Here is a 1,153,433-nt window from a genome sequence, read left to right as displayed (position 1 = left end):
TACACGCCCTTTCCACTAATTACTCTCTTTAGCTGTCCTTTTCAACCAGCTAGAGAGTGACATTAGTTGGAAGGTCTAATATCAACGGACGTCGCCCTACACCTCTTCACTTCGGGGCAATTCCAATTGTATCCTTTTTTTCATCAGTATCCTTTAAGTTGGTTTACTGTGGTATTACTTGACACTGTAACATATATAAAGGTGGATGCAGCGGGCAGCAGTGTTGCCTGGTCGAGCGCTATGAACGAAGAGAGCTCTGAAGACAGGGACTGTGAATCTAGAGTTTTGGAGTGTGACACAGTGATGATGTCACAGAGGGGCTCTGCTTCAATGTGATAGGAAGCAGAAAATGATCTCAACCAAATTTGATATCTTTTTAATGTAAAATGTAAAAATGTATATAAAAAGTAATATACAAAATATTTTTGGTATAAAAATGTATATGCAAATTAATATAAAACATAATATTTCTGATATAAAAATGTATATAAAAAGCAATATAAAAAATCCTATTTTTTATATAGAAATGTACATAAAAATATTTTCTTTTATATAAAATGAATATACATTTTTATATAAAGTTGGCCAAAACACATTTGATATCACATTTTGTTTATATCAATGTTGATATAAAAATGTATAACAATGTTATATGAACTGGCTTTGAGTGTAATAATGAAAAGCAGTTTGCTTTATAAGTAAAGTGTGCTTACCAGAGCCTGTACAAAAGTTTAAATAATTGTCTTTGACAATGCGTGTTTCTTTTAAATAATGAAAAACAGTTCACATTATAAGTAAGCTGTGCTTCCCAGAGCCCGTACAAAAGTGAAACTATTGAAGTCCTGGAATCCCAGGAATGTGGTGACACACAGAGCAGCATTCTATTCACATCAGCAGAACACATAGACAGGTCTTTAGATTTAGCTCGCTGAATACAGGATGGTGTAAATGCACCCCCAGTAAAAAATACACATGGCTATTTGTTAATCAACTAAACCCAACTGACGGAAGCATGGCACGGGAAACAGCTGCAGCCTGAGGTTAATTTTAGTGGTAGTAGTAAAAAGCTTTATTTCTGTCGTAAAACCATAAAAGCAGCACATAACAACACATAGTAATACATAACAATTCATTTAACATTATTAAAACACAATAAAACCATCATAATACTATGACAATATTTCCAACCTATTACAAGAATAACAGGAAAGGCCATAAGGAGAGCACTGCTCATGACCTCACGATTGTCGCCCATGTAAGGAAGGCATGGTATCAACAGTTAGACAGACACAAGTGACCACAGTTCAAGTGTGTTTATTGAACTTCAAAAAGGGTTTGAAAAATGCCTATCTAATCCTAAATCTACAGATGGGAGCAAACTACGACCATTAAATAATAATAACGCAGTCCTAGTGGTGTCTTGTCACAATAAAAGGGTGTATACTAATAAACATATTGCCAATCATTACTACTAAATACAAATAGTGTGGGAAACAATGTTACGAAAAAGAAAGAAGTGTTCACAAAATTATATGTCAGGATATTCAGCTGTTGGCCTCCCTTCCCCACATTTTCAGCACGGGACAAGGCGGTACACTCAAGCTTAGCACAGTCTCTGGCTTCTCTAGCACGAGGATATAGTTCAATCATTAGCATGAGGGCCTTCCTTGCCCAATTCTCTTTGCCTTTCAAAGTATCTTCATTCAGAGGGCCTGATGTGACAAACAAATGATAAGGTCTTTTTCTCTTTCAGATTTTCAAAAGTTCACTATTTACCTCGAATCCCCCTCAGCCGGGCTCAGATCCTTACAGCACAATGTTCGTAGTTTATTTATGCATCCAATTTCTCATAGGACATTCTTTCTCAGGTAACTCACGGTTCACCCTGAATCCCCCTCAGCTGGGCTCAGACCCTTTTAACACAACGTTCAATTAGTCTCCCTCTGCCGGGCTCAGACTAATTCAATTTCCAATATAACTTTACACAAACTTGCTTTAACATAAAGCTTTTAGCTGATCTCCCTCCACCTGGCTCAGAACAACTTCATTTACTTTGTCATCAACTTTCTTTTTGTTATTACTATGGAAGACCTTCGAATGTGCACAGGGTTTTGCTTGACCCATTGCAGGACCACTTTGATTTCACAATTCTTTGTCACTCTTCACATTTGCCACTTTTCAGCTGGATATCTAACAGAGACTTTCGAATGAGCATTCATGTGGTCCTGGACCAGCCTGTCTAAGGTATTGTATCTTGGCTTCAAAGTTTAATCACTCCACCGCTGTTTAATTGTGTTTACGTTGCTTGTCACATACGCTTCATACACTGTTCTCTTCAGCTTTTACTATACAATGTTGCCACTTGCCACCTTGGCTTCAACATAGACTGGTCTGGTATCAGTCTTCCGAACTCACCGGCTGTACTGACTTCACTGACGCGGCTTTGTTGTAGGAGCCAAGGACAGTACCACAGCGGCAAACCAATTCTCCCCACTTTGACTATCGACACGGCAGAGCCCCGGGTACCTCTGACACACAATGTAGGATTCTTCAGCCTTGATTCCTAGTCTTACGTTTCCTATTCTCAAAGGTTCATGAAAGTAACTGTCTTTCGTTAAAAAGGTCAAAGGCACTTCCCTCCTTGCAATCCTCTTCGGTTTTGCCATCTTTCACCTTACACTGCCATCTTGGAACTGCTGCTTCCTTGTGTGCTTTGCCTTGCTCAGAGTGTGCTCTTATGCTTATGCTTTTATCTGTGTGGGGAAGTGTGATGGAAGTCAGGTGTGTGTTAAGGTCAGTAATTGCCTGACCCTGTCTGACCATTGTATTGGGACATGTCAGGTATACGGCTTGGGTGTTTGTCTGTTTTCTCTTGTAGTGAGCAGTATGTGAGGAAATGTTTGTCTTGTGAAAGGGGGGGTGGGTTCCTAAGTATCCTACCTGGTAAAATGGGGTAAAGGTGTTACAGGGAAGTGGATAGCACATCTCACCAGCTAGTGTCCCACTTCGACTCCACAAAAACCCCTCACCCATGTGATCCTCCCGCACTGGTCCACCCCCAGGAACCAGATCCAAAAGCAATAGCCGTGTTCTGGCCACGTGGATGACAGATCCCTGGGGACTAGCACTTTCAGGTTTCTCACACCCCATACATTTACTAGCCACTCTTGCACTTTGTAGCCATGCTCTGTGGATATACCGTGCCATGGCAAATACAATGCAAATACTTTGAGGATTACTTAGCTAAAGCATCACATCTCTTGTACTACAAATCCCAGCTGTAATTAAAATCAGCCTCCGGTATCTACTTCTCAGGATCAGGGTGTTTTGCCAGGTCAGCATGAAATGCATTGCATATTCAGTGGCAATCTTGCACATTGGGCACAAGGCAGACTCTTGAGGTTTCATAGAAGAGAGACGCTGGCAACCGTCAGCATCCGTAGTTTAAAACTAAAGTACTGCGATCTTTCATAAGCCAAACTAATTAAGTCGATATATGCTATAGCGGCTTTTGATAATCTGCAACCAATATAATCAAGACCGACAGACAGTTAACACAGACAATTAAATATTTTCTTATCCGGCTGTTAATATCCACGTTTACAGTCTTTCTTCCTACTGCCAAACTGGTGGTTGGTTTGTCTCATAGGTTACACAGATTCAGATCAAATAAACATTTTTTCACTCGAGCGAACCATTTCGAGCTGCTGCCTCCCTACAAGCTCAAAAAATGTAACAAGGCCGCAATGTAAGGTTGTAAGCCTTCCTTGCACCACAATCTCTATCAATATCTAATTGGGTCATACTTCACCTTAATCATCACAGGCAAAATCCCTAACTCAAGATATATTAAGGAGGATGTAGTACTTGGGAGTAACAATAGCAGCTTTAAAAAAAATATTCTCTCACAAATTTGCAGCTTGTTTGCATCCATATAATCCCATACCTCTTCTCCATAGAAAGCTGCTGAGTTGATTGCTTCTGGAATAAGTACAGGGTGGGAGAAACCCCTCCACTACCATGCCGCACAAAAAAGGAGTAAATGACCCCATTGTACTTTTCCACACAAATACTTGATTTTACCACTTGTGGCGCCCAGCTCCCAAATTCCCAAAACCTGATTCCCAGGTAATCAAAATGATTTACCTGTTCAAGTGTTTCTTTGTCAATTCTGAAGGATACATACACACATTTAGATAATCAGGGACGAAAGACAACAATTTTTGATTTCTCAGCTTTCATCTCAAGTATAAGGTCTTTACATTTGAGCATCAATGTTGAGAGGGCCTTTTTAGCCATGTTGGGGTTGTTGAAAGAATTGCAGCGTCATCGGCATAAAAAAGGCCTGGGTATTTCACTAAGCCCATCTTTGGACACTCCTGACTCTCCTATAGCAAAGCATCAATCATTTCTTGAGCATATATGTTAAAAAGCATACATTGAACGCTTTAGTCCATTCCCCCCATAAACCAAATCAAACCTTAGCTTGGATTTGGGAATACAGTGCACAGATCATTTAAATTAATTCCGTTGGGGCCTTACAGGCTTTAAGGCTATGCCAGAGTGTTGCTCGCAATGCCGAGCCAAATGCTGTCTTCAGATCCAGGAAAGCAACATAAAGTTTCATCTTGAATATGAGACATATTTTTGAATTATGAGAAACAGGCAAAGCACTGATCTATGGTGCCTCTGCTTTGCCTGAATCCTGCCTGGTGAGTACTTATTACATGATTAACATTGGACCAAGATTGTAGGTGTCCAAGTATGGTCTTTGCAAAGATTTTTCCTGCCCCATTCAATAATGAGATGGGGCGATAGTTAGAGGGAAGGTCTCTTTGTCCCTTTTTATATAGAGAGATGATCTCCGCCTGATGTCATGTAAGAGGAATTAAGCCCGTAGACAGAATAGTATTAAATATTTGACTAAGAACACAGTTTCCTCATCTTTAAAACTATCAGTGGGTATCAAATTGGGGCCTGCTGCATTGCCATTCATCATAGATCTCAAAGCTGTCCCAACTTCAGACATACTCACACTTAGGTGTGGTTCTACCACAACCTTTATCATCAATGGATTATCCCCAATTAGGTTATCTCCTGAACGGTGTTTGTAGAGATCAGAAAAATTAGACTCCTATTCATCAGCTAAGATGGAACATTGCAATGAATGGACGCCAATAATCTCACTACCTGTAACCATCCTCCAGAAAGGGCTAATATCCCCCTGTTCCAAGGCATTGTGCATGGTCAACTATTTATCACAAAGAAACTCCCTCTTTTTTGCAATAATTAATTCCTTATAACCCGCTCTCAGAACACCCAATTCGGCTTTAATTTTAGATGTTTCCTGGGTCCAGCGCCACTCTCTAATTTTGCAGAGTATGTACGAAATAGGATTCTGCCCTTTGTTGATAAGAAACCCCATTTCTGCAAAGTAAGCACAAAATACATGAGTTCAGGAAATCTGTATATGTTTATTAGAAAAGTGCACAGGAAAAGGTATGTGTTTTCACCCCTTAAAAGGAGAGTCTGACTCCATCAGAGGTACTGCCAACCCCACTGTCAGAGTGATGGCCTGACGATCCCTGTGGTGCCAATAATTATCTTGGAAGAGCTGATTTTAACTCAATGGGGTTCCTTGCTTTTTGACCGAATTTGATTGTAGTTCTGGGAGACCCTCTGCAAAGTCTTTTAATTAGAAATAGGGCCTGGTGTTTATCTGAGTTGCTTTCAACAACCTTAGAAAGGTGAGATTGGGTGTATTTTAGGAAATGTGTGTAAAAATGTACAGTTTGCTTAGAATGCTCTTTGGTTTTGCATGTCAGCTAGGATAATGCATAGGTGGGGAACAGGCACAGACAAATTGGGATTGTAAGTCTATGGTAGCCTTGGAGAGAGAGAGAGAGAGAGAGAGAGAGAGAGAGAGTGTGTGTGTGTGTGTGTGTGTGTGTGTTGTTTTTGAGTTTTTGACTACAGTGCTTGGGAGCAAGTTGAAAATGTGTAGAGGGTTTTTTACATGTTCAGTGTTTATAGCGCGGCTACACAATCAATCAGCCACTTCAATGTTAAAGCTTGGAAAATATGAGGTTGAGACAGCAAAGTCAGCAACCCAGTATTCAGAATCTGGAATTTCACTGCGTCTCTGACGGTGAAAACATTTTCATATTCTGCAAAGAATGCATTTCTAGTTAATATTCCATGTTTTATTTATTTATTTTTATGGGCTCAGTGCAGCCCTTATAGCCGTCCCAAACATAGCTCGTTGTGTAAAAGATACTTTATTCTGAATCTATATTGTTTCTTGTATTTTTAGTGACATCATGTATCGCAACAGCTGGATGCACAGCGGGCAGACACTCTGGAAGTGGATTGTGGCAACCGACAACTGTCAGCCGTTGGATTTATGTTGATCCATTCATCTAACATAATACGCATTATATGGTTTAGGTGCTGTGATGAATGAGGCATTAACATTTCCAGAAAGATTGGCTTTTAAAAATTAAAGTCCAGAAAGAACATGCCATGTGGTGGCTGCTGCAACCCTGCATTTTGTAGCCGACAGGATCATTGTGCAACATATGATATCCCAAACTATTGTGAATGAAACCTGAATAAAAATTGTTGTTTTAAATGTTAATAAAAATGTGCTGTTTATAACACCAAGTTGCATCTTTATGTTCAGCGGTTATGGGGCGAACATGCATGAGGTTTTTGGAAATATATTAAGAAAAAGGGCAGTTTACAGGTATGGAAGGATGTTAAGAGCATGTAGCATCATCTATGAAAATAAAAAGCTAGAATCTGGAACAACAGAGTTCTACTCTGTGCCTTCACTTACAATGTGTGATTAAAACATAGAAACGGTTTCTTTAGCCTGTATTGGATTACTGGTCCCCACACATCCTAGCCTTACACCTCTGAATAAAATAACTTTTTTTAAATCGACAAGCGATGGGGGTTACTATGTTTAATAATTAGGAATACGTATTAAAGAGCCAGATCATTTTATGATTTTGAAAAAAATGTATATAAAAAGACATATATTTAATACAGAAAGGAAAAAAGATTATGCACAACCAGGTTAATGCAGAGAGAAAAGGTTCTAATGCAAAGAAAAAATAAACAAGCAGTTTCAAACAACCAACTCTCAGACACTCAGCTAGGACGGGTGCATCGCCTCTGTGACCTAGATGATTTAAAGGTAGAGACGGCAGGGGCATTGTGAAATAGTTTGGGGGTTGACACCTACATGAAAATGCTTCACACTTAAAAACTGTTGTGTCCTCCATCACACCAGTGGCGCTGGCTGTGGGCTCAATATCACTACCTATAGGTTTCCATGATTGAGCTTTGGTGGCGGCGCTGTCCCAAATATATAACCCCTTGTGACAAAAAAGCAGCGAAATGCGCCTGCATCCATAAGCCGAGACATTTCAAAGACACTGATTACCGAGCTCCATTGAAAAATAAAAAATAACAATCTCCATCTCCATCTTTGAACTGCCCCATCCATTCACCCGTGTTAAAGTGCTACCATAGGTCATTCTGAAACTGTGTCTGCTGGCCCCTAAACCAGATGGGGCATTTTGCATTAGATGAATCAATCGCCATAAATCCAACGACTGCCGGTTGTCGGTTGCCACATTCCAAATTCAAAGAATATGCCGGCTGTGCCATCTATCTGATGGGGCAAATGATGTCCCTAAAAATACAAGAAAAAAATCTAGATTCAGAATAAAGCCTCTTTTACACAACGAGCATCAGCGCACTACAAAATTCACCAACAATATTACAACTGTAGCAACACACAGCATGTTGCAATGTCATCGTCAACATATTAAATCTAATGTAACAACCAAGTCCAGGGCCCATAAGAAATTGAAATTTCAATCCGTTTATATAAAAGAATCACGCCCATCGCACTTAACCAGATGTGTGATCTTTGGCACATACTCAAATCCACCTCATCTTGAGGCATTTCAGTATTGTATAAACATTGCAAAAATTAGAACCGTATTTTAAATTGTTTGCCTACTATTAACAAAGCGCTGCATTAAAAGATGTAAAGATGCAGGCTAACACTCTGTGCTTCCCTTGAAGACAGAGAATAGACACATTTTGTTTTACTGTGTGCCATTCTGCGTGCAGAATAAAATAAATTGTAGCTCCTACTTGAAAGTACAAAATGAATCCAGCACAATCTAAAACATGCACTGGTACAGTCATGAAAACCTAAAAGAAGGCAGGTTTTACACATCCCCAAACATCTCAAGCCCTGTACCGACCCTGTCACCTGCTACCCTTTAAAAAAATCCAAAATTCCGGGCATTCTTTTATTGAAAGCAACATGTGTGATCTTTGGCAAATACTGACTTCACATTGCATGCATTTGAATACAATGTGATTATTTCACACACTAAAAATATGTTATAAACTTTAACAGCGCTGTGAAACTAAAACACTGCATTGTGTGCGTACGAATATGCTGCATCACAAAGAGACAAGAGCACCAAAAGTGCAGTTGTGTTTTATTTCGTGCAAAGACTTTGGCTTTTTTAAACTGAATGTTTGGCATAGCTATAGGGGCAGCAGTGAGCCCATAAAAAGAAAGAAATAAAAAAGTAATATTAACTAGAAATACACTCTTTGTAGAATATGAAAATGTTTGCACCATCAGAGACTCGTTGAAATTCCAGATTCTGAATACTGGGTCGCTGACTTTGCTGTCTCAACCTCGTACTTTCCAAGCTTTAATATTGAAGTGTCTGATTGTGCAGCTGTGCTATAACATTAAACACTTACAAAACCCTACACACATTTTCAACTTGTTCCCAAATGCTATAGTCAATATCTCAAAAACAGCACACACACACACACACACACAGATACAATCCAAGTCTACCATAGACTTACAATCCCATTTTGTGTGTGCCTGTCCACCACCTATGCGCTATCCTAGCTGTCATGCAAAACCACAGAGCATTCTAAGCAAACTCTACATTTTGTAAACGCATACATTTTTTAAAATACCCCTACGCTCACCTTTTCAATGTTGTTGAAACCACCTTGGATAAACCAGGCTCAGTTTCAATTAAAATACTTTGCATGTGGTCCCCCAAAACTATGATCAAATTCAGCCAAAAAGCAAGGTACTCTGCAAAGTTACAATCAGCTCTTCCAAGTTAATTAGTAGCACCGCAGGGGATCATCAGGCCATCACTCTGACAGTGGGGTTGGCAGTACCTCTGATGGAGTCAGATTTAAGTCCAGGTCTTATGTTTCTTATTCTCGAAGGCTTGTGAAAGTAATGGTTTTTCACTGAAAAGGTCAAGGGCACTTCCCTCCTTGCAACCGTCTCTGGTCTTGCCATCTTTCTCCTCGTTTTAAACTGCCATCTTGGAACTGCTGTTCCTCGTATGCTTTGCCTTGCTCAGAGAGTGCTTTCGTGCTCCGCCTTTTATCTGTGTGGGGAAATGTGAAGGAAGTCAGGTGTGTGTAATGAGCAGTAATTGCCCAACTCTGCCTGACCATTGTGTTAGGACATTTCAGGTCTACGACTCGGGTGTTAGTCCGTTTTCTCTCACAGTGAACTGTCCGTGAGAAAGTGTTTGTGTCGGGGATTGAGTTCCTAAGTATCTTACTTGGTAGGATGGGGAAAAGGTGTTACAGGAAAGTGGATACCACATCTCACAATCCGTTGTCCCACGCCCACTCCCTGAAGACCCCCCATCCAGGTGATCCTCCCGCACTGGTCCACCCGCAGGAACACATTTGTGACAAGACTGCTCCTACTCCAGTAAGGGAGGCATCAGTTTGTATTACAAACTCCTTTGAGAAATCTACTACCTTTAGGATCAGGTTCTGGCATAGGGTTTGTTTTAGTTTGTTGTAACATATATCATCCTTGTCAGTCCAATGACTTTTTTGGGGTTTGGTGTTCTTTAATTGGTCTGTTAGCCTAGCTGTTCTGTCTGAGAAGTTTGCGATAAACCTACGGTATTAACCGATTAACCTAAGGAATGCTCTGAGATCTCTTTTAGTTTTAGGTGTAGGGGTATGTAGGACAGCCTTCACTTTCTCGCATTGAGATTGGGCACCACCATTCCCTACAAAGAAGCTGAGGTATTTCACGGCTGGTTGTGCCATTCTGCATTTGGATGGATTGGCAGTTAGGCCAGTATCTCTGAGGGCTGTCATAATAGTGAAGAGATGGAAAAGATGGTCTTCCCAGGTTTTACTATAAATGACGATATCGTCAATATAAGCTCCACAGAAATCAGAGTAGGGCTGTCATATTTTGTCCATACGTCATTGGAAAGTGGCTGGAGCCCTGTGTAAGCCAAAAGGGAGGACTTTGAAATAGATCAGTCCCCGGGACGTTGAGAAAGCTGTCTTTTCCTTATCAGGTCCGTACACCAGGATCTGCCAGTGGGCTTTTATTAAGTCTAGAGTTGATAGAAAAGAGGCGTTTATGAAGTTTTTCAATCAGGTCATCGATGCTAGGCATGGGATAGGCATCGCAATCAGAAATGGCATTGACTTGGCGGAAGACTATGCAAAACTTCCAGGAATGGTCAGGTTTGGTGACCAATAGGATAGAGGAGGACCATGGGCTTGAAGAGGGTTCGATAATATTCGCTCTTAACATTTTATTCACTTCCTCAACTACTAGCTGTATACAGGCTTCCGGAGTCTAAAAGGTTTCAGGTGAACCACTTTTCCTTTGGGTGTTGTAATGTAGTGATATGTGCCTTTCACTCTTCCTAGTTTCTCCAAGAATACATCGGGAAATTATATATCTAAATCCTTTAAATCTTCCTGTAGTTGATTAGCTAGCTATTGAGGAATTAATTCAAAGTTATCTATTTCTTCTGGTACCAAACAGGATAGTATCGTGGTATTGGTGGTAGACAGGTTTTCCTTCCACTCTTTTAAGAGATTTACGTGATATAGATGGATCTTTTGTTTCCTGTCAGGTTCTGTTACCCTATAGGTACAGGTTCCTGTTAGTTCCAGTATTTCATGTGGCCCATGCCACTTAGAGACAGGTTTGTTTTCCGAGGTAGGCAAGAGGAGCAATACTTTTTGTCCTATGGAAAATGATCTTAAGTTTACCTTCTTTTCATAGGTGTATTTATGTTATATTTGGGCCTTTTCCGTATGAGTATAGACTAGATCTCAAACAAGTCTCATATGCTCTCGCAAACTGGTGGCAGTTTGCGAAAGGGGAATGTGCGCCTCTTCTCTTTCTTCCCAGGTCTCCCCAAGCATTGTCCAGGACATCTCTAGGCTCCCTACCATAAAGTAGTTCAAAAGGAGAGACTCCAGTGGATGCCTCAGGGGTTTTCCTTACTGCACAACCCAATTGTTCTGATGCACCCCTAACCGAGATCCCACCAGTATTTATGAGATATTGGCCACAAAATTCCATTTTCCCCCAGTTCTTTGCCTTATGGAAAATAAGTGGAAAAAAACAGGGGAACTGAAGATCATCTCTAAAACTCAACAGAAACGTTGCCTCTCCACAACACTACAACTCCCATAATCCCATTCCCCTATTGAATTCGACAAAGTCTGGGACGAGGAAGAGGCAGATGGGAGTCATGAGGATTACCCATAGGTATCAATGGGCAATAGATTACTAATTGCCCAAATACTAGCCCTGATACCAGAGAGGAAATTGCAGTGTGGAGGAGGAAACTGTCCCTCCAGGAGGCAAGACCAGGGGCAGCTGGGGTTGCCTGGTGGTACTAATAGTTAAACTCCTCTACTAGGCCAGGCAGGCAAACCCAGGTCACTGAGGGGCAGATGGAGAGACCCTGACCTCCTACAGACATCCCCTTTCGGCTCCTGCAGCTCCCAAAGACACAAAGTGCTATTTCGGGGAGCAATGATGTGGGAGCAAAATCAACCCAATGCATTCTGGGACTAGAAGTCCCAACACATTTTTGTTAACATGGTGATTTTTGGAAGGAGGGTCTAAGCCCGGCCGAGGGAGAAACTTGAGGAACTTTAAGAAGGTTCTGAACCCGACAGAGGGAGACCCAGGGGTGGAGCAAGGCAGACCGCACGATGAGAGAGCTAACTCAGCACGGCAGTTCAAGAGGAGGAGAAATACGATGCAAACCGAGAGGGTGACAAGGAGAGAAGCGACCTTGCCCTTTCCAAGCCAGGCCTGTGAAACCTCCACAGAAGGAATCGTAAGACCGCGAACAATAGCCCAAGTATGTTGCAGCATATGTCAACGGTACACGGAGCGTGGTACTGTCCTTGACTCCCGATATGAAGAAAGCCAAGCGTTTCATCATAGCCGGTGAGTCGAGGGGAGAACCGATAAAGAAACCAAACTATGTTGAATGAAAATCACAAAGTGTCACGTTAAGGAAAGCTCAAAGAACTATAAATTGTTAGGTAAAACCAGCTGCACAGGGGTCCGGCACCACGTGAGTGCTGACTCAAGAGACTCTGTTTAATCCTGTGTTTGAAAGAAACTACTGATACCAGAAGGCCGTAGGAGAGCCGCCAAGAACGGTCAAAGTGGTCATACAGGGCTCTAGCAAAATCCATATACAGTCGAAAGTCTTTGAACGACAAACCATTGAGAAACGCAAGGGAAGTGAATCCCACAGCAAGAGAAATTGTGAAGTGGCAAGAATGAACCCAAAAAAGGGATGCCAATAAAGAGGGGCGAATTCTAAAGTCTCAAGAAACAGTGTGTTGACAAAAGTGAACCCGGCAGAGGGATGTCCACGGAGAACTGTTTGAAAAGACATTTAGAATTGCAAATGCCAAAGAAAAAATATCTTTGCAAAAGCCAGATTGACCCCAATGGGAGAGAGGCTAATATTTGAGAAGGGTCTGAGCCCTGCAGAGGGGGACCCAGGAGGTGAAGAGCCAATCAACCCAGTTACACGTGAATGCAACCGATAAAGCGTTGTGAATATATGTCATGATCCTACTCGCCTGCCACCCAGCACTGCTACATGCGTCTCTGCCTTTATTTCCTTGTTTTACCGCTGCAGTTTTGGACTAATCTAATTGCATGTTCCATTCCGGCTTTTGGGTTAAAGCAGCAGATGCATTCTGGGACATGTATGCTGTCCAAAAGGCAGAGGACTGGAGGAGGCATACTAAATACATTTATTTGCAGCAAGCTACTAAGAGCGGCAGAGGGCCTGATTGCATTCACCCGTTCCAAGCTACTGCAGGCTAGGCTGCAGAGAGCTGGAGAGCCCTTGATTAGAAACCACTGCTGCTACTGCTGCAGGCTACGGAAGCCAGGGCTGGGCTTAATTGAACACAGCTGCCAGAGTCTGCAATCAGCTCCACCATGCTGGCCTGCTGGCTGTGAGGGCCTTTATAAACTCACTTTGAACAGAAGCAGTTGTCAGTCAACTGCTTCCACTGGGAGTTTGTGCTGGTGCTCCTGTTACCAGTTTTTGACCTTTCCTGGAAATCCTCTTTTGGCCTTTGATTCCTGTTGCTGTTGATGGTTGCAGCTCCCTTTCCAGTCTGCTGCAGCCTTCTGCCCTGCTCCTCTGGGCTCCCACCTGACTGCTCTGCCACACTCTGTTGCCTTCCGCCCTGCTCCTCTGGGCTCCCACCTAGCAGCTCTGCCGCACTCCGCTGCCTTCCGCCCTGCTCCTCTGGGCTCCCACCTGATGGCTCTGCCGCACTCTACCGCCTTCCGACCTGCTCCTCTGGGCTCTCACCTGCCGGCTCTGCCCCACTCCGCTGCCTTCCACCCTGCTCCTCTGGGCTCCCACCTGGCGGCTCAGCCACACTCTGCTGTCTTCCGCCCTGCTCCTCTGGGCTCCAGCCTGAGGGCTGTGCCGCAATCTGCTGCCTTTTGCCCTTCTCCTCTGGGCTTCCCTACCTGGCAGCCTTGCCACACTCTGTTGCCTTCCGCCCTGCTCCTCTGGGCTCCCACCTGGTGGCTCTGCCGCACTCCGCTGCCTACCACCCTGCTCCTTTGGACTCCCACCTGGCGGCTCTGCTGCACTCGGCTGCCTTCCACCCTGATCCTCTGGGCTCCCACCTGACGGCTCTGCCGCCTTCTGCCCTGCTCCTTTGGGCTCCCACCTGGCGGCTCTGCCGCACTCGGCTGCCTTCCGCCCTGCTCCTCTGGGCTCCCACCTGATGGCTCTGCCGCACTCTGCCACCTTCCGCCCTGCCTCTCTGGGCTCCCACCTAGAGGCTCTGCCACACTCCGTTGCCTTCCACCCTGCTCCTCGGATCTCCCACCTGGCGGCTCTGCCACACTCCGCTGCCTTCCGCCCTGCTCCTATGGGCTCCCACCAGTACCTTCTGCCCTGCTCCTCTGGGCTCCCACCTGACGGCTCTGCCACACTCTGCTGCCTTGCGCCCTGCTCCTCTGGGCTCCAGCCTGAGGGCTTTGCCACAATTCGCTGCCTTCTGCCCTTCTCCTCTGGGCTTCCCTACCTGGCAGCCTTGCCACACTACTCTGCATTCTGCCCTGTCCCTCTGGGCTCCCTGCCTTGCAACCTGCCTGTTCTTACTTCTGATATCCTATCCTGTCCTGTACCTGGTTATTTCCTTCAACGCTGCTTTCTACTTGTATATATCTTGGTCCACTGTGGTGTCTCCACTTGAATCCGTTTTACAGTATGACCCTGGGTTGGTCTCGGTTCAGATCAGATAAGGGAAGACTTCTGTTGCCTTCACCTAGACTGTTGAAGTCGTACCTGCCTCAGTATATGGTCTTTCACTTTTACCCTTGCACTGAGTACAACAGTTTCCTCGGCACGCCTAAGTCATGAAGTTGCTGTATGACTGTTGTTAAGAGTAATCTGCTGGTACATATCCCAAGGGCTTTCCTTAATCCCTGGAGACCCCTTATCATATTCCAGTAAACCCTTATTTCTGATCTATCCAAGTTGCCCAGTGTACTTGCTTGTCTTTGCCTTTTTTCTGTCTCTTTGTTTACAGCCTGCTCCTGCAGTTCCTGTGAATACCTGTTTCAACTACCAGCTTGGTATGTACCTTTAATCTGTTATATGCTAACATTGTCTTCGGAATCTCCCTTAATGTACTTGCATACAGTGAGAGAAAGCCTCTGCCCTGTACTCTCCGTCTAGACTTGTGACAGATTGACTGACAAAAAAGAACATTTTGATTCTTGGGCCAATGTTTGTTCGATCCAGGGGGGCGTAGCTTAAGAGCCATGTAGAAGGACTGTCTTCGCCAGAGCTCCTGAGGATCCTCACATTATCCGACTGTAACCTTGTGAGAAATGATGCAAAAAGTCCATAAATGGGAGACCGTGTGTGGGATGCCTCCGGGCGTGCTCTGATACATGGGGATGCTGCTTTGCTGTGAGACTACAGAGTGAGAAGCAAGCTAAAGTCTCGAGATTTGTCGGTGACTGCCAAGAAGATGGCCGCCACCCGACAAACAAAGGAAGAGCAGCGGACATGAATAGGTCGAGTGCCTGGCTGTGACCTCGTCAAGTGCCGCAACGGAAACGTCAGGCTCCGGGTGCGGCATCGGCCGTGTAAGCCAAGAACATTGCTTTTGATCTGCTGCCCCGATCCAAGTTCGGCATTTGCAGAGCCTGAAGCCGTGAGCTGCCGCATGCATGTTCAGACGGCCCCTGAAGCTGCCTAAGCAAGACGCGGCGGGCGCATCAATCAGACCCCGCAACGGACAGTGAAACATTGTGGCACTGGCTGAGGAAGCCGGCACGGATGGGATTGTTACGGGATACTTTGCGCACTACAGTTGGGAAACAAAGTGTGCTGCGGCAGAATAGACATTCACTATTGCAAAATACCACACAGCCACTGTTGTGGGAAGAGGAGAAGCGTCTCCTGGAGTAATTTCCGTAAGAAAACGGAGCTTGGCAAGACACATAACTGGGTCGTACAGTGCTGCGATCTCCGTGCCTGTAAACGAAGATGGCGCTGTCCGGACAGAATAATGGGGCCATATGTGGCAAGTAAGCTACAGCGGAATTCTCGCAGCACAGACCGGTAGGCAAGAAGGAGCAGTGCTCAATCGTGGACCAACGAAGCATACAGCACGTCTGCTGCTGAGGCGCCGCAGGCAGCATTGTCGGAGATACACTGGCTGGTGATACATTGTATCAGGCAGTGAAAGTCCTGCATGCTCGTTCCGGCCCTGGAACTCAGAGCGCCAGCTGACGAGGAGAACGCTCAGTGAGATGCTGCATGAGCGGACAAGGGGCACATATTAAAGACACCAGACTTGGTAATTGAACTATTGCAAGGTTCCGGGGAAGTAATTTAAACACGGCAACATAGCCGTGATATAGGGGGCAAAACAGGATCCATTGCTACAATATACCCCCTGGGGCCCAAGGTGCATTCTAATACCGTTGAGGGAAACAGCAGCATGGACCAAAACGAATAGACACGGGCATAAGACTCACCGATAGTGGGCCACGGCACAAAGGGAGCAGTGACAGTGAAACAGCACCCCTGACAGGGGCAACAAGGCAATAAGCTGTGGATGTGGAGGCTTGAAAAATAGCGGATGAAAAAGAGTTGAAGCTGAGGCCATAGCAGCGAACGGGCTGCACTGAGGAGATCGGAAGAGAAGCCTGGCCAGTGTCACTCGAGCTGGACTGCCCCGGGATGCCTGCTAAGGCGCATGGTGGACAGCGACGGGTGCTTGGAGAGCCCGCTGCGCGGTTACACAGGGCAATATATCCCCGGGCACGGGGGACTGGACAGTGCGGCATACACAGCAGCCGCGAATGGAAACTATTTAACACGGCGACAGTCGGAATTACACCATTGGGCCTGTAAACAGTGCTAGATGCCAATGGGGCATAAGAGGTCTCCACACTTTGCCGAGGGTGGACGCCTGAGGGGATTTTCTGCCATAAGTACCCTGAGGTGTCGGGAAGGAGCAAAGGGCCTAGAAGAGCGTGGGGACGGCACACTGAGCGTGAATACCGGAGAGCACGAAGTACAGAGCTGTGCTGGGTGGTGGACAGCGTGGGAGCGGCCTAAGCAGACATTGACAGTGGTGCGCAGAGTATAAGGAGCACGAGAGGCAGGCAGTCCAGCAGCAGCAGCAGACATTGACAGTGGTGCGCAGAGTATAAGGAGCACGAGAGGCAGGCAGTCCAGCAGCAGCAATCTTCAAGAAACAGTAAGGACAAACGGAAACGTGAGAGGACACAATCCACCCGTGGATATATCTCAGCGCATGTGTATCCATACGGGTACTTCGAGGATATTGGTCTAAGCCTGGAGTGGATCGTAAGCGATGCGACGGGATAGCGAAGTAGAATCGCTGTGCCGCGAACGAATAGCCTTGGATACTTGACCGGGATCGGAAGATGATGGGGAGAGTAATCAAGGGCAAAAGCAAGCAACGCACGATGGAAGCGTTTGCTAAGACATAGCAGTCTCCAGCGGCGCCGGCACATATTGGCGCAAATGCACCCACGGAAAGTCCCCCGGGGACTGAAAACCAACAGATACTTACGGCTATAACGGAGCTAAGAGACTCATGGGGGATAGCAATGGCAGACCTGCGAACCTCCTTAGAGGCCAAAATAGATGCAGTGGGAATAGATGTCAACCTGCTGCGGCAAGACGTCAGGGCGCTGGCGGACAGGACGAGCAGTCTGGTTAGTGCGGTCAAAACTAACACGGACACCAGCACCAGTAACGCAAAGGAGGTCCACATAATAAAGCAGCAAGTGGCCAACCTGGCGAATCGTGCGGAGGAAGCTGAAGGAAGGGCGAGACAGAATAACATCCGTGTGGTGGGCCTGCCGGAAGGAGAAGAAGGCCAGGACCCTACTGATTATGTCAAGAACATGATCCTGCAGGAAATAGGGGCCGGCAAACTCTCGCAAGGATTCACAGTGGAGCGAGCACACAGAGCCCTCATGAGAAAACCGAAGCCTGGAGCCCTTCCACGCACAATAATTGCCAAGAAACTGAATTACAAAGATCGTGAGAAGATTTTGGAGTACTTTCGAAAAGGAGGAACGATTGAAAGAGCCTCGGCTACTATAACAGCTTATCCTGATTATACCATGCTGGTCCAGAGGCAGCGGTATAGCTATGTGGCTGTAAAGAGGAGGCTGCGCACGGCCGGCATCAAATGTATGCTTCTGTACCCTGCCAGACTGAAAGTACTGCACAAGAGTAGAATGTTCTTTTTTGACACCCCGGAGGAAGCAGCGACATGGCTGGACTTGCAGGGCTGTCCGGCACGAGCTGCGGAACGGGCCCAAGAAGAGCACGATAAGTGCCATGGGGTATCACATAGCAGGGTATCCCAGTAGAGACTTGGTAAAGACACTGATAGACGGGAATGGATGGGTAGTGTTGAAACTAGAATATGGCATCCTGGATTTTGCTGGAGCTTGACGTACTGGAGTATAGAGTAATGTACACATGAGTAAAATGTATAGCAATGCGTGGCTGAATTGAAGCAAATAGGAGCGGCAGGACATAGGCACCTTACCCCCCCCCCTGAGTAGTAGTAGCAGTAGTAGTAGTAGGATAGCCATTAGGGCGACCTCACCCTGCAGAGCTTCGAGTACAGTCCATTGCCAGAAAGAGCTAGATGCGGGGGTGCCTGATATCCAGGGATGGAGCTGGGCAACAGTTGGGGGGGGGGGTAATGTTGGGGAGTGGAATGGAGGCGGGAGGGAGGCAGAAAGGGGGGTTTGGGGTGTTTGTAGTTATGGGGAGTTTAAGCTGGGAAACAAGCCTATATAGACTGAGATGGAGGATATATCTGGACTGCAGTGGGAGGGGGCAGGGGAGAATTCTGATAGGCCATGGGAGACCTTAAAATAATCACGTGGAATGTCAGGGGACTTAACAGCTATTTAAAGAGGAACAAGGTCATGTTGTACCTGCGTAGACAAAAGATAGACATCGCACTGTTACAGGAAACTCACCTGACACGGGAAAAGATGGAGACGGTTGCTAAGAAATGGAAAGGGGTGGTGGCGGGTTTGTCATACTCTGCTTATGCAAGGGGAGTGCTAATCTGGGTGGCGCTGCATGTCTCGTTTCAACTGTTGCAGGAAGTAGAAGAGACGGATAGAAGGATGGTCATAATAAGGGGACTGGTAGAGAATAGGGAGATAAGCATTGTGAAAACATATGCCCCGAATCAAAACACAGCGACATATTTCAGAACGCTGTGTACCAACCTAAGCGTATGTATGGGGAGTGCGGTGATCTAGGGAGGGAACTTTAATTGTGTGTTAAATCCGAGAGTGGACAGATCAGACGGGAAGATAGATAGACCTACCCCAGCTGCCAAAGTGTTGCAGACATTGCTGGATGACTTTGGCCTGGGAGACGTGTGGAGAACAAGACAACCCCAAGAAAGGCAATACTCGCATTATTCAGCCCAGCAGCAGCTACATACGAGGCTGGACTATGTCTTTGCCACGTCAGAGGTAATTGCAGAGATCACGCAAGCAGAATACAAAGCGAGGGTCCTTTCGGACCACTCACCTCTGGTCCTCGGATGGCAATATTGCCCCCCAAGAGCAAGGATTCCGACATGGCGCCTCCGTGCGGAGGCACTTAAGGATCCCTTTTTCAGGGAAGATATGAGGGAGGAGATAATAAATTATTTTGAATTGAATACTGGTAGCGTAGATTCGGCGGGTACATTATGGGAAGCCTTCAAAGTTGTGATGAGAGGGGTAGCCATTGCAAAATCTAAAGGCCTTCAGGGGGGGATCTTGGCTGACCTACAAGAAACGGAAAGGGAACTGGAAACGGCAGTGAAGAAAGGAGGTAATACTAAGGAAGACATGGAACTGATACTCAAACTGCAGCACGAATGTGAGGGGCTCTGGGAAAGACTGAGTAACCTCATCTATAAAAGATATATAGAAAGACAGCATGTGGAAGGGGACAAAACAGGGAGACTCCTGGGGTGGTTATACAAGAGCGAAACCCCTAGACCCATGCTTCGAGTGATAACAAGGGAAGACGGTAGCACGGTTGACACTCAAGTGGGAGTTAATCAGGAATTTGCAGATTATTACAGGGTACTATATGGGGATGAGGGCGGGAAGGGACCACGTGACGGTAATAGAAACATTGGAGGATATAGGACTGCCCAAGCGCTGAAGAAAGAGAGGAGCTGGATGCACCGATTACTTTGGAGGAGTTAGAAGAGGTGGTGAGGCAGCTGCCCACTAGCAAGGCTCCGGGGGCTGATGGACTCCCAAGTGAATTTTATAAAGCATATAAAGAAGAGGCGCTCCCCCCAATGTTAGAAATGTTAAATCAAGCCTTTGAGGTGGGAAGATTACCAGAGTCACTTAGAGAAGTGATCATAATACCGCTTCCCAAACCCAACAAGCCTGGGCATAGCTGTGGCTCCTACAGACCTCTGTCGATGTTGAACCAAGACAGCAAGATATTGACGGTTGTCTTGGCGAACAGACTGCAGAGATTGATTGGCAAACTAATACACCCCGACCAGACGGGCTATGTCCCGAATAGGAATATAACTCATAATCATAGACGACTCCAGCGGGTTGTTGAATTGGGGAACGGGATTGAGGGCGAAATGGCAATTGTGCCTTTGGACGCGGTAAAGGCTTTTGATTCGGTCAAGTGGCAGAGGCTGCTGGTGGCCTTGGCAGGCTATGGATTGGGGCCTGGATACATAAGGTGGGCGAAGATGCTATATAGTGAACCGCTGTCCAGGGTCAAAACAGGATCAGTGATATCCGAAAGATGGCAACTTAGTAGAGGCACCAGACAGGGATGCCCATGGTCCCCAATGCTCTATATATTAGCCCTGGAGCCCCTCGCAATATACCTCAGACAACAATACGATACTATAGGTATCGAGGTGGGAGGAGAACGTCACTTGATCTCCTTATATGTGGATGACTTGCTGCTGTACTTGAGGCACCCGGAGGAAAATCTCCAGTACATCCTGGAAGTGATAGAGAGATATGCAGGGCTGTCTGGTATAGCGGTGAATCCTCAAAAATCTAGTATCTTCCAGTTAGGCAGTTATAGGGGAATCCCTGTGGGACGGTTACCGGTGTTGCAAATAACATGGGCGGTTAGTACCTTCCGGTATCTTGGGATAGACGTGTACCACATAGTGGAAGAGGAGCATAGGCACAATACCGAGGTAGCCATTGAGAAAATCGAGAAGTGCATGAAATTCTGGGTAAAGTTGCCCCTAGCAATGATGGGACGAGGGGCAATGTGTCATGGGGCATGCCCCCAAAACCCTGAAACCCGTGAGCCCAGCCCAGATTCTGGCTTCCTTTGGCACTTCCCAGGCCCCAGCTAGGCTCACCTGGGCTCAGTCCTGGCGCCAGGCTCATGGCAAGTGTTAAATACATGGTCCATTTATTTGGCTCTGAGACGCTGAGCCATTCAGTACAGGGTGTGGCTTGGGACTACTTTACCAGAGAGACAGGATACGATGAAGGGGACTATTTTCCTGGAACTACTTGCAAGGCTATTTAAACCGTACCTTGCAAACTGAACACGCTTCGCGTTAATCTGCACTCCTGCAGCGTAACGCTCACTGTGTCAGTTCTTGCTTCCTTTCTGCCAGACCCGTCCGAGTCTTCTTACCATTGGCACCTGTGAAAATAAAAGAACACGAGTTATTCAAGCATTGACGGCCTTACCTGCAGAACATCCGGACCTCGCCTTTATGCTTATCCAAGGGCCGCCGCATCTGTAGAAGATCAGAACAGAAGGCACCCTCTCGGGTAGCGACGCACCTGACTCGGCCTCCTCCAGGAACTCCAGTGAGCAGTTCTCCATCATTCTGCATCGTGCCGCATCTAGACACAGTCAGTCGGACCTTCCATCTTCTTCCTGGAAAAGCGCTGCACCTGCCGAACCGAAAAGGCAAAGCAGGTTAGTCGCACACAACAAGAAGGCTAAATAAAGCGAACTATTAGCGCATCTCGCACAGCGCTCTACTTACCGGCAAGACTCCTGCACATCATTGTCAGGAGAGTCATCCATCATCCGAACCCCGCTTTTGTGCCGCACCTGAAAGACAAAAAAACGAACATTAGATATCTTGCATGCAAGGAATTAAGGCAGTTATTTCAAGGAGTTATTGGAATAGAGACTTACCTGCTTACTCCTGTCCATCCACTTCAGCAACCTCCATCGGATCAGTGAAGTAACTCGATCCTGGAATTACAGAGTAACCGCGCCCCTGCCAGAGAGTGTGCAGGACGGAGAGCTCACCCATATAATAGACAAGGTGAGCCAGGGAAAGAGAAGGATAACACGGAAGGAGTTGAAAACCAAAACCAGCTCCACACAGTTGGCTAATATCTTGTTTCAACTTGCAGACTAACATCTCCTGAGGCAAGACAGAAGGGAAGACGCAAGCAGGCGCTCATTAAAGGATAGTTCCGGGACTTTTTTTTTATTGTCCCTACGGTTCGGCCATGTGTTTTTAAGCATAAATCGGTAGATCGTAGAAAACTTTCCTATGGACCTTACCCGACTTTTCGTCCATTAACGCACTCGAAATCAGCCGCCATTTTCTGATAATCCTATCATTTCCCTCCATCGCCCTGGCTCACCTGCTTTTGCGGCACTAAATCAAATCCCCCGCCCCTGAAACAGACTTTATCAAAACATTCATATTCCCCGCCTCTCTCCGTGACGTTACTGTGCTGCGTAGGCAAACGCGCCCAGGCGTCTTCTACGCGACTACACACAGAACCCGGAAACCAACACAGATCAGCTCACAACACAGCGCGCCACAATTGGGAATATGAAACTGTACTTTTAAATCAAACCGCAAGATTGTAAATTTGGTAAAGTACATTTATTTGACATCAAATGTTTAGAGAATATTCAGCGATTTGCATTTTTATTTGCTCACGTTCCAAAAAGTTTGTTTTGAGGCACGCGATGTTCCTTTGCTGTACACAGGGTCTTAGATCATCTCACAATACAGCGCCACAATTCGGAATATGAAACTGTGGTTTAAAAGCAAACGGCAAGATTGTCCATTTGGCAAAGTACATTTATTGGACATCAAATGTTTAGAGAATATTCTGCGATTCGCATTTTTCTTTGCTCTCGATCCAAAATAGTTCGTCTTGAGGCAAGCGATGTTCGTGTGCAGTACACAGGGTGTTGGTTTACGATAAAATAAGCTCTTCGGTCGCACTGATAATCGCATGGCTGTTCCAACAACGAGGCACAAGGCCACCACAACGGTCTGTATGTTGCATCTAGCCGTTAGTACCGCGTAAGGGCATACTTGTACTTGGCGATCGTCCCATAAAATGGTCAGGGTGCTAACGTTGTTCACGCGGAGAAGCAACTGGCGGTTATAAAAGCCGTCCGGCGGTGTCTGGTACTCGTGACACATACAATAATGAAGGATGTACCTGTTTTAAAAACATAAAAAATGAAATTAGTCTCACCATCAGATCTTTATTAAAATTATTCATTTTATATATTAGGTCGGGAAATTATTTAACAGCTAGGACAGTGCAACTGGGTATTATACGTCAAGGGGGGGCTGTAGGATACTGAGACAGTCCCCCAGTGCAGGGGTTGACAGGGAGGCAGTGCAGGTGGAGAGTGGAAGGGCCCAGGACGGAGGTCGCAGACAGTGGACCAGTTGTAGCAGGGGAGAGGGAGAGAGAAAGCAGAAGCAAAGAGGAAGGTTTTGAGGTGCTTCCGTAAAAGGAGATGGTTCTCCTCAAGATAGTGCGCGGTACAAAACAATATGCCACATAGAACGAACAAGTACAACTGAACCCGTCTTTAAAGCTACTGTATAGTAATTAAATTGCGGTATAAACTCATCTAAAGAGTTACTTACATTATATTTGCATTTTCCATTGTGTCTGTCCGTAGGGCAGCCCCGAAATACCACTCCTTCTATGCCGACGTTATTTCTTCTAAAGAACGAACATTAAATGGCTTTCGTTTCTGAAATTATATTCATTATCATTTCTTACGTTATTGCCCCACACCCCCAAAAAGAAGTCTTTCGGGATGGTCCCGGCCTGTCAAGGTCAAATAACAATAGAACCTTATACTGAGTCGTGGGCCATTCCGGCACCCGAGAAAATAATCAAAGCAGCTGACCTTCACTTTGAACGAGCACACATTCCTAGTTAGCTACATTCAGTGCAAGGCCATCTCACAGGACTCACAGAGCAATCACTTTTATTTACACAATACATAGCTACACATATTCAATGGGCCTGCGACATGAGGAGACTCGAGAGAACAGACAATCAAATTACAATCATTTAAACCGTGATGTGTATTTCTCAATGAGCTCTTCTTTAGGTGGACATGGAACAGAGGCAATGTTGGGTGGCAATGCAGTTGTCCCCTGCACAGGTTCGTTCACAACTCCATGTATGTGCCTATCTAGGACATCAACAATAAGTCTCTCAATAAAGTCATATTGCATATCCTCAAACACTGGTTTGATAACCCATTGTTTACTTCTTTTTGTGAAGGCCTTATTGTAGCGAAGCATCCCTAAAGTTCCGGTCGTCCTACTTTGTTGACGGCCAACATTATGGTTATGTGCGAAGACCGCTAGAAGAGTCCGATTTATCATGCCCTCCATGCCAAAATGCAATCGTTTTGGCCTGTACTTTAGGCACATATTGTGGAACACCTCCAAATCTCCTGTGTGGCAGAATTCCGTGAGTCCCCTCAAATCTCTTGTTATAGTTTTATCAAATACAATCTTTTCAATGGCTTTGTGAGTGGGTGATGAAGGAATCAACCACTTCTTCTTCCGTGCCTCCTCTGTGGACAAATGGCCATGTTCACAATTGTGGAAATGTTGGTTCGTGTTCCAGCGGTGAACGTTGCTACAGTGTAACATTACTGACCACCATTTTTCCAGTAGAATTTCCAACGACCCTCCACATGTTTTTGAGCTCCACCAAAGATGGTTGCTGATTGACTTGGACCACTGTGAAATACCTTGCATATCTTTTTTTTTACCTGCAGCCGACATTTTTTTATTGATTGTTTTTGCAAGATGCCAAACGTCAAATTGGTGATTTATATTTTTGTACTCTTCTCTCATTGTCTTGGCAATTGAAACGTGTCTGTCCGTGGCTATCAGGTCGATCACCATTACCCGCGATTGTAGTTCTTGCAATGATGCTACAAAGCCAACTTTCTCCATGGCCACTGAGGATGTACTTTGTGACACCTGCACGACCACCGAACTCACAATTTTCTTACTTTCCATGTCCTGAAAGTGGTAGGTGCAGTACTTGGCTGAAAATCCTGGGCTGTCGCACTGTCCATCACCGGCTAGCCTGAACCGTTTGCCCGCGAATGTACTATCAATAGACATTTTTTCCATTCTCCAAGCTTTGCTAATGGCTGGAAATAGATAATCGGTTTGGTATTTGTAGAACTGAGTTTTCGCAATGAAATGGATTCCTACAAACTGAAAGAAAGGCTCTAACTTTTTAAAACTTGAACCACTAAAAAGTGCAGCCGCTGCACAAAGTAGATTGCCTGCTGGCAGTTGCCCCAGCATGGGTTGTGCAGGCCATGAGAAAGGATGATATTTTGTACAGGTGGCATGTATTTTAAGGTTAGTGCCTCGAATTGCACGAGTCACATTAATCAATGGCTCCCCACATACTTCCCCACCAACCGAATGCCCACATTTCATCCGAATAATAATATCAATCAAACAACTATCGAATACAATGAATTTGGACTCTTTCCTTATACTGTCACTCTGCATCCCAGCTGGTTCGGCCTGTAACGTTGAGGACATGTCACTCACATGAAAGGTAGAATCTCTGATATCGTCTTCCGCTATGTTCAGTGATATTGATGGTGTTTCATTGTCGTCCACTTCATTCTCTTCCATTGCAACATCTGTTCCTTCTCCGGCGATGGGTGAATAAAACAATTTCTTCAACTTTCTCGCGGTCTTAGTTTTTGCGGGTGTGGATTCTGTGAATTGATCTCCGACTGCATCCGAACTACCAGGAGGACATTCACTATCAATGGCTGGTGGTGGTATAGCTCCGTTGTCAATCACTTCATATTCTTCCCATTGGCACGATGCATCTCCAGTCTCAAGTCCCTGCCAAAAGGTTTGACAAGCAACATCTCTCGTTCGCTTCACTGTCTGTGTAGATCTAGTTCGTACACCCACTCGCAACTAGAGGACAGATTGGAAAAGGGATGTTCAGTTTAAACACACGTTACAGTATTGAACTATTAACAGTGAAAAACAACATAATATAGTGACCAGGACACTAACCTTCTTTTGCTTTCTTTTCTTTGAAACTTTCTTGCCTCGAACTTCAACATCAGGACGCTGTTGCTCCGACTCGTGTGTGCATGTCTCCACTTCCTCTTGCGCTGCAACGACTATATTTTCATGATAAGCACATCCATCACGCACTGACGCTCCATCGACTCCCTGAAACATAGAACTTCCATTAGTATGTATAATAATATTGAAAACACAAAATGTACTTGGGGACCAATACCCACGTACATCTCAATAGCAAAACACGAATGAACGCTTTCTGTAGAACATTGAAACGACAATTATTCACGCATTGTTGATCTAGTTAGATGGAACTGTCAAGATCCATACCTCGGGCTCCTCATAGACTTCCATTGATGATATTATTGAAGATGATGCTTCAGTAACTCCCTGAAACACAGTAATTGCATTAGTATGGTTTTCTATTTTGTTAAAAAGAACATAAACTTTGTGCAGGCGTCAACGGCTCATCTAAATAGACCTGCACAAATGATCAGTTGTCTAAAATAAATAATGGATATGTAAATATGATTCGATTTGCTCGATCGTTGGAAGTGTCACCACCCAGAGATCTGCATCAACTACTAGGGGTGATGTTCTTGTAGAAGAAGCTCCGTCATCTCCCTGAAACATAGTACTTGCGTTAATAAAGAAGGAAGTATAGCGGATGTAATCACGTCATATGATTTCGCTTGATCGAACTGTCAGTATCCATACCTCGAAATGCATAAGAACATCAAGGGACGATGTAACTGCGGTGCACACTTCTGCAAGCTGTTGCGCCGACCCGTAACTGCATGCTCCCCCTTCTTCTTGGACTAATGCTCCATCGACTCCCTGAAACATAGGACTTTCATTAGTAATGAACACAATATTGAAAAAAGAAGACACATAGGAGGGCGACGACAGAAGGACATATCAATGGCTAAAAACGAAAGAAACATTGTGTGTAACAATCACGCTACAAGAATGCAAGATCTGATGATCTCCATCGATGGAACTGTCCGGAAACGTACCTCGAGCATCTGAGTGACATCAACGGTTTTCGTCAATACGTTGGACTCCTCAGCATCTCCCTGAAAGACAGTACTTGCATTATTTTGGATAACAATAATTATAACTGAAAACAAAGACTAGAGGACGAGTACAAGGGTGTACCGTTAGGTAAAATAATCACACGATAAATTAAAACTATTGATTTACATGCCCAAAACAAGTCAGTGGCAGAATAGCTAAGTAAGATTACCCAGTGGCTGATGACTGCAATAACGACACGGATGGAGAATCTTCCGCCTTCATATTGAGTGGATACATAAATGGGGAAATTATTGTTAGCTAATGCTACACACTACCGCAAGGCCAAGAGCTAAATACGTAAACTTGACTCACCAGTGGAGGGATGTGGACGAATAGAGTGGGAATAGCGGTTGAGAGCAATTTTCGCCTCGCTCGCGGTGTGTTCTTCTTTATTAGCAATGATGTGGAGTACATGTCTGAGCTAAAGTGCCTGCTGCAGATGCGGTATCGATCACCCCTCTTGTCCGCAAAGACTTCTAGGACTCTACTTTCAAGCTCAGACGGTGGATATCCGCAATATCGGACCCATTCTCTTATCTGATCTATTGTCTTAGGGAAAACATGCATTATAGTACCTTCAGATTTATTATGGGTCTTCGAAGGGCAACCGCCAATGGAACAGGCAGGCATTGTGGAAAACTCTGAAAAGTAAAGATCAACAATTCTCTATGAATACCAATGTGTTAAAAAATTAAATGACACATAAAAGGTTCAATGCAAGGTTCGTTTTGGTTCTTGGAACTATACACGTTATTCACATGCGGATAAGTATTTGAATAACTTAAAAAAAATAGAAAGATAATTTGACTAAACTCAGAACATGTGACTAGTTCCTTGCATGTACTGTCTTGAACGAAAAGAAATTGGACGCAAAATGATTATGGTACATGACCTTACCTTGACGAACAAACAGTTAGATGCAGGGATCAGAGTAGTTTCTTGTCGTAGAACAGGGAGCAGTTCACAGGTTTGCAAACTGACGAGTTTCCTCGAAGTGGTCACGGAAGTTCACAGAGACGAAGAGCAGATAACCAGCACCTTCACGGGTTGACTAGCAAAGCGCAAAGAAGTTCTCATTAGAAATATGAAGTGGGTTATAAAGAATTCGAAACAGGGGTGTGTTTGTGAATGAATGACGTGTATATGTCGTGGCATTATGTGGATTGCAGGGTGCCGTCCAGCGTGAGGGGGGATGCTTGGCAGGAGACACGGGGTCTGGAGGTAGACATGGGAACAACAACCCATGCTCTATAGACCACTTTGAAGTGTACATGGTCTTTGGCACCTCTTGGCCTTTATCGCTCCCTGACAGCTCCACTTGCCAGCACAAGTACCCCGGTGCTAACTGCCTTTGATAGGGCGGGGGGGGGGTGGATTGGGGCGGTGGTCGTGCAGACAAGACACAGGAAAACTCGTGAATGGAGACACACTTATGTGGATTGCAGGGGGCCGTCCAGCGTGAGGGGGGATGCTTGGCAGGAGACACGGGGTCTGGAGGTAGACATGGGAACAACAACCCATGCTCTATAGACCACTTTGAAGTGTACATGGTCTTTGGCACCTCTTGGCCTTTATCGCTCCCTGACAGCTCCACTTGCCAGCACAAGTACCCCAGTGCGAACTGCCTTTGATAGGGCGGGGGGGGGTGGATTGGGGCGGTGGTCGTGCAGACAAGACTCGTTTGCCGCAGGGCCTCACCAAGGAGAGGCCATCTAACTGCATGTAAGAGGCAGGCTGCAGGATCTAGTACATGGAAGGCAGGGGTGTGAGTTTATAAATACCTCACCCTCCCAGGAGAATATATGGGTGCAGTTCACCCTGGAGACCCTGGATGCCTAGGCAGTTAGTCAGCAGCAGGCTGGCCTGTGGTGACAAGGCGGCACGGGCCACAGGGGGTCATCTCTGTACCCGGTGCCCAAAAGGATGATTTATTATGATCAACCATATGGATTATTTACCTATAACCATGTTTTGTATCAATAAAATCCAACGGCCTTCCTTTTATTGCCAACGCTTGAACAAAGTGGTGTGGTAAGTATTTTTGGGGGAGGAGGCAAGGCCGGGAGGCTTGATGCCAACCCGCAAAATAACATATGTATGTCTGCTGCATATGGGTTCAACGGTTATGTGGATTGAAGGTGGGCGGCCAGCGTGAGGGAGGATGCTGGCCGGAGACATGTGGTGTGACAAGACAAGGCACAGGAAGACTATTCAATGGAGACACACTAGATTCATTTAAAAAATCAAAACAACCATTGTTAAAATATATGTTGGGTTTTATTTTAGATCTTAATTTCAATTGAACATAAATAATAAACATTACACATTGTAAAGTTCCGGTTGCAGCACATCCAGGGAAAATCCGCGGTATTGTCCACTGTCGCTGGGGAAATGTTGTCTAATGGCAAGTACCGCACAGGCAGGTATTACTCTCCGAACGCGGTGTCCGAGCCTCCCGTGAAGCCACCAAGTGAAGCAACGATAGGCCACCAGCCTGTACCACCTGTGAAAATGAAAGATGCAAACTGTATTAAAATGACAAAACTTTCTTATCACTGTCGATTCAGGTAAAAAATGTCATTCTGCTTTGAAAAAAATTCTATCTAGAAAATGCACAATATGGAACCAATTTACATGCATTCGAATGATATGTAGATGTAATTTTATATGTGGGAGATGACCATGAAATAGTAGTGGCATCACTGACATCACAACCAGAGTATACTTACTCGTTACTCGGATTACACGGACGAACAGTGCCGCGAAGTTCGTGCATAAGCACCATCATCATCCTCAACACGGTCCGTGAGAGGCAGGCTTCCCTGAACTCTGCCAGCTCGGTGATGCATTGCGGACTTGGCTCGCCTTCCGAAATGTAGGCCAAGCACCCAGAATTTTCACGGCAGCAGCAGTTCTCCTCCTCAGTTGGCATTAGCTCGCACCGATTGCACGTGCACCAGGTGGAGACGCCGTCCATGCGACATGGTCCAGGCTCTTCATCCGTTGACTGGTCCTCCCAACTGCCGTCCGAATCCCCATCGTTTTCGCGTGCTTGCCTTTCCAGTAGTTCTTCCTCGGTGTACTCGGGCTCGTACATATACGGCATTATTGTAGCCATTGTGTGGTAAAGAAAGTAAAATAATTTACAGAGATGGTACAGGTGTTCACAAGGCCTAGAAGCGGCGAAGGTAGCTGACCAGAGCACAGAAACGAGTCACAGAATACTCAAAGTAACACAGAGAGAGTAATGGAATCGAAAATCTGCTGCTGTGTGTTGTGAAACGGTGTGTTTATACCTTTTGAGGAAAGAGGCGTCCTGCCATTTCCATGGCGACACTTCATTAGCTGAGGCGCAGCGATTGTTGACACGAAACGTGCTTTGGCGTTGGGAAATGGGCGGTACGCGTCTGCTGATGTCAGGCTCAGGGGCGGGGGATTTGATTTAGTGCCGCAAAAGCAGGTGAGCCAGGGCGATGGGGGGAAATGATAGGATTATCAGAAAATGGCGGCTGATTTCGAGTGCGTTAATGGACGAAAAGTCGGGTAAGGTCCATAGGAAAGTTTTCTACGATCTACCGATTTATGCTTAAAAACACATGGCCGAACCGTAGGGACAATAAAAAAAAAGTCCCGGAACTATCCTTTAAGCAGAACAACACCAGTGCAGACATCATCCTTCGCACACGAGCACGCCCCCGTGGAGACCAGGTGAGCGTGACAGAAGGCGAAGCCTTACAAAAATTCTCTACCTGGGCGTCATGGAAACCTCGGAAACGGATCAGCTAGCTCAGCTTTTGGGGGAACTCAGGGCCGAGGTACATTTGGCTAGACAGGAAACCAATGCCTTACAAAGGGAACTGATTGTAGCAAAGGACCACACCAATGATCTCGCCAGACAGTTGCTCCAGTCACAGGCAGGGCAAACGCTGCTACCTGGAGTGGGGTCAACGGTACCCACTGCATCAAGGAACCCAGTTCAGGTGGTCCTCCCAGGAGCTGTACCTTTGGCACCCCAGAAGGATTCGCTGGAGATACAAAAAGGTATGCGGTTTTTATTAATCAGTGCCGTCTAGACTTCCTATGTAGGCCAGGAGCCTTTCCAAACGACCAGTCCAAAGTGGCCTTTGTACTTTCATATCTTAGTGGCAGTGCTGCTGACTGGTCGGTACCGCTGGTCAGTCAGGATGATCCCATCTTGAGAGACTTCCAAAGATTCCAATTGGATATGGAGAAGCTGTTTGCCCGGCGCTGCCAAGGTCAGGCATTGGACAATGAGCTTTTGTCTTTGCGTCAAGGCAACCAGGATCTGCTAACTTACATTGCCACCTTCAACAGACTGGTTGTGGAAACTGATTGGCCGGACGACAAACGAACAACGCTGTTTTACCGCGGCCTGAGAGGGGAGTTAAAGGATGTTTTAGCTCACGTGGTTAACCCGCCCAGAGACTGTGCTGAGTACATAGACTTGGTGGTCCAGCTTGATCACAGACTACAGAACCGTAAGGCTGATCGTGCTAGAATCGATTCAAGGGTATTTGTACGCCCCACGGAAAATGCCTCCAAGACCACCGATGTATCAGAACCCATGCAAATCGGAGGAGTGTGTGGGCCATTATCCAAGGCTGAAAGAGATAGGAGAAGACAACAACAACTGTGTTTGTATTGCGGGTCAGCCAGCCATTTCCTTCGAGAGTGCACAGTAAAGCCACCTGAAAAGGCAGTGGGAGTCGGTGGTAAGGTTGAAACAGAGTAAGAGCCAGAAAACTTCTCCGCCCGGCAGGCGTAGAGGTCCGCTTGCAGAGCGAAAAGAAGGACTCCCAGACCTTGCACCTAGTTTTGCCTATGGTCCTTATAAACCACCAAGAGCCATCTCGAATGCATGCAGACAGAGCATACATTGACAGTGGAGCCATTGGAAATTATATGGATCAAGAGTTGGCTTCGAGGATGAACCTTTCCCTTTGCGAAAAGGCAACAACAGACTTAGACACCACAGTCAATGGAACTGAAATCGCTTCGGTTCCAATAACGCATTCTACGACAGATATGACTCTTTTGTGCCAAGCCGGTCATCGGGAAACCATAGTGTTTGATATAATCAAAGCTCCACAATTTCAAATATTTCGGGGAATGCCATGGTTAGTATCACATAATCCTTGCATAGAGTGGCGTGCCAAGAGGTTGACCTTCTCAACTGTGCTCAAACTTGTTATCCAACTAAAGGACCTTTGGTCACTGGAGCGTTGACGATCATGAAACCAACCAATTCCATCCCTCTGGTATATCAAGACTACCAGGACGTGTTCCGAAAGGATCAAGCCAACACACTGCCCCCTCATAGGTCGTATGACTGCTAGATCGACCTTGTACCAGGAGCACAGATTCTGTGCGGTCGAATCTATGCTCTCACAGAGCCGGAAAACATGCATTTGAGAAAATATTTAGACCAGTACCTGGCTAACGGTTTCATTCGCCCATCCAAGTCCCCGGTGGCATCACCCTTGTTCTTCGTGCCTAAAAAGGAAGGTGACCTTAGGACTTGCATCGACTACTGCGCATTGAATCAGGTCACTGTTAAAAACCGTTACCCTCTGCCTTTGATTGCTGACGTATTGGATCAAGTTAAAGATGCCCGAATTTACACCAAGTTAGACCTTCGCGGAGCATACCACCTGGTTCGGATCAGGAAAGGGGACGAATGGAAGACCACTTTCCGCACCAAATACGGGCTATTTGAATACCAGGTGATGCCTTTTGGCTTTTGCAACGCCCCAGCGGCATTCCAGTATTTCATGAACGATGTTTTGCGAGAAATGATTGATGTGTGTGTCATAGTATACATCGACGACATTCTGGTATACTCTCGTTCAGAGCAAGAACACGTGAAACATGTCCGGGCCGTTTTGGACAAACTTTGACAACACAAACTGTTTGCAAAGCTGGAAAAATGTTTTTTCCATGTCACTGAGGTCGAGTTCCTTGGATTTGTATTAACCCCTCATGGTGTGTGCATGGATTCACGGAAGGCTAAAGCCATTCTCAACTGGCCATCTCCAACTTCGATTAAAGAAGTTCAGAGCATGCTCGGATTTGCAAACCTCTATCGTCATTTCATTCCAGGATTTTCGCAACTAGTGCACCCCATCACCACTCTGCTGCGCAAAAACAAGTGATTTCAATGGTCTGAAGAGGCTGAGAAAGCCTTCCAGGAGCTAAAACAAAGATTCATCTCAGCCCCGATCCTGAAACACCATCGTCCAGATCTTCCATACGTGGTTGAAACAGATGCTTCCATCTAGCAATGGGAGCGGTCCTTTCCCAAAGGGACCCTGAAACTGGTCAACTACGCCAAGTAGCCTTTTGTTCACGGAAGTTTACGGCTCCTGAGTGGAATTATGGTATTACGGATAAGGAACTGTTAGCCATCAAGGCGGCCTTCAAAGCCTGGCGGCATTACCTCTTAGGAGCTAGGCATACCATCACAGTAATTACAGACCATCGCAATCTGCAGCACCTGAAAGTGGCAAAAGCTCAATCATTGCGTCAACTCCGATGGGCATTATTTTTTGCAGAGTTTGACTTTGTAATTACTTACCGACCTGGCTGTCGAAATGGCAAGGCAGATGCACTGTCCCGTATAGGAGTAGACAAGGAATACGCCAATCCCGACCCTGTGCCCATCATTCCTGGTGAAAAGATTCTTGGAATTACTACGTCTCTAACGCTAGAAGACATTCAAGAAGAAATCCCTCATCTCATGGATTCCAACGTCCTAAAAAATTGGCCGTCCAAATGTCCTCACCATTCAGTCACTAACCAATTACCCTATTTTCGAGGACGTCTCTACATACCCAGCAAAGAACTGTTGTCTCACATTACCATGACTCACTGGTAGAAGGTCATCCCGGAATTGCAAAAACTGAGGCCAAGGTCAAGCAGCATTTTTGGTGGCCGACATGGCATAAAGACATCAAGCAGTTTGTACTATCCTGTGGAGTTTGCGCTCAAAACAAAGTCTAGAAAAAGAAATCACCGGGCCTGCTTCAGCCATTAGACATCCCACCTACACCTTGGCACACCCTATCTCTTGATTTTATAATGGACCTTCCTCCTTGTGACGGGTTCAACACAATTCTAGTAGTGGTGGATTTATTTTCGAAAATGGCCCATTTCATCCCACTAAAAGGATTGGCCTCAGCTTGAATTCTGGCTAAAGAATTTCTGGAGCAGATTGTTCGAATTCACGGATTTCCTTCCATCCTAATCTCAGACCGTGGCAGCCAGTTTATCTCACGCTTCTGGAAGAAATGTTGCGAGTTAGCTCAAATCGACATAAGGGTTTCCACCAGGCACCATCCCCAAACTGATGGTCAGACAGAGAGAACAAATCAGACCTTAGAGCAATATCTCAGGTGCATGTTACATCAAACTGAAGGCAGCTGGAAGGATGTTTTATGGATCACTGAGTATGCCTATAACAACTCCCTGCACTCCAGTACAGGTCAAAGTCCCTTCTATACAATTTGTTTTGTTTTATTCGTATTTATATAGCGCACAACAGCCTGAGGACATCGTGGCACTTGTTAAAGTACAAAGCTTACTGGTCATGGTCATTAGCAATATATATACTTGTATTTGTATTTGTATTTATTTATTTATATTGCGCACCTATCCGCTAGAGGGGTAGCAAGGCGCAGAAGCAGCAAGAGGATTGCGTAGCTTGGTTGCTATATACAGGCTGCAATATAGTTACATAGTCATTAGCAGTATATATACAGGTTACAATATAGTTATATTACATTTGTGTTATATTACAATATACATGTCAGAAGTGGAGGAGGCAGTCCTCCACTTGCTAGTTGAGGAGAGTGGCCTTGAGGTTGTTGCGGAAGACAGAGATGGAAGTTTCAGCTCTAAGGGTGGCAGGGAGTGAGTTCCAGAGTTTTGGTGCAATATAGGAGAAGCCTAGACCTCCCGCTGTGGCTCTCTTTATGCGTGGTATGTGTAGCTGGTTGGTGTACTGAGCTCTGGTGGGGCGAGTGGATGTGGTCCTTGATATTGCTTCAGATAGGTATGCTGGAGCGGTTTTGTTGATGCACCTGAGGATTTTCAGAGTAATACGGTCTTTGACCTGGAGCCACTGTGCTTCACGTCTGGGGTGGGATATATGGTCTCTTCTAGGGATGCTCATGGCGGCTCTGAGGGCATTGTTTTGTGTGGTTTGCAGTCTGTGAATGTTTTTGGCGGAGGTGCCAGCTAGAAGGGTGTTGCAATAATCGAGTTTGGCTCCTATAGTTGCTCTAGCTATAGCCAAGCGGTTGGGGGTGGATAAGTAGGGTTTAATGCCATTGATGAATTTGGTGCTGAACGCTGATGCAGAGGCTATGGCGCTGACTTGTTTGTTCATCGATAGATTTGCATCAATGTGAACACCTAGAGTCTTGACAGAGGATGATACGGAGATGGTTGAGTAGTCTATGTTGAAGTTGTTGTATTGGGGGCTTAGTTTCGATAGTGTGTTTGTCTGGCCCAGGATGAGAATTTCAGTCTTCTCCCCGTTAAGACAGAGGCCATTGATTGCCATCCAAGCTTGGATAGTGGCATAGATGTTGTGAAGGGCCGTGGCGTCTTGGTGATAGAGTCCAGATAGGGGTAAAAGTACTTGAGTTTCGTCTGCATAGTTTGTAATTGCAACACCCATGGAGTCAAGTAGGTCGAAGAGGGGTTTTGTTAAGAGGTTATAGAGGGTGGGGGCTGTACAAGATCCTTGGGGGACACCACAGTTTATAGTGGTAGGATCTGCGTTAGCTGTGTCGGAGTAGACCTTCATGGCTCTTCCTTCAAGGAAGGAAGTGATCCAGGATGCTGCTTGATTAGAGAAATGGGCTGCATGGGTGAGGTGGGTGGTGAGTGTTTGGTGATCTACCAGGTCAAAAGCAGCTGATAGATCGAGGAGGAGGAGCAAGGCAGGTTTGCCTTTGTCCATGATCTGTGAGATTTGATTTTTTAGGTCTAATAAGGCGGATTCTGTTCCATGCCTGACACGGAAGCCAGATTGTCTTTTGCCTAGTATGGAGTTAGCTTCTATGTATGATTGGATCTGGATGTGAGCTGCTTTGTCCAGGATTTTTAGGAGGAACGGGACGGTCATTATCGGTCTGTAGTTGTTGGGTTGCGTTGGGTCAAGTGTGGCCTTTTTTAGAAGTGACCACACCCAGGCTTCCTTCAGATTGTTTGGGACAGTTCCTGTTTGGAAAGTTGCGTTAATGAAGGCAGTAATCAGGGGTGCTAGGTCATTGGCGCATTCCTTGATTTTGGGAGGGCAAATGTCTGCTTTGCAGAGGGATGGTTTGAGGTTTTTGATGAGATTAAGGACCTCAGGTTCAGTTTCTGAAGGAGAATTGAGCGTAATTGAGATTACTACACTTGTCTTGTGTAGGGCGGTTGGTTTTTTGGTTTGGGAGGGCTTTGCAGTGGTTTTGGATTTTGTTCTGGAGGAGTTTTATTTTGTTGAGCATGGCAGACTGAATGCTGGCACACCAGGCTTTGTCTTCAGTTATCTCGTCAGCGGTAGCCGGAGGAGTGAATAATTCATTAAAGATTGCGAATAGTTCTTTAGCTTGGGAGTTGGCCTTTGAGATCCTAACATTGAAGGAGTTGGATTTTGCTGCTAAAATGGCTTTTTCATATTGGAGGGCTATTTGTTTGAAGAGGCTCTTATTTAGATCACTCGGATCCGTTTGCCAGTTTTTAAGCGACTGGCGCTTTTGAGCTCAGAGGCTTTGGAGTTCTTCCGAGAACCAAGAGTTGCAATAAAATGATTTTTTTTCCTTCTTGCTTTCAAGTGGGGCTATAGAGTTTATGGCATTGGTGAGAGTATCATTGAAGATAGCTGATAGTATCTTTGGGTCCTGAGAGAAAGGTGGTGGTTGGCAGGGGCTTTTAAGGTGGGAACGCAAGTTGTCTGCGTTGAGTTTTTTAGAACTTCTTATTGTGGCAGGTGGTGCGTGGGTGAGAGTCTTAGGTTTAGGGTTGGTGGGGATGAGGAATTCGATGCATGTGTGGTCCGTCCAAGGATGGGCGTTGTTTGAGGTAATGTTGGATGCACAGTTGTGATCCATGACCCAGTCAAGGGTGCGGCCTTTGGAGTGAGTAGGGGTGAGGACTCTTTGGGAGAAACCTAAGTCTGCGAGTTCTTTAGCTAGGGTTGCGGCGGATTTATCCTTAGGATCATTGTATCCTAAATTTAAGTCTCCTAATAGAAGGATTTTGGAGGACTTTTTAATGTTGTTGCTGAGTCGATGGGAGAGGTGCTCTTGGAAGTCAGCTGGGAGTCCGGGAGGTCTGTATAGGATGTGGATGTTGATTAGATTATTGGGGGAGAGCGTAAGCTTGGCTGATAGGATATCAGCATTACCACCCCATGTACTATGGTCTGCTAATCTGATGGATAGTGAGTCTTTGTGGATAAGTGCGACTCCCCCTCCAATCTTATCACATCTATCTTGCCTAAGGATGGTGTAGCCTGTGGGTAGGGCTAGTGCGATGACTGGGCAGGAGGCATCATTGAGCCAGGATTCGGTGATGCAAAGTAAGTCCAGATTAAGTGTGGATAGTAGATCATTTATCTCGAGGGCATGTGCAGGTAGGGAGCGTACTTTCAGTAGTGCACATTTAAGAGGTGGGTGTTGCGTGCCTTTGATTTTTTTGTTTGTACTAGTATGGGGTGAAGTGAGCTTGTTGTGGTGTGTGGTAGTGTGGAGCTTAATGTGAAGTAGTGTAGAGGCATGTTGGGGTGGTGGGGGGAGAGGGGCAGTGCCTATGCTCATCTTAGCATGGGGTAGTGGTGCAGTGCGGGTGCCTAATCTGGTGTTTCTAGTTGTGATAGGTGTGGGTGAGCAGAGTAAATACCTAGGATGTGATCAATTTCTGAGATTGCGGAGTCTGGTGGCTAGGCTAGGTGGCCGAGACTGTGTGATGTTGTAGTCTGGTGCTGCGGCATGTGAATTTAGTGCCGGGCACTGGGTGAGGTGTGCTGGGAATATGTGGGGAGGCGTAGAGGCCATTATAGTGAGGGCTATAAGGATGGCTGTTAGGCTGGCTGAGCGAAGTGTGGCAGGGAGAGTGAAACTATGTTATGATTGGGAGGTGCATTCTTGGGCATCATGATCGTGGAGAGTGGCTGTGTGTGTGTGTGTGCAGCTGGTGTGTGCTGCTGGTATGTGACAGAAATGACAGGGGGATAGTGCGACTAGTGCTAAGTAGTTCAGAGGCAGGGCATAATAGGTAGCAGTTCAACAAAATACAATGCCTAAATTCGATTTTCTAAGTGGGGCAGGCAGAGGCTAAATGGTGGCAGGGCATAATAGGTAGCAGTTCAACAAAATACAATGCCTAAATTCGATTTTCTAAGTGGGGCAGGCAGAGGCTAAATGGTGGCAGGGCATAATAGGTAGCAGTTCAACAAAATACAATGCCTAAATTCGATTTTCTAAGTGGGGCAGGCAGAGGCTAAATGGTGGCAGGGCATAATAGGTAGCAGTTGGCTGCACAAGAGGATACAGTACAAGCGGATAAGCAATACTGGTAAATGCGCTAAATAGTATAGTGAGATATTATATAACAACAATAGACCAGGTGATAGCAAGCAATTGTCCAAAGTCAGTGAAAAGCAAAGGCACCCATGAGGTGTACTGCATGAAGGGATTAGGTGGAAAGGTTAGGTTCTGGGGAGGTGTGGGCAAGCTGCAGGGTCAGGGCAGGCTTACCAGAAAATGGGCAGAGTCCTTAGCCCAGGCTCAGGTGCCTCCGGACAGGCTCTAGACAGGAAAAGTTCCTTGTGATGAGGATCCTTTGGATGAGGGGGCTGGCGTTTGCCTGCCGGCGCCTGATTGGCCTTCTGTAGTTGCAGTTGGCCAATGGGGGCTCTCCTGGATGTCATGTGGTCGCCTTCTTGGCAAGGAGGAGGTTGGCGGCCATGTTGAAGCAGGAACACCTCATTTGTTCCAATGGAGGCACAGAAGAAACGCTCAAAATGCACTTTGTAGGTCGTTTTTTCAATAAAAATATAATTTACACTGCTCATGTGTAATTATGGGGCTAGGAGGAGCACTCTTCGGTGGGTGGGATTTTCGAGCCCAGGGGGCTAAAAATAGGTAGCGAGCCTACCTTAGGGTGGATGCACTCTGGTGGAGGGCTAGCCCACTGCTCCTGCAGTGTTGAGGGCTCCTGCACCTCGGTGGTCCTCTGAAATAATGCTGGTACAATCTGCGGGTTACATCCGCGAACTTCCATTCTTGATCCACCGCAACTTCTGGAAATGCCAGCTGTGAAAAGTTTGCACTCTACCATCTCCCAAGCCTTCAAACAAGCGACAGATCATCTAAAACAAGCTAAGGAAAGGTACAAGAAATCAGCCGATGTGCATAGAAGTGAAGCTCCAAAATATCAGGTTGGAGACGAAGTCTGGTTGGCATCTAAGCACATACCAGTGAAGGGACCTCATACCTTCAACCCCAGATATTTAGGACCATATACCATTAAAGTCATTATCAATCCAGTGGCTATGAAGTTGGACTTACCTCCGCACATGAAGATTCATCCTGTGTTCCACGTCTCACTATTGAAACCAGTGCAACCTGGAACTCGAGTTATGAAACCACCGAAACCAGTCACTGTAAACGGGGAACCCGAGTTCGAGGTGAAAGAAATTCTTGACTCAAAAATCACTAAGTTAAAACTATTTTACTTGATAGACTGGAAAGGATAGGGACCACATGAAAGATCATGGGAACCTAGCGAGAATGTGCATGCTCCACGGTTATTAAAAAGGTTCCACCGCAATCACCCAAACAAACCAGGACCAATGGGTGAGTCTGCCATTAGGGAGGCCTTGGGGGGCAAGGGGGGGAGTGCTGTCATGGTGCATGCCCCCAAAACCCTGAAACCCGCGAGCCCAGCCCAGATTCTGGATTCCTTTGGGACTTTCCAGGCCCCAGCTAGGCTCACCTGAGCTCAGTCCTGGCGCTGCTGGCGCCAGGCTCATGGCAAGTGTTAAATACATGGTCCATTTATTTGGCTCTGAGATGCTGAGCCATTCAGTACAGGGTGTGGCTTGGGACTTCTTTACCAGAGAGACAGGATACGATGAAGGGGACTGTTTTCCTGGAACTACTTGCAAGGCTATTTAAACCACACCTTGCAAACTGAACACGCTTCGCGTTAATCTGCACTCCTGCAGCGTACCGCTCACCGTGTCAGTTCTTGCTTCCTTTCTGCCACGCCCATCCAGAGTCTTCTATCCATCGGCACCTGTGAAAATAAAAGAACAAGAGTTATTCACGCATTGAAGGCCTTACCTGCAGAACATCCGGACCTCGCCTTTACGCTTATCCAAGGGCCGCCACATCTGTAGAAGATCAGAACAGAAGGCACCCTCTCGGGTAGTGACGCACCTGACTCGGCCTCCTCCAGGAACTCCAGCGAGCAGTTCTCCATCATTCTGCATCGTGCCGCATCGCGACACTGTCAGTCGGACCTTCCATCTTCTTCCTGGAAAAGCGCCGCACCTGCCGAACAGAAAAGACAAAGCAGCTTACTCGCACACGACAAGAAGGCTAAAATAAAGCGAACTATTAGTGCATCTCGCACAGTGCTCTAATTACCGGCAAGAATCCTGTACATCATTGTCAGGAGAGTCATCCATCATCCTAACACCGCTTTTGTGCCGCACCTGAAAGACAAAAAAACAAACATTAGATATCTTGCATGCAAGGACTTAAGGCAGTTATTTCAAGGAGTTATTGGAACAGAGACTTACCTGCTTACTCCGGTCCATCCACTTCAGCAACCTCCATCGGATCAGTGAAGTAACTTGATCCTGGAACTACAGAGTAACCGCGCCCCTGCCAGAGAGTGTGCAGGACGGAGAGCTCACCCATATAATAGACAAGGTGAGCCAGGGAAAGAGAAGGATAACACGGAAGGAGTTGAAAACCAAAACCAGCTCCACACAGTTGGCTAATATCTTGTTTCAACTTGCAGACGAACATCTCCTGAGGCAAGACAGAAGGGAAGACGCAAGCAGGCCCTCATTAAGCAGAACACCAGTGCAGACATCATCCTTCGCAATCGAGCACGCCCCCGTGGAGACCAGGTGAGCGTAACACAATGCTTAAGATGGTGGTACTACCTAGGCTCCTGCACTATTTTGGGAATATTCCATACCTGATACCCAAGAAGTTCTTTATTAAACTGAACAGCATGTGTAGAGATTTCCTGTGGCATGGTACCCAAAATAGGGTGGCACTATGGAAGCTGCAGAACTCTTATGATAAAGGGGGGATAAAATTGCCAATTATGAGGTCTATTATGTAGCGAGCCAATTGCAGTATATCGCCAAATGGCTCTCAGATGAAGTGACCCCCGAATCCAGGTTGTTTGGACATGATTGTTCCCCATTTTACTTAAAAGAGATGATCTGGCTGCCCAAGACAGAAATGGAAAAGCGCCCTAAAATGATGATGCTTGGGTGGAAGATGTGGCGCCGGGCATGCCAGATGATGGAGAACCCATTCCCATGCTCCCCGCAGGTACTACTAGTGGCACTAGCAGGGGGAGAAGAGCAGCTAAGGATGACAATCAGGAACCACTGGGAACCGGTTGGGCTAGTAACAATGGGGGATATATGCGAGAGGGGACCGTCACAGATTTTGCAGCGCTGGGGGAGGAAACGGGGTTGCATACGGGCCAGTATATTACGTATCACAGAATGGTGCAGAGAATTAGGAGAACATGGCCCGAAACAGTGTTGGAAGAAGAACCAGATGATACCATAGATACAATTTATGATATAACGGAGGGGGGGTACGAGATTTCTAGATTATATGAGATGATGATGTCTAAGGTGGGGAAGGAATTAACACAACTGATATTAGACTGGGAAGCGGAAGTGGGAGCCCAGATGGAGGACGGAATGTGGGAACGTGCCCAGGGGTACCATAAAAAGGTGTCGAGAGATGCGAGATTGAAACAGATACAATTGTATATTACGCACAGGTCATACATGACACCCCAGAGGATATCTAGGTTTGAGAATGCGGGACAACAAGCATGTCCTAAATGCGATGAGGAAAAGGCTGGCATGGTACACATGTTTTGGTCATGCCCGGTCATTGAGCGTTTCTGGGGTGAGGTAGCACAGAAACTAGAGGAGAGGGGGGGTCAAGATTATGGTGGGTACAGTATGGGCCTGTTTGTTGGGTGGATTCCCCAGATCGCAGAAACTCAAGCATGTGAGTAAATTGAAAGATCTAGCATATGTGCTCACGAAAAGGAGAATTGCCATGGGGTGGAAGACATGCCACAGACCGCTGGTGGAGGTGGGGTGGAAAGATCTACAGAAATGGGCGGATGCAGAAACCATGGTATGGCAAGAAGCGAGCAATGTAGGAGGAGAGGAGGAGATGGAGACCCTGATGGCCTGGAAACTATTGATAGCGGAGTTGTTTGGGCCAATACAAGGCCCGGCAGAACCTATGGAAGGGGAGACCCTACCACAAGATGCAGGAACGGAATGAGGACAGTAATAGGTTCTGTACGGGGGGAGGGATAAGGGGAGCAGCAAACGAAATTAAGCAATGTATAACTGAGCTATTGATATGCACACTGCAAGTTTGGTTTGTATTGTTTGTTTGTTGAATAAACCAATAAAAATTGTTTTAAAAAAAAATGTTTGTTCGAGCCAAGATGCCTCTGAAGAAAAACAAAAACCCTTGGTGTACCCCTACATCCTCCAAGCAAACTGCCAGCATCCAGTTACTTGAGACTTTTACCCTTAATGAAGCTACCGTCATCAGAGAGAATGGGTATCTCCGTGCCAAATTTTTTTCACATGTTTCAGCCAAACTCAGTACTCCGGGATGGTACTCTGTGTTTTCTGCTAATTCCGACTTCATGACCGCAGAACAGTTACTGGAAGAAAATAGGTATTTGACTCAGTCCTTGGCATGCCCCTCCAAGACAAGGGCTGGTTGGGAGGCTTCAACGCATACCTCTGTGAAAAGTCTTCCTGCTGTGTACTGTTCCAGTGAACCTGTAAAGTATTGCCGTGTCACTATTCAGTGTGTTAGGGCTGACATCATGAAGCAAGATTCCAAGACGCTTTATGTTGGTGCTATACATTATCCTGACAAACAAGCCTGTAGTCGCAACAATGCCACTCATGCCTCTAGACTTGGTTCTGTTCCACAGATCTACTCTGAAACCTCAGAGTCTTATGCTAAGATAACATCAGATCCTGGGCCTTCAACCAATAAACATTATATTAAAGAAAGACCAGCTAAGTCCCCCGAGGACGTCTTTGATTTGGAAAATATCCAGAAACAGCTATTTGCTCTAAAGAGGCAATCTATGGATTTAAATGACAACTATGCCATACTGTATGAGCTAAACGTAAGAGAGGGATACATTTCATCTTCATATAACCCATGTAACTCTGAACCAAACATTTGCTCTCTAATTATTGATGACATTTGAGTTCCTAATGAGTTGCATAAGTTAAAAGAAAGAACGTTGGAGCAAATAGAAAGATTGAAGTAGGAATTTGCTTACCAGTTGCAGGTTCACTTGGAGTGCTCTTCTCATTCTGTTCAAGATGCCAGCCAGGTTTTCCCAAACTACGATCTATTTGGTGAAGACCTGTCCTCCTGTACCTCACTGGGTGACTCCTTTGAAAGGCCTCTTCTATCTCCTGCTGAGTCTACCTCTGCTATCTTTTCTGACACCTCTGCAGACTTGGTACACAACCTTTTCCAGGAGCCTAACCCTAGTCTAACTCCAATGCTGTCCTCTGCCCAAACTCCTTCCTTGGTTCCAACACCAGTATCCAGCACTGCCTTACACAGAGACAGCAATGCAATTAACCTTTCTAGTGTTTACAACCCCACAATTACTGCAATATCGAAACAATTGCCAGTCCAACAACCCTCTTTTTCAAAGACTGTGTTTCAACGCTTGCTCATGCCTGTGACCTGAATCAAGACTGTGCATCCATTCTTATCCCGGTGTCCACTTCATCACCCGAAGTAATCCAAATGCCCATAACTGAAATGAAACCACAAGAAATGAATGAGAATTACCTTGAATACAAAAGCATATCCTTCAGTGAAAAGGAAGATTCACTAATGGATTTAGTGTTTCAAGACCTTATGATCAGTACCATTGTTAGTGTTATGCTGCTTGAACATTTAAACCAGTGGAACGATATACCTACACTCCCTGTCAGTGAAAGGATTTTGATCAAGCCTCCGCTAGCCTTGCACTCAGCAGTATCTCCTTCCCAAGTACTTGAACACTCCAAGCCTGTAACCAATTACATGAGTGTGGTATCCACGGCTCAATGCCAAAGTCTACCTATTGGAATAGTAATGCCATCAGAATACCAGCTCTCTGTGACAAAGAATAAACTTACCCTTTCTGAAAGTCACCAAGCAAGTTCAGTTATGCCACAGCCATCTGAAGGTAAAACATTTTCTTTGCATTCTGAGTCACATTCACAACCGCTGCAACGAAAGAACAACCTGAAACCAGCAATTCCTGTGTCTGTGCCAGCCTCTATCTTGTATCCTCTAAAGAGCGTCAGTCTACAATTCTGTTTTCCTGCACACCCACCTTACGTACTGACGTACCTTGCGAGTCGTTTGGTAGTGTGGTGAAGAACAATCATCCCTTTGCATTTTCTGATCGAAGTACTACACTGAAGGAATATAAAAACTTTACCTGGGAATTGATTTCGACTTTAGTGCTTCACCCCTTACTCCTTCTACTGCTTGAAAGACACAATGGACTATGCCTTCTTTTGGGGCACCAGGAGGGGCCCTGTGAGGGGGGCATACTGTCACGATCCTACTCGCTTCCCACCCAGCACTGCTACATGCGTCTCGGCCTTTATTTCCTTGTTTTACCGCTGCAGTTTTGGACTAATCTAATTACATGTTCCATTCCGGCTTTTGGGTTAAACCAGCAAATGCATTCTGGGACATGTATGCTGTCCAAAAGGCAGAGGGCTGGAGGAGGCATACTAAATACATTTGTTTGCAGCAAGCTACTAAGAGCTGCAGAGGGCCTGATTGCATTCACCTGTTCCAAGCTACTGCAGGCTAGGCTGCAGAGAGCTGGAGAGCCCTTGATTAGAAACCACTGCTGTTAATGCTGCAGGCTACTGAAGCCAGAGCTGGGCTTAGTTGAACACAGCTGCCAGAGTCTGCAATCAGCTCCACCCTGCTGGCCTGTTGGCTGTGAGGGCCTTTATAAGCTTCCTTTGAACAGAAGCAGTTGTCAGTCAACTGCTTCCACTGGGAGTTCGTGCTGGTGCTCCTGTTACCGGTTTTTGACCTTTCCAGGAAATCCTCTTTTGGCCTTTGATTCCTGTTGCTGTTGATGCTTGCAGCACCCTTTCCAGTCTACTGCAGCCTTCTGCCCTGCTCCTCTGGGCTCCCACCTGACTGCTCTGCCACACTCTGTTGCCTTCGGCCCTGCTCCTCTGGGCTTCCACCTGACGGCTCTGCCGCACTCTGCCGCCTTCCGCCCTGCTCCTCTGGGCTCCCACCTGGCGGCTCTGCCCCACTCCGCTGCCTTCCGCCCGCTTCTCTGGGCTCCCACCTGGCGGCTCTGCCACACTCCGCTGCCTTCCGCCCTGCTCCTCTGGGCTCCCACCTTTACCTTCTGCCCTGCTCCTCTGGGCTTCCAACCGACGGCTCTGCCGCACTCTGCTGCCTACCGCCCTGCTCCTCTGCGCTCCAGCCTGAGGGCTTTGCCGCAATCCGCTGCCTTCTGTCCTTCTGCTCTGGGCTTCCCTACCTGGCAGCCTTGCCACACTCCTCTGCCTTCTGCCTTGTCCCTCTGGGCTCCTTGCCTTGCATTCTGCCTGTTCTTACTTCTGATATACTATCCTGTCCTGTACCTGGTTATTTCTTTCAACGCTGCTTTCTACTTGTATACATCTTGGTCCACTGTGGTGTCTCCACTTGAATCAGTTTTACAGTGTGACCCTGGGTTGGTCTCCGTTCAGATCAGGTAAGGGAAGACTTCTGTTGCCTTCACCTAGTCTGTTGAAGTCGTACCTGCCTTAGTATATGGTCTTTCAGTTTTACCCTTGCACTGAGTATAACAGTTTCCTCGGCACGCCTAAGTCATGACGTTGCTGTATGACTGTTGTTAAGAGTAATCTGCTAGTACCTATCCCAAGGGCTTTCCTTAATCCCTGGAGACCCCTTATCATATTCCAGTACATCCTTATTTCTGATCTATCCAAGTTACCCAGTGTACTTGCTTGTCTTTGCCTTTTCACTGTCTCTTTGTTTACAGCATGCTCCTGCAGTTCCTGTGAATACCCGTTTCAACTACCAGCTTGGTATGTACCTTTAATCTGTTATATGCTAACATTGTCTTCGGAATCTCCCTTAATCTACTTGCATACAGTGAGAGATAGCCTCTGCCCTGTACTCTCCGCCTAGACTTGTGACAATATAAGCCAGAGTGAACCCGACTGAGGGAGGTTGATATTCAAAAGAGGTCTGCGCCCGGAAGAGGGGAACCCAGGGATGAAGAATCCTCACCTCAAGTGCAATCTGAAAAAACTTTTTTTGTTGTTATTTGAACCTATCAGATCTTCGGAAGCAGGAAAGACAACCTCTGAAGATCCTGATATTGATAAGAACTGTTTGAGAGGTCTGCGCCCGGAAGAGGGGGACCCAGAGGTGAAACCATCACCCAGCGCACCTTTGGAACAGAACTTCTTTTGTTTGTAATTTTTTAAACCCATCTGGTCCTTGCGGGACAAGAGACTTTTTGTAGAAAAGAGACTTAACCACCAAAGGTCCTGATACATGAACTGGAACTGTTGTCTCATGCTGCGAAAGCTCGAGAGTGTGCTGTGCTAAAGACTCCCGCCTTGTCCTGTGCTCAAAACGTGGGGAAGGGAGACCCCTGACTAACACATCCTGACTTATCATTTGTGAACACTTCTTTCTTTCTTGTGAACCCCATCCTACACTCTTTTGTATTTAGCATAAGGATTGGCAATAGGTTTTTCTTAGTATAGGCCCTATTATTTAGCACAAGGCCACTAGGACTGCCTTAATATTATTTGATGGTTGTTGCTTGTTTCTCATCTTACATTTAGGTTTAGATTAGGTGTTTTTCCACCATTCCTATACAGTTTCATAAACACCCATGAACTGTGATCACTTGTGTCTGTCTATTCTCGATACCATGACTTCCTTACATCTACCAACTTTCTTAGGATCATTTGAGTTTTTTCTTGAATCTTTGTACCATTCTGTCTGTTTGGAGATGGTAAACTGAAGTTCATAAGATCTCTTCCAAGCCCGAAGAGGCCGTAGAAGGCTGAAAAATCCAGTAGTCTTACTTCCTTTTTTAAAACGAAATCTGCACAAAAGACAAAGCGAGACATGGACTATGAAAAGTTCTTTGTAAAAATACATGTTTTATTTTTGATTCATACACATAAATAAAAAAATTTTAAAAAAAGAAGTTCGTAAGGTGGTAATATGGAGTTCACCTATGAGGTTGATCATGAAATTGAATCCTTGATCCGTCAGGATTTCCTTAGGAAAGCCAACCCAGGAAAAATATGGTAGGAGGTGCTTTGGAATCTGGTGGGTGGTGGTGTTCCGCATAAGGAATGCCTTGGGATATCTGGTTGCGTATTCGGCAATCACGAGGACATATCTGTTACCCAGTCTAAATGTTTCTAATGGTCCAATGAGGTCCATCCCATTTCTTGATAAAGGAATTTCTATTATTGGTAAAGGATTCAGAGGGGCAGGCAATGGGATGTAAGTACTGGGCTACTGACATATTTCACATGTCTGAATAAAGGTTTTAATATCTGCATGGATACCTGGCCAGTAAAACTTCCCACTCATGTTTACCTTGGTCTTAGATTGTCCTAAGTGTCCCCCTGTCAGATGGGAATGCGCAATCTCTAGTGCGATCTTCCGGTGGGTTTTGGGGATTGCAGAGTTTTACTTAGGCCTTCTGTGGATGTTGCTTTTCTATATAGCAATCCTTGCTTTAAGAAGAAAAAAGGACTTCCCTTCTCTACTCCCTCTCCTTCAGGATTTGCTTGTAAGAAAGCCTCAGCAAGGGCTGGGTCATTTCGCTGCTCGAAAGCCAGGGCTCATCTTCACTTTTTTCTTTTCAGTGTTAGATGGTTCATCAGCTTCCCTGAAGTCTAAGGTACCTCTCTCTGTTTCTTCTGGTTTACTCTCCTTAAAATGAGGAAATAAAGCCTTTTCAAGAATTCCTTGTCCAACTTTGTCCCCACTATGTACTTCAAATGGGATTTCACCATGGTTTTGTAAGAGAACCTTTGTCTCCCCAGAAGTCGGGATTGATGACGCCTGCTAGAACATCTCCACTGAACTCCCAGGCCAGACTAGATTTTGGGGCCAATCTTATATAACACCCAGGAAGGGGTATCAAGCCTAAGTCTGTGGGAATCATTCCTCTTTTCCCATGAGGAATAGTAGCCTCTCTGCTGATACAGATATGAAAGCCTATTGATTTATTTGTGGTAACAGAAGGGTCTGAGGCTGTATGACTAAACTTCTTGGAATGCAGGGTTCACCAACCAATTTGTTTAAATTAAGTCATATCCCATCCCTGACACCACATGTAAGGAAGGCATGGTGTCAAGAGTAAGATAGACACAAGTGACCACAGTTCAAGGGTGTTTATTGAACTTCAACAAGGGTGTGATAAATGCCTATCTAAACCTAAATCTAAGATGAGAGCAAGCTACGACCATCAAAAACTAATAATGCAGTCCTAGTGGAGTCTCGTCAAAATAAAAGGGCCTATACTAAAAAAAACGATTGCCAATCCTTACCTTTAAATACAAATAGTGTGGGATAGTGTTTATGAAAAAGAAAGAAGTGTTCACAAAAATGATATGTCAGGATGTTTAGGCCATTGGCCTCCCTTCCCCATGTTTTCAGCACCGGACAAGGTGGTTCACTAGAGCATAGCACATTCTCTGGCTTCTTCGGCACGAGGATACTCAGGGCCTTCTGTGCCCAAGTCTCTTTATTTATCAAAGTCTCTTGATTCAGAGGGCCTGATGTACCAAAACAAACACAAAGTTTCTTTCCTCTTACAAGTAGTGATTCACTCTTCACTCTTCACCCTGGATCGCCCGCAGCCAGGCTCAGAACCCTTTTGTACAACAATTGTTACTTTGGATCCCCCTCTTCCAGGCTCAGATCCCCTTCTCCAATGTTCAGAGAATATTCTTTCTCAGGTGATTCACAGTGGTTCACCCCGGACCCCCCTCAGCCGGGCTCAGATCCTTTGTCCTACACAATTAGTTTCCCTCAGCCGGACACGGACCAATTTTCACCCTGGTTACCCCTCAGCCGGGCTCAGATCCTTCCTCTTACACAATTAGTCTCTGGGCTCAGAGCAATTTCAGTTTGCATTAACAAGCGAAGACATTCAAATGTGAGCAGGTTTTAGCTTGACCCGCTGCAGGACTACTTGGACTTCACAGTTCCTTTTTACATTTGCCACCTTTTAGTTGGATACCTAACAGAGACCTTTGAATGATCACCCACGTGGCGCCAGACCACTCTATATAGGGTATCTAGCTTGGCTTCAAAAATTCAGTCACTCCTTTAATACTCAATTATATTCACGTTGCTCGTCACATACGCTTCACACACTGTTCTCTTCAGATTTCGTCATACAATTTTGCCACTCACAACCTTGGTCCTAACACAGACCGGTCCTGCTATCAGTCTCCCCGACTCACTGGCTGTGCTGACTTTACTGGCGCTGCTTTGTTGTAGGAGCCAAGGACGTTTCCACAGCGGCAACCGCTCCTCCCCACCTCAGATATCGAGGTGGGAGAGCCCCGGGTACCTCTGACACACAATGCAGGTTTCTTCAGCTTTAATTCCAGCTCATATGTTTCTTATTCTCGAAGACTCGTGAAAGTAATGCTTTTTCTCTGAAAAGGTCAAGGGCACTTCTTTCCTTGCAACCCTCTCTAGTCTTTCTGTTTCTAATCATATTAAACTGCCATCTTGGAACTGCTGCTTCCTCGTGTGCATTGTCTTGCTCAGAATGTGCTTTTGTGCTTCGCCTTTTTTCCAAATGGGGAAGTGTGATAGAAGTCAGGTGTGTGTAATGATCAGTAATTACCTGACTCTGCCTGACCATTGTGTTGGGACATGTCTGGTATACGGTTAAGGTGTTAGTCTGTTTTCTCTCACAGTGAGATGTCCGTGAGAAATTGTTTGTGTCGGGAAAGGGGGAGGGGGTTGAGTTCCTAAGTATCCGACCTGGTAGGATGGGGAATAGGTATTACAGGGAAGGGAATACCATGTCTCACCATCCAGTGTCCAACTCCCACTCCCCGAAGACCCAATCCATGCGGTCCTCCCACACTGGTCCACCCTAAAGAACTGGATCCAAAAGCAATGGCCGTGTCCTGGCCACCTGGATGACAGATCCCGGGGGACTAGCCTGTAATTGTAATTGTTTATTTGTACAGTGCTTACACACAAATGGAGTGCTTCAAAGCACTGAGGCGGGAAGGGAGCAAGGGAATACAGTAATCAGTTTTGTCTCTGGAGGATAGCTCGGGCAACGTGCTTGCCTTGGAAGCAAGAGGACACCGAGCAACACAGGTTCGATCCCCGGGTCCGCGCTTGGAAATCTCTGGGTATTAAGCACATTAATAATAACCTATCATATCATATCCTTGAAGTTTCCAAATGATCAGACATTAAAACTAGCATACTAGGCCTGACAGCATTTTTGCTACTGCAAGTGCATGAAGTGTTACAGTCGCTAACATGCTAGGTAGGGGAAACAAAAAAGGGGTGGCACAGGACAAACAAACTTACTAGTCATAGTACCGTCAGGTCAAGCATGCGTACAGACGTGATGTGAGGAAGAGGGGGGATAAGTGCGCCCAGTACAGCAGGGCCCTGGGTTAAGTGCAGAGGGGTTGCTCACTCATGGAGTGTAAGCTGAAAGTGCAGGAATGATGAATATAGTGCAATGGCCTGGAGGAAAGTGCAAGAGACTGGCAGGGGGAGCCTGGGATCTGTAAGGCTGTGGAGGTACACCAGGCAACCAGTCAGCAGAACTTAGCTGAGTTAGGGAGGAGAAGGAGGAAGGAGACTGAAGATAAAGAGAATGTAGGTTAGCAGGGGAGCGGCAGAGAGGAGGAGGAAGGGAAGAGGAAGGTCTTGAGGAGTTTCCGGAACTTAAGGTGCTCAGGCTCAAGATGGAGGGATGCAGGGAGGCTGTTCCAGAGGGAGGCACCTGCACAAGATAAAGATCTAACCCCAAATATCTGTTTGGAGAAAAGGCTCACCCACAGGGAGTTGGAGGAGGATGCACGGAGGGCTCTAGAGGGGCAGTATTTGGGAAGAGAGTGTTGTAGATAGTGTGGGCCCCGGCCCGGCCCAGAAAGCCTTGTGGATTTTGCAGATTGTCTTGAACTTGATCCTAGCAGCCATGGGGAGCCAGTGGAGGGATTTCAGTGCTTGAGTGATGTGGTCCTTGGGCTTGAGGCCAAGAATAAGTCTTGTGGTTCTGTTCTGGATGAGTTGTAGAGGATGGAGAGTAGATGTAGAACGACTGAGGAAGAGGCTGTTTCAATAATCCAGCCTAGAGAGAACCAGAGCTCTCGAGATGGTGAGCCTCTGGGGGAAAGTGAGAAAAGGTAGAGTGCCTCTGAGGAGGTGCAGCAGGTATTGGGACTTTTTGGATATGTCCGATGTGTGAGAAGAGAAGGAGAGAATGGAGTCGAAGATGACCCCTATATTTGTAGCCTCGTTAGTAGGTGTGGGCGCCGGGCCAAGAGAGGCCGGCCAGAGTGAAAGCGGGAACAGGGGGTCGCAATGAGAACGATCGCTATCTTACTGGCATTCAGACAGAGGTCGTTAGCAGCACACCAAGACTGAATTGTGGACAGTCAGGGATGAGCGAGGAGGAGTAGGAGGATGAGGGTAGCCTGAAAGAGAACTGGGTGTCATCCGCATAACACTGAAAGTTAGAGGTAAAGGAAGGGATCTGTGGGCCAGCGGGGCCCACAGGATCTTCAGGTTTCTTACATGTCGCAGAACAGCCTGTATTCTGGTGAGCTAAATCTAAAGACCTGCCTGTGTTTTCTTCTGATGTGGATAGAAAGCTGCTCTGTGAGACACCACATTCCTGGTATTCCACAGGATTTGTCATAAGTCAAACTCCACAGCAGCGCTGTTTGCTGCGTCACAGAGCAGCAGAGGGACACATGTAGGCTGCGTATGAGATGCTGTAGACTCAATCAAAACAATAATTTGACTTTGGGCTCTGGAAAGATCAGTTTAATTATAACGTGAACTGTTTTTCATTATTTAAAAGAAACTCGCCTTGTCAAAGGCAATAGTTTGAACTTTTGTATAGGCTCTGGTAAGCACACTTTACTTATAAAGCGAATTGCTTCTCATTATTTACATTCTGTATCAAAGCCAGTTCATTTCATATTGATATACATTTTTATATCAAAATTGATATCAAACATTTTTATAGCAAAATATTTTTGGGGCAACTTTATATAACAAAAATATATTCATTGTATATCAAAAAATATACATTTTTATTTACATTGATATATAAAAAATATGATTTTTATATTGATTGTATATACATTTTTATATTAGAATTATTATTATTTTTATATTCATTTTCATATACATGTTTTTATCAAAAATATAAATTTGTATATGAATTTGTATATACATTTTTATATTACAAAGATATCAAAATTGTATGATTTCATTTTCTGCTTCCTGTCACTCTCCAAAACCTTAGATTCATAGTCCCTGTCTTCAGAGTTCAGTTCGCTCTCAGCACCCGACCAAGCAACACTGTCGCCCGCTGCTCCATCTTTATACAGATTTTATATAAAAAGATATCAAAAACAATTTTAACATCCCACTTCATATAAAAATATACTGTTTGTATAAAATTGATATAAAACGTTTTTGATATCTTGTTTATATAAAATGTATATTAAGTGTATATGAAATCGTATCAAAAGGGGGCGGGACTAAGACCGGAAACAGCGGGTGTAGCCCCCTATTAAAATTTTGATGGCGACAAATGTGGGATCTCTCTATTACTCACATAAACAGAAACATCACAATTATCCACCAGAATCACCATTGGGCCATTTCTACTGAGACAGAATATGATTTTGCGTTTTTTCTATGCTGTGGTGTCCAGCAGTAAGGTGTGCCTGGGTGGTTTCCATACCAGAATGGGCGACTCACCAGTGTTCGAGGGAATCCAACATGGTGCATCAAGGCCAAACATTTCAGATGCCAAATGATCACCTTTCCATCTGTATTATGTACAGCTCTGTATAGCACACAAGTGGTGCCCCTGGCGCGTTTCACAGTTGGGCAATATACAAGACTGAATAAATGCAGCGGAAGGGGATTATTTGGGGTCTAAACAGTTTCAGTAAGAACAACTAAGTGGGATTCCCTCTTTATCACGGGTGAATCACACAATCTGTACAGAGTGACCACAGAGCCTGTTGTGATGTGCATGTTGCACAATATTTAGTAATCAGATATGACTTACTAGTATTGTTACACCTTTGTTTAATGAGTTGCTTATGAGTAAATAATGTTCCCACTTTAGTTGCATATTAATTATACATTGATTAATGCCTTGTTCCTGCAGCTTATTAATAAAGTGATACCAAGATATGATATATTTTTTACTGTCCGGTGATACCCCCATTTTCTGTTTTCTGCTTCCAAATCCCTCCCCAGCTCACTTTATTGATCATCTTACTTGCATCGCTCCTCTGCTAGGCACCCAGCAATGGGGCTGCTTGGTTTTAATTTGCCTTTTGTACAGTTCTTCTGGGAGAAGTACTCTAGCACTCCTCTGTCTAGAGAGAGACTTACAACTCCCTTAAAGGACATACAAAACTAACATTTCCGCGAAGCACAGGGCGTAGACTCTCAGCCAAGCATCCCCTTTAGGGAAGCCACTGGAAATCCTACTAGGCCCTTGCTCAGCATTCTCATCACCCACTTAAGTGCCCTGAAGCAGCTGAACATGCAGTAGGTGCTATATCAAAATCATAAGTAAAATAAAATAGAAATAACAAGGAAAAAAATACAAAATAACAGTAATACATTATAAAACCATAAATAAAATAAAATAGAAATACTAATAATAATACAAAAACACTATAACAGCAATAATATAATAATTAATACATCATAACACTTATCAAAGTATAAATACAATCAATAATAGTATTACTAATAACAATATATCACAATGAGTATTACACTATCTATATCATTTATCATGGGCATAATAATAATAATAATAATAATTATTATTATTATTATAACAATAATAATTATATGCCAAGACACATGTATTCTTTAATCTTGGTTTAGTTCATACCAGGCAGCTATAATTGTCTGGATCGGATCTTGGTGGTCCGTTTTCAGTTCGGTAACTTTCTACTTTCCACATGACCCGGACCTTTGTGTAAAAGGAATAAGCCAGTCCTTGTTTCTCTGCCTTTGATTTGCTTTGTTTGAACTTCTGGTACAATGAGTGCCTGTTCAGCCTCTGCAATTATCTACAGGGAAAGAAACAGGTGTGTGCCGGACATATTTATTTTAATTGTATTTTATTGTTTAAAGCGCAGACCTAGCTCGAGAGCAGCGGAGCGCTGTACAGAGTGTGGGTAGAGGGCCTTTGGGCTGGCACCTTTTAACAGAAGCGCAGCGCTGTGAGTTGGGGTCTCCATCGGTATGTGCATCCACTGGAATTAGTCCTTGGTCAGGTATTGTTGAAAGAGCCAGGTTTTGAGAGATTTTGTGAAATTGGAGAATTGTGGGGACGTTCCGAGCAGACACTGGGACATATTGTGTTCACCTCTCGTTCCCAGGACTAGTAATGTGTACCGCTTTCTTCACTCCTATTTATGTTCCATTCCACTCCCAACCAACTGGAGGGGTCATGCCATGTCATGTGTGAGTAGGTCATCGGTTCCTGCTGGATTCTGGTAGCTGTGGTCCTGTATTTTTAAGGGCAAGGCAAAACTAAGAGTCCAGGCGTGTAAAGAACTGATCCTTGCATGGGACTGCTTGGGATCGTGTCTGTACACCTCTGGCTTCTCGCAGGATGCAAGCTCACTTGGAGTCTTTTTGAGTCCTGAGACAGGATGTTGTCAGACTGCAAGGGCCTCATCTCAGATCTACTGTATTTTGCTAGCCATGCCATGTAACCAATTTAAAGAAAAATAAATCACAATTTCAAGAAACAATTTTTCACATAATATTTGAAAACGAGTATTTGGGGGACAGGCACGGGCGCAGCTTACTTGGAGGGATCTGATTGTGAGATTTCCCAAGTAATGTAGTGTACCCTTCTTAAAAGGATAGCACAAGGAATCGGAAACCGGCACGTATTTATATACTTTTAAATTGAATAAGTATATCTATTGTGATTGATATCCCTTCCTGGCCTCCATTATATTACTCTTAATTTGCAGGATGTAACTCGGTCATGATTATTCATGCTTGAACCAGTTTAAGGGAAATTCAAACCCTTGGAATTTCCAGGGATTATGGGTTCCTTTAACTTTCAAACTTTTTCAGTGATTTATGGCCCCAAACGTGCAAGGCTTCAAAACAGACATCGTCCCTGCAGAGGAGGGCAGGCTGCTGTCCCTGCAGGACCTTGCTTTTAGTTTAGGCTATAAACTGAAACTATTGCATTAGAGTACAGATAGGAAGGAATGGCATATGTAGAGGGACATACAGCTTGTAGGTGTTGTTTGGCTATTTGCCCATCCATTGACTGGCCATGCTAATCCCTATGTTCATTCTCACCCAGTTCTTGCCCCTCCCCGGCCAAAACACCTCCTCATGGACACTCCTTAAGCTCGCTTTAATCATGCCTTACCATCAAACGTTGCACTCGAAAGTGGCTGCCAGTGTTTTCTCAATGCAGCGGTAAACCTGCTACTAGCAAGGGTAATAAAAATGTCTTAACCAGGTCTGCCTTCAGCCACTGCATTTCTAAGCACTATGTGTGTCCCTCACTGAAGTCCTATTAAAAACAGGCATTGGCAAAGCCAACAGTTTTGGCTTCTGTAAGAGTATTAGGCATTTGCCAGGCACTCGCACCATTCTGCAGCTTCTACCATAAATGGGCAGTTAATACCACTATGGCTGTGACTGGCAAGTGCCTTTCCCTTGCCTACATGAAATCCCAAACTGTTGGCATTGCCAATGCTTGTTATTCTGTTTCAATCTTGAGTACCTACTCAAGATAGAAATAGAAAAATACCTTTTCTATGTGTAGGAGAGCAGGGCCTCTCACACTGGACAAAGAATACAATCTTTTTCCATTTCAACCGCAAGCATTCCGAGTTTTAGAATTTCTAGCAAGAGGGGGTTGCTGACGCTAGACATAAAAGGAATACTTTCTCCAGCGATGACCCATGCTAGAAATAGAAAAGGTACTTCTTTCAATTTCTACCTCTTACTTTTTTGTATGTTCGATTTGGCACCATCGCACAGGGCAAAGAAGTAAGGACAGAGAAGTCAGTAGTGGTCAGATGGGAAGTTTGGGGCTGTTTGCTGTCTTTACAAGTGAATGTTTGTGGGTACTGGATTTTAAAAGGGGGTGAACTGTGCAAAATCACAGGTCACTTACATACATGTCAACCTTCCAGATTTCACCTAAAATATCCCAAACCACAATGCAGTTCAATGGTGGAATTTCATTCTCCCGCTTCTAGTGATGAATTCTCCCTCCCAGGGGATCCAAAATGTGGCATGTATGCATTTGTCGGTGGTCCTAACACATCACCACATCCTTTCTGGCTCCTACACAGAATTTGTAATGGGACACTCCAAGCCCCTCCCACACAGTACATATTGTAGTACCATTTAATTCACACATCTGTGAGGAGAGAGAACCATTGCTAGTGACTTTCCAAGAGTGATCTAAAAGACAATGCTGCCTGTTTTCTGCACTATGTAAAGGGTCATTATTATTATATACGGAGCAACATTGTTTATTTTTTTATATAGCGCTAAAAGCCTGCAGGCATCACAGATCTGTCCAGGACAAACTTTAAAAAAAACACATATGAGAAATTGAACACCAGGAAACATAAAACAGGAACCAAACATAAAACACATGGCCAACATAGTTCAGTTGCAATTAATAGCCATCAAAACCAAAGGCACAAGGATGAGGTCAAGGACCTAATCCACTATAAGGTTTAAGTTCGAAGAGCCCTTGGGCAAGTGATTGCAGTGGCTAGGAAAGAGGGGTAGGTTACTAGTCCCACATCCTACCAGAACACAGTTCTGACTTCCCATTGAACGGCAATCGACAATCTCAAGCCTTCGTAGGATCTTCACATCAGAGCTTCTAACCAATCCTGGCCCAGTTCTTTGACAGAGCCAGACCCGAACTGTATTCCTTAAAGACTCTCTCGGTTCTTTACCCCGTGGCTTCTCAATGTTGGTAATAATAAAGTTCCTGTGGTCCATAGCAACATCTCTTATGGTCTCATCACTGATCACCGGCATAGATGGCTTCCGTAGCCTCCTAGCGATGGATGAAGACGTTCGAACATTCACAGATTTACAGAATCCCGCCTGTCTCTGTTTAGATTTCCCCATACCCATCAGTGGTCAATTATTAGGTCCTGACATGTGATCAACTACAACGGACGAGGGGCCAGAAAGCATTGCCTTAGATTGAAAACTGGTATCAAAGTTCAGACAGGCCCCCGGTGTCAGTGCGCGTTGTAGGGGCTGCACCAAGATCTCAGGTTGATGATCAGTTTGACAACAGTTATCTGTTGAATCTGGGCGCTGTTGTGTCAATGACGGGAGCAAAGGATCAGTTTGGCAGGAATTGTCCATCTTAATCAAGTGATAATTCTCCACATTGTTATCTAATGAGCCCAGCCATGCACACAATTCTGGAAAGCTATTACACAGGTTCAAGTCCTTAGTTATATTGGCCTTTATTAACCGCCATTGATCAGAGGTGATATGCATCTGTGGACTGGCATCAGGATCAGACAAAGACCGTGCTATAGGTGGAGGCTGTATCTCCATACTGCTCTTACTCTCCTTTGCAACCAGATAGGACGTTGCTGCAGGAGAGAGCCCCGGTATATCCTTTTTAGGAGTTTGGACGTTATCAAAATTAGCAACACCCACAGTTATGTTATGTTATGTTATTTTGCATTTATATAGCGCCTTATATACCATTGGTATGGTCTGAAGGTGCTGGTAGGTTGAACACCCTTGGGAACCGCAGTTCAGGTCAGTAGAGAGAGAAGAGAGAGTCCAAGGTGCGTGTGTGCCCCAGGTATGTGTGCAGCTGGTGCGGAATTCCTGTGGTAGCACCTTCCTAGCGGTAGGTGTGGTGGTTGAGGGATCAGGAGTATGTGTTCGATCTGGCCGGAATTATCCAGACAGAGTGTGGCAGCGTTAGGCCTGTGGAGAACGCCTGGCTGGGGGTGTGGGACCAGCAATGTTTACTTAGAGTGATGGGGAGTGAGCGGCTGAATGTTGATATGAGAACAGTTATACCGAATGGTGTCATAGTATCTCTGTGTTCTAGTTGAGTGGTGGTGTAAGGAGAGAGTAAGCGTGGGGTGTGATATGAGGTATGCTCTTTCAAAGGTTCCATGCATTCCAAGGTATAGTATGTACGTCACGCAATTCTGAGCGGTCAGGTCCGTACTATGCATTTTTGGACATTTCAGGCGTTTATGATTGCACTACACACTCACGCGCTCTGGATCACCATGCGTGCTCTAGTCTATCTTCATTCTCTAGTGTGCTCCACGTGTGTTCCCAAGTACTCCATACGCATGCACTCCTGTCCTTCTCGCGCAAGTACTCCAGTTTACCCCGCGCATGTATTAGTGTCTGTCAACTCACACATCTGCTCTGTATACTCGTCCGCTCTGTATACATACCCGCTCTGTACGCTTATCCGCTCAGTACACTCATTTGATCTACACGCTCATCCGGTCTACACACTCATCTGCTTTATGTACTATTCTTCCGCACTGCGTACTCATCCTTTCATCACACTCATCTGCTCTGCGTACCCATCTGCTCCATACACTCGTTCGTTCCATGTGTACATCGGCATCATACACTCCTCTGCCACTCATCTGCTCTGTACTCATCCGCTTCACACACTCATCCGCTCCATGTACAATCATTTGCTCCATATACAATCATTCGCTCCTTATATATTCATTCGGTCCACTTACACTCATCTGCTTCATTTATACTCATCTGCTCCACGTACACTCGTCCGTTCTGCGTATCCTCGTCTGTTCTACACACTCGTCCGCTCTGTATACTCGTCCGCTCCACACACTCGTCCGCTCCACACATACATCTAATCTACACATTTGTCCCATCTACCACTCATCCGGTCCACCCTGACCATACTACTCGTCTGCTCTACGTATCTATCCGTTCAACACACTCGTCAGTTCTATGTATTTATCCGCTCCATACATTCATCTATTCCACATACTCATCCGCCCACACACTCGTCCGCTTTACATGCTCATCCGCACCGCTCACTCGTCCGCTTCACATGTTCAGTCACATACTCGTCCCCTCTACGTACTCGTCCGTTCTACGTACTCGTCTGCTCTACATACTCAGCCGCTCCTCCACATTCAGCCTTTCTCCACACTCAGCCGCTCTCCACACTCAGCCGCTCCCCACCCTCAGCCGCTCTCTACCCTCATCCGCTCTCTACCCTCATCCGCTCTCCACACTCAACCGCTCTCCACACTCAACCGCTCTCCACACTCAGCCACTCATCATACTCAGCTGCTCTCCACACTCAGCGGCTCGCCACACTCAGCGGCTCTCCACACTCGGCCGTTCTCCACACTCAGCCGCTTTCCACACTCAGCCGCTCTCTACACTCAGCCGCTCTCCATACTCAGCTGCTCTCTACGCTCAGCCGCTCTCTACGCTCAGCCGCTCTCTACGCTCAGCCACTCTCCACACTCAGCCGCCCTGCACGTTCCTCCGCTCTGCACTCTCCTCGGTTCAGCAGGCTCCTCTGTTCTCCACTCTCTTCCGTTCTCCACGCTCCTCCTTTCCCCACGCTCCTCTGATCTCCACACTCGACCGCTCTCCGCATTCAACCGCTCTCTATACTCATCCGCTCTCCCCACTCATTCGCTCTCCATACTCGTCCGTTCTCCATACTCGTACGCCCTGATACTCGTCGGCCCTCCACATTCATCGGTCTTCCACACACAACCGCCAACCGCATTAATCATCTACACTCGTCCACACTCATCCGCTCTCCACACTCATCTGCTCTCTACACTCAACCGCTCTACACACTCATCCGCTCTCCACACTCATCCGCTCTCCACACTCATCCGCTCTCCACACTCTTCCGCTCTCCACACTCTTCCATTTTCCTGAATCATCCGCTCTTCGCACTCCTCCGCTCTCCACACTCATTCGCTCTCTATGCTCATCCATTCTTCTCACTCATACGACCTCCACACTCATCAGCTCTGCACACTCATCGGTCCTCCACACTCATCCGCCAACCGCATTACTCCTCTACGCTCTCCACACTCATCCGCTCTCCACACTCATCAGCTCTCCACATTCATCCGTTCTACACACTCAACCGCTTTCCACACTCATCCGCTCTACACACTCATCCGCTCTGCACACTTATCCGCTCTACACACTCATCCGCTCTACACACTCATCCGTTTTCCAGACTCATCTGCTCTTTGCACTCATCTACTCTCTGCGTTCATCCGCTCTCAGCGTTCATCCTCTCTACATGCTCGTTCATTCTTACACATTCGTCTGGTCAGACGTCCGTCCAGTCTATACGTTCGTCCGTTTAGATTAGTCGACTGTACTACGCGCTCCTGTGATTTGTTCGTTTCACTGTTTTCGCGTACTTGTCAACCCTAAACGTACTCATCAACTCTACACGCTCGTCCACTCTACACACACAACCACTCTGCATACTCATTGGCTCTAGTATATTCATCTATTTCCTCTGATCTCCATATTCATTTGATCTTTCTAGTCGTCTGTTCTTCCACTCTTGCTCCCTTCCACTTATTGTGTTCATCTGTTCTATACGCTTCGTCCGTTCCAGCTATTTCATCTATGTTCTTCATTACATTCCCTACACACGTTTCATTGGTTCAGATCTCCTAGTTTCCCAATTATTTATTCCTATTATCCACTTCACTGTTATGATCTGCATTACTCGTTTAGTACTGTTTGTCTTTATAGTTTACATTCGAGTTTATTTAGCTTTAAATTTCTTGCTTCAGGTTGATTGCTGGGTTGGTGTTATTGTGATGAAGCTAGTTTGGAACCGGTTAGTTTTAGGGGAAGAGCCAGATTTTCAGTAGTTTGCGGAAGGCCGTTAAGTCTTCAGTTAGGCGGATGTGGGGTGGGAGCGAGTTCCACAGGGTTGGGGCTAGGGCTGAGAATGATGATCCGCCTAACCTGACTGAGTTTGTCCTAGGAATTACTAGGAGGCCTGCTGAGCTTGATCTTAGGGTGCGAGTGGGGTGGTAAGGTATTAGCTTGTCTTGAAGATATTGAGGTCCAGTTTTATGCAGTGCTCGATGGGAGAGGCATAAGGTTTTGAAAGCCACCCTACGGGCTACTGGAAGCCAGTGCAGTGTCTTAAGGGCTGGGGATACGTGGTCTCTTGGACCGAGCGCAAGTAGCATTTTGGCTGCCGCGTTTTGTGCTCTTTGGAGTTTATTTAGTTGGTAGGCATGAATTCCGAGGTAGAGGGGGTTTCCATAGTCGAGTCTTGATATGACGATTGATTGGACCGCAGAGACTCTGTTGGGAAATGAGAGGTATGGAAGGATGCGCCTAAGGTTTTTGAGGTGGTAGTGGCAGGATTTTGAGACATTGTTGACTTGACGCGAGAGTGTTAGGTCGGAGTCCAGGGTGCATCCAAGATTTTTCACTGTGTTGGAGGGTGTCGGTCGGTGAGTTGCCCATGGCGGGTGGCCAGGGTAGTGGGTGCGGAAGAAGATCGGAGTTGCCGCAGACCATAATTTCTGTTTTGGAGGGGTTTAAGTGTCACGCCGCCAGTCTTGGGGCTTCCTTACCAGTTACGGCGCTCCCCGTCCTGGAGGCTGTACCCACGCTTCCGTCTTCGGGTTGTTCGGCGCATGCGCGGGCGGCCGCTCTCCGCGCATGCGCTGTGCGCAGAGTGCTCGATTCAGGGAATCCTGCAGCCCAAGCCTCATTGTGGGCTGACCAATGCCTGGGAAACAGCACGGCTTGCGTTGCAAGCCTCCCAGGTGTTGGTGGTCACATATAAGGAGCCCCGGCCCTTATCCAAACCGCGTCTCAACGCGGTTTGCTTCGGACCGTGTCTACGCTGGTTACTAGTCCACTTGCCTGGTTCCTGAGTCCTTCTCCTTGCCCTGTTCCAGTCTGTTTTCCTTCTGGTTCCCTTCTTGCTGCCTTCCTGTTCCCTTCTCCTTCCTGGGGTTTGGTTCCTGGATCTCCCTGGCTCCCTCTCTGGTTTTGGGGTGGTTCCCCTGCTGGCCTTTTTCCATTTGGTCCTGGGTTCAACTGCTCCTTCTGGTTCTCCTTGCCTGCCTGCCTTTTCACTTGCTGCCTGTTGCTGATACTTGGAAGAACTTTTCAACCTCAGCCTACTGGTCTTCGTCATACTTCATCTGGAGCCTATTACCTTCTGTGAACCCAAAACTACCCAGAACTATCGACAAGGAGGCTCCCCCTGTCAGTGCTTGCACTGTCCCGACGCCACGCTAATCAGGGGTGAGCGAACCTGTGGCGTTGGGAGCTGGTTCACCTCCAATCCGGTTCCATTCGGGCTGGAGCTGGGCTGGTTTCCCGCGCCATCACTTACGTCTCCACGGAACATCAGACAGTCTGGCATCATCTTCGAAACCCCAAACCGGACGAACAGGTACGCAGCGCCCTCGTGACGCTATCTTTAACAGATTGAGACGTCTTCGGGTTCCTCGGACACTGAGATGGAAGAGGATCAAGGTCTTCGTAACGAAGTTCAAGGGCTTCGCGCTGAGATGGCTGCACTCCGTCAGGAGAATCTAACACTACGCCAGATGGTGACACAGAACGTTGGTGCTATTCCTCAGCCAGAAAGTTCCTTGGCCCACACCGCACCAATCAAGTTTGATGGCGATCCCAGACATGTGGGTGAATTCTGCAACCATTGTCGCATACATTTTCTCTATCGTTCATCTCACTTTAACAATGATAAGGCCAAGATCGGCTACATTTTGGGAAACTTGTCTGGAAAGGCCTTAGCTTGGACAACACCTTTGGTTGTTACCAATAGCCCTATTCTGAGTGATTTCATGGCCTTTGAGAAGGCATTCCTGGAAGTGTTTCAATCTCCTAATTTGGCATCAGCAGCGCAGAACCAATTGATGGATCTACAACAAGCCAATACTGACATCATCACATACATCAGCCGTTTCCGTCAATTGGCGACTGACTCCCTATGGCCAGAGATAACACAAAAGACCTTGTTTCGTCGGGGATTAAGAGAAGAATACAAAGATGAGTTGTTACACATCCCTGAACCTGAAGATCTTCAGAAACTTATCGAACAAGTTTTGAGGATAGACCAGAGATTGGCCGAGAGAAGAGGAGAGAGACGTCGTCTTGAGAAGTCTTACCCTAGATCGCTGACTCAACCTACTGGGATGTCAGCTCCTTCGGATTCATCCCCGGAGCCAATGCAACTGGGATCTGTAAGGGGTCCCTTATCCGAAGAAGAGAAGAAGCGCAGAAGAAGTCAGCGACTGTGTTTGTATTGTGGTGGTGCCGGTCACTACTTGGGTACCTGCCCTCTGCGTCCTATCAAGAAAGGGGGAAACTAGGAGACCTGTCGTTAAAGGGGGAGACGACGACAGGTCCTGTTTTGCTTCCAGACCTTTCCTGTCCCAGTTTTGAACTGCCTCCTATGCAGCCGGCCGTCTTGATGATTTTGAAGATCACTTTAAAATGGCTTAACAAGACGATTGATATCCATGGTCTATTAGATTGTGGGGCTTCTGGGAATTACATTGATGAGGATTTCGCCATCAACATTGGCATGCCATTACTTACCAGAAGAACTGCCATACCGGTGGAGGTCATTGATGGTACTCCTTTGGCTTCTGGTCCCATACGGTTGCATACTGTCGACATGCTTTTACGGATCGAAGGACATGAAGAAAGAATAGCTCTCGACGTTATCAAGTCACCTTCATATCCAGTGGTGTTGGGACTGCCTTGGCTTTTGTGACACAATCCCACGATTAATTGGGAGTCCCGCACTCTGGTGTTTGCTTCTACTCTTTGCCTTCGAGAATGTTGCTGTCGCAGTACGTCCTTGAAATTTCCAACCCCAATACCTCTTGTTCCCGGAAGGAACTCATCTGGTCTATGTTCTTTGTCCCAGGTTCCTAACGTGTATAACGACCTGAGTACCGTATTTTCTGAGCCCGGAGACGTACCTCTTCCACCTCACAGGACTTTTGATTGTTCTGTTGACCTGATTCCGGGTGTAGTGATTCCTCATGGGAAGATATACGCTCTGACTCAGTCCGAAAGACAGGTACTCCGGGACTACCTTGATGATTGTTTGAGGAAGGGTTACATCGTACCTTCCAGATCCTCCGCAGGATTTCCGCTGTTTTTTGTCAAGAAAAAGGAAGGGACCTTGCAACCCTGTATCGATTATCGCCAATTGAACGACATAACTCAAAAGGACAGGTACCCATTACCTTTGATTCGGAACATCATGGAATCCTTACGCTCGGCCAATGTCTTCACCAAATTGGATCTCTGTGGGGCCTACCACCTGGTCAGAATTAAAGAGGGCGATGAGTGGAAGACGGCTTTGAAGACACCCTTTGGGCATTACGAATACAGGGTAATGCCCTTCGGGTTGTGTAATGCCCCAGCCGTCTTCCAACGGTTTATGGACAATGTCTTCAGCGATTTGATTGGCATCTCGGTCTGGGTATACCTGGACGACATCTTGATCTTCTCAGACAATCTGAAGGAACATGTCTCGCATGTCCGAGAAGTACTTCAACGACTATCACAGAATCAATTGTACGCCAAGGCCGAAAAATGTTCTTTTCATCGGAGCAGTATGGAGTTCCTGGGATATGTGATTAGCAATGCAGAATACACATGGATTCAGACAAGGTACAGGCTATCCGGAACTGTAAACAACCGCACGACTTGAAGTCTCTCCAGCGGTTCTTGGGGTTCGCCAATTTTTATCGGCGTTTTATCCCACACTTTTCGCGTGTCACAGCTCCATTGACACGTTTGACCAGTGTCAAGATACCTTTTCTTTGGAATCATGAGGCGTCAGAAGCTTTTGATCGTTTAAAGATGGCGTTCTGTACAGCTCCCATTTTGCGCCATCCTAACGACGAGATGCCCTATGTCATCGAGGCTGATGCTTCCAACTTCGCTGTTGGCGCTGTACTTTTACAGAAACACCTGGTGATGAACATCCTGTGGCCTATTTCTCACGAAAACTCACTTCTAGTGAGCAGAATTACGCAGTCATAGAAAAAGAACTATTGGCCATCAAGACGGCATTTGAGGAGTGGAGGCACCATTTGCTTGGTGGTCGTTTTTCCGTAGAAGTCCGTACGGATCATCGCAACTTGCAGTTCCTGCGGTCTTTGCAGTGTTGCACCACTCGTCAAGCCAGATGGGCCTTCTTCTTTTCCCACTATGACTTCAACATCACCTACATTCCTAGCTCTCAGAACCAGAAGGCTGATGCCTTATCTCGCTCGTTGGAAAAGGAAGAAGAAGGAACGGGTTTGAACACTCCGATGATATCTTCCAAACATTTTCTACTGACCTTAACTCAGCATCTGCAGAGAATAATGCTAGAGACCTTGATGGACCCGGAACGAGTTAACCTACTGAAAAGACCACAAGTCACTGAACGCGAAGGTTTTCTCTTCTTTCTGAACCGTTTATACATACCTACCAGTACTCTTCGGTTGGACATCCTACATGGGTTTCACGATTCACAGATAGCTGGTCATCGTGGTGTCAAGGCCACTCAAGAGTTGATTTCCAGACAGTTCTGGTGGCCCGGATGGGCCAAAGAAGTTAAAAAGTATGTGGAGAGTTGTCCAATCTGCGCCCAGACCAAGACACCCAGGAGGAAGCCTTTGGGATTACTTAAGCCTACTGAAACACCACCCTACCCCTGGCATACTATTGCCACAGACTTTATTGTCGAGCTACCACCTTCTGAGGGTCACACGTGTTATGGTGGTTGTGGATTGTTTCACGAAGTATGCACACTTTATTCCTTTTTCTAAGATCCCGACTTCCTCCCAGATGGCTCTGGCATTTCTACACAACATCTACCGGTTACATGGTCTACCAGAGAAGATCATCTCAGATCGCGGTTCACAATTTCTTTCCTCTTTCTGGCATCAGTTGTGCAATCATCTTGGTATCCGCAGAGCTTTGAGTTCCGGCTATCACCCACACACCAATGGTCAGACTGAGAGGACTAATCAAACCTTGGAGCAGTACTTACGTTGCTATGCCAATGCCACTCAGTCTAACTGGATGAGGTACCTGGATCTGGCGGAAGTGTCCTATAATAATGCTACCCATGCCGCCACCGGTATCAGTCCTTTTTTCTGTTCAACCGGCCTACATCCCAAGCTTGTTCCCTTCTCTCCTGTATTATCCAGCGCTGTTCCGTCGGCAGATCAATTGGTCTTCAACATCCAGAAACAACACGACTTGGCCAGGAGTACTCTCGCGGAGGCACGAGAGCGCATGAAGGAGCAGGCTGACAGGGGCCGGACCGCAGAACCTGATTTCCAGGTGGGCGATTTGGTTTGGTTATCTTCTAAGAACCTGCCAGTACGCAATTTACCCACTAAGTTGGCACCCCGGTTTTATGGGCCTTTCAAGATTTCCAAACGCTTGTCTTCGGTGGCTTTTAGGCTAGTGTTACCCCACTCTTGGCGGGTACATCCCGTATTTCACGTTTCCCTTTTGAAACCCTATGTGGAGGATGTCTTTAGGCGCACTGGTCCACGTCCCTCTTCCATTCAGGTACGGGGGGTTCCTGAGTTTGAAGTGCAGGAAATTTGCGATTCACGGATTCATCGGGGTGTGCTCCAATTCCTGATTGATTGGAAGGGTTATCCTGCATGTGATCGCACGTGGGAACCGCCTTAATGTGCATGCACCCCGGCTTGTCTGTACCCGCGCTTCCGTCTTCGGGTTGCTTTGCGCATGCGCGGGCGGCCGCTCTCCGCGCCTGCGCCGTGCGCAGAGTGCTCAATTCAGGGAATCCTGCGGCCCAAGCCTCGTTGTGGGCTGACCAATGCCTGGGACACAGCACGGCTTGCGTTGCAAGCCTCCCAGGTGTTGGTGGTCACATATAAGGGCCCCGGCCCTTATCCAAACCGCGTCTCAACGCGGTTTGGTTCGGACCATGTCTACGCTGGTTACTAGTCCACTTGCCTGGTTCCTGAGTCCTTCTCCTTGCCCTGTTCCAGTCTGTTTTCCTTCTGGTTTCCTTCTTGCTGCCTTCCTGTTCCCTTCTCCTTCCTGGGGTTTGGTTCCTGGATCTCCCTGGCTCCCTCTCTGGTTTTGGGGTGGTTCCCCTGCTGGCCTTTTTCCATTTGGTCCTGGGTTCAACTGCTCCTTCTGGTTCTCCTTGCCTGCCTGCCTCTGTCACTTGCTGCCTGTTGCTGATACTTGGAAGAACTTTTCAACCTCAGCCTACTGGTCTTCGTCATACTTTATCTGGAGCCTATTACCTTCTGTGAACCCAGAACTACCCAGAACTATCGACAAGGAGGCTCCCCCTGTCAGTGCTTGCACTGTCCCGACGCCACGCTAATCAGGGGTGAGCGAACCCGTGGCATTGGGAACTGGTTCACCTCCAATCCGGTTCCATTCGGGCTGGAGCTGGGCTGGTTTCCCGCGCCATCACTTACGTCTCCACGGAACATCAGACAGTCTGGCATCATCTTCGAGACCCCAAACCAGACGAACAGGTACGCAGCGCCCTCGTGACGCTATCTTTAACATTAATAGGAGGTGGCTTTGGGTCATCCAGAGTTCTATGTTAAGGAGGCAGGATGCCAGGTCAGGTCGGGAGTTGGGTTTTGAGTTCAGGAATTTTAGAATTAGTTGAGTGTCGTCGGCGTAGTTGTAACACAGGATGTTGTGTGAACGAATTATTGGTGGGAGGGTGATCAGGTAGAGATTGAACAGGAGGGAGGATAGACATGCTCCCTGAGGGACTCCCGTGTCGACTGGTCGGGCTTGTGAGGTAAAGCTGGAGAGTGTCGTTGTTTGGTGCCTGTCTTTGAGGAATGAAGCTATCCATTTAAGGGTGGTTCCACGAATTCCTAGGGAGTGGAGGCGGTCTAGGAGAATTGAGTGATTGATCGAGTCAAAGGCGGCCGATAGGTCGAGGAAGATTAGTGCGGCGCATCCCGCGGAGTCTGCTGTCATTTTAAGGTCGTCCCAGATCGAGGTTAGGGTGGTTTCAGTTCCGTGACGTGATCTGAAACCTGATTGGGCGGGGTCTAGAAGGTTGTTGGTTTCGACAAAGGCATTTAGTTGAGAGTAGGCAGTTCGGTCAATGAGTTTGACAAGGAACCTGGTGTTTGAGATTGGGCGGTAGTTTTTGGGCTCGAGTGGGTCGAGCAAAAGTTTTTTAATTAGAGGTTTGACGTGCACTATTTTGAATGCGTCGGGAAAGATACCGGAGGAGAGGGAGGAGTTTATGATAGATCTTGCGTGTTCTCCTGCGCAGGTGGAAGCAAAGATTTCTTTAAGGGTTGTGGCTGGGCAAGGGTCCAGTGGTGATCCAGATGGTTTGCGGGCAGATAGAAGTTTGAGAAATTGTTCTGGTAATATTGGACTAAAGGATTCAAACGTTGGTTGCATAGAGGTCGCGGCTGAAGGGCTGGCCGGTAAGGGCAGAGGGTTGCCCGGTGGCTGTAGTAGAGCCAGTTTGGTATTTAGAGTTTTTGTTCTTTCAATAGCCGTGTTGTACAAATGGAGGGAGAGTGAGTCACAGAGTGATTGTGAGGGGGTCGGGACGGTTGTATTACAGGCCGGTTTGGTTAATTCTGAGATGATTTTGTGGAGTTCTTTGCTTGGGTTTTTGCAGTTTAGGATTCGGGAGTTGTAGTGGGCTTTTTTTGCTTTCCGGATTTCGGCCTTGTATTGATATAGGTGTCGCGCCAAGGTGGTCCTGCTGTTGTGGGTTTTCTCTTTCTGCCATTTGCGTTCTAGGTATTTGTAAATTCGTTTAGTGGTCTTCAACTCAGGAGTGAACCATCTGGGGAAAGGGCCACGGCGGGTTGATGGTTTGCACGGGGGGGTCGAGTCGCAGAAGAGATGCGTTGAGCCATGAGTCAAAGGCCTCAGGGGTTAGTTGGTTGTTGGGACGGCAGGTGGGTGGTGGAGATTGGAGGAGAGCCTCGGCTAGGTCCGGGGTGATCATTAGTTTTTTCCAGCATTTGCGTAAATTCGGAGGTTCGGATGCGAGTACGGGAAGGGGGTCGGGTGAGTGGATGGCGAACGAGAGGATGAAGTGATCGGACCAGATGATTGGGGTGGGGGGCTTTAAATGAATCAGGGTGTTGGAGCTAAAGATGGCATCAAGAGTGTGTCCTTTGTAGTGGGTCGGGCCGTTTATGTGGGGTTGTAGATTAATTGCATCTAAACCGTCAACCAGGGAGTGTGTCATAGGGTTGGTTGGGATGTCGAGCCATATGTTGAAGTCACCAAGGAGGGTGAGGTTGGGATGGTTTAGTTGGAGGGTGGCGATGGAATCGCAAAGGTTGTTCGCAAATTGTCTATCGTAGCCTGGTGGCCTGTAGATTATTAGGAATCTGTGTAAGAGTGATGGGGAGAGGGAAAGTTTAACGAGGAGAGATTCGCAGGATGGGATGGAGGGTTGGTTGTCTATGATTGAGGCGCGGAAGAGAGATTTGAAGAAGAATGCTACCCCACCTCCTCTGGACGGACGGTTCAGTGGGATGAGGGAGTAGTCAGGGGGAAAGGCTTCACTAGCGATTGGGCCAAAGTCATCAGAGAACCAGGTTTCAGTGATGAAAACTAGGTCTGGTTTGACAGAGGCGAGGAGGTCATAGATGCAATGTCTGTTTTTTGCTACGGAACGGGCGTTAAATAGGATACAGTTCACATCCGCAGGCAAGGTAGGTCTCGGAGCTGGAGTGGGATGGGGCGGTGGTGGAGAGAGTGGAGGGGGGTAAGGTGGGTGATATTAGACAGGAATAGTGGGCGGGCGGAAAAGTTGGCAGGTTTCGGGCGGGGCTGGGTGGCTGGGTGTTATAGGATGATCGGGTTTGGGTTGGGGGATTTGAGGGAGAGGTGTGGGTGGTTGGGAGTTTCAGTTGCTGTTGATGAGAAATCGAGGGAGAGGGGTTTCAGGAAGGGGGAGGCCACGGGGGAAGGCGGAGATTGCGGGAGAGAGGTGGTGGGTCGAGACAGGGGAGGCGAGGAATGCTGAGAGATTGAGGGGGACCAGGAGCGTTTCCTCTTTAGTTTCTTTGCTGTGACTGGTGTTTGGGAGAGGGTAGGGGGGTCAGAGGGGGAGAGGGAGGCAGCTTCGGTTCGTGCTAGGGCTAGGCGCGCAGTTTTTAGGGAGGGGAAAGAGTGCGGTCGGGGGGAGGGTGGTAGGGGTATGAGGGCAACGCGGTGGGTGGGTGATTTCGGGGTGGGGTGTGCCGGGTCTGATAGTGATTGATAGTGAGGGGAGCAGGTATGGGCAATGCTGGCGGGTCGGGGGTGGGGTTCAGGGTTCAGGGGAAGAGTGGTCTTAGGGTGAGTGACAGTTATTGAGTCCCACAGGCTGTCGGGTAGCGTGTTACTTCCCCCATACAGATCAATATTCTCATCAATTTTTGGGAACAAATCGGCCCTTGCCGTGCTCAACCTCTGCCTCCTGTGAATACTTAATGCCAATACATCGGATAAGCGATGTCCCTTTGGAGTCAGAGGAATAGTCACAGGGTGACAGATGTAGCTTCCCGAAATCGAGCCCCCTCATGGACTGGGGAACTGGCCGTAAAAGTGGTAGCTAGGGGTATAACTTACAGGCCTTGTTTAGGGAAAACTGGAAGAAGTTTTATTGTAGACAAACAACAGGCTTTTTCTGTGTACAATTTATTACATTTTTCCCATTTTTCCTTCCCCCGGGGATAGTATTTTAAGGGAAGAAGCACACCCACTCAACAATAGTGTTGTTTAGCAATATACAACTCGCCAAGAGCCTACAGTGTTTGCACTAACAAGGTCCACAGGGAGCAGTTATTTCTGAGTTCAGGTGGCAGCTTTCCAACTGTTTTCCGAGATGGAAAGGTCCTCCACACCAGACCGCCCCGGCATTCAAACCAAATCGAATCGCCCTCCCAGGACGCGCCTGAGAACGGGATAGGTTCAAAAAAAGATACGCCGTGGCCACAACCGGCGTGATGCAGGAAGCCCAGCCAGGTACATACTCACCCTCGGCTCACACTCTCACGTCCAGAATAGAGCAAGGTACCCAAAGGTCTGTAGGGAGAGAAGAAAAGAACGTCAAGCCGCACAGACGTTGATCCGATAGTGTGCAGTGACACTGTAGTCTATTAAACTGTGCATGAGGCAGTCTCTGTTTTATGCACCTTTCAGAAAATCAATTCTAATTTCCCCAAATTTCACAGTTTATGGAAATAAGACAGAGCGATGTAAAGTGTTTTGCTCACGATTAAATACTTTGGTCAAGCGGGTAAGATGAAATTTGAGCCCATGTTTCTTGGTTCCACATTTTTCAACACACTAGTCAATATTTCATGCCATCCATTCCCATCTTCAGTTGTGCATCAATGTACAATGCTGTAGAGTTGTCTTTCAAAAGATCTCCTGTGTTCATTAAAACTACATTAAAAGCATTAAACCACAAGGTAAATAGAGCTAACAATATATAGGAATTCCTAATAGAAACATATTAGGCAAAGCCGGTATCATTCCATCTGAATGGCTAAAAGAACATAACAGAATGTGTGTCTTCAAATTCTTGCAAGGCAATTCAGTAAAGTATGTGATTTAAAAATCAAATGTGGAAACAACTGTGTTTATGTAATTGAAATCCGTAATCTCTACTAACATACTATGCATTAGTAAGCAAGAAGTTGACATACTTCTAAACATGCCTTAATGATTGATTATTGTGCCGCACTGCCCGCTAGAACTTCCACTGGTGTGTATGAGCCAGAGCTCCACACTAATGTGGCCACCGCCGAGTCCCCCACATTGATGGGAGATTCTCTCCCCTTGCTCACACCATCCAGCTATGTTATTGGCTAAAGACTGTCTCATTGATGGAGGCAGAATCGAGCTGAATGGCAAAACCAGATGTGTCTGCTTCCGAAGGACGATTCCAAAGGCATAGGACCTCTGTCTGGGCTCAGCACACTCACCAGGCCCAGAGCGAGCAGTGCAGCCTTGCTCCAACCATCGTGGCCACACTACCTGCGACATCTTTCACTGGTGTGTATGAGCCAGAGCTCCACACCAATATGGCCGCCGCTGTGTTCCCCACATTCCTGGGAGATTCTCTCCCCTTGCCTCACACCATCCAGCCATGCTATTGGCTAAAGGCTGCTTCATTGATGGATGCAGACGCGAGCCAGATGGCTTCTGGATGTGTCCACTTCTGAAGGCTAATTCCATAGGCCTAGTACCCCTGTCTGGGCCTGTTCGGGAATGCCCTTATCCCTCAAATGCCAACTGATTCCGAAGCAACCGTTTAATTAGCTCTCCCTTGAACTTGTGAATATAGGCAATCACAGTGTCTCCTCTGCTTCACCCAAGTGCGATCCAAGGAGCTTGACTTGCGCTCAATTGGAAAACTGGAGGTGCCCCCAATTCACCACAGCATTGACAAAGGTAAGAAGAGTATTGCCTCAGCAAGCCACTCTTCTAGCCTTGCACCCGCCAGTGTCATCTATGCCTGCCCGCCTGCTCCACCCGCGACTCTATTCCTGCCGCTATTAGCCCAAAATACCCCTTTTGGGAGCATGCTGCTTTGCAATGCCACCTTGTTCCACACCGTCCCATTAAGATGGCCACCTCCTTTGCATGACCTGCTGGCACATTTCTACCTATTTGACCTAACCACCCATACTCCTCCTACTACACTTATCCCTTACAGCCAGAGTGAGCCCACCTAGGGCTGCCACTGTCCACTCCTGACTACAATACTGTACCTACCTAGCACAGCTGATGTAGCTCCCAGACCCGCTGAGTGCGGGTTTGCCGGCATGCGCCTATCAACCTATTTATTACTACTCCCGATATTTGCTCCTCGGTGATCCCACATGCCCATCGTGCTATAATATGGACACAGTGAGCGGGGCATGCCTCCAAACATATCCCATTACACTCTACCTTGACTATCATGACTACCTAACTGTAACCATATTTTATTATCAATGGGTCTACAGTGGTGAAGTGAAGTCCTGACCTGTTAGGACTACTAATATGCACAAACAATCTCACAATCACTAAACCCTCTTACTGCGCCACACAAAATTCTGTTTGAGAACTGCACGCGTGCAGACTGGATACATCCTGTGTGAAGATGGAACAGTTGGAATCAGCATAAGGCTTTGGTTGTTGGAAACCGGTGGATAAATTTGCTTAACAAGATTGGAACACAACATAGGTAGTGACTGGATTGCATTACGATCGACCTAGAATAAGAATAAGTTTGGACAACAAATGTATGCATTTTCCATGAAGAAGCTCCTTAGCCTCCATTGAAGTAGAGCCAGGGGCTATGCGAAACATGTGTCGGCTTTCTTTTGATGAAACTCCATGGATAAACATCAAATGGATTTTCAATAAATTGTCTCATGATTTTGTAAAATACGTCTGTTTGACAATTAATTGTTGTTTGATTCACTAAAAAGAATTTGTAGGAGAGTTGTCAATGTTATGACTTTATTGTTTAAATATACGATTGACTCAAACAGAATTGTGTGTGGCGAAGTAAGAGGTGTCAGTGATTGTGATTGTGAGATTTTTGTAACCCTACCATAACTGTGAAACTTGTAACTATCTAAGACTTGTAACTCTCCAGGATATCCCAGCTGACTTAATTGTCATGATCTTATACCTATCTTTAACCACCGTGCAACTGTTGAAACTTGTAACTTTCTGGTAACTGTAACTAGCGCCTAGATACCTCAGGGCTTTGTGCTCTGAAATAAATGCAAAAATAAATAAAATAAAGAATATATAAGACTGTAGTGTGACACACAGCGACCTGAGCCTGTCAAGAGGGGACTGAGGCCCCCCTTAACCTGTGGCAGGAGGCCCACTACAGGGTTATCTAGAGTCAGTCCTGCCCCAGAGGTGCGGTTTGGGAGCTGGGAGGGCCCCAGTCTCTGTCCCTTCTGCCTGTGCCTACATGAATATGTTGAGTACCACTAACTTTTGATCCATACCTGTTGCGCACAATGCTCGCCAGTGTTCTTTTTCTCTTTCCACAGGACTACACTTACCAGCATGCCTAGTGGTGGAATCCTGAGCCAGCAGTTTACCAGAAATAAAGGCGTCAGTGGGTGAAGCGGTTGAGGCAAGCTGTGTGCATATCAGCAGGAATGTGGACACCCAAGCTAAATGGAGTACAAACTCCAGAAATTGTTTTTGTTTCAGCAGGCTGTAATTTCTAAACGCAGTGTTGAATGTGTAAGGGAGGCATGGTATCACAAGTATGACACTCAGTGGAGTAACTTTGCTGAAAATGTTGGGGGGGACATGACATCTGAAGAAAAGTTGCACCAGCCAAATGAATGGGGACAAATGGTGTGCTATGAAAGTTGGGGGGGACAAACACCCCTGTCCCTCCCTAAAATTACGCCCATGATGACACTGACACAAAAGGTACAATTTGTAAAATCTTTATTGAAGTCTCAGTGGGGTTGGAAAAGCTCCTACTTTGACCTATAGCTAAGCTGGGAGTAGTCTCGACCATCAAATAATAAATAAAACAGTCCTAAATGAGTCTGTCAAATCAAAATGGCCTATCTCTTGTACAAAAGTGTGAAATGGAGGATATGTATGCAAAGGAAATTTAGTGTTCAAATATAAAGATAAAGGTGTCTGAGTCAGCTCTCCTCCCCGTGTTGGACAGCACGGGGTAAGGGTGTCACTGTAGGTGAGATGACACACTCTGGCTCAGGCTCTTAACACAAAGGCAGTTCAAGACATGGATCGTGGCCCAACTCGCCTTCCAATTTTCAAAACATAGTTCACCCAAAAAGTTCACGTCGGTCCCCCTTTGTCGTGCTCAGACCTCTCAAATGTGCGTGGCTTTTTCAACTTTCCAGCGTTCAACTTACACTCTTTTGTTATTTGCCCCAGTGCTTTCTGGTCTAGGTAGTTCACTGTATAATGTGCCAAGGTTCACCGTTCACAGTTTACTTTCCCCTTTCTTCTGGGTCAATTTCAATCACTTCACTTTTTATAGTTTTTATAGTACATTCATTTTATCGCTACAAACCTTTCACTGAGACTTTCGAGTGGGCTACTTTCTTTCATTGGACCACTCAATTACTCAGCATCGCTGACTTTACAGCTATCGTTATTTCAAGTTTCATTTGAAGGTCTGTATTTCTTCACAGCTCATCCATACGTGGGCAGCCTTCAATTGTGCGATATAATATTGCCACTTCAATCTTTCTTTAGCACAGACTGGTCTCTCACATCACTTGCCAACTCACCGGGTGTGTGTGTTTCTTTCTTGTCTTTACTGTCTTCCAGTTTACGAGTCAAGATTAGTACCACAGGCTTGGCCTCACCTCCCCAACTCTGCCGTTCACCCAGGAGGGTCACTGGCATCCTTGAAAGACAATGCAGCCTTCTTGTTTGGGACTTTGCTTTCTTCATTCTCCTTTTGGAGGCAAAGACCTCCTGCAGGGAACTCCTGGGGTTCTCCACCCGTGGCTCTCGTCCCTTGGTCCGTTGCTCTGCTCCAGTAGGTTCGCCTTTGTCCTGGAAGTTCTGCTCTTACTCGTGTTCAACCTTGCTCAGAATGTGTCTCCATGTTCTGCCTTTTATCTGTGTGCGGAGAGCTAATTGGTATTAGATGTATATGCTTAGAGTCAAGTTCCTGACTTTGCCTGATCCAATTAGCGGGATACATCCAATGTGATGTGTAAGTGTTAGCATTTTTACTCTCAGTTGCCTTCTTCCTCTGCCCAGTGTTTGTGTGGAAAGGGGTGTGGGGGGAGTTGGGACTCTGGAGAATCCTATCAAACAGGGGGGATCATAGGTACGGGAAAGGGAGGAATAATGTGTCTCGCCACTGGCTGTCTCACCCCCACTCCCCGAAGACTCTGCACCGAGGTGATACTCCCACACTGGTCCACCCCCAGGAACTGGATCCAAAAGCGATGGCCGTGTCCTGGTCACCTGGATGACACGTCCCCGAGGACTAGCGGGTGAGACACCCTTGAGTTTCTCACAAGAGGCAGACACATCATCCATAGCTACTGCCCCTCCCCCAACCCAATACTGCACAGGTGAGAAGCATTATTCACTAAGACAACAGTACCACCCATATCCCAGGCAGGGATAGCCGGAGATGAACACACTGTGAGCTGAAGATGACACAAGTAAAACCAAGCTAACGATGCGACATTACGTGTGTATGCATTAGACACAAAGCAAAAATGCAGTCACCATGAAGAATCTGCACACTAGGTCAAATATACATTTATACACAAAGACTACTAACATGGCATCTATAAAACCATGGAGAATACTAACATTAGCAATGTATAAGCTGAATGCAACATGAACGATGCGCAAATATAGCTCATTAGCATAGAAACGCAGTAGTGATGGGCAGCCATCTTTTCCAAAATGGAAGCCACAGCACGCCTCTAAGTAAACTAAAGGCCTCAAGACTTCATGAAAACGCAAAGATGCTTAAATTACAGAAATACAAATATGAGCAGAGATCAGACAATAGCTAGCAACCCAAGCCAAGCTTATTGAGAAATTAGAGAGGGGACCGAGTACACACAAGATAAAAATTCCCAGGGCAAGAAGAATACTCCCGTCCAATTAAAGTTTGGAAGAGCACAATTGACCATTGTGAGCCAGGTGCAAGCAAACCATGAACCTAAGAAGACCCTCCAATGAATAACTCAAGAGTGTCCCCAGTGGTAAAAGGAACCATAACACACCCACTAATATTAGCTAAAATCCCAATAAATGCAGGGTGAAATAATTCCAAATGCGGTCTCATCACACGTGTCCCATAATTGAAGAACACTGTCTATTCATTGGCAACAAACACAGATAGCATACCTGTCTCACTACTCACGCATAATTCCAGACATGAGCCGCTGCACAAGGCCAACTACAAAGCAATCACCCTGGCTCATGGCCTAGGAATAAGGCACGATATCTTATTTAATTAAAGAAAAAACAGTCCATGGACCTCTGACCCCCTACTCCCGTCTGGCTCATGTGTTGTTGACCTGTCAGTTGTCCAAGGTTGGTCAGTGCAGGAGCAACCAATCAGAAACCTCAATGTTAGGCAGCCCAGTATGTATTAGACTAACCAATAATATATTGTAGAAGTGATGTCTTTTTATTGTTATCAATTTAGAGGTGGTCTCAGGAGGAGCCATCAGATTGTTGTTACCCAATTAGTAGTGTAACCCTTACAGAATGTATATGTAGTCAATCCCCTCACCCCATAGGTTATGGTAACTGTGAATGTATAATGACGTTGTTGATGACACATCTGTAGTATAAAAATTGTTGTCTTTGATATGAGCACTGAGAGTATCGGGATTTGTATGCTTGTATGCTATCACTGCTTTATTTGGATATTAATAAAGCTGGGGTTTGCCTTTCACTTTGTCTATTTCCGTCATTGAGTCCAGTTTCTCTGGCTTCTGATCGACTGCATAATTTTGTGTTTTTCCCAGGTCGTCTTTGAAGGGATGATGGTTCGGCAGATGTGTATTTGTATTTTATTAAATTTATAAAGCGCCTTTCACCTATGCTCAATTTGTATCATTTGAATTGTACTTTTTTTTGGATACTCTTTTATTGTTCAGTGCCTTTGGCGAAAGGCGCTTTATAATTTTAATAAAATACAAATACACAATGAGGACTCTAATGAACCATCACTCCCAGACAAAGAAAGAGAGCGGAGAAAAGAGCAGAAAGAGAAAGAGGAGTTTAGAAAGACGCTGCAAGGCAGTATATGAGATTCTTAAAAAGCATACCCGTCCAGACAAACGAGAGGAATGGACCACATGGAGATCTGTTTAGGAGCAGAAGGGATGGCACCAGCAGAATGATGGGGAGTAGAAAATGGACCCAACAAAATGAGGGAGGACCGTATTGGAGGAAGTGATGAGTGAAACATGTAGGACGAAACCCCTTGGAAGACTAGGCTTTGAAAACAGAGAAGATGATGAAGGGGATGAGAGTGATGATACTATGTTTAAAGATGAAGAGCGGAAAGAAAGTGGAGAGGAGGAGGCCAGGCAAGTCTCTTCTACAAGAATGGTGACAGGGAAAGAGATAGCGTGGTTAGACTTGGAAGAACCATTAAGGAGGCCAGAGATTGTTGAATATCCAAGGCGCCCGAACGGACGATCAACTAACTTACAAGGGAAAATGATGTACGTAAACAGACTAAGCAATTTATCAAGACGGAAGAGAATTAGTATGACAGACGCTGTGTCAAAGACAAAGGGTGCAGCAGTGATCAGACAGGGCACTGGGTTTACAGAGTTCCCCTTATTAAAGAAAGGGGGAGGATTGCCGCAAAATATTCAGTGGCCACAAATGAACACAAATAATTAGGTTTGTAAACTGCCAACACTGACATCAGTGGTGGCTAAATGAATTTATGAATTAGAAAGAAGGACAGCTGAGATGACTTTAGCAGTAGGTGACATAAAAAGCTTGCTTGCTGCAATATTAGGGGAGTGGGCAGATGACATTTGGATGCAGGTGGTCTGTCCTGGAGTGATGGCACAAAATACTGACCATGACGGAGCACCCTTTAATAACTGTCGAGCAAAGGTTTCGAGAGCACTTAGGGTTCAGTACCCAGATTTGTCTGACATGAGCGATATTATGACTCATAAAATGAGTGCGGGCGAAGATCTGACAATGTATACAGGAAATTCAAGAGAAGTGGAGGTTAGAAACGAAAGAACCGTGGGACAAAAATATACCAATCATTTATCACATTTTATGCCAGGGGCTTCCTGAGGAAGTGCAAAGACAATTGAAGAAGATTGTGGGCATGGACGCGAAGCCATGGCAGAGATTCAGTTGACAAGTGTTTACCATTGGTGGTTAAAGCAACAGAAGACAGAAAGAAAATTGAGGACAGAGAGATTGAGGAGGCAAAATGAGTTCAGAAAAAGCTGTTGAAATTATCAGTGGGGGCAGTGTTGACAAATGGAGGGGTCGGCTTTAACGTACAACAGACAGAGCCAGCAGCTAATGGGAATTTTGCAGGAAGAGGAGAGTATAATTATTTCCCACAAGGGATTGGGTTCGCACCTAGGGGTAGAGGGTTTGGGTTTCAGGTCCCCCCAAGGAGGATGGTTGAATGGGACGGAGGGTAGCCTAGATTCGGGAGACACACACAGCAGTGTTGGGCATGTGGGAAGATGGGGCACATTTCACCCCAATGCAGAAGTAGTGGTGGAATGCAACATAATTGGCAAGGAGCTGATCCAAGACGGGGACAATTTACCCCCACCCCCCTCACCCCCACCGTATAGCACAGAACCACCTGAATTGTATGCCCAGGATCACATGCAGTATCAGGCACACGCACCACAAATACAACAGACGCAACATGGGATGCCACCCCAAACACAACAAACACTGATGCAAGCAAAGCAGACTCCAATACATACAGATGCAGCAAGCACTGATGCAGACACAGGCACCAACACAACAGAATGCAGTAACACCATGGAGTGCAAATACATTGCTGCAAACACCCACACCTAGAATAGGGTGTGTGTGTTAGGACTCAGCGCCAATACTGGGACTAGCTGGCAGGAGCGCTGAACCATGAAAACCGGAAGTCGCTGAAGAATTCTTCCCACAATTGTAACACTCTGCTGTGTAAGAGTAACAGACAGAAAGGTCCAATAGTTGGAAGAGGAGACACACACCCACAATGCGCCACTGGAGAAACAAACAAGAAAGACTAATCACTACCATTGATTACTAAAAGTAACCACACCACAATATAGAGGACATACACCAACCTGAGTTGTGGTAATCAGCAGGTGTGGTACAGGTAGGTGGGTATGGATGATAGTGGTCCCAAGGAGTTCAATGACACATCACCTAAATCAACCAAGTACAAGAAGACCCCTATGAGTGACAAGTGGAACCAAGTCTAGATACCAAACACAGGAAATCACAGGAGTGGTCTTACCAGAAGGTGATAATGTCCAACTCTGAAGTCCAATACACGCAGTTCAAAGTCCTGACCCGATGGCACGAGGACGCCTGACAGTTCCTTGAAGCACAAATCCCAGAATCCAGAGAACCTACCACGAAGGCACGAGGATGCCTTTGTTGTAAACAGTACACACAGCAAGCGTCTCTCTCTTTCGTTTTCCAGTGAGGAGTTGCGATGATATAATCTGCCGTTAGATGAGGAGGAGTAAGTAAGTTGGGTTTACTAATCAATCTGTGTTTTCAGATGGATTGGCAACGTGTGGAAATGACACTCCTGATGGCAGATCTTGGAACGAGCAAGCAGCAGCAGGTATGTGACGTTAGGCAACGACAGTCCTTGTAGCAGAAATGGGTCCGGCGACGTGCGGGCAACAACAAGTATCATAACATGAGGAAAAAGGCAATCCTGATGGCAGAAATGGATCGGAAAACGTGCGGCCAGCAGTAGGTATTGTAACGCTAGTTAGAGGCAGTCCGTGTAGCAAAAAGGAACGGTGTAAAACCCGGAACAGGCCGGAACGGGCCGGAACGGAACCCTAATATATAAAATGGCAGCAAAACTCACCTGAAAATGATGCAAACACACATGAAGAACATTTTGGAAATGGCAAAGGATGAACAATGTGCTGTCATTAACCCATTACTGCCCAAAATCTAAATTTTCAGACGAAAAAGTACCCGGAACGGCCCGAAACGGTACCCTAATATATAAAACGGCAGCAAAACTCACATGAAAATGATGCAAACACACATGAAGAAGATTTTGAAATGGCAAAGGATGAACAATGTGCTGTCATTAACCCATTACTGCCCAAAATCTAAATTTTCAGACGAAAAAGTACCCGGAACGGCCCGGAACGGTACCCTAATATATAAAACGGCAGCAAAACTCACATGAAAATGATGCAAACACACATGAAGAACATGTTGAAAAGGCAAAGGATGAACAATGTGCTGTCATTAACCCATTACTGCCCAAAATCTACATTTTAACACGAAAAAGTACCCGGAACGGGCCGGAACGCTACCCAAATATATAAAACGGCAGCAAAACTCACCTGAAATGATGCAAACACACATGAAGAACATGTTGAAATGAGAAAGGTGCACCAATATGCTGTCATTAACCCATTACTGCCCAAAATCTACATTTTATCACGAAAAAGTACACGCAACGGCCTGGACCGCTACCCTAACATATAAAATGGCAGCAAAAATCACCTGAAAATTATGCAAACACACATGAAGTACATTTTGAAATGAGAAAGGTGCTCCAATATGCTGTCATTAACCCATTACTGCCCAAAATCTACATTTTATCACGAAAAAGTACCCGGAACGGGCCGGAACGCTACCCTAACATATAAAAAGGCAGCCAAAATCACCTCAAAATGATGCAAACACACATGAAGAACATTTTGAATTGAGAAAGGTGCACCAATATGCTGTAATTAACCCATTACAGCCCAAAATCTACATTTTCACATAAAAAAGTACCCAGAACGGGCCGGAATGGTACCCTAACATATAAAATGGCAGCAAAAATCACCTGAAAATGATGCAAACACACATGAAGAACATTTTGAAATGAGAAAGGTGCACCAATATGCTGTCATTAACCCATTACTGCCCAAAATCTACATTTTATCACGAAAAAGTACCCGCAACGGGCCGGAACGCTACCCTAACATATAAAATGGCAGCAAAAATCACCTGAAAATTATGCAAACACACATGAAGTACATTTTGAAATGGGAAAGGTGCTCCAATATGCTGTCATTAACCCATTACTGCCCAAAATCTACATTTTATCACGAAAAAGTACCCGGAACGGGCCGGAACGGTACCCTAAAATATAAAAAGGCAGCCAAAATCACCTGAAAATTATGCAAACACACGTGAAGAACATTTTGGAAATGGGGAAGGTTGAACAATGTGCTTTCATTAACCCATCACTGCCCAAAATTCAGTAAAAAGGCAGCTAATAAGTAAACTCAAAGAGGGACTTTGTGATGACATCTATATTGTACTAGAAAATCATCATCTACCTAAATATACTCTAGTCACATAAAGGTAGAATTGTAACACTTTTGATTTGATTGACATGAAGGGAAATTATATATTTCAAAATATTACTGGAGGGTGACTACACCTTACTGAACACTAGAGTGAGCAGTAACTGTTTAGTTGTGTTCATAGTCAGGTTTTCCTTTATCACTTCCATATCCTTTTTTCTCTCTGCAAGCCTTGAGCATAAGAGTGCAACAATGGATTGCTTCATGCTGACCAGATCATTTCTTATAGAAAAGCTCTGCTGCAGCAACTTTGACAAATGTAGGACCACCCTGCCTTTTCACTACTTGGTTGGAAAGAGGTCTTCAAGTGGACAGGGCCCAGCCTCGTATGTGACACAGCAAGGATCATAAAAGGTCTTCAAGGTGGCTCAGCAGCTTATAAACACATTTCATGCAAACAAGGAAGCTTGAATCCCTAAGAAGGGGCCCTTAAAAATCAGACACATCATCTCTTCCTAGGAGAAACCTAGATGTGCATCATGAAGAAAGCTGTTTCATTGTTTTCTCTGTGTAATGTGTTATGTCTTGCTTTCTCCCCTGTTCCTGTGTTGTGAGCCTGGGTGCTGTGGAATGCTTGTAGAATGCCTGCCTCTGGAATGTTGAGAGAGTGTTTGAGAGCTCCTTGCAGTTTGGAGGCTGGGGCTTGAATGATGGCATTGAGGCTTCAGCGGCCAATCAGAGAGGATGTTGTGACGTGGCTAATGGCTGAGGATGTCGAATGATGTGCCATTGAAGGGGATGGACAGCATCACACACTGTACAACGGTTTGCCGCTGCACGCCTCTAAGGGTTTGAACTGAGTCTCAGAGGAGGAGATGTGTCCTGATGGTAATGCTGCTGAAAAGAAAAAGCGGCAGGTAACATCTAGTGCGGCGCCCAGCATGGAATGCTATCCGAGCCGGAGCTGGGAGTTGTTTCAGGAGAGCCGTGTGTGTGCTGTCAGCATAGTGAACAGCTGGGTGCTGTGTTTGGAGACCCATGTGGGCACAGTCAGCTCAGTGAACAGCTGGTACCTGAAACAGTCAAGTTGGCAGTGATGGAGGTTGGGCCCAACGTGTGTTGGGGTCGGGGTCACAGGTACCAGCTTGACAGCTGCTCCGGGTATGGTGTGGATGGAACTATGCTGTATCCTGACTGCGTCTCTCGGAAGCAGGAATTGACTGTTCGCTGGGAAGAGCTCTGGGGTTTTTGCCTTGGTTGTGGGGCTGACCTGGGTGATTCAAGAAGTCAATATATGGCAGTTTTCCACAAGCTAGATCAGGGCTTTGTCATTTTTCAGGGAGCTGTCCATGCTGAACCGTGAATATTGATCAACAGTGTTATATGAAGTGAAGCCTGTTTGGGTGTAAGTTGTCCATTGGTACGTTGTGGATTGTGGTGGATCTGGGACGTGTCTGGTGTATTTTGGTAAAGACATGTCCTCTGTTAGTTGAAGGAAGTTGAAATTTGGTTTGTTCTTGCATGTTGATTTAACTTTTGCCTCCACAGGTCTGTCAGAATATGGACGTGAGAATAGGGCATGGACTTACTGGGGGTTACTTGTGTATGTGGTGTGTGTTGTGCTCACTGGGTGGCCTGGCAAACCACCTTGTGGGGTTGGACAGTTTTGTTTGTGTTTTGTGTGGCAGGGTAGTGCCAGCCACCTGGGCTGCTAGCTGCCAGCACATGGCACACCACAGCACTTTGGGGAGGTATTACGTGCCCGTGCCATTTGCGTTCATGGTTGTGGCTGGAGAAATGTTGTTGAGTGTAGTTTACCTCATTAGTTTGTTTCTGTGGAGGTGGACCCCGCACTCACATGTTTTTTTGCCATTTGGTCAAGTGTGCTTTGCCATTGTGTGTTGGGGGGACCCCAGTACCCTTTGTGGGGGTGTCGCTCCCACACCTTGAATGTGGTGGTCTCAACCTATGTGTTGTTCTTGTGGTTGGGGTGCTCCTTGTTGGGGCACTGGTGGTGCATTTTCATGCGCCATCTATTTGCGGTGGTGTAGTGTTGCTTGTCTGTCGAGCAGCCTCAGTGTTGGTTTGGTTAGGTGATAAAGTGGTTTTGTTTGGTTGAGATGGGTAGTCAGCAGTCGTTCCGTGGGGTTTGAGGCCGGTCCCTTGTGTGAATTCCTGCTGTTTGGTCAACGGTGTGGATGGTGACGTGTTTTCAGTGATGTTTTTCTAGCATTTCATTGGTAGGACGGTTGAGGGGATTTTATGTATTTAAAGTTTATTTATTTATTTAAATATGGTGGCGAAGGCCCGCAGGGATTGATTGGGGCTCCAGGTCTGGGGTACGAAGGGGTCTGTGGGCGCACAGGAAGGGTTGGCAGAGCAGAGGATGGGAAGTGTAGAAAAAATCTGAGTGAATGGGGGATAGTGGAGAGAAGGTACTGAGGGGTGGGAGGGAAAGGAGGCTAGTGAGATCACAGATTTGTAAGCCTTTTGCAGTGAGAGACGAAAGAATGAAGAGAGGTCGGGGGAAGAAGGGTAAAAACTGATGGTCCTGGATAGTTTGTGACGGTAAAAATGGAGAGAAGAGATGAGGTTGGTGTCGCTGTGTGATGTGACAAGAGTGCAGGATGTAACAGAGTATGGGGAGTGATTCCTTGTAGGCGACAAAAAGAACCTGGGAAAGGATTTTACAGCAGCGATGGATGTCCATATAGTATGATGAATCAGTAGGGATTCCCCCCAGAATCTTGACCTGGGACCCTTCTCATGTGACCAGTGGAAGGCAGATGCTTCCTGATCCCAACCCTGGGGGTGGTGTTCTGCGGGAGGATCACATGGGGTGGGAACAGGCCAGGAGGAAGGAGAAACTCCCTTGTTTAATTTTCTCTGAACCCCCAATCTTGGAATGGCTTATTGTAAGGTAGAAGAAGTTAGGAAAACTAACTTGGTTGGCAGGGACTTCAAGTCCCATAATTCTTCAGTACTGGGACGAGGAAAAGGGATGCAGAGGAATATTGCTGTGGGAGCAATCAGCTAATTAGTGTAAACGACCTACACCTGAGGGAGACTGAGAGGCATAAAAAGCCCCCTCAGGTGCAGGAAGAGGGAGAACATGAACAGCAGGAGCAGCAGGAGAGGAGAAAGCAGTGCAGGCTGCAGAGGAAAGTGAAGCTGGCACGAGAGAAGACGCCGGGACCATTGTGCAGCCAAGAGCGGTGTCAAGTCCTGTGAGGGTCTTTGCCTCAAGCTATTCCTGTTGCAGAGGTTGCGCAGTGGGAAGCGTAAGAACGGGACGCTTGCCCATTGAAGGCTTGTTGTGCAGAGGTTGCGCAGCAGGAAGAGGAAGTAGCAAGGGAAGTGTACCCTCGTTAAAGGCTTTAGGTGGCTGGGTTGCACCTGAGCCTCTGCCGAGTGGAGGAAGCTCCAATTTCGAGTGGCGTGAGCGGAGGTGGACCAGACGAGGCTGTTTGCCTGACCGCGAGGAGCCACAATGACAGAAGACCTGCGAACACCAAGCGGAGCTAGATTGGGTGACTTACCTTGTGAGTTCACAGCTTGCAAGTGACTCCGGATCGCTCTGACACTATCCACGGCAGGCAGTTTCACTCGCGTGTGAGTGAGAGAAGCAGTGATTACAATTCTGAATACTGAACCGTACAAAACCAACAAATGTTTTACTTATTAAACCAAAGTGACTGTGCAAGCAAGCATGTGAGTTGGTGGAAGGGCCAAAATCCCTGTGGTGAAGCTTTAGTCCAAACAAAAGCATACAAACAATACCAAGCAAAAGAGTATTTAAAAACCCGGCAATACCAATATAACAACCATTGCTCAAGATTTCGGGAGGATAGCTCAGGGGCAACGTGCTCGCCTTACAAGCAAGACGACATGGAGCACCACAGGTTTGTCACAATTGTCACATTGTCAATTGTCACAATTGTCACAAGCTTTGACACTCTCCTCCCGATGACTGTAAGATCCTCTCCGTGCCCAGATCAACCGTTCTGGAGGGGGTGTAGCCTTGATCTTCCCAGAGTGGATTCCTGCCTCTGTCATTCCTATGCAGGCCTACTCCTCTTTCAAATGCCTTGTCTGAGGCTTTCTCTCTCTCCTTGCCACTCACTTACCATGGCTACTATCTATCAGCCACCTGGTCAAATCACCTCCTTCCTCTCTGAGTGGGCGGACCTCACTTCCTCCCTCCTGGCCTCAACTACTCAACTCCTCGTTCTTGGAGACTTCAACATCCATCTGGATGCTTCCGCGACCTCTGTGACTCTCTCTCTCTTTCTATTCTCCCCTCTGGCCCAACTCACTCTGCTGGGCCCACTCTGGATGCTCTGATCTCTTCAGACCTCCCCCTCTCTATCCCTCTGACCACTCCTCTCTCCTGGAGTGATCACTCTCTCATTTCCTCCCATCTCTCCCTCTCTACCCATCAGGCCAAGCCAACTCCAACACTGCCATGTACCTTCTCGGTCATCCGACCCATGAAGCGTGTCAGTTGAGGCTTCCACTTCCACTTTCTCTCCCCCTCCTCCTCCTCTGGCTGACTCACATCCTGACACAGCCCTTTCCATGCTCTACTCTTCTATCTCTGATACTCTTGATGTTCTTGCCCCTGTCATGAACATCCGCTTGAAGCCCAAAACCAAGTGCAACTCTTGGTATGACTCTGACCTAGTTACCCTTAAACGCAAGTGTAGGGTGGCTGAGAGGAAATGGCGGGCTTCTTGAGCAACCTCTGACAAACTGGCCTGCGCCTGCTACAAAGGCAATACCAGCTCCTTGTCCGCACTAAGAAGGGAGCCCACATCCAAGCCTGCATCTTTGTGGCATCTAACAACTTGGCCGTACACTTTAAAATCTGCAAGGAGCTGGCCAACCCTGCTGCAGTCTTTACCTCTCCTGTCGCCTCCGAGGCCATCTGCATGGCCTTTGCCTTTCATTTCATCTCAAAACCCAGGACATCCTGTCCACCCTCTCGTCCTCTCCTCCTCCTCCCGCTTCTCTCTCTGCTACCTTTGGGCCCCCTGCAGCCGCCTCTCCTCCTTCTTTCTCATTTTTTCCTCTGTTCTCCCTTGAAGAGATTTCCAGAAAGTCCAATCTATGAAAGTATCGTCAAAACAGGTTATTTCCTGTTCATCCAAAACCATCAAGGACCACATCGACACCCTTGCTCCTGCTCTGGCCGACTTCTGCAACCACTCCTTTGCCTCTGTAGCCTTCCCCTCCCCTCTGAAGCACTCTCTTGTGCACCCTCTTCTCAAGAAACCCATAGCCGACCCCTATTACCCGGCTAACTATCACCCGATCTCTATCACTCCTTTCCTGGGCAAACTCCTGGAAAAGCTGGCCATCTCCCAGCTTAATCTTCACTCCGATTCTGTTGGTTGTCTCCCTGACCATCAGTCTGGCTTCAGAGCAGCCAGAAGCATGGAAAGTGCTCTCCTGAACATCCGTGAAGACCTGCTCTCCACCCTTCATTCTAATATCCCATCTGTCCTCATCCTACTCGATCTTTCTTCTGCCTTTCACATGGTCAACCATGTCATCCTGCTCAATCGCCTCCATGATAAGCTTGGTATCACTGATCAGGCCCTGGCCTGGCTGACACCCTTTCTCTCCAACCGACCCTCCTAGGTCCAACTTGGGTCCTTCCTTTCCTCTATCTCACTTTCTACCTGTGGCGTTCCCCAGGGGTCTAACCTCTCTCCTTGGCTTTTCAACCAATACCTGGCACCGCTAGCCCACTGCATTTCTGCTCTCTGCTGAAACTTTCAGTGCTATGTGGATGACAACCAACTTGTTTTCAGGCTCCCCTCTGCCACCTCTTCTCCCTCTCTCATCTCTGACTGTGTGTCTGCAATCCAGGTGTGGTGCGCCGCCAACAACCTCTTCCTTAATGCCAGTAAGACAGAGATCCTCCTCATCGGCACACCTGCACCTTCCTTTCCTGTCACTCTCTGGCCGGCCTCCCTTGGCCCTCTCCCTGCTCCCACTTGCGAGGCTAAGAACCTCTGGGTCATCTTCGACTCCACGCTTTCCTTTTCTCCACACATCTCTGACGTCTCAAAAAAAGTCTAACTACCAACTGCACCTCCTCAGAGGTATTCCTCTTTGCCTCTCCTTCCCCCATTAGCTCGCTGTTTCCAGAGCTCTGGTTCTCTCTAGGCTGGACTATTGCAACAGCCTCTTTGTCAATCTGCCTGCAACCACTCTCTGCCCTCTGCAGCTCATCCAGAACAGGACTGTGAGACTTGTCCTTGGCCTCAAGCCCTGCGATCGTATCTCTCCAGCCCTGAAATCCCTTCATTGGCTCCCAGCGTCTGCAAGGATTAAATTCAAGACCCTTTGCATTGTCCACAAGGCTTTCTGGTGCCTGGTTCCGCAATACCTTGAACTCTCCCTCTGTAAATACCTTCCTACTTGAGCTCTTCACTCCTTCACCTCCAACTCCCTCAGGATCAGTCGCTTCTCCAAGAAACAAGTTGGGGGTAGATCCCTTTCCTCTGCTGGGGCATACATCTGGAACAGCCTCCCTGCCTCTCTGAAACTTGAGGAGAACCATCTCCGGTTCCGGAAGCACCTCAAGACCTTCCTCTTTGCTTCTGCCTTCGCTCTTCCTCTCCCCTGCTAAACTGTCTGCTTTGGCACCGGGCACCTGGTTACCCTCTGATATCGGGCCCAGATCCCTGCCCTCCCAGCCACACACCCGCACTGCCTCCTGACAACCCTTGCACTTGGGTCTGTATCTGCTACCCTACAGTCCCCTTCGAGCACTTATAATACACCCGTTGTTTACACCTTATTTTCGCACTTACCACCTACTGGGCACACTACCTGTTGTTCTATCACGTGTTCAGCACTTTCCACTCTTCCCCTGCCCCTCGCACTTCCCCCTTCCCTCTCCCCTGCACTCGCACGTTCTTAATGTCACTGGGCCTAGTAAGATCATTGTTCTGTCCTCCCTTGTTTCCCCTCCCTTGCCTCGTTGCGCTCTGAAACAATTGTGTATTGGCGCAATACAAATAAAATATCATATCATGTAAATATCAGCCTCAGAAGGAAGGTGAGTAACAGCAATATTCGATTGAATAGAAATGATTTCATCCATAAAACATGTGGACAAGGAATTACAGAGGGCCTGAGAGGAGGGAAGAGGAACCGGTAAGCTAGTAGAGAACTTACGAACCACTTTGAACAACTCCCTGGGGTGATTCACAGAAGTTTCAATAATAGATGCAACGTAGACACGTTTGGCACATGAAATGGCTAGGTGATACTGGGAGGTGACCAGAGACAAGGCAAACTTTTTCCTGGGGGTATAAGAGTGCCTCCACTTTTGCTCCATCTGCCTGCATTGTAGGCGAAGGGCACGCAGCTTGTCCATGAACCACTGCTGAGAGGGGCGTGAAGATAGCCTAGATGTCTTGAGCTGAGCAAGGCTGCCTGCAACTGCGGTCAGAGTACTAGTTAAAGAATTCATGTCCACAGGGGACAGCCCTGAAAGTCGGGCAAGTATCAAAGAGGTCATATCAGATTTAGATACTGAGCGCCATCCACGCCGCTGGACTAATTTGGCTGGTGGAGCAGATGGCGGGCCCTTAATGCCCCAGGGGAAGGGAACAAAGAAATGATCAGACCACAGGATTTGAAAGGCCACAAAAAGAGTGATCTCAGCATCTGCTGAGAAAATCAGGTCCAAGGTGTTACCTAAGGAATGGGTCTGTTCATGAACCTGCTGGGGGAGGGAGAGTTCTTTCATAGAGGACAGAACGCTTTGAATCTTAAAGTTCTCCACCTCATTGACCTTAAGATTAAAGTCACCCACAATTGTAATTGTTTATTTATAACATGCTTAATACCCAGAGATTTCTAAACGCGGACCCGGGCATCGAACCTGTGTTGCTCCGCGTCGTCTTGCTACCAAGGCGAGCACGTTGCCCCCACGTTGTATCCTCCCGACACAATGGCATATCATCCTGACAAAGACAGTGTTTGTTTACTTGAAGGAGATGAATTTAAATCCTGTTCTTACTCCAGGAGAAGTTGGAACCTATCACTTCTTTTCGTACATTGTTGATACAACTGAACTTTTTATTATCAAGTTTTGAATCCGAAAGAACTGTGTTGGAACTTTGTGGCAAAACAGAATTTCCTGATTTCTTTTGAACTGTGGAGCAAATCCTTGCTCAAACCTGGGGAAGGGGAATTAACCCAGGTTATGAGAAGAGGCAGTGGCCACATTGTGATGTGGTTTTATGTTATATATAATTGTTGGATTAAACTGCCATACATTTCCTTATTGATTTATTGAGTATACAAGTGTGAGGGACAGATATCCTTTTGTAAGAGTATTTTCTTTAGTTTATTCTAGGCAGGAAAATCCTTGTCAGGGTAGGGATAGAGTGGCGTTTATCCTACCTTTTTATTTAATAAAATGCTAAAGTTGAAAACTCTTTACAAAGTTGTCGGCCTCACATTTCTTACCCCTCACAATAGGTTCTGAGATGCTGGATGGTTGGGGAAATCCAAGGTTCAATGCACAGGCAAGAGGGATAATGGTACTCAACGAGAGCACTAGTGCTAGGTTAAAATCTGGGAAGGCCTTCTCACTGGAGTTGGTAACAGATGGAAAGATTCAGATGAGGAGTTATTTAGTCCAGTGAGTTTCAGAAAAATTGGGCCGACTGATTGTGGAGGGTGACCAGAAAATGGTCAGAGTATGAGGAGTCAAGGTGAAGACAGTGGCTGTAGTCATGTTTACGGCAGGTTGAATTGACAGGTGTTCAGTGTCAGAGATTTGATTAAGAGGTCTAAGTCATTGGAAAAGAGAGATTGAAGACTCAAAGAGGTCAATAGATGAGAATTATGCAAGAGGAGGTGGGGCAAGGAGCTGAATACAAACATACTCAAAAGAAAATGAGATTAAGTAATTGGGGAGAGAGGTGGATGGCGTGTCTTTACTGATCATAAGACCTCCCATCCTGCCATCCTGCTACCCATTCTGCCATCCTTTTAGGATAATCAGTAAGAGTAGGGAAAGTTAGAGGAATCAGTGTGAAGGGCTTCTAGTGAGGCTGATGAAGATATGGGGCCTCATTACGACCCTGGCGCTAAGTGTTTAACGGCGCCGTAAAACGCTGCGGCGCCGTTAAACACTTACAGGCCGATTCATGGAATAAATGTGCGCCGAAAATCCCGGCGCAGAGGGGCCAATACGTGCGCTGCGCCGAAAATCAGCGCAAAGCGCAGGGAAACCAGCGCACGTCGATTCATGGAAGTCCGTGCGCAAGAAAAGCAGAGGACGTGCGCCGAAAAAGCGCGCGGCGCAGGCCGGCGCACAGGTCAACCAACGTCGTGCGCCACGGCCACTGCGCCATCACTCCGAGCGCAGCGCACAGCTCTAAAGTAGGCGGAACACAGGGCGGGACACTCGGAATGGGGAATAAAATGGGGCACAACACTCGGAATGGGGAAGAATGTGGGCGGCACGGGGAAAGTTCAGGAGGCAAGTGCGCGGAACGCCCACACGCTCGCATACAACACGTATTCATGGAATAGAATAGGGCAAAAAAGCGCACGCTCAAAGCAGCGCACAGGCACAAACAGGCACAAACACGACCGCCACAAGAAAGCAGGCGGTAGCGTGTCTGCGCCTGCAAGAAATGTGCGCTAAAAGGCGCGCCAACAAATAGCACCTATATACAGACATAACCAATGTACAATACTGTTGCCCTCCTGGACAAATGACGTACAAAGGGGTACCCACAAACACAGACACGCGCAGAGAGAAAAAATAAACGTGTGCGTGCATACCGGGGTGCGCGGTAAGTCCCACACGCGATATGGCAGGGAACGTGGAATCGAGGGGTGCGCGGGAAGTTGCACACGCGAAATGGCCGGGTACGTGGATTTCAGGGGCGCGCGGGAAGTCCCACACGCGATATGGCAGGGAACGTGGAATCGAGGGGTGCGCGGGAAGTTGCACACGCGAAATGGCCGGGTACGTGGATTTCAGGGGCGCGCGGGAAGTCCCACACGCGATATGGCAGGGAACGTGGAATCGAGGGGTGCGCGGGAAGTTGCACACGCGAAATGGCCGGGTACGTGGATTTCAGGGGCGCGCGGGAAGTCCCACACGCGATATGGCAGGGAACGTGGAATCGAGGGGTGCGCGGGAAGTTGCACACGCGAAATGGCCGGGTACGTGGATTTCAGGGGCGCGCGGGAAGTCCCACACGCGATATGGCAGGGAACGTGGAATCGAGGGGTGCGCGGGAAGTTGCACACGCGATATGGCAGGGAACGTGGAATCGAGGGGTGCGCGGGAAGTTGCACACGCGAAATGGCCGGGTACGTGGATTTCAGGGGCGCGCGGGAAGTCCCACACGCGATATGGCAGGGAACGTGGAATCGAGGGGTGCGCGGGAAGTTGCACACGCGAAATGGCCGGGTACGTGGATTTCAGGGGCGCACGGGAAGTCCCACACGCGATATGGCAGGGAACGTGGAATCGAGGGGTGCGCGGGAAGTTGCACACGCGATATGGCAGGGAACGTGGAATCGAGGGGTGCGCGGGAAGTTGCACACGCGAAATGGCCGGGTACGTGGATTTCAGGGGCGCGCGGGAAGTCCCACACGCGATATGGCAGGGAACGTGGAATCGAGGGGCGCGCGGGAAGTCCCACACGCGATATGGCAGGGAACGTGGAATCGAGGGGTGCGCGGGAAGTTGCACACGCGATATGGCAGGGAACGTGGAATCGAGGGGTGCGCGGGAAGTTGCACACGCGAAATGGCCGGGTACGTGGATTTCAGGGGCGCGCGGGAAGTCCCACACGCGATATGGCAGGGAACGTGGAATCGAGGGGTGCGCGGGAAGTTGCACACGCGAAATGGCCGGGTACGTGGATTTCAGGGGCGCGCGGGAAGTCCCACACGCGATATGGCAGGGAACGTGGAATCGAGGGGTGCGCGGGAAGTTGCACACGCGAAATGGCCGGGTACGTGGAGTTCAGGGGCGCGCGGGAAGTCCCACACGCGATATGGCAGGGAACGTGGATTCGAGGGGTGCGCGGGAAGTTGCACACGCGAAATGGCCGGGTACGTGGAGTTCAGGGGCGCGCGGGAAGTCCCACACGCGATATGGCAGGGAACGTGGAATCGAGGGGTGCGCGGGAAGTTGCACACGCGAAATGGCCGGGTACGTGGATTTCAGGGGCGCGCGGGAAGTCCCACACGCGATATGGCAGGGAACGTGGAATCGAGGGGTGCGCGGGAAGTTGCACACGCGATATGGCAGGGAACGTGGATTCGAGGGGTGCGCGGGAAGTTGCACACGCGAAATGGCCGGGTACGTGGATTTCAGGGGCGCGCGGGAAGTTGCACACGCGATATGGCCGGGTACGTTGATTTCAGGGGCGCGCGGGAAGTCCCACACGCGATATGGCAGGGAACGTGGAATCGAGGGGTGCGCGGGAAGTTGCACACGCGATTTGGCTGTGTGCTCCCAGGCATTACCTGTACACCCTCCACGGCCCCTGCAGGCAGCACACACCACAGGGAACTACCCTGCACACCTGCTCATGTCTCCCACCACCCCCACCCCCAGCACTGTGGGCAACCTGCCAGCAGGCCCCCACCCATGGGCAACCCATGTCTCCCACCACCCCCACCCCCAGCACTGTGGGCAACCTGCCAGCAGGCCCCCACCCATGGGCAACCCATGTCTCCCACCACCCCCACCCCCAGCACAGTGGGCAACCTGCCAGCAGGCCCCCACCCATGGGCAACCCATGTCTCCCACCACCCCCACCCCCAGCACAGTGGGCAACCTGCCAGCAGGCCCCCACCCATGGGCAACCCATGTCTCCCACCACCCCCACCCCCAGCACAGTGGCCAACCTGCCAGCAGGCCCCCACCCATGGGCAACCCATGTCTCCCACCACCCCCACCCCCAGCACAGTGGGCAACCTGCCAGCAGGCCCCCACCCATGGGCAACCCATGTCTCCCACCACCCCCACCCCCAGCACAGTGGCCAACCTGCCAGCAGGCCCCCACCCATGGGCAACCCATGTCTCCCACCACCCCCACCCCCAGCACAGTGGCCAACCTGCCAGCAGGCCCCCACCCATGGGCAACCCATGTCTCCCACCACCCCCACCCCCAGCACTGTGGGCAACCTGCCAGCAGGACCCCACCCATGGGCAAGCCATGTCTCCCACCACCCCAACCCCCCATCCACCTGGGGCACCCTCCACCAGGCCCCCACCCATGTCCCCCTGGCCCCTGGTCCTGACGATACACAATAATGGCAGTAATGACCAGCATACCCAGCACAAACACCCAGGCAAGGATTGCATGCACCCACATAGTGAATGCAATCACATGACACAACCCCAAAGGCAACTAAGCAAAAGAACACATGTCCGCCACACACACATACACAATGGGTGCAAGTCAATGTCAAAACCCATATCATGGCATGTAAGAAATCAAAGAAAAAATGACACAAGTGTAAGATAAAATAAAAATGTATTAAAAAATAAAAATAAAGTTAACTCTGACAACTATCTGGGAAAGCAAATAAAAGGTCCATGTCCGGGAACAAAAATGAGAAACCAAAAAACAAAGGATAGAAAAAAGAATCGATTTTGTCCAAAGTAAACACAAGTAGAATGAAATGAAACATAAACCATTACGTCATGGTGTGACCAATATGAAAGTAAAAATAAATTATCTCACAAAAAAATATAACTATATTTACAGGATTGTTCAAGGGTCCATGAGCCCAACAGCACTAATTAAACCTAATACTAACTATCTAAAAAAATATGTACAAAGAAGTGGCCATTGTCCAAGCGGTCCAAAAAAAAATTTAAAATAAAGGAAACCTAGCACTAACTAACTAAAAAACTATATACAGAGGCAGCGGGCTAGTCCTGCGGCTCACTTGGTGATGTTGGCCAGGGCATCCTCGAACTCCATGTCTATGTCCTGGAGGCGGGACTCAGTCCTGGCCCCGAGGTCTCGCAGGGACAACCCCATGTGCTCTCCAAATTCCCTGCGAGCCTCCTCGAGGCACGCAGCCCGCCTCAATGCCTGATGCATGGAGATCTCCGCCCTGGCCATGGCGAGCCGCTCCTCTTCCGCCCGCTGCCGCTCCGCATCTATCCGCTGGCCAAACTCCTCCCACACGGAACACACCGCCATGCCAGGGTTGCCCTGCCCTCCGGCCGATGCCTGCCCCTCCGATCTTGATGGCCCTGAGCCATGATGCCTCCCACGTCGAGCCCGCTGCTGCCTGCGACGCCACTGCCTCTGCCAGCACGACGGCATCCAGGCTGATGGTAACCACCGACGCCGTCGTGCACGTGCCCTGCCCGATGATGCCGGCACATCTTCCATCTGCTGGGGTCCACTTGCTGTGTCGTCCACCCCTGCTGGACCTCCGACTCCCAACTGCGGCAGGGATGGGATCCCCACCGAGCTGGCTGCATTGGTTGGGGCAGGTCCACAGGGGGCCATGGTGGCATCTGGGCCGGAAGACGGCAAGGAGAACGACTGGTGGATAGCCTGCACAGAGGAGGAGAGGGCCGTCAGATTGGCCAACACATGCAGGAACCCCCCGAACATGGCCGATCCCAATTGGGCCACGTCGGCACGGTGCACTTCGTGATGACGTGCGTGCTCCTCCCGGGAAGCACGCACGGCATCACGAATCACAGCCGTGCGCATCGCGACCCCAATCAGGACCTGCTCCACGCGGCCAGGGGTTCCCACGGCCGCAGGTGGAGGGGAGTCAGTTGACATGGACATCCCCTCTACCTGCGGACGGGCCTGGGACGGGGCATCCCTGCTGGTGCATGGTGGTGCACTCACAGGGTCAGGGACAGCGACATGCACAGGCCCCTCCACGGTGACCTGTGCTGCCTCCTGCCCCAGGCCCTGGACTGCACCACTTGCACCAGCAGGGATGCTCCCACCAGGCCCCATGTGTGCACCAGTGTCGGCCTCCTCCTCCTCTGTGCAAACCACCAACCTGGATGGCTCCTCACCGTCTCCCGCCGTAGCAGGCCCCTGTGGGGGCTCACCCACCCCTTCCGCTGCAGCCGTGGGGGCATCCCCGCCGCCTTGCTCCACAGCGCCGTCTCCGCCCTCTTCTTCACTAGCCGCTGTGTAGAGGGAGACAAAGAACACAAGCATCAGGCTACTGTACAATGGTCCCCTAGACAGGAAGCAATAGCAGATGAGCACCCCTGTCAAAGTACACTTCCATCATGTCCCTCCACAACACATGGGTCAGTGCAGGCGAAACACACACAGTAACAGGCATGGTGCATGCCATGCACATTTCCATGCATGTCCAAATGACTATTGAAACATTCAATGAAATCTAACTCACATGCATCATGGCTCATGCATATCACATGCACACACTACACCTCAGTCACATCCATCTGGCCACAATCACACCAAACACAGGCAAAACAAGGGTAAGGTGGGTGCGTCACTGAATCTGTGCATTGTCACACACATGAGTCATGCATCCATGGCATGCACAAGTCACAGACATGCAGGTCAGGCACACAGACATGGCTACCATATATGTACCTGGCATCAGCACCCATCCTCACCCCCATCCATGTCCAGGTACAGAGACTGCCATGCTCTCATGTCCCAAATCTGCATAGTGCTCCCCATGCCGCATTTCTACACATGCAACAACCATGTGGGTCACACATCACTGGTCGCACAGGCAGTACCATGATGTCCCAGCACACATACATGCATATATGGCACATGGCACACATACAGGCAAGTATCATAGAACCAGCTCACCGCAACATGCCCTGTCTCACACAGTGATGCTTGGACACTTACCGCTCAACTCCAGACGGGTCTCCCTCTCAAGGATCTGGGCGTGGAGCGCTGGGCGTACGCGTTCCAGGACCCTCTTCTGGATGGTACTCATGTGGCCCCGGCCCCCCTCCACGAGGCGCCGGGCCTTCACAAGGGTCCTGGACCTCAAGTCCTCCCAGCGCTTCTTGATCTTCAAGACGTTGCGGGTTGCCACCCCCTCCGCGTTGATGGCAACCACACAGTCGGCCCAGATCCTCTCCCGTCCTTCCTTGCTGGCGCGGGACGATCCAAAGAGGGCATCATACTGCCCCAGGACATGCTCCACCAGGACACCAACTTCGGTGGCAGTGAAGCTGGTGCCCCTCTGCCCCTCTGGCCTGGGGTTGCCACTGGTGCCAGATGTAGAAGTGCCCGACATGGCAACCCCAGAGGCAGGTGTGGGTGGGCAACTGGGTCCTGGGGCTGGGCTGTGGAGCGATGTAATCCCAGTTGGGAGTCTTCAGTTCCAGCAGGGGTGGACACAGCAACTGGACCCCTGCAGATGGCTGATGTGCAGGCACCAAATGGCAGGGCACGGTGGCAGCAGGCAGGCAGGCAGGCAGGCAGCAGCAGATAGCACGTGGGAGGCTGCTCAGGGCACTTGGGGGGCAGTAACTCGGCCTTCGGGGCAGGAGCGTGGTGTTCCGTGTGTTTTCGGGTGGCCAGCTTGATACGGAGTGATTTGGCACGTGAAATTCCTGCACGTCAGCGTGAAATCCGAGGAAAGGCCCTTAGCGCGTAAGTGCGTCAGCACGCATACGCGATTCTATTGGACCAGAGTCCCTCATCGCGTGAGCGCGTCTGATGTGATCCGCACGGGCGTTCCCCACTCAGCACGTGAAGACGGAGCACACGTGGAAATCCTGCACGTCTGAGTGTAATCGCGTGTAATTGGCCAAAAGTGCGCGTACACGCCATTGGCCTATGTACGTGTATTTCATCGCGTGTAATTGGCCAAAAGTGCGCGTACACGCCATTGGCCTATGTACGTGTATTTCAGGGCCGCGCGGCCCCTTACACAGGCAAGTACGTCAGCGCACCTGTATGCCTGCAGCGTGGGAATATATACACGCGATTGGAGTGGGAACTCGATTCCAGGGGTGCGAGGCTCACACGCTGCCTACTACACGCGCAAGGCATTAATTTGCGCACTTTTCAATAAACAAGCCAGATGCCAGGATGAACATACCGTTCCTAGCAGCAGTGGCAGTGGGCTACCAAAGGAGGATGAGGAGGAGAGTCAGGGCCAGAATATTCACACCCAGAACCAGCCTATTCGGGATGCCTGATGACCAGGTGTATGGGAGGTACAGGTTTCCAGCACACATCATACTGGACCTGGTCAGTGAGTGGGAGGATGACCTCACATCACCCACCCTGTGCTCCCAAGCACTCAGCCCCCTGCAGAAGGTCCTGAATGTACTGCACTTCTTGGCCACTGGATCCTTTCAGCGGACAAGTGCCATAGTGGGTGGTGTGTCACAGGCCACGCAGTCACGCTGCCTACACCAGGTCTTGAACATCATCACTGCACGGCCCTCAGTCCGCAGGCACATATATCTCCCCAGGACTCATGCAGAAAGGCGGACGTGCACCCAGGAATTCTATGGTGTGGCTCAAATCCCCAAAGTGCTTGGTGCTATTGACTGCACACATGTGGCTCTACGTCCTCCCAGGGCAACAGAGCACATCTATAGAAACCGCAAGCACTGGCATTCCATCAACGTCCAAGTTGTATGCAATGGCAAGGGAATCATCACATCAGTATATGCCAACTATCCAGGGTCCACCCACGACAGCTTCATCTACAGAATGTCTACCCTATGCCGGGACCTAGAGGCTGGCCAGCATGGAGATACATGGCTGCTTGGTGAGCATGAATGCCACTCCACATGCATGCATGTCAGATACTGGGTCATGACACAACACCACTAATGATACCCATCACCACCTCCGCAGGGGACAGTGCCTACCCTATCAGCCCCCACATGATGACCCCAATCCGGAACCCCACCACGCCACCCCAGGTAAGGTACAACACAGCCCACATTGCTACACGGGGCATAGTGGAGCGCACATTCGGAGTGCTGAAGTCACGCTTTCGCTCCCTTGACCGTTCTGGCGGGCAGCTGTTATATGCTCCCCGAATAGTGTGCAGGATCATAGTGGCAGCATGTGTCCTGCACAACGTTGCAACACGCCGGGGCCTGCCCGTGGACATGGTGGTGCCCCCACATCCACAACCACATGCACGCCCGCTGCGCATGGGAGGGGAAAGGGCACGGGGGGAGGCAGCCCGTACGCAACTGGTGGCCAACTTCTTCACCTAGGAATCACAGTGCTGGCTAGTGCACACTGCTCTGGCACATGCCATCTGACAATCAATGATGACTCTACCTGACAATGTCTGCAAATTACTTGACAATGAACTGTCAGATACACATCAGCCTGAGATTGTTAACATGGAAGTGTCAATATGTGTGCACCCCTAGCTACACATACACCAGCTATGCATCACAATGCAAAGACACAACTCCATCAATCTAAAATGCATTGCCACAGGCGATTCACTACATGACAACATTGCCATGTCACCCACTCCCTTCACAGTCCCGCCACTGAGGACACCATGTCATGGTATGTGACAGCAAACAAACTGGCCATCACAACATGACACCAGTGTCACAAATAGCAGTGCCCAAAATGGAACATAGCCGCACTTGAGCAGCTAACCGCCCTGGGCCCACTACTACACACCTGTGTAAGAGTAATTTCTATCAAATTACACACCAACCCACCCTGAAGCCCACCCAAACAAGACACATTGCTTGTAATCAATGGTAGTCTCATTACCTGAATCTGCTGGTATGTCCTCACCGTCCAGGTGTACAGTGATGGCGCCATGCAAAAGTGTCAGTGCACATCTACCGACATGTAGTGTGACTCCAGAGAGTATGCCCTTGTGAAGATCTGTGTTAAATACCTGCAAAACATGAGCAACATATGTAAGTAGAGGCACATATCATACCATCATGCATAGTTAGGTGCAACAACAATGAACACTATGAATGTCTACACAGTATTGACTATGGACTGGCCAACAGCTCATGGGAGTCCAATGTCACCGTGTAATTTGCTGTCACTTGGGCACACCCTTTGCAAGCCCATGGAACGGGAAGCAGGAGGGGTGTGGATGTCTGCTACCCAAGCATCGAAACCAAACTCAGGACAAGCCTGCATGTGCCCAGCCACAATACAGTGTATGCCCAGGTACCCACACAAGGCAACACTCTTGCAAAATAAAAATGAAAAAGAGAAAAAATGGCCATGAAAGGGCCGGCGGGGGGGGGGGGGCCACCTATGAGGTCCGAGGACAGGATGCACGCCACAATCCACCTGTGTGGATCATGGGAAAGGAAAACACCCCATAGGCTCGTGGCCCACACGGCTACTCTGTTGTGGGAGATGAGTCGCTATGGCTCTGCCCAGACCCTGCAGCTGACTCTGGAGGTGGGGGAGCTGCCTCAGATGATGGTGTGACAATGGGAGGCAGCCCACGCAAAGCACGAGTTTGCTCCTCCATGGCTGCAAGCAGGCGGGTCTGGTAGTTCTGGTTCTGGGTAATAATCATGCGGAGGTCCCCATGCAGTAACTCCCGGGATGACCTGACCTCCGCACGAGTTGCCTGCATCTCGGCCGAGAGCGTCCGTGTCAGACGCTCCAGCTGCTCCTCTGTCCTTCTATGGGATGAAGCCTCAAGCTCTAACAGGGTCGACCTGAGGTGACGGAGTTCTTCCCTCAGGGCTTCCCTGTGGCGCTGGGACTCCATGGAAAGTGATTCCCCCAGAGTCGCCAGTGCCGCCCGCCTGTCCATGTTGGACGCCAACATATCCTCCCTGTGTGCCTGGCAGATGGACTCTGTAGCCTGCTCCAGTCGCTCCATCAGCCTTTCTGGGGGGACAATGGAAGTGGCCACCCTATCCATGGCCTGTGCAATCATCTCGGATGATGCTGCCTGTTGGGTGGCCATACCGTAGATGGATTGCTCCCATACGGTATTGCCAGGTGGCATACGGCCACCACGTTGACGGGCACCACACCTGCCTGGGGCAAGGCGGACTGCGCCTTGCTGTGCCGGCAAGGCCTCAGGCTGCAGGACTGCATTCCCTCTCTGATCTGCAGCCCCAGGAACAGGATCAGAGATTGGGTGGTGTGGCCCTGCATCCGTAACCACCGGAGGCTGATCTGCCGACACTGACATCCCCATTGAGGCCAATGGCCTGGCTGCAGGTGGGTCGGACAGAGGAGATTCTCTCCCAAGAACACTCACCTGCGACTGCACATAGGTGTCATCCTCCGAGTCTACACCTGAATACTGCTCGGGGGAGGAACCCCCAGAGACACCCCTCGACAGCACGGCCTGCAGCACTTGTGGGTTTTCACCCACAAACACACCACGTCCCTCACTTGTGGTAGGTCGGCCCGGGTTGCCCTCCTGGGACGGCTCCACCACCACATCCCCAGCATCAACAAGTGCTTCGTCCCCTGCAAAGACATGAAAGAGAAAAATGGAAACAGGCATTAGCACCATGGCATGCAACAAGGGCTGATGAACAACATAGGCAGTAGTCCTACGACACATGTCCTACATGACTGGGAGTCCTCCTATGCATTCACCATCACTGGGTCTGTAGGGGAGGCTCAGGGCATACTATGTACTGATTGGACAGCAACGCCTGCTCACCTTGATGCCTAGCACTGCCATCACACATTGGGCGGTGATTGCCATGTCAAAGGCACATGCCATCACACACATGGCATGTGACATAGCCACCAAGTGAGGAGGGAGAGGAGGGCTACTTTTTTGGATTTCAACCACTCTGGTCCTGACATTGCATCGTCACATCAATTAGTATACATGTTGTACATGGATCTGCTAGTCCAAATTGGCAACGATGCACAGTGCCTTGTCTAGATCAACATAATGCAGTAAACATTGTGATTCCACCTCCCCAACACCTGTAACGGAATAATTTTGCATTCGTGAAGCACCGGTCAAGTAATGTTTGTAGGTGCAGCGGAGCACTGAGGGGTGGTGGGGCAGAAGGGGATGCCAGTCAACAATACTACTGGTGCTGGTGTCATTCATGTCACGCAAGTGCAGGGGTGGGTGGCACAATGAAGTGCAAGGGGGAGTGGCGGCTGGAAGTGCTGTACAAGGTAAGTAGGACTTGACGTCAAGGGCAGATGGTGTTAGGCGCAGACAAGTGCTGGGGGGGTGGCCTATAGGGGTACAGAGACAATCATGCTGTGCTGTGGGCTCGGAGGGGACAGGGGAGGTACACACTGCCTCTGGCTCGGCAAGGTCCTTTCAGATTTCTATGTGTCCTGCAGAGTTGTCACATGCCGCAGATATGTGCCCTTGGATTGGGGATCTCATCTTGGTGAGAAGGGTGAGGCGCTATTGCCTTTGGAGCATGTGGCAGGCCAGTTTGCCAGAGGATGGCCGTGATGCAGGACATTCCCTCTCTGCCACCCGGCACCTGTGGTTTGGGTTCCCAAGATCCGAGTCATGCCAGGACTCTGCATTGGCATGGGGCTTCAGACAGGTGGTCATGACCGTGGCTAAGACATCCAGTGTACCTGACATGGAGTGGAGCATGGAGTGGGCCCTGTCAGGATGGGAGTGAGCCTAAGGGGGAGCTGGATGGGGGGGACATTTTGGCAGCATGAGCCTCGACTGACACACACTTCATGGGTCGGAATACAAAGAAGGTGTGTGACAGTGGTGAGGGTGGCTTTGCCTGTGGGGTGTTGAGGGTGAGCTGGGAGGAGAGGAGAATGTGATCACTCCAGGAGAGAGGAGTGCAGAGATGGACGGAGAGGGGAAAGTCAGATGAGATCAGAGCATCAAGAGTGTGCCCTGCAGAATGAGTAGGGACAGACGGGAGTCTAGAGGGTGAGAGGGAGTTGCTGAGGTCACAGAAAGGTCACGTGGGGGCGTCAACAGGCATGCAGGTGGATGCGTACCGCACCAAGGATGAGGAATTCTGTGTCTGGGGACATGAGTGAGGAGGAGAGGTGAGGACACTCAGAAAGGAAGTAGTACATTTGACCAGTTTTCCCAGACACAGTACGCACTGTTTGGAATGTCAAGGTGTGGTGGACAGTAACCTCACACAAGCCATTCCAGAGTGGAGTAGGTCTAAGTAGGTGTGACAGTGGCAGGAATACCCTCAGGGAAGCCAAGGGCACACACCCCCTGCACAGTGGTGGCGGGCCAAGGAGAGGGTCAAGGATGCAGACAGAGCTGGCCGTCTGACATGTTTCCATGAGACCAAGGATGTCAAGGTGCATAACCTCATGTAAGTGACAGTTATCGGAGGAATGCCTGATGCAGCCGCAGTGAAAGGAGTGTAATTGTGGAGGAGGTTGACAGCCTTGTAGGACTTACGGGGAGTGCTAGAGATCAGAGGTGCCGCATGTGTAGGAGTTGGAGTGGGAGGCGGAGAAGGTTCATGGGAGGGTGCAGGGAGGCAGTGCAGGATTGATGAGGAGAGAGGAGGGGGGACAGCAGGAGAGGTAAGGAAGTTGATGAGATGTGGGTAGCATTTCTCAAGGAGATTGAGGTTGGCCTAAGGGCCTTGGACTGAGACGCTCCCATTACCATGCACATCATTAGTGGTATCTGAGGATTGGAAGGAGGCCAGGAGTACACCCCAACGGGTCCCACCTATGATGGTGGAAGAGGAGCAAGGAGAGAGGACAGGGACCATGTGAAGGGTCTATGGGACAGGCAAAGGCATGTATGAGCAGATGTCAGTGAGAGTTAGCTTAGAGTAGGCTCAGATGCACTGGTCAGCAATAGGGTGGGTCGCATTGGAGGGCAGGCTGCCCTCATTTGACTTTTGGCAAGCAGGTGTCGTGCGTAGGGCACGATGGTCTGAACTGTAGAAGTCATGGAAGATGAACCATGAAGAGCAGCATGGAGTGTGAGGGAATGGGGCTCGAAACCAGACGGTACCAAAGGACCCAGGAAGGAGGTGGATCTCAAGGCTACATCCACATTATGACTGCATGTTGGTAGGCATATATATACAGAGGACGCATTAGCATGTGGTATCATTGCATGTCAGGCATGTGAAGATGATACTTGAATGGCTGGGGGAAAGGAGAGGAATGGTATGTAAGACATCAGATGAATAGACAGGGGAGTATGAGCAACAATGTAGTGACAAAATTACTAATCAAGGGCAACTTCCATGGTGTTGGCCCATATGTGCACTGTTGCCAGTAGGGATAGTGCTGTGGCCAGATGGTGTTGCACTGAACATACTGGATGAGGCACATGGGTGCCACTATCAACTCTGCCACACACCCCCTTGACAGGCACCCAACATGAATGCTTCACACACACAACATGCACAGGGATGATACACACATGCATGTGCACTCACCGGATGATGCCTCGTAATCAGGGAGGTCTCCCACACCTTGGAGTTGTCCCTCGGTGACGTAGGATCCAGCTACAGACTCGTGTGGTGTGAGTTCTATATCCTGTGCTGGGGACCCACCTCCAGTCACCAAGGTTGCGGCATGACTTGAGGCCAGCTTATCCTTTGCCCTGCGCTTAAGGTCATTCCAGCGCTTCTGGCAATCACTAGCTGTGCGCCTCACTACTCCAAGGGCACTTATTCTGTCAGCAATGGTCTGCCAGTGTGCCTGGCGTCTGGCATGTGTGGTCTTGGACCCTGCAACGATGACCATTTCCCTATCATGATCTGACACATACTGAACAAGTGCATTAAGTTCGGCGTCTGTGAAGCTTGGCTTCCTTGATGGGCCGGACTGTGCAGCCGTGTCTGGGGCATCAGCCTGTGCCGGACGTGCACTCTTCCTCTTGCGCTTGGAAGGGGGTGGGGATCCAGAGTGTCCTACGCCGCTGTGGACACTAGGGGCAGGAGCCGTGGTGGACTCTGTACTGGGTGTGTGTGATTGCCCACTCAGCATGGGAGTAGGTGCAGGCATTGGGGGTAGTGGGATGGGGTCAGGCCTGATCTGAGGTGCATGAACTAGGACCGACACAGTCTTGGCAGGGTGTATGAGAGGTGGGGTGGATTGAGCCACACCCTGGCTACGGGGGCCAGCAGATGACCTATCTGGCATAGATGCGCGTGCCCTGATGACACCAATGTGCACCGGTGCACGTACAGTGGACCTGCTGACCTGGATGTCAGCGATGGAATCACCCTCGGACAGGTCTGGTGCCACAATGGCCTGGTCCGACATGGGCTGATCAGGGTTGGTATCAGCCACATGACTCTCAACGGGGGGGGGGGGGGGGGGGGGGGCATGGGTGTCCCTGACTGTTCCTCCAGACTGGGGGGAACAGGGGCGCCCTGCAAGTCACAACCACGTCCCCTGTTGGATCCTCCACGGCCACCACGTGTGGCTCGGCCACCTTTGCCACCCTTACGGCTTGCACGCCTCCCAACCATGGCACTGATGGTATTGTGCGTATGGGAGTGGGTGTGCACAATTGTCCTGGGCAATTGGGTGTCAAAGGGGTTGGGTACCAGATGGTATTCGTACCCTAGTGCAGTGGCAAGGCTATATGACACCCCTGGGGAAAGATGACGGGTCACGCAACGCACAGGCACCCCAGAAAAGTAAAGGAAAGTGCACAATACCCCTCCTAGACCACGTGTGCTGATGGAAAACCCTGCACTACGCTGTGGCATCCAGTAACACAATGAACGTATGCGTGTCACACGCGGCCTAGATTGACCTCTGAAGGGGTAGGCTACACACGGGGCAAGCACAGATGTTAGATACGTGCGTGACTCACCGTCTGCCAGGTAAAAGAGCGTGAAAAAATAGCACTTTTGGTTGGCAACACCCCCGCCAAAAGAAGAGGTGTACGCTGTCTGAGGAGACAGGTCAACTGTAGAAGGGGACACTGTTTGAGGGAACAGGCCCAGGAAAACCAGTACAAGAGGAAAAAGAGAAAAGAGCTGTCAGAGGTAACAGGGAGTACGAACTGGAAACGCCGTGAAGTAAATCGCGTGTGAAACGACAAGAAGTACCGAATTCACCCACTCGCTCTCCACGAAAAGCACGTACAAGGAAATGGTGTTCAACACTACCTTTTATACAGGCCCACACGTACATCGTCACTTACGGCGTGTACGTGCTTGGCCCATTTTCACCAATCACACGCTTTGGCACTCCTGCGTGTAGGTATCTTTTCACCAATCACACGCTTTGTCACTCCTGCATGTGGATCCTTTTTCACCAATCACGCGCTTCGACACTCCAGCGTGTAGCTCAGTTTTCACCAATCACACGCTTTGTCAATCCTGCATGTGGATCCTTTTTCACCAATCACGCGCTTCGACACTCCTGCGTGTCCCTCACTTTTCACCAATCACACGCTTTGACACTGCACGTGCAGGTAACTATTGACGCACATATGCTGGTGACGGGTTTTCGCGCGATGAGTGGGGGGTTTTCAGGTGCACATTCACTCCCTATCAGGCTGTCCACGCGTTCTAACACGAAAGACCACGCTCCTGGCCAGGAGGCAAAATTTAAGTCCCCAAGAACCCTGAGCACGCTCCCACCTGCCATCGGCTGCTGCCTGACTGCCTGCTGGCCACGTGCCCCACAGTGCTGGTGGGTGGGGGTGGTGGGGGCCTGGTGGAGGGTGCCCCTGGTGGATGGGGGTTGGGGGTGGTGGGAGACATGGATGGGGGCCTGATGGCAGGTGCCCCTGCACTGCTGGGGGGTGGGGGTGGTGGGAGACATGGGTGGGGGCCTGGTGGAGGGTGCCCCTGGTGGATGGGGGTGCAGGGGGACATGATCAGGTGTGCAGGGTAGTCCACTGTTTTGTGGGCTGCCTGCAGGGGCCGGGGAGGGTGTACAGGGTACACCTGTGGGGGCCCACCCAGCCTATTCGCATGTGATGATTCCCACGCACCCCTGTGATACACGTACCCTGGCCAATCGCGTGTTGGACTTCCCGCTACCCCTGTAATACACGCACCCTGCCTGTTCGCGTGTGATGATTCCCGCGGACCCCTGTGATGTACGTTCCCTGGCCTATCGCGTGTTCTACTTCACGCGTCCCCCTGTAATACACGTTCCCTGGCCCATCGCGTGTTGAACTTCCCGCTACCCCTGTAATACACGCACCCTGCCTGTTCGCGTGTGATGATTCCCGCGTACCCCTGTGATTCACGTTCCCTGGCCTATCGCGTGTTCTACTTCACGCGTCCTCCTGTAATACACGTTCCCTGGCCCATCGCGTGTTGAACTTCCCGCTACCCCTGTAATACACGCACCCTGGCTGTTCGCGTGTGATAATTCCCGCGTACCCCTGTGATGCACGTTCCCTGGCCTATCGCGTGTTCTACTTCACGCGTCCCCCTGTAATACACGTTCCCTGGCCCATCGCGTGTTGAACTTCCCGCTACCCCTGTAATACACGCACCCTGGCTGTTCGCGTGTGATGATTCCCGCGTACCCCTGTGATGCACGTTCCCTGGCCTATCGCGTGTTCTACTTCACGCGTCCCCCTGTAATACACGTTCCCTGGCCCATCGCGTGTTGAACTTCCCGCTACCCCTGTAATACACGCACCCTGCCTGTTCGCGTGTGATGATTCCCGCGTACCCCTGTGATTCACGTTCCCTGCCTAGTCGCGTGTAGTACTTCCCGCGTACTCCTGATTTGGAGATTGCCCGCTTTGCTTTCCTTGTTTGCCTGCCCTGTGAAGTGGTCCGGGGTTAGCGCAGCCCTTAGCGATGATTTAGCGCTTTTGATGGCTTTTCCGTGCGCGAGGGCGTTCTTGGGGGCGTTACTGGCGCTGCTGCAGGCTCGCTGCGATTCTCTGCGCCACGGCTGTTTTGGGAGCTTGAAATCCATGAATACGCTGTGCGCGGAAATCTGTTTTAGCGCACGTGCCTGGCGCAGACTATCGCAGGCGCACGCTGTGCGCCAGCCGCGTGCGCTACTTGTGCGCTGGATTCTATGAATTAGCCTCTTAGCGCCTAATTACGAGGTCCCTTTGCGGGACCCGACCTTAACGGCTGGTTTTTCCAGCCGTTAAAGTAGGCACCCGCAAAGGGACCTTGGTGCTAATTACGGTACCGCAATTTGCGGTACTGTAATTAGCGCCTTCCCCATTCCCATTGAGCCCTATGGGTCAAAAATGGGAATGGGGAAGGGCCATGGCAGCATGGGGAATTACCGCCCCACCAACCTCGGAATGGGGTGGTAATTCCCCATTCCGCCATGGCGGACACCGGCATGGACCATGGTGCTAATAGCACCATGGTCCTCCGCCTAGGTCGTAATGAGGCCCATGGTGTTTACCCCATTGATACACACAGGTTACTGGTTATCAGCACATAGAGACCCATTTCATGATATAGTGTGGAATTTAGGGCCCAATTCTGCTAGAGGTGTAACACATCCATGGCCCTTAGGGCCATATTCTGCCTGGGTTGTAATTCATGAGTGAATTCCTGATTCGGAATGTACATTTGCTTTTTACACCAGTTTTCTATCTTTATAATGGGACCTATTCTGCTAGAGGTGGAACAACCCCATGGGGATATTACACCTCTAGCAGAATAGGCCCATTATAAAGATAGGAAACAGGTGTAAAAAACAGGTGTACATTCCGAATGGGGAATTCACCCATGAATTACACCTCTAGCATAATTACACCTCCATCAGAATAGGCCACTAAGTCCAGACATGCTTCCTTTATCACTATGTCCCGACATCATCCCTTATCACTGTGTCCCTTCTTGAGTAACAAACCCACTGCCTGCGTATTTGTAATGATCTTAGGGTGTGAGGGAAACAGTGTTCATTTTTAATTTAATTCATATTTTTACTTTATCCTCCAGAATGTGCAGCATAGTTTATATGAACAAACAAACGCCGCTTTCACCACAAGAAGTATTCAACATTTTAAGGCATCACCTAAAAGGCAATATTTCCACACTTCCGGCAACTAATCCAGAAAATGGTCAGGTGTTCCTATACAGTTATGAAGGACAAAAGCATAGAAAAGATGATTGGAGATGTGATCAGTATAAATGGATTCAGAAAGGAAGGCATGCTCTGCCGAGGGCCAGTCCTCTGGTGTGGAAGACCTACTTCCAAAGATTAATTGGTAGAGAGGAAGTTACATTTTACAGATATGGCTATGAAGTTCTTGATGGAAGTGTTGAAAAAGTGATTGTCCATTATCTAGGTGAAGACAAAACACCTGAGCCATGCATGCCTCATGGAAATATGAGAAAATACCCCTTAAGAGCTCATGTTCGCACATTGCCATCTGTGCTGATAGAAATTGCTGAAAATAAAGATTTAGGTCCAACTTCAATTTACCAGAAAATAATTGCAGAATGCGATGCTTCCCCTACCCACATGAGAGTTACAGTGCCGAAAAATACAGAGCAAATAAAAAATAAACTTAAGTATGGGAAACAGAAATGTAGTATCAGTCATGATGATTTATATAACATCTTTGAGCTTCACTATGCACTGGAAGGGTTTGTATGCCATTACTCTCTGGTTCCTGAATTTATTGTAACTTTGGCTCTTCCAGACATTATCAATATTTTTGAGGAAGTGATGAAGTTGAATTCAAGAACCCTAATTTCATATGACACAACATTTCAATTAGGTGATTATTACCTCTCTCCACTAATATTTCAATGTTCATTGTTTGAGGAAAATCCTGCAATCCCTGCCTTTGTACTGATTCATGATAAACGCACAACGATTGTCCATGAAACATTTTTTTCTTTTGTAGCAAAGCGTATGCCTCAAATTAACCAGAGTTCCATTACTATAGTAACAGACAGAGAAGCTGCTATTGTGAAATCTGTAGAGAATATTATTCCAAGATGCAAGCATGTGGTTTGTTGGAACCACATACTGAAAGACGTGGAATTCTGGGTTTCAGGTCATGAAGGAGGAAAAGCAGACAGAAAAGTGTACACCAATAATATTCTACAGCTCTTAGACTGCAAAACTGAAGAAGACTTTCTAACATTGTTGGAAAAACTAAGGGCCACATGGAGTGCTTCTTTTGTGAAATATTTTGAGGAAAAACTGAGCAAAGACATCTTGACAAAGGCAGGCAGATGGTTCTTGGAAACAGTTGGCATTTATAGGAAAACCAGTGGAGTTACGACTAATGTGTCAGAAAGCATGAATGCAGTGATGAAAAGACTGACTAAGCACAAAGAGGTTCACATGGATGAAATGGTATTGGCAATCTACTTTTTGCAAACATTTTATCTAAAGGAAGTGTTGAGAGGACAGTGTGGTATGGGGAATTATCACCTGTCAAACAGGCATGCTGGCAAAAAACTTAATTCTGGTGATATTGAATTCCCATTTGATTACATACCTGTGGAAAAGATAGTGGACTTTATAAAGAAGGGTCACTATGATGAAGAACCTGTAACAATATCAAAAGGTGATGAGCGCAAATCAAATGCAATGGAAGGCCTAGCAGACTTGATAGTTAAGCAAAACCGAGTATTTCTTCAGGCACAGTCAGGATGTTTCATAGTTACCGGATTACGAGACAAAAAGTATGTGGTAAAGTTATTCCCAGTTGAAACATGCTCTTGCAACAGTTCACGAACATGCTACCACATTCTGGCTGCACAGAAGTCAATTGGTAAGAGTTCAAGTAAGAAAAGAATAGTGTATTCTCTGAAAAAGCTCAGGATGAATGTCAGAAAAGGCAAATCTGGAAGGAAAAGAATTAGACAGAAAGATGAGCTGCAGACTGTAGCCGCAATGGATTCTATTCTGATGAGTGAAACTAAATTTGATGACACTCAGGAAGACATTAAAGCAAAAAATAAACATACTAAACAATTGAACCCATATGAGAATGTTCCCAAGAAAGAACATTTTACCTCTTTTCTGGTAGACGAGTATGATCTGGGTGTACCGCAGCGGTCAAGCTCACCTAAACAAACAAATAAAACGGTGCCCCTTCCATGGGACTTAATACCAGATTATCCACGCATGCAGAGTGTCCTAGTTCAAAATATTTACATCAATGTTGAAGACATGAAATCTCTCTTAGGTGATAACTGGCTGGTTGACACAGTCATTGAAGGCTTCTTGCTTACTAGAGCTTCTCTAAAACATGTCACTGAATGTGAGGTACTTGTGAGTGTTTTCAGTCCATTCATAATTCATTCCATTGACTTACGTGGATACTCTTCAAGTGTTCACGAGTTTGGCATCAAATCAGATATTATGGCAAAGGACATCTGGATCATCCCCACAAATGTGCAAAATACTCACTGGGTACTTATGCTGGTGTTCATGAAGTGGAAGATTATTCTATATTTAGACTCCAATAAAACCCTCTACACAAAGTACATAAACATACTACAAACATTCATGGACATGCAGGTGGCATCCACAATTGACTGGTCTAAGTGGACAATCCATGCTCCTCATGATGTACCAGCTCAGCATGATTCATCCAGTTGTGGACTATTTCTCTGCTTATTTGCACATACATTGTGTAGTGGGTCACTTGTACCATTCCCTGCAGACATGACTGCTGTGCGGCAGTGGATAGCTATGGAATTAATTAGTGGAAAATCCTTTCTCCCAAAATCACAGTTGAAGAAACAAAATATTGCAGAGCAAAAAAAGAGATTAAGCAGAATATTAAGAAAGATTTTAATACACCTATACATCCTCCAAAAGAGGCAACATCCACTGTTGAATTCTTATCTACAGCATTAGATGACTATTACACAGCAACTTGGTTCCTCTGTTTCATGGGTAAACTCTGTAAAAAACCAACAAAATCAAAAATGATACTCTGCCAGGGACTATGCCAGGACTGGTATCATTTGTCTTGCCTTGACCTAGCTCATTTCCCTAGTGGTCTGTACAAATGTCTGAAGTGCATTTAGGGAAGCACTATGTATTTGAAAAAACAGAATAAATCTCTTCAAATACACACAGATGTCTACCAAAAGACCAATAAAATATGACACTCACACTGCATCAAAGTTTATGGACAACCTTTGAAAGACATTTTATGTTAAGTTTTATGTGACTTGTTAGCACAACATTTGCCAGATGCAGCTGGTTCAGGCAACACAATCTGCTTGTCTTGTGTGCTAGATTAACAGGAATAGAAGGCAGGTTTTACTGACATCCTACAAGTGAGATGATCTCCCAAGGCTCTCAGGTGGCTTGGTCAAGAGTTTGAAGAAAGGGATGGCATATATTGTGAAAGTGAGCTCATCCATACATGTCTTATTGGTAGCTTGAAACCATGTTATAGTATCTCATTTACAATGTTATTTCATGTATTTACATTTGGTTAAATGTTATAAAATCTATGCTAACATACAAGTACTAATGTCTCTCGCCTTTGCTGATTTATTACACTGAGGGTGGTAAGTGACACTGGTGAATTGTACTTAGTGCCATTGCTGAATTTGGGTATTCATTGCAGTCATACCCAATGCCCCATCTTACAAACTTGTCACACAAAGTTGCACTCTTCTGCCTGTGCCTTCCACTTTTGCAGTGGAATGTATATAAACATAAGCATATCCACAGCACTAGCCAAGTTATACTGAGCGAGTCACTTGTCCCAACAGGTAGCGAAGAGCGGAGAGTCTTCTCCTTTGCATGTGCTCCCCTCACCCACTTGATTCCACTTGCGCAGCCCTACCAGACACTGCTGGTGAGTGCCCCTGCTCTTGTGTTTCCTCTTACTGTCCCCCATCCCTCCACTTTCATTTCATCTTAGTGTTTTTTTGCTTGTTTGGTCCTTTCCCAGTCCCTCCCTGACCTTCACCCCTGCACACCCTGGTCCGCCTGCAACTCCTGGATTGGGCCATGAGCGAATCACATGTCCCTCATCCTGAAGAACTCCAGGGCAGCCTTGCCTGAACAGCCATCGCCTAATGCATCTGTGATAAGACTGTGCTCTTCTACCATACAGCATACCCTCATACCTTTAACTGACAAGTTCTACTCCATATATCCAGGTACTGGCAGACAAATCACTATAGACCATGTTTGTGAGTAATGGGTTAATGACAGCATATTGGTGCACCTTTCTCATTTCAAAATGTTCTCCATGTGTGTTTGCATCATTTTCAGGTGAGTTTCGCTGCCATTTTATATATTAGGGTAGCGTTCCGGCCCGTTCCGGGTACTTTTTCGTGATAAAATGTAGATTTTGGGCAGTAATGGGTTAATGACAGCATATTGGTGCACCTTTCTCATTTCAAAATGTTCTTCATGCGTGTTTGCATCATTTTCAGGTGAGTTTCGCTGCCGTTTTATATTTTAGGGTAGCGTTCCGGCCCGTTCCGGGTACTTTTTTGTGATAAAATGTAGATTTTTGGCAGTAATGGGTTAATGACAGCATATTCGTCCACCTTTCTCATTTCAAAATGTTCTTCATGTGTGCTTGCATCCTTTTCAGGTGAGTTTCGCTGCTGTTTTATATATTAGGGTAGCGTTCCGACCCGTTCCGTGTACTTTTTCGTGATAAAATGTAGGTTTTGGGCAGTAATGGGTTAATGACAGCATATTGGTGCACCTTTCTCATTTCAAAATGTTCTCCATGTGTGTTTGCATCATTTCAGGTGAGTTTCGCTGCCATTTTATATTTTAGGGTAGCGTTCCGGCCCGTTCCGGGTACTTTTTCGTGATAAAATGTAGATTTTGGGCAGTAATGGGTTAATGACAGCATATTGGTGCACCTTTCTCATTTCAAAATGTTCTTCATGTGTGCTTGCATCCTTTTGAGGTGAGTTTCGCTGCCGTTTTATATATTAGGGTAGCGTTCCGGCCCGTTCCGGGTACTTCTTCGTGATAAAATGTAGATTTTGGGCAGTAATGGGTTAATGACAGCATATTGGTGCACCTTTCTCATTTCAAAATGTTCTTCATGTGTGTTTGCATCATTTTCAGGTGAGTTTCGCTGCCATTTTATATTTTAGGGTAGCGTTCTGGCCCGTTCCGGGTACTTTTTTTCGTGATAAAATGTAGATTTTGGGCAGTAATGGGTTAATGACAGCATATTGGTGCACCTTTCTCATTTCCAAATGTTCTTCATGTGAGCTTGCATCATTTTCAGGTGAGTTTCGCTGCCGTTTTATATATTAGGGTAGCGTTCCGGCCCGTTCCGTGTACTTTTTCGTGATAAAATGTAGATTTTGGGCAGTAATGGGTTAATGACAGCATATTGGTGCACCTTTCTCATTTCAAAATGTTCTTCATGTGTGTTTGCATCATTTTCAGGTGAGTTTCGCTGCCACTTTATATTTAGGGTTAGCGTTCTGGCCCGTTCCGGGTACTTTTTCGTGATGAAATGTAGATTTTGGGCAGTAATGGGTTAATGACAGCATATTGGTGCACCTTTCTCATTTCAAAATGTTCTTCATGTGTGTTTGCATCATTTTCAGGTGAGTTTCGCTGACATTTTATATTTTAGGATAGCGTTCCGGCCCGTTCCGTGTACTTTTTTTCGTGATAAAATATAGATTTTGGGTAGTAATGGGTTAATGACAGCATATTGGTGCACCTTTCTCATTTCCAAATGTTCTTCATGTGTGCTTGCATCATTTTCAGGTGAGTTTCGCTGCCGTTTTATATATTAGGGTAGCGTTCCGGCCCGTTCCGTGTACTTTTTCGTGATAAAATGTAGATTTTGAGCAGTAATGGGTTAATGTCAGCATATTGGTGCACCTTTCTCATTTCAAAATGTTCTTCATGTGTGTTTGCATCATTTTCAGGTGAGTTTCGCTGCCGTTTTATATATTAGGGTAGCGTTCCGGCCCGTTCCGGGTACTTTTTCGTGATAAAATGTAGATTTTGGGCAGTAATGGGTTAATGACAGCATATTGGTGCACCTTTCTCATTTCAAAATGTTCTTCATGTGTGTTTGCATCATTTTCAGGTGAGTTTCGCTGCCATTTTATATTTTAGGATAGCGTTCCGGCCCGTTCCGTGTACTTTTTTTCGTGATAAAATGTAGATTTTGGGCAGTAATGGGTTAATGACAGCATATTGGTGCACCTTTCTCATTTCCAAATGTTCTTCATGTGTGCTTGCATCATTTCCAGGTGAGTTTCGCTGCCGTTTTATATATTAGGGTAGCGTTCCGGCCCGTTCCGTGTACTTTTTCGTGATAAAATGTAGATTTTGGGCAGTAATGGGTTAATGTCAGCATATTGGTGCACCTTTCTCATTTCAAAATGTTCTTCATGTGTGTTTGCATCATTTTCAGGTGAGTTTCGCTGCCGTTTTATATATTAGGGTAGCGTTCCGGCCCGTTCCGGGTACTTTTTCGTGATAAAATGTAGATTTTGGGCAGTAATGGGTTAATGACAGCATATTGGTGCACCTTTCTCATTTCAAAATGTTCTTCATGTGTGCTTGCATCATTTTCAGGTGAGTTTCGCTGCCGTTTTATATATTAGGGTAGCGTTCCGGCCCGTTCCGGGTACTTTTTCGTGATAAAATGTAGATTTTGGGCAGTAATGGGTTAATGACAGCATATTGGTGCACCTTTCTCATTTCAAAATGTTCTTCATGTGTGTTTGCATCATTTTCAGGTGATTTTTGCTGCCATTTTATAGGTTAGGGTACCGTTCCGGCCCGTTCCGGCGCGTTCCGGGTTTTACACACCCCCTAGCAAAAATCGGTCGGGCAACGTGTGGGCAGTTCACAGGAACAGATACGTAACTAACACGGAGCAGACCAAAGAAACAGAACAGAAGGGCTAATGCGAGGCAATCCGGGAACGTAGCAGAAGTCTAAATACAAGAATTCGAAAACAGAATAAACAGAACGCATAGTCCGTAGCACTTCAATCAGAAGCACCGGGCTGCTCTCTGGGGGAAGGCTTTATGCATCTCTCGTCATGCGTACGGGTATCACTTGATGTTCTTCCGACTTTGCGAAGCCTTGGGAACTTCCCTCGTCGCCATGGCAATAGGTAACGGGCTAGGAACGGAGCTCTCCGATACAGCGCATTGGATTATGACAACCTGGTTCTTATGGGGGATGTAGTAAATCCTTATTGTAATTTTACAGTGGGTGGCATGTTTCTGTTAGAGCCTTTTTTAACAAGACCACGTGTTTTAACCAGACCCTGTGTGCAAGCGTGATTCCTGACAGTGTGACAGTAGTGGGGCGAAAGTCTTTTACTGGCACAGGACTAGCCATATATCCACAATAGGACAGCCCACAGGAAGACTTGATGAGTTCCATCCTATCAGTTACACCAGACCCACAAGAGGAATTTCAGGGAGTGGAGGGGCTAACCATTCCAATGTTGGGAGAGGTGCTAACTTCAGAGACAGCGGGGGAGGGGCAAACCTATTTGTGTGGGGGGCATCTAACTTCTTTACGCATTCTAATCAGACTATTCGAGTGCAGCTTCAATGTTACAAGCAGTTAACTCACCTTCAAGTCTGAAAGCACCCACTTAAGGACTGCTGTGTGAGTGAGAGGTATCCTGTCCCCTCTTTACCCTTCCAATCACTCACACGGAATGGAACTACTAAACCCACATCATGATTTCAATTGCCTAAAAACATTATGCATATGAATGCAGGTGCTAATAATGAACTGCTTTACATTAGTAATTGCCAGGCTTTTGTTAACAGCCAAGCCCAGGCGCGTTTAACATCTGTGTCCTGTTTTGTATGGCCACAGTTCTGTAGGTCAGCCAGGTCCAGTCAACATAGCCCAGAATTTCGGGGTTGAGGGGAGTTCAATGATTTTGCGCCATTGCATGTATGCTATTTACAATTTCGATTTCTCCTTCTTGTGAGTCATTTCTGCCATTTTATATGTAAATAACACAGAGGACGACTGTGTCGCCTCTTATCAGGAGGACCCGCTGTCGTAGGCCTGCCAGATGTGTGCTGAGTGCAGTGCAAATAGCACAGAACTCCGCGGACTGGCCGCTCCTGTGAGAACGTGCACACGATGAAGCCACAGGAAGCGGAAAGGGACTTCATCTCTTATCGCGTGAAAGGCAAAGTGTACACAATCATGAAGCACACCGCCATTGAGTAAACGGCTTCCAGGATCAAAACAGAGGGGCAGACAGCACAAGGGAGCAGGCAATGTTTTACTTTCTTGCTTTATGGGTGTTTAATGATGATATGTTTATAATATTTCGCATCAAGTTTTTTTAATAATCCTACATGGCCTGATCCTAGTTTTTGGCGCCATGTTTTACGTTTCCTGTAAAGTGCTGCTTTCAAACGAGGGAGGAAGTCTGTTTGGAAAGGTCAATGGGGAAGTGTTGAGAGACAAATTCTGCTGCAGGGACAACTCCTTGCCTGCCAGCCTTTAACAAGCTCAACAAACATTGCCCTTATGTTTCAAAATGCCACAGGAACATTTGTCTGACATAGGGTGGCCAATTTTACAAAATGGTTTTGCAGTGCATTTTAGACTCGGACGCGCACTAGAAGCAGACTGCTGTGAATGCGGGACCAGACAGTGTAATTTGCGCCCTATTTTTTTTTTTACCACATATCCACTTTTATGGTAACATTAGATGCTGAAGCAAAAATGATGCACACCACCCAATTTACATACAGGTGGACAATATCAGACGTGCCATCACAGACAACATAAGGACGCAGCTCGAGACTGCAGGTGGAGCCGCTGGGCTTCCCCGTGCTTTGAAAGATCACACGAAAACCTGATGAATAAAACAACATAACATAACATGAACTCCAATCCAGGATGGCTTTGGAGGTCTGAGGCGGCAGCAGAGACACAAAGGCCCTCATGACGAGTCGGGCGGTAAGTGGAAAACGTGACGATAATGGAATAACTTTACCCACTCTGCTGAAGTAGAGATTGCCAAATAATGGTGAACTAGCACCGGAAGGATTAGTGCTGGTGGAATTAGCAACGGAAACCGGTAGAATTAGTCCGGTGGTCATTCCGCCATCCTCAAAAATACTAATACTGCCTCCTAAATAAGTAGCAATAATGCCAGAATACTTCCAAAAATAGGTGGTATATTTGGCAAAAATGCAGTGCAGTTCACTCCACCTAAAAGGTAGAGGTAAATGCAGACCGGTGAGTCAAATTAAGCCACAGGTGCACCCAATGGACTCTGAAACGGTGTGTAAGGGCCACACCTTCCACAAACACACTTCCCAGCACCATGCAGGCACTAGCAGTAGCAAACCTTGAGGTCCAGCAAGTCTGTCTATACAATGAGTTGCAGAGGCACGCACAGCAGCACCACAGAGCAGAAGCGGCTGAAAGGCGGTGGAAGCATGATGCAAGGGAAGCACCCATTCCCTGGGCCAGGCCATCATCCTGGGCACTAACCTATGAGCAGCTAATTACAGTATACTTACTGCATCAACAGGGAGCCCAGAGCAGAGCTACTAATACGTTTACAGGATGGCATACAAAGCAGGATAAGCAGCTATACCACCAATGCTGACGTTTGCATCAGTGCTGCATTTTCTCGCCACAGGCACCTTCCAGCACACTGTGGGCATGCTGCATAGGCATGTCGCAGCTCACTCTTTCCACACGCTCCTGCTGCATGCACCCCGGCACAGGTAGGTAACTGCTACAAAGGCCAACTTCTATGCAGCTGCTCACTTCCCTAACGTCATCGCAGCTCTGGTCTGCACGCATGTTCCATTGGTGGCCAACCAGGTATCGGAAGAGATTTACAGGAGCAGGAAACAACATCCCCTGAATGTACAGGGGGCCCAGTGGTGCAGCCCTGACACAGAGAGAGCCATCTAAAGGCTCTGTGGCTCAACCCTGCTCCGCTTCTCCTATGTGTGGGTGCGTCAGAGAGCTTCCCCTGCGTATACTTCTCTCTCAGCCTCCATGATTTGCTCATCCATTTTAAAGGTTGCTTTGTGTTCCAAGCAATGTAACGATTTTCTTCCGATGTCGTAGTCTGTTCAGCATTACATGAAGCCAATCGAAAGGAAACCATGTTATTGGTATTTAAAGGTAATCCCGTATATGCAGACAGTTTTGCTTGTGTAGGGAGATCCTTGTGGGAATGGGAGTCCTTGTCCCCCAAAAGGGAATCACTCCCAGTAAAGTCCCACTTGCCCAGACCCCTAGCGAGGGTCTAATATGATATGATATGGCATTTATAACGCGCCTATACACAAGTGTTTCAAGGCGTGATGCGGCAAGGGAGGGTGAACAGAGGGAAGACAGAGACAGCGATCCTACTAGGCCAAGTGTCATTCAGATCGCGCAAGTACAGGTGGAAGGGGGAAGAGGAAAAGTGCAGAGTGGGAGGCGGGATGGGGACAGTGCAGTACAGGGGCGTTGCTAGGGGGGGGGCAAGGGGGCTATAGCCCCTGATCTTTTGGTTGTAGCCCCGGATAGAATCTCAGGAACTACAGCCAAAAGACTAGCTAGCCCCCAGTCCCAACAGTACCGACATCAGCTTAGCCCCGGGTCTTTTCCAGACCTAGCAACTCCCCTGGTGCAGTACATGGGGTAATAGAATAAATAAAACAATAAGAGAAGTAGTGCCAGCTACTGGGAAGTGCAAGGGTAAGTGCAGACATTAGGTGTCAAGTGCTGGTGGGGGACTGTAGGGATACAGAAAACAGTCCCCAAGTGCAGGGGTTGCCAGGGAGGCAGTGCAGGTGTGTAACTGGCGGGGTAGGGGACCTGGGCCCGAGATCAGAGGGTGGCCAGGTAACCAGTACAGTTTCAGCCAGGAATTCAGCAGGGGAGAGGAGGAGAGAAAGCAGAAGCAAAGATGAAGGTTTTGAGGTGCTTCCGGAACCGGAGATGGTTCTCCTTAAGTTTCAAGGAGGCAGGAAGGCTGTTCCAGAGAGAGGCCCCAGCCAAATAAAGAGATCTACCACCAACTCGTTGCTTGCATCAGATTTTTCTTCTTTTCTTCTAATATGATTACTTTGTTGGTGAAATCTCTATGATGTCTAAATTAAGTGAAACTTATGTGACTCATGTTGTCAACAGCGAAAAATGTTGTGAAACTTGTATTCCTCATCTAATTGAGAATTTTATTTAATTTGTGTTTTCTACTAGATTTAAAGTTTGATTTGCATAATACAGCCCCTGAAGAAGAGAACCTATTCTCGAAACACTCTGGGCAACTTATTGTGGAACATTAAATCCCGAACCAACTCAATATCAAGTTTTAAGTTGTGTTTTTGTCACAAAAATGAAAATGCTATCATTACTTTACCTAAAGATCAGACTATATGATGTCTAATTCTACTTTAGAAATTGAATGTTTAAATAATGTATTCAACTAATAGAATGAAAATGTAATCACTCAAAACTCAAATATTTGGCTATATAGCCCTAGACAGACGGCAGGGGACGGGAGTTCCCCAATAGGGAACTTATTTTGTTTATACTTTATCCACAACCTATATGCCAGGGTTGTTATCTTTCTCCCCCGCACCTTGACATCACATAACAATTACACAAACATAATCCCCAAACCATTCTAATCAGCCAAGATACACTTCTGGTGTGCTTGGTGTTAACTCACATTTGATGCCTGAAAACACTGCCATTAAAGTTTTGCCTTTTACTGTGTTTAGCGGTCTAGTGGTTCTCTCCAACATGGTGCCTCCTTCTGGAATACCTGCAGTACAGTGACACCGCCCGATACATTACAACCCTGTTAGCCATGCTTTAGGTAAGACGGTAGTTTTCCCTTTCTAGAATTTGTGCTTTCTTTTCTTTCTTTGCCCTGATTTCATGCCGGCACTCTCTGCTCCGCTTTCCTATCTTGTGCCCTCCTCTATTGCAGCCCTGCATCTTTTCCTGCAAAGCCTTTCTTTTTTGATTCTATCTTTCAAACCTCAAAGCTTGATTGCTGGCATTCTCTACACTACGACATTCTGCTCCAAGTGGATACTTTTGGATTTCAACATCACGCGGATACCGTACTTTGCCACCAGATCCTGGGTGTTTTTCTGCCAAATTGGCTTTTTCCCCATTTAGGGTTATACCTGGGAAGCCACTAAGGCTGGCTTGGTTATTCCGGCGGACAGAGACACTTCCTCCTGGGGCAGACCTTACCTCTTCGAGGGTTGATGCTCTGCACGGAAGAAGACTCCTGCCATCCTGCACACGAAGAGTGCTTCAGACACCGAACTTGAATCATCAGGTCAGGAAAAAGAAGTTTGTGAGACATTGCCCATTTACCCCGTAATACATGAAAAGTCAAATAATGCAGGGATAGACAACCATAGTGATCCCAAATACGCCATAAAAATAATAAGAGACTGTTAATCAATATGTCATGGCCAAATAGCACATTTGATCATATTTCAGTAACCAACACCTATGCTCATTGCCTTTGCAGGTGACTCTGGATATCCACAGTTTTCGTGGTTAATGACCACTGTCCAGAACCCATGCACACCACATCAGGAGGCCTACAATGAGGCACATGCAAGGAATCAAGTTCTGCATAGAGCCAACCTTTGGCCTACTGAAGGGACGTTTCTTGTCTCTCCATTAGACAGGTGGCACCCTGCAGTATAAGCCAGACAAAGTGTGCAAAATAGTTCTGTTGCGTGTCATGCTGCGCAACATTAGGCAACGTATCTCCCCTAGAGGATGACACGAATGCTGGGGACCCCTTGCCGACACACAGTGACCGTGAACAAAGCAGGGACAGACGTCTTGTGCACCAAGAACGGATTTTCAATTTCTTTTTAACACATTTGATTACATATACCTCACACATATGTATATAGTCACATATTAAATGAGTCACACCCACGCACAAAAAACTGCCCTCGGATCAGTGTAAATGTGATGTATTTTGCACACAAAGAAAGACCCATGCCCACCCACCTCCCTCAATTCCCACACCCATGGCCTCCCACCTCTCTTAATCCCCAACACCCATGCCCTCTCACCTCTCTTAATCCCCAACAACCATGCCCTCCCACCTCCCATGTGCCCAGTTTGACTGCCTCATCTATTACAGTCTAAATTCCATGCCGTCTTGGTCTTGGCAGCTTGCTCCTCCTGTGTACATGCCACATTCCTTAGAGAGCGCAGGCCGGGGCTGCCTGCCAGTGAGCCATCTGTGCGAATGATAGAGGTGGAAGCCTGAGACTCCTGGCCTCAGATGTGTCATAGAGTAAGAAGCAGGGAACTCTGCATGGTTTATTAAAATGCAGAGATTCCTACCATCAGCTCTCTGACCCTCTGGCCTATTAATGTATTGCCTACAGTTGTACACCGAAAGGTAGGGGCGCTGCCGGTCCATAGCCCTTGCAGTTCTTCAGGATGAGCCCTGCACTGAATCCCTGATCGCCCCCAGGTGTTGGAGTTGCAGCTCAGCAATGTTCTCTATATACTACTGGTGTTCTATCGTGTTGAGCCTCCTCCAAATGGCTTTCAGGGAATACAGTAAGAGTCTGATTTATGTGATTGAACAAATCTCTCAGCGGGGCAGCACATATTTCTGGGTTGGATTTAATTAATGCTGACGGTATGCAGTCGGGGCAAGGGACCCTCGATGGTTTCGCCCTACCATTTGCCCATAGTGTCTTCAATCTGCCAATGAAGGGGCCCTTGTGTCTGGTAGAACATGCTTGGCCAGCTTAGTCTCTCCTCATCGGGGGGCCTGGCATATCTGGTAGTGATGTACCCTACCCACTCCTGAGCAGTGAGGTTAGACTCTAAGGAATTATGCACTCCGTTGGTGACCCCCCCATGATTTTCCAGAAGTTAACTGTATCCTTCTGGATAAGGGTCTTGATCACTGTTTGATTTTGCTCAATCAACCTTTCGCGCCCAATACGTCTTAGTGTGTTTTTATACTGGGCTATGATTCTTTTCTTATTTGCCCTAAAGGTGGAGTTATCAGGCCCTTTTTTTAATGAAGTTCTAATCGCCTCCCTCTTTGCTTGTTTTACCATGTTTACTTTTAAATCAAATGGATGTTATGGTGTTTACCTCCACTAATTTGTCCCCTAATGGTGAGGGACTTTTGGCAGTTCAATACCGTAAAGGCATAGTTATTTGCCTTTAGCTTCTGTCTTCCCACCTCCATTTTTGTTAATTCTTTCTTCCATATATCGCTAAATATGCGATAAGCTCTAGCATTCCACTTTACCATCCTCCCCCCTCTTGCTGGCGAGAGGAAAGCAGTTTCATGTTGGATGTGATTGGATTTAAGTGGAAGATGCATTGTCAGGGTTATCGGTAGGTGATGACTGCCATGACTCTCCGCCTTTCTTAGTGGGTCACAAAAGTGGGACAGATCTTCAAAGACGAAGAAGTGATCAGTCCAGGTCTTTTTCCCTCCCGAGCCCACGTGTAGAAATCATTCACTTCCTCTTGCCTTGGGAGACATACCCGAAGATCCCATTGCTCTAAATGATGATTCCAAGCCACCCCCTGTCGTACAGAGAGTGTAGAGCGGCCCACGGTATTCACCGATCCCCCCCGTAGAATGTGATGTTATACATGCAGAATTCAGGTCTCCTCCCACAGCAATAAGTTCAACCTCCCCCCCTCCTGGACCAGTTTGTAAACAGGAGATCTAGCTCATGCTGTAGGTCTGTCATCTTAGTGGCTGCATGATTAAAGTAAAGATTGACAATCAGCAGATTAGCTGTTAAAGTGGGGAGGAAAATATTCACAGCCACGAGGTCCTTAGAGTTCACCTCTATTGCATGATGCATACATTCGCAGTTTAGGTCTATTGCGATTGCTAGGCCTCACAACGACCTTCCTTGTTGTTCCCTAGTGTTATAAGTATAGAACCCTTCCAACTCAAAAGGAGTAGTCGCCATAGTCTCCTGGAGCAGTAAGACCCTAGCCTTCTTTAGTTCCAATTCAATCCAGAATCTTCAGCTTTAGGTAGCCGCAAATGTTCCACGTAGTAAGGGCCTCATTACACGGTAGGTGGTAAGGGATTACCGGCACCGGTAAGGGCACCGGTGCCGGTAATCCCTTACCGCCCTACTACGAGGTCCCTCAGCGGGTCCCGTCCTTAACGTGTGGTCAGACCACATGTTAAGGACGGTACCTGCTGAGGCACTTCAGAGCTAATAACGGTACCGCTAATAGCTGTACCGTTATTAGCTCCTTCCCCATCCCACCTACCCGGACCCAGAAGGCGGTAGGGGGTAGCCATGGTGCTAAAAGCGCCATGGTTACCTCCTACCGTGTAATGAGGCCCTAAGTGTTAAGGGCCCTTGCTCAAAGACTTGGTTGCTTTGCCTTTATTTTTTTTAACATTTCCAGTGCTGACTCCAGCCAAGCCCATTCATCAAGGTTCATTTTTCCAGATGATTCAAGTTTATTGTTTAGAGTGTTTTCTGATGTACATTGGGGTTGTGGGGGGGCTAGGAAAGCCTCTATTTCCTCTGGTGTGCTTAGTTGTCCTAGCTGATAGCCGATGGATTTTAGTTTGTCCCGACTGTTCCAGACTATTTGTGCTATGAGGTTGGACGCGTAGTAGAAAACCGATCTTTCAGTCCCCTTTTTAGGGAAACCCACCCTTAGTATATCCTCTGATCTCAAGGCCCTCAGTTGCAGGATTTCTTGGAAGCTTTTTATTATTTGTCCTCTGTTCAAGTGCACTGTCCCACAAATTTGGGCATTAGATTTCCAACCCATTATGGTGCCCTGAAAAGAATCTGGGTCGACCTTCTGTGGTTCAACGACCACCTGTTCCTCCACTATAGCCTCCTGACTAGGTTCCTCTCTGGGCAGCCCAACAGTGAGCAGAGGTTCAGGTTCCTGTTCCTCTGGGCGGATGCTACTGTTTGATGTTTCCTGTGGCACAAGGACCACTTCCGAGATTTCGGCGGTTCCCAAAAAAACAGTGATTTTAGGTTGCTTTTGATTGTTAGCAGCCCTCTTTTTGGAGCCCATTCCTCTTGTTTTTTGTTTTTGAGTAATATCTGATGTATCCCCTGTCAGGGCATCAATGAATTGTCTAGAGTTACTCCTTTTGTTAGTGTTCTGTGCTGGCATGTTTTTGGTCTTTTTTTTTTCTTCAAGGTTTCCCTTTTCTTTTTTATCTACTTACCCTTACCCAGCCCTCACCGTCTGATTCTTCTTCTGGAGAATCATTAATGACATTGATCTCAGGTGTTGAGGATGTGTCCTATGGTCAAACTTCCTGTTCTCTAAGGCAAATGTCTACCAATGGCGAGGGGCTAACTGGTGGCTCCAAAGGTGGGGTTGGCTGATGACCACCATGTTGCTTCTCTGGGTTCCTCTCCACCTGAGTCTCCTCTATATGATGGTTTTCGGTAGACGTTTGCGTCGTAGTTTCCACTCCTCCTCTGGTGTTAGACCAAGCCAAAGCTTCCTCATCTTGCACACTCCCTTTATTAGTTGTTACAGTGATCTCTCTATCTTCCAGGAGGGTAATAGGCATTGTGCCTCATTACGACTTTGGCGGTAGCCATGCCGCTATTGGCGGCATGGCTGCCACCAAAACCGGGTCCGGGTTCCCAGAATGGGGAATTACCGGGCCATTCCGAGTTTGGAGGGCCCGGTAATTCCTCCTTCTGGGAACGCGGGCCCAGACCTTCCCCATTCCCATCTGAGCCCCCATAGGGCTCAATGGGAATGGGAGAGGGAGCTAACAATGGGCCGATTACGACCGGCCCGTTGTTAGCTCCCTGGTCCCCTTGCGGGACCCGGTAAGGACGCCTAGTAAAATCAGGCGTCCTTACCGGGTCCCGCGAGGGGACCTCGTAATTTTGTGTAATGGGTTTAACGGGTCCGCCTCCATTAGCGCAGCCCGTTAACCCATTACGCAAAAGTCGTAATGAGGCCCACTGTCTTTAGTAAGCTTTGGTCATTGAACTCTTGAGCCACCGTTGTTACCAAATTTGTGTTTTTAGTTGAATTTTGCAAGCTCATTGTAGCGCTGGTATTTGTATGGGGAAAAGTGCCGGTATTCATGGATACAGTCACTTTACCGGACCAGTCGATTGAAGGTTTGCCGGGCGGGCACCTGAGTTACCTCCAGCTAAAAGCAGTAAGGTAGGCGCTGCACCAGCAAAAAAAAGCTGTCATTTCTGGCACTGATATTGCCGGTGCCGGTAATGAGAGCAAATCCCCTCATGAAGTCCTCCATGAATGGGGATCAACACCGTCTCTCTGGCACTCGGAATCAGGCAGCAGTGCAGCCAGATGGAGTGCCGGAAATGGTAAGAGCCTTTGGCAGTATCCTGGCTGGTTTACCACCAGAATACCGCAAGGTTAGAATGAGGCCCAAGATTTCTTTATAATTGACATTCCTTCTCTAAGAGGACCTGTTTTTCTCACTGCAATATCCTATTTAAGGTACCAAAGAGAAAGCTAAAACATCAGAAATTGCCTCCACTTTCTTATAGAGAAACCATTTACTTTTACAAGACCACTAAAGCATGCTCAAGTTAAACCTTCTCCAGTTTAACCGAGTTTGCAATTCAGATGCTTAACAAATGAAGACAACCTTGTTATTTAAATACTGCAACAAAAAACACATTTAAGTTACAGAGTTTGTCGATTTACTTGCACATTATTTAATTCATGTTTTTTACTACACCACCAAAACATGATTTGTTAGTATCACTATGCGCCAATAGCGCTATATTTATTTATTTATTAGATTGCATTTATAGTAGCGCACAAATGTCATGGGAATCTGGGCGCTGATTCTTATAGAAAAGTAGGTGAAACAGTTACAGACAAGATTACAGTATAAGTCAGCTGCCATAGAAGGGGGAGAGAGCATTTAGGTAAATAGGTGGGTTTTGAGTTTTTTCGGGAAGAGGTGGAAGGAGGGCCCCTCCTGGAGTGGGAGACTGTTCCAAAGTGTGGCAGTGTGGACAGGGAAGCTGGGGTCTGTTTGGCATGTGTCTCTTGACCTGCTGGGCGAGGTATGGTGGTGCGTTGTTGGACAGACAGCAGTGGGTTATGGCCAGGCTTTTGAATTAGATCTGTCCACATATGGGGAGTCAGTGGGCGGATCTTCGTGCCTCTGAGATGTGGTTGTGCTTTGTCAGGTTGAGGGCGGCACAGAGAGAATTGTTTTGAAGGACTTGCGCTTTGTAGAGGCTTTTCTTAGAGATGCCACAGAGAAGTGCATTGCAGTAGTCCTGCTTGCAAAGGACGAGGACAAGTCAATAGTGAGACGATTTTCCATAGAGAGGAAAGGCTTGGAGGCAGTGATGAGCCTGGTCGCGTAGGCTAAGGTTGAGGCAATGTGGTTGACATGGTCTGTCATGGTGAGCGATGCATCCAGATAGACTCCTATCATTTTTACCAAGGGGGCAACCGAAATGAAGCGGCCATCGATGTTGAAGTGGCTGAATGCAGCGTCGAGTTTGGTGAGACAGGTAGGAGAACCAATGTGAAGTAGATCCATTTTGTCATCGTTTAGGAAGAGGTTATGTGAGGCCATCCAGATTTGGATGATTTTGTATATATTGTTCCCTTTGGCGGTGTCCTGTGTGTGGTTGCTCGAGAGAGTGGGAGGAGGATTTGGGTATCGGCATAGTTAGTGTACTTGATATTCAAGGCGTCGAGGTGGTTGAAGAGGGTCTTAGTGTAAATGTTGTAGAGCGTAGGTGAAACACAGGAGTCTTGTGGGACCCGACATGAGATTGTAGTGGGGGAAGCGGCACAGCAGGGTACAATCTGTTTGCTAAGAAGGTAGAGATCCATTTTGCTGCTTTTGGGGAGAAGTGAGCAGCAGAAGTGAGGTGGTGGCAGGGGGTTTGGTGGTTGACAATGTCAAATGCAGCTAGGAGATCGACAAGAAAGAAGGAGAGGTTCCCAGCATCCATGGCTTTGTCGAGTTGATTTTTAAGGTTGATTGTTAGGGGCTCAGGATGTGATGTGACTCAAGGAAGACCTGGATTTGAAGGTATGCCGCTATGTCAATAATTTTCACAAGAAATGGGACAGTGGTGATGGGCCTGCAGTTGGTCGGGGATGCTGTGTATAAAGTAGGTTTCTTAAGAAGAGAGGAGACCCATGACTCTTTAAGGGTGGCAGGTACCAAGCACAAGGCAAAGGAGTTGTTGACAATCGCAGCGATGACGGGCAGAAGCGGTTCAGCACATTCCTTTACAGGGGGGGGCTGGACAAAGGTCGCCTTTACATTTGGAAGGTCTAAGGCATTAAGTATAGACCTTGGGGGGGGTTATTATCACTTGGGATAATGACCCTTTCCCAATTTATGGCCCTTGGTTTTTGCCTTGCACATTAGCTGGGTAATGGGTCATTATTCTGTGATAATGACCCCTCTCTCTGTATATAAGGCTATATAATGTGTTCATTTAAACACAGTTTTCCAGAAGCTTCACTAGGGAATCATGTTCATTGACCATTGATGGTACAACCCTATTGTTCTTCAAAATGAAACATTGGGCCTCATTATAAAGTTGACAGTCCAGAAACAACGGTACCGGTCAGATTGCCGGTACCATTGTTTCCAGACCGGCAAACTACAAGTTCTGCGAGCGGGTTCCTTTTGACACCACTGACTTTGCCACCCACTTCTGTCAGGAAGAGTAATGCCTCAGCTCAGGCTTAAAGCCAACCCCAACGATGGAGTTGGACAAGACCCACACACTTTTGCCTCTTTAAACCCTTTCACTGCATCAGCTTTATATATTTTTCCTGTATATTTGACAAAATCATTCACTGTGTTTGTTCCACCCTTTGGAAGCCACAAAGACTGAGTTTGTTTGTAAGGCACATATTGTGATCTGAACCGCTTCTAGGAGCTGTATGATATGATATGATATGATATGGTATTTGTAACGCGCCTATACACAAGTGTTTCAAGGCGCGACGAGGCAGGGAGGGAGGGAAACAAGGGGAAAACAGACAAACGATCCTACTAGGCCAGGTGTCATTCAGATCGCGCAAGTGCAGAGGTAAGGGGAAAAGGAGGAAGTGCAGGGGGGAGGAGGTGGGGGGGGGAAGTGCAGTACAAGGTAAGTAGCGTAAAAAAAAAACAAAAAAAAAATAAATAAAATAAAATAATAATAAATAATAAATAGAAAGGGCCAGCTGGTGGCAAGTGCGAGGTAAGTGCAGAGCAAGTGCTGGGAAAGGGGCTGTAGGGATACAGTGACAGTCCCACAGTGCAGGGGGAGCCGGGGAGGCAGTGCAGGTGGAGAGTGGCTGGGCCCTGGACCGAGGTTGCTGAGAGTGGCCCAGATGCAGGTTTGAGCTGAGTTCAGTGGGGAGTTAAGCAGGATTAGCAGGGGAGAGGGAGAGAGAAGGCAGAAGCGAAGAGGAAGGTTTTGAGGTGCTTCCGGAACCAGAGATGGTTCTCCTCAAGTTTCAGGGAGGCAGGAAGGCTGTTCCAGAGGGAGGCCCCTGCTGCGGAGAGAGATCTACTGTAGAGAAAGTAGCAAGAGCATAAAGTTATTGGTAAGGTGACTGAACAAGGGCACTGAAGTATCAAATTCTCCACAAATATGGTGGCTTAATCACTAGGCGTAATTAAAACCCAGGCCTGAAAATATGTTGTCTGGATGAGAGGGAGTGGTTTTTTCAGCTACCCAGAATAATGAGAGCTTTTCAGCCTTGGAAGGTCTGAGCGCTAAGGGCATGACTCACAACAGGTTGCTGTCCCTCTGGGCTAGTGTCAGTGTGAAATAAATACCCCAAATATGAGAATAAATGCAATTAAAATAAGCATGACTTATTCCTGGAAGAAATAGCCACTTACAATTCATATGCCCGATTCACAGAATAATTCACCATTCCATACTTCACATACCTTTTCTGTAAATCACGCAGTTGCGTAACTTACTGCTAGACCAGAAAAGGTGTGTTAGGGAGCCACAAATGTGTAACAATACCGGTATTCACAAAACCTCAAAGTTGTCTTAGAAACTTGTATAATCATACTTAAGTGACACCTGGACATTCGCGGTACACGTGTGGATGAGAGGTGTGAAAGAGGATTAGGGGTGACCTCCTACTATAATGCATATTTGTATTTGTATTTTATTGAATTTATATAGCCCTTTAATCCAAAGTGCTTTACATGAGAACAAGGAAAAATACAACAAGCATAAGATGGCAATGGAATCACAACTCAAAAACAGTATAAGGAACAATTTGCAATAATGCTGAGGTGAGGAGGGAGTAGGGAGGGGCGGATGTGTGCGAGGGAATGGTAGGTATTAGTGGAGATAAGAGCAGAAGTAAGAGGGAAGGCAAGAAGGTGTGAGGCAGAAGAGAGGAAAGAGTAAGGCTAGATGGGAGCTGGGGTGTGGAAGAAGGAGGTAGAGAGGATGGAGAGGGTAAGGAAGAGCAGGAGTAAGAGGTGAGGAATGAGAGGGACGGAGAAGAAGAAGAGGAAGGGAAGGGTGTTAGGGAGGGGAGTGAAAAAGATAAGATTTTAGAGAAGAGCGAAAGGAAGGGTAGGAGGGAGAAGAGCAGATGTGGAGGGGGAGCCGGTTCCAGTGGAAGGGAGCGAGGAGTTGGAAAGAACGTAAGCAGGAGGGGGTACAGGGTGGTGGAGGAGGAGAGAGTAGGAAAAGATTAGCAGAGCGGAGAGAACGAGAGGGGTATAGAAAGTAAGAAGGGAGGAGAGGTAGGGGGGGCAAGACCATAGAGGGATATGAAAACAAGACAGAGGAACTTGAATTTGAGCTGGCAGTGAAAAGAGAGCCAACCTAGAGAGGTGAGCGAAGAGGAGATGGAATCAAGAGGTGAGAGAAGGCAGAGGGAGCGGATGGTAGAGTGGTAGACAGATTTGAGTGGGTAGAGATGAGAGGAGGGGACTCCAAAGAGAAGGGAGAAACAGTAGAAGAGTCTGGAGAACATGATGGAGGTGATTAAGAGTTTAGTAGCATGAAAGTGTTATGGCTAAACAACAGTTTTGTCCCAAGTATACACAGGGAAGAACCATAAGCCCACTTACCTGGGCTTGAGGAACTGGAGAGACTGGCGCCAGGAATCTGCCTGATGGTTCTGGGAGCTCCGTAATGTCTCTAGACGTAATAAGAATCCCCCTGAGTATCCCCCGATGGACCGGCCCAGGTCTTGACCGCCGGGAAGCTCCCAGGGAAACCCTTGTGGGGAATAAAACCCTTGAAAGAGCTGCTAGTGTCCGTTGTCTTCCTGAGTTGACCAGGCGTGGAAGACTGATCTGTCTAGATTTCTGGCAGGTTTATGGAATCGGATCCTGGGCTGGACAGTCAATATGTGAAATAGAGAATATACAAAAAATTAATCCTCGTGGCCTTCCTGAAGAGGAAGGAATCCTAAACTAGGATTTAGGCTCTTACCATACGTGAACATAAAGAATGCGGCTTGGTATGTGATGTCCTTTAGGATGAGCGTAATGTAGAAAAATACTGAGAAAACAAAAAAAGACAGAGTGCACCAGTGTAGAGTAGTTGGGGTCCTAATCAATGGTGGGAGTATAATACCGGGAGACAAACCTACACTTCTGCTTCTAAACCTTTATGAGCCAGCCTTCGAGGATAAGGTTGTTTGCCTGAAGTGGACCTAGCTGTGAGAAAAGCGTCTCTGTGAATGCGGGTTTCTATTTAATACGAAACCGCTGTATAAGTATGAAGCAGCCAGATATGTTTATCTAAAGGTTCCCTGAAAAAAAGCGCAAACTGGACCTTCCGTGGGCGGGGCTTACGCGCACACTGGCGCTGTCTGTCTGTGAAAGAGACCTGTCCTGTAACTGTAAGAAACCCAGCCGATTCCTAGGTTTACACAAAAGAGAAGACAAGAGGTTTAGAGGGATAGTACAGGTAAGGCACAAGTAAAGCAGAGGAGAAAACGAAGTCCTAACGAATGAACTTACGTAGCATCTGCTGGCTCCTACGAGAGTAGGAATGCGTCTTCCCTCTAGCTTTGCCTGGTAATAAGCGAGTGAACAGGAAGTGACCCGAGAGGCTTGCAGTGCATCCTGGGGGTGAACAACTAGACTGCAAATTGAGTTATTGCTAGGTGCCGAAGCGGCGGCCATGTTGGAATCCGGTCGGGATGTGAAAGCCTTATTGATGACCATCACAGTATGCCCCCTTTTAGGTTTGTTCCCTCCCGGTTTGACCGGGTGCTTCAGATGGAAATCTTTCACCAGTCGAGGAGCATGAATTGCAGTTTCAGGTTCCCAGGTGCGATCATCAGGGGAATGCCCTTTCCAATCAACCACATACTGTAAACGACCCCGGTGATACCGGGAGTCACAGATCCCCTTGACTTCGTATTCTGGTCCTGAGGCATACATCTCTGGTGGAGGACGAACTGAGACCACCGGGTGAAATGTACTTTGATTATCAGGCTTTAGTTGAGATACGTGGAACACAGGATGGATACGTGACCAGGAGTTAGGGAGACGAAGTCTGAAGGCAGCTGTTCCAACTGCCGAGATTACCTGGAAAGGACCAAAGAACTGAGGGGAGAGTTTGGATGGCACTAAATGTTGTGGAAGGAACCGAGAGGACAGCCATACCGAGTCCCCTGCTTTGATCACCAGGGGTGGAGTTCTATGGCGGTCAGCAAAATGCTTTCTTTTTGCTTGTGAGCATTGCAGTGCGGTTAATGCAGAGCAATGACCCTGACATATCTGGTCCATTAAAAAGTCCACATCAGGAAATTTGGTTTCTGATTTTTTCATTTTAGGGAAGGATGTAGGATTGAACCCATAAGTACAATGGAAAGGGGTTGTGTGAATGGCCTAGTGGTAAGAGTAATTGTATGCGAATTGGGCTATGGGTAGCAATTCCTTCCAGTCATCCTGGGCTGCTGATACGTAACTCTGGAGGTAGCCTTCCAATGTTTGATTAAGCCTTTCTGTCTGGCCATTTGGTTGGGGGTGATAACCCGAACTAAGAGCCCGAGATATCCCAAGGAATGTGCAGACAAGTTTCCAATATCGCGAAGTATATTGTGACCCCTGTCAGAGATAATCGTTTCGGGTAAACCATGTAGGGTGAAAATGTTATTGATAAAGATGCAAGCCATTTGTGCAGCCGATGGTATTCCTACCAGAGGGATGAAGTGAGCCATCTTGGTTAGAGTGTCTATAGTGACCATTATGGTGGAACAACCCCCTGACTGTGGTAGATACACCATAAAGTCTGTTGATACTATCTGCCATGGACGAGAAGGTAATGGCATCTTGACCAGTTCCCCAAGGGGTGATTGTCGAGGTACTTTGGTATGTAGACAGATTGGACATGATCTGAAGTATTCCTTAATGTACTTCCGTACCGTAGGCCACCAAAAGAAACGTAAGACCAATTTGAGAGTAGAAAGGAACCCACGGTGTCCAGCTGTCTTTGAGGTGTGGCACATGTCCAGAACTTCTTTTTGGAGAGACCGGGTGGCGATGAATGCTCTACTTCCATGAAAGTAGCAATCATCTTCCTTGATTAATGCCATCTTATCTGAATGTGAAAGTTGATTCTTTATGATGTGTTTGGATTGTGATTTAAGCCGTGTCAAGAAATCCGGTGCTGTGTATAGTTCCATAGCCATCTTAGGAAAAATTGGTTCTGACTTGAAGAGTTCATTAGGAGGTGTTCCTTGCAAGAAAGAGCATATGCTTTCGAATTATCCCATCCAGGAATAAACGATAATTTTATCCTGTATGGTGAAAAGAAATGTGCCCAACGAGCTTGGTGGCTGTTACAGGTCTGTGCATATTGTAAGATTCTGAGATTGTGGTGATCTGTCCGGACTTCTACTGGATGTTTAGCTCCTAGGAGTAAATGACGCCATTCTTCAAAGGCTCGCTTAATGGCTAGAAGCTCCTTTTCTAAGACAGTGTAGTTGAGCTCAGCTGGTGCCAGTGTTTTGGATAGATAGACTACTGGGCGTTCTTGGTCTGAGTTGTCCAATTGGAGTAGAACTGCCCCTAGAGCATATTGTGAGGCATCGATTTCAACAATGAATCTGCGGGTTTGGTCTGGAGTTAACAGAATGGGAGCTGAGGTAAATAACTCTTTGAGTCTGTTGAATGCTTGATCTGTGATTGGAGACCATGTAAACTTAATTCCCTTCTTAAGTAGATTTGTCAAAGGCTGTGTAAGTCTAGAGAATTCGGGAATAAACCTCCGATAGAAGTTGGCAAATCCAACAACACGTTGGATATCTTTGCCTGAGGTGGGAGTGGGCCAATTCTGGACTGTGGACACCTTTTCAGGATCCATTGCTATTCCTTTGGCCGAGAGAACATACCCTAAATAGGTAACCTGAGTTTGATGGAAGGAACATTTTTCTAGCTTGCAATACAAATGATTCTGTTGAAGCCATTGTAATACCTCTTCCACATGTTTTAGTTGTTCTTTGATCATGAAAGAAAAGATTAGGATGTCGTCTAAATAAACAACCATATTGTGAAGCAGCAGATCGGCAAAGATGTGGTCCATAAACCTTTGCAAGATAGCCGGGGCGTTAGATAATCCAAAAGGCATCATTCTATATTGGAAATGACCAAATGGTGTTCTAAATGCCATTTTCCACTCGTCACCAGGCTTTATTCAGATCAGATGGTAAGCTCCTTTCAGGTCCAGCTTGGTATATATGTTAGCCCCTTTGACTGCTTCCAGAATGTCAGGTATTAATGGCATTGGCTATTTGTCCGGGACTGTGATCTTCTTCAGGCCACGGAAGTCAATGCAGGGGCGAAGTTCAGCTGTGTTTTTCTTAGAGACAAAGAATAGAGAAGCAGCTGTGGGTGCGGTAGATTCAGTGATGAGGCTGTGCTTCAAGTTGGTTCTCAGGTATTCATGGTGGACCTCCTTTTCATTGTCCGACAAAATATACATTCGCCCAAACGGCAAAGGTTGATCTGGAACTAACTCAATTGCGCAATCATCCCTCCGGTCGGGGGGCAATTGGGTGTATTCAGAAATTCAAAACACTTCTTGGTATTTATGATAGGTGTCGGGGAGACCGGTAATCTGATTAAGAGAAGTTATCCCCCGATCATCCATTGGAGCTGGCTTCGACTCTACCATCACTTTCTGTTGATCTTTAACACAATGTGTAATGCCGTATTCAGATCCCAGAAAGAAGGATCCCGCTGTCTAATTTATGTAAGGATTGTGTTTCTTTAGCCAAGGTAAACCTAGGATAACCGGATGATGGGCTGCCCAAATTATATCCAAGGTTAGAATCTCCTGATGAGAAGAGATGTCCATTAGTATTGGATTTGTTTGATCTTTGATGGGTCTGGAAACCAAAGGACTCCCGTCCACGCTTTCCACTGGAATGGATTCCAATTTAGTGGATCGAGGGATACCATGTGAGGAAGCCCAGTGGTCATCAATGAAATTACCGGCAGCTCCGCTATCCACTAGTGCTGGTACATTCTGCAGTAATTGGTTCCCAATGGAGAAGAAAACTATGAGTACTAACATGTGGGCGTTAGTCTGACTAGCGCAGAAAGATGAATATGAGGTTTGTGAGGAACCCTGTTCAGGCATTGGTTCCCATACCGTGGTTCCCCTTAGGGACGGGCGGCTGGCATTTCCCGAACGCCGAGGTAGTGTAATCGGGCAATCCTGAACGGTGTGAATATTGGTGCCACAGTACATACACAAACCCAAGTTTCTCCTACGGTTCCGTTTCTCAGGGGTTAAGGGACCTCGGGCTGAAGGTGCGAATGATGTTCTTGGTGTCCTTCCTCTTCTTCTTTCTATTGACCTCTCTTTCATTCGGTAATCTATATGCATCACCAGTGCAATGAATTCAGTCAGTGTTGAGGGACATGGTACCTTGAATTTGAGGTCTTCACACAGACCCCTTCTGAATAAGGTGACTTGAGTATCGTCAGACGAAGTGGTCTCGCTTGCCATCTGTTTGAATTTTGTAATGTAGGTTAGTATGTCTAGACTTCCTTGTCTGAGGTCTAGTAGATGTTCTTGAGAAGCCACTCGGATCTCCTGCCGGCCAAACATGGTGCCGATACTATTGCAAAAGGCTGTATGAGAATCTAAAATAGGGTTATTGTTGGTGATTAATGGTGTGGCCCAAGCCAGTGCTGGTCCAGTCATTTGTGACACCATATATCCCACACGATCTCTATCGGTATGGAACTATGCTGCTTTAAACGTAAATTGCACTGCACAGGTATCCCAAAAATTCCTTCACTTTATGTGGGTTGCCATCGAACTGACCGCCTGGTAAAGGGCCAGGAGGTACATCAGAGCAGTCTGGAATACGAGGGGCTGTTTCAGCTGTTGTACCTCGGTAGTTAGGGACTGAACTGCAGCAATCAGCTTCTGGATTTGTTGTTACTGCTGCTCCAAGATTTGTGGTTATTTTATGCCTCCGCCCCAGAACACTTGGGACAAGTATTAGAGACAGGCGTTGCTATCTGTTATGGCTAAACAACAATTTTGTCCCAAGTATACACAGGGAAGAACCATAAGACCACTTACCTGGGCTTGAGGAACTGGAGAGACTGGTGCCAGGAATCTTCCTGATGGTTCTGGGAGCTCTGTATCGTCTCTAGACGTAATAAGAATCCCCCTGACAACCCCCTGATGGACCGGCCCCGGGGCTTGACTGCCGGGAAGCTCCCAGGGAAACCCTTGTGGGGAATAAAACCCTTGGAAGAGCTGCTAGTGTGCGTTGTCTTCCTGAGTTGAACAGGCGTGGTAGACTGATCTGTCTAGATTTCTGGCAGGTTTAGGGAATCGGATCCTGGGCTGTACTGTCAATATGTGAAAAAGAGAATATACAAAAGTGAATGCTCGTGGCCTGTCCGAAGAGGAAGGAATCCTAAACTAGGACTTGCGGCTCTTACCATACGTGAACATAAAGAATGCGGCTTGGTATGTGATGTCCTTTAGGATGAGCGGAATGTAGAAAAAAACTGAGAAAACAGAAAAAGACAGAGTGAACCAGTGTAGAGTAGTTGGGGTCCTAATCAATGGTGGGAGTATAATACAGGGAGACAAACCTACCCTTCTGCTTCTAAATATTTATGAGCCAGCCTTCGAGGATAAGGTTGTTTGCCTGAAGTGGACCTAGCTGTGAGAAAAGCGTCTCTGTGAATGCGGGTTTCTATTTAATACGAAACCGCTGTGTAAGTATGAAGCAGCCGGATATGTTTACCTAAAGGTTCCCTGAAAGAAAGCGCGAACCGTGCCTTCCGTGGGCGGGGCTTACGCGCACACTGGCACCGTCTGCCCGTGAAAGGATCCTGCCCTGTAACTGTAAGAAACCCAGCTGATTCCTAGGTTTAAACAAAAGGGAAGACAAGAGGTTTAGAGGGATAGTACAGGTAAGGCACAAGTAAGTCAGAGGAGAAAACGAAGTCCTAACGAACAAACTTACGTAGCGTCTGCTGGCTCCTACGAGAGTAGCAACGCGTCTTCCCTCTAGCGTTGCCTGGTAATAAGCGAGTGAATAGGAAGTGACCCGAGAGGCTTGCAGTGCATCCTGGGGGCGAACCACTAGACTGCGAATTGAGTTATTGCTAGGTGCCGAAGCGGCGGCCATGTTGGAATCCGGCCGGGATGTGAAAGCCATATTGATGACCGTCACAGAAAGGTAAGGAGGGGTCGAATTTTATGAATGTTCTAGAGGTGAAAGCGACAAGACTTGGCAGTAAGAGAATATGTGGTGAGATAGAGAGAGGTGAGAGTCAATATGAAGACCAAGGTTATGGGCATGGGGAGAGAAGGAGAGCTGGGAGGGGGAAAGAGAATGAAAGGGGGAGCGGAGGGAGGAGGAAGAGTGTTGGCAGGGAAGAAAAGGAGTTCAGTTTTTTCAGCATTAAGTGTAAGGAAGTGAGAGGACATCCAGGATTTAATAGCAGAGAGGCAAGAAGAGAGTTTATCGTGAATGTCTGGAGAGAAGGAGGAGAAGGAGAGTAAAAGCTGGGTATCATCAGCGTAGAAATGCTGTGAGATACCAAAAGAGGAGATGATAGGAGCTAAGAAGGAAGTATAGAGTGAGAAAAGAAAGGGACCAAGACGTGTCTAATCCATTACTTGAGAGCGAATGAGCGCCTTTTCATTCATTCTCTCACACCAGCAACACACATTCCGGGGGTTGAAGCAATGAAATCTCAGAGGTATAAAAAAACTTGTAAAAAAAACAAAAAGAAGAACTGATTACCCCTCTCTCTGCCCATATTATGGTGACTGGTTAACAAAAAGCTTTCTTCAACAATTCTCCGCCATAAAGCATAAGTGGAACAATATTGTATATTCAAAACACTTACATTTTATTTTTCACATACATTTTTTTTATTTTAAACAACACAAGTGTAGTTTTAATTGACAATAATTTAAAAAACTGATAATAAAGATGTCACAATTTAAGAAAATGTCACAAATTAAGAAAAGCAATCAAGGGATAAAACAAACCATTAAATGGGGTGGACAAAACAGAGATTTGAAAGAATTGTGAGATTTCACTGTCATAACAATTTCAAAATGGTGTCTATTAGTTAAATCTAACACCGTTTAATACATATTCATCTCTCAAAATCTAATCACCAATTCCTGTTTTGTCAAACAAAAACCAAGACTTATTTTATTCCAGTCTTATAAAATCGTCAACATGTTTCACCAACATCTCTAGTGTCTTTTCCAAGTTGTTCTATTGGCCTTCTTCAGTGCACAAATATTTCTTGTAACATTGCATTTGTCTTCTTTACCCCTATGGTAAAGTGTTGATCGCACTACCAATAACATAAAAACAATAAAAACATAGTGTCACAACTTTGTGTTTCATCGCGTGATTTATTTTGTTATTATGTTCAGAATACACTTAGTGACAAAACCAGTCTGTACTTTTCCATAACAAACACATGGACATGATAACCTTTATATTGATACCAAGGTTTTAAAGGGCCTCCATAGTGCTCCCAGAATTAATCTATTTTGTCATCACTGTTTCATTTTGGTGAGCCACAATTGCCATAGGTCTCAGACCGTTAAAAAAAAAGTTTTTTCATTCGTGTTTACCTTGTACAATTCTGTAATGTTCTTAAGGGAATTGTATTTTGGCATGGTTCTATTAAACACGGATAACACTTCCCTTTAGCCTGGCACTTTCATTCTGTAAACTGTAGGAGAAGGAAGTGAAGAAACACACCAAACAGGGGTCACTCACAAATCGAGCTACATTTTTGGAATGCATTTTCGAAAAAAGGAGGGGGGCTGTTTCCCGGCATGTCTAAAGGGAAGAGAGACCCAAAGGAGATTTATCACTGTTTCTCAATGTGCTTATTAATATTTCCCCTCTCTGATTTTAACTCCTAATTGTTTTTAATGGCTATTCGATTATATGTTTCTTTTTACCCCTACTTCATTCGTTAAGGGATCTCTATTCCGCCAGTTTTGAGAAAACTATGAATCACACTTAATTTTCACAATTTTAGGTGAGAGAAACTTTCGTGTGGTCCTTTGCACAATTTTTCCTTTTCTTCTTGCCCTAAGATTCTCATAGAAGAAGCGTAAAGTATCACTAGCCTACTTTTGTTACATAAAATTATCCGGGCTGCGAAAACTAAACAGCACACAAGCACTTAGGCATAAGAATTCTCTCTAGTAAAAGGCAAACTGTTTTTCAGCCTACTTTAACATAGCTTCTTGATATTTTATCTGGACAAGCACACGGCCCGGTTATTATTCCGAACTACGTTTTACTTACCGAATGATTTCTTCTGTGTAAGAAAAAGGGCAGGTCTGCATCTGCCGATCATTCATCCCGGTAGGGCATCCGCCTCTGACCAATTTTGTTTTCCCAAACAAGCAACACTATTACAAGGGAATCTTTTTATAGTCTATCATCTCCCCTGCTGGTCTGTTTCCTCTCTTTGCACCATGCACCTGGCCACCTCCTGTCCTTCGGGGCCAGGTACCTGCTCTCCCTGCCTCCCTCTGCCCTGCCTCGAAGCCACCCATTCCACTGGGATCTGTATCTGTACCCATATAGTCCCTCACTTTTCTTCTGCACTTATCAGATATATCCTATCTGACAAATCATGCACTTGCCACTTGCTGGCTGCACTACTGTAGTGAAAAGGGGGATCCCGCATCCTCCCCTGGGGCCATCCCTTAGTGCAATAATCACACCTAATCACCTTCCCACACAAGTAAGTATCTATGCGAAGCACAGTGAACTCATTCTGGAAGAAAGCCAATCACACAGAATATAAGATGCTTGCATTTATTACTACAGTGTCTAATGAGAACTAAGCAGCATTTTACAATAAAATGGGAATGAAAGTGCAAGCTGAATAATACCAATTGTCAGTCACAGATGAATATGCAATTATTTATCTTACGCTCCTAGATATTGTAGATGGAGATATGATTGGATCACACCCAGGACCCTCGCCACTCGAAGTGCCCGGCACCCCACGAGAGAGAGAGGAGGGGAGGACTGGCCAAGCCCCCCCACAGGCCTGCACCAGAGTGGGGATGTGATGCTAGGAGTCTCGGCCCAGATAGTGCACGGCAGGTCGTCCAGGCGCTGTTCCTCTTCGTGCGCGCGTTTCACCGCAGAGCTTCTTGCAAAGCTAGATGTTTATGTCTTCAAGAAGGGCCTTCGCAGTTAACCCCTCGCAAGCATGCTGGCTCACTCAGTCCGAGAGACCTGGCTGGTTTAGCATTTTTCCTCCACACATCGAATAAGCTCTAAATATATGCAAGATAGCTCAGTAGGTTAGTGCAAGTGCAGGTTACTGCAAGCGCCTAGAGGCTTTTCATGACATTCCACCCCTTTCGAAGTGAGGCTTGAAAATGCTGACTCAGTGCCATGATTTAGAAGCATGTACAGTGTGCTGTAGGCCGATCAATCATTTTTTTAGCGCAGTCATTCTATTATAGAGGAAAGACATTCTGTGCAGGAGCCCAATGAAAATGACAAGAATAAATATTAGGGAAATCAGCAGCCACAGCAATGGATGCAGCATTATATTAAGCAGCTTAGTGGAGGAGGGAGACCATCCAGTGAATACATCCCACCAGTGGTGAGTAGTAACCGATTGCAGATGGTCAGCAGTTTTAATTAATTGATTCCTGTCTATCATCAACTTGCACTCTGCAGAGATAACTGAAGTAGCTAGCGTTTGGAAATCTTTCCAAGCAGTTTGAGCAAATTGTCTAATAGCTTGAAGCCGGGCAGTAATTACCCCATAGGGTAGAGTCCAGTTAAGCAGATGCATGAGCTCGGCATGCAGAGTAGTGTGAGACCACTTGGTTAATGAATATAAGGTGTGAGTAATAATGTCTAAGATAGTCACAACCTGATCTACGCAAAATACTTGAGGATTCCCTAATAACCTATAATTGTTAATAAGCAAGGAATGATTAATAACTACACAGGCTTTATGCTGATCTCTCTGGAAAATGTCAGTCTCATTAATGTGGTATTGCATCCAGGTGCATTCCCCTGCTATGGGATGCATGCATGGGTCCGGAATCCTTCCAGTTTGGGGACACACCCACCCCTGATCCCAGGGCATGCAGGTGTGACTGTGGATGGTGTCGTTTTGGCTGTCTAACCATTCCCCTCGTATCTGCGGAACTCACCAGGAACCATTTATTTTCATAGGCAAAACTATAAAAGGACACCATATTTCTAAAGCGTAAGTGGTTCTACTTGCATTAAAGCATGGCATGTGTTATTCTTGCAATCAAAAGCAAGCGGTTTAATCCACATGTTTGCTGGTAACTGTAGCTCTGTGTGCCAGTGGGTTGAGGATAGTCGCCCCCACTCGGAGCGAAAAGCCAACTCCTGCTGATTTAACAGACTTTGCCATAAAATGCATTGGGCCTCATTACACGGACGGCGGTAAGGGTTAACGGTCACCCTTAATGGTACTGGTGACCGTTAACCCTTACCGCCTTACTACGAGGTCCCTTTGCGGGTTGGAGACTTTAACGCCTGCTTTTTTCAGGCGTTAAAAACCAACCCGCAAAGGGACCAGGGAGCTAATTATGGTACCGCAATTTGCGGTGCCGTAATTAGCACCTTCCCCATTCCCATTATGCCCTACGGGGCAAAAATGGGAATGGGGAAGGGCAATGGGGGAAGGGGGAATTACCGCCCCACCATCCTTGGAATAAGGCGGTAATTCCCCTTTCCTCCAAGGCAGTGCCGGTATTTTACCGGCATGGACCAAGGTGCTAATAACACCTTGGTCCACCGCCGCCCATGTAATGAGGCCCATTGTGTGTCTTTGGCAGTCTTGTTGACCGGTCCTCTGGCAGAAAAAATGTCTTCATAGCTAAAATTCTGCCATCTCCAGTGGTTGCCAATACTTGTAGCTGTGTTGCGCAGGGTAGGGCTTATCAATGGGCCCCACTGGGCCAGATGTTTCATAGCAGCGCTGGCATCAGAACCCATGGTGGCTAACTTATTGCGCACAGTTTCTATATCAAAACCATTTAAAGCTCCCGTTCCCACCCCCGCTGCTCCCGCAATCAAGGAATCTAACCCCCTAGCTACGTGCAATTTGGCAATGGGCCATAGAAATTGACTCCATTTGTAGCAGCTTGGTAGTACTAAGGAAACATTGCCTCATGATAAATCTATGTTTAAGTGTACTTCTGTAATGATAGAGGCATGCATTACGTGTTTGCAATTTAAATGTTGTCTTACTACTGGAAAATCTAGCATGTTTACAGTTTCTACTTTGTGTGACTTGAAGAATACCATTCTCCAAGTGGGATGCCTGCCATATACAATATTAGTTTTAGATACAAACACCATACTACCATCCAGTAGTGGCTGTTTCAACGCACAATCGTATGAAATGCATTTAGTCAAGTTATAGTCCAAACAAATCTTGGTGAGTACACTCACTGCAGTTCTTGGGGCCGAAGAAACATGAAACATCAAACAAATGATTGGATCCATTCACTGAAACGTTTGGGCCTAAGATTTCATAAGCGCCAGTCATATGAGTCAGTGACAAAAGATGCCCGACTATATGCCAAGCCAGAACTCTTGCAGTTCCATGTGGATACTCATTTATAGCGCTTTTCTCACAGATTACGGTGAGGTTGTAGTTGTCACGCAGGACTGGAGCATCAGGTGTAGTGCATGCGATTCTCAGATTCCATGTAGCGTCTTGCATCAACCCATTCTTTACAGAGAAAGCGTTTGCTTGGCAGGTCAGGAGCACCCACAGCAAGGCAAGTCCCATCCCCTTCATACTGCTCTACTTTCATGGTGTGAGCCTAGTAGCGGGAATATAAACATGCATGTCAGAATTCTGCAAAAGTATAACATAAGTACTTCCAACACCTTGACTTAACACTTCCCCAGCCTCAGGCTTTTTGTTTGGATGGTGAACCCACACCTTTTTCCCGGTGCTACCGAAGCCCCCGCCCCCCTCAGTGTAGTGTCTGGGGCTTGCTTACTTTCAACCACTAGGGGAACAACTGCTTGCTCACAAATCAATTGTGCAATTCGGTCATATTTGGTTAATGGTACTGCAGATGCACCAGCATTATGTAAGAGTACCGAAACAGTCCCTCTATAATCAGGATCAATCACACCTCCCAAAATGTCAATGCCTTTTTTCGCCAGGCTGGATCGTGCAGCAATGCGTCCATAAGTGCCAGCCGGCAATTTGATGCCAATACCCAGCGATATGGATTTGGTTTGCCCCGCTGGTATAACATCATCTTCACAGGTAGATAGATCGAGCCCCATGCTGCCTGCAGTGGCTTGCACAGGCAGCTTTGCTTCTTTGTCGGTTTTCCACACAACAAGAGTCTTTGTGGATTCCACTTCCTCACTTGTCAGTTTCACAAAGGGGGTCTGCCGGTTTCCCAACGGGCGATTGTTCAGTTCAAACAGCGCTTGTGCCAGGTGTTTGGACCACCCCTTGAGAGTGTGAGTCTTAGTCAGCTTCTTTATTTGTTGCTTGAGCAGCCCATTGTTGCGCTCCACCAGAGCAGAGGATTCTGGGTACTGACTGATGTGCAGTGTCCATTTGATGCCTTGCTCTAGCGTCCAGTTTTGTACAGTGTGTCCGGCAAAATGGCTGCCTTGGTCTGATTGGATTTCGCCTGGAATGCCATAGTGCCTGATGAGGTATTCCATTCCTTGCAAGGTAGCCCGTTGATCTGCATGGGTGACTGGATAAGCTAACAGCAGTCCAGAGTATGTGTCTACCATGGTCAACACATAATGCTTTCCATTCTCGGGCGATAAAGGGCCAATGTAGTCAACTTGCCATACACTAGCAGCTCTTTCACCTCTTCTCAAAGGGCCTTGAGGCTTCCATTCCAGAGGGTAGTGCTTCACTTCGCAGCACACAGAACATTGGGAGGCAGCTTGCTTGGCTTGATCCATGGTAATGGGCAATTGTCTCCTTTTAGCCCATTGATAGGTTCCTGTTTTCCCTAGATGCCCTGAGGTTTGGTGTGCCCAGTCCGCCATTCCTTGCAGTACCTCAGCTTCTTCAGGTGTTGTCACTGGACAAATCCTTGCCATTTGATCCACTTCGTTGTTGAACAGGGCAGCCAGTGAGGTGTCAGGGGGCATGTGTGCATCGACATGCCCAATGCAGATTTTGCACCTCTCACCTTTGCACCACATCTCTTCCCAGATGTCTGGCCCTCCCCAGATTGTAGTGTTCTTGATCTGCCAGCCGTCTCTTCTCCATGTCGGTGCCCAATGCGTCAGGCCTTGATATGTGGCCCAACTGTCGGTGTATATGTATGCAGTCTCTGTCTCTTTCACCTGTTCAATCACGAAGGCCACCCCCTGCAGTTCAGCATATTGACTGGATCCTCCCACACCTTCTCTCATCAGCAGTGTTTCTCGGTGGTGCTGGAATGCAACAGCTTGCCAGTTTCTTTCCCCTTTATCATACTTTGCGGTGCCATCCGTGAACCATGCAGACTTTTGTTCTTCCTCTGTCAATGTATCATAGGCGGGTGCGACTTTGAAGGGAGATTCTGGCAGCGGCAAGGGGGTGCTCGGTTCAGGCATCGCATCCAGATCTACTGCCTCCAACATTTGTTCTTGCAGTCTGGAAACCCCTGTGCGGCCAGCTTTTCGCACGTTGCTGTAAATACCTTTTCCATTTGACATGAGTGGCGTCTTGTGCTCTGCCACTTTTTTGCTTGCAGCAGTGTCGCGCACCCAGCCCATGATCGGAATTTCTGTGCAAATTGTCACTGGTTGCTCGCCTGTGATTCTTTCAGTCTCAACTAGAGCCCAGTACACAGCAGCAAGTTGTTTCTCAAGCGGAGTGTATCTTGTCATAGGATATGTGAGCTTTCTTGACCAGAAACCTTGCAGCACTCTTTTCTGTCCTTGCTTTTGCCACAAGCTCCACACAGCAACACCATTGTAGACAAGAATTTCCAGTTCAAAAGGATCCGTTTTTGTCATGGGACCCAGTGTGATGTAATTCTGCAAAGCGTCCTTAGCATGCTGAAAAGCAGACTGTTGCTCTAGGCCTCAGGTAAATCATGTTTCTTTCTGGTGACTTTGTAGATGGGTTTCAGTATCAGGCTTAAATGAGGCATGTGATTTCTCCAAAAACCCATTAGCCCAATGAACCTTTGTGCCTCTTTTTTATCTGCTGGTGGAGCCATCTGCTGAACCATGTCAATTACAGGGTCGGGAATTTTCTTAATTGACCCAGACCAGATTGCACCTAAAAATGTCACCTCTTGAGCGGGCACCTGTACCTTTTTGGGATTTTGCATGTGTGGAATCCATTTTTCAGCAGCTTTTTCTACATGTTCTTTCTCAGCACTGGTCACCATGATATCATCAATGTAATGAGCAACATACACATCATCCAACTGCACCATCTTTAAGTCTCTGCCAATCAATCCATGACACAGAGTGGGACCATGCAAAATACCCCTGGGACAATTTAGTAAAGGTAAATTGTCTGTCTCCCCAAGTGATAGCAAATTGGTCTTGTGATTCAGTGTCAATATCAATGGAGAAAATGCATTGGCCAAGTCAAGGACCACGTGCCATTCACCCACTTCTTTCGTAAGGTTTTCAATCAGAGTAATAATGTCTGGCACTGCCACAGCTAAGGGCGGCACCTTCTTATTCAAAACGCGGTAATCAATTGTCAGACCCACGCCCCATCTGGGCGGCGAACAGGCCAGATCGGCGAGTTGAATGGACTGACTGCCGGCCTCATTATGCCAGCTTTCACCAAGGACTCAATAGTTTCACCAATCTCTTTGTGCCCTCCTGGCAACCTGTACTGTTTCACGCACACTGGCTCAGTAGGAGGAGGTAAATGCAAAGGGGACCATTTTGCGTGCCCAACCACCACGTGGTTAACAACTCTCACATGGATTTTCCAATTGCCAAAAACAAATTCACCTAAATCTGTAGTTACACTTTTGCCCAACAACACATCCATGCCAAGAATATATTCCAGTATATCTGCAATCAAGACATTTGCTGTGAAAGGCAATCCCTCGCCAATTGACATTTTTACATTAAAAGCTTTTGCAACAGTTTCTGCTCCCCCATAACCATTGACCAAAACTCTGGGACCAGATAATTTACTGGATTGCCATTCAAAATGGTTACCTCAGCTCCCGTGTCTAATAGAGCCAAGACGTGTTTTACTTTCTCATCCAAACACAATGTAAGTGGCACAAAAGGGCGTCTGTCTCTGGGACTGGTTCTCTTTATTAACCGTACCTCAAAGACAGAGCCTGCCCTTCAATCAAAAATGGGGTCTGGGACCTCCCACTTGTCCTTTGCCAAATCAGGGTAACCTTTTGCTCGCACTTTGGGCTTCAACACCTCTTCTTCAGAGGGTGCATAGGGTTTAGTTTTTCCTGGCTCTTGTTTTTTCAATTTTTTCCATTTCTCAAGCAGCACAGATGTAGGTTTACCGTCTATCTCTTCCTTTGGAATTCCCGCTTTTAGCAGGTCCACCCACATTTGTCTGCGCATGTCTTCAATCATGTCAGTTTTCGCTTTAGACTTTGCATTCTTGCCAAGCTTTTTCTCTGAGTCATTACTCGCAGCCACTAGGCGCTCTGCTTTGCGCACATCCAACCCTTCTAATTGCCCTAGCAGCAGTGCCACTTCACCAAGGGCTTTACTTTGCGCTGGACCCAGCAATGAAAGCAATGCTCCCTTCATATGACTCGGAGCATTTCTCAACAAGCGCGCGCGCATTCCAGCTGTTAACAACTCCATGTCAGGCCCTGCAAAATTTGCACTGTACAGTGCGCACTGTACACCCATCTCTCTAAGCAGATCTGTCGCTTCCGTTAGTGACCCCCCAAAGGCCCCAATTCTCTTCCATATCCATCGGACTCGCATACAGATTTATTAGGGCAGAAGTACCTTGCTGAAGTACCGCTTGACCCGCTTCGGCACGCTGTTTGTCTGTGACTGCACTGGTTTGGGACCTTGGAACTCCATTTACCAGAACTCCCTGCTTCACTTGGACTTGCCCACTAAAGGGGCTGGACTTGGCTATATATTGAAAATACACGCGCACCAGCGCGCGCGCACCTAGCAAGAAGTACCTTGCTGAAGTACCGCTTGACCCGCTTCGGCAAGCTGTTTTCGGCACGCTGTTTGTCTGTGACTGCACTAGTTTGGGACCTTGGAACTCCATTTACCAGGTCAGCTTTTCGTCTGGATTTTCCTGTGCTGCACCACAGTCTGGCTCTGGACTTGGACTTGGACAACCATTTAACTGTTTGTTTGGTCTATTTGTTTATAGAACTCCCTGCTTCACTTGGACTTGCCCACTAAAGGGGCTGGACTTGGCTATATATTGAAAATGCAGGCGCACCAGCGCGCACGCACCTAGCAAGAAGTACCTTGCTGAAGTACCGCTTGACCCGCTTCGGCACGCTGTTTTCGGCACGCTGTTTGTCTGTGACGGCACTGGTTTGGGACCTTGGAACTCCATTTACCAGGTCAGCTTTTCGTCTGGATTTTCCTGTGCTGCACCACAGTCTGGCTCTGGACTTGGACAACCATTTAACTGTTTGTTTGGTCTATTTGTTTATAAAACTCCCTGCTTCACTTGGACTTGCCCACTAAAGGGGCTGGACTTGGCTATATATTGAAAATGCATGCGCACCAGCGCGCGCGCACCTAGCAAGAAGTACCTTGCTGAAGTACCGCTTGACCCGCTTCGGCACGCTGTTTTCGGCACGCTGTTTGTCTGTGACTGCACTGGTTTGGGACCTTGGAACTCCATTTACCAGGTCAGCTTTTCGTCTGGATTTTCCTGTGCTGCACCACAGTCTGGCTCTGGACTTGGACTTGGACAACCATTTAACTGTTTGTTTGGTCTATTTGTTTATAGAACTCCCTGCTTCACTTGGACTTGCCCACTAAAGGGGCTGGACTTGGCTATATATTGAAAATGCACGCGCACCAGCGCGCGCGCACCTAGCAAGAAGTACCTTGCTGAAGTACCGCTTGACCCGCTTTACCGCGGTGCGGCGGGAGGCGTGGGGAGACACTCTATGTGCAGATTGTTCTCTCAACCTAGAGGGTACGGGTTGCCCTAGCTACGCCTCTACAACAGGTTTTGTAGTTCAATCTAATTCAACTTGTTTGCTGCTTCATTTCTGAATCTGATTGCTGAATCTTGAGTGATTTTTTCTGAAACCTAATCTCATCTCACCTTTATCAAGGGTGAGGTGCGGCCTGGCGTGCTCAAGTACCGTAAAAGTATCTAGGAGTCAACAGGGCTTTATCCTTTTTTTTTGTTGTTTTGTTGTGTCTTTTTTTCTTTTTTTTTTCGGATATCTTCAGTCCCCGTATGAGTTCAAATATTTATACCTTAAAAACAAATATGCCGGAAACAATTAGCCTAATAAATACACCGGCGAGTATGAAAGTTACACCGCAATCCCGACTATCGAAAAAATCAATAGTTTTAACACCGGCTCAACGCATTCCATTTCCAAATAGAGACATTCGAGCATTCTGTGCTAAACGGAAAGCATGCATGTCTGATGTTGGGCTTTGTGAAACTAAAAAACCATCCATTGGCAAGACAACTGTTCAGCCAGAGGGTCCCCCAGCTAAATCCCAATGCCCCAAGAACAAACACATTTCGAAAATGGTAACTTTATCTGCTTTAGCAAGTCAGGTCTTATCTACTCGAACAACCATTCATGAGAAAGATGGGATGGGAACTAGTTCTCACCTTTCCAATTTGAACGAAAAAAAACCTCTATCTTCAGTTCCACCACAAATTATGTCACCGGCCTCCAATATTAATGGTACGACATTAAGTATATCTGATAACACCTTGTTAACTGTGGTTCATACACCGAGTAAGCAAGTTATTAAAAACAAATTACTTTCGCCGGTAAATGAACATAATGAATCAACTATGGATATATCAAATATCTCCATTCATGCTAGCACCAGTAAAATTAGCACAATACATGGAAACTCCTATCAACATGATAGCTTTGAAGAAATTGTGGAAATCCCTCATAAGGCTATATCTGACTCCTTTGCATATCCAACACCTCGTCGTCAAATTCAACTAAGTCATCATGAGAATAGGACGGAGAATCTTGCCCTCATCGAAATTACACTAGCTGCTGTTAATACAACATTGGCTAGCTTGTTCAAGCTTTTTGAAGGCTTGGATTTAAAAATCATGTCCCAGGCTAAACAAATACAGCAGATCTTTGAATGGACTTCCTCTATGTCATTAGATTTGGCATCAACTAAAAATAGTGGTAATCAACACGAAGCACAACAAAAAAAAAATGAACTGCTCTAAACAAGATGAGTTTGCATCAGCCGTCCCATTGTTTGAACATGTAATATGTCCGATAGAACAGCTCCCCTCAGAGGCTATTAATATAAACGATTCTTGGATCAGTCTTGATCGAAGCGTAAAGAGAAAAAAACCTCGTAATAATAGATCAATTTCACGAGTGGAGAATGCCAATCACAAAACTACTCTTCTAGCCCGCACGAAAAGAGTTGCTCCCAAAAGCAAAACGAACATTAAAACACTGATGACAGCTGCATCAGGGGATGTTGTGAGTGAAGTACTAACTCAACCTACATTAATTTCTGACACTACTCCTGCTGCAGAACTGTCACAAGATTCGAATTGCCCGCCCTCTAAATCAACAGAGTCTCGGGCTGGGAACAATCAAGGTGAAATTGGGAATGATGTACCTTATAGTCTCCACAAAAATAATGTGAATTATGCACCTCTTAACGAAATCGTTGACTTAATTGATTTGATCCCGGTTGAGCCCATTAGGAAAGTGGTCCAAGCGAGGTCCTCTGCGCTGAATAGCCAAGCGCAATCTCTATCACAAATAAATTCTCATGACCAACAACCTCTTCGGCATAAAATTGCCGAAGAATCTCATACTCAGGGACAAATTACCTCAATTAGAGCAGCGGTTGATGCTTACCTAAATACCAGATTCTTAGAGGCTACTAAAAGTGAACCTGCAGCAACTATGAGAAAGCATGATGAGTGCTATGACATGGAATCTAGAGCCCTAGTAAAAACTAGATATGAAGCAACACATACAAAAAAAGATAGCTTGCAAGCTGAACAAATGAACTGCACAAAAGCAACAGTGTCTGTTAGCACTAATAATCGTCTGGCTGTCGGGCAAGGTTCACATGTAACCTCAGTTTCGAATGATAAAACTGACATGCTGGCTACACCGAAATCAGTACGTTTTCAAGAAAATCAGTTCAAAAAATCAGGGCCTCGTCAACACAAAAACACCTTTGCAAATTGTCATTCTTTGATCATGAAATGTAGAGATGAGCCCTATGAAAAATACGACTTATGTAGAACCAGTGTTCTTAATATTTTTGGGGATGTGCATGATTTACAAGATGTGTCGTCTAATGATATTGATCAAGTGGAATTTGTATGTGATCAGAATCTGTCGATTGTTCGTTTGTGGATTAAGTCAGGTTTGGTTTTGAACTCGATTTGGAAGGCCAAAATGGATTTGTTCAAGATGGGCTTCTTGTTAGCTCAAGACCCCAAACGTCTAATAGAAGAACGTAAAGGCCAACCTGTGAATGAAGTTGAAGGATGCTTGACCGTCTGTTCTTGCTCTTACTGTGGACCTATTGAGAAACCGCGTCAAGTAGACGTGATACATTGGAGGACATAACCATTAATAGAACCTAACTACAGTCCCCTGACTCTGGTTAGCTGGAATACAAGGGGACATACTCATCTTCAATGGTCCTCAAACCTTTTCTTAAATCAGTTTGATATAGTGGTCCTTCAGGAAACCTGGCTCTTAAAACCGCCTTTATGGGATGATCATGATATTGTCCTTTTGCCAGCCGTGGGGGGAAACAAGGGAAGACCGACATCTGGCCTTATGGTGGCTGTTAAGACAAGTAAAGGTCTGAGTGTAAACAGATGGGCTGATCCTAATAATTTCTCTCAATTGGTTAAGATCTCTGACTCTAACATTACCTTTGCTTTAATTAATGTGTATCGTAACCCTATGGGTATTTCTGATGATCTATTTTACAGTAAGTATCCTAGAAAAGGTTGCACAAGATCAAAATGTGATTGCTACAATTGTGGTAGGGGATTTGAACCTTGATTGTTTTTCTGTAAAGAAGATCTCTGTTGCCCAAGCACGGTGGTTAAAATTCACACTAGACCACAATCTGTTTATGGTAAATGGGGCGTTTCCCAGAGATATCCCACCTCACCATACGTGGGAAAGAGGAACATCTAAATCTATCATTGATTATCTCTTTGTTACAAAAGAACTGTTCCCTAAAATTTTGGATTTCAAGATTGTAGAGCAAAAAGAAAGTGACCACCTGCCATTAACTGTAGTATGGCAGGAGAATTGAAATGAGCCAGAGCAAAAACAACACTGGTATCGACACTCTCTTGATACCAATGTTAAAAAAACCCGCCTTAGATGGTCTAGGAAGGCGCTTGATTACTTTGAGAAGAGCACGAGAGAGTGTTTGGGCAACGGGATGGAGTCATATGTGGAGGTGTTATCCACTATGAAAAACATCCACATTGACAAAAATCTAAGGTATCCGCATAGGCATACCTTTGATCCGGCTGTCCAACAAACCAGAGCTCGTTATAGGCGAGAGCTGAAGGCCTGTCTCAGATTACCATTGAAAGAGCGCAGAGAAATTCAGAGGCGCGTTAAATGCCGCTACCGTAACTGGATGAGGGCGAGGAAAGCGACGCTCTTCCAGTCCGATAGCGAGTCGTTTATGCAAACCATCCAGAACAAAAATTCTGGACAAATTTGGGCTCTCTTGAATAAAACGACAAATTCTTCTCGAAACAATGACCAATTGAGTGGGGTGACTGAAGTTGCCTGGCTGGCACACTTCACAAAGCTCTATGCAGATGCCAAATTTGATGAACACAATTATGTGAAACAGTGCTCAGTTTCATGGCAATTAGAGTGCTCTGAGAATATAGTTGAAGATCTTATCAGAAAATCCTCCTCTTCCAGAGCAGTGGGCCCGGATGGCTTGAGTAATGCCATGTTTAAGCACAATCCATCGAGATGGGCCGCCATTTTGAATAATATCTTTCAAAAAATCCTACTTTCCAGGGAAGTTCCAACTTCTTGGAAAACTTCTTTGATTGTGCCAATTTTTAAAAAGGGAGATAGAGGCTCTCCATCTAGTTATCGTCCTATTACTCTTCTTGACTCCCCGGGAAAAATCTTCTCTCGGCTAGTCCTGAGAGACTTTGTCAAATGGACGTTAGATTCCCATCATCGCGATCCGAACCAGACAGGTTTTGTTGCGGGCTTGGGTACGGCGGTAAATTTACTAACATTGAATGCTTTGAAGACGCAGGCTCAAACCCTTAATCAACCCATTTATTTTGCATTTATTGATCTTAGCTCAGCCTTTGACTCGGTGTCTCGTGTCAAGCTTTTTGAAAAACTTCAAGCTGCAAATTGTCTCGCTACTTTGTGCGACATTATTTATGATCTACACTCCCAGACATCCATTAAGGTGAGGCTATCGGTATTAGGCTTGTTGTCATCTGCCATCAATACCTTCAGAGGCTTAAAGCAAGGTTGTATTCTTGCATCGGCCCTTTTCAACTTTTTTATACATGATGTGTTGTACACCATTAATCATGTCTCTTCTGATTCACCGAAGTTGAACGGCTTTGCTTTAAGGGCTTTATGGTATGCTGACGACTTAGTCTTAATTTCTAAAACACCGATAGGTCTACAACGTCTGTTAACCGCTGTGGGTTCATATTTGGATGATAATGAATTGATTATAAATATGAAGAAAACACAAATTGTGTATTATGCACCCAGAGCGACTAAAAGAACGAGAATGAACTGGATGATTAAGGGTATCAGTGTTGAGGTGGTTGTGAACTATCCATATTTGGGCATTTTGGTTGATGGAACCACACAAATGGATTCCCAGATGAGAGCTCTTGAGAATAAATTGGTGTCAGCAATTTCTCAGTCCAGAATTCTACTATATAAATATGGTAAGTTCTCAATCAGTTGTGTAATTATTTTCTGGAGACAAAAAGTGTTGCCCAAACTATTGTATGGTCTGGAAACGTTGAACATAATTAAATCTGCCTTCCTAACAACATTGGAAACTAAATTTTGGAGAGCCGTGTTAAGTTTACCTCCATGCGTTCCAGGCCTGTGGGTGAGACACGAGCTGGGCCTCACGTCGCTGTTAGCGGAATATGAGTGGCGATTATGTGCCCTGTTTCGCAAATGTTTGGTACACACACATACGGATAATCTAACCATTTTGTCCAAGTATATGTTAACATCGTCTCACAAATTTGCGACTACCTGGACAAAATATATTTTGCGAATCTTGGCCAATGCTGACATAAGCATAGAGCTCCTTGTTATGAATCCAACCAAGGCTAAAGACAAAATCCATAAGAGGGATTGGATTGAGACCCAAAATCTCTGCCTTAGATATAAGGACTTCAATAGCAGTGCCTTTTCTAATAAAAAAGTTGGGAGAACTGGAAAGTTATTTATTCAGGTCTCCAACGCCGCAAGTGCGATCTTGCATCTTACGTCTCCGCTTTAATTTGTTTCCAACAAGAGATGTGTTGCTAAGGAGGCGACAAATTGAGAATGAGCTGAATTTTTGTAGATTCTGCACAAATAAAAATATTAAAGAATCATTAGAACATCTAATAGTAGAATGTCCAGCTTTAATAGATCTCAGAGCCAAGTGTTTTTGGAAACATCTAACCCTTTTTGGCTGGATGGCAGAAGAACACAGATGGACTACCATCCTAGCTACAAGAATCATTAGTATCCGCATTGCCACATATAACTTTTTGAATGCCTTAAAATTGAATACTGACCTAAATGTAAGGTTGTGAATTGTTCAGCGAAAATATGTTGGTTGCGGTGTCTTTAAACTTTGATGCGAAGAATCTATATAGGGTCAAGAGAAGGGGAAATGTGTTAGTCCACCTTCATTTTATCTTATTTTTAACGTATTAATGTTTTATGTTATGTTAATATCTAAAGCTTGGACATGTCGTCCTCTTTTTAATATGTGCTTATGTAGTCTTTCACTTAGTAATTTGTAAAATTTCTTTCTTAACTGTACTGTTCTTTGAAATGAAGATATAATGAATTAAGCTCTGCATTTGATAAAAGTTGAGTTTCTCAGCTAAATTCAATAAAAAAAAAAAAAAAAAAAAATTAGGGCAGTCTGAAGCCAATTAAACAAGGAATGCGAGCCTTGCTGCCCGAGCGCGCCGCGCACTATCTGCCCCAGCATTACATTAGTAGTGAGTGAACCCATTTTTAACAATTCTTCTGGGGTTAAGAAGATCCCATCGGCACCCGTATCCCACAAACGTAGATACCACTTCAGAAGTGCTTCACCTGCCCTCTGTCTAAATAACTTGGCAATGTCTAAAAGCTCTGTCTGTGTATAATCGCGCATAATCCTAGTATTCTGAATGTTTCCACCGCCTGCTTGGCCTTTTGACTTGTTAGTGATTAACGGCCGTGCTGGATAAACACATTTCTTTGGAGCACATTCCAGCTCCTCTTCGTCAGAGCAGTCTAACTCTGCAAGCCTGACTTCAATTGATTCATTCCAGTCAAATGTTTGTTCAGTTTCGCTGTCACTAACTTCACCCGACCATAAATTTGGGTCCCAGTTATCTTTTCTAATTAGTGCATGAATCCTTATCTTTGACAAATTGCCCCGCAGCTATCTGCGCTTGTGCGTGGCTACACGCACAGCTAAAGAGGCACACCTGTCCTCCATCTGATCGGCCCGCTTAACGGATGATTCAAGGGTCTCTCTCATAATGATTTGTTGCTCCTGGAGCAGGGAAATCTCATCGTTCAATTTGCGAATCTGCGCATCTTTAAGCAATTCATTCTCATGCAACTTCCTGAGCGCCTATTTCCTGCTGCTTTTTGCTCCCGTCTGCATTTCACAAGTGGTAAACTCTCCAAGCACTCACTAATTACCGCCGAGGAAACATCATTTTCAAGCATGTCCCATGCCCTCGGTGCCGAGTACTGATGCAAAATGTCTGCCACACCCATCCAGGCATTTGTTGCCGGCCATCCTGGAATGTGACAGAGTGCACTATCCCCCACATTGCATTCATCCTTTGCTTGTTTCTTCCAGAAAGGCATTGTGCTTGCAAATCCTGTTCGTGACGCCAAATGTAGTGAAAAGGGGGATCCCGCACCCTCCCCTGGGGCCAGCCCTTAGTGCAATAATTACTCCTAATCACCTTCCCACACCAGTAAGTATCTATGCGAAGCACAGTGAACTCATTCTGGAAGAAAGCCAATCACACAGAATATATGATGCTTGCATTTATTACTACAGTGTCTAATGAGAACTAAGCAGCATTTTACAATAATATGGGAATGAAAGTGCAAGCTGAATAATACCAATTGTCAGTCACAGATGAATATGCAATTATTTATCTTACGCTCCTAGATATTGTAGATGGAGATATGATTGGATCACATCCAGGACCCTCGCCACTCGAAGTGCCCGGCATCCCTCTAGAGAGGAGGGGAGGACTGGCCAAGCCCCCCCACAGGCCTGCACCAGAGTGGGGATGTGATGCTAAGAGTCTCGGCCCAGATAGTGCATGGCTGGTCGTCCAGGCGCTGTTCCTCTTCGTGCACGCGTTTCACCAACAGCCCAGGATGAGTACCTCCCTAGCTGGCCCAGGTAATGTTCTCTTATTAGTGGCTGTATGTCAATCACTATGATGCACTAGCTCTTCGAGAATCTTCTGGGCCCGTCCTTTATGTGGCAAAAACATGTTTTCGCCTGGAAAGTTACAAGGCTGGAAACAGCCAGTCTTGGCTCCCAGGCTCCATGTACATTGTTTTGGGAAGGCCTGACATTCCTGCGTTATCAGTGCACCTGACTCTTAAAGGCTGCGCAGAGCTTCTTGCAAAGCTAGATGTTTATGTCTTCAAGAAGGGCCTTCGCAGTTAACCCCTCGCAAGCATGCTGGCTCACTCAGTCCGAGAGGCCTGGCTGGTTCAGCATTTTTCCTCCACACTTCGAATAAGCTCTAAATATACGCAAGATAGCTCAGTAGGTTAGTGCAAGTGCAGGTCACTGCAAGCGCCTAGAGGCTTTTCATGACAACTACCACTTTTCATTGCCTGCATTTATTTATTTATCTCACTTATTTATTCTGTTCCCTCCTCTGTTCCGCACTTTCCACTTCTCCCCCTCCCACGCACTTTCCCCCCTTTTTCCCTCTTCCCGGCACTTGCTCGTTCTTAATGTCACTGGGCCTAGTAAGATTGTTGTTTTTGTTCTCCCTTGTTCCCCTCTCTTTGCTTGGTCGTGCTCTGAAACACTTGTGTATGAGCACAATATAAATAAGTCTTATCATATCAATGCTTGGGTAGTACAAATCAGTACCGCTGCCAAGGTGCGAAGCCTGAGTTGTGGCATGCGAGTGCAGGCACAGGATAAGTGTAGAAAATATTACAAAACGTGAAGCCTCCTCTCCCTTTCACATTCTTTGAACAAGTGTCCTATGACTAGCTTAAGAACAACAACCATTTTTGTACCAGACGTTAGGAACCAAAGTATGTCATCTAGAAATAGAGGTGTCATATGTACCCAATTAAATGATTACAATAATATTATCAAACTCAGGAGAAAGAAAGGAGCAGGGCAGAAATTAAAAACTGTGATGCACAGTTTGCACACAGAATTCACAGCAGACACTAACCCCACTGAGCTGTTTATCTGACTGGCTTTGTAAGGATGTTTTAAAAATGGATTTGGTTGTTGCTTAACTTTCCATGACAAAGAGTTTTGTTTTAAGTTACATTATGTTAATTGGTATTTCTATAGCGCTTATCTTCTATGGTATGGTCTTGAGGTGCTGTTGTCTTGTATTGGCTGCTGTACGTTCGGGGTGCCTGGGAGAAAGGCTATGCAGCTGGAATATGTACAGTGTGGATGGATAATATCCGATTTCATGAGAAATGTGTCCTCAGATAGTTGTGCTATGTTTGTTTCTGCAAATTATAAATGCTTGACTAGCAGTAGAAACAGTGCCAATCACCAATAGCTTGCACAAAAAGTTCAATTCATTCTGAGACTTATACATTGAGCCATCTATCTTTTCCAAACATTCACCTTGTTCCATTTCTAGCTCCAAGTGGATGTTTTCCCAGAAAAGATTGGCCTCAGTTGTGAGAGGGTTCTGTAATTAAATAATGTGCAAATACACCCCAGACCTGTATTCTAACATTTAGCATTGTAGAAATTTTTAGTACAGTTATTCGATCAAATAAAAAGCTATGTGACAATTATGAGAACTGGCTCTACCATACACGTGCCAAGAGGCTTTAAGCTGATGCAGAGGCAATGCTATGTACTCTACAAAACAAACCTTCCCCAGCCTTTTGGGGCTGGGAGAAACCAGAGGGTTTTCTTACTGAAAGTTCCCCGAGATCCTTTGTTCAGGTGGCCAGGGAAGGGCCATCACCCTTAGATACCAACCCGGCTGGCGGACTTGTGACGAGGGATCACCTGGGCAGGGGGTCCTTGGGGATTGCGGAGGGAACACCCTTAGGCGAGACGCGGTATCCCCCTTCTACAGGTTACCCACAATCTCACACCCTCTCTATCTTTCCTGGGTATTTTCAAAAACACAACTCCCCACCACCCATTTTCACATAATACCAAGAAGAAGAGGCAATCTAGAGGAGAAAAGGTTTCCAACAAGAAACACACTAAGACACAGAGGACAGACTCTCTTATTCTGACAGCAGGATGTCCGGTTAATGAGGACAGGCAAGGTCAGGCAGACCGAACCCTGACCAAACACATGCAGACAATTAACCTCTCTCAGGTGTACAAAAGGATACTGCAGGGCAAAGGGAGTCAGTTGCTCTTGGGAAGCCAGGAGAGAGGCTGCAAGGCTGAGTCTGGCAGAGGATCCCTACCTAAATCAAGCACTCAGACAGCAGCAGTTGGGCTGGAAGAAGGGAGGCTGTTTTGTGGAATCCAGCAAGGGAATCCTTCTAAGACCCAGCCTAAATTGTTATCTGGACCAACAAAGAGTGGCACGCTGGAACACTGGCCCGGGGTGTCTGAAGGGTTGCAGCAGAGCGAGGGAGCCGTATCTCCATGAAGCCTGAATAAGGAGAGCTGCTCACAATACAATTGACCATGTCCTGCCCAGTGCTCACTCCTCTGGGGCATTGAGGACCAGAGGAAGAAATGCATGCTGGGAACTGTAGTACACTGCCTCCCAAGTGAACAACGGAGTTGGGGAGAAACAACATTCCCAGAGGCATTTTTCCTTCCCGGGTGAAGAAGGAGTTGGGGAGGAAGGAGGGCAGGTGGCGAGACTCTGACCTCAACCCAGAGATCCCTAAGAAGTTGCTCGCCAGCACCACACCAGCCGGGTGAGTCTCGTGACAAGAAAGAGAGGAAACCCGGTGAACAGATGTGTGGCTGGAGCAGGAATCTGAATATTGAATGGAAATAGGAAACAAAGTGACAAGTGACTGTTGCATTATAGCACTGGCAGTTTCGGAATCTCACACTTGAAGGATACACGGAGAAAGCCAAATCCCAGACAGAAGAAGCCTGTGTTGTGTTTCAATGATGCCTGCAACCTGGTAGAGTTGGGGAGACGAGGCCAAGCCTGTATAACTGTCATGTTCCGGTCCAATTGGCAGTTGTTACAGCGTTGGCGGCTACACTGCCATTGAATGTTCCATCACGTTCAGTCTGAACGGCCAGCAACGCTCTAGTGTTCAACCAACATGGCACTTCTGCTGGGATGTACTTAGTGTTCGTACTCCCAGCGGTCGGCACGTTGCAACCGTCCACTTTAGCTTGCTTCTCTTTGCGGTTAATACACTAGTTTTCCCTACTTGTTTCGCTTTATACCAAAGCCCTAGCTCTCTCTCTCTCTCTCTCTCTCTCTCTCTCTCTCTCTCTCCTGGCACTTCTGTGCGTCACATTGTTTTCTCTATCCTTTCATTTTTCTGGTACCGGCTCTGCCGGTCCTCCTCCTCGTTTATACTACGTTCTTTCCACTTTTTCTTCCCTCCGTTTCTTGCGTTATTCTGGCAGCTTTTTCCCCTTTCCCTCCTCTCCTGTGCAGTGCCTTGGTTCATATATTATTTCTTTTTTGAGCACTGTCATTACTCTCTCGTTCTGTTCATTCATTATCCTAGTGGAGGCTACGATTTACCATCTTGTGCTTTTTCCTTTTCTATCAATATTTTCCTCCTTCCTACACCACTCATTGATCTATTCGACGGGAGTACATTCGCCATCCTGACCTGATGCTGGAAGTGTGCCCTTCATAACTCAAGAAGTGCAAGGTTTTTATTTCTGCCTGTTGGCTTTTTCCCCCATATCTGACAGCCTGTTCCCAGGGCTGGAGCCATAGCGTGGTATACAAAGGGCTTCACTGTGGCTTCTACCCGTGGCAGGTACGTACCACAAAAGAAGGAGAAGGATTACATGGCACACTGACACGGGCTTCTAGAAACCTCAGAGACAGATAACACAGGTGAGGAGAGTGGTGCAGGGTGTGGGGTGGAGAAGACTCAAAGTAAGAAGATTCGGGAGTATTCAGAAGACATAGAGGACAATAACAACCTTGACTCTTGAATCAAAGCTGCAGAGAAAAGAAAGGAATGTACACAACTGGCGAGTTAGCGAAAGACATGAAAGGCCAGTTTGTGTCAAGGGAAGATTGAAGCCACAACAGTGTATCTCACAATCGAAGGATTTGTGCGTGCTGATGAGACGCAAAAGAAAACAAACCAGTAGTGAACTTTAATGTTACCAATAAATGTGAAGCCAGTGATACAGAGTAGCGGAGGTGTCCGGCGAAAGGAAATAGCCCACTTGAAAGTTTCCGCAAAATGTTTGATGTCTTGTTATAAAGCGACAAAGTGAACAAACTCTGAAATGTGCAATGGTCAAGATTAATCCTGTCAAAAGGGGAAGTTAAAAGGAGATTGCTTTAAGAGAAAGATTTATTTTAACTTTTCTGATTGTGTTATGGAACTACCAAGACCAAGAGACACTTGGCCAAATACCATAATGGAGAGCTAAAGTGAAAGTTGAAGTGGTCCTTCGGAGGTCTAGGAGAAAAGCCTTGCACACTCGAAAGTCTTCGACCTCAGTAGTTAAAGGTCCAAGCCTGACTGAGGGAGACCAATGCAACTTTGAATCAGGTACTTTTTGTTGAGAGGTCCGAGCTCCACTGAGGGAGACCTACATGAACTTTTGTTGAAATGTGAAAGAACTTTTGGTGAACTGAAAATAAGTGACTTTAACGTGGATGGCCAAGCGGGCCTCGACCCACGTTTTGAACTGCCTTTTTTTTGATAACGTGAGCGACAGTGTGCCATCTTTTCTACGGGGGCCGCCTTACTGACTCAGCCACCTTGATATATGATATGATATGGTATTTATAACGTGCCTATACACAAGTGTTTCAAGGTGCGATGAGGCAAAGGGGGGGAACAAAGGGACGACAGACAACGATCCTACTAGGCCAGGTGTCATTCAGATCACGCAAGTGCATGGCAGGGGGGGAAAGGGGAAAAGTGCAAGGGGGGAAGAGAGGGGAAAGTGCAGTACAAGGAGTAGTAGAATAAATAAGATAATAAAACAGCCATATGGTGGCAAGTGCAAGGTAAGTGCAGACATAAGTGCTGGTAGGGGCACTGTAGGGAGACAGAAACAGTCCCTAAGTGCAGGGTTGCCAGGGAAGGCAGTGCAGGTGTGCAACTGGCAGTGCCTGTGCCCGAATCAGACAGGGTGGGCAGGTAGTTTTGACCAGTGCAGATTCAGCCAGGAATTCAGCATGGGAGAGAGGGAGAGAAAGCGGAAGCAAAGAGGAAGGTTTTGAGATGCTTACAGAACCTGAGATGGTTCTCCTCAAGTTGCAGGGAGGCAGGAAGGCTGTTCCAGAGGGAGGCCCCTGCCGAAGAGAGAGATCTACCACCAACTCGTTGCTTAGAAAAGCGACTGACACTGAGGGAGTTGGAGGCAGATTAGCGAAGAGCTCGAGAAGGAAGATATTTGGGAAGAGAGAGTTGAAGGTAATTCGGCCCCAGGCCCCAGTAGGCCTTGTGGACAATGCAGAGGGTTTTCAACTTAATCCTCGCAGACACTCGAAGCCAGTGCAGAGATTTCAGTCCTGGAGAGATACGATCCCTGGGCTTGAGGCCAAGGACAAGTCTCGCAGTCCTGTTCTGGATAAGTTGCAAAGGGCGGAGAGTAGAGTCAGGCAGATTTAGATAGAGGCTGTTACAATAGTCCAGCCTAGAGAGAACCAGGGCTCTGGAGACTGTGAGCTTCTGGGGGAATGAGAGGAAAGGCAGAATACCTCTGAGAAGGTGCAGCTGGTAGTGTGACTTCTTAGAGACATTGGAGATGTGAGGAGAGAAGGATAGTGTGGAGTCGAAGATAACCCCAAGATTCTTAGCCTTGCAGGTGGGAGCAGGAAGTGGGCCAAGATAGGCCGGCCAGAGGGCTGCAGGGAAGGAGGGAGAGATCCTTTATGTTATAACACTGACTTTCTTTTGCATACACATTCCCCTTTACACAGTTTTTGTATAAGAGATAGGGCAGGCATTAGGTTTTGTTAGTATAGGCCATTTTGATTTGACATAGACTGCCTAGGACTGTGTTTTCTTTATTATTTGATGGTAGAGATTACTCCCATTTTAGTTTTAGGGCAAGTTAGGAAGTCTCCAACCCATTGAAAAGTGTATAATAAACATCCTTGAATTTGCTCTTTTGTGTTGTGTCCTTACTTGTGATACCATGGGTTCGTCACAGCGCTTATTTAATGGGGTGGAGTTGTCAAGTGTGTGCTCGCAAATTAATGCTGTGCAGGAATCCACTTGGGTCTCTCACCTTATCTCTGTCTACACTAAGCCCACTGCAACCGTTAAGGAATGTACCATGGGCAAAGAGAGAGATGAATCTGTGTATTGCTGGGGTTTTGGGCCGGAAGAGCTTGTTTCAGTAATAAATAATATCAGCGGATCTCGTGCTCCAGGCCCAAACGGTCTCTCAAATTATTTATTTAAAAGAGATCCTGGTGTATCGGCCCAAACGTTATCATATTTATCCGAAAGAATCGCAGAAACAAATTAAATTCCAATTTCCTGGTCAACTGCGCACACAATCCCAATATTCAAAAAAGGTGACGGGACCGAACCCCTCAACTACAGGCCCATATCCATACTTTTTCCTTTTAAAAAAAATAAATAATTTTATACATTTTATTCCAACAAACAATACAAACCAAACTTGCAGTGCATATAATAATATCTTAAACATACATTGCTTCATCATGTCCACCGCTTCTCTATCTTTCCCTCCCCCCTTTCGAGCCTACTCCCTATCATGTTCTGTTTCCGCACCTTTTGATTGGGATTCCTCTCCCGTGATTTCTGTTGGGTCTCGCGTTGGCCCAAATAACTCTGTTATTAGTAGTTTCTAGGCCATCAGGGTCTCTGTTTCCTCCTCCCCCCAACATTGCTTGCTTCTTGCCACACCATGGTTTCCGCTTCAGCCCATTTCTGTAAATCTTTCCACCATGCTTCTAGTCGTGGTCTATGGAATGCTTTCCACCCCATAGCAGTTCTCCTCTTTGCGAGTACATACGCTAAATCTTTTAATTTGCACACATGCTTACGTTTACGCGGTCTAGGAAACCCTCCTATCAAGCAGGCCCACACTGTGTCCACCACAATCTTGATGCCTTTTTCCGCTAGCTTGTGTGCCACTTCACCCCAAAAACGCTCAATGACTGGACATGACCAAAACATATGCACCATTCCGGCATTCTCCTCATCACATTTGGGACATGTTTGTAGTCTTGCATCTTTGAATTTATCTATTCTCTGGGGTGTCATATACGCCCTGTGTGTGATATATAATTGCATCTGTTGTAGTCTCGCGTTCCTGGACACTTTTTTTGTGATACCCTTGGGCCCGTTCCCACATCTCATCACTCATTGGGGCTCCCACTTCCTCTTCCCAGTCCCGTCTCAGTTGTGCCACTTCCTTTCCCACTTTGGACATCATCATCTCATATATTCTGGATGTCTCATGTCCCCCTTCTGCTGTGTCATATATTGTATCTATGGTGGCGTCTGGTTCTTCTAGTACAACCTCAGACCATGTCTCCTTGATTCTCCGCACCACTCTATGATATGTGATATACTGGCCTGTGTATAACCCGGTTTCCTCCCCCAACACTTCAAAGTTTATTATAGTCCCCTCTTGCCATATGTCCCCCATTGTTGCTATCCCTACCGGCTCCCAGTGTTTCCTAATCATCATCCCTAGTTGCTTTTCTCCACCCGTAAGTGCCACTAACGGTACCTGCGGGGAACACAGGAACGGGTTCTCCATCAGCTGGCAGGCCCTGCGCCACATCTTCCACCCAAGTACCATCATCTTTGGGCGCTCTTCCATATCTGCCCTGGGCAGCCACATCATTTCTTTTAAGTCGTATGGAGCACAGTCCTGTCGAAACAGCCTGGACTCAGAAGTCGTCTCTTCAGAGAGCCATTTAGCTACATATTGCAGCAGGCTTGCTATGTAATAAATTTCATAATTTGGCAGTTTTATTCCCCCTTTCTCATGTGAGTTTTGTAACTTCCAGAGGGCCACTCTATTTCTCGTTCCATGCCAAAGGAAGTCCCTGCATATGCCGTCTAACTTAGTAATGAACCTCCTTGCTATCAGGTATGGTATGTTCCCAAAGTAATGCAGGAGTCTAGGTAGGACCACCATCTTCAACATTGCCCCACGCCCCATCATTGCCAAAGGTAGCTTCACCCAGAACTTCATGCTGTTTTCAATTTTCTTGATCGCTACCTCTGTATTATTCTGATGTTCCTCATCCACCGTATGGTATATGTCTATCGCAAGATATCTAAATGTGCTAACCTCCCATGGTATCGGTAGCACCGGTAGCTGTTTTAACAGAATCCCTTTATACCTACCCAATGGGAATATGCTAGATTTTTGGGGGTTTACAGCTATACCAGACAGCCTTGCGTATCTATCCATCACCTCCAGAATGTACTCTGGGTGTCGTAAATACAGCAACATGTCATCCGCATACAAGGAGATTAAGTGTGGTTTCCCTCCCATGGCGATGCCTGTCGTGTCGTACTGTTGTCTCAGGTATATCGCCAGGGGTTCCATGGCCAAAATATACAGCATAGGGGACCACTGACATCCTTGTCTAGTGCCCCTGCGCAGTTGCCACCTCTCTGATATCACTGCTCCTGTTTTAACTCTTGCCAACGGCTCACTATATAACATTTTTGGCCTTGACTCCTCTTATCGACATTGCGCAGCCCTGTCTATATATCAGAGTCTAGCTCTTCTGTGGCGTACAAGTCTTGCTTCCCCGTTCTTCTATAGCGCCACAGGGATAGTTGATACTTGAGAGTGTTTTCCTCAGGGGGCTGCAGTAAGCGTTAGTATGCACTCTCTGTGCTGTGCCCTGAGTGGATTGTGTCCCCCCACGTCTTTGTCCGCTGCTTTTTCTGCCGTTAGGCACTCTCTGGCTCTTGGCAGGGCCTCTTGTCGTCTGCGCGTTCTGTGGTCGATGAGCCCGTATCAGTGGTCATGCAGGTCCTGCTGGCATGTTTCTATGGATCAGGCCTCATGGCTCTTCGTATATTGCCTCATATACAGCTTCTCGTCTCGTGCCGTTCGTTTCCCATGCTCCGCCACTGCAATCCTTGCTGTTGGCGTGACACAGCACCGTATCTTTTGTGAGGATCCCTACATTGCTGCAGCTCTGTGGCTGGCCATGCTATTACGCCACCTGTGTAGGGCCCGGCCCGGTGGCCTCTTGGTGCAATCTCACACTTCGCAATGTCCACCTTGCTGCGGACTGCCGCTGTCTTTCGTGTGCCCCGGGGGGATTCCTTTTGGCACTGGGCTGTTCTCCGTGCTCGGCGGGGGGGCCCGCCACTGGCAGTCCTGGCTGTTGGTGCCACAGGGCGCCCTTCCTATGCCAGCACCTATCTGCAGGGCCACACGCGTCTCTATGCTTGTGGGGGTATCATTTCCTGCAATCGCATGCCTGAAGGACCCCTGTTCCTCACTCCGTCTGCCCGGGGCCCCCGAACTGCTCAGTCTCGTATTTCGCCCCCGACTCCTGCCCAGTTTTTCACCCACCTCAGGCGCTGTTTGATCAAGTCCCTTGATCAAAAGCTTATCTTGGCCTTCGTGCATCCATCAGTCCTCTTCTGATAAATTCCGTTATGGGGCTCGTAGCGCCATTCCTAGGACTTCCCGGATCCTTTGTTTCGTTATTGGCCGGACGCCATCTTGGATCTCACTGTGCGTTCTGCGGCAGATTATTGCTTCTCAGTTTTTTGGTTCCGTTATAGAATAATTGTAAGAAAAGTCCTATATGACCAGTTTCCTACTATCTGATACGCCGCTTTTCCTTCTAGCGCACGCCGTCACCCACGTACACCTTTTCCTTCTTCTCCGTTACTTCATGTGCCTTTGTTCGTTACAATGTATCTGCATCTCCTTTGCCAGAACAGCTGTTTCCGGCTGCTACAATGACACGGGCTGCCGTCCTTGCGCCTGTGTGCCTTCCGCGTCGTCTGCCCTTTTATTCATTTCTCACTGCGTTCTTGCTTGCAGAGCCTCATCCGCAGCTCTGTGCTTCATTCAGTCACAGTGCCAGCACCATCTTCGCTTCACAGTCGCATTGGTCTCCCGTCTCCATGTATATAAAACTGCCTCCAGAATTCTTCATTTTCCAGCGATTTTCGCACTTCGTCTGCTCTGCATGTTTATAAGTCTGTGACTTCAATATGAATTGTTGGAGCCTTGTATTTGATCCTATTTCAGCGCGGATCAATGCTGGATCACAGGAGCTCACTGAATCTACGTCCTAGCCCATGGCCCTATAGCCACACCCCCTCAGGCCCGTATCCATACTTGACGCTGATAGTAAGGCCTTTGCGTCAGTGTTTGTATTTGTATTTATTTTATTTGTATAGCGCACTAGGCCCAAGGGCATCCGGGCGCATATCTTGGAACAGGACATTAGTACAACATTGGTGCAGAAAAAATGATTACAGTGTGAAGGTTTCATAGCGTCATACTGTGAAATGTACATAAGTTTACAGTGAGGAAAAGAATCGTGATAGCAAGAAAGGCATTATATATACAGTACCTAGTAAACACGATATACAAGATAAGAACCTAACAATGTTAGGGTGAGCACTATATATATACAGTAGCATTATAAGCAATATAAGATATACAACATTATCTACAGTTAGCATAAAGAATTTAATTACAAGAATTTAGTTACAATCGCAAGGACGGTAGCAAGCTGAAGTCCTGAGTGGAGGTGGTGGAGGAGTTTAGTCTTATACGGTGGATAACCAAAGTTTGTTTTTTGTTTGAATAGGGACAGAGAGGATTCGGATCTAATGGTTAATGGAAGCGAGTTCCATAGTTTGGAGGCAAGGACTGGGGAGCTTGCACCACCTACTTTCTGCAGTTTGTATCTAGGGATGGTCAAGCAGTGTGCTTGGGCTGATCTGAGTAGCTGGGTAGGCGAGTACTGAGAGAAACGGGATGCTAGGTAGATGGGAGCCTGATTGTTCAAACATTTGTGTGCGAGGGCGAGAGATTTCAAAGATATTGTTTTGTGTTACTGGGAGCCAGTGTAGACTTCGCCTTGTTTCGGAGATGTGAAAGGATCTGGCGATGTTTTGGGCAGCTCTGATGGCATTATTTTGGATAACCTGGAGTTTATTTAGGTTACGTTGGTTGGTCCCTAGATATAAGGCATTGCAGTAGTCGAGTTTGGACATAACCAATGTCCTGGCCAGAGTAATGCAGTTCTGTGAGGTTAGAAAGGGGCGGCATGCTGTGATAAGCTTACATGCGTAAGTGGACGCAGAGACAACAGCATTAGTTTGTTGTCTATTAAGTGATAATGTGGAATCAAGATAGATACCTAATGTTTTGGTGTTGGTCGAAACTTTAATGGAATTGCCGTCGATGTTTAAGGTTTAGAATGATGGGTCAAGTCTATTCAGCCGATGTTGGGAGCCCAGGATCAGAAGCTCTGTCTTGTCATCATTGAGACAGAGCTCATGCCGGGCCATCCAAGCTTGAATGACTTGATAGATATCATTCAGTGCTTTTGTTGGTACATCTGGTTGAAGGACAACATCGGTTGGAGAAGTGGCAAATTGGTTTCCGCAGAAACATGGACACCTCCTTAAATGGCTTAATGTTGAACTGTATCCAGCAATTGGCGTGGGGGGAATATATATATCAATATACGCTGCTTACGTAGATCTTTCAGCAGCTTTTGATGCAGTGGATCGCAATCTATTATGGACTAAATTGCGTCAATGGGGCATTTCACTGGGCCTTTTGATGTTGATTATTGCCCTACATACAAATACCAATGTACAAGTTTGCCTAAATCATTCCGGCCAACTTTCGCGTATTGTACCAATTTTCTGTGGGGTAAGGCAAGTATGCATGTTCTCACCTTGCCTATTTAATGTATACCTGGTTGACATTGGTGATTGGTTGAAATCCACTGCATTTGTTACACCAAAGTTACTGTTTTTTAAACCATATCGGTTTTCACATGCAGACAATTTCTTGATTTTTGTTTTACTGCACCCACGTTGGTATTCAGTGACTAATTAATGCCTTTTCATCCTTTTCTGAACTCCATTTGCTGAAACTAAACATTTCCAAAACAAAGATTATCAAATTTACTAAGGGAAAATCGAACAGCAAATTCAATTGGAGGATTGGCAAGGAGTCCTTGACTGAAGTACTTTTGCTCAAATATCTTGGTTTTCTCGTCACATCCTAGCCTAGCTTGAAGATGTTATACACGTGGATCAAAGATAGGGCTACTGTAATGACTAATCAGCTAGTCTGAGTCGACGCTAAATATGAGAAATGTTCCCTATTTTCTGTTCTTAGATACATCTCAGCAAAATCTGTCCCAAAAATATTGTACGGGATTGAATTTTACACTTTGGCAATTGTGGAATACCTAAATGGGATTGAAGCTATAATTTGGAGGAAATGTTACATTTACCAAACTATGTTCCAATCTGTACTATGAGATATGAACTAGGGCTGGTTTCCCTTAAAGCTTGTGCACAATGGCAAATATTGTCACTCTTTCGAAAGATTGTATGCCCAGTAGAAGATTATTTGTTTGTATAACTGAATGAATTTATGAAGGCAAAGTGATGTTTTAGGATCAAGGAAATGACAGACGTTTCCCTAAAACTTCTTGTTAAAATAGGGAGTTCTTTTGTGAAATTGGAGGAAAATCCCTCAAAAGTTGAAAAGCTCCTGTTCCACTACGACTGGTCGAATACAATGGACACCATGTACTAATACTCCTCCTTTTCTCACTTGCAAAATAATTATAAGAATCTAGGTATTCTCGCTTCTTTTATTTACCCAGATAAATTGACAAGATCATTATACCTCTGATTTCGCAGAAAAATACTTTCAACTAAAGAGATTGTAATTAGGTATGGAATTTTATCACCTGCGCAGATGTCCTGTCAATTCTGTAAAGAGGAGAACCAATATGAAACATTAAGACATTTGGTGCTGTGTTGACCAGCAATCAGAGGCAGTAGAGAGAATTTTCTAAAATATTAGTGGGGTTTGTATGCACTTGAAGAAGTCGAATCAATTTGGTCTATGTGCCTATCTGGGCGCACCACTTTCACTGCAATAGCGGTTACTGTTTTTTTTTAAATTCATTGAAGGTAGATTTTATGACTAATTGATTGTTTTTTTAACTAATGAAATTACTCTTGTAACCTGAAATATTGTCGTTTTTGATCTATGTGTGATTAATTAGAAATTTTGAATTTGTTTTTTATAATTCTTCTTAATGTATGGATCAATTTTTATGTATTAACTCATGTTGTTATGTTAAAGGTTGATAATTTCTTTCATCAACCATATAACAATAAGAAAATAATAATAATATCTTTGTAGGTTGCCTTTAATGAAGTGCCTAGCACTCAGAGACCTTCGAAAACATGTTTTCTTACGCACACGACCATGCCGCTACAAAGTATTCTTAATAGTCCAATAGGAAACAAGGATTCAAATCGGAGACCTGCGAAAACATTTTCCGACAACCACACGCCCACTTTGATACAAAGTAATGCTTTACGAAAATTCAAACACTTGCATACTGGGTTTTTTCTTTGCTTGAAACTCACTGGTTGCGTCCACAAGTTTTCCAGCAATGTAGATCACTCGGCATTCGGTTCTCTGCATCACTGGTCACCGTGGAAAGCTGGATGGGTTGCTGGACAGCTAGGCAAGGAATCTGGTCACTGGGCTCTCTTGAATGGGATCGGGATGGATCTGGATAGATGGATCTGCTTTCCTGGATCTTGAACGTGAGTTTCAGTGGATTGTACCTTGTGTTTCTCTATCTTCCCCTTATATCCCTTTATATATTCCCCTTCAAGAAATTCACTTTGGATAAAAAGATATGGAAACTAAAAAAGGATGTAGATAGATAAAAAGAAATAAAAACGTATCCATATCTAATTGAGTCATTTATCAAGATCAAAATAAATTGAATTAAAGTAGAGTGGGAAACATAGCCTTTAGAAAACCATGCTTTGTTACATTTTCCAATACCAGCAATAGTACAACGAGTAGTGATTCTGACAGTACAACTGCTGCCAACACATCAAGATCAGGTATGTCACAAAAACAACCGTTTTTTCAAGGAAGGGGAAAAGGAGGCCTAAACAGACAGCAGGTCCCCCCACGTATGCAAACACGCAATTGGAACGGCCTGTCACAAAACGGGTAGTGCCCATCTTCAACTTATCTACTCACATCTTATCGAAATCTGAAGAAGATGTGTTAAGTCGAGGTCTGGGTTTTGTTCCTACATGTAAGGCCAACAATTTTCAAACGGAAGTAGAATTGCAGAGGTTTTTTAGACTCATTCGACTGAACTTTTTTTTCACAATTCTACTGATTCCAATAAAGAAGGAAACGTAACAGGTTTAAAATCGCCTTCTATTTTCTCTCCCCTCAGATCAATGGTGAATCCTGCTATTTAAGCCTTTGAAAATAAAATAACATGTGAACTACAAGAGCTGTTAAAACACAAAAATCACATGAAAGATAATTTATCAATGGCAGAGAGAAAATCTTTAGAAGATCTACAAGGGAATGATTTGCTTGTAATTAAACCAGCAGACAAAGGAGGCAGCATTGTTGTTTGGGACAAAACAAGCTTATGACACTGAAGTTAAAATACAGCTTGATAATCCGACATTGTACTGTAAATTAGACATTGATCCTACTCTAAGATTACAGGGAGAAATCCGAAGCCTTCTCAATTATGCTTTTGAACAAGAGTGGATAGATATAGATGAAAAGAGCTTTCTAATTAATTCTAACCCCACAACACCAACGATTTAGATACTCCCAAAAGTTCATAAAAACCTTACTAGACCACCAGGGAGACGTATTGTAGCAGCAATAGATTCAATTCTTGAGCCACTATCCATATAGGTAGGTTGTTTTTTACGTCCGTTTGTTCACGCAATGCGATCATACGTGAAAGACACAACCAGTATGATCAAAATAGTACAAGATCTGAAAATCGATCCCAATTACCTTTTGGTTACACTAAATGTTACATCTTTGTACACTAGTATTCCTCAAATGGACTGTATAAAAGGTAGTAGAAGTACATTTGAATCAACGTACTACCACTTTTTCCAAGGTACCTACGGCATTAATTCTGGGATGTTTCAGAATAGCATTGATGAAAAAAAAGTCCTATATCAAGGGTCCTACTTCAAGCAAAAACCCGGTACAACCTTTGCCCCCGACCTTGCCAATTTATATATGGATGATCTGGAAATAAATTCAGTGTACCAGACAGACAATCCATTCAAAGGAAATATAATCTCATGGCATTGTTACATCGACAATGTTTTTGCAGTATGGAGAGGATCAGTAGAAGAACTCTTAAATTTCAAGATATGGATGAACAAAAGAAATGATAATATCACATTTTCCATGAGATATGATATTGAAAAAATTTAATTTTTGGATTTAGAAATTGTCAAAGTAGAAAATGCTTTAGAGACCGTGCTATATAAGAAGCCTACAGATAAGAACACCTTATTGGAATATCATAGTTTCCATCCGGCAAAGTTTGAAAGATAACCTACCAGCAGGTCAATTACTGCGGATTCGTAGAAATTGTACACAAATGACAGATTACAAACTGCACGGAAAAGCCTTTAAAACTTGGTTGAGAGAAAGAGGCTATCCAAAAAGGACAATTCAAGTAGCTTACAAAAGTGCAAAAAATACAAATAGAAATCTGTGTCTCACTCCCCAAAAAAGAAACAACTTGGATATGTGTGAACACGTTCAGTCCGATAAGTCATGGCCTAAGAAAAACAATATTAAAAAACTGACACATTATAAAAACTCCAGACATTAATCCTGAAGTACCACATTTTGCCTTTAAAAGACAAAAAAATTAAAAGATAATCTTGTTCATACTTATCCCAATTTAAAACAAGCTGAACCAAGACAAACAATATTATGGGGACTTCCCCCCATTATAGGCCACTTTAAATGTGGAAATTGTTCTGTGTGTTCTTTAACCAAGAACATAAAAAGTGTACATTTGAAGGGAAAACAATGGCACCTCACTCATTTTACCATCTGCCTGACCCAATGGGCAGTATATGGAATTAAGTGTCCGTGTAATCTTTTAAATATTGGTAAAACCAAACGTCCCATCAGACAAAGGATATGTGAGCATCGATCATGCATTAAAAATAAGGTTGACAAAAAACCTCTTGTGGCACATTATACCCGCTACCATCAAAAACCGAATGAAAAGTTTTGGTTTATTATTCAAGTAATAAAATCTTCACCACGTGGAGGTAATAGGGACCTTACTTTAAAGAAGTGTGAACAGAAATGGATATACAATCTGGACACTGTAAAAAATGGCGTAAACTCCTCGGTCGAGTGGGGTATTTTTATGTAATAACTAGCTGACATGTGCAAAAGATAAGCTATTCCCCTTAATAAAACTAATAACTGATGCTCACTTTGCTAAAAGTAAGATTAAAGATCTTTGTAATATATGATATATGTGATAGACCAAGGGAGAAAACTAATGACCGATTCTTGCTCTGTCAATAGTAAGATAAAAGATCAATGTAATATATGATATATCTGATGGACCAAGGGAGAAACATTGTGAAATAATACATCTATAAAATACAGCTGTCTGTTCATCTCTGTGACATACACCAATGAAAAATTGTTTTCTATATAGAATTATAACGAAGGGAAAGAAGTAAGCATAAAATGCTATGGTTACAACTTGACAAGTAACAAAATAAAATTGGTTAAAATTAGATCATGAATGAAAAGATGAAAAATGTTAAAGAAACACCAAGAAATTTTTTGGTTTATGAATTATACAGCTGCTGAAAAATAAATAATAAATAACACAATGAGAACACATATGGGAAATATATTAAGTGTTTCCGAATATGAGATATTTATGAACAAAAATATGCATAAGGTCCTAAAACAGACACGTTTTTATGAAATAATGGTATAATGTTAGATTTCACCTCTAAATACAACAAAGAAGCGACAAACCTAAAAAAGGGAGAAAAAAATCCCCAAGATGGCCACTGGAATGGCTCAAACATAAAAACAAAGAAAGGCAAACAAACACGGACAATCATCCCGTGACCGCAAGGAAACACATGATGCTGATTGCGCAGCTCTTTAAAATTCTGTGAATCAGTAGGATCAACTTGATGTCACACACAGCACTTGATCCTACCTGTTTGTTCTGCACCGATTTCTTCTTTGTGGATTTCTCAGGTTTCCGGGACGTCCTGGACTTGAACAGGTACGGCTGGTGATCCTCTATATCCAGCATGAACCGTGATTGGAGACAGAGGAAGAGTTCAGAATTCCAGGGAGCAACTGGTGACAATGTCCAGGAATAAGCGCGGAACCAGGAAGGAACTTGTTGCCCGCAGGCTAAACAAGCGGGCGTGGGCACGGAGCAAGGTAAGGAACCAGGAAGGAAGAGCGAGCGATCGGGAAGACGTGTAGCTGCTGCAAGGGCCAGGAATTAGGGGAAAAAGGGGTAGAGGTATCGGAACAGCGATACAAGGAAGGAACGCTAAGCACTCTAGCTGCGAACTCGTACAGGAGCGTTGAGACGCAGAGTGCTGTGGGGGCGTGCCCTTTTTGTAAGAATCCATTGCTCTGGCGTAAACGCTGGAGCGCGGCATGATTGATGCGGCAGCCATGTTGAGAGGAATACTGCTCTGGTGGTATGATGCATCATGGACCAGGCAGTCCAGAAGGGGCGCAAGTGGCAGTTCATGACAGCATGCCCCCTTCTAAATCCCGATCCACCAGGCTTGCCTGGATGAGTCAGATGGAATTTCCACACCAGGCGAGGGGCATTCATGTTGGAGAATGTTCCCATATTCGTTCACTGGGAGGATATCCTTTCCATTCCACTAGGTACTGAAGGCTACCTCTTCTATATCTAGAGTCGCAGATCCTGGAGACTTCAAATTCCGTTTGATCGTTGACTAGCACAGGATTGGGTTGGTGAGTTGGTGACCTAGTGGATGAAAGATAAGGTTTGAGCAGGGAAGTGTGAAAGACAGGATGAATCCTTTTCCAGGAGTCTGGTGACAAGTCGATAAGCTACTTGATTGATGACCTCTTTGATAGGGAATGGCCCATAGAATTTGGGGGCCAATTTATTAGGATGTAGGTGTTGAGGTAGTAGTTCTGATGACAACCAGACCTTGTCACTGATTCCATAGACAGGGGCCGGTCTCTGTCTTGCATCAGCATGTCTTTTGACATCCATCCTGGCCTTTTTTAAATGTTCTTTAGATTCCCTGTGAGTGGTGACCAACCTTTCAAACCAGGAATCGACCGATGGAACCGGGGTGGTATGAGGTAGGATCGTTGGCAGGACTGATGGATGGAAACCTTGACTGCAGAAGAAGGGGCTTGTCTTAATGGCTGAGTGATCAGAATTGTTATAGGCAAATTCTGCCACTGGAATCAAGATCGACCAATCATCCTGGACTTTGGCTGAAAAACAGTGCAAATACTGTTCTAGGGTCTGATTAACTCGCTCTGTAATCCCATTGGTCTGAGGGTGGTAACCTGAAGACAAGGCACGTTGGATGCCCAGCATGTGGCATAGATGTTTCCAGAACTGTGAGATGTATTAAGGACCACGGTCTGAAATGATCTTAGAGGGTAGGCCATGTAATCTGAAGATGTGTTTCAGAAATATCCCTGCCATTTCCTGGGCTGAGGGTAACTTGTGCAATGGGGTAAAATGAGCCACGTGAGTGAACAGGTCGATGGTAACCATTATGGTGGTAAATCCCTTTGAAGGGGCAGCTCAACGATAAAGTCGGTAGCTATTATTTCCCAAGGACGGTCTGGCAACGTAGGTTGATGGAGAAGGGCAGCAGGTTTCCTATTATCTGACTTATTCTGACTGCAGATTGGGCAGGCCTGGACATACGCCTTTACATCATTTTTCATGTTAGGCCACCAGAATTGTCTCTGAATATGATGAAGAGTGGAAGTAATGCCTCGATGCCCGGAATGGAAGGTGTCATGACAAAGGTGTAAGATGTTGGTTCTCAAGTTGTTCGTGGGTACTGCCAATTTATTATCTTTAAAGAGGTAACCATGTAGACAAGAGCACAGACGTCCAATAGCTCACGGAGCACGTAGTTCATAAAGAATTGGAACACTGCAGGGGCGTTACATAACCCGAAAGGCATGACCTGCTATTCGAAGAGGCCATACTTCGTGCGAAATGCCGTCTTCCACTCATCTCCTTTTTTGACTCCCAAAAGATGGTAGGCCCCTCGCAAATCCAACTTTGTGTAATCTGAGCGTGTTTCACCTGATCCAGGAGCTCTGGTATAAGTGGTAAAGGGTATCATTTTTTTACTGTGATCTGATTGATTGCTCTGTAGTCAATACAGGTCCTTAAGTCCCCCTCCTTTTTAGGCACGAAGAAGAGGGGTGACGAAGCAGGGGACTTGGATGGGCGGATAAAACCGTTTACCAAATACTGATCCATGTAAGTTTTAAGATGTTGGTTTTCTTGCTCCGTCAGAGCATAAATCCAGCTGCATGGAATTTGGTCTCCAGACACAAGGTCTATTTGGCAGTCGTAGGTCTATGCGGGGGCAAAACGTTGGCTTGTTCTTTTTGGAAGACATCTTGGTAATCCAGATATTTAGGTGGTAGAGAGCCAGTGAGGCCCAGCATGATACATTTCTTGCATTTCAGGTTAATGACGTCTTTGTTGTAACAGGTGTCAGCACAATCTTGAGGAAAGGTCAGAACTCGTTTTTGCCAGTCGATCCTAGGATTATGGGTCTCCAGCCAAGGAATTCCCAATATCATCAGGAACTGAAGAGCACCGATGAGATCGAAGGTAATGTCCTCTTGATGCCCGTCCTGCAACAGAAGCTTGACTTTTTCGGTGTATTGTGTGACATTTTCTGATCTCTGCTTTTGTTGAAGAGGAAGGCCTATCTGGATCGCCAGATCTTGGTCAATGTAGTTTCCTACTGACCCACTGTCAATGTATGCCTCCAAGGTATGTATCTTTGACTGCTGCTTGTTATTCACCAAAAGTACTGGAAGGACTAGATGTGAGGTCTGTACGCATTCCTTTTTCTCGCTCGACAAGTGGACCCCTTACGCTTGCCAGGCATTGGAGTTTCCCGAGTCCTGTACTTCTTCTTCTTCATTATTTTTGTCCGTTGCCCCAACCATTTTCCTGGGGGGTTTCACTGGGCATTCACGGAGGAAATGACCTGCTTTACCGCAATATAAGCAGAGTTGTTGCTGTCTTCTTTTCTCCCTTTCTGCCTTCGTTAGAGGACTCTGTAAACCACCGATTTGCATTGGTTATGACTGTTCGTGTGGTATGGCCTCGGTCCTGCAGAATCGCACATAAACTGTCCTTCCTTCTGTTCAAGCTCGGTACATTTTCCTATTCTGCAACATATGATCGAGTTGCACTGCTAGGTCTATGTAGTGTGCACACCCCTCAGGTGGGTTCACAACTTGAGCTAACACATCCTTGAGTTCACCATGTAACCCACGATAATAGAGCGTAGTTCTTTTCTCTTATGGGCAGTTGGTTTGGGCTACGAGACGATTGAAGGTTGCATTGTAGGTTAATAGGTCTTGATTCCCCTGTCTGAGTGACAATAACTCATTGTCCAGAGCTTGTCCTTGAGTATGTTGGGCAAACAATTTCTCCATCTTGTATTGGAAATCCCCAAAGTTCCGAAGCAAAGAGTAATCTTGGGTTACTAATGGTATTGACCAGTCCGCCGCGTTGCCTCCTAGGTATGAGAGTACGAATGCAACTTTGGCTTGATCATTAAGAAAGGCTCCTGGTCTGCATAAGAAATGTAGGCGACATTGGTTCATGAATATGGCAAACTTATTTGGATCGCCGTTGAAACGTTTGGGCGGGGCTAGGGGCACTGCCCCTGGAAGAACCACCTGAACCGGTGTTGATTGCTGTGGCGTAGAAGCGTGGGTTGCCCCAGAAAAGGGAACCTGTCCTGCTTGTGCCTGTAGCATCTGTCTTGCCAAGTCATCAGTTCTTTCTCGAGTTACAATAAAATCCCTCCTTAATGCACTGGTCTACTGCCTTGAAGCATGTACTTCAGCCTGTAATTCCCCCAGTAGTTGAGCCAATAGATATGTCTCTGAAGCTTCCATAACACCCAGGCAGAGAGTTGCAGAGGCTTTGCGTTCCGTTACGCTCGCCTGGTCTCTGCGGAGGCATTGGGGCACGGTTGCAGCCCTCCCAGGAATTAGATCACCCACTTCAGGTCTCTCCCCCTGCGGATACCCTGTGGGCGGTGACAATTGGTGGCACTGCTCCTGCGTGGATATGAGAAAACAAGAGTGCGCTGATTGGTGACTGTTGTACCTCTCAAACCCTTCTACCCAAGGTGCGATTTCTGTGGGCACGTACCGGCCCATAAGGCTCCCCTGGTAAGTATGGATGATGAGCTCTCCGTCCTACTACTTCTGGCAGGGGCGCTTGTTGATGGGATCTAGTTCCTTCACTGATCCCTGGTAGGTAATAGTCCAGTCCAGCTGCGACTATGCGTCACCTGGTTGGTGGTAAGTGTCTTTCAATGGCTCTTGCCTTTTCCCCTTTCTGTTTTCTCTCAATGTCTCTTGCCTTTTCCCCTTTCTGTTTCTGTCTTGGTATTATGGCTCTCGATGCTGCTATTAATGCCTGAATAACTTTTTCACTTCTGTTTTCTTCCCAATAGCTGGAAATGTGGCCCAAAGCAGCTGCGGAGGTGCAAAATGCGGCTGGGAGGAAGATGACTAAAACCGCAATGTCCGACAACAGATGAGTGATGGCTTAAGTGAAAGCGCGAGGTTCAGTGGTAGCGTGACCTTAAACGTAATGTCTGTTTAGTGTCTAACCTTGCCTTTCGTTTTTATTTGCAGGTGCTGCAGTCGCGGGTGAAACGCGTCGTGCTGATGTGTCCAGATGAAGATTTCACCGTCCCAGGAAATTTGGAGGTGAGCCGCGGTGCCAAGATGAAGATGTCTACGCTCTGGAAGATTTGGAGGTGAGCCGCGGTGCCAATATGATGATGTCTGTGCTCCGGAAGATTTGGAGTTGAGCCGCGGTGCCAAGATGAAGACGCGCACAGGTGAGAGCAGGATCCCCCAGGTGGTAAGAATGGAGGCAGGAGACAAGATTTCCAAAAGGTAAGTTGAATCCCAGGCAGCGGTGAGCGTTACGCTGCATGGAAGTGCAGAATAACGCGAAGCGTCTGCCTCAGGGATTGGAGCAGCTTTTATAGCTGTGATCGTGGGCACGCCCACTAGGCTTGGCTTGCCTGCCACCCCCTGCCACTCCTAGTGAGTCAGCACGTGCAATGCAATCCAATTGCAGTAGCCCCACCCAAGAAAACACGTGGGGCTGCTTTAAAGATGAAAGTTCCATGTTAAATACACTACATACCCGAAATGAAAGTGCCATGTCCATAATAAAAGTATTTCTTAACCAAATGAGTTGTTTTATTTATTGTTCTTTATGGGCCTGGCGCCAAAGGCGCCAGGACTGTGTCCATCCGGGCCCCTGTGTGTGTGACCCTGTAAGGTCTGCCTCCTTGGCCCGATGACCATCACATAGTCTTCAGAGTACAGAACAGAAAATGTGATGCCGTTCTGAATGTAGGCCCTTTTCTGATGATTTCATTTACAATAAAACACTGCAGAGCCCTTCCTTGGGTGGCAGTGCCCAATGCTCGCCACACATGCACCAGGGAAAGAAAGCGCAGCCGTTTTTGTGGCATTATTTCATTGTGGTTTTTGGTTTGAAGGGGATTTCTGTCATGGGCTTTAAATGTACCCCACAGGCTGGACTGCCCTTTTTGGAATGGGAAAACGTCTGATTTGCATATGGTCTTCTCCCTCTCCTTAGAGGCTTAGCAGGCTGAAGAACAATGGTCTGGAGGGTTGCCCAGACCAATAGCAGAGGTTAGGATTCATTCCAAACCTTCCAGCCATCACCTCTTTTGTTCTGCGTAAATCACCCTGAGTGGGATGGGTATGTCCAGACGTGGGTGCCCAGCCTGCTAGGCTTAGAGACTCAAGCTACTTCTCAGGGATGACGCCCAATGAGGCCGAAACATGTCTGAGGGTGGTTGTGGACCTGTACCGAAGGTATTTGGTCTAGCAACTTGGGCTGCAGTGCTCCTTTTGGGTTGGGACCCAGCCCAATTGGCAAATGGTCTTTCCCCTTCTATAATGCTTTGACAGGCTAAACAACTATGGTCTGGAGGGGTTGCCCGGTGCAATGCCAGAGGTTAGGATTCATTCCAACCTTCCAGACATCACCTCTTTTGTTTTGCACAAGATATTTTTACTGTCTGCCCAATTTTGTAGAAGCTCTAAAACTATCTTTCCAAAGTTTTTAATGCATTATTAAAAATATATATCAACCTATAAATGGCCAGATTTATTTTGCTCCCTTTTATTTGAATGAGTGGCAAATAATGTCTTCCTTCTAATTCTCTGTGTACAGATGTGCTTCTACAAGAATATTAAATACCCTCAAAAGTATATGAGCCCAGATGTCTTTATGAGTAATGGGAACCTCGGATGGCAAAAATTCGGGGCCTGGGTTTTTGCCCAATTTCAGAGTCAATATTGCAGCCTATCTTTCCTTTATTTCAAATTGGCAAAACAGTTCCCTTCAGGCTTTATTGCACTATCGATGGAATAAAGGTTGGCATTTTCATCAGTGGAGATAGTGGAGTAAGAGGCTGTTACATAGGGAACCAAAATGTCTAGACCACTCTTCTGGAGGCTCCAGAGTCTTCACTGATCATTTCTTTGATCATTGGAGCCATGCAAAGTCCAAAGCCATCAATCCCTCCTGTCCCGCTGGCTCAGGTCCAGGATAAACTGCTTTCAATGATTCCACCGTTCTCTTGTGTGTCTAGGGGCGATTCGAGATTTGCAATCTGTGGACCCAAAATATTGAACAGACTTCCTTTGGAAATACGGGCTGAATGAAATCGCTGTGCCGATTCCTGAAAAGAATTAAAGGCCCATTTATTGAAATGAATTCATCTGAGAGTTTGGGGGGTTTCCTGATGCCCATGGACTCTGTTTGCTGCTCGTTCTGCTGATTGATATTGCTGTTTCTTTTTATGACTATTCGATGTGATTAGGTTCGTCCGGCACACGATACAAATAAATCAAAATCAAAATTAAAAGCATTATCATTTCCCAGAATAACTGTGAATGCTGTGATTACTTACCGGTAATCTTAATTTCTCCTAGTCCTACTCTTCCTCGTCATAGTACTTTATGCGGCCCCTGCCGACACAGGACCTTCTTCTATTTCTTTTATTTCCTATAACTCCTCCCCTTAAACCATGGCATCCAGTTTAATATATCCAAGCTGGAGCATTGGACCTTCCCCACAGGGAGGGAGAGGAGGGTCGTCAGTATTGTGACAAGGAAGAGTAGGACTAGGAGTAATAAAGATTACCAGTTAGTAATCAGAGCATTACCTCCACGTTCACTCTTCCTCGTCCCAGTATTTACCTCATGAGGCATACCATAGCAGCAACGGGGAGAGGTCCCAATGAGACACAGTGCCAGATAGTAAAAACTCACACCATTGATAATTCCAAACTCACATCCCAACAGACAAAACCCAAACCCTGAAGGAACCATCCGCAGAGCGGGAGACATTCAACCGATAGTGGTTGACGAAAGTGCTCTGATCCGCCCAGGTGGCCGCCCCGCAAATCTCCTGCACAGAAAAAAACCTAGCATCCGCCCAGGAAGCAACCAAACCCATGGTAGAGCGACCCTGAATTTGGGCAGGCACAGGCAGGCCAGAAACCACATAAGCCATGGAGACAAAAACACAGATCCACCAGCTAATGGAAACCACAGAGGCCTTCCGTCCCGCATCAGCAGGGCAAAAGTAACCAAGAGACTAGCAGACTGCCAGAAAGGCGCAGTCCTAGCCAAACACTCCAAAACCGCATGCCGCACACCAATGGCAAGCCAAGCCACCTCTCCCGGCGACTGTGGATCCTGAAAAAAGCAGGGACAACCAGATCCTGAGTGGTGTGAAACCGAGACACAACCCTAGGCAGGAACCTCGGAGCACACCGCAATACCACAGAGTCTGGGAGAAACCGCAAGAAAGAGGGGCGACACAACAGAGCCCCAATCTTCCCCAGCCCTCGAGCAGACGTGATAGCGATCAGGAAAGCAGTCATTAGAGTAAGGAGCTTGATGACAATATCAGAAAGGGGCGCAAAAGGCGGCCCCTGAAGGAACCACAATACAAGAGGGAGATCCCAAGGGGGAAGGCCCGTAGAAGTACAAGAACGGGAAGAAGAGAGACGCCGAAGCAACTTCCACACCCAAAAACTCCTGGGAGATCCACCGAGACAGTGCAATAGTCACACCGCCCATTAAATCTGTCGGACCCCAAAACCCAGACCCGCCTGCAGGGGACTAGGCCACCTCGGAATCAACAAATGTACCCGGGACTGAAGTTCCAACAGGGAGGGTAACCAGCTCCGGAGGGGCCAGAACGGAGCAACCAACAGCACAGTCGACCTGCTCACCCTGATGCTCTGAACCTCCCGGGGAAGAAGGGGGTGAGGAGGGAACGCATAAAGGAGACCCCAAGGCCATTCCACAGCGAAGGCATCCACCCCTCCGTCCCCCTCGGACGGGGACCGGGAATAGAAGAGAGGCACCTTTGCAGAGGCTGGAGAGGCAAAGACATCCAGCACGGGGAGCCCAAACCTGACACAGATCCCAGCAAATACCCCGTCCGACAGAACCAGTACAGCAGAGGAGGGGAACCAACGGATGAGTAGATCCGCCTGAACATTGTCCACCCCCCTGACATGAGAGGCCACTAGGGACAACAGAAGCGAATCCCCCCACGAACCTATCTGAGCTGCCAGAGAGTGCAAGGAGTGGCCGGACCCTCCTGGCGGCTGAAATATGCCAATACATTTGGCTTTGAGCAGCCTCGATTCCACACTAGTTTGAATGCTAGAGACTGTTTTGCAGCTTTGCAAAGCCATCTCCGACAATTGAAAAGGTTTGACTGTGTCTCTCCGCTATGGGATTTCTACACAACTGCAAATAAATTGTGTGCAACAGAGTCCTTTTGGCAGCCACTACACATGGGCGTCTTTACAAGAACATGATGCTTTTCTAATACATAAATGGAGATAAATTATCCATTATCTGTCTGTTTTGGGGTGGCAGAATGAAGTATTTGATGTCCATACCCATGTTGGATGTAACAAGAATATGTGGCTCGAAATTGACTCAAGATGAAAGTCAATTGAATATTCAAACAAGAGCAAGCCTGGATAGGATTCCAACCTTATACATGTTTGTGTACATAGATTGTTAAACATTGGTTTATGGTGTTTGTGTTCTGAGGAAGACGAATATCAGTTCCTTGTTTGAACTAGATAAGAATACTTGTTGAAACTACACAAAACAAGATATTCTGGGATATGCAACGTATAAATCTATTCAAGATACTTGTAGTCGACACTCTGCACTTTTTGTCAGCATTTATGCACTGTTTTTAGCACTTGGTCCTTCAACATATATGAATTTGAGGCAGGACTGAATTCACGATTAGAGAGATATTTAGCTACAACATGGCAGTTGGCTAGTAATGATGAAGATAATCTTGTACCCATTGTATTAGGGCCACTCACATAAGAAAATTCTCTTAACATATAGTCCATATTCTGTATTCATACAGTATCAAATTGGAATGTTTTAAGAACTTTCATGTGTTTGTATAAATGTTATGCTTAATATTTTTTCTATTTTTATGAAATTGTATCTATTATACTAATAAAATATGAATATATAATTATTACTACTGACCGAGCTTGCCTTCTCTTCCACCCATCAGAGTGGATTATATTTAGATTTAAATTGTTGATTGCCCTGTGTGACCATTTTTCTTTGGTTTCTTGATTCTTAACGTTCCCCAGGTCCACACTGGAGGGGATACCCATCCTTTTGTTACCATATGCCAATGCCGCAACATTGTCTGTCTGGACCAACACTGGCCTGTCTTCCAGAAACACCCTGAAGTACAACAGGTCCCGGTGAATGGCACACAATTCTCTCCAAGTGGACGAACGACAGCACTCCTCCGGAGCCCACAACCCCTGGACCGAGAGGACACCCAACGTGGCCCCTCAACCCCTTCCGCTGGCACCTGGAGAAAGAGAAGTTAAAGGAGGACGAACCAGGGACACCCCTGCCCGGAGATTCGGAACCCACAACCACCACAGTAAGGAAGCCCACAGAGCCTTAGGCACCAGGATCAAGGCCGCACAAGAAGCTGGGAGCCAGTGGGAGAGTAGGTAAGACACCAGAGGACGCAGATGAAGACAGGTCCAAGGAACCAGAAAGACGGAAGACGCCATTTGCCCTTGAAGCATGAGCCGTGACACACCACCTCCTGAGAACCCCGCCCAGAACAGACAGCAGGCGCTGGACCCTTTCTTGGGACAGAAATCCCTCCCCATCCAGGAACAAATCTGAGCCCCGACGAAAACCAGATCCTGAGAGGGCTCCACATGAGACAAATGCCAGTTCACCAGAAACCCCCAGTCCCGCAATGCCCGGCAAACCAGCTGGAGACGAGTCTGGACTGTCTGCCGGAGGGCCGCCTCGACCAACCAGTCGTCCACGTAGGGAAAAATGTGAATTCCCTGCGCCACCAGGGGAGCCACCAGCCTGCTGAACACCCTGGGAGCTGAGCGCAACCCGAACGGGAGCACTCATAACTGAAAATGCAGAGATCCCATTTTAAAGAGGAAGAACTACATCTGGCAGGGAAGGAGAGACACGTAGTAACATGCAACCCGTAGATCCAGGGATACCATCCATACCCCCGTGCACAACATCGGGAGAATGTTCTGCAAAGTTCCCATCTTGAAGCGTTCCGTCTGGATGAAGCAGTACAGAGCCTCGAGGGCCAAGGTGAGGCGATACTCCCAAGAAGGTTTGGGGACCAGAAACACCCGCAAGTAAAAATCCAGATACCTCTGAGGAAAAGGAACGGGAATGATAGCCGGGGAACATCCGTAGGAACCATGCAACCCAGGACAGGGAGGGACAGAAGTTCACACGAGAACCCCTCCAGACAGTGTCCAGAGCCCAAGTATCCGAGCACCACTGGTCCCATATCGGGAAAAAAACAGCCGGAGATGGCCGCCCACTGGCCTGCCCCAACCGCCAGGACTCTTGTGCTGGGCCTTGATGAGATGAGCGCAGAGGACCACGGCCCCCCTGGGACGCCGAAAGGATCGGTAGGAGGAAACAGAAAGATTTCTTGACTGTCGAGGTAGACTTCTGCCTCAATTTGTCACCGCGTTTGTCAGCACGAAACAACTTAACCACTGTTTCCTCAAGCACATCACCAAAAAGTTTGGAAACGTCAAAAGGAAGTTTAAGGCCAGCCGCCCACTGTGACCCCTCCTTTTTCCAACCCTGCAGATGCACATGCCTGTGGGCCGACACACCAGCACCCATGGCCAAGGCCGAGCCACGCACTCCATCAAATGCCAGATCGGACAAGAGTTCAACCTATCGCTGCATGTCAGCCAGCTGTGGGGCACAGTCAGAGCCACCTCTTCAACCTCCTGAACACCACTCAGCACAGTCTCCACAGTGTAGGAGCCGTAGATATTTGCCCTGAGGGCCACATGTGCACCAGCATGAACCTTCTTCAGGCTGGAATTGATCCTATGGTCCACCGGGTCCCAGACAGCCACCCCCTCGGCCGAACCAGAGGAGCGACCCACCAGACTAGCGAGGACATCATTGATAGAAATGTACCAAAAAAGTAGTGGAACTGTGACTCCGGAGGGGGACAGAGTAGGAAGGAAGGGAGCAACGTGCAACACATTATTCCAGGGTTGCATTCATGCTGGTTGACAGCCAATTGAGTTGAAAACAGATCTCAGTTTAGCAGTTACAGACTTCCGGTGGGAAAATGGTGAATGTGCTTTAATTTCACAAAGAACTGGTCCGGAATGGTGAAAATGGTTGCAAAAAGTAGTGGCGCTGTTAACAGTGAAATAATAAAAGTATTGGAACACCGCTCCCGACCGTTCCCTCTCACTTCGACCACTGCACCCCCCTTTCCCTTCAATGTCCTTCCTGGACAATGAACATTTTGCCGACATTTTCTTCATCCTCTTGCGAAGCTCAGGAGAGGAGGAAGGTGAGTAAGAGGGAAACGGGCAAGGAGCCTGAGCTGAGCAGTGCGCTTTCCCATGGCGTAAGCAGCACAAACACAGCAAAACAGGAGCGGCAGAAACACATGTACGCCCTTTAAACTCCAGGACTGGGAGAAAAGCTCCCCAATGAGGGAGAACAATCACCCAATTCCCCCGGCAATGGGCCGTCACTGCCATGATTCAATTCCAGGGCCCCCGAGAAAATCAACAATAAACCCCTCCAACCCCCAGAGGAGGGGCCAACCCGCCCTCGGAAGGCACAAACCCCACCTGTTGTCCACCGGGTCCTGTATTGTGCTGGAGACAACAGCACGTCCCGATGAACGGACAGCCTGGGGCATACACAGGGCACCAAACCCACTGCAGCCCCTTACCTTAGCCCGGGCCTGCAGGCACCGGGCGGTGATGCCTCAAACGCCGGCTATGAGGCCCGTCAAAAAACAGGAGAGGCTCCGACCAAGCACAATGGAGCACAAGCCCAGCAGGGGAACCAGGAGTACGCCGCACCTGAAGGAAGCCGAGGCCCCACAACACAGCCCCACCAGGGGATAAGCAATCGTCGTTCCCCTGGTGCACAGCACCGGGAACAGTCCAATCTGCCCCAGGCAGGAAAAATTAAACTGGATGCCGTGGTTTAAGGGGAGGAATTATAGGAAATAAAATAAATAGAAGAAGGTCCTGTGTTGGAGGCAGGGGGCTTATGAGGTAAGTATTGGGACAAGGATGAATGGACGTGGAGGTAATGGCCACCTGATGCTGCAGCCTCGGCCAGTTTTTCCCAGGCCAGATGCGATAAATCGCACAGTTTCTTTTGCTGAATTTTACAGTGAAGTATCTTATTTCTCTATGCCTTATGGCGTTGACAGCGAACACTTTCACATATGTATTCAGATGTGTCAACAAATTGCTTGCTTAATTCACTCTGTAATTTTAATTATAAAGGCAAACTGTTATGGGAGTTGGGGACTATGTTTGCGTTTCTTGAAATTCATGTCAAGTTTCCCAGGGTGCCCAGAAGCAGGTGAGCATGAAATGCGCATTCTTGATTACTTCACCAGCTCCCGGGGTAGACCTGCAGATGTGAGAACTACAGGCCAGAAATCACAGTCATTCAAATGGCCGGTTATCTATCTATCTATCTATCTATCTATCTATCTATCTATCTATCTATCTATCTATCTATCTATCTATCTATCTATCTATCTATCTATCTATCTATCTATCTATGTATGTAATGTGCATTTGTAAGGCGCTTATACATCAAGTACATTGTGTATCAAAGCACCAGTGCAACAGGGAGGGAACATGGGAATGAAATGCAAATATGACAATGAAAGGTAGAGGCGGTCCTACTAGGCCCTGTGAGCATTCAGAACATGCATGTGCAGAGGGAGGGGAAGAAGGAGGGGGTGAGTGCGTGGAGTACCCCAGATGGGCTGAATGATGGAGATGGGCTCTGGAAAGCTGATGGGTAAATCCATATCACAGGGTGGCATCCAGACTGTGAGCTGCGGGGGAAAAGGAGATGGTGGGTAATGAATTAGTAGCTAAGCCACTGGAATGCAGTGCGAGAGCATTAGGCTGAGTAGTGTGGGCTCGCTTTGCTCCTCTTACCAGATCCCTACCTAAGTAATAAATCACAGACAAATTATGTGTATGGAAAAGTTGTAGGCCGTAGGCATTTTATTTTCTTACAGAAAATATAACACAACAAAAATCAATACACTGCCATATGCTTTTGTGCACATTGTGTCCAGTCCCGAAGTTGCCCAAGGCTCCTCCTGAGTCCTTGGTATCCCTGGGCCTTCGTTCCTGGGCACATGCTGCCTACGACATGTCTTGGACCGTATACCGAAAGAGTACTCGGCGTTCCCACTTCTGTCTGCTCCTCCTTTTTTGGACTGTGTACCGAAAGAGTACTCGGCGTTCCCACTTCTGCCTGCTCCTTCTTTTTTGGACCGTGTACCGAAAGAGTACTCGGCGTACCGGCTCCTGCCTGCACCCCTCTTCTTCCGTTATTATTGTAGGGTGGGTTGGGTGGCAAACGTTTTTCCTTCCCCGTCGTTCCCCGAGGCCCCTGGGGGTAGGATAGGTGGTGTGTCAGCCTGTATTCCCCTTCGGGCCTCCACCCTCCCCAGTTCTACCTCTTTCCGGATCTTACTGGTCGCTATATCTCTGTTCTCGGTTGCCGACTTCAGGTTTCTAGGAATGTCTTGCGCTCCCTGCCCGGTAAACGGGGGTTAAAACCTTCTCTAAAGCCTTGTCTGATCTGATCTGCCGTTTCTTGGTCTGGGTATTTCTGGAGCCACCCTTCCATCCTCTCAATTTTTACTGGCGTGGCCCCCTTCCCGCCCCATTTCTTATTGCCGCGTCTCATCACTTCTGCCGCTTGGAGCTGCGGCCCTTGTGCACTTGGAGCTGCTGTGGTCACCCTTAGAACTTGCACTTCCATCCCAGCTACAGGGTACCCCCTTCTCAAACTTCCGACATTGTCCTGGTTCTGCTTGTGCTGTTCCCATGCTCCTGCTGCCCCCCCCTGCTCTGCCACCCACTCTGTGACCCATAATTTCTGCTCCGAAAATTCTGGTCTCTATTTCTGTCATAGCTGGATTTGTACCTTCTGTTATTGTATCTATAATCCGCTTTGTAATCATTCTGCCCATATTCCCTTCTCTGTTGCCCTCCTGCGCAGTCCATCACCTTTCTGAACTCGTGATCATACTCCAGCCATGCGTCACCCCCAAACGCCGCGTGTACCTTCAGCACCCTCTGCTGACACGCCACTAATGCTACTCAGTCTTCCGGGAATTTTCGTAATATAATTGTAGACATAATGGTGAAGGCCGCCATCCAGTTGTCAAAATTCCTTACTACTGGCCCCTTTTTTTAGTAAGCTTTTCTCGTCCTCCTTAATGTCCTCTAGAGCCACATTCATCCCCCTCTTTTGACAATCTAATAATGTGAAAATATCGATCAATTCCTTCCTCCATATTTTCTCCTTTACTTTGTCATTTATATACCAAGCCATTGCCTTCATTGACCTGCCCTGTGCATCTTTACCCATGGTTGGCCTGCCATCTTTCGTCATGAGTGGCCCCCCTATGTCTTTCGCGGCCACCGTCGGTGCTGCCCCTGGCGGTGGGTCCCCTGACACTGTTGCCGCTGGTGCCCCTGTTGGCACCCCCGGTTGTGGGTTGGGTCCTTGCGGTGCTCCCCGTGTTTGGCCCTAATGGTGCACCTTGTGGTGCCGGGACTATTGGTGCCCCTTGTGGCGCCGGGACAACTGGTGCCCCTTGTGGCGCTGGGACCGGGGTTTCCCTGGGTTCTGCCCTAGCCCCCCTGCCCCTCTCTGTTTCTCCCTGCTCACCACTCCTCTCCATTTCACCCAAGCCCTTAAATGATCCCTTTCTTCGTTATCACTGCTTACTTCAGTTGAAGCACTCCCCTGCCGTTCCTCCCTGGATCCCTTCTCCCGTCCGCTCTTCTTGCCATTGGTTCTGGGCAACTTACCCGAAACCGTGACACAATTTTTAAATATTTTTACGATTTTATTCCCCACATTATTATTCACAGTACCTTTATTTTTATCTTTTTTTTTTCTTCCTCTTGGTCGGTGCCTCCGTCTGTTCCTCCGATCTCTTCGACTCCATTCTCCCCCTCTTCTGTCCTTGCCATATTCTTTCTATGCCTTTCTCGCCCATTCTGAGAATTCTTGAGCCCTTTTTGCTCTTCTTTACGCCATCCTTCTCGTCTGAATTCTGTCAGCCACGCTTCTGTTTCTCCTGGTCTTCTAATCCCGACTTTCTCGTCTCGCTTGTCCACGGCAAAATTGCTCTGTTCGCTCGCAGCTGGTACTTCTGGGTCGCTCCTGCTCCGGCACGGCTGGGCGAACTCGTAGCCACTACGTTTAGATTGAATTAAGAAGAGGTGGAAATGCGTGAGCCCGCAAGAGCAAACGTTTTTCCTTCCCCTTATCCAGGCACTAAGAGCCTACCCGAGAGAGGTGAGCCCTTACCTGGTTTGTGCCGCCTCTCCTTTTCCTGGCTTACTTATACCCCCTCGGCCTTTTGCTCCTTCTTGGGGGCGGCCGGGTTACCCCCTGACCCCTTGCTGTTATATTTCGCACCTTCCCAGGTGCTGCTTCCTACCCTTTCCTGGGCTTTTGTTTCTTGTGGCGCCGTTCGGACGCCCCTCCCTGCGCTTTCGCGCCGTTTTCCTCCACACCCGCGCCTAAACTCCCAGACCCTCTATCGTCCCGCATTTCATGCGGCCCGGGGCCTGGGGCATACATTAGAGGCAAGGTTGTAAAGCAAGGCACGGCAGACTCGTAGGTCAAAGGAGACCTTCCCATCCACGCATCCCTGGGTGGGGGGGGCTGTCCATTACAAGGATTGAATGCAGAGACCGTCTGGCACCTTGGGCACAGGCGTTGAGGCCTTCCTGCCCTACTGCCTAGATGCAGACAACGTATACACAAGGAAACCACTGTTATTTATTTATTATTATTATTATCTGATTAATGAAAGTAAACTTTTACAATGAAAGTTTATTAAATTAAACTCTGTTTCTGTTATTCGACTTTAATTAACAGCATGCTGCCTCAAACCATTAATCCAACGATCTCGTTTACTTTTCACAAGTAGGTACGATCAGTGTGTGATTTTTGGATTGATATCAGTCTGACTTCCGTTTGTAGGTCTTTCCTTTATTCAGGTTGACTACATTCTTGTTCCAGCTGCCCCCCGCGCCTCCCCCACCCCCACCCCCCTAAGCAGGGAACATATTGGAGTGCACGCAGCCTACTGAGGCCCAGCAGGGCTCCTGCATCTAGATCAGTTCAATCTGAAGCAGATCAGGGAGGTGGGGGGGGGTGGGGGGTATCTTTAAAGTCCCCGACATGCCATACGTCTAAAGGGGGGAGAACTTGTCATTCAGTACTTGTATTGCAGGTGCTACAATTGCAGGGGGTGTTTCTGCAGATGCAGCTGGGAGTAGTGGTGTTACCGGGCTAGGCAGATGACAGGCCTACAGGTGATGTGGAAGGGGGGCGCGTGCTCCATTCGTCCATGTGGAAAGAACTATGCAGCGCGTGGAGGGGCTAGCACTAGTGCTGGCTGTGTGGCTGCTGCATGTGGGTGGTGCTTGTGCAAGGGGCAGTGCTGCAAGTGATTGTTCTGCCAGCAGTGGTGCAGCTGTGGTGATGCAGGGGATGGCGGCACCGGTGATGTGGTAGGGATACCGCTGGCCGTGCTTCAAGAACTGCGTGACAAGAGAAGGTGCACTGGTGGTTCTGGTTGCAGGGATGCAGCAGGAGCTGCTCTAGTCACTGGTGGTGATGTTGACCTTCAGAGGTGGTGGTTTTGCAGGTGGGGGTGTAACAGGCAGCTCCGCTGTCACGTGTGCTCAGGCGGTAGTGCCACGGCTGATGGTGTTACAGGTGGCGTTACACAAGGTGATGTGGCAGGCCCTGGTGCACCGGCAGGTGGTGGTGCTGCCGTTGGTAGGTGCAGTGTTCTGCTGCAAGTGGTGCTCTGGGGTTGTTACTACAGGTGCTTCTGCACTGGAGCTGCTGCCAGTGGTGGTGCGACAGGTGCAGCACCCTGGTATAGTTGTCAGTGCTGCAAGTCGTATTTTACAGAGGCAGTGCTCTGCAGCAGTAGCACACATGCAGTTCTCAAGTACAGGCAGCAGTGCTGCAAACATGTGCTATACATTAGTGCACTTGTTAGTGCTGCAGGTGGTATTTTACAGATGCAGTGCTCCGTAGTAGTGACACGGCTGCCGTGCTGCAGTGTAGGCAGAAGAAGTGCAGTGCTTTTCTGCAGGTGTCAATGCTGAAAGTACTGTCCTCTAGAGTAGTTGGTGGTGCGTTGGGTGTTGTTCTTGAAGGAAATAGTTGTGCTTCAATAAATGCTGCTGTATGCAGTACTTTGCAGGTACCGTGCTCTGCTGGATGCAGCAGTGCTGCAGGCACACTGCTCTACTGCAGGTGTCAGTGCTGCAGCAGATGCAGTTTTCCCAGGGGGCGTGCTCGGCTGGATGGTGATGTGGGCGCAGTGCTCTGCTGCCAGTGTTTGTAGTGCAAGTGCGGTGCTCAGCTATATTGTTGCCATTGCTGCAGGTGCAATACACTCCTTGAGTTGGCAGTGGATACGTGCGCAATCCTCGGCTAAGGGTGGCAGTGGAGCAGCGCCCCCCTGCAGGTGCCGTTACTGTAAGTGCAACACCCTGTTGCCAGTGCTGCAGAGGTCACTTATAGTCTAACTGCAAGTCAGCTTTCTTTTTTCGAGGAGTGCTGCAGTTGCTGCACTCTGCACCGCCACTGCTGCGCGCCGGCCCGTGCGGCAGGTGCCTCGCGCACCGGCTGCGGCTACTGTCAGGGCACGCGCTCACCTGTCACAGGTAGTTGAGAAAGTTGCCAGGTTGGGCGGTACCACCTGGACGGGCAGGGGTGCACGCCGCCCGTCAGCGTGTCGCGGCAGGCGCAGATCCCGGGCTCTGCGCGGGCGGTCCCCCCTCCCGGACAGGGAGTGGTAGGGACCCGGAACTTGGGCCCGGCCCGGGGCTGAGTGACTGAGAGCCGAGGGGTGCGAGGCGCCTCACAGTGTCAGGAGCCGGCGGCTCTCCGGGATGGGCGGCGGCCTCGCGGCGGCACGGCGAGCGGCTCCGGAGCCATGAGGCCGGGCGGGCTCTGCGAGATAGACCTGGGGGCCGCGGGGGAGGAGGTGGAGGAGGAGAGCGGCGTGTTCGTGAACCCGGTGGCGCCAGAGGGGGGCGCCCCTGGCCCTCGGAGCCCCCGGGAGGCTGGTGGCCCGCGGAGCCCCCTGGAGGGCCCCTGGCCCCTAGAGCCTCCACTCCGCGCCTCCTCGCTGGTGAGCGGCCTCCTGGGGGAGCTCTATGACAGCTTCAATGGCGGCCTGGGCGGGGGCTGGCCCGGGCTGCGCGGCCTCCAGCAGCAGGACAGCGTGGACAGCTCCGCCGAGACATCGGGCTCCGACCTCTTCCAGGGCCGCTGGGGGCCCGAGTGCCGCTGCCTGCAGGAGCTGCAGGAGAGGCGCAGCCGCCGCCAGCGGGAGGCCTACCTGCGGCGCACAGGTGAGGAGGCGGGGGCGCTCGGGGGAAGACCGAGGGGGCACTGAGCAGGGCTAGTACATGCCTGCGGGGTCAGGCAAGGGTGCACTGGAAGGGGGCAGGCGAGGGAGTGCATGGGACTGGTGCACTGGACACCTGGGGGACTACACACTATGGGTGGCGCGCTACCTGTGCAGGACAATTCTGTGTGTTTGGGGAAAACGGGGGTGGGGGTAGGTGACTGAGGGTGCACTGAGGAGGCAAGGGAGGGCAGTTAAGACCTGTGGGGGGAATAGTGTAAGGGGGCTAGTGGATACCCAAGGGTTGCAGATGAGTGTACTAGACGGGTGGTGGACACTGGGTAGGGTGGCAGGTGAGGGTATACTAGAAGGGTGGTGGACACTGGGTAGGGTGGCAGGTGAGGGTATACTAGAAGGGTGGTGGACACTGGGTAGGGTGGCAGGTGAGGGTATACTAGAAGGGTGGTGGACACTGGGTAGGGTGGCAGGTGCGAGTGTACTAGAAAGGCGGTGGACACTGGGTAGGATGGCAGGTGGACACTGGGTAGGGTGGCATGTGCGAGTGTACTAGAAGGGTGGTGGACACTGGGTAAGGTGGCAGGCGAGTATACTAGAAGGGTGGTGGGCACTAGGTAGGGTGGCAGGTGCGAGTGTGCTAGAAGGGTGGTGGACACTGGGTAGGGTGGCAGGTGGACACTGGGTAGGGTGGCAGGCGAGTATACTAGAAGGGTGTGGGCACTGGGTAAGGCTGCAGGGCGAGAATATACTAGAAGGGTTGTGGGCACTGGGTAGGGTGGCAGGTGAGGGTATACTAGAAGGGTGGTGGACACTGGGTAGGGTGGCAGGTGCGAGTGTACTAGAAGGGCGGTGGACACTGGGTAGGATGGCAGGTGGACACTGGGTAGGGTGGCAGGAGCGAGTGTACTAGAAGGGTGGTGGACACTGGATAGGGTGGCAGGTGCGAGTGTACTAGAAGGGTGGTGGACACTGGGTAAGGTGGCAGGCGAGAGTATACTAGAAGGGTGGTGGGCACTAGGTAGGGTGGCAGGTGAGAGTGTACTAGACGGGTGGTGGACACTGGGTAGGGTGGCTGGTGGACACTGGGTAAGGTGGCAGGCGAGAGTATACTAGAAGGGTGGTGGGCACTAGGTAGGGTGGCAGGTGCGAGTGTACTAGAAGGGCGGTGGACACTGGGTAGGATGGCAGGTGGACACTGGGTTGGGTGGCAGGTGCGAGTGTAGTAGAAGGGTGGTGGACACTGGATAGGGTGGCAGGTGCGAGTGTACTAGAAGGGTGGTGGACACTGGGTAAGGTGGCAGGCGAGAGTATACTAGAAGGGTGGTGGGCACTAGGTAGGGTGGCAGGTGAGAGTGTACTAGACGGGTGGTGGACACTGGGTAGGGTGGCAGCTGAGAGTATACTAGAAGGGTGGTGGGCACTGGATAGGGTGGAAGGTGACACTGGCCGGTGGACACTGCTTAGAGTGGCCAGTGAGAGTGTACTGGAAGGGTGGTGGACATTTGGGGGACGGGTGAGTACACACTATGGGGGTGGGGTGGTTAGATCTAACTGCAGCAGACAATTGTATATAAAGGTGGATTTGAGCTGGGGGTAAACATTTCTGTGGTGGACCGGTAGGGGTGTACTGGGTGACAAAGTTGTATTGGTGGATATCTGATGTGTGGGTTAGAAGTTGGGTGGTGGCTACCTGGGGGTGGGGAGGGCAGGTGAGTACGTACTGAAGGAGAGGGGATGATGTATACTTCAATGGGCAGGTTACTGTATATTGGCAAGGGATATTCCTGAAGTGGGTGTTGGATTCCTTCAGAGGGGTAGTGAGGTGCACTTGTGGATGACCAGTGAGATTATACTGCACTGGTGAGGCAGGGGTAAGCATATGCCACGGGGGAAGGTGACTGTTACGAGTGGACCTTGAGAGTCTATATTGGAGTGGGGTAGAATACTGAAGGCAAGAGGCCCCCGCAGGCCTGCCAGTGAACTACCACCAGAGTCAATAAAAGTACATCCTAGGAGGGAATAAGACCAAGACCAAGTGAGAGTGATGTCAAAGGCTTTATCTAAAATTAGGGCAAACAGAATCTACTCTGCTCACGCCAAGAGCGCTCTGCAGAAACCATGTTGCAAATATTTTTATACAGAAAAATCGTCATCGAGTTGTGGGAAGGCCTAGGGGGCACATGAACAGTTGGGATTGGTCACTAAGAGGAGGCACCTATAGGTGCTCTATGGTCGGCGATGGCTGATTGGTCCATGGGTGGGTGGTGAGTTGACATGTGGTGTGCTGGGTCAGAAGTTTATCCGGGCTCATCTGTCCAACCTACGACAACTGGACACATTTAGTCCTGGTCGTCACATTGTGCCCTTGTGGCCAGACATTCCCATCCGGTCACACATTTAATCATTTCGTTTGGCCGTAGGTTGCACATAGAAAAACAAGGCATGATTCTCCAATATTGGACACCAATTGTGTGCCTCTTGCCAAGGATATCGTTTTCATGTAAAAACACAAACATATTTGGATACCGGGTTGGGGGCATTTCCTCATTGACAGGGGGGGCAGGGGTATATGATTACTGCAAATGGATTTCAGGAAACACATTTCATCTGTGGACGTGTTTTTCCTTCGAGGGCCTCTCTGATCATGTGTCTAAACAACATAACTCTGCGCTGGGACAGGGTGTTCTGGAATGGGCTTAAGGCCCTCCTACTGAGGTCTTCAGTTTCGCATCACTAAGGAAATGGCAGGGGTCTGTTACATTTACATATAACGGGTTACTGTTTCATGTGCACTTAGCTGCTTCTGTACTTGAGCGGGATACCCTATGACATTGCTCAAACTTCATATGCTTTTGGGCAATTTCATAACACAAGAACAAGGGGGTGGTGGGAAAGGGATGGCTGGCGCACAATTAATATGACATGAATAACTAAGTTCGATCAACAATTCACATGACTCTGTCTAATGTTATGTCTAGACGTACATTCTGCATTATTAACAGCGAGGTAGCATTGTGTGAGTTTGCATAGGTCTCTTGCTCGTTTACTCATTACGGGACTGCACGTTAATCGTGCTGGCATTTGGATGTTATAACTCAACAGACACTCTGATTTCAATGGAACAGGCTATCATAAGAACTTCTAATACCTACATATATGTATTTACACTGTTATGCTCATTGAAGGTGCCAACGGGTTACATGTATTCCAAATACAAGGAGAGGGCCTTCGTTGACGCACATAAGTTAGAAAGGGAAGATGCATTTGTCACTTTAGTCTTTCTTGTTGTTGACTCTGCTCTGGGGTAGGTGTCTGCGACCCAAGTCTAAAAGGTGCAGGGCAGGTTTTACAGAGACAGATAGCCCTGGCCTTCGCCTCTTCCCCCTTGAGCTGCCTCTGAGTCAATAGAGGGAGTTTAGACGGCAAGTGATACAGTGCAGATTTTGTTGCTTTTCTGCTGCCAGCCTTCTCATGGGAACCAGGCAGTTATGCGGACGGCAAGGAGGAGGTGGCGGGGGAAGCGCTACACTGACTGTGTGCTTCCAAAGATGGTTGCAGGTCGGGGTGAAATCTGAACACCCTCTCGCCTATTTGCAAGATGGAGTCTGTGCGGTACAAAATGGAGTCTTGCCTAAACCTTATAATGTAATGGATAAGGATGTAGCAGTGATCATAGGTGTATTTGTACGAAAGGGGTGATCGTTCCCTAAGGTGTTCCCACATGAGTGCCCCAAGTCCGGGGCCCGGGACTTGAAGCAGGCATGACTGGGCCCACCCGGAAAGCATGGGAATAAGGGGGTGGGGGGGTTTGAATGTCCCCTCCTCCCACTCAATACCTTAAGTGGACAGGAGGAACTAAACGGGGGGAGTGTATGTCTGAGCGGGCTTCTTAGCCCGCTGGGAGGTTAGATGAGTCTGTAATTGGTAGGAGAAGAGGTAGAGTGACTATACCTGAGGTGAAGACAAGGTGATGCAAAACTTCAGGAGGCAGTATTCTTGGTGGAGGGGCGAGTGGTGAGTTTAGGGGGTACATCGGGGGTAGGGGAAGACCAGTGAGCCTATACTCAGAGACGCGTATATCTAAAGCGGTGGGCAGGTGAGCCTATACTCAGGGAGGGGGCCAGGTGAGTCTATACTCGGCGAGAAGGCAGCATACCTGAAAGGGAGGGGGCAGTATATCCGGAGGGGGTGGGGGGTACGTGAGTCTATACTCAGGAAGGCAGTATACCTGAAAGGGGAGGCAGGAGAGCCTATACTTAGGGGGAAGGAAGCATATTTGAAGAGGGACAAGTGAGTCTATTCTGGGGAATGACTATACCTGGGCAGGTATATCTGTACTCTCGGAGGAGAGTGTAGTCTGTCGAGTGGTTAAACCACTCTACAGGCGGACGGAGGGTTATGTTGAGAGGGATATGCACGTCTATACTCAGGATTGAATGTAATTGATTGGGGCAGGTGAATTCATTCTGGGTAAGGGAGCATACCTGTTGTGGTAGGGGAACACTATAGGTTTGAAGACTGGGAAATACAGTGATGAAAAACTAGAGGAGACCTGTGGTCGAGGGCATAAAAAGTAAGGTGGGGGAAAGGGTAAGCTGGACTGAATTGCAAGTGTATTTTTGAGGGGAGAATGTGACAGAATGTCATCTGGTAAAAGGTGCCATAGCATGAGCCTTTTTGCAGTTTATTTAATACACTGATGCAGGTAATTCAGTTTCTAAAAGGGAGGTCTGCTAATCGGACCCACCAAAGCTTCATGCCAAAAGCATAGCACAATCCTGTTCCTTTACCAGTCTCTTGATAGCTTCAGCACCAGCCCTGCAATAGCAATAGGGCAGGTTCAAATGTTACATCTGCATCCTGGCAGCTGCTGAAACAGATGGAGATGGCTTTTTCATTTTCTGCACCTCCTGATTCAAAACATAATAATTATGAATAATATCTGACTTTAAATATAAAGTCCGTTTATGACATGGTGGCTACAATGATTACACACTTATACAGCCACAGTAATTTGATATCCTAATAGTGTCAGTTTAGGGATCAGTGCTCAGACAAGGATGCACATTAGCTGTCTGGCCTGGATATCTTCACAATAGCCATGTCGGACAAAGTCTAGGAAGCTGCCTTTTGTTCCTTCTGGAACAAACACCTTCGTCCCCGGGTATGGGATCCCTCCCTGGGTGGTCCCCTAAGAATATGTACTTCAAAGGCAGCACTGACATAAAAAACGGCACTCTCACACCGGAGTCTTCGATGGTCGACAGCCATGAGAAGGGGAGATGGTGGATTAGTAAGAACTTTTGGCTAAGCTAAGGGTTCGATCTTAGTCTCTGCTAAGAGCTCTCTACCATCCTGTCCTACCCATTTACTGCAGTCAAGGCACTATGGGTATGATGTCAGATGGAAAAGGACACTTCATACAACAGCCTTAATTGGACCCCCTTACAGCAGACTTGCTTTGGACAAATCTCCAGTGACATTTTACTTTTACAAGGCCGGGGAAAGTATCTCCTTAGTTGATTCATCTTTGAACTCTAACAAGGATGCTTCAGTGGACCTCTGTTTGGAGTACATCCTCCTCCCAAGTCCTTTGCCATAAAGGTTAAGATGGAGGCAAGTTCTACTCCCTAACCGTCCCCAGAGAACAGTAGGGGTGATGCTGCTGTGGACCAAGCCCTCCTGTCTGTGCACTGCAATCGGGATCCTGCTCACTGGAGGTGAAAGACCCCCATAGGGGCCAGCCAACCTCCTGGCCTGGAAGTGCGAAACTGAGGACTTGCATTGTCCCTGATGGCCCTGGATTGGGCCTTCCATCAGCTTAAAGTCCAGAAGCAGCTGGAACCCTGTTTCATCACCTTGAAACAGCCCCACCCCCCTCAAAAATCTGGTTTGCTGTGCTCGATGCACAGGAAAGGCACCTAGAAGCCTGGCTCAACGCTTTTGAGCACCCAAGACAAGAATTGGTGGTATTTTGCAGAGGCCCTGTATTCCATGTCCATTATATTTTTATGTATGTATTTATTGGTTATTTATAAAGCACCTACTCAGCAAATGGTGTTTCAAGGTGACACGAGACAGAAAAGGGGATGGGGCGCATGGGAGAAAATAACAATAGCGGTCCTAGTAGGCCTTGTCATTCAGATTGTGCAAGTACAGTAACGAGAAGTGCCAGTGGAGGGGGGCCAGGTGGGCAAATGCCAGGGAGAGCAGGTACTAGATGCCTTTTCCCTGGATTTAGGACGTGCTTTATACATTTTCAAATACATAAATAATAGTGCATGGAGTGAAGGTCCAAATGCTAAGTGCAAGGACTGGGCTGGATTGTGCTCAGTAGGGACGCAGGCCCCATTAGGCTAGTCCATGGGAATGGGGACATGGAGGGCAGTGCAGGTGGAGGTGGTTCGGGGGAGGCCGAAGTGCTGAGGTAGACTAGAGGAGGGCTGGTGCCCTGTAGTGCTCAGACGGGCCCAGGCAGCTAGTCAAGTGGCAGAGGGGGGCATTAGCAGGAGAGGGGGAGGGAAGAGGAGAAAAGGTGGGTCTTGAGAAGCTTCCGGAACTTAAGGAGATCCGGGGCAAGCCTGAGAGGAGCAGGGAGACTATTCCAAAGGGAGGCTCCTGCAGACGAGAGAGATCTACCCCCTGAACTCTGTTCGTAAAAACGTTTGCTCTGCAGGGAGTTGGAGCAGGAACACCTAAGGGCTATAGCAGGGAGGTATGCTGGAAAAGAGAGTTGGATGTAGCGACTCCAAGCCCCAGAAAGCCTTGTGGGTGATGCAGAGGTTCTTAAACTTGATCCTCGCAGCAACCAGGAGCCAGTGGAGTGATTTTAGGGCTGGTGAGATGCAGTTCCTGGGCTTGAGGTCAAGGATAAGTCTTGAAGTCTTATTCTGGATTAGTTGAAGGGGCAAAGGGATGATAAAGGCAGATTGAGGAAGAGGCTGCTGCCAGTAGTCCAGCCTAGAGAGGACCAGAGCTCTGGCGACATTGAGTTTCTGGGGGAAGGTGAGGAAAGGGAGAATGCCTCTGAGGAGGTGCAGCTGAAAGTGGGCCTTATTGGCAAGGTCCACGATGTGAGGAGAGAGAGAGGAGTAGAAGATGACACCAGGGTTTTTCCCTCACAAGAGGGTGAGGGGAGGGAGGTCAGAGAGTAGGATGAAGGAGGGAGCTGGGGTCCTGATGAGAAGGATCTCAGTCTTACTGGCATATAAGGAACCATTGTGAATTTTAAGCCCTCCTTTGCCTTCTTGAGATCATAATGTTGAACATTGACTTTGTTGCTGATCAACCCAGAGTCCTCTTTATCATCAAGGTATGCATGTGTCTCTTAGAGGAGTAGGTCTTAAGTGTTTTTAGTTAGTTGACTGCATTGATTGTTTTTTGTTGTAGTTTTTTTTTTATTTTCTTGAACCTTGATTGGAGATATTTTGATCCATTGTACTAACACTGTTTGGGTTGCTACTGTTATGTGCTTGTACACCTCCTGCAGATATAGCCTGCACTAAACAGTGTGGGGCTGTATAGGCAGTTAAGCCACTACTCACCCCTGTACTTCTCTAGAGCAGTAGTCCTTTCATCACAGAGAGATAAGGAAGCACATCTCATGTTAAGAATTTGGAATGACCTGCCGGCTCATTTTAGGGAGGCAGCCGCCCTTACTCACTTTAGGAAGAAATTTAAGACCTTAACCTTCAAACACCTTGATAAACACTGACTACCCCTCCCCTGGCTACCCCACTAACCCTCTAAGTGCTTGGCTCCCCCAGTCCTAGCATTCTCCTGTAACCCTCCCTTATGGCTGTATTGTTTCCCTCTCTTGATATATCTGCTCCCCTCTATCGGAAAGCATAGAAAATGAAATTATTGCCCTGCTTCCCTCTTTTGTTCAGCCCTCCATTATTAGCACCATGAGGTGGGGTATGAGTTGGTACTTCAGGTGTTCTTTGAGAGGCATGCACATGTTCAGCTGGTGAGGAAGAGGTGGGGCTGTACCTTCCAGGTGGAAAGGTGTGGATATCCCAGATCAGGAGGGGTTTTAGTATACGTGAGGGTAAGTGGTAGTGACGTATATACTTGGGGTGTTGGTGAGGACATCATTTGGGGGAGACTTGTCATGGTACACTTGGGCGTAAGGCTATAGTTAAGCACTAATGGTACTTTCTAGTTGGGGAGGAAGGTGAGGACATACCTGACTGGACATGATATGCTTGTGAGGATAGACGGTGTCCTTGAGGGAAGGTATCCAGTCTTACCATGGGATGGAATCAAGGACATGCTCAATGGAGGAAGTGAAGATTGGTAAAATATACTTTAAGGGACAGGAGGATTGCTTAAAACATACTAGAGGGGATTGCTGCTGTCCTGGAAGGTGCCAAGTAGGTCCCCAGAGCCACTGCAAAGTCAGGCTTCCTGCATCTGACTTGGCTGCTGCAAATTGTTTCTGCGTTGACCTACAAACTTCACTTCCAATTTGCTGCCAGTACAGCAGTGCATTATGTGGCAGGCACTTCTCGGCGGATAATGGCTGGTGTGAAGTGGTTGTGCAAAGTGAAATCAGTCCACGTGAGTTGTGATCAGTGGTGTATGGCATATTGGATGTTGACTTCGGAATAGAGGTGCTGTTGACATCATTGATGCTGGATCAACGACTTTGATAAGGGAGCCTAGCGCCTTTAGTGCTAGAGTTGACATACACAGAGTGTAAGGAGTCTGCGTTAATGACTGCAAATCAAATGAGTCTGAAGTGATCCAATCTTTGTAAGTACATATATTTCTCATTGTATCTATTTTATTGGCACATGGAGTGATGCAGTGTTTTCTATTAGAGGGTGTGCTTGAACTGTCATTATTCATGGTGGCTTTGCAGGTGAGCATGCCTGAAAACGAGTAGGGGCTTGGGGGTTACAATCTTTGTAGTAAATAGCTCACCTTTTTAATTTTGTATGAATTAGCAATCGCCGCAAAGTCGAGGGTTTACTTAAATTAACTTGTGTCTTTCCTAAAGATAGTTTTGCAGCACAGCATAGTCTGCTTAATAATACTGCTTTACCGATGACCACTGATGAGAACATTATAAGCTATGTCACAGTTGTTATGAATATCTCCTTCACGGATAACTTTTTGTACCGAACTTGCATGACTCTGGAGAAGGTGGCAAATGTTGATGAAACACCAGGCTTTAGGACGTCTTTGACCCTGGAAAAGTAAATGGGTTTAGACAGGATGACAAAGATTATATTTTGACTAATCCAAGAATGGTTTTAAATCTGGGAAACCATAATTTCTTAAAATCTGTTCTGATGTATTTTGGCCGCGACAAGGGGGCCAAATTGACAAATTTTTTTACACACTTGTACCATTGTCAAGTCAAAGGGAAAGATATCTATGAACGTTGTAAAAAGTGGTATACCTCACATGACGAGTGAGAGACATTGTGATTTCTAACTAACAAAAAGTTGGTTCTCATAGACTGGAGGGGGGATTTTAACACAGGAGGAGGAGAATAATAAATGCTATACAGAACTCCCACCCCCAGAACTAAAGGCATGGTTAACCGTTTAAAGGATGTAGGGAAAGTGAGTAAGAAATTAAATGGGAAAACTGAGATGTGTTGCACATGGCCAAAGAAGATGATGATCGCTCAAATTATGAAACAAAACAATATTTCTGGTGCCAATTTGCCTTTATTGGTTAGTATTGTCCCCACAGATAGAGAGAGAGGGCTTGGGTTATTAATCAAGGCGACAAATGATTCTGTTGAAGTGTGTTCTCAACCATTCGTTAAGAGCTTACCAGATATGAGTTGCTCAAATAACCATATGTGTTTTAGAGAGAAACGGTAAAGAAATTATTTTCACCATTGGTTTTTGTTCATTCTAAAGAGTATCCTTTTTAACTGGAAGATTTATTTTTAAATTGTTTTATCAGATACCATCCTTTAGAGTGCTCAATACAATTTGATATTGTCTTAATAGAATTTCCTAATTGCGCTATAGTAGCTAGTGTTAAAATCCATTTGATTATAGCCACTGCTATCATTTGGCTGGATCTGGGATCTGGCAGAAAATGTCTCCCTGGATCTCTGATCTGGCTCACCAATCCTGGGGAATACATGTGCACTCTACATTTATATTCGAATGCTGCGGTACGTTTGGTGCATTTAGTTGCTGGGGAAGGAGCTGGCCTCTCAACCTAACAAGACCACTTGAGGGTCTGAGCAGGAGTGCTCTGAAATCCAATGTCCATGTTGCACTGTACAGGAAATATTGATGTGAATTATTTTGGGGTTTAAAATGTGTGCACATTTTGTTCTTTGCTGACAAAATTAAAAGCAATTCAGCTAATTTGCAGGTGTTCATGATTCATTTTCCGAGGGGCAAATGATTATGGGGTGACAAACCCCTGCCCCCCGCTCTGCACTGAATCTCCTTACCTCTGCGATAGGTGGGATCCCCCAGTATAAAAAGTTAATTTCCAACTCTGATTATAGCTGTTGCTTGGATGGTGGTGGCGGGAACAAATGCCTTGCTATCGACGTGTTATGATATATTTCTACAGTGGGGTGGCATTGACATTGAATACTTAACCGATATTTGCTTCCAAGTAGCCTTGTAATGTCACTCAAGAAAATATCAATTTGAAATTAACCATGTCATATCCCACGGGTAGCAAGGGGGAATCACTCTGTTATTGTTAGTAAGCCTGACCAGAGGTGGTTGGATGAAGCACACGATTGGACATGGTTACCAGAGGTTTTACAGCCTAATCCAGAGGTCTGCAGCCTTTGGCTCTCCAGGTGTTTTGGACTACAATTCCCATTATATCCGGTTATTGACTATATTGGTTAGGGATGATGGGATTTGTTGTCCAAAACATCTAGAGAGCCAAAGGTTGCAGACCCCTGACCTAATCCATTGCAACAGCTGAATAATCATATTATTGAGATCCTCCTGCTCTCGTGAATCTAGAGGCTTTAATATATATATAGTGATGAAATAATTTGATGCTTACTTTCGAAGGATATTATTACACTTCAAGAGGTATGGCTAAGTGTATGACCTTGTGTGGATGAATGGATGATATTAGCTCTTTCTAAAAAATGTTTAATTTTTTATTTAAAAAAAAAAGGCTGCCTAAAGGGAGGACTAATTGTTTGCCTTTTAAGAATAATGTACCCTTCGAATATGTAGAGATCGACAGTAGGAGTAATTTCATATTGGCTGTGCAGATAAATTGGTTGACTTTGCGGATTCCAGGAGAATGTCTTATCCTTACTGTATATAATTCTGCATACAATGGAATACGTCGGGAGTAGTCCACAGTTCCTCTATTCTTGAACTCTTTTTCTAGTGCTTGCCACTCTAACTAAATCATTCTTGTGGGGGACTTGCATTGAAAATGCCCAGACACAATGTCACAAGAAGAGTTTACTGAGATGGCTGCAATGATTGTTTTAACACAACTGTATTAGGCTACATCCATTTCCCCCCTTTTTTTTTCTTTTAAATATTTGGTCGAATTTCTGCATGGTTGGTGATAGATTTTACTTGGGCCAATAGCAAGTTTAGTTCAAAATTGGAATATGGTTTTGCGTTAGCTTTTCTTTTCAGCAAAGCGAAAAACTAAAAAATCACTCATATTTAACTCTGACATTAGATTATGATTTTAAGATTAACGAAAAATATACATTTGGACGCCCTGTTCACAAATGCTCAGTGTGTTTTGAAATTAGAGACCCACTAAATCTGGTACATTTGTTGGTGGCTAAATTTAAGTCTGAAGTGTTTTGGGTTTTCAATTTGGTTTGTTCCAGACACCTTTTCTGATGTAATGATGCAGTGGTCTCAATATGGAAACTCAATGTGGTATCAAAGCTATTTGAATAGATCATCTCTTTGGAAAATGTGATTTCCTAATAAGAAATACAAAAAGTTGCGTAAAGAGTAAGATACTCTTATGTGAATGAGTTTCCGTGGACATGCTAGAAAGAATGTGAGGTCGTTAGGTCGTTAAATGGCCAATATTATAACATTTCTCTTGGTGCACAAATTAAACTGACCTAGCACCCTGCCTGGCAGCAGATGCTGTCTGTTTTGAAATCAAAAAGGAAGTTCTTGTCAATACTGATTCGGGGGACCTTAGTACAGGATACTAAACAGTCTATTTGCATTTTAGAATCGGTTTGGGCCTGACATATTGTTCATGCTTGTAAGCGTTTGAATACCGTATCATTATATTTCTTTATGACTGCTGAGGCTACTTTTTCTCGAGATATTCCAACTTGCAGAGGACTAAAGCAGGGATATGTTTTGGCTCATTTACAGGGTAATTCATGGAATAAATGTGCGCCGAGAAGGGGAGCGCAAGTGTGAAAATCGCAGCACACGCGTGCCAATGCCGCGCACACAGCCGTTGATCGATTCATGGAATGCGCTGCGCTAGTAAAAGCTGGGATGAGCACCAAATCCGTGGGTGGCGCACGCGGGCGCACACGTCACTAAACGGCATGCGCTATGCGCACAGGGAAAGCGCACATAGCGTAGCGCGCACACAAGAAAAGTGGGCGGAACACGGGGCGTGACACGCGGAATGGGGAACAACACGTGAAAATGTGGGCGTTACGGGGGAAGTACAGGAGGTAAATGCTCGCAACGCCCACACGCGCGCTAACAACACGTATTCATGGCATCGAACGGGGAAAGGCATGCGCCAAAAAAAGACGCGCTAATCCGGAAACACGTACACCATCAGGAAGCAGGCGTAAGCGGCCCTGCGCAGCATAAAAGTGCGCGCAAACAACAAACAAACTCAGCCGCTACAATGAATATACCGTTCCTCGCAGCAGTGGTCGTGGGACACCGCAGGAGGAGGGTAGGCAGGCCCCGCATTTTTTTGCACAGGACCAGCCTTTTTGGGATGCCTGATGACCAGGTGTATGGGAGGTACAGGTTTCCAACACACATAATCCTAGAACTGGTGAGGGAGTGGGAGGATGACCTCACATCACCCACCCTGTGCTCGCAAGCACTGAGCCCCTTGGAAAAGGTGCTCAATGTACTGCACTTCTTGGCTACTGGTTCATTTCAGCGGACAAGTGCCATAGTGGGGGGGGTGTCACAGGCCACGCTGCCTACACCAGGTGTTGGCCATCATGACTGCACGCCCCTCAGTCCGCCGGCACATATACATGCCCCAAACACCTGCAGAAAGGCAGGTTGTTGTCCAGCAATTTTACGGGGTGGCACACTTCCCCAAAGTCCTAGGTGCCATTGATTGCACCCATGTGGCTCTACGTCCACCCAGGACCACTGAGCATATCTTATCGGAACCGCAAGCACTGGCATTCCATCAACGTGCAGGTTGTATGTGATGCCAAGGGAATCATCACCTCAGTATATGCCAACTATCCAGGGTCCAGCCATGATAGTTTCATATTCAGAATGTCACCCCTAAATCGGGACCTGGAAGCTGGCCGGCATGGCGACACATGGCTAATTGGTGAGTATAAATGCCTCTGCACATGCATGCATGTCACAAACTGAGAAATGGGAAAGGCCCACTAATGACAACCATTATCACCTCCCCAGGGGACAGTGCCTACCCTCTGAGCACCTACATGATGACGCCAATTCAGAACCCCACCACACCACCCGAGGTAAGATACAACACAGCCCATATTGCAACCCGGAGCATAGTGGAGCGCACATTCGGAGTGCTCAGGTCACGCTTTCGCTCCCTTGATCGCTCTGGTGGGCAGCTGCTAAATGCGCTCCCAGTAGTGTGCAGGATCATAGTGGCAGCATGTGTCATGCACAACGTTGCAACCCGGCGTGGCTTGCCAGTGGACATGATGGTGCCCCCACATCCCCAACCACATGCACGGCCGCTGCGCATGGGAGGTGAAAGGGCATGTGGTGAGGCAGCCCAGACCCAGCTTGTGGCAAATTACTTCACCTAAAATCCCACCCCTGCGGAGTGCACACAGGCCTGGCACATACCAGCTCGCAATCAATGATGACAACAAAAGGGACAGTCAACTGTCACAACCATACCAGCCTTAGATTGTTCACCTGGAAGTGCTACATTGTGTGCATCCCTAGCTAGTCAAAGACAGCCAATGCTGTAGTCACAAAAAGGCACAAATTCATGCAGCATGAAGGACTACCCCCTTGCAAAATACCACATCAAAATAGTGGCATGTCACCCAACACCTCCCCAACACACCATGGCATGGCATGCAATGTGAAAGCAACCAAATTAATGCACAACACATGACACAAGTGTCACAAAGTGTACTGTCCTAAATGGAAACAGGCCACAGACAATTTGCTCTCAATAATGAATACAAAAACACACATGAACAAATACTTACCAGCAAGAGAAAACATCAGTATATGGTCAAACATGGGCAATATATCACAATAAAAAAAAAGTAGTGCAAGTGTCACAAGCTGACTAAGGCAGCACATCGACCCCTTCCAACTGCAGGTTGTTGCTGGAAGGCAAATGTATCAGTGAACTGCATACAACATGAACTGCATCTGCAAAATAGATGGGCTTGTTAAGACATGAAGAAGGTACATGTATATAAGGAAATAGTCATGGATGTAGAACCATACATATAACCACCATGCGGTGGAGATTTCTACAACAATACCCACTAGGGATGTATACACAGTCTTGACTAGAGACTGTCCACACAACTTATGGGAGCCCAATGTCACTGTGTAAGCTACTGTCACTTGGTCACACCCTTTGCAAGCCCATGGAAAGGGGAAGCAGGAGGGGTGTGTGTGCGTGAGGAACCCAAGCATCTAACCCAAAGACAGGACACGCCTGCATGTGCCCAGCTGGAATGCACAGTGGATGCATACGGGAGCCACACAAAGCACCACACTGTTAATAAAAAAAATAAAAAATAAAAATTAAAAAGAAAAATGGCCATGTTTGGACCGGGGGGAGGCCACCCAGGAGGGACAAGGTACAGGGTGCACCCCAACACCCACATGCGTGGATGTTGAGAAAAAACAAAAATACCTCCATGGACTCATGGCTTGCACGGCTACGCTACAGTGGGAGAACTGCCGCCGCTGTCATCACCCTGTGGTGGTACATCAGAAGGTGGCCGTGATATGGGAGGCAGACCATGCAAAGCCCTAGCATGCTCCTCCATGGCAGCAAGCATGCGCGTGTGAAAGATTTGGTTCTGCAGGATGATGGTACAGAGATCCCCATGCAGCACCTCACGGGTAGCATGCATTTCGGCCTGCATGGCCTTGCGTGATGCCCGGATCACCTGGCGTTTTGCCTGGAGCTCAGCTGAGAGTGTACGTGTCAGCTGCTGTTCTGCCCTTGTACTCCGGGACACCTCAAGTTCACCCAGAGTATCTCTGAGGGACCTGTGTTCTAACCTGAGGGCTTCCCTGTGGGCCTGTATCTCTACAGATATGGCTGTGCACAGAGTCTCCAGTCCAGCCTGTCAGTTCTTGTCGGATGCCAACATGTCCTCCCTGTGTGAGTGGCACACAGGGAGTCTGTTGCCTGCTGCTGGAGCTCCATCTGACTTTCAGGGGGGAGAATGGAAGTGGCCACCCTATCCATTACCTGAGCCATCATTTCACACGATGCCCCCTGTTGTGCTGCTATACTGTACATGGAGTTCTCCCACACCGTATTGCCTGGTGATGCACGGGCACCGCGTTGGCGGGCACCACACCTGTTTGGGGCAAGGTGATGTGCACCTTGCTGTGCTGGCACTGCCTGAGGCTGCAGGACTGCATTCCTCCTTTGATCTGGTGGCCCAGGAGCAGGAGCAAATATTGTGAAGTGTGACCCTGCATCCGTAACCGCCACAGGCGGACTTTCCAACACTGAAATCCCCCATAGAGGGGTCTACCCCCGGTGCAGGTGGGTTGGACAGAACAGCATCCCTGCCAGAAACACCTGCAACGGCACATATGTCTCAATGTCTGATTCAGCACCTGATTCATAGAGGTCTCCGGAGGTGTACCCAGAGACACCCTTGGACCGTATGGCCTGTATGAGTAATGGGTTTTCTCTCCCCCCCCCCCCCCCCCCCACGTCCTCCACTGGTGCCCGGTTGTGGCTGTGAGTCCTCCTGGGTCTGCCCCATCTCCTCCTCCTCAACAGCATCAAGTGCCTCATCTGCAAAAACATGAAAGGCTAACAAATGGAAACAGGCATGAGTACCATAGCACACACACATAGGCATGACCGGGCAGAGATCCAGTACATAAATGACACATTTCCCACATGACAATAATTCTGGCATGCATGCACAGTCAATAAGTTGGAAGGGGAGGCAAAAAGCACACACTGATGACTGCAAGATGGAAAACCAACACATGTGCTGCATGCTGGACAGCAGTCGCATCAAACATTAGCCTGTGAGTGGCATGGACAATCCGCATACATCACACATGCCAGCACACAGACGGCACGTACCATAGCCATGGCAGATTTGACAAGGACACCCAGATGGTCACAAATCAGTATTGTGACCCATCTATGTGAGATGGACATCATGAAATAAAACATGTAAAAAACAAAGTGAGAAAACACACATGTGTTACACGCTGCAACAATGCCAGTGTTCACTGATGCAGTGATGGCAGGCACATGGATACATCAATGGTTGGTCATTTCAACATGAGAGGATACAATTGTCATGTTCAACATTCAAACAGGGCCCCAAAATGATAGTGTGCAGGCCATGTGTAGGTGCACATTACTCAATCAGCCTGATTGTACAAATCTTTCCCCTAATAAATCACTAATTGTGGGCTATTGTGTGGAGTAATCCATGACAGAAGTATGTCACATTTGGGACAGTAGGCCACAAACATTTCTTGTAAATATGCTAATCATTTCATCAATCAGGCTGACTGAAGAGGAAACCAATATGAACAATGTTGTTGCAAGAGGACAGCTGAAGGCCAAGTGGATTAATCATGTGCAAAAAGTGAAGTGTGGTCAGAAGGGATACTGTGAAACGGAAACACAAGGCCGGGGAATGGTCTTGAGGGACCACATGGGTCAACCATAGCAGTCATGACTAGACAGCCTCACCTGGCACTCAATCAGAACACATCACCCAAGCCACATACACATGGATTGCACACACATGCATGGTCACTCACCGGACATTGCTTCAAGATCTGGTAGGTTTCCCACGCCTTGGATTTGATCCTCTGTGATGAATGTTCCAGCGACAGACTCATGTTCAGTCAGTTGTTCCTCCTCTGGTGGAGACCCACCGCCAGTCACCAGAGTAGAGGCATGATTTGAAGCCAGCTTGTTCTTTGCTCTGCGTTTCAGGTCGTTCCAGCGCTTAGAGCAATCATCATCTGTGCGCTTCACAAATCCAAGGGAACTAATGTGGTCCGCGATGGTCTGGCAGTGGGCCCTACGTTGAGCATTTGTAGTCTTGCACCCTGCAGTCACCACCATTTCGCGGCCATGTGCCGACACATACCCCACAAGTGCATCTAGTTCTGCATCATTGAAACTAGGCTTCCTTGACGTGCCGGAGTGGGTAGCCGTGTCTGGGGTCCCAGCCTGTACTGCAAGAGCACCCTTCTTCCTCTTGGGAGGTGGTGCGGACCCTGAGTGGCTTACACCGCTCTGGTTGGTAGGGGCTGAAGCGCAGGTGGACTGGGCATTGGAGGTTGCCAAAGGCACGATGACCAAAGGTCTCACTGAAGGCATTGGCTGCTGGGTGATGTTGGCAGGACCAACCTCGGTGTGATGGACTTGGACCGACACTGTCCTGGCTGGGAGACTCGGAGCTGGGGTGGATTGAGCTGAAGCTGACCCTGCAGCCTCCTCATCCTGGCTACTTCGGGCAGCAGATGACATTGCTACCCCAGATCCACGTGGCCTGGTGACAGCAACTTTCACCGCCACACGTGGCTTAGACTTGGTGACACGGAAGTCTGCCTGGGAGCCATCCTGCGCCGGTTCTGTTGACAGTATGGGCCGGTTTAACAAGGGCTGAGCTGGGATGGTGTCAGCTACATCACCCCGAACCATTGGGGGGAGGGGTATAGGTGTCCCTGATTGGTCCTCCACACACTGGCCTCTTGGGCCACCCTGCACATCCTGGCCACGTCCCCTACCGCGCCAACCTCTTTGAGCTTGGCCACCTTTGCCTCCCTTACTGCTTGGTCGCCTCCCAACCATGGCACTGATGTTATTGTGCGTATGGGAGTTGCAGTAAACAATTGTCCTGGGCAATTGAGGTGAAAGGGGTAGGGTAATAGATGGAATTCATACCCTAGTGCTCTTGCATGGCTGTCTGTGACCCCTGGGGCAAACTGGCGGTTCACGCAATGCACAGGCACCCCAAAAACAATATTTAACGTGCACGCAACCCCTGGTAGATCACGTGCGTGGAAAAATGAACCTGCACTACGCTGTGGCACCCAGAAACACAAAAATACGCGTGATACACGCAGCCTACAATGACCTCTGAATGGGTATGCGACACACAGGGGCAACCACAGTTGGAAATTACATGCGCGACTCACCGTCTGCCTGGAAAAAGAATGTGAAAAAGACACGCGTGTCCGCGTTGGCAACACCCCCGCTAAAAGAAGAATTGAACGCTGTCTGAGTAAACGGGGTGTACGAACTGGAACCGTTGTGAAGTTATCGCATGTGAACTGACAAGAAGTACAAGAATCACACGCTCGCTCTCCACAAAAAGCACATACAAGAAAATGGCGTCCTACGTGTACCTTTTAAGCCAGCCCACACGTGCAACATCACTTAAGCGCGTACGCGCTAAGGCCCTTTCCTCCAATTGCACGCAGTGACACCCGGACATGCATTTTTTGCATGTGTACAATCAACATGCACCCGTGTTGAGGGAAACGCCCTTGCGCGTCACGTCACAGACGTGCTTACGCGCTAAGGGCCTTTCCTCGAATTACACACAGACGTGCTATTTTTTCAAGTGCCAATCGCTCCATATCAAGCTGGCCATGCAACAACACACGGAAGACCACGCTCCTGCCCAGAAGGCCATTTTCCTGCCCCCCAGAACCCAGAGCACGCTCCCACCTGCCATCTGCTGCTGCCTGCCTGCTGCCCCCGTGCCCTGCTGTTTGGTGCCTGCACGTCAGCCATCTGCAGGGGTGCAGTTGCTGTGACAACCCCTGCTGGAACAGAAGATTCCCGGCTGGGATACCATCGCTCCACAGCCCAGCCCCAGGACCCAGTTGCCCACCACACCTGCCTCTGGGGTTGCCATGTCGGACACCACACCATCTGGCACCACTGGCAATCCCCAGCCAGAGAGGCAGAGGGCTACCAGCTTCAGTGCCAGTGAAGTTAGTATCCTGGTGGAGTAAGTCCTGGGGCAGTATGATGCCCTCTTTGGAAGTTTGCGCGCCGACAATGAAGGACGGAAGAGGATCTGGATGGACATCGTGACTGCCATCAACGAGGAGGTGGTGGCAGTCCGCGACATTCAACACGTCCGGCAGCGCTGGGAGGACTTCAGGTCCAGGACCCTCAACAAGGCCAGGTGCCTCTTGAAGGCAGCGGATGCAAAGGGGTGCCGGGTCCGCCTAACCAACAACCAAATGAGGGTCCTGGAACGTATACGCCCAGCGCTCCACCTCCAGGTCCTTGAGAGGCAGACCCGTCTGTAGTTTAGCGGTAAGTGTACATGCGTACTGATTGGACCCTGTGCATGTTGAGGTGTGGGAGGAGTGTGCAGGTTGTACATATGTCTGTGTAGGGCCATGTATGCATGTGTATGTACAGGGAAATGAGCCTGCTGCATGTGAGTCCTCTCATGTGTGAGACATCTATGGTGTATGTCTTGGTAAGCATGCTTGGCAAATGCAGGTGTGGGTGTGTATGTAAAATCTGTATATGTACTGTGGCATGGTTGTGGTGTCACATGTCACACATGGTTGCTGCTTCCACCTGCATGTATCTGCACTATGTACATTTGCATGTGTGTGTATTTGACAAGCGTGCAACTGTGATACACCATGGATGCATGTGACACTGACATGTAGGAGGCTGATTGACAGATGTGATGTGGAGATGTACAGATGCATGTATGTCTGGTGGCATGTGTTATGCACTCCCCGTGTTGCATGTGACGTCAGGCTCACCTTCGGCTGCTCATGCTGTTGTTTGTGTATGGATGGTTCTGCCTTGTGCAACATTCCTGTTGATGTGCTCATGTGTGTGAGTTGAAATGACATGTGTGTTGAGGAGAGTGATGCCATGTTTGAAGTTTGACACTGCCACTCATGTACAACTGTCATATGTGTATCGGACCATTGTACAGTGCCATGATGCCTGTGTTCTATCTCTCGCTGTCTGCAGCGTCAACTGATGAAGAGGGCGGAGACGGTGCTGTGGAGCAAAGCGGCAGGGATCGCACCGCCAGCCGGAGACGCAAGGCCTAGCTCCCCTCCCATGTTGTCATCTCGTCGGGGAGTGAGGAGTCTGGTGCAGCGTCCGTGGCCACAGCTGCCGAGGGTAGATCCAAGAGGTGGACTCCTCGGCAGCAGAAGGGTTAGCTGAGACCCCACAGGGTCTGATGGAGGAAGGTGGCACCGAGTCATCCAGGTTGGTGGGGGGTTTGGTTGAGGAGGAGGCCGTGGAAGGGACACACACACGGGGTCTGGAGGGGGGGATTCCACTGGTGCTAGTGGTGCATTCCAGGGGCAGGGACAGGAGGCAGCACAGGCCGCCGCAGAGGTGCCTGTGTGTAATCCTGTTCCCGATCCTGTGCCTGCATCATCCCGCACCAGCAGGGATGCCTACGTCCAGACCCGTTTGTCAGGGAGGGGATGAGCGCACAACAACTGGCCTTGCTCTCCCTGCGGATGTGGCAATCCGGGACCGGGTTGAGCCTGTCCTGGCTGGGATGGCATTGCGTCAACGGGGCATGCAAGGTGACCTGCAGTGTTTTCGTGAAGACACTGCACGTCATCTCGGATGCCTCTGACAGCGTCGACCTACTGGGACGGGTCACCAGGACTGAATCCTCCGTCTGCTGGACCTTCTTCCAACCCCCTCCTCACCTGAACCCCCTATGCGCCAGTCGTACTCCGTGCCATCTTCCGGCCCATGTATCACCTGGGTACCCTCTGGAGCTGCCTCTGACCCAGCGGCCAGGCTGGTGGAGGACGCATCCCTGCCACAGTCAGGAGTCGGAGGTCCAGCAGGGGTGGCCACACCAACAACTGCACCCCAGCAGGACGACGACGTGCAGGCATCAAGAGCCAGGGCACAGGCACAGCAGCAGCAGGCTCAAGGTGGAGCGATGATGGCTCGGGGCCATCAACATCAGAGGGGCAGGCATCAGCAGGAGGACCCTGGATTGGGAGTGTCTTCCGTGTGGCAGCGGTTGGGCCAGCACATAGATGCGGAGCGGCGGCGGGCGGAAGAGGCAATTCGCAGGGAGTTGGAGTTGGACATGGCGTTATCCCTGGGAAACCTGGGGGCCATTGAACAGGCCCGTCTCCAGGACATAGAACAGGAGTTCAATGATGCCCTGGCCCGGGGAAATCGGCAAGTGAGCCATAGGACTTGCCCGCCGCCATTGTATATAGTTAGTTAGTGTTAGGTTTCATTTATGTTTTTCTTTCATTTGGGCCACTTGGACTATGCCCCGCCTTTTTGTAGCTAGTTCTTCATTAGGTGTGTTTTTTTTTTTTTTTTGTAGGTTTCATTTCAATGGTTGTGCTCATGGACCCTGGATTTGTTATTTGTATATAGTTGAACAGTGGATTTATCATCATTTTATTTTATTTTTCGCCATAGAGCAATAGATTTTACTTATTTCTTTCCCTTTTGGATTTGCTTTGTTGGCCGGTGATTTTGGACACATTTTCATTTGGATTTATTTGGATTCTGATTTCATATTTTTTTTTCAATTTGGAACATACTGCATTATATTTCTTATTTCCATTATTGTGTGTTTTAATTTCATTCACTTCATTTTGTGTTGAATACATTTTTGTTTCATACTTCAATGTGTGGTATTCTCTCATTGGTTTCATGCATGTCACAATGTGGGTTTTCACATTTACTGATGGACATGTGTTGATGTACATACATGCCATTTGGGTTGTTTCATGTAATGGGCATTTCAATGTGGGGTGGATGTAATACTTGGTTGGTTCTTTGGGCAGGGGTGGCGTGCGGTGGGATTTGGGTGGCCATGAGTGCCATGATTGTGGATCATGATGACGTGTTGGGGGGACATGAGTCGGGCCTGCTGGCAGGTGCCGCTCACTGCCGGGTGGGTGTGGGTGCAGGAGGAAAATGAGTCGGGGCCTGCTGGCAGGTGCCCCTCACTGCCAGGGGACATGAGTCGGTGCTCACTGTTGCATGGTGACATGTGGGCTGGCTGGGGGGCATTCCTAGGGTGGACGGGCTACCTGCGGGGCATGCCCAAGGTGGATGGGCTGCCTGCGGGGCATGGCCTGGGGTGCAGGGTAGTCCCCTGTGGTTTGGGCTGCCTGCAGGGCCTGTGGAGGGGGAAGAGGGCACACCTGGGAGGACCCACACTGCCAATTCGCGTGTGATTCTCCCTGCGCATCCCTCAGAATACACGTACCCCGCTCGCCCAGTGAAATCACGTGTTATACTCCCCACGCACCCCCAAAATACACGTACCCCGCTCCAACAAGGCCTATCGCATGTGATACTCCCCACGCACCCCAAGATACACGTACCCTGCTCGCCCAAGGCCTATCGCGTGTGATTCTCCCCGCGCACCCCTCAGAATACATGTACCCCGCTCGCCCAGCTAAATCGCGTTTGATACTCCCCGCGGACCCTCAGAATACACGTACCCCGCTCGCACAAGCCCCGCTCGCACAAGCCCTATCACTTGTGATACTCCCCGCGCACCCCTCAGAATACACATACTCTGCTCGCCCAAGGCCTATCACGTGTGAAACTTCCCGCGCACCCCTCAAATGCACTGTCTCGGCCCTGTGAACTGGTGCAGGGTTAGCACGGCCCTTTGCGCTGCATTGACGATTTCAATGCCTTATCCTTGTGCAAGGGGCGTTCTTGGGGGCTTAACTGGCGCTGCGGGATGTTCTCTGCGCCACCGCTCAAAATGGCTTTGATATTCCATGAATACGCGGTGCGCCAGAATGCTGTTTAGCGCACACGGCTGGCACATGCTTCCTCTCTGCCCTGCTCGCGTGCGCTGCCTCTGCGCTGAAATCTATGAATTACCCTGTTAATCTGTATGTGGCAGATTTGTTTAGTATGCTTAACCAGGCCTTCATTTGCACCTACCATTGGCGATTGTTAATTGTATCTTTCTGAATAGCAAATGGTGTGCTGTGTGCATGTGGAGAACCGAAGAGAGGAGTGACTTGCATGTCTGGTTACTAGTTTGCAACTTGACATTTTTAGCCCTTTCTTAAACATAAACACCTGTGTTGAGGGAGTGCAAGATCGCATGTCTGGCGTATGCAATAGATTTTGTGATCTTTGATCAACACGCTCCAGTTGCTCTTTAAATGCAATCTGGGCATATTTTCGGTGTCCTCCTTTAGAAATTAGTATAAAGAAATCGAATATTGTACATTTCTCTTTCTCTTCAGTATGTGAAACAAAATGTTTGGTATTGATTCAAACCATATTATAGAGGAAATAAAGGAAATTACTTCTTCTTTCGGATGTCTGATTACTAATATTTTTTCAGAGGGAGGTGGGAAGCTGTATGTGTTTGAGTAATAAATGAGATTCCACGCGACTACCCAATACATTTCTATTTGAAATGTGTTGCTTTCTCTTATGAACTGCTAGTAAAAGCTTACAAACAAAATGTTACAGGAGGAAGAAAACTTGAATTGGCTAGCAGACATCTTTTGACAAGGACGGTTTATAACTGTCCCAACCCAGCGCTATAAAAACTTAGTACTGTGTAGTTGGAAAACAAGAGGATTCAGGCACCTGTTTGACAAAGGTGAATTGAGCTATAACCATTACATCATCTGCCTTCAAGAAACCTGGATGAGGAAAGCTCCCCTCCTAGATGGATATACCGTGTACTTGAACCCTACAGTGAAGGGCCCGAAAAGAAGACCAATGTCTGGCCTATTTATGAACATAAAATAGTAAGTTAACATGAAGGTATTATCAATTCAGAACTCTACCGCATATATTCAGATTTTAACAGCACAAATTGAGGGTCACCCAAAAGTCCAATCATTATGGTCGTATTCAATCTATACTGGAATAGTGTGTCTGCTGGAGCTGAGCACTTTGCATCCACCATAATGGACCTAGTAGACACCTCCGTTGTAATGTGGACGGATCCTCTAGTAATACTATGCAGCGATGTAAACATCCATTGTTTTGACTGTAACTACACCTTATTGAAAAACATACAAACTTGATGCCTGCAGAACAAAGGGGTCAAGCTTGGAGGGAAGCCCTAAGTGCAAGAAACATTAGCCTACTTAATGGACAAACCCTCAGAGATATTCCACCCAAAGCAGCATGGAAAAGAGGGAGGGGAAACTAAGATCCTAGATTACATTTTAGAATCCGGCAATCTGACACAAGGCAAAGTGACCACAACGTATTAAAATTAACTTGGATTAGTTTAGCCTCAAGAAGAGTCACACTATTTACAACCATGAGATGTGTCCTCAGGAAGAAATAGGTTGATTATACACCCCTCCAGAATTGACCAACCGTCCAAATGATTTAAGGCACGGGTGGAGCTGATAAAGTAGGATAACACGTCAGAGATCCCGGAATATTCAAAAATCTTGATGGATTTATCGAATGTAGAAAATCCGGATTTTCATTTGGCTGCTTACACACCTATGACCAAGAGGTGGTTACCAAAAAACGTTCCTTAAGAACAAGTCTAAGAAATTTAAGACCCAATCGGTCACAAGAAGCTGCAGGTATTGGAATAACTCTAAAACAACAATGCCGGAATTGGGTGCGGGCAAGAAGGCACCTAATGATGTATCGAGATTACGAGCAAATGTTGTGACACATCTCAGCTAAAAACATGCGAGAAATATGGCAACATATTAATTCCCTAAACATGCCTCACTGCATTGCTAGTCAACGCAGTAGCTGCAGAAGTTTGGGTAGAACATTTTGCTGTATTTGCGATCGACGAACAATCTGAAAGAGAAGATGAGGACAGAACCCTGAGCACAGAGCTATGGACTTTTTTGAAACCACCAGAGAAGACATTCTGGACCTAATACATAAGCTAAGTAGCTCCCGAGCTCCGGGACCAGATGGCATGACGGACACAATGTTAATAAAAATCCTGACTTGTGGGTGTCTTTCCTATGTGAACTATTTGACTATATAACTAAGACCAGAAGAGTACCACTATCATGGAAAACATCTGTGGTGGTACCAATCTTCAGAAAGGGCAACAAATCGGACCCAAAACATTACAGACCAAGTGCTCTTCTGGATTTAGCAGGAAAGATCTTTGCTACTTCGGTCTTGAAGGCCCTAACAAATTGGAGTACTGTAACAAACAACTTTGGCATACTACAGACAGGCTTCGTAAAAGGAGTTGGTACATGGTTAAATGTTCTTGATCAACCAACTGAAAGCTAGAACAAGACTGGGAAAACAAAAGATCTACTTTGCCTTCATAGACCTCTCACAGGGTTTTGACACCATAGACCATGCCAAATTATAAACTCAAGTCCTGGGATTGCCCAAAAGACGTGAGGAAGGCCATATGTGACTTGTAATCCGGTATTTCACTTTGAGTAAGACTGGATACGAGGGGGATTGCTCTCTGACCCCATACCAACTGATTCTGGCCTAAAACAAGGATGTCTTCTCGCTCTGGCACTCTTCAGTTTGTTCATATTGGATATGCAGAATACGATGACCATGGTTGGAAGCTCCCCCCCCACAAAATCGATGGACAGATCGACTCCTATACGCGGATGATTTGGTATTAATAGACCAAACTCCCATTGGCCTACAAAGGCAATTGAACGCCCCACAAGATTAGGTCAAGATTAGGTGAAGTCACCCGGCCTGAAAATCGACACGGAAAAGTCTTGAATTTTGGTGATAGACACTACTTATAACATCATATCGTGTAAAGATTCATGGTTCTCGAATACCAAAAAAGTAGTGAAGGTTAGTTCCTTGGTGTACCTGGGGATGTGCCCAAACGCAAGCATGAGAGATGCCCTGAGGGAATCATGCCTGCGCAACAAGGCAAAAAACCTTACCAGCACAAGTGCGAGTGATACTAAAAAAGTATTGTCGATTTTCAATACAACCATTAATTTCCTTCTATCGGATGAAGGTGGTCCCTATCTTGACATACAGTGCAGAGTCCTTCTTTGCACTGTCTGCCCATGTCTGATCTGTTCTAGGGGGCTTGTTTTGGAAACAAGTCCTCGATATGCCTAAAGGCACCCTGATTCAAGTGATGGGGATAGAAATGGGCCAAATCTCGCTCTACGGGATGGTGGTTTGGAAGTCTTTATCTTTATATCGGAAGTTTACCAAACCCCATACAAGGCTTCAAAATGTTAAAAGGAGCGATCAACACAGATTCTGAACTGATATTGAAGGAGTGGAGGGACATTTGTCACGCGATTCTACAGAACCTACAGATGCCAGATGACATTGTGATTACAAATCCACTTGTGGTTAAACGGAAACTATGGATGCAAGATTGGATAGAAGCGCAATCACAAAGACAATCATTTAAGCTATTTGCACAGGTACTCTCTGAAGACCGTAGTTGCAACTCAACGCCTAAGTATCTGCAAATATTTCCAAACAGTCATTATCGAGTGCAGTTTCTGAGATTTCGATTTAACTTCTTTGCAACGCAAGAAATATTGGGAGCAAGAGCAAGAATGTGCAAGACTGATCAAGAATGCAGATTGTGTGGAAGTAAAGATTCTATAGAAACTTTGCAGCACTTGGTACTTCTCTGCACCGCACAGAACTCGAGACGAAAATGATGGGTAAATTCTTCAACAACCAACCCTCACTTTCTGTGAAACACTGGTGGGTCAGGCTGATGCATGGAGAGAGTATCACTGACTTTAGCACTGATAAAACCTATAAAGGAAATGTTTACATTAGTTTAGTTTGTTTATTTATCAAGCGTGGCCGAACCCTTAGGTAGCTGGGCGCATAATCATGTGGACAACATAGTTACATAGCGTTGCGCAATACATACAATCAATGTACCAAATAGGTATGCAGTAAGAGGAACAGATACAATGGAGCATGCGGACCGGGTTACATGTTGGTCTGTTACAAGATATGGTTAAGTCGTACGGTAGAAATTGGTAGAGACGAGGTAGATAAGGTGGCAGCGAGTTAGGTAGAGAGCCAGAATTTCACCATGGCTCTGAATGGCCAGAAGGAAGCTTCCGATCTGATAGCAAGAGGGAGGGTGTTCCAACTTTGAGCTGCGAGAACTGGGAAGCTGGAGTCTCCTGCTGTTTTTAGGTTGAATTTGGGAACCTTTAGTTTGTGTAGATAGGGAGTTCTGGTGGGTCTGGTAGTGCTGTGTCTAGAGAATTTGTCAGGTAGGCAGCGTGGGGCAGTCAATGACAGGCACTTGAGTGTAATGACAAGGGTTCTTAACTTAATTCTGTCATGGATGCGGAGCCATTGAACTTCTTTGCTAGCCGTGGAGATGTGTGCCTTGTGCGGGAGGTTAAGAGCGCATCTTAAGGCGTTATTTTGTAGAATCTGGAGTCTGTTCAGATTTTTAGTTGTGGTGCCCAGGAAGAGCGTATTACAATAGTCTAGTTTAGACAATATCAATGCTTTAGCTAACGTGAGACAGCAGGAGGGGGATAAAAATGGTCTGCAGGCATTTATAAGTTTATTGGTATAGGAGGTAGATGAGATGGTGGCATTTTTTTAAAAAAAAGATACGGTGGAGTTGAGATACACACCTAGTGTTTTGACCTCTTTGGATACTTTTATAATGTTGCCGTCAATGGAGAAGGATTGGTACCTAGAGTCAAGTTTATTGAGGTGAGCCTGGGATCCTACGATAAGCAGTTCCGTCTTATCGTCATTTAGGCAGAGATTATGTGTGGCCATCCAAGCTTGAATTTCTAGGTAGATTTCATTTAGCTTTGCAACATCTTCTTCGTAGCAACCAGTGAGTGTGATGAGGACCTGGGAAAACCTGAAACCTTGGAGCAACCTAACACAACAACACCAGGATGATTACTGGATGTGGAACTGTAATATGATCATTGAATTGAGAAACTGGGTACTAATAATGTTGTGAAACGATATTGGCAAAAGGTTTGTTTTAAACCGAATGCTTTATTAATAAAAAAAATGCTACAACAACGGTCCTATATGGTAGCGATGTCTGTTGATTTGGATTGGTTGCTGAGATTAGGGTTAACATGGAAAACCTGCTTGTGCATCCCTATTTGCTCTAGGGTATAGGCTATGCAATTTGAATTGAGTATCCTTAGTAGTTCTGGCCAAATTTGAAAAAAATAACATTTAGATTTCTCGAAATTATAAGAGAAGCACCCATTGATGTTGCTTTATAGCAAGAAGAAAACGCAGGACTTTGCTACTGGTCAACTCAGCTGAGGAAATACTTTGGTAGAGATTTATATGTTTCTAGTTGTGAATATGGAAGAAAAAACGTTTTTTAAAGCGGTTAGCAAGGAAGCTGTGCCATGGGATTGACTTCATAATTGTGATCATCTGGTCTCTATCACATACTGTGGAGTATTGTCATATACTCGACAATACACACACACTGGCACACACGCACTTGTTTCACCTTAAAGAAAGGTGGGTTCACTCTTATTGACACATTTTGAAATTGTTGGAGCTAGAACAGAAATTTGCTAAAGATCATCGGACTTGCAGTTTGTGTCTTGATTTGTCTAAGACTGTAACACCGACACATTTGTGTATCCACTGCAAAGCTATATTGGAAAGAATTTGATTCCAACTTTTTGTAAATAATACTGCTGCGTTACCAGCTGAAGAAGGTTGTACTCTGCTTCTACAGAGAATACAGATGTGTATTAATTATAGCATTGACGACCTATTGTGATGAATTGGTTCGTTCCGCTTTCATTTTTAAGGAAATCGTGGATTGAGAACATGTTAGTACGTTTTAAATGATGACTTTATTGAATACTATGTGTGTGTGTGTATGTTTTATTATGCGGATCGTTTAGGAAGTCTGTGAAAGGTTTGCACAGTAATAATAAAGAGATGGCTTCTGGTTACTGTGGTGCAGTACATCCACGTGTTTCTCTTCACTTTTAAGACTGCATGTTTCCTTCTGTTCAGGTGGGCTCTGTGCACACGGACTTTCGCAGGAACAAGTACTCGCTCGGCAGTGAGTGCGCTTATGGGCACACAGACAGGCAGTGTGCCACCTTTGCCCGGCGGAGGCAGTTCAGATAACTCGCTTGTGAATAGGAAACCAGTCCACTTTGTGAGGAAAGGAAATGCCTTTCCTCCTGCATGTGCCAACTCTTGATGAAATCCATTAGAGCGTGTTTGTTTGTTTTGGGACACCCGGATGCATGGAGCCGAGCTGCGGATAGTTCACTTTGAGTTTATGGGCCAGATGGCTTTCTGTGATACCTTGTGACACGCCCCCAGGCCAGCCTTCCATAATGTGCAATGGAATCATTGCACAGAGATCATATTTACTTCATGCTGAATGCTTGCACAGCATGGTGAGCTGAAGTCGGGGCTGGATATGCTTTCTTCTGACCAGGAATAGAAGCGGCTCGGGGTGTACATTTTGGGGGTGGGGAGAAGACAATAACCAGGCAGGTTGTACTGTGCATTTTCACTGTCTTGTTAGTACGTCCGATCCCGAGCCTAGGGATCGGAGCCGAATTGTGCAAACATACAACCCGTTACGCTGCGCAAACGTGGGTGTTGTGTTCTGGTTGAAGATCACACGCAGGAATGCAGGTGTAGTTATTAGTATGTATTCTCTTTACACACACACAGTACTGGTTTCTGGCTTTTATAAATGCTCTCTCAACATTATTAGCATAAGTATATGTAAAGTCCAAGCTGGATTCGCCTGTGTGCTGTGCAGGTTGGTGAGCCTGTTTGAACTCCACATCAGCGAGGAGAGCGTTGGGCTGCCGTCTCTTTTGCTGGCTCGCTGCGCTCCTAATTAATCTTAGCAGGAAGCCCCGCTTCTGCTCTCACGAGAGTCTCCCAGGACTTCTGTGAAGTCCTTTACTCTACACACCTCCTTTTATTGGAAGACTTTAGTTACTCCATCACATAGTCGGTGTATCTTCTTGGTCGTCTTCTTTCCCTCTGTGGCAGACTCCTCTCGGCATTCCCTTCTTGTGGTGTTACACTCCTTTCATTGGATCTCTCCTATCTCACCCCACTCCTCTTGGGACTGGCTTCCACTTGTGCTGGGGTCCCTTCATCCTGCTCTGCTTCCTGTTCGGGTTGTTCTCTCGTTGACGACTTCTCCTTGGCTGAACTCTCATCTTCGTTTCTCTGCTCTTGTGTTGCGGGGCTGGGTGCTTCTTCTGTCCCTTTTTCATATAGCGCCACCCTCTCCAGGTTCCATTGCTTACCGTCTTGGGTGCGCACCTAATTTGTCCCTTGCTGCACCACTCACTGGTCTGCTGAACTTGGATCCACTCACAGGGTCTCAGTGTGGCATTTTAATCTTTATCAAATCACCCTCTCGACCTGTACTTTGTTGGGACCTTCTTCTTTCGTCACTAGATCTTTTCATGTTCTCTTTGCTCATGGCCACCATTTCATCCTCTTATATTTGCTAACCATGGCAGAACCAGCATGGACACTGCTCTGCGTCCTCTGAGGAAATGTAACAGCAATATATTAGTGACCACATTGGGGGTAAGGCTATAGGCAGCCACTGCTTCCTTGACTGCTAAGCAGATCGAGACACGCTGTAGTAGCTAACTACAGGGCCCCCTTGATGAACCTGTTGGTGTGTTCAGGCAACCCATTAGCTTGTGGGTGATATAGAGCTGCTTTGATCTGCTGTTCTTCATGAACTTTTTCATTTCCCTAGATACTTGTTGAACTTGGTTGTCGGTGACCAGTTCTGTTGGCAAACCATCTCTTTGAAAAATTCTTGAGAAATTGAATCATGGTAGCTGTGGTTATGTTGGATAAAAAAACTCGACTTCTACCCATTTGAATAAGTAGTCCACTAGCACCATGCCGTACTTGTTTTCATGTTCCATTAGTTCCAGCGGGCCTGTGATGTTCATGCCCAATTTTTACCACACCCCTTCTGGCACTTCTGTTTGGTGCAGTGGCACTTGTCTTATTTTGAAATAGTTTGTCATTATTTACGCATTCATGATATCTCTCTGCCATTGTGCGTATTTCTGCGTCCATTCCTGGCCACCAATTTCATTCCCTCACTCTCCTTGTCATGTTTCCGAGATGACCGGCGTGAGCCCTGCATATGATGGTTCTCATTGCTACGGGTGGGATTACTTGGTCACTTCGCATGAGCATTCCTTTTGCATTAGATGATTTCATCTGCTACTTTCCATAAGTGACACAACCCTTCTGGGATGGATTTCTCAACAGCCCCTACTCTTCTGACCCATTCCGTGATTTTTTTTATTGTGGTGGCATCCTTGGCTGCTCCTTTTTTACAGTGCCCTTCGCTCTTTTCAATGAAATTCTCGACTCCTCCAATCAGTGAGTGATGCAACTACACATTCATCTTGTAGAAAACTGTTCTCTGAGTCCTTGCGCACTGGCAGTCTGGACATAGTCTGCTTGGGCATTTTTACCACCTTGCTATGTGCTGTATTTCGTGTGTGTATTCTTGCAGCTTCGGGGTGTCGATGTTCAGGTCACTCCCGGGCTAGGAAGTTCCACTAGGGGTTTTTGGTCCATAACCAGTAGAAATGTTGTGCCCCAGATGTATGTGCGAAAGTAATCGACGGTCCACGCACATGCCAACATCTCCTCTTCTATGGTGAGTAATTGTTTTCTGCATACAACAGTGCTTTAGATACAATAATGTGTTCACCGCCTTTCTGTTCTGTGTGCATCGCTCCTATTCCATACGCGCTGGCATTGGTGATGATCCTGGTTTTCCATTGAGGATTGAATGGTTGCAGAGAGGGCACATGCATGATGCCCTCTTTTGACTTCTTCAAATGACCTGGATTGTTCTGCATTCCATTGTACTCGGCATCTTTCTTGAGCAATTATCTCATGGGGGCGGTAGACTCTGAAACATTTGGCACAAATTTTGCATAATATCCGACAATCCCAGAAATGATCCCACCTCTTGACTGGTTTGGGGAGGTGCCTTCACAATGGCTTGCATTCAATTTTTCTTTGGGCTGATACCTGCCTTGGATATGGTGTATCCCAGATACTCTAGTTCATCAGTCTGTAGCACACACTTATTATAGCACAGCCGCACTCCTGCTTCTTGTGCCTTTGCCAACACTTTGCGGACAGCTGTATCATTTGTCTCTTCGTCCTCCTCCTAAATTAAAATATCGTCTTGGAAATATGGGACATTTCCAATATTTTTCAACAGGGAGTCCATCATGTGTTGGAACGCGGAGGCCGCTGAAAACAACCCGAAGGGTATTCTGGTGAACTGATATGTTCCAAAAGGGGGTATGAATGCGGTGAGAGGTCTGGACTCCCGATGCAAGTTGATCTGGTGGTAGGCATCTCTCATATCTAGTTTCGAAAAGACCTTTGTCTCCTTCATCAGCAAAATCAAATCATTTATGCTCGTTAAGGGATAACTATCCACCATGACATCAAGGTTTAGACTGCGGAGGTCAATTAGTTTTGTTTCTTTATTTGTACTGCGCACTGAATCCTCGGGTAACTGGGCGCTTAAAGTTTATACAAGTGTTATAGACATTTTAGACAGCAGAAAATAAAAGCAACATGAGAAATAAGTGCAAGTCGACCATGGTTACATGGGGTCCGACAGAAGAGAGAATCAGTTACAATACCAAGCATCTAATGTTACAACAGGCATGATAGAGAATAAACGGGCAAGGTGTACACAGGGTGAGGTAGCTGATCACTCCTGTTTCTTACCGAGGAGCCAACTCTTTACTTTGGCTCTAACGGTCCAGAATGAAGGTTTCGATCTAAGGCTAAGGGGTAGGGCGTTCCACTGTTTGGCAGCTAACACTGGGGAGGTCGCTCCCCATGCTCCTTTCAGAAGAAGTCTAGGAACAGCTAGGCAGTGTGAATACATGGCTCTGGTTGGTTAACGTTTGTTGACTTTATCTGCCAGGTATTTGGGGGCGGAATTTGAGAGGCACTTGTGGGTGATGACGAGCGTGCAAAGGGCAATTCTATCCCGTACCGGAAGCCAATGGGCGTCTTATCTTAAACTTGTGATGTGAGTAGATCTCGGTATGCTTAATGCTACTCTTAAGGCATTATTTTGAAGGACCTGGAGTTTGTTGAGGTTCCTTTCGGATGTGCCTAAGTAGAGGGTGTTACAGTAGTCAATCGTGGATAACACTAGTGCCCTGGCTAAGGTAATGCAACTACCTTACGAAAGGAATGACTTGCAAGAGTTAATTAGTTTGTTAGTGTAGGCCATAGAGGAGGCAGTGGCGTTCACTTGCTTCTTGAGGGAGAGGGTGGAGTCTAGGTATACTGCCAAAGTTTTGATTTCTTTGGCCACTTTGATTGGGTTTTCAGCGATGTTGATGGACGCATAGCAGGGGACGCATAGCAGGGGTCTAATTTGTTGAGGCGGGTTTGGGAGCCGACGATCAAGAGCTCGGTTTTTTCATTGTTGAGGCAGAGGCAGTGGTCTGCCATCCACGCCTGGATTTCCAAGTAAATCTCGTTGATCCTTTTACAATCATCTTCATAGCACCCTGAGAGTGTGATGAGAACCAGGGTGTCGTCGGCATAGTTCGTATATGTGACACCCAGGTTGTCGAAGACGGTCAAAAAGGAGCTTAGTAAAGATGTTGTAGAGCATTGTCGAGATGCACAAGCCTTGCGGTACGCCGCAGTGGATGGGAATTGGGTCCTCTGAGGCAGAAGGAGGGAAGGCCCTAGTGGTGTGATTGGACAGGAATGATTGTATCCAGGTCGAGGCGTTGCTGGAGAAGGCATCTGCTGTGGACAAGTGAACAGTGAGGATGTGATGGTCGACCAGATCAAATGCTGCCGATAAGTCTAACAGCAGGAGCATGGCAAGCTTACCATTGTTCTTACCCTCATCCATTTGGATTTTAAGGTCCTGGAGGGCTGTTTCCGTTCTATGTCTTGGCCTAAAGCCCGATTGTCTAAGGCCCAATAAATTGTAATCCTCCAGTTGTTTCTGGATTTGAAGGTAGGCCACTCTGTCTAGAATCTTTAGGATGTAGGGAACGTTGGTGATGGGCCTATAGTTGGTGGGAATTTTGGGATTTAGCTTAGGTTTCTTTTTTAAGAGGGGCAAGGCCCAGGCCTCCTTAAAGTTGTTGGGTACCGTGCTTGTCTCGAAGGAGGAATTGATTAATGCAGAGATGAATGGGGACAAATCCTTGGCGCCTTCCTGAATGATTGCTGCTAGGCAAAGATCTCCTTGGCATCTGGATGGTTTGAGCATTTTAATGATCTTTTCCACTTCATTGGCCACAACCAGTGAGCAGGAGAAGGGTGGGCAGTCTGGGGTGTTAGTAGGCAGAGGGGAGGTGGGGTTGGCGTTCTTGGCCAACCTGTGTTTTTTTGTGCTCAATTTTAGATTGGAGCATAGCAATTTTGTCTGCAAGTGCTTTCTGTATATTAGCGCACCAAACTGCGTCTTTCACACAGGTTTCCGATGTTGGTGCCGGGGACTCGAGTTCCCTGAGAATACTGAAGAGCTCTTTAGTCTTGGATTTGGCATTGAGAATACGGTTGTCATAAGTTTCCTTTTTTGCGTTGAGGATAGCAGATTTGTAAGATGCGGCGGCTGAGGTGAATAGCGCCTTATTTGTGGGGTTAGTTGATTTTCTCCAAATGGATCCTGCCGCTCTTTTGGCGTTCCGGAGGATTTTTAGTTCAGGCGTAAACCACTTGTTAAGGTGGGCTATTGGTTTGGCTCCGGTTAGTTTAATGCGGGTGAAGCTATTCAAAGCAGCCTCCAGTGTGTTGTTGTATAGGTCAACTAGCTTGTTTGAGTCCAAGTCCTTGAAGTTGGCTGGGTCTAGGATGTTCTGGATCACAGGACGTTTCGGTTGTTTCTTGCGAGGAATTGCGGGGCAATGTGGGGAGTTGGAGTGGTAGGTACATTCCCCTGGATGGTGCAGGAAATTAAATGATGGTCAGACCATGCAGTGGGGGTATTTTGAAGGATGGTTGTAAAGCAGTTGCGGTCTGCCAACCAATCCAGTGTTCGACCTTTATTGTGCGGCGGGGTCGTGACGCGCTGGTTAAAGCCGAACTGGGAAATAGTGTTTTCCAGGGATGAGGCATTGAGGTCGTTCGGATCAGAGAGACCTAAGTTAAAGTCACCAAGGAGGATTATTTGTGATCCTGGTTTAGTGTTAGTCAGTAGATCAGAGATGTCTTCCTCGAAAGAGGAGATGTGACCTAGGGGGCGGTAGATGAGGTGCAAGAGGATAGTTTGGGATCTTGACAGATAGCTCTGTTGATGTGGGGCTGGCAGCGGGGGAGGCTCTGAGGCCTAGAAATGTTTTAGCAATGAATGCTACGCCGCCTCCTTTGCTGTCCTCTCTATCTTTCCTTATTATGGAGTAGCCATCTGGGATGGCTAGTTGTAATGCTGGGCCTGATGCAACCAAGTCTCAGTAATTGCCAGGAAGTGCAGGTCATTGCTCAAAATCAAGTCAGCAATGTCTAATGCATGGGCGACCAGAGATCTGGCATTAATGAGTGCACCTCTAATGATAGGTTGTTTAGCTGGGCTAGGTGTTTCAGGTGCTTTAAGCTTGGTGGGAAGGCGAGGAGTTGGACTGGTGAGGTGTAGACGTAGGTAGACAGGGTTGGTGGACTCTCTTGTGTGGAATCCTACATTGAGGGATCCGAGAGCATAGTCTTAGGTTCCTTGCCTTCACTGGGCAGGGAGTCTACGGTGTGGGTGGTGATGCAAAGAGATGGATCCATTCAGCAGGACTAAGGGTGGAGTTGGGTAGGGAGTCTGTTTTGCAACTGTTGCGATCTGAAGACTCTCCATAGGTATGTGGTGATTGCAACAAAGAATATGGTTGCAATGGAGGAAGAACGTCCGGTGGTAAGAATGCGTTGAGAGGCGGGAGGACAGTTGCCATAGTTAGGGTGATACTGTAAAGGCAGGCCATATAGGCGGGGGCATCTCGGGGTGATAGTTCGACAGTGGAGCAGAGGCTAGCTCAGTTCTAAGTGTAGAGCCGTTCATGCACTATGGAAGTGGAGTTTGAGAGTCTCGCACATATGTCGTAACATGGATCTAGGAACAATGGGAGGGCACGTTCAAGCTAGTTCACTAGGCGTACAGTAGGCTAGTTCACTTAAAATGACGTAGGCTAGTTCACTTATAATGACATAGGCTAGTTTGCTTTGAGATCAGACAGGTGACCGATGTCTGATCTTGGCAAGCATAATGCAATTTTCAACAGTGGGGCACTAAGGTAGGCAAAATGCAGCTTTCAACAGTGGGGCACTAAGGGAGGCATAATGCAACTTTCAACAATGGGACATTAGGCAAACCAGGTGCAGCTTTCAACAGTGGGGGCACTAAAGCAGGCAGAGTTCAATTTTCAGGCATTTGGACTCTTGAGTGTACGTGGTTCGGTGGGGCTGGGCAAGTTCAGCATACCATAATGGGTTAGAATACTATGCCATGGACTTACTAGTAGTTGTTGAATGCACTGTAGCGAGCGAGCATGGCGAGCCTTGAAGGGGTGAGCGGAGTCTCTGGAGTCATGATGCATAGGTGTCCTGTGGCTGATTACGCGACAGAGTTAGTTCTTGATGTGGGTACAAAGGAAGTGGGCTTCTGGCGCCCCGTGGCGAACAGGGGCAAACAGAGCCTTTTCTTGGCCTTTGCCGCAGGCCGGCGCTTCCGCCTGCCGGCGGTTCTGGCTGGACAATGAGGGCCTCAGTAGCCTAGCAATGGGCAAACGCAGCCTCATTGTGGCGCTGCGTCGCGCCCAACATTTTGTTTTCTTTTTTTTCCTTTTTCAGGCAAACTCCAATTTAGGGCACACGTAGCTCTGCCTGGTGCTGCTTGGATAGTGGGCAGCTGTGGGCAGCAGGAATAAATAGATCCGTTATGGCAAGCAGGGGTAAATGGATCCGTGGGTGCCCTTGTGTCTTCAAAGGCAGAAAGTGGCTTGCAGCAGGCCTCGTTGGTCACGGGGAGTGAAGCGAGCTGCTTCAGACGAAGTGGGTGCTTCGGTGGTGTGGTGGGGCGCCTGCCCTCCTCACCTCAACGAGCTCCTGCAGATGCACAAGTCCCTGTGTTCTGTTTCTTTATTAATACTACTAGGCTGGGCCATTTTGACGCTTCCACCCTCTCTTATGGTTCCTTCTTCCAGCATCTTGTTCAGTTTCTCTTGCAGTGCGACTCTCGCCAGCACCAGTCTCACCCTGTGCTTGACTGGTACAACTCCTTGCTTTAACCTTTGTGCACGTAGTTCTTAATTCGGCCGAGCGTGTCTGAAAAATAGTTCCGGAAACTCTTCTTTGGTGATTGTGGTCCCACTTTTGTTTATGTTCAAAACATGTCCCTCCACGCTGGGGTCTAGCCTAGTTTGCAATTTGGCCTGGTCATCCCAGCCTTATACCTGTGGTCCGTTTTCTGCAAAGTACACTTTGGTTTTTGTGACTCTTCCCTTGAATTCCACTGTTGCCCTGATGTATCCTAGGAGATTCACACAAGCGAATCCATAGACCGTGGGACTGATGTTTGTCTTGTACGCCTCCACTCTTTCTTTCCCCACCATGTTTTCATACAGGTTCAATGGTAGTATGGTAAGGTCTGAACCTGTGTCCGCCATTACCCTTGTTTCATGACCTTCGACTTTAATGGTGCAATGAGGGTTTTCCCTCCTGGTTGTGATGCTATTAACCATGAGACTGTAGCACATGCTTCTTCATCAGAGTAGGCCTTTTCTCTGCCTTCTTCACGCTGGATTGCCGCCACAGTTTTCCTCCCTTTCCAGGTGCACACCGATGCAAAATGTCCATCACATCTCTGCATTTCGAACATTCTATGCTGTTGGCTAGATGACTGGTGCTGGCACACCTGTGGCACTTCAGCGATTCACGTCTCCCTGCTGCGTCATCTTTGGCATTGCGAAGCCCCTTTTCTCTTCTGCCTCTGGACTGTACCCACTGACCTTCTGGTGACTGCGAAGTGGCCACCCACTACTTGCCCCTGCAGGACGTCTCCTCTACCGCTCTCCCAATTTGGATATCTCCTTTTCAAGGATAAACCTATCCTGCACTTTTCTGTTATTCGTGTGCACAATGAGCATGTCGCTCGAAAAGTGCACAATGCCACGAACTCCCTTAACATAACCACGTAGTCGTCTACAGGCTCTGTAAGTTCCTGTTTTCTGCCATATAACCTGATTCTGTGTAGTACAACGTTTTCTTTGCATGAAAACCTCTTGGCAATTCTTTGCTTTGCCTCTTTATAGGAATCATCCCCTTCTCCCGTCAGGGCTTCCGTGTTAAGGCCTACAAGCGTTCTGTCCTTCTACACCCAGCGCATTCCGCAACATGGCCTTCTTGCATGCTGCGGTCTAGCCAGTTCCACCCATTGCTTCCAAGTACTTTTGAAACAAAGGCTCCCACTGAAGCCATGGAATGGTTGGCAGGCCCGCCACCAAATGGTGGCCAGGGGGGCCACGGCCACCCTTGGTAAAATTCTGGCCCCCCCTATCAGCCACCCCGCGAAAAAGCAAGCACATTTTCTTTTTTAGCACTGAACTGTGTATGGACAATAACATGCCAAGTTCAGTGCGAGAAAAAAAAGTATTCCCCTGTCCTGCCCGTCGTCAAATCTCTGGGTTCCCTTTAATGTTTTAAGCCACCTACTAAACAAAACCTTATGAACAATTTTAATTTGGGTTCAACTTATATGCCACTGAAAGAAGAGTAACATATTCACTGTCGCGTGGCTGTTCTGGCTAGCACTGGACTATTTGAGATCTGAAAAATAAAGTTAGTGGCGTAGGGAAAAGTCTAAGCACTGACCTGTTCTCCTCACAAAACCTCCCCCACAAAGAAAGTGATCTCTACTGCAATCAGTCAGCAAGAGTCATGCATATACGGCAGCTGATTCAGATGGGGTACCTATAACATGAACCAGCCCCGTAGACAACAGCCTTTCTTCGGACCCATCTCCCTCTCCCTTCTTTCTGCGCGTTACTACCAATGCCCACAGCTCGAGGGAGTGCTACCATCAGTGTTCATAGCTCACATGCCTACTACTATCAGCCCTACAAGCTCAATGGAATTATTACACGCCGCTACTCAAGCCTTGAACCTCATTCTGCTGCTGGTGGAGAGTGAAACCCTGACCCTTTGACACCATTAGTATCAGTAGGCACTGTGCTTTCCCACATTGAGTCCTGCGCCTGCGCCGTTATCAGGCGCCAGCCCCAGCCAACGCAAAAATAAACTGGACACCACGTTTCTTTTGTCGTTCAGCAGCATAGCCTTTCAAATGCAGGATGATGAATTTACAACTGAAAGACCACCAGTCACCTTGAAAATCTGTGACAGTTAAAGCAAGCAACACAGTAAAGCACTTTATGAAATATTTGTTCAGACCCATAATGTCTAATAGCCTGTTTTGCTAAAAAGTTAAGTTTGCATTGATGTCCTTAGTTGAATGTTCTTAAAACCATACATAACACGCTGGAGATTTGACGAATCTCCAAACCTAAGTGAGTTTACTACACAACTTCTTTTATTGTGCGTTTTAAAGTGCTGGAAACAAAGTAGGTAAATAGTTTACCTTTTGCATCTTATAGTTTTTCATTCAGGATGTGGAAAATAAAGGTACCCTGATATTATTTTATCTCAACATGCTGCTATAAGGATTTACATGTCATGATGCTTTATTATGCAATTTGCGTATTTTGCAAGTGAACTCTATAAGACAGTATTATTGTAGGCCTCGACTCCCAAAATTTTATTATTTCTTCCAAGTAAAGCATGGAAGAAGGTGGTTGTGCCTAAATTGGAGAGTGGGTTAAAATCCCTGCTTCGCTGTTTAGCATTAGTGTGTGATCCTGGGCGAATAATGCAATCTCACCCTGACTTCAACTGCACAAATTGGAGTGCTTAACAGTGATTATGTTTCGCCCTTACAATAGGACAGTTTTAATAAGTGTAGGGACACATTGATGTACCCTGGTGCTCCTCTGCTAGTGGCTCCAATACTGTCACAAACCATTGCATGATTTCTGCACTGGCCCTCCCCCAGTCTCCAATCACTTGATTTGACAGGCAGTCTCACCAGCAAGTCCGTGCACCAGAGTTTCTAGTATAGCGGACTAACTTGGTTGAACCAACATTACATTTTCTCCCCTGTTGCTCCCAGCCACTGAAGTTGCTTGTGCCATCCAGAGTACTGCCCCACACTCTGCAATTTCCTGTTACGCTATAATAGTGTTTCATTGTACACCATCTGCCATTTTCACACTTTCTAGGAGCTTCAGAATCTGCAAGAAATAGGGTAGGGGGCTGATGCAGTAGCAGAGGTATCAGGCCAAGATTGCTTTGTTACAACATTGATGTTTGCAGATCTTAAAAGAGATGGCTCTGTACGGTGAACATTTTAGATATTTTATCAGCTGTGCGGAGCACTGGTTATGTGCGTTTCAGGAAGCTATGGTACTTGTTTGTATGACTGACAGAAAATGGAAGCGTTTTGCTTCTCGTTTCTGCCACCAACTCATTAGAGACCCAGAGACCAAAGAAGGGATGGACCAAAGGTTCACCTGCAAGGGAGCCATGGCAAGGACCAGAGGAGAGTCCACCAGAGCAGCCAAGGACCAGAGGGGCAACTGACCAGAGAGGTTCACGTTTACCTTAGTTTTACTTCATTCTATTTTTCATTTTTGCTGTAACTATTGAACTAGAGTACAATTAGGAATGACAGGACTTGTGAGGAGGGACACATAAGGGCATTTTATTTACCAGCTCACTGACTGCCCATGGTCATGCTAATTCCAAAGGCCAATCCCACCCACTAACTGAAGAGTAAGAGTATTCCTAAGAAAGTCTGGACTGCCTGGGTTTTTTATGCACACTGGCAGGTGGTGACTTTACCTGGGTTGTATTCTCAGTGAAACAGAAAATAGTAAAGGAAAGATGTGTTGCTCAAACTTACAAGTAGCATTCTGAAAACTAAATCGGGGATAGCAGAAGAGCTGCCATTTCAAAAACTGAAAATAAGCCTTTTGGTAGACTCATCTTGCCATCAACCTGTCTTCCCTAAGATTCTTTTGTGGAGACCAATGCGTAAAATGTACCATAGGGTGCCTTCCCATCATAAATGCAGTACCATGACAAGATACATCTAGTATTCTAGTCCTACATACGTCAAACCCTGCTGAGTGCACTATATTCGGTAGACATGTTGGCAATTAAAAACTTGTGAGTGAAGATTTAGAGGATTCTCTGGCTATGATTATATTTTATTTGCATCACGCTCATAAACAAGTGTTTCAGAGTGTGACGAGGCAAGGGAGGGGAACAAGGGAAGACAAAACAACGATCTTACTAGCCCAGTGACATTGAGAACGCGCAAGTGCAGTGGGAAGGGAAAGGGGGAAGTGGAAAGTGCTGAGCAATGGGTACAACGATACAAAAGGTAGCAAGTGCAGATTTGAGCACAGACGAGGGTTGTCTGGTAAGTGCAGGTAAGGGGACTGTAGGGTAACAGATACAGACCCAAGTGCAGGTGTTGACAAGGGCAGTGCGGGTGAGTGGCTGGGTGGGCATGGACCTGGGACCGAAAGCGGTGGAAAAACCAGGTGCATTGTACCAAAGCAGACAGATCAGCAGGGGAGAGAGGAAGCGAAGGTAGAAGCAAAGAGGAAGGTCCGAGGTGCTTCCAGAACCAGAGATGGTTCTCCTCAAGTTTGAGTGACTGGGATGCTGTTCCAGAGGAAGGACCCTGCTGGGGAAAGATCTGCCACCAACTCGTTGCTTGGCGAAGCGACAGACCCTGAGGGAGCTGGAGGTGGAGGAGCAATGATCTCGATTCGGAAGGTATTTACAGAGGGCAAGTTGAAGGTATTTTGGACCCAGGCCCCAGAAAGCCCTGTGGAGAATGCAAAGGGTCTTGAATTTAATCCTTGCAGCCACTGCGAACCAAAGAGATTTCATGGATGGCGAGATACGATCCCAGGGATTGAGGCCAAGGACAAGTCTCGCACAAACAGGATTGTGGAACTCAAAATGTTACCCGTACTGCTATTAGTCTATGCGCATCAGATAAATTAATTAGTTAACAGTTAAATAATGACTAGAAGTATATCAATATGCAATTCCCTAAATCTCATAGATACAGTTTTCAACTGGACTATTTACTACATCGGCATAATAGATTTCGTGAAATTCAGTTATGTGTTTGTTTTGGTGTGCCACCCCATGATTTCCTGTGGCCTCATCAGGCCACCCCTAGAAAAAATGTCTGGGGGCGCCACTGATGGTTGGCTTACCTGGAACTTGCAAGAACGGCGGAGGTGGCGTTACTCCTTGCATCCTGGGGTACATGGGGCACACTTGATGGATGCTCGTCACTGATTATGTTGTGGTATGGTTAAAGATCTCAAGCAGGCGTAGTTATTAGTATTTATTCTCTTTACACACACAGTACTGGCTTTATACTCTTTCAACATTATTAGCATAAGTATATGTAAAGTCCCAGCCGTATTCACCTGTGTCAGGGTAGTTGCTAGGTCTGGAAAAGACCCGGGGCCTCGCTGGTATCGGAACTGTTGGGACTGGGGGCTAGCTAGTCTTTTGGCTGTAGCTCCTGAGATGCTGTGTGCTGTGCAGGTTGGTGAGCCTGTTCGAACTTCAATCCTGCGAGGAGAGTGTTGGGCTGCCCTCTCTTTTGTTGGCTCCCAGCGCTCCTAATGAATCTTAGCGGGAAGCCCCGCTTCAACTCTTGCGTAGGGCTCTCACGAGAGTCCTGCGGGAGGCCCTGTAGGAAATTTAAAATAGGCAGTTGATGTATTGCAGCAATATTTCCGCACACAGGACACGCAAGAATATGTCGAGCTTGCTTCGAGGGGCATTCGGGTCTTTAATCTCAGACAAAGGGACAGGATGCTCTCAAACCACAAATAAATTCGTGCTATTTCCGTGTTCGCAGTAATTTGCTTGACAAGCCCCAGTGCATGGATAAAGCATCCTTGCTCTCTGTTTACAGGCTGTTGGACAGAATGTATAGCATGGCCAGAGCTTGTTTATCTGCTGTGCCCCCATTGCTTGTACCGCGCAAACAGTTGCCTCATGTGCACCTACATTATTGGTTTTGGCTTTGCAGAGAATTGTTTCATAATTTGCTACATGACTCCAGTCTTCCGAGTGAGAGAAGAGAGGTGTGGCTGTGGATACCGCACAGAGGCCCAGAAGCGCCAAGTCCTCTTTCCCTCATGATATTCTTAGGCATCTTGGTAGACTTTGAAATAGTGCATTATTTCACGAGTTTCCCATCAGCCGATATATTGGGAAATGTGCTGTAAAATGCGCCTGTTGGCTGTGTATTTAAAAAGATTCCTTAGCCAGTCTATTTTCCAAATCTCCTTCACCACACTGCCTCCATTGGCAAATCTGATTTTGTGTTGCAGTATCAGGCTCATTTTGACACAGTTGAAAGCGTCCATCAATGTTAAAGGCATGTTGCTAATGCATGCTCTATATATTGCCCTAAAAACACGAGACGGGCAAGTGCTAATAGTGCGCTCGCTAAAACCCTCAGGTAGCCTAGTAGTTACTACGTGTCTACGTCGCTATAAAAACACACGTGCCCACTATATATGTAGCATGTCAAAGCTGGAAATTCATATGTAGCGTTGGCCCTTGCTTCGCGCTGGCTAGTCACCCACCCGAAGCCTCAAGGTTTTGTCCACACCCACTATTTCTTTATTTACTTTTTATTTCTGTTAAAGCATTAGGGTTGCTTCAGAGATGTTTATCTGGGGGAGGTAAGTGGGAGCCGTCTGGTGAGCACCAGAACATGAATCTGTGTAAGTTAGATAGGATGGGGAGAGGAAGTAACATGAAAGTGTACATTGTTATCCAGTGTTCGAATGGGCTCATGTTGTAGTAATGGAGAACTATCACGCATTCTTGTATATCTTTGCCCGTATAAAAAGGATTGGATCCTTAGTTTTGAATGGTTTTCTGTATTTCATCTCTTAGGTGTTGGGGCAGACTGTCCAGAGTTGGGCGTCATTTGGGAGTTTGCCTCCCTGCCGTCATTTGTTTAGGTGGTTTTGGCTGAATAATCGTGAAGCAGCGGAGCCGACTTATGAATTTCCCAAGGGGTGGGGGGGGGGGGTCAAATACAGGAAGTGTCATCACTGGCAGTTATATGACTGCAAATGTGCATGTAGTCGCCAACTTGGTGAAACAGCGCGCGGGGGGCGAGTGTTGGCGCGCGCAACACAGAACAGTGGAAACATTGGCTAGCATGCACTTCATATACTAAAGCCAAGAAAGAAGGAGATTTAAGCCTTCGAGTTGCATACCAGTAAGACATCACTGCCCCTACTCCACCGCTCTATAATTTTTCAGCAACACAACTAGGATGAGAGAATGAAATGCTTGCTAAACAGAAGGTACAGCTGCAAGGTGGAGTACCACCACCACCACCACCACCAAAAAAAAAGTTCCCAATTCAAGGGAAACGAGAAGTAAAGACGTTTCCCGATTAAAAACTACCAAGCAAGACGTGTGTGGTGCCATAGTTAAGTAAAACATCAACAATTCAAACTTACAATAGTGCTGCTGTAGATTGGCCAGCCACAAGTGAAATTTGCTAAGAGGTTACCTCTGGGTAACCAGATAGAGTTGGGGATGTGGCTTAATCTTAAACCTTTCAGTGGACACATCAGATGTGCTGCTGAAGTATAATGCAATCCTGGCTGAAGTATAATGCAATCAAAAGTGGTTTCAGACTTGGGGGGGGGGGGGGGGGGGGGGGGTGGGGGTGGTTTGGGGGGTGGGCGGGGAGTGCAGGGGGTAAGAGTTTTAACTGCTTTAACATTGTAGTTTACCAGAAATTCTGGTAATGTAGTGTACAATGTTAAAAGGCTGTTACTCAGGCTCACCCTGCACCCAGGTGATGTTTGGGACTGATGGAAGCACTTGCGTCTAAATGTTGTAGCCATGGTTGTCTCCATGTTTTTAAAACTCCCACTTTCCGCGTTTTCAACATTCATTTGAAACACCCCTTATTCAAGAAATGAAGGAGTCAGTAAAAAAGCCAATGCTGAAAAGCCTATTTCGCACAAGTAGTAAGACCCAAAGGGTAAGGGGGACTGTATAGCAGACCATGCCAATGTAGGATACTCTAGGATTACCTTCAGTCAAAATTCACCCACTGCAATGTTCCTAAATTCAGTTTGCAGAGTAGTGTCCGACTGAACCTCAATCAGCTCTTCCTGGGCATCAAATGGATGATGCACCACGTCCTCTGCCAGAAAAGTCTGCATCACCCAGTCATTAATGCCAGCATTTACTTCAGGGAAGTATTCATCAAAGCTGGACCTTAATGTTGCTAGGTGGCTTGCCCAGCTCCAACTGTTCTTTTGCAAAGGTCTAGCTTCCTCTTGAAGGCAAATAATTTTTTATTCATTCTTTCCTCTGTGTTCCCATGTCCACAGGAATGCCCCCAAAGGTGGGATTGGGAGTTTCTGGGGTGGTGAGCTCTATTGGTCTTAGTTTCCTTTATAAAATACACAAATCACATAGTATGTCAACCAGAAAATGTATCATTGTGTACAGTTTAAAGGGGGCCACCTGACCCAAAGCAGCACACTAGGAGATGTATTTTGGAACAATCAACATTGCAAACACACCTCTAGTTTAGATTGTAAAGAGCGCTTGTGTTGCAATTACGAGCACCCAGTTAATAAAGTCCAGACGTAAAACACTTGATCAGGATTCAGTGAGTAAAATAACCTTATAAAAATAAAATGCAGCTTTGCATAAAATTACAGAGAATTTTGGGATTATGGGGGTAATACAGCTGAAATCCACCATGGAGTCGTATGGACTCCAATTAATGGGGACTAACACTGCCTAACACCACTTGTAATCCGGCAGTAATACCGCCAGACCAAGTGGCAGTAATGGTAGTACAGTTTGGTGGTATCTCGGCAGATTTACAGGCCACACAGACATCACCTCTCTCCATGTTGTCTTTTATTGTAAAGTGGATTACCAGGTTTCAGACCTGTAAAATACCCCTGTCTCCTCAGGTGACTCAGACCCCCACCATTCCATCCTACATAAACTTGATGCCCCCAGGCTGTTCTTCTAGTCTACTTTTATTCTACCCATGTAGATCCAGGAACGTCATACTCCTGTTACTTTCATGGATTATTTTACTTCCTGTTCCTTAAAGCCAGGGGTCTTAAACATGTGGCTCTCCAGATGTTTTGAACTACGACTCCTATGATCCATCACGTTTGACTATGCTGGCTGGGGCTGATGAGCATTGTAGTCCAACACATCTGCAGAGCTAAAGGTTGCAGAACCCGGCGTCCAAGCAGAGGCCTGGAACTCCATACTGCCACAAGCACCTTATCATTTGACTCTGGCTCTGAAATAGAGACTTTATGCCGGCCCTTTAGCCACAAACACTGGTTGTTAATATTATACCTTGGAGCTGCACGTGTTAATAGCACTAGTGCAAGAAATGTTTAGGACGGGCGCTAAAAAGACTTCTGTGGGTCTGATGCGGCCTATAAATTCACAGGGTTTGGTTGACCAGGGAATAGCACATGAGGCATGGAGTTGGAACAGGATGGCAGGTTAGCTGCTGGCAACCTCTCAGGTGGCAACCATAAACCCATGAAGAGGAAGCGGTGATGTGCAGTGCTTCTTTGCCCCCCTGATTCTCCGATTTGTCAGGGCTACATTTACAAAGCCTCTCTGAATGGAGCATGAGTGCATTCATCTCTCAGTTGACTCACGCAATTATTGTTCTGTCTGCGTCTTTCATTTGTTATAAAACAGCACCCAAGGTTGGTGGCTCTCAGGGGGTAGGGAGCCTGGGACGCTCCAAGGACAATGAACTGGCAGCCAGGGGGTTTTAGCAATGCGCTACTTTTGTAAACAAAATTAACCCCCCAAAAATCTTTTTTTTTGTGACTGCACCAGTAAATCATCAAGAATCGATGACTGGGAGAGAGGCTGCAGGAGAGCGATTCCCCCCTAATTTGTATGGTACAGTAGCACAGATAGGAGAAAGAGGTTGGTTGGCTCTCGACTTACTAAGCCTGTGTGGCAGGGGCCGTGGATCGGGCTGCTGCTTGTTAATGAAGCAACAGCCCGACCCTTTGGTTATTTATCCTTTTTTTTTTTCTTCTTCAAACTGTGGATGCGCGCCCCCCTGGGCATGAGGCTGTAGCCCACCAGAGGGGCGCGCCCCACAGTTTGAACACCTCTGCGCCTAAGCCCTCCCCTCCAGGACCATACAACAATGAGTCCTAGAGGGGAGGGCTTAATCGCACATTTTCGCGATGGGGGTGGGGGGGGAAGGGGGATCAGCCCCGACTTGATTTTGTGGGGGCGGGACTCAGGCCCCGGAGCCCCCCCCCCGTACTCGGCGCCCCTGCTGTGAAGGTCCCTGGGAGTTCCTGAAGTAGTTTGCGCCCTAACCATACAATACAGCGAATGTTGATGGGATCCGGAGCCAGTACAAGGCTTTAAGGCCACGTTGGTATGATTGATTCTTTTCAAGTTAAAGATAAAACGACCTGCTCGATTTCGGAATGCATAGATGGACTGTTTTTATTTATTATTATTTTTTTTTCCTCAAGCACTGCATAAAAGCAGTTGCAATGGTCCAGTTTGGATAGTGCTAAGGTGTGTAATAGGTCAAGATTGCAGAATACTTTGAGGGAAGATACATATTTTCTAAGCATTTTGGAATTCAACTGGCAGTATTTGGTTTTCAGGGTTGAACGATTGATTTGCGTCGAATGTTTTGCCTAAATTCCTCACGTCCTGATATATAGATATAGGCAAAATGCTCTGTCTCCTATCCACTCCTTTGTGCTTGTGAGGGAACTGGACGGGTTTTGCGTTTCTGAGGCTGAATATCGGTTAACTATAGTACATAAATAGTTGAAAGGGACAAGCTGAAGGTTTCAGTGATGGAGGCAAAATGGCACATGTAGACCAACAGCCATGGAGATATATCCGAGCCTTGAAGGAGGTGGGGGTGGGGCAGAGTGATGCTGCCCACGACGCTCTTTAAGTCCTCCCAAGCGCCCACTTCTTGCTGTGTGAGGCTGGGCATCGGATCATGATTCCACTACAATGCATGAATGTGCTAGCGCACGAGAATCGCCCGTAGTGTGAATTCCTGTGTGTAAAATATGCACCTTTTATATTTATTAATACCCTCCAGGACCCAGCCTATGCCCCAAAGTATGTTTACTGTTTGTGCTGTGCCAAAGGAAAAATGTCCGATGGGCCCCAGTGCCATGCAGCTGCACTTCAGCAATTGAGTGGTCAATTTTCCCGATTTTAATGGGCTGTGTCTCATGTCTCCCCCACAACCTGTTCCAACTTTTCAAATGGAAGAGCTCTTACATTAGATTAAGCAGGAGACCAGGTATCAAAGAGGATGACAGTACATGGCCATCTATTATAAGGAATACAATGGGGCTGATTCATGGAATTATTTGCGCCGAAAAACGGGGATTTGTGCGCCATTCTGCCCGCAAATCCCTGTTTAACAAATGGGGATTTGCGGGTAGAATAGCGCACAAATCCCCGTTTTTCGGCTCAAATAATTCCATGAATTAGCCCCTATATCTTCTACTGTATATAAAAAAGGATATTACAAGTCACCTCCGAGTTCTGTGACGTTATAAAGGAACTCTGCCTCGTTCCTCTATTTCTTCACAGAACTTCTCGTGACTTGCAATGCCATTATCACGTAAGTTAGAGGGTACTTTATCCCATATATAACCTGCCCTTTTTCCTCAACCGGTTTCTATAATGAATACATTGATTATGTGATTTGTGTGATTTTAAGGCTAATTGTAGTCTCGGAGTGAACTAAGTAGTTATATGCAAGTTACATATTTCAGATTCCCACTGCTATTCTTTGACATATTATTCTATTGACCATATTGGTCTGTAAATGTTACAAAAGTAGCTGAAATACAATTAAAAAAAATAATTGTTTAAGTTCTTGTCGCTCAAATATTTATATGAAATGAAGCTGACAAGGTAATGCATTCACGTGCGTACATCTAAATCTCGGCCCAAATTCTCTCTTCAACGCTTGACCAAACCGTGTGATTCTGGTCAAGTAATTGAATCGCATTGTGTTTTAACTACTATAATTCAGATACCCCAGACACGTTTTCCTCTTTAGCTTTTTTGCAAAAAAATAAGTCTTGGTTTTAAATATTGTGCCATACATTATAATAGTGATCATTCATGTATTTCAGACCACAAAGTATTTATTTCTTGGCTTCCTTATTTTAGTGTTGCTACCCATGATGCCATCTTGCATAAGATGTGTCTTTTTCTGATGCTATCTCAGATGATGCTGATCTATGCAAATTAGGAGATTTGCAGGAAAAAATCCCTGTGTAGGCTCCTAAGAGAAATCCTACAGGTCCGTGCCCTATATAAATAACAGTCCTACAGTTTTGTAATTTTTTTGAGCTGCATGTTAAATGCCGTTTGGTACTAATATCACAGAACAAGTGGATACGTGCGGACAGGGGGTTCAGCAATGTATACGGGACAGAACCGCGGGCATCCGAGTTCTTGAGGTATGTTGCCGCAGCTAAGTGTCTTGAAAAACCACTTTGTAAAGTTGCCCACCCCATTGAGTGAGCATGCACTGTAGCGACTTTGGCCAGGACCAGTCTATGCACTGTGATTCCAGTCCTGCTGCCCAGCCTCTTTGAACACGCATGGAGCAGGAAACGTGCTCGGTGACGGTACAGGCTGCTATAACTGCTAATTGCGATATATGGGCACAGTCTATCGAAGTCCTCGAGATAAGAACAAACCGACTAGGAAGGGAGTTTGAGTCGCGGGTATGCAACGTGTCTGCTGCCTGCTGTGCACCTTTCCTGGTAAGTGTGCGGCACGTCCATACCGGTTTGGGCCGCGCCTATGCTCGTAGGCTGCTGAATCCATGGAAGAGCATTGTTTTTGTAGCATATGTGAGTAGTGGCATGGATGTTTTGTGCAAGCGGTGATCTTTGTATTGCATTTGCTTACTTGATAACTCTGCATGCCACATCCTGCTCCCTGTTTCTACTACTCGACCGTATTCTGCCTTCTATTTCCTGCTTTGTTGCTATTTCCTGCTTCTACCTTCTATTTCCTGCTTCTGCCTTCTATTTCCTGCTTTGTTGCTTCCTGCTAGCTCTGCATAAAAAGCTTGCTTACAGGGGTGCACATTTGAAGTTGCTAGCTAATAGCCACCCATGAAAAGTCACACTCCATCTCAATTATATGTATATATTTCTTACTCGCCAACTCTCAATTTTCACTAGGCAATGGCTAGCGCTAATTTAGCACCCTGATTGCAACATCTTTTTTATGTTCTCGATACAGTGGCTAATATCACCACAAAGCCCCTTGAAATATGCAATTCTATCAAATATGATTAATGCCCCCTGAGCCAAACACCTGATCTAAGTTGTATAGCCTCAGCTCTAACCCCGTCCGCAAAATGTCCAAGACTTTGGCACTTTGGCCTGGAGTTGGTGAGCAGTGGACCTCTTGCTTGGAGCCTACCACGTGCACACTTCTAGTAGAATGTGTTTGACTTAGACATGTTGTTTCCACACCAAGATGAGGAATTGCTTAATGAAATCAGTTTGCATTTTTCCACTGAAATGCCAAATCACACACATTTGCAGGACCGGAGCGAATGTTTAATGTCTCTGGAACATGACTAATGGGAATCTGTGTAAATTGGTGAGCTATGGGTGAAATGGGGAAGTCTTCTCTGCCTCGTCCGATGTTCATGATTTTCTAACCATTGGGTGATTGAATGTCTGCCTCCAGGACAAGGGAGTATCAGTGACTCCATGTGATTTTCAGCAACATGGTTAGAGGAACTCACTGTGGTTAAGCCATCACTTGAGGGTTTTCTTTGTGCTCGCTGAGGGGAAGTCCTCTGGTCAGTTAAAGAGCCGGGTACTGCCTAGGAAAATCTGCCCTCTCGGTGATAGGGGATGGGCACCTCAAATTGCCAAAACATGACCTCAGAAGGGGGCTCTGAGTGGAAGATGAGAGCAATATCTGCTGATGAAATGGGTCGCGAGAGGAGGCCTGGGCAATGTCTGCTCATGTGATTGGCCCTGTTAAAGGCATGGTCCAGTAACATTTTTTATTGTCCCTATGGGTCGGCCATGTTTTTTTAAGCCTAAGTGGCACGATTTTAGAAAACTTTCCTATGGACCTTACCCGAGTTTTCGTCCATTAAACGCACGCGAAAACGGGCACCAGGGAGCCGCTATTTTGTGATAATCCTGTCACTTGCCACATCGCCCTGGCTGACCTGCTTCTGCGGCACTAAATCAAATCCCCCGCCCCTGAGCCTGACATTATCAAAACATTCATATTCCGTGCTTCTCTCCGTGACGTTACTGTGCTGTGTAGGCAAATGCGCCCAGTCGTCTTCTACGCGACTCCACACAGAACCCGGAAACCAACACAGACCATCTCACAACACAGCGCACCACAATTCGGAATATGAAACTGTACTTTAAAATCAAACAGCAACACGGTACATTTGGTAAAGTACATTTATTTGACATTAAATGTTTAGAGAATATTCAGCAATTGCCATATGAACTCCGAAAGCCATTTATTTTCTTTTATCTGTATCCGAAAATCCATCTAAGTTTATATTGAGTCACGCGCTGTTCTTTTATGGTACACAGGTTGTTGCTTTTCGTTAAAGCACGGTGAACCGCAAGGCTGTTCCATCAACTAGGCACTAGTCCACCGTTACGGTTGATATGTTGCTTCTAGCCACCAGTACATGGTAAGGGCATGTGGGCCCTTGGCGATCATCCTATAATATGGTTAACGTGCTCCAGTTGTTCACACAAAGCTGCAGGTGTCTACTGAAGAATCCGTCTGCCGGTGTCTCAAACCGATGACAGTAGCAGAACGGGATCAAATACCTGTTATGAAAACAAGGTGTCTCAAACCGATGACAGTAGCAGAACGGGATCAAATACCTGTTATGAAAACAAAAAAATTATTTTATTTATTATGGCCGATCAGAAACGATTTGCTTGCAAGGATAGTTCAATGGAGTATGTTCGGCTCTAAAATCAATGCGAAAAGTAACGAAATAAATCGAGGCCAACACACAATGAGAAACGACAGTCTACATGCGTGTGGAATGATATGATATATGATATGGCATTTGTAACGCGCCTATACACAAGTGTTTCAAGGCGCGACGAGGCAGGGGGGGAACAAGGGCAGACAGACAACGATCCTACTAGGCCAGGTGTCTTTCAGATCGCGCAAGGGGAAGGGGAGAGGGGGATAAAAGTGCTGTACATGGTTAGTAGAATACAAGATAAGTAATAGGGCCAGCTGGTGGCAAGTGCAAGGTAAATGCCGGGAGAAGGGGCTGAAGGATACAGAGACAGTCCTGTAGGCAGTGCAGGGAAAAGTGGCTGGGCCAAGGACTGAGATCAGTGAGACCTGTGGACCTGCATGCCCATGTGCCCACTACGAACACGTTTTCCTTGCTTTTCCTAGCTCTTCATTCATTAATTTATTCATGCATCCATTCATTAATTCTTCATTCCGGTATAAAAGCATCTAAAGATTTACTCACATTATATTTGAAATTTCCATTGTGTCTCTGCGTAATGCAGTCTGTAAATCCGACCATGCTCTTGACAACGATTTTTCGTATACTGAACCAAAATGAAACTCGGTCTAGTTTCTGAATTTTCTGCCTTATCGTCTCTTACGTTATTGCGCACCCCCTTCAAATGAAGTTCTTTCGGCATGGTCCCCTGTCTCAAGGTAAAAAAACAATAGACCCTTATACTTCCAGTGCAACTTGTGGGCCTCTTCTGGGCGCGAGCTGAAAGTCAAAGCCGCTGTCCTTCCCATTCTTTATTTGCAACATCCCGTAGTAAAGGCATCTGTGAGAACTTGAAGTTTCGAATCCCTCTATGTAGTGCGCCACAATGTGCAAATGCGCACTGGCTTCTCTCCCAAATGCCACGGCCCGCTTGGCGCGTTCTAAGGCCCCCAATTTTGTCCCCTTTTGTCTGCGAACTTTGCAGCCCCAAAGAATCATAACTATGGAGACATTTAATTTTTGGCGGAAGGTCAGGGAAAGTATAAAGTACCACAGGAGTTGAGTTAAAAGTGAGATTTATTGTTTGTTTGTTTTATTATTTGCAATACGCAAGCCTCCCCTCCGTTAACAGTGCGCAACAGTGCGCAGCATTTACATGAGATGAGACATGAGAAAAACATATACATACACATATATGAGGTGAATAGAGAGAATTCAAAGATGACACCCAGCTTGTTCGCCACCCATGATGGTGAAGGTAGGGGTTAGGGTTACAGGCGCACCGTACAATAACATTTATTTACAAAAAGACAATCGTATTGCAATTATTGAAACCGGGATTTGTACTTCACAACCAGCTGTGCTTCTGGTGGACATGGCACAGTTGCAATGTTCGGTGGCAATGGATCACTGCTCTGCACAGAAACGTCCAAAATTCCATATCTGTGCTTCTCTAACACAGCAACAATAAGGCCTTTCACAAAGTCGAACTGCATTTCATCATAGACTGGTTTGATCACCCATTGCTTACTTCTTTTTGAAAACACCTTAGTGTAGCGAGGCATCCTTACTTTACCCCTAGTCCTAGATTGTTCACGTCCGACATTGCTGTTATGGGCCAAGACCACTAGTAGAGTGCGATGTTTCATGCCCCGAAAGCTAAAATGCAAGCGCTTTGGCCTGTACTTTAGGCACATATTGTGGAACACCTCCAAATCTCCTCACACACCAGCATTCCTTCCCCCCCCCCAAAGTGCAAGGCTTTTTCCAAAATTCCTGCATGTAATAGTGGCTTTTGAGGCATGGTGATTTTTGTTCTGTATGCAGGCATTTGACGTAGCCGCTCAGGGCTGGTTTTTCCAAAAGGGCTGCTCCCCTTTCCTATATTTTTCATTGTCAGAACTTCTGGCCCCTTGTGAGTGAGTTTTTATTAGTTTTGCCTGTTGCTTGGGCAACCTCCTCCTCAGATGGAGGCTTGGCGTTTAATATGTATAAATTGTTCTGAACCTCATCCCATTCTATGGCTGGCCTCTCTGACATACTCTGTCTGAATCGAATATCATAGGTTGACCAGCCCTTTCCTTTTTGAGCGTGTTTTACTTATCCATGTAGGCCCATCATTTAGCGCCATCCCTGGGGAATTTTTCCAAGTATATAGTTGCTAAAATGGCCAATGATTTCAACCTGGTGTCCCAGTTCTGCTCTACCTGGGGGTTCCTGGCTATCACCTTTTCCGCTATCTATTTGGGATCCCTAAAAGCATCCCTCCCCTTGCGTTGGGTTTCTAGAAGTGAAAAGATTTTGATAAATTCTTTTATCCATATGGCCTCTTTGATTGTAATGTTAATGTTCCATGCTAGGGATCTTTTGTACCTATTAAGAATTTCTGTGTGAACGGCCCTGATGTGCTTGCAGTGGTGGTTGCCCATGCTTTCAGTGCACCTGCCGGGTCTGATGCTGCCGTAGGCGCAGGTGGTCCTAAGGATGCTGTTGCTGGGGTGGCTGGTATTATGTGAGGCAAAACTGGTGCAGGTGGTACAGGGTTTGTTTACACTGGTGTTGGTATTACTGCGGGTGGCATAGGATTTATAATTATTGTGGGTTCCAAAGTTATGTAATGGCTTGGTGGCCCTTCTGGGCCTGTAGGAGGGGTGGCTGGGGGGGGGAGTTGTTTGTCCCTAAGTTCCAGCATAATTTTTTGCATCTCCCTCATATTCTCGCATAATTTTGACAGAATACTGCTTTTGTTACCTTTGCCAGTGCCCTCTGGGGACTTGATTTTCTTTGGTGGCGGGGGGGCTGCCCTCCAACCCAGGTGGCATGGGCACCCCTTCCTTCGGTAGGCCATATAGGTGTTCTCTGACCCAGTCCCAACCATAGTGTTCAACTGCCTCAATTGCTGCTAGTAGGTGTGGAGATTTAGGTTTCAGTGGCGTGTTTGTGGGTTCCTGCGGTTTTCTTTTGGGAGCCATCTGTCTTTCCTGTTGCAGAATATAAACAAAAAACATTTTAATTTTGTAGTTTAAACAAACCTAAAATTGATGGCTGTCCTCCTGCAATAAACCTTTATGTGCATTTTGTCGTCACCCTTTTTGGGTAACTGCCTGGTGCTGTGACCCGTACTGAAATATAACAGGTTGCCCTGAAGGACTGTTTTGTTAAAAAATGCCTAGCAGTAATGAGGGTTAGTATCTTAAACCGTGCAATAGACTGGCATAAATGTTCGTGTAGTTTTGCAGATTTTACAAACTTACTCTAAACCATTTGTCTGCCCCTGTCATGTGCATGAATATCATCCTCACTGCTCTTTGACACGTGAACCTGAATTAGCATTTGTATTTTGCATGATTTTTTTTGTACTGTTTATTCTAAACTTTCGTTTTGGCTTTTGCCCTTGTACTTTCAAAATGAGTATTGCAAATGCGCCGTAGTGGCTTGTTCGCATTTAGTTTATCTATGCATGTTCTTTCCTTTGCTGTCTGTTTGCTAAATAAATAACAGTGTTTGCGAATGCGGCTTGTTTGCCCAACATTGTGCTTTTAAAACAAAACCCCCGCGTTCGTTCAGTATACAGAGGTAACGTGTTCAGCCACTTATTTCAATATCATGTTTTTTGCAAACCACCGCGCAGTGAGATTCGGAACATTGCTCTGTGTTGGCTTGCTTCCAAAAGGAAGCGTTACATTCTAACCTTAACAGGGCTGACTGTTACCGGGCAACCCCAGCGCTGGGGCTCACTTACTTGTAAGGGGAAAATCGAACGACGCCTGTGTCGGGTTGCCTCATTTGCATTCCGTCCCCCCCCCCTCGATGTTGAAAACGCTCCTGCTCTTCTGTTGTCAGCAGCCTCCGCGTGAGCAGTCTGCATCCAGCCGGCGCCTCTCCTTTGAAACCGGCAATCCTTGTTCCTCTTCTTGGCTCTGGGCTGATTTCAACTCTCTTGCAAGGCTCCGCTTGAACAGGGCTATGTTTGTTTCAGAAAGAAAGACACTGCGATTGCAGCAAACTTTGTTATTAGTGCCCAAAGGTTTGGGGAGCAAAAGGAAAGATGCTGAGTCCACAGCAAACTTCTGCCAAAGAAAAAGAAAAAAGAACGGAATACGTGGAGTGCACAGCAAACCGCCTGACTGCTCGGGTCCCCGTTCAGGGTCCACAAACAGTTTGTATTTTTGTGAGCTGCAGCAGCTCATTATATAAGACGCAGGGGTCACCCTGGGTCTTTGATGCGTAGCTGTGGGGGCTGATGCCCAGCCCACCAGGCCGGCAGTAGCCGACTGTCTGCACCCCCGGAGGGGGGCAGGTCTTTGTAGTTCTCCCTGCCTGACAGACTTGCTTCCGCTGGGTGTTTAGCCCCCATTTACCCTGTGGAAGGGTGAGGTGATTGTTCACACCTCACCCTTCCTGTGCTTTGTGGGCCTGTGAGACTGCGTGTCTGTCTGTCTGTCTGTCTGTCTGTGTGTGTGTGTACCAGGCTTGGGGGGAATGCAACTGCCCCTCCCCTGGGCCTGCCATCATGGTACCAACTGTTACCCTGCCTCGCTTTGGGAGGCCCTGCAGCATTTCCCAGAAGTGTGTTTGCTTGTCGAGCTCAATATATACCAGACTGGATCCTGGGAAAGTGGAGGCAGATTTGTTTGGAATACTCTGCTGCCAAGCATAGCAGAGACAAGAGCAGGTAATGCAAAAGGAGAATAGGGCAGGAAACATTAACAATATGCACGCACTCAAGGGATTGGGTGGAACCAACCATCTGTGTGCTGGGAAGAGTTAGCCATAGATTGCATCGATGCATATTGTATTGGGGAGCTTAACAAAACAAAGGAGGGAAATTATGCAGCCAGTGACCAACGACATAGGGAGGAATACCATAACAGATCATGATTGGCACAGCAAAGCAAATTATGCGCGATTAAAACACAATGTCATCCTATAGAATTGTGAAAGAGCAAACATAGGACAAGTGTGCCACAAAACTGGGTATATTTAAAGAGAAATATTGAGCAGAAACCAAGCTGCTAGAAAACATTAGCCCAGAACATATGAAAGAGAAAAGGCACAACTGCCCATATCTCTTCCACATCCTACGAGCTTCTTAAAGGCATGGTCCAGTAAAAAAATGTTATTGTCCCTACGGGTCGGCCATGTTTTTTTAAGCCTAAGTGGCTCGATTTTAGAAAACTTTCCTATGGACCTTACCCGAGTTTTCGTCCATTAAACGCACATGAAAACAGGCACCAGGAAGCCGTCATTTTGTGATAATCCTATCACTTGCCGCATCGCCCTGGCTGACCTGCTTCTGCGGCACTAAATCAAATCCCCCGCCGCTGAGCCTGTCATCAGCAGACTCCTACCGCCCATTTCCCAACGCCAAAGCACGTCTTGTGTCAACAATCGCTGCACCTCAGCTAATGACGTGTCGCCATGGAAATGGCAGGACGCCTCTTTCCTCAATAAGTATAAACAGACCGTTTCCCAACACACAGCAGATTTTCGATTCCATTCCTCTCTCTGTGTTACATTGAGTATTCTGTGACTCGTTTCTGTGCTCTGGTCAGCTACCTTCGCCGCTTGCAGCCCGTGTGAACACCTGTACCATCTCTGTAAATTATTTTACTTTGTTTACCACACAATGGCTACAATAATGCCCTACATGTACGAGCCCGAGTATACCGAGGAGGAACTACTGGAAAGGGAAGCACGCGAAAACAATGGGGATTTGGACGGCAGTTGGGAGGACGATTCAACAGATGAAGAGCCTGTGCCTAGTCGCATGGACGGCGTCTCCTCCTGATGCACATGCAATCGGTGCGAGCTAATGCCAACCGAGGACGAGAACTGCTGCTGCTGAGAAAATTCGGGATGCCTGGCCTACATTTTGGAAGGCGAGCCACGACCGCAATGCATCACCGAGCTGCCAGACTTCAGGGCAGCCTGCCTCACACGGGCCGTGTTGAGAATAATGATGATGCTTATGCACGAACTTCGCGCAACTGTTCGTCCTCGTAATCCGAGTAACGAGTAAGTATCCTCTGCTTGTCATGCCACTCCTATTTCATGTTCTTCTACTATATCCAAAATTATATATTCATATTATAGTAACGCATGAAAGTCGTTCAATAGTGTGCATTGTCTAGATAGCATTTGTCCGTGCAGAATGCCATTAGTTACAAGAATTGTCATTGACAACAAACGTTTATTAAACTTATCTTGGTCATTTAAAAACAGTTTGTTTCATTCCTTTCCACAGGTGGTACAGGCTGGTGGCCTATCGTTCCTTTGCATGGTGGCTCCACGGGAGGCTTGGACACCGCGTTCGAAGAGTGATACCCGCCTGTGCCGTTCGTGCCATAAGAGAAACGTTCCCGAGTGAAAGCGGTCAGTACAGGGGATTTTCTTTCGCTGTGCTTCAACCTGACCTGTATAATCTTTAAAGTCTTGTATTTTTGTGTCATGAAAATGAGATACAAAATAAAACACCACATATATTTTAACAACGGTTGTTTCGATTTTTTAAATGAATCAAGTGGGTCTCCATTCATGGATGGACGTCAGACATCTGTGCTCCGAATGGGTGAAGGTCTGGTCGCTGTGAAGCAGGGTGGTCACTATCAATCTAAGCTAACATAACATATTCTCGATAATGCTTGCACTAAATAACACTTGTTCAAAGTCTTTCAGTAGATTATGTCTCTATAAAAGTCACACATATCTATACTAACAATTACCATTGGATTATACAGGCCTTAGGTTAAGGGTCTTGACCACTATAATACCCCGGTTGAAGTGTGGGTCTGTGCTCACAAGAATCTCCAGTATGTGGCATTTGTTATTGATAAGCAACGATATACTATCAAAGGCAGTTCTCACCCGTGGATGAGCGCTGGAATGTGGGGCTGTCTGGGGCGCGAACGGCCAAGGTGCCAAACAACATGTACACTTCAAAAGGTATCCCAAGCCAAGGGGCCCATCGGTCACATGGCCTTCTCAGACCCCGTGTCTCCAGCCAGGCCTCCCCTTGAAGCAGGCCGCCCCCCTGCAATCCACATAAGTGTGTCTCCATTCAGCAGTCTTCCTGTGCCTTATCTGCATGCCCCAGGCCCCTCCATCCCACCCACCCTCTATCAAAGGTGGTTTGCGCCAGTGGATGCACGCTGTCAGGGGCGCGAAAGGCCAAGGTGCCAAACTACATGTACACTTCAAAAGGTATTCCATGCCAAGGGGCCATCGGTCACATGGCCTCCTCAGACCCCGTGTCTCCAGCCAGGCCTCCCCTTGAAGCAGGCCGCCCCCCTGCAATCCACATAAGTGTGTCTCCATTCAGCAGTCTTCCTGTGCCTTATCTGCATGCCCCAGGCCCATCCATCCCACCCCCTTTATCAAAGGCGGTTCGCACCCGGGGGTGAGCGCTGGCCTTGGGGGCTGTCACGGCGCAAACGGCCAAGGTGCCAAACAGCATGTACACTTCAAATGGTATCCCACGCCCAGGGGACATCGCTCACATGGCCTCCTCAGACCCCCTGTCTCCAGCCAGGCCTCCCCTACAAGCAGGCCGCCCCCCTAAAACCACGACATACATACGTCATTCATTCACAAACACACCCCTGTTTCTATACTTTATAAACCACTTGATATGTCTCATGAGAACATCTTTGTGCTTTGCAAGTCAACTCCCGAATGTGCTACCTGGCAACCACTGAGATCTACGCTAATCTGCTCGTCGTCGTACTATCCGTGAACTTCTGTGACCGCTTAGAGAAAACCCATCAGTGCGCTACCTGTGGCCACCCACCTATTCTCCTGCAACATACTGCTCTGCTTGCTGAATCCAACTGTTTGTTGGTCAAGGTAAGGCCATGTATCCTAGTCATATTTCACAGATGTTTAAATTTCTATCTATTTGCGAGTAGAGTACACAATAGTGCTATGTTCATTGGTCTCATTGCTATTGACTTGAGTTTCCATTGCTATGCTATCAATAGATCTATTTATTTTCATCTTTGTCTATTGTCATCGAATTGCATCCTTCGGGGGTCCAGTCTATAATGTAAGCATGTTTCCTTCTTGTGCAAGACAGAACATCCAAGGGACGAATCACATGTTCAGATTTTAGTCACATCATTTATACATTTCTGCAATTTATGCAAATACTAAGCCACACATAATGAACTGGTATAGTTCCGGCGACCTAAACAAACCTTGCATTGATCATTGTATGATTCATTTACTTTTGTATCAAATCTTTATTCATGAAGATTGTATAATAATGTTGATATTTACTTTTCAGTTTTATCAACAATGCCTGCCTGTTCGATTAGTGGTTGCCCTTCGAAAACCCATGCGGAATCTGAAGGCACTACAATGCATATATTCCCGAAAAATGCTGATCGAATAAGAGAATGGGTCAGACATTGCGGATATCCACTGGATAAGCTGGAAAGTAGAGTCCAACAAGTCTTACAGGACAAGAGGGCTGATTGATACCGCATTTGCAGCCGGCACTTTTCCTTGGACATGTACACAACATCTTGGGTAACAAAGAAGAATAAACGGCGAACGACACGGAAATTGCTCAAACGCTATTCCCACTCTATTCGTCCACATTCCGCCACTGGTGATTCAAGTGTCCGGATTTGGCTTTAGGCCTTGCGGTAGTGTGTAGGTAGCCGAATGGATTAATTGATATTGTAGGTGTTCTATCCCTTGTAATAATTTCGATATTGATATGAGTGTATAGCTTTTTGAATAATGACATTTATCAATATATTCTTTTTCGATTTCATAACCCACAAACGCAATGTATATATATGGGAACAGGGAACTGTGCTGTATTGAGCATTTTGCAAGTATTCTGTCGCCTTACATGGCTATTTTTAATATTGGCATTTCATTATCAATCATTAATTTACCTTTACAACTTCTTGACTATACCTTGCATCTGAAGCAAGAACATTCTACATCCTTGACGTGGTCGCAGTTATCAACCACTTCTAGCGCGTATCAGGTAATCTTACTAGGCTAATCCGCTACAGACTTGTTTTATGCATGTCAAGTAATAGTTTTATTCTATCGTTTTATTATTTTACCGAATGTTTGGTTAGTGCTTTCCAATTGATATACACCTTAGTTATTGTCCACTGGTGTTTGTTTTCAGTTATAATTAGTGTTATCCATACTAATGCAAGTGCTGTCTTTCAAGGAGATGCTGAAGCGTCCGCCACATCTACAACATTTCTAGATGTTCTTCACCAGCAGGAGGAATGGATACTGACAGCTCCATCGAGCGTCATCATCAGAGCTGGAATTCTTGGTGTTTGATTGTTCTACACAATGTTTCATTCGTGGTTAGCCGTTGATATGTACCTGTGCTGTCGACCCCAGGTGTGCGTTATGTTTTCACTATTGTAATCCTCACTAATACAAGTACTATGTTTCAGGCAGTTGATGGAGCGTCAACCCCTGCACTTGATGCAGAGCCTGACATTCAAGTAATTCCAGGGGAAGTGGAAGCGGGACCATGCGTATACGAATCGGCGCAACAGCTTTCGGAAGTGCGCACTACATTTGCAACATCCATAGATATTCTTCAGCAGCACGAGGTATGGATACTGATAGCTCCATCATGCGCGATCATATAACGTGATTCCATTTGCTATACTTTCTTCCCTATTAACGCAAGTGCTGTGTTTCAGGGAGACAACGGACCTTCCACTACAATCACAACATCCCATTTAGATGATGCAGATGTAAAGGAATCGGAGAAATAAGTCGATGAAATCTGCATATTTATATTTTCCTTGATTGTTTTAGATAATGCATCATTTGTGGTTATCTCTTTATATGTACCTGTGCCGTCGACCCCAAGTGTGTGTTATGTTTCCAATATTGAAAACCATACTAATGCAAGTACTGTGTTCCAGGGAGATGCTGATGCCTCCTCTCCAATACAACCATTCATGGCAGTCCATGCAGAGCCAGAGGTATGGATACTGACAGTTCCATCGAAATCGATCATCACTGGTCGAATACTTGTCGTTTGATTGTTGCACACAATGTTTACAAACAGTTCATAACTTTAAAAAAAATGTTTGTGATGGGGACTATTTTATGTTTTTTTCCAGTCAATTGGACTACACTTTATCTTGTGCTTAAACTGAACATCCCTTTTCCAAACTCTCCTCTAGTTACCCGTGGGTGTCAGAACTATACATACACAGACAGTGAAGCGAATGAGAGATGTTGCTTGCCAGACCATGTACACTATGGAGGAACTATTAATCGAGGCGAGGCGTGTTCAGGCTCGAGATGCTCATGTCCAATGGCCAGAACATGAATTAATTGTGTTTGGAGAATACAGCAAAGTTGCATTGGACCATTGTTACAGTGCGACCGCACCACCACAAGAAGATGATATTGAATGTATTGAAGATAGCTCTGAAGTAGTTGCAGATCAATTTACACAATCTACACCCGCCAAAAAATTGCCACCCAAAAACATGTCGACATTGTTGTGTTCTCCCATCAATGTTGAAGTAGCAGATGTCCAAATGACAGAGAATGAACCACCCGCAGCATCCATAGACGCATCAGAACTTGATAGCAGCGATATTACTTTCCAATGTGTTGAAATCCCTGCAACGTCACAGGCCGAAACAACTTTGACGCAGGATGACAGTCTAATGAAAGAGAGCAAATACATTGTATTCGACAGTTGTTTGATGGAAATTAGAAGTATGCTGAAATGTGGGCATTCAGTTAGAGGGAAAGTATGTGGGAAGCCATTGATTAATGTAACTCATCAAATAAAAGGCAGTAACGTCAAAATAAATGGCGCCTGTCGATTAAATCATAGATTCTAATGGTCTGCACAAACGATGCTGGGGAAAATGCCAGCAGGCAATCTACTGTGTGCACCTGCATCACTTTTTAGTGGCTCCAGTTTTAGAAAGTTAGAGGCTTTCTTTCAGTTTGTGGGACTCCATTTCATTTCTAAAACGCTGTACTACATATACCAACGTGATTATCTGTTTCCGGCCATTAGTGATGCTGGGAAAATTGAACAATTGTCTCTAGCAAGTACATTCGAAGGGAAACGTTTCAGGCTAGCCGGCGATGGATAGTGCAACAGCCCTGGATTTTCTGCCAAGTACTGCACCTACCACTTTCAGGACATGGATAGTAAGAAAATTGTGAGTTTGGTGGTTGTGCAGGTAACACAATGTACATCCTCAGTGGCCATGGAGAAACTAGGATTTATAAAATCAGTGGAATATCTACAATCAAGGGGAATGCACATCGACCTCATAGCCACGGACAGACACGTTTCAATTGCCAAGACAATGAGAGAGCAGTTCCCGCTTATTAATCATCAATTTGACATATGGCATCTTGCTAAATCAATCAGTAAGAAAATCTCGGCTGCAGGAAAAAAAAAGGTTTTGAAAGTATTTTGCAGTGGTCCCAGTCGATCACCAACCATCTTTGGTGGAGCTCAAAAACTTGTGAAGGGTCAGTGGAAATACTACTTGAAAAATGGCGGTCACTGATGCACCACTGTACCAACGTTCACCGCTGGTCAGAAAACCTACATTTCCGCCAATGTGAACATGACCCTTTGTCCCCAGAGGAGGCAAGGAAGAAGAAGTGGTTCATTCCATCTTCACCGACACACAAAGCCATTGAGAAGATTGTTTTCGACAAAACTCTATCAAGAGATTTGAGAGGACTGACAGAATTATGAGAAACCAGCACGGCAATCCAGCAAGGTTTCAAGAAGGGTTTCATCATTCCCTTCAAGGGAACAGGATCCCACAAAATCCCCAAAAGCCTGTAGTCTGCCAGGGACAACCCAAAAGTGGTAAAATCCAAAATAGAGAAAGAGTTACGCCTGGGCAGGATTGCAGGTCCCTGGGACAAAATGCCATTTCCAGACTATCTAGTATCACCCCTAGGCCTGGTTCCCAAAAAAGAACCCGGTAAAATAAGGTTAATACACCACCTGTCCTACCCAAGAGGCCAATCGCTCAATGACGGTATCCTACACACTGAATCTGCAGTATCCTACACACATTTCCAAGAAGCAGTAAGACTTATACAGGACTGTGGTAGGAATGCCCTCATGGCCAAACTAGACATTGAATCTGCCTTTAGGCTATTACCAGTCCACCCAGAATCACAGCAATGACTAGGGTTTACTTTAAAAAACAAATTTTATGTCGACAGATGCCTCCCCATGGGATGCGCAGTATCATGTGGCCTATTTGAGCAGTTTAGCTCATTTTTTCAATGGGCATTTCAGAAACAATGACCAGGGGCCAAAGTAGTCCATTAGCTCGACGACTTCATGATGATGGGACCAGCAGAATCAGGAGAATCCAAGAGGGCACTGGCAGAGTTAGAAGGGATGGCCGCACCATGGGGCATCCCTCTAGCAACAGAGAAGACAACCTAACCATCCACCAACATCATCTTTTTAGGAATAGAGATAAACTCAGCAGAGGGCGTTTGCAGAATCCCAAAAACAAAGATATCTGAACTCTTGAAGAAAATACAAGACTTAAGCACAAAAAACAAGGACACAGTAAAGGAAATCCAATCACTGGCAGGCAGTCTCAACTTTGCAGCCAGATTCATCCCTCAAGGGAAGGTATTTTCCAGGCGCCCAGAGTTTAGGACCAAAGCATGCACCAAACCCCACCTACACATCTGGCTAGGCAAAGAAGTGAAACAAGACCTGAAGGTTTGGGGGAATTTCCTCAAACATCCAACGGGATTGCACTTTGGCGCACGCCATTGAATATATGGGCAAAGAGGGTCCTCTTCACAGATGCAGCCGGGAGCAAGGGGTTTGGAGCCATTCTAGATACAGAATGGATGGCTGGGTTTTGACCCAAGTCATGGCAAACAGCAGTTTGGACAAAAAAAAATCACACTTTTAGAAATATTTCCCATCTGGCTAACCATACGCATCTGGGGCAGGCAGCTAGCTAACAGAGCTCTTGGTTTGGTGTGACAACATGGCCGTAGTAGGCATCATGAACAGCAGAACCAAATGCCATTTAGTGCTAAAAGTCCTACGAGCCATTAAAGCAGTCACACTGCAAGAAAACATTGTTGTCAAAGCGAAACACATCACTGGAGCTGATAATAACATTGCAGACGTTTTATCTCGCTTCCAGTGGACAAGATTCCGGGAGCAAACACCACACGCCCAAGAAAAGATGATGTTAATACCAGCGGACTGCTGGTCAAATTGCATCAACGCCATCGCCAGAGAGCCAAGGCGCGGCATGCACACCAAAGACCAGGCACCTTAAAAACGGGTGCCAACAGCATGTTGCCCACAGAAAACATGAACCCTGCCACGGGGGTTCCTAGCAGAGATGCCAGAGAAAGCATTGGCAAGCACCACCACAGCTCAGTACAGTAAGTGCTTGTAAACAGTCTTTTAGAGCAACAGGGTTAAACCACGTAGAATTAATAACAATTAAAGATATAGAAATCTTTTTAAAGTGGGCACACAAGCAGGGTTTTAAGAAAGATTGGACAAAAAGACACCTAGTAGCAATATTTTATTTCTCAAAATTGCGGGGGGACTCAGATACCACCCAGAGCACTCTGATCTCCTATACAATGAAGGCTGGGGTAAAATGGAGGGACCCCAGGTAGACACCCGCCGCCCTCAAGATTTTGACAAACTAGTAAGGATAACAAGCTTTCTAGACAGCATATGCTGTCATATGAGACTTTGTTATTTAAAACAGCATTTTTTCTTGCATATTTCGGGCATTCTGAGTAGGAGAGCTCATTGCCTCTAGCACCAAAGCAAACAATGGGGTAGGCATCATGGAGACCAGGGTTAGACAGGACAGCGTCTGCATAGATATACAACAGTCAAAAACAGGGGCCAAAAGAACGATTAACATTTTCTGCATGGACGATACAACAAACTGCCAGGTGTGCATCACCAACCTCTATTACGCACAAAGGCCCAAAGTTGGGGGGAGATTCTTAATTCACAGAGACTCCTCAGCGCTAAGCCGCTATCAATTCAAAGGGGTGCTGACAAAAGCAATCGGCAAAGCAGGGTCGGACTCGAAAGAGTTTGGCACCCACTCTTCCAGGATTGGGGCCGGAACCTCAGCATGGCAAGGTGAGCTCAGCGTCCAGCAACTAAAAACCATAGGGGGTTGGAAGTCTGATTATTTCAAGAGATACATCAGACCACAACTAATATAGTTCTTTCTTCTCCCCACCCCCCCTTTTTCTCACCCTCCCAGAAACGCCAGACGTGTGGAAGGCCCCACTCAGATCAGCATGGATAGTTGGACACTCGTTCGTTTTCAGGACAGGACGATGGGCGGAAGAAACCAAGGAGGGCCCAGCATTTAGGAACACCATTGCATCCTGGTGGGGCTACAGAGGCCTCCTTTGGGCAGACATCCATGATACACTAGCTGACCTGGTCGCATACAGAAACCCGCCGGAATTCCCGATAATACACCTGTGGGGCAATGATCTGGTGTCCTCACTAGTACAAACACGATCCAACTGGCACTCTTTGTTCTGCACGGTCTCTCCTGCATGCATGACCCTCGTCCTAAGGTGTCTTTAACACTGTATCTGCCGTCTTTATACCCCTGGCACAATAGTCCAACCCCGGGATAGGCCTGGGCCCTGTGAAACCAGCATGCTGGTGATTTTGCTCAGTATTGGAGCATCAGTTGTTGCCCCTTTTTGTAGGCGAAGAAAGCGATTTAAAGAGCGTTAAAAGAGCTTCCCATTTGACCAAATCCACTCATCTTATGCTTTGTGCCTGGTAGAAGAAACAAATTTGATAGTGGTTAGCCCTGTGGGGCCAGGATTTACGTGTGAACCAATTCGAGCTGGGATTTTATTTCCCTGAGGGATTCGAGGACATAGAGTGAATGCCCTTGAGTAAGAAAGGAAGCAGGAAAAATAAACCAAACCATTTCTACTTCAGGAGAACTTACCATCACTCTCCAGCCAGAGATTTGCAGCAGTGCAGACTATCGTAGACCCTAAGGAGCATAATAACGTGCAAGGGAAAATTACAGATTTTTTTTCCCACAGATACCACCCAAATTATACAGTCAGATTTTAGCCCCCAAGCAAATACCCCACGACATTATGATGATGCCGGACCTGGGGGTCATTGAGCACTTTAGAGAGAGTCAATCCAGTAGAGTAATTGTCCTTTCTGGCTAATAAGCGCTCTGTTTTACCATTTCAGGGGGATGAGCCCAGCCTGTGCGATCATCCAGAGACCAGCATGAGCTTGCTTGCAGCATTGAATAATGTACTACAATCCTTTATTAGACTTTGACACCATCTCTCTCTACGTTGAAGCTAACACCAACACATTGATACTTATTAATGGATGGTTCTCTTAACACCCATCAAGAGAGGAGACCTAAACCCAGGTTTAGCGATCCACCTAGACAGAGTGGGAAGACAGAGGCTAGTACAAATACGATGAACATGGAAGAAGGCGATCTCCTGAGAAAATGGTCCTTGGCTTTGGGGGAGACTTCACCAATTAAGCCGGCTATCAACAAAGGCTCTAGATATACAACTTGGTAGAAATCTAAGAATATAAAAAATGCCCCAAAAGTTTTGAATAGGGGCTTGTGCGAATTTGAGTAATATGCGCCTCCTTTCTCATCAATATGGTATGAAAGAGCAGGAGGAGAATACTGTTAATGGAATAAGGGAACCCAGCTCAAACTCATGTGCGACATCTCACAAAGGTAGTTTAGAGCCTGATGCTATCGATCACCTGACTGGGGATCCGATCATAGCCTCCAGCCATGAGGAAAAAGCCGGGCAAGCAGAATAAAACTTTAAAGCCCTCTAAGACCTCAGCTAAAATGCCTCAGCCCAATCCATGGACAGGTATGGAGCAGATGAGGGGAGGTTTGCGCCAACCGCCTCAGCAGCGCAAGATTCCGTCTGTCTCCCATGCTGTGAAATCTAAGCAAATGGGGACAAAGCGCAAAGCCCAGGTTCACATTTATACAGAGCAAACTGCAGCTCAAGAGACATTGGCATCGATACATCGGAAGCTCGCGGCGCTGGTCGGCAAAATTTGACACTTGGCTAGATCTGGATCACCAGAGGCTTGGTCCGCGCCCTATCCTCTTAGAATCAGTTTACGAGGAAGAGAGGAATTAGCCACTCAATCGGTGAAGGGTATTAGTTTTGTTGGCCTCGATTCCTGCCTTTTAAAGGCCTTCTCATCTGCAGACATAAAATTCGTCCACTTGTTTGATGGAAACCACTCGGGGGAAATGTGCAGTACATTTTCACTCGATGCTGATTGAACTATTAGTCAGAGACTGCCAGGAAGATCTCCTCCTGAGCGGTTTCGAGGCTTATTAACCAAAGGCAGGGGGAAAGGGTGTGGAGACAGAGTTTGGGAGAACTTAACCGTCAAGTGCTTTTTCGAGGCAGGTCGATCAAGACATTGCCTCTTTGAGTTGGGAATGACTCTCCAGCTCTCGCCCATTAGCCACAAGAATGCGCTGAGGCTTCTAATACATCTGACTGTATAATTGGCTCCTGGAACTCCAGAGGCCATAATTCATTCCTGAACGCGGATTTCAACAATATGTTCAGAAGGGCCGAACTCATTTTCCTACAAGAAACTTGGCTAAGAGAATCCCCAACTATTGATTGGTATATTTCTCTCAGCACCAATGCAAAGAAGGGTGATGCAGGGCATCTAAGGGACAGGTTATTATTATAGAGGACGTAGAGTGCCTTATTTCCTGTCAAAGTAAGAGTTGAGGGCCTGCAGATAACAAAGGTATTGGATATCATCAAAGGCACGAAGGTCCAGACACTTCTCATAAACATCTACTATAATCCCCTCACTGGGCAACTCGAGAGCTGTATAAATGACAGTGAGGATGCCCTTGGAATGGGAACAAGATGGGGATGGGGGCTTATTGTTCTGGGGGGAGACTTTAACTGTAAGTGTATGGTTACATCAGGAGAATTTGTACAGTTGGAGGGGGGGGGGTAACACACTGTTTGAGTGTCACTTCCACGAAATGGGCCATTAATGGGAGAGAATGATCACTTTTGCTGTCAAGATGGGGATTTAGCCAATCCAATTTACTAGTAAATGGTACTTTAAAAGACACTGCCACCTCCTCCTCCATAATAGATTACATTCTTATTTAAAACATCGATTTAACAAGGGTGAGAGATTTTGAGATTTTGTAAACTAAGCTGAGTACCCACTTCATTCTACTCTTGGTGATTCAGCCCGCCATTCTCCTCCCCAAGACGGACTCAATGGGTAAGATAAATCTGATACTTCTGGGAGAAAGGGGGCTGACTAATCCAGCAAAGTAAGAATGTGGGGGAAACAAATAGTTGGCTGGCAACATGGTGGACTGAGTTGGGACCTGTAGAAAGGATGGGGGTAACCTCTCCCTCCTCCTTCCATGAACTCTTAAAGATGTTGGAGAGGGGATGGGGAGAGCAGCAGGCCCCTTCGACCATACATTGATGGCAAAAGTCACTCATTTGAAAAGGAGGTAGTTGCGCGAAAACAGGCATTAAGAAAAGACATGAGGTCTGTAAAGAAGTCTCTATCGATACCTGGGAAAGATAAGGATTCAGTAATACAATCACTGAAGCAAAAATACAGGTTATGGAACAGACATCATAAAATACGGAAATGCATTCTTAAGAACCAGGTGATGCTGCTTAAGCTCATTAAGACTTGTGAACCATCTGGTGGTCTTTAAAAAATCAAAATAGGAGCTGAGCCCCATTGCAGAGTTCACGGGTGGCAGAGGCACAGTGGATACATTTCGTTCAGGATAAATCCAATGGCGGTCATAAGCCACCTGACCAAACCGGGGTGGATCTGTCCCAAGTAGCACCCTGGAAAATCCAATTTGAGAAGGAAGATATTGAAACGATAATCGGCACCCTAAACAATTCACGGGCAAGTGGGCCAGACGGAGTAACTAATGAGGTTTTGAAAAATAAAATAAAGCAGCATTATGGGCGGATATTCTAAGCAATTTATTTCAGCAAATTGCTAGATTATTGGAAGTGCACCACCGAGTCCATCCTCATCCCAATTTTCAAAAAGGCAGATGGGGGTTCCCCCAGCAATTATCACTCTTTTTCCTTAATAGACACCACATAAAAGGCGTTTTCGATAATGATATTGAGAGAGCTAAGAACTTGGGCTGAATCTACACACAGTTTTCCTCCCCTGCAGACAGGTTCCAGGAGTAGAGTCGGCACACTCCAGAGTGGCTTGACTCTACAGGCATGCCTCTCTGAGATCGATGGCACTGCTCCCAAAAACCTGTATGTAGCAACCATTGACCTCTCAGCAGCCTTTGATAATGATGACCTATCTCGACTCTGGCTGGCAGAAGCTGGCTAGCTGGGGCATAGAACCAGGTCTGTCTTCTGTCCAGGATCTGTATGTTATATTCTAATAACTCTACCAGAGTAAAACTTAACACCATGGGAGATTTGTCTAGACTTATCCAGGTTACGGGGGAGAGGGGTCCACCAGGGCTGCGTGGTCACACCCACTCTTCTTTATATTTATTTTTGCATTTGTAGAGCGCCTTAGCCCGGGGGCATCAAGGTGATATAAAAGACAGTTACACAAGATTTCTAGTGGCATATGGGTTAGTCTTCAGTTCAATTTTCAGCATCAGTTAGGCAAAGAGCCAGTGTTTAGGGCTTTCTGGAAAGCCAAGTAAGATTGTATTGCTCTCAGAGTAGGTGGAAGCACGTTCCAATGATGTGCTGCAACTGCAGGGAAGCTGGACCCTCCTCATTTGGCTAGTTTGACCAGGGAAGGGACAATTAGGTGGGCGTGGATCGATCGTACTGGTCTAGAAGAAGTGGGGTCTCATAATTCTTTGGTACAGGTATTTTAGGGCAGTGTTCGCAAGACATTTATGAGTGAGGGAGAGAGTTTTGAGAGGATTCTTTCCCGGATGGATAGCCAGTGCGCTTCCTTTCTTGCAGCTGTGATGTGCACATTTCTAGGAATGTTGAGCGCTGCATGTAGGGCATTGTTCTGAATCGCCAGTAGCCTCTTGATGTTTTGTTTCGAGGTTCCAGCGAATAGGGTGTTGCAGTAATCAAGCCTCGCATCAGTGTTTGCTCTGGCGATGTGAGGCAGCTCGGCTGTGTGAGGAAGTGTCTGGCTGTGTTAATGAGCTTGGCTGTGTAAGCCTCAGAGGAGGCAATAGCGTTTACTTGTCTGGTGAGGTTGAGGGAGGCATCCAAATAGAGTTTTCACTGAAGCAGAGACGGCAATGTGGATGCCATCATTGGAAGGCTGAGTATTGAGGATCCAGTTTTTTTTATCATGGTCAGAGAATCTGAAGGATCTCCATTTTGTCGTTCTTGAGGCAAAGATGATTCATAGCCATTCAGGCTTGAATAGTAGCATAAATATTGTTGATAGTGTGGGAATCTGTATCACAGGTACCGGTGAGGGGGGAGGAGGATTTGGGTGTCATCGGCATAGATGGTATATGCTAGTCAAGGGGGTCCGAGGGGTTTGCTGAAAATGTTGTATAGGGAGGGGGGGAGATGCAGGATCCTTGTGGGACACCACATGGGATGGGTGTGGGAGGGGCGTTGGCAATGTCAGAGAAGACTCTCATGGTTTTTCTTTCCTGAAAGGAGGCTATCCAGGTTGTGGCCGCTTGGGAGAAGGGAGTGGCTGACTTGAGGTGGTGGCAGAGGGTATTGTAGTCCACCAGGTCAAATGCGGTGGACAGATCCAGGAGGAGTAACAGGGCTGGCTTACTTTCATCTCTGAAGGCATCCAGCTGTTTTTTTTTTAGGTCCAGCAGTTCCGATTCAGTTGCATGACCTGGTCTAAAACCTGATTGGCACATTCCTAGGATGTGGTTTGATTCCAGGAAGGCTTGAATTTGTTTATAGGTTGCCCTGTCGAGGATATTGAGAATGAAGGGGACTGTGGTGATGGGGCAGTAGTTGTTGAGATCTTAGAGGTCTAGCAAGGGCTTTTTTAGTAGGGGGAGAATCCATGTTTCTTTAAGGTAGGTTGGGACTTTACGTGGAGCGAAGGAAGCATTAATCAATTGGGTGATGAATGGGACGAGGGTTTCCAAGCAGTCTTTGATATTCGGGGGGCATATGTCTCCTTTGCATTTAGAGGGTTTCAATTTATTGAGTATTTTGGCTGTTTGACACTTCCCTAAAGTGGAAAGGGGGTGAGGGTGGGATATAGGCAGGAGGAGCAGAAGGGTGAGGGGGGGAAAGATAGATGAGAGTTTGTTCTTTTTTTTTGGTAGGGTTGTGATTTTTGGCTCGCATAGCTTTTTGGATGCTGTTTCACCAGGTCTCATCTTTGGTGATGGAAGAGGGGGGTGTGGATGGTGGTTCCAATTCTCTGTGCATTCTAAAGATTTCTTGTGAGTTTGAGATTCTCGTGTTGTAGGCGGTCGCCTTGGCAGTGATGATGGCTTGTTTATATTCCTTGGCAATATTATTGAAAGTGGTTTTCAGAGCATCAGATGGGTTCTTTCTCCAGGTGGTTTCTGCCTGTCGTTTCTTTTAGCACAAGGTGTGTAGATTTGAGGTGACCCACAGGTTTGGCTTTTCCCCGGCAGTAAGTGGGTTGCTGTGTTAACGGCATTGGTTAGGGTGTCGGAATAGAGGTGAGATAGGGTGTCTGAATCTGGTGTTTAGAGGTTTTCTGGCTGGAGTGGTGTGAGTCGAGGAGAGATGGACTCTTTAGTTAGTCTGCAGGTGCATCGTGAGAGGGTGGGAGGTAAGGCAGGAGGGTCAGATGGAAGTTGTTTCAATGGCTGGAGGGAGAGGGACACGATGCAGTGGTCGGACAAAGGACAGGCTATTATGGAGGTGATTGTGATTATTTTTTTATTCAGGTCTGCTATCCAGTCCAATGTTCTGCCTTTCACGTGTGTTGGGGTGGAGACCCCATGTATGAAGCCGAGATTGGAGCAGGAGCTAGCTACTGCCATAGCGAAGTGTGGGTGGGGTCGTAAAGACCTAGATTCAGGTCGCCCAGAATGATAATCCTGGAAGTGGCTTTGATGTTGTTCCCTAGCATTAGAGTGATGTTTTTCTCCACAGAGGCTTAAAGGCCAGGGTGCCAGTAGATGAAATGGATGGTCACTATGACCCTCAGTGAGATGGCTAGTTTGACCCTGAGGAGTTCGGAGTTTGCTTCATTAGGGCTCATGGATGGTCTAATGTTTAAGGATTCTCTGTATAGAAGCGCCATACCTCCAGAGTTTTCTCTGTCCTGTCTATGTAGGGCGTAGCCATTGGGTAATGTTATTGAGAGAGCAGGCCCTGAGGCTTTGTGGAGACAGGTTTCCGTTAAGGCTAGTAGGTTTAGGTCTTGGGTGATGATGAGGTTTTGCATGCCCAGAGCGTGGGTGGGAAGAGATCTGGCATCGATGAGGAAGCCCTTAAGGTTGGTGGTTCCGCGTGGAGTGTGTGGTGGAAGGGGTGCATGGTGCGGCAGCAGGCATGGTGTTCTTGGCTTGAGGGCTGTATGAAGAGTTGGGAGATGTGGAGCAGGAGGTGAGCTGGGTGGGCGTCATATTTCCGTCTTTAGAAAGTGTCAATCGGAGGGTTACAGTTGGTGGTTCTAGTGGAGTTGAAGTGAGTGGGTTGTGTGAGCAGGGGAGAGCATCTCTCAGAGGTGCCTATGTGTAGGTGGTGTTTGTTGTGTTCTAATGCCTAGGTGAGTGTTTCTGAAATGGGGGTGTGGGATAGGCATGGTGAGTCTAGATGCAAGTCCCCTATTCCTGAATGGGGCAACAGGGGGCGGTGAGGCGTGGGGCAAGGCAGTGCGTTAAGGAGGGGATGGTGGTATAATTTCACTGTTGATGGTAGTAATGCACTGCGGTGGTGTGGGTTTGCACAGTGTGTCTCTGGCGTAGTGGGTGTTGGGAGGAGGGACTCGTAAGGTCAGGTTGGGGAGGAGGCGTGTGGCTAGAGACGGGTGCACTTGAGGCTAGGTACGGGGACTATCGTGGTGTTGCCAGGTCCAAGGGGTTTTTGCTTCTGGTACCATGCATCTGTGTGGCATGGGCCTGCTGGGAGTGCTTGAATTGGTAGCCATTTTGATTAATTGGGGCAGGGGCATGCTGATAACGTGGTTGGTATGTATCTTACAAATCGAGGTTTGTATTTGGGCCAAACGTGCATTAGACAAGGTGCGAATGGCAAGTATTGTGATGGTCTGGTGGTTCTGCTCTTGAGATTGGCTGCGTGCTAGGGTACTTGTCCAATGCCTCGCGTTGATTGTGTTGGAGATAAGGGGTTGTGGACAGCGTGACATATGCTTGGGGGTGGATTGGAAGGATGTAGTGTAGTGGGAAGGAAGGTAGTTGGAATGGGCAGCGTCGAGATGGGCAGGCAGTCTAGTGTAACAACATGTGAGCCAGCAGCAGCAGTCATTTGTATGCTTGTATACAATGCTCTTACCTTCAGGGTGCTTGGCTGAATTCGATTTTGGCAGCCTCAACGGCGATGAACTGCAGAGAGCTATATGGCAGACCTTTGGGAGGAGCTTAGAAATGGGGAGGAGGGGTGTTGCCCCAAGTTGGTTGGACTTGCATGTGGGATGCATTGCATATGCCGATGATCTAGTTCTGGTGGATTACACTCCGGCAGGGTTGCATCAATGTTTGACGGGATTAATGAACTATCTGTCCGAGAACCATTTTACAGTAAATCCTGCCAAATCATATGTCATGTTGTGTACTAGGAGAAAAAAGCTTACAAGGGGAAATTAATCACACCCTTATTCAGAAAGTTGAATGTATCCGATATTTGGCCTTTTCAGTCTCCCATAAAGGGAAACAAATATTTAAAGAAGCCAGGATAAAAGAGAAAGTAGTGGCATGCACGTCATTAGCTAAGGCAGTGAAACATAGGCTGTGCAAATTTTAATTGCTGCCCGTAATTGAATTTTATAGGGCTAAGGTTACACCAATTGTTCTTTATGGGTGTGAAATCGCGCACAACAGGCGTAGGAAGTTCTATGACACTCTGGAAGGGAGGATTGTGAAGAGAGCATTGGGCCTCCCCCTTTCTGTACCAATGAGTCTTATTTGGCTGGCGCTGGGACTCGTGTCCTGGTGGGCGCAGTTGATGAAGCAGAGCCTCACTCCATTTTTCAAGATGACTAGAGCAGAAAAGCCTCACATCAACTATTATCTTTATACCATCATGGGAAAAGGTGTTAATCCCTTCTTAACCAAGTTTTAAAAAAAGGTGTGCGCTCTTTATGGACCAACTGGGTTTGCAAGAGCCCGTATCGGGCGCAATTTTAAAAACCAATGTTAAAAGTTGGGATAACTCAGAAGACCTGCAAGATCGATGCTATTTAAAAAGATCCTGCTGTATCTACCTACTGAGGGAAACCAGACTATCTTAAAACATTTCCATTGGCTAAACAGAGATTTTTATCTTTGATTTAGACTTAATTGCCCGCCAATTTTAGAAGTCATCATGCCCAAATTGGGGGTTGCAGCGGAGCTGCGTCCCTGCAGATTCTGTGCCGTGGAAGCGGAGACGTGGAGGCACCTGGTTCTCTTCTGCCCCAGGTGCATGGACCATAGGATTGCTTCCTTCGAACCCTTCATCAACCCGTCGAGTGCTGTCATCTCTCTTGACTTGTGGCATTGCCTCATGATGACCGCCCAATTCTATGTCAAGACCGGAGGCTCCCATTATGCTTCTCTTTCTTTTATTCGACAATAAAGAAAAGAGCTCAGCCGCAAGATATTTGTGCACCAAAAGTAAGTGTGCCATGAGTAATGTGCAGAAAAACAGGTGCACCAAATATATTACTGTTATATTGATATGTTTATTATATATAACAGTAATATCTTAACATAAAAGGTAAGAGTCTCTGAAGAAAACTACATTTCCCAGGGAGCTTGGCTCCAGTTCATTTTGAGGCCATCAACATGTGACCTAGTCCACCAATAGTAGTTCAGATCCCCTGCATAAACAGTCCTAAACATGACACTTCCTCTTTCTTTGCTTCTCACAGCAAGAGATAAGTACTTCATGTTTAGCACTGCTTAAGCCATGATTTTATAATTTAAAAGATAACGTTGCAAAATGTCATAATATGTTTACTGCATAGTTAGATTTATGCAAATTTTACTTTCAATATTAATTTAAAAAATAATAATAATAATTTGTAATTTTATGTTGGGCTCCGACGTCAGTCCTCTGACCTCGGAGACCGCTTCACACGATTCCGCTCGTCCAGCAGATTCACCGACGGCTCGCGCCGGCCTTGCCGCAACTTTGTTGCGCTCCTGAGGTACTAGTGATCCGGCGCCGTCTAGTCAGACCATGCTGCACTGCATGCAGCCCGCCAGGGGAGCTCCTGCTCTCTGGGTCCTTTTCTCTACATTCTGGCACTGGAGCATATATACTGTACATAACCTTACAAATGTTTTACTGCAAATGCTATATATATTGTGCCTGTAACCTGTCCTAAGCGCCCTTTTACTCCAGGGTCTGGAGCGCTATATAAATATAATAAACAAACAAAACAAGCCCGTTATAATATAACGGTTTCTTGCAGCTCGAGCACCGGAATCTTTCCTCGGACAAGAGCGACTATTTCTTCTCGCTGATTTTTCACCACGCATATAGCAAACACATTCTCTATTCAGCATTTAAGAACAATTGCAAAGCTGAACTGAAATAACATTACTGGGCAGTGAGAGAAGGCGTTCGGAAGCCCAGAAAAGAAAAAAGAAAAAAAGTGAGTAAGGTGCATTTATTTTATAATGGCAGAACTGTACTCGCCTCAATCAGATCAGGCTTGGTCTGAGGCTGAGGGAGATCACTGTTACATAGATGAAGTGGCAATGGCTAATAGTTTTTAGAAGGTTCTGGGATCCTCTGTGGAGACCAGTGTTAAGAAAGCTGTAACGGATATGCTCATTCCCATACAAAATCGCCTAGATACTATGGAGGAGCATTTCAGAGGGACCTCCCCTCCTAGGAGGAAGCGAACACAGAAAAGGAAGCACCTTACAGAATGGGTATGTATACGGGGTCGCAAGAGTAAAAGCTCTACGACCCCCCCCGAGCCAGCCATCTAATGCCACAGCTGCCGTAACGGATGCCTTCTCAAGGCTGAAACAAACCTTCATGAATAGGAAGGTAACCTCTTCCCATCTACCCTCTTAACCCGAGGAGGAAACCAGGGGAACTAGACCCTCAAGCCCAGAGGGACATGGACAGGGCTCGGAAGAAGAAGATCGTAACAAAAATGTCTACGACGCTGATCTTTCTCACTCCTCTTCAGATGAGGAATTTCATTTTGAGGATTCAAGACCCTCTGCGTCAGGGATTGCGGCAGACCCCATCCCTAATGACACAACCAGGACCAAACCTTCTACTGAAGGTACATTTACCCCGGGAGACTTAATACACCCCAGGTCCACCGACTGGGAACCATCTTCCAAGACGTTGAGTTACATCCACCTTAGGCTGCGCAAGCCGCTTGATAAAGAAGTTCGCGCCAGACTACGTGCTGAATGTCCACGACCAGACATTGCAGATAAAGTAGCTCTCACTCCAGAGCTCGATTCTAAATGATTACCTTTTGGGTAAAAACGTTAAAGACCCCAGGGAGGGTGTTGATCGCGCCTGGAAAGCCTGCCAGGACAAAGTATTGGACATAGCAGATCCTCTAGCAAAAATCTCCGATCTTGCGAATGCAGCCATTTCCTCATTGGACCCCATCGACCCAGTGATACTGTCCGGTTGGGTCCAGAGGGCCATTTGCCTCTTGGGCAACGCCAGTTGCGCCATCTCAACAGAGCGACGGAAAGGCATCCTATACAAGATAGATGCAAAATTAACCGAACTGGCAGACACAGAATCCGGCCCAAGGCCAGCTTTTCGGAGACCCTTTCATGAAGGAGATGACAAAATTTGTCGGGACATTCAGACAAAGCACAGGCTTCAATAAAGAGTATTTGCAACCAAGGTTTTCTCCAGGGCCGGACGAGGAAGAGGTCGCTCTTCCGGCCGTTACTTCTTCGACAAGAGACCTCAACAATCTCGAGGTCAGCATAATTCCTGGCAAGAACGCCCCGACACTTTCTTCCCCTCGAGAGGTTGTGGTAGAGGGCGTCCCTGGAGGAGAGCGGCCAGATAACCAGGCCAGCAACAACCCACAGGTCAGTGTACTGATGCCAGCGCCACTAACACCTATAGGAGGGAGGTTAAGGATGTTTGCAAATGCTTGGGATACCTTATCGGGAGATGCCTGGGTCAGGGACACAGCACGGGGTCTACACCTAGAGTTTTTTACACAGCCCGTTCAGACATGTCACCCCACTCCCATAGTAATGTCTCTATCAGACCAAACTGCCTTAGACTCGGAAATACTCAGTCTCCATCGGAAGCACGCGATTCGTCCCTGCTCAAGTGAGAGAGGCTTCTTCAGTCCCATTTTTCTGGTACGCAGGAAGCAAAAAGTGCGCCCAGTCATAAACCTCAGAGCGCACAACGAGTTCATCCTTTACCGCCATTTCAAAATGGAAGGTATACACATGCTCGGAGATCTTCTCAGACCGAACGACTGGCTTATGCGCCTAGACTTAAAAGACGCTTACCTTGCAGTACCGATTTATCAAACACACATCAGTTACCTCAGATTCTCCTGGAGAAACTGAGATTGGGAATTCACAAGTCTCCCATTCGGACTCTCTTCGGTGCCTTGGGTATTTACCAAACACTAAAGACCTGTAGTAGCTCGATTAAGAGAGCAAGGTGTTTGGGCCATGAAAATAATGTCGTCTATGAGACAATCACAGGAGATAGTTCAGAAACAAACCGAACTGGCAATAAACTTGCTGCACAACCTAGGTTTTCTTATAAACTGGGAGAAGTCAGTTCTACTTCCATCCAGAAATATGGAATTTCTAGGATTCATAGTGGATACACAGAATTAGCAGCTTCGACTCCCATCAGTCAAGATTTTCTCTACCAAAAGAGAAATACGCAGACTCTTACAGAAGAACATGTTCTCCCTTCGAGAACTAGCAAGAGTGATAGGGCTACTTTCATCTTCCATCCAAGCAATATTTCCCGGCCCTCTTCACTATCGAGAGCTGCAAAGATTAAAAGGCCAACACTTAAGGAGAAACCTTTCTTATTCTCAACTCCTGACACTGTCTCCTCAAGCGAGGACAGAGCTCAACTGGTGGCTCTCTCACTTGGAAGCCTGGAACGGCAGAGCCATCTTCGGCTCCGCTCCAGATATTATCGAGTCGGATGCCATAGCCACAGGAGGGACTTGGTCCCCACAGGAGTTGGACCTTTATATTAATTGTCTAGAGCTTCTTGCAGGTTCCTTTGCAGTGCGCTCTTTTGCCAAAGACAAAGCGAGTTGCTGTATTTTGCTAAAGATGGACAACATCTCTGCTGTAAGATACATCAACCATCTGGGCGGCACCAAGTGGAGACCCCTAGCAGAATTAGCCAAAGACTTCTGGCCTTTCTGTCTGGATCACCAGATTTCAGTTACAGTGGAGTACCTTCCGGCCTCTCAAATGCAGTAGCGGACTGGTACTCTCGCCACTCGACAGATTACAGCGATTGGAGAATCAACAGAGAGATTATCTCCGCCTTCAGGAGATCGGGGGTCTGATGTCCATAGACCTCTTTGCTTCCAGACTCCACTCCAACTACCAGCTTTCTACAGCTGGAGGCCGGACCCAGCAGCAGCTGCAACAGACTCATTCCTACAGTCATGGTCCCAGGGAATACTGTATGCCTTTCCTCCTTTCACTATGCCCTGCGAAGGCCTGTCAGGAGCATGCAAATCTGATCCTTATAGCGCCGGTCTGGACATCTCAGACTTGTTATCCAGTTCTTCTGGAACTTTCTACGGATTCTCCAATCCTACTACCCCAGTTTCCAGATCTCCTATTAGATCCATCAGGTCATCGTCATCCTCTCCTCCTCAACAGATCTCTGACCTTAGCAGCCTGGAGGATTTCAGGTCAAGATGGAGAGTCCCCGGCATGTCTCACAAAGCGATCAACCGAAGAGAGCTGGGCTCCTAGTACCCGGAAGAGATACTCCAACTCTTGGAGCATCTGGAGCTCCTGGTGTCGTGAGAAAGGATTACATCCAATTTCAGCACCTATAGAAGAGATTTTGAATTTTCTAGCATCCCTAGCGGAAAAAGGGCTCGCCTACAGGTCTGTGAACGCCTACAGTTAAGCAATTTCCGCAGGTCATGATCTTATCCAAGGAGTACCAGCAGGCGAACTCCACCTCGTCTGCAGGTTGCTGAAGGGTGTAAGGCTTACTGTCCCACCTCCAGCTCGCTATGACAATCTTTGGGACGTTAATAAAGTACTGAACCTTTTTCTGGCATGCCTAATAACAAAGAACTATCGGATACATCCCTATCTGGCAAACTCACTACTCTACTCTGCTTGGTCTCCTGCAGGAGAGTCTCGGGCATCCGAGCTCTAGATCTAGCAGGCAGGACCTTTTCTTCTTTTTTTTTAAAAAACTTTGTTTATTGGCAGGAAGTCAGGACAGGCACAGAGAAACAGCGGAGAGACAAAATTAAAACAGGGCATATATCAGCGGTCATACAGGATCATAAAACAACCAATATCAACTTACAGCCGGGAGCCTTCACTGAAGGCCCTATTCAATAGCACTTGAAAACAAAACAGTGTCATGGGGTGTCGGGGCATGCCTGCAGGGGGGAAGCCACATGTTCTAATTCCTCCTTATTGTTCAGGTAGCTACTGAATTCTGACCATACATCTTTGGGTCGCGAAGTGGGGGGCAAGGACCCAATGAATTCCTCTTCACACCTTTGTGTCCAGGTAAGGGCTTTGAGCCACACTGCGAAGGTTGGGGGGCTGCGGCGCTTCCAGTTTTGCAAAATAATTTTTTTAGCGACCCCTGCCGCAACATTCAAGAATTTGGCCATCTTCGTTACTCCTTCCCCCTCCCAGACACCAAACAGTAGGGGCAATGGGTCAACATACACCGGGGACCCTATTATTTCCGATAGCGCCTCCGCAACCGTCGCCCAAAAGGCGTTAATTACAGGGCACGTCCAGAACATGTGGATATGGTCCGCATCAGAAACTTTACACTTTGGGCATGCACAAGACAGGGCCCCAGCAAATTTCGCCACCCTTGACGGTGTGTAATAAAGCCTGTTTAGGAACTTGAACTGTATACAGCGAAATCTGGCGCTCAGGGAGATCGCGCGTGTATGTGCACACATCCTACTCCACAGATCGTCAGATATTTCCAGCTCTAGGTCTCTGGCCCACTCCTCCCGTGGTCCGGAGGACCTCCCTACCCTATTACCTAGTTGCATTTTGTACAAGTTGGATAACACCCCCTTGGAGCCTGCTGAGTTTGCTATGTACTGGAGTTCAGGTGATTCTGGGGGTTCATCTGGATATGAGGGCCATCTGGCCCGGACTGCTGCTCGGAGCCTGTAATACTGTAGCATCTCTAGGAGGGAGTTAGTGTGCTCTCGGCGCCATGTTTGAGGTGTGACAAACCTACCCTCAGGAAAGAGGTCCACCAGGCTTCGATAGCCAAGCTGTTCCCAATGGCGTGAGAGGTGCAGGTCGTGTGTAGGGGAGAGTCCAGGGAACTGCCATAGGGGGAGCCATTTATAGTATGAGTGGCGTTACTGCTTATTATCTAATATGGCATTCCAAGCCCTTATCGTTTCAGTCACAGGGTCCGCCTGAGCATCTGTTTGCAGCCGGCGGTGCAATAGTAAGGTCATAGTGTTAGTCCCATCCCCAGCCATCCTCTCAAGTTTTACATGCAGTGGCGGGTCACTAGCTGCATACCAATGGGAAGCATGCTGAGCCTGGGCCGCATACCAGTATAGTTGTAAGTCCGGTGCCGCAAATCCCCCTTTATCGTATGTTGCTGTCATGTGTTGCCAATTCATGCGGACCGCCCCCGCATGCCAGAGAAATTGAGCACATTCTGAGTGGAGCCCTTTAAAGTAATGTTTCCCGGGCCAGACAGGGACATTAGTAAAAACATAAAGGAGCTTCGGAACTATTGTCATCTTTATCAAGGCGAGTCTAGCTGCCAAAGAAAGCGGCAAATGTCGCCATTTAGAAAACCTGGAGACGGTGAGCTGAGCTACCTCCTCATAGTTGTTCTTTAGTAGGGTCTTTCTGGATAATGATACCTGGACACCTAGGTACTTGATTCCTTCCGGGGACCAGCGCAGGGGATAGTCGCAGATTGGTTGTTGTGTCGCTTCAGTGAGGGGGAAAATTTCTGATTTTGAGTAGTTAATTTCAAAACCAGAGAATGTGCCTATTTTTGTGATATCACGGATGATCGGGTTCAAATGCGTGGAGGGGTTTCTGATATAGAGAAGGACGTCATCCGCGTAGAGTGAGATTACTTCCGGAGCATCGATCAACCGAATACCCTTATTGGAGTGACGGTCTCTAATATGATCTGCCATGGGCTCGATGGCGAGCGCGAAAAGGAGGGGGGAAAACGGGCAGCCTTGGCGAGTTCCGCGATGCAGTTTGAAAAGGGGGGAAGGAACAGCATTTACGAGGACCCTGGCGACTGGTTCTGTATATAAGAGCTTTATACACGAGAGCATGTTTGGGCCCACACCCATCTTTTCCAGCACCGCCCATAGGTACTGCCATGAAACCATATCAAATGCCTTTTGGGCATCTATAGTTACTGCAACCGCCTCAGTGCTCGGGTCGATCCTAGCCATAACATTGAATAGGCGCCGGATGTTGAATGCCGTGGACCTACCTGGGATACACCCGCTTTGATCCGGATGAACCATGTGTGTCATGAAAGGGAGAAACCTATTTGCAATAATTTTAGCAAAGACTTTCATGTCGGTATTGATGAGAGCTAGTGGCCTATAGGACCCGCACTCATCAGGGGGTTTTCCTGGCTTGGGAAGGAGTTATCAAGGCTTCTCTTAAGGAGAGCGGAAGTATGCGTAAACAAAGCGCTTCGATCCAGACCCCATGTAGTACCGGTGCGAGGATGGCCACATGCTCCTGGTAGAACTCAGAGGTAAGCCCATCAGGGCCCGGAGCCTTGTTTTTGGGGAGATCTGATATCACCTGGACTATCTCTTCCAGCGTGAACGGGCCTTCGAGGCGCTCCCTGGTATCTTGGGAAATAATTGTCATAGGTATGCTTTCCAGTAGGTCATCTAGATCTTGATCCGAGTGCCCCACCCGGGGGCCATATAGATCGGCATAGAAGGTAGCGAAAGTTTCAAGAATGGCATGGTCAGACCACTGTTTTAGCCCCTGTTCATCCGTAATGCAATCAATCCGGGTTCTCCCACCCTCCGCACGTACCAACTTAGCAAGTGTTCTGCCCGGTCTATCCCCCTCACCATACCTACGGGCGGCGACAGGGCGGGCATAATATTGCACCTCTCTCATAGCGTGTAACTCGAACTGTTCTAGTTCAGTTCTAATCCCTGCTAATATTCCAGGAGTCAGGGTAGCTAGATATTCCTGTTCAAGTGCCTTGAGCTTGGCTTCTGAAGTGTTTAGGGCTTGCCTTATCGCTTTCAGGACACCTGCTTCCCTCGATATGCACATCCCCGTGATGTACACCTTGAATGCCTCCCACCTTACCCCCTCAGATGTATCCGATGTGCTATTATTCCCAAAGAATGTGACAATATCCGCTAATATTTCAGCTTTGAATACTATGTCCGACAACGCGGCAGATTTAAAGCGCCATGCGGGGCGAGTTGGGCTCGTGTTACCGATCTGAATCTGCAGCAGTACAGGGGAATGATCAGACAGTGTACGCGCCAGGATCCTAACATCTGTGACCCTACCTACCAACCCACCAGAGATCAAAAACAGGTCAATTCGTGAAGAACTATCATGAACTGTAGAGTAAAATGTGTATTCCCTCTCGACGGGGTGGAGGGTCCTCCATATATCATGCAGGTTAAGGGATTCCATATATGAGCGGAGTCGCTCGGCAGCACGCGTGGTGCTTCTGCGAGTAGTTGTTGTTCTGTCCAAAGCATTATTGATTATCAAATTCATGTCTCCCGCCCATATGATGGGTATGTCTGGATATCTCATTAGGATAGAGGCCACGTTATCAAAAAACTCCGGGGAGTCGGTATTAGGCGCGTACACATTGACCAGTAAGCAGTCCTCATGGGCCAAAGTGCAGTGTAAAATGACGTATCTGCCTTCAGTATCTATGTGGGATGTATGAAGTGTGAAGTTTAAGGATTTATGTACAAGGGTCAGGACACCCCTAGCTTGGGTAGAATATTGCGTATAATACCTGGTGGGTCCCCAGGTGTGAGCTATATTGGACGACAGATGTTTCAAAGTGTGTGTCTCTTGTAATAGGAGAACCTTTATCCCGTGCCTTTGTGCATAGGCCACAATTCTGCGAGACTTCGTGAAGTTTGTCAGCCCCCGAACATTCCAGGACATCATCTTGACCGCCATAATTTCAGTTTACGGAACATCCCACGGAGAGCAGCTATCCCTGATTTCCACCATTTGAGTTCCACCGGTATATAGGTGCCACCCCTCAGCGCCAGTCCCATCCCACCTGCCATTTTGTGTGTAACCAACCCCAACTTCAGCCTCCCCCCCACACCGCCCAGCCCAAAACAGCGGTGTGTGCTAACCCACCCGACCCTCGAACAAGTGCGCACCATCCCCAACTTGGCAGCACAGCAAACCAGGCCCAACCGGGACCAAAACAGAAACAGTTACAGTTAGAACACATTGCAGCCGCAGTGGGGGCTGCCGCTGCCGTCCTACCCACATACGATAACCTCAATTATCATTGCACTATATAAGACAGGGGGCCCGCAGAAGACAGCGTCCTGGGCCCAGCCGCCGCAGCTCCTTCAGGCGGGGGGCGGGGCAGGCAACCACCGAAGGCCACCGCAAGGGCCCACAGGGAGGCCGCGCGTCGGCGTCCGAAGCACTGGCTCCCGGCACCAATTCCACCCCAAATCACAGCCACAGGCAGAGGACAGCGTCTGTAAATGGATCGCGGCAGCAGCTCCAGGTGAAATCGAGGATTAGTGCCGATGTTCAAAGGATTCTGGTGGGTAGAGACGGAGCTTCCGAGCTAAGCAGCCATTTTCTCCGGCTGCTCAACAGCGCCCCCCAGGACCTTTTCTTCTGATGGCATTGTATTCCATATTCATAGAACAAAGTGCAATTCCAGGGTGATTTCCTATCCTGCCTTTAGAGATCAACCGAAGCTCTGCTTGGTTCAATGCTTGAAAGTCTACGAAGAAAAGTCGGCTCCACTCAGAACTTCCCCTAACGGGCAGCTACTGATCGCTCTGCGTAAACCGCACAAAGCAGTATCAGCACCGACCTTAGCACGTTGGGTCCGGTGGACGCTAGCTCAAGCAGGGATAGACACCAAGCATTTCGGAGCCCACTCAGTTAGAGGAGCCATGGCCGCTAAAGCATTTCAGGCAGGAGTTCGCCTAGAAGATATCATGAGGATGGCAGACTGGGCTAGCGAATCAATTTTCAAACAATTCTACCTAAAGCCAGTAGATCAGCCGGCATCTATTGTGGTAAGTAAGCTTTAAACAAGCATAATGGGAGCCTCCGGTCTTGACATAGAATAAAGATTTTCCCTAATAACTTACTAGAAAGTCTTAATTCTATTAAAGACTCGGAGGCAAGCATTATCCCACCCAGCGAGAAAATAACAACATGTTACCTGATGTTAATTAAGATGTAATAAAAAGATTGATGTTCTGAAATTTACATGTACCCTATCGCAATAACTCCAAGATTTTCTCCCACCCTGATGAGGGATCTAGGGTTGTCGTATACAAGAGACTAAAATGTTCCTTTTTCTTGACGGCACCTGCAGACAAGTCCGCCTGATCTCGGCCCGACACAAGTTCTTCTTCTTCAAGTTAGCTACAATTATCTCCTACTATGGACAGCCAAGTTCGCAGCCCAGAAAGAGGAAGTGTCATCATGTTTAGGACTGTTTATGAAGGGGATCTGAACTACTATTGGTGGACTAGGTCACATGTTGATGGCCTCAAAATGAACTGGAGCCAAGCTCCCTGGGAAATGTAGTTTTCTTCAGAGACTCTTAACTTTTATGTTAAGATATTACTGTTATATTACTGTTATATTGCTATGTTTATTATATATATTTGGTGCACCTGTTTTTCTGCACATTACTCATGGCACACTTACTTTTGGTGCACAAATATCTTGCTGCTGAGCTCTTTTCTTTATTGTCGAATAAAAGAAAGAGAAGCATAATGCTCGCCTCTGAGTCTTTAATAGAATTAAGACTTTCTAGTAAGTTATTATGGAAAATCTTTATTGTCATTGACACCGGCACTTGTAAAATTGTTTGCGATCATTTTTGATCCATCTGATGCCTCGAGGAAGTGATGACGGAGGCTCAGATGGATCTTGAAGTGCAATACATCAAAGGTTGGCGATTTATAGGCAAGCTTTGTGTAATGTAACATTTGACAAGTGCTGTTCCGTGGTAGAATCTAATTTAATTTCTGTTCTGCCCTGATGCAGCTATAATTTGGGTCCTGCCTGGCATACTGACCATGTAAATGGATTAGGATTAGCATGTTTTCTTTTTTTTTTTTTCTTTTTTTTTTTGGCGACTGAGAGCAGGAGCGGGCTTTGCCATTAAACTCAATTAATTTGAGGGGGCCTGGCGACTATTGTATCAATGGTAGAATGGTCAGAGTTGTGTATTGTAACTTGCTTCCTTTTAATTTTATTTTTATGTTGTTGGACAATTTGGTTTTGCTGAACTATAATGTAAAAGTACTTTGTGTACTATAAACCTTTTTAAATAAAAGAAAAAGGTTCTTTTGCGTTCGAATGTATCCGAGTTTGCTTTCTATGTCCAAATGCAAATGGCTGGCTCAAAAGTAATTTACTGGCTGTGAGTGGCCCAGTTCTTTGTTTTCAGGTTACTTCTTGATTTAATTTGTTTGTAATGCACAGAGAGCCTGACCGAATGAGATGTATCAAGGCTCCGATTTCATTACTGTCAGCCAATAGATGATTACACAAGCACTGTACAGCAGTTAGTTAAAAAGATAGTTTTTTAGGGTTTTATGAAATAAAAAATAGTAGTTAATGCAATGCAGTGCGTTCAAAGACGGGGACCCAAAACAGAAAAACCTCCTGTCTCCTCAGTGCACAAAACAAGATGAAGGGACAGCGAGCAGGTGTTGATGTACAGAACAAAGGAGTGCATGTAGGCTGATGAGCTTGAATCCACAATGTAAGGATCTGAGCAATGAAGAGATCAGAGATGACTTTGGTAAAGAAATCTCAGCCTGACTGCAGCATTTTGTGTAACCTGAATGTGTGGAAGCTGCTACGAAGGGATGCCAGCCAAGATGGCGTTTGCCTAATTTAGCTTAGAATTAACCAATGTACAAACACAGTTGAGTGATCAGTGACAGACTTGTAGGGAAGAACATATTGTAAAGATGAAACCTATAAAAATAGAATTGTTATCACCCCTACCTAATGTACGTAGCCCAAATTAGCTTGCCAATAGCGGCCAAGATTTCTTAGTTGATGTGCAAAAACAGTTGGCAGTCCAAGCAAAAAAGGCAAAGATGGCAGCCTTGATGAATCATTAAGCATATGTTTGAGTCCAATTAAAATAATCACTCTTTGAAGGGATGAATTGTAATTTAAGTGCCATCCATGCTTAACTGAAGACGTGCAATCTAAAATATTCTAAAGGGAGTCTGTGGAATTTTTGACAAGCAGATCAATCTGAGTATCGTCTACGTAAGAATTATCTCGAAGACCAAAGTTAGAAGTGTGAAATCAGTGGCTTGATATAGATCTTAAAAAGCAATGGGGACAAGGATGACCCCTGAGGTACCTTGTAGCAAACAGGGATCATATTGGACAGTGGGCCTCTGAGTTTGACCTGTTTGGTGTTCCTTCAGAAAATAATTAAACCAACCCCAGCACCTTCTGGGATACACCCACAAAATCGACTGCATGATTATGGTGTATGGAGTCAAATGCTTCTGAAAATGTAAGCATAATAAATAAACTGCTAGTGCCCTCCGTCTTCTTGGTCTATTGTTGCCAATATATCTGCCTGGATTGTAACTAATTTTATGATCTTGTTTAGCTCTTGTTACATTATTGTCATGATTCCTGTGTGAAGTAATTAATTGTGAACTAAGCCTTTAACTTGGTTGACACACAGTCACATGTAAGTGTGCAGAAGTAAGACCCTGACACAGAGGGGTCATGGTGTTTGCTATATTCTTTTATTCAAAAAAGGAAAAGAAAACCCTCTCTCGCCCTAACTCTAAGAGGAGTTTCACTGCCTCAACTGAAATAGCTAGTGTCAGAATGTCCAAAGCAAAATTTCTAATGGCCAGTGTCAAAATCCTAACTCTGTCACTTACACACTAAGCTAACTAAATCAAAGGAGATGTCTTCTTGGCCCAGAGGGATGACTACCTTCACCTGGACAAAAGGCAGTTCTTGTCTTGAGAGATTTTCCCAATGAGGTTTGTGAGAAACCCGGTGTCCCACCCACTAGTTCACAGGGATCTGTCATCCAGGTGGTGAGGACAGGGCCATCGCTTTGGGATCGAGTTCCTGGGGTGGACCAGTCCGGAAGGATCACCTGGATGAGGGGTCTTCTGGGATTGGAAGTGGGACACCGGAGGGTGAAACATGGTATCCCCTCCCCTCTAACACCTTTTTCCTCATCCTGCCAGGTATGATACCTAGGAACTCAACCCCCTCCCCTTTCCTGACACGACCACTTTCTCACGGACAGCCCACCGTGAGCGACAATGGACTAACATTTGAACCGTATACCTGACTAGTCCCAACACCATGGTCGGGCAAGTCTTTGTTCCTTCTGCTTCCACTCTTCGTGTTCTGTCTCATCCAGAAAACATGTCTAGAATGCGGATTTTGTGTGGGCACCACTGTAGCATAGACTACCTACAAAGTGTGATTATATCACCTCTCCCCAGTCTGTTGCAAATTTTTGCCGGGCCCCTTGTATGTTAAATGTGATTCTTTCCATCGTCACAAATGCCCATATTCTTTGTAGCCATTCTTGGTTGGATGGGGGTGTCCGTTTCCATTTTTGTGCTATTGCTTACCACGCAGCCGTGAGGAATCCCATGATGTTTATCTTCTGTGTCTTTGTTAGTGTCCTGTCTCTGGGGTTCCACATGCCACACATCCATACTTCTCCTAGCGTTTCTGCTCCCTTAAACATTTCTTGCATTTGGGACTTTACTTCCATCCAGAATTTCTATAGTTCCGGGCAGTCCCACCAAATGTGCTTCCAAGTGCCCACTGCTTCACATCCCCTCCAGTATCTATCTTGTACCGTATTGTACATTCTGTGGAGCCTTTCCGGGGTGTAGTGCCATTGAATCATCATTTTAATCCATGCTTCTCTTGTTTGGATCGCCCTGGTCCACTTGGGGATTATCTGCCAAATGTATTCCCATTCTTCCCTCGATTTCCTTCCGAAGCGTCGTTTCCCATTTCTTCATATATTGCCATTGTAGTACCTCTGTCTGGGCGTTTATAAATTTGTATAGAGTGGAGAAACTTTTTTTTCCCCCGTCTGTGTCATGATGTATGTTTCGAATGGCGTTAGGTCCCTTGTTATTGCTTGAGTTATTCTCTGGGTGGTGAGCCAGTGGTGTAGTTGATCGTATTGATAGCTGTCCTTTTCTGTGAGACCTAGTAGGTCCTGGCATTCTGCGTATGTTCTGATTTGCTGACCATCGTACATGTCTCCCACTTTGGTGCAGTCTGCTTCCTGCCATCTTTGAAATTATCCTTTTTCCATGCCGGGGCGGAATTCCGGGTTGTCATGTATTGGTATGAAGGGGGCCGGATCTATGGTCAGTGTTCCTTTCTTGGTTGCTCTATCCCATATCTCCAAGGCTGTGCTCATGATCTCACTTATTGTGATGTTTTGATGCCTATGCTCGGGTCTGGTCCATAGTAGGTGGCGCATAGTTGATCTTGCTACAGCTCTGTCCTGTGCCTCCCATATTTTTTCTGATATGTTTGGGATCCATTCCTTCAGGACCCACAACTGAGCCGCCTCGTAGTATTTCCTGAAGTGTGGGAGTGCCATGCCTCCTTCTGATTTGTGTGCCGTTAGAGCTTGGTTTGATGGCCTCAGGGTTTTGTTTTGCCAGATATATTTTGTAATTAGTTTGGTGAGAGACTTAAAGAATGCTGACAGGATCCTTATTCGGAGCGCTTGAAGTAATACAGTAGCCTTGGTAGTATTGTCATTTTTATGACACTGATTCTGCCCCACCAGGATATTGAGAGTGGGTTCCATCTTTCCAAGTCTCTTCTCACTTGCTCTGTGAGTTTCATGTAGTTCCATGCATAGTTTTGTTATCGTGTTGGTTAGCGTGACTCCAAGGTATCTCACCCCTTACTCCTTTTGTAGCTGTAGCTCTTCCGTTGTCCTGTATATTTCTCGTTTGTCTCCGACCACCAGGGCCAATAACGATGACTTTTGTCTGTTTATTTTCAGGCCTGATATTGAGCCGAATTCATCTAAATTTTGAATGATGAGTGTCTTTATTGGTTCTGCCATAGTCATTAGCATGTCGTCCGCATATGCTGCTGTCTTCTGAGTCTGCCCTCCAATTTCAATTCCCTTAATGTTGGGTGCCGCTCTTATCCTTGCCAACAGTGGCTCGAGGAAGATGGCATATAGGAGGGGGGACAGTGGGCATCCCTGTTTGGTGCGCCTCTCTATTCTGAATGTGTCTGAGAGTTCCCCATTTACTGCAATTTTGGCTGCGGTTGTGTTGTAGTTGGCTCGTATCATCTTTATGTACGTATTGCCCATACCCATTTTCCTCAGTATTGCAAATAGCATGGAGCACTCTACTCTGTCAAAAGCTTTTTCTGCGTCTAATGTTAATATTGCTGCCGGGGTGTTGGTTATTCCCACTTTCTCTATCAAATGTATAATTCGTCTGAGATTGTTGTGTGTTTTCCTGTTTGGGATGAAGCCGGATTGCTCTTGATGTCTCAGCTTGGGGAGTAAGGGTGAGAGTCTGTTAGCTAGAATCTTTGTGCAGAGTTTCGCATCAATATTTATTAAAGCTATTGGGCGGTATGAGCTCGGGTTCTCTGGGTCTTTCCCTTTCTTGTGGAATACCAGAATGTTTGTCTCATTCATTGACGTAGCGATGTTGGCATTGTCCTTGAAGGTGTTTAATAGGTTTGTTAGGATGGGAGCTAGAATTCCCGCGTATGTTTTATAGAAGGCTGCAGTGTAACCATCCGGACCTGGGGCTTTGTTTTTTCGGTAGGTCTCTGATTGCTCTTGCTACCCCCTCTATTGTTACTTGTTCATCAAGTGCTGCTTGTTCTTCTGTTGTGAGGGTTGGAAGTGTTATCCCCTCCAGGTATTTTGCCTGCTCCTCCGCATTCGGTTTGTCCGATGTGTACAGTTTCTGGTAGTAATCTCTATAGATTGTGTCTGCCTTAGTCCGTGTTCGTCTTTTAATGCTTTTATCATTTGGTTTTGTTGTTTCCCTTTCAATTGTCTTGCTACCAGTTTATCTGTTTTATTAGATTTCATCACAAACCAGTGTTTTAAGTGAGTGCTTCTAGCTGGCTCTGGACGTGTTGGTAACCTTGCTGTATTTTCAGCGCTCTGTTGTCTACCATTTTTTCTCTGACTTCTTCCAGTTTGCTTTATAATTCGCTTTCCCATTGTCTGGATTGCTTGTCTTTCTGTGCTTTTAGGGCTATTATTTATCCTCGTATCACCACTTTGAAGGCTTACCATATTGTGCTTTTGGAGACCTCCGGGGTGTCGTTTTGTTCGAAGTATTCTGTTATTTTCTCTCTTATTGATTCTCTCGTCACTGGGTCTTGCGCTGTTTCTCTTGGCATTGTCCAGCGCCAGAGACCCGAGCGTTTGCAGATCCTGGGGAGTGATATCCACAGTGGGGCATGGTCTGATAGCGAGATCTGGCCTTTTTCTATATCCTGTATCTCCCCTAACAGGGTCCCGGAGACCCAAAAATAGTCGATTCTTGAGTTTGTGCCATTCACGTGAGAGTAGTGGATAAATCCCAGGGTTGTGCCGCTGATACTCCACCATACGTCCTCCAGGGCCAGCTTTTTCATCATTTCCTTTAACAGTTGCAAGGGCGACCCTTGTTGGGTGTGGTCGGGGTTTGAGCAGTCTTCCCTCAAGTCCCAAGCCAGATAGAAATCTCCTGTCAATATTATTTCTCCTATTGCGAAGTGTTCCAGCGTTTTCAAGTGTGTTCTATAATAAGTCGTCCTGACCTGTGTTTGGGGCGTATATTGTAGCTAGCGTTGGCGGGGGGTTTTCGATCTGGACTTTCGCAAATAGGTATGTACCTTTCTTGACTATCATTGTCTCTCGTATTTGTACTTTAAGTTGTTTAGCGAATGCTAACAAGACCCCTTTTTTCTTCTCTTCATCGTTGGCGTTGAGTATTTGGTTGTACCGCCTAATGTGGACTTGTCCTTTTCTTTTCTTCTGTATGTGTGTCTCTTGCAGCATTATTATATCATATTTCTCTTTGTGTAGGAAGAGTTCAGTTTTTTTCCTTTTTACGGGAGAGTTTAGCCCTCTAATGTTGTATGTTAATATTTTCAGTCCCATTCTTTCTCTTTTGGTTCTGCTTTCTCTTAAACCTTTGAGTGGATCGCTGTTATAGCCGAAGGTGCCGGTGTTTTGAACTTTTCCCCCTTGTAACTTTCTCTGTGCTCTCTCCCCCCCCCTTCTAACCCATCTTCCCTTTCCCCCCAACTTTTTCCCTGAGGATGGCAATGGGCCCTAAGGATGCTCGGGCGTGTGGCCTTCGCTCCATGTCCTCTATAACTCAGGTCAGTGTCTTTCGCAGGGAGTCCTAAACCCTGCTTGTCTGTTGTGGATTCCAAGGATGTCCCTGGACTTTGCCGCAGCCCCGTCGGCAAATTGGCCCTGCTCTCTTTCCCTTGCGAGTTCGGTGTCTCCATTCCGTCTGTTTTAGCTTGTTCTTTTTTTCTTAATATTGTATTATTTATGCTCCAGATTCCGGTTTAGGCGTCTCGAGCGTTTGTTCTGTCTGCCAGCCCCTCGGCGCACAGCGTTCTCGAAGTGAGTCCTTGTCTTGTCTTTCTCCCGCTCTTTCATGTTTAGTATCCTGAGGCCCTCCTCGCATGTGGTGATTTGGTATTGCTTCTGCTCCCATGTAAAGATGAGGCCAAAAGGGAAAGTCCATTTGTAGCGGACCTGTTTCTCCGTCAAATGTTTTGTTATCTGGGCCATCTCTCTACGTTTCCTGAGCGTGGATTGCGCCAGATCCTGGAAGAGCTGTATTTCTTTGCCGTTCATTCTTATATTGTCTATCATTCTGGCTTTCCTTAGGATTTACTCTTTTTGCGTATATTGTGACAGTGCCACCAGTACATCTCTTGGGCGGGCTACCGGTTCTCGCGCTCTTCGGGGGCCGACTATGTATTCTGTCTATCTGGATTTCTTCTCATGGGTCATCCGATCGTATGTCCTGGAACACCTGTTGGACTGCTGTGCGGAGGTCTTTGTCCTTGACCGATTCCGCCATATTTTTGATTCTTATGTTCGACCTTCTGGAGCAGTTTTCTAGGTCTTCACATTGGGTTTCTAGATCTTGGGCCAGTCTTACTAAACGTTCTTGTGATTCCGCGTATTGCAATGTCTCCTTGTCTAAATTTTGGACTGTTCTTTCCAGTTGGTCCATACGCTCCTTCAGGTTCCCTAAATCCTTTTTCAGTTCCTGGATTGCTTGTTTCATCTCCCCTTAAATGAGTTCGAATTTTGTTTGTGTGGAAGATATGAATTGGTCTTGAAGTTCTTTGAACCACGTTTTCATGTCGTCTTTTGTGGCCATTTCTGTGGCTCGTGTCTGCTCCGGGAGGGTCTTCCCCTTATCTTTTTGTGTGTTTACTTTTGGTGACGCTCCCTTGTCTAGTCCCCAGAGGTGGAGCAGGTCTTGATCTTGTTTGGCTTTGGTGATGGAGGGTTGTGTCGCCTGTTGCCCTTGACGGATTCTGGATTTTGACATGTGTGTGTCTTTAATCCTGGTAGTCTTGGTGGTGTGGGTGTTTCTACCGCTTAAGCTCGCTTTTCTATTGGATGCCTGTCCCTACTGGTTCTGCTTTGTTTCTGGATGGGTTTATGCCCCTTGTTGCGCCTAATGTCCCTCTCCCAACGAGTGCCCTATAGCGACTGAGGGCCCCCTATGAGGAGAGGTCTTTACTGTCTGCTCCCTCCCTTTGTTCAGAGTCTCTTCTTATTCTTTGCAGAGGGGAGGGCGGGCCTGCTTCTGAGAACTTGAAACACTTTCCTTGTTTATATTATTCGTCCTCTGACGTGTTGGATGCCTTTAGTTTGATGCTATCAGTGGCCTATATTGGCCCCTTTAGGTTCGTAATGTGGCCTATGACGTTCCCTGGGCCCTCTTTGTGGGGTGGGTCTCTCTTCCCGGGTAGTCCCCAGTCACTGGGATCCCCTCCTGTTGCTACTGGGTCCGGAGGAGGGGGGGGGCGTAAGCTTGCTTAAGGGGTGCGTGCCTACCCGCCGTCCCTGGGGGCTTACCGTATGGGTTTCCGGCTCCTTTACATGATGTCAGCGGTCCAATGTTCTTCCGTTGATAACTCCTCCAGCGTGGAATGTGCACCGTGCTGTGTCCACCTCCTGCCTTCCCCGGCGGTGTTCACTATTTGTTCGCCGTGCGGGGGAGATTCTCTCCCTTCTGGTGTTGCTCTGGGCCGAGGCTGTAGGTTACTACCTCTGCTCGTATCGGCTCGGCTGTGCGTCTCCCAAGTTCCCACCTTGGGGCTCCGGGGACCCTCTGTCCGCTGTGGCACGTCGGCTGCCACGTCTTTGCCTTGGCTGTGTGGCGCTTGCCTGGTTCCCCGATGTTGGTGTCGGGAGATCCGCTTCAGCGCTTCTGGTGGCCCTGGCTGTGTGGCGCTTGCCTGGTTCCTCGAAGTTGGTGTCGAGAGAACCGCTTCATCGCTTCTTGTGTGCGCAGCAGCGGGTCGCTCCAGGGGGGACTCGTTGTTGTTGTCTCCTGTGGTGCCCGCCAACGACTGAGGTCCCGGGCTCTCTCTCTGCAGTGGGTAACCGCATGGGGCGGCCTCGTGATTGCTCTGCCTCTTCTTTACGTTGGCGGGGCTCCTTTTCCTGTCTCGGCGAGTGGCGGCTGGGTTTGATTTCCCCTTACTCGATTCGCCTTTTATGGAGTACCGCTCCGGATGGGCCAAATGCCTGCTTTTCTATGTTTCTTAATTATTGTGGCCCGAACTGGCGGACGGAGCTTTGCTCATGCACGTCTACCTGGCTCAGCCGCCATCTTGGAATCCGCAATTATGGATTATTACACACACCTGACTTCCATCACACTTCCCCACATGGTTAAAAGACGGAGAACAAAGGCCCACTGTGAGCAAAGTAAAGCACACGAGGAGACAGCAGTTCCAAGATGGCAGTTTAATACAAGGAGAAAGTCGGCGAGAGCAGAGAGGGTCGCAAGGAGAGAAGTACCCTTACCTTTGTGAACATTGGAAAGTAAGAAACCAAAGACCAGGAACGAAGGCTGTTCAAACCTGCAGTGTGTTGGAGGTACCCGGGACTCTCCTGCGTCGATAACCCAGGCGGGGAGGTGCATTTGCTGCCGTAGCACTGTCCTTGGCTCCTACAACAAAGCGGCGTCAGAAAAGACAGCACAGCCGGTGAGTTGGAGAGACTTATACAAAACCAGCTTGTGTTTTGAACCAAGGTTGCAAGCAGCAACTTTGTATAAAGAGAACAGTGTATGAGGCGTTTGCAATGAGCGATGCAGATCTAATTGAAAACCAACAGGAGTAATTGAACTATGGGAGGCCAAGCAAAGATACCATAAACAGAGTGGTTGGTGCCATATGGGCACTCATTTCAAAGTCTGCTAGGTATCCAACTGATGCTGAGTGTTAGAAAAGTAATATTGAGACCGAAGTGGTCATGTAGCGGGTCAAGCTAAACCCTGTGCACATTCGAAAGTCTTTGATGGTTTAATGTACATCACAATTGGTCCGAGCACGGCTGAGTGAGGCTAATTGAGCGGGATCTGAGCCCGACTGAGGGGGATCACTGGTGAACACCCTACTTGAATACAGGTGAAATGAAAAGAACGTTAACTTATTATTTTTCTACAGCAGGCCCTCTGAGTCAAGAGACTTGCTAGAAGTAAAGAGGCTTGGACCCAGAAGTTCCTGAACTGTATCCTTGTGCTGCAGAAGCCAGAGTGTGTTCCTTGTTCGAATGACCCATGTTCCCCTGTGCAGAAAACGTCAAAGGGAGGCCAACGGCCCAAGCATCCTGACATATCATTTTGTGAACACTTCTTTCTTTTTCATGAACATTATTTCCACCTTATTTTTTAAATTAGTGGTAAGGATTGGCAGTAGGCTTTTTAGTATAGGCTCGTTTTATTTGACAAGGCCCACTACGACTGCATTATTTAATGGTCGTATCTTGCTCCCATCCGTAGATTTTGACTTATATGGGCATTTTTCATACCCTTGCGAAAGTTCAATAAACACCCTTGAACTGTGGACACTTGTGTCTGTCTTACTATTGCCACCATGGTTTCCTTACAATTCTGCCAGTTAATCATGTGCTCCGCAAGCCTGTTCATAACATGGGGCTGTCAGGAAGCCATCACTATCTGTACATAAGGCACTTCGCGTTCATGCATGTGGCTATACCCCGTATCCTTCCCATGTTTGGTTTGAATCGGGCAAAGATAAACGTTTGCATGCCTGTGAGCTTTGGCAAATCTCCAACGCGCAGCACATCTTTCTGTGAGCGTTGGGGTTGCCATGGAGATGATGGCGCACTGCACACTGGTCTTCACGCATGTGGCTGCGGCTGAGCTGCGTACAACGGATCAGGTGATTTCTCATTACAAGCACCGCCCAAACACCAGAACGGTGCTTCTGAATTTGGTCTAATCAGCAGCTTTCATGTTTTACGCCAACCTTCGGATTTTCGGTTAATGAACATTGTCTGCCTCCCGTACTTGGTACTCGTTTTGTCCCTTGTCTTGTCTACGGAACTCCAGGGTAAGAGATTTCAGACCGTCCCTTGAACCTGCTATTGCCTTACATTTGGTCTCTCTCCGTCAGTAAAGCTACGGTCCAGAACTGTCCTCGGACTTCTTTTGTCTAACTCGTTGTTTTGTATAGCTCACGCATCACTGACACGGACCTCTTTCAGGACATACTTTGGTCACGTTGCTTTTGGAACTTGGTACTAGTGGTGCTTGGACTAGAGACTTACTCATTGAGCACTATCTTGGAACTTAGAGGTCCTTGTGCCGTCGGGTTAGGGGACTGTTATTGAAAAATCAACATCGCTTTAGGCGTCCTTGTGCCAGCATTTCAGGGGAAGCCATTCAAGCCTAATCTAGTCATCAAATGTAAAATAACACCTTGTCTATGCTCTGAACACAGTACCCTTATTGGTGAGACATCCATACAGTCTATTTGTTTATGATAAGTGTTTTTTGTCATCACGTCCCCTTATTTTTTCTGTTAGTTTTGCTCTGATATATTGCCTCCAACATCTGTTTACAGGGTAACGCCCTCTCCTGGTTGGAAACAGGAATTCAGTACCACTCCCGTTATCAAGGGGAATCCCGTTTTACACGCAAGTTAGCATTGACAACTTCTCTATCTGCTTTACTACTTCGTATTCCTTGTTTTGGTGCTGATTGTGTGTATGTTTATTTTACAGCCAGCTGTGTCCCGGGGCATTCAACCAATCTCTCGGTCAATAGACCTCTCAGTCTGTCCTTTTGTACCCCTGAGATGTACATTGGCAGGAAGAATTTGTCATTTACACAAGTTCAACTGCCAGTAGTGGCACACACCCCTATATCGGTAACTGGGTGTATCTGACAAGGGCCTCATCAGGAGTTGGGCGGAGCAGGAAAATGCATTGGTAACGCTATTACTACCACGTTTACTGCTTCCCCCCCCCAATCCAGAGTATGGCCCTACCTCGGCACATTCACCTACAGCTCTGAGCTGGAGGTGAATGTGCTGGCGGTATGCACATTTTTGCCACTTTTACCGCTGGTGGTAATTGCGCCACCCATCCCCCCCTCGCCATCCCAGGATCTGGCGTAAATTGCGCTGGACCGAGTTGCGGTAACACTAATTGCATTGGGCAGTATCCCGGCGCAATCGGCATCGGGATACCACCCAACATATGGCCAGGCATACATTCGTTTTCAAAAATTGATTAGCAAAGTTTGATAATTCAAATGTTATTGATTAGCAAAGAGACCCATTTGATTAGCAATGTTGTACTAATATTGTTAATGTCACCAGAAGTTATTTGTACCGAAGACATGAAATGGGCAACAATTCAGCATTTTTCCATACCGGTGAAATAAGACATTAGCGATAAGTTAGGACTGCAGGTCAGGTAATTTAGTTTATAGTTCACCTATTCAATCTAAGAGAAATGCTCTCAACCCATAGCAACAGATGACAACAAATTTAAATGTGATTTCTGTAACATGGTGCATGTCACTACAAACCTGCCTTATGTTTGGCACACTGCTGCTATCCAGAGGCCAGCCATGTACAGTGAAATTATTTGTTATTTACTGCAAACAAAGTAAATATTAAATAAGTGTTTCAAACATCCCTTGCAAATGGTACTCGCCCTTCATAACATCTACTTGATTATGCAAATGGGCAAAAAGTCTTTGTGAGCCGTGGATGAATGTCTATAAAATGTAAAAGGTTAGCTGCATGAAGGGACACAAATGGATATGATGAAAAGGCTCCGAAAACAGTTTGGCCAGCACTCTCCTGCAGGTGCTAATATATAGTGAAATCATAATTATAAAGCAAAGCAAGCTCTGGAAGCTAACTATAGTGTATGGAAGTGCAGTAGATCTGTAGATGTACCAACTGGATGGAACTATTGATCACTACTTTGTGTAAACATCTAGTTAGCTTTGTGTATTCATTATGTAAGAGAAAAGGAAGTAAGAGACTACGCAGAGTAGATGGCGTAGCAAGCAGAGAACTGGACAAACTAGATTGAATACTGTAGTGTGGTCATGTCGCTTTCAGGGTAGCTGGTATAAAGCAACATGATGATAAAATAGAATGCCAAGGAGTATATGTGATCAGCTCATGGGTTGAGCACCAATTGCACAGATATATGCCAGAAGCAAGTTACAGAACTAGGGTTGCCATCAAAGGCATTTGATTGTGTGATCATGTACATTTTCAGAAGTGTTCCCTCCTCAATATGATGAATCTTCATCCATACAATGAAATATAGTTGACACTTTTAGATTTGGATACCCTGACCTAAACTTGACTGTAAACACATGGAGATGATGCAGTGTGTTACAGTGTCAATACTGTAATTATGCATTATGTAACAACTTACATTTTAGGAATGGAATTGCATGACTGTATTTTAAAAAATATAAAGTGAACACATACTGATTTACTTCTAGTTTGCAACTATTTGAAAAAGAAAAATGCACTTCTTGCATAGCACTTCCACACAGACAGGAGGAGATCATTACTGCTGCTCCTTGTCTCCATTAGCACGTGAAGTGAACAGAGAAAAGAGAGTGAAGAGAGCACTGAGGGCAAGAGAGGAATGCTGGGCTAGCTGTTCTTTGATTGATTGAACATGGTAACTTAAATAGGTGGTTTTGCTACAGAAGTGTCAATTTGCTTAGCAAACCTACAGAATTGCATAGCACATTGCTATGTGACACTGCTTAGTTTATGCCTTTAATGCTGAGGCCCATAATCGGAGTCAGTGATTATGACCAGTTCTTTCACTTGGTGGTGCACTGCAGTGGGAATGGCTTGATGAACGGCCATGAGCTCTGCAACCTGACTACTTCGGGGTCCTATTTTGTAACCAGCAGAGGGTTCTGGGCTATCATTCACCCAAGCATTCCCAATGCCAGCCACTAGTTCTTTTTCCCTGTTTTTATCAACATGGTAGGAGCACCCATAAACGGTGGGTATCCACTGACTTGGTTCTTCTTCATAGACCTTGTATGGAGAAGTTCAGTACGCTTCCATGTTGTTGTTGGTCATTAGTCTTTCGTCCTCGAGACAGTTTTCTTGAGCACAATCATGCAAGTCCGCCAACCCTTGTGCCTAGGCGACCCTTCTTGTTTTGGCCATATCTGACCTCCACATAAAGCCGTGCATGGACAGAAACCAGGAAGTAATTCTGGAATTACTAACGTTCCCTGCCCAGATTCTGTCACTTTGGAGATTGCAAGGGCAGGTGAGGAGTCTCAACATTGATGTGCTCCCCACACCATTGCTAGGAGTGCCTTCTTGCAGTCATTCAATTTTTCCTCCACAGTTGACAAAGTCTTGCTCGCATACGAGATGACTTGGTTGACCTTGTCATGCTTTTGATACAACACCGCTGTTAGGCAAGTATTTGAGAACCCCGTTTCCAAGAAGAACTTGGTGTTCTTTATGGAGTAAGCCAAACAAGGAGCCTGGGAAAGGCTTCTTTTTAGTTGTTAAACTGCCTCGGCTTGTTCCGGACCCCACTCTACTTGACTCTGGCCTTTAATAAATGGAGCAAGGGTCGAGTCACCTCTGTGTAGTCCTCAATGAATCTTTGACTGTAATTAGTGAGTCCAAGGAGGCTTCTTAATTCTCGCAGAGTAGTAGTGTCTTTTAATTTCATTAAGGCTTCCACCTTCTTCGCCTGATGATTAAGACCTTCAGTGGTGGTTTCATACCCTAAGAAATTCACTCTGGTCTTACACCACTGTGCCCTCTGAAAGGACAGTTTTGCTCGGGCTTTCTGCAACTGGGTCGGAACATAGCGGATCTCTGCTATATGTTCCTCCACAGTTGATCTCTTGATCAGAATATTCATCCACATAGGCCAGGTTTCCCTTTTTACCCAAGTCCGGCATGGCCTTATGTAGGAAGATGGTAAACTCATTGCCAGAGTTTATGTATCCAAAGGGGGTTTGTATCCATGTGTACTGCTGCCCCCAAAGGTAATGGCAAGCTTGTACTGGTCTTCCCTACTCGCGGTTACTGTCCAGTAACCATTGGTCAGGTCAGTGGTGGTGTACACCTTTGAATCTGTGCCAGCCCCTGATTGATTTAGGGTGGAGGTCATCTTGACATGTGGACCCGTTTGGTCAACTCCCTCAGGTCTGCACATTGTCATCATTGGCCGTTTGGTTTGAGTATCTCCAGTAACGGGTTGTTGAAGGCACTGTGGATCAGACTAATTATTCTACGGGCTTCTACTTTTTTTTATAATCTCTGTGAGTACATGGACGCGAGAAGTAACCAGTATTGTTTCACAAATACTGGAGCCATCTCAAGGTCTGTGGGTATGATGGTTGAATGAATAGAGGTGCGTCCTGTGAGAAATCTGTAGGTACTCTCACATCTACTCCCCAGGGAACTTCTGTTCAGGTGACCAGGCAAGGGCCATCGCTTTTGAATCCCGACCCTGGGTCTGGACTAGCGATGGAGGATCACCTGGGTGGAAGGTTCTTAGGGATTGGGGTGAGAGGACCTGAGGGTGAGACATGGTATCCTCACCTTTCCTAACACTGACCTATCTAACCCTTCCTGAGCTTTATGGGTTATATATAACCCCAACCCATAATTCCCCATTCACCATTACCTGGTACTGAGAAGAAGAAGAGGGGACCAGGAGTAATAGAGACTACCTATAGGAAACGCCACTATAGTACTGGGACGAATAAGAGGAGCCCTGATGATTATACGGCTGAAGGTCTGGCTTGTCCCTGTAGTTGGCCTAATTGGAATCAGGCAAACCAGGCGAGTGGATCACACCTGAAACCCCTTGATGAGGCTCAGGTGTATTAAAGGTGGAGCACCAGAGAACCAAGAGACACACCATGCTGGGAGAGAGCTGCCTTGGTGGAAAGAGAGCAGTAGGAAGGCCAGCACAACCTGCAAGAAGCCAAAGGAGAACGGAACACTGAGACGCTAAAGGACTGCACAGTGAAGCAAAGTGGAAATGCGTGGCGAGGGAGAAGTGTGTCCAGGGAGCCGGCGAAGGCAAAAGAAGGAAACTATGAAGCTGGTCAGTCCCTTCAATGTGGCCAAACGGTGCTCGTTGCTCTGAATGGAAGTACCAGTCCAGTAGTGTCTGAGGGGCAGGCGGTGAGACCTTGACCTCAAGGATAAGAAATCATCCCAGCAAGGAAGCTAAAGAAAAGAGCGCTGCAACCAGGGTTTTTCAGAGAATGCAAGAAACTCAGTGCGCTAGTGAAAGTTGCTGATTTTAGATTGTATCAGAGTGGTTGTGATCGGCGCATTCTCGAAAGCCTCAGATCAAAACAGAATAAAATGTTAAAAGTGGATGAAATGTTAAAAGTGGACTTTGTAGAAAACATATCTGAGTGGTCATGTCTGAAGGAATTATACGTGTTCAAAAGTCTCTGATCTATCAAGGATACTAAGAACGTAATATGAACTGTTAATGCTGTGAATGAGCAGCCGAGGGGAGCCAATGAAGTGTGAGCAAAAGGCTGAGGGAGCAAAAGTATGCTGAATAAATGGAAGTGAAGGCTGTGTATGAAAGCTAATAAAGTGGAATTTGGAAAAGAGAGCCAAGGAAGTGCCAAGAAAGAGAAACCATTAATCTATTAACTTGTGAGCTTCTGAGTTGGTCGTGAACTGCCAAACCAATCTAAGTCAAGGTGGCAGAAAGCTGGATGGGCACGGGTAACTGGTTGCATGACCTGGAATGGGTAGGGACCTGAAATTGGTGGGCCTTGAGGCCTGACAACAGCGCGTAGCCCAGGAAGTCCCCAACAAATTAGGAGGGGAAATGTGAACACAACCCTGAAATAAGATAAAGCTGAACATTGTGAGGTGGTTTTGTGAACCAGTGCTTGAAGCTTGGGGAAGGGATCCCTGAGCTCCTTTTGAACTGTGTATACTAAAACCAGGTGTGGTTGGAACTTGGGGAAGAGAAACCAAAGTCTTGATGGAACATTTGAAACCCATAATTGTTGAAACTGTATCCTGAACTTGGGGAAGGGAGCTAGAGACTCCTCCCAAACTTTGTGTTGAACACTATTGAGATAGAATAACCCTACACTACATTTCTGTATTAAACGTGAGGGCAAGCATAGGTTTTGACACAGACTTTTGATTTGGATTTACGGTAATATACTTTCCTTAGTTTCTTTAGGTAGGGAATTCCCCACCATAGCTATAGGGCGCTTTAGACATGACACCCATCCTGATACTTAATAACAATTCTACTGTTGTCTGTCATCTCTTGATACCATGGCTGTCTCACAGTCCACAGCCATATGAGTCCATTGAAAAGATATCTTGAAATTCCGGGAAGACCTGTTTCAGCTTATCTTTGCTCATCAGTCTCGCAAGCATCAGCAAGATTGATCTTTTCCTGGACCATCTGCTTGAAACCTGGAAAGACCTCAGGCTTGGCAATTTCAGCCTTATCCTCAATTTGGGTGGCGAGATCTCTTTTGATGGTGTTGACCTGGAAAGTAGGTTCCAGCAATCCAAGGTAGTGGTCCTTGACTCTGAACATTGCCTCCTCCATCCTGATGTCACATGTCACCTCTTCTACCCCATATGGGCAGGAATAGTACACCATGAAATTCCCCCGATGCCTAGTAAACATCTTGAAAAAGTCGTTTGGTATTGGTCCCATGATTTAATTACCTAAATCAATAGAATAATGTTGGGGATCAACCGCCAGTCCAATAAAGGTGTCTGCGCCCAAAGGGATACTTCGAGGGTCGCTATTATTCGCCATTATTCAAATGGTGTCGTGCTCTAGGTAGGTCTACTGACGGTGTCGGATTTAAATAGAAACTTTGTTGTTGGAGATGCGAATTTAAATTTATATAGCTGTCCTGATGTTTGAGGTTCTGTCCTTGCTTAATTTATTAGGGGAATAGTGAATTGTCGCACCTGTCCTTGGATGGTTATCTCTTATTGCACTTGAACCTCAACCACATAAGGCAGCAATTGAGCTGACCGGAATACTTTTTTGGTGTTGTCCAGGTCTACCGGGTTACCCTCAGTCGGGACCAGGCTTTATTATTAATTGGGTCCAAATTGATTGCAAATCAGTCGAGAATGTCACTGCATAAATAAAAGGTGGAAGGGACATCTCACATGACCCAACAATTATGCTCTATGCTTTTGTCGCCAATGGAAATCTTTAGCATACACCTGCTAGGCAGGAGATGTTTGGAGTTTCCAGACCTACTTTCCATTTGTCAATCAATTTAAATGTGGCAATGGTCTGATCTTTTGGGAGTTCCTTCACTGATGAAGCTCCTTGCATTATTCAGTCATACTCTGGGGAGCAGCGGCTCCTCCCCCTCATTTAACTGAATGTGAAAAAATTGTTTGCCCTTTTTCTGAATGTTCAGACTTTGAGCGGGTTCTTCCTTGTCTGGTTTCAAGGGACTCGAGGTTCTTCTGATTTTGGACTGGTGTAAAATGTTAGGGTGTCCCCTTCTAGTGTGGATTGCCACTTATAACTAGGAGGAATGTTGATTTTCAAGAATGTAGAGGGGTTCCCATCACCCGTTTGTTCCCCTAAAGACATGACTGTGATGTCAGGGACTTGGTTGTTCTTCAAATGGTATTCGTCTTTCTCAGAAAGTTGATCAATTAAATGACGGCTACCATTCCTACTTACATAATTGGTACTGATTTAATTTTTTATTTTATAGGCCTGTTAACAAGGTCCACTGGACCCAGACTTACACAGTCGGTCAGAGGTGATAACCTCATCAGAAGATCGTTCCCCAATGAACAAGGTGTGCCCTCGGGAGTCACAAATATCCCTGGTTGTTATAGTCGATGTCGCCAATTTGAATTTCCAGATCCGCAGTCCCTTGGATGGAAATGTCATGCCGGATGAAATTTTGGAGGTTAACAGGAAGTGGTATTAGCAGATTTTGGTGGCCCTCTCCCGGTCCTGAATTGGGTTGTTCAAAGGCCTTTTTGGACAGCAGGATAGCTTGGGATCCAGTATCCACCAGAGCTGATAATTCACACTGACCCTGCAACTTGACCAGCATATAGAATCCGCCTTCTTTCGCCTCCAGGGTGCAAAGAAAGTGTGAGTTATTTGCCAACCCGGTGGCCATTTTCTTAATATTGAACTCTGGCACTGCGTGATCTTGGCCAATTATTCAAGTTCGGAAATCTGTGAAGAAAAATCTACAACTAACAATGGGCGGTTTTGGCAAATTCTTTCTCCTCCAATTCTTTGCTGTCCTCCTTTTCCTGGGGGCAGTTCTCAGAACCTGCTTGGGGGAAGGATACCTCAGTTTCTATTCTCTGGCTCACATTTTGGGTGTTGAATAGTTTGTTTTGGTTCGGGCTCCATACTTACCCTGGTCCCCTCTGGGTCTTTTGGGACCCATTTTACTTTGGGAGGGATCCCACTGTTTTTGAAAGAGGTTTGCTTACCTGAATCCTCCAGGTACTCTTCAAAGGGGATAATCTTGATCTTCACAAAGTGGGTTCTTCTTTGACCTCTCCTGCATACCCTTTGCCCTTTAGGTTCTAACTTTCCAGGGGTAGAAGAGTCACTTTCAGGCTGAGAGGTTTTTAGGGGTTATGTCTGCGTGAGAAAGGAAGCTTCCTCTAGGGCTTGGCATCTCTCCTTCAACCGGGCCCCTTCCTAAGGAAACTGTCGTTTGTCAGACGTTTCCTCCCGTCATTTTCCCCTCTGACCCCCAGCCTCCCCGAGGCGTCAGCCCTGGGTACTGGGGATAACTGGAGAGCAGGGTTAGGTTGAGCCCTCAGCATGCACCCCATGTCGTCGGTCAGTTGCTGGACCTGTCGCTTCAGCTGCAAGACCTTTTCTGGATTGTATGGACGTATCAAGTCCTAACACTGCTACTTCCAAAAAGGTTTACTGTCCCTTATCCTGGAGTAGCTCGGGTACTGGAAATTTCCCCCATAATTTTCCATCCCGAATCTCCCTTCTCCCGGGTTCAACGATCTATTGTCCTGGAACAGGGGGGAGAGAGGATTATTTTGGATGTTGGTCAGGTGGATATCTGGGGGGTAAAGTTCAGATTGGGAGGTGGTATTTCTCTCCTGAGGGAAGTTTGGGGGGATATTTCCCAAGGCAGTACTCGCCAAATTGGTCTGCCCGGCCCGAGGGAGTGTTCACATACCGCAGGATTGGCTTGGTACCCTTATACCCAGGGCTTACGTAGGTGGCAGGGTCTGAGGGATCATTGTGCTGGGCACCTACCATTCGATTGAGACAGGTTGGGGGGGTTACTTTCTGCCTTCCATTTTGCTTGTTGGCAGGAGGGTTACTTTTTGGCCCCCCGCCCCCATCTCCAGATCCAATGGAGGGGTAGTTTTTGCCTCTGCCACCTTCGCAGCAGCAGGGCTGTTGGATGGTTTGGGGGGTTTGGAGGGTGTGATAAGCTAATTGTGGTTCTCTGGACCTCATAGAGCCTGGTGCCGGTACAATCACCAATCCAGGGTCCTGTGCCCTTGAAAATCACGCACCAACTGAATCATGTATTTGGGGAGCACACGGAAATATGTAGTAATGAACTCCCTACTAAGTGTGAGCAAATGCCAGTTTTAACTCCTTGACAAACTCCCAAGGCGTCTGATCCTCCCCATATTGCAAATTATATGCAGCCATATAGGCCTCTTGTGGGTTCCTATGTGTGTAAAAATGTTTCAAAATAGCCAACTTATAGGTGGACCACTTATGATTCTGCTCCTTCAGTACTAAAAAGGAACTAAAGTACTCGGGAGAGAATGTCCATTTCAAAAACTCCATACAATGTACAATGTATGGTATGGGGTCATGAAGCTCTTGATGGCCTCGAGCTGTCTAATTGGGTCTTTGACACAACCCTTTCTTTGTATCCCTGTCTGCTTTTTTTCTCTCCCCGAGCCCATTCACCTTCTGACTCAGAGCTAATATTGGTACTCCATTCCCTATCTTCTAGGCACTCCCTGTCTCTGAGGCTGGGAATACCTCCCAGAACCACTGGGTCTGCACACCTCTTGCCTCTGCTGCCGTGATTTCTCAGGGTCATTTCCCGGTAGTCACCTTTTGGCACAGGATAATACTTTCTCTTTGTCAGACTGACTCAATTGTGTAGTTTCCGCCCTTCCAGAGAGTCTGGGGGAATTCACCCCATCCCCTAAATGTAAGGAGGTTATTAATATGCCCCTCCTGAGCTGAAGCTTTTAATGTTCTTCAGCGAAGCAAGCTAGGTGGTCTCTCTGCAATCTAGTTTTCTTTAACTCCAACTCCCTCATTTTCTCATCAAGGGAGTTTTCATGGTCTGAAATACTCGCCGGATTAATCTTGACGTCCCAGGACACATTGGTCTGTCCAGCCTCCCTTCTGTGTGTTAGAGCTGAGTACTTGTCACTCACAGATAGGACTGGATTTCTGGATCAGTTTGGCTAGTCCTGGATAAGTGTAGGTGCCTCATGTTTCCTTGGGCTTTGTAGGGGACGAGCATGAGGCGAGTCGCAGTCGGCCCATAGCAGGTTGTGGTTAACTGTATCAGAGGGCCCTTTCCCACATCCTGATTGGTCAGGGTGCCTCAGTGCCTGTTTTGTTTTTCAATTTCATTTGTCAAATTCACACCTGCTTCTTTGTCCTTATTACCTAATGGTGTTCAGAGAGCTAGCTTTTTAACTCAGAGACCTGATTGGCCACGGGCACTTTACCCATGGCCATTAATCGATCTTTCAATTCCCTGATTTCATTTCGACTTGACATCTTTTCGTTTTGGGCAGCCTGCATTGTGCGCACATATTCAAAGTGGTTTCCCATCAAAATACCAATCTATTCCTCTTGCGCGTTTCTACACTGTGCTGCCTGTAACAGGTCAGCTCCTGCTTGCCTCACACGCCCCATAAGGTCTACAGTTTCCTGCTTATTTCCAGTCAGTTCCTGAGAACCTGACTCACTCTTTTCTGCATCAATTTTCAACCGGTGCACCTCCCGTGTGACACACTATTCTCCTGGTTCAAGAGGTATTTTTCCTTCACCAGATGAATTTTCTGTTTTTAAAGTATGTACCTTCTAATATATCTGATCAGTCATTTTGGGAATCAACCCTTTTTTATAATTAACCGTTTACATTTTACAACTCCTTTATTTGTAATTGAAAGGCCGTAAGGTCATCTAATAGCCCTCTATTATAACCAGTCTGATCACTGACTTGATGTTGCAGTGTTCTCACATTTTCCACACGCTTGTTGTGTTGAATTTGCAGTGCAGAAAACTGTTTCACACTCTGCACTCACTTTTTATCATTCATTTTCAGTTGCTCCATGAGGCTTTCTTTGTTTTAACTCGAAAATATGTCTCTGCTGTCCTTGATTTTCTAACTGTTTAAGTTCTTTCTGTGCCTCATTTAGATTCTCAGTCTGACTACGCGCACAGGCCTCACTCCTCTGCACTTGCTCTTCCACTTGCAAGTGGAAGTATAGATAAGCTGTGAGCTGAGCCATTTCACGTAGTTCTTCATGAGCATTTCGGGTCATATAAAATGCCTCTAATGCTTTGTACCATATCTCACCGTCACACCGAATATCATGTCCTTCTGATGGAACCTCATGCATCATTTTAGCTTGCCAGCTCCCCTCATCCACCTCTGTCCGCCCACCACGAATAAACAGCTTAGTAAGGAAGAGTCCCCTGGCATCATCTAATTCAATTGTATTCATTTTTGTATAATTTTGTTTGCGCAGGGGCAAAATCACCCTGTTCCAGCTTAATTTCCATTCACCATGCCAAATCAATTCTTACTCAATCTTCATTTTTCACCTATACCCTTCCCTCGAACTCGGGGTCAATTCCTTGCAGCACTTTAACAAAGCAAAGAGGACCTTTCCTCCACCTTAATGCAATTACATCAAAATGAATAGTCTGTCACAATGCACTTGTCACGAGACAAAAATAGGCAGCCAAATCCTGGCCATGAGCCCCCAATTTCTAATGGCTTGGGAGGCCACCCTCAACACAAGGCGTTCCTTCCCTCCCCAATCAAGGTGTAATTGTCTTGCATGGTAGACATATTACCTCTGACCTGGAACACCGTCTTCACGCAGAACGGGTTATGCTCATAGAACTGCTAAGCCTTTCTATTCTAAATGGAGGTTGTTTGATATCTTGCCTGGAAAACGACGTTTGCATTATTCACGTCGTTGAATTCATGTGATTCAGGATGATCACGTGTATTCCTGCATTACGTTTATAAGCAGCGTGGAGATTGAACCAACATGGCGTTTTGGTAGCTGAAACCTTGATCTGTGCCCTCGCATAGCTTCAGTTACATCTTTGGCTTTCTCCTGCGTGTTACTTTCACACACAAACTCCTGGAGCTGCATTCAAGATGTTAAGGCAGCTTTTCCTGTTCACGTGTATTTTTCTACACGCTACCTTCGGCTGTCGTCCATTAGAAGACCAACGGATGGCTTTTTCTTCAAACGCGAGTCCTGGCAGGCTGGTCTGCGTGTACTTCAGTCACGTGTATAAACACACGCGGGTTCCTGATATCTTTGCGTGCTCTTTTCCTGGCTGCGTGTAAGTTTGGCACGTGTAAAACCACATGCGGTTTCCTGAATTCTTCAAGCACGGATGTCCTGACTGCGTGTACTTTTGTCGCGTGTAAAACCCCACACTGTTTCCTGAACTCTTCAAGTGTGGCTGTTCGGGCTGCGTGTACTTTGTTGCGTGTAAAGACACACGCTGGTTCTTGAACTTTTTAAACGTGCAATTCCACATGCAAGTTGTTCGTTTTGGATTTATCCCTGGCACCTGTGATAAGATAAAAGGAGGACTGCATTTCATCATTTCTGTTCTACGTGGGAAAGGAAGTATTTCTGACAAATGTTTATTTGAAGGTGATTATTCACAGTACTTTGGACGCTATCCTGTGGTGCACCAACCCGGTATCCAGCGTGAGCCTCATGCCGTTCGGGATAAGTTTCCCTTACTAACCTTCCCTTCTTTTGTCGTTTCAATTCCTGGATTTCTTCAGAGACTTGTTGGAGGAGCCTCCAGTTCTAAGTCTACAGGTTAGTGTTGAACTAGGTGCTATTGCTGTGCTATTAGTGAGAGGTTTAGTTGGGACATTTTCTCATTATACCTTATTGTATCCTAGGCTGCCTTCCAATGATGTTCCCACGCCCTTTCCAGTGATCCCTCTCTCTGCCTGTTTTATTAGTCAGAGAGTTGTATCATTTGGAAGGTCTATTTTTGACTTCACTATCATCAAGCCGTGTGATTCAAGGATCCAGAAGAGCCCTACCAAATGTATACTTTATCGTTACCTGTATCCTTTTTCATAAGATAATTGGGTGATTTATGACAGTAATACGACAACTGTTTGTCAGTTCTTTGTTCAGCCCCATTTCCAATTATTCATCTCATACCCCTTGGATCCATCCCCCTGAGCTACTAATGAGCCAAGAAACAGGCATATGTACAGGAAATATATTTGTATTTATTTGGATGATAGGTAATAGAAATCCTACTAAACTATACACGCCACCTTATTTGTGGCTTTAATATTAAACTTTTTGTTACACAAATCACACAAGTTGGTTAGAAAAACAAAAATCACAATACTTTCCTTTATCCTGATTTCAATTCAAGAAATAATCTACACTGGTCAATTAATAAAATCAGTTTACATATGTAATGCTGTGCAGTTTAAATTTTCCTGCGTGCTTAAAAGGCTAGAAGTTTGGTTTACAGATTTCTACACATGAATATATGGCAATTATTTCACCCACCCTTTTGCTTTAAAATAACCACAGGGTGATTTACAAGTTCGTTTTTCAGACCCACCCCCCTACTTTGGTCTGTGTTTGGGAAGCTGGACAAAAAAAAGTGGGATGATTTGAGAATTTTGGATTATAGACCCCACCTCCACTTAAAGACCTGTGTTGGGGGAAGTTGGATGGTAAAATGGGGATGATTTATTTTTAGTTTAGGGACAAAGACACCCCTCTTCCTAAAAGAAGTTGGGGTTAACGGGCAAAATAGGATTATGCAATTACAGTCTATAGTTTTCAGCGCCCACTGGGAATGAGCTTAGTTAATTTTTAAAATTTTAACAAAAATCACCCGTGGTGTTCTGCCTAGGAGAATTAATTAGATTAACATTATTAGTTAAATTAAATAGGTTTGGGATCTACACAGTGTCCGCCTACTCCCCCACGCACTATAAAGGGAAAGGATTTAAGGCCAGCAGATTCCCCCACCTTTTGGTTTCAAAGGGCTCAATTCTACTTACATTGAAAACTGTTTAAAGTTCAGGAAAGCCAGCTGCATTTCAGGACCCTCTGGGAGGACAGGGCAGTTGTCTGGTCACCAGAGTTAACCCAACGGAGGGAGGTGGAGAATCGAGAGGGGTCTGCACCCGAAAGAGGGGGACCTAAGGGTGAACCACCTTCACCCTAAATGCCGTAAAAAGCCATAGTGAACCCGACGGAGGGAGCTGAGAACCAAACCCCCATAAGCTGTGTCCCTCCTCACATGCCATCTCCCTCCTAACTGTACTCCAATGCATTTGTTTCTGCTTAGGCGGCTCTTAAGTGCCACCAAATAGCCCAAGCTAAAAAGCAGTGGAGCCAAAGAACATCCTATCTTGTCCACCCACTACCCTCTTCTAAGTACAAACGAATCCAACACAATTCCACTAGTACGATCAGCAATATATCACTTTCACCATAGCTCAAACATTTCACAGTAAGACCAAACTGTTTTTTTAACCTGTAATGTTATGTTGCTAATGTTGTAATGGAAGCTAATGGGATTCAAAGCCTTCTCTGCAACGACCACACACGCAGGGACGTCATTTATAATAAGTGGCTGGTTTCCTGGTAGCTATAGCCTGTAAGATAGCTCAGTGCGTAGAGCGCTTGCTGCTGCAATGTGTGTGAGTTATGCATGTTGCAGGTTCGACTCCTGGCACGGTCAACTCAGCCTTTCTTCCTGCTGAGGTTGATAAATGAGTACCAAAACAGGTTGGGTGATATTGTATGTATATGTGTCCTATATTAATGGCCTTACGCGTAAGTGCTATATAATAACACATCATTATCGTGTGGCCTTGGATGTCTGCTTGCATTCGCAGTAATTTGGTAATATGGGCCTATACACACTGATATTCACGACTGATATGGTGATCCATTCTTCCTGTGATGTCACTTTGGGTTGTGGTCAGATGACACAAATTCCTGAGATGTCAAAGGTCATGTGATGTCACTTCTGCTACCCCAGACATTTTAGTCAAATGACGTCCCTGCACACACGTTTTATATGTCTAGGAGCGGTCGGGTTCTGCACACCTTTCCTACCATTCATAAAACCCATTTACTGTTTGCTCCCAAACCTCGACGTACCTTACTGGAGGCGATTATTTGCACACATTGAACTATCTGAGTTTATCAACACAATAGGCCTGCCGCTAGAACAGTCTATCGCAAGTTTACCGTTTTTGTAAAAAATTCAAAAAAAGCTTGTTGTCCACGCCTGCCTTGTAGAGTCTGGTAAATGACGTGTTTGCACACACACACTGCTCAAATATTAGATTACTTCCCTGTTCTGTTGAACCAGTACTATGGAGGTAGTGCGTCAACTCGTACGAGATGACTGCTTGAAGGTGGAGCCGTTTTCCATTGTGGTAGCAGGAACAAATGCTCTGTTTTTGAGAGAATGCTGAAGCAGGAGGCTCGCTTCTAATGCATTAGATAACTCGCAGTACCTGTAGATACTATTAATCTTGCCAGCGTGATTTAACCTATTCATTGCGGGTTTTGAGGGCCTTTAGATGTGCTAAGCGAGACTGTGTTTCTCTGTATGTGAGGCTTTTATCTGACATATCGCTTGTTGTGACTTTGTGCAGAGCTGCTTTTTTAATGGTAAGTAATATGGCTACGTTTGAAGTAATTCGATTAAGGTTTTTTTTTCTATGTAGTGTGATGACGGCTACCGGTCAATAAACACTGGCGCTTTGGTTTGATATGTATTTACTCCTTTTTTTTCTTTTTTTTTTTTTTAAATCTTGGCCTCTTTGTCTGTATGCACAGATTACATATTTCCCTTCAGCTGTTTTCTTTTTCTTTCTTGGCCGCCTACAATTTTTGGCGTCTTGTTCTGCTTTCCTGTTATTTCTTTAGCGACAGGAATGCAGAGTGATTCACGCAGCATATCTTCATATAGTGAATTTGCATTTTGTTTATTTCTTTAAGTATGAAATTTGTTGAACACTTGTTTATTCTGTTTCCTTTAAATTATCTGTGAATTGTGCCTTGCCAACAATGACAGTTGTAAGGGTGCAGAAGTTCTGACACCTTGGTGGCTTGCTTGTTGACAAACACTTTAATTATATACAAAAGAAAAAATCTTGCCCTATGTCTGAGGGGTTGCCCACCGCAAGAAAAATACTAAGGACTCTGTCAGGATATCCGTAATGTAAAATGTCTACCGGCCTGTGTCTAAACCTATTTCCGACCCTTACACTAAACTAAGGAAAACTGTCTGTCTTTTTAATCCAGGGGGAGGCTTTTTCCCGCTCTCTGGATGTGGACCTTTTAAAGTTCAGTTCACTATGTTAAAACACAACGAGTGACAGTTCCCAAGTATCTAAAAAGAGTCCAACTCAAACGGAGGCGTCAAGTCTGGTCCACTATCCTGGCAGACTTGACTGTGGAATTCAGAACACAAGAAATGTCTTTCTTCTAAAGTGGGCCCTCAACCCCTCGTTTTAATCTCTTGCACTTTTCAACATGAGTCCCAGATCCCTCTGGTCTGTCTTGTGGTCTCCCCAACATATTCTGCCGTCCCTGTGTGGGTCCTAGACCCCTTTTTGACTTTCTTGGATTCTCCCCGACTTGCTTTGGGCCTCAGCCCCTTTTAAGTGTCTTCCTTTTGTGCGGATTTCTGACCACTGTGGCTTGCTTGTGTGGGCCTTGCCCACTTTCATATGGGTCCCAGACTCTGGTGTGTTGTGCTGTCCCACTGAACAGACCTGGTGTACACTCCTGTTAGGTACTGTTCCACATATGAAGTATTACACAGTTCATTTAAACTTTTCTTTCCCTTTGTACTTGTCTCGGGTCTCTGACCCGACTTCACTTCTGTAATTGCCTTGGGTCCCAGACCCCTTTACATCTGCCTTTCAGTTCACTCTCGTGCCAAGTGCTCATTGATGTGGTGCATTGGTTTGTCCTTATGCCCTTTTGGGGTCCTTTACCCACATGTCAACTTGCTTTGGGTTCCCGAGCCACCTCAGGTTTTGCTTGTTCGGTTTCCAGCCCTTCTCATGGATCCAGGCAGAACCTGTACCTTGAGTTCGGGGTCTGGCTGCGTGTCGTCCTGCTTGGGCTCCTCTGATTCTCTGGACCACCTTCTGCTTCCTTTGTTCCTGCTCATGCACATTCTGCAACCCTGCTTCGCCTTCAGCATGTAGGGCTGGGCGGCTCCCTTCAGCTTCAGCATGTCTGGCTCCACGGCTTGGCTCCAGGCGGCGTCCCAAGTGTTTCTAGCGCTTGAGTTCTCTTTTGCTTCTCTGGGTCTGCCAGCTCTTGGCAGCACCTCTGCGGACGGCAGATTTGTTCTACCGTTTCCCCGGTCTTCAGCTACTTCCCGTGGTTCCACGTTTGCAGTGTTCCTACTTCACTCTCAGTTCCTCTAGTGCAGACTTGACAGGGATTTAAACTCCAGTACTTTCCCTTTGCAGCCAGTGCTACAGCATCACTGAGGGTTCCTCTCAGGAGAGCGTGTCTCCTGGTCCCTGGAGTGAGTGAGACTCCTGTGAGGGAGACTCCTGTTGCCCTTAGGTCTCCTCAGACTACTGATGCTCAAGGTTTTCCCCCTTCTCTGGGAATCACACTGGTTCACAGTCCCATCTACTTCAGCACAGCATTCCTTCTCCTTGCTCCTCCAGTGAGGGCTTCTCTCATACTTCCTAAGTCTCTCTTCCCTTTTTAGGGAAACGCTAGACTACTCAATGTTGTTCCTATAGGTAATCATCCTGCTTCTGCACTTCTCCCTCACCACAGTACTGATCTTAAGGCTCCCTTGTGAGTCACTGGTGTTCTTTTTCGTCACAGTACTAGTAAGTGGATCTTCAGTTGTGTAACTCCTATTCTTCCTCGTCCCAGTAATTTCTAGGGTAATGCTAGGATGGCGACAGCTCATGAGTCTACTAGGGGAAGGGGTTGTTCTGAAGTTTGTAGGAAGGAGTTCTAGGGTAAAGTGAAGGGTGGGGATACCACGTTCTCTCCTGACTGTCGTTCCTGCTCCCATAGGGGGGGATGCTCAACCATGTGATCCTCCCGCTGAATACCACCCTCTACAGGAATACAGTCTTCTGCATAAAGCAACAATGGGATATGAGTTTTGCCCGTTTTTGGGTTGTCTTCATGTTATTTGTTCAGGCATTCATTTATTATATTTATTGACCGTGGACCTAGCTTTGAGAAGCAATGGAACACTTTACAACAGTATACAACAGTACATAGGCATTACAGAGCACTTTTAAGAGGTAACGGAAAGGTTATACAACGAGAGGGTATAATACAGAGGAGCACAGAGGAGGGAATACAGGGTAGCAGGGAGGAGAGAGGCGGTTAGCGTCAAGCAAGTCAGGTGGCGTGGTGGGGAGGTGCAACGTGATGGCCTAAGTGTTGAGGAAGAGAGACTCCTTGAAGAAGTGGGACTGTAGTTCTTTTATTAATTGTAGGAGCATTGAACTAGGTGGGGGGCTAAGACCACTGTTTTTGACACCCCCGCCAGTTTGCTTTAAACTGCTGTGATCTATATCATGGCTGCATTCAATAACCATCGCGAGGCTCTGTTTGAAAAAAGAAACAAAGAGAAACAGGATAGCCCTTTGGTGTTTGTGAAACACTTTTAGCAATGTTTCCTATAAAGTAAAGAACATTGTTCATAGGAATTGGAAGAAAATCATGACCATCCTACAACCGTTAGTGGCTTTCAAAAAAAGCACAAACATTCGGAATCTAGTCATGAAAAATGACATTCAGAAAACAGGCAGCTTTGAGACAAGACAAAGTACTCTCTGGGATTTACCCAGGGTGGTAGGACGCCATCCTTGTGGCAATTGTCATGTGCCCCCAAACATGTATAATGACTTCTGTCAATTTGGGCTTAAAATCCGAGTGGACAATGAAAGAACATACTAATTGTCAAACGGATAATGTAATTTACATGATTAGATGTCCCTGTGCATTATTATACTTAGGGAAGACAATAGGAAATGTAAGACATGCATGATTGAACATAAGAGCTGCCTAAAAAAATCACACTGACAAAGCCCCATTAGTCAAACATTTTGACGAGAAGAGCCATTCCTTTATTGGTGCATCTTGAAGAAGATCAGAGGGAAGAATCCGGAAGAAATCAATAGGAAATTAATTAATTTGGAACAGAAACCTATTTTTTTGACCAACAGCCATGTGACAGGGCTGAATGAGAATATTGAGTGGCATAATGTTAAATGAAAATTAATCTAAACAATCACTGGGTTAAATGCTGGTATGGTGCAGAGTCTTGCACTTCCTATGGTCATTCCCTAAAATAACCTAAAATCTGTGATGGTCAGTTAGGGCAACCAATGATGGCAATTAATCATGTATGTCTAGAACACTGTAGAACTCCATAATAGAGTCTGAAGTGACATTTCAGGATGGGGCTCTAAATGGTAGTGTAAAACCGGAGATTGTTGATTTAAAAATACTATATTCACTACATATAAGTCACTCTTTGCAGACTTGTGCTACTATTAATTTTATACTAGTTATATTAATGCGGTTTATAGCTACTATAGTTCATATTATATTCGTAAGTGATTTTAACAAATGATTCAGCTATATAGAAATACTATTACAAGTGACCAGAATCATTTACTATGTCATTTCTTAATGGTTCTTGTTTTATTCAAAGTCTGTAACTTGTCGATATCTGTATCAAACTCAATATTCTAACAATAAAAATCATTAAAATAAAAAATAAAAATACATTCTAATCTGTTTTTCAAAATGGGATGTGTTGAATTATATATAATGAATGTACATTATATTCATGATACAAAGGTTTAGAAGAAAAACAATGTTTGAATGTACTTCCAATTGTATAAAAACGAATTATGGAAATTGAGATACAGGCCGGTACATTTGCTGTTTATCGGCATGAGGAACTGTGTGACCTGGTAGCATAGATCCGTGGAGGTTTGCATAGCGACCTAAATGAAGTGTTTGGATTTAGCGTTCTGGGTTCCTATTTCTGAGTTTTCCGTGTCAAATTGGAGCAGCGTAGTAGCGGTTGGTTATGGTCTATTGAGTGTAGCAATGACGCGACATCACCACGTCAAGTTATACGCGATGATGTCCCTCACTTGTGGACGTTACGATGTGCTCTGCAAGGGCAACATTTAATTGCTGTCCCGATCCTATGTTTAATAGAATGATCCAAGGTGTGGGTCGTTTTAGGTCTGTTTTCATGACCGTACACATAGGAACCTAGACGATGACGGATTGGAGACGTAAGGAAACGTCATCACGTTACGTTGGACGTGATTACGTCACTAATTCGAGACGAACATCCCGCGGGTATTTAAGGGCTACTCATTCGGGGTTTGGCAGGAGCACAGATTCACGGACTGGAGTAATTATATTGGAACGCATTCCCGTAAATAGAGGTAAGCGAAGGATTGGAGCTGGGTTGAGTATAGTTGACATTTATTGTACTCTTACAGCTAGTATTAGTGACTCCTTAGAGAAACAATGATGGGTCTGTTTAGTATTATAGGCCTGACATTTAGTTTTTTTACAGACCTGACATTGGAATCCAATTGACCGACTAAGTGGTTGATGACCCTTTTACAGTACACGTGACTGGAAGATTGGGTGTCCTAGGTCCTGCTTAATTCATGCAGCTTGACCTATATTGAGGTAAGGGTGCCTAGGTATATCTGCTAATATCTAGGTGTTTTCAGATTTGTAAAGAAACTGATGAAGTTTTATATACTTTCCATTAGGTGAGGGAAAGATCTAGCAATCCACACCTAAAGATTGGGGTACAGTGTTGTCCATTTTAAAAATAATTTTAAGAAGAACTTGATAAGTTCCTCTGAAAGTGGGAAAATCCATCCTGTAGTTAGAGGTGAGAACTAAAGCCCTATACCCATTTCCCGTAGGGTGAAGAGAGACATGTGTTTTTTATTAGGTATCTTTGGACATGACAAAAAAACTTTGAAGAAACAATTTAAGGATTGATTGTAGATATAGGGGAACTCTCTATACCGCTTTAAAGGTGACTAACAAGAAATATAACTGTTAATGAACTTGAATACATTCAGTGTTACAAGTTTCTTTCTGCACATGTATATTAAGAAAAGTATATGTTGTTGCACCCTATAGGTGATTAGGGTTGGCTAGGTTGAGTAAAAGAACCAAAAATGCCCATGTAGTAATGTGTTGTTGTTTGTATGTACCCTCATTTATAGGAACCAGGATTATAGAGAATAGAAAAGCCTACAGAAAGCACAAGTCATACTTCTGCCCCTGAAGAATTTCCAGTTATTAACAACACCAAGGACAGAAACTTCTATAAGTTGGGCTATTGTGTACGCAGTAGAAAACAAGAGAAATTAAGTTGCTATTGCGGATTATATCAAGCATATGTGTACTTGATTCTGTGTGGTGGAAAAACTACTTTTTTAACATTGTATACTTTTATGTTGTGTATATGTTTTTTAACATTGTTGATAATTGTGCTATGAATAGGTAAATGAATTAAAAATATGTTTTTTAGTGAATAGTTTGTAATTGCTATTAATTATTTGCACACACAGCCCACATTGGTTTAGTGGCTGTCAGTAAGGTTCTAAATGTTTGAGGGTAACCTGTTTTAGTGATGATGTAAGTTTCCCTTCTTTTGGGTAACAATATATTAATCCTCACTTGGTAGGAGGGACTATCACCATAGTGTGGGGCAAACCCCTGAATGAAATAATGCATTTGTAATGGGCCATACAGGATTTTTAGTTCAGCCGGTGCATCAGCGACTGGTCTATTCCTGTCCATTAAAGTTGAAGCCACTATTTGGTTGAATGCATGGCTGAAATCCAGATAGGCTGCCTAAAGAGTTGCATGGTTTTGATTGCTGTTCTTTTAACCCGGATAATATAGTATGAAAACCTTGTCTATGGTGGATAATCCTTTCCAAGACCCCCATTGCCATCCTCCAGTCTGGCATTTAAGTTCTTCAACAAGACCTTTGTAAAAATGTACTCCTCCATATTGGTGCAACTCATTGGCTTGTAAGACTTATGGTTCAATGTTGGGAACTTCTAATTGATTGGAAAGATCCATCCAAGACTGTAGAATGTTTATTGTTGCATAACACCAAACACTTTTCTACATTTCGGTCCACCAGTATGATTGGGTGTGTTAGAATGCTTCAAGTGAAAGTGCGCTGGTCCCTGGGTCCTTGCTTGATTTTGTTATCATGCCATCCTCTGAATCCTTCAGGAAGAAGCAAGTCATCATTTGGTCATACCTGTTCCCATTTTCTTGCATGGCTCTTGTGTTTGTATATTGCAAATTTCCTCTTGTTATTGCCCATCTGTCATTGTTTCCATTTTCTTCAGGACCGTAATCACCTTTTTCTCAAAGAGGTACTCTAAATAAGTAATGCAGGTTTCTGGTGAAATTTTTGCTTCAATATTTTTCAAGGCCGAGATGAATACCTTTTGCCACAATTGGCCAAAATCCCCAGGGACATTTTTTTTCCTGTTTTCTCAGGATATGATATAAGTCATTTATAACGCGCCTGTGCACAAGTATTTCTATGTGTGACAAGACAAGGGAGGGAAGACTGAGGGAGGACAAAACAAACTATACTACTATATTACTAGGCCTTGTGTTATTCAGATCGTGCAAGTGCGATACACAAAGTGCAGGGAGGGGAGACGGAGGGGAAGTGCAAAGGTGAGGGAAGGGGGTGGGGGGGGGGAGTGTAGCCAGGGCAGCATTGCCCTGAGGACGTGCAGCCAGGGCAGTACGGCTAAGGGTAAGTGCAAGGAGGCAGGGGACTGTAGGGTTACAGATACAGCGCCAAGTGTGTGGTAGGCCCATAGGCAGTGCAGGGGCTACTAGTCGTGGAGGAGCCTGGTACCCATTGAGACTGAGGGTAGCCAGGCAACAGTCAGTGCAGCAGACAGGTAGGCCAGCAGGGGAGAGAGCGAGAGAAAGCAGAAGCCAAAATGAAGGTCTTGAGCTGCTTCCGGAATGCCAGGTGGTCCGGCTCAAGTTTGAGAGGGGCAGGGAGGACATTCCAAAGGGAGGCACCTGCAGAGGAGAGTGATCTACCCTCCCACTCTCTGCCTATAGAAGCGTCTGACCCTCCGAGAGTTGGAGGTGGCTGAGCGAAGGGCTCGAGAAGGAAGGTGTTTAGGAAGAGAGTTGGATGTAGTGTGGGCAGCCCCAGAAAGCCTTGTGGACAATGTAGAGGGTCTTGAACTTGATCCTTGCAGCCACTGGTAGCCAGTGGAGCGGTTTCAGGCTGCAGAGATGCAGTCCCTGGGCTTGAGGCCAAGGACAAGTCTTGCAGTCCTGTTCTGGATTAGTTGCAGAGGGCGGAGAGTAGAGGAAGGCAGATTGAGAAAGACACTGTTGCAGTAGTCCAGCATGGAGAGAACCAGGGCTCTGCAGACAGTGAGCTTCTGGGAGAAAGTGAGAAAAGGAATATGAGGTGCATCTGGTAATGGACTTTCTTGGCATGGTCTGTGATGTAAGGAGAGCGTGGAGTCGAAGATGACACCAAGGTTTTTTGCCTCACAGGAAGGAGAGGGAGGAGGGCCCAAGGAGGGCAGCCAGAGTGAGAGAGGGAAAGCGGGTGTAGGGGTCCCAATGAAAAGGGTCTCATTCTCACGGGCATTAAGGCAGAGCTCTTTGGAGGCGCAGCACTGCTGAATCGCGGATAGTAAGGAATGAGCGAGAGAGGAGCACAGGCTGTGGGGAGCCTGAAGGAGAGCCAAGTGTCATCCGCATAATACTGAAAGTTAGAAGAGCAGGTAGAGAAAAGGTGGGCCAAGGGGTCAAGTAGACATTGAAGAGTCAGGGTGAGAGGTTGGAGCCTTGGGGAACACCACATGTGGAGAGGGAGGTGGTGGAGAAAAGGACCCAAGTTGGACCTGGGAGGAAGGAGGTCAACCAAGCCAGAGCCTGATCCGTGATACCCAGGTTCTCACGGAGATGGTTGATCAGGATGGCATGATTGACTGTGTCAAAAGCAGAGCAGAGATCAAGGAGGATGAGAACAGAAGGAAGGGTAGAATCGAGATTAGTGAGCAGATCTTCACAGGTGTTTAGGAGAGCAGTTTCCATGCCTATGGCTGCTCTTAAGCCAGACACTGGTCATGGAGACATCCAACAGATTCGGTGTGGAGAGTAAGCTGGGAGATGGCCAACTTTTCCTGGAGGTTGCCCAGGAAAGGAATGATGGAGTAGTTTGCCAGACAGGAAGGATCGACAGAAGGCTTTTTCAGGAGGGGGTGCACACGTGAGTGCTTGTGGGGGGGAGGGGAAAGTTCCAGTGGCAAAAGATTGATTGCAGAAATCGACCAGGGCTGGAGCGAGGGTGTGAATGTGGTCCTTATTGGTTCTGGAGGGGTAGCGGAGCATCTGCTTGGATGACACTTTCATAGATCGAACTTGTCTAGAAACCTTGTCGGGGGTGGTCGGAGAGAAAGAGGAGGAGATGGAGGCAGCCAGAGGGGGGGGCCACGAGAGGTAGAGGAACAGGAGAGGGAGGGCAGAATGTCCTGAGTTTTAGTGGTGAAGTGAGAAGCCAGAGCCGAACAGAAGGCCTTGGAAGGAACAGGAGAGGTGGAGACTGCAGAAGGATTGGCCAGCTACTTGCAAATATTAAAGTTTGGCCGTGTTGTTAGAGGCCGCAGCAATGCAGGCTTGGATATGGGCTCTCTTCTTTGACAGGACAGAGTTTGTATTGCCTTTGGAGCAGGCGGCAAACCAGTTTGTCAGATGATGCGCCAGATGCCCTCTACTTCCTCTCAGCCACCCTACATTTGCGTTTCAGGGTGGCGAGGTAGGAGTCATACCAAGAGTTGCACTTGGAGGTAGGCTTCAGATGGATTCTCATGACCGGGGCAAGGACATCCAGAGTGTTGGAGATAGAAAGATGCAGGTTAGAGAGGGCTATGTCAGAGTATGACTCAGCCGCAGGCATAGGAGGTGCAGAGAAAATGGTGGCAAAGGCATCCACTGACATACGCTTCCTGGGCCGAATGACGAGAAGGTAGGTGGCAGTGCTGGGGTCAGCTTCACTTGTGGGGACAGAGCGCTTCAGCGAGAGGAGAGCAGAAAGTGTTCAGTTCACAACAGAGGAGTGGTGAGGGGGCGTGAGAGGGGGGGGGAGTCTGAAGAGATGAGAGCCTCCAAAGTGTGCCCGGCTGAGTGTATCGGACGAGAGGGTATAATGGAAAGAGAGTGTTGCCGAAGCTGTGGAAGAGCCCAGAGGAGGGATTAGAAGTCGGAGGAGGACAAGTTGAGAGATAGAGAAGAGAAGAGGAGAGGTCAGCCCACTGAGAGGAAGAGGGTGACCTGGCCAGGGGGCCTGTAAATGGTGGCCACGGTAAGGGGGAGGCCAGACGAGATGGAGAGCCTGCAGACCAGGTATTCAAAGGAGGAGTAGTAGGCCTGGATAGGAATGACAGAAGCAGGGACCCACTGTGGAAAGATCCGGGCTACTCTGCGTCCGGGGCGGTTGGTTCTGGGTTCGGAGAGGATATTGTAGCCATCAGGGAGGAGCGTGTCAAAACTCGTAATAGAGCTGGCCGTGAACCTCGACTCAGTGAGAGCAAGGACATCCAGGTCAAATTCTTCAAAGAGGTGGCAGATGTCAGAGGTGCATTTGACAGCAGAGCGAGAGTTGAGAGTAGCGACATGGAGCAGGTTGCCACATTTGAAAGACTTCAGTGGAGAGGTATGAACTGCGGAGGTGGTATAGGGGCCAGAGATTGGGCAGATGAGGTAGCAGATGGCACGGTAGCCAGAGAAGATGAGGACGATGCCAGAGAGGTGGCGGATGAAGGAGGTGGTGGAGGAGCCAGAGAGGTGCTGGTAGGAGTAGCAGGCGTAGGAAGTTAGGTTGGTCTCTACCAACCCTACTGAGGCAGTACATTTTTACAACGGATAGTTTTCAATTTTAAGACATTAGAGTAATTTATTACACCGTCATGTTGGAGTATGGCTATCACTACCCTTACTAAACCTAGGAAGTTTTCTGTTTTGCATACCATTCCTCTGATGTAGCTTTAAAATCCCCTATCAAATGAGGCACGCTACCATCTACATTTGTCATATTTTTGACTCTGCCAAATAGGTCACAAAGTCTTTAAGCATACATATTCTGTAATGATCCACATGGATTCTGAGGATTACATCAATGGATTTTTTTTCACCCAATTTTTACTGCAAGCCTTGGATGCTTCGGTCTATCACAGCCTTCAGAAAACTGTCCTGCCTGGAACGCTCAGCTTCCAGCTTTCTTTCATGGAATATTCCCCCACCTCCCCATAGTAACATTCTGCACTGATCACAGTGCAAGTTAAAGCAAGGACACCACAGCCCCCCCCCCCCTTTACTCCTAGCAAAACATAAAACACAATGGCAATTATGTACACTGTTTGTTTGGCAATAATGACTAACAAATGAATATCTCCAAACATTTCACATCCATTCATTCCAATAACGTGATTGAGCCACCCGGTCCTGACCTCCTTGAGCACTTCCCACACACACACTACTACCCTTACTCACAGTGACCACCCTTCTCAAGTACACAAACCTTCCCTCCAGGTGTCATTATCCCTATTTTATACTTCCTTACTACTTGTAAGGGTTTAGAGAATCTGTGCCCCGTGTTACCCATTGTTAGGCGATCCTCTGCACACCAGTCCGCTACACACCAGAACACTGCTCACATTTCCCCAACATCTCCTCCCACGGTTCGAGGCTCAGGTGATTCGGTGAACCCAAAGGACCGGAAACTCCGTACCAGCTATGGTGTACGGGCTCGATTGCAACCCTTTCTGCATTGGCAATTGCCTTGGAGAACGTACAGCAGAAGGGGCGGTGTTACGTCTCCACGTCGATCACGTGATCCAGAGTGGCGTTCCTCACGTAACCTTGGTGGACGTCGCGTGACCCAGAGACGTCACATGACCCAGAGACGCACAGTATAAAGATCTGAGAGACAGAACACTCATTGCTTCTCAGCTGTCTTCAGACTCTGTTTGGCGTTACGCATTGCTCCACTGTTGCCTTTGATCACGGAACTCTACCTCGGACTCCTTCGGATACCCCTTGTACCTTTGCTTGGAACTGTTTACCTGTTGCCGGACTTTGGACTACTTCCTGACTTGTCTTTGGATCATCCTTTGGTACTTCACTGAACTCCTACGCCATTTCCCTTCTGGGGATTCAAGTCACGCCTTCACTCCTACAGGTGGCTGTTCCTACATCCACGCTATCTTGCGGTCCTACTATTTCAGGGACTGCCGCATCATCTGAGTCTCGAACCTCTACTAGGTTTCCTGGGTTTTCCTAACACCCGATAGGTAAGACCTTTTAGATCCTTGGTTTATTGTATATGTATTGTAGTTGCCTGGTACTTAACCTCGTTCCTTTTTGACAGCAGCATTGGTGTTCCAGAGGTTCCGTGGATCTGGGAAGTCATCTCCCACCTGTGGCCTCAAAGGTCGTACAGCGGGTTTCTTTAGTTCCCCTGTTCGTCACTTGGGGGACGGAGGTCTCATCGGTCTACACGACACTCAAGTCAGAACACCCATCTTCTTAATCCTAACCCAATCTCCCAGATCCACATTAATGCTCCTTATCGAGCATTTCTCATTGAACAGTTTTATCATCTTAGCCTAATGAGTTTTCACTTTCATTGCTCACACACAACTCCTTTCCGGTTTCCATCCAAGTTGGAACAAGCTTAGTGTGATGCACTCTGCCCCATATCACTTCAAACAGTATAGCCCCATCGATTTCTGCTTGGCGAACCGTAATACCACTAACCTCAAAGACACCAAATGCTTCCATGGTTGGCTGCAACTCTTGGCCAGCCTCACTCCTACAATATTCACCAGATTTACTCTTTCTACTGCTCGGTTGCACTGTGGGTGATACAACACTGTCTTAATCGGAAGCAGAGAAGAGATTGATGAGGAGTAGGCAAACTGTTTAACGCTCAAAGGAAGTTCTAGGGTGTGAAGAGATGTCTCCTGAGGTTTTTGAAAATAAGTTTAGATGTCCACAGGGATATGCCCACATGATAAAACTTGTGAAACATACTGCTCCTTTGGAGTGCAGAGTGTACCAATTGGCCTGAGAGATGATGTAAACGAGGACATCAAACTGTTGTGGGAGATGGATATCACAGAATCTGTTGAAAGTGTGAAATGGGCGAGTCCATTGGCTGTAGCAAGGAAGGCCAATGGTGAGCTATGCTTGTGTAGATCTGAGGGCAGTGAACGGGTGCATTGTAGCCACAAGGCATCCCTTGCCCAATATCAGTGAGATTGTGGGCACTGTTGGGAAGGGCCAAGTCTTTTTTTGTTTTCTTTCTTTTCTACTATTACCTTGCCTCAGCCTGTCATCAGATCAGACTTCATGACCCGTCCAAATTTATCGAAACATTCATCACTCGGGATGCTTGTTCAACAGGATGCCATTTGGTCTTCTATTGGCTGCTGCTGTTTTTCAAATGTTAATGGAAAGTTTGTTTGGTGGCATCAACATTGTTTTCTGTTTTCAGAACAACATATTGATTGAGGGTAAAGATATGCAGGGTATGAAAAGATGCTGAGAAAAGCACTGAGTTTACTAGAAGGGGTTGACTGTATGCCTTGGTAAGTAAGTTCCAGCATGAATCCATAGAATACATGGGACACGAGTTAAGTGAGAAACGTGTGAAACCTAAGAAGATTGAGCGTGCCATAAGAAACGCTCTTAAGCCATTAAGCATAGAAGAGGTGCTATCATTTCTAGGCATAGTGGAGTTTTACCAAAGGTTTATGAGGAATTGTTCTGGTATGATGGAGAGAATATGTAATTTGACAAAGAAATGGGCCAAGTTTGAATGGACGGATGAATGGGAGAGTGAATTTGTGAAGATAAAGGATTTTTTGTAAACATTTTTTTTCCGTTCTGAGTTTTCATCAATAACATTACCAGATTGTCAACAGTGCAGTTAGTGTATGTGTTGAGATAAACAGTAGACGACAACTTCTTCAGTATAGTAAGCGCATTCCCTCAGTCAAGGGGTCTGGCCATACCTACCTATCTCCCTTGCCCTGCCCCCATTTCTTCCCCACTTCTCTGGTCCAGATTTGTAATCCCAACATGGTTCCCATTCAGGGTGGGTGCAGGTCTGGTGTGATAATCAGCTTGTTTAACATTTGTCCCCTATCCATCCCTCTTTCCTTCTTTTCCTCAGTTCTAGCTTGCTCTTTCAGTATTTCCATCTCTGACACCCGCCATCGGTGTATATCCTCTACCCATGAGTGTACAGATGGGCCCCACAAGCTTTTCCATGAGATCGCTAATCTGCGTTTGGCCAATATATATAGAAATGCCACCATCTTCTTTCTCTGTTTGGCTCGAACCCACCCCTGGTAATATCCCCCACAGGCAGGTTTCTGGAGTATGCATGCTGTGCGTCCAAGCATTCGCCTTCACCACCACTGTTTCCCAGTATGTCTTAATCGTGGGACAGCTCCAAACCATATGCCAAAATCCTGCATGCGACTGTCGTACGTTAATATGCAATCTAGACTGGGTGTTATGTATTCTGTGCATAGAATTGTATTGCATTAGTCTGTATTTCGCATTTCTTGACACCTTCTTAGTCTGTTCCCAGATCTTAGCCCACTGTTCTTTGGGGGATAACTTTCCCTATATCTTTCTCCCATTTGACTTTCACCCCCAGTTCCGGTCTATGTTTCTGTTCTTCTATATTATGATACAATGCCGAAATCAATCCTTTACTGCCTTATACCACTAGCATCTGCTGCAATCTAGTATTTTGTTCCTGCTCCTCCAGGGTCTCAACCCAATGGGCAGCCAGCCTTTTCGCAATGCAAGCATATCCAAGATTTATTCCTTTGGGCATGTCATACCGCTGATGCCAGTCCTCAAATGACAATAGTTTCCCTTCTTGGTAGAGCTCACCCAGTTTAGTGCATTCTTTGTGTTGAAGTTTGTGGCTGTCCAAGGATTTCCATATTTCACGTAAGACAGGGTCAAAACCCAACGGTAAGTCTGGGCTATACAGCCAGGAATTACGCAATTTGCCCAATAGCTGTCTCCATACATCTCTCTGTACCATGTGTATCTCATTCTCCCCCACTCTTCCCATTGGGTGCCACAGCAATTCGATCCCATTGCTATGTCTCTGGAAGTTACCTAGCAGCTGCCTCAGAGTTGCGCTGCCATAAAATAGGTCTCGAAATCTGGAAGCTTAATCCCCCATCTGCATATGGTCTCTGGAGAGTAGCTAATGCCACCCGCCGATGGCTTGATCCCCAAGCAATTCTCCTACTTTGATATCTAACATTCTGAAGAACATCTTTTTTTATTTTGTATGGTATATTAATAAAATAGAGCAACGTGGGTAACACCACCATTTTACATAAGGCATCTTCCCCATCAAAGAGAGTAGTAGAGATTTCCAAAATTCTATTGAGTCTCCTATTCTCGATAGCGCTCTCCCAGTGTTGAACATAAGTGTCTTTTATGTTGTCAAAGATTGTGATCCCCAAATACCTGAAGGATTCATCTTCCCAGCGTATCTCCCATCGTGGTAGTAGTTCTTTGAGTCTCGTGCACAGTGACCCTAAGGGGAATAATAAGGATTTCTCCCTATTTACCTGAAAGCCTGATAATCTTCTAAAATTGGTTAATACTTCAGGTATCACTGGGACATTCACAGCGGATCACTAACATACACCAGTGCATTATCTGCATATAGGGATATGCTGTGTATGATACCTTGAATCCTAATCCCTGTCTCAGGTATATATTTCCTAAAATAACCAGCTAAGGGTTGCAGGGCTATAATAGCAAATCTTATTGGCGAAGAGAGGACCCCTGTCTTGTGCTCCTCTCCAATGTCCACTTCTCGGATATCCAGTCCCCAGTCTTGACCCTTGCCTGGGGATTTGAGTCTAATAGCCCAACCCTCCCTAACATACGAAGACCCAGCACTATCTCTTTCAACACCCTGAAGAGCCAGAGCCATTCCACTGGATCAAAAGCCTTGGTTGCGTCTAGTGCCACCATTGCCAATTCTTCTTTTGAGTGACAGACCTGTTCCATTATGAAGTGCAATCTCCTGATGTTCATAGAAGTATTTCACCCTCCCACAAAACCACACTGATCTGGGTGCACAATAGACTAGGGCACCCCCTGCAATCTCGATACAATGACCTTCCTCAGAATTTTTACATCAACATTTAGCAATGATATTGGCCTATAAGAATCAGTGATTCGGGTCATTCCAGGGTTTTAGCAGAACCGTGATTAAGGCTTCCCTCATGGACTCTGGAAGGGCACCCTGATCGACAGTCTCCTCGTATACCCTTTTCAACACAGGGAGTAGAATATCTGCATACTCTAAATAGTATTCCACCGGGAACCCATTTGTTCAGTGATTTACCCCTCTCCATTGAGCATGGTGCCTGTTCAATCTCTTCAACTTCTATCAGAGCTTCCAGTATCTCCCTCTGAGTCTTTGTCAGTCTTGGTATTTCTGCCACTTCAAACAGATCTAATGCCTCTTCTGCGTATGTGCCTTCACTGGAATATCATTTTTCGTAATACTTCTGAAAGACTGCTGATCTGCTGCTGCGGGACTACCAGAGCCCCTGTCTTGTTGTGAATGTGCCTAGCTAGGTGTGGCTTGACACGCGTTACGTGCAGTGTTACGTGGAGCATAGCCTTGCGAGGTTCTTTCTTCTTCTTGGTAAAGGAGAGCAGCAGGAGGGGAGCAGGCGTTGGCTCTGGACTTTCATTTTCTTGCTGGGTTGCTGTGTCTCACTGGGGCTTTCCCCCGCCCTGAGAGCCAGGTTATCAATGCAGAATAGCGACCCAGAGGTATATATCCTTCTGCGCCTGGAAAAACAGCAATGGGGCTAGTCCTGTTGTCTGGCCTCAGTGAACGACCTGGGGTAGTCGGTTGCTATCACTGTGATCGGTGCAACTATTTAGCTTCCTATTAGTTGCCTGCTTCATTTTGAGCGCGTAGCAATTCCCCGGCCTGCCTGCTTTCCCCCCGCTGACTTGGCTCTGTGGGGCGCCCTGCCGGGATAGAATCCCCTTCTTGGGGTACATACTATGCCTTTGTTTGCTACCGGGCCAGCTGGATAGGAAGAGGGGTACTGTCTTTCCAAGGGCGACTGCGGGTACAATACATTTGAGTCCTTGGCCCTTCCTGTGCTGTCGAATGAGATTCAACTGAAAAATCAACATTGCGGGGCTTAAAGAATAACGAGCATAAACAGTATAAATTGTGCACAGCAAGCACTGATGGATTGACTGGCTCAGAGTGCTGGTACATGTACAGATTGAGGAGTGGGAAGCAGTGGGGGTGTGAACTCGGAGCAGCTGGTCTACCTGGCGATATGCAAAAAATTATTAATATACAGGCGGCTTAGTCGGGTAAGGAAGTGATGTCGGATTCTGTGGGTGTTGGAACCCCAGCCTATAGGGCCCTCAGCAGTAAGAGAAGCATATGCTGCAGAGGAAGGTCCCCGGAGGTCACCTGGAAAATTCAGTATGCGGGTACGAGGGCTCCTCAGTTGGAGGCCCAATTGGCCACTTCTGTCCCTATTACGGCCCCAGTGATGGCCTATAGGGACTGTGAGATGGCGCTTAATGTGGTGGAGTGGTCTTGGCCGGGGGGGGTAGACAAGATCAGCTTGGATCTAATAATCCTAGTGGAAGACTGAGGTCTCGGAGTGTTATGTCGACCCCAAAGGGACTGGCTAGAGGGGACTTGAACTTGCAGAAAACACTTATGTCCCCTATGACTGAGCAAGGGCTGTAAGTGGAGACCCTCGCTGTGTCCATGAACCCAATGGTAGAAAGCTAAATTCAAATAAAGGCACTGGTATATTCGGAATCAACACAAGCTCTGGGGCAAGTGGCACAGACCTCCAATATCACAGGTCTGAAATCTCAGAAAAACCTGACAGATTTCTTTCTAAGGCTGGGCACAAAATCGGTGCCAATAAATAAATATGAGAACAAAGATATCCCGGAGTATCAGAACAAAGCTTCCTAGAAGCTCTGCCTAATGTGGAGAAGGAATTGGATTCTCACTAGCTCCAAACCCAGTACATGAGGGACTACATGAAACTCTAAAAGAAATGGACGACCAAGTGAAATTAACAGTTCCATCCATCTCCGCATTGAATCTCATCCTAAATTCCTTTGCTATCCTGTATGAGAATATAAAAGACATAGGGCCACATTACGGGTCCGGCAGTAGCCCTCCCGGTGCTACCGGCGGGTTGCTGCCGGACCCGTAATATTTTACTGCCCCCTGACTTCCTGGTGCCACTGGCTCATTACGAGTCCAGCGGCCCGGGAAGTCAGGCGCCGGTAAATTGTAAGTCCCCATTCCCATAGAGTCCTATGGGGACATGGAAGCAACGCCACCATTAGCAACAATGCCGATGCTTTGGTAAACAGTCTGCCTACCATGGCTGCAGTGCCCGGCAGGGTCCGACCTGTTGGGCACAGCGGCCACGGCAGGCAGACACTTAGTTTGCCAGTCCGGAAACTAGGGTGACGGTGAGCTTACTGGCAGCCTTGTTTCTGGACCGGCAAACTTGTCATGAAGCCCATGGTGTCCGCAAAGGTTTTACAGGCGAGTGAATTGAAGCTCATAAGTTCTTTGGAGACAATGCTAGGCAAACAGTTGAATAAGAATCTAGCTACACAGTCTAACTTCTCAAACTTATTGGATGCTGGTGTCTAGTCAAATGGTCGACAGTGAAAAGGTTGACACAATTTGGTCGACAGGTCAAATGATCAAATTTTTTTTTTTAGTTATATATTTTTTTAGGTTTTCGTTTAGGGAACAAATGGTTTAAGCAAAAAGGGAGATCGGGGGGGACCCCCCCCCCCCAAAAAAAAACAAACAAAAAGTGAAAAAACAAAAGAAAATTCGATCATTTGACATGTCGACTTTTTGGTGTCGACCATTTTGTCCTGTCGACCATTTAGATTCGATCATTTGTCCTACAACCTTGCATGCTCTGAGTGGTAAAGTGTAAAATCTAATCTATGCTGGAAACTCAGCATGGTGTGATCCTGGATCGACTGATTCAGGATAAGATTGGAATGAGGGAGCAGAGCAAATCGGGCGAAGTTGAACGCCTGGATGAAATGGATCAGGAGAAAGTGCATGGGGTGGATCTAGGTTTGAAAGTAGGTGGGGGCGAGATTGTCGGTGGAACCACCCCACTAAACAGTAAACCTCCTACTAGTGGTAGGATCTTGGGGCCTGCCCTAGCCGAATCTGGGGGAGGAGTACTAGCTTGGCCCAGGCTACAATGCCTCATACTTAGCAGATAGGGCGGGGGGTGATATTTGGGGGAGGAGAAGAAAATAAAGGCTGTGAAGAGAGAGAATTAGTATAAATCCAATATTTGGGGGAGGGGGACATGAGGGTCGAGAAAGTACATGAGGTTTCAAGACTTATCTGATGACCCAAATATTGTGGAGGACCTAGGGCAGGATTTTGAGGCCCAGTCTCTGGAGAACGGGACTAAAAGAGACAGAAGTTGCAGTCAAAGGACTGAGGTAAATAACGAGGAGGAGTCTGCTTGTGTGACATCTATGCATTCAGATACATTAATACAAAGCCTGGTAAGGGGGAACAGAAAGAGCCCTGTCCATACGAGTAAGAAGAAAGGGAAGAAAGGACGGCAGGGAGCAAATGAGAAAGTACAGCAGGATGAGTGCTCACTACCTATGTATCAGAAGGCAAAGTCCTGCACAAATGCAGGCATACAGGTTGATTGGAACCATCTGAATACAATTTCAGATTCGTAACCGCTGAATGGCGGAATGGCAGTGATCTGTCCAATGACAAGAATAGCGCTGATGTTTCTTCGAGGAGGGGGGGGGAAATAAACCAGTCCCAGGAGGGGCATAGAGGGACAGACTGTCGTTTCCGGCTCCAGAGGAGGCACCCGTGCAAGAACAACAAAGCCCTGCTCCAGCCCTCTTTTATGACATTTCTATCAGAACAAAACCAGCTAGTAGCCACTCCGGCTCTAGGAGAGGAGTGAGAGGTAGTGAAGTCGAGTGAAACTTGGGGGCAAGTGGTGAATTCTCTGAATATTTCTTTGCGCGCCCACAACTTTTGGCTGGAACAGACATCGATAGTATAGAGAGTCAATCTTAATAGAAAATTCATTTTTAAACTGTTGAAGGACGTTCCGGAACTGTTCCTTTTTTTCTTTGCATGACATAGACTATATTCATTTCCCCTATGTTAAGAAAACAGATATAGTGGAAATTGGCTTGAAATCACGCCTGGACGTGAATGCCCTGCTGTCGGTGGAAGGGGAAGCTAGGGAAAATGGTTTTAAACAGTCTACTGTAAAACCAATGGAAAGAAGTCCTTGAAATCTGGGAAAGGTCATGCATGGCAGACGTGGTCTTTGATCAATGTTCTGATATGCGGGTTCATTAAACCTTGTGGCCACAATATGCTATCAAGTGCGTTGCTGGGCGGGGTGGGGGGTTGACGTTTGTAACACTAGGAGTAAAGTCTAGTCACTCTGATATGATGGTAAGCCAAGGAGGTAATTGTTTAGTCAGGTTTGGGAGAAATGGCAGAAACCTGAATAGAAAGTTAAAAGAATTGTTGGTTTGTAGCCCCAATGAACAGCTATCGGAGATTTGTTTTCCTGAGCTTTTAACTTCCGTCTTGTGGGATGTAGATAAACCTCTCCCGGAAGAGCCAAGAGTAAAGCCTAGCCATAAGTATCTCTTTGATGAAGCAACTTGGCTCTGGGAAAACGGATCCAAGGAAGAATCTGAGAGACCTGAGAAAAAGAAACCTTGATATGACCTTCATCCAGAAGGAAAGGAAGGCTTTGCTAGTTGTGTATCAAAATTGGAATAAGGCAAATAGAGCCCTGAAATTGTAAAGAGAGAGCAAACTGATGCTGGAAACACTGATCTCTAAAAACGCTTGTAATTTCTGGTCACCAGTGAATGGAAATAGGGCTTTACTAGTGTCCTGCCAAAGCAACTGTGTATTGGAAGACCTGTGGACGAAACACTACAGAACGCTTTTTGGTAGAGGTACCAATGAAGTGCCGAATCCAGGGTTAGAGGCACCTTGGGCGAAATGTGTCTCCTTAGACTTAGTAGCTAAACTAATTAAAAAAGCATCAGGTTCGAGGGTGGCAGGGCCCAATGGGCTCTCTAATGCTAACCTGAAGGCTGAGGTGGATGCTTGGTCCGTGATCCTATTCTCCCTTTTTGAAAATATCCTGGAAAATAAACTGTGTCCAGAGAGCTGGAAGTCTGCTCTGCTGATCCTTATTTTAAAGAAGGCCGATCGAGCGGATCCTAACAACTACTACCCGTTCGTCCTTCTTGATGCTGATGGCAAGATCTTTTGCCGGAGCTGTGTTGCTGGAGTTGGAGTCTTGGCCAGAGAGTGATGGCATATTGGATAGCACTCAAATTTGGTTTTAGAAAAGGCCTTTCCACTACTCAGAATGGCTTGGTAGTAAATATGCTAAGAGATCAGGCATGGCAAACTAACACCCCGCCATTTTACGCCGCAATGATTGATCTGAGCAAGGCTTTTGACATGGTGAATAAAGGTCTCCTTTGGGCTCAGTTGAAGGCATGGGGCATACTAAGGGGGCTTCTGGCGATTCTGATACATCTACATGAGAATACCACAATCCAAATCAGACTTGATAATCAGGGACATCTTACTCAGCCAATATGTACGAAGAGTGGAGTGAGGCAGGGGTGCATGCTAGCTCCCTGCCTTTTCATTCTCTATGTGGCTGTTATGTGTAGGGATCTGAATAAGCAGGGATTTGCTGGCCCCAAAATTGTCAGGCGGAAAATCAGCTGCGTGGCCTATACAGAGGATGTGCTGTTGCTTGACTTTACTCCCAAAGTATTACAACAATTGTTGATGGCCATGAGTAGATATGCAGCCAAAAATGAATTGGCTATTAACCCCGCTAAGACCAGCATTTAAGGTTTGGGACAAGAATAATGAAGGGGGTGGGGATGAGATGGTCATTGGAGTCCCACAACATTGATCCAGTGGAGGAATCCACCTGCTTGGGATTCAGATTAACAGTCCTCCCTAATAAGGAACTGGTAGAGGACAACCTACTAACTAAGATCAATCAGTCAGCCGCCAAGATGAAAATTATAAGGTAGTTTCTGTAGATTCTCGACAGTTCCACTGCTGACACTTTATAAGGGTATGGTAATCCCAACCCTGGCATATGGCATGGACGTGGAATCCCAGGTTTGGGAGGTAGATCGGGATCGTCTAGAGGGCAGGCTTTTTAAAAGGTTCTGGGACTTTCTTCTTCTCTTCCCATAACAACCCTCCGGTATTAGTTAGGTCTCCACTCTCTCAGGGCTAGCATGGAGTGAGACTTATCGCTGTGTAGGATGATAAAAATGCCAAGGGCCGAGTCTCTACTTGGACATTGTAATAGAAGAGAGGAGATAAACCAACCTTTTCTTGAGGTCTGACTCAAAGTGAAGTATATCTTGGCAGACATCCCAAGAAAAGTGGAGGACCTGATCCAAGAGCCGACGCAAACTAAAAGGCTTTTAAATGAAAGATCAGGACTATTGATGGAATGCGATCATCAACATTGCACTGTAGCTTTTCTTGGTTAGATAAACCAAGCAGGGCTGTGCCGAAGTACCTGATAAAATTCCTGGATAGTCAAGGTAGATGGGTTCTCTTAAGGTTTCAGTTAAATGTTCTCCACACGGGATAAATCTTGGCATGTATATCTAGCATAAGACCTATTAAGGAATGGTGTCCTTTCTGCCTGAATGAAACAAGCTCCTTGTTGTTTCTTGTTTTAATTAAATGTCATGGTACGAGAAACATAATGAATTGTACCTTTTTGATTGCTTTGTGAATGGTCGGGGATGGCTGCGGGCAGCACATTTCTGGCACAGATTATCCTCTGGGCAGGAGCAGGAGACATCTCTATCTTTGGAACTTATCAAAGTTTTGAAATTGTTAGATCAGTATAAAGCATTTCCCTGAGGATAGGTTGGAACTGGTGCTAAGTTCAATTTTTTATCCTGTTAGGTTTTCGTCTCTTACTGTATATGATACGTTGATATACTTATTTATGTAACCACTGTGAATGAAATGTGGTATGAAAAGTCAATGTTTTGACTATAACATATTAATAATAATTTAAAAAAAGAATTGCCTAAGCGCCCCTCTGGGATGTTCTTTGCGGATCAACCATGCAAGGTGCCGCACTGCCCTGTCGCCTTCTCCATGTACCTTCCTAGTAGAACGGTCTCTTTCAAACTTAGACAGAGATTCTTGGTGCAGTTTCTGGGCAGTGATTGCTGCAGCCAGGTCCGTGCCTACCTCCTTCCCCTTACTGATGTCAATTTCTAAGTCCACAATCAGTAGTTCTGAACTCTTTAAATTTAATGCATTGTACAGGGTCTTCCTTACCCCTAGTGTCTTGGATATACACACTCCCCTCATTATCTTGAGGGCTTCCCACATCGTGCCCACCCTGCTCAGCCAACCTTCATTATTCTCTAGAAAGGAGGTAATCTCTTCCCTCAGTGTCATTTGCAATGCCCATTCAGCTTCCATGTCGATATATCTGCTCGCCGATGCCCCACCTGTAGTGTAGTTACCAATGGGGCATGGTTGGATAATACTTTCCCCAGATATTATGTGTGGGAAAACCTATGTGCAATCTCTGTCCCTACAAAAAAATAGTGTAAACGGGCGTACGTACTGTGTACTGGTGGAAAAAAAAGGAATACCCTCTATCCTCCCTATGCGACCCCTCCCCCCCTCCAGAGTCCAGCTCTGATACGACTTTGAGGGACCCTGTTGAGCGCGACCGTGGCAGAGCCCCTGTGCCCCTGTGCCTTACTGGTCCTTGTCCAGGTAGCAATTAAAGCCCCTACATCCCCCCACCCCCCAAATGAGTGTCCACTCTACCCTCCCCCCTATAAATGATGCTATCTGTGAGAATTATTTCTTCCCATCTGATTTTGGCGCATAGGAGTAGAGTTTGCAGAACCGAATCCCCTCCAGGCTCCCTCTGACCATGAAGGTGCATCCCTCTGTCCCCCTCAGATGTTTCCAACTGGAACGGTATCTTTGCGTCTACCTGTCACACCCCTCGTATAAGATGTCCACCAGTGTGCCTCCCCAACGTTTACAAAGTGATACGAGGTCAACCTCGACCTGATGCGTTTCCTGTAGTAACGCCACTTGAATCCTGTGTCGGTGCAGAAACTGAAAGACCTTAAAGCATTTAGACCAGTTTCCCAAACCTTGTACATTCCATGTCCCTATTTTAATCGATATTTGGCTTATCCCTCCTCTCAGGCTTGTCCTCGTCTCTGGGAGGTAATCCGTGTCCATTTAGGTGCCCCGCCAGCGCCCTTCACTCCCTTGTTCACATACTGCCTTGAATAGCAACATTTCCATCCATAACCGTGCTGACTGACTCTTACCCCTATCCCACATCCTTGCCCCTTCTCGCTCCTAAATTCCCATTCCTCCTCTCCTCTCTCCATCCACCGACGAAGTGTGCTATCCTTCCTTCACGCTCTGTTCTGGCCTCCCTGATATCGTTAATTGGCTCCTGTGAATCAGGTTTGTTATTATATCTCGCCGCCTCCCCCTTATTCCCCCCATCCCTTCTGCCCCTCCTCTTTCCTGCTCCCTTATGAACTCCCCAACAGTTCCTACATAACTTGAATTTCCCTCTATAAACTGTGGCATGCGTCTGCCACTATTCATCTTCAAATACTGTGATATGACTGTCTATGCCTTCCGCCCCTCTTCCTGTGTGTACAGGGCCAACGGAACTCCAGTCCGGAGTGTGGCCTCCACATCGGCCCAAAAACCGGACATTCTTCTTCTCCATCTCATGTCCAGCCAACCAGACCTCTTTCGCGGAAGTCCCATAGGTATCTTCTGTTGCCATTGTGCACTCGCTGCAGGGTCTCAATTTCTGTCATGCTGTCTGTAGCGTTCCTCCCCTTTGTGCTTCTGAGTTGTCACTTAAACCATATTTGGCTCCTACACAGGACTAAGCTTCCTTGGCTGATAGGATAGGAGCGACAATCGTATAGTACATTTTTAGTTCTGCCCGGAAAAAGATCATTTCTGATGTTTGTTAATCTGCTTAGAATCACATGCTGTGCATAGGTCTGACATCCAGTGGTCACTGCGGAGTATTGCATTTTGTTTTTCGTAGTCGAAAAGGGGACGTCGACAAGGCGTGTCTGTAACACTATCCCTATAGTGACGTGCATTGTACCCACAATCCCTCACGCGTCGAGGTCCCTCAGATTGTTTTTTTCCGCCCAGCTACTGGTCGCCTTTATGCGGAGCTCCTCGAGAGACATTGCCAAATAGTTTCTTCGACCTTTGGTCGTTTGTTATTAATATCAATAACGATAGATCCCTCCCTCGCCGCAGAGCCGTTTCTCCGCCGAGCAAGATCTTCGACGGAAGGACGAGCGGAGGAGATCCTTCGGCGCTGCCGAACACGTGGCCTGGCCTCGCCGGCCACACACAGTAGGGAGAGTGGGGCTTTGTGGTCTTTCTTTCTTTCCTTTAAGAATGCCTTTCTCTTTCCCCTCCCTCTCTTTCGAGGTCGTAGTCACACCTATTACCCTCAGCTATGGAGAGGACGCCATTTAGGTTTTGCCCGCTTTGCAAGGGTAAATATACCTGGAAAGATGAGCATAAACGGTGCAACCGTTACTTACCCCTCGATCACCAGGAGGACGGCTGTGCGGCCTGTAAATTACTAAAGCCCAAAACTCTAAAGGACCGCAGGGTCAAAAGGTGGGCGGCCTATGCCATGTCTAGGCCTGACTTCTCGCCCGCTGCCGCCGCCGCCGCCGAGTGTGACGAGGACAGAGACTACACGGCCCCCGTAACAGAGGCTGTAGACCTCTCAAAGGAGCGCTCTCGCTCCTCGTCGTCCGTCCCCGGCCCCGACAAGCCCAGCTCACACCCAGCTTATGGGGATGAACACCCCGGCGACAAGGACGCACACAGAAAAACAACAAAGCACATACCCCCAGGCACATATTCGTCGAAGACAGCCTTAGCGCCAACTGGGACGCCGGGCCCACTGACGTCTTCCACCGACCGTAAGGGTTGGCAGCCCTCCCCGCCACCGCTTCCGCGACAGGCGACTGGGCACTCTAAAAATAAGGGCGCTAACACCAAAATTTCCGGCGACACGCATCGCAAGAGCGCTCACGTTGCCACCAAGGACTCGACGACCAAGGACTCGACGACCAAGGACTCGACGAGCAAAGGCTCGGCGCTCCATAGCGCGACGGCGACCGATCCCTCGGAAGAGAGAATGATCGCAGAAAGCCTCGCGCGCATAGCATCTAAGGACGGCCAAAGACGTACGGCGAGTGAAACGCCGAAAACCGCGAACAAGGCTAAAGATACGCCGAAGGCGCCGGAAAACAGATCAGGTCAGTTCCCGACGCCGTCGGAAGGCCCTAGCCAGCAAGAAGGCTAGTCAGAAGGCGAAGGGCATCTTTCTTCGACGTTATGGGACAGAGCCAGACAATTACAGGAGGAAGAAACCCCCTTTTCTTTCCCAGACCGTCCTGGCCGACCTCAGTGGACCTTTGAAAGGTTCCAGACCTGTATGGACAAACTAGATAGGTTCATGTCCATCCCAGAAGACAGGGCACCCAAGAGACCAATGGAGGCACCCCTTGAGAGTCCAAGGGCTAAATACCAGATGTTTTATAGCCCCATACAGGAGGACATAAACTCTTACAATCCCACTGAGGAAGACACCTTCTTCCAAGAGGAAGATGAGTTCACCTATGTTGAGGACCAACAAGAAGAGGAAGGTTTTCACGAGGAAACTAACCTATGTGAGGAAGGGTTCCAGGAAGACACAGGCGAGGGCGACCAAAATCCCTGGCAGTCACCGGCTAGGTCGACTGACACAGGCAGTGGCAGTATAGTCATCAGGTCTACTGAAACTACACCAGTCGGGAACCCTTCGCCCGTCGATGATCAACCCACCTTCAATGCACTGCTGAGGAAGGCAGCAGCACATTTCGAAATCGAAACTGGAGACATCACCCCAGACACCGATTTTGTGGAGAGGATTATCAAAGAAAACCCCCCCCACTAGCCAGGTTATACCTATCCTCGCCTCAGTTAAGAGACGCATTACACCTTCTCTTTCCACTCCTGCATTGGTGAAAGGGGTCAATCCGAGAATTGAGAAACTGTTCTCTCCATCAGACCCATTATACATTAAGGGTCACTCAATCCCGGACTCCCTGGTCGTGACCAACACCAGAAAAAGGGCAGGAGTCCCACTATCTACTAGCGAGGCGCCCCCACATAAAGAGGGGAAGAAGCTGTATGCCCTAGCCAAGAGAATCACCACCTCTGCAGCATTCTCTACCAGAATCGCCAACAATAATACCCTATTGGCAAGCTACGCCGATGCTCAATGGGCTATGCTCAGACAGGACATCGAAGAAGTCCCCGAACCCCTAAGGACTCATTTACTGGCTACAGTTAACGAGGGCTCTCTGGTCAATCGAAGCATCATCAAGAATACCCTCGATGCAGCAGAGACGGCTGGCCGCACTTTGGTACAAGGAATTTTACTGAAGCGTCACGTCTGGCTTCGCAATTCCGGATTAATAAAACCATAGAGGAATCCAACCTCTTTGGGAGAGCAGTGGATGACGCGCTGAACAACGCGAAGAAAGAATTTGATACTATAAAGACCTTAGACCAAATTTCTAAGCCCCTTAATAGGCGGGGATTTGGTAATAAGCGCTTTTTTCGTGGACAACGGCAGCAACAAAACCACAACAGTACTCTGCCAGCAACTACCAGAGTAATAGCGGCCAGTACAATCAGAGGGGTCAACGTCGTGGCAAGGGAAGAGGCCGGGGTTCCACCCCCAGAGGCTCCCAAGCCAACAACACCACCAAGTGACGTGAAGATTCGCGTCCCCTCCCATGCAACGCAGGTCGGGGGCTGGTTAACATCCTTTCTTCCAGCATGGGAGGGAATAACATCAGACCGCTGGGTACTTTCCACCGTAGCCCGCGGCTACTGTATAGAGTTCAACAGTTCCCCAACATACAGACCCCCGAGGGGACGCCGCATGACACCAGAACACCTCGCCATCCTTCTCCAAGAAGTGGATCAACTGCTGGAAAAAGGAGCCATAGAGGTCGTGCCTCTATCTCAGGTAATGGAAGGTATTTATTCAGTGTACTTCCTTGTACCCAAAAAGTATCTAACCATGCGCCCTGTATTAGATCTGCGCCCAGCGAACAAGTTTGTCAAACCCCAGAAGTTTCGTATGGTGACCTTACAGGAAGTAATCCCACTGCTATCGCAGGGAGATTACATGACGACACTAGACATGAAAGATGCATACTTTCATATTTTAATGTTGCCAGCGCACAGAAAATACCTCAGGTTCATGATAGAGGACAAACACTACCAGTTCAGAGTGCTACCCTTCGGCATAGCATCTGCACCAAGGGTATTCACAAAAGTACTGGCAGTGGCAGCGGCCCACCTGCGCAGGTTATCCATCCCAGTATACCCTTACCTCGACGACTGGCTCATAACAGGGGATTCTTACGAGACATGCTTCTCAAACACCCAAAAGACTGTAGACCTTTTGTTCCAACTGGGCTTCTCCATCAACGAGAAGAAGTCCAGCTTAGACCCCAGCCAAGTCAAACAATTCCTAGGGACTCTAATTCGAACAAAGGACGGCCTCGTCTTCCCCTCCAACGAGAGGGTCCAAAACATGCTGTTTCAGATCCCCCAATATGTGGCAGGTCGAGAGGTGACGGTGCGCAAAGCGATGCGTTTGGTAGGTATGATGGCGTTGTGTATTTATTTGGTACCTCACACGCGCCTGCGCATGCGCCCAATGCAAGAGTGGCTCAACAGCCAGTGGTGTCAGGCCAGCGGACAATGGGACGATCTAGTGGTGGTCTCGCAGGCCTTGGTTCTCTCGCTACGGTGGTGGACAAAGGAAAACCTGATAATGGGGAAACCCTTTGCCACACCTGCGGTGGAGGCCACTCTAACCACGGACGCATCCCTCACAGGATGGGGGGCTCACCTATCCCATCAGACTGCTCACGGAGTCTGGACTCCGAACGTAGCATCCAAGCATATAAACCTTCTGGAGCTACTAGTGGTGTTCAAAGCACTAAAAGCCTTCCAGGAACACCTTCAAGGGAAGACAGTGATGGTCCTTACAGACAGCACCACAGCCATGTACTACATCAACAAGCAGGGGGGAACCCACTCTCCAGGACTGTCCAAGCTGTCCCAGAATATATGGAAGTGGGCTCTCAAACACAACATGTTCCTACTGTCACAACACGTACCAGGGGAACTCAATCTGCTAGCAGACGAACTCAGCAGAGACTTCCCCCTGCCCGAAGAGTACGAATGGCAATTGCACGAAGACATCGTCTTAGACGTCTTCACGCAATGGGGATTCCCGGAAATAGACCTGTTCGCAACACTGGAGAACTCACAATGCCAAAGTTATGCCTCCAGGTACCCCCAAAACCAGTCCAAGGGGAACGGTCTGTCGATTCAATGGTCAGGGAAATTTGTTTACGCCTTTCCCCCGACTCCCCTCCTCAACAAGGTGGTGCACAAGATGCACCAGGAACAGGTTACCATGATACTAGTGGCCCCAATGTGGGCCCGGCAGCCATGGTTCGCTCACTTGATGGAGATGTCCCTATCTCCCCCAGTGAGACTTCCCTGTCCGTACAACATGCTGTCACAGGACAAGGGCAGACACTGCATCCAAGCCCTCAGACCATGAACTTAGCAGCCTAGCTCCTGAGATCATAGAATTTGGACATCTACAACTCCCGCAGAGATGTATGGACATCCTAAGGGAAGCCAGAAAACCTAATACTCGCCACTGCTATTCTAGCAAGTGGAAAAGATTTGTCATCTGGTGTAGAGGTAAGAGCATCAACCCGGTTGACTGCTCTCCCACGAACATTGTTCTGTACCTAACCCATTTACTGGATTCAGGTCTAGTGTTCAATTCCATTAAAGTCCACCTAGCGGCACTTTCTGCATACACCACTTCCCAACTTAAAGTGTCGTGGTGGAAGATACCAGTTATCAAAGCCTTCATGGAGGGGGTTAAGAGAATACACCCTCCGATAGCTAACCCAGCTCCCGGATGGGACTTAAATGTGGTACTTTCTAGACTCATGGGCCCTCCTTTTGAACCCATGCACAAAGCAACTCTTAAGGACCTCACTCTTAAGACTGCTTTCCTAATAGCTATCACCTCCATTAGGAGAGTAAGTGAACTACAGGCTCTTTCTGTTCTAGACCCCTTCAAAACAGTTCACTCGCTTGCCCGCTAGGCTCACCTCACTGTTGTGGTGTGCCCTGCGCACACACAGGTGTCCGTGAGCCCCCTCCCGCCACAGACCTCACGCAGACAAGTCCGTGTGATTCGGGCTCCCCGATCGCTCTGCGTGGCCAGTAATGCCCCCTTTATTTATACTGCACACGGCAGAGTGCAGTGTCACTCCGCCGCGGGCGTGCAGCCCTTAAAGGGGCAGCATCACACTCCTCCTTTTTCATAACAAACAAAATCAACAAAGGATAACTAACAAATCTAACAACCAACTTCACTGCACACACAAACCCCGGAGCCCCTTTAATAGCAGCCACCCGGGTCCCCTCGATATTCAGGGCTCCCACACACAGGGTTACTCCACCACGTAGTCTGTGAGACGGGCAGGTTTCCCTTGCCCAGTCCTCTGGGGGTACCTCCTGCCCATGTCTCTGCTCGGAGTCCCCTCACTCGCCAGCTCCCGAGCCGGGGTGCTGGGAAGGCACATGGAACCACTGCCCTCATCCGGAACTTCCACCACTTGCCCGCTGGGCACCGGTTCAGTCCTTGGCTCTCCCAGCCGTTTCAAAAAGCTTGCATTGCGTGTCACTGAAGTGGGAGCCATCGGAGGCAGTCACCATTGACCCTTTTACCGCCACCACGTCCAACAGTTCCGACTCGTAGGTCAAAGCTAACTTCCCATAGGGATGTCGGTTCTTCACCAGCACCTCGTGCCCTGGCACTAACCTCTGTGGTCTCAGTCCTCTCTGAATGTTCATTGGCAGTCCTTTCACGGGGGCTCACGTTCCACTTCTTTGTTCTCGATCATGGCGGGCACCCGCTCACCGAGTTCTGGCAGCAGGTCACGTGGGCACCGTTGAAACATTGCCTCTGCCGGGGCCACCCCTGTGGAAGTATGGGGAGTGTTGCGGTACCCACTCAGGAATTTGTACAGTGCCCTTTCCAGGCACTTGCCTTCTCCTTGGGCGATGCGAAAGATTTGCATCCTTCTTTCCACCTCCTCTTTGGCCCGTGGCCACAGTGGGGTTAGTTTACGGTGATGTACGCAGTACTCTTACATCAGTCCAGCGAAACTCTCCCCCTGGAAGGGCGGGCCATTGCCACAGCAGAGCACCGTGGGGAGCCCATGGACATCAAATATCTTTTGAATTGCTACCACCACCTTGTCGAAAGCCACCAACTCGAACTCCACCTGCGGGTATCGGGACCACTCGTTGATCACCACCAGGAAGTGGGTACACCTTGATGTGGACCCAAAGTCTGCATGGACCACTTCCCACGGTTTGGTCCCCCTAGGCATGGTTTCAATCTCTGGCTCCCTCTGGGCAGGGGATGCTGCCTGGCACCATACACAGGACGCCACAAACTCTTCAACCCTTCGTTCAGGGTCAGGGAACCAGACCTTCTGGCGTAGGCATGCTTTTGTCTTCGCTGCGCCTTGTTGTCCTTGATGTTCCAATGCGATCATAGTCCCCTCTTAGCAGCAGGCTGTTCTCCAAGAAGGTCAGCTCCCCTCTCACTCTCAACAGTTGTTCTAGTGTGGACTTGGCTTCCTGCGTTCTGGCTGTCAGGGAGTCGATGACCATCCGACACGAGTCCTGTTGGATGGCTGCCTTGAGTATTCAAAAACAGTGATCCTCCCCCGACGCCTGTTCGAGTTCTTTCACCGGCACAGAGTTGGATGTCGCGGTCTCCACCACGAGTTGTACATGTTCGTCTGCCTCCTCAGCACACGTGGACAGCGCCCCGCCGTCCCTTCTCGCGGGTGTCTTGATAGTCTTGTGCGTTGTTGCTTCCAGCCCTGTAAACTAGCGACAATGCATACTCTTAACAGTGCCAGCATCCACCGTTCAATTCTGGCCGGTGGTTTCGATGATGAACCCGCCAGTATGTGCAATAGTGGTTTATGGTCTGTGACCACTGTCACGGGTCGTCCCAGAACATAGTGTCGAAAATGGCGGCAGCCCCACAAGAACGCTAGTGCCTCCTGCTCGATTTGGGAGTACCTTCGTTCAGTCTCCGATAGCGCCTGGCTGGCATACGCGATGGGGCAGCCCCCAGGCCAAACTGCCTGGTGTCCACCACTATTTCCGATTCCAGAGCCGGATCAAAGAAGGCCATTATGCCTTCTTCAGTGAGGGCTCCTTTAATATCATCAAAGGCCGCCTGCTCAAGTGAGCCCCACTGCCAGGCCATGTCCTTTGACAGGTTTCTGATGAAACGGCCCCAGTATGTGACCATTCCAAGGGAGCTCCTCACCTCTGAGACGTTTTCGGGGGCACAGGCCTCCATGATGTCTTTTGCTTTGCGTGGATCAGGAAAACAGAAAGGTGATGGCTGGAAGGTTTTGAATAAATCATAACCACTGGCAAAGCTCTGGGCAACCCTCCAGACCATCGTTTTTCAGCCTGCCAAGCCATTACAGAAGGGGAAAAACCATATGCAAATCAGGCTTGGTCCTACCCCTAAAGGGGCAGTCCAGCCCGAACTGCTAGGTCACATCCCTTCTGCACGAGACCACAAGCATCCCCAGACATGTTTCAGCCTTGTTGGGCGTCATCAGTGAGGAGTAGCTTGGGTCTCTAGGCCCGGCAGACTCGGGACCCACGTCTGGGCATACCCGTCCCACTCGGGGTGACTTTAGCAAAACAGAAAGGTGATGGCTGGAAGGTTTTGAATAAATCATAACCACTGGCAAAGCTCTGGGCAACCCTCCAGACCATCGTTTTTCAGCCTGCCAAGCCATTACAGAAGGGGAAAAACCATATGCAAATCAGGCTTGGTCCTACCCCTAAAGGGGCAGTCCAGCCCGAACTGCTAGGTCACATCCCTTCTGCACGAGACCACAAGCATCCCCAGACATGTTTCAGCCTTGTTGGGCGTCATCAGTGAGGAGTAGCTTGGGTCTCTAGGCCCGGCAGACTCGGGACCCACGTCTGGGCATACCCGTCCCACTCGGGGTGACTTTAGCAAAACAGAAAGGTGATGGCTGGAAGGTTTTGAATAAATCATAACCACTGGCAAAGCTCTGGGCAACCCTCCAGACCATCGTTTTTCAGCCTGCCAAGCCATTACAGAAGGGGAAAAACCATATGCAAATCAGGCTTGGTCCTACCCCTAAAGGGGCAGTCCAGCCCGAACTGCTAGGTCACATCCCTTCTGCACGAGACCACAAGCATCCCAAGCATCCCCAGACATGTTTCAGCCTTGTTGGGCGTCATCAGTGAGGAGTAGCTTGGGTCTCTAGGCCCGGCAGACTCGGGACCCACGCCTGGGCATACCCGTCCCACTCGGGGTGACTTTAGCAAAACAGAAAGGTGATGGCTGGAAGGTTTTGAATAAATCATAACCACTGGCAAAGCTCTGGGCAACCCTCCAGACCATCGTTTTTCAGCCTGCCAAGCCATTACAGAAGGGGAAAAACCATATGCAAATCAGGCTTGGTCCTACCCCTAAAGGGGCAGTCCAGCCCGAACTGCTAGGTCACATCCCTTCTGCACGAGACCACAAGCATCCCCAGACATGTTTCAGCCTTGTTGGGCGTCATCAGTGAGGAGTAGCTTGGGTCTCTAGGCCCGGCAGACTCGGGACCCACGTCTGGGCATACCCGTCCCACTCGGGGTGACTTTAGCAAAACAGAAAGGTGATGGCTGGAAGGTTTTGAATAAATCATAACCACTGGCAAAGCTCTGCGTGGATCAGGAGACACGCCACTGGCCCTGAACACGAAACCAAAGAATTCTATGGTGGTTCTGAGAAACTCGCACTTCTTCCGATGCAGGGTCAGGCCCAACAACTGAAGGCGTTCGAATGTCTTAGCCAACCTCACCAGATGATCCGACTCCGATTTAGCAAACACGAGGATGTCATCGCTAATGTTTATGACGCCCTATAGATCTGCCAGCGCCCCACGGATGGTGTTCTGAAAAACATCAGCCGCCGATGACACCCCAAAGCTCAGCCTCTTGTATCTGTAGAGACCCCACATGGGTGGTGAAGGTTATGTACCTCGACTCAGAGTGTAGCATCACCTGATGGTACCCTGCACGGAGGTCCAACTTTGAAAAGAAGCGAGCACCCTGTAGTTCAGTAATGATGTCAATTGTGGGCATCGGATGCCGCTCTCTCTTAATGGCCTTGTTGGGCAGGCGCATGTCCACGCAAATATGAACAGAGTCCGGTTGTTTCCGCTTCCGAGCTACTACAATCAGCGACACCCATGGTGTTGGGCCTTCCACCTTCTCTATTATGTCCAAACTGACCAAGTTGTCCAGCTCCTTGTCCACCAGATCTCTTAGGTGGAAAGGGACTCTTCAATGTTTGAGGGCAATGGGTTGAACCAAGTCGTCTATGTGTAGCTTCACAGGTTCACCAGCCATCCGCCCAATCCCTTCAAAGAGAGCAGTGTGTTTCTCCAGGAGTGTCTGAATGTCATCCACGTATATGGAATACGCAAAGGTGACTATGCCCAGTGCCTCTGCCGCCGCACAGCGTAGCAGGGTGTTACTGCTGACAGGTGTCACGTAAAATCAAGCCCTTATTGCAGACCCCCATGCTTTACGTCAGCAATTCACGCACTGTCCAACTTGATGGGGTCTGCGCCTCCAAAGGTGAAGATCCAAGCTTTAGGCTTGGTCAGGGTAGGAGGGCACACCATGGCGTCATAGTGTTCACTACAGCCATAACATTCACCGATGCCCCAGTGTGTACCAGAACGGGCACAGAGGATTCGTTCGCCAGCACCTGACATCGAGGCTGCCTTCTTGTCTTTGCCTTTGATACACCTATGCTGGATACAAAGAATACATTCTCTTCTTCCTCCTCCTCCTTCCTCGTCTTGGGCTGGGTTGTCCTCTGCCTGATCCACTTGAGCCACATTCGATGGGCGCTGCTGCCGGAAGAACCCAGCTCTCACCGGACCTCGAACTACCACTGGGGTAGTGGCTTTGCACATCCTTGCATAGTGGTCGGCACCACCCCACCTGCCACATGTTTTTCCCATTGCTGGGCACTTGCTGGATGTGGGACGTCATAGCCACACTTGGGGCATGAGTTGACAGGAGCCGACCCCTTCTCACGTTGGTTCATCCCCCAGCGCCTGGCTCCTCTTCCACGACCCACTGCAGACTTCTGCTTCGCTGGGGCATACCCCCGCTTTCAATTTGGGACACCCGCAGGTCAGAAACCTCCTGGCACCGCCCGAGCTCCAGGATGCGTGGAAGGGGATGCAGGATTCCCTCAGGACTTGTCTTCTCAGCTTGCCAGACGTGCATCCCTGGATCAGCTGGTTCCCGATCATTGTCTCTGGTTCCACCCATGCACATGGCACTGCCAGCCTTCTCAACCTCCCATAGAAAGTATCAAGAGTCTCATCTTTCTGGCGTGCAGCCCGTATGACGAATCTCTTGTAATCTGCGTTAGCAAGGGGGAGGAAATAGTCGTGGAGAGCATCCTTTGCTGCCGCATATGAGACATTGCGTGGCTGGAGTGACGAGAATACCTCATGCACCGCTGGTCCTGCACAGTACAGCAAGGTGGCCAACTTGCTGTCTTCATTAGTCTCCATTGTGGTGCGGAAATACATTTCCAGTTTGTCCATCCACATCTTCCAGCGTGGCCCCAGGCTCGAAGGTGCCCCCGAGATATCAAACTCAGGCATTGATGGTAACGCACCTGGGGGGTCTTGCACCCGGTAGTTATGGTGCCGCCATTGCAGGGGGCTGTGCTGGAGGTTTAACAGCCGCTACAGGAGGTTGCACAGCCACTGCAGGAGGTTGTACTGGGGGTTGGACGGGTGCCTGAAGGGGCTGCGCTTGAGGCTGACCTTGATCTAGCTGCTGTTGAGGTGCCTCCTTCAATCGCCATCCATGGCATTGAGCGCACAAGCACCTTTTGTCTGAGACCCCAAAGGCCGCAACTCAAAGTCCCTCCTTCTTGTAGGCAGAAAGTTGGTGGCCAGACCTTCACCAGCTGGATTCCAGAATGCACCTTCAGATCTTGCCAGGAGGATGTTGTCACCAAGTCTGTTCCACCCTGTGGGTGGGGGTCCCAAGAATTGAGCCAGGTGGGCCCAGAGTCTGTCCTACCAGCTTAGCAGGTCGCCCCTGGATCCACCATTCACTTGGTGTAAAATTCACAAAATTTTCATCCAAAACCACAGCACGTGGTATCAGCAGCTCTCTTCTGCCAAGCGTTCCAAAAATTGTCCCTGGATGGCCTTTAGATGTTTCAGAAAACACTGCTTCGGCCTACCTGGGCCCGGTCACAAAATGGCTGCCGACCGTGTGGACTGCCTACTGCCCTGCGGCATGATCGAATGGTGCGGATGTTACAAAATAAACAAAAAGATCACCATTGATATCACCGCCCAGCCCGGGATGCAGTCCAGCCTCGTCACCACTGTTGTGGTGCGCCCTGCGCACACACGGGTTTCCGTGAGCCCCCTCCCACCACAGACCTCACGCAGACACAGCCGTGTGGTTCGGGCTCCCTGGTCGCTCTGCGCGGCCGGGAACGCCCCCTTTTATTTATACTGCAGTGAAACGTCACTCTGCCGCGTGCGTGCAGCCCGTAAAGAGGCAGCATCACACTCACGATCATTCCTAATATAGCGCCATATTTCGCCTCCGCTTTGGCAGTCCGGCAAGGGGTTCCCTGCACCGATTTCGACAGGGAATGAGCCTGAATGTTGCTGTGAGCTTCTGCCATCCAGATATTCCACTTTCTCAGCAGTACGTGGCATAGTTAGACAGGATATTTCTACAGGATTACATTGGCCACCACGGGGCAGCAGCGGTTTACTGCTTCATCCGTTCGCTGCTCAACAGCGCCACATGAAGATAAAGGTTTTAATCAGTAATGCTGATTATCTAGCGCAGTTTGACACCAGTCTGCAGTGTATTCTCACTGCTGATGCCAGCGACAAGCGGATAGGAGCGATTGTTATCCCAGAAGTATGGTGGTGTTGAGCGTGTGATTGCTTTTGCTTCCAGGAAATTAAAAGGACGAAGTTAAGATAGTCGTTCATTGAGAAAGAGACGTTGGCCTGTCTGTTCTGGGTAGAGAAATTCAGGTCATGTGTGGGGTTCTACTTTAACGTTGAGAACGGAACTCAAGCCTTTGAAAGGCAGTACTAGAAGAAAAGGGTTTGCATAAATTGTCCAGAAGTATAGCGTCATGGGGCGGGGGGGTCACTTGTTGCAGTTGCATTACTGAAGTTGATGTAATACAAGGCAAAAACCATAAGGTTGCTAACTGTATATCGAGGTTGCCGGAATCGGGAATTGAGAATTCTGAGGACAGCTGGAATAGGCAAGTTTTTCTTATGACAACGGAGTGGGATGGAGAGTGTGAACGTAACAATGTCATTCAGTGGACAGTCAAAGTTCCAGAAGTATGAGTGTAAGGCAACTTTCTTTTATTTTTGGAATACTCTTTTTATTGCTTTTGTTAAAAAGAACGAACAAACAGTGACACCTTTAAAAGAAGCTATCATTCAGTAACAGAATGTCTGCAAGTGTACATACATTGCATAAACAGCGCCATGTTCGCAATCTGCGCTTTTCCTTCTTGGGCCACATGTTCTCTCTGTTGATGGCCCTGTCGTCTTGTCCGCCTCCCTCCTCCACAGTGGTGGCTGCGGCCACGTTGCAATCCAGACCTGCAGCATCCTCTTCCACGACGGCTACTCAGGTCTTGGGAAAGGAGGACAAGCTCCTTGACTCCCTAGGGAGAACATTTTTTGCCAACTTGTCCTCGCAGCTCAGGCAGGCCAACGCTGAGTTGATATTAGCGGGAGCTAACATGCGGATGTGGAAAGGTCTGTCGGAGTTTGAGGAGCACATCCCGGTCGAGAAGCTGACGGACTTCAAAGGAGGCCTTTCCGATGCCAGGGTCTTGGCCCAGGATCTCCTGGAGGCTGAGGCTCATCACATAGACACCTCGGCTCGGGGCCTTATGCTGGGGGTTGATACCTCACGGCAGGCGTGGCTGCATGCCACTAAATTATCTAAGGAAGTGCAAGACTATGTGTTGGATCTTCCATTTGATGGTAAGGAGCTTTTTCATTCTTCTACTGATGTAGAGCTCACCAAGACCAAGGATAGCACTCAGACGGCTAAATCATTGGCTGTTCTGGTCAAAGCTCCTTTCAAATCCCAGAGACCGTTGTCTCAAAGTCGACCCTCCTCTGGTTTTAGGGGCTTCCTCGACCGAAAAACCTGCATAGTTGATACTCCAGCGGGGAATAACCGCCGTAGACAACAGCGCATGCGGTTTTTCTCTTGCTCCTCAGCCTCCTCATTAGGTTCAGGTGGCACCGCCACCGATAAGCCTACCAAATGATGGTTTTCCGCGCTCGCCCTAGACCCCGGCGCGAGGACGCATTGCGTCTCATTGGGAGGCGTGGCAGACCATCACAGAAGACAGATGGTCTTGTCAGTCGCTCGAGCGGGCTTCCGCTTACCCCCTACCCCACCCCTCAACCCTCCTTTTGAGCTGTCGGGCTCACCCTCCCTCAAGGCCGAAGTTCAGAAACTTCTGGACCTCAGAGCTGTGGAACCCGTTCCCCTTGGGGAGCGAGGGGAGGGCTTCTACTCCCGGCTGTTTACGGTGCCCAAACCCAACCAGGCTGGCCTGCGCACCATCCTAGACCTTTCCCGTTTCAATCTTTTCCTACCCCAAGAGAAATTCAAGATGATCACGCCCAGCCAGATACGCTCCTCCTTACAGATGGGCGATTGGCTCAGCGTTGTGGACCTTCAGGATGCGTATATGCATATCCTGATCTGGAATCCACACAGGAAATATCTCAGCTTCTCTTTGGGAGAGGAGCACCTCCAGTTTGGGTGCTTCCTTTTGGCCTCAGCTCAGCGCTGCGTGTCTTCACGAAGATGCTGTCGGTGATTGCGGCCTATCTTCGTCTACAGGGTATCCATGTGTATCCTTATTTGGACGACTGGCTCTTATGCAGCCCTTGTCCGCTGGTAGCAGCGGGCAACCTCCAGTCTCTCCTTCAGCTCCTGTTCCATCTTGGGCTGTCGGTGAACTGGCGGAAATCCTCCATGATGGTCTCACAGGACCTGATTTTCCTGGGTTTTCGTTGGAACACGATCGACTGCAGAGTGTATCTGACCAGGGACAGAATGGCGGATCTGTTAGCCACGTGACAGATGTTTGCGCAGTCTGAGAGCAAGTCGGCCTGGTGGTTCCAGAGGCTTCTGGGCCTCATGGCCTCATGTGTACTGGCTCTTCCTCTTGCTCGTCTCAAGATGCAACGGACCCAGATGGCTCTTCGGAGTTCCTGGCGTCAGGCTGTGGACCCGGATTCCAGGCGGATAATGATTCCATATTCCATGAGAGTGGATCTGGATTGGTGGTCATCTCTCAGCAACCTGTCAGGGGGGCCGCAGGGTTTCAGGACCCAGCCCCCACGGTGACGATCACGACGGGCTCCTCCCTCCTGGGGTGGGGTGCGACGTTAGATCTTCTTCAGGTCTCGGACCTCTGGTTACCTCAGGACAAGCTCCTGCACATAAATCACTTGGAGCTCCTGGCGATCTTCCTAGCGCTCAGACCGCTCATTGTCAACAAGCCGGTCCGCATATGCATGGACAACGTGCTGTCAATGTATTGCATCAACAAGCAAGGGGGAACAAAGTCTCCCCCGCCCCCCCACGTGGGTCTGTCCATCCAGATATGGGAGTGGGCCGTGCTTCATGGTGTCTGGCTGCTTGCAGTGCACATCCCGGGCCAGCTGAATAGCACAGAGGATGCCCTCAGTCGGCAGACAGTGGTCCGCTACGAGTGGGAATTGAAGGCAGAGGTCCTCTCATGGATTTTCTCGCATTGGGGCACACCAGAGGTGGACCTCTTCGCTACGGCAGTGAACAAGAAGCTTCCTCAGTGTGCCTCCAGAGGGGGGCTGGGAGCCTTCTCTCTGGGAGATGCTCTCGAGATTCCATGGCACAACATGAGAGCTTACGCCTTCCCGCCTCTGCCTCTAGTTCACCGTGCGATCTGGAAGTTTAAGAACTCTGTGAACTGTTCCCTTCTACTGATAGCCCCGTGGTGGCCGGCCAGGTTTTGGTTCTCGGGTGTATCCGCTGATCAGGTTACCAGTAACTCCCGATCTTCTTCACCAGGGGGAACAGCAGATGTGGCACCCCTCCCCACAATCGCTCAGCTTGGCGACATGGTGCCTGAGTTCAAGTCTTTAGAGCATCTGAATTTGTCTACGGATAACATGCGCATTATCCAGGCAGCCAGGAAACCATCGACCAGATCTCAGTAGAAGAGTAAATGGCTCAGGTTCTGTCATTGGTGTTTGGAGAAGAAGATGGATCCAAGGGTGGCCACGATTGACACAGTGCTGTCCTTAGTGTCCTTCCTAGCAGAGTCAGGGGTCCATGTTCTGTCATGCAGGACTTACCTTTCAGCGGTTTCCGCTTATCTTTCTACAGACCAGTGCTCGTATTCTGAGTAACCCAGTGGTTAAGAGGCATTTTGCAGGTTTGACACGCCTCTACCCTCCGGTTCCTAGTCCGCACCCGCCGTGGGACCTAAATGTTGTCCTGACGGCGCTGTGCCATAAACCCTTTGAACCAATGGCTACGGTGGACCTCAAGTACTTGTCTTGGGAGGTGTCCTTTTTGGTCGCCGTTACGTCGGCAAGGAGAGTGAGTGAGCTCCAGGCATTGTCGGTGGAGCATCCTTTCTTGGTCTTTCACAAGGACAAGGTAGTCCTTAGGACAAACCCGGCCTTTCTACCGAAGGTGGTGACCGAATTCCATCTGAATCAATCGATCTCCCTACCAGCCTTTTTTCCGAACCCTGCCTCTGAGGCTGAGAGGAGTCTACACTGTCTTGATGTCCGAACAGCTCTTAAGTTCTACCTGGACAGGACTTCTGAGTTTAGGAGTTCTTCTCAACTTTGTGTGGCCTTCGGTAACGCCCAGGGCAGGCACGTGTCTAAGGCAACTATTTCTAGGTGGATCGCCGCCTGCATCAGAGTCCTTCACCGTCCAAGGGCTGAAACCTCCTAAGGGTATTCATGCACACCTGGTGTGGGGTAAGGCAGCTGCGGTTGCTTTTCAGAAATATGTCCCCTGGGAGTCCATTGCTAGGGCAGCTACTTGGGCCTCCCCATCTGCTTTCTGTAAGCATTATTGTCTTGACATGAGCTCAAGAGCTGACGCTCAGATTGGTCAGGCTGTACTGAAAAACCTGTTTCAGTAAGGGGTATTTCCATCCACCCTTAGTTTCTTTAAGGAGTGCTTGGCAATCTCCCATAAGTATGGAGGAAAGGGGACGGGACGTAGGAGTATTACCAGGTTACTCACCGTAGTGACCACCTTACTCCTAGTCCATAGTCCCCTTTCCTCCATATGCCCGCCCGCTGCCCCCTCTAATAAGGTTCCTCTGTTATTGCTAATGGGTCTTTGACCTGGCAATAGAAAAGGACTGATGGGCGATGCGTGGGGCGGAGCCAAGGTGGGCGGGCCCTGCACAAGAAAGAGGGGAAGGACACATTTTTGGAAAAATGTTGATGCTTTTTACAAAGTGCTCCGGTCCCGTCCCAGGGGACGGAGAGATGTCCCACAAGTATGGAGGAAAGGGGACTATGGACTAGGAGTAAGGTGGTCACTACGGTGAGTAACCTGGTAAAACCCTAAAAGCAGGATACATCCACAATAGGTTAAAAACTAATATTAACATGTTACTACATGAACAGAAGGTATAATTAAGAGCTGCCTGCACAAATTAACCAAATGATCTCCCCTCTATAGCCATGACTCTTGACTATCACACTTTTACCTTATGACTCAAACTTCCGCCCCAGACCTCATTCAGATATATTACGAGACAACATTGACTCGGCCTACCTTGGCTCTGCAAATGGTTTACAGACTTGTACTTGCATCCACTTGTTTTAAGTTTCTAATATGAATGACGTTTAAGCACAAGAATTTGTTACTCATGGCACCTTGGAAAAAGCGTCACCCAAACTATGTAGCCCAACTGTCAGCTCAAATACCAGATCCTGAATGCAAGTAAGGAGGCTAATTGAATGTGTAACCTCAAACCATGATTCCTATTCTTTGTACATATGTCACACAAGCACTTTGAAGCGGGCCCCCCTTGCAAGTTAAGCATTCTAGAACTCAAATATGTATTTGCCCTCTAAGGATTTTGAGTAAGCAAAAGTCATGTCTACTTTATAAGCGGAGAGCTTGCAATATCATTTACCTGGCCTGCAAGGGATCATGGGTATGGACTATGCCTGCCATTATTCGTATATAGTATTAGGGCAACGGATATTCAGATTACTAGAATGCTTTTCACACACTCTGAAAACTTGGAAAGGTGGCAAAGTTCCATGGGGCATAGACCATTATAAATTATATGCTAACTCGCTGCTGTACAAAAAACAGTTTCACTGAGCATTTTTATAATCCTACCCAACAATTTAAATGTGGGGTATGTTGCAAACAATCTTGTATACACGTCATAGTAATTGGGCACTTACAGATTCATGGCATTTTCTTAAACTGCACGTTTTACTGCTACAATCCCTCACTTTTTACAGAGCCCTCTCAACTCTTTTTAGTTGTAATTATTTCATTTGCAAAAATGTTACTGTGTCAAAAAAGTTTGACAGCCACGTCAGTGATAAGTGATATTTTTGTAATAAACGGGAGTATTTTTTACAAATGGTTTTACACACTTTCTGTATTGTCGACAAATGAATAGCCACAGCTACACCTATTGTTCATCCTGACCATACAAAGCTTACTTGTGATACACATTTGGTTTCTCTGCACATGATTACGTTTTGGACTGGTTCATGAGCTCTCCTTATAACCACATGAAATATATATTTTTTTTAAGCCTATATGTTGGGAAAAAGTGTTTCAAGGTGAACCTTTTACACTGACTCGTAAAGAATTGCGGTGGTTGGGAAGGAGAAATTCTGTTCCAAAATCTTTGGAGATGGTAGCTCACAACCTATGCATGCTCACAAAGTAGCGTACCTCGTATTTTAGTTGCACACATGGAAAATTAGTTGCGCACAAAAGCTAAGCATTTCTGCACTAAAGGAAACATAATTAGAGGGAACAATGCTTGTGACATTTGTCATTTCTTCTCCTGTAGCCAGGCACTTAATGTATTGCTTGGCTGTCTTCACTGCCAATGCCTTGTTGGCCAGCTCCATCAAGACCCTTGTTGGGGCCTCTGGGTGTCCGACAGGGAGTGGGCCTCGGTAGGCACTTTGCTTTGAGGTGTGTTTGTCGCCTGCTGCTTTCTCCTTCTGGCTCCGGCTGTTGGACTTGTACCAATCAGCTGTTCTTATGAGTTCCCTGTCAGAACCTCCCCGGTTCTGTCCCACCCATGTTTGTGCCCAGCCTTTTGGCCAAGGGTGAGCACCCTTTTTAACTGATCTTTTTCTGCTTAACTGTTTGCCCCATTGCTTTAAGGCAATTTATGTGGGGAAGATTTGCTGTATTTACAATTTTTCTGGCCCCCCTGTCTGTAACGTATTTAATGGCGTGCGCCATATGCCTGATATATTGAAATTCCTCTTGACCTTTACCCTTATTTGTAGTCATGATTTTCTCACCCTTAGTCTTAAACTCTGAGCTTCCACCGCGCACCATCATGTATGAACCTGATGATATTTTGTTTTTAATCTAGCACTTTTAGTCTAAAGCGCTTTACATAGGACATATTTTCATACATTACTATTAGTACCCAATCGAAATTGGTACTCGTCTATCGATATCGGCAGGAGGAAAGGCTAAATTAGCTTTGCTGGGATTTGGCACTGCAATGTGCAGCTCAAGCACCAATCCCAGCAGTGAGCGTTCAACCTACTGAGCAATCTTACCGGCTTTTATCTGTTTTCCTTAATTGGGTGATATTTGTTTAACCAAGAGCAAGCATTTGGGTCATGAATAACGGGCTAAGTGATGTGTTCACTGTTTAGGTGGCATTTATCTTTGTGGAGCACTATGTTAACTCCCCATAACCCCGTCCTGACTCCTGTACCCTGTTGTTGCTGTGTACCCGTGGCAGCTTTTAAACCCTTTGTTAATCAATTTTGCCTTTGATCGCTGCCTATATACCCGCTACTACTGTGGCTAGTGCAACTGTGTCCATGTTATACTTGACGGGCCATCATGCGGGAGAGGATTGCATTCATACTAATGTCGTACACATAAGGTGAGCTGCCCTTTTTTGGCAGGTCAGTGCCCCTCATATGGCCACCCTGTTCCCCATATCCCTTATTTCTGTACTGTGCATCGACATCCAATGCCGGTTGCCATGTGTGGCAATGCCATTGGTATGAGCATGGGTGCCTCTCCTGTGGCAAAGCACTGCGAAATAGGCTACATTATGTGTATTCGAAACGCGTTGCTTGAATTACTCACTACTAATTAATGCATTTCGATTGTAGAGGCATCCCTAGCTTGCGGGCCAGGTATTGGCCATTTTAATCTACGCCTATTCCTCCAATGAAGCGTGCATCATAGACCCGCTGTCCCTGTCCGGGCCGTGCCCGATTGCAGAGAGGCGCATTCTATTGGTTTCCACACTATGTCCTTCTCTACTCGGCCCGTGCCCACCCATTTCATTTCCAATGAAGGCTCTGGCTGCCGACCAACCTTTTTAAAACACCATGGACTGAACTTTCACAAAGTAAGTAAAACCTTGTCTGCGAGGTATCGCGTTCCCACCTAGTTTTACCTATTTCCCCCACCTGTACCGTAATCTTTTGAGCATTCTTCCTCTGGATGCAGGATGTTCTCATCGCATGCAAACAGTGCTCTGTGCGCCGTCTTGTTCACCCGTTTTGAAATTGCGGGTTATCCTAACATCTGTGCCTATGATGTATGCTCAAGGAGCATTATAGCCAGTGCTGCAGGGGGGAAACCCTGTAGCTCAAAAGCGGGGGCCAGTAACCTGTGCCCCAAAGAGGGCAGGATCAGTAGAGGGGCTAGCAGAGCCTCAGCCAGGTTTAGGGAAACTCCCCTACCCCCTCAGACTCCTGGAGCCAGGCAGGATGAGGGGCTAGGTGGGAACACCTCTGTTCAGGTCAGTGAGGAAGTGCTAAGCACCCAAGGGCAGGGGAAGCCGGAAACACCAGGTAGGAACAAAAGGGCACCACAAGGTGCAAAATGCAGTTTGTGCCAGCCAGGGTTGAGGGAGGGGGGTGATGCGGGGGGGGGGGGTGTGTCTGGACATGGCCCCTACACAAGCAGACAAAGCCCTAGCCCCTATATAAGGAGCTGCAGGAGCAGCCAGAAAGCACAATCTGTTTGGGACTCCATACGGAGCACCAAACAATTATCCTGCTTACGCAGTTAACTTTTTCTTTTGGAAACATTGTCCTGTTTCGTTGCAGACCGTGTGAGCTTTGCCTTGCTCCACATGTTTTTTTTTTTTTTGCATTGACTGCCTGTGAGATCTCTTTGCTATGAGCCAGAATCTAAGAAACAGCGGTAGTGCAGAGGTTTCCATTTCACTTACCAGGACTTGCCATCGTAAAGCAGCAGACCGCCGGGTTTCTGCTGTAGGCCAGCGCAAAGAGGCCACATGAAGCAAGGAGAAGCCAGGGCAAGGAGATCTGCCGGTAAGAAAAACCTAAAAACTGAACCAACAGCGAGGACTGCCAGCTAACAGAATGTTTGCGAGCCCATACCAGAGAGGAGCAGGCAGTGGGCGGAACCAGGCTCACAGTAAAGAGCTGGCCGGGGTTGCGGCTGCAACCGAGAAAAATGTGTAACTGTCAGAGAACGTGTAACTTGTAACATGCCGAAAGGCAGATGCACAAGGGAAAAGTTGGAACGCTCCGAAAAGTAGGTTTGTCTGAATCAGGAGGAAGAAAGTTTTCTAACAATTTTGGAGGTTTCAACACGTGCGTAAACACAAAGGTTTTTTTTTTCTTCATAAACGAAGGAGCAGGCTTTACGAGTACCATCTAATCGCAGCACCAGCTATCTTAAACAACTATTTGTAGTTTAAAATCTAGGCTTGTTTTCACTTCACACAGTTGAACAGAGTGGAGGAGGAATTAAAGCAAAGCACAGGGATGGAAACAGCAGGAAGAAAGAAAACAAAGCTCATGCTCTGGCAAGAGGAAGCAGAACGCATCCACAGCTGGCAATGGGTAAGGAAACGCCCAAGTGAAGGCTCAGATGAGGAAGAAACAGACATTACAGTGGTGGGGAAGGCTACACCACCAGCAGCAAAGAAAGTTAGAGAAAACTCTGAACAAACTGGACCAGGCAAGCAGAACACACTTCACAAGGAAAGAAGGGCAACAAGAAAGGTAAAAAGAAAGCATGTATGATTGTTATTAGATGACTTTGCAAACAAGTTTTTGACTCAACAAGAATCCGTAGTAAATGCAAAATTTGATAAAATAACTAAGGGAGAAACAGCAACAACCTATAATTGCAGGGATAGCTGGTGAACAAGTGGGGTGAGGGGAAGGGCTGCTAAAGGCTTGGACCGGCCCCAACCACTCAGAGGGTCAGATTGGCTCAGCGGGGCCCTTCATTGCAATCCCCCTGCCAACATCTTCAGCAATAGAAGGGTACAATAACACAATACATACGAGGGTGAAGCAAATGTAGCAATAGCATCGCAAAAAGAGGACATGATGGTCACATATGCACAGCTAATGGACAGACTGAAAACATTAGAGTGAGATTTTGAACAGATTGATCAATGTTCCAGGCCAGTGGCCTAACGGTCAAAGAAGCAATCTGGAAGAAAGGGTACTTGGAAATATTTTCACTTTCAGAGGCACAAAGAAAGGGTTTGGATGCGTTTAAGGACCCCCAAAAAGTTGGGGGAAAAGTAATAGCAAGAAATGCATAGGTAGAACACAATTGGGACAATTGGGTGAAGGCTTTTATAATTCTAGCAACCGTAATACTGGAGAAAACACCAGAGGATGGGACAAAGCTAATGGCCTACATAGATCAATCAGTGGGGTAAAAGAGGCCTACGGTGGAGACACCTGGCTCGCACACGATGAAAGATTCAGGAGGGCAATGTCCGAAAGCCCGGAGATAGAATGGGATGAGGTCCAAAACTATTTATATTTAATGAATAGAAAGCCACCAGGGAATGGAGAAAAGACCCAGTCACATAATAATACAGCATATGCAAGCAGCAATAAAGTCACTGAGCCGGATAAACATAGAAAGGGCGAGCAGCCCTTTCGAAAGAAGCAGCCTTGGGGGGCCAAGTCCAATACCTGCAGTCAATACAAACCCAAAACGCCAGCAAAACTCCCACTTGTTAGAATTTTGAGAAAGGACATCGCATTTGGGACAAAGAATGCAGATACAAGCATAATTGCACCAAATGCATGGGAAAACACTCCAGCAGCGGGTGCACCAGCCTGCCAAACAGGGGCCCCGAAAAAGAGGAACAGTAGGGCAGGAGACAGAAATGTATCGAAACCAGGGAAATCCCCAATTAATGTAAGGGGTGTTAAAGCAGCACTAGCTGCATACCCAGACAAAAGCATCAGCCAAATAATTGAGAAGAGGTTCAAAGAGGGTTTCTGCATCCCTTTTTATGGGGAAAGGGTCTCCCAATACCCCACAGAACTTAAAATCTGCAAGCGACAATCCAGAGATAATGAGGGGAAAAAATTTAAAAAGAACTAGATTTGGGGAGAATCGGGGTGCCATGGGCACAAATGCCTTTCAAAGAATACATATGCTCCCCGCTAAGGCTAGTGCCTAAGAAAGAACTGGAGAAACTGAGAATGATGCGTCATCTATCGTACCCACAAGGGCAGTCTGTAAATGCTGGAAACCCTGAAACAGAAACTGCAGTGACCTACACCCATTTCCAGAGCCACTCGGAGTAATCGGGAAATGCAGAAAAGGAGCTCTGATGGCAAACTGGTCACTGAGTCCGCGTTTAGACTGTTACCTGTGCACCCAGAATCACAACCATGGTTAGGTTGTAGTTTTGATGGAGAATGTTATGTGGACAGATGCCTACCAATGGGGTGTGCAGTATCTTGCGCTTTGTTCCAGCAATTTAGCTTGTTTTTTCAGTGGGTTTTTCTAAAACAGTTACCAGAAGCGCAGGTGGTACACTACCTGGACGATTTCATGTTGATAGGACATCCAGAGACAGGAGAATGTCAGAGCGCATTAACTATGATGATAGAAATGGCTGTGCAATGGGGCATATAATTGGCAGAAGAAAAGGCAACCAAGCCAGCGACGAGCATAATTTTCTTTGGTATAGCAATGGGTTCATAGTGATAATTTCGACAACAAAAATGTCGAAAGTCAAAATTTCGAAAAAAAAGTCGAAAAAAAAAAATGTCGACTTTTTTTTCAATGCATTTTTTTTTCCGAAATGGGGGTTACCCCCCAACCCCCCTTTTAATTTTTTTTTTAATTTTCCCCTTTTTTTTTTAACTCCCGAAACCCTAAAATAAATATATAATTAAAAAAAACGAAAGTCGACATTTTTTTTTTCGACATTTTTTTTGTCGACATTTTTGTCTGTCGACATTTTTTTTTCGAAATTATGACTGCCCACCATAGAAATGGACTCCAAGGCTGGTGTCTGCAGCATACCTAGTACACAAGTAGAGGAATTACTAGAAAAAATCAAGAAGATGGGTGAAAAGGGAAAAGGCACAGTTAGAGAGATACATTCTTTGGCAGGAAGCCTAAACTTTGCAGCCAGGGTCATACCACAGGGTAAAACATCTGCAAGAAGCTTGGAACTAAAAACAAAGGGCTGCCAAAAGCCACATTTACACATTTGTTTGGGAGAGGCAATCTACTTACATGGGAATATTTCCTTAAACGTTTCAATGGCACAACAGCATGGTGCACGCCATTTAACACAAGCAACAGAAGAGTGTTTTTTACCGACGCAGCGGGGAGCAAAGGTTCTGCGGCCATTCTGGGATCAACATGGGTCACTGGAGAATGGCCACACACATGGCATGCAGCAGGCTGGACCAGAAACATCACACCTCTGGAAATCATACCAATCTGGCTAGCGCTACACATCTGGGGCGGAAATCTGGCAAACACAGAGCTAACCGCGTGGTCAGATAACATGGCGGTGGTGGGAATTATTAACATGAAAACCACCAAGTTCCAGCTAGTGTGAAGAATTTTAAAAGCTATAACCAAGATCACATTGGTAGAAAACATTGTGGCAAGAGCGACACACATTGCGGGAGCAGATAATAACATTGCTGATGCATTATCTCGTTTTCAGTGGACAAAGTTCTGCCAAATGGCCCCAAAAAGAGATGACAAATATCCAAAAGGGCTGCTGGGATAGTCTGGAAAATTGATAAAAGCAGCATCAATGCCAACGCCGAACGTCCGGGGCCGGAATGCACAGCCAGCAACATCAAGCACCTCAAACTGGGTGAATGCGGGCGAGTACTGCCAACGAAAAATATAGACCCTGACACAGGGTTACTGTTAGACCTGGCCAAGATGACACTGGTGGACAACACCACAGCACAATATAGTAAGTGTCTGAAAACGGCACTAAATGTTACAGGTTTAGCCAATGTGGAGTAGATAACGATAAAAGATATTAATGCATTTTTAGTTTGGGCTTACAGACCGGGATTTAAAAAGGAATGGGCAAAAAGGCATCTAACAGCTGTCGCTGATTTTTCTTAGATACAGGGAGACTCAGGCCCAACCCGGAGTTCTTTAATTTCATTTGCCCTCAAAGGCTGGGAGAAAGTACAAGGGCCGCAGAAAGATCAACAACGCCTGCTAGATTTTCAGAAGCTAGTCATGTTGCCAGGCCTGCTGGAAGGGATATGCTTGCACCCTTTTTAAGCACTGCTATTTAAAACCGCTTTTTCCTTAGCATACTTTAAGGCTTTCAAAGTGAGCAAGCTCATAGCATCGAGCAGTAAAGCCAGCAATGGGTTGGGGATGATGGACATAAGGGTAAGAGCAGACAGCATCACCATTGACGTTCAGAAATACAAGACAGGCTGCAAGAGGAAAATAAATATATACTGTATTGATGATTCCAACAACTGCCCAGTATGCACCACTAACGAATAAAATATACAGCGCCCACTTGTGGGAGGCCGGTTTATAAAAATTATGCGCAGAGGATTTTTCTTTATCAAACATAGCGCAATATCCCTAGCAAACCCTGAGCTTTTTCACATGGATGGGACACATCTGTCAGAAAAAGGAATGGAGCACTTTTACTGGGAAATAGTTGACAATCTGGCAGCAAGGGGATGTCTGTAGAAACTTTTGGGGGATCCTGGATGGCTGGCAACCCATTCAGGTGTTGTGGCACGGGCCTGATGGCGTAACCTCAGGACCTCGTGCCCAAAAGTACACATTATGTATGGTTATTATGATTATGATTGTTTGGTGTATTATTACGTAATGATGTGCAATAAAAACCCACTGCCTTTCTATTGCCCACACCCAACCAATGTTTTGTGTGGTACATGGGGGGATGATGGGGGTCAGCCACCAACCTCTTGGGTCCACTGGTTATAGCCAACGCTGCGGAGGGGGAACCACGCAGCTCAAAAGCGGGGGCCAGTAACCTGTTCCCCAAGGAACGCAGGATAAGGCTAGGGGACATGACAGTGGCTGGCAGAGCCTCAGCCAGTTTTAGGGAAACAAAAGCATATCCCCCTCTCCTCCCCTACCCCCTCAGACTCATGGAGCCAGGCAGGATGAGGGGCTAGGTGGGAACAACACCTCTGTGCAGGTAAGTGAGGAAGTGCTAAGCACCCAAGGGCAGCGGAAGCAGGAAACGCCAGGTAGGAACTAAAGGGTACACAAGGTGCAAAATGCCATCAGCGCCAGCCGGCCGGGGCTGGACACAGCCCCCACACAGGCAGACAATGTGTGGGGGCTGCCCCAGCGCCAATATAAGGAGCGCAGGAGCAGCCAGAAAGCACAATCTGTTTGGGACTCCACACGGAGCACCAAACAAGTATCCTCTTTAAGCAGTTTACTTTCTTTCCCAAAGACCCTCCCACCAAGAAAAAGGGAGAAAAGAAGGAAAAGAGATAACAAGGCAACGTACGGGGTCCACATCGTCGTGGGACCAAGAAGGCTGCACAGGCCCGAGTGCGTAACCTCAGGACCTTGTGCCCAAAAGTACACAGTATGTATAGTTATTATGATTGTTTTGTGTACTACGTAATGACGTGCAATAATAACCCACATCTTTTTTATTGCCAACACTCAACCAATGTTTCGTGTGGTACATAGGGAGGATGATGGGGGTCAGCCACCAACCTCTTGGGTCCACTGGTTTTGGTGCATAGCCAACCTTAAGGACCTTAATACAGCACCGCAATTCACGCCCTTTGTATATTGTCTTAGCGAGCCAGACGACTTTCTCTCGATGGTGGTGATTCACAATTGCTTTGTATTTTCTCTCATAAGACCTTTGCTACTCTTGTGTACATTACTGGCCAATGTTTTACCCCCTTCTTTTTGTCCAATCTCTCCTGTGAATTCCCAGTTCCTGACATTGTGCAGGTGTGCCATGTTTAGTAATTTAATACAAAAGTATAACACTGCTCACTGGCCCACCACTAAGACTAGCGCATAGTGGGTCATTTTCTCTGTAATCGAACAAATACCGGGTGTCATGATGCCTACCCCCGGGCATCAGGACCAAGGGCCTCAGCTCTGGGAGCAGGCATCCAGACATTTGTTTAAACCTCAGCAGCCCCGGCTAGGGGCTGTCTGGGTTCAGTCCTGGCGCCCTTAGGCGCCAGGCTCATCATAGAAATCAGTCCTGGCGCCATAGGCGCCAGGCTCATAGACTTTACTTACCTGATGCAGACCATGCTGCAAAAGAGTCCAAGCCTACATGAGGCCTGGATGGGACTATTTTGTTACAGGGACTATTTTTTACTCGGGCGTGGCTCTGGGGAACTTCTTACCTGGAACTACTTTGGAGGCTATTTAAACAACACCCGAACAGCAGCACATGCTGGGCGTTATTCTGCATCCAGCAGCGTGACGCTCACCGTGCCTGCAGCCAGCATCCAGTCTTCAGCCACGCCCGCGTGCCTGCAGCCAGCATCCAGTCTTCTGCCACGCCTGCCTCGAATCCGGAGCTCCTAGAATTAAGGAGAAGAAAAGGACAAGGTTAGAAAACAAACTTATTTCAGATTCCTCACCTAATTCCGGAACCATTTCATCTCCGGACCTGGAAAGTACATCAGTCCTGCACGCGTCGCTTTGCCAGCTCCAGCACGGCGCCATACTCACCAGTTCTCACAGCATCTTTCGATCGGCACTGTCCATCATTTCTTCGCCGTAATCCGGCACCTACGGGACACAAGAAAAAACAAGGTGAGCCAAGGGAATCAACAAATACAACCTCTTACCACCATAGACTTACCTGATTTACCACAGGCGGTATTATTCCATAACTCTCCACATTTTCATATGCCGCATCTGTAAAGAGGGAGAAAAACAACACGTTAACGCATGCAATAGTTACCGGACAGCGTTGGTTAACACAGACTCTTACCTGAACGCCAGCAGCAGCTACGAGACCTTCTTCTCACGAACTCAGTTGCAACTTAAGGAAGGAAGGGGACAAGAGTGAACATCGGGCACATTGAACTCTTTGAACTTGATACTTACCAATCCCGCCAGGGACTTCAGAGTCAATACTTACCGGAACTCTCCCAACGCCTTCAAACCAGTGAAGTAACTGGTATCTACGCGCCCCTGCAAGACACGCAGGATGGAGAGCTCATCTTTTACAAACATAAGGTGAGGTTACTAAGGGGATATTGGAGGTGATTAGTGGGGGAGAGCGAGAACAGTTGGGAGGCCATCACTAAAACCCACAGGTGGTTAATCCCTGTCTCTACTTGCAGGAAAATACTTCTTCGGGTCCAGCAGACAAGACTAGGCGGGCCAGTCCAGACTGTCATCTCTGCACTACACATCACGTTGAAGGAGACCGCAGCTGTCCGGGTCCGATCGACACCCCTGTGGGGTCCAGATGAGCGTAACACCGGGCATATGTCATAGTTTCCAGAGGGAGGTGTTGTCAAAGTTTACACCCACACCTGTCTGTTTACAGACCGGCTGGGGCAAGCCTGAAGTGGAACTCCGATGGTATGCAAGGCAACGTCAGAGAATGACTGGAGGGTCAGTCATTACTGCTTAGAGAGTTGCTAGCTGTAGCCTCACTGCCCTTCAACACTCTAGACCACAGTGACCCCCTCCTTGGTTATGGAAGAGGCAACGGAATGAACAGGGCAGGTCGGGCAGGCTTGATGGGTTAAGTCAACAGAATGGAAGCCAGCCATCTTGTGATGCTTAATGGTAACTGAACGTTCTGTGCAAAGTGGGCCTAATAAAAACTAGGAATAATGTTTTTAAGAGGGTATCGGTAAATCTGCCATAATGTGCCAACTATGCACATTGGAAACAGATACTGATCTGCCAAGTAATGCAATATGAAATGGTAATGGTGTGCAGAGTAGGCATAATGTAAACTGATAGAAATGTGCCTGCTTAGTTCAAATATACATACATTAAAAGCAGAAGTCTTTGTTCATCAATATATGTGCAACCTTCTAGTGCCTGGCATTGACCATTGGACTTACTTGAATGTATCCATTCTGGCATGAATTGGTCTGTACGCCAATGTTTAGAGCGCTGGCTTTACTGGCCAATGACAGCCTCTTTTCTGTAAAGCTTGAGATGGTTTAATGACTTGGTGGACAATTATTTTGCTTGCTCTGTGCTTGAGAACCTACCACCTGCTGAATGTGTTCACAAAGTACTACCATCTGCGAGGTGTGCAATCCTGAGCTGCTTTACCTTTTTTGCTATGGGAAATTATGGTGGTTTTCTTTCTTGGAACGTGGGCTCAGCTAAACTTTCCCTACTTTTAAAAATCTCATGCTGAAAAGTACTGTGCACGCATGTATACTGTGCCGTGCTCTTTCTACTGACAAACCAGAAGCTAATTTTATTTGGGATCCTGGCAGCTAAAGAGTGTTGTATGTTCCCAAAACATCCGGCTGGAAACAAAATTAATTCCAACAACATAGGCTGGATTCAAAAGTGCAAGCTCCCATGTTAAAAAAAATAAACCTTTTAACTGCATCTCTTCATTGCCTGGTGACATAAGATCATCATATAAGAACCTCCCCATCAGTGGTATTCCATAACCATTCATTAACCACACTGGCTATAAGTAACGTGACTGAGTTGGTTAGGTGTCCCACAGGAATATCATACATTGTAATAATGAGCAATTGGAACATCCCGGAATCTTTATTTACCATAATGCCCAACATAGCACACTCGTATACATAATTGATACCATTTTCTACAGCAACTTTGCACCTACTAGGCCTCCTTTGGGGCGACCCATTGTACCCTTCTGTGCCTTATGATAAATCAAACAATACCCATCAAATGCGAAGTCAGTCATCAACCAAGATTCCTGCAGTGCCAAAATATCGAACTGGGCTAAATATTCGGCCCCTCTCTTCTCTTTTTAAAGTGAGAATGGCCTCTTGTATTCCGGGCCAGGAGGCTGAGATAGTTTGTTTTTCTTTTGCTAGGAATAAAGGTTATCCCTGCTTGAAGACACAGAGGCGATCATTATGCTTAAAGTTCCTTTTTTTTCTACTCTTCCAGCAGATTGAAATCTTCCTTTAATATTTTGTTTTACATTTTTTTTTAATTTATTTATATAAACTTCAAAACAGACAATTATTCCAAAACTTCACATCCCATGAACCTCAGTGCTTCCGGTAGTCCTATGTCCATATCCTGCCTCTGGACCCTGTGATCCACTTCCTGCCCAGGTCCTTTCCTCTTCTTTTGATGCCCTCCAACTGACATCCGGTGAAACAAAAAGCAGACGATTCAAACAGAAAATCCAAATACGCCACCCGTGGCCAAACCGGTACCATTCCCGGAAAAGGGAGGTCCTTCTATGGCCAACGCTGACAACTCCGTCTGTGACATTTAGTCTTCCTCGTTCTCAGAAACTCAACTAGTCTTCTGATCATCACCTGCCGGAGAAGGCATGCATTAGGGAGGCTTGCAAGACTCAATGTACTATAAACCAGTAATAAATCTCAGTACTGATAAATATCGCCTTGCATCGATGGGCGGAATAATGCTCGCCTCTGTGCCTTTAATAGAATGAAGACTCCTTGTGCTATAGCAGGGGCAATCTTTATTCTATGCCACGACTGAAGGCGCGCATTATGCTTGTTCAAAGCTAATCACCACTGCTGCCTGCCACACTCGCTATTGGCTTAAAGTAGAAGGTCTTCAACGTGGTGTCGCTAGACCAATCCTCTGCTTTTAATAAGTATGAAGGCTCGCTCCGGCTCCAAAAGCCTTGGTTGCCATGGCACCCCTAACTGAATGCGCCCCGAACCGTGTCACATCTATGCCTGCCAGGCACATGATTTCTCGCACCCATTGGGCTATAGTAGCTGCTGCACGATGAGCAGTTGAAGCATGCCTGCTGGTTGCACCTCGTCTGTCATATTCTTTGATACAAGTGCCAACGCACAATTTCAGCTGTCCTAGAAATTAGGGATATGAGATAACTGATGAGTGGCCCTTAGTCCTTTTCGGAAAAAGTCACCCCGTCCGGACAGAAGGTCTGCCTGTCCACTTCAAGAGCTTTCAAATCTGAAACCCTTCTACAGGATACCAGAAACAGCAGCATAGCTAGATTTCCTGAGAGCTGCTGGTCTGAAAAATCTGTTACGTGGCCAGCTCAAAAAAAGCCGCAAGACTGCGTCGATGTCCCATAGCTGCACATATTTAGGGATGGGGTGGGGGGGGCCCACTGATCTTAACGCCCGCAGCAGTTCGCTGCTGATGGGTGCTCTACAATTGGTGCCCCATCTATTGGATCGTGTCCTGCCGAAAATGGCTGATCTATAAAATAAACCCCCATTGTCCAAAATGCTTTCCCTCCTTTGGCCAAAGATGCCAAGAAATTAAGTATGTGCACTAAAGGGGCTGAAACGGGATGAAGGCTGTGCTGGCTGCACCATACGAACCATCTCCTCCATTCTGTCTTATAACTCCTGAGCGTAGAAGGGGCTCAGGACTGCTTGATAAAATCTGCAGCCGTTCCCGAAATGCCTAGCAGGGTTCATCTGCTCCCGAGACCCTGCACGCTTGCATAGGTAGTTGCCCCGTCATCACAGGAGGATAACGCCTTGCTGAGCCTGATGGGCAGTCCTCCCTGAGAGGAAGTACTCGCTAGAAATCCAAAGAATGTTCCATCAGAACTGGAAACCACACTTGCGACTTACAGTTCGGGGCTTCTATGACTGCTTCTGCTTCCTCTCTCCTAGTTTTTGCCAAAACACTGGCTATCATCATGAAGGGGGAGGGGAAACGTACTGTACTGCACTTGTTCACTCGCTTGCAGAAAAGCATTCGCACCATGAGCTTCCGGGCCCAGCCTCCAGCTGAAGAATTTGGGTAACTGTCTGTTACCTGGACGCAAACAGGTCGGTGAATAGGGGCCCCCAGAGGGTTGCTATCCTGGAAAACACCTCTCTGTTTAGCATCCAGTCACTGGAATTATGCCAGTAACGGGAGTTCAAGTCCGCTACCACATTCTCCACTACATCTTCTGGTCGAGGCAGTAGTGCCGTAAGTCCTTTGTTCTACTAACATCTGCAACCGAGTACCTCCCAGATGGTTGATGTATCGGACAGCAGAGATGTTGTTCATCGTGAGGAGGATGCAACGCTCCGCTTTGTCCTTCGCAAAAGCTTTTATCGCAAATGATCCTACGATTCAGTTCTAGGCAATTGATGTGGAGGTATAGTTCCTCTTGCGACCATCTGCCGCCCATCTCTAGATGGTCGTGCCCCAGCCTGCTATGCTGGCATCTGACTCTATGATGAGTTCCTGGACATCTCCGAAGATAGCCTGTCCATTCCAGGGTTCCATGTTATGAAGCCATCATTCCAGATCTAACTTCCTGATCCAGGGGCAGTGACTGGTTGCAAATGCCGGATCTTCAGCCTCTGAAGAGCTCTGTTATGCAAGGGGCCTGGAAAGATGGCTTCAATTGAGACTAGAAGCCTGACGATCCTTACTAGAGCTCGAAGAGATATCACTGTCTTGGCTAACGCTGCTCTCAATTCTTTCTTTATCGCTCTCATCTTGGGAGCTGGCAGCTCTAGTGTCACTCTTGTTGTATCTACTACGAATCCTGGGAATTCCAAGCTTTGCATGAGGATCAGCTTGGATTACTCCTGACTAAACCTAGGGACGTCAGCAGCTGAGACGCCCACTACATTTGCTCGATGAGGGCTTGCTTGTTGTTCGCTAGCAGAATATTGTCTAGGTAAACAGTCATGTCGATACTCCTTTGCTTCATGGCTGCCGCTTCTGATCTCGTGACTTTTGTGAAAGTGCAGGGCGCCAAGGCAAGACCAAACGGAAGGCATTTCAACTGCCATACTTCGTTAGTTCCACAGGAAGCATAGATACCTGCAGTGTTCTCTGGCAATGAGCATGGTCAGGTATGCGTCCTTCAGATCCAACCTCACCAGCTAGTCCCCCTTCCAGAGGATGTCCCGCAGGAGGTGCACTCCCTCCAACTTGAAGTGCATGTAGACCAGCCATCTGTTGAGCTCTTTCAGGTTGATCACTGGCCTTACTTTCTCTTTCCTGTGAACCAGGAGCATGTTGCTTATGGAGGCTGTCGCTACTTTGTCGCAGCATTCCAAGGCACCCTTGCTTGCTAGCAGACTCAACTAACTCTAGGAGTTTGCTCTCTTCTCGCGTTTGTGTGAACCGCTTTGGCCTGGCCTGCTGCACTGGCACCCCTATAAACTTTAGCTGAAAGCCTGCCACGGTCTGCAGTAACCATGAATTACTTGAAAGCATTCACCAACTTTGAAAGCATAACCATGTCCTGCCCCCCACTGGTGGGTAGGTTATTGCACTTCTCACTTGCTTGCGCTCCTGGGTGCTGATAATAAACACATCTACTGCTGCGCCCATGTGCGGGGAAGAAAACATCTTGTTGACGTGACTCCCAGTAATGGGCTTTTGGGTTCTGAGGTCTCCTGTGAGTAGCAGTGACTCGTCCCTGGAAAAACGCACGGGGAAGATCTTTTTAATGACTGTTTGCGCTTTCTCGTGGTCAGTATATGTGCCCACAAATGTTCCCATCTTTCACAAAGGCCTCTCCAAATAAAAGCCCTTGAGCTGCCTCGCCTGCTTCATAAAATGCCAGATCCCCTAGTTTCGAATCTGTTTTCAATAGTTGGCCTCTCCTTTCTGACGATAGGGCACAATTTGCATTACCAAGAAGGCACACTGCTCTTTGAGCCCATTTGGCTATGGTGTCGGGGTCCACTGGCTCCCCTGTGTCCTTGGCTCTCTCCGCAAGGTCCATAATCTTGGCTATGGGGCCTGCCAAGTCTAAGACCTTCTCTTGGCAACCTTTCCAGGCCCGATCCATGCTTTTCCTAAGATCTCTGGAGGCTTTGAATATGAATGTAATCATTTTCGGATCTAGCTCCGGTGTCTCTGCTACCTTTCCGGCTAACTCCAGTTGTGGGCATTCTGAGCGCATCCATAGCCTCACTCCTTTTTGTTCGGCTTGCATAGCTTTTGGGTCATGTATGTCACCACTCTTGGTGACGGCAGCCAGTCGTTCGATCTTGGGTGGACTTTTGGCTCGGGGGGTCAAAGATGTCTGTCATTCCCTCCTTGGGCTCCTGCTAGGGCTTCATCCCCTATATTTTGCACCCCTGGTGAAGGGAGTAGGAGGCTCGGCACGGTTGCACGCTTCATGAAAGCACCTTTCAGCTTTTCAAATGCGTCGACAGCCTCGGGAGGCTTTTTTTCCCCTCCTTGTCTGGAGTTGGGGGAGTGTAAGAGTTTTCTCTTGCGGGTCTCTCCCCTTACTCATAGCCTCACTGACAGGCAGTCAGAGGACGTGCTGTTGTCATCTCTGGGACCCCTTTTCTTGAGATCATCCCCAATTAGATACTCCAGTCTATCCTGGAGTGGGCACACCCCTTGGGACTCTGTATTGACCAGTGAGTCCCCCAACACTCTTTTAAAGCGGAGTGTTGGGTCAGAATCCTCCTCAGAAAACACCTGGTCTTGGCTCCCTACACTCCCGTCATCTGGCTCTATTGTGCAAGTCTCTTGTATCTATGACTGGGTGCCTGGACAGTGCAGGCTGAAGGGCACAACCCTTGGTACTGGGAGGGGATGGAGCTCACTCTGCAAGCTTATTCTGTACCTGCTTTAACCTGTTGGGCGTGTTTTAAATGTGTCCAGCACACTGCTGACCGCCAATACTCCTGTCCTGGAGCTGTTCACTGCTGACCTGGGCCATGTTGCAGTTGGTCCCGCAGCTGCACATTTCCCCTAACGTGCTCTGCGAGCAGTGTTTATGATGCACGCTAGTTATACGTGCATTTCTTTCCTGCTTGTGGTACGTGACTATTTGTGCTGCTGTGCAGCTGGGAGCCTCCAAAATCTTCTCTCTGACCGTGTAACCAGCCATGATAAACTGTGTGCCGGTGGGAGTCGAGGTTACAGAGGGATATGAGTAAAGCACCCTAAGGGTGATGAATACATGCGTAAGTGCCTGGGCTCACGCACTGGGCATGTCCCCCCTTCCGAGCACACGCAGTCGCCGGAAAAATGTGAAGAACCACTGACGGAACTTCCTGTCAGTATAAAGCCCGCTAGCTCGCCAAGAGACTCTGGCACAAGTGACACACGAATTAAGATTAAGAATCTCAACGCAGCGCAAACATAAGGTTCAACAAATCAACCTTACACAGAATGTGTCAATAATATAATAATACACCAAAGTGCACTCATAAACTTCAATAACACTCTAAAATAATTAGAGCTAATACTGTGCAACTTATCTTTTGGAAGAGCAGAAAATGAAGAGTAAAAGGACCTGGGCGGGAAGTGGATCATAGGGTCCAGAGGCAGAAAATGGACATTGGACTACCAGAAGCCCTGAGGTTCATGGGATGTGATGTTTTTAGATAATTTACTGTTCTGGAGTTTATGAAAAAAGAAAATAAAATGTTACTAAAGGTATATGAAGATTTAAATCTGCTGGAAGAGTAGAAATAAAGGAAGTTGAAGCCTAATGCTTGCCTCCGGTCTTGACATAGATTCTACCTTACTTCTGCCCTCCAGCACTGACTGCAGCCATCTACCTTAATTCTGCCCTCCAGCACTGACTGCAGCCATTCCCAGGTGGGAACGGGCCAAATAAATAAAGGACTATCACGTTTTGGTTCATCGTGGAAACCCTTTGACATTGGAATACAATTTTTTAGGGGAAAACGTTTGGCTCTCTAATGGTAATACCATTCCACTTTCAAATGAAATCTCATTTTAAGAAAACAAGAATTGTATGACATGATAATTTCGATGGAATATATAGACAAAAAATAAATATATGACCAAATTCCAATGTTATTTTCTCCAGGAAGTATGACTGCTGTTTAAATATAGTGGCATATGAGGACATGCAGTTAACATGATCAAAATCCAAACTGATGGCATTTTTATTTTCCACTTTGTATGGCCCTCAAAGTCCATGGCGCAACAGATGGTGGTTTGCCCAGGAAGCCCTTTGTTCTCTGATGGGAAGATTATACACCTTCCCAGGAGAACAGGACATATCTATCCTAGGGGTATGGCGGTATCCTGAAGCTTCAAATGGGTTACTGCTGCATAACTGGGGAAGTCGCACCAGGGAGTCCTTTTGATATGAGGCAGAGGGAGAATTGCGGAGGGAGAATGCAGCCGAGGGGGGTTTTTTCACTGGGTTAGGGGCCCACCACATTAGATTTTCCAGGCACCCACTTGATCCTGAGACTCCCCAATTACTCCCACAACTTCTTTCAGGCAAGGCACTCGGAGCTGATCTCACAACAATTTCTTATTCCTTGTTGGGAGCTGATCTCACAACAAGGAATAACCCTTGCAAGTGTTGGCCCCTTACGTGGGGCTATGAATGGACCAATCCGCTGTGGCATAGTGACTATAGAAGGGGGTGATAGCCCATTATAATGAAATATCTTTGGTCATCTTTGATACCATCTTAAAGAATCATCTTGGAATAGTTTTGGAACAACATATTAGAGTATTTCACTGGACCCTTCCTTAGGTAAAGGTTGTCTAAAGTTCCCATTAATTAGGTGAAGAGGAGGACTGCAAATATTCCCCAGAAGCAATTATGGAAAGTGTCCACACCCTCCTTTGAAGTGACCTGGAGAAAAAGCTTGACTGCAGCTGGACACTGATAGCCAGCACTCTGCCTGCTGAAGTGGCAAGTCCTGCAAGTGTCCCTTGCAAGCCTTCTGACTGGGACGGTCAAAAGGCACTTCTTCCCCCGGGGACTCTCTAAGGGCCCCAGCAGAATGCTAATAAGCAAGAAAAGCTGCCTTTGGGTTTCTGCAATTTTGAACCACCTCGAGCGCTCTGAACTCGAGCCACTGCAAAGACCTAACGGAGCAGCCTTTGATGCTTCATTTGGAGCTGCTTCCAATGCCTTCGAGCTACACCGACCTCAACATTGGACTGCCTATCCCAAGCTACTTTGAGCGCACAAGCTGTTGCAGCTTGTCGAACTACACCACTTTATTGAATTCAGTTGGGCGAGCTTGCTGATGAAGCAGAATCTGTCCTTTTTTTGTATCCCAACCTTGTAGAGCCTTTGAGCTACACCTTTGAGTCCGCATTCCCTTGCATTGCATACTTCTTGTAGCCATTGGCTCTTGTCGAACCACAGTCCTTTGTTTAATCTGCTGAGACATAGCTCGTCAACATGTAGTTAGCCTTATAAATGTATCATCTGTTGCGAGAGCCTGTATTTTCCTAGTTTGTTTTTTTACCTGTGATCTCAACCTGTGTTGCTATTTGTATGTTTAAGCATTATTGGTGTGAGCAGTCTTCTTGTTTTAGTGTCAGTGGTTCACATTTAGGCGTGTAACCTAATGCACACAACCTTCTTTTTTCTTTGTGTGTGTATATATATATAAATAATTTCTAGCTAGTTAATTCGAATTGTACATGCAGTTTCAGAAAATAACATTTCTTAACTTTAGAACCCCTCTATGAAAAGTTCCAACAGTGATATTTGGAGATCTCCACCACTGCATGGAAAATTTCGAAATTGTTCATGGACTGCTTCATATTTTTAAGTAACTGTTTTAATCATGTTTAAACAGGGCTTTCCCATAGAGAAATTAAAATATGTTGGCTGGAACAGCTAAACATTGGCATCTTTGCTTGTTGAGAATGTTGCATACACTTGCATCTTATCAGGATTTGGTGCATTGAAAACCAAACTTTGAAAATCAACTTGGTCAATTCTGAAATATTTCGTTTTTAAGATGCATCTATGTTTCACTCCTGCACGGAATGAATGAATGTGCATCTTGTATACAAACTGTACCCATGCATGTAGGAGATATATATTTTGTACAATGAAAACTTATCAAAGTCAGGACTGAGTATGTTTATATGTACGGAATGTAAAAGTCCTTTACGCCTTGTACATGTGTAAAACATCACATCAAAGTTAGACCTTTAATGCGCATTTTGATGCTTATAGGAAGAGTATAGGACATTACGGTTAATACTAAGAAACCCCATGGTCCTAATGCACGAAAAGAACTTGCAGTACAGTTGTTCGGTGACTGAATGTAATGTTTTGAGTTTTTCAGCATTTGTTTACATCATTGGAACTTGCACTAGCACTTTATTTTTGAGAGTTTGTTATTAAGTATATTGCTCCAGTCCGACTGTTGCTATTGCAATGTAATGTGTCTTCATTATGAATTGCACGTGTATTGGTCCTAATATGCATTGGCACTTTAGTTAGAGATGTATCTCATAGATGACGATTGTTGTCAAAGGATTGGGAATAATTGAATTACTTAAGGATGCACTTGCATTTTTTTCAAGTCATTCCAAACATCCTAAAACTGCAGTTATAACTGTGAATGTGAATTGTGTTTTGATATTGGTTTTAATATGCATTGACACTTTAAATGGAATTAATCTTGAACTTGCCTTTTCACTTTTTCGAGAGCTGTTTACTATGGTCCATGTACTTGAGACTATGGTACAACTCAGCCTAGTAGAAATAACATGAGTGTTCGACCCAGTTGCTTTCTGGAATAGAATTTGTTGCGCCCACTGGGGCTGTACAAGGTATGTGGAATGACAATTTTTGGGTGATTAAGAACACGATAAGCATGATTTTACCATAGTGTATTTCGATGGCATAGTGACCATGCAATGCCAGCACATTAAATATGTGTGTGAGAATACATACAAGTGAGACCTCGAGGCATTGGATGGTAGACTAAAAATCTGACTGGAGCAAAAGACGCCTATTGGGGAGTAACGAGTAATACACAAGAGATTTTTATTGTATATCGTAAGAGACTTATGAGCTGCCGCTCAATTCTAGAGTCCTCGAAGTTGCGGTTTCCGCAGCATAGCCATGCATGATGCAATGCATAGGTTTTTTAGTTATTTGTGAGATATTAATCTTTGAGCCAAAAAATTTAAAACTATTTGATATTTAAACAGCAGAACTGGGAATGTAATCTGAACCTAATTAATTGAGAATGAAATGTTTTATTTGAACATGTAGTGAATTATTGTACTAAAAAAGAGTAAGCCTATACAATTTGACTAGTCCAATATGGCTGCCCGTTTTTAGTATATACAGAGACCAACATAGATTGATCACAAGATCATGAAAGAGTAGGCTTTACTTCCTGTTTGACCCTAGATAAACAGCTCAAAAGCCTTAGGCTGCAAATTTAGTCTGAAGAAGTCCTCAAGTTGGGATGGAACGCGTGGCGCTAACACTACTTCTATGGAGCCAAGCAACAACTTTTAAGTCGATGCTGACTTGTATTACATTTAATGTTTTTTATTGAATACAAGTTACATTTTAGCACTATTTTGGGATTGAGTGCTTTTGCTTCAAGCTGTATGGTGGGAATGTGTTTTTTGACATACAAGTGCACTTCACCGAGATACAGTTTAGTTTGATATATATATATCATGTTCTTATACTTGCACGACATACCCTCATATGCATTATGACCTTCTCCCCACAATAAAAACAGAGTTACGGTTACTACAACAAAATAGTCTACAAACCAGCACATTACATAACCATACAAGAATAATTTAAACATGGGATTTCAGATATAAATACCTCCAAAATAATGTGAGATAACTAAATCCAATACTCAGATAATATAATGTAAGTCTACTAAAATAGAATAGATCATCCTATAAAATACTTAACTTTAAGCTTTAATGTCTAAATGATAAGGCAACATTTAGAAAATTCTGTATTAAAATTGAAATCTAATATTGAATATTTTAGGATAACCCTTAAAAGACAACCACAACTACAAGAACATACGCTATAAAAGTCAAGGCAGTCCGGGTAGTATAATGAAATATACGAAACATAATTATGATAAAATAATTAGGAACTAGATGTAGTATATAACTAAATAAGGCATTCTAGCAAGGCATTTTTTGATTCTGTGTACAGGACAAACGTCATTCCACCATGCCCTGATATTGTTATTATGAAAAGATTTCCAATTAACTTTAGTGGTTTGCGTTGCACTTAAGACAAACATTTCAAAAACCGAACAAATGGATTTGTCCACAGGAGCCTCAAATGCCAAGGTACCTAAAAATGTTTCAGATGACAATGAAGGATACATATTAAATTATACATCTAATAGCTTCCAGACCGACACCAAAAACGAATGTATTTAGAATCATATACCTTATGTTTGAAGGTGCCTTCCATATCGTGAAAGGACCATCACTTCTAATCCATTTTGGATTCAGAATTAAATAACTTTGCTGGGGTAAGGAAGGCTCTATGTAGCAAAAAGACAGATTGGGTTAAGCTTGCTGATGTAGAAATCATTTTAGCTCTGCTCCATATTAAGAGTTCACATGTTCTCATGTGTTCACATGTTAACATGTTCTCATCAGACTTCTTCAATCAGATTTGGATCCAGAAGGCATTTTTATTATCCCTAGTATTACTATAATTAAGAATGAAATAAAACTTTGAAGCTTTAATATTGGCTAAATTTGTATATATCTGTCAATCTATCAGTACCCTTGATAACCACTTCAATATTGAAAGAAGGAAGGTTATCCATTAAAGCATCTTGTCTTCCAATAGGTTAAGACACTGAAGACAAAGGGAGAACATATTTAACTTAAACTTATTTGAGATTAATGGAGGCATGTCAATAAAAAGCTGGTTAACACATTTTACACCTTTTCTTTTTTATTTAAGAATTTTCCCAAAACTAGCCCTTTCATTTACTTTAATATAAAGCGCTTGAGCGTAAGTGCTATATAATAAGACATCATTATCATTTGGCCTTGGAAGTCTGCTTTCATTCACAGTAATGTGGGTAATATGGGCCTATAAACACTGATATTAACTATACATATGGTGATCCATTCTTGTATGAAATGTATATCACATTACAGTGATAACGTAATCATATTTTTTTGGAGTGTACTTAGGAACAATGCTATGTGATGCCACTTCCTGTCAAGGGGTGACAAGTCGTGTTCCATTGCTTCCTGTGATGTCATTTCGAAGTGCGGTCAAATGACATTGCTTCCTGTGATTCATCAGAGGTCAAAGGTTGTGTGATATCACTTCCGCTACCCTTGGCATTTTGGTGAAATGATGTCCCTCAGTCGATACAGGAACAGTTTACTTGAATTAACCCAATAATTGCATTTCTTTTGTTTGCACTACCTTCTAAAATGTAAGGCATTGTTATGCTTTAAAAAGTGATTTTTAGAGCAAACTGCCGACAGTACTTGTGATTTCAAGTAGGGATAAATTAGAAATATGAACGCCTATTCCATGCAAAAACTGTTCCCCATGCAAAAGCTGTTCCAAGTGAAAGAAATGTAATTGTTTGGATGTTGAATCTAATGATGAATACATTAGTTTGAGATTAGAAAGAGAAATATATTTAATTTACAGAAGAAATCTTTCATCAGTGATCCGTTAAAGTTATGATGTAGGAGAAAAACATAACATTTTTGCTGTCTCGGTTGTCCAACATACAACATATATAGAGTAAACGTCCTCATTACTTGAATTACGAGGTCGAACTGTGGCTCAAAGTTTGTGCATAAGTATCATCATCATCATTCGCAACACGGATCTTGTAAGGCAGGCTGTCCTGAAGTCATGCAGCTCAGTAACGCATAGAGGTGGTCTTTTCGCCAATGGTGGCCAAGCAGCCAGAGTTTTCTCTGCAACAGCAGTTCTCCATCATAGTGGCATAAGCGCACAACTATGGCAGGTGCATATGGTGGAAACATCTTCTATGCGACTGGGTTCAGGCTCTGGTGGATGAAAGTCATGATTCCTCATGGTTTCAGGTTCTTTCTCTTTGAAGTATTTCCTCTTGTGACTATTCGTGCTTATACAGGTAGTACTGAATTGTTGCCATGGTTCCTTAATATTGAAGAAGTGCAAAATCAACAGTGAGAAATACTAATGTTTTTGTTTGTATACAGTATTGAAATTAGGTTTAACATTAAAATTCAATGTTAAAGAAAGACCAGAAAAGAACAGCCATGTTAAAAACGCCCATCGTGCAAAGACCAGATGAACAGGCCCAAACACTCATCACAAAGACTCATGTAAAGAACATGCCATGTTAAAGGAGAATTTAAATATGGTTTGGTAAAAACATTTTTACATAATATAAGAAATGTTTAAATAAAAAGCTACTACTGAGTTATTTTAGGCAGTGTAAGTGCTGGTTCTCAGTGCGTCATACTTGAATGATAGCTAAACAGAGTAGAAGCAAGCCAGGGAGCTCGAAATTAAATACACTGACATGAAGGAAATAAACTCCTATATTGTGTGAGGTTTTTTTTATACTTGTTGTGGAAAGAGGCGTCTTGGCATTTCCATGGAGACACGTCAATAGATTGCACACAGAGAACGTTGACATGAGACGTGCATTGGCGTTGTGAAAAGGGGCGTAGGCGTCTATGATGTCAGCTTTTGGGGCAGCTGATCTGAATTACTGCTGCAAGGACACTTGAACTTAGGGCGATGGATCAACAGATAAGATTTGCACAAGATGGCGGTACTTGACCATCATTTTCGCATGTGTAGATGTGAGAATAACTAAGGTAAAATGCATTGGACATTTTTTAAGATCGATCGATGTATGCTCAAAAATGCATGCCTGATCGATTTGACCAATACAATTTCTGAGCGAATGTCCCCCTTAAGACCTTTCACATTCCATGAAATACATTTCAATTCAATTTCTTATGTGAAATAAGTAGGGTAATCTCAATGTTGGCATAAACTGCCATTTGAGCAACATACATTACACAAATTGAATACTTAAAGCAAATTTGATTGAACAATTTCAAGAATATTAGCATAATATAAAACCTATTACCATGTGCAGATTAACAAACTGGGAAACTGAGAAAAAGAGAGCGAGAATATATTAACGTGGATCAACCTGATCAAATTTTACTAAAACCTGTTCCAAGTAAGAATGCAGCAATTAAATCTATAGCCACCAAGAACCAAGCCAACCATTAAAAGCTATTAGGGAGTTGGCAACCAAAGACAGCAGGTCACCAATACCAGTATCCCACGCTTACATATTGAATAGTGAAATAAGACTGAAGACTGGTTCTCCTCCGGAAACGATTGATGATAACATGACTTCTTTTGTATTGGGTCTTTGCACTAGACGTAGAAGGCAGCTAGATGCTTACAACCCAATGGGTTTTCAAACGTGGAAGTATACTCAACGTGTTACTTTGAAAGTGCAAGAATGAACAATACTATAACGAGCATTACATTGTTTCAAGGCAGGACTGAAAAGCAAGATATTCTTTCTTCCTCGTAGCACTATTATTTGATGCATCCTTTGTAATGTATATCTTATGACTACTTCATAACAATTGTTTAGATGCACAGACTGTGTCCATATTCATCTTCAGTTGAGTAAATTCCTGTAATGCACATATAAGTGTTGTAGATCCTTGCTTTCTAGCCATAGGAATCACTCTATGCCCAATTCCTTGGCCTCTCTGGGTGCTTAAAATTGTTGAATAACCAAGTTATTAGCAATTTTTTAAAGCTGTGGAAGGATTCCTCTTTTTTGATGCTGTTTAGGGGCCAGAAATTGGAAGCTGCTATCCCCAGCTCTAGTGTTTTTGTAACAGGGTATTGCCATGAGCAGATTATCATTGGATCTCAGTGATCTGGTGGATTCTTTCTTAACTATGGCGTTGTTCAGGTAGATGGGTGCTTTTTTGTAAAGGCATTTGTAGGTGATGCATAGTGTCTTAAAGATAATTCTGGCTTTGATTGGCAACCAGTGGAATTCCCTCCTAATCTTAGAGATGTGATCAGATTTTTTAATTCCTAATGCAGCCTGTAGTGCATTTTTTTGCATTAGTTGTAATTTATTGAGGTTGATGTTGGAGGTCCGTAGTGATAGCACATTACAATAATCTAAATTTGATCAAATCAAGGCCCTGGCCAAAGTGATACAGTTGGTGGGTGAGAGAAATTGGCGGCTTAAGGCAATTAATTTTGAAGTCTAGGAAGTGGATGAGGAGAGTGCACTTATGTTTGGCCATTGTGAGGTTGGCGTCTAGGTAAACTAGGTAAATGTTCCATCAATGCTGATAGCGTAGTAGTTCGGGTGGACCGTACCTATTTTAGCTTGGGATCCCACAATGAGAATTCTCATCGTAAAGTCGGAGGCTGTTCAAAGCCATTCAATTTTGGATTGTGGCATACATTTTGTTGATGGTCAGTGTGTCCTGGGCGTAGTTTCCTGAAATGGGTATGAGACGCTGGGTGTCATCTGCAAAATTGGTGTAGATGACACCCATGTCGTCTAATGCCGAGAAGAGAAGCTTCGTGTAAGCATTATAGAGGGTTGGCAAGAGGCGCAAACCTTGGGGTACCCCAATGGGGACTGGGATGGGATCATCAGCTTCTTTCCCTATGGAGACTCTAGATGTGCATTCGGCTAGGAAGGATTTCACCCACATGGTGGCATCTTTGGAGAAGTTGAAATCATTAGTTAGAGTAGTGCACAATTTGTCGTGGTCCACAAGGTGGAACGCTGCAGACGGGTCTAACAGCAGAAGTATGCAGAGTTTTCCTGAGTCCCTGATAGTATCCATCTGGATTTTCAGGTCAAGGAGTTCCGTTTCCGTGCTGTGGTTGGGCCTAAAGCCAAATTGTCTAGTTCCAAGGAGCTGGTTTTGTTCCAGGTGGGCTTGTACTTCTGTATAGGCTATTTTGTCTATGATTTTGAGCAAGAACGGGGTTTATTGGTCGGTAGTTCGTGGGCACAGTTGGGTCCAACGTTGTGTTTTTTTTTTTTTTTTTTTTTTTAGAAGAGGGGTGACCCAGGCTACTTTAATGCTGGCCGGGACCATGTTGGTGTAGAAGGAGGCATTGACAAAGTTGGTTATAATAGGGGTGAGGGTGGGTGCACATGATTTAACTACTTGCGCTGGGACGTTGTCCCCTTTACAATTAGAGACTTTTAGCTTGGAGATAGTGTCGAGCACTAGTTCTTGGGTGACTGGGGTGAAGTGAAATAGTAATTTTGGTATTCTCATTAGATTTTGTGGGGGAGTTGTTGTTAAGAGACATTTTTATCAGCTAATATTTGTCTTTTGGTTATTATTTTATTTTGTAATAGAGCAATCTTAGCGGCTAGAGCATCTTGAATGATGGTGCACCATTCTTTGCTGGAGTTAGCAGAGGCTGTGACTGGGGTGGGGTATTCCAACTCTCTCAGGATAGAGACCGATGATGCGTTGCGAATGCGAGTATTGTAGGCATTCGCTTTCTGGGTGATAATTGCTGCTTTGTAGGTTTTATTTGCAGCCTGAAAGGCGTTGGCAGACTCCTTAGTGGGATGTTTTTTATAGGCGTGTTCAAAAGCAAGTTTGGTTCTCCTTAGCGATACTAACTCTTTGTTGAACCAGAAACAGGATCATTTGTCAGCTCATCATGTTTTATTTGTTAATGGCACTACCGCATTGATAGTGGTGGTGAGGCATTTGTGGTGTGAGTCTGCAAGGATGCATGGGTTGTCACTGGTGACCAAATTCATTTCTTGCGCTTTGCTAAGTATAGGGGTAAAATGATCAGCTGTGAGCTTGCAAATGTTTCTGGCTTCGTAAGTGTCCGTTACATTGGTTTTATGAGGGCAAGATTCATTACACATAAGAGTGAACTTTATGCTATGGTGGTCCATCCAGCCGAGGGGTGGGATAGACTCAATAACTAATGTGGTGTTAAGTGAGAGAATCCAATCTAATGTTCTCCCCTTAATATGGGTAGGGGCATTCACCAATTGTGTGAAATTCATGTCCTTAAGTGCAGAGTGCAGGGCTTCTGCTTTGAGGTCTTGGTTGTTGTTGTGTTGTATCCTAGATTCAGATCTCCAAGGATGATGCATTTGGTGTTTGGTTTGATACTTGGCGCTAATAGCAATGGTATATCTACCTTTGGTTGACTGTTCGTGTTTGGTTATCTGTAGATCAGCACAAGGTTGATCATGGTTTTCTCGTTTGTAGCTAATTTTACTAGTAGAAGTTCATAGCCTGCAGTGTATTCCATTAGACAGGATCTTAATTGTAAATTGGTCTTGGCTATAATGGCTACACCGCCTCCTTGAGAATGGGATCTATTGGTCCTGAGGATGGCGAGCGTTGGTGCAGAGGCCCAGATACTTGGTGAAGCCAGGATTCTGTGACTACTAGGCGGTCCAGTTGTTCAGTGATTAGATCATGTATCTCGATGGCGTGGGCTCCTAGAGATCAGGCTTTGATGAGGGCACCTTTAAAATTAGGTAGTGGCTCCTGATCAGATGCAGCTGCAGTCGTGGGGGTCCGTGAGTGTGGGGCACTGGGCAATTGTTTGCTGGTCAGAGCTATGAGTGTCTTGGACTTGTTGTTGTGCAGGTAAACTTTAGACTTGGGCTGTTTAGGTGTTTTAGGGACTGGGGTGTGGCAGTGAGGGCGTGTTATGGTGCGTGATCTCAGGCGATTGAGTCTAGTGTTGCCCGGGATAGGTGCAATACTCATCTGTATCATTTTGGGTCTAAGGGTGAGCCGTTGTGTGAAGGGTGGAGGTAGGCTCTGAGCAGGGAGTGCTGCTTTTAGAATTGGTGATATGGGCATATTCTAGGATGGACGGAAATGGTGGCATAGAGGGTAGGAAAGTCGTGGGGCAGAGAATGGGGTGATGCCGGTAATGGGCCAGTCTAGTAAGACCATTTCTATAGCTAAGGAAATGACTACCCTTACAGGGTACACAGTTTTGAACAATACAGAAAGGGAACATGGCAATGAATAGCCATCCTAGCATGGCTATGTAAGGCCTGGGATAAGGCAGAGGGACGCCTTGTGATAGTAGCCTACTGTGCAATACTAGAAGATAGGCAATGTTCAATAGGTGCACTATACACTAGGATTTGCAATAGGCAGATGCGACCGACAGTATTTGCATTTAGATAGGCAGTGTGCAATAGGTGCATTATATACTAGGACCTGCAATAGGCAGATGCGACAGACTATATTTGCATTTAGATTAAATCCTCTGTGTTGCTAATTCTTCTTTTGATTTCTTCCATCCTGGATTCAAAGGTTGCAAATCCGTCTTCTAATTGTTGCAATTTAGCACTAGTATTTTTTCATAAATTGCTGTAATGCACTTAATTCCATTAAAAGGCTCTGCATGTTGGAATTAGAAGTTGCGTATTTTGGTGGAAGCGAATCACTTTTTGATCTCTTGCTGGTATTTGCTGCATTAAGTGTGGGTCTCATTGTTGGTGCCACTTTCTTTGAGACACCATGTTAAATTATAGTGGCCTTAGCGACAACAGAAAAACACCAAGTCTTTGTCCTGAGAGCACAGCACCCAGAAATGGTAAACTAGACCCATGTAATTATCCTGATCCATCTAGAAAATGCCCCCCATTACGAATTAACAATGATTGTGCATCAATTTAAAATATCACTTGAATCTGCATGGGATCTAAGAATATTACACCAGGCAGGCAAGTATAGGGGCGAAATAAGACACATTGAGCTGGCATGATTATTTGTTCCACTGAGCTTCCAAGAGGATAAATCATTTATCAGCTGGAAAACCAGTTAAAGAACTGTAAAGCTCCTCGTTCAAATGTTTAAGTGATGTTGCAGTCAGTAAATGAAAGGCTATTTGTTATTTCTAAAGCTAAGACTCCACCACACTGATGTGCGTTTGAAGGTATTTCTTCCTGGAAGCGTTAATTCCTCTCAGGCCGCGCCTTGTCATAGGCACGTGCATCACAAAGGGCAGGTCCACCCCACTGCTCTTTAGGCAGAAGTGCATGGTCCCTATAGGTGACTCTTAAACTTGGGGTTCCCAGCTGAAACCAGGGGACATGTTCTATTTGGGAGCTGCAGCCACCCCTGAGCTGGTTGGTCGTAAACCTATGCAAGTTGTCAGCCTTGTGAAACCTGGAGATGTTGTAAAAAGGGACAGGCATGGACCGTCCATTCGGCCAAAGGCCGAATTGTATTTCATCTTAAGTGGGTTGGTCTGATAAAGTTAAGACTGGGCCGAAATGTTAACCCGTTATTATATCAATTTTAAACTGATGAGCACATATGGGAAGGCTTTTTGCCGCTCTGTTCATTCACTTCTTTGCAGCACAGCTGAGGGGGTTCTGTCACGGTGTACATGTACATGTGCATGTATGTTTTGTTACAATTGTCCTGGTGCCACCAGCCTCAGCTCAGCCAAAGCACCGCATTTCAAGTTGCTGCTCTGCTGCAGTGCAGTGCCCATTTGGTAACTGCTGGTGGGTCCAGCCACACAGCACAAGCCCTCGGAGTGTGGCACAAAAGTGCGGAGCGTGTGTGTTCGCATTCCACGTGGAGCCATCAGGACAGACTAGGCAGGTTTGCTGGCAGCCCATAAAACGCGCAGGACGAAGGCACCATACATGCATCAAGAGTAAAGACGTTCACATTTTAGTTTGCTGGTGGTGCGCGGGCGAGGCCTTGCAACTCGGGTGAGTCCCTGCTGTCAACTTGTTCCTCTGCCCTGGGAGGGCTTCCTCACGTCAACTGACAATTCTTGTCAAACCAGTTTCGCGAGGCTGTTTTATTGCAATGAGTCAAGAAGTGAGTGTTGGCAAGCCAACAGTCTAGTCTTCCGACCGGCCGCTTTTATTGACGTTTTTAATCTTGCCACTTTTATATAATAGTGTTTTAACAGATCGTTCCAATACAATTTACATTGAAAAGAATGAAAATGAAGACCTTTATTTATTGGTCATTTGTTGGGCGCTTATACAATTAGCAAAAACTGTTTGAAGCGCCTACAGGGCAACAGGGTGGGGACAGGGGAAGGTAAACAATGAATTACAACAAAGATAAAGACCTGAATTAAAAGTACAAGAAGTAATGAGAATAACAGGGAGGGGGGACGAACCTACTATGCCTTGTGAGATTTCAGAACGTGCAACTGCAGACGGGGGTGGGTGGTGGTGGTGGTGGTGGGCATGGTAAGGGATAGGTGCTGTGGTGCTCATGGGGAAGGGCTTGGGGTTACGAAGAGAAGAATATACCTCCCATGGGAGCCTAAGTAAGTGTAGTAAAATTAGACAGCGGCTGGGATGAGTGATCTGGGGGAGGGGGTCTGGGCACTCAGGATGGATAAGGGCCCTGCTCATCAGTCACGCTACTGTATGATTAGCGGAGGCGAAAGGAGGAGAAGGAAGAGGTAAAGAGAAAGGTCTTGAGGCTTTTTCGGAAACTTAAGGCAGTCCTGCTCAAGTCGCATAGGGAGAGAGGGGCTATTCCACAGAAGGCAGCCTGCCGAGGAAAGTGATCGACCACCAGCTCTCTGTTTAGCAAATGGCTTCACACGCAGGGAGTTGGTGTCAGAGGAATGCAGGGGTCTAGAAGGGGAGTATTTGGTCAGGAAGCGTTGAAGATAGTGGCCGCTGGCCCCAGATACCCTTGTGGATGATAAAGAGGGGTTTGAATTTAATCCATGCTGAGACCGGGAGCCAGTGCAGGCTTTGTAGGGCAGGAGAGATGTGGTCCTAGGCTTGAGGCCAAGGATAAGTTTTGCTGCCCTATTCTGGGTTAGCTGGAGGGGATACATGAAGATTAAGGAAGAGGCTATTGCAGTAGTCTAGGCTGGAGAGGACCAGAGCACGGGTAACATTAAGTCTCTGGGGGCAGGTGAGGAAGGGTAGAGTTCCTTCGAGAAGGAAGAGCTGAAAATGGGACTTCTTGACAATTTCTTGAATATGAATGATGAAGGAAAGGGAGGAGTCCAAGATGAGTCAGAGATTCCTAGTTTCAGAGGAGGGGTGTAAGGGGGAGCCCATGGAGGAAGGCCAGAGTGAAGGGATGAATTAGGGTGCAGGGGACCCAATAGGAGAATCTGTTTTGCTGGCATTGAGGCAGAGGTCATTAGCAGTGAACCAGGCCTGGATGGCAGAGAGGCAGTCCGGGATGAAGGAAGGTGCAAGGGCGTCAGTAGGAAGTTTGAAGAGTTGTGTGTCATCGGCGTAGCACTGGAAGTTGGAGGAGAAGGAGGAAATGAGTCATGCCAGGAGAGAAAGTAATATGTTAAAGAGCCAGGGCGAAGGAATGGACCCCTGTGGGATGCCACAGGTGGTGGAGTAAGTAGGGGAGGAGACAGAGCCCCGAATGATTTTGGAGGAACAGTCAGTTAGGAAGGAGGTAAGCCAGTCCAGTGGCCGCTCCGAGATACCAAGAATATCATGGAGCCTTTTTATGAGGATGGAATGGGTCACTGTGTCAAATGTAGAAGAGAGATCAAGGAGGATGAGGACAGCAGTAGAGTTGGAATCCAGGGATGCAAGCAGTTATTCACAGGTGTTCAGGAGAGCAGTTTCTAGTGGTCGTGTAGCCGTCCCAACAAGTTTGGTAGCAGAGTTGAATTGGGGTATGGGGGGCAGTTTCTCAAGCAGTTTCCCCAGGAAGGGGGTGATGAAAATGGGGGGGGGGTAGTTGGCTGGGTAGGAGGGGTCAGCAGAGTTTTTTTTTTAAGGAGGGGGGGGGTGCACAAGGTCATACTTGAGGGAGGAGGAAAAAGAACCAGTAACAAAGGAGTGGTTGCAGAGATCAACAAGAGGAGGGGCGAGAGAGGAGATGTTGTCCTTGATGGTTCTGGAAGAGTATGGGGCAATCTGTTTCGAAGAGACCTTCATGGAGTTGACCACTCTGGTGACTTCTTCAGGAGTGACAGGAGAGAAGGAGGAGGGGGGTGGGGCAGTGGTAGGAGAGGGAGAGGGTGAAGGTTGGGTTGGAAGAGTTTGTGGCAAGGCTGTTCTGTCTGTCCTGGGTTTTGTAACTAAGTCAGAGGCGAGTGCATTGCATAGGTCCTGGGAAGGAGTAGGGTCAGAAGATATTGTAGATGGGTTGGCAAGTTCCCTGCAGATTTTGAAGAGTTCAGCCGTGTTGCTAGACTCATAAGACACCCGTGCCTGAATGTGGGCTCTTCTCTTGGCATGGATGGAGAGCCTGTAGTGTCCCTGGATCAGGTGGCAGGCCAGTTTGTCAGAGGTTGAGCCTGAAGTGTGCCACTTCCATTGAGCAGTCCTGCACATAGGTTTTTGGTCTGCAATTTCAGAGTCGTACCAGTTGTTACGCTCTGGCGGATCCTCATGACTGGGGCAAGGTTGTCAAGGGTGTTAGTAATGGACAGATAGAAGTTGCTGAGGACAGAATCAGTGGTAGAGTCTGGGTTGGATGGGTCAAGTGGGCATGAAGGTGGAAGAGAAGGCAGCAGCTGACACTCGTTTCATCGGACAGATGTTAGAGCTTTATGTGGAGTTGTCACAGGGCCATAGGGACCCAGATGAGAGGTGAGGCGAGGGGAGTGGTCAGACTTGGATAGCAGGGGGGTGATCAGGGCAGAAGAGGGAGTGAGGTTGGAGTTGATAACGGCGTCTAGCTTGTGTACAACAGAGTGGTAAGGAGAAGAATGGAGAGGGATAGGGAGGGGCAGAGGTCAGTGCAGAGGGTGGTTGATGTGCAAGGGGAATCTAGGTGGAAGTTAACGTCGCCTATTAGTAGCAGGTTGGAGGTGGTAGAGAGTAGGTAGGAACAGAGGTCCGTCCACAAAGAGAAGCAGCGAAGAAGTGCCTGGGGGCCGGTAGATCGTAGCAATGGTCAAGGTGGTGGAAGGAGAGATGACCAATTTGCATACTAGGCTCTCAAAGGACGAATAGGGCTGAGTAGGTACGATAGAAGAAGGAATCCACTCTGGGAAGATTAAGGCAACACCTCTGCCAGCACAGTGGGGTTGTGGCTTTGAGGTGATCTTAAATCTGTCTGGTAGGAGTGAGTCAAAGGAAGGAACTGAGCTCGCATTGAACCAAGTTTCAGTGAGTACAAGTATGCCCAGGTTAGTGTCTTCAAGAAGCAAGCAGATGTCTGCAGAGTGTTTGATGGCTGAGCATGCATTCAGGGTCACCAGGTGGAGACGATTGCTGCCTTTGAAGGTTTTTTTGAGGTGGAGTTTCTAGCTTGGGGCTTCCACCGGAAATGGTGGAGCAGAGGCCGAGGAGGGAGATGGGGAGAGGCAGGGGAAGGAAGAAAATAGATGAGAGAAGGTAGGATTCAGTCAAAGAGAAGGAGGTTGGCCTGAGGGCCTTGAACCAGGACTGTGCTCGTGAGATAGACATTGATGCAGCAGTAAGATGAGAAGAAGCCTGTAAGGAGGACTTCCCACTTGGTCCCACCATTAATGGATGTGGTAGAGTAAGGTGGGAGGGTGACATTGAGGTGAGAGGTCTTAGGTCAGGAGATGGGACAGAGAAGAGGATGTCAGTGAAGATTTCTCTTGAGGATGCACTGACCTAGGTGTCTGCAATTGGGAGGCCAGGGTTAGCAGCAAGGAAGTCTTTTTATTTAGTAGTTTTTTCCGTCCAGATTTTGTGAGAGGGAGGATGGGTGATGGTGTATCAGTTGGAGTAGATTGGGGAGATGGAGAGTGCCATCTTGCAGCTAGGGGAGGTAGCTGGAGGCAGAGAAAGCGAGAGGGTGGTAGGAGTGTGGGTGCTGCAGTGCACTGTTCTGAACCTGATACACAGTTCACCAAGTGGATGTTAAAATACAAAACAATGCAGGATGAAGGCACACCTAAATGCAATCATTTTTGCAATGGCGGATGACGCAAGGAATTGCAGCACAGCAGTACAGAGATGGGGACAGTGGGAATATAGATCAGGGAGTGAAAGCAGAGTGTGTTTTCACCATAGTACAGGGGACATCTGCAATATGAGTGACTGGGGAGGCAGAGGGAGTGAGTCAAGTAGAGATGAAGCAGCCACCAAACCACTGTCAGTACTCATGTGATGGCAAGAGGGGGGATGTCACAGACCAGTGGTGCGCGTTTGGAGTATCCAACATGATGGAGGATCTTTGGTTGGAGTTGTATGAGAATACGAGATGAAGAGGGTAAGGGAACGGTTAGCAGACAAGAGAGAGAACAGAGGGGGGCTGGGGGTTAACCTATCAACACATTGGGTCTCATTACGACCTTGACGGTAGCCATGCCGCTATTGGCGGCATGGCTGCCGCCGAAATCGGGTCTGGGTTCCCAGAATGGGGAATTACCGGGCCATTCCGAGTTGGAGGGCCCGGTAATTCCTCCCTCCAGGGACCCGGGCTCGGACCTTCCCTATTCCCATTTCAGCCCCCATGTGGCTGAATGGGAATGGGAGAGGGAGCAAACAATGGGCCGATTACGAGTGGCCCGTTGTTTGCTCCCTCTTCCCCTTGCGGGACCCGGTAACGACGCCTGGTTTTACCAGGCATCCTTCCCGGGTCCCGCGACGGGACCTCGTAATGTGGCGGAACGGGTTTAACGGGTCCGCCTCCTTTTGCGGAGCCCCTTAACCCGTTCCGCCAGGGTCGTAATGAGGCCCATTCTCTTGAAAGACAGGATGTGCACAATTTGAAGCAGTTTTAAACAGCAGCAAGACAATAAGGATGTGCATAGTTAAAACGGTTGTCATTGTAGGCAGAACCGGTATAGCAGCACAACAGTACGGGGGACTGGGAAGTTGAGGTGGAAGTCCAAGAAGGAAGTGAGTGTAAAAGTTTGTTGATTTGAAACCGGAGGAGATAAGAAGGTGCCTTCTGAAGATAGGTTATAGAAGATAGTCAGGTAATAGAAGATAGTCAGAAGAGTCACAAAGTACAGAGGATGATGCAGGGAGCATAGGGAAAGTCTGACTTGCGTGAAAGCTGAGGGTGCGATCACATAACGCCTGGATAAGTTAACTGGAGTAAGGTGAAGGTGGCAGAAATAGAGCGGCCCCCAAAGCCATGCCATGCCAGGACCGGTCAGGAGCAGACAGGGTCCAGATGTGGGCCTTTGTTGGGGGCTGGCTTCCGCCACCCGGTGCTCCCTGTTGGCTAAAGAGGATTACAGGCAGCCATTGGGGAGGCCAAGCATGTTAATGATGGCAGGCCGAAATGTACACAACCAGGGCGGCCATCTTGCAGAAATCACTGACCATCCAGCCGATGCAGAAAACAAAGATAAATGCCCCATAAAGCACCCAAGGCAAGCAATGATGCGGGTGCGTGCAAAGCAATTTGCTTCAGATAATGGAATGGATTTAATTCAGGCATTTAGCCCGAGTTGTGCACTCTGCACCAATAACTGCAAAAAATGCACTTTGCAGAACTGGCTTATTACTTTATATTTTGTCTTTTTGCATGTAGGCTTGCTGGATGAATACGAGGGCCCAATGGGCTTACCTTGTATCCGTTGTTCATTAGAGAAAGGCTGCCGTGGGTGTGCAGGGGAGCATGGTCTTATCACTGGGACTCCTGTTGTAGGGGGAAATGAGTACTCTGATCTAAGGCTCTGTGCTGGGATGATGATATGCGTAGAAATCAAGTGCTTGGAGACACTCTTGGTGAAGACCTTTAGACATGGAGAAGTTTAGTACAATTGTACAATTAAACCACCACCTTTCACACCGCCTTTTCTGCAGACAGAAACGGCAGCTTAAATCCTGGTCAAAGCCATTTGGGTAAGGAGACTGGGTCACTGCTAAATGTATGCCTACACAGATGCCGAAAAGTGTCAATACACATACTTTAGTCTTTACGTACCACGAAGCGTGCAATGCTTTTTTTTTTTTTAGCCTACAGGTGGCTACCGCTTCCTTGTGGAATTAACGCTAAAACTGCACACCATCATAAATCAGTGGTGCCAACACCATGGAGGTGATTGGGTGCTAGCCCCCTAAAAAATGTTGAACTACGTTGACTCGATCTGCCTGATATACATAGCAGGGCTAACCCCTACTGAAGCACCCTTAAACATTGGAATACATCATATCACATCACACATTGTTATCTCCGATAACATTGACATACACCATTTTTGATTGGGAAGCACATGGGCGCTTTATTGGAGTCATCCTAACGGTATTGCACGAACATCTCGTAAATAAAAAAAACAAATGGTTTATATTATCGGATTTCAGCTGTACCAAAATTACATACAGCCAAAAATGCCAAACATTTAAACCATTCGGTTTTCATTATAGTGAACAAGGGAAGCAGAGGTTGCAGGGGTGTCCTCCTCACCCTTGTTTGCTATAATGGAAGCGGGGGTGGCCCCTGCATCCAAGACAAAGTTTGGGAAAAGAAAAACAAAAAAAGGACCTTGTAGCACCGGTACACATACACAGAAGTGAAGGGAACTGGCGCTGTAGGGATTCGGCGGCACACAGAGAAGTGAGCTGCCGAAAGGTAAGTAAGAGGGGGGGGCGGTTATTGCACGAAAATCTCATATTTCTGTAATGCGATTTGTAAAATGTGCCCAGCTCGTCTATGATGTTTTCGTTTACGAGCATTCAACGTACATCCGACCTAACAGGCGGTCCTAGCCCTGCTCAAGCCACACATATGTCTGGCCTACAAATGCTTTTATTCTATTAATGGAAAAACAGGGCCACTGCTTTGTTGTTGAGTCTCAAATGTCCCTACTGGTGTTGGTGCCGATCCCACCCCATCCTGGCACATGCAGCTAGCGGGTATAGCTTGCGGCAGGACTGCAGTGTACTTCCTTCTCTAGCACCACCCTTGTAACTCCACCTGCGACAGAGGAACAAATTAGAAATATTGCCAGACATCTCCTAGATACCAAAGGGAACTGTTATTCCATGGCACACATTTTCGTGCAAATCCAAATTCTGCAACTGACCTGGGAGGGAGGGTGGCTGCTGGTGTCCGGGCTGCAAAGATTAGTTCCTGCAGCCTGGTCCATTTCATCTGCCTCCCCAGGGCCAGCTGGTTCCAGCATGGCCCTGGGGACATGCCCCTTCGGCCCCCCACAGGTGAGGGGAGGCGAGCCAGCGCAGGGGGCCGAGGGGGCCAGAGGGGCGGCCTGCTATGCCAGCGGCCCGCTATGCCAGCGGCCCCTCTAGCACCCCCCCTGCGTGGGCATCTGCTGAGTCGTGGCCAGACAGAACAGGATGCAGATGTAAACGGTGCCTGGGCTGTGCTGTTAAAGGCCCTGCAGTTACTAACGTGAAGCATTTCACTGTTGGCATCTGCATTCATTTGCATACATTTCTAAGCAATTGAAATCTTGATGTGGGGTTAGCACTTGCATGCCAGGAATGGTTGGCAGGGTATTGTGTCAGGAGACCGCTCATTCTCACAGCAGTCCTTAAGTGGGTGCTTTCAGAGATGAATGGCAGAGTCAACTGCTTGTAACATTAAAGCTTCACCATCTCGTATAAAGAAGTTAGATGCCCCCACACAAGGTTGCCCCTCCCCCATATTCCCTGAAGTTAGCGCCTCTCCCAACCATTGAAGAGTTAGCGCCCCCTAAAATTTTAGCCTAGGCGCACCCCTGGAAGGGGCTGATGTCCACATTTGCTATTGGTAGAGAGGCGAGGAGGGAAGCCTTTCCTGAAACTGGCAGCATTAAAGTTTCACTGTGTTTGTGCAGACTGCAAAAAATGTACTTGCACAGACGCAGTAATAATTTAAAGCTGCTACTTTCAAGACGTCCATTGCCCCTCCTCCTCAGAAAAATCAAATGCTCACATCGGCCCCCTCTCCACAGATGTGTACCAACATATAACCACGCTGTGTATTTTCACATCCGGTGCTAGGAAGCTTATGTGCACTTGCTTTCTCTTCTGCATATGTTAATCGGCTGGAATGGCATTTTGGTACAGTCAGTACTATGTGGCATGGCCTTATAATTTGTCCACTTTCTTTTTAACGTGCATCTATAATAAAGTAGGCATGGCATCTGTTATTACATGGCTACACTGGCATTTTGGTGCCACCAGTCTAGTAATTACTGTGGCATGGTCTTATCAAAGCAACTAAATGTGTATGTTGTCTTTAAGTCCAATAACATTTGCATTCTTTTTTTTTTATAAACAAATTTTATTGGTGATTTAAACACATTCATACAACATATCAACAGTTTCCCCCCTCCCCCCTTGCACCCCCCCATCCCGGGTTGATTTCTTAATCTGTTCATGTTTGTCACGCTATGCATCACCTCCAGTGGTATGTCGCCTGTAATGTTCAAGATAGGGCCTCAGTGCTCCCGCCATCGCCCACCAATAGTTCTCAGATTTCACGTTCTTCCCACTTTCTCCAGATCTAAGTAGCTTTTGCAGGGCACCCCTGTGCCGTGTATATTCTGTGCTCTTTTGTCGCGCAGATGTCCATTTCGTTGACCCATTGGTCGACTGTTGGGCATTCCGTAGCACCCCATTTCTGTGCTATGTCCCGGTTTATCAAGCCCATTGCCGTGGAGAGAAAGATACCCTACTATTTGTTCGAGGCGCTTTCACCCGGAGCACCCAGTAGCATTATTGCGGGTTCTAGTGTTATTGTGCAGCCCAGCGTTCTTGTAAGTACTTGTGAGCATTGTGCCCAGAAGTTTCTGATCTTGGGGCAGTCCCAGAGGAGATGAAAAAAAGTGCCCTCCTCCCCCCGGGATCTCAGGCAATTGGGGTCTGCTGCCCTCCCCCAACCGAAAAGGGCCACGCGGGGATAGTATACCCTGTGAAGTATTTTGAGCTGTACCAATCTTATTCTGGAGTCTATTGCGATTTCGCGAGGGTGCATGAGGACCTGAATCCAGTCTTCAGGGTCAATGTCCCCAATATCCTGCTCCCATCTGGTTTTGAGGCTGGCCAGTTCCGGAGTAGCGAATGCATTGATGGCCTTATACAGTATAGTCGTTACCTTGGTGGGGATATGCTGTGGCAGTAGGTTACGTTCCAGGGGTGTATAATCTGGTGCGTTGGCAAGTTCTTGCCTGTAACCCCGGAGAGCATGTGTTAGTTGTGAGTAGTGATATTGTTCTGCTGCCGGGATTCCAAATTTCTGTTGAAGTGTTTCAAACGGAAGGATGGCGCCATCCGTGAAAACATCTCCCACTGTTGTTATCCCGGCCCTCACCCATCGTGTCCATGTGGTCAGTTTTTTAACCTCCGTCAGCATATGATTGCCCCATAGTGGTTGTGCTGTGGTGATCCTGTTCTCCCAGCCTATGTGTCTGTGGGCCTGCCTCCAGACAGTCGTGATATGGGATGAAGTGGTTTGTGCGGGGGGTCTGGGTAGGCTTTGGTATAGTGTTCGGATTGGTGGGGTATCCTGGGTTATAGGTAATTCCGCTCTGATATGTGGGAGTTCTCGGTCCCCATGGAGGAGGTCATTCACTATATTTAATTGACTGGCCCAGTAGTAGGATCTGAGATGTGGGACTCCTATGCCCCCCTCCCAAACAGAGCGCTGCAGCGTGGCTAGTGCTATTCGGGGCTGCCCCCCCTTCCATATTAGTTTCCTTAAGAGGCCCTCTACCCGGGTGAACTCCGAATTTGGTATGGCTAGCGGGGCGTTCTGCAGGACATAGAGGAAACGTGGAAGCGCCATCATCTTGAATAGGGCCGCTCTCCCCATGAGTGTTAGTGGCAGGAGCCTCCAGTGCTGTACGTCACCATCGAAGCGGTCGATCAGCGGGTGTAAATTATGCACCACATAGTTTGATAGTGTCCCAGTGACTCATATGTCCAGGTAACGAAAACCCTCCCTCTCCACTCGACATGGGGTGACCTGGGGAATTGCCAGATCACCTTTAATCGGAAAGAGGACTGATTTCCCCCAGTTTACCCTGAGGCCACTGAAATTCCCGTAGGTCATCAGCATTCGGGCTATGATGGGGCATGCGTGGTCCGGGTTGCTCAAATACAACAGTAGGTCGTCTGCATAAAGGGAGAGTTTATCCACCCGTGCGTTCGGCCATTGGAATCCACACCATGTAGTTACTTGTCGGAGCCATCAGGCTAGTGGCTCGATTGCCAGGGCGAAGAGAAGGGGGGACAGTGGGCAGCCCTGTCGAGTGCCTCGGCCCAGTATGAAGGTTCTAGAAGTCCAACCGTTTACTCTAACTGCGGCCAAGGGGGCCTCGTATAGAAGTTGAACCCAACTGAGAAAGGTTTTGCCTATGCCCATACGTCTCATTATTGACCAGAGACTTGCCCATACCACCGAATCGAACGCTTTCTCAAAATCAATTGCAAGCAATGCGAGTGGTGTATTAAGGGTTGGGGCCCTTTCCAGGAGCAGGTGTAAACGTCACAGGTTCATTCTGGTCGATCTTTGCGGCATGAAGCCGCATTGATCCTGATGGACCAGTGCCGTTATGACCGTTTGGAGCCTATTTGCCAATACTTTGGCCAGGATTTTAGTTTTGCTATTAATTAGCGATATCAGTCTATACGACTTACATTGGTCGGGAGGTTTCCCTTGTTTGGTAATGACCACGATATTGGCGGTTCGTAGGTCCGGGGCTAGGGTGCCCTGCGGCTTGGCGGCTAGGAACAGATCATGAAGGGGGCCGCCATCTTGTTGGTGCCTAACTTCTTCCAGGTCTCGGCCGGGAAGCCATTTGGGCCTGGTGTTTTCCCCGATTGTAGTTGGGTCATGGCCTCCGCGATCTCGGCTTCGTCTATTTCCCTATCTAGGTGTGCTCTTTGGGGTTCCGACAACTGCGGGAGCATGATCTCTTCCAGAAGGGATGAGTCCGTGGGGGCCGTTGGAGCGGCGTAGAGCGAGGCATAAAAGTTGGCAAATGCCTCCGCTATTTCTGGGTCTGTTTGCGCAGGTCTATCTGGGTTATCTGTAATTGATCTAACATGTCTCTGCCCTTCCTCCCGTCGCTCCAGCCATGCCAATAGTTTACCCGCTTTATCTCCCTGTTCATAAATTCTGGTTTTGGACTCCCTGTGTGCCTGTCTGGCATTATCCAGCGCTGTATTATGCAGTGTAGCTCTGGCCTTTTAACAGGGAGCGGTGTGTTTCTGGGTAGCGTCGGCGATGTAATTGGTTTCCCACTGTTCTACCTCAGCCTCCGCCTCAGTTACTTTCCTATGCTGTTCTCTCCTTTTGTTGCATATCCAGGCCGTCATCTCCCCTCTAAGTACCGCCTTGTGTGCTTCCCAAAGTATCACTGGGTCCTCCACCGAGCCCGTGTTAATTTCGAAGAATTCGTCTGACTTTACAGTAATGTGCTCCACGAATTCCGGGAGGCCCAGGTAGTAGTTATTTAATCTCCATGTTTTGGGCGGCAGGGGACGCTCGGTGTGGAGCGTCACCTCGAGGGGAGAGTGATCTGATATGCCGCGGGGGAGGAGCTCTGCCGCCTTTACCCTATATGCTTCGGGGATTGGGAGGAAAAAATGATCTAACCTGGATAGGGATGCGTGTATTCCCGAGTGGAAGGAGAATCCCCGGTCTGTTGGGTGTAGTTCTCTCCACACGTCGCTCAGACCGAGCGCCGATGCAAAGGTCGAGTGTTACACATAATGCCATTAAAATCCCCTCCCAGGATCCACAGCTCCGTCTGTTGTTGCGCCATCAGGGCCGTCACCTCCCCCAGGAGAGCCTCCCCCAATCCCGGTGGGGAATATATCGCTAGAATAGCCATTGTCTCCCCCCAGAGTGTACCTCGAATCATCACAAAATGGCCACTGGGGTCCTGCACCACAGTGGATAATTCAAAGGGGAGTCGTTTATGCAGTTTGATTGGGTATGTGTGCACTAACATATCCCTATCATTTCTCTGCCTTTTAAAGGCGAATCAGGGGGTGGCTGGGTTGAAGTCGATTGTTTTTAGCATGTGCCAATGTTTAACTATTCTCCTGAGGCCATTACTGATGGGACTCTACCTGTACGTACTGACGCAAGTAATCTCATCTTCTTTAATTTTCTTTTCTGGGAAGAGGCATCTTTCCCTGTTGGAGTGTTGCGCTCGTTTATAGGCATGATGGATGATTCTACTGGGATAGCCACGTGTCTTCATCTACAATCCTAAATTTAAAGGCCAATTTAGTGTAGTGGGTAACAAGTGCTCAAGAGATACGTGACTACTCCTGAAGAAGGGAAAGTATTTCCCGAAACGCATTGAGTGGTCATACGAATAGTCAGCATAACCATATACAGAGAAAGTTATCTGCATTTTACAATATGAAATGAATATTGTAAAAATATGGACTATTACAATGACTTTATAATTGAAAAAAGTAATTAAGTTACAGGAATCGTAGCATGTATGAATAAAATAGTGAACAATTTTGAAAGTTGTTGATCATATATTATCTGAAGAAGTGGAAGAAATGTTTGTTCATCCTTATTCATTGACTAATATTTATCTTTCTATAGACATTAAGTATTTCTTAATTGGTTAATCAAAGTAACATTGAAACCTTTGTATTGATTGACTGTCCTTGGACAGAAATTTGAGTGTGCAGGGGCCGCAAGGGTTCCACAGCCCCTAGACACCCTTCCTTTCTGCTTTTTTTGAACATCACAACCTAGTTTCAGGGTTGTGTCTTTCTCCTCTGCACCTCCTTACTTTACTCGATTGCCCCAAAGATTACACATATACACGTTTAGGTGTGCAGTCGTGTCTATTTTTCTCAGCCTTAACAAAGATGTCTTTGACACCTGCATTTTTGTTTTCCTCTCCTCCCGCCCCCCCTCCTCCACCCCTGCCACATTGTCACTACATTATATAGACCCCTATCTGGTGAGACCCTCCTGGCAACTGGTATCAGTGGTTGATTCTTCCTTACAAAGACCAGTCTTATCCTTCATTACGCGTTTCGGGCTTGCTTGAGCCCTTCTTCAGATGTAGATAACAGATATGTTCAATAGTTCATCTAAAGGTAATAGAAAATATGTTTCTGTTACTTAATCTAATTATTCCTTAATGAAATATTGTTCATTTTGTAATATTCTCAGCTTCGAACAGTCACCAACCTTTAGATGTGTGTCTAATCAGTGACACATAGTCTTGGGAGAGTCCATCTCTTGTATATTGTTTGGTCGCTCACTTTCAATTACATCCTGTGTCCATTCTGCAATGGAAGGACACTTTTAATTAAAGAGAAATTTATGTCTGAACTCCTTCTTATAGTGAATGATTATTTATTATGACATAATGTGGGACCAGTCGCTGAGATAGCGCTGGGTCCCACTATTATGTCATGCCAACCTTTTGGGTGATGTTCAGTTATTTCTATTCTGCTTGTTCAAAAAGAAACTCACCACAAAAGAGTGCCAAGCGCGTTCGTGTGGACTGATGGATGCAGGTTGTTTTTCAGTTGAGAACACTCCGTTTTGATTTCAACCGGTGTTCGTCACACTGTGGAATTATACAGGTATTTTAGTAAATCCTACCTGTATCCACCAGGCTGGTCTCTCATTAACGTCTGTTTCCCCTAGCGTTCGTCAACCCGTGTTGTTAGACGGCTCGTGGGGGAAAGTGAGAAAAGGCGGAATACCTCTGAGGAGGTGCAGCTGATAGTGTGACTGCTTGGAGATGTCAGAAATGTGAGGAGAAGGAGAGGGTGGACTCGAAGATGACACCAACATTCTTAGCCTCACAGGAAGGAGCAGGAAGAGGGCCCAGGGTGGGCGGCCAGAGAGTGAGGAAAGGATGGAGTTGCTGTCCCGATGAGGAGGATCTCAGTCTTACTGGCATTAAGGCAGAGATCATTGGTGGCACACCATTCCTAATTTGTAGCCAGACAGTCTGGTATGAGAGAAGCAGCAGAGGTGGCTGAGGGGAGCCTGAAGGAGTGCTGAGTGTCATCAGCATAACACTGAAAGAGCAGAATGTAGCGATGCGGTGGGCAAGAGGTGCCAGGTAGTGGTTGAAAAGCAAGGGAGAATGGTTAGATCCCTGGGGAGCACCACATGTAGAGAGAGAGGTAGAAGAGAGGAAAGACCTAAGCTGGACCTGGGAGGGTCGGTCAGTGAGAAAGGAGGTAACCCAGGCTGGGCCTGACCAGTGATACATGTCTGAAATCTGAAAGACACTTCACATATGGCTAGCCGACAGAAAATGTTTACGCTTCTCATTGTGAACTCTAATTTCCAGTAAAGTCCTGAAGTTGGCACAGCGTGTCTTCACAAGAATGATGACAGGAGTTATTGGGTTTCTCCGCTTCCAGGGTGTCTACATATATTCATACATGTACACAACAGGCTTTTAAAAGTGCAGGTGGACGAGGATCATCTTGAATTTGTACTCTCTTCGACTCTGGCCTCTGTTGCCCTGGGGAATTCTCTTTGACGGTCTTTATTGGCTTCTGTTGGAACATGGCTAGCACCAGGGTATTTCTAACAAGAGTTAGGGTGACAGATATTCAACACACATGCTCAATCTTTCTCAGGATCCAGCACTAGCAGTGTGGTATTTACAGATTGCTAGGTCTCAATACCTCCTGCATCCTGATGATTCCTATTTCTCATCTAAAGATGAGAAGGACCCCGTTTTGTAGGGAATAATGTTTGCAGGCTACAGATCCTCAACCACAGATAATGAGCCCAGACTTTATCTGTTGGTCCAGTCCAAGCAACATTACAGCTGGAATTCCCTTGGTGTAACCTATCCTTCAAGCTACAATCTTGACATCACTCTTCTCTCCTGTTATAGGGAGCCACCGGGACAACCTCCAGATCTTGGATTTATGGTCAAAGTAGAATCTCGTTTAACACAACAATGTCCTGAGCTGAGAGCCATTTCTTTTTATCCTCAAAGCGCTTTTGCCCAACATCTGGAACAAAATAGTTTGCATTCGACCAGACAGCTCTACATTAATGTTTTATATAAAGAAAACGGTAGTACAAATTCCAAACTCTGGGCATTCTGCCAAGGAATACATCTTCAGGCTGTCCATCTTCCAGAATTGGTGAACAGCAAGGCAGACTCCCTGAGCTCTGGCGGATGGGACGGGGGGGGGAGGGGCAGCTTTGGCGAATGGTGAATGGGAAATCAATCAGGAACTGACTTCAACACTATGTGCCCTTTGGGGGCACTTCTCTGGTGGGCTTATTTATCATGCCCCAAAACAAAACAATCCCTTAATACATGTCAAGAGATGGCCAGGGATCAGACTAATTAAGGTGTGCTCTGGAGAATCCAGAGGAGGGTGCACACGCTTTTGTTTCCATCAGGCACTCCTGAAATTTCAGAGGTCCAGCAGATGCTCCCTGATCTTCATAGCACCGTGGGGGCCTTCAAGATTCTGTTTTTCTGGCCTGATGGGCCTATCCATGCCTCTTTCAGTTTGCCTCCCATGCCAGCCAGATCATCTGTTTGAAATGGTGGATCACTACACCACCCCCGATCAAAGAACTTTGCATCATGGTGCCTGAGGAGATCTTGCTAAGCCATATTGGACTGTCCAGAGGCCATATACGCAGTGAACAGGGAGCAAGCAAGACGTCCGCTCATTCTCAATAAAGGAGCTTGTGTCCTAGGCCCTGCAAAAGGTGCCTAGGGAGTCACATGAATCCTCTGTTTCCTTGGGCGAGGTGCTCTCCTTTATTTCAAACCTTATTTCTTAGGCTCACTGATATAATCTGACAGGACATATGTCTTGGCATTGTTCATCTGAATTGAGATAAAAGTACCTGCTTTTTTTTAAATAACCAGTCTGGTGGTTAAATGCCAGTTTGGTGCTGTGTCCCCCCTTTCCCCTGAGAAGGCTGCCCTATCCTCTGTAGGACCCCATTGTCATCCTAATAAATCCTTCGGCTTCTGCTGGTTTTAGTCTGGTCTCTTTTCTTGTGGTAGTCACTTCTGCAAGACATATCTGAGAGAGGTGCTCCTCCACACTACTGATGCATTATCCCGAAGGTGATCTCGGACTTCCATCAAAGTTAGGAAATACTGCTAACCGTTTTCATCCCAAACACTTTGTTTGAGGCTGAAAGAGTACTCAATTGTAGTCATGAAGACAGCCCTTCAGTGTTATCCCGACATGGCAAAGGAGTAGGTCATCGGAAAGGCTTTTTGCTACATTCTGCAATGCTAACAAAGGCTCCCATGCCTCGAAGTCTACTAATTCGAGATGGGTAATCTTTTGACTTCATGCCCATCTTGTGAGCCCTAAAGTGGCATTTGTCTCCCAAGAGAACGTAAATCTGAATGATGACCATTGCCAAGGCAGAAACCTGGGCCGAACTGCCTCCTGCAGGCACCACTGAGTGGATGAGGCTCCAGACAAGATGCTCAATTCAGAAAGGCAGCCTCAGAAACCTGTTAAACTAAGATGGAAATTGTAATATCCTCGCCTCATCTAATAAATGTACAGGAATCTCTGAAGGTATGGAGGAAAGGGGTTAGAGCGTAGGAGTAAGCAAAGATTACTAACAATAGTGAACACTGCATGCCTAGTCCAGGTATGGAGGAAATGGGACTCTGGACTAGGAGCACAGTAGTACCTTTTTCTGTAGCCTCTGCATTACTGACCTCCGGTGAAATTGACAGAAAAAATGTTGATAAAATATCATGAAATGGGACATGAATGTTCGGACTTAGCCACTTCAGTGGCCTGCCAAATTTGTTCGGGGGGCTGTTAGTCTGGGGGGGGTTTAAAGGGGCTGGAGGGTGGCATTTTTGCCTTTTCCTGTGTAAGGCTTGATGTAACCTTGTCTATAGTCGCACTGTGAAATGTTAATAGAAAAATATATATAGTGCATAATGAATTCAGGGCTCTCCCGCTAGATTTTGCCCTTGTGTTTTTTCTCGGGATTTTTCACTGGTTTTTGCACTTTTATCAATCGTCTTGGTATTTTAATTAAGAAATGTAACTTTTACATAGCACTTTATTTTTCTAAATTGATAGTTCACCAATTCTCCTTATAGCCTTCCTCCACGTTCTCCCGCGACTATTTGTTTTCTGCCATCACCTTCTTCTTCGTGTGCTTTTATTTTCCCGCTAAATGTTTCTAGTCTGTTCCTGTGATGCGCACATTCTTTGGCGTTTTCTCTTTATCGACTTTGAGCTATTGTAAAAGAATTCTTGAAAATTCCTTTTGGTTTTCATTGAAGAGCCCTCTAGTGCCTTGTTGTAGAATTTCTACACGGAAGCTGTTGGATATCAATACTTAATAGAAATGTCATCAAAGTATTTACAAAGTCAAAATATTGTGTTGACTTGAAATGTGACGTACATGTAAGATCTGCCATCTGATAAGTGTGATTTTTCTTTTATTGTACAGATGTGAGCGACCTGAAGGCCATTAGACAAGAACTGAATTACAGGATTAGTGTCCAGTCGGCAAAGCTGATACGACAGCTGCGGCAGAAGGACAGACTCCAACATAAGCAGCAGAAGAACTGTGACATCGTCACCGCATGCTTGCAAGCGGTTTCACAGAAACGCCGTAAGTCCATTGCATGCATTTCAGGTTCCATTTTTAAGAATATTGATATGTTTACACTATCGATATGGGCATCCGACCTTTCTAATAAATCATTTTCACGCTTTAGGAACATTTTCAAGGGCTTTTTGATTGATTCTGAAAAGTAGCCTCGTTAAGGATATATACTTTTTTTGTTTTGTTTTTGCGTTCACATTTTTAGTTTTACTCCTGTATGGATTATTCTGGGTCGATAGCTTTATATGAGGTGAACACATTTGTGTATACGTGTGACCCCTTTCGCTACATCATGTATGGGAAAGTTTTCTAAATCGATGTTTTCTTGTCACGACCTGGGCTCCACCTCTTAATTAAGCATTGGCAAAGTTTGTGTAGGCATTGGATAGGTATTTGCCAGTCGCTGCCATGTTACTACCTAGCTTTAAGATGGTAACAGTTGTAAATAGTTTGATTCCCTGGGCATATGATGGCAGCATCTGACAAAGGTCTATCCAATACCAAACACAAGCCAAAACTTTTGGGTTAGCCAATGCTAGATTTAACAGGACTTCGGAGCAAGGACTTGCACACTACTTATACTCCTACGTCCCCTTTCCTCCATACTTATGGGACATCTCTCCGTCCTGTGGGACGGGACCGTAGCACTTCGAAAAAAGCATCCAAAAATGTTTTCAAATATGTGTCCTTCCTCTCTTTCTTGCGCGGGGCCCGGCACACGGCCGTAACCCCGCCCACCTTAGCTCCGCCCCACGCATCGCCCATCAGTCCTTTTCTCCGCTCGTTCGGGACTGGACGCACTTGCATCCTCAGGAGGTTTTCTTTCCTTTTTTCCTCTCTAGCTCTCGCTAGCCATCGTGTACTAGTCTGTCTGTCGTTCAAACTTGACTTCCCAGACTGTTAACCTTGTCACCGTCGTTTCGCAAGGGTGGATCCCCATCCTCTTTGCTTAGAGTGCTTGGGTCCGGATCACCGTTGGGATTCCTGTTTTTACTGCGACTCCCTTTCGGTCCGGGCATTTCAACGTCGGTTGGAGCGGTGGGAGGAGGTGTTCCGACGAACTCCTCCTTCACATTTTCTGGCGTTCATCGACGAGAAGAAAAGCGCCCGGTAAGTTCTTTACTTTTCAGAGCACCCCTGCCGGGGGATACCTTTCCAGGTTCCTCTGGACCGGGAGGGGCGTTGATCGCTCTGTCACCGGGGTTTGCCCTGAGGTACTAGTTGGGCCTTATAATTATACCAGAGTTTTCTCAGAGGGTCTCCGCATGGGGCCTGTGGATAACAGAGCACGCTCCGAGGCCCCTCCTGTGGGGGCTGTTTGTGGACCCAGTTCTACTGAGTGGTGGGGTACCGGAGCTAGCTCTGAGGCCTCACTATCGGCTTCCCTCAAAAATAAGACTGGGGTGCGCCCCGAGGCCTTGGGTGGGCTTGCTGTCACCGAACGGATGTTCGAGGCCCACGCAGATGAGGCTTTTACCGGACCCGGGTCCAAGGTCCCTCGTCCAGAGGCTAAAGCTACCAACAGTTCTGAGAGGCCTGGCAAGGCCTTGTCGGTGGAAGCTGTTTCTCAACGTTTCCGCTATTGCGGCGACACCAGAACTGTTGAGGGGGCAAGGAAGCAAAGTTCTTCTTTTATCGGCAGTGCCGAGGTCCTTCCTTCGAAGGCTAATTTGGCGGTTGGTATGTCACAAAAACATTCCAGGCCTCACAGTACCGACTCTGCTGAGGTCCCTTACGTTAAGGCTAAAGTTAAGACCCCTGATCCATCGACGGGGACCCCTGCCTCACGTGCCGCAGTTCCCCTCAGATGAGGACAAAATGGCGCCCGTTCCCACCACGAACGTAGCGGCCATTTTGGGTGCTACCCCTACAACTACGCCATCGGCCTCAGGTGTAGGGCTTGGTCCCTTGGCTGAACATAGAGTCCCTTGTGCGCATCCTTATCGGCCAGTTTACGATTGGAACGCTCGGATGCCTCTTCCGCACATCGTTTCGTTGCCTGCAGGGGCAGCCCCTTTGATTTATGTGGATACGTCGGTGGAGGGGCCAGTGTGGCACCCTTCCCCGTTACGTCCCTGGATTTGTCCATCTCATGAGAGGCCTCCTCAGGTTCCGAAACAGTCCCCGGAGGACGCTTTTTTCGGTAAATTTCAGACACTCATGCGTACCGACCCCATGATGGAGTATTTCAAAGGGATTTTTAGGGAGATATGTCCGCCCGCGCCTCCGGCCCCACCCGTTCCTCCGGTGGTTCCGCCCGCGCCTCCGGCCCCACCCGTTCCTCCGGTGGTTCCGCCCGCACCTCCCTTGCCTACGGTGCCTTCCCCGACTCTTCTGCCTTTGCCTCCATTGTCCCCTGTGGACAAGGCAGCGCCTGACACGGCTCAGCAGTATCCTGACCTATCGGATGACGCGCAAGGCGATCAGGACAGCGAGGAACTTCCCTGCTCTATTGGAGCTTTTCATGACCGGGTACTGGACATGATGAAATTCTTAGATGTTCCAGTGCCCGAGGCACGCGCTCCGCAGGTGGGCATGCTTTCTGGGGCATTCACCCTGTCTCCCTTGGAGCGTAAGGGCCTGTTCTTGCAGAAGGACGTTCTGGCCGAGGTCCGCAGAGTTTGGGAAAAGCCACACTCTGGACTTTTTGTCAATAAGAAAATTGACACGAGATACAGGCTGCATTCTTCGGAAGAGGTGGCCCTGTCGTCTTGTCTGCCCCCTCCTCCACAGTAGTGGCTGCGGCCACTTTGCAGTCCAGGCCTGCAGCATCCTCTTCCACGATGGCTACTCAGGTTCTGGGAAAGGAGGACAAGCTCCTCGACTCCCTCGGGAGGAAAATCTTTACCAACTCGGCCTTGCAGCTCAGGCAGGCAAATGCTGAATTGATATTAGCGGGAGCTAACATGCAGATGTGGAAAGGTCTGTCGGAGTTTGAGGAGTTTATCCCGGTCGAGAAGCTGGAAGATTTTAAAGGAGGCCTATCCGACGCCAGGGTCTTGGCCCAGGATCCCCTGGAGGCTGCGGCTCATCACGTAGACACCTCGGCTCGGGGCCTTATGCTGGGGGTTGATACCTCCACGGTAAGCGTGGCTGCATGCAACTAAATTCTCAAAAGAAGTGCAGGACAAGGTGTTGGACCTTCCATTCGATGGGAAGGAGCTCTTTCATTTTAGAACAGATGTAGAGCTCACCAAGACGAAGGATAGCACTCAGACAGCTCAGTCCTTGTCTGTCCTGGTTAAGGCTCCTTTCAAAACCCAGAGACCGTTGTCACAAAGTCGACCTTCCTCTGGCTTAAGGGGCTTCCTCGACCGGATATCTTGCAGAGTGGATACCCCTGCGGGGAACAACCGCCGTAGGCAACAACAGACGCGGTTTTTCTGCCGCTCCTCAGCCTCCTCCTCAGGTTCAGGTGGCACCGCCACCAATAAACCTACTAAATGAGGGTTTTCCGCGCTCGCACGAAACCCCGGTGGGAGGACGCATTGCGTCTCATTGGGAGGCGTGGCAGACCTTCACAGAAGACAGATGGGTCTTGTCAGACGCTCGGGCGGATTTCCGCTTACCTCTAACCACCCCCTCTCAACCCTCCTTTTCAGCTGTCGGGCTCGCTCTCCCTCAAAGCTGAGGTTCAGAAACTTCTGCACCTCATACCTGTGGAACCCGTTCCCCTTGGGGAGCGAGGGGAGGGCTTCTACTCCCGGCTGTTTACGGTGCCCAAACCCAACCAGGCTGGCCTGCGCACCATCCTAGACCTTTCCCAGTTCAATCTTTTCCTACCCCAAGAGAAATTCAACATGATCACGCCCAGCCAGCTACGCTCCTCCTTGCAGATGGGCGATTGGCTCAGCGTGGTGGATGGATGCATATCCTGATTTGGAACCCACTCAGGAGAGATCTCTGATTCTCTTTGGGAGAGGAGCACTTCCAGTTTCGAGTGCTTCCTTTTGGCCTCAGCTCGGCGCCACTTGTCTTCACAAAGATGAGGTCGTTGATTATAGCCCATCTTCGTCTCCAGGGTATTCATGTGTATCCATATTTGGACGACTGGCTCTTACGCAGCCCTTGTCCGCTGGCAGCAGCAGGCAATCTCCAGTCTCTCCTTCAGCTCTTGTTCCATCTTGGGCTGTCGGTGAACTGGCGGAAATCTTCCATGAAGCTCTCTCAGGACCGGATTTTCCTGGGTTTTCGCTGGAACACGATCGACTGCAGAGTGTACCTGACCGGGGACAGAATGACGGATCTGTTAGCCACGTGTCAGATGTTTGCGCAGTCGGAGAGCATGTCGGCCTGGTGGTTCCAGAGGCTTCTGGGCCTCATGGCCTCGTGTGTGCTGGCTCTTCCTCTTGCTCGTCTCAGGATGAGACGGACCCAGATGGCTCTTCGGAGTTCCTGACGTCAGGCGGTGGACCCGGATTCCAAGCTGATAATGATTCCGGATTCCATGAGAGTGGACCTGGAATGGTGGTCATCTCTCAGCAACCTGTCGGTGGGTGCAGGTTTTCAGGACCCTGCTCCTATGGTGACGATCACGACAGACTCCTCCCCCTTGGGGTGGGGTGCGACGTTGGATCTTCCACAAGTATTGGACCTCTGGTCGCCTCAGGACAAGCACATTAATCATTTGGAGCTTCTGGCGATTTTTCTTGCGCTCAAGGCGTTCAGACCGGTCATTGCCAACAAGGTGGTCCGCATACGTACGGACAATGTGGTGTCAATGTATTACATCAACAAGGGGGAACAAAGTCTCCCCCCCCCTCGTGGAACTGTCCATCCAGATTTGGGACTGGGCCGTGCTTCATGGTGTCTGGCTGCTTGCAGTACACATTCCGGGCCAGCTGAATGTCACAGCGGATGCCCTCAGCCGGCGGACAGTGGTCCGCTATGAGTGGGAGTTGAAGGCAGAGGTCCTCTCATGGATCTTCTCGCGTTGGGGCACACCGGAGGTGGATCTCTTCACTACGGCGGTGAACAGGAAGCTTCCTTGGTATGCTTCCAGAGGGGGGCTGGGAGCCTCCTTTCTGGGGGATGCTCTTGAGATTCCATGGCACAACATGAGAGCTTATGCCTTCCCGCCAATGCCTCTAGTCCATCGAGCAATTTGGAAGCTGAAGAACTCGGTGAACTGCTCCCTTCTACTCCTAGCCCCCTGGTGGCCCGGCCAGGTTCTGGTTCTCAGTACTTCAACACCTGTCGGTGTATCCGCCGATCAGGCTTCCAGTGACCCCCGATCTTCTTCATCAGGGGGAGCAGCAGATATGGCACCCCTCCCCACAATCGCTCAGCCAGGTCTTTTGAGCATCTTAACTTGTCTACGGATAACATGCGTATTATCCAGGCAGCCAGGAAACCCTACACCAGATCCCAATTCAGGAGTAAATAGCTCAGGTTCTGTCATTGGTGTTTGGAAAAGCAGTTGGACCCAAGGGTGGCTACGATTGACACTGTGCTGTCCTTCGTGTCCTCCCTAGCAGAGTCGGGTGTTCACGTTCTGTCCTGCAGAACCTACCTTTCAGCGGTCTCTGCTTATTTTTCTACAGACCAATGTTCCTACTCTCTGAGTAACTCTGTCGTCAAGAGGCATTTTGCAGTCTTGACACGCCTCTGCCCTCCGGTTCATAGACTGCACCCGCCGTGGGACCTAAATGTAGTCCTGACGGCGCTGTGCCATAAGCCTTTTGAACCCATGGCCACGGTTGACCTCAAGTACCTATCATGGAAAGTGTCTTTTCTGGTCGCCGTTACCTCAGCAAGGCGAGTGAGTGAGCTCCAGGCCTTGTCAGTGGAGCGTCCCTTCTTGGTTTTTCACAAGGACAATGTGGTCCTACGGACAAACCCTGCCTTTCTACCAAAGGTGGTAACTGAATTCCATCTGAATCAGTCGATCTTCCTGCCTGTCTTTTTTCCGAACCCTACCTCAGAGGCAGAAAGGGTTCTGCATTGCCTCGATGTCAGAAGGGCTCTTAAGTTCTATCTGGACAGAACATCCGAGCTTAGGAGTTCTTTTCAACTATTTGTGACTTTTGGTAACCCTCAGGGTAAGCAGCCGTCTAAGGCGACTATTTCCCGGTGGATCGCCGCCTGCATTACAGAGTCTTTCACGGTCCAAGGGCTGAAACCTCCTAAAGGTATTCATGCACACCTGGTGCGGGGCAAAGCAGCCGTGGTTGCTTTTCAGAAATATGTCCCCTGGGAGTCCATTGCTAGGGCAGCTACTTGGGTCTCTCCATCTGCTTTTAGTAAGCATTATTGTCTTGACATGAGCTCAAGAGCTGATGCTCAGTTTGGTCAGGCTGTGATGAAGAACCTTTTTCAGTAAGGGGCATTTACATCCACCCGTAGTTCCTGTTAGGAGTGCTTGGGAATCTCCCATACATATGGAGGAAAGGGGACGGGACGTAGGAGTATAACCAGGTTACTCACCGTAGTGACCGCCTTACTCCTAGTCCATAGTCCCCTTTCCTCCATACGATCGCCCGCCGTCCCCTCTAATAAGGTTCCTCTGTTATTGCTAATAGGTCTTTGACCTGGCGATAGAAAAGGACTGATGGGCGATGCGCGGGGCGGAGCCAAGGTGGGTGGGGTTACAGCCGCGTGCCGGGCCCTGCGCAAGATAGAGAGGAAGGACACATTTTTGAAAATTTATTTGGATGCTTTTTGCAAAGTGCTCCGGTCCCCGGAGAGATGTCCCATAAGTATGGAGGAAAGGGGACTATGGACTAGGAGTAAGGTGGTCACTACGGTGAGTAACCTGGTTATAAACAGTGGCAGAAGGCACACTTTAACACATTTGTATTACACCAGTAGCTCGTTTGTAGCTGCAATTAAACAATTAATGCTCAGAAGACTGTTTGGAAATAACACTGGTGGTCACTTTGTTTGAACTTTTATTTTTAAATGTATTGGGTATTTATAATGCGTCGATACACCGAGGTGTTTAAAGGCGCAACAAGACGAGGGCGGGACAGGAATGAAGAAAAACAAAAACGGTCCTACTAGGCCTTGTGTCATTCGGATAGTGCAAGTGTAGTAACAAGAAGTGCAGGGGAGAGGAGAGAGGGGTGAAATGCCATACAGGGCAGAGGGTTCATGGGTTATGCAAGTGCCATGGGGGAAGCCAGGTGAACAAGTGCCAGGGGAATGCAGAGAGTGCAGGGGGAAGAAGGTCCACGTGCTAAGTGCGAGGGACGGGGCTGGAAGGGCTCTATAAAGAGCAGGCCCAACCATGCTAGTGCAGGGGGAGGGAGCCCAGAAGGGCAAGTGCAGGTAAGGGGGTGAAGGCTCAGGGGAGACAAGTGCAAGGGTAGACTGGCCAAGGAGGGCATGGTGCCCTGTAAGAATCTGAAGGAACCAGGCAGCCAGCCAAGAGGCAGAGGGGGACATTAGTAGGGCAGGGGGAGAGAAAAGGAGGGTCTTGAGAAGCTTCCAGAACATAAGGAGATCTGGCTCAGGTCTGAGAGGGGCAGGAAGGCCATTCCAGGGGGAGGCACCTGTAGAGGAGAGATCTACCCCCCACTTTCAACCCACACTTTCTGCTTGGAAAAGCATCTGATCTGCAGAGAGTTGGAACTAAAAGACCGAAGGGCTCTAGCAGGGAGGTATTTAGGGAGGGACAGTCAGATGTAGTGGGTTCCGAGGCAGCCGAAAGCCTTATGGAGAATGCAGAGGATCTTGAACTTGATCCTTGCACCAACCGGGAGCCAGTGGAGGGATTCAAGGGCTAGGCAGAATGCAGTCCCTGGGCTTGAGGCCAAGGATAAGTCTCGCAGTCCTGTTCGAATGTATTGTCCTCCCACGTATTTCTCATCTTATGATAATTATCTTTCTGGCTTCGGCTGCTCCTGAATTTTTATTTTTGACAGAGGGTGCTGTGTGCAGTGACATCTAGTCGATGTCCCTTGAGGACCTCTGTTCGAAGAAGCGCACGCAGCGCCTGTTGGCTTCGGTTCCTTTTTTTCCGAGCTAACGCTTTGAGAGAATTACGGTGCGCTTCAGTGAAAATAGTGATTTTCGTTTGAAAATGTCTTCTTCGTCAACTCAATTGACACCCAAGTCGGGCTTTAAGAAGTGCCAAGACCGAGGGGTCGAAGATGTCGATCACTGACCCCCACCATGTATGTCTGTGGTGTTTGGGTTCCGGGCACCGTCCCGCCGACTGTGGCTCCTGTCAGGAGATGACTGAGAAGGCTCTCAGGGAGCGTAAAGATAAGTTGGCGGTGGGGAGGTTAGCTTCAAAGTCACCTTCAAAGAGCTAAAAAAATACTGAGTCGAGGGATTCTTTCCGATGCAAAAAAAAAAACTGTCTTAAGTCGATCGAGCCACTCTTCTTCTTCGAAGAAGGCCAAGAACAGGTGTCATAGGTCACCTTCGACCTCCAGTGATTCCTCAACAGAGGTAATCAGGTGTCCTAAGAATGAAATGCTGCAAATCTTTGAAAATGCGGACTCTACTCCCCTTGAAGGGTAAGCAGAAAAGCCACGCCCCAGCCGCTCCGCATAAGGACGACAAGGAGAAGTCTAAGACTAAATCTTCGAAACTGTGCTTGAAGCCCATTTTGCATCGAAGATTTTTCAGTGGCTCAAACTTTCAAGGGCTTTGACGAGACAGGAACTTTGCCCTTCGAGGGATCTGTCAAAGAAGCACAAGAGGTCAAACTTCGACGCCTTCGCCGAACCCGTTGGCGTCGGAGCTGGCGACGCCGAAACTGACTAAATCGGCACGGATTTCGAAGCCATCGTCTGTAGTGGTACAGGAAAAGGTTTACAAACCTTTACCTAAAAAGTACTATTTTAAGTCTGTCAGCCATATGAGGAGGAACCTCCCTCTGATCACAATACACCACCTTTTGGACTACATTTTGGCACCCCTAATTTGCCAGAGGAACTAATATCTGATGAGTCCAGGCTAAGAGATTTAGACGATAACCTTCAGTCAGTTAGATAACTCGGCAGAGTTAGAGTTTGGCAAACTAGACCCTACTGAGCATGCTGACTCATACAGAAAACTTATGGGAAAGCTTGTCGAATTTTAGGATGGAGTAGGCCCACTCCATCTTTTGAGCAAGATGACATGACGGACATCTTGGACCAGGGTCCTCTGAAAGACCCAATTTTGCCCTTTCACAAGGCAATACAGAAAAGGGTCTCTGCAAATTGGGAGACACAAGAAACTGCGGCAGCAGTAAATAGAAACTTTGCAAGGAAGTACAGACCATCCAGCAGTGACCCGAAGTATCTCACGAAGCATCCCACACCGGAAAGCTTGCTGGTTCAGGCTGCTACATCTACAAAGCATTCATCTTACCCATCCATCCACCCCTCCTGACCAGGATGATAAGAGAGTGGATGCCTGGGCGAGAAAAGTTTTCACTGCGGGTAGTATGGCATTGAAGTTGCCAAATGTGACTTGCACATTATCTAGATTTACATTTACCCTGTGGGACTGTATTGCTATGGCGGCTGACCACATCCCTGGAAGGAGATGAGACTGCTTCCTGGCAATCATCAAGGATGTTAAATAGGCAATGGGTGAATGTATCCAGTCAGGTTTGGATACTGCAGACCGCATCAGCAGATCCATGGTGGCTAGCCCAGTGTTAGGCAGATTTGCGTGGTTGCGGAAGTCTGGGTTTGCACCAGATGTGCAAGCTAGATTACTCAACATGCTCTTTGACAGCTGGAGGCTGTTTGGCAGCAAGGTGGATGAGAGTTTGGAAAAGCTGCAGACCTCAAAGGCGGTGGCTAAATCCCTTAGTGCCGCCATTAGACAGCCTCAGCAACCCTATTCAGGTTCCTCCTCCTGAAGGGGTAAGTCCTTTTGATTCTACTCATTATTTGGAAGAGGACAAGCCGGTCAGAGAAGATTCCCTCGTGGTGGACGTAGGAGAGGTGCTAAGTCATCCCAAGCAGCGGCAGCCTTACATTCAACCGCCTCTAAATCCCTCTGAGGCCTTGACCCACAAGCCCCAGTGGGAGGCAGACTTACTCAGCATCTGAACGAATGGCGAGACATTACTTCCGATGCTTGGGTACTGGAAATTGTGGCCCAAGGTTGCTGCCTTCCTTTTCAAAAAAGGCCTCCGGATCATCCACCAGGGAACAGCTCTCTCAAAATTCCTGATCCACTCCTTGTGCAGGAAATTTTGACCCTGCTAGATAAAGGTGCAATAGAAATGTACCTGTAGCGGAAAGGAACATGTGTTGGTATTCCCCATACGTTCTGATCCCCAAAATGACAGAGGATTGAGACTGACCCATCTTGGACCTAAGAAACTTGAAGTTCCACAGGAAGGACATATTTTAGATGGTTACCCTTTCTCAGAACCTTCAGGCTCTCCAACTCCAAGACTGGTATCATTGGACCTTCAGGATGTATCACTCTCAAGCACAGGTAGTACCTGAGGTTCGTAGTTGGCAGTTCTCATGATCAATTTCAAGTTCTGCCATTCGGGCTGATCTCTGCCCTGAGGGTTTTCACCAAGTTGATGGCTGTGGTGGCAGCGATTACAAAATAGAGTACCTGCAATACTGAATGGTCCTCCAGGTAAGTTAATGTCAAAAACAGAACATGGACCGTTGAGTTGAGAATGGCAAGAGACTTATACTTGTTTACAAAAAACAATTTCAGTTTATTCAAAATACACAACAATCGTATTATAATATTGGGTCACTAGAAGTTTCAAACATATTAACTTCAATCATATAATAAAATACAGCTCCTATTCAATTCACTCCATCGCTCAAATGCACTCAAACGAGTCTCTGGAGAGGGGGGATTCATGTCTACCCCTACCTGGACGATTGGCTGATCAGGGATCGTTCACCCGAGCAGGCCCGGGAACATCTCAGAGTAACCTGCCACTCTCTTCACAAACTGGGCTTCTGCCTCAATTACAAGAAGTCTCACTTGATACCATCCCAAAGACTCCAATTTATTGGAGCAGTCCTGGATACTTCCTCGGGGAAAGCCTTGCCACCCGTGGTGAGAGCTCAACACATTCTGCAGATGGTTATCAAATTCCAGAGTGCCCGGCATCTTCCGGACTTCGACTTTGAGGTTGCTTGGTCTCATGGCATGCTGCATTTTCCTCGTGCCAGAGGCTCGAATGAGATCCATTCAATGGGCTCTCAGGACTCAGTGGTCCCAGTTCTCAGGCAGAATGTCAGACCACCTGCAAGTTCCGAACACATTTGTTCAGGACATTCTATTGTGGGCTTGTAAAGATAACATTCTCAAGGGAGAATATTTTTGGTAGGCATGGCCGGAGATAACGGTAGTGATGGACGCCTCACTCACTGGTTGGGAAGCCCACACCGGTGATCTGACAATCAGCGGTCGTTGGTCTCCATCGGAGTCCAAACTACATATCAACCTTTTGGAGCTGAGGGAAATCAGACTAGCGCTGAAGGCCTTCCTGCCCTCTGTACAGGGAAAGAATATCCTGATATAGACAGACAATACAGTGGACATGTACTACCTCAACAAGAGAGGAGGTGTAGAGTGACTACCACTGTGCAGAGAGGCAATGCAGCTCTGGTTCTGGCAATTCAAGAGTTCGACTACAGTGTTTTTTCTTTGTCCAATGCGGATCGCTTGTCTCACTGTTCGTGGTCTCCCTGGAACGAATGTCTGAGCGGCAGTAGTCAAGCCTGGAGAGGACCAGAGCTTTGGAGATATTGAGTTTCTGTGGGAAGGTGAGGAGAGGGAGAAGGCCGCTGAGGAGGTCTTCTTGGCAAGGGCTGTGATGTGAGGAGAGAAGGAGAGAGGAGTCGAAGATGACACCAAGGTTTTTTGCCTCACAGGAGGGTGGGGGGAGGGGGGGCCCATGGAGGGCAGCCAGTGTGTAGGCGGGAAGGCTTGAGCTGGAGTCCCAATGAGCAGGGTCTCAGTCTTACTGGCATTAAGGCAGAGATCATTAGCAGAGCACCATACCTGAATAGCAGTCAGACATTCCAGAATGAGAGAGGAAGAGGAGGAGGCAGTGGAGATAAGCTTGGAGGAGAGCTGTGTCGTCAGCATAATACTGGAAGTGAAGAGAGAAGGCAGAGATCAAATTCGTTAGAGGGGCAAGGTAGATGTTGAAAAGCCAAGGAGAGAAGATGGAGCCCTGAGGGACACTAAGGTAGAGAGCGAGATGGAGGAGAGAAAAGGGCCCAGTTTAACCTGGGGAGGTCGGTCAGAGAGGAAGGAGGTCAACCATTACAGAGCCAAGGGTATCACAGAGCCGGTTTATGAGGGTGGCTTGATTGAACGTTTCAAAAGCAGAGGAAAGGTCAAGAAGGATGAGAACCGAGGGAGAGTTGGAATAGAGATTAAAGAGCAAATCTTCACAGGAGTGCAGTTTCCGTGCCTCTGGCTGCTCTGAAGCCAGGCTGGTGGTTGTTGAGACAACCAGCAGATTCAGCATGGTGGATAAGCTTGGAGATGGCCCAGGAAGGGGGTAATGGAGATAAGGCGGTAGTTAGCTGGACAGGAGGGATCTGCAGCGCGCTTTTTGAGGAGCGGGTGCACAAGGGAGTGCTTGAAGAGTAGATGGAAGTATCTAGTGGCAAAGGAGTGATTGCAGAAATCAGCCAAGGCTGGAGCAAGTCAATCAATATTGTCCTTGATAGTGTCATGATGCTTACCTCCAAGGAGCCAGACCAGGCCCAGCTACCCCAGAGGCCGACGACATGTCCCCGAGGGAAGTCTCAGCAGCCCCAAGTAGGGGCCCTTTGGACTCAGTCCTGGCGCCTTTGGCGCCAGGCTCATATTGGACAACAGTCCTGGCGCCATAGGCGCCAGGTTCATAAAAGATGACTTTGGGGGTCATTACAACCCAGGCGCTAATTGCGCCAACTTTACCACCATGGTGTAAAGTACGTTTACACCATGGTGGATGGCGGATTTACCGCCCCATTCCAAGGTGAGTGGGGCGGTAAATCCCCATTTCCCATTTTCCCTTCCCCATTCCCATTTTTGCCCCATATGGCATAATGGGAGTGGGGAAGGCGCTAATTACGCCACCGTAAATTACGGTAGCGTAATTAGCATCATGGCAGGTTAGCGCCATGGATTTTAACGGCTGCTAAAAGCCGGCTCCTGAAAAGGAAGACCTTCATTTTAAAAGCACATTGCATCGATCGCTGCAGCGCCGCATTCCACTCACCTTTACTAGGTGCCTCCATGTTCATCAGCGACCATCTGGATCCGCAGCCACATTTCAGCGCCTAGGGAGAAAAAGACAAGAACAAAGGTGAGCTAGGGAAGAGAATAAGAAAACCCTAATTTGCCATCATAAGACTTACCTGTTGGGTCATTCCCACTTCATTTCGGGTCGGTGCCGCATCCTGGCATTTCCGGACCCTGGCCCCTAAGGGGACAAAAAAGAGACATCAGCGTTAGTGAGCGAATGCTAAGACATTACCTGAACGCTCATTAAAGACTTACCTGATATCTACTGGAACTGCACCTCTCACTTCGGGTCGGTGCCATATCTCCAGCATTTCCGAACCCTGGCCCCTATGGGGAAAAAAGACACAAGCATTAGTGCATTAATGCAAGGACACTAAAGGAACCTCTCATCAAACAACTCACCTGAGTTTCCTTCGTCGGTTCCATTGCTCATCTCGGAATCTTTGTTCTGCACCTGAAATAGAGACAACGGACAATTATTATTTCGGCCTCATACTTATAAACAAGAATTCTCACAGTACTTTACCGGGAAGGTCAAGCAAACTTGAACTCTCTGCAATCCATGATCCAGTGAAGTAACTGGATTACAACGCGCCCCTGCATCAGAAGCAGGATGGAGAGCTCGTCCTTTCAGACCCTAAGGTGAGACTTCACGGGGAATCGCAGAAGGGTTTTGTGGAGGGTGAGAAGGGAGTGAGAGGCTTACACATTATCCTGCATATTGTTAATACTCCCTTTTCACACACAGAAGGATATTTCTACGAGCCAGACAAGCCAGATTTGAGGGTCCGGTCCTGTCCATCTTCCGAGTCCTGCGCTTCACCATAGAAGAGGCAACAGCACTCCAAACCAGGCCTGCGCCTCCGTGGGAGTCAGGTGAGCGTAACAGATAGTTCTGGAGGAACAGGGGAGCACCGGTTTGGGTGAGACTTTCATAGAGCAGACTTGTCTAGATACCTCTTCAAGTGACATGGGAGGGAAAGAAGAGAGGCGGGAAGTGCAGAGGGGGGGACACCAAGGGAGGCTTGAGACCAGGTGAGGGAGAAGGGATTGGCCTGCCTGTCAGAAGATGTGCTTGAAGCCTGCCACTTCCACTCAGCAGCTCTGCACTTGCTTTTTTAGAGAGGCCAGGTCAGAGTCATACCAGGTGTTTCACTTGGAGGCAGGCTTCATGCTATCCTCATGCCGGGGACAAGGATGTCCCGAGGGTTGATAATGAAGAGTTAAAGGTTAGTAAGGACTGTCGGAGTGAGAGTCTGTGACATGAGTGGGAGGGGGAAATGATGGTGGCGGCAAAAGCAGCAACTGACACTTCATAGATTGAATGATGGAAGAGGAGACTGGCAGCTCGGGCGCGGGATGAGCCGGGGGTGCAAGAGGTACAGGTGAGAGGACAGCAGAGCATGATCAGACCAGGAGATGGTTGTAGTGAAAGGGTTGGAGATGGGGATGTTTGCTGTGATGAGACCATTCAAGGTGTATCTGGCTGAGTGCATCGGACCGGAGGGAAGAATGTAGAGGGGAAAGAGTCACAGAGGTTGCGGAAGAGTCCAGAGGCCGCATTAGGGGAGTCCAGGTGAATATTGAATTCTCCAAAGAGGAGAAGATTGGAAGTGGAGGCCAGGAGTGAAAAGGTGAGCTCAGACCACTCTGGGTCTGTTGATGGTGGCAAGAGTCAGCGAGAGGATAGGAGACACACCAAGCCTGCAGACGAGGCATTCAAAGGGGGAGTAGGAGTGAGTGGGTATGATAGTAGCAGGGACCCATTCAAGGAAGATAAGGGCTACTCCGCCTGGACTGGTTAGGCCTGGGCTCAGATAGGATCTTGTAGCCCTCTGGGAGGAGTGTCAAAACTCATGACAGAGCTGGCCATGAATCGCGTCTCTGTGAGAGCGAGGACGTGAAGGTTGAGGTCTTAAAGGAGGTGGCAGATGTCAGAGTAGTGTTTGACGGCAGAGCGAGAGTCGATGGTAGCTAGGTGGAGCTGGTTGCATCTTTTGAAGGTCTTCTCAGGAGGGGTACAGGAATGTTGTGCTCCCATAGGTGATGGCAGAGGGCCTAGAGAGGTGGCAGAAGGAGGAGTAGCAGGAGAGGGGAGGAAGTTGATGTGATGAGAGACGGAAGGTGCCTATCAAGGAGGAGGTTGGGCTGAGGGCCCTGGACCATGACGGGGCCATTCAGGTAGACATTAATGATGGCCCTAGAGGAAGGGAAGCCACCATTAATGGGTGAGGAAGAGAAAGGGGAGAGCACTGAGACCATATGGGGAATCCATAGGTCCAGAGAGGGAACGACAAAGGATGTCAGTGCCAGTCTGCCTGGAAGAAGCGTTGACATAGGTGTCGACGATGGGCAGGCCTGGATTGGAGACCAGGAGTACTTTTTCCTGCCAGACTTTGAACGAGAGAGAGGTTAGGTGAAAGAGTAGCAGTTAGAGAACATAGGGGAGATGGAAAGCACCATAGAGGGGAGAGTAGGGGCGGGGGGAGGGGGTGACAGAGGGAGAAACTGCAGTGCATGACACCCAACTTAAACAGAACCGCAGTGCAACAATAGATTTAAGTGTTCAGGTTATGGCTAAGTATGACAATACTCCTAATGCCAGATATGGATGACATGCAACTGCGAGCAACGAGCAGCAGACTACAAGCATTGCAATTGGAGAAATAAGAAAATGTGGGGTGGAAGGTAGACATGGTATCAAGAGCGACTCAAAAGGTATTTGTTTTTAAAACCTTTATTTACTAAGGTTCTTGGGTTGGTGGAATGCCTGACTGGCCCTAACTCTAAAGGGATGCATCCCTTAACTGATTTTTCTAATGGCTGTCGTCGTCTAATAGTCCAAAACAAAGGTCCGTCTGTGTCTAAACGTATGCTTGCACTCACGCTTTACAAAAATCTGATAGGTCTTTTTGAAAAGGAAAAATAGTGTTTTAACAAAAATGGCAAAAACCAGAGTTGGTGTCAAGTGGTTGTCTCACCAGGTGCCATTTGGTCAATGTCACAAAAACTTGCTCACTGTACAGGGCTGTTAGAAATACATTCTCCACAGGGCCCTTACAGTGAATTCAAATACCTTCAATGTCTGAGTTCCTTGGGGGATCCCTTGCCCAAGCTTTTACTTGTACACTTTGCTTTCTTCAATGGGCCACTCGGGGTTCCCTTCCCCAAACTCAGGCCTCTGTCGGCTTTCAAAACACAAAGCAATATGCATCACAGTTCCTTCTTAATCTCTCAGGGCACCCTTCCTCAAGCTTGGGCCCTTCTAGTTCCAAACACAAATGTATCTGTTCAGGATTTGCCTTTTAAATATTTAACGTGACCAAGTGGTGAGAGCACTGCGAATTGCATCGTTCTTTTGCTTTGCTTTTCCTCAGAGCAACCACTCTGCCCCTCTTTGCTTTTGTGTGCTTTTTTCCCTTTGTCGTGTACACTTGCACTGTCCTTGACTCCTTTTGTGTGTTGTGCCTGTTGCAGGCTTATTCTACTTTACCATGCACCTCTGTGCTTGTTTCTGTCTTTCCTGGTCACTCACACCCTTTTTGCATTATTATTTCCTTTCGTGCCTCCTGCACCTTTTTCACTGGCTTCTAGCCCCCTTTTCATTCACATTAATTACTTCACTGTCCAATTTTACTTACTTTATTCTTGCACACACGTGCATCTTCCGAGTTTCATGGTTATACTTCACACTGTTACTTGTATCAATGTCTTTGCACTCTTTGAAATCTTTCCGTTGGCTTCAATTGAACACTCCCACAAATGCGGTCCTCTTTCTTACACGTTTCCAGTGTTACTATGTATCGCACTCTTCACAATCCGGTTCTGCAATGCATTCAGACTCACTGTGCTGACTTTTGTGCTTCAGCTCCACCAGGCACTTAGTTCAAAGCTCAGGGTCCCACTGCCTGCCCCTTGGACACTCCTGGGCTGTCTCAATGGACCAGGGCAATAAGCACTTGCATACACAGGTTCTGCAGGCAACCAGCACGCCTCTCGGTTCCCATACGCAAACCCTTCTTGGCTTCCTAGAGATCCGGCTCGTTCGTCACGCTTCTGCTCTCTCGCACTGCAGTTCTTCAGCGTCTCGGCTTCCCGGTCTCTGGCCCCTGGTCCTGTGCAACTTTGGCATTTCGGTTCTCCTCTCAGCTTGCTCTCCTGCTTGCTCTCGTACTCGCTCGTACCTCTGTGTCAGACCACACCTTTTATAGTGAAAAGACCAGTCGGGTGGAGTCGGGTGTAAATGGTTACTATCAAATGCCTGACTTTGCTTGAATACATTTGTGGGACACTTTGTTGTTTCTATGATAGGTTCCCCTTAATTTTCCCCATATTATTCCTATGGGTAATCTTTACGGATCTTAGTTGCCGCTTCCTTGTCTCAGTATTTGTTGGGAATGGGTAGGTGGAGTTGGGGTGTGATGCGATTTGACTTTGACAAGCTGTGTTATTACCAGGTGATTGGTAAAGAATAGGGGAAGACCCCTTTGCCCTAATTTGGTAAACAAAAGATGAATCTTGCTGTGTTAAATTATTCCCTATGTTACCTATTGGGATATGCGAGCACTGGTCTGTGTAAGCCTTTCCATGATCTGAATGGGGCAAGGACCTAGAAGCACTGGAATTGAGATTTCGGTGTTTGTTTCACCTTCTTTCCCCCTTTCCCTTGGGTTGCTCTGGGATAATTAGTTTGTCTCTTTTGGGGTAGGGATAGTAGGGCCTGCATAGCCCACAAAGGCTTCTGGGATTTGTTCACCTATTATCCCATTGGGATACGATGTCTCTCCTAGGGTATTCGCCTGAGGGCGGCTACAGTCTCCCCTACCCAGGTGATCCTCCCTCACTTATTCACCTCCAGGGTTGGGATCCAAAAGTGATGGCCCTCCCCTGGCCACCTGAACAGAGGGTTATTGGGGTCTACATGGGGGAATACCCCTAGGTTTCTCACAGGGGGACAGCTAAATAGGGAGCAGTAATGGCTGTTACCCTGCCCGCACCTTGCTTACCTTGTCAGTCGCTGCTTGTTGATGGCTGCGAAGCATGCTCAACCAGCAAACACAGGCAAACAGACTGGAGCTGCTACTGCGGGGGCTGAGCTTTTCCTCAGGGCCCTTAGCTGCAGGGGCTGCACCGGCAGAGGGGCTGCCTTGCAGATTGGTGTAATAAGGGCCATACACCAATCAGGGCTGGGGGAGGGTCAGGAGGGGGTAACAAAGAGGCAAAGCAGGAACAGGGAACACCAGCTGCAGCTTTCCAATCACAGACAGCCAAACATTTTCAATTTTAAGTAGTAACCCAACAAGTTAAACCACAGATGGTAAAGGATGAATCCTTGGACACTGTCAACCTCGAGCCACAGGATTTTAAGAGGCGAGGTGAGACACTGTAGCTCACTACAGACACTTTCAAACAGACACGAACACAGGATAATGAATCAGGGCTTGGGAAGGGGTCTGGAGATGGGAACAAGGAGGCAAAGCAGAAATGGGGGAACCGGGAACACCGGCTGCAGCAAACAGTTGTATGTTACAGCCGGTTGGAGCTAGCTACCAGAGATCCCAGGAAGATGGGCTTTCGACGTGGAGGTATTGGTAGTGGGTGGTAATGACCACAGAGATTAGCTTGGGCAGGGTAGGTAAATAACCAAACCCCCACAAACTGTGTGTGTGTGTGTGTGTGTGTGTCCCTCTCTTCACATGCCTTATCCCTCCTTTCTGTACCCCAATTCAGTAATTTCGGCTTATAGTTGAGGCTTTAACACCACCTAATATCCAAAACTAAAAACTGATTTAAATTAGTGAAGCTATATGTAAAATGAATTGAGCTTTCGGGTATGAAATGTAGAATTTAAGCTCAGCAGAGGATCTGCATTCTGGACATTTCACAAATTAAAATCTGTAAGCATGCATTTTATTATATCCCATCATTCTTTAAAACCTATGCATGTTTTCATTTCAATGTGAAAACATTGAGGTCCTGCCATTGAAAGTGTTAGTAACTCCACCTATGTGACACAACCCTCAGAACCGCCTGCTGGCCACCTAGTAAGGTAACTTACCTTTGTATACATCCCTCCCTCCCCCAACGTGTGCTCACTAGGAACCACTTAAAAGCATTCTGGCATGCAGAGCACAGGGTCTTCTGACCCCTTGCATCCCACTTAATTTTTCCCACCTTACTGCCCGCTTTCTTCCAGAAACAACTTTGTAGACCACCAACATCTTAGCTTAATTCCCAATAAACTGTCAATGTTGCTCCCTTCATTTTGTCCCAAAACTAAGTGCACGCTGTTGGCATTGTATGTGTTATTTGTAAATGATTCGCTGTACCCTACTTACAAAAACAGCTGCATGTAAGCATACGTGAGGGGAAAGGGTTTCAAATGCAGGTTATGGGTAGCTCTCAAAAGGTCTTCATTAAAATACTAATAATATAAATGCATTTACTTTCTTCTTTTTACGATTAAGGTAACTACTGACTGAACATCTGTTACCAACTTGTGGGAAAACACTACTAGTCTGTCAAGAACACAGAACCATATTGTCAGCTGTTTTTAAACCATGTGAGGTGGGGGGTGACGCATGAATATGCAGTCTTTGGGCTCCTTCCTCGCTCACCCCATCCCTTTAATCATCCATGCTCATTTCTCTGATGCATTGTCTGCCAGTTGCAGAGGTCTGCATCATATATTACTGCTGAATATCTAACCTGTCCCCCCAAACACAGATTTCCTCTCCTTACAGACAAGGGTTTGGAATTTCAGTCTGTTTTTGTTTTCATTTTGATAAAATCTACCTTTGCCACTTGTGCCTACCTTTGTATTGGGTTTTTACAATGCGCCTATACACAATGAGTTTCAAGACGCAACAAGGGTAGAGGTGCGGGGGGCAGGGATGAAAAAAACAAAATGGTCCAACTAGGTCTTATGACATTCAGATCGTGCAAGTTCAGAAAACAGACGTGCAGGGGAGGGAGTGCCGGAGGGGGTAAGGGAGTGCCAGGTGGACAGAGCCCATGAAGAAGAGAGGACAGGGCAGGAGGGGCTCAAAGGGGGTCTGGCCCAGCCAGGCTAGTGCAGGGAGAGGGAGCCCAGAGGGGCAAGTGCAGGGGTGTGAGGGGTCAGATGAGATCAAGTGCAGGCTGGACTGGTCAGGGAGGGCCAGGTGCCCTGTAAGAATCTTAAGGAACCAGGCAGCTGGTCAAGAGGCAGAGGGGGAACAATTAGCAGGGGATAGGGAGAGGGCCAGAGGAAGAGTAAAGGATTGTTTTGAGAAGCTTCCGGAACTTAAGGAGATCCTGCTCAAGCCTGAGAGGGGCATGGTGGCCATTCCAGAGGGGGGCACCTGCGGAGGAGAGAGATATACACCCCTCCCCATTATCTGCTTGGAGAAGCATCTGACCTGCAGAGAGTTGGAGCTAGAAGACCGAAGGGCTCTAGCATATAGGTACTTGGGGAGTGAGAGTTGGATTTAGCAGGGTCCCAGGCCCCAGAAAGCCTTGTGGATGATGCAGAGGGGTTTTAACTTAATCCTTGCAGCAACCTGGAGCCAGTTGAGATTTTAGGTCTGGAGAGATGCAGTCCCTGTGCTTGAGGCCAAGGATAAGTCTTGCAGTCCTATTCTGGATTAGTTGAAGGGAGGCGTTAGGAAGGTTGAGGAAGAGGCTGTTGCAGTAGTCCAGCCTGGAGAGGACCAGGGCTCTGGAGACTGAGTTTCTGGGGGGAGGCGAGGAAAGGTAGAATGCCTCTGAAGAGGTGCTGCTGAAAGCGGGACTTCTTGGCAAGGTCTGTGATGTGAGGAGAGGATGAGTCGAAGATGACACCAAGGTTTCTTGCCTCACAAGAGAGGAGGCCCATGAAGGGAGGCCAGAGCGTAAGACGGCAGGAAGGAGCTGGGGTCCCGATGAGAAGGATCTCAGTCTTACTGGCATTTATGCAGAGATCGCTAGCAGCGCACCATGTCTGAATAGCAGACATTCAGGAATGAGCGAGGAAGAGGAGTCAGAGGGAAGTTTGAAGGAGAGTAGCGTGTCGTCCGCATAACACTGGAAGTTAGGAGAGAAGGCAGAGATCAAATGGGCTAGGGGGGGCAAGGTAGATGCTGAAAAGCCAAGGCAAGAGAATAGAGTCCTCAGGGACACCACACGGGGAAAGTGAGATGGAGGAGAGAAAAGAGCCCAATTGAACCTGAGAAGGTCGTTGAGAGAGGAAGGTCAGCTACGTCCATGATGCCAAGGGTGTATATATACACACAAATATTAGCACTATTGATCAATGTTATTGTGAAGCTATTGTGTGAAAAATATGTATGTCTGAGGAAAAAGAGATGGCACAAAAACATCCTTCAATAAGGTACCAAGGGTTAGGGTACTCTAAAAGGTTTGAGCATTCCCCCGGCCTTTCCTGGGGTAATCCAAAGTTTATACTCTGGGAATGAGGCTGAATTAAGATGGAGATTGATGGCATGGTTTTCAACAAAATATCCATTCAAATGGGAGTATGCAAAGGATGGGTTTTGGCACCCAAACCTTTGTCTTTAATGGCATCATTTTTAAACTAATGAATTTGTCCTGTGATGCGCCGGTATTAGCTGGGGAAAAAATGTCCAATTTTAATGTTTGCAGATGACTCCGTGCTTTTTTGTGATGCCAATGGACTTTCTGTAAATGCGGGGCGTAAAAAAATGGATCTTCATGAAAAGTAGAATCTAAGGTCCTAACAAACTAAACTCGACACTCAATGGGGTTTGTGTTGAGCAAGTCAATGAGGATGATTATTTGGGTGTCCGGTACACTGAAAATTTCAGTTGGTCCATAGCGGAGCCATTGGCAAGTTTGCTCATGACTACGGCACTGGGGCGGTGAAAGTATCCTTGGAAGCGTATTCTGCTTAGGCTAGACGAGCAGTGCGTTACGGGGCAGAGTTGTGGGGAGAAACCAATTGCAATCAGTTAACTGTCAGTGAAAATACATTTGTGAAAAATGTACTGGGACCTCCTAGAAGCGCTCCCACTATCCCAGTCTTCATAGAAGTTGATGTTCGTAGGATTGGGCCATTATGTAAGTCTAATCCCCTACTGTATTGGATTAGGATCTGGTCCGCCCCAGGACTAACTATGTATAGATTTGCCATGGAAGACATTTTATCACAGTAGGGTGGCTGATCCGTGCCCTGGATGAAATATCTAAAGGAAGCTTTTATTTTGATTGGACATTGTGAGTGCTGGTCGGAACCCCATCTCATTGGCCGAATAAAAAAAAAAACGAGCAAAGAAGCTGCCCGCATGATGAAGTGTGTGGTCTCCTTGTTGAAATTTTAAGTAACGAAAGTGGAAGGAGATGCTGGGAGTTGAAGCAGAGCCTTGGCTATGAAAGTTATTTGGATATTGTATCCCCAAAATGTTCCAGGGAATTGTATCTTAAGCTTTGCCTGGGCATTTTACCTTTGGCTGAATTACTGCACAAGCAGAATTCTGACGTTTCCAACAAATGCCTTTCATGTGTGAATGAAATGCATTTCCTTCTATTTTGTCCTCTTTCCCATACGATTAGGAAAAAGCATCTCAAACCTCTATTCAGGTGCAGAGCTGCCAGAACTACAAAGCAAGCCTTGGTACTGTTTACATTCTAAGGACGATCTGGCAGTGCACTAAGTTGTAAAACATTTTTTGGCGAGGGCATGGAGGGTAAGATTGCTTTGCATTACTCAAATGAAGTATTCGACATTAAAAGTAGGAGTAATATTGTGGGTTATTTAAGTGAAAGGGGGGGGCTAGGGATCAAGTTTGCAACACGAGACTGAAATATTTTTCCCATACCCATGTGTATAACCTTGGGTATAATCGCGGCTGCTTGTCATTGCAACTGAAACTGCGTCACATAAACAAGTGTTGTGGGGGGAATGGGGAAGGTGAGGAGTCCATTGGGGGGTAGGGGAAGCAGGAACACATGAGGGGGGCACTAAGCAAGGGCCTGGAAGGGCAGGGGCGCATTTCTTTTTCTATCTCAATAACCGTGGGTTCAAAATGTAGTCCGTACTACAAATGCCCCCTGGTATAACTTGAGGTATACCCGCAGCTATGGATAAAAGTTATTTTATTTAAAAAGAAAAAGACATATACAGTGAGGTTGGGGATGAACAATCACTGGCTATGGCCAGGGACTCGGGACTTGGTTGTGTTTTAAAGTAGAGCAGACATGGACGAGTGGGCATGTTATCAGTGGGCACGGCCAAAGGCAGTGGCCACTGGCCATTGCCGAATGACCAGTGGGTGGCAAATGTTTGTAAAATATACAGTGGGCATGGCCAAATGCCTGTTAGTGTTTTAAAAGAATACAAAGGCTGTAGCTAGTTGTCTGATAGTGTTCTAAATTTACAGTGATGAGGAAAAAAAACGTGGTATAACAAAACCTTGGAAATGTAAGGAAAAAACTTTCGTTGCAGGGACGTTAAGGTGAGACATGAATGCAACAAAACCCCTGAAATTCAGCTAAAGCCACCTTAACTTCGCACCACCTGTTGCGCAGCCTATGACTTGACTGAAGACTTGACTGATGACATCACCGATGACATCGATGATCATTTAACTAATGGCATCAGACATAAGATCACTCTGGGTATTTCCACATATTTAGACCACCCTTACGTTTCCACATATTTTATATTGGCATTTTAGAATAGTTCATAACAATGATTACATTGTTTAAAACTGTAAACCGCTACACATGCAATTTAGCAGTACTCGTGAAGCTTTCCTTTGTGGTATTTTGGTAAAAGATATCTGAATTATAAATATATAATATTTTACAAATGTTTACTTTCAAATGGATTGTCCTCCCACACATTCCTCATCTTTTGATATTCCTTTCCAGCATCAGCTGCTTTGGAAAAAAACATTAGACAGAGAACGCTGTGCGTCGGTGCAGTCGACTCGATATCCCTTGAGGTCCTCTGTCTTTATGTCAACGTCATCACTGGTACGTATAGCACACGCATCTCCCGTGAGCATATGTTCAGTTTTTCCCCCCATAGCTAACACTTCGAGAATACCGGCGGACTTCGATTCCATTTATAAACTGCAACATACTCAAACAATGTCCTCGTCATCGACCCCATCAACCCAGAAGACGGGGTTAAAAAATTCCAAGATTGAGGCACAAAGATGTCGCTCACTGACCCTCATCAAGTGTGTCTGTGCAGCATGAAACAGCAAACTGACGATCCTGTCAAGCAATGACCAGTAAGGCGTTGAAAGAGCGAAAAGAGAAATTAGAGGTGGGCAGGCCCTCAAATGAATCCCCCTCAATGACTTTGTCAAAAAAGCACTCATCCCACGAGTCGAGAGGCGACTCTCCTCAAAGGAAAAAGTCCAAACGTGCTCTTGGTCCAGTATTGGGTCACACCATTCATCTTCTTCAGAGAAGACGAAGAGACACCATAGGTCACCTTCCACCTCTTCCTCCGATACTTCTCCTGGGAGAACAATATCCTGTCTGACCAAATCGACTCCAGCTGAATGGGAGGCATTCAGGCAGGAAATGTTACCCATTTTTGAGAAGGATGCCCGACCCCCTCGAAACAGAAGAGTCATGCGCCTGCCCCGTCGTTGAAGGCCGACAAGGAGAGGACTAAGCCAAAATCCTGCACGCCTTCGAGCCCGGGACACAGGCCAGAAACCCCACGAGAACCTACGAGATCTCGACTCAACGAGAAATCGTCGAAGACTCTATCGAGTCAGTGACCGAGCCTTTCAAGGGCTTCGATAAAGGTGTAGAAGACATTGACGCCATTAGCGTCCAAAGCATAGACGCCATTAGCGTGGAGACCAACAGCATCAGGGTCAACGCCATCGAGGTTGAGACCATCAATGCCTTTGCCCTCTAAACCTGACATTGTTATTAAGGAGTTGAAAAAACTTTTAAAACTTCATCTTGGAACGATTTCTTCAAGACTTTGGGCCTCATTACACGGTAGGCGGTGAGCCATGGCGCTATTAGCGCCATGGCTCATGCCGGTAAAATACCGGCACCGCCTTGGCGGAAAGTGGATTTACCGCCCCATTCCAAGGTTGGAGGGGCGGTAAATCCCCCTTCCGCCATTGCCCTTCCCCATTCCCATTTCTGCCCCATAGGGCTCTATGGGAATGGGGAAGGCGCTAATTACGGCACCGCAATTTTGCAGTGCTGTAATTAGCTCCGAGGTCCCTTAGCGGGTTGGTTTTTAACGCCTGCAAAAAGCAAACGTTAAAGCTGCAACCCGCTAAGGGACCTCGTAGTAAGGCGGCAGGGATTTACCGGTACCGGTATTTTACCGGTACCGGTAAATCCCTACCGCCTACCGTGTAATGAGGCCCTTTGTCTTCAATTTATGAAGAACATGAACTTTCAGACACAGATTCTCCTCCTTTCGGTTTACAGTATACTACTTTAAACAGACCAGAAGCTCTGATGTTGGAAGAGTGGAGGCTAAAAGATTTATATGAAACCCTTCAGTCAGCCAGTGAGATTGACACTTCACCGGAACATATGCCCCATACAGACATTTTATGTCTAGGGTAATAGTTTCTCGGCTGGGGCAGGCCTGCTCCCCCATTCCAGCAAGATGACCTGACTGAGATCCTTGATAAGGGTCCTCCGAAGGATCTGGTACTCCCTTTTCATATTGCCCTGCAAAAAAGGGTAAACACAAACTGTGTGGCACCTGAGACAAGCCCAGCAGTGAATAAAAACCTCACCAGGAAGTACAGACCATCCAGTAGCAATCCTGCCCATTTGTCTAAACATCCTACACAGTAGTTCAGGCTGCGGCTTCAACTTCTAAACCAGCAGCTTATCCTACAATTCCCCCAGACAGGGATGATGGGCGTTTCCACGCTTGGGCAAGGAAAGTATTTTCAGCTGGGAGCATGGTCGTTAAATCTGCAAATGCCACTTGTGCCTTAGCTAAATTTCCGTTCACCCTGTGGGACTGTATAACCATGGCAGCTAAGCATATTCCCGAAAAGGAAGAAAGAGATGACTTCCTTAATATTAATTGAGACCCACGTTGGACTTGAGATGCTTGAACAAGTTCCTCAGGAAGGACAAGGTCAAGGTGGTGTCATGACCCTCGCCCAAAACCCCCTCTGGCAAACCCATTGGCCAGGTGGAGTCAGGACTCGGGCCTCTAGAGCCTGGCATCCTCTTCAAAAGCCCTCATGGGGCCAGTCCTGGCGCCTGTGGCGCCAGGCTCATACACCATGAACAATGTGCTTGGGGAACTACTTTATTGTATTGTCAGCCAACATGGAGGCATCCACGTAGCTTGGTTCCCTAGGAACCAAGCTATGCGGTCTAGTGTTTTGGGTGTGGCAGGCCTGGAACTACTTTCCCTTGTACTACTTTACCTGGGCTATATAAACCACACCCTGACTGCAGAACATGCTTCGTGTTACTTTGCAGCTTGCAACGTGATGCTCACCGTGTCCAGCTACTCCCTCGAACCTCGGAGAAGCAGAACCTGCAAGGAGACAAAAGGAACATCATCATCATCAGCATTTTACCTGCAGTCTTCATCTTTAAACACTCGCAGCTACTGAGAACAGCTTCTTCGAATCTGCACGACTCCCGGACAGAACCACCTGAAAGAGGAAGATAGAGGCAACATTAAAGAAAGCTGTAGAGACATTTACAAATTACGAACTGCTCAAAAGGCTTACCTGGCTGGTCGCCTCTCGGCTGGCACCACGCCGGACATTCCACTCGCGCTGAAGAACACCGTGACCTACAAGGAAGGAAAACACAGGTTAGCAAAGGCAAGACTTTGCAGCGCTGCGCATAGCGCTTACTTACCGCATCATAGCGCTCTTTATGCGCCATCATTTACCAGCGGGGCACAACCAAGCCAGTTCGCCGTGCTGAAGATCTGCATACCTAAGGGAGAAAAAAGAGACATTTTAAACAAGAAAGGCATGCGGGATAGCACAAAACTAAAGAACAGCAATAAGACCTACCTGAACAATATCAAACGGGCCGGCATCAGTGAAGTAACTGGACTGCACTCGCCCATGAAAGACAACACGACCCTGCAAAGAAGGCAGGACGGAGAGCACGCCTAATTCTACCACAAGGTGAGGAGAGGGCGCCAGAGGGACTGAAAGCATACAGGGGTGGAGGGAGGATACTTACCCCGGTCAGTCAGTCTTGAACAGAGTCCTCCTGTATTTTCAGGCAGAACCTTCCCCGCAGACCACATCGGGGCAAAGCTGAGAAGCATACGAGCGAGTAACCCGGCTGGGTGGCGTCCCTGTGGATAACAGGTGAGCGTAACAGATGGTCACACTTTCTCAGACCCTTCAGGCACTACAACTCCAGGATTGGTTGGTGTCATTGGACCTTCAAGATGCTTACTTTCATGTGCACATCACAAGCGCAGAAAGTACCTCAGGTTTTCCGTTGGCGGTTCTCATTATCAGTTTTGAGTTCTGCCATTCGGGCTCACGTCCACCCCAAGGCTTTTTACCAAGTTGATGGCGGTGGTGGCAGTGAGGCTCAGGAGAGCGGGGATTCATGTCGACCTCTACCTGGATGATTGGCTGATCAGGGCACGTTCTCACGAACAGGCCCTCGAACATCTCAGCATCACCTACTACTCTCTCCAGAGACTGGACTTCTCCCTCAATTACAAGAAGTCCCACATGATACCATCTCAAAGACTCCAGTTCATCGGAGCGGTCTTGGATGCTTCCTTGGGAAAAGCCTTGCCACCCAAGAAGAGGGCTCAGCATATTCTGTAGATTGTCACCAAATTCCAGAGTGCCCAGCATCTTCTGGTCTTCGACTTTCTAAGGGTGCTCGGCCTCATGACATGCTGCATTTTCCTGGTGTCACAGGCTCGCCTGAGAATTAAATCCCTCCAATGGGCTCGCAGGACTCGGTCTCAATTCTCAGGCAAGATGTCAGACCTTTAGGTTCCGAGCAAACTCGCGCAGGATCTCCTGTGGTGGGCCTGCAACGACAACATTCTGAAGGGAGAACCTTTTTGGCAGCCACGGCCGGAGGGAAGAGTGGTGATGGACGCCTCACTCACGAGGTGGGGAGACCCACACCAACGATCTTACAGTCAATGGTTGTTTGTCTCCATCGGTGTCCAAACTACACATCAATCTTTTGGAGCTGAGGGCGATCAGACTAGCGTTGCCTTTCTGCTTTCTGTACGGGGATGTCCGGATGATGAAGGGCAACTCAGTGGCCATGTACTACTTCAAAAAAGGTGGGGGCGTAGGTGCACTACCACTCTACAGAGAGGTGATACAGCTCTGGTTCTGGGCAATTGAAGAGGGAGCCTCCCTATCAGGGGTTCAACTGGCCGGAAAAAGGAGAACATGGTGGTGGACGCTCTGAGCAGGCAGAGCAGTCTCCCACAAGTGGGAACTAGCTCAGGAAGTCCTTTAAGAGATCCTCACCCTTTGGGGGAACCCCTCAAGTGGATATGTTCGTGGCCAGTGCCAATCGGAAGTGCGATCTGTTCTGCTCCAGGGAATTTCGTCAAAAAGGAGCTCTAGGAGACACATTTGTAGTGAAGTGGGAGTTTCCACTCCCGTATGCGTTTCCTCCATTCCGCGTCATTTCTCACGTGATCAGGAGGTTGAGAAAGTTTAGGAAAGCCATGATCCTGATTGCCCCAGATTGGGCCAGGAGTATGTGGTACACGGACATTCTGGACATGTCAATCTGCCCTCCAATGTGTCCAGTTACTTAACCTTCGCAGGAGCTGCTGAACCCCACAGAACCACAAAGGTGTCACGCTCTCAACTAACTTAATTTCCAGCTGAGTTCAGTACACCCCTGAGAGAAAGGAAAATTGGATAAAATAAAAACTCAGAAACTGGATCTCCAAACTCGTACTGTTATAAGCATGGATGAGAATAGAACCTACAATGTAAGTGCACCCTTCTTCCACCTTTTCCTTTTAAATTCCATACCTTTAGAGAGAGACAATACCTGAGATTCCTCTGCTACAGCTTAGAGGAATATACTGTATTTAACTTGAAGCTCCACCTCTGCTCAACTGATTCTCAACCTCCAGCTGAAAGCTGACTGAAGATTCTGTTGAAATGAATTCTTCCTTAGTAAACTTCTTCCTGTTACAACCTTTAGGTTTCTCTTCTTTCCTGAATATCCCTTTAACTTGGGAAAATATAGAGTTTCGATTTAGTATATCCTATTTATTCAGGCTAAATTCCCTAACCTAATTACATTGCTTTCAGGTCAAGATAAAACTTTGCCATGTCCCTTGACCTTCTCTGTAACCAACCGACCTAACGCTTTGTCACCATTAGAACATGTAAACTTTTCTCCAGATTTTAGAACAGTTTTTGTCTTGAAGTTCAATTAATAGAAAGTCTGTATATAAGGAGGAGCGTGGCTTGGGCAGCCATGGAGTAGGACGTGCTCTCCTGTAGGGCTCCAGAGGATCCGACAAATGATCCGTCAAACTACCTTTCAAAAATGCTCCAAAGGTTCCAGGATTAGCAGCACAGGCGTCGGAATGTGTGCTCTGCACACAGAGCGAGGATCGAGTGAAACGGGTGCATCGGGTGGAAAGTATCACTCGATTAAGAATGCGGCCGTGAGATGCATTGTTTCCAAAATGGCTGTCAACAAAGGAATTACAACGAAAGCCACTGGAGCGGCTTCATAGGTCTGGCAGATGCGTGAAGAGACGGACCCCGGCGTATGAAAATAACCCGGAGCCCCTGCGGCTGCACGTCAGAAGACTACAGGGAGATGTGCTGGCCTGCGACGCTGGCTTGAGTAGAGGCGGACCGGCCCCGGCTGCAAATACAGTGGAGGCGCGGGGCGGGAGACTTGCACACTCTGTTGTGCGGTCCCCGAGCGAGCGCACGCAGCGTGTGCTTGAGTGGCGCACACATGAAGGTGCGGGCAGGCGATCTCGCCAATGAAGCAGGCGGCAAGCACCTAGCAGTAACAGTGGCGCGTGGTGCGCTCCCGAATACTAGGTGAATGAAACAAACCCTGCGCAGTGCCGCGGACACGGAAGGGCCGCGCTGCATTTGGAACATACAATCCCCTGACACGGATTGCTGAGTGGACGCCCACAGTGAAAGGCGGTGTGTAGCACACGTCTGCTGCTCACGAAACACATAGTGGCTGACAAAGGTGGAAAAGGGCACATGGAAGTGGCAACTGCTTGAAGGCACAGGGCAAGAACTTTGAGCTGGCTCTGGTGGGGGTGCTCTGGTGTTCCGGGCAGTAAGGAATAAAATAACAATGGGAGCTGGTGGCACTCTGGGGGGCTGAGGATATGCAGATGGCCTCTGAGAAGTTAAAGAAGTGAACAGTAGGTGCTACCACATAAAGACACAGCATGTGGGTCGAGTTTAAGCGGATGTTCATGCAGACAGTGATGTGCAGAACATTAAGGGCCTGGAAGTCAGGAGATTGCATCGAACAAAAGCGAGGTATCCAGGGCGCGGCGAGACACCCTTAAACGTGGGAGGACACAACCCACTCGGAAAGAGAGCCCAGCACATACAAGCTCACGTTGGGGCTCCTCTGGGACAATCGCCCTGGTTCCTAACAGATACGCAGGGGCCGGGTCAACCCAGAAAAGCAAGACTGCCACATCTGAGACCAGACAACCCCAAGCGCATAACTGAAGCCGCGGAATGACGGGGCGAGGGGCTGTGAGCAAGAGCAAGAACAAGCAATCCACAATGGAGACATTCGCCAAAGCGCAACAATCCACTGCGGCAATAGCGCCCAAAGGCTCGATAACACCAGGGGAGAGCACCGCAGCAACTGAAAATCATCAAATATTAGCGGCCATAACCGAGCTGAAAGACACATGGGGGGATAGCGATGTCGGACCTGCGCACCTCCCTGGAAGCCAAAATAGATGCAGTGGGCATGGAAGCCACCCTGCTGAGGCAAGATGTCGGGGGGTTGGCGGAAAGAACCAGCAGCCTGGAGAGTGCGGTGAAAGTCATCACGGACACTAGTACAAACAACGCAAAGGAGGTTCACGTGTTGAAACAACAGGTAGCTAACCAGGAGAATTGGGCGGAGGAAGCGGAAGGGAGAACAAGGAGAAACATCCGCGTGGTAGGCTTGCCGGAGGGGGAGGAAGGACAGGACCCGACGGACTACGTTGAGAACATACTCTTACAAGAAATAGGTAGGGGCCGAAAAACTCACGGATTTGCAGTGGAGCGCGCACACAGAGCCCTCATGAGAAAGCCAAGACCTGGGGCCCCTCCCCGGGCGATAATCGCCAAAATACTGACCTATAAAGATCGCAAGAAGATACTGGAGTATTTTCGTAAAGGAGGAACGATTGAAAAGGCTTCAAACACCATCACAGCGTATCCTGACTATACAATGTTGGTCCAGAGGCAAAGGTACAGCTATGTGGCAATCAAAAGGAGATGACTGGAATAAAGTACATGCTTCTGTACCATGCGAAATTGAAGGTGGTGCACAAGAGAAAAATGTATTTTTTTGATACTCCGGAGGAAGCAACGACGTGGCTGGATCTGCAGGGCTGCCGAGAACGAGACCTGGAGCAGGCTCAAGAGGAACACCATAAGTGACTAGTACATTGTATGCATATTGATATGGCGTAGAGCGAGCACCCCAGCAGTGCCTAGGATAAATATTGAGACTAAGGGAGGCGGCTGAGTAAGGTTGATAGTTTGCTGGGGTACCATTGACTGTAACGATCCTGAGGAACTGGAATATAGACATATATGCAAATTATGTAGCAATGTGTAGTTGAATTGAAGTAAAACGGGAGCGACAGAGCGGAAACACCCTATCCCCCGAATTATAGTTGTAGTAGCAGTAGGTTAGCCACTGGGGCAGCCTCACCCTGCGGAGCTTTGAGTACAGGCGAGAGCCAGAAAGAGCTAGATGCGGGGATGCCTGAGATCCAGGGATGGCGCTGGGCACAAGTTAAGGGAAGCAATGTTGGGGATGGGATGGGACGGGACGGGAGGCGGGGGCGGGGGTGGGGGGGAGAACGGGGAATTTGGTGTGTTTTTGGTTTGGGGGAGTTTACATGGGGGAACGATAGTGGGGTTAAATCCAAACATGAGCCTATATAGAAGAGTTGGATGGTTGAATCTGTATCGCGCAGGAGGGTGGGGTTTGTTAGAGGTGGAGAAGAGGGACGATAATGAGCCATGGGAGATCTTAAAATAATCACATGGAATGTCAGGGGCCTTAACAGCTATTTGAAAAGGAATAAGGTCATGCTGTATCTGAGAAGGCAAAAGATAGATATTGCACTACTGCAGGAAACGCATCTGACATGGGAAAAGATGGAGTTGGTGGGTAAGAAATGGAAAGGGGTGGTGGTGGGCTCGACATACTCGGCCTATGCCAGAGGAGTACTTATCTGGGTGGCGCTGCACGTCCCGTTTCAGCTATTACAGGAGGTAGCAGAGACGGATGGGAGGATGGTCATGCTGAGAGGGCTGGTGGAGAATGAGATAAGCATTGTAAATACGAATGCCCCCAATCAGAACACGGCAGCATATTTCAGGACTCTGTGTGCCAGCCTTAGCATATGAGCGGGCAGCGCAGTGATCTGGGGAGGAGATTTTAATTGTGTACTGAACCCCAACATAGATAGGTCAGATGGCAAGATTGATAGACCTACCCCAGGTGCGAAAGCATTACAGACACTGTTAGATGACTTTCGTCTGGCGGATGTGTGGAGAACGATGCACCCCCAAGAGAGGCAATATTCACACTATTCCGCCCCACAGCAGCTACAAACTAGGCTGGACTATGTCTTTGCCACATCGGATGTGATAACTGAGATCACTCAGGTAGAGTATAAGGCGAGGGTCCTCTTGGATCACTCGCCATTGGTCCTCGGCTGGCAATTCTGCCCCCCGAGGGCACGGATTCCGACATGGCGCCTCCGGGCAGAAGCGCTCAAAGACCCAGTCTTTAGAGAAGATGAAAGGGAGGAGATTGTGAATTACTTTGAGGAGAATACGGTTAGCGTTGACTCGGCAAGCAAATTATGGAAAGCCTTTAAGGTAGTAATGCGAGGGGTTGCCATAGCAAAATCAAAAGGCCTGCAGGGCGGGGTCCTGGCTGACCTACGAAAAACGGAAGTGGAACTAGAGGAAGCATTAAAGGGTGGAGGTGAAGACATGGAGCGGGTACTGAGGCTGCAGCAGGAATGTGCGAAACACTGGGAAAGGCTCTGCAACCTCAACTACAAAAAGTACATTGAGAGACAGCATGCGGGAGGGGATAAAACAGGACGGCTTCTAGCATGGTTATACAAGAACAAGGCTCCCAGACCCGCGATTAGGACGATAATGAGAGAAGATGGCAGCGTAGCGGACACCCAAGAGGGGGTCAACAAGGAGTTTGCAGAATATTACAAGGTGCTATATACAGATGAGAAAGGAGGTAGCCAAAGGGAAATAATAGAAACGCTCAAAGACATAGGTCTACCCATGATTAGCGAAGAGGAAAGGGAGGAGCTAGATGCACCAATCACCCTGGAGGAGTTAGAAGAAGTGGTAAGGCAGCTACCTACCTGCAAGACCCGAGGGGCGGACGGGCTCCCGAGTGAATTTTATAAAATATACAGAGAGGAAGTGCTCCCCCCAATGTTAGAAATGCTCAATGAAGCGTTTGAGGTTGGGCGGTTGCCGGATCGCTTAGAGAAGCGATCATAATACCGCTTCCGAATCCTAATAAACCTGAGCAGAGCTGTGGCTCTTACAGACCTCTCTCGATGTTGAACCAGGATAGCAAGATATTGACGGCTGTCCTGGCAAACAGATTGTGAAGATTAATCAGCAAACTAATACACCCCGACCAGACGGGCTATGACCCGAAAAGGAATGTAACTCATAATCACAGGTGACTCAGACGAGTTGTTGAATGGGGTAGTAAGATTGAAGGCGAAATGGCGATTGTGTCCTTCGATGTGGTCAAAGCTTTCGACTCGGTCAAGTTGTCGTGGTTGATGGCGGCCTTGGAGAAGTATGGCATGGGGCCTGGGTACATAAGGTGGGCGAAGATGCTATATAGTGAGGGTATAGGCCAGGGCTAGAACGGGATCAGTAATATCTGAGAGGTGGCAACTTAGTAGAGGCACTAGGCAGGGGTGCCCTTGGTCCCCGATGCTTTATATATTAGCCTTGGAGCCCCTAGCAATATACCTCAGACAACAATATGATATGATAGGTATTGAGGTGGGGGGGGCGACACCTGATCTCCTTATATGCAGATGATTTGTTGCTATACTTAAGGTATCCGGAGGAAAATCTCCAGTACATACTGGAGGTGATGGCGAGGTATGCAGGGCTGTCCGGGATAGCAGTGAATCCTCAAAAATCTAATATGTTTCCGTTGGGCAGCTATAAAGGTATCCCTGAGAAACGGCTACCAGTGTTACAAATGCCATGGGCAGTGAGTTCTTTCCGGTACCTCGGGATAGAGGTGTACCACACGGTGGAGGAGGAGCATAGACACAACACGGAGGCGGCAATTGGGAAGATTGAGAAGTGTATGCAATTCTGGGTGAAGTTGCCCCTAGCAATGATGGGACGGGGTGCAATGCTAAAAATGGTGGTTCTGCCTAGACTTCTGCACTATTTTAGTAATATTCCATACATGATACCTAAAGTTTTTTGCCAAACTGAACAGTATGTGTAGGGATTTCCTGTGGCATGGAAGCTGCAGAATTTGTATGAATAAGGGGGGATAAAACTGCCTAATTTTGAGGTTTATTATGTGGCAAGCCAGCTGCAATATGTGGCTAAGCGGCTCTCAGATGAAGCTACCCCTGAATTTCGGCTATTTGGACATGATTGTGCCCCATTTCACCTAAGAGAGATGATCTAGCTGCCCAAGGCCGAAATGAGAGAGCGCCTCAGGATGATGATGCGTGGGTGGCAGATGTGGCGTCGGGCATGCCGGATGATGGAGAATCCATTCCCGTGCTCCCCGCAGTTACCGCTGGTTGCATTGGCAGGGGAAGATATGCAGCTAAGGGCGATAATCAGGACCCATTGGGAGTCGGTGGGGCTAGTAATGCTAGGAGATGTCTGGCAAGAGGGGGCCATTTTGGGTTTTGAAGCTCTTGGGGAGGAAACGGGATTGCATACGGGCCAGTACATCACATATCACAGAATGGTGCAGAGAATTCGGAAGACATGGCCTGAAACCGTACTGGAAGAACCACCAGATGCCATCATAGAGGTAATATATGATATATATCGGAAGGGGGGCATGAGATCTCTAGACTATATGAGATGGTGATGTCTAAGGTTGGGAATGATTTGACGCAATTGAGACTAGATTGGGAAGCGGAAGTAGGAACCCCAATAGAGGAGGGGATGTGGGAACGTGCCCTGGGATACCACAAGAAGGTGTCAAGAAATGCGAGACTAAAACAGATACAACTATATATAACGCACAAAGCATATATGACACCTATGAGGATATCCAGGTTTGAAAACGCTGGACGGCAAGCGTGTCCCAAGTGCGACGAGGAAAAAGCTGACATGACACATGTTTTGGTCATGCCCAGTAATTGAGCGTTTCTGGGGAGAAGTGGCACAAAAACTAGCGGAAAAGGGGGTCACGATAATCATAGATACAGCTTGGGCCTGCTTGCTGGGAGGGTTCCCCAGATCGTCAAAACTTAAACATGTTAGAAAACTGGAAGATTTAGCATATGTGCTTGCTAAACGAAGGATTGCCATGGGATGGAAGTCTTGTCATAGGCCACGGGTAGAGGTGTGGTGGAAAGAGTTACAGAAATGGGCAGAGGCAGAAACAATGGTATGGCTAGAGGCAAGCACTTTAGGGGGGGAGGAAGAGACGGGTACCATGATGGCATGGAAATCATTAATAGCGGAATTGTTTGGAGCAATACAAGATCGGACAGAATCTATGGAAAGCGAGACCCCGCCACGTGCAGCAGATACAGAGTGCAAAGGACAAACAGGCTCATGAAGGGGGTGGGAGGGTGGGGGCAGTGACCAAGATTGAGTATTGTACAATCGTATTGTTGTAAATTGCACTGCATGTTTGGTTGTATTGTTGTTTGGTTTGATTAAATGTAATAAAACTATAATAATTTTTTTTTTTAAAAGTCTGTATATAAACCCCTAGTCACCGCGCACTTGGTGCTAACAAAAAATGCTGTCTTTGATCTTCATTCGCTGTGCCGAACAAAAAGCGCACCTCTCACCTTCTTCCTCGATGAAACGCTGGGATTCCCGAACGCTGCTCTGTTTACTCACCTCCCGATCTCACAGCCTGGATCACGAAGCAGCTCCAGACCTCCCTCCGGTCATCTCTATGCGATGTATGCTGACCTGTATGAAGTGGAAGGAAAAAACTGTTACTGGCACAGTGTGAAATCCGACCCCTTAAGCACGCAAAAGAAAGCGTGTGCGCGGGAATGTCAACCCGATTATTTCACTTTTTACTTGCTAATAAGTTGACTGGTCCAATATCTTTTCATTAAACTATGAATTCAATACTAACTTAACTCAGATTCTTTCTTATTAAAACTGCAGAATTTAACTTTGCTTTTGGTGAATATTCTTTTGAATGTTTTCTTATTTTCTTGAATAAAGATGCTCTCTCTCTCTTTCCTCTTCTCCTTCCTGATGAGCTATGTTGCTACTCTGGAAAACTGAGGTCTAAAAACTCATGAGTTTGTTAAATCTCGACCTACACAAATGACAATTCTAATGAAAGGCAGTTTAGGATGTTAGGTTTGCCCTTTGTCATCCATCCTCCAATCACTAGTCCCGTTCCATCCCTCCATCTTGGGCAGTGAACCCATCAGCTCTCTGAATAAAACAAGTCAAGGCCCAAACCAACCTCAAAGGAAGCTTACAGTATAAAAACATTAAGACAAAAAACATAATATACATAATGATAAAATGTATAGACTATAATCTGAATGTTACCTATTGTGCATGTATTCTCCCATGAAACCTAACCAAAACATTCAACTTTCACGCATGGTTTCTGAGAGGTTGAGCTACAAGGATTGGGACCTCCTGGATGACGTAATGGATATTTGGCTTTCGGCCAGAAGGCCAGCAACATAATCCTTGTGCCGCTGCCGTTGGAACAAATTCTGCAGCTTGTGTAGGGGAAAGGATAGGGCCCCTTTTTATGTGCTGAATTTATGGTGTTCTCTTTGTTACATTTGGCAAATCTGGGTCTCCAGATTGGGACCATTAAAGGATACTTGGTGGTGCTTTCAGTCTTAAAGTGCACATCGGAGGAGGTAAGGGATTTACTAACGTTTTCCCTCCATCTCCATTTCAGGTTTCGATTTGTGACCTTAATCTTGTTCTAAAATTCCTTATGTGCGCTTCTTTTGAGACCCATCTTTCGTGTCCATTAAGATTGCTGACCTTTAAGACCATCCTTTTAGTTGCATCAACATCAGCACACAGGGTGAGCGAACTTCTATCTTGTAAGCTTCCATATACTACCTTCTTTAAGGACAGGGTAGTTCTTAAAGTCTAACCAACTTTTCTGCTAAAATTGTCAGATTTTCATTTATCCCAGAAAATTGTGTTACCATCTTTTTATGCGCTTCCACATAGTGGCAAGGATGAGGAAAAGCTGCATAGACTTGTTCCAAGCAAAGCTCTTAGCATTTACATCCCTAGCGTGGCTAAGTTACATCAAGATGACCAACTTTTTGTTGGGTATACAGGTCACAAGTTGGGACTGGCAGTCACTGAACAAACTTTGTCTAGTTGGATTATATTGGGCATTACGGAATGCTACATATTGGCTGAGAAAGATCCCCCTCAGAAGGCCTCGCAGCCCATTCCATATTTGTGCGGCAGCCACATGTTCTTCCATTCACACTTTCACTAAACATTACTGTCTGAATTCATCCTCAGGCCAGGAAGGAGGATTTGGGAAGGCGGTTTTACACGATGTTAATGACAAATCTTAAGAGCACTTCTAAAATTTGTATTCCCTCCTCCAAATCTGACACTGTATTGGGAGTCTTAAAAGATGAGAAATACGTGGGAGGACACAATCCATTTGAAGAACAAGTTACTTGCCTGTGGTAACGTTCTTTCTATTGGATTTTCCTCCCACGTATTCCTCAACGCCCCAGCCATCCTACCCTGCAGTAGAATTTCCATGCATTACACTTTATGCTGTTTCACAGTATTACACTGCCATGGGCCCACTAATGCGGGTAATTCTGCAAGAAGAAAAAGGGGCATAAAAACAACTGAAGTTAACGGGTGCTGCGTGTGCTATATGTACCAGTGATGACGTCGACATTGAGACGGAGGCCCTCGAGGGACATGGAGTCGACTGCATCGATGCACAGTGCCCATTGCCGAAAAAACATTTCCGAAGCAACTGAAGCTGGAGACGAATATAAAAAGATGAGGAATACGTGGGAGGAACATCCAATCGAAAGAACATTAGCAGGGGTGAGTAACTTTTTTTCTTCTTTTAATAGCAATATAGAAAAAATGTACACTGCTTAGAATATTACTGTTTGTGCCAAATATGTTACTGTTTGTGCCTCTCCTTTTATACTGTAGAGCTGGTGGTTCTGTGTCCACCTTCCCTTTCCATTGACTGCAATCGCTCACCTGACTCTGCACCAATTGGTGCTGTTCTTTTCCCCAGGTACGAGAGGCTTTAAAAACACCTCTAAGCCCCTCTGCCCCCCTTTTTACAGTACGGTTTCAGCAAGTCTCTGATGGTTTCTGTGCTTTAGGAGAAGGGGGGAGAAGGTGGCAGAGTGAACTGGGAGAATGGGCAGTGGGAGGGATGGAAGTACGGAGGGAGAGAAGCACAGAAGGAGAGAAGGAAGGCGCTTGATCAGGGAAAAGAAAGGGGAAGAGAGTGAGTGAACAGGCACCATCCTGAACATCATTGAATTTAAAGCGGATGGAACCTGTATTGCACAGAGACCTTAGAAATTCCCGGTGTGAGTAAAACCGATATGGCCCTGGCCTCGAGGTCCCCTAGGGACAAGGGAGCCCACAGGAGGTCGAGGGCCCTATATAGGGGATCGCCTTAGTCTGACCTGCCAACAATCTGCCAAAACCGTTCACTTAATTTAAGGTTTGACAGTACAAATCATTGAACTAATTTATGGAGTCTGGAGGAGTTAAAGCGATCTGCGGCAGCTGATGGTCATCTCTTACTAGGTTGAGGGGCTGACACATTTACCATTGATTTGAAATCAAGTCTGTCTGACTGCATGAGAGGAACCTGCTGATAGACGCCTTTTGAGTCTATTGTGGTTTAAACATCTTGCTGACAACAACTGGCTGAATCGGTCCTCTTCTTTAGTCGAGGGTCAGGGGGTAGAACTCTGCCATATGCCTGATGCGCACATGCAGTTGCTGTGAGATACTTGGCAGTTTTTACACACTCTTCAAATGGCTCATAGGAGTGTCTAGTTCAGAATGGATCTCCATTTTCAGAGCTAGGGGCTTGGCTATCTGTGTAGAGACGACATCTGTTGGCTCCTCTGAAGCACAGTGCTTGGACCGTCACAGAACGGAGCCCCCCCCTGGTGTTAAGTTAGGGCTATAGTGGATATTTGTTTGTGGCCTTCTCTCAGTCAGAATGCTACTTATGTGTAGGTCTTTCCAGAACCACTGGACTGGGGAAGGCCAGGTGTATGCATAGAGTGCTAAAGCCAGTGGAAGGCGGCCACTGCAGGCTCTAAGGATTGCTCCTATTGTTAGGTTGGCGTGAACCCCCGAGACAAGCATTGGTAAGTACACGTTCATCCTGGTCTGGAATGAGTCACCTTGCTGTGTGCCTGTGCAGGTAAACATTACATTTTAAATACTCTGACGGTTGATTTCTTTTTTGTAAAACTCCTTTACAGGTTATCAGTGTATCATAGCATGGGATGAAGCAACCGTATCCTCAACAGTCATCAATTGCACAATAGGGCCAACAATGCTGTGCCCCCATACAGGCAAAGAGCATGCAGGTCCGATTCTGCAAACATTCTCGCAGGATGCCCTGTACAACACGGCATAAACACGAGACTGAGAAAACAAAAATGCCAAAGGATCCGAAAAGTATAAACTAACAGCTGCTTGCCTGATGCTTCTGCTATGCCCATGTCAAGAGGAAACCCAGTGGTTGAGGCTGTGAGAAAGCGTAAGGAGGATTCCCTTAAGGTCTTGGTTTTCTGTATTATCATCTGAGATGCTTAGATAGGGTTGAAGGAATCCTCCCTTTTTCTTTCCCAGATGAGTCTTGAGCGCTCTGCCTACCCTCCTCTGGCATTGCAGAGAACCGGGATTGCTCTTCAAACGGATGTGGTCGCACTCCTTTGACTTGTTTTGCATGAGGATAGATGCAAAGTGAAGGTCCCTGCCAGAAGAGCCTGTATGTGTTCACTATAGAACTCTGATCCAGCTGTGTTTGGCTCTATCTAAGGTGAGCGCTGATGGAGAACACCATTTGGTTTCTAAGTTTTTTTGTTGGACACAGCGACTCCATTTCTGAATAGCATCAGGTAGAAAGTATCAATGTCTCGTAGCTGCACCAGCCCCATGTTGATGCTTTATTATATTCATTTTTATTTGTATTGTTTAAAGCGCAGACCTAGCTCAAGAGAAAAGGGGTGCTGTACAGAGTGTGGGTAGCCTGCATTTGAGCTGGCTTCTTTTAACTGTAGCACAGTACTGTGAGGCTTTTCTGACTTAATTATGACTACAATATATGGTTTGGAATGTCATACTTGCTAGGATGGAAATGGGTATCCCTCATGGATCCCATATATCTCCCGTACTGCGCTCTCTCCACTGGCTCCCTGTGGCACAGCGTATCCAGTTTAAGACGCTGTGTATTGTACACCGGACTATGCACGGCCAAGATGCAGAGTACCTGTGTGTGAAATTTGAGCCCTATGTACCCAACCGCCTACTGCGGTCAGCTTCTGCTGGCTTGCTGTGCGTGCCCTCCTTTAGACCTTCTCGGCTAGGGGGTCGTGCTTTTTCCATCGCAGCGGCTCAGCTATGGAACAGTCTTCCATCCGCTTTGAAGCTACTGTCCAATCATCTGGCCTTCCGAAAAGCTTTGAAGACCCATCTCTTCTAAACCACCTGCTTTGGTCTATTTGTGCCTTTATGTTTTTAGTGGCTTTACCTCCTAAGCGCCAAGATGCCTTCTGGTGATCGTGCGCTATATAAATGTCCATAACATAAGATTTCTTTCAAAACTTGGTGCCCTCCAACCTCTCTAACGATTGGCATGCAGACTTCCAAGCCATACTAGGCCAAAAAGCAGGCTGCACTCACTTGGGCATATAGACATCAGTCAAGGCAATGATTCTTGGTTGGATGTTTGCAGACAGACCTGCCAGTGGTGTTCTTTCCTCATTGTAGGATCTACACTAGGAAAGAGGTATCAATGAATGAATACCAATTTCTTTGTGTAATCGTGTAATTCCTGCTTGGTGGAAGCTTCAAATTGATTCTGTACAGTAAAGATGGCAATGGGGCTTAGGAACCATCTACATGAACAGATAGTCGTTTGAGCTTTTCTTGAAAACTAGGCACATGGGTTCACTTCCGAGGGCTAGTGGTAGCTTGTGCCAGAGGAATGGGCCTTGGAAACGAATCTTCACTTCCAATTCGGCCCCTGAGAAAACACAGCACTGCACTCTAGGAAGAGTGGCATTCCTGGATTGAAGGTAATAGGAAGGAACCGGTCTATGTTCTTTCCATGTAGATAGCTATGGCACAACCCTGACAGCTCTGTTTGGAGACATGTGAGAATTAGTGAGTGGTTAGAAATACTGTTCCTTTTTATGGTGTTATCTTCAGGATCTAGCATAATTGAATATTAGAATCCTCTGGAAGGATCCACTCCAGTTTATCCATCCGCATCCCCCATGTTGACATCCGGGGGTGAGTATGGTGTTTGGCATGCATTGACTAGGCATTCTTTCTTGACAATAAGAGTCATTGTTAGAAGAAATGGGAATGGCACACAACCCTGATAGGTTTTATTTGTCTGTATACGTTTTAGATTACGATATGGCTTACTCCAGTCCATGAGAGAGGCAGGACAACTCGACTGAGCCTCACGCCCTGAGGAAGGTCTTAGAAAGAAAAGGACAAGACTGTATGTCCATGGAGACCGAAACATGTGTCGACGACCACACAAACTGTTTGTAAATCGTAAAACAAACTGTAAATGACAATCTCAACAAGGAAGGGGTCAGAGTGAATAGAAGTGGAATAATTATTTGTAAAGATTTGTTTAGGACCAGATTGTGACTACACATTGTTGATGGTTTTATGTATAGAAGTATGAATGAAGAGTTGAGAGTTTTGGATGCCTGAGCTGTGAAAGATTAGAGTATTGTTTTCTAAGGTTTTAATGTTTATATATAGACATATGCCTTGTGGAATAATTTAATAAAATTTAGCTTTGAATTGAAATAGCAAAGTGTGTCATCCCGATCCACTGGTCCACCATTTTCTTTGTGCTTTGAACGTGCCATGGAGCAGGAGGGTTCGGGTGCTATTTTGGAGCCCATTACTTCAGGCTCTTCAGACCCTTGTTGCTCCAGGGAAGGGAGACCTCTCTCCTCTTCCCCTCCCAGTTCTTCCCTTGGCAGGGAACAGTGTCACTATAGGGTGGAATGATCAGTTCCTCCTTCTTCTTTCTCTCCCCCTTAAGATGACATCTGGATCAATCCACATCCTGGCAGCCACATCTGTAGATTCATATGCTAGCCCATCACCTCTGTTACAAACTTAGCCATGATCAGAGGACCACTTTATAAAATTCCAGACCCATGTGGACACCAAGCTCATGAAGGATACCTTTTAAGGACCTGATTAAGTAGGTTATCGGTAAGTCTCGGCAAGATAGCTTAGGGGCAACGTGCTCGCCTTGGAAGCAAGACGACACAGAGCAACACAGGTTCGATCCCCGGGTCCGCGCTTAGAAACCTGTGGGTATTAAGCGTGTTATAAATATCATGCCCCAGTCCCTTGCTCCTTTTATGGTTTTTATATCGGTGCTTTTGGAAACTTCCCCCAGTCTGGTTGGTTAGTTTCCCATATTCTGGCATAGCCTCTGCTGGTGATTGCCATTGTGCCCTTGACTCTCTAGATCTCTGGAGTCCCGGTTGCAACCACCTCCATCAGTGGACCTTCCTCTGGTCTCTTGAGTTGGAATCTATCCGTCCCCTTGAAGACATGAGAATTAATTATCCAGAGGAAGAGATTCCTTCCTCAGCCAGGGCATTCCATAAGGAGATGATATGCTAGTAAGACTTTCTGGTAGGTTTCTTCTGTCTGAGTGTAACGCTTACCTGTGAACTCTGCGGGGACGCCCTTGAAAACTCTCTGGAACTTCTGACAAGAAGCAATTTCTGTAGCAATGACAAGAGAACAAATTCCCTTCTTAAAGGCATGGTCTAGTAAACATTTTTATTGTCCCTATGGGTCGGCCATGTTTTTTAAGGCTAAGTGGCTCGATTTTAGAAAACTTTCCTATGGACCTTACCCGAATTTTCGTCCATTAAACGCACGCGGAAACAAGCACCTGGGAGCCGCCATTTTCTGATAATCCTATCTTTTCCCCGATCGCCCTGGCTGACCTGCTTTTGCGGCACTAAATCAATTCCCCCGCCCCTGAGCCTGTCATCAGCAGACTCGTACCGCCCATTTCCCAACGCCAAAGCACGTCTCGTGTCAACATTCGCTGCGCTTCAGCTAATGACGTGTCGCCATGGAAATGGCAGGACGCCTCTCTCCTCAATAAGTATAAACAGACCGTTTCACAACACACAGCAGCCGATTTTCGATTCCATTCCTCTGTTTTACTTTGAGTATTCTGTGACTCGTTTCTGTGCTCTGGTCAGCTACCTTCGCCGCTTGTAGCCCGTGTGAATACCTGTACCATCTCTGTAAATTATTTTACTTTGTTTACCACACAATGGCTACAATAATGCCCTACATGTACGAGCCCGAGTATACTGAGGAGGAACTACTGGAATGGGAAGCACGCGAAAACGATGGGGATTCGGACGGCAGTTGGGAGGACGATTCAACAGATGAAGAGCCTGGGCCTAGTCGCATGGACGGCGTCTCCACCTGGTGCACATGCAATCGGTGCGAGCTAATGCCAACCGAGGACGAGAACTGCTGCTGCTGAGAAAACTCGGGATGCCTGGCCTACATTTCGGAAGGCGAGCCACGACCGCAATGCATCACCGAGCTGCCAGACTTCAGGGCAGCCTGCCTCACACGGGCCGTGTTGAGAATAATGATGGTGCTTATGCACGAACTTCGAGCAACTGTTCGTCCTCGTAATCCGAGTAACGAGTAAGTATACTCTGCTTGTCATGCCACTCCTATTTCATGTTCTTCTACTATATCCAAAATTACATCTACATATCATTGTAACGCATGTAAGTCATTCAATAGTGTGCATTGTCTAGATAGCATTTGTCCGTGTAAAATGCCATTGGTTACAAGAATTGTCATTGACAACAAACGTTTATTAAACTTATCTGGGTCATTTAAAAACAGTTTGTTTCATTCCTTTTCACAGGTGGTACAGGCTGGTGGCCTATCGTTCCTTTACATGGTGGCTTCACGGGAGGCTTGGACACCGCGTTCGAAGAGTGATACCCGCCTGTGCCGTTCGTGCCATTAGAGACACGTTCCCGAGTGACAGCGGTCAGTACAGGGGATTTTCTCTCGCTGTGCTGCAACCTGACCTGTATAACCTTTAAAGTCTTCTATTTTTGTGTCATGAAAATAAGATACAAAATAAAACACCACATTTATTTTAATAACGTTTGTCTTGATTTTTTAAATGAATCAAGTGTGTCTCCATTCAAGGATGGACGTCAGACACCTGTGCAGGGTGGTCACTATCTATCTAAGCTAACATAACATATTATCGATAATGCATGCACCAAATAACACTTGTTCAAAGTCTTTCAGTATGTTATGTCTATATAAAAGTCACACATATATCTATACTATCAATTACCATTGGATTATACATGCCCTAGGGTCTTGGCCACTATAATACACCGGTTGAAGTGTGGGTCTGTGCTCACAAGAATCTCCGGTATGTGGCATTTGTTATTGATAAGCAACGATATACTATCATTGATATAAAGGCGATATACTGTATATTGATATAAAGGCGGTTCGAGCTGGTGGATGCGCGCTGGCATGGGGGGGCTGTCCGGGGCGCGAAAGGCCAAGGTGCCAAACTGCATGTACACTTCAAAAGGTGTCCCACGCCAAGGGGCCATCGGTCACATGGCCTCCTCAGACCCCGTGTCTCCAGCCAGGCCTCCCCTTGAAGCAGGCCGCCCCCCTGCAATCCACATAAGTGTGTCTCCATTCAGCAGTCTTCCTGTGCCTTATCTGTACGCCCCAGGCCCATCCATCCCACCCCCCTGTATCAAAGGCGGTTCGCGCCGGTGGATGCTCGCTGGCATGGGGGGCTGTCCGGGGCGCGAAAGGTCAAGGTGCCAAACTGCATGTACACTTCAAAAGGTGTCCCACGCCAAGGGGCCATCGGTCACATGGCCTCCTCTGACCCCGTGTCTCCAGGCAGGCCTCCCCCGAGGCAGCCGCCCCCCTAATACCACGACATACATACGTCATTTATTCACAAACACACCCCAGTTTCTAATACTTTAAAAACCACTCGATATGTCTCATGTGAACATCTTTGTGCTTTGCAACTCAACTCTTGAACGTGCTACCTGGGAGCCACTGAGATCTATGCTAATCTGCTTGTCGTCGTGCTATCCGTGAACTCTGTGACCGACCGCTTCGAGCATACCCATCAGTGCGCTACCTGTGGCCATCCACCTATTCTCCTGCAACATACTGCTCTGCTTGCTGAACCCAACTGTTTGTTGGTCAAGGTAAGGCCATGTATCCTGGTTATATTTTGCAGATTTTTAAATTTCTATCTATTTTCCAGTAGAGTACAAAATAGTGCTATGTTCATTGGTCTCATTGGTATTGACTTCAGTTTCCATTGCTATGCTATCAATAGATCTATTTATTTTCATCTGTGACTATTGTGATTGAATTGCATCCTTCGGGGGTCCAGTCAATAATGTTAGCATGTTTCCTTATCGTGCAAGACAAAACATCCAAGGGACGAGTTACATGTTCAGTTTTCAGACACATCAATTATACATTTCTGCAACTTATGCAAACACTAAGCAGCACATAATGAACTGGAATAGTTCCTGCGACCAAAACAAACCTTGCATTGATCATTGTATGATTCATTTACTTTTGTATCAAATCTTTACTCTTGAAGATTGTATAATAATGTCGATATTTACTTTTCAGATTTATCAACAATGCCTGCCTGTTCGATTAGCGGTTGCCCTTCGAAGACCCATGCGAAATCTGAAGGAACTACAATGCATGTATTCCCGAAAACTGTTGATCGAATAAGAGAATGGGTCAGACATTGCGGATATCCACTGGATGAGCTAGAAAGTAGAGTCCAACAAGTCTTAGAGGACAAGAGGGGTGATCGATACCGCATCTGCAGCCGGCACTTTTCCTTGGACATGTACACAACTTCTTGGGTAACAAAGAAGAATAAACGGCAAACGACACGGAAATTGCGCGAAAACGCTATTCCCACTCTATTCGTCCACATTCCGTCACCGGTGAGTCAAGTGTCCCGATTTAGCTTTAGGCCTTGCGGTAGTGTGTAGCCGAATGGATTAATAGATATTGTAGGTGTTCTATCCCTTGTAATAATTTTGATATTGATATGAGTGTATAGTTTTTTGAATAATGACATTTATCAATATATTCTTTTTCGATTTCATAACCCACAAACAATGTATATATATGGGAACAGGGAACTGTGCTGTATTGAGCATTTTTCAAGTATTCTGTCGGCTTACGTGGCTATTTTTAATATTGGCATTTCATTATCAATCATTAATTGACCTTTACAACTTCTTGACTATCCCTTGAATCTGAAGCAAGAACATTCTACATCCTTGACGTGGTCGCAGTTATCAACCACTTCTAGCGCGTATCAGGTAATCTTACTAGGCTAATCCGCTACATACTTGTTTTATGCATGTCAAGTAATAGTTTTATTCTATCGTGTAATTATTTTACCGAATGTTTGGTTACTGCTTTCCAATTAATATACACCTTAGTTATCGTCCACTGGTGTTTGTTTTCAGTTATAATTAGTGTTATCCATACTAATGCAAGTACTGTCTTTCAGGGAGATGCTGAAGCGTCCGCCACATCTACAACGTTTCTAGATGTTCCTCACCAGCAGGAGGTATGGATACTGACAGCTCCATCGAGCGTCATCATCAGAGCTGGAATTCCTGTCGTTTGATTGTTCTACACAATGTTTCATTCGTGGTTAGCCGTTGATATGTACCTGTGCTGTCGACCCTAGGTGTATGTTATGTTTTCACAATTGTAATCCTCGCTAATGCAAGTACTATGTTTCAGGCAGTTGATGGAGCGTCAACCCCTACACTTGATGCAGAGCCTGACATTCAAGTATACGAATCGGCGCAACAGCTTTCGGAAGTGCGCACTACATTTGCAACATCCATAGATATTCTTCAGCAGCACGAGGTATGGATATTGACAGCTCCATCGTGCGTGATCATATAACGTGATTCCATTTGCTATACTTTCTTCCCTATTAACGCAAGTGCTGTGTTTCAGGGAGACGACAAAGCTTCCACTACAATCACAACATCTCATTTAGATGATGCAGATGTAAAGGAATCGTTGAAATAAGTCGATGAAATGTGATCATATTTGGATTTTCCTTGATTCTTTTGGACAATGCATCTTTCGCGGTTATCTCTTTATATGTACCTGTGCCGTCGACCCCAAGTGTGTGTTGTGTTTCCAATATTGAAAAGCATACTAATGCAAGTACTGTGTTTCAGGGAGATGCGGATGCCTCCTCTCCAATACAACCATTCATGGCAGTCCATGCAGAGCCAGAGGTATGGATACTGACAGTTCCATCGAAATAGATCATCACTGGTCGAATACTTGTCGTTTGATTGTTGCACACAATGTTTAAATCGTATTTGGCTATTGAGATGTACCTGTGTGTTCGTCCTCACGTGTTTTATGCTAACAATATTTTGATACATAGTAATGAAAGTACTATGTTTCAGGGAGACGATGGAGCCTCATTCCTTGCTGTCCATGCGGATACAGAAAATATAGTCCTTGCAGCGCAAGAGGAAGGGAGGACATGCGGAAACGAATCGGACTACAGCGTGCAGATGTTGAAGGTCGAGTCAAAAAAGTTGCAAAGAAAAAAAAACAAAAAAGGTTAGTTACAAACAGTTAATAACTTTAAAACATTTTTTGTGGTGGGGACTATTTTATGTTTTTTCCCAGTCCATTCTACTACACTCCATCTTGTGTTTAAACTGAACATCCCTTTTCCAATCTCTCCTCCAGTTACCCGTGGGCGTCAGAACTATGCACACACACAGACAGTGAAGCGAATGAGAGATGTGGCTTGCCAGACCATGTACACTATGGAGGAACTATTAATTGAGGCGAGGCGTGTTCAGGCTCGAGATGCTCATGTCCAATGGCCAGTACATGAATTAGCTCTGTTTGGAGACTACAGCAAAGTTGCATTGGACCATAGCTACTGTGCGACCGGACCACCACAAGAAGATGTTATTGAATGTATTGAAGATAGCTCTGAAGTAGTTGCAGATCAATTTACACAATCTACACCCGCCAAAAAATTGCCACCAAAAAACATGTCGACATTGTTGTGTTCTCCCATCAATGTTGAATTAGCAGATGTTGAAATGAGAGAGAATGAACCAGCCGCAGCATCCATAGACGCAACAATACTTGATAGCAGCGATATTACTTTCCAATGTGTTGACATCTCCACAACGTCAAAGGCCGAAACAACGTTGACGCAGGATGACAGTCTAATGAAAGAGAGCAAATATAATGTATTCGACAGTTGTTTGATGGAAATTATAAGTATGCTGAAATGTGTGCGTTCCATTAGAGGGAATGTATGTGGGAAGCCATTGATTAATGTGACTCATCAAATAAAAGGCAGTAACGTCAAAATAAATGCTGCCTGTAGATTAAATCATAGGTTCTCATGGTCTGCACAACCAATGCTGGGGAAAATGCCAGCAGGCAATCTACTGTGTGCAGCTGCATCACTTTTTAGTGGCTCCAGTTTTAGAAAGTTAGAGGCTTTCTTTCAGTTTGTGGGACTCCATTTCATTTCTAAAGCGCTGTACTACACATACCAACGTGATTATCTGTTTCCGGCCATTAGTGATGCTTGGAGAATTGAACAATTGTCTCTAGCAAGTACATTCGAAGGCAAACGATTCAGGCTAGCCGGCGATGGACAGTGCGATAGCCCTGGATTTTCTGCCAAGTACTGCACCTACCACTTTCAGGACATGGATAGTAAGAAAATTGTGAGTTCGGAGGTCGTGCAGGTAACACAATGTACATCCTCAGTGGCCATGGAGAAACTAGGATTTATAAAATCAGTGGAACATCTACAATCGAGGGGGATGCACATCGACCTCATAGCCACGGATAGACACGTTTCAATTGCCAAGACAATGAGAGAGCAGTTCCCACATATTAAACATCAATTTGACATATGGCATCTTGATAAATCAATCAATAAGAAAATCTCGGCTGCAGGGAAAAAAAAAGGTTTTGAAAGTATTTTGCAGTGGTCACATTCTATCACCAACCATCTTTGGCGGAGCTCAAAAACTTGTGAGGGGTCAGTGGAGATACTACTTGAAAAATGGCGGTCACTGATGCACCACTGTACCAACATTCACCGCTGGACAGCAAATGAACATTTCCACCAATGTGAACATGGCCCTTTGTCCCCAGAGGAGGCACGGAAGAAGAAGTGGTTGATTCCATCTTCACCGACACACAAAGCCATTGAGAAGATTGTTTTCGACAAAACTCTTAGGACTGACAGAATTCTGTCACACAGGAGATTTGGAGGTGTTCCACAATATGTGCCTAAAGTACAGGCCAAAGCGCTTGCATTTTAGCTTTCGGGGCATGAAACATCGCACTCTACTAGCGGTCTTGGCCCATAACAGCAATGTCGGACGTGAACAATCTAGGACTAGGGTTAAAGTAAGGATGCCTCGCTACACTAAGGTGTTTTCAAAAAGAAGTAAGCAATGGGTGATCAAACCAGTCTATGATGAAATGCAGTTCGACTTTGTGAAAGGCCTTATTGTTGCTGTGTTAGAGATGCACAGATATGGAATTTTGGACGTTTCTGTACAGAGCAGTGATCCATTGCCACCAAACATTGCGAATGTGCCATGCCCACCCGATGCACAGCTGATTGTGAAGTACAAATCGCGGTTTAAATAATTGCAATAGGATTGTCTTTTTGTAAATAAATGTTATTATACAGTGTACCTGTAAACCTAACCCCTAACTTCACCATCATGGGTGGCGAACAAGCTGGGTGGCATCTTTGAATTCTCTCTATTCTCCTCACATATGTGTATGTATATATTTTTCTCATGTCTCATCTCATGTAAATGCTGCGCACTGTTAACGGAGGGGAGGCTTGCGTATTGCAAATAATAAAACAAACAAACAATAAATCTCACTTTTAACACAACTCCTGTGGTACTTTATACTTTCCCTGACCTTCCGCAAAAAATTAAATGTCTCAATTTGGGCAGCAAAGCTCGCAGACAACGGGGACAAAATTGGGGCACTTAGAACGCGCCAGCCAAGCGGGCCGTGGCATTTGGGAGAGAAGCCAGTTCGCATTTGCACATTGAGGCGCACTACATAGACGAATTCTAAACTGCAAGTTCTCATAGATGCCTATACTACGTGATGTTGCAAATAAAGAATGCGAAGGACAGTGCCCAGATGAGGCCCACAAGTCGCACTGGAAGTATAAGGGTCTATTGTTTTTTGACCTTGAGACAGGGACCATGCCGAAAGAACTACATTTGAAGGGAGTGCGCAATAACGTAAGAGACGATAAGGCAGAAAATTCAGAAACTAGACCGAGTTTCAGTTTTAGGTCAGTATACGAAAAATCATTGTCAAGAGCACGGTCCGTTTTACAGACTGCATTACGAAGAGACACAATGGAAATTTCAAATATAATGTAAGTACATCTTTACACGCTTTTATACCGGAATGAAGATTTAATGAATGGATGCATGAATAAATGAATGAATGAAGAGCTAGGAAAAGCAAGTAAAACTGTTCGTAGTGGGCACATGGGCATGCAGGTCCACTGGTCTCACCGATCTCGCTCCTTGGCCCAGCCATTTTTCCCTGCACTACGGGACTGTCTCTGTATCCTTCAGCCCCTTGTCCCGGCATTTACCTTGCACTTGCTACCAGCTGGCCCTATTATTTAATTTGTATTCAACTATCCTTGTACAGCCCATCCCCATGCGCGATCAGAAAGACACCTGGCCTAGTAGGATCGTTGTCTGTCTGCCCTTGTTCCCCACCTGCCTCGTCACGCCTAGAAACACTTGAGTATACGCGCGTTACAAATGCCATATCATATATCATATCATTCCTCACGCATGTAGACTGTCGTTTATCATTGTGTGTTGGCCTCGATTTATCTTGTTACTTTTCGCATTTATGTTAGGGACGAACATACTCCATTGAAATACCCTTGCAAGCAAATAGTTTCTGATCGGCCGTAATAAATAAAATGAGTAATATTAATGAAGGTCGGCTAGCGAGACTAATTATCATTTTTTTGTTTTCATAACAGGTATTTGATCCCTTTCTGCCCCTGCCATCTGTTTGAGACACCGGCGGATGGATTCTTCAGCAGACACCTGCAGCTTCGTGTCAACAACTGGAGCACGATCACCATATTATGGGACGATCGCCAAGGGCCCACATGCCCTTACGCTGTACTAGTGGCTAGAAGCAACATAACCTTTAGGCTGGACTAGTGCCTAGTTGATGGAACAGCCTTGCGGTTCACCGTGCTTCCAAAGTGATTCTTTTTACGAAAATGAACACCCTGTGTGCCATAAAGGGACAGCGCGTGACTCAAGATGAAACGGAACAGTTATTGCGGATACAGATAAAAGAAAATAAATGGCTTCCGGAGTTCATATGTCAATTGCTGAATATTCTCTAAACATTTAATGCCAAATAAATGTACTTTACCAAATGTACCGTGTTGCTGTTTTATTGTAAAGTACAGTTTCATATTCCGAATTGTGGCGCACTGTGTTGTGAGTTGATCTGTGTTGGTTTCCGGGTTCTGTGTGGAGTCGCGCAGAAGACGACTGAGCGCGTTTGCCTACGCAGCACAGTAACGTCACGGGGAGAAGCGGGAATATGAATGTTTTGATAATGTCAGGCTCAGGGGCGGGGGAATTGATTTAGTGCCGCAAAAGCAGGTCAGCCAGGGCGATCGGGGAAAAGATAGGATTATCAGAAAATGGCGGCTCCCAGGTGCTTGTTTTCGCGTGCGTTTAATGGACGAAAACTCGGGTAAGGTCCATAGGAAAGTTTTCTAAAATCAAGCAACTTAGCCTTAAAAAAACATGGCCGACCCATAGGGACAATAAAAAATTTTACTAGACCATGCCTTTAACTACTGCTCTCTCTCTCTGAAAACCTCACACCATTTGGTGACTGAAGTAACAATAACGATAAAAGCTCACCTTAATGTTTAATTGTGTGAGCTCTCCATCCTACGTCACGTAGGGGCGCATGTCCTGAAGAGTGGAGACGAAGGAGAGTACAAACAATAGGGCACTCTATAATAATATGACTGATGTGGAACCTAGCTGAAGGGGGAATATAACAAAATAACCTAATGGTGCCTAATATACGGAGCGGCTGGTAGCGGCAGTAATTTCTAACGTGTATTAGCGATTGGAATGGAGAGTAAGGCTCTAATAATCACTATCTCACTAAATGCCTAAACTAAATATAGAAAAGAAAAAAGGTAATGAAATAACTGAACAATGTGTGACAAGACCTAAGCAGAAGGAAACGTTATTCAAGGCGTGCGCGAAGCAACGATAATGCACACACTACGGGCAATGCAAATGAAAATGTAATTATTGAATAACCAACAACCTCTGTGACAAATAGATACAACCTCACACGAGTGCCACCCAAAAATCATCTAAAAACACTCAAAACAGTACTTGCGTGAGGAACAGCAATTTTCAGTCAGGACCTCTGAGGAGGGGCAAGGAAAAATAAAATAACCGAAAACGGGCCAGGGTGCTATACACGGGAGGGAAGATAATAACAGAAAGGGCAAGACTTCGGAGACTGAGGAAAAGGCAAGGGGCTAAAACAGGAGGGGCTAAATGCAGTGACTGGAATTCTGTGACGACCGCGGTAAGCGTCCGTACTGCAGGGCAGTCAGTAACGCGAAGAGCGAGTCCCCTCAGGAAACGACTACTTATAACAGAGATTGATCAAAGACTAGACTAGTAATGTTAGCTTTCTCAATGGAACAACCTGGCGGTCATTGAGGGAAATGAACTTCCATTACTTTCAGTATAAATCTGACTTAACAGCAGGACCTCTCAATACCCTTAACAAGGTTAAACCTAAGGACCCATAGACTTAATTTGGAAACTGGCTGGTGATCATGACACTGAGATGGTCCTTGGTCCTGGCAGGTGACCTTTCCACTAGAGGGATGGACCACTCAGGAATTCCTCTTTAAAGGGCTACTTCAACCGAAGCACACAAGGGCTGGCAACACCATTTAGTTCCTGTCGTTATCCAGAAACTCTGAGGTACTGGGCTGTTCTTCCCATGAAGGAATCATTGGCTTCTCACCATCAGCCTCCTTTCTCAGTGGTGGCACTTGCAGCTCTCCGTTTCTCATGCCCTTTGGAAGGAAAATCCACATACCTCTGAGATGCCTTTGGAAGACGCTTACAGATTTCAAACAGTTCATTGCAACTGACAATTCAAGCTGTTAACGCTTAACCTGTTGGCGGCTAGGCCTGTGCCGTAGGTTCTCTTTCAGCCAGCACCTTGCGTGCATAGAGTGGCCATGGGGATGCCATGGGGAATTGATATTAGGCTCCAGGTATGACTGTTGGGCCCTGCTGATGGAGATTCAGAGCTTCCATTTACCATTTCCACTCTCCCTCCTTTCCTTCTTACCTTCTCGAAGTTGGATCTACGCCCTCCCACCTTTCCAATGGCTCACAAAACTGCTGGAGATGAAATCAGTAGAAAGAGACCCTGGCAAGAGCAGGACTTTGATTTAATAATTTCGAGATTTTTTCTGGTGCCCACCATTCTTTGCCTCTGCCACCTTGAAATGTACCTCCCCACAGAAGGATTCAAGATGATCATACGCTCCCACCCCCCACAGATGTTTATCCCTGCATCAGTGGGAGGTAAAGATAGAGTTGGGAGAGGCAGCGAATGGTGTGTGGGCCAGGCCAGATCTGTGCACTGGATATCAATGACTCCCACTGAGGGGAACCAACTGAACACCAGACAAGTAGGATATATTTTTTTAGAGACATTCTTCTCGTTCATATTGTTAATGGGATAAACTCCTGTAGGTACTGTGAGATTTTCTCCGAATGAGAGAGGTTTTTTTCTGTGAACAGCCTAAGCCAAAGGTCGAAGGACAAAATCTAGTGACTCAGGGTTTTACTATCTGGGAACTTGGACTCCCCCTAGAACACTCTTCTACCCATTCCATGTTCTAGGGTTGCAGTGCCCTGCACACTTCTCGATAACCCTCAAACTCATTTTCTCAGTGAGATTGTGCCCAGCATCATTCTTTGCTCAACATTCTGGGATATAGAGACGACTGATTTTCTTTATCCAGCAAAATCTCAGGAACCTAGCACTCGGCACACTTTAAGAGATATGGTGCCCATCTCACTGCCAGCAGTCCCACAGGTCTTGTACTTACCGAAGCCTCTTATCTCTTTCATGCCTAACTGCTTTTTTAGTATACTACTATTTTAGGGTCCACAGCTCTTGAAAATGGGCCAGGCAGCAAATCTTGTAAAGGTTAACTCTCTGGCCCAGACAAATCCTCCCACTCCTATTATCTCACTACTGTTCTGTCTGTCCTGGACACTGCTGCTCTGGATGACTGTCTCTTTCCCTGAATTGGTAAGTAATTTTAAATGCCTCTGTTTTGATGCCAGTAACTGTCATGATCTCTGATTCCAAAAGGTCAGGGTTTTCCCAACTCCCTTGGAAGCAGATCCATAACCCAGGTTCCGAGTGCCAACCAGCCCCAATTGGGACCTTTTGGACCCAGTCCTGGCGCCAGAACACTGGAACTCTTCTGGAAAGCAGGAACTCTTTTCTTACCTAGGCGTGGCTGTGGAAGGAGACACCTAAGCACTACAGGAGGCTATTTAAACCACACCCGATGGATGAATCTTGCTTTGCGTTATTCTGCATCCTCTGCAGCAGAACGCTCATCGTGTCTTCTGCATCTGATCCTGGGCCTAAGGAAAAAGGCTTACCATCCTGAATCCAGTTTTCAGCAACACCTATAAAGACAAGAAAGAACAGGTTAGCATTACGGTCTTCAGTGGCAGCTCTTCACTTACCTGGTCCATCGGCTGTCACCAACGCCTCGCGCTGCATTCCGGCATCTGAAAGACAAAGGCTTACCTACTCTTCGTGCGCTCCGGAAGTCTTCACACTGCATTCCGGCATCTGAAAGACAAAAGCTTACCAACTCTTCGCACGCTCCGGAGGCCTTCGGCGCTGCATCCCGCATCTGAAAGACAAAACAAGGTGCGTTTAAAGACATTGGGGAACTTTAATACTCACGTGCCATTACTCCTTTCCACATCTAACCCAGTGGTTATTCCGGCACCCTGCAGCCGTTCCGAACTTGTACCTGCAAAATAAAAAGACAGTTAGAGCGCATCGTGAAGCAGGCAACAAGCGCTTACTTACGTGCTTCCAGGCGCTTCTATTCATCACACGGGCTCCATCTTCAACTCACTTCAGCCCGTCATCCGCCATCGCCGGAACCCTGCAAAACAAGAAACATCATTACTAAAGACTTTAAAGACATTGGAATTACTCGAAACTTACCGTTCGTGCAGTAAACGACGGACAGCAGTCCTCTGAAGTCAAGAGGCCTGCTCCCCTTATCCAGTGAAGAAACTGGTTACAGCACCCTGTCCCGAGGCAGATGGAGAGCACGGCGTTCACTTACCTAAGGTGAGAGCGTTAACCTTTGGGGTTCTACAGGAGAAGAGAAAGGGAAGAAGAGAGAGACATTCAATAACCCAGTTCCTTAATCCCATATTTTCTATCTGCAGACATCTTACCCTTTGAGTCAGACATACAGTGCACAGAGGTCCAGCCCAAAGAGCCAGCCGTGTGTTACACATCACCTTTGAAGATACGGTATACGCCCAGTCAAGACCGGCGCCTCTACGGGAATCAGGTGAGCGTTACAGTAACATGCCTCAGTATCGTTGGGGGTCTGTTACTCTCTCTGGGCCCGTATGGTTGGCTCACATGTGCCATTAGCCAACTTGAACCTCATCCACTCCTCATGGTCCCCTGGGGGCTTCAGTGCTCTTCATTATTTCTCAAGTATGATCGATATTTGTGAGGGTCCAAACTGATAAGCATGGATGAGAAGCAAAGTGTTGGTTTGGTTTCTGTTTCATAGGACGACGTATCCTCCGCATATTCGGTGAGCCTGGGCTCTGCAGCTGTGACGCTTCGGAATGCCTTGGCTTCAGCATTGTATATTAGGGATCCTTCTGATTCTCCTTGCCATTGTTAAGCACACCTTGGTAACAGTCACATGACATGTGCCTCCTACAGGAAAGCAAGTGACATGGGGGACCAGTGATGCCCACAAGAATAGGTAGAGTTACCAGGAAGTGGTGTATGGAGAATTTACTGGAGTCCCTCTGCGCTTCCCAAACCATAATCTGTCATGAAATCAGAAGTATATGCCATGCCTACGTTACCTCTACAATCCTTGTCCGTAGAAGATGAAGGAAGCCGTCATTTTGCACCCTGCACAGTGTTTATGTAATAAAGGCACTCACAGAAAGATAATGTATTCATCTTTTAACCCATTGTGGCCTCTGATGATATTGCGTTCCTAAAACTGAGTAAAGTTACCCAGGTAAACCCCCCCAACTTATAGAAAGAATGCTGCTCACAGGCATTTGTCATTCTTCCTACGATCTTTGTGCTTGCCCTCCCTCACTCACACAGGAAACAGCCTCAATACTCACGAGGCTTGATTGGCGATTATCACCACTGCAGTATTGACACAGCTTCCCCATGATCTTTTGAAAACTGCTGCTGCTCTTAAAGAAACGAGAATTGATCCGGTTACCAAGGGAAGGGGGAGGAGGGTCCCCACCTTTAAAGCTTAAGGAGAGAACTACACCTGATAACATTGCAGAGAAATGAGAGTAATGCAAAGTCAAGTTAGACTGAGGGTTTTAGAACATCATTCAGGGGCTTTATTACTAACTTGGACAATCAAGCATCTATATGAGTTCACAGGTTGCAGCAGGAAACAGTCCGGGCTACATACATGGAGGAAATAAGAGCAGAGGCGTGAGAACTGGAGGCCAATTGAGAACTACATCTCCGAATCGGGCAAGAGTTTTAAAACAAAGAAGCAAAACTTAAGGACTTAAAGCTTTGGTCCTAGAGGGTCAAACGTTTCCTGTAGGTGAGATCACAGCCTGAGAAAATCCACAAGCACATGGGAACTAATACTTTCTGCTATCAATGCATTCAAGTTGATACCCTAGGCAAGAGGAGAGGAAATGCTTGCTAGTAGGCATTGGGCTAGAAGCAAGCGGGGCAATAAATCCCTAGGACCTCCAAGAAAAGAGTATGGCAATAAATACCTATGACTACCAACAAGCGCACTGGGTGCCAGATTCCTAGTATTACCAAGTTGAGAGCATGGCGCTAAACTATGTTTTAGTCCAGAAGCGATTGGGTGCTATATCTTGAAGCCAATGCATTAATCCAGGATTCCCGAAAGGGTCAGCTGTCTCTTAAAGGCATCCAAAGGCCGATCTTATTTTGCATTCCAACTACTTTAGAAATAGTTGTAAATGATTCTGCATGCAGGGAAGCATAGAGGAAGACACCTGTCCTGCTGTTTACCTCCCTCCACTAGCGTTACCCCATTTTCACACCGTATAACACTGAAAAGGATCAACTTACAAAACAAAAACCTAGTCCTGACCGGCATTCTTCCAACCCACCATGCTATATAACAATAAAGGTCTTGAACTTCACTTTTCTTGGGTTCTCTTGCTACTTCACTGCAGCATGTGCCCTCCTTTAGAATTGTTAAACCCGGTTTTGGGAGAGAGGAATAAGAACTCTCACCATGGCTACTTTCTTCCTGGTATATTTTTCAGAGTCTGGGCGGCAGAGTAGGCATTAGGAAGTCTCTGCCGATCCCGCCCTTGATTATCTCCAGGTAGCTGAATGGGCTGATAGGCCAGTTTGCTTGGCCTCTAGAGTATCCTCCAGCCCCTGGGACAAGGAAAGGTCCCAGACTTCAGCACACTACCTTCACATTCCTACTTGGACACCACATTAGCACTTCCTCTGCTTTTCGCTTGGCAACAGTCAGTTTCAGTGCCAGATGTGCACCCCTTTATTTTATTGGGTATTTATAATGCGCATATACATAAAATGGTGTTTGAAGGCGCAACAAGACAAAAGAGGGGGAGGTGTGGGGGTTGGGTACAGGGATGAAGAATAACAAAAACGGTCCTACTAGGCCTAGCGTCATTCAGATCATGCAAGTGCAGTAACAAGAAGTGGGGAAGGAGCGGGGAGGGGGGGCAGTGCCGATTGGAGCAGAACCGCTAATGCTAAGGAGGGAAAGGAAGTGCAGGTCGGAGTGGAGAGCGTGCAGGTGCTGAGGGGCCGGGGGAGGAAGAGAAGGGAGAAAAGATGGCCCCTGGGATAGGCGTGTGCTAAGGGGAGGCCAGGTGGACAAGTGACAGGAGAATGCAGGGAGTGCAGTGAAAGAGGTCGACATGCTAAGTGTGAGGACTGGCCAGAATGGGCTCAGTAGGGTTGCAGGCCCGCTAGCTTAGTACAGGGAGAGGGAGCCCGGTGGGGCAAGTGCAGGTCAGGGTAGACCGAGGTGCTGAGGTAGACTTGGCGAGGAGGGCCTGGTGCCCTTTATGGATCAGAAGGAACCAGGCAGCCAATCAAAATGCAGCAGAGGGGGACATTAGCAGGGCAGGGGGAGAGGGAAGGAAGAAGAGAAAAGGAGGGTCTTGAGAAGTTTCCAGAACTTGAAGAGATCGGAATCAAGGTTAACACCTTGGTTGTTTACCAAGATTTACCAAGATGACAGCCGTTTCCTGTCGCCTATGTCTAAACCGGGTCTATGTCTACTTGTACTTGGACTAGCTGGTCTGAACTGCTTTTCCTAGGAGGCCATGTGCTCCATTCAGCTTCCTTTGGACTTTTATTTCACATGGGCTTATGAAAACCTAATGTAGGTCCTCCTTGACTGCCTCATAGGATCCGACTTTGGCTACCGTTGCTTAGAAATCCCCCCAAAGTATGTTGAAAAGGAGTAAGAATTGAATCTCTTACAGATCCACCTGCTTATTGAACATTATCTGCTGTTTGGTCGGAAACTCCCAGTTAGAAGATAAATATTTTTCACATAGCAATACTGCTATTTTAACATCCTCATATATCGAACCTATATACGTAAGGAGATTTCAAAGACCAGTGGCACTTGTTTTTATCACAACAGCCACCATCCCTGCAGATTTCGAACTCCACACCGATCTCACTTCCCTGATTCGAAGCACATGAGATTAATACAAATGACCGAGTCTGTTAACCTGGGTAGGTTGAACCGGTAAACGATGAGCGCTAGCAAACTATAAATGCAGGTCATTAATGTTGATTTTTTTTCCAGTAATGGATATCTTCTAGATTAACATGCTTATTGCATATACAGAGACTGCAATCAGCGAATACCTCGGAGGTGGAATTAGAGGCTGCCATCAGTTGAAGAGGTGCTTCAGCACTGTATTAAATCCAGGCAGCAGTTTTTGTACAACAACCCAATTGACCTCCAATCCATTTTGCAGTTCTCTTTCAGTGGGCTATTAGCCAGGCAAGTCGTCAGTACGATTGTGGAATGCCAAGTTAACCTGTCTGGTATTTGTTTCTAGAAACCTTGTAGTAATCTTTAATGTACGCTACAATCCATTTTGTAATAGCTGACCCATGAGCCAGGAATGACTGAATTCTCATTTTTATTTTATTGTTTAAAGCGTAGACCTAGCTCTAGTGCAGCAGAGCGCTGTACAGATTGTGGGTTGCCAACACTTGGGCTGGCATCTTCTAACAGTAGTCTGTAAGGTCTGTGCGTCAGTATGTGCGTCCATTGGAATTAGTCCATGGTCAGGTGTTGAAAGAGCCATGTTTTGAGCGATTTGCAAAATTGGATCATTGTGGGGGCATTCCGAGCCGACACCCGGATCGAGTTTCATAGCTTGCGTGCATGACAAGAGAAGGAATGTTTTCAGGCCCTCTTTGGTGATTCAATCCGGTTGGTCGGTTTGCTGCACGAGGAGCGTGTGTCACCAGATATGTGGAGCTTAGCCGCCAGGTACGCTGGTGTGCTACTCGTGACTGCTTTGTAGATGATACATGCAGTCTTGAACTGTATCCTGGCTTGGAGTGTAAGCCAATGTAGTTTGGATAGGATGGGGGTAATTCAGTCAAATTTACCTGCTCTCATAATAAGACGTGCTGCAGCGTGGTGGACTGCTTTTAGGGGATCCAATTGAGCAGCTGGGAGGCCTGTCTGGTGAGCATTTTCCCCCATTGATGTGTGAGACCACAAGGGTCCAGAAGTCCTGTGGCCGTATGAAGGTTAGAGATTTTGTGCCAAGCTATTTGGGCCTTCTTGGCTATGTGTTTCTGGAAGGTGTGAGGGGTCGGAAATGCAAGATGGACACAAGTGTAGTTTTCTCAATGTTTGCCTTTTTCTTTTTTATAAAAAGAGTTGATGCAAACGCCTATCTTTCCCTATCCTAATGGGAATGTCCCCCACCTAGCAAACCAAAACTAAAGAAAGATGACCTAGTGTCCAAAAAGCATCTGACCCTCACACTAATACATATAACAAAAGTGTACAAGGAATAATTGGCTGTCTTCAGTTCAACAGAAATGGTGCAAAAGTTCAAACTTAGTTTTTAGAAAGTCTTTTCCATCCACTGCGTCCTTCCACTTGGTAAAGTAAATGTCTTTCACAAACACTTATTCAAAAAGCTAAAGCAATTGTTTTCCTCCACAGTATCCTTCCTGGTAAGGCAAATGTCTTTCACAAAACACTAGTTCATAAACCAAGGAAATTATTTTTCTCCAACACAATGGGCCTCAATAAGAGTCCGGCGGTAGCCGTGCCGGAAAAACAGGCAGGCTGCTGCCGGACTCGTAGTGAATTACTGCCTCCGTGATTGCTGGAATCACTGGGGCATTACAACCCTGGTGACCCGGTAATTCCGAAGGCGGAATTCCGTTAATCCCCATTCCCATGGAGTCCTATAGGACTCCATGTGGATGGGGACAATGGAAACACTGGTTCCGTCTATGACGAGGCCGGTGTTTCCATTTCCGTCTGCAGGCGGCTGGCGTTACTCCCGCCAGGTCAGACCTGGTGGGAGTGACACCTCCTGTCTGCAGAACTCTTAATCTGCTGGTTCCGAAACAGTGGCGGGGGGTTACAGGCTTGTAATGAGGCCCAATGTCTTTCTCATGATGTAAGGCATATATTAGAATCACAATTATTCTTTCAATCAAATACTTTTGTCAGGGATAGCACAGCAACTACCTTTGGTGATGCCACTGTCTGGCAGAATTATAAAGTTACCAATGGCTTTCCACAACACCCTTTTACCACAACCACATTTCTTCAAAGCAACTGTTTCTTTTCTCATTTACTTTTGGTCCTTCTTCATCCCAGTATCACAGGCATTATGGATCTTTAAGTCCATAATGGGATGTAAGTCCTTCATGTCTATTCATTTCTTTTTGATGGTTGAACTGGATGTTATCAGAGTTAGGATATGTTATAGGAGTGATAGCGACTGTCTTCCACTGGCCACATGGGAGGAGATCTTAGGCTGGGTTCAGTGATGACTCCGCAGGCTGATGTCAATCGTGACGCTTAAGACTTTTGCTGAGTCTGAGAGTTGTGGATCAAATCAGTCTAGACTCATATCATTGAGCCCTTGTTGGACATGTTATTTGTTAGCGGGCGGACCGATAAGGACACATTCAGTCTTGGATGGATTTAGTTTTAGGTAGGTAGTGGACATCCAGGACTGTATGATGGCTAGGTAATGGCGGAGATTAATGTTTTCTTGCGTGATATTTACTCATGCACAACTGAGTATCGTCTGCATATTGGTGGATGTGGCTATATTGTGATCTTTGAGGAGAATTCCCAGAGGCTACATGTAAAGGTTAAAAAGGATTGGTGAGGGGATGGAGCCTTGGGTTACTCCACAGGAGACCTGGAGCCGGTTAAAACGCAAGGAGATCTGGACAGCCTGGTGTCTGCTTGAGAGGTAGGAGGTAAATCAATGGAGGTAAACCAATTCAGGACAGTGCCAGAGAATCCCATCTTATCAGGAAGGAGGGAGAGAAGAATGCAGTGGTCGACTATTTCTAATGTAGCTGAGAGGTCAAGGAGGACTGCTTTATTAGTTCTTTTTATTTAATAAATTACACATTTCTGTTCTTGTTCCTCACGTTATCTACCTCAACCAACTGCTGCCATTGAGCTTTCTTCTGAGATGGATGATATGAAATGGCATTTATAACGCGCCTATACACAAGTGTTTCAAGGTGCGACGAGGCAAGGGAGGGAAACAGAGGGAAGACAGACAGCGATCTTACTAGGCCAGATGTCATTGAGATCGCGCAAGTGAAGTGGAAAAGTGCAGGGGGAAAGGGGAGGGGGCAGTGCAGTATATAGGAAACAGTAAATAAATAGAGAAAAAAATAAATAATTAATAAAAGCTGTCTTATCCACCTCTGATACTTGTAATGTATCGCCTTCACTGCGATTACTTCCTTCAGCGATCGCTCTATTTCGTCCACTCATAGACTACCAAAGTAGTCAAAATCAATTGACCTACGGTCTGTTAGATATGCATGTACTTTCCATAGGTCACTGTCGGACCAGCTTACTCTGTTTCACCCACTATTTATATTAAGATCAACAATTTCATCTTGTATTGTGTTTCCACTTTAGCCTCCAAGACCAATTTCAGAGTGCTATCATCATTATACTAATTGTTTGATATTTTCAAGCTTTTCACCAGTGTCAACAGGTTCTGATTCACATAAGGATAGTCAAGGGTGGCTCTTTTCCCATTTGCATGCCAAGTATGCTGTCCCGGACAGTCACCATTCACTCTACCATTCTTTATAACAAAACCCCAATTATGTAAATAGTCTCCCCAGAGTCTTCCCTGATAATTGGCAGTACTATGTGCCATCATGCTATTTATGTTCACACTTTCGGTTTCTTCACAGCCCTTACGACTGACACATTGTGCATTCAAATCCCCACCAATTATGAGGAAGTCATTACTATGAATATTTTTACCATCCGTTAATAAATCATTGATGTATTCAAATATGGATTCCATTTGTATACCCTTGAGTGGGAAGTACGTATTCACCGCAGCTAATCGCCCCTTACTCACAGGGTATTCAATTATTACTGTCACGGCATTGGACTCTCCCTCAGTGTTTTTGTAGTCACAGACCATTAGCTGGTTTTTAATGCCTATGACCAAACCTCCACTTGGTCTACCTCTCGCTCCTTTTCTAGCAAACATCTGGTATACTTGGTAACCATCTATATATAGCAGTGTTGTTAACCAACATTCTTGAAGAATGAAAGTATCATATTTTTGTAATGTACCAAGTGTTCCTAGTTTATCAAGAAGTTGAGAGAAACCGTGAGCATTCCATGTTAACAAACTCACATTTCACTTCTGCGGTTCTCCTTTAGTGGTGATATTTTTGAGTAATAGTTTCAAGAAACGCTGGATATTGTTTTATGTAACATCACTAGCTTTCCTCCCCGCTGCACAATTGCTAAAAAGGCCTTCTCTTCTCAGATCACATATCAGAGGATCCTCCTCTACATCCAATTCATATCCCAGTTCACATTTCACACTATGGTCATGGGTCATTTTTGATGTTTCAATAACGGTACAGTGGATATGAGATATATTCTTGTTAGTACATTTGAGAGGTTCCACAAACCTAAAATCCGATGATTATAATACTCTTAGTGGTGGTATCAATCTCAGTAATTTCAACAAGTCTGACGCGTTTATACGTCTATTTGGATCCTTTTTGTGTGGTCCATTTTATAGTGAAAACCCTTGACGGAGGAGGTACTGTCCCCAATGGTATTTGTATTTGAAGAACAGCCACCTCCCCAACTCCATGTTTACCATTTCTGGACCCAGTGAGACTTCCCCCAGAGTGTAATTTGCCAATGTGTCAATCGACAAGGTATTTCACCCCCTTTGGTCACCCTAATCATTGTTGGCGTTATCTACATTTGCTCGGATCAGCCAGCTCGTTAATAGTCCAGGCTGCTGATTTCTAGCACTGCGTTTCCTACTCTCCTTTTTCTTGGCCTTTGTAGTATTTTTTTTTTTTTTACCAATTGTTTCTATGGTGTCCTTGCAACTGACCACCTGTCTCTTTGTCATCTTTTCCAGTTGTCTCATTCTCTGTTCTTGTTGTTCCTTCATTAGTCGTCTTTGTTGCCTCGTTAAATAGATAAGAGTACCCTGATACACTTAGACTTTCACTCTCATTAACCATGCTGTTTGTTTTCCATATCGCCTTCCTGGGTTCTGATGGTCAGCGCTGCCTCAATTGCAGCATCTATCTCCTTCATTTCTATCCATCCCTCACTGGCGACCTTTCTTCCATAACGTTCTCCAGGATATTACTGCGCAATTTCAATAGGACTTTCATTGCAAACTGTATTATGGGTAGCAATGCCTGTTATTCACCACTCATTGATCCATATCTATACCACTATTTTCCACATCCAAATTTGGAGATTCTGAAAGCCTCTGAGATGCTTCCACTACGGCCTTTGGGCCTTCACAGATATTTGCCTGGTGTGTTCTGCCAAACTGATGTGAGCCCCAGCCGCTTTTGAGGATGGCACAATTTTGGAGCTGTTGACATCTTGCAATGACTAGCATAGCTTTAATAGGGAGTTGTTTATTAGTGCCTGCAAGGTGAAGGTATTCTCCTCCATAATGTTTTCAGGCCTAGATGAGCGAAGCTCGCCTGCAACGTCTCCCCCTTTGCTTGCTATACTGATTTGTTCTGCTCTGTTTTCCGCAGGTGGAAAAAAGCCTGTAATTTTCCCCGCCGGTTTTCCTTTTCCCACTGACACACTACTATTAGGTGAACTAGTGACTGGTGCATTACACACTGCTGCGGGTACTTCCTCTGTTCTTCCCCATATTTTTATTAATCAGACACTTGTTCTTACTATATGGGTGCTTGTGTCTCAGGTTATAACAACTTGTTTTAGTGCACACTTTTCCGGGCATTCTACCGCCTGTAGGATTTCCCAGGGTAGGGCAATTCAAAATCTATTGTGGCCCACAAGCAGCCAACTCTGCTTCTCAAAGCACTCAGGTGTAAAACCTCTGCCCGTAGGTTTCAGAATAAGTATTTCCCAAAGTCCGACAGTTTAAAGACTTTTTATACCCACAGTCACCGCCTACAATGCTTCTTGCATACACGATTATGGAACTACTGCCCGGCTATTTCATAGCAAGTCTGAGAACCAGGCGAACAAAAGTACTCACCGCTGTCCCACACAGTTGGGTGCTCTGTTCGTCACGGTCAGCTTCCAGCAGTTCTTCTTGCTGATTCTCTTGACGGGTACTATGATGGGTGGCCCTCTGCCCCTCCGGCCCCGAAGGACCACTGAATGGCCACTCCTATCACCACTCAGCTCGCCACACAACGCCGTCACGCTACCAGTAGGGAGCCGCCTCCCACAGCCACTGCAAACAGGCTTAACTTCAGACCACTGAATGACCACTCCTATCTCCACTCAGGGAGCTATAGCTATGGGTAAGCAACACCCTATAGCGAATACTGTACACTTATTCCTTAGTCTGTTCTGCAGTCTTGTCCCTCTTACATGCTCTGATAAAATGTGGTCATCAGTCGGGTATGGCTTAACTAAATACAAACGGACTGACAGCCATACTGAGGGTCATAACAAGAGGGCCAAGGCCATGTCTGCGCTGGCTCTCAAGTAAATCTGAATGGGAGCATTGTTTGCGCTGTGATTAAAGTATCTGGGCACCGTCACATGGACTGGAGCTCACAAAAGTATGAAGGAAGGGAAAATGGACTAGGAGCACAGTAGTTACTACGGTGAGTATCTTTTTTTTTTTTTTTCTTTTCAAGGCTTCCTAACTATATTAGGGTGCTTATATGTATAGCTTTCGCCTTGCTTCCAATTGGTCTCCTCTATCCATGCTTGAACACTTTTTGAATTCTTTGAGGCAGCTAATCTGAGTCGGTTTTCTATTTTGGATTATGTGCACCTTTTTCATACGATCTGTGTGCTACATTTATACGATGGCCAGTATAATTCTCATACCTTCTTAGTGCCTGCTATTGATGAAGTGTCCTGTACCTAGGCTAGAACACAAGTGCCCTTGTCGTGGACTACTAATGTTGCCCTTGAAATGCTACTTGTTTATCATTCTGATTGCAGTAAGAATGAAGAGGGTAAGGGGACTGAAACGGAGTACCCATGTTTATGGTGATCGTTGCGATTAAGCATATCCATCTTTGGTTTGTGATCGCGAAAAGTGGGGACGAGGCCAAATATTGTGGATCCCTTAATTCGTTTGGTTCGATGGAGGAGGGGCCCCCAAAGGTGTCTGTGCCCTGGGCCCCAAAAGTGCCTAAGATGTCCCTCTATCCTGAAAATATAGCCCTTCCCCAGTAAATAAAGCATTGACGTGAAAGGCATTTTCTAAACCCCCATGTAGCCACAAGAGACCGCTGGCCCTTGTCAAGGCTTGACCAGTCCTGGTCCTGCATTCCACTGCATGCATGTGGAGATACAAGTCTGTACAAAATGGAAACTGGACCTTGATGCAAACTTGTAATACTTGCCTTCTGTGCGGGCCGAGAAAGCACATGAGAATAGATGTATTTTCAACTGATTTCATCGTTGTTGGGATAAACGCCTACATGGAAGGATGTTCCCATACTCTAGAGGTCTAAGCACAAGGTGCAGGAAGCATTGAGCTGTATAAGGTGTTTGGGTTCTCAGGCTACTGGGAATACAAAACTTCCCCCTTAAACTCAGGTTGTCGATCTTTCCCAAATAACCAATGTGAGTTTTAGTTGGTTTTGGAGGAACGAATGGACTGTGGTAATGGCCATACTCCTACGTCCCGTCCCCTTTCCTCCATACTTGGGGGACATCTCTCCGTCCTGTGGGACGGGACCGGAGCACTTCGTAAAAAGCATCCAAATTTTTCTAAAAATATGTCCTTCCTCTCTTTCCTGCGCGGGGCCCGGCATGCGGCCGTAACCCCGCCCACCTTGGCTCCGCCCCGCGCATTGCCCCTCAGTCCTTTTCTCTGCTCGATCGGGGCCAGACGCACTTGCATCCTCGGAAGATTTTCTTCCCTGTTTTCCTCTCTGGCTCTCGCTAGCGTTCGTCTTATACTCTGTCTGTCTTTTAAATTAGACTTTCCAGACTGCTCTTCGTGTCATCGTTGCTTCGCGAGGGCGGATCCCCATCCTCTTTGTTTAGAGTGTTTGGGTCCGGAACACCGCTGGGACTCCTGTTTTTACTGTGACTCCCTTTCGGTCCGGGCTCTTCAACGTCGGTTGGAACGGTGGGAGGAGGTGTTCTGATGCGCTCCTCCATCTCATTTTCAGGCGTTCATCGACGAGAATAAGAAACGCCCGGTAAGTTCTTTAGTTTTCAGAGCACCCCGGCCGGGGAATACCTTCCCGGGTTCCTCTCGAGCCGGGAAGGACGTTGATCCTTGTGTCACCGGGGTTCGCCCTGAGGTGCCTGTCGGGCCCGTAAGGGGCCTGTGTACACCGGAGTAACTTCTGAGGCCCCTCCTGTGGGGGCTGTGTGTAGACCCAGTTCTGCTGAGTCACAGGGTACCGGAGCTTGCTCTGAGGCGTCTCTTTCGGCTTCCCTCAAAAACAAGACCGGGGTGCGCCCCGAGGCCTTGGCTGGGCTTGTGTTTACCGAACGGATGATCGAGGCCCGTGCCGATAAGGCTATTACCGGGCCTAGGCCCGAGGTCCCTCGTACAGAGGCTAAGGCTACCAACAGTTCTGAGGGGCCGGGCAGGGCCCTGTCGGTGAAAGCGGTTTCTCACCATTCCCGCTCTTGTGGTGATACCAGATCTGTTGAGGGGGCAAAGAAGCAAGGTTCTTCTTTTACCGGCAGTGCCGAGGTCCTTCCTTCGAAGGCTCATTTGGCGGTTGGTATGTCGCAGAAACATTCCAGGCCTCCTAGTACCGGCTCTGCCGAGGTTCCTTATGTTAAGGCTAAAATTAAGACCCCTGATCCATCGACGGGGACCCCTGCCTCACCTCCTCACGTGCCGCAGTTCCCCTCAGATGAAGACAAAATGGTGGCCGTTCCCGCCACGACCACTGCGGCCATTTTAGGTACTACCCCTACCACTACGCCATCGGCCTCTGGTGTAGGGTTCGGTCCCTTGGGTGAACATAAGGTCACTTGTGCGTATCCTTACCGGCCCGTTTATGATTGGAACGCCCGGATGCCTCTTCCGCACAATGTTTCGTTGCCTGCAGGGGTAGCCCCTTTGATTTATGTGGATACGTCGGCGGAGTTCCCGGCGTGGCACCCTTCTCCGTTACGTCCCTGGATTTGTCCACCTCATGAGAGGCCTTCTCAGGTTCCGAAGCAATCTCCTGAGGACGCTTTTTTCGGTAAATTTCAAGCGCTTATGCGCACCGACCCCATGAGGGAGTATTTCAAATTTGTCCACGAGCTCCTCCGGCTCCACCCGTTCCTCTGGTGGTTCCGCCGACGCCTCCTTTGCCCGTGGTGCCTGCCCCTGCTCTTCCGCCTTTGCCACCGTTGTCCACAGTGGACAAGGCAGTGCCTGACACGGTTCAGCAGGATCCTGACCTGTCAGATGACCCTCAAGGCAAGCAGGACAACGAGGACCTTCCCCGCTCTGTTAGAGCTTTTCATGACCGGGTACTGGACATGATGAATTTCATAGATGTCCCGGTTCCCGAGGCACCTGCTCCACAGGAGGGCGTGCTTTCTGGGGCGTTCACCCTGTCTCCTTTGGAGCGTACCGGCCTTTTCCTGCAGAAGGATGTTTTGGCTGAGGTCCGAAGAGTCTGGGAGAAGCCACACTCGGGACTTTTCATCAATAAAAAGATTGACGCGAGGTACAGGCTGCACTCTTCGGAGGAAGTGGCCTTGTCGTCTTGTCCGCCTCCCTCCTCCACAGTGGTGGCTGCGGCCACGTTGCAGTCCAGACCTGCAGCATCCTCTTCCGCGACGGCTACTCAGGTCTTGGGAAAGGAGGACAAGCTCCTGGACTCCCTAGGGAGGAAAATCTTTGCCAATTCGGCCTTGTAGCTCAGGCAGGCCAATGCCGAATTGATTTTGGCGGGAGCTAACATGCGGATGTGGAAAGGTCTGTCGGAGTTTGAGGAGCATATTCCGGTCGAGAAGTTGGAAGTTTTCAGAGGTGGCCTTTCCGATGCCAGGGTCTTGGCCCAGGATCTCCTGGAGGCTGCGGCTCATCATGTAGACACCTCGGCTCGGGGCATGATGCACGGGGTTGATACCTCGAGGCAAGAATGGTTGCATGCCACCAAATTTTCGAAGGAAGTGCAAGACAAGGTTTTGGACCTTCCATTCGATGGTAAGGAGCTTTTTCATTCTTCTACTGATGTAGAGCTCACCAAAACCAAGGATAGCACTCAGACGGCTAAATCATTCTGTTCTGGTTAAAGCTCCTTTCAAACCTCAGACACGGTTATCGCAGAGTCGACCTTCTTCTGGTTTCAGGGGCTTCCTCGATCGCAAATCGTGCAGAGTGGACACTCCTGCGGGAAATAACCGCCATAGACAACAGCGTACACGGTATTTCTCCCGCTCCTCAGCCTCCTCATCAGGTTCAGGTGGCACCGCCACCGATAAACCTGCCAAATGAGGTTTTTCCATGCTCGCACGAGACCCCGGTGGGAGGACGCATCGCGTCTCATTGGGAGGCGTGGCATTCCATCACAGAAGACAGATGGGTCTTGTCAGTCGCTCTGGTGGGCTTCCGCTTACCTTTACCCCCTACCCCACTCCTCAACCCTCCTTTTCAGCTGTCGGGCTCACCCTCCCTCAAGGCCGAGGTTCAGAAACTTCTGCTCCTCAGAGCTGTGGAACCCGTTCCCCTTGGGGAGCGAGGGGAGGGCTTCTACTCCCGGCTGTGTACGGTGCCCAAACCCAACCAGGCTGGCCTGCGCACCATCCTAGACCTTTCCCAGTTCAATCTTTCCCTACCCCAAGAGAAATTCAAGATGATCACGCCCGGACAGATTCGCTCCTCGTTGCAGGCGGGCGATTGGCTCAGCGTGGTGGACCATCAGGATGCGTACATGCATATCCTGATTTGGGCTCCACACAGGAGGTACCTCCATTTCTCTTTGGGAGAGGAACACTTCCAGTTTCGGGTGCTTCCTTTTGGCCTCAGCTCGGCGCCGCGTGTCTTCACGAAGATGTCGGTGATTGCGGCCTATCTTCGTCTTCAGGGTATCCATGTGTATCCTTATTTGGACGATTGGCTTCTACGCAGCCCTTGTCCGCTGGCGGCAGCGGGCAACCTCCAGTCTCTCCTTCAGCTACTGTTCCATCTTGGGCTGTCGGTGAACTGGCGTAAATCCTCCATGACGGTCTCTCAGGACCCGATTTTTCTGGGTTTTCGCTGGAACACCATCGACTGCAGAGTGTACCTGACCGGGGACAGAATGGCGGATCTGTTGGCCACGTGTCAGATGTTTGCGCAGTCGGAGAGTATGTCGGCCTGGTGGTTCCACAGGCTTCTGGGGCTCATGGCCTCGTGTTTGCTGGCTCTTCCTCTTGCTTGTCTCAAAATGAGACGGACCCAGATGGCCCTTCGGAATTCATGGCGTCAGGCAGTGGACCGAGACCGAGACTCCATGCGGATAATGATTCCGGATTCCATGAGAGTAGACCTGGACTGGTGGTCATCTCTCAGCAATCTGGGGGTGCGGGGTTTCAGGTCCCGGTCCCTATGGTGACGAACACGACGGACTCCTCCCTCCTAGGGTGGGGTGCGACGTTAGATCTCCTTCAGGTCTCGGACCTCTGGTCGCCTCAGGACAAACTCCTGCACATAAACCATTTGCAGCTTCTGGCGATTTTCTTGGCGCTGAAGGCGTTCAGACTGGTCATTGTCAACAAAGTGGTCCGTATAAGAACGGACAATGTGGTGTCAATGTATTACATCAACAAGCAGGGGGGAACGAAGTCTCCCCCTCCCCCCCCCCCCTCGTGGACCTGTCCATCCAGATTTGGGAGTGGGTCGTGCTTCATGGTGTCTGGCTGCACATCCCGGGCCAGCTGAATGTCACAGCAGATGCTCTCAGCCGGCGGACAGTGGTCAGCTACGAGTGGGAGTTGAAGGCGGAGGTCCTCTCAGGGATTTTCTCGTGCTGGGGCACACCGCAGGTGGACCTCTTTGTGACGGCGGCAAACAAGAAGCTTCCTCTGTATGCCTCCAGAGGTGGGCTGGGAGCCTCCTCTCTGGGGAATGCTCTAGAGATTCCATGGCACAACATGAGTTTACGCCTTCCCGCCTCTGCCTCTAGTTCACCGGGCAATTTGGAAGTTGAAGAACTCGGTGAACTGTTCTCTTCTACTGATAGCCCCGTGGTGGCCGGCCAGGTTTTGGTTCTCAGAACTCCAACACCTGTCAGTTTATCCGCCGATCAGGTTACCGGTAACTCCCGATCTTCTCCACCAGGGGGAGCAGCAGCTGTGGCACCCCTCCCCACAATCGCTCAGCTTGGCGGCTTGGTGCCTGAGTTCAGGTCTTTAGAGCATCTGAATTTGTCTACGGATAACATGCGTATTATCCGGGCAGCCAGAAAACCTTCGACCAGATCTCAGTACAAGAGTAAATGGCTCAGGTTCTGTCATTGGTGTCTAGAGAAGAAATTGGATCCAAGGGGGGGGCCACGGTTGACGCGGTGTTGTCCTTCGTGTCCTCCCTAGCAGAGTCAGGGGTTCATGTTCTGTCATGCAGGACTTACCTGTCAGCGGTCTCTGCTTATCTCTCTACGGATCAGTGTTCGTACTCTCTGGCTAACCCAGTGGTAAAGAGGCATTTTGCTGGTTTAACACGCCTTTACCCTCCTGTTCGTAATCCGCACCTGCCATGGAACCTGAATGTTGTCCTGACGGCGCTTTGCCATAAACCCTTTGAGCCGATGGCTACTGTGTACCTCAAGTACTTGTCTTGGAAAGTGTCCTTTTTGGTCGCCGTCACATCGGCAAGGAGAGTGAGTGAGCTCCAGGCATTGTCGGTGGAGCATCCTTTCTTGGTTTTTCACAAGGACAAGGTAGTCCTTCGAACTAATCCGGCTTTTCTGCTGAAGGTGGTGACCGAATTCCATTTGAATCAATCGATCTCCCTACCGGTCTTTTTTCCGAACTCCGCCTCTGAGGCGGAGAGGGTTCTACACTGTCTTGATGTCCGAAGAACTCTCAAGTTCTACCTGGATAGGACTTCCAAGCTTAGAAGTTCTTCTCAACTTTTTGTGACTTTCGGCAACCCTCAAGGCAAAACAGGCGTCTAAGGCAACTATTTCTAGGTGGATTGCCGCCTGTATCACAGAGTCTTTCACTGTCCAAAAGCTGAAACCTCCTAAAGGTATTCATGCACACCTGGTGCGGGGCAAGGCAGCTGCGGTTGCTTTTCAGAAGTATGTTCCCTGGGAGTCCATAGCTAGGGCAGCTACTTGGGCCTCTCCATCTGCTTTCTGTAAGCATTACTGCCTCCATATGAGTTCTAGAGCTGATGCTCAGTTTGGTCAGGCTGTGCTGAAGAACCTTTTTCAGTAAGGGGTATTTCCATCCACCCGTAGTTCCTGTAAGGAGTGCTTGGGAATCTCCCACAAGTATGGAGGAAAGGGGACGGGACGTAGGAGTATTACCAGGTTACTCACCGTAGTGACCACCTTACTCCTAGTCCATAGTCCCCTTTCCTCCATACGCCCGCCCGCCGTCCCCTCTAATAAGGTTCCTCTGTATTGGTAATGGGTCTCTGACCTGGCAAAGAAAAGGACTGAGGGGTGATGCGCGGGGCGGAGCCAAGGTGGGCGGGGTTATGGCCGCGTGCCGGGCCCCGCGCAGGAAAGAGAGGAAGGACACATTTTTGGAAAAATGTGGATGCTTTTTACAAAGTGCTGCGGTCCCGTCCCACAGGACGGAGAGATGTCCCACAAGTATGGAGGAAAGGGGACTATGGACTAGGAGTAAGGTGGTCACTACGGTGAGTAACCTGGTAATACTTCTACATGGTGCCACAGAGATCAATTTATACTGTACCAAGTTGCCGAATTCTTTTGAATGATAAAGGTTGTTTTTTTCTTTCCCTGCTCTTCACTTCCACTGACCCCCACCCCACTTAACACAGTTTAACATTTAGACCTTGAACGTGTCAATGTGTGTGGGGGGCGGGGGGGTTTGAACATCCAATACATGCCTCTCTGAGTAAAACTACAAATCAGGTACAGACTGGAAAAGACAACGGGCTTGCAGTTGGGGCTATGCAAGCTGTGATGCTGTGATGTTTTTCAAAGGCTTCATTCATCCCTGTCCGAGGAAGTGGAGACATTCCACAAAAGCTTGCACATAAGCAAAATCAATGACTTGGCCTAATTAAGACAGCAACTTTTTTTTTTTTTCGATCAACATTATATATATTGGCAGAGCCAACATATACAGGTTTTCTTAAGTGTCATTATGAGCAAAGAATACACGAGTATGTTCTTATGTGGGGAATACTGGCATGCCTACTAGCATGGACCTGTATGGGCACAGCCAGCAGGACTTTTTATTTTTACTCTGGCAGAGTTCTGGAATATGTTGTGGGCAAAGGCATCACCAAAAAACTTTGTAAAATGTTTCTGTACAGGATTTGCGACTTCGCCCATTGTCTTTTTTCCATGTTGCCCTACAAATCCGATTGTAAACTGTATAACGTTTTGCCAATTTTTTCACAGTGTGCTGCAAAATGCCTCGTTTGAACCCATTTATTTAAAAAGAATTCTGGTGCGGTGGAGGGGAGCGCCCCCCCCCCCCCCCTCCATACACTGTTTTCCCTTCGCTCGCCCTCTGTTTGGCTCTGACCTCCTTGCTACTTAGTCACTCAGGAAATGTTTACGCCCCTCAAATAAAATAAAAAAAAAACACTGTGCTGGTGTGTGGGAAGCTGCCCAGGGCCTCCAGGCCACTGCATAGTTATGCACCTGATGGATGCTTTCCTCCACTTACTCACAGCGGGGCCCTGTGTCCCATGTTCCTGTTAGCTGCGAAAGTAAGGTCCGCTGAGTCTGGCGGAGGGAGGGAGGGAGGGAGGGAGCTGCATACATCTTTCCCTGGTATAATGTGGCGTCCTAACCAAGCAAAGGCAGGTACATTATTCCCTGGGTTGATTTACACTATTGTGCCAAATTAATTAAAATGTGCTACTAATTGTGATGGGCAGCACACTGGGTGATGTGAATGTTGCTCTCTATGTGTTAATTTGTTTTTTAATTGCTGTTTTCCAAAAATATGAAAGCACTGCCTCTATAAAATGTAATTAAACACAGCAATAGTTCATCTAGGTCTCTTAGGCTAATGAGGCACATCCTGTTGTAGCTAATGATACTTGTCTCTGTTTTATTGACATGCAGCGTGGCAGTCCATAATGCTCAGGTACAGTAAACCGATAGAGTTAAAGCATGATGAACACAGTGCCTGCTGTCACTTGAATGTTTGAGGTCTATACTGACGTGTAATGCTGGCCTACCTGCCCACAGTCAAGGCAATCGACTGTGGCCTAGTGCATGTTTAATGGACTTAAAATGAGTACGTTTAACGAACCATGTGAATGATGTTAAAATGGTAGTAATCTGTGCAGTCTGAATTGTTTAGCATGCTTATTTTTTCATTTGTGTGCGCTTGTTAATCCTCAAGGTAACGCTGCAGCCAAGTAGGTTTAAGTAATGTTGGTACAGTACGATGACACTGAATTCAAAGCATGAATAGGATGTGGCCAAGCTATCGACAAAGCATGATCTGTTTAGTTAACTAAGATGGCACCTGCATTTAGAAACCTTTGAAGCCTGAACTGTTGCTTTATTCTTCTAGTGAAAGTAGTTTACGTCGTTCCTCTTTTTGTGTGCATTCTTGCTGAAAAGGTGGCTTTGCCAAACACATTTGCAGGCGTGTTTTTCCAGGACTTGTACCAAGCCTGGAGGTGTTTTAGGTTCATCTGAACGGGCCAGCAACGTACTGATTAACTGGAGCACTATTGGAGCGGATTACATCAAATCCCAGACTTTAACACTTTAACTGCGGGGCTATTATGCGTTTCTATGCAAATGTAACGTGCATACTCGTCCTCGGCACTTAACAAGTTTTACAAGCAGCTCTTAATTTCTGCTCCAGAGGCAGGTGCCGAAAATTTGTTACAAACTGCGGTTCTGGCACCAATATGTATGTCCCTGGGAGCAAGGTATGGGATCCATAGAGAATTCCTGATCTGCGATTCAAGGAACACTGCAACGTGTACTATTTACTTGCTGCCCATTGTTTCAAGGGGAAAACGTATGCCGATTATTGCAAAAATCGGGATTCAAGGAAAACACTGTAATGTGTAGTGGCTCCAGCTTGAGCTGCTGCACCATTGTGGTTCAATATATGACTGAGGTTCAACTATTTGTATTTGTGAATTATGTATTCACGGCCCGAATCAGTTGTAAAATAAGCATCGGCAAAGCCAACCGTTTTGCGTTTTTTGTAGGTGAGGGATGGGCATTTGATGTGATATGGAGGGGAAACAAAGGGAGGACAAGACAACAATCTTACTAGGCCTAGTGACATCGTGCAAGTGCAGGAGAGAAAGAAGGGGAGAAGTGCCAGGGGAAGAGGAGGATGAGCGAAGAGCTTGAGTAGGAAGCTACTTCCAAAGAGCGAGTTGGAGGAATTGTGGTCCCAAGCCCCAGAGGCCATGTGGACAATGCAGATGGTCTTGAACTTGAGCCTTGCAGCCACTGGGAGCCAATGGAGAGATTTCAGGGCTGGATAGCTCCGATCCCTGGGCTTGAGGCCAAGGCCAAGTCTTGCAGTCCTGTTCTGGATGAGTTGCAGAGGACAGAGAGTAGAGGCAGGCATATTTAAAAAGAGGCTGTTGCAGTAGCCAAGCCTGGAGAGAACTAGAGCTTGGGAGACAGTGAGCTTCTGGGGGAAGGAGAGGAAAGGAAGAATACCTCTGAGGAGGTGCAGATGGTAGTTTGACTTCTTAGAGACGTCGGAGATTTGAGGAGAAAAGGAGAGTGTGGAGTCAAAGATAACCCTGAGGTTCTTAGCCTCAGAGGTGGGAGCAGGAAGAGGGCCAAGGGAGGCCGGCCAGAGAGTGGCAGGAAAGATAGGTGCAGGTGTGCCGATGAGGACGATCTCCATGCATTGCCTTAATGGCACTACCTTGGCATAACATGGCAGCAGCTGTAAAATGTGTGGTTACATGGGAATATGATCAGTGCCTGTGAAATGCCTATCTAGGAGACATATACCCAAATAAAAACTGCGTGCTTTGTCAATGCTTGTTTTTAACAGGACTTTTGGGCAAATAACAGTTATAAATCAAGTGGCTGAAGGGGCACTTGGTTAAGAATCTTTTATGACACTGGTAGTGCATTTATTGCTTTTATTAAGACATTAACTCTCAAACTGAATAGAAATACCACTGGCAGGCCAACCTTTGATGTTACTGCTTGACAGAGGTAGCTCAAGAGATACAGGGAGAAAGTGTTTTGAGTGGGGAGGGTCAAGTAATGGTTGGAATGGCCACAGAGATTAGCAAGGCCATAGGCAGTCAATGAATGGGTGGGTAACTAATCAAACCCCACTCGCAAGCAGCATTTTCTCTCCTCACTTGTCATCTTCCGCCTAACTGTTCTCCATTGCAAAAGTTGTGGTTTCTAGGTGGTGCTTCAGTGCCCTCTAATAGCCAAAACTAAAAGGAAACCTAAAAAGTAACCAGAGGCTTTATAGAGATGAGGATAAACATTGTATGTGTGGTTAAACGTAATGTATGAAGATGTTGTTTGGTTTGTTTAAACCTGCCACAATTGATGAAAAAACCTGTTGGTTGATTATCACTGAATTGTTAAGGATTCTAAAGGGGTGTCACACACCAGACCAGGACTCTTGTTACTGGCCTAGGATGCAGCGCACGATTAAAACACTTTTACTTTATTTACTAAGAATTCAGATTGAGAAGGCACCCAACCCGTCTCACACACCCCTTTACAAATACCCCGGGCTACAATGGACCATGAACCAGGCCGGTGGGGAGTAATACAATATTTCTTTATTTTTAAATTCAAATGACATTGCACATTTAATATAGGGCAGCAATCACAAGTTTGGTGATAATTACATAGTAAAATGATGGAATACACTTAGTTTGGCCTTTTCATAGAAGATGGACACAACACAATTGAAAGAAAGCAAGATTACTTTTTGAATGGACTTTTAAATGGCATCACAGTTAATAATTCCCCCTGCAACACTCCCGAAACCCCTATTAATCAAAATGTGCGTGGATGGGGAGGTGTAGCAAAGAGACAGGTGCACTATGCAACAATCGGAATTAAAATCCGACTTAACTCACTGAATAGGAGGCGACGAATCAGATTTTGGTCCCTTGAAAACTGAGCAAAACAGCACGCAAAATTACTAAATGGTTATTTTACATGCTCGGTTGAATGGAGAAGGCACAAATGTGTGTGGCTATATCAGAAAGGCAGGAAAACTCACAAAATACAACGCAAAGGTACTGAGCATATACATAGAATTCGGAAAATCGAGTTGGGAAGAAAATAAAGTGCAGCAAGAATCATACGTGTCAAAATTTGCAGTTTCATTGATTTAAAATTGACAAAACAACTTGAAAAATGAACTAAACAGATATAATCGAAATCCGGTTTTTATGCTAACATACCAAAGCACATAGCAGGGATGGGAATATAGTGAAAGGGTGACTTTGGATGGGTGACAGTAGGGAAATCTTAACGTGCATGGAAACTGTTTTTGTTTTGTGATCCTAGCAGTGCACGGGAAAAATCGATTTCAAAAGGTAAATGACGAGTGCTACTAAAACTATATTTTGTGACTAGATTATCAAGAAGAGAAACACTGCCTGTGGAAAGGGTCAAGCTGCAGTCTTAACCCTCCCCTCACGATGTGTGTCTCCTTATGGGGGAATTAATTAGTTTATTCCAAATATTACTAAGGATTTATGCGATGAACTATAAGGATGGGGAAGAATGGCGCGGCGCTAACACCTGGAACTCAAGGAACAGGATACACAGAGGGTTCTGATAATTAAACAGTTACTAGTGTACTTTCGGGATTACTTATACGGTTGAACAAATCGCAAGGTATCAAAATGGGGACATCCTGCATTTTGCAATGGGATAGGGGTTATACCTACAAAAAGCACTTGAATTCGGAATTTTGGACCACCAACTGGGTATCCGAACAGTGGAACAAGGATCTGGTCAAGCACAGCGGGCGTCAGCTGGATGTAGCAGGGCAAGGAGGTAGCTCTGGATAATCCCAATGAGGATTCAGCCACCTTTCCCCTTTCTCCCTGAATTAATGGGATTTTTGTGGGGTTTCATTCTGAAGGGTGGTTCTGCCTGGATAGGAGGGTCTGCATCAGCTATCCCATTCCTTGCAGTGGAATCTTGAATCATGCGTAGGAAATGTCTGGATCTCTGGATATACTGGAGCTGGAAATCAGAAGAGTCAGTCCTTTGTCTCTCTGAGCCTCCACCTTGTACAAGGAGGCTTACATCGCAGGATTTTACTATGGGGGTAGACTTTGGCTGGACATGCCTCTAACAACTGTATTGGTCAGGGGTGACTGTCGCCGCCTTCCTGTCAGCCGGTTGGACTTCAGGGACATGGCATCAGTTTTATGGTGTGTGCTTACAATGCACATTGCCCTCCCACAGTTATTTTTGCCCACAATCAGTTATGACATAAATTGCACATTTATACAGTTGTGGCGCTTTTGCAAATCACATAGGCAAAGGCCATATTTTACACAGATCCTGTCATTCCAATTCCCAAGTTTGTACAATATTATTTAGTACTAATAATCTTTCGCAATTTGTAGCGGGAACCGTTTCACCTAAAATTCTACAATTTTATATATGTCTACATATTATCACATATCATGTTCTCATTATTTTTCATAGTTGTACCATTTATTCTTTTCTTATAAATTATATTTTCCTGGAGTTTGCATCCCCAACATGCTAGGGAAAGCTACAATGTCTTATTTTAAAGGTACAAAAATTACATTCGCACTGTTAAAATTTTGCATTACTGCGTTTTCCGATTGCAGATATAAGTCTTAAAGTTTATTAAATAAGAAAAGTCTTTTGACCCAGGTGGGCTGGCTTTGTCTTCCAAATATGGGCATTCCTTCCAACCCACAGCCAAATGTCAGGCTCTATTCCGCCTTAGTCCAGTGTTGCCATGGTTTTGCCTTTGAAGTTCTTCAGTTTGAGTTGAGGCCTAGTCATGTTTCTAATACACAGGCATCTGTTCAAGTAAAGGGTCCTTTGAAACTGACATGAGCTAAGAGAGAGGGCCTGTGTTATTTTGTTGCAAAAAAGTAAAATGTTTGCCATTCGGCTTGGAGTGAGGTTCTTTGCTATTTCATAGATCTTGCCTGACACTACCTGTCATTCAGTGCGGAATGCCCCCATTTGCAGGTGTACAACCTGAATATGGATTTACATAGCTGGGGCTTACTGGAACCAACTTGTGCACTGTTGAAAAGATGGACAGGGCATCAGTGCGCAGTCATTTTTTAAATGCAGAACATTTTCTTTTTCAATGGGAGGTTTTGAGCTGGAAGCATAGCAGTGCTGCCTTGGAACTCTTTTCTTTGATGCAAATTAAGAAAATAGGCAGCAATTTTCGGGCTGTTGCATGTTTCATCTTGCCCCACATGTGCTTAGTGAAAACAGCGCAGCCATTATTTTGGTGACTGCAAAACTTAGTTTTGATGCAAGGCAATAGGCTCAATAGAGCCAGGGCAGCCATTCTGCTAGTAACTGCTGAAGTGCAATTTGGTGAGGTAGTTGAGTTCTGCTGGGCTGGTAAATGTACCCCACAGATCCCCCTCTCCTTCTTTACTGAGACTTCTTGTTGAGTGAGAGCAGGGCAACGTGGTGTTCATCGGGTTCGAGTTCTTCTTTCATCAGGGAGCGGTACGCCATGATCCTCCCTTTTGTCTTTCATTGGAGTGTGGAGCGACACCCTCTTTTCTTCCTTCCCTTTCCGGGTCATCGGTCTACTAAGGAAGGGAATTAGTACTAAAGAGGGGATAACTGATAAAGACTGGCTACAGCATTTTTCCACTGACTTTTCCCGGAAGGTTGACATCAGTGGAACAAGACACACATTTACAATTAGCAGCAGACACATGACTTAACAAGGCAAGGATAACTATTGAACTTTTACCCCATGGTTTTTGTGATACATTTTTGCACTAAAGAAAAGTACTCTCTGCTAGATATACCTATGAACCTACCTATTCCCTTCTGCTGCTTCTTTTTCTTGTTCTCATTCTCCAGATGTCTCCTCTATTTGACTTTCCCTTGGCTCCTCAATCAGCTGCAAAGTGTGTCTAGGATGACAACTCTTTAACTGATTAATGTGGACCCATTTCTCTTATGACCACTCTCTTTTGGGGATGAGGATTCTGTAGGAGACAGGTGATATATTGTCTACAATTTCAAAAGGAGCGTGCCTGGAGGGGAGACATTTTCTCTCCTTAGTCTGGTTCCTTTGAGAATTGTACAAGTAGACCATGTCTCCTACTTGGTATTCCTTTTTGGTTGTTTTTAAGTCATATTGAGTTTTCATCCTCTGCTGATTTTTCCAGATTCAGCTGAGCGTATGCAAAAGCATGCTGAAGGTGTTTTCCTAGCTTCTCAACATATTCATGTGTTGTGGAGGCGTTTATCAGTCTCTGCTCTTGTGTTCTATGGAGCAGATGCTAAGGTAGCACCATCCTTCGTCCAGTCATTAGCTCAAATGTAGACATTTTGGTCGCAGAAGATGATGTAGATCTGATGGCCATCAGGACAACAGTAATCGGATGTCCCAACTTGGCCCCCGAATCTGCCACAAACTTTTTTAGAATGCTCACAATTGTTTTATTGTACCTCTCAACTCTCCCATTAGAGAACAGCGGTATGCAATATGAAGTTTCCTTGTTACCCCAAGTATCTCCCACATCTTTATCACTTCGCTGGTGAAGTGACTTCCTCGGTCTGATTCAATCCTTTGGGGTAGGCCAAAACGCAAGATGTGGTTGATCAGGGCAGCTGCTGTTTCTGGCTTGCAATTTGGGGCCGGGAGACATTCCACCCATTTGGTGAACAAGCATATTACTGTTAACATGTACTTGTACTTGTTCCCCCTAGAGGAGAATCACAGGCCTGATGAAATCTACTTGTAAATCTGACCAAGGTAGTGTCATCCCCCTCTTCTGGAGGGGAGCTTGGTGTGTGAGGGAACTTGGCTGAAATTGTGCACACACAAGAAACCCCTTCAAATATTGGTCGAGGTCCTGCCCCATGTGTGGCCAGTATGCAACCTCCCGCAAGATTTCCAGAGTAGTATGAAACCCCCGATGACCGGCTGTGGCCGCGTCATGGGCATGACTTGGTATCAGGCTTCGGAATGAGGTAGGTACCACCCACTGGTCACATCCAGAGATGAATCTTGGATTCAGAACATTTTGAGACACTTCCTAAACACCCTGAGGTCCTCTTTCCCAATTTAATCGGTATCCGTCGGAGGAAAGTTCTCATGGTCCTCAATGTATTGATAACATTTCCCAATAATCGGATCCCCTTTTTGTGCCGTGATTAAATCAGCATCTGGGGTCTCCTTACTCCACTGGTCAGTTGAGAGTTCATTGTGAGCATTTGTCTGGGACCTAGTGACAGCAGTGACCCGGATTTCCCCCAACAGGGACTCCATCTCAAGGAGATCCCCTTGGATGGCTCTGGTTTTGGCCAGCTAATCAGTTAGGTAATTTCCAGTTTTGTCTGGCCCCTCTATTCGGGAATGACCATTAATCTTTTTCCAATAGATAGTCATCACATTAGAGGTGACCAGATCATCAATATTTTGTATGAGCTTGCCATGTTTAAGTGGTTTGTTATTAGCACACAGCATGCCTCTAGTTTTCCAATTGACCAGGTGCTCCACGAACCCGTTCCGGACATAATCTGAATCAGTGATTATGACCAGTTCGTGGAGTTGGTGTTGGACAGCAGTGAGGATGGCCTGATGAACTGCCACCAACTCCGCCACCTGACTACTGCAGGGACCGATTTTGTACCCAGTGGAGGGTTCCGGGGCATCATTCACCCAGGCATTCCCAACGCCGGCCATCGGTTCCTTTTCCCCATTGTTATCAACATGGTAGGAGCACCCGTCCACATAAACTGTGGGCCTCCCCTAGCACTTGTCTTCTTCATAGATTTTGGGGAATTCAGGTATGCCTCCATGTTGTCCTGGGTTTTGAGACTTTCGTCCTCGAGCCAGTATTCTCTGGCACAATCATGCAAGTCAGCCAGACCTTGCGCGAGGGGATGTTCTTGTTTTGGCCATATCTGACCTCCACAGGAAAGCCTTGCATTGACAGAATCCAGGAAGTAATTCTGGAATGACTCCAATTTCTGGCCCGGATTCTGTCGCTTTGGAGGTATTGCAAAGGCTGGTGTGGAGTCTCCACTAGGATGTGTGTTCCCCCTGGATGAACGGGTGGTAATTTTTCAATGCCCACACCGTTGCCAGGAGTGCCTTGTCACAATCGTTGAATTTTTCCTCCACAGAGGATAAAGTCTTGCTTGCATAGGAGATGACGTTATTGACCATGTCATGCTTTTGATATAATACTGCTGCAAAGCATATATTCGAGAACCCCGTCTCCAAGAAGAACTTTTTGTTTTTGACAAGGTAGCTAGACCAGGCGCTTGTGAGAGACTTCTTTTGAGTTGTTTTACTGCCTTGGCTTGTTCTGGACCCCCCCCACTTCAACAGAACAGATGGATCAGGGGTCTTGTGACCTCTGCCTAATCCTCAATGAACTTCCTGTCAGTCCCAGGAGGCTTCTTAGCTCACGCAGAGTTGTGGGGTCTTTCAGTTTTAGTAGTGCTTCCACTTTCTTTTCCTGGGGACAAAGACCCTCTGGAGTTATTTCATGTCCCAAGAAGTTGACACGGGTCCTAAACCACTGTGCCTTCTGAAAGGACAGTTTTTCTCCAGCAACCCTCAACTTGGTCAGAACATAATGGATTTCCGCTATGTGTTCCTCCACAGTTCAGCTTTTAATCAAGACATCATCCACATAGGCCAGGTTACCCCTTTCACTCAAGTCGTGCATGGCCTTGTGTAAGAAGATGTTGAATTTGTTGCCAGAGTTTATTTATCCGAAGAGTCCGGGTCCATGCGTACTGCTGCCCCCGAAGGTAAAGGCCAGCTTGTATTGGTCCTCCCTACTGACAAGCACGGTCCTGTATCCATTTGTCAGGTCAATAGCGGTGTATACCTTTTGACCCCTGGATCTAGGCCAGCTCTTGGTCAATGTAGGGAAGAGGCCATCGGGACATGTGGACCCGTTTGTCCAGCTCCCTAAGGTCTGCGCAAAGTCTCCATTGGCCATTTGGTTTTAAAATCCCCAGCACCGGATTACTAAAGGTGCTGTGGACTGGACGAAATATCCCACGGGACTCTAGGTTTTTGATTTCTGTCAGGAACTCCATAGATGCGAGAGGCAAGCGATATTGCTTCACAAATACAGGAGTCATTCCATGGTCCGTGGGAATTGTGGTAGTATGTATCTCAGTGCCACCTCAGTCGTACGAGTCCACAGCAAAGGTATCTTGGAAATGTAAGAAAACCTGTTTAAACTTTTACTTTTGTTCCCCAGTCTCACAGGAATCAGCGAGGTTGACCCGCTCTTCAACCATTTGCCTGAAGCCTGGAAAGACTTTGTGTTTCGTTATCTCAGCCGCCTCCTCCAGCTGGGTGGAGAGGTCTCTGGTTAAAGTGTTGACCTGCATGGAGGGTTTCAGGTAGGAGAGGCTGTCCTTGTGGATCTGGAAGATCACCTCATCCTTCCTGATGTCACAGGTCACAACTTCCTCCCCGTAAGGGCAGGAAGAGTACACCAGGAAATTCCCCCCTTGCCAGGTGAAGATCCTGTCTGGTGGTAAGTCATTGTCAAATCAGTCATTGGGAATTGATCGTATCAGTTCATTTCCTAGATCCATGGAAAAATGCTGGTCATCAACCGCCATTCCAATAATGCTGCCTGCGCCCAGAAAGATACTCCTGAGGTCGCTATTATCCACCACTATTGGAATGGTGTTGCGTTCTACATTGACTAATGTTGTTGGGTTTAACCCCAGCCACTGCTGTTGGAGATGGGGATTGAGATGCACATAAGCGTCAGGATTTTGCAATTTCTGTCCTTTTAATTTTTTAATCAAGTGGGAATTGTCTGGTCCGTTCAGGGATGGTGACCTCCTCTCTAATCTGAACTTCAACCGCATACGGTAGCAATTGGGATGACCAAAATGCTTTTTCAGAATCATTAACGCCCATGGGATTGCCCCTTAGTCGGGACCAGGCCTTGTAATTACAAGGTCCAAATAAATTGCAAACCAATTGAGAATGTCACTGCCTAAATAAAATGCAGCAGGGACCTCTTGCACGACCCAACCATTATGCTCTATGCTTTTGTCACCTATAGACATTTTGAGCATACACCTGCTAGGCATGAGATGTTTGGAATTGGGAGTTTCCAGTCCCATTTCCCACTTATCAATCAATTTAAATGTGGGAATGGTTGGATCTTTTGGGAGCTTTCTGAACATGGCTTCGCTGATGAAGCTGTTTCCGTTGTTCAGGCACACTCTGGCAAGAACAGACTCCTTCCCCCTGATTTAACTGAATAGGGAGGAACAGCTGTTCTCTAATTTTCTGAATGTCAGCTAAGCTTTGAGCTGGTTTTTCATCACTTTTGACTATAGAGTTTGGATTTCCAGATTGTGAATTGCTATACAATTTCAAAGTATTTCCTTCCAGTGTGGAATGCCACTTGAAACTGGAAGGAAGGTTGATTTTCAGGAATGGAGAGGAGTTCCCATCACCAGTTTGTTGTCCTACAGCATTTACTGTAATGTCATGTATTTGATTGTTTTGGAAATGAAAGTCAATATGATCAAATCTTTGTTCAACCATGTGGCATGTGCCATTTAAACTAACATGGTTGACACTTTGTTTTAATTTTATTGGCGGTTAGTCTGAGCCCAGAGGACCTTGTTCACACAGTCTATCAGGGAGACAACCTGCGAAGGATGTAATTCCCTAATAGACAGGGGGTTTCCTCTGGAGTCACTTTTATGACCGGGTGTGTCACCTTATGCCGCCCAATTTTAATTTCCAGATACACAGTCCCCTCGACAGGAATTTCATTCCCGTTGAAGTTCTGGAATTGTCCAGGAAGAGGGGCGAGAAGGATCTGGTGTCTCCGCCCACCCTTCCTGAATTTAGCTGCTCAAAAGCCCTTCTGGACAGAAGAGTGGCTTGGGACCCAGTATCCACCAGTGCTGAAAATGCACATTGCCCTTGTACTCAGACGGGGCGTAGAATCTACTTTTTCTCCTCCAAGGGGCAAAGGTAATAGGCATTTTGGGCAAGCTGGGTGGTTTGGACTCTGACGCTGTGGAATTTTTGACAGTTTTCTGTGCTGGAGTCTGGGAATCTGTAACAAAAATTTGGCGTCCTGAAATAGGTGGGATTTTGGAATCCCCTTTTTCCCTTACCTCTGTGCTGCCCCCTTTTACCTGGTGGTAGTCACTAGAACCAGTTTGTGGGGAGGATCCCTCCATTCATATTTTGTTCTCAGGATGACAATTCTGGGGTTCAGGCATGGGTGACCCTGAATCAGTCCCTACACCCATCCAGTCTTAATTCAGGTCTCTTGGGACCCATTTTTCTTTGGGAGGAATTCCCCCCATTCAGGTCTCTTGGGACCCATTTTTCTTTGGGAGGAATACCCCCGTCCCTGAAGGAGAAGATATTCTTCCCAGAATCCTCCCAGGATTCTTCCCCTTCAAACTGGAGGACAATAACTACCTCCAAAAAATGGGTCTTTTTGATGTCTTTGTTTCTCCTACCCACCCTCTGTTCCCTGGATTGCAGGTTTTCAGGGGGCAAGAGATTTTAGTTCCAGTTCCGGGGTGTCCAGGGGCTTTTCACAGGTGAGGAAAGAAGCTGCCTCTAGGGCTTTGCACCTCCCTTCCTCCCGTGCCTCCTCCTCTGCAACCAGTGGGTTGTCGGGGTTCGCTCCCCGTCATTCTTCCTGGATGCCAGACCCTTGGTTTGAGGAGTCCTGAGCCGCCATGTCCATCTGAGCGTTCTGCTGAGCCCTCAATATACGATTCAGATCCTGTGTGAGGTTCTGGACCTCACGCTCCAGTTGGGACACCCGCTCCGGCTGGTACGGGGGTCTTTGTTCAAACCTAGGTTGTTCCCGGGAAGGGTAACTATCCCTTCTTCCGGAGTACCCTGGGTACTGGGGATTCCCTTGTTAACCCTCCACCCTTGGCCTCCCCTCTCCCAGATTGCGTGGTCTGGACTCCTGAAAGCGGGGAAAGAAAGGAAGGTCGTCCTGCAGGCTGGGGTTTGGAAGGTACTGGGGGAAGAAACTTAACCCAGGATTTGAGGGATTACTGCCCTCCTGAAGGAAGTTAGGAGGGAAGTTTCCTGGGGTGGTACCCACCTGGTTGGATTCCCCCCCCCCTGAGCTGGGGCAGTCAATACTTACCCCTAGATAGGTATGTTGCCCTTATTTCTGGGACTGATGTATTCAGCAGAGTTAGGGGTCACATTGGTGGGATTACCTACCTGACTACCACCTACTGCTGACTGATCAGACGGCCTTCTTTGCCTCTGATTTGGCTGGTTTTGGGAAGGTGTGTTTTTAGGCCCCCCCATTTCTAGGTCTAAAATGGGAGCAACCTTCACCTCTGCCACCTTAGCAGCAGCGGGGTTGTTGGTTGGTTTGGGGTTTTTCGTCTGGTTTTTATTTTCTGCAGGTTTTTGGACCTAATAGATCCGGGTAGCCTGCTCTATTACCCAGTCCAGGGTCCTGTTGTCATGAAAATCCCTAACCAGCTCGGTTATTATGTATTTTGGGAGCGCATGAAAATAGGTGGTTATATACTCTGTACTATTCGTGCGCACCCTCCTGGTAGTTTGTGCAAAGGCGCGTTTTAGCTCCTGCACAAATTCTCTTGGGTCCTGATCCTCTCCGCATTGCAAATTGTAGGCAGCTTTGCGAACCTCCTGGGGGTTTCTGTGGGAGGAAAAGTGCTTCAAGATGGCTGCCTTATAGGTGGACCACCTTGAATGGTTTTGGTCTTCTAGTCCAGCAAAAAAGCTAGAGTACTCCTTTGATGTGAAAAGTGTCCATCTGTTCATATAGTTCCAAATGCTCCCAGACAGATTATTTTGCATTTTTGTGGTACATGGTTATAAAATGTCTAATAGTCTTAATTTGCCTAATGGGGTCTTTCACCAGAGCTCTCTTCTGTTTATTTTTCTTCTTTTGCCGCATCACCCAGGTCCACTCGCTCTCAGACTCAGAGCTGCTACTGTTTGAGGTCACCTCATGATCGTCTAGGCGCTCCCCGATTCTTTGAGCTTGTGAAGGTCTCGCAGAATGGTGGGGCCTAGTTGCTTCTCCCCTGTTGTACCTTGGGCTCTCTGGGTCACTACCCTTGGACTCCCTCTTTCGCACAGGAGAGTGGTCTTCTGACTCCCCCCCCCCCCCCCCCCTGCTTCCCGGGTTGGCGGAGGATCGCCCCCACTGCCCTAATTGGGTGGAGGTGTTCAGAAGGCTCTTTTGGGGCCTCATTTCAGGCTGTTTTTCTGCAAAGCAAAGCAAACCAAATGGTTCCTTTGTAAGTGATGCTTCTGTAGGTCTAGCTCCCTGAGTTTCTCCTCATAGGAGTCTTCCTGATCAGATATTTCAGCCATAACGTTTCAGAATCTGTACAGGGATGCCCATCCATCAATCTCTGATGGGCGGTGGCCTACCTGCTCAATCATGCTAGGCCTATTTAAGTCTGGCTGCCCCATGACACCCAGTTAGTAAGAACCGGCGCACATGAAGTCACCAGTGCCTTGTGCATACAAATTGGTAAATGGGTTTGAGGCCCTTAGTACAGAGGGCATCGCATTGTAACCAGGGGTTGCCCTGTCCCTCTCTACTTGTTCGGGGTCCCTCAAGTTTGGATTCAGCCTAGCATACTCTTTCTCTAACAGTTCCAGTTTCTACCTCTCAGCCCCTATTTCCTGACGATAGGAAAAGGCCTGAGCCTTTTGATCTGCTATCAGGGAATGACTTACTTCTATGACCTTTTCTTGAGCTGCTACCTGACTCTGGAGTCCACTGTTCTCCTCACAGAGGGCCTCATTGTCTTTTTGTGCTGTCTGTATGGTTTGGGAATACTGAGACAATTTTTGTTGCAGGAGATTCATCTCCTGAGTTTGCAAATTTTTAGTTTGGGTGTTCTCTTCTAGAGCATCTTCTGCTCGTCTGGTGTGCCCCAATAACTTTTCATATTCTACTGTTAGTTCATTTAGTTTCTGGATGCCTAACTCTCTTTCCTGTAGATCTGTTTTTAGGTTGCTCACTTCCTGACATAGGGCATCTTTTTCCTAATGCAGGGCGCCCCTCTGTTCAGCCAGTTCATCCCGCTGTTTGATTGTACTTAAAGTCTGGTGTTCTTAGTTATACTCTGTCTGGAGGTGGAGTTCTTTAATGATTAATTTACTATTCTCCCTTTCCAACTTGTCCACCTGTTGTAATAAAGTGGTTATCTGCTCTGAACAGGCTGTGTTACATTTTATTTGATTCAGCTTGGAGTCAACCTTTTCCCGACACTACACTTTTAATGCATCTAATTCTGCCTCTTAGCCTGAATTATTTTGTTGTTGTAGAGCCAAGTCCTCTTATAGCTGTTCGATGTAGTTTCCAAGAATCTTGGCTCTTTTTCAATCTCTCTTCTACTTGTTTTAATTCAGTCTGGATTTGGCTTTGGCTTAAGAGCCCAGACTGGTTTTGTGCAATGGTTCTATTTTCTTCATATTTGCCTCCATAACTCCCATAGCTCCCATATGGAGATATATGTAGGCTGTGATTCTGTCCATTTTAATCTGCTCCTCTTTATTTTTCGGAGTCACATACAACTCGCTCAAGGCTTGATGCAATAGGCCACTGTCCTGCCACACATCCATGTTCATGGCGGTGACCTGGTGCATCATTTCTCCTAGCCGCACCTCCTCATCCTGTTGTGCCCATTCCCCTCTGACAAATAATGTGTGCAGAAGGTGCTGCCCAGCCATGTTTATCTCTACTGTAGTCATTGTGCAGAGTGTTCTTTCTTTAATAATTTATTTATACAAGAGTAAACCTGTATTCTGTTGCTTTTTTGTATAGTTCAGGGTTGATTTTACTTTATTTTTACACACAGGCCTGATACTTGGAGTATGTGGGCCTCATTATGAGGAAGGCAGTAGAGAGTTAATGGTGCAGGTAGAGGTGCCGGCGCCGCTAACCCTCTACCGCCTCATTGCGAGGGCTGCTTGTGGGACCCGCTAAGGACGCCTGGTAAAACCACCTATGTGTCCTGCAAATTCATTGTCCCATGCTGGAGCACTGCCGCTTTGTCTGACGAGGGTGCAAGATCCTCCACCTTTGCCCATTCATATGCCCCGGGGGCTGGTCCACTTGGGGGGGCGGGGGAAGTAGATTCTGTTCCCAGGAATGCATGGCCCTTTGAAGCCAGGGCCTGCAAAAACCTGTTCTGCTGGTTTCACAGTAATTTTATTTGTTTATTTTTCTCTCTAACCAGAAAGCAAGTCTTTTGGTATTAAATATCCTATATTACTCCTACGTCCCGTCCCCTTTCCTCCATACTTATGGACATCTCTCCGTCCTGTGGGACGGGACCGGAGCACTTTTGTAAAAAGCATCCACATTTTTTTCAAAAATGTGTCCCTCCTCTTTCCTGAGCGGGGCCCGGCACGCGGCGGTAACCCCGCCCACCTTGGCTCCGCCCCGCGCATCACCCATCAGTCCTTTTCTCCGCACGATCGGGGCCGGATGCACTTGCATCCTCAAAGATTTTCTTCTCTTTTTTCCTCTCTGGCTCTCGTTAGCGATCGTTTACTACTCTCTCTATGGGCCTCATTACACGGTAGGCGGTAAGGGTTTACCGGTACCAGTATTTTACTGTGTTAAAAATGTGGTTAATAAAAAAGGCGTTAAAAACCAACCCGCAAAGGGACCAGGGAGCTAATTACGGTACCGCAATTTGCGGTGGCGTAATTGGCACCTTCCCCATTCCCATTATGCCCTATGGGGAAAAAATGGGAATGGGGAAGGGGAAGGGGGAATTACCGCCCCACCAAGGCAGTGCCGGTATTTTACCGGCATGGACCAAGGTGCTAATAGCACCTTGGTCCACCGCCGTCCGTGTAATGAGGCCCCATGTCTTTTAAACTAGATTTTCCAGACTATTCATCGTGTCACCGTCGCTTCGTGAGGGCGGATCCCCATCCTCTTTGTTTAGAGTGTTTGGGTCCAGAACACCGTTGGGACTCCTGTTTTTACTGTGACTCCCTTTCGGTCCGGGCACTTCAACGTCAGTTGGAGCGGTGGGAGGAGGTGTTCGGACAGACTCCTTCTCATTTTCAGGCGTTCGACAAGAAGAAAAAACGCCCGGTAAGTTCTTTAATTTTCAGAGCACCCCGGCCGGGGATACCTTCCCGGGTTCCTCTCGAGCCGGGAGGGGCGTTGATCGCTCTGTTACCGGGCTTCGCCCTGAGGTGCCTGTCGGGCCTAATCATTCTACCGGGGTTTTCTCCGAGTGTCTCCCTAAGGGGCCTGTGATCACCAGAGTACACTCAGAGGCCCCTCCTGTGGGGGCTGTGTGTATACCCAGTTCTACTGAGTCGTGGGGTACCGGAGCTTGCTCTGAGGCCGCTCTTTCGGCTTCCCTCAAAAACAAAACCGGGGTACGCCCCGAGGTCTTGGCTGGGCTTGAGGTTACCGAACGGATGTTTGAGGCCCGTGCCGATAAGGCTTCTACTGGGCCTTGGTCCAAGGTCCCTCGTACAGAGGCTAAGGATACCAACAGTTCTGAGGGGCCAGGCAAGGCCCTGTCGGTGACAGCGCACCGTTCCCGCTCTTGTGGTGACACCAGATCTGTTGAGGGGGCAAAGAAGAAAGTTTCTTCTTTTACCGACAGTGCCGAGGCTCTTCCTTCGAAGGCTCAGTTGGCGGTTGGTATGTTGCAGAAACATTCCAGGCCTCATAGTACCGGCTCGGCCGAGGTTCCTTACGTTAAGGCTAAAATTAAGACCCCTGATCCATCGACGGGGACCCCTGCCTCACTTCCTCACGTGCCGCAGTTCCCCTCAGATGAGGACAAAATGGCGGCCGTTCCCGCCACGACCACGGCGGCCATTTTAGGTACTACCCCTACAACTACGCCATCGGCCCCTGGTGTAGGGTTCGGTCCTTCGGGTGAACCTAAGGTCCCTTGTGCGCATCCTTACCGGACGGTTTATGATTGGAACGCCCGGATGCCTCTTCCGCACAATTTTTCGTTGCCCGCGGGGGCGGCTCCCTTGATTTATGTGGATACGTCGGCGGAGGGGCCGGTGTGGCACCCTTCCCCGTTACGTCCCTGGATTTGTCCACCTCATGAGAGGCCTCCTCAGGTTCCGAAACAATCTCCTGAGGACGCCTTTTTCGGTAAATTTCAAGCGCTTATGCGCACCGACCCCATGAGGGAATATTTCAAGGGGCTTTTCAAGGAGATATGTCCACCTTTGCCTCTGGCTCCACCCGTTCCGTCGGTGGTTCCGCCGGCGCCTCCCTTGCCCATGGTGCCTCCCCCTGTGCTTCTGCCTGTGCCACCATTGTCCCCAGTGGACAAGGCAGTGCCTGACGCGGCTCAGCAGGATCCGGACCTGTCGGATGACCCTCAAGGCGATCAGGACAACGAGGACCTGCACCGCTCTACCAGAGCTTTCCATGACCGGGTACTGGACATGATGAGCTGCTTAGATGTTCCGGTGCCCGAGGCACCTGCTCCGCAGGAGGGCGTGCTTTCTCAGGCTTTCACCTTGTCTCCTTTGGAGCGTACCGGCCTGTTCTTGCAGAAGGACGTTCTGGCCGAGGTGAGAAGAGTTTGGGAAAAGCCACACTCAGGACTTTTTGTAAATAAAAAGATTGACGCGAGGTACAGGCTACATTCCTCGGAAGAAGTGGCCTTGTTGTCATGTCCGCCTCCCTCCTCCACAGTGGTGGCTGCGGCCACGTTGCAATCCAGACCTGCAGCTTCCTCCTCCGCGACGGTGATTCAGGTCTTGGGAAAGGAGGACAAGCTCCTGGACTCCCTAGGGAGGAAAATCTTTGCCAATTCGGCCTGGCAGCTCAGGCAGGCCAATGCAGAATTGATTTTGGCGGGAGCTAACATGCGGATGTGGAGAGGTCTGTCGGAGTTTGAGGAGCACATTCCGGTCGAGAAGCTGGAGGATTTCAGAAGAGGCCTTTCCGATGCCAGGGTCTTGGCCCAGGATCGCCTGGAGGCTGCGACTCATCACGTAGACACCTCGGCTCGGGGTCTGATGCTAGGGGTTGATACCTCGCGGCAAGCATGGCTACATGCCACTAAGTTTTCGAAGGAGGTGCAAGACAAGGTTCTGGACCTTCCATTTGATGGTAAGGAGCTTTTTCACTCTTCTACTGATGTAGAGCTCACCAAAACCAAAGACAGCACTCAGACGGCCAAATCAATGTCTGTTCTGGTTAAAGTTCCCTTCAAGGCTCAAAGACCGTTGTCGCAAGGTCGACCTTCCTCTGGTTTTTGGGGCTTCCTCAACCGCAAAATTCGCAGAGTGGACACTCCTGCGGGGAATAACCGCCGTAGACACCAGTGTACGCGGTATTTCTCCCGCTCCTCAGTCTCCTCATCAGGTTCAGGTGGCACCGCCACCGATAAACCTGCCAAATAAAGGTTTTCCGCGCTCGCACGAGACCCCGGTGGGAGGACGCATTGCATCTCATTGGGAGGCGCGGCAGACCATCACAGAAGACAGATGGGTCTTGTCAGTCGCTCGAGCGGGCTTCCGCTTACCTTCACCCCCTACCCCACCCCTCAACCCTCCTTTTCAGTTGTCTGGCTCACCCTCATTCAAGGCCGAGGTTCAGAAACTTCTGCTCCTCAGAGCTGTGGAACCCGTTCCCCTTGGGGAGCGAGGGGAGGGATTTCTACTCCCGGCTGTTTACGGTGCCCAAACCCAACCAGGCTGGCCTGCGCACCATCCTAGACCTTTCCCAGTTCAATCTTTACCTACCCCAAGAGAAATTCAAGATGATCACGCCCGGCCAGATTCGCTCCTCGTTGCAGGCGGGCGATTGGCTCAGCGTGTTTGATCTTCAGGATGCGTACATGCATATCCTGATTTGGAACCCACACAGGAGATACCTCCGTTTCTCTTTGGGAGAGGAGCACTTCCAGTTTCGGGTGCTTCCTTTTGGCCTCAGTTCGGCGCCGCGTGTCTTCACGAAGATGATGTTGGTGATCGCGGCCCATCTTCGTCTCCAGGGTATCCATGTGTATCCCTATTTGGACGACTGGCTCCTACGCAGCCCTTGCCCGTTGGCAGCAGAGGGCAACCTCCAGTCTCTCCTTCAGCTCCTGTTCCATCTTGGGCTGTCGGTGAACTGGTGGAAATCCTCCATGACGGTCTCAAAGGACCTGACTTTCCTGGGTTTTCGTTGGAACACGATAGACTGCCGAGTGTATCTGACCGGGGACAGAATGGCGGATCTGTTGGCCACGTGTCAGATGTTTACGCAGTCGGAGAGCATGTCGGCCTGGTGGTTCCAGAGGCTTCTGGTCCTCATGGCCTCGTGTGTACTGGCTCTTCTTCTTGCTTGTCTCAAAATGAGACGGACCCAGATGGCTCTTCGGAGTTCCTGGCGTCAGGCTGTGGACGCCAGGATAATGGCGGATAATTCCAAGCAGATAATGATGCCGGATTCCATGAGTGGACCTGGACTGGTGGTCTTCTCTCAGCAACCTGTCAGTGGACTTGCGGTTCCAGGACCCAGCCCCCATGGTGACGATCACGACAGACTCCTCCCTTTTCGGGTGGGGTACGACGTTGGATCTTCTTCAGGTCTCGGACCTCTGGTCACTTCAGGACAAGCTCCTGCACATAAATCAATTGGAGCTTCTGGTGATTTTTCTGGCGCTCAAGGCGTTCAGACCTCTCATTGTCAACAAGGTGGTCCGCATAAGAACGGACAATGCAGTGTCAATGTACTACATAAACAAGCAAAGGGGAACGAAGTCTCCCCCTCTCGTGGATCTGTCCATCCAGATTTGGGAGTGGGCCGTGCTTCATGGGGTCTGGCTGCTTGCAGTGAACATCCCGGGCCGGCTGAATGTCACCGCGGATGCCCTCAGCCGGTTGACAGTGGTCCGCTACGAGTGGGAGTTGAAGGTGGAGATCCTCTCATGGATTTTCTCACATTGGGGCACACCGGAGGTGGACCTCTTCGCCACGGCGGTAAACAAGAAGCTTCCTCAGTACGCCTCCAGAGGGGGGCTGGGAGCCTCCTCTCTGGGGGACGCACTTGAGATCCCATGGCACAACATGAGAGCTTACGCCTTCTCGCCTCTTCCTCTGGTTCATCGAGCAATTTGGATGTTGAAGAGTTCTGTCAACTGTTCTCTTCTACTGATAGCTCTGTGGTGGCCGGCCAGGTTTTGGTTCTCAGAACTTCAACACCTGTCGGTGTGTCCGCCGATCAGGTTTCCAGTAACTCCCGATCTTCTTCACCAAGGGGAACAGCAGATGTGGCACCTCTCCCTACAATCGCTAAACTTGGCGGCATGGTGCCTGAGTTCACGGCTCTAGAGCCTTTGGGTTTGTCTGCAGATAACATGCGCATTTTCCAGGCAGCCGTGAAACCCTTCGACCAGATCCCAATACAAGAGTAAATGGCTCAGGTTCTGTCATTGGTGTTTGGAGAAAGAATTGGACCCGAGGGTGGTGACGATTGACAAGGTGCTGTCCTTGGTCTCCTCCCTAGCAGAGTCAGGGGTTCATGTCTTGTCCTGCAGGACTTATCTCTTGGCGATTTCCGCCTACCTCTCTACAGACCGGTGTTCTTATTCGTTAACTAACCCGGTGGTGCAGAGACATTTTGCTGGTTTGACATGCCTCTACCCTCCGGTTCGTAGTCTGCACCCGCCTTGGGACCTAAATGTAGTCCTGACGGCGCTGTGCCATAAACCTTTTGAGCCAATGGCTACGGTTGACCTCAAGTACCTGTCCTGGAAAGTGTCCTTTCTGGTCGCCGTTACGTCAGTGAGGAGAGTGAGTGAGCTCCAGGCATTGTCGGTGGAGCATCCTTTCTTGGTTTTTCACAAGGACAAGGTAGTCCTTCGGACGAACCCAGCTTTCCTACCAAAGGTAGTGACCGAATTCCATCTGAATCAGTCGATTTCCCTTCCGGTCTTTTTTCCGAACCCTGCCTCGGAGGCTGAAACAGTTCTACACTGCCTGGATGTCCGAAGAGCTCTTAAGTTCTATCTGGACAGGACTGCTGAGCTTCGGAGCTCTTCCCAACTGTTTGTGACCTTTGGTAAACCCCAGGGCAGGCCAGCGTCTAAGGCATCCATTTCCAGATGGATTGCTGCCTGTATCACGGATCTTTCACCGTCCAAAAGCTGAAACCTCCTAAGGGTATCCATGCACATCAGGTGCGAGGCAAGGCAGCTGCGGTTGCTTTTCAGAAGTATGTTTCCTGGGAGTCCATCGCTAGAGCGGCTACTTGGGCCTCCCCATCTGCTTTCTGTAAGCATTACTGCCTCGATATGAGCTCTAGGGCTGACGCTCCGTTCGGCCAGGCTGTGCTGAGGAACCTGTTTCAGTAAGGGGTATTTCCATCCACCCATAGTTCCTGTAAGGAGTGCTTGGGATTCTCCCATAAGTATGGAGGAAAGAGGACGGGACGTAGGAGTATTACCAGGTTACTCACCGTAGTGACCACCTTACTCCTAGTCCATAGTCCCCTTTCCTCCATACGCCCGCCCGCCGTCCCCTCTAATAAGGTTCCTCTGTTATTGCTAATGGGTCTTGACCCTGCGATAGAAAAAGACTGAGGGGCGATGCGGGGGCGGAGCCAAGGTGGGCGGGGTTACGGCCGCGTGACGGGCCCCACGCAGGAAAGAGGAGGGACACATTTTTGAAACAAATGTGGATGCTTTTTACAAAAGTGCTCCGGACCCGTCCCACAGGACGGAGAGATGTCCATAAGTATGGAGGAAAGGGGACTATGGACTAGGAGTAAGGTGGTCACTACGGTGAGTAACCTGGTAAATATATGTTAAAGCAAACCCTCCATCACATTTCTCTGCAAGGACAGGGCCTTAGTTCAACATTTCACTTTTAAAAAGACATTTTCTTGTTTGTCGAAAGCACCATTTTACACGTGGGTTTATGTTCCTTGGCTGTCACTTTTAAAGATGCGGCCTTCCTCGCATCCATTTTCTGACCCCTTCTAAAGCCTTAGTCTTGTTTCTAATACTCCGGCATCTGCTCAAGTAAAGGGTCCTTTGAAACTGACATGGTCTAAGAGAGAGAGGGCTTCTGGTGAAAAGTTAGCCTGTGTTATTTTGTTGCAAAAAAAGTAAAACACTCGCCATATGGCTTGGAGTGAAGTTCTTTGCTATTTCACAGATCTTGCCTGACGCAACCTGTCATTCAGTGAGGAATGCCCCCATTTGCGGGTGTACAACCTGAATATGGATGAACATAGCTGGGTCTTATTGAAACCAAATTGTTTAATGTTGAAAAGATGGACAGGGCATCAGTGCACAGTCATTTTTAAATGCAGAACATTTTCTTTTTCAATGGGAAGTTTTGAGCTGGGAGCATAGCAGTGCTGCCTTGGGATTCTTTTCTTTGGTGCACATGAAGAAAACGGACAGCAATTCTCGGGGTGTTTCATGTTTCATCTTGCCCCATATGTGCTTAGTGAAAACAGCACAGCCATTATTTTGGTGACTGCAAAACGCAGTTCTGATGCATGGCAATAGTGCTCAATAGAGCCAACGCAGCCATTCTGCTGGTAACTGCTGAAGTGCAATTTGGTGAGGTATGGGAGTTCGGCTGGGCTGGTAAAGGTACCCCAGAGATTGCTGAATCAGACATCTGTGCCTGGCTCATCTTACTCGATGACTCCAGGAAATTCGAGGTTACCTGAACCACTGAAACGGTTGAGGTTAATAAGGGCTTGCAGTAATCTAGAAGGAGCAATACAACTACAGCTCCGGGCGGTAGGCCACCTGATGGCGGGGACACGTGTCCCTGCCGAGATCTGTGGCAGTCTCCTCATGTGGGACATCTCTTCCTATTCCTGGCCCATGTTTTCTCGCACGGAGACAAGACCCTGACAGGAAAAGCATGTTATCCGCTGGGCTAGCTCGCCTGTTGCCCAAACAGCAAAACATTAAACAAAATAGGAATACACAAGTTACATAACAAAACGAGAGACTGGTACTCTACATATTTCATTACATTCATATCCATTAAACAATTCATTAGAATCAGATAAATCAGTAAAACTATTATAGAGTTCCTTTACAACTCCAGTAAATCATACACATTGTTTAAAAACAGAGTTATAATGGCAAGGAAATATGATCACCCTCCATAAATCTAATCCATTATCCCTCACTTGCATGCATAAAATTAAGATCAGAAAATGTATCAATTTATTGATTTTATTTTGAACACAAACACCACCAATCAGCACTGAAGGCAAAGAATAAAGATACAACGAAAATAACTAAACAATAGAAAACAAGGCATCCAATCTAACATCCTGATGTGAGCTGGTGCATGTTAGAATTGTGCCTACACCTGGGGGTTAGCTGCCGGGGCAAAGTAAGCTTGGTCGACCAAGATCCATGCTCCAGTGCATATGTGAATATCTAGTATGACTCGCATGAGGCCATGCCAATGCAAAACGCTGCGTAGGTGTTCATGCGGGCTTATCATCCGATGGGCTGAACATCGCAAGAAGGAGCGCCTTCCAAGCCGCTACCTTCTCAGTGGGTTCCCGGATACCACCCCTCATGGCCCTGAGCGAACCAGTGGTCCTTGCAGCGCACCATATCACTACGCATGGGTGATATTGTGGTCCCCCTTTCTGCTTCCATGCCATTGATACACTCCTTTTAGCCAAAACACATGAATTTGAACACATGTCTATATTTGTCCGGTCTGGGATAAGCACCCAACATCCATTCTATCAGAGACCACTGATAGCGGGTGACTCAAGCCTTAACACATGCTAAATCTCCACCAGGTGCCTAAAGGTCTGCACCTTTACACAATGCCAAAATGCATGAATAATATCCACTCGGTCAATGCCACACCATGGGCAAACAGTTGCCACTCTGGCATCAAATTTGGTGGCTCAGCTTGGTGTTATGTACGTCCTGTGAAGCAGGTTGAGCTGGAGACGGCAAAATCTTGCATTGATGGAGGCCTTTTTAACAAAACATTGTGCATTGTCCCTCTGTGTGTCACTCAACTCCTGACCCAAATCCGCTTCCCGCTGAGTTCTCAATCTAGTGCCCCTCACACATGTTGCACCCAACAGGCACCCATACAACCGGGATACCGGCCGCCAGCCATCTTCCAACTCGTACATCAGCAGCGTGGCAGGCTCTGGTTCCCCTGGCCATCCTACCCAACTGCGTTTTGCAACCATAACAAGTTTCAGAGACCTCAAGAACTGACCTTTGGAGGAAATATTTATTAATTTTTAGAATTCAAATGAAAAATACAGGCAAAAGAAAATTTAGGGCAGTAGCCACCACGGTGTGGCAATACAAATGCAAAATCTGATAATACAGTTAATTCAACTTCTAACACAATGTACATACACCTTTAAGAGAAATGGAAACAATCACTTTTCTACACAATCAGATGGCACATAAGTTATGCACTCCCCCCTGCAACACTTCCCCCAAACACCTGCTGGCTAAATTCTATGTGGATGGAAAGCAGTGGCATGGAGTCAGAAATAAGAGGGAAGAATCGTTTTTTAAATTCAACCCACCACGCCCAGAATGGGAGGCCAAAAAATGAAAACCCTCAAAATTAGCAAAATAGCACACTTGGATTTACTGGTTACTTCTAGATCAGTTTACACTTGCGGTAGGATGGCTAGGACTGAAATTTGTGTGGCTGTACTAAAGAGGCAAGGAAGCTTAGAAGCTACTGGGCAGGGCACTGAAGCAACGTGAACATGGGTGAGAAGAACGATTTTTGGGAAGGAAAACAATGCAGCAAAAAGCACACGTGGCAGAATTGCAATTTCTTATTTCACAAAGGTTTTAAATGAGCAAGCAGCTAATAAATTGGGCTTAGCAATCAAAATCGGAAATCGTTTTTTGGGATGGGAAACAAAGGCACATCACAGGTAGGTTACTGAGGGAAAAGGACGACTCTTTATAGGATGATAGTATGCGTTTTTCTATAGGAAATGCACATCGGATTTTAAAGAAAAGCAAATAAACGGGAAATTCGGTTGTGGTTGTACAATGACCGGTGCTACTGAGAGTATATTTTATGACTATTCTTAAGGAAGGACACTGCGTGCAAGGAGGTTAATTTCAATGTTTTTTTTTAATTTAAATTTTATTTTATTAAATTGCAACAAACACTTGTCAGATTCCATACAATATTAAACTGGTATAGCAGATGACGGTTGCGTCAACAATTCCACTAAATGAAACAAACAATCTTTGTTTTTACCTTACCCTTCCCATACCCCCACACCCATCCACACCCTCCCTCCTTCCCCCAACTCATTATCAGGAAAAGGAATGAAGCAACAAAGGCGCTAAGCAAAAAGTCCACTTTCATAAAATACGTATCACTCAAGTTCACCACACACTAATACTGTCAAATCTTGGATCAGCCAAGATCTTGTAGTCCCCTGCTAAGGAAAGAGCATGTAATACACTTGACAGGATGGCTAGTCAATTGTTCCGGTCGAAACTGAGCTCGGTGGAGAGATGTGCTACTTTGGGGCCGACAAGGATTCTCGGTAGAACGCGTAGTGTGTTCAAGTCAATATGCTTTTGCGAGTAGTGGAGTGCTGCGGTAAGGCTTTCCATTTCGTAGTGTGTGCTTGGGTGAACCATTCCCTTTTTGAGGGTAGGGTGGCACATTTCCATCTGATTGTCAGACAAACTTGTGCGGCCAGAAAAAGGTTGCGGGGCATGTGAGTTAATGTGAACTCTTCTTCCTCTCCCGTTTCGATGCCAAACAATACCATTAATGGAGAAAGTGGCCTGAAGATCCCATCAACTGCTCGGGTCCACCCCAGTACTTCACTCCAATAGGTCTGAACATACACACAGTTCCACCATTGGTGCCAATAATCGCTCACTTCCCCACAACCACTGCAGCAAAGCGGGGAGACCCCTGTGTACATTTTGGAGAGCCTTGAGGGTGTGTAGTGCCATTGTAACAACAGTTTTACAATGTGCATCTTGCATTGCATGGAGATGGTCGAACCCCACACCCTCCTGTGAATCGCCTGCCACGCATCAGGAGAGTTACAAAGTGCCAGGTCTGTGTCCCATTTGTGTTCTGAAGAGGAACGTGTGAGATGGCCCCTTGTGAGGAGTGTTTTGTATAATGCGGCAATCAGTCCCCATGATCCCCGTTTTATTTTGGCTAGGACCTACTCAAATGCACTGAGGGGGCAATGCAGGAAGTCCTGCCCACCCCCCCCCCATTGTGGATCATGGCGAGTACCCTTAAGTTGTAAGTAGAGTAGGGGGGGGGGAATTGAGATGCCCCGCAGCACTTGTTCTAGCTCTTCCTTCTGAAGGAACTCTCCCTTCTTCCACATTGGCCCAGCCCTTACTAAGCCCTCCTCATATAACGGTTGGAAGCAGGGAACTTGGCTTTGGTGATCTCGTATTGGTGGGGACCAAATGCAACTAAGGGGGGATGGCCACGTCGTTATACCCTTCGTATTTTGTGACTGACGCCACACGGACCACAACACAGTCAAAATCATGTGCTCCCGAAATTTACGGGGTAGAGGAGCACGTGGAACCCATAACCACTCGCCTAGGGTGACCTGTGCGAAAAGGAGCTCTCCAGGGGGACCCGCTGTTTTTCCGGGTTTTCCCAGAGGTGCTCTGAGAGGATCCAAAGCTGGGCAGCTCTATAGTATTCCAGGAAATCGGGAAACCCCGTACCTCCCTCATCTTTTGGTAGGATTAAGGTCTTATAAGGAATTCTGGACTTGGAATATGCCCACAGGAAAGCCAACAGTGTATGCTTGATTTCTATTAAGAATGCTTCTGGGATTATGACTGGAAGAGGAACCTAGGGAGAACGTTCATTTTGATAGTTGTAAACCTTGCCGCTCAAGAGAGTGACAGTTTAGACCATCTGTTGAGATCAGATTTAAGTGTTCCACAAGGGCGGGAAATTTGCCTGAAACTGGTTGCTTCGGGTCGGAGTAATGTTCGCCCCCAGATATCTAATCGCATTCGATTGCACTTGGAATCCCCAACTTGTGCTCAGCTGAGATGGTAATGGGGTGGTCAGTCGAAGGGACATTGCAATTGTTTTCTTTAAATTGGCCCTGAATCCAGACAGTTTTCCGTACTCCTGCCTAGCCTTGAAAAGGGCAGGGACTGATTCCGACGGACATGTGAGATATGTCAGGATGTCGTCTGCAAATATCGCTAATTAATATTCCCTCCCTTCCCTTACCATCCCATGAATTTGGGTGTTCAAACGCACCTTCTGTGAAAAGGGCTCAATTACCAGGGTTTATAACAATGGTGAGAGGGGACAACCCTGTCTCGTGCCCTGGGACAGGGAGGAGTTAGAAGGGAAGCCATTAACTAGAACCCTTGCAGAGGCGTTGCGGTAAAGTGCACTAGCCCCTCTAGCCCAGACTTCCCCCAGGCCTTCCCAACCCATCACCGCGTTCAAGAAAGGCCATTCGACGTGATTGAAAGCCTTTTTGGCATCGATGGACATCAAAGTGGGACAGTCTTCAACTTTGTCAGGAAGTGCCATAAGATTGAGGGTTTTCCGAACATTATCAGCCCCTTGCCTGGCCTGTATGTAGCCCACTTGGTCTGTGTGGATCTTTTGGGGGTGAGCGAGTCGGGAGGCCAAGATGCTGGCATAGAGTTTAGCATCCACATTTATGAGGGAAATCGGGCGATAACGACTATTCTTGAGTCTGAGAATGACTGAGGGGCTGCCCGGTCTCTATTATCGAGTTGAAGGGTTTAGTTAGGTGTGGGATGAGGGCATTGGGCATTGGGCATTTGGCATTTGCCTTGTAGAAGGCTGGGATAAAACCGTCTTGCCCGGGAGCTGGCCCAGCTTTGAGATGGGAGATGGCATTTTTTACCTCTTTGGTTGTTATGGGGGCATTGAGGGTTTCTAGGTGTTCATATGGTATTTGGGGCCGGGGTAAGCTTGACAAGTAGTCTTTGATCTCTGACTCTGGCTATCTGCTGTGTATAGGTTAGAGTAAAATCTAGCGAAACAGTCCGTTATGTCTCTAGGACTGGTTAGCAGTTGACCTTGCTCACTTTTGATTTTGTATACTGCCCTGTCTGCCCTCTGTTTACGCAGGCAGTTAGCCAACATGGTGTGGGCCTTGTCGCCTCTTTTGTAAAATTTCTGATTCAGCAGTCGCAACTGCTTTAGTGCCCCTTTTTGCCAAATGTCCTGCAGCTCCTCTTGGAGCGTTGTGACGTGTTCCATTATTAGATCTACCCCCACTTTCTGGTTACGAAGTTTGCGCTCATGGAGTGCAATATCGGCTCTCAACCCCTTTTCCCTTTTCAGCCATTTAGCCAGGGCCATTTAGCTGTCAAGGCAAACATTTCACATGTTCATTCCGCCAGTGGGATGACCCCCACTGCTGGAGGCCTGAAGCCCCAGGGTTTTAGCACTCGCTTGCGGGCATGTCGGGAGTTAACGACAGACTGATCTTTTATGGGGTGTTGAGCCTCTTGTACTTCCACTTCGTAGGAGCTTGCCCCCTCCTGGGAGACGTTCGGGGTCCTCTCTGCGATGGACCCATGAGTTTTCTGGATGCCTCCCCCACTGTGCTCGCTGTGCTTACCTGCAGGTGTCCTAGGGCTCTTTTAGCTTCATCTTCCGTGGTAATTCTGAAGTTTTCTCCGTCATATTCGGACCTCAACGAAAAAGGATGTCCCCAGTGGTACTGGATCTCGTGTTCCTGCAGCCATGCCATCAGGGGGCGACAACTCCTCCTCAAATTTAGCGTGGTGGCTGAGAGATCTTGTAAAGTTTGACGCTTGAACCCTCAAAGTCTATAGGCTTGTGGTCTCTGGCTTTTAGCAAAATCTCTTGCCTCTGTTTCTAATGATGATATTTCACCAGGACAGAGCGCAGGTCTTTCGGTGGTCCTCTGGCTATCAAACTCCATAGCTGGAGGGGAGGATGCATCGAAGAGGGAGGCTATTGGTGCCTTCACTTTGATCTCTAAGCTTGCCAGAGTTTCTCCCTGCTTCTCTTCAAGGCCCATAATACAGATATTCGTCTGCCTCTCCCTGTTTTCCAGGTCGTCGAGTTTGAGATGCATATCACCCCCCTTTTGTTCCAAATCCTGTAATCTAGCCTCGTAGGACATTGTTGTGGTGTCTGCCGACTGCTGGTTATGCTCCACGGCTTCCATTTGATCTTCCATCTTGGCCATTTGCGCCTGCAAGTCTGTGACCGTTTCTGTCGGGCTGGTTTTGATGGAGCGAATTTCCCCCAGCAGCAGGCGAATGTCCGACTTTGTGACACTGTCAGTTGTTCCTGGGGATTTCTGTAGAGCACTGGACCCCTTCCTGGTCCATAACTTCGGGTGCATGACTGAACGACCGCAGCCTGTATAAAGTGCGCAGATCCAGGGTCGGACTGTGCGGGGGGAGGTGGTGTTGGTGTCCAGGCAAGGACTTTGTGAGGCGCAGCAAGGTCTGGGGTCGGTGTGCAGTAGGGGCTGCTGCTGGTACGCTCACAGGTGTCACGCAGTTCCCTGCGGCTTGTGCTGGCATGGAGTGCGGCTTCCAGGGTACCCCAGTGTGGGGGGTTCTCCTGTTCCACACCGCTTGTCTATTGCCTTCATTCGTCCCCTGAGAAACTGTCTGCCCCTTTTACTCCTTTGTTTGGCCCCTTTCAATAGCATGCCATGGGGTTGCAACCCCGGGTTCCCACCAGCAGTGCTTGGTACAGTTCAGGACTCAGTGAGGGGTGTGCTGGATTACAGTGCGCGCTGGGGCAGCGAGGCTGTGGTCCCCGGCAAATCCTGTGGCACATGGGGGTACAACGCAGGGTGCAGAAGCCCTCTGTGGTGCCTGGAGTCTGTTTGATGTGGCAGGGCTAATGGTCTGAGTTGCTGCCGCCCACATCCCTGGATCATTGCCCTGTACGTTTAAATCACCTGTTGTGCATAGCTCGCAGAGTTCGTTGAGGGGCACTGCTTCCCTTGTGGTTGTTGACAGTGCAGAGAGCGGGCGTGATGGTCTGCCAAATATACTGAGGGCTGCAGGGTGCCAGCTCCCTCCTAAGGGATGTTGGTATAGGGAAGAGTTTTGCAGTTTGCCGCCTTCCTGGAGCAGCGGCAGTGGGAGGGAAAGGGGTCAGGATGCTCCCCGTCGTGGCCGCCCGAACGGGGAAAGCGATGTCTCTGCTCCCCAAGCTCTGCACAAGGCACTGGCTGCGGCCTGCAGCCCAGTCTGCCAGGTGTTCGTGGGTTGTAGAGGAGGGGCAGGCCCACACGCCGGCAGACGAAGCGCAGGCACCAAGCCGCCAGGGGGAGCCTCTGACAAAAGAATCAACCCACAGCCCCCGGTCGACTGTTTCCAAAGGGGGGGTTGGCCGTGTGGCGTTGTGGGTCTGGGCTGGGGAGGATCGATGGTGGAGGTATATTTGCACTCCTGCGGGGTGCAGCGCTTCCAGCTCCGGGTGCAGCACAGAGCCGGGGCGTCCCTGCTCCGCATAGGGTGTGCCCTCCCCGCACCAGCTGGTGTTTACCCGGTACAATGCCTGCGTCGGGGAGGTGCATCAGCCGCGGTCTGCTTGTCCGCCAGGTATGCGCTCTTGTGGGAGGGCACTAGCAGTTCGCCCAATGGTCATGTCGCAGTCCGCCTACTCAGCTACAGGGCACCATCACAACCTCACTGCAGTTTCGCAGGGCGAGATCCTTCGCTTGTTGATCAAGGTTTTCCTCGTAGTTACAACCAGAGGTGCCACAGATATTCCGGGGCGAGAACGTTCTTTTGTAATGGCTCGAAGTTTGCTCAAGTAGTCGTAAAAAACACTGCAGTATCGTGCCTGGAGAGGGAGGTGAAGGCTCAAGCAGCCATTCCATCTGCGCCACCTGGTGGTCTCCATTAATTTTGAATTTTAACCAGCTCGCACTACGCACCTCCTTATAGGGGAATTCATTCATATAATTCAAATGATACTAAGGACTTACATGGATAACTGAAAGAAATAGAAATATGGTCTAACACAGATTCTTCTAGGGAAGGGGAAGTCGGAGGATACTGACAGTTTGGGAAATGACTAGTGTTTTTATGGGATTTTTATGGGATCTGAACAGAATGCAAGGTAGAAGAGCGGGATATGCAGTTTTTAGTTACTGGGTGTACATTTGAGTTTGGTAATTTGGACAGCCAGCAAGGTCTCTGGACAGCGGGGCCAAGGATCTGGTCCCTGTGGACAGCAGGATGAATCAGCTGGGCAATGGGTCTGGTTACTGGATTCTCCTAAAGGGGATCAGCTGCCTCTCCTCTTTTCTGCCTGGATCTAGATGGGGGGTTCTGCCTGGATCTAGATGGGGGGTTCTGCCTGGATCTAGATGGGGGGTTCTGCCTGGATCTAGATGGGCGGTTCTGTCTGGATCTGGATCAGTGGTTTGTCTCTGGATCTGGTTCAAGTGGTTTGAGTCTGGCTCTGGTTCAAGTGGTTTGAGTCTGGATCTGGATTTGGGTCCAAGTCAGCAGGTTAGGAAATCAGGCAGTCAGTCAAGTAAGTAGTCAGTAGATTCAGTCAGTTCAGTAAGTTTAGCCCCTTGTGTTTCCCTGTCTCCTACTTATATAGGCAAAGTGACATCAGAGAATTGTACAATATGGGCGGAAGTACTCTGGATTTACAATGCGATAGGTCAGGCTACTGATGCCCCCACCTCCCTCCGGGCTGATTGGTTCAGGGGAAGTGGCCTCAGTTTATGAGTGTGTATTTTATGACTTCCATTGCCTCACAAGCCTAATTTTTCTTAAAAAGGTGTGATAGAATAAAACCTCATATTTACACTAGTCACCATCATAACAAGCACATATACAGAACACATATTTGCCAAGGAATTGGCCAGTCCAAACGCTAATTCTGTGTGATGTTGCATCGCCCTTTGGCACAGTTTTGCAGTTTTCAGGAGAAACATGACATCTAAAATTCTGCAAATGGCTGCATATATGCATACTAGTATTTGGCATATTTTCCCCAAGTTGTTACGCTCACCTGGTATCCACGCGGATGCCACTCAGCCCTGGTTGGATGATATGCACCTTGTACTCTCTCCCCGATCCCTGGGTAGTGCCTCCAATGGAAGTTGAGCCTGAAATACAGAAGGGCTGGATTCAAGACTTAACTGTCTCTGGTAGGGTGTCTTCCTACCTCCCTTGGGTTCAAAACCTTCCCTTAGCCCTCTCCTCACCTAATTCCTTAGAAGGCGTGCTCTCCTTCCTGCTCTTCGTGGCAGGGGTGCGTAGTCTTGTGTGGGCGTGAGCGAGCCCCTTTCAGTGTCTTTAAGGTAGGTATTTCTGCTTTACAGTCTTTGTATTCTATTCTGTTCTTTCCTTCCTTCCTCTTATTGTTATTAATGTCTTATTTCTTCTCTTTAGGTGTCTAAAGAGATTTTGGCGTTTTTGTGCGGGTTGGAGCTGAGCACGAGCCAGTAAATGAAGGCGCGGTGTGCGCGATGCTGTCCGGTAACTAATGCGCGATGCGCAGCGCTGTTTTGCCTTGTATATGCTAACCTGTGTCTTTCTCCTTCCTTCGTAGGCCGCGGTGCTCTTCGCCGGTTGCAGTGATATTCCGGAATGATCATGAACAAGAGGCGACTAATCCGGTAAGAATCTTGTGATTTTCGTTGTTCGTGTGGAACCGTGAGTATGTGCTCACTAATGCTGTTCTTCTCTCTCCCCTTTTCAGGTTGCTGCATTCCAGGAAGCATGCGGTGCCCAGATGATGGAGTTTGCTGGATTGAATGTCTCCAGGTAAGCAGAATCAGGAGCTGACGATGGGCTGAAGACAGGATGCTACTCACAGGTAACATTCTAATAACCATGTTCTTTTTCTCTCTGCAGGCACGCGGTTCCAAGAATAGCTGGCACCAAATAATACTGGAGGCCCAACTGGACACAGTGAGCATTACGCTGCAAACAGCAGAATAACGCGAAGCGTGTTCTGCTGTTTGGGTGTGGTTTAAATAGTCTTCAGGTAAAGTAGTCCCAGGCCAGCCACACCCTAAACACTAGACCGCATAGCTCCGTTCTTGGGAACTGAGCTATGTGAGTGCCTGCATGTTGACTGAAGCCCCCAAGAATGTAGTTCCAAGTAAAATAGTCCCAGTCTAAAGGTGTTCTCCAAAGTGAATATGAGCATGTGCCAAAGGCGCCAGGACTGACTCCAAGAGTCTCGGGTGAGATTTTAAGGCCTTTAAGGTCATAATGCAACCCTGAACCCTAACCCTACTTGGCTGACTTGCCAGTGTGGGTCAGGGGTAGGGATCATGACACAAGTTTAATGTCTGCCATTTATGCTTCACCCAGAAATACATTTTTCCTGCCATTCCAGTTCACCACATACCAGTGCTGGAATGAATGTAGAGGAAATCACACCTACAAGGAAAAACACAGGGCTTCACCCCATTTCTTTGTCCTTGGGAGCAGTTCTGCCTGGAAGTCTGGGAGAACCTGTAACGGAGCACATGCCATTTGCAGCATCAGTTCACTGGGAGGTGCGAAATTAGTCCTTATGCCGAACTGGTTTGACAGAAATTCTTGGGCCTCAGCCCAGCTGATTTGTCTTTTGGGGGAAAAAAGAGCACAATATACATATCTTTGCAGCCCCTCTCCCCACATAAACAATTGTGTGGCAGTGCAAGCCACAGTATTATTTCACATTTAGTTTTCCAGATGTCATGTTTCCTGCTTTGCAAAAGCAGATTCACACGTGTTCTTTTTCTCTTATGTTAGTTTTACAAAATGTGGTTTTCTGCCGCACAAAGTTTCCTTTGCATTAACTTTCTGAAAAGCTTTTTGAAGATCTGGTCAGTTTCTGGACACAGAGATATGCTGAAAATGGTTTCTTGGAAATTGACACGAAAAGTACTTTGCGTGTGTTGGTTTATCTCAAGTCAATCCTCGCTGTGCGGACTTAAACAGAATTCTTCATTCTTCATGGACTTTCTTCGATGAAAACAATGCCATTCTACAGGGCTTGTCTTATTTGATGGCATTCAAATGAAATACACAGGCAGGGTTGTGTTTTAATGGAACAAAACTGTGTGATGTTTAAAATGAAAGGAGGCACCAGTGCGATGCTGTTTTGAATGCACATCATTTTCTTGCGCATCCTTGAGTTTTTGAAATGACAGAACAGCAGTGCAGAGCCATCCTGAATTTAAGTTATTCTCTCTGGATTCATGTGAAGAAAAACAAAATGCAGCCATTCTTGGTTGGCTATGTTTAAATCTCGCCCGTATGTGCTTAGCAGACAAAAGCACTGCTGTTTTTGGGTGACTGCTGAAATGCAGTTTTTGTTGTAGGTGGTTTCTGCCTTAGGCCTTAAATGTATTCCACATGTGGCCCTGGTCTAACCAGGAGTGACGCTCGTTCTAACAGCGATCTGCCACCCACAGGGCTTCCCTGAGCACTGCACGATGGACCACATCATGCAGACATTTAAATTCCATTGTTCAATCGTCTGAAAGCCAGCCAACCACATATTGAAGCTGTACAGTAAGATAGTAAATCTCTAGTCATGGTAGCTGCACCCCTCTTGTCCTTGTATGTCATGCACAGGGTAGTCAAGGCTTTTTTCTGTCTACCATGTCCCCAAACAAAACCCCTGAGCATGGAATCCAGGTGTTGGAAAAGGCCTGCCCCAATGCAGCAGTGCACATTTGCGAAGATATATAGTAGGCGGGGCAGCACAATCATTTTAACCAGCACTATCTGCCCCGTTGGTGTCAATGGGAGTCTACCCCAGAAAGTAATTGACCGCCTCACCCCGTCCACCGCTTTGACTGTATGCCTAGCTCTCTGGCATGTGTGCAATATGTAAACCCAGGTACTTAAATGTATGCACCTCCCAAAGCAGTCCCAGGTGTTAAGTCACGAATGTCTCATCGACGCAGTCCAGCCAAGGCGAAGAGGCACAACTTCCTCTGCTAAAGGAGATCCCTGACAGCCTGGAAAAGTTGTCTAGAACAGCCAGGATTATGGGTAGATTGTATTCAGGCTCGCATAGGTATACGAGGATGTCGTCCAGACAAGATGTCTAGAGCCTCCCACCTCAATGCCGGCCCCAGCAAACATGTGCTGTAGAAACACCACCAGAGGCTCCAGTGCCAGTATATAAAGCATCAGCGACAGTGGGCATCCCTGCCGGGTGCCTGTCCTGTATGTCCCTTGACCTAGACACCTGCTTCCCCATTCTAACCCTTGCCACCGGCTTTGAATACAATAGCATAACCCATCGGATGAGGCCCTCTCCAATTCCATAGCCCCTCAGCGCTGCACCCATCCACTCCCAATAAGCTGAGTTGAACGCTTTTATTGCATACAAGGATGCCTGGTCCTTAGAGACCTTGAAGATTGGGCCAAATCAAATGGGATTATATCAAAGTTCCAAACGAGATTTAGGAAAGGCCTCTCCACCTCCCTCAATAACTTGGTTCTTAGCTGTGTGTGAGTTCTAGGAGCTTTTGCAAGGGTGGAAGCCCCCTTTTTCGAGCCTGGGTTGATCTATCCCAGGCCTTCGATACGATTAACAGAGAGCTCTTATGGAGTAAATTGAAAAGGTGGCGGCTGCTGGAGTCTTTGTTGGCTATTCTAATTGAACTCCATCATAATTCCACTCTACGTATAAGACTATCTAAAGCTAGCGAGTTATCGCAAAAAATCGAGATAAATGGAGGAGTTCGACAGGGCTGTTTAGTTGCCCCCTTTCTTTTCAATTAATTCCTGGTGGACTTATTTCAGTGGCTTTCCAATTTGTGTCTAGTCCTAAACTAGGCCAGACAAAATATCTTGGCTGGCCTATGCGGATGACATTGCCCTCTTGGACTGTACACAAATTGACCTCCAACGCATATTTAATGCTTTAGTAGAATACGCTAAACTAAATCAACTTACAATAAATCAGGAGAAATCCAATATAGTCATCTTCAAAAGGCCTGAGAAAAAGGTCAAATCTTTTACATGGCAGTTTGAAAGTAAAGCGGTGCCGCTAGTGAATGAGACAATGTATCTGGGCTCTAAGATCTGTGCCTATCCAACCAAAAGCTCTTTATTAAATGCTCTTGATGGTAAAATCTTGAACTTAGGCTCCCAGATGATCAAAATATATAGTAAGTTCTCAATCATCCCTATTATAAAATACTATGTAGGAAATTTGGTACCTGCACTGCTTTTTGGTTTGGAATGTAACTGTCAAAGCTTTGTTACAGACTGGGACAAATTAGAGTCGAGACTGTGGAAAAGAACGTTGAGCCTCCCAATGTCGACACCAGTAGTCTCTAGTCGCTATGAAAAGGGCTTAACATCGCTTTTGGCATTGATGGAATGGCGTTGGATCTCGGTATATCGATTGATTTTGGACCCCCCGCAAAGTTCTCTTTATGAAGACGTAGCTGTCCAGCTCCGCAGGGGAGACCACGCCTTCTTAAATACTTTGAGGGATAGATCAATGGAGATTCTTTCCTCTGCTAATTCTCATCTAGACACTTTGATTCACAACCCTTTAACAGTTAGAGTGTCTGAAAAGAGGGGATTGGATCAGAACAATTGAGAGAGGGAGGGTGTTGAAATTCTCTTCTCCACTCTGTTTGATAAACCTAGATCCTTTTTGCCCACCTATCTGAGACGGTCAACAGACCCTAGTGCGAGGGCTGACTTCCTCCGACTTAGACTAAATACCTTGCCGACCTTGGAAATACTGCATGTGAGAGAAAGGGAAATATATCCATTGGACACCTGCCAAGACTATGATTTGAAGCTAAAGCACACGATTTGATTTGATTCATTGATTTATAGAGCGCTTTACACCAAGGCGCTGTACAGTGGAACAACATAATACATAACATCAACAATGTAACAGATGAAGCAAAATTACATCATGAATCATTCGATAAATCAATGAAAAGAGCAATTAACTGAAGGTGAGGGGGAATAGGGGAGTGGGAATAGGTGGTGGGGGAGGGGTGGTGGAGGGTTGGAAGAGGGAATAGAAGGGAGAGAGAGGAGAGTAGGAGAGGGGAGAGAGAAAATCAAGGGGAAGAATGAGGAGGGAAGGGGAAGGAGAGAGGGTAGAGGGGGAGGTTTCAAGGAGTAGAGTGGAGAAGGAGGGATTTAAGGGAAGTGCGGAAAGAGGGGAAGGTTGTGAGAGGGAGTGAGTTCCAGTGTAGGGGTGCAAGGAGTTGGAAGGAGCGGAAACGGGAGGAAGCACAGGGGGATGGAGGTACCGTGAGAAGGAAGTTGTCAGCGGAACGAACGGAACGGGAGGGGGAGTAGAAGGAGAGAAGGGAGGAGAGATAAGGAGGAGCAAGACCATGGAGGGATTTGAAGACTAGGCAGAGAAAGTAACACTTTAGCTGTGAGTGAAATGGTAGCCAGCCAAGGTAACAGAGCGAAGTAGAGATGGAGTCACGGGAGATGAGGAGACAAAGGATACGAACAGCAGAGTGGTAGATGGATTTAAGGGGGGGCAAGATTGGATGCTGGTAGTCAAGAGTAGAGAGGAGCAATAGAAGAGGCGAGAAAAGATGAGAGAGGAGATTAGGAGTTTGGTAGCGTGGAAAGTGAGGGAGGGACGGATTTTGCGAATATTGTAGAGGTGGTATCGGCAAGTGCGAGAGGTGAGTGAAATGTGCTAGAAGAAGAGAGAGGAGTCAAAGAGAACACCTAAGTTACGAGCTTGGGGAGAGATGGGGAGATAGGAGGGAGGAAATGAATGAAAGGGGGAGGAGAAGGAGGAAGAGAGTTGGAGGGAAAGAAAAGGACTTCAATTTTATCAGTGTTAAGAGAGAGAAAGCGGGAGGACATCCAGTTCTTAATGACAGTAAAGCAGGAAGAGAGTTTTAGGTGAAGGTCAGTTGAGAAGGAGGAGAAAGAGAAAGAGTTGAGTGTCCTCAGCATAGAAATGGTGGGAGATGTCAAACGAGGAGATAACAGGGGCAATGAGGGAGGTGTAAAGAGAGAAGAGGAAAGGACCAAGTACAGAACCTTGGGGAACACCGTATTCAAGAGGAAAGGAAGTTATGGGTTATGTAGCTGCCCTGTGACCTGGCCACTAAGGGCCCATAAATTGGTAAGATTTGTTCATAGCACTGATACTCTGGAATCCGACATGTTCTGGCAATGATTGATATTGGGTAACTAATGGTTTCTCACAATGGAGGTGGTGAGAATTTTGAGGCAATTGATATTGACTAGGAGGAGCTGAAACTATGTATGCCGTTGAAATAGTAACTTTCTGTGATTTTTGTTGTGATTAGTTCTAATTATGAGATTAATTTGAAGTTGTTTTTCCTTCTTATTTCTACTTATTTATTTATTTGGAAGAATTATTTGTCATGAATGTTTTTTATGTAAGATTTGTGTTAAAAGTCATGATTTGTTTTGGCTAGAGCACAATAAATAATAATTAAAAATAAATACTGGAAATACATGCCCTCCTTTATTCTGGGAGATGTTCAATGCTCTTAAGAAGTCTTGATGGATAATTGGTCAATATAATATCTGTGTACAGTAAGACATAATGGAATGATAATGCCTTACAAAGATTTTGCAGTTCTCGTATAGCTGCATTTGTTGCAATGTTAACAGAAAATAATTAAAGGATGATCACAAACCTCTAGTTGCCAACTTGGAAAAACGAAATGGGCCGTGTAAATAGAAATGTGAAAGTTAGTTACATTCTGAGCATTACATGAGGGACTAAGAGGACAGATCTATGTTGGCACATAAATAGTGCATACAGGAAACCATATCTTGTTTTACTGTACTTGTACTTTACTGCTATCTGTGATAAGTCAGTGTTGTAAGGTAGGTCTGTTGCGTGGTTCGGCTATATAAATGCTTTGAAAATACCTGCGAAAACAAATGCTGGGCGCTGATGGAGTCAATGCTAAAATTCACCAGGCGGAGGTCTCCGTCAAAAATAAACGCACTCGTAAGTGAGTTTAACAATCATTTATTGCAATAAAACCTTCAGCGGAAGGGCCGACACGTAACATCATCCGAGGGATGCTGCTAGTGTGTGCTGCCAGTGTAACGATGAGCATGCTTTTTATAGGGAAACGATTACATTGAGTCTTATGCCTTGCTCAGAACCAGACATTTCCAAACATACAAATTCCTGTCGGAACACTTTTGGCTGTATTCCCAGACATTGCGGTGAGATTTTTACAAAGGCCGGGCATCGCAAATGGTCATCACTCATATAACTTATCTAAGCAAGTCATAATACGCTTCAGGATGCAGACATAACCTTTGACATGTATGGTTGTACAACAAGCTAATTCATCACACTTGACACAGGGGGAATTTTGCAAGCTATACATATCCTGTTGCTGTAGTGATAATGATGTCCATTTATGGGCTGTTGAACAAAAGCAGGACATATCTTTTACAGAGTGACGCACGAGCGCCTGGAACAATCCCTTTCACACACATTCCAGAAAATAACAAAGTCAGTACAGATGGATTTGTGCTTATGTTCCCAGGAAAGAGCGCGGATGTCGGACAATCATTATTTATAAAAGAGACCCTAGGGTCGGCGAACACATGCTGAACTGCAAAGCTGCACACTGTGGGAGGGAAGTGTAAAAGTGGTAACAGACGCTGTTTATGTAGCTTCACGGGAAAGGAGAGCTGGGGACATTCCTAAGTCTATGAGTAATATGCACTCGAGGCGAAAACCCTGGGCCTCGTGTACGGACACAAAAGCAGTTGGGTTAACATGGACATAATGCTATAACATGGACAATGTTTTAAGTCTTGCTGAGGCAAAGAAAACATGGTAATTACATTATTTTGGTATTTACAAATGACCCTTTTGCGTCAGCAAGACTTTATCAATAATACACCTGGTTTGGTTTGTATTGAATTATTCTTTCATTTTCATTATCTGATACGTCAATCTTGTGTAACCCCTCGATCGCCTCGTCCAATTTTATCATCTCATTAGTGACCATGGCATTCGTGGGCTTGGGTGTGAGTGTTCCCATCATTTTCCTGCAGCAGTCTCCTATGACGGATATGCACAAGGGAAAGCAGCTATTAATCCTCCCACGACGAGAAGAGGGGTGAGGAGCTTCCATCCCCAGCTTCGTAATAAATCCCAGAACCAGGATGTCCCATCCCCAGGCCCAAATTCAGAATAGATTTGAGCTGCCATTTTATGCATTTCATCGATCCCTTTAAAGAGATCTGTGCTATAATCGGGTATAAAAGTGCAGCAAGAAGTGCCAATTATTTTACAAGCCCCTGCTACCTCTGCCACCATTGTGTCTAATACCAGTCGATTTTGTAATGGGACCATCCGGACTGCCTGTACTTCTTTAGTAAGGTTAGCCAGTATGTCGCTGGTCACATTTAATTCCTTCTCCACTAGCCTAGCCAGGTGCCTAATGCTCCTGGAATTCATAACTATTCCCATTGGCATCACTACGCCGTTTAGAAAATCAAAGAATTCATCCCAAGTAGTGTCTTCCTTAGTGATAACACCTCTTTTCCTTCGCCCATTATTCCCCATACTCAATTTTATTCTTTTTGCCTTGGGTTTTAAGTTCACTTCCTCCACAGATTTGTAATGCAAACCTAACGTTACATAACCAACGGTACATCTACCTTTCCAATAGCGGGGCAACCAGAGGTAAGCGTTTTCCCCACAAATAAACATGGCCCCCTCTGGAGGAAGGAGGGGTGCTGATAGACTATTTAAATCCACTATAATCAGGCAGGTGTGTTGGCCCATAGAGACACCCTTATGAGGCGGTTGGGTTTGTTGGTAACAAAAGGGTGCTTGTCCAATTATATTTTGCACGGGTATCGGGGAGGGTAGTTTTTCTTCCCTCCCATCTCCTGTATAAAGAAGGACCGGATCTAAGAATCTTGTATCTGGCGGACAGGGAGCGGATCTATTTAGATACCGAGTTGCGTTTGACGTCAGGGGAATGTGGGCCGATGAAACTTTAACTGTGTACGACCTCCGGTCCTCCCTTTTCCCACTATCGTAAGTTGTCGAGTTGAGCATGTCGAGTATGTGTTCTCTATTCTCATCAGTTACCGAGCGGAGTAGTTCTTTATGTGCGTCATATTTACGGTCCATTTCTGCTAATTTCCTTTTGGTATTTTCACCGAAATGGTCATCTGTTATAGTGTAAGTGGAGGTATCGTTCCTGGAGGCACTAAAGAGAAAATTCCGCAGGGGCACGCAAGTATCATTTGTGGCGGGAGTCGCGTACGCTTTCATGGCTATGGGCAACATACGTGCAGATGTAACAATTGGTTTTATTTAGAATCTGATTTGTATCATTCATCCATGTCCGGATGCTGTTCCTGGGGTGTTTCTTCCGATACTCCTGATCTACATGGGGGAATAGTCACTGGTTCTAGTGTAGGGGGCTGCGATGTGGTGGGTAGCAGGTTACGGGCAGCATAAATATCATGATGCTCAAGGTACCAGAGGAATATGGCGAACCCTATTGTCATAAAAATACAGACAAGGGATAAGATGAGCTTTTCCTTTGGGATGCATGCATATCTATTTACTCGGGGACGCCTCTGTCCCGCATCCTCATTATCCATTTTAACAACCTACTTTGTTCCCTCGCACAGGGCTGATCCCAGGTGGCTAACTTCCGGAACTTGCGGAGGGCGCCTTCAGCGATGGCAGCGACGCTGTACTTTTGGACAGCGAGGGCATTACGGTGTCGAAAGACAGCCGAGCGCAGGTCCCCGACCTCGGAAGGTCGTCCGGCAGGGCAGCTATGGGGAAGACCCCCGGCGACACAAGCGCTTCACATACTACACACACTAAACACACGAAGTCCAACCGAGACTCGACGACGTCGAGTTCTCGGAAAGAGGAACAGACAGAACGGTCCGATTTGGTGTCCTCTGGGCGCTCTCGATCAAGATCGCCGCATGACTCCAGGCAATCATCCACTCTTGCCAAGAGTGCCTCGCTCCCTATGCTAACAGAAGTTTGATCGTCGGAAGACGAAGACGACTTCCACCCCCAGGCCACGCTCCAGGAGTCGGAGCCCGCAATTAAAGCCAGCGAGGCCCCACGCTCGAAGGACAGGGACACCTCTCCCGATCCTCGACGCCAGGCGTCGAAAAACTCCGGAGCCACTAAGGGACAGGGAAAACATTTTTCTACGCACGGGGAGGGGGGAAAACAGCAGAAGAAACTACCTGTACATTCTTCCACACCTGTGAAACACTCCACCCCCCCCCCCCTAAACAGACAGACAAGCCCAGGTCTGCTGATAGGTCCACAACCAGCAAAGCTACTCAAGATAAATCCCATAGACTTGCTGAGAGAGTCATTCCCAGTTCCAAAAAATGGTCCAGTGAAGACATAGATAGGGTCATGTCAAGAATGTCTTCTTTGGCTGATTTTTATGATAAAAATCCAGAACATTTCCTCTCGTATGATCCACAAGGGGCCACACCCTCAGGCTCTACTGATCCTATCCCCCTGAGTAAAAAGGCCCGGTTTGAAACTCTGATGGGGTCAGAACCCTTCGAGGTACAACCTTACGCAAGACCATACTCACGGTATCAAAGAGAGGCTTCCTTTTGTGAAGACCAAGAATTTGGTATGATAGAAGAGCAAACCGGGACGGGCTACTATGGAGATGATGAGGACCAGGAAGAAGAAGAGGATGACCCGGAAACATACAGAGTAGATTCCCCGGTAGAGAACGAAGCCCCGGTTACCGACTCCCCGGTCGATAACCAACCCCTCCTAAATGAGGTTCTCGCTCGCGCAGCAGAACATTTCCACATTGACACCCACGGTGTACAGGAGGAAAGGGACTTCGCAGAAGAGTTAGTGGGAGAAAGGAGGCCTGTTGCCCAGACCATCCCTATCCTTAAATCCATTCAGCGGAGAATAGATCCGTCCCTGGTGAACCCAAACCTCACCAGAGCAGTCAATCCCAGGGTTGAAAAACTTTTCAGGGCGGCACAGTCTGACCCTCTCTATATAAGAGGACATCTGAAACCAGACTCCCTAGTTCTCACCAACACTCGTAAGAGGGCTGGGACACCCCTGTCTTCGTCAGAAGCTCCTCCAGACAAGGAGAGCAAAAAACTATACGGTTTCGGCAGGAAGGTAGCCTCAACGTCCGCCTATCAAGCAAGGATTTCTAACTCCACCACCCTGTTGGCCAGCTACAACTGCCATCAGTGGGAAGAAGTCGCGGCACTCATAGCCTCTGCTCCTGAACCGTTAAAGGGCCAATTAGCTCGGATTTCCGCAGAGGGTAGAGCCGTGTCTGGTTGCATTTTGAAAGCAACCTTCGACGCCGCGGACAACGCAGGCAGATTGATAGCGGAGGGCACTGTTATCAAGAGACATGCGTGGTTACGGCAGTCTGGTTTTAAAGCAGAAACCCAGGCATCATTGTTGGACAAACCAGTGGAAACCGATCTGTTTGGTAAGGCGGTCGAAATCGCACTGAAAAATGCCAAGGACGAATACGAGACACTCAAATCCCTTGGACAGTTAACCAATAAACCCCCTAACCAGAGAGGGAATAGTAATTTTCGTCGCCCACGTGGCCAAAATTCCCAGAGAGGATCTAACTATTCCCAGGGGCAGGGTACACAGTGGAACAACAACCAACAGTCTACCCAGGGTTACGGCAGAAGTAATAGGAGAGGTCGTGGTAAAGGCAGAGGCAGCCCCAGCAAGGGAGGCGGCACGCCTCCACCAAAGCAGTGTCGCTCAGTTCAGGGTCCCTTCTCACGCAACCCCAGTAGGGGGACGCATTTCAAACTTCACCCAGGCTTGGGAAGGGATCACATCTGACAGATGGGTGCTGTCAACAGTATCCACAGGATATTGTATAGAGCTACTGCAGCGTCCCCGGAACCATCCTCCACGACAAAGAGTACACTCCTTAGAACATCAGAAGATTCTCCTCGAGGAGATCGCCATTCTTCTACAAAAGGACGCAATAGAACTCGTCCCGGGACACCAGGTAAACAAGGGTATTTATTCAACTTACTTCCTTGTGCCAAAGAAAGACTTGACAATGCGCCCAGTATTGGACTTACGGCCTGCCAACAAGTTTGTCAAGCCCCAAAAATTTCGTATGACCACGCTACAAGAGGTAATCCCCCTCCTAAAAAAGGGGGATTACATGGCAACCATGGATATGAAAGATCCTTATTTTCATATTTCCATGTTCCCAGCGCACAGAAAGTACTTGCGCTTCAAGGTGGAAAGTCGCCACTACCAATTCAAGGTACTGCCCTTCGGGATAGCTTCAGCACCAAGGGTATTCACCAAGGTACTGGCGGTGGCGGCTGCACACCTACGCAGGGAGGCAATCCCAGTGTACCCTTATCTGGACGACTGGCTCATAACGGGGGAAACCCCAGGAATTTGCAGGACAAACATTCAAAGAACTATCGACCTCCTCCACGAGTTAGGCTTCTCAATCAACGAGAAGAAGTCAGGTCTGGTGCCAAGCACCTCAAAACAATTCCTAGGAGCAATCCTGGATACCCAGGAGGGGTTGACCTTTCCTTCAGAAGAAAGAATTCGGAATATACTACTGCAAATTCCGTATTATCAGTCCGGTCAACAAATAACGGTACGCAAAGCAATGCGTTTACTGGGCATGATGGCGTCATGTATTTACCTGGTCCCCCACGCGCGCCTGCGTCCCATGCAGGAATGGTTGGCGAAACAGTGGTCTCAGGCAAGTGGTCAGTGGGACGATCTAGTGGTCGTTTCGCCAACACCGGTACAAAGCCTTCAACAAGAGAGAATCTCGCACAGGGGAAACCCTTTTACGATCCCAAAGTACAGGCAGTAGTCACTACAGATGCATGTCTGACGGGGTGGGGAGCTCGCCATCTCCACCACACAGCTCAGGGTCTCTGGTCTCACTCAGTGGCCAAGAACCACATCAACCTGCTAGAGCTTCTGGCAGTATTCAGAGCACTTCAGGCGTTCGAGCCCCAACTACTAAACCTGTCAGTGCAAATCCGGACGGACAGCACTACAGCCATGTTCTACCTGAACAAGCAAGGAGGGACTCGCTCGCCAAATCTGTCCAAGCTTGCCCAGAAAATCTGGATATGGGCACTCAGACGGAACATCTTCCTGTCATCACAACATGTTCCAGGGGAGCTCAATTCCCTAGCGGATGCTCTGAGCCGAGACTCCCTCCCATAGGAACACAAATGGGTTCTTCACAGAGAGGTCGTAGAAGATATCTTCTCTCAGTGGGGTTTCCCCACTATAGACTTTTTCGCCACGAGTGAAAACAGACAATGCCCAGGATTTGCATCCAGGTTCCCCCAACCAGACTCCCAGGGGAACGCCCTGTGGATGAACTGGTCAGGGATGTTTGCGTACGCTTTTCCACCAACTCCTCTCATCAGGAAAGTGGTGAACAAGATGAACAGGGAATCGATGACGCTCGTCCTAGTTGCTCCCATGTGGGCAAGACAACCGTGGTTCCCACACCTACGCAGGATGGCGGTGTGCGAGCCCATCAAACTTCCAGCCTGGTACAACCTACTGTCCCAGCACCAAGGTCAAACAGTGCACCAGCAACCCAACTCAATGAACCTGGCAGCATGGCTCCTGAGGTCATAGAGTTTGGACACCTCAATTTGCCACAGAGGTGTATGGACATCCTAAAGGAATCTAGGAAACCAAACACAAGGCACTGTTACTTTGACAAGTGGAAGAGGTTCGTTATCTGGTGCCAGAGTAGACCAATCAACCCAGTTGATTGCACTCCTTCCACTATTGTTACATACATGCTCCACCTGTTAGATGCAGGATTGGTTTTTAACTCACTGAAAGTACACCTGGCAGCCCTCTCGGCTTACACCACTTCCCATAGCAAGGTTTTGTGGTGGAAAGTACCAGTAGTTAAAGCCTTCATGGAAGGAGTAAAGAGACTTCACCCTCCTATTTCAAACCCACCACCAGGGTGGGACCTTAATGTGGTGCTAGCCAAGCTCATGGGCCCCCCTTTCAAACCCATGCATAAGAGCAGTCTCAAACACCTGACTTATAAAACAGCCTTCTTAGTAGCTATTACTTCTATAAGAAGGGTCAGTGAAATTCAGGCTCTGTCAGTGCAGGATCCCTTCTTTACTATCGATAAAGACAAACTGGTTTTACGCACACACCCTAGGCTCTCACCTAAATGTATATCAAAATTCCATGTAAACCAGTCCATCGAGCTTCCGGCTTTCTTCCAGAACCCGCAAAGCTCGGCTGAGATGAAACTACACACCCTAGATGTGCGTAGGGCGGTCCTCTACTATGTAAATAAAACCAGACCGCTAAGAAAAACAGATCAACTGTTTGTCTCCGTAGCTACAGGCAGAGAGGGTGGATCGTGTCTCTAAAGGTGCCATCTCGAAGTGGATTATTAACTGTATCCAGCTGTGTTACTCACTCTCTGAAAAAACTCTGCCTTTTACACCAAGGGCCCACTCTACTAGAGGCATTGGGGCCACTCTGGTTTTCATTGCAAATGTACCCCTTGACACCATTTGCAAAGCAGCTACTTGGAGCTCTATTCACACTTTTACTCAGCATTACTGCATTGACACCCATTCCAAGGCAGATACACAAGTGGGACAAGCGGTTAAGACACTTATTTGCTCATGACACTTCTCACATCCCACCTCCTTCTTCTGGTACTGCTCGCTAATCTATGCACAGCATGTGATCTAAGCAGATTCCACAAGCCTCAGAAGGGATACATTACTCACCGTAATCGTATTTCTGATGCTTGTATCTGCTTAGATTCACATGCGACCCACCCTTCCTCCCCTCCGAGAGAAGGCGCACGATTGCTTGTAGTCTTACCTTTCTGTCTATCTGCTTGGATTATCTGTACTCGCGCTACTCCTCATGCTACCTCATGTCAGAAAAAATACAATCTGAGGATCCTAGACGCGTGAGGGATCTTGGGTACAGTGGACGTCACACTAGGGATAGTATTACTGGCACGCCCTGTGTCGACGCCCATTTTCGAGTTTCGAAAAACAAACTAATACTCCGCAGCGTCCACTAGATGTCGGCCTATGCACAGCATGTGAATCTAAGCAGATACAAGCATCAGAAATACGATTACGGTGATATATATATAGTACACAAAAGGTTCAAAGTCCCTAACAATTACCCTAACGGTGCCGTCCGTTTATGCGCTAGATCGCAAGGGTTGCACAGTATAACCCGTCCTGCTGTCACCACTTCTGGCTCCTACCTTGACTCGTCTCGTTGAGGCTACTTCCTACCCTTGGGGTGTGCTGAGGCCATTTCATCTGTGTCTCGGTGGGGCTACTTCATACCCAGGAGGGGTTGCTGAGGCCACTTCATCTGTATTTCTCAAATGTCCTTGCTTGTTCTGACCCTTTACCAAGTCCTTTCTCAGCCAGATGTCAGAGTTCAAACATAGGCAATCAATGTTGCTTCCTGGGTCGCAAATTATACCTTGCAGTGTCCTCCGTTAGTTTGGTGGAAAAATTATCTGTGTCCTTGGTCGGGGGGTGGAATATCTGAGGTGGTGCCTTCTTGAGATGATTGGCGTGTATCCACGTCTTGTGACCCGCTACCTTGACAGCGGTTTGTGTTGCTAAGAGGACCAAGAATGGCCCCTTCCAGCGGGCTTGCAGGCAATTTGTGCGATCAAAGCTCTTTACCAGGACATAGTCCCCTGGTCTGATGGCGTGGCCCTCTCCTTCTAGGGCCGGCGGAGCTGCTTCTTTCACCTGTTGATGGATAATAGATAGTTTATGTGTGCGTTCAGCACAGTAACCCCTCAACAATGGCTGTTCAATGTTACCAATAACCCTTGGTTTAGGGACAGACGAGGCACTTGGGTGGTGGCCCATCACGATCTCAAAGGGGGACAATTTCTGCGTCCCGTTTGGAGTGGTCCGCATACTCAACAATGCCAAAGGAAGGGCATCTGGCCACTTCAGGTTTGTGGAGGCACAGATTTTTGCCAGTTTGTTTTTAACTACGGCATTCGATCGTTCAATAATCCCAGCACTCTTGGGATGATAAATGGAATGGAATCGCTGATCGATACCTAAGGCAGTACATACATACTTCACAACTTGACCAGTAAAGTGTACTCCGTTGTCGGAATACAGAAGGCTGGGCACCGTGTACTGGGGCACAGTGTACTGGGGCACCCAGTATTTCAGGATACATTTAGCTGTGGAAATAGCAGTGTTGTCTCTTAGGGGGTAAGCATCCGTCCAACCAGAGAACCCACACCTCATTACAAGACAATATTTTAGTTTAGCAACTGGTTCCATTTGTATAAAGTCTATGTATACTACTTCAAATGGCTGCGTAGGGAGTCTGCTATGACCTGCTGGTACCTTCACAGATTTGCCCACATTGTGCTGGAGGCAGATGGCACACTGTGCTGCCCACCTCCTGCAACACGATCCAATTTTCCGGTTCTTCCACACCTTGCTTAGAATATCCTCCATTGCACCTGCATTAACATGGGCATTCCCGTGCGCCATATCAACTACCATGGGTAAATAACTGTCAGGGAGCAACCACCTCATTTTGATTTTGTCCAGCCACACCCCTTTAGAAGTTTGTCCATTGTTACTGTCTTTAGTCCATGCTTTAATTTCGCAATCTGCCGCTTCCCTTTGAATGTCCTTTACTATCTCCTCAGGGTCCTTTCCCAATTCACCCTCATCCCTCTTCCCATCCACATGCCTTTGCAGCATGTTACACTCTGGAAGGGGCAGTTTACAGTGTTCCGCAGCATATTTAGCCACCTGGTCTGCAAAATCATTTCCCTGCCCCACAAAATCTACCACCTTTTTATGGGCGGAGCATTTCACTATAACCACCTGAGCGGGTTCAGCCAATGCCGCCAATAATTTGTTTATCAAATTACCATGTTTTATTTTGGTACCATGTGAGGTGAGAAACCCTTTCTTTCCATAGCAGGCCAAAATTAAAGGCCACACCATGTGCATAGGCTGAATCCGTATAGATGGTTACAGCTAAACCTTTGCTTAATTCTAGAGCCTTTGTCAATGCCTTTAATTCTACAGCTTGCGCTGATAACTCGGGTATGCGTTCCATATGGACAATTTCACTTTCAGTTGTAATCGCGTACCCAGCCACCGTCTCCCCACTTTCCAGTTTGTAACACGAGCCATCACAAAATAGAACCCCATCACCTCCCTCTAGGGGAAGGTCACTCAGATCGACCCTACCTCGGGTCTGCTCATCAGTGCGTATAAGGCAATCATGCATGTCTTGATCTCCCTCACCACTCCGCAAGGTTAAAAGGGAAGCTGGGTTTAAAGTATTACATCTCATGATGGTTACATTTGGTGCAAACAATGTCAATTCATATTGTGTCAAGCGGGCTGCTGTAAGATGCTGGGTTTGAGTTCTATTGAGCAACACATCTACGGCATGGGGAACTCTCACAATTATAGCAGTTCCCAACACTAAACCAGCACTCTGCTTGAGAGCTACCGCTGCTGCGGCAACTGATCGCATGCAAGGGGGTGGGGGGGGGGGAGTGCTGCAGCCACACTGTCCAATGTGCCAGAGAAATAAGTACAAGGCCTTTGCTTTCCATTTTGTTCCTGAGTCAATACAGCTAGGGCACAACCTTTTTGTTCATGTACGAAAAGAGTAAATGGCTTGTCATAATTGGGTGTCCCAAGCCCGGGGACACTACACAAGGCGCTTTTCAAAGCGTCGCAGGCCTCTCTCATTCCTTGCGTGCAGGTGAAGGGTATCTGATCCTTCTCTGTCTTCAGACATTGTAACAGGGGTTTTGCTAGCACGGAGAACTCGGGGACCCAATGGCGGCAATATGAGGTGATACCCAACAGTCGTCTAAATTCTTTAAAGGTACTGGGATAGGCCATTTCTTGGATTAATCATACCATTTCAGGTGACGGTGATCGACCCTCTGCAGTGAGGACATATCCCAAATAATCAACCTTAGGCATTACATATTGCATTTTCTTAAGCAACACTTTGTGATTGACATGCCAAATGTCGTAACACGATCAAGGTACCTTGTTTACAACTCAATTCAGTGTCTCCACAAATAGGAATATCATCCACATACTGGATGAGCATCACACCAGGGGGTAACATAATTTCATCCAATTGTTGTTTTAGTGCTTGGCTAAAAATAGCTGGGCTCTCTGTGTAACCTTGGGGCGCTCGACAAAACCTATATTGCCATTGTGCTAACACAAAGGAGAAAAGGTATCTGGATTCTTCAGCTATGGGTATGGAGAAAAAGGCATTTTTCAAATCCACGACGCTAAAATAAGTAGCCGTGGGGGGGGACCATAGTAAGAATACTAGTCACACTGGGGACAACTGGATACCTGGGGTCCACAACCTTATTAATTCTTCTGAGATCAATAATAAATCTGTATGGGGTCACTTCATCTCCTTTCTTATGGACTGTCATCACATTATTCAACAACCCCAAGCTGCATCAAGCCCTGTACAATCCTAACCAATGCTGCTTCCCTTTCTGGCGATATTCTATACTGTGGGGTTCGGGGTAGAGGGGACTCCATGGTTTACCTTGATCACAACAGGGGGAATGTTCAAAACCCCCACATCATTACTACTAGTAGCCCAAAGCTCTGCAGGCAATGCCTGTAATTCTGGTGGCAAAGGTTAAGTCAAATAACCACCAACTTTGGATTTACATATGGTCATTCGCACACCTGTCGGAGAACAATAAATGGTTGCATTTAGACCTTTCAAAAGATCCAATCCAAGGAGATTCTCGGGACATCTGTTACTAAGTAACCATTTGTTAGTCAATTTCACTCCACATATAGATGTTTCAACTTTCTGAGAGACTGGAGTACATATGGGTTCCCCACCGAACCCTACAGAAACCTTATTTTCACCCGATAGTGGAACTGAGGGGATGGCCTTGGCGTCAACCGAGCTGTTACCTGCCACAGTGTCAACCAAGCATTTAACGGTGGGGTGGTGTCCTATTTGCAATTTAACATACGGTCCTTTCTGGTCTATAGGAACAGACACCGTCTCCCCAGGTTCACTAGGGGCGTTTCAACTCATTGCTGCTGTGTTATCAAAGAACATCATTCCACTCAGTTCATCTTCCGCAAACACATTGCCATTCACTTGAACCATTTGTCGCTGCGCCGCACCAGTTGAGAATACATTATTTTCAGTGTTTACAAACCTTCACTGTCCTTGGGGTGGTCCCGTATGAGGTCCACCTCGGCCTCTTCCTCTCCCACCCGCCGGTTGACTCCCTCGTGCCATCAATATGGGACACTCGTTTTTCCAATGTCCCGTCTGTTTGCAAAATGAACACTGATCAATTTGTGGGGGTGTCCATTGTGGGGCATTACCTGCTGGGTTTATTACCTGGGGTTTCTGACTCTTTTATTTACTATAAGATGGTTACATTAGCACCTTATTTTTTAAGTTCCTGTCTGCCTGTTTCTTACCTTCCATTTCTTCCTCCTCCTGCCGTTTGTAATATTTAGCCATTTCTAGAATCTGGGACAGAGTGCTTGCCTGCCAAGTGCTCTTGCCCAATTTGAATGCTTTCTTAATTCCTTTACGCAAACCCTTCACAAAGCCCATGGCGAAATACCTCTGACCCGTAGGGTTGCTAACAGACTGACCACTGTATGCCTTAAATGCACTTTCAAATTTCAGGAAATAGTCCCCAACTGTTTCTACAGGGCCCTGTATAACAGCATCCATTTTCCCAACATTCACATCTACCTCTGGCAACACGTCACTTAATGCTTTTAATATTCTCGTCCCTAGTGTTTTCAGGCCCTCTGGAATGGGGTCAATTGGTTTCCGGTCTGTATCCTCTTTTTCTAACGCTGTCCAATTGATGACATGCCGAGGAGGGTCCTGAGATCTAAAGGGTTCCCATACATCAGCCGGTGTCACGGCAGACATCACATGATCAATGTCCTGCAAAGTCAAGGTACACATTTTGAATAGCGCTCTTAGCTCCCTATAGAATCCCACGGCGTCAGTCCTAAGGTCCGGGGTGCTTTTTATTATTAGTAAACAATTCTGCTCCAGTGAGGGGTACATAGACATATGGCTTGGTTACAGTGTGGTCTTTGGCTGGGTCTACATTTGCTGTAACAATAGGCGCGCATTCCCTCAGGGGTGCCATCATTGGGGTTTTTGGGAGAAATACTTCTAATAATTCTTTGAACAATCTGCGCGTCCTGAGATCCTCTACTTCCCAATTAGGTTTGCACGTTTTTAACTCGGCCTCACACTCGCTCACTTTTTTACAAACTTCCTCCCGCCCACCTGTTGCACATTCCGATCCCATTTTGTTCAAAAGTCCTTCCAGGCATACCAGTCGAGTTGCCTCGCTATGGGTGGCAAATATGTCCGTCCAATATTCTAACTTCCCTGGCTCCTCTACTTTAAGTATCCTTTTAATCAAAGCGTTAGCCGTTGGTTTGGCATCACGCAAGGACTGCGTTCTTCTACAATTTTCCTCTTCTTCCCACATCAGTTGGTCGTGGTAATCTTTTATTTCCTTAGTTACCCAGTCAATTATCTGGTTGTATTTATCCCATAGAGCTGCCCGATCTTTTTCAGTGTCAAGGTCCTTATAAATGTTATCCAAACCCACGGGCCACGGGCGCTCTGCATCATATCTCAATCACTTATTAACAAGGTCGCAGTGTATTCTCATTACCTGGTGAAATTCCTTCTTCTGGCAGGTGTTCAATTTCTGTTTTACCCCTCCAGCCGGGTTATCAAACAAGTCGTTTGATATGTATTCTAACCTGGCAGATTCAACCGGAGTGAAGAAGGGCGGCTTTCTAGGCAAATGCCCTGCTTCCTCTTCCTCTGTACTATTTGGATCCATGGTGCCGATCTGGGTACCATATGGGAGTGGGGGTGGAGGAGGAGGTGCAGACGGCACTTAAGGCGCAATATTAGATGGGAATATGACAGGTACTGGTAGTCGCAAAAGATTTTCTGTTAATCTGACTGCATCCTGATCAGCTTCGATGTTAAAACTGGCGATTTCCTTTTCTGTTTTAGGGAGAAGTGGGTACATACCTTTTACTATATTTTATTAGGGCAGCCCGATCCTCTACATCTAGCTGGTGCTCAAACTCTTTATTATCCAACTCACAGGCCTTCTCCTGCAAGGTTTGTTTGTTTCTTTCTATCCTTTTTATCTTGGGACATTTTCTGTTTTATAGCTTCCGTTCGCCACTGGCGAATAGCATCATGCTGGGCGGGGCGGACCTTCTTCCTTAATAATACTAATTCCAAATGCTCGATTGTCTTAACATCAAAAGTCCCGACTTTAGGAGGCCATCTAAATTGAACGGACTTCTTTGTGTAGTCCTCGCAATTTTTGCAAAACTGTACCGCCCCCAGCCCATAGTTAGTTAGCATAGTATAACACGGAGTGCCTTCAGCAGGCGCATGCATAGGTTCCACATTTTTATTTCGGTCATACAAGTTTCCCATTATTAATAAAATACCTTACCAGACCCAAATAATACGTACCATAAAACTGATGGCAATTGTGGCTTACCGTCCACCAATACAATTTCTGCAGATACAATTCACTCACCGCACCAAAGAGACCTCCCCTCTGTCTGGTTCGGCTGGTCCTTGGCAGAGCAGTCGTCTCTCCTTCTTCCTGATCTCCGTCTCCAGATGAGGACTTGCTTTTGCAGAAAAGGTGCAATAGAATTTGGGCCCAATAAGTCGTCCGCCGGAGACAGGAGCTCAATGGAAGGCACGCATCAAAGCGATGGGCTGCATCTGCAAGGCCACCAGCCAGGGACGCCAATTAGTCAATGCTAAAATTCACCAGGCGGAGGTCTCTGTCAAAAATAAACGCACTCGTAAGTGAGTTTAACAATCATTTATTGCAATAAAACAAAGCTTCCGCAGAAGGGCCGACTTGTAACATCATCAGAGGGATGCTGCTAGTGTGTGCTGCCAGTGTTAAGGTGAGCATGCTTTTTATAGGGAAACGATTACATTGAGTCTTATGCCTGGCTCAGAACCAGACATTTCCAAACATACAAATTCCTGTCGGAACTCTTTTGGCTGTATTCCCAGACATTGCGGTGAGATTTTACAAAGGCCGGCATCGCAAATGGTCATCACTCATATAACTTATCTAAGCAAGTCATAATACGCTTCAGGATGCAGATATAACCTTTGACATGTATGGTCGTACAACGAGCTAATTCATCACACTTGACACAAGGGGAATTTTGCAAGCTATACATATCCTGTTTCTGTAGTGATAATGGTGTCCATTTATGGGCTGTTGAACAAAAGCAGGACATATCTTTTACAGAGTGACGCATGAGCGCCTAGAACAATCCCTTTCACACACATTCCAGAGAATAACAAAGTCAGTACAGATGGGTTCGTGCTTATGTTCCCAGGAAAGAGCACGGATGTTGGACAATCATTATTTATAAGAGAGACCCTAGGGTCGGCAAACGCATGCTGACCTGCAAAGCTGCACACTGTGGGAGGGAAGTGTAAAAGTGCTAACAGACGCTGATTATGTAGCTTCACGGGAAAGGAGAGCCGGGGACATTCCTAAGTCTATGAGTAATATGCACTTGAGGCGAAAACCCTGGGCCTTGTGTACGGACACAAAAGCAGTTGGGTTAACATGGACATAATGTTTTAAGTCTTGCTGAGGCAAAGGAAACATGGTAATTACATTATTTTGGTATTTACAATAGTGCGATGACATAATGCATGCAATTTAGATTTCCCCACAATTTAATATCTGCAATATAAAGATTGAAGAACATTGGAGCTAAAATACAACCCTCTCTAAGACCAACACACATACATATGGCTCTAGATAAAAACCTTTTGTATTCAACCTGACCTTAATTTGGGTATTCTCCCTCCCCTCCCCTCCCCCACCCCTCATCTCTCCTTCCTTTTGTCTGTTGCATTTATTTTGTGTTCTTGTGCGTCTTACCCCACACATCCCCTCTCCCCTCACTCCTTCATGTTTAGCTCTTACCTTTTGTAATGACCGTCAGGCACGTGCAATATTTCTGTCATATGTTGTAAAAGTATTGTATTCCTCCTGTATGTTGTACCTCTAAATGCATTGCACTTGGCCATTCTGAATGTACCAATGCTTAGTAAGAATGTTAATCCTTGTAGCCATCGCCCTCCCTGCTTTGCAGCGCTTTGAAACGCGTGTTTAAGTGTATGGGTGCTATATAAATGACCATTAAATTAAAAAAAGTAAAAATAAATAAAGGGCATCATAAGACTAAGTGAACAATCTGGAATACTCCATTTTTTAAATTAAACCATAATCTCTGTCTAATGACCCAATCAAAAGCATTTGTCAAGTCCATACTCGTAATATAGATGCTTTTCCCTGATTTCCTCTGTGAGGAGGTATGTAGATGTGCTAAAATGCTGCCATTTAAGAGAGGATTCCAATCTCTTGATGCCTTATCTACCCAAAATTCCAATTCTGTCAAAAGAAGGGAGGCACTTTGTTAACAGGATTGCTCCTATCTCCTTTTTTTAAAAGGGCAGTTATATACGAAAGGTGCCATGAGGGAGGCAAGGCATCCTTTTTAATGTAAGCAAATCATTTTTCCAAGATTTCTGACCAAAGATTACATTGAATTTATTAGTAATAGGATCTATAGAATCGGTGCCATTGAGTTGAAATGGTCTTCTCTGAAAAACCCTCCCTCCCATCTTTCCAGATTTGATCTTATGAAGTTACAGTGAGAAATGGTGTCCGTGATAGAGGCATAGATTTGTTTTGTAAGGAGCAAACCAGGAAGCCTCTTCAATAGCATTACTAGGAACTGGTTCTTCCACATGGATGGTGCCGTCTAGTCTCCCAAAAGGAAGACACATTTGTTCCCATTTAGGCATTACAATATTTTTTAGCCATCTTTAGAAAGTAATGCCTTGGCAAGCTTAAACGCCTGGGAATCCAAGATTAAATCCTTCCCCAGGCATCTAATTTTGGCCCCTTTTTCATTTTGGCTTCCGCTAACTGGACATTAAAAACATGAAAGGGTGGGGATGGTTGTGCCCGGGACAGGAGATTTTCCCTCTTAACTTAGGCAGGCAAGTATTCAATGTCTTATTTATCCTATTTACACTGAAGTGTTCAATTTCATCTGTTGCGATAAAACACATAGGATTTCCCACACATTTTTCCTGCTAGTGGACATGTACAGATCAAAAAGGCACAGGGCATATTCCTAAATGGAATCAAGATTATATGCACAGAGTTGAAATCCCCTGTTACCACAATGTTATTTTGGCGTCCATCTCACATCCATTTATTAAAAATACTACTCTGTTCATTAATGAACTATGTCAATATTTATGCACGCAGGGTTCCAATAGATGTTGGTGATGAAAATGTCAGTCTGTGAAGGCATCATGAAGCAAGACGCAGTCAGCAGATTCAAAGTTCAAACAAAAGTATTTTATTAACTTAAATGTCAGGATGGATGAAGGCCTAACTTGCCCTAAGAAGGTGGGACTTCTCTACCTAAGGAAAGTCTCAGTCAGAAAGTTCATTTTAAGTCTGTATGTGTCCTAAACCTATACTTGCCCTCACAACTAAAGCTAAACAATGTTTAGGGATGTCAGCAATTAAAGAAATGGTGTTCAAACTAACGTTTTGAGCTTCTCCCAGCTCCTAGCCTGCTTGTCAGCTCCCCTTCAAAGTTAAAGAAAGCTCCACAAAGGCTTCGGGATTCCCTTCCCCAAGTTCAGCTTGTCAACTCATACTTTTTTTTCTCAGTCTTTCAATCTGCCAAAACAGTTCCAGACCAACTATACACTCCTTTTAACAGTTCAGACTGCCTTCTGTTATTTCACTTCAGCAACTTCTTTGGCTTTCACAATTGAGGTTTCCTGGCATAGGCGCAGTTGTCAGACTGCACAGTCAACTCATTACAGGTCATGCAACCAGGAACCCTAGGCTCTCTAGCCGATACAGGTTCTTCTGTATCTGTACCTGTGTAAAGTTTCACCCTCACTTGCTTTCTCCTTGTTAGTCTCTTGGCTTTGCCACAATGTGTCCCAAATCCTTTCCCAGTCTTTGGTCTTGCCACACTGTAGTTTTGCACGTAGTTCACTTTGTGGTGGTTTTGTTCCTTCACCACCTTGTTTCATGCTCTTTCGCAATCTTCCATACTTGCTTTATTCTGAGTTTCATACGGCTCGTACTTTGCTTTCAAAAAGGCAATGTCTGAATTTCACACACATTTGTCATCAGATCATAGATTTGCCCAAAAACTTTAATTTAGTTCGGTATGTAATGTCTGTGCTCTTTTACTCCGCCGCTTGCAGGTTATATTGTCCTTAATGTTGTCTCAACCCGTTGCTTTTTGTTATTTTATCGTGCGCATGTTTTTTCATTCATTCGCCATCCATTTTTCCCCAAAGCCCCCAGGAGTGCTCTGGTTTGAGTGATTTTTCCCTCTGCACTCACCGGCTCCTGGCGATTCCTTTGGGCAGCTGTGCTTTCGGTTTTGCCACCACTTGCACGTTTTCCTTCGACCGTGAGCTCAGCTCGCTTTTCAGTTTCTCTCTGTATCCCGCCAGCAACTCCGATTACTCTCCACGGACGCTGTTGGTCACCTTGCTTCTTTCTTCTGTGTTCGCAGCTCTGGCTGCGTACCTCCGACCCTTGAGGCTTCCCCACCTGTGGTCTTCTTGCGGCCCACATAGCCCTGGACTCCACAGTTCCTTGGGGTTGTTTGCCGATGTCCTGGCTCTCCTGCAGGACGCACCTCGGCTGCCTCCTCACATACAGTATTCCCTGCTGATCTGGTTACCTTTTCTGCTGGTCTCCTCCCTTCTTATACACCTGCAATCACTTGACAGGTTGCAGGTGCGGGTTCCAAATTGTAATTTCCTGGTTGCAATTGAAGGATAACCTGGGACATACCTGACCTTCACAAGACTCTGCAGGCCTCTTCCTTGTCTTAGTACTAGATTGGTGAAATAACTTACTAGTGTTCACTACTCCATCGCCTCTTCTTTGTCCCAGTCCTATAGTAGGTTGAATGAGGGGAAATGAGGGGAGATGTTTTGCAATAACCCATAAAGGCTGGAGGAAGGTTAGTTTGGCTCTCATAAGGAAATGGGATACCTGTCTCGCCTGTGGATACCCTCTTCCCAATCCCCAAGGACCCTCCACCCAGGTGATCCTCCCTCGCATCTCCACCCCCAGGGTCAGGATCCAAAAGTGATGGCCTTTCCCTGGCCACCTGAGAAGAGGATCCAAGGGGAGTAGGTGTAAGGATACCCTCAGGTTTCCCACAAGTCTCTAAGCACATCTTGCCCACTAGAAGAACATCACTCAAAGTATTGATGAGCGTATAGAAGAGCCCCAATTTCATATCTATAGCTATTCGCAGCCCGACACTAGGGGAACACCTATTGCCCTTTGTTGCCATCTTCAATAACACTTTGCAACCCTGTGGGAATCAGAGTCTGAGGCATCGTTTGTTGTCAGCTGTGCTTATTGGTTCGGGTCAAATTAACTAAACATCAAAATAAAAAAGTCTAATTCCTTATTGCATCACCACCAGTGCTGTTATAGATACAAATGCACCCGTTCTTCACAGTATTCTTCGAAGACAACAATTCTACGACTAAAGCTCTCGACATGATCGCCCCATTAAAAATGAGAAGTAAACCTAGAGCTCACTTAAACACCTGGTTTACTCCGCACCTCAAAACCTTTAGAGTTGAAAAAAGAAAATGCGAAGGTGCCTGGAGACAATTACCTAACGATGAAAACATAACCATCCTCATGAACATCTCAGCTTTATATAAGAAAGAAATAATCCATACCAAAAAGGAAACTTATAACAGAATTTTACAAGCAAACTCAAGTACCAAGGAACTGTTGATAATCTTAAGAGCTGGAAGCCCCCACTGACAACTGCTCGAAGGACAAACTCTGGTGTTCAAATATACAGAATACTTTAACTAACAAAATCTCCCTTCTACAGAATAAGATAGCTGAGAAAAAAGCAAATATTCCAAACTTAGACACACCTTCTAATACCTCCACGCATGCCACGCACACCACCAAACCCCCTCAGCGCTTCAGTTTCTCTACAGTCTCAATCCTTGAGGTTGAAAAATCATCATATCCCTAAAACCTAACTGTCAGGGAGACAACTGTCCAGCCCAAATCATCAAAGATTAGGCGCGAAGTCTCTCGCCCTTCATTCCCAAATTAACGCCTCTTTCTGATCTGGTACCATCCCAAGCAACTTAAGAGTCTTGGGTCCTTCCCCCTCCTCAAAAAACAATCACTAGACTCATCCATAGCTACCAATTACAGGCCCATCACAACTGTGCCATTCTTACTCAAAACCTTAGAACGAGAGGCTTACTTGCAGATCCAGGATTACTTAGAATCTAATCAATTTCTGGGAATCCGACAATCCGGTTTCAGGCCCCAACACGGCACTGATCTCAAAACTCAGATTGACGAATTTAAGGGGAAAAGAGCCCTGTTACTACTCCTTGACCTTTCGGTCGCCTTCGATCTGGTAGACCATAAAGTACTTTGCAATCACCTGAACTCAGCGACCCACTTCGCTCAAGATTCCATTTTACGGGTCTAATCGTTCTTGAGCAACAGGACTATGAGTCTTCTCATCATCTGCGGCGGCTGATCCTATTCCCATTACATGTGGTGTGCCGCAGGGCTCCTGCATTTCGCCCACAATGTATAATATATTTACTTACTAAGTCCATATTTGATGATCTGGATAGTCTGGGTGTCACCTACACCATGATGCAGATGAAACCCAGATTCTCATAACACTTACTGGGGATTATGAGAAGGAAATGGCCTTAGTAAATAAAATATACCTCATTATCCAAGCATGGATGGCTGCCCATGGACTATGCTTGAATGATGACAAAACAGAGATCCTCATTCTAGGAACAGCTCACAACCTTAATAAACTTGGACAAAACTATGCCTCATTCATTATCGATGGCAACATTATCAAAGTTGCCAAAGAGGTAAAAACTCTCGTTTTTTACCTGGACTCCACCTTCACCTTTGCTAAACAGGTCAATGCTATGGCCTCAGCCTCTGCATACACTTGTAAACTGATCAGAGCCGGCAAACCTTTTCTATCTAAAAACAGCTGCACCACTCGCCTAATTCTATCCAAGTTGGACTATTGTAACTGATTGTACTTGAGAGCCAGTAAACACACCATTAATAAGATCCAAATTCTCCAAAACAATGCCCTGAGAAGGGCACAGGGCATTGCTAGAAGAGAACATATTTCTGAAGCAAGGTGGCAAAACAACTGGTTGTCTATCAATGACAAAATCTGGCTTAAAACTCCCTCTTTGACTCTCGAATGCCTCAACAATGCAGTCCCTCGCTATCTCATGGAGAGAATCAACAGAAGAACTACCAGCCGACCCACCAGGTCCACTAACTCAGATTGCCTAGTAGTTCCAAGGTTTAAACTCACAAAAGCTGGGGGGATTATCTTCCCGGTCAAAGCAGCGCAGTTATGGAACTCCCTCCCCCGCTCTCTTAGGGCGGATCAAACCTTTTCTAACTTCAGAAGCAACACCATTAAATGGCCCAGAGATAACAACCACTAACATCTCCCACTTACTCTGTCACATGCATGTGCTATTACACTACCTACAGCTCTGACTGTATTATTTGCCTGCAAACATTTGAATATGCCAGTCTCTAACACTACAAATTGTACTCGCTTACATTTACAATCATCATGAGGGTAATTGTAATGAGATGTAAAAATTGTAATTTTGGACTTTTTGACCTTTCTTAGCATGTATATATTGTTTATATTTGCTTCAGATTCCCTAGTGATACGTCACTGGGGAACTGTTGTACACTTACTACAGTAACCTATGTAACTTCAAGCTTAAAGTATTCTTCTACCTTCTTGCTTTCTGCACCTTGATACCCCGGGTCTGGTGCGCATTACAAATTAATAAACAAACAAACAAAACAGTGTGTCTGGAACCAGTTTTAATAAGCCGAGCGATACTTTCTTGTTCATCTCGGCTCCTGGCTCCTACAAAGTGCAGAAAACAATAGACACTGCCTCTCTGAGTTACCTGGAGGAACCCAGACGTGGTCACTCACAGCTCACTGTGCAGGCACAGCTCCACCTCACTGATGACGCCCAACAAGGCTGAAACATGTGTATGGGGTTGCTGTTTGTACTCTTGTTCAGAAGGGAATTGCCATAGCATTTCGGTGCTGGACTACCCCTACAAACATGAGTTTATCTGTGGAGCTTTGATAGTATGATAGAGTTGTAGTAGCCTCCAGTCTAAACTGGCCCTTAATGAGTTCAAACCTAACTCATATCCGAGCGAGGTTATGGGGAGAGACTGTGGGGAGACATAGCACTCTCTTCCAAAGTCTGCTCTCCAACTGCTCCCAATTTGGGTTCCAGGCCAGAGATTGTATGTCCATGCTTTATATTAATGTGGGTATGGCTTTACCTTTATGGAACTTTACCAATGATAATATGGAAAACCTACAATATGTACCGTTGATATTCTTCATTTGGCTAGAAATCTGGTCTATCTTGGCTTTTAGCCTACCCTTCACCAGCATTATATTCGGATGCAAATGTAATCTAAAGCCAAGGTGGATAGATTCCGTTACCAATGGAATGGACTGTAAATTAAGGGACCATCTGACACTAGCCCTTTTTTTGTCAGATTACAGAACCTCATGACAATTGTCTTTGCAGGATTGGTCTGAAGCTAGTTTTTGCTGCATATCCACGTATCGCAATTAATAAATGTTGAATGCTGCGGGCGTGTAATCTCAAAGTAGGATATAGTCCACGTATGCGATCCAGATGATCTTACGGGTTCCATTCCTATGACTAAATAGAGCATGCTCACACAGAGACTCATTCAGGACTGCTAGGTACAGATTGAAAAGGCAGAGTGCAAGAATCAAACCCTGCTTTACTCCCCTCTCCGTATTCATCGGCCGAGTGGTGTCCTTAAGCATTTAGCCTGATCTGAATAGTTGTGTTTCAATGCAACTAGATCAGTATAGCTGGAAAGCCAGGGGGAATGCCCCAACATTCTTAATTTTTCCTAAAGGTGAGTTCTATTTATAGTATCAAAAAGTTTTGAAAGGTCACTCGTGGCCATATACAGAGGAGAGTTACCTACCTTCCAGGAACAATCCTGCAGCATATTTACAATAAGGCCATTTAGAGTGGTGGACTTGCCTCTTATATAGCCTATTTGAAATGTATCTAAATGCCATTTGTTTCTGCCCAGCATTCTATCTCCATAAGAATAGCCCCAGCAAAAATCCTGCAATCCGCATCAAGAAGGGCTATCGGACGATAGTTGGTGGGATCAGTCCAATTGCCCTTCTTATAGATTGCTATAATTACTGCCATTTTCAAACCTTCTGGACATCTCTTCTGAGAAACAATATTTTCAAAGAGGAGACAAAGCACCATTGAGCAGGAAGCCAAATCAGATTTAAGAATAGTTTGACAGATCATTTGGTCCTGCTGTTCTCGAGGTGGAAGTTTTTTTTCATCAGATTTCCCAAAATTTCAAGAGAAGAGCTGAATGACCAGGGTACATTAGGGGGCTCACTAACCACATCCTCACAGGGCTTGCAGAAGAGGTTCCTAAAGTGTGTTGAGCACAGTTCCTCCGACACACAGTTACTGTGACAATGTAATTAGGGAACGTTCCTGTTATTTACTAAAGACCCAAAATGTTGAGTCCTTTTTTTATATTAACATATCTAATGTTGGGATGGAAATGATCCAATTTTACCCTCGTAGGCACTTCCACATCAGACGAAATCCATACGAAGCGATATAGCACATAAGGGGGGGGGGAGTAATCTGCACCATTATACAACATATAGAGGCTCTGTAGCGCCTATAAGTAGATATGCGGTACTAGAAAACCCTTAACCCTAGACTCCATTTTGTATTAGACCTACTCGAAGCAACTTGCAGGCCCACACTGTGCACGGTTTCAAGGCCTAATTTCCACACAGCCTCTGACACCCAGCCAGCCAGTCTGGTGCTGGCTGCACATACCTAACTCGACCACACTCCCCTGGCTCTCTGATAAACACCCGACCCCTAGGTTCTGACTTCTACATCTTGCCCACCATAGACCTAAAGCCCTCATGACTGTGTTCCTCCCCAATAAATAACACTGGTCTCCAGCAACATGGGACACTGAGAAGGGTAAATCTAAGATCAATCCCCTGGTGGGGGGGGGGGGTGCACAAGGTGCGGGACTAGAGTATCAATGGAGCCCTGAATGCGTGGGTCACTGTGACTGTATTTTATCCTCCCCTCTCCCCGACACCCCTTTTCTGTGCCGCCCAGGTGCCTGCCATAATGAATGAATAGTCTGTCTTAGTTGTTTAGTTTAGATGAGCCACAATGTATTTTATGATTTCCCTGACCTTCACCTCGAGGATGAGCCCAGCTGACCCACGTGGAGCCAGATCAAGGGAGGAGAACCGGACAATTATTACTTGGCATCCCCTATGGAGCAAGCCCATGTATAGGGTGCCACCAATCAGAATCACCAAAATGTTCCTCATAGAAATGATGTGTTTATAACCCTTTGTTCAAGATGCAATAGCAGAGCACTCTCAGGCAGAAGAGTCCTTTGCTGGCATTTGTATTGTGTATGAGAATACCTTGCTATCCTTGCAACAGCTATCTCTTGTCTTCTTTCCCTAGTGGTTTGTATTTACTCTGGTGTGTGTATCGAGGTCTATGCCTTCGCTAACATAAGTTCCCCTTGCCTTTTGTAATTTGAGTAGTCTATTAGATCTATTCCAATTCTGGAAGACTCGTCTTTTTTTATTCATCAGCATCTCGGATCTTGGCATATTACATTTTTTCAAATCTCTGCGATTTTTCCAGAGTTCTCTTTTGCGAAGCCAAGTCTCCTGATGGAAACTGCATTTGTTTTGTCATCAACATTTTCGTTCCCATCTGAGGTCTATCAAGAACCCAGATAAAGTTTCTGAGATGATATGGGCAACAAGCCGAGATCAATTGATCTGATAATAATGACATTACAGATTCTCTCAAGTTTTTATTTTGCATACGCCCATTACCACTGAACCTTGCTAGTCTATTACACCCATGGTTTGCCACTTATGTCTGTTGGGCCCTCCATGTCGAATCATTCCCACAAGCTGGTTTAAGAATTTGCATGTTGTGGCCGTCACTTTTTCTAGTAGTTTTTATCTCAATTTTAACACGGCAGTCAAACATCTCTAGACACAATTATGTAGTCGATGATGGACTTGGATCTACCATTTTGCCACGTTTGTCCCAGCGTCAAATCTCCCTCCACACTCCCATTACAGAGGAGCAAGTCCCACTCATTAAGAAAATGCCTCCACTTCTTAACATTTTCCACAGCCAAACCATTATTATTATGAGAGGCAGTTGTAGAGGAACAATGAGTTCAAACCCTGTGCCATGAGTATGCGGGTAACTTCTCCCATGCATAAGGCCTCTGCCAGAATCTCCGTAATAGACTCACAAATTCTTCCAAGTTGGCACACATGTGGTTATAATAGATCTAACATGAGTAAGCTCCTCAGCAGACCATCTGAGTGAAAGTATAATTTAGTTGAAGAATACCATAGTATTTACTAGCCAGTTTAGACGCATTTGTTATTTTGGCGCTCCTTGAAGCTATAAGTAAGCCCCCCGAGGGACAGCCAACTTTTCTATTAGTGGCCAACTACTCCAGTATTGTGAAGCCATTGATTCGTAATTCAGACTGGAGCCATGTTTCTTGCAACAGGATCAGATTGAATGTGCCAAAATGATCACTGCTAGTTGACTCACGTATAAAGCTCCTATCTAACCCCTTGTATTTCAGCTAACTATGTTGATGTCGCCACCTGCTAGAGCGAGGCATTATTTGCCTCCAGTTTCTGAAAGACCTGCGGCAGAATCCCTGGCAACAGAGACCAGACATGCTCTTAGAATTCAAGGATACCACATTTACAGTTGGAGCCGGCTTAACCATCTCCAGCCCTGGATTTTCATTAGTCAAACACTCCTGCATATTATAATGCTTTCTGCTAGCACCATACCTTCTATCCTTAGGATTATTAGTTGAAATTTTAAACCCCATAACTAGACAGATTTTTGGTACTGCTAATAAAGCATTTACTCCTAGGCGGGAGCGTAGACCAATTTACACAATATTAGTGCAGGTTACATATGGAAAGTGAATGTAGTCTAGTTCATGGGTAGATGGCAAATACAGATCTGGTACATCTTTCTCAATCCTCAGAATAGTTTGTCTATTTAAGACAAGATGATTTTTTGCTTATGCCCGATTTCTGCAAGATGTTCAAGCGAAGCGTGTGGGCATGCAAAGAAATGAGTTCGAGATTTCATCATGTAACATTTTTCCAGTGAGTTTTTATTTTCCCTTTCTACAACTCTAGATGTGACAGACTATTGAGATATAGTTTGTAAGTTTGTAGATTGAAAGACCTGTAGTTGAGTAGATGTACTAACAGATCTTTCAGCCACTGATTGATTTTGCACTGGGTGGCTTTCAGCTGATAGTGGACCGTTTATTACACCAGGAGCCTTGTGTTTGTGTTTCCTAATATAGAATATTGGAGCCCCTTGCTCAGCAGAGACCTTCCGCACGTGTGGAGTATGGTGGTTGTCAGTCACATTCTTAGTGGCAGCATTTGACAACTCAACTTGAGTTTGCACATACAAGCACAGCTTCTTCATAGTTTTTATCAAGTACAAATCCATTGTCTGTTTTCCCCATTTTTCTTTCTGGGGTTATTACCTTCTATTGAGCTCTCTGTAATCTGTGGATTTATCTCATGTACTGAAATATCAAAGTTTGAGGCCTTCTGAGATTCCCCTATATGAAGCCTTTTCGAAGACTCCCTCACCACCTGCGTATTCCACCTAGGTGTTTGAATGCCAGCATCTGTCTTTGAGGGGCAAGCTGTATTTTGAGTCCCATGTTCGGGTTTTCACTTTGAAACTCTACTCCTATTGCAATCAGGCTGATACTCAGTAGTTATTGAGTTTGTCGATAAATATATGAATCTCAGGTATTTTCTTGAGCTCGTAAGATTTTGTGCCTGGTTTTTTTTTTTTGTTGCCATTTTCTTTTTTTATTACCACAAAGCAATGGGCCCTGCTCGACAGCGGGACCAGTATCTGATCCATTCAACAGGCCACCATTCGGCTCTTGAGCCAGTACTGTTTTTTGGACTAATGGTTCTAGGTCCTTTGCAAAGTTCGGTTTCCTCTTCAAAGGTGAGAACTGCAGCAGTACATCAGTTTCCGGCCTAGCATTCTGAGCCTCATTAGTCAGTTCCCCCAACACAATTACTTGATCTTCACTCGTCATTACTGGTTGGAGTCAATTCGTAATGAGACTGTTTCCAATGTCATCATTATAGCCGAGATCTTTTGATTTAAGTCTTCCAAGGATACAGATGTTTTTCGTTGTAATATGTTAATATTACTTCCTTGTTTCTCAAAGAGATCCTTTAACAAAATCAGAACTACTTTTATCTCACTAGATTGCAGAACATTAGCAGAAAGAGTATCCTTTATGTTTTCGTAGAGACTAACAAAGGAACTCGGAACAAGGTTTCATGCCGAAATTGACTTGGAAGTTAGTTTAATCCTGCCATCCATATCTTTTAATGTTTCATGTAGAACTTGTTGAGATTCAGCCTCAGGAAAATGTATTGAACTAATTGACAGATGTTCTGTTAGATTTGAAGCATGTTCAACCACAAGATCCTGTTGGATCTTCCCCAAAGGATCAATTTCACTGATGTCAATGGCACTAATCCCAGGCAGCAGTGGAGTATACGCTTCCACCTTAGGAAATGCCTCCAAAAGGCTTCTATCTGAGACTTCCAGACCTGGCTCCAGATCGTCTTTCATCAAACTTTCCTTTCTACTAGTTGAGCGTGTGGCCAACTTTCAAAAGAAATCTTTCATTTTCTTTTGAGGCTTGCTCATATTTTCAGGCCAAGGCGGGTTGTTCTCAGTCCCGCAGTTTGCAGTGATTGATCCTAACTTGAGCTTCAGTTTGCACCTTATTCTGAATAGCCGTGTCTGTTGGTACCAAATGGGCCTCCTCAGTAGCTGTTGACACATTTATACGATCCTTTACTAATTTTCTTGAGCTAAACAAGTTCATTATTTTTGGAGTTGAAGTGGAGGTTTTCCTTATTGGATTCTTCATGGGAATCTTTTCAGGACCAAAGATTTGTTTTGAAGAGTCATTAATCTGGCAAGAAGGGGGAGGCCCCAGTTCAACATCCTCAGTCCGACAGAGGTCGCATTTCTAGAGTTGTTCTGCCAAGTGTAGAACATTCTGCCTCTAAAACTTCCGATATGGCTGCTTCCGTTAATTTCAGCACTATGAGGGACAGATGATTCTCCTATCAGTTGTATGGACTCATAAGGAGCAGCTACAATTGACATCTCAATTATATGCTAGTCTCGATTTATAGAGCGGGTGCTGGTTGAGAATTTTTCTCTCTTCCCCCACCCAGCCGCTGTTTCCCACTCCTTAAATCGCACGTGCACTCAGTACGCGAGAAGGATAAGTCTCAAAAGCCTGAGCACAAATCAAACTGTACCTCCGTGTGCCTCTGTATATAGACTGCCAAGCAGGTTAGCTTGCTTTTGATCGGGGGTTCAAAGGTGAAACCCGCAATCACCCCAATTTAATCCAGGTCAGATGTAAAATAGAAGTTAGGTTAGTAGCTGAGTAGAATAGCTCTGTCCAGATAGGGTGAGGCAGTAAATAAGTTGTTTAACTGAAGCGGACTGAAAACAGTGAAGCCTCAAATCCTTGTGATACCAACAACAAAGGAGGTGGCTACGTGGGTTGCAATACTATCAATGCCTCCTTAAACAAGGGATGCTGTGACAAGGCGTTAGGCACTGGCAGAATTGCAGAGCAATATATTTTTTGATCAGAAGAATAAACTGAATAGTCTTACCTGCCCCTGCCGCTCAGCCGCCAAACCACAATACACTTGTACTCGCACTTGCTGTGAGGTGTGTCCATGTAATTGAAGCAGGATCAGCTCAGAAATGAAGAGGCACAACCATCACTGCCAACCGCGATACACTTGCTGTCGCTTACTCTCCAGACTACCTCTCAGCACCCATCCATCACATACACCACCCTAAAAAATGCACAACACCCCTCGTGTAAGAATGGTGAGGAAGGATAGCTCAGGAGCAATGCATTTGTCTTGGCAACAAGACAATGCAGTGCAACACAGGTTCGAATCCCGATCCCACGCTTAGAAACCACTCTCTGGTATAAAGTGCATTATAAAAGAACAATTATAAAAATAATAATAATAATGCAGCTATCCCCCACGATAAATTTGGTCTAGCTGCACACATAATGACTCCTATGCTTGCATACTCTCCAGACTACTGCTCAGCACGTATCCACTACATACACTACACTAAGACATATTGCACAACACCTCTGCCATCAGCATGCGGCTATCCCCCACAATAAAAATTCGGTCTACCTGCACACACATCTCTTGCTCAGATATGCTTCCCAAACTACATATTCGCACCCATCCACATCCCAGATCAACATGGGTGACTAACAGGGACTTGGCCACCCCTACCTACCTTTTGTATTGGCTAAAATGCACACACGCATTCTAAACTGCTCTAACTTTCCCATACCTGGACTTTTGTCCTCCAAGGGCGTTCAACCTACAGCACGTTGGGACCATACCATTGGTGAAAGGTGCTATACAAATGGCAATTTAATTACATAACATTACAATATTCACTTGCCGATGATTCAACAGCCACTTCTAATTCTTTTTCCTTTCAGATATGACATGACATGAATTGAATCTTATAATCTTAGTCGTGTTGTTATTGATGACCAGGTAGTGCTCGACTGCATATGGCTAAAGTAGATCTAACTGCACTTATAATCTATTACGAGTAAGATCCAATAGGATAAAATAATTAGCTTAACCTAATCACTGGACCTTTAGTAGTGCCTAATGGTAGAGGATGACATCTTTAGACTCCAGTTTAGCAGGCCGGTCTGCCAAATATAGATTCTATAAAATCTGGGCCAACACGCTGCCCTTTGCAAACCGGTATGTGTATCAAGAGAGTCAGTGAGTGTCGTTGAGGCCCAGTCTTAGCACCACAGTAGTGTCGCAATGTAATGCATAATCATCTTTAGCAGGACACTTGGTAGCTCCCATTTATACAACTTTGGCCATAACAATTTACAAAGAACTGTCAAATGCTGCACTGAAGTAAACCAAGGCAGCATACACAACTTGCCTATAAGTACTTTTGCCTGTTCAATGATAGTCACTAAAGCCATGATGTTGGTCATCGTTGACAACCCCTACCTGAAGCTTGTCTGATTCTAGCCGGTCCCAGGGCTGTGGACGACTTCAGATATCTAATTATATCTATTATATCCTCCGCCACAGCAGAATGTTTCATTGCTCAGCCTAACCAAACTGGTGTTCATACTGGATCCTTTACTGCTTAACATGTCCTATTCGCTGGTCGACAAGAACAGAACTGTGCATCACTGCATAGAAGGCCCAAATGCACTCTTATGGGGACTGGAGTCCCAATTTGATTAAGCAAAAGTAAGAAAGAAATACCTCAATAATAGTGAGGAAAATACTTCACATTAGTGGTAATGCAATCTCAGTTGTAAATGGGATTAAACTTAAACACACATTTATAAAAAACCATTAGAAGGCAGATCAGTTTCCGCTTTACAGTGTTGACAACAGTATTTATTGTTGATCCCACAAGGTTTTAAATGTGCATAGCCCCAATTAATCCGTTCAATTGGAGTCAATGGCAACAGGGTAATCCTACAGTATCAACCATATACAAAGTTATCGCAAGATTCATTGTATGTGTACAATATTATCACAAATGTCCTCATTCGTGATAGAATACAGTATGAAACAGCAATTTCATCGGAATCTATACAGGCTCATGTGTGTCTAGGAATTCACACTACAACTTTCCACATTATAACATGCAGTCATTGTATCTTGTAGCTCCAAGATAGCTCAGGTCTGGCCAGTCTTATTCACTCTTCAGCCTCCCTCAGTCTCTTATCACTTCTTCATTCACTGCTTAGCCTGTCTATAACTTCCTGCTATACTATTCACTTGTCATTCTACCACACTCACTGGTCACCTTAGCTCCTGCCTTACTTACTTCCCCTTTGGCTGGTTATCCTGCCTCATTACCTATGCCCTCATCATTCTCTGAACCTGGTCATTTGTTCATGATCTTCACTGGTTTCTCGAACTCGTTCACTGGCCAGCTTGCTTATTGTACTCCCTGGCCACTCTCTATAATTGACTGGACACGCTTGGTCACACACTGCCTCCACTCTATCCATGCCTTGTTCAATAATCACCCGGCCATGTTTACTGATCACAAACATCACTACCCTTTTACCATTTCTTTTTTTGTTTTACTTTTTTGCTTTCCTCACTGATCTCCCTGCTTCATATGGTGGATCATCACACTTTGTCCTTTGGTCAACCTGTCTTACTATGTGATTGCTCTCCTGCATGCACCGTTCAGTCTTCCACTCGCTGGTCACCCTGACTAATGGTTTCTGGTCACTCTCCTCCAACCTCCAATGTGCTGGTCATTCTACATTCTTTTTTTTTAACTGGGCACTGTACTTAATTTGTTTCTCGATGTGCCTCATATTACTGTTAAATTGGTCACAGATGCCATAAGAATAACTCCAAGGCTCAGAAGCGGTTTAAGTGTTTATAATGAAATTCTCGTGGTCTCTCTTTCTCTTTATTTCTCTTTATTTCTCTCTTTATTTCTTTGTTTCTCTTTCTCGCTTTCTCTTGCCTCCTCTCTTGCCTCCTCTCTCTCGCCCTTTCTCTCTCTCTCTCTCGCCCTTTCTCTCTCTCACGCCCTTTCTCTCTCTCTCGCCCTTTCTCTCTCTCGCCCTTTCTCTCTCTCTCTCGCCCTTTCTCTCTCTCTCGCCCTTTCTCTCTCTCTCGCCCTTTCTCTCTCTCTCGCCCTTTCTTTCTCTCTCTCGCCCTTTTGCCCTCTCTCGCCATTTCTCCCTCTCACCCTTTCTCCCTCTCTTCCCACTTCTCTTCCCACTTCTCTTCCCCCTTCACTTCCCCCTCTATCCCCTCTCTCTCTCTCTCGCCTCACTCTCTCTCTCCCCCTCTCTATCCCCCCCTCTCTCTCTCCCCCTTCTCTCTCTCTCTCTCTCCCCCCCCTTTCCCTAGCTAGAGGATTGACCCCTACTGTCTAGGGCTGCCTTTGACTAGAGGTGATGACCTAAAGTCAGAATGCCTTTCCTCATAAAACTCCTTCAGAGACTTCCTAACTGTCCCTACTCTATCCAGTTGTTAATGTTCTATTGGGATTTGGGGGAATGTGCCTTAAGACACCCTACTGGATTCAATCCTCCTTCTACCTGGCTCACACTCACCTCTCCTGCTCTCTGTCTCCCTTCTCCCCTGCCTCAACTCTCCCAATTTCGCCTGCCTCCTCCCTCCAATCTTCTTTCACTGCCTTACTCCTTCTATGTCTTACCTCCACCTTTTCATGTTAATCCTACCTACACTACCGCTTTCTCCTCCACACTATTACTACTACTACCACCTCCTGCCTCCAACTACTACTTAGCCACCCTCCTTTCACCAGTACCACACGCTTCACAATAATTCTTTACACTGACTCTTCTAACAGCCCTCACCAGACTAACATGCACTCAAACTGCAGTGCCACCCACTAGCCAATACCTCACCTTCTCCAGAAATCGCCTCCCACTCTGTTTCTCTTTCCTCCCTCCTGCTGGTATCTTGGTCATCCACCTTTTCCACATCTGACCTTGCATGAATAACAAACACTTCCTGCTTCCTGTGAAGGTCTTTTATCCCTGTCTGGATTGGGCCCTTGTCCCTGGCAATATATCCCTGTTTTCCCTTACCAGAACATTCTGCCTGCATCAGAATTCACAATTGGGGGTTGAGCCAAAGCCACTTCATCCGCCCACTTCCTCTGTGAAACACTAATGGTCGCCCATTAGGCTGAGGGTTCTACTTCATGTTTGGGATCTTGAGTCTTTTGATTCCATAGGTAAGTCCCAGTGTTGGATGGGACAATATCATCACTGATGGTCTGGCGTGGTTATGTGTGGCTCAGTGAGCTTGCCCTGGCTGTATTGTGAAACCACATGGCTCCGGAACACACACCTGAGACACGCCAGCTTTCGCTGTCTTTCCATCAGTCGTCTTGTGCTGGCTGAGGGTCAGATGCTGCAGGATTTTCTCTTGGTGGCCGGGTCTTGTTCTGCAAGCGGTTATGGGTTGGTGCCGTTGTATTCCTTCCCATCGGGTGCTTCTCGCTGGTTTCTCTTGTTATATGGATGTCTCTAGAAGAAGTCAAAGAACACCGACACGTTGCTTGTTGTGGAGGGCCTGGCTTGAATCAAAGGTGGACTGCTTAGATGCATGCTGGCAAAAGGGTGGAGGGCAGGATTTCGGCCCATCTCAACCGCCACGTCCACCTCTTGGTTGGACTGGCTCTGGATTTCTCTCTGGTAGGTCTTCCACCCTCGGCTGAGGGGGGTTTCCAGCCCCTTTTGACAAGCCTGTGGTACTGGCCATGTCACAAATGTCACATTGTATTGTCAGTCAAGGTTCTTTATTCAGAAAATATTTCCATCAAAGTAAATACATATACATAACATCAGAAAACTGCAATAAGGTATACAAGACAAATTTGTTATTAATCAGTTATTAAAACAACACAGATATAAAAGTAATAAAATCCATTAACTTATCAGATCGTTCCTAAGTTTAAGGGCATGTCGCAAGTGGGTGGGTAGCGTCCAAGCTTTCAATGGTGTATCTGCCATCAATAGGCAAACTAAGGCAGGTCTACATTGCCTTACACCCATTTTTTCATGTTATTGGTTTACGTGTTCTGTTCCCAACAGAAGTGTAAATAGGACCAAAAAAATAGTGTAGAATGTCCTTGAGGTCTGTTATAAACTGGACAATTTTCCTTCAATCGCATTGTCAATGTTGCATGTTGTCCATCTACTTGCGACTGCTCTTAGCTGCAGGACATTAAGTCTGGATCTAGTTAAGAGGACTCACTCAAATCTGTATCTGTTCCAGTTTCAGGTAATCAGAGATGTTTCCAGTTGCTAAAATAAAATGTGTTTGGTCAGAAAGTTTACACATTTCAATCTGTTCATGATTTATCATCAACCTGGTCTTAATATTCGTTTTCAAATTCCATAGATTAGAGTCGAAGTTGGCTGTTAAATCCCCCAAAAATCAGTATGATTCACCATATTAAATGTTTTTTCAGAATTAGCAGCCATGGGATACACAGGAAATTTGCCTCTGATCTTAAAATATTTTTTAAGATTTTGTGCATTAAAATGGCTTTATTGTTCTCAGCCAAAGCTTTACGCGTTCTAGCTATAATGTGTCTCCTGTTAGTTTGATTCACATCTAGAAAGCTACACTGATTCACATCTAGAAAGTACCCACTGAGATAGTACTGTGATTTATTTGCCTGCGCAGCACACTTAGAAATTGTTAATCGTGCACTGACTCACACATAGAAAATCACACCCTGTGATAGTACTGCAAATACTAGCCTGCGTCCTCCTCTAGGAGGACCGTGCTTTTTAGACCTGTGTCGCATGCCTTGAAAATTTGCATTGTGCCCCATCTACAGAGTGCCACTTTAGAATTCCCCATGTGTTAGGCCCTTTCTCCCTCTATCTATGTGTCCCAAGTTAGGCGCAGCTACTGCATCTAGACTTCCATTCTACTGTTGCCCCTCTTTAGCCCTCTCCCACTGTCCTGGTGGCCAGAATCTAGACGCAGGTTCTACCTCTAAGGCCACTGCATCTACTGTTACAAGTACAATAATCTCTAGGTGCTGCCCTTAAGCTCCCCCCAGGATGGAGATCCCTGTTCAACAAAGACCTCCTCTACAACCCATCCTGATCCCTTGCCTCCCTGCACCATACCCCCCCATAACTCGCGCCTCGTGGCGCATTACCCAAACTCTAACACCCAACTTCACGACCCCCCCCGCCCCTTTGTCCCCCGTCTGGTCGCAACCCACGATCCCTGTACAACAATACACCCAGACGCCGCCCGCCCACACTCCTATCATCCCACATCCACCTCTAAGATCAGAGGATCACTCTGGTGCGCCAAACACCTGTCTCCCCAAACGCTCATCCCCCACTCCTCAACCCACACAAACACATCAACTTTCCCTCTGGCATCTATTGAGAACAACCTCGTACACCACACCCATACACCACGCCCATTGACAAACGCACAAGCCAGAGGAGCTCTCTGGCGCTCCAAACAGCGCAAATCCACCTCCATTACCACAAACAGCCTTTGCTAGAACGGTAGCTACACCCCTCTCCCCTTCTGACTCCCCACACTCCTATGGCACCAAAACCCACAAAATGCCAAAAAGGTGTCTGGTCCTCTCCCTCGACCCTCCACACCTCAACACTTCTGCTTCAGTCCAGCCTCTCCCTCCCCTACCCTCAGACACTCCCCTGTCCCAGTTTCCACCCCCTTGCTCTGTACACCTAAACCCCCACCGCCCTCTGACTCAATCCATAGACAACCCGCCTAAACCCCCACACCTCAAATGATCCATTCACCACCCTCCCAACCCCCCCTCCTTGTTTCTCACATACCTACATCCGCCCTCCTACTCTTCTCAACCCCCATCAACGAAACCCTCTCACCCGACACTCAAATTCCACAGACATCCAGCCCCCCCACCCCACCTCCTCCGGTCTCAACCACCCTGAATGATCCTACCACATCCACTACCTCATCAGGCACCCATGTCTGCAGAGCTCCACCTGCGATGAGCATCACGAATACCACCTCCGCTCATGAAGTCAAGTGCATCCTTTTTAATGCCCGCTCCGTAGCAAGAAACAGACACACCACCTTTAACCTCCAATCCTCTGACAAACCTGACCTCATTTTTATCACTGAAACCTGGTTCTCCGATGACTTTGCCCCAGTAGCGCACAAAGCCTTCCCCCCTGACTACTCGCTTATCGCCCACAATGGACCCTCCAGAGGTGGCGGAGTGGCAATCCTCTTCAAACCCCTTTATCCGTCTCGAATGCCTCCTGTGAATCCCTTCTAGTAAAACTCTTGCTATCATCGACTTTCACCCACAGCTTCCTACTCATCTACAGACACCCTGGATATTACAGACCTTTTGCCTACAATCTCTGTGACTCAATAGCTACCATTCAGGTACATCACCCTTCTCTTACACTCCTGGGAGACTTCAATATCTGGTTTGATATGCCCAACAACCCCATGACTCATCCGCTGGTTGACAGTTTTGATATGCTCAACCTCTCCCAACATACCACTGGTCCAACCCACTCAGATGGGCACGCCTATGATGTAATTTTCAGCTCCTATGACCTAGTTTATATATCTTGGACCGACTACTTTGCCATCCCTTTCTCTATCCACACACCTCCCCCAGCCCCCAACCCTGTGCTCAAATTCTGGAACAAAGTCCTGGTCCTCCCCGACCTAGCTGAAGCCCTGCTTCTCCGTCCCCCTGCAATGCTGCCCCGTGATAGACACTTAACCATTGATTCCTTCAACTCCTGGCTTAATGACTCGTTAATACCTCTAACCCCCTCGCGCCCCGCATCCTCATGCAATGGACCGTCCACCAAATGGTTCACGCCCCACCTGAGGAATGCCAAAAAACAAGATAACGCTCTTGAACGCAAATGGCGAGCATCTAAAACCGATCTCAGCAGATACATGTTCGTCCTGCACCACCATAATTACAAATCCGAAAGGGCAAAAAAGCCTATTACAATAAACAAATTCTCAACTGTTGCAACAGCAGCAAAGAACCCCAAAAGATCATATCGGAATTTGCGAAACCTACGTGCACCTCTGCCCAATACATGCCCAATACACCCCCACACAATCACTCTGCGACTCCCTCTCGCTACGTTTCTTCAACACCGCACTTGAGAGGATGGCAACCTTTAACACCAAACTGTCCTTGCTCCCCCCCTACACTGACCCCTCCTGAACCCATTGCCCACTTTACTTACTTTCGACTCCTTCAAATCCATCTCCAGAGAAGAGTTCCTTGACCTACTATCAGCCAGCAAACCCTCCGGGTCGCCCCTCGACCCCTGCCCCGCAAGAAATATTCTCCTCTACCTGCGCAGGAGAACATGCGAAAGCCATAATGAACAACTCCCTCACCTCTGGCATCCTCCCCGAAGCCTTCAAAATAGCGCATGTCAAGCCACTTCTTAAAAAAAAAAAAAGGCATCCTGTGACCCCAAGAATTACAGGCCGATCTCCAACACCAGATTTCTCGCAAATCTCATTGACCGGACTGCAAACTCCCAAATCAACTCCTTTGTAGATTCCAACAGTTCCCTCGACCCCGCTCAGACTTCAGACCAAGACATGAAACAGAAACCACACTGTTCTCTGTCTGGAATGATCTCAAGGTCACTGCAGACTCTGAGGGCTGCGCAGCACTGATTCTCCTCAATCTCGCTGCAGCCTTTGACACGGTTAACCATTCAATCCTCCTTGACCGCCTCCACTCCCTAGGAATCCGTGGCACTACTCTCAAATAGATTGCCACCTTCCTCAGCAACAGGAAACGAATAACCTTCCTCTCACCCTTTGTCTCAACTGCTCGCTCAGTGAACACTGGAGTACTCCAAGGTGCACGCCTATCTGCTCTCCTGTTCAATCTCTATCTGACCACTCTACCAGGAATTATCTGCACGCACAACCTCTCCTGTTACAACTATGCTGAAGATACCCAAATTATCCTAAGAATCCCCAAGACAAGCACCAACCCTCGTCCCGACATTGAAGCTTGTCTCTGTGATATTGACCAATGGATGACCAAAAACCACCTACTTTTGAACCCTGATAAAACATACGCTCCCATGGCAAACACCTAGGCTGCACTATGGACTGAGGCCTAACCCTCTCCCGCTAGATCAACGTGTCGAAATTCTGTCGCTACCACCTCAAACTTCTCAGACGCATTTTCCCTACCTCAGCAGACTTGTAGCAGTTATGTCATTTATGATGTCGAGGCTGGACTATGCTAGCTCCCTTTACCTGGGAGCACCGGCATATCAACTCAACAAACACCAAAGAGCCCAAAACCCTGCAGCAAAACTCTTCCTCGCCCTGGGACACAGAGACCACATCTCACCTGCTCTCCGAATCCTCCACTGGCTCCCAGTCGGACAAAGGGCCACCTTCAAGAGCCTATGCCTCACTCACCGAGCAGTGCACAAGACTGGCCCAACGTACTTATAAGAGAAGATAAAACCCTATCTCCCATCGCGCACCCTAAGATCAAGCACTGCCCTCTTCTAGTGGTTCCAACCGCTAACTCTGTCAGGATCTGAGGATCCGCCTTCTTAACCTTGGCCCCAACTCTGTGGAACTCGCTCCCCCCACATATTCGACACACCCAAGACTATATGTCCTTCTGCAAATTTCAAGAAACATGGCTCTTTCCGTAATCACAACTATGACCATATAAGGCGACTAAGACCTAGCAACCCAATGACAAATGCTCAATCAGATCCCGAGCAATGACGCCACTGAATAAGATTATTAAGTCTCCTATTAAGCAAACACACGCTTGAAATCCGGAATAGCGAGCTCATTAGATCATAACTCCACCCAAACACTCACCTCCCATATCACTATGCTTACTCTCTACTCTAGACCAACACAAAATGTGTGCAGCTACACCCTTCGATCAAGTTCGGCCTATCTGCTCACATACGAACATCATTCCATGAACACCTCATCATTCTAATAATACGCATCTACACCCCACGAAAACCGGCCTAGCTGCACACATAAGCGTCCTACACAGGCCTAACGCGGCAAGAACCCAGTCTTGATGTCCATCCTCCAGACTGCACACATTCAACTAATATCAAATGCCACCATGTCTAATGCTAGGCTGCAGCTACATTCAGGCACTTGCATCGGCTCCGCACATAATTGGTTCACCCAAGCACCTTATGACTCCTTACTCTCTCAACTGATCTGGATTACAGTCCCCAAGGGAGTTCAATCTACCAGCTCTTTGAGGTCATGCCAATGATATATAGAGCGCTATATAAATGCCAAATAACATAACACCACATAAATTAAGCCCAGTTCAGCATGAACTGAAAATGTTGGTGTTAGGTAGGCCAAGTATAGTTTTCAGAAAGCCATTCTCTACTACTTGTCTGCTTTATACCACGGAGTAAGTCCACAATGGAGCCTCATATTTTGCAAGAGATGTTAAGTCCGATTTGCTCTATATCATCACTATCTGCTGACATTTAAAAAAGTGAACAAACCGTAACAGGCATCCGAAGGCTTGGATCATTTTAGTTTTGTGACTGTTAATATGCATTTCTCCGTTGGCGTAAAAGTGTATCCTAAATAGTCGTAGCTGGTAGTCAGCTTAATAGTTTTGTTGCCAAAACTAAAAACTAGTAACTTAAGCTTCCTATTGCCAGTCTGACATGCCATTAGGGTTAACTTGGAAGCATTGATTGATAAATCTAGGTTTTGCCTATACTCCATATAGGCATCGATTAAACGTTGTAAAGAATGTGCAGTGCATGCTTCAAGTACTGTCATCCGCATAGGTTCAGTGCCTGCTAGATGTGGAAAGCCGGCCTTCCAACCCACTAGATAGTCATGGAGATTAATTAATATAAAGGCAAAATAGCAGTGGTGTGAGAACACACCCCTGCCAGACACCTGTATGAACTGAAAATGGCGAGGTGCAATGGCCATTTGTACCAGAGCGCACAGAAGCTTTGTTGTTGGAATGCAGTGAAGACAATATGCTTACTATGCCTCCTAGGCACCCATATTACTCAATATAAACCAAAGCTTAGCTCGGTTTACTTTGTCGAACGCAGAGTGGACTTCCTTGAAAGCCACATATATAGGTTTTCTCTTGAGTTAGATACTATTGGTGATAATCAGATACAAGTTTAATGTTTTTTCTGGGGTTCCAGGGCCTTCACGGGAGCCCAATTGGGTTACTGCTAATCTATTGTTCTGCAGAATGGGTCTGGCATGGATTCACATGCTTGTGAATATTTCCTGTCAGGCTGGGAATCCTCTGTAAAATTAAAGCAGTTTAGCTTTAAGCTAAAAACTGCTCATCGCTACTATAGCTTATCAGTGTCACTTTGGGTAATACTGTCCCAGCCAATGACACACGTCCTTCTAAGCTCCACCCCTGGTGGCTATCTTCAGATTTTTACAGCACATTCTCGGGTTGGGAGTCTGTGTTTTGCTCCTCGAAATCTGACAACTTTTTGCTGTTTTTACAAGTATTCATCTCAAATCTTTTTCTTCTTTGTCTTCTGTCACGTTGTGGCTACCGGCAGCTGGGACCCGTTGCCGAAGGAGATCCTCAGTCCATCCTCAGATCTCCAGCTCATGGCTCCACAGGTCCAGGCGTGGGCCTTTACTTTGACACCATGGCGGATGCCAGAAAGAAAAGTCTTGTCAGGGCATGTGAGAACTGCGGCCTGTAGAATATCTTCATTGAAGATCGGCACCTCAGGTGCATCTTCTGTCTACAGCCTGGCCACAATGCGGGCAGATGATCAATTTGCTAGGCCCTCTCCTCCAAGATGTGGAAGGGCCGTCATCAGAGGTTGGTGGCATGGATCGAGGAAGTGTAGGCCTCTGACGTGGCCTCTGGGCATAGTAATGCCTCTTCCGGGGCCAGCAGGTCAAAAGAGCGTGTTCCGTCTGACAAAAAGAGGTTGAGTTCCTTTAATGATGCCTCCCTGGTGAAGATCCAAAAGAAGGCAAAATCGTCAGATGCTCCAGCACCACCTTTGTCCATGGTCGCTGTGGCAGTGGGATCCAGTTCGGAGAAAGGACGGTCCCCATCACTGGTTGGCCTACTGGCAGCCGGGCAGGTTCCATCCACGAGACAAATCACCAACGCTGTTGGTAAAACACAAGGCCTCGTCAAAGGGCAAGTCATCCAAGGACCAGTCAGCGGCTCCACCGTCATTGACAAGAACCTCGTCCATCAGGGCTGTTACCTCTGTGTTGACCTAGTCTACGAAGACTGGTGTTCCATCTATGCCTTTGATTGTGCCAATGGGTTTGTCGTCGACCGTTACTGTTTCCATTAAGTTTTTCACGCCCATAGGTACCTTACTGCCTAGAACTCTGTCGGCTGCTCCAATGGCAGTCTCGTGGACGACTGTGCCTTTTTCTGCTCTGCCGGCACCAGTCAACGCCTCTTTTCCAAAAGGCTTAGATTTGAAGAGGGACATACCTCCGGCTAAGGGTTTTCTACCTAGGCCCACCAAGGTCGTGCCACTTTTCACCCTATCCCCTTTGGGATCCCCTAGGAGGTCTCCAGCACACTACACCAGTTCAGAGGAGGATCTGCCAGAAGTTTTTTACTCTGACCAAGAGGGTGGTCAAGGGGAACCTGGCCCCATTTTGCCAATACCTCGGCAAAGAGCGCCCTCTCATCAGCCTTTTAGACCTTCTCTTCTGGGCCCAGCTCCAGCATCTCCTCCAGCGCCCAGGGACATGGACATTTTGTCCACTTGCCCACAATGGTGGCTGAAATCCAGCAGCAACTACCTGCTGCCTCCATTCCTTAACTGGCGAGGAGTCCTCAGAGGCTTCCTCAGGCTCAGCCACTGCCACCTCGTACGGCCCTTTTTGCCCCTAAGCTATTGCCGGCTGCACTGCCCACTGTGGTGGAGGAAGTAGCTCAAACTGGCACTGATAGAACGGGTACGCATGGCACGGATGACTTTGTTGATTACGCTCCTATGGATGGGGAACCTCCAGACATCGATGCGCCCCCAGGGCCTCTCCCGTGGTCGAGATCGGGTCCTTCCACTCCATGATTTCTAGGGCTGCAAAACTGTTCAACCTAGTGCCGTAGGAAAGGGAAAAGATAGGTTTCCTTTTCGAACGACTGGAATCCTCCAGGAAGACCATAGATTCTGTTCCCCTGTTGGATAACATTTGGGAGGATGGCCTGCCGGTCATGAAGGCCCCTAATACCATTCCTGTGAAAAGGGACTGTTTAGAAAAGAAATACTGGTTTCCAGATTCGGCCCCTAAGTGCCTCAGATCCCAGCCTTCGCAAGACTCTGTGGTCTTGACCGCTGCTAGGAAAAGGTCCTCCAACCAGTCTTCTTCGTCTATGGTTCCTCCAGACCAAGAGGGTAAAAAGCTGGATGCTGCAAGGAAACGCATCATCACGATGGCACCATTGACAATGAAGGCCGCCAACGCCCTCGCCATTCTTTTGAGGTACGACAGGGAGTTGTGGTAGGAGTTGGGCCCATCCTCGACTTCTTCCCCGATAAGAAAGGTGCGGCCTCGGCTCTGTTATATGAAGGGGAGGGGCCTCCGACCACTGTTGCCCTCGACATCGCAAATTCTGGCTTTTGCCAAATGGGCAATGGCATGGCCAATGGCTTGACGCTCCGCTGCCAGAGTCGACTTAAAGCCACCAACTTCCGCACGGATGTGCAGACGAAGGTACTCGATATGCCGTTCGATGGTGCCAATCTCTTTGGAAAGGGGGTTGATGAGACTCTACAGACCATAAAGACTGACACGGGGACGGCGTGTTCTTTGGGAACTCTCCAGCAGAGGAGGACCGTCCTTACGTTCCCCCAAAGGGAGAGTCTCAAAGTTGTCCAAAGGTTTTAGCTCCTCCTATGTCTTATCCAATGGATCTTTTTATGTATGGGGTCTCTTATAACTGTTCACTAATTCACAAGGCGCCGGAACGTTGCCAATCACAGGACAAGACACCTACTAAGGTCTATATGAGATCCCGTGTGTAGACGAATATATTGGAGAAGACATGACATTTGACATTAGTCCACAATATTCATGTTGAAGAACTAATTTACAAACGGAGGAGAACCAACGCGCATCTTTCATGCTTTGAAGACGACCTATGGTCGAAACCTGTGCCTGCTGCAAGCAGACATTGCCACCTGAATTCAAATAAACTATGTACATGATAAACTGAGTTACCTTTGGACGAATTCACGAGATAATCAAACTGTATTACTAGTGGACGATAATACATAAAGGAATACTGAACTACATACAGTTCCTTTGCCGACCCGGCGCGAAACGCTGGCACTGAATGAGGAAGCAGCTGTAGCTTTGAGTGGGCAGCCTTGCTGCCTGTTCAGATGACGTAGCCCTAATTCTGTATTGCTGCCACTAAATGAGATTCCGCCTGCCACTGGGTGGGAAGCTGTTGCGAGTGAGCTGGCCCTCCACATGCTGTCTGTGACTGCATTGCATGCTTTGCCCAGTGCTCGGAGGTGAGGGGTAGCAGCAGCCCTGGCAGCTGCACCCCTCAGAAGTCAGGACTGGAGGAGTGCATGTGGGTGATGGTGTCATGTGGGCGGCGCTCTAGTGCTCTCGGTGTTGCCGACTGTCTCTGCACTGCAGATGTCCTCGGCGGCGGGGAGCGGCTGAAGCCTCAGCCCCCAGGGTTAGTTCAGCGCCCAGTGTGAGGGGGCAGGCGGGCAGGCAGCAGCGCGCCGGGCCTGCACACGGGGGTCGCGCCTCCACACCGGGCTTTGAGGCACCGCAGCATGGCGCCGCGGCGGACCTGAGCGGCGCCACGATGCGACAGGACCGGCTGCCCGGCCCGCTGAGGCGCGGGGGGAGATGCCTGAAGCGGCAGAGCACGGGCGTGGGCAGCATCCTGAGCACGGTGCTCAAGAAGAGGAACTGCATCTCCCGCACGGCGCCGCGCCTGCTCTGCACCCTGGAGCCAGGTGAGCGGGGAGGGAGGGGCTCTTTCTGCTCACAGCCCGCCACTGCCTTCTGTATGATGTATACGTTAATGGTGTATGTGCGAATGTTTACTACAAGCGCAGCGATGGCAATGCTGCTGCGAGGCTCCTATTTTGTGGATAGTGGTGCCCCTATGTACAGACAGTGTGTATGTGGGGAAAATGGCGCCTGTGGCCGAGGACACGACATCCACACCTCGGCCAGCGGCAGTCCTCTCCAGCACGCAGGCCTGTGCAATGGAAGCGAGTGGGGCCCTCCAACCTGTACACCCGTGCCGAGGGAGAGCTGTCTCGCTGCGCCGTGCCAGGAAGCCTGCGCAAGAGCACAGCCCCATCCGCGAAAGTAAAGCTGTCCCTAGCCAGGCGTGTGCACTCCAGCAGCAAGGAGGGTGCCACAATATTACAAACATGAACACTTGACAATTATGTCAAATGAAATAGGAAAGAGAAGAGCGTCAAAGGCTGTGCACCGAAAACACTATCTGACAAACCAGAATGACAAAGACCATAGATGGAATGACCTGTATATTCGTGTAACGTTCTTCAGCTAGATTTCAGCTATGTTAACCCCTTTCATTGGTACGATAAGGTTAGTGTGCCAATAGAGGAACAATTTGAATAGTTAAATAGTTTTGAGAGAAGAAAGGCGTATTTTCGCAGAGCACTAAAGTGCATTGCTGATAACCCCGGGCAGTAGCACGCTGAGAACAGCAGTAATGCAATGGGCGTTCAGCTAGTGTACATGCATGTGCCATCTGTTGCATCAACCCATTCATTCATTCATTCATTCATTCATTCATTCATTCATTCATTCATTCATTCACTCACTCACCTTCTCTTCCGTCCTATCTCATTTATAATGTCCATCACGGCGTCACCCCACCTTGGACCCACCTACCTGTTCCTCTCTTTGCATTCGGATCTATCCTATCTAGAAACGCTTACCGTTGCATTGCATGTCACTCACACCAGGCCTTCCCTGAGACTGTAGTGTAGCCCCTGGCCCTATGGCGAGCCGGCTACCAGGAGAGTTCTGTTTCTCCCTCCCTGAAGGAAAATAGGGAAAATAAAGGACATTGGGTTTATTAACTGTATACGTGTTTTTCGTCCAGTATGACTTACCTATGGACTAGACTGCTCTATCAGGGCCCTCTAGAATGGTGAGGGAGAAGGACAATGGGCAGGCAATGCCCTGGCCTGAAGGAGTGGACTGGGCAGTCGTGTAACATGGAAAAGGAAGGTTGGGAGTCAGAAGACTAGCCAGCAGCTCAGGCTGCAAGGGACTCCAGCCCTTTGCCAAAAGCCCTAAACTATTCCTCTAAACACGTAGCATTGCGCTCATAATATTAAGCACTGCCAAAAAAGACTTCCTACCCCCATGCGAGGCCCGGGGCGCAACGAAACCTACATATCGGATTTCGGGAGGGGCCTCTTCCTAAAATAGGGGGGGGGCAAACTTGGAGGCTCCCCCCACTGTTATATCCCCCAATGCCCCCTCTGGTGCGGTGACCAACTATCAAATAGTATTTTTTAAAGCGCAATATGCAGACAGGCGATTGAATTCTTTCTTGAAAGTAGCACTTTAAAGTGTGACTGCATTTGTTCAAGTACATTTTTCTGAACAAGCACAGCTTCAATGTTTCAATCGGTTCAATTTCTCCTTTAAGTCTGAAAACACCCACTTCTTGCAAATCCTGAAGGTCCTAGAAAGTGTGAAAATGGCGGATAGTATGCAATGAAAGACCCAATATCATAGCAAAAAACCGGACATTTCAGAGTGTGGGGCAGTACTCTAAACGGCCCAAGCAACTTCAGTGGCTGGGAGCAACAGGGGGGGAAATGTTAGTCCACTATACTAGAATCTCTGGTGCACTGATTGGCTGGTGAGACGGTCTGCCTGTCAAATCAAGTGGTACCAGACCGGCCGAGGGCCAGTACAGCAATAATGCAAGTCTGTGACCGTATTGGATGTAGCCACTAACAGAGGAGCACCAGGGTACACCAATGTGTTCATACACTTATTAAAACTGTCCCATTGTAAGGGTGTAAATATAATCACTTACAAGCCATCCAATTATTTTTTTTATGATTAACATTTTATTTTAACACCAATGGGTAACAGCAAATATACATACTCAAGCAATACAAACAAAGCAGATCAACACTAGAACCATACAAAGTCAGGGTGAGATTACATTATTTGCCCGGGATCACACACTTGCGCTAAACAGCAAATTTGGGATTTTAACCCACTCTGCAATTTGGGCATGGCCACTTTCTTCCACACTTTACTTGCAACAAATATTTAAGTTTTGGGTCTCAAGCCCTACAATAATACTGTTGTATAGAGTTTACTTGCAAAATACACAAATTGCATAGTAAAGCATCATGACAACATGTAAATCCTTATAGAAGCAGCATGTTGCGACAAAATATCAGGGTACCTTTATTTTCCACATCTTGAATGGAAAACTATAAGATGCAAAAGGCAAAATATCTATGTACCCACTTTATTTTCAGCACTTTAAGACGCACAGTAAAATAAGTTGTCATAAACTCACGTAGGTTTGGAGACGTCCAGCGAGTTATGTATGGTTTTAAGAACATTCAACTAAGGACATCAAAGCAAACTTTACTCTTTAGCATATCAAGCTATTAGACGTTATGGGAATGAACACATTTTCAAAGCGTGCTTTATTATGTTGCTCTCTTTAATTGTCACAGATTTGCAATGTGACTGTGGTCTTTCAGTTGGAAATTCGCCATCATGCATAAGAAAGGCTATGCTGCTGATGACAAAAGAAACGTGTTGTCGAGTTATTAGGGCACTGGCAGCCTGTGGACGCATAAGGGACGCAGGCAGCCTGTGTCTCAGGGGGGCTGTGACTCTGGGAAACGGGCAGTGCTTGATCATCTGAGCCGAGCAGATTCTGGATTGGTCTCGGAAGAAACAAATAGCACCAAGTTCCTTTTAAACTGTTAAAGGGCATGGAAGCCCCGCCCCTCAGCTAACATTTTGGGGGGTGGGGGCGGGCTTCAGCCTGGTCAGCTCAATGACGTTGCGTGCCTGGTTCTCTGCATGGTAAGCACTGATCCAAGCAACATGCACCGAATGCAATGATGTATCGGCCCTGCAGGGAACATGGCCCATGTAGGTGAAGATGAGTGGTGTTTATCCCTAGGTCTTTAGTAGGTAGGTGCTCTGCAACGCACGTGGCCCACGTAGGTGAAGATGATTGGTGTTTATCCCTAGGTCTTTAGTAGGTAGGTGCTCTGCAACGCACGTGGCCCACGTAGGTGAAGATGATTGGTGTTTATCCCTAGGTCTTTAGTAGGTAGGTGCTCTGCAAGGCACGTGGCCCATGTAGGTGAAGATGATTGGTGTTTATCCCTAGGTCTTTAGTAGGTAGGTGCTCTCCAGGGAACATGGCCCATGTAGGTGAAGATGATTGGTGTTTAGCCCCATGTCTTTAGTAGGTAGGTACTCTGCAAGGCACGTGGCCCACGTAGGTGAAGATGATTGGTGTTTATCCCTAGGTCTTTAGTAGGTAGGTGCTCTGCAAGGCAAGTGGCCCATGTAGGTGAAGATGAGTGGTGTTTAGCCCCATGTCTTTAGTAGGTAGGTGCTCTGCAAGGCAAGTGGCCCATGTAGGTGAAGATGATTGGTGTTTATCCCTAGGTCTTTAGTAGGTAATTGCTCTGCAAGGCACGTGGACCATGTATGTGAAGATGATCGGTGTTTATCCCTAGGTCTTTAGTAGGTAGGTGCTCTGCAAGGCACGTGGCCCACGTAGGTGAAGATGATTGGTGTTTATGCCTAGGTCTTTAGTAGGTAGGTACTCTGCAAGGCACGTGGCCCACGTAGGTGAAGATGATTGTTGTTTATCCCTAGGTCTTTAGTAGGTAGGTGCTCTGCAAGGCACTTGGCTATGTAGGTGAAGATGAGTGGTGTTTATCCCTAGGTCTTTAGTAGGTAGGTGCTCTGCAAGGCAAGTGGCCCATGTAGGTGAAGATGATTGGTGTTTATCCCTAGGTCTTTAGTAGGTAATTGCTCTGCAAGGCACGTGGACCATGTATGTGAAGATGATCGGTGTTTATCCCTAGGTCTTTAGTAGGTAGGTGCTCTGCAAGGCACGTGGCCCACGTAGGTGAAGATGATTGGTGTTTATGCCTAGGTCTTTAGTAGGTAGGTACTCTGCAAGGCACGTGGCCCACGTAGGTGAAGATGATTGTTGTTTATCCCTAGGTCTTTAGTAGGTAGGTGCTCTGCAAGGCACTTGGCTATGTAGGTGAAGATGAGTGGTGTTTATCCCTAGGTCTTTAGTAGGTAGGTGCTCTGCAAGGTACGTGGCCCATGTAGGTGAAGATGATTGGTGTTAAGCCCTAGGTCTTTAGTAGGTAGGTGCTCTCCAGGGAACATGGCGCATGTAGGTGAAGATGATTGGTGTTTAGCCCTAGGTCTTTAGTAGGTAGGTGCTCTGCAAGGCACTTGGCTATGTAGGTGAAGATGATTGGTGTTTATCCCTAGGTCTTTAGTAGGTAGGTGCTCTGCAAGGCACGTGGCCCATGTAGGTGAAGATGATCGGTGTTTATCCCTAGGCCCATGTAGGTGAAGATGATTGGTGTTCATCCCTAGGTCTTTAGGAGAGAGGTGCTTTGTAGTGTCTCACAAGCCCTTTACTTGTGCTAATGACCTTCGGTGTCCTAGTTCAAAGAATGTGGACATCCTCCTAGTCTGATGACCTCTAACTCTGTGACCCTCCGATCTTTAAATGGCTCCAATTCTGAGACCTTCATGCTGAGATGTCCTCACTCTTAAGACCTTTTTTTACCCGTGGGCTTCATCCCTGCTGCAGATCTAGACTGGGGGATTTGACTGACATTTTTTACGCTGAAACAGTTCTAATGCTGACAACCAGTGAAGTTTGACTTCAGATTAGGCCTCTCGTGGTCTGAAATTGACTGACGTGTTCATGCTAGTCTGCGGGACTTTGACACTCATTGTACGAATATCTGACTCTGAAATTATAGTCCAAGTGCTTCTGAATCTCACTTCTTCTTGGTCTTGGGAACGTTGGCCTTTGAGACACTTTGTATAGGGTTCTGACTCCGAAACTATCTTTCTCTGAAGTGTGCTGGCATTGGGTTCCTCTTAGTCGGAGTGTTCCAAAAAGTGTACCAGAGGTACTGTAACTTAGATACCGTCCTGATCTGATGGCTCGGGCACCAAGACCCTCCCCACCTAATGCTATGAGACTGAGTCAAAGTTTCTCATACTCTGAAAGTATCCGAGACTGTTAATGTATAAGCACTGCTGACACGGATTCACAAACTATCAGCCTATCCCACTAAGCTGGTGGCTCCAGTCCCTTGCATTCTCCTGACTGAATGAAATAAAGAATAGGAGCATTATTCTGAGCGTTTACTTTTCATCATTGAAGCAACAAAAACTGGAGGTTTCCTTGTTAAAACATGTGCGAACTTAGTTTCCGCTTGTGCAAATTTCAAGTTATACTGTGTTGGGCTGTAAAGAAGAAATACAACCCAGAATGAAAGACATTTGACAGCTGTACATTGGGGGTTTCCTATATTTAATTCCAGAACTGCATGATTCCTCTGCATTCCGGTGCCTGAGTACTGGAGGAGGTATTCACACGTGGCGAGGGGTCTGCCTGTTACTGGATTCCAGAACCCCATGCCTAGCTGGGACTTTAGGGTGGAGTATTGTTAGCAGTGCTGTGTGTAGATTATAACTGAGAAGGATTCCTAGCGCAGGTTGCAATGGGGGAGTTCCCTTGCTGTATCATTGAGGCTGAGCCACATCTTAAACTAGGCATATACACCCGGCCCTCTCAAAAAGAACTGAAAGCTGGGTGACTATTGATGGTCTTTCTCCTTTGGCTAACACATGCACATTTAAATGGAAGCATCATTTTAATTGTGTTTTTCCCATTCAGAGTTCAGCTTCCTACCAGTGAAGTACCCTCCTTAGTGAATGTGTTCATGCCCGCAGCCTCATTGATTCAGTGGCAAAATCCTAGAATCGGGGGAAAAAGCTGCAGAGGATGTGGTGTGCAGATTTTCTTAGGACTATTTATTGGCCCCCGCACAGAAAACAGAGAAAGGCGGCCAGCAGGGGAGCCGAAACGCTAAGTGACTAATTAAGAATAGGATGCAAACTGTCTTCATTTGTTGTAGCTTGAAATGGGGACACTGCCTCGGCACCTGGCCTGCGCCAACCTACATTCAAATGCAGAAAATGTGATGTGGGTGATGACTGCTTCAGTAGGCCCTACTGGCCAGGAAACTGCCTGCCGCCTACAGTGATGCCCTCGTTTCGTTCGCGCCATTTCTTTGGGCGACTGGGCATTACCATGCGTTACGGCCCATGGCTGGAGCCTCACTGCTTTCCAAACGTTCTGACTTCAGAAGCTGATTGGTAGGTAAGCCAAGGAAATCATTTCTCTGCATTAAAGAAACGAATGGGATTTCTCAGCAAGATTTATTTAAAAAAGACACTAGCTAGCGCATTGAGTTTAGCAGTTTTTCTTAGGGGAACACTGCCGGCAAGCTGCTGGATTGAGTAGTAGAATGGTGGAATTAGCCCTACTCATGGAGCCTATATGGCTCCATGGGGGAATTGAAGCAGTAATTCTGTCCCTGGTAAATCCTCAATTTTTAGCCAGTAAATTGTAGCCGAAACCTGCAGCCAGTCTGTGGAGGTAACTCCTCCACTTAGCCAATACCTGCAGGCCAGTCTGTGGAGGTATCTCCTCCACTTAGGCGATACCTGCAGCCAGCCTGTGGAGGTATCTCCTCCACTTAGCCAATACCTGCAGGCCAGTCTGTGGAGGTATCTCCTCCACTTAGCCAATACCTGCAGGCCAGTCTGTGGAGGTATCTCCTCCACTTAGGCGATACCTGCAGCCAGCCTGTGGAGGTATCTCCTCCACTTAGCCAATACCTGCAGGCCAGCCTGTGGAGGTATCTCCTCCACTTAGCCAATACCTGCAGGCCAGCCTGTGGAGGTATCTCCTCCACTTAGGCGATACCTGCAGCCAGCCTGTGGAGGTATCTCCTCCACTTAGCCGATACCTGCAGGCCAGTCTGTGGCGGTAACTCCTCCACTTAGGCGATACCTGCAGCGAGCCTGTGGAGGTATCTCCTCCACTTAGCCGATACCTGCAGCCAGCCTGTGGAGGTATCTCCTCCACTTAGGCGATACCTGCAGCCAGCCTGTGGAGGTATCTCCTCCACTTAGCCAATACCTGCAGGCCAGTCTGTGGCGGTAACTCCTCCACTTAGGCGATACCTGCAGCCAGCCTGTGGAGATATCTCCTCCACTTAGCCGATACCTGCAGGCCAGCCTGTGGAGGTATCTCCTCCACTTAGCCAATACCTGCAGGCCAGCCTGTGGCGGTAACTCCTCCACTTAGGCGATACCTGCAGCCAGCCTGTGGGGGTATCTCCTCCACTTAGGCGATACCTGCAGCCAGCCTGTGGAGGTATCTCCTCCACTTAGGCGATACCTGCAGCCAGCCTGTGGGGTTAACTCCTCCACTTAGGCGATACCTGCAGGCCAGTCTGTGGAGGTAGCTCCTCCACTTAGGCAATACCTGCAGCCAGCCTGTGGAGGTATCTCCTCCACTTAGCCAATACCTGCAGGCCAGTCTGTGGCGGTAACTCCTCCACTTAGGCGATACCTGCAGCCAGCCTGTGGAGGTATCTCCTCCATTTAGCCACCACACTCCTCATTCGGTGATGCAGGAAAGTGGTGGTAAAGGAACTTCTATCATTGTAGCACCCCTTTTTCCTCCCGCACTGCCAAACTCTGAATGAGGCCTCCCTTTATTCTTCCACTGCACCGTCAAAGTGTCCGGCAACATCCAATTTAACGCACCAAAGTGACCAAGTGGTGGAGAAATCGTAGAGCAATGGTTTCACTTTTATATAGAGAAAAAATAAAAAATTCCATTATTAGACCAAATGCAAGCTCACGCTGTTTCATCTGAACTTAAGTGTACAATATAAATGCGTACACAAAATCCTAAAACCGCATTTAATGTACTATTACATATTGTGTATTTACTCATTACAATTTTTTTGTACTTCACCACTGCAACTACAAAATCTAGTGGTATTACGTGTTTGTGTGCGATAGGTTTCCCTTGAGCCTTAACTTGGGGACGAGCCATTCTTTCCGGATAAATTGCCCGCCCCCACCGTCTGTCAGGCTATATTAGAAGATCGGGAGGATAGAACAGGGTATATTCCGAAGAAGGAGAGGCACTTTAAACATAACATTAATACATTAAATGCGTCGAGAAAATGCTTTTTTAACACTTACATTTTGCAACAAAAAAGTGCATTTTCCAAGTTTAATTTTCGAATAGTTTAAAAAGAATCACCCCCAATACGCGTACGGGAGCGATGGACTATGCACCGTGTGTGTGTACAAGGTGAACGCTGAAAGCAGGCGATATTAAACCTTAGCGAATTGCACCTTGGGAGTGGGTACCCGTTCCAGGTAGAGCGAGTGGGAGAGGTGCATTAGTACACGAATAACCTTTGACGTCACGACACGCAGTGCAGCCGCCCGTTGACCATTAACCTGCCTTCTCAGAGCTGGCTGATGGGTAAGACGCGTCAGTGTAGCAGGAGCGTGTATCGCGAGCCTCTAGTAGAAGGGGCGGCAAATGTGCTGTAAAGGTCACCCATGACGCCGGGTTGCCTGGGTGGGTGGCCACAGTGCAGGTGTCGAGGCGGCCGGGAAGCGGCTGATCACAGGCGGCCCCGGTTCAGCACCTCTGCGTGGACAGCTCCGTGCTGACTGCTGCGCTCTCTGCTCCCAGCGTGCACACCCGACCCTACAACTGCAATAACTAGCATGAAGCCGAGCCGAGCCGAGATCTAATGCGCCTGGAAGGATTACTGCCAGACTACAGTGAGAACGCGGCCACGGTCATTTAGTGGAATACAAATGTGGCCGTAGGCTTTATTATTTACAAAACATAGACAGCCAATCAACACTCCAGGCGTGTATCTCGTGGTCAGGAAGAGTCATGCCTCCTCAGACCAGCCAGTGTCGGACTCACCTCACCCTCACCCCACCACCCTCCCCCCACTGGGAATGAGCGCTGCTGTCAACCCCAAGCCACCTATGCGTTTGCAAGCGGAACGTTTTACTTCATAAGTCGTGTCCTTCACCTTTGTAATGGCGGACGCCCAATATTTATCCATTGGGCATTCTCCATCCTGGCCCGTGCCCCCACACCTGAGTGGGGTTACGGCCGCTTAAAGTATCCTCAAACACAACCCCTCCGCTAATGCCTTGAAGATGTTATCAGTAAAAGGCCCAATGCCCTTGGTTGATGTGTACGCCATCCTGACGAAATAGATCAGGGTTGTTTAGCCATAGCCCCCCCCCTTTTCTAATGAAACGTAAACCTATGTGCTTGCCAAATCTTGGTAGAGCCATGTTCAGTTTCCTCCTAGACGTCTCCACTGCTGTTCTGGAAATGGCCCCCACCAGTGCCTCCTGGGCACTATTTCTGCTAACAGAATGTCTGTCCCTCAAGCAATGCGTTATGCTGCCCAGAGACTCTCGCATGTCTTTAAGCAACTCTTTTCTTCCTCATTTTGGCAGGTCATTTCCTCCTAAGTGGATTACCAGGTTTCCGGAGTGTCCCTAAAAACCAATTAGGTCAGAGAGAGAGCCTGTCATTTACGTTCTCCCCCAACATGCCTGGGGTCCCCCGCTAGGCAGTGAGGGTCTGTTAGAAATACAGGCTTTGGTGTACATCTTCTAGCCACCTGCCTGCCCGTGTCACAAATGAATGCCCCACAATCCAAGCAGACCTGGAAGGGCCGCTATCGGCTGGAAAGAACACGCTGATTAAAATCAAATATAGTCTTGCGTACCTATTATATCATGATATGGTATGGCATTTATAAGGCGCCTATACACAAGTGTTTCAAGGCGCGAAGAGGCAAGGGAGGGGGAGCAAAGGGAGGACATACAACAATCATACTAAGCCAGGTGTCATTCAGATCGCGCAAGTGCATGGGATGGGGAAGGGGAAAAAGTGCAGGAAGTGGTGTGGGGGAGAACAGTGTCGTACATGGGAATAGAATAATAACAATAAGTAAAGTGACGGCCAGCAGGTGGCAAGTGCAAAGGTGAGTGCAGACATCAGGTCTCAAGTCCTGGTAGTGGGACTGAAGGGATATCGAAACAGTCCCCAAGTGCGGGGGATGCGAGGCAGGCAGTGCAGGTGTGAGTGACTGGCGTGGGAGGGACCTGGGCCCAGGATCAGAGGGTGGCCAGGAAACCAGTGCAGATTCCGAATCAGCCAGGAGGTCAGCACGGGAGAGGAGGAGAAAAGGCAGAAGCAAAGAGAAAGGTTTTGAGGTGCTTCCGGAACCAGAGCTGGTTCTCCTCAAGTTTCAGGGAGGCTGTTCCAGACGGAGGCCCCAGCCGAAGAAAGAGATCTACCACCAACTCGTTGCTTGTGGAAGCGACTGACCTTGAGGGAGTTGGAGGCGGATGAGCGAAGAGCTTGAGAAGGAAGATATTTAGGAAGAGAAAGTTGAAGGTATTGAGGCCCCAGGCCCCAGAAGGCCTTGTGGACAATGCAGAGGGTTTTGAACTTGATCCTCGCAGCCACTGGGAGCCAGTGCAAAGATTTCAGTCCTGGAGAGATACGATCCCTGGGCTTGAGGCCAAGGACAAGTCTCGCAGTCCTGTTCTGGATGAGTTGCAGAGTAGAGGAAGGCAGATTTAGAAAGAGGCTGTTGCAGTAGTCCAGCTTAGAGAGAACCAGAGCTCTGGAGACCGTGAGCTTCTGGGGGGAGGAGAGGAAAGGTAGAATACCTCTGAGGAGGTGCAGCTGGTAGTGTGACTTCTTAGAGACGTCAGAGATGGGAGAAGAGAAGCAGAGTGTGGAGTCAAAGATGACCCCCAAGGTTTTTAGCCTCACAGGTTGGAGCAGGAGGAGGGTCAAGAGAGGCTGGCCAGAGAGTGACAGGAATGGAGGGAGCGGGTGTGCCGACGTGAAGAATCTCCGTCTTACTTGCATTAAGGCAGAGGTCATTGGTGGCACACCACTCCTGGATAGCAGACAGTCAGAGATGAGAGACGGAGAGGAGGTGGCCGAGGGTAGCCTGAAGATGAGCAGAGTGTCATCCACATAGCACTAAAAGTTAGGGCAGAGAGCGGCAGTGCAGTGGGCAAGAAGTGCCAGATATAAGTTGAAAAGCCAGGGAAAGAGGTTAGACCACTGGGGGACACAACAAGTAGAGAGAAAGATAGCGGAGAGGAAGGGCCCGAGTTGGACCTGGGAGGGTCGGTCAGAGAGGAAAGAAGACAGCCACGCCAGGGCCTGACTCGTGATACCAAGATTATCAGAGACATTTGAGCAGGATGACATGGTTGACAGTGTCAAAGGCAGAAGAAAGATCAAGCAAGATGAGGACACAGGGGGTGTTAGAATCAAGGTTGGACAGCAGGTCTTCACGGATGTTCAGGAGAGCAGTTTCCGTGCTTCTGGCAGCTCTGAAGCCAGACTGATGGTCATGTAGACAGCCAACAGATTCAGTGTGGAGATTAAGCTGGGAGATGGCCAGTTTTTGAAGGAGTTTTCCCAGGAAGGGAGTGATGGAGATTGGGCGATAGTTGGCCGGGCAGGAGGGTTTCTTAAGACGGTGCACAAGGGAGTGCTTCAGGGGGGATGGAAACACTCCAGTGGCGAAGGAGTGGTTGCAGAATTCGGCCTGGGCAGGAGCCAGGGAGTCGATGGGGTCCTTGATGGTTTTGGAGGAACAGGGGTGGACCTGTTTTGACGAGACTTTCATAGATCAGACTTGTCTCGAAACTTCGTCAGCTGAGAAAAGAGGAAAGGCAGAGAAGGAGGAAGGAGAGGTGGCTGCAGAAGGGCCAGAGGAAGATCGGAGAGAGGTGGAGAGTGAGGACAGGATGTCCTGAGTTTTACAGATGAAGTGAGAAGCCAGTGCCGTGCAGAGGACCTGGGAAGCGACGAGAGGTAGAAACTGCAGCGGGATTGGCCAGTTCCTTGCAGATTTTAAAGTGTTCAGCCGAGTTGTTAGATGCTGCAGAGACGCAGGTTTGGATGTGAGCTCTCTTCTTAGTGAGGACAGAGAGGCGGTATTGCCTTTGCAGCAGGTGGCAGGCCAGTTTGTCAGAGGATGTACATGAAGCAAGCCATTTCATCTCGGCCTTGCGTTTAAGGGTGACTAGGTCAGAGTCGTATCAAGAGTTGCATTTGGCTTTGGTCTTCAGGCAGATTCTCATCACAGGGGCAAGAATATCCAGAGTATCAGATATAGCAGAGTGGAGCAAGGAAAGGGCTGTGTCAGGGTGAGTCAGCCAAAGGGGAAGGAGGCCGTGAGAAAGTGGCTGCAAAAGCCTCAACTGACACGTGCTTCATGGGTCGGATGACCGAAAAGGTGGGTGGCAATGATGTTAGTGTCTTGGCTTGAGGGGCAGAGAGGGTGAGGTGGGAGGAAAGGAGAAAGTGATCACTCCAGGAGAGAGGAGTGGTGAGAGGGCAGAAAGGGGAAGGTCTGCGGAGATCAGAACATCGAATGTGCCCTGCAGAGTGAGTTGGGCCAGAGGGGGGAATAGAGAGAGTCTCAGATGTCGCGAAAGAGTCCAGAGGGAAGACAGGGAGCATAGGATAGATTCAGAACCAGGAGGAACTGGCGTCTGTGAACGTTGACTTGCGTGCGGGTTGGTTGTGCAGCCCGCTTGTTGTAACCGTAAGGGCAAGACTCTGTGCCTCGGATGTGTATTAGTGTTTATGTTGGATGTGTAGGTCTCATGCGGTTAGGGTGGAAGTACAATTACAGTTGTGTGCACTGGTTTGTTGTAACTGTAAGGGGGTTTTAGTGTCGTGGTTGTTTGGTAGATGAGTGTATGTGTTGGTGTGCATTTGTTTGTGTCGAGGTTGGGGATTTATGGATTATGTGCACTGGTATGTTCCGCCTGTGGTTAGGTCCAAAGTCTATAAAGTTTGTTGAGTGCAAGGGTAATTGATTCTAGGTATGTGTAGTGTGGCTAGCCCATAGTCGTCTAGTGGCTTGGATTATGTGCGAGGAGCAGGGGGAGGATTGGTTAGTACATTGGTTAATCTTGACGGTACCTCCAAAGTATGTCTACAGCGCAGATCTGGTTGCCGCTCAGTGGGACCCCCAACACTCCCAGTTGTGGTCAGTTGACCATCCCCGCCACCTCTCAAATGCAGGGGTTAATTTCCCCCGCTAGTTCCTCTGAGTGCAATAGATTGGTTGCACCTAGTAGGTTTCTAGTTACTCGGTAGGAATTATTTGTATTAATTGTGCTTCGACTAGCTGTGGGATTGACTGCTAAACGGATGTATGGCTGGTTTCCATAAATTTACATGAACTGATGCACAACAGCATTACCCTCATTATCTGGGGTGACAAATGGTTAGTCTGTTTGCTTCAATTGAACGCGTTACATGGCTGGTCTTTCCTGAATGCATAATTGATGCTCCTGGGCCTTTCCTGGAACCTGTTTAATGTGTGGCAGGCTTTTCGAGGGGATTGGGTCCTCCGACGTATTCCATATCTATGACAGTAATCACCACAGCTGTGCTGCTTCGGAAAATCTTTTGGCGTCTGCATCCTGCGTCGATGACGTCGATACGCCGTCCTCGAGGACCTCCTCCGACGGCTGACGTCACCAGATGTTATAAGTAGGACGCACGACGCCCGTAGCCTCAGTTCCGTTTTTTCCGCAAACGTGTTTGCTTCGGAGACCTCGGCGCGCCTCCACTCTTTGGAGTTTCTGTTCTTTCGGTTCTTCGAACCTGTTCGTTTGTGAAAGTTTATTGGGATGTCTTCCTCTTCTTCCACCCCGCGTCCGGGCTTCAAGAAGTGTGGGGACTGCGGGTCCAAGATGTCGATGACAGACTCGCACAACACCTGCCTCTGCTGCCTTGGGGAGGCCCAGGATATGGATGATGGTGTCAACTGCCAGTCGCTTACATCCAAGGCCTTGCGGGAGCGTAAGAAGAAGCTGTCGGTCGGTAAGGTGTCCAAGCCCAGGAAGTCGAGGTCCACTGGGCTTTCGACAGACGATTCGAGGGGCGACTCGCTGCATCGTCGTCGTAAGTCTATGGGGTCTCGGTCCCGGAATGGGTCCCGCCACTCCTCTGCCTCTTGGAGGCATTCTCAGAAGTGCAGTCATCGGTCGCCTTCCCCATCCTCATCCGAGGACTCTGCCCGTCGGCGTGCCGCTTATCCCACCAAGCGTTCATCTTCGGTAAGAAAATGTTGGCGCTTCTTGAGTCGCAGGGCTCTGTTCCATCCGTGCCTTCGAGAGGGGTCGGCCATGAACCTACTATAGACACTGCTCGTACGCCTTCGGGCTCGGGTGGTCGGCACGATTCATGGGAAAGGTCCCGCTCGGACAAGGGGAATCGTTCTAGTCATGCCCGTTCCAGGTCCCGGTCCTCGACATCCTCGAGACCGCGTGAACCGGTGAAGTCTTTGAAGAAGACATCGACGCCTGTGGCGCCAAGGTCGTCGACTGACTCTCTCGAGGCCCCGCCTCCGAGGAAGTCGTCGACGTCATCGACGCCTAGGCTGTCGAGAGACCCGCTCGGGGCTCCGGCCTCGAGGCCTGTGTCAAAGCCGTCAATGCTGTCGGTGCCGTGCTCGACGCCGATTCTCTCGACGCCCTCAACGCCTTTCGAGGCTGTTTTGTCAGAGGTTCTCTGTGGCACGGTGGAACCCCCTAGAAAGGCTCTGGCCAAGGCAAAGAATGTCTTTGTCCCTTATTCTGTGCCCACATTCCAGCCTCTGGATTACATTTCGGAGGTGGATGAGGATTCTGAAGATGGGTTGGTTCCCGACACGGTACCAGACGACATCATCTCTGGTCATAGCCAGATTGAGGCCCTGCGTCAGTCGCTGCACGACGCCAGCGGTCTGGACACCTCTCCGGAGGTGGAGTTCTGTAGGCCTGAGCCTGGCACCCATGCCGAGTCCTCATACCGGCGCCTTATGTCGAGGGTCATGGATTATTTGGGGTGGTCTGCGCCACCAGTTGATTTTGTGCAGGATGACCTGACGGATATCCTCGACCAAGGTCCACCAACTGACCCGGTACTGCCATTCCATATGGCTCTGCAAAGAAGGGTGGCAGTGAGCAAGTCTTTGCTGCGAAAATACCGTCCAGCCAGTAGCGACCCCTGCTTCTTGACCACGCTCCCCACTCCGGAGAGTTTGGTGGTGCAGGCGTCGTATCCTACCATCCCTCCTGATTGGGACAACATGGTTTTGATGGCTGGGCGAAGAAAGTGTTTTCTTCAGGGGGTATGGCTCTTCAGGCGGCCAACTCCATATGTGCCTTGTCGCGTTTCACGCACACTCTGTGGAACTGTATTTCCTTAGCGGCTGAACTTATTCCCGAAGGGGACGAACGGGCTGGTTTTCTTGCTATTATTCAGGATGGCAAGGATGCCATGTGTGAGTCCGTTCAGTCGGGTTTGGACATGGCAGACTGTGTCAGCCGGTCCATGGCGGCGAGCACCGTAATACGCAGGTTTGCGTGGTTGAGGAAGTCGAGGTTTGCTCCTGATCTGCAAGCCAGGCTCCTTAACATGCCCTTTGATGGTGAACATCTTTTTGGCAGCAAGGCTGACGAGAGCCTTGAGGTTGCAGACCTCCAAAGCTGCAGCGAAGTCGTTGGGCGCTGCAGTCCGCCAACCTCCGCCTTTTCGTCCTAGGGGACAGCTATGGAGGGGAGGTTCCTTTCGTTATTACTCATGCTTTAGTAAAGCGAGAGGAGCTGCGAGTCAAAGGGGCCACCGTAGGAGTGCCAGAGGTGGAAAACAAGGTACTCGAGGTGCCAAGGCCGCTCGGGCTGTTGCCTCTTTGCCATCAGGTAATGCCGCAGCTGCTTTAGCTCAGTCATGAGGCCATGTCCCATGGTTCGCCGGGTGGGGGAAGCCTGGCGCAGCATCTAGTCGAATGGCTTGCCATTACTTCAGATGTGTGGGCTCTGGAGATCATAGCCCACGGCTACTGTCTTCCCTTTCGGCAGAGGCCTCACGACAATCCACCAGGGAATCTCTTTGAAGAGTCCGGATCCGCTCCTTGCGCAGGAAATTCAAGCCCTGCTGGAGAAAGGCGCCATAGAACTGGTACCTGTAGCGGAGAGGAACAAGGGATGGTAGTCCCCTTATTTTTTGATTTCGAAGAAAGACAGGGGATTGAGACCCATCATGGACTTGCGCGGTTTTAACAAACTCCTCAGGAAGGACAAGTTCAAGATGGTTACTCTCTCTCAAGTCCTCCAAGCCCTTCAACTTCAGGACTGGTTGGTGTCTCTCGACCTCAAGGACGCTTACTTTCATGTACCGATCCATCCCAAGCACAAGAAGTTCCGTGAGGTTCGCGGTTGGTGACTCGCGCTTTCAGTTTCGGGTCCTGCCGTTCGTATTGATCTCCGCCCGAGGGTTTTCACCAAGCTCATGGTGGTGGTGGCAGCGTATCTCAGGAAAGGGGGATTCACGTCTACCCCTACCTGGACGATTGGTTGATCAGGGCGCACTCTCCCGAGCAAGTCCTGGATCATCTGTCCGTCACCTGCCACTACCTTCACAAGCTGGGCTTCTCCCTCAACTTAAAGAAGTCCCACTTGACGCCAACTCTGCGGCTCCAGTACATCAGAGCAGTGCTCGACACATCCCTGGGGCAGTGTTTTCCTCCCCAGGTGAGGGCTCATCACATTCATCAGATGGTGCACAAGTTTCAACATTCCCAGAGTTTCCCAGCGTTAGAGTTCTTGCGGTTGCTCGGCCTCATGGCATCCTGCATTCTTCTGGTGCCAGAGGCTCGACTGCTGATGAGATCTTTGCAGTGGGCACTCAAGATGCATTGGTCACAATCCTCCGGCAGGATGTCGGACCCCGTTCAGGTGCCGCCCTCGGTCGCCCAGGACCTTCTGTGGTGGGCCGTCAAAGGCAATCTGATGAAGGGGGCTTCGTTTTGGCTTCCCTGGCTGGAGGTGACGATCGTAACGGATGCATCCCTCACGGGATGGGGAGCTCATGCCAACGAGTTGACAGTCAACGGTCGTTGGTCTCCGTCGGAGTCCAGACTCCATATCAATCTGTTGGAGCGGAGGGCCATCCGGCTTCCCCTGAAGGCTTTTCTGCCGACTTTGCGAGGAAAGAATGTCCTGATCCTGACGGACAACACAGTGGCCATGCACTACCTCAACAAAAAGGTGGGGGAGGCAGGGTCACTTCCTCTGTGCAGGGAGGCGATGCAGCTATGGTTCTGAGCCATCCAGCAGGGAATTTCGATCTCAGAAGTTCATCTGGCCGGAGACGAAAACGAGACAGCGGACGCCCTGAGCGGGCAGAGCGCGAACTCTCACGAGTGCGAGTTGGCTCAGGAGATTCTCCTGGAGATCTTTGCCCTTTGGGGGACCTCTCAAGTGGATCCCTTCGCCTCCAGTGTCAACCGGAAGTGCGAAAGGTTCTACTCGCGGGAATTTCCTCCAAGAGGAGCCTTAGGAGACGCGTTCGTGGTGGAGTGGTCCTTCCCACTGCTGTATACGTTTCCTCCAGTCCCCGTCATCCCGCAGGTGCTGCGGAGGTTACGGAGGTTCGGTTCCCGGATTATCCTCATTGCTCCGGCATGGGCTCGGAGGACGTGGTACCTGGACCTTCTCGACTTGTCCATCTGCCCTCCACGTCGTCTTCCCTACCGAGACGATCTGCTCTCACGGGAGGGGGTCAGGTTCTCCATCCAGAGGTCAGATCCCTCAACCTTCACGCTTGGCTCCTGAAAGGTTGAGGTATAAAGATTTGGACCTCCCTGAAGACGTGATGGAGGTGTTGCTTTCGGCCAGACGGCCGGCAACAAAGTCCCTGTACCGTTGCCGTTGGAGAAAGTTCTGCGACTGGTGCAGGGTTAAGAATGTGGATCCTTTTTCATGCGACATTCCTGTGGTTCTGTCTTTTTTGCTTTCTTTGGCCCACATGGGCCTGCAAGTGGGTACCGTAAAAGGTTACCTGGTGGCGCTGTCCATATTTAAGCGCTCCTCTGAGGAGTGTTCTTATTTTAAAAATCCTTTAATTTCTCAGTTTCTGAAAGGGCTCACCAATGTGTTCCCTCCGTCACCTTTCCACGTGCCCGGTTGGGACTTGAACCTTGTTCTCAAGTTTCTGATGGGTGCTCCATTTGAACCTTTACATTCTTACCCTTTGAGACTGTTAACTCTTAAAACTGTATTTTTAGTTGTGGTCACTTCCGCGTGCAGAGTGATAGGTTAGACCCTAGGAGAGCTTTAAGTTTCTACATTTCACGTATGTCCCGGGTCAGAGTGGACGATCAGCTCTTTATTGGTTACGCTGGAAGGCATTTGGGACAAGCTGTCACTAAGCAGACTTTGTCTAGATGGATTATCTTGGCAATTTCTGAATGTTACCGCTTGGCGGGTAAGGACCCTCCGGTAAGCTTGTGGGCCCATTCTACTAGGGGTATGCCTGCCTCTACTGCCCTGCAGAGGGGTGTTCCTATTCGTAAAATCTGTGAAGCAGCCACTTGGGCTTCGGTCCATACTTTTGTACGTCACTACTCCCTAGATTCTATCCATGGGCAGGATATGGCCTTTGGCAAGGCGGTCCTTTACTCTGCAATTTGATTGGGCATTCTAAATTTGTATATTCTAAATTCTTTTCCCACCTCCTTACGTTGGTACTGCTTTGGGAGTTTGACGAAGGGATGGTCCGACGACGTATTCCATATCGCTACCTCCCTGCCTACCCCGCTACAGAATTTCTTTTGCGATTGCAGCTTACATTTCCGCAAGGCTTTCTGTGGTCATACTGGCAGAAAATTGGTGCCACACGTTCTGGGGAAAAAACTACAACTGAGGCTACGGGCGTCGTGCGTCCTACTTATAACATCTGGTGACGTTGTCCGTCGGAGGAGGTCCTCGAGGACAGAGTATCAACGTAATCGACGCAGACGCCGAAAGATTTTCCGAAGCAGCTCAGCTCTGGTGATTACTGTCATAGATATGGAATACGTCGTCGGACCATCCCATCGAAAGAACGTTACCAGATAAGAGAGTAACTTGTTCTTCTTGGCTGATCTCTCTAGCTGTGGTGCACAAATTGGGGGGTGAGGGGTGTGGGGTATTTTGGTGGTGTTTGATTTGTCTGCTATTGTCCTTTGTCTGTGACATTGTCCCTTAGTGCGTTTCTTTACGTCCTCTTTACTTTTGCTGCTGATGTCCCTTTGTGCTTGTTATTGGCAGTTGAATAACCATGTTCTTAGTTGTTTCCAGAAGGTGGGGTGGTCTTCTGTGGTTCTAATTTCCATGGGCATTGTGTTCCATACGTTAGCAATTAAGCGTGTGAATACAGTTCCTCTGAAATTGTCTATTTTTGCATTGTTTTGTCTCTATTTGTAGGTCGTTGCTTTATTTTGGGTCTTTTGTTGGTTGGTAGTGGCTTATCTTGGCCTGGGGAAATTCGGCTCCTTGTCTGTGTAAGGATTTATGGGCAATGCAGACGGGCTTAAACTTGATGTGTTTTTTTTTTTTACTGGTAGCCAATCTAAGCTTCTCAGTGCTGGAGTGATGTGGTCTCTTCTGTTTAATCTCAAGAGAATCCTAGCTGCCGTGCTCTGGAAACATTGACGTTTTTTGACATGTCTCTCAGGCATTCCTAGGTAGAAGCTGTTTGTGTAGTCGATTCTTGTTAATATCGGGGGTATGCTTGGAAGGTCTCCATGTGGAAAAGAGAGGGTATGGGAGCAACCCCATGAGGAGTCTCAGGAGATGGGAACACTTTTTTGTGATTGTGTCGACTTCCAGTTCAAGGGATAGTCTGTTGTCCATGAGTATTCCTAGGTTATTTACCTCATTTGATGTTTCCGGTTGGGTTCCCATGCCTGGCTGCTGGTCCAGTAGTGGGTTTGTTGCATTGAGTTTTGGCCGGGTTCAATTTGAGATGGTTCATTGTTATCCAGTTGTAGATGTCTGTGAGACAATTGTTGAGGCTGTTAGGCTATTCGGTCGTGGTTATCTTCACAATTAGTGTGTGTTGTCTGTGTATTTGTAGTAGTGGGGTTGAATGATTTTCATCAAGGGGGACTTGTAGATGTTGAAGAGTTGGGGGGGAGAGGCTGGATCCTTGTGGAAATCCATAGGAGATGTTTTTGGTGTTAGAGGTGAAAGGTGATATGTAGGTTCTTTCGGTTCGATTCGTGAGGAAGGAGGAAAGCCACCCTAGAGCAAATTCTTTAATGCTGCATTCCAATAGTCTTTTTATTAGTGTTGTGTGGCTAATTGTGTTGCATGCCGCAGAGATGACCAGTAGTACGAGGGCAGATTGGGTGCCGTTGTCTGCATTTATTTTACGGTTCTCCCATATGGATAAGAGTGCTGATTCTGTTCCTCTTATTTGTCTGAAACCAACTTGCGAGTGATCAAGTGTGTTTGTTTCAACGTATTTAAGTAGGGGTTTGTATACATGGTTCTCCAGAATCTTGCTGGGTAGAGCAGTTTGGATATAGGCCTGTAGTTGCTTGGATCTTCTGCACTTTCTGTTTCATTTTTTTATCAGCGGTTTGATGTATGCTGATTTGAAGGCTTTTGATAAAATTCCTGTGATTAGCGACAGACTCATTAGGTGTCGGAAATGTGATGCTGGCGTTTTATGGTTGAGGACTCCGCCTCCAAGGGGGATGATTCCTCTACTCTAGCTTGCATATAAGCAGTTCTTGCTCTTCAGCTCATTTTCACCAGCTGACTCTCTTCACGTGTCGGCCCAATGAGGCCTTTATCTTTCTCCCTGGGAGGAGCAGAAAGAGTTCATTGGTTTTGCCCTTTGGGCAACATGTACAGGTATGAAACCATGCAAACCAGGGTCCTTGTTATTCGGTGCTTTGTTCCACTCCCATATAACCAACCAAAACGTTGGGGCATTCTTTGTCCCCTACTGGGGGTCACCTCAGTGGTATCCCGCATGCTGTTTCAATTTGGGGCTGTTAAGCGGAGCAGGTTCACCTCCCTAGTCCCAAAGGGGGTGGCTCCCTCCTGGGGAAAAGGGACAAATTCCCTGGATTCGTCACACAAGCCTTTGACATTCTTGGAATAAATAACCATGCCTGTAAGCCCAGAAGCCTGTTTCATTGCTGGCCTTACCTCAAGCTACCCCCTCAAGAAAAATAATTTTAAAAAAGCAAATCATTTATAGTTTAAGTTAAGTGCATGGTTATTGGTGGGGCCCAGTTAAAGCTCACTTTTGAAAATACTAAAAATAAGTGTGCATTGAGGGACAGGTTGACAAATCTTAACAACTTGTTTAATTGTTGGTCCATCCAATTGTTTGCTCTATTAACAACAATGAATTATGATGATTTATTATGTCATGAAAGTAATACACACAAAATCTCACCATGACATGCTTGGCTTGCTGTCTTCTACATGGGCTGTCCTACATAACATCTGCAATTTCTATCCGTCAAAATAGTAAAAGAAAAGTACAATGCAGTACACGCTTCAACCGAGTGTGACAAATAAGCGCATGCCTGTCAAAGTAATTGCAAATCAGGGCTAATTTGACCTTGGTCAAATACGCCAAACTATTACAAGGTATTCTAAAAGCTAAATCAAAGGGATATTTTCTTAGTCTGTGATCTTGATGCAGTTGTCCACACTCAGGTAGGGTCACAGTGGTCTGTGTCGTTTTAGGGTGATGGTGGGGCTATGCAAATTACCGACATCATTTTTGGAAGGAAAGCTGTGGGGGCGTGGGGAATGGTGTTTGACCCTCAAACCCACTGAAAAAATGGCATCCATGCTGGGGTGAGGAGGTAAGTTGGGGTATGAGGGGCTGCAAAATGTGGGGCCGGTAGCAGCTATGTGCAACTGGCGGAGGGGTACAGGCTGCCTGGATAGAACCCAGGTAGATCCTGTCGTTTCACGCCTGCGTTCCTGGCCTTCTGATTGCCCAGCACCTTTCCATGCTAAAACATGATTAAACGTCAAAGGTATTTTACCAATTGTGTTTATAAAGAGCATTCTTTGTCAGACGACTGCTTCAGAGTGCTTAGCAAAGAGATTGTATAGAGGGAGGGGTTGAAGCAAAAGGTGTGTCTCTTTAGAGGACCTCTTTCTAGTAAGAAATAGGATGTGTACACAGTATTTCAAGTGCCTAATAGGCATGTTCCATCTTGGATACAATGCTGGGTACGTTTCTAGCAGACGAGTATAGAGATTATGTATGCAATCAGGGCTTAATGGATCATTGTGTCCGTTAGTGGTCGGGTACATATGATATAAACGCATCACAAGAACTCTTTATATAACATACCTTAGGTGGGGTGGGGGTGCAACATGAATTGCACATGAATATGCACTCTCGCGCTTAGCGATTGAACATCTCTCTGGACAAGGCTCAGGACAGTCCGACCACTACATTGGTGATTGGCGCAGAATAAAAAACTTGCAACAAAATATTGCAGTTCATTAACATTGAGGGTAAAATGGCCAAAGCCTACAGGTTACAGACTATTCATCTCTAGGCACACCTATAGACTTAAAACCATTCATATCAGAGGTTGAATAGACAATGAATACACATTTTGATCAATTTGAATAGGTCCTACAGGACCTATAGGAACTATATCTTCGGTCATTGGTAAGCTATTTCTGTAAAATGAAACGATTGAGCTTTATCGTGTAGACTGAAAGAGCTGGGTCTAGGTTCAGACATTTTGCTATGGTGTCCCAGATTGTAGTGCTGCATTCTGTCACAGATGGAGTCTGGATGTTCTTAAGGCCAAGGGCTGATTGAAGTGTCTTTATTTTGTATAACTCAAAGCTACAGAATCTGGATGGTAAATGGATAAAATGTGGCACACTAAAGGCCGCCCGCTCTGGTCTCCGTGGGCTTTACACCTCCCTAGCCCAGGCTTTCCTATATCGCATGTTGGCAATTAGAGGTAATAGGAATAACTACTATCTACGTTGTATCTGCTAGGATGATGGCCTAAAGCCCTTAGCCTTCACTAGCTTACTCCCTATGTGGTGGCTCTGGTGGAAACCTATCCTGACTAATCCCTGGGATTTGTATTTCAATATCAGTCTAGTGAATTTACACATGCACAGTTTCGCTCTGTGTCTCTTCGTGTGCTTGCGTTCCTTTCTCTGATGTTCCTGCTCCTCACGCCCTTTCTCCTCCCACTTCCTTACTCCGCTCGCTCGTTCTCCTTCTCTTCCCCTTGTCTACTCCTTCCTTCTGTCCCTCGGATGGTCATAAAATCTCCTAGCTCATCCCGCCCTCACTACTCTTCACCCCCAAACAACTCCTCTCCTCTCTGCTCTCCTCTCACTACTCTCTAGGCTCCACTCACCTCTCACCCTTTCTCCTCGCTCTACCCCTGCTGCAGCCCCCCATCTTCTTCTCTCATCCTTTCACCTCGTAGACTTCCACAGGCACTCCTTTTGCTCTCACTCACTTATTCTTCTCTTTCTCTCTAATACCACTCACACCTTCTAGCAACCATATGTGCACTCAATCAGGTTCCACTCTCCCTCACAACCAACACCTCGCCTGCAACAATCTCCACCACAGTCCTCTCAGTGCGCTGCCCTCTACTGTCCTTCCTCTGCCTAGTCTCTTGGTTCGCCTCCACTTAGCCGACCTCACCCAAACACCACTCACTCCTTCTGTCTCTTGCAGGGTTTTAATACATCTGACTTTAGCTGGTGGCCCCCGACCCCTCTTACCATTAGCGTGTCTTCTGTGCTGTTTCTTGGGCCCAATCTCATCATGCTATTTCTACCAGGCTTTTGCTCAGTGGCAGGAAGCTTTAAAATCCCTGCTTAGTCCATACTCTCTTTCCGTGCTTAGTGTTCTAGTTGGTCTTTCCTAGGTGGGTTCTTTCGGCTGTCACCATTGCAGAGATGCAGTGAGTCTTGTTTAATGTAGAAATGGTTTGCTGGACCCTTGCTGGTGTTTTCGTCTTGTTTGTGAAGCATTGTGACTTCCGTTTGCTGCAGTGCCTCCTGGTACAGGTAGTCCTGAAATGAGCGAAATAGAATTCTGTGCAGGATAGGTTATGGCAGGCTTTGGGTGAGGGACTGTGGTACCTTCAACATGCAATGATGCACCTAATGGGGGTGGGGGAGGGAGGTCAGAGACTGAGTCCCTTCCAATTCCCTGACCCCACCTCTGAGGTAGGACTGGCTCTGGTGAAAACTCTGTTAAGTGCCTTACCCTAGGCAGAGAGAGGTCCCTCTGTCTCCTGCCCCTTCCCAACAAGGTCAAATTCCTTCACCTGTCACAATTACCAGCAGTATTGGTTTGTGGTTAATGTAATGAAACCTATACTCGATTTAGTCTTCTGAAGTTAATTCATACAAATTTTACATACAATGCTATCTTTGATGCTTTTTGCCATATCTAATAAACCATGTCTTTTTATTTCAGGCGTTGACACAAAGTTGAAGTTCACTCTTGAGCCATCTTTAGGACAACATGGATTTCAGCAGGTAACTTTTTGTTTTTGGTCTCCTACGAGCCATCTTCTCAAGTTTTAGATCTAAGTATTGGGGTAGGGACTTTATTCGACATTGGCCCCGGAACCTCTTCACATATTCATAGTGCATGTTGAGCTGTTTGTGTGCCATGTGCTTTTTGTAACTTCTCGTATCATTCCATTTATTTTAATACATATACTCCAATGTCCATATGAAGTCAATGTACTTCTTTAGACATACTATAAATAGGTAGGCAACATTCGTTTGGATTTAAATCAACCACAGGATCCTTATTTAAGCGATGGTAGATGCTTGCGGGTACTTTTTCAAGTAATTCATGTTTGAAAAGTAGCATATTTTATGCTGTTTTTTTATTGTAAATTCTATTTTCCACTAATCTCCTTCTCTTGCGCTTTATTGGAAATTACTTTCCTGGAAATCAATAACTAGTTTTACATAACGCTTACAGACCCCTATTTTGTTACTGCACAGGAGGTTTGTGTTTTTAGTCGCTATCGATGGGAGCGGTTTGCTTACTTTTGATTGGTACGCTTTTTGCATATATCCAACTTGTTTTTTAGCGCTTTAAAGGTACTCTTATTTTTTACAAAGCCAACCAAGCATTACTATTTTAAGCAGGTCCGCCCCTAACTCGTGAAATATGACATGTCCCTGCTAAAACCGTGTCGCTGTATTTCAACAGTGTCTTTTCGTTCATTGTCCTATGGAGAGGCACGTTGTTCTATTTCTCCCATGCACATCAGCCTCATTAAAGCAAACTACTTGTGGGGAGGACACCCACCCAGGAAGCAGCCCGGCAGCACATAGAAACCTAGACACAGAAATTATTAGACTTGTAGACAGACACTATGGGCCTCATTACGAGTCCGGTGGTAACCGTGCCGGAAATTCCGGCAGGTTACCCGCGGACTCGTATTACCATTCCGCCTCTGTGATTGCCAGAATCACCGTGGCATTACAACCCCGGTGACCCGGTAATACTCCTACGTCCGTCCCCTTTCCTCCATACTTGTGGGACATCTCTCCGTCCTGTGGGACGTGACCGGAGCACTTTGGAAAAAGCATCCAAATTTTTTTAAAAATGTGTCCTTCCTCTCTTTCCTGCGTGGGGCCCGGCACGCGGCCGTAACTCCGCCCACCTTGGCTCTGCCCCGCGCATCGCCCTCAGTCCTTTTCTCCGCTAGATCGGGGCCGGACGCACTTGCATCCTCTGAAGATTTTCTTCCCTTTTTTCCTCTCTGGCTCTCGCTAGCGTTTGTCTTCTAGTCTGTCTGTCCTTTAAATTAGACTTTCCAGACTGTTCTTCGTGTCATCGTCGCTTCGCAAGGGCGGTTCCCCATCCTCTTTGTTTAGAGTGTTTGGGTCCGGAACACCGTTGGGACTCCTGTTTTCACTGTGTCTCCCTTTCGGTCCGGGCTCTTCAACGTCGGTTGGAACGGTGGGAAGAGGTGTTCCGACGCACTCCCCCCATCTCATTTTCAGGTGTTCATCGACTAGAAGAAGAAAGGCCCGGTAAGTTCTTTACTTTTCAGAGCACCCCGGCCGGGGGATACCTTCCCGGGTTCCTCTCGAGCCGGGAGGGGCGTTGATCGCTCTGTCACCGGGGTTCGCCCTGAGGTGCCTGTCGGGCCTAATAATCCTACCAGAGTTTTCTCCGAGGGTCTCCGTAAGGGGCCTGTGTACACTGGAGTAACTTCTGAGGCCCCTCCTGTGGGGGCTGTGTGTAGACCCAGTTCTGCTGAGTCACAGGGTACCGGAGCTTGCTCTGAGGCCTCTCTTCCGGCTTCCCTCAAAAACAAGACCGGGGTGCGCCCCGAGGCCTTGGCTGGGCTTGTGTTTACCGAACGGATGTTCGAGGCCCGTGCCGATAAGGCTATTACCGGGCCTAGGCCCGAGGTCCCTCGTACAGAGGCTAAGGCTACCAACAGTTCTGAGGGGCCGGGCAGGGCCCTGTCGGTGAAAGCGGTTTCTCACCATTCCCGCTCTTGTGGTGATACCAGATCTGTAGAGGGGGCAAAGAAGCAAGGTTCTTCTTTTACCGGCAGTGCCGAGGTCCTTCCTTCGAAGGCTCATTTGGCGGTTGGTATGTCGCAGAAAAATTCCAGGCCTCATAGTACCGGCTCTGCCGAGGTTCCTTATGTTGAGGCTAAAATTAAGACCCCCTGATCCATCGACGGGGACCCCTGCCTCACCTCCTCACGTGCCGCAGTTCCCCTCAGATGAAGACAAAATGGCGGCCGTTCCCGCCACGACCACGGTGGCCATTTTAGGTACTACCCCTACAACTACGCCATTGGCCTCTGGTGTAGGGTTCGGTCCTTTGGGTGAACCTAAGGTCACTTGTGCATATCCTTACCGGCCCGTTTATGATTGGAACGCCCGGATGCCTCTTCCGCACAATGTTTCGTTGCACGCAGGGGCGGCCCCTTTGATTTATGTGGATACGTCGGCGGAGGGCCCGGCGTGGCACCCTTCTCCGTTACGTCCCTGGATTTGTCCACCTCATGAGAGGCCTCCTCAGGTTCCGAAGCAATCTCCTGAGGACGCTTTTTTCGGTAAATTTCAAGCGCTTAAGCGCACCGACCCCATGAGGGAGTATTCTAAAGGGCTTTTTAAGGAAATTTGTCCACCAGCGCCCCCGGCTCCACCCGTTCCTCTGGTGGTTCCGCCGGCGCCAGTGCCTGACACGGTTCAGCAGTATCCTGACCTGTCAGATGACCCTCAAGGCGAGCAGGACAACGAGGACCTTCCCCGCTCTTAGAGCTTTTCATGACCGGTTACTGGACATGATGAATTTCTCAGATGTCCCGGTTCCTGAGGCACCTGCTCCACAGGAGGGCGTGCTTTCTGGGGCGTTCACCCTGTCTCCTTTGGAGCGTACTGGCCTTTTCCTGCAGAAGGATGTTTTGGCCGAGTTCCGAAGAGTCTGGGAGAAGTCACACTCGGGGCTTTTTGTCAATAAAAAGATTGATGCGAGGTACAGGCTGCACTCTTCGGAGGAAGTGGCCTTGTCGTCTTGTCCGCCTCCCTCCTCCACAGTGGTGGCTGCAGCAACGTTGCAGTCCAGACCTGCAGCATCCTCTTCCGCGACGGCTACTCAGGTCTTGGGAAAGGCGGACAAGCTCCTGGACTCCCTAGGGAGGAAAATCTTTGCCAATTCGGCCTTGCAGCTCAGGCAGGCCAATGCCGAATTGATTTTGGCGGGAGCTAACATGCGGATGTGGAAAGGTCTGTCGGAGTTTGAGGAGCACATTCCGGTTGAGAAGTTGGAAGATTTCAGAGGTGGCCTTTCCGATGCCATGGTCTTGGCCCAGGATCTCCTGGAGGCTGCGACTCATCACGTCGACACCTCGGCTCGGGGCATGATGCTCGGGGTTGATACCTCGAGGCAAGCGTGGTTGCATGCCACTAAGTTTTCGAAGGAAGTGCAAGACAAAGTATTGGACCTTCCATTCGATGGTAAGGAGCTTTTTCATTCTTCTACTGATGTAGAGCTCACCAAAACCAAGGATAGCACTCAGACAGCTAAATCATTGTCTGTTCTGGTTAAAGCTCCTTTCAAACTTCAGAGACCGTTATCGCAGAGTCGACCTTCTTCTGGTTTCAGGGGCTTCCTCGACCGCAAATCGCGCAGAGTGGATACTCCTGCGGGGAATAACCGCCGTAGACCACAGCGTACGTGGTATTTCTCCCGCTCTTCAGCCTCCTCATCAGGTTCAGGTGGCACCACCACCGATACACCTGCCAAATGAGGTTTTTCCGTGCTCGCACGAGACCCCGGTGGGAGGACGCATTCACCTTGGGGAGCGAGGGGAGGGCTTCTACTCCTGGCTGTTTACGGTGCCCAAACCCAACCAGGCTGGCCTGCGCACCATCCTAGACCTTTCCCAGTTCAATCTTTCCTTACCCCAAGAGAAATTCAAGATGATCACGCCCGGCCAGATTCGCTCCTCCTTGCAGGCGGGCGATTGGCTCAGCGTGGTGGACCTTCAGGATGCGTACATGCATATCCTGATTTTGGCTCCACACAGGAGGTACCTCCGTTTCTCTTTGGGAGAGGAGCACTTCCAGTTTTGGGTGCTTCCTTTTGGCCTCACCTCGGCGCCGCATGTCTTCACGAAGATGATGTCGGTGATTGCGGCCCATCTTCGTCTTCAGGGTATCCATGTGTATCCTTATTTGGACGATTGGCTTTTATGCAGCCCTTGTCCGCTGGCGGCAGCGGGCAACCTCCAGTCTCTCCTTCAGCTCCTGTTCCATCTTGGGCTGTCGGTGAACTGGCGGAAATCCTCCATGACGGTCTCTCAGGATCTGATTTTTCTGGGTTCTCGTTGGAACACGATCGACTGCAGAGTATACCTGACCGGGGACAGAATGGCGGATCTGTTGGCCACGTGTCAGATGTTTGCGCAGTCGGAGAGTATGTCGGCCTGGTGGTTCCAGAGGCTTCTGGGCCTCATGGCCTCGTGTGTGCTGGCTCTTCCTCTTGCTCGTCTCAAAATGAGGCGGACCCAAATGGCCCTTCGGAATTGATGGTGTCAGGCAGTGGACCCAGACTCCATGCGGATAATCATTCCGGATTCCATGAAAGTGGACCTGGACTGGTGGTCATCTCTCAGCAATCTGTCTGGGGGTGCGGGTTTCAGGACCGGTCCCTATGGTGACTATCACGACGGACTCCTCCCTCCTCGGATGGGGTGCGACGTTAGATCTCCTTCAGGTCTCGGACCTCGGGTCGCCTCAGGACAAGCTCCTGCACATAAATCATTTGGAGCTTCTGGCGATTTTTCTGGCGCTCAAGGCGTTCAGATCGCTCATTGTCAACAAAGTGGTCCGCATAAGAACGGACAATGTGGTGTCAATGTATTACATCAACAAGAAGGGGGGAACAAAGTCTCCCCCCCTCGTGGACCTGTCCATCCAGATTTGGGAGTGGGCCGTCCTTCATGGTGTCTGGCTGCTTGCAGTGCACACCCCGGCCCAGCTGAATTTCACAGCAGATGCCCTCAGCCGGCGGACAGTGGTCAGCTACGAGTGGGAGTTGAAGGCGGAGGTCCTCTCAGGGATTTTCTCGTGCTGGGGCACACCGCGGGTGGACCTCTTCGCAACGGCGGCGAATAAGAAGCTTCCTCTGTATGCCTCCAGGGGGGGGCTGGGAGCCTCCTCTCTGGGGGATGCTCTCGAGAATCCATGGCACAACATGAGAGCGTACGCCTTCCCGCCTCTGCCTCTAGTTCACCGGCAATTTGGAAGTTGAAGAACTCGGTGAACTGTTCTCTTCTACTGATAGCCCTCTGGTGGTCGGCCAGGTTTTGTTTCTCAGAACTCCAACACCTGTCGGTTTATCCGCTGATCAGGTTACCGGTAACTCCCGATCTTCTCTACCAGGGGGAGCAGCAGCTGTGGCACCCCCCCCCCCCACAATCGCTCAGCTTGGCGGCATGGTGTCTGAGTTCAGGTCTTTAGAGCATCTGAATTTGTCTGCGGATAACATGCGTATTATCCAGGCAGCCAGAAAACCCTCGACCAGATCTCAGTACAAGAGTAAATGGCTCAGGTTCTGTCATTGGTGTCTAGAGAAGAAATTGGATCCAAGGGAAGCCACGGTTGACAGTGTTGTCCTTCGTGTCCTCCCTAGCAGAGTCAGGGGTTCATGTTCTGTCATGCAGGACTTACCTTTCAGCGGTCTCCGCTTCTTTCTACGGATCAGTGTTCGTATTCTCTGACTAACCCAGTGGTAAAGAGGCATTTCGCTGGTTTAACACGCCTTTACCCTCCAGTTCGTAATCCGCACCCGCCATGGGACCTGAATGTTGTCCTGACGGCGCTGTGCCATAAACCCTTTGAGCCAATGGCTACTGTGGACCTCAAGTACTTGTCTTGGAAAGTGTCCTTTTTGGTCACCCTCACATCAGCAAGGAGAGTGAGGGAGCTCCAGGCATTGTCGGTGGAGCATCCTTTCTTGGTCAAGGTAGTCCTTCGAACTAATCCGGCTTTTCTGCCGAAGATGGTGACCGAATTCCATTTGAATCAATCAATCTCCCTACCGGTCTTTTTTCCGAACACCGCCTCTGAGGCGGAGAGGGTTCTACACTGTCTTGATGTCCGAAGAGCTCTTAAGTTCTACCTGGATAGGACTTTCGAGCTTAGAAGTTCTTCTCAACTTTTTGTGACTTTCGGCAACCCTCAAGGCAAGCAGGCGTCTAAGGCAACTATTTCTAGGTGGATTGCCGCCTGCATCATGGAGTCTTTCACTGTCCAAAAGCTGAAACCTCCTAAAGGTATTCATGCACACCTGGTGCGGGGCAAGGCAGCTGCGGTTGCTTTTCAGAAGTATGTTTCCTGGGAGTCCATCGCTAGGGCAGCTACTTGGGCCTCTCCATCTGCTTTCTGTAAGCCTTACTGCCTCGATATGAGTTCTAGAGCTGATGCTCAGTTTGGTCAGGCTGTGCTGAAGAACCTTTTTCAGTAAGGGGTATTTCCATCCACCCGTAGTTCCTGTAAGGAGTGCTTGCGAATCTCCCACAAGTATGGAGGAAAAGGGACGGGACGTAGGAGTATTACCAGGTTACTCACCGTAGTGACCACCTTACTCCTAGTCCATAGTCCCCTTTCCTCCATACGCCCGCCCGCCGTCCCCTCTAATAAGGTTCCTCTGTATTGGTAATGGGTCTCTGACCTGGCAAAGAAAAGGACTGAGGGGCGATGCGCGGGGCGGAGCCACAGTGGGCGGGGCTACGGCCGCGTGCCGGGCCCTGCGCAGGAAAGAGAGGAAGGACACATTTTTGGAAATATTTGGATGCTTTTTACAAAGTGCTCCGGTCCCGTCCCACAGGACGGAGAGATGTCCCACAAGTATGGAGGAAAGGGGACTATGGACTAGGAGTGAGGTGGTCACTACGGTGAGTAACCTGGTAATTCCGGAGGCGGAAATTGGTAAATCCCCATTCCCATGGAGTCCCATAGGACTCCATGGGATGGGGACCATGGAAACACTGGCTCCGTCTATGACGGAGCCAGTGTTTTCCATGTCCACCTGTAGGCGGGTGGTGTTAAACCCGCCAGGTCAGAACTGGCGGGAGTGACACCTCCCGCCTGCAGGACTCTTAATCAGCCGGTCCGGAAAGAACGGTGTTGGTGGATTTACCACCACCGTTCTTTCCGGACCGGCAGGGTCGTAATGAGGCCCTATAACTTGGCTTATGCTTGAAGTCTGCTACACCCAGGTCATTATTAATGTTAGAGGGCCAAATGAATAGAGGTACAGTCCCTTAGATGAGCGCACCTGCTTACTTCTGTCACCAAGATGGCGGCCACCTAATAGGACGCGCAGGAGCTTTTTAACATTTCTGGGGCACATTCTATGTTCCTGCATGTGTTTGGTGTCCAGCCACCCCTTCCAAGCCTACCTCGGGTTTCTTTTGAAGCAATGAAGCCCCCACCATTGGACTCCATTAGCTTGCAGGAGACTGCTGCCCAAGTTAGTAATCCCAAGCTGAGGCAAGGGCCTCTAACGAGGGCGAAGGCCACCTAGAACACAATAAAGGCTGATGTTAAGGCTTGTAATGCTATCGGAGCTTGTGCAAGGGGGGAGAATGAGATGCCTAACCTGAGGCTTGCAGTGACACAGCTGGTCCAACTCTCCCTTGCGCAGTGGCCATTGTACATGCATCCCAAGGGAAGCTTGGAATGCAGCCTTTACATGTGGTTACAGCCTCTATTGCATGCATGCATACAGTGGTCTGCAAATGTTTACTCTCCAGATGTTTTGAACTACAACTCCCATCAGCACCACCAGTATTGTCCGTGGCGAGGGATCATGCAAGTCGTAGTTTGAAACATCTGGACAACCACAGGTTAGAGAACCTGGGGCTAGAGAGCTGGAAACATTGAGATGATCAAAGGAGAATGGTGGTTAGAGCCTTCGTTCTACACGTTCTTATTTTGTAAGCTTTAAAGAAAACCTGTTCGGATCCTTAATTAATGAATTGGTTTTGCTCAGCAGATTAATAGATGAGACAATACAAGCATGCCCACCTATCTCAGTTCTGCATGATCGACAGGGAAACTGTGGTAGATGGCAGTTTAGGAGCTTAAGACACAGGATAATGACATTAGTTGACCTCTTGGTTCCAGCAGCTCAACATGCCTTATTCTGGTGGTAGGTGACCATATAAGAAACCAACGCATACCGTTGTCACCACACTATCTTTTGGCAGGTGTTTCCTGCCATTTAATCGGCTCATTCACCCATCAAGCCACTTACATACGCATATGTCAATGGGCTCTCACCTGCCAAAACCAAAATCGGGTGTTTTCACTGGACATCGGGCCACCAAAGGTTGAGAAGTTTGGCTTAACGACTCCAGAGAACTTAGTATCACAAGGTGCCTCAATTGGTTGAACTTCTTCCCCGCTCCTGTTGCAAGAATAGAGCCAACCCACTGCTGAGCTCTCCAGAAAGATCTTAGCCAGTGCAGCAGCTCTTCTCGACTCAGGCCCAGCGTGAGGCGATGGCGTCATCCTGCCGCGATGACCCACATCTCCCCGTCTTGTGGGTGAACTGATCAGTCTCTGAGGGGCAGATCCGGGTGCAGAGCGGTTTGGTGCCCCCTGACCCTGCAACTGCCCCCACCCTCGAGGCCTGCAGCCGATCTGGGGCAGTCTTGGAATTGACATGGGCAATGTATAAGCCTCCGTGCACACAGTGCTAGCACCTGGGTAAGACTGAAGAGGACACAGTCTCAAATGGCACAACCGAGGCCCACATCCCTAAATTAGAGTCCTTGCTCATTTCTGTGCTCCACATTGTGCCATTTCGCCAGTTGCAGGGCCATTTAGGGGGCCTAACAGAATTTTCAGGGAGGAGCATGGCTACTAGAATTTAGGAAGTCTGTGACCTTGCGGCTGTTTTCAAGTCTGCCTTGGTTCCGCTGTCTTCGTACTCACCTATGCCTGACTGAACTTTATCATTCCAGGGCTGCAGTCATAGCTACTGTTTAGCTTCATGTCATGAGGGTCACCTACCTCCAGGCAGCAGCAATCGTAATCTTGAAACTGTGTCTTTTCATTATAAGTAAGACCCTACATTTCCCAGCATGCACCGCTTTGGGGGAAACTATATCCTGGCAATGGGTCCTGTTCAGAATAGTCTAGCCCCTTTCCTGCTCAGAGAGGAGACTGCCTCATCTGAATCTTTTGTGAATGGTTTGGGCTTCGATTACTAAGAAATATTCCTTATGCAGTCCTTTTTTTGGCCTTTACGTCAACTTTGTCAACAGTACCTCCTTTCCTGTGCATCATACTTCAAAATAGCCATATTAGGTTGCCCACATGTGGCTCTCCAAACTACGACTACCATGATCCCTCACCATTGACTATGCTGGTTAAAGTTGATGGGAGTTGTAGTCTAAAACATTTGGAAGAGCAAAGGTTATAAAGCCCTGTCCTAGTGCATCATAGGTTGGTTGTATTCAAAGGTTTGTTTTTTGAATCGAGGCATTCTGACAATGCTTTCCTGTTCTTACACTTTGTGCAAATGCACTTGCTAAATTAGCCTTCAGCGTTTCCAGGGGATTGGGTGCAGGTGGCACCGTCCAGCTTTTGAAAGATATTCTCGTGATATGGTGTATACATAGAATTATAGACGGTAAGCTACATAAAAAGGTGAGCTTGCAGCACCCTTAGTATCTATTTACACCACCATACAAGTTGCTGAGATTATACCTCGCGTTAACTGGTTGCTCCTAAATTAAGCCAGGTAGACACTGACTGGCCCACATTGAAAAAGGGTTGAAATCCCTACATCTCGAAACACTGCAGCAAAAACTTCACAAGTAGTGAGCAAGATAAGTGCTTGCGTTATGGAATCTGCCAGCACAGCTGATAACTTGTAACTTCTCTCCCACAGCACTCGCATTGATTACATTCATGGCATAATGTTCACAACAGACTTCACTGATTGTCAGAGTTGCACATTAAGTTTCAACTGGAAACTTAATGTACACTACTAACATACACAGACGTCTGTTTTTATAACAGTTAATAGGTTTTAGGTGTCATTTTTCGCAGAGCCATACAATAACCTTAGATCTCCTGCATGCAGCCCTCACCTATTAATTTAAGCATGTGTGTCGGCAGAGCAGCTATGGCATGACCACAGCCCACTAACTTCTCCCCTTGTCACCGGCATCAGTCCTCTTTTCCGTAGTGAACGCAACCGATCCCAGTACAACCATCTCTCTAGTTCTAGTTTCTTTAACTTGCTTTCCCCCTTTATTCTTTTTTTTCCCTAATGGTTTTCTGGCACCTCCTGTTCTGGAGCATGTCTGTTGTCTGGCTTCTCACAATGTATATCGTGCAAAGGCACCTACTCTGCCCCAGGTGCTTAGGGCCTGGGTACCGGTGGGATGTCTGCATTGCCCTGGATAGCCATTTTGTCTCCTCCCATGCACCTCAAGGAGGTTGTCTGGAAGAAGTCAGAGGAAAAGGCTAGATCTCCTTTATACACATGGGATCACAGTCAGGGGGTTGGGGGGGCGGGTAGAGGGAGATTCCTTACCGGGGAATTGTCTCTGGGCCCTTTCACCGGGCCTTTACTCAAGGGAGTGCCTAAATGGCAACGAATTCCCGGATACTAGTGTTCTGATTGTGTAGCTCCTACTGGGGCTTGGTCCTAGGTCCCAGCGGCTTGTACCGAGACTAGTCATGCAGATTCAAAGGAACCTAGGCCTTCATGCTCTGCACCCAACTGAAGTTTCCCTAGTGTTGCTGCTTTTCAACTACACACCTAGGCACACAAAATAGCCTCCAAAAAGGATGCTGAGTAGATGTGATCTCTATGAAATGGGGGTTTCTTACTGTGGTTCCTTGGAAGTAGCTGCAGACTCCAGTCATAGGAGAGAGCAGAGCTTGGAGAACCTGGTGGTGTTGCTAACATCCACTGTCTCCATGGCTACTTTTTTCCCAGCGTGGAGTGGTTTCTCTGCCAAATCCCCTGGTGTAGAGTACATCCTCCCATAACCTCTTTTCAATAATCCTTGGTCCACATCAATCCGGCAGCACATGTGGGCACCAATTATCCACCTTTTATTCTAATCAGTCCCAGGCTGGCATAATAGGAAGCAATGAGTTCTTTTTAAAAAAAAAAGTTTTTTTTGAGTCATGGGTCTGATGAAATTCTCCCACATGACCATGATCCTGAACGGCCTGATTATCGTAGCCCACAAATGGCGGCAACTCCTGCCATGCTAGTTCCTGCACTGGAGCTTCCCATCATGCTCCCACCACGGACCCCGCTGGCCCCTCATCTGCCAATGCCTGAAACTCCTGCTCCACTGGGACTGCCTATAGGCCCCTCCCATTGCCACATTGCTTCAGCCCCTTGGATCCTCCCCATGCGCCACCGACAAGTCAAGGGCCAGGCCGTTGTACAGCAAATATAGGGAACACAGGGAATATATTGATATTTATTTGAATCATATATAATGGAGATCACACTAACAGTAGACATGCCACCTTCTTTGTGGCACACAAGCCTCTTTTTACATCAATCAATCACACAAGTCAGTTGGCAACAACACAAATCACAATACTTTATCCCGATTTCAATTCTAGAAAAATATCAACAATGGTCAATGAACAAAATCAATTTACATATGTAGTGCTGTGCAATTTTGATTTTCCTTCGTTCTTAAAAAGGCTGGCAGTTTAGTTTACAGATTTGCACAAATACATATGGCAATTATATCACACACGCGTTTGCTTTAAAATAAAAACAGGGTAATTTAGCAGTTTGCTTTACAGACCCACCCTCACTTAAAGGTCTGTGTTGGTAAAGTCAGACAGAAAAATGGAAGGATTTATGAACTTTGGATTTTCAGCCCTTCTCCACTTAAAGGCATGTTTTGGGGGAAGTGGGCAGTTAGGGATGGTTCTAGTTTAGGGACAAGGACACCCCTCTTCCTTAGAGAATTTGGGGTCAACATGACAGATGGGATTACCCAATTAATTACAGCTATGGTTTTTCAGCGCACACTGGGAATGAGCTTTGTTAATTTCGAATGTTGACAAAAAAACCACCCAGAGTGTTTTGCTAAATGGGAATTAATTAAATTATATTCAGGCTAAGGATCTACACAGTTTTGCCCCCTTCCCACTGACTATAAATGGAAAGGATTTAAGCCAAGCAAATTCCGTCACCTTTTGGTTCAAATTGCTCATTCTACTTCCATTGAAAACATCTGGTTAAAGTTCAGGAAAGCCAGCTGCATTCCAGGACCCTCTTTGAGAACAGGGTAGGGGTCTGGTCCCTCCACTCTCAAGGATGGTCCCAGTTCTTCACCATAGGGCCCTGTCAGCTTTCAGGCCTCCCCTGCAATAGATGGCTCCACCCAGATGCACTTTCAGTACATCTCCTTTGGTGTTTCCTTGCGGCTTACTGTTGGTCATCTTTAGCAGCTCTCTTTCTCTCGTTGTGCATTAACCTTATATACCAATGATGACACCATCAAGATTTCAATTTTGGGTAGTACCCTGCATGAATTCCCGTACCAGGATTGGACAGTAACGCTCCTGTCCCACCCCCCCCTCCTGTCCAGCCTCACTAAGGATTGGTTTAGGAGTCTAGAACAGAAATATGGCAACTCCATTTTTTAATGTCAAATATTTGGCAAAAAGTAGTTATGTGGCAACACTTCGTAATTACTAGTAACTGCCATAATATATATGTATAGTACACTTCAGCTAATCATGGGGAATTTAATAAAACAGCCGGGTCTGCACCATGTTGCACGTGCATGGGGCAATTTCCTTCAGTTTATTAAAAAAAAAGCATAATAGTTAGGAACATGCAATTTATTCTCCAGATACCTAATTTTACCCTCCTCCAGTCCACCAACTCTTAAATTCGAGACATATTCAGAGCAGCCAAGAATACATTTTACCTATCTTCTGAGTGAGGAACTTCTTGAGTGGGGATCTCATAAGGTGTACTCTCGCGACCCGTATGTTAGTGCTATTAAGGTTGGCAATGGTTTTCTTATTTTATTATTTTATTCTTGTGTCGCAAGGATGTAGGTCAACACGGAGACATAGAGTCCCTCAGCTCCGTTTGTAAAGTAAGCAGTAGTTTGTTTGTGCCTACACCTCTTTGCACCAAATTTCTGTTGTAAATGAATAAAAGTACGTAGTCAAGTTTCTTCAAGTATATTTTCTTAATTTATTTGATATATGTTCTGCCCATATGGATGACATGTCTTTCGGCGTTTCATTGGCGCCTTTTTCAAATCCGGGCTGAATGCAAGCGTAACATGTAATAAAACAAAACACAAAATATAACATATGAAATAGCATTTTAGCTTATTTTGTAACACATTTAGTAGTTAGAATAGTGACTTAGGCTGTGTAGTATATCCTTTTAGCATTCTCAAATTGCATGAACACCTAAAAGTGCAGCACCTCTTAGTTACCTCAAATGGTTAAAAATAAATCCATTACAGTGACTGTTAGTTTTTTTAAAATTAAATTTGTGCAATCCGAAAAAGAAGTAAGTATGGGATGGCATGGACCTAACAATTTTTGGCTGTCAGAAAAGCATGTAAATTTGTTTTCTTACCCTTATTGAATGTAGTGCGAATCTCCCTTTCCTTATTTCCGGGAATTAGTTTTTAGTTGAAGTGTATCACGGTAGTTCCAGGGTTAAATCCCACCTAGAACAAATTTGGTTGTTCTATTATGCTAACATTAGCCTTTTAACCTTCTATCGGATTGATTCTTTATGCATGATTCCCTGGCATATATTTAGACACATTTTAAACTCTAGTAAGCATGACTAGTAACATCTTTCTCATTGCATTTATGTAAAAAGTGCTATTCATATTTGCAATCCTCCAATCGCATTACATATCCTTGGTCTCATGCATTCTGTTACTCTAGCGGTCACTAGGAATTACTTTTTCAGTTACAATGACTGGTAACCGATTTGCTCCCCATTTGTGTTTACCAAAACACCCCCGATGCTTGAGGCATGAGCAAGAGAATTTTGTAGGTAAGCGCTTTTAAGGGGTGGAAAGACCACCGCTACAAGCATGCTCAATGTAGAATTCAGCACGCTTGATGCCGAGTGGCATAAACAAAATATATTTTGGTTGGGACTTCAAACACATGCGAAAGGGTGTTTTGGTAAACACAAATGGGGAGCAAATCGGTTACCAGTCATTGTAACTGAAAAAGTAATTCCTAGTGACCGCTAGAGTAACAGAATGCATGAGACCAAGGATATGTAATGCGATTGGAGGATTGCAAATATGAATAGCACTTTTTACATAAATGCAATGAGAAAGATGTTACTAGTCATGCTTACTAGAGTTTAAAATGTGTCTAAATATATGCCAGGAAATCATGCATAAAGAATCAATCCGATAGAAGGTTAAAAGGCTAATGTTAGCATAATAGAACAACCAAATTTGTTCTAGGTGGGATTTAACCCTGGAACTACCGTGATACACTTCAACTAAAAACTAATTCCCGGAAATAAGGAAAGGGAGATTCGCACTACATTCAATAAGGGTAAGAAAACAAATTTACATGCTTTTCTGACAGCCAAAAATTGTTAGGTCCATGCCATCCCATACTTACTTCTTTTTCGGATTGCACAAATTTAATTTTAAAAAACTAACATAGTCACTGTAATGGATTTATTTTTAACCATTTGAGGTAACTAAGAGGTGCTGCACTTTTAGGTGTTCATGCAATTTGAGAATGCGAAAAGGATATACTACACAGCCTAAGTCACTATTCTAACTACTAAATGTGTTACAAAATAAGCTAAAATGCTATTTCATATGTTATATTTTGTGTTTTGTTTTATTACATGTTACGCTTGCATTCAGCCCGGATTTGAAAAAGGCGCCAATGAAACGCCGAAACACGTGTCATCCATATGGGCAGAACATATATCAAATAAATTAAGAAAATATACTTGAAGAAACTTGACTACGTACTTTTATTCATTTACAACAGAAATTTGGCGCAAAGAGGTGTAGGCACAAACAAACTTAAGAATACATTTTTGCTTGCCACTACAATTCCCCAAGTCACATGTGGATGAATTTTAATTTTAACAAAATCGAGTGAAATTTATCTTAAAACTGGCACATAAATGAAGGTAGTACGACTTGTGGTTGCTGAGAAAAATGCCTAAATTACGATAGTCCTCTTACACTAATGGGACATCTTCGTTATGCAAATTGGAGCTCTCTTGCCTCCAGGCCATTTTCCATTCTTGGCTGGCATGTGACCAGAGCTTCCTGGACTGTGTTTTTATTAGCCTCTTTGTTGTTTGAAGTTGGCAGGCTGTAGGTCGTAAATACTTGGGATGCATCGGCTAGAACAGAGATCTCCCACTGCAGATCATGAGCTAGGCCGGCCCTGTGATGTCGCGAGTCCCTATTGTAATCTTGTCCGGTTATCTGAAGTGGCCCACCATTTTGATCTGGAAAACCTTCTATTTTCTTGTATTTCTTTCAGTGTTCAGCTTTTCTTCATTGCAGCTCCTCCCACATTCCAGTCACGCAATGGCTTGGCCCTTTGCCATTCACAGAACTGAGCCTTCAGAGACAACAGGTTTAGGGAAAGTTTGTTTTCAACACCCTTAGCAGGCCACACTATTTTGCTATTGTAAATAGCTGGGATGCAAGAGCCATGCTTGCAGTGCAGTGAAGTCTGCCCAACAACAAGCAAAAGGGTCTGCCTCGGGCCTAAACGAAATGTTCATGTTACCCATGGAAACAAAGTGGGCTCTTCTTTTCAACTGTTCCCAGTATTTTGCATGTGAAGCATAATGTATATTACATCTTGTCAACACACTGTCTTTTCCCTGACATCTTTGTGTTAGCAGGAAACATTTTTTTCATGTCCTGCTTTAAACTGCGAACACACATGCAAAGTCATTTTGGTGTCCGTTTTTGAAAATCCTGCTTTTCATGTGAAAGGGGCCTTTGAATTTCTTCTGCCACTGTGAATTAAAAGGCTGCTTTTCTTTTTGTAATGACTGGTAGGTCTTTTTTCACATTGACTTCCTTGTGGTACTTGCAGCATCTCCCACAGTCTGCAGTTCTGCCAGTTGGGGCCTTTAATAAAACCACACAAGCCAAAGTAATGCTAGATGCTGCACCATGGTGTCCCACACAATAGTGATGCCCTCTATTCTATGGTTTCAGCTTTCAGGTAGAGTGCCAGCTGTACTGAGCGAGGGGCATTTTAACCCTATAAAGACGTGATTTCCTGGGGCGGGGAGAAGGGTGCAGTAGCATTTATTTTTTTATTGATTACTTGTTAGGCGCCTATACAGCAAGTAAAAAACTAGATAAATGTCTAGAAGTACTGAACGTTAAGACCAAAATGGCGACAGTGTATGGCACTGAGCTATGGGGATATGAGACTTGCGCAAAATTGGAGGTGGCACAAAATGTTTTCCTCAGGAAAGTGGCTGGGCTTTCACCAGTGACACTTGGGGTAGCACTGCGCCGAGAGATGTGGGTGCCCTGTACCGAAGGCGCGTAGTTGTTTCCTCCAGTACTTCCTGAAAATCTAAATAGACGCTACAAACGATCCCAATGTATATAATGCCCTGGTGGAAATGACAAGTTCCACTCCAAGAGGCAAATATACATGGCTGACAGAAGGGACAGCAAAGATGGGAGATAGGTGATAAACTATTTACGCACCATATCTAAAGGGCAAAGGTGGAGTATGGTTGTGAGTTGGGCCGAGAAAGAGGACTGGGAACGCACGCAGGGGCTTTTGTTAAAACTGTCAACAATGAAATTAAATTGTATGGGGAGAACTGTGACAGAAGGACAGTCAGAAATCTATAACAAAGGTGAAATCGCACGATTGCAGAAGAATAATCCTTATAAGGTTAAACGTTCTACCGGTACGTTCCAGGAACCTGTGGCTGCGGACAGACAGGAAATGCCCATGTGGCTGGGATTGACTGGGAATCCCTCACATTTATTGCTGGTAAGGATAATATTGGTCCAAGAACAAAATGGCTAAAATAACACTTTTTAAAGAGTAAGGCAAGAAATTGTGCAGAAGCAATGATATTAATAATGAATTCAATAGACAAGGTTTTTATGTATGATCTTGTGTCTTTTCTGAAAGGGTCTATTGGGGTGCAGATAGGCACTGTGTGGTAGGACTCTATTCTATGAAATTTCTTTTGAACTTTGTATAATATGTATCCTCTTTTTTGTGGTACTTTGTCTTTTATTTTATGTATTAAATGAGTATGTATGTTGGATGTGAATGGGATGTTAATGGTTTGTACTGAATGAACACTGATTTACTGACGGCAAATAAATTCTGTTTCAAAGCACCCACAGGGCAACAGGGAGGGGACATGGGAATCAGACACATTACAATACATAGCAATTGTCAGGCGCCTTCAATCCTATCTGGCGCAGAGGCAGCACGAACACCTGTCTCCCCGTAATGTCTTGGTACCTGGACCCAATTGGAAACACAGGCCACCGCGACCTGCCAGGGAAAGAGGGTTAGGGTCCGTGGAGTGGATGGGTAGAGGGTTGTAGGATCACCAGGAAAAGGTTTAGGGAGAGGTTCTGGATGGGTATGGGGATATTGGGAAAGATGCTCCTCAGCTCCTGCCGCCTTCTCCACTGGTAGTTCTTATGGTGTGTTCATACCATGCACAGCAGTCACACCTTTGCCCAGTAGTTGGAAGCCTTTTTGGTGGAGCTTGAAACCACACCTTAGGAGCTTTTGCTTGGAGCTCTAACCATCAACTGCTTCACCTGGGTAGGTTTTAGTATGAGCCTTACTCCCCACTGCATTCCTTAATGCAGTTACTGAAGGCGCATGCTAAAGTGCACGATTGTACAAGATTAGTATCATTACATAGCATCTTGTGTCATTACATAGCACCTTGTAGCAAGACAATGTACACTTAGATTAAGAACCAGAATTGCACTTAGCTGCGGATCATTGTCATGTCCTCCTTAGCACGGCTCAGGAAGTCCCCGAATGTTCTGTAGCGAATTCCGCTGGAAAATAGCAAAGAACAAGAAGCGTGTGCTGGGTCTGACACGTTCTTATACTACACTTGTACCCCAAACAATTGGATCATCGGGACCCGCTGACGTGCTCGAGATGGGTTAACGTCACCCGAGGCTCTGCACGCGTGCCTCCTGCCCTGCCCCGGTGGAGGATCGGAAATGGTTAGTTTCGGGTTTACTCACCCAGAACGTAGCCTGGGCGTTCTAGCGCTCAGTCAGTCCCCCCTATGCACTCTGCATGCGGGTTAATGTACTGCGACATGTTGCGGTCTACACCAGCCAAATACTATGTCTGCATGCACCGCGACTTCAGCCGCTTAGTCTTTCTCTCCGCACACGGAGCACTTATCTGAAAGCTGACGCAGTGCCTGTGAAGGTTTCAGGCGGGCGGATTGCTCCGCGTAGGCTTGCCCTGGACGGAGCTCTGGGAAACACATCCGTTGTCCTCTGAAGCCGGAATAGCAAGCGGGGAAGCGTGGTCACGGCTTGCGCATGCGCTGTTTGTTGGGTGCGGCTCGCGTGTGAGTCTTTTCCTCCCGGCAGGCTTGTGAAGCACACGGCCTGCTGGGAAATGTAGTTTGATGGTTCTGAAGCCCTGCATGCTCTGCCTGCAAGATGGATGAAAGATCCTCTTTATGTACTGTACATAGGGTTGTGACAAGGGTTTCACAGGGTTTTGGTGACTGTGGGACACTAGTTTTCCACCTGTAGTGCTGCCAATTTGCCCATCCCTATGATATGATATGGCATTTGTAACGCACCTATACACAAGTGTTTCAAGGCGCGAACAGCAATATTAAGTACAGTGGATGGGAACAAAAGGACAAACCTACTATGCCTTGTGAATATTCAGATATTCAGAACGTGCAAGCGGGGAAGGGAGGGGGAGGAGGGGATATGATCTGGGGGTGCCCGTGCTTGTGGGTGAGCAGCAGATGAAGTGCAAGGTATGGTAAGTGTGAGCCTCCAGGACGGAGGGTATGCCGAGGCAGGTGCTGAGGATAGACAGAAGCTGGGGGCGATTTGGTGTGGTAGGTCAGGGCCCAGAGGGTGCATAAGGGCCCTGGACACCTATCAAGCAACTGTGAGGTTAGCAGAGGAGAGAAGGGGGTAGCAGGTGGAAAAAAGGAAAGTCTTGGGGCGCTTCCAGAATTTAAGAAAGTCCTGCTGAAGAAGTAGAGGGAGGGGGCAGGCTGTTCCATAGAAGGGAGCCAGCTGAGGAAAGTGATCAAACTCCTGCCCTCTGTTTAGCGAAATCTTTACACACGAGTTGGTGCCAGAGGAACGCAGAGGTCTAGAGGGAGTTGCAGAGAGTGGTCCCCAGGCCCCAGACAGCCTTGTGGATGATTGTAAGGAAAGGCCTGGTATCATTAATGAAGACCGACACAAGAGACACAGTTCAAGGGTATTTATTGAACTTCAATGGGTTGGTTGAACACCTATCTAACGCTAAATCTAAGGATGGGAGCAAGCTACGGCCATCAAATAATATTGCAGTCCTAGTAGAGTCTCTTTCAAAATAAAAAGGGCCTATACTAAAATAATACCTATTGCCAATCCTTACCTCTAAAAACAAATGGTGTGAGGAAAATTATGCACGAGAAAGTGTTCAAGAAACAATATGTCAGGCTAACTGAGTAGTTAGCTTCCGTTCTCCACGTTTTCATCCCGGGACAAGGTGGCACACTCAAGCTTTGTACCCACTCTGGCTTCTCTAGCACAAGGATGCAGTTCAGAACATACATCGGGGCCTTCTGTACCAAAGTCTCTTTTCCAATAAAAGTCTCTTATTCACAGAATGTGCGGAGTACCAAACACATGCCAAAGTTCTTTCTCTTCAGGATTTTCACATTCACAAAGTCTTTGGGTGTCTTAATCACCCCGGGTCTCCCCTCAGTCTGGTTCAGACCCCTTTGCACCAATTTACAATGGGTCTCCCTCAGTCAGTCTCGGACCCCTTTGCACCAGTTCACTGGGGACATGGGGCTTTCTTCCCCAAGCATTCACATAAAAAGAACCGTCGAGGATTTTCGAATGTGCAAGGTTTTAACTCAACCGCAGCATGACCACCTCTAGCATAACTGACATATAGGCTTCCCTCTGCCGGGCTCGAGCCTTTTATCCACAGCTTGTGTGCCTCTCTGGCACAATGGGGTGTTGATTTATTTTCCAATCTTCAGTCTCAACTCCCCCTCATCAAGGTATATACTTCATTTGTCATAGTTCACAACTTGGAATCTTTCGAAAAGGCGTTCTAGTTTTAGCCCGACCACTCTGTTACTTTTGGCAGTTTCACAACCTTGCTTTTTGTTATTCATATATACATTCTCGCCATATACTTTTAACAGTTCATCCTTCTTGGTTGTGATTTCACTCTGTTTCTTACAAGAATTATAGCCGTTTCATTTTCAGCACTTCAAGTCCCAGCATGCTTCATTCACCATAAGATTTTAACACTTGACTTTTTATGCAATCATTTTCAATGAGATTTCTTTGTTCACACTCACACTGAAAGCATCCCTCTGTTTCTGGTTTCTCTGAAACTTGCCGGTGCTCGTGCTTGACATGAGTGCATACTTCTCGATGCTCCTCCTTTGCCTCCAGCGTTCCAGCTATGCCTGAGGAGTGTGAACACCCGCTTGGGATTTCAGAGAAGTGTTTTTCTCCAGCCCCACTTCCTGCTGTACCGGCTCTGCACCACAGAGCTCCTGCTCTAGCGCCCCTCACTCGAGTAGACCCTCTCACATCAGGGCTCCATGATTTTGCGCCTTGAACAGCCCGGCTTCCTGCAGCTCTCACCAGGGCTTCGCCTCTCAGCATTCAAGTTTGTAGTTTCTGCCTCTACTGCTGCTTTGTGCTTCTCTTTCTGGACAACGTCCCCAGCTTCCTTCAGGTGTCGGGTGCGAGTAGTTTTCTAGCTCAGCCTGACTCTGACTGACTTTGTTAACGGGACAAGATGGGGACCGCCCATAAGAAATCATGGTGCATTGGTCCCTATGGGTAATCTTCGTTGTTCTTGTCTGCCTCTTCCTCGTCCCAGTGGTTTTAAGAAACCGTAGTGGGGGGAATTATGCGAGTTGTAGTTATCAGGAGGGATTATAGAAAAACCATGTGGGCCTCTTGTCAGGGGAAAAAGGGATGAGTGTATGAGGTTGGTTTTATTTTCTTGGGATGTTTTTTCCTTCTTGTTACAGAAATATAATGGGGGTATGAGGGAATTTGGTTGACAGTATCCCATAGCAACAGAAGGGGTGTTGGTTAAGGGTACACCGAAAAGGGGGAAATACTGTGTCTTTCCCTTGAATATTTCCTCATCATTCCCTAAGGTTCTGGGCAGTGAAATACCTTTGGGGTTTTCACAACGATACAGAGGGATTTGAATTTAATCTGTGAAGCAACCGGGAGCCAGTGAACACTTTTTAGGGCAGGCTTGAGGCCAAGGATAAATCTTGCTGCCCTATTCTGGATTAGCTGGAGCGGTCGCAGAGTGGAAGAAGGAAGATTCAGTAATGCAGCCTGATGTATGCTCACCTGTGTTATGGGTTAACGTTCGAAAAGGGAGGGAACCTGCTCAGAGAGGGAAATGGGCAGGCAGCGAATGCACAGAGGGCATGTAAGGATTAAGCAAAGTGAAAGGAATACTGCCAAACCCCAAAGGAGGGTCCCTGAATTCAGAAAGGTATACAAATGACAAGAATGAGCACACTAAAATACAGTAATGGAAGCACAACCTATGGCGACCGTTGTTATATGTGAGAAGAAGTTGCCACCGAGACTGATAAAGGATAAGCCATCATAGGCAAACATTTATACTGCACAGAAGCTCACACGGCCATAAAGAAGCTCTCTGGGTTCTGTGGCCTTATATACCTGACTGTATATTCTTGCATCAGTATTTGATATTCCCCTGTTTAAAGATGCTGCTTAAATTCGAGTAGCAATAAAGATTGCATAATGAAGATTTTCAAAATTAAAGAAAATTCTTGACTCTGTTAAGGCCACTGAGGCAAGCATTATGCTACTACTTTCTTTATTCTACTCACGCAGCAGCATTTTAAAACTTATAAAAACGACAAACACTGTCACTCATAAACCTAGTGGTAATTCTTGAATACAACAATCGTGTCCATGAACTATCTGGAGAGAATTCCTCCTGATCACTTCTTTCACTGTGACGAACAGCCAGAACCTCTTTGTTAACAATGAATGTGAAACTCCCAATAAAACGTTTGGTCAACTTGCTAACGAAGATTAGACATAACATTCTCCTTGATGTATGCACATCCGAACGTACCAGGAGGAGACAAAAGAAGGTTGTTTTTGCTACGCCCCTGGGTGGACTGCGAAAACACTACAGATGCAAACAAAACATTACATATGTCAACTCATAAAACTCGGCAATTATATTTTTTTACAAAGCTCAGGTGCTAATACGTGCTTACATGTATCCCACCTGTCATTGTGCAATTCACTTCATGTTTACCCTAAAAAGAGTGGGATAATGGAGTCTAGACTTTACTTTGCAAACGGTTTTTAGAAAATTTTCATTCCTTGTCAAGACCAGAGACCAGCATTGTTTCATTAAAGCTTACTAGTCATTGAGCCTGGTTGGCAGATGCGGTTCAGATAATCATTCTTAAACACTGAATCCCCTGACTTATCCACCAATCTCAAACTATCCTCCAAGCATATCCCCACTTGGAATATTTTCACAGCCGTGGCAGCTCTAGTGAAGTGTGCTCCAAATTGGGATGTATCAACTCCTGCGTGAGACTAGATCCACTGTACTGAACTGGCCACTGTCATCGATGCTACCCCTTTATAGGTCTTCCTCACTGAAATCTGTAGTTGATCCTGTCCTTGCGGATGCAACGGTGCTGTCCATGCCTCATAAATTGTCAGACTGATATGATATGATATGATATGATATGGTATTTGTAACGCGCCTATACACAGGTGTTTCAAGGCGCGACGAGGCAGGGAGGGGAGGGACAAGGGGAGACAGACAACGATCCTACTAGGCCAGGTGTCATTCAGATCGCGCAAGTGCAGGGGTGGGGGAGGGGGAAAAGTGCAAGGGGAAGGGGAGGGGGGGGGAAGTGCAGTACAAGGTAAGTGGCGTAAAGTAATAAATAAATAAATAGGGCCAGCTGGTGGCAAGTGCGAGGTAAGTGCAGAGCAAGTGCTGGGGAAGGGGGGGGGCTGTAGGGATACAGAGACAGTCCCGCAGTGCAAAGGGGTTCCAGGGCATCAGTGCAAGAGGAGAGTGGCTGGGCCAAGGACCGAGGCCGTCTAGAGTGGTCCAGTTGCAGGATAAGTGCAGTTTCAGTGAAGAATTAATTAGCTGTTCAGCAGGGGAGAGGGAGAGGGAAAGCAGAAGCAAAGAGGAAGGTTTTGAGGTGCTTCCGGAACCGGAGATGGTTCTCCTCAAGTTTCAGGGAGGCAGGAAGGCTGTTCCAGAGGGAGGCCCCTGCCGCGGAGAGAGATCTACCCCCAGCTCGTTGCTTCGAGAAGCGGCTAACCCTGAGGGAATTGGAGGCGGATGAGCGAAGGGCTCGGGAAGGAAGATATTTGGGAAGAGAGAGTTGAAGGTATTTAGGACCCAGGCCCCAGAAGGCCTTGGGGACAATGCAGAGGGTTTTGAACTTTATCCTCACAGCCACTGGGAGCCAGTGTAGAGATTTCAGTCCTGGAGAGATACGGTCCCTGGGCTTGAGGCCAAGGACAAGTCTCGCAGTTCTGTTCTGGATAAGTTGCAGAGGGCGGAGAGTGGAGGCAGGCAGATTAAGATAGAGGCTGTTACAGTAGTCCAGCTTCGAGAGAACCAGGGCTCGGGAGACAGTGAGCTTCTGGGGGAAGGAGAGGAAGGGAAGAATACCTCTGAGGAGGTGCAGCTGGTAGTGTGACCTCTTGGCGACGTCAGAAATATGAGGAGAGAAGGAGAGTGTGGAGTCGAAGATGACCCCAAGGTTTTTTGCCTTGCAGGGAGGGGGCCAAGGGAGGCAGGCCTTTGAACTACGCATAACTTGAGTGCTGATGAACAGCTGGATAAGAGATCCCTTTTGATTTGCTCTTAGTGCAGCGAGTAATATGAAAAACCACTCGGCTTAGAGCCTTACTCTTCTGGTTAAATCAGTGCTTTCACATCTGATACTCTGAGACAGGACCCCATGTACAACAGCAAGGTCAGCTTGCAAGCCATCTTAGGCTGGTTTACATTGTGCAGCCAAGACTGAAACAATATTCACAACCCAAATGGTAGAATAATGTGCAATCAGAGGGATTTATTCACTGTATTGGTATGCCTTTTCCTGCTTAACTAGCGCAGCCGAAAAGTTGAACACTTCTGTCATGGGCTGAAACTGGCTCTCTACTCCGTTCCAAACACCATCAGCTAAACGAGGCGGCACATGACAACTTATTGCTCTTTGGTGTTGCGGGAGCCTCGCTCACTCTGTGCTCCCTAGTCTTCCCCGAAAAGCCTGGGACATTCCAGTGTACCCTGAAATCCTCTAGGCTGACATTGTGTTGCTGGAAATGCATCGGAGGGACAGGGCCTCCATATCCTTGTCCTCTACTGCCTTTTTATCGTGTGTTCTGTCGTGTTTTCCGCGCATGAGTTCATGTGGGACTCCTGGCGGCGCAGCTCTCTTTTGGTTTGGTGAACAGACCCATGGGATACCCTTGCGGCACCCATAGGTGGGGGTACAACCCTGTGCCCCTAGTGTATGTTTTTGGGCACCTGTGGGTGGCCCGCAGAGCAGGGTATGGGCTGGTGGCAGCTCCATTTTGAATTTGACAGGTGCTCTGAGTATTCTCCATTTTGGGATACCCAGGCCCTGCCACTGGAATCAGTTGATTCTTGATAGAAAACAAGATGGCCCCTGTGGCCTCTTGCTTTCTATTGCCTGTTACCTTGTTTTCCCAAAAGTCCTGGGAAACCCTGACTCTGTCCCTTCCCCCTGACTGGCTGTTGGGTGGAAGTTCCATATATGGTGTTGTTGTGAAGTCCAGTCCAGACCAGACTGGCTGGAGCCTTCCCAGTGACTGTATGTTGTGGGTACACCCTGTGGGTGGGACCTGGGTGAATGGAGTGTGTGACCAATATGCACTTCTTGTTGTGGCTGTCTGGTTTCTGGTATGAGAGACAAAGACTGAGACAGCCCTGCCCGAAACTGGCCTGAATGCAGTGTGTAGGTTGAATGGCTGGGTACTTGTCCTAATCCACATTCCTTGTTGTGAGTGTCTGAGAGGGAGGAGGATGGCCTGAATGCACTGTGTGCCTGATTGGCTGACTGACTGCATGAATGCCCTTCTGTATGATTAGCTGCTGCGTGTGACCCAACAGTGTGGATGACAGACAGGATAGTATATCTGGGGACCTCTCACCACTGGAAGTTGTTCAGAAGCTGTGTCTACACTTGAACAGTTACTGGAACTGCTGATCCTCGACGCCCAGCTGGAAGAAGACTTGCTGTTGCATTTGCTTCGACCTGATCTGAAAGCTGCCGAATTCGTCGAAAACCGATCCGAGAGAGGACCTGGTAAGGCGCCCTCTTCCTGTGCTCCGAGGGACCATCGAACACCGCTAACCTTCACCGAAGCTCCCTGGAAGTCAGCCCCTCGAAAGGCTGCTGACCCGAGACAGGACTGCCGAGGAGAACGAAGCAAAGCACCCGGACTTCGCCGCTGTCGAAGTCCATTGCCGTCGACCAGGGTTCGCAGGTTTGTGTAACCGCTGGAGGCCCGTCGAAGTTGTGTTGCCCAGCCGTGGGGACCACTTGACGCCGTGCCACCGACGACCGGAGCCGCCTGCTCCTTTGCCTAAGAACATTTGAATCGAAGGACTCCCTTGTCCGCAACGTCGACCGCTTTGTCCCGCCAGAGAAAGTCGAGGACGACCAACTCGCCAAGGAGAATCCACCGGTGGGTTTCCCGCCACCTAAAGGCCACAAAGACTTCGACGACTCGACACCCTTGTTGGGCCACAGTTCTTCTGAAACTCTTTGCGGTCCTGAACAATCCATCGCCGAGGTGCCCCGCACACCTCATCCTTGCAGGACGTCGCTGACGAGCACCGCCTGGATCGGCGTCGTGGTCTCGGCACCCTTGAACTTCTCATCGACGCCGTTGACGCCAAGTTCACCATCTTCGGCGCCTCTCGACGATCCGTGGCTCCTGTTTTACAGGGAGCCTCTCAAGAAGGATCCTTCGACGCGTCTTCGAAGAACTCTACTCCACCAGGTACATTGGGGGGTAAAACATTATAGGAGGAAATAAGACTATTGAATAATATATGGACTGGGCTTGTGCTATATATCTTTATTTTACAGGTTGCCCAGATGGGGGGATCTTCACACAGAATTGTGTCTATTGGTAAGGGCCAGTATTCTGCCCATTGTTTCAACCCTCTTGCGTTTCTTCCTATCTCCATTGCTGGTTCCCTTGTTATTGATCTGTGTGACATTTTAACCGTACAGTTGATGCACTTTAATGAGATTTGATAACATTGGTGGTACCTCTTTAGAAATGTATATATTTATCATTGTTGATTTCCGAGTACAAAGTGCGTTATTGTGATCGTGTACATACCTTTGAATATTAATTATATAAAGACTGTGTTTTCAGTAATACAGTGTGTGGACATTCCTTTGGGGGGGTTCGGGGACTACACTGTACTTAAGAACCAGCCCGCATCACCTCCTGAGAAGCTAGGCCTTGATTGCTCCTCCATTGCTACCACAATAGAGAATCTTGGCTGAGGTCCTCTGTGCCTCTCCTCTACCATATAGAGAGAGGAAGTACATGCATCCCCCACCAGTATCTTTACAGACATCAATGACACTTCCACCATTGAAGAGTGCAGCATCTCAGTTGCGTTCCTCAGAAGATGCTTGCTCTGGGAAAGCTGGATTGGAAAATCTACAGAAAGTTCCTGAAGAACTGTAATACATACTTATGTTGTCCAGAAGGGAGCTACCAACAGAAGCTCTGACACGACACTCCTTGGTTTTGCTAGGGCTCTCTCATTGCAAAAGAGGGAAACTCGTAATGAACCCAGGCCTCCAAATCTGAAGGAAAGCATCTGGTGCAGCAGCCAAAGGATCTAGCTTCCAGCCACGGAAACTGGGAAGCTGAGCATTCAGACAACACTCAAACAGATGAGTCTGGAAAGGCCCCTAAAGCTCCTGCAAAAATTTGGAGCTCTCACTGTCCACCTTCTAATCGCTGGCAACCTCATCCTTGAGATCCCTTGCGTTCCGGGCGGCTATGGCATTTTGCCCTGGAATGTATTGTGCTTTGACTTGCAAAGCGCTATTCCAGGCAGTAATGCCAGGGGTCCTTTGCAAGTTCGGCCAAGATCCTCTAGCAGTTTCCACATACGTCGTTTATATAATGCACCGACCAAGATGTTGTCCATCTTTAACTGGGTGAAGCAAATTGCCCGCTGCTTGGCTAGTGACCGAATCTCAAATTACCATGCTAATACCTCCAAGCAGTTTGTTCTGTGCGGATGTGCCTCTAATCACCTTAACCTAAAGCAGGCACACCACTTAAGAAGCGAGTGCACGTTTGTACGTAAAGCAAGTTTATTGTACAATCAGCCGCGATGAGCTGGAAGACGCTGTAGAGTCAAACTAACACAAGTCTCCCTGAACCACACAATAATTTTGCGTGTTATACTTTTTGCGACAGTAAAACACTTGCACATATTTTATTACAAATCAACCCCCACACGTTTGGTCAACCCTATACCAAAGAAATCCATTCCCATGTCCTCATAGGGCACATTCATTTATCTACCCTTATCAGCTCATATTTGTAGCACACCCCTTTCCTGGAGTCTTCTGTGGTAGGTTGTAACATCACATAGTTAAACATGTCAATATAATTCATTACAAATTCCAGCTGGCCTGGGACCTTCGAACCCCAGACGTGATTGCACATGGTTTACAAGGACCCTTCAAACAATATGGGGAGAGTGAATACGTTTCTTTTTAACTAGTGATAACTATCTTGCCCACCCAGATTTGCTGGGGTCCTTGTTTCATTATAATCTAAACAATTACCAATTCAACATGGGGGGGTCTGGGAAACTCTCTACCAGCACAAACACAGCCCATTGACTTGTTCTTGGGTGGATGGCCCCTGGGAGAGTCTCAACCAAGTCTTTAGCTCACTGTTCTTTTCACAGCAAAGAAATGGCCCCCCATATCAGTCTTTGTCCTGCGCAGGGGCAGTCCAGTACCGAAATGCTAGGCAATTCTCCTCTGAACAAGAGTACCACAGCAACCCCATACACGTGTTTCAGCCTTGTTGGGCATCATCAGTGAGGTGAAGCTGCGCCTCTCTTCGAACAGTGAGCAAGGGGTCCACGTCTGGATCACCCTGGTAACTTAGGGTTAACTGGCAAAATGCATAAATTAACTTTGGGTCTAACCATAATCAAAATCAAACCTGACTGTAACTGACCATCTGATAATGTTGCGGTTACTCATTGCCTTCCCTCTGCGTCCAACCTTGAAAATCCCAGTTTTCCCAGTCACACAGAATTCACCTTGCAAACCCTGTCTGCAGGGTCTCGCCAAACTATGAAAAGTACACTTCATAAAGATATGTACTTTTTCATCATGTTCCCCAAATTGTCCCAAACATTTGTCCCGTGAGACCTCCATTTATGTATGTCGGTGCATACATATTTTAAAACTACTGCGTCCTCTTCACAGTGGTTCTTTCATGACAAATCTCCTTTACCGCATGCGCATTATGAAGTTCCTCGTCCAGTTTCTAGGCACTTAGTGGCACATCAAACCTATTTTGCATTTATATTTAATTGGCGGTTTTGACATTTATATTGCTGCACGCGTGCAAATCTAAATATGGCAACTTAAACACAAATTAACACTAAAGTAACATTTCCCATTCTCATTAACTATGCTAACATGCATGTAAAACACAACTTGAACCCCTCTTTCTCACCGAGAACTTCCCTAACCACCCCAATAGTTTTGATTAAGTGCTGCCAGAGAACATTTCCACCCATCAAGCTAAACCACAGTGGGGTGATCAATCTGATCTGCTTGCTTCCAACTCTGTCACTAGGTCTGACGTTGACCCGAATATGGCACTGCTGTTCCAGGCCTCCATATGCTCAAATCACTAATGTAACTCCACACTGCTTTAGAAGGAGGACATGGATCCTGTTACAAATTGATTATGGAATTGACTGCAGGAAATATTTTTCAACTCTGAATTGCAATGATACAAACATGAAATGTACTAATTTCTGTTTTGCAGTAGTTGGATTTTTATGTACACTTACGGCTTCATGAGTCTTTTGTGTCAACATTACAGACAAACAAATGCAGTTTTTGAAACTCGATACATTGGTAAGTACATTTTTAAGAAGGAATGAGTTCTACATTATCAATGAACATATGACCTGTTGGGAAGCAGGACTATTGTTCCACGCCCCCAAGAGGTTTTGGATGAGGCAGAATCCTAAGAGTGTGTTGTAGGAGCTTGGGAAGGTTATAGGGGGGAGTGTAGTGTCAACAGAAGCTGCACTATGGGTATGTCAAACGTTTGCATATAGATCGCACTGGGATTGAAACACCATCTTGGAAAACAGCAGCCATATTGAAATCAAGGCTAGCGCCTCATTGCAGCCAGGACAGTAGGCCTGGCCCATGAGCATAGAGATAAGTGTGTGCATGTGGAATCTGGTTGCAGCATGGGCAGCAGTGATCAAGACCAAACCGGCGGGGATTCATAAGCCTCTCATTGTCTCATACTGTGAGCACTCTTATCCCAGAAGGAATGCGCCCTGCAAGGCCATGAGGGGGCCAAGAGGACTGAGACGAAGAGGCTACTGAGAGCCATGAAGATTACATCTGGAGAACACTGTAAGACACAGAGAAAAGACTATTTACCCTAACCCTATGTTGTCCCGTTAATAGGGTCAGGCAGAGTCGGGCAGGGCTGGGCAACTACTCACACCTGACTCCCATTAACTTTCCCAGCAAGTTTTAAAGGTGGAGCACTCAGGCACACTTTGAGCGAACTGGGGATGCTGGATGGTGCATGAAGGCCAGGAGGAGAGAACAGCTGCTAGGAGAACCCTGGAGAGCCTGGAGGAGGGTGAGCTGCCAAGACACTGAGCCTGTGAGTAGAGGGGAGGCTGCAGTGTGGCACGGGAGCTGTTTCCAGGGTGCCAAACCAGGGGCAGCTGGAGTTTGCTGTCAGTGCCCAAGCCAGAGTTCCTCCCCTAGGTGAGGTATTGAAGCCCAGGCATCCGAGGGGAAGGAGGTGTGACCCTGACCTTAGTTTTTCATCCCATTTAAAAAAAAGAAAAGAAAAGAAAAGCTCCCAAGATCACCAGAATCCTGCCAAGGGGAGCTAGCAAAGTGGGAGCAAAACAGGAGGGATGCACTATGAGACTTGGAGTTCCAAAATATGAATATTAGAGATATTTGTTTTTGAGAACTGAACAAGGCTGGGTACAAGAAGGAACAGCTCTTCCGGAGTTACTATTAACCAGGCTCTAGAGAGGAGCGGAAGAAAGCTGATCCGGCAGACCATATTCCCAGGAAAGCCCCAGGGTCAGCAGAGTTGAGGCCAAGGAGGTGGGGAGAGCACACCTGCGAATCGTACCAAGACTGCCTGTTCCCCTCCCGGGTGAACAACTGAGTTGGGGTGGCACGAGCGAGGCAGTGGCAAAGTCCTTGACAGCTGCAAGTAAGGCTAACAAGAAAAGTGACGCGATAAACACATCCGGTGAGTGAGCAGAGGGAACAAAAGCCCAGTTTGTGTTGCAAGCGAATGCTACAGTAACAGACAAGATTACACATGAGCCGCGTGAGGCGATAATAAGTGAGGTTGTGCAAAGGCAGTAAAGAGGATTCTTTTTTTTATTACCGAAACTTGAAAGTATACAAAGAAGCAGAGTGGTCCTGCGCATGGGAAGCGCACTCTCGAAAGTCTGTGAAATGTGTGCGAACTGTTAAATGAGAAAAGATGATTTTTTATTTAACGTGTTCTACAGCCGTATCAAAGACAGCTTTTCAACACAAAGATTATTGTAACGACGAACTATTAAGATTATTGAAGACAGATAGCAGAGAGGCTCGAGCCCGACAGAGGTACGCCTACAATAGTGTGTGATTGAGCAAAGCCTATTGAAATTTATTGAACTACAAATACTAGAAAGCTTTATTTTTATTGTGAAAACACATAAGGACTTTGAGCAAGATTAATAGTAAGGTCGAGGTGCACATGCAGGGGTCTATCAAGTCCCTTGCAGTTTTGAAAGTCTTAGACAGTCGAGATGAAAAATGAGAGAAAAGGCATGTGAAGCCAAGCTTGGGGAAGGGAAACCCCATAAAAGAGAGAGGGGGTCTGAGCCCGACTGAGGTAGACCTGATGAACTATTTGAAGATTTGAACTGTGTTTTTTGTGATATCCAGAACTTTCAGAACATTGAGGAGCCTGAAGCACAAACTTGAACTATTGAATGAGACAAGTAAGCCAGACTGTGCCACCCACCTAGCCTTATGATAATCTCTTCAGACCCCGTGCTTTTGAGTTGGTGCTGAAGCCATTCTGACATTTCCTTTTGCCATTCTGACATTTCCTTTTTGAGACACTATTTTCATTGTGTATTCCCTTAACACATTTGTTATTCTAAGAAGGGTTGGCGATTTAGCTGGGTCATGAAGACAATATGGTTTTGAAGTGTGCAAGTTTAATTCCACTTGTGGGCCATCAAGACTAAAGGTGAGTGTTTGTGGCCTGGCCTGGCCTGGATGCAGAAGTGAAAAGCATGGTGAGGCGATGAGATTTTCTCTGACATAGACAGGGTGTTAGCTGTGCAATGCCAACCTTTGGAGGTTCCTGAATTTCCTGAAAGAACCTGTGGGAGGAAATTTGCCCTGGATTTTATAAGCCCAATCACAGTATCCGCATCTTGGTGCAAACACATTGTGAGCAAGTGTAAGCAGCAAACCAAAAATAAAGAATATAAAAAACATTTTCCAAAGATAAAAGTAAATAAACCATAATAGTCTTGGGTGCATTGCCGCGGGAGAAGCCGGGTGCCTGCCTCCCAAGGAAGCCAGGCAATCTGGCATCACCCACTCCAGTTGAACAGCCAAGCGGAACAGATATCAAGACATAAATAAAAAGAAGGGCTAACAAAATATATATGTAAGGGATTCACTGCAATGGGGGAAGCCAGGGACCCAGCTCCAGTGGGAAGTGGGCCTCTAGGCATTGCCCACAGCAGTGGATAACCAAACTCCAACTCCACCTGAATAAAACCTATCAAGTGATATCTCTAATATGTAAAAGTTATGTTAAGTTATGTTACTTGGCATTTATATAGCGCCTTATGTATCATTGGTATGACCTCAAAGCGCTGGTAGGTTGAACGCCCTCAGGAACCCCAGTTCAAGTCAGTAGAGAGAGAGTGTCGTATGGTGCGTGGGCGCACCGGATATGTGTGCAGCTGGTGTGGTTGTTGCATGACAGCTGGTTCTTAGCGGTAGGTGTGGTGCTGAGGAAATCAGTTGGATGTGTTCAGTCTGGAGGGTGGATACCCAGATTTCTGGCTGCGTTAGGCCTGAGGAGACGCCTAACCTAGCCGGTATGTGCTCATCTAGCTATGTTATATTAGGATGATGAGGTGTTCGTGGGGTCATGTTAGTATGAGAACAGCTAGGCCGAATGTGTCATAGTATATCTGTGTTCTAGTTGAAAGATGGTGTATAGGAGAGTGTAAGCATAGTAGTGTGATATGGTGGTTATCAGTAAAGCACCTGCGCACAAGCACAAGAGCAGGACATGGGGCATACATAGCGGCATATGCATATAAAGCGACAGGATGGATAGGATAAACATGTGATACAGATAACATGGGGATACAGGTACATAGCATAAATAGGAGATACAGAGATATATCCACTCTGTCCTTTCCATCCACTCCATTCATCTTTTCCATCCGTTTCATCCTTTCTCTCCGCTCTGTCCGTTCTCTCCGCTCCATCCATTCACTCCATCCACTACGTCATTTCCATCCACTTGATCCGTTCCATCCTTTCCATCCACTTCATCCATTCTCTCTGTTCCATCCATCCCCTCGATCCGTTCTATCCCCTCGATCCGTTCTAGCCCCTCGATCCGTTCTAGCCCCTCGATCCGTTCTAGCCCCTCGATCCGTTCTAGCCCCTCGATCCATTTCGTCCGTTTTGTCCATTCTAACTCTTCCATCTACTCCACCCTTTCCATCTACTTCATCCGATTCACTTCATCCGTTCCATCCATTCCATCCTTTCCATTGTTCAATCCTTTACATCCTTTTATCCGTTCCATCCCCTCGATCCGTTCCATCCCCTCGATCCGTTCCATCCATTTTGTCCGTTTCGTCCATTCTAACTGTTCCATCTACTCCATCCTTTCCATCTACTTCATCCGATTCACTCCGTCCGTTCCACCCACTCCGTCTGTTCCATCCACTCCATCCGTTCAATTCACATCGTCTGTTCCATCCACTCCATCCGTTCAATTCACATCGTCCGTTCCGTCCATTCTATCCGTTCCATCTACTCTTTCCTTACCATCCTCACTTTGCCCGTTCCATCCTCACTTTGCCCGTTCCATCCTCACTTCATCCGTTCCATCCTCACTTCATCCGTTCCATCCGCTCTTATCTGTTCCATCTATTCCATCCATTTCACTTACTCTCCGTTTCACTCGGTCTATCCGTTTTAGTTACACTATCGCGGAAGTACTCGTGAAAGTACCGCCTTGGCGGGACGCTTGCTGCTTGTGGATTTGTTTGTGAACCTGCTCCTGTGACTTGTTGCCGTGAAGGAACGTGGATGAACAAGTTTAATCTCATTGGATTGTGATCTGTCCCGCCCACCCGACCAGCGGATTAGCGGAGAGTTTACTTCCTATAAAGGACGAGAGCCCGCGCACAGCGTGCGCGCACTCGCGGAAGTACTCGTGAAAGTACCGCTTTGCCGCGACGCTTGCTGCTTGTGGATTTGTTTGTGAACCTGCTCCTGTGACTTGTTGCCGTGAAGGATCGTGGATGAGCAAGGTGACTTTGTGCCTGAGCCCCAACGGAGCCATTCACTATTGAATAAATTGTGACTCTGATGCTCTGACGCGGACGGTGGTTACAACACTGTTTTTTTTTTATTTGTTGTTTTCCCTGTAGTTTAATCTCATTGGATTGTGATCTGTCCCGCCCACCCGACCAGCGGATTCGCGGAGAGTTTACTTCCTATAAAGGACGAGAGCCCGCGCACAGCGCGCTCGCACTCGCGGAAGTACTTGTGAAAGTACCGCTTTGCCACTTAGCCGCGGAGCAGTGACGTACTTTTTTAAACATCAACCTTGCCCACTGCTAGCTGTGGGTGACAAATTCTGTGTGGAGAGTTTTGTGAGTTTTGCGAACACCTCCTAATATTCTCAGTTTATTCACCGTAAGTGAACATTCTCTCTTTCAATTACAATGGTGTTGACACTTAAATCAGGAATGCCTGGAATTGAAAAAATTAATGTATGTGTGGCAGAATCAATCATGACCCCGAAATCCTCCTCACGTACCATTCATCTAAAACGAGCGTCCAAGTCAGCAACTGTACTACGGTCTTGTGCTGTGTTGGCTGACATACGAAAGTTTTGTGCGCCGGGGCCCAAAATGGGGGAGGGAAAAGAAACTCCTCAAGAAAACCTGACGAGTGTGGAAACAGCGAAAATGCCCTTGAGTAGTAATATCAAGGATCAATTAATTCAAGATATTGATAACACTCCCCTCTCATTTATGGTGGAAGGTCATGGGAGGCAAATTAAAGAACAATTGGCCGTTAAGGGGTGTGAAAAAGAAACATGGCCTATTATCATTCCACAACAAACTACAGTAACTGTAGTAGATATAAATCAAGGCGGCGCTAATCAAGATGATTGTACGGGCTCTCCTTCTGATAGTGCCATAGTGAAGGTATTCCCGGTCTTGGAAGAGGGTTTTAATGTTGACAGCACTGTTCCCATAAGAATGCCGGATAACATTAATTTGGTTGAGCAGACCCCCGATGGCGATGTAATTCGACATGATCTATCGAAATCCCCAATAATGTTCTCACCGACACAAAATGAATCTTCTGTGTTATGTTCTTTTGTGCAGCCCACTCCACGCAGAAACTATGTAAACCCTGGTGGCAATAAGCAGGCTACGCAGGGGAATTTTGTAATTGGTTTGGAGACCTGTATCCAAACAATGAATGCTGCGCTGTTTTCATTGACAAGGCTGTATGATTCGTTAGACACAAAATTGAATGATCAACAGATGTTGTTATTAAAACTGGTACAGGGACAGTCTGTGAACTTGACGTCATGCGAACAGTGTAGGACTCGTAGTAATGTCCAACCTCAAATGGGGAAAAATCTTACTGATATGCAAAGAAATATGAATTATACTAATGATCGTGATGTTTTATTGATTGTAATCAGAATCAGCAATTGATCCTACAACAAGATGCTGGGAAAGAAAGAAGAATAAAAACATTAATTGATAAGCAGATTGAGGATCATGAAAAATCTTTAATATTGGTCCAAGAGCCCATTAAGAGCAACATACACCCTACTCCGAAATTAAATGCGGACAATGAGGAAGTATGTCAAATAGGCCAGCAATGCCTGAAGAAAAAAAAACAAAATTGAAGAATATGATAATCCCGTCCATACTAGGTGATGAAAAGGTTCAGCAAGATAAGGTTGTAGAAAATACTGATGTAATTTTGACAAGTGACAAAGAGCCAACATATCTGATATTTGATAAAAAAAAAAACAGAAGACTCAGATGGTAGGAGTGCAAGAAACTAAAAAGTCAAAAAATTTGAAAACCTTACCAAATTCTAAGATCTCTGGTACTAAGCAGTTTATACAATCTTTGACAAAACCGAAAACAGTAACAGCTCTGGCTCGAAAAGCAATAGCCAATAAGTATAGGGACGCAATGTTAATTAGAGCTAGTCAAGCAAGCCAAATTAAACTAGCCTCCCTTGCATACAAGCCCCTTGATAACTTAGTATTGTTGAGTAATCAGAACGATGGTACAGATGCAAAGGAGGTGGTTACTGCACGGGAAGTTCCGAAGGCTCAAGCAGAGCCTGAGTTTACTACTTCTACTTTAAATGTTACGATGATGCCTGAATCTGCAAAGGAAGGAGTGCGAGTGGCACCAGTGGAATTGGTGGGCGAGAATATATTAAGGATGAAAGAGTGGAAAGAGGAAATTGAAAACTCGTTAAAGAGAATCGTTTCCCTTGTAAATAGACCGAATGTAGCGCAGCAGAGTGATGGGAAAAACGATGTTGGGAATGCTGCTCCACCTTTTAATACAACTCCTCTAGCTTTTCGGAACCAACCTCATCCGATCTCTGCCCCTAGAAGAGCGCAAGGAAAATTGGCAAATTCTGTAACAATGCATCACCTGGTTTTGCAGTGCCGCTCGCACCCGTTTCGGTGTTTTGATTTGAACAGACAATCTGTTATGAACATCATTTCAGATGTGCCGTCATTGGAGGGGATATGTTCGGGTGACATTGAACAAGTAGAGTTTATACACGGATCTGACTTATCAGTAGTTAAATTATGGATGAAATCAGGGTTTGTCAAAAATGCTTTGTGGCAAGCCAGAATGGACTTATACGAACTGAGTTTTGTGTTAATAAATCTCGCCGAACCTGTACAATTACCGACTCCGTTGGGGAGAAATCAATATCAATCTAAGGCAAATCAAAATGTGAAGAACCAATATACTAATCAATTTACGACCAATGAGATGGTGAGTCTTAGTCGATCAGATGATATGCCAGGAAGATCATGTGGAAATTAACTAATTCAGCCTTCCACTTTTGTCTCTCTTGCCTCATGGAACACCAGAGGCTTTAAACATTTAACCAAATTTAAGAATACTATTTTGGGCCAATATGATATTCTAGTGTTCCAGGAAATATGGTTGGCAACTGCCCCGGTCTGGGACAATCATATAATATCTCTGATACCGGCAATAGTCCCTGTAAAAGGTCGACCGATGGCTGGTCTGATGGTGGCTATAAAAATGTCACCAAATGTTTACTTGGAACCATGGGCATCCCCAAATAGTTTTCTTCAATTGGTAAGAATAAAAATATACTCTAGAACAATAGGGTTAATAAATGTTTATTGGAATCATGGAGCAATTACAGAAGAAGCTTTCTTTCTCGCCCTGGAAGAACTCTTGAATATGACGGTGGTGGATCTGACCTGTGATTATGTCATCACAGGCGATCTCAACATTACTTGTCATAGACAAGAGGGAAAACAACTATCCGCAGTGGCTGTGAAATGGAATTTGTTAATGAATGAAAGGCAACTATTCAAATTGAACGGATCAATGGAAGGGGATATTCCACAACGAAACACCTGGCATCGGGGTTCGCAATCATCTATGATTGATTATACTTTTGTTGATAACTCCTTGTTTAACAGTATGGTAAATTTCACAATTGTCCCCCAGACATCTAGTGACCATGATATCCAGACTATGCAATGGAATTGGAATGTTCAAAAAAAATATTTTGATAACTCTCGGGCTACTAATTTAACCTTAAATGCAGCTCGTAATAGGTTTAAATGGTCTCCTCAGTCACTAAAAACATTGGAGCAGAATCTTATGAGAACTGAAAATGATCGACAAAATGGGATTAAGGGCAATGGCCGCACTTATGTAGAAGAAATGGAGATATTCGTAGTTAAAATAAAGAACAAATCAAAAATAAATTCTAAGTTGAGGCTACACTCATATGATGAAGAGGTGTCTGTACGGAAAGCACAATATAGGAAAGAAAAGAGACAATTAAAACACTTAAGTCCGTCGAAAAGAGGTGCCAGACTTGGATCCCTGAAATGTAACTATAAAAATTGGGTAAAATCAAGACATGTGTTAATGTATCAACAGGATGCGGAAAACATGTTAGAACAATTAAAATCAAAAAACTCAGCAAAGATCTGGGACCTTCTGAAAGTGACCCAGGCCAAGGTCGAAATGATTCACTAGTTGAATCCCATTCCACAGGAAGTATGGGCTACGTTTTATAAAACTCTTTATGCTGAAACTAACTTAGTGAATAGCCTGATTCCGGTGAATTATACACAAGGTAGGGATATCATATTTGATATTGCGGGTATATTATTTTATATATCAAAACTATCAATGTCGCGTGCACCAGGGCCCGACGGTTTATCGAATTTAATGATCAAGAGACATCCAATGGCGTGGGCAAACATCTTTTTTCTTATATTTCAGCAGATAATTGAAACCCACACCATTCCATCGTCGTGGAAAACATCCATTACCATCCCAATTTATAAAAAGGGAGATAATAAAAATCCTGCGATCTATAGGCCGATATCGCTATTAGACATGCCAAGTAAATTGTTTGCTAGATTACTCTTGCGAGATTTAAATAAATGGTTGTGTGATGGAGGAATGAGGGACCCAAACCAAACAGGCTTTATGCCAGGGATGGGAACTGCCATTAATCTGCACATCTTGCAAATCATTAAGGAACAGGGATGTCTAAAGTGTCAAATGGTATACCTGGCCTTCATTGATTTTCAAGCCGCTTTCGACTCGGTATGCAGAAAATTGCTAATTAAGAAACTAGGAGAGGCGGACTGTCCAGCGTATCTGATTTATTGGATAAATGAGTTACACTCGGGGACAACTGTCCAAATTAGGCTAGCCTCAGATGGTACGCTATCGGATCCCATCCCGACGTGCAGAGGCCTAAAGCAGGGATGCATATTGGCAAGCACCCTGTTTAATTTCTTTGTGGCTGCAGTCAGACATGACTTTGAAAACCGCAGAGCTGATGCTCCACGTCTGGGAGGACGTGCAATCCCCTGGTTGTTTTATGCCGACGACCTGATTTTGCTGGCTAAAACTCCGGGGGGTTGCACGAGCTCCTGACAGCCCTGAGTAAATATGCTAATGAAAATCATCTGAAAATAAATCAAGAAAAATGCAAGATCATGATAGTGGGTAAAAATAAAAAGCGGAGAACTGTGATCAAACCATGGGTTATGCAGAATATTCTGATTGAGACCGTGGATGAGTATAAATATCTAGGTCTTCAAATCAGTAATGATACACAAGATAGACCATTCTTCAGTGATCTAAATCAAAAATTGTCAACGGGTATATCACAAACAAAGATTATACAAGCTAAATATGGGAAGTTTTCTTTAATCCCTGCGATGACCTTTTATAAACAAAAGGTCGTCCCTACTCTTACCTATGCGACAGAAACTAGGGATATGATTGCTGAAAGATCTTGGATTAGAATGGAAGGTCGTTTTTGGAAATCGATTTGTGGTTTACCTCTATCTGTCCCAGTTTGCTTACTACGCCATGAGATGGGGATGATTTCTTTAAATGCTGTGTATTTATGGAAAGTGCTGTCTCTTTATCGTAAATATTTCATGGCTAAGGAAGGAAATGGGGTTATGCATGTTATAGGAAACTACATGTTAAATGCAAGCAATAACAACATTGTAAAGTGGCGAAAATGGATAATTTCAATCATGAATGAAGCAGGCATAGACATCATTCTCTTGGTAAATAATCCAGACAGAGCCAAGAAAAAGCTGTGGCTTGGTGACTGGATCAAGACCAGGGAGGCTTGCTTGAAATTAAGGTTGTTCAAGAATCAACCATATGCAATTAAAGAACTGCATAAAATAGAGCAATACTTGATCCGATTTCCTGATCCGAAAAATAGATTTAATTATCTAAGGTTTAGATTGAATTTATGCCCAACAAATGAACTGAAAGTGATGCGTAAAATGATCATGAACGGAGACTGTAGATTCTGTAGGGTTCCGCAGCAATTGGAAACTGTAAAGCATCTCATTGTAGCTTGTCCTGCATTAATTGAGAAAAGATGTCAATTTTTTAAACATATGTTTGCTAATCAGTGTATCCTTGAGTATGAAGTACTATGGGGAAAATTATATCACAGTCAAGAAGCAAAAATGAACATTGCAATATTACTGTTTATTAATTCTCTAAACTTAAATGAGTATATCCCGGTAAATAGCAAAGAATGATTATGGTATATTTGATAGAATGTGTGTTTTGGTACGTTTTCGAGTGAGGTAGTCATATGTAGTATTAATTAATTGAAAAATGGAGAAGGACAAAAAGATTTTGCTATGATGGTAAGAAAAGGTACAGATGAGACTCAGTTGGAAATGTGGTATTTTATTTGTTTTTATTGTAAAATTGATAATTCTTCCTTCCTTGATTTTGCTTTTATACAAGTGGAGATAAAAGTATATTTTTATATGTTGGGTTTATATTATGTAAATTGTCAAATATATTTTGTGTGTAATGTGTATAAATTTGAAAGGCTGTTTTTTATACAGCTAAATCAAATAAAAAAAATAAAAAAAGTTACACTATCCGTTTTAGTCTTTCTATCTGTTCCATCGACTCCCTTTGCTCTTTTAATTTCTTTGTTCAAACAACCTGGATTTCTGTTTGTTGTGGCTATTCATTCCATTTGCTCTAAGCGTCGATTCTTTAAGGGAAGAGCCATGGTTTCAGTAATTTGCGGAATGACAGGTAGTCTTCGGTGTGCCGAATGTGGGGTGGAAGTGAGTTCCATAGCGTGGGGGCCAGGGCTGAGAATGATCCGCCTAATCTGACTAAGTTAGTGTTTGGTATCACTAAAGGGTGGGGGGAGCTTGATCTTAGAGTGCGCGGTGGGTGGTAGGGTTTTAGCTTGTCCTGTAGGTATAGAGGGCCGGTTTTATTCACTGCTCGGTGGGAGGTGCATAAGGTTTTGAAAGTCACCCTTTGTTCAACCGGGAGCCAGTGGAGAGTTCTGAGAGCTGGAGAGGTGTGGTCTCTTGGGCCAAGTGCTAGAAGCAATTTGGCTGCTGCGTTTTGTGCTCTTTGTAGTTTAATGAGGTGGTATGCTTGGACCCCGAGGTAGAGGGAGTTGGCATAGTCCAGTCTCGACATTACAATAGATTGGACGGAGGCGAGTCTGCTGGGAAAGGAGAGGTACCGAAAAACGCATCTGAGAATTTTGAGGTGGTAATGGCAGGCCTTGGAGACATTGTTCATTTGGCGAGCGAGGGTTAGGTCAGATTCGAGAGTGCATCCAACATTTTTTACTATGGTCGAGGTGGTGGATGGATTGCCCATGGATGATGGCCATGGTAGAGGTTGGAGGAGAAGCTTGGTGTTGCCGCACACCATGATTTCAGGTTTAGTGGGGCAGGCTGCAAGCTTGGGCTGTCAGTTGGGTTTTGAGTTGAGGAATTTTAGGATGAATTGGGTGTCTATGGCGTAGTTACCGCACAGGATGTTGTGCGGGTGGATTATTCCTGGGAGGGTGGACATATAGAGGTTGTACAGGAGGGCTGATGGGCATGCTCCTTGTGGAACTCCGGTATTGACTGGTCGGGCAGCGGAAGCAAAGGTTGAGAGGAGGGTTTTTGTTTCCTATTGTTGAGGAAGGATGCTATCCACTTTAGAGCGTATCCACGTATTACTAGGGAGTGGAGGTGGTCGAGGAGGATTGAGTGGTTGATTGTGTCAAAGGCGGCGGAGAGGTCTAGAAGGATTAGTGGCACGCATCCCACATAGTCTGCAGGGATTTTAAGGTCGTTCCAGATTGAGGTCAGAGTGGTTTCGGTTCTGTGTCGAGATCTGAAGCCTGATTATGCAGGGTCTAGGAGATTGTTGGATTCGACGAAGGCATTTAGTTGGGAGTATGCGGTTTGATCAATGAGTTTAGCAAGGAACCTGGTGTTTGAGATGGGGCAGTAGTTTTTGAGGTCGAGGGAAGGTTTTTTTAGAAGATGCTTGACCTGAGCAGTTTTGAAGGATTCAGGGAAGATTCCCGAGGAGAGTGAGTCATTTATGATGGTTCTTGCGTACTCTTCTGCGCAGGTGGATGAGAATATTTCTTTGAGGATTGAGGCCGGGCAGGAGTCTAAGGGGGAGCCAGATGGTTTCCAGGGAGAGACAAGTTTGAGAAATTGGTCTCTTGATATTGGTGTGAACGAGTCGAAGGTGGGTTGGGTTGTAGTTGCTCAGGCAGGCGGGGGGACTGATAGGGCGGGTGGATAACGTGGCGGGGACATGAGGGCCAGTTTGTTGTTGAGAGAATTTGTTCTGTCGAGAACAGCGTTTAAGAAGTGGAGAAGGGAGTGAGTCGCAGAGTGACTGAAATGGGGTCAATTGGGTGGTGGTCAGGTAGGTTTGGTGAATTCAGAAATTATTTTGTGGAGTTCCTTGCTAGGGTTTTCACAGTTGAGAATTCGAGAGTTGTAGTGGACTTTTTTTGCTTTTTGGATTTCGGCTTTGTAGTGGTGATGGTGCCGGGCCAGGGTGGATCTACACAGGATGGTTTAATCTTACTCCTACGTCCCGTCCCCTTTCCTCCATACTTGTGGGACATCTCTCCGTCCTGTGGGACGGGACCGGAGTACTTTGTAAAAAGCATACAAATTTATTTCCAAAAATGTGTCCCTCCTCTCTTCCCTGCGCGGGGCCCGGCACGCGGCTGTAACCCCGCCCACCTTGGCTACGCCCCGCGCATCGCCCATCAGTCCTTTTCTCCGCTCGATCGGGCCGGACGCACTTGGATCCTCGGAAGATTTTCTTCTCTCTTTTCCTCTCTGGCTCTCGCTAGCGTTCGTTTACTAGTCTGTCTATGTCTTTCAAATTAGACTTTCCAGATTGTTCATCGTGACACCGTCGCTTCGCGAGGGTGGATCCCCATCCTCTTTGTTTAGAGTGTTTGGGTCTGGAACACCGCTGGGACTCTTGTTTTTACTGTGACTCCCTTCCGGTCCGTGCACTTCAACGTCAGTTGAAGCGGTGGGAGGAGGTGTTACGACGAACTCCTCCTTCGCATTTTCAGGCGTTCATCGCCGAGAAGAAAAAACACCCGTTAAATTCTTTACTTTTCAGAGCACCCCGACCGGGGGATACCTTCCCGGGTCCCTCTCGGTCCAGGAGGGGCGTTGATCGCTCTGTTACCGGGGTCCGCCCTGAGGTGCCCGTTGGGCCTAATAATTCTACCGGAGTTTTCTCGGAGGGTCTCCGTAAGGGGCCTGTGAACACCGGAGTATGCTCCAAGGCCCCTCCTGTGGGGGCTGTTTGTAGACCCAGTTCTACTGAGTCGTGGGGTACCGGAGTTCGCTCTGAGGCCTCTCTGTCGGCTTCTCTCAAAAACAAAACCGGGGTGCGCCCTGAGGCCTTGGCTGGGCTTGTTACCAAACGGAGGTTCGAGGCCCGCGCAGAAAAGGATGTTACCGGGCCTGGGTCCGAGGTCTCTCGTACAGAGGCTAAGGCTACCAACAGTTCTGAGAGGCCGGTCAAGGCTTTGTCGGTGAAAGCGCACCGTTCCCGCTCTTGTGGTGACACTAGATCTGCTGAGGGGGCAAAGAAGCAAAGTTCTTCTTTTACCGGCAGTGCCGAGGCCCTTCCTTCGAAGGCTCAGTTGGCGGTTGGTATGTCACAAAAACATTCCAGGCCTCATAGTACCGGCTCTGCCGAGGTTTCTTATGTCAAGGCTAAGATTAAGACCCCTGATCCATCGACGGGGACCCCTGCCTCACTTCGTCGCGTGCCGCAGTTCCCCTCAGATGAGGACAAAATGACACCCATTCCCGCCACGGCGGCCATTTTAGGTGCTACCCCTACAACTATGCCATCGGCTTCTGGTGTAGGGCTCGGTCTCTTGGGTGAACCTAAGGTCCCTTGTGCGCATCCCTACCGGCCGGTTTATGATTGGAAAGCCCGGATGCCTCTTCCGCACAATGTTTTGTTGCCCGTGGGGGCGGCTCCTTTGATTTATGTGGATATGTCGGTGGAGGAGCCGGTGTGGCATCCTTCCCCGTTACGTCCCTGGATTTGTCCACCTCATGAGAGGCCTCCTCCGGTCCCGAAACAATCTCCTGAGGATGCCTTTTTCGATAAATTTCAAGCGCTTATGCGCACCGACCCCATGAGGGAATATTTCAAAGGGCTTTTCAAGGAGATATGTCCACCGGCGCCTCTGGCTCCACCTGTTCCTCCGGTGGTTCTGCCGCCGCCTCGCTTGCCCGTGGTGCGCCCCCCCCTGCTCTCCCGCATTTGCCTCCATTGTCCCCAGTGGACAAGGCAGTGCCTGACACGGCTCAGCAGGATCCTGATCTGTCAGATGAGCCTCAAGGCGATCAGGACAACGAGGACCTTCCCCGCTCTATCAGAGTCTTTCATAACCGGGTACTGGACATGATGAGTTTCTTAGATGTTCCGGTGCCAGAGGCACCGGCTCCGCAGGAGGGCGTGCTTTCTGGGGCGTTCACCCTGTCTCCTTTGGAGCGTACCGGCCTGTTCCTACAGAAGGACGTTCTGGCCGAGGTCCAAAGAGTCTGGGAAAAGCCACACTCGGGACTTTTTGTCAATAAAAAGATTGACGCGAGGTACAGGCTGCATTCTTCGGAAGAGGTGGCCCTGTCGTCTTGTCTGCCTCCCTCCTCCACAGTGGTGGCTGCGGCCACTTTGCAGTCCAGGCCTGCAGCATCCTCTTCCACGACGGCTACTCAGGTTCTGGGAAAGGAGGACAAGCTCCTCGGCTGCCTCGGGAGGAAAATCTTCGCCAACTCGGCCTTGCAGCTCAGGCAGGCCAACGCCGAATTGATATTGGCGGGAGCTAAAATGCGGATGTGGAAAGGTCTGTCGGAGTTTGAGGAGCACATCCCTGTCGAGAAGCTGGAAGATATCAAAGGAGGCCTTTCCGATGCCAGGGTCTTGGCCCAGGATCTCCTGGAAGCTGCGGCTCATCACGTAGACACCTCGGCTAGGGGCCTGATGCTTGGGGTTGATACCTCACGGCAGGCGTGGCTGCATGCCACTAACTTTTCTAAGGAAGTGCAAGACAAGGTGTTGGACCTTCCATTCGATGGTAAGGAGCTTTTTCATTCTTCTACTGATGTAGAGCTCACCAAAACCAAGGATAGCACTCAGACGGCTAAATCATTGTCTGTTCTAGTTAAAGCGCCTTTCAAATCCCAGAGACTGTTGCCGCAAAGTCGACCTTCCTCTAGTTTTAGGGGCCTCCTCGACCGCTAATCTCGCAGAGTGGATACTCCTGCGGGGAATAACTGCCGTAGACAACAGCATACGCGGTTTTTCTCCCGCTCCTCAGCCTCCTCATCAGGTTCAGGTGGCACCGCCACCGATAAGCCTGCCAAATGAGGGTTTTCCGCGCTCGCATGAAACCCCGGTGTCAGGATGCATTGCGACTAATTGGGAGGCGTGCCAGACCATCACAGAAGACAGATGGGTCTTGTCAGTCGCTCGAGCGGGCTTCCGCTTACCTTTACCCCCTACCCCACCCCTCAACCCTCCTTTTCAGCTGTTGGGCTCACCCTCCCTCAAGGCCGAGGTTCAGAAACTTCTGGACCTCAGAGCTGTGGAACCCATTCCCCTTGGGGAGCGAGGGGAGAGCTTCTACTCCCGGCTGTCCATGGTGCCCAAACCCAACCAGGCTGGCCTGCGCACCATCCTAGACCTTTCCCAGTTCAATCTTTTCCTACCCCAAGAGAAATTCAAGATGATCACGCCCGGCCAGATTCGCTCCTCTTTGCAGATGGGCGATTGGCTCAGCATGGTGGATCTTCAGGATGCGTACATGCATATCCTGATTTGGAATCCACACAGGAGATACCTCCGCTTCTCTTTGGGAGAGGAAAACTTCCAGTTTAGGGTGCTTCCTTTTGGCCTCAGCTCGGCGCCGCGTGTCTTCACGAAGATGATGGCGGTTATTGCGGCCTATCTTTGTCTCCAGGGTATCCATGTGTATCCTTATTTGGACAACTGGCTCTTACGAAGCCCTTGTCCGTTGGTAGCAGCGGGCAACCTCCAGTCTCTCCTTCAGCTCCTGTTCCTTCTTGGGCTGTCAGTGAACTGGCGGAAATCCTCCATGACGGTCTCACAGGGCCTGATCTTCCTGGGTTTTCGTTGGAACACGAACGACTGCAGTGTGTATCTGACCGGGGACAGAATGGTGGATCTGTTGGCCACGTGTCAGATGTTTGCGCAGTCGGAGAGCATGTCGGCCTGGTGGTTTCAGAGGCTTCTGGGCCTCATGGCCTCGTGTGTACTGGTTCTTCCCCTTGCTCATCTCAAAATGAGACGGACCCAGATGGCTCTTCGGAATTCATGGCGTCAGGCAGTGGATCCAGATTCCATGCGGATAATGATTCCGGAATCCATGAGAGTGGACCTGGATTGGTGGTCATCTCTCAGCAATCTGTCTGGGGGCGCAGGGGTTTCAGGACCTGGTCCCCATGGTGACGATCACGACAGACTCCTCCCTCCTCGGGTGGGGTGCGACGTTAGATCTTCTTCAGGTCTCGGACCTCTGGTCGCCTCAGGACAAGCTCCTGCACATAAATCATTTGGAGCTTCTGGCGATCTTCCTAGCGCTCAGGGCGGTCAGACCGCTCATTGTCAACAAGGTGGTCCGCATAAGAATGGACAATGTGGTATCAATGTATTACATAAACAAGCAAGGGGGAAAAAAGTCTCCCCCCCCACCCCCTCGTGGACCTGTCCATCCAGATTTGGGAGTGGGCCGTGCTTCATGGTGTCTTGCAGTGCACATCCCGGGTCAGCTGAATGTCACAGCGGATTGCCTCAGCCAGCGGACAGTGGTCAGCTACGAGTGGGAGTTGAAGACGGAGGTCCTATCATGGATTTTCTCGCGTTGGAGCACACCGGAGGTGGACCTCTTCGCCACGGCGGTGAACAAGAAACTTCCTCCAGAGGGGGCTGGGAGCCTCCTCTCTGGGGGATGCTGGGGGATGCTCTCAAGATTCCATGGCACAACATGAGAGCTAACGCCTTCCTGCCTCTGTTCACCGTGTAATTTGGAAGTTGAAGAACTCTGTGAACTGTTCCCTTCTACTGAATGCCCCGTGGTGGCCGGACAGGTTTTGGTTCTCAGAACTTCAACACCTGCCGGTGTCTCTGCCAATCAGGTTACCAGTAACTCCCGATCCTCTTCACCAGGGGGAACAACAGATGTGGCACCCCTCCCCACAATCGCTCAGCTTGGCGGCATGGTGCCTGAGTTCAAGTTTTTAGAGCATTTGAGTTTGTCTGCGGATAACATGCGCATTATCCAGGCAGCCAGGAAACCCTCGACCAGATCTCAATACAGGAGTAAATGGCTCAGGTTCTGTCATTGGTGTTTGGAGAAGAAGTTGGATCCGAGGGTGGCCACGATTGACATGGTGCTGTCCTTCGTGTCCTCCCTAGCAGAGTCAGGGGTTCATGTTCTGTCATGCAGGACTTCTCTCAGCGGTTTCCGCTTACCTTTCTACAGACCTTTGTTCTTATTCTCTAACTAACCCAGTGGTGAAGAGGCATTTTGCTGGCTTGACACGTCTCTACCCTCCGGTTCGTAATCCGCACCCGCCAGGGGACCTAAATGTAGTCCTGACGGCGCTGTGACATAAACCCTTTGAACCAATGGCTACGGTAGACCTCAAGTACTTGTCTTGGAAAGTGTGCTTTCTGGTCGCTGTTACGTCAGCAAGGAGAGTGAGTGAGCTCCAGGCATTGTCGGTGGAGCATCCTTTCTTGGTCTTCCACAAGGACAAACCCGGTTTTTCTACCGAAGGTAGTGACCGAATTCCATCGGAATCAGTCTATCTCCCTTCTGGTCTTTTTTCCGAACCCGGCCTCAGAGGCTGAAAGAGTCCTACACTGTCTTGATGTCCGAAGAGCTCTTAAATTCTACCTGGACAGGACTTCCGAGCTCAGGAGTTCTTCTCAACTTTTTGTGACCTTCTTTAACCCTCAGGGCAAGCCTGCGTCTAAGGCAACTATTTCCAGGTGGATTGCCGCCTGCATCACAGAGTCCTTCACCGTCCAAGGGCTGAAACCTCCTAAATGTATCCATGCACACCTAGTGCGGGGCAAGGCAGCCGCAGTTGCTTTTCAGAAATATGTTCCCTGGGAGTCCATCGCTAGGGCAGCTACTTGGGCCTCCCCATCTGCTTTCTGTAAACATTACTGTCTCGAGCTGACGCTCAGTTTGGTCGGGCTGTGCTGAAGAACCTGTTTCAGTAAAGGGTATTTCCATCCACCCGTAGTTCCTGTAAGGAGTGCTTGGGAATCTCCGACAAGTATGGAGGAAAGGGGACGGCAAATAGGAGTGTTACCAGGTTACTCACCGTAGTGACCACCTTACTCCTAGTCCATAGGCCCCTTTCCTCCATACGCCCGCCTGCCGTGCCCTCTAATAAGGTTCCTCTGTTATTGTTAATGGACCCGGTGATAGAAAAGGACTGATGAGGGATGCGCGGGGCAGAGCCAAGGGGGGCGGTGGTACGGCCGCGTGCCGGGCCCCGCGCAGGAAAGACAGGAGGGACACATTTTTGGAAAGTGCTCCGGTCCCGTCCCCCAGGACGGAGAGATGGAAAGGGGACAATGACTAGGAGTAAGGTGGTCACTACGGTGAGTAACCTGGTAATTCTGCCAGTTGCGTTCGAGGGATTTATACAGTTGTTTTGCAGTCTTCAGTTCTGGTGTAAACCATCTGGGATAAGGGCCACGGCGGGCAGAGGATTGGCAAGTGGGGGTGAGCGGGATTAATGAGATATTGAGCCACGAGTCAAAGGAGTCAGTGGTTAAGGGTTCATTACGTGGGGTGGTTGGGGGAGGAGTTTGAAGTAGCACATCAGCTAGGTCAGGGAGTATTTTTAGTTTCTTCCAGCATTTGCGTTGATTTCGGGTTTCTGGTTCAAGTATGGGGAGGGGGGTGGTTGAGTCAATGCTGAAAGAGCCAATGAAGTGATCAGACCAGATGGTAGGTGTAGAGGGACCTAGATGTATCTGATTGTGGGAGCTAAAGATGGCATCAAGGGTGTGTCCTTTAGAGTGATTTGGCCGTTCATGTGAAGGCGGAGGTGAAATGCATCTAGGCAGTGGACCAGTGAGTGGGTCATGTGGTTGGTGGGAGTGTCCAGCCAGATATTGAAGTCCCCTAGAAGAGTGAGGGGTGGTATGGTTTAATTGATGGTGGCTATCGAATCACAGAGGTTGCTTGAGAATTGTCTGTCAAATTCAGGGGGTCTATAGATGATTAGGAAGCTGTGGGAGAACTTTGGGGGGAGGGATAGTTTGACGAGAAGCGATTCGCAGGAACGGATGATTGTCTGGCAGTTGATGATTGAGGCGGAGAAGTGTGACTTGAAAACGATTGCTACTCCTCTTCTAGAGGGTCGGTTGGGTGGGATGAGGGAGTAGTCCGGGGGAGGGGAATGCTTCATGGGCGATGGGGGCAAAGTTGTCGGAAAACCAGGTTTCCGTGATAAAGACTAGGTCTGGTTTTTTTGAGGCGAGGAGGTCAAAGATGCTGTCTTTTTTTTGCTACAGATCGGGCATTAAAAAGGATGCATCTTACTTCGGCACAGGGGGATGTTGAGGAGTTTGTATGGGTGGTGGTGGTGGGGAGGAGTGGATGCGTGGCTGCGAGGGTTGGCGGGAAAGGGGGTGGTGGGAAGTCAGGAGTGAGCGGAATCTGGGAGGTGAGAGAGGCGGGTTGGTTGATGGTGTTTGGGAAGAGTAGGCGGACGGAGGAGGAGGTGAGTGTGGGGAGAATGGGGTTGGATGGGTGTGTGAGGGGAGGTTAGTTGGGAGGACGGATTTGGGGCTGGGGATTCGAGGGTGAAGCGTAAGGGGTTAAGGGTTCTAGGTATGGTTGTTGAAAATTCAAGGAAGAGGGGTTCAAAGCAGGGTGAGGAGGGGGAGGAGGGTGGTGATGGTAGAGATTGAGGTGGCGGGTTGAGACAGGAGGGGCGAGGAGTAATGGGAAATTGAAGGAGACCAGGTCCGTTTTCTTATTTATAGTGTTTTTAATGCAGTTGTTGTGTGTGAGATGGTAGGGGGGGTCGGAGGGAGATGGGGATACAGCCACTGTTCTTGCCAGGTTGAGACATGCAGTTTTTAGGTTTAGTTGTGCTTGATTGGACCGCTATCGGCTGTTTGAATGGTTTAGATATTTACCAGTTGGCAGGCCTCGATGTGCTTCCAGCTCAAATCTGATAAAAATGAGGACCTCTGCAGCGATTCTTCAGATCTACGCTGGTGCCAAACTGCACTGCCTGTTTTCTCCCTATCTAGGTTGTGGACATATTTTGTGCAGTTAACCCTTTGGACCTGGTGGGCAGAGGTTCAGATGGCCAGCCTAGTTTCTTGGAACAGGATAACCTCTGGACAAGCCAAGCCAATCAAGGTAGCTATGGCAGGCGGTCAAGACTAGGTCTCAGGAGGGTTGAGGGTGACTGAAAGACCTCAATTTCACACAAAGCAAGGACACTTACAAATTACTCCCAGACAGGTGTTATATCAAAAATATAGACACATTCTTACAAGGACTTTGTAACTCAGACCATAGCAAAAGAATCACAGCAATACTAAGTAAACCAACACAACACTATCTAGTCAATGTATATACAAGATCACTGGGGTCCAAAGGGTTAACTGCACAAAATATGTCCACAGCCTAGATGGGGAGAAAACAGGCAGTGCAGTTAGTCTTTAGGCCCCTTCGACATCGAAAACACACCTAAGAGGCAGTCCAAGCCCTACGAAGAGAGGAGGCTTGTGCTCAATAGTACATGCAATGCAAGTGCACGTGGTTGGGCAAATGGGCAAAATGGGGTCTCTTCAGGGGTCTCTAGCAGCTCAGGAAGGTGGATGAGGCGATGAAGAATACATTCCCACTATTCAAGGAGGACCTCCACTTGAAGGCAGAGGCAGTTCCAGAGTGCGTGATGGAGTCGCTAGTTTGCACTAGCAGTGGAAAGGAGAGGGACCCTCAGGGGCCACTCGAGTGTAAAAATGGGCCCTGGCGCTAGGGATCACCGGTTAGTGTTTGAAGTACTTACCGGTCCCAGGCGCACTCGGACCCAAACTTCGCCAGTTCAGTCCACTTCGCTTGCAGGTTCGAACACAACAAAAAGGACGTCTCTGTGGCTTTCAGTTCTGAAGATATAGTGATGATTCCCAAACGGGACAGTGGCGATTTCTCTGCTCCGGGTGGATGAATCGACCCAGTTTCACTGCAGCATGCTTCACGGGCAAGAGGGTCACAAATACGTTAACTGCGTATGCTCCGGTCCTGGCGCCCTCGTCTCACTTCATACCTGGGAACGCCAAGTGTACGAAATTCGGTGTGAGGGTGCCGTGGACACAGAGCTAGCAATATACCATGTTTCGAGGGCCTCCTCGAAACTGCAGCGGTGACAGAGCAAAGGACTGGGGCAAGCTGGTCAGTCCACTGGTTGGCCCAGGGACACTTCCGAGAAAGCTTACTTGCAGGTTTTGATGAAGGTGCCGAGAATATTTGGTCCCACTATTCTAATGGGTCGAAGCTTCTTTGCAGACCTTGTAGGACGACCAGATGCAGAGGGGTCCCACAGGACGACAGCGAGTTTAGGGTGCCAAACCTTCCAGCGAGTCACCAACGGTTCCTTAACTCAGCTTCGTAGTTTCAGGATACTTGGATCCTATCCTTTGTTCAGTGAGAACTCCAGAGATCGACATGGTATGGGTGTTTTTGGCCTCCTCTTATCCAAAGTTCCCTTTGCGCCAAAACGAAGAGGACCCAATGGGAGATCTGCTCACAAATACATACATGGACCAATCACAGACCACGGTGGTCCCAGTCATTCATGGCAATCCAGACTCCCTGGCACCCACTATGTGTATTGGACTCAGACGTTCCAGCCCACATCCTGGAGGCTCACACACAAGGCATGCAGAAGCCAGCGGAAGCATTGTGTTTCGCGGGAAAATGCATGACCAAATAAGGACTGACCTGGGGAAGGTGAAGGGGCAAGATGGCCAAAGGACAGGACAAAGAACCTCGTGGCATGGCCATTTTGGAGCCAGGCCACCTATTCGTGCCAAGCACGGTTAACACGGTTATCATGGCAGGAACGGGTTAAAAATAATGCGAAAAGATAACTGCCACCAGCCCTGTCCATGACACATCTGCACATCTCACAAAAAGTCCATTGGGAGTATCTAGGGCCTTTGGAAAATGACCACAGATGCAAATACACTGTACTGGAAGGTACATTGTGTACTTGTTACCTTTTGCAGAAAAGTTGCAACATTGGAAAAGAACTAAGGGAAACAGTCTGTCTGTACTGACTGTCTTAAGGGCATGTCAGCTTCCCCATTAAAAGTGAGCGAAAGCCCAGAGGAGTGCAGCTGAAGGCTGTGCTTCTCTGGCAAAGTCAGTCAGTCTATGGTGTCTAAACAACAGCAAAAAAGTTTGGTGGTGTACACATGGAGGAAAAATTACATACAATTATGAAATCTTTCCTAACACTCGCCCCTCCCAGACTAAGGACAGGGGGAACTAATCTACCCCTGGATGAGTTTCTTGTTCAGGTCGGTTAAACATTCTGGACAACCCATCAGCATTGCTATGTTGGACACCTGGCCTATGCTCAATAGTGAAGTCAAAGCCTTGCAGACTTATGGACCACCTAAGCAAATTCTTTCCCCTCATGTTCATTAGCCAGTTTAAGGGCTTATGGTCAGTTTGCACAGTGAAGTGGGTCCCATAGAGGTAGGGCCTCAGCTTCCTTAGGGCCCACACAACAGAGAAACACTATTTCTCTACTGTGGACCATCTGAGCTCTCTGTCCTTAAACTGGCGACTAATGAAGCCAATAGGGTGTTCCTTACCCTTCTCATCTACTTGTGATAGTACAGCTCCTATCCCAGTGTCAGAGGCATCTGTCTGCACAATAACATGTCTTTGGTAATCGGGGGGCCTTGAGAACAGGGGACTGGCACAAGGAGTATTTTAAGCCATGGAAGGCCTTCTCACACTCTTCAGACCAAGTTACCTTCTTGGGTTTGTTTGGAGTGGTGCTAGCAGTCTGAGGGGCAGCTATGGTGCCATAGTCTGCCATGAAATTTCTGCAACACCCAGTGAGTCCTAAAAAGGCTCTCACTTGGGTCTGAGTGGTGGGGGTAGCGCAGTCTTGTACTGCTTGTACTTTACTGGGTAGAGGGTGTATCCTCCCTCCACCTACTTTATGTCCAATGTAGACCACGGATATAGTAAACCGACAAGTATGAAAATAAAGTAACAAAACATGGACCACAAATACCCTATTTGGCAGAGGCTGCCCCTCTTCAAGACCAGAAATAGTGTTGAGGGAAAAACACCCAGTGATCTAGAGCATGGAGAAATCGAACAGAAGAGCATTGGACTCAATCGGGCAGAGCGACCACTAAATCAGAAAATATCAAGTGTTCAAAGTAGTACATGAAGACATTGGCATAACAAGGGCCATGCTTGCTCCCATAGGCATCCCAGTTGTTTGAAGAAAGAAGTCACTCTTGAAGTGAAAAAAACGATTGTTCAATACAAGTTTCAGTAGTGCAAGTACAAAGGTCTTATCTAATCATATGTTGTCATGTTGGAGGAGGAACCACTGCATGGAACTCAAGAAGCCGCCTTTGCGCTGTATTGACGTACATTTTTCACGTCACATGTAAATAACAAGATGTTGCTGTCTGTCATTGCCAGTGAGTTCAGTTGTATCAGAAAATGTAATGTAGTCAGTGGCTGTATAATCTGGTCTATATATTTAGAGAGTGGCTCAAGAATACTGTTTGTTGCTGCTGCGATTGGACGACCAGGAGGATTAGTTGAAGACTTGTGGATCTTTGGTAGTGTATACAAAAAAGGAACCAGAGGATGCCTAGATGTCAAAAAGCTTCACGTGTTTACCGAAATAAGTTAGTCATGTTCAGCTTGATCTAATACTTCTTTGATAAGTGATTGTATAGCTGGTGTAGGATCAGAGTGTAATGGTATGTAAGTATTAGTGTCACTAAATTGCCTTTCAGATTCGCTGACATAATCCACTGTGTTCAGAATAACCAGGGCACCCCCTTTATTAACCAGTTTAAATGTAATTGCTGAATTTTCAGCCACATTCTTGAAGACGTTTTTCTGGTTAATACTTAAATTATCTCTGCCTCTGGAGCCAAAGCAAATTGATTGAAAGTCATTTAGGACCATTTGCTCAAATATTTCTACCGATCCGTTGGACACAGGTGGGTAAAACGTGGTTTGAATTCCAAATATTCAGATGTCTCTTCTACAGGCGAAGTAAATTCTGTTGTGGCAAAGAAAATGTTAAGCCTCATTTTGCAAAGAAACCTATGTAGGACAATACGTTCTCGTCTTGTAGCAAAGTAGAATCACAAGTCATGACATATGATAATCTCAAGGATAAAGTATGTCGCCGGCATTTAGTCAAAGCTATATCTGAAAGATTGTCAATTAAGTCTTGCGGGAGGGTTGCTTGCATGGCAGAAGTTTTCTTGTGTCCTCGTTGACTACGGGGCGCCCTTCTGAGTTGTAGTTGTCTGTCATAGGAGTAATTACATCTGAGGTAGGAGTTAACCTTTGTGATGGTGAGTGGGGAAGGTAGTATAGATCTTGTTGCAATCACTGCTGAGTCACTATCACTGCTCAGTATGTCAGAGGAAGCACTCTTTGGTTGATTAGATGAGGGTTTTTTGGAGAAAAACTCCTGCCAGGTATAGACAATATCGTATTTGTAATCAAGAGTATTTCGTGCACATTTCCTCCATTTTCTTGCTTCTACATCCCTCCGGTAACTTTCCAAGTTAGTATTTACATTCTCTAGAATAGAGTGGGTTTCTTCACCACTCATAACTTGTGGCAAGCTTATTTTAATAAAGTTATTTCAGTATCTAATGAAGACAGATTTTCAGCTAATTCTTCAATTGTTAAGAGTATAAATTCTAACAAACATTTATTCAAGATGGCATACCACCTCTTGACAAATTGTGGACCATCTTTTCAAAGTGATGGGTGTAGTGATACTCTGACTCTATGGTATGCATTGTGCCATTCAGTATGGATAATGTTGTAGCATAAAACCAAAGTGATCTGGAACTTGAGCGCAAGAAGCCAAATCAGTCTGTAACCCGAAAGCAAGAAACTAAAGGGGGCTGAGACCCAAGAGAGAAGAGCCAATACCACAGGGGTCTGGGACTCGACAACGAGAATACTTGGCAGGATTGTGATCTGGGTGCAAACCGTTAAGAATCTGGAAAAGCCAAGAAGGTATTGGAATCCACACCCTATAACAAGCTAGACACAACACCTTTGTTATAGTTACAGTGCCTGTCAGGATAGTGAACCAGGTAGGCTGTGAATACAGTGAGCATTATGTAAAAGACCAGGGGAAGGGAAAACCTATCCCCTGGTTTTTGGGGACATCATAAAAGGAATCAAGAGGATGGGGCACTCCTTTTGATATTGTGAAGATACAAGACTCTTTGTTCTATGTGCCTTATTGGAACCTCAATACAAGTAACCTTTTTTGAAACTTTTGAATTGTATTCCTTAAGAAGAACATTTAATTTTGAATCACCCAGAAGTGAACTGTCAGCTATCCTGAAGAAATACATCTTTCTTCTGAATCAAGAAGACCTACCCTTTTATTTAGTTGTGTGTATACATAGTTAAGGGTCAGAAATAGGTTTTGGACACAGAAACGTGGACTTTTTTGCTTTAGACCGACATCCTGACACACTCCTAAGTATTATTTGAGGCAGGGAACCCCTCTTAGAACTAGGGTCAGACACGTTTTTATTTTTTATTTTACTACCATCATAACTATATGGGCAAAAACATGTATCCTGTGTGCCAGTCTTCTACTTCCAGTGAGTAAATCAAAGTTTGATCGTAGATGAAAACACATTTTGCTGGTGATTTCATCTTCGAGCCTTAGAACAGACCCCACAACCAGAGAGCGATAATAAGGGCTGGAAGGTACCAGTTCCGGCATAGACCCAGAGGCTCTGAATGGTACCTTGATAGAAGGAAGTCCCTGCAAGGAGAAAATTGGAGAGAAGCAAGTTCCACAATCTTTCCTTGAAACTACAGAAGACCACGTGAGGAGAGAGGCAGGAGAGAACCCCTGCCTGGTAGAAGGCACTTCCAGAGAGGTCTGAGAAAACCACTCCATGGCCAGAGGCCGTGCTAGGGAAGCAAGCAAAGAAGGCCACCACCTGGGTAATTCTAAGAAAGGTAAAGGGCCAACAAAGGCCAAAGAACCGCTTCAGGTTTTGAAATGATTTTAACAGTTCACATATAAGTTGTAATACAACTTTTGATGTGAATGTTCTAGTTTAACAAAATGAAGAGTAATGCAATCTATACATTAGGACAGACGCTTCGAGACATCACTTGGACGTAGATTCACAGAGATAATCCTGTTTCATAATTTTTATAATTACAAACCAAACGCATTTTGTATCTGCTAAATATTTTGTATCTACAAATCACAATTTTTCTCAAGATCCTATTATCTTCTACTGTAAAGTTATAAATGTTTCATTTTATTTCGTGTCTGATTGCTACATATGGAACTTAGTATTCAGTTTGACAAGAAGTGCAAGTTAAATGCCAATTTTGGCCACACGATGCCACTGGTGGTACGCAAATAAGCTATTTTCTATACAATACTACTACAGGAAAGTTCAAATATGATTTTTCTCTTGGGCTGAACAATGTCTTGCGTCTGAAAAACTGGTTCTAATGGACTTCAAGCAGGAGATTCTTTGTGGTGACAACAGCAGCCTCTTGATCTGAGTCTTTAGACCCAAATTATCAAGGTGGGAAATTCAAGGGTGCACCATTTCCAAACCAACAAAATACAAATACAGTGCTATGGAAAGTAATAGAACTTAAAATGGGATTTATTTTCTTAATTTAAACTTCATCATTTTAGTTAAATGAAATACATTGCAAATAAAAGGTTATTTTATCATTCACAAGTGCGTTTTCCTTCTCTGTGTTTGGGGCCAAGGAACATGGCACTGTGGTGAAACCCTGCAACTATTCATTTATCTAAACCTCCAAAAGAAATGTTCTGGTTCCTGTGGAGTTCTTTTTCTGGTAAACACACTTCAAATGTCTGGGCCTTATTCTAAATGTAACAATGTTCCTATTTCTATATCATTAGTTCTCTTCATTTCCTTGGCATCGACAATCCAGTCACTGGATTCTGTATTTAAAGGTCTGAGAAGTGATGATACTACTTTTTGGGTGTGCAAATAATTACCTCACAGGAGCACCCTTTTTATCATTGGTGTTCAGAACAAGACGGAAATGTTTATGCCTCGCTCGCTCTATTGAAACGGTTTCTGGTTTGAAATTACTTCAGGAAAATGATCTTTGGCTCCATGTTTTCTGACAGTAAGCATAATTAGTTCCTGCTTGCTCAGTCTGTTTTAGGCCAGACATTTTGCACACCTGCCGTTGACTATGTACATCAGTCCAATATAGTATTTAAATATGGGATTGTGGCAAAAAGCTATGGACTTTCCTCATTTCCTTCTCTGTTGGCATCCATAATTGGGAACTTACTGTATGCTCATGAAGGGGGAAAAGGTTGTAACAGTCATATTTTTGAGGATAATAAAATTGAATTGTTTAAAGCATGTAGGAATACATTTGTATTAGGAGTCTGACAAAATGCAACACCTACACTTGCAACACTGGGTGACACATGCAAAGCTGCAAGCAGAGGTGACCTCAATGCGTACACTCTTTGAACATGCAATTGGTTTTTATATTGCTTCCAAAGGACACACCTCTGCCATTAATAGAATATTAATTTAATCTCCATTTACGGGGCAATGGAAATATGTGGCACAACATGTCAGGGTACTAGAATGGGAAATGGAGGACTGGCGAGTGGGAGTTAATGTGAAAAGAGCGCACAGTGCCTCTACTTGCATTCAACAGAAATGGAGTTCAAACTAATATATGGTTGGTACCTTAACCCAAGGCGCTATCTCAAAATGAATCCTAAATGATCAAATAGGTTGGATAGGGTGCAGCGAGGAAAGCTTTAAGTGGAATATATGGTGGGGCCTGTATGGGTGTCACTGGTTTCTGGAGAGACCTGAGGAGGAAGAGAAGAGACCTCCACAGGAGTACTGTTTCCTTGGGACCCTGGAGGTGGTGCTGGAGCTAAATGAGGAATAAACCCTCTTAAAACTGACTGGGACAGATATTCTCTAGAAACTGATCTTTGTTGCCACTTTTGCAGCTCTACGTGGGGGCAGCCAACTGAACCCACCACAACTTTCTGACATCACAATCTATGGGCAATAATGGCCATGTAACTGCTGAGTGCAAACATCATTTGCTAAGCTGCCAAAATTCAGGGAATCTCTGGAAATGAAATGGGGAGCTCACCTGTGTGAACCAGCTAAGTGCACTGAAACATTTTCACCTATATGTGAATATTAACAAATTGAGTTGTCATGGGACTGAGTTTTGTAAATGTTCCTAGCATGTTATCGTTATTATTACTGGGGGAAGAAAGTGGGAGGAAATGGGATGCGCCTTGAAACACTTGTGTATAGGCGCGTTATAAATGCCATATCATATATCATATCATGTACTACTATGTTAGAAGTACATGCATATTTCTGGGATACCCCCAAAGTGAATAATGAGGTAGCTGATGGTACACATGTATATATGATACTTGTTCAAATGATTGGGAAAGCGCAGTTTTTTTCATTTTGTACTTCTAAAAATGTATTGTATAGAAAGAATGTTGACCCAGTTGTCACTGAAGGTGAGGGTGCAGGCTAATTGTTAATCAAGTACTCTACTAGATATATGCTGTTGAATAGGCAGATGGTAATGCCACCTTAAATGGCACCTTAAAGTTTATCTTTCCATGAACAAATCACCAGTTTCTTTTTTTACACTAATGAGTAAATGATTTATTGGAAATGTAGGCTGAGTTGAGTGCCCACACAGAAGCCACATACAACATCTAAATGGGACCACTGAGTTGTGTCACCCCCTTCTTTCAGACATAGTGTGTGCCATTAGTTTAAAGCATCTCTGGTCACAATGCTCCAGTTGCCAATAAATACTAATGGAATTTGATTTTCAATGTTTTTTGTTTTTAGTGGTATGATGCTCTCAAAGCAGTTGCTAGACTGCCAACAGGAATTCCAAAGGAATGGAGGAGGAAAGTAAGTATACATGTCTGTTCATGTTGCAGTTTGATTTACAGTCGATTTCCTTGATGCTGTTTTTAATTCAATGGACAAATAATGGCTAGATTTGTTTTTTAGAGCCCTGACACTGCAGACTATCTAGGCACACAGCAAAAACCTTAACTGAAGACCATGCCGTAAACAAACTACAAATACTAATGCCTGATGGTATATCCCCCCTAATATTACATCCCCCCCCTAATAATGCATGCCCTTTCTGAAAAGACAGTATTCTGACAGTGGATGCCCCGTATTACTTTGAAGCCTTTGTTAACTCTGGTCGCTTCGAAATTCAAGACCTAATCACTGAAGATGTGTTGCCTTATTTGTGCTAAAGATAGCTAGTTATCTGCCATGTCAACTCACTAGTCAAAGTGATAGCTGCAAATGAGTGCATTTGCCGTGACTCAGGAGGGCAGAAGAGCTATTGAAGTCCCTTGAAGAGAAAGTAGGGAGGCTGGTCTTATTAAGATCTGGGACACGAGGCCAATGTTGTAGACCCTAAATCTATACAAAGGAAATGATAAATGATGTGAAGGCGTTTTTAAGACAATCCTAACTTACTCAATAATTTTGTCAAGTCATCCACCATGGTGGAGGTGTGGGCGGTAGTTGGAGGTGGAGGGAAGAAGGTGAAGGGCAAAGGTTGTACTTGAAAAAGTGGGTCCCACGGAAACCAAATCTAAATTTGTTTTATGTTTCTGTCCATGCTTTTTCGATCTGACTCATTTTGCGTAAAGGTTTGTTGCTTCAAAATATGCAATGTGTACACATTGTGGAGGTAAGGTCACCTACCACTCTGTTACTTTGTTTTAAACAAAATAACGGCCTCTATATATACGCTCCTCGGCGATCCCCACCCCTTTGTCCGAAGCACATTTTGTAAAAATATGTATTCTGTGAGAGGTCTGTGTGATTGTGTTAAGTAGTGAATGCACGGGCACAGCATGATGTTACTTCAAGTGCACTTGTTTTCATCATTACTGCTGTTCAATACCAATTCTTTTATAGTTCTAAAACCAATTGCTGGGTGTGCATGAGCTGTCGGACAATTATCTCCTCTTTCCCCTCACTCCGTAGATCGTGTCAGCAAGTTGAATTGTTTAATTTCTTTGAATGCAAGATCAGTTGCTTTTCGAAAAACCTGCAGTAGAAGAGTATTCATGCATTTGAGAATTGTTCTAGGCAAATCACTTACAGATACGCATTCAATTAATCCCAGGAGTGGAGAATTCTAAAGTGTGATTGGATGGGAGTCCATGCTAGTTGGTGAATAATATGGTGGAACTTCATAAACTAAAGGTGATATGTAGCATCTTACACTGGAGCAACCTACACAGGTAACCAGTGTAGCCTGAGAAGGGTGCAGGATAGATGAGCCCTCTCAGCAGTTTTTAAAACTTTTCTTGTAGCTCTGTAGTGCCTAAAAACAACTTCATTATTCAGTGTTTGAAGTAACTTGGGTATTGAAGTACTTCACATTGACCAAAAAATCACCTGGGCAACTGATGGCATTTATCATAAGACTAGTATCGATGTGGTTTACAAATGAGTGAGAAACTTGACCAATCATATGTCTAGAAGTGGAAAGTTGTTTGATTGCCACAACATTATATCTGAACTTGGCATCACCCCTGTAGGAAAGCCCATGATTCACTATACCTGTTGCGCAGTACTTAAAGGAAGATCTTGCGTCACACACGTTTCGAATGGATTATGTACTCTCACGTATTCCTCATCTTATGATATCTTCGTTTCCAGCTTCAGCTGGTTCGGAAAACATTTTCTCTTGGCAGAGGGCACTGTGCTTCGAGACTTTTGACTTGGATGTCCCTCGAGGGCTTCCATCTCTGCTGACATCATCGTTGAGTACATATACCACACACAGCGCCCGTTGGCTTCAGTTCTGTTTTTCTCACGAATGTGATTTCTTCGAGAATTACGGCGCGCTTCAGCTTTCTTTGAAAACGTTTAGAAAATGGCCCGTCTTCAGCTCCAAATACTCCTAAAACGGGCTTCAAAAAGTGGCTAAAATGCGGCACCAAGATGTCCATCACAGACTCGCATAAGATATGCATCTGGTGCCTGGGCATCGAGCATCTAACCGCCGACTGTCGATCCTGTCAGTCGATGACCGGTAAGGCCTTAAGAGTGCAAAGCTAAACTATCAGTGGGTAGGCTTGTCCCCAAATCCCTGTCCACTCCTTCGGAATTTTGGTCATCCTACGAGTCGAGAGATTCCTCTCCTCACAAATAAAAATCAAAAAAACGTTACCACTCGAGGAGCAGACACTCTTTGTCATCAAAAAAATCTAAGAGAAGCCATAGATCACCATCTTCTTCCTCATCTTCTTCCTCATATGAAAGGAGCGTAGTCTGCCCGAATAAATCCTCCTCCAAAGAGGAGTGGGAACTTTTTAGAAAGAAAATGTGTAAAATCTTCGATGATCAGGCCCCGTCCTCCTCAAAACATAAGAATGGTAGCCATGCTATGGTTGATGGGAAGCATGAGGCCATGGCAAAACCCTGGTTGCCCTCGAGCCCCGGGTCATAAGCCTAAGACTTGTTGAGCCGAGGGTCGTGTTCCTCGAAGCACAAGTGCAAAGTCAAGTTCTCGACACAGTCAACGATGTTGAAACCATCGAGGCAAATAAAAAAAAAAAACGATGCCGACTATATCTTCTTAGACACCTTTACCACAAAAAGCCAAGAAAAGGTTTTAAACCTTAACCTAAACGGATTTATTCGATCTCTAGCATCTATATATGAGGGCTATGAAACCTCAGATGAAACCCCTCCGTGTGGTCTCCAATTGGATACCCCTGGTATTCAAAAAAATGCTAATGTACCTGAATGTTTAATTTCAGAAGAGACCCCGGCTAGGGAACTACATGACACCCTACAGACAGCTAGTGGGGTAGACACCTCCCCAAAGCTAGATTTTGGGAAACAGGACCCAGCTGATCATGCAGATGCATCATACAGAAGACTAATGTCCACAGTGGTAGAATTCCTGGGATGGAGTAAATCAACTCCTGCATTTGAACAAGACGACCTAACTGACATATTGGACAAAGGTTTTCAATATGACCCGATACTACCATTTCATGAGGCACTTCAAAAAAGGGTTGCAGCAAACTGGGAGGCTCCAGAGTCCAGCCCAGGAGTAAACAATCTCACAAAGAAATACAGGCCATCCAGTAGCGACCCTGGCTTCCTGTCAATAAATCCAACTCTGGAAAGCATAGCAGTACAAACAGTTACATCTGCCCTCAAGCAAGCTACGTACCCAACCATACCCCTGATAGCGATGACAAAAGCATTGACTCTTGGGCAAAGAAAGTCTTTTCTGCTAGCAGAATGCCTTAAAAGTCTGCAAATTCTACATGTACACTTTCAAAGGTCACATTCACCATGTTGGACTGATCACATCCCTGAGGGTGAGGAAAGAGGCGGCTTCATGAACCTGATAAGGAGCGGCAACAAGGCCATGTGTAAGTCTCTGCAATCCGGTCTGGACACTGCAGAGAGGGTGTCGGCAGGGCCATGGTGGCAAACACTGTTATATGCAGATTTTTGTGGTTGAGGAGATCTGAATTTGCACCTGATGTACAATCCAGACTCCTTAACATGCCCTTTGACGGCTCCAATTTATTTGGAAATGAGGCTGATGAAAGCCTTGAAAAGCTGCAAACCTCAAAGCCGTCAGCCAAGTCCTTAAATGCTGCAGTCAGGCAGCCACATCCTTTTCATCCCAGCAGATCATCTTGGAGGGCTAGGTCTTTTCGCTACTACTCCTCAGTTGGAAGAGCGAGAGGACAGGCTGGTCAAAGAGGACCGAGAATTCCCTCGTGGTGGGAAGAGGGAGTGGTACAAAGCCCAACCAAGCAGCGGCATCTTTACCATCAGCTGCTGCTTCAGCCGCCTCAAAAGCACTCTGAGGTCTTGACTCATGACACCGGTGGGAGACAGACCGTCAAAGCATCTGAAAGAATGGCGAGGTGTTAGTTCGGATGCATGGGCACAGGAAACCATAGCACAGGGTTACTGCTTCCCCTTTATACAGAGACCTCGGGCTCATCCACCGGGGATGCCATTCGTTAAATGTTGCAGATGCATTCCTGTTGCAGACAATGTTGACCCTGCTAGAGAAAGGTGTTATAGAACCAGTGCCTGTGATGGAGAGGAACGGAGGATGGTATTCTCCCTATTTCCTAATCCCCAAGAAGGACAGAGGACTGAGACCGATCTTGGACTTGAGATACTTCAACAAGTTCCTCAGGAAGGACAAGTTCAAGATGGTTACCTTTGTCAGATCCTTCAGGCCCTCCAGCTCCAGGATTTGATGGTATCCTTGGACCTTCAGGATGCTTACTTTCATCTGCCACTCCATCACAAGTACACAAAGTACCTGAGGTTCGCCACTGGTGGTTCTCATTATCAGTTTCGGGTTCTACCATTCGGAAGACCTCCTCCCGAGGGTTTTCAGTATGTTAATGGCAGTGGTGGCAGCAAGTCTCAGTAGAGGGAAGATTCACGTCTACCCCTACCTGGACGATTGACTGATCAGGGCCTGTTCACCCAGACAGGCCCAGGAACATTTCAGTAGCACCTGCCACTCCCTCCACAGACTGGGCTCTCCCTCAATTACAAGAAGTCTCAAATGATACCATCTGAGAGACGACAGTTCATTGGAGCAGTCCTGGGTGCATCCTTGGGAAAAGACTTGCCACCCGAGGTGAGGGCTCAAGAAATTCTGCAGATGGTCAACAAGTTTGAGTGTCCAGCGTCTTCCGGCCTTTGACTTTTTAAGGTTGCTCGACCTCATGGCATCCTGCATTTTTCTGGTGCTAGAGGCTTGTCTGAGAATGAGATCCCTTCAGTGGGCTCTCAGGACACAGTGCTCCCAATTCTCAGGCACACTGTCAGACCTCCTTCAGATTCTGAACAGAGTCACACAGGACCTTCTGTGGTTGGACCTGCGAGGACAACATTCTGAAGGAAAAACCTTTTTGGCAACCATAGCTGGAGATAACAGTAGTGAAATACGCCTATCTCATGGGGGAGCTCACGCCAAAGACATGATAATCAACAGTTGTTGGTCTGCATCGGAGTCCAAACTACACATCAACCTTTTGGAGCTAAAGGCAATCAGACTAGCGCTGAAGGCCTTTCTGCCTTCTCTATGGGGAAAGAATGTCCTGATCTACTACCTCAAAAAGAGAGGAGGCATGGGGTCACTACCACTGTGCGGGTAGGCAATCCAGCTCTGATTCAAGGCAATTCAAGAGGGAATCTCTCGATCAGCAGTTAAACTAGTCAGAAAGGTGTAACGCTCACCTGGTATCCATGGGGACGTCACTCAGCCTGTTCTGACCTCTTATGACCTTGAACCCTTCCCTGGAGGCTATTCGACTGGGGACTGGGCCTGAAACACAGGATTGGTAGAGTTTAACTCCCTATTGTCTCTGTGAGCTTGAACCCCTTCTTCCCCGGGGTCCAACCCTTCCCTTTGATCCACAGCTCACCTTCTTTTCTTGGATAGTGTGCTCTCCGTCCTGCTTTCAGCGCAGGGGCGCGTTGATTGATGCAGGCTAGTTGCTGCCTAGTTAGTTCACTGGCAAGAGTCCGACAGGTAAGTATAATGAGTCTTTTGAACAGTTCTCTAACTTCGTTCCTTTCCTTCCTTAGATGATGGCCGGCGTCTGGGGATGGCGGCGTGCTGCTGAGATGAGTAGCGCTGAAGGTGAGTGAGAGCGCGATGCGCGATGCACCCCTTTCGTATTTGTATTGAACTGAGTTATTTTTCTGTGTCTTTTAGGTGCCGCAACGTTTTCAGCGTGGATGCCGGTTATGAATAACAAATGCGGTGGCTAAGCGCGGTATGGGGTGCCTCTAGATGTTTCCATGCTAACCTGGAGTGTCTTTTCCCTCTTGCAGATGGATGAGAAGTTCCGGAGACAGAGTTCCCCCAGAGCGGCTGGGATTCAGGTAAGCGTTTGAAGCTTGTACAGTATTTAAAAATAAGCGAAGATTTGCAGAATGCTTACTAATGCCTTGTTTCTGTTCTTTTCCTTTTCCTTAGGAAGCGGCGTGCCGGGATGGGAATGACACCCCCGAAGATGCCCGCAGAACAGAGGGAGCGATGAATGATGGGCAGAAGCGCCGCAAGGTAAGGCTGTTCCTAACGGTGTTCTTGTTCTTGCAGGAGCTGAGCACAGAAGAAAGATGCAGGCCTACTGGAGACCGATCCGAACACGGTGAGTGTCACGCTGCAGGTGCATAAAACGCAAAGCCTGTTTCTCAGCCTGGGTGTGGCTTAAATATTCTCTGGGTATCCCTGGTGTCTCTGGGCTGAACCACACCCAAAAGACTAGATCGCACATGCAGTTCTGGGAACCAAAATATGTGGGGGCATCCATCTTGTCCCCATCAATGCACTACAAGTCCAATCCCCAATGTTATCCTATGGGAGTAAGTGAGTCTGGTGCCACAAGCACCAAGTCTGACTCCAAGTGGGTCTTTGGAGGGATGGGGAGGCCCTTGAGGGCCATGTAGGTGATTGTGGCCTGGCTCCAGCCTGACATCTTGGAGGGCTGGGGACATGAGGGGCAGGAATCATGACAAAAGGAGAACACTGCGGCTGACGTTCTGAGCAGGCAGAACAGAGTTTCACACGAGTGGGAACTAGCTCAGGAAGTCCTTCAAGAGATCTTCACCCTTCGGGGAACCCCACAAGTGGATCTGTTTGCGACCACTATCAAACTGTTTTTCTCCAGGAACTTTCCTCCAAGAGGAGTGCTAGGGGACACGTTCGTAGTGGACTGGGAGTTTTCACTCCTGTATGCGTTTCCTCCAGTCCCTGTCATTCTCCAGCATGGGGTCTGGCATGGATTCACATGCTCATGAATATTCCCCGTCGTCAGGCTGGGAATCCTCGGTAAAGAAAAAACCAGTATCAGTTTCGTTTCTGATCTGTCTTTCGTAGTAATAACCAATCACTGGTCTCTGCGTCATACTGACCACAGCCAATGACTGCCCTCTACCTAGGCACCGCCTCTGGCAGCCATCTTCAGATTTTTACCGCACGTTCATGTGTTGGGATCCTCGTGCTATTGCTCTCGAGCGGTAGTGCTATTTTTTCACATTTTTTCTCCAAAAAAAAAGCTCCACCGACTCTCCATCCGATCAACGGGGACCCGTGTCGGATTCGTCTGCGCCCCTCAAGGGTGAAGATCTCGTCGAGCTACGCTTTTGGAGGACTCCAGAAGCTTTTCAGGCCCGGACATGGCCCAGGAGAAGGGAAGCTCGACGCCCGGAAAGCTGTTCAGGATCTGCCCTGGATGCCAGCTGCAGAACGTCTTTAAGGAGGACGAACACTCCTTTTGTCTCTACTGCTTACATGAGGACAAGACGCACGTGGAGAAGGACTGTGCGTTTTGCGGCAATATGTCGGAGCGGACCATGAAGGACCGCCATCAAAGTCTCGCCAACTGGCTGGAAGGGAAGAGCCCGTCAGGCGAGAAGAAGAGGAAGAAATCCGAGCGGTCTTCTAAGACCTTTGAGGACGCCCCGGCGACGGGGGTCCAACACAAGGCCAAGCACCGCGAGTCCGCTGGCACCGGGAGCGCCGAACGGTCGGGCTCTACGGGCGCCAGGCCGGGCGCACCCTCCCCGGCACCTTCAGCCACGAGCCAACGCTCTGGGTCGGGTAAGAGGAAGGGCGAGCACCCGGCGAAGCTCCTGGAGAGGCCCCGGTCGAGCTCGAAGGCCCCATCGGAGGGGGAGCGAGGCAGTGTCCCCCCCTCAAGGATAAGGCGGTGAGCGCACCTAAGGTGGTGAAGGCCTTAATCCATCCGGCCAAGCCCTCTATCGATACTGTCGCGGCGGCCCTGGCTCAGCCTGTGGAGGCTACACCAGTGGTGGCGACCTCGGGGCTCAGAGTCTCCCTGCCACCTCGGAGGGAGTCCTCTTTTGTGCCCATCGATAGGACCCCCGTGAAACCCCCGGCGGGGAAGAGAAAGGGGGGGGCAGGGCGTCGTCGTAGATTCGGCCTCAACCTCAGAGGAAGAGCTGATTGAGGTCTTAAGCCACGGCCTTGGCGTGGAAGAAGACCGGCCCGTCGGGATGGATCCCGACGCAGGTGACGACGACATCGTCGAGGGTGCCGACGGGGCTCCTGATCGCCCGTCGGATTCCCCTCTGCCAGTGCCGCAAGACAACTCGGCGGCCATTTTGTTGGCTATACAGTCCTTATGTTCAGAGATAAGGACGAGACTACCGTTGCCGACGGAGGAACGTCTCCCGTCGGGGGATCCTGAACCGGGACCTTCTGGTGCTCCCCCGCCCAAGAAAAGAAGGATTCACCCTCCACCTCCTTTTCAGCCGTCGCGCCCCGTCCAGCCCTCCTCCCCGTCCACCCGAGGGGATGATACGGGGACTGACACGGCAGCGACGGGTACGGACGACGAGGTATACGACGAGGATCTACCGTTGTCACCTCCCACCAGGGTTTCTCCGCCCGACGAGATTGGATCGTTCCACTCCATGATCGCCAGGGCATCCGAGCTTTTCCAACTCTGCCCTGAGGAGAAGAAAAAGGAAGGATTCCTTTATCAACAGCGCGAGGCCAAGAGGAAGACAGTCCTCGCGGTGCCTCTACTGGACGACATTTGGGATGAGGGCCTCGCCCTCCTCAAGAACCCTTCCACGACGCCAGCTAGAAGAGACCGGTACGAGAAGAAGTACCGGGTCCCGGACGCGGCCCCCCTGTGCCTCCGGGCGCAGCCTACCCCGGACTCCGTTGTCTCCGCGGCGGCCAGGAAGAAAGCGGGGGGGTGCGGCCTCCACGTCGACTTCCCCACCGGACGGCGAGGGAAAGAAATTGGACGCTATAGGACGCAGGGTCATCTCGTCTGCAGCGACGACGATTAAAGCGGCCAACGCCTTGGCTATCGTGGCCCGCTACGACAGGGAGCTATGGTACAAACTGGCTCCCCTGCTGGACTTCCTACCGGACGACAAAAGGGCGGATGCCCTGGAGATCCTACAGGAAGGCGAGGTGGCGTCGGACCACGCCATCACTATTGCGACGGACATCGCCGACACTGGGTTTCGCCAGTTGGGCAACGGCGTGTACCTTAGGCGGCGTGAATGGCTCAAGGCTACGGACTTCCGTCAAGACGTACAGACCAGAGTCCTGGACATGCCGTTCGATGGGAACAACCTGTTTGGGAAAACAGTGGACGAATCCCTTCAGGCCATTAAAACGGACACTGAGACGGCCCGGGCCCTTGGGGTTCTGCAGCAACGGCGGACGCCCTTTCGGTGCAGCGGAGGCAAGGGCGCCTCCAAAGGTTCCGGCGGCGGTTTCTCCACCTACCGTCAAGCGGCCCGCTCGTCGTCTCAGGAGGCCTAGAGAGGACGAGGCAAGTCTGGCGGACCCCGCCGTCGTCGCCAAGGAGGTCAAGGCGGCAAAGCCTCGTCGAAACAGGATTGAACCGGCCATGGGGTCGGGCCCCCACCGAAGCACCCCGGTGGGAGGCCGGCTGGCGAGCTTCGTCAGCGTGTGGGAGTCCATCTCCACCGACCGTTGGGTGCTGGACGCCTTAGCCCGGGGCCACGCGCTCGAGTTTCAAAGAAGGTGCCCGCGCGTTACCCCCGTGGCCAGGAAAGAGCTTCACGTCCCTCAGCTTCTCCTGGAGGTAAAGGCGATGCTCAGGAAGGGCGTCATCGAACTCGTCCCAAAGAGGCTCCGGAGTTTACTCGAGATACTTCCTCGTGAAGAAGAGGACGGGAGGATGGCGCCCCATCCTAGACCTGCGGCGCAGAAGTTCCGGATGGTCACCCTCCAGCATGTCCTGGGGCAGCTGGAGGAAGGAGACTTCCTGTCGTCGTTGGATTTGGAGGATGCCTACTTCCACATCCCCATCCTAAAGGGGCACCGAAAATTCCTCAGGTTTGTGGTCTAAGGGCGTCACTACCAGTTCAAAGCCCTCCCCTTCGGACTACGGTCGGCACCCAGGGTATTCACCAAGTGCCTTGCACCGGTGGCGGCGCAGCTGCGCCGCGAGGGGATCCACGTCTACCCCTACCTCGACGACTGGAGCACACGGCAAGGACCGTCCAACTTCTCACGGACCTGGGATTCTCCGTGAACTACGCCAAGTCCCACCTGGTACCCGCGCAAAACGCACCGTTTCTGGGAGCGAAGCTCGACACAGTGTCCCTTCTGGCCTCCCCGTCGGAGCAAAGGACCAAGTCCATCCTGGGCAAGGTACAGCGGATGTTGGTTTCCGACGCGGCCAAGGTGAGGTCCATCAAGTCCCTCCTTGGAATGATGTCTTCTTGCATCTACCTCATTCCCATGTGCAGGCTCCGGATGCGCCCGTTGCAGGAGTTCCTGGACGCGCGCTGGATCCAAACGACGGGCGGCTTCGAGGAGAGGATCACACTCGACGAGAGTTTCCGCCGAGCGGTCCGGTGGTGGGGCACCCGCGCGCATCTGACGGCGGGCATGGACTTCCAGACCCCAGACCACCAGGAGACAGTGACCACGGATGCCTCCCTGGAAGGGTGGGGAGCGCACACCGAAAATCTGCACGCGAGAGGCCTCTGGCTCCCGACGGAGAAGTCCCTCCATATCAATGTCCTGGAGCTCCGTGCAGTGTTCTGGGCCCTCAGGTCCTTCCTTCCGTCCCTCAAGGGCAAGGTGGTGAGGATCTTCACCGACAACACCACCACCATGTTTTACATCAGGAAACAGGGCGGAACCAGGTCCCCAGCACTGTCCAAGGAGGCGCAGGACCTGTGGCATTGGGCAGTCGCCCAAAGGATGTTTCTGGTGCCGTTTCATCTGGCAGGGATAAAAAACACCATCGCCGACTCACTCAGCAGGGAGCTGCGCTCGTGCCACGAGTGGGAACTACGGCAGGATCTAGTGGATCGCCTCTTCCGACGGTGGGGCACACCCCAGATCGACCTGTTTGCGACGGCGACGAACTCTAAGTGCCGGAGGTTCGCCAGCAGGTTTCCCCAGGCGAGGAGCATGGGCGATGCTTTCTCGTTCCCCTGGGAGGGCCTGTTCCTCTACGCGTTCCCTCCTTTGCCACTGCTAATCCGGCTCGTCAACCAGCTCAAGAGGTCACGGTGCAGGATGATCCTCGTCGCACCTGCGTGGCCGAGGCAGATATGGTTCCCGGACCTTCTGGACTTGTCAGCGTCCCCGCCAATCAAGCTGCCGGTGGACGCGGATCTACTCTCCAGGGAAGGAGGCGCCATCCTCCACCACGACCCGAAATCGCTGAACTTGCAGGCCTGGCTCCTGCAGCGCTAGAGTTTGGAGGATACGACATACCGGCCGACTGCAGAGAGGTTCTTGCAAAGGCCAGGGCGTCCTCGACTCTTGAATGCTACGGACACAAATGGAAGAGGTTCTCTGTCTGGTGCCACGCACAGAAGATTAACCCTCTACGGATTACGGCTCCCCAGGTACTGCCGTACCTGCTGACGCTGGCCAAAGCTGGACTGGCACACGCGTCCATCAAGATTCATCTTGCTGCGATCTCCCGATACACCAGAACCACGGGCCGGACGTCCCTGTGGTCTCATCGTCTGGTGAAAGAGTTCATGAAGGGACTGTTCAGATCGTTCCCGCCGGTGAAGGCGCCGGCCCCGGCGTGGGAGCTCAACGTGGTGCTGACCAAGCTCATGGGACCTCCGTTCGAGCCTATGCACTCGGCCCCGTTGAAGTTTCTGTCGTGGAAAACAGCGTTTCTTGTGGCCATCACCTCCGCACGACGGGTGGGAGAGATCCAGGCCCTTTCCTGCAAGGCCCCGTACTTGATTTTTCACGACACGAGGGTAGTGCTCAGGACGCACCCCTCCTTCATGCCCAAGGTACCGTCGGACTTCCATCTCAACGAACCCTTGGTGTTGCCTGTGTTCTTCCCGTCGCCTTCGTCGCCGGCTGAGAGGACTTTGCACTCGCTGGATGTGGCTAGAGCGCTGAAGTTCTACGTGGACCGCACGAAGTGTTTTCGGAAGATGTCCCAACTCTTTGTGAACTTTGGACCTGTCAATCAGGGGAAGGCTCTCTCGAAGGCTTCCATTTCCAGATGGCTCTCCGGCTGTATTATGTACTGTCATCGGTTGGCAAACCGACCGCTGCCTGGCCGTCCGAGAGCCCATTCCACCAGAGCGATCGCAGCTACCACGGCGTTCCTTTCTGGTGTGCCCCTGCTGGACATATGCAGGGCTGCTACGTGGAGGTCGACGCACACCTTCACGAAATTCTACTGCGTCAATCGGGATTCCAGGGAGGAGTCCCGGGTCGGCCAAGCAGTGCTGCGCAACCTGTTCGCCTGAGGTGAGCCTGGTGAGGAGGTAAAATGCTTAATGTTGAGTTTGATGTAATGCTTAATGTTGAGCCTTTGCCACCTCCCGTGGTTGTGCATGTGTGTACTGCTATGTATTCTTTATTCATGAGCATGTGAATCCATGCCAGACCCCATGCTGGAGAAGGAACAAGTTACTTACCTGTAACTGTTGTTCTCCAGCATGGGTCTGGCATGGATTCACATGCAAACCCTCCCGCCTACCCCTCTGCGGCTCTTCACTTGGTCGTACTGCCACTTCACGTGCTTCCAAATCTGAAGATGGCTGCCAGAGGCGGTGCTTAGGTAGAGGGCAGTCATTGGCTGTGGTCAGTATGACGCAGAGACCAGTGATTGGTTATTACTACGAAAGACAGATCAGAAACGAAACTGAAACTGGTTTTTTCTTTACCGAGGATTCGCAGCCTGACGACGGGGAATATTCATGAGCATGTGAATCCATGCCAGACCCATGCTGGAGAACAACAGTTACAGGTAAGTAACTTGTTCCTTACTTGCGTGATCAGGAGGTTGAGAAACAGGAAATCCATGAGCCTAATTGCCCTGGATGGGGCCAGGACGACGTGATACCCGGACAGTCTGGACATGTCCATCTGCCCTCCAACACTTTTTCCACAAAGAGAGGACCTTCTCTCTCAACAGGAGGGTCCGGTTCTACATCCAGAGGTCAAGACACTTAACCTTTACGCATGGTTTCTGAGAGGCTGAGGTCCAAGGATTTGGACCTCCCGGATGACGTAATGGAAAAGTTGCTTTCGGCCAGAAGGCCAGCAACAAAATCCTTATGCCGCTGTTGTTGGAACAAGTTCTGTAGCTTGTGTAGGGAAAATGATGTGGACCCTTATCAATGCGATACACCTATGGTGTTATCGTTTCTACTACATTTGGCAAATCTGGGGCTGCAGATTGTAACAATCAAGGGTTATCTAGCAGCGCTTTCCATATTCAAGCTCATCTTAGAAGAGGCACCCTACTTCAAAATACCCTTAATAATTCAGTTTCTTAAAGGACTCACAAATGTGTTTCCTCCTACACCATTCCAAATACCAACTTGGGACCTTAACTTGGTTTTAAAGTTTTTGACGTGTGCTCCTTTTGAGCCACTCCATTTCTGTCTTTTAAAGCTGCTAAGTTACAAAACTATTTTGTTAGCGATATCATCAGCCCGCAGCATGAGTGACTTGCAGGCATTATCCTGTAAACCTCTGTTTACCACCTTTTTACAAGGATAAGGTTGTCCTTAAGGTCAAGCCCTCTTTTCTACCTAAGATTGTATCGGATCACCATTTAGCACAGAAAATTGTGCTTCCGGCCTTCTATCCTCCCCACTCATCCTGGCAAGGAAGAGGAAACATTTCATCGATCTGAGGAGAGCTCTAAGCTTTTATATTTCAAGGATGGCAAAGTTGCGACAGCACAACCAACTTTTCATTGGTTATACAGGGCATCTGTCACTTACCAAACATACTGTATCCAGATGAATCATACTGGTTATTTCTGTGTGCTACAGGCTAGCTGAGAAAGATCCCCCAGAAGGTTTAAGGGCTCATTCCTCTAGTGACCTTGCAACTTACTCTACCCTTCAGAGAGGAGTTCCAATAAAGGATATCTGCGAGGCAGCTACCCGTCCACCTTCCACATGTCCATAAAACATTGTTTAGACACCTCTAACAATGAAGGAAGATTTGGGAAGGCCGTTCTTTGCTCCATTCTGGACAAACATTAACTCTCCAATTCTTACTCTCTCCTCCAAAAGGAACTAATACTGCTTTGGGAGTCTATCATAAGATGAGGAATACGTGGGAGGACACAATCCATTCGAAGAACAAGTTACTTACCAATAGTAACGTTCTTTCGACTGGATGTTCCTCCCACGTATTCCTCATCGCCCTCCCAACCTGAATTTCCGAACTTTTGACCTTGCACTCTTTTAAGGTCTGATAAAGGCACTTATCAAAGGCGGTAATTCTGCATATCCATAATGGACATCTTGGTGCCGCATTTTAGGCACTTTTTGAAGCCCGCCTTCAAAGCATTCAGAGCTGAAGACGAGGCAATTTTCGAAACGTTTTTAAAGAAAACTGAAGCGTGCTGTAATGGGGCTGGGGTTTCCTCATTTCCCCTGGAAAGCCTCCCAGAGCGAGGAGAGAGTTGGTGAACACTGGCTGTGTGGCAGAGGAGATCCCCTTATGATCACCCAAAGAACGGCTGCAGGTTCTGGATTGATGGTCTCTTAAGAAAGGAGAGAGATCAATTATTGGTTCCAAGTCTTATTGTTGGCAAAAGTCCATGTATTCCTCATCTTTGACATTCTTGCAGCTTGCTTCGGAATTTCTTTTTTCATAGGGTCGAGCATCGTGCAGTGTCGAGGCTTGGTCCTTGATGGCCTCCATAGTGTCCCTCGTGACGTCGACACTGTTATATGTAGCTCGCGCATTGACTGTTACCTCTAGTTTTTATTTTCTGCTTTACTGCATGCTTCGGAGCGACTCACTTCAGCGAAATTTCGATTACGTTACAAGTGAATATTCTTCTAATAGTGTCCTTGACACCAAAGACGAGCTTCAAGCAGTGTTCAGACTGTGGAGCCAAAATGTCTATCACAGACCCTCACTGTGCCTGTCTGTGGTGCTTTTGGTCAGGCCACAAAGTCAACGACTGTGGCTCATGTCAATTCATGACTGTCAAGGTGTTGCAGGAAAGAAAGGGAAAACTCGATGCAGGTAAGCCATCTCCCAAATCCCCAGTCGTTACCCCATCTAAAAGAAAACCATCCTACGTATCAAGAAATGTTTCTCCTATTGGAAAGCATCCTAAACACAGAAGACGTTCGAGGTCTAGTTCACGACACTCGTCATCTTCTCGTAAGAAGAGTAAAAAACGACGTCACAGATCTCCTCATAGTCTTCTTCACATGAAAAAGTTTATTTTCCAAAAAAGAACTCCACTCTGGCGGAATTAGAAATACTTCATGTTTTCCAGTAGCAAGCTCCTCTGAGTGCCTCTCTGAAGGAGTCTGAGAAAAGTAGCCACCCCTCGGCATCTATTAAGACCAGTAGGGAGTTTAGTGTCTCCTTCTCGCGTGCCTCAAGGCCCGGGAAGAAAGACTCCTTGACACAAGTCGAAGGAGTCTTCCTCGACTCACAAGAAAGAAGAGCCTGTGTCTGGCCTCTAGAAGCATTCATCTTCGATATCAAAGCTGTCTTCAAAGGTATTGAAGCAGTTATGTTTATCGCCTGAAACTTCGAGGCATGTGTAATCCTTCTACAGCCATCGAAGCATACTAAATTATCGGCTCATTCACTGACTGCTTCAAGGAAGTCGTCGAAGCCTTCGGCACCTTCAACTTCGTCAGAGCTTTCAGTGCTCTCGAAGACTGCTAAACATATGGCTAATATATCTAGGTGTTTGATGCATTTCTTGACTCAATTTCTTCAGGCAAATGGGATCAATCTTTGAGGAAGATGAAGAGGAACATCAGCCCCCTTTTGGGTACGAATTTGGGACACCGAATGTCCCAGAGAAGTTGATCAAGAATCCAAGATGCAAAATCTGGTGGAAACTCTAAAGGAGACCAGTAGCTGGGAAACATCACCAGAGACAGTCTGGTAACCCAGAGATGGCTGGTCAGGCTGATTCTTCCTACAGAGCTGTAATTTGTAAAGTGGCTGAGTATCTGGGGTGGTCCAAACTTGCGGCTGCTATGAAGACTGGTGACCTCACTGATACTTTAGACAGTGGTCCACTTAGGGAGGCTGTGTTACCATTCCATGCAGCCTTAAGAGTAAGGGTTTTGGAAAACTGTCTAAAACCAGATTCTCTTCCACCGGTTTACAAAATTGGTAACAAAGAAATACTGAACTGCTTCTGTAGACCATCTTTTTATGAAAATGCACCCTACACCTGAGAGCCTGGTGGTTCAAGCAGCAATAGTTTAATCAAAAGCTGCAGCCTTCCCTTCTGCTTCGGCAGATAAGGAAGATGGAAGAATTGACTCTTTAGCAAAAGAGTATTTAGTGCAGGGAGCATGGCTTTAAAATCAGCTAATTCTACTATTGCCTTAGAAAAGTACATAAGCACAATACATTCTGGAGGGAGAACCATAGGGAGAAGAAAGAGAAGGTTTCTTAAGTCTAATACAGGATGGAAAAGATGCCATGAGGCAGTTGTTGCAGTCCAGTCTGGATACGGTGGATTCAGTAAGCAGGTCCATGGCTGCCAGTACAGTGTTTGGGCACATGTCTTGGCTGAGAAAACCAGGATTTTCTGCAGACATCCAGGCACGTTTGCTTGACATGCCATTTGACGGAACCTGTTTAATGAGAAGGCAGGTAGCCTGGAAAAGCTGCAAGCTTCTCGAGTTGCAGCTAAATCATTAGGGGCAGCAATCGGACAACCTCAACCTTCAAATCAAGGATAGAGAGAGGACGTCCTTTTCATTTTTATTTCTCTGTTTCCAGAGGAAGAGGTCAATTCTCACAACGGGGGCCAAAGAAGAGCCCCTCGTGGAGGTAGAGGAGGAAGAAATCCCTGTTCAACACCAGAAGAGTTACCCTCAGCTGCAGGTGGTACAGCAAAATGACTCCCTCACCAACAAGTCTGTGGTAGGAGGCAGACTGTCATGTAATCTCCGGAGTTGGCAAAGCATAACTTCGGACGCATGGGTGCTACAAACCGTAGCAGCCGGTTACTGTCTTCCATTTCTTAAAAGACCTCCTGTTTGCCCCCCAAAATCCAGATCAACCTCGATTCCAGATCTGCTCCTACAACACGAGATTCTCATCCTGTTGGAGAAAGGTGCAATAAATTGGTACCCGCAGCAGAGAGAAACTGTCACAATCTGAGGTCCACGTGGATTAGAATACCTCCGTCCCCAAGTACCAGTCAGAGAAGTAGAAAACAACTTGCTGACCAATTATTGAGGCCAAAGGTGGGTGGCTGGAACAGAGAACACCGGGTCCCGGATGACTGCAAAGGAAAGCACTGGGTTAGATATACAAGGGACAAGGACAAGTACGATATGTGAGAAGAAAGATGGGTGCACCTACCCGTGGGATGACCGTTGGCAGCGGTGAACCTGATTGTTCCCCCTGTGAGTGTTGATGATGAAAGGGAGGGGATGGTGTAAACCTCACTAAACACAGTGCCCACCCAGGAGAATGCCCCATTAAGGGCAATGATGTTCAAGGTGCTTGATTCCTGGTATCCGTGAAAGCAATTCCAAAAATAGCAACAGTTCAGGAGACAGTCCTGTAACAACAAATCCAATGAAGGGAAATCCAAGGGCAGTCCAGAGTTCAAACACAGTCCAAAATTCAAGATCGTAGCTTTAACACCAAAACACAAAGAGCAAGAGTAGCCAAACGCCGTCAGGACAGCTGAGAAGCACCGAGCAAATGCAGCAGGCTTTTTTTTATGCTGAACCCTTCTGACCGGCGCGCAACCTCATCTTGATAGCGTCTTGCGAGCGGTCACGTGACCGGCCGGGACCTCCCAGAGACAACAAGCGCCATGGCAGCCTCCAAGACATACGCGGCCAACAGCGCTAGCCACACCGTATAACAGGGAGGCCGAGTGGGCGTTGGCGCGGCACCGCGGCAGAGGCGAGAGTGGCCCCCAAGCATGCCCAGAGCCCGGGGGCAAAGGTAAGCCCTGCCGATTCACTGCTGGACCGCCGACTGGACTCCGTGACAGCAGAGGAGCAGGTAGCGTGGTGGTGTGCGTGACAGAGCCCACCCCCCCACCCCCTAATGGCCCACATCCTATGTGACGTGGGCTATGAGGAAATTCTTTGTGAAAATGAGAAACCAAGAGCGGAGCATGGACCTCACTAGCGGTTCCCAGGACCTTTCCTCCGGACCATACCCCAACCAATCCACCAGGTAGTAAAGGTGCCCTCTGTAGATGCGGGAACCCAGTATACTGTTCACTTCGTATTCCACAGAGGATCCCTTCATCCCAGGTAACAGGGGTAGAACAATGCGCATGGAAGCAGGGCAGGGCAGGGCAGGGCTTGCGAGGGGCGTGTGGAATACAGGGTGGATGCACCATGCACCTGGTAGAGAGACACTGTAAGTTACCGGATTGATGACCCTCGTAATTCGATAGGCACCAACAAAACGAGGTAATAGTTTTCAACAACCTGGTATAGGTAAGTGTCTGGTTGAAAGCCAAACCTTATCACCTATGGTGTATGTAGGGGCAACATCACGCTTTTTATCAGCCCTTTGTCGCATGGTGTTCTGTGCCTCACTAAGGTGCATGAGTGTCTGGTTGTGGATGTCCTTCATGTCTCGCATACAAGTGGTGACGGAGGGTAGAAGTGTGGGGGACAGTTCCGGGAAACGCAAGATGCAAGGGTGCTGGCCATACAGCGAGTAGAAGGGTGAGAAACCTGTGGATGCATGTGGTGCATTGTTATAGGCAAACTCAGCTATATGCAATATCTGGTGCCAGGATTGTTGGTGTTGCAATGAGAGACAGCGTAGATATTGTTGCATAGTCTGGTTGACTTGTTCAGTTTGCCTGTCTGTCGCTGGGTGGTAAGATGAATACCGGGAGTTTATACCTAAAAACTTTGTGAGGGAGCGCCAGAAACGAGCGGTTAACTGCGACCCTCAATCAGTTATTACGATAGAAGGCAATCCAAACAGACAAAATACATGACGAAAAAATATCTCGGCTAAAACAGGTGCTGTGGGAATACCGTTGCAGGGAACAAACCGCGCCATTTTGGTGAATGAATCAACCACTGCCCAGATAGTGTCGTACCCTTTCATCTTGGGCATGTCCGTAACGAAATCCATGGTGATGGTGTGCCATGGTCTAGGCGGGATAGGTAAGGGCTGCAACAGGCCTAATGGTCGTCCTTTCCTGTTTTTACACTGTGCACACACAGAGCAAGTAGCTACGTAAGCCACTGTGTCCTTATTCATGGAAGGCCACCAACACCAGCGGCGGAGTAATGCCACTGTCCAAGCTTGACCGGGGTGTCTGTTAATGGCAGCATCATGCGACCAGTTTAAAGCGATTGCACGTGCATCTGGCGTGGGTAGGTAGAGTTTATTTTGTATGAATGGCAGACCGTTGTTTGACTACATCCCAGTCCTGTAGCTGTTCAGGGTGAGTGGTTACCCATGTACAGAGACATATCACGTGTTTTTTCTCTAGTAAGGTCTCCCGATAGACTGGATGGGATATATGAGAAAGGGCATCTGCCTTGCCATGTGCGGTGCCTGGACAGTGTTTGATAACAAAATCGTAGGACGAAAAAAAGTGCCAATGGACCTGTCGACTGTTGGTACATTTGAATGTAGCCAGGTCCTGCAGATTGCGATGGTCTGTATAAACCACAACCTGGTGCTTGGCTCCGAGCAAATGATGCCTCCAAACCTGGAAGGCGTCTTTCACCGCCATGAGTTCCTTTACGGTGATGGTGTAGTGACTCTCAGTCGAGGTGAACTTGCGAGAATGGAAAGCCACTGGATGTAACAAACCAGTGGTTGGGCATGCCTGAGATAGAACTGCTCCCAAAGCGTATGATGATGCGTCTGCCTCTAGTACATAAGGGAGGTCGGGATTAGGATGTTGTAGGATCGGAGCGGAGGTGAATGCCGTCTTGACTGCCACAAAGGCATCTTGCTGCAGTGATGTCCATGCAAATGTAACATTTGGACTCGTGAGCTGTGTTAGAGGTGCAGTAATGGCCGAACACCCCGCGATGAATCGTCTATAAAATCTGGTGAAGCCAAGGAAGGATTGTAATTCGTTGATGTTTCTTTGATGTTTTTTGGGACAGGCCAATCAAGAACAGCGCGTACCTTGGTGGAGTTCATGGTTAGACCCCCGGGTTGATGTGAAAGCCCAAAAAGTCAACTTGCTGAGCATGAAACAGGCATTTATTGGGCTTAGCGTAGAGGTGGTGGGAGCGAAGTCGACTTAGCACTTCCCGCACGTGTGTGATGTGCTCTTTTAATGATCGTGAGAACACCAAAAAATCGTCTAGATATACCACAACAAAGGTGTCAAAGATGTCATGGAATATTTTGTTCATAAATCTTTAGAAAGTAGTAGGGGTGTTGCATAGTCCAAATGGCATGACGGTATAGTCAAAGAGTCTGTATCGAGTACAAAATCGAGTGCAGTTTTGCACTCGTCCCCCTTTTGAATGCAGATTAAGTTGTACGCGGCTCTGAAGTCCTATTTGGTGAAGACTGTGGCATGTGTTAATTGGTCCAGTAAAGGCGTGATAAGAGGGATCGGGTATCGTTTTTTTTATGGCGATATGATTGAGCCGACGGTATTCTATACATGGATGGAGATCGCCCTCTCTCTCTTTGGCACAAAGAATATCGGACTTGCAGCCGGGGATTGGGATGGTCTAATAGGACCCAATTGAAGGGAATGTTGCAAATACTCCTTTAAGATAGTCTTCCGATGGGAACAGGGAGTATATGCGCCCACATGGTATTGTGGCCCCCGGGACTAGATCTATGGGACAATCATAGGGCCGATGTGGTGGAAGATGTTACGCCTACCTTTTATCAAAAACTTCCATAAAGTCGTGGGGCCTCATTACGAGGTGGGCGTAAAGGGATACTGGGCACCGTTAAGGTAATCGGTGCCGGTAATCCCTTGGCGCCCTATTCCGAGGTCCCTTAGCGGGTCCCTTCCTTAACGCCTGGTTTTACCAGGCGTTATGGACGGGCCCGTTAAGTGACTTCAGAGCTAATGACGGTACCGCAATTTGCAGTACCGTTATTAGCGCCTTCCCCTTTCCCATTGAGCCCTATGGGGGCTGAAATGGGAATGGGGAATGGCTTTTTCAATGGGTATTTACCAGTCCCGCAAAGGTTGTAATAGATCGGTAAGTCCCCATTGAACAAGGGCGGACTCGATACCGGTATTGGAGGTAGTCATGGCGTTAATGGCGCCATGACTACCTCCATCCTCGTAATGAGGCTCATGCTATTCAGGCGGTAGGTCGGACAGAACAAGACCCACCGCATGACCTGGGGTATCAACATCCATAGCCTTCGATTCATTTATTGATAATTGGGCCAAAGCCCCCAGAGGCCGAGCAGGTGCGTTAGCTATTTCTGGGACTAAGAGACAGTGTTCTTGACAAAAAAGTGAATCAAAGACAATAGACCCCTGAACCCAGTTGATGACCGGGCTGTGTGTACGCAACCATGGGATACCAAGGATAAGGCCGTACTGAGGGGTGGTAATTAAATCAAAAGTAATGGTTTCCTGATGTGTGTCCTGAAGAACCAAGGTCAGGGGAGCGGTTTGTTGTCTGATGGGACCCGAAACTAGAGGAGAGCCATCCACAGCCTGTACAGGTTCGGGGAATTTTTTGTTCTGTAGGGGCAGGTTCAGGGAAGCAGCCATGGAAATGGCCACATAATTCCCTGTTGGTCTGGAGTAAACAACGAGATGCACCCTGTGTTTGATGTGATCAGTCGAAAACAGAACGGCTTGGAGAGATAAAAAGGCCTAGACGTTTCGGGAAGAGAAGGGGGAACATAGGCTGTACTGATTGGCTCGTCCGTGCCCCATGTACTAGGGATGAGCCTTCGGAAAACCCTGGGCTTCAATTTAGGTCTTCGAGGGCATTCTTTGACATAATGACCAGTTGTTCCACAGTAAAAACAAGTGTTGGCTTGTCTACAGCGCTCACGTTCCAAGGGTGATAAGGGACTGCGGATGCCCCCAATCTGCATAGGTTCGCCGGGTGATTCTGTGGTAGGGGAACCGGTTGAAAACAAAGGTGTTGATTTCGTGTGTTCAGACGTTCGTTCAGTGTGTCTAGCATCGACCTGGAGTGCCAGGTCCACTAACTCTGGGTACTGGGTAGGCAGAGCTGGCACCACCGCAAGAGCGTCTTTCATGTGGTCACTAAGACCCTTGTAGAACACTACTGCCTTTTTGTCTTCGGGCAAAGCAGTTTCAACGGATAGCTGATTGAATCTGGTTATGTATGGTAATGAGGCCTTCCCTTGTGTTAATTCCAGTAACTCTAAATCACGGGCTTGTGTTTTATGGCATGTATCAAAAACTCGGTCATTTCAGTTACCAACTGGTCGTACAGGACTGAACTATCACTCCCCAACAGAGGGTTTGGCCAGGTGGCTGCTATACCACTTAGATGAGACAGGGTAAAGGCAGCCTTGGTTGTGGAATCAGGGAATGCTTGTGGACGACATAGGAAATACAATTTGCATTGATTTAGGAAAGTGCGGAACTTGCGGGGGTCACCTTGGAACTTCTCTGGTGCTGCCAGGGGAAAAGGTGTAGGTACATATACCGTGGCGGTGCACTCACCGCGGCTGGGGGTTCTGGTTGGGGAGGGGTAATACCGAACTCCTCATCGGGGGGTAGTGCATGTCTTTCACTTTGTATAGCGTCTAGGTGCTGATGTATGGCTGTCGTGGCAGCCGCCATGTCGGCCCTAAGGACGGTGATAGCTTGTACTAGAGCAGCCACCGGGTTGCCGGGGGAGGTATCCATAATCCAGTGGGAGTAAGGCTTCTCAGTCTTTCACAATCTGAGGTCCACGTGGATTAAAATACCTCCGTCCCCAAGTACCAGTCAGAGAAGTAGAAAACAACTCGCTGACCGATTATTGAGGCCACAGGTGGGTGGCTGGAACAGAGAACACTGGGTCCCGGATGACTGCAAAGGAAAGCACTGGGTTAGATATGCAAGGGACAAGGACAAGTACGATATGCAAGAAGAAAGATAGGTGCACCTACCCATGGGATGACCGTTGGCAGCGGTGGACCTGATTTTTCGCCATGTAAGTGTTGATGATGAAAGGGAGTGAGGGGATGGTGTAAACCTCACTAAACACAGGGCCCACTCAGGAGAATGGCCCGTTAAGGGCAGTGATGTTCAAGGTGCTTGATTCCTGGTATCCGGGAAAGCAATTCCAAAATTAGCAACAGTTTAGGAGACAGTCCTGTAACAACAAATCCAATGAAGGGAAATCCAAGGGCAGTCCAGAATCCAAACACGGTCCAAAAATCAAGATCGTAGCTTTAACACCAAAACACAAAGAGTAAGAGTAGCCAAATGCCGTCAGGACAGCTGAGAAGCACCGAGCAAATGCAGTGGGCTTCTTTTATGCTGAAACTTCCTGTCACGTGATCGTTAATTTGGTCACCTGACTCGCATCACGTGACTGACGCGCGACCGCTTCTTGATAGCGTCTTGCGAGCAGTCACGTGAGCGGCCGGGACCTCCCAGAGACAACAAGCGCCATGGCCGCCTCCAAGACATAAGCGGCCAACAGCCCTAGCCGTGCCGTACAACAGGGAGGTGAGCGGGCGTTTGCGTGGCACCGTGCCAGAAGGCGAGAGCGGCCCCCAAACATGCCCAGAACCCGGGGGCAAAGGTAAGCCCCGCCGATTCACTGCTGGACCCCCGACTGGACTCCGTGACAGCAGAGGGGCAGGTAGCGTGGTGGTGTGCGTGACAGAAACCAGGGTTGGTATTCTCCCTACTTCCTGATACTCAAGAAGGACGGAAGAGTGCGACCCATCTTGGCTCGAGATGGACAAGTTGAAGATGGTAACTTTCGCAGATCCTTCAGGCCCTTCGGCTCCAGGATTGGTTGATGTCATAGGACCTTCAGGATGTTTACTTTCATATGCCGATGCATCAGAAGAACAGAAAGTACCTGATGATCACAGTTGGCGGTTCTCATAATCAGTTTCGGGTTCTGCCATTCAGGCTCACCTCAGCCCTGAGGGTCTACAACAAGCTTATGGCAGTAGTGGCAGCAAGTCTAAGGAGGGAAGGGATATCCACCTACCCCTACCTAGATGACTGGTTGGTCAGGGCTGTTTCTGCGGAACAGTCTGAATCATCTGTCGCACCTGCCACTTCCTCCACGACCTGGGCTTCTCCCTGAACTTCAAGAAGTCCAACTTGACACCATCACAGAAGTTTCAATTTATTGGAGCAATCCTGCATACTCCTACGTCCCGTCCCCTTTCCTCCATACTTATGGGGCATTCCTCCGTCCTGTGGGATGGGACCGCAGCACTTTGTATAAAGCATCACATTTTTCAAAAATATGTCCTTCTCTTTTTACGTGGGGTACTGCACGTGGCCGTAACCCCGCCCTCCTTAGCTCTGCCCAGTTTATCGCCCATCAGTCCTTTTCTCTGCACGATCGGGTCTGGACGCACTTGCATCTTTGGAAGATTTTTTTCCTTCCAGTGTCCTTCTCTCCTGCTCCGGCTTAGCGGTCGTGTAGTAGTCAGTCTATGCCATTTCAGTTAGATTTTCCTATTTATTCTTCCTGCGATCGACGCTTCACTAGGGCGTATCCCAATCCTCTTTGTTTAGAGTGTTTGAGTCCGGTCCCCCGTTGGGACTCGTGCTTCTACTGTGATTCCCTTTCGGTCCGGGCGCTTCAACGTCGTCTGGAGCGGTGGGAGGAGGTGTTTCAGCGCACTCCTCCTCCGCATTTTCAAACTTTCATTGACGAAAAAAAGAGACGCCCGGTAAATTCTTTACTTTTTAAAGCACTCCAGCCGGGGGACTCCTTCCCGGGGTCTTCCCGGTACGGTAGGAGCGTTAAAAGCTCTGTTACCGGGGCTTGCCCTGAGGTGCCTGGCTTGTTCTTTCAGAAGGACGTTTTGGCTGAGGTCCGTAAGGTCTTGGAGAAACCACACTCTGGACTGTTTGTTAACAAAAAGATTGACACTCGTTATAGACTTCATTCTTCGGAAGAGGTGGCCTTGGCGTGTTGTCTGCCCCCTTCCTCCACGGTGGTGGCCGCTGCTACATTACAATCCAGACCGGCTTCAGCTTCAACTACAGCGGCAACCCAGGTTCTGGCCAAAGAGGACAAGCTTCTTGACTCTTTGGGGAGGAAGATCTTTGCTAATTCAGCCCTGCAGTTACATCAGGCGAACGCGGAGCTTGTATTAGCGTGGTCGAATATGAAAATGTGGAAAGGTCTGTCAGAGTTTGAGGCATTCATCCCCGCGGATAAACCAGACGATTTTAAAGAGGTTTTGTCAGATGCCAGGGTCCTGGCGCAGGATATGCTTGCGGCCGCAGCACATCATGTCAACACCTCGGCTCGGGGCCTCATGCTTGCCATGGGCACCTCTCGTCAGGCTTGGCCTCACGCCACCAAGTTTTCTAAGGAGGTGCAGGATAAAGTTCTGGACCTGCCTTTTGACGGCAAAGAGCTTTTTCATTCATCGACAGATGTTTAAACTGACCAAGACTAAGGACAGCACTCAGACCGCCAAGTCCTTGTGCGTCCTGTTGAAACCGCCTTTCAGGGCACAGAGGACGTCTTCGCAGCCTCGCCCTTCCTCTGGTTTCAGGGGATTTCTGGATCAAAAGACCTGTAGGGTCGATACTCCATCAGGAAACTCCCGTCTGCGGCAGCAATGAAGCCCATTTTTCTCTCGTTACTCGGCCTCCTCCTCAGGTTCGGGTGGTACAGCCACCGAAAAACCAGCTAAATGAGTTTTTTCTGCGCTTGCATGAGACCCCAGTGGGAGGGCGCATTGCATCTCACTTGGAGGCGTGGCGGACCATCACAGAGGACCGGTGGGTCTTGTCAGTCGCTCGGGCGGGCTTCCGCTTGCCCCCTCCCCCCTACCCTACCCATCAATCCTCCCTTCCAGCAGTCGTGATCGCCCTCCCTCAGAGCCGAGATTCAGAAGCTGCTGGATCTCAGGGCCGTGGAAGCCGTTCCCTAGGGGAGCGAGGGGAGGGCTTCTACTCCCGGCTGTTTACGGTGCCCAAACCCAACCAGGCTGGCCTGTGCACCATCCTAGACCTTTCCCAGTTCAATCTCTCTACCCCAAGAGAAATTCAAGATGATCACGCCCAATCAGATAAAGTCCTCTTTGCAGGAGGGCGACTGGCTCAGTGTGGTGGACCTTCAGGATGCTTACATGCATATCCTTGTTCGGAGTCTGCATCAGAAATACCTACATTTTTCCGTTGGGGGAGGAGCATTTCCAGTTCCGAGTGCTCCCGTTTGGCCTCAGCTCGGCGTGTCTTTATGAAGATGATGTCGATCATCGCAGCGCATCTTTGGCTACAGGGTATCCATGGGTATCCGTATTTGGGCGATTGGCTGCTGCGCAGTCCTTGTCCTCTGTCAGCCTCGAACAACCTTCAGTCTCTCCTCCAGCTCCTGTTCCATCTTGGGCTGTCGGTGAACTGGCAGAAATCCTCCATGACGGTCTCTCAGGACTTGATTTTCCTGGGTGTTCGTTGGAACACGATCGACTGCAGAGTATACCTGACCGGGGACAGAATGGCGGATCTGTTGCCCACTTATCAGGTGTTTACGCAGTCGGAGAGCATGTCGGCCTGGTGGTTCCAGAGGCTTCTGGGCCTCATGGCCTTGTGTGTGTTGGCCCCTCTTGCTCGTCTCAAGATGAGGAGAACGCAGATGGCTCTTCGGAGCTCTTGGCGCCAAGCAGTTGATCCAGATTCCATAATGATATTGGTTCCACCGTTTGTGAGGGCAGACCTCTTGTGGTTGTTCGTCTCTCAGCAATCTGTCGGTGGGTGCAGCTTTTCAAGACCCCTGCCCGCTATTGACGATCACAACGGACTCAAATAGCTTCATATAAATCACTTGGAGCTCCTGGCGATTTTCCTGGCGCTGAAAGCGTTCAAGCCTGTCATTGTCAACAAGATAGTCTGGGTCCACACAATGTGGCGTCCATGCTTTACATCAACAAGCAGGGGGGCACCAAGTCCCCTCCTCTTGTGGATCTTGCCATTCAGATTTGGGAATGGGCGGTTCAGCGTGGCATTGGCTGGTGGCAGTACACATCCCGGGCCAGCTGAATGTTACTGCGGATGCCCTCACCTGCCAAACAATGGTCAGCTACGAGTGGGAACTGAACACGGAGGTCCTCTTACAAATCTTCCAGTGTTGGGGCACTCCAGAAGTGGACCTCTTTGCAACGTTGACAAACCGTAAACTTCTCCTGTATGCCTCCATGAACGGCTGGGTGTCTCCTCTCTGGGAGATGCTATGGAGATTCCCTGGCACAACATGAGGGCCTATGCTTTCCCGCCTCTGCCTCTGATTCATCGGACGGTTTGCAAGCTGAGGGGCACAGTGAATTGTTCTCTTCTGTTTTTAGCACCGTAATGGCCGGCCAGGTTTTGGTTTTCAGAGCTTTGGCATCTGTCGGTGTGTGCACCGATCAGGCTTCCGTTGGTTCTCGACCTGCTTCACCAGAGCGATCGACAGTTGTGGCACCCCTCCCCACAATCGTTCAACTTGGCGGCATGGTGCCTGAGTTCAGATCTTTAGAGCACCTCAATTTATCTGCGGATAACATGCGCATTATTCAGGCAGCCAGGAAGCCCTCGACAAGATCTCAGTACAAAAGCAAATGGCTACGGTTCTTCCACTGTTGTTTGGCTAGACAGCTGGACCCCAGGGAGGCTACGATCGACACAGTGCTGTCCTTTGCCTCACATCTAGCAGAGTCGGGCATTCATGTCTTGTCATGCAGGATTGATCTATCGGCTATTGCCGCTTACCTGTCGACGGATCAGTGCTCCTTTTCGCTGTCAAATACAGTTGTTAAAAGGCACTTTGCGGGCCTCATGCACCTTTACCCTCATGTTCGCAAACCGTATCCAACGTGGGATCTGAACGTGGTCCTTACGGCCTTGTGCCATAAGCCCTTTGAGCCCATGGCTACGGTAGACCTTAAGTACCTTTTGTGGAAAGTGTCCTCCTTGGTTGCTGTGACTTCGGCAAGGCGTGTGAGTGAGCTCCAGGCCTTGTCGGTGGGTTCCTGGTTTTTCATAAGGATAAGGTTGTCCTAAAGACAAATCCTTCCTTCCATCCAAAAGTGGTCTCTGATTTTCATCTGAATCAGTCAATCTCCATGCCTGTCTTTTTCACAAACCCTGCCTCGGAGGCTAAGAGGGTTTTGCATTGCTTAGACGTTAGAAGAGCTCTTAAATTCTATCTGGACAGAACATCTGAATTTAGGAGCTCTTCTCAGCTTTTGGTGATTTTCGGTAATCCGCAAGGGAAGCCGGTCTCTAAAGCGACTATCTCCAGATGGATTGCTGCCTGTTTTGCGGAGGCTTACGCTGGTCAGGGCTTTCAACCACCAAAGGGGGTTCATGCTCATCTTGTATGGGGCAAGGCGGCTGCTGTTGCTTTTCAGCAGTAGGTTCCCTGGGAGACCATCGCGAAAGCAGCCACTTGGGCCTCCCCATCCGCTTTTTGTAAGCATTATTGTCTGGATCTGAGCTCCAGGTCTGATGCTCAGTTCGGCCAAGCTGTGCTTAAAAACCTTTTTCAGTAAGGAGCTTCCATCCACCCGTAATTCCTGTGAGGAGTGCTTGGGACTCTGCGGATAACATGCGCATTATCCAGGCAGCCAGGAAACCCTCGACCAGATCTCAATACAGGAGTATCTGGTCTGTCATTGGTGTTTGGAGAAGAAGTTGGGTCCGAGGGTGGCCACGATTGACCTTCGTGTCCTCCCTAGCAGAGTCAGGGGTTCATGTTCTGTCATGCAGAACTTCTCTCAGCGGTTTCCGCTTACCTTTCTACAGACCTTTGTTCTTATTCTCTAACTAACCCAGTGGTGAAGAGGCATTTTGCTGGCTTGACACGTCTCTACCCTCCGGTTCGTAATCCGCACCCGCCATGGGTCCTAAATGTAGTCCTGACGGCGCTGTGACATAAACCCTTTGAACCAATGGCTATGGTAGACCTCAAGTACTTGTCTTGGAAAGTGTCCTTTCTGGTCGCCGTTGCATCAGCAAGGAGAGTGAGTGAGCTCCAGGCATTGTCGGTGGAGCATCCTTTCTTGGTCTTCCACAAGGACAAGGTAGTCCTTCGGACAAACCCGGTTTTTCTACCGAAGGTAGTGACCGAATTCCATCTGAATCCGTCGATCTCCCTTCTGGTCTTTTTTCCGAACCCGGCCTCAGAGGCTGAAAGAGTTCTACACTGTCTTGATGTCCGAAGAGCTCTTAAATTCTACCTGGACAGGACCTCCGAGCTCAGGAGTTCTTCTCAACTTTTTGTGACCTTCGGTAACCCTCAGGGCAAGCCTGCGTCTAAGGCAACTATTTCCAGGTGGATTGCTGCATGCATCAAGGAGTCCTTCACCGTCCAAGGGCTGAAACCTCCTAAAGGTATCCATGCACACCTGGTGCGGGGCAAGGCAGCCGTAGTTGCTTTTCAGAAATATGTTCCCTGGGAGTCCATCGCTAGGGCAGCTACTTGGGCCTCCCTATCTGCTTTCTGTAAACATTACTGTCTCGACATGAGCTCTAGAGCTGACGCTCAGTTTAGTCAGGCTGTGCTGAAGAACCTGTTTCAGTAAAGGGTATTTCCATCCACCCGTAGTTCCTGTAAGGAGTGCTTGGGAATCTCCCACAAGTATGGAGGAAAGGGGACGGGACGTAGGAGTATAATATGGTTACTCACCGTAGTGACCACCTTACTCCTAGTCCATAGTCCCCTTTCCTCCATACGCCCACCCGCCGTCCCTTCTAATAATGTTCCTCTGTTATTGCTTAAAGGTCTCTGACCTGGCGATAGAAAAGGACTGATTGGCGATGCGCGGGGCAGAACAAAGGAGGGCGGCGTTACGGCCGCGTGCTGTACCCGGCGTAAAAAGAGGCCACGTTTTTGAAAAATGTGATGCTTTTTACAAAGTGCTCCAGTCCCGTCCCACAAGACGGAGGAATGTCCCATAAGTATGGAGGAAAGGGGACTATGGGCTAGGAGTAAGGTGGTCACTACGGTGAGTAACCTTATTATTCAGCTTCGAGAAAGGCTTTGCCACCCGAATTAAGGGCTCAACATCTCTTGCAGATGGTCCAGAAATGACAGAGTTCCCAACGTCTTCTGGCCTACAACTTCCTACGGTTGCTCGGCCTCATGGCATCCTGCATTTTTCTGGTGCCAGAAGCCAGTTTGAAAATGAGATCCCTTCAATGGACGCTCTGATCCCAGTGGTCTCAACTCTCCGGCAGAATGATGGACCTTCTCCAGGTCCCGACAAAGGTCGCCCAGGATCTACTGTGGTGGGCCAGCCGATAGAATGTCATGAGCGGAGAACCCTTTTGGCAACAATGGCCTGAGACGACAGTTGTGACAGACGCCTCCCTCACAGGATGGGGAGCGCACATGAGAGATCTTTCAATAAGCGAACACTGCTCTCAGTCAGTCCAGGCTCCATATCAACCTTTTGGAGCGGAGGGCAATCAGACTAGCGCTGATGGCCTTCCTGCCCTCAATACGGGGGAAGAGTGTCCTGATAATGATGGACAACATAGTGGCTATGCACTACCTCAACAAGAGAGGGGGTTGTAGGGTCACTGCCCCTGTGCAGAGAGGCAATGCAGCTCTGGTTCTGGGCACTTAGAGAAGGAATCACTCTTTTGGCAGTTCATCTAGCCGGAGAAAAGAACACGGCGGCGGATATTCTGAGCAGGCAGAAAACCATCTCCAACCAGTGGGAACTAGCTCAGGAAGTCTTTGTGGAGATCTCCATCCTTTGGGGAACCCCTCAAGTGGATCTGTTCGGGACCATTATCCACCGGAATTGCGAGCTGTTCCGCTCCATGGAATTTCCCCAAAGAGGAGCTCTAGGAGACACGTTCGTGGTGTACTTGAATTTCAACTGCTCTACGCATTTCCGTCATTCCCCATCATTCCTCGTGTCATCAGGAGGTTGAGGAAGTTCGGGAAAACCATGATCCTCATTGCTCTGGATTGGGCCAGGAGAGCGTAGTACCCGGACCTTCTGGAAATGGCCATCTGCCCTCCAATTTGTCTTCTCCCCCCCCCCAAAGAGAGGGCCTACTCTCGCAAGAGGGAGGTTTCATTATTCACCCAGAGACCAGGACTCTCGATCTTCACGCATGGTATCTGAAAGGGTGAGATACAAGGATTGGGACCCCCCCTCACCCCCAGAAGAACTAAATCCCTGTAACGCTGCCTTTGGAATATGTTTTGCAGCTGGTGCAGGGAAAAGACGCTAGACCCTTTCACATGTAAACTTCCCCATGTTCGGTCTTTTTTGTTCCATCTGGCCCATTCTGGGTTGCAAGTAGCCACAGTGAAGGGGTGCTTAGCGACTCTATCAATCTTCAAAAGATCTCCAGATGAGGGGGGCATACTTCAAAGTGCAGATTGTAGTACAATTCCTGAACGGCTTAACCAATTTGTTTCCGCCCACTCCCTTCATCGTGCCATCATGGGATTTAAATCTTGCAGTAAGAAGTGTTATGGGAGCTCCAGTTGAGCCATTACATTAGTGTCCTCTGAGGATGCTCACTATGAAAACGGCCTTTCTAGTAGCTATAACGTCTGCCCGTAGGGTAAGTGAGCTACAGGCCTTATCTTCCAAACAACCTTTTACATCCTTTTCCAAGGTTAAAGTAATTTTAAGAGTTGGGTCATCTTTCGTTCCGAAAGTTGTCAGTTTCATTTAGCACAACGATGTACTGCCATCATTTTACCCTCCTGCTCATCCATCTAAAGAGTCAGCCAATGATGCTGGACGGACGGATAGCTTTGCCTAAATGAAATTGTTTTTAATTAAAATTGCTATTTTTTACACTATACTTTGTTTAACTTGTTTGAAACCTACATCATGTATACACTTTGAATTGAATCCTTAACTGTCATTGACGGTATTGCATAGTTTGCAGGGGAAGGGAGGATTCTACCTTTGGATCCTCTTCCTTCCCTTGTTTGTAGTGTTGGTTCTGTGCCAGGACCTCAGTTCCTCCCCTGCACCTTGCATTTTCTTAAACAGTATCACTGTTATAAAATATTGTGTTCTGAATAATTGGTGTGCACCAACAACCCTTGTTCTCCTATTGGAAATGGGAACTGGCTTCTGTATGCAGAATCGAGACTGGATTGGGCTGCCACAACTGTACATAAAATGAAATACTTTTTTTTTCTCTCTCTCCCCCCTTTCTCTCCCCCTCTTTCGCTCTCTCCCTCTCTCCCCCTTTCTCTCCCTCTCCTCTTTCTCTCTCTCTCTCCCCCCTTCTCTCTCTCTCTCTCCCCTTCTCTCTCTCTCTCTCCCCCCTTCTCTCTCTCCCCTTCTCTCTCTCCCCTTCTCTCTCTCTCTCTCCTTCTCTCTCTCTCTCCCCTTCTCCCTCTCCCATTCTCTCTCTCTCCCCTTCTCTCTCTCTCTCTCTCCCCTTCTCTCTCTCTCTCTCCCCTTCTCTCTCTCTCGCCCCCCTTCTCTCTCTCCCCCCTTCTCTCTCTCTCTCTCTCTCTCTCTCTCCTTCTCTCTCTCCCTCTCCAGAATCAAAATGGTTCATGGATGCCACTGCACATCATCCCTATGGGAACCCTAGCCTAAACGCCCAACCTGCTATCAGCGGGCTCCCATCTATTGTAATCCGTTTGTTCTATCATACCTCACACATGCCCTTTTGCCGGGGGCATAGAAGAATTGATATTAAATTAATTCAAATTTGTTTAATTTAAAATGGAAAATGTTATTGGTGTGTATGCCATAAAGTTTTGGCATTGCATGTTTTATGTGCTTTTTCAATGCTAATATTTACATCAATATTTACATATAATCTGAAAATTAGAAATATGACGTGACAAACTTAACAAAGAGGTTTTCTGGTCACAATAATAGCAATCTATGCCTTTTTTGTGTGCTTTGTTCTTTTGATGTAGTTCAAATTCCATTTTGGCATGCTTAACAACAAAAAATTAGAATAGCTCCAACAAAAAAATGTCTCCAAGGTGAAAGACATTGGATCCAGAGGGTGGATCGCGTCGCCTGGATTCTTAAATGGGATAGCAATGTCTCTTTTACTAACAGTTCCTTTGTGTGTTTCCTTGATTCACAATGTTCCTGTTGGGCAACAAGTTCTGTAACAGTCTTTCTTTTACACAAGTGTCTCCTTTGTCCAGCAAACACTGTCCTTTAGTATTTCTTGTAGCTTTGCGCCTGGTATACTCTCCTGCCATGCCTTTCTTGTGATTTCACCTGCCTGTATACTCTCCTGCCAAGACTTCTCTTGTGTTTCAATTGCCTGATATTCGTTCCTTTGCCAGGACTTCTTATGCGTTTCACATATCCTCTGCATCCCCAAAACTGCATATACCGTTCTTGGCTCAGTAGATCTGTCTGCAGTAATATTTGTTAAACCCTTCCCCTTCACTTACATATTGGCGTTTGAATCTGTACTTTGCCTTTTCTGCATTCAAACAATCTTCTTGTAGTTTCTCTATTAGCAATCTCATAACATTCAAATTGTTGTTGGTGCGGTCGCCAGAATGCCCCGGATTCCCCACTTGCTTTAGGTTGACTTACAGTTCTTTTCAGCGTCTGTGGACCCGATTGCGCTTCTGCAGCGTGGCTCGGCCACTCGCGTCCCAATCTGGATTGTGCAGACATCCTTCTGGCTTCCTTTGCGGCTCTGCGGTCACACACCTGATCCCTTCAGTTCCCAGTATAGAGAACACTAACTCTTCGATCTGCCGAGCACCCAGGAACTCTCTCGTGGCTCCCGGTGTCTCCACATCACATCTTGCTTGTGCACTACATTTCTCCTGTCTCAGCAGACTCCTTTGTTCCGCCATACAGGTATGTGTCTCCCACGCCCAAAAGCCTCTACACAGGAACCAACGTCTTCTCCTGCACTGCCACATTCAGTTTTAAATTTGTTTATGTACTTATAAAGCGCCGAAAGTCTGCAGTGATCGGGGCGATAAAGAGCCAAAAGTCTGTGGCCATCATGGCGCATAAAACATGAAACGGGTTACAACATACAAGATACAGGACAACCAGACCTATCCTAGCTTTCCTTCCTAACGGGCGCAACCCCTTACTTGAAGAGGTGTGTTTTTAGGCTCTTTCTAAAGGCCATTTAGCTGGATTCTAGTCTAATGGCTGGGGGGAGGCTATTCCATTATTTTGCCGCCAACACGGCAAAAGTCTTACCCAACCCAGATGCTTGTTTGTGGTTTGGTACTGTGATTCTACCTAGTGCCTCTGACCTCAGGCACAGTTGGGTGTATATCGGACAATTTTATCTTAAGATAACCTGGTGCCTTAACATGCAAAAATCTATGAACCAATGTTAAGTATTTAAATTGGATCCTGTCTTCAATCTTCAACCAATGAAGTGCTATTCTGTCCGTAGTGATGTGTTTGCTTTTCCTCTTCCTCTTTATTATTCTGACCGCTTTGTTTTCCATCACCTGGCATTTCGCCACACAGCTCTTGCTAGCCCCCAGCATGAGCGCATTTCCATAGTCTAAACGGGACAAAATGGTGGCCCTCACAATCGTAGCGCAGTTCCCTTCGCTCATTAGGGGTTGGCTAGCTCTAAGTAGGCGTAGATGGTATAAATTACTCTTGTGAAGATGTTGAACCTGAGCCTCTGCCCCTAGTGAAGCTTCCAGGACAAGCCCGAGAGTTTTAACTTTCCCAGACACCTGTATACGAGTGTCCTTGATGTTAAAGTCCTAGGATTCGGGCCCTAATTTGGCCCAGGCCTGGTAGGTGCCAAAAACAATCATCTCTGTCTTATTGCCATTGAGGCACATCCAATTGTTCTCCATCCACTTCTCTATGATGTTTTATAGCGTTGTGATTTTAGCGTGAAAAATGCACCGATACCTTCCAGAGACATCTCATATAAAGGTTAAATATAAGATGTACGGTTGCCATCTTTAAATGTTCTGCACACAGGTAATTCTGTAGAACTACTCTGCATATTGAGCTTCGGACTCCTGTTACCTTGCACTAGCTCCTTCATCCTCCTCTTCTCAGTACTTTGTGATTATTGGAGTTGGAGTCCATGGGTGTCATCGAACATATAGCGTTTGTTTTTCTCAGTGGTTTTACATGAGAGAACATTTTCACATAAAGATATATCAGTATATCAGAAGCAAAAAGGGGTTTGTTGGACTTTTGTTGGAGTTATTGAGAAGAGGTTTCTTTACTTCTTCTACAAGTGGGAACAAACAGCTGACAATAGGCCATTGAGGTCTTGGGCTTTAGAGTATCTTTCTCATGGGAAAGGGGGGGGGCATACTGTCTCTCATCCAATGAAGTCATGATATCTCCCCAGTAGTTGTCTCCTCCCATGTGATCCTCTCTCATATAGCTGGATCATGTAGCGGCTGCCGTCCCCTGACCACATGGGAGGAGGTCACTGCCGGCGAATCCGTGATGACTCCATTTGCTTCCTCACAATAATAATTTGGTGTTTCTCGAACCTCTACTGAGAAGCAAAAATATTTGTGTCAAAAGGATTTAGTCCCTTTCGGTGAAATGAGGCAAGCCTTGTGCTTAATTTCATTAACCTAATTTGGGTGCATTATACATTCCCAATTCAGTTACAAGGCATCATTCACTCATTTGAATGTTGCATCAGGAGTTCCTGAGGGTGTGCTTGATGTGACAATCTTACCTGTGTTTATATTTATCAAAAGCAGAAGCCACCATTTTGTACTAGAAATGCTTGAACTCGGGTCAAATTGTTTCCACCGTGTTTAAGGATAGTTAAAAGCATGTGATGCCTAGCGACGCTAAATTCGCCTCAATCTATTAGATGCCTTTCTTTAAAAATGATTGGCAACTTTTTTTTTTAATTCTTTTTTAATTTGCTTAGTTGTGTCAATGTTTAAATTCATGATGGCTTAAGCACCTTCCTTGAAAAACTGTTTTTCTTGAGTATTCTTCTCTTGAAACATATTTTGATCAGTTCATGTTGATTTTCAGGATTTTATGTGTGGAATCGAAGGTTTACAAGATTCCTGGATACCCTTAGCAATTGTGGCCGGTCTTATACATTTCTCGTTAGGATGAGCAGGAAATCATGCTGCCATTTTGGAGTATGTTTTCAAATCGCATATTGAGAATGCTTTCATCTAAGCTGCTTCTTTTGTTTGTGCTTCTGATTTTAAATCTACATTGTCTGTAATCGTGGCTCTTCAAAGCATCCACTGTGTACTCTTCTTGTGCAGATCATGCATTTTTATTGAGACAAAGATTGAGGAGTAAATTGAGTATCTTTACCCTTGTAATATGTGTAGGTGCATTTTCATTAGACATTTTAGTGTTCATGTTCAAATCGGCTACTTTTGCGTTAAGTGAAAAATACTTTTTGCTTCCTTTTGTCATATGCATGGTTCTTAATTGCCACATCTTGCAGAGCTTGTACCTTTTCTGGTCCGGTAAATTAAAGATTAAGTTGGCTTGAATTCCGATGTTTTGTTTTCCAGTGTGCAGAAAGAAAGATGCTCTGACATCTTTGATCTTGATACTTATGATATGTTCATTTATCCATTCTCAAATGTTCTATTCCTGCTGGTTTCATTCAGACATATTTTAAATTGTGTTCCTTTTGTGACCATTGCTAGCATGGAACACAGATTTTACGTCTGTTTGTTTCCTGTAAATGTGTTTGTTTTTATGAATAGCTCTAGTCTAGAAGTGGAAGTTTGCTAATGTTGTAGATTAAGGTCTGTTTAATTGAACACTCATTTTCATTGAATAGTTTAACACATTCTTCCAATAATCTGATGTTATTCCAGACAATTAACAAATCCTTCATGCATCTTTTTAAAAAGATTTTTATTTTGAGAAAATGTAATAAAATGAAAACACTTGCTCAAACCAGAACCCTTACCGTCAATACCTTAAATGATCACTGACATTTTTTTTTACAATACTCAATGAATACTCTACAGGTAAGCCAACAGTGACGCAATTCATTCGAAATCCTGCCAAATCACCGTCGTCTCTTTGAAATTTGGTCCTCGATGCTATTCAAACTTGCACAGTCTAGCGTTTTTTAAGATGGCCACCATGTATGTCCTTAGTCATTCCTGCCGGCATTTAAATGCTGGCACTTTCTCCATTTCGGCATGTTACTTCAATCTTGATTTCGCACCTAGCTACAAGGATAAATATTTGTCTGTTTCCCCTTTTTCTGTCCCTTGCTCTGCTTTTCTCCCTTTCCCGTGTAACTGGTGACCTTTGCTTTTTTTTTTTGCCTTTCCTTCATGACCTTTCTACCTCAAATAGAGCAGAGGTGCAACACGTTCCCCAATTCTTCACCCCGGAATAGACCTCTTTAACTCTTCATACTACGGGCGGTTTCCTGGAATTACGCAGCTCGTTCCTCGCTCAGAATATTGGTGACTCTATCCACGGACTCTCTTTATGTTCATCGCAGCTCCGTTCCATGTGTTACACTATCTGAGTTCTATTCTGCAGTTTCCTTTGCCCTGCATTTGCATCCTTCATTTCTCTCTAGCCATTGCCTCTATTTCTATTCATATTTGCTACACTTATTCTTCATTGTGGCTATCACAGTTTCATACTAATTCTCTCACCTGAGATACTTGTCACAAATGTATCCTGCTAAAATTTACATTCTATCTCAACAATACCCTGGAAAAGCTGCTTCATTCTATTTTTCATCGGGTTCTATTCCCCAGGAGGTTTTCCCGGGCCTTACCCTTGTCTCTGGTACTCATCCCCAGAGACGAGTGTGGAGTCAGGAAAGCTCCCCAAATACTTCAAGAGCTGCCATTACACAGGTAAGGGTTCTGTGAACTGACTGAATCTAACTGTGTTTGCAAAAAACCCTCAGTTTTTCATTCATTTCTGTATCATTTTTTACTTCTGCGGTATGACAGAACATCTGGACAAGTATTAAAACTCAATCAGTGTAACCAACTTCGAACAATAATGCCATTGCATGTCAGCCACTACTTTTGACATACCTATTTCCCATGTACTCCTTCTGTTAAGACATTTCATGGTTCTGCTGGATTTATTTTTTTACTTGTTTATTTTTTAAACGGTTGCACAAGCAGAGATAATACATAGACAGAAATGTTACATTTTATGACACAAAAGGAAGCTATTTACTAGTCGCACAGATGTTTGTTAGATCTTCCCTCAACCCAATTGTCCTCACGCCCGTTGGTCCGCCAGTTCAGGTGTGAAAACAAAATCAAAATATCGAGGCTGAGTACCCCAAAAGGAAATACATCGGAACATACAAAGTACTTTATTTTATACTGAATCCAGTTACGAAGAACAGAGCAAAATCAGATAGCTATCGGCCCTCAGTGCAACACAATGAACTCCAGCGTGGTTTAGTGTGTTCAGTGATAGACGCTGTACATTAGAATGCATTGGTCTTTTATACTCTTTGTGAGCACGATGTCCAGCCCTACTTTGGGTTAATATTCCGCTAATACATCACCGATCTAGGGTTCATGCCGAGTTTCGCACATCCACATGTAACTGGTTTGCTTTTAATACGTATATCAACAAGCCTATATGGCAACTGTGTATTCTGGGATTTCCCATGCAGGTCTTCTCAAACATTAATACAATGTAGTTAAACAAGTGTTCTACGTTCTGTATTTGAATACATTGTTCTTAACATATGCTCGCGGATTCGTTTCATTGCACGAGTAATCCTTTACACACAGGTCAACGAAGGACAAGGTCTCAGTTCACGACCTCAGCAAATGGCCTGGAGGCAAGTTACATATTAGCTACATACAGAGGTCAAGACAGCCATGTTGCATTTCGGAATGACATCGTCCACCTTTTTAACTCACAGGGTGACTTTACAAAACAAACCCAAAATGGCGGATTGACCTAAAATGGCGGCTTACATTGATTTTAAGGTCAGGACCTTGCAACACAGATTTCTTCACAAGCGACTTACGAGCAGCTTGGCGTAGGCCAATATACATATATTTATTGCAATAGGAGGCACAAGATAATTTTTCTTTTGACACAGGGACCCATTTAGGTGCACAGGTCAGGGTCATTCAGCACCAACTCGGGGCCATCCTGTAAGGCCAGTTGGGTGGCCCGAGGTTTATAAGTTTGTGCCGGGAACTTCCGGTCCTAGTCTGTGAGTGGGGCCCAAATGTCTGTGAACCGATGCAGGAGACCAGCTTTGGCTGCCGTGACTTTTTCTCCCACCAACATGTCCCAGAGTTTGGTCCACCACAGGTTCAGCAAGGGACCTTCGGTGGATTTCCATGTACGGGCTGTCGTGATCCTTGCTGCTAATAACATTTGGGTAAGAAGCTTGGCGTTCTTCCCAATCACTGGATAGGATCCCAGCGCTGGTGTGCCTAATAAGATAACTTCCGGGGTATTCGGAATCGTCACTTGGGTGATGTCTTTTATGGTGGCGATGCATTGGATCCAGAAAGCTTGCATAGTGGGATAGGCCCACCACATATGTATATATGACCAGGCTGTCCGCATTTGCGCCAACACAGTGGGATTGGTTAAATCTGTGGAGATTTGTTGGGGAGTAGTACCAACGGAAGAGCAGTTTATAGGCACATTCCCGGTTAGTGATGCAAAATGAAGATGAGTGGGCTCGGGTCCAAATATCCACCCAAGTTTGATCGTCCAGTGCATGCACCAGGTCCAGTTCCCACAATGTCATATACGAGGGTCTAGGAGAGAGGAGATCTTGTAATAATTTGTACAGATTGGAAGTCCTACCCCTCATCGGCATTCCTACCAGGGTAAGTTCGAGAGGGCCGGGAGTTTGTGTAGTTTCCCAGCGGACAAGTACACCAGTGCAGAAGCTGTGCATAGGAAAATCTGTCTGATTCAGTTAAGTGAAAAGCCAGTTTGCAGCTCTCGAATGTGCGAGGATGGCCTAAGGATTCCAACCCACCCTCGACCCAGTTGCTAAAGTTTAAGGGGTGATATCCAGGGGAGAAGGCCAGATTGTGGAAGATTGGGGAGTTCGGACCTAGACCGTGTGCGATTCTTTTGGACTTTAATGCCCACTCCCAAATACTAAGGGTAGCCTTGGTGGAGGTCAGGATTCATGTCCGGTCCTCCGCAGTGGGGGTGAGACATGCGGGAGAAAGCGAAGGGGAAGCGAGAGTTGACTGCTCCAGTTCGACCCATTTCGGGGGCTTGTCCACTTTGCACCACGCTTGAAAATGTGCCAGCTGTGATGCTACCAGGTATTTTCATAAGTTGGGGACCCCCAAGCCCCTCAGACGTGAGCTGCCCATCATGACTTTTTGTGGAATTCTTGATTTCTTATTCCTCCATATGAACCGGAGCATTTTCCTTTGCAACCGTAGGAGGGGAGGCAATGGGACTGTGGTGGGAAGGGAGGCGCAGGCATCGAGAAACCGCGGGAGCAGATTAATCTTACAGGCTGTAATCCGCCCAATGAGAGAGATTTCTTGTGAAGCCCATTGTTCAAGGTCCATTTCCAGTTCTTTAAAAAGAGGTGTGGGGGTGTTCAATGTCTATAAATCTTTTGGGCGTGCTGGGATCTGGTTCCCTAAGTAAGGAATCTATTTCCTTTCCCACTCCTATGAATGGGGCATAGGGGCCTAAGGGTCTCCAACTCCCCAGGATTCAGGCCCATCCCCAGTGCTACATATTTCACAAAGTTAATGGCAAACCTCGCAGCCTCTCCAAATCTGTGAAGCTCTTGGAGGGAAGATGTCAGGGAGGGACCGATATCTGTTATAGACAGCAGTACATCATCTGCGTAGAGCAAAATTTTAGGCTGGGAGGAGTCTGTTGGTAATCCTTTAATATTAGGGTTCATTCGAATCCACTGGGCGAATGGCTCCATAACCAGAGCAAACCTAAGAGGGGAGAGGGGGCATCCCTGTCTGGTGCCACAGGTCAGGGGAATCGGGTCCGATAGGTTCTGGTTGACCCGGAGCATGCTTTTTGGGGATTGGTAATTCGCTAGCACCATATTGCAGAAGCTAGGGCCAAAGTTGTCATGATCTCTGCTTCCAAAAGGTCAGGGTTTTCCCAACTCCCTTGGAAGCAGATCCATAACCCAGGTTCCGAGTGCCAACCAGTCCCAATTGGGACCTTTTGGACCCAGTCCTGGCGCCAGTGGCACCAGGCTCATAAATATGCCCAGTCCCAGCGCTGGAAGCGCCGGGCTCATAATGCTTGGGTGGACTTACCTTCAGCAGACCATGCTGCTTACTTGCCTGCCAGTTGAGCCTCTGATCCTCTTCTGTTTGGAACTACTTTTCCTGTTGGGTGGGGCTGGAGCCACTCCCTAGATTCAGAACACTGGAACTCTTCTGGAAGGCAGGAACTCTTTTCTTACCAGGAACTCTTTTCTTACCTAGGCGTGGCTGTGGAAGGTGACACCTAAGCACTACAGGAGGCTATTTAAACCACACCTGGTGGATGAATCTTGCTTTGCGTTATTCTGCAACCTCTGCAGCAGAACGCTCATCGTGTCTTCTGCATCCGGTCCTGGGCCTAAGGAAAAAGGCTTACCATCCTGAATCCAGTCTTCAGCAACACCTATAAAGACAAGAAAGAACAGGTTAGCATTCCGGCATCTGAAAGGCAAAGGCTTACCATCCTGAATCCAGTCTTCAGCAACACCTATAAAGACAAGAAAGAACAGGTTAGCATTCCGGCATCTGAAAGGCAAAGGCTTACCTACTCTTCGTGCGCTCCGGAGGTCTTCACACTGCATTCCGGCATCTGAAAGACAAAAGTTTACCAACTCTTCGCACGCTCCGGAGGCCTTCGGCGCTGCATCCCGCATCTGAAAGACAAAACAAGGTGCGTTTAAAGACATTGGGGAACTTTAATACTCACATGCCATTACTCCTTTCCACATCTAATCCAGTGGGTATTCCGGCACCCTGCAGCCGCTCCGAACTCGTACCTGCAAAATAAAAAGACAGTTAGAGCGCATTGTGAAGCAGGCAACAAGCGCTTACTTACGTGCTTCCAGGCGCTTCTATTCATCACACGGGCTCCATCTTCAACTCACTTCAGCCCGTCATCCGCCATCGCCGGAACCCTGCAAAACAAGAGACATCATTACTAAAGACTTTAAAGACATTTGAATGACTCGAAACTTACCGTTCGTGCAGTAAACGACGGACAGCAGTCCTCTGAAGTCAAGAGGCCTGCGCTACCTATCCAGTGAAGAAACTGGTTACAGCACCCTGCCCCGAGGCAGATGGAGAGCTCGGCATTCACTTACCTAAGGTGAGAGCGTTAACCTTTGGGGGTCTACAGGAGAGGAGAAGAGGAAAGAGATAGGGACACCCCAATAACCCCAGTTCATTAACCCCATATTTTCTATCTGCAGACATCTTACTCTACACGTCAGGCATACAGTGCACAGAGGTCCAGCCCAAAGAGCCAGCCGGGTGCTACACATCACCTTTGAAGATACGGTAGTCGCCCAGTCAAGACCGGCGCCTCTGCGAGAATCAGGTGAGCGTTACAAAAGTGGAAGGTTTGCAAGGTGAGCTGTAGGAAGGACCAGTGTACCTTATCAAAGGCTTTGGAGGCATCCAAGGCCAGCAGGGCCAGTTTATGGGAGCCTTGGGTCGCTATGTCGATCAAGTTGAGGGCTCTATGAATATTATCTCCCATTGACCTATTTCTTACAAATCCCGTTTGGTCAGCATCGATCAGTTTAGGGTTTGCCATTACGTTTCAGTAGATGTTGGCGTCAGTATTCAGTAACCATATGGGTCTATACGAGCCATTTTCTCTAGGGTCCTTGCTGGGTTTAAGTAGGAGGATGGTTACTGATTCTTGTGTGGAGGGGGTAGTGGAACCGAGGAGCCAAAGGAGTTAAAGAGGGCCGTTAGTGGGGCAGTCAATTGCGGGCGGAACACTTTATAGAATCGCGTCATGAACCCATCTGGGCCTGGGGCTCTAGGCTTTAGAGACTTAATAGCAGCCTCCATCTCCTCACCTGTAATCGGGGCATCTAATTCCACCCTATCTTATTCCTCGAGTCGCGGAAGAGTGGCACCTTGGAGATAACTCAGTTGTTCCGCTCTATTCCGGGGAAGTGCCGACATTGTTTCAGAAATGTGGTCCGCTGCCAGTTGCAGCTTAGCATGTTCAGTATAGTGGACTTTGCCATGTGGATCACGCAGGCCTATTATGGTGTTCCTTCTTTTTGCCTTAGTCAGTTTATCCACCAGGAGTTTATTTGTCTTATTTTTGGCATAATAGCCTTGTTTAGATTTGGCCAAGGTATGTGCCGTCTCGACTGCGTAGTGGGCTTCCAGTTTCTTCCGGCAATCTGTAGAACGCTATGGGCCTTAGCTGACCAGCCCTTCTGTTGAAACGAGCCTCGGCTCTTTGAACGTCCTCTTCCAGCTCCATGCGGGCCTCATGTTTTCGCTTGTTATACGCAGCTCCGTGGGTGATCAGTTCTCCCCTAACCGCGGCCTTCATGGTGTCCCACGTGGTAGCCATGGATGTGTCTATTGCCGGGTTCTCCTGGAAATAGTTCCGGATCACTTTAGCCATAGAGTCCCTAAGCGGCATGTCATTTAGGAGTGGGTCATACAAATTCCAGCGGTGGGGTGGTGGTTCCGGATCGTGTGCCCAAAGGGTCAGCTTAACTGGAGCATGGTCTGATAAGATCCTTGTTGCTATGGCTACTTCATCCACAAAGGTGAGGATCTATGGAGAGGTCAGTAGGAGATCTATCCGGGAGGATGTCCGGTGTATGTGTGAGAAGAAGGAAAGATCCTTCACGCCTTGGTGTAATACCCTCCAGGAGTCCACCACCCCCAGTGTCCGAAAGAAGTGGAGAAGTCCAGGGGCGATATTAAAATCGCTGGGGGCTGACGTATGCAATCTATCTTTTTCGGGGTCCGGGACCCCATTGAAGTCTCCACCAATAACTATTTGGCCTTCAACAAAGAGAAGTAGTTTGGCGCATAATGCATCGTAGAATGCTTCTTGCCCTTCGCTGGGGGCTTAGACTGAAATGAGGGAGTAAAGTTATCCATAAATGAAACCTTTGACTGCTACATATCGTTCCTTTGGGCAGCATAACATCTCGAGAGCCTTAAATTGAACCCCCTGGCTAGTAGTATGGCCGTCCCCGCTTTCTTAGTTCCGCTGGAGGCCATGTATTGGAGAGAGGAAATTGCCTTTGACGAAGGCGTGTAGAGTCTGCTGGAAGCATATGTCTCTTGCAGGAAGAGTACTGAACCCTTCATGTCCTGGAAACGATGTAGTATTGACTTCCGTTTGGGGGGAGCGTTCAGTCCTTTCACATTCAGCATAATAAGGTTCAGTTTTTGGTGTGGCGGGGGTACTCCTGTGACGCTTACATTCCGTGGGCTGGGGGAGGGGGCTGGGTGTCGTTCAGTCGGCATTCATGGTTTCCGATGTTCTGATTCCGTTGTGCAACGAAGGTTTTAACTTAAACTTTGAGCTTGAAGCTGCAACAGCAAACGCCCATGGTACCGACAATTTCTTATTTTATTTATTTATTTTATTGTCAGTAATGTCCCTGGCAAAATGTAACAAAACCGGTAACAGTTCACTCCAAGGGTTTCCAGGTGACATCCACCTCGGAGTTGGGCATTAAACGTGTGAAGCCCGCTTAACTATGGAACCATCGTGAGTTCCTTCAGTTTTGATGCCCGTAGGACAGGATGTCAGGGACTACCGGCTGAGTTTGATGCTAGCCATTGCGCCGCTGATTGTACAGAGTACCTGGGCTGCCCGACCACGGGCGTCGGTCATCTCACGCTACGATCCTTTTGAACTCTTGACCAGGCCGATCGTCTTGGTTTGGGCAGAGGGTCCTCAACATTACCATCAGGAGAAATGGGGGAGGCACCATCTTCATTTCCAGGAGAGGCAGGATTTAAGATCATCTTTGCGTCTTCCAAGTGCCCAACCGTTCGGAGGACACCTTTGTAGAAGAATTGTAGCGCAGTTGGGAAAAGCCAGCATACCTGATCTGACCACGAAGGAACAGCATCAGCGGTTTTAGGGCTCTCCTCTTCTGTATAGTCGCAACCGCCAGGCCCTGGAAAATCTGTATGGGGGGAAACCCTTGGAACGATGGCTCATCTTGCGAACAGCTTATCGCCATGATTGCTTCCTTGGTCGTGTAAAAGTGAACCTGTGTGATCACATTGGGGGGGAATCCGTCTCAACTCCTCGACGAGGGCGCAGTCTGTGGGTATGATCTAATACGAGCTGAGATTTGTCAAGCTGTGGCAGCAGAGATTGAATAGATCACACACGTACTCCTGTGGGCTTTGGTCCGAGACCGAGGAAGGGACTCCACGTATGCGTAGGTGGTTTCGGCGGGCCCTGTTTTCCAAATCCTCTTGTTTGTATTCCAGGATCTCATTTCTGTTAGGGTTTGAATCTGACGCTGCACCTCCAGGGCTCATAGGGGACGTAGGTGGCACAGATTTGGAGGTTTCTGATTTCTTCCCATTTTCTGATGGAAGTAGCATTGTGGATTTATCAGCTCTCTTCGGGGCTTTAAGATGGATCGACATTGTTGACCGGATCCTGATGTGCCCCGATTGGCCTGGACTAGGGAGTAGAGGATTTGTCGCCTGTTCGAGCGGGAGGGGGGATGGGGAGAGGTCCATCTCACCTTGCTTTAATACCTCAGGGTACTTGGTATTGTCGTTCAAGAATCGGGATGGGCTTCAGTCCCCAATTGCTTGTGCACTAAGGCTGTGCTCCCGTATATTATTCACTCTGGATGGCGAGTGGGGGGGAAGGGAGGGCAAGCAGGCTGATGAACCTGCTCGTGTTCCGGTCTGCTCCCTAGGGGTTAGGCTGTGATTTTCGTGTAGCGGGCTGGGGACGGTGCTCCAGTGCCCTTATCCTATGCTTTGCGTCAGAGCTGCAGTTGTAAGTGCCTATGAGGCCCTTGTGGACGTCCCGTGACTCCTGTGTATTTGCTTCGCCCAATCAAGATTCTGGGCCGATAGTACCCCTTTACTTGAAGGGGTTGCTGCTTAGTGGGGCCCCCCGTCTATCGGTTGAGGGGAGAAAGGTTGCCTTGTTGATGCATCGTGGTGATAGGCTGGGGAGCGCACCTCCGTGCTATGTAGAGGAGGGAGAGAGTACCTTCTACTTCTACCATCAGCAGTCGGAGCCTCTGGAGCCCAGATGACAGCTCTCTGGCCTCCGTACGTGTCTTCTGTCCGAATGGTTCATAGTGCTGTCCAGGGTAGAAGTCTGGGCCAGCTGTACCTTTATGTCTGGGGAGGCTGCTGCTTGGTGGCGGCCCCGGTGTCTGGATTGTTGGAAAAAGGGGGCTGCCTCGATGGTGCGTTGTGTTAGTGGGCCGGGGATCGGATCTTCATGCAGTGTAGAGGAGGTGGTGGGGAGTATATTCAGATTCCACCTGGCTAACGATGCGCTGGTGGCGCTGCGGTTTGTATGCCGCGTAAGAACAGAAGTTGTCGGGCCTCCGAAGCCCAGGCGGCGGCTCTGCAGACTTTGTACGTGTATTAAGCCTGGTTGTCTCCTGAGGCTTATCCAAGTTAGGTCGCCAGGCTGGGTGTACCCCTTAGTTAGGAGGGGCTGCTGCTTGATGAGGTGCCTGGTCTAAATGTCAGTGAGGAGAGGGCTGCCTCGATGGTGCAGTGTTTTGAGAGCCAGCGAACGCACCAATGTGCAGTGCAGCAGGGAGATGGAGTACCTTCTGTTTCTGCTGGGTTCGTGGCAATCCGATGGTACTGTGGCTCGTTTGCTGCATAGGATCAGCATCCGTTGGCGTTCATGAAGCTCAGGTGGCGATCCCACGACCTCTGTATGTGTTTCCCCACTAGGTAAGCTCTTGAAGCCGGTTGTCTCCCTTAGGTGGACGGTCTTTCGGCGAGGCCCTCGGTCCATGAGCCAAAACAGGGACCGCCAGCTTGGCTTAGCTGTACATCGCGGCAAGGCGCTGGCGAGTGCAATTCCATGGAGCAGTGCGGGGAGGAAGAGATCTTCCCGTGCCCGCGCCATCGGGATTCCGGTTGGCACTACAGCTGGTGAAGAGTAACCAGCCGAGAGGATCCTACTGGGTGCTGAGGTCGAGGAGCACCGGCAAACCCGGGCGATGACTGGGTCTTCGGTAGTCCAAGTCAACTGTGTCGTGGCCATCAGCGTCTGCGGCCATGCCTCCTCCTCTCCTCCCTGTGGGGCCCATCCGCCATCTTGGCCCATCAGATGTCGCCGGGTGCCACTGTTCACCGCTGCTTTGAGGCTGATGAAATCTGATTTAACAGTTTATATTCCAGCCAGCGGAGCTCCTGAAATTCCAGTTCCCTCAGGAAGGTTCATCTTCTCTTTCCGTGGAAGGAAAACCACGTTTATTTAGAACCAGCAGGCTTCACACAGAGGCCATTAAAGGAGCAGCCTCATTGAGTGCGCTCCTGGCCACGCCCCCCCGTTCTGCTGGATTTTAATATACGCTACACCATAAATATTCGTCCAGACCCCATACTCCTTTCCATAGACCCCCTTTAGTAAAGCATTATGATTTGGGACGTTGGGGAAATATTGAATAAAATGTAGCAGGACTTCTAATTTGAATATAGCAAACTTTTATTTATTTATTTATTTGCATTTTTAAAGCCCTCGCACAGCCCGCGGGCATCGAGGCGTTGTTACAGGAATTTTATTTTTTTGCGTAATAGTTTTTTTTGTCTTAGTTGTGTATTTATAATGCGCCTAGATACCCAGAGGTTTCTAAGCGCGGACCCGGGGATCGAACCTGTGTTGCGTCATGTCTTCTTGCTTCCAAGGCAAGCATGTTGCCGCTGAGCTACCCTCCCCTTAGTCAAATCTCCAGTTCTCAGTAGGTAATCAAGCATCCTAAACATATCATCATCTAATAAGTCTGTCAGTGCTAGTAGACCACATCTGTAAAACATTGGTTATCCCATGTCTTGGCAAGATCTCTTAAATCAGGAAACCTTTCTAAATTTGTATCCAAGACAAAACGATAAAGTCCTTTCCTTTGCTTACTAACCAAACCCAACATTATAAACAGAGTAAAGGTTGATCTAGAAAGTTCCCATATACGAGGATTTAAGAAATGGATCTTGGATGGATGCCATCCAGTCAATCAACTAGTGTAGGCAACTCTGCTTAAAACCAGGAAACCATAAAATGCAGCTTTAAATCCCAAAAATATAAAGTAATCTTCGGAACTGACAGTCCCAATTGTCCAGAATACATTTCCCTAATTGCCCTCTGGGTATTAGGAAATCTTACAAATTTGCCCGGAATGCACCATCTAGTGAATGTAATATATTCATGTCAACGTAATAGGAAGTGTTGGTAAAAATATATAGCAATTTAGGGAGAGAAGCATTTTCATCAGGGAATTCCTACCCCTTAAAGAAAGTGGCAAAAAAGTCTATCTTTACAATTTACGTAACAGATTCTTCAAAAACGACCCCAAATTATACTAATTAAACTGATTACCTTCTGGTGTTATAAACATCACTAAGTACTTAAAACTATTTTGCTCCCAGGATAAAGTTGAATCCATGGTGGTAGGTCTGAAATCCCAAACGAAAGCATAGCATTCAGATGTTGTTCAATTTATCTTCAGTTCATCCGTCAGCTAGAACTGTTCCATAGTGTAGATTATCTTTGGCAAGGTTTGTGACCGTCAACCAAACTTTGTCACCGAATGGAGCAATTCAACTTTGTTGAGCTTCCACTCGCGTTCCAAGCTATGGAAAAAAAGATGCAGAGAATCACTGCTAGTGTTCAATGGCAAAAAGAGTAGGTGATGGAGGTACCTGCGAGGGTTGTTCCCTGTGTATTGAAAAAAGACTGATATGTTCCTATTTGTCCTCACCATCATCATGGGAGAAGCATAAAATAGTCTTGCACAGTCAGCTCTTTCCCATAACCCATGTTATACATGACATGTAAAGCAATATTCAGTATAGAGAATCATTATTTTTAGCATGTAATGTGACAATGCCCATTTCTGCATCTTTCTTTCATAACCAATTAAATGTTATATAGGTTCTGAGTATGTTTCTCGACAGACAAATCCAGCCTGATTTAGACAGAGCAGCACTTATTCTAGATTTTGGATTCCATTAGGAATACGTTTGGCTAGGATCTTTGTCACTATTTGACAGTGTAGCAGTCTATATGATTGACACCTATTTTAAGGTCCTTGCCTGTTTCAGTGAGAACCATATTTAATGCCAATCTTAAGTGTTGAGAAGGCAAAAGAGCCAACTGTATTGCTTTTCGAAAAATAGCTAGCATATGTGGCAGTAATGCATATCCACATTTGTGATAACTTGTAATGGTAAGGCCATGAAGCCCGAACCTTTTCCCTTGACCTTAGTCTAAATAATATTTCAAGTGTCCTGTGATATCCACCCACAAGTACAACACAACTTTCTTGAGGGACATGAGGCAAAATACAATACCCTAACTGTTGGTCCATCAATTCAGAATTCAGATCAGTACCACATTGTAGGGTAGGGATACAAAATGAGTCCAGACATTGTTGGCGAACAGAAGCTCTTTATTATGGCTATTTTGTAAGACATCAGACATCCAAGTACGGACTGCTCTTTTCTTCTTGGTAGCTCCACTGGAGTTTATTAGGACCAGGTGGGTCTTGGTATCCACAAGTCTCTTCCTTCCCACTAAAAGAAGTGGGAACTTCTGTGCCCAGTCAATTAATGTCCCCGGTCTCTTTTTTCCACGCATTTTTCTTCCCCTCCTTGCCACTTCTTCCCTTTATCCCATTCTCTCCCTCCAAGGCCCCCTTTCTTTCGTCCACCCCACCTCAAAAATTCCCACAGTCCCCCCACTTCTCTCTTCTCTATGGCTGATGTTTCATCTCCTCCTGCCATGCCACCGGTGCGGGCCGCCTCCGTGTGGGCCACCACCATGCAGTGCAGCTGCGATGATATGATCATGTTCTGTTCCAGTTGGGGTGAGTGGGCAGGTTGGCATCTGCATCCAGGTAAGTGTTGACAGTTTATGGGTGTTCTGAGGATCAGGCGAGTTTGGGAGAGAATGCTTGCCGCTCATCCTGATGCTGATCGGTCTTGCCAACTGTTGCTTCCGTCAGTCTTCCTATCTTGAAGAAGATTTTGTGACTTCCCAGAATTCAGGTCTACTCTCTCTGGTTTAAGGGTCCTCACACACATGGACAATGTGAGGTGCAATAGTCCCTAAACACATCAGTACATGTCAACAAGTAGGTATCGATTCCCCTGCTATCTGTTAGAATTTCAGTAAAAAAGGAAGAACCTTTGTGACAGGGAAAGTAGCATGACCCTCTCACTCTGAGGAAACCAGAGCCAGTCCTACCGCAGAGGGGAAGCTGGTATTTGGGTGGGCCCCAGTTACTATTCTTTCCCTATATGCCAGTGTAATTGTCTATGGTACCACTCTTTATAAACCCATATTTCTGTTTCCCAATGCTGGCCATTTGTTCTCTATTTTTTCCTAGAGAACTACTGAAACCAGCAGCCTCAGCAGAAGACCGGAGAGAATACAGCCAGTCGGAGCCGCTCAAGGAACTCCTAGTGTATGCACACCCCCAACCGGCAGCTTAACAGTAGAGCATTGTTGCATGAAACGAGGGACCAGTGCAGGACAGCAATACTGCCATCCTCTCCACACAGCAGCAACACTCACCTGCACCAGAGCTGCAGAGCCGAATGGTGAAACAGACCATCAGCCACAACCGCTGCTTACCAGTAACTGAGCCGCAGCACAGTTTTTTAATAAAAACTGTCACGTTACGGACTTGGACTCCCACATGAACTCTGGTTGTAGCTGGCCGTCTTTAATGATCCACACAAGAGAGAGTGCAGAGCTTAGACACCCTTATATGTAATTTTACTTTTGTAACACCTCACAGGCGGGGAAGACAAGGAATGAGTGGCCCTGGGAAACAGAGGGAGTGGATCAATGGAGGCGGGGGGTGGGTAAAAGGAGCTACAGGAAACTGGGAGGTGTGGATTGTACAGGTGATGTCAGAAGAGCAGAAGGAGGCCGACCAAGAGACAAGAAGGAGAGAGGATGGTGGAAAGGTGCATGGAATCAGTTTATAACAAAGGTGAGGTATTGACTGGTGGGAGAAAGTGGTACTGTGCTGTTGGTGTGTATATAAGGTGTGAGCGTGTACCCTCCAGTAAAGAGGCTGAGGTCCTTTGGGATGCTTCCTTGGCAAAGATCCAAAAGAAGGTTAAATCACACGCCCCATCACCTGCCTTGTTGCCAGTCTCTGCCTCTGAGAGACCCAGTTCAGAGAGAGGCCGGTCCCTGTCACCGGCTCCATCGACAGTTAGCCTACCGGCAGGTGGTGTCATGGTCATGAAGTCAGGGGCACAGGCATGCAGGGGTGACATGCACAGGAGACCTGGGTGGACACTGTCTTGGCGCCTTTGCCACCAGGCTCATGAACAAAAGTAAACAAGAAAATCCATTTAACATCAAAAAGCTTTTATTATGGACATAGCACTTCCCAACCATTAATCCCTCCAAGGGGCTGAGGCCCTGCTCCTGCTGCACCTGCTCCTGCACCAAGGGAGGTGTCCTTGGACATACTGACAACCTTACACACATTGTTGGCTGAAATCCAGCAGCGATTGCCCACTGCTCCTGCCCCTGTTCCGGCAAGAAGCCCTCCGAGGCCTCCTCGGGCTCTACCGATGCCGCCCTATAAGGCCCTGCCACCCCTTGGCCAATCCCAATGACGCTTTCCCCAGTGGTAGAGGAACCAGCTCAGGTGGACACAAGGCTGCCAGCACCCTCGCCATCCTGTAAAGATATGACAGGGAGTTACGGTATGAATTGGGACCCATCCTCGACTTCCTCCCCGACAATAAGAAGGCCGAAGCCTTAGCCTTTTCCAGGCCTGTGAGGTGGCTTCCGACCACGCCATCATCTTTGCTTGCTAAATCGCGGATTTCGGCTTTCGACAGATGGGGAATGGTGTGGCCCTCTGTCGCCAGGGTTGGCTCAAAGCTCCCAACTTCCACAGAGCTGTGCAGACCAAGGTAGTTGACATGCCCTTCGATGGCAACTTGTTTGTCAAGGCGGTCAATGATACTCTTCAGGCCATAAAGACTTGTTCTGAGACGTTTTGTTCTCTGGAAACCCTGTCATGGAACCACTGTTGTGTTGGGTGGACAAACCCCTCTTTGCACATTGATTCTAAATAAATAAACCGAATAATGGCTGAAGGCCAAACCTTCAGCTATACTCTTGAACAAACAGCAGACATCATTCAAGGACCTTTAATTTTTGATCCTACTGGAACTAACATGAATGATGCCCCCACCTCATGGAGTGCTGACTTATTGAAAATCAAAATGAAACAATTCAGAACTGAACTTCAGACACTTCTTGCGGGAATATTTGAACCATGAACCATGTCTTTTTCTATGTGATAAGGAATATACTACTCCATTCAGCCACATAACTATAAAATGCAGTCGTGACCTTATGGTCCTTACAATCACAACTGCACAGAGGATAAGTAAGGAGATCTAGAAGGACCTAGAATAAGAGGAACAACAATTCCTTAACAATACAACCGTAGTAGATGCATGTGAACAGCTTCTGACTACCAATAAACTACCAATAAACTCTTGGAAGAATTTTAAAACACTATTATTGCCAACAAAAAAAAAATGGAATAAAGACATTCAGGACTTTAAATGGGATCTGTTTTTTCCCTATACCACAGATAAAGCAATTGAAGCAGCCAGATTAAAACAATCATCTCAAAATCAAGAACGGCCAAGGAAAAGATGGGTTACTTATTCCAATTCAAGCAGCAGGAACTTGGACGACCAAAGTCGTCAAAACAGAACGCGAGGCTATGCAAACTACCAACAGCCACAACAACCCCCCCCCCCGCCTTTTTTCAGAGGAGGTGGAATGATGGCAGGGCCGGGATGGGGCCCACCTTGGTTTCACCAATTTACTCTGATGATGCGGGCACCCGGGCAGAGACGGTGAACCCGCTAAGGGAACCATCAATACTGATTTTTAATTTGGCCAACATAGAATTAACTACAGCCCAGTCATCCCTTTTCTCCAAAGGTTTGTCATATGACCAGATCCACCAGACAGACTGGTTCAATACTGAGATGGAGATCAGAAAATTCTTTAGAACAGTACTTTTAGAAGTCACAGAAAACGAACCTGACTCAGGTCTCCATGTCCCTTCAAAATTCTGTCCACAGGACAACCAAATTCCACCAGAGATCATCGCCTTTGAGAAATGCATTGTGGTTGATTTGAGTAAACTTAAAAAAAACTAAACATTATCACCATAATATCTCTAGAGAAGAGAATAAAGCTATTACTGAAGAAAACCGGGCCCTAGTCATCAAACCGGCGGACAAAGGTGGAGGAATTGTCCTTATGACCTCAGTACAATACACAGCCATGGGGAAAGTTTAAAAAAAATCAAACAAGACCCCACAAAAAGCATCTTTGTGGAAATCACAGAAATGGCTAATTATGCCAGAGACCGGAGTTGGATTACCACCAAAGAATATGATTTTCTTACCGCTAACCAAGGGAGGATACCAACTATCTACGCACTCCACAAAATCCATACAAATATTGAGAACCCACCGGGATGACCCATCGTCTCCGGTTGTGGTTCAGTTCTCGAGCCAGTATGCCAATTTAGAGACTCATTTTTGAAAGCAATGAGCATTCAAACACCCACGTACGTACAGGATACGACACATACCATCCAAATTTCTGAAGGGCTAACTGTTGATGAAACTGCACACTTATTGGTCACCATGGACATTAGGTCCTTTGTGTACAAGCATACCACAAACATCAGCAAAAGAATGTATGCGAAAACACCTGACCCAATTTGATGACACTGGCCCTTTGTAAAAATTATTTTGAGTTTGATGGCCAGTTTTTTTTTCAAACAAAGGGCACAGCTACAGGTGCCACTTTCCGGCCAGTCTGGCAATTTTATACATGGCTGACTTTGAAGACACCAATATCTTATAAACCCCTTCAGAAAACAGATCAAGCAATGGAGGAGGTTTATAGATGACATCCTGATTATTTGGGAAGAGTCAGAAGCTGATCTAGTCCATTTTTCAGAGTGGTTGAACAATGTGGACGGAAACATTCAGTTCACAGTGGAGTTCAGTAACAAGGAAGTGAATTTCTTAGACTTGAAGATCCAAAATGACAACGGTATGCTGAAATGCAATTTGTTCCGCAAACCCAGTGATAGGAACACTTAATTACATTTTTTGAGTGACCACCCTAAACATCTGCGGCAAAATTTCCTGTATGATCAATACCTCCGGATTAGGAGGAATTGGACAGATATAGCAGATTTTTATAATCATGCTAAAGATATGGACAACAGGCTAGCCGAGAGAGGCTACCCACATTGCATTATCTCACAATCTAAGAAAAGGGCAAGATTTTACAAATGGGGTGCCCTACTGTCCCCCAAAGAAAACACCACAGAGAAGGAATCTAGAACTACATGTGTAATTGCACACGGGACACATACCTCCCAGATACGGAAACTGATAACAAAACACTGGCCTTTAAGCAGTCTGAGTCTACCCAATGAACCACCACCACGGTTCGCTTACAAACGGGCAAAAAACCTAAGGGACCAATTAGTCCACTCTAGGTTTATTAAACCAGCTCCAAATTAGGTCTGTGGAATCTTAGGACCACTGTAGGACATTTCCCTTGTGTAAACTGTACTTCGAGGGGATTGGGTCCTCCGACGTATTCCATATCTATGACATGTAATCACCACAGCTGTGCTGCTTCGGAAACTTTTTTCGGCGTCTGCGTCCTGCGTCGATGCGCCGTCGTCAAGGACCTCCTCCGACGTCCGACGTCATCCGATGTGATAAGTAGGACGCACGACGCCCGTAGCCTCAGTTCCGGTTTTTCCGCGAACGTGTTGCTTCGTGAATCTCGGTTAACACCTCGACTCTTTGGAGTTCTGTTCTTCTCGGTTCTTCGAACCTGTTCGGTTTTGTGAAAATCCTTCGTGTGAAGATGTCTTCTACTTCGTCTTCGACCCCGCGTCCGAGCTTCAAGAAGTGTGGGTCCAAGATGTCGGTGACGGACTCGCACGACGCCTGCCTCTGGTGCCTCGGGGAGGCCCACGACACGGATGACTGTATCGACTGTCAGTCACTCACGTCCAAAGCCTTACGCGAACGTAAGAAGTTGTTGTCGGTAGGTCGGGTGTCCAAGCCCCGGAAGTCGAAGTCTGCGGGGCTTTTGACGGATGATTCGAGAGGTGACTCTCTGCGTCATCGTCGGAAGTCTCGTGGGTCTCCTTCTAGGAGTCGGTCTTGCCACTCCTCAGCCTCTTCGAGGCATTCTCGGAAGCGCCGACACCGGTCGTCTTCCAGGTCCTCTTCGGAGGACTCTCCCCGGCACATCGCTTACCCCACCAGCCGTGCGATGCCGGAGGAATGGGCTTCCTTCGGGAAGAAAATGCTGGCGATTCTCGAGTCGCAGGGTACTAAGCCGTCCACGCCCCCGAGTGGGGTCGGTCGTGAGAGGTCGAGAGACACCGCTCGCAAGAGTGGTCGGCACGAGTCACGGGAGAGGTCCCGTTGGGACAAGGAGACTCGTTCTCGACGTACCCGTTCCAGGTCCCGGTCCTCGACGCTTTCGAGACGGTGTGCACCTGTGAGGTCTTCGAGGAAGACATCGACGTCTGAGGCGTCGAGGGCGTCGACAGGCTTTCTCAAGGCTCCGAGGAAGTCGTTGAAGCCGTCGATGCTCAGGTCGTCGAAGGACACGCTCGGGGCTCCGGCTTCGAGGGCTGTGTCGACGCCGCCAATGCTGGCGGCGCTGCATCTGACGTCGATGCCGATTTCCTCGACGCTGATCCTCTCAGCGCCGATGCCTGTTCTCTCGACGCCGGCGCCGATTCGCTCGACGCCTTTCGTGTCTGAGGTACCCCGTGGCACGGGGGAACCCCCGAGGAAGGCTCTGGTTAAGAGCAAGCACTCTCGGGTGCCTTCTTTTCGCCACCTGGAATATATTTCGGAGGCGGATGAGGTTTCTGATGGCCTGGTTCCTAGTCAGGTTCCAGATGAAATTGTCTCGGGCCATAGTCAGTTTGACGATTTGAGGCAGTCACTGCATGATGCCAGTGGACTCGACACCTCTCTGGAGGTGGAGTTTTGTAGGCCTGAGCCTGGCTCTCATGCCGATTCCTCGTACCGACGCCTTATGGCCAGGGTTTGAGTACTTGGGATGGTCTGCTCCCCCAGGGGAGTTTGTGCAGGATGATCTCACGGACATCCTTGATGTTGGTCCCCCAACTGACCCGGCACTGCCGTTCCATATGGCTTTACAGAGAAGGGTGGCGGCGGCTTGGACTGCTCCGGAGAGTCTCCCGGCGGTGGGCAGGTCCTTGTCGCGAAAATACCGTCCAGCCAGTAGCGACCCCTGCTACTTGACCAGGCACCCCACTCCGGAGAGTTTGGTGGTGCAGGCGGCCACAGCCCCGGCAAAGCAGGCGTCGTACCCTACCATCCCTCCTGATAGGGACGACAAGCGTTTTGATGGCTGGGCAAAGAAAGTGTTTTCTTCTGGTGGTATGGCGCTTCAGGCGGCCAACTCCATTTGTGTCTTGTCTCGTTTCACACACACACTGTGGAACTGTGTTGCGTTAGCGGCTGAACATATTCCCGAAGGGGACGAAGGGGATGGTTTCCTTGCTATGGTCCAGGATGGTAAGGATGTCATGTGTGAGTCCGTTCAGTCGGGTTTGGACTTAGCTCAATGCGTCAGTAGGTCCATGGAGGCGAGCACCGTGATACGCAGGTTTGCGTGGTTGCGGAAGTCGGGGTTTGCTCCTGATGTGCAGTCCCGGCTCCTCAACATGCCCTTTGACGGTGAACACCTTTTTGGCAGCAAGACTGACTCTCGTCGTCAAGGCTCTCGCCTTGAGAGGTTGCAGACCTCAAAAGCTGCAGCGAAATCGTTGGGCGCTGCAGTTCGCCAACCTCCGCCTTTTTGTCTTAGGGGACAGCAGTGGAGGGGTGGTTCCTGGGCAGTGTTTTACTCGTCCTTCAGTAAAGCGAGAGGAGCTGGCAGTCAAAGAGGCCAACGCAGGGGTACCAGAGGTGGACGACCGGGTACCCGTGGTGCCAAGGCCGCTCGGGCAGTTGCCTCTTTGCCCTCAGGTAACGCCGCAGCCGCTCCCACTCAGTCATGAGGCCATGTCCCATGGTTCGCCGGTTGGGGGAAGGCTGGCGCAGCACCTTGTAGAGTGGCAAGCCATTACTTCAGATGTGTGGGTTCTGGAGATCATAACCCACGGCTACTGTCTTCCCTTTCGGCACAGGCCTCGCGACAATCCACCGGGGAACCTCTCTTTGCAGAGTCCGGATCCGCTCCTTGCGCAGGAAATTCAAGCCCTGCTGGAGAAAGGCGCCATAGAACTTGTGTCTGTAGCGGAGAGGGAACAAGGGATGGTATTCCCCTTATTTTTTGATTTCGAAGAAAGACGGGGGATTGAGACCCATCATGGACTTGCGCGGTTTGAACAAACTCCTCAGGAAGGACAAGTTCAAGATGGTTACTCTCTCTCAAGTCCTCCAGGCCCTTCAGCTTCAGGACTGGTTGATGTCACTCGACCTCAAGGATGCTTACTTCCATGTGCCGATCCATCCCAAGCACAAGAAGTACCTGAGGTTCGCGGTTGGCGACTCGCACTTTCAGTTTCGGGTCCTGCCGTTCGGATTGACCTCTGCCCCGAGGGTTTTCACCAAGCTCATGGTGGTGGTGGCAGCGCATCTCAGGCAAGGGGGGATTCACGTCTACCCCTACCTGGACGATTGGTTGATCAGGGGGAGCTCTCCCGAGCAAGTCCTGGATCATCTGTCCGTCACCTGCCACTCCCTTCACAGGCTGGGCTTCTCCCTCAATTAAAAAAAGTCCCATTTGACGCCAACACAGCGGCTCCAGTACATCGGAGCAGTGCTCGACACTTCCCTGGGGCAGTGTTTTCCTCCCCAGGTGAGGGCTCTTCACATTCAGCAGATGGTGCACAAGTTTCAGCATGCCCAGACGCTCCCAGCGTTCAAGTTCTTGAGGTTGCTCGGCCTCATGGCATCCTGCATTCTTCTGGTGCCAGAGGCTCGCCTGCGGATGAGATCTTTGCAGTGGGCACTCAAGATGCAATGGTCGCAGTCCTCCGGCAGGATGTCGGACCCGGTTCAGGTGTCGTCCTCGGTCGCTCGGGACCTTCTGTGGTGGGCCGTCGAAGGCAACTTGATGAAGGGGGCTCCATTTTGGCTTCCCTGGCTGGAGGTGACGATCGTGACGGATGCATCCCTCACGGGATGGGGAGCTCATGCCAACGGGCTGACAGTCAGCGGCCGTTGGTCTCCGTCGGAGTCCAGACTCCATATCAATCTGTTGGAGCTGAGGGCCGTCAGGCTAGCCCTGAAGGCTTTTCTGACGACTGTGCGAGGAAAGAGTGTCCTGATCCTGACGGACAACACAGTGGCCATGCACTACCTCAACAAAAAGGGGGGGCAGGGTCACTTCCTCTCTGCAGGGAGGTGATGCAGCTCGAGTTCTGGGCCATCCAGCAGGACGTTTCGATCTCGGCAGTTCATCTGGCCGGAGACGAAAACGTGACGGCGGACGCTCTGAGCAGGCAGAGCGCGATCTCTCACGAGTGGGAGTTGGCTCAGGAGATTCTCCTGGAGATCTTCGCCCTTTCGGGGACCCCTCAAGTGGATCTCTTCGCCTCCAGTGTCAACCGGAAGTGCGAAAGGTTTTGCTTGTGGGAATTTCCTCCAAAAGGAACCTTAGGAGACTCGTTCGTGGTGGAGTGGTCATTCCCGCTGCTGTACGCGTTTCCTCCAGACCCAGTCAATCCCGCAAGTGCTGCGGAGGTTACGGAAGTTCGGTTCCCGGATGATCCTCATTGCTCCGGCGTGGGCTCGGTGGACGTGGTACCCGGACCTTCTAGACTTGTCCATCTGCCCTCGTCGAGACGATCTGCTCTCACGGGAGGGGGGTCAGGTTCCCCATCCAGAGGTCAGATCCCTCAACCTTCACGCTTGGCTTCTGAAAGGTTGAGGTATAAGGATTGGGACCTCCCTGAAGACGTGATGGAGGTGTTGCTTTCGGCCCGAAGGCCAGCAACAAAGTCTCTGTACCGTTGCCGTTGGCGTAAGTTCTGCGACTGGTGCAGAGTTCAGAATGTGGATCCTTTTGCATGTGACGTCCCCATGGTGCTGTCCTTTTTACTTTCTTTGGCCCACAGGGGCTTGCAAGTGGGTACCATTAAAGGTTACCTGGCGGCGCTGTCCATCTTTAAGCGCTCGTCTGAAGAGTGTTCTTACTTTAAAATCCCTTTAATTTCACAGTTTCTGAAAGGGCTCACTAATGTGTTCCCTCCGTCACCTTTCCTGGTGCCCAGTTGGGATTTAAACATTGTTCTTCAGTTTCTTATGGGTGCTCCGTTTGAGCCTTTACATTCTTGCCCTTTGAGGCTGTTAACTCTGAAAACTGTGTTTTTAGTTGCGGTTACTTCCGCTCGCAGAGTGAGTTACAGGCACTTTCAGTTAAGCCACCCTTCACTGTATTTCCCAAGGACAGGGTTGTCCTTAGAGTTCGTCCTTCTTTTCTTCCGAAGGTAGTGACGGAATTTCATTTGGCCCAGAAGGTTGTTCTTCCGGCATTCTATCCTCCTCCGCATCCTGGTAAGGAAGAGGAGAGGCTCCATAGGCTTGATCCTAGGAGAGCTTTAAGCTTTTATGTTTCACGCATGTCCCGGGTCAGAGTGGACGATCAACTCTTTATTGGTTACGCTGGAAAGCGTTTGGGGCAAGCTCTAACGAAACAGAATTTGTCTCGCTGGATTATTTTGCCCATCTCGGAGTGTTACCGCTTGGCGGGTAAGGACCCACCGGCTGGCTTGCGGGCCCATTCTACCAGGGGTATGGCTGCATCTACTGCCCTGCAGAGGGGTGTTCCTATTCGCAACATCTGTGATGCAGCCACCTGGGCTTCAGTACATACATTTGTACGTCACTATTCCCTCGATTCCATCCGAGGACAGGATCTAGCCTTTGGCAAGGCGGTCCTTTGCTCTGCTATTTGATTGGCTATTCTAGATTTTGATTCTAAATTCTTTCCCTCCTCCTTGCTCTGGTACTGCTTTGGGAGTCTGTCATAGATATGGAATACGTCGGAGGACCCAATCCCCTCGAAGAACAAGTTACTTTCTTACCTGGTAACGTTCTTTCGATGGGATGGTCCGACGACGTATTCCATATCGCTCCCGCCCTGCCTTCCCCGCTGCAGAATTTCTTTTGCGATTGCAGCTTACGTTCCGCAAGGCTTTGTGTCTGACTGGCAGTTGTCTAATGTCACACGTTCTGGGGGAAAAAACTACAACTGAGGCTACGGGCGTCGTGCGTCCTACTTATCACATCGGATGACGTCCGACGTCGGAGGAGGTCCTCGACGACGGCGCATCGACGTCATCGACGCAGGACGCAGACGCCGAAAAAAGTTTCCGAAGCAGCACAGCTGTGGTGATTACATGTCCTAGATATGGAATACGTCGTCGGACCATCCCATCGAAAGAACGTTACCAGGTAAGAAAGTAACTTGTTCTTCTTACAGATTCACTAAAAAAAACCAAAGAATTCGATATCAAAGGCAGATCATGGACACTTCGGAGCCTGACAAATTAAAAACCAAACAGGCCGTGTACATGACAGAATGCCCATGCGGCCTAAGGTATGTGGGCCAGACACTGAGACCCATCCATATTAGGATATGTGAACACAGGTCTAGGATCAGATGCAGGAATCTGTGCGTGCCACTTGTCAATCATTATATTGAAGACCAGCACTCTGTGGATGACCTAATATGGTGGATCGTAGACATCGTTGGTAACTCTGCAAACTTCTAGGAAGCCTCCTACAAAAAGAGGCTAGATGGATCCATAGATTGGACTCTTTCCACCATGGCCTTAATGAGGAATGTATACCTTCCATGTCATAGAGAACAATAGGTAACAATCCACCCATATCTACCCCAACCCTTCTAGGAAGGAAGATGCCCTATTCCACTCGGGCAAAAACAGAAAAATGTTTGCTACACTTATGAGTATTGAGGGACATCCGAGGTGACTGGCACCTCTGAATACTGAATGACCTTACAATTCCAGATTTGAACTCTTATCCTCCTAATGAGGGCAGCCATTGAGGCCCACACGGTTAACACATTAAGCTCAACGTTGATCATGTCTTTACCTTCTTAATCCACTTTCAATTACGCGGGACCAAATCCCACACGTTGCCAGGACAACGGTAAACATTGTGCTGGTGACATACCTGAGGGTGTTTTTCTTGCAGCAGATACACTATGCCAAGAACAAAATACAGCATTTTTTCCAATAAATACAGTATATACGCCACGGGATGCTTGATGTATGTCTTAAAACAGTAGCAAAAAATAAACAAATTCATCCACCCGATGACTTCCCAGGCACTGAGATCAAGTGTCTGTATTCTACGCATGCGCAGGAAGCTATCCGAGCTGCTCATGCGGAAACATACTAGCGGTGGTACATCTGGCAAAACATCCCGCTCTCTAGCTACCATGGCAACAGGCAATCGCACTTTGTCTACCAAATTGATAATCATCTTAAATACATATGGAGAAAGTATATCATCTCAACTATAAATGGAGAACTTTTTTTAAATGTGCACACACTACCAATGGTAATTTTGCGAAAATGTGCAACGTATATTGCCAGTCCTGTTGTGCTAATCTCCTGTACGACCGCCCGTAGTTGGGCGTGCCGCATCTAGTTACCATAGAAATAGGCAAATTCAAAGCCGGCATTCGAGTATGCTTGCTGTATACATCACCATAGCAACGCAGCAAACGAGGAAACCAGTAGACGTTAGGTTTTTCCAGCCACGGCACAAACATGCAGAAGCTCTCCCCAGGTATGTGGCCAGTCTGAAGGACATCCTAAACTTAGAAGACTGAGCTCCATTTACAGCATAGGTTCTCCATTTTTTTCAGCTCACTACATGACAATATGAACCTTGATCACACGTGGATCAGAGTAACCCTAGCAATTTGTCATGTTTAGAAGCATTTCAGTAGCAGAACCTCTGATTCTGGAGAAGGGATCGAATTTCCCAGCTAAGGTAGGCCGTGTACACCACGCTATATGGTTCTCTAAAAGTAACCCCCTGCCAATTTTACGTATACACACACATTGTATATACAACGCAACGTGCTTCTGACTGCTAAGGTTGAATACTGGAATGATTCGCACAACCTGACATATGGTTCCCTAATAGAACCCCCCGCCCCCTGCCAGTGGTGTAAACAACGAAATATGCTTTGACTAAAAAGATCTAGAACCGTAAAGGCTCAAGAAACGGTTCCCTGTTAATTAGCAAAACTCTTTTTCGGCTTCTCTCCTATGCTTCAGAGGACCAGAAAATGATTATCCTCTGGCTGCTGTCCAAGCTGTACTGCAAAACATGGAAAGAGATTCCTATTTTACAACACTGGGGCTAAGAGAACCACTGGCAAGGTATTTGAGGCAGGTCCTCTGCCCTTATTTTTTACTATCTGCTTAGTATTTTTCCGCCTGTGCGTACAATGCTATTACTACCTGCATGCATCTACCTGGGACTGATATAGCCCGTGGTTTGTTTGATTATCTCTCACACCACCAGACAAATCAATTTGTTCATAAGTGGAGTCTGTCCATCCACTTTACAGGAACTTCTGTGTCTGGGGACAAGGTCACACATTCTGCATACTCCTGTCTGAAGTACAGGGTGAGTACTGTGTGAAAAACCTGTGTTGAATATGAAATATTGATACATTGATGTATCCTTTTTCTGCCCCCCCCTAGGGTCGTAAGACTTGTCCGCCCTGATGAAGGCTCAACATGAATGCCGCAACTACCGGCACGCCGAAACGTGTACTAGTGCTCGTTAAAATATATATGAACTCTATCTAAAATTGTTTAGATTAGTTACTGGCACGTAGGCAGACTAATGACATGATCATTTATTGATCATGTCCTTAAAATGCAGAAAAACAAAACATTTCAGAAGCATACTAACAGATATCCTGTATTTTCCTCAGAGTAGTGCCAATCCTACTTGATAGGAGTAAAAATCATTGTTTGATACAGGTTTTTGTGTTTTTCTGTTCCTAATTCTTTTTGCTGCTTTTTTCACAAATGTATGTTAATTCAAAATATTCTCACTTTCATAAAACATTGGTTTTAGGTTTTATGTATTGTTATAAAATATGTACCAGTTACTAACTTTTGTACTATTAAAAGATATTGATACTCTTAGACACATTTTTACATTTTTTTTCTTGTGACGTTTGGGCATACAAGTCTGCGAGATGAATTCAAATGAATAATGACAACAAAACTGCTTTGACTTTAGCGTGGGTTCCAATTTTTCTGTTTAATAACTCGGGGCACCCTTCAGCAGAGGAGGTCAGGCTTTTGTTCCTCCAAGGGGAGAGTCTCCAGATCTTCAAAGATTTTCGTCAGCCCTCCTGCTCTACCACCCAGCAGTCTTTAGAGGATGCTCCCAGCCCCACAGCAGTGGCTCCCAGCATTGTCGTCACCCTCATCCAGGATGCAGACGCCAAAGCAGGCCTGAACTGGCCCAAGACCCGCATCTCCGCTTCTTCACCCCAGTGGGAGACCGTCTATCAAACTTTATCGATTGGTGGCGAAAAAAGATCTCCACAGACAAATGGTTGCTCAATGTCATTCAGCAGGGACACGTTCACATTCCTCCTCGCACGAGACAAGGACTGCACGTTGCTCAGCTGGTAAAGGAGATTCAAGCCATGCTAGGCAAAGGGGCAATAGAACCGGTCCTTCTGCGCCTCCAGGGCTCTAAACTGTACTACATACAGATGCTTTCTGATACAGAAGTAGTCGGGGGGGGGGCACCCGATCCTAGATCTGCAGCGCCTCAAGTTCCTTATATCCCAAAAGTTCTGGATGGTCACATTACAGCACGTACTCTGCCAACTAGATTAAGGGGATTTCCTGGCGACCCTCGCCCTGGAAGATGCCTACTTCCACATTCCCATTCATCGAAAGCACCAGCAGTTCCTACGGTTTGTCGTTCAGGAGCGACATTATCAGTTCAAGGCCTTGCCCTTTGGCCTAAAATTGTCTTGAAGAGTATTCACCAAATGCCTGGCACTAGTGGCAGCGAATTTGTACCGCATTGGAATCCACTTTTATCCTTGCCTGGACGATTGGCTCATCAGGTCTTGCTCCAGCGCGCTGGCAACTTCCGACTTCCTTCAGATTCTCAATCCGTAGTGCTGCATAGTGCCATCGCAGAATGCTCTGTTCTTGGGTGACAGACTCAACAGTGTCTCATGCCCGGCGAATCCCTCAGAGGAGACAGTGAAGGCCAGCTTGGGAAAGGTGCAACGGTTGTCGACCACTTCCATGGCAACAGTCCGGTCCCTCAAGTCCCTGCGGGGGTGATGTCTTCCTGCATCCATCTGGCCCCCTTCCGCAGGCTGCAGATGAGACTTTATGGATGCCAGGTAGCAACAAGTCACTGGCACATGGACCATCAAGATCGCCCTCAATCGGCATTCCGTCAAGCCCTGCAATGGTGGTCAGTTCATCCACACCGCTCACAGGTGTCCCTCTGGATCAGGCTACAGTCATGACGGATGCTTCTCTGGCGGGTTGAGGAGCCCATTCAGGACATTCTCATGCCAGAGGCCTGTGGCTCCTGGAGGAAAAGGAGTTGCCCATCAACATCCTCGAACTGCGGGCAGTCTTCTGGGCCTTCAAAACCTTTCAGCCTCTGCTCCAGGGAAAGGTGGTTCGGGTCTTCACTGACAACACCACCACCATGTTTTAAATCGGGAAACAGGGAATGCACGCCCTGGAAGCATAATCTCTATAGTGCTGGGCCATTCTTCAATGCATGTTTCTTGTCCCATTCCACCTGGCCTGCGTCCAGAAGATCATCACAGACTCTCTCAGCAGGGAGCTGTGGTCCTGCCACAAATTGGAGCTTCAACAAGTGCAAGCGAGTGGGGGTCTCCCTCAGATTGACCTCTATGCCATGCTGCCAGCGCCAGGTGTCAGATTCTATCTAGCAGATATCCTCAGCCGAGGAGCCTGGGGGATGCCTACTTGTTCCCTTGGGAGGCCCTTTTCACGTATGCTTTCCCTCCAATCCTGCTGTTGCTGCGTGTGATCAACACACTCAGATGTTGCCACTGCAAGTTGATCCTCCTTGCACCGTTGTGGCCCAGGCAGATTGGCTACTCAGACCTTCTCTCTCTGTAGTGGTCACAGCCAACAAAACTACCTTCAGATCCCAACCTCCTCTCCACAGGAGGGTCCATAATGCACCACGACCCAGGCACTATTCACTGCCTTTGGAATGCAGAAGATCCTAGCAAAACAGTGGCCCGGGGCACCTCTACATTGGTTTGCTACAAGCACCAGTGGTAGCGCTTTATGGTGTGGTGCCGGCCACAGAGGATTTCACCAATGCGCGTAATCCAGCTTCTATTGTACCTGCTCTCGCTGGCCAAGGTTGGCCTCGCCCAGGCATCTATCAAGGTCCACCTAGCTGCCATTTCCCATTACACACAGCCTCGTTAAGGAGTTCCCCATGGGCCTCTTCAGGCAGGTCTGGGAGATACAGGCCCTCTCCTGTAAGCCTGCGTATTTGACGTCCACGCTGCTGAAGTAGTTCTATGAACTCATCCATCCTTCATGCCAAAGGTTCTGTCGGACTTTCATCTCGACTAACCTTTGGCTCTGCAAGTTATCTTCACGAATCCTTCGCCTGCTGAAAGGGCTCTGCATTCGCTGAATGTTGCGCTGCCCTTAAATTCTATGTTGCAGGCATGAAGGACTTTCGAAAGAAGTCTCTGCTTTTTGTCATTGTGTTGGACTTGTGGGACATGGGAAGGCCCTGTCTAAGGCTTCCATCTCCAGGTGACTCTCCAGCTGTATTGTGCATTGTCATCGTCTGGTCAACAGACCGCTTCTAGGCCGGCCGAGAGCCCATTCCTCCAGAGCCATCGCAGCAATGACAGTGTTTCTCTCTGGTGTTCTCCTTCTCTGCATCTGCAAGGCTGCTATGTGGATGTCTACCCACACCTTCACAAGATTCTACTGCATCGACAGGGGTTCCAGAGAGGAGTCCCGGGTCAGCCATGAGCATGTGAATTCATGCAAGATACCTTGCTGGAGAAGGAGCAAGTTACTTACCTGTAACTCTTGTTCTCCAGCATGGGTCTTGCATGGATTCACATACAAACCCTCCCTCATTCCCCCTCTTTCGCTCTTCTTGGTTCATACTGCGACTTTACATGCGCTACCATATCGGAAGATGGCCACCAGGGGTGGAACTTAGGAGGAACAGTCTTATTGGCTGGGGCAATATGACCCAAGTTGACACTGACAGGCTATAGAGGAGACACGCAGTTTAGCTTACAGCTAAATTGCTTTACATTTACTGAGGATTCCCAACCTGATGGGGAATATTTATGAACATGTAAATCTATACAAGACCCATGCTGGTCAACAAGAGTTACAAGTAAGTAACATGTTCCTTACTGTTTCTAATGTGTAGGGTCAAAGACAAGGATACCACTGCTTAACACTTAGTAGGATTGGAAGGTGACCTTAACTAAACTAGAGAAAGCCTATACTACATTTTACACCAATTTCTGCAAACACTGTGGATGGTATGTTTTCTCAAACTAGAGTATAATTTGCGTAGAATAAAAAAATCCTCAAAGGATTACATTTCATTGTTTTGGCAAGGACATCATAGAACAGCACTTTTTTTCACTGGCCTAGCTAAATTTCTGCGTATAATACAGCAACCTCAAACTTAGACGTGTGAGTCCACAAGGGGTAATCGTTTATACCATTGACTGGAGCGAACAGTGAATCTATTCTCAAAGGGCATTTTCCCACATCTGTGGTTCAGTAGACCAGCTTTTTAGAAACAAATTATTTACTTGTTCTTTTGCACTCTTTGGGATCAGGTAAGGGTAACCAAACAAATCGGCCATGCCAATCTCTATTAGAGTGGTTCTTGCCTGTCTTAATGGCAGGGTGTGGAGAGAAATTAGCCCATCAATCTGTAAGCAGAACTTTTGTGCACCAAAATCGTATTGGGAAAATGACTATAAGATTGGTTTTAATATGATAGTCCCAGTTAAGAATGCAAAATGTTTGTCAAAGTAGAGATTGATGACCCCAAAATAAATTTACCATAAATATTTTGGGCCACGTGCAAGGTACATGCATCCACATGCTCTCAAACTGAAGCACCAGGTACAACCAATTAAAGCATTTTAGCATGTTTAACTAATCTGAGTATGTAATCCCTTCTTCCCTAGGGGGAGAACTTTCCATGGGCCCCGGACAGAGCATCCACAGTACTAAGGTGCCCCTGGGGTTGGTGCACCAAGTGAGAATGACATGGGAAAGAAGTCTCTTATGGGATTGGGGACCATCATACCCAGAGAACACGGTATTACCCCCGCGTCAGTACACCTACACCTTTCTGCAATACTAAATCCTCCTTCCCCTTCTTTTGATAGGGCTAATATGTGCTATTGTGAAGTTAGCCAACCTAATATACTTGACCAGAGTAAAACCTCAGAGAATACCAAATATACTGCATATGGCTCTATTTGGAGTACTGAGAGGAAGATGTGACCAGGAGGGCAAAGATCACTCTGGAGAAGCAGAGTGAGCTCTCTAGCTTCTCATGTGATGTGATTGGCCCAAAGGAATTCCATTACCCAGCACAGGGGTTTAAACGGAGCTCAGCTGAGACAGAGGGGGAGCTGTCCTCCAAGGAGGAATCTGGTGGGCTGTGTACAGGCAGAGTATCCAAGAACCAGCAAGAGGGGAAGCTGTGAGCAGAGCAGGAGAATCCAAATGTAGTCCAAGAAAGAAGGACTGCTCGGGCTGCTGCCGAGTAAAACTTCCGGCCATCCCATGCACCGGCAAAGCCTCCAAGCCAGAGGACGCACCGCCGGGGAGAAGCCGACATCTGTCAAGCCGCTGCATCTGCGCCTTGAGCACCGAATGTAACCGGAGCCTCGAGAGATGTAGCAACTGCCCCGGACACGCTAGTACCTGCAAGGAGGAAGCAAACAGGTATGTAGGTTACATGAGAGTTGCTGGAGGTTCAGGGGAGCAAGTGGGTGAATGCAGAGGCTCGAATAAGAGGGTCTGAGACCCTGGGAATAAAGGAAGCGTCTGGGTCCACACCCTTATGAGAAAACAAGCCATTCAGAAAATTGCAAGTCTGCGACCCGCATCCATATGAGAAACCGAAACAAAGCCATTCAGAATATTGCGAGTCTGGGACCCGCACCTAAACTGAAACAAAGCTGTTCAGAATATTGCAAGTCTGAGACCTGCACCCAAAGAGATACAGTCCATGAGAGGACAAGTGCTTGGCAGGAGAGTAAACCAAGCATTTGTGAACATTGCAAACCTGGGACCCACACCCAAATAGGTTAATAACAGGATGATTGCTTGCTAGGGGTGTACACCAAGCAGTTCTGAATATTGCGAGTCGGGGACTCGCACCCAAAGATAGAAAGTCCATGAAAGGACAAAGGTTTGGCAGGAGAATGAACCAAACTATTTTGAGTACTTGGAATCTGGGACCCACACCCAAAGTGATAAAAGAATAGTTAGTGAAAAAGAATCCTACGCTTGGTAGGAGTGTGCCAGGTTGTTGGGATAGAATAGTAGAAATCTAAAACGCATATTCTTGTGAACTAGCTATTGACATTTACTTTAGAAAATATTGGTATTAGGCCCAGAAGGAGAGAAAGTCATATAAGGAGGAATCTAGGTGAAACGATTGCGACCCTATCCTTGGAGTCCTACATTTGTGAACATTTCTTTACTTGCGCCAGTTTTGATTACCTCAGAGACTGGGAACTTTTCTGTTGGATGATCTACAAAGAACACTTTACTTCAAATGGATTGTGTCCTCCAACGTATTCCACATCTTTGACATGTAATGTCCACAGCTGTGTATTTCGGAAACTTTTTCGGCAGAGGGCGTCCTGCATCGAAAGCGTCGGGTCAATGTCCCTTGAAGGCCTCCGTCGAGGGTGACGTCAATGGATTTTATAAATAGGACGGGTGGTGCCCGTAGCCTCAATTCCGTTTTTTCTGCAATCTTGTTTGCTTCGGAGACTCGGCACGCCTTGTGTATTCCTCGTGAATATGTCTTCTTCAACCCCTCTGACTCTGTGGTCTGGCTTCAAGACTTTCCGGGACTGCAAGTCGAAAATGTCTATTACCGACCCGCATCGCATTTGTTTGTCGTGCTTGGGTGAGAGTCACGACATTGGCGACTGTTCCAAAAGCCCGTCGCTAACTGCCAAGGCCTTGTGGAAGCGTAAGGGAAAGCTTAGGTAGGTAAAGGTTCGAAACCCAGTAAGTCTCATACATCCAAGTCCAAGGGTATGTACACTGACGATTTGAGGGGTGACTCTCCGCGTTGGAAGGAGTCCCGGGTGGTCTTGGTCCCGGAGTGGTTCCCGACATTCGTCCTCGTCTCTGCGTTCTAGGAAGCACTGTTGCTGGTCTCCTTTCCCGTCCTCCTTGGAGGATGTCGCCACGAGGAATGTGGCTTGTCCAACTAAGTCCTCGACTCCGGAGGAATGAGCTGCCTTTAGGGAGCAGATGTTGCCAATTTTCCAATCGCAGGGCACAGTTCCGTCCGCGCCTTCTGACTAAGCCGGCAAGGAACGGTCTCGATCCGTGTCTCGTTCGCCTTCGGGCTCGGTTCCTAGGCGCGATCCTCATAGGGAACCTACGAGGTCCCGTTCAGACAAGGTTCAAGATGGTCGCAAGAGACGTGCTTCCAGGTCTTGGTCCTCATCCCCAGCGTGACCGCAGAAACCTGCTAAGGGCTCAAAGGCGGCATCGACGCAGTTGGCGCGGTGTCCGTCGGATACAGACATCAAAGGTTTGCCTTCCTATCAGCCCTTGTCAACGTCGGCGCCCTTGTCGACGCCATCAGCGCTCTCAACGCCTTTGGGGCTTTTTGGCTGAAATTTACCATCGGAGATCCCTGGTACTGGGGATCCTCCAAGGAAGGCTACTTCCAAGTCTGTCAGGCCTGTTATGGACTCCAGACCCTCGGCTGTTCCGAGACAGGACTTTTACCTCCCTCTAGAGGACATCTATGAGGAGGTGGAGGAGAGGACAGATTTTGATCTTGACCCTATTGAGCCTGATTGGGCTCCTGTCTTTTCAGGGGATAGCCCACTGGAAGAGTTGAGACAAACTCTTCATGACGCTAGTGGCCTGGACACTTCTCCGGAAGTGGAATTTGGCAGGCCTGAGCCTGGGGCTCATGCTGAGTCATCCTACAGGAGGCTCATGGCGAAGGTCACAGAGTATCTGGGCTGGTCCAGTCCTCCTGAAGCTTTTGTGCAAGATGATCTAACGGACATTTTAGATAGGAGTATGGCGCTAAAATCATCCAACTCCACTTGTGCCTTGGCAGGATTTTCACACACTCTGTGGAACTGTTTCTCTTGCGGCTGAGCATATTCCCGAGGGAGAAGTGAGGGATGGTTTCCGTGCACACGTGCAAGATGGCAAGACTGCCATGTGTGACTCCCTTCAGTCGGGTTTGGACATGGCTGATCGTGTTAGCCGGTCTATGGCTGCGAGTACCGTTATACGCAGATTTGCGTGGTTGTGGTAGTCTGGTTTTGCCCCGGATGTGCAAGCCCGTCTTTTAAACATGCCCTTTGATGGCGCGCATTTGTTTGGCAGCAAGGTTGACGAGAGCCTTGAAAGGTTGCAGACCTCAAAAGCTGCGGAAAAATCTTTAAACGTAGCTGTGTGTCAACCTCCGCCTTTTCGTCCTAGGGGACAGCAATGGAGGGGAGGTTCTTTTTGTTACTATTCCTCCTTTTGGTAGAATGGGAGGAGCGGGCAGTCAAAGGGGTCAGTGTAAAAGTACCCATGGTGGTCGGGGAAATCAAGGTGCCAAAGCCACTCGGGCATCTGCCTCTTTGCCTGCAGGCGCTGCCGCAGCCGCTCCAAAACAGTCATGAGGCCATGTCCCATGGTTCGCTGGTTGGGGGCAGACTGTCTCAGCATCTCGAAGAATGGCGAGCCATTACTTCGGATAGATGGGTTATAGATCACATAGCCCACGGCTACTGCCTTCCCTTCCTAAAGCGGCCTCTCGACAATCCGCTGGGGAATCTTCCAGATGCGCTCCTTGTGCAGGAAATCTTGACCCTGCTAGAGAAAGGCGCTATAGAACTGATGCCTGTATCAGAGAGGGACACGGGATGGTATTCCCCTTATTTTTTGATTCCAAAGAAAGACTGGGGATTGAGACCCATCCTGGACTTGCGTTGGTTGAACAAACTTCTCAGGAAGGAGAAGTTCAAAGATGGTCCTCTTTCTCAAGTCCTCCATGCCCTTCAACTGCAGGATTGGTTGGTGTCTCTGGACCTACAGGATGCTTACTTTCATGTGCCGATTCATCCCAAGCACAGAAAGTACCTGAGGTTTGCAGCTGGCGACTTGCACTTTCTTTTTCGGGGCCCGCCATTCGGATTGACCTCCGTCCCGAGGGTCTTCACCAAGCTAATGGTGGTGGTGGCAGCGTATCTCAGCGAGGTGGGGGGGATTCACATCTACCCCTACCTGGACGACTGGCTGATCAATCCGCGTTCTCTCGAGCAAGCATTGGATCACCTCTGTCTCAACAGCCGCTCCCTCCACAGGCTGGGCTTCTACCTCAATTTCAAGAAGTCGCATCTGACACCTTCCCAGTACATTAGGGCTTTGTTGGACACGTCCTTGGGGAAGTGCTAATCTCCCAAGGTGGGGGCTCATCGCATTGTGCCGATGGTGGACAAGTTTCAACATGCCCAGAGTCTCCCGGCTTTCGGATTCTTAAGTTTGCTTGACCTCATGGCATCCTGCATTTTTCTGGTGCCGGAGGGCAGGCTGAGGATGAGATCCCTGCAATGGGTCCTCAAGATGCAGGGGTCGCAGTTCTCAGGCAAGATGTCTGATCCCGTTCAGATTCCAATCTCGGTCACCCAGGATCTTCTGTGGTGGGCCAATGAAGGGAACCTGATGAAGGGGGGAGTTGCTTTGGCAACCATGGCCGGAGGAACGGTAGTGACGGATGCTTCCCTCACAGGATGGGGTGCTCATGCCAACGACTTGTCCGCCAGCGGTCGTTGATCTCTGACGGAGTTCAAACTCCACATCAACCTGTTAGAGCTGAGGGCCATCAGGCTAGCCCTGAAGGCTTTTCTGCCATCTGTGTGGGGGTAGAGTGTTCTGATCATGATGGACAACACAGTGGCCATGCATTACCTCAACAGAAAAGGGGGCTAGGGTCACTCCCGTTGTGCAGAGAGGCAATGCAGCTCTGGGCCATCCAGCTGGGAATTTCGCTCTCGGCAGTTCATCTGGCCGTAGACGAAAATGCGGTGGCGGACGCTCTGAGTAGGCTGAGCACAATCTCTCACGAGTGGGAGTCGGCACAGGAAGTCCCTCTGGATATCTTCGCCCTTTAAGGAACTCCACAAGTGGATCTCTTTGCCACGGGTACCAACTGGAAGTGCGAGTGATTCTGCTCAAGGGAATTTCCTCCGAGAGGAGCCTTAGAAGACACATTCGTAGTGGATTGGTCATTCCCACTGCTGTACGTGGTTCCTCCAGTCCCTGTCATTCCTCAAGTGTTACGGAGGTTCGGATCCCACATGATCCTCATTTGGGCCAGGAGAGCGTGATAAACGGACTTTCTAGAAATGTCCATCTGCCCTCCACGCCGTTTTGCCTACCAAGAGGACCTGCTCTCACGAGAGGGGGGTCAGGTTCTCCCTCCAGAGGTCAGACTCTCAACCTTCACGCTTGGTATCTGAAAGGTTGAGATATAAGGATTTGGGCCTCCTGGATGATGTGATGGAGGTGTTGCTTTCGGCCAGAAGGCCAGCAGCAAAATACCTGTACCGTTGGCGTAAGTTTTGCAACTGGTGCAGAGGACAATGTTGATCCTTTTCAGTGTTCCATTGCGATGGTTTTGTCTTTTTTACTTTCTGTGGCCCACAGGGGCATTCGAGTAAGTACCATTAAAGGTTACCTGGCAGCGCTTTCTATATTTAAGCGCTCGTCTGAGGAATGTTCTTACTTTAAGAAATTGAGAAATCAAAGGAATCTTAAAGGACTGACTAATGTGTTCCCGCTGTCCCCTTTCCAGGTGCCGATTTGGGATTTGGTTTTGAAATTTCTAATGGGTGCTCCCTTTGAACCTTTGCACTCTTGTCCTTTGAGATTATTGTCCTTCAAGACAGTGTTCTTGGTTGCTGTTACTTCCGCTCGCAGAGTGAGCGAATTGCAGGCACTTTCATTTAAGCCGCCCTTTACTGTGTTCCACAAGGACAAGATTGTACTAAGGGTAAGTCCTTCCTTTCTACCTAAGGTAGCATCTGAATTTCATTTGAGCCAGAAAGTGGTTCTTCCTTCTTTCTATCCTCCTCCTCATCCTGGTAAGGAAGAGGAGCGACTCCATAGGTTGGATTCTAGGAGAGCTCCGAGCTTGTATATTTCTAGGATGTCCAGGGTCAGAGTGGACGATCAACTCTTTGTGGGATATCCTGGGCACCGATTGGGCCAGGCTGTTACCAAACAGACCTTGTCCAGGTAGATTATCCTCACCATTACCGAGTGTTACCGATTGGTGGTTAAGGACCCTTCTGAAGGGTTGCAAGCTCATTCCACTAGGGGCGTGGCTACTTCCACAGCCCTCGCATGGGGATTTCGTATTATGAATATTTGTGATGCAGGCACATGGGCTTCTATCCACACCTTTGATAAACATTACTCCCTTGATACAATCCATGGTCAAGATACGGCCTTTGGTAAGGCGGTTCTTTATTCCGCCATCTGATTGGGTACTCTAAATTCTTTTCCCTTCTCCATTTTCTGGTAATGCTTTGAGAGTCTGTCAAAGATGTGGAATACGTTGGAGGACACAATCCATTCGAAGAACAAGTTACTTACCAACTGGTAACATTCTTTCGATAGGATGTTCCTCCAATGTATTCCACATCGCCCTCCCAGCTTGCCCCTCTGGGGAATTTCCTATGCGATTGCAGCTTACGTTTCCACAAGACTATGTGCAGTCAAGCAGGCATTGGATTGGTGCCACACGTTCTGGGGGAAAAAACATAAACTGAGGCAACGGGTGCTGTGCGTCCTATTTATAACATGCAGTGACGTCCCCCTCGACGGAGGCCTTCAAGGGACATTGACCCGACGCCATAGACGCATACAACATATAATTGAATTTCCTGCAATGACTTGTTTTTTGCAAAACAAGTGGGGTTCTTGCCAGAAGTACTGCATCATATGTGTAATTAAGGATGGAGATCTTCTTTTGTCCAAACAGAAGTGCATCCCTGGTCAGTGGGTTGATATATGAGTGGAAAGAATTAAGAAACAAGTCATACAAGGTCTGCACCAGGATGCAGCCATAGTGCACCCCTTTACCCACCCCACTGGACCAAATCACTGCAGTTCCATACCTTACTGTAACCTGAAGTTCAGATCCATCACAGTAGCCAGCAAACCTAGCTGTATACCATTTCTAGTAAAGTTGACCATAATATCGCGTGTTGGGTTTTCCTTTAATTCTAATGGATTTAAGTGGTGTGACGAATGCAGCAATGTCATCACTCCTCTCCCAAGAAAAGTCTCTCCTCATGTGGCCAGGCAAAGGAAGAAGCTAGATACCTGATCCTTACCCTGGGGGAGGCTATCAGAGGGAGGACCACATGAGGGAAGACAACCCTCATGGGCGTGGAATAGACTTGCTAGGTCAAACATGGTATTCCCCAGTTTCACTAGCACCTAACACCAAGTCACCTCCCTATTCTTGTAGGGCATATTGTAGGGGTTCCATGTAATAGTGTCCCCCCCCAAAAATATCACCATGCAAAACAATTGCCGAAAATTGCCTGTTTTTTGTGGGGACATTATTACATGGAACATGCGCGGGACACCCCTGCAACCCCAAACCCTTTTTTATTTTTCATGGGGAGTGGGTTACACCCCCGCAACTCCCGCTCATATATATATATATATATAATTTCTGAGGCTTGTGGAATCTGCTTAGATCACATGCTATCCATAGGCCGACATCTAGTGGAAGCTGCAGAGTATTACAGTTTGTTTTTCGAAACTCGAAAATGGGATTCGACACAGGGCGTGCCAGTAATACTATCCCTAGTGTGACGTCCACTGTACCCATGATCCCTCACGCGTCTAGGACCCTCAGATTATTTTTTCCCGCCATGCTGGTCGGAAGCACTGAGCGGAGTTTCCTGACTTAGTCAGATTTTGCAAATATTGTTATATATTTCCCCGTTTATTCCACCTATACATCGAGTCTCCGAACATCGACACTCGACGCCAGATCGGAGAAAAGTCAACCGTCGAACTACAGCGATGGATTTGGGCCTCGGAAGGCCTCTGGCCTCGGCCCGGGCCTCGGAAGTCCTCTGGACTCGGCCCTGCAAGTAGGGAGAGTGGGGGATGGCACATATCCTACACTCTGATTAATATAGGTACATTACTTATATTCCTACACTCCCAGCCCGCTGCCACAGGGTGCGTATGGAGGGTACCCCTTTTCAATTTTGCACCAAGTGCAACTGCAAGTATCCTAGTGTCATGATCTCTGCTTCCAAGGGATCAGGACTTGCCCGACTCCCTTGGAAGCAGACCCATAACCCCGGTTCCGAGTGCCAACCAGTCCCAATTGGGACCTTTTGGACCCTGTCCTGGCGCCAGTGGCACCAGGCTCATAAAGATGCCCAGTCCCAGCGCTGGAAGCGCCGGGCTCATAATGCTTGGGTGGACTTACCTGCAGCAGACCATGCTGCTTACTTACCTGCCAGTTGAACCCCTGATCCTCTTCTGTTTGGGACTACTTTTCCTGTTGGGTGGGGCAGGAGCCACTCCCTAGGTTCAGAACACTGGAACTCTTCTGGAAAGCAGGAACTCTTTTCTTACCTAGGCGTGGCTGTGGAAGGAGACACCTAAGCACTACAGGAGGCTATTTAAACCACACCCGATGGATGAATCTTGCTTTGCGTTATTCTGCATTCTCTGCAGCAGAACGCTCATCGTATCTTCTGCTTCTGATCCTGGGCCTAAGGGAACAAAGGCTTACCATCCTGGAATCCAGTCTTCAGCAGCACCTGTAAAGACAAAGAAAGAACAGGTTAGCACTACGGTCTTCAGTGGCAGCGCATCTCTTACCTGGTCCATCGGCTGTCACCAACGCCTCGCTCTGCATTCCGGCATCTGAAAGACAAAGGCTTACCTACTCTTCGCATGCTCCGGAGGTCTTCTCACTGCATTCCGGCATCTGAAAGACAAAAGCTTACCAGCTCTTCGCACGCTCCGGAGGCCTTCGGCGCTGCATCCCGCATCTGAAAGACAAAAGAAGGTGTGTTTAAAGACATTGGGCAACTTTATTACTCACGTGCCATTACTCCTTCCCACGTCGAATCCAGTGGGTATTCCAGCACCCTTCAGCTTCTCTAAAGCTCCGAACTTGTGCCTGCAAGATAAAAGGGACAGATAGTGCGCATCGTGAAGCAGGCTACAAGCGCTTACGTACGTGCTTCCAGGCCCTTCTATTCCTCACGCGGGTTCGATCCTCAACTCTCATCAGCCCACCATCCGCCATCGCCGGAACCCTGCAAAACAAGAGATATCATTACAAAAGACTTTTAAGACATTTGAAGTGCCCAGAACTTACCGTTCGTGCAGTTAACGACGGACAGCAGTCCTCTGAGGTCAAGAGGCCTGCACCCTTATCCAGTGAAGAAACTGGTTACGGCACCCTGCCCCGAGGCAGATGGGGAGCTCGACGTTCACTTACCTAAGGTGAGGGCGTTAACCTTTGGGGTTCTACAGGAGAAGAGAAAGGGAAGAGGAGAGAGGCACCCAATAACCCCAGTTCATTAATCCCATATTTTCTATCTGCAGACATCTTACTCTTCGAGTCAGACATACAGTGCACAGAGGTCCAGCCCAAAGAGCCAACCGTGTGTTACACATCACCTTTGAAGATACGGCATTCACCCAGTCAAGACCGGCGCCTCTGCGGGAATCAGGTGAGCGTTACAGAACGCAAAGCCTACCGCAAAACTCCCACCCAGGCACTATGGAAACCTTGGATACCGACCAGCTAGCCCAGTTACTTGGGGAACTAAGAGCAGAAGTGCATGCAGCCCGTCAGGAAACAAATGCTCTAAGAAGGGAACTGATTATTTCCAAGGAGCGAACAGACGATCTCGCTAGACAATTGCTACAGTCACAAGCCGGACAAACTCCGTTACCCGCATCAGGGGCAAATCTTCCTTCAACATCCTCTACGAACCCAGTGCAGATCAACCTACCTGGGAATGTACCTCTGGCTCCGCCCGAACGATTTTCTGGTGACCCAAAGAGATTTGCAGTATTTATTAATCAGTGAAGGTTGCATTTCTGATGCCGGCCAACAGCCTTTCCAACTGATCAAGCTAAGGTAGCTTTCGTGCTTTCGTACCTTAGTGGCAATGCGGCAGACTGGTCGATCCCTCTAGTTAATCAAGATGATCCGGTTCTCCATGATTTTCAAGCTTTTCAGCTCAGTATGGAAAAACTGTTTGCAAGACATTCACAGGGGCAGGCCTTGGACAATGAGCTCCTTTCATTGCGACAGGGTAATCAAGACCTTTTGGCTTATATTGCGTCTTTCAACAGACTGATAGTGGAAACTCGATGGCCTGAGGACAAAAGGATTATGCTGTTTTATAGAGGTCTACGTGGAGAGCTCAAAGATGTGTTAGCCCAAGTAGTGAATCCCCCGCAAGACTGTTCGGACTATATTGACTTAGTCGTTCAAATTGACCACAGACTGCAGAACAGGAAGGCCGATCGTTCCAAGTTTGATGCTCGAGTATTTTCCAAACCACCAACTCCTACCAAAGGAGTAGACTCCGGGGAACCCATGCAAATAGGGGGCCTGAAAGGACCACTAACACAAAAGGAGCGGGAAAGGAGAAAACAGCTGCAATTATGCCTCTATTGCGGAAACTCTGGGCACTTTCTTCGAGACTGTCCGGTGAAACCAGCCAAGAAGGCAGTAGGAGCTGCAGTTACCAAAGTTACAAACTCTGAGCAGGGAAACAACCTCGCCCGACAAGAATAGAGGTCCTCTTGCCGAGCGTTAAAACCAGTTCCGTGACCTCGCATTTCGTGATACCTATGGTCCTCATTAGCCCTGAACATCCGGATTGATTACATGCGATTGAAGCTTACGTAGACAGCGGTGCCATCGGCAATTATGTGGATCATGAAATGGTTTTGAGGATGAATCTGACTCTTTGTCCAAAGGCTGTAAAGGACGTCATTACTACGGTGGATGGTACGGAGATAGCCTCCGGACCAGTAACGCATACCACCCAAGAAGTGACTCTAGTAAGTCAAGATGGACACCATGAGAAGATCGTGTTCGATGTGATCAAGGCCCCTCAGTTCCAGATTATTCTAGGAATTCCTTGGTTAGAGAAGCACAATCCTCAGATGGATTGGCGAACAAGAACGGTTCAGTTTCCAGAATGTGTCTCTACTTGTCACCCTCGACCTGGTGTTGCACTGGCAGCAATTTCCTCGGAGGCTCCCCAGTTACCTCCTGAATACCTAGAATTCCAAGATGTTTTCCGGAAGGATCAGGCTAACTCTCTACCTCCTCATAGGTCTTATGACTGACAGATAGACCTGATACCTGGATCTACTCCTCCTTGTAGTAGAATTTATGCCCTCACCGAGCCTGAGAATCTTCACCTCCGACAATACCTGGATCAATACCTAGCAAATGGGTTTATTCGTCCTTCCAAGTCCCCTGCTTCCTCAGCTTTGTTCTTCGTTCCAAAAAAAGAAGGGGACCTTAGAACTTGTATAGATTATCGCGCCCTGAACCAGATCACCGTTAAGAATAGATATCCGTTACCTTTGATCCCTGAACTCCTGGACCAAGTCAGAAAAGCATGCATATATACAAAGCTGGATCTTAGAGGAGCCTACCACTTGGTACGAGTAAAAGAGGGCGATGAATGGAAGACGGCCTTCCGCACCAAGTATGGGCTATTTGAATATCAGGTCATGCCCTTCGGACTTTGCAATGCCCCGGCCGCCTTTCAATATTTTATGAACGATGTCCTCAGAGAGCTCATAGATGTGTGTGTTGTTGTTTACATTGACGACATCCTCGTTTATTCTTCATCGGAAACTGAACATCAGAAACACGTGAAAATGGTCCTCGAGAGATTGCGTCAACACAAACTTTTCGCTAAGTTGGGAAAATGTGTTTTCAACGTGACTGAAGTTGAATTCTTGGGATTCATATTATCACCTAGCGGAGTGCGTATGGATTCAAAGAAGGTCGATGCAATTCTCAAATGGCCATCCCCATCCTCCGTAAAAGGTGTTCAAAGCATGTTAGGCTTCGCTAACTTTTACCGCAGGTTTATCCCCGAATTCTCTCGAATAGTCCAGCCCATCACTGCCTTGTTAAAGAAAAACAAACGTTTTGAATGGTCTACCGAGGCGGAACAAGCTTTCCAGAATTTGAAGACTAGATTTATCTCTGCACCGATCTTAAAACATCCTCGCCCAGAACTCCCCTACATCGTTGAAACCGATGCTTCGAGCCTTGCCATGGGGGCAGTTCTATCACAAAAGGACCCAGTAACCAATCAGTTGCATCCCGTGGCATTTTGGTCCCGCAAATTCTCGCCTCCTGAAATCAATTACACTATTACTGATAAGGAACTTCTAGCTATCAAGTCCGCCTTTAAGGCTTGGCGGCATTATCTTCTGGGGGCCCGACACACCGTTACTGTGATTACAGATCACCGAAACCTGCAATATTTGAAAACCGCAAAAGCTCAATCCTCTAGGCAACTCCGTTGGGCACTATTCTTTGCCGAGTTTGACTTTATAATTACCTATCCACCTGGTACAAAAAACGGTAAAGCTGATGCCCTTTCTCGGATGGGAGTGGAAGAAAATTTGATCAATCCTAAACCTGTACCTATCATTCCCGAACAAAGAATTCTAGGTGTAATCGCCACACAATCCATAGAGGAAGTTAAGGATAAAGCCAGGCTACTGGTAACTCCAGCAGACATACAGAATTGGCATCTGCAGGGAAAGGACTTTACGGTGAAGGACAACCTATTATATTTCCAAGAACGGTTATACCTGCCCAGCACAGATTTACAAAAAAAGGTAATCTCTTGTTATCACGATTCTTTAATGGAAGGACATCCCGGTATGACCAAGACCTCGGAAAAGATGAAGCGCTACTTCTGGTGGCCGTCTTGGAAAAAAGATATCAGAGACTTTATAATGTCCTGTGGAGTATGCGCCCAAAACAAGAGTCAAAAGGAAAAACCAGCCGGCCTCTTACGCCCTATTGACATCCCGCCTCGCCCTTGGCATACACTTTCTATGGACTTCATCACCGATCTACCTCCATGCTCCGGATACAATACGATCCTAGTAATCGTGGACCTATTCTCCAAGATGGCGCATTTCATTCCACTCAAAGGCTTACCAACAGCAGCAACTCTGGCCCGAGAATTTCTCGAAAACATCGTCCGACTGCACGGTTTTCCTTCAGTTCTAATTTCGGATCGAGGTAGTCAATTTATTTCTCATTTTTGGCGAAGTTGCTGTCGGTCGGCTCAAATTGATGTGAGACTTTCGACCAGCCACCACCCTCAAACCGACGGACAAACCGAGAGGACCAATCAAACTCTGGAACAGTATTTGCGCTGCATGCTACAACAAACTGAAAAAACTTGGAAAGATATCCTTTGGATAGCCGAATATGCCTACAATAACTCTGTCCACTCGGGAACTGGGAAGACCCCGTTTTTTCTTTTATACGGTAGTCACCCTCGAACCTCGGAGTTGGATCCACTCCAAGATCTTGGAACACCAGCAGTAGACCACCTGCATTCTACAATCACCCAAGCCTTTAAGGAAGCCGTTTCTCACCTTCAAAGGGCTAAAGAACAATACAAGAAAGGACCAGACCAACATCGGAAGGAAGCCCCCCAATATCAAGTAGGAGATCAAGTCTGGTTATCCACCAAATATCTACCTCTAAAAGGACCACGCACATTCAACCCAAGATACCTTGGTCCCTATTCCATCACTACCATAGTAAATCCAGTAGCGGTCAAGTTGGACTTGCCCCCTCACATGAAGATACATCCGGTCTTCCACGTCTCTCTATTAAAACCCGTGCAACCTCAAACCCGACTAACTACATCTCCAAAACCTATTCTAGTTGATGGAGAACTCGAGTTTGAAGTCAAAAGCATCCTGGATTCCAAGATCTCCAAATCTAAACTATTTTACCTGATTGACTGGAAAGGCTACGGTCCCCAAGAAAGATCCTGGGAACCTGCAGAATATGTCCATGCGCCTCGTCCAATCAAAAGATTTCATCGAACATTTCCTAACAAGCCCAAACCCCCGGAGAAGCCTGGATTGGGAGGGGCCTTGAGGGGGGGTGCTGTCATGATCTCTGCTTCCAAGGGATCAGGACTTGCCCGACTCCCTTGGAAGCAGACCCATAACCCCGGTTCCGAGTGCCAGCCAGTCCCAATTGGGACCTTTTGGACCCTGTCCTGGCACCAGTGGCACCAGGCTCATAAAGATGCCCAGTCCTAGCGCTGGAAGCGCCGGGCTCATAATGCTTGGGTGGACTTACCTGCAGCAGACCATGCTGCTTACTTACCTGCCAGTTGAACCCCTGATCCTCTTCTGTTTGGGACTACTTTTCCTGTTGGGTGGGGCAGGAGCCACTCCCTAGGTTCAGAACACTGGAACTCTTCTGGAAAGCAGGAACTCTTTTCTTACCTAGGCGTGGCTGTGGAAGGAGACACCTAAGCACTACAGGAGGCTATTTAAACCACACCCGATGGATGAATCTTGCTTTGCGTTATTCTGCATTCTCTGCAGCAGAACGCTCATCGTGTCTTCTGATCCTGGGCCTAAGGGAACAAAGGCTTACCATCCTGGAATCCAGTCTTCAGCAGCACCTGTAAAGACAAAGAAAGAACAGGTTAGCACTACGGTCTTCAGTGGCAGCGCATCTCTTACCTGGTCCATCGGCTGTCACCAACGCCTCGCGCTGCATTCCGGCATCTGAAAGACAAAGGCTTACCTACTCTTCGCATGCTCCGGAGGTCTTCGCACTGCATTCCGGCATCTGAAAGACAAAAGCTTACCAGCTCTTCGCACGCTCCGGAGGCCTTCGGCGCTGCATCCCGCATCTGAAAGACAAAAGAAGGTGCGTTTAAAGACATTGGGCAACTTTATTACTCACGTGCCATTACTCCTTCCCACGCCGAATCCAGTGGGTATTCCAGCACCCTTCAGCTTCTCTAAAGCTCCGAACTTGTACCTGCAAGATAAAAGGGACAGTTAGTGCGCATCGTGAAGCAGGCTACAAGCGCTTACTTACGTGCTTCCAGGCGCTTCTATTCCTCACGCGGGTTCGATCCTCAACTCTCATCAGCCCGCCATCCGCCATCGCCGGAACCCTGCAAAACAAGAGATATCATTACAAAAGACTCTTAAGACATTTGAAGTGCCCAGAACTTACCGTTCGTGCAGTTAACAACGGACAGCAGTCCTCTGAGGTCAAGAGGCCTGCACCCTTATCCAGTGAAGAAACTGGTTACGGCACCCTGCCCCGAGGCAGATGGAGAGCTCGGCGTTCACTTACCTAAGGTGAGGGCGTTAACCTTTGGGGTTCTACAGGAGAAGAGAAAGGGAAGAGGAGAGAGGCACCCAATAACCCCAGTTCATTAATCCCATATTTTCTATCTGCAGATATCTTACTCTTCGAGTCAGACATACAGTGCACAGAGGTCCAGCCCAAAGAGCCAACCGTGTGTTACACATCACCTTTGAAGATACGGCATTCACCCAGTCAAGACCGGCGCCTCTGCGGGAATCAGGTGAGCGTTACACCTAGACACGCCACGTGTAACCTCTGCTTGCCGAGGGACCACCCCGAGGCGAATTGCAGAGCGTGCAGTCGCTTCAAACGGAAGACCCTTAAGGACCGTTCGACAAAGCGTTGGGCCCACCACGCCAGGCGACAAGAGGCCATAGCCGCGGAGAGTGCCTTCAGCGATGGCAGCGACGCTGTACTTTTGGACGGCGAGGGCAATGTGGCGTCGATGGACAGCCAAGCGCAAGTCCCCGACCTCGGAAGGTTGTCTGGCAGGGCAGCTATGGGGAAGACACCCGGCGACACGAGCGCTACCCACACCACTTCCAGCAAACAAAGGTCCAACCGAGACTCGACGCGCACGTCGAGTTCTCGGAAAGAGGCACGTAGAGAACGGTCCAGCGAGTCAGTGTCCTCTGGGCGTTCGCGTTCGAGATCACCTCATGACACCAGGCAGCCCTCCACTGTTGCTAAGAGTGCCTCGCTCCCCTTAGTGACTGAGGTTCGGTTGTTGGATGACGACGCCGACCACTCCAGCAGTCGGTGTCTGCAGGCAGCGCGAAGGCTGCTACCGAATCCCTTACACTCTCCAGAGACAGGGACTCTACCCCTGAATCTCGGCACCAGGCGTCGAAAAGCTCTGATAGGGCCCAAAATTCGGGGAAACACTCTTCCACCCACGGGGAGGGGGGAAAACAACGAAGTAAGCAGTCCCAGCCTACTTCCACTCCTAAACTACATTCTACTCCACCTAAACAGACGGACAAGTCTCAGTCTCCTGTCCCTAAGGCCCCTGTTCAGGCTAGTAGGTCTAGTCAGGATAAAACAGGGAAAGCACTCCAGAATAGAGTTATTCCCAGTTCAAGGGAATGGTCCAGTGATGACATAGACAGAGTAATGTCAAGGATGTCATCATTGGCAGATTTCTACACCAAAAACCCGGAACACTTTCTATCTTATACCCCAGAAGGGGCAACTCCCTCAGGCTCTAAGGATCCAATACCCCCAAGTAAGAAGTCCCAGGGTGAAGCACCTACTCGGTCTTCAGACCCCTTTTATATACAGCCCTATTCTCAATATCAGGAAGATCCATCCTTTGGCGAGGATCCAGACATATGCATGTTTGAAGAACAAACTGGGACGGGCGGAGGACCAGGAGGACCAGGAGGACCAGGAGGACCAGGAGGAGGAGGAGGAGGTTGTTACCGACTCCCCTGTCGACAACCAGCCTCTCCTAAATGAGGTCCTGTCCAGAGCGGCACAGCACTTCCACATTGAAACCCAAGGTGCTCAGGAAGAGAGGGGCTTTGCAGAGGAATTGGTGGGAGAAAGGAGACCTGTTGCTCAGGCCATCCCTATCCTTAAGTCGATACAAAGGAGGATAGACCCTTCCCTTGTTAACCCCATTCTCACTAGTGCAGTAAACCCCAGAATTGAAAAGCTTTTCAGGGCAGCCCAATCTGACCCACTGTACATAAGGGGACATCTCAAACCGTACTCCCTGGTTGTTACAAACACCCGTAAGAGGGCGGGAACACCCTTGTCATCGTCCAAAGCTCCCCCCGACAAGGAGAGCAAGAAGATTTATGGCTTGGGCAGGAAAGTAGCCTCCACTCCTGCCTACCAGGCAAGGATTGCCAACTCCACCACCCTGCTGGCTAGTTACAACTGCCACCAGTGGGAAGAAGTCGCGGCTCTCATAGACTCCGCCCCAGAACCGTTAAAATGCCAATTGGCACGAGTTTCGGCAGAGGGGGAGAGGCGTGTCAGGTTGCATTTTAAAATCAACTTTTGATGCCGTGGATAACGCCGGCAGATTAATTGCTGAAAGCACGGTCATCAAGAGGCATGCTTGGCTACGGCAGTCTGGGTTCAAGGCCGAGACCCAAGCATCATTGATTGATAAACCGGTGGAGCCGGATCTATTGTTTGCAAAGGCGGTCGAGGACGCGCTGAAGAATGCCAAGGACGAGTACGAGACACTCAAGTCCCTAGGGCAACTAACCAACAAACCCCCTAACCAGAGAGGGAATGGCAATTTTCGTCAGCCTCGCGGACAAAACTCCCAAAGAGGCTCAAACTATTCCCAAGGCCAGGGTACTCCATGGAACACTAACCAGCAGTCTACCCAGAGTTATGGCAGGGGTAACAAAAGAGGTCGTGGTAGAGGTAGAGGCAGTCCCAATAAAGGAGGGGCCACGCCTCCACCAAAACAGTGACGCTCAGTTCAGGGTCCCTTCTCAGGCATCCCCAGTAGGGGGACGCATTTCCATCTTCACCCAAGCTTGGGAAGGGATCACATCAGACAGATGGGTGCTGTCCACAGTGTCCGCAGGATACTGCCTAGAACTCCTAGAGCGTCCCCGAAACCACCCTCCACGACAAAGAATACACTCCTTAGACCACCAGAAGATCCTACTCGAAGAGATCGAAAATCTTCTCGCAAAGGACGCGATAGAACTCGTCCCGGGACACCAGGTAAACAAGGGTATTTATTCAACTTACTTCCTTGTGCCAAAAAAAGATTTGACAATGCGCACAGTATTGGACTTACGGCCTGCAAACAAGTATGTCAAGCCCCAAAAATTTCGCATGACTACTCTCCAAGAGGTAATTCCCCTCCTAAAAAAGGGGGATTACATGGCAACATTGGATATGAAAGATGCCCATTTTCATATTTCCATGTTCCCAGCGCGCAGAAAATATCTGCGCTTCAAGGTGGACAGTCAGCACTACCAGTTCAAGGTACTGCCCTTCGGGATAGCCTCGGCTCCAAGGATATTCACCAAGGTACTGGCGGTGGCGGCGGCACACCTACACAGGGAGGCAATCCCAGTGTACCCTTATCTGGACGACTGGCTCATCACAGGGGAGACCCCAGTAATTTGCAGGACAAACATTCAAAGAACTATCGACCTCCTCTTCGAATTGGGCTTCTCCATAAATGAGAAAAAATCAAGTCTGTGCCCAGCACCTCCAAGCAGTTCCTAGGAGCTGTTCTAAATACTCGAGAGGTTGGCTTTTCCTTCAGAGGAAAGAATTCGGAATATACTACTGCAAATTCCGCAATATCAAACCGGTCGCCAGATAACAGTACGCAAAGCAATGCGTTTGCTCGGCATGATTGCGTCATGTATTTACCTGGTCCCCCACGCGCGCCTGCGCATGCTTCCCATGCAAGAATGGTTGGCGAAACTGTGGTCTCAGGCAAGTGGTCAGTGGGACGATCTAGTGGTCGTTTCGCCAACACTTGTACAAAGCCTCCACTGGTGGACAAGAGACAATCTATCCAAGGCGAAAACCTTTTACGATCCCGAGATACAGGCGGTAGTCACGACGGACGCATGCCTGACAGGATGGGGAGCTCACCATCTCCACAACACAGCTCAGGGTCTCTGGTCTCACACAGTAGCCAAGAATCACATCAACCTGCTAGAGCTTCTGGCAGTTTTCAGAGCACTTCAGCACCTACTGAACCTGTCGGGGCAGATCCAGACGGACAGCACGACAGCCATGTTCTACCTGAACAAGCAAGGAGGGACTCGTTCGCCAAATCTGTCCAGACTTGCCCAGAAAATTGGATATGGGCACTCAGACGGAACATCTTTCAGTCATCTCAACATGTTCCAGGGGATCTCAATTCTCTAGCGGACACTTTGAGCAGAGATCCCCTTCCGGAGGAACACAAATGGTATACGATTACGGTGAGTAATGTATCCCATATATATAGTTAACATCCTCCAGTGACTACACCGTGGTGTGGGCTTGCCGCTTCTATTGATCTTAATTTCTCCAACTCTTTCTCATCTCAGCATTAAAGGGAGAGGTATCTCGAGATAGAGAGAGAGGGATAACATTACCTGATACCATTGTATGGTGGTTAAAGAATCTCTGTTTACTGGTCACCAACCTTATGTGCATACCTCTCCCTTTAATGCTGAGATGAGAAAGAGAGTTGGAGAAATTAAGAGCAATAGAAGCGGCAAGCCCACACCACGTTGTAGTCGCTGGAGGATGTTAACTAGTGCTGAGACTTGCATATACCCCTCTCCCTTTAATAGCACTGAAACAAGTACTGGGACTTAAGTGCATTCCCCTCCCTCTTTTATAACATTGAGATGAGGATGAGGAAGAGGTATAGAGTGATGAAGATCACTAGAAGCGGCAAACCAATGCTGTGTTCTGATCATTGGAAGATGTTAAATGGTGCCGGGACATTCAAATAAGGGACGCCTGAACAAGATAAGCAAGTCAGCCCTCCTGACGCTGGTTGGGACACAGCAGGAAAGCGGGCTGCAGACCGGAGCCAAGAAGCTGGTGAGGATGGCATCCAAAGAAGTCAGGCGGAAGAGAGTGTTTGCTGCACTGCCATCCCGAGCAGCAGAAGCCAACAAGCGAATGAGAAGACAAGGCGGGGACTGAGAAGTCAACGAGATGCGCTCCCAGGCAGCAGACAGACAGCAGAGGAAACAGTGAGACGCAGGGGGTGCCGAAACTGCCAGGGATGACTGGTAAACCCAGAGAAAGGAGATTCGGGATACCAGGGAGCTTCAGGGCGGATGCCGCGTGCCATTAGTAAAGTGCAAAAACCCACACAAGGGAGCTGGGACATTTAACACATTTGGAGAATGGTCGGTGGCCCGGCATATGAAAGATATATAATTACCTGGATACAGAAGTGTGTTAATGTTAATGAAGTGGGAACATAGGATTTTCACTAGACTATTGAGAGGACTCAAAAAGCCCTGGCAGGAGAGTAAATCAGGCACTCGGCGACTCTGGGACTCATACGCAAGTAGCAAAATAAAACCCTGGCAGGAGAGTAAATCGGGGATTGGAAAAACGGGGCAGAGACCCCCAGGAAGTACTGAGAAAATAGGGACATAAACCCACCACCCCATGTTAGAATTAATTGTGGACCAAAAGGGATGAACCATACCCCTTTCTGAAAAGGGCATCAGGGGTCCAGAGAAATGACTGTAAAGTGTTGTGGAATTATAGGAAACTGAAGGGAAGAGCCATTCTCCTTGGGATTGTGGGAGAAAGAGCAAGTGTTGTGTAAATGAAGAAAACTCGAGGGACGAGCCATTCCCTTTGGGATTGGGGAATATATGAGAAGTGACACTTTGAATGAACAGAAAGACTCTAGGGGAAGGGAAGGCCTTTCTCTATTGGAACTTGATTCCTTTTTCTTTCTGCACCTTAAAGACTTTAAATTTGAAACTTTGGAAGGAAGCTGCTGGTGTTCAGCAAAGAGACATTCCCCATTTCACATTATACTGAGTTTAGTGTGTGGGGGTCAGTTTAGGATTTTGGACAGAGGAGCAAACCTCTTTAAGATGCTCACAATTGTTTTGTTGTATCTCTCTACCCTCTGCCCCCGCTTGAGGTTGGGTGGTAGGCAATGTGGAGCTTTCTTTTTACCCCGCAAATCTCCCACATCTTCGCCATCACCTCACTCGTAAAATGGCTTCCTCGTTCCGACTCAATCCTTTGCTGGAGGCTGAAACGAGAGAAGATGTGGATGATCATTTGTGCAGCAGCTGTCTCCGCCTTGCAATTCGGTGCTGGAAGACATTCTATCCACTTTGTGAACAAGCATCTCACAGTCAACATATACTTGTTTCCTCTAGAGGAGCGAATCACTGACCCGATGAAATTGACTTGCAAATCTTATCAAGGCACTACCAATCCCCTTTTTTGTAGAGGAGCTCTATGTGTGAGTGAACTGGGTTGAAATTGTGCACACACAAGACACCCCGTTAGGTAAGTGTCGAGGTCCTGTGCCATGTGTGGCCAGTAGGCAACCTTGCACAAGATTTCCAATGTTGTATGAAACCCTCTATTACTGGCAGTGGCCATGGCATGGGCGTGGTTCAACATCAGGCTTCGGAATTAGGTAGGTACCACCCAGCCAGATAGGGTTCTCATTACCAACAAACAGTCTTGGATTCGGAACATCTTTCAAAACTTCATCAACACCCGGAGATCCTCTTTACTTCTATTCTTTATATCCGATTCTGTTAGAGGAAAGCTTATGGGGTCTTCAATGTGTTGATAACATTTCCCAATGATTGAGTCCTCTTTCTGTGCAATGATTAGATCTGCATCTGGGTTATCTTTACTCCACTGGGCTGTCGGGAGTTCGCTGTTAGCTTGAGTTTGTGACCTGGTGACAGCAGCAATGATTCTATTTCTATGAAATCCCCCTGCAGAGCTCCTGTTTTAGCCAGCTGGTCAGCCAGGTCATTCCCAGTCTTATCTGGTCCCTCTATCTTGCAATGACCTCTTATCTTCTTCCAATAGATGGTAATCTCATTGGAGGTCACTAGATGGTCAATTGATTGGATCAGTTTGGCATGCTTCAGGGGTTTGTTGTTGGCACAAAGCATGCCTCGATTCTTCCAGTTAATAGGCGCTCGACAAACCCATTCCTGACATAATCAGAGTCAGTGATTATGACCAGTTCATTGAGTTGGTGGCACACTGCAGTGAGAATGGCTTGATAAACCGCCATCAACTCTGCAACCTGACTACTTTGGGGTCCTATTTTATAACCAGCAGAGGGTTCCATGGTATCATTCACCCAGGCATTCCCAATGGCAGCCACCAATTATTTTCCCCCGTTGTTATCAACATGGTAGGAGCACCCATCCACATAAACTGTGGGTATCCCCTGACACGTGTCTTCTTCATAGACCTTGTGTGGGGAAGTGAAGTACGCCTCCCTGTTGTTGTTGGTCATCAGACTTCCGTCGTTGAGACGGTTTTCTTGAGCACAATCTTGCAAGTCCGCCAACCCTTGCGCTACAGGACTCTTCTTGTTTTGGCCATATCTGACCTCCGCAGAAAAGCCTTTGATGGACAGAATCCAGGAAGTAATTCTGGAATTACTAATGTTCGCTGTCCGTATTCTGTCACTGTAGATATTACAAGGGTTGGTGAGGAGTCTCGACAATGATGTGCTGCCCCTGTATGAATGGGTGGTAATTTTTCAACGCTCACACCGTTGCCAGGAGTGCCTTCTCGCAGTCATTGAATGTTTCCTCCACAGAGGAAAACGTTTTGCTTGCGTATAAGATGACTTTGTTGACCTTGTCATGCTTTTGGTACAATACCGCTGTTAGGCAAGTATCTGAGAACCCCGTCACCAAGAAGTACTCCTTGTTCTTTATGGGGTAGGCCAAACCGGGAGCCTGGGAAAGGCTTCTTTTCAGTTATTTAACTGCCTCGGATTGTTCTGGAACCCACTTCCACTTGACTCCGGCCTTTAGTAAATGGACCAAGGGTAGAGTGTCGTCTGCTGACTATAATTAGTGAGTCCAAGAAGGCTTCTTAATTCTCGCAGTGTGGTAGCGTCTTTTAATTTCAATAAGGCTTCCGCCTTCTTCGCCTGGGGATTAGGACCATCAGGTGTGATCTTGTGCCCTAAAACGTTCACTCGGGTCTTAAACCACTCTGCCTCCTGAAAGGACAGTTTTGCTCTGGATTTCTGCAACTGGTTTAGAACATATCAGATTAGAACATAGCAGATTTCTGCTTTGTTTCTCCACAGTTGAGCTCTTGATCAAAACATCATCCACATAGGCCCGGTTTCCCCTTTCGCTCACATCGGGCATGGCCTTATCTAGGAAGATGTTGAACTCATTGCCGGAGTTTATGTATCCAAAGGGGGTTCGGGTCCATGTGTACTGCTGCCCCCTGATGGTAAAGACAAGCTTGTACTGGTCTTCCCTACTCACGGGTACTATCCATTAACCATTGGTCAGGTCAATGGCGGTGTACACCTTTGACCCTTAGATCTGGGCCAGTCCCTGATAGATGTAGGGAAGGGGCCATCATGACATTTGGACCAGTTTGTTCAACTCACTTACTCCTTCAGGTCTGCAAATAGTCTCCATTGGCAGTTTGGTTTGAGGATCCCCAGTACCGGGTTGTTGAAGGTACTGTGGATCAGACAAATTATCCAACGGGATTCCAAATTAATCTCTGTGAGTGACTTCATGGAATGCGAGAGGTAACCAGTATTGTTTAACAAATACTGGAGCCATCTCTGGGTCTGTGAGAATGGTGGTTGAATAAATGGAGGTGCTTCCACAGTCGTGTGAGTCCACTGAAAAGATATTTGGAATTCCAGGAAGACGTCTTTTAGCTTTTCTTTGCTCCTCTGTCTCACAGCCATCAGCAAGATTAATCCTTTCCTCGTCTATCTACTTGAAACCTGGAAAGACCTCCGGCTTGGCAATTTCAGCGGTATCCTCCAGTTGCATGGAGAGATCTCTTTTGAGGGTGTTGATCTGGACAGGGGATTCAGGGTAGTGGTTCTCGACTACCTCCTCCTTCCTAATGTAACAGGTCACCTCTTCTACACTGTAGCGGCAGGAAGAGTACACCAGGAAATTCCCCCAATGCCTAGTAAAAATCCTTTCTGGAGGAATACTGTCTCTGATGTCAAAACAGTCATTTGGGAATGGTCCCATGATTTCATTAGCTAAAGCAATAGAATAATGTTGGGCATCAACTGCCATTCCAATAAAGGTGTCTGAACCCAAAGTGATACTTCGAGGGTTGCTGTTATCCACCAATATCCGAATGGTGGTGTACTCTGTCTACTAGAGGTGTCGGATTTAAATACAAAACTTGTTGTTGAAGTGAATTTAGATTTATGTATGCGTCCAGATGTTTGAGCTTCTGTTGTCGCTTAATTTGGAGGGGAAGAGTAAATTGCTGCACCTGTCCTGCGATGGTAGTCTCTTCTGGCACTTGAACTTCAACCGCATAAGGCAGCAATTGAGCTGACCGGAATGCTTTTTCAGTGTTGTCAAAGCCCATGGGGTTACTCCCCAGTCGGGCGCAGGCTTTACGATTAGATACAAATTGATTGCAAATCGGTTGAGTCACTTTCCAGATAAAAGGCGGAAGGGACACGACCCAACAATTATGGTCTATGCTTTTGTTGCCAATGGACAGTTTTAGCATACTCCTGCTAGGCCGGAGATGTTTGGAATTTGGGGTCTCCAAACCCACTTCTCATTTGTCAATCAATTTAAATGTGGGAATGGTCTGATCTTTTTGGAGTTTCCTGAATAATTCTTCGCTGCTGAAGCTCCTTCCATTATTCAGGCATATTCTGGCGAGCACCGGTTCCTCCCCCTCATTTAACTGAATGGGGAAAAGAACTGCTCGCCCTTTTCCTGAATATCGTCAGACTTTGAGCAGGTTCTTCCTTGTCTGGTCTCATGGGACTCGAGGTTTCTTCGGATTTTGGACCGGTGTAACATTTTAGGGTGTTCCCTTCCAGTGTGGATTGCCACTTAAAAATGGGAGGAAGGTTGATTCTCAGGAATGGAGAAGGGTTCCCATCACCAGTTTGTTCTCCTACAGAGATGACAGTGATGTCTGGGACTTGGGTATTCTTGAAATGGAACTCTACATTCTTGAAACGTTGATCAATTAAATGGCGGGTACCATTCAGGCTTACATAATTGGTACTAGTTTTTAATTTTATGGGGGAGGCTAGTCTCCGTCCAGAAGACCTTGCTTACACAGTCAATCAGAGGTGATGACCTCCTCAGGAGATTGTTCACCAGTAAACAAGGTGTGCCCTCTGGAGTCACAACTATCACTGGATGTTCCAGCCGATGCTGTCCAATTTGATGTCTAGATCTGCAGCCACATTGTCACGACCCTCGCCCAAAAATCCCTCTGGCAAACCCATTGGCCAGGTGGAGTCAGGACTCGGGCCTCTAGAGCCTGGCATCCTCTTCAAAAGCCCTCATGGGGCCAGTCCTGGAGCCTATGGCGCCAGGCTCATACACCATGAAAAACAATGTGCTTGGGAACTACTTTATTGTATTGTCAGCCAACATGGAGGCATCCACATAGCTTGGTTCCTAAGAACCAAGCTATGCGGGCTAGTGTTTTGGGTGTGGCAGCCTAGGCACTACTTTACCTGGACTATTTTGTTGGAGCTATTTAAACCACACCTGAGCAAGACAACCCGCTTCGCGTTACTTTGCAGCTTGCAACGTGACGCTCACCGTGTCCAGCTATTCCCTCGAACTTCGGAGAAGCAGAACCTGCAAGGAGACAAAAGGAACATCATTAGCAGTAGCATCTTACCTGCAGTCTTCATCTTTAAACACTCGCAGCTACTGAGAACAGCTTCCTCGAATCTGCACGCCTCCCAGACAGAACGACCTGAAAGAGGAAGATAGAGGCAACATTAAAGAAAGCAGTAGAGACATTTACAAATTACGAACTGCTCAAAAGGCTTACCTGGCTGGTTGCATCTTGGCTGGCACCACTCCGTACATTCCACCTGCGCTGAAGAACACAGCGACCTACAAGGAAGGAAAACACAGGTTAGCAAAGGCAAGACTTCGCAGCGCTGCGCATCGCACTTACTTAACTCATCATAGCGCTCTTAATGCGCCATCATTTACCAGCAGGGCTCAACCAAGCCAGGTCGCCGCGCTGAAGCTCTGCATACCTAAGGGAGAAAAAACAGACATTTTAAACAAAGAAAGGCATGCAGGATAGCAATAAAACTAAAGAACAGCAATAAGACCTACCTGAACAATATCAAACGGGCCGGCGTCAGTGAAGTAAATGGACCGCACTCGCCCATGAAAGACAACGCGCCCCTGCAAAGAAGGCAGGATGGTGAGCACGCCTAATTCTACCACAAGGTGAGGAGAGGGCGCCAGAGGGACTGAAATCATACGGGGGTGGAGGGAGGATACTTACCCCAGTCGGTCAGTCTTGAACACAGTCCTCCTGTATTTTCAGGCAGAACCTTCCCCGCAGACCACATCAGGGCAAAGCTGAGTGGCACGGCTGGGTGGCGCCCCTGTGGATACCAGGTGAGCGTAAAACACATCGACGGAAATATCATTCCCGTCAAAATTTTGGAGTTGTTGGGGAAGGGGTGTGAGTGGAATTTGGTGGCCCGCCCTCCGTCCTGAGTTTAGTTGGTCAAAGGCCCTTTTTGACAGAAGAGTGTTTTGGGATCCAGTATTCACCAGAGCTTATAATTCACACTGACCCTGCACCTTGACCTGTGCATAAAACCGTCCTTCTTTCTTCTCCAAGATGCAAAGAAGTTATTTGACAGCCCGGTGGTCATTTTTTAACTCTGACACTGTGTGATCTTGGGCACATTTCTGTGTCAGAGTACAGGAATCTGTAAAAAAAAAAATAAAAAAAACTTTGCAACTCGCGATAGGAGTTGTTGGGGACTCCTCCTTTTCCCCGGCTCCTTGACTGTCCCCTGTTACCTGCCAACAGTTGTCAGAACCTATTTGGAGAAAGGGCAACCCCTCTGTTTCACTCCTGTCTGGCTCACATGTTTGGGGTTGAATAGTTTCTGGTTCTGAATCGGGCTCCATACTTAACCTGTCCCACTCGGGGGTCTTTTGGAACCCATTGTTCTTTGGGAGGGCTCCCCCTGTTTTTGAAAGAGGTCTGCTTACCTGAATCCTCCAGGGATTCTTCTCTTTCAAATCCGGAGTTCCTCCACACAGTGGGTTCTTCTTTGGCCTCTCCTACTTACCCTTTGCTCTTTGGGTTCTAACATTTTGGGGGTAGAAGAGACACTTTCAGGCTGAGCAGTTTTTAAGGGTTCTGTTTGGTTGAGAAAGGAAGCTTCCTCTAGGACTTGGCATCTCCCCTCCACCGGAACCTGTGGTTTTTCAGGTTTCCTCCCGTCATTGCTCTCTGAGGCATCAGACCTGGGTGTTGGGAAATTCTGGGAAGCAGAGTTAGGTTGAGAGTTGGACTGAGCCCTCTGCATGAGCCCCAGATTGTCAGTCAGTTGCTGGACCCGTCACTCCAGTTGCGAGACTTTGTCTGGGTGGTAGGGAGGTCTCAAGTCATACCTCTGCTGCTCCTGAAAAGGGTAACTGTCCCTTCTCCCGGAGTAGCTCGGATACTGGCATTTCACCCCTTAATTTTCCATCCTGAATCTCCCTTCTCCTGGGTTCAGGGATCTATTGTCCTGGAACTGGGTAGAGAGAGGATTGTTTTGAAAGTTCTGATTCAGGGGATATCTGGGGAAAATTGTTCAGATTGGGCGGTGCAGTGATACTTCTCTCCAGAGGGAAGTTTGGAGAGAAGTTTCCCGGGAAAGTACTTACCTGATTAGCTCCCCCCCCTTGGGCCAGGGGAGTGTATACATACCCCGGCATTGGTTTAGTACCTTTGTACCTAGGACTTGTATAGGTTGCTGGGTCAGCGGTATCATTGTTCTGGGCCCCTGCCTGACTACCATTCGATTGGGATGTGTTTAGAGGGGGGGGGTCCCTTCTGCTTTCCATTTTGCTTGTTGGCAGGAGGGTTACTTTTAGGCCCCCCTGTCTCCAGATCCATTGGAGGGTTCGTTTTTACCCCTGCCACCTTTGCAGCAGCAGGGGTGTTAGATGGTTTGGGGGTTTTGGCTGTATTTTTGCTCTCCGCAGGCTTCTGGCCCTCATAAATCCTGGTGGCCTGTAATTTGTATATAGTTTTTGTAATCACGTTGACAATTCATGTATTGTTGTTATATTTAAATTGAAAATAAAGTTAAAAAAAATAAATAAATCCTGGTGGCCTATTCAGTTACCCAATCCAGGGTCGTATGCTCATGAAAGTCACGTACCAACCGAGTCATTATGTATTTGGGGAGAGCATGGAAATATGTAGTTATGAACTCCCTACTATTGGTGTTCACCCACCGGGAAGTCTGAGCAATCGCCCCCTTTAACTCCTGCACAGACTCCCTAGGCGCCTGATCTTCCCAACACTGCCAGTTATATGCAACCTTGCACAACAATCTGGGTTTCGCCCCAATCATGGGACTGAGACTGCACTGTTAGATTTAAAATCTTACATTGCTGTTCTTATTGACAAAGGTCATACTGCCCTGCTGTTATTACTAGATCTATCCGCCGCGTTCGATTTAGTCGATCATCAACTGATGGCGGATAGACTAATCACAATTGGCAAATGTTCCCCTGAAGCCTCTGCCTGGTTCAAATCTTTCTTGGGTCCACGGAATATGAGAGTTACTAAGGATAATGCTCACTCCATGGCTTCCCTACTATTATGTGGTGTTCCACAGGGATCATGTCTTTGGCCTCTACTCTTTAACATTTATTCTCGTCTTCTCTGCGCTCTTTTGTCAGCCCTGGGCATTTTTTTTGCCAATTACGCTGACGACACGCAGGTTGTTATTAAAGTCACTGGTGAGTATCTAAAAGATGTAGAGTACATCAACTCCATCTTTGCTGAAATTCAGAAGTGGATGGCGTTAAACTCTCTAGCCCTCAACAATGCAAAAACAGAGCTGTTGATTTTAGGTACCCAGCAGAAACTGAAGAAACTTTACACAAAATATGACAACTTTTTGATTGGTCAACATATTATTCTGTATCTAAATCCGTAAAAACCCTGGGAGTCTATTTTGACCCGCAGCTATCCTTCACTCGTCAGGCCAACTACCTCGAATCCTCTTGTCACTATTATATTCAGCTTTTATGGCAGATTCGTCCTTATCTGTCTAAAGAAAACCTTGCATTGATCGCAGCTGCAATTGTAAACTGCAAGCTGGATTATTGTAATAGTCTGATGATCGGTACCTCCCAGGCCAACATTAAAGCTTTGCAGATTATACAGAATAATGCAGTACGCGCTGTAATGGGCCTTAAGCGAAACATGCACGTCTCCAACGCCAGGTGCAGCCTTCACTGGCTGCCAGTGAAACAGCGCTTACACCATAAAGACTTAACCACTGTGTTTAAATGCCTACATGGTCAAGCTCCATCTTACCTTACTACTAGGATTAAAAAGAAACCAGTCACCCGTTCTTTGCGCTCAATTAGCAATACAGTCTTGGTTCAACCTCCATCTATTCTGAAAATATTTGGGGGTATTAGCTTTGATTCTTGGGCCCAGGCTCTCTGGAATGTACTCCCTAAATATCTTGCTAATAGTGAGTCTCTGCCTATTTTCAAAAAGCAACTGAAGACCTTCCTGTTTGACAAAGGATAGGACTCATCTGTTTCTTTCAGTACAGCTCTCTCGGCATTGACATCAGTTTTCCGCTATATCTCCTCATTCTGCTGGCCTTTGCGAGGTTTGGGTTTCTCAAGTCTCCCTGTTTCCTTGTTTTTCCTGTTTGATACTGTTTTCTGTTGTCTGCTTTCCCTTTTCCTTCTGTGTGCGCCCCGAGGCCTACGGGTTAGTGGCGCAATACAAAAATGCAGATAGATAGATGGGCTTCTTGTGGGTTCCTAATGGGTGGAAATATTTTTCAATATGGCAGCCTTCTAAGTGGACCATTTATGACGATCCTGGTCCTCCAGTCCTGCAAAGAAACTGGAGTGCTCAGGTGAGAACATCCATTTAGCAAATGCTATACAATTCACATCATTCCTGATCTGGAATGATGCCATCATTGCTCATAAAGTTCCATGTGTTTCCATACTGAATACTTGGCATTCTTGTGGTATGGGGTCAGGAAGCTCTTTATGGCCTTGATTTGTCTTCTTGGGTATTTCACAAAACCCTTGCTCCGTTCTGCTGTCTTTTTCTTCCTCTGCACCGGAGTCCATTCACCTTCTGACTCAGAGCTGCTACTGGTACTCAGTTCCCTGTCTTCTAGGTGCCCCATAACTACCAGGGAGTCTGGGGAATCCCCCCCCCCTTCCCCTGAATATACAGAGGTTTTTAGAATGCCCTTCCTAGGCTGAGGATCTGGCTTCTCTCATTCAAAAAAGTGGGCAAGGTGGTCTCTTTATAATCGCATCTTCAGCCAATCTAACTCCCTGAGTTTCTCCTCATAAGAGTTTTCATGGTCTGAAGTACTTATAGTATTATTCCTTACTTCCTAGGACACACTGGTTGGGTTGGCCTTCTTGATCAGTTAGACTAGGCCTGGGTAAGTCTAACTGCCTCATGTCACCCTGTTCTTGATAGGTGGCATGCATGAGGTTGGTTCCCATTTGTGCATGAGAGGCTGTACATGACTGACATGAGGCCCCTGTTGGGAAGCGCGCCTCCCCTTGATCAGTGGATCTTGTCCCATATCGTGATTGGTCAGGGTGCCTCAGGACCGGTTTATAATTTTTTCGATTTCCTTGGTGAGGCTCTCACACCTTTGTCTCTCTTTATTTATTTGCTGTTGGTAGTCAGAGAGCTGGCTTTTTAATTCTGACACCAAGGCCTGATTAATCTCATGCACCCTGCTCTGAGCTACCAACTGATCTTTTGTTTCTTGCACCTCGTGCTAAAGTGATTAATTTTCCCTCTGTGAGCCTTGTATGCTGCCTGCATATTCTCCTTCTCCCAACATATTTCTCTCACTTCTCGCACCTGTCGCTACCACCTCTTCAATATTCGTAAAATCCGTCCCTCTCTCACCTTCCATGCTACCAAACTCTTAATCTCCTCCCTCATCTTCTCCCGCCTCTTTTACTGCTCTTCCCTACTCTTTGGACTACCTGCTTCTCATCTTGCCCCCCTTAAATCCATCTACCCCTCTGCTGTTCGCACCCTCTGTCTCCTTACCTCCCGTGACTCCATCTCTACTTCCCTCTCTTACCTTGGCTGGCTTTCATTTCACTCCCAATTTAAATTTCACTTTCTCTGCTTCATCTTCAAATCTCTCCATGGTCTCTTGCTCCCCCTTATCTCTCCTCCCTTCTCTCTTTCTACTCCCCCTCCCGTTCCCTTAGGTTCGCTGACCATTTCCTTCTCACTGTACCTCCGTCCCCCTGTGCCTCCTCCCGTTTCCGCTCTTTCCAACTCCTAGCGCCTCTGCACTGGAACTCCCTTCCTCATGCAATCCGCTCTACCCCCACCTTCACTTCATTCCGCACTTCCCTTAAATCTCTCCTTCTCCATTCTCCTCCTTGAAACGCCTTCCCCCTTCTGCATCCCCTCCCTCCTCATTCTTTCCCCTTGACTATCTCCCTCCCCTCCCCTGCCTCCCCACTCTCACCCTTCCCCTTGATGTACTCATCACCACACCTCCCCCCACTACCCAGTCCTACTCCTCTATTCTCCTTATCCCCTTCAGTTAATTGCTCTTCTCACTGTTTTGTTGATTGATTCATATTGTAATTTTGCTTCCAACGTTATATTGTTTATATTTTTAGGTATTAAGTTGTTCCACTGTACAGCGTTTTGGTGTAAGGCGCTCTATAAATCAATAAATACAAATACAAAATACAAATATTCAAGGCGTATTTCCTTCAGGAGAATCATCTTTCTCTTGCTCATCCCTACCATGCGCTGCCTCTGATAGTTCAGCTTCTATTTGTCTCAAACTCCTTTCTAGCTCATTCCTTTCTTAATTCTGGTCAGTTCCTGAGAACCTGACTGTTTAGAACTCCATTTCCAACTGATTTATCCTCTGTAATAGGACACTGTTATCCTGATTCAAGAGGTCTTTTTCCTGAGCCAGCTGCGTCCTCTGTTGTTTCAGAGTACTTACCTGCTGATGTATCAGATCAAAGTCATTTTGGGAATCAACCCCTTTGATAATTAACTCACTGTTTTCATTTTTCAGCTTCTTTATTTGCAATTGAAAGGCTATAATGTCATCCAAAATGACTATTATGAGCAGCCTGGTCATTTAGCTTGTGTTGCATTGTGCTCAGATTTTCTACACACTTATGTGCATTTTTCAGTGCAAAAAACTATGTTTACCGCTCTGCCCTCTCTGGCTGCAGTGTTTTTTACTCTGCTTTTAGTTGTTGAACAAGATCATGGGCCTGTGACAGGTCTCCAGCCTGATTCATCCTTCTAGCATCATTATTTCTCCAATACTCTTCCACTAAAAGCAAATGAAAATATAACTGAGCAGTTAGCTGAGCCATTTGTATCTGTTCATCTCAAGCAGTTGTAGTCATCTAAAATTCTAAAATGCCTCAAATGCTTTGTGTAATATTCCACCTTCAAATCGAATATCATTGCTTACTGAGGTAACCCCCCGAACTATTATGGTTTTCCAGTTTTCAGCATCGCCCTCAACCCATTCATCTTTAAGAAATAATTTATTTAGGAGATGCTCCCTGGTTTCACCAATTTGTACAGTAGCTATTTTTACAATGGATGTTTGCACCTTAGGAAAACTTACTTCATACAGAAGCAGAAATCGCCCTGTTCCTGCTTGATTTCCTCACACAAATAAATTCTTACACACTCTTAATTTTTCACCTATATACCTCCCTGAAACTCAGGGGTCAAGTCTGTGCGGCACTTTAACAAAACAAAGATGACTTTCCCTCCACCTTAATGCAATTGCATCAAAATGAAGTCAGTCACAACGCGCTTGTCATGGGTCAGAAATAGGCAGCTAAATCCTGGCCATGAGCCCCCAATTTGTAGCGTTTTTTGTTTGAGAGACCACCCTCAACATGGGGAGTTCCTTCTCTCCCCACTCAGTGTCACGCAACCAACTATTTAACGGATTATTTTCTTCAGCCCTACTTCAGACGCATATCATGCCCCTTGGATCCCTCTCCTCTGAGCTAACAATGAGCCAAGAACCAGGCCGGTGCACGGAAAGTATATTGGTATTAATTTAAATAAAAGTAATAGAAATTAGCACGAAAATGTCAAACACCACTATATTTGTTGCACAACATAATCAACTTCTCTCAGAATAAATAAATCACAAAAGTAAGTTGAAAAGAACTCAATCACAATTCTTCACTTTCTGCGAATTACACTTCAAGAAATAATTACACTGATCAATAGTGAAAACAATTATCATGTAGTGTTGTACGATTTTGATTTTCCTGCGGGCTTAAAGGCTAGCAGTAGGATTTCAAGATTACTACAAATACATATGGCAATTATGATTTTGCCCTCACTTCTGGTTTAAAATAAACACAGGGTAATTTAGCGGTTTGTTTTTCAGACCACCCCCTTACTTTGGTCTGTGTTGGGTAAGCCGGACAGAAAAATTTTAATGATTTGGGGAATTTGGGATTTCAGACCCCCTCCACTGAAAGGCCTGTGTTGGGGAAGCTGGATAAAAATGTTGGAATAATTTAAGAACAGACACCCCTCTTCCTTAACGAAGTCGGGGTCAGCAGGACAACAAGGATTACCGAATTAATTTATAGGATATAGTTTTCAGCGCACACTGGGAAGTGAGCTTTGTTCATTTCAAATTTTAACAAAATTCACCACGTAGTGTTCTGCCAAATGGGGAATTAAATTAATATTTTGAGTTAAATAGGCTAAGGATCTACACAGTTTTGCCCCCGCCCACTCTAAAGGGAAAGGATTTAAGGCAAGCAGACACCCCCACCTTTTGGATTCCCAGGGCTCAGTTCTACTTGCATAGAAAACCTCTGTTTAAAGTTCAGGAAAGCCAGCTGCATCTCAGGGCACTCTGGAAAGATAGGGCAGGGGTCTGGTCACTCCACTATCAAAGATGGCCTCCCGCTTTCTACCATAGGACCCAGTCAGCTTTCAGGGCTTCCTAGAAATAGACATCTCCACCCACATGCACTATCAGCAATCTCCTCTGGTGTTTCCTCACAGCTGTCAGATGGTAAGTTTCAGCAGCCCTCTGTCTCTCCCCTGTTCCTGTGTGTGTCCCTCTTATATAGCAGCAATGACACCAATTTTACAATCTTGGATGGGGGAAGTACCCTGAAATAATTCCTGCAACTAGGATTGGACAGTTTCTTTTCTCTCCCCTCCCAAACCCAACCTCCAAGTCAGGATTGGTTTAGGGGCCTGGAGTAACAAATGGCAATTCCCATTTGTAATCGCCATTTGTTCTCCTTTCAAATTTCTGGCAAAAACTAGTTGTGTATCACAACTTCATAATTTACTAGCGACTGCCATAATATGCATATTTTCTGAATCAGCTTATCGTGGGGAATTAGATAAGCCGACCACCAGGTCCGTACCATGTAGCACGCCCATGTGGCACCTTTCTGCCATTTCCATAAAAAGCATAACAGTTATGAATATGTAAGTTATTACCTATTTCCCTGATTTTTATTCTCCATCCACTCACCAATTCTCACATTTGGAACATGTTCAGATCAGCCAGAAACCTAGTTTAACTGGCCATTACAGTTCCCTAAGTCGCAGGTGGAGGAAATTTAGATCTCCAAAATCGCCTGGAAATTACCTAAACAATGGTACGAAAATGAAAAAATCCACCTTATGGTTGCTGAGAAAAAAGTCTAAATGCTGATAGTCCTTTTAAATTAATGGTGAATCTTCATGTGGGATAAGTGGCCATCCTCCTACCTCCCGGCCATTTGTTGTCACTGGGTCAGCCTGTTCCCAGTGTTTTTTTTGTCAGTCTGTGTCAGAAGCTTGCTCGCTGAAGTTGCTGCTCCCATTTTCACACATATTAGTCATGCTCCAGCCAAGGCGAACTTCTCCTGCAGTCAATGTCTTCAGAGCAAGCAGGTCTGGAGAACACCGAATTTCGGCACCTATAGCAGGACACTTTATTGCAGTTGGTAATTAGCTGGGAGATGTAACAAACAGACTGGGAGTGGGTGATGTCCTTGTGAAGTTTCCCACTGCCAGCAAAAGGGTTTGTCTTGGGTTGACATTTTTCCATGAAAACAAAGTAGCTTTTCAAATGTCACTGGTGTTGTGTATGTGAAGCATAATATACATTGCTTTTTGTCAACCCGCACATCGTCTTTTCCCTGTCATTTTTCTGTGAGCAATGATACATTTTCACATTTGAACTGCTTTTAATTGCACACACCTATGCAAGCCGTTTTTGTGTCACCGTTTACAAATCCTGTTTTCCATGGGGAAGGGATCTTTGATGACTCCTTCTGTGAATTAAAACACTGCTTTTCCTTTGGTAATGACAGGAAGACCCCTTTTCCACATGGCTCCTCAATTTTACTTGAAAAAAACAAATGCCAAGCCATTTTTATTTCAGTGTTTAAAATCCTGCTTTTCGTGTTAAATTGGACTTCTGTTTGGGGCATTTGAATACACCCCACCCGGGGGCCTTTGAATACACCCCACACCTGGTAGAGAAGGTGATCATATTGCAAACGCCATCTCCAGATGGATAGTCAAATGCATACAACTATGCTATTCCCTATCCAAGAGACCTTTTCCTTTCACTCCCAGGGATCACTCAACCAGAGATACAGGAGCTACTTTAGCCTTCATTGCAATTGTCCCCCTAGGTGCCATTTGCAAGGCTGCTACATGGAGTTCCATTCATACCTTCATATCTGCATTGACACTCACCCTAAAGCAGATGCACAAGTGGGCCATGCTGTACTAAAACATCTCTTTGCCGCTGTACCATCTCTGTTACCAACTCCTTCTCCAGATACTGCTTGCTAATCTATGCAGGGCATGTGATCTAAGCAGATTCACAAGCCTCAGAAGGGATACATTACTCACCGTTATTATATTTCTGATGCTTGTATCTGCTTAGATTCACATGCGCCCACCCTTCCTTCTCTCTGGAGTTGAAGGTGCATAGAGGTTTTTCTGGTCTTCCACTGCTTCTGTACTCGCGCTACACTTCATGCAACCTCATGTCAGAAACAATCAATCTGAGGGGCTTTGACGTGTGAAGGATGATGGGTACAGTAGACGTCACCCTAGGGACTGTATTACTAACACGCCCAGTCGACGTCCCATGCAGAGCATGGGAATCTAAGCAGATTCCTCCATAGGGAGTGCCGATCAACAGTACATGGGCCATGGCGGGGGAAGTGCAGCACACCTCTTGGCGAGTGTGCGACACATATGTGGCCCCTTCTGCTCACGAGGCACCGTGGGACAGGATCAACAGGGTGTTTTGGTGGTGTTTGAGCAAAATGCCGACTCAGCCCACTAGAGTGAGGGTTGCACTTATTCAAAGTAATCAACAACACTCAGCTCTCAACTTACAAAACGCTGTCAGTGCTTTCTTTTGAAGAGTCATCTGTGCAGTGGATCCTTCTAGCCAAGGTGCAGCCCTGCAAGTGCCCTATGCCCCCCTTTATGGGACACTAGGGTTAAACCTGTATGACTGCTATCAGTACCTATATAGATATACCAAAAAGGAATGTATCTATCCATTATACAATCCTATGGTAAATGCATGTTGATAGGCTACTGAAAGTGAATCTGGAAAAATCCCCCCTTTTCATCAGCATGGAGGATATATCAATTGTTTGCTGTTTCAGGCGAGCCTTGTACTACTGCATTTCGGCTAGCAAAGGGATTCCTACAACCCTTCCTTTTTGCCGAAGTTTCTCTTAATTTCCTATCAAAAAGGTCCTCTTTTTGGCATCAATTTGCTTTAAACCTGTCCTCTGAAACCGAGGTGCCTTATAAAAAGGGTACTGAAAATCGATGTAAACCAAACCATTGATTTTCAGAGCATCTGAAAGAGGGGCTTGTGTCTTTTATACCTGCATTTCTGCACGGAAGCAGACTTCTACACCTTTACTAGCCTGTGGATAGTCTGTTGTACTCTGGAGGTATACCAGATGTAGACAGGAGAGCGTAGCCTTTCACATAGTTATGTGAAGATGATGTACCCGAAAGTGTCACTTTACCATGGTGACTCTAGTCCATGTCTCCATTCATACCAATGCCCCTTCTCTCACCGTTCATTTATTTGACACAGTTCAGGAGCGAGAGTGGGTCTGAGGTATGGACGTTTCTCCATCCATAAGGGTGAGCAGTTATTGGGGACTGATATGCCCGGAGATGTGAGTGTGCAAAGGTACCAATTTTCACATACTCTTTTCCTTACTGAAGATCCAAATAACTTAGCAGTCTGTATGAAAGGGACATAGATTACCAGTGCACAAGTCACTACAGTGAGTAACCCCTGTGGGGCAGGCAGCTTATCTTGGATGAGTGCACCATAACATTAAAGGTCCTCTGAATTTATATGTGAGTCATTCTGCAGTCTATGGCCCATGTTTAAAATGATACAGCACTTTGTGACATTCTGCAACATGTGTAATGCATTTGTTAGTGTTAACTAGGAGTCAGGTACTTTGGCGTTTCCACATGCCTTTACATCCGTGCAGAAATGTCTTTGCATCATTGTGGATGTAATGATGCATACAATAATACCAAAATAGCACACCAAAATTAAGCAGAATAAAAAAAAGGATTAAAACAAGCAAGGAAAAAGAGTATGGGGTCTTCCTGTGGTAGAAAAAAGGAAAATTATGATGTACTAACATGGAACCATTAAAGAAGGTTACGTTGGACAATTTCTGGACACTTGAGGTTCCTAATTTGAATATTTAATTTTCTGCCCATATTTAATTTTGCCTTGTTATGCACATTTAGTCTCATGTATTCGACGTTTACCTGTTCACTGTGTTCATTTTAGAGTAACTATCAATGCCTTTACAGTAAAACAAGATGGTCCAAAGGCCTATGTGAACGACCAGCGCAACTGCACAAGAGTTAGAAGTTTAAAAAGGCAGCGTTCAACATGAGAGTGTGAGGGAACCCGGACCAAGGACCCTCGATAAGAAGTAAATTAGATATAAGCAGTGAACTGCGCCAATTGACAATAATACAATAGTGCACTCTCTCTTTGTACATTGTTGTTGCCGGAAGGCTGTAATTAATTAATGGTTATTGCAACCGCAAGTAATATTAAGTTTCCTTTGGACAAGGTTCAACGGTAATTATCTACCTTTGAAAAAGAGCTTTGCTCGAAACACGTGTCAGGCTGTGGAATGGAATTAAAAACATAATTCAATTATTATTGTATTATTGTCAATTGGCGCAGTTCACTGCTTATATCTAATTTTTATCAATGCCTTTATAACGTTGCACTGTTCCGTTTGATTGGTCTACAGCTTTTGCCGCGCTAGTCTGTCTGAATCTGTTTCTCCAGCATGGGGTCTGGCATGGATTCACATGCTCATGAATATTCCCCGTCGTCAGGCTGGGAATCCTCGGTAAAGAAAAAAACAGTATCAGTTTCGTTTCTGATCTGTCTTTCGTAGTAGTAACCAATCACTGGTCTCTGCGTCATACTGACCACAGCCAATGACTGCCCTCTACCTAAGCACCGCCTCTGGCAGCCATCTTCAGATTTTTACTGCACGTTCATGTGTTGGGATCCTCGTGCTATTGCTCTCGAGCGTTAGTGCTATTTTTTCACGTTTTTTGCTCAAAAACTTCGTTTTTTCGGTCAAAAGAGCCTCAAGCTCCACCGACTCTCCATCCGATCAACGGGGACCCGTGTCGGATTCGTCTGCGCCCCTCAAGGTTGAAGATTTCGTCGAGCTACGCTTTGGAGGACTCCAGAAGCTTCTCAGGCCCGGGCATGGCCCAGGAGAAGGGAAGCTCGACGCCCGGAAAGCTGTTCAGGGTCTGCCCTGGATGCCAGCAGCAGAACGTCTTTAAGGAGGACGAACACTCCTTTTGTCTCTACTGCTTACATGAGGACAAGACGCACGTGGAGAAGGACTGTGCGTTTTGCGGCAATATGTCGGAGCGGACCATGAAGGACCGCCATCAACGTCTCGCCAACTGGCTGGAAGGGAAGAGCCCGTCAGGCGAGAAGAAGAGGAAGAAATCCGAGCGGTCTTCTAAGACCTTTGAGGACGCCCCGGCGACGGGGGTCCAACACAAGGCCAAGCACCGCGAGTCCGCTGGCACCGGGAGCGCCGAACGGTCGGGCTCTACGGGCGCCAGGCAGGGCGCACCCTCCCCAGCACCTTCAACCACGAGCCAGCGCTCTGGGTCGGGTAAGAGGAAGGGCGAGCACCCGGCGAAGCTCCTGGAGAGGCCCCGGTCGAGCTTGAAGGCCCCATCGGAGGGGGAGTGAGGCAGTGTCCCCCCCTCAAGGATAAGGCGGTGAGCGCACCTAAGGTGGTGAAGGCCTTAATCCATCCGGCCAAGCCCTCTATCGATACTGTCGCGGCGACCCTGGCTCAGCCTGTGGAGGCTACACCAGTGGTGGCGACCTCGGGGCTCAGATTCTCCCTGCCACCTTGGAGGGAGTCCTCTTTTGTGCCCATCGATAGGACCCCCGTGAAATCCCCGGCGGGGAAGAAAAAGGGGGGGCAGGGCGTCGTCGTAGATTCGGCTTCAACCTCGGAGGAAGAGCTGATCGAGGTCTTAAGCCACGGCCTTGGCGTGGAAGAAGACCGGCCCGTCGGGGCCCCTGATCGCCCGTCGGATTCCCCTCTGCCAGCGCCGCAAGACAACTCGGTGGCCATTTTGTTGGCTATACAGCCCTTATGCTCAGAGATAAGGACGAGACTACCGTTGCCGACGGAGGAACCTCTCCCATCGGGGGATCCTGAACCGGGACCTTCTGGCGTTCCCCCGCCCAAGAAAAGAAGGATTCACCCTCCACCTCCTTTTCAGCCGTCGCGCACCGTCCAGCCCTCCTCCCCGTCCACCCGAGGGGATGATACGGGGACTGACACGGCAGCGACGGGTACGGACGACGAGGTTTACGACGTCGTCACCTCCCACCAGGGCTTCTCCGCCCGACGAGATTGGTTCGTTCCACTCCATGATCGCCAGGGCATCCGAGCTTTTCCAACTCTGCCCTGAGGAGAAGAAAAAGGAAGGATTCCTTTATCAACGTCGCGAGGCCAAGAGGAAGACGGTCCTCGCGGTGCCTCTACTGGACGACATTTGGGATGAGGGCCTCGCCCTCCTCAAGAACCCTTCCACTACGCCAGCTAGAAGAGACCGGTACGAGAAGAAGTACCGGGTCCCGGACGCGCCCCCCCTGTGCCTCTGGGCGCAGCCTACCCCGGACTCCGTCATCTCCGCGGCGGCCAGGAAGAAAGCGGGGGGGGGGTGCGGCCTCCGGACGGCGAGGGAAAGAAATTGGACACTATGGGACGCAGGGTCATCTCGTCTGCAGCGACGACGATTAAAGCGGCCAACGCCTTGGCTATCGTGGCCCGCTACGACAGGGAGCTATGGTACAAACTGGCTCCCCTGCTGGACTTCCTACCGGACAACAAGAGGGCGGTTGCCCTGGAGATCCTACAGGAAGGTGAGGTGGCGTCGGACCACGCCATCACTATTGCGACGGACATCGCCGACACTTGGTTTCGCCAGTTGGGCAACGGCGTGTGCCTTAGGTGGCGTGGATGGCTCAAGGCTACGGACTTCCGTCAAGACGTACAGACCAGAGTCCTGGACATGCCGTTCGATGGGAACAACCTTTTTGGGAAAACAGTGGACGATTTCCTTCAGGCCATTAAAGCGGACACTGAGACGGCCCGGGCCCTTGGGGTTCTGCAGCAACGACGGACGCCCTTTCGGAGCAGCGGAGGCAAGGGCGCCTCTAAAGGTTCCGGCGGCGGTTTCTCCACCTACCGTCAAGCGGCCCGCTCGTCGTCTCAGGAGGCCTACAGAGGGTGAGGCAAGTCTGGCGGACCCCGCCGTCGTCGCCAAGGAGGTCAAGGCGGCAAAGCCTCGTCGAAACAGGATTGAACCGACCGTGGGGTCGGGCCCCCACCGATGCACCCCGGTGGGAGGCCGGCTGGCGAGCTTCGTCAGCGTGTGGGAGTCCATCTCCACCGACCGTTGGGTGCTGGACGCCTTAGCCCGGGGCCACGCGCTCGAGTTTCAAAGAAGGTGCCCGCGCGTCCCCCCCGTGGCCAGGAAAGAGCTTCACGTCCCTCCGCTTCTCCTGGAGGTAAGGGCGATGCTCAGGAAGGGTGCCATCGAACTCGTCCCAAAGAGGCTTCGGGGCTCCGGAGTTTACTCGAGATACTTCCTCGTGAAGAAGAAGACGGGAGGATGGCGCCCCATCCTAGACCTGCGACGTCTGAACAAATTCATCAAGGCGCAGAAGTTCCGGATGGTCACCCTCCAGCACGTCCTGGGTCAGCTGGAGGAAGGAGACTTCCTGTCGTCGTTGGATTTGGAGGATGCCTACTTCCATATTCCCATCCTAAAGGGGCACCGAAAATTCCTCAGGTTTGTGGTCCAAGGGCGTCACTACCAGTTCAAAGCCCTCCCCTTCGGACTACGGTCGGCACCCAGGGTATTCACCAAGTGCCTTGCACCGGTGGCGGCGCAGCTGCGCCGCGAGGGGATCCACGTCTACCCCTACCTGGACGACTGGCTCATCCGAGCCAAGACGAGGGAGCTCGCCGTGGAGCACACGGCAAGGACCGTCCAACTTCTCACGGACCTGGGATTCTCCGTGAACCACGCCAAGTCCCACCTGGTACCCGCGCAAAACGCAGTGTTTCTGGGAGCGAAGCTCGACACAGTGTCCCTTCTGGCCTCCCCGTCGGAGGAAAGGACCAGGTCCATCCTGGGCAAGGTACAGCGGATGTTGGCTTCCGACGCGGCCAAGGTGAGGTCCATCAAGTCCCTCCTCGGAATGATGTCTTCTTGCATCTACCTCATTCCCATGTGCAGGCTCCGGATGCGCCCGTTGCAGGAGTTCCTGGACGCGCGCTGGATCCAAACGACGGGCGGCTTCGAGGAGAGGATCACACTAGATGAGAGTTTCCGCCGCGCGGTCCGGTGGTGGGGTACCCGCGCGCATCTGACGGCGGGCATGGACTTCCAGACCCCAGACCACCAGGAGACAGTGACCACGGATGCCTCCCTGGAAGGGTGGGGAGCGCACACCGAAAATCTGCACGCGAGAGGCCTTTGGCTCCCGACGGAGAAGTCCCTCCATATCAATGTCCTGGAGCTCCGTGCAGTGTTCTGGGCCCTCAGGTCCTTCCTTCCGTCCCTCAAGGGCAAGGTGGTGAGGATCTTCACCGACAACACCACCACCATGTTTTACATCAGGAAACAGGGCGGAACCAGGTCCCCAGCACTGTCCAAGGAGGCGCAGGACCTGTGGCATTGGGCCGTCGCCCAAAGGATGTTTCTGGTGCCGTTTCATCTGACAGGGATAAAAAACACCATCGCCGACTCACTCAGCAGGGAGCTGCGCTCGTGCCACGAGTGGGAACTACGACAGGATCTAGTGGATCGCCTCTTCCGACGGTGGGGCACACCCCAGATCGACCTGTTCGCGACGGCGACGAACTCCAAGTGCCGGAGGTTCGCCAGCAGGTTTCCCCAGGCGAGGAGCATGGGCAATGCTTTCTCGTTCCCCTGGGAGGGCCTGTTCCTCTACGCGTTCCCTTCTTTGCCACTGCTAATCCGGCTCGTCAACCAGCTCAAGAGGTCACGGTGCAGGATGATCCTCGTCGCACCTGCGTGGCCGAGGCAGATATGGTTCCCGGACCTTCTGGACTTGTCAACGTCCCCGCCAATCAAGCTGCCGGTGGACGCGGATCTACTCTCCAGGGAAGGAGGCGCCATCCTCCACCACGACCCGAAATCGCTGAACTTGCAGGCCTGGCTCCTGCAGTGCTAGAGTTTGGAGGATACGACATACCGGCCGACTGCAGAGAGGTTCTTGCAAAGGCCAGGGCGTCCTCGACTCTTGAATGCTACGGACACAAATGGAAGAGGTTCTCTGTCTGGTGCCACGCACAGAAGATTAACCCTCTACGGATTACGGCTCCCCAGGTACTGCCGTACCTGCTGACGCTGGCCAAAGCTGGACTGGCACACGCGTCCATCAAGATTCATCTTGCTGCGATCTCCCGATACACCAGAACCACGGGGCGGACGTCCTTGTGGTCTCATCGTCTGGTGAAAGAGTTCATGAAGGGACTGTTCAGATCATTCCCGCCGGTGAAGGCTCCGGCCCCGGCGTGGGAGCTCAACGTGGTGCTGACGAAGCTCATGGGACCTCCGTTCGAGCCTCTGCACTCGGCCCCGTTGAAGTTTCTGTCGTGGAAAACAGCGTTTCTTGTGGCCATCACCTCCGCACGACGGGTGGGAGAGATCCAGGCCCTTTCCTGCAAGGCCCCGTACTTGACTTTTCACGACACGAGGGTAGTGCTCAGGACGCACCCCTCCTTCATGCCCAAGGTACCGTCGGACTTCCATCTCAACTAACCCTTGGTGTTGCCTGTGTTCTTCCCGTCGCCTTCGTCGCCGGCTGAGAGGACTTTGCACTCGCTGGATGTGGCTAGAGCGCTGAAGTTCTACGTGGACCGCACAAAGTGTTTTCGGAAGACGTCACAACTCTTTGTGAACTTTGGACCTGTCAATCAGGTGAAGGCTATCTCGAAGGCTTCCATTTCCAGATGGCTCTCCGGCTGTATCATGTACTGTCATCGGTTGGCAAACCGACCGCTGCCTGGCCGTCCGAGAGCCCATTCCACCAGAGCGATCGCAGCTACCACGGCGTTCCTTTCTGGTGTGCCCCTGCTGGGACATATGTAGGGCTGCTACGTGGAGGTCGATGCACACCTTCACGAAATTCTACTGCGTCGATCGGGATTCCAGGGAAGAGTCCAGGGTCGGCCAAGCAGTGCTGCGCAACCTGTTCGCCTGAGGTGAGCCTGGTGAGGAGGTAAGATGCTTAATGTTGAGTTTGATGTAATGCTTAATGTTGAGCCTTTGACACCTCCCGTGGTTGTGCATGTGTGTACTGCTATGTATTCTTTATTCATGAGCATGTGAATCCATGCCAGACCCCATGCTGGAGAAGGAACAAGTTACTTACCTGTAACTGTTGTTCTCCAGCATGGGTCTGGCATGGATTCACAGGCGAACCCTCCCGCCTACCCCTCTGTGGCTCTTCACTTGGTCATACTGCCACTTCACGTGCTTCCAAATCTGAAGATGGCTGCCAGAGGCGGTGCTTAGGTAGAGGGCAGTCATTGGCTGTGGTCAGTATGACGCAGAGACCAGTGATTGGTTACTACTACGAAAGACAGATCAGAAACGAAACTGATACTGGTTTTTTCTTTACCGAGGATTCCCAGCCTGACGACGGGGAATATTCATGAGCATGTGAATCCATGCCAGACCCATGCTGGAGAACAACAGTTACAGGTAAGTAACTTGTTCCTTTTTTTCATTGTATTCTGTCTGAATGCAATGCGTCACAAAAGGCTAGGTCTTATTTCCAAAAGTTTTAATTCGCCAGTAAATGTTGGCTTTATAGACAAACTACTGAGGTATAAAATTACTAAAATGGTGCAAACTGTTCAAGGAACACTGCCAAAAAAGTAGCGTGGCATGGCATAGTTGGTGTCTCACCTTGCCTTGTGCTAAATTGGCCTGTAATTGTGTTACATTCATTTTATTGACAAGTTAGTTTGCTAGCAATCTGAAAACGTATTAGAAAACCCAGTGTTTTTCATATTTCTGACTTTTATGTTATGTGGGTTACAAAAATAGTAAAAAATAGATTCTTGTTTCAGGAAAGGTTTCATGTAGTTTGTTGCATGGTTATGTCCTATCTTTTGTGTGTAGGTGTGGTAGCAATCCTGACCACAGTCCTCGTAAATTAAATTCTGAAGAGACATGCCATAGTCCCAGATATGCCACTGCTTCATCTGAACAGAAAAAATGACATCTGAAAAATGGAGAACACAGCACTTTTAAAAATGGATAGGAATAATTAATTGCTTATTAAAATTTCTTTTAGGTATGGCTGACCTTAGCGGATCAGTACCTGCATAGCATTTCAATTGATTGGGATAAAACTATGCGGTTTACTTTTAACGACCGAAGCAACCCAGATGATGACTCCATGGGGATTCAGATTGTGAAAGTGAGTACCAGTACTTGCCCACCTCTGTTTGGTGTATAAAACTGCCATTCGCCTCGTGTTTTCCTTATCCTCTCGTTTCTCTGTTACTGATACTCTTGCCTCTCACTCCCGTCTCTCGTTTGGTCATCATATTCTTCATCATTTTGTATTCCTCTTTAAAACGTATCCATGGTCTTGGTCCACCATATCGTTCTTCCCTCAGCAGTTATTCTTTTGCTCTTGTTCTCTTCTATCGCTGTCACTACCTCTACTCTCTGTTCCTAAGCCACCCTGTGCTTCATATCTTTTTACTTTATTCTCTTTACTTGCTCCTAAACTCTTGAAGCTTTTTCCCCACCAGTCTGGTCCTCCACATCTCTTTCGTACTTGTTTAAAGACTAACTTGTTGTCACACAACTGCTAATTACCTTTTTTCCCCATTTACGGCAGATTTAATTTTACTATTCTTTTTTAAATTAATTGTACTGTTTATTGCTTTAATTGTACAGCACTTTGGTGAAAGTGCTATATAAACTTTAATAGATGCAAGTTTGGGGGCGTGGCTTGGCAGCCATGGAATAGGTTGCTCTTCCTGAGAGCTCCTGCTAATCCGAGAACGATCTTGGCACCCACGGAATGCCTCAATTAACATAATAAACGTACCCGCGGTTGTTGGAAGGTGAGGGGCTCACAGAGCGTGATATTTGCAGCAGATTGACCGAGCTGGGCAGAAGTTGTGAAGATAAGTTCGATGATACACCCGGCCCGCAGATTTGCTGGCAAGATGGCGGATGGCGGATGGCGCCGCCGAACAAAGGGCAATGCAGAGACGCAACGTGGGACTCAGTCCATACTGAAACGAATAATGTGCTTGTTCTGGAAAAGAGAGCCCGATGTGTCTGCACGGCAGGTCCCTCAGTTATTGAACGCTACACACAAGGCACACAGGATGGTGCTACATTGTGACACTGTGTGCAGGCGATAAAGAATGCTCCGCTGGACAGGCGTATGGTGGTGATACACTGGGACATCATAGAAACGGAGCACCGGCGGCACGCCACACTACCACAAGAGAATGTAGCTGAAGCACAGCACGCCCGAAGCAGGGACATTTCGTTTTTTCCCAGAGGCACATCCTGGGAGGGGATGGGGGAGTGGACGGAGGCGGCGGCCCTGAGACGCACAGAGGGGGACCGAGACGGGGCATTTGCATATCCAGTCACGCGTGGACTGGCGCAGCTCCCTGTACAGTGCATCGAGTGAGGGTTGCTGCAGCAGATGAACCCCATCGAGGATTAGGAGGAACGCCCGCTTTGTGGCTGATGCAGAGGCAGACACACATGGATGTGCGGCGGGGACATCACCGGAGGCTACCGTAAGCGGAGAGCGTGACCGCTGTGGCCAATGGAGTTGGCGGGTGCGGCCTGGTGCTGGTGTCGCCCAGATGACAACCCCCCCCTGGGGAGGACCGGAGTGAGCGCCGGTGGCGGTGGGACAGCGCCACAACTGCTGCCCTGAGCCGGCTGGTGTGCGGTCGGGTGACGGCCAACTGCAGACGGAGGGCCCATAAAAGTACAGCGGAGCAAGGAGCGGGCATAACCTTAGCTCAAGACCAGGACCCGGGTAATTCACATTAAGTGGATCGCGGCCTGCCAGAACGGGTCATAATAAATCAGAGACGTAATTGCATGTCCATGGAGGCATAGCGCTGATAACTGCCGGCCCAGGGGGATGGCACATGAACAGCAGTTAAGGAGCCCATACTGCCACAGCAGGTACAGACCATGCTGAATATTGCAAACACCTGAACATTGAAGCAAGCACCGAAAGAAGCCTGATCCCTGAGGTAAAAACATAACCAGGGAATAGCACCTCTCCCTGGCCATCACATGAGGCGCACGCAGTAAGTGGGTGAGAAAGCACACTGCACCCCGAAGGCCAGCACTGAAGAAGGCGGAGGTCACAGACCAACACACGGCCACTGGCACAGAGCCAGGACGCTGCCCACCACAGAGTGGTACCACAGGGCAAGCCAGGCAGTGCATAAGACCAAGCCGAGTGCACCACAACCATCATAGCTGAAATGGCATCTAAACTTACCGAAACAAAAGGGAAGCAACCCACCATGGACAAATTTGCCAGGTCATCCCAATCAACGGAGGGCACCAGCAACAAAGGGAGGAGCCCACAGACGGATACCGGACCGACGAGAAGTGAACGGCAGATCCTTGAGGCAATTGCAGACTTAAAGGTCACTTGGGAAACTAAACTGGAAGCAGCTATGGCAAATCTCAAGACCTCACTTGAATTCAAGATATATGCTGTACAAGTAGACGTTCACCTATTGCGACAAGACGTCAAAGCGATAGCCGAACGCACAAGTGTGTTAGAAAAAGAAGTCAACTCAAATACCACCACCTGCAACCCGAATGCCTCAGAGATTCACATATTGCGCCAACAAGTAACTTAGAAAGCAGAGCCGAGGAAGCCGAAGGCCTGGCCCCCCGAAGGAACAATGTACGCTTCGTAGGACTCTCGGAAGGCGAGGAAGGCCCAAACCCCACAGACTATATAGAAACCATGTTGCTGCAAGAGATCGAGGGAGGGGCACTCTCCCAAGGATTCGCGGTGGAGAGAGCCACCGCGCACTGTCAAGAAGACCCACCCCGGGCGCACTGCCGAGGCCAACCATCGCCAAAATACTGAATTACCGGGACAGGGAAAAAATCCTGGAGTATTTTCGCAGAGGAGGCATTATAAGGAGAGCATCTGCGGCAATAACAGCATACCCGGACTACACGTTGCAGGTACAAAGACACAGACTCAACTTTGGAGCAGTTAAAAGGAGGATGCGGGAGGCAGGCCTCAGATACATGTGAACTGGCTGGACGCACAGAACGCTCCGGAAGATGTGGAGGAGCAACGCAAGAGCAGAGACGAGAAGTGGAGTGAATAAGCGGCCCGAACATTGTGGTGCTGTATACATAACGACAATGGGACTTGAATATAGTTTTGCATAGATTTGGGAGAAGTTTGGATGTATACGTGGTGGGCAGAAAATATTGAAGCTATATGCAGGAAGCACGGATGACCCACCTTATACCCCATTAGATAGAGTAGTTGGGTTGCCAGTAGTGTGGCAACCTCCTGCTGGATTCCTAGCACCGACATACAAGGTAGGACCGGATGCGGGTAGGCCTGAGATCCAGGGATGGAGCTGGGCTACAGTTGGGGATTGGGAGGGACGTGGGAGGGGGGGAGAGTTGGGGGGGGGTTTGCAGTGTATAGGATTATAGTTGTAGGGGTAGTTGGTAGGGAACGAGCTTGCACCCATGGGCTCCGGCGCATGATTCACTCCAAGTATAACTGGAGGAACGGACGAGAAGGGAGGGAGGAGAGACAGGATTTGGACAACGATGGGAGACCTTAGAATAATAACATGGATTGTCAGAGGTCTCAATAGCCACCTGAAGAGAAACAAGGTAATGATGTACCTGAAAAGGCAAAAGGTGGACATAGCCCTATTGCAGAAAACCCACCTCACCAAAGAAAAGCAAGAGGTGGTAAAGAGAAAGTGGAGAGGGCTCACTGTGGGAGCAGCATACTCCGCATACGCCAGAGGAGTAATCATTTGGGTGGCGCCACATGTGCCTTTCCAGATGCTATAGGCTACTGTGGAGCCGGATGGGAGGATGGTAGCGATTTGGGAACTGCTAGAAAATAGTGAATTGTGCATCATAAACGCATACGCTCCTAGCCAGGATACCCCGGCCTACTTTAAGACCCTATATAATAAGATCAGCCCCCACATGGGAGGAGGGGGCTTTAATATGGAGGGGGCTTTAATTGTACGCTGAACCCCAAAATGGATAGCTCAGACACAAAACTAGATAAACCCACCCCAGCAGCGAAAACACTACAAGCCCTGTTGGGTGACTTCGGGCTGGAAGACATATGGAGGCAGCAACACCTGAAGGATAGGCAATATTCACACTACGCCGCCCCACACAACCTGTACACGAGGCTGGATTACATGTTTGCCGCCCCGGAACTGGTGGGGGAAATAATGACCTCAGAATACAAGGCGAGTATATTATCGGATCATTTCCCCCCCCCCCCCCCCCGGCTCTGACGTGGCGACATCAACACCCCAGGGCCAGAATCCCAACATGGAGGCTTAGAGCTGAGGCACTGAAGGACAACCCCTTCCAGGAGGATCGAAGGGAGGAAATAATTGGGTATTTTGAAAACAATATGGGGAGTGTGGAGACGGAGAGTACCCTGTGGGAGGCCTTTAAGGTGGTGGTGTGGGGAGTGGCCATATCCAAATCCAAAGGGGTCCAAGGGGGGATAGTGCGAGAGCTGCAGGAAATGGAAAAGAGACTAGAAACATTTATGGAAAAAGGGGGCACCTCACAGGAGGACGCCGAACGGGTAAGCCAGTTACAACAGGCATGCGCTGGGCTCTGGGAGAAATTTTGCAATCTAAACTATTAAAAATACATTGAAAGACAACACGCGGGGGAGACAAACCAGGGAGGCTGCTCGGTTGGCTATATAAGAACGAAACACCAAAGGCAGCGATTAGAGAGAGAGAGACCCGAGAAACGCTAGAAGATATTGGACTCCCCCAAGTGTGTGAGGAAGAGAGGGAGAATCTGGACGCCCCGACCACAATAGAGGAATTGGAAGCAGTAGTATCACAACTGGCCACTTGCAAAGCCCTGGGGGCAGACAGGCTTCTCAGTGAATTTTATAAAACATACAGACAAGAAGTGCTCTCCCCCACTATTAGCAATGCTGAACGATGCCTTCGATAAAGGGAAATTGCCGGAATCTCTGAGGGAAGCAGTAATCATACCACTCCTCAAGCTCGACAAGCCAAGCACAGACTGCGGCTCGTATAGATCACTGTCCATGCTAAACCAGGACAGTAAAATTCGGTGCTGGCGAATAGACTTAAGAGGGAATAAATAAACGTATACACCCTGATCAAACCGGGTATGTCCCAGGCAGAAGCATATTTGATAACCACAGGAGGCTCCACCACATCATAGAACAGGTAGAGGGAGGCCCAAGCGAAATAGCAGTAGTTTCACTAGACGCAGTGAAAGCCTTTGATTCTGTAAGGTGTCCCTGGATGATGGCGGCTCTGAAAGAATACGGGATGGGTACCTGCGCTGGGTGAAAATGGTGTATAGCGCCCCGACGGCCAGGGTCAAGACAGGAATGATTATATCGGACAAATGGCAGCTCAGTAGAGGCACGAGACAGGGCTGCCCATGGTCCCCGATGTTGTACATCCTCGCCTTGGATCCACTAGTGATCTGCCAGAGACAGCAATATGAGGAAATAGGGGTCTACACCAAAGGGGGGGACTGCATTTGATACCTTTGTACGCGGATGATATGTTACTATACCTGCGATACCCAGAGGAAAATTTGCAATATATCTTGGAAGTGATAGAGCGCTACGCGACTCTCTCGGGCATAGCGGTGTACCCCAAAAAATCATGCATGTTCCCCCTGGGTAGGTACAGAGGGGTTCCGCGGGAGAATCTACCAGTCCTGCAGATAGCCTGGCAGACCAGAACATTTAGATACCTTGGGATTAACATATACCACACAATTGAGGACGAATATGAATATAACACGGAAAGAGCAGTGAAAGGCTTAAGAACAGCATGAAGTTTTGGGCTAAGCTCCCCCTAGCCATGGTGGGGAGAGCGGCCCTACTAAAGATGGTGGTCATACCCAGGCTACTACATTTTTTTGCGGTTCTTTGCTAAACTCCAGAGTTTATGTAGAGGCTTCTTGTGGCACAACTCCAGGAACAGGGTGGCTCTATGGAAACTTCAAAACACGTATGACAGAGGCGGTATGAACCTGCCGAACTTCGAAATGCTACAATTCGTTACCAGGTGGCTGTCGGATGAGGAAACAGCAGAATCCCTTTTTATTTATTTATTTTGGATTTGTAAAGCGCACTGCAGCCCTTAGGCATTGAGGCGCTATAAGGTAACTTAATGATATGATATGGCATTTATAACGCGCCTATACACAAGTGTTTCAAGGTGCGACGAGGCAAGGGGGGGGGGACAAGGGAGGACAGACAATGATCCTACTAGGCCAGGTGTCATTCAGATCGCGCAAGTGCATGGGAAGGGGTGAAAAGAAAAGTACACGGGGGAAAGGGAGCGGGGAAAGTGCAGTACATGGGAAAGTGGAATAAATAAGAAAAAAAAAAGACAAATAAACAGCCAGTTAGTGGCAAGTGCAAGGAAGTGCAGCCATAAGTGCTGGTAGGGGGACTGAAGGGATACAGAAAAACAGTCCCCCAAGTGCAGGGGTTGCCAGGGAGGCAGTGCAATTTCAGTCAGGAATTCAGCAAGGGAGGGGAGGAGAGAAAGCAGAAGCAAAGAGGAAGGTTTTGAGGTGTTTCCGGAACCGGAGATGGTTCTCCTCAAGTTTCAGGGAGGCAGGAAGGCTGTTCCAGAGAGAGGCCCCTGCCGAAGTGATCTGCCACCAACTCGTTGCTTGGAGAAGCGACTGACCCTGAGGGAGTTGGAGGCAGATGAGCGAATAGCTCGAAGGAAGATATTTAGGAAGAGAGAGTTGAAGGTATTGCGACCCCAGAAGGCCTTGTGTACAATGCAGAGGGTTTTTAACTTAATCCTCGCAGCCACTGGGAGCCAGTGCAGATATTTCAGTCCTGGAGAGATAGGATCCCTGGGCTTGAGGCCAAGGACAAGTCTCGCAGTCCTGTTCTGGATAAGTTGCAGAGGGCGGAGAGTGGAGGCAGGAAGATTTAGATAGAGGCTGTTACAGTAGTCCAGCTTAGAGAGGACCAGGGCTATGGAGACCGTGAGCCTCTGGGGGAAGGACAGGAAAGAAAGAATACCTCTAAGGAGGTGCAGCTGGTAGTGTGACTTCTTAGAGACATCGGAGATGTGAGGGAAGAAAGAGCGTGCAGAGTCGAAGATGACCCCGAGGTTTTTAGCCTTGCAGGTTGGAGTGGGAGGAGGGCCAAGAGAGGCCGGCCAGAGAGCTGCAGGGAAGGAGGGAGTGGGTGTGCCGATGAGTAGAATCTCAGTCTTACTGACATTAAGGCAGAGGTCGTTGGCGGCACACCAATCCTGGATGGCAGACAATCAGAGATGAGGGAAGGAGAGGAGGAGGAGGAGGAGGAGGCTGTGGGTAGCCTGAAAATGAGCTGGGTATCATCCGCATAGCACTGAATGTTGGTACAGAGAGCGGCGATGCGGTGGGCAAGGAGTGCCAGGTATTGGTTGAACAGCCAGGGAGAGAGGTTAGATCCCTGGGGGACACCACAGGTAGAGAAAAAGATGTCGGAGAGGAAGGACCCAAGTTGGACCTGGGAGGGTCGGTCGGATAGGAAAGAAGTCAGTCACGGTTATCACGGAGACTGTTGTGCAGGATGGCATGGTTGACAGTGTCAAAGGCAGAAGAGAGATCAAGCAAGATAAGAACGCAAGGGGTGTTAGTCGAGGTTGGTGAGCAGGTCTTCACAGATGTTCAGGAGAGCAGTTTCCGTGCTTCTGGCAGCTCTGAAGCCAGACTGATGGTCATGAAGACAACCAACAGATTCAGTGTGGAGATTGAGCTGGGAGATGGCCAGTTTCTCCAGGAGCTTGCCCAGGAAGGGAGTGATGGAGATTGGGCGATAGTTAGCCGGGCAGGAGGGGTCGGCTGAGGGTTTCTTAAGAAGAGGGTGCATAAGGGAGTGCTTCAGGGGGGGAAGGGAAGACTCCAGTGGCGAAGGAGTGATTGCAGAAGTCAGCCAGGGCAGGAGCAAGGGAGTCGCTGTTATCCTTGATAGTTTTGGAGGAACAGGGGTGAATCTGTTTCGACGAGACTTTCATAGATCAGACTTGTCTATAGAAACCTCATCTGGAGAGAAAAGGGGACAGGCAGAGAAGGAGGGAGGAGGGGTGGCTGCAGAAGGGCCAGAGGAAGAGCAGGGAATAGCGGGAGGGGGATGAGAGGAGGAGAGTGAGGACAGGATGTCCTGAGTTTTTTAAATGAAGTGAGAGTTCAGTGCCCTGCAGAGGGCCTGGCAAGGGACAGGAGAGGTAGAGACTGCGGCAGGATTGGCCAGTTCCTTGCAGACTTTAAAGAGTTCAGCCGAGTTGTTAGATGCCGCAGAGACGCTGGCTTGGATATGAGCTCTCTTCTTGGTGAGGACGGAGAGCCGGTATTGCCTTTGCAGCAGGCAGCAGGCCAGTTTGTCAGAGGATGAACTTGAAGCACGCCATTTCCTCTAGGCAATCCTACACTTGCGTTTTAGGGTGACAAGGACTGAGTCATAGTAGGAGTTACACTTGGCTTTTGGCTTCAGGCGGAATCTCATGACAGGGGCAAGGATATCCAGAGTATCGGATATAGAAGAGTGGAGCGTGGAGAGGGCAGTGTCAGGGTGAGAGACAGCCAGGGGGGGATGAGTGGGTGAGAAGGTGGCGGTGAAAGCCTCAACTGACACACGCTTCATGGGTCGGGTGATTGAGAAGGTGGGTGGCAGAGACGGAGGTGGCTTAACCTGCGTGGTAGGGAGGGTGAGGTGGAAGGATAGGAGAAAGTGGTCACTCAAGGAGAGAGGAGTAAAGAGAGGGACAGAGAGGGGAAGGTCTGAAGAGATCAGAACATCGAGTGTGCCCTGCAGAATGAGTCGGGTCAGAGGGGAGAATGGTGAGTGAGAGAGAGTCGCACAGGTCGCGAAAGAGTACAGAGGGGGGACAGGAGGCATCCATGTGGTTGTTGAAGTCTCCAAGAAGGAGGAGTTGAGTGGTTGAGGCCAGGAGTGAGGAGGAGAGGTCCGCCCACTCAGAGAGGAAGGGAGAAACCTGACCAGGTGGCCGATAGATAGTAGCCACAGTAAAGGAATGGCTAGGCGAGAGAGAGAGCCTGCAGACGAGGCATTCAAAAGAGGAGTAGGCCTGCATAGGAATGACAGAGGCAGGAATCCACTCAGGGAAGATAAGGGCTATGCCCCCACCAGAGCGGTTGGGCCTGGGCGTGGAGAGGATCTTGTAGCCTTCAGGTAGGAGTGTGTCAAGACTGGTGACAGAGCTGGCTGTAAACCATGTCTCAGTGAGACCGAGGAATAGAGATAACATACAAAAGCTTAAAGGAAAGTCCATTGATGAGATCATAGTTGGGCTAAGGAGGAAGTTACACGCAGGTAACTCATACGATGTGGGATGGGATTTTAGACAAACAGTCTAGTTTTTATGGCTTTGCGGACGGCTACATGTGAGTCAATGGCCCTGATGTGGGCTGGGAGAGTGTTCCAGTAGGTCGCGGCCATGGTTGGGAAACTCGACCCTCTGTCACACACTCTGCGTGTGAGGCACAGTAACCCGGTTAACGTAGGCCGTCCTCGACGGTCTAGATGCAGTCTGTTTGGTGATCCTTTGTGCAAGGTACAAGGGTGTCTGGCCGTGAAGGCATTTGTCTGTGAGGGCAAGTGTTTTAAAGACAATTCTTTCAGTGTACCTGTCTTCTGATTGCAGAGATGTGATCCCTCCGTGGGAGGCCTGTAGCGGCACTAAGGGCATTGTTCTGAGCAATCTGCTGTTGTTTCGCCAGGTTCTTTTGTGAGGTCCCAACAAAGAGGGCATTGCAATAGTCCAATCTGGACCCATTGATGGCCCTAGCTATGGTAATGCAGTTATGTTGGGAAAGAAATGGCGTAACTGCATTGATCAGCTTAGAGTGGTATGCTGCCGAGGATGCGACAGCATTGACCTGCCTATCCATAGTAAGGTTAGGTTCAAGATACCCACCCAGCGTTTTGATTACTTGTGACACTGTGATGGAAATGTTGTCGATGGTGAATGAGCAGTACTCATTGTTGAGTTTACCCAGTGTGGAAGGGGATCCAACCAACAGAAGTTCTGTTTTATCGCTGTTTAGGCATAGCCAGTTTTCCGCCATCCAGGAATAGATGCAGCTGAGGGTGTTCAAATCAGTTAGGTAGTCGCCCGTGAATGGGATGAGCACCTGTGTCATCTGCATAATTGGTATATGAGATGCCCAGAGCGTCCAGTATGCTGAACAGGGTTCTAGTGGTCTAGGGACCCTTATTTCCTAAAAGAACTAATATGGCTACCCAAACTAGAGGTGCAGGAGCAATCGAGACTGCTGGAAGTGGGGTGGAAGACGTGTCAAAAAATGTGCCGAGCCATAGGAAACCCGACCCCATGCTCCCCGCAGGCACCACTAGTGGCGCTGTGCGGGGTGGAAGAGCAACTAAGAAAAGGGATCCGTAAACACTGGCAGCCTGTGGGCATGGCGACCCTGGGTGACCTATGGAACCAAGGGTGGGCGCTGGAATTCCAAACTTTAGTGGAAGACATGGGGATACACACGGGGCAATGCATTACATATACCAGGATAATTAGACGGGTGAAAGAAACGTGGTCTGAAAGGGCACTAGCAGAAGAACCGGATACCGTCATAGAAACTATGCATGACATTTCGGAGGGCGGGCATGAAACATCCCGGATCTACGAATGTCCAGAGTGGGTAGGGAGCTGGTTCAATTGAGACAGAAATGGGAGGAGGAGGCGGGAGAACCTATGCAAGATGGACAGTGGGAAAGAGCTCAAAGATACCATAAAAAGGTGTCCAGGAACCCAAGGCTACAGCCGATCCAGCTATGTCACCCATAGGGCGTACATGACCCCCCCCCCCCCCGAAAGATCTCCAGGTTTGGAAGTGCAGAAGTACAAAAATGCCGTAAGTGCGGGGAGGTAGATGCCGGGATGATCCATATGTTCGGGGCGTGCCCGGAGGTGGGAACATTTTGGGATGAAATCAAGATACGGCTATCTGAAAAGGGGTTTAACCTGGACATGGAATCAGTATGGGCCTGCTTGTTGGGAGGATTCACTAGACCACGCAACCTGAAACACGTATGTAAACTTAAGGACCTGGCTCCCATCCTGGCCAAAAGGAGAATAGCTATGAGCTGGAAAGCAGCCGGCAGACCTAGATTAGAGGTATGGTGGAATGACCTTTTGAAATGGGCAGATGCTGAGACAGTGGTATGGTATGAGGCGGCCACCAGGGGGGAGTACGAGGAAGTGGGACCTCTGATAGCATGGAGACAAATGGTTGCCAAATTGTCAGGAACCTCCCAGGCAAACTCCAGTGGAGGGGACACGCCCAAGAGCAGTGAAGGGGAATAACCCCAAAAGAAGGGAAGCTCGAGTTAAAAAGGGTGAGGGGGGAAGACATTGATAAAGAACATGCAGTTGTAAGCTGAAAATCTTGTATTGAAAAATGTCGGGTGTGATGGTTATGTTTTGGTTTGTTGAAATTAATAAAAAATAGTTTTTTTTAAAAAATCCTTAATAGATGCAATAAATGCAAATACAAATTTTATAATTTAAGTTGTGTCTTCCCAGTTTGTCGTCTTAGTCTGTGTTTGTGCATTTTAAATTAAAGAAACTGAAAAACAAATGACAGTAATAAATATCTTGATCCTTAATGTAATTCTAGATCAAGATAAGGAGAAGTTTAAAACTATTTAATAGGTTAAAACACCTGTTGTGTTGGGAAGTATGAAGGTCAAAATAACCTGTCAACACCTTACTTCTATATGGTAGTTTTAGTGAAAGGTGGCGTAGATGAATGCAAAGGTATCAGCCAGTGACACTGTACACATTTACTTTTTACTATGGGATCAATCCTATTTGTGATTATTTAACGCTCTGTAATGTTAGACAATATTGCTCACAAAAAATCTAGTGTAAAAACTCACCTAGTCAATTTTGATATTGCGGCAATGATAAAGCATTGTGTTGTCCAGTGTTCTCTGTGTCTTTGACCCCTCCCCCCATACACAAGCAGAGGCAAGAGGTTCTCTGAGAAGTTTTTGTATTTCGACTGTCCATACAAATCCAGAAGGGTGTGCTGTCGGTGGATGCAAACATTTGGTAGAATCCCCTTTGATGTCAAGTCACAAATAACATTGAAGCCAGATATGTGCAACTGCCCTCTGATTCGCCACAACATTCACAGCCACTATCTTCTGTGGTAGCGGCAGCATCCTTGTAGGTTAAACCTTCCTCATTTACTGCCTCTTGTACCTCATAATGGTTACTGTTCCAGGACGAAGATGTTTTTAGAGGTCTATGACTTAAGCAAATTCTGCATTACAATTAAGACCAGTAAATATCAATGACTTGGCCATTGTCAGTCTATGGCACGAAAATGCTGTTATTTATTCTTTTGCCAGATCTTCCTCAAACTCAGGAAGCACAACAAATTGTTCCTGGTAGAGGCCAAACAAGCTGCTCAGGATCTTCTGGCATCCACGGTACACAATATTAGCAAAGCCAGAAGTGGCATGTGCATATGACGTGACATGAAGGGATTTGTCTGGATGCACTCCACCTGCTTCCTCCAGGATGTGCAAAATCACATCTTAAATCTTCTATTGAAAGCCAAAGATATTTTGCATTTATCCACAAACTGAGATATGAACAAAAAAAACACTTCCTTGTTGGCAACATGTTTAGCAGTTCCCACTAAAACAACCTCAAAGCCCTATCCTCCGGGACGCTCTAAACAGCATCAAAGGACATGATCATTTGCTGGCTCCTGAGGCTATGAAGGCCGGGTTTTCAACCTGATAATCTCTGAACACTCATTGGCATGAGCAACACCAGCAAGCGAATAAAGTCTTTCATTAACCCCCTCCTCAGTTACCTTAAGCTAAAAAAAAAAAAGAATGAAATAAGCGTCAAGGTCCCTCAACCGTCAGTTGGTGGCAGGCCAACCAGTCATATCTGCGCTTGGTGTCACCATTTTGCAGATTCTTGGATTCTGTCCTTTGTGTCTAAGGGTTTTCATCTCCCTATTCCCTCTGCTTTCCCTGCATCTCTACCTTTCATTCAGAGCAAGAGATGCACCAATGCAGCATATTGCAAAGCTCATACAAATTAAAGCGGTGGAGAAATTATTGGTCCTCCAAAGTGGGCCTGGTCTTATACCCTCCCTATACCCAAGAAAAAACAGGCAGGCCTAAGGGTATTTTTCTTTGATCTGTTCCTTGTGGTAGAGCAATTCAAGATAGTGATGCCAGCACAAATTGCACAATCCCTTCGTGCGGTGGATTTTTTAAAAATGTTTATTACTGTAGACCTAAAGTTTCAATGCTTTCATGTTCAGATATGAAAACCACACCACACATTTCTGGCAATCATGAACCAGCATTTTTAGTACATGGTCCTACGCTTTGGGCTCAACTCGGCACCCCAGGTTTTCACCAAGATCATGAACGCAGTGGCAGGGGACCTGAGGTCGAAAGATATGCATGGTGTAGCCTTATCTGGACTGGCTTCTAAGGAGATTCTCTAGAAGTAGCTTTCAGATCTTTTCATGTGCTACTCAACCTGTAAGTACAATTGGTTTCATCATAGATCTTCCAAAGTCAGAGCTTACTCTGTCACAGAGCCTGACCTTTGTTTCAGGACACAGTGGTGTATAAGGTTTTGCTTGTGCAGGAGAAGAAACAGGACAAGGATGCAGGACCTTCAAGCAGCAGTCTCTAATTTCATCTGCCGACAAACCTCTGCTTGGTGGTACCAGAGACGCTGCTTGGCGGCTATCTTGATGCATTCCATTAATACAATTTTCCAGTCTCTGGATGAGAAAAAATCAAATACTCCTGGAACCAAATTGGTCTCAAGAGACCAGTGGACTGAAAGTAGTTTTCAGCCCTCTGTTTCTGGAAAAGAATCTCATTTGGTGGCAGCAACAGAAACATCTGTCAGGAGTGCCCTAAATAAATGCATCTCACTCTATGGTGATTACCACTGATTCGTTGCTCGAGGGCTGAAGTGCCACTCTAGAGGAGAACTCCATTCACGGCTGTGGTCGATGGAGGGTCTTTACCTACATATAAATGCCTTGGGGATCATGGCCATAGTCAAAGCGGTCAGTGTGTTCTTCCATTAATTCGGGACAGGGTGGTGCTGGTCTGGAAAGGACAGCACAATCTGCACATTTTATGTCAACAAACAGGGGGCATCAGCTCCCTAGATCTTTGGAACTTGGCAATTCTGCTATGGAAGTGGGCAATATAGCGCAACATCTAACTGATAGCCACATACCTCCGACGAGATCAAAACTCTGAAGCAGACGGACTGAGCAGACGCAATGTGGAGATCCACGAGTGGGAACCTCATTCAGCCAGACTTCAGGAAGTATTTGCTCTCTGGGGATTTCCCCAGGTGGATGCGTTTGCCACAGAGAGAAACTCAAGATTTCCCCTGTTCGCGTCTTTCTTGGATATGTCTGAGTTTAGGGGGTCTGGTTGATGTGTTCCAGATGGACTGGTGCAAAGGGACATTTGGTATGTCTCCCCCTAAGCCCCCTCCCTCCAGTACTGCAGAGGGTGATGGGCAAGTAAGAAATTCACTAGTGCCCCATGATTCTCGTTGTCCCTTACTGGCCATTGAGAGTTTGGGCCTCTGATCTCCAACTTACCAAGGAGGGGAAATTCTTCTATAATCCTCATTAGAACCTCTAGTTTTGGCAGGAGGGGAGGGATTCCACACCCTTGCCTTGCTAGCATTGGCAGCAGGGCTTCTTAAGAGCCAACTATGGGTCATCTAAGGTTATCTCGAGGAGCACGTAAATATCATACAGCCAACTAGGAAATCTTCCACTCAGTCACAAATAAAAGGACACAGTTCTTCCATTGGGCTGTAGAAAGAAATGTGGATCTGTTCACTTGACAGCTTGATGATGTATTGTCATTCTCTGCTCATTTATCGCAAAACGGATTGCAAGTTGACAAATACCAAAACTGCTTGACAGCAATTGGGGCCATAGAAATTCTGATGAGGTGATTTTATCAACAAATCCAATGGTGAGAAGGTATCTGGAGGGTTTCTCATTGGTTAAGAACTCATCCAATCTGGAAATTATGTGGTTCTTAGTGCATTGGCTAACAAACCATTTGAGCCCATGGCTTCGGTAGACATGAAGTTAGTGACATGAAAAACAGTGCTGCTGTTGGCTCCAACCTGGGCCAGAAGGTTGAGTGAGATTCAAGCCTTTTCATCATTTGAACCATTTACAGTGTTCTTTAAAGAGGAGGTGCTGTTGCACATGCACCCCTCATTTCATCTGAAGATTGTTACATCTTTTCTCTCCCTATTCTCCTTCCATCTCACCCATCCAGCTCACAGGAGACTGCTCATTATTTGGATGTTAGAAGAGCTTTTAATTGACTACGACCGAGGAGTTTTGCGAATCCGCAGCTCTGTCACGTTTGGTGGTTCTTCTCTAGGCCTACAGACCTCCAGATCATCCATTCCTAGGTGATTCTTGAATCGTATAAATCGCAATGCCAAGAGGGCAAATGCCACAGCAGTCTCTTTTCAGTGACCGGCCCAATGCAGTCTACGCCCTCTGCTTTTTGCAAGCAATCCTGCATGGGTGCTAGCTCTCGATCTAATGCAGCATTCAGTCAGGTGGTTTTGTGAAATATTTTCTTTTAGATCAGTTAGGATTCCTCCTCCTGTAATGTTTTGTGCTGTGAAATTGTAGTACGAATATTACCTACTGTAGTGACTACTCTAGTCCTTATCCATAGTCCCGGAAATCTGCCAGTCCAGAAACAACGGTGGTGGCGGATTTACCGCCACCGTTGTTTCCAGACCGGCTGACTTGTAATGATGCCCAACATCTCAAAAGTAGGCCTTAACAAGTGATGCTAATAGAAACCTTACCACGCCCCTTCCCCCAAGCAGAAAATAAAATAAAAGTTGTTGCCACACTTTACCTGAGGGTGGGGGGCTCATAAAGGAACATCTCATGTTCTTGCTTCTGACACAGAATGTTAATATAGCCAGGCCCTAAAAGGGGGGTTGGGGAGTATCTGTTTTCATGGTAGGCATTTCGAAAAAATTGCAGCCCCTCCCCCCACCAGAAGAAAACACAGACCAGCTCACCCTCTCAGCCTTAAGATCCAAGCCCTTTGTACACATTTCAGTACTTTGTTCCTGGATCATCAGTTGTCTTGCATTCCTGTGTTTCAGCCACTGAGCTTGTCTCAATAGGTATTTATGTCAAGGAGTTCCTCCCCCCTTCTCACCTGAATCCGTTCTTTTCCGGTGTCCTTGGATGCTGCCTTCTTTCGGATGGATCGGGTTTTGAAGAAGGCGGCCCGTGTCTCTGCCGAATCCAGAATGCGTTCAGTTTTCCAGGAGGCCGAATCCAGGAATCCAGGAATCCAGGAGGCAAGGTAAGTTCGCTAGAACTAGAATCCAGGAGGAAGAAGAAAGGGGGGGTGGTTCGAAGAAGGGAAAGCAGAGTGGAAAGGAGAAGAACCGCGAGCTACCGAGCACACGTCTGGTCGCTACTTCGCAATAGCATTGAGACGCGCGGAGCCACGGAAGGCGTGGTCTAGAAATAGAGAAAGGTTACGTCCAACGCATGGAGCGAGAAGGGAATGCGTTGGATGGCCATATTGGAGGTATTAATGTGTTCAAGTCCGTTGTGACAGGGACCATGAGGCCCAAAAGGGGCGCACCCTGCGATTCATGACAGCATGCCTCCTCCGAAGACCCTTCCCTCCTGGTTTGCCCGGGTGGATGAGGTGGAACCTTCTGAGCAGCCGTGGGGCCTTGATGTTTGAGAGAGGTTCCCAAGTTCTTTTGCTAGGAGGATATTCTTTCCATTCAACCAGGTATTGAAGCTGGCCCCTCCTATACCTGGAATCACAAATCAGAGATACCTCATATTCCAATTGGTCATCGACCAGTATAGGAGGAGGTCTGGAGGGTTTTTGGGAGGATGGATAGTAGGGTTTCAATAAAGATGTGTGAAAGACTGGGTGTATCTTCTTCCAGGATTCAGGCAACTTGATCCGATAAGAAACAGGATTTATAATTTCTTTAATGGAAAAGGGACCATAGTACCGAGGGGCCAGTTTACTAGGCTGTAGATGTCTGGGTAGTAATTTTGAGGACAACCAGATCTGATCACCGACTGCATAAGAAGGGCCAGGTCTTCTTCTGGAATCTGCATTTTTCTTGGTCTGTTTCCTGGCCTTCTCAAAAAATTCCTTGGCTTCTTTATGTATGTTGACAAGGGTTTCGATCCAGGAGTCAACTGTAGGTACTGGTGTAGATTGGGGAAGAACAGAAGGTAGGACCGACGGATGAAATCCTTGACTGCAATAAAAGGGGCTGATCTTAAGTGCCGAATGGTCAGAATTATTGTAAGCAAATTCAGCCACGGGTATCAGGAGCGACCAGTCATCCTGGACCTTGGTGGCGAAGCATCGAAGATACTGTTGCAGGGTTTGATTGACACGTTCTGTGATTCTGTTGGTTTGAGGGTGGTAACCTGACGAAAGGGCACGTTGGATCCCTAAGCATTGACAGAGATGTTTCCAGAATTGTGAGATGTATTGAGGTCCGCGATCCGAAATGATCTTGGAAGGGAGTCCATGCAAACGGAATATGTGTTCCAGGAAGATTCCTGCTAGTTCAGAAGAAGATGGTAATTTACGCAGGGGCGTAAAATGAGCCATATGAGTGAACAAGTCTATGGTAACCATGATGGTGCTATACCCACGGGAGGGTGGCAGTTCCACAATGAAGTCCGTAGCGATAATCTCCCAAGGCCTAGTTGGCAATAGAAGGCCCGCTGGTTTCTTGTGATTGTGTTTATTTTGGCTGCAGACAACAGAGGATTGAATGTACTGCCGTACGTCGGGTCTCATCCTAGGCCACCAGAATTGCCTTTGTATCAGACGGAGGGTATTGGTGACACCGCAATGTCCTGAGTGTAGGGTATCGTGACAGAGATTCATTATTCTCTGTTGTAGTCTTTTTGTAGGGATGACCAACAGATTGTCTTTGAACAAATAACCTTCCCGGACCTTTACATTCCAAGGATTTCTTTTGGATTTGTCCTTCCACAGATCAGAGGATTGGGTTTGGGTTTGGATCTCTTCGAGGAGGTTGACTGCCTGGGCCACAAAGATCGTGGAGGAAAACATCTGAGGATATGCCTTGTCTTCAGTGGGCTCGTAGTCAGGTCTTCGAGATAAGGCGTCGGCGCTCAGGTTTTGTGATCCAGGAACGTGAGTGATATGAAACTGGTACTGGGCAAAGAAATATGCCCAACGCGCCTGACGACTGTTCCTACACTCCAAAGACTGTAGAATCTGGAGGTTCCGGTGGTCAGTACGGACCTGACCTGGATGTGTAGCTCCAAAAAGTAGATGTTGCCATTCAGTGAAGGCTTGGCGGATGGCTAACAATTCTTTTTCCAGGACTGAATAATGTGTTTCACTAGGAGTCAGAGTTTGTGAGAGGTAAGCAATTGGGTGTTCCAGTTTATCTCCTAATTCTTGTTTCAGGACTGCGCCAATGGCATAATTTGAAACGTCCGTTTCTACCAGGAAGGGACGGCTAGTATCAGGTTGAGCCAAGATAGGAGCTTGCGTAAACTCTGTCTTTAAACGCTGGAACGCCATATCTTGTGGTGTTGACCAGAGGAAAGGAGTGTCTTTCTTCCGGAGAGCAACAATCGGTTGATCTATCTCAGAGAAATTAGATATGAATTTCCAGTACAAATTGGCAAGTCCCAGGAAAGATTGAATTTGTTTCATGGAAGTAGGAGCAGGCCAGGTCAATATGGCTTTTACCTTTGAAGGGTCCATACCGATTCCTTCTGGGGTAAGAATAAACCCTAGGTAGTGAACAGAGGTCACATGAAACAAACATTTTTCAGGTTTGGCCAGGAGTTTATGATCTCGGAGTCTCTGCAAAACTGCCTTCACGTGCTCTTCATGTTGTTTAGGATCCTTGGAAAAGATCAGTATGTCATCCAGATATACAATAACAAAGAGAAACAGCATGTCAGAGAACACCCTATCCATAAAGCGTTGGAATATTGCAGGGGCATTAGCCAATCCGAAGGGCATGACTAGGTACTCAAAATGGCCAAAGGGTTTTCTGAAGGCGGTCTTCCATTCGTATCCTTCCCTGACACGGATCAAATGATAGGCGCCCCTGAGATCCAACTTGGTGAATATCACTGCGCCTCTCACGGCTTCCAGGATATCCGAAATCAGGGGTAACGGGTACCGATCCTTGAGGGTACATTGATTTAGCCCGCAATAATCAAGCAGGGTCTGAGTTCCTTGGTATCCTTCTTTGGAACAAAGAATAGGGAATCACCAGCAGGAGATTTCGAAGGTCTTATGGTGCCATTTTGAAGGTTGGCATCCAGGTATTCTCTTAGGGCCGCCTTCTCGGGTTCGGAAAGAATGAACATCCTGCCAAAGGGAATCACTGCAGAGGGTTCCGTATCTATTGCGCAGTCTTCAGGTCTGCGTGGGGGGAAAGGCCTGGACAATGGCAGTCGAAAACACATCAGCATAAGCTTGGTAGACTTCAGGAACTTGCATGACATTTGATACCATTAGTGGTGACTGTTGTTCCTTTGTTGGTTCCTTTGGGTGTGTTAATGGAGGTTCTAGGGATAGACAAGGAGACATGCAAAACTCTGAGCCAAGGAATAGGGAACCCGCAGACCAGTTGATATATGGGTTGTGTTTCTGTAGCCAGGGCATGCCCAATACCAAGGGGTAATGAGCTGACTTAATAATGTCAAACCTGATTAGCTCTCGATGGTGATTTATTGCAAGCTGGATATCATTGGTCTGAAGGCTTATGGGTCCTGATGTGAGGGGTCTTCCGTCGATAGCCTCCACAGGCTGCATGGTGCTTCGTGTTTCGTAGGGAATCTGATGTTTATCAACCCACTCATGATCGATGAATATTCCCATAGCTCCGCAGTCTACCAGGGCCAAAATGGAATAGTTTGTATTCTTGGATGGTGATAAAAAGGCCTGTAGTTACCACCAAATTGTTTTCTCCAGGAGAGTTCAAGGATGGAATGGATGTGGAGCAAACATCTCTCTCCCGAAGCTCTGCTCCATCTAGGATCGGGAGCTGGCGTTTCCCGAAAGCCGAGGGGGTGCTAAAGGACACTTCCTAACCAAATGCTTATCTGAGGCGCAGTACATGCACAAGCCCGTATGAATTCTCCTTATTCTCTCTTGTGGAGATATGGGTCCACGAAAGGCCCCAATCTGCATGGGCTCGGATTCTGAAACTGGGCTTGGGTTGATTTCCGGTCTGGGGGTACCCTCAAATGATACCTTGGAAGGAGTTCCCCAGGATTTCTTCTTTTCTGACTTCCTTTCCTGGATACGGAAGTCAATCTGCATGGCAAGATCCATTAATGCCTGGAATGAGCTTGGTCGTGCCACTCTGGCCAGCTTATCCTTAATTTCTTCGTTCAATCCTCTCCTGAACAGTGTAAAACTCGCCTCAGTGGAGCAGTCAGCTTCCTTTGTCAGTTGTTTAAATCGGGTCACATATGTGAGCATATCCTGGGCCCCTTGCTGAAAGTCTAACAAGCGTTCTTGTGCGCTGTAGACCTGCTCAGGGCGGTCAAACATGTCTTTTAGGGCCCGTATAAACCCATCATAATCGTCCAGGAGGGCATCACTAGAGTTAACGAGGGGAGTGGCCCAAGTCAAGGCATTCCCGGAAAGGTGAGAGATTATAAAACCCACCTTGGCCCTGGGGATCACAAAATAGTAAGGCTTGAAGGTAAAGTGCACCAAGCACGAATCCAGGAATGCACGAAGGGTCTTTGCTGAGCCGTCGTATTTATCCACGACTCCACCCAGTATAAGTCTCTCTTTTGTAGCAGAATCCCGGGATAGGACCAATTGTTTGAGAGCAGCGTTCTCCGCTTTCAGATTCTGTACCTCAGTTGATAGTTCCTGCATACGACGCATCAAGTCCTGCACGGCAGCCTCCATGTCGATATCTCTTTCGATTGGGTGGCGTCTCAAACTGTCAAGGTGTTCCCCCCCTTTTCACCTGAATCCGTTCTTTTCCGGTGTCCTTGGATGCTGCCTTCTTTCGGATGGATCGGGTTTTGAAGAAGGCGGCCCGTGTCTTTGCCGAATCCAGAATGCATTCAGTTTTCCAGGAGGCCGAATCCAGGAATCCAGGAGGCAAGGTAAGTTCGCTAGAACTAGAATCCAGGAGGAAGAAGAAAGGGGGGGTTCGAGGAAGGGAAAGCGGAGTGGAAAGGAGAAGAACCGCGAGCTACGGAGCACACGTCTGGTCGCTACTTCGCAATAGCATTGAGACGCACGGAGCCGCGGAAGGTGTGGTCTAGAAATAGAGAAAGGTTACGTCCAACGCATGGAGCGAGAAGGGAATGCGTTGGACGGCCATATTGGAGGTATTAATGTGTTCAAGTCCGTTGTGACAGGGACCATGAGGCCCAAAAGGGGCGCACCCTGCAATTCATGACAATTTAAGGCATATGTTTCTCAGTCCCTGTGTGGCCGGGCAGAAAAACATAAAGTGTGCATTAGATTCCTCACTTGCGTTATACAGGGGACACTTGCTCCTGTTCCCTGACCTCCATGAGACAGCACATTTTGAAACCCTCAGTGAACCCAGTCAAAAGTTAATAAAAAAGGGCGCAGGAAAACAGGGAGGGGGGTTAATACAGTCTTAATATTTTTTGAATCCAAAGTCTGGCTTAACCCGTATATAATCAGGTGCAGATTTTATGTTCACTTCTCACAGGCTGCTACCATGCCTCCTCTAAATAATTCTTCATAGATTTATTTCCTTGATGCGTTTGGACTTTTGCTTGTCTATTAGTAGGGGTTGAGTTCATGCGTCATGCTAGTTTAGTTCATAAAGGCTTTTCCTGACATTTGCCAATCAAGGTAATTTCCACTGTGTCTATAGGTTCATCAGGTGCATCATGTCTGCCCTATAGGAGTCAAGTTCTTGCGTCCCCCATAACCGAAGCCAATACAGGATTGGTTTTGCTGCAGCTAATAAATCAATTGGGCATAGGTCCAATTCTAGGTGCAGCAAAGCATTGGACATGGACAGAGGGAGACACAGAAATCTTTTAACAAACTTATTCTCCACCGTTCTCATTGGCTTCCAATTTGCAAAACCCCATAGTTCCGCCCCGAAGAGTGCTGATGCCATGGCCTGCTTTTTGTATGAATCCGGGGCGGGTGAGACTGCCCCTCTGCCATGCTTGTTAAAGAAAACGCGGGTGCCTCCATTATATTTTTCCAATGTTACTATAGCTCTGGCTATTTCACTTGACCAATTAACAGTGTCACTTAGACGTGTGCCTCGATAGTCGTAGTACCTTACTTGTTCTAAAGGCAACCCCTTTGCACTGATGTCGATTTATTTTTTTGCCAAAATTAGGCTTGAAGACCACGGTTTTTGTCTTCTCAGTATTCTGTATCACTTTTAACTCTTTAAAATTTTCCAGTTGTTGACAGAATTACAGTATCATCTGCAAAAAACAGGCTGGGGTACCTTGAGTTGTCTGGTTTTGACGCATCCTTACCTCCCAGCAGCAGTTGTTTCACCACTTCCTCTATATAAATAAAGAAGAGAACGGGGGCAAGCGGGCAGCCCTGCCTTACTCCTTTATTAACTTCACATTTCTCAGTCACGTCACCCCCCAGGCCCACTCTAACCACAGCCTTGTTTTCTCTTAAAGAAATCTGCAATGAGCCTTCCACCTGGACTGGTAAAGCAGTAGCTCTAAAAAGGACTGATTTATAGACATATTGACGACAAATAAACACAGTAGTTATTAGATTGTTTTTACTATTGCATATTGCTGAAATATTCGTGCCAGATCTTCATAGAAGCTCAGACCTCTTGAATTATGTTTCCTTTTCAGGACCTTCACAGGACTGGCTGCAGTTCCTATTGCGGCCAGGAAGCAGAACAGGACAGAGTGGTCTTGAAACGGGTTCTGCTTGCCTATGCCCGGTGGAACAAATCTGTTGGCTATTGCCAAGGCTTCAATATCCTGGCTGCACTTATTCTAGAAGTAATGGAAGGAAATGAAGGCGATGCCTTGAAAGTAAGTTTAAATGCAATGATAACATTTAGTAAATGGATAATCTTCTGCTTTATTGGTATTAGGGTATTTAATGAGTGCGGGTCTACCTTCGGGAAGCAGTGGAGTGCTTTACACGTTATGTTGCTTCATTTGAGTCTCCTTTTCTCTCTGTATTTATTTCACAATTCAGCATTAGGCATTTAAATTCTGTTATGAACAGTAATAATTTAAACTGCTGAAAAGATGTTAAAGATATTTCACAGTTCACAATTTTACGATTGTATTTTACTTATGGACTTTCTTTATTGTGTGCTATTAATAGCTGGACAAAAAAAACTACATTTTATTAAAGATACTTTACTGTAGCTTGACTTTGAGTTTGTTTCCAAGGTACACTTGCTACAATATTATCTTGCACGTAGTGTATACATTAACAGCAGTGCTATTAAGCAACTGCATATGGGTGCTGAACAAAACTTTGCTGCTTGTGTGAACACATTTTAAATGTACTGTTTCTCAGTCACTCTTTTGCTAATTATTGCAGCAGTGTAGCTGGAAGACTTTGCTTGTCTGTTACACACTTAATATTTTAGATCATTACAAATCGCCAACTACTATCCTCGGTCTATTTCTAAATGACATTTCAGCACATTTTCAAACCAAGCAGTGATACAGCCATTTTAGAAGTTGAAACCATATGATAACAATAAAGACTAATCAATATTTGTTAAATTCCAACTGAAATAGTCCATTGAATATGTCCACTGTGTGTATTGACATGCGACATGCTTGTAATATTCCCTGCCTTTCTCAGCACCATGCAGTATCAATATTAATGGTGAAGACATTTTGTTTTGAGGCTTGATGTCTTTGAAAGTACCCTTAACCCTTTGGCCCCATATGCCGTTTTACTTCCTTTTTAGGTTTGGTAGAGGACAAACCGAACTGTTTTATCTGAGAAGAGAAAAATCAGTCTCCACCCCCCCTCCCACACTATTGGATGGCCCCCTCATGCCTTCTGTGACCAGCTGTCCGTTATTCCATCCATTCGTCGAAGCCCAGTGCATGCAGTCAAAAACGACTTCTCCCTTTCTGAGCTATCAAATGTTATGGAGATAGAACTTGCTCATGCAAGTACTTCCAGAATTCATTTGAATTAGCAGCCAGTTAGATTATTAGAGACCTGTCTGGACTAGAGAACTACTGCAAAGGTGTTTCCGCTCCTAAATGTGTGTTCAACTATACATGATCTGCCCCGCCCCCACAGTAGATTAATTGGTGATTTTAGGCCTCTTTTCTTGTAGTTCACTGCACTCTTTGATTCACAGCCAATGCAACTCTAGGATTGCACGTGCTTCAGTTTTTAGTTTGTATGAAACTTCTTGAGGCAGTGTTTCTTTCTGAAGACAGTGTTGAATGCAAAAGCCAGCCAACACAGTTTTTGGTTGTTGTTTCCACTATGGTAGGGTCAGGAAGGAGTGTCATGAAAGATTTCTGAATCCGCAATCTGCCTGACAGGTTAGTGTTGAATTGGCTGTCCCACACAAACACTCTACCTGACATGTTCATCGGAAACTTCATCACCTCCCTTTGTATTCATAGAGATTTGAGATATGTGGTTTGCTGTTACTGTCTCAGCAATAGGTTTTGCCTTGGAGTCCCGTCTGCGTTTCATGTCCAACTTTGTCTCTTTGGCATGCTTTTGGACTACTGCTGTTCGTAAAAACTCATGGACCTCCAGAAGGCTTAGTGGGAAACATTTCTGTCTCTGCAAAGCTGTCTTGGTGTGTGTATGTGAGCTTTTTACCTCTGCTATGGATGCTGCCCTGGCTATCGGTAGGAAGCATGTGTGCTCTAGGTATATTTTGCACAGAATAGGGAAGATGTAGGGGATCCCCCATTAACCACCTCACAAGGTTGCATCACGGAGTGGTGGCTCGCCTGTCCACCAAAGTTTCCCAGTCTGCCTAGGTGGTAGCCACAGTGACATTATCAAAATATGTATTGCCTGAATGCTAAGTTGTTCCAAGACTGAAACAAAGTGCCTACATATGATTTCCAGTAGGGATGTCGGGTGGCCAGGGCTATGTCTGGTTATTGTGGCACTCCAGAAGTAGGAGTCGGACTCTGGAACATAATGTTCACTAATCTTTATATTTCCATACAGTTAGTGTGACCTCCTGGCCGGCGTCAAAGAAAATAACAAACTAAAATAATTAAACTAACTCTAAGAGATATGTTCCCTATTCTAAAACCCAAACATTCAAGGAAAAAGTACTGATGTCGGGATGTCTCAAAGCATAAGGTCTGTAGCCTGAATCCTAAACTAGCCTACTTCTTTCCTAGAAAAACTAACAAATTGGTCTAAAAGATTTAACAACTAAAAAGATTGACTGCTTCTGATCCAGGCTTACTCCCTCTCTGGTTCCCCTGAATAGAAAGTTTCTTCAGGTGCTGGTATAATGGCTAAGTGTTCCAAGCGTACTTCCAAAGAAAGTCTTAGTTTGGATATTCCAGTCTCTCTTTCTGGACACCACTGGGTGTCTTTTTCCACTTGTTTACCCCACTTATGTATGTTTCTTTACCATGCTTTTGTTCCATTCGGGGTGTTTCTCTTTTGTTTCTCTCTTTTATCCTGTTTCAGGGTGTCTTCACCCTCACCCTCTCCTGGGGGCTCTTGACTCTTATTCTCCTCTCTTAGGGTATCTTTACTCTCATCCTTCCCTTGGGGTATCTTCACTCTCCTCTGCTCTCATGGGGTATCTTCACTAGGAGTAAGGAGGGAGTCTTTGATGGGACACCTTCGTACTGGGCTGACCCCTTCTTGTCTCTTCCCCTCCAGGAGTAGTCAGGTGGCATACAGTCCCTCCTTCACTGGGGAACTTTAGGTTGTCTAGTCCCTTCCATAGCCTAGCACAGGCTGCCTTCTAGTTCCTCTGGCCTCCTCTACCAGAGGGGAGAAGGCCTCTTCTGACCCTCTGGGTTCAGCTGGGCCCACTCAGGTTTCCCTCTTCAGCATAGCAGGGTAGCTACCAATCACAGGGCAGCCTTCCTTCTCGTGCTTCAGACTTCTTCTCCACTGTTTTCCCCAAACCAACGAGACCGGGAACCAGTCCCCAGCTGAGACACCTTGCTACTGTGTCTCTCCTTTTTATACCATCCTTTCTCCACTAGCCAACTACCGATTGGCTGAATTGTCTGGCTTCTCCATTGGTGGAAGTAGTGCTTGCATCACTAGCCTCCCAGGGTAGTTCATCACCTATTTGTCATTTTGAATATCAGTTGAGTCAATTAAGTTTCAATTGGCCTTTTTTTAATGCAACCTCTCAACTGCACTGTAAATACTCATCTCTGATCCCTGCCCCGTCAGTCTTTTGCACCCGGTTTATGTTCCTCTATTCACCTATGCCCACCTAATTAATGGTCCCATTTTCATAAATTACTAATGTAAGGCAACTGCTTGAGGGGTTGCCCTGACTACTGTGCGTACTGCTGTAAATATTTCTTAACAAAGTAACATAAAAGACAAATAAATTAGATTCCCTGCACTGACCTTGTTTACACTCCTCCTCCTCGCTTTGTACCACCTACATTTTAAAGATAATCTGTTGTATGTGACTCATAGCCCTTCCTCTCTGCACTGGCCTCTTCATGCCTCTCCACCTCTAGTGTGTCTGAGGACAGAGCGTTCTTCCTGATGCACCTTTGCTTTCCTTGATGACCTTGATTTTTAAAAAAAAAAAGTTTCATCCCTTTGTTCTACAGGTTTTTCAGTCTTCAGGTTCATGACCACTCCTACCCAACCAAATTTGCGTTCAGGCACTGCAGTCCTCCTCGTGATTCCCACCTTCAAATCGACTAGAATAGGAGGCTGCTCCTTCTCTGTCCAAGCCCATACTATGTGTAATTCAATGCTCCTTAACATCTGCTGCATAGAGGGCCAGTTAGAATTCCAGAGGGCCCTCGAGACATGGCTATTCCACCTAGGTCCGTGACAATCCCTGACAGTCAACCACTTCAGGTAGGCAGGAGCAGCAAATAACTTCCATGTGGTCACCAAACGACGGTAAGAATAACCTAACAATCTCCAGCAGAACACAGCAGAGAGTCCATGCCACATCCACTAAACCAGAAGCCAGCTGGAGCACGCGGGTACGTATCGCAAGGCAAGGCCTTCAACCCGCACACATCTGCATCCTTTCACCACTCCCAACGACACATTGCACAACACCTCTGCCATTAGAATGCAGCCATCCCAAGCACAAAAATTTGGTTTAGCTGGACACATGAGTCTACTACTCTCGCATTCTCTCGTCAACCTCAATGCACCCATCTACTTGCTAGCTCAATATGGATAGCTAGTAGCGACCTGTACCCCCCTTCTCAACTTCGCCTTGGCTAAAATGCACACACGCATTCTAAACTCCTCTGATCAATTTTCCCAAAACTTGGATTTCAGTCCCCCAAGGGGGTTCACCTACAGGGCTTTGAGGCCATACCAATGGGATAAAGGCTCTGTACAAATGTCAAATTACATTACATTGCGTAAGGACTTTTCTCCAGTGTATCTGGTTTTCTCCTCCTGGGTAGGCGGTAGGTATGGCTCTCTGTGTTCTTCTTGCTCTGTTAATTAAGCTTTTCTTTTGTTTCACAGTGTCTTTGTAGATTTTATTTTATACATTTAAATTCAATTCACCAAATGACCTTAATGGGGTATTGAACCCGGTTCTCTTTACATGGGAGGTAACAATTCTACCACTGTGCTATTTCAACTGTGCTGCTACTCAGTTGTGAGGGAGGCTAAAGCCTTTTTCCTGCAGCTGATGAGTGCTTTTCTCTCTCCATGCTGACGGAAAATCTCGTTTTCAGGTTGTCGGCTTGACCAGTCACTCCTCTTGTCCAAAGTGCGCAGCCAGGCCTCGACCAGTCTCCCACGTTGCCACCACAGGGGGACCGAGGGGGTTCAGAGATATGCTATTTGTGTGTGTCGAGGAAAAATCTTGATTCATCACATAACCCATGCCCTTCTACATGTAGTAAGTTGTGAAGGCTTTTGACTCAATTTAGCTAGATATCCTGAGTGTTACAAACATCGTTTTAACTTTACTGATGCCTTTGTCAATCAGGCTATGAATGAGACCACTTCAGAGACTGCTTTACATGCACTGTTCATTATGTCCCCCGAAATATTTCAACATTTTGAGAATGATTACCTCTTTAGTCTGGAAACATATTGGTGGAATATTTGTATATGTTCAAAGAAATGTTTTTGATTTAATAATTACTGCTTTATTATTATTATTGAGGTACTTAATGAGCACGGCGGTACGTTCGGGAAGAAATGGAGCGCTTTACAAGTCGTACTGCTTCATTTGAGTCTCCTTTTCTTGCTGAAACTGCTGAAAAGATAGTTAAAAAGATATTTCACAGTTGACAAGTTTACTATTGTATTTTCCTTATTGAATTTCTTTGTGTGCCTTTAGTAGCTGCACAAAAAAAGACTATATTTAAAGAAAAATGTATTTACAGTATTACATAGTTAACAAAGTAAACTTTTAATACTATACATTTCCATTTCACATATTAACGATTCTTTACAAATAAAACAAAACACATGGTAGTGCCCTTGGATACTGACTTGGGCCACTAAGACAGCGTCATGAACACCAGTCACCAAGCCAGAATAGTTAAAACCTGTCTGATCTTTTTCCACAGAATAGTAAAATGTGCAATACTTGCTTCATGGCAGCCACTCATAAAGATATTCCATATATTCTCAGTTATGTTGTTCCCCACCATAACTGCTGATCACAGCGCCAAAAGGCAGAGCTTCAGCAGAGATGGGCAGTCGGGTCAAAAGATGTTTAACAGACTCCAGCTGCATCTCCCAGCACAGGCAACAATATCTAGAATTCCTAGGATTGTTTCTCCAGGCTCCGAGTATATCAAAGGACTCGACTACGTCGAATTTGATTCTGAGATAATCCCAGACCAGGGAATTGCCCAAGAAATGATAGATATAATGGGATCTCTCTGCGTGCCTGAATATAATCTATAACATCAGCAGCATTGCTTTTGGTAGCCAAATTCATAATCAGTTGCTCCTTGCGCTGTATATATAAAATGTCTTCATGATGTTCTTATATTGACTAAGAGGCATTGCTAGAACATTTTCTGGTTCCAAACCAAGCCACCTATCAGCCATAAGCCTACATTTCCCCAAACAGCTAGAAGACATAAGGCTAGCTCTGGTCTGCAGCACACCGTACATTAACTTATTCAGTGAGTCTTCTGGAGCATTCACAAGCTTCCAGTATAGTGATAGAGCACAGAAATAACAAACCGGAATACGTCTATAGTCCACTCCAGATACATAATTTCCAAGAATGAATGGGCAGACAACCTCAGCAGTCTCTTTAAGATCACTGACTCCAATTTAGTCAGCTCAATGGTAATACCACGGGCCCAAATCTCTGCACCATACATAGAAATGGGCAATATTTTAGTGTGGTACAGTTTGTTCAAGGCTCCTATGGAGTAACCCACACCCTTATGAGCAAAGGAACAAATAGTACCTGCTATCTGGCAAAGCTTAGTTTTGGAACGTTCTAGATGTATAGTACCACATAATTTGGAGTTCAGATAAATACCCACATATTTATAAAGAGACTACCTCGATTGTGCTCCCATCCATGTGCCAGTTAATACTTTGGACCTTCTTGTTTGTTGGACGAAAAATCATAATTTTTTTTTAACAATGTTAACTCTAAGGTAGTTTGCATCAGAGTATGTTGGCAAGGAACTTAGCGAAGATTGCAACCCACCAGGAATGAGGTCAAGGAGCACAAGGTCAGCTGCATAACCCATCTATTGAATAGGATTATCTCCTAGTTTAGGTGGAATTGTGGAGGGGTTAGCGGTGGCCTCTTCAAGATCTGACAAATAAAGGTTGAACAGCACGGGGACTTAAATGCATCCTTACTTAATCCCTTTGGAATGGATTGTGTCCTCCCACGTATTCCTCATCTTTGATATGATATCCAGCTTCAGCTGCTTCAGAGTTTTTTTTTTTTCGGCAGAGGGCGATGTGCGTCTCGAGGATTATGTCATCGAAGGCATATATAGCATGCGCCGCACACGTTGGCTCCCGTTCCGTTTTTCCGCATAAGCTATTGCTTGTCCTCTTCGACACAGACTACCCCAAACACTGGGTTCTAGAAGTGTCGAGATTGTGAAAAACCAACTCACACCGAGTATGTCTGTGGTGTCTCGGGGTGGAGCATAAGACTTCGGCCTGCTCCAAGTGTCAGTCAATGACGGGAAAAGCAAAAGGGGAAATTGGCAGTAGGTAAAACCCCCCCAAAAATCTCCATCTACCCTGACGAAAAAAAAATCTTCGTCCGACGAGCCGAGAGGCGAGACTCCTCGGCGGAAGAAGGTTAAAAGGTCAAGATCGAGGAGTAGCTCCCACCACTCATCGTCGTTGAGGAAGCCAAAAAAGAGGCACGACAGGTCGCCTTTGTCGTCAGACACTTCCCCGGAGAGAGTATCTTGCCCTACGAAAAGTGCAACACCTGCTGAATGGGAAGCATTTAGATCCGAAATGCTGAAAATATTTCAGAAAAAAAACACGGCAAGCCATGCTCCTATCGCGCCTTCCATGGAAGCCAGGAAAGTAAAGGGCTTGAGCCAAATCCCGCGTGCCCTCGACCCCGGTACGACAGCCAGATCCACATCGAGAGCCCTTGAGGCGATGACAAGTCATCGAAGGATCCTTCGAGCCACAAACACAAGCATAAATCGAGGTCATTGACACCATCGCCGCCAGCTGCACCGTCGACATCGGTGATGCCAGCTGCGCTTTTGAGGCCGACTGCGCCCTCGACGCCAGTCAGTCTGTTGACACCAACCACGCCAACTAAACCAATGGTGCCATCGAAGCCGAAATCGACAACTCCTCGAGCGTCGAGTTCTCATTTTCTTAAATCTTCAATGTCTATCCCTGACAGTCTATGTTCCTTTACCAAGGAAAGAGTTCTCAAGTCTCTTACCTCAATTTATGAGGAAAATGAGCCATCAGGCAATGATGCCCCTTTGGACTTCAATTTGGCACGCCCTATGTGCCTGAAAGCTTAATCTCTGAAGAGTCTAGGTTGAAATACCTTTATGATAATTTACAGACGGCCAGTGGCGTAGATACTTCACCTGAACTAGATTTTGGTAGGGCTGAGGCTGGTTAGCACGCAGATGCTTCCTATAGACAGCTTATGTCCGGTTGTGAATAAATATCTAACCACAAAATACTGCCATTCCAGTAGTGACTCTGACTACCTGTCTAAACACCCGACTCCAGAGAGTCTGGTGGTGCAGGCAGCTACCGCAACTTCCAAGCAGGCAGCTTATCCTACTATCCCTCCAGATAGGGATGACAAGAGAGTAGATGGATGGGCAAGGAAAGTATTTTCTGCGGGGAGTATGGCTCTAAAATCGGCCAACCCTGCATGTGCTCTTGCAAAATTCTCATTCACTCTATGGGACTGCATTTCCATGGTGGCAGAGCACATTCCCGAGGGAGAGGAAAGAGATAGCTTTGTGGCTATTGTTAGAGACTGCAAAGAAGCCATGTGTGACAGCACACAGCAGAGCCATGCTAGTACCGTAATACGTAGATTTGCGTGGTTGATGAAGTATGGATTTGCGCTGGATGTGCAATCCAGACTCCTCAACATGCCTTTTGATGGGTCTCACCTTTTTGGCAACAAGGCACGAAAGTCTTGAGAAGTTGCAGACCTCTAAGCAGACAAGTCTTTAGTGCCGCTATTAGGCAGCCTCATCACTTTTGCCCCAGTGGACAACCTTGGAGGGGTAGATCATTTTGTTACTACTTCTCAGTTGGAAGAGCAAGAGGAATGGCTGGTCAAAGAGGCCAAAGAAGATTGCCTCATGGTGGACGATGGAGAGGTGCGCAACCCGCTCAAGCAGGGGCAACCCTACCATCAGCCACTGCATCAGCCGCCTCAAAACCGCTCTGATGTCTTGAGTCACAAATCACAAGTGGAAGGCAGACTGTCTCAGCATCTGCAAGAATGGCAAGACATTACTTTGGATGCTTGGGCACTGGAAACCATAGCCCACGGTTACTGCCTTCCTTTCATTCAGAGTCCTCAGAACCATCCAATGAGGACCCACTCTTTGAGGATCCAGATCCGCTCATTGTGCAGGAAATGTTGACCCTGCTAGAGAAAGGCGATATTGAACCAGTGCCTGCAGCGGAGAGGAACAAGGGGTGGTATTCTCCATATTTCCTAATACCCAAGAAGGAGGACTGAGACCCATCTTGGACTTAAGATATTTGATCAAGTTCCTCAGGAAAGACAAGTTCAAACAGAACAGAAGCCAACCAGAGCTTTGCATGCTATATATGTCTTCGATGATGACATCCTCGAGACGGAGGCCCTCGAGGGACATCGAGTCGACGTTACCAGGGGTAAGCTACTTGTTCTTCTGACTGGAAAGCAAACTAATCTGGGCACCTTGTTGGTCCAGGCAGACTTTAACCCTAGTCTGCTCATGTAAACTGATCATCATTTTTAGCAAGCCCAGAGGGATGATCCAGGAGCACAGCTTCCTCCATAGCCTGCCCCTGTCTACGATATTGAAGGCTGCACTGAAGTCGATATATGACACATAAACAGGTGTTTTTTACAAATTAGCCAGGCCTGTTGGACAACAGTGGCTAATTCCAGGCCGTTAGTGGTGGTATTCAGACCCTTCAGAAACCCTGTTTGATTATATGGGATAATGCAGTCACTCTCAGCCCAAGCTCTGAGCTCTTCTGACCGGTCCATGGCAAAAATTCTGGCCGGGGCATCCAGCACAGCTAGCAGCCAATAATTGTCAGGGTCCTTATGACTCCCTTATTTATGAACAGGGACAATAATACTGTCCCGCCAAAAAGATGCAATGATTTGGGTCACGCCAATCCAATGGAAAATCCAGTGTAGGGCAGTTGCCCAGGTTTCAGAGTCCGTTTTAGTAACTGATTACAAATGTCATTGGGGCCAAGAGCACAATATGATTTACTAGCCTCGATAAGCCTGTGGATATCATTAATGTTTCTCAAAAAGTGCCAATCGGCAGAAATGGTATCAACCGAAATTTGTGGAGTTTCATCTCCCCCTAAGGATGATTCAACAGAAGTATTCCAGGCCTGTTCTGAGACCCCGTTAATAGCTTAGACTCTTGGTTTATTTTCATTGATAGTTTTCCAGTACAAGATTGCATTGTTAGTATAGGATGCATGAACCAAGTCCCGCCATTGGGCACACTGGACTTGAAACTTATGCCATTTGAGTCATTTACAATAACTACTTTTTTTTCTGTAACTCTTTATTAACATTTTTCAACAATAACACATTCCAGCACAAGTGTATTCACCCCCCCCCCCCCTCACGCTTCCTCCCCCTCCTTGATCTCATTGTAGTCCTTGTACAGACAGGTTACCTTAGGTTGTGCCAAGGCTCTTATTGGCTGTCTCTTCAGCATCCCTGAGTGTGTTGGTTCGTCAGATTAACTCCTTCATATTTCCCCTTCCCCAGGCTGGTCCATTATTTCTAGGAGGCCCATGCGCCTAGGGCACCATGCCCCACGTGCCCCTTCCCTCAGGTATCTCAGAAGTCTTGACCAGTCTGTGGTGAACTTTTTTGTAGGGGAAAGAGTAGGTAAGCCACTCCATGGCGACAAAGCTTCGGATTTTCAGATTTTCGCAACCCATTCACGGTCCTGCGGGGGTTCTCTGGACTTCCACTTACGTGCTAGTACTAGGGCCACTGCCATCATCATAACATAGTTTGCGGCCCGGTTTTGAGGTGATTTTGTCCAGAGCCCAGTGGAGACCTATAATTGCTAGACCTCTGTTCCCCTTGCCCTTCACCCCTAGGACTTGCTCGATTGCTTCCTGTATTCCTCCCCCGTATTGGTCTAATTTGGTGCACTCCCACCATATGTGGCTCCATGTTCCCTCCCCTCCAGCATAGCTGGGAGGTCCTGGCTAAATTCTATGTAGCCTCGTCTGCAGCATAAGTTAGCCATATCTCCGGAATTTGGAGAGGCCTTGTTAATTTAGGGATGAGCGCCCATAGTTTTGCCCACTCCGATTCCTCTGTTGTGCTCCCAGTGGAGGTCTCCCATCTTTTCATATACGCTCTTGGCGGGGGGCCCTCACCGGCTTTTATATGCTTATAGATAGATGTTACCACTCTCCTGTCCCCCGAGTCCTTGTTTAGGTATTTTTCGAATGAGGTTAGTTGGCGGCTGCCTGCTTCTTTCATAGAGGGATGGATCAACTAGTGCCTAAGTTGTACATAGCTATATCATTTTCCCTCAGAGCGAAATCTTTCTTGCATTGATCGAATTGCTTAACCTGGTCCCCGTTGAACATATCTCTAACCTTCAGACATCCCCCTTGTTGCCAGGCCTTAAATGTGGGTGTTGTGTCCTGGGGTGAATTGTGGGTTATCAAATAGCAGTGTGTATGGAGAGGGGTATTTGTTAGTGTGTGCCCTTTTCACAGCGTCATCCCATGCGTCTCCCACCGCTGTCAGAATGGAGCTACTGTACATCTTCTGGGGCCTGTTCGCCTTGGGCTTCCATAGTATTCCCTCCAAATCTCCCCCTGCGGACGACTCTGTCCATTGGTCTCCAGATCTTCCCCCTGTTGTCATTCTGCCAGTCCCTAATGACCCTCATCTGGGCGGCCGTATAGTACGCCCTAAAATACGGTTCTCCCATTCACCCTCGGGATGCTAGAGCTTTCATGAGTTTAGCGGCCACTCTCTGGGTTTTATTATTCCACACTCGTGAGTTTTGGAGAGATCTGAATAGGGCCGACGGAACGTGGATCGGGATGGCTGTGAAGTAATAGAGTAGTTGTGGTAGAACCACCATCTTTAATGCATTTATGCGCCCCATCTATGTTATAAATAGTGGTCTCCAGTCTATCATTTTGGATTTAAGCTTCTCCAGAAGGTGTGTATAGTTTGCTTGATATAACTCTCCGACCGATTTGGCCAATCTTACTCCCAAATAGGTTATTGAATGCTCTACCCATCTGTTTGGGGAAGTCTTTTTGAGGTCTTGCTCTGCTTTGTCCGAAAGGGTGAGGTTGAGGATTTCAGTCTTGCTAGCGTTTATTTGTAGGCCAGCCACCGCCCTGAACTGGTTAAGTTCCCTTTCTATCGCCCCCAGGGAGGTCTCTGGTTGAGTCACAGTCAAGGGCATATCTGCGAACGCAGCAATCTTGTGTGCCCCTCCTAAAAGGAATTCCTGCTATGCCCTTGTTGGCTCACTGCCGTTAGAAAGGGTTCTAAATGTAACGCGTATAGCATGGGGGATAGTGAGCACCCCTGCTTGGTGCCTTTAGTCAGGGATTTTTGGATGAAGGTGTCTTGGGTGCATATAGTGTCGCTACCATGTAGGCCTCTCCCCTCCCCTCAATTGCTACTGCTAGATATCTCCCCAGCTCATCTGATTCCTTCCCTGTCATGGTCAGGTCCAGCCCATTTTTCAGCGCGCTGAGAACCCCCTTTTTTATTGGTCTGAGTGGCCTGAAGAATTCTAGTGTATCCCCATTCTTCGTCTGTCTTGGGTGCAGATGTGTGTTTCTTGCAATGTTACTACGTCCGGTTGTTCCCGCCTAAGGAATCTCTTATTCCTTTTGATTGGTGAGTTTAGCCCGTTGTCATTTAGGGATATGACCTTCAGCATATCTGTGCTAGCCATTCTTTGTTACGTGAATCTGTCCTATGGTCTCCGTGTCCCGTTGTGTGCCCCCTCGGGTCCCTGTGTCCCGCTGTGTGCCCCCTCGGGTCCCTGTGTCCCGCTGTGTGCCCCTTCTGGTCCCTGTGTCCCTCTTTGTGCCCCTCTGGCTCCCTGTGTGCCTATGTGTGCCCCCACTGTGCCCCTTTTTCCTACTGCTGTGCCCCCACACTTGGCCCCCTGTGTCTGTCTGTTCAGCCTTCTTGCCCTCCCCATCCACCTTCACCTTTTTTCATCTCGGCACTTACTCTTATCATTGTCTCTTGACCTTTGATAACAGCTTGTCTGTCCCCCCTTCCCTTGTTATTTTCTCCCCCCCACCCCCTCCCAGCACTAACTTGATCAGGCATTGACCCGTTAAGATAGTCAATTGTTTGTTCCTCTCCTCTTCCCTTCTCTCCCCTTCCCCACACCTCCCTCCTACCCTGTCCTCTTGTCACTCTTGCACTGCAACGGTTGTCGTCAGGCATAGTAACGTTACTGCTAGTATTGTCTCCTTTTTTCCTTCCTCCCCTCTCCCTTATTGTTCCATGCACTTGTACTATCGCTTATGATATGATAGTTATTTTTTACATTCTGATTTATTTAAAGGACCTGTAAGAATGTAACTGTATCCTCCCATGTACCCTCCCTCCTTGAAGCGTTTTGAAACGCATTGTGTATAGGCGCTGTACAAATAATCAATCATGTGTCTGGTTCCCTGCATCGGATCGGGGCCACCCCTTTGGTTCCTCCCCCCTGTCCCGTGAGCCTCCTTAGTTCTTAAGTCTACTACCCCCGGATCACCCCCCCTCTTCTCTAACCCCTCCATCCCCTCAGACCCCCCCGAACTGGGCAGATTTAACTGGCCCCCCTCGAATTGTGGTCTTGAGAGTTGAACCGAGGCTTTCACCCAGATTTGCTCCACGCAGGATCACCCGATCCCATTCCAAGTTCCCCTTCCCCCCTCCCCATGAGGCCTCAACTCAATTACTTCTGTCTAACATTAAAGCACAGGCACTGAGCTTAACTTGCGCCCTCCCCAGGCGAGGTGTCCGACCGATGGTGCACATCATGCTGCGGTTTGTTTGGTGCATCGGCTGGTCTTCCCAGCTTGTCCGGCTCCTTCCTGGGTGATGGCTTCCTGGACGGAGGCTGGCTTTCCCCCCTTCTTGGACCTTTTGGACTTCACCATGGACCATTCCCACGGCCTGCAGGCCTTTTGTTGGCTGGCTGGGGAGGCGGATGTTTGGTGAGTTTAATCTTAGATTTCCTGTAGGGATGCTCCTTGCTCGCATGGCTTGACTTTTGGTTACTTCCCTTGCCAGTAAAAGATCAGGCTGAAGGGGTCGGCCCATCTGTAGCGGATATCTCTGGACCTCAGGAATGCCACAACTGGGCCCATTCTCCTCCTTTTGATGAGGCGTCTCTTGGTCTCGCTCCTGGCTCCTGTCGCCAGGGATCCACCCTGTGGACTCTGTCAAATTGGATGTCCGAGCCTGCATCGGAGTCTAGCAAATCGCTGAAGATGCTCTTGAGTACTTGAGGTAGGTCCTGGTCCTGCGTCTCCTCCAGTAGGCTTTTGATGCGTATGTTAAACCTTCTGGACCTGTTCTCCAGGTCCTCCACCTGTAATTCGAGGTTTTGGGTGGCCGCAGCTAAGGTTTCCAACAGGGTGTCTGCTTTCCTCGCATCTTCAGTCAGCTCCTGGATTGCTCGCTCATTAATGTCCACTCTCTCCTCGATTTTATTAATGTCTCTCTTTATTTCCTGCAGTCCTTCTGCCAGATCCTCTCAGAGCGTCCATTTGTTTCTGACCTGCAGTAGTGTTCTTGTCCACTATCTCGCTAAGGAAGTGTTTAAGTGAGGAGTGTGTATCGGTCTATCCTGTTCTTCTTGCCCGGGGTCCACCCCTGAGTCGGAGAGCCAATCCGTTGAGGGGTGCCCCCCTGTGGGATCCGTCTCCTTGGCCCATATTTCCGGTAATGCACCTTCCTGTGACCTTTTGGGATTCCTGGGTGTCGTCAGTGACTCTTTATTCCTATTTTTCGACATCGTGCTGCGGGGGAGGTGGGCCCCGGCACCATGGGCCACCTTGTGTGAGCTAGATCTGTGCATGTTCCGTCGCCAGGTTGTGTGGCCTGCTGCTCCGGGTTGTGAGGCTCTGCCCCTCGTTCTGTCTGGTTCCCGCCATGGGCGTCGTCTTCTAACTTGTGCTGGATTTCTATCCAAGGATAGTCCCCTTGTGATCCCTGAGCCCCCCCCCCAACCCTGCTGTACGCCCTGCCAGACACAAAGAAACCGGCGCACGCTGTGACTTCTGTTCTTCCCTCACGCTTCTGTGTTGCCTCTCTTTTAAGGCCCTGTTAAGAGTTGTGCTCCTCTTCCTTTTCCAGATATACGGTTCTCCTCGGTTTGATGCTTGGGTGCTCCGCTAGTTAGCCCCGCTCTGATGTCCTAAAGAGACGGGACCTCAGCGCTGTACTTCCTGCCGTTGGCCCCGATCCAGTGGCGCCTGTTAGCTGCAATCTCGCCCCTCCTTCTCCTTTAGCGGGGCGTCCCTTTCGGGCATAGTGCACAGTGGTCCCCAGCCTCCCCCAGGGGGTGGGGGTTCCTCTGAGTTCAGTCCAGGCTTCAGAGGGGTTCTCCCCTCGCCCTGCACGGGATTCTACTGCCCAGGTCCTCCGTGGTTGTTATTGTGGGCCTCAGGTGACTCTGCTTGCTCCCCCGGTGGGGGCTTGGCGTGTCCCCCTGGTCCGATCCCCACTTTGTGCACTCCCAGCTGGGGGTCTTGGTGAGGGCGTTCTCTTGCTGACGTGTCGCCTTCCCTCTCGTGTTAACTGGGCCCAGTAGGAAGGAAAGCGTCGGGGGACGGGTGCTCCTCTCCTGATAACTGGAGGTCCTTCTCTTGCCTTGAGACCCTCGTGGCCTTGCTTTATGATAAGGCATTTGTAACGCGCCTATACACAGGTGTTTATGCTCTTTAGTGTTCTGTGCTGGCCTAATTGCCTGGCAGGTATTGTGGTCTCCAGAATACCGTCTCTGCCCACTCCTGGCTGCCCCTGGTCTTCGGTTTGCTCCTGTGTCCTTTGGTGCTTACTGGAGCCTGCCAGTGTTGGTGGAAACTCCTATTTATTTTTATTTATTTTTAAATGTTTTTATTGGCATTTATATTGAACATTACCCATACTTTTATTGCCATTACATCACTGATCAACATGTACTGAAGGAAAATTGACGTTAACAAGAACTTATACAACAACAAAGAGAAAGGAAAAAACAACCAACCAGTCTTCACTACAAAATACTTTGCTTGGGGCTCTCAGCCCCATCCTCTGGGCGAGTCCGGCACCCCAAGTATTTCTGGAGGTTTTACTGGCCAGGTCCGGCAGACCGGGTTGCCTCGTTGTGAGGGCTCGGCCACAGGTAATAATTGGCCTCTTTACCAGTGAACCCAAGTCTTTCATTGGGGTTTGCCATCCGATGGATGGAACATATCCCATTGTAAAGTCTTCCAGGCCTCATAAGTAGGGCTAGCTTCCCCTCCTGCCTTGCCCACTCCGTCTCCCCACACCCTAGTTTCTGCCCCTGCCTAGTGTTCCAGTTCACTGTGCCATTTGGCAAACTGTGGGCCCCCCACTGTTTTCCACGCCATTGCAATGGCCCTTTTGGACAGCACACGTACCATGTCCATACATTTAACGACATGCCTTACTTTGCTTATTCGTGAGTAGGCCCCCAGGAGGCACTCCTTCGGTGACCATTTGGATCTCACCACCCCTGCCCTTCTACAGGCTTGTTCTATCCTGACCCAGAAATTCTGTACCTTCAGACAACCCCAAAACATATGCAACATTCCGGCCCCCTCCGAGTTGCACCAAGGGCACAACGGACTTGTGTTTTTGCTGGATTTGACTATCTTGCTCTGTGTCGTATATGTTCTATACAGGACATTCAGTTGGATTAGCCTAAACCGGGCATTTCAAGACATTTTGCGGGGGTATAGCAGGGCCGATTCCCATTCCTTCTCAGTTATGTTGATTTCCAGGTGCGCCTCCCACCTCTACTTCAGTATATCACTCTTAGGGTTGGGTCTGTCCGCGAGTTGAGCATAAAGCCTGGACATAGGTCTCCTCCCATCCCTCAGATTATATAGTAGCGTCAGGGTTGGGTCTGGTTCTGGCGCCTCTAGCTACCCCTTCCATTTATTTTTTGCCGCCTTCCTGATCCTTCTGTACCACAGGAATTGGCCCTTAGACAGGCCCTCCCTCTCTCATGGATTCGAAGACTCTAAAGACACCTTCCTCATATGTATCTTCACAGGTATAAATGCTGTGTCCCTCCCATTGTCTCACCAGCGCCAGATCCGCTCTTCCTACGCAAACCTCGGTAGCGATCGGGATCTCGGGGGGAGTAGGGGTGGGCATCTCCCGCCAGCTTCAGGGCCCTCTCCCAAACCCTCCTGCCCAGTTGTACAATTATCAGGGTTTCCCTTAAGCAGCCCAGCGGGACCCATAACACTTCTTTCAGGTGCGCCAGTGCTACTAGTTGTCTCAGTAGTCTTGTTCCCGAGGAAGCCTCATCAGCGAGCCATTTGGCCTCATGACTGAGCTGAGCCACCAGGAAGTACCTTCCAGGTCTAGTAGTTGGACCCCGCCTGCTTTGTATGGCAACATTCATGTGTGCAGGGATGGTCTGTGTCTGGTAGGGCCCCATAGCAGCTCCCTCACTATTTTTTCAAATAGCCAGAAGAAGGAGGCTGGAATGTAATAGTGAATATTGTGGAAAGAATATAAGAACCTCTGCAGTACTATCATTTTAACCACTGAAATCCTACCCATTACAGATAATGGCAATTTAGACCCGAATTTTGTGGACCTCCTTGCACCGCCAGTAGAGTGTTACCTAAAAGCCATCTGTTCAGCTGTGTGCCAGATATTTACCCCAAGGTATCTGAACGTATGTGGCTTGCACCGAATTCCTACGTTCGGGAGGTCTTCCTCCTTGTTCTTTGCTAGCTCCGCCAGTGGAAAAATACACAATTTCTCTGTGCTAAAGGAGATTCCAGACACTCGCGCAAAGTTCTCCAGCACCTCTAACATAACTGGTACATTCAGGTGTGGGTCTCTTAAGTACAGCAGTATGTCATCTGCATATAAGGAGATAATATGATACTCTCCCCCTACCCTGATGCCAGCGTCAAAGAATTGCTTCCTGATATATATGGCAATTGGTTCTAGTCCCAAGACCTAGAGCATTTGAAATAGTGGGCAGCCCTGTCTGGTGCCTCTCTGTATGTCCCAGAGCCCTGACACCATCCTCCCCGTCTTTACCCTGGCTACCAGTGATTTGTAAAGGATCTTGACCCGCCTAATGAAGTGGTCGCCAAGCCCAAATTGTACCAGGACGGCTATGAGCCATTCCCAGTATATAGAATCAAATGCTTTTATGGCGTCTAGGGAGACTATCGCGTAAGACTCCTGCAAGTCTGTCGTTTGCGCCACAGTGTGTTGTAGCCTACAGAGGTTTGCCGCAGTGTTCCGACCCGGTATGAACCCATTCTGATCTTCATGCACCAAAGCCCCCTATAACCTTAGATAACCTCTTGGCCAATATGGTCGTCAGTATCTTTGTCGTAGTTGAGCATCGCCATCAGCCTATACGAACCACATTCGGCTGCCGGTTTCCCAGGCTTAGGTATTGGTACTACCAGTGTCTCCTGCATAGTCCCCGGCAGTACCCCTGTTTCGTAGGATTCCGTGAACACCTCTTGAAGGACCGGGGCCAACTCAGCGCCAAATGTCTTGTAAAACTCGGGGGGCAGCCCATCACTACCGGGGGTCTTGCTAGTGGACAGAGATTTAATGGCCTTGTTTATGTCCTCAACCGTCAGTTCCCCATTCAACATGTCCCGTTGGGCTTCACCCAGTCCCGGCAAACCTCTCTCTTCCAGCGTGTCTAGTATGTCGCCTTGAGGTAGCACCATTTTGTGGCGGTGCAGCTGGGAATAAAACCGTTTAAATATCTCATTAATTCCGGATTGTGATGTATGCACCTGAGCGGTGGGGTCTCTAATTTCAGCGATCAAGTGTTTCGGGTTCTCCCTCTTGCACAGCTATGACAATAGCCTACCTGGTTTATCCCCCTCTGAGTGTGCCCTAGTGGTCTTTGCGACATAGTCATACTTAATCAATCTAGCCCAGGCACTTTGATAGTCCTCTCTGGCCGCCTCTAGTTCTCGCTCTGCCTCCCTCATCTTCGGAGCCCTGGCTTCCATTTGTTTGATCTTCCCCTCCCCCACCTCCAACTCTTTCCTCAGTGTCTTCCTGATGCCCCCAGCACTAGCAATGGCCTCTCCCCTAACCACCACTTTCAGTTGCCTCCCATATCGTGGCCCATCCTTTTACGCTCCATACATTGTTATCTATGTACTCTGTTATTTTACTTTGGCGTCCCCCTCTGAAGGCACAGTTTGTCAGAGCCTCCAGTGGCATCCACCACAATGGTATGGGCGGTCCAGGGCCCCACATTATCCATTCCATGAGAAGCAGTGAATGATCAGATATTGATCTGCCCAGGTAGGAAACAGACTCCACCTGAGCTAGGTGCTACTTGTCTATTAATGGGTAGTCAATCCTAGTGTAGAGCTCATGGGGAGATGAAAAGTAGGAGTATTCCCTACCCTCCGGGTGTAGTTCCCTCCACACCTCTGCCAGATCCAGGTCTTCTATCACTTTGTTTAACGAAGAGTGGATTAGTTTGAGTGGCTGTGTCAGTGGGTCTGACCTATCCAGTGTATGGTCTCTTACACAGTTAAAATCCCCCTCCATATGAAAAAACTATCCCTGTAGGGAGTCAATTTAGCACCCAGCTTGGTCAGGTATGGCGAGGTCCCACAGTTGGGGAGATAAGTGTTGATTAGGCAAATTTCTAGCTGTTCAATACCACCCCGGAGTATCAAGTACCTCCCCTCCGTGTCTACTTCTTTTGATAGCAGCCTGAAAGGCACTGTGCTTATCCATGTGTATACCCCGCGGGCATACTTAAGAGTACGCTGCTCCAAAACCCTGTCCGCCCCACCACTCCTTCACCCTTGCATTACCCTGAGTAGTGAGGTGTGTTTCTTGTAGTAATGCGATGGAGACTCATTTCCTCTTCAGGAAGGACTTAATCCTGTTCCTGCGCATATAGGAGCCCATCCCCCTGACATTCCATGTCTCAGTACACTAATATCAGCTGCCATCTCTGTTCAGTGATTTCCCTTTCTGCAGGCCAGGCACCCGCTGTTCCCATGCATCTATTATTGTGAAGACTGTAAAATATTTCAAACAACAACAAAATAAACTTAACCAACTGCACCCAGCAGTTGCACCGTGTGGGCAATGCTCAGGTGCCCCGCCCCATCTGGGCCCCTCCGGGACATCGTGGGCGGGAGACGGTGCGTCAGCAACAGGATGGCACCAGTCCTTTCGCGGGGCAGTACCTTCCGGTTCAGGCCTGACGATTCAACAGGTCCCCCGTCGTTGGCAGGGATGTCATTTAGGGGTCGCCAAAGGTCACAACTGCGACCTCTTGTGGTCTCCTTTGCGACCTCCAAAAAAGAACATTACAAGTTCCTGGGCTATGGCCAGCACCATGTGGCTCTTTACTTCTAGAGCGGCTGGCTTTCTTGTTCAGGCCCCTTAAACAAAAGAAGAAAAATAAGAACAGGAGTGCCACGAGTCTAACACTTTCAGCACTGACCCTAAATAAGAAAGAATAGGAATACCAAATAATGTGTCTTTCTGGAATTCTATAAAATAATTGCTAGACTTATTAAAGGTTTATTTCAGGCACACTTCAGGGGGCTAGTCACTGATTTAGTCTGTTCTAAAACGCCTCAACTCAGCCTTTCATCCTTCTAAGGTCGATAAATGAGTACCAACACAGGTTGGGCTGATATTGGGTGTATATTTTTCCGATATAAAGCACTTAAGCGCTATATAATACATCATTATCATTTGGTCATGGACATCTGCTTGCATTCAGTCATTTGGTAATATGGGCCTATACACACTGATCTTAATGATACATATGGCGATCCATTCTTATATGAAATGTACATCACATTATAGTGATATCGTAACCATATTTTTGTAGTGTACAATCCTCTGTGCTGCCACTTCCTGTTTTGTCAACGGGTTAAAGTTCATGTTCCATCTCTTCCCTGGCATTTTGGTGAAATTATGTCCCTGGTCGTTGGTGTAGACATTGGCTTGGTCGCTATCAGTCCATATGTATATCCGTAGCCACTGGGGTGTTTCTTATCGACTCCGATGTGTGAATTATGATGCAGCCTCTTCTCCACCTGCCATATTGTTGTGTTCAAGCCACATGTTGGCCGCCGCAGGTGTTTTCAGGAAAATTGCTCTCACCTTACACATTACTTTGAGCCTGGACGGGTTCATCAGCTTGTATTTAAGGTTCAGCTGCCAAAATCTAGCTTTGACCGGGAACAAAAGAGTTTCTTGCTCTTTGAACTGCCGGGGTTTAGTCCAGGTATATGGCAATCCTGGCATTGTCTTTTTATTTTGCCTCCCTCTCGTGAGTAGCGTAGTATGATGTTCCTGTCCTGAAAGTTTAGGATCCTTGCTATTATCGGTCAGGGGTGCGATCCGGATGGTGGCTTCTTCTGCAGGGCCCTCTGAGCCCTTTCGACCACGAACGCTTGTTGTAGCAGGGTTTCTATGAAGCTCGTTGGGTTGGGGCCTTCATCCCCTCAGGGATTCAGAGTAGGCGAACATTATTGCGTCTAGAACGCCCCTCTGCGTCCTCTGCTCTTTCTTCCAGAACTTTGTTGCACCTTTCCAGCTCTTGTACCCTATTTTGTATGTCTTTCAGCGTTTCGGATGTTTCTCGCTGTCCCAACTCTAACAGTTACCTGCTCTGTGAGGTTGCGCATGTCTTGGTGCATTAGCTGCATGTCTGATTTCACCTCTTCTATTTTAGTGTCAATGAATGAGCGCAGTCCAGCAATAGCTTACAGCACTTGCCTGTCCTTATTATGTTCATCTGTTGCTTGTTGATCTGGGCGGCCCCTTTAGCTTCTTGTCTCTGTTCCTTTGGTCTGGCTGCGGCAAAGACTCCATAATGCTGGCCCGATTCCTTCCCTTGCTAGGGGACATAGCCATAGGTCGTGATCCGGGCAACAATAATAAGCCCGCTGGGGCGGTGCCCCATTTAATCCAGTGCTCCTCTTGTGAAGTTGCTTCTGTTAGTCCCTTACCGCCAATCATGTTTTTTTTTTGTTTTTTTTGTTCTTTTGTTACGTATAGCTTGTTAGGCTGTGTTAATTGCTGCCTGCCCAGGGCCCCTTCCGAGGATGGGACCCAGCCCTGGTGGTTCCGATTTCCTCGTGCACTGCCCAACCAGGTCTGTTTTATTGCTGGTGGTCCACTGCCGCAGCCAGGCGAATTGCTTGTGCACTTTGGTGCTGGCACCTCTAGTCTGCGATCACACCCAGTTCAAATGGTGTGCGCTCCGCCTCCTGTTGCCCTATAGCCGTTGCAGCGTACCCTGGTGTCTACTCGTGCTGGGGTAGACAGCGTACCGCTTCAGTGTTGCTAGGAGAAGCCGGATCTTGTGCGCTTCTTCCTTGAAGCAGTCTCCATGTGTCCTGTGCGCCTTTCCAGTGCCCTGCTCGCCCTGAGGAGGTGCGCTTGGATGCCAATTGCTCTTATCTTCGCTTCCCGGACGTAGCAACCAGTGCGCTGGGTCCGGTCCGGTTGCTCTGCACCTTCCCCGCTCCTGAGTTTGTCGCAGCTCACGGGTGAACCCGGCACCTCCCCTTGGACCCCCCCCCCCCTGAACTCTGATGCCGTTGCTGTGGCCTCTGGCGCCGATCGGGAGCTCAGAGTCCTCCCACACTGCCGGTATCGGTTGAGGCTCCAGGTGTTCAGCGGTGCCCGTGGCGCATTTCAGCACCCCTTCTCACCGGAAGAGCTGAGTTGGCAGGCCGCTGATGCTGGAACGGGGGGGGGGGACAGGGGGGCAGTGACTTCTTGTGATCACCTCCATAACTCCCTCTGTGTATATCCGGATCTCCGGTTCAACGCCCCGCTTGTCTTTTGGTGGGGAGCCGTGTGGGTAGATGTTGATGTTTTCTTTCCTGCCCGTGCTAACGGGCGCATGGGATCCTGGCGGGCTGCTCTGCTCCCTCACTGCTCTTCGAGCCAGTTGGTGCTGTGGGCGCAGCTGGGTGCCTTCCCTGGGCTCCCTCTGTGCCCTGGTGCCGCTTGCGGTGTCTACTGGCGCCTGGGGAGGGCTTATCTACCAGATTTAAGTGCTTCTGTTGCCTCGCAAGTCGGTTGCCGCAGTGTTCACTGCTGCATGGCCATCTTGGAGTCTCTCTACAATAACTACTTTTTAAGGCAGTGGCCCTAATGGCATAACTAGGCGGATTTGGTTCAGCATGTGCCAATCTTCATTGGCCCTTACGCATAGCCCTTTTCTTAGCCTTGATGTCTTTATCGAAAGTGAGTCAATGTAATTTCTTAGGACCAATCCCTGCTCGTGAACGGGCCGCGTGTTTAACAGAGATTGTCCAAAGTTCTGATACCATATGATAACAATAAAGACAATCCATATTTGTTCAATTCCAACTGATATAGTCCATTGTATATGTCCACTGTGGATTTGTATGTATTCACATGCTTGTAATAATCCCTGCGTTTCTCACAACAATTGCAATATCAATATTATGTTAGAACTCTCTGGTATTACAAAGTGGAGTTCTGTTCTGGCAGTTGAACCTGTCGTGTAGCCGACGAGTTCTTTCTGCCAATGTACCTCTCAGGGGTATTGAAAAGCCACCTGAGAGGTCTATTGACCCAAAGATGGATGGGCGCCGCAGGATCCCGCTGGCCTGCAAAGGAAACACAAGGTTAACACCACATGATGATATATAGTATACACAATTGGCAAAGACAGTAACGGTTGTACCTTGCGCCCAGCAGGTGATTCCCTGGAAATGGTTAGGGTTCCTGTTAGTGTGCTAAAAGGCATTATTCTACAAAAGGACAACACAATGGTTTAGGGACGTGAGTTGGCTAATCACTAGTTATTCAATTAGCATAACAAGGCACCAGTACCAAAAAGAAACACAAGTTTACCAATAGGAAAAGGCATGAAGTTCCATGGAGAACGTGGAAAACCAGAGTTAGTTCATAGATAACAATGGAAAGCTCCTCCTACCACCCACCGGCACAAGGATGCCTAATACTCCACAAACAGTCTCAAGTTCATACGCGAGTACAAGTTCCAGTGGGAGAGGAATCAGCAGGTCGCAGGGTAAGTTTTGTCCCAAAGGAATAAGGGGTTGAAACGCAGAGCTTAAAAGAATGAAACTTTAATTACCAATATGTTGAGCAAAAGGATGTAGCCAGATGTATTCCGGGTCGATACTAATGCCGGCAGAAACAAGGACAAAATCGCAAGGCAAAAGCAGGTCAGTAAGCGTTCTGGAAATCGTAACGGGAGGTTCTTGTAACAGGACAGAAGGGGCAAGACCAATGGAGTTCCGTGGAACGTAGCCAGGTCAAAAATCAGAGTAATGGACAGAAACGAAAGTTCACTAGGCTGCAGAAACAAATTCAGAAGCAGCGATCCGAAAACAGGTGGGGCATAAATATGAATGAACTTGGACACGTGGCCCAGTGGAAATGGGTCTAGCGTGAGAACACACATGATCTGAGGATTGCGAAATGACCGCATTTCCACGGCAACTCCCAACGCTGCCGAAAAGAACCACAGCATATAGAGGCAAAGCTGGGTAATTTGAGAACATGCCGTTCACAGATTTTACAGGGAAAATGGGAGACAGTTGTAGAAGGGAAAAAAACCTGCTGGAAATCGTGCTTTAGACGAAACAGAAAGCCTGGGCCGCTGTAGTTTCCTGACATATTAATGGTGAAGACATTTTGTTTTGAGGCTTGATGCCTTTGAAAGTACCCTTAACCTTTTGGCCCCATATGCCGTTTACTTTTTTTTTTTTTAGGTTTGGCAGAGGACAAAGAGAACTGTTTTATCTGAAAAGAGAAAAATTTGCCATCCATCCCCCACACTATTGGATGGCCTCCTCCTGCCTTCTCTGATCAGCCGTCCATTATTCCATCCATTCCTCAAAGCCCAGTGCATGGATCTAAAAACTACTACTCCTAGGATGTCCCTTTCTGAGCTATCAAATGTTATAGAGATGGATCTTGCTCATGCAAACACTTCACAATTCATTTGAAATAGCAGCCCGTTAGATTATTAGAGACGTGTCTTGTCTAGAGTACTGCTGCAAAGGTGTTTCCGCTCCTTAAATGTGTGTTCAACTATACATGATCTACCCTGCCTCCACAGTGGATTATTTTGTGATTGTAGGCCACTTTTCTAGTAGTTCACGGCACTCTGATTCCCAGCCAATGCAACTCTAGGATTGCATGAGCTTCAGTTTTCAGTTTGTATGAAACTGCTTGAGGCTGTGTTCCTTTCTGAAGACAGTTCTGAAGGCAAAAGCTAGCCAACACAGTATTTGGTTGGTTGGTGTTTCTTCCATGGTACGGTCAGGCAGGAGTGCCATGGAAGCTCTCTAAATCCGTAATCTGTCTGACTGGTTAGTGTTGAATTGGTTGTCCCACACAAGCACTCTGCCTGACTTGTTCGTTGGAAACGTGCTCGCTTCCCTTTCTATTCATAGGGATTTGAGTTCTGTGGTTTGCTGTTCCTGTCTCTCATAGGTTTTGCCTTGGACTCCAGTCCGCATTCCATATCCAGCTTTGTTCCTTGGGTTATGCTTTTGGACTACCGCTGTTCCTAAAAACTTGTGACCCACCAGAAGACTTAGTGGCTAACATTTCTGTCTCTGCAAAGCTGTCTTGGTGTTTGTATGTGAGCTTTCTACCTCTGCTATGGATTATCTTCTGGCTATCTGTAGGAAGCATGTGTGCTCTAGTTATCTTTTGCTCAGAATAGGGTTCAAAGAAATGCTTTTGATTTAATGATGGGCTCAGGACACGATGGCCGTTGCCAGCTGAAGATGGCTGCTTGAACTTCCATATCCGGATCCGGTTGCCTCGGCATCAAGATCCACGCACCCGCAGAAGATGCTGGCTGGCCTAACTTTCCACTTGCCTTTCACTCCAGAGTGTCTGGGCCCTCCATGAGATCATTGGTCTCTTGCGGGGGGAGCTTGATGTGTTGAGTTTCCGGACCTCCACAAGACCCACTTGGTTTCTACAAGATGGCATCCGCTGATGCTTGTGCAGTCTCCGTGCAACATGGTCGTCTGCATCCCGGCAGGAGAGCAGCCTATATTGGCGTTTCTTGTTGGAGTTGCTGGGGGAGCAGGACTAGGAGGACCTTCCTGGACGTGGACCTTTTTAGCTGGTGATGGGCTGAGTGGCCTGTTTAATAGATGTTAAGATGGATTTCTAAACTCTGACCTGGTGGGCAGGAGTTTAGGAGGTCACCCTAGTTTAGTGGAACTGGGGAACCTTGTGGACAAGCCAGACCAATCAAGGTAGCTTGGCAGGCGGTCAAGACTAAGTCTCAGGAGGGTTGAGAGTGATAGGAATCCCACAATGTGCACACACAGTAAAACGCCACAGAATACGCTTAGACAAGTGTATATAAAAATACATATACATTTATTATAGGCCTTAATAATTAAACATGAATAAACCACAGTAATATAAACCACACACGCCCTTCACTATTTAAGATGTATACAGTTCTGTTTCGCCTAATGCGATAAAGGGGAAAACACAGCCACAACCTGCAACAGAAGTGTAGGTTAACACAAATATAGCATTGGGCAGTTCTTCAGAATTGATCCCTAACTTAAGCAGTCCAGCCCTACGTAGAGGGGTGTATGTAGTATGCAATCCCGTAAACGTGTTTGTGTGGGTGCCTCAAATATGTGGGGGCCTCAACTCGAAAAAGATGGCCCTACTCGCACAATTCTTGGTGGTTTTTTATGATGGTCTCCTTGTGTTGATGAATGCTAGTAAAAGCAAAACAAATAGCTACCAGAATACAATGCCAAAACAATGACTTCCTGTCATAAATCACCAATGTATCAATTGAAAAGGATACAGTAACCAAAAAAGGATACAATTTGGTAGGGCTCTTCCGGATCCTATTTTCACACGACTTGATTGTAGGTAGGTCAATTTAGACCTTCCAAATGATACAACTCTTTGACTGAATGAAACAGGCAGAGAGATGGATCACTGGAAAGGGCGTGGAACTTGTGTAGGAAGTATGCCTAGGATAGATAAAGTATCATAAGAAACTGTCCCAATCGAATTATTAAGATAACACAGTATTAGCATTAATTCAGACACTGACCTTATGGCAAAACTGAAGTAATCCACGAAAGTTTCTTGTAGAAAACCAGGAGTTGAACAAACGACAAAGGAAGGGTAGATTAGTAAGGGAGACTTATCCCGAACGGCACGAGGCTCTCGCTAGATACCGGGTTGGTGCACCACAGGATAGCGTCCAAAGTACTGTGCACAATCACCTTCCAATAGTTCATGAAATACTTCCTTTCCCACGAAGAACAAAAATTAGAATTTCACCTGTTAACTGTCACAGGTACCCAAGGTTCCAAGTAGTTCAGAAAACCACATGCAGGATTGCACGCGATAGCATACACGCAGCCAGGCCAGCCGCGCTTGGAGACAGCGTTTCCGCGTGGAGATTTAGCTCGTGAACTGGATACACGCAGCCCAGGATAGCCTCGCTTGAAAACAGCGTCCGTGTGTAGAGATTTAGCACACGAACAGGTTTCACGCAGCTCAGGACAGCCGCGCTTGCAGACAGTGTCTGCGTGGAAATTTGGCACGCGAACAGGATACACACAGCTCAGGACAGCAGCGCTTGCAGACAGCGTACGCGTGGATATTTGGCACGCGAACAGGATACACGCAGCTCAGGAATTAGCGTGTGGAAGAAAACACGCTCAAAAAAGGCCAAAGAAGTTGCTGAAGGGAATGCGAGAACGCAGGTCCGGAGTTCAGCTACAAAACGTCAAAATTGACTTAATCAGAAGCAGCGATCGGAGTTTCTACGCTGCTTATGTACGCACTGCCGTGATACACGTGACGGAACTAAGTCACGTGAATTTTAATGACGTGAAAAATGTAGACGTCGTTTTCCGGGCAATGCATCGAACAACCTCCATTTTGAGTAGAATGGTCTAGTGGTTCTATGGGCGTAACTCATTTTGTATGGAGAGGTCGTTCCCGGTCCAGAGATATGTCCAGCAAGCATGACACTTCCTGAACTAGTCCCACCTCATCAGATGTATTGTAAGAGGTCTTGTGTTACGCACTGTGACTAATCGCAGGTATTTGCCCCTTCTCCCCTGTGGGGAGACCTCCTCTGTGAGGCTAGCAAGGTGAGCCCGCTCCGCAAGACCCTCCCGAGGGGTTGAGGTAAGTGGGTCCTCACTGAGAGAGACTCCCCCTTTGAGAACAAGGACTCCCATTCCTGTGAGGAACTTCTTGAGGGAATTGCCATAGCCACCTGTATGGGACTGTCTTCCATGGAGAACCCTATGGAAGCTTCATGTTTGGGTGCAGGCAATGAAGGAAGAAATCCGTCTGAAGAAAATAAGGAAAATATCCCTTTTAACTTGAGATGTGCATTTAACTGTGACGAGTAAGAGCAGGAGGAGGAACGGAAAGTCGTATAGGCAGAAGAAGTGCCCTGACCACCTCAGGCCCTGTGAAGGCAGAGTCCAGGCGCATCGGGTGGCCTGCGAGTTTCAAAGAAGCGAAGCAGCAGAGTGCAAGACGCCAGACTCCCATGTACAGAATGTGAGGCGGGCAACTTTGGACAGAGGTCCAAAGAGATTAGAAATAGTCCATCTGTAGCGCCGCACATCACTGACTGAAAGCGATCATTATGTAGATTGTGATGTAGAAACCTCCCTCTGATCGCATAGGTATAGACTGACTACATGAAAGTAGTTCACTGAGGGATGAATCCGAATGCTGACTTAAAATATGCCAGGCATATAATGCCAGTGCCACTGATCCTAAAATGTCCTTTGGAGTTTCTTTTGGTGGAGGTACCCCTAGTATTGCCGGATACAGCATGATGTACCCTTTCCTTTCATGTTCTTAGGGATGGACACATTTGTGCTCTCTGCTTACAGTTTTTTACACTTCTTGGAGTTTTGTTTAAGCATCTTTCAGAGCTCAGGTCTTGTACTTGAACGCCTTGTAGTGGCATCACTTACTGTTTCTGTTGAACTTTGGATCCCCAGGTCTCTAGAGTTCTTAGATCTACAATCTTATCAAGATCAAATGTATCTTCTTAGGGAAAGTGCTTAGTTACGTCACTGCATGTAAAATAGTGCCATATTTCCAGGAATTTACAAGTCTTGGGCAAATCATTTGTGTGCATAAAATAATCTGGACTTTGCTTAGGGGGAAAGTGCCAGTTGCTTCCATCTACCGGATACCTTTCTAACAGAGGTAAAACAAAGGTTAACGTTTAAGTTATTTGGTGCTGCTCATTTTCAATACCACAAGCTGCAGTGCTGTGACAGCACTCGATCCAACATTATTTGCTTATTGACCTCTTAGTAACCGTACAGCACTCCACACAATAGTACTGACACACCGGTCAGCCCCCATAACCATTGGTTTTTCAGTTACTCATTTCCCATTAGCCATGCCCCATGCAGTAGAGACCCGTGGCTTTCCAGAGACGTAGTAGGGAAAGAGACAAAGGTTACATAAACACATACAGGTAGAAATATAAGCCTGATCAAGTAGGAAGATCAGAAACAAAAGTCTTCACAAAAGCCATGCTTGCTGAAGCAATTGTTCTTTGGCTGCACAAATGAATCTGTTGAGGTCGGGTAGACAGACCACAAACTCTTGGAATTGGTTCCTTTTCGGCACTCTTACAGTATTTTCTGTCATCTGTGAAGGGCAAGTAATGCGAGGCGGATAACTGCTTGTAGTTTTCGCAAAGTAAGATGTTTTATTAAAGTAAAGTGTTTGCAAAATAAGCCATGCTTGCCCTACTCTTTCAAGGAATTCCCTACCTATTCTAAAGGCTAACGGAAGCATGGGTGAGCTGGCCCTCACTCTAAACAAGCATTCAAAGTAAATGATAAAGCAACACAAGAGAATAAAAAAATAGTTAAGTAACACTTGCATCACCTGTTCTGGGCAAGATCCCTTTCCCGGGTTCAAAGTCACCTTCACAAAAATATTCAACTGAAATTAAGTCTTGAACCAGTTCTTATTAGTTCCAAGTCAAAACAAAATTTCATCAAACCACTATCCACTGGTAGCAATTTTCTGGTTTGTTTGCAAAGATCCCCTTCAAATCTTCATCAAAGAAAATAGCACCAATGGTAATCCTGGTTATCTTCTCTTCAAGGGTTTTTGCCAAGGTTCAAAGGAATAGGTATATGACTTCTTCAACTACAACTTTACAATAGATTAAGACTTCTGCAGTATATTTGGTACAGTTGTCAGGATGCTTCTTCTTTGGGTTGTGTGAGACAGGCATGGTAAAATCTGATATGGCATTTATAACGCGCCTATACCCAAGTGTTTCAAGTCGCGCCTATACACAGAAGTGTATCAAGACAGACACAGGTGATACAGTTTGAAAACCTTTATTCAGGATGGGTGAAATGCCTATCTGGCCTTATCGCTATGGCAGGTTTGTCCTGCCTAAAAAGAAAAAAAGAAAAAAAGAAAAAAAAAGGAACGTCGAAGTCAGTGTGTCCAAATCAAAATGTCTTTCTGTGTCCAAACCTCTGATTGCCCTCACAACTAAGAGAAGACTATAGTGAAGGGATGGTTCAACTGAAAAAGTGACTAACATAAAGTTTGGAGAAATCACTAGCCTCCTTTCGCAAGTCGGGAAACAGTTCTTTTTACAAGGTCTGCCAAGAATTGTACCTTCTCCTGGCTCAGTCTATGCCTCCAATCGGTATGGACTTTTCATAGTTAAGTTCACTTCAACACAAAAGTTAACAGGAAGTTCAGGGTTCCCTTCCCCAAACTTCAGACACCAGTTCATGAAAATCCATAGCTGGTTAAAGATCACAACTCATAAAGTTCACAAAAAACAGTATGCATTTTCGAATTCAAGGTTCTCTTCCCCAAGTTTAGACACAGGTCTTCTTTACAGTACAACATTCAATCACAGCACCTCGGCTTACATGGAAAAACTTTACTTCCAGCACGTCTTCCTCTGCAATCTAGGATTTAAGAACACATGACCCTCTCAGAACCTGCAGGTGAAATCTGCTTTCTCCACGTCCCGACGTCCGTTCGGTGAATTGCCAGCCTCGCGCTTCTCCTCTACTACTACTACTGCATGTCTTCCAAACTCCTCAGGGTCTTCCTGCTATAGCTTCCTGGCCTCCAGCTTCCACGGCTTACCCCCTTTTCATTGCAAAGCTGGCTTAAAAGCAAAAAGGGATCCCCTGCTGGACTCAGCCAAGCAGCCTCCCTGTTGCTCTCCTAGCTGCTGCTCTCTGTCCTGCTGAATGCTCCACCCTTTATACACCTGAGCCCTGTCAAAGGGTTTCAGGTGTGAATCTTGGAGTATATTTATTTGAATATTTAAAGTTTAAATGCTCTATGAATGGAAAGGACAGAAAGAGGTATAGACTTAGTGCATTAGTTTGTGAACATAGAAGTAATTAATGACTTTAGTCCTAGAGTACCTCACATGCTCTGCTATTTTCCAAAAGAGACAAACTTTCTACATCCATGCTCATAATCTGGTTGGCTGCGATGTGGCTTTTACTCATCTGTGTAACGGGTGAGGATAGCTCAGGGAAGGCGCGTTTGTCTTGGCAGCAAGATAGCTCAGAGCAACACAGGTTTGAATCCTGGTAGAGTGCTTGGGGACTGGTCTCCGGTATTAAGCATTGTCCTGGGAGTATGGCTCAGCAGCAACGTGCTCGCCTTGGAAGCAAGACGACACTGAGCAACACAGGTCCGATCCCCGGGTCCGCACTTAGAAACCTCAGGTTATTTATAACACTCTTAATACCCAATCACATATCATATCATGTTGTAAAACATTAAATAACGTAATGGGAGGGAATTCTGAGCTCTGCAGTCATAGTATTTGGAAAAGGGTGTGTACATACCCCATGTTCATGAAAATGGACTTGGCTTTATGATTCTTATGGCAATGTAGTATATGCCGTTAGTATTAGTGCCTGGGCAGTATACATCAGATGGGCTCTCTGCGATCTCTCAATTCCTATTCTGTCACAAGACAAGGGTTCTACAATGCAGTGTTATAGATCTTTGAAAAAGGTCACCTTTTTGGAGCAGTGTACTTGACCACATGGATTTTGTTTAATCCGTATCAGTTGGATGACTGCTGATCGGGTCGGTCCAAGGCCTACTTCTGTGCACGGTGTACTGCTCGACTTCTCAAGACAAAAGGACTATACAGACCCTTCCTCCTAAGCAGATTGAAAGGCCTCAACAGGACTGACATTAGGGTATTATTGGCTTCATCATGAGTGTACTGCAGGCAGAAGAGCAAACTGGGAGAATGAAGGAATATGGTTGGACCTTAGTTCATTTTATGTTGCATGATCCCCCATGGGCGCTTTCTTTTACGGGCACAGGTGGGCAACCCATTTGCTCGATCTCTCTTTTAATTAAACAATAAGGTTAAACTCTGTAGTTAACATATCCCTAGATCACAAAGAGTATGGTTCCGTCTTGCAACCCCTCTCATTTATTTCCCCTCCACCCCCGTCTCCAATCATTACCAGTCTCTATTTTGTACACTTCATCAGCAATAACAGACTCTATTACTGCATAAAATTATATTGTGAATTGCCTTCTAAAAGAAACCTTGTATCTTTGAAAATCAAATGTTCAAATATATAAATAAAGCAAAAGGATCATAGTTAACATTGAATTAGACTTGATATCACATCGTCCGAAGCAGAGACCTTTTGACAGAGATAGTCTCTACAGTTTCCCTAATTTTAACGCCTTCAGGAAGGTCACAGTGCTGGTCCCGGGAGCCTGGTAGCTTGGCTGCCCTAGTCTGCAGAGAACTTCTCTTGTTCTTGTGGCGAAGGTATATAATCTACTTCTCCAGCATTGAATCTTTCATGTATTTACATGCTTTGAATATTCCCCAGCAACAAACTAGGAATCCTCTGTAACATTTTATATTTTATAATCTAGCTTTTGAGCTCACTTTCATAGCCCATCCATGTCCTTATGGGTGTATTCTTCCTCAGCCAATGGGACGTCGGGTGACAAGCCCAACCCAGGAGGCCAGCTTCAGATTCTAACCGCACATCGTGGTGAGGGGTCCTCGAGGCTTTCTCTGCTGGAGAAAAAAGGCCAGAGACTAACATATTTCTTCAAAACTTTGAAATACTTCTTCACAACTTTATAAAAACATGTATACAGATAAGTGCTTTTTACTTTCATAATCCTGAAGAAAAATGGAAAGCTCTTTTCAAGGCATGCCAGTCATGTGGAATTAAGAATGTGTATGAGGGAGATAAGCATTTTGAATGCATATACTGTCTCTTCCCTAATCACATTCAAGAGGATTGTGAAATTTGTGCCACTTTAAGCACAAAAACCCTCAAGGATAGAAAAAGGAGACTATCCCTTTGGCTGAATGAGGGTAGATAACTCACTTCAGAGGCTGAGTTCTCTAGAAGTGTGGTGGTGGACAGATCAGATGGGCCAAAAACCTATAAAAGGGCCAGGTCAGAGGAATGTCTTCTGCTACTTTCAAGAGGAAAAATGAAGCAAAAACTGAAAAATCCGTCCGTCGATGGCCACACCGACGAGGGACCAGCAGAGGATGAAAACTAAGACGGAATCTGCTGTAAGCGCTCCATCAACTAGCGCATCAATTCCTGGCGTAGCCCAAAAACCACAGTTGACAGCGCCACGATCGTCCACGGCCTAATCATCGTCGACCATAAAGCAATCGTGTTGGCCTTATCGTCGACGACCATCAAACCATCGTCGACAATATCATCCACACACCCGTCGATGACGCCTGTAGCCGCGAAGACCCCGTCATTGGCAGTGTTGGCTACATCGTCCACGGAAGGCCAAACAACATCAACGGCAGCATTGGCGGTACATGGAACAGAGTGCTCTGCAACTGTACAACAAGGCCCAATGGTTCTTAAACTGTGTGTCAGAACCATACAGTCTCCTAATGTCATGGAAGACCAGGCCAGAGTAGCATAAAGTGCGGAACCATCTTCACCTCAGTCACCCGAGGGAGACACTGATCACCTTTTAGCATCCAAAGGTCCAGCCCTGTCTCCCGTCTCGTCAGTTCTTCCAGACCAGATACTGGAGCACCATATTGATTGAGAATTTAAACAAGGTACTCACCCCAGTCATCTGAAGGAGACCAATATTCACCACGGGAAGCACCTGTGGATCTAAGGGTACAGGAGCTGATGTTGGCGACCCTGTCCGCCCCTTCACAGCCAACAGAACCTTTATCCAACCCACAGTACCTGTTATTGTTACAGGTATTATCTACTCTTCAGTCCCTACTTTAACAACTGGATACTAGGCTACTAGCGAACCAACTCCACCCACAAGCACCCTATGAGGTGCCAGGGCCTTAGAGGGAACCCTGCAAGTCTGATGGAATGGCTACGAGAAACTAGTTATGTGAACCAAGAGACAGTACACCCACCAGGTGTGTAACCAAACTGCAAAGAGAACCGTCTATTAAGCCTATAAGGCACACACGACTAAACAGGACCAGCAGCCCCATTAGAACATGAGGGGCTTCCCCAAGACCACAACATTTCCCATACAGTCAAGAAGAGGGAGAAGTCCAATCCTCTACCACCGACAATGAGGGTGGTAATAGACACCGACACCTCTACCTCAAAATCCCTGCAGGCAGATAACTGAGAGGACACAGACCTGGGTCTAAACCAAGACTCTGAAGAACCGTTGCGTCGGTCTCCACCTGACGACATAACAGCATTTCACAATACAGTCCAAAAGGCTTCTGAGGAATTTGGCTTAGTACCGTCTGAGCAGAAAAAGGATTTTCCTTTTCGATTTAATGCACAAGCACAAGAAGGCGGTAATGTCAACTTCCGTTCTAGACCATGTTTTGGAAGAAGGGCGGTTACTCATGGGCATGGGAAAACCCTTCTTGGAACCAGCGTTAAAAAGCTGTTTGGAGAAATAATCCCCGAAATGCCTTACATCCCAGCCAAATCGGTGGTAGCAGCAGCAGCATGCAGAAAATCAAATGCACAAGGTGATAAATGCGCAGTACCACCTGACAATGACAGCGGGAAATGAGACACATTTGGGAAAAATGTTCTGGCCACTGGAGCCACGACAGTAAAAGCGGCTAATTCACTGGCAATAATCTCAAGATACGACCGCGAGTTGTGGAACCGGATGGTGCCGCTTTTGGAGTACATCACCAAAGAGTCCCATTCAGGGATCCACCTTTTCAAGAAGCCCTAATCAGGAATACCTCACTGACAGGATGGGGGGCCCACACAAACCAGCTATCAGTTAGAGGCTGTTGGTCCCTGAACGAGACACAACATCACATCAACATACTGGAGCTAAAGGCAGTGGCACACACCCTTCACTCATTCCAACCAGTGCTCAAAGGCAAAGTGGTAAAAGTGTTCACAACACAACCACAATGTATTATGTGCGAAAACAGGGGGGCACCAGGTAGGTCAAGGGCTCTCTCCAGAGAAGCCCAACAGCTGTGGTACAGCTGTGGCACTGGGCTATCGAAAACAACATGCAACTACAAGCATTTCACCTCCCCGGGGAGGAAAACGAAACTGCAGATCAACTGAGCCGAGCCAACGACCAGTCACACGAATGGCAACTGGCGGACAGGAAGTTCATACATATCTTCAAAAAGTGGGGAACACCGACCATTGATTTATTCGCCACATAGGAGAACAAGAAATGCCCTCTGTTCACAAGCAGATATCCACACCATCGATCGCTAGGCGACGCGTTCGCAATGTCATGGGAAGGACTCTTCGCCTATGTGTTCTCTCCATCGCCAGTCATATGCAAAGTCTTGCAAATGACTGCAAAATACAAGTGCACAGTCATTCTCAGTGTCAACATGGGCGAGACAACCGTGGTTCTCAGAGCTTGTTTACATTCCCAGGGCCATCAAGACCCAGATCTGCTAACCATGTGCAACTAGCAGGTGCAACACCTCAATCCAGGGATGCTTAACTTAAAGGCCTGGCTCAACGGGTTTGGACAAATCCTTCTCACGTAGGAATGCAGAAACATCCTAAAGGCTGCCAGGGCGGAGTCCATGAACAGAGCATATGTTTACAAATGGAACCGGTTTTGCACTTGGTGCTCAACAATTGAATCATTTAGGTGTGGAACCTCACCAAATACTACCAGACCTATTAAAATTAGCAAAAGGTAGGTTATCACACTCGTCCATCAAGTACATTTGTCAGCAATTTTTAGATACACAAGAAAGCAAGGAAAAGCTCCCATTTTCGGAGCCTGCATTATAAAACACTTCATGAGAGGCCTATTTCGCACCTATCCCACTCAAAAGAAAGTGCCACCTTAGTGGAGCTTAAACACTGTGCTGTCAGCCCTAAAGAAACCTCTGTTTGAACCTATGGCGACTACAGACATAAAGTTTGTGTCCTGTAAATCTGATTTTCTAGTAGCAATCGCATCTTTCAGATGGGTGTCAGAAATACAGTATCTGTTAAACCTCCTTATCTACGGTTTGAAAAGAACAAGGTCATCTTAAAACCAAACCCTATGTTCATTCCAAAGGTGGTGGTCAACTTCCACCTGCAGACCGAAGTAACCCTACCGGTTTTCTTCACACATCTGTCCACACTAGCGGAACAGGCTCTACACTCGCTAGACCTTCAAAGAGTCCTAAAGTTCTACATAGACAGGACCAAGAATCTTTGACGCACGTCTCAACTGTTTGTGGCTTTTAGCCCCCTAACAATGGTCTGCCAATTTCAAAATAAGGTTTCCACCACAATTTCGACGACGCACACCCAGTCCATTCGCCCACTACAAGGACCCATGGATGCTCATTCCACTAGGGCACTGGGGTCTTCGGCAGTGCTACAACAGGGGGACACCAGTTTATAGCGCAGCTGCGGTGTTTGAGATTGAATCAGAGGGGCAACAGTTATTCCCCGAAGAGCCAGAGCCACACTCTACTCCAAAACGTGGAGCTATAAAGGCTCTGAAATAATTTGCCCCTTCTCTGCACAGCACGCAGGTGGACTCTGGAACCAAATAATGGTGGCCACAAGGGTGGGGTAAACACCACGCCATCTGGTCAAAAGTAGACAAGATACAGGGATGTGGCAAGTTTCCAAGCGGACTAAGCAGTCCATCTGTTCAAAAGTGCAGCATAATGTAGCTGAAAAGAGATCTATTACAAACAACCCAATGGGAGGGTGCAAGACCTCAAACACTAGACTTACAGCAGTCTGCCACAAGTCTCGAGGTCACCAAAAGCACATAGCGCACAGGCGGCAAAAGACATTGAGCAACTGTCAAAATAGGGCACTGAAAACTATTTGTCAAAACAAATAAGCGGGGCATGACACCGAAAAGATGTCATAATCCAAAACACATGTGCATGTTAATCACTCAAGCAAGGGCAGGTTTCAGATACATTACTAAAACCTTATGAATTGACACCAGGTTATGAAATACACCAACGCTGAATATTGTAAAGCTTCTATCAGACCGGTAGAAGAGTATAGCTCACCTGCATAGACGCTGCAGTGTGGTATGACTACCAAAGGTACAACAGATTATAAGGAGGTGGAGTAGGGCGGAGACGGTGATCGAGAATGTGTTTGAAGCACATGAAGAAGACCACATACACTTGTGGCAGGAGAAAATAGTTATACACATTTTATCTAACGTAGACCTTATATTGAAAGCGCACAAAAAACAGTAAAAGAGAAAAACAAGATGTTGCTTCGGGAAGCACCACCAGATCACCACAAACATCCAGGGTCCAAATGGTTATGGAGGCAATCGGTGATGACATCTCTCTCCAGCAGGGTAGTACCCAAAGCAGTTGGGATGTGGGTGATGATCTACAGTGCACTCTCCAGAAGAAGCAGACCTCCCTCCTTCCGACCCACCCACCAAGGACCAGGATTCCTGTGGGGCATTTCTAAAGAGAGAAGCGGCCTACTTTGATTGAACATTTAGCCAAGACCTGAGAAGGATTCAATAGAGGACATTTTAGGAGCCAAAGCCAATGGCACAGTATGTCCCACTTATGGAATCAGGCAAGAGACGCTTTCCGGTCTCTATGAAGCCCCCAGCAACAGTAAATACTGTCAAGAGGTGCGTTAAAAAGAAAATAAACGTCTCCAGATGATCCCTTAATAATTTTGGGACAATCAATGTTAGTCACCACAACACATTAATGTTCTGGAGCCACCAATGTCGACCTTTGAGGCTTTAACAGGAAAGGGAAAGCAAAAGGCTTTTTCTAATGGGGGACAAAAAGAGGTCAACTATTGCAGAGTGCTATGTGCATATTGCTAATCCATCTGCTAATGTTTGCTGGTATAATTACCAGGAGGCTTAAAGGCTATTACACAACTGTATTGAAGGAGGACAGCTAGCTTGGAAAGTAGTTAGGAAAAACAGCCTTAATGCAGCAGGAACGTCAGGCAGGCACATAGATGGCTAGTGTAGCTGTTATAAAAAGATACTACTTGCTCATGCTCATGCTTATGGGTTTTAAACCTGATACTCGGGTGACACTCATGAATAAACTAACGGAGAGCCGTTGTTAGGCAAAGCTGTCAATGCAACACTCAAAGGCGAAACTGGCCCATAAGACTTATGTTCTTAGGCCAAATCTCTGGGGAACATTCACATGCAGAGGCCAGGGGAACTGACGGAGGGACTATATGCACCAACAAGTGGCAACATATTTCATTCCTTACCAGGGCAATGAAACCAGCCAAAGATTGTGGTCTCAAAACAATCCCATAATGTCCACATTAGACGGTCAGAAGAGCTAGAGGTCAGTACAGAGTAGATACTATCAGAGGTGGATCTGCAGCAAAACAATTACTTCCCCTGTGTTCTGCATACACATCCAACACTGGTGGGAAAGGGAGGTAGGTTGGGCAGTACAAAGGTTTCCCCATGCATGGAGAGAATAACCATCGATCAATAAGTGTTAGACACAGTAGAATATGGTTACTGGATCAAATTCCAAGTTTCACCCTTCAACATCCCACAAAAGAGTGGATGCACAAAAGGAGTATATTTAACACTTCTACAGAAAAGGGATAGCAGATATGTAAAAGAAAAAGAAGAGAGAAAGCGGGTGGGCTATCGAAAGGGTCCCAATGAGGGACCTTTTACAAATATTTCCTAGTACCCAAAAAGGATAAAACATGCCTGTGCTAGTCAAGTATCAAAAAAATAAAGATTGCAACTATACAAGAGGTAATTCCACTTTAAAAAAGGGGGAGATTACATGACCATATTGGGCGCAAGAGATGTATACTTTAATATTTCCATATGCCAAAAGCATAGCAGATTTCTCAATTTCAAGGTGGCCAACAGGCATTACCAATTCAAAGACATTTTGGGATAACATCAGGACCACCTTTATTCGGAAAGTTATTGGCAGTGGTGACAGCCCATCTACACATACAGGGGTTACCTGTATTTCCTTGTGGTTCCCATTCATCAACTGTCTTACACATTAACTGTGGTTAGTGGGAGTGGTGCCAAAGAAATAAAGGCAAGAAACCATTGTCAGTGCGAGAGTGAGTACTGTTGGCGTAATGGTCTCAGCCCTCTGCCCAGCATCACTGCCGGCATCCTCCAGAGTCACTGCTGCCTTCCGGTGTGCCTCCAGTTAATGAGGCCCTGTGTTCTCTAATAACCGGCACTCTCCACAGCGGGGAGCACCCAACCAGTACAGGAATGACTCATTGTGTGATGGTCACAGGGGACTGGGAGGATCTTGTTCTTTCAAGCAAGGACGTGAAACCTCCACAGTGGTAACCCAAGAAATATATTGAAGGGGGAGGGGGGGGACTTCAAGTGCCCCTGTGTAATGGATGTCACTGGTTGGTTGGGGAATCGCCTACAGGTGCTTACAGACCATGGGAAATGGACAGGTCAAGTGACTCAATTGCGTATTCATGTTCTGGAACTTATGGCAGTCCACAAGGCACTAGTCAGTTTACAGTCACTGCTGACCAGGAAAAGTGTGATGGTAAATATCGACAGCACAACAGTAATGTTTTATCTAACATTCACGGACTGTCGCATGTAGCTCGAAGGATTTGCTAATGGTGCAGTCAAAGGAAAATTTGGTTAGCCCACGTTTCTGCAGAGATGCCCCCAAACCCACAATGAGGCCCATATACTTGTTTGCAACAAGTACAAACACCAAATGCCATACCTTTGCCTCAGATACCCATAACTTAGGATAGCTGGGGAATGCTCTAGATTCCATGGTCAGGGATATTTACTTACACCTTTCCTCCAAAACTGTTACTGCACAAGGTGGTACAAAAGTATTTAAAGGTAAGACTGATTCCACCAACTTGGAGAAATCTGACGATTGGGGTGATGGACCCGGTATGGCACACACAGGGTGCCCGAGAAAGCTGGCCTGAGCCCCGGCGAGAGCCACAGGGGCTGACGGTGGCCCGCAGTGAAGGAGGCAGCATAGGTGGTGGCTGCATGGGCTGGGATAGCCGGCCGCAAAGTGACCGACCCTGAAGGTATGTGTGGTGAACCAGCACCGGAGCCACCCGCTGACCGTGGCAAGGACAGCACAAAAGAGCAGAAACAGGTGCTAGTCGAGGCACTGTGTGGCACTGGCTGGTATAGGGGACCGCCTACCGGGAGTCCAGCTATATAGGATGAGGCCGGGCCAGAAACAGTGATATTCGGGGCCTGGGAGACCGCTGACTGGCTGGAGCAGCTGAGAGCCCTCCCAGCAGGGGAAACGGACAGCCGGCTGGGTTCCTGGGAGAGAGGAGCAAGCTGTTGCAAGGTTGAGCAGCCCGGAAAACAGCAACGAGATAGAAAAGTAAGCAGTGCGGGCACGCACCCGCCAACTTATTTTGAAACTGGGACTGTCAAGAGGGCCCAGGCATGTAAGTGCACTGGGACAGTGGTGCTTAGGGGACATAATATCCAGCAGACCCAGAGTGAGTGTGGGCCAGGAAAGTCATCCACGCTAACGCCTGCAGCCTCCAAGCAGCAAAAATCCTGCACACGACTGCTCTCCCACGTGGACACAGCACTGAGAGACTGGACTGGGCGGCTACACACAATAAAAGACCTTCCCAGGGGCCATACCTGCGGGTGAGCCACATGAGCGCATAGGTGTAGGTTGAGTTGGGTTGAGCCTGGACCCCCAGCTGACTTACGGACAGCGGAAGGCAGGACCCACCATCAAGCCCTCTTCCAATATCTGAGGCGAAAGGAGCTGGACCAGGACGCTTTGCTGTGGTGTGGTGTGGCGTGGCTGAGGGAGGGATGAGGTCTGGGCCCTGTGGGATGGTGGGATCTGGGCCCAGAGGTGAATGTGCTACGCTGTACCCCGGGGAGTGGGGCACCCTGCTGCGGCTTATAACTAACACCCGAGACTATGCAACTTGTGGGGCAGGTGCTGACATACAAGTCGAAGTGGAGGACATCAGAAGAAGTGTGCTCTCCTTGTGGGGTGCAGTCAAGAGTGTCACTACAGACATCCGAGGGGGCGCATACACCAGAGATTGGGGGCTGAGGAGGTAGTGGAGCATGGGCAGTGACTGGGGTTGGGCACGTAGATGCCATGATGAAGGACAAAGACAGGAAGCTAGGACTTCAATACCGAATCGATCAGTACACTGTTAACGGCCCACCGCCCTGAGTGGCTCCTACCTGTGCAATGCCCGATGCAGGAGGGACGCAAGCGGCACAGATCTCCCTCACGGACATTGAGCACCATAGGGGAGTCCATACCCTCTGTTGAATAAATAATAATGGCCTTTCTACGGAGGTATCCTTTCTCCATCAATATCTTCAGCAGCTTGCATCAAGGGTGGGAGAAGCAGAACAGCGCATCTCAGTGCATTCAAGTGTATGGAAAAGAAGCTGGTGGCGGACTCGCAGAAACTCGTACAACTGGAGAGTAGAGCCGAAGATAGTGAGGGGAGGTCACGGCAAAACAACCTTTGCATACTTGTAGTGGTGGAAAGGGAGGAGCCCAGAATGGAGCTCTTTCTGGAACGCTGGATGACAGATCTCTTTGCCCTGAAGAAACTCTAACTTTTTCTCTACTGAGCATGCTCATAGAATCCCTAGGTGCCGGCCCGTTCCTGGTGTTCCTCCTTGCTCTATTATTGCTAGACCTTTCGATTACTGGGACCGGAGTGCTCTGTTAAAGATGGCAAGGGTCGCAGGTCCCATTAATGGCTATCGGATTGGGTTTTTCCCAGATTACACCATAAAGGTCCAAAAGGCCCGCCAATCCTTTGACTCAGTAAAGAAAAGATAGGCCTCACTAGGTATCAAATACATGGACCATGTTGGAAACTCAGATACTGTCAGCACCAGGACTTCAGCAGCCTGGGGGCGAAACCACGCCCAGAGCTGTGGTCGTCCCCGGTTCTATACAAACCATGGAACACCCCGCCAATGAGGTAGCCTCTCCGGAGATGGCAGACACAGGCTGAACCGTGGCTGGGCAGGTGGCGAACCACACTAACTTTGTTGAGCAGGTTTGAATTCTTAGGTAGCACATGGCGGGGGAGGGGGCTGCACTGACTGCTGCAGCGGGTACCCCATACAAAGTTGCAATGGTTTTTCCGTGTCCGTTTGATGCAGGGTTTGGGCGACTGGTGCTTCTGGTTGGGGAGGGAAGGTACGGGTGGCGGTTTGGGGGTGGTTTTAGTCTTAGTTATTGCTGCATTTGGTTCGTTGTCGTGCATGGGGCATCTTGGTGTAGAGGCAGGGGGACAGGGTCCTGGGGAAGAAAATGCCAAGGAGGGGGTGGGGGCATGGTTTGGCTGACCATATCCTGGGCGAAATTCTATGCGGGTGATGGGGTGGTTTAGCTCCTGACATGAAATGTAAATGGGTTGTGCTCCAGCATTAAACGTAGTCTTGTGCTTCAAATCATTAATACACACACACCGGCCATAGCACTACTAACTGCAACACATCTGGTTGGGAAGGAATGCAAGTTCTTCAAAAGAACGAATTACACATTGGCCTTTCATGCTGGTTTCTCGAGAGGGGCATGGGGCACATTAATCTTTATACACAAGATGATCCCTTTCCAGTTAGTGGATGTACAGGCGGATCTCAGGGGGAGATATGTGCTGGCGAAGGGTGAGATATGGGGGGCCACATGCGGGGGGGTGGGATTGTGGGTGTGTAAGCACCTCCACCTCGCGCTCAATCCTGAATAACCTCCAGGCCATGATACTCTCAGTTCCGGTGGATGCATGGGTGCTCGGGGGAGAACGAGGTCATGGGCCTGGGTATGGACAGGACACATATTGGCAGCAGCAACCCTGCTCTTCCCACTAAATTACTCTTTTGCGGCCATAATGGTTAATGTATGTAGAACACTGCATGGGACCGAGTCGGGGTATTAATTTTTCTCTAATGCACATGCCTCCCTGTCCCGGATAGACTACTTCATTCCCCAGGGCATAGTGCACAGGCTGCTCACAGCGAGATTCCTGGCAAGAGGGATCTCTGATCACTCCCCACTTCTCATGGAGCTCAAATTTGGGCAGGTGCAGCCCACGGCAATGTGGGGCCTCAATGCATGTTATCTGGGTATGCCAGAAGTTAATCAGAATATTTCACGTTAAACGAAGGGTCAGTCAAAAGTCCATCTATGCTGTGGAAGGGCTACAAAGTGGTACTGAGGGGGGGGGGGGGTTCTTTCTCTAGTTGCAGCCAGATGCAAACAGCATGCAAAGGCGGTGGTGGAGGCAGAGGTGTTCTGTCAGGCGCAGGAGGCATTTTTGGCTTCCGGGTCCCGGGCTTCACAAGAGGCACTAGTCATGACAAAGGAATCCCTCCGTAATGTGGCACTGGACAATGTTCGATTGGCCCATTGGGTGGTGCAGAGCCCGATCCAGGAGTCTGGCGACAAGGCGGGGAAAGCACTAGCCTGGTTGTAAAGGCAAAATAGATGAAGCGGGTATGTGCGTGCCATACAGGATGCGCAAGGGGAGATAGTGACATAGGATGCAGACATACTCGGCACATTCGCCGCCTTCTATGAGACACTGTACAGTCCTGCACAGGAGTCACCGTTACTGGATGCACAGAGGTTTTCTGACTCAGTGGCACTTCCCCGTCTTGCGGAAAAGCAGGCGTTGGGGTTAGAAGCGGACATCACAGAGAAGGACAGCACTCTCACAGCTACAGGTGGGCAGAACCCTGGGGCCCAATGGCTTCCCTGTAGAGACTTGAAAGAGACTGGGGGGGATCTAATCTTGCCTCATTATATGGTAAAACCTAAAGGCAGAGGCCTTTATCTCACTCATCAGGACTTCTTATTGGTTCCTGATTCTGTACACACACAATGATAGTATCAAAGGTTTTCAAGATGATGCCAAATTACCTCAGCGAGTGCCTCTCCTTTCCCTCTCTCCTCTCCCTGATCTTACACCTCCTTACAAGAATGAAACTTGGAAAATGAAAACAGAACTCTGTCCAGAATCAAGGGTCTATGGCATTGCGTGATTGCCTGTGCTACCAAAGTCACCACTTGGGGCACATAGATGGGGTTCAGGGACTAGGGCTCTCCCATATCTCACATTCCACCCCTGGGTTAGAACTGGTTCTGGCCTGCACCCTTGTAGGCTTAAATCATTACCTTAATTGTTATGAGTGCTTGAAGCAATTGGCTAGATTTGGTGAAGTAGCATATTTTGGAAGAAAAAGCACCCATTCCAGGTAGAAGAATAATGAAGTTGCACAATGAACATGCATTATATAATACATTTTGGTGCAGCAAATTGTTGACGCTCACTAGTATCTGCTTATCATTAAGGATCACCCAACCATGTAATATATTGCTATATAAGCCCTCTATTTGAAAGGATAAGGGGTCTGCCAATAGGTTACATTATTGTCCCTCTGATTTAATTCATCATCCTTGTGTCAGACTGGGAAGATCAATCATGTTTTGTCTCTGGTTAACCTTTTGGATGTTGATATAGTTCATTGGCAGTGAGGAGTTTGAGCAGTCAATATGCGATGCTCGGAATGTCTCGTGGAAAGTTGCAGTATTTGGTTCATTGGAAATGTTATCCTGTTATTCATAGACCCTGGAAGCTGGTTTCTTTTGTGCTTTCTCTGTTTTTGGCACAAAGCTTTAATGGCCCACCGCCTGACAACCTGGGGCTCTGGGTAGGTAAACGCTGTCACGCTAGTCACCATGGTATTCCGCAGCATTAGGGGCATCCACTTCGGGTTCATGGGTAATGGGCTTTACAGCCTTTAGCTATGGGGATGCAATAGTGCAGTATGCGACAGGGTTCGAATTTGCTGGGAGCCTTTTAGCCCCTGCTTCTAGCCTAGGAGAGCCTGGTTAGCTTGACACTACAGCTACCAGGAGCTACTTTTGACTCTCCAGGAAACTGGTGTCATATAAACATACCTATGAGACATTAGCTCTCTGTGTTTGGCAATGTGTACAAAGAAACAATAGGACACATCAAGAAGACTTTTAAAGCACAAGGGATCATCCATAATGGACACAAAGATAAACTTTACGTTTCATGCGATAGTCAGATTTTCAGTGCGCTATGGGCTAGCTCCTGGTTTCGCCAAAGGTAACTCCCGCCTACTGGGCGATGCCCAATACCCACAGGCTGGTTTTAGCACCTTCTCATCAATATTCATTTCCACCCCTGATGGGGGTGATGGGTCTGCACCCTAGATCCTGGTGTCTCCTTTCTGAGAGTGACTATGGCACTACAGACATTGTGATAGGTGTTCAAGAAGCCTTCCATACTTTATAGCATTGTTTACTTTTCAGGAAAGGTGACTTGGGAGCTTTCTCAACAGCATGGTGCACATGTGCTTGAAAGGTAGTATATATAGTTCACTGCCATCTGATTGGAAAGTGCTTTGGAACTTCTGCTTTTTGACTCCATGAGGTCCATTGCTCTACAGTGGTGCCTGAAGCTAATGTATAGGAAGTCTTCTAACTGAGGGGGTTGCGGGGGGTGACTGGGGGGGGGTTAAACATCTGTGAACGGATATACAAGCAAGATCACTGGATGCACGCATTATCAATTAAACTGAACAGTGGTAAAAAAAATAAAATTGCAGCGCTTCATTCTATAGACCTATGGGACGGAATAGCTACGTGGTTGAGATGATCCTGAGTGGGGGGGTTGACGCGTGACTGAGGTCCTCCGTTAGCTCATAAAGAGACTGCTAGAGCAAGGTAGTCATGGATGGATAAAGGCCATTAGATAAACGTGCATTTATGGCATTCAGTAAAAGGCAGAGCATTCATTATTTTATTTTTTCCAGATTATGATTTACCTCATAGACAAAGTGCTACCTGATGGATACTTTGTCAATAATCTTCGTGCCTTGTCTGTGGATATGGCAGTCTTTCGTGATCTTTTAAGAATGAAACTCCCTGAACTTTCACAACACCTGGATACTCTACAAAAAGCAGCAAACCGCGAAAGTGGAGGTAGGTTGTAATCAATATAAATGATGTCTGCTGTCATGGTGCCCAAAATCTGGGTGTTCTCTTCTCCCACTAGTATAATATTTCCAGTTTAAAAGTGAAGAAACAAGTAAGAGTTGTAAAGCATTTTCTGGGTCCTCTGTTGGACCAAAGGAACGGAGCTTTGAGTTGTATGCACATCTTTTTAATCCAGTGGGGGGGTCTGAGTGTACACAGCCTTCCGTTCTATAAAAGAGCTGTCAGTGTGTCTTCTTTTGGTTAATCAATGTTTCCATGTCGTTGTGCTACTTGGTGGCTTTTGGGTATGCATTTGTAATTGGAAATTCATGATTTTTGAGTTGTTTCCACTCTGCTTTTCATTAAGTGGTCTGCCTTGATTGCAAGAAGAGTTTTTACCTGATCTGCTGGCACTTACCTGCCCTTTGCTACTGTTTGATGTTCCCTGAAGCACTGCCTTCAGTAAATAATGGAGAAGAATCCAGTTCACTGTGAGGTATACATTTAGTAATCCTAAATCCAGTCCCTCTTAGTTAATTCTAATGGAATGTTCTGCCTCTAGACTAGACAGAACATTTTTGTACAGCATATGGTAATATTGAATGGACGCCCAGTACAATATACAATAGCTATGGGTGTCCCACTTCCACGACTGCCATCTCCTGTTTCCCCAGTACCTTCCTTATGGTCCTGGGAAATAAATGGTCTCTACATAGAGGGCACAGTTCTCAGCAGTCTGTTCCTTTTTGCTTCTTGTACATTAGCTCTACAGTATTGTGGGAATAGGTAAGACCTTTTCCAATGGCATGTTGTCCATATTGCCTTTATCAGAGGAGACATCATGATGACTATTTAAAAGTATCTGGTTAAAAGTTAGATATGGAAAATATGTTCTTCTCTAAAATTGATGGGTTGGCCTGATTATCTGGCAATGATCACTGGTGAGCAAGCTCTAACAAGGCCAGACTTCTGTGTCAGACCTTTTTTAATGTCGGAGTTACTAATTTGAGTTTAACTCAAAAAGAAACAAAGCAGTAGTTGAAACCTGATCCTCCAGTTTCCAATCACGTGAAAGTTTAATGCATCGACAGAACCTGAATTGTATTTTTCAGCCAATATTTGTGAGGTTTCTGTAGGCCCTGGGTTAGACTACTTGTCTTGCGTTGCTGTCACGTAATATATTTTCAAAAAATAGAGTTAAATTCATAATTTCTATTTAGTTATTGCATTTCAAACGCTAACTTTAGAATTCGGTGTGGTGTGAGGAACCTCTTTTTCCCCAGACTCCTCCTATCAGGTGGCCAAGGAAAGGCCATCACTTTTGGATCCCGACCCTGGGGGGGTGGATATGCGAGAGGATCGCCTGGGTGAAGCTAACTAAGGGAATGGGGAGAGGACATCCTTGGGTGGGACTCAGTATCCCCCTTTCCATTTCATAATGAGCTCTCTATCCCTAAAGCCTTTGTGGGATATTGTCAACTCCTTCCCTTCCATCTGTTCCCTAGAAACAGCATCTTAGTACTGGGACGAGAACGAGACCAACTAGGATGACACATCCTCATTTCATGAACACACACAGATGCATCGGAGACCAAACGGTTTATAGTGATTGCATCGAATGCCAAAGCATTGAATATTGGTAATGTCACCAGAAGTTATTTGTAACCAAGACATGAAATGAGCAATAATACATCCGTTTTGGGTACCGCTGAAATAAGTGATTAGTGAGAGGAGTGTTGCCTTGCAAATTCTTTAAACTTCAGCTAGACCTACAGGTCTGGTAGCTTAGTTTACCTATTCAACCTAAGAGAAATGCACTCGACCCATAGCAACGGAGGACAAACATTTTTAGATTAAATTTCTGTAAACTGGTGCATGTCACTATAAACCCACTTTGTTTGGCACACTGCTGCTACCCAGAATCCAGCCATGCACTGTGAATGTTTGTTTGACATTTACTACAAACAAAGTAAATGTTGCTCCCCCTTTATAAAAATCTACTTGACTGTGCGAGTGGGTGAAAGACTTTGTGAGTCATAGATGAGTGTCTGTAAAATGTAAAAAGGTTTAGCTGCATCAATGGACACAAATGTATAGATGAGCAAAAAAGGCTCTGAAAACAGTTTGGCCAGCTGTCTCCTGCAGGTGGTAATATATAATACAATCCTAATCCTAAAGCAAAGTGAGATTTGGAGGCTAACTACAGTGTTTGGTATTACAGTAGATCTGTAGATGTACAGACTGGATCGAACTATTGATCACTACTTTTCGTAAGCATCTAGTTCACTTTGTGTATTCATCATGTAGGAGAAAATAAAGACTACGCAGAGTATATTGCGCATCAGACAAAGATCTTGACAAAGTAGATGGCATTTTGTAGTTTGTGGTCATCTCACTTTCAGGGTACCTGGTATAAAGCAACAGGGTGCCAATATAGAATGTCAAGGAGTATGGGTTCGCTCATGGGTTGCGCACCAGTTGCAAGATATATGCAACCTGCAGGTAACAGAACTAGGTTTGCCATCAAAAGCATTTGATCATGTAATTTTCAAAAGTGGTAACTCGCCATTATGATGCATCTAACCCAACAAAAAAATAGCTGACACTATGAAATTTAGATACACTAACACAAACTTTACTGTAAAGCATGAGATAATGCAGTGTTTTACAGTATCAATACTGTAATTATTCTTTATGTAACAACTTACATTTTAGGAAAGGTATTGCAGGACTGTCTTTTAAAAAAATATAAAGTTGACACATATTGATTGGTCATTGCCAGACAGGATACAGAAAGCTTTAAAAAGTATCATCCTGATTACTTCTGGTTTGCAATTTGAAATAGAAAGACATTCTTGCATAGCACTCCCACACATGCCTTTGACACTTAAGAGTGGAGCACATGATTACTGCTACACTTTCTCTACATTAGCATGTGAAGTGAACAGAGAAAAGAGGGTGAATAGAGCACCAAGGGCAAGAGAGGAATGCAGGGTGAGCTGTGCATTCATTGAAGAGGGAAACGTAAATAGCTAACTCTGCTACAGAAGTGTCCATTTGATTAGTAAACCTACAGAATTGCATAGCAAGTTGCTATGCGACACTGCTTATTTTATGCCTTGCAGAAAGAACAGGAGTTCTGCCTCTCGCTGCAGGAATCGTGCATTCTGGCACATGCACAATGCTACACACCTGGCTTTTACATACAGCTCTTCCATACATATTGGAGGCACCAGTATCACAAACATGATTTAATACGATATGAGGAGATACTGTGTCCACGGGCATCAACAATATGTGTATTACAGTAGCAGTGCTTGCAATAAACTGCGAAAAAGGTGGACTGTGCTGTGGAAACCCAATAAAAGCCTAACAGTGCAAAGCAAATGGTTCTCCCCACACAACTTTGGTGACTGCCAGTAATAGGGGAGAAAATTAATGGTGGCTCTACTAAGGCCGGTCATCTATACTAGCAGAGATCACATTATTTGGATATGATCCCACACTTCATTACACAGTGAAGCTGGGATTTGAACCCACTCTATAGTTTAGAAAACTGAACACTCATCTTTCAGACTCCACTTTGTTCAAAGAACACTTTGGGATTTTATGGCCTACAATAATACTGTTTTATAGAGCAGGGCTCTCATGTTTTTCATGACTATGTGAAAGAAGGCCATTCAGTTCTGTTTTTTCTTGGAATTCTGAGACTTGTGATTTTCCTCAATTTCAATTTCACATGGGTAAGAAATCCAAAATAGAAAAACTGAACTTGGCCCCGGGAAGCATCGGAGCTCTGATGAAGTTAACTTTCAACATACACATATATCTTAATAAAGCAACTGAAGAGAAACCTGTTCAACCAAAAGAATACTGTTATAGCATTTCATTACCACTCCCAGAATGCAAAATAATGCAAGCCTCTTCTTTTTAAACCTCTGTAGTAATGTTACTTTGATAAAGATGGTTTGTCACAAACGTGAAGTTGGCTGTTATGCATGATGTTAAGAACATTTCCTGCCTGATATAAAGCAACCATTTCTTTTGCATGCCAAGGTAGACCTCATAACTAACTTTAAAATGGGGAGCTGAATTGTGCTGCTCTAAATGCCTTGTAAGTGGAGGCATTTGCTAGGTAACAAGCCATGGGGGTAGGGGGGGGGGGGGTTGGTGTCTTTCAGATAAAAAGGTCCCATCAGTATAAAATGCCTAAGATATTAAACATTGATCAGACCTTTCCATCTGAAAGACCCCTACATGACATAACTAACATATAGGTGAGCTGTAGCTCCTCCTCTCACCGAGCACACATCTGTGGCCATTTACTTTGAAAGAAGAGGTAGAGGGCAGCTGTGTGCACTGAGAGTGGAGGGCCTGCAGCTCTGCCTGGCCAGAACACTTCCTGACTTCAGAGTGTTTGTTTTTGCTTCCATTGGCAATGAGCGACTGGGAAGCCTCAGGCAAGCTACCATTCGCTCGCGATTGATATTGTGGTGACTATGGACCTAAATGGCAAGAGAACACTAACAAGCAGCGCCTTCCATAAAATCCCACCATAAATCAGAAAAGATGACACACTGTAAACTCCTTCTTACCAAAAATCCTTTCAGGGTTTTCAAATCACCCAAATGGATGCAACTACATCATCCCTGTGCACAGGGAATTTACCAGCAACCTATAAACAGCCATGAGTCAGTAGCACACCCTCCAGAGAGGGAACACCCACTAAGCAGTGACATCACCAACCACCCAATCCCAGTAGAGGCATACATATTTATGTTCACCCACAAGTGGTAACCACTGACTTCCTACCAACAGTGAAACAGGATACTGTATGGAGTTCACAGCTCCACCAGTCAAAGCACATGACTCAAAAACATGCCTTACTAATAGACGATGTAAAGTTGTGCGCGAAAAAGGGTGCGATAGATGTGGTGCAAGATCAGGAGGACCAACAGCTTTTTTTAACTTGCGTTTAGTTTCCCAAGAAGGACTGAAAAAAATACGTCCAGTCCTAGACTTATGACCATCCAACCTTTTTCAAGTCACAAAAATTCAGGATGACTGTTCTGCAGGTGATCATTCCCCTGGTACGGGAGGATGACTGCAGGCAACCCTGGAAATGAAAGTTACTCACTTTCATGTTTCCATGTTCCAGTCACACTGAAAAGATCCCTGATTCAAGGTAGACGAGAAACCCTTTCAGTTCAAAGTACTTCCTTTTGGAATTGCATTGGCACCATGTTTATTCACAAACGTGCTGATTGTAGTGTCTGGACACTTGCGAAGGGAAGGGGGGTCACATCTGTCACTACTTGATGAACTCGTTCATTACTGATAAAAGCATCAAGCAATGAAAGCACAACAGCTAAACAACAATCCAGTCTAAAACCCTAGAGAGTCAAAAGGGTCTGGGGTGCGGAGATGAGCATGGAATGAGTATTCAACTTCACGTCAAGAGGGAGCATGTAAGCATTCTAGGCACATCTTCCTCTTTATCAGCTAGGAAAGCACATATCAATAAGAAATGTGTTTAAACTGTTAGTAATGATATGATATGGTATTTATAACGTGCCTATACACAAGTTTTCAAGACGCGACAGAGGCAAGGGAGGAGGAACAGAGGGAGTACAGAGACAACGACCTTACTAGGCCAGGTTACAATGAGATTGTGCGTGCAGGGGAAGGGGAAAAGTGCGGGGGGGGCAGTGCAGTACATGGGATCGACAATAAAATAGATGGATAATAAACGCAATGAGTAAAAGTGCGGCTAGATGGTGGCAAGTGCAAGGGTAAGTGCAGACATCATGTGTCAAGTGCTTGGAAGGGACTGTAGGGATACAGAAAACAGTCCTCAAATGCGGGGGATGCCAGGGAGGCAGTGCAGGTGTGCAACTGGCGGTGGAGGAGAACTGGGCCCGGGATCAGAGGGTTGCCAGGTGACCACTGCAGTTACGTTTTCAGCCAGGAGTTCAGCAGGGGAGAGGAGGAGAGAAAGCAGCAGAAAAGAGGAAGGTTTTGATGTGCTTCCGGTACCGGAGGTGGTTCTCTTCAAGTTTCTAGCAGGCTGTTCCAGAGGGAGGCCCCAGCTGAAGAAAGAGATCTGATGAATGATGGCACCATGCATGCATCTCATTCCCCCAGCATGGTTTTACGCAAGACCAGTACAAGAGTGGCTAAACAGCCAATGGTAGTCAACGTCTAGGAATTGGGAGGATCTAGATTGACACAGGAGGTTGTAAGAGAATGAAAATGTCAATAGGACATTCCTTTGTACATCACCAGGAGCAGGTAACCATTAACAGATGTGGGTGCGCTAGAGAGCCCGCTGTCAAGATAGCTGTGTCTGAGTGAGCTCCTGTGGACCCTCACACAAGAGGAGGCAGAACTGTGGCCCATCGGGGCTGATTTAGACTGTAAACCTGGTGAACTCCATTCTATTGCTGGGACTAGCTGTGGACCGAGTTTGGCGCTGCGGGACGCCTCAGAAGAGTGGCTTCCCTGCAAGGCGTCACTGGTGCCTGAGGCCCTGCGGCGCGGCTCTGTGTATGATACATCTGAGTTCCTGTGCGTGGCCCGTGAGATGAGGGCTGTCCGGAGTGAGTGCTGACGGCACCGCTGGTGAGGTCTGAAACTGTGGGAGCAGTACTGAAGCCTGCCCAGAAGAACAGAGTTTGATTTGCACCCCGGGGGGTGCCCACGCCTGCCCTGGCCCCGGCGGGGAATGCCCGCCGTAGAAGAAGCGGTTTATTGGTGGGAGCAGTGCAGGGGGTGTCTGGCCCCTGTTGGTGAAGGAGACGGAAGTGGGGCCGGAGCTCCGTCTGAGGAGAGAAGAACTGAACAACTGCTGGGCGCCGGCGGGACCCGGACGTACGAGCTAGTGCAGGCCTGGCCCCTGGCAGAGCTCCGGTCCCGGGACTGGGGGTAAAGTGGCAGGGGGCTGGGAGACGGTGTGGCAGGTGCCGCTGCCCAACACAGAGCCTCAGCGGAATCAACAAGTGAGTCTCCCCCTGCTGGTGTGCGCTGGCATCCCTCCTGTGTTGAACTGACGGCCCTCCCCTTGGTGGGGTAGCGGGGGCTGCCGCCAGGCTCCGCAGCGGTGGAACAAGAGTATAATACCACCATTGGACTTGGTGGTTGCAGTGGCGGCCCCAGTCTCTCGTGGAGCCCCCCTGGGTCTGGCCGCCATGGACACCGGCCGGGGGGACTCCTTCTCCAGCAACCGTACTAAGGAGCCCCCCAGGTCTGTAGCAGGCCAGAAATAGTAAAGTTTGCATGTATGCCGAGCCCACAGAAAGGGTGTATCATGTACGGGAGAGTCATTCATGAACCCTGAGTGAACAGCGGTGCCGCAGACCCAGCCCCAGCAGGCTACAAACTCTGGCCCGTAGCTTACATATCGACCATACACAAGGCAGTTTGCATGGAAACAAGCTACGGCTGGTGCATAGGTTCTACGGCGCTCAGACAGGTTAACATTTATGGGCCAAACGTGGACGATCCCATTTTTTTTAATACTGTATAATGCCATAAATATCTACATACCAACATTGTGTGGGCGGGAGATAAGTAACACTAGATCCGAGGAAAGACAGAACGGGGGGGAGAAACAGTGATCCAGGGCAGCGCAAGAGGTGCTGGACACTCTGGAGGCATTGGATCAGGGGGATGTAATGGAGGCTGTTACACCTGGAGGGGAAGAGTGCTTGCACCATTCCACAGCACACAACACCTCCGCTCGCCTAGATTATATCCTGGCATGTGCCTATCTTGGACACCAAACAGATGACTGCGTGCTGCTACCGAGAACGCTCTCGGAACACTCTCCGGTACTGTGGTCCTTATGACTGGACCAGGTATCACCCCGCCCCAATTGGAGGCTTAAACCATTGATGTCGGATAGTGTTCAGGAGTGAGATACACAGCCTGATCAAAAACTACTTCCAAGGAAACCTGGGCAAAGTGGAGGGGAAGGGAATGCTGTGGGAGGCATTTCAGTGGTACTGCGGGGTGGATGCATGTCAACAGAAATGGGAGTGTTAAAACTGATCTGTAGACAACTGAATGAAGCGGAACCTGAAATAAAGATGCGAGGGAATGGTGGACAGAGGGGATACACCGGGCTCACTAACTAAACTAAAGGAGGGTCGAGACCAGTTCAATGACCTCACTGAGAGGGAGGTGAAATTCTTTGCCCACCCTGCAATGGCACAGCGATACCGGGAGGAGGAAAGACCGGGTAGCTCCCTGGTGGAAATTATGCATCATGAAAGGGGCTAGGGGGATGTAACGGATGTGAGAACGCTAGAGGGGGAGGTCACTGTGAAACCGTGTGAGATTGCTAAGGTGTTTCAGAAGTTTTATGAGTCTCTTTATTCCTTGAGGGGCACCTTGCCCAAGAACGAGCTTGAGGAGTATATTGGAGAGGCGGCTCTGCCTACGCTGAGCGCTGATGCTGTAGACGCCTTAGCAGCCCCAATTACGGAGGAGGAGATAGGCGGGCGATAAGTACACTCCCCACATCCAAAGCACCGGGCACAGACAGAGTAACAGCAGAGTTTTATAAGGAGTGGGGGCACGAGGTGGCAAGGTATATGCAGGGGCTCTGGGAGGAGGTACTGAGGGTGTGACATCCCCCCCCAACCCCATAATGCGCAAGGCCGTGATAACGTTGATCCTAAAACTGGGAAAAGTCCCCCTGGATTGCTCTTCATACCGCTGATCTCCCTGTTAAATCTAGATACAAAAATATTCGCTAAGATACTGGTGGACCGTTTGCTTCCACATATAACACAAATCATTCATAGGGACCAGTCTGGGTTTATCCCAGGGCGGTCGACCTCTTTCAACCTTAGACGTCTGTTCGCAATATTAGCCCAAATAGACCCTAACACAAAGGCCGTGGCGGCACTATTAGATATGGAAAAGGCATTTGATTTGGTCGATTGGAACTATCTGCTCAAGGTGTTGTCCCAAATAGGGGTCCCGGCATACTATTTGCAAGCGGTGCGGCTCCTCCATGCAGGAGCGAGTGCCCAAATAAGCATAGGAGGCACGCGTTCGGACCTCTTCAAGCTGGGGTGTGGAACCAGACAAGGGTGTCCACTGTCACCTTTACTTTTTGCTACCGCGATCAAAGTACTAGCGGCTCGTATGCAGAGGTTTCATGGTCACAGGGGTCTGGCGATGGGGCTGGGGGGGGAATCCTGAACTAATCTTACTCTATGCGGACAACGCAATCGTCTACATTATGAACCCAGACACCAATTTTACTGACGCAGGAAGTTGCTGTCTTCGGAGAATCCTCCTGACTCAGAATAAACCGGTCCAAGTCTTCCTTATTCCCCCTGAGCGAGGGCACAGCACGCCCGCCGAATACAGAGGGTTTTGGATGGGAACAGTCCACTGTAACGTACCTGGGTGTGAGGGTCAGCAGAGATGCCCACTCCCTGCTCGGGTACAACCATGGGAAGTATTTGACGTCCCTGAAGGTTAGTGTGGACAGATGGTGCAGGCTCCCCCTTACGCTCATGGGCAGAGTCGCTATGGCTAAAATGATAGTGATAACCAAACTTCTTTATATGTTTCAGAGCATCCCAGTATGGTCGGGGCTCCACTACTTTCGAGAAGTGCGGTCCCAACTTATTAAGCTGGCTTGGCATCCCAAAAATCCACGCATTGGGTGGGAAGTGTTAACCCAACCATGGGAGAAGGGCGAAATATGGGCTCTAGACGTGGAGGTGTACTTCTTAGCAGTGCAGTTGTCGTTTGCGGCATTATGGATGCCGGGACCTCCGATTACCCCGCAGGTACGGATAGAACGTAACTCAGTGCACCCTTACTCACTTCAGGGATTGCTGATATCCGGCAAAATAGCATGATAGATGCAAGTTGGACCCGGTGGCTTGTACGGTGTACGCTTGGAGGCGGACACTGCTACGACTGGGGGTGTGGCACCATTTCGACCCAGGTATCTCACTATGGCATATAGAGACTTTGGTCGCGACCTGTGATGAATCCATTGTCCAGGATTGGGGGGAGCGGGCATCACTGGATTGGAAGACATGTACCCGAATGGGGTGTTCGTCCCTCCCGAAGGGTTTGCTGATAAAATGGACAGCGGTTTTCAACGCAAACTGCAGTATTTCAGGATGAAGGCGGCTTTCAGAGAATGGTCCCCGGTATTTCTGGAAATCCCACCTGCAACCCTGCTAAATACATTAGAGGCTTTCCTGGGGGCAGAGGGGTGGTTTCGCCAATATACAAGCTCATTCAGGCAGACTCAATCCGGGAACCCCTGAAATGTAGGAGTAAGTGGGAAAGGGACTCTGGGGAAACCCTCACGGACAAGCAGTGGGCGAGGGTGTGTGGCTCTACACACACAGGTGCTTTCAGCTCTAGGCTGCAGCATATTTAACTGAAAACCCTCCACAGAGCATATATCTCTCCTGCACGTGTAAATCAATTTGACCACATGAAACCAGCAAGTTGCCTGAGATGCAAGGCAGACCCAGCGGATTTCACACACATGTTATGGTCTTGCCCTACCCTGCGATCCTACTGGGGGGATATGGCTGGGGTCATGACAGAAATCCTGGGGTCGGAGTGTTCCTTGTGTACTGTTGTGTTGCATGTTTGGGGGGCTGCCTGAAGTGCCAAAGCAGTATCAAAAGTTACTAGCTAGATGTAGGTTAGTGGACAGAGGATGTGTTTTGATGAAATGAACAAGTGCAATCTCCCCCAGGAGTTAAATCCCCCCCAGGAGTTAAGGAGTAGCTAAAAGACTTGATTTGGCTAAGTGACATTGACAATGAATATGTAGCCCTCTGCGGGCAGCAGAACCAGCCTAAAAACATATGGAGTCCCCTCACAGCATATCTGGCAGCCTGGGATGAGCCTGCATCTGACAGCGGTGAGAGGAGTCAAGTGCCAGCTAGGCCACAGGCTGCACTTCGAACAGAGAGCAGGATAACCGAGCCAGAGGGCTCAAAGGTGCGCGTCACCCGATTCTGAGCGTATCATGCAATGTAACCACCTGTCACTTAATGCTATACTGTGCTGTCTCTATGCATGACCAATGTTGGAGAGATGTGAACTGATTAATAAATAAATGTTTTAAAAAAAAAGAACCATTAACAGATACATCCATGCCAGGGTGGGGAGTGCACCCAGACTCCCTCACTGTACAAGGCTAATGGACCACCCAAGACTTGAAACTCCATATAAACATATTGGAGTTTAATGGCAGTACAGCCAGCATTGCACAGTGTGTGGAGCCAGGAATGAGACGTGGAGATAGAGAACTCTCAAGGGGTTGGAAAATGCCTCACTATCCCCATTCTAGGAGGTGGCCCCCACACTCTATAAATTAACTCTAGGGTGAAAAGGGATTTATCTTTGGCCTTGAAAAGCGAACAAATGTCCAAAAAGGAAACATCGTAACTCGAACACAAACGTTCCAGATGGAAAAAGCTCACAGTTTGAGGATGACTCTCTTCCCCCGGATTTCTCTTCACTGTACTTTAAACTTTTAAGGACCTTCGTTTTCCTTGGGTTTCTTTTGGTCAGCAAAACATGTATGCAAAACAACTTGGCTGTCAGTCTTAATTTTGGTAGGATACCTGCTTTACTCTCCTGCCAGGTTTCTTCTCCTTTTAGTATGATTTCAGTGCAGTCTTTGGCTATACCTGATGTATCCTTATCACATTTCAGTCGTGCTTTACACTGCCCAGTTTGAATCTGCCTGGTATACTCTCCCGTCAGGGCTTTCTTACGTACTTCTCCTAATACTCTTGCAACTTGGATGTGCCTGGTATATTTTCCTGCCAGGACTTTCTCATATGTGTTTGACTCGACACTTTAGCAAACTTCAATCTGCCCTTTTATCTAATCAGTATCAATGTGCCTGATGTATTCTTAACCTGTTCTTTCCTTTTATTGGCTTATTACAGTAGGGGTATTGCTCTTCACAGTTCACATTGTTCATCTTGAGTTTGCGGGGCTTTCTGCGTTTCTTGCCTGCCCCTTTTAGATCTTGAGGCATTGGACCTGGTACCCCAACCATTGAACTATGGTCTCAACGGTCACACAGCTTCTCCCTGGGTCTTTGATTCTCCTCCCGGTGTCCCAACCCCTCAGAAATGGGCTTGCCGTTTGTGGCTCCCTTACGGCATTTCCAGCGTCTTTGCCAGTCGAGTCTCTCTGCAGCGGCGCATCCTCGCAGCGCCACTGCGTCATCTGTTTGCTTTGGTCTGGGATGCCGGCATTACTCGCCTGCTCTTGCTCTTGCCCTGCCCTTCACAAAGGACTCAGAGCATTCAAGTTTCTTCCTTCGGATTCCTTCCAGACCTCCTTCCAGCTGCTGCTCTCCCTGAAGCTGCAGCCGCCGGGGTCCCTGTTCTCTCCTCCGGATTCCAGAGAAAGAACCTCCTGCACACGGTTTCTTTCCTGTGCTCTCGCTGACGCTCTACTCTCTCTACTCTGTACATCAGCTGTGTTCAATTTAAATGTCCCCTTACTGCACAACTCGTTCCAACAACTAGAACGATGCATTGACTTCCTGGCTTTGGTAATCCTTCTTACTCCAGCCCTGTTCCTTGTCTCCGTTGTTCTTGCTCTAATGGGAGAGGCGGAAAGACTAGAGCGTGTGTTGTAATTCGGGGAGTCATTCCTTATACTCCAATTCTTCTTCATCACAGTCTCTTTTCTAGCGGGGTCAGTGAAAAGAATAAAATTACTTATTTGACCTAATTGATTTTTCCTGCCGGCATATACGGGAGGATCATTATTATTTCTAGAACACCCTAGGTTCATAAGGGTTTTGTGGGACTGAGAGGTGAATTCAGTTTGTTCGGGCAAGGGCGATACCATGTCTTATCTGGCAAGTCACTTGTACTTCCCTGAGGGTAGTCTCCCCCCTCCGTGATCCTCCCTCAAATAGCCGCCCCCAGGGTTTGGATCAGAACAAGTCTGCCTTACAATGGCTACAGGGGAGGAGGTTCCACCCCAAGGAAGCAGTGATGACATTACTAGATTCATCACAACAGCTTTAATACAAGAATAAATACCAGACCATACAATACCTCAACAATGTTCTATCTATGCAAACTGGCAGGTACTCACTCCCCAGAAATAGCATAAGCAATTTGGTGATGGTGTGCAGCTAGACTGGGATGGCTACAAGCTCCAAATGTCCCTGGAGTCAATGACTATATAGTGTGCAGTGTCAGCAGATGAACACAGCAGGAAAACGAGTGGGATATAAACATCAAGCCACACAAATGGATTTTCAAGACATAGGGGACACAAGATATGACTTGTATGCAACAAGTACAAATGCAAAATGCTAAGGCCTCACGTCGAGATACCCAGAGCCAGGCTCCCTAGACAATGCCCTGTGGATAGCATGGTCAGGGATATTTGCTTGCACTTTTCCACCAACACCACTGTTACACAGGACAATACACATGGCCGCACAAGAAAATAATACTGATCCTCATTAATCCAAATTGGGTGAGACAAAATATGGTATCCTCTCCTAGTACAAATGGCAGTTGTGGAGGTCCACCACCTGAGGAACGATTGCCCGTTTTGTACGTAAAGCAAGTTTATTGTACAATCGTCCAGGGAGAAGTTAGACGGTGCAGAGGAACCAAACTAACCCAAGTCTCAACAGACCACATGAATTCTCATGGGTCATCAACAATCTTTACTACCATCTTCAGATCATATTCGGAGTCCACCTTTGCTAGGGATTGGTCTGTGGTAGGTCATGACATAAAACATTCACATACAAACTTTCATTACTAGCAACAACTGGCGTAAGGCCTTTTAACATAAAGTGTAATTGCACATGGTCCACACAGATCTCTCTGCAGCATGAGGAAAAGTTGAGCAAATAGGTTCTCTTTGAACTACCGATTGCGATCTCATCCGCCCCAATCTGCTGGCTCCACTTAAGTCATTAAAATGGATGCGAATACCACTCCAGCACATATAGCCCCTAGTTCCACCCTGAGAAAACAATTGAACACTGAACACCATGACCACAGCCCCACCTTTATTGCCGGCCCAAGCAATTGGCCAAACCCCCCTGCATGACTTCAACGCAATTGGAAAGATTGCCTCTGTTACTTGCAAAACCATTGAGCCTTAAATCACTGCGTCCTGTTTGACGGCTGGCCTCTCTATTGGATGACTCATTTTTCCTCTGTCAACACCCAACCCCGAAAAACCAGGACTTCCCAGCTACTTGAACGTCATTGTGCAACTGCTAGCTGCAAAGCCCACTACATGCAGATTTATATAAACTCCACTTAAATGTTCCACTGTGTACATGTCTTTAAACTATTATTCCTTCCTTACCACGGGATTCCAGGACAGGCCCCTCTTCGCATGCGCATTAAAATCTCCTCTGTCTCCCAGTTTCTACGTACTTCAGAGTACCATGTGTGTGAGACTCGTGTTCATGTTACATTTGGTGAGTTTAACATTGTATCTTTCTGCGCGCATGCAAATCTAACATGTATCAATTCTAAACAAAAAGTAACGCTAAAGTAACACATCCCATCCACAGTTAACTACACTTGATACATATGAAATTGCAACATCGCGCCTAGTATGCCGCCACCCCAGTTATCAATACGGCACGTGCCACATGGACCCCCCGTGCTCCTGGGGAACTTTCCTCACCACCCCAACATTCCCTCCTTTAGTTAATACTTTAACTAAGCATAATCCTCTTCTTGGGGAATTACCCTACAACCATTTCTCATACCATTCCCAATATGGGCATACTCCTCCGCCGAACAACCCCAACTCTTCCCCCACCATATCTGCAATCTATCTGCTGCTCCACACAATCATGCCAATTTGGTGGAGGACCCAAGTCTGCTTCAGTTCGAGTACCCATATGGGATGAAGTGGTAGTTGGACGATATGGTGGGAGTGACCAATATCCAGTGTGCCTACCCTCTGTGTTCAATAATATTGAATGTGTTCACTTTTGTTTATTTTGAAAGGATTATCTGGCCTGGCAGCAGAACCCAGCAATTACTTGTATCCACAAGTCAGTCAGTAAGCAAGGTAGAAACATACCCACGCTTTCTACCTTACTTATTGAAATGGTAGTGGCCCTAGCCTTGGACAGGGACACAGTCATCATGGCAGCTGCTTTCGATACCTGGGCAGAGCAAAATCGTAAGAGTAATTGACAAGAGCAAGAAAGAATGAGAAAAAAGACAAACCTAGGAAAAAGGATTTCACAGCGATGCTCATCCTTGATGGTACCCAAGAGAAGAGACTCAAACCAAAAATCATTGGTAATTCCCGTCTCATTTTCCAGATCACTTTATGCTTATGCACTGCAGCAATAGTTTGTGTTAAGGTACCATTCTATGTGTAATTGGGAGGCACAAATAAGCAGCAGGTACTCCCAAATTCTTTACACACTTCCCCCCCTCCATTGCTGTTAGGAGGTCGAGTATGTACCGGTTCTGCAAAGTCATTAGCTTCAGTGCCCGTAACTGTTCCTTGATGACACTAAATGCCGACTCTGATGTGTTGAGAAATGGTCAATATTCATATCTGGTCATCGGGAGCCATTTGGCATTTGACCCTGCTTGAACCCCAGGTGCCAGAAGAGAGGAAAAGAAGGGCTCAGTATGACTAAACAGCCGATTTGGATAAGGAATGTCCAGGCCTCCAGATAAGGTTTGCACCAGGCCTTTTTACACATGAAAATCTTGTAAATACAACAGCTTTAATATTTTCCTGTGTACATTTACGCACAAGTTTAGAGCAGAGGGCAGTACAAAGGTCAGGTTACTTGATTGAAACCAGAATGCCTGTTTTGATTTTTATCTACATGGATGTTATTGCAAGCCATGGAGAAAAGCCTCTGAAATAATGTATTTCTCTGATCCTTTTAAAAAAAGAAACTGCACACTGTGATAAAAGGAATGGTTTCTTTCTGTTCAGCTTCTGCTGTGTTGGGTGTAGATGCTCATTGAACAAACGGAAGAACAATGCTTATTTACTTTCCTAGCATTTTAGGATTGTTTAATAAGATGGAAAACTAAGTTGTATTTGAGAATTGATCTTTTGTACCAAATAATGCTTTTTTTTTCTAGTGAAAGCAGACCAATATTGCACAAATGTATTTTTCAAAGTTCCTGTGCTGTGTGCATAATCAAGCGGAGGCCAATCATTTTTACACTTATAGTTTAATGTACACTCTAATTATAAAAACAGTGTGCAAAATGATGAGTATGCCCGGTCTGGTTTACATCCATTTAACCTTGCTGTCAGTGGGGTACATTACTATAAATGGTCAGTGGCAGCAGAGTCTTTGCTCAAGGGTGAGTGATTGTTATAGCCTCTCAAATCTTCAATTAAAGCATCCAAAACCAGACTCTCCAGGAAGTGTAAACTGTTAAAAAAAAAAAAGTTACATTTGTAATTGAAATAGAAACTCAGCAAAACCTGTCCCAGCGATAATCCAGATCGGTATTTAACTTTATGTAGCGCTTCCTACATGGTTCGGCCAACATCTAGGCACTGGTATTATTCTACCTAAATCAATACTAAGTTTATCGACCTCTGAAGCATGTTAGCCAATAGGATAGCTCAGCCGGTTGAGCATTTGTTGCTGCAATCTGTTTGTGATCTGTAGGTTTCAGTTTTGAATCCCGGCAAGGCCAACTCAGCCTTTCATCATTTCGCAGTAGATAAGCGTACCAATTTTGGTTTGGTGATCATTGTGACAAATATGTTCTAGGTACAGCGCTTTGCCAAAAGTGCTATATAAATAACCATTTGACCATGAGCTTAGGTATAGAATTTAGTATGGAGTCCTTGCCTCTCTGTACTGTTGTATCATAACATTGGCATACCCTTGGGTAGTAATAGCTCTGGGAAATTAGGACTTTCATTAAACATCAAAAGACGATTCTGCTATCGAACCTCAAAACACAATACAATTTGTTTGCTTTACTATGTAATTGGCTAGGTTTTTGCGTTTTCAACATTTAAATATATACATGAGGGATCAAATGGCCAGACCTTGGAGAAATAATGAAAGGTGTATTCTGTCACAATGCAGAAAGCTGCCGCATGGTAATGATTTCCATAGAGTTTTTGCACATGTCGGCTGGATTTCACATACATTTTACTCTCTTGCAAAGGAGAAAAGTCATTTTTACTCTCTTGAAATCACATATACTCTCAACGTTTAAAATAAGGGAGTAAAACACTCCCACCTCAAAATCTTATCTGGAGCACTGGGAATGTCCATTTAATCCTTTGATGGTGCTGCTGAAATATAATTGGATTGTCTACTATGTTGTAATTGTTCCTGATTTTGATTAAACAAAGTCATTGGTTTGTCCATATAAGTTGATGAAGGTGATGGGAGGGGCACAGGCTATAAAGGAGGCACAGATGTAACCTTGGGCATTGGATGGGCCAGAACCAGGTGCTCCTCGGGTATGAGGACTGGCACGTGGAGGTGGAGAAACTGCACATACCTCACCAGGATGGAGGCAACTGCCTGTATGCATTTGATCCACAGGTCCAAAAGTTGTCCAGAAGGGCAGCAGTACCTCCAGCCAGATTAGCGATGCGAACCGTGCGACAAGCATTGTGCCATCACCTTTAAAACACCTTTAAAAAAAATATCTGGATCTGAACAGGTTTTTCTGGCTCCTTGAACCACGTCAGATGTTGCAAGCAACTTCTCCACACATTCCCGCATTCTTGATTTATTTGTGCCAACCCTTCTTATGAGAAACCCTCATTCCTCCAGCTCTGCAAATCTTCACCCCTTGCTCCCAACTATTTTTAGAAAAAAATAGCCCCTTCTAAACTCAGTTGGGCTCTCTGGATACACGGTAAGCTTTTCGGCTCCCTACGATCGCCAACTGAACAGAATTCATCGATAGGAAGTATTGATGCCCTGACTGATTGCCCTTTAAACTGCCCTCAGACCCTGCACAACACTAGGTGCACTAGACATAGTGCATCCGCTACCTCTACCTCGTTTGGAATAAATACCCTATGGATGCCAGCAGCATGGGGGATGAAAGAGCAGATGTAGCAATATCGTACGGATCTCTCTCTCTCTCCCAACCTTCTTCATATCTCTATACCATATGTTGACTGCAAAACTGTGCATTCGTTGTGGGATCTACTTCATCATCCCCATTAGCCAAAAAATCATTATTAACATTTCTTTTTTCAATCCACATGTCTTAGAAATCCCACAAAACTAGACAAATTAAAACGTTCTGTATTTAGACTGGTTGGCATCTTCATACTGTCATGGCCTTAGGGCAAGGGCCCAGGCCTTCATCACCCCCAGGGTCCACATGGACCCAGTCCTGGCACCTTTGGCGCCAGGCTCATGGAAATGTGGGTGTTCTTTGCCTGATTTCCAGTAAGACAGAGATTGTACTCATTGGGACCCCTGCTCCCTCTTTCCCACTCTCACACTGTAGGTCCTGTGCCCTCATCTACCAATTAGGCAAAAAATCTAGGGGTCATCTCTCCTTCTCCTCTCACATCTCAGACATCTCCAAAAAGTCCCACTACCAACTGCACCTCCTGAGGGGTATTCTGCCCTTTCTCACTTTCCTCCAGAAACTCACCACCTCGCAAGCCCTGGTTCTCTCTAGGCTGGACTATTGCAACAGTCTCTTTCTCAATCTTCCTACCTCTACTCTCTGTCCTCTACAACTCATCCAAAATAGAACCACAAGACTTATCCTTGGCCTCAAGCCCAGGGACCGCATCTCTCTGGCGCTAAAATCCCTCCACTGGCTCCCCGTGGCTGCAAGGATCAAGTTCAAGACCCTCTGCATAATCCACAAGGCTTTCTAAAATGCTCTCTTCTGAAATACTCTCCCTTTAGAGTCCTCCACTTGTCCTCTTCCAACTCTCTGCGGGTGAGCCACTTTCACAAACAGATTTGGGGGTAGATCTCTATCCTCTGCAGGTGCCTCCCTCTGGAACAGCCTCCCTTCCTCTCTCCGTGTTGAGCCGTAGCATCTTAAGTTCAGTAAACTCCTCAAGACGTTCCTCTTCTCTTGCTCCTTCTCTCTCCCTCTCCCCTGCTAACCGCCATTCTTATTCTCTCCACCTGGCTTCTCCGCCCGAACTTAGTTCAGTTTTGCTGACTGGTTGCCTGGTTCACCTCCAGAGCCTTACAGGTCCCAGGCTCCCCCTCCTGTCTTTTGTGCTGGTCTCCGGTCCAATGCTATATGTTCAGCATTACTGCACTTTCAGATCACGCTCCATGAGCGGAGCAACATATCTGCACTTAACTCAGAGCCCTGCTGGACTGGACTCCTTTGTTCCCCCCAGGCTCCCCTTCCTCGCACCTCCGTCTGTATGCATGCATGACCTAAATGTACCAGGACTAGTTAGTTTGTCTGTCCTGTCGGTTACATGTAATTATAATGAATCCAAAATAATGAATACCATAATAAAAAATTCCCAAATAACACATTCCTTTGTTTTTTGGGGGTGGGGGGGTTCCGCCCCAAACCCCCCCCCCCCCCTCATTTTTTGTTCTGAATACTTTTACCCCAGCCCCAAAACCACTATACCCCCTCCCAACCCGTTTTTTAGTTTTTTTCCGAATTCAATATTTTGGAATTCGTTATTTTAGGTTTGTTATAATGGTATTAGTTATTTTGGTATTCATGATAATCCCTGCATACCATCCTGTTCCCCCCTCAACCCCCTTTTGTGTCCCTTGTCCCTAGCTTGGTCGCTACTGTACCACTTCATGCACTTGCACTAGGTGAAATGCCGTCAGGCCGAGTATGCTAGTTTTTCTGTCAATCATTCGGAAACTTCAAGGCCTAAGAGTGATTACTGTATTTCCTTGTTCCCTTCCTGCCTTGAAGCGCTTTGATGTACTCCACCTGTGTATAAGCACTGTATAAATGAACAATAAAATAAGTAAAAATAAATTAGTGGCATGATGTTCCCTTAAATAGGTTATCTTGCACCCCAGTACTACAGGAAGTGTGGTGAGCCGGCACTCCTCACAGCCCCCAACGCCCCTTTTTCATTTTTAAGCAACAACTGTATTTCAAAGTGACCTACTTTAGCAGAGCTGTGACCGAGCAGTAATGAACTGCACTTGCTCAAATATCTTTTGCCGTTGGTGCAGCCTGACGGATGGGGCCGAGGGCTGACTCTGAGATGATCTCTGGTGATATGGGGCTATTGGCTTGAGTGAAGCGAACTCAGACATCTCACGAGTGAATGCGTTTTGGGCAGGAAGTGGGTGGCAATGGCTGGCCATATGGATTAGCATGGCCTTAGGTAGTCAATGGACTGCAAGCTCAAGTGTCCAACGAAGGCAGATGGGGCAACCCGTCCGCCCATGTTCCTCGCATTTGATGTTATCACTAAAACAATGTCAGAGAATCGGGAAGACTCAGCAACCTGCAGGGACACTGGGATTGCCTACATTCCAGGGTCTCAGTAAACCTCCCGTATTTATTCCACATGGGGCATTCCGTGAATTTCTTGCCTCCAGCTCCAATGGATGCGTTGAAAAGCTATATTCCGAATCCCCAAATGGATAGCGTGGAGGACTGGCTACATTATTCAAGGTCCAGGCTCTGTCGAGAACAAGTGTTGCCTCAAGGAAGGAAATTGCAGCCATGTTATTGATTGACCTTGGAAGGTTGAAAGGTGGAGTTGGCCCTGCTTGCATTAGTGCCATTGCCTGGAAGGGTTTGTACTGCACACAGGTGGGGTGTCTACAGCAGGCGTGTTAACAAAGTGAGCTAAGTTAATGCATAATATATTGCCGACACTGCATGCTATTTTCCACTGTTATAGTCAGTGCATTTAGATTAAGGGTACAAATGGGCGTGCAACCCAAACTATGTTTTAAAGGTGTTTGCAGGTGACGCACTGACTTTCGTGTAGTGGTGTGTGAAGGAGACACAGGGCACACACGAGCATGCAATCTGCACATTGTCAGTCTCCTAGTGTTGCATGCGCAGTACAGCAGAGCACACATGTTAACGTAGGTACCAGTTCCTGCTAGGGGGATTCGAAGAGGAGGGAGTGTGCGAAGGAAGCAGGGTCGAACCTATCAAGGCAAGGCAGTATACAATTAGTGTGGAATCCTCACCCGCGTGACGTTGCACTGTTCTCAGCACAGGCTCCAGTAAAGGCAGGGCCCAGCCCCAAGGCCGCTCTCACAGCACAGCAGGGGCTGCCGCTTCCAGGATGGGTGGCCTACGTGACAGGTACTCACTGGCCTGGTGCACTGCACAGCAAAAGGCTGCTGCCGGCCTCCAGCCAGGGTGCGCAGGCCACCACATCTGATGGACGGTCCGGACGGTGGACCAATTACAGTTAACAGGCTCAGCGTAGGGGGCTCAGCCAGGCTGCACAGTGCACTGCAGCATTCCCTGAAAGACTCACACCATGACCATCACGACGATTGGTCGAGACTCGAGGGAGCACGTATGGTGCTTTGTTCTTGGCCTGCCACGTGGAGTGCAAATGCACAGGTGCCGGACCGTGCCAGCGCTGCAATGCCCATGCCACTCATGATCCTGACCCGACGCCAAACTTTGCACTGTGGCAGTGCCACTTAGTCTGCTGCTGTTGCTGCAGCCCAGATCAGCTTGCAGACAGTCAGGGCTGGTGCTATCACATGCAAAGCAGTTAGTATACAATTAGGGTGGAGGTGTTAAAGCAGCATTTTGCCGCTCTAAAATGTCCACATATAGGCAAACGCCTAACCTTGCCTAGTGATAGCACCGGCCCTGCTGCCAAATCGATCTGGTCCCCGGAGCACAAATTCCCTGCCGCAGAAGCTACGCTCTGACTGAGCAAGAAAATCAGCTCCTAAGAAAGTACCTAGACCAGTATTTAGCTAATGGGTTCATTCGTCCGTCCAAGTCCCCCGCCTCTTCAGCGCGCTTCTTCGTACCAAAGAAGGAAGGGGACCTCAGAACTTGTATAGATTATAGGGCATTAAACCAAATCACTGTGAAAAATAGGTTACCCCCTGCTGCTTATTCCCGAACTACTTGATCAAGTAAAGAATGCACAAATCTATATAAAATTGGATCTATGGGGAGCTTACCATTTGGTAAGAGGGAAAAAAGGCGACGAATGGAAAATCGCATTCAGAACGAAGTACAGACATTTTGAGTACCAGGTTATGCCCTTTGGGCTATGCAACGCACCAGCAGCATTTCAGTTCTTTATGAACAATGTACTCCACGAGTTATTAGACATCGATGACATCCTCATCTATTCAACATCCAAAGAAGACCACGTGTGACATGTACAAGCCGTTCTAGAAAAGCTCTGCCAACATCAATTTGCCAAGCTGGAAAAATGCTCCTTCCACGTCACGGAAGTAGAGTTCCTGGGTTTCATGCTTACCCCACGTGGAGTGCACATGGACACTGTAAGGTAGAGGCTATTCTTTTATTTTTGTCTCCTTTTACAAAAATGCATAAGATGTGCTTGAATTTCTGGCCAGCTCTTTGCCTCCATCCCTACCACTTTATCTAAATCTTGCTGGACTTCGTTTGGAACGCCCTTCTTAAAACGTGGCAAAAAAAATGGCCACTTTTTTGTCTCATGCTTCTCCTATCTCTGCGCTCCACATCTCCTGAATTAACTGATGTGTGCGGTAGGATCATCATCAAATTTCATAATTTTAGCTAGAATCGAATTTAGATCGGGCGTATCGGGATACATAATCCGTAAAGCCCCCTTGTGCCCCATACCTACACCCCATTTATTAAAAGCTGCTCCATCATTTGTATCCAGCTGAACTCCTGGCCCCAGATCTCCATAGCTCGTCTGACCGCTTCCCCATTACGGCCGTGAATAAGCTCTTCATGTCTCCTATGGCCAACATGACACTGTTAGTGTGTTTCTCTAATGCATTAATCCACTTCCCCGCCCCTGCATTGAGCAAAGGGAGAGTGTATTCATTAAGTTATTCCGGTACATGTGGGACCATGGGACATAATAAGCCTTTCACCACCCTCTTCTGGAGCAACAGAAACTGACTTACACCCATTTTTACTGGGGCTTCCCCCATCTCTACCATACTACTTGCTACAGCCATGCAAGTACCCTGGCGCATCCTATGGATTCATGGTGTGCTCTCTATCACTGCTACTGGAGCGGGAGGTAGGGCGGCTACTCCTCCTCGACATCCGATTCCAAATCCTCTTCATCTCCTGTTCCGGTTACCACATCCCCTGAGACTTCTACAGGCGCGTAATCGGCACTGCCATAGGGTGGCTCCTCCATGCCCAAACCCTGTGCCTGTGGTAGCATCCCTGTTTTCTATATCCATCAGCTGCTTTAATAACTGATTTATCCAACCGAACAAGAACCTGCCCATGCCTCCACCTTCCTTCTTTTACATCCCTTACCTGTCTGTTTCTTTCTTCCCACCGTAGCAGCACTACCTCTTCATCCACTAGCCTGAGCGATTCTTTAATATTTTCCAGCTCTTGTGTCTCTACTGCTCTTCGCAGCCTATCCTCCAACTTAGCAGGAAAAGACCTACCCTCCTCCTTCTCCCTCGTTCTCAATTCTTCATCAGCTCTTCAAGCCACCGGCCTCCCTCCCTCTCTCTCTCATTCTTCCACCCTTAATCTATCTGCTAACCTAACAGTGGGGGGGAGTTATTCCCTTCCTGCTCTCTGTTTGTAACCTCTGCAGCCCTAACCATTGAAGGAGTTACCCTTCCACTCTCTTCAAGATCCCAATTCTTAAAACCCCTATCTGTTGGAGGCGCTTACAGTGTCCATCTCACAACCACTGGAGTTGCCACAGGAGAAAATTGAGGTTCAAGCTCAGGGTCCTTATACCCATCTATGGGTGATAAAGGATAGCACCCACATGGGGCTGTGCAGAAGTAATTTCCGCACCTTTCTTTTTCGGCCCCTCTTTCACAATTTTAACATTATCACTCTTCCCGCCTTTTTCATACCTCCTCCATAATCCCAAGATATTTAGCCATTGCTCTAGTTTCTAGCCCTTGTGCCTTGTAGTTCAAAAGGTATGCAGATTCTCCAATATCCCTGTATCATAGGTTCCCTTAATAGGCCAAGAATTCATGATTTTACTCTTACTTTCTCGCAACCATTCCCTATGGTACATTAGAATGTTTGCCTTATAGCCGGGCAACACCTGGCACAAATGATTCAATGGAGTCTCCATACTCCAACCCAAGTTATCAAAAAATAATTTCATAAAAACCTGATACTAAGCCAAACCCACGGTACAAAACATGTTTACCTTTTTACCCTTACCCAGTGCCTTGGTCGTTCCCCACAATCAATAACTGTACTAGTGTATACCGCAATTACCTCACTCAGCTACTTGCTTTAATTCTACTTCTCACTTTTACACAAAAGACAGCGTTTTATCAAAAACACTCCGCCGGCCAATATCTCGGAGATCTCTCCCTCTCAAGCATAGGAGGAGTGCAGTGCTTTTCACTACTCTCTTCATTTACTAGTCCGGCCTTCTCTACTACAAAACTATCTTTTGCTGACTACAGGAAGTTTCCCCTTCACTACTTCGACTAACCAAGAAAATTGAGGCAAGGGCTCTGCCCGCACAGCCTATACACTGCCAAGGCTATACTTCAGAAAGGTACCTACAGTTGGATTTACCATAAAATGCCACCCCACCTTCAGGTGAGGGCTCCAGCCAACCGGACAAGCAAACTAAAGGGTATCAAGACAACCCCCACAGTGGGTGTGCCGAGTAGGATACCACCTCAAACCACTAAAAAAAATATATATTTCTGATGTTTGTTAATCTGCTTAGAATCACATGCTGTGCATAGGTCGGACATCCAGTGGTCACTGCAGAGTATTGCATTTTGTTTTTCGTAGTCGAAAAGGGGACGTCGACAAGGTGTGTCTGTAACACTATCCCTATAGTGACGTGCGTTGTACCCACAATCCCTCAGGCGTCGAGGTCCCTCAGATTGTTTTTTTCCGCCCAGCTACTGGTCGCCTTTATGCGGAGCTCCTAGAGAGACATTGCAAAATAGTTTGTTCGACCCTTGGTCGTTTGTCATTAATATCAATGACGTAGATCCCTCCCTCGACGCAGAGCTGTTTCTCCGCCGAGCAAGATCTTCGACGGAAGGACGAGCGGAGGGGATCCTTCGGCCCTGCCGAACACGTGGCCTGGCCTCGCCGGCCTTACACAGTAGGGAGAGTGGCGTTTTGTGGTCTTTCTTTCTTCTCTTTAAGAATGCCCTTCTCTTTCCCCTCCCTCTCTTTCGAGGTCGTAGTCACACTTCTTGCCCTCAGCTATGGAGAGGACGCCATTTAGGTTTTGCCCGCTTTGCAAGGGTAAATATACCTGGAAGGATAAGCACAAACGGTGCAACTGTTGCTTACCCCTCGATCACAAGGAGGACGGCTGTGCGGCCTGTAAATTACTAAAGCCCAAAACTCTAAAAGACCGCAGGGTCAAAAGGTGGACGGCCTACGCCATGTCTAGGCCTGACTCCTCGCCCGCTGGCGCCGAGTGTGACGAGGACAGTGACTACACGGCTCCCATAACGGAGGCTGTAGACCTCTCAAAGGAGCGTTCACGCTCCTCGTCGTCCGTCCCCGGCCCCAACAAGCCCGGCTCACGTCCAGTTTATGGGGATGAACACCCCGGCGACAAGGACGCACACGGAAAAACACCAAAGCACATACCCCCCGGCACGCATTAGTCAAAGACGAAGGCAGCCATAGCGCCAACGGGGACGCCGGGCCCACCGGCGTCTTCCGCCGACCGTACGGGTCGTCAGCCCTCCCCGCCACTGCCTCCGCGACAGGCGACTGGGCGTTCTAAAAATAAGGGCGCTAACACCAAAACCTCCGGCGATGCGCTTAGTAAGAGCGCTCACGTTGCCAGCAAGGACTCAACGAGCAAGGACTCGACGAGCAAAGGCTCGATGTTACATAGCGCGACGGCGACCGATCCCTCGGAAGAGAGAATGATCGCCGAAAGCCTCGCGCGCATAGCATCCAAGGACGGCCAGAGACGTACGGCGAGTGGGACGCCGAAAACCGCGCACAAGGCCAAAGATATGCCGAAAGCGCCGGAAAACAGATCAGGCCAGTTCCCGACGCCGACGGAAGGCCCTAGCCAGCGAGAAGGCTACTCAGAAGGCAAAGGCTCACTTTCTTCGACGTTATGGGACAGAACCAGACAACTACAGGAGGAAGAAACTCCTTTTTCATTCCCAGACCGTCCTGGCCGACCTCAGTGGACCTTTGAAAGGTTCCAGACCTGTATGAATAAACTAGACCGGTTCATGTCCGTCCCAGAAGACAGGGCACCCAAGAGACCAAGGGAGGCACCCCTGGAGTGTCAAAGGGCTAAATACCAGAAGTTTTATAACCCCATACAGGAGGACATATACTCTTACAATCTCACTGAGGAAGACACCTTCTTCCAGGAGGAAGATGAGTTCACCTATGTTGAAGACCAACAAGAAGAGGAAGGTTTTCACCAGGACACTAACCTAGGTGAGGAGGGATTCCAGGAGGACACAGGCGAGGGCGACCCAAATCCCTGGCAGTCACCAGCTAGGTCGACCGACACAGGCAGTAGCAGTATAGTCATCAGGTCTAATGAAACTACACCAGTCAGGAACCCTTCGCCTGTCGATGATCAACCCACCTTCAATGCACTGCTGAAGAAGGCAGCAGCACATTTTGAAATTGAAACTGGGGAGGTCACCCCAGACACCGATTTTGTGGAGAGGATTATCAAGGAAAACCCCCCCCACTAGCCAAATTATCCCCATCCTCGCCTCAGTTAAGAGACGTATTACCCCTTCTCTTTCCACTCCTGCATTGGTGAGGGGTCAATCCAAGGATTGAGAAACTGTTCTCTCCCTCTCAATCAGACCCATTATATATTAAGGGTCACTCAATCCCGGACTCCCTGGTCGTGACCAACACCAGGAAAAGGGCAGGAGTCCCACTATCTACCAGCGAGGCACCCCCAGATAAAGAGGGGAAGAAGCTGTATGCCCTAGCCAAGAGAATCACCACCTCTGCAGCATTCTCTACCAGAATTGCCAATAATAATACCCTATTGGCAAGCTACGCTGATGCTCAATGGGCAAAGCTCAAACAGGACATCGAAGAAGTTCCCGAACCCCTAAGTACTCGTTTGCTGGCTACAGTTAACAAGGGCTCTCTGGTCAACCAAAGCATCGTCAAGAATACCCTCGATGCAGCAGAGACGGCTGGCCGCACTTTGGTACAAGGAATTTTGCTGAAGCGTCACGTCTGGCTTTGCAATTCCGGATTTAAGGCGGAAACACAAGCGTCCCTTATTAATAAGCCCATAGAGGAGTCCAACCTCTTTGGGAAAGCAGTGGATGACGCGCTGGAGAACGTGAAGAAAGAATTTGACACAATAAAGACCTTAGACCAAATTTCAAAACCCCCTAACAGGTGGGGATTTGGTAATAACTGCTTTTTTCGTGGACAACGCCAGCAACAAAACCAACAACAACAGTATTCTGCCAGCAACTACCAAGGTAATAGTGGCCAGTACAATCAGAGGGGTCAACGCTGTGGCAAAGGGAGAGGCCGGGGTTCCACCCCCAGAGGCTCCCAGGCCACCAACACCACCAAGTGACGCGAAGATTTGCGTCCCCTCCCATGCAACGCCGGTCGGGGGCCGATTAACATCCTTTCTTCCAGCATGGGAGGGAATAACATCAGACCGCTGGGTACTTTCCACCGTAGCCGTAGCCTGCGGCTACTGTATAGAGTTCAACAGTTCCCCAACATACAGACCCCCGAGGGGACGCCGCATGACACCAGAACACCTCACCATCCTTCTCCAAGAAGTGGACCAACTGCTGGAAAAGGGAGCCATAGAGGTCGTGCCTCTATCTCAGGTAATGGAAGGTATTTATTCAGTGTACTTCCTTGTACCTATAAAGGATCTAACCATGCGCCCTGTATTAGATCTGCGCCCAGCCAACAAGTTTGTCAAACCCCAAAAGTTTCGTATGGTGACCTTACAGGAAGTGATCCCACTGCTATCACAGGGAGATTATATGACAACACTGGACATGAAAGATGCATACTTTCATATCTTAATGTTGCCAGCGCACAGAAAATACCTCAGGTTTATGATAGAGGGCAAACACTACCAGTTCAGAGTGCTACCCTTCGGCATAGCATCTGCACCAAGTGTGTTCACGAAAGTACTGGCAGTGGCAGCGGCCCATCTGTGCAGATTATCCATCCCAGTATACCCTTACCTCGACGACTGGCTCATAACAGGGGATTCTTACGAGACATGCTTCTCAAACACCCAAAAGACTGTAGACCTTTTGTTCCAACTGGGCTTCTCCATCAATGAGAAGAAGTCCAGTTTAGACCCCAGCCAAGTCAAACAATTCCTAGGGGCTCTAATTCGAACAAAGGACGGCCTCGTCTTCCCCTCCAACGAGAGGGTCCAAAACATGCTGTTTCAGATCCCCTAATATGTGGCAGGTCGAGAGGTGACGGTGCGCAAAGCGATGCGCTTGCTAGGAATGATGGCGTCGTGTATTTATTTGGTACCTCACGCGCGCCTGCGCATGCGCCCAATGCAAGAGTGGCTCAACAGCCAGTGGTGTCAGGCCAGCGGACAATGGGACGATCTAGTGGTGGTCTCGCAGGCCTTGGTTCTCTCGCTACGGTGATGGACAAAGGAAAACCTGATAATAGGGAAACCCTTTGCCACAACCGCGGTGGAGGCCACTCTAACCACGGACGCATCCCTCACAGGATGGGGGCTCACCTATCCCATCAGACTGCTCATGGAGTGTGGACTCCGAGCGTAGCATCCAAGCACATAAACCTACTGGAGCTACTGGTGGTGTTCAAAGCACTAAAAGCCTTCCAAGAACACCTACAAGGGAAGACAGTGATGGTCCTTACAGACAGCACCACAGCCATGTACTACATCAACAAGCAGGGGGGCACCCACTCTCCAGGACTGTCCAAGCTGTCCCAGAATATATGGAAGTGGGCTCTCAGACACAACATGTTCCTACTGTCACAACACGTACCAGGGGAACTCAATCTGCTAGCAGACGAACTCAGCAGAGACTTCCCCCTGCCCGAAGAGTATGAATGGCGATTGCATGAAGACATCATCTTAGACGTCTTCACGCAATGGGGATTCCCCGAAATAGACCTGTTCGGCACTCTGGAGTACTCACAATGCCAAAGTTACGCCTCCAGGTACCCCCAGAACCAGTCCAAGGGGAACGGTCTGTTGATTCAATGGTCAGGGAAATTTGTTTACGCCTTTCCCCCCCCGACTCCCTTTCTCAACAAAGTTGTGCACAAGATGCACCAGGAACAAGTTACCATACTAGTGGCCCCGATGTGGGCCCGGCAGCCATGGTTCGCTCACTTGATGGAGATGTCCCTATCCCCCCCAGTGAAACTTCCCTGCCCGTACAACATGCTGTCAAAGGACAAGGGCAGGACACTGCATCCATGCCCTCTGACCATGAACTTAGCAGCCTGGCTCCTGAGATCATAGAATTTGGACATCTACAACTCCCACAGAGATGTATGGGCATCCTCAGGGAAGCCAGAAAACCTAATACTCGCCACTGCTATTCTAGCAAGTGGAGAAGATTTGTCATCTGGTGGAGAGGAAAGAGCATCAACCCGGTTGACTGCTCTCCCACACATATTGTTCTGTACTTGACCCATTTATTGGATTCAGGTCTAGTGTTCAATTCCATTAAAGTCCACCTTGCGGCACTTTCTGCATACACCACTTCCCAACTTAAAGTGTCGTGGTGGAAGATCCCAGTTATCAAGGCCTTCATGGAGGGGGTAAAGAGAATACACCCTCCGATAGCTAACCCAGCTCCCGGATGGGACTTAAATGTGGTACTTTCCAGACTCATGGGCTCGCCATTTGAACCCATGCACAAGGCAACTCTTAAGGACCTCACTCTTAAGACTGCTTTCCTAATAGCCATCACCTCCATTAGGAGAGTAAGTGAACTACAGGTTCTTTCTGTTCTAGACCCCTTCGTAACAGTTCACAAAGATAAGGTGGTTCTACGCACACACCCAAGGTTTGCACCGAAATTCATCTCGAAATTCCATGTAAACTAGTCAATAGAACTACCAACGTTCTTTCAAAACCCTTCCAACTTGGGAGAAAAAAGTCTGCATACACTGGATGTACACAGAGCTGTCATGTTCTACATGGAAAGACCAGGCCACTGAGAAAGACTAATCAGTTCTTTGTCTCGGTGGCAGCAGGAAGAGAAGGAGATGCAGTCTCAAAGTCCACTATATCTAGATGGATTGTTCAATGCATCACTCTCTGTTACACTCTTGCTAAGAGATAACTACCCTTCAAGCCAAAAGCACATTCTACTCGAGGCACTGGGGCATCCATAACATTCATTGCAAATGTTCCCCTTGAGTCCATCTGCAAAGCGGCTACCTGGAGTTCTGTGCACACCTTTACAAAACACTACTGTCTAGATGCACACTCTAGATCTGACTCCCAGGTGGGACAGGCAGTATTAAGACATCTTTTCTCTACTGTTCCTTCTCATAACCCACCGCCAACTCTGGGTACTGCTCGCTAGTCTATGCACAGCATGTGATTCTAAGCAGATTAACAAACATCAGAAGACAATGCATTACTTACCGTAAAAGCATTTCTGATGGTTGTATCTGCTTAGATTCACATGCACCCACCCTTCCTCCCCGCTTGGATGGAAGGAACATAGACATCTTTCTATATCTCTCTCTTTTCTGTACTCACTCACGTATAGAAGGCTCCCTCAGGGCAGAAAAAATACAAACAGAGGGACCTCGACGCGTGAGGGATTGTGGGAACAACGCACGTCACTATAGGGATAGTGTTACAGACCCGCCTTGTCGACATCCCCTTTTCGACTACGAAAAACAAAATGCAATACTCTGCAGTGACCACTGGATGTCGGACCTATGCACAGCATGTGAATCTAAGCAGATACAACCATCAGAAATGCTTTTACGGTAAGTAATGCATTGTCATATATATACACGGGACTTACAACACAGAACAGTTTAATCACTCCGTCGAAACATCTTTTTTTCCAATCCCACTAATTCCATACCACGTGTTCCAATTCTACCCATATCAAACCCCTAAAATCAAAAGCAACATCACTCTTTCCCCTCTTTGCTTTAGTTCCAAAAGCACACTTGGGTGAACCGAAGAACTCTGATGTGGTGCTCTGTCAAATTGCCCTGCACAGCTGGTTCACAGCACCACGCCTTGGGGGAAGGGGGGTAAGGCAGGGAGGAGAGGGGGGCAGACAGACCTTTAACCAATATGGTATCTGCAGACCTCTTTTTCACTGTGTGTGGAAGACTGGACCCTGCAGTGAGGTGCTGCAGCTGAGTGGTGCTGACAGTAGGCCCCCAATGTTTCGGAAAGCCTTGTGTCCCTTCGTGGTCGCCAATATTGTGGGGCGGAACCCCTAATTACCTCAACCCAAAGCGGGTCCACCACCTGAGGAATGAGTGCACATTTTGTACGTAAAGCAAGTTTATTGTACAATTATCCAGGGAGCAGTTAGATGGTGCTGAGGAGCCAAACTAACCCAAGTCTCAACGAACCACATCAGTTTCATACATTCTTGCAACAGTTAACATTCCCAGATACTTTATTACAACCCACCCCCTCACACATGATTGGCCAAAACATATACAAACAAGTTCCATCTTTCTTCATTTCTTTCCTTCTCATTAGTCATCGGCAATCTTTACTAACATCTCCATGTTAAGAGTACACCTTTGCTGGGGATTGTTCCCTGGTATCATGACATTAAACATAATTCATTACTAGCAACAAAGCCTTTTAACCTTAAGTGTGATTGTACATGGTCCGCGCAGATATCTTAGCAACTTGAGGAAAAGCTAAGGAAACCGGTTCTCTTTGAACTGCCGATTATTTTTTATTTATTTATTTATCATTTTTATAACGCGCCAACATGCCCGTAGGCCTCAGATTGGGATCTCATCTGCCCCAATCTGCTGGCTCTCTTAAGTCATTCTAATTTATGCGACTACCACTCTAGCAGTTAAGGCCTCTAGTTCCACCCTAAGAAAAAAATTTGAACACCAAACACCATGTCCTCTTGCCCCACCTTTAATGCCGGCCAAAGGAACTGGCCAAACCCCCTCCATGACTTCAATGCAAAGATTACATCTGTTCCTTGCGGAACCATTGAGCCATAAACCACTGCGACCTCCTTCGACGGCTGACCTTCTGCAGCATGACTCATTATTCCTTTGTCAACCCCCAAGCCCAACAAACCAGAACTTCCCAGCTACTTGAAATTTATCGTGCAACTGCTAGCTGCAAAGTCTGAATAAATTCACAAAACCCCACTACATGCAGATTTATATAAACTCTTCTTATATGTTCCTCTGTGTGCATGCCTTATAAATATTATTCCTGCTTTACTGCAGGATTTCAAGACAGGCCCCCCCTAGCATGCCCAAAAAAGCCCCTTCTGTCTCCCAGTTTCTACGTACTTTAGAGCACCCTGTGTGTTTGAATGATGTTCATGTTACATTTGGTGGTTTTAAAATTGTATCTTTGTACACATGTGCAAATCTAATATGTATCAATACTGAACGAAAAATAATGCTAAAGTAACGCATCCCATCCAAAGCTAACTGGGCTCGATTCGCTGCCGCCCCTGCTCATCAAACCCCTTGTGCTATTGAGGGCCTTTCCTGACCACCTAAACACAGTGTCTGAGTGTTCTTTGACTTATATGTTGTTTGTTTACTGAATTATTACAGCGTTGCTTTGCTGGTCTTTCTTTTCATTGCACGTTAACCTGGGAATGCTTTCACCATGAGCCAGTCGCACACACTACAGAGGCAAAATACTTTCAATGAGTAACTGAATATATGTATGTGAAGCCAGTGCCACAGGCAGGGCTAGACTGATTTAATAACAGTAAGTGCATCTGTCATAATCTTGCTTCTTGATGTGTTGTGATCAAAGGTGCATGTCTGCTTCTTTGTTTCTTTTGTGGACTTACTTTAATTTGGTTTTCATGTAAAATCTTTTTTTGTTTCTGCATTAGGGACATAACCATTTTTCACCATTGACTTTCAATGAGTTGAGAAGGATGGCTGTTTCTACTGTTTTCTGTTGCCAGTAATTTACTTTCTCATTTTAGTCTTCTCTAAGCTCCCTTCATACAAGGCTTTTGCAAACACTTGGGATTGAATTGTAAATGTGGGAGCCCCCTATTGTCCATCTGATTACACTGAGTTTACATAACTGTAGATATAGTTGTCGAGACGTGTTACATGCAGCTTTCCCATTCTGCAAGTCACTGCTTTTTACAGTTTCAGCTGCTACTGTAAGTGGTTGGGTTTAACCTCTCTGGTCTGTAGCCATAACAAGTCGCAGCAACAGGAATACGTGATCACCTACTTTCACAGTAGATTTCACCTATAGCAGGTCTGTTCTTTGCAAACAGTTGTCTAAAACAATTACATTGTTTCATGCTTCACTCCTTTCTAGTAGTTGGTAAAATATCCTTTGTCCAAATGAGATAGAGCAGGCTTCATGTGTTGACCAGCATCTTGTGCTACTTTCCATTCTTTCTTAAATCAAGTTGATTGCTGCCTGTTCCCAGATCACATGTCTGTAGTGGCATAACCCTCCACTACTTCATCATAAAATAGCCACTTGTTTTCAAAGAATGGTGTGCATAATTTGTAAATGTTGCAACTTCATGTGGTGAGCAGTACTTTATTTGCATGGCCTACATCAATCATAACGCACCATGCACATACATTATTTTCATGTACTAGTTCATTCTGCTGTGTCAGTAAATATACTGTGCAACTCTATAGAATCTGCTGTGGATTGTATGAAGTATCAGGTGAGATAACCTATTGACTTTGTAGCTAGTCGAGTCACCTGAACACTGGTTTTAGTAGTCGGAAAGAGAAATCAGCTTTTCATCCTTTCTGGGTTTATAGAATGTGGGAATACCCTGGGAGTGAATACCTGGGAAATACTCCCAAACTGTCTCTTTCTACCTGCAGCTTGGGCTCCCCTCAGTCTTTGAGTAATGTTTTACTATTGAATTGGGTAATAACTTTTATTCAAGTACCTAGATAGAATCCAGTTTGTGGGGGTGCCCTTTGTAGTTAACCATTATTCGTATTATTAGCTTTGTCAGTGTACAGTCCTATTTAGTACAAGTTTTTCATTAGCGATGCACAATATTTTCTTCGGTCTACAGTGTCACGCCTTTGCCTTGACCCTTTGTAAATCGTTGGATCCCATATGTTTGTTTAGCTGTTTGTCAAGCGCCTGTAGACCGTATGATTTCTTTACAATGTGCTGCTAAGAACAGAAAGACTACTGAGGAAAACGTGTGTAGAGGATAGAGCAAGGTTTTAAGTGTCATTGAAGCTTGTCAATGTTGATGCAGAGAACCAAAGGAAAGGATTTCCACATCTGGACAGCCTGCATGCAATCGTGATGGGTTATGCATACATGCATTAATTTGTATACAGTGGTGTACAGAGTCAGTGAAGATGTCTCAGAATGGGCCTTACTTATTCAAACTGATGATGCCCATCAGCAGCCGCGCCACAGTGTTGTGGAAGATCTGAACACAGTTAATCAAGAAGGAAGGGGATTCCAGATACTGCGTGCTCCTGTAATTTGAAGGATATTCTATGCTTGCAGTGGCAACGGAAGTCTAGTCTGAAGGAAAGCAAAAAGCACTTTAAGATGGAACTAGCATATGTTTGGCCTAGTGTTGACTTCTGACTAAAAAGGATGTTATCCAGGTAAAAGTCAAGGTTCTTGATGACTCAATGGGCACAAACCCATAGATGAAGGTCAGAGAGGAGTCCCAGAACCCTGTGAGGCCACTTATGATTATCACTACAGTTATATGTGAGTTAGGTTTAAGCGTGTGACTCCCCATACATTGGTACACAGACGGCAAGCATCTGCTTGGAGTAGGAATTTTAGACATTAGTGAGGTTATTGCCCGAATGGCTGGTTACTCTACATGCTCTATTGAAAGGTTGTTGAATACCAGATTTAATGCATGACATGCTGTGTCTGTTGGCCCCACAACTAGCTGTGGGCAGTCAATGGTCAGCATATTATTTAGGCAACATGTCATGGCAGTTTTTATTTTAGTGGAATACTTGCTACATATATTAAGGCTCCCCAAAACAATGTTTGGGAAGAGAGATTGAAAATAGTATTGGCAATGGCAGTCCAGCGTTCCGTGGTCTGCAGAGAAGAATAAGAGTAAGTGAGTATGTTTGAGAGGTGATCTTAAGCACTAAGGCTTTCCAGAGAAAGTGAATGAGTTAGATATAGTGCTGGAGATAAACTCATCCTTGAATATTATGGAATTCCAGTGGTGGGCCGGTTGACTGCCAGAAGTATAAAGCCAGAAGGGATGCCATGCCATCAGTTTGGTTTCAGTAACAAAAAGAATATCATGCTAAGAAGATTATAACATTTTGGTTTGATGTGTAAGGGTGTCCCTAATTATTTTCACACCAGAATGAATACACCCTTCTCCAGCATGGGGTCTGGCATGGATTCACATGCTCATGAATATTCCCTGTCGTCAGGCTGGGAATCCTTGGTAAAGAAAAATTCAGTTTCAGTTTCGTTTCTGAACTGTCTTTCTACTAATAACCAATCACTGTTCTCTGGGTCATACTGCCCCCAGCCAATGACTGCCCTCTACCTAAGCCCCTCCTCTGGCAGCCATCTTCAGATTTTTACCACACGTTCAAGTGTTGGGAGTCCTCGTGCTATAGCTCTCAAGCTTTTGCTGCGTTTTGGTGCTTTTTCAAGGAGATTTTCTCATTTTTCGCTTAAATCGAGCCTCATGTTTCACCGTTTCTTCTTCCGATCAACGGGGACCCGTTTTGGAATTTCCAACGCCCCTCAAGGGTGAAGTTTTCGTCGAGTGACGCTTCTTGGAGGATTCCAGAAGATCTGAGGCCTACCATGGACGCGGCCCAGGACAAGGGTAGCTCGACGCCCAGATCCAAGCTGTTCAGGAACTGCCCTGGATGCAGTTTACAGAATGTTTTCAAGGAGGACGAGCATTCGAGATGTCTCTACTGCCTTCATGAGGACAAGACGCACGTGGAGAAGGACTGTGCGTTCTGCAAGAACCTATCGGAACGGACCATGAGGGATTGCTGTTCCTGCCTCGCCAGCTGGCTGGAGAAGGGCCCAGCAGGTGAGAAGAAGAAAAGGTCAGAGCGGTGGTCTAAGTCCTGTGAGGGCGCCCCGGCGACAGGGGCCCAACAGAAGGCGAACCACCGCGAGTCCACGGGCACTGTGAGTGCCGAACGGTCGGGCTCTTCGGCTGCCAGGCAGGGTGCACCTTCCCTGGCACCATCCACCACAAGCCAACGCTCTGGTTCGGGGAAGAGGAAATCCGAGAACCCGGGTAAGCTTCTGGAGAGGCCCCGGTCGATCTCGAAGGATTCAGCTGAGGGGGGAGTGAGGCGATGACCCTCCCCCCAAGGTGAAGGCTTCAAGCGCACCCAAAGTAGTGAAGGCCTTGATTCACCCGGCTAAGGCCTCCATCGAGGGAGTCGCGGCGATCCTGGCGAAGCCTGTGGAGGCTACACCAGTGGAGGCGACCTCGGGGCCCAGAGTTTCCCTTCCACCGCGGAGGGAATCCTCTTTCCAGCCCATTGACAAGACCCCTGTGAAGACCCTGGTGGAAAAAGATGGGGGGAGGGGCGGTGGTCATTACGGAAACAGATTCAGCCTCTGAGGAGGAGCTGGTGGAGGCTGTGAAGAGCCTCAAAGAGAGGTTTGAGAAAGTACGATCCCACGGGAGAGATCCCGAGGAGGTGGTTGAAGATAGCGACGGTGGTGCCGACGAGGCCCCTGTGCAGGAGCGGCCAGCCCTCCTGTCGCAGCCATTGCCCGAGCCACAGGACAACTCGGCGGCCATTTTGATGGTGATCCAAACCTTATGCACGGAGATAAGGACGAGATTACCACGAACCCCGGCGGACGATCCAGAACCGGGCCCGTCGGGAAGCCCTCCGAACAAGCGGAGGAGAGTTCATCCCCCCGACCTTCATGCCCTCGCGGCCCGTGGAGCCTTCATCCCCCTCTCCGGATCCCAGGGATGACACGGCGACGGACACGACGACGGGGACGGATGACGACGGGATGGACCTTCCATCACCACCCCCTCGGTCTTCCCCACCAAATGAAATTGGCTCCTTTCACGCCATGATTGCCAGGGCGTCCGAGCTCTTCCAGCTGTGCCCCGAGTAACAGAAGAAGGAAGGTTTCCTCTATCAACGGCGAGAGGCCAAGAGAAAGACGGTCCTCGCGGTACCGTTACTCGACGATATCTGGGACGAGGGACTTGCAGTCCTGAAGAAACCCATCCACGATGCCTGCCAAGAGGGACCAGTATGAGAAGTAGTACCCGGTCCCCGACGCCGCCCCCTTGTGCCGAAGTGCTCAGACGACGCCGGATTCGGTCGTCTCAGAGTCGGACCACGCCATAACGGTGGCAACGGGCATTGCCGACACCGGGTTTCGCCAGTTAGGCAACAGTGTTTGCCTTCGACGGCGAGGCTGGCTCAAGGCGACAGACTTCCGTCAGGACGTGCAGACCAGGGTGTTGGACATGCCGTTCGACGGCAACAACCTGTTTGGGAAAAAGGTGGATGAGTCGCTGCAGGCCATCAAGGCCGACACAGAGACGGCCCGATCCCTGGGAGTCCTTCAGCAACGATGGCCCTTTTGGAGCACCAGAGGCAGACAGGGGGCCTCCAAGGGATCAGGCGGTGCTTCCTCTATGTACCGCCAGGCGGCCCGCTCCTCGTCCCAGGAGGCCTACAGAGGTCGCGGCAAACAAGGAGGATCTCGTCGTCACCAAGGAGGCCAAGGCCGCCTCCAAGCAAGATTGAACCGGCCGTAGTGTCGGGCCCCCACCGAAGCACCCCGGTGGGAGGCCGGCTGGCGAAGTTCGTCAGCGTGTGGGACTCCATCTCCACCGACCGTTGGGTGCTGGATGCCCTGGCCCACGGGCACACTCTTGAATTCCAAAAGAAGTGTCCCCGCATTCCTCCCGTGGCCAGGAAGGAAAATCCCATCCCTCAACTGCTGTTGGAGGTAAAGGCGATGCTCAAGAAAGGTGCCATCGCGCTCGTCCCCAAGAGACTCCGGGGCTCCGGAGTATACTCAAGATACTTCCTCGTCAGAAAGAAGACAGGCGGTTGGCGCCCCTTCCTGGACCTACGTTGGTTGAACAAATACATCAAGGCACAGAAGTTCAGGATAGTCACTCTCCAGCACGTGCTGGGACAGCTGGAGGAGGGAGACTTCCTATCGTTGTTGGACTTGGAGGATGCTTACTTCCACATCCCCATCCTAAAAGGGCACCGAAAGTTCCTCAGATTCTTAGTTCAAGGACGCCACTACCAATTCAGATCTCTGCCATTCGGATTGAAGTCGGCACCCAGCGTGTTCACCAAGTGCCTAGCACCAGGGGTGCCGCGGCTGCGCCTGCAGGGGATCCATGTCTACCCCTACCTGGATGACTGGCTCATCCGTGCAAGGACAAGAGAACTCGCCGTCGAGCACACGGCGAAGACCGTCCGCTTACTCACGGAGCTGGGTTTCTCCATCAACTACCCGAAATCTCATCTGGTTCCATCGCAGGCGGCACTATTTCTGGGAGCGAAGCTCGATACAGTGGAACGATTGGCGTCTCCGTCGGAGGAAAGGACGAAGGCCATCTTAGGCAAAGTGCAGCGCCTGCTAGCCACGGACGTGACCAGGGTGAGATCCATGAAGTCCCTCCTTGGAATGATGTCCTCATGCATCTACCTAGTGCGCCTGTGCAGGCTACGGATACGTCCTCTACAGGAGTTCCTCGACGCCCGCTGGATGCAAGCGGCAGGCAGCTTCGAAGACAAGATCCCGCTCAACAAGGTTTTCCGTCGGGCGATTCAGTGGTGGGGCACCCGTGCACACCTCACGGCGGGCACGGACTTCCAGACCCCGGCACATCAGGAGACGGTGACGACGGACGCATCCCTGGAGGGATGGGGTGCGCACACCGGAGATCTCCACGCAAGAGGCTTTTGGCTCCCGGAAGAGAGGCCTCTCCACATCAACATCTTGGAGCTCCGCGCCGTGTTCTGGGAGCTCAAGTCGTTCCTCCTGTCTCTCAAGGACAAGGTCGTGAGGATCTTCACCGACAACACCACCACGATGTTCTACATACGGAAGCAGGGTGGCACCAGATCCCTAGCCCTATCCAAGGAGGCCCAGGTTCTTTGGCACTGGGCCGTTGCCCAATGGATGTTTATGGTTCCCTTGCATCTGCCAGGAATAAAAAACATCATCGCCGACTCACTCAGCAGGGAGCTGCGCTTGTGCCACGAGTGGGAACTATGCCAGGATCAAGTGGATCGGCTCTTCCAACGATGGGGCAAACCCCAGATCGACCTGTTCATGACGGCGACGAACTCCAAGTGCCAGAGGTTCGCCAGCAGGTTTCCCCAGCTGAGGAGCATGGGCGACGCTTTCTCGTTCCCCTAGGACGGCCTGTTCCTATATGCGTTTCCTCAGTTACCGCTGCTGCTTCGACTCATCAGCCAGCTCAAGAGGTCCCAGTGCAGGATGATCCTCATCGCACTGGTGTGGCCGAGACAGATCTGGTTCCCGGACCTTCTGGACCTCTCAGCGTCCCCACCAGTCAAGCTGTCGACGGACGCAGATCTCCTCTCCAGAGAGGGAGGCGCCATTCTTCATCACGATCCGGAGTCGCTGAACTTGAAGGCCTGGCTCCTGCAGCACTAGAGTTTGGAGGGTACAATATCCCGGCTGACTGCAGAGAGGTTCTTGCAAAGGCCAGGGCGTCCTCATCTCTCAAGTGCTACAGACATAAGTGGAAGAGGTTCTCTGTCTGGTGCCGTGCACAGAAGATCAACCCTCTACGGATTACGGCACCTCAAGTGCTACCATACCTACTGTCACTGGCCAAAGCTGGACTAGCTCACGCTTCCATCAAGATACATCTGGCAGCGATCTCCCGATACACCAGAACTACAGGACGGCCGTCGTTGTGGTCTCATCGACTGGTGAAGGAATTTATGAAGGGACTGTTCCGATCGTTCCCACCGTTGAAGGCTCCAGCCCCGGCTTGGGAGATCAACGTGGTGCTGACCAGGCTCATGGGGCCGCCATTCGAGCCCTTGCATTCTGCTCCGTTGAAGTTCCTGTCGTGGAAGACAGTGTTCCTTGTGGTCATCACCTCCGCACGACGCGTGAGAGAGATTCAGGCCCTATTCTGCAAGCATCCAGTTTACTTTTCACGATACGAAGGTGGTGCTGAGGACGCACCTCTCTTTCATGCCCAAGGTGCAGTCGGACTTCCATCTTTCCGTTTCCTTCGTCGCCAGCCAAGAGGACTTTGCACTCGCTGGATGTAGCTAGAGCGCTTAAGTTCTATGTGGACCGAATAAAGAGTTTTCAGAAGACATCACAGCTGTTTGTTAACTTTGGACCTGTGAACCAAGGGAAGGCTCTCTTGAAGGCTTCCATTTCCAGATGGCTCTCCGGCTGCATCATGCACCCTCATCGGTTGGCCAACCGACCGTTGCCCGGCCGTCCGGGAGACCATTCGACCAGAGCGATCGCTGCTACTACGGCGTTGTTGTCTGGTGTGCCCCTGCTGGACATCTGCAGGGCTGCTACGTGGAGGTCGACGCACACCTTCACAAGATTCTACTGCGTCAACCGGGATTCCAGGGAGGAGTCCAGAGTCAGCCAAGCAGTGCTGCGCAACCTGTCGCCTGAAGGTGGGCCTGGTGAGGAGGTAAGAGTTGCTTAATGTTGAATTTATGTAATGCTTAATGTTGAGCCTTTTGCCACCTCCCGTGGTTGTGCATGTGTGTACTGCTATGTATTCTTATATTCATGATCATGTGAATCCATGCCAGACCCCATGCTGGAGAAGGAAAAAGTTACTTACCTGTAACTGTTGTTCTCCAGCATGGGTCTGGCATGGATTCACATGCGAACCCTCCCTCCTTCCCCTCTGCGGCTCTTCACTTGGTCATACTGCCACTTTACGTGCTACCAAATCTGAAGGTGACTGCCAGAGGAGGGGTTTCGGTAGAGGGCAGTCATTGGCTGGGGGCAGTATGACCCAGAGACCAGTGATTGGTTATTAGTAGAAAGACAGTTCAGAAACGAAACTGAAACTGATTTTTTCTTTACCGAGGATTCCCATCCTGAGGACGGGGAATATTCATGAGCATGTGAATCCATGACAGACCCATGCTGGAGAACAACAGTTACAGGTAAGTAACTTGTTCCTTCTAGGGAAATAAGGCAAAAAAGCGATCTTGTAAGGATAACAAGTTTAATCTTACAAAATAAGGATGTTCGCAAAGGACTCTGCTGCCTGACCGGTCTCCTCCTGTCCCTCTCCTTCTTATAGGCTTGTCTTGCCATGGTGATGTCATTGGAGCTGGATCATGGCTTCATCCCAATCTGTCCTTTTTCCATAATAGGGATGCTCCAAAGTCTTTTTTCTTTGTTGTCAGCATTTTTGTCAGGGCATGCTGTTCTACATTTTGCTAGCTATGCAAAAACACACTGTAGCTCATGCTTTCCTCCATTTTGCTAACTATGCAAAAACACAATGCAGCTATGCAGACTTTTACAAACCTTGAGGCCTAGACCAAAGAAAACTGAACATTGTTATCTATAAACAATGTTCATTCATTCCTATCCATATTTCACTCATCCTGCTCAGGTTTATCTGTGTCCTGTAGTTTCCTCCACACTTTATACTTATAGTTTATCCCATTCTGCATTTTGCTGCACAAAAACATGAGTCCTAGGACAGTGGACACCTGGTGAGTCAATTTGCACTGGCCATAGTGACGGACACCACAGCCTGTGGTCTATTTTGAATCCCATAGGCCACATTCCTTCTGGGAAGGTGGGGGAGTTTTACTCATCTACAGCACTAGTTAAGCTTTTAAAATGCCTGGGATCTGACATTACAAATCTATCCAACTAATAGTTAATTGCACCTTATATTTCGACAATAACTACCTTCTTCAGTGCTTATTTGTGATTGTTTGCATGAGAGAGCCTTCCCAGTGTTCCTCTTCCCCACCAAGTCAAAAATAACACCTTAAAGAGGTTTTGCCTAACTCCAAAGCACTTGGGGGTTCGGGAGGACCCTATTTCCTTGCCAACAGATGTTAGACTAGATGATGCATGTCAATTGGTAGATCATTGATTTTCAAGCTCACTGGTTTGGGAAAGTATTGTTCCACAAAGGATAGAGCATAGGAGGCCCCAGGGCAAAGGATAGAGAAGAACAAAATGCCAATCCCAGCATAAGGTTTTTTTTGTTACGTTATTGGGATTTATACCAGACACTGGTGCCATTTGCATAATCAAAGGTGCTCTGAAAGTGAGAGGGATGGGTGAGGATGCAGGGGGGCAGATGGGCGAAGGAGATGCACTATAGCTTTGCTGTTGTGTTGATGCATGAGACCGGATGTTCCCTGAGCTCTACGTTTCTAGATATTTCTAGGGGTTCTCAAGCACAGATGCATTTGTGTCCGCAGGGGAGCCTTGCATGGCTGTGGTACCAGGATGAATTGGCTTGGGTTATGGCATGCAAATTGGTTGTTGTGTATTGTTCTGCTGTTTGGTGTTGGTTAGGGGTGTTCAGTTAGTGTAACAAAGGGTGTATCCAAGGTTGATGGAAAATGCACAACAGTTTGTGAATTGTGTGTGGTGTAAGCTGAGTTAATACCATTTGTACATTGGGTATCAAAATATGCATATTTCTTTTAAAAAGTAATGATCTACAGTAATGCAAGAAATCTCAGGAAATGGAGCAGCAGTGTGGATGAACATCAACCAGTTTAATTGATATCCATACATGTTTTATTTCCAAGTGCTAGGAAGTCAGCAAGAATATTCACTTTTGTGGACATTGTGAATGTTGCCCTCCTCTTAAACTTTTCTTTTCTTCTTTTAGGCGGCTATGAACCACCACTTACAAATGTGTTCACGATGCAGTGGTTCCTGACCTTGTTTGCAACTTGCCTTCCAAACCACACTGTTCTGAAGATTTGGGATTCTGTGTTCTTTGAGGGCTCTGAAATCATACTGCGTGTTGCTTTGGCTATTTGGGCAAAGTTGGGAGAGTGAGTGATCACCTTTTTCTGAGAATTAAGGTTGGATTTAACTTTGTGATAATGTATTAGAACGAGAGAGTATTGTGACTTGACTAGTTTGTGTTTTAAAAATGTAAGTACCAATACTGGCTTTACACAGGGTACATTACCTCTCTTTGCTATTAGAAATGGGGGCTGATCACTTGAACACATTTGCTCATTAGATAACCTATAACGGACACAATTTGAGAAATCAAACCCAGACATAATATCTTCAAATTATGAAATTATCAAAGCCTGTGGTTCAATGTCTGACCACAGAATCACCTCCCTTCTCCACCCCCATGAGGTTGTCCCACTGTTTTTTTTTAAAGAAGCTGCATCTGCAATTGTCAGAGTTTTGTGCTTTTATTAAGGCTAGTCTTTCTTCAGGAATTTTTCCTGATAAACCCGCTATCATTGCCCCTATTTTCATAAAAGCTTACCCTTGATCTAGTGGACCCATCTAACTTTCAACTTATTTCTCATCTCTCCAAATCCCGAAAAACTCATGGAGGCAATAGCCCCACCTAACTGCAAACTTTAATGGAATTGTCTTTTGGATGATTTTCAAGCTGGCCTTGTGCCCAACTCGAGCACTGAATCTGAGGTTATTGCAGCTATGGATGATTTCAGGATGGTGTAGATGGGGCTAGAGTCACAACCCTGATGATTGATTGAGATCTGTTGGTGACAAATGACAGTCGGCCAACCCACTCTCCTGGGCCCACTATTTTGGCTAGTGATCAGAGATGTGCTTTGGCCTTACTGAAATCCTTTGACTGGCTGCAAGCAGTCCATCTCTTTACCTCCCTTCAAATCATCAGTACAGATCAGTTGCTTTTTGTCCTCTCTGTGCCACCTCATTTGGTATTTCAGGTTTAAACTTGACATGTACCCTAAAGAGACCTAGTTTGTACCATGGTGCAAGCTGTATTGAGACATTGACTTTGGCAACATAAAACAGTATTTCCCAGATCTAGTAGTCATGTTGGCCATCCTCCTTTTTCCAATGCGTCCCCCTCCAACTTTGCAGGTTTGCAACTTGGGATCTGCTTGAGCACTACTGTCCCCAAGTCTCAAATTCATGTTTTTTTTACTCTGATTTCCCTTATCGAATACATCTGGTCCATGCCTTCCTCTCAAGTAGACTCTGCTTTTGTAATGATATTTACCTGGGTCTTTCAAAGGTAAACTTTCATAGGTTGCAGCTTCTGCAAATCTCTTCAGCTAGGATGCCTCTGCTTTGCACATGACCCACTGGCTGCCGTGCATAAATGGGCGTGGGGGGCTGTTTCTAAATATTTGTTTAACTTCTTATCAGCTCAGAGCAGCTAACCCAGGTCGGCCTCTGATTTCAAATCGCAAACTAGCCAATTGTGGTTGAAGGTTATCAGTAGAAGGGACCAAACTTAGGAATTTCCTGCCTTCTGAGAATAGACTTAACAGATCGTTTAATCTTTCACCACAATTAAAAATATAGCTGGTTCCATTGTTCCAAGTGCAAGATACAGTTTTCGAGGTGGTAGGGCGCTATACAAACACCATTCCATGCTATATATGACTGACAGTAATTACTTCATCTGGATTTATTGGATTCTGGCACACACTGCTATCCATCAAGCAAAAGTTAGTCAGCTGGGATATTAATTTTAGATTTTTATCAATGTTTGTTAATTTTCTAGATTGTTAAACAATTGCAAACCTCAAGGTACACAAGCTTGTAATACTTTTTTTAGACTTATTTTTACAAATACATATTACTATAATATCAAACAAGCCTCATTGGAAAATGATAACACATTAAAGTGTTAATATTTTCTTGCCGTCATCCTCTGTTATCTCATGAGCTTAATTAACACACTTCTTTGTAATATACTTGCATAGAAGCTACTGGAGCCTGATGGCAATGCAGACAAATGTCACAATGCCAAATTTCTGACTTCTCTCATACAAATAGAATACCAAGAAAGATATTCGAGACAAATACAAATCACATGTACATCCATGGTGATTTGTTATGCCCGATATTAAAGAAAATGTTGACCCAGTGGTAAATCCTGTGAGATTAGGTGCCCTGTTAATGTGCTATAAAACCCATTGATCAGTAATGGCAAAGTCATGTAATTCTTTAATTGATTAAATTTGCTCACTGTCAGGAGAGAAGAATGTTGGGATTGTTATATTGTGCAATTTACACAGAACTGTGCAAAGTATGTAGTAATCTGCTGACTTGCAGTCATTGCAGTTCTATCCCCTGATTGTAATTGCTTTTCTTCTATTAAGGTTATATATTTTAGTAGGATAAACTAAGTTGTTCACTTAAATGAAATTGAAATGAAGGAATTAGGCTATTTTTGGTAAAAACCCTTGGATGAGTCCACAAAACCACCATGTCATTGTGGATCACTGTATAAATATCTGAGGAAGAGAGCTCAAATTTTACTTTTATGCCTGTTTGAGGTAATTGCAACTAAGAGAGGCATCTACCATGTAATAAGCTTGATATCGGCTGTGGCTATGAGTTCAAAAGGTTTATGTGCAGTGGTTGTCAAGATTAGACTGATGTCCCACAAACCTGTGAGGGGATTTCACTGGTGGAAACAGATGCAACAATACTTCAAAGTACCGGCTAATCACACCACTAGAGGTGGAAAGAAAGGTCTGGAGATTTCACATAGAGCCCTATCGCATCATTTACGTGCAACAGGAGTTCAATCAACGGATCCTGCTAAATGAGAAATCTAGGAAAGCACATGTTCCAAATCACTCTGTGCATAGGTTTTAGATGATAACTATGTTGAAAGGATTTTTATGAAATCTAATGGAGATATGTAACTGTGCTATGTAGCTAAACGTTTGTTGATACAAGCTAAGAGCTAATACAAAATCAAATACCCTTCTGTACTGACCAGTGGGAAAAATCGGATCTATTTGTTTCTGTATTTGGAGTGTGTGGAAGGTTTCCTGAATGATTTTAAATTACTTCCCAAAAGGCTTAAGTGCCTTAAGGTCAGCAATTCTGGAACCAGCTGACCAAGCTCAACTTTTGAGGAAAATAAATCTCTGGAAATAATCTGATAAACATCTGGCCTTCTGTCACCCGTTCCAGCAGATTTAAAAACAATGTCCTGGCTGGCCAGTGTGGTGCCACATAGGAGCCCTGAAGCATCCCATACTGTCATACACTTGGCTATTACTTTGCGAGCCATTGGCATGGAAGGAAACATAGAGATTCGCGAAAACTCACAAGGAATGATGAGAGCATTGTCCAGAGAGCCAAAATCCTAGACCCCCTACTCTCTCGTGATGCAGCAAATATGTCAGTTAGTTGAAGGCTCATTTCTGGAAGATTGTTTTGAAGAACAGTCATTTAGCTCTCCATTTTGCCCAGCCTGCTCAGTTTGCATGCTCAATTTTCTTTACCCCTGGAAGGTGAATGGCTCTGCAAAATAAATACATGGTGATCGAGGACCCACTTCAAAATCTGTAATTATGCACACGGTGGGGTTTTGATGCCCCCCTCGCCCCTTTATTGATATCATTTTTTCTTTTTTTTTTTTTTATTTTAACGTCAGCCTGATGTGCCACATTGGAATCAATGTAGCATCAGACTTTTGTTATAAGATGACAGCATTCATCAAAATGCAACCAGCCAAATCCGCATTACGGTGCTGCATAAGGTAATCTAAGGAAAGAGCAATTCAATTGCGTGAAGTCATTCACGGGTCATCAAGATTTAAGGCGCCTATGTAGTCTATTACCGCGCAGCTTAGTTTTATACTGTGTCCGGCTGCAACGTTTGACCACCAATCTCGAGTATTACAGTCTATTGGGATATATTCTCCTAGATGTTGCATTCTCTTTGAGGTGGTCTTCGTGCATTTGGTGATAAGATGTTCTAAGGATTCTATTTCGCTATAACAAAAGCGACATAGATTGTCCTTAGCTTCTTTAAAATGACGACCCCACATCATTTCTTTTGTTTTGATTGCATTTAGACGAAGTCTTAGAAACTGCTCGCGGTGATAACGGGATGGACAGTTTGTTAGGTATCTACTTGTAACATTTAGTTTGTGTTGTCCGATACCAGAGTCTAAGGTGGTCTTCATCTGCAGACGTCGCTCGTTGTTCTTTATCCAGCACCATTGTTCAAATTTTGTTTTTATGCATTGTGGTCTCGTCAGCAGATCATGCAATGGTCAGATCAGCATTTGATAGGGTTGATGTCATTATTTGTTTCCACTCATCTAACAGTTTTAAGTTTCCAGTAGTTTTTTCCCCCGCAAAAATTTCAAATGCCGGCGCTATGGGATTCAAATTCATTTTGCGTAGTGCTGTTAGTGATTTCCACATTACGTGGGTGTGTAGGGAATTTAAGGAGAGTTCATGTCTTATCTGGATCATGGAGATGTATGGAGGGAGCTTCAGGACGCGCCGCCAGTAGATCCCTTCTAGCTTTTGCCAAAACAGGGCATCAATGTTCCAACCAGCCTCTGAACCAAAGGTAATTGCAGGAATCACTTTTTGCATGTAAAAGGTCAGGACTGGAGCTAGAGTGCACTTTCCAAAGTTTCTATTCAACAGCTGGCCTTGAATGCTATATTGAGTCATTCTGCTTACCATATCAACCTTCCAATGGTGTTCGTGCACTGAATTATTAAATATTATTCCCAGATATCTGATCGAATTAACTACCTCTATTCGATTGTCATTAATTTTCCACACGAAGGCTTTCTGTTTGTTGGTACGTCGTTGACCAATGATGACGATCTTGGATTTTTCGATGTTTAGCTCCAAATCATTTTTTTTAAGTAATCACGAAGATTTGTTAACTGGCGTTGCAGACCTATCTGTGTTTGGTCCAACAAAACCACATCATCGGCGTAGATTATGCATCCAATTTCATTATTGTTCAATTTCGGTGGAAAGCAGCGCACATCTTTACGATATGCTGGAAGGTCATAAATGAACAATTTGAAAAGTTCGGATGCTAATGGGCATCCCTGTTTTACACCTGCGTTTGTTGAGATCGGGTCAGATAGTAGGCCTTGATTGTTTAATCTTATTTTGATGGTAGTCTCTGTGTGTAGAGCTCTTATTGGTGCAACCAAGTCACTGGGACACTTCCAGTTCATTAGTTTTTGCCACAGTTTATTGCGGTTGACACTGTCGAAGGCACCTCTCAGATCGATGAATGCCAGGTATAATCTCGACTTTGCTTTTAGGCTTTCAAGTTTTAATATGTTTATTAACAGCAGGTTTACCTCCACACCTACGCCTTTTGTAAAGCCTGTTTGCCGGGTGTCAGTTATCTGCTCTTGTATAGACCATGCTGTTAGCCTTTGCCGTAAAAAAGAGGCGAAGATTTTTCCTATGGTGTCCAACAGGGCAATCGGGCGATAGTTGGTTGTATCGGCCCGGTTGCCCTTTTTGTAGATTGGTACTATGATCGCCTCTCGCCAGGAATCAGGTATTGTCATTGAATTGGACAGGCGTGCAAACAGTTGTTCAATGAAGTTCGCCCATTGTTGTTCGTTCTTCTTTAGCATCATGTTAGATATTAGATCTGGACCTGCTGCATGCGAACTTTTGAGGGCACGTATTGCAACTCTGATCTCTTCCGCAGTTATTTGAATATTCCAGGATGTTAGCTCATTTGGGGATGTACTTATATGTTCATAGGATGGTTTGTTGAAGATGTTAGTAAAGTGTTGTTCCCATGTATCGGCGTCAATCGTGTTGGATGGTGTATGATGATGTCTCGAGTTGCCAGTATTCAGGATTATCCAAATTTCCCGTGGATTCTTCTGAATTAGATGTTTCATCAGATGCTCGGCTTTGTCTTGCTCAATTATTTGTTTCTGAGATTTCAACCAGTTGCGGTATGCTTGGCGACGTACGCGTATTGCGTCTTTGATTGCAGTTATCGCACTGGCTGCCTTATCTGACTTCTTTAAGGCTCTAATATCGCGTCGCATGGTCTGTTTGGCTTGAGTCAGGATTGAAGACGAGATATGTTTATGATTTGTACCCATTATGCGGTTTGCAGCTTTTCTTATAATGAAGTCCTGAAGCAGAGGAGCGTAGTTCACGGACAGATCGCTGTCCTGGCAAAATTGCTGTCGTAGTTTGTCAATCTTAGGACTGTCAATTCTGAGACGATTTCCGCCAGTATTTACAGAGATTGTTGGTTCATAGGTTCTTTCATCAGATAACCATTCTACTGTACAGGCCAGTCTGAAAAGCTTATGATCGCTACTTGGCATAGTTCTTATTGACAGTGACAGATCGTTGTCAAGAAGATGTTGAGAGATCCAGAAATAGTCAATTATTGACTGCGCGTTCCGAGAAGACCATGTTGGCTGAGGGGGTTGGTCTCCTGTAGCTTGACCATTTACCATGAAGCAGTTTCGATTCTGTAGTGCCTGCCTCCACTTGAACTCTCTACTTTTTTCTTCATCTCGAGTTAATTTTTTAAACGTCTTCGTGACGAGATCGTGTTTAAACCATGAGCAATTAAGATCACCTGCACAAATTATAGATAAATTCTTATAATCGGTTAGTGATTTGTCAATGCAAGATGTTATTGTATTTATGAAATTTTTGGTGCTGATTTTGTTTGGATTCCAATATCCGTTTAAGACAAGCAAGTGTTTCTTTGTGTTTGAATTGGCATCTGTGGTCTGAAGCAATGCACTTTGCACAAAAGGATTGAGGTTGGAGGACTCGACAAGGCGCCACCTGGTGTTTATTTTAATCATCATTAGTAAGCCAGAAGATGGTCGCCCCTTTAGATTTTTGATTGCTGGGTTTAATAATGTCAGAAAGCCATCTCGTGACGGGGGGTCACATAACCAGGTCTCCTGCAAACAGATGACGAAGACTTTTTCTAAGTTGACGTCAAATTTATTAAATAGGTGAATGAATCCTCGAGTGTTCCATGAGATGAATTCGCGAGTGCACTTGTTTCCAATCCTTGATGGCTAGCGTCGTTCGACATCCTTATTATGATTAGTGGTTTTAGTAGAGTGATTATTTGATCGTAGGTTTTCTTTGGGGGTCATTGCTCTGCGTAGCTCGGCACATCTTCGGTTTTGCGTTGCTTGAAGCATTGTCTGTCCGCTTGTGTTTGACCTGTCGAGTCTTGTGCTCGTAGGTTCTACAGAGATGTCGAACCCAAACGATAGCAATTCCTCTGAAGCTTTTACAATGGTGTTTCGTACCGAGGCCGCGGTAATATGTAATAGAACCTGGTCACAGCGTTTTTCTGTTGCATACTCAACAATTCGTATGTCATCAGACACTATTGTTCGTAGGGCTGGGATACAGGCAAATAGTTTCAATACGTTATTGCGATTCAAATTTAGATCACGATCTTCTCGATTTAGATTTTGTAATCTCAATTTGCAGTTCGTTGGGCTTGAGCCGTTTCTTAGAGATGAGGAGGCATGAGAAATATAACGATTTTTCTTCTTTTCTTGAGAGCGTGTGTATTTGGGATTCAACCGCGCTAGCCAATCGGACGATGGCCTCGAAGTCGTCGGCTCATTTTTATGGTTCATGACTACGTCCACCTCAGGGTTTGTTCTGTGTGGCAATTCGTAAATAGCGTCATCAGACGCCACAGTAGGGACAGTAATGGGGATTCTGGCTTCAGGATCGTCGGAGTAGGTTGAAAGATTGCAGAGATCGATTTCTTCAACCGATGACTTGCTCATTCGACTTTCACAGTCTGATTCCACTCTTTGTCGTTTGTTCACTGGGGCAGTGAGACGCCCATGGCTTCCAGGGTCGTTGTCCACATGAGCGATGTTATTATTGTTGGATTTTGGCAATTCTGTTCTGCTAGATGAAGCTGACTTGTTGTCTAGCATTGTGTTTCGGATGAATTTCTGTGACTTCGAGTTATTAACGCGTTTTTTGATAGCATACGTTCTCTTCCCAGAGGCTGATTGTCGACCATGTGTTAGCAATGCTTTTTGATCAGAGGTCGTGGAGATCTTTATGGCTTTTGCCGCGCCTTCTAAGATTGCAAAAGAGGTCAGAGGCGGTTCAAGATGCGCACTTATTGCTGAGCAGAGTACTTGGTTGCTCAGCATTGGCACAAGAGCAGGTGCGGGCGGAGGCGCAGCTAAGTTTCTTTCTCCACCGTTGACAGTCGGAACGATGTTGGTTGTTTCTACGGCTGTTGACTTCAAGGATGGAACAGAATCGTTTGTATTTTGTGGTTGTGGTTGCGATGGTGTTGAGGCTTTTCTCGATTGTGTGGATGCTTGAGGGTTTGTTGGAACGATGTTTAATCCCATCATGTTTGATGAATGTCTCATCCATTTCACGGCTTCAAGTAACCCATCAGATAGGGTGTCATTTTGGCAATGATGCCGTGCTGCAAGGTCGCTCAAACGTTCTTGCCATCGTATCGTGTGTTCAGCTTCCTGGGACAATTGTGATTGTAAAAAGTTTGTCACATTGTCAAATTTATCCATTTTTTCCTTGAGGGATAAGATCAGTGAAGTCTGATCTTTGTAGGCCTCTTGCAGTGACTCGTACATCTTCAAGAACGGGAGCAGGGCTGCAGAAGAAGCTGCTAGAACGTTGTTATAGATCTGCATCGCTGCAGCTGACGAAAGACTTGGTTTTGGGTCAGTAGTGGTTTTGTCCGCTGAAAATGATTGTGAGCTATTTGTATTTTCTATTTGATGCTCACTAGAGGACGACGTGTTCACTGCTGCAGTGACAAAGATGTTTTGTGAATGTTGTGAAGGTTTTGGCCGTAGGTTCACGTTTCTTGGCGTACTAGAGGAGGCCATATTGGAAGTGTGAAATCTCGTCTTAGTATAGATTGTGTTAATGGTGCTATCGTCTGCACCACCAGTATTTCTTTTATTGTATGATGTTGCACACATTTGGTTTCTTTTCCCTGTCAAATCATGGTCAGAAGATTCACGTGATCTGTGCAGGTGATCACTTGCAATGTCAAAATTACGACTGGGATGATAGGTTGCTTGACCTTGATTAGCATGACAAATCATAGGCTCATGTGAAGGCTGAGTGATGCCTGGTATCGCATGATCCTTTGCTCTTTTTATCGAAATGCAATCTGGAGAACTGTGTGGCGTTGTTACTTTCGTCATCCTGGAATTGACAGTAAGAAAGTTCGTTTTCAGTAAGGCACTCGATTGAGTTTTGTGTGTGTAACGAGTTTCAGCTTCAGCGAGCACGGGAACGTTATCGACAGCCTCGGAGTCCTTAGGTAAAGGCATCACGGCTTGCATTTGCCCATCGAATGCGGTCAAGTTGTCGGTTCCTTCCACATCTTGCGAGGCTGCCATGATTTCTACATCAGTGATTTCGAAAGGCGTGAAGAATTCCTCAGTGTTTTCTATTGAATTTAACGTTGGCTGGAGTGTATGGTTGGGCTGAAATGATCGTGAGGAATCTAACGAGATTGGAAGTAAATTAGTTATGGTTAATAGTGGTCGTTGTGAGGAAACATCCGAAGGCTCGACATCATTCACAGTGGGAGCATTCGCTTCTGATTTGTCGTACACAAGCACACACGCGGCCATGACCTCCTCTGTAGTGGGTTTTGGTTTGGACGTGAATTGTGCCGCTACGAGAACTGTTTGATTAGTTTCACACTCAGGCAACAATGCGGATTGCCCGCAGACATTAGGATTTTTATGGGGAGAGATGGATTGTGAGTCAGTGCTCATGAGCTCTACAGGGGTCGCGGCACAGACTTTCTTTGATCGTTCCGCGCTCTTTGCTCTAACGTTTGAGCACGATGTGTTTGTAACAGGAACTTCAGGGTCGGCGAGGAGAGAGGTGGTCACTTCTGTCGCTGCGATCTCAGACAAGGTCGCAATAGTAGACGTGGAAGGCACAGACGGCTCCAGTGCTGCTAGTTGGTGCATATCAGCCGTTAGGTCTACAGTTTCAGATGATGCTTTGGACATGGGTCTCTTTAAGACAGAGCTTACCTTTGAGGACGCAGGAGCAAAATCTGCCTTCAAAGCTGTCCACGGATTCAGCATCCGCCGTTGTTGTATAGTTTTGTGCCTTGTTTGGGGGCCTCCATGGCCAGTTTGAGCAGTCATTTCACAAGGCTTTGTGTGCAGTGCTGCCAGTCGCGGACTGACGCAGACTGACTCTGCTCACGACTCCGCGAGCGCTCCGCGCTTAGCGTGTAGTTTTGTAGTCGCCGCCCACAGCCTGCAGTCAGCAGGATTAAAGCGACAGTGCTTGATTTCAGGCACGTAGCAAAACACACAGCAAACACTGTGCTGGACGCGTAGCTGCAGCTCCTCACACCCAGAAAAAGGCAAGTGGACTGACGCAGACTGACTCTGCTCACGACTCCGCGCGCGCTCCGCGCTTAGCGTGTAGTTTTGTAGTCGCCGCCCACAGCCTGCAGTCAGCAGGATTAAAGCGACAGTGCTTGATTTCAGGCACGTAGCAAAACACACAGCAAACACTGTGCTGGACGCGTAGCTGCAGCTCCTCACACCCAGAAAAAGGCAAGTGGACTGACGCAGACTGACTCTGCTCACGACTCCGCGCGCGCTCCGCGCTTAGCGTGTAGTTTTGTAGTCGCCGCCCACAGCCTGCAGTCAGCAGGATTAAAGCGATAGTGCTTGATTTCAGGCACGTAGCAAAACACACAGCAAACACTGTGCTGGACGCGTAGCTGCAGCTCCTCACACCCAGAAAAAGGCAAGTGGACTGACGCAGACTGACTCTGCTCACGACTCCGCGCGCGCTCCGCGCTTAGCGTGTAGTTTTGTAGTCGCCGCCCACAGCCTGCAGTCAGCAGGATTAAAGCGACAGTGCTTGATTTCAGGCACGTAGCAAAACACACAGCAAACACTGTGCTGGACGCGTAGCTGCAGCTCCTCACACCCAGAAAAAGGCAAGTGGACTGGCGCAGACTGACTCTGCTCACGACTCCGCGCGCGCTCCGCGCTTAGCGTGTAGTTTTGTAGTCGCCGCCCACAGCCTGCAGTCAGCAGGATTAAAGCGACAGTGCTTGATTTCAGGCACGTAGCAAAACACACAGCAAACACTGTGCTGGACGCGTAGCTGCAGCTCCTCACACCCAGAAAAAGGCAAGTGGACTGACGCAGACTGACTCTGCTCACGACTCCGCGCGCGCTCCGCGCTTAGCGTGTAGTTTTGTAGTCGCCGCCTGCAGTCAGCAGGATTAAAGCGACAGTGCTTGATTTCAGGCACGTAGCAAAACACACAGCAAACACTGTGCTGGACGCGTAGCTGCAGCTCCTCACACCCAGAAAAAGGCAAGTGGACTGACGCAGACTGACTCTGCTCACGACTCCGCGCGCGCTCCGCGCTTAGCGTGTAGTTTTGTAGTCGCCGCCCACAGCCTGCAGTCAGCAGGATTAAAGCGACAGTGCTTGATTTCAGGCACGTAGCAAAACACACAGCAAACACTGTGCTGGACGCGTAGCTGCAGCTCCTCACACCCAGAAAAAGGCAAGTGGACTGATATAATACATACAAGTCATGTTGTCCATCTGGAATAACACAACCTTGCCAGTCATGAATAGGAGGAAGGCCCTCAGTACCATGTAAATAGCCTTGAGCTACAAAATATTGATATGGTCTAAGCTGGGGAACAAAACATGCACAGACTGTTGCCAGTCGGTAACCCTGTGCTGCACTCCCAATGGGAATAAAATCCCAACTGGTGATTCAGCGTGGCTGAAACAAGTGGACTCCCTTGTGGGAATACTAGTTCAGTAGGACAAATTTTCAAAAACGTTCAAAGAAAAGGGGTCAGCTTGTTCAAGTATTAAAGTATTACAATGGTGCTCCAGGTGTACACAAACCTCTCACGCTGTAGGTCCCCAGTGAACATAGAATTCGGCTGGGCTCAGAACAGGTAATAGGTTGGCCTAGATGCCATTAAGTTGTATCATTCACATTGAAAATCAATTCAACTTCCCACACTTCAATGTGTAAAAGGTGTGAGACTCAATTAATTCAATTCACAGGATACTAAGTAAAAGTAAGTTTATAGTACACAAACAAAGGATTGCATTTCAGTTGATCTGGACAGAATGCTCTGTAACAACACATATACACAGTAGGTAACAAAAGTAAAATACACCTTTTAGCAGTATAGTCTGACTGAGCTATTCATATACAAAACTGAACAGACAACAGTTGTCCAATTTCAAATTCCCTGCTTCTGAGCAATCACATTCACTCAGCTCAGAAGTATATTCCTAAAGACATTCCTATTAGGTTTGTTAGTGCCAACGCGTTTCGGATTGTAGGAAATCCATCTTCAGGGCAGGATGTGTTTTTAGTTTCAACAAGATTCAAATTTCAGTTTTCAAATTTCAGTGGGGTTTCCTAAAGGTATAAGGATACACTAATTAGATTCATGCAGAATTTGGAGAAACTCAAATAAGTATCTCACAGAGGTAGAGATAAACTAACCTGCTTTCCTTGGTACCCATAGAAAAATCATGGCCACCTGTATAGTTAAAATGACATGACAGAAACAGCTTGTAAGGATCAGATCATTTGTGAGGGATCAGATTTTCAAGTGTTGTGAACATAATTTAATCGTAACTCACCCGGTCAAAAGACCGTAGATGTCTCGCCGGGTGTAGTGGCAGTGTCGGGCAGTTACTTCAACCGAGAGCGACTGCAATTGTGAAGAAAGAAGAGGAGGGTGACTTCAAAGCATACGTTCTCGTAGTAAATGTCGTTGGGTGAGAGGTGGAAAAGCCGCCTCTGTACACTCATTCACTCATGGTGACATTTTAATTACTAGTGCTTGCTTCGGTTATTGTTGTAACTTACTTGTAAGTAAAGAAATCGCCTGTAGAACACTGAGTGTAGCAGCCCGCCTCGAGGACGCGCTGCACAGCTCACCCAAGCTATTATCGTTGCCCAGGGAACCGATGCGCGTCCTAACGCGGACCGCCATCTTTGTATGGGCAAATCCGCCAACAGATTCTACTCAGGCTGATCGTGGTGCTGCACGCGCGCGCCTCAGCAGTCGTTGCTAAGGACGCGCACGGAGCATGCGCCGCATTGCCAATGGTATTGGATTTGTTAATAATTCCACTTTGTAAGGATCATGGTTATATCGAGTGATCAATCAGAGTACCAGCACCTGCTAAGGTGAGGAGACAGATTTAGCGGGGGGAGGGGCACGGCAGCAGTTGTGAAGCTGCCTCATGCCCCTACCCACCGTTCAAGTACTGGAGAGTGACAGACCTATAGAGTGGGTCGCTCCTAAGGCGCCGGTCTGCAACCTTCCCACCTGGACTGTCAGTCTAGTTATCAATATAGTAAGTTAAGGCGTGTTCTATAGTGGCGCTGTAGGTGCAATGTACACACCATTTTTTAGACATTTTATCATGAACCGCTCAGCTGTCTCATGTCATGCACATTACAACTCTGGTGAGCCTGTTGCTCTGAAGATTCCCCTCTTCCTTCACAATGCATCCAAACTTAAACTCCTGGTCAGTCACCAGTTCACAATCTACCGGGTCAAAGCCCGTAACAGTGGAATGGATTGATTATAAAGTTTTAACAACGTGAGCCCTACCAACATGAGGGTTTCCTATGGTGAAAGTCCATGGTATTACATCTACTTATACATTTGAACCCATGATCTGTATGCAAGCCGTTAGCTTGGTATGACTCTGTTAAAAAACACTATTTACAAGTACACCAACAAAATGAACGTGGATTGGATTAGAGAAAACACATTAAGTCGAATTCACAGTTCATGCCCCTGGGACTGAGGCAATCGAGCAGGTCGATCCAACTGATCTCCCTCTGGAGTAATTTCTTCTGTATATCTCCCCCTCTCGGACTTAGTTTGACCTGTTCCAAGATCATACATTTCAGTTGGGCAATTGAATGCCTTGCTTCAACAAAATGCATTGCCACCGGAGATCTCAGATTTTTGGTCCGGATATTGGACTTATGTTCAGTCCAACGTAGTTTAGCCTTTCTTGTGGTGATACCCACGTAATAGTGATACCCACGTAATAGAAACCACAAGGGCATTTCAGAGCGTAGACCACATTCGTGGAATCGCAGGTGCACGAGTGTTTCAGCGTGATTGGTTTACCAGTGTGTGGATGCGAAATGATGTTGCCTGGTATAATGTTACTACAATGTTGACAGTTATGACATGGTTGTGTACCTTTATGTTTGGTCTGTGTGATTGGAGTGGTCGATAGCTCTGCTCTCACCAAGCTGTTTCTTAGGGCGTTGCTGTTCCTATAGGCAAAAATAGGAATATCTTGAAAAAGGGGTTGGGTCCACGGTTCCATCTGTACCATGGGCCAATTTCTTTGAATGATACTCCTGATCTTCTTACTCTGTGCTGAGTATGTGCGTGAGAGGTTTGAGCACCATTGTAATACTTTAATACTTGAACAAGCTGACCCCTTTTCTTTGAACGTTTTTGAAAATTTGTCCTACTGAACTAGTATTCCCACAAGGGAGTCCTCTTGTTTCAGCCAGGCTGAATCACCAGTTGGGATTTTATTCCCATTTGGAGTGCAACACAGGGTTACCGACTGGCAACAGTCTGTGCATGTTTTGTTCCTCAGTATTTTGAATCTCGAGTGGCCTCGAGCTTCACCCTGCTGCACCTGAAATAGCACATACCTGTTTTACACACTTAACATAAGACCCCTTGGGGTCTATTTACCTTGAATTACCCCTGACTATTACCAGTAGTGCCTCCCACCAACTTCCTTTTTCTTCACTTTATGGTCTAGGCTGGCCCACAGCCAATGTACTGAAAAGTCTTGCAACGTCATACTTCAACCCGTAAGGTATGAATCATTATCACCTATTTGTGTTGAAGAGCTGAAAAAGACATGCCCCTCATGAGGTTCTCCTGCCGGCTCCACCAGAGGTGGTTCTGCTGAATATCAAGAATGGAGATTTGGGCTGATTGCCTGTTTGAGGCTGCTTCCCCTACTCTGCTAGATGTAAATGGAGGCATCTTACCCTCAATCTTGCCAGAGGTACTTCTAGAACAAAAGAAGCCATCGGCCCTACAAGACTCTGAAACCACCAGGCCGACAGGATTCTCCTGTCAGAAACTGCTGTCCTGCCTGATGTTCATATTTCCTTTTCTGATTTTCCCCGATTGATGGATAATCGCAGGTTCAATAGTAAGTGTAACAAGATCAGAAAAGCTGCTGAGGCTTTCCCGGCTGAGGGAGTGCAGGGGAGCCAATCGCCCAGGTACTGGTAGATCTGTAATCCCTTCAGCCGAATGAGAGCCGTAATAGCAGGCATAAACTGTGAAAACTGTTGGAGCTGCATTCAAGCCGAAGGGCCACATCCTGCACTGGAATTGTGAGTGTCAGACAGGCGAATAATCCTTTTTTCTGGGGGCACATGGAAACATGGAAATATGATTCTGATGCTTGTTAATCTGCTTAGAATCACATGCTGTGCATATAGTTCGACATCTAGTGGTAACTGCAGAGTATTGCATCTTGTCTTTCGAGGATCGAAAGGGGACGTCAACATTAGCATGCCTGTAACACTATCCCTAACGTGACATGTAGTGTACCAAAAATCCCTCACTCGTCGAGGTCCATCAGATTGTTTTTTTCCAGCCAGCTAGCTGGTCGCCTTATGCGTCTCTCCTAATAAAAATTGCGTTATTGGTATATTTCTCGACCTTTGGTCGTTTATTCCCTTTTCCATTCTCATCAGTTGTTTCCTGTACCCCCGTCGAAGACCGCTGTCAACAGGACTTCGACAGCTGATGATCCGGTCGGTGCTGCCGACCACATGGCCAGGCATTCTGGCTGGCCGTTACAGTAGGGAGAATGGGGTCTGGGTGGTCATATTCTTTTCAAGAATGTCTTTCCTTTTTACCACTCTGTGTTCCATTGGTTTTGTCGTCGCTGTTAAATTCCTGCGCTACGGACAGGACTCCATTTAGATTTTGTCCTTCCTGTAAGGCAAAATTCCCATGGAAAGACCAGCACCGACGATGCAACAAGTGTGTTCCCCTCGATCACAACAAGGTGTCCTGTGCGGCCTGTAAGCTCCAAGGTCCTAAAACTATTAAGGAGCGTTGTGTAAAGCGGTGGGCGGCCTACATAAGGTCACGAGCCGAGAGTAACTCCCTGCTGCCGAGTGTGACGAGGACATTAGCAACGACCAAAGCTCCACTTCGGACGCCATTGATTGACCTTACTTTGGAACGCCCTCGCTCCGCGTCTTCCTTCTTTGCCACGATGAGCACGAGAGTCCTGCTATGGGGACTGTACATCCCGGCGACAGGGACACACCTGATTCCCACACAAAGCACACAACCCACGGTTCTGCTTTAGCGGATCAATGAAATTGCTCCAAAGCGCCAACGGGTGCATTGGATACTTTGGCGGTACCTGTCGATTCCAGTGATCGGCAGCCCTCCACCCAACCACGATACCGGCAAGCACCAAAAGCCACACAGATGTCAAAACGCCTCAGAAGAGAGCGCTGACGCCGCGCAAGGTTCTGGTCGCGCTGAAATCCACTGCGCAACCACCTACACAGTCTAAACACTTCCCTGTGACCCAGAGCATCAGCGATAGTATGGCGAACATCGTTTCGGCGGTGAAACAGAAGGATCAGACTAAAGACGAGTCGTAAGACACGCTGAAACAGAAAGAACGGGCTAAGGATGTGTCGAAAGACACGTCACGCTGCCTGGAGACACGAGTGGATTACTCTGAGAGTCCTCTGTCTTTATCTAGGACTCTAGTTGAGAAATCTCATTGTTCTAGGGAGGAGGATCGTCAGGAAGGCCCCTTGCCTCCCCTGGACTCCTCTGGTTCCTCATCATGGACCAGAGAAAAGTTTGAGGGGTGCATGAACAGTCTGGAGAAGTTTGTTGAGTTCTCAGAAAAGTTTGCTCCTAAAAGGCCTCATGATGAGAGCCCTTATATGCCTATGGCCAGGTTTCAGAGGACCTTTGATACACCTCATGAAGAGGACATTTAAGACCTTACGGATGATGAAGTTTCTAGCGATGGCTGGCGGGTCGTTACCGGGCATGTCCGCACCCTGCCCGGGGTGAAAGCTACATTGATCATTATCCATTAGCTAGTGATAATTGACTCTTGGCAAGTAAAAAATGGCTTACTGTGTGTGTTTAGAATCGAGGTGTTGAGCGACGTTTTATGGTTGGCTAACAGATTACAGAAAGGAAAATGAGTGGGTACCACTATGTAAAAAATCTTCTTGTGTTAGTTTCAAAGTAATAATACTCCATTAGATGATTCAAAAAATAATTTAAAGGGAGCTGGCTGTGATAAGTCTGGAGACACCCTGACTTAAAATACATATAGAGCTGAAGATCAAGTAACAATACTGGATCACACAGCCGCTCTCCGTGGGACCCAATCTGGGCAAACAATAGTCTTAAATTGTAGTAAATTCTGTAATAAATCCGACGTAATGCTTGTATTCACAAGAAAAGGAAAAAGAGGCTGTTGTTTTACACAAATGATTTATCCAAAACAAAATTCAGAGTAGTGCTGTCACTAATCAATTCTTAGTGAGGAAGCAATTGCCATGACTTGTCAATAGATCAGACTTAATATGCCAATCCATTTCCTTCTTCAGGGCAAGTCTGTTACATTGTAGGTGAGTAAGGTATAGTCAGAAGTTTCATCATGGTGATTCAATGATCAACAGAAATAGGCAAAACAACAAAACACAAACATATAACATGACATGAAAGTGAAAACAGCACATACCATTTAGTTGGAATATTCATGGATGATGAGCCAAAGAAAGAAAAAGAAAGAAAAACATAATGAGTCTAGCGTGCAGGTTCTCATCACAAGAATAAGAGAGGTTTATGAGGCTTCCATTACCTGTATGGATGGCATGGAAGGCGTTCATTACAAGTGCCGGGAAAATAGTACCAATACCGTCGATCCTATTGTTGTAATGTCGGATGGAAGCATAATTACTACAGGATTTCCGTGTGTAACACAGTGGCCATATGGATAATCCAAAACGGATCAACATCTTACCAGGAGCAGTTCGGATCGGCAGAAAGCTGCTATACGCGTTCGAGGAGAGTCTCTGACTAGCGTGTACAGCCGTTGCCAAGGCAACGGTTCTTTTTATGTACCACGTGACTGCCTGGCGCTGTAGCGAGGCCGGTGGTCCCGAAAAAGCAGTGTAAATGAGGTGAATCACAGCTCGCAAAAAGGGAGCCAGGTAATTATTGGCTATGCTGCGCTGGTTAGGCATATTATGATATGTCTAGAATCAAAAAGAACGGAAAACATAAAGTGATAGAAACAAAAGAAATACTGTATAGATGAAACCATGGGAACCATGGCAAAGCCGATGGTAACGAGAACTGGAGTGAAATGGGTAAATCACTATACTGCACTGAGAACCACGCAATTGTAAAGCTAACTGGGCTGATGAGGCACACGCTAATGTGCCTGAAAATAAAAACACAAAATGATAAACATAGAAAAAATACTATGTTGGTAAAACCATGAAAACCTTACCTAAGGGACACTATGCTAGGTATTTAAATGTGAAATGGTGCCCCAGGTCGCCAAAGGTGCCACTAATAGATGGCACCTTGGGTCCCAGACAAAACGTCCAGGAGGTGCGACGAGGTTGAAACTACGGAAACCTTATTCATAAGACATTATGCAAAAACCAAAGAAAGGATTAACCACATGGGAACCACAAAGCAGGACAGTAGATCGAGAATAATGTAGTGAATCAGCCCAGTCATCAATAGGTGCCGCCAACTGGTGGCACCTAGGGACCCAAACTATGCGTCCAGGAAGTGCGACGGGGGTGTCGCAGAATGCTCTAAAAACACAACCATAGGAACCATTCAAACAATTCGATCATTAGGCAGTAGTGGAGAAAACTAGGCAATATATATACAAAGTACAACAAACAAAAAATAGTAAGAGACCACACATCTCAAATGTAACAGTGATAGTTGATTTTCTCATTAAGACCATTTGGGGCTAAGCTACCGAGTTTGTCAATTCAGAAAGTCTCCCTACGATTAAGTCGCAGGCCCAAGTCTTCATGAGGATTGTTTTTGATCAGAACCTCCAGGATCAAGAACCTTATCTGTGTAAGGTTATGGTTGTTTTCGACCCAATGTCGGGCTACAGCTGAATTGAGATTAGTATTGCGAATACAGGATCGATGTTTGTTCCACCTTATTTTAGCCGCTCTTGTTGACTGACCAACATAGTATTTCCCACATGGGTACTTGATGCCATATATGATGTTTACACTGTCACAGGTTCCATATGTTTTAAGTAAAATCTTCTTGCCTGTGCGAGGGTGATAAATGACATCTCTTTTAATCACAGAGTTACAGTTAATACAATGGAGACAGGGAAATGTACCGGTCCGTTGTGTAATCAGTTCTTTAGGTAGTGGTCTCGTATGTACCAATTCATCCCTGAGGTTCCTACTCCTTTGGTAGGCAAACACTGGCAATTCGCTGAATAGATTCTGTACCATTGTGTCGTTCTTGAAAATGTTCCAATGTTTCTTGATAATTTTCTTGATCTTGTTACTTTGAGTAGAGAATTTCGACACATTCACTGGTGATTTCAGTTCCCTGTTGGGTTTCTTAGGCGCTGACAAGATAGTTTCACGATCAAGACTATTGATCCTTTGTATTGCTGAGTTTAGTTCTTCCTGTTTATAGCCCCGTCTTAGGAATTTGTCCTTCATCTCAAGTTGTTGTGATGTGTAGTGTTCTGGGTCACTAACGATTTTTTTGACTCAAAGCAATTGGCTGTAGGGAAGTTTCTTAAGTAGACTTGGTTGATGGAAACTCAAGCGGTGCAGCAGATTGTTGCGGTCAGTTGGCTTACGGAAGTGAGTAGTACTGTAACCAGTGTCTTTCTTCATTATCTGTACGTCCAGAAATGTTATCTTATCACGTGATGTTTCTCTGGTGAATTGGACACGTTGGTCGATATTGTTGAGGTACTCGAAGAAAGCGTCATATGTTGCCTCAGTACCTGTCCAAACTCTGACTATATCGTCAATGTATCGCGTCCACAAGTGGATATCTTTCTTCCATTCTTGTTTGTTGAGTATATGATCGTGTTCAAACTTATACATAAAGCAATTTGCGTATGTAGGCGCCATAGTAGCGCCCATTGATGTGCCTGAAGAAAAAAATGGTTGCGATATTGAAAGTAAGAATTTTCGGAAATGAATTGAAGCAGAGTCAAGATGAATTCTTTTTGTGCGCGCACATCAGGTGATTGAAGAAGCAGCCATTCAACTGATTCAATTCCAAGATCATGTGGTATGGAAGTATATAAGCTTTTGACATGGTGAACATCAATTGGCTTTGTTGAACCGTGATGGACTTGTTTCTGTAGGAAATGAGTGGTATCGTGGGTGTAGGTCGTTTTTTTTCTGGATTAAGGGTTGCAGGAAAAAATCGGTATAAATACCTAATGGTTGGTTTAAACTGTCCATACATGGAACTATTGGTCTTCCAGGGGGTTTGATCGGATCCTTGTGGATCTTGGGTAGTGTGGAGAAATTCGGGATTCTGGGGTGAGCATTGTTCAGAAATGTGTGTGTGCTCGTTGATCCAGTCCAAATCTAGTGCATTGTCGAGCAGTGTCTCTAAGTTGCGCACTAAGAATTGACCTAAGAATTGATTAGTGACAGCACTACTCTGAATTTTGTTTTGGATAAATCATTTGTGTAAAACAGACTCTTTTTCCTTTTCTTGTGAATACAAGCATTACGTCGGATTTATTGCAGAATTTACTACAATTTAAGACTATTGTTTGCCCAGATTGGGTCGCACGGAGAGCGGCTGTGTGATCCAGTATTGTTACTTGATCTTCAGCTCTGTATGGCTAACAGATTACAACCTGAATTTTTTACCTATAGCTTCAGCATTATTCTCAGGACTGACAGGTTATTCTTTGGAACAGTGAAGAGCCTGGAATAGAAACCCAGACCCCACTCTGCCGTGGAATTGGTTCTATGGCACTCATGCCCAGGAGCTTTTTGCACCACCTGCTGAAGCACAGCGAACCACATGTGCTGAAGGAGGAAATGGAAGCAGAGGGGCTCGGAGGGCGCCAGCCGTTGCCTCTGTAGACTAACGTGACCCAAGATGCTTTTAATATGGCAAACCCGCCTCGCCCCAGTCTCCACAAACTGTGACTGCCCTCAACCAGAGACTTGTTGCCCCGGATACCTGCCTCCTTTTTCCTTCTTTTCAGCCTGGGAAGACGCAGTGTAGGTGTGCTGGCAGAAGCCCTTCATATACGTCCTTTGTTTTTTCATTGGAATGCTAAGAGAAGGTTCAGCTTGCCTCTATCTCCTTTCAAGAAAGCCTCCTGAGGCTCTGGATCTAAAATCCTGCCTCGTAGAAGTCGGTTGAAACTGTTTTTGAGAAAACATATTGACAACTGCTAGAGATATTACTGTAAGTTTGGAAGTGTTTGTGTACCTCCTCATCAATTGAGCTATGGAACAAACCTGAGCCCTCAAATGGGAGGTTCAAAGTTTTATCCTGGACATCTGTGTGTAGATGGTAGACCGTACCCACACTGTTATCTACATGTCCATACAAATACGCATGCCCCTAGAGGCTGTTTCTATGTGGTGAGCTGCAGATTCAAGAAAGTATTGCTCAATCGCCCTTTCATCCACTAGCCTTAACCCAAAGACTACCTGTTTCTTCTGAGTAAGGTCTGCTTGAAAATCCTTCCATAAGCATTGGTCCGCTGCATCCAGCAAGGCAGAAGCATTAGCCTGACAAAGCTGTAGAGCAGAGCTGGCATAAACCACCTTTCCCAGCACAGCTAGCCTCCTTTCCCAGAATGATAGAGGAGGAAGACCTGAAGGCTCCTTCATGGAACATGGGTGCTGCCGCCACCCACAATGACCTAGGCATGGGAGGTGATGCCAAATTCACTGCCTCAGAAGGCTGTTGCCATGAGTTACCTCTCGCTTTCTGTTGATAGGTGCTACTGAATGAGCGCTGCTCCAGATTTTACAGGCATCTAACATGTCTTTCTGGAGTGGGATTCCTGCTCTGTTCGCGCCTTTTAGGCCCACCACACTGGCCAATTCGCCATTCTCAGCTGGGGGTTCCTCCAGGATCTGCAGCCCTAAAAAGTCAGTCACTCCCCCCGCCCCCAAACCTTTAAGTGGAATGGATGAATCCCCTTAGAAGGGATCTAGAAGGGATATAATCTGTGGCAGGGGTGGACTCTATGGGCCCCACATTGTCACCAGTATTTGTTAGGAGATACGCTGGTTGCAGAGCTTCCAACAGTTTCTCTGCAGGCCCTGGAGACGTTGATGCTCTTCCATCCGAACTGAAGACAATGTTTGTGAAGGAAATCTGCATGGGTGAATCTAGTGGAGTGGCAACTGGCTCAGGTTGCAGCATCAATTTTGTATTAGCTCCTTAATATAAGAGGACATCACCAGTGTCTTCATTAGCTTCTGGAAACGCTTGAGGAATTGGTACTCGCACTCTGCCTAAGAAGTACTCGCTGACCACAGTGCCCATGATGCTGACGAAGCTGGTGGCCAGGTTCACGGCTTAGACCAGTACTAGCAAGGTTTCCTGTGTTGGACTGGCCTAGGCTGGAAAACCTAAGTGGCACAGAAGTTGACAGATACGGAGTGGACCAGGTGGAAGTAGACCCTGCAGACCAATTCACTCTGAGGTTAAAAGGGCCCCTTGTCCAGTCATATGAATCTTTACTGGCCTCGACTGTATCGTAGGTATGTCCTGGATCGATTTGTGGACAGTCCCCTGAATCCTGTGGTAACGAAATGGGAGAGGCTGAATCGGTTTTCCTCAAAATTGACGCCTCTTGTATCCTTGTGTGCTGCCATTTTGCACTCTGATATCTGTTATGCACTTAAGGGCTTCAGAGCCTATTTGAGTCTGTTTCCCTTTTCTCTAGTTTTTTGTGAAACCTTGGAAAGAGTCCTTGTGAAGGCGGTAGAACTTGTAATAGGAGGCACGAAGTTGCCAGTGGGTAGAGATAACCTAGGCAGAGGACATGCCCCGCATGAGTTCCACCCCTAAATTTGAAATATGTTTTTACTTGCCAAAATGTTCTGGTGCTATCCAAATGAGATTGACACCCAGGCCTCCAGATAAGGTGCGTACAAGGCCTTTTTTACGCATGGAAATCTTGTAAATACGACAGCTTTATTATTTTTCTGTGTACATTTACACACAGGTTTAGAGCAGAGGGCAGTGCAACGGTCAGGTTACTTGACAGAAACCAGAAGGCTTCTTTTGATTTTTATCTACATGGATGTAATTTCAAGCCACCTCTGAAACAGAATGTATTTCTCTGAAGCCTTTCAAAAAAAGAAACTGCACACTGTGATAAAAGGATTGGTTTCTTTCCATTCAGCTTCAGAAGCACTGTGCATATTTTCCTAGAATTTTAGGATAGTATAATTAATAAAAATGGAAAACTAAGTTGCAATTGAGAATTAATATTTTGAAGCAAATGATACTTTTTTTAATTTTATTTTTTTACAGTGAAAGCAAACCAGTATTGCACAATTGTATTTTTCAGAGTTCCGGTGCTATGTCCATAATCATGCATAGGCAGATCATTTTACACTTATAATTCAATTTACACTCTAATTATGAAAACAGTGTGTAAAATGTTGACTATGCATAGTATAGTTTACATCCATTCAACCTTGCAGTCAATGGGGTACATTACTATAAATGGTCAGTGGCAGCAGAGTATTTGCTCCAGTGTGAGTGATTGTCATTATGCCAATCACAGGTGTTCTAGCCTTTCAAATCTTCAAGACTACAATTAAAACACCCAAAACCTAACTCTCCATGAAGTGCAAGTGCTGTTAAAAAACAAAGGAAAGTTACATTGGTAATTGAAATAGAAACTCAGCAAAACCTGTCCCAGTGATAATCCAGATAGGTATTTAACTTTATATAGCGCTTCATACATGGTTTGGCCAACATCTAGGTACTGTGATTGTTATACCTCAGGCGATACTCAGTTAACTGACCTCTGAAGGATGTTAGCCAATAAGATAGCTCAGCTGGGTGAGTACTCGTTGCTGCAATCTGTGCATGATCTGTAGGTTACAGGTTCGAATCCCGGCAAGGCCAACTCAGCCTTTCATCCTTTCGAGATCGATAAAGGAGTACCGACTTTGGTTTGGTGATAATTGTGATAAATATGTTCTATGTACAGCGCTTTGCCAAAGGCGCTCTATAAATAACCATTTGACCATTAGATTAGATATGGAATTTAGCATGGAGTCTGTGCCTTTCTTCACTGTTGGATCATAACATTGGCATACCATTAGGCAGTAATAACTCCAGGAAATGAGGACTTTCATTAAACATCCAAATCCAATTTTGCTATTGAACCTCAAAACACACAATACAATTCATGTTTGCTTTACTATGTAATTGGCTAGGTTTGTGTGTTTTCAACATTTAAATTACTGGAGAGATCAAATGGCCAGACCTTAGAGAAATAATGAAGGTTGTATTCTGTCACAATGCAGAAAGCTGCTGCATAGTAATGATTTCCATATAGTTTTTGCACAGGTCGGCCGGATGTCACATACATTTTACTCTCTTGCAAAGCAGAAAAGTAATTTTTACTCTCTTAAAATCACATTTACTCTCCAAGTTTAAAAATAAGGAGTAAAATACTCCCACCTCAAAATCTTATCTGGAGCACTGTCGACACCCATACGTTTGGAGGAATGGAGGATAGGAGGACATATTGCCTTTTTTTCTTTGAAAGGAAAAGGCAAATTACTTGTTGGAGAGTTTGAATTCACGGATCTACTGGCATGTAGACTTAGATTTCAAATTAACTTGGAGCGATTTCTAAAATTTTATGAAGTTCATTCCGTAAACAAATGTTTAGTATATTATTTCTGTGTTGTTCAGGTTAAAAATTGAAGACTCATTTCAGAGTGCATATGCGCTACAGCTAATTTTCCTTAAGCGTTTCCATTTTTAAAATTTAATGCTCTAGTACTGAAATCTGGTGTTAGGTTTCAGGATGGATGTCTAACAGACAGATGCATAGTCAAAATTTCTTTCAAATTCTTGCTTAGCCTAAAAAATAATTAAGGAGGTTTTGGCAAGTTGACAGTATATGACCGATTGCTGGATTTTTTTGCTCGGCATGTTGGATTTCAGAGTCCACCTTCAAAATAAATATCTGTATGGGAAAAAACCAAATGCGTCAGTCACGGAGGTCAAACAACTGCTCTAAATTTAAGCTGTGATCCAAGGAACGGCTATTTGCAATGCTCACAGCTGCAAGGATTGAATTACTCTGGTTGAATACTGAAACATTTTCCAGGTCCCCAGGCTAAGTCAAAAGTTTGGTATTGATTGCAGGTCTATGCCTCACATCCCTAATTTCCTTCTATGATTGCATGCCTGGCACTTTTCATTGAACACAATCAATTACGTTAGTAGTTCTGAAATGTGTTCCCTTCTATATATCAAAGAACTATTTTCTCAGAAGGGAAATGGGCAGAGTGGCTATTGGTGTATTCAGTGAAGCACAGAGGCGTGCGCTCAGGGTCAGTTTGCTTTTGGTAGGACCGTGGCAACAGAGGAAAACATACGGCAAGGGTCTCCTATGACGGTTGTGAGCATTTACCCATTAGAGAACTGAAAGGGAGTTTCATATGCAATATTTTGTTGAGGTGGCCCGCTATAGAGAGTGATAGAAAACTGAGCTCACAATCTGGACAGTAAAATAAAGCAAGAGGAAATGGGTAGCTTGATAAAAATTCTGACAACAAATCCAAGCTGTAGGCCCTGATGAAGTTGAAAAAAACCTCTGATAACACGTTTCTGGTTGCACTGCTGGCCTTCTCGGTAAACAATGCACTTCTTGGGCATCAACATTGTTGCTAATCCGATAAGTGAATCCACAGTGGCATTAATCTCTACTTTGGCAAAGGACCTTATGGATTGTGGAATCTTCACACTATTCCCCCCGCACCCGTGCTGCACCCCCCATCCTTCAATATCAGATTAAGACTTAAATCTACTGTGGCTAGAAACTTTATTGCGATATCCACCATTTGTACATTCATCGGGTATCACCGAACGTTACAAACTAACTAACCTATCAAACCTTATTAGATTAACCCTCGGTCCAAAAAGGCTATACTGTCGGGCACTCAAGGTAGGCCTTGTTTGGGGTGACTGGAGCCATTGCTGGAAATAAGGCTCCTAAATCTCTAATTTAGGGGTCAACTGGTAGTTAGCCAGGTACTAATATTGGTATAGGAAACAAAGCAGGAATTCCTACAGCCCTTGTTAATTTTAGCGTTCACAACTGAACCTTTAGCACATATGAGGGATCGACTCTAATTCAAAGGATTAAACACTCTCTGCTAGCTGTTGGCAGCAGAATTGACTAATTCAAGAAGGTATCTTCGTTTAAAGTGAATTGCACCAAATCTAGCTTATTGGATATTTGAGACACCCGACAGCGTAGCAAGCTTGAAAGCCACACTCACATTAATTCTGGATTGTTGCTTGCATCCTGATAGGGAGATTAGCATGAGAAGAATCCTATATTCCTATATGAAGAAAAGTAAGCAAATCTACTCAAGCCTACAGAGACCTGCATATCTGAAATTCAGACTTATCTTGGATTGGGGATAAGAGTATCAAGGTGGACCTATTGCTGACTATTCTGCTGTATGTTCGCAGTCCCAAGTGCATGTTCCAAAGAAGGCACTGTGATAATATCCAATGATGTCATCACTCCTTTCTCTGAGGTAACCGTCCCTCATATGGCCAGGGTGAGGCAGACACTTTTTGATAGAAGCCATAGGGTTGGCTATATGAGGGAAGATCATATGAGGAAGGGTGATCTTCGGGGAGAGGACACAGCATCGTTGAAGGAAGACACATGCCCCCCTGACCCTTAAGCCTCTTTAGTGATGTTTCTTCTCTTTCCTTGGCCCTGATGGCCTATTGTAATATTCTCCCTCAACCCTTTACCAACTCCGATAATCCCCCACGTGACTTAGGGAACGATATGTCCACAACTGGAATGAGGAAGAAGCAGGGAGCAGTAATGATTACTCCCAATGAGGTCAAACATCAGCTTCCCCAATATCACATGTTAAAGGATTGGGTAACATCAACATGAATCCTTGAGACTGTTTAACATATAATTTTTGTGACTTTAAAGCTACTAAATTATAGAACCAGACCCCTTCAGTAATACCAGCTTTTCCGGCCATAGGAATGGAAAAGGAGAACGGAACATTACTATTATACCAAGAACTAACTTGCCTTTCAAACTAACTGAGAACACTGTCCCAGACTTTGCATGTAGGTTACCAAGCACCCGACTATCATTTACATACAAGTAAAATAACTGACGAAGAAGCTGCACAGAGCAGTAAAGATCAGTGAAGACCAGAAGTCCAAGATTAGCTCTAGTCGTTGGGAACAAACGCCTGTGCCTAGGCAGTTTAAAAGGCAAGTGAAGCAGGGAATTGTCTGCTGCTTGCGGGAGAGAGCTGCGTCTCTGTGAGATTGAAGAAACCAAAAGGCAATTACCGGCATGGTGCAGCCAGGTGCCTCGTCAGCAAAGAAGGAAGAGATTGCTGTGCAAGAAGGATACCCTACGGGAACTGGGCATTCGCAGGTGATAGAGAGCAGCGCTTTACTTACCGGAGCCCGGGACGAAGCAGACTTGTGACGTGGAAGCAGCGAGAGCTAAAGAAACCAAGAGGAAACGGCCATGCGAGGGAGGCAGATGGAGGAAACACTTCTCCGGTTCGCTGCGGGAGATTCCAGTAACACTAACAATACTGGTGAGTCCACCCAGAGGCAGTGGGGACCCCAGGGGGGTATCAGTGGTCACACCGAATGCAAGTGATTGAACAACAAGCAAGTAAGAGAGCAAGAATGCCTGAACTTAATATTAAAAGGGGAATTAAGTTACAAACAAAACCCTTATAAGCAGATGAACATAAATTGTGCGAACATAAGAGAAACCAAGACCGGATAATATATCCGGAGGACATGATATGATATGATATGGCATTTGTAACGCGCCTATACACAAGTGTTTCAAGGCGCGACGAGGCGGGGGGGAACAAGGGGAGACAGACAACGATCCTACTAGGCCAGGTGTCAATCAGATTGCGCTAGTGCAAGGGGAGAGGGGAGGGGAAAAGTGCACAGGGGAGGTGGAAAGGGGAGAGTGCAGTACAGGGTTAAGAGCATACAGGATAAATAACAAGGACCAGCTAGTGGCAAGTGCGAGATAAGTGCAGAAAAGTGCTGGGAAGGGGGGCTGTAGGGATACAGACACAGTCCCGCGGTGCAGGGGGTTGCCAGGGAGGCAGTGCAGGGGAGAGTGGCCAGGCCAAGGACGAGAGCGGTAAGTGGCCCAGTTGCAGATTCAGTGCAGTTTCAGTAAGTTTAGCAGGGGAGAGAGGGAGAGAAGGCGGAGGAAGGTTTTGAGGTGCTTCCGGAACCGGAGATGGTTCTCCTCGAGTTTCAGGGAGGCAGGAAGGCTGTTCCAGAGGGAGGCCCCTGCAGCGGAGAGAGATCTGCCCCCAACTTGTTGTTTGGAGAAGCGGTTGACCCTGAGGGAGTTGGAGGCGGATGAGCGAAGAGCTTGAGTTGGAAGGTATTTAGGAAGAGAGAGTTGAAGGTATTTTGGCCCAAGGCTCCAGAAGGCCTTGTGGACAATGCAGAGGGTTTTGAACTTGATCCTCGCAGTCACTGGGAGCCAGTGTAGTGATTTCAGTCCTGGAGAGATACGGTCCCTGGGCTTGAGGCCAAGGACAAGTCTCACAGTCCTATTCTGGATGAGTTGCAAAGGGCGGAGAGTAGAGGCGGGCAGATTTAGATAGAGGCTGTTACAGTAGTCCAGCTTAGGGAGAACCAGGGCTCTAGAGACAGTGAGCTTCTGGGGGAAGGAGAGGAAAGGAAGGATACCTCGGAGGAGGTGGAGCTGGTAGTGTGACTTCTTAGAGACGTCGGATATGTGAGGAGAGAAGGAGAGTGTGGAGTCGAAGATGACCCGAGGTTTTTTGCCTTGCAGTTAGGAGCAGGAAGAGGGCTAAGAGGCCGGCCAGAGAGCTGCAGGGAAGGAGGGAGTGGGTGTGCCGATAAGTAGAATCTCAGTCTTACTGGCATTAAGGCAGAGGTTGTTGGCGGCACACCATTCCTGGATAGCAGAAAGACAGTCAGAGATGAGGGAAGGAGAAGAGGAGGCCGAGGGTAGCCTGAAAATGAGCTGGGTATCATCCGCATAGCACTGAAAGTAGGGGCAGAGAGCAGCGATGCGGTGGGCGAGGAGTGCCAGATACTGGTTAAACAGCCAAGGAGAGAGGTTAGATCCCTGGGGGACAACACAGGTAGAGAAAAAGATGTCAGAGAGGAAAGACCCCAGTTGGACCTGGGAGGGTCGATTGAAGAGGAAAGAGGACAGCCACGCCAGAGCCTGACCAGTGATACCCAGGTTATCACGGAGACGGTTGAGCAGGATGGTATGGTTGACGGTGTCAAAGGCAGAAGAGAGATCAAGCAAAATGAGAACACATGGAGTGTTAGAGTCAAGATTCGAGAGCAGGTCCTCACGGATGTTCAGGAGAGCAGTTTCCGTGCTTCTGGCGGCTCTGAAGCCAGACTGATGGTCATGAAGACCAGCATGGAGATTAAGCTGGGAGATGGCCAGTTTCTCCAGGAGCTTGCCCAGGAAGGGAGTAATAGAGATTGGGCGATAGTTAGCAGGGCAAGAGGAGTCAGAGGAGGGTTTCTTAAGAAGGGGGTGCACAAGGGAGTGCTTGAGAGGGGATGGGAAGATTTCAGAGGCGAAGGAGTGATTGCAGAAGTCAGCAAGGGCAGGAGCCAAGGAGTCGATGTGATCCTTGATAGTTTTGGAGGAACAGGGGTGGACCTGTTTTGATGAGACTTTCATAGATCGGACTTGTCTCGAAACCTCGTCAGCAGAAAACAGGGGAAAGGAAGAGAAGGAGAGAGGAGGGGTGGCTGCAGAAGGGCCAAGGGTATAGCAGGGAATAGAGGGGGGAGGTGAGAGGAGGAGAGTGAGGACAGGATGTCTTGAGTTTTAGAGATGAAGTGAGCGGCCAGTGCCGTGCAGAGGGCCTGGGAGGGGACAGGAGAGGTAGAGACTACAGCAGGGTTTGCCAGCTCCTTGCAGATTTTAAAGAGTTCGGCCGAATTATTAGATGCCGCAAAGATGCGGGATTGGATAAGGTCTCTCTTCTTGGTGAGAACGGAGAGCCGGTATTGCCTTTGGAGCAGGCGACAGGCCAGTTTGTCAGAGGATGAACATGAAGCACGCCATTTCCTCTGTGCCACCCTGCACTTGCGTTTAAGGGTGACGAGATCCGAGTCATACCAGGAGTTCCATTTGGCTTTGGGCTTCAGGCAGATTCTCATGACAGGGGCAAGGATATCAAGAGCATCAGATATAGCAGAGTGGAGAGGGTTGTGTCAGGGTGGGAGTCAGCCGAAGGGGGAGGAGGGGGTGAGAAGGTGGCAGCGAAAAGCCTCAACTGACACGCGCTTCATGGGTCGGATGACCGAGAAGGAAGGTGGCATTGATGAGGGTGGCTTTGCCTGTGGGATAGGGAGGGTGAGGTGGGAGGAGAGGAGAAAGCGATCACTCCAGGAGAGAGGAGTGGAGAGAGGGACAGAGAGGGGAAGGTCAGAAGAGATGAGAGCATCGAGAGTGTGCCCTGCAGAATGAGTCGGCCCAGACGAGAGAATAGAGATTGAGAGAGAGTCGCAGAGGTCGCGAAAGAGTCCAGAGGGGGACAGGAGGCATCCAGGTGGATGTTGAAGTCTCCAAGAAAGTGGAGTTGAGTGGTTGAGGACAAGAGTGAGGAGGAGAGGTCCGCCCACTCGGAGAGGAAGGAGGAAATTTGACCAGGTGGCCGATAGTGGCCACGGTAAGGGAATGGCTAGGAGAGAGAGAGAGTCGGCAGACAAGACATTCAAAAGAGGAGTAGGTCTGCATGGGAGTAACAGTGGCAGGAATCCACTCAGGGAAGATAAGGGCCACACCCCCCACCCCAGCACGGTTGGGTCTGGGCACGGAGAGGATCTTGTAACCGTCAGGTAGGAGTGTGTCAAAGCTGGTGACAGAGCTGGCCGTGAACCATGTCTCGGTGAGACCGAGTACGTCAAGGTCCAGTTCCTCAAGAAGGTGGCAGATATCAGAGGAATGATTGACTGCAGAGCGAGAGTTAAAGAGTAGCTATGTGGAGAAGGTTGCCATCTTTGAAGGACTTCCGGGGAGGGGTACAGATCAGAGGTACGCCCTGCGGAGGTGAAGAAGGAGCATGTGAGGGGGCAGGAAGGGAGGGTAGAGGCAAGGTAGTAGAGGACAGAGGAGGGGGGACAGCAGGAGAGGAAAGGAAGTTGATGAGGCGCGGGAAGCGTCTATCAAAGAGGTGAAGGTTGGCCTGAGGGCCTTGGACCAAGACAGTCCCATTAGCGTAGACATTAATGATGGCCTTAGAGGAGTGGAAGGAGGCCAAGAGGACGTCCCAACGGGTGCCACCATTAGTGGGAGAAGAGGAAAAAGGAGAGGGCACAGAGACCATATGAAGGGTCCATAGGTCAGGTGAAGGCACGAAAAAGAGGATGTCGGTGAGAGTTTCCTTCGAGGAGGCATTAGTGTAGGTGATAGGGAGGCCTGGGTTGAGACCAGGATGTCCTTTTTAAACTTTTTCCTACCAGATTTAGTGAGGAGAGCAGGATAGTCAATGGAGAAGCAGTTAGAAAATATAGGAGAAACGGAGAGCACCATGGAATAGGAGGGAGTGAGGGGGAGACAGGATGAGCGCAAGCGGACAGGAAGAGAGCGGCAGCCTTAGTTAACCACAATTTTAGAACACCGTGAACACACTTATGCGTGTAAGGTACCGGTGGAGAGGCCACCTAAGTTTGAGAATCCTGCAAGGGGAGAAAAACCCTAGTTTACCATAATTTCAGAACACAGTAATGCGTGTAAGGTACCGGTGGAGAGGCCACCTAAGTTTGAGAATCCTGCAAGGGAAGAAAAACCCTAGTTTACCACAGTTTCAGAGCACAATGAAGTGAGTGGACACCCTGCGAAGGAGTGAACAGGTAGGGGGGGTGGGCCGGGGGAGCAGGTAGAGCTCACAAGATGGAGCGGCGGAAGGCGCCTGGCATCCCCTGCCGACACCTGCAGACACAAAGGGAGCCGCAGCCGTAGGAGCCGCCCTTTGCCTAAGGGGCCCTTAGCCGGGAGCTGCCGGGCAGTGGGGCTGCCCAGGAGGGAGCAGTTATAAGGCAGAGGGAGGAGAGGAAGGGGACGGGGGTGTGGGCGGGCAGGGAGGGGGGAAGGGAAGAGGAGGACCAGGAAGTGGGAGGGGGAGCAGGCACAACAACGCGCTCAGAGCGCGAACACTAAATCAACAAGATTACACAATTACACTAGGGCAGGCCCACAGGGCCAGGCAGGACTTCACTTGGCCTGCAGTTTCCTCAGGGCTACCGGCGACTGCTCTCTCCCGCTCAGCTGAACAAAGAAGCGAGCGGGGGGAGCAGCCGCCGAGTAGCCCAGAGGGGACCAGCCAGTCAGCCAATCAGAGGATGGGGGTGGGCAGGCAGGCAGGGAGGCGGGAAGGGAGAGGAGGACCAGGAAGTGGGAGGGGGGAGCAGGCACAACAACGCGCTCAGAGCGCGAACACTAAATCAACAAGATTACACTCACGGAGGCCCGCAGGGCCTGGCAGGACTTCACTTGGCCTGCAGTTTCCTCAGGGCTACCGGCGACTGCTCTCTCCCGCTCAGCTGAACAAAGAAGCGACATACAAAGTTGCATACATACAAAGTATGTATGCAACTCTGGAGAAGGGCAGAGAGCCTGTGTGAATAAAAGCAGACCTTACAAGACAGTATGCCAGGCAATCGCAAGTGTGTGAATACAAGAAGCCTTGGCAGGAGAGTATACCAGGCTACCATAACTGTGTGAAAGAGATCCTGAGAGGAAACAGGAGGCCTAGAAAAGGATTGTGTGAAATGGATGTTCAAAAGAGACATAATTACAAAGTCAGATACGTTTGTTCATCAGTATTGTTGTGAACCAAGAAAGGCACAAGGAACTGTTGGATTATGCAAAACTTTAGCGAGCAAACAGGAATCCAGGGGAAGGTAACCACCCTCTGGAGGAAGAACCTATATCCGTGAAGAACGTTTGTGTTTGAGCCTTTTAGTCTTCTTTTGTGAACATTTTTCTAAACCTTTCAAGGTTAAATACCTTTCCTGTTTCACTTTAGTGTTTAGTTTTAGTGTGAGGGTCAGAATAGAACTTTGAACAAGGGACAGTTTTGTATTGGACATTCTTACACAGATACATTCTTAGTTTTGCTTTAGGTAGAAAAATTCCCCTTGGAACAGGGTCAGAGAGGAATTTTCCCAAACCCCTTTTATTGTCAATAAAGTTCTGTAACCAAAATCATGGCTAACTTGTGTCAAAGTTTAATTTCTGACTCCTCACAACACTCTGATAAATAGTTGAGTGTTTACAGAGCTAGATTTAACAGTAGACTGCAAACCCAACGTTTTGAGAGATGCTACAGAGCAGCCCATTTCTACTCATGAGGGAAACTGGTTTATTATAAAATGCAGGTCTGCAAGTGTTGCTCGCTTACCTATTCATTTGCAATCTCCTCTGAAGAAATGAGGCTAATATTGGCAATCTGGGTGACTGGTGCACACTGCAGTGCAATTCCAAAATGATGGACGAAGATGACCCTGCTTGGCTAGCGGAACCACAATGTTGTCCGCCAGCAATTTAATATCGAATGCTGTATCTTTGGTCTTGCGCCCTGCTCACTAGGTGCGCTCACAAGTTGTGCACACCTTACAGTATGAGCAATCCCGCTGCTGCCTCAGAAGTGGGGATTAAAAGAGGAAAGGCTGCAGTGTGAGTAGGGAGAGGATACGGTGTGGCAGCAAGGAGAACTGGAGAGTTTAGAGCAGAAATGAAGATTGGAGAGTTTATAGTGGAGTGGGAAAAGAAAGGGAAAGGAGTAGAGGATGAGGCGGTGGATTGCAGAAGGGAGTAAACTAGGAGAGGAGAGGCGGTGATGTCTAAAGAGAAGTAAGGGGGAAGTTTAGTGGAATAGGAGGATGAACGAGGGGCCACAACAATAGAGGCCTTATAAAACTTTGACCTCAGGACTCCTAAATTGATGTAGGAGAAAATCTAAGTAAGATCCAGATAGCCTGGCGAAAGGTGTTTAATCTGAAACTGGAGAGCCCAATGCGTTCTTCAGCGTGACCCCTAACCCACATTCAGACAACTTGGGGCAGGCACTACCAGGTATTACAGAAGACAAAGGGAGCCATTGAAACACCGGACGACTTCAATAAAAGAGTTTACAAAAGGCCAAGAAAGAAATGTGGAACACTTTAAACTGCTCAGAATGTGAGTTATTGTTTCCCACCAAGAAGGCGGATTGGCTAAGGGACACTGAGGGAAGGACTGAGGACCATAGTTCTATAAAAACCTGATCAGCCTGTACTTTGAGAATCCCATCCCATGATCTCAGTTAATCCTAATTCTTTATTTTCTGTTTGTTACAAAGAAAACATAACCGTTGTAGAACCCTCTGCTTCTACTATCTACTGTGAGGGTGTAGAAGGAGATTGATAAGGAGGGATCATTTTGTGGATTATAAACTTTATTGTGCAATTTAAGAAAACCTATCTCTCTCTCCTTCTAAGGGGCTTGCCCTGCCGGTCACATAGCACAGCGAGCCGAGTACTCGTTCTGATATCTGTATGCAGCTTGCTGATGCCGGTTTGAATCCCGGCAGGGCCAACTCAACTTTTCATCCTTCTGAGGTCAATAAACTGAGTACCACACAGTGGGATAATGATATCTGGGAAGTGAAGGCAGGGCACTAGAATATGGAGGTCCCTTTGCTGATCACTTGAATTAGGCCTTGCACCATGCTGCCAGTGAGGTGGTTCTAAGGAGACCGTGCCCTTTCAACACAGAATTGGGTAAAAGAGAAACTGGTTAGACCCCTGGTCACATAGGCGCTGGGTCATTAATCCGTTTGCATGAACTCAAGCTAGTCGGAAGAGTGTGGCCATGAGGTGGTTTTAATAACAAATTTAGCCAAAACGTGTTTCGACCCTCCTGGGTCTTTTTCAATGCGTGTGGTAAAGTTGTGGCACATCGGTGGAGGCGATAATGCTGGGATTCAATTGAATCTTTGATGAAATGCAAACCTGTCAGGCCATGGGTGGCCTTCTGGAAACGTTGAGTGGTCATGGCTATCTTTTGATAATATCAACTGTTAAATCAGTGCTTTGATACCTGCTGGTTTGTAGTGCTATCTAAAGCTAGATATGATTATTATTAACTTAGGAAAACTTAAGTGAGCTGTCAGAATGTCCTTCAAAATTGAATGTTCTTCATCCTCTATCAGAAACCAACTGATGTAACCCAAACACTATAAACATAAGTCCTCAACTAAAGTGAAGTTTGTGTTTCCTTCACTGCTTCAGTCCTATAGTAGAAATAACTACTTCAATATCCCATCATAAGGGACAAGGGGAATAAAACCCTTCTCCTGGTCCTTCAATAACAGTTCTTCACAGTGGTCTTTAAGCACTCTTGCAGAAAACTTGGATTAGTTTCTTTAACTCCTAAACTTATTTGGCTTCCATTTAACACTCTTGTGATGGATATCTTATCCAGGGTTCTCTGTATCTTTCTTGTATGTCTCTCTACTGATTTATATATCGCATTAAGGGGGTTGTTTCCCAAAGCTCTTGGGCTTTCCCACTGCATTTGTTGGGCTGCAGCGACGAGGGAGACAACTCCCGATGTCCCCTGTTTTATCAGAGGTATTTGGTGGATCACTGTGATGAGGTAGATGGCTCCTGTTCCACTCTACTTGAGCAGTGGTATTGGGTGGACCACTGCAATGAGGGAGAGGACTCCTGCTGCCCTCTGCTTGGGCAGTGATATTGGGCTGACCACTGCAATGAGGAAGACTCCTCCTACTATTCTTGTCGCCCACCTGGAGAGACACAACTGCTTTAGCTGCAGCATTCCAAAATTGAACTTCCTGCATACTCCTTGCTTCTGCATGGATCTCCTTAGTCTGTTCTTGCTTTCTACGTTATACTGTTGACTCCGCCTTTGCGTAATGTCAACACCATCTTGGAAAGTATCATGCTTCCAGTGAGCCCCCTCGTTGCAGTACTTGGCTGGCTTTGCATATGGTTATGCCATATGCTTCTCATGTTCTTCTTCATCCCAGTATGTTTTACATTTGTCACAGTCATGGCTTTACAGTAACACAAGGTTGCACTATCAATGGTGGGAGAAAATAGTGACCATTAGGGTAGGGGGTTATTTGATAGGGATTTAGGCAGACTTTTCCCCAGATGGATGTCCTTATCCTAGGAGGGGAGCGCCTCCCTATGAGGTCCTCCTGCATATTACCACCCCAAGGGGGACTATTTTTGTTTAGTGGCCTCACCTCCCTAGTCTCCTAGGAAAAGGCCCCCTCCTGGTGAGAAGTGGCGAGACCTGGAGAATCGTCACAGTATGTACATTGTTCTGATGGTATCTGACCTTATCATGGCTGACCAGCTGTACCCCTAGGGGCCTCCACCTAGTGCTTGCTGCGCTGTGGTCAGAAGGGTGGTATGTGGTTCGATTCCCCTTGTTGATCTATTTCTAGAAGATTCTATGAGCTAGGATGAAAATTACAAGAGACTATCTTCTCCTTTATAGGAGCATGGATCACAACCGCACATTGCTGAGAACCTATTGTCATGAGCACTGGTTCCAAGGAGTCAGGACAAGGCCAACATCCCCGGAAGCAGGCTCACAACCCCCGCCCCGGGTACCAACCGACCCCTATCGGGGCCCTCTGGACCATGTCCTGGCGCCGTTGGCGCCAGGCTCATAAGAATCACTGGTCCCGGCGCCAGAGGTGCCGGGCTCATACTTTGGGTAAAGGTGCTTGGGTGGACTTACCTGTAGCAGACCATGCTGCATACTCACCTTCACAAGTCCTGGCAAAATGAAGCTCCAGCCTTCTGCTGTGTGGGACTATTTTTCCAATCTGGAACTACTTTCTTACCTGGGTGGGGCTGGCATCACTCCTTGACTCTGGAACACAGGAACTCTTTTTCTCTTGGGCGAGGCTGAGGAGGAAGACACTTAATCACCTCAACACTATTTAAACCACACCCGATTGGAAGAATGTGCTTCGCGTTATTCTGCATCTGCAGCAGGACGCTCACCGAGTCAGTTCCAGTCTTCTAGTGATATCTTCTGCTGTGAAAACAAGTCAGATCTTCACTTACCATCCAGGGATCCAGTCTCCGGCCGCACCTGTCAGCAAAGGAACATCAGGTTAGCAAAAGGCAACGTTTTAGCAGCCGCGCTTACTTACCTGAATCCACGGCATCTCCCGAATCCCGCGGCCTTTACCTGCAAGACAAAGAACTCCGGTTAGTTCAAAAAAAGGGGAAATTGGACACGATTATATTTTCACTTACCGGAGCTGTGCGCTCCTCGCCATCTCCTCTTCTGCTGCATCTCCGCACCTGCAAATCAAGAAAAAGACATTAAGAGGTGCGAATAAACCTGTCAGCAAGCATATTACTTACGTGCTCCTCCACGTGCACGGACCTTCATACTTCCGTGCATCCGTATGCTCAGCATATAGCATTTCGGCACCTAAGAAACAAAGGCAAAGACTTCATTAAAAGGTGCTCTCGAACTTTACAAACCGACCAGCATCCGCTCGTGCAGAAAACGACGGCATCGCTTCTTCAGCAGCTTTAAACCCTCTGAGGCTACAAGAGACTTAAAGCAATCCCAGTGAAGTAACTGGAACCCAGCGCCCCTGCATCAGTCGCAGGATGGAGAGCCCCCAGCATTTACATATCTAAGGTGAGAGCTCATTCAGACTTTGGGCGGCCTCAGGGAAAAAACGAATAAGGAGGAGAAGCCCAACCAACAACCAGCCATTAATCCCTTTTTCTTCCGCCTGCAGACACCTTACTCTACAAGTCAGACATTCCATAAGAGGAGGTCCGGTCCAGAGAACCATCCGAGTCCTGCGCTTCTCAATTGAAGACACGGTAACTGTCCAGCCAGGATCTGCGCCTCCGTGGGAACCAGGTGAGCGTTACACCTATGGACCCTGTCATACGTTAACTATGGATAACGTTAACTATCCCCTCTGCGGTCATTTGTGATGGGGGGAGGCTGGAAAGCAAGTATTTTCAAATGAAACACTTTAGGATTACCTTGCCCCACTGTGGGTGTGAGACTGAAGTTGAGTATTTTTGCTTTTTCCCTAGGGGGTCTATCTGATTTGTATCAGATTATTATTTTCTCCTTCCCTTTAGAGCCTTCATTAGAGATGCAAATACTGCTGTGCATCCTGGAGAGTTCTGATATCAGTCAGGATCTGTGTCCGCAGGCACTGTTTTCATATGTCAGTCTCCTTGCACAGATGGTTTTGTGTGCACCGTGGGTTCTAGGCAGCCTTTGATTATAGTGACTGCTTTTCCCTGGGTGTTTCCAACCCCTCAGTAAATCCAGTACACAGTAAATCGGCCAGATATGGTTTCTTTGAGAGAATGTGGTGTGCAGATGTTGCCCATGTGGCCATGGCTAACACCTACCTCATGAAGCTGCTATTCCCAAAACCATGTGTCACCATTGAGTGCGTGGTGTCTGGTTTCAATTTCTTGATCCACACCTGGGAAAGGCCTGAGTCAAAGCCCAAGAAGAAGCCAGTGAAAGTTGAATGCGTCATCCTGATGGTGTTCGGGTGGCTGCCAAACGTTTCACTTTTGCAACTCTGTGATAAGGAATTTGGTGTCCGCTCAGCCCCCAAAACATTTATTTAACCTGAGGTTCTGCATATTTGATGTTGAGCCTAGTCTAAAACACAGAATGCAATGACTATTGCTTTGATTATTGATGAGGCAACTCTGCTGGTTCTGAGTAGACCATCTTCAACCTGAACTGTCTCCGATGGACATCATCTGATTCAACAACATAGTTGTGCCTTTAATGAACCAGGCAGCGCTATGATATTCCAACTGTAGCAGCTCTCATCACTGGTACCACAGCAGTACTCTTGATTGGCGATCCTCCTATTAATGCGTCGCAGCCTCATCTGCCTCAGTAACATCCACCACTGACCACTCACTAGGCGAGAACTCTAGCTGTCTGTCAGTGATCGGAAATAGCCGAAGATATCGGACCAATAAGGTACCTAACACTCAGATTTCCTTAATAAAAGCACTCCAGTATTTGTGATGTAAGTCCTATCTTTTAGAATTATACCCATTTGCTTTGGGAGACCAGCATCAGGTTCCAGTGACCTGCTCAGCCAATCCCAAGTCTGTTAATCTCTCCTGTTGATTCCTAAATGAGCCTATCTCCCAGTTTAACCTATACAAGTACTGGGTGTGTCTTGTCAAACCTGCTACCGGACTGTTTTGTTGACCTTTAACTTTGCAGAACCAAACCTGTAGGATCACAGTCGGTACTACATTAGTTTATTTTATTTATAGAGCACGCCAAGCCCGTAGGCATCTGGGCGCTATGCTTACAAGTTGCAGGACAATAAAATACAGCATTATATACATAATGAGCAGTTAGTTATACATAGAAAAATTGTGGATAATATATTACATATGTACATAGCATGTGATGGGTTAATAAGGCAAGCTTAGCAGTTATACAAAGTACAAATGGATGCAGGCAACGATTCAGACTAAGCACAGGTAGGCATAAGCGAGCTGTAATTATGCCATAGGCTTGGGTTCTTGCTCCCATAGCCATAACTTGACATATTTTCTGAATAGGAGGTAGACCGGTTAATTTCTAAAGGAGGTAGGGAAGGGCATTCCAATTTTTTGCTTTCAGGGCCGGGACACTAATTCCCCCTGCTCTCTTTTGCTTGTATCGTGGGATTTTGACACAGAATGTCTTGGCTATTCTAGTTGGATGGGTTGAGGTGTGGCACGTGATGCTGTCGGCCAAGTATTTGGGAGCCTGGTTATAAAAGGCAGTTATGAGTGAGGGACAGTGTTTTAAGTGCAATTCATTGCTTGATGTTTAGCCAGTTTAAGGTATGTCTAGTTTCAGAGTTATGTTATTTCCTTGAGATATTCAGAGCTGCCCTAATGGCATTATTTTGCATAATTTGCATCTTCTTGAGGTTCTGTTGTGTAGTGTCTAAATAAAGAGCATAACAGTAATCCAATTTGGAGAGGACTAGGGCTTTTGCTATTGTGATAGTTAGACGGGGTCAAGAAAGGTGTGCATGCAGTAATGAGTTTGCATGTGAAGGCCGAGTAGGATGCCATGGCATTTGTCTGTTTAGTTAGGACAAGGCGCAGTCAATGTATATTTCTAAGGTTGTTACAACCTTAGAGACTTTGATTATGTTGCCGTCAATGTTAAAGGAGGTGAATAGTTTGTCAAGCTTGTTACGGTTATCTGGTGATCCTAAAAAGGGCAGCTCTGTCTTCTCATCATTGAGACAAAGCCCATGCTTAGCCATCCATGCTTGAATGATGAGGTAAATGTTGTTTAGAGTTTTACTGTCTGTAGTGTAGTCACCAGTGATGGGGATGAGTATCTCGATGTCATCTGCGTAATTTGTGTAGGTGACACCCAGGTAGTCAAGATCATCAAATAGAGGCTTGGTGAATACATGATAGAGAGTGGGGGACACGAAGGACCGGAGTGGGTTCTGCAGCGGCTGAAGGTGCAAAGACTCTCATGGATCTGTTGAGAAAGGACTGGATCCAGGCGTTTGCTGGATCGGAGAAATGTGCGGCAAATGTTAGATGTTGGCATAGGATTTTGTGGTTCAATGAATCAAACGCAGCTGATAAGTCGAGAAGGAGAAGCAGTGCCAGTTTACCTTTGTCTTTGAGGAGTTGGATTTGTGTCTTGAGGTCGATCAGCGCAGTTTCAGTCCCATGTCTGGGTCTAAAATCTGACTGTCTAAGACCAAGCAAATTGTTAGAGTCCAGGTATTGCTGTATTTGCAGATAAGCTGCTCGGTCTAGTATTTTTAGTAAAAAGGGCACTGTCGTAATAGGTCTGTAGTTAGATGGGTTATTGGGGTCCAAGGAAGGTTTTTTTTTTTTTTTTTTTAGAAGCGTAAGTACCCATGCGTCTTTAAGATTATTAGGTATTAGGTACTGAGCTTGATTTAAATGAGGCATTAATAAAGGAGATAATGAATGTGGCAATTTCCTTCACGGCCTCCTTGATCATAGGGGGCAGGGCATGTATCTCCTTGACAGTTTGAGGGTTTAAGTTTCATGATGATGGTTTCAACCTCTTTGATAGAAAGAGGAGTGAAGTTAAATTGAGTATGTGTGTAGCCAGTAAGAGTCGGTAGGTTAGGATTAGACTTGGTGATGTGGAGTTTTTTTGTTTTGAAGCATAGTAATTTTATCTTGCAGTGCATTCTGGATGTTAGTGCACCACAAAGTATCTTTATTGCAAGTATCAAGTGGTTGGACAGGCGATTCTAATTCTTTCAGGATGTTAGAGTTCCTTAGTGCTGTCATTATAGTTGTCTTTTCTTTGCTTGTGTCATGGCTTCTTTATAGTTAAGGGAGCCTAGCGAAAAATTGTCCTTATTGGTTGAGGACGGGGAACTTTTCCACGCGGCCTCTGGGATTCTTTTCAATTTCCGTAAAGGATTTAAGGTGTGGTGTATACCAATTATTTAGGTGTGCTTGAGGTTTGGATTTACGTAGTTTAAGTGGTGCTAGTGTATTGATCGCCTTGAGGATGGTCTGTTTATGAAGGTCGACTAGGGCTGTGGGATCTGAAGGAGTCGTGGTGGGATTGAGGATGGGTTGCAGTAGGGGGAAGTATTTTCTCAAAAGTTAAATTGCGTTTATTTCTAGTCATCATGGCAGGTGCCTGTTTTTGCTGGATAGGTGAGCTGGTTTCTTTTAAGATTAATGCGATTAGGTGGTGGTCTGACCAAGCACAAAGAGTGTTAGATTGGATGTTTATATTGCAATTAAAGTCGGCTAACCAATCTAAGGTTCTACCTTTGTTGTGTGTTGGTTTAGTGATGCAGTGTGTGAATCCTAGTTCAGTGATGGTGTCTTTAAGGGTGCATGCTTTGATATCTTTTGGCTCTTGGAAACCTAGGTTAAAGTCGCCAAAATAATGACTTGGGATTTGATTTTAGTGTTGGTTGATAGTAAAAGTGAGATGTCATCTTCAAAAGTAGTTGTTGGCCCTGGTGGTCGATAGATGGATAGTGATGGTGCTTGAAGGTGAGGTGAGTAGTTTGACGGATAGAATTCTGCTGAGGGCATAGATTGGTTGTTAATACTTAGGACGAGTGAGGTTTTGTGGATAAATGCCACGCCCCCTCCTTTGGATAGGTTAGTGTCTCGGTCAAGCCGGATGATGGCGTAGTTGTCGGGGATTGCAAGGGCAAGAGCTGGTCCTGATGTAGCATGGAGCCAAGTCTTCGTGATGGCTATAAAGTCAAGGTCGTGTGTGGTTATATAGTCCGCAATGTCTAAAGCGTAGGCAGGCAATGATCTAGCATTGATAAGGCCCCTTTCATTTGGGATGAAATGTTACCCCGTCTTCTTATGGTTTGTTTGGGGCTATGCTTAGATGCAGGGGTGGTGGTGGTTGGCTTAGCTGGTGTGTTGGCTATTAAGGTAGTGCCTTTAGGGATATGGGCAGAGTGTGACAGAGGGGATCTAGAACCTAGTCTGATATTCCTGTTTAGTGGAGCATGGCATAGTGGACGATTGTGTTAGTGTGGTTTGGTGGAATGACAGGATATGTGTATTGTGTCTAGGATTGTCTGAGTGTGGTGGTACTGTGATACAGTGAGGGAGTACAGTAGGCATCTGTGTCACTTTAAGATCAGTGTATATACACTGGGGTGAGGATCTTGAGGTCTTGATCAAATGTGGGGGGGTGGATTTGGAAGGTAGACATGGCGGTAGGACTTCGAGGGCGTTATGAGGACCGATGGCGGAAGGCTGAGTGCCATATACATGTGCATGTGGGATACTGGTGTTCCGGGAGAATAGCTTAACGGCAACGTGCGCGCCTTGGAAGCAAGACGACATGAAGCAACACAGGTTCGATCCCCGGGTCCGCGCTTAGAAACCTCTGGGTGTTTAAGCGCGTTATAAATGCGTAGCTAAGAAAAAAAAAAAACAATACCTGTAACAGCGCCTCAATGCCTGCGGGCTGTGTGAGTGCTTTAAAAATGCTAAATAAATAAATAATACTTTACGGTTGATGTGCAGGTCCATAGTGAGTGACAGGGGCACACTAGATATGGTGAAGATGCATGCAACCAAATACAAACTGATGATACAATTAGTGATTGCGGTTGTGGCTGCGTATGATGGACGCATGGTTCTGCTCTAGCTAAGATTTGCCAAGGTCGCTAGTAGTGGTTAGAGATGAGCCATGCTGGCTAGGTGAATGAATAATAGGGTAGGAGTCAACAGCCCTGATTCACATTGTTCTAGCAAGCAGACATATAAAATCGGTAATAGGTACAAAACGCAAGTAAATATATCACGGTACAGATATTCATATGTTTCAGACAAGTAATAGAAACATAGCAGTTCAGGGTTGTACGCCGTCCAGAGTTATAAGTATTGTTGGCTGGATGAAGAGTGTGTGAGTTAATCAAATACTGGTGAGGGTTGGCGCGCAGTTACATACAGGTTGTTGGCAATAGTTACTGTACGATTGAACTCGCAGGTGTATCTGATATAATGAGGCACAAATGCCCTTCAAGGTACTGGGACAGGGATGGTGACGTCGCAGTCAACGGTCCCGACTCGGGAGGCAGAGGCAATTATGAGCATGAGCGATACAGTGATGTGCGCAATACTTAAATTAACAGTAGGGTTGAAAAGACATGGCATACAAATGCGTTGTGCGACTACAACAATGTTCCTGGGGTAGCAAACCTCCACACGTACATTACTTACTTGTAACTTGTATAACACCTTTACTTGTATTTGTATTTATTTAGTTTATATAGCGCTTTCATCCAAAGCGCTTTACATTAAACAACAGTATACATAGACAATAAAACAGTAGAAGCAATTTACAATCATGAATCGAACCAGTAAAAAACAGTAAGTAGAGCAATTAATCTGAAGGGGGAGTGGGAAAGGGAGGAAGGATGGAGGAGGGAGGAAACAGGAGGGGAATAGGGTGAAAAAGAGGGAGGATAAGGAGAAGGTGGAGGGAAGAGAGGATGATGGGGAAGAATCAAGGGAAGGGAAGGGAATGAGAGGTGGGGAAGGGGTTAAGGCAGGGAATGGAGAAGGAGAGATTTCGGGGAAGAGCTGAAGGAGGAAAAGGTAGGAATGGAGCAGATTTACGAGATTATCATAAAACCTCTGTGTGTACATTCTTTTATTCAAAGTGGGGTCCTCGGGAGTTCAGATATCCGGGTTACTGGGAAAACGGATGTTAAAAACAAACAAATTTGTCTGTGGCAATTTAAAGAAATAAGCCTTAGCACAGTCTTTTATTCACAGTGTCCAGCTCAAAAAGTGTCCTTCAAAAAAAGACCAGATGGATTTTGGAGTTAAGACCCTAGCCCGGTCCCCAGAGTTTGTCCCTAAATGTGTTGTCAGATGGTTTGTCTCCTGTTAGCATTAGGATGCAATGCGCTTAAGCCCCTGTGGCAGGATCTGTAGCAGTTGTCTGCCATGATATGCAACAGCCGATGGATTTTTGATTCAAGTGGTTGGCAGTCACCCACGCCTTACAGCCTCCATTGTGACAGAGGTGCTCTAGAGGGGCTGATCACCCCTGCTTCTCTGGAGTCCTGATGTCTACCCTCTGCAGCTCCTTTCTAGTTCTCTTCTGGTCCTGGCCATCCACAATGCCATACTACGTTGCTTGGCCCCTTCAGATCAGTGCCCTACCTTAGTCTGTTCCTTAGACAATGTGTGACCTCTCATTCTTTCCTGTATTTGCTGCTCCTGGCCTCAAGTCTTGCACATTTCCTCTTGCTTCCCACCTCTTACTTCTAGCTCCTTTTTGCTGCCACCTTTTGCCTCTCTTGTCCCCTTTTGCCTCTCCTGTGCCTGCCACCGTTGCCCTCTTCCTGCCACCTTTGTTCTCCTGCTCGTCACTCTAGTATGTGCCACTCCGATCTTTCCAATTCCCCTCAAACGTCCTTCTCCTAACTCTACTAAATCATCAGTCCGCTCCATACTCTGCTCGTGGCTTCATCAAACACCCACAGACTGCCTTCTCCTCACAAGTTTGTATATCCTGCTCCTTCCACCTAGTTAAGGCTTAGAGTGTTTCCACCAGGTTTTTTGGCGGGTTCTCTGAAGTGGTTTGCTCTCTAACAGACAGTCACTGGTGCTGTGGAGGCTTTTTAGATTGCTACACTAACAGTGGCTGTAAAAGCAATGTCTGCCATCACGAAATTGGACAATCTGTTTCCGAGCACATGCTTGTGAGAGCTTTGCTTCCCGAGCAGAGCCACGCCGGCTTTGTTTTTTTGTGGTGTGTTCACGCAGCCTGAGTTGCAGGAATATTGTGCTCATAAACTGTTTTTCTTCGCTCGTGGGTGTCGCTTTGTGGAGCATTAAGCTACATTGGGGAATCTCCGTCCATTCTATTCTGGTCGCATGTTGTTGATACATATGTGGTCTCTTTCCCACAAGCAGGGACTAAGTGTTTGTGAGCAGTGGGTCTCCTCCCTATGCCACCTCCATGCCAATCATCCACTAGAACAGGGAAAATCCGGCCCCATTTGTCACCTCAATGTTCCCAAAACAAGGCTGTGGTTTTAAAAGTAATACCATATTACCCTTTTTTCTCATCTCGTCTGCGCCCCCGCTTTCCTCACCTCCTCACCTCCTTACCCACTTGTGGACCTTAACTGCTCAACTACACGGTGGACCATTTAAAACTTATGGATAAAATGTGTAGCTTAGTAAAATGGCCTCCCACCCTGAGCATAGTACAGAGTTACAAGAAATGTTATTGCCTGTGGAATCAGTCTCACACTGAACCTGACCCCTAAATCATGACACACTACCATGTATTTGCAGAAGAGACAGTTCTGACCTCTTACTCTAGAGGAAGCATTATGGCTCATGAGGATGGTATCCGAAGTGCGGTAATTCATTTGTTTTATCTTCATAAATCATATCCTACATGTCACTTAAGTACTGTCATGTTTTTCAATGGTGTCTTATGTCTTTGTCCAGGCAGATTGAATGCTGTCAGAATGCAGATGACTTTTACAGTGCAATGGGAAGGCTCACACAGGAGATGCTAGAAGACGGTCTAATAGAAAGCTACGAGCTCATGCAGGTTGGTATGTCAGACAGGTTGCGAGGTTATGGCAATTTTACTTCGAATACGGCTGTTTACAAGTGTATTCAAACAATTTTCTTCAGCGTGAAACCTCTTTGGATAACTACTTAGTAACCAAGACAATACTAAAAGAACAATCATGTATAGGTTTGAGGTATAATGAATCATGCATGTGTGAAGCAGACATTGCATTGCTTCATGTATACTAAAATATGCTGTGTAGAAGGTGGTACACACCATAAGAATCTGCCACTTCATGCCCTTTTTTATAAGTGATTGCCAAGCTAACTAGGAAACTAAACGTTCAGTTTCTGACATTTGAGCATATGTACTTTTATTGTTCTCTGTTGATCCTTTTGGACTACCCTTATTCTGCCTAAATTTGCCAGAGGTGGGAGACTTTACTAAGGTTATTCATTTGCCTCTCATATTGAAAGCTGTTTGTGGTCTTCTCCCGACGAGCTGCTTCCAACATTTTACTTAGATATTTATTAAATGATTGCTTGAGAGTATTGTGAAGGCATCATGAGTTAGACAAAGACAACAGGTTCAAGTTTAACAGTTTTTTATTAAATTCAAAAGGCAGGGTGGAGTTATGCCTAACTTGCCCTATTCCAAGGTGGGATCGCCCTACTGTGAGAAACCTGACTGTGTTCTCCCACCTACTTCCAAGGGCCATTGCTTTTGGATCCCAACCCTCGTGGTGGACAAGCGAGGGAGCATCACCTGAGTGGAGGGTCACAGGGGATTGGGAGGACAACACCCAAGGGAAAGACATGGTATTCCCTCTTTCCTATTTGTACCCCAAACAACTCTCCCTGAGCCTTGATGCAGCATTTTCAATTATACCCCATCTCCCCATTTCCAATATGTACTGGGATGAGGAAGATGCAATCAGGAGCAATGAGGATTACCTATGGAAAAACCATTAACAGGGGAAAGACTACTACTAGCTATCGTTGAATAGTCCCACTGATAGTCATGCATGGTCAGGCAATCAACCCAAACCATTTACACCTGACTCCACTTGACAATTGCTACATGTATAAAAGGTGTGATTCTGCCAAGAAGTACGAGCGAGCTGAGATTGCTGGTTGGAACGTGAAGGCAGACACACGAGAAACCTGGGAGGACCGCAGGAGAACGGGATGCTGAGACGCTGACCCAGTGTACCAGAGGGGTCGCAGCATGGCAAAGGAGCCGGGTTTCCGTGAAGCCAGAGGAAGGCGAGGTGCTGCTGATAGGCAGGTGGCCAGGCCAGTGCTCGTTCCCCAGGGACATGGCAGTCCCAGGGATGTCTGAGGGACAGGTGGTGAGACCCTGGTCTCATGCCCTGTATTCCGGGGAGCTGCTCGCCGGCGCTGTGCTGTCTAGGTGAGTCTTGCTAGGTGAAGGAGAGGAACCCAGGTGCGCGAGGATGGCTGGAGCAGGAGCGGTGGCTTTGAAATCAGAAAGTAAAGCGGTAAGCAAAAAAAGAAAGCAAGGAGAAAGCAGAGTGTGCAAGGGGTGCAAACGAAAGACAGTAAAGTGAGAGTGCAAGCAACCCAAAGCAGGAAAGGGTGGTGCAAGCGACCCGACAGATTGAAAATAAGTGAAAGATTGAAAACGAGTAAAAGAAAGCAAAGCGAGGGAGCGAGCAACCCAAAACAGGACAGAAGGGTGCGAGCGACCCGTTAGATTGAGAAGGTGAATTTAAAAAGTAAGCAAAAGCAAAGAAAATGGTGCGTGAGCCCCGAAAGCAGGAAATGGGGATACAAAAGACCCACAGGTTGAAAAGGGAAATTGCAAGAGGCACGATACAAAGAAATTAATCATTATAATAATAAAAATTATTATAATTGTTCTTTTATCACAAGCTTAATAACAGCGAGTGGTTTCTAACCGCGGGATCGGGATTCAAACCTGTGTTACGCTGTGTTGTCTTGCTTCCAAAACAAACGCGTTGCCCCTGAGCTATCCTTCCTCCCCAAGAAAAAAAGGTGCAAGGGTGCACGACCAAAGAACAGAATGTGCCAGGAGCACGATAAAGTCAAGAGAGGTGTGCAAAAGTCATAGCAAAGAACAGAGAAGGGTGCAGTTGTGCACCATAGAAGGAAAGAAAGATGAAAGAGAAACAAAGCCAGACTGGAAATGGCACATGAGGGAAAGGTGCCAAAAGGAAGAAAGAGAGTACAAAGAGAGGGTTCAGGAGTCAGTGGTTGCGCAGGGGAGTGCCAAAACCCGTCATTTTTGAAAGTGTCACACTACCCAATGGAAAGAACTGTGTTAAAACGGTGCATCTTGACAAGGTGAACTGTTGTGTGAAGAGGAGGGGCCTAGGCTTGGGTAAGGGAACTCCAAGAGGCCCACCAGAAACAGTGTTGAACATTGTGAAGAGGGGCGTAAACCTTGGGGAAGGGAACCCTGAGAGGCCGAACAAGATCTGTGTCTTTTTCTTTGAAACTGAAAGGATCGAAAGTTTGGGGAAGGGAACCCCAAGAGACCCAGAGAGATTGTGAACTCTATTGACTTACGGCAAGAATCCTACGTAGAAGGTCCCAAGGTCCACACTTTTGAGTTGAACTATTTTGAACTGGCAGAACTACACCTGTTGGTAAGGCTACCTGAAACCAGCTGTGGTTTACATTTCCTTTTTAACCATCATTCTTTCTTTAAGAAGATCCCTGAATCCATTTTGTCTAAGAGTGAGGGCAAGCATAGGTTTAGACACAGACTGGCTTTGGTTTTGAACTTACGGACACTGCCAGCCTTTAGAAGCATCAGTTGAGGGAACCACCCCATTAGAGTTTGGGCAAGTTAGGCATTTCACCAACCCAACACAGTTTATAAATAAAGGTTTTCAAATTGTTACTTCGAAGGGATTGTGTCCTCCGACGTATTCCTTATCTTAGATATCTCCTTCCAGCTCTGCTGGCCTCGGAAAATTTTTCTCTAGAGGGCGCTGCGCGTCGACGTCCGCCGAGTCGATGTCCCTCGACAGCCGCCGTATCGACGTCGACGTCATCCTGCCTATAAAGGCCGCGCGCAGCGTCCGTTGCTCAGTTCCGTTTTTCCGCGCTTACTCAGTGCCTCGGAATACCGTTGCTCAGTTTTGTAGACAATTTATCCTATTTACCTCGAGATATTCGATCCGTACTCGATGGCTTCCTCGTCAGAACCAACGACCCCTCGGTCCGGCTTCAAAAAATGCCGAGATTGTGGGAAAAAGATGTCGCTGACTGACCCTCACAGAGTTTGTCTGTGGTGTTTGGGAGCTGAACACCATTGTTCGGAGTGCGAGGACTGTATGTCCATGACAGCTAAGGCCCTGAAGGAGCGTAGGGGGAAGCTGGAGAAAGGTAAGACTTCAAAAGCTTCTTCTTCCTCGACAAAGTCGAGACATTCGTCTCCTCGTCACCATTCGCGCTCCAGGTCTCGGAGTGGGTCCCATCACTCCTCGAGATCGAAGCACTCGAAGAGGAGACGTCGAAGATCCCCTTCTCCGTCCTCCTCTTTCTCCTAAGAGAATCCCTTGCCCCACGAAACATAGTTCCCAGGCTGAATGGGAGGAATTCCGCAAAAATATGATGAGCGTCTTCGAGAAAGCGGCCTCGACCCCCTCGAAGGCTGCCGAGAGCGATGCTCTGGTCAAAAGACCCGAAGGTCAAAAACACTGCAAGTCGCAGTACCCGGCGAAGGAAGCTTCTCGAGCGCGTCACGATCCCTCGAGTAAAGCTATGACCTCAAAACCTCCTTCGAAGGTTCCGTCGACGCCATCGACAAAGGTTTCCGTCGACGCCGAGGTCGGTGTCTTCGACGCCGTTGTCGAAGGGACCTTCGACACACGGGTCTGTCGACTCGACGCCATCTTCGACACCGGCGTCGACGCCAAGGAAAGTCACGGTTACGACGCAACCAGTGGCTATCCCCAGGTCCTCGATGGTGTCGAGATTGTCGACTTCCTCGAGCAGAATCCCTATTCTATCGAGGACCTCGAGGCCTCCGCCTTTGTTTTCGACGCCACGCCCAAAGCCTTCGAGGTCGGCGTCGACGACATCGACGTTTTCGAGGCCGATTATGACGGCACCCTCTGCCTTGGAGATGGGTTTTACACCCTTTGTGAGTTCAGAACAATTGAGAACTATGTCCTCAATTTTGGAAGAGGGAGAACTATCTGAACAGGAAGACACATTTGAGTTGCAGGGACCTGCAACCCCAGTTAGAGAGGAGTTATCCTCAGAAGAATGCAGGTTAAAGGATCTTCATGATTCCTTACATGAGGCAAGTGGGTTAGACACTTCCCCTGAGGTGGAGTTTGCTAGGCCAGACCCGGGGGAGCATGCTGAAACCCCCTATAGAGCCTTAATGGCCAGGATATCAGAATTTATGGGGTGGTCAACACCTTCACAGGCTTTCCAACAAGATGACCTCACGGATTTTCTTGACAAAGGTCCACAGGAGGATCCTGTAGTGCCCTTTCATAAAGCTCTTCAGAGGAAGATTATGACGAACTGGGAAACCCCAGATGTCGTCCCGGCAGTAAATAAAAAACTGTCTACAAAATACAGGGTATCTTCTGCAGACCCGGAGTTTTTGTCAAAACACCCATCCCCAGAAAGTCTGGTGGTACAGGCAGCATCTTCTACTGACGTCAAGACTGCTTACCCTACCGTCCCACAGGACAGGGACGATAAGAAATATGATGCTATGGCAAAGAAAGTTTTTTCGGCATGTAGCATGGCGTTAAAATCTGTTAATGCTACTTGCACCCTTGCTAGATTCAGCCATACACTTTGGGAGTGTGCTTCTACAGCGGCTGACTGCATCCCGGAGGGAGAAGAAAGGGAGGCGTTCCTAAATATCATACAGGACGGTAAAGACGCTTTGTGCGAATCCCTCCAGACGGGCATTGATTCGGCTGACAGTATCAGCAGAGCAATGGCGGCAAGTACAACAACCAGGAGATTCGCTTGGTTGAGAGTCTGGTTTTGCCCCAGATGTGCAAGCCAGGCTCTTGAACATGCCATTCGATGGCTCTTCTTTGTTTGGGAAAAAGGCGGATGTCAGTTTAGAAAAACTGCAGACATCAAAAGCAGCAGCAAAATCCCTAGGCGCTGCAATCCGTCAGACACCTTTTCGTCCCACAGGAACCTCTGCGAGGCGCAAGTCCTTTCTCTTCTACTCCGCATTCGGAAGAGGTAGAGGACGACCGGCTCAAAGGGGACAAAGAACTACCCGAGGTGGATGGGGTAGATATTCAAAAGCCGCAGCAACAGCAGGTGCTTCTTTACCATCGGCATCTGCATCAGCCGCCCCAAAACCACTCTGAGGACTTCCCTCACAGGACACCTGTAGGAGGCAGGTTAACTCAACATCTGGCGGAATGGCAGGCTATCACGTCAGATGCTTGGGCATTGGAAACAGTTGCCCAAGGTTACTGCCTGCCTCTCCTACGCATACCTCGGAGTCATCCACCGGGGATCAGCTCTCAGAAAGCTCCAGATCCGCTCCTCTTGCAGGAAATTTTGGACCTGCTAGAGAAAGGTGCCATAGAACCGGTACCTGTAGCGGAGAGGAACAAGGGCTGGTACTCCCCTTACTTTCTCATTCCAAAGAAAGACGGAGGACTGAGACCCATCTTGGACTTGCGAGAATTGAACAAATTCCTCAGGAAAGACAAATTCAAGATGGTAACTCTTTCTCAGATCCTTCAGGCCCTTCAGTTCCAGGACTGGTTGGTATCTCTGGACCTTCAGGACGCTTATTTCCATGTGCCTATCCATCTCAAACACAGGAAATACCTGAGGTTTACAATTGGCAACTCTCATTATCAATTTCGAGTACTGCCATTTGGGCTGACCTCCGCCCCGAGGGTCTTCACCAAGTTAATGTCGGTAGTGGTGGCAAGTCTAAGGAGGGAAGGGATTCACGTCTACCCCTACCTGGACGATTGGTTGATCAGGGCTGTATCTTCGGAACAAGCTCAGATCCAGCTAAATCACGTTTGCCACTCCCTTAACAGACTGGGCTTCTCCCTCAATTTAAAGAAGTCACAAATGATACCATTGCAGAGACTCCAGTTCATCGGAGCGATCCTGGACACTTCCTTGGGAAAAGCCTCGCCACCAGAGGTGAGGGCTCAAGATATTCTACAGATGGTTACCAAGTTCCAAAATGCCCAATGTCTCCCAGCCTTCGACTTTTTGAGGTTGCTAGGCCTCATGGCATCCTGCATTTTCCTAGTGCCAGAGGCTCGCCTGAGAATGAGATCCCTCCAGTGGGCACTGAGGACTCAGTGGGTCACAATTCTCAAGAAGAATGACGGATCTTCTTCAGGTTCCCGACAGGGTGGCTCGAGACCTTCAGTGGTGGGCCTGTCAGGAGAACATTCTGAAAGGAGAACAGTTTTGGCAACCCTGGCCGGAGATAACAGTAGTCACGGATGCCTCACCCACGGGGTGGGGAGCCCACGCCAACGACTTGACCATCAGCGGTCGTTGGTCTCCATCGGAGCCCAGACTACATATCAACCTGTTAGAGCTGTGGGCCATCAGACTTGCGCTGAAGGCGTTCCTGCCAGCTGTACAAGGGAAGAATGTCCTGATAATGACGGACAACACAGTGGCCATGCATTACCTCAACAAAAGAGGAGGCGTAGGATCACTACCCCTGTGCAGAGAGGCGATGCAGCTCTGGTTTTGGGCAATCCAAGAAGGAATCTCTCTATCGGCAGTTCACCTAGCCGGAGAGAAGAACTTGACAGCGGACGCTCTGAGCAGGCAGAGCACAGTCTCCCACGAGTGGGAACTAGCTCAGGAAGTCCTTCAAGAGATCTTTGCCCTTTGGGCAACCCCTCAGGTGGATCTGTTCGCCACCAGTGTCAACAGGAAGTGCGATCTGTTCTGCTCAAGGGAATTTCCCCCGAGAGGAGCTCTGGGAGACGCGTTCATAGTGGACTGGGAGTTTCCACTTCTGTACGCGTTCCCACCGGTCCCTGTCATTCCTCAAATGATCAGGAGGTTGAGAAGATTCCGGAAAACCATGATCCTAATTGCCCCGGATTGGGCCAGGAGAACGTGGTACCCAGACCGTCTAGACTTGTCCATCTGCCCTCCAATTCGACTTCCACTCAGAGAGAACCTACTCTCACAGAAGGGAGGTCAGGTTCTCCATCCAGACATCAAAACCCTCAACCTTTACGCTTGGCTTCTGAAAGGCTGAGGTACAAGGATTGGGACCTCCCTGATGATGATATGGAGGTGTTGCTTTCGGCAAGGAGGCCAGCAACAAAGTCTTTATACCGCTGCAGTTGGAACAGATTTTGCAGCTGGTGTAGAGAAAAGAATATCAACCCCTTTTCATGTGGTACACCAATGGTTTTGTCCTTCCTACTCAATTTGGCGAATTCAGGCCTTCAAGTTGGCACCATTAAGGGCTATCTCGCAGCGCTATCCATCTTTAAGCGCACTGCAGAAGAACCATCCTATTTCAAGTTACCCTTGGTAATACAGTTTCTAAAGGGGTTAACCAACGTTTATCCCCCAAGACCATTCCAGGTTCCCCTATGGGATTTAAACTTAGTCTTAACTTTCCTGATGGGCACACCTTTCGAACCATTCCATTCTTGTTCGTTAAGATTTCTTACCCTTAAAACTGTTTTATTAATAGCACTTACATCTGCTAGAAGGGTGAGCGAGTTACAAGCTCTTTCTTGTAAACCCCCTCATACAATCTTTCACAAAGACAAAGTTGTCCTGCAAGTGAAGCCTAATTTACTCCCAAAGGTGGTTTCTGAATTCCATATCACTCAGAAGATTACCCTGCCATCTTTCTATCCTCCTCCTCATCCAGGGAAAGAGGAAGAGAGGTTACACAGGCTGGACCCTAGAAGGGCTTTAAGTTTTTACATCAGTAGACTGGCCAGGATAAGACAAGCAGACCAGCTGTTTGTAGGCTACACAGGTCACAAGCTGGGGTTACCGATAACTAAGAAGACCATTTCCAGATGGATCATTCTAGCCATTTTGGAATGTTATAAACTGGCAGGAAAAGAGCCCCCTCAAACCCTTAGGGCTCATTCCACCAGAGGTATTGCAGCTTCATCGGCCCTCAAAAGAGGAGTGCCGGTTAAAGACATTTGTGCGGCCGCCACATGGTCGTCCGTCCATACCTTTACACGATTTTACAACTTGGATGCCTCCTCCAGTCAAGAGACTAGGTTTGGAAGAGCAGTATTGCACTCTATTCATCAATAGAAGGCAGCATGAAGTCAGTACTCCCACCTCCAATAATAGAATACTGCTATGGGAGCCTATCTAAGATAAGGAATACGTCGGAGGACACAATCCCTTCGAAGAACAAGTTACTTCTTACCTTGTAACGTTCTTTCGATGGGATGTTCCTCCGACGTATTCCTTATCGACCCTCCCATCCATCCCCGCAGTTCTACTTCCCTTGTTGTTGCAGCTTACGCTCCTTCAGGGTGATTAGTGTAGTGCAGAGAGAAATACTGTGGGCTACAAAACAGAACTGAGCAACGGACGCTGCGCGCGGCCTTTATAGGCAGGATGACGTCGATACGGCGGCTGTCGAGGGACATCGACTCGGCGGACGTCGACGCGCAGCGCCCTCTAGAGAAAAATTTTCCGAGGCCTGCAGAGCTGGATGGAGATATCTAAAATAAGGAATACGTCGGAGGAACATCCCATCAAAAGAACGTTACAAGGTAAGAAGTAACTTGTTCTTTTGAGTCTATCGCTCTTGATACCATGCCTGTCTCACACTAAGAAAACTAAGGTTTAGTCTGCATCAGGAAGTCCAACTAAAATGTCTCTGTGTCCAAACCCTATACTTTCCCTCACTACTAACTGTATACAATGTGTTGGGATGTCTGCATCAAAATGAATAGTATTCAAAACAAAGTTCTGAGCTTCTTCTAGTTCTTGGCTTGTAATCCACTTCCCCTTCGCCAAGTTTAAAGTAGTTCATACAACACACGGGTTCCCTTCCAGCTTTCAACAAAACAAAAAAAGGGGGTTCCTTCCCCCCAAGAGGCCAAAATATTCCAGCTTTCAAAACAGCACAACTCCTTGCGACACTTCCCAGCTCTTTTGTCATCCGTACATTTCACTGGTTCGCATGAATAGTTCTGTTTTTTTACCTCAAAATTATATAAGCGGCTCTTTCAAAATGTATTCTTCTTTATGGTTGCTTTCCTTGGCCTCTTCATACAGGGGGCACTCGGTCTAGGCGCAGTTGTCTGACTACACTGTCCACATATTATAGGTCACACAACCGATCTTGACTGCTTTCCATCAAGAATTGGCCACTGCCTTCCTTGGACAGTGAAGCTTGGTTCTTTCATCAGTGTCACACTCTTCTAACACTGTTCCGTGGCTTGGTGGGCCACCATGCAATTCGCTACCCTTTTCTGTGTTCCTTTGGCTCTTGCCAATACAGGTTTCCTCTCAACCTGCACTGATTTGAACTCTTGTAGCTTTGCCCAAAACATGGTTTCTCATTTCATACCCTTCTTGGTATTCTGTTGGCTTTGCCAATACTTGTATCTCCAAATCAACATTTCCGTGGTATCTGCCACATGCAACACCTTTCTCTTACTCCATTCTTTTTTTGTCCAGTAGGATGCACCAGACAGTGGGAAATTTCAGATATTTGTGGGTTGTGCCTTGGAGTGCAGCAAATAGTGGGGCAAATCTCTTCCTTCATCGGGAAACCTCTGCGGAGTAATAGTTGAAGATGCAGATTTCTGTTCCTTCTGCCCGAATTGTGCCCACAGCTCTACAGGCGCAGAGTATGGCGACCTTATGTTTGAAGTTTAAAAGTTGCATTGTAATGGGCCGTGGGTGACCTCCTACCACAGGTTTCGGGACGGCGGCTCTGTGTATTCTTTCGATATCATGCGATCGTGGATCTTGGATGTGTAGGTGATCCTGGAAGAAGCAATATGATTCTAGGTCCGGGCCCTCTCCTTGTTTGGGGAGGCCAACAAGTCAGAGGTTGTTGAGCCGAGATCGATTTTCCTGCTCGTCAACTTTCGCCCGAGACGCTGCACTTAATAAGGCCATCGAGATCTGTGGCAGCCACTGCACTGTTATCTTCTAGTGCACTTATCCTTTGCTCGTTGTCGGTTTTGCGCAGTGCTTGGGCGTTCAGTCGAGTTTGCATCCATTTTGGTTTGCTAGTGTGTAGAACAAAATGCTGGTGGATGTGCTAGGTCTGGGGCACTGTCTCCACCAACGTTGTTGTCTGTAAGGCTTATTGCCATGCCCCAGTGGCGTGGTGGTGCACAGGTAGTAGGATCCAGTATGTCCCGATGGCGGTCACTGTTTGAAGCTTTTGTCTGGCTCTGAATGATGGGCCCAGGTCTCTTTTGCCCTTACTTTTAGTCTTTTCAGCCTCCTAGTAACTAGGTTTATGTGAGATTAATGCATACGTTGGTAGTAATAAAGTTCAGGTTGTTTCATTCATCGTAGAGTCCCCATTATCTTAGCCGCCTCTCAGGTTCGCCTGGGCATGCCCCTATCTCGGAGTGGGCTACTTATCAGTGGAGTGTTTTTTTTCTCTTTTTTTCTTCCCTGGGGCGGTGAATGTGCAGGTTAGTTAAAATATTAAATGTATCTGGGTCATATCTCACCAACCCAGCTGAACTAACACCGACATAGGGCGCAGCTTTGTTTAAGTAATAAGGGTTTGCAACTACTTAAGTGGTTGGATTATCCAGGTTGCGGTAGTGGGAGAGACTCGGCCGCCATTTCTTGTGGTTCTGGGTAAGGACCAGTCTGTGGTGGCCCTTAAGGTGGGTGCTTGGTTGCCAATAGTCCGGTTTAGAGGGTGTAGGAGCCCCTCCCCCACGCGGCGACTTAGTGTATTTCCATCCATTAACATGTGCAGTAGGACGGTTGGATGTGCTTCGCTTTCCCGCGATGTGTTTAGAACACTGGCTTGCTGTTTGCTTTTTCTCCCAGTCTGCCCCTACTTTTATATCCCAGAGGGGTCCTCTATCAGGGGGGATGGTTAGGCTGTCCATACTGCCTCGTTTTGCTAGCAACAGTGGTTTGTTATGCTGCAAAGCATCCGCCCGACCATCGCGCGCGGCTACTGGTAGTCATACGGCTTGGCGCTGCATGCAATGTTCAATCGATGTAACAGGGTTTGGGGGAGATGTCCTGCATTTGTGGCCTCCTGGCGTGGGCGTTTCTCCCCCCTCCACTGATTCCGCGGTCTGGGACTGGGGTGCACAGAGTATTGAGGGGAGCATGCTGTGCTCCGTGTGGCTGCATATTTGATGGCCGTAGGGCTGGCCGGGCGCGCTATGAGCGGGGGGCTGGGTCCGTCGTCCTCAACCCCACTGCCGATTGCCTGCGCTTGTTCCCACTCCGTCCCACGTTCTGGACCAATCCTGAGGGGGCCTGTCAGGTGCCCTTCATCTGGTGGAACGTCTTATGTTAGGGCTCCTCCTCTGCTTTTCTACATCGGGCCGCCAACCCTCGTAAAGCCGGTAGCATCCTTCAGTGCGATAATGCTGCATTTTCGTTGTCGTGCAGCTGAATGAGCAAAAAGGACCCTGTCTGCTCTCCGCAGCTAGGGTTAGCCATTCCCAGCATTCTGGATGAAAACCACATATGCAAACTACCTTGGTTTTGCGGTAATAGTCCGTCTTCTGCAGAGCTCTAAGACCTGGCCACCATCTTGCTCAGGCTCTCGATCGCCCCCTTTTGTTTTTCTCCTACTCCATTCATAAATGCTCAAAAGGTGCCTCTGCTCTGGGCAGCAATCAAAATTGCTTACAATATCTTTCTGTTTGTTCGCTATTTATTGATTTTGATTAGATTTTTTATATGTTTAAATGTGCATATCCCCAAAGGGAACCTGGCAGAGAACTGAATCTTAGTGCAAATAGGGTTAAAAAGAATGAGCTAAGAATGCCTGCATTAGATAGCCTAGAGAGTTAAATGAACAAGTACGTTTTAATTGCTCCCTGAAGATAACTAGGGAGTTGATTTGTCATAGCTGTAGTGGAAGAGAAGTCCAGGCACAAGGGCCCACAGAGGAAGAGTGCCTGTCACCCCAGGTAGTTCTGGAAGGGGAATTGCTAACAGGCCCTTTTCCATAGATTACACTGTACAAATTGGGCAATGGGCTACAAGCTTTGAAGTCAAATAGGTTGGTGCAAGGCCATGGATACACTTAACCCCTTCACTGCCATGATATTATGCAAGCCTATGCAAAAAGGACGAGCATACTCATCTTTGGCACTTAAAGACATAAATGAGCAAAAGTAAAGGTTTAAGGGGTTTGAATTGAAAATAACAAGACTTGATGATTTGGTTAACTTGTCGATTTCAGCTCTGCTGGACTGCCAAATACAGCCCAGATTCTTTACTGTCTGGGTATATTTAGTGGAAATTCCGAACAAGGTTGGACAGAACCAGATCTAGCATATTGATCAGTTTATTTTTTGGACTCAGGGCAATGATCTCTGTTTTGGAAGGGTTTAGTTGGAGCTTATTTTCCAGCATCCAGGATTGAATCTTTTCCGCTCATTTTAATAACTGCTCCACTGCCTCCAAAGGTTGCTTGAACCGAACATATATCTGCGTATCATGCACATATGAGTGATAGAGCAGATCAAAATGGGCGAAGATATTAAACAGTGGGCGGATATATATTGAAAAGTAGTGTTGACAAAGATGAGCCCTGCGGTACTCCACAGGTTACTGGCAAAGCATCAGACAGCTAAGGTAAGGGCCTGCTTTAACCTGTTGAAAACGTTTGCTCAAAAATGAGGCGAACCACTTAATAGCCTCATCTGATTCATTTTAGTTCTATTGATGATAGTCTGGATTTAAGTATGCCAAAATAAACTGTATCGAAGGCTGCAGACAAGTCAAGCATGACGAGCATGCTTATGTCTCCACTGTCGGCAGTCTTGAGAAGGTCATCCCAAACAGCAACTAAGGATGTCTCAGTGTTGTGGCCTGGTCTAAATCCTGATTTGTAGGAGTCTAAGAGTGCTTTTATCAAGTTCCCCGGACACCCCGGTAGGAGTGCTACCTTGTTTCCACTTACCGATTGCATACGGCATTTCCCTTCAGGTTCTTTCACTCCATGTTCGGCTTTCCAGCTTCCACAAGCTTCGCCTCCCTCGCAGCAGCCATAGAGAGCACCACTCGCTCTCCTGCTTGCCCAGGGTGGCAGGGATCCTTGTGCGTTCCACAGCTACTACTGTGTACCGTGGGAAGAAGGCTAGCTGGATGTCCACACCATCTTGCGATCGGCATGGGCGTCTCTCTCCTGCTTGGCACCGCTCTCGGCTCCGGGTTCCTTCTCTCCAGCACGTCTCCTTGTGCTCTGGGGCAAGGATTTTAATATCCATTGGGAGTGTCAGTTGACCTCGGGTATGGGTCATTAAGGCTAATTTCCGGACTATGATGCAACCTATTCAGTGGATGTGCCTGGCTGTTTCACCTGTATTCTTCCATAGCCCTCTTCGTCTCAGTACCACAGTGGTGTTCGGGGAGGTCTGATTTAGTAAAGGGAGTGTGTATTACTCCATGTTATCTCCTCCTCGTCTGTGTTGCAGTGGTGTTTGTGGGGCACCTTTTGGGGAGATGAAAAGGGAAAGGATTGCCAGTAGCCTACACAGGCTTGAGGGATAGATGATTCATTCTGAACAGGGAAAGGGGGATGCCATGTCTCACCTAAGGATGTCCTTTCCCCTCTCCCCAAGTTACCTCCACCCAAGTGATCCTCCCTTGCATATCCACCCCCAGGGTCAGGATCCAAAAGCGATTGCTTTTCCCTGGCCACATGAGAGGAGGATCCTGAGGAAAAGAAGTGAGGATGCCCTCAGGTTCCTCACAGCATGCTATCCAAGTGATTCAATATTATCAATAGGGATGTTAGGCAAAGTTTGTATGCAGTACCCTCTTGGAACACTACAAACAACTCGGACTACAGGTATAGGAAACCCATCCTTTGGTATAAGCTTGTACTACACAGTTTTGGTAGCGTGTCGAGCAGCCAGGCTTATGTCAAGAGGGGTCAATGTGAGCTGTAGTGGAGTTGCACAGAGGTTCACAGTTACAAGTATTCAAATAAACTCTTACACTCAAGGTTTCTTGCATAAACAATTATTTATCAGTTAGAATAAGCCTTCTTCAGAAGGGAGCAATATAATAGTAACGCACAAATACACTTCAGTACTGTACAGTCTTAGTTTCTAAATCAATAAAGACCCTTTTGGGATGGCCCACAGACACAACCTACACCCACAGGTGACTTCAACAACCAGGGTGCTGGGTACATTAATATCTTATTTAGAATACTTAGACATTGGCAAAAGGTAAAGGTTATTAGAACAACAAGAGACCACAAATATTCTTAAGAAGGCAAATACTTTTGGATCCCCCTAGAAGAGTCATTCAATTCAATAGGCTAAGCCAAAGTCAATGGGCAAAAGTCTTGTATAGGATGAAGCACTTCTGGTAGGTAAATGGAAAAGTCTTTGTACAAGTTCTTAAGAATCTTTGATGAAAAGACGAATCAAATGTAGCGCCACAAGCTAATTAGACTTGTGAGTAGTAGAAGATGCAAGCAACTCTACAGCAAGATGCAAGTTCTCTCAGACTTTTTACAGTACCTTAGAAATAAAGAAAAGCAGCAGCAGATTACTTCTTTTCATGTGCAGCTCTGCAGGTCTCACTGTTCCTGGGCCTCATTCGTGGGGACAAGAGGGAGGACGTCTGGGGACTCCTGCAATGCACTGCGACGGTCAAAACTCACAACCGGCAAACTTCACTTTCAGTGGCTGTTCAGTGTTTCAGCTCCTCGCGTCTACCGCAAATAGTAACACTGCAGTTCCTGGTTGTCGAGATGGACTTTCCTTGCTTCTGGGGTCCTGCACTCTGTTGAGGGGGCTCAGGCTTGGTCAGCACTGCTTCTTGGGAGTCCGGAGGATCTTCCTGAAGCTCTAGGCCAGCTTAAAAGCAACCCACACAATCTGGTGTTCCTCTCCCTGGCTATACGGTTTCCACCAGCAACTCTGGAAATTCAACCAGCTCTGAGATGGTTGTCCAGGTGGCTTACTTTGGAGTTCATTGGTCCCAGCAACTCAAGGGGAAAAGTCGTCCTTGCAGGGGCTTCTCTGTCGATGCAAATTTAGCTTTTCAGCACTGCAGCAGGGCTTCACCGGGCAAACCAATGGTACAGGAATTGCAGCAGGCGTCCTCTTCAAGTTCTTCTTCGGTTCCTTTGTCCAGTGGTCGACTCTGCCTTCCAAGCCAAAAGGCTTGCCTTTTATTAGGTTCACTCCGATTCATTCCAGCCTAGCTGTCAGTCACCCAGCAGGGTGGCTGTCCTTGCCAGACAGTCAGCCTACCAATCACTACAGAGTGCATTTGGGTCTCCTAGGAGACTAAGCACAGGGAGTTTCGGGCACCTCCTTCACTTCCTGCCTACCCCAGACACCCTGGAGCCAGAGGCGGGCTTCACTCGTGAATCCCGCCAAAGGCAAAATGAACAAAAACATCAAACCTGGTTTGGACCGCAGAGTAGATCTCAGAAAGGACCTTTCCACAAAGAAATGGCAAAAAAAGACCAGGCCATTTTGACAAAAATGGCACCCATGGGTGCTTTTACTGCAGCTGCAAACGCAGCCCGCGGTCATTGCACACCATGGTAGTTAAAACAAAACCACTGCCACCAGCCATTCAGTGAGAAAAGGGTAACAAAAAAATGAGAAGCTAGACAAAGAGGATACTAGGTAACCCCTCTGGCAGCCTATTGTAAGATAGTGTGTGCTGGGTCTAGAAAGTTTACAATGGTAAGTACAGTCAATTTCACTTTACTGCTGTGGGAAACAGTAGTTTATACCAGAGAAGGTATTTAAACCTTTGGGAAATCTGAAAGACTTCCCTGTGTCAATGCTCTGAAGGTGCTGTGTGACACAATGTAAAAGATGATGCTTATGGAGTTTGTCAGACTCCACAACCACAAGAGAAACAGTGCTCAAAAATCACATTAAAATACATGAGGGAGTGGGAAAAAGGGCCTCACTCTCTCCGGGTTAAAAAAAAATCAAGTCCTCAAAATCCGGCAAAGTTGCTGGGGGTCTCTAAGGTGGAGAGAATTAGCACATTCCTGAGAATTCTCCCTAACAAGGGATACTAACGCTTTGACTGCCAGCCCCCTTCAGGGGCCCACACTGCCCGAAATCTGATTAACCATGGCAATTAACATCCACAATACGAGATCATACGACTTTCCCCAATATAGGTCACACATCTTAAGTTGTTTAAATATTCAATCAAATGTATCCTATCCCTCTTCAATCTAGGCCTTTGTTTTTAAGGCAAGAAAAGTAGAGCTCTCTGGTAACATTTTGGCTAGGTATAATCTTGGCATGATCAATGGAACCACCACTTTAGACTGCCTGATTTCTTAGAGATTTAGAATAAACTAGAGGTGCTCACTGTGCTAATTTAGACTTGCAATTATTTTACTGATCCAATGGTGCTTTCATTCCATTTTAATAATGTTGTTCCAACTCCTACTATCAAGGAATGTCAATTGTGAATTCTCCAATTGTTCCCCCAATGTCACATACAAAATTCTACTAGCACTAAAAAAGATGCTTTATCTTGATGAGGCTCCACGCTTATAAAATCATGCCAGACCGCAACTAAATCAAAGAAAAATGCAGTATGAATTACAGCAATCTGTTTGACAAAGACTGCCAAGAGCAAAAGACTGCCTTAAACCCTGGAGAATGCGATAAAAATGGGTTCGGTATAAGAGAGGCAAGTTCATCATATACATGCGTAGTTTTACAAATAAAAGTAGCTTCAAGTAGGGCAGCTTCGGAAGGCACAAAGAAGGCAGTGCGCTCCAACAAAATTTCGATTTGCTGTTTAGTGAACTGGGGGACCAGCAGCCATACTCCAAATACCAAAGCAAATGTTAATGAGGGTAGCTGCTGCAGATATGTGCCAATTCTTATTTGTTGTATTAAGGCTCTGCTTCAAAAACAACAGGCATGCTTATTTATTTTTTCATTTGTATAGCGCACACAAACCCTCAGGCGCTGGAGAGAACACGTTACATGCAGTTGAGAGGCAAGGAAATCCATTTTAGAGATGGACAAGGAGTGATCCCTATTCTTTAATCCCTAAACACCATATAATTATGCATAAGGAATTCAGAAGAGCCCTGCAGTCACAAAAGCGTAACAAAATGCCGGCCCCATCTTCATCCCTATTGATTTTATGTTTTTGACCTAATCTTCTGGATCCCAGTCTTAATGCAATGTGATTGCTCTCCTGCAATCCAGGCAGAGCTCTGAGATTTTACTATTACCCTCAAGATTTAAATGTCTGGGTAAATAGCTTTGACATCAGATGCGGGTGTGGCTGAATGAGAAGAAAATAATTTCGTGTGTGTGCTGGGTTTGGTTCAGGGGTTAGACCTGTGAAAACCAATGGTTTATTTTGCATGATCATGGCCTAATATGTGCATACGTACATGTGTCTGCAGTATTTACTAATTTATGACCTTTTGATGCCATAAACCGCTAGTTCATTTGGGGTTTGTCTGGATCATGGGGCATAGACAAAGTAGTGAACCATCTGTTGAAATTGCTTCACATACAAAATATGGCCAGCATGAGGTTTGATCAGGGACGTCATTTGGGTGTCGCCAGGGGTCTCCCTTGCTACCACTATAATTCAAAATATTTTCTTTTTTTTAATGGAAGCTGAGGGGGTCCCAGCCCAGTGCTCACCCGTCGGGGTGAAGGCTGGTCCTGGGCTTGCAGCACGAGAAGGAAGCGCTCAGTAGGGGTTGGAGCTGACCGTGACATATTGCACCTGTCACATGCCACGTTCAACTCCAACCCCTTCGCCTCCTGCTTCCTCGAAGCTCATATACAGGAAGCTCTCCCAGCTTCCTCTTTGTGAGCAGCATGGAGAAGCAAAGGGTGGCGTGGAGTGATGGAACAGGTAAGAAGGCTTTTTTTTTTTTTTAAATGTGATGTGTATTTTGCATGTGTGCATTATGTATCAGATGTGCTATGGGTCAGTGAGTGGTGGGTAAATGAGAAGAAATGTGATGGTGTGTGTGTTTGAATTTTCTGGGTGAGTGTGTGCCTGTGTGGTGAATACAATGTGAATGAATTTGCGAGCAGATGTATGGGTGGGTGAAAGGGGATTTGTGTGTGTGCGTGTGTCTCCCTCGGAGACTGGTGATGACTAGATCATTTTTGACACATCCTTTATTGACTTTGCCTGTTTTACTGGTATTTTCAGTCAAAGCCAAGTTCATGTGTGTCATTACCTTGCTAGACTGGCATTTTGGTATAGCCAGTCTAATCATTGCTTACTGTGACATTAAATGTATTACTCAGCATCTTTGATAAAGCAAGCATGATAAATAGTATTACCTCGCTAGACTGACGTTTTGCTGTAGCGGTCTGCATATTTCTTACTGTAGCATGACTTTTTATTAATTGAGCATCTATTAGGAAGCAGGGATAAGTGTGCTTATGGGTCTAGACTGTGCGGGAAACCTTATGGTGTTCTCCCACTTACTCCCCGGGATCTTCCACTCAGGTGGCCAGGGAAGGGCCATCACTTTTTGATCCGTCCCTGGGGGTAGGCAAGCGAAGAAGGATCACCTGAGTGAGGGTCACAGGGGATTGGGAGGAGAATATCCAAGGGCGAGACATGCTATTCCCCCTTTCCCAATTATACACCAACCCACTCTCCCTCAGCCTTAATGGGGTGTGTCCAACCACAAACCACCCCCCACCTCATTTCCAATAAATACTGGGACGAAGAAGAGGTGATGGGAAGCAATGAGGATTACCCATAGAAACAACATAGGCACACAAAGTGAGGCCTACGATGTAACACCTTTTAATTGTCCCACTAATAGTCAGGCAAGGTCAGGTACTTTACTCCAACACATGACTCCAATTGACTCTAACCTGCATTATAAAAATGGTGTTTCTGCCAGAAGCATTGAGCGAGCTGGGGATGCCAACTGGACCAGAGGAGCCAAGGTGCGGGAAGCTGCAAGAAGAGAAGCCTGAAGAGTCCTGAGCAGAGCGGCATGCCAAGACGCTGTTCTGGTGTTTGAGGGGCTGTAGCGTGACTAGGAACCTTTATCTCCAGAGACCCGGAGTGAGGCAGGCTACGAATTGCTGACTGAGTCCAGAGAGATGCTCATTCCCTTTGGACGTGTGCCGGTCCCAAGGGTGACAGGTGGTGAGACCCTGGCCTCGACCCAGTGTATCCCGAGGAGACCGCTCGCCAGCGCTACGCTACCCAGTGAGTTTCGTGAAAGTGAAGAGAGGAACTCGGGAGGGTGCGGGTGGCTGCAGCGGGAGTGGAAACAGACCAGATTTACAAGCGGCACGAAGGTAAAGAAAGCAGAACGCAAGACCGGATGTAAAGAGAGCGGAAAGCAAGAGAGAAAGTATAGGACAGATGCACTAGCAGCGTGGGAGTAAAGAAAGATGAGAGGAAATTGAACTTTAAAGAATATAAGGAAACGAGATGGTGCAAGCAACCGAAAACAGGAAAGGGGGTGTGAACAACCCGACCGACAAAGTGAGTGAGAGAAAGTAGAGAGGATGCAAGCGACAGAAAAGCCGGAAAAGAGGGTATGAGCACCCCAAAGGTTGAAAAGGGAAAGTGCAAGAGGCATGACAAAGAGAAAGGAAGGTGCAAGGGTGCACAACCAAAGGAACAGTGTGTGCCAGGGGCACAATAAATACAAGAGGAGTGTTCAAATACGGCAAGATGGAGAGGGTGCTGGTGTGCACAATAGAAAAGGCGGCGTGCAGGAGGCACAGTGAAGTGGAAAAGAACAGAGTGAAAGAGGCACAAAAGGGAAAAGGTGCCAGAAGAAAGGTACAGAGAATAAGGAGAGGGGTTCGAGGTCAGAGTGGTCACCCCGGGAGGAGCAAAGAGCCCAGTGTTTTCAAAAGTCTCTGATACAACCTTCATTTAAGAACTGTACAGTGAAAGGTTCATCCTGACTTTAAGCCAAAAGGGGCCTACAGTAAGTGAAGGTAACACTGAGAGGTCTAACAAGAACTGTGTAAGAGACATTGTTTAACTTTGTAAAGAGAAGCCTAGACTTGGGGAAGGTGTCACACCGCTCCCCGCACAGGCTACTACTCTTCCTATGAAGACACGCCCCTCCACGTCCACAGCCTCTTCCCAACCAGCACCCAAACACACACGTCCCGACAGGGATACCTTATTGCCTCATCATGTTTCACGCTATAGGGCAAGGCTGGAGTGTATCGCCCTTCACGTTTGTGGCAAGCGAACTGGAGGCTCCTTCATCACAGGAACACACACCATTCACGGAGAACTGCGCGACACAGCGCGGCGCGGAGCACGTGACTTGTTGCCTAGCAATACTGCAACGCTTTGGTTACATGCGTCACGTGACAGTTGTCACGTGTTTCCTTTCGATGGATAAAAGGAGTCCGGTTACGGAAAGCGTTGCTTCACAGCTGTTCTCTTCCGGATCACGTGTCGCTCATGCTTCGTTTCAGGACTCTTTCCTTTGTCGGACCACGGCTTTGTTCTACGGACCGCTCAGTGCCTAACCCTTGCCTGCTTTGGAACCTTGGATATTTTGCTGCTGAACTACTTTGCCCTAACGGATTGCTTCGTGTCTTGGCCCTTTACTTGCCTTGTAACTTGGATCCACTGTTGCCGACCTACGCTCTGCCCTACGGACTGCCTTGTGTTTAGCCCTTCTTCTACCTTGGATCTCCTATTTTTGACCTCGGACTGCTCTGGTATACTCTACGGATCACATGTTACATCGGGACTTCGGTCCTGCCTTAGGTGGTCACCTGCCCGGACCTGCTGCCACATCTGCCCTGACCGGCTGCCACTTTCAAACCACTGTCTGACGCCTACGTCAGTCTCCCTGGGACAACGCTCCAGCACTCACAGGTATTTCAGTGCTTTGGATGTTTACACTTAGATTACTGCACTCTGTACTATTACATAACCATATACCTTACAGCGCTCCAGGGGTTCTTCCGGTTGTTCCCGCGTCCTGACTCTACGGACTACCACCTTTGGCCCTAAACATCACTCTGGCGGTATTACCGTGGTTGTCAGTCTGATACTTGGGGACACAGGGATAGCCCATACTCTGCACGACCAACAACTGCGTAACAGACTGTGAAGCCTTTTTTTGGTCATCCAGAGTATGAATCCCTCCACCGGGGACCCAGTGACCGCTTTGATGCAAGCAGTGGCGGCCCTCAGGACCGACATGGCCGCCGCCACGACCGCCATACATGACCGTCTTGACGCCTTACAGAGCACGCGTTACCCATTGCCCCCAGACGCCGAATTCGGGGACTCAGCCCCCCCGGATCAGCCAGCACCTGTTCCGGCCTCTGTACCCACTCCTGTGTTACTTCCAACACCCGTTCCTCTTGCCGCCCCAGAACGCTACCAGGGGGACCCTCAGAAGTATCGTACTTTCATTAATCAATGCAAGCTTCACTTCTTGTGCAGACCCTTGGCTTTCCCCGATTCAGTCACAAAGGCCGCATTTCTTCTGTCGCATTTATCTGGGGTGGCGGCCACCTGGGCAAATCCAATGTTGGAAAACGATCATCCCGCTTTGTATGATTTTGATCTTCTCATTACAGAAATGGCCAAAGTCTTTGATACACGCTATAAGGCTCAATCAAGGGATCTGGAACTCCTGGACCTAACACAGGGTAAACTATCATTGATAGAATACATCGCTCGGTATAACCAACTCGCCGCTGAGACTTCCTGGCCAGAGTAGAAAAAGGCGATTGTGTTCTACCGTGGCTTGTGTAACACCATGAAGGATGCGCTTTCAGTGGTTCCTGCCCTTCCCTCGGTGTTTTCGGATCTGGTGGATCTCGCTTTACAGATCGACGCAAGGAGATCCGAGAGAAGGACAGAAACCATGTTCACTAGCCAGTCCGGCCAAGCCTCTTCTACCACCCCTTCCGAACCCATGCAAATAGGTGGTATCCGAAGCCCGATAACACCATCCGAGCGAGAACGCCGGAGGGCGATTAACGCCTGCTTTTATTGCGGGTTAAACGGGCACTATGTAAGGGAATGCCCCCGACGCCCTAAGAACAAATCCCCGGGTTTTCAGAGGGCTCGCCCATGATTCAGGGGGCACCGGCGAGCCTGTCTACAAACCCCTCTGAACCCGCCTTCGGCCCTGTCAGACCAGTGGTAGTCCATGCCCTTATGAAACCCACTAGGGAGGTCACACATGTGGTTCATATTGTAATCGACTCTGGGGCCACAGGTTGTTTTATCGATATAGCCTTGGCCCATCGTCTCAATCTGCCCCTGGTCAGAAAAGAAAATCCGGAACCCGTACATGCGGTTGACGGCACGTCCTTGTCTTCCGGCCCCATCCAGTTCCAGACTGCCCCCTTGGAAGTATTGATTCAGAGCACCCATAGGGAAATCATGTCATTCGACCTTATCACTACCCCACAATTCGGTATTATAATGGGAATACCTTGGTTACGGCAACACAACCCGTTGATTAATTGGGAGACAGGACAAGTCACGTTCGAATCGGAGGTGTGTCAGCAGTTTTGTCTTGTAGAAGACGAATCGCTCTCCTCTCCTGCCACGATCCTTGGCGCCATGGCCTCTACTCGCATTGATGACGTAACGTCAGGCACTGGGCCTTCGCATACCGTGGGGGCCATCCTGGCCAATATTCCCATCGAGTATCATGAATTCCACATGGTGTTTGATAAAGCCACTGCGGAGGGTCTACCCCCACATAGACCATACGATTGTCCGATTGATCTGGTTCCGGATGCTCCTATACTCAGGGGTAGGATCTATTCATTGTCACAATCAGAGGAGCGGGCCCTCAAAGAATACATCCATCAGGCTTTACAATTAGGTCATATCCGTCCATCGTGTTCCCCGGCTGCCAGCCCAATATTTTTTGTGCCAAAAAGGGAAGGCGATTTGCGTCCATGTGTGGACTATAGGAGGTTGAATGCCATTACCGTAAAAAACAGGTACCCTCTACCGCTCATCTCCACACTGCTGGACAGGTTGACAAGGGCTTCCATTTTCACCAAGTTGGACCTAAGAGGGGCATACAACCTGATCCGTATGCAACTTGGGGACGAGTGGAAGACGGCCTTCTGCTCCCGGCAGGGGTTATTTGAATACACCGTAATGCCCTTTGGGCTTTGTAACGATCCCGCAACTTTCCAGCGATTTATCAACAACGTATTCTCTGACATCTTGGATATGTTCGTGGTGGTATATCTGGATGATATATTGGTTTTCTCATCCTCGTTAGAGGAACACGTCTGTCATGTCAGAGAGGTCCTCTCTCGCCTTAAGGCGAACGCCTTGTTCGCCAAGCCTGAGAAATGTACGTTCCATTCGAAGGAAGTGGAGTTCCTAGGTTTCCACATCTCCCCCGGGGGCTTGTCCATGAACCAGTCGAAGGTTCGTGCTGTCATGGAGTGGCCGACTCAGGCTAACATTAAACAACTCCAGTCCTTTCTTGGTTTCGCTAATTTCTACCGACGGTTCATCGCCGGCTTCTCTTCTATCGTTTCCCCCCTGACCGCTTTGACCAGTCCTCTTGTCCCTTACTCTTGGACCCCTACGCATCAAAAGGCATTCGAGGCACTCAAGTCCAGGTTTGTTTCTGCCCCTGTCCTGCAACACCCCGATCCCGACCTCCCCTACGTCCTGGAGGCAGATGCCTCTTCGTTTGCACTAGGTGCGGTGTTGTCCCAGCCTTGTCCAACCACGGGTAGTTTGCATCCGGTGGCCTATCATTCTCGGAAATTCTCGGCAGCCGAAACTCACTACACTGTAACCGAGAAAGCTGCTGGCCATCAAGGACGCCCTCCAAACATGGCGACATCATCTCATGGGGGCAAAGCATCAAACGGTGGTTTATACAGACCACAAAAACCTGCAAGATCTGGCCTCCCTGAAGTGTGTAAACAGCCGGCAAGTACGCTGGCACTTGTTTTTTGCTGCCTTCGATTTTGTTGTAAAACACAGACCAGGCCTCATCCATGGCAAGGCTGACGCCTTGTCCCGATCTCCCGGTGGAGAATCATTGGTTTCATTTCCAGACACACTATTAGGGAAAGGCCATGTTGTTTGCATGTGTACACCCTCGCCACCCATGCTCACTGCCATCAGACAATGGGTTTTTCAACATCCTCATGCACTCACTGAATGGGACATTATACTCCAGGACGGGCTGCCGTTCGTCCAGGGCAAACTATTCCTTCCTACATGCGATGTACGCAACCAGGCGCTTGCCTGGTCACATGATGCTGCCATAAATGGCCATCCCGGGCAACAACGCACCCTTGAATTGTTACATCGCTGGTGCTGGTGGCCATCCATGAGAAAGGACATAGAGCACTATGTAAACACATGTTCTATATGTGCACAATGCAAAACACGCAGAGGACGGCCGTTGGGGTTGCTTCTGCCGTTACCCATACCTCCCAGGCCTTGGCACACCATCTCTATGCACCTCATCACTGATCTACCCCGCAGACAGGGTTACGATACCATATGGGTTATCGTCGATTCATACACCAAAATGGCCCGTTTCGTTCCCTGCACAGGCATACCATAGGCCCCAACACTGGCTCGCCTGTTCTTCAAGACGGTTTTTTGTCTTTTCGGTCTACCACAAGTCATTATATCAGACCGGGGATCCCAGTTCACGTCCTGCTTCTGGCGTGCTCTTACCAAGCTCCTGGGTATCGATGCTCGCTTCTCTTCGGCATACCACCCCGAAAGCGATGGGCAGACGGAGAGGGTTAACCAAGCCCTAGAACAGTACCTGCGTTGTCTGTCCCTTCAATACCAGGACTCCTGGTCCAAGCTGCTCTACCTTGCTGAGTTCGCATACAACAATTCCCGTCATTCGGCCACTGGGTTCTCTCCCTTCTATTCTCTGTATGGGCAACATCCGCGCGCCCTACCGCTCCCTGATTTCTCCTCTGCCACTCCTGCTGCTAACGCCTGCGTGCGTGATCTAGCCGGTGTTCATGCACAAACTCTGGTCCACCTCCGCGAGGCTCAGTCGGTGATGAAGGTTAAGGCGGACCGTAAGCGGGCTGAGGCGCCGGTGTATCATGTGGGTGATCGGGTGTGGCTATCAACCAGACACTTGCGAATCCCTGGTTGTCGCAAGCTGTTGCCCCGCTTTGTGGGCCCCTATCGGATCATCGGCATCCTGAATCCCGTGGCCCTGCGACTGTCTGTTCCGCGTGCTTGGCGGATCCACCCAGTTTTCCATGTTTCCCTCCTTAAGCCATACCTTGCTTCCACTCGTGTCCTTGTTCCTCCCGCCCCGTCTCTGTGTCTTCCCAGGACGTTTTTGAGGTCAAAGCCATCCTTGGATCTCGCTTCCATAGGGGTCGCCTCCAGTACCTGGTGGACTGGCTGGGTTATGGTCCCGAGGACCGCTCCTGGGTTCCCTCCCGTGACGTCCAGGCCCCACTTCTGGTGTTGCGGTTTCATAGGGATAACCCGGCTAGCCCACGGGGTCGTGGGCCCTTGTGGGGGGATTCTGTCACACCGCTCCCCGCACAGGCTACTACTCTTCCTATGAAGACACGCCCCTCCACGTCCACAGCCTCTTCCCAACCAGCACCCAAACACACACGTCCCGACAGGGGTACCTTATTGCCTCATCATGTTTCACGCTATAGGGCACGGCATGGCATGCTTGGCAAGGCTGGAGTGTATCGCCCTTCACGTTTGTGGCAAGCGAACTGGAGGCTCCTTCATCACAGGAACACACACCATTCACGGAGAACTGCGTGACACAGCGCGGCGCGGAGCATGTGACTCGTTGCCTAGCAATACTGCAACGCTTTGGTTACATGCGTCACGTGACAGTTGTCACGTGTTTCCTTTCGATGGATAAAAGGAGTCCGGTTACGGAAAGCGTTGCTTCACAGCTGTTCTCTTCCGGATCACGTGTCGCTCACGCTTCGTTTCAGGACTCTTTCCTTTGTCGGACCACGGCTTTGTTCTACGGACCGCTCAGTGCCTAACCCTTGCCTGCTTTGGAACCTTGGATATTTTGCTGCCGAACTACTTTGCCCTAACGGATTGCTTCGTGTCTTGGCCCTTTACTTGCCTTGGAACTTGGATCCACTGTTGCCGACCTACGCTCTGCCCTACGGACTGCCTTGTGTTTAGCCCTTCTTCTACCTTGGATCTCCTGTTTTTGACCTCGGACTGCTCTGGTATACTCTACGGATCACGTGTTACATCGGGACTTCGGTCCTGCCTTAGGTGGTCACCTGCCCGGACCTGCTGCCACATCTGCCCGGACCTGCTGCCACTTTCAAACCACTGTCTGACGCCTACGTCAGTCTCCCTGGGACAACGCTCCCGCACTCACAGGTATTTCAGTGCTTTGGATGTTTACACTTAGATTACTGCACTCTGTACTATTACATAACCATATACCTTACCTTGCAGCGCTCCAGGGGTTCTTCCGGTTGTTCCCGCGTCCTGACTCTACGGACTACCACCTTTGGCCCTAAACATCACTCTGGCGGTATTACCGTGGTTGTCAGTCTGATACTTGGGGACAGAGGGATAGCCCATACTCTGCACGACCAACAACTGCGTAACAGAAGGGAACCCCGAGAGGCCTGAGGAGAACTGTGTATTTGTGGTTGGAACCAGAGGCGTCTGAGTTCGGGGAAGGGAACCTAAGAGACCCAGAGATATTGTGACCTTTATTGGCTTGCTGGAAGAGCCCTACGTGGAAGGTTTCAAGGGCCACCCTTTTGAGTTTAATTATTTTACACTGGCAGAACTGCACCTGAAAAGATTACCTGAAACCAGCTGTGGTTTACATTTCATTTTCTTGGACCACTATTTTTCTTTAAGAAGACTTCCGATCACATTTTGTCAAAGAGTGAGGGCAAGAATAGGTTTAGACACAGACTGATTTTGGTTTCGGACTTTCAGACACCAAAGGCCCTTAGAAACATCAGTTGAGGGAACAATCTCTGTAGAGTTAGGGCCAGTTAGGTATTACACCAACCCCGGAACTTTATTAAATAAAGGTTTGAAAACTGTTATCTTTGAGTCTGTGTCTCTCTTGATACCATGCTTGTCCCACAACTGGCTTACGTTGGAACAGGTTTGGACATGTTTTCTTATTGTGACATGTTGCTTTTAATGGCCAAACCAGCGGGAGTATTTTCTTACATAGGAGTACCGGCATATATTGGCAGAGCCAGCTTTGTACCTAGTTCCAGTAATTATATTATAAAAAACATCTCAAAGCGAACATGAGTATGTTCTTATATGGGAATACTGGTATATGTGGTGGAGCCAGCATGGAAATGTATGGGCACAGCCAACATGAACATGTTTTTTATACTGCCATATATTGCAGGGACCGGCATGAATTATTTTCATGAGTTATCTTACACCCTACAAAACAGATTGCAAACTATCTGGCCTTTTACCCACATTTTCACAGAAAGTGGGTTGTGTAATGCACCATACTCCTACGTCCCGTCCCCTTTCCACATAGTTAAGGGACATCTCTCCGTCCTGTGGGACGGGACCGGAGCACTTTGTAAAAAGCATCCAATATGTTTCAAAAAATGTGTCCTTCCTCTCTTTCCTGCGTGGGGCCCGGCGCGCGGCCGTAACCTCGCCCACCTTGGCTCTGCCCCACGCATCGCCCATCAGTCCTTTTCTCTGCTCGTTCGGGACTGGACGCACTTGCAGCCTCTGAAGATTTTCTTCCCTTTTTTCCTCTCTGGCTCTGGCTAGCGATCGTGTACTAGTCTGTCTATGTCGTTCAAACTAGACTTTCCAGATTGTTCATCGGGTCACCGTTGCTTCGGGAGGGCGGATCCCAATCCTCTTTGTTTAGAGTGTTTGGGTCCGGATCACCGTTGGGACTCCTTTTTTTTTACTGCGACTCTCTTTGGGTCCGGGCACTTCAACGTCGGTTGGAGCGGTGGGAGGAGGTGTTCCGACAAACTCCTCCTTCGCATTTTCAAGCGTTCATCGACGAAAAGAAAAAACACCCGGTAAGTTCTTTACTTTTCAGAGCACCCCGGCCGGGGGATACCTTTCCAGGTTCCTCTCGGGCCGGGAGGAGCGTTGATCGCTCTGTCACCGGGGATCGCCCTGAGGTGCCCGTTGGGCCTAATAATTGTACCAGAGTTTTCTCTGAGGGTCTCCGTAAGGGGCCTGTGGATACCGGAGCACTCTCCGAGGACCCTCCTGTGGGGGCTGTTTGTAGACCCAGTTCTACTGAATCGTGGGATACCAGAGCTCGCTCTGAGGCCTCTCTATCGGCTTCCCTCAAAAATAAGACCGGGGTGCGCCCCGAGGCCTTGGTGGGGCTTGGTGTCACCGAACGGATGTTCGAGGCCCGCGTGGATAAGGCTGTTACCGGACGTGGGTCCGAGGTCCCTCTTACAGAGGCTAAAGTTGCCAACATTTCTGAGAGGCCTGACGAGGCCTTATCGGTGAAGGCTGTTTCTCACCGTTCCCGCTCTTGCGGCGACACCAGATCTGTTGAGGGGGCAATGAAGGAAAGTTCTTCTTTTACCGGCAGTGCAGAGGTCCTGCCTGGGAAGGCTAATTTGGCGGTTGGTATGTCGCAGTAACATTCCAGGCCTCATAGTACCGGCTCTGCCGAGGTTCCTTATGTTAAGGCTAAAGTTAAGACCCCTGATCCATCGACAGGGACCCCTGCCTCACTTCCTCACGTGCCGCAGTTCCCCTCAGGCGATGACAAAATGGCACCTGTTCCCACCACGACCGTGGCAGCCATTTTGGGTGCTACCCCTACAACTACGCCATCGGCCTCAGGTGTAGGGCTTGGTTCTTTGGGTGAACATAGAGTTCCTGGTGCGCATCCTTATCTGCCAGTTTACGATTGGAACGCCCGGATGCCCCTTCCGCACAATGTTTCGTTGCCTGCGGGGTCGGCACCTTTGATTTATGTGGATATGTCGGTGGAGGGGCCGGTGTGGCACCCTTCCCCGTTACGTCCCTGGAATTGTACTCCTCAGGTTCCAAAGCAGTCCCCGGAGGACGCCTTTTCCGGTAAATTTCAAACGCTCATGCGTACCGACCCCATGAGGGAGTATTTCAAATGGCTTTTTAGGGAGATATGTCCGCCAGCGCCTCCGGTGGTTCCGCCGGCACCTCCCATGCCTCCCATGCCTACGGTGCCTTCCCCGACTCTTCTGCCTTTGCCCCCATTGTCCCCCGTGGACAAGGCAGCTCCCGACATGGCTCAGCAGGATCCTGACCTGTCGGATGACGCGCAAGGCGATCAGGACAACGAAGACCTGCCCGCTCTATTAGAGCTTTTCATGACCCGGTACTGGACATGATGTGCTTCTTAGATGTTCCCGTGCCCGAGGCACCCGCTCCGCAGGAGGGCGTGCTTTCTAGGGCATTCACCCTGTCTCCTTTGGAGCGTAACGGCCTGTTCTTGCAGAAGGACGTTTTGGCCGAGGTCCGCAGGGTCTGGGAAAAGCCACACTCTGGACTTTTCGTCAATAAGAAAATTGACACGAGATACAGGCTGCATTCTTCGGAAGAGGTGGTCCTGTCATCTTGTCCGCCCCCTCCTCCACAGTGGTGGCTGCGGCCACTTTGCAGTCCAGGCCTGCAGCATCCTCTTCCACGACGGCTACTCAGGTTCTGGGAAAGGAGGACAAGCTCCTTCACTCCCTTGGGAGAAAAATCTTTGCCAACTTGGCCTTGCAACTCAGGCAGGCCTATGCCGAACTGGTGTTGGCGGGGGCTAATATGCGGATGTGGAAAGGTCTGTCGGAGTTTGAGGAATTCATCCCGTTCGAGAAGCTGGAAGACTTTAAAGGGGGATTATCCGACGCCAGGGTCTTGGGCCAGGATCCCCTGGAGGCTGCGGCTCATCCCGTAGACACCTCGGCTCAGGGCCTTATGCTGGGGGTTGATACCTCACGGCAGGCGTGGCTGCATGCCACTAAATTCTCGAAAGAAGTGCAGGACAAGGTGTTGGACCTTCTGTTCGATGGTAAGGAGCTCTTTTCATTCTACAACAGATGTAGAGCTCACCAAGACAAAGGATAGCACTCAGACAGCTAAATCCTTGTCGGTCCTTGTTAAGACCCCTTTCAAAACCCAGAGACCGTTGTCGCAAAGCCGACCCTCCTGGCTTTAGGGGCTTCCTCGACCGGAAATCTTGCAGAGTTGATACCCCTTCGGGGAATAACCTCCGTAGGCAACAACGGACTCGGTTTTTCTCCCGCTCCTCAGCCTCCTCCTCAGGTTCAGGTGGCAACACCACTGAAAAACCTACAAAATGAGGGTTCTCCGCGCTCGCACAAGACCCCGGTGGGAGGACGCATTGCGTCTCATTGGGAGGCGTGGCAGACCATCACCGAAGACAGATGGGTCTTGTCAGTCGCTCGGGCGGGCTTCCGCTTACCTCTACCCCCTACCCCACCCTTCAACCCTCCCTTTCAGCTGTCGGGCTCGCCCTCCCTCAAAGCTGAGGTTCAGAAACTGCTGGACCTCAGAGCTGTGGAACCCGTTCCCCTCAGGGAACGAGGGGAGGGCTTCTACTCCCGGCTGTTTACAGTGCCCAAACCTAACCAGGCTGGCCTGCGCACCATGCTAGACCTTTCCCAGTTCAATCTTTTCCTACCCCAAGAGAAATTCAAGATGATCACGCCCAGCCAGATACGGTCCTCCTTGCAGATGGGTGATTAGCTCAGTGTTGTGGAGCTTCAGGATGCGTATATGCATATTCTGATTTGGAATCCACACAGGAGATATCTCAGTTTCTCTTTGGGAGAGGAGCACTTCCAGTTTCGAGTGCTTCCTTTTTGCCTCAGCTCGACGCCGCGTGTCTTCACGAAGATGATGTTGGTGATTGCGGCCTATCTTCGTCTGCAGGGTATCCATGTGTATCCGTATTTGGACCATTGGCTCTTACGCAGCCCTTGTCCGCTGAAAACAACGGCCAATCTTCAGTCTCTCCTTCAGCTTCTGTTCCACCTTGGGCTGTCAGTGAACTGGCGGAAATCTTCCATGACGGTCTCGCAGGACTTGATTTTCCTGGGTTTTCGCTGGAACACGATCGACTGCAGAGTGTCCCTGACCGGGGACAGGATGGTGGATCTGTTAGCCACGTGTCAGATGTTTGCGCAGTCGGAGAGCATGTCGGCCTGGTGGTTCCAGAGGCTTCTGGGCCTCATGGCCTCGTGTGTTGGCTCTTCCTCTTGCTTGTCTCAAGATGAGACGGACCCAGATGGCTCTTCGGAGTTCTTGGCATCAGGCTGTGGACCCGGATTCCAAGCTGATAATGATTCCGGCTTCCATGAGGATGGATCTGGAATGGTGGTCATCTCTCAGCAACCTGTCGGTGGGTGCGGGGTTTCAGGACCCAGCCCCAATGGTTACTATCACGACGGACTCCTCCCTCCTGAGGTGGGGTGCAACGTTAGATCCTCTTCAGGTCTCTGATCTCTGGTCGCCTCAGGACAATCTCCTCCACATAAATCATTTAGAGCTTCTGGCGATCTTCCTAGTGGTCAGTTACGAGTGGGAGTTGAAGGCGGAGGTCCTCTCATGGATTTTCTTGCGTTGGGGCACACCAGAGGTGGACCTCTTCGCTACGGCGGCAAACAAGAAGCTTCCTCAGTATGCCTCGAGAGGGGGGCTGGGAGCCTCCTCTCTGGGGGATGCTCTCAAGATTCCACAATCGCTCAGTTTGGCGGCATGGTGCCTGAGTTCAAGTCTTTAGAACATCTTAACTTGTCTGCGGATAACATGCGTATTATCCAGGCAGCCAGGAAACCCTCAACTAGATCCCAATACAGAATTAAATGGCTCAGGTTCTGTCATTGGTGTTTGGAAAAACAGTTGGACCCAAGGGGGGCTACGATTGACACAGTGCTGTCCTTTGTATCCTTCCTAGCAGAGTCGGGTGTTCACATTCTGTCATGCAGAACTTACCTTTCAGCGGTCTCCCCTTATCTTTCTACGGACCAATGTTCTTACTTGCTGTGTAATCCAGTGGTTAAGAGGCATTTTGCAGGCTTGACACGCCTTTACCCTCCAATTCGTAGTCCGCACCCGCCGTGGGATCTAAATGTAGTCCTGACGGTGTTGTGCCATAAACCTTTTGAACCAATGGCCATGGTGGACCTCAAGTACCTATCCTGGAAAGTGTCCTTTTTGGACGCCGTTACGTCAGCGAGGCGGGTGAGTGAGCTCCAGGCCTTGTCGGTGGAGCATCCCTTTTTGGTCTTTCACAAAGATAAGGTAGTCCTACGGACGAATCCTGCTGGTAACTGAATGCCATCTAAATCAGTCGATCTCCCTGCCGGTCTTTTTTCCGAACCCTACCTCAGAGGCAGAAAGGGTTCTGCATCGTCTCGATGTCAGAAGGGCTCTTAAGTCCTATCTGGACAGAACTTCCGAGCTTAGGAGTTCTTCTCAACTGTTTGTGACTTTTGGTAACCCTCAGGGTAAGCAGGCGTCTAAGGCGACTATTTCTCGATGGATCGCCGCCTGCATTACGGAGTCTTTCACCGTCCAAGGGCTGAAACCTCCTAAGGGTATTCACGCACACCTGGTGCGGGGCACGGCAGCCGCGGTTGCTTTTCAGAAATATGTCCCCTGGGAGTCCATCGCTAGGGCAGCTACTTGGGCCTCCCTGTCTGCTTTTTGTAAGCATTATTTTCTTGACATGAGCACAAGAGCTGATGCTTAGTTTGGTGAGGCTGTGCTGAAGAATCTTTTTCAGTAAGGAGTATTTCCATCCACCCATAGATCCTGTTAGGAGTGCTTGGGAATCTCCCATAAGTATGGAGGAAAGGGGACGGGACGTAGGAGTATTACCAGTTTACTCACCATAGTGACCACCTTACTCCTAGTCCATAGTCCCCTTTCCGCCATACGCCCGCCCGCTGTCCCCTCTAATAAGGTTCCTCTGTTATTGCTAATAGGTCTTTGACCTGGCAATAGAAAAGGACTCATGGGCAATACGCGAGGCGGAGCCAAGGTGGGCGGGGTTACGGCCGCGCGCCAGGCCCCACGCAGGAAAGAGGAATGACAAATTTTGGGAAAAATGTTGGATGCTTTTTACAAAGTGCTCCGGTCCCGTCCCACAGGACGGAGAGATGTCCCATAAGTATGGAGGAAAGGGGAGTATGGACTAGGAGTAAGGTGGTCACTACGGTGAGTAACCTGGTAATTTTAACCCATTATTCAAAACATTTTCTCATGAGAGGTGGAAGAATTCCCCCAAACCCGTTTTCGTTAGTTGAGACCCCCTCACTATGCTCGTCACAATCGCATACGTGTGGCAAATATTTACACACTCCAATAAAACTCACCAGCCACCACTAGTGGCTGATATATTTGGGAACCAGGCACCGCCCCTTTCTTTCTACCCAGGTGAAACATTTAAGCTTTGATTACAAAACATATTTACTTCTTTCACTTGGAATAGTGCATGCCCCTGCATCTGCATAATCTTCATGGACATTGCTCACTCGTGTTGGTCCCGGGGTGGCGTGCCCTGTGCTTTAAGGAGCTTGGGAGAGGGGTGGGCCTTCAGCATGGCTCGCATGGGGGTCCCCCACACAATTTTTGTCCTACACCACTGATGAACCCTGCTCTGGTGCAACACTGCTTAAGAAATTAAGCATCAGAGACAGTCTCAGACGTCAGAGTCATTGAGGGACCCACCCCACCCCTCCCCACTCAAACTCCTTTTTTGGAAAAGAGCTTTGAGTGGAAGCTTCATTCACAGGCCTTTGCTAGGGGGCAGGGGCGTCCTTGATTAACGCATCTCGCACATAGGGCTCTGAAAATCGTAGATGCATTGAGCCCCACTTTTGAGAGACGTGCAGCCTCCCCATCCGACACCTCACCCCGTTAAAAAAGATTGAAGAGTCATGTATCAAAGCCTAGGACATTAAGGTGTTCTGTTTGGCTCTGGGTTGTGGGGGACAAAATGTGGCTGCACACAGAGATAGATGAACTCAGCTTACACCCGCACAATAGGTTCCTTCTATCGTAGTGGTAGCTGACTCATATATACATTTATAACCAGGGACTTTCGGTGATACTAAATCCTGGTCAATGATTTAATTTTCAGGCCTTGCTCGTGCAGCATTTTGCTCTTGGGTAAACAGACCATGCACACCTCCCCAGATCAGTGCTTTTTTGGCTTGTTTAACACTTCAATGCCACAGATAACAAGTACTGCGTCCATTGATCTGCAGATGTTTCATACACTAGCTGTAGACAGTTAGAGATTTTGGTTTCCTTGTTACGAGTACTGCATTATGTATGTTTTACATATAGGCCCCACATCGAATCTGGAAAATTACATTCCCCAAATGTTTGATCGTGCACAAATCACGCCTCCCTCTGTGCCTCGGCTCTTATATCTGGCTGAAATGAGAGCACCTAGAAACACTGGTGTTAAGATGCATCTGAAGGTCATGTACAATCACTTCCTGTGATGTCACTTGGGGGTGGGGTCAAATGGCATCACTTCCTGTGATATCACTTGAGGTCAAGGGTCATGTGGTGTCACTTCAGCCACCCCTGGCATTTTGGTGAAATGGCATCCCTGGGTTTGACCCAGGTTTGCACTTATCAGCTCATTCTCCATCTATGCTGCAGTAAGCCAATGGTATGTGCTTTCCCCCACATTGTTAACCTTTTTGTTAACACTTGCTGGGGCCCAGACCACTCTTGTCCACTCTTTAACTATGCCATGGCCATGGCCATGTCCTGTACTTAATTGCCAGTGAATACAACAAATGAGAGGATTTCCTGAACTATACAAACAAAACAAAAAAAGAATTGTTCAGTCCCTATCAGCTAAACCAAGGCTATGTATCTTTGGCAGTAGGAGAAAACCTAAACTTAAGTCCCTCATTGACTTGAAGGCTCTGGAGCAGGTGTGGAGTAATAATACCTGGATATTTGTTTTGCCAGTTCCTTTTTCAAATAAACGAGTGAAACAGAGATTCGCCAGCATTGGATCTTTCATGGATTCACACGCTATGAATATTTCCCATCGTCAGGCTGGGAAACCTCGGTAACTTTAGTATAGTAGTTTTCCTATGGAAAAAACGTCGACATCTTGAGTGTCCTATCGATGTCGTTATGAGTGCTTTAGACAGCACCAATGGGACATCCAGTATATAGCCCCTCGACTTCCCTTCAGATTTCAACTGTCTTCCAAACCGTTGGGATCACCTTGTGTTCTTTCCAAAGAATTCGTCTTTGTTGAGTGAAAACTTTTTCTTCTACACAGCTTTCGCTTTTTCCAGTGCCGCCAGTGGCGGCCGCTCAACAAGAATATAAAAAGACAAAAGTTCAGGATGCTAACGTTGCAAGACATCATACGGACAGTTCAACCTGGGGAGTTTCTGGCGTCTCTGGATCTCTAGGACTTTAACATCCCTATGCACCCCCGGCATCGAAACATTTCTAAGGTTCGTGGTTGGCAACAGCCATTACAAGTTTCGGGTTCTCTCCTTTGGTCTAAAGTCACCTCCCAGGACTTTCACCAAGTGCTTGGCTCCAGTGGCGGCTTACCTCCACAGAAACGAACACCACGTTTATCCGTACCTGGACGACTGGTTGGTCAGGGGGGCGACTTGCCAGCGGACGTCGGTCTCAACGCAGCTATGCTCCTTTTGCAGCATCTGGGCTTCGCAGTCAACTCCAGCAAATCCTTTCTGACGCCCTCAAAGGATTCGGTTTTTCTGGGGGCTCCTTTCCAGATGACGCTCAATCGAGTAAAACCTTCAAAGGAGAGAGTAGAGAAGCTGTTGTCCCTGGCGGGCTCGTTGGTACCAGGTACATCGGTCACGGTCCGTCTCTCCTCAGCACCATGTTGTCCTGCATCCCACTCATTCCAATTGCCGTCTTTCCATGCGCCCAGCACAGGAATTTCTCACTTCAAGGTGGTCACAGATCCACGGCTCTTGGTCAGACAGGATGCTTATTTCCCAGGCTCTGGCAGACACTGAGGTGGTGGACTCATCTAGGCAACATCGAACGGGGCATGTCCCTGGTGGAACCGAATTTTCAGCATACGATCGTGACCGATGCCTCGCAGGCCGGGTGCTCTCCTTGACAAGTTCCAAGTCAAAGGCTTGTGGTCCCGCACGGAGGTTTCTCTACATATCAACGTTCTGGAGTTGAGGGCAGTACACTGGGTGCTCAAATCTTTCCTTCCCCTCATTCAGGACTTTGTGGTAAGGATTCTCACCGACAACACCTCGGCTATGTTCTGTCTATGCAAAGAGGGGGGCACACACTCACAGCTCCTTTCCCAGGAAGCCCAGGCCATCTGGCATTGGGGGCCATACAACACTGGGTTCAGATCCTGGCTTTCTACCTGCCAGGTATTCAAAACATTCAGGCAGATGCCCTCAGCAACGAGTCTGCTCAGATGCACAAGTGGCAACTGAAGGACGGCCAGATGGCGAAGATATTTGAAAAATGGGGCACTCCTCCTCTGGACTTGTTCGCTAGCCCCGAGAACAAACTGTGCATTCGTTTCGCCAGCAGAGTTCCTCATCCGGACTACGAGGGGGACGCGTTCTCTTTTCTGTGGACGGGGATGTTCGCCTACGTATTTCCTACTTTTCCCCTGATAAGAAAAACAATTCCGATGATTTGCAATGTTCCCTGCAAGATCATTCTGGTAGCCCCGTTCTGGCCCAGGCAGCCTGGTTCTCCGACCTTCTTCATCCGGCAAGGGATGACCCTCTTCACCTAGGTTCACAGCTGGATCTTCTCTCTCAGAACAAAGGGATGGTGTGGCATCACAACCCGGGCTCCCTCGGCCTAGCGGCATGGTTCCTGACCAGTCCGAGTTCAGAACCTAAATATTCCTCAAGATTGTCACTGTGTTTCGGCTGCGGTGAGGGCCCCGTCTACCAACGCCTCATATGCCTGTAAGTGGAAAAGGTTCTGTGCGTGGTGTTCTCAGCAACCTGACCTGCATCCATTGTGGGTTTCACCTCAGCGACTCCTTCCTTACCTTCTGCTGTTAGCTAAGGAGGGTCTGGCGATATCATCTATCAAGGTCCACTTAGCGGCCATCTCAAGGTTCACACGGAAGCGCATTCCTACACCTCTGTTCAGTGATAGGTTGATTAAACATTTCCTCAAGGGTCTTTTCAGGACATTTCCCCCAAAGAAAAGGTTTTCTCCGGTCTGGAGTCTCAACCTGGTGCTCGCAGCCCTCATGATACCACCAGTTGAGCCTATGTCAATGGCTGCCATAGCGTTCCTCAGGTGGAAGGTCATTTTTCTGGTGACCATTCCATCTTCCAGACTGGTGTCGGAACTGCAGCCTCTGGTCATTGACCCTCCGTACTTGCGCTTCCTGAAAGACAAGGTTCTTCTCTCTACAAATCCCCACTTTATACCGAAGATTCCGTCGGATTTTCACAAGAACACTACGATAGCCTTACCAACTTTTTTCCCCTAAGACTTCTACTCAGGCGGAGAAAGCCTTGCCTTCCCTGGATGTCAAGAGGGCTTTGAAGTACTATCTGAAGCGTACTAAGTCGTACAGAGCATCCAAGCAACTCTTTGTAGCTTTCAGCCCCTCCAACAAGGGGAATCCTATTTCTAAACAAGGCATTTCGCGCTAGGTTGTGGCAACTATATTGTTCTGCCACGCTAAGGCCAACAAACCTTTACAGTCGACTCACAGAGCTCACTCTACAAGTTCCACGGCCTCCTCATCGGCTCTGTGGGTGGGCATACCGCTTAGTGACATTAGCCAGGCAGCGACGTAGGTAGTACCTCACACATTCACCAGACACTACTGTCTGAATCAACAGCATGCTGATGACGTGTAGGTGGGACGAGCTGTGCTAGGTAAGCCCTGCAGCTTCCAGGGTCTGGCTCTAATCATGTTTTCTTCTATGTGGTAACTGAAGGTGATCTCTTTCTCTTGTTGTTCATATTGCCCTGTATCTGCGTCCTGTTTGCCTGTTATGCACCTTCAGGTTCTCTTACTGCTACGAAGTCTGTTCACAGCATGTGAATCCATGAAAGATCCAGTGCTGCAGAAGGGAGTAGTTTCTTACCTGTAACTCCATTTCTCCAGCGTTGGTATCTTTCATGGATTCACAGGCACCCTCTGGCCTTGCCCCTCAGGCAAACATCCTCTTAGGACATCCTCCTTTTTGAATCTGAAGGGAAGCCGCGGGGCGGGGCTATATACTGGAGGACCCATTGGTGCTGCCTAAAGCACCCATAACGACGTCAATAGGACACTCAAGGTGTTGAAGGTTTTCCATAGGAAAACGACTATACTAAAGTTACCAATGTTTCCCAGCCTGACGACGGGAAATATTCACAGCATGTGAATCCATGAAAGATACCAACGCTGGAGAAATGGAGTTATAGGTAAGAAACTACTCCCTTCAATCTTATTTGAGTTTCCCACTTTAAATGTAGCTTTTTGGCCAGCTATGGGAATCTATTGTGCTAAAATGGTTGTAGCTGCCACATACAGGATGTGGCCAAAATCTGTACCCATGTTAATCTTCAGCCTTTTAATGTCATCAGAGCTCTGCTTCTATAGTATGCCGGTACAATTGCCTTTTAATTAATATCCTGGTTATGTGTATCCTGTCAGAAACACCCTGCTGTATGAGAAAAATGTTGGCCATCACTAGCGTACACACTATCTTACTCTGTATAGGGTTTGCCAATGAAAGCCCCACATAAAGATCCCTCCTTGAAATGATTAATCTGCAGAATATTCAAGTGCTAACCAGAACGTAGTTTGCATTGAATACTTTAATTGACATGATTTTCCCTTTCTGGTCAAAGTCAGGTGAGGTGGCTTGAGGAGAAAGGGTGCTCTTAAAAATAATTATTGTGCCTGGATCAAAGGAGTAAATATAGAGGAGGGAATCTGTTTTTAAAAACTCATTTAGATTCCATAGAGACAGTGGTGGTAGTAGTTTGCTGTTTCACTATTCAGACTAGGTGTACTTCCTGTTGCCATTTTTACTGCTAAATGGAAGAGATTTGAGACTTTTATCCTTTTGACCAACTTGACTGCTGGCGTCTGCGACCAGCGGCTATCCAGATGTTTTGGTCTACAACCCCCATAATACCCAACCTTTGAAATCCATAGCAAGGGACGATGGGAGTTATAGTTCAAATCATCTGGCGAGCCAATTGTTGCACTTCTGGACAAAAGAGTAATCCAACAGCATTTTGTCCTGTTTATCCACACCTGCAGAAACTCTGGTTGACACTCTTAATCTGTATGAGGTCAGGTAAAGCTGCATTTGCTCTCACCAAAACGTCAACTAACCTTCAAGGGCACATATATGATATGATATGGCATTTATAACGCACCTATACACAAGTGTTCAAGGCGCGAATATATTAACAGGTTTCTGTAACCTTGGTAATATTTTTCAGCCTTGGGAAGATAATTAATTCATTTAAGATAAACACTTTAATCATGTTGCTACATGCAATCGTTTAATAACCAACGTCAAACAGTGCGTTTGGTGAGGATATATAATGCATACGTTATTACAGGTGATTTTTTAAATCTTGTATTATGCATTAGATTGTTATGGAGTTCAATGATGGAATCATTATCGAAATATACGTAACTTGCCAAACATGACTTACACATTTCAAATTTAAATGCTGACAAGAAACATTTGTGACAATCTTGTTCTTGTGCTGTTGGCCCAGTACTCTTTTAATTCTGGTTATTGCAGGCTTTATGAATGCTTGTATTTGTTTGTTTATTTTAGACCGTCTATTCAATGGCACAGTTCCCTTTCCCGCAAATGGCAGAACTGCGAGAGAAATATACATACAACATTACGCCATTCCCTGCACCCGTAAAATCAACTTCCATTTCTGGGTAAGGCACATGATCTTTGTTATGCTTTGTTTTGTCTTTGAGTAACTTGAAGTGTAATGCGTAAGGGAATACATTTTATTGTGTATCCCTTTGGCTAGTCCACTTTCCTCCATATTTGTCGTACCTTCTTTCCTATGGTAGTGGGAACAAAGTGTTTTTTAAAGCACCAAAAAGATCTTCCTTTGGATTTTATGTGAAGCAGCCCCAGGCCCCTCCCCAAGCTTCACACCCCAGTCCTTTTCTCCACGTGTCGGGACTGAATGTGTACAACACAGTGTGGGGCGGGGAGGGTTCTCCATCTTCTCATTGTCTGAGCATTACTTCGTGGTCTTCGACCCGCACGCCATCTCCTCCGAGGCACTGGGCGCTGATCACTGCTGAGGTTCGTGCTCATGATGCTATTGTGTGTTTGCTTTCAGACTTTGGTGAGAGAAGTCTTTGTCTCCTCAACACTTCCAGGACCTCGATGAACAAAAGATGGATAAGTAACTTCCTTCTCAGGGCACCCCAGCAGTCCCTGCGACATTGGGGTTGTCCTTGAGGTATCCCTTTGGTGGTACCGATCCAGTGGCAGCTGGTGTCTTTTAAACGTGGCGGGGTGTAAATGTTGTTTCAAATATGTGGAAATAAGAGAACTTTCCAGCACAATTTCTGAGAAACATTGTAATGAAAGCCAATCGGTTCTCTATAAGGAACCTGTTAAATAGTACAATTATGCAGATGTCTGGTCCCCAACAGTACACACAGGTGCACTCTGCTGCGGCAAACCATGTATGTACCCATAAGATTATTGTTCATCCTTCTCCTATTAGAGGGATGCATATGTGTGCCATAGTACTGAGGTAAGGGCTGATACATTGTGGCAATAACACCCCTGGAAAAACTGCCCCCCATAAATTATATTGCGGTAGGAATAATACATGGCTTAAATAGTGTGACCTGAGATGTAATAATACATCAATATTACTGTTAGAAAAAATGAAATATAATCAGAATGTGCTGCAATAGTGCTTCCTCCCCATGCAACAAAAGCCCCAATGTACATGCAAGTGTTGCTGAAATTCCCAGTTAAATGCTAATAGGCTATGTAATGTGTGTAATTCCAGGGCAATGCTTACATACATCATAGTACCACCAAATATGCAAATGCACCCCTCCATCCCCTGATCATATTGAAAAGTGTAGTGCACACGGATTGCAATGCAAATCAGGTTTCTGAACACATTTGAATAAATTGCACCACCAGTCGGCCAACCTTGTCTGAGGTACTAGGCCTCCTCCTTACATCCATTCTCTGCCACATCTGTCATATACTTTTTGCATTTTAAAGCTTAACCATGGGCAGTCAGTATGAAACTCCAGCTCTGTTGAAAACATTTTAAAATATTTCCATCCGTAAACCCCTTGGCGCTCTGAAAGCACAGCCACATAAGATGACATCTGCACCCAATGCTAAAATGGCTCTGTCACCATTTAATAGATTGATATACTCTTTCAACGTACAAAAGCGGAGTGCACATGCCGTGGTAAAAACAAACATAACATATAACAGCCTATTTCTTAACCTGCTTCATAGAAACCTTGTCTTATGTATATGTGTATGCATGTATATACACATTTTACCAACTCCAGTGCTAGCAAGACAGCACGTGCTTTGTAGTTGTGGATGATGTGAGCGACCGCCATTTGTTTACACTGATGACTGTTGAGGGAGGAAGATACGAACATATGATTTTGTTTTGTCTCAGTTGAGACAGCCCTCGACTTGAGAGGAAAGAGGGTGGGGCTGGTAGTGAAACGATATGCTGTGCGGGCTTTACTTTTACAAATGATCTTATTGATGTAATCCAGACACTTCCATGGGTTTTGGTTCAAAAAGGTTTATATGATTATCTCAACAAAATCAATACCACTCTCAAGAACCGTTATCTCAACAAATATTGGAAAAAATACATAAACTTCACCAAAAATTGCTCTCTAATCGCAAAGACCAACCAGAGATCCTTAGCGAGGGCTTACTAATGTTTTGCCCGTTTTGGGCTTTGTCCAGGTATTGTTCTTTAACAGTAATTCATGATCGCTTCCAAAAACAATTCTCAACACTGTTACTTTGTTCCTATACATATACTGTCAATCTAAATATAGCATCCTAAACGTACACATTTCTATATTGTCTGTCCTATTAGTTCACATTCTTTTGAAATATATTCTGGATAAAAAAGAAAGAGAGGGAGATGGCAATGAGAGAGAGAGAGAGAGATGCCTGCAAGAGACATGCCTTAACAAATTACCTAGTACCGATTTTACAATTCATTCCAAAAATTCAGTCTATGTTAATAAATATCACATAACATATTTCCATATCCAATTTCATTCTTACGCAAACATTGCTCCAATCCTCAAGCCATGTTGTCTACTTAGAATTCCAGATCACACACAACTCTACTGGACACTCTAAGAGTTTTTATTTTTAGAACCTTCTTGCCACTTATTCCCTTTTAATGTTGGCTAAGCTTATGAAACAAATCCATGATTAATGTTATCTACCCTTCTTACCTCACTACTTGGACTCGTAAATACAACATGTATCACAGTGGCTCCACTGACACCCGGACAACCAATTTAAGTCCTGTATCCTGTGGTATAACAGAGACAGTATCTAATAGTGTTCATTTTGCACTTCAATTGGATATATCCTCTTTGTTTAAACAGAATTTCAATACCTGTGATATATCCTTTCTTTATGTAACAGGCAACTGTATATCTGCAAGCATAGTGTCCAATCTTCCAATTATTGTCTATATTACAGTTTCCATGGTAATCTATGAAAGAACAAAACGTATCCAATTAGTAAAACTGTTCATAATCTATAGTCTCATTCAAAGTAGATCCTCTTCTTGTCATGTGCCTTAAATCGGTCTTACAAAATCATTTCTTTATCTGCATGGGGGTTATATTCCCATTTAATTGCGTATCAAACATCTTAATGAAGCAAAAGCACCACTTTATTAAGTGGTAAAAACAACCATAACAGAGCCCTGATATAAGGTCATATCCTCATTATCAATCCCACCCATAACTGAGTGCATTATTTCAGCCAAGGTGTCAGCAGCGTCCTGCATTTAGGAACGCTGCCATCTTCCTTATCCTCATGTATATCGTCACGCTATGGCATGCTGTGATGCAATGACATCACGTGTATCGTGAGGTCATTGCGTCGTCATATCCCTCGGCCACTTTTGTGAACACCGATTGATGCACGGGTTAAGCCCGACCGTGAATACTGGCATTGTGTGGTCCAATTAGTTGCTTTATATTGGTACCTGCTTGTTCCTAGTCCCTACTCTAGACTTGTTACTCATACATAATCCAACTAAGTATGCATAGTGTTGTACCTACAGGCATTTATTATTCATTCAAACTCGCCTCTCTACAGCCTGGTATTATATTGGGGATTTACATATGGTATCAGTGATATTAATTTGGAGGTATCTTGCTCAAACTAGTTTGTATCGTCACGAGAATGATGCATTGTGACGTCATGTCACACGTATAGTAACGTCATTGTGTAATTCCATTCCTAACTCATTCTTGTACGTAATCCAGCTGTGTGCCAGAGGTATTCTATCTTAACATATTTATTATTCGTATGGATTGTGTCCTCCAACATATTCCACATCTTTGACATGTAATGTCCACAGCTGTACTGCTTCGGAAATGTTTTCGGCAGAGGGCTTCCTGCGTCGATGGCGTCAGGTCGATGTCCCTCGAAGGCCTCCGTCGAGGGTGACGTCACCGGATGTTATAAATAAGACGCACAGCGCCTGTAGCCTCAGTTCCGTTTTTTCCACAAACGTGTTTGCATCGAGAACTCGGCATGCCTCATGTGATCTTCTTCGAAGAAAATGTCTTCATAGTCTACCACTCTGACTCTACGGTCTGGTTTTAAGGTATGCCGGGACTGTAAGTCCAAAATGTCAATTACGGACCTGCACCACATCTGCTTGTGGTGTCTGGGCGACAGTCATGATACCAACGACTGCTCGAAGTGCCAATCGTTGACTGCCAAGGACTTGCGGGAGCGTAAGGGAAAATTACAGGTAGGTCAGGTTTCTAGACCTCAACAATGCCCAAAAACTGCGGGTATTTCCACCGACGATTCGAGGGATGACTCTCCTCGTCTGGGTCCCGCTACTTGTCCTCCTCGTCTCGGCACTCCCGGAAGCAGCGTCACTGGTCGCCTTCTCTGTCCTCGTCGGATGATGGCTCCACGAGGAAAGTGGCTTGTCCCACTAAATCCTGGATTGGGAGGCATTCAGGGAGCAAATGCTGGTGATTTTTCAATCCCAGGGCACAATTCCATCCGCGCCTTTGGAAGAAGCCGGCAGGGAACGGCCTCGGTCCGATGCTCGCGCGCCTTCGGGCACTCGGCGCGATAAACATCGGGAACCGTCGAGGTCCCGTTCGGACAAGGCTCTGGTGGATCGCCAGAGACGTGCCAGATCCAGGTCTCTGTCTTCGTCCCCAGAGAAACCGCAGAAATCTGGTAAGGCCTCGAGGTCGTCGTTGACAGCGTCGGCACTGTGTCCGTTGAGTAAGGCTGTCGGAGCTTTGCCTTCGATCCAGCCCTCTTACTCTTCGGCGCCGTCGTCGATGCCGAAGCCATCGGCACCCTCAACGCCTTTGGGGCAATTTGGCCAAAATTTGCCGGTGGAGGCCCCTGATACTGTGGATCCTCTGAGGAAGGCTTTATCCAAGACAGTGAGCCCTGTTGTGGACTCCAGGGCCGCTCCTGGCCCTAGGAAGGAGTACTTTCATTCTCTGCATGATATTTTGAAGGATGAGAGGTCAGATATGGAGTTTGAGCCTGTTGAAACTCATGAGGCTCCTTACACTGTCTTTTCTGAAGGTGAAGTTTGGTAGACCCGAGCCTGGGGCTCATGCTGAATCCTCCTATAGGAGGTTGTTGTCTAGAGCTACAGAATATCTCGGGTGGTCCGGTCCTTTGGTTGCATTCGATCAGGATGACGTGACTGATATTTTCGATCAGAGTCCGTCCACTGACCCAGTGTTGCCTTTTCATTTGGCATTGCAGAAAAGGGTGGCGACTACACAGAGGCTCTTCCGGCGGTCAACAAGTCGTTAACTAAGAAATACCGCCCATCCGGTAGCGACCCCAGCTACTTATCCACTCACCCCACTCATGAGGCTCCTGACACTGTCTTTTCTGAAGGTGGAGTGTGGTAGACCCGAGCCTGGGGCTCATGCTGAATCCTCCTCTAGGAGGTTGTTGTCTAGAGCTACAGAATATCTCGGGTGGTCCGGTCCTTTGGTTGCATTCGATCAGGATGACGTGACTGATATTTTCGATCAGAGTCCGTCCACTGACCCAGTGTTGCCTTTTCATTTGGCATTGCAGAAAAGGGTGGCGACTACACAGAGGCTCTTCCGGCGGTCAACAAGTCGTTAACTAAGAAATACCGCCCATCCGGTAGCGACCCCAGCTACTTATCCACTCACCCCACTCCTGAGAGTTTGGTGGTTCAGGTGGCTATGGCCACCTCGAGGCATGCAGCGTACCCTACAATCCCTCCTGATCGGGACGACAAGCGATTTGATGGTTGGGCACGCAAGTTATTTTCTGCTGGGAGTATGGCGCTGAAGTCGGCCAACTCCACTTGTGCCTTGGCAAGGTTTTCACACACTCTGTGGAATTGTCTCTCTAGCGGCTGAGCTTATCCCTGAGGGGGAAGAAAGGGATGGGTTCCTTGCTCTTGTGCAGGATGGCAAGGGTGCCATGTGTGAATCCCTTCAGTTTGGGTTGGACACGGCTGATGGTGTTAGCCCGTCCACAGCTGCGAGCACCGTGATACGCAGGTTTGCGGAAGTCAGGTTTTGCTCCGTATTTGTAGGCCCGTCTTCTGAACATGCCCTTTGATGGCTCTCATTTGTTTGGCAGCAAGGCTGACGAGAGCCTTGAGAGGTTGCAGACCTCAAAAGCTGCTGCTTAATCTTTGGGCTCAGTTGTGCATCAATCTCCGCCTTTTCGTCCTAGGGGCAACAGTAGAGGGGGGGGTTCCTTTCGTTACTACTTCTCTTATGGTATAACAAGAGGAGCCGCTAATAAAAGGGGCCACCGTAAAGGTACCCATGGTGGATGGGGAAGTAAAGGTGCCAAAGCCGCTCAGGCAGCTGCCTCTTTGCCTTCAGGCGCTGCCACAGCCGTTCCAAAACAGCTATGAGGCCATGTCCGATTGTTAGCTGGTCGGGGGCAGACTGTCTCAGCATCTCGAAGAATGGCGAGCTATTACTTCGGATGCGTGGGTTCTGGATACAATAGCCCATGGCTACTGCCTTCCCTTCCTATCGGGGAATCCATCGGGGAATCTCTTTGAAGCTTCCAGATCTGCTCCTTGTGCAGGAAATCTTGACCCTGCTGGAGAAAGGCGCTATAGAACTAGTGCCTGTGGCAGAGAGGAACAAGGGATGATATTGCCCATATTTTATGATCCCAAAGAAAGACTGGGGACGGAGACGCATCTTGGACTTGCGTTGGTTGAACAAGATCCTCAGGAAGGACAAGTTGAAGATGGTCACTCTTTCTCAGGTCCTTCAGGCCCTTCGCCTTCAGGACTAGTTGTGTCTCTGGACCTACAGGATGCTTATTTTCATGTGCCTATTCATCCAAAGCACAGAAAATACCTGAGGTTTGCGTTTGGCATCTTGCACTTTTAGTTTTGGGTCCTGCCATTCGGATTGACCTCCGCCTGAGGGTCTTCACCAAGCTAATGGTGGTGGTGGCAGCGTATCTCAGGCGAGGGGGGTTTCACAGCTACCCCTACCTGGACAACTAGTTGATCCGAGCACGTTTCCGGAATAAGCTTTGGATCATCTCAGCCTCACCTGCCGCTCCATTCACAAGCTGGGCTTCTCCCTCAATTTCGAGAAGTCGCATATGACACCTTCCCAACAGCTTCAGTACATTGGGGCTGTGTTGGACACGTCCTTGGGGAAGTGCTTGCCTCCCAAGGTGAGGGCTGATCACATTGTACAGATGGTCAACACGTTTCAACGTGCCCAGAGTCTTCCGGCTTTCGAATTCTTAAGGTTGTTCGGCCTCATGGCATCCTGCATTTTTCTGCTGCCAGAGGCCAGACTGAAGATGAGATCCCTTCAATGGGTTCTCATGATGCAGTGGTCGCAATTCTCTGGCAAGATGTCGGATCCGTTCAGATTCCACTCTCAGTCTCACGGGATCTTCTGTGTTGGGCCAGCAAAGTGATTCTGATGAAGGGGGAGCTGTTCCCTCACGTGCCGAAGATCTCCATCGGAGTCCAAAAGCCACACCAACCTGTTGGAGCTGAGGTCCACCAGGCTGGCCCTCCAGGCTTTTCTGCTGTCTGAGCGGGGGAAGAGTGTCCTGATTACGACGGGCAACACAGTGGCCATGCATTACCTCAACAAAAAAGGGGGGTAAGGGTCACTCCCGCTATGCAGAGAGACGGTGCAGCTCTGGTTTTGGGCAATACAGCAAGGAATATTACTCTCGGTATTACTCTCGGCAGTCCATCTAGCTGGAGAGGAGAATGCAGCGGTGGACGCTCTGAGCAGGCAGAGCACGGCCTCCCATGAGTGGGAGTTGGCTCAGGAAGTCCTTCTGGAGATCTTCGCCCTTTGGGGAACCCCTCAAGTGGATCTGTTTGCGACCGGTGCCAACCAGAAGTGCGAGAGATTTTGCTCAAGGGAATTTTCTACGAGAGGAGCCTTAGGGAACGCCTTTGTCGTGGATTGCTCATTCCCACTTCTGTACGCGTTTCCTCCGGTCCCCGTCATTCCTCAGGTGCTAAGTAGGTTGCAGAGGTTCGGATCCCACATGATCCTCATTGCTCCGGATTGGGCCAGGAGAGCGTGGTACCTTCTAGAAATGTCCATCTGCCCTCCACGCCGTCTTCCCCACAGAGTATCTTCTCTCTTTCTCGCGTGAGGGGGTTGGGGGGTTGGGGGGGAGGGGGAGAGGCGGGAGGGGTTGGGGGGAAGGGGGTCTCCATCCAGAGGTCGAGACTCTCAACCTTCACGCTTGGTTTCTGAAAGGTTGAGATATAAGGATTGGGACCTCCCGTATGACGTGATGGAGGTGTTGCTTTCGGCCAGGCGGCCGGCAACCAAATCCCTGTACCGTTGCCGTAAGTTTTGCGACTGGTGCAGAGGACACAATGTCGATCCTTTTTCAGTGTTCCATTTCAATGGTTCTTTCTTTCTTGCTTTCTTTGGCCCACAGGGGTCTTCGAGTGGGTACCATTAAAGGTTACCTGGCGGCACTGTCTATTTTCAAGCGCTCGTCTGAAGAATGTTCTTATTTTAAGATTCCTTTGAATTCCCAATTTCTAAAAGGGCTCACGAATGTGTTCCCTCCGTCCCCGGCGGGAACACATTCGTGACATTCATTTAGTCTTGAAATTCTTGATGGGTGCTCCGTTTGAACCACTGTGCTCTTGTCCTTTGAGACTGTTGTCTTTCAAGACAGTTTTCTTGGTTGCAGTTTCATCTGCTCGCAGAGTGAGTGAATTGCAGGCACTTTCGTCTAAGCCACCCTTTACTGTATTGCACACGGATAGGGTTGTACTGAGGGTAAGTCCGTCCTTCCTAGCCAAGGTAGTGTCGGAGTTTCATCTGAGCCAGAAAGTGGTGCTTTCTGCTTTCTATCCTCCCCCCTCATCCTGGTAAGGAAGAGGAGAGACTCTATAGGTTGGACCCTAGGAGAGCTTTGAGCTTTTATATTTCTAGGATGTCCAGGGTCAGAGTGGAAAACCAACACTTTGTGGGGTACACTGGACACCGATTGGGCCAGGCTATTACCAAACAGACCTTGTCCAGGTGGATTATCCTCACCATTACTGAATGCTAAAGATTGGCGGGTAAGGACCCTTCTGAGGGATTGCGAGCTCACTCCACTAGGGGGTGGCTACATCCACAGCCCTGCAGCGGGGAGTTCTTATTAAGAATATTTGTGAATCAGCAACATGGTCTTCCATCCACACGTTTGTCACGGATACGCTCCATTGTCAGGATATGGCCTGTGCGGTGCTTTATTCTGCCATCTGATTGGGTATTCTAAATTCTTCTCCCTCCTCCATTCACTGATACTGCTTTGGGAGTCTGTCAAAGATGTGGAATTCGTTGGAGGACACAATCCATTCAAAGAACATGTTACTTACCAACTGGTAACATTCTTTCATCTGGATGTTCCTCCAACGTATTCACATTGCCCTCCCAGCCTGCCCCTCTGAAGAATTTCCTATGCTATTGCAGCTTGCGTTCCCGCAAGGCTATATGCAGTCAAGCAGCAGTTGAGTATGGGCATGTTACACGTTATGGAGGAAAAAACATAAACTGAGGTTACGGGTGCTGTGCATCCTATTTATAACATCCAGTGATGTCACCCTCGATGGAGGCCTTTGAGGGACATCGACCCGACGCCATCGACGCAGGACGCCCTCTGCCGAAAAAATGTCCGAAGCAGCACAGCTGTGGACATTACATGTGAAAGATGTGGAGTGCTTTGGAGGAACATCCAGTCGAAAGAACGTTACCAGTTGCTAAGTAACTTGTTCTTCATTCGGACTGGTATATCCAAATTCATCAAATTACTATATCCATTAGTTTGCAAATTTAAAAAAAACGCTCGCTAATGAGTTAATGTTGGTCTTTGTGATTTGAGATCAATTTTTGGTGAAGTTTTTGTGATTTTTGCCAATATTTGTTGAGAATGAAACACAACTCATGGAAGTGTCTGAATTGCATCTTTCAAATCTTAATACTGGCTGCTTTTCAGTGTTCCAACCACCAGAATACTCCTGCAGCACAGGTGGTCCATTGGGAAGTAGCTAGATTCCATACTGAAACAACCACAAGTCAGAATTGTAGTCGATAGTAGGGGAGCGCAATGTCACGTTACCAAACACTTCAGCTAGTTTTTATCTTATTGATGGCACAGGCCCTGGATCAGTTTTAGAAAATGATGCATTTTAATGAATGCTCTCCTCCATCCCTTAATGGTTGCTTATAAAATGGAAAAGGGTAGCTTTGGAATTTTTACTCAGGCTTTGATACAGTGTGCCAGGTAGCAAGCAAACAAGGGACACAATAGTTAAAGTACAATCTATACAACAAGCTTCGCAATAGCTACAGCTACTGTTAGTCAACAATAATGATCCTCACTCACACTGAAGCATCCCTAGAACAGCTAGAGACCAGCTCAGAAGTCTGATGCGCTGGGCCACAGGACAAAATCATTAGCCAGCCAGAATCAATGGCGGTGCACATACGGAATACCTACTAGTTAAAGGTGTCCACCGTTACATAAAAAGTGTACTAAACTGTCAAGAAATAGTGAACACTTTTAACAAACAGAATAAGAATCATTTCATGTTCCCTTTTTCGGCCCTTGCTCACTTCATGACACAGCTTACACAGGCTTAATCGACACTGCGATGAGAGTCCTGCCTTATTCTGGGAACATTAAATTAACTGGAAGATTACTTTAAGTGAAAGCATCCCTATGATGTTCCCTGTAAAAAAAAGGAATGTTATAAATTGACTGCAAGATGTAATGCGCATTGAGTGCATTTACATCTCATACTCGCAGTCCCCTATAATTTGAACTTTTATGTGTCTGAGCCAAAGGGACTGACTCATTAAAGGTCCTTTTATGTGACTATGTATGACATTGAAATGCATTGCATATTTCGCAGGTAAGGAATAGTTCCTTTAAACCATTGGTTTCCCTTTCAGTTAATTGTAATTAAGTTTACCGCAAGATATCGAAATTTCTTTTTTAGTGGTATTCACAGTTCATTACCATGTGAGGCAGAACAGGATGAAGTCCCACCAACACATAACATCTCATCTGCCGTTAGACAGGACAGGATCATTAAATTGCATGTAATGTGTTCTGATATGTGACCACCCATTACGTGCTAGGTGTTGGGCTCAGCTCAGTTATGCATTGATGTTCAAGAGAGCGACACACACTGCAATGGACCGATCCATAACTACGCATCACCGATGAGGTGTCACCTGCAAAGCACACCTAGATGTGCAATTTGACTGTACACACTTGCTTTCTGTAGTAAGATGAGGTTAAAGCAAGAAAAACATACCAGATGGGCAGTGCTGCTTTTAAAACATCAAATCATGTGACTATCACTCTGAGATGTAATCTGCACTGGGGCAGTGCATGTACATCTCGCAATTGATGACTCAAAAGCTTCAAATTATGTTACTACCAGTAGTCACTTAGACTCAGTCACATAATTGAGTCATTAGTCAACTTTAAAATTCACACAGGACTGGTGCTGCTAACTTACCTTAATGATTGATTGTTCTCAGTTTACAGTCTAGTCCTCCTAAGATCGTTCTGGACTTATGTATGGTGCTGGCCTGGCATGTGACGTGGGTGGAGGCTGGGAGGGGCTGATCCTTCCTCCATGAGCCTGTTGACAAGCACACAGCGCAAGGCAGCTACGAGCTGTGAAAGGGTAGAGGCGGGGACTGTAATCCAGATGCCTAGTGCCTCCCTGCAAGCATCACTTGACCCCCTCCCCTATCCTGTCTCTAACATAGGGTCTGGTGGGTTCAGCAAACTGCAACCGCACCCAAGCCTGAGCCTGTATGAGAGATAATATAGGGGGAAGGGTGAAGAGTGCAATCTATGCCTTGGAGGCGTTGAGACCCTTTGATGGCTGGCCAGACTCAAAGTGTACTGAGCATGTCCGGTGGGGATGGCTCAGAGCGCTCGCCACTCACTGCATATACAGCACAGCCAGTCGTGACCTAGCATATAAAACAAACAGCCATGTGCACTGAGGCACTGATTCATGCTGAGCGTGAGCTGCTGCTTGCTGCAAACATTTAATTTTCATTGATGCCAGCATCAATGAAAATGAGAGGTGTAAGCTCAGTTTTTAGTGAGTCACTAAAATAATAAAACATGTATTGGAAATAACTGGTGGGGCACCGCACATGTTGCCCCAATAGACCAGCCCTGTACTGAACTGTACTCTGAATGAAACTTCAGGGTCGAGCCTTAGGGGCTAAGAGTATTGGGGCGGCCAAGAGATTTCCTGTTCAGAGGTTAAGCACTGCACCAGCAAGGCCAAGGATCCCCATTCATGGGCTAACCGAGTCTAAGTGCTAAAACTGCTACCTGCTATAACGAGGTTCCATAGCCAGGGACTAAATCTTTTGCAATAATCCCTGAGGTTCCCTCTTTGATAGTGAAATCGTATTCCGGCCCAATGAGACTCCCTGTTTGGGGGCTAAAGCCACTACCAGGGCTCGACCAGAGGTCCCCTTGTCAACAGGGGTTTCACCAACCAGGGGTTTGCCTGCAGATCTTTCCATGAGGAAGGCTAAATGTGAGAAAGGGGTGAAACGGGCAATCTTGCCACCCAGTCCTGGTTTGACGCATCTTTCTTTTCCATGCCACAAAATGGCAGCCGCTCGGGATGTCAGAGAGGTGGACATTTTGAGCGTTTCGCGCACTTAGTATCTCAGAAAGGATCCTGTTTTTATGTTTATTCAGACACTGATGTACTCTGCTCCTAGTAAATTAAATAACTTGTACTGAAGCCTCATGAACGCCCCCAAAGCTCTGCCAAGTTTTGACCTTGGAGGTGATGGCTGGCTCCCCCAAGTCACCTTTGCCTGCCTTGCTCTCCTCCAGGTGCTCCAGAAGAGCACTCCTTGGAGCCTCAACCACCTCCTCCAAAAGAGCCAAAACTGCAGACACCCCCTGCTCCTCCCAATGATGCTAACGGCTCCCTTCTTCTGGATGACTGGGATCTGCCATAGGATTAGGGCCAAAGAAATGCCCTGCTCTTCCAAGGCCTTCCACCATACTGTCACACCTGATGGGGTTTGTGGAAATCCCTGGGCTTGTAATTCCTGAATGGGGGCATTCTAGCTGCGACATTCTTTACCAGAGCATCAGAGAGATGAGGCATTCGGGCTCCAGAAGGAAGACGTGGCTGAAGCCAGAAAGATATGGATTAAACCGCATTCTGTCATTCGCAGAAACAGGAAGATTGTTTGCTATCATCTGCTGGCATCTTAACAGGTTGCCCTGAATGCATGACGCTAGCCATCCTTAAATTGTGACTGCCGCCACCTTGTGTTCCAGACCATTCTCTTCTTCCTCCTTTGCCTCCCAAGTACTGAGCAGAGAGCATACAGTGCTGGGAGTGGCAGTCAAGAATGCTTTTGCCATTTCGACACTTCAGTTGAGTCAATGTTTTGCTAGCGGCACAAACCAATAACTGTGGTTGAGCTTTAAGTTTGAGAAGCTCCTTCCACCAGAGAACCTGAAGTAGTTCAAGGGTGGCTTTGTGGATGCCAGTATTATCACTCTGGAACTCTTTGGAAGCAGCAGCTCATCATGTCGACACATGTGCCAGATGTGTCACTATAGGGGCAGACATCTTTAGACTGGTGTGGCTTAATTCCAGGACAAAGTGTTAGACCTTCCGTTTGATGGGTAGGACCTCTTCCGGAACTTCACAGGTGAAGAGCTAAACAAAAGGGAGAGTACATGAACTGCTCCTGGGTTTCATGAAACCTCAGTCCAGCAGGCTGGAGTTTCACGGGATTCAGGGGATTTCAGAACTAGAAAGCCAGGCACAGTGACTGATTCACTCCCCACCCGCCCCACCCCCCAACCTTCATGGAAAAAAGCAAGAGAGATCAGGAACCAGGGGATTGTTCTCAACACTGGCCAGGAGTCAGCACCATCTCTAGACAAATGAACCAAGTGAATGTCGGGTCCCACAGCATTATTCTAGTTGAAAGGGGGTTGGAGTTGGCCCTACAAGGAGCTTAGAGGACCATCGCATCAGGGTCATGGATTGTGTCAGTGGTGAGCCAGGGGTTCAGCCTCTCTTCCTACTGTTCACCCCTCTCAATCCCCGTTTGGACAGGTTGGCTGTCCTTCCCTGATGGAGAGATCGATATGTTCCTCCAGATGAGGGAAATCTAACCTGTCCCTCTTCTAAACAGATACCAGTGTTAGTCTCTGCTCTTCATGTTGTCCAAATCCAGCCAGGCATGCCTCACACCATATTTGCTTTCTTTTGTGATTCAACCTTCACCTCTCCACTAAAAATTCAAAATGATCATCCCGGCACGGATCAGACCTCCTATCCAACAGAGGGATTAGATGTGTGTTTTCGATCTGAAGGATGCATATCTGCACATCTCCATTTAACTGGAGCACGGAAGGTTACTTTGATTTTCAATTTCCAGTACACAGTCCTCCCTTTTGACTTAATCTCAGTGTTGTGCGTGTTTGCCAAGAAGATGGCGATGATGGCAGTGGCGTTCAGCGGGCTCCTTTGCCTTCAGGGTGTCCATGTATGCCTGTACCTTGATGTCTGAATGGCAAAGGCTCAGTCCTAATAGTTGGCCATGGAACATTTTCAAACGTTGCTAGATATTCTCTTCGACCTCATTGAATCTGGGGAGCTCTTACTTGACGGCCTCTCAGGAGCTGATCTGTTTTTGCTTCTGCCGGAACACTGCCTGCACCTGTATCTTCCCCACTGCTGAGAGAGTGACAGACATCCTGGCCATTTGTTCAATTTACCTCAACCTATCTATTTGACCTTCTGGCTTCTTGTTCCCTTGGCACACTTTAAAATGAAAAGGACACCGTTTTTTGAAAATGCCATGGACATGGGCCATGGACACAGGTCACGGACCGCAATAAGTGATTCTGACAATTCTGGAGGAAATGCGACCAGAGTTTATCTGGTTGTCCATTGACAACCTTTTGGTGATGATGCCATTTGCGGAAGCGCTCCCTTGCAACGCATTCACGACTGACTTCTCCCTACTGGGGCATCACTTTGAGCTGCCTCCAAATCTTCAATTTACGGTCCAGCCAGTAATTCAAGGATAATATCAATGTCCTGAAGCTAAGGGCAATGTTTCTAACTCTTGAGGCACATTTACCCAACATCAGAAACAAGAGTCTTCGGAAACCGACGGGCAACTCCACATCCATGTTTTATGTAAACATACAGGGGTGTAGGTGGTTCAAAACCTTGGCCCTGCTGGCAGTGGAGATGGGCACTTGATCAAGCTATCCATCCTCAGGCTAGCGTTCGTCCGAGCTTGGAGAACACTGAGGCAGACTCCATGAGCCGCCTAGGTGACTAGTATTCTCTCTTTGGGGTTTTCCCAACTTAGACCAGTGTGCCTTTCCTTAAAACAGGAAATGCTCTCTGCATACGTCAAGGGAAGGCTGCAGGTCCAATTCCTTGGGAGTACGCTCTATGGGAGGGGATGTATGTCTTAACATTTTCACCTCTACCTTGAATGCACCGAGCACTTCGGAAATATGAGGTTGAGCAGCTGCTCCTTGATTTTAATTGATACTTAGTGGCTGGGCAGATTTTGGTTTTCCAACATAATGTGCCTATCCAGGGCTCCTCCTGTGTCTCCCAGATCGTCTGACCTTTTGTCTCAGATGGTAGGCCAGGTTCTGCACTCTCCCCCAAATCGATGTGCTTAGCATCCTGGAGCCTGAAGAGCCCTCAATAGGTCATCTTGGCTTGTACACTGACATTATGCAGGCGGCAAGGATGGGGTCTATCCCCTCTCTTTACAAAAGCATTTGTCCTTGGAGAAAACCTCCCCCAAAAGCCTCCTTAGGTGACGTTATGTCTTTCATATCAAGTCTAGCTTCGTCTGACCTTCAAACAGAATCCTGCAGGATCATAGGCGCTTATCTGAACTGGGACCAAACGTCCTCTATAACTAACCCAGTGATTAATGGCTACTTTGACGGCATGTGTACCCTTGTTCCACCCCGAGGGTGGCCTGTTCATCCTCTTAGGGACCTCAATTTAGTGTTGACTGCTGTCCGCCATAAACAGTTTGTGTCTATTGCAAACACTGATATTAGACTGGTTTCCTTGAAAACTCCTTTACTAGTGGCTTTCACTTCTGCAAGACAGATCTGAGAGATCCAGGCTTGTTCTGTTGGACAACACTTCACAATGTTCCATAAAGACATAGTGATCCTGCATACTAACTCTCCTTGATTGTAAAGGTGCTCTCTGAATTCTATTTAAATCTTCCCACATGTGAGAAGGACTCTCAGATTTTATGTTGACAGGACTAAAGGTCCTCAGAAAGACTTAACATTACATTTGACTGTTCTAACAAAGTTTCCCATGTTCCAAGGCCACCTTTGCTTGGTGGTTAGGGGCCTGCATGTGAAGAGCTACTCTATCCAAGGCGCATCTCCTATAGGGCTTCCTACCTATCTGATAAGGGACAAAATAGCTTGGTTTGCCTTTCACTGATGTGTCCCCTGAATTATCATTGCCAAGGCAGCAACCTGGCCTACTCCCTCAACCTTATGCAGACACTGCGGTCTGGATGGGAGGTCTAGAGTGGATATGGTCCTCATGAATGTGTTCAATTAAGTTCACAGTAGGGCCATCTTCCCATTGTGATATTAGTGCTTGAAAATCTCACACAGTTGAGGAAAGAGGACATATGTAAGATTAAGAAAATGTTACTCACTATAGTGACTTCTGTACTCCTAGTCCATAGTCCATTTTCCTCCATATGCCTGGCAACCGTACACTCTTAAATGGCATGGCCATCAGTCAGGTATCGACTTGGGTGGCTGGTAAAGGATTGATGGGTGAAGATTGGGGCAGTGCATGGGGAGGTGGTGATGTGGCCACTCAGGTGCCAATCTTTGCACAAAAAATAAAGGACAATGATTTTTGGTACTATAAAAATGCTCTGGTCACATCCATGAAGGACAGAATGTCCCACAAGTATGGAGGAAACGGAACTATTGACTAGAGATTACAGTAGTGTAAGGAAGGCATGGTATCAACAGTAAGACAGATGCAAGTGACCACAGTTCAAGGGTGTTTATTGAACTTCCAAAAGGGTTTGAAAAATGCCTATCTAATCCTAAATATACAGATGGGAGCAAGCTACGACCATCAAATAATAACGCAGTCCTATTAGTGTCGTGTCAAAATAAAAGGGCCTATACTAATAAACTTATTGCCAATCCTTATCTCCAAATACAAATAGTGTGGGGAAACAGTGTTACGAAAAAGAAAGAAACGTTCACAAAATGATATGTCAAGATGTTTAGGCCTTTGGCCTCCCTTCCCCATGTTTTCAGCACGGTGCAAGGCGGTACACTCGAGTTTACCACAGTCTCTGGCTTCTCTAGCACGAAGATACAGTTCAATCATTAGCATCAGGGCCTTCCGTGCCTAAGTCTCTTTGCCTTTCAATGTTTCTTCTTTCAGAGGACCTGATGCGACAAACAATAGTCTTTTCCTCTTAGGATTTCACAAGTACTACATTTTTCGGGTGATTCACTATTCACCTCGGTTCCCCTTCAGCCGGAATCAGATCCTCTTAACACAATGCTTGTAGGATATTCACTATTCACCTCAGATCCCCTCAGCCAGTCTCAGATCCTCTTAACACAATGTTCGTAGGATATTTGTGCATCCAATTTCTCTGGTGATTCACGGTACACCACAGATCCCTCTGTCGGGCTCAAATCCTCTTCTGTTTTGCCTTTTTTGCCTTGTATTAAACTGCCATCTTGGAACTGCTCCTTCCTCGTGTGCTTTGCCTCGCTCAGAGTGTGCTCCGCCTTTTATCCGTGTGGGAAAGTGTAATGGAAGTCATGTGTGTGTAATTGTCAGTAATTGTTCAATGTAGTGAGCTGGGAAAGCGTTTTTCAATTTTCTTGCTTGTAAGTTATTCTACTGAGAACTAGTAGTTATAAATTATGAGTGGGGTGCAGACCCACGATTCTGTGCCTCTGTACTGGCACGCCAATTGTAAAGATGAGTGAAAAGACCTAGGCTGTATAGCCTTCGGTGTGGGTTGCACACCCTATCATCCACTATGTGGTTGAATTGTTAGTATTAACATTTGTATGGTGGTTGGATAGATTCCATGGTAATTCAAATAATAAGTTATATGCAGCAATCCGGTTACTTATGTGATTTAATTGCTCGAAGAGTAACGCAGATGCTAATCTTGCCAATGCATCTCGGACATCAATTGTCCTTCATCAGGGTCTATAGATCTCATCTGATACATATCAATAATGTACGGTTATTCATAAACCTAGTATAAACAGTTGGTGAACACATACAGTGATATTATGTACCACGCAATATCATAGCATCATTATCATCTTCCCCCGTTTTTAAATGAAATAGAGGTCAAAATAAAACAGCGGGCCACGTAATTTACACAACATTGAAAACATATAAGAGAATGAGAGAACATAAAAACACATGTAAAACGATATATCATTATTCAGGTCTCTGAATAATTTTGCAGTCATGCCATAAGGCCATTTATTTAGCTATGCATTCATGTACTCATGCTTCTTATCACCATCTCCTATTGTTTTGAGGAAACCTCACTTGGCTCAAGCGGCAATGTGTGCCTTTTATTTGGAAACCGTGTGGCTCTCATGTATCTTTTGAGTGTAGATACCTGTTAGAAACCGATAAGCCTGTGCGTGAAAGGTTCATGCTTAACTGCTACCGAAGTCTAAATAACGTGCATGTTCCTGAAAACACTCATGCTTAGTGATAGCCACGTTTGCTGGGCTGTTCATATGTCAATGATAATCACCTGACCTGCGTTGGATTCGGAGTGTTTTATGGATACTTTTATTTCACAGCTTGTCTCTACTTCGCCTCGTACAGCGTTTTGAATATCGGATGATTCACTGTTCACTCCGTATCCCCTTCAACCGGGCTCGGATCCCCTTGTGTTTTGCCGTTTTTTGCTTGTATTAAACTGCCATCTTGGAACTGCTGCTTCCTTGTGTGCTTTGCCTCGCTCAGAGTATGCTCTCGTGCTCTGCCTTTTATCCGTGTGTGGAAGTGTAACAGAAGTTAAGTGTGTGTAATGGTCATTAATTGCCTGCCCATTGTATTGGGACATGTATCGGGTGTTAGTCTGTTTTCTCTGAGTGTGCTGTCTTTGAGAAAGTGTTTGTATTGGGAAAAGAGGGGATTGATTTCCTAAGTATCCTACTTGTTAGGATGCAGTCAATGTGTTACAGGGAAGGGGATACTGCGTCTCGCCATCCATTGTCCCACTCCCCGAAGACCTCTCACCCTGGTGATCGTCCCACACTGGTCCACCCCCAGAAACTGGATCCAAAAACGAAAGCCATTTCCTGGCCACTGGAGACTAGGGGGTGAGAAACCCTTCCCCTATGGGATGTAGCCGTTTCTCACAGTAGTCACTACGTCAAGTAATATTTATTTTTAGCAGAATGCTAGTGAGGTTGTAACTGCACTTGAACAGGGCATTATGTTAAGTAGATCAAATGTACTTCCCCTCATAGACGTCATGGTATCATACAGTCCTGCTACTAGTGGTTTACCTCTGTGTACATACCAATGGATGTGCTAGTCATCACAACTTGAAACAAGAGCCATTTTGTTTTGTTTAAATGACTACAAAAGAGTACCCTCTGTCAGTTTGACTAGACTACTTCATCTGAACAACATAGACTTTAAAACAACTTCAAAGTTGTCAATATAGGAACCATGCATCTTCTGACAAAGTAACCCTTTCAAATTCTTCAGCTTCCAGGAACATATTCTGCCTTGCGTGCAAGTTGTATCTTCTGCCTCTGACTCCTAACTATAGGAGTCATTGCATCCAGCTAATCACTAAGTTCAATCAGAGGATGTTTCATTTAAAACAATATTCCTATAGAACTGCAAGCTATCCCCTCTAATCAATACCCCTCAGGCCAAGCCAACTCCAGTACTGCCACCTACCTTCTCGGTCATCCGACCCATGAAGCGTGTGTCAGTTGAAGCTTTTGCTGGCACTTTCTATCGCCCTCCGCCTCCTCTGGCTGACTCACATCCTGACACAGCCCTTTCCATGCTTCGCTCTTCTATGTCTGATACTCTTGATTTTTATGCTAGGCAAAGTTTGTATGCAGTACGCCTTGGGACCACTGCACACAACTAGGACTACAGGTGTAAACAAAACCAACGTTTGGTATAAGTCTGTACTGCAAAGTTTTGGTAGTGGAGCTGAGCAGCCAGGCTAATCTCAAGAGGATAAGGTGAGCAGTAATGATGTTACACAGAGGTCTACAATCGCAAGTGTTCCAATAAACTCTTAGACTCAAGGTTTCTTTGATAAATACTTATTAACTTATTTATCTGTCAGTTATAAAACATTCATAAGAAGGAGGCAATTATATACCACACCAAAATACACTTCAACACTATTTCAGAAATACTTTTCAAGAGGAGTAAAAGGCAAAGATTATTAGAACATGAAAGGTTACAGTTATTCTTACAGTGCAGATATTTAGAATTCATCAGAAGTCAATTCAATTCAACAGGATAGTCCAAAGTCAATGGGCTAAAGTCTTGGATAGGATAAAGCAGTTCTGGTAGATAAACGGTAAAGTCTCTGCAAAAGTTCTTAGGAATAGTTTGTAGCAAGAAAATCATATGTTGGGTCACAAGCTGATTAGGCAAGTGAGTTGGTAAAGTTTCAAGCACTTTCACCGCGAGAGGTAAGTACTCTGTCTGATTTTACAGTACCTTTACAAATGAAGAAAAAGATGGAGCTGATGACCTCTGTTCCTGGAAGTTCATGTAGATCGCGCTGTTCCTGGGCCTCAGTTGTGGGGACAAGGAGGAGGAAGGCGGGGGACTCCTGCACTGAGACTGGTCAAAAAGCTGGCAACTGGCAAATCTTCAATTCCGGTAGCTGTGGTTAAGCACACAAGCTGGTGGTCCCTCTTCCTGGTTATTCGGTTTTCCTGCAGCACTCTGAGGAAAATACAACCAGCTCTGAGATTGGTATCTAGGTGGCTTAGTGTCGAGTTGATTGGTCCCACCAACTCAAAGGGAGAAGTCCTTTCAGGGCTTCTCTGTCGAGATGAACTTGGGGATTCGGACCTGCAGCAGGGCTTCACTGGGCAAACCAACTGTCCAGGAGTTGCAGCAGCCGTCCTCTTCCAGCTCGTATTCGGTTCTTTTTGTTCCAGTGGTCGACTCTGCCTTCCAAACCAAGAGACTCTCCTTTTTATTCAGTTCTCTCCCATTCATTCCAGCCCAGCAGGGTGGCTGTCCTTGCCGGACAGTCAGCCGGCCAATCATCACAGAGTGCATTTGGGTCTCCTAGGAGAATAAGCACAGGGAGTTTCAGGCACCTCCCTCACTTCCTGCCCACCCCAGACACTCGGGCGCAAGAGGCGGTCTTCACGCCTGAAGCCTGCCAAAGGCGAAGGAGCAAAGGGACCAAACCTAGTTTGGTGCACAAAAACAAACACTAGAAGGACCTTTCCAAAAGGAAATGGCGAAAAAAGAAGACTGGGTCCCCTTTAAACCAAGGAGGCTAGACTCCATCTTGAAAAACATGGCTCCCACGATTTAACGCTACCTGTGTTCGCGGTTGGGAAAAATCATGGTAGTTTGTTGTAAAACCACTGCCACCAGCCATTCTGAGAGGAAAGGGTAGCATTTGACTGCTACATGAGTATCTAGACACAGGGGATACTAAGTAACCCCTCCCACACTCTATTGTAAAATAGGGTGTGCTGGGTCTAGGAATTTTAAAAAAACTAGCAAAGTCAATTTCACTTTACTTACTCTGGGAAACAGTAGTTCATCCCAGAGAAGGTATTTAAACCTTGGAAAAGCCTAAAACGGTTTCCATGTGCCACTGCACTGAGGGTGCTGTGTGACACACATGAAAAGATGATGCCTCCATAACCAAAGAAAATAAACACAGAAAACAGAATTAAACATTTCAAAGTCCCAAAGTTTAGCAAAAGAGCTAGAGGGCTCTAAGTTGGGAGGAATTGGCACATTTATGAGAATTCTCCTGAACAGTTCTTGCCCCTGTCATGAGGATCTGCTTGAAGTCCAAAGCCAAGTGCAACTCCTGGTATGACTCTGACCTCGTCACCCTTAAAAGCTAGTGCAGAGTGGCTGAGAGGAAATGGCTAGCTTCTTGTACATCCTCTGACAAACTGGCCTGCCGCCTGTTCCAAAGACAATACCGGCTCTCTCTCTGCACTAAGAAGAGAGCCCACATCCAAGCCTGCTTCTCTGCGGCATCTAACAACTCGGCCAAACTCTTTAAAATCTGCAAGGAGCTGGCCAATCCTGCTGCAGTCTCTACCTCTCCTGTCCCCTCCCAGGCCCTCTGCACGGCCCTGGCTTCTCATTTAATCGCTAAAACCCAGGACATCCTGTCCACACTCCCATCCTCTCCTCCTCCCTCTATTCTCTCCTCTGGCCCCCCTGTGGCCACCTCTCCTCTCTTCCTTTCCGATGTTCTCCCCTAACAAGGTTTCTAGACAAGTCCGGTCTATGAAAGCCTAGTCAAAACCGGTTCTTCCCTGTTCTTCCAAAAACATCAAGGACCACATTTACGCCCTTGCTCCTGCCCTGGCTGACTTCTGCAACAACTCTTCCCCCCCCCTGAAGCACTCTCTTGTGCACCCTCTTCTCAAGAAACCGTCAGCCGACGCCTCCTGCCTGGCTAACTATCGCCCCAACTCCATCACTCCTTTCCTGGACAAGCTCCTGTAAAAGCTGGTCATCTCCCAGCTTAATCTTCACACTGAATCTGTTGGTTGTCTCCATGACCCTCAGTCTGGCGTCAGAGCAGCCAGAACCACGGAAACTGCTCTCCTGAACATCCGCGAAGATCTGCTCTCTAACCTTGATTCTAATCTACCGTCTGTCCTCATCTTACTCGATCTCTCTTCTGCCTTTGACATGGCCAAACATGCCATCCTGCTCAGTCGTCTCCATGATAACCTGGGTATCACCGATCAGGCCCTGGCCTGGCTGACCTCCTTCCTCTCTGATCGACCCTCCTAGGTCCAACTTGGGTCCTTCCTTTCCTCCATCTCTCCTTACATGTGGTGTTCCCCAGGGGTCTAACCTCTCCATGGCTGTACAACCAATACCTGGCACCTCTCGCCCACCGCATTGCCGCTCTCTGCTCCACCTTTCAGTGCTATGCGGATGACGCTCAGCTTGTTTTCAGGTTGCCCTCTGCCACCTCGTCTCCATCCCTCATCTCTGACTGTCTGCTATCCGGGAGTGGAGTGCCGCAAACGATCCCTACCTTAATGCCAGTAAGACATAGATTCTCCTCATTACCTGCACCCGCCTTTCCTGTTACTCTCTGGCCGGCCTCCATTGGCTCTCTTCCTGCTCCCACATGTGAGGCTAAGAACCTCGGGGTCATCTTCGACTCCACACCCTCCTTTTCTCCTCACATCTCTGACATCTCTAATAAGTCAAACTACCAACTGCACCTCCTTAGAGGTATTCTTCCTTTCTTCTCCTTCCACCAGAAGCTCACTGTCTCTAGAACTCTGGTTCTCTATAGGGCTGGACTACTGCAACAGCCTCTTTATTAATCTGGCTGCTTCTACTCTACGCTCTCTGCAACTCACCCAGAACAGGACTGCGTGACTTGTCTCTGTCCTCAAGCCCAGGGATCGTATCTCTCCAGCACTGAAATCTCTGCATTGGCTCCCAGTTCAAGAGCCTGTGCATTGTCCACAAGGCCTTCTGGGTCCTCAATACCTCCAACTCTCTCTTCGTAAATGCATTCCTACTCGAGCTCTTCACTCCTCCACCTCCAACTTCCTCAGGGTCAGTCGCTTCTCCAAGCAATGAGTTGCTGGTAGATCTTTCTTCGGCTGGGGCCTCCCTCTGGAACAGCCTCCCTGCTGAAACTTAAGAACCATCTCCTGTTCCGTAAGCACCTCAAGACCTTCCTCTTTGCTTCTGCCTTCTCTCTTGCTTTCACCTGCTGATCTCCTGTCTGATATTGCACTGGTCATCTGGCTACCCTCTGATTTCGGGCCCATGTCCCTGCCCGCCCAGTTGCACACCCGCACTGCCTCCCGGCAACCCTTGCACTTGGGTCTGTACTGTAACACTACAGTCCCCCTACCTGCACTTTTGGACACCTGCTGTCTGCACTTAAACTTGGACCTGCTACCTGCTGGCCACACTTCTCGTTATTGTTTTGATCCCATGTACAGCACTGACCCCTCCTCTTTCCCCAGGCACTTTTCTCTCTCCCCCCCCGTGCGCTTGTGCAATCGCAATGTCACTTGGCCTAATAAGATCATTGTCTCTGTCTGTTCCTCCTTCCTTGCCTCGTCGCGCCTTGACACACTTGTGTATAGGCACGTTACAAATGCCATATCATATCATATTCTCATTAATCATTGAACCCACATTTATTTTTGATATGGCTCTGCACTTTTTGTCTATGTTCCCTATGTGTCAAATAATTTTTAAATTGTACACCAAATGGTCATCCCCTGCATGGCATTTATTGTAGTTTATCAGAAATTGCATTACCATTTTGGCTAATTTTGTTTGTCCGCAGTAATTTCAGTTTAAATCCTATGCATTTTTCTTTTGTAGTAGACTGGGAAAAGCCAGAGATAGCGATGAGGAAAATGACTTGGATGACGAAGATGTTATAGCTAATGCTGTTGGCTGCCTTGGACCATTCAGTGGACTTCTAGCACCAGAACTGCAAAAATACCAGAAACAAATCAAAGGTGATACTACTTCATCTAACAGAGTGATTACTTTTGCATATTATGTACAGGATTATGTCTAATGTGATGGGTGGTTGAGCATGTTAGATTTAACCATTGTAAATGACAATAGGTGTGTGTCTCTTTTGAATACATTCGTTATTTAAGGGAAATACCAGTGGCTTCATTTGTTGTACTTGCTCATGAGTCACCCATAATATACATATATATATGTATATATATATCCAAAATAAGGAGGAAAGGCGGGCCGCACTCCCGCAGGCACAGCAGCAATTGCAGCAGACTCCAAAACACAGACAAAAAGCAAGGAAACACCGTGTTGAAAAACGGAAATATTTTAATGTTTCCATAGAAATAAAAGGATTGTACAAAAAAATAATGGTACAATCAGCAACCACACAAAGACACACAGAGGCAGGACACCATGGTACACGACCTGTACACAACGCATTTCGCGCTCCACCAAGCGCTTGATCACGTAGCAAAGGGGGAGGAATGGACTATAGTCCTATTACTATGTTGATTAGCTCGTGGGTCCATGGCTAAAGAAGAAAAATGCTGGCGGCCATTATAGAGTGTGGTAAAATGCGTGCATGAATAGGAAAACAGGAAAGTGATGCATAGTCACAATGGACAATTGGATCATACCTATACAAATATATATGAATATATAAGTGTAACGGAAATATGACATGAAGATAATACTGCAAATGTTAACACATTTTTCAATTTGGAATTAAAGCCCCAGTGGCAAAAAGAATGAGCATGAAAGCGCAGTCAGAGTGGATAAACATACATGCAGTCAAATATAAATAGCAATACCTGCAAAGCAATAATTCATGCACGCACAATATTAATCAATAGAACCACACTGCTGTACAGTGACTGCAGATAAAACCAGGAGTGCAGCGCTGACGCCTTGCAGTCGGGAAGTGCTGGGCATGCCTGTGAGGGATATAAACACTGGCATAGATGACATGTATACCGCCAGCCAAGGAGTACAACGGACGAGCATGAAAGTTGCATACCGGCTGTGTGTAGGGACAATGGTCCAAAAGGACTAAAGTGCATAGTGCATACAGAGGGTCAGGCTCATAATAGAGAGGGGAATAATAATATTAACCCCACGTTACAGACTCTACTAAAACATTGCATCAATAAAGCTAAAAGGTAAATGCAAAATTGAAACCAGTTAAGAAACCCAAAATAATGACTCTGCAATGTGGTAATGGAGTGGAAGCAAACCGCATCATCAGCAAAGTAAGGAATGATGGCACCTACACATTTCATCAACAACACTTCCAAAATTCAACAATGGTAATAGCTCTCATAATCGAATCAGTGAATAGGTAAAATGTACTTGTAAATGGAAATAAATGAGATACAGGCTAAACAAGTGCGAAATAAAAAGGCATCCGAATATTAAAACGGCCTCATGATGTTAAAGCCAAGGTAAAGTGCAAGTGCATCCATGGCTGTGCCTTTCAGCAAGTATTAAGGTACACATACATCGGCAGTGGCATGGCAGTAATGAGAAATGGCCTCAAGATGACATGGCCATAATAAAGTGCAAGTGCAACAGCAGCTAGAGCTTAAAGCAATTAATAAGGTGCAATTGGAGGCAAATGCCAAATAGGCAATTACAGAGCCCACCTAGCTAACTGCCAGTATGACTGTACCTTTATCCACGCATTAAGGCACCAGTATATTGGCAACTACAAATAGTAGATATGGCCTCATGGTCGCATGGCCATATTAAAGTGCAAGTGCATAAGCAACTAGAACAAGACACAAAACACAAATGTAAATATTAGGAAAACCAAAATAACAATTAAAATGCACTTGTAACAATGTACAGCCCATAATCACAAATCATTGCACAGATTGTAAAATTTGAAGCTAAAATAAGAACTAACCATCTGAATACAGCAAGGCAACAACAGTACACCAGACCGCAGCAATGGAAGGACCCCGAGTTAAAACCAATTAGAAGGAAAGAATTTGATGATGATGATGTAGACCTCCCCATAGGTACTAAAGTGAACAGCCAAAGTATAAAAAAATCCAAATTAAGATTCAAGTAAAAAGGAAAGAAATTATCTCCAGAACATAAGACAAAAAGAAAAAAAGAAAAACATCCAAAAACAGCAAATCAACGTCCGAAATGGACATAAAATCAGAGAATAATCGGAAAAAAAAGGCCTAAGGAAAGAGACAGAGCAGTAACAGAGTGGCGAGGAAGGCAAGAATTCAAATTAAGTGCCCAGAAAGGTATATAATTCCTCGTCAACATTGTGGCCCTTTGGATACTTGGTATCAAAATCTAGAATGAATCTAGTTTCAAGTTGTCTTAATTTTATGACATGGTCCCCACCGCTCGGATGAGCAGGTACATGTGCCACTCCAAAAAAAAGTTAATAATTTCACATCATTGTCGTGGTCTTGTTTAAAATGTTTAGCCATGGGGTACGCTGGATCAGAGTTCTTAATGGCTCTGAGATGTTGTAGGATTCTCAGCTTCAGTTTGCACGTAGTACTCCCAATGTACTGTCTCATGCAAGGGCATGAGAGGACATATACGACAAAGGTGGTGTCACAGTTAATGGAATACTTGATCTTTTGATTAATTTTGGTGACAGGATGAATAAAAGATTTGAGCACAGTGGCATGGGCACATGCTTTGCATTTCATGCATTTTGTAAACCTCATTGAAGAGGTTGAGAGCCATGTCATAGAAGATACCTTTTTCTCTACCGGAGACAAAAAACTGGATACAAGTTTGTCTCTGAGAGAGGGGGACACGTTTGTACGTCATAGTGGGACGATTGGACAAAACAGAACCGAGATCACTATCTAAGGTGAGGACGCGCCAATGTTTCTCAACAAATTTCCAAATGTAGTTAGAGGCAGCATCAAATGAGATGATAAATCTAGGGTCATCATTATTGGCGATTTTGGGCTTGGTATTGTACAATAAAAAAATATATATATTACATTACTAAGGTATGTTTTCGTACTCCGCTGATGCAATTTATTAGTGTTATGTTGCCCTCTGCTGTCCAAATGTCAGAGTGCAGCGACTTCAACAACAGCTATCATTTCTTCAAACAGAATAGCACGGTTCTACTTCTCTTCACACAGGGCACAGCGGTTACAATGTCAATTAACAGTTAATTACCGCATCAACGTTTCAGTCACTAAAGAGCAAAATGTTGTAGGGTGAATGCCTCCTCACAAGCTAAAACTGGAAGGAGGTTCTGTAATTATGCAACTACACAATCTTATGCCATCACGGGGACTGTGCAACGGAGCAAGGTTGGTGATTACATGTCTACAAAGACACATCATAGAGGCCTGTGTGATCGATGGAACTTAGATACTGTTCTTATACTGTGCATGCCTCTCATTCTATCTGATACATTTAGCCTTTTCAATGAGCATTAATAAGTCACAGGGACCTATGCGCCTTTCCTTGAGCGATCAGGGTAATTTTGATATTTAAGAAGGGGGGATAGAAGTGACCCTATGAATTACTGATCGACATTGACCTTTAAGATATGCTTGAAAGGCGTATGTTACCCCGTTAACAGCTCGTTTGAAAGTAATTCATTAATAAGTGCATTCTTTTAAATTATTGCTGTTTGATATGTGGCAGACTTCATGTTACCTGCCAAATGTCAGTGAGTATATGTAAAGAACATCTTGCAGATGGTGTATTCGTCCTGCGTGTGGCCTTCGTGGCCCAGCAGTCTATGTGTAACAGAGAATGTGGTCATGTGGCATTTCAGGGAAGCCTTGATACAAGCAAATATACCTACTTCACCTTGGAGCTATACAGAAGTGCTGCAGGGAGGCAGGGGTGATGTAATGAAGTGGCATCAGTTTACTGGAGCCTAACTCCAAAGTAACATGGCAGGATGAGGAAACTTGTTCAACTTTGTCCACAATCGCTTAAATTCCCCATTCTCCAGGTATCCGATGCATCTGACTCCTTGCAGATATTTTGAGCGGTGCAATGGAGTAGCAATTGTATAAACCACACGAATATGCAGAATAAGATGCATACCTCATCAATGTGCCAAACCAGAAGCTGAAAACGAATTATAGCTGCATAACCAGCCAATGTACATAAATTTAGAAATGCACACACTCTCTATCTAGCTCTCTCTTTCCCTCTTTCTCGCTCTCCCGGGCCTTCTCTGTCTGTCTATTCCTCTCTGTCTCTTCCTCTCTGTCTCTCTTCCTCTCTCTGCCTCTCTGTCGGTCTCTGCCTCTCTGTCGGTCTCTGCCTCTCTGTCGGTCTCTGCCTCTCTGTCGGTCTCTGCCTCTCTGTCGGTCTCTGCCTCTCTGGCGGTCTCTGCCTCTCTGGCGGTCTCTGCCTCTCTGTCGGTCTCTGCCTCTCTGTCGGTCTCTGCCTCTCTGTCGGTCTCTGCCTCTCTGTCGGTCTCTGCCTCTCTGTCGGTCTCTGCCTCTCTGTCGGTCTCTGGGTCTCGGCCGGCCTATGGGTCTCTGTCTCTGGGTCTATAGGTCTGTCTCTGTCTATCGGTCTCTGTGTCTCTGCCTCTCGGTCTCTGTGTCTCTGCCTCTCGGTCTCTGTCTCTGCCTCTCGGTCTCTGTCTCTGCCTCTCTGCCTCTCGGTCTATGGGTCTCGGTCTCTGCCTCTCGGTCTATGGGTCTCGGTCTCTGCCTCTCGGTCTATGGGTCTCGGTCTCTGCCTCTCGGTCTCTGCCTCTCGGTCTCTGCCTCTCGGTCTCTGCCTCTCTGCCTCTCTGTCTCTGCCTCTCTGTCTCTGGGTCTCTCGGTCTCTGGGTCTCTCGGTCTCTGGGTCTCTCGGTCTCTGGGTCTCTCGGTCTCTGGGTCTCTGTCTCTGGGTCTCTGTCTCTGGGTCTCTGTCTCTGGGTCTCTGTCTCTGGGTCTCTCTCTGTCTGTGTGTCTCTCTCTCTCTCTTTCTTTCTGCTCGTTAAAACTGTAAAACGAACATGTAGATCCTTCAACATCTTCACAGGTATTCTAAGATGGCAGACATCCTCTGCTTTAACTTCTCCCCAAAACCTCCAGAAGGACTTCATGAGGAAACAAGGAACTGAAAACCATGATCAGCAGGTAGGAAGGGCATCTTCAGCCATAAAGGGGAAAGACTGGAGTCAATTGTTTTCTCTGTTTTGGTCATATAAGTATGACTTTCTTTCAAGGCACTCCATATAGATTATGCATGTATGAGGACCTAAGCGTTCAACCCATTTAGTGATCAGAGAGACTAGATTCATCAGCATACAGTAAACTGTGCAGAAAGCGGAGGTAGATGCCCAATTGGCTTCTAACACTGCCCTTACTCTCATCCCACAAGAAACGTTCTGCTTTCAACCTTTTTCAAGGAATGAGCCAATGCTGCCTATTTCATAATCTCCCTGATCCCAGGTGATATCACAATAGAGGACCCGGGTCTCTAGGACTCAGTGAAGCTGGCAAAGTGTATCCACTTATTGTCATTTCCGTTCTGTTTAAGTAATATTGCTGGGACAAACCACACACAAAAGGGGTTTCTGAAGCAAAAAGGGAAATAAGCTGATGTTTGTTTCAGGATCCATGTGAAAACAAACCGGTCTTTCAGGAAATGGTCAGGTTTGCCCCAGCTCCATCAACATTCGAAATGGTAAAAGCTCCATCATGATTGCCAGCTTACCAAGAGGCATATGGAGAAAAAAAAATCCAGAGCCCATTGTTGCATATATTTCAGAACCAGGTGCCAGGCCCAACAAGGTGACCTGAATCTGATAATGGGATATTGATGCACACAGGATCTATCTACTGGCTTGTAACCTGTTGGGATGGCAAATCAGTAATTAATAGTCCATTGTGACAACCATTCCAAGAAGGAGCTAAAAAAACAAGAAAGTTTGAAACATTTCTCAAGGCAGTGCAATGTGGTTTCAGGTGTCTTCCATTTCAAGTGGGAAAAATACAAATTTCGAATGGATTGTGTCCTCCCACCTATTACTCATCTTTTGATATATTCGTCACCAGCTTGAGCTGCTTCGGAAAAAAAAAAATTTCTGCAGAGGGCACTGTGTCGATGCGGTCGGCTTGATGTCCCTCGAGGGCCTCTGTCTCGATGTGGACATCATCACTGGTACATATAGCACACACAGCGCCCGTTAGCTTCAGTTCTGTTCCGCGATGGCTAACGCTTCGAGATAATTACAGCACACTTCGGTTCCAGTTAGAACAGTGCCATACTTTAAAAAACATTGGCCTTGCCATCGACACCATCAACCCTGAAGACTGGTTTAAAAAAATGCTATGATTGCGGCACCAAGATGTTGCTCGGGGAATCTCGTCGAGTGTGCCTGTGGTGTCTTGGTGTGGAGCAGGAAACCGCTAACTGTCACCATCTACCTCCTTTTCTGGTTCTTCTCCTGAGAGACCAAAATCTTGCCCTACCAAATCGTCGACTCTTGCTGAATGGCTGGCAGGCATTCAGACAGAACTTTTGAACGTTTTCGAGAAGGAGGCCTCGACCCCCTCGAAAGAGAAGACCAAAGGCTATGCTCCTGTCGTGCCCTTGAAGGCTGACGAGGAAAGGGCTAAGACAAAATCCTGCACATCTTCAAGCCTGGGATTCAGGCCAGAAACCCCACGAGAGCTTATCGAGTTGGCGATCAAGCCCCTTGAGGGCTTCGATAAAGTCTTCAAAACCGTCGAAGCCATTGATACCGAAACCGTCACCTTTGCCCACTAAACCAGCTATTGTCACTAAGGAGGTTGAAAAATCATTCAAACCTTTACATAGGAAGGATTTCTTCAAGTTTTTGTCTTCAATCTATGAAGAACATGAACCATCGGACCCAGATATCCCTCCTTTTTGTTTAGAGTTCAGTATGCCTAATGTGCCAGAAGGCCTGATCTCAGAGTAGAGGCTTCAAGTTTTGTATGAAAACCTTCAATAAGCTAGTGGCATTGACGGGTCACCAGAACTTGAATTTGGCTAACTGGACCGGCAGCACATGCAGATGCCCCCTACAGACATCTTATGTCTAGGGTAATTGAATTTGTAGGATGGGGAAGGCCTGCTCCTCTATTCAAGCAAGGTGACCTGACCGATATCCTTTATAAGGGTCCTCAGAAGGATCCAGTATTTCCTTTCCATATTGCCCTGAAAAAAATGGTAAAAGCAAACTGGGCGACACCCGGGTCAAGTCAAGTGGTGAATAAGAACACCACCAGAAAGTACAGGCCGTCCAGTAGCGATCCTGACTATTTGTCTAAACATCCTACGCCAGAAAGCCTGGTAGTTCAGACTGCCACTTCTACCTCTAAACAATCGGGATATCGAGCATTCCGCCAGACAGGGATGATAAACATTTCAATACTTGGACAAGGAAAGTATTTTCTGCCCGGGAGCATGGCTCTTAAACCTGCAAATGCCACTTGTGTCCTAGCTAAATTTACGTTCACCCTGTGGGACTGTATAACCATGGCAGCTGAGCATATTCCCGAAGAGGAAGAAAGAGACGGCTTCCTGAACATTGTAAGAGACAGAAAGGAGGCTATGTGTGAGTTGCTTCAGTCAGGACTGGACTCTGCTGACAGTATTGGCAGAGCCATGGCAGCGAGCACAGTGATACGCAGGTTTGCGTGGTTGAAGTTGGGGTTTGCACCGGATATGCAGACCAGGCTCCTAAATATGCCCTTTGACGGCACCCAGCTGTTTGGCAGCAAGGCTGACGAAAGCCTAGAAAATCTGCACACCTCAAAGGCGACAGCCAAATCCCTTGGTGCTATCACACAGCCACATCCATCTCACCCCAGTGGATCATCTTGGAGGGGTAGGTCCTTTTGTTTCTATCCCTCAGTTGGAAGAGTGAGAGGATTGGCAAGTAAAAGGGGCCAAAGAAGATTCCCTTATGGTGGACAAGGGAGGGGTGCCAAGTCTGCCCAAGCAACGGCTTCTTTACCATCACCCCCCGCTTCAGCCGCCTCAAAACCTCTCGGAGGCCTTATCCCACAAGACCCTGTTGGGAAGCAGACTCTCACAGCATCTGCAAGAATGGTGAAGTATTACTTCAGATGCGTGGGCATTGAAAACAGTAGCCCAGGTGTACTGCCTCCCCTTTTTAAGAAGGCCTCAGGATCATCCACCGGGGAGCCACTCGTTCAAAGTTCCGGATTCGTTCCTTATGCCTGAAATTCTGAGCCTGCTAGAGAAAGGTGCTATAGAACCAGTACCTGTAACCGAGAGGAACAAAGGGTGGTATTCTATTTATTTCCTAATCCCCAAAAAGGATAGCAAATTGAGACCCATCTTAGACTTGAGTTACTTGAACAAGTTCAAGAAGTTCAAGATGGTCACACTTTCTCAGATCCTTCAGGCCCTCCAGCTCAGTACTGGATGGTGTCAATAGATCTTCAGGATGCTTACTTTCATGTGCCAACCCATCACGCGCACAAAGTACCTGAGGTTCGCCATTGGCTGTTCTCATTATCAGTTGCGAGTTCTGCCATTCAGGCTGACCTCCACCCCGAGGATTTTCTCCAAGTTGATGGCAGTGGTGGCAGCAAGTCTCAGGAGATGGGGGATTTATGTCTTCCCCTACCTGGATGATTGGCTGATCAGGGCCCATTCTCCATCTCAGCATAACCTGCTACTCTTTCCACAGACTGGGCTTCCCCCTCAATTATAAGATGTCCCACATGATACCATCTCAAAGACTCCAATACATTGGAGCAGTACTGGATGCATCCTTGGGAAAAGCCTTGCCACCTGAGATGAGGGCTCAACACATTCTGCAGATGGTCCCTCCAATGGGCTCTCAGGATGCAGTGGTCTCAATTCCCAGGCAAAATGTCAGACCTACTTCAGGTTCCGATCAGGGTCGCAACAGGATCTCCTGTGGTGGGCCTGCAAGGACAACATTCTGAAGCGGGAACCTTTTTGGCAACCATGGCCCACGCCAACGATCTGACAGTCCGTGGTCGTTAGTCCCCATCGGAGTCCATACTACACATCGACTTTTTGGAGCTGAGCGAAATCAGACTAGCGCTCAAGGGCTTTGTGCCCTCTGTACTGGGAAAGAATGTCCTGATAATGACAGACAACACAGTGGCCATTTACTGCCTCAACAAGAGAGGAGGCCTAGGTTCACTACCACTGTGCAGAGAAGCGATGCAGCTCTGGTTCTGGGCAATACAAGAAGGAATCTCCATATCGGCAGTTCACCTAGAACAAGGTTGTCCAACGTACGGCCCGCGGGCCACAATGCGGCCCGCCAAGCCATTTTATGTGGCCCGCCAGGCCGTATGTTGGACAATGCTCGAGTGTGTGTAAAAAAAAAAAAAAAAAAAAAAAAAAAATTTTTTTTTTTTTTTTTTTTTAAATGTGCCTGTGCGCAAAACTACTCTGTGCTCTATTCGGGACACATAAAAGAACAAGACAAATGTGTGTTTAGACATAAAAAGAGAATACATGTCCTAGACTCTAGGACATGTATTCTCTTTTTATGTCTAAACACACAAAAGACTACCATTGAATGTAAGTGCATAAATTAAGGATCAGAACGGCACTATCCATATAGGAATGGGTTACTAGCAGGATTGCTAATTCAGTTTGAAATCTTTCGATAGGCCTTGGTTGTACAGATTCACTTCGGATCCTTCTGTTAAACAGCTACGTTTGTTTCTTAACATTTTAGTACAAAAATATTATATATTTGACATTTTCCGTGTTTTTTCTCATTGTATTTAAATATTTTATATAAAGTTTTTAACAAAGCACATACCGAGCCAATCCTCATGAAAGTGTTCTACAACATAGTCAAATAACATCAAATCTGAAGCACCATACAAAATATAATTAGCCATGTTAACTAATGGCAAACAGATGTGTCTACCTCATGAGAAAGCATTTAATCTAAAAAGCAGGAGAGTAGCGCCTGATCCCCCTCTCCCTCCCCAAAAATCTGAACCCTAGCAGCTCAACTAGACTCCCTTGAAGCCAGGCATCTGTCTTGAAATGCATTATGGCTTCTAAAGGAAAACAACGGACCTCTCGCCAAACGATTGTAAAATGGCGCCCCCTTTGCTCGCGGTCTTTTGGAGAGTTTCCATCAAAGATGCTAAGGGGAGCTTGCGTTCGTCAATCAGGAGGCCGATCAGAGAATCCACCCTGCTGTCCCTATGCCTCCATACTACAACATGTTTACGTTACTGCCATTGCTACTCATTTAGTTTTCTTCACTATCCGAATAACAAAACTACTAAAAACAGTACAACAGGCTTTATTCTCTAGTACAGGGGATGACCAGGTACAGCAGAAATACTAACAATGGTATGCTGAACCAAAGTAAAAGAATGTAAAACCACGTTTCTAAAAAAAATATATTACCTTTTACTCTAATAACAAAAATGTACACAAATAATAAAATACTACTGGTGCACCCCTGTAAGGGAAAACCCAGGGAACGAAGACTTGAAAATAGAGGGGCACTACAGGTTTGTAGACCGAGGTGCACAGGCAAAGATTTCAGCAGCAAACCTTATGACAATGGCTTTAAAAAGGTAGAGACGGGTGGCTTAAAAGTGAACAGGGTTATTTAAGGTGTACATAAGCAACAGGGCCATTTCAAAAACCTTTTGTTCTTTTCACTCGTGGCTCAACACTATCGGGAGACGGTGACAGAGCTTTGGGTTGGGGAACTGGGTGACTGTGTCCAACGCATGGTGTGGTTCAGCACGCAGCAGTGGCAAGTAACACAAATAAACTTGGGCAGGGCCAGGCAGGCGAGGTCTGGGTCAACGTAGCTCACAAGCATTTTGATGAGCACTGTGCCTTAACTTCTGGGCTGCTGGGAGACCCTGTCCAGAGTCTCTAGAGGCAAGGTGGGTCCTTTGTTCTGCACTTCCATGCCAGGAAGTTCACCAGAGAGCACCTGCAGTGAGCAGGATCCTGGTTTCAGAGTTCATGCAGCAGGTGTGGCCTTGGTCCTCACAGCAGCTTCACACCAAATATGCACCTGGCATGGTTGGGGACAATAGCTTTCCTCTGCGGCAAAAAAATGTTTTGTCGAAATTGCCATTCGCCAAAAGTGGGCAATAGCAAATAATCTACACACTCAAGAACAACCTTTCAAAAAATGCTCTCCAGAAATGTATAGAAAGGAAACAAAATCCAAATCCAAATCAATGGGAACCAAAGTTTTCGTTTGTTAGTGGATTGAGTTTGTTCACAAAATGGATCGGAGTACACTTCGAATAGTTGCTGCAGCTCTGGAGAAAATACGAGTGGTATGATAGGTTATTTATAAGGCGCTTAATACCCATGCAGCAGTGATCCCAATCATAAAAGTGAAACAGGCAAGCTCAACAGGTATAACTTATTTTCACTCTTTTGGTAGCGCAGTCTGAGGGCAGCCTATACTTGCCTTTGGCGCTGTGCAGGCTCGGCTGACACAACACGGCATATGGTTACGGCAAAGATGTCAAAGCTTCAGCATTGTCATTGAGCAGAACTCTGAGACTCAGGGGTGGTGGAGCGTCGAGGTCCAGGATGATTATGATGGTGTGAATGGGGCCAGCGCTGAGCAGCTACACTCAGGAGGGCCATGGGCCCGTGTGGGGCTGACAGGCCAGTGGGCAGACTGCAACAGGCCTGCTCAAGCCATCCTGCTATTTATACAAATCTCGGGCCGAGCAGCACCTGATGGGAGAAAGGAACTGTGCTACAATCTGCTCTTCTGCTGGGCTCTGCCTGCTGGAGCTTCCCCCTACACGCGGGACAGGCAGCTCTGCAGACGCTCAGAGCTTCCGGGGATTGGGGGGTTGGGGCTGGGTCAGGGCCTGCCTTCTCACCCTCGCTTAGCGGGGCTTCCCAGAACTGACCCAACCCCTGCCCTCTTGCATGCAACTCATACTTAGCTGGCAGGGGAGAATGTGATCTCAAGGGCAGATCTCCCAGGGTGAGGCTTACCCATTGCACATCGGATTTGCTGACCCCTGCTATGTTCCCAAATGCGGGATACACGACTGCATTATTTCTGGTAGTGGGGGACTGCGTTCGCGCTCTCCCCCCCAATTTATTGGTGAAAGAAAAGGTAAAGTGTGCACTAGGCCTGCTAGGTTGCATACTTTTAGATTGTGCTCACATTGCGTTTCTTCAATTAGGTTCACCTTTGGGTGATCGCTTTTCCACATTTTATCTGTTGAATTGAATTATGCTTCTTTCATCACCACAGAAGTAATGTGTATTACAGAGATAAGCTGCCATATGTATTGGGCACACTGCACATGCTCAGGCAGCATCAATCATGCTTTGAACAGGACAATGCTGGCCTACATTGGGAACAGCCAGCATAGACATGTTGCTACAGAGGCATATTTTGGGTACAACCAGCATGACAATGTGTTACATCAGTGACAGTGCTGTCTTACACTGTGGACACATTGATCATTAAAATGTGTTGTGTTGTAAAATGTTCTTTTCTGCTGTTGGTGACATGGAATTTTCATGTTCCCCTTTTAGAACTGATTGTACACTTATGGCTTTTTGGTCACCTTTTCTGCTGTAAAATGCACCATTTCAACCCCATATTTGAAAAAAAATTCTTGGGGGGGAACCCCCCCAAACCCTCCCTAGAACCTTGTAGCTCCCTCGCTACGCTCGGTCGCCCCCACTATTTCAGAAAAATATTAACACATAGACACTGAAAGAAATCACATGCAAAAAACCTTTGATCACTGCCTATGACACCAAAAGCTATCCTTGGGACTGCATGGCTATCACTGCCTGTGATGCTATTGTGCCAAAGGTCACACAATATCGCTTTTTAATATACTGCTTTGGGTGAGGTTGTTGACTTTTGGCTCGCCGGCCCTCTGGGTGACACAAAGTTAATGCTTCGGCCCCACATTCAAAAAGGTTGGACAAGCCTGACCTAGAAGAAGAAAACACGGTGGCGGACGCTCTGAGCAGGCAGAGCACAATCTCCCACGAGTGGCAACTAGCTCGGGAAGTCCTTCAAGAGATCTTCATCCTTTGAGGAACCCTGCAAGTGGATCTGTTTACGACCAGTGTGAACTGGAAGTGTGAAATGTTCTGCTCCAGGGAAGTTCCCCCAAGAGGAGCTGTAGGGGACACCTTCGTAGTGAACTGGGAGTTTCCACTCCTGTACAAGTTTCTTCCAGTCCCCGTCATTCCTCACATGATCAGGAGGTTGAGAAAGTTCTGGAAATCCATGATCCTAATTGCTCCGGATTGGGCCAGGAGGACGTGGTACCAGACCTTCTGGACATGTCCATCTGCCCTCCAATACGCCTTTCACAAAGAGAGGACATTCTCTCGCGAGAGGAGGGTCGGGTTCTCCATCCACAGGTGAAGACACTCAACCTTCATGCATGTTTTTTTAAGCAGTTGAGCTATAAGGATTGGGACCTCCTGGATGACAAAATGGAGATTTCGCTATCGGCCAGAAGACGAGCGACAAAATCCTTGTACCGCTGCCATTGGAACAAATTCTGCAGCTGGTGCAGGGAAAAGGATGCAGACCCTTCTCTCTGCACTACACCTATGGTGTGGTCTTTTCTGTTACATTTGGCAAATCTGGGGTTCCAGATTGGGACAATTAAAGGATATTTGGCAACGCCTTCAATCTTCAAGCACACGTCCAAGGAGGTATCATACCTTAAAATGCAGTTAGTCATACAATTTCTAAAGGGACTCACCAACGTGTTCCCTCCATCTCAATTTCAAGTTCTGATTTGGGACCTCAAACTTGTTCTAAAATTCCTTATGTGTGCTCCTTTTGAGCCACTTCATTCGTGTCCATTAAGATTGTAGACCTTTAAGACCATCCTTTTAGTTGCGTTCACATCAGCCTGCAGGGTGAGCGAACTACAGACCTTACCATGTAAGCCTCCATAAACTACTTTTTTTAAGGATAAGGTAGTTGTTAAAGTCAAGCCAACTTGCCATCCTTACAAAGATGAGGAAAGGCTGCATAGACTTGATCCAAGACGAGTTAAGTCAGGATGACCAACATTTTGTTGGGTGCACGGGTCACAAGTTGGGACTTGCAGTCACAAAACAAACTCTGTCTAGATGGATCATACTGGGCGTTATAGCACCAAAATAAAATACATAAAATGCTGAATGTGCTTTTTCTGCGCATTTGGCATGAAAGAAAATGAGGAAGCCCAAAATATTAAATTTTGCAAGAACACAGTGGAGGTATGTGGACAATTGTGCTGGCCACAACTGTTTCCAATGCTACAGACGTTCGTTGCTGAGTGATTTGTGATGGCATCCTTCATTAATGAAAATGGAGGATAGATGCACAGAAGCCCTACCAATCCTGGAGAAAGGTGTCTGTCATTGTAGCCTCCAAATCCTGTTCCAGTTATTTACAGTTGGGTTGGCCTTGGCGGGTGTTGGAGATTAGGGTTATGAGATGGACTATAGCTCTCCCTGAAGACTTATATATAAATTAGGAATTTGAAGAGGAAGCAGCGTTGCCTAGAGAGCCATCCCATGTAAATGTGTTGGGAAGATGAAAGAGAGGAGTGTGGGATGTTGTGGAGAGAACAAGTTGCTCGGGAGGATAGCTTAGGGGCAACATGCTTGCCTTGGAAGCAAGACGACACAGAGCAACACAGGTGTGATCCCTGGGTCCGCGCTTAGAAACCTCTGGGTATTAAGCACGTTATAAATAACCCATCATATCATATTAAAGTTACCTATTATTATTGAGTGGATCAAAGGAGTAGAGCAAGAGGATACAGCAGAGGGCACAGCAGACTGCTGAGTACAAATTAAGTTTTTTTCTCGAGTAGTAATTTAGTATGGATCCTTGTGATCTACCTAGCCAATAAGCATTTATCTTCCAGTTCATTTAACTGCATTGGCTTGATATGCCACATCAAATCACAATTTGTCTTTTTGAAGGGTGCCTGCCAGTAATGTTTATATGAAGAGGAGTATAAGAATTAAAGCACAACTAGCCAGACAGCTGCTCATGGTGATCGTAATGCAGTCCTTCTCAGGCTCCTACTTCTGAGCATTTTACATTAAAAGTCACCTTCTTAATTGCTGTTAAGATGGATTTTCAGAATCCTCCCTGTGGACAGATTGAGAGGCCTCTCTAATCTGATGAGCAGGGTCAATCTACTAGTCAAACTCTATATGGGTAGTGTGATTGAACTGCAAGGCTTGGACCTAGGAGGGCATGAGAGTGGTGAATGCTTTGGTTAAGCAAGCACAGAGCACCCTTTATAATAAAAGTTATGCAGAATGTATAAAAATTAATATTTATTCTGGATATATATATATATTTCACCTTGGTGTGCTCTGCTAAGAACACCAACACTTCATGTTTAACCGCGGTTAGAAACACTTCAGTGTACTGCAAGTGTAGTAAAGCAAGTGAATGAACAAATAGAAGCAAGTAAGTAAACTAATGGGTTGAGAAGAAAGAGGTTAGGAAACGCCATACAAAACATTATGAATAAGGTTCAAACCTTATAAAGTTCTTCCAGGAGGCTAGCACAAGTGTTGGCGTGAGCCAACATGTCATTTTAAGTGTTTCAAAGTTCAAGAAAAACAAGCGTCTTTAAAAGACCCTCTCCCAATAAACCACCTTTGGGGATACCCGGGGGAGGATAGCACACTAAAACATGACTGTTCAGGGCTAGGCAAGGGAGAGATGGGGCTAGATTTTCATGCCCATAGAAACCTATGGAGATGGGGGTGGCCGAAACAGGTATATTTATACACTGCCTGTACTCCAATTCACTCAGAGATCACAGTAGAAGTTCATAAAATCGCTGTGCCTTCTGTATTCATGCTTTAGTTTAATTGGAGGGAGCTCGGAGGTCACAGGTGCAGATGTCTCTTCAGGCGGCCTGTTCTTGGTCTAGCCCTGATGGACCAGGTTCTAGATTCTGAACACTAAGAACACACTGAATTCGGGACCACCATTCCGACGAGGACCTCCCGGGACTCCCAGGATGCAATGTAGGCGGCGAACAGTGGGGTCCCCTTGAACAAAATGCCAGAGACTACCCTTCTGGTGAAAACAGATAGACTGCGGGAGTGCTCCTTTTATCCAAGATCCGGGCTGGAGTTGCCCCAGATGCCCAATGGTAAGGCTCTACACCATTTAAACTGACATGGGCTGTCCAATCCTGGACAGCTTCTGGCCACTGCAGCTGCCAAACGCAACAAACACGCTTGACAGTGATTTGGACTGGGTCCTGTAAGGAACGCATGGTGGCAATAGTAAGACACACAAGTAACCACAGTTCCAGGGTGTTTATTAAACTTTCACAAGGGTGTGATGAACGCCTATCTAAACCTAAATCTACAGATGGGAGCAAGCTACGACCATCAAATCATAATAAGGCAGTCCTAGTGGAGCCTTGTCAAATAAAAAGGGCCTATCAAAAAAACCTATTGCCAATCCTTAACACTAATTTACATGTGGGGTAATGTATCACAAATGATATGTCAGGATGCTCGGGCTGTTGGCCTCCCTTCCCCACGTTTTCAGCACGGGGCAAGATGGGATACTTGAGCAAAGCACACACTTTGGCTTCTGCGGCACGAGCATACAGTTCACTTTTCCATAAATCTGACCCTTCAGTGTCCAGGCCTCTTTACCTCTTGCAAGTCTCTTAACTCAAAAGGGCTGGCTGTACAAAACAAATATTATTTTCCTTGCATTGGTATCCACCGGTACGGTGTCCCTCTTCCGGGCTCAGATCCCTTTCTTGGCAATATCACAGAATTCTTTCTCTGGTGACTCACAGTCCAGCCTGGATCCTCCTCAGCCGGGATCAGATGCTTTTAACATCAATTATTCCCCCTCAGCCGGGCTCTGACCAATGTCCATGCACTTTACACGATCGAAGACTTTCAAATTTACACAGGGGTTTATCTTGATCCATTGTATGACCACTTCAATCTCAATCCTCCTTTTCAACATAAAGCATCGGTTGTATACATAATAAAGACTTTCGAATGAGCACCCACGTGGGTCCGGCCCACACTGTATATAGTATCTTTGTTTGACCTTCCAACAGTTCAATCAGTATGGACAGCTTTCAATTATATTTGCATCGATCATCGCAAATGCCTTTCACACAGTTCTCTTTATACAAAGTTGCTGCTTGCAACCTTGGTTCGAAACACAAGCTGGTTTGATATCCGTCTTTCTGACTCACTGGCTGTGCTGTCTTTTCTGATGCCGCTTTATTGTGGGAGCGAAGGACAGAAGCACGGCAGCAATCGCTCCTCCCTGTCTGGGTTATCGACGCAGGAGAGCCCCGGGTACCTCCGACACACAGTACAGGTTTGATCAGCCTTCGTTCCTGGTCTTCAGTTTCTTACTTTCCAAGGTTCACGAAAGTAACGGTCTTTAGAATTCAAGGGTACTTCCCTTCTTGCGACCCTCTCTGCCGTCTTTCTCCTTGTATTAAACTGCCATCTTGGAACTGCTGTCTCCTCGTGTGTTTTGCCTCACTCAGAGTGTGCTTGGGTGCTCCGCCTGTTATCCGTGTGGGGAAGTTTAATGGTGTGTGTAATGATCCGTAATTGCCTGATCTTGCCTGACCGATATCGGGTAATAATGTCCCCATACATAACGTCACTGGGAAAAGCCATTGGCGACATTATATATGGTTACATTATGCATGGGAACGGGTTACGACTTTTTTGTCAGACATTTTTGCTGGGTCATTACTACATGGAACAGCCTGACCATGGTGTTGATACAGGTCAGGTATACAGCTCTGGTGTTAGTCCGTTTTCGCTCACGGTGGGCTGTCTGTGAGAAAGTGTTCGTGTTGGGAAAGGGGAGGGGTTGATTTCCTAGGTATCCTACCTGGTAGGATGGGGAAAAAGTGTTAGAAGAAAGGGGATACCGTGTGTCACCCTTCAGCATCCCATTTCCACTCCCCAAAGACTCCTCATCCAGGTGATCCTCCCGCACTGGTCCACCCCCAGAACTGGATCCAAAAGCGATGGCTGTGTCCTGGCCACCTGGATAACAGATCCCCAGGGACTAGCCTGTGAGACAACAGCAGGTTTCTCACAGTCCAAACAAACCCAGCTCCTAACATCTGGCCACACAAAGACTGGCACTTTGCTGAAGCTTTCTCCAGCAAAGGGATTACCGTTTATGGAAAGTCTGGCTACTGCAGGGCAAGAAGAACGTGAAAAGAGAAGATGGCCAATGGACAGGTGGAAATCTTGTGGTACAGCCTTTTTAGAGTATGCTACTCCATTTGGCATTAAGCTGTAAAATGCAAAAGTGCACAAGACTATAAAAAGAAAACGCTATAAAGTGTTCCTACTGCACATCACAGAAGGTGATGTTTGCAGGAAAAATCAGCAAATAACTTTTGAGTGCTCCTGCACTATTAGCCATAGAGACTGATCAATGCCCCCAAAGCAGAGTAGCTTAGTAAGATAAGTGGAGCAAAACGACTCCGCTTACCTTCAGAAGTCTGGAAAGGTTCAAAACAATAGCAGAAAGAAGAGAGTCTCTGATGTCTTATGGAGGGAAAGAAACAGAAAGTAAAATCTTCACTAATAATTGCAATACCTTAAATATGCAGAGGATGTGAGTTGCAGGTGTCGTCATTGAATTAACCTATCCCATTTATCCATAGAGAGAAGATTGTGTATAGACCCCAGTTTCTCTTCCACAGTAATTTCTAAACTTCATGTTAACCAAAGCATTGAACTTCCAGTGGTCTTTAAATATCCACAGGAGAAAACATACTATAGGTGTTTGGTAAAGGTATTTTTATCACGCACCGTCACCACCAGAGTGGTCCCCAGGCACTGTGGCAGATCTGAAAAGGAGGGTGTGGGGGGAAAAAAGGGGAATAGTGTGGAGGTTAGTAGGGTGTAGTGGGAAAAGGAACCTGACAGTTGTGATTTCCTGTTGGCAGCTTCAGTTCGGTTTGCACTGTTCGCTGAGCTTAAGCGCGGTGCGACTTCCCTTGTGCTGATGTGAGGGATTGTGTTGCTAGTCTTTTGTTGCAGTGTGGTGAAGTATGTGTGTATTGCTGTGCAGAGTTGTGGTTACGTGAGTTTCTCTATGGGAAGTGTAAGCAGAAAGTTGAGGTTTTAGAATTGGGTTAGCAGGTTTTCCTTACTGCTTTGTCTTTGCGTTTCTGTGCTTAACATCTATGATTATCCTGTGTGTTTGGTATTGCAGTTTGTCCGATTAGTTGGCGGGCGTGTTGAAGAGTGGCTGTTTTCCTGTGTTACTCTAGGGGGATGTCTACCTGGCTGATGTTGGCGTCTTCCCTGCCCTGGGTTGGCAATGATTGGGATAGAGAGTTCTTGTCACCCCCTACCCGACCTTTAGGGGGGTCCTTACCTATGTTTACTATTTGGGCATGGGTTATTGGGGTGTCCTCCCATCACCCTCCAGTTAGGGGAGATTAACTTCAGGTCATGGGTTACTCCTTAAGGTTCTTGTTTCTCGTTAGGTGCATGCTTCCTAGTAGTTTCCTTCTGGTTTTGGAGCAAAGAGCCATGTTTTGAGTATTTTTCTGTATTCCAAATGATCCCTTGTGTTGTGTATGTTTTCTGGTAGGTCATAGCAGGTTACTGCTGCCAGGTGAAAGAAAGATGATCCTCCGAATGTTCTTTTATTGTATGATTTTGTTTCTAAGCGAATGTCGTTGCTTGATCTGAGTGGTCTTGTCGGACGGTAGATGGTCATTTTCTCATTTAGGAACTCTGCCTCTTGGCCATGGATTGGTCTGTGCGTTATGCACATTAAACGGTATTTGCTGGTTTATTGGTAACCAGTATATCATTTTCAGCGCTGTTGTAATGTGCTCCCTTTGTGGTATTTTGAGCAGGAGTCTCTGGCTGCAGCATTTTGGATGCGCAAAAGTTTCTTTAACAGTAATTCTGGCATTCCTATGTATTGGATGTTGTCATAGTCTACTCTGGACATGAGTGCAATGATGCTGTGTTTTGTGGGTGAAAGAAAGGAATGATAGGATCCTTTTTATTGCGTGTAGGAGGAAGAAACATTTCTTTATTATGGCGTTTACTTGTGGCTGTTAGTTCGTTGTCCATCAAGACTCCCAGGTTTCTTATCATTGATGGAGTCAGTGCTGTTCCAAGTTCCGTCGGCCATTGGATGTAGTGATTATTTTCCCTGCTTTTGGATATGATCATTATTTCTGTTTTGCCCGGGTTGAGTTTGAGGCTCTTTGTTCATTCAGCCGTAGAGTTCTTGTAGGCAGTCTTCCAGCGTTGTTTCCTTCCTGTGTATCTTGTATTTTGTAAATTATCTGTCTCATCAGTGTAGTTGTAGCATGTGAGGCTGTGTTGTTTAATGAGCTTGATTAGTGGTGCCAGGTATATGTTGAAAAACAATTAGGATAAGGAGGATCCTTGTGGTACTCCACAGGTGGATTCTCTTGGGGTTGATTTGAAAGGTTTGATCCATACAGTTTCTTTTCTGTTTGTCAGGAAGGATTTTATAGATTGTAGGGCTAGGCCAGTGATTCCTATATCTTCCAATCTCCCAATTAGGATGTCATGGTTGACTGTGTCAAATTCTGCAGAGAGATCCAAAAGTATTAGAGCTGTGCTTTTGTCTGAGTCTGCATTAGTCTTTAGATTGTCCCAAGTTGAGAGAAGTGCTGTTTCCGTTCCTCTCATTGGTCTGAAGCCTGCTTGTGCTTGATCCAGCAGTAAGTGGTGTTCTTCTATGAATTCTGGTGTTATTCTGTAGACTTATGTTTTGAGTAGTTTCGCTGGGTATGCGATGTTTTAGATGGGTATGTAGTCGGAGAGGTACTACACTATTCCTGCTGTGTCCTTGAGGACCGGCTTGATGTATGCCGATTTGAATCATCTCTGTACTTTCCCTGTTGGAAGTGATTGGTTGAAAAGGTTTCTGTAGTATTCCATGGGTGTTTCTTGTGCGAGGATTGATTTGTGTATATCTGGGGGCCAGAGGTCCATGGGGGATCCAGCTTTGTTGCTATTGCTTACCAGCTTTACAAATGTCTTTGCTGATGTTTGGGGGAAGCTTCAGAGTTTGTTCTGGCAATCCTTGGATGGCTGGGTAGGTTTCATGTTGTAGTTGCTTGGTCTGCTTTGTATGATTTGTTGGATGGTGCTGATCGTTTCCTTGAAGATCTTGTTTATTGTTCGGGTGATCCATTTGTGCAGTAGTTCTGTTTTTCTGTCAAAGTCAGCTCCATCCAGAGTTGTTGCAGGTGGTTTTTTTTGTTTCGAGTAGTTCTACGAGGATGCTATTTTTAATGGTCTTCGAGTTTCTTTTCATGATAGTCAGAAGTTTGTCGGGTTGTTTGGTTTTTGATGTGGCAACCGTGATCACAAAGGGGATGATGAGGTGGTCGCTCCAGAGGATCTGTATTGGTGGCGCCGTGGTGATGAAGTTTTTGTTGGTGAATATTGCGTCTAGTACATGTACCGCCACGTGAGTTGCTCCTTGGACTAGCTGATTTAGTTAGCTTAATTGTCCTCAGTTGTTTGGCTAGTGATTTCTGTTAGCGTTTTTTTCGTCAAGCCTTCGACTTCATAAGTATATCAATAACTAACACTTGCAAAAAAATGAATTTCAGATATAGTATTACAGAACACAGTATATCAGTAATCTTATTTCATTTGCTTCTATATCCTAAACCTCATACAGTGTTCCCATCATTGTTTCGATTCCTTTTCATCTAAATGGACCTGCAGAGTATTCAAGAAACGGGTTAGTACTAGAATCAGAATCTGCTTTGTCCACCACATACACTGTGCACATAGCATTTCTCTTGAAACGTTAAGTTCTGTATTAAAGAACGATGCAAGATACATCCTTCGAAGGCCCTAAAAAAATTCACAATAAATCACAAGCTGTTTCAGTCTTTCTTGTTTTGTCTCTATTTCACAAAATCTGCATCCATCACTATGTACAGCATTACTACTCTTAGTCCAATGCTTTGTCCTTTCATTTGTATGAAAGAGATCAAGCTTGAATCTTAAGTATACTTTTCTTGCTTTCCTGCACGGAAAGATTAACAAATATTGCATCCTTGGATATTGTTTGACTGAAACCTGTAATATCTAAATATGATTTATAAGGTGCCTTCTGCTCAATAGTTATTGCCCAATCGTACTTCATCCACCTCCTTTTTACTATGTTTGCTCGTTCATACAAGTCTTTTGATTCATTAGCAATCGATCTCAGATACATGTTCATTTTGGTAACATAACTCTTTACCGAGGCTTTCCCAACCATTTTGGCAAAAAAGGGTTAGCCGGTGGACTTATCATTTTCCCATAATTCACCAACATTCTCCACACAAATTTGGCTGATAAAGAATTAAACCACAGTTCATGCAGAATCATCGTGTTGGGCAGTGCTTTTGGTAAGCCCAGCACCTCCTTCCAGATTCTTCCTTGTATTTTATTTAACATTATTGATAGATCTAATAAGCAAAGTTCTAAACCATACAAGATAATGGGTTCTATTTTGACAATGTAGAAGTCTAAAACCGGGACTAATGAAAATTTAGCATCTCTGATATATATCATTTTTATTTGCGAAATTAGATGAATTATTTTTATGTTCAGGGTTCTGTTGCACATTGCCTAGGAATTTACATCAGTTAGGTTGTATCCCAAGTATCTTGTTTGCAAAACCCTTTGTATACTTGCTGGATAATGATTGTCTATCAACCTCTGAGAGCCAATTACGGTTCATGCATAAACAACTTCACTGGGATATTAATTATGGTCTTTAATATCTTATGATCCCCCAAACCTGTTTAACATAAGAGCATAGGTTCACACATTTCCAATAGGTTTCTCGAAATAGCAGTGTAATCTGTCAATGATTTCGCATTCCCTCTCTTCCATGTAAATGGGCTTTGTCCTTGGGCATAGGGGACTATATGGAAAACCCAATCCGTTAATAATTCCATCCAGCACCTCCCATGTTCACGGGACAATGAAATTGGAAGATGTTGATATTGTGCTGATCTGGTTACAAATGAATCATCCAACAGTACATTGAAGTCTCCACCTAATATGTCATACTTTGCATTGTGTAGAAATGCTTTTTGTAACATTTCATCCAAATCCTGTAGTATCTTTTCTATAGTACACTTAATCGGATTCCAATACATATTTATATGAGTATCTGATAATGATGAATGAGCACTTCTATGATAAGCAATTCATTGGACAAGGATATAAAGGTTGCACCAATCTTTATACTGTTAAGTATCATCGTCATAACCCACCCGACGATCGGCCATATAGACCCCTTATGGCTGAATGACTAAATGCGGTGAACCCATCTAAATTTAATAGTTTCAGGGCCCTGGTTTCCTGAATTAAGATAATACAAGAATATTGGAATGCGGGTTCTTCCGCATAACCTTTAATTAAGTTTGTAAAACCACAGCAGTTCCAATTTAGGAGGACAAAAGGTGTAAATTATGATTGCTTAGTTGTGTTGTCAATAGTGCTCATATGTTTCGTGCTCAATTCTGAACTAATAAGCCCTTTCAATGCATTTACCACTGATACTAATTGCGAAAGAATATCTGTGTTTAGGGCTAAATTTGCCTCGTCTTGAGTCGTTTTAGCATCCTTTCTTACAATCGACTCAGGCTGGAATTCAATAAACGTGGTGTATTCCTGACAATTTTCAAATGCAAACAATTCGCATCCCAACAAATTGAAATTATCCCTTTTTTCCCCACAGCATTTTTGCAATTACTATAGATTTAATTTTGCACACTATCCTGTTATTATTGATGAGTGCAAGTTTGATCCACTCAATATCATGAGACTGTAAGCTACGAAGGGTAGGAATTTGTTGGAACACGTTTAACAAGTTGTTGCGATTGATTCCCTCCATACCATTTACTTCCAGCTCACTACTCCAGCCAATAAACAATTGTATTTGTTTAGTTATCTCTTCATAAGAAGGACCCTTTACCATTGGCTTTCCGCTTCCTGTGTGTCCTCCTTCTCCCCCTCCAACCTCTCTATTATTGTTTATTTGTTCTTGCATTGTCTGCAGATTACTCGTAGTTTCATCATTCACAGTTGAACCTGTTTCCACCTCGTTACCACTACTTGTTGGCTTATACACTGGGGTAGAAGTATCAGTTTGCGCACCCACTGGATTTTCTCTTTAAGAGTTGCTATGCTTCAGGCCTATATATTCAGCTTTAGTTTCCAATTTCTTTATGGGACCGGACAAAGTAATTTCTTTGGCATGCTCCCCATCACAACTATCTTTTCTAAAAGTTGTTTTGTTTTTCATGGTAGGGTAAAAGGCTGCAAGATTGGGTTGTTTCATAGGTACATGATTCCCTCCCACCATGCTTACTGCACCATCATTCTTGCCTGAACTTGAAGTAGCAGGGCCTTGTGATTTTTACTTTTGGAGATGTTTCGATGTGTATGGGTTTTGCCCTTCTAACTGCAGTAGGGCTTTTGATTCCTCATCTATCTGGCTTAAGTCCAGACGCTGCTCCTTTGGCAAGATTTATCGCTCCAATTGAGCAGGCCTGGTGACACTCTTTACCAACATTAGCCCCTTTTTTCTCATTTTTCTTATTCTTTGTTTCATCAGCTTGCCCCCCCTGATTTCCTTTTTACTGTGTTTTGTTGTCGTTTTTTAGCTCTTAATTGCATTTCTTTTGCTTTTTCGGGCCATAAAATATTTCCACTCCTGATTGTCCTCTGTCCTCTGTCCCTCAACATTATTCTCTTCTTTATCATTTGACTTTTGAGCCTCTTGCTCAATAATATTAGTCAACTCAGATGGACTATCATTGGATTGGATTGGTTTGTGATCCATGGAGTCTGCTTTGTCGTTAAGGCAGTCTGTTAGGTTGATGGTTGCATTGATTAATTCTTCTGTTTCATTGTCTTCTATGTTTGCTAAAGGTGTCCTTGTGGTTTTTTGATGTACAGAGTGAGGAACGGAGTGATGACTTTGGTTTCGTACTTTTCTCTTCTGGGGTTGTCTCCTTTTTTGGGGGGTCCATTTGGTTGTCTGCATGTCTTGATCTGTCAGCATTGAGTGTCGAGGTATTGTGGTTGTTGCGAGGTATGGTGTAAGATATAGAGATTTTTCTCTTCTCATGTTTGTTCTGTTGGCTGTTGTGTGTGTTGGAGTGCGTTCTGTATTAAAGGCGGTGTCTGCTGAGGTTGTGGATGCGTTCGGTTTGTTCCTTGTTAAGATTCTCTTTGGCGGCGTCCAGCTCTGTGTCTGGGCAGTGGTCTTTGGTAGAAGGATTTTTAGGGTATTGAGGTCACAGGGGCGGTAGCCTGCCTGTAGGGTCTTGTGTGGTTTGGTTGGATTAGACTCTTATACTCTTGCAATGCAATAGCTGGATGTCCTCTATGGGTGGTTGCCCAATTAGTGGGTTAGGTTCTGGTGTTCCTCTATCTATGGAGGTCTGTTTAGGTTGGGGCTCTGGCGGGGTACTATGCGTTGGAGGTGGGCAATGCAGTTGAATATGTGCAGAGGATGACTGGTTCCTAGTTAACTTGGGCAGTGACCTGGCTATCGGTACTTGCTTTCAGTGGTAGCTGCTTCTTCGTGGGTGAAAGGTGTACCTAGGTTTCGCAGATGGCAGGCAGTGGGATAACACACCTAGATTTGGGATTCCGGGATAGTGGGAGAAAGGCCCAGGTGTCACAAAACGGCAGTCAATTGAGAAATCACACACCTAGATTTGAGATTCAAAGACAGTGGTAAAAAAGTGGTTAAAAAAAGTGGTAGGTGTAAAGATAACAGATATGCTTTATTTGGAGAGAACAAGAGACATCCAGACTAGCAAATTGTTTGGTGGCTTGCATCACAAAATACGAGTATAATCTTGTCGCAAAAGCTACTGTAGCTATGTGGATTGTAAAGTGTATAGAAGAGTGCCATACATTAGGTAATAGGACATTAAATGCATATTAAAGGCTGGTGCCCTCCAATCAATCAGTCCATTCATCCATGTTCATCTCCTCTCGCTTTTGTTTTTGTTTGTTTGTTTTGTTTTCCCTTCTTGCCCCTAAATACTGGAACTCTCTTCTCCCGGATTCACTCCAAGTACCAGGTTAAAAGTTCACCTTCGAAGGGATTGTGTCCTCCGACGTATTCCTCATCTTAGATATCTCCTTCCAGCTCTGCTGGCCTCGGAAAATGTTTTCTCTAGAGGGCGCTGCGCGTCGACGTCCTTCGAGTCGATGTCCCTCGACAGCCGCCGTATCGACGCCAACGTCATCCTGGCTATAAAAGCCGCGCGCAGCGCCCGTTGCTCAGTTCTGTTTTTCCGCGCGTACTCAGTGCCTCGGAATACCGTTGCTCAGTTGTGTCAGGTTAAACCTATTTACCTCGAGTTATTCGATCCGTACTCGATGGCTTCTTCGTCGGAACCGACAACTCCTCGATCCGGCTTCAAAAAATGCCGAGATTGTGGGAAAAAGATGTCGCTGACTGACCCTCACAGAGTTTGTCTGTGGTGTTTGGGAGCTGAACACCATTGTTCGGAGTGCGAGGACTGTATGTCCATGACAGCTAAGGCCCTGAAGGAGCGTAGGGGGAAGCTGGAGAAAGGTAAGACTTTAAAAGCTTCTTCTTCGTCGACGAAGTCGAGACATTCGTCTCCTCGTCACCATTCGCGCTCCAGATCTCGGAGTGGGTCTCATCACTCCTCGAGATCGAAGCACTCGAAGAGGAGACGTCGAAGATCCCCTTCTCCGTCTTCCTCTTCCTCTGTTTCGCCAAAGAGAATCCCGTGCCCCACGAAACATAGTTCCCGGGCTGAATGGGAGGAATTCCGCAAAAATATGATGAGCGTCTTCGAGAAAGCGGCCTCGACCCCCTCGAAGACTGCCGAGAGCGATGCTCTGGTCGAAAGACCCGAAGGTCAAAAACGCTGCGAGTCGCAGTACCCGGCGAAGGAAACCTCTCGAGCGCGTCACAAACCCTCGAGCAGGACTATGACCTCCAAACCTTCCTCGAAGGTTCCGTCGACGCTGTCGACGAAAATTCCGTCGAGGTCGATGTCTTCGACGCCGTTGTCGAAGGGACCTTCGACACACAAGTCTGCCGACTCGACGCCAGCTTCGACACCGGTGTCGACGCCAAGAAAAGTCACGGTTACGACACACCCAGTGTCTATCCCCAGGTCCTCGACATCGATGGCTTCGAGATTGTCGAGTAGAATCCCAATTCTGTCGAGGTCTTCGAGGCCTCCGCCTTTGTTTTCGACGCCACGCTCGAAGCCTTCGACGTCGGCGTCGACGACATCGACGTTTTTGAGGCCGATTATGACAAGTTCGGCACCCTCTGCCTTGGAAATGGGGTTTACACCCTTTAGAAGTTCAGAACAATTGAGAACTATGTCCTCAATATTGGAAGAGGGTGAATTGTCTGAACAGGAAGACACATTTGAGTTGCAGGGACCTGTAACCCCAATTAGAGAGGAATTTTCCTCTGAAGAACGCAGGTTAAAGGATCATCATGATTCCTTACATGAGGCAAGTGGGTTAGACACTTCCCCTGAGGTGGAGTTTGCTAGGCCAGACCCGGGGGAGCATGCTGAAACCCCCTATAGAGCATTAATGGCCAGGATCACAGAGTTTATGGGGTGGTCTGCACCTTCACAATCTTTCCAACAAGATGACCTCACGGATATTCTTGACAAAGGCCCACAGGAGGATCCTGTGGTGCCTTTTCATAAAGCTCTTCAGAGGAAGATCATGACAAACTGGGAAACCCCAGATGTCGTACCAGCAGTAAATAAAAAACTGTCTACAAAGTACAGGGTATCCTCTACAGACCCGGAGTTTTTGTCTAAACGCCCATCCCCAGAAAGTCTGGTGGTTCAGGCAGCATCCTCTACCGATGTCAAGACGGCTTATCCTACCGTCCCACAGGACGGGGACGATAAAAAATATGATGCTATGGCAAAGAAAGTCTTTTCGGCATGTAGCATGGCGTTAAAATCTGTTAATGCTACTTGCACCCTTGCTAGATTCAGCCATACACTTTGGGAGTGTGCTTCTACAGCGGCTGACTGCATCCCGGAGGGAGAAGAAAGGGATGCGTTCCTGAATATTATACAGGACGGTAAAGACGCTATGTGCGAATCCCTCCAGACGGGCATTGATTCGGCTGACAGTATCAGCAGAGCAATGGCGGCAAGTACAACAACCAGGAGATTCGCTTGGTTGAGAAAGTCTGGTTTTGCCCCAGATGTGCAAGCCAGGCTCTTGAACATGCCATTCGATGGCTCTTCTTTGTTCGGGAAAAAGGCGGATGACAGTTTAGAGAAACTGCAAACTTCAAAAGCAGCAGCAAAATCCCTAGGAGCTGCAATCCGTCAGACACCTTTTCGTCCCACAGGAACCTCTGCGAGGGGCAAGTCCTTTCGCTTCTGCTCCGCATTCGGAAGAGGTAGAGGACGACCGGCTCAAAGGGGACAAAGAAGAACTACCCGAGGTGGACGAGGTAGATATTCAAAAGCCGCAGCAACAGCAGGTGCCTCTTTACCATCGGCATCTGCATCAGCCACCCCAAAACCACTCTGAGGACTTCCCTCACAGGACACCTGTAGGAGGCAGGTTGACTCAACATCTGGCGGTATGGCAGGCTATCACGTCAGATGCTTGGGCATTGGAAACAGTTGTCCAAGGTTACTGCCTACCTTTCCTACGTATACCTCAGAGTCATCCACCGGGGATCAGCTCTCAGAAAGCTCCAGATCCGCTCCTCTTGCAGGACATTTTAGACCTGCTAGAGAAAGGTGCCATAAAACCGGTAGCGGAGAGGAACAAGGGCTGGTACTCCCCTTACTTTCTCATTCCGAAGAAAGACGGAGGACTGAGACCCATCTTGGACTTGCGAGAATTGAACAAATTCCTCAGAAAAGACAAATTCAAGATGGTCACTCTTTCTCAGATCCTCCAGGCCCGTCAGTTCCAGGACTGGTTGGTATCTCTGGACCTTCAGGACGCTTATTTCCATGTGCCTATCCATCTCAAACACAGGAAATACCTGAGGTTCGCAATTGGCAACTCTCACTATCAATTTCGAGTGCTGCCATTTGGGCTGACCTCCGCCCCGAGGGTCTTCACCAAGTTAATGTCGGTAGTGGCGGCAAGTCTAAGGAGGGAAGGGATTCACGTCTACCCCTACCTGGACGATTGGTTGATCAGGGCTGTTTCTTCGGAACAAGCTCAGATCCAGCTAAATCACGTGTGCCACTCCCTTCACAGACTGGGCTTCTCCCTCAATTTAAAGAAGTCACAAATGATACCATCGCAGAGACTCCAGTTCATAGGAGCGATCCTGGACACTTCCCTGGGAAAAGCCTCGCCACCAGAGGTGAGGGCTCAAGATATTCTACAGATGGTTACCAAGTTCCAACATGCCCAACATCTCCCAGCCTTCGACTTTTTTAGGTTGCTAGGCCTCATGGCATCCTGCATTTTCCTAGTGCCAGAGGCTCGCCTGAGAATGAGATCCCTCCAGTGAGCACTGAGGACTCAGTGGTCACAATTCTCAGGGAGAATGACAGATCTTCTTCAGGTTACCGACAGAGTAGCTCGAGACCTTCAGTGGTGGGCCTGTCAGGTGAACATTCTGAAAGGAGAACAGTTTTGGCAACCCTGGCCGGAGATAACAGTAGTCACGGATGCCTCACTCACGGGTTAGGGAGCCCACGCCAACGACTTGACCATCAGCGGTCGTTGGTCTCCATCGGAGTCCAGACTACATATCAACCTGTTACAGCTGAGAGCCATCAGACTTGCGCTGAAGGCGTTCCCGCCAGCTGTATAAGGGAAAAACGTCCTGATAATGACGGACAACACGGTGGCCATGCATTACCTCAACAAAAGAGGAGGTGTAGGATCATTACCCCTGTGCAGAGAGGCGATGCAGCTCTGGTTTTGGCCAATTCAAGAAGGAATCTCTCTATGGGCGGTTCACCTAGCCGGACAGAAGAACTTGACAGCGGACGCTCTGAGCAGGCAGAGCACAGTCTCCCACGAGTGGGAGCTAGCTCAGGAAGTCCTTCAAGAGATCTTCGCCCTTTGGGGAACCCCTCAGGTAGATCTGTTCGCCACCAGCCTCAACAGGAAATGCGATCTGTTCTGCTCAAGGGAATTTCCCCCGAGAGGAGCTCTGGGAGACGCGTTCATAGTGGATTGGGAGTTTCCGCTTTTGTACGCATTCCCACCGGTCCCTGTCATTCCTCAAATGATCAGGAGGTTGAGAAGATTCCGGAGAACCATGATCCTAATTGCCCCGGATTGGGCCAGGAGAACATGGTACCCAGACCTTCTAGACTTGTCCATCTGCCCTCCAATTCGACTTCCACTCAGAGAGAACCTACTCTCACAGAATAGAGGTCAGTTTCTCCATCCAGACATCAAAACCCTCAACCTTCACGCTTGGCTTCTGAAAGGCAGAGGTACAAGGATTGGGACCTCCCTGATGATGTTATGGAGGTGTTGCTTTCGGCAAGGAGGCCAGCAACAAAGTCTTTATACCGCTGCCGTTGGAACAGATTTTGCAGCTGGTGTAGAGAACAGAATATCAACCCTTTTTCATGTGGTACACCAATGGTTTTGTCCTTCCTACTATATTTGGCAAATTCAGGCCTTCAAGTTGGCACCATTAAGGGCTATCTCGCAGCGCTATCCATCTTTAAGCACACTGCGGAAGAACCATCCTATTTCAAGTTACCCCATGTAATACAATTTCTTAAGGGGTTAACCAATGTTTATCCCCCAAGACCATTCCAAGTTCCCCTATGGGATTTAAACTTAGTCCTAACTTTCCTGATGGGCACACCTTTCGAACCATTCCATTCTTGTTCGTTAAGATTCCTTACCCTTAAAACTGTTTTATTAATAGCACTTACATCTGCTAGAAGGGTGAGCGAATTACAAGCTCTTTCTTGTAAACCCCCTCACACTATCTTTCACAAAGACAAAGTTGTCCTGCAAGTGAAGCCTAATTTCCTCCCAAAGGTGGTTTCTGAATTCCATATCACTCAGAAGATTACCCTACCATCTTTCTATCCTCCTCCTCACCCGGGGAAAGAGGAAGAGAGGTTACACAGGCTAGACCCTAGAAGGGCTTTAAGTTTTTACATCAGTAGACTAGCCAAGGTAAGACAGGCAGACCAGCTGTTTGTAGGTTACACAGGGCACAAGCTGGGGTTACCAATAACTAAGCAGACCATTTCCAGATGGATCATTCTAGCCATTCTGGAATGTTATAAATTGGCAGGAAAAGAGTCCCCTCAAAACCTTAGGGCTCATTCGACCAGAGGTATTGCAGCTTCATCGGCCCTCAAAAGAGGTGTGCCGGTTAAAGACATCTGTGCGGCCGCTACATGGTCGTCTGTCCATACCTTTACACGATTTTACAATTTGGATTCCTCCTCCAGTCAAGAGACTAGGTTTGGAAGGGCTGTACTGCATTCTATTCATCAATAGAAGACAGCATGAAGTCAGTACTCCCTCCTCCAATAATAGAATACTAATGGGAGCATATCTAAGATGAGGAATACGTCGGAGGACACAATCCCTTCGAAGAACAAGTTACTTCTTACCTTGTAACATTCTTTCGACGGGATGTTCCTCCGACGTATTCCTCATCGACCCTCCCATCCATCCCCGCAGTTCTACTTCCCTTGTTGTTGCAGCTTACGCTCCTTCAGAGTGATTAGTTTAGTCCAGAAAGCATTATTATGGACTACAAAATGGAACTGAGCAACGGGCGCTGCGCGCGGCCTTTATAGCCAGGATGACGTCGGCATCGATACGGCGGCTGTCGAGGGACATCGACTCGAAGGACGTCGACGCGCAGCGCCCTCTAGAGAAAAACATTTCCGAGGCCAGCAGAGCTGGAAGGAGATATCTAAGATGAGGAATACGTCGGAGGAACATCCCGTCGAAAGAACGTTACAAGGTAAGAAGTAACTTGTTCTTCTCCCTTCTCTCTTTCCGCTGCCTAACTTTCACCTCGCCATAATTACAATATTCTCATTTCTTAATTTTGTTATGTAACGGTTTTTATACTTTGTGCAACGCTTTGGCGAAAGCGCTATATAAATGGCAATAAAATACAGAACAACAATAAATAGTATAGATGCTGTGAGACAAATCTCTGCCTACTCTAGTATTCCACTGCCACCACTCTGACAAAAGTGGAAAATGTACTACGTACTCTTGATAAAAAGGTATACCTGAACTCTGCAATGTATCTACGCCAAGCTAAACCCAGGAGCGTGCAGTCAGTCTATAAAGGAATTGCCTGAATTTAAAAAAAAGATCTCTCATCTGATAAGCAAGCCAGGTTTCTTTCAAGACCTTGGGCCTCATTCCGTGTGTGGTGGTAAGGGGTTAACGGCGCCGGTAAGGATGCCAGTGCCGTTAACCCCTTACCACCGCATTCCGAAGGTCCTTTAGCGGGAGCCGCTAAAAGACCAGGGAGCTAATAACGGGCCCGTTATTAGCTCCCTCCGCATTCCCATTGAGCCCTATGGGAGCTCGAATGGGAATGGGAATGGCTTCCCTGAATGGGGAAATTCCGGCTCCTCCAAGATGGGAATGACCTGATAAGTCCCCATTCAGGGAACCCGGACCAGAGTTTGGAGGCAGCCATGCCGCAAATAGTGGCATGGCTACCTCCAAACTCGTAATGAGGCCCCAAGTGAGGTTAAGCAAGTTGTTAGATATGGAATTCTCTGGCAGCAACATCGACACTGTGGCAAGAGGAATGTGTAGAGGGTCAGATACCTGCCACTAAACTGGGTGAGTGTCCCAAGTTTGTTGGGCATGCAATAAAATCTTAGAGCTGCTGTGTTAAGGGTTGATTTGGTTTGCCCACCTTCTGGAAGAGGAGCTTGCCAAGATCTCTGCCCAAACGGCTAAATCCCCTGTTAGCCAAACAAAGCATCCCTCAAACATAGGTCCCTGTTCCATGAAAAGCAAGCGCATTCATGTTTTTATAGGCTTACAGGCTAGAAGAAGCAGTCACCAAGACAGATCCACAAGCACAAAGCACCACAAGCCATCCTTTATTGCCCAAGCAGTGCTGCTCTCAGCCCTCAACATCTGACCTGAAGTGGCTGTTTGATAATCCTGGCTCACTCCTCTCTGGAGGTAGACTGGATCCAGGATCATTTGTCGCTGAGAGTCAGCATCTCCATAGACCCATGGATCCTATCAGTGGTTGGGAAAAGTTATCTTCTGCAGCAATGGATCTTGTATCGATTCACATGCTGTTAATATTTCCCGTCTTCAGGCTGGGAATCCTCGGTTATCTTTTGATTCCCCTTGCTATAGGCAAGAAGAGCCTACATTTTGCAGCCTAACACGCTTGTTATGGGTGGTGTTGGTCCCCACCAGTGTGGGACATCGAATAGTCATAGACTAGACCCTCCTCTTCCCCTCGGATTGTAACCCTTGTTGAGCAGAGGGAGTCCTCTGGCTTTCGACATGTAGAATCTAGGTCAAAATTAATTAAACCACTTCTTCTTCTTCTTCTCATCAAAGTCGGCCGGTAAGTCTACAATTTCAATGTGTGGCAGATAAGTGGGGATGGAGGGCAAAAGGATACACCTTTTTAAGGCCTGTGCCACTTGTGGCCTGAAAAATGTATATGAGCGAGATAAACACTCCGACTGCATATACCCCCACCTGTAGAGGTCTCAGTTCCAAAACGCTCAAGTTATAGAAACAGGTCTGCTGGGTCAATGAAGGGGGGACTACCCCGAGTTCCCCTCTGATGTCAAATCGACCAAAAGCATGGCTACTCCCGTGGGGAAACTACCGCAGACGAGGGAAAGGGCCAGGTCCTAATAGCGGCCGCTGAAAGACCAAACACAGTCACCCACAGCTACAAGCCATCGATGGTGGGTGACAAGAGGCTATCCAAGGGGCTGGAAAGGATGTCGTCACCCGTAGAAGCTCGTTTGTCACTGGGGCACAAGTCGGGGACAGAAGGCGGCAAGTCGATGGAGAAGGGGAAACACAGGCGTAAATCAAGGTCAGTGGGAGAAGGCAGAACTTGCACCGGAGTGCCTCTGAAGGTAACCCTGACAATGCTGTTGCGCACCTTTTTCCTCTCCAGTAGGAAGCCAGCAGGCGAGGAAGCTGGCCCCCAACACAAAGGCTCACATCTAAGGCCCCTATTTGAGTCTGTCTGGCCCTAGGAGGGCTCGGAGGGCCCCTTTCTTTTTCTTCCATGAGCAGTCGGCAGGCAGACAGCCTTTTAAAACACTAACTCGGGCTGCAATATTGTGCACCCTGCATATTACCTGTGAGTAATGACTGAGCATTGGGGACTGCCTTGCCACTAATCCCTAGAAGCAGTTGAACCACTTGGTGCCTACAAGGCTCCACCTTCATTGACTTACTTACTATCACTCATTCCTACCAACATCACAATTTGTCCTTTTTACTGCCAATTTTGTTTTTGTGGTTTCTGTGTACTCTGTATCAAAAACAAATGTGGGTGCCCTGCAACTGCTTTGTGTGCTTTGATTGGTATCCCAGTGCATCTGCTTCTTGCGTCCATCGCCTACTAGGCTGCCTGGTGAGTTGTGCTTGTACTGTGCTGTGCAGCCCTCCCCTTTTCCCCTATCACTATGGCACTCCCCATCGCCCCAGACTTTTCTAACTGCTTTACTATCACCTATCCTCCCTCTCACAAAGTCTGGAAGAAAAAAGCATAAAAAGAGATCCTGGCTACTAACTCTGGCCTACCCATTGCAGACCCCCATGTCAGCACAACTTCCAGACAGATCTTTACTGATATCCTCCTTTCTGTGCCCTCTCCAGATCTATGGCCTCCTCATCTCTACTCTCTCTCCTCTCTCACATCCTCACCCATTACTGGTGGCACCAAATGGCAAGTCCTCTTGGCGGGATTCGCATCATCCAGGTGCATCATTAATGTCTATCACACTGGCATCTTGGTTCAGGGTCCTCAACCCAACCTCCTCCTCTTTGACCGGTGCCTGCCATCCCTTATTGACCCTCCGCCCTACTCCTTCATCCTCTTTCTGCCCCCCCTCCTCCGACTGGTGTATCACGCCCCTGTACTCCTCCTCGGAAAACCTTCAAAGGTAGAGATCTCGTGCATCACGCCACGCTTAATGCTCGTTCGGTCACCAAACACTCAGCCGACATCTTGTTGGCGCATTAGAGTAATTTGTTTTCCCAATTCAAAAGACACTCTTACAATTTGATATCTGTGGAGCAGTCACACAGTGATTTGGGACATACTCATGCAGACAACCAAGTCGCAATAAGGAGCATGCGCCAAGGGTAAGTTTTACTGGCTGCAACACTTATTTTTGAAAACTCTGCCGACATCTGCCTCATTCTTGAAGACCTTGATATTCTCGCTCTTACCGAGATGTGGTTCAAGGCCAGCTAAGTCACTGGTTTTGGCTCCCTTCTCCCTGATGGCTATAAGATCATCTCTAAGCCTTGCCCTAACCGTGCAGGCGGTGGGGTTGCTCGTATCTTCCCTGAGTGGGACCCTTCTTCCATCATACCCAATTGCTTTATTCTTCCTTCGAAGGCCTGGTTTGCAAGTTGGTCCTCTCTCCCACCTCCTCTTTGACCATTGCCACCATCTATAGGCCTCCTGGATCTACCACCCTTTTCCTCTCTGAATGGGCTGATTTCTCCTCCTCTCTCCTCACAACCAACACTAAACTCCTTCTCATGGGCGATTTTGCCATTCACCTTGACTCCTCAAGGACACAGCGTCCACTCTCTTCCATGAACTTGCACCTCACTCTCCCTCTCCATTTTGGTCCTACCCACTCAGCTGGACACACTCTTGATACCTTCATCCACACAGATATTTCACTCTCCTCACTGATCACCCCACTCTCCTTGTCAGACCACTCTCTCCTATCCTCTCACCTGGGTCCTTTCGGCCCATTGACCGTACCCCCAGCCATGCCAACCTCGTTTATGAACATCCGTCCGATGAAACGAGTGTCAGTTGTTGCCTTCGCATCCACCTTCATCCCACTCTCTCTCCGCACGCCAGACTCTACCTCTGACTCTTCTCTCAGCTACTTCCATCTTGCCATTACTATTACCCTTGACATTCTTGCCCCAGTCATGAGGATCTGCCTGAAACATGCCTCTAAGCGTAACCCCTGGTACGGCTCCGAACTTGCAGCCCTGAGACTAAAGTGAGCAGCAGAACAGAAGTGGTAGACCTCAGGCTCCCCCTCTGACAAACTGGCCTGTCACCTGATCCAAAGGAAATAGACTCTCCATCCATACCAAGAAAAGGGTCTACATCCAGGCTTGCATCTCTGGTGCATCCAACAACACAGCTGAACTCTTTCAAATCTGCAGGGAACTAGCCAACCCCTCTTCAGTCTCCTCCTCACCTCTTCCCTCCCAGGTCCTTTGCAACGCATTGGCCACACACTTCACTACAAAAACTCAGGACATCCTGAGCACCCCTGCATCACTCTCTCCCCCTTCCACCACTCCCTTGCCTGTTATGGCCTCCCATCCTCCCTCTGCCTTTCTGTCCTACTACACCTGATGAGGTCACTAGAGTTGTTTCCCCCTGCTCCTCCAGAACCATTGAGGACAACATTGGCTCCCTTGCCCCTGCACTCGCTGATTTCTGCAACCACTCTTTTACTACCAGATCTTTCCCCTTATCCCTCAAGCACTCCTTTGTGTGCCCCCTCCTGAAGAGACCTTCTGCATAACCATATTGTCCAGCCAACTACCGCCATATCGATCACCCCTTTGCTTGGGGAAACTCTTGAAGAAATTGGTCTTCCCCCCAAACTGGCCCAGAACACTGAACTTGTTGGCAGCCTCCATGACCATCAATCTGGATTCCGAGCATCCAGACGCATGGAAACTGCTCTTCTGAACACCTGTGAGGAATTGCTCGCATCACTTGACTCCAACTCTCCAGCTGTTCTCATTCTACTTGATTTCTCCTCTGCATGTGATATGGTCAACCACTTGATCCTCGTAAAACGGCTCCATTATACCCTGGGTATCTCGGAGCGGGCACTGGTCTGGCTAACCTCCTTCCTCAGTGACCGTCCATCCCAGGTTACGCTGGGCTCTTTCTCCTCCCACACCTCGATCTCCACCTGCGGCGTCCCTCAGTGCTCCAACCTTTCTCCCTGGCTCGTTAACAACTACCTTGCTCTGCTTGCACACCTCATTTCCGCCGTCTCCCCAAACTTCCAGTGTAATGCAGATAACGCACAACTCTTCTTCAAACTTCCCTCTAATCCTCTCCTTACTTCCTCCATTATTCCTGAATGCCTATCCACCATCCAGTCCTGGTGTACTTTCAATGATATCTGCCTCTGCAAGACTGAGATCCTTCCTATTGGGACTTCTGCTCCCTCTTTCTGTCCCTCACTCTGGCCATCCTCTATGGGCACTCCCCCTTTTCCTTCATCTGAAGCCTTGGAGTCCTCTTCCAATATTCTTTCCTTCATCCCTCGTATTTAGGACCTTGCAAAGAAGTCACACTTTCCACCTCCTCAGAGGAATTCTTCCTTTCCTCACTTTCCCCCAGAAGCTCAATGTCTCTGGTTCTCTCTAGGCTAGACTACTGCAATAGCCTCTTCCTTAATCTACCCTCCTCTTCTCTAGGAACCCTCCAGCTAATCAGCTAATCCAGAATAGGGATGCGAGTCCTATCCTTGGCCTCAAGCCTAGGGACTGCATCTCTCCAGCCCTAAAAACTCTCCACTGGCTCCCGGCTGCTGCAAGGATCAAATTCAAATCCCTTACATCACCCACAAGGTTGTCTGGGGCCGGGGACCACAGTATCTACAACTTGCTTTTACTAAATGCTCTCCCTCCAGATCTTTACGCTCCTTCGGCACCAACTGTGTGTGTTAAGTGCTTTAGCTTGTGGGCGATCTTTCCTCAACAGACCCCCTCCTATGGAAGAGCCTAGCCTCCCTCTTCATCTTTAGCCAGATCCCCTCAAATTCCGGAAGCTCCTCAAGACTCTCCTTTTCACCTCTTCCTTCCGTTCCTCTCTCCTCTGCTAATCCCACCGTTGCTGAGATTGGTGACCAGGACCTTTGTGTCCTCCCAGGTCCTGGCATCCCACACCCCATTTCCTATAGCCTCCAACCCTCCCAGCACTTTGCTTTGGCACCCACTGGCATGTCATCACATGCCTGCACTTATTGGAGGCTAACCACTCCACCTATTCACTTAAAGCTGCTCACTCCCTAGTACATCCTCTTGATACACCTAGCACTTACCCTTCCCCACTCCGTCTTCCGTCACTCTGCACTTGCTGAATGCACACAAAGCCTAGTAGATGCGCCTCTATCTTTCGTTGTTGTATTTGCTTTCTTCCCATGTTCTCTTCCTGCTGCCCTGTGGATGCTTTGAAACACAATTTACTTGATGTAAAAGCACCTTATGCACAATAAATAAATAAATAAACGTAGCGGGACTCGCTCACTCCGGCAACAAATGTAGGAAGCCAGCACTGGGCTGTGATGCAGTTTGCGTAGCTTGTGAAGACAGTGGAAGGACGCGGGAGTCCCAGAAGGGGGGCTGGAGCTGGAACTCGGGAGAAGGTGCGGTCTGTGAGCTATGGTAGTGGCAGAGGGCTGGTCACGACGGCAGGGCGCACTCACCCTAATGGATAAAGCGGCGATTTGGGACCAGGCCCGCGGCTGTGACTGCAAGATTACAGAAAGAGGTGGGAGCTTCAGTACAAAAACAGAAGCCGGGGCACACAGTAAGGTGCGACAGTAGCATATGAATGAACGGTGTAGGGCCAGGCTACACAGGCACTCTTTCCACCGCTACGCATAGGAATTGTTTCCGCTTCAGCAATAGCCCTGATGCCAATGAAGACCGGGGTCTCACACCCCCTGAACGGAGATAGAACTGTGGTATGTGGGCCAAATTCCGAATTTTTGCAATTTGCAGTCCCAGCCAGGGCAAACCTAGACCGGTGGCAGAGTGAGGCGGAAGAGTATCTGTAGAGCCCCACTGATATTCTCCATTGGAGACAATAGGAGAGAGTGGGATCCCGGACACATACAACATACTGTGATAAGGGCAGTGGAGGCCTTTTCAGTCATATTAAAGACTGCTCTGGACTATAGAGATAAGGTGCCAACTGGGACCACCAAGAGGAGGAGGCGAGAGGGGGCGCCTTCGGACCTCCTGAGACTGAGTTGGAAGGTGTGCAAGAGGGAACAATGGTAAAAGGGCAGTAAAAGATGGAGTCAGATGTGGGGGTGAAATCATAACCGCACAAACAAACGCTGGACCGGCAGGAGGATGATGCGGGCGAGGCACCAACAGCAGGGGGGGTAACCATGGAGAGTCTTATGGCTGTGATTCAAGACTCATGAAAAGCGGGTCGATGTGTCGCTGGTGCGTGCTGACCTGAAGATTGTGAATGACTGGGTGTCTGAGGTGAAGCAGCGAGTTAGTGACTTGGAGGATTCAGTGGCGTGTAAGGAACTCCTGGTGGCAACAGTAGAGTGATCACAGTTCAAGGGTGTTTATTAAACTGTATGCAGGTTGGAAAAACGCCTGTTCTAAACCTAAATCTAAGATGGGAGCAAGCTTTGACCATCAAATGAAAAATAAGGCAGTCCCTGGGACGTCTTGTCAAATCAAAAAGTGCCTTTACTAAATAAAAACGATTGCCAATCCTTACAGCTAATACAAAAAGAGTGTGGGATTGTATTCAGGAGAAAGAAAGAAGCGTTCACAGATATGTCAGGATGTGGTAGCTTGGGTCTCCCTTGCCCATGTTTTGAGCACGGGACAAGGTGGGATCGTTGGGCACAGCACACTCTCGAGCTTTCCCAGCACGAGATGACAGTTCCGTTCTCAGCTATCATGGCCCACGATGGCCAAGTCTCCTTTCTCTTGAAAGTCTCTTGCATTCGGGGACCTGATGTACTCAAAATAACAAATACAAGTTTGTTTCTTATTGCACTTGGTGTATTGATTCTCCACCCCTGGTTCCCCCTCTTCCGGGTGCAGACCCTTCTCGAATATCACCCTCCCTCCGTCTGGTTCACTATGGTCTTCCTAGCATTCATAAGTTTTAATGTCTTTTTAATCAGTTCTCCGTGGACGTCCCTTCACCGGATTCACTCTTGCCACTTCATACTTCCTTTTGCTTTCTCGTGATGCGGGATTCACTTCCCTTGCTTTCTTAACAGTTTGTCGGTCAATGACTTTCGACTGTACAGGGATTTTGCTAGTCCTCCTGTATGACCACTTTGACCTGTCGTGGCGGCTCTCCTACGGCCTTCTGGTATCAGTAATTTTAATCAACACGGGATCAACCAGAGTTTCTCAGGTCAGCACACACGTAGTGCCGGTTCCCTCTGCAGCTCGTCTTCCCTTAACAATTCTACAGTTCTTTGAACTCTTCTTAATATGCAACTTTCATTCAACACAGCTCGGTTTGTTATCAGTTCTTCTCACCGGCTGTGATGAACCAATTCGCTTTCTTGTTATCTTTGTGTCAAGGCTGGTACCATGAGTCTCCCTCGCTCTGGCTTATCAGCGTAGCCACGCTCTGTGTACCGTTGACATCTGCTGCAACACACTTGAGCTATTGTTTGCAGTCCCACGTTTCCTTCTACGAAGGCTTTGCGGCTCTGGGATGGAAAATGCAAGGTCTCTTCTCTCTTTGTCACCCTCTTGGTTCCTGCTGCCTTTCTCCTTCTTGAACTGCCGTGACTGGATATCTGTCCCGTTGTGCGGTCTGCCTTGCTAGTACTGTGCTCTCGTGCTCGACCTTTTATCCCTGTGGGAAAGGGACGTAAGGTGTGTGTGATTCTGGTCAATTGCCTTACTTTGCTTGACCCTTGTATTGGGACATGTCAGGGAATCAGCTCTGGTGTTAGTCTGTTGTCTGCTGTGTTGTGCGAAAGTGTTGGCATTGGAAATGGAGGGGGGGCAGTGTTCCTGAATGTCCTACGTGGTAGGATGGGGGTAAAGGTGTTGGAAGAAGGGGGATACCGCGTCTCACCCGTCGGTGTACCACTTCCTCTCCCTGACGACCCTCCATCCAGGTGATCCTCCCTCACAGGTCCACCCCAAGACCTGGATCCAATAGCGATAGCCGTTTCCTGGCCCCCTGGATGACAGATCCTCGGGGACTAGCTAGGGAGACACCTTCAGGTTTCTCACACATGGGAGTCAATGAGAAATCAGGTTAAAGGTCTGATTGGAGCAGCAAGGGTCCTCGAGTACAGAGTGCCATGCCCGGAGATATAATATTTGACTGATAGAGGTACCGGAGTGGGAAGAGAATAATTGCACAGAACTATATGTGGAACAATTGGTGATGGACACTCTGCGCCCACGGGGACTCTCAAAGTTGTTTACGGTTGAGAGAGCCCACAGAGTGCCGGACGACCACCACCGCCAGGAGCACCCCCAACAGACTGGCTGAAATACTTAATTTTAGAGATCGGGATGTGATCTTGCAGGAGGTGAGAAGGGGAATGCACAGATCCTTATATTCCCTGACTTTGCACAAGAAGTACAGAAGCAGAGAATATCCTTTGAAACTGAACCTTCGGAATGTAATTTGAAAAAGATGTTCTTCCCGGCGAAGTTGTAGGTGCTGGAAGATGGAAACTCATATTTCTTTCTCTTGGCAAAGGAAGCATGGTCTTGGCTAGAATCCAGACATGGAACGGAAGACAACTCGGGAGACTGGCAAAGGAGGGAAATACTGCCAGAACAACAAGAACAATTACACAGACAATTGAAGCGGAGTTGAAGGCTGGGGGAGGGGGAAGGGCTCTCTCGGCGCATGCCTTGGGCAGAAGGATAGGATGTGAAGGTGCATGACAGTTGAAGATTGAGCCGACATTATGGTCACATCCTGGACCACAGTGCCATCGCCACTGGAGGCTATTGCTGGAGGGGCGGATGGAATGAATGGTCACATTACAACTTTTACAAAGGGCTAGTGGCAGGAGCATGCCGCAGTTAAGGGTGAAAGGTTCATATTATGAAAACGATTTGGGGGAATCAACAGAGATGGGGATAGGGGTGGGGAGTTGGGGAATGGGGGAGGGCTGGAGGGCAAAGGGAGTTGGAGTAAAAGTGTGGGGGGAGAGTACAGTTCTGGTTATGGTTGTAGCAGTTATCTGGTCAGTTGGAGGGTTGGGATTCCTCACATGAAAGCACGATCATGTAGGATGGGGAGGTTAGGGAACCACACTCAGGGGACTCTGGGGGTGCTGAAGTTTTTGCAATGCCATGGTATTCAGTTGGCACTGCTGCAAGAAACACATTTAACTGGTCCGGAACTGGTGGAAATCCGTAGAAAATGGGCGGGGGGGGCACAGTGGTGGGATCAACATACTGCTCATACTTAAGGGGGAATACTAATTTGGAAAGAGGATCCTGATACAGATCGAAATCTCCAAAGGCGATTCAGAGGGACGGTCCTTTATGGTAAGAGGAAGTTTAGAGGGACAGAGTATCTGTATTACAAATTCTTATGCACCTAATACGGACAATGATGAATATTTCCCGGCGGAGCACTAATGGGGGGGGGAGACAATGGTGACTGAGCTAGATTTGGTGGAACTGTGGAGGGGGACACATGGTGAGGATAGGGAATACTCCTTTTACTCGCCAGTACACAGTACATATTCTAGATTGGATTATCTATTTGTGGGAGGGGAGCAAGCCCATGGGTTCCACCACATCGAATATTTAGTGAAAATATTGTCATATCACCCTCCATTAGTCAACAGGCTTCAGATGGGATCTAATCGGCCAGCCATCCCGACGTGGAAACTAAAGGTAGAGTTATTGCAGGATGTGGCATTTAAGACTACGATACGGGAGGAGATAATTTCCTTTTTAGAAAATAACGAAGGGTCGGTAGAAGAGGTAGGAACCTTGTGGGAAATCCTTAAGGTGACAATAAGGGGTGTATGTATTTCAAAAATGGTTGGGATGCGAAAGATTATGTTGGACTCCTTGAGGGAATCTGAGCAGCCGATTAGGAGCTTGGAGAATGAAATGGGTGAAGGGCATAAGGTCGGTATTGAGTTGGCTGAGGCGTTGAGAATCTAGCAGGAGCCTCAGAAGACACTGTACAAGTTGGAAAGGAAACAGTATACAAGGAAAGTATATGGCAAAGGAGATAAGACCGGGCGCCTACTAGCCTGGCTGATGGAAACTCTCACGCAGATCTATAATGAGACTGGGTCACGGGTAGTCACACAGCAACATATTAATGTTTTTTTTCGTGAATACTATAAAAAGTTATATACCAGTGAATGCAGATCTACAGGACATAGCACAGGTACCCCAGCTGTCGCAGTGCCAGTGTGAGAACCTTGATCCTCCTATAGAGGAGGAGGAGATGGAGAGGGCAGTTAGGTCGATGCAGAGGGGTTCATCTCCAGGCACAGATGGGTTACCGGTGGAATTTTAACTGGAGGATGCAGATATATTGATTCCTCGACTCAAACGGGTCTTTGTGGCGGCATATGTTAAGGGGACTTTGCCTGTGACTATGAGGGAGGCGTTCATTACGGTATTGCTGAAGTCCCGGAAAGACTCAAACTATTGTGACTTCTATAGACCGATTTCTCTAATAAATGTGGACACCACAAGTTTAGGTAAGGTGATAGCATCCAGATTGGCTAAAGTGGTGCTGGTCCTCATACACCCAGATCAATGTGTATTTGCGGGAGGGAGGAAAGACGTCATTGAACATCAGAAGGTCGCATTATATCATGGAACAGGTACAAGACTTTGGGAAAGAATTGTCTATAATGGCCCTATATGCAACAAAGGCTTTCGATTCTTTGGAATGGCCCTTCAGCATTTGGGTTTGGGCCTAGCATACATAAGTGGATCCAGCTGCTGTATAACAACCCCCAGGCAAGAGTTAAAATGGGGGATTGGATTTCCACACAGTGAGCATTAGAAAAGGGCACTTGACAGGGCTGCCCAGTCTCACCACTGTTGTTTTCCATGGCTTTAGATTCCTGCTCCTTGGTCGTGGTGACGAAAGGGGAGACCTCTGGCGGGCTTCTGCAGAAGCACTCGGGAGATGGGGTCGGCAGCAACTGATTCAGGTCACTAAATTGGGATTCTGCACTGGTGAAGCCTTGCAGCTGTGCTGACACTGTTTTCACATCGACAGGGAAGACCCACCAAGGACGACTTCCTCCCCTAGGCTGATAAGGCCAACTAGCCTCAAGACCTTCTTCATTTTGGGCCATCCCCTGACTTGCTGTGAATTTCCTGAGCTGCAGAATCCCAATACCCAGGGTAACTGGACCATTGAGTGCATCGTCTTCTGAAGATTGAATCTGGCTGAAACTTTGCAGGCATCCGTGTGGACCTCCAGAGGCAGGAATTCTTCACCGAAGTCTCCTCACCAGAGTTCAGGACCGAGTAATCGAAGAGAATCCGATCTGCGAAATTCGTTTCTTCTTGGCGCTAAGAAAAAGGCGCCAAAACCACAAAGAGCCGCTGAAGTGAGCTGAATCAGTTGTTGCCAACCCCTTCTCCCGAGTGCTTCTGCAGAAGCCCACCAGAGGTCTCCCCTTTCGTCACCACGACCAAGGAGCAGGAATCGGGGTCTGCAATGCTACACCTAGAAGGAAGCCAGCTACAATTTCTTCTTCACTTTCAAGGTACTGTGGGGCTTGGGTTGTAATTAACTTGTGCCGTTTTCGGTGCATGATATTTTCTTCAACAGAGTTTACCTCAACTCCTTTGTGCAGGACTTGTAGCTGGTGCACCATCAGGTAGGCTCATGTGTTCCTTCAAGAACCACTGACTGCTTAACTAACTTTTCCTCTGAAGATCTTCATCAGAACTTGAACTGTCCATTTGACTTTGGCTGTACTGGTTTCCCAAAGGTCCATCTTGTTCCTATGGTCTTTGACAGTGCTTGTTCCTCCATAGGTTTAAATTGTGAATTATTTTATTGCGAGGAAACGGACTACCTATATCCCTCTGGGAGAACAACATTGTTGGGAACAGTTGTTCAAGTTCGTTCTGACTAACTCTGAAACTTTCCCCTCCCAGCTCAATTTTGCAAAAGGTGATGTATATAAGTGCTGATACTGACCTTAATTGATGTCACTCTGTGTGTTGGATATGTAAAGCAGCGTTCAAAATTTAGGGGAGCTGGGAGCTTTTTAGCTCCTGCTTCTCGCATAGTAGAGCCTGGTTAGCTTGAAACTAACAGCTACCAGGAGCTACTTTTGGCTCCTAGGGCCAGCTGGTGCTTCCCAAACATGTACATGTAACATTAACTTTGATTATTGAGAAGGTTAATAAAGAAGAATTAGAATAATCTAAAACACAATCGTTCATACAAAATGGACATAAATGTAAAGGAGCATCTCTAGTAGCTCCTGGTACCCCTGTGATAGCGCCTGCCTACTGGGTGATGCCAGACACCCAAGAGCTGGCTTTAGCCTCTGCTCATTGATCTCAATTTCGCACCCTGTGAAGCATGGAACAAGTTACTCACCTGCATTATTGTTTCTTATATAAAGTAATTCCATTTTCCATTCAATTTTATTGTTAGTTGCTTCATTTTAGATTTGCTTGTGTGCCTTGTGTATATATAAATACATTTTAATATAACTAAGTGCGTAAGTGTTTACTTATTTCATTGTACTGCTCTACAGCTCACATTAACCCTCCTAAAATGAGCCTGGCTGCTCAGCCACTCTACTGACTTGTGTAGTACAGGCCTATATTTAGAGTTGGGTCCCTAATACCAAGAGAGAAGTCTTAAGAAGTCCCACACCAGTTAGGCATTAGAAAAACATACCCAACAGGTATCACGACTCGGTATAAGGGGATCAGGGAACAGAAACAGGGACCAGAGTGGGGAATAATAGAAAAGTTGGCAAAGGACATGGGGTGTGAGATTTCTGAAGAACAATGGACTTGTGTCTAGGAACAGGTTACGAAGGTGTCTAGAAATGTTAGATTTCGTTTAATTTCTTGGACATAGTATATATGACTCCATCCAGACTCCACATGATAAAGCCCCAACATTTCCTAACTGCCCGTGCTGTGGGGAAGCATCGGCAGGATTTTGGCATATGACTTGGGACTGCCCAATGATTAAAATGGTCTGGGGGAGGTGGTGACAAAATCAAACTCCTGGGCGCATATCGCATTTGGATGCACCCTGGAGATATATTTGTAGGGATTGGTACCTCGAGGGAAACGACAGGCCGCCCTGAATAAGGGCAACATGGCAATAGGAACTGTGGTGTGTTTTGAGGGCTGGGAAGATGGAGGGTGATGTGAGTGGAGGAGGGATTGGGGTACGCTACCGGAAGAATGTTCAATTTGAACAGATTTGGCTTGTTTCTCAAGACTAACTGTACCACCTGGCTTGTTAATTGCTTTGTATCAAAAATGTATTGTAAGAAAACTGAAAATAAATGTATTAAAAAAAAAGTCACCACTGGATCCAGGAGGGTGGGGGGGACACACGGAGCACTCGAAACCCCCGGGGCTAGTTAGAACCACCACGGCCATAGATGCAATCCCCTTATCGTCAACTGCACCGAAAGTGCTTAAGCAATTGTCGACAGCCTGTTGAGGCACTGAAGGGCGCATAAGCAAACTTCAACCTCGTTGACTGAGAAAGAGTAGCAAAAGGTGCATAAAGTGGTCCCAGCTCAAACACAAGGGGAGCTTGCTGACCAAAAATAGGGCATCTAGCCCCTCGACGACATCCCACAAAACTGCCTCGTCGACAACGCTCCACAAGGCCGGCTCGTCGACGAAGAAACTCACGAAACAAGACTGCATATGCACAGACACTTCCCATCTGCCTACAATGACCGCAGTGGGGAAGGAGAAATCCCCAGGACTCAAATGAAACGCAAAAGGACAGTTTGTTTGCGACGACACTTAAGTCGACAGAGAAACAAAAGCTTCCCCAGGAGGCGCAGCCTCCTCAGCCAAAGAAGTCGACACCTCCACAAACTGTCCAACAACTGGTTGAAACCATGGGTCACGTCTCCCCTATTCAGTACTCCGATGTAATTCTTGAGAAGATATTGCAGTATGAAATCGACACTGACTTTGAGACACAACATCTACAAGCGGAAGGGTCTGAATCGGAACAGTCAATTATGATACAAGAGGAGACACAACCAGGCTACCAAAACCAGTGAGACCCATTCCAGAGAAAGGCCATTTAGGTGGGTAACCAGAGGAAGAGGCAGGCTCAGCACCACTCTCGGGGCCTACCCTCCTAGAAGTCCAACAAAGGGAAGTGCTGGCACTATTAACCAACCCGTAAGCATTACTATCGATACAGGTACTCTTTGCTGCAGTGGGTGATCTACCAACTTCACGCAGTACTAATGAGGCCAGTGATGCAGGCCTTGCAACCTCCGCCTCAACCAGCGGTACCGCAACACTCTCCTCCCAGACCCAGATCTACATCACGAGGAAGATCAGCAAGGTCCTCCAGAGGACGCTTGCAATCCAGGTCACCCTCCCCGTCTCCTCCGGCATCCCCCGGGCTTTGACCGGTCCGCAAGGGAAGAAGTACATCACTGCCACTGACCTCGCCCTCAAGCAAAAGGAGTCGCACCATTTCACCACTAGTGCGATCAGTACCGGAAGAAGAGGAACTGACGGATACAGATGTGAACGAACCCCATGACACATGTTCGTCATGCACCTCCCCGAGGCGGGACGACGATTGGGACACGGATTCCTCTAATTGACGCTCTATAGTTCTCAAAGATCTTGCACTCCTGTAATTTGTTGTGGTGTTGTGCCCAATCCCATAGAGCCACTTACATTTTTGTTTTATGTCAGTTAAAGGTTAGCTCATCTGGATTAGAACTCCCAACATCAAATGTCATTAGTGCTCATATTTTTATTTGAGGGGTGGGGTCAGAATGTTGTAGAATAAGATCATCCTCCTGTACCGTATAATATAATCAAGGGATTGCAAGCCTAACTCAATTCCAATTTATCAATATTGGAATACATTGGGGAAGATGTAAGATTCTCTTCCAAAGAAATCCCTCTAATTTATTAAGGGAAGTCTGTCGGAATATGGAGAATTGTATGCTTGTTAATCTGCTTAGAATCACATGCTGTGCATATAGTCCAACATCCAGTGGTAACCGCGGAGTATTGCATCTTGTCTTCCGGGGACCGAAAAGGGACATCGGCATAGGCGTGTCTGTAACACTATCCCTATCGTGACGTGTAGTGTACCCAAAATCCCTCACGCGCCGAAGTCCCTCAGATTGTTTTTTTCCGCCCAGATAACTGGTCGCCCTATAGCGGAGCTCTTACAAAAGAGACAATTATCTTATACCGACTTGTCGGTTATTCCCCGTTAAGTCACTTCAGTCACAAGAACATCTTCGACGAAGATTGCAGGGGATTTGTCTACGGCTGTGGATTTCGGCTCCTAAGATCCGGCGGACGGATTTTCCACGTGCTCGGGCCCTCTGGACGACCTGTACAGTAGGGAGAGTGGGGTCGGGGTGGCCATATTGTCGGTATGTCTTTCCTCCTTTCCCCTCTTTACTCTTTTGATCTGGTCATCTTTCCCTCTGGCTATGGAAAGGACTCCTTTTAGATTCTGCCCTAAGGGTAGGGTCAGATATCCTTGGAAGGACGAGCACAGGACGTGCAACGCCTGTCTCCCCCTAAAGCACAACGAAAAGCGGTGTGCGGCCTGCAAACTCCTTCGACCTAAGACATTCAAGGAGTGGCGTGTAAAGCGGTGGGCCGGCTATGGTATGTTGCGGGTGGAACCCCCTTGCCCCACCGCCACACCCGTTGAGAGTGACAGGGGCACCTCGGATGACCAAACATCCCTTGCGGGTGTTATAGACCTCGAGTCGGACACTTCTAGGTCCGCCACGCCCGTCCCCGACCCTTTAAGGCCTGACTCTGGTCTCGCTTCAGGGACAACACCCGGCGACAGGGGCGTACAAATGCATCACACTAAGAAGACAACCCCTACACTGTTTTCAATGTCTTCGTTGAAAAAGTTGAAATCGCCAACAGGGCCGCGAAAACGGTCCCAAAGGCTGCGGTAGGCCCAAAAACTACGACTAGGCCTCTACCTGTGAAACCAACCGCTAGGCCCTCAAGCGCCGCGGAAGGTAATACACCTACCAATAGACCATCGGAGCAACTATCTCACACGATTCGGCGATTATCGAAGACAGCATCGAAAGAATTACAGCGGCGGTTGGTCTTACCCCAGTTCTGCCTAAAGTCATGGGCCAAGCCGTGGAAAAATCTAAAGATGCGGTTTGGGATCCCGATTCTTACGATACGTATGAAGATAGTCAAGAGCCTCTTTCCGACACCCTCAGAGACTCTTTTTGGCGCTGTAGGGTGGAAAACGATCGGCTGGAGAAGATTATCAGTTTTTCTGATCATCCTTACCCGAAAAGGTCTTGGGTAGAGCCTAACCTCCATTTTTCTTCTCATTTTCAAGAAGATCAGTCTTCTGTCCCCGTCCACCAGGAAGACCTTGTCCACATGGACACATATAGGGACATTTATAATGAAGAGGAAGAAGCTTCATTTCTGCAGAATTAATGAGGAGGAACAGCAGGGTACCACAGACAACTGGGAAGAAACCCAGCAGGAAGGAACAGACCCATGGACACATCGGGACACTGATGTTTTTTGCCTAGATTCTCCTCCGTACACTCTGGCTCGCCAGGCCTCACCTGTAGAAGACCAAATGGCCTTCAACTCCATGTTGCAAAAAGCAGCTGAACACTTTCAAATCTCCACTCAAGAGGCTGTGCCTGAGCAGGATTTTGTAGAGGATATCCGTAAGGAGAAGCCTCCATCTAGCCAAGCCATCCCCCTCCTTAATTCTATCAAGAGAAGGTTGGCCCCCTTGTTGGGATCACCAGCTCAAACTCGGGCAGTGAACCCAAGAGTGGAAACTATTTCGCCCTTCCCCTTCCGACCCTCTATACATTAGAGGGCATGCCATCCCAGATTCGTTGGTAGTGACTACCACCCGGAAAAAGGGCCGGGGTACCCCTTGCCAAGGGGGAAGCAACATCGGACAAGGAATCAAAAAGACTGTATGTTCTAGGCAAACGAGTCACTTCTGCTGCCGCATACACTACGCGGATTGCTAATGATACAACACTATTGGCAAGCTATGCTGACGCTCAGTGGAACCTGCTCTAGGAAGGCCTCCAAGAAGTTCCTGAACCCGCCAAATCCAAGCTTCTCTCCATTGTAATCGAGGGAATTGACTTCCCAGAATGTGATCAAAAACACCCTGGACACGGCTGAAACAGCAGGCAGGTCTCTGGCCCAAGGGACCCTACTTAAAAGACACGCTTGACTGCATACTTCAGGTTTTAAACTGGAAACACAAGCCTCCCTCATCAATAAGCCCATTGAGGAGTCTAACATCTTGGGGAAAGCTGCGGATGAGGCCTTGGAAACAGATAAGAAAGAGCATGAGACTCTTAAGTCTCTGCAACAGATCACACAGAAACCTTCCCCCCCCCCCCCAAGAGAGGTAATAGTTCTCGGCGGTCCTTTCGAGGGCAAGCTCATGCTGGTCAAAAAAACTATGGCACGGGGAACTTCAACACAGGATAAACTTCGGGAAGCCCCGCATACTACCCTTCAAAGGGTCAGAAACGCGGCAAAGGTAGAGGCCCCAATCCCAGAGGAGCCACAGCCTCTGGTCAGAAATGACCACCAGATCCAGGTCCCCTCCCATGTCACCCCGGTCGGGGGGCGATCAACATCTTTCTTCAGGGCATGGGAGGGGATAACTTCAGACCAGTGGTTCATAAAGACGGTCGCCCACGTGTACTGCGTGGAATTCGCCAGACCTCCACAATTCAGACCGCCGCGCTCACAGCGCCTTTCACCGGACCATCTGGAGATGCTGAATCAAGAGGTGGAAGCTCTGCTGCGAAAGGGCGCCATAAAACCGTCCCTATTCTTCAAGTAAACGAGGGTATTTATTCAGTGTACTACTTTGTACCCAAAAAGGACCTCACTTTGCGCCCTGTTCTAGACCTGTGCCCAGCGAACAAGTTCATAAAACCCCAGAAGTTTTGCATGGTAACACTACAGGAGGTGATCCCATTGCTGAAACTGGGGGACTACATGGCAACATTGGACATGAAAGATGCATACTTTCATATTTCAATGTTGCCAGCGCACAGAAAATATCTAAGGTTCGTAATAGAGGACAGACATTACCAATTCAAGGTACTCCCCTTCGGCATCACCTCGGCGCCAAGGGTGTTTACCAAAGTCCTGGCAGTGGCTGCAGCACACCTGCGCAGACTGTCTGTCCCAGTTTACCCTTACCTCGACGACTGGCTCATCACGGGGGACTCATTCGACACATGTTTTTCGAACACCCAAAAAACAGTAGATCTTCTCTTCAGTCTGGGTTTCTCAATCAACGAAAAAAAATCCAGACCAATCCCCAGTCAAACAAAACGATTTCTGGGAACTCTAATTTAGACGGAAGACAGTCTCGTCTTCCCCTCCAATGAGAGGGTTCAGAACATACTTTTTCAGATATCTCAATATGTGGCCAGTCGGGAGGTGACGGTGCGCAAAGCCACGTGCTTGCTAGGACTAGTGGCGTCATGCATATACTTGGACCCCACGCGCGGCTGCGCATGCGTCCCATGCAAGAGTGGCTCAACAGCCAGTGGTGTCAGGCCAGCGGACAATGGGAAGATCTGGTAGTTGTCTCGCCAGCCCTCGTTCTCTCTCTGCAGTGGTTGTCAAGAGAAAACCTCTGCAGTGGAAGCCACTCTAACTCCAGACGCATCTCTCACGGGGTGGGGGGGCTCACCTGCTTCAGCAGACAGTGCACGGAGTGTGGTCCCCTCAAGTAGCATCCAACCATATAAACTTATTGGAGCTATTAGCGGTGTTCAAGGCTTTGAAGGCCTTTCAGGTGCAACTACAAGGGAAGACAGTGCTGATTGTAACGGAAAGCACTACAGCCATGTATTACCTGAACAAACAGGGGGGCACTCACTCTCCAGGGCTATCCAAGCTGTCCCAAAACATTTGGATATGGGCTCTCAAACACAAGATGTTTCTGTTGTCCCAACATGTTCCAGGGGAACTCAATCTTCTGGCAGACGTGATCAGCAGAGATTTTTCTCTGCCCGAAGAATACGAATGGCGGCTACACGAAGACATTGTGTCCAACGTCTTCGCAGAATAAGGTTTTCACAGAGATCGACCTGTTCACTACTCAGCAGAACGCCCAATGCCAAGACTACGCCTCCAGGTACCCCCAGAACCGATCCAAGGGGAACGGTCTCTGGATAACATGGTCAGGGAAATTTGTCTACGCTTCCCCCTCCCCCCCGACTCCCCTTCTCAACAAAATAGTGCACAAGATGCACCAGGAACCAGTTATAATACTGGTGGCCCCCACGTGGGCCCGCCAACCCTGGTTCTCTCACCTGATGGAAATGTCCCTCTGCCCACCAGTGAAACTATCCTGCCCGTACAACCTGTTGTCTCAGGATATGGGGGAGACCCTACACCCATGCCCACAAACTCTGAACTTAGCAGCTTGGCTCCTGAGGTCATAGAAAGTGGACGCCTACAGCTCCCTCAGAGATGCATGGACATACTCAGGGAAGCTAGGAAACCGAACACACGTTATTGCTATGCCAGCAAATGGAAACGTTTTGTCATCTGGTACATTTCCAAGGGCGTCAATCCCATCGATTGCTCACCCACACACATTGTGCTGTATCTAACCTATCTGTTGGGCACTGGGATAGTCTTCAATTCCCAAAAGGTGTCGTGGTGGAAGATACTGGTGATTAAAGCCTTTATGGAAGAGGTTAAGAGGCTTTATCCTCCCATTTCTCACCCAGCTCCTGGATGGGACCTAAATGTGGTTTTGACCAGGCTCATGGGATTTCCCTTTGAGCCTATGCATAAAGCAAGTCCGAAAGACCTGATTTATAAAACGGCCTTTCTAGTAGCTATCACTTCTATCAGAAGAGTTAGCGAACTACAGGCACTTTCTGTTCTAGACCCCTTTGTTACAGTCCACAAAGATAAGGTAGTTCCTGTGCACGCACCCCAGATTTGCACCTAAATTCATATCGAAGTTCCATGTGAAGCAATCCATTGAACGACCTACCTTTTTCCAGAATCCCACTAGCATGGCAGAAAGAACCCTACACACACTGGATGTGCACAGGGCAGTCATGTTCTACCTGGAAAAAATTAAACCACTGAGGAAAACGAGCCAATTTTTGCGTTTCAGTGGCAGCAAGTAGAGAAGGTGATCTTGTCTCTAAATCAGCTATCTCAAGGTGGATTGTCAAATGCATCACACTATGTTACACTCTTGCTAAGAGAGAATGCCCTTCAAGCCTAGAGCACTACTAGACTACGTTCTACTCGAGGCACTGGGGCATCCATAGCATTCATTGCAAATGTTCCCCTCGAATCCATTTGCAAAGTGGTAACCTGGAGTTCTGTACACACCTTTACAAAACACTATTGCCTAGACACTCATTCTAGGTCTGATTCTCAGGTGGGACAAGCGGTACTAAGACATCTTTTCTCTACTGTTCCTTCTCACAACCCACCTCCAGCTCCGGGTACTTCTCGCTAGTCTATGCCCAGCATGTGATTCTAAGCAGATTGACAAGCATCAGAAGACTTGCATTACTCACCGTAATAGCCTTTCTGATGATTGTATCTGCTTAGATTCACATGTGCCCTCCCTACCTCCCCACTCTGGGTGGAAGGAACATAGACGTCTTACTACTTTCTCTCTTTATGTACTCACTCACTATAGCGTGGGCTCCCTCATGGCAGAAAAAATACAATCGGAGGGACCTCGGCGCGTGAGGGATTTTGAGTACATTACACGTCACGATAGGGATAGTGTTACAGATACGCCTATGCCAACGTCCCCTTTCGGTCCCCGAAAGACGAGATGCAATACTCTGCGGTTACCACTGGATGTCGGACTATATGCACAGCATGTGAATCCAAGCATATACAATCATCAGAAATGCTATTACGGTGAGTAATGCATGTCTTACTCATCCATTCAGGAGGCTGGCAATTACCTTCCTCTTATAGTATTTAAGTAAAGATTTCATCAAAAAAGCACAATATTTTTGATCTTGCTCATTTGAGCCGCTAAAAGTATCAATTTAGATTTCAGCCTTTCAAGTATGAATTTTGGTTTCCTCTTTGAGTATAAGAGGAACCCCAGGTAAATGAGATGTCTGTTGTGGGTACTAGACTATTATTTATATACCCGTTAAACTTGGCAGGTTTCCCACCATTCTTGCAGATCATGACCAATGTTTTATTCTCGTTGATCTTCAACCCATTGATATTGATGTAGTGCTCCAGTGCCAAGATGGATCCACGTAGGCCTATAGATGTTAAATCAAAGGTCATGAACTACTAAATGGGCAATTTAAGGATGCAAAGATATTGTAGCTGTAAGATTTCTGAACATATCTGCCAAGTATATTTTAAAGAGGCAGGGTGTCAAAATGCAACCCTGCCTCGGTGCTACTGAGGTGTGGATTGTTTTGGTGACGTTGCCCGCTATGTTTAAGCACACTTAAACTGTAGTATCCGTATGCAATGCAATTAAAATGTTTAAAAGCCCTCCTTTAATGCCCCAATTATGTAGTTTACACCAAGGAATATTTTGATTTTCCAAATCGGAGGCTGCTGTGGGATTGATGCAGGCCATATACAGAGGTAGACCATCTTTTATAAGAGCCTTCTACTGAAGCAAATTAACAATGAACCTGCTCAAAGTACACCCAGTGCCTGCTATAAACGCAGTTTGGTACTTGGACATGTTTGCTTCCTGGGCCCAGGCTTCAAGGACCTTCGGAACTATTGATGCAAATGTTTTGCTGGTGGAATCCAGAGGAGCTATCGGACGATAGTTCGCTGGACCCTCCCTCAATCCTTTTTTATAAATAGGGACGGTGTAACTTTGTTTCAAAGTTTCTGGAAGTGAACCTTTAATCATATCTGCAAAAAGATTGCATGAGAGTAAGGACCAGAGTCTTGGTTAAGATTTCAGACAAAGATTGCTGAGACCATCTGGTCACATAGCTCAAGCGATTTTTGCCTCTATTATTATATGTTCGATTTCCTCAGAGGTAAATGTCTTGTTCCAAAAGGCTAAACCTGATTTGCCGAATGTAGATTTCTCTGTCCATTCTTAAAATTCCCAGAGCAGTTAGAAGTCCAGATGGTTTCATGAATAGGATTTATCTGAGCTGCTGACTGATTGGCCTAGTCTATATTAATTATAGACCAGAAGCTTTTTTAAAACTATTTTGTACTATTTGATATAAAAAAAATGGATCAGTTTTTATAATGCATTAAAATAACAATTGATCCCAGATGTTCCTTAAATTACACACATCGTGTTTTAATTTATTATCCGATTATGTATTATTAGATCAAATACTGGATGCTTTGATAAGTCATGCAGATATAATCGATTAGGATTCATTCCAATGTCAATTTCATTCATTATCTTTCCAATAACAGTATTATAATGTTCTGAATCCAGTTTCACATAACCTTTTACTAACAGATCAATCAATTGTATGTTAAATTAATTATGTAATTTATGGGTCCATCAAACTTGGTTTCCAGAATTCATAGGGCCTCATTACGACCCTGCCGGTTCGAAAGAACGGTGGTGGTAAATCCGCCACTACCATTCTTTTCGGACCAGCTGATTAAGAGCCCTGCAGGTGGGAGGTGTCACTCCCGCCAAGTCTGACCTGGCGGGTTTAACACCACCCGCCTGCAGGCGGACATGGAAATACCGGCTCTGTCATAGACGGAGCCGGTGTTTCCATGGTCCCCATCCCCATGGAGTCCTTTAGGACTCCATGGGAATGGGGATTTACCGATTTCTGCCTCCAGAATTATCGGGTCATCAGGGTTGTAATGCCCCGGTGATTCCGGCAATCACGGAGGCAGAATGGTAATACAAGTCCGGCGGTAACCTGCCGGAATTTCCGGCACGGTTATCGCCGGACTCGTAATGAGGCCCATAGTCTCGAGCTGGGTGAGAGAGACAGAGATGGGAAGTGTTGAGGGCAAGTTGATTGTTAGGTCTAATTGAGCATGGTCACCAATATCATTTTGAAGGATATGTAGTGAAGCGGCTTTGATAAAAAAAGGGTGTGTGGCATGTATATTGTGGTGGGTCAGAAGAAGGACGCAGACTCTGATAAACCATTTCACTTTATGATTTATTAAAGAAAATGAAAAAGGCCCAGCTTTCCCTATTCTATAAAGCTTCCCTACCTAACACAACTGGCTAAGGTGTTGTCAGTCGTCGGTGAAGGTTTAAATAGAAATGGTACACCGTCCAAAGCTAACCTAGCTAACCCTACCGCTATAACTACCACAGGCAGGAAAATGACTCCCTTCTCCTGTTGTACGTTTTGCTCACAACCCGTAGTTTCAATATTTAATCTTCAGGTAGTCTCTGGTCACTGTTCTGATTAGTTCATATATTACTTGGCTGATCTTGGCCTTTCTTAGATGTTTCTCCTTGTGGGGATGATTATTACTCTCCTCTTGGTACTTTATACTGGGATTTGTTTTTTTCTCATCCTGCGGAAAGCTGTTCCACCATGCACAAGTTTCTCCTATCTTGTTTTCTTGGGCTTTACTCATGTAAGACCTGATATTTCAATACTGATTCCTATTCACTTATTGAGGTTCCACTATTTGTGTTTCTTTCTTGACTGAGACGAGCAAACTTGTTCTCATGACGATTTCCATTCACTCTTCTTGGTTCAAGCATCACAGTCTCTTTACTTTGACGAGTATGATCAATCCCATAATAATTCTTACTTCTCCTCTCAGGTCTCCCGTTCTCCCAGTTACATGAGACTTCCAGGGACGTCACCGGGGCTTCTAGTGGCTCTGGGTTGTTTCTCTGTATTGTCAGGTTTCTATTTTGGTTTCATCTTCCCTTTTGGACCCTTTCAGTTCACTTGCTCTCTCTTTCTCTCTGTCTCTCTCTCGCTCTCTCTTTCTTGCTCTCTTTCTCGAGTAGGTGAGACGACTCACGTCTGATTCTCTCTCTCTCCCTTTGGGTAAGACGCTCTGCATCTGCTTCATTCTTCCTCTCCCATGTAAGACGCTGCACTTCTTTTTCTCTCCTAGTAACCGGCATTAGCTATGCTTTCTAAGTCGCAGGCTTTTTCTTTCCCTGAGCTCATCCTTCCGTCTTTATGACGTATGCTTGTGACTTCCCCGGCGTACGTCTGGCCCTTTCATTATTACTCTCGCGTAGATTCTTCGTCCAAGTGGAATGGGATATTCCATTTAAATAGAATTCTAGGGTTTCTGCATGACAATAGCACATACTGGTATCTTCCTCATGCATGTTGCTACACTAGAGGTTGTCAGAGGTATTATGAAGATAGTTTTTAGGGAGTTCATCACAGCTGGAGTCCTCATTTCAAAAGGGGGAGTCTCTCAAGGTGAGGTCCTCCCTAGTTTCTCGGCGGATAGCAGGCTCCTCCTTGGGGAGAAGGGACGAATTCTTGCAGTTAGTCATAATATGTAGTTTCCAGTGCTACAGCTTGACCCCCGGAACCAACAAGATTGGCTCTAATCATCACCAGATATATTGCCATTTGACCTATATAGGTCCCATGCAGCCATCATATCAATTCAGGCGCTTTGCACTTTGTTTGGAGCTAGACATTGGATTTGTTAGGGCATTCATCCATACAATCACAGTTCTCCCGCTATATGCACTTGATTAATTATAGTAGTGCTATACCAGGCATTTAAACGCTCCATTATATGAGAGAATAGTATGGATTGTGAAGACTTGACAGGGTTCCAATACACATTTATAAATACAATATGGGTCCCATTCCATATGACACTTGCCACCACAACTGCCTCACACATAGTTGGTCACTGTGTTACCTCTGTACAATAAGCATTATAAAAGCCAATTAACAAGCCACCAGATGGATGAGCCTTTAACTGCTTTTTTTTTAGAATTACTGCATATCCGTCCGTTTCTCGGTTAGCCAGACCTCTTGGAGAAGAAAAGCATGATATTTGGATATACTACAATTTAGTTTAGGCTCATTGATAAAGCTGGTGTACCATGAAAAAACATTAATCTCAGTGTGGTTAAAGATGCCTAAATTCCATCGTGTAACGCCAAGCTTCCATCCGGAGCACCACAGCAACATCTGCAAAGGAAAAGAGACATATTCAGGTTCGCTTTCAATATTAAACAACCGCACAGCGCTGTATTTACCTTAACGGATTCCTGAGGCCTATTTTTCATCGCGCTCTCATCCACTTGCAGCACCACAGCAGCCTGTGCGGAGAAGAAGAAAACACAGGTTAGCTTTAAAAGACAATAAAGGCGCTGCGCTTCGCGCTTTCTCTTACCTACAAACGTGCCTCGCCAGCATCAAGACCTTCGCACCTGATAAGGAGGAGATAAAGACATTAATGAATTCCCACCATAAACTGAACAAAGACTTACAATTAACAAACCTACCTGCCTACCAGCAGATTCGGGGTCACAGCAGGCCTGGGCCCAAGGAAGACGTACTGCACAAGTGAAGCAACTTGGGCAGCTCGCCAACAAAGGTCAAGCGCCCCTGCACAAGAAACGCAGGACGGATAGCTCACCCTACAAATAACTAAGATTCATTATTCAGCACTGGGCAACTACGTATCCAGGGTTCCAGATATCAGAGCATTCCAGATGCCCCCGGGGATATCAGGTGAGCGTAACAAATATAAACCGGACCTGTGAAGGGAAACACGTCAATACCTATAAATGAAAGAGCTTCTATTTGATTAAGAATGAGATTATATGTCAATCTCGACTGTGTGAAACTTGAAAGTGTCTCACCCGCTAGTCCCTGGGGATCGGTCATCCAGGTGGCCAGGATACAGCCATCACTTTTGGATCCAGTTCCTGACTGTTGGCCAGTGTGGGAGGATTACCTTGGTAAGGGGTCTTCGGAGTGGAAGTGGGACACCGGATGGCGAGACACGGGATCCCCTTCCCTGTAACATCTTTACCCTATCCTACCAGGTTGGATACTTAAGAACTCAGCCCCCCCTTTCCCAACACGAAGATTTACTCACGGACAGCTCACTACAAGAGAAAACGGACTAACAACCGAGCCGTGTACCTGACATGTCCCAATACAATGGTCAGGCAGGGTTAGGTAGTTACTGACCATTACACACACCAGATTTCCATCACACTTTCCCACACGGATAAAAGGCTGAGCACAACAACACACTCTGGGCAAGGTAAAGCACACAAGGAAGCAGCAGTTCCAAGATAGGCACTTTAATACGAGGTGAAAAACGGCAAAACCGAAGAGGAACGCAAGGAGGGAAGTGCCCTTGACCTTTTCAATGAAAGGCTGTTACTTTCATGAACCTTTGAGAAATGAAAACGCAAGACCAGGAATCAAGGATGAAGCATCCTGCATTGTGTGTCAGAGGTATTCAGGGCTTTCCTGAGTCGATAGTCAAGGCGGGGAGAATCGTTTTCCACTGTGGTACTGTCCTTGGCTCCTACAACAAAGCAGCGCCAGTGAAGTCAGCACAGCAAGTGAGTTGGGGAGACTGAGACCAGTCTGTGTTGAAGCCAAGGTTGAAAGCGGAAACATTGCATAAATGAAAGCTAAAGAGAATAATCTATGAAGCGTATGTGGCAAGCGACTCAAACAGAATTAAACAGCAGAGGAGAGATTGAACCTTGAAGCCAAAATACGATACCTTAGAGTGGTCCGACAACACGTGGGTCAAAGTCGAAAGGCTCTGTTTGGTATCCAACTGAAAGCTGGCAAATATTAAAAGGAAAGGAATTGTGAAATCGAAGTGGTCCTGCAGCGGTTGAAGCAAAACCCATTGCACATTCGAAAGTCTTTGATAGTAAGAATATAAAGAAAGTAGATGAAGTTGGTCTGAGCCTGTCGGTGGGTGATCAGCTAAGCAGGTTTGTGTTCAGAGTTACATTTGAAATTGGTCTGAGCCCGGCGGAGGGAGAATAATTGTGTTAAAAGGGATCTCTCTGAACCTGGCTGAGGGAGATCCAGGGTGAACTGTGAGTCACCCGAGAAAGTGTTCTATGAGAAATTGGATGCATGAGAATATCCTTTGAACATTGTGTTAAGAAGATCTGAGCCCCGATGAGGGGGATCCCGGGTGAATAGTGAATCGCCTGAGAAATTGAGTACTTGTGAAAATCTGAAAGAGGAAAAGAACGTATTTGTTTGTTGCATCAGGCCCTCTGAAAGAAGAGACTTTGAAAGGCAACGAGACTTGGGAACGGAAGGCCCTGATGCTAATGTTTGAACTGCACCCTTGTGCTATATAAGCCAGAGACTTTGCTAAGCTCAAGTGTACCGCCTTGTCCCGTGATGAAAACGTGGGCAAGGCAGGCCATCGGCCTGAATATCCTGGCATATCATTTCTTGGACACACTTCTTTGTTTGCATAACATTGTTTCCAGCACTATTTGTATTTAGAGGTGAGGATTGGCAATATGTTTATTAGTATATGCCCTTTTTATTTTGAGAAGACACTTCTAGGACTGTGTTATTATTATTTGATGGTCGTAGCTTGCTCCCATCTGTAGATTTAGGAATAGATAAGCGTTTTTCAAACTTTTTAAAGTTCAACAAACACCCTTGAACTGTTGTCACTTATTTCTGTCTTAATGTTTATACCACGCCTTCCTTACATGACTTTAAGTGGATGATTATAGATTCAAGTAACCTGAGTGCTGTGTTTGAACAATAAATTGACAAAAATCATAGTAAGATTTTAATATCTTTAAAAATGCATTCTAACGACAGTCTCAATGAAGAATCTACACTATTTGAAATTGAATTAATTGGTAATAGATGTAAAATCAAAATAAACCTATTCAGAATTATGACAATTCTTCTCCCAGTTTGTTTCTATTGAAAAAATAAATTGATTTAAAAGAATAGGTGGTTTTTGACAGGCTCTGTTGGTACTTTTTACCAAGATGGTTTTGACATTTTAGATGTTTCTGCTTCATTCTCCACAATGTTCAATTCGTCCAATTTAGGTGGTCTGTCAATGAGAGCAAAGTCAGCATATCTGTTTCTGGAATGTCTGCCATTGGTTCTATCCTTCATAAAAACGGCACTATCGAGGAAGTACATTCAGTTACTCTATTGTTAGAAAGATCTTTATGCGAGGTTAGGTTTGATGTTTCAAGAGATTTTTCTTCTTTGACTTCCTCTGCTTTTTACTTTTCGTGTTTTGTACTTCCATCGATGGATTGGAGGACGAATCTATATCTGATATTAATTGTGCAGAGTCCCCAGGTATTACCATAACATCATATCTTTCTATATTTAGGGACTTTACCAATTTCCTGGAGTATTTTCTCCTTGCTCCCTTAGTTTTCTGCTTTTTCTGCTTTCTGATTCAAAGAAAGATGTGTAACTTTCACTGGTGGATTCTTTGGTTGAACTGGAGATTGTCAACATAACATAGATTTCTTCAATGAGTGTTGGTGGAATTTTGACCGCAATATCCAATGTATTGCTTAGGTCCAGTGTGAGGGGTCAGAAATGTGAGGCAGATCAATTTTCAAATCTTACCATTTTATTAAATTATAAGGTTCATCAAACGCCTCACTATTCCTACTCTGATGAGGATGTTCCTGCCTATCAAAACTAAAGGAAAACACTCAGGATATCTGGCCCTCACACTTAAACATCAAACACACAAAGAAATATATGGCAATTCACAGTAACATCAACAATGACATTCACAGTCTTCCTTGGTAATCTGGGTGAACTCCCCTTGCCCAGGTTTCAAGACAAATTCAATTCCACTGTTCAACAAAAAGAAAAAAGGAAATCCGGCTTTAGAATAAAATCTCAAGTCAGTTCTTGGCTCCTTCAGTGTGCCAAACGAAAGTTCTGTTAACCAAAGTTCAAACAGAAAAGCTCCTCTTCTTGCTTGAATAATGACTTTCCACTTCATCAAATAGTATAGTGTTATTTTAGGCCAAGATGCTTTGCCACACTTATAAATGTTGATAAAACACAGTTCCTTGTTGGCTTCAAATGGACACAACATCTGCTATGGTTAATGAAACACAACTCTTGGTTAACACTTAAGTCTGTCTTAGTAATATTTGGAATCATGGTTTATCTTTGTCAGGATGACGTCATAGTACTTCCACTTCCACTGAAACAAGTCTTAGTTCAGATTAACTTCTGCAATATTTCACCATGAGGGTTTACTTGTCTGCCCCATAGTCTGCATCCAATTGTGCTACTGAAGTTTCAAATCTACTGACCACCAAAAGTACCACGACTGTTTCAATACATTGTATCTTAGTTCCTTTGAACAGTTTCTTAGATAGTACAAGAATTGCTTTAGTGCACTTCAACACCTTCAAGTAAGCAAAGCACTCTTCCTCGGAACAGTCACTTTCCAGAAAGGCAGCCTCTTCCCCACTCTTGTCTGTCTGCAACAACAGCACACAATTGCCATGAGAATATATTTCTTTCTCCTATTGGCTTTAGCAATGTAGGTTATATCCGCTTCAGCCAGGATATTTTATTCATTAACCTTGTTGTTAGTTTCTTTTGCTGTAGGCAATGCTTGCACACACTTGACTTGGGCAATACTGGTATTCTGTTTGGCTTGCGGGAACGTTTGCACCACACTTTGGCTTCGGGAATGACTTCTACATCGCTCTCCCCTGTCTTACTACCTAGACTGGGAGAGATTGGAGGGAAACATATGGAAGCAGGTGTTCTATCTCCCAAACTGCAGACCTATATCCTGCTTGAGGTATGAGCTGGGTTTACACTCGATGAAAGCATGGATGGAATGGGGTGGTCTCTTTGTATTGGTCAATTTTGGTCCCCCCGCCATCCCTACTCAATTCTACGTAGATGCTTCCTTCACCTTGCAGGGCTGCTCTAATTAATATCTGAACAATCTAAAGATGGCTCGTGTAAAAATACTCTCCAACTCCGATTGCTCGGAAGAAGTCCTAATACAAAATCCCATGAAAGCAAAGGAGTGTTTAAAGAGGGAGGACTGGATCAGAACAATAGCTGCTATGCATTCCACAAAAGTTTCTCCGTCCTTACCTGCTCTTGATAAACCCAGGTCTTATCTCACCATGTATTTGAAGAAATTTCCCAATTCCCTCCGCCAGATCTGAGTTCTTGCGATTTCGCTTGAATCTTCTGCCTACGCGGGACATTCGATACATTAGACATAGAAATTAAATTGAGAATGCCATTTGTGATCTATGTGAGGAAGCTGCTACCTGAGGCATTTGTTTGTTCACTGGCCAGGAACTTTTGAAATGAGGATCCAAATGCTTTCTGGATTTGTTTGCCACGATTGGTGGCTGGATACAGACTGCTTTTGGGAAAGGTTGTCCTCAGGTAATACCATTTTACTGTCAATTAAAGTTGTAAAACTATTGAAAGAGCTGAATCTGGTTGGATCACCTTTTGGTTAGAGGCTCAAGTTGCTCAGATGGTTTTAACGTGAAGGTTAAGCTTTTAAAATTGTCTGTCTGGTGGCTGTATTTAGGTCTTTAATGACCTTATTAAAATTTGAGATGACCGCAGTATCAGACAAGTAGAATCTGGGAATTTGGATGAAATTAGCATTCTTTTTATTTCTTTAGTTTTCTTTTTTTCCCTTCTTAATGTTACTTTGTATATGTTTTTATTCCTCATAATTGAGTACCTGTTTAATATTTGTATATTACATGAATATACTTTTTATTCATTGTATAACCTATAGATTGTTTTGATTGTGAAAAGTCGAATTTCTTTTATTTTGACTAAAACGCAATTAAAATGAGGCTTGTTTCCCTCTTGGCATGGGCAATGCTTGATCTCTATACTTAATGTTAATATTCAATCACTTAACTTTAGTGTTATATTTTTTCAAACTTAGTAATAAGTGATTCAGAGATGATCTTTCATCTCACAATCTGTTACGGCACAAGCGACCATTCATCTAATTTCAGCGTGTTTAGTATTCAGTACAAGAGTTGCATTGCATCTTTCGCACACCGAGTTAAATGAACAATGTTTGCTTTACGCACAAGTGCTTCTTATTGTCTGACAGTCAATGATCAGTTTCACATCGCTTTTGCTCATGCGCAATTGATTCTATCTGGATACAGTTGCCTGTCAGTGTTCGGGCAAGGGATCAGAACTCTCGGTTATACTCACCGGCTTCTGTATTCCTTGCTTTGCATTCTGCAGCACTTCTAAGACTTCTGGCTTCTTTCTGGACCCACACCCTTCCTCGTTGAAGTTATCTTTGGTCCGGCCACACAATTAAGGAGCCCCTCTTGTTCCTTGAGACCCTCGGCTTCACAACACCTTCTAGCCACGGTCTCCGGCACGCTTCTTGCTGTGCAATCTCTGCAATTAGGTTCACATGGGGAAAAGCAGTCTTCCTTCACACCTTGAGCTCCGCAATCTCTGCACTTCAGAGTTTGAGGGAACAAGACCCTCTCAGGGCAGGCAGTTGAAATCTGCTTGATTAAAATCCTGGCGTCCTTCACTTCTCCCACTTATGCCTGGATTGCTAACACTTTGCTGTCTTCTTTCTGCTACTACTACTGCTGCTGCACGCCCTGCAGCCACAGCTCCATCTAATGGTCTGCACCGCAGGGGGCCTTTAAAGCCTTGGTCTTCCTTCGGTATGGATGATTAGGCTTAATAGGCTGACTACTACAGCAACATTGCTCTTCAGCCCGCTTCCTCATCCTACTACTTCTGGGATTATGGAGCTTGTAGTCCCAATTCACAAAATTAGTTTTTCTTCTTCTGTTTGGCCGAAAGCCATTAGAAGTGTGGTATTGCGGGGAAAGTTAAACAGGTTTCCCAGTCTTCCTGACCTGTTCCCCCCCCCCCCCCCCATCCCTTCATGTGATCCTCCAACATAACGCCCTTCCCCAGGGTCGGGGATCAGGAAGCGTCTGCTCCTCCCTTGCCACGTGAAAAGGGTCCCAGGCCAGGGTTATGGGGGAATCATTGGTGATTCATCACACCAGACACTGAAACATTTTCCAGTGACCTTTCCATAAGATCTTCTGAAATGAGTATGATGTTATAGGCTTCAAGGATTCAAAGGAGGTGTTTGTAATTAATGATTTTTCCTTAAAGCAACACGTATCCTCTTCCTTAGCTTTATCCCTGACATCCTAGGCATTCATCTGTCCTCCTGCAATAGGGACTCTTATAGTTTCCTGGTTTTTAAGTGACAGACTCTCCAACATATCCATACGTTGCAAGAGTTAATTGTCAGTTCCATATTTCATGGCTTCAAACTGTACTGTAGTACTGTATATTATCGTGCATTGTCACCAGAGACTGTAACATAAGCTGCAGAGCAGAAAGCGTTGCCAGTTCCAGGGAATTTTTATTTAGGTATATGATACTCGGAGACCCATCTGTTCTCCTGGGGCTTTTGTCTTCTGGTAGGTATAATGGACAGTATTCTCTCTTACAACCGATTCACAAAAGTTAAGTGTCAACCTGAAAAGTCACCTTAAATCGAGGCAACAGTCCAACGCAATCACATCGAAATTCCATTGCAATAGCAGATCAAGTGATACTTGAACTGTCACAGTTGAATGCAAAGCTGGCATTTCCGAGGTCGGATAGAATATCTCAGCCAGTACCTCATGTGAATATCCTAAGGGCTGTGAAACGGCCAGCGAGGAACACAAATATCCCTAGTGAGAACTACGTGATACAGAGATACTCAGAATCGCGAGAACTTGACTGCTTGAAAAAGACACGAAAGGACGCTAGCTCTGAGAGTGAGTTTAGTCACTTGCAGAAGCGCGCCAAAACGTGCTGAGCCTGTGAGGAAACCAGCTCTTAAAGCTTAAATTTACAGGCTGAGGCCTCCAGATACCCCCAGTCGGGGACAACATCAAGTTCTACCACTACTGAATCCGAATCTGAAAGTGCAATCTCTCGCAATAGGAAGGAGAAAGTCTCCTATCGTCATCCACAAAAAGCTTGGGAAATGGCAGAGACAGGTGTCACTTCAACTGAAAAAGTGGTGGATAGTCTACGCCCAATTTAATTGTCAGCAACGATTGCAGTGACGCCAAAATTATATGAGCAGTTAAACGATTCCGGCAAAGATCAAAATACTTTGATCGCATTACTTAATGCAAAAATTATAAAACTCGAAGGTGATTTAGCAGAAATGGCTTCTCGAAATCAAATAAAGCACTTATCAATATCCATTTTGAAAGAAGCCCTAAAAAGTAATGCTGAAGATAAATGCTTGTTCGCCGAAGTCACAAACAAGCCCTGAATGTCTTAAACAAGGAACAAGATCGCAAAGCGAGTGCACGCAGACTAACAGGACTGGAGGAACCGGGCTTAGCATCTCAAACACCAATCCAGATTGATCTTACAAATTCTAAACATTTGTCAAGATTGTCTGGTCAAAACTGTGAGCTTCAGTGTCCAAACCCCAAAATAAGCGAAACAAGTGACCCTTGGCAAAAGGTAGTGAGTATCAATCAAGGATCGGCCGACAGCTCCTGTATTAACGAGTCTGCGCAAGCCCTTAGCCAAAGTAGCACACATAGTGCCAAGGCTGCCGACGTGGTTCAAAAGGATACCCATACAATTAAAGAGGTTGGACACGCACCAGACCCATTGCCGCCGATGACCTCAGTCAGTGAGGCAAAGAAGAAATCCCAGAGTGTTACCTCTCCCCCTCCGAAACAAATGCCATGCGCTCAATCTCTAATATCAAAGGACCACGTGCAAGAAAATGAAAAAAAAATTCTCAGTCGAAGCCTCCACCAAACAAGGACAAATCGAATGAGCAGGACTGGTATGAGATCTTTGAAAAACCAGAGACCTCAAATCGAACAAAAGATAATAAAAAGCCAGATGGACCAGTCGCCAAGCAAGGCAAATGCAAACGTAAAACAAAAAATATGATTGCTCCAAAAAACAAAAACGCAAAAAACTCATCTAATTTCTTCAGAAATATAAAAGCGCTAAATGTGACGATCAACAACGCTGAGATGAGCAAAGAAGTACCCTTAAAGAGCACCTGGAAAGAGCAAAAGAAAAATGGCTCCATCAAATCCGGATATGGACCAAGAGGTCAAATGGCAACGACTGTTCCCATGAACCTGAAGTTGATAGTCGAGAAAAGAGCTGTCGATTCCCTTGAACGGAACTCCAAATGATGCAAACATGGCAAGAAGAGTGATAAGAATAATAGACTCGCCTGCTAAAGAAATTGAAGTTGCCGAAATTGATCTTACGGGCTCGAGAACAGAGGAAAAAAGATTCTACACGATGGCAGAAAAACTGAAGCGTAGTCTATCGAAAAAAGATCTTGAGTGTAACAAGTTCTTCACGAACCTAGCCCTTGACTACACATCATTGAATGTAAAGCCGCCAAATGAATACTGTTCACAAGCAAGATTAAGAGCGCAAGGGCCTCACAAGGGAAAACAGACATGTGTCAACAGACTGGGAATGCGAGAAATGCGGTGCCCAGCGGCAAAGTCGCAAATCAGCGTGTCATGTCTGAAAGTATGAGCTACAGAATTCTGATTGAAAGAATCAAAGTGAAAAAGCACAACCCCCCGTTAAACCGAAGTCTGATACTACAGCTCTTTAAAGTAATTCCAGCACTAAGGGCGGTGCAAAGTGCTGAAATTAAGAGTGGGTTTTATGGACGAATCTGGTCAAGCAAGAGCATTGCTGCACATTGACTCGCTGAAAGGATAAAGGAGGTACAAATCTTTAAGGTGTACTGGAATCATCTAGACGCCAATCAAGGAAACCTAATGGAAGACCTGTTGGACCTTGTTGACTTGGTATTGGTGGCAATGCAGCTGCTAACATAGTGATATGTGGAGACCTCAATTTGAAAATCATTGATATCAACTCAACCAAAATGAATAAAGTGAAATCCAAAAAGAAAGAACTTAAAATTGTGAAACTGTGGTTAGACGATCGCTCAATAAATATGATGAATGGGAACATAAGAGGGGACATCCCATCAGTAGAGACTTGGGAGAGGGGACCCCAAAAGTCACTACTTGATTACTTTTTCCTTTCGGAGTTAATGTCAACTGAGATCACCAACCTAAAAGTCATAAAAACACCTCAAAGTGACCATAATTTAGTGAGGATCACTTGGAGCCAACCGAAGACTCAACCTAAACAAGTTTGGACCCAAGATCTGGTGCTCGAGCCAAGTAGGAATCGCTTGCGAATGAACAACCAAGACATAATGTCCTTAGTAGATCTAATTAGACCCCAGTCAGGCGTAGGTATGGACCACGTGACCGAATACAAGGAATTTATGGAAATTTACAGAGTCGAGGGAGCGACCCTGGGAAAACCACAATTAAGGAAACATAAATTCAACTAACAAGTTGCCCAAAAGGAAAGAGAACTACGTAAAATCTGTAGGAGAATAAGAAAAGATAATCAAGGAAATCAAAATCAACGAATTAAGTTCCAAAAGAACACATATAAAAATTGGTTAAAATCACACAGAATAACAATGGAGCAAAATGATGCTTAAGCAATGCTTAAGACCCTAGCATTAAGGAACTCGAGAGGATTTTGGTCCTTGATTAATGAATTTGAATAACCCGTCGGGGTCTTTGATGAAGAACATGGTTAATGAAACCCAGTGGGTCGAACATTATGGTCAACTTTTTGAGAAGAAACTACCAGTTAATAGCCCCCAAATCCCAATATTACAATCATGGGATGTAACTTTTGAATTTGAAGATATTAAGAAATGAATTGAAAATTGCAGTTCATCGCGGGCAGCAGGGCCTGATGGCCTGTCGAACTATATGATGAAAAATAACATCGAAGAATGGTCGGAGTTCTGTCGCATCTTGTTCCAAAACATTACGCAGAAAGCAAGAATACCCACCACGTGGAAGGAAGGGATCATAGTCCCAATATTTAAAAAAGGGTGCCGAATGGAGCCAACAAATTGCAGGCCGATCGCCTTACCCTATGTGGTGGGAAAAATATTTGCAAGACTGCTTTTAAAGCAACTATCCGACAGGATAAAATCAGAAAAGGCCCTGGACGAAAGACAAACAGGCTTTGTAAAAAGTGTTGGATGCAGCTTGAATTTGTTTTTGCTTAACATCTTAAAGATAGATGCCATCAGTACAGGTCGAAAAATATATTTGGCATTCGTCGACCTAGCCCACGCCTTTGATGGCGTGGATCGCGATACACTATGGGCAAAACTACTAAAAAGGGGCTGTCCAATAAGCTTAATCTCGGCTATAAAAGAACTGCACTCACAGACAAAGGTGAGGATCCGCCTGGATAACGTTGGTCATCTTTCTGTGGCCATTCCAATGGCCTGCGGCGTAAAACAAGGGTGCCCCTTTGGCGCAACGCTGTTCAACTTTTATATCTACGAAGTAGGAGTCGCGATAGATGCAGTGAGATCCATACCACCAAAATTGAATGGCAGGCATCTAAGCTGGATACTATATGCGGACAATATAGTTTTATTGGACTTGACCCCAATAGGGCTGCAACGCAAACTAAATGCCCTCAAAACCTATATTGATGAAATAGGACTAGAAATTAACTCGGCAAAAACAGAGATTCTGGTCCTAGAGAACCTGATAGGCAGGTCAACCAACAAGAAGAAATTTCAATGGACCTTGGGAGGTCAACAACTAAGGCAAGTTGATTCCTGCAAATACCTGGGAACATATATCAACGCGAGCATAAGAGACGAACCAATGGTAACCAAAACATTAAGCAAATGTAAACAACTGACTGCACAGGCAACTTTAATACAAAGAAGATACGGAAAATGTTTGTATAAGCGGACCACACTGTATATAGTATCTTTGTTTGACCTTCCAACAGTTCAATCAGTATGGACAGCTTTCAATTATATTTGCATCGATCATCGCAAATGCCTTTCACACAGTTCTCTTTATACAAAGTTGCTGCTTGCAACCTTGGTTCGAAACACAAGCTGGTTTGATATCCGTCTTTCTGACTCACTGGCTGTGCTGTCTTTTCTGATGCCGCTTTATTGTGGGAGCGAAGGACAGAAGCACGGCAGCAATCGCTCCTCCCTGTCTGGGTTATCGACGCAGGAGAGCCCCGGGTACCTCCGACACACAGTACAGGTTTGATCAGCCTTCGTTCCTGGTCTTCCTGGTCTTCAGTTTCTTACTTTCCAAGGTTCACGAAAGTAACGGTCTTTAGAATTCAAGGGTACTTCCCTTCTTGCGACCCTCTCTGCCGTCTTTCTCCTTGTATTAAACTGCCATCTTGGAACTGCTGTCTCCTCGTGTGTTTTGCCTCACTCAGAGTGTGCTTGGGTGCTCCGCCTGTTATCCGTGTGGGGAAGTTTAATGGTGTGTGTAATGATCCGTAATTGCCTGATCTTGCCTGACCGATATCGGGTAATAATGTCCCCATACATAACGTCACTGGGAAAAGCCATTGGCGACATTATATATGGTTACATTATGCATGGGAACGGGTTACGACTTTTTTGTCAGACATTTTTGCTGGGTCATTACTACATGGAACAGCCTGACCATGGTGTTGATACAGGTCAGGTATACAGCTCTGGTGTTAGTCCGTTTTCGCTCACGGTGGGCTGTCTGTGAGAAAGTGTTCGTGTTGGGAAAGGGGAGGGGTTGATTTCCTAGGTATCCTACCTGGTAGGATGGGGAAAAAGTGTTAGAAGAAAGGGGATACCGTGTCTCACCCTTCAGCATCCCATTTCCACTCCCCAAAGACTCCTCATCCAGGTGATCCTCCCGCACTGGTCCACCCCCAGAACTGGATCCAAAAGCGATGGCTGTGTCCTGGCCACCTGGATAACAGATCCCCAGGGACTAGCCTGTGAGACACCAGCAGGTTTCTCACAGTCCAAACAAACCCAGCTCCTAACATCTGGCCACACAAAGACTGGCACTTTGCTGAAGCTTTCTCCAGCAAAGGGATTACCGTTTATGGAAAGTCTGGCTACTGCAGGGCAAGAAGAACGTGAAAAGAGAAGATGGCCAATGGACAGGTGGAAATCTTGTGGTACAGCCTTTTTAGAGTATGCTACTCCATTTGGCATTAAGCTGTAAAATGCAAAAGTGCACAAGACTATAAAAAGAAAACGCTATAAAGTGTTCCTACTGCACATCACAGAAGGTGATGTTTGCAGGAAAAATCAGCAAATAACTTTTGAGTGCTCCTGCACTATTAGCCATAGAGACTGATCAATGCCCCCAAAGCAGAGTAGCTTAGTAAGATAAGTGGAGCAAAACGACTTCGCTTACCTTCAGAAGTCTGGAAAGGTTCAAAACAATAGCAGAAAGAAGAGAGTCTCTGATGTCTTATGGAGGGAAAGAAACAGAAAGTAAAATCTTCACTAATAATTGCAATACCTTAAATATGCAGAGGATGTGAGTTGCGGGTGTCGTCATTGAATTAACCTATCCCATTTATCCATAGAGAGAAGATTGTGTATAGACCCCAGTTTCTCTTCCACAGTAATTTCTAAACTTCATGTTAACCAAAGCATTGAACTTCCAGTGGTCTTTAAATATCCACAGGAGAAAACATACTATAGGTGTTTGGTAAAGGTATTTTTATCACGCACCGTCACCACCGGAGTGGTCCCCAGGCACTGTGGCAGATCTGAAAAGGAGGGTGTGGGGGAAAAAAAGGGGAATAGTGTGGAGGTTAGTAGGGTGTAGTGGGAAAAGGAACCTGACAGTTGTGATTTCCTGTTGGCAGCTTCAGTTCGGTTTGCACTGTTCGCTGAGCTTAAGCGCGGTGCGACTTCCCTTGTGCTGATGTGAGGGATTGTGTTGCTAGTCTTTTGTTGCAGTGTGGTGAAGTATGTGTGTATTGCTGTGCAGAGTTGTGGTTACGTGAGTTTCTCTATGGGAAGTGTAAGCAGAAAGTTGAGGTTTTAGAATTGGGTTAGCAGGTTTTCCTTACTGCTTTGTCTTTGCGTTTCTGTGCTTAACATCTATGATTATCCTGTGTGTTTGGTATTGCAGTTTGTCCGATTAGTTGGCGGGCGTGTTGAAGAGTGGCTGTTTTCCTGTGTTACTCTAGGGGGATGTCTACCTGGCTGATGTTGGCGTCTTCCCTGCCCTGGGTTGGCAATGATTGGGATAGAGAGTTCTTGTCACCCCCTACCCGACCTTTAGGGGGGTCCTTACCTATGTTTACTATTTGGGCATGGGTTATTGGGGTGTCCTCCCATCACCCTCCAGTTAGGGGAGATTAACTTCAGGTCATGGGTTACTCCTTAAGGTTCTTGTTTCTCGTTAGGTGCATGCTTCCTAGTAGTTTCCTTCTGGTTTTGGAGCAAAGAGCCATGTTCTGAGTATTTTCCTGTATTCCAAATGATCCCTTGTGTTGTGTATGTTTTCTGGTAGGTCATAGCAGGTTACTGCTGCCAGGTGAAAGAAAGATGATCCTCCGAATGTTCTTTTATTGTATGATTTTGTTTCTAAGCGAATGTCGTTGCTTGATCTGAGTGGTCTTGTCGGACGGTAGATGGTCATTTTCTCATTTAGGAACTCTGCCTCTTGGCCATGGATTGGTCTGTGCGTTATGCACATTAAACGTTATTTGCTGGTTTATTGGTAACCAGTTTAGCATTTTCAGCGCTGTTGTAATGTGCTCCCTTTGTGGTATTTTGAGCAGGAGTCTCTGGCTGCAGCATTTTGGATGCGCAAAAGTTTCTTTAACAGTAATTCTGGCATTCCTATGTATTGGATGTTGTCATAGTCTACTCTGGACATGAGTGCAATGATCCTGTGTTTTGTGGGTGAAAGAAAGGAATGATAGGATCCTTTTTATTGCGTGTAGGAGGAAGAAACATTTCTTTATTATGGCGTTTACTTGTGGCTGTTAGTTCGTTGTCCATCAAGACTCCCAGGTTTCTTATCATTGATGGAGTCAGTGCTGTTCCAAGTTCCGTCGGCCATTGGATGTAGTGATTATTTTCCCTGCTTTTGGATATGATCATTATTTCTGTTTTGCCCGGGTTGAGTTTGAGGCTCTTTGTTCATTCAGCCGTAGAGTTCTTGTAGGCAGTCTTCCAGCGTTGTTTCCTTCCTGTGTATCTTGTATTTTGTAAATTATCTGTCTCATCAGTGTAGTTGTAGCATGTGAGGCTGTGTTGTTTAATGAGCTTGATTAGTGGTGCCAGGTATATGTTGAAAAACAATTAGGATAAGGGGGATCCTTGTGGTACTCCACAGGTGGATTCTCTTGGGGTTGATTTGAAAGGTTTGATCCATACAGTTTCTTTTCTGTTTGTCAGGAAGAATTTTATAGATTGTAGGGCTAGGCCAGTGATTCCTATATCTTCCAATCTCCCAATTAGGATGTCATGGTTGACTGTGTCAAATTCTGCAGAGAGATCCAGAAGTATTAGAGCTGTGCTTTTGTCTGAGTCTGCATTAGTCTTTAGATTGTCCCAAGTTGAGAGAAGTGCTGTTTCCGTTCCTCTCATTGGTCTGAAGCCTGCTTGTGCTTGATCCAGCAGTAAGTGGTGGTGTTCTATGAATTCTGGTGTTATTCTGTAGACTTATGTTTTGAGTAGTTTCGCTGGGTATGCGATGTTTTAGATGGGTATGTAGTCGGAGAGGTACTACACTATTCCTGCTGTGTCCTTGAGGACCGGCTTGATGTATGCCGATTTGAATCATCTCTGTACTTTCCCTGTTGGAAGTGATTGGTTGAAAAGGTTTCTGTAGTATTCCATGGGTGTTTCTTGTGCGAGGATTGATTTGTGTATATCTGGGGGCCAGAGGTCCATGGGGGATCCAGCTTTGTTGCTATTTCTTACCAGCTTTACAAATGTCTTTGCTGATGTTTGGGGGAAGCTTCAGAGTTTGTTCTGGCAATCCTTGGATGGCTGGGTAGGTTTCATGTTGTAGTTGCTTGGTCTGCTTTGTATGATTTGTTGGATGGTGCTGATCGTTTCCTTGAAGATCTTGTTTATTGTTCGGGTGATCCATTTGTGCAGTAGTTCTGTTTTTCTGTCAAAGTCAGCTTCATCCAGAGTTGTTGCAGGTGGTTTTTTTTGTTTCGAGTAGTTCTACGAGGATGCTATTTTTAATGGTCTTCGAGTTTCTTTTCATGATAGTCAGAAGTTTGTCGGGTTGTTTGGTTTTTGATGTGGCAACCGTGATCACAAAGGGGATGATGAGGTGGTCGCTCCAGAGGATCTGTATTGGTGGCGCCGTGGTGATGAAGTTTTTGTTGGTGAATATTGCGTCTAGTACATGTACCGCCACGTGAGTTGCTCCTTGGACTAGCTGATTTAGTTAGCTTAATTGTCCTCAGTTGTTTGGCTAGTGATTTCTGTTAGCGTTTTTTTCGTCAAGCCTTCGACTTCATAAGTATATCAATAACTAACACTTGCAAAAAAATTAATTTCAGATATAGTATTACAGAACACAGTATATCAGTAATCTTATTTCATTTGCTTCTATATCCTAAACCTCATACAGTGTTCCCATCATTGTTTCGATTCCTTTTCATCTAAATGGACCTGCAGAGTATTCAAGAAACGGGTTAGTACTAGAATCAGAATCTGCTTTGTCCACCACATACACTGTGCATATAGCATTTCTCTTGAAACGTTAAGTTCTGCATTAAAGAACGATGCAAGATACATCCTTCGAAGGCCCTCAAAAAATTCACAATAAATCACAAGCTGTTTCAGTCTTTCTTGTTTTGTCTCTATTTCACAAAATCTGCATCCATCACTATGTACAGCATTACTACTCTTAGTCCAATGCTTTGTCCTTTCATTTGTATGAAAGAGATCAAGCTTGAATCTTAAGTATACTTTTCTTGCTTTGCTGCACGGAAAGATTAACAAATATTGCATCCTTGGATATTGTTTGACTGAAACCTGTAATATCTAAATATGATTTATAAGGTGCGTTCTGCTCAATAGTTATTGCCCAATCGTACTTCATCCACCTCCTTTTTACTATGTTTGCTCGTTCATACAAGTCGTTTGATTCATTAGCAATCAATCTCAGATACATGTTCATTTTGGTAACATAACTCTTTACCGAGGCTTTCCCAACCATTTTGGCAAAAAAGGGTTAGCCGGTGGACTTATCATTTTCCCATAATTCACCAACATTCTCCACACAAATTTGGTTGATAAAGAATTAAACCACAGTTCATGCAGAATCATCGTGTTGGGCAGTGCTTTTGGTAAGCCCAGCACCTCCTTCCAGATTCTTCCTTGTATTTTATTTAACATTATTGATAGATCTAATAAGCAAAGTTCTAAACCATACAAGATAATGGGTTCTATTTTGACAATGTAGAAGTCTAAAACCGGGACTAATGAAAATTTAGCATCTCTGATGTATATCATTTTTATTTGCGAAATTAGATGAATTATTTTTATGTTCAGGGTTCTGTTGCACATTGCCTAGGAATTTACATCAGTTAGGTTGTATCCCAAGTATCTTGTTTGCAAAACCCTTTGTATACTTGCTGGATAATGATTGTCTATCAACCTCTGAGAGCCAATTACGGTTCATGCATAAACAACTTCACTGGGATATTAATTATGGTCTTTAATATCTTATGATCCCCCAAACCTGTTTAACATAAGAGCATAGGTTCACACATTTCCAATAGGTTTCTCGAAATAGCAGTGTAATCTGTCAATGATTTCGCATTCCCTCTCTTCCAAGTAAATGGGCTTTGTCCTTGGGCATAGGGGACTATATGGAAAACCCAATCCGTTAATAATTCCATCCAGCACCTCCCATGTTCACGGGACAATGAAATTGGAAGATGTTGATATTGTGCTGATCTGGTTACAAATGAATCATCCAACAGTACATTGAAGTCTCCACCTAATATGTCATACTTTGCATTGTGTAGAAATGCTTTTTGTAACATTTCATCCAAATCCTGTAGTATCTTTTCTATAGTACACTTAATCGGATTCCAATACATATTTATATGAGTATCTGATAATGATGAATGAGCACTTCTATGATAAGCAATTCATTGGACAAGGATATAAAGGTTGCACCAATCTTTATACTGTTAAGTATCATCGTCATAACCCACCCGACGATCGGCCATATAGACCCCTTATGGCTGAATGACTAAATGCGGTGAACCCATCTAAATTTAATAGTTTCAGGGCCCTGGTTTCCTGAATTAAGATAATACAAGAATATTGGAATGCGGGTTCTTCCGCATAACCTTTAATTAAGTTTGTAAAACCACAGCAGTTCCAATTTAGGAGGACAAAAGGTGTAAATTATGATTGCTTAGTTGTGTTGTCAATAGTGCTCATATGTTTCGTGCTCAATTCTGAACTAACAAGCCCTTTCAATGCATTTACCACTGATACTAATTGAGAAAGAAGATCTGTGTTTAGGGCTAAATTTGCCTCGTCTTGAGTCGTTTTAGCATCCTTTCTTACAATCGACTCAGGCTGGAATTCAATAAACGTGGTGTATTCCTGACAATTTTCAAATGCAAACAATTCGCATCCCAACAAATTGAAATTATCCCTTTTTTCCCCACAGCATTTTTGCAATTACTATAGATTTAATTTTGCACACTATCCTGTTATTATTGATGAGTGCAAGTTTGATCCACTCAATATCATGAGACTGTAAGCTACGAAGGGTAGGAATTTGTTGGAACACGTTTAACAAGTTGTTGCGATTGATTCCCTCCATACCATTTACTTCCAGCTCACTACTCCAGCCAATAAACAATTGTATTTGTTTAGATATCTCTTCATAAGAAGGACCCTTTACCATTGGCTTTCCGCTTCCTGTGTGTCCTCCTTCTCCCCCTCCAACCTCTCTATTGTTTATTTGTTCTTGCATTGTCTGCAGATTACTCGTAGTTTCATCATTCACAGTTGAACCTGTTTCCACCTCGTTACCACTACTTGTTGGCTTATACACTGGGGTAGAAGTATCAGTTTGCGCACCCACTGGATTTTCTCTTTAAGAGTTGCTATGCTTCAGGCCTATATATTCAGCTTTAGTTTCCAATTTCTTTATGGGACCGGACAAAGTAATTTCTTTGGCATGCTCCCCATCACAACTATCTTTTCTAAAAGTTGTTTTGTTTTTCATGGTAGGGTAAAAGGCTGCAAGATTGGGTTGTTTCATAGGTACATGATTCCCTCCCACCATGCTTACTGCACCATCATTCTTGCCTGAACTTGAAGTAGCAGGGCCTTGTGATTTTTACTTTTGGAGATGTTTCGATGTGTATGGGTTTTGCCCTTCTAACTGCAGTAGGGCTTTTGATTCCTCATCTATCTGGCTTAAGTCCAGACGCTGCTCCTTGGCAAGATTTATCGCTCCAATTGAGCAGGCCTGGTGACACTCTTTACCAACATTAGCCCCTTTTTTCTAATTTTTCTTATTCTTTGTTTCATCAGCTTGCCCCCCCCTGATTTCCTTTTTACTGTGTTTTGTTGTCGTTTTTTAGCTCTTAATTGCATTTCTTTTGCTTTTCGGGCCATAAAATATTTCCACTCCTGATTGTCCTCTGTCCTCTGTCCCTCAACATTATTCTCTTCTTTATCATTTGACTTTTGAGCCTCTTGCTCAATAATATTAGTCAACTCAGATGGACTATCATTGGATTGGATTGGTTTGTGATCCATGGAGTCTGCTTTGTCGTTAAGGCAGTCTGTTAGGTTGATGGTTGCATTGATTAATTCTTCTGTTTCATTGTCTTCTATGTTTGCTAAAGGTGTCCTTGTGGTTTTTTGATGTACAGAGTGAGGAACGGAGTGATGACTTTGGTTTCGTACTTTTCTCTTCTGGGGTTGTCTCCTTTTTTGGGGGGTCCATTTGGTTGTCTGCATGTCTTGATCTGTCAGCATTGAGTGTCGAGGTATGGTGTAAGATATAGAGATTTTTCTCTTCTCATGTTTGTTCTGTTGGCTGTTGTGTGTGTTGGAGTGCGTTCTGTATTAAAGGCGGTGTCTGCTGAGGTTGTGGATGCGTTCGGTTTGTTCCTTGTTAAGATTCTCTTTGGCGGCGTCCAGCTCTGTGTCTGGGCAGTGGTCTTTGGTAGAAGGATTTTTAGGGTATTGAGGTCACAGGGGCGGTAGCCTGCCTGTAGGGTCTTGTGTGGTTTGGTTGGATTAGACTCTTATACTCTTGCAATGCAATAGCTGGATGTCCTCTATGGGTGGTTGCCCAATTAGTGGGTTAGGTTCTGGTGTTCCTCTATCTATGGAGGTCTGTTTAGGTTGGGGCTCTGGCGGGGTACTATGCGTTGGAGGTGGGCAATGCAGTTGAATATGTGCAGAGGATGACTGGTTCCTAGTTAACTTGGGCAGTGACCTGGCTATCGGTACTTGCTTTCAGTGGTAGCTGCTTCTTCGTGGGTGAAAGGTGGACCTAGGTTTCGCAGATGGCAGGCAGTGGGATAACACACCTAGATTTGGGATTCCGGGATAGTGGGAGAAAGGCCCAGGTGTCACAAAACGGCAGTCAATTGAGAAATCACACACCTAGATTTGAGATTCAAAGACAGTGGTAAAAAAGTGGTTAAAAAAAGTGGTAGGTGTAAAGATAACAGATATGCTTTATTTGGAGAGAACAAGAGACATCCAGACTAGCAAATTGTTTGGTGGCTTGCATCACAAAATGCGAGTATAATCTTGTCGCAAAAGCTACTGTAGCTATGTGGATTGTAAAGTGTATAGAAGAGTGCCATACATTAGGTAATAGGACATTAAATGCATATTAAAGGCTGGTGCCCTCCAATCAATCAGTCCATTCATCCATGTTCATCTCCTCTCGCTTTTGTTTTTGTTTGTTTGTTTTGTTTTCCCTTCTTGCCCCTAAATACTGGAACTCTCTTCTCCCGGATTCACTCCAAGTACCAGGTTAAAAGTTCACCTTCGAAGGGATTGTGTCCTCCGACGTATTCCTCATCTTAGATATCTCCTTCCAGCTCTGCTGGCCTCGGAAAATGTTTTCTCTAGAGGGCGCTGCGCGTCGACGTCCTTCGAGTCGATGTCCCTCGACAGCCGCCGTATCGACGCCGACGTCATCCTGGCTATAAAAGCCGCGCGCAGCGCCCGTTGCTCAGTTCCGTTTTTCCGCGCGTACTCAGTGCCTCGGAATACCGTTGCTCAGTTGTGTCAGGTTAAACCTATTTACCTCGAGTTATTCGATCCGTACTCGATGGCTTCTTCGTCGGAACCGACAACTCCTCGATCCGGCTTCAAAAAATGCCGAGATTGTGGGAAAAAGATGTCGCTGACTGACCCTCACAGAGTTTGTCTGTGGTGTTTGGGAGCTGTACACCATTGTTCGGAGTGCGAGGACTGTATGTCCATGACAGCTAAGGCCCTGAAGGAGCGTAGGGGGAAGCTGGAGAAAGGTAAGACTTTAAAAGCTTCTTCTTCGTCGACGAAGTCGAGACATTCGTCTCCTCGTCACCATTCGCGCTCCAGATCTCGGAGTGGGTCTCATCACTCCTCGAGATCGAAGCACTCGAAGAGGAGACGTCGAAGATCCCCTTCTCCGTCTTCCTCTTCCTCTGTTTCGCCAAAGAGAATCCCGTGCCCCACGAAACATAGTTCCCGGGCTGAATGGGAGGAATTCCGCAAAAATATGATGAGCGTCTTCGAGAAAGCGGCCTCGACCCCCTCGAAGACTGCCGAGAGCGATGCTCTGGTCGAAAGACCCGAAGGTCAAAAACGACGCGAGTCGCAGTACCCGGCGAAGGAAACCTCTCGAGCGCGTCACAAACCCTCGAGCAGGACTATGACCTCCAAACCTTCCTCGAAGGTTCCGTCGACGCTGTCGACGAAGGTTCCGTCGAGGTCGATGTCTTCGACGCCGTTGTCGAAGGGACCTTCGACACACGAGTCTGCCGACTCGACGCCAGCTTCGACACCGGTGTCGACGCCAAGAAAAGTCACGGTTACGACACACCCAGTGTCTATCCCCAGGTCCTCGACATCGATGGCTTCGAGATTGTCGAGTAGAATCCCAATTCTGTCGAGGTCTTCGAGGCCTCCGCCTTTGTTTTCGACGCTACGCTCGAAGCCTTCGACGTCGGCGTCGACGACATCGACGTTTTTGAGGCCGATTATGACAAGTTCGGCACCCTCTGCCTTGGAAATGGGGTTTACACCCTTTAGAAGTTCAGAACAATTGAGAACTATGTCCTCAATATTGGAAGAGGGTGAATTGTCTGAACAGGAAGACACATTTGAGTTGCAGGGACCTGTAACCCCAATTAGAGAGGAATTTTCCTCTGAAGAACGCAGGTTAAAGGATCATCATGATTCCTTACATGAGGCAAGTGGGTTAGACACTTCCCCTGAGGTGGAGTTTGCTAGGCCAGACCCGGGGGAGCATGCTGAAACCCCCTATAGAGCATTAATGGCCAGGATCACAGAGTTTATGGGGTGGTCTGCACCTTCACAATCTTTCCAACAAGATGACCTCACGGATATTCTTGACAAAGGCCCACAGGAGGATCCTGTGGTGCCTTTTCATAAAGCTCTTCTGAGGAAGATCATGACAAACTGGGAAACCCCAGATGTCGTACCAGCAGTAAATAAAAAACTGTCTACAAAGTACAGGGTATCCTCTACAGACCCGGAGTTTTTGTCTAAACGCCCATCCCCAGAAAGTCTGGTGGTACAGGCAGCATCCTCTACCGATGTCAAGACGGCTTATCCTACCGTCCCACAGGACAGGGACGATAAAAAATATGATGCTATGGCAAAGAAAGTCTTTTCGGCATGTAGCATGGCGTTAAAATCTGTTAATGCTACTTGCACCCTTGCTAGATTCAGCCATACACTTTGGGAGTGTGCTTCTACAGCGGCTGACTGCATCCCGGAGGGAGAAGAAAGGGATGCGTTCCTGAATATTATACAGGACGGTAAAGACGCTATGTGCGAATCCCTCCAGACGGGCATTGATTCGGCTGACAGTATCAGCAGAGCAATGGCGGCAAGTACAACAACCAGGAGATTCGCTTGGTTGAGAAAGTCTGGTTTTGCCCCAGATGTGCAAGCCAGGCTCTTGAACATGCCATTCGATGGCTCTTCTTTGTTCGGGAAAAAGGCGGATGACAGTTTAGAGGAACTGCAAACTTCAAAAGCAGCAGCAAAATCCCTAGGAGCTGCAATCCGTCAGACACCTTTTCGTCCCACAGGAACCTCTGCGAGGGGCAAGTCCTTTCGCTTCTTCTCCGCATTCGGAAGAGGTAGAGGACGACCGGCTCAAAGGGGACAAAGAAGAACTACCCGAGGTGGACGAGGTAGATATTCAAAAGCCGCAGCAACAGCAGGTGCCTCTTTACCATCGGCATCTGCATCAGCCGCCCCAAAACCACTCTGAGGACTTCCCTCACAGGACACCTGTAGGAGGCAGGTTGACTCAACATCTGGCGGTATGGCAGGCTATCACGTCAGATGCTTGGGCATTGGAAACAGTTGCCCAAGGTTACTGCCTACCTTTCCTACGTATACCTCAGAGTCATCCACCGGGGATCAGCTCTCAGAAAGCTCCAGATCCGCTCCTCTTGCAGGACATTTTAGACCTGCTAGAGAAAGGTGCCATAGAACCGGTAGCGGAGAGGAACAAGGGCTGGTACTCCCCTTACTTTCTCATTCCGAAGAAAGACAGAGGACTGAGACCCATCTTGGACTTGCGAGAATTGAACAAATTCCTCAGAAAAGACAAATTCAAGATGGTCACTCTTTCTCAGATCCTCCAGGCCCGTCAGTTCCAGGACTGGTTGGTATCTCTGGACCTTCAGGACGCTTATTTCCATGTGCCTATCCATCTCAAACACAGGAAATACCTGAGGTTCGCAATTGGCAACTCTCACTATCAATTTCGAGTGCTGCCATTTGGACTGACCTCCGCCCCGAGGGTCTTCACCAAGTTAATGTCGGTAGTGGCGGCAAGTCTAAGGAGGGAAGGGATTCACGTCTACCCCTACCTGGACGATTGGTTGATCAGGGCTGTTTCTTCGGAACAAGCTCAGATCCAGCTAAATCACGTGTGCCACTCCCTTCACAGACTGGGCTTCTCCCTCAATTTAAAGAAGTCACAAATGATACCATCGCAGAGACTCCAGTTCATAGGAGCGATCCTGGACACTTCCCTGGGAAAAGCCTCGCCACCAGAGGTGAGGGCTCAAGATATTCTACAGATGGTTACCAAGTTCCAACATGCCCAACATCTCCCAGCCTTCGACTTTTTTAGGTTGCTAGGCCTCATGGCATCCTGCATTTTCCTAGTGCCAGAGGCTCGCCTGAGAATGAGATCCCTCCAGTGGGCACTGAGGACTCAGTGGTCACAATTCTCAGGGAGAATGACAGATCTTCTTCAGGTTACCGACAGAGTAGCTCGAGACCTTCAGTGGTGGGCCTGTCAGGAGAACATTCTGAAAGGAGAACAGTTTTGGCAACCCTGGCCGGAGATAACAGTAGTCACGGATGCCTCACTCACGGGGTAGGGAGCCCACGCCAACGACTTGACCATCAGCGGTCGTTGGTCTCCATCGGAGTCCAGACTACATATCAACCTGTTACAGCTGAGAGCCATCAGACTTGCGCTGAAGGCGTTCCCGCCAGCTGTATAAGGGAAAAACGTCCTGATAATGACGGACAACACGGTGGCCATGCATTACCTCAACAAAAGAGGAGGCGTAGGATCATTACCCCTGTGCAGAGAGGCGATGCAGCTCTGGTTTTGGCCAATTCAAGAAGGAATCTCTCTATGGGCGGTTCACCTAGCCGGACAGAAGAACTTGACAGCGGACGCTCTGAGCAGGCAGAGCACAGTCTACCACGAGTGGGAGCTAGCTCAGGAAGTCCTTCAAGAGATCTTCGCCCTTTGGAGAACCCCTCAGGTAGATCTGTTCGCCACCAGCCTCAACAGGAAATGCGATCTGTTCTGCTCAAGGGAATTTCCCCCGAGAGGAGCTCTGGGAGACGCGTTCATAGTGGATTGGCAGTTTCCGCTTTTGTACGCATTCCCACCGGTCCCTGTCATTCCTCAAATGATCAGGAGGTTGAGAAGATTCAGGAGAACCATGATCCTAATTGCCCCGGATTGGGCCAGGAGAACATGGTACCCAGACCTTCTAGACTTGTCCATCTGCCCTCCAATTCGACTTCCACTCAGAGAGAACCTACTCTCACAGAAGGGAGGTCAGTTTCTCCATCCAGACATCAAAACCCTCAACCTTCACGCTTGGCTTCTGAAAGGCAGAGGTACAAGGATTGGGACCTCCCTGATGATGTTATGGAGGTGTTGCTTTCGGCAAGGAGGCCAGCAACAAAGTCTTTATACCGCTGCCGTTGGAACAGATTTTGCAGCTGGTGTAGAGAACAGAATATCGACCCTTTTTCATGTGGTACACCAATGGTTTTGTCCTTCCTACTATATTTGGCAAATTCAGGCCTTCAAGTTGGCACCATTAAGGGCTATCTCGCAGCGCTATCCATCTTTAAGCACACTGTGGAAGAACCATCCTATTTCAAGTTACCCCTGGTAATACAATTTCTTAAGGGGTTAACCAATGTTTATCCCCCAAGACCATTCCAAGTTCCCCTATGGGATTTAAACTTAGTCCTAACTTTCCTGATGGGCACACCTTTCGAACCATTCCATTCTTGTTCGTTAAGATTCCTTACCCTTAAAACTGTTTTATTAATAGCACTTACATCTGCTAGAAGGGTGAGCGAATTACAAGCTCTTTCTTGTAAACCCCCTCACACTATCTTTCACAAAGACAAAGTTGTCCTGCAAGTGAAGCCTAATTTCCTCCCAAAGGTGGTTTCTGAATTCCATATCACTCAGAAGATTACCCTACCATCTTTCTATCCTCCTCCTCACCCGGGGAAAGAGGAAGAGAGGTTACACAGGCTAGACCCTAGAAGGGCTTTAAGTTTTTACATCAGTAGACTAGCCAAGGTAAGACAGGCGGACCAGCTGTTTGTAGGTTACACAGGGCACAAGCTGGGGTTACCAATAACTAAGCAGACCATTTCCAGATGGATCATTCTAGCCATTCTGGAATGTTATAAATTGGCAGGAAAAGAGTCCCCTCAAAACCTTAGGGCTCATTCGACCAGAGGTATTGCAGCTTCATCGGCCCTCAAAAGAGGTGTGCCGGTTAAAGACATCTGTGCGGCCGCTACATGGTCGTCTGTCCATACCTTTACACGATTTTACAATTTGGATTCCTCCTCCAGTCAAGAGACTAGGTTTGGAAGGGCTGTACTGCATTCTATTCATCAATAGAAGACAGCATGAAGTCAGTACTCCCTCCTCCAATAATAGAATACTAATGGGAGCATATCTAAGATGAGGAATACGTCGGAGGACACAATCCCTTCGAAGAACAAGTTACTTCTTACCTTGTAACATTCTTTCGACGGGATGTTCCTCCGACGTATTCCTCATCGACCCTCCCATCCATCCCCGCAGTTCTACTTCCCTTGTTGTTGCAGCTTACGCTCCTTCAGAGTGATTAGTTTAGTCCAGAAAGCATTATTGTGGACTACAAAATGGAACTGAGCAACGGGCGCTGCGCGCGGCCTTTATAGCCAGGATGACGTCGGCATCGATACAGCGGCTGTCGAGGGACATCGACTCGAAGGACGTCGACGCGCAGCGCCCTCTAGAGAAAAACATTTCCGAGGCCAGCAGAGCTGGAAGGAGATATCTAAGATGAGGAATACGTCGGAGGAACATCCCGTCGAAAGAACGTTACAAGGTAAGAAGTAACTTGTTCTTCTCCCTTCTCTCTTTCCGCTGCCTAACTTTCACCTCGCCATAATTACAATATTCTCATTTCTTCATTTTGTTATGTAACGGTTTTTATACTTTGTGCAACGCTTTGGCGAAAGCGCTATATAAATGGCAATAAAATACAGAACAACAATAAATAGTATAGATGCTGTGAGACAAATCTCTGCCTACTCTAGTATTCCACTGCCACCACTCTGACAAAAGTGGAAAATGTACTACGTACTCTTGATAAAAAGGTATACCTGAACTCTGCAATGTATCTACGCCAAGCTAAACCCAGGAGCGTGCAGTCAGTCTATAAAGGAATTGCCTGAATTTAAAAAAAAGATCTCATCTGATAAGCAAGCCAGGTTTCTTTCAAGACCTTGGGCCTCATTCCGTGTGTGGTGGTAAGGGGTTAACGGCGCCGGTAAGGATGCCAGTGCCGTTAACCCCTTACCACCGCATTCCGAAGGTCCTTTAGCGGGAGCCGCTAAAGGACCACCGCATTCCGAAGGTCCTTTAGCGGGAGCCGCTAAAAGACCAGGGAGCTAATAACGGGCCCGTTATTAGCTCCCTCCCCATTCCCATTGAGCCCTATGGGAGCTCGAATGGGAATGGGAATGGGAATGGGGATGGCTTCCCTGAATGGGGAAATTCCGGCTCCTCCAAGATGGGAATGACCTGATAAGTCCCCATTCAGGGAACCCGGACCAGAGTTTGGAGGCAGCCATGCCGCAAATAGTGGCATGGCTACCTCCAAACTCGTAATGAGGCCCCAAGTGAGGTTAAGCAAGTTGTTAGATATGGAATTCTCTGGCAGCAACATCAACACTGGCAAGAGGAATGTGTAGAGGGTCAGATACCTGCCACTAAACTGGGTGAGTGTCCCAAGTTTGTTGGGCATGCAATAAAATCTTAGAGCTGCTGTGTTAAGGGTTGATTTGGTTTGCCCACCTTCTGGAAGAGGAGCTTGCCAAGATCTCTGCCCAAACGGCTAAATCCCCTGTTAGCCAAACAAAGCATCCCTCAAACATAGGTCCCTGTTCCATGAAAAGCAAGCGCATTCATGTTTTTATAGGCTTACAGGCTAGAAGAAGCAGTCACCAAGACAGATCCACAAGCACAAAGCACCACAAGCCATCCTTTATTGCCCAAGCAGTGCTGCTCTCAGCCCTCAACATCTGACCTGAAGTGGCTGTTTGATAATCCTGGCTCACTCCTCTCTGGAGGTAGACTGGATCCAGGATCATTTGTCGCTGAGAGTCAGCATCTCCATAGACCCATGGATCCTATCAGTGGTTGGGAAAAGTTATCTTCTGCAGCAATGGATCTTGTATCGATTCACATGCTGTTAATATTTCCCGTCTTCAGGCTGGGAATCCTCGGTTATCTTTTGATTCCCCTTGCTATAGGCAAGAAGAGCCTACATTTTGCAGCCTAACACGCTTGTTATGGGTGGTGTTGGTCCCCACCAGTGTGGGACATCGAATAGTCATAGACTAGACCCTCCTCTTCCCCTCGGATTGTAACCCTTGTTGAGCAGAGGGAGTCCTCTGGCTTTCGACATGTAGAATCTAGGTCAAAATTAATTAAACCACTTCTTCTTCTTCTTCTCATCAAAGTCGGCCGGTAAGTCTACAATTTCAATGTGTGGCAGATAAGTGGGGATGGAGGGCAAAAGGATACACCTTTTTAAGGCCTGTGCCACTTGTGGCCTGAAAAATGTATATGAGCGAGATAAACACTCCGACTGCATATACCCCCACCTGTAGAGGTCTCAGTTCCAAAACGCTCAAGTTATAGAAACAGGTCTGCTGGGTCAATGAAGAGGGGACTACCCCGAGTTCCCCTCTGATGTCAAATCGACCAAAAGCATGGCTACTCCCGTGGGGAAACTACCGCAGACGAGGGAAAGGGCCAGGTCCTAATAGCGGCCGCTGAAAGACCAAACACAGTCACCCACAGCTACAAGCCATCGATGGTGGGTGACAAGAGGCTATCCAAGGGGCTGGAAAGGATGTCGTCACCCGTAGAAGCTCGTTCGTCACTGGGGCACAAGTCGGGGACAGAAGGCGGCAAGTCGATGGAGAAGGGGAAACACAGGCGTAAATCAAGGTCAGTGGGAGAAGGCAGAACTTGCACCGGAGTGCCTCTGAAGGTAACCCTGACAATGCTGTTGCGCACCTTTTTCCTCTCCAGTAGGAAGCCAGCAGGCGAGGAAGCTGGCCCCCAACACAAAGGCTCACATCTAAGGCCCCTATTTGAGTCTGTCTGGCCCTAGGAGGGCTCGGAGGGCCCCTTTCTTTTTCTTCCATGAGCAGTCGGCAGGCAGACAGCCTTTTAAAACACTAACTCGGGCTGCAATATTGTGCACCCTGCATATTACCTGTGAGTAATGACTGAGCATTGGGGACTGCCTTGCCACTAATCCCTAGAAGCAGTTGAACCACTTGGTGCCTACAAGGCTCCACCTTCATTGACTTACTTACTATCACTCATTCCTACCAACATCACAATTTGTCCTTTTTACTGCCAATTTTGTTTTTGTGGTTTCTGTGTACTCTGTATCAAAAACAAATGTGGGTGCCCTGCAACTGCTTTGTGTGCTTTGATTGGTATCCCAGTGCATCTGCTTCTTGCGTCCATCGCCTACTAGGCTGCCTGGTGAGTTGTGCTTGTACTGTGCTGTGCAGCCCTCCCCTTTTCCCCTATCACTATGGCACTCCCCATCGCCCCAGACTTTTCTAACTGCTTTACTATCACCTATCCTCCCTCTCACAAAGTCTGGAAGAAAAAAGCATAAAAAGAGACCCTGGCTACTAACTCTGGCCTACCCATTGCAGACCCCCATGTCAGCACAACTTCCAGACAGATCTTTACTGATATCCTCCTTTCTGTGCCCTCTCCAGATCTATGGCCTCCTCATCTCTACTCTCTCTCCTCTCTCACATCCTCACCCATTACTGGTGGCACCAAATGGCAAGTCCTCTTGGCGGGATTCGCATCATCCAGGTGCATCATTAATGTCTATCACACTGGCATCTTGGTTCAGGGTCCTCAACCCAACCTCCTCCTCTTTGACCGGTGCCTGCCATCCCTTATTGACCCTCCGCCCTACTCCTTCATCCTCTTTCTGCCCCCCCTCCTCCGACTGGTGTATCACGCCCCTGTACTCCTCCTCGGAAAACCTTCAAAGGTAGAGATCTCGTGCATCACGCCACGCTTAATGCTCGTTCGGTCACCAAACACTCAGCCGACATCTTGTTGGCGCATTAGAGTAATTTGTTTTCCCAATTCAAAAGACACTCTTACAATTTGATATCTGTGGAGCAGTCACACAGTGATTTGGGACATACTCATGCAGACAACCAAGTCGCAATAAGGAGCATGCGCCAAGGGTAAGTTTTACTGGCTGCAACACTTATTTTTGAAAACTCTGCCGACATCTGCCTCATTCTTGAAGACCTTGATATTCTCGCTCTTACCGAGATGTGGTTCAAGGCCAGCTAAGTCACTGGTTTTGGCTCCCTTCTCCCTGATGGCTATAAAATCATCTCTAAGCCTTGCCCTAACCGTGCAGGCGGTGGGGTTGCTCGTATCTTCCCTGAGTGGGACCCTTCTTCCATCATACCCAATTGCTTTATTCTTCCTTCAAAGGCCTGGTTTGCAAGTTGGTCCTCTCTCCCACCTCCTCTTTGACCATTGCCACCATCTATAGGCCTCCTGGATCTACCACCCTTTTCCTCTCTGAATGGGCTGATTTCTCCTCCTCTCTCCTCACAACCAACACTAAACTCCTTCTCATGGGCGATTTTGCCATTCACCTTGACTCCTCAAGGACACAGCGTCCACTCTCTTCCATGAACTTGCACCTCACTCTCCCTCTCCATTTTGGTCCTACCCACTCAGCTGGACACACTCTTGATACCTTCATCCACACAGATATTTCACTCTCCTCACTGATCACCCCACTCTCCTTGTCAGACCACTCTCTCCTATCCTCTCACCTGGGTCCTTTCGGCCCATTGACCGTACCCCCAGCCATGCCAACCTCGTTTATGAACATCCGTCCGATGAAACGAGTGTCAGTTGTTGCCTTCGCATCCACCTTCATCCCACTCTCTCTCCGCACGCCAGACTCTACCTCTGACTCTTCTCTCAGCTACTTCCATCTTGCCATTACTATTACCCTTGACATTCTTGCCCCAGTCATGAGGATCTGCCTGAAACATGCCTCTAAGCGTAACCCCTGGTACGGCTCCGAACTTGCAGCCCTGAGACTAAAGTGAGCAGCAGAACAGAAGTGGTAGACCTCAGGCTCCCCCTCTGACAAACTGGCCTGTCGCCTGATCCAAAGGAAATAGACTCTCCATCCACACCAAGAAAAGGGTCTACATCCAGGCTTGCATCTCTGGTGCATCCAACAACACAGCTGAACTCTTTCAAATCTGCAGGGAACTAGCCAACCCCTCTTCAGTCTCCTCCTCACCTCTTCCCTCCCAGGTCCTTTGCAACGCATTGGCCACACACTTCACTACAAAAACTCAGGACATCCTGAGCACCCCTGCATCACTCTCTCCCCCTTCCACCACTCCCTTGCCTGTTATGGCCTCCCATCCTCCCTCTGCCTTTCTGTCCTACTACACCTGATGAGGTCACTAGAGTTGTTTCCCCCTGCTCCTCCAGAACCATCGAGGACAACATTGGCTCCCTTGCCCCTGCACTCGCTGATTTCTGCAACCACTCTTTTACTACCAGATCTTTCCCCTTATCCCTCAAGCACTCCTTTGTGTGCCCCCTCCTGAAAAGACCTTCTGCATAACCATATTGTCCAGCCAACTACCGCCATATCTATCACCCCTTTGCTTGGGGAAACTCTTGAAGAAATTGGTCTTCCCCCCAAACTGGCCCAGAACACTGAACTTGTTGGCAGCCTCCATGACCATCAATCTGGATTCCGAGCATCCAGACGCATGGAAACTGCTCTTCTGAACACCTGTGAGGAATTGCTCGCATCACTTGACTCCAACTCTCCAGCTGTTCTCATTCTACTTGATTTCTCCTCTGCATGTGATATGGTCAACCACTTGATCCTCGTAAAACGGCTCCATTATACCCTGGGTATCTCGGAGCGGGCACTGGTCTGGCTAACCTCCTTCCTCAGTGACCGTCCATCCCAGGTTACTCTGGGCTCTTTCTCCTCCCACACCTCGATCTCCACCTGCGGCGTCCCTCAGTCCTCCAACCTTTCTCCCTGGCTCGTTAACAACTACCTTGCTCTGCTTGCACACCTCATTTCCGCCGTCTCCCCAAACTTCCAGTGTAATGCAGATAACGCACAACTCTTCTTCAAACTTCCCTCTAATCCTCTCCTTACTTCCTCCATTATTCCTGAATGCCTATCCACCATCCAGTCCTGGTGTACTTTCAATGATATCTGCCTCTGCAAGACTGAGATCCTTCCTATTGGGACTTCTGCTCCCTCTTTCTGTCCCTCACTCTGGCCATCCTCTATGGGCACTCCCCCTTTTCCTTCATCTGAAGCCTTGGAGTCCTCTTCCAATATTCTTTCCTTCATCCCTCGTATTTAGGACCTTGCAAAGAAGTCACACTTTCCACCTCCTCAGAGGAATTCTTCCTTTCCTCACTTTCCCCCAGAAGCTCAATGTCTCTGGTTCTCTCTAGGCTAGACTACTGCAATAGCCTCTTCCTTAATCTACCCTCCTCTTCTCTAGGAACCCTCCAGCTAATCCAGAATAGGGATGCGAGTCCTATCCTTGGCCTCAAGCCTAGAGACTGCATCTCTCCAGCCCTAAAAACTCTCCACTGGCTCCCGGCTGCTGCAAGGATCAAATTCAAATCCCTTACATCACCCACAAGGTTGTCTGGGGCCGGGGACCACAGTATCTACAACTTGCTTTTACTAAATGCTCTCCCTCCAGATCTTTACGCTCCTTCGGCACCAACTGTGTGTGTTAAGTGCTTTAGCTTGTGGGCGATCTTTCCTCAACAGACGCCCTCCAATGGAAGAGCCTAGCCTCCCTCTTCATCTTTAGCCAGATCTCCTCAAATTCCGGAAGCTCCTCAAGACTCTCCTTTTCACCTCTTCCTTCCGTTCCTCTCTCCTCTGCTAATCCCACCGTTGCTGAGATTGGTGACCAGGACCTTTGTGTCCTCCCAGGTCCTGGCATCCCACACCCCATTTCCTATAGCCTCCAACCCTCCCAGCACTTTGCTTTGGCACCCACTGGCATGTCATCACATGCCTGCACTTATTGGAGGCTAACCACTCCACCTATTCACTTAAAGCTGCTCACTCCCTAGTACATCCTCTTGATACACCTAGCACTTACCCTTCCCCACTCCGTCTTCCGTCACTCTGCACTTGCTGAATGCACACAAAGCCTAGTAGATGCGCCTCTATCTTTCGTTGTTGTATTTGCTTTCTTCCCATGTTCTCTTCCTGCTGCCCTGTGGATGCTTTGAAACACAATTTACTTGATGTAAAAGCACCTTATGCACAATAAATAAATAAATAAACGTAGCGGGACTCGCTCACTCCGGCAACAAATGTAGGAAGCCAGCACTGGGCTGTGATGCAGTTTGCGTAGCTTGTGAAGACAGTGGAAGGACGCGGGAGCCCCAGAAGGGGGGCTGGAGCTGGAACTCGGGAGAAGGTGCGGTCTGTGAGCTATGGTAGTGGCAGAGGGCTGGTCACGACGGCAGGGCGCACTCACCCTAATGGATAAAGCGGCGATTTGGGACCAGGCCCGCGGCTGTGACTGCAAGATTACAGAAAGAGGTGGGAGCTTCAGTACAAAAACAGAAGCCGGGGCACACAGTAAGGTGCGACAGTAGCATATGAATGAACGGTGTAGGGCCAGGCTACACAGGCACTCTTTCCACCGCTACGCATAGGAATTGTTTCCGCTTCAGCAATAGCCCTGATGCCAATGAAGACCGGGGTCTCACACCCCCTGAACGGAGATAGAACTGTGGTATGTGGGCCAAATTCCGAATTTTTGCAATTTGCAGTCCCAGCCAGGGCAAACCTAGACCGGTGGCAGAGTGAGGCGGAAGAGTATCTGTAGAGCCCCACTGATATTCTCCATTGGAGACAATAGGAGAGAGTGGGATCCCGGACACATACAACATACTGTGATAAGGGCAGTGGAGGCCTTTTCAGTCATATTAAAGACTGCTCTGGACTATAGAGATAAGGTGCCAACTGGGACCACCAAGAGGAGGAGGCGAGAGGGGGCGCCTGCGGACCTCCTGAGACTGAGTTGGAAGGTGTGCAAGAGGGAACAATGGTAAAAGGGCAGTAAAAGATGGAGTCAGATGTGGGGGTGAAATCATAACCGCACAAACAAACGCTGGACCGGCAGGAGGATGATGCGGGCGAGGCACCAACAGCAGGGGGGGTAACCATGGAGAGTCTTATGGCTGTGATTCAAGACTCATGAAAAGCGGGTCGATGTGTCGCTGGTGCGTGCTGACCTGAAGATTGTGAATGACTGGGTGTCTGAGGTGAAGCAGCGAGTTAGTGACTTGGAGGATTCAGTGGCGTGTAAGGAACTCCTGGTGGCAACAGTAGAGTGATCACAGTTCAAGGGTGTTTATTAAACTGTATGCAGGTTGGAAAAACGCCTGTTCTAAACCTAAATCTAAGATGGGAGCAAGCTTTGACCATCAAATGAAAAATAAGGCAGTCCCTGGGACGTCTTGTCAAATCAAAAAGTGCCTTTACTAAATAAAAACGATTGCCAATCCTTACAGCTAATACAAAAAGAGTGTGGGATTGTATTCAGGAGAAAGAAAGAAGTGTTCACAGATATGTCAGGATGTGGTAGCTTGGGTCTCCCTTGCCCATGTTTTGAGCACGGGACAAGGTGGGATCGTTGGGCACAGCACACTCTCGAGCTTTCCCAGCACGAGATGACAGTTCCGTTCTCAGCTATCATGGCCCACGATGGCCAAGTCTCCTTTCTCTTGAAAGTCTCTTGCATTCGGGGACCTGATGTACTCAAAATAACAAATAAAAGTTTGTTTCTTATTGCACTTGGTGTATTGATTCTCCACCCCTGGTTCCCCCTCTTCCGGGTGCAGACCCTTCTCGAATATCACCCTCCCTCCGTCTGGTTCACTATGGTCTTCCTAGCATTCATAAGTTTTAATGTCTTTTTAATCAGTTCTCCGTGGACGTCCCTTCACCGGATTCACTCTTGCCACTTCATACTTCCTTTTGCTTTCTCGTGATGCGGGATTCACTTCCCTTGCTTTCTTAACAGTTTGTCGGTCAATGACTTTCGACTGTACAGGGATTTTGCTAGTCCTCCTGTATGACCACTTTGACCTGTCGTGGCGGCTCTCCTACGGCCTTCTGGTATCAGTAATTTTAATCAACACGGGATCAACCAGAGTTTCTCAGGTCAGCACACACGTAGTGCCGGTTCCCTCTGCAGCTCGTCTTCCCTTAACAATTCTACAGTTCTTTGAACTCTTCTTAATATGCCACTTTGCAACTTTCATTCAACACAGCTCGGTTTGTTATCAGTTCTTCTCACCGGCTGTGATGAACCAATTCGCTTTCTTGTTATCTTTGTGTCAAGGCTGGTACCATGAGTCTCCCTCGCTCTGGCTTATCAGCGTAGCCACGCTCTGTGTACCGTTGACATCTGCTGCAACACACTTGAGCTATTGTTTGCAGTCCCACGTTTCCTTCTACGAAGGCTTTGCGGCTCTGGGATGGAAAATGCAAGGTCTCTTCTCTCTTTGTCACCCTCTTGGTTCCTGCTGCCTTTCTCCTTCTTGAACTGCCGTGACTGGATATCTGTCCCGTTGTGCGGTCTGCCTTGCTAGTACTGTGCTCTCGTGCTCGACCTTTTATCCCTGTGGGAAAGGGACGTAAGGTGTGTGTGATTCTGGTCAATTGCCTGACTTTGCCTGACCCTTGTATTGGGACATGTCAGGGAATCGGCTCTGGTGTTAGTCTGTTGTCTGCTGTGTTGTGCGAAAGTGTTGGCATTGGAAATGGAGGGGGGGCAGTGTTCCCGAATGTCCTACGTGGTAGGATGGGGGTAAAGGTGTTGGAAGAAGGGGGATACCGCGTCTCACCCGTCGGTGTACCACTTCCTCTCCCTGACGACCCTCCATCCAGGTGATCCTCCCTCACAGGTCCACCCCAAGACCTGGATCCAATAGCGATAGCTGTTTCCTGGCCCCCTGGATGACAGATCCTCGGGGACTAGCTAGGGAGACACCTTCAGGTTTCTCACACATGGGAGTCAATGAGAAATCAGGTTAAAGGTCTGATTGGAGCAGCAAGGGTCCTCGAGTACAGAGTGCCATGCCCGGAGATATAATATTTGACTGATAGAGGTACCTGAGCGGGAAGAGAATAATTGCACAGAACTATATATCTGATAGAGGTACCGGAGTGGGAAGAGAATAATTGCACAGAACTATATGTGGAACAATTGGTGATGGACACTCTGCGCCCACGGGGACTCTCAAAGTTGTTTACGGTTGAGAGAGCCCACAGAGTGCCGGACGACCACCACCGCCAGGAGCACCCCCAACAGACTGGCTGAAATACTTAATTTTAGAGATCGGGATGTGATCTTGCAGGAGGTGAGAAGGGGAATGCACAGATCCTTATATTCCCTGACTTTGCACAAGAAGTACAGAAGCAGAGAATATCCTTTGAAACTGAACCTTCGGAATGTAATTTGAAAAAGATGTTCTTCCCGGCGAAGTTGTAGGTGCTGGAAGATGGAAACTCATATTTCTTTCTCTTGGCAAAGGAAGCATGGTCTTGGCTAGAATCCAGACATGGAACGGAAGACAACTCGGGAGACTGGCAAAGGAGGGAAATACTGCCAGAACAACAAGAACAATTACACAGACAATTGAAGCGGAGTTGAAGGCTGGGGGAGGGGGAAGGGCTCTCTCGGCGCATGCCTTGGGCAGAAGGATAGGATGTGAAGGTGCATGACAGTTGAAGATTGAGCCGACATTATGGTCACATCCTGGACCACAGTGCCATCGCCACTGGAGGCTATTGCTGGAGGGGCGGATGGAATGAATGGTCACATTACAACTTTTACAAAGGGCTAGTGGCAGGAGCATGCCGCAGTTAAGGGTGAAAGGTTCATATTATGAAAATGATTTGGGGGAATCAACAGAGATGGGGATAGGGGTGGGGAGTTGGGGAATGGGGGAGGGCTGGATGGCAAAGGGAGTTGGAGTAAAAGTGTGGGGGGAGAGTACAGTTCTGGTTATGGTTGTAGCAGTTATCTGGTCAGTTGGAGGGTTGGGATTCCTCACATGAAAGCACGATCATGTAGGATGGGGAGGTTAGGGAACCACACTCAGGGGACTCTGGGGGTGCTGAAGTTTTTGCAATGCCATGGTATTCAGTTGGCACTGCTGCAAGAAACACATTTAACTGGTCCGGAACTGGTGGAAATCCGTAGAAAATGGGCGGGGGGGGGCACAGTGGTGGGATCAACATACTGCTCATACTTAAGGGGGAATACTAATTTGGAAAGAGGATCCTGATACAGATCGAAATCTCCAAAGGCGATTCAGAGGGACGGTCCTTTATGGTAAGAGGAAGTTTAGAGGGACAGAGTATCTGTATTACAAATTCTTATGCACCTAATACGGACAATGATGAATATTTCCCTACGGAGCACTAATGGGGGGGGAGACAATGGTGACTGAGCTAGATTTGGTGGAACTGTGGAGGGGGACACATGGTGAGGATAGGGAATACTCCTTTTACTCGCCAGTACACAGTACATATTCTAGATTGGATTATCTATTTGTGGGAGGGGAGCAAGCGCATGGGTTCCACCACATCGAATATTTAGTGAAAATATTGTCATATCACCCTCCATTAGTCAACAGGCTTCAGATGGGATCTAATCGGCCAGCCATCCCGACGTGGAAACTAAAGGTAGAGTTCTTGCAGGATGTGGCATTTAAGACTACGATACGGGAGGAGATAATTTCCTTTTTAGAAAATAACGAAGGGTCGGTAGAAGAGGTAGGAACCTTGTGGGAAATCCTTAAGGTGACAATAAGGGGTGTATGTATTTCAAAAATGGTTGGGATGCGAAAGATTATGTTGGACTCCTTGAGGGAATCTGAGCAGCCGATTAGGAGCTTGGAGAATGAAATGGGTGAAGGGCATAAGGTCGGTATTGAGTTGGCTGAGGCGTTGAGAATCTAGCAGGAGCCTCAGAAGACACTGTACAAGTTGGAAAGGAAACAGTATACAAGGAAAGTATATGGCAAAGGAGATAAGACCGGGCGCCTACTAGCCTGGCTGATGGAAACTCTCACGCAGATCTATAATGAGACTGGGTCACGGGTAGTCACACAGCAACATATTAATGTTTTTTTTTCGTGAATACTATAAAAAGTTATATACCAGTGAATGCAGATCTACAGGACATAGCACAGGTACCCCAGCTGTCGCAGTGCCAGTGTGAGAACCTTGATCCTCCTATAGAGGAGGAGGAGATGGAGAGGGCAGTTAGGTCGATGCAGAGGGGTTCATCTCCAGGCACAGATGGGTTACCGGTGGAATTTTAACTGGAGGATGCAGATATATTGATTCCTCGACTCAAACGGGTCTTTGTGGCGGCATATGTTAAGGGGACTTTGCCTGTGACTATGAGGGAGGCGTTCATTACGGTATTGCTGAAGTCCCGGAAAGACTCAAACTATTGTGACTTCTATAGACCGATTTCTCTAATAAATGTGGACACCACAAGTTTAGGTAAGGTGATAGCATCCAGATTGGCTAAAGTGGTGCTGGTCCTCATACACCCAGATCAATGTGTATTTGCGGGAGGGAGGAAAGACGTCATTGAACATCAGAAGGTCGCATTATATCATGGAACAGGTACAAGACTTTGGGAAAGAATTGTCTATAATGGCCCTATATGCAACAAAGGCTTTCGATTCTTTGGAATGGCCCTTCAGCATTTGGGTTTGGGCCTAGCATACATAAGTGGATCCAGCTGCTGTATAACAACCCCCAGGCAAGAGTTAAAATGGGGGATTGGATTTCCACACAGTGAGCATTAGAAAAGGGCACTTGACAGGGCTGCCCAGTCTCACCACTGTTGTTTTCCATGGCTTTAGATTCCTGCTCCTTGGTCGTGGTGACGAAAGGGGAGACCTCTGGCAGGCTTCTGCAGAAGCACTCGGGAGATGGGGTCGGCAGCAACTGATTCAGGTCACTAAATTGGGATTCTGCACTGGTGAAGCCTTGCAGCTGTGCTGACACTGTTTTCACATCGACAGGGAAGACCCACCAAGGACGACTTCCTCCCCTAGGCTGATAAGGCCAACTAGCCTCAAGACCTTCTTCATTTTGGGCCATCCCCTGACTTGCTGTGAATTTCCTGAGCTGCAGAATCCCAATACCCAGGGTAACTGGACCATTGAGTGCATCGTCTTCTGAAGATTGAATCTGGCTGAAACTTTGCAGGCATCCGTGTGGACCTCCAGAGGCAGGAATTCTTCACCGAAGTCTCCTCACCAGAGTTCAGGACCGAGTAATCGAAGAGAATCCGATCTGCGAAATTCGTTTCTTCTTGGCGCTAAGAAAAAGGCGCCAAAACCACAAAGAGCCGCTGAAGTGAGCTGAATCAGTTGTTGCCAACCCCTTCTCCCGAGTGCTTCTGCAGAAGCCCACCAGAGGTCTCCCCTTTCGTCACCACGACCAAGGAGCAGGAATCGGGGTCTGCAATGCTACACCTAGAAGGAAGCCAGCTACAATTTCTTCTTCACTTTCAAGGTACTGTGGGGCTTGGGTTGTAATTAACTTGTGCCGTTTTCGGTGCATGATATTTTCTTCAACAGAGTTTACCTCAACTCCTTTGTGCAGGACTTGTAGCTGGTGCACCATCAGGTAGGCTCATGTGTTCCTTCAAGAACCACTGACTGCTTAACTAACTTTTCCTCTGACGATCTTCATCAGAACTTGAACTGTCCATTTGACTTTGGCTGTACTGGTTTCCCAAAGGTCCATCTTGTTCCTATGGTCTTTGACAGTGCTTGTTCCTCCATAGGTTTAAATTGTGAATTATTTTATTGCGAGGAAACGGACTACCTATATCCCTCTGGGAGAACAACATTGTTGGGAACAGTTGTTCAAGTTCGTTCTGACTAACTCTGAAACTTTCCCCTCCCAGCTCAATTTTGCAAAAGGTGATGTATATAAGTGCTGATACTGACCTTAATTGATGTCACTCTGTGTGTTGGATATGTAAAGCAGCGTTCAAAATTTAGGGGAGCTGGGAGCTTTTTAGCTCCTGCTTCTCGCATAGTAGAGCCTGGTTAGCTTGAAACTAACAGCTACCAGGAGCTACTTTTGGCTCCTAGGGCCAGCTGGTGCTTCCCAAACATGTACATGTAACATTAACTTTGATTATTGAGAAGGTTAATAAAGAAGAATTAGAATAATCTAAAACACAATCGTTCATACAAAATGGACATAAATGTAAAGGAGCATCTCTAGTAGCTCCTGGTACCCCTGTGATAGCGCCTGCCTACTGGGTGATGCCAGACACCCAAGAGCTGGCTTTAGCCTCTGCTCATTGATCTCAATTTCGCACCCTGTGAAGCATGGAACAAGTTACTCACCTGCATTATTGTTTCTTATATAAAGTAATTCCATTTTCCATTCAATTTTATTGTTAGTTGCTTCATTTTAGATTTGCTTGTGTGCCTTGTGTATATATAAATACATTTTAATATAACTAAGTGCGTAAGTGTTTACTTATTTCATTGTACTGCTCTACAGCTCACATTAACCCTCCTAAAATGAGCCTGGCTGCTCAGCCACTCTACTGACTTGTGTAGTACAGGCCTATATTTAGAGTTGGGTCCCTAAGAAGTCTTAAGAAGTCCCACACCAGTTAGGCATTAGAAAAACATACCCAACAGGTATCACGACTCGGTATAAGGGGATCAGGGAACAGAAACAGGGACCAGAGTGGGGAATAATAGAAAAGTTGGCAAAGGACATGGGGTGTGAGATTTCTGAAGAACAATGGACTTGTGTCTAGGAACAGGTTACGAAGGTGTCTAGAAATGTTAGATTTCGTTTAATTTCTTGGACATAGTATATATGACTCCATCCAGACTCCACATGATAAAGCCCCAACATTTCCTAACTGCCCGTGCTGTGGGGAAGCATCGGCAGGATTTTGGCATATGACTTGGGACTGCCCAATGATTAAAATGGTCTGGGGGAGGTGGTGACAAAATCAAACTCCTGGGCGCATATCGCATTTGGATGCACCCTGGAGATATATTTGTAGGGATTGGTACCTCGAGGGAAACGACAGGCCGCCCTGAATAAGGGCAACATGGCAATAGGAACTGTGGTGTGTTTTGAGGGCTGGGAAGATGGAGGGTGATGTGAGTGGAGGAGGGATTGGGGTACGCTACCGGAAGAATGTTCAATTTGAACAGATTTGGCTATTTGTAATGTTTCTCAAGACTAACTGTACCACCTGGCTTGTTAATTGCTTTGTATCAAAAATGTATTGTAAGAAAACTGAAAATAAATGTATTAAAAAAAAAGTCACCACTCGATCCAGGAGGGTGGGGGGGACACACGGAGCACTCGAAACCCCCGGGGCTAGTTAGAACCACCACGGCCATAGATGCAATCCCCTTATCGTCAACTGCACCGAAAGTGCTTAAGCAATTGTCGACAGCCTGTTGAGGCACTGAAGGGCGCATAAGCAAACTTCAACCTCGTTGACTGAGAAAGAGTAGCAAAAGGTGCATAAAGTGGTCCCAGCTCAAACACAAGGGGAGCTTGCTGACCAAAAATAGGGCATCTAGCCCCTCGACGACATCCCACAAAACTGCCTCGTCGACAACGCTCCACAAGGCCGGCTCGTCGACGAAGAAACTCACGAAACAAGACTGCATATGCACAGACACTTCCCATCTGCCTACAATGACCGCAGTGGGGAAGGAGAAATCCCCAGGACTCAAATGAAACGCAAAAGGACAGTTTGTTTGCGACGACACTTAAGTCGACAGAGAAACAAAAGCTTCCCCAGGAGGCGCAGCCTCCTCAGCCAAAGAAGTCGACACCTCCACAAACTGTCCAACAACTGGTTGAAACCATGGGTCACGTCTCCCCTATTCAGTACTCCGATGTAATTCTTGAGAAGATATTGCAGTATGAAATCGACACTGACTTTGAGACACAACATCTACAAGCGGAAGGGTCTGAATCGGAACAGTCAATTATGATACAAGAGGAGACACAACCAGGCTACCAAAACCAGTGAGACCCATTCCAGAGAAAGGCCATTTAGGTGGGTAACCAGAGGAAGAGGCAGGCTCAGCACCACTCTCAGGGCCTACCCTCCTAGAAGTCCAACAAAGGGAAGTGCTGGCACTATTAACCAACCCGTAAGCATTACTATCGATACAGGTACTCTTTGCTGCAGTGGGTGATCTACCAACTTCACGCAGTACTAATGAGGCCAGTGATGCAGGCCTTGCAACCTCCGCCTCAACCAGCGGTACCGCAACACTCTCCTCCCAGACCCAGATCTACATCACGAGGAAGATCAGCAAGGTCCTCCAGAGGACGCTTGCAATCCAGGTCACCCTCCCCGTCTCCTCCGGCATCCCCCGGGCTTTGACCGGTCCGCAAGGGAAGAAGTACATCACTGCCACTGACCTCGCCCTCAAGCAAAAGGAGTCGCACCATTTCACCACTAGTGCGATCAGTACCGGAAGAAGAGGAACTGACGGATACAGATGTGAACGAACCCCATGACACATGTTCGTCATGCACCTCCCCGAGGCGGGACGACGATTGGGACACGGATTCCTCTAATTGACGCTCTATAGTTCTCAAAGATCTTGCACTCCTGTAATTTGTTGTGGTGTTGTGCCCAATCCCATAGAGCCACTTACATTTTTGTTTTATGTCAGTTAAAGGTTAGCTCATCTGGATTAGAACTCACAACATCAAATGTCATTAGTGCTCATATTTTTATTTGAGGGGTGGGGTCAGAATGTTGTAGAATAAGATCATCCTCCTGTACCGTATAATATAATCAAGGGATTGCAAGCCTAACTCAATTCCAATTTATCAATATTGGAATACATTGGGGAAGATGTAAGATTCTCTTCCAAAGAAATCCCTCTAATTTATTAAGGGAAGTCTGTCGGAATATGGAGAATTGTATGCTTGTTAATCTGCTTAGAATCACATGCTGTGCATATAGTCCAACATCCAGTGGTAACCGCGGAGTATTGCATCTTGTCTTCCGGGGACCGAAAAGGGACGTCGGCATAGGCGTGTCTGTAACACTATCCCTATCGTGACGTGTAGTGTACCCAAAATCCCTCACGCGCCGAAGTCCCTCAGATTGTTTTTTTCCGCCCAGATAACTGGTCGCCCTATAGCGGAGCTCTTACAAAAGAGACAATTATCTTATACCGACTTGTCGGTTATTCCCCGTTAAGTCACTTCAGTCACAAGAACATCTTCGACGAAGATTGCAGGGGATTTGTCTACGGCTGTGGATTTCGGCTCCTAAGATCCGGCGGACGGATTTTCCACGTGCTCGGGTCCTCTGGACGACCTGTACAGTAAGGAGAGTGGGGTCGGGGTGGCCATATTGTCGGTATGTCTTTCCTCCTTTCCCCTCTTTACTCTTTTGATCTGGTCATCTTTCCCTCTGGCTATGGAAAGGACTCCTTTTAGATTCTGCCCTAAGGGTAGGGTCAGATATCCTTGGAAGGACGAGCACAGGACGTGCAACGCCTGTCTCCCCCTAAAGCACAACGAAAAGCGGTGTGCGGCCTGCAAACTCCTTCGACCTAAGACATTCAAGGAGTGCCGTGTAAAGCGGTGGGCCGGCTATGGTATGTTGCGGGTGGAACCCCCTTGCCCCACCGCCACACCCGTTGAGAGTGACAGGGGCACCTCGGATGACCAAACATCCCTTGCGGGTGTTATAGACCTCGAGTCGGACACTTCTAGGTCCGCCACGCCCGTCCCCGACCCTTTAAGGCCTGACTCTGGTCTCGCTTCAGGGACAACACCCGGCGACAGGGGCGTACAAATGCATCACACTAAGAAGACAACCCCTACACTGTTTTCAATGTCTTTGTTGAAAAAGTTGAAATCGCCAACAGGGCCGCGAAAACGGTCCCGAAGGCTGCGGTAGGCCCAAAAACTACGACTAGGCCTCTACCTGTGAAACCAACCGCTAGGCCCTCAAGCGCCGCGGAAGGTAATACACCTACCAATAGACCATCGGAGCAACTATCTCACACGATTCGGCGATTATCGAAGACAGCATCGAAAGAATTACAGCGGCGGTTGGTCTTACCCCAGTTCCGCCTAAAGTCATGGGCCAAGCCGTGGAAAAATCTAAAGATGCGGTTTGGGATCCCGATTCTTACGATACGTATGAAGATAGTCAAGAGCCTCTTTCCGACACCCTCAGAGACTCTTTTTGGCGCCGTAGGGTGGAAAACGATCGGCTGGAGAAGATTATCAGTTTTTCTGATCATCCTTACCCGAAAAGGTCTTGGGTAGAGCCTAACCTCCATTTTTCTTCTCATTTTCAAGAAGATCAGTCTTCTGTCCCCGTCCACCAGGAAGACCTTGTCCACATGGACACATATAGGGACATTTATAATGAAGAGGAAGAAGCTTCATTTCTGCAGAATTAATGAGGAGGAACAGCAGGGTACCACAGACAACTGGGAAGAAACCCAGCAGGAAGGAACAGACCCATGGACACATCGGGACACTGATGTTTTGTGCCTAGATTCTCCTCCGTACACTCTGGCTCGCCAGGCCTCACCTGTAGAAGACCAAATGGCCTTCAACTCCATGTTGCAAAAAGCAGCTGAACACTTTCAAATCTCCACTCAAGAGGCTGTGCCTGAGCAGGATTTTGTAGAGGATATCCGTAAGGAGAAGCCTCCATCTAGCCAAGCCATCCCCCTCCTTAATTCTATCAAGAGAAGGTTGGCCCCCTTGTTGGGATCACCAGCTCAAACTCGGGCAGTGAACCCAAGAGTGGAAACTATTTCGCCCTTCCCCTTCCGACCCTCTATACATTAGAGGGCATGCCATCCCAGATTCGTTGGTAGTGACTACCACCCGGAAAAAGGGCCGGGGTACCCCTTGCCAAGGGGGAAGCAACATCGGACAAGGAATCAAAAAGACTGTATGTTCTAGGCAAACAAGTCACTTCTGCTGCCGCGTACACTATGCGGATTGCTAATAATACAACACTATTGGCAAGCTATGCTGACGCTCAGTGGAACCTGCTCCAGGAAGGCCTCCAAGAAGTTCCTGAACCCGCCAAATCCAAGCTTCTCTCCATTGTAATCGAGGGAATTGACTTCCCAGAATGTGATCAAAAACACCCTGGACACGGCTGAAACAGCAGGCAGGTCTCTGGCCCAAGGGACCCTACTTAAAAGACACGCTTGACTGCATACTTCAGGTTTTAAACTGGAAACACAAGCCTCCCTCATCAATAAGCCCATTGAGGAGTCTAACATCTTGGGGAAAGCTGCGGATGAGGCCTTGGAAACATATAAGAAAGAGCATGAGACTCTTAAGTCTCTGCAACAGATCACACAGAAACCTTCCCCCCCCCCCCCCCAGAGAGGTAATAGTTCTCGGCGGTCCTTTCGAGGGCAAGCTCATGCTGGTCAAAAAAACTATGGCACGGGGAACTTCAACACAGGATAAACTTCGGGAAGCCCCGCATACTACCCTTCAAAGGGTCAGAAACGCGGCAAAGGTAGAGGCCCCAATCCCAGAGGAGCCACAGCCTCTGGTCAGAAATGACCACCAGATCCAGGTCCCCTCCCATGTCACCCCGGTCGGGGGGCGATCAACATCTTTCTTCAGGGCATGGGAGGGGATAACTTCAGACCAGTGGTTCATAAAGACGGTCGCCCACGTGTACTGCGTGGAATTCGCCAGACCTCCACAATTCAGACCGCCGCGCTCACAGCGCCTTTCACCGGACCATCTGGAGATGCTGAATCAAGAGGTGGAAGCTCTGCTGCGAAAGGGCGCCATTAAACCGTCCCTATTCTTCAAGTAAACAAGGGTATTTATTCAGTGTACTACTTTGTACCCAAAAAGGACCTCACTATGCGCCCTGTTCTAGACCTGTGCCCAGCGAACAAGTTCATAAAACCCCAGAAGTTTTGCATGGTAACACTACAGGAGGTGATCCCATTGCTGAAACTGGGGGACTACATGGCAACATTGGACATGAAAGATGCATACTTTCATATTTCAATGTTGCCAGCGCACAGAAAATATCTAAGGTTCGTAATAGAGGACAGACATTACCAATTCAAGGTACTCCCCTTCGGCATCACCTCGGCGCCAAGGGTGTTTACCAAAGTCCTGGCAGTGGCTGCAGCACACCTGCGCAGACTGTCTGTCCCAGTTTACCCTTACCTCGACGACTGGCTCATCACGGGGGACTCATTCGACACATGTTTTTCGAACACCCAAAAAACAGTAGATCTTCTCTTCAGTCTGGGTTTCTCAATCAACGAAAAAAATCCAGACCAATCCCCAGTCAAACAAAACGATTTCTGGGAACTCTAATTTAGACGGAAGACAGTCTCGTCTTCCCCTCCAATGAGAGGGTTCAGAACATACTTTTTCAGATATCTCAATATGTGGCCAGTCGGGAGGTGACGGTGCGCAAAGCCACGTGCTTGCTAGGACTAGTGGCGTCATGCATATACTTGGACCCCACGCGCGGCTGCGCATGCGTCCCATGCAAGAGTGGCTCAACAGCCAGTGGTGTCAGGCCAGCGGACAATGGGAAGATCTGGTAGTTGTCTCGCCAGCCCTCGTTCTCTCTCTGCAGTGGTTGTCAAGAGAAAACCTCTGCAGTGGAAGCCACTCTAACTCCAGACGCATCTCTCACGGGGTGGGGGGGCTCACCTGCTTCAGCAGACAGTGCACGGAGTGTGGTCCCCTCAAGTAGCATCCAACCATATAAACTTATTGGAGCTATTAGCGGTGTTCAAGGCTTTGAAGGCCTTTCAGGTGCAACTACAAGGGAAGACAGTGCTGATTGTAACGGAAAGCACTACAGCCATGTATTACCTGAACAAACAGGGGGGCACTCACTCTCCAGGGCTATCCAAGCTGTCCCAAAACATTTGGATATGGGCTCTCAAACACAAGATGTTTCTGTTGTCCCAACATGTTCCAGGGGAACTCAATCTTCTGGCAGACGTGATCAGCAGAGATTTTTCTCTGCCCGAAGAATACGAATGGCGGCTACACGAAGACATTGTGTCCAACGTCTTCGCAGAATAAGGTTTTCACAGAGATCGACCTGTTCACTACTCAGGAGAACGCCCAATGCCAAGACTACGCCTCCAGGTACCCCCAGAACCGATCCAAGGGGAACGGTCTCTGGATAACATGGTCAGGGAAATTTGTCTACGCTTCCCCCTCCCCCCCGACTCCCCTTCTCAACAAAATAGTGCACAAGATGCACCAGGAACCAGTTATCATAATACTGGTGGCCCCCACGTGGGCCCGCCAACCCTGGTTCTCTCACCTGATGGAAATGTCCCTCTGCCCACCAGTGAAACTATCCTGCCCGTACAACCTGTTGTCTCAGGATATGGGGGAGACCCTACACCCATGCCCACAAACTCTGAACTTAGCAGCTTGGCTCCTGAGGTCATAGAAAGTGGACGCCTACAGCTCCCTCAGAGATGCATGGACATACTCAGGGAAGCTAGGAAACCGAACACACGTTATTGCTATGCCAGCAAATGGAAACGTTTTGTCATCTGGTACATTTCCAAGGGCGTCAATCCCATCGATTGCTCACCCACACACATTGTGCTGTATCTAACCTATCTGTTGGGCACTGGGATAGTCTTCAATTCCCAAAAGGTGTCGTGGTGGAAGATACTGGTGATTAAAGCCTTTATGGAAGAGGTTAAGAGGCTTTATCCTCCCATTTCTCACCCAGCTCCTGGATGGGACCTAAATGTGGTTTTGACCAGGCTCATGGGATTTCCCTTTGAGCCTATGCATAAAGCAAGTCCGAAAGACCTGATTTATAAAACGGCCTTTCTAGTAGCTATCACTTCTATCAGAAGAGTTAGCGAACTACAGGCACTTTCTGTTCTAGACCCCTTTGTTACAGTCCACAAAGATAAGGTAGTTCCTGTGCACGCACCCCAGATTTGCACCTAAATTCATATCGAAGTTCCATGTGAAGCAATCCATTGAACGACCTACCTTTTTCCAGAATCCCACTAGCATGGCAGAAAGAACCCTACACACACTGGATGTGCACAGGGCAGTCATGTTCTACCTGGAAAAAATTAAACCACTGAGGAAAACGAGCCAATTTTTGCGTTTCAGTGGCAGCAAGTAGAGAAGGTGATCTTGTCTCTAAATCAGCTATCTCAAGGTGGATTGTCAAATGCATCACACTATGTTACACTCTTGCTAAGAGAGAACTGCCCTTCAAGCCTAGAGCACTACTAGACTACGTTCTACTCGAGGCACTGGGGCATCCATAGCATTCATTGCAAATGTTCCCCTCGAATCCATTTGCAAAGTGGTAACCTGGAGTTCTGTACACACCTTTACAAAACACTATTGCCTAGACACTCATTCTAGGTCTGATTCTCAGGTGGGACAAGCGGTACTAAGACATCTTTTCTCTACTGTTCCTTCTCACAACCCACCTCCAGCTCCGGGTACTTCTCGCTAGTCTATGCACAGCATGTGATTCTAAGCAGATTGACAAGCATCAGAAGACTTGCATTACTCACCGTAATAGCCTTTCTGATGATTGTATCTGCTTAGATTCACATGTGCCCTCCCTACCTCCCCACTCGGGGTGGAAGGAACATAGATGTCTTACTACTTTCTCTCTTTATGTACTCACTCACTATAGCGTGGGCTCCCTCATGGCAGAAAAAATACAATCGGAGGGACCTCGGCGCGTGAGGGATTTTGAGTACATTACACGTCACGATAGGGATAGTGTTACAGATACGCCTATGCCAACGTCCCCTTTCGGTCCCCGAAAGACGAGATGCAATACTCTGCGGTTACCACTGGATGTCGGACTATATGCACAGCATGTGAATCCAAGCATATACAATCATCAGAAATGCTATTACGGTGAGTAATGCATGTCTTACTCATCCATTCAGGAGGCTGGCAATTACCTTCCTCTTATAGTATTTAAGTAAAGATTTCATCAAAAAAGCACAATATTTTTGATCTTGCTCATTTGAGCCGCTAAAAGTATCAATTTAGATTTCAGCCTTTCAAGTATGAATTTTGGTTTCCTCTTTGAGTATAAGAGGAACCCCAGGTAAATGAGATGTCTGTTGTGGGTACTAGACTATTATTTATATACCCGTTAAACTTGGCAGGTTTCCCACCATTCTTGCAGATCATGACCAATGTTTTATTCTCGTTGATCTTCAACCCATTGATATTGATGTAGTGCTCCAGTGCCAAGATGGATCCACGTAGGCCTATAGATGTTAAATCAAAGGTCATGAACTACTAAATGGGCAATTTAAGGATGCAAAGATATTGTAGCTGTAAGATTTCTGAACATATCTGCCAAGTATATTTTAAAGAGGCAGGGTGTCAAAATGCAACCCTGCCTCGGTGCTACTGAGGTGTGGATTGTTTTGGTGACGTTGCCCGCTATGTTTAAGCACACTTAAACTGTAGTATCCGTATGCAATGCAATCAAAATGTTTAAAAGCCCTCCTTTAATGCCCCAATTATGTAGTTTACACCAAGGAATATTTTGATTTTCCAAATCGGAGGCTGCTGTGGGATTGATGCAGGCCATATACAGAGGTAGACCATCTTTTATAAGAGCCTTCTACTGAAGCAAATTAACAATGAACCTGCTCAAAGTACACCCAGTGCCTGCTATAAACGCAGTTTGGTACTTGGACATGTTTGCTTCCTGGGCCCAGGCTTCAAGGACCTTCGGAACTATTGATGCAAATGTTTTGCTGGTGGAATCCAGAAGAGCTATCGGACGATAGTTCGCTGGACCCTCCCTCAATCCTTTTTTATAAATAGGGACGGTGTAACTTTGTTTCAAAGTTTCTGGAAGTGAACCTTTAATCATATCTGCAAAAAGATTGCATGAGAGTAAGGACCAGAGTCTTGGTTAAGATTTCAGACAAAGATTGCTGAGACCATCTGGTCACATAGCTCAAGCGATTTTTGCCTTTATTATTATATGTTCGATTTCCTCAGAGGTAAATGTCTTGTTCCAAAAGGCTAAACCTGATTTGCCGAATGTAGATTTCTCTGTCCATTCTTAAAATTCCCAGAGCAGTTAGAAGTCCAGATGGTTTCATGAATAGGATTTATCTGAGCTGCTGACTGATTGGCCTAGTCTATATTAATTATAGACCAGAAGCTTTTTTAAAACTATTTTGTACTATTTGATATAAAAAAATGGATCAGTTTTTATAATGCATTAAAATAACAATTGATCCCAGATGTTCCTTAAATTACACACATCGTGTTTTAATTTATTATCCGATTATGTATTATTAGATCAAATACTGGATGCTTTGATAAGTCATGCAGATATAATCGATTAGGATTCATTCCAATGTCAATTTCATTCATTATCTTTCCAATAACTGTATTATAATGTTCTGAATCCAGTTTCACATAACCTTTTACTAACAGATCAATCAATTGTATGTTAAATTAATTATGTAATTTATGGGTCCATCAAACTTGGTTTCCAGAATTCATAGGGCCTCATTACGACCCTGCCGGTTCGAAAGAACGGTGGTGGTAAATCCGCCACTACCATTCTTTTCGGACCAGCTGATTAAGAGCCCTGCAGGTGGGAGGTGTCACTCCCGCCAAGTCTGACCTGGCGGGTTTAACACCACCCGCCTGCAGGCGGACATGGAAATACCGGCTCTGTCATAGACGGAGCCGGTGTTTCCATGGTCCCCATCCCCATGGAGTCCTTTAGGACTCCATGGGAATGGGGATTTACCGATTTCTGCCTCCAGAATTATCGGGTCATCAGGGTTGTAATGCCCCGGTGATTCCGGCAATCACGGAGGCAGAATGGTAATACAAGTCCGGCGGTAACCTGCCGGAATTTCCGGCACGGTTATCGCCGGACTCGTAATGAGGCCCATAGTCTCGAGCTGGGTGAGAGAGACAGAGATGGGAAGTGTTGAGGGCAAGTTGATTGTTAGGTCTAATTGAGCATGGTCACCAATATCATTTTGAAGGATATGTAGTGAAGCGGCTTTGATAAAAAAAGGGTGTGTGGCATGTATATTGTGGTGGGTCAGAAGAAGGACGCAGACTCTGATAAACCATTTCACTTTATGATTTATTAAAGAAAATGAAAAAGGCCCAGCTTTCCCTATTCTATAAAGCTTCCCTACCTAACACAACTGGCTAAGGTGTTGTCAGTCGTCGGTGAAGGTTTAAATAGAAATGGTACACCGTCCAAAGCTAACCTAGCTAACCCTACCGCTATAACTACCACAGGCAGGAAAATGACTCCCTTCTCCTGTTGTACGTTTTGCTCACAACCCGTAGTTTCAATATTTAATCTTCAGGTAGTCTCTGGTCACTGTTCTGATTAGTTCATATATTACTTGGCTGATCTTGGCCTTTCTTAGATGTTTCTCCTTGTGGGGATGATTATTACTCTCCTCTTGGTACTTTATACTGGGATTTGTTTTTTTCTCATCCTGCGGAAAGCTGTTCCACCATGCACAAGTTTCTCCTATCTTGTTTTCTTGGGCTTTACTCATGTAAGACCTGATATTTCAATACTGATTCCTATTCACTTATTGAGGTTCCACTATTTGTGTTTCTTTCTTGACTGAGACGAGCAAACTTGTTCTCATGACGATTTCCATTCACTCTTCTTGGTTCAAGCATCACAGTCTCTTTACTTTGACGAGTATGATCAATCCCATAATAATTCTTACTTCTCCTCTCAGGTCTCCCGTTCTCCCAGTTACATGAGACTTCCAGGGACGTCACCGGGGCTTCTAGTGGCTCTGGGTTGTTTCTCTGTATTGTCAGGTTTCTATTTTGGTTTCATCTTCCCTTTTGGACCCTTTCAGTTCACTTGCTCTCTCTTTCTCTCTGTCTCTCGCTCTCTCTTTCTTGCTCTCTTTCTCGAGTAGGTGAGACGACTCACGTCTGATTCTCTCTCTCTCCCTTTGGGTAAGACGCTCTGCATCTGCTTCATTCTTCCTCTCCCATGTAAGACGCTGCACTTCTTTTTCTCTCCTAGTAACCGGCATTAGCTATGCTTTCTAAGTCGCAGGCTTTTTCTTTCCCTGAGCTCATCCTTCCGTCTTTATGACGTATGCTTGTGACTTCCCCGGCGTACGTCTGGCCCTTTCATTATTACTCTCGCGTAGATTCTTCGTCCAAGTGGAATGGGATATTCCATTTAAATAGAATTCTAGGGTTTCTGCATGACAATAGCACATACTGGTATCTTCCTCATGCATGTTGCTACACTAGAGGTTCTCAGAGGTATTATGAAGATAGTTTTTAGGGAGTTCATCACAGCTGGAGTCCTCATTTCAAAAGGGGGAGTCTCTCAAGGTGAGGTCCTCCCTAGTTTCTCGGCGGATAGCAGGCTCCTCCTTGGGGAGAAGGGACGAATTCTTGCAGTTAGTCATAATATGTAGTTTCCAGTGCTACAGCTTGACCCCCGGAACCAACAAGATTGGCTCTAATCATCACCAGATATATTGCCATTTGACCTATATAGGTCCCATGCAGCCATCATATCAATTCAGGCGCTTTGCACTTTGTTTGGAGCTAGACATTGGATTTGTTAGGGCATTCATCCATACAATCACAGTTCTCCCGCTATATGCACTTGATTAATTATAGTAGTGCTATACCAGGCATTTAAACGCTCCATTATATGAGAGAATAGTATGGATTGTGAAGACTTGACAGGGTTCCAATACACATTTATAAATACAATATGGGTCCCATTCCATATGACACTTGCCACCACAACTGCCTCACACATAGTTGGTCACTGTGTTACCTCTGTACAATAAGCATTATAAAAGCCAATTAACAAGCCACCAGATGGATGAGCCTTTAACTGCTTTTTTTTTAGAATTACTGCATATCCGTCCGTTTCTCGGTTAGCCAGACCTCTTGGAGAAGAAAAGCATGATATTTGGATATACTACAATTTAGTTTAGGCTCATTGATAAAGCTGGTGTACCATGAAAAAACATTAATCTCAGTGTGGTTAAAGATGCCTAAATTCCATCGTGTAACGCCAAGCTTCCATCCGGAGCACCACAGCAACATCTGCAAAGGAAAAGAGACATATTCAGGTTCGCTTTCAATATTAAACAACCGCACAGCGCTGTACTTACCTTAACGGATTCCTGAGGCCTATTTTTCATCGCGCTCTCATCCACTTGCAGCACCACAGCAGCCTGTGCGGAGAAGAAGAAAACACAGGTTAGCTTTAAAAGACAATAAAGGCGCTGCGCTTCGCGCTTTCTCTTACCTACAAACGTGCCTCGCCAGCATCAAGACCTTCGCACCTGATAAGGAGGAGATAAAGACATTAATGAATTCCCACCATAAACTGAACAAAGACTTACAATTAACAAACCTACCTGCCTACCAGCAGATTCGGGGTCACAGCAGGCCTGGGCCCAAGGAAGACGTACTGCACAAGTGAAGCAACTTGGGCAGCTCGCCAACAAAGGTCAAGCGCCCCTGCACAAGAAACGCAGGACGGATAGCTCACCCTACAAATAACTAAGATTCATTATTCAGCACTGGGCAACTACGTATCCAGGGTTCCAGATATCAGAGCATTCCAGATGCCCCCGGGGATATCAGGTGAGCGTAACAAATATAAACCGGACCTGTGAAGGGAAACACGTCAATACCTATAAATGAAAGAGCTTCTATTTGATTAAGAATGAGATTATATGTCAATCTCGACTGTGTGAAACTTGAAAGTGTCTCACCCGCTAGTCCCTGGGGATCGGTCATCCAGGTGGCCAGGATACAGCCATCACTTTTGGATCCAGTTCCTGACTGTTGGCCAGTGTGGGAGGATTACCTTGGTAAGGGGTCTTCGGAGTGGAAGTGGGACACCGGATGGCGAGACACGGGATCCCCTTCCCTGTAACATCTTTACCCTATCCTACCAGGTTGGATACTTAAGAACTCAGCCCCCCCTTTCCCAACACGAAGATTTACTCACGGACAGCTCACTACAAGAGAAAACGGACTAACAACCGAGCCGTGTACCTGACATGTCCCAATACAATGGTCAGGCAGGGTTAGGTAGTTACTGACCATTACACACACCAGATTTCCATCACACTTTCCCACACGGATAAAAGGCTGAGCACAACAACACACTCTGGGCAAGGTAAAGCACACAAGGAAGCAGCAGTTCCAAGATAGGCACTTTAATACGAGGTGAAAAACGGCAAAACCGAAGAGGAACGCAAGGAGGGAAGTGCCCTTGACCTTTTCAATGAAAGGCTGTTACTTTCATGAACCTTTGAGAAATGAAAACGCAAGACCAGGAATCAAGGATGAAGCATCCTGCATTGTGTGTCAGAGGTATTCAGGGCTTTCCTGAGTCGATAGTCAAGGTGGGGAGAATCGTTTTCCACTGTGGTACTGTCCTTGGCTCCTACAACAAAGCAGCGCCAGTGAAGTCAGCACAGCAAGTGAGTTGGGGAGACTGAGACCTGTCTGTGTTGAAGCCAAGGTTGAAAGCGGAAACATTGCATAAATGAAAGCTAAAGAGAATAATCTATGAAGCGTATGTGGCAAGCGACTCAAACAGAATTAAACAGCAGAGGAGAGATTGAACCTTGAAGCCAAAATACGATACCTTAGAGTGGTCCGACAACACGTGGGTCAAAGTCGAAAGGCTCTGTTTGGTATCCAACTGAAAGCTGGCAAATATTAAAAGGAAAGGAATTGTGAAATCGAAGTGGTCCTGCAGCGGTTGAAGCAAAACCCATTGCACATTCGAAAGTCTTTGATAGTAAGAATATAAAGAAAGTAGATGAAGTTGGTCTGAGCCTGTCGGTGGGTGATCAGCTAAGCAGGTTTGTGTTCAGAGTTACATTTGAAATTGGTCTGAGCCCGGCGGAGGGAGAATAATTGTGTTAAAAGGGATCTCTCTGAACCTGGCTGAGGGAGATCCAGGGTGAACTGTGAGTCACCCGAGAAAGTGTTCTATGAGAAATTGGATGCATGAGAATATCCTTTGAACATTGTGTTAAGAAGATCTGAGCCCCGATGAGGGGGATCCCGGGTGAATAGTGAATCGCCTGAGAAATTGAGTACTTGTGAAAATCTGAAAGAGGAAAAGAACGTATTTGTTTGTTGCATCAGGCCCTCTGAAAGAAGAGACTTTGAAAGGCAACGAGACTTGGGAACGGAAGGCCCTGATGCTAATGTTTGAACTGCACCCTTGTGCTATATAAGCCAGAGACTTTGCTAAGCTCAAGTGTACCGCCTTGTCCCGTGATGAAAACGTGGGCAAGGCAGGCCATCGGCCTGAATATCCTGGCATATCATTTCTTGGACACACTTCTTTGTTTGCATAACATTGTTTCCAGCACTATTTGTATTTAGAGGTGAGGATTGGCAATATGTTTATTAGTATATGCCCTTTTTATTTTGAGAAGACACTTCTAGGACTGTGTTATTATTATTTGATGGTCGTAGCTTGCTCCCATCTGTAGATTTAGGAATAGATAAGCGTTTTTCAAACTTTTTAAAGTTCAACAAACACCCTTGAACTGTTGTCACTTATTTCTGTCTTAATGTTTATACCACGCCTTCCTTACATGACTTTAAGTGGATGATTATAGATTCAAGTAACCTGAGTGCTGTGTTTGAACAATAAATTGACAAAAATCATAGTAAGATTTTAATATCTTTAAAAATGCATTCTAACGACAGTCTCAATGAAGAATCTACACTATTTGAAATTGAATTAATTGGTAATAGATGTAAAATCAAAATAAACCTATTCAGAATTATGACAATTCTTCTCCCAGTTTGTTTCTATTGAAAAAATAAATTGATTTAAAAGGATAGGTGGTTTTTGACAGGCTCTGTTGGTACTTTTTACCAAGATGGTTTTGACATTTTAGATGTTTCTGCTTCATTCTCCACAATGTTCAATTCGTCCAATTTAGGTGGTCTGTCAATGAGAACAAAGTCAGCATATCTGTTTCTGGAATGTCTGCCATTGGTTCTATCCTTCATAAAAACGGCACTATCGAGGAAGTACATTCAGTTACTCTATTGTTAGAAAGATCTTTATGCGAGGTTAGGTTTGATGTTTCAAGAGATTTTTCTTCTTTGACTTCCTCTGCTTTTTACTTTTCGTGTTTTGTACTTCCATCGATGGATTGGAGGACGAATCTATATCTGATATTAATTGTGCAGAGTCCCCAGGTATTACCATAACATCATATCTTTCTATATTTAGGGACTTTACCAATTTCCTGGAGTATTTTCTCCTTGCTCCCTTAGTTTTCTGCTTTTTCTGCTTTCTGATTCAAAGAAAGATGTGTAACTTTCACTGGTGGATTCTTTGGTTGAACTGGAGATTGTCAACATAACATAGATTTCTTCAATGAGTGTTGGTGGAATTTTGACCGCAATATCCAATGTATTGCTTAGGTCCAGTGTGAGGGGTCAGAAATGTGAGGCAGATCAATTTACAAATCTTACCATTTTATTAAATTATAAGGTTCATCAAACGCCTCACTATTCCTACTCTGATGAGGATATTCCTGCCTATCAAAACTAAAGGAAAACACTCAGGATATCTGGCCCTCACACTTAAACATCAAACACACAAAGAAATATATAGCAATTCACAGTAACATCAACAATGACATTCACAGTCTTCCTTGGTAATCTGGGTGAACTCCCCTTGCCCAGGTTTCAAGACAAATTCAATTCCACTGTTCAACAAAAAGAAAAAAGGAAATCCGGCTTTAGAATAAAATCTCAAGTCAGTTCTTGGCTCCTTCAGCGTGCCAAACGAAAGTTCTGTTAACCAAAGTTCAAACAGAAAAGCTCCTCTTCTTGCTTGAATAATGACTTTCCACTTCATCAAATAGTATCAGTGTTATTTTAGGCCAAGATGCTTTGCCACACTTATAAATGTTGATAAAACACAGTTCCTTGTTGGCTTCAAATGGACACAACATCTGCTATGGTTAATGAAACACAACTCTTGGTTAACACTTAAGTCTGTCTTAGTAATATTTGGAATCATGGTTTATCTTTGTCAGGATGACGTCATAGTACTTCCACTGAAACAAGTCTTAGTTCAGATTAACTTCTGCAATATTTCACCATGAGGGTTTACTTGTCTGCCCCATAGTCTGCATCCAATTGTGCTACTGAAGTTTCAAATCTACTGACCACCAAAAGTACCACGACTGTTTCAATACATTGTATCTTAGTTCCTTTGAACAGTTTCTTAGATAGTACAAGAATTGCTTTAGTGCACTTCAACACCTTCAAGTAAGCAAAGCACTCTTCCTCGGAACAGTCACTTTCCAGAAAGGCAGCCTCTTCCCCACTCTTGTCTGTCTGCAACAACAGCACACAATTGCCATGAGAATATATTTCTTTCTCCTATTTGCTTTAGCAATGTAGGTTATATCCGCTTCAGCCAGGATATTTTATTCATTAACCTTGTTGTTAGTTTCTTTTGCTGTAGGCAATGCTTGCACACACTTGACTTGGGCAATACTGGTATTCTGTTTGGCTTGCGGGAACGTTTGCACCACACTTTGGCTTCGGGAATGACTTGTACATCGCTTTCCCCTGTCTTACTACCTAGACTGGGAGAGATTGGAGGGAAACATATGGAAGCAGGTGTTCTATCTCCCAAACTGCAGACCTATATCCTGCTTGAGGTATGAGCTGGGTTTACAGTCGATGAAAGCATGGATGGAATGGGGTGGTCTCTTTGTATTGGTCAATTTTGGTCCCCCCGCCATCCCTACTCAATTCTACGTAGATGCTTCCTTCACCTTGCAGGGCTGCTCTAATTAATATCTGGACAATCTAAAGATGGCTTGTGTAAAAATACTCTCCAACTCCGATTGCTCGGAAGAAGTCCTAATACAAAATCCCATGAAAGCAAAGGAGTGTTTAAAGAGGGAGGACTGGATCAGAAGAATAGCTGCTATGCATTCCACAAAAGTTTCTCCGTCCTTACCTGCTCTTGATAAACCCAGGTCTTATCTCACCATGTATTTGAAGAAATTTCCCAATTCCCTCCGCCAGATCTGAGTTCTTGCGATTTCGCTTGAATCTTCTGCCTACGCGGGACATTCGATACATTAGACATAGAAATTAAATTGAGAATGCCATTTGTGATCTATGTGAGGAAGCTGCTACCTGAGGCATTTGTTTGTTCACTGGCCAGGAACTTTTGAAATGAGGATCCAAATGCTTTCTGGATTTGTTTGCCACGATTGGTGGCTGGATACAGACTGCTTTTGGGAAAGGTTGTCCTCAGGTAATACCATTTCGAGGGGATTGGGTCCTCCGACGTATTCCATATCTATGACATGTAATCACCACAGCTGTGCTGCTTCGGAAACTTTTTCGGCGTCTGCGTCCTGCGTCGATGACGTCGATGCGCCGCCGTCGAGGACCTCCTCCGACGTCCGACGTCATCCGATGTGATAAGTAGGACGCACGACGCCAGTAGCCTCAGTTCCGTTTTTTCCGCGAACGTGTTGCTTCGTGTTTCTCGGTTCTAGCCTCGACTCATTGGAGTTCTGTTCTTTCCGGTTCTTCGAACCTGTTCGTTTGTGATTATTCCTTCGACGATGTCTTCCACTTCGTCTTCAACCCCGCGTCCGGGCTTCAAGAAGTGCGGGGAGTGTGGGTCCAAGATGTCGGTGACTGACTCGCACGATGCCTGCCTCTGGTGCCTCGGGGAGGCCCACGACACGGATGACTGTGTCGACTGCCTGTCGCTCACGTCCAAGGCCTTACGCGAACGTAAGAAGAAATTGTCGGTAGGTCGGGTGTCCAAGCCCCGGAAGTCGAAGTCGGCGGGGCTTTCGACGGATGATTCGAGGGGTGACTCTCCGCGTCATCGTCGGAAGTCTCGTCGGTCTTCTTCTAGGAGTCGGTCTCGCCACTCCTCAGCCTCTTCGAGGCATTCTCGGAAGCGCCGACACCGGTCGCCTTCCAGGTCCTCTTCAGAGGACTCTGCCCGGCACGTCGGTTACCCCACCAGCCGTGCGTCGCCGGAGGAATGGGCTTCCTTCGGGAAGAAGATGTTGGCGATTCTTGAGTCGCAGGGTACTCAACCGTCCGCGCCCCCGAGTGGGGTCGGCCGTGAGAGGTCGAGAGCCACCGCTCGCAAGAGTGGTCGGCGCGAGTCACGGGAGAGGTCCCGTTCGGACAAGGGGGCTCGTTCTCGCCGTACCCGTTCCAGGTCCCGGTCCTCGACGCGATCGAGACCGTGTGCACCTGTGATGTCTTCGAGGAAGACATCGACGTCTGAGGCGTCGAGGGCGTCGACAGGCTTTCTCGAGGCTCCGGCTCCGAGTAAGTCGTCGAAGCCGTCGACGGTCAGGTCGTCGAGGGACACGCTCGGAGCTCCGGCTTCGAGGGCTGTGTCGACGCCGCCGATACTGGAGGCGCTGCATCTGACGTCGACGCCGATTTCCTCGACGTCGACGCCGATCCTCTCGGCACCGTTGCCGGTTTTCTCGACGTCGGCGCCGATTCGCTCGACGCCATCGTCGCCTTTCGTGTCGGAGGTGCCCCGTGTCTCGGGTGTTCCCCCTAGGAAGGCTCTGGTTAAGAGCAGGCACTCTCGGGTGCCTTTCCACCACTTGGATTATATTTCAGAGGCGGATGAGGATTCGGATGGCCTGGTTCCTAGTCAGGTGCCGGATGACATTGTCTCGGGCCATAGTCAATTTGACGATTTGAGGCAGTCGCTGCATGATGCCAGTGGACTGGACACCTCTCCGGAGGTGGAATTTGGTCGGCCTGAGCCTGGCTCCCATGCCGATTCCTCATACCGGCGCCTTATGGCTAGGGTGTCTGAGTATCTGGGATGGTCTGCTCCCCCAGGGGAGTTTGTGCAGGATGATCTGACGGACATCCTTGATGTTGGTCCCCCAACTGACCCGGTACTGCCGTTCCATATGGCTTTACAGCGTAGGGTGGCGGCGGCTTGGACTGCTCCGGAGAGTCTCCCGGCAGTGGGCTGATCCTTGTCGCGAAAATACCGTCCAGCCAGTGGCGACCCCTGCTACTTGACCAGGCACCCCACTCCGGAAAGTTTGGTGGTGCAGGCGGCCACGGCCCCGGCAAAGCAGGCGTCGTACCCTACCATCCCTCCTGATAGGGACGACAAACGTTTTGATGGCTGGGCGAAGAAGGTGTTTTCTTCTGGTGGTATGGCGCTTCAGGCGGCCAACTCCGTTTGTGCCTTGTCGCGTTTCACGCACACTCTGTGGAACTGTGTTGCGTTAGCGGCTGAACATATTCCCGAAGGGGTCGAACGGGATGGTTTCCTTGCTATGGTCCAGGATGGTAAGGATGCCATGTGTGAGTCCGTTCAGTCGGGTTTGGACTTGGCTGAATGCGTCAGTAGGTCCATGGCGGCGAGCACCGTGATACGCAGGTTTGCGTGGTTGCGGAAGTCGGGGTTTGCTCCTGATGTGCAGTCCCGGCTCCTCAACATGCCCTTTGATGGTGAACATCTTTTTGGCAGCAAGGCTGACGAGAGCCTTGAGAGGTTGCAGACCTCAAAAGCTGCAGCGAAGTCGTTGGGCGCTGCAGTTCGCCAACCTCCGCTTTTTCGTCCTAGGGGACAGCAGTGGAGGGGTGGCTCCTTTCGCTATTACTCGTCCTTTGGTAGAGCGAGAGGAGCTGGCAGTCAAAGGGGCCAACGCAGGGGTACCAGAGGTGGACGACAAGGTACCCGTGGTGCCAAGGCCGCTCGGGCAGTTGCCTCTTTGCCCTCAGGTAACGCCGCAGCCGCTCCTACTCAGTCATGAGGCCATGTACCATGGTTCGCCGGTTGGGGGAAGGCTGGCGCAGCATCTTGTAGAGTGGCGTGCCATTACTTCGGATGTGTGGGTTCTGGAGATCATAACCCACGGCTACTGTCTTCCCTTTCGGCACAGGCCTCGCGACAATCCACCGGGGAACCTCTCTTTGAAGTGTCCGGATCCGCTCCTTGCGCAGGAAATTCAAGCCCTGCTGGAGATAGGCGCCATAGAACTGGTGCCTGTAGCGGAGAGGAACAAGGGATGGTATTCCCCTTATTTTTTGATTTCGAAGAAAGACGGGGGTTTGAGACCCATCATGGACTTGCGCGGTTTGAACAAACTCCTCAGGAAGGACAAGTTCAAGATGGTTACTCTCTCTCAAGTCCTCCAGGCCCTTCAGCTTCAGGACTGGTTGGTGTCACTCGACCTCAAGGATGCTTACTTCCATGTGCCGATCCATCCCAAGCACAGGAAGTACCTGAGGTTCGCGGTTGGCGACTCGCACTTTCAGTTTCGGGTCCTGCCGTTCGGTTTGACCTCCGCCCCGAGGGTTTTCACCAAGCTCATGGTGGTGGTGGCAGCGCATCTCAGGCAAGGGGGGATTCACGTCTACCCCTACCTGGACGATTGGTTGATCAGGGGGAGCTCTCCCGAGCAAGTCCTGGATCATCTGTCCGTCGCCTGCCACTCCCTTCACAGGCTGGGCTTCTCCCTCAATTTAAAGAAGTCCCATTTGACGCCAACACAGAGGCTCCAGTACATCGGAGCAGTGCTCGACACTTCCCTGGGGCAGTGTTTTCCTCCCCAGGTGAGGGCTCTTCACGTTCAGCAGATGGTGCACAAGTTTCAGCATGCCCAGACGCTCCCGGCGTTCGAGTTCTTGAGGTTGCTCGGCCTCATGGCATCCTGCATTCTTCTGGTGCCAGAGGCTCGCCTGCGGATGAGATCTTTGCAGTGGGCACTCAAGACGCAATGGTCGCAGTCCTCCGGCAGGATGTCGGACCCGGTTCAGGTGCCGCCCTCGGTCGCCCGGGACCTTCTGTGGTGGGCTGTCGAAGGCAACTTGATGAAGGGGGCTCCGTTTTGGCTACCCTGGCCGGAGGTGACGATCGTGACGGATGCATCCCTCACGGGATGGGGAGCTCATGCCAACGGGCTGACAGTCAGCGGTCGTTGGTCTCCGTCGGAGTCCAGACTCCATATCAATCTGTTGGAGCTGAGGGCCGTCAGGCTAGCCCTGAAGGCTTTTCTGCCGACTGTGCGAGGAAAGGCTGTCCTGATCATGACGGACAACACTGTGGCCATGCACTACCTCAACAAAAAGGGGGGGGCAGGGTCACTTCCTCTGTGCAGGGAGGCGATGCAGCTCGAGTTCTGGGCCATCCGGCAGGAAGTTTCGATCTCGGCAGTTCATCTGGCCGGAGACGAAAACGTGACGGCGGACGCTCTGAGCAGGCAGAGCGCGATCTCTCACGAGTGGGAGTTGGCTCAGGAGGTTCTCCTGGAGATCTTCGCCCTTTGGGGGACCCCTCAAGTGGATCTCTTCGCCTCCAGTGTCAACCGGAAGTGCGAGAGGTTTTGCTCGCGGGAATTTCCTCCGAAAGGAGCCTTAGGCGACGCGTTTGTGGTGGAGTGGTCATTCCCGCTGCTGTACGCGTTTCCTCCAGTCCCCGTCATCCCGCAAGTGCTGCGGAGGTTGCGGAAGTTCGGTTCCCGGATGATCCTCATTGCTCCGGCGTGGGCTCGGAGGACGTGGTACCCGGACCTTCTCGACTTGTCCATCTGCCCTCCACGTCGTCTTCCCTACCGAGACGATCTGCTCTCACGGGAGGGGGGTCAGGTTCTCCATCCAGAGGTCGGATCCCTCAACCTTCACGCTTGGCTTCTGAAAGGTTGAGGTATAAGGATTGGGACCTCCCTGAAGACGTGATGGAGGTGTTGCTTTCGGCCCGAAGGCCCGCAACTAAGTCTCTGTACCGTTGCCGTTGGCGTAAGTTCTGCGACTGGTGCAGAGTTCAGAATGTGGATCCTTTTGCATGTGACATCCCCATGGTTCTGTCCTTTTTGCTTTCTTTGGCCCACAGGGGCTTGCAAGTGGGTACCATTAGAGGTTACCTGGCGGCGCTGTCCATCTTTAAGCGCTCATCTGAAGAATGTTCTTACTTTAAAATCCCTTTAATTTCACAGTTTCTGAAAGGGCTCACTAATGTGTTCCCTCCGTCGCCTTTCCTGGTGCCCGGTTGGGATTTAAACCTTGTTCTTAGGTTTCTTATGGGTGCTCCGTTTGAGCCTTTACATTCTTGCCCTTTGAGGCTGTTGACTTTGAAAACTGCGTTTCTAGTTGCGGTTACTTCCGCTCGCAGAGTGAGTGAGTTACAGGCACTTTCTGTTAAGCCACCCTTCACTGTATTTCACAAGGACAGGGTTGTCCTTCGAGTTCGTCCTTCTTTTCTTCCAAAGGTAGTGACGGAATTTCATTTGGCCCAGAAGATTGTTCTTCCGGCTTTCTATCCTCCTCCGCATCCTGGTAAGGAAGAGGAGAGGCTCCATAGGCTTGATCCTAGGAGAGCTTTGAGCTTTTATGTTTCTCGCATGTCCCGGGTCAGAGTGGACGATCAACTCTTTATTGGTTACGCTGGTAAGCGCTTGGGGCAAGCTGTGACGAAACAGACTTTGTCACGCTGGATTATTTTGGCCATCTCGGAGTGTTACCGCTTGGCGGGTAAGGACCCACCGGCTGGCTTGCGGGCCCATTCTACCAGGGGCGTGGCTGCATCTACTGCCCTGCAGAGGGGTGTTCCTATTCGCAACATCTGTGATGCTGCCACCTGGGCTTCAGTACATACATTTGTACGGCATTATTCCCTCGATTCCATCAGAGGGCAGGATCTGGCCTTTGGCAAGGCGGTCCTTTGCTCTGCTATTTGATTGGCTATTCTAAATTTTGTTTCTAAATTCTTTCCCTCCTCCTTGATTTGGTACTGCTTTGGGAGTCTGTCATAGATATGGAATACGTCGGAGGACCCAATCCCCTCGAAGAACAAGTTACTTTCTTACCTGGTAATGTTCTTTCGATGGGATGGTCCGACGACGTATTCCATATCGCTCCCACCCTGCCTTCCCCGCTGCAGAATTTCTGTTGCGATTGCAGCTTACGTTCCGCAAGGCTTTGTGTCGGACTGGCAGTTGACTAATGTCACACGTTCTGGGGGAAAAAACTACAACTGAGGCTACTGGCGTCGTGCGTCCTACTTATCACATCGGATGACGTCGGACGTCGGAGGAGGTCCTCGACGGCGGCGCATCGACGTCATCGACGCAGGACGCAGACGCCGAAAAAGTTTCCGAAGCAGCACAGCTGTGGTGATTACATGTCATAGATATGGAATACGTCGTCGGACCATCCCATCGAAAGAACGTTACCAGGTAAGAAAGTAACTTGTTCTTTACTGTCAATTAAAGTTGTAAAACTATTGAAAGAGCTGAATCTGGTTGGATCACCTTTTGGTTAGAGGCTCAAGTTGCTCAGATGGTTTTAACGTGAAGGTTAAGCTTTTAAAATTGTCTGTCTGGTGGCTGTATTTAGGTCTTTAATGACCTTATTAAAATTTGAGATGACCGCAGTATCAGACAAGTAGAATCTGGGAATTTGGATGAAATTAGCATTCTTTTTATTTCTTTAGTTTTCTTTTTTTCCCTTCTTAATGTTACTTTGTATATGTTTTTATTCCTCATAATTGAGTACCTGTTTAATATTTGTATATTACATGAATATACTTTTTATTCATTGTATAACCTATAGATTGTTTTGATTGTGAAAAGTCGAATTTCTTTTATTTTGACTAAAACGCAATTAAAATGAGGCTTGTTTCCCTCTTGGCATGGGCAATGCTTGATCTCTATACTTAATGTTAATATTCAATCACTTAACTTTAGTGTTATATTTTTTCAAACTTAGTAATAAGTGATTCAGAGATGATCTTTCATCTCACAATCTGTTACGGCACAAGCGACCATTCATCTAATTTCAGCGTGTTTAGTATTCAGTACAAGAGTTGCATTGCATCTTTCGCACACCGAGTTAAATGAACAATGTTTGCTTTACGCACAAGTGCTTCTTATTGTCTGACAGTCAATGATCAGTTTCACATCGCTTTTGCTCATGCGCAATTGATTCTATCTGGATACAGTTGCCTGTCAGTGTTCGGGCAAGGGATCAGAACTCTCGGTTATACTCACCGGCTTCTGTATTCCTTGCTTTGCATTCTGCAGCACTTCTAAGACTTCTGGCTTCTTTCTGGACCCACACCCTTCCTCGTTGAAGTTATCTTTGGTCCGGCCACACAATTAAGGAGCCCCTCTTGTTCCTTGAGACCCTCGGCTTCACAACACCTTCTAGCCACGGTCTCCGGCACGCTTCTTGCTGTGCAATCTCTGCAATTAGGTTCACATGGGGAAAAGCAGTCTTCCTTCACACCTTGAGCTCCGCAATCTCTGCACTTCAGAGTTTGAGGGAACAAGACCCTCTCAGGGCAGGCAGTTGAAATCTGCTTGATTAAAATCCTGGCGTCCTTCACTTCTCCCACTTATGCCTGGATTGCTAACACTTTGCTGTCTTCTTTCTGCTACTACTACTGCTGCTGCACGCCCTGCAGCCACAGCTCCATCTAATGGTCTGCACCGCAGGGGGCCTTTAAAGCCTTGGTCTTCCTTCAGTATGGGTGATTAGGCTTAATAGGCTGACTACTACAGCAACATTGCTCTTCAGCCCGCTTCCTCATCCTACTACTTCTGGGATTATGGAGCTTGTAGTCCCAATTCACAAAATTAGTTTTTCTTCTTCTGTTTGGCCGAAAGCCATTAGAAGTGTGGTATTGCGGGGAAAGTTAAACAGGTTTCCCAGTCTTCCTGACCTGTTCCCCCCCCCCCCCATCCCTTCATGTGATCCTCCAACATAACGCCCTTCCCCAGGGTCGGGGATCAGGAAGCGTCTGCTCCTCCCTTGGCACGTGAAAAGGGTCCCAGGCCAGGGTTATGGGGGAATCATTGGTGATTCATCACACCAGACACTGAAACATTTTCCAGTGACCTTTCCATAAGATCTTCTGAAATGAGTATGATGTTATAGGCTTCAAGGATTCAAAGGAGGTGTTTGTAATTAATGATTTTTCCTTAAAGCAACACGTATCCTCTTCCTTAGCTTTATCCCTGACATCCTAGGCATTCATCTGTCCTCCTGCAATAGGGACTCTTATAGTTTCCTGGTTTTTAAGTGACAGACTCTCCAACATATCCATACGTTGCAAGAGTTAATTGTCAGTTCCATATTTCATGGCTTCAAACTGTACTGTAGTACTGTATATTATCGTGCATTGTCACCAGAGACTGTAACATAAGCTGCAGAGCAGAAAGCGTTGCCAGTTCCAGGGAATTTTTATTTAGGTATATGATACTCAGAGACCCATCTGTTCTCCTGGGGCTTTTGTCTTCTGGTAGGAATAATGGACAGTATTCTCTCTTACAACCGATTCACAAAAGTTAAGTGTCAACCTGAAAAGTCACCTTAAATCGAGGCAACAGTCCAACGCAATCACATCGAAATTCCATTGCAATAGCAGATCAAGTGAATCTTGAACTGTCACAGTTGAATGCAAAGCTGGCATTTCCGAGGTCGGATAGAATATCTCAGCCAGTACCTCATGTGAATATCCTAAGGGCTGTGAAACGGCCAGCGAGGAACACAAATATCCCTAGTGAGAACTACGTGATACAGAGATACTCAGAATCGCGAGAACTTGACTGCTTGAAAAAGACACGAAAGGACGCTAGCTCTGAGAGTGAGTTTAGTCACTTGCAGAAGCGCGCCAAAACGTGCTGAGCCTGTGAGGAAACCAGCTCTTAAAGCTTAAATTTACAGGCTGAGGCCTCCAGATACCCCCAGTCGGGGACAACATCAAGTTCTACCACTACTGAATCCGAATCTGAAAGTGCAATCTCTCGCAATAGGAAGGAGAAAGTCTCCTATCGTCATCCACAAAAAGCTTGGGAAATGGCAGAGACAGGTGTCACTTCAACTGAAAAAGTGGTGGATAGTCTACGCCCAATTTAATTGTCAGCAACGATTGCAGTGACGCCAAAATTATATGAGCAGTTAAACGATTCCGGCAAAGATCAAAATCCTTTGATCGCATTACTTAATGCAAAAATTATAAAACTCGAAGGTGATTTAGCAGAAATGGCTTCTCGGAATCAAATAATGCACTTATCAATATCCATTTTGAAAGAAGCCCTAAAAAGTAATGCTGAAGATAAATGCTTGTTCGCCGAAGTCACAAACAAGCCCTGAATGTCTTAAACAAGGAACAAGATCGCAAAGCGAGTGCACGCAGACTAACAGGACTGGAGGAACCGGGCTTAGCATCTCAAACACCAATCCAGATTGATCTTACAAATTCTAAACATTTGTCAAGATTGTCTGGTCAAAACTGTGAGCTTCAGTGTCCAAACCCCAAAATAAGCGAAACAAGTGACCCTTGGCAAAAGGTAGTGAGTATCAATCAAGGATCGGCCGACAGCTCCTGTATTAACGAGTCTGCGCAAGCCCTTAGCCAAAGTAGCACACATAGTGCCAAGGCTGCCGACGTGGTTCAAAAGGATACCCATACAATTAAAGAGGTTGGACACGCACCAGACCCATTGCCGCCGATGACCTCAGTCAGTGAGGCAAAGAAGAAATCCCAGAGTGTTACCTCTCCCCCTCCGAAACAAATGCCATGCGCTCAATCTCTAATATCAAAGGACCACGTGCAAGAAAATGAAAAAAAAAATTCTCAGTCGAAGCCTCCACCAAACAAGGACAAATCGAATGAGCAGGACTGGTATGAGATCTTTGAAAAACCAGAGACCTCAAATCGAACAAAAGATAATAAAAAGCCAGATGGACCAGTCGCCAAGCAAGGCAAATGCAAACGTAAAACAAAAAATATGATTGCTCCAAAAAACAAAAACGCAAAAAACTCATCTAATTTCTTCAGAAATATAAAAGCGCTAAATGTGACGATCAACAACGCTGAGATGAGCAAAGAAGTACCCTTAAAGAGCACCTGGAAAGAGCAAAAGAAAAATGGCTCCATCAAATCCGGATATGGACCAAGAGGTCAAATGGCAACGACTGTTCCCATGAACCTGAAGTTGATAGAGTCGAGAAAAGAGCTGTCGATTCCCTTGAACGGAACTCCAAATGATGCAAACATGGCAAGAAGAGTGATAAGAATAATAGACTCGCCTGCTAAAGAAATTGAAGTTGCCGAAATTGATCTTACGGGCTCGAGAACAGAGGAAAAAAGATTCTACACGATGGCAGAAAAACTGAAGCGTAGTCTATCGAAAAAAGATCTTGAGTGTAACAAGTTCTTCACGAACCTAGCCCTTGACTACACATCATTGAATGTAAAGCCGCCAAATGAATACTGTTCACAAGCAAGATTAAGAGCGCAAGGGCCTCACAAGGGAAAACAGACATGTGTCAACAGACTGGGAATGCGGTGCCCAGCGGCAAAGTCGCAAATCAGCGTGTCATGTCTGAAAGTATGAGCTACAGAATTCTGATTGAAAGAATCAAAGTGAAAAAGCACAACCCCCCGTTAAACCGAAGTCTGATACTACAGCTCTTTAAAGTAATTCCAGCACTAAGGGCGGTGCAAAGTGCTGAAATTAAGAGTGGGTTTTATGGACGAATCTGGTCAAGCAAGAGCATTGCTGCACATTGACTCGCTGAAAGTAGTTTAGCAAGTCATGATGTGCGAAAGACTACTAATGGACGAGGGGTTTCAAGTATATGAAGTTGATAACACCTTAACATCTCCCTCTACATCTGTAGCCACTCAGTATGCTAATCATTCGACCAGTAAAATGGTCAATGCAGTAGGAACTAACACCCGGCATATTGAAACCAAGACCAGAACTCTCTAAACAGGGTCGAACCTGAACTAAGTATGGACCGGAAAACAAAAAAGATAGAAATCACTGTTGCAAACCCACTGGCAGTTTCTCTGGCAAACGGAACAGCAAAACAAACGAATACCAACAGTGAAGAAGAAGGAAACTGGTCCTGGCTAGCAAAGGTCATAAACTCTACACATGAGTTAATGCCAAGACAACTGCACTCAAGTTGCCTTCGCAACTTGGAATACTAGAGGATATGTTCACTTAATATCTCGGCCTGGAGAAGAACTCCGATCTTGTGATATAATATGTCTCCAAGAGACTTGGTTGTCCAACTGCCCTTACATATAGAGGGCTTTGAGGTCGCTATGAATCCAGCAGTGTTGCTAAAGAAAGGGCGTCCTATGTCAGGCCAGCTAATCTTCGTAAAGAGAACGAGAGCTTCAGTATAAAAATAAAAAGGAACCACTCTCCTAACTTTCAGTATGCAAAGCTTGAGGCTGTTGGGTTGACAAACCAAAGGACAAAGGAGGTACAAATCTTTAACGTGTACTGGAATCATCTAGACGCCAATCAAGGAAACCTAATGGAAGACCTGTTGGACCTTGTTGACTTGGTATTGGTGGCAATGCAGCTGCTAACATAGTGATATGTGGAGACCTCAATTTGAAAATCATTGATATCAACTCAACCAAAATGAATAAAGTGAAATCCAAAAAGAAAGAACTTAAAATTGTGAAACTGTGGTTAGACGAAATGAACGATTGCTCAATAAATATGATGAATGGGAACATAAGAGGGGACATCCCACCAGTAGAGACTTGGGAGAGGGGACCCCAAAAGTCACTACTTGATTACTTTTTCCTTTCGGAGTTAATGTCAACTGAGATCACCAACCTAAAAGTCATAAAAACACCTCAAAGTGACCATAATTTAGTGAGGATCACTTGGAGCCAACCGAAGACTCAACCTAAACAAGTTTGGACCCAAGATCTGGTGCTCGAGCCAAGTAGGAATCGCTTGCGAATGAACAACCAAGACATAATGTCCTTAGTAGATCTAATTAGACCCCAGTCAGGCGTAGGTATGGACCACGTGACCGAATACAAGGAATTTATGGAAATTTACAGAGTCGAGGGAGCGACCCTGGGAAAATCACAATTAAGGAAACATAAATTCAACTAACAAGTTGCCCAAAAGGAAAGAGAACTACGTAAAATCTGTAGGAGAATAAGAAAAGATAATCAAGGAAATCAAAATCAACGAATTAAGTTCCAAAAGAACACATATAAAAATTGGTTAAAATCACACAGAATAACAATGGAGCAAAATGATGCTTAAGCAATGCTTAAGACCCTAGCATTAAGGAACTCGAGAGGATTTTGGTCCTTGATTAATGAATTTGAATAACCCGTCGGGGTCTTTGATGAAGAACATGGTTAATGAAACCCAGTGGGTCGAACATTATGGTCAACTTTTTGAGAAGAAACTACCAGTTAATAGCCCCCAAATCCCAATATTACAATCATGGGATGTAACTTTTGAATTTGAAGATATTAAGAAATGAATTGAAAATTGCAGTTCATCGCGGGCAGCAGGGCCTGATGGCCTGTCGAACTATATGATAAAAATAACATCGAAGAATGGTCGGAGTTCTGTCGCATCTTGTTCCAAAACATTACGCAGAAAGCAAGAATACCCACCACGTGGAAGGAAGGGATCATAGTCCCAATATTTAAAAAAGGGTGCCGAAAGGAGCCAACAAATTGCAGGCCGATCGCCTTACCCTATGTGGTGGGAAAAATATTTGCAAGACTGCTTTTAAAGCAACTATCCGACAGGATAAAATCAGAAAAGGCCATGGACGAAAGACAAACAGGCTTTGTAAAAAGTGTTGGATGCAGCTTGAATTTGTTTTTGCTTAACATCTTAAAGATAGATGCCATCAGTATAGGTCGAAAAATATATTTGGCATTCGTCGACCTAGCCCACGCCTTTGATGGCGTGGATCGCGATACACTATGGGCAAAACTACTAAAAAGGGGCTGTCCAATAAGCTTAATCTCGGCTATAAAAGAACTGCACTCACAGACAAAGGTGAGGATCCGCCTGGATAACGTTGGTCATCTTTCTGTGGCCATTCCAATGGCCTGCGGCGTAAAACAAGGGTGCCCCTTTGGCGCAACGCTGTTCAACTTTTATATCTACGAAGTAGGAGTCGCGATAGATGCAGTGAGATCCATACCACCAAAATTGAATGGCAGGCATCTAAGCTGGATACTATATGCGGACAATATAGTTTTATTGGACTTGACCCCAATAGGGCTGCAACGCAAACTAAATGCCCTCAAAACCTATATTGATGAAATAGGACTAGAAATTAACTCGGCAAAAACAGAGATTCTGGTCCTAGAGAACCTGATAGGCAGGTCAACCAACAAGAAGAAATTTCAATGGACCTTGGGAGGTCAACAACTAAGGCAAGTTGATTCCTGCAAATACCTGGGAACATATATCAACGCGAGCATAAGAGACGAACCAATGGTAACCAAAACATTAAGCAAATGTAAACAACTGACTGCACAGGCAACTTTAATACAAAGAAGATACGGAAAATGTTTGTATAAGCCTGTTATAAACTTCTATAAAAGTAAATTAATTCCAGCACTAACTTTTGGGGCAGAATGCATGTTCGGTTGTTCCAGCACTAAGGGCGGTGCAAAGTGCTGAAATTAAAAGAGTGGAATTTATGGACGTATCTGGTCAAGCAAGAGCATTGCTGCACATCGACTCGCTGAAAGTAGTTTAGCAAGTCATGATGTTCGAAAGACTACTAATGGACGAGGGGTTTCAAGTATATGAAGTTGATAATCTGGTCTCGTGAAGGAATGTTTTGGAAACAAATTATTCAAATTCCACAAAGTTGTCCCACTGCTTGTGTTTTATATGAAGCAAGCATGTCAACTCTGAATGCTAGAATAACATGGAACATGCTAACACTGTTTGGCAAAATGCTGGGAAAGTCAATACCTCAATTCGACATATTAACTGAACATGGTCCCAAGGGATCAATTGCCACTTCAAATATGGAGACAAAAATGCAGAGAAATGCTGCGCCACATAAGAAGCAACGAAGAGACGTTGGTAGCCAACCCGAATCTGGTTAAAAGGAAAGTGCTCGAATTAGACTGGATTGAGACTTCCGAGAAGAGAAGATCTCACAAATGTATGGGAGATTCTCCACCTGAAGCAAAAAGATTTAATGAGATACCACAACATATGGAAGTGTTCCCGTGCAAGTTCTTGAGGAGAAGATACCTGAAATTCAGGCTCAACCTCTACGAGACCAGAGAAATTCAAAATTATAGAAGGGGTTTGTTAGCAAGTGACTCCAAATGCTGGTTCTGCGGCAAAGAAGAAGAAACCTTGAAACATCTGGTTTTGCTATGCCCTGATCTTAAAACACAAAGAACCATATATTTGGCTCAAGAACTGAGTATAGGGACGACATATACTGCTGACGAATGGTGGTCAAGAATGCACTGTAGCACAAACAAGAAACTGTCGATCACACTTACGTTATTCCTGAAACATCTCGAGATCAGACTGTCTGAAGTTCAATAACGAATAACTTTTATGAAATAAGTAACTTAACTGTGACATTAGCCATGTCACCAAAAGCTAGTGTGGTATCAAGAGTTGCAAGTATCTAAATAGTGTGTTAAATGTAGCACTTATTATAATGTACAATGCTGTAGCTATAGGCGATAGTTTGCTTTTGATAAGTATATTTGTTTTTTTCTTCTTTTTCAAAAGTTTGTAATAAACTAAATGAAAAAAATAAAATAAAGTCACCTTATTTCTAGTCTCCTTATTTTCAGTCACTTTCTCCGGATTAGATTCTGGCGGCGATACTCTAACAGAAAGCAAGGAGGGTTGTTCATGATTGCGCTTTTATCTTCTTTGGATGTTTGACCCCCTCACCGTCTCCAGAGCACTGGTTCTCTCTAGACTGGACTACTGCAACAGCCTCTTTCTAAATCTCCCTGCTTCTACTCTCCACCCTCTGCAGATCATCCAGAACAGGACTGCAAGACTTGTCCTTGGCCTCAAGCCCGGGGATCGTATCTCTCCAGGACTGCAATCTCTGCACTGGCTCCCAGTGGCTGCAAGGATTAAGTTCAAAACCCTCTACATTGTCCACAAGGCCTTCTGGGGAATGGGACCTCAATACCTTCAACTTTCTTTTCCTAAATATCGTCCTTCTCGAGCTCTTCTCTCATCCGCCTCCAACTCCCTCAGTGTCAGTCGCTTCTCCAAGCAACAAGTTGGTGGTAGATCTTTCTTCGGCTGGGGCCTCCCTCTGGAACAGCCTCCCTGCCCCCTGAAACTTGAGGAGAACCATCTCCAGCTCCGGAAGCACCTCAAAACCTTCCTCTTTACTTGTGGTTTCTCTCCTCCTCTCCCCTTCTGAACTCCTGGCTGTAACTGAAACTGGACGGGTTACCTGGCCACCCTCTGATCTCAGGCCCAGGTCCCCTCCTCCACCAGTTGCACGCCTGCACTGCCTCCCTGGCAACCCCTGCACTTAGGGACTGTTTTCTGTATCCCTACAGTCCCCTTCCAGCACTTGACACTGATGTCTGCACTTTTTACTTATTGCTTTTATTTATTCAAATTTTTTTTTTTACTGTCGATCCCATGTACTGCACTGTCCTCTCCCCCCTTGCACTTTTCCCTTGCCCCTTCCCCTGTACTTGCGTGATCTTAATGACACCTGGCTTAGTAAGATCGTTGTCTGTCTTCCCTCTGTTCCCCCTCCCTTACCTCGTCGCGCCTTGAAACACTTGTGTATAGATACGTTATAAATGCCATATCATATAATTGTTTGTAAGAAACATCAGTTGGTTTGAATAAGAAGACGAATATGTGCAGCAGGGGCTTAAAGATTTTGGAACAGAAGAGCAAACGGTTGCGAGAAACACCAGAGGCACCAGGGGTTTCTGAAAGGATAATGCTTTTGATCACCATGTTGAGTCTACCTTCAGGGGCGCAGAGTACGCGGGTGCTCCGGGGGCCAGGCACCCGCCGCCAGAATGAAGTCGGGGCTGAGACCCTTGGGCACCCCCAAGAGGGGTGCACAGATGTAGAGGTACACCCAACCCAAAACGATTTTTAGAAACTAAGGCAGAGATGCAAAGCAAGAGGTTGCATCTGTGCCTCCATTTCTAAAAATCGTTTTGGGTTGGTGTATTCGTACATCTGTGCACCCCTCTTTTTGAAGAGGGGTGCACAGATGTAGAGGTACGCCCAACCCAAAACGATTTTTATAAATTGAGGGACAGAGGCTCTTGCTTTGCATCTGTCCCTCAATTTATGAAAATCGTTTTGGGTTGGGTGTACCTCTACATCTGTGCTCCCCTCTTGCATTGCATCTGCAGAGGGAGGGTTCAGGGAGGCGGCAAATGAGACTGTTTGCATGTCTCTGAGTGTGTACCTGGTGAGGGTGAATGCTATGCTATGGGCGGGAACGGAGGCATTGAGGGAGGGAACTCCCCTGAATTCTAAGGAAGGAAACAGCATGGGAGAGGGGGGTGAGTGTGGGGTTAGGTGGGATCACCTTCTTGGGGGTATTTTGTGGGGTAGAGGGGACAGTAAAATGTGATAATTCGACATTTTGAAGACCACACAAATCGGCCGAAATAAATCTGGCTTTTTTGTATTTGTTCTTCAAAATGCAGAATTATCACATAGAACCCAGTATGGACCTTGCCATACTGTTATCCTTGTTCAGTGTAATAGCATTCAATGGGACAGTACTTGCAGGGCTGCTGTAACTCTAATGGTGCGGAGCTATTAGGCTACTCTAGAGATCTCAGCAGGGCTGTGTAATCTATATGAGCCAGCACTTTCTGCTGAAGCTGCCATATTTGAAATGGGGCAATGCTGGTACTCTTGATGGGGTAGTACTGCTGTTTCCCAACAGGGCTTCTATAATTGTTGAATCTTCTCAACGGTAATACTACGCTTTTGTTGAGGCAATGCTAGTTCATCTTAGTGGGGCTGGTATACTTTTGATGTGACAACATCAGCACTTTTCAGTTGAGCTGCTACACTCTTACAAGGCTTAGCACTTCTCAGCTGATTTATTTATTTTTATTGGTTAATTATAATGCGCGTAATACCCAGCGGTTTCTAAGCGTGGACCGAGGGATGGAACCTGTGTTGCGCGAACCGAGGGATCGAACCTGTGTTGCTCCATGTCATCTTGCTTCCAAGGTGAGCACGTTGCCCCTGAGCTATCCTCCTGAAGATCTGAAGTACATTTAATGATACAGAACCAGAACTATTGAGCAAGTCTAACATCTTCATCATCAGAATAACTCAACACTTACTCAGAATGTAGCAGCACTATTCAATAACCCAAAGTGCTTAAGCATAGTTAATGTGAAAATACTACACTTCTCACCGTTGGGACAGTACTGCCACTTCTCACAGAGGCTTCTACACCTTTTATGGGTAAGCACTGATTCAGCCTACTGGACAGCTTCACTTTTAATGGCACTTCTCAATAGGGCTGCTATACTTCAGTAGGAAATGACCAACACTACCCCGCAGGGAATTGCATACTCTTGATGCCACCGAAGCAGCGCTTCCACCCACCACAGCTGCTTTATTTTTAATGCCACAGTATGTGTACTTCTCAGCCATTCTGCATTACATTTAAACAGACCGAATTGTCATTTCTCAGCAGGACTGCAACACTATACCATTGTGTTCTGTATGTTGAGTGCTTGTTCACCACCAATGTGGATTCATGGCACTCGCCCAGTGTCTAAATAGTAGATCTGGCTACATTCAATTTGCAACAGGCATGTCCTGAGCTACCTGCGGTCCATGAGCTGCCACCCAGGATGTTGGAAGCCGTCATGGGGCAAGGGATAGAAGGCTTGTGCCTGTAAGATATCAGAATATATAATTGGCTTCCCAGGTGGGAGACTGACTCCATTAATATACATGGGGTCACTGAGATGACCAAGAGTGAAACTGTACATTCAGTTGTGAGATTACCAGCAACAGGTGATGCTATGCTCCCAAGGAGTGAGGTGCCCACTCAATATATCACACTGTTTAAAGGTGTGAGACCCATCCTGAATGCTTGCTCAAAGAGCCTCGTCCAGAATTTCACACTGAAGAAGTGAGCATGTGATCCGGGGTCTGCAGTCCACACACACGCAGGGGATTCCCATGCACCCACTTGCAAGATTTGCACCAAATTAGTGAGATTGTGCTCCAAGGTAGGAGGCACACGCACAGTTTTTGCTCTGAGGTTTGACACACAGGATGGGCTAGAATTTCGTTCTCCCATCCTACCTTTGTTGCTCTGCCTTTTGAGGGCTACTACAACCAGCAGGTACAAGTACAAAATAATGTAGTATAAAGTTAGTGTAGAGTCGACTCACCATTAAAAGACTCACGACTGGCCAGTGAGTAGCACTGTGGCAACAACTGCTGCAACTGCACACTTTAGCCGCCTTGCTTCATGCTCACCAAGCTTTGGAGTTTGTCAATTATGTCGCAAGCCCAGACGGGTCACAGCTAATGCGGTCCTTTCTGCAACAAGCTCCTTTGCTGTTTGGCTTCTCGCGCTGCACCAACTGCATGCTTTAGCCACCAAGATTCACATTTGCCACGCTTCACGGTCACCGCTCCTTAGTGTAGAAATTATGTAGCAAGCCCAGACGTGACACAGCTAATGCAGTCCTCTCTGCAACAAGCTCCTTTGCTGTTTGGCTTCTCGCGCTGCACCAACTGCATGCTTTAGCCACCAAGATTCACATTTGCCACGCTTCACGGTCACCGCTCCTCAGTGTAGAAATTATGTAGCAAGCCCAGACGTGACACAGCTAATGCAGTCCTCTCTGCAACAAGCTCCTTTGCTGTTTGACTTCTCACGCTGCACCAACTGCATGCTTTAGTTAATGCACTTTTTTTCCCCAGTGGTTTTCCATTGGTGGTGGTTCACCTTTTTTTAAGAAGAAAAAAAACAAAACTTTGCCTTCTTTTGCCATGCATCCTGCTGAAAGGAGCCGGGGAATGCATTGGACTGGAAGCAGTAAGCTGTTTTTTTTTTTTTTTTTTTTTTTTTTTTTTACAGGACTGGAGACTGCGTCCAGCATGTCTTTTCCCTCTTGGAAAGCTCTTGCCTTTTGCAATTCCTATGCCGGAATGCAACTTGGGTTGCTGAGCAGTCTTTATTCGTGACAAAAATGGGAGCAGTACCAACGGCTACCATATATTGCTGTGGTTGGACTGATGATGTGTTTATATGAGGGAGTCTGTAGTGGGTGCATCCTCAAGTGCTTCCCAGTACACAGGCCCCCTCCTTTGATCCTGAGACCTTGTAGCCCACCAGGAGCAACAACTGCCTGCCGTACCCGTGTTCAAGTACCTCTTGAACAGGAACAATTGAGCTGTTTTGCTTGAGGTACTAGCATAATTGGGTTACTAGCTCTCTAACTTTCTGGGTCCCATTAACGTTTTCCTGACTTCAATGTTTTTCAACTTTCCATTTGTGACAACAGGGATCTCTATTGAAGTTCCTCTGTCAATGCAGTTCTTTTCTTGTTGTGTAGACCATATAGCTACCATGGCAGGAGTGCTTTTTGAGCGGCCCAATGTAGCCCAAGGGTGATTCTATAACTTTGAAAGTGTGCTGTGGAGTAGGCTGGTGGCAACTGAGATTTAGTTTTGCATACACCATACCAGCAGGCTTTTGTACTGCAAGAGTAGCCCACTGCACTTATATTGGCAGCACTAATATATTTTACAAGCACTGCTGCAGACCATTTTGGTTTTGGCCATTCCTTTAACGGTGCGCACCACAAGGGAGAGTCAACGTTTCTTTTTTGCTGATATAAGCTCATCTGTTTGCCGGTTTTTAGGGTAAGGCTAAGTATCTGGCTTCTAAAACCCTTGTGTGCCTGCCTGGAGTCTGATTGGTGGGTTGACATAGGCCCCTGGGTGACTGTAATATCTGTGAGAGGCCCTGTGCAGTCCTCAGATCTGTTTCTGAAGTTTTCACAGACTGCTGCTGAGGATCCTGGTTTGGCCATAATAGCTGGACCCTGGCTCCTTTTGTCCTTGCATCCTGATCATTCCTTTCAGGTGGAATATCACCCAGGGTTCTTCCTTCGCTTTCATGCAGCCTTCCTTGTTTGCTGGAGTGGTAGTTCCTTTGTGGGACACCTTCCTTACATGCATTATAAACTCCCTGGCAAATGATTCTGGCCCTAGTGCCTAAAGATCAACAGTCTGCCTGGCCTGGCCTGGGAGTAGAGTGGCTTGCTGTGGCTCCACCTCGGCTCCGTTTTTGGGACATTCTGGGTTGCCTTCTACCTCTTCTTCCATCATTGTGCTGTGTCCTACTGGCTGGCTAATTACTTCTGCTATTTTGAGTTGACCCGTGACCCTGGCCCGGTTCTGCTGTGCTCCTATTGCTGACTTTTTGCTGCTGAGCCACTTGTATCATGGGTTGTCTCGCCTGGTGTCTTCATTTTTGGTCCTTCTTCTGGGTCATTTGTGGGTTAGAGTCCCTCTACTCTGAGCCTTCAACCAATGCCAATGGGACCTACACACAAACCTGCCTGTGCACCTGCCATTCGTATGTCAAATTATCTGCAACCAGATGCAAGTAGTTGTATCGGGTTCTAGGATCCTGATCTGATAGTTGATTCCACTGTGGGGGGGGGGTGCCCTTTTGTCCAATTGTAGTGAGGTATTTTAGGCGTCAGCCCCCCGTGCCCTCCTCCTGTTCTTTGCCGTTGATTTCTTTTGTCTGGAGTACGCTTTTTGCTCCCTAGACTGCTGTTTCTCGAACCATGGTCTGGAACTCTTCACAGGGATCCCCTTTGGTGCCCCCTGTGGCTGGCTGCCCCTCCTGTTGCACCTGTGGGTTAATAGAAGGCCATACCCTACTTTTCCCCATGACTGCAGAAGATTGAAAATGTCTTCCAAGGTGATTTACTAGTGTTCTTAGTTGTAGTGAAACATTTCCCTTGCCTCCCATTGGGCAATTGAGTGTCAGAACAAAAACTGTAATTTTAGATGGTACCAGTGATTTATCATAGATTTTAATATAATACAATCTCTGCAGTTCACATTGTACTATAGAAAGTAATAGTGTTACAATACAACTAGTGGTTACTTTGAGTCTTAGTTTTTAATGGTGAACTGGACCGATGTATACCCATAACTTCAGCTTGACTAGTTAATTTCACTGCCTGTTTATTTTCATGTTCGTATTAGTTTCTGCCCTCATTTCTAGGACTCCCATTGGCCTGCTTAAAGTCCTTATCCAACATTGTTTTGAACTTAATGCAGTACTACATGTGCATATATCTTTAAAGTACATTGTGTGGTGTATTCTATTGTGTATGGGGCAATTCTTTTTTGGTATCAGCTTGTCACCTTCCAAGAGTGCAGCATAAATGCTTTGTTACTCTTTGAGAGAGTTTTGGTGTAACCTGATGGACATCCTATTCATTTTCACATTACTAAACAGATCTCTAAAAGTTCACTTCAGTACTGGAGCACTTAGAACCCTTCAAATCCACTGTTAATTCTCTTAAGGAGCTGAAGACGGAGAATAGGTGCCCATTGTCCTGCCAGATCCACTTTTGTTTACACATTCTGCTGTTTGCAAAGCTGAAACCTCTGGGGAGTGACGGGGAGAAAAGTATTCCATATTGTATTGCTTCCCTATGGATTTGCCTCCTGAAATACTCTGATAAGTGCAGGAAATGTACATGCTGAGCGCAAGCACATCCACAGCTCTTCGCTGATGGTGACCCTCCCTTAGTTAACACAGGTCTCCTGGCTAGCCAGAAGCGCATCTCTTCGAGGCGGCAGATGGTGTTGGAGCAGTGACTGCACTTCAAACCAGGCCTTTAATTAACCCTCTGTTCTGGAGAAGATTAACTTGCACCATGAATTGGCAGCAACGTGTTTGGATATCGCCAGTACGAGGGTGCCCAATTGCAGCACATTCCTTAGTGAAATAGACAAACGCCGCCGTTAGGTTGATCACAACGATATGTTTACGCAAACATTGAAATTTGGCTCTTTCAGAATGTTCTAATTCTTTTATTCAAAGCACTTTCTAAATCTGCCCAGGGAGTTTCTTGCAGGGTATTATATGAAGGAAGGAATAAATCAATGTTAAGGGAGGTAGAAATGCCTATATCTGGTGCTTGACAATTCTGCTTACCTGTACAGGAATGGGTTCTGCAACAAGGTTATAGCAACACTAGGTGAACACCATATCCTGTACCCCAGCAAAGGACAACCGGGAGCCAGTTTGCTTGTTGAAATTGGTCTGAGGATTAGGCTGGAACGAGAGATGTTGCTAAAGTGGTGGTGTTTTCTGTATGACATTGTTCTTTGGGAATTAGCTTTACTTTCATTTGTGTCCTTGTGTTGCCAGATTAATTAATTTACTATATTTGTGATTACAGAAAACAAAGAAGCTCAAAGCTTAGGCTCCAGTAACATTGCTGAACTAAGCCCAGGTGCAATCGATTCTTGTCGGAGTGAATACCAGTCTGCTTTCAATAGCATGATGATGGAACGTATGACCACTGACATTAACGCATTAAAGCAGCAATATTCCAGAATTAAGAAAAGACAACTTCAGCAGGTTCACCAGGTGTATATCCGGGCAGGTAAATAGAATTGCTGTTTGCAAACTGGTTTTTTCTTGAATTGAAAGGTGAAGAGCAGATCATGTATAGTAGATTTACATTTTCACCTGAATGGAATAGGAAAGCATCGGATGTGATTGGATTACACCAGGGCATATACCTAACAGATGTTTACTGTATGTCTGCTGTTGCTTTCACACCAGAAGAATGTTTTTGGGTAATCACGTGTAATCTTTAGCATGTTTAACCCTGCATAAACCTTTGGTAACACGTTCACCTAGCTAGTATATAAAACATTATTTATTGTTTTGCCACCATTCTTGGTTTGTACAACCATAAATCAGCACTTCTACTTAAGGTGCAATAAAAAGAGAGACACATAACATAGACAATTGAAGTGCAGCTAATTGATGTTTATGAATGCTCAAGTGATATCCCTTTGACAATGATAAATTATCTCTATAATCCTGATCCGAAATTGCAAACCATTGAACAAATATGGCACCCTTTCATTAGTGAATATTTCTAAATGGGTCAATGTGGCTAAGGTCCAGGGAGCCCTCCCATCTTTCACTGTGCTTGCCTTTCTGTTTTTTCCAAAATACTAGTGCATCTTGCACTCTCCCTCCTTGTTGGTAACCCAGCTCATGCATCAGTCCAGACTGCAGAACTGCTCCATTGTAAAGCTGGAGCTTTGGACTTCAGAACACCGACTATATAAATATCCCTTGATGATCTTTTTGATAAAAATAGCAACGTTTTTCCTTTTTTTTATACTTCATGCTCTTCTTTTTAATTTCAGACAGGTTTTTAGGTATGTTAACTGATGAATGAAGGGATTGATTGTTGCTACTAGAGTTCAGCCTAACATACATTCAGGTTTAGTGCCCATGCATGCTCCTTCACTTTTGCCTTCAGGCAGTTGAGTGCTTCTGATAGTTGGTTTTAACATCCCTAAAACGGCCAGCATGGTGAAGACCTGGTCCTCCAAAAAGGATAAATGCTCTTTACTTCCAGCAGGTTGTTGTGACAAAATCGATATGTATGTGTAACTTCTGCCACCAAGAGGAATTCTGTCTTGGAATGTGCAGTGAAGTTTTGCAAGTGCTTGTTTTTTCCTGGAGTTTGGATAGCAAAGGGTGGACCTATGATTGTATAGTGTAATCTATCTGCAGAATCCACTGAAGAGGCGTTGTATTTTTTTCTTTATAGTTCAAAGAACTTTTCACAATTATTTAATTATCACAACAATTGAAAAAAATACCATATTCACATACAATGCAATCACAATGAAATGTGGCCCCCTATGGACCTTCCTCTTTGCTTCTACTTTCTCCGTTCCTCTCCCCTGCTGAACTGCTGATTGAAATTGAAACTGCACTGGTCACCTGGGTACCCTCTGATCTCGGGCCCAGGTCCCCTCCCTGCCAGTTGCATTCCTGCACTAGTTGACCCCCCCACCCCCTGGCAACCCTTGCACCTTGGGTCTTTGTATCCACACAGTCCCCGTCCAGCACTTGGCACCTGATGTCTGCACTTACCCTTGCACTTCCCACCAGCTGGCCTTGCCTTTACTATTTGTATTTATTTGTTTTATTTATTTTACTGTGTGATCCCATATGCTGCACTGCCCCGTCCCCTTTTCCCCCCCTCACACTTTTCCCCTCCCCCTCTCCTTGAATGCCCTTGGGCGATCTCAATGTCACCTGGCCCAGTAAGATCGTTGTCTGTCTTCCCTTTGTTCCCCCTCGCCTCGTCGCACCTTGAAGCACTTGTGTATAGGCACGTTATGAGTGCCATATCATATCGTAAGTTTTACACTAAAATATCAGACCACAAAAGTTCAAACTCGAGGATAGCTCGGGGGCAATGCGCTCGCCTTGAAAGCAAAAGAACACGGAGCAACACAGGTTTGATCCCGGGTCCGCGCTTGGAAACCTCTGGGTATTAAGCGCATTATAAATAACCCAATATATATTACAGGGCCTGCGGTAGCGGCCTTGTAGTTATGGTTAAGTTGCTCAACCCATAGGAAGAGCACTTTTTGGGCAGTTTATACCTTTGCCCCGCCTGCCCCCGGACAAATCCTTACCAAACTTTGCAGAATATGTGTATGGCCCAGTCAGATTGATTCTGTGAAGTTTAGTGCAGTTTCGTCAAGGGAGGGGCAAAATTACTGGGCAGGACCCAAAAGTTCTGGTTTTTTCATAGACTAAATGGAAAAAAGATTTGCTCACAACTACAGCCAAAACCGCTGGACGGATTTTCACCAGATTTGCAGCAGGAGCGGTGTCTTGGTCCCGAAAGCGTGCTTTTGTAAATGCGGTGTAAATCCGTCTAGTAGTTTATTTTCTTAAACCAGCCCAAAAGTAGGTAAAAGATGTGTGTTATCTGGGTTCGGTTCGTGTACTCACTTCCCTATATGGTACGCGGACGGGCATCAGATTGGCCTAGAGGGCGATGTAAAGTCTGTTGACATTGGACACGCCCACTAATCGGATGGTGAGAAGCGTAATGGTGGATTCGCGGACAGCCGCCGGTGTCCACGAACATTGCGGTAAAAACATCTAAACACAACATTGCACTTGTCAAACTTATCAAACAATCTCTGGGGAGTTGAGGGGTGATGAGGATGGGATGGGATATGGCCGTAAGAAGCCAAAAAACTGGTGTTTTTCATCCCAGAAGTCCGCAAACAGTCCAGATATTTGGGTACAGTACTGAGATGTTCGCGAAATCTTCAGAGGTTCGGCGACATCTATGCCTACAGGGTTGGTGAAAAGCAGTTTTTTGATGGCTTATAACGTTGGCGCCACTCAATGAAACTGCATGAAATTATGGAATATTATTCTAGACCTGATTCAGAATGGTTTCGGAAAGTGTGAAACTGTTTTGTCAAGAGGGAGCAAAATTAAAGGGGGGCCTCCCAAAATATTGTAAAGGTTTATAAATGTGGTGTTATTTGGCAAATCTACACAAAGGTTTGCAAAAAGATTTTAGATCTAGATATAAATGTATGTGTAAAGTTTTGTGTGATTTTTGTCAAGAGGGGGCTGATTTAGGGGGGTCTCAACGTTTTTAGATGGCTTATAACTTTGTTGCCGTTTGACAAATGTGGACAAAGGTTTTCAGAAAAATTATAGACCCAACCTCCCAACCTTGAATGTTAGTGTAAAGTCTGAGTGGATTTTGTTAGGTTGGGGGGGCTAAGTATGACTATTGTATGTACATACATTTTGACACGTTTGAAAAAATAAAACATGGGCGGATTTGCAACAAACTCGTGTAAGGAGCATTGGAGGAAAGGGGACTACGGACTAAGATCCCAGAAGTCACTACGTTGAGTAACCTTTTCTTTTTGCACACAAATCCGACATAGTCTTACAATATACAGTTCCTTCAATTTGATGGCAGGAATGCTTAGCTCAACCATCATTGTGTTTTTTTTATTTTTGTTGAATGGACTTAAAGTTTTGAAGAGAGGGAAATCTTACAGATGGAGAAAAATATTGTTCGACAGACTACGAGTTTGCCCTTACTTTGGGGTCCCAGCTGAGATAGTGCTGAAACTACACACTTGCTTTCACATACATGAGTGTTGTGTTGGTGTTGAAGAGCTTGTTCACAGGGCCCACATCTATAAAGGGCATTGTCATAATGGCAAAAGCTGAAAAGGTGGGCACCACCTATTTTTCAAGAAGTCAATCGTAAGCCTTCCAAAAATGATAGTTTCTTAATTGTTGAGGTGCAGACCGCATAAACGCCCAGAGGCACCTGGGTTCATAATAAATCTACATGCAGAAAGCAGAGTGTGACGCACCCTACTAGACGGTCTCTCTCTGTCATGTACCTCTATAGAGGTTACTTATGGCTTATTGACAGGGCTTTAAGTGGGCCGGGGCCTGCCGGGGCCGAGCCCCGGCAGTCTCCAAAAAGTGAGGCTGAGCCGGGGCCCTGCCGGGGCCCCCCAGCCCCACCATGCCATGGCAGGACGCATTATCCCGCCGCGGCCGCAGCCGCAACGAGAGATGCGCCCGCCAGTTAAACGTCAGGCAAGCTGACAGAAGTGCCAGCCAGCCACAGCGTCGCTGTGACTGGCTGGCAAATCCGTCAGTCTCTGTAACTTTCTCTGATGACCCCTCATCTGAGGGGCCATCAGAGGAAGCTACAGTCCCTTAGTTCCCCTCGCCAGGTCACTGACACTCAGCGAACCCGCGGGCTCCATGATCTAATATGTAGATTAAATCACGGAGCCCGCGGGTTCGCAGAGAGTGAAAGACGCCTCGGGGTCAGTGCTCTGAGCAGAGATCACTGAGCCCGAGGCGCCTTTCTCCTTTGGCAAGGCTTTATAAAAGATGCCTTCAACTGTGTACGTTTAAGCCATCTTTTATACACGTAGAAATATTTCTATGTTTATAACAGATGGCTTGAATCGTACACAATTCAAAGCAACTTTTATAAAGCTTTGTCGACGGACAAAGCCACCTTGGGTTTTGTCCGTCCTCAACGCTTTATAAAAGATGCCTACGTTTCAAGACGTCTTTTATAAACATAGACATATGTTACAAATGTCTATGTTCATAAAAGGCAGCTTGAATAGTACACAAACCATAGTAAGGTAAGCACACAAGTGTGCGTAACTTACTATGGTGTGTGCACTTTCAAGCCACCTTTTATAAACATAGAAATATGTAACATTGCTATGAATATAAAAGAAGGCTTGAAAAATACACAAACCATAGTAGTACGCAAACAAATATATAAATGCTCAAATACATTTATATATTTGTTTGCGCACCTTACTATGATTTGCGCACTTTTAGGCCACGCCCACAATGGAGGCCACGCCTCCAAACGAGGGCCCCCCCCCTCAATTTCTTACCCCACTTAAAGCACTGCTTATTGTCAAAAGTTTTTATATGTTTAAGCAACATGCAAAATAAAAGTAAATCCAACTTTCTTTCTTTCTTGGTATGAAAGTAGTTATATCTTAAATTTGAAGTTGAAATATAGTCCAACTGCTTCTTAAGTTTACTATTGCCTGGAAAATAGCAAACAACCCAACTAGGTTGATGAAGTAATGAGAGCTTTAATTTATTGCCAGTGCATTTCGGAGAACATTATCTCCTTCGTCAGGGCTTTGCAATCAACATTTGTATTTCCATGATAGGTATATTTTAACATCAAAACATAAATCGCACATATATATTTTCATTACATAAATGTTAATTTTATTTTACATACCACAATCCAAATTGCCGATGCAAAAATAATTCAAAGTAGGAAAAAAAGAAAAAGAAACAAGAAATAAATCAACGTTACCAACCTTACTTATTATGCTTACAAACGTTGCTGTTCAAAGTGTATGTACATTTAAATACCTTAATTTTGTATGCCACTCATGATGAGTCCATTGAACTATACGAAGTTCAAAACGAAAGTTCCTAAAGTGAAATATGCCTCTAGTTAGAAATCGTTGCACCAAACTCACTTAAGTCTGAATTCTAAATGCAAAAACTGTAGCACTTAATTGAACGTTGTCGTGCCTGTCGTGCACGCTATGCAGTGGAAGTAATCAAGTTTAGGTCTTCCCCCTTTTTGAGGAATATACAAATGTGGCGTTACAGATGTGACAATAATAATGCCCTTTTAAGTGCATCTAAAGATACTGAGCCCCTCACGTTACGGAGCCTCCAGCTTACCTTCCTTCACTCTCGAGTGCACGCGTCACTCTAACAGCTGATTTTATTAGTTACCATGGTTGCAGTTGGAGACGCCTAAGTCAGACCCTCCCATGGGTGTGTCATCACTCAGCCGTCTCGCGTCCCAGCTCCGCTCAGGCAGCGGGACCCGGGACGTGCCGAGCAACATGGTGTAATATCTTGATGTGTTTCCTGAATTGCATCCTGTTAAGCGTGAACTCCTGCACACACGCTGCCTCGGTTATGTGCGTCTACCTGTGAATATGTGAAAGTGACTAGTCACAGCGCTGTCGTAGCACTGCGCCGCGCAGTCAACTTGTGATGGTAATCGCGCACGTTGACTAAGCATTCGGATCCCTACAATATTATTTAAGGAGATTGCACTACGGTGCACGGTGGAGATATATGTCTCTTAGTCCAAATGTATAGTGCTTATCAGGATGCTTATCGAGCAATAAGCTCTAAAGGCGTATTTACACATGTGGTGTAGGTTCCGATCTTAGTTATACTTAAAGAATGTCATAATGGCAGCCAGTTATCTGTTCGTTTGTGTATTAATGTCAGTCATTTTCATAATGTCTGTTGTGAAATGAAATGTCTAAACTGTATTTTATTTAGTCTAAAGTTATTATCTGTTAACGTCTGATTTGGTTGACCTGCTGCAGGTTTAAGAGCCTCTTCTGCAAGTTTCCACTTCTATAGCGTCCTTCTTGGCCTCTACCATGCCTCACATTTTAGAAATACTTCGTTTCTCACACACGCATTTCCAGTGTTATAACTCAACCAAATGTGACCACACTCATTGAATGTGTGGTTTATTCCACACAGACTGCCAGTGTTACAACCTAAATGAACTTAAGCACATTTTAGCATAGGAAGAAGGTTGGGCTTGCTGAAAATGTGTAATATGGGGCCACTTTGAACATTATTTCCAGAGCCACTTTTGGTTCCCAGTTCACCCCTGTATGAGATTTCCTTTTGTGGTTCTCGCTGCCTACCTCTCTCCCCCCTATATGACCCTTTCCCAGTGCTGTGACATAAGAAATAGAGGGGTCCTGAGCAACTCAAAAATGCAATATCTGGTGCAGTGCCTAAGAAACGTCTGGCAAGCTTAAAAAGGGCTTAACCGACTACGTCAACTTGTCGCATCCATTGTGAAAGTGACTACAATCTATTTCAAAAGCTGTCCTTAATAAAATATAATTAATTGGCAGTCAAAACATATTCAACTATAAAAACGAAATCAAACCAAGAGATCAATGCAGATTCCAATCCTTCAGATCTCCTCCTCAACCCCTAGGCCATCACGTTGCCCTCTGCGCCAACTGACTTTCCAGATGCCGCCCACCCCTCTCCTCCGCTTCACCCCGTAGAGCTGTACTGTACCCCTCATTTGTGCCCCTATCTATCATAGCCCCGCTGTACATGTGTTCTATTGTTACCTCTGAAAAGCGCTAAGTTCTGTATCTGTATTGTTGCATCCCTCTGTAAAGTTCTCTGTTGCTTCTCGAAGCAAGGTCTGTGCTTAATAATAAGAAAATAGTTAATTCTCATAAATTCGTTTTATTAAATCATTCTAATGGCAAGACATCATAATGTATGTTGTAAAAATCTAAGTGCATTCCGTATATTTTACCTTCAGATTATTACAAAATAAATAACCTAATTCCGAATGTATGATGTCTGCTTTCTCTACCTTTGTCCCCCCTTTACGTGGTCCAACTCTCCTAGAATCTTGAGTCGCCCCCTGTCTGATCTTGCTCTCTTCTATCCCATCTTCTTCTGGTCCTTTGTCAATCTCCCAATATACACGATTCAGAGTATGGAAGGTCATGTGAGGCTCTCCCCTAGATTGCTTTCCACTGTGAACAGAAACCATAGTTATTAGTTGGACTTCGAGTACATCCAATATACCGCTCTTCTTCCTGCATTGGTAGAGGCGCCTGTGTTCACCAGCTGATGTAATGCCTCTTCCAGGAAACGAACACACCTGGCTACTTTCAGTGCGTCATATTTGCAAAACGGCACAAGTGTAATGTTTGAACAGATTACAACAGTAATCAAAGTCGGCATGACTTGACTGTAAATGCAATGTCGTGAATGCTGTCGACTTGCACTTTTAAGAAGGGGATAGTGCTAGTTAAATATTCTGCTTCTCCATATTCATTAATAATTAAAAAGAATAAATATATCTGCCCACATGCAGGACCACAGAAGACTTTAATATAAGAAAAAAAAGATTAAGGAAAAAGAGCCTCAACCTGTTTTTATTTTATGTCCGTTGATTTCCAGTAAAGCACCAATGCCCAATAGTGGTTTTACAGTTTCTGAAAAAGTGAAACAGTCATGTATGTTGAAAATTTAAATTGATTATTTCATAAACAGGCAGCCAAGCTGCTGAAGCACCCCACCATGGGCCACCATGAGCCACAGTGACAACAGTTCATGTTCAGCTTTGCAGAGCCACAATCCTTATTTTTTTTCTTTTTTTTTTACTTGGACTATCCAGATTTTGATCCTTCGTTTATTGGCCTGTAGCCTTTCAAACTGTTTATTTCTGTGAAACTGTCCTTTGTATCTGCTTTTCTACTCTTAGGTTTTCCCTCATGCCTCTCAGCCACGTGGTGCCGTGGTGGGTCTACTTGTGTTGATGTATACCGTTCACCAGTGTGGCGGAAAATGAGAGGAGGCGGCTTGCAGTGTAATCAGCTTGGGCAGCCCGTCCTTCACATGATCTCAATGTCACCGGTCCCAGTAGGATCTGTTCCCCCTCCCTTGCCTTGTCGTGCCTTGAAACACTTGTGTACAGATGCGTTATAAATGATATGATATATGATATGGCATTTGTAACTCGCATATACACAAGTGTTTCAAGGCGCGACGAGGCAGGGGGGGGGGGGAACAAAGGGAGAACAGTCAACGATCCTACTAGGCCAGGTGTCATTCAGATCCCACAAGTGCAAGGGTAGGGGGACTGGGAAAAGTGCAAGGGGAAGGGGAGAGGGGAAGTGCAGTACATGGTTAGTAGAATACAAGATAAGTAATAGGGCCAGCTGGTGGCAAGTGCAAGGAGAGTGCAGTACATGGTTAGTAGAATACAAGATAAATAATAGGGCCAGCTGGTGGCAAGTGCAAGGTAAGTGCAGGCAAGTGCTGGGAAGGGGGGGCTGTAGGGATACAGAGACAGTCCCGCAGTGCAGGGGATGCGATGCCAGGGAGGCAGTGCAAGTGGAGAGTGGCTGGGCCCAGGACCGAGGTCGGTGAGAGTGGCCCAGTTGCAGATTCAGTGCAATTTCAGTGTAGAATTTAACAGGGGAGAGGGACAGAGAAGGCAGAGGCAAAGAGGAAGGTTTTGAGGTGCTGCCGGAACCGGAGATGGTTCTCCTCAAGTTTCAGGGAGGCAGGAAGGCTGTTCCAGAGGGAGGCCCCTGCCGCGGAGAGAGATCTACCCCCAGCTCGTTGCTTTGAGAAGCGGCTGACCCTGAGGGAGTTGGAGACGGATGAGCGAAGGGCTCGGGAAGGAAGATATTTAGGGAGAGAGATAGTTGAAGGTATTTTGGCCCCAGGCCCCAGAAGGCCTTGTCGATAATGCAGAGGGTTTTGAACTTAATCCTTGCAGCCACTGGGAGCCAGTGTAGAGATTTCAGTCCTGGAGAGATACGGTCCCTGGGCTTGAGGCCAAGAACAAGTCTCGCAGTTCTGTTCTGGATGAGTTGCAGAGGGCGGAGAGTGGAGGCAGGCAGATTAAGATAGAGGCTGTTACGGTAGTCCAGCTTCGAGAGAACCAGGGCTCGGGAGACAGTGAGCTTCTGGGGGAAGGAGAGGAACGGAAGAATACCTCTGAGTAGGTGCAGCTGGTAGTGTGACTTCTTAGAGACGTCAGATATGTGAGGAGAGAAGGAGAGTGTAGAGTCGAAGATGACCCCGAGGTTTTTAGCCTTGCAGGTAGGAGCAGGAAGAGGGCCAAGAGAGGCCGGCCAGAGAGCTACAGGGAAGGAGGGAGTGGGTGTGCCAATGAGTAGAATCTCAGTCTTACTGGCATTAAGGCAAAGGTCATTGGCGGCACACCATACCTGGATAGCAGACAGACAGACAGTCAGATATGAGGGAAGGAGAGGAGGAGGACGAGGGTAGCCTGAAAATGAGCTGGGTATCGTCCCCATAGCACTGAAAGTTGGGGCAGAGGGCGGCGATGCAGTGAGCAAGGAGTGACAGGTACTGGTTGAAAAGCCAGGGAGAGATTAGATCCCTGGGGAACACCACAGGTGGAGAAGAAGACGTCAGAGAGGAAGGACCCAAGTTGGACCTGGGAGGGTCGATTGGAAAGGAAAGAAGTCAGTCACTCCAGAGCCTGACCAGTGATACCCAGGTTATCACGGAGACGGTTGAGCAGGATGGCATGGTTGACAGTATCAAAGGCAGAAGAGAGATCGAGCAAAATGAGAACACAAGGAGTGTTAGAATCAAGGTTGGAGAGTAAGTCTTCACGGATGTTCAGGAGAGCAGTTTCTGTGCTTCTGGCAGCTCTGAAGCCAGACTGATGGTCATGAAGGCTGCCAACAGATTCAGCATGGAGGTTAAGCTGGGATATTGCCAGTTTCTCCAGGAGCTTGCCCAGGAAGGGAGTGATGGAGATTGGGCGATAGTTAGCCGGGCAGGAGGGGTCGGTGTCATGATGCCTACCTCCAAGGAGCCAGGTCCGACCCAGCAACCCCAGAGGCAGGCATCATTCCCCCCAGGGAAGTGCCAGCGGGCCCAAGCTGGGGCCCTTTGGACACAGTCCTGGCGCCTTAGGCGCCAGGCTCATGTTGGACCCCTCTCCTGGCGCCTTAGGCGCCAGGCTCATAAAGCTAGACAAGTGTTCAAGTGTTTTAATGTGCACTTACCTGATGCAGACCATGCTGCTACATCCAGGCCCTCTTGAGGCCTGAATGGAACTACTTTACCTGTGGGACTACTTTCCCCTGGGTGTGGTCGGGGAAGGATACATACCTGATCGGTGGAAGGATACATACCTGGAACTTCATCCAAAGCTATTTAAACCACGCCCGATCAGCAACTCACGCTTCGCGTTGTTCTGCTCCTCGCAGCTGGACGCTCACCGTGTCAGCTCCTGCATCTGGACTTCAGCCACGCCTGTCAGCATCCTGGGTCACCTGCTAAGAGAGAATTGGGGAGAAAGAAGACCTTACCTGCTAAAGCTGCATCACGGAGACATCACACCGACAATCCTGAAAGGGAAGACATCATTTTAAAAGCATTTCGCTTCGATCGCTGCAGCGCAGCATTTCACTCACCTTTCCTGGGCACCACCATCTTCATCGATCATCCAGATCCGCAGCCACTTCCCAGAGCCTAGAGAGAAAAAGACAAGAACACAAGGTGAGAGAAGGAAGGGAATAGGAAAAGCTCAGTTTCCTTCTAAGACTTACCTGTTGGGTCATTCCCATTTCATTTCGGGTCCTGCCGCTTCCTGGCATTCCGGACCCCGGTCCCTATGGGGAAAAAAGACAAAGACATTGAATGAGCGAATGCAATGACATTACCCGAACGCTCATCCAGAACTTACCTGTCATTTACTGGAACTGCACGTTTCACTTCGGGTCGGCGCCATATCTCCGGCATTCCGAACCCCGGCCCCTAAGGGGAAAAAGACATAAGCGTTAGCGCTTGCTGCAATAAGACAATGAACATTATTATTAAGCTTGAACTTTTGAACTTGCTACAGAACTCTTACAGCACCTTACCTGAATAGTCAAGCTTATTTGAACTCCCATCAAACCTCAATCCAGTGAAGTAACTGGGTTTCAACGCGCCCCTGCATCAGAAGCAGGATGGAGAACTCCTCCTTCCAGACCCTAAGGTGAGACTTCACAGGGAATAGAGGAAGGGTATCGTGGAGGGTTGGAAGGGAGTGGGAGGCTTGAGCATTATTCCGTCAGTAGGTAATACTCCCTTTTCACGCACAGGGGAATATTCCTGCGAGCCAGAGAGTCCATCTTCAGAGTCCTGCGCTTCACCATTGAAGAAGCATCAGCACTCGAAGCCAGACCTGCGCCTCCGTGGGAATCAGGTGAGCGTGACAGAACGCGAAGCCTACCCACAATTTCCCACCCGGGCGCTATGGAGACTTCCGAGACAGATCAGCTGGCCAAGCTTTTGGGGGAATTACGGGCAGAAGTGCACTCAGCCCGCCAGGAGACTAACGCTCTCAAAAGAGAACTGATCCTATCCAAGGAAAGAACAGATAACCTGGCCAAAAGGTTATTGCAGGCCCAGGCAGGGCACACTCCTTTACCTAATTCCGGAGGTACTTCCACATCAATGGGTTTGAATAACCCGGTACAAATCAATCTACCTGGACACATGCCTTTGGCCCCGCCTGAACGTTTTGCGGGGGATCCCAAGAAATATGCCGTCTTTATGAACCAATGTCGTTTACACTTTCTATGCAGACCCGGGGCCTTCCCTAACGACCAGACCAAGGTAGCCTTTATACTATCTTACCTCAGTGGCAGTGCTGCCGATTGGTCTATTCCATTGGTAAATCAGGATGATCCCATTCTCCAGAATTTTCAGGGTTTCCAGGCCAGCATGGAAAGATTGTTTGGTCGACACTCTCAAGGACAGGCCCTTGATAACGAACTGCTATCCTTACGACAAGGTAATCAGGATCTCCTGTCCTACGTTGCCACCTTTAATAGACTGGTTGTGGAAACTGGATGGCCAGAAAACAAAAGGATCACATTGTTTCATTGAGGCCTGCGCGGAGAGTTTAAGGATGTTCTAGCTCAGATAGTAGATCCACCCCAGGTCTGCGCAGACTACATAGACTTGGTGGTTCAACTTGATCACAGACTTCAAAATAGAAAAGCAGATCGGTTTAAGTACGAAACCTGAGTACCGATCAAAACCCACGCTAACTCCAAGAGTACCGACGTATCCGAACCTATGCAAATCGGCGATGTTAAAGGACCATTAACGCAGAAGGAACGAGAGAGAAGGCGGCAAATGCAACTTTGTCTGTATTGTGGGACTTCCGGTCACTTTCTTCGAAATTGTCCGGTTAAACCACCTAAGAAGGTGGTTGGAGCCACTGATAACGATTTTTTGACACCTGATTCGGGAAACGACCTAGCCCGACAAGCATAGGGGTCCGCTTGCCGAGCTTGAAAACAAACTCTTTGACCTCGCATTTTGTCATGCCAATGGTGCTCGTGGACCCAAAACAGCCTCAGCTGTTGCATGCTATAAAAGCATACATCGACAGTGGAGCTATTGGAAATTACATAGACCGTGAATTGGCTTCCAGGATTAAGCTCCCTCTCCGCCCGAAAGTAACCCAAGATGTCATTACTACAGTAGATGGAACCGAAATAGCCTCAGGGCCTGTAACGCATTCCACTGTTGAAATGACACTGGTGGGTCAGGATGGACATCGGGAAGCAATCGTGTTTGATGTGATCAAGGCCCCACAATTTCAAGTAATTCTTGGAATTCCTTGGTTAGAAACACATAATCCCAGAATTGACTGGCGAGCAAAGAAGATAAGTTTTCCTGATTGTGAACCAACTTGTTACCCAATAAATCCAGTTATAGGTCTAGCCTCAGCAACTTCCACCCCTGTACAGCTACCGTCAGAATACCAAGAATTCCAAGACGTTTTTCAGAAGGAACAGGCTAACACGTTACCTCCCCATCGGTCTTATGATTGCCAAATCGATCTGGTACCCAATGCTCAACTACCTTGTAGTAGGATTTATGCTCTTACGGAACCTGAGAACGTACATTTGCGTCAGTATTTAGATCAGTACCTAGCCAATGGTTTTATTCGCCCGTCCAAGTCTCCTGTCTCCTCAGCTCTGTTCTTCGTGCCGAAAAAAGAGGGCGACCTTAGAACATGTATAGACTATCGCGCCCTAAATCAAATAACGATTAAGAATTGTTATCCTCTGCCCTTGATCCCTGAGCTTATCGACCAGGTGAAAGACGCTTGTGTGTACACCAAGTTAGATCTCCAAGGAGCTTATCACCTGGTGCGTATAAAAGAAGGTGACGAATGGAAGACTGCATTCCGCACCAAATTTGGGCTCTTCGAATATCAGGTGATGCCCTTTGGTTTGTGCAATGCACCTGCCGCCTTTCAGTACTTTATGAATGATGTTCTTCGGGAACTTATCGACGTCTGTGTCATTGTTTATATTGACGACATCCTGGTGTACTCTTCTTCAGAATCCGATCACAGAAAACATGTTAGGGCAGTTCTTGAGAAATTGCGCCAGCACAGACTATTTGCAAAGCTCGAAAAATGCGTTTTTCATACCACAGAAGTGGAGTTTCTCGGATTCATCCTGACACCTCAAGGAGTCCGAATGGACTCGCGAAAGGTGGACGCCATCCTCAAATGGCCATCTCCTAGTTCGGTGAAGGGAGTTCAGAGCATGCTCGGCTTCGCCAATTTCTATCGAAGATTCATCCCAGATTTTTCCCGAACAGTCCAACCCATCACAGCTCTCCTAAAGAAAAACAAACGCTTTGAATGGACTCTTGAGGCCGAACAAGCCTTTCAGGACCTGAAAACCAAATTCACCTGTGCACCTATATTGAAGCACCCGCACCCAGATCTCCCTTACATTGTGGAAACCGACGCATCCAGTTCGGCCATGGGAGCTGTCCTGTCGCAAAGAGACCCAGAAACTAACCAACGACACCCTGTGGCCTTTTGGTCCAGGAAATTTTCTCCTCCTGAAATCAACTACGCAATTACCGACAAAGAGTTACTGGCTATTAAATCTGCTTTCAAGGCTTGGCGTCACTACCTTCTCAGGGCAAGACACACCATCACCGTAATTACGGACCACAGAAATTTACAGTATTTAAAGACGGCCAAAGCTCAATCTTCACGACAACTCCGATGGGCATATTCTTTGCGGAATTTGATTTTGTAATTACCTATCGCCCTGGCTGCAAGAATGGTAAAGCGGACGCCTTATCCCGGATTGGCCTGGAAGAACCCAATCGAGTTTAGAACCTGTGCCAATCATACCTGAACAAAGAATCTTAGGCCTAACTTCATTGCAAACTATTGAGGACATCCAAACGCAAGTAAAACAACTTCTAGACTCTTCAGCCTTACTGGAATGGAGTCAAAAGGGTCCTCATTACACCGTTAAGGATGGCTTACCCTACTTCCAGGAGCGGTTGTTTCTGCCTAGTAAAGAATTGCAAGAACATGTTATTGCCCATCATCATGAATCATTAATGGAAGGACACCCTGGTATCGCTAAAACGGAGGAAAAAATGAAACGCCACTTCTAGTGGCCTTCTTGGAGAAAAGACATAAAGTCTTTTGTATTGTCTTGCGGAATTTGCGCCCGAAACAAGGGTCAAAAGAAAAGGCCAGCCGGCTTACTTCAACCCTTGGATATTCCACCGGCACCATGGCACACCTTGTCAATGGACTTTATAACAGACCTGCCTCCTTGTGCTGGTTACAACACTATCCCTGTAATTGTGGATATATTCTCCAAAATGGCCCACTTTATCCCTTTAAAAGGTTTGCCTTCAGCTTCCACCTTGGCCAAGGAATTTCTGGAAAATATAGTTCGCATACATGGATTCCCTTCCAAATTAGTCTCGGATCGTGGAAGTCAATTTATCTCCCATTTTTGGAAGAAGTGTTGCCAACTAGCACAAATAGATGTGCGGTTATCCACTAGCCACCACCCCCAGACCGACGGACAAACCGAGAGAACCAATCAGACTCTCGAGCAATATCTTCGGTGCATGTTACACCAATCCGAGTTAAATTGGAAAGACATCCTTTGGATCGCAGAATATGCATACAACAATTCAGTGCATTCTGGAACCGGACAAACTCCTTTTTATACTTTGTATGGTCACCATCCTCGGACCTCTGATCTAGATCCACCTCTGACCCTGGAAATGCCCGCAGTAAATCATCTGCATTCCACAATAACCCGAGCCTTCAAAGAAGCTGCAACGCATCTACAGCAAGCCAAGAAAAAGTATAAAGAAAACGCTGATTTGCACCCAAGTAAAACTCCTCCTTACCAAGTAGGAGACCAGGTATGGCTAGCAACGAAACATTTGCCCCTCAAGGGCCCGCGAACCTTCAATCCCAGATTCATAGGACCTTATCCCATCAAGGCTATAATCAATCCCGTGGCCTTTAAACTGGATTTACCGTCTAACATGCGTATTCATCCAGTTTTTCATGCATCACTTTTGAAGCCAGTATAACCAGGGACCCGACTGTCCAAGCCTCCAGACCCAGTTCAAATTGATGGGGAATTAGAATTCGAAGTTAAAGACATTTTAGACTCCAAGGTGTTAAAGTCCAAACTCTTCTATCTTGTTGACTGGAAGGGATATGGACCTCGATTAATACAAAGGTTCCACCAGAGATTTCCGAACAAGCCAAAACCCCCAGAGGGAACAACCTTGGGAGGGGCCTTGAGGGGGGGTACTGTCATGATGCCTACCTCCAAGGAGCCATGTCCGACCCAGCAACCCCAGAGGCAGGCATCATTCCCCCCAGGGAAGTGCCAGCGGGCCCAAGCTGGGGCCCTTTGGACACAGTCCTGGCGCCTTAGGCGCCAGGCTCATGTTGGACGCCTCTCCTGGCGCCTTAGGCGCCAGGCTCATAAAGCTAGACAAGTGTTCAAGTGTTTTAATGTGCACTTACCTGATGCAGACCATGCTGCTACATCCAGGCCCTCTTGAGGCCTGAATGGAACTACTTTACCTGTGGGACTACTTTCCCCTGGGTGTGGTCGGGGAAGGATACATACCTGATCGGTGGAAGGATACATACCTGGAACTTCTACCAAAGCTATTTAAACCACGCCCGATCAGCAACTCACGCTTCGCGTTGTTCTGCTCCTCGCAGCTGGACGCTCACCGTGTCAGCTCCTGCATCTGGACTTCAGCCACGCCTGTCAGCTTCCTGGGTCACTTGCTAAGAGAGAATTGGAGAGAAAGAAGACCTTACCTGCTAAAGCTGCATCACTGAGACATCACACCGACAATCCTGAAAGGGAAGACATCATTTTAAAAGCATTTCGCTTCGATCGCTGCAGCGCAGCATTTCACTCACCTTTCCTGGGCACCACCATCTTCAGCAGCGATCATCCGGATCCACAGCCACTTCCCAGAGCCTAGAGAGAAAAAGACAAGAAAACAAGGTGAGAGAAGGAAGGGATTAGGAAAAGCTCAGTTTCCTTCTAAGACTTACCTGTTGGGTCATTCCCATTTCATTTCGGGTCCTGCCGCTTCCTGGCATTCCGGACCCCGGCCCCTATGGGGAAAAAAGACAGACATTGAATGAGCGAATGCAATGACATTACCCGAACGCTCATCCAGAACTTACCTGTCATTTACTGGAACTGCACGTTTCACTTCGGGTCGGCGCCATATCTCCGGCATTCCGAACCCCGGCCCCTAAGGGGAAAAAGACATAAGCGTTAGCGCTTGCTGCAATAAGACAATGAACATTATTATTAAGCTTGAACTTTTGAACTTGCTGCAGAACTCTTACAGCGCCTTACCTGAATAGACAAGCTTATTTGAACTCCCATCAAACCTCAATCCAGTGAAGTAACTGGGTTTCAACGCGCCCCTGCATCAGAAGCAGGATGGAGAACTCATCCTTCCAGACCCTAAGGTGAGACTTCACGGGGAATCGAGGAAGGGTATCGTGGAGGGTTGGAAGGGAGTGGGAGGCTTGAGCATTATTCCGTCAGTAGGTAATAATCCCTTTTCACGCACAGGGGAATATTCCTGCGAGCCAGAGAGTCCATCTTCAGATTCCTGTGCTTCACCATTGAAGAAGCATCAGCACTCGAAGCCAGACCTGCGCCTCCGTGGGAATCAGGTGAGCGTGACAGTCGGAAGAGGGTTTCTTAAGAAGAGGGTGCACAAGGGAGTGCTTGAGGGGGGATGGGAAGACTCCAGAGGCGAAGGAGTGGTTGCAAAAGTCAGCCGGGGCGGGAGCCAGGGAGTCGATGTGGTCCGTGATAGTTTTGGAGGAACAGGGCTGAACCTCTTTAGACGAGACTTTCATAGATCGGACTTGTCTGGAGATCTCGTCGGCAGAAAAAAGGGGAAAGGCAGAGAAGGAGGGAGGCGGGGTGGCTGCAGAAGGGCCAGAGGAAGAGCAGGGAAGAGAGGGGGGGGGGTGATAGGAGGAGAGTGAGGACAGGATGTCCTGAGTTTGAGATGAAGTGAGAGGCCAGTGCTGTGCAGAGGGCCTGGGAGGGAACAGGAGAGGTAGAGACTGCAGCAGGGTTGGCAAGCTCCTTGCAGATTTTAAAGAGTTCAGCCAAGTTGTTAGATGCCGCAGAGATGCGGGCTTGGATAAGGGTTCTCTTCTTGATGAGAACTGAGAGACAGTATTGCCTTTGGAGCAGACGGCAGGCCAGTTTGTCAGAGGATGAACATGAAGCACGCCATTTCCTCTCTGCCACCCTGCACTTGCGTTTGGGGGCCAGATGTGAGGCCCTCGAGCTGGAGCAAGAGGACGCAGAGAACCGCTCCCGCTGCAATAACATACGTCTGAGGGGCATACCCACATCAGTCCCGGATGCCGACCTGGAGAGCTACGTGCGTGACCTCTTTCACTTCATCCTAACTCTACTGGACGACAACCCCTTGGTGATCGACAGGGTCCACAGAACCAGAGCCAGACCCGATCCCTCGATCCCACCTGATGTCCTCGCGAGACTGCATTACTACAAGGTAAAGGAGGAAATCATGCCGGAAGCTAGAAACTCCCCCCGTATCCTGCTCAGAGATGCCTCTATCTCCCTATATCGGGACCCGGCGGCTTCGATGCTGGCAAAGAGAAAGGCGCTGAAGCCAGTCACAGAATGGCTAAGGGAGAAAGGAATCTCATACCACTGAGGGTTCCCCACTGCACTAATCTTTGCCTGGAATGGGAGCTCCCGCCACATACGCAACACTCACGAGGCAGAGAACTCCCCTAGGAAAAGGAAGTCTGTGGAACACCGCCTGGCCCAACTTGAGGCGGACATAGTATATCTGCAAGAAAATCATCTCCTAGCGGCAGACGAGCAGCGAATCAGGCTCTACAGATTCCCCATGAGATACTTTGCATCCTGTGGCAAGAAAAAGAGGAGTCGCAATCCTGCTCAACCAAGCGGTGGCGCTTTCCAAGGTCCCGGTCAAATGTGACACCGACGGCAGATTCCTGCTGATTAAGGGACTCTTGGTCGAACTTCCCATCATCATCGGAGCCATCTACTGCCCGAACGAGGCCTAGGAGCGCTTCCTACACAAGGTGCTCCCAGTGATAACTACCTTCGCCGAAGGGAAATTATTAATTGGGGGGGACTTTAACCTTACCCCGGACCCCACTGTTAAGTCCCTGCTGCCCAACGGATCAGACTTCTCAAAAGCACTGGGACTGGCGGAATTCCTGAGGGAAACTGGGACGGTCGCTGCATGGAGATTGGCAAACGACAAAGCAAGGGACTATACTTTTTGCTCACACGTTCACAGAGGTCTTTTGAGGATAGACCTCCTCCTGTTCTCAAGCGTCCTGTTCCCCTGCATCACAGCTATCCACATAGGACTGAGGATCATCTCGGATCACGCCCCAGTGGTGGCACAACTACAAACAGAGGGTTTACCGGATCCCCCATAAAAGGCCTGGAAGCTGCAAGACTACCTCCTGACAGACAGTCAGGAGCTCTCGGAGGCCCTGGCAAACTATTTCACAGGAAACGCAGGCAAAGGCTCCAAAGAAGCAATTGTATGGGACGCCATGAAGCCGGTCATCAGGCCATGAACTGCTCTGCAGCACATAAACGCAGGCACCAGCGGAGACTAGAGGAACTAAAAAGGACAGTGGCAGAGAGAGAAGCAATTCATAAGAAGAGACAGTCGACTAAATCATGGAGTGAGCTCCGCAAAGCTAAAGTAGTCCTCGAAATGCACCTGGCGGACCGGACGGCCCGAGCCCAAACATTCACGAAGCGATATTACTACCTGAATAGCAATAAGGCCAACAGCCTGCTGGTGCATAAGCTGAAGAAACTGCACACCAGGAATACCATCACAGTCCTTCGGGACCGAGAGGGGATGCCCCGCTGTCTGGACTCCGAAAAGCTAGCCATTATGACCGAACACCATAGGGAGGTGATGTCCGGGAATCCCACAGAGGGGGATCTAATCGCGGGGTTCCTGCAATCAGTCCTGAAGCCGCCCCGCCACCCACAGATGGACACCCTGGAGGATCCCATCTCCTCGGAGGAGGTGGCTGAGGTGATCAAATCTATGAAAAACACAGCTCCAGGCCCAGATGGTTTCCCCACACCATTCTATAAGAAATACAGCCATATCTTGGCCCCGCAACTGGCCTCTCTGTTCAACACCTTCTTGGAAACGGGCTCGGTCACCCCCTCCATGGAGGAATCTGTCACTGTCCTAATCCAAAAACCCGGGACAAACCTGGAACTTTGCTCATCATACCGCCCCATCGCCCTACTAAATGTAGACGCTAAGATTTTCTCTAAGCTCTTGGCACGTAGACTCGCTGCTCTCCTCCCCAATATCATACACCCGGACCAGACCGGCTTTATTCCGGGTCGCAACACCCAGGACAACATTAGACGGACCATTAACATTATCGAAACAGTCAATAGAACTGGAGAGGAACTGGTGGTGGTGTCACTTGACGCACATAAGGCCTTTGACAGGCTGGACTGGGGCTTTATGAGAACAACACTCCAACACTATGGGGTGGGACCAAAGTCCCGGAAATGGATACTGGCAAATTATCACCAGCCCACCACAACCCTCAGAATCAATGGGGCACGGTCCCCCGAAATAGCGATCACCAGAGGAACCCGTCAAGGATGTCCCCTGTCGCCCCTCATATTCGCGTTATGAATGGAGCCGTTCGCTGCCAGGATCTGCCAAAGCCCCACCATCCAAGGTCTAAAACACAAGCAGGAGATGTATAAAGCCGCCCTGAACGCGGACGATGTCTTACTGACGCTGACCCACCCAAGCTCATCGCTTGCGGCACAAGAGGAGGAATTGGAGAGCTTCAAAGCTGCCTCCGGGTTCACAATTAACCCCAAGAAGTCGGTGGCCTTGGGCATCAATATGCCCAAAACAAAGTTAGATCAGTTACCAGCCGGCCTCCCAATCCCGTGGGCCAAAGCACATCTGAGCTACCTGGGCGTCCAACTCCCCAAGCTAGCTGAAAACACGTGCAAGCTGAACTTCCCGCCCCTACTCAAGGACCTGCAAGCGGACATGTCCCACTGGCAAAAACAAGAGATATCATGGATGGGGAGGATCACAGCACTAAAAATGAACTTGATCCTCAGACTGCTCTATCACTGCCTAGCTCTCCCAGTAGCGATCCCCAAAAAGGCTATGCAGAAACTCCAAGCCAGTATGATGAAATTTATTTGGGCGGGCAAGAAGCCGCGAGTAGCCAGGAAAATCATGCTAAGGAGCCCCGGCTCAGGCGGCCTGGGGGCCCCGGAGGTTGAGAGATACTGTCTGGCCGCCCAGCTCTCTGCAGCATTTATGTGGCAAGCGACGACTAACAAACCCCGCTGGCTGAAGTTGGAGGAGGACTGGAGCTGCTATCCACTGGACTCCCTGCCACACATCACAAGGCCTAGAAGCCCGCCGAACTCGGGCCCGCTCTCATCAACCTGGAACACAGTTAACAGCTGGAGGCAGGCGGCCAGGAGGTGGAAATGCAGGTGCTCAGCAGACCCTCTCTCCCCGATCTGGGACAACCTGGACTTCACCCCTGGGGTGGGGCCGGGTGCCTTCGCCAGATGGAAAGCAGGAGGCTTGATGCGGGTCACAGACTTTTTCGACTGGGACGCCCTGCTCACTTTTGAGGACTGCAAAAGTAAATTCCAGGTCACGGAAGTCGAGAGATTCCGATACACCCAACTGCGTCACTGGCTCTCGCAAGACCCTCGGGGGCACAGAGAACTCACGGCACTGGAAGAAATGCTAACAACCAACCCGCCCAAAGGAAAGATCTCATCCCTATACAAGCTACTAGACAGGGTAAACCTGGACTCGAAGGAGCCCTACATGGAAAGGTGGGAGAGAGACATTGGCAGGGAACTAGACATGGCTAGTTGGAGCCGCATCTGGACGAGAACCCATAAATCCTCAAAATGTGTCACGAATAAAGCGGCGGGCCATCAAGGTCTGCTACAGGTGGTACATCACACCAGAAACCCTGCACAAGTGTGACCCCACCATCCCGCCACAATGCTGGAGAGGCTGCGGAGGCATTGGCACGCTGTTCCACCTGCCCGAAGGCCGAGAGGTTCTGGAGGGAAGTCTTGGAACAGATCCGGCTCATCACAGGACTGATGATACCGTGGGATCCGGGAATTGTCCTACTAGGCGACAAGGGGGAGGGCCAACTGCCGATGTCAGGAAACCTGGCAGGTCTCTGCACGCACTTACTCACCGCAGCTAAAATCTCCATCGCCAGGCTGTGGAAACTCCCGGAGGGTCCGGCAATCCCCGTGTGATGGGTGAAATGTTGGGACATTGCAGCCGTGGAGAAAATCATGGCCCTCCGCTTTGGAAACAGAAATAAATTCTACAACATTTGGTCCCCATTCCTAGATTACGTGGAGAAATTCCCCGGTGTGGCACGACAACCACCGGCCCTCCGTTGGTTGCTGAAGACGGACTAACCCCCCTCAACTGATATTATTTGCACTCCAACCCTCCGTCTCCTTTGAACACAGCCCCTGTAATAACAATCTGAGACTGCAACACCCCTCCTCCTGATTTCCCCCCCCGAATCTTCCCTCCCCCGCCGTTGTTCGCCTCAGAGGAGGCTAAGTTTTTTTGTTTGATTAATGAGATAATATGGTAATATGTCATTGAGAATACTGAAGCATCTGTTTTCTATAAATGCCAATAAAAAGAGTTCTGGAAAGGAAAAAAGTCATTAACTAGACGGATATTAATCCTGCATTAAAGTACACTGCGAGAAAGCGAACAATTCCCTGGCGCGCTTAGGGCCCACTCTGCGAGAGCGAAGGTAGCTACAGCGTGTTTCTGACGAATGTACCTTTTATACATATTGCTAAACATTATTATTATTACTATTGTATTTATCGAGTGCTGACCTAGCTTCGAGAAGCAACTGAGCGCTTTACAGAGGTATACAACAATACAGATGCATAACGGAGCGCTTTTCAGATGTAACAGAACAGATATACAGCTGAGGGTGGGATACAGAGGAGGGGTACAGCTGTTCCCTGGTGCCAAGGAGGCGAGGGACGGACAGCGTCTAGCGAGTCAGGTGGGGCAATGGGCGATGTGATGGTGTTAGGTATTGAGGCATCTACATAAGAACTCAATTCATACAGTAGCGGCTCATCAACATTAATGCCTGTCAACGTTTCATAACTCTCAACACCCAGCAGGGCGGTCCGACAGATTTGTTCATTATTTGATTTTGTACGGCACCAGCCTGCAGAGAACTACTTCATAGCTCTGGGGATGGGGAGATGAACTGGAGAGGAGGTCAGGGGGGGACGGGGAGTGTGTAAGGGAGAGTAGACGACGATATCCACAATGTTCTGAAGAATCCTGGGGATTGGAACACGTCAAAACAGAAGCCAATGGCGTGAATGAGCCCCTCCTGCCCTTATATGAAGACTGTGACTGGTAATCTGATGGATACACAGGAATCCTGAAGCGCTTTAAGGCGACTCTAATCTTGAACCATAGCTGGTTTCCGTCCTTTTCAAGGAGATTGTTAAATTTCACCTCAAGACTCCCCATACTGCCATGCAAATCAAGGAGACGTAAAATGCAGACACAACTGTACTCTTCTCTTGGTGTTCAATCACGGCAGGAAGCACACTTATTAAAAAATAAAAACCGCAGTGGGGCTGAAGAAGCATAACCAGACCGAATGAAGGGCTCCAAATGAATTTCCTTCACAAAACCACACTTTCGAAAGGCTAGTGCCCAATGAAAGCTATTTAGTAAACTAAAAGAGATTGATTGATCAACACCGAACATTTTAAGAATGATGACAAAGCTTTTGGCAGTGTACAGGGATCCTTAATCAACCGAGAACAACAATGAACTGACTGTTAATGTATGCTGCAATGGTTACCAGACATGTGGTCGAAAAAAAAGGTCGACAGGACAAATGGTCGACACCATTTGGTCGAAAACCAAATGGTCGAATTTTTTATTTTTTGTATTTTCACAGTTTTTTTGTTTTTTTGGGGGGGGGTTACGCAACCCCCTTTTTTTTCTAAAAAACCCTTTTTTTCCCTAAACGAAAACCTAAAAAATATATATATATATAAATAAAAATAAAAAATTCGACCATTTGGCTTTCGACCAAATGGTGTCGACCATTTATCCTGTCGACCTTTTTTTTCGACCAAATGTCCGGACACCTGCTGCAATAGCTTGGCTACTTTGTAGTGACAGTTGTCATATGTTCAACGTTCATTCCTAATTATTTACCTGTTGCTTAGATGTTTGTCTACAGCTGTAAATTAATGCTTTTTGGGGGTGAAATAGCAAAACAAAGCCAAATGTTTGCATTTTTTTTATATTAAATGAATTCACCTCTGAATTTAATGATAGCCATAATCAAGAAATTGTTCTGGAAGTGAGCCTTCCTTACTTCCAGAACACGACCATACCCTTTCACTTTGAAAGGGGTTGCTGGTGCCACTAAACTGTCTGTTTCTCATTGTTGTGGAGTTCCACTTGAAATTTGAATATCCATGTAGTGCAAACTTATTTAAAAAAAAAAAGAAAAAAGGTATGTGTACATATGTATCACTTTTCTTTATTAGGGTCAGAAGAAGACAAAGACCCTGGGATCCTACTAGATCCCGGGAACCAGCTGACCAATGGTATTTACAGAAGTAACTATTTGGGTGTATGGTGCTTGGTTTACTAATGAAATGGTCGCGCTCCATGGAATCCTTGAACGTTGAAAGGTTAAGCTGTGCTAAGGAATGGTTGGGGAATTATTATTGCAAGTATTGAATTGTATGGGCTTAGTCTGCTCGATGGTGCCAGCGTTTATCTTTGTGCCAGCACGATCCGTAAATCTCAGCGTAAAATTGAAAGCTTGGATGACGGTTTTCAAAAGGTGCATACCTTTTAATGGGTTATAAATCCTTTAATAGTTGCCAACAGCTTGAAAATGTTACTTGCACAATGCTAAACCCATCTAATAGTTCAAGGAGTTCCATGCTGTCTTAATCTATTTCTTTCTTTTTGGGGATCTTTCTAGTCCAGCTCTGTTCTCCCCTAGCTGGGGTAGTGATGCAGGTATTATCCACTTGTGTCATTTTTAACCATTTGTGATTTAGAGATGGCTTTTCCAAACCATTGCTTTCTCCTTGACCTGTAAATTAGTCCCATCTTACTGCGGAGAACCTGGCATCAAGAAGAGACATACTGCATCTTGTAAAAACCTTTACTAAACAATGACTGCTCCTTTGTGGTTTTGGATGCAGCATTTTATTTACAGTAATATCTTTCCTCTCTTCATAACGCTTCTAATTGTTTGATGAGATTGTGATCATGCTTATCTTTCCATGTACCAATCACAAAACCTTTCATGTAATTTAATAAGAAATTGCTTGTGTACCTTTCTTTTTTTGTACAATGTATTGGCTTATTAGGTAATTGGATTATACTAGAATTATTTCTTCATCTTCAACAGTTTGCAAAATGAAGTCCGAGTGTGGTAGATTGGGAGAAAACGTGTACACTTGTTTTCTAACTGTTATGTTAATTTTTTTTAGACCAAGGGCCAGTCACCAGCCTGCTTCCTTCCCAGATGAACCATTCTCCAGTAATAAACCACCTTCTCCTGGGGAAAAAGATGAAAGCCACTAACAGGGCTGCCAAAAACGCAATTGTACAGATTCCTGGATTGAAAACATCACCGATAACTCATGAAGACCTTAAAACAAAACTGAATTCCCCTTGGCGCACTCATATCCGAGTTCATCGAAAAAACATTGCTAGAGCAAAAGGCCATTTGGGCTTTGGGGACACCATTGGACTGATAGAGGAACAGTGTGAAGGCCTTAAAACAGAGCCCATCCATGCAAAGGATGACCTCAACTCATGCAGTATCCTGGACAGGGAGGAAAGTAGTTCAGAAGACAGGACCGTTTTGAAAGTTGATGGACAGTCTCCAGAGCCTGTTTACATGGATGCGAACGCCAATGTCATAGCGGTTCAAAACCAGTTAGAAGCGCTAGAACTAAATCAACACGATGCAGTAAACCCTGATTCTTCCAACTTGCATTGCCAAAGGGATTCATCCGACTCGCTTAGTTCCTGTAGCGAAAGTGGGTCATTAAATAAGTCCCCCAAGGTCAGCACTTCAAAGGCTCATGCTTTCAGTCCCTTCCCAAGTGTCAAGCCTCTTAAGAAATCTGCTGCAGCCAGAAACCTTGGACTGTACGCACCCACTAATCGAACCCCAACAGTGCACTTTCCTCAGATGAGCAGGAATTTCAACAGTCCTGCCAATGGAGCCATAGGAACGAAGAGGCGATGATGCCGTGTCAGCGCTTTAACTTCACTTCCTCCAGTGCGCATTATAAAGACGTCATTGGGAAAGAAGTGTGGACTGGTGCATCTCCATGTATGCCAGGAATTATTTGCATCTATTGACTGTCGTTATGGAAGTCAAACTGTGGCACTTCAGGTCACTTTGTCCACAAAGGGAGTACGGGACTCGTCAATGGCACAGGTTCTAGAACGAGATAGGCATGTTGGTTTACAGTAGATTGGTGGTTTTTTTTTGGAAAATGAAGAAAATGTAAGCGCATTTTTTCTGTTACTTTTATTTATTGTTACATTGCCTGCAGCGCTGAATGTCGTCCTTGAATTTGTCCCTTGCCAACCCCTTTTTTGGGGATAATTTGCCATTGGCCCTTTGATAAACAGAATTAATCATGAGTTTTTATGTTTTTTTAATTGGTACCCTCAACCACCACCATAAAACTTTAGCATATATATATATATATATATATATATATATATATATATATATATATATATATATATATATATATATATATATGTGTGTGTTTATTTATTTAATCATAATTTGTAAGTTTGTAAGTACTCAAACAGAAATAATTGTGTTAGGAAGATAAACCGAAAACTTAACAGACAATGTATATTTTCTGGCTCATGCATTTGTACTTTCTAATGTTGTACACCAGAGAGGGGATTTGCTGTATGTCGCAAAATTTTGTTTGCATGAATGCATGTTCACAATTGACCAGTATTTCCTTCAAGTCGCGAACTGCCTAACTTGCAACTATTTATTTGTTTGCACTATATGCCTAACCATCAAAGTGCTGAGGCAAGAATAAATAAATGTCAAAACGGCCTCTATGATGTGCCAAGAATTCTCCAGGGAGGATTCTCCTCTGATTCCCAAGCTTCGACTATTGACCACCTTCCCTTCTAGAGAACTTTGTACATATTTACAATCTCCTTGCAAGTATTCAGACAAGCTTTACTACACTAGGAATTCAGACAAGCTTTACTACACTCGGAATCCAGACAAGCTTTACTACACTCGGAATTCAGACAAGCTTTACTACACTCGGAATTCTGGCCTTGCTGTTGCAGCAGGTTTCAAGAATGTCCTGTGATAGCTGTAGTGGATAGTATCAGTTTTGTGACATGTTCTGTCAATATCTGCCATATGTTTAAAGCTATTTATTCAAATCAATTATACAGAAAGGATACTGGCAAGCTTTTAAATATAACCTTTACTCCGAGGCTCCTTGTGTGCCCTGCGCAGGAACAGATGGACCTTTCTATACTTTTGCAACATTTGTTCAACTATGGGCTTCCATGGCGGCCTGCCGTCGGGTCCCAATAGAGGGACGGGAAAGAAAAGCATGCCAGCTTGTTAGAACTTGTTAACTCATGCCAATATGGAACATGAATGACCCTCTTTGAGTTAAAGACCCACCCCTAGATCTCTGCCTTTATTAGGGTATTCTTCGTGGGATCCCTACATTATGGAGAGGGTGCATAGCGTCTCTTCCCTATTAACTGCTGTAGCCTTCTCTTTATTCACATTTAATATTCCTCTGGCTGCCTCACTCTGCATAAAACATGCCTTAATTTCGGTATCCATAGATAAAATGTGGGACATATTTCTAAAATATAGGTGTGGGTGGGGCAAGGGTAATAGTAAAGGGGGGGACAAGGGAGGCAGGGGTCTCCCCCCGAATTATACAAAAAAAAAGAGGCAGTCATTTCTCCATTCGATCTTTCCATGGCTTTCCTTTGGTATCTTGTAGCACTCCTCTACTAGGATCTAGGAATGTATTTACTCTGAAGCTGAAATGTCTTTTGGGCCACTGCATGAAGCAGCATTTCTATAGGACTGGCCACAGCAGTACTTTCACCAACAGCCATCCCCAGAGCTCTTCTTATGGGCACCCTGAAAGCTTTTACCACCTCAACAAGTGCTTGAAATGGAACAGAGGAAACATTTTGTAGGACAAAACATATTCCCCCTCTTGTGTACACACTGTTGCTGTACAGTAAAATGGTCCTCGGATTGTTAACCCTCATTTGCTTTTTCTGGCGGATCTATTTTCATCTGTACTTGACCTTCAGAGTTAATCACATAATTACCAAACTCCCAGAATGCTGCTTCTGAAATCCCCAGCTGTCTGACTGGGATACATTTTTGTGATCTTGGTACTAGCCCCTCTGAAGCTCCTCGTGTGTAGCTGCTACCAGTTGTGAGTTGAAGAACTTAAGTCTGCCCTCAGTTGTGAAAACGTTGGCTTCTATAGTGTGTGAGGGTTCTGCAGAACATTGTGAAACCATTAACAATTATTGCACGTGCATGCTTTTCACCTCGTGGGTCCAACACTTTCTAGAGCTACCTCTGGAAGTCCCTTGTTGCCGCTCCACGCTTTATGGCCTCCTTCCTCTCGCACTTGGATCACCTTATCCTCATTTGTGGGAGGAGTATCTTTCAAGGTATATATGGTAAATTGTCTTTCTCCTTGGCTTTAATCGTAAGGGAGACAGCGCTGCAATACTCTTCACAAGCACATTGCTGAACAAGGCCAAAGTAATTGCCCTGACACAGCTGGAGCAAACTATGGCTGTGTAAATACTGCCATGTCTTGTCTGCTGTTCCGCTAAGCTCTGTCCTTCACAACCCCCCGAGTACACCTGTTGGCCTTAGTAGTTGATGCAGCACTCCAAATTATGCCACTAACATACCCTGACTCAGACCACTTCCTAACCCATGGCCCAAGACCGCGCAGGCCAAAGTGTCAGGTGCAGCCAGCGCCATCTTGTGTCTCCAAGATTGGGTAATGAGCTGCTGACTGCCCCTAGATTCACCCTCTCAGTCTTGATTGTCGTACTTGCATCAGGATCACTGCTTCAGGCACAGATCAAGAAAGTAGGTAGCATGCACCACAGCTGCCGAACACACTGGAAATCACGGTGAGAGCTTGCTCCTCCCTCCCATTTTCTATGAAATTTGAAGCTTCTCTAGTTCTCTTCTCCATTTCTTATTTTTCTTCATTTCTATAAATGTTTTGTTACATTTCTGCAATGTAATGTTCGCATAGTAATTTTTCATGCAAAAACTTTGCCCACCTTTAAATAATGTACTTGTTGTGGATTAATAAGATGGCATTTATGTATGGAAATGTTTAATCTATATATTTATCGCTCATGACTAACTCAGTGTGCCCTCCCAGCCTTATTCTTTCAAGGTCAAAAGAATGATTGAAAAGGTGGGTACTAATACCGGTTATTTTCAGTGACCTAGTGCCACGGTCAGTGACTGAAACCTCTGTGTGAAGTTTTGGCTTTTTTCTTGGGTGTGGTATTTGGTATTTACACTGTAAGCTATTGTTCAGTCATCATTGCTAGTTTTCACACAGACAGGATGTGCTCTTCAGTAGCGGAACAAAAATGTCGAGGAGCCCTGCCCCCTGCAAAACGTAGTAAGGGACCTCCAATTTCCACCACCCAGACCTACACAGCCTGGGACCTATGTGGAACCCCCTGAATTCTGGAGCCCTCTCTTCCACAGGTGCATTTGTTATGTCCACCTCTTTTACGCCCCCCTCTTTTCCGTCAAGTATTGAGAGTAAAGTTATCACATCCCATGGTGCTCGAATTTAGCATTCTGGCGTTTGAACCTCTATCCAGTGAGCATTTATATGTCCTTCCGGAATATGGGCATCTGCTTGGAGGCCATATTGTTTCCTGTGAAATATATTATTCATTTAACTGTATAGGATTTTGTATTTGCTGCTCGTGTAAGGCTTTTAACATTAACGTCTTGGGAGCAAGTGCATATTCCTTAATTTTAAAATCTAATCTTATCCTGCTGAGTATTAATCTCTTTGCTTTTACACTTTATCGAATGTTTAATTCTTAAAATTCCCTGTGGTGCTTGATTGCCTATAACATATGAAGGCGTATTTACCTCCACTTAGGCAACTGGTTTCCGCACTTAATATGTTGCTGATAAAGCTTTTGCGGCGGAATTGAGGGCTGGGCTGACGAGAGCTCTTTTGGAACCCATGAAAGTTCAAGTAGCAGCTCCTATTTTTAAAATAGCACTTAATTACAAGCCTGGTAATGGGATATTTACACCATAGGATGCATAGAAAGTGTGGCTTCCGATAAACATAGGTTACTAAGTGGCAATTGGATGTGATTTTAAAAAATAGGAGTTTCTTGTTAACCAGTCGTTTAATTTTCTTTTATTCTCAAGCTAAATGGTTTTGCATACATGTGGCCCAAAAACACCCATTATATCTTGACCGGATGTAGCAAAGAATATCAATCTCTCAATACAACTCTTTATTTCCAAATGTGTCGTTTCTTGTGCATTTTGTTTCAAGAAGACCATATTGTTGCTGTAAGGTTGCCCTGGGCACATCTCACAAGGGATAAAGCATGTGATAGTCCTTTATTTTCTGAAGGCATGAATAATTAGATTACACTGGATGTTTACAGTGGATTCGACATCCCTCCAATGTTTTTGTACTTGGCTGCACCATCGGCCTCCATGTTTGAGTGCCACTTGGATTCTATTCTAATCTTTTGAATATGAAAGATCCTATTGTAAATAAACATGTCATTTGCCTGTAATGATAAAAAGCTCTCCCATGGGTATCCCTTACATATCCTCATGCCACCTCCCCTCAAACCCTTATTCCCCACTATTCGGAGCTGGATATTTTTTAACTTGTTGGGCAAACCTGTAACTCTCCTGATTGAGTTAATTTGGGAAGCTCTGGTTGTTGCTACTTCAGAGCCATACATTCTTAAATGTGCACAGCTGCACAGAGGTCTGTAGACTTGAAGAGAGGTTGCAAGTGGGTTTGGGTCTTGCCTGATGACGAGGACATTTCAAGCTTATGAACTGGATAATGATATCCATACTGGCGTGTTACGTGTAAATAACTCTTACTTCCCCCATTTACCATTCCATTCATAAGACCCCCTTCCCACGCAGACATTTATCCAGGGATTCCAGCCTTGAGAAAGCCAGAAGCAGAATGTTCATGGCTGCAAGCGATCACAGAGTAATGAATGTCTGGGTGTACATTTGAAACCTATGTCTGTCTAATGATAAATCATTTTACAGATAATTATGATCTGGTATAGTACAAATTGACCTTTCAGAACCAAAAACAGGAAAAGCTCTGTTTTAGCAGCAGCTATAAATCGGTGCTTTCATTTTGCACTTGAAAAGTACCAAGCCATCTCTTATGTAGCATCTTTGAACGAATGTACAAACTCACAGGGCATCAGATGAATAAGGTTTAGATTTGGCTTGAAGGAAACACATCTGCAAAAAGTAGCCCATGACATTTGAACATTTGTAACCAGTAGCTGAAGCAGATTAAATGAAAAGAAATTAGATGAAAACAATCACCTGATTATTTGCATTAAACTGTAATTTTGTAAAATCCATCCCGCAAGGGTATTTGGACCCTTCCATGTTTAGTACTGAATTTAACATCAAATCATGAAAAAGTAGCCAATGAGGTTGGAAAGTTTGTAACCATTAGTTGACGCACTCTAACTGAGAAGAACACTCTCACCTGATACTTTTGACTGAACTGAAATTCCAGAAATCTACCCGACAAGATATCAGACCCTTCAGTCCTCTAGTGCTTAATGTGCATAGGATGGGTTTTACTTGATAAAAGAAAGCCATACAAATTCCACGATTCCACAGTCCAGAGATGTAGCTCTTATTATTCACTAGAACCTGATCAGAACATAAAGCCTTTTTACATTGCTGTATCATTCGTCTTTTATACATCAAACAAAAACAAATAACATTGCTCTGTGACTTGGTAGTGACGTAAATCATACTTGGTGTCACCACGCGTGAAGCTCAAATATCTATTTGAACTATTCTTGTCTGATTCCAGCTATACATATTTCTCTTTAGTTTCTCTAAAACAACATGATCATACATTTTCCATAACATTCCTGGCAGCAGGTCGCCACCTCTGCAGTTATCCAACTTTTTAGCTTGCTCTCTTGAGCGAATTTCTGATCTGTGCCATACATCACTTTCTAGGATTTGGAGAATTGTTGGATTGTGCAGGTTTCATTGTCCTAAGAGTTGGACGCAGTGATTGGTTGTAGCATTGCGGTGTTCAGCCCCAGATGGTCTTCATATTCAGAAATGTGGGCAAGGTTTGGACCAGCTGTGATCAACATATTTAGCAGTGATAGAAAACGTGATGCTTTTCAAAGTTGCCATTAGTCTATACGTTTTGACCATGTTTGTGCCAGTGAAGTAGATCTTTGCTTGAGAAGGACATTATCTTATCTAGGCTTTCATTCCAAGATGGCAATCTTTTATTGGCAGCGTTATTCATTTTGTAAAACTGCTTAAAAACATGACCGCAAAGGGTAAAGGCCTGGTGCTATTATAATACTTGTGCCCCTGAGTCCTTAAAAGTAAGCTGTGTCGTTGTATTGCCCAATGCAAATAATTCCAATTATGAGTATGTTAACCTAAAACTCTCAGAATTAAATGAAAGGTTTTTGTATCAGTTAATCAGTGGCAGAACGTCTTGGCTTGCACGTGGGAAGCAGCTCCTTGCAGTGTATAGTATGCACTCTCTCCTTTGTCAAACATCTTGGCCTCTGGCTCTCATGGTCCGCTGTGACAGATTTGATTGCATCGAGTTGCCACATTTCTGGTTTTTATACATGTCTGTCTTCACTCTAATGGAGAAAATACATCATGCTTTGCTAGACGATCAGACGTTGTTTATATGTCTGTTGATGAGCAGAAGTTGTTTCTGTGGACAATACCCTAAAATAAACGTCCTTTTTTACACACTGGTTGCGAATACACATCAAAGTCCCCTCTTCTGTATTTGTGTCAGAAATGTAATTACATTTCCTGCCTGCGTCATTAAGTGACAACATTATGAATGATTTAAGTTACATCTTGCAAGGTCTTTAAATAGTGCTAGAGAAAACATTTCAAAGTAGGTTTTTCCATAAAATTAATCATTGTACATGTTGTAAGGAATGTTATGTTTTTTGTTTCTGGACATAGTTTTCAAACATCATCCCTTAAGGTATGAATCTATCAGCTAAATCAATGTAAAAACATCCAGTGTGTCCTGTCCTGTGTATTGTCTGTCATTTTAAGTGCCAACAATGCATGGTTGCCTTGATAAATCACTTATGTCTGATTTAAAACCAATGTTGCTAGGATAACCATGGATCAGATCAGTGGTCATGCGCATGTTGTAAGGCTCATGTGCATTCTTGAAGAGCTCTTTGTTTCTCCAGTAAACCGATTTCAATAATAAAGTATTTAAACTTGACATTGTTTGTTTTGGTTCTTTTAAAGACTACTTAGGAACGTGAGCTGTACTCAAGTATTTTATTGTAGCTCTATCTCTAGATATCAAATGTTGAATCACTGTACACTATCCACATGTTTATCTACTTTTTAGCCTCTCAACCTTCTTGGCAATCTGTACCTTATTTTGGCTCCTGATGTTGTAGCGTCCCATTATGCAATAATCCCATTTTATAACACATATGGTAGCCTAACCGATTAGGATAGGGCTTAAAACCTTTCCAAAGAGAGAAGGATTGTGTGCGAGACTAGAAAACCTACCGTTGTAGCTAACATTATGGATACATCACACTTTATCATTCTTTTTCATTTCTTTTTATCAGCTAATACATAACATGGATGTCACAAAATACAGCTCAGGACCACGTTTATAATTTTCTAAGGAAGACAGATTGGAACGGAAATCTACAAATAAATATAACACTCATTTGCATCACCTCTACAAATAAGCCGTATACCACCATATTTACCTTCACATCTTAAAACATAAATGTACATGTTATAGTAATATAATAAATACTTTATTGTGATAAAATCCAAGAATAGGATTTTACACAACTCATACATTTCGTGAAATTTCATGAAAACATAGGACATAAAAGTATATATATATATAAACATAATACAAAATAGAATAAAAATATATATAATACAATGGATAATTCAGTATAGTACAAGAATGTATATAGACTCTAAAAGCTCCATAGAATCTTGGCATGTATTAACTTGGCAATTTGACTTTACTGTTTGGGCAAGGTCGAGAATGGAGATATAATATCAGTTCTGTTGTAATACCTGAGGTAGGGGCGTGATATGTGTCCATACCCTAAGGAGTGCAAGCTGAAAGCCAAGTGAATCAGTATTCAGACAAATATGCCAGAAATCATTTTCCTTAATCGCCTCATAGTTATGGACCCATTTTCCATATGCATTCATGTATATAGAGCCCTTTTTGTGACAAAGTTTTAGTAAATGGCTGGTGGTTCTAATGCTCCTACCCCCTTACAAATACGACAGAACCTAGCCTCCCGTGGGATCTTAAGTCGAGAGCCTATAATGGTAAGAACCGGTAGCTGATTTGTTCTCAATCTCAGTAGGAAATGTCTTACTTCAGGAGCCGGATTTAGGAACAGGTAGGGCTGCGGTTTTAGGTATCTATGTATAACGTGTGTGACCGCCTCATATCCCTTCAACTTGGACAAGTGATCTGAATTCATACACCAGTCCCATTTGTTCAGTTTGTTCTCAAATGCCTTTTTTTGATGAATATACAATAAATGCATCAAATGTTCATAGGGCCAATCAATCTCCCTGAAGAATGATTCATTCAGCTCTTTGTAGGTGAGGCCCCGTGGATATTTCTCTATATCAAAATTATTCCCTGCCAATCTCAATAGTTTGCAGCTGGGCTCTGTCCGAGATTTCAGATAAAGGCACCCCACAGGCAAAGAGCCCTACCTCTCAGTGAGATGAGACCCAGTTCCAAACGAAGATATTCAATTGAACAAGAGGGTCCCAGCACCATACGCCAATAATGGCCTTCCAGGATGTTTAGCCATGTAAAATCTTGCATGGCCAATGCCTCCAGACAATATAGAATAGCAGGTACAAAACATTGTTGGTATAGTTTCAGTATTCCAGCCATACTGAAGCCCACCGAGCCCATAGCAAATTTGCAAGCCTGTAGGATAAGTAGTTTTTCTGGCTTCATAATGTGTAGGTGCTCTAAAGTCCAATCCCAAGTATGGATATTGCTCTACCACCTCAATGTATATGTTATACTATTTCTAATCTTCACCCTCTCTTCTCGCTCCCTTGAGCAACAAACCACTATCTTTTTTTTCCTCTCAACTTCTTGCTTCCATAAGCCAGTCTTTCCCACAGTTAGTTGCAAGGTTAGTTTTGAGAGTGTCCAGATTAATATGTTGTCTGCTCCCTGTCACAGATATCACTCAAGTCTTTAGAGACAGTTGCAGGGTTTTTATTTTGTTGTTTGTGGGCTGTACAGCTGCTCTCAGTCTTTCTTTTATTACGACCTGCCTCCCTAACCCACATGTCCATGACCCAAGGCTATCGAATGTTGACCCCCATACGGCCTAAGCACAGTTTTATGCTACTGATGGCACCCTAAAATGCTGGTTCTCTGATCTCCCTTGTGGACTTCCTAGCTATGCCTACTATATCCAAGGATTAGTGTTCTAAGGGAATAGGGGTAGTGTCTTGCACTTAATATGGTTTGACTCTGGCCGTCCTTGCACGTCCACACTCGTCTCTCCCTCTTGTCTCTACTTGCCACTCAATACTTCCCGATTACCCTTCAATTTTCCACTCTTTACTTTACAGCTACTCAATGTTACCTCTCCTCCCACTCCACGGCGCCTCCTCTCTGCTCCTACTCTTTTTCCTCTGCATTTCTACTCCCCTCCTCCCACCTTCTAATCTCCTCCTCCTCTGCACTTCTACTCTCCTCCTCCCCACTTTTAGTACTCCCCACTTCTACTCTCCTCCTCCCCACTGCTGCTCTCCTCCCCACTGACGCTCGCCTTCCCATCCTCCCCACTGCTCCTCTCCTCCTCCCCACTGCCACTCTCCTCCTACTACTCCCCACTGCCGCTCTCCTCCTACTACTCCCCACTGCTGCTCTCCTCCTACTCCTCCCCACTACTACTCACCTCCCAGCAACTACACAAACGCCCCCCTACTATCTATAACATTCAGTTCTCATTCACTTCCTACACTAACCTCTCTACTTCATTGCCCCACAAATATGCAAACTCGGACACTATAAAACCACTTTCACTCCTAAGCCAATAACTAACCTGCTCCATGAATCTTACACAAGCTGCCACTCCCTCCTTTGCCTGCTGGCCTCTTGATCATCTTTCACCTTTGCTTCTGATCACACCCAAAAAACCCCCTCCTTTCCCACGATTGGGTAACTCTCTGGAAAATCTGTCCCTGTCTTACCCACCCAGGGTGTTTATCCAGAGAAAATACATAAGTGACGAGTTAAGCCCTGCCCGCTTTCTTCGCACTGGTCTGCCACGGAGAACCAGTGGTAGTGTGGGATACCAATTGTTCAAGTCCCTGGGATCAGTGTTTGAGATCCCTTTGGCAAGTACAGTGGTCTTGTGTGTGGGAGTTGCCAGGACCATTTCTTCCCGAGCATATGGTATTGAGAATTGGTCACACCTTGGATGCTTCTTATTGGTTCCCAACTGATCAAAGTGTTCCTGGAAATATGAGAGAAACAATGTCTAGTATTTGGTAATAGCAGTATGGCACAACATAATAGCTTTCTGTAAAGACATATGCTGGAACTAGGGCCTTCTCCAATGCCCAGACTTATAGCCGACTCTGATTGGTCCTTGCTTCTGCTCACATTCAACTGGGAGGGGTTCCCATCCCCTCTTGACAAAGCCAGATTATTGGCTTTGTCATATCTAATAGTCCTCTATTAGCTATTCGAGGTATACTATATCAGGGTGCTGTGATCAAACATTTCATCTAGCCATTTTCCCTTCTTCAAGCACGCCTACCAACCCTGCACCCCAGGCAGTCTTGTTCTCAAAAGGCTATTTGCGTCAGTGTGTCTAACAATTCACTGTTGCGAGCGGGGCCTTACTCTTGTTTTCCAGTGGCTTAATTGAATCTGCAGCCATGTTGTCCTCATCTACGCCCACCATTTCCTCTATGGGCAGATAAGATCGACAAAC

At 47.0% G+C, this 1,153,433-nt stretch overlaps 1 protein-coding gene and 1 non-coding gene across 6 annotated transcripts; both read left to right on the top strand.

The window, feature by feature from the left end:
- Positions 1–192,925: 192,925 nt before the first annotated feature.
- TBC1D30 (TBC1 domain family member 30) lies at positions 192,926–1,149,679 on the top strand. 5 transcript variants are annotated; one of them, XM_069629763.1, is made up of 14 exons: positions 192,926–193,547; positions 397,836–398,000; positions 580,973–581,034; positions 640,261–640,326; positions 753,179–753,304; positions 776,095–776,280; positions 822,654–822,822; positions 865,964–866,132; positions 912,502–912,607; positions 952,494–952,606; positions 977,128–977,264; positions 1,115,860–1,116,066; positions 1,140,623–1,140,682; positions 1,141,586–1,149,679. In XM_069629763.1, the coding sequence occupies exons 1-14, from the start codon at positions 193,127–193,129 to the stop codon at positions 1,142,350–1,142,352; spliced, it is 2,754 nt and encodes a 917-aa protein (XP_069485864.1). In that variant the 5' UTR covers positions 192,926–193,126; the 3' UTR covers positions 1,142,353–1,149,679. The 5 variants fall into 5 exon arrangements, with proteins under 5 accessions (XP_069485864.1, XP_069485863.1, XP_069485865.1 ...); XM_069629762.1 differs by having other exon boundaries at positions 192,930–193,547; positions 977,125–977,264; XM_069629764.1 differs by lacking the exon at positions 1,140,623–1,140,682 and having other exon boundaries at positions 192,934–193,547; positions 977,125–977,264.
- Positions 989,167–989,328, top strand: LOC138514778 (U1 spliceosomal RNA). Its single transcript, XR_011281932.1, has one exon. It is a non-coding gene; the product is annotated as a U1 spliceosomal RNA (small nuclear RNA).
- Positions 1,149,680–1,153,433: the final 3,754 nt, after the last annotated feature.

The sequence above is a fragment of the Ambystoma mexicanum genome, chromosome 12 (assembly GCF_040938575.1).
Source record: "Ambystoma mexicanum isolate Mex_15411 chromosome 12, UKY_AmexF1_1, whole genome shotgun sequence".
Classification (NCBI taxonomy): Eukaryota; Metazoa; Chordata; class Amphibia; order Caudata; family Ambystomatidae; genus Ambystoma; species Ambystoma mexicanum.
This window is presented reverse-complemented; position numbering and strand designations above follow the sequence as displayed.

Excerpts from the sequence above, each read along its gene's own strand:
- TBC1D30 (XM_069629762.1), top strand. The coding sequence starts at position 193,127 with ATGAGGCCGGGCGGGCTCTGCGAGATAGACCTGGGGGCCGCGGGGGAG. Across the intron at positions 822,823-865,963 it reads AGCAAACCGCGAAAGTGGAG|GCGGCTATGAACCACCACTT; the intron begins GTAGGTTGTAAT and ends TTCTTCTTTTAG. Across the intron at positions 952,607-977,124 it reads AAATCAACTTCCATTTCTGG|TAGACTGGGAAAAGCCAGAG; the intron begins GTAAGGCACATG and ends TTTCTTTTGTAG.